Raw genomic sequence first — 1,153,433 nt, 5'->3', positions numbered from 1 at the left:
TTTTCTCCATAGATCTATCATATCTAACTTTTCCAGAATTTTATTCACCTCCTTAACTTTTTTCTTGTTTATTTTGTGGTTAGATTTCTCTAGTTCTGAGAGGGAAAGTTGAGGTTCCCCCACTAATACAGCTTTGTTATATATTTCTTCCTGTAACTTATTCAATGTCTTCAAAAATTTAGATGCTATGCCATTTGGTGCATTTATGTTTAATATTTATATGACTTCATTGTCTATGGTACCTTTCAGCAAGATATAATTTCCTTCTTTATCTCTTTTAATTGGATCTAATTTTACTTTGTCTGAGATCATGATTGCTACCCTTTCTTTCTTTGCCTCAGCTGAAGAATAATAGACTCTGCTCCAGCCCCTTACCTTTACTCTGTGTGGGTATCTCTCTGCTTCAAATGTGTGTTTTGTAAGCAACATACTGTAGGATTCTGCTATTAATCCTTTCTGCTATTTGCTTTAATTTTATGGGTGAGTTCATCCCATTCACATTTATTGTTTTCATAACTGTGTATTTCCCTCTGTGCTAGTTTTTGCTAGTTTATCACCCTGTCTTATGCCCTACCCTTTCTCTCCTCCCACTGCCTTTCCCAATATATCCTCCCTTTTATCAGTCCCCACCCTTCTATTATCCCTGTCCCTTTTTACATCCTTATACAGTAAGATAGATTTCTCTATCAAAACTGAGTGTGTATGGTTATTCCCTTCTTCAGCCAATTTTGATGAAAGTAAGGTTTAAGTTTTAGCAGTCACCATGACCCCCATCTTCCCCTCCATTATAATAGCTCTTTCTTGCCTCTTTCATGTGGGATAATTTTTCCCGTTCAATCTTCTCTCTCCTTCCTCCAGTGCAGTTTTCTTTCTCATTCTTTTATTTTGTTTCTGGGGTATCAAAGGATTATTTGTTGGACTATTAATTTAAGTAGTAGTGAAACTGGATTATAGTTACATAAACTACTATAAATATATGATACAATGTGAAGAAAAGATTTGAAAATTAACCAGTTATTCAGTGATTACCACATCTAATGATTTGAAAACCATTTTTCCTTAAATTTGCATTCTTTCTATCCACACTAGGCAAATCATACAGGTGATCTCCAGATCTTCAACTTATTGTAGATATTGTGTAGACATAAAAAAGCCACATGTGCCAAACAGGGAAATGTCATATGGAGAAGAGATGAAAAGAAAGGTCTATTCAGAATCAGATCTGGAAAGTTACCTAGATTAGGAATGAGTACAGTCCATGTGACTTGTCAACAAAGGAATAGCCATAATCCTACTATAGACATCTCTAATAGCCTTTCCTTTAAGAAATTATTGTGGCACTTTAAACAGGATGATAACATAAATTTCATTCCGTGGTTGTATAAGTCATTTCTGAATGGCACTTTACAGTGAGAAAGTGCTTCACATACATCATCCAACAACCTTGTAGCCTATAACTACTTTTATTTCCACTTTGCCTATGACAAAACAGGATCACAGAAATTAAGTGACAATGAAAACTACACATCTGAGAATGGCAGAGTCAGCCCTGGAAGCTGAGTCTTCTCATTCTTTTCCCAGTTCTGTTTCTTACTTTCCAGAATTAGCCACCATACTACTATTGCCTTCTCACTCTGGAAGTTCCCTTAGCTTCTTTTTCACCCTAGACCATCTCTCCACTCCTACAATCTCCATTTGTCATTTATAAGGCATTTCTTGCGTTCTCCTCCCAGCTCTGCTATTGACTCTGAACAAATCCCTTTCTTCCACTCTCCTCAACTCCTCCCTTTGCTTTTCAGTTCCCTTCTATGTGCTGTCTTCCACCATTAGAATGTAAATTCACTGAGGGTACGTACTATCTTTCTTTTTGCTTCTGTTTGGACTCCCAACACTTACCTAGTGCCTGGCATAAAGTAAACGCTTATTAAATTCTTGATGATTTGCCTTCTCACTCCTGATCCAGTATTCTTTCAGTGCTGCCATACCATTCACCAAACAGAAAAGGGGGCAGAGGGTGAAAGGGGGCCAAATCCTATAAAAAGAGTGGTAGCAAGGGGACAATTAAACAAACTAAGCATCACCACTTCATAGGAATGGAAGTGTGGGGCTTTAAGTATTTTTATGCAAGCACTGACTTTCAGTAGAAGGAGTACACATGTTCAGCCTATCAACAACCTGAATCAAAAACAAATATAAAAAAGCAGGGTCACCTTGAGGTCCCTTTTTTTAGAGTGAAAAGTAATCTTGGGGCCATGCCTGCTAAACCTGCCAAGACCTTAATGCCAAAACCCAATATTGATATTAAATAAATCACTAATCCTTTCGCTACAGTCTGTAATATGTTACTGGAAATAATTCTCTAAAGATGTGTAGATGAATGTGAATACCCATAATAGTGTGCTGTTATTCCACTATAAGAACTTTTTTTTGATATTTCAGTATCCAGCAGTGTGTAATTATATAATGTCAACCTGTGATGTTTGAAAATAATACCCCCACAGGGGTTGGCTCATGTCACAGGATCTTTGAATATGAGTGCAGTTATAAGAATTTTCCTTTTGATTATACCTACCTTCAGGTAGTTTGTTACTATAGATTGTAGAAATAACTCTTCACATTTTCATAGTACTATTCATGCAAGGATTTGGGAAGATGATACTAAAAATAATGTTGCTAAAATTTAATACTTCAAAAACCTAAGATTACGTTTCTTTCTGCACTCACCAAGGGGGCACTTTAAGGATAAGTAATGTTGGTCATTTTTATCAAATCTATTCTATAATAAAAAACAAAGGAAGAATATTAAAAATAGCTGATATTTCTATCATGCTTTATGGCTCAAAAAGTGCTTATTTGGTTTTTACAGTACCCCTCTGAGGTGTGCACCATTTTACATATAAAAAAACGGTGGCACATATGGTTCAAGTGACTTGTGCAGGATCCCACAACTAGAAACGGTCTGAGGTAGGATTTCAAGTCAAAGGTGGCATAGCGGATAGAGTGTTGCATTTGGAGAAAGGGAGATCTGAGGTCAGATCCTGACTCAATTGCTTACCAGCTGTGTGACCCAGTGCTTAGCATAGTGTCTGGCATATCATAGGTGCTTAATGAATGTTGATTGCCTAATTGATCCTTGGTAAAGCTCATAATTTCAGCTGCCTCATCTGTGAAATGAGGATAATATTAGCACCTATCTCCCAGGGTTGTGGTGAGGATGAAATGAGATTATGTCTGTAAATCACTTTACAAATCTTAAAGCACTCAATAATTTGTAGCTACAACGATGATGATGATAACGATGATGATGATGATAACGATGATGATGATGATGATGTCGTCTTCCTGACTTAAAATTCAGTGGTCTATCCACTACCCCTTTGCTACCTCCTGTAAGGAAATATAAATGAACCAGTTATGAGAAATAGGCAGAGAAGTGAGAACTGAAGAGACAACAACATGTAGATAGACTGCATAAAGCCAAAAAGCAAGGACAGATGGCTAAAAAAAATGCTGTGGAACATAATGATAGTAACATGCTCTACTTTATAGCATAAGATTACACCACTATCCATGTGCTTCCCTTTGATCTATTTTTTGAAGAGCAATGATGGATTGGTGCCGATCCAACAATGTTCATTCAGTCAACCCTTACAGCTAGATGTACATTCACAAGACAGCAGGCGAGGGCACAGTCTGTGGCTAGCGTACAGCATGGAGATTAAAAAAAGATCTTGGTTTTAATAACACGACCCCGTTACCAAATGATCTAACCACACACTGACAGAGGGAAGCTCTTCTTTGCCATTATAGGTAAAATTTTTAAAAATTAAGCTAATATAGGTAGAAAGATGTCATGAGGTAATGAAGAAATGGTACCTATATACAGTTTTTCAATAAAACAAATGCACATTTAGTCACAATATAACAAATATTATTGGAATCTTACAGCACCTTTCTCAAAGAACCAGCATTCAGCCTCTTTTTCCATGCATTTTTGAGAGCAAAACATTAATTAGGCTCCATGGCACCTATCACCCACATTCCTACATTTCTCTTTGTGCTAGTTGTATTACTAGCAAATGACTGTCTAGAACGTCTTGGCTTCATATTTACAATGTAACCCTGAAATGGGTATATCCTGGTGGTTCTCTTCTAGCTTCATATCCATAATACCTGTACATCTCAGTATGATTTTCCTTTATTTTCTTTTTTTTTTTTTCATTGGAGACTGGCTCTCCATATCTCACCCAAGGAGAAAATATAGAGACCACTCACTGATAGTCATGGGAGCTTTGACCTGCTCCGTCTCCAGTGTGCTCCTCCTTAAGCAGTCTGGTGACCCCACTCCTACCCCACCCCTCTCCTGAAGACTCACCCTTTCAGTGTCAGATTTAGGTGTTGTTGTTCACTCATTCAGTCATGTCCAACTCTTCATGACCCTGTGGACCCTACTGTTCATAGGGTTTTATTGGCAAAGATGTTGGAGTGATTTGCCATTTCTATCTCCAGTGGATTAAGGCAAACAGGTTAAGCGACTTACCAGGACCACACAGCTAGTAAATGTCTGAGGCTGGATTTAAACTCCTGTCTTCCTGACTCTAGCTCCAGAACTCTATCCACTGAGCCACCTAGCTGCCAGATTTAGTACAGAAACACAGTTGACTTAGCCCACTGTAGCTGAGGGGATCGACCAGCCTCAGACTGCCCAGCGCAGGGTTTATGGGTCCACAAGATCACGACCCTCTATACTTTCCATTTCTGATAATATTCTAAATTCCATCTACATAGCTTGACTGCCAGAAACAATTCCACTATTATTAATTTCAGCTTTTTTTGCTCACCCCCTGACATTCTGTTGCACTCTTTTTTGAAATGAAAGTAGAAAGGGGCCACACAGCAATGGGGATTGTTTGGTATTTTTCTCTTTCATGGGAGTAAATGGGCAAAAGGTTGCTGTAGTGGTGGTTTGCCTTTCGTTCTCAAAGAGGACCATGACATCCAGATGACGTCATGACTTGCAGTTGACTTTGATTTGAATGAGGGAGGGCTGTGCAAGGTCACCAGCCTCACTTTCTCCTCCAGAGCCATCTGGGTCCAGTGACCAGATATTCATCAGGGTCATCAACAATTAACCAAGCTCCTGGAGACACGTCTCTGATACTAATATCTTATTTGAAGCCCATTTGGTAAAAGCTACCATGACTTGTTTTCAGAACTCAGAGTCATTTCCAACACTATGCTGAGTCATTCAAATGAATGAAATACTCAGGTCATATAGCAATTGGTTTATCTTTGTTCATATTCAACGTGTAATCTTTGTCCAATGCCCAACAAATTGACACACTCTTGAAGGAAGTGAACCACATCCGTTGTGACATTCTGCCTTTATACATATATGTGTGTGCACATCTGCACATGTGTATATGCATGTGTGTATCTGTATATGTACATATACTTACATACACATATATACATATATATGTGTGTGTCTGTGTGTCAGAGTGTGTGTGTGTGTGTGTATGTGTGTATTACTCCTTCCCATTCCCAGAGAACATAAATTCCTTGAGAGTAGAAACTTTTTTTGTCTTTGTGTCTTACTCACGGTAAATATTTGATAAAGATTTATTGGGCTGAATTTGTGGAACTGGATTGAAATAAAGGCTTTAGCAGAGTTGGTTTCATAGTATACACAAAAGCAACATGAAATTATTGGCATAGAGATCATAGAGGGCTAATGGGTTAACAATGAAAGGACATTATTAAGCTTCTGTGAAAATTAGGTTGGCATTAATTATGGTGAAATTAGTGTTCAAAGTTCACATAATTGACATAGGTTAATAAGTTATATGGTGCTAAAAATGCTTAATTAGTGTAATAAGCTTCACAGTGTTAAGGCATCAGAAAACTAGAGGTCAAAAGGAGCACAGAAGAAATAATTATTTGTTGATAAGATGAAGACCACAATGGATCACATGATTGACAATGGAAAGAAAATCTAGTGTAATGACTCCTATTTGATTATTATGGGTGAGCAACCAGACGCTTCACTATTACAGATTTGTTATAAAAAATTATTGTTCAATACCTTTTTATTGGTGAATGAGGGAGACAGAGTTTTTAAAAGAATCTTTGGGGGATTTAAGTAAAGTTGATGTAGTGAATAATCTAATCATGAAGTATCACTGAGTCATGCTTCATTGGAAGTTCAAGTCTATTCATTACTCTAGTAACCAAGAATGCCCAAGACCACTGGCAAGGGAGTCTCAGAGCTAATTGAGACGTCGCTTATAGGACCATATAGGTCATTTCACCTAATATGAACATAAACAAATAGAACCCCATTAAAAATGCTTCTTATATACTAACATTAATCACAGAAAATGAAAAAGTAGAAAAATTCTATTAAGAACCTGACATGATCCCTTAAATGAAGTCTATCAGTGAAGATGTAGACTCAGACTCAGAATGATGTTGGAAAATACAATGTGGGGTCAAAAAAATGAAGTGACTAAAGGTCTGTAGAGTATTCAGAGCTATACTTCATTAGATGGCATACTTATTTTAAAAGTTGGAAGACAATGGCCATAGCAAGCATCATACCACATTTTTTAAGGAAATCGAATATCATTCCCTAACAGAGAGAAAATGACAAGTTACTATGTAGTCATGTCAACTACAGTCTGTCAACCACCAACTGCTTAAAACATAGGTAAAAAATAAATAAGAAATAAGAAGAAAAGTTAAAGATAAGAGGATGTTGGATGCAATTGCAGCAATTATAACCCAACCTATTTCAACAAGCTGTCAAGCAAAAAAAAAATCTGGGAAACAGGGAAAAGTAAATTGATGTATCTCAGGGAAATTTTGTTGATGTAAAGTAGCATCCATAACGCAGACACTGATGGCCCAGAAACCATCTTGTTAATACATAATTAATTTGCCAAAACAAAGATAGGAGAGGAAAAGGCAAAAGAGTTTAAACTACACTCTCATTTATGGAATATTAAGGAGGATGAAAGATCATGAGACATCCAGCCTCACAAAACAGCAAAAAAGCAAATTGGAGCAAAGGACAGAAAGGAGAACCCAAATAATTCAGACAAAACCAGAGAGAACTGCTCGAACCGACTTCTTAGCTGTCATTTCTTGTTTCTCACACAGAAAACCAGTTACTGAGGTGGTAGAATCCAAACAGCATAATTCTAGAATTAGTGCTGATAAGAATAGATTATTATAAAAATATCTGCCACATTAATCAATTAATCAACAAGCTTTTATTAAGTAGCTGTGATTCACCAGGTACTGGGAATATAAAGCAACACATGTAAGTAGTACCTGCCCTTGAGGAGTTTATAATCTACTAAGAGGTTACATTTTCGCAAATGAGTAAATACAGGATATGTACAAAATATATACACAGTGATTTGCTGGGAAGGGTTGGGAAAGCACTAACAATTTCCAGAATTAAGTAGGGCCTCTTAAAGGAGATGGCAATTGAGTTCAACCTTAAAGGGAACCCTTGAAGGGTTCCAAGAAACTGAGCTAAGGAGAAAGAGAGGCATATGGTCATGGTGGACAGCCTAAACAAAGGCATGGAAGTGAGAGATGAAACCGTATGTACAGGGGGCAAGTAAACAAGTTTGACTGTAATAAAAAGTGCATGACTGGAAATAATATACAATCACCCTAAGAAGAGGTTCTAGAATCAGACTATGAAAAGTTTTAAATGTCAAACAGAGGGGTCTGTATTTTATTATAATGGGTACTACAAATTTTTAAGCAGAGAGGTGACTCATCAGACCCACACTTTAGGAATGTCCATTTGTCAGGTATGCGGAAGATTGACTGGAGAAGGGAATGACCTGAGTCAGGAAGAACAATTAAAAGCTATTGCGCGATACTCTGGCAAGAAATGATATGGGGGTGATGGAGGGTGTTTACTATGTGAGTGAAAGATAAGAGATGTAGCAGATGTTGTGGAGATAGAGTTAGTAGGACCTGGCAGCCTATTGGATGGAGGGGAGAAGGGGAGTAAAAATTCAGAGTCAAGGATGACTCCTAAGGTGCTATTGTGTGCTAGGTTTGACTCATTTAGGTTGAGAAATTCAGGCTTGGGAATGGAACACAATGAAACACTCTCTCAGAGATTAACTAAACTAAGTCCATTTAACAATAACAAAAAAAGATAACTAAGAAAGAATACATTTGTTCAAGTAAATGCAGGGTACCCGTTCTCCACAAAGAAAAATGGACCTGCATCTGGTCAAAAGCCCCCAGGCTCCCCTCAGGGATCAGACTTTTCATGGACTGACTCTTTTATGGCCTAAATGACTGGGGAAGTTGCATTAATGGCCTAAGTCCCACCACCTGGACAATGAAGTCTTAGGGACAATTTGCCTGCTTTTTAGGGAAAAATTAGCCCAACCTATGTGGTGAGTTCCATAGAACACAGTTCACCTACCACACTTGCAAACTTGAGAGGCTAGAAAAATGGTAATGTGTTCAATGAAAAATAGGGAAGTTCAGAAGAAGGGTAGACTTAGGAAAAAGATAATAGGTTCTGTTTTGGACATGTTGAGTTTACAATGCCTGTGAGACACCCAGGAGACAGCAAACAGGCAATTGGGGAGGTGGAACTAGAATTCAGAAGATGTTTTCAGTTAATATTGATTCGTCAGCCAGACTTAAGTAGCTTATATTAATGGTCATTTACTAAGGTGTTATAAGGACAGTTAATACCCAATATCCCCATCCAATGGAAGCACACATTCTCCCACAAGTATTTACAGAATTCAGTTTAATAATCATGGGGGCAGCACACCAGTGGAGACTATGAACCATCATGTTAGAGAAAAACTCTAATCCCTTAGTTATCTCTAGGGCCCTGAGGGGACAAGAGACCAGCTACTCTTTGGTGATCCATCTTGCCAATGCAAATGGTGATTTTGGATAGTAGCTCCAGAGCCTGCACTGCACAGATATCAGATAAGTCAGTCAGTCAAGAAGCATTTAAGTGCCTGTTTCATGTCATGTACTATGCCAAATGCTGAGGATAGAAGTACAAGAGTGAGACAATCTCTAGGCTCAGAGTTTACAAATTCTGTGGGGGCAGGGACGTAATGTTGACTGACACAGAGAGAGAGACAGAGACAGACAGACAGACAAACAAATGCAGGTTTAGGGATGTGATGCACATTCCACTCAAGTAAAACCACTCTTTCTTCTGGCTCATGTCCCTATTAACTCTCTTTCTCTCCTTGCATTCAAAGGTAGACTGGTGTAAATGCTTTGTGATAGTCTTAGAAATTACCAGAATTATAGAAGTTCCCTTTGATCAGATCAGCTCTACATAAGAGTAAACCATCCCCCAAAAAAAACTTTTCTTCCATGGACTATTGTCACCTCTCAATTTCTTTGCATTTATAAGCTTAGACAAATCACTATTAACGTCCACATGATTTAATAAAAGTATCGAATAACATGAAATATATAAACATTCAAACAAGATATAAAAAGCTGGGATGGGATGTAGAGCTAAAGCCACCTCTTCTGCCTATCCTCATCCTATTCCCAACCAGTTTGAGAAAAGCTTCAGAAGAAAGAGGTGGAAATTTAAACTCAAGGTAGAAATTTCTCCAAAATCATGCTGGGGGGAAGCAAGGAGGAGAAAAAAGCTATTAATTGGACATTACTTTCACCAGCTGCCAGTTTGGTCCTGTCTCAGGTCCTAGTCTATTCCTGCTACACTTCAGTCTTCTCTCCACTACCAGTCTAGCCTTCACATTTATCCCCTCATATATTATTCATGCCTTTCCATCTCCCCTGTTACCCTCAAATTTGGGTAGCCTTTTCTCAGGAGCACTGGAACCTCAAAATAAACAGATCTGAAAAATCTGAAAACAGTTTGGAACTAGGATTTTCTATTCTCCCCAGAAAGTCCTCTAAGATCATAATGATCTTTGGTCCCAGCTACTCAAGGCTACAAGTAAGAAATAAATCCAGCCATTTTCAGGGGCTAGGGGCAGGATGAAGGGCATTACCAGTTAGGAGGAACCAGGAAGACTTCTTAAAGGAGACTGAATTGGAGGTGAGACTTGAAGAAAGCTGGGGTTTTCAAGAGGTAAGGAGAGAGAGCATCCTAATTATGGGAGACAACATATGCAAAAGCAGAAAGCAAGGAGATGAAATAGTGTGTTTGGGGAAGAGCGAGCTCATCTTTGTGGCTGGAACATAGAACATGTGCATGAAGGAAAGTAAGGTATAGTGAGCCTGGAAAAAAAATAGTCTGGAACCAGAATCTGAAGATATGCAGATGGACAGTGAGAAACATTTAGAATTAAATAGATGGAATAAATTGGACTGGACCACATTTGAGAAATTGTACAGGACTTTCAAGAACCCAAGTCGCTCTTTGAAAACTAAAAGACCATCTATTTAACACCAATACTCTTTCCATGTTGGGTTGCATTGTGCTACCACCAATGACTGGCTTGCAAAAAGTGGCATAAGGCAGTCCCTCGAGGACCTGCACAACTGAGAAAAGTAGGTGAATTGAGTATATAGAAAGAATAAGAGATTAATAGATCAATAGCCTGAATACTGCACTGATTCCCTCATAATATTAAAAGAACCAGTGGAAAGCATTGGGTGGATTCTCCATGACAGATTTTTGGAAAGACATGTATAAAAATTGCACACAATGAGAAGAGTTCAAGGGGTTGTAATCTGTACCAGTGGAAGGAGTGCCCACACCAGTGAGATGTAGCTATCTAAGTATTGTAAATGATAAGCTCATATGACATAAGTAACATCAACTATTTTCCTTATAATTATGCCATTTCTATCTATTTTTGTAAATGTCTTGTCAACATTCAAATTGTCTGTACATTTTATTGCGGTGGGATATAGGAGAGGTACATTTGTAGTATTCCCTATGCCTTGTCTTTCTTTCTTTAATCTCACCCACCGCTTTTTCTGGATGGAATATGCTTTTTAAAAAAAAAATCTACAAATACTACCTTCCACATTTCAGAATTTAGCCTGCCAAACAAATGTTCTGTGTTCAGAAAATGGATAATGACATAGAATAAGAGATTTGGAGATGGAAAGAACTCAGAGGTCATTGAGTCCATCCCTTTTTTTAGAGGTGAGAAAACAGGCAGGATAAGTGACTTGCCCAGGGTCACTCAGCTAGTCTGAAGCAGGATTTCAAGTTGGGACTTTCTGACTCCTAAGTTCATATTTCTATCCACTTCTCCACCAGCCTACCTGTTCATTCATTTTACAAGAGGGAAAAGTCCTACTTTTGACCACTATGGTAGGAATCAAGGCAAAGATGTATTTCAAATTCATTTCAGTGGCTTCAGTAACCAGGAACTATTCATTCATCCATAAATCAAACATTTACTGAGCACCGACTGTGTGCATCATTCTCAATCAGCCCCTTGCTCCTCATTTCCTAGGTTCCAGTCTCTCACTTTTGACCTCCATTTCTCAACTGTAGGCTCTTATTTTGTCTGACTCCTCCTTCTTCAAACTAACACTAACAAATATTTCTATTTGCCTTTCAGCAGCCTGAGCATCCTGGCTCTGCTTCTAACAAAACAAAGCCATTTCCATTGATCTTACAGGAAACTTAGGATAAAAGCGTTTTTAGAAAAGATTTGACAACATGCAGGGCAGAGTCTGTAAAAGTGATTTTATATCTAGTAGAAAAGAAGAAAAGGGCTTTTTAGCCAGGAAGAGGCCTACCCAGCCCTTCAAAATAACCAACACCCCCTTCACCCTTCTACTGGGAAGAAACTGCATCATTAAATTGCGATTCTCTGTAAAACATTTTCAGTGTTAATTCCAACCCCACCTTCTTTCCCCAAGAGATTTGTTCATTTTTGCTACATATTTGATTTCCATGAAAAAAATCTTGAAATTAGACAGCTTTCAGCATATCCTTCCTTACTCTTTATTTCTTTCCATGTAGGTTTCTAAGTAATTTTCTAGTTCCTCCCAAAGGTTTCCTTTCAGAAATTGTCCTCTCTTCCAGGAAAGGTAACCCTGACTTATCATATACTTACCTGTGCATGCATCCATAATGTCTGAATTCTCTCTCTAGGTTACATAAATACATAATCATAAAACTTTTCCAGGCTTCTTTTTCTCCTTAAATTTTCATGCCTCTTTCTGTCAAATGGTTTCTTATTTACCTGAGATCTCACTAGGGTACTTTCAAAACATCCCCTCTTAATTCTTCAATTTGTGTCCTTTTCTGTAGCAGTCACACTGGAACTTCAAAGAGAAGAGTACCTACCCTAACCAGCACTGGCTTTCCTTCAAACATCTGAGAAATGTAGCTTCTTTTTGCTAGGTTGCTTCATGAATGTGAGAAAGTTACAAGCTGGTTGAGATAGACAGGACTCACACACCGGAAACAGCTCAAGAACACCCACAAAGTCTTCTATAAACAAATAGCAATGAATCTGGTATAAAGTCAGGTCGGAGGGCATGTGGAGTAATGAGTGGTTCTGGGGTGAAGCTGGAAATATTCCCCACGAGGTCTGAGTTTATAAAGGGATGAGAGACAAGGATTAGCTGAGAAGAGGGAAGAGGGCAATCCAGGTGTAGGAAATGGAAGATGTAAAGCATTGGTGTATAAATGAACAAATTGTCTGCAAAGGGCAGCAAGTAGATTAGCTCAGCTGGAGCAAAGCCTCTGTGAGGGCAATAATGGGGGGAAGGCCGGCACAGTTGGAATCATGGAACCGACTTATTTTGCATTCTGAATTAAAGGATATTTCCAAGGAAAGTTTCATTACTTTCTAGCACTGTTTATGTTATAAACTAAATTTAGATATAGGGCAATAAGAAATAAGCTATGGTAATGAAAATGACAATTGACACCTAGCCTACATCACATAGCAAATAATTAATTTTTGGACTAAGAAGTTGAAGGCGCGCTGAGGAATTTCTTAATTTTGTAAGTACCCTGCTGTGAAAAATCAAATGAGTCTTTTACCTGTGAGTAAAACCTAAAACTTGGCAGAGAAAAATAGAAAATAATTTTAGCTTGTTAAGAAAGGATCGTATCTGCCACGTTCCAAAATTTTCAAATTAGTGGAGATTTTTACTGTATTCAAATTTTCCTTTTAAGTTGAAAGTGTATGAACTTCGTAAGAGCACCTCATCTGTCACTTTCCTCCATTATAAAATAGGTATAAAACCTGCCATTGCTACCTCACAGAATTCCTCTTAGGATAAAATAAGATAGTTCATGTGAAAGGGCTTTGTAAATAGTAATATACATACATATATATGTATATTAGATATTTTTAATGGGTCAACGAAGTGTCACAGTGGTTAGAGCACTAGGTTGAGGATCAGAAAGACTCAACTTCATGAGTTCAAATTTGGCCTTAGACACTTACTAGCTGTGTGACCCTGTTAGTCACTTTACCTTGCTTGCCTCAGTTTCCTCATCTGTAAAATGAGCTCGAGAAGGAAACGGCAAACCACTCCAGTATCTTCATCAAGAAAATCCCATATTGGATCACAAAGAGTCAGACATACCTGAAATGGCTGAATGTTTATTAAAAAAAAAAAAAAAAAGATCATTGTTGCATTATCTGAGATACATAAAGGAAAGGAAGCAGGCTTTGGCCTCTCAGGTGTCCGTATCTGTGTACAAGGAGTGATATGGCTTTTATCTATGAAACAATGAGTACAGAACTCCAACCCTGAAAGTTTCCCACTAAATGACTGTACAGCTCCACGCAGAGTTTCCCCTGGGTGGGTCATCAGAATTTGAATCATGTCTAGGTCTCCTCCCACTACCACCAAAATGATCAGGGTCTCTCAAACATTCAAGGTAAGGAGATATCAAATGTAGGACAGGTTTTACTTAGCCCTACAGGAAATGGAAAGGAATCATGCTCAAGCCCATAAGCGATCGAGTACAACTCTTGTTCTTTAGTGGTTCCAGCCTTCTCAGAGACAGATACAGTCCACCTAATTCCCAGTAACTGAAAGGACAGGTCCTGCTTGCAGCTTGGCTGGGTCAGCTCCTCTTCTGAGTGTGCCAGGTAGATGGACAGTTCTCTGTCTTCAAAGAATACAGTAGGTCTTATCTCTGTCCCTCCATTCTTGATCAGTGAACCATCATCTTTTCTCTGCTGATGGACCTGGGTGGCTGCTCTACTGTCTCTGGTGCTCTTTCTTAAGGGGAAGAGAACTGTCAGATCTGATGAGGGATCCCTGCCACCTTTTTAAAAAAAATAGTGGGGGAGGCCAGCTCAAGTGTGTGGACTTTCTCCTTGATGAGCGTCAACTCATTGATCCTCATGACTACTGCTACTCCTAGGCTTGCTGGGTGGGAAGCTATGAATCAAAAGAGCAAGAACTACACCATTGCCTTTTATGTCCCTGAGAAAGCCACAAGGGCTACAAATATTTTACTTTTTCTTCTGTGTCAGTTCCCAAATCCAGTGCATTTCCAAGTCCTGTTTATTTTCATTCCCATCCCTTCCTTTCTGCTAGCTCTATTACCACCTTTATTTCATTCCCTTATCACTTCTTGCTGATACCATCATGACAGTCTTCTAACTGGTCTCACTGCTTCCAGCATCTCTGCTGTTCAGTTTAATCTTCACGTAGGTGTCAAATAAATGTCCCATATACATAGGTCTGACCATGTTACTTCTCTGGTCAAATGCCTTCAGTGGCTTCCCATTGTCTCTAGAATAAAATATCATACAAACTCCTTGGCCCAGGTCATAAGCCTTTCCAAAAATCTAACTCTAACCAAGCCTTATTTTCCAGCCCGAGTTCATACCATTCTCTTCCACATGCCCTACATTCTAGCCAAATTATAATACTATTTTCTAATTATATCCTGAACTCCATGCATGGAGACAGGACCCATGCCTGGAATGAGGCATCATCTCATCTCTGACTGCCAAATCTTCTTTTTCTTCCAGGTCCAGCTCAGGGTCACTTTTTTCCATGAAGCCTTTACCCAATTCTCTCCCCAGTCCCTACTGCCAGTGATCCCTTCCTTAGATGTTACTAGAACACTCTGCCTCCTCTCCTTTGCTCCCATCACATCTTTTGTTGTTCAGTCATTTCAGTTATATCTGACTCTTTGTGACCCTATTTTGGGGGTTTTCTGGGCAAAGACATTGGAATAGTCTACCATTTCCTTCTCCAGCTCATTTTACAGATGAGGAAACTGAGACAAACAGGGTGAAGTGATTTGTCCAGGGTCACAAAGTTAGTGTCTGAGGGTGGATTTGAACTCAGGGAGATGGGCCATCCTGACTTCAGGCCTGCCACTCTGTGTACTATAGAGGCACCTAGCAGCCTTCCATCACACCCTACCTTATATTATACTTATTACACACATGTCATATCTACTCTAATAGATTATAAGCCCCATTGCACTAGGGATTGTGTCATTTTTTCATCTTTTTAAATCCTCAACACCTAAAACAATGCCTTCCATATAGCAGGCACTTAATGTTTATTTAATTAAACTAAATTAGAATGAGATTCCCCTCAAAAAATCATGGAATATGAGAAATGGAAGAGACTGTTGTGTTTCTCTAATCTACTTTCCCTGCCATTTTACTCATGAGGACACTAAGAGCCAGAGAAGCGAAGCACCTTGCATCAGTCCACAAAGATAGTAGGCAACAACAGGCAGGCCTAGAAGCAAGGTGTCTTAAGTCCCAGATCAGGGGTGGGGAACCTGCGGCCTCAAGGCCACATATGGCCCTCTAGGTCCTCAAGTGCGTTCTTTTGACTGAATCCAAGATTTGTACTGCACTTGAGGACCCAGAGGGCCTCATGAGGCCTTGAAGACATAGGTGTTCCTCCTCTGTTTCAAACCAATGCTCTTTCCACAAGGTCACATTCAAAACCTGTGCTACAAAGCTTTCCTTTGGGACCATATTAATTCTATCTCACACTAAGCTCTATTTCAGCTCTAAATTCCACTGACAAGTTTCTGTTTAAGAACAATTGAGTGAGTATGGAGGAAAGAAAGGAAATAGTCTCTTTCTGTGCTGCCCTCCTACCTGAACTGTTTAAGACAAATTCCTGACTCTTGTATTTCCAAACATATATATCTGTGCCATTCCAATTCACCTTGTCCCATCCTATGTCACTAAGGGATCACCTAAAACTTACTTGCACTCAGAATAGGCCAGATGATCATTTCACCAGATAAGAATAAGGTAATTTTGGGGGCCAGCTAGCTGATATAGTGGGTGGAGCACCAGGCTTGGAGTCAGGAAGATCTGAATTCAAATCCAGCTTCAGATGCTGTGTGACGCTGGGCAAGTCACTTCAGCCTGTTTGTCTCAGTTTCCTCATCTGTAAAATAAGATGGAGAAGAAAATGGCAAACCACTTCAGTATCTTCACCAAGAAAACCTCAAAAGGGATGACAAAGAATCTGACATGATTGAAATGACAGAACAAGAAGAGGTCATTTATTTCAGATTGTACCTTTAGAAATTCACTCAACTTTCTTTCCCGTGGTGTCCCTACTCTTTGGTCTGCAAAATACATATAACAAACCTACATTACATGTAAATGTGTTCATGTCCTAGATAAACATTATTCCTTAATTGGAGAATGGATAAACAAATTTTGTATGGTATACAAAGGACATAAAATGTGTGTAGTACACAAAGGTAATAGCACATTACTGGACCTTAAGAAACAATAGATGTTAAGAATTCAGAAAAATATAGGAAGACATACGAGTTGATACAGAATGAAGAAACAGAAAGACAATACATACAATGAAAACATGAAGAACAAAAAAATGAAACTGAATGCTGTGGTTTGCCCCAGAGGATGATTGAGAAAATTTGCCACTGTCATTTTTTTTTTGTTTTTGCAGAACAAGATTGTCAGGCACAGACAATGTCTTGTTCAGTTTTTCAAAATTGCTTTATTCTTTCTCTCCTTTTAAACTTTTGTTCTAAGGGACAGCTTGTTACAAGGGGAGTAAGGATAGATATATTCAGAAATAAAGGTGATAACAGAAATTTAAAAGTGTGACTAGAATGGAAAATGACAAAATAGCATTACATATGTATGAAATCAGATAGCTAGGAGGCTCAGTGGATACAGGGTGCTGGACCTAGAGTCAGGAAGACTCATGAGTTCAAATCTGGCCTCAGACACTTACTGGCTATGTGACCCTGGGCAAGTCACTTAACCCTGTTTGCCTCAGTTTCCCCATGTGTAAGTTGAGCTGGAGAAAGAAATGGCAAACCATTCCAGTACCTTTGCGAAGAAAATGCCAAAAGGGGCCATGAAGAATCAGACATGGTCGAAATGACTGAACATCAACAACTCTTTACTTATCTCCAAACATGAATTTCTCCAAATGAATTTTCAATAAAAGTTATTATCCATGTTTTAATTGACTTTGGCCTTCTTTCTGCTGATATTATTTTTCCAGACATATTTTGATTTAAACATGGAATCACTACAGAACTCAGTGTATTCCAAGTTACCTATGTGGAAGACCAGGAGAAAGAATATGATCAATCACTCATTTACTCAGTGAGCAGCATAAGTTATTAGAATATTGATTGCCTATCAAGAAGGAGCTTTTCTAAACTGCTAAGAATATTTATTTAGGTTAGGACAGACCCCTAAAGGAAGAAAACAATCTTTCTTTATCTTAAGGCTGGGTTTGGGTTTTACTGTCTTAAATTGTATATACTTTTGGCTGACCCTGAAAATACACTATTAAAAGACACTGCAAAGTCACCGTATTTTAGCAATGAAAAAAAATTTTTTTCCATGAAATATGAAATTGTCTTTGTTTAAAATACTAAAGTTTCTGTTCGGTGCTTAAGTGTACATGTAGTGCTAAGAATGTATAATCTCTCATCTTAAGGCTATCTGAACTACTCTGTTTTACCCGCAAAATGCATGAGGAAATGTTCCAGTATATGTTGATATGGTGCCCTGAGGATGTCTCTATTTATAATATGGGGGTATCTCATGAACAATTCTGGTTGCAGGCTATAGGGCTCCAAGGCAAAGCTGAAAGGTCTGTCCCAGATGAGTTTCTTTGGAGGCACCCCATAATGCAAATGGAGTTGCCCTCGAGGTACCCTATAAATTTATTATTAAAAAATCTAAAATAAAAAACTAAGAAATAACCAAAAAGTTTGTTTTCTTAAAATTAAGAATGTTGCTGTCTCTCAAAGTAACTTTAAAATGGAACAGAGCAACAGTTCCAGGGAAACAATCGACAAGAATACTGGTCAGAGCTGTTGGTACACACAGAAAAAGCATCTGTCTCTGGCAGTGCAGAGGACTTCGAACACCGATTCTGAAGGACTGATTTGCTGGCTACCTCTAAGTGCTTTGTAATCATTCTGCTGCTTTGGAGTGCATAATATAAACATATAAGTCCAAATGTTCCAATAAGCCTTGTTGCAATAAGCATCAACAATTGTTACAGTCAATTGTGTCCAGCATCTGTGTTTTAATAATCCCTTGATTACACTCTTGCCCTCTCCCGAAAATGTGTGCTGGTAAGAACTGCTGAGTAAATAGTTAATTAAGGAATTTTAATGTACATTCTAAATACTTGTTTAAAAAAAAAGTAGACTCATAAAACCTCTGAGAAAATTCCACGACCAAATGTTGCACAAGGCTATGACTTGACTGAAGCAGACAAAAAAAGCCAGGCAATTTAAAGCTAAAGCTTAAAAATCTAGACTGACATTTTAACTATTTTACCCAAAAAAAGAAAAGAAAAGGAATTGAGGATTGAGAGGAGGCAGGAATAAAAGACCTCAGATTGAGAATTAAGGTTGAAATGTCAACGTAGATTTGTAGCCTAAAATCTCAATTTTCTTGCTTTCATCAATCTAAATCAGACCCTAATGATATTTACATGTACCTGTTTGGAATTCCCCATAATAAGCAAACATAAGAAATGTTAAAATAATTCTATGATTCCACAATGATGGAGCATCCTGAATATTTCAATTATTCCACTTATTATAGCACACATAGAGCAATACCGTATAATCTGCCTTGATATGTGTATGCACATATGTATATATATGTATGTATGTATATATGTATGCATGTATATATACATAGAAATACACTCTTCAACCACACCACAGTGAGACTAATACAGTCACTTTGGGGGAGCCTCACTCCCTGATTCCATGGTGGAATAAAGTACTTCACAGATTAGCTTAGTCTGCAGCACTTAAAGGTCAGGATTTATTGTAATGTAAATCACAAAGCAATTTTATCTTGACAGAGATTACATACTGTTACAATATTTCTCGCTGAATCTAGTGATGCGTTTGCTTTTTCTTTGCAACTGCTGTGCAAATTGGACCACAGCCCAGAAAGAAAAAGAGATGGCAGCCTGCTTTGGCTTTTTAGAAACAACTTAATTCCCTTCATTTTTCAGAGCTTCATAAAAAGCTCTGAGAATATATATATATATATATATACACATACATATATAGTTTCAACTTACATAAATGTGAGTAAACCTGTGTGGACCCTGAGCCCAAATGCCTAAATACAAAAAGATTTCCAGAGACGTTCAGGAAAAGACATTCCATTCCTCACTTTGCAGCATCTGAAGAGATGTTATAATCACCAATAACTAACTTCTAATCACTGGAGGCCAAAGTTTCCTCATAGAAAGTTGCCCTCATTTTAAAAGTCCATGTTTGTTTACATCGACAGAAATGCAGAGAAACCTGAGTTGCAAGAAACATTGAGGAGGAACAGGAAATTAGCAGCAGCAGCTATCCTTTGGAATCAGAGGCAAGGCTTAGAGGGACCACTTTTTTCCCAGCTCTCTCAGCTTCTATGGAGCCTACTCTTGACATGAAGAGGTTTTACCTGGACTCCATGACTGACGACAGGGTAATAAAACACCAGAATGGGACCCCAGAGAAAAGGTGTTATAAATAGTGGTTAACCTCCTAGGATAATTCACTAATACTCTTATTAGGACTGCTCCAGCTACATAATGAGTTAAATAGAAGGTGTCCAATAAAATAGATAACTGGCCTGGGAGTCAGGAAGGAACTAGATTCAAGTTCTGCCTTTGATCCACACAAGCTGTGTGACCCTGGGCAAGTCACTTAGGTGCTAACTTGCACTAGTAAAGGGAGATTCCTCATCAGTCCTCCATATGGATAAAATTACAGGTCTGCTCAGAAAAAATTTTTTAATGTGTAGGTTTTTGTGGCCTCCCTTGGGTCTAACCACATTTATAATCATTTTAAACTTTTGTCCCTGTGAGAAAATGGGTTCTGAGTTCCAAACAAGCATCTCCCAAATTGACTTTGAGATTATAAGCCATTTGTGCTTTGGACGCTGCCTGTGAGTCCAAGGTAGGCCTGCCAACAAGTCCTTCCTGGTGATGAGGAAGAAGAAGATGAGAAGTTCTCGTGCTCAGCATGCTTCCTCAGGAGAGACGCATGCCAAATCGACCAGCTTGCTATCTCTTCACTTTGTTCCGTTCCCACCACTCCACTCCAAGCATGGTGCCAAAAATGCCTCGCCTCCCCACGCAGATGGGGGAGGGCTTTGCAGTACACCACTGGTTTACACCCTGAGAACCATCTTGTGAATTGTAAAACACACTTGGAAGTAACTTTCGAAAAGGCACATCTATATTTACCAATGTGTTCCACATGATTAAACTGTGAGATTTGTCACCAGTTTGGCAATACCTTAGAGAGATGTTGTGAGGGTTAGAAAGATAATGTCTGCAAAGTGCTCTGAGCACCACAGAAGGAAGGTGTGAGAAATCCAAGGTACTGTTATGGTCTCATGTATCATATTGGTGCAATAGCAAGCAGAACCGTGGGAAGGAATGACGTCACGGTGTTGTCATGCAACATCGTCCATGGTGAGAGCAATAGAGATCTGTTTTGAACATGGCTCTTTTTTTCCCTCTTTAGCACGTTAAAGCAGATGGTCTCCAAAACTAGTTCACAGTGAACTTCAGTTCTGCCACGGCCTTAAATGAAGCTTCTTCTCAGGCAGATGTCAGTGCTAAAAGTTTTGTGCTCATAAATACCAAATTTACATAAAACCTATATACCATTTTCAAATGTATTTCTTAGTTGATACATGGTGGTTGGCTGGAATACATTGTTCACTTTAGAAGTCCTGAAATGCAGAACACATTCCCAGTTGCTCTAATTGGATGGAGGAATACTAATCATTTTGACTGAATGACTCATGACATTCCGCAGAAAGCTCTCTGGCTGTAAAATGTCTTTCTTCCAAACTGGGAGAAAGACAGTAACTTTGGGGAAGCAAGACTGTGGGCTGTTTCCTGGGATGTCACCACAGACTCTTTGGAAGGCGATAACTCTCTTGGTTTTTTTGGTGAGAGAACCGAGTAGTTTCTCTGCCAATAGAAGATCTGAGGAATGATTTTCTTATTGTGACCAGAGGCTGGGGAAGTTTATTTCTTAAATGTCATTTGCAAAGTTGCTGATAAATGAGATTCTGCCTTCCTTGCTTGCTATTGCCCCCAGTGTCTATGCCCATGCCCTGCACATAGTAGGCTCTCTGATGAGTCAATGTTCTTTCAATAATATTGGGAAGGATTTTTTTTCTGCAGGATTGATGCATGAAATTCAACTGTGCTCCAAATACATAAGGATTTTTTTTTTTTTGCAGTTTCCAAATAAAAATCTCACGCAATGTACGTAAGACTAGTATTGAACATTGCCAAGGAGGGGTAGGTAATAGTACCACCAGAAATACAGTCCCAGAGAGGCCTAGAAAAGCAAGATAAGATAGAAATAGGATTTTTCTAGCTTTTAGATTACTGCTTTATTACCAATTCCATGTCCAGCCACACTCCTTGGTAAACCCACAACTTCAGGAGGGTTCCTGGAAAGTATGGGACCAAAAGTCTAACCTAGATGGGTACAAAGCACCTTTTTATGCTGGGAAGATTATATGAAGTAGTTGATTAGTAGGAACTAAGCATGGCAACTCCCTAAGCCTATGTTCCAGAGGCAGTTTCCCTACTAAGAGTTCCCTACTCCTATATGACAGTATTGGGCCAGAAAGAAAATATCAGAACTGAACAATGCCTCCCACTGGGCAATATTGCACAAGATGTACATCGAATCATTGAAGGCAAATCAAAAACAGTTAATTTAGCACCCTCTGCATGCAGGCCACTATTCTACGGGATGTAAATACAAAGAATGGAATAAAAAACACTAATCCTTCATCTCAGGAAACAAACAGTCTCATAGGGGAGACCACATGCAAACAACTATGTATTAACAAGATATACGCAGCGTGTGTGTGTTCCTTTTAAAGGGCTCAGGCAGGGTGACTCAGTCTTCTCGAAGCTGATTCCTCACTGATGAGGTTTTGGTGGTATTATTTGCCTAAATGCAGGTTTCACCATGTCACTTTCCTGCTCCAAAAAACTTTAATGGTTCCTTATTGTATGACCTCTGAAATTAAATACAAACCCCTCTATTTAATAGTTAGGGCCCCCCATAATCTGACCCCAACTTACCCTTACAATTTTATCAAATGGCATTCCCTTTTATACACACTATGGATCAAGCAAACAGTGTTTCCCATATAGAATATTCTATCTTCTACCTAGGTGACTAGACAGCTAGGTGGCACCATGGATAGAGTACCACGCCTGAAGAAAGGATAGGCCTAAGTTCAAATCCAGCCTCAGACACTTAGGAGGTGTGTGACCCTAAGCAAGTCACTTTCCTCATCTGTAAAATGAGCTGGAGAAGGAAATGTCAAACTACTCCAGTACTTTGCCAAGTAAAGCAGAAATGGAGTCATGAAGAGTTAGACATGACTGAAATAAGTGAACGACAAAAGCTTCACAAGAAAATCCCAAATGGGGTCTTGAAGGATCAGACATGACTGAACAACAAATTTCTTACCTGTGTACGTTTTCCTTAGTAGTTTCCTTTGCCTGGCAATAAACTGCTTAACTCTGTATCTAAGATTTCTGAATTTCCTTCCAGGCCCAGTTCAGACACAGTTTATTCTCTGTGGGCTTTCCTGGTTAATTGACAGAATGATAGACGTGGAAGAGATATCAAGGAAGACAGCACAGTAGAGGGAAACTACCTTTAAACCTAGGCTCAGGCGAATTAAATTTGAGTCCCAGCTCTGACGCTTAGTAGCCATATGGGCATGATCAAGTCACCACTCTGGGCCTTATTTCCTTATCTATAAAATGGGAATAATTGTGTGTATACTACTCACTTCACAAGTTTGTTGTGAGGAAAGTATTATACGCATATGGACCCTTTTTATTATCATTTGATATAGCCTATCACATTAAAATTATGCCTTCTCTAAGGAAATATTTTACAGTAAATTGTAAAGCTTAGAAATAGTTTAATTTAATTCTGAACAAATCTTTTTCCAACTTGATTTTCTAATTTTTTAAAACTTGATTCAAGGATCTACTAAATTGCTTGAATTTACCCTAAAGCATTATTGTTACATACAGGCAATCATTTTTCAGACTAGAAGGTACAGATTCATACATGCTTATCCTGTGCAATTCTTATAATTCTTTCCACATTTTGTCTTTACACTCTTAGCACCTAGTATAATGGTTGGCACATAGTAGGCTCTTGCTAAATAACTGCTAAATTTCATCAAGATAAATTGAATTATTGAATAGATTTAAACTGAATCCTCCATGCAAGGTGATCTACCAGTATGCTGGAATCCTTCCACTGGTTCATCTGATATTTCACAGATACTAACATAACACTCATGCTATATAATCTGTTCTTCCATCCTTTAGCTGTTTGATGTGCCTTCTTTTCTACCCATACATATCCTCAACAGTGTCTTATATGATGCTTCTTATGTACAAGGACTCCTTCCTTTCCCTTCCCTTCCCTTTCCAGTGCTAGACTTGGTTCAACTGCCACCTCCAATTTTACTTGCTGTGTGACCCTGGGCAAGTCACTTAGCCTCTGTTCCTCAATTCTAAAAATGGAGAGAGGGAGGAGGTTGGACTACAGAGCCTCTGTGGTCCTTTTAATTCTAAATCTATGATCCTTCACCTCTCAAAATACCCCGGTCCCTTTCATATACATGTCCAGCATCAGAAAGTTTTGGGAAATACATATAAAGCTATATTAGCTAATTCAATTCAACAAAAAAATCAATTCAATTAAATGACCACAAAATAGTAGTAGCTCAAAGCTCCTAATGTACTAACTACTGAATATAAAGATAAAAAAAAACCAGAGCTGTGAACTAGCCAACCATTCTGGAGAGCAATTTGGAAATATGGCCAAAGGGCAAACAAACTATACATACCTTTTGATCCAGCAATAACACTACTAGGTCTGTATTCCAAAGAGATCAAAAAAGGGGGAGGAGAGGGAAGAACCTGTTTATACAAGGATATTTATAGAAGCTCTTTTTATGATAAAGAATTGGAAATTAAGGGAATGTCCATAAATCATGGAATGGCTGAACAAGTTGTGGTATATGATGATAATGGAATAACTTGTGATATAACAAATCATGAGCAGGATGATTTCAGAAACACCTGGAAATATTATATGAACTGATGCAGAGTGAAGTGAGCCCAACCAGAACACTGTATATAGTAACAGCAATGTTGTATGATGAACTGTGAATGACTTAGCTATTCTTGGCAATATAATGATGTAAAACAATCCCAAAAGACTCAATGAAAATGTTATCTACTTCTAGAGAAAGAAATGGTGGAGTCTGAGTATAGACGAAAGTATGCTATTTTTCACTTCCTTCCTTCCATCCTTCCTTTCCTACTTTCTTTCTTGGTTGGAATTTTCTTCCACAAATTGACCAATATGGGAATATAGTTTACATGGTTACACGTATATAACCTATACCAGCTTGCTTACTGGTTCCAGGAGGGTTGATGGGAAGGATGGAGAGAGTGAATTTGGAACTCAATTTTTTTAAACGAATGTTAAAAATTGTTTTTACGTGTCATTGGGGGAAAGTAATATCTTGGAAAAAATGTACACAAAAAATAGTATTCTCACACTGAGAAAAAAAAGAAAAGCAACACAGTCTCTATCTTAATAAGAGATAACAAGGGAAACACACATGTGCATAAGCTAAGCATGGTTCCACAAAGCACTTAAGGATATAGGCATGAGGAGAAATCAGGGAAGGCTTCACAGAACAGGTGTGAACTTACAGTGTAGACTGCTCATCTTTGAAATCCTTTCTTTCACTCGCTGAATTAACAACGAAAGCTACACCAAAATGATTTTATGCCAATGGTTACACAGTCAAAGAATAAAAAGACTAAGGCAATTATCTAGATAATACAGGGCCAAAAGGAATTGTTGGGGAAGTATTTCAATGAATTCAGAGTAGGTGTCAACTTTGCTTGTCTTCATCAGATAATTCTTCAACTTTTCACTTCAATTTTCCTATGTCAATGCAGCCTCTTCTCTCACCCCACTGTTCTTACAGAGAAAATCAAGACATCACAGATCATTTTAAAGAGTGTGCTCTCATACTGTAAATGGGATAAGCAAAACATTCCATCTGTTTGTCAGTCAGTGCAGAATAATAGAAGTATTTTAATCCATCTTTAGTTTGCCCATTATCAGCATTACAAATAATTTTAATAGGATTTGCTACAACCCTAACCTAAAAATGACCTTGAGGCTGGAAAAGATGCTTCTTCCTATCCCCTTTAATTTGAGGTCTTTCTGCAGAAAAAGACTTTTTAAAAATTGTGGGCAGTAATCCTTTGCCCTTTCCTGGGTTGCCTGGAAACAGGAAAAACTAACAAACAAAACTAATATTTCAATCCTGGTTCCCACCGTCATATACAAATTAAATCTACCCCTTAGGTTTTGAATACCTTCATAGTCCAGAGCTTTTTCCTTATTTGTTGGCCACTCTGTGGAGACCTGAAATAGTATATTATTGATACCAGCTTTCATGTATGTGTATAATTCATTTGATAATCATGAGCTGCCTCCTGATAGCGCTTCCACTGCTGTCTTAAACTGCTGGTTTATCCTGATTTCACTTTTTGCTTGTTTCTAGTTATCTCTTCAGGCAGATTAACAACTGTTGGAGGACAAGAACTAAGCCCTGCATCTCACTCCTTCGGATCTCCACAGCACCTAATCTAACGCAGCACCTTCAGTAAATGATATTTGTCTGATCATTTGCTCTGACTGAGAAAGCTTTTCTTGGCTTGAAATGTTAAGGCATAGTCTCTTCTCAAAGACAACTACATTTTATGAACTAAAAAATTACCAAGTTACATAATGTGGATAGCTCAAATGCGGCAATATGAAGAGATTAACCTTGATGATAGAGCAACCCAGAAAATTCCAATCAATAAACATTTATTAAGTGCCTACTACATGCAAAATACTGGGGATATGAAAAAAAGGCAAAAGACAGTCCCTGACCACAAGGAGCTTGCAATCTGATGCAAAAGTTAGATGATAGATGTATAGATAGATAGATAGATAGATAGATAGATAGATAGATAGATAGATAGATAGATAGATAGATACAGACATATACATATAACTCTGTGGATATAGATGTCCACACACACACAAACATGCACATACAAAGAAAGGTATATACAGGGTATATAGGAAATAATAAACAGAGGGGAGGTACTGGAATAAAGAGGGGTTGGGGAAGACTTCCTATAGAAGGTGGAACTTTAATTGGGACTTAAAAGAAGCCAGAGAGGTCTCTGGTCATAGCAGAGAAGGGAAAGCACTCCAGGCATGGGGGACAGCCAGAGAGAATGCCTGGAGTGGAGAGATGGAGGTCTTATTTGTGGAATAGTCAGGAGGCCACTGTCACTGGATCAAAGAGTGTATGGTAGAGAACAAAGTGTAAGAAGACTGGAAAGGTTGGGGGGCTAAGTTATGAAGGGCTTTGAATGCTGAACAGACTATTTTGTATTTGCTCCTGGAGGTGATAGGGAACCACTGAAGTTTACTGAGTTGAGGGGGAAGGTAGTTTGACATGATTACTTTGATTGCCATCAATCAATCAACCAATAAGCATTTAATGAGTACTTATTATATATTAGGCATCAGGGATACAAAAAAAATTAAATAGCTTCTGTCTTCAGGATAGTATAGATATATAGATACAGATATAAATGTATGTATGTATATGTGTGTATAAAGCTACATACTTATGATAAAAATGAAGAAAGACATAGAAATTTGAAAATGGTAAATTCTCTCTGGGCAAAAAAAACTATGTTGAACCATTCTGTCCAAGACTGGCAATATTTCCTATATGAAAATAAAAAAATCAAAAGGAGAAAAGTGTCCCAAAAAATCAACAAAATATTAATGACCCAAAAAGTGAAAGGTGCTTTTAATTTCACTCATCCCCAGAACAGAGAGAACTTTCTTCTTCCATGAGCTCATCAATAAGCATTTATTAAGTGCCTACTGTGTGCCAGGCACTACTAGAGATATGAAGAAAGGCAAAAGACAATCCTTGCTCTTAAGGCCCTCAGAGTTTAATGAGGGAAGTAACATGCAAAAAAAAAAAAACTATGTGCAAACAAAATATGTTCCAGATAAATTGGGAATAATCAACACGCTCTAAAAAAAACAGAATCAACAAGAATGATAGACTAAGAACCAGAAAGTGGGGTTAATGTTGTTAAAGTAGACAACCCAGAGGCACTTCAGAGACAGAAGGGAGCAAGTAGAGTCACAGTGCATGATGGAATGGTCACTCATAACGAACTGCAGCAGCATTCAGCCACCATGGGAGAGGAAGGAGTAATTACATTTGCAGGTGCATTTAGATTGGCCCCAGAAGCCGGAGCAAGAAGCAGATCCAGGCAAGACTAGACCGTATACTGAAAAATGTCTCTTTATAATTGTCTGAGGGATTTGGGATCCTTTTCTTTATGCGGTGTTGAATACGCTCTATATTGCTTTGTAACCTACTGCAAAGAAACCCACTGAAAATAATTGTGTCAGCGTCCTCAAAGTTGGGTATTTCATGTATTGTGACTATACTTGAAAGTACATGGACTGAGTCAACTACATGACTCCATGGCTATTGTGATGACATTCACATTCAGTGAAAGACTTCATCTCTAAGCAAGAACTGTGTCCATATTCCACCACCCAGCAATCCACTCAATTGGGTTGAGACATCCATCCCCTGTTGTGCCTATCAGGCTGAAGGGGTGACTTCTATCTGCTCCTGCTGCCAGCCTGTCATCCCACCCACAGTGTGAACAGCAGCAGGCTTCCCTCTGACCTTGGTTGTGCCTGTCCCTTGAGGAAAGTGGAAAAGTCAGCAGGGAGTGGGACTTCCTTCACTGGCTACTCAGCTCCCTATCTAATCTCCAGCCTTTACAGGGAAGAGGAATAAAGAAACAGGACCATACATCTGACTATCTGACCTTGTTCCATCTCATTCTGCACTTTTCTCCTGCCTGACCTCCCCTGGGAAAAAGAGGGGCACCTTCCATTCCATGATGAACGCCCTTGCAGCTGGTCATACTCTACACACCAAATTATTCTGAACCCCCATAGGACATCATCCAAACCCCATTTCCCAACCCCCATCATCTGATTCCTTATTCTCATCTCCCTGAACCCTTCCACTCTGAAGCCCCAACTAAATATCTCCTACCCCTTCCATAGTGCCCTCTGGAATAAGCAACAAACTTCCCTTCATCCTAAATGTTTTCCTCCCCCATTCTACCCATCATCTAGAAATCACTGAAATCTGACTTCCCCCTGATGACACAGCCTCCTTAGCCATCCTTTCCAGTACTGGCTGTACCTTCATTCATTCCTCTCAGCTCACTTGTTGGGGTAGGGGAGTTAGAACACTCCTTGCTCCCCATTGTCACTTCCAGGTTCTTTCCCTACCTCCATCATTCTGTAATGATTATCTTCCTTTGAAATTCATGCAATGCATATCTACTCATCCAAACAAACTTCTGGTAGCTGTTGCACAAGGGACCTTACCCTTTCTATCTCTTTGTCACTCACCCCTTCTATAGTCAGTTAATTCAGTACCTGGGTCATAATTTTTCTTTTCTCTCCATCTCCTGCCCTCATAGTAGATGACTTCAACATATGTATGGACTCTTCTTCAAACACCCTAACCCTAATCCTAAATTCAACCAATCTACTCATTTCCCATGACCCAGCCATATACAAGATGCTTACAACCTTGATCTTGCTGTCAGCCACAAATGCACCATCTCCATGTTCAAGAATTCTGAAATCCCCTTATCTGACCATTATCTATTGACTTCTGCCTCTCCATCTCTCCCTACTCTTTGTCTAATCATAATTTCCAAACCCTTGAGCACTCAGTTCTCTCCCAAGTCATCTCCCTTAAATGGCACTAGCCATTTTCTCCTCTTTTCCCCACCTTGACTTCTGTGTTAATCAATTTAACTCTACAATGTCCTCTTCTCTTGAGTCCTGGCCCCCTTGTCATGTCACTAATTGCACCCTGTCAAGTCTCAGATTTGGATAACTCTCACTATCTGTTGCCTTCATTCCTACACATATGCTGCTGAACAAAGGTGTAGAAAATACACAAGCATTCTGACAGAATCTAGTACAAATTTATGTTATACAACCTCAACTGGGTTCTCACTGATGCTAAGCACCTCTACCTTTATTTTATTAATTCACTATCCCACTCTTAATAGTGGATTTTCCAAACTTTTTCATCCCTCCTTTAACATCTCAAGGCTTCCTCTCCTCATACTATTTCACCTGAGAACCTTGCCTCATATTTTATAGAAAAAAATTAAGTCCAGTAATCACTCTCTCTACTCCTCTCTTCATCTCATATCACTCAGAAGCCTTCCACCTTGATCTTCTCCTTTACCCTTGTCTTATAAGAAGAAGCATTACCAAGGATAACTCCTCTGCTTAATAAATGACCCCATTCCACCTTGTCTCACCCAACAGATTGCCCCCCCTTTCATCCCCACTCTATAACTTATCTTTAATCTCTTTCAGTCTTCTGACTCCACTATCATGTACAAACATGCCCATGTCTTCCCAATCCTGGATAAAAACCTTCATTTGATCTTTCCATGGCCCCATCCTCCTATATCTCTTCTGTCCTTTATGACTAAACTCCTTAAAAAGGTCATCTACAATAGGTGCTTCCACTTTCTCTCCTCTCAGTCTCTCTCCAAATTTACCAATGATCGAGAGGGCAGAGCCAAGGTGGCAGAGTAGAAAGATGCACATACACATAGCTCTGAACCCACAACCCATAGAACATCTACAAAGAAGTAACTCACGGTGAATTCTGCACCCAGAGGCCACAGAACATTGGAGCGAGGGAGATTTCTGCTCCAGAGAGACCTGCAAACCTCTCACAAAAGGTCCTTTGTGCCACGGACTGGGCGCCGGGACTGGGAGCTGAGTACAGCCCTGCCGTAGCCGCGGCACCGAGAGGAAAAGATCCAAGCGGGCTTCAGGGACGGGATCTCCAGCAGCCACACGGGTCCCTCCACCCACAGGTGACAGGGGTCGGTGAGAGGGTCTCTTTGGCGGGTCAAGAGGGGAGTGGGGTGCCCCCATAACTCAGGCCCCCTCAGGAGGCAACTGCGGAGGGGGGAGCAGACCGCGGCTCCCCAAGCAGGCAGGAGCCCGGATCCATTGTTGAAGGTCTCTGCATAAACCCCCTGAGGGAACTGAGCCCGTGAGGCGGCCCTGCCCCGACCTGAGCACCTGAACTTAATCTCACATTGAATAGCAGCCCTGCCCCCGCCCAAAGCACTGAGGCTGGGAAGCAGCATTTGATTCTCAGACCCCAAGCGCGGGCTGGGAGGATCAGGAGGCGAGGTGGGTGTGAGGAGAATATTCAGAGCTCAAGTCACTGGCTGGGAAAATGCCCAGAAAAGGGAAAAAAACCAAGACTATTGAGGGTTACTTTCTTGGTGAGCAGGTTTCTCCTCCCCTCCCTTCTGATGAGGAAGAGCGGTGGTCACCATCATGGGAAGACATGGAAGTCAGTGCTTCTACATCCCAGCCCACTCAATGGGATCAGTTCTGGGAAAAGATCTTAAAGAGCCCAAACAATTTTCAAAATCATGACAGAGAGGTGGAGGAAAAACTGGAAAGAGTAACCAAAGACATGCAAGCAAAGTATGAACAGCAGATCAGCACCCTGCTAAAGGAGACCCAAAAAAATGCGGAAGAAAATAACACCCTGAAAAATAGGCTAACTCAATTGGCAAAGGAGGTTCAAAAAGCCAAGGAGGAGAAGAATGCTTTCAAAAGCAGAATTAGCCAAATGGAGAAGGAGATTCAAAAGCTCACTGAAGAAAATAATTCTTTCAAAATTAGAATGGAACAGATGGAGGCTAATGACTTTATGAGAAACCAAGAAATCACAAAACAAAACCAAAAGAATGAAAAAATGGAAGATAATGTGAAATATCTCATTGGAAGAACAACTGACCTGGAGAATACATCCAGGAGAGACAATTTAAAAATTATGGGCCTACCTGAAAGCCAGGATCAAAAAAAGAGCCTAGACATCATCTTTCATGAAATTATCAAGGAAAACTGCCCTGAGATTCTAGAACCAGAAGGCAAAATAAGTATTCAAGGAATCCACAGATCACCGCCTGAAAGAGATCCAAAAAGAGAAACTCCTAGGAACATTGTGGCCAAATTCCAGAATTCCCAGGTGAAAGAGAAAATATTGCAAGCAGCTAGAAAGAAACAATTCAAGTATTGTGGAAATACAATCAGGATAACACAAGATCTAGCACCCTCTACATTAAGGGATCGAAGGGAATGGAATAGGATATTCCAGAAGTCAAAGGAACTAGGACTAAAACCAAGAATCACCTACCCAGCAAAACTGAGTATAATACTTCAGGAGAAAAAATGGTCTTTCAATGAAATAGAGGATTTTCAAATTTTCTTGATGAAAAGACCAGAGCTGGAAAGAAAATTTGACTTTCTAACACAAGAATGAAGAGAACCATGAAAAGGTGAACAGCAAAGAGAAGTCATAAGGGACTTACTAAAGTTGAACTGTTTACATTCCTACATGGAAAGACAATATTTGTAACTCTTGAAACATTTCAGTATCTGGGTACTGGGTGGGAGTACACACACACACACATGCACACATGCACACATACATAGAGACAGAGTGCACAGAGTGATTTGAAGAGGATGGGATCATATCTTAAAAAAAAAAATGAAATCAAGCAGTGAGAGAGAAATATTGGGAGGAGAAAGGGAGAAGTTGAATGGGGCAAATTATCTCTCATAAAAGAGGCAAGCAAAAGACTTATTAGTGGAGGGATAAAGAGGGGAGGCAAGAGAAAAACATGAGGTCTACTCTCATCACATTCCACGAAAGGAAAGAATAAAATGCACACTCATTTTGATAGGAAAACCTATCTCATAATACAGGAGAGTGGGGGACAGGGGCACAAGCAGGGTGGGGGGGAGGATGGAGGGGAGGGCATGGGGAGGAGAATGCAATCCGAGGCCGACACTCATGGGGAGGGAAAGGATCTTAAGAGAATAGAAGTAATGGGGGACAGGATAGGATGGAGGGAAATATAGTTAGTCCCATACAACACAACTAGTATGGAAATCATTTGCAAAACTACACAGATTTGGCCTATATTGAATTGCTTGTCTTCCAAGGGGAAGGGGTGGAGAGGGAGGGAGCTAAAGATGTTGGAACTCAAAGTGTTAGGATCAAATGTAATGTTCTTACCACTGGGAAATAAGAAATACAGGTTAAGGGGTTAAGAAAGCTATCTGGCCTTACAGGACAAAAGAGAAGACGGAGACAAGGGCAGGAAGGGAGGATAGAGGAGAGAGCAGATTGGTCACAGGGGCAACTAGAATGCTTGGGTATGGGGGGGGGGGGATAAAAGGGGAGAAAATTTGTCACCCAAAATTTTGTGAAAATAAATATTAAAAGTTAAATAAAAAAATTAAAAAAAAAAGAAATACAAAAAAAAAAAAAAAAGAAATTATCAAGGAAAACTGCCCTGAGATTCTAGAACCAGAAGGCAAAATAAGTATTCAAGGAATCCACAGATCACCGCCTGAAAAAGATCCAAAAAGAGAAACTCCTAGGAACATTGTGGCCAAATTCCAGAGTTCCCAGATCAAGGAGAAAATATTGCAAGCAGCTAGAAAGAAACAATTCAAGTATTGTGGAAATATAATCAGGATAACACAAGATCTAGCAGCTTCCACATTAAGGGATCGAAGGGTGTGGAATAGGATATTCTAAAAGTCAAAGGAACTAGGACTAAAACCAAGAATCACCTACCCAGCAAAACTGAATATAATACTTCAGGGGAAAAATTGGTCTTTCAATGAAATAGAGGACTTTCAAGCATTCTTGATGAAAAGACCAGAGCTGAAAAGAAAATTTGACTTTCAAACACAAGAATGAAGAGAAGCATGAAAAAGTAAATAGCAAAGAGAAGTCATAAGGGACTTACTAAAGTTGAACTGTTTACATTCCTACATGGAAAGACAATATTTGTAACTCTTGAAACTATTCAGCATCTGGGTACAGGGTGGGATAACACACACACACATGCACACGCATACGCACACACACATAGAGACAGAGTGCACAGAGTGAACTGAAGAGGAGGGGATCATATCTTAAAAAAAAATGAAATCAAGCAGTGAGAGAGAAAGATATTGGGAGGAGAAAGGGAGAAATGGAATGGGGCAAATTATCTCTCATAAAAGAGGCAAGCAAAAGACTTTTTAGTGAAGGGAAAAAGAGTGGAGGTGAGAGAAAAACATGAAGTTTACTCTCATCACATTCCACTAAAGGAAGGAATAAAATGCACACTCATTTTGGTATGAAAACCTATCTTACAATACAGGAAAGTGGGGGATAAGGGGATAAGCAGGGTGGGGGGGATGATGGAAGGGAGGGCACGGGGAGGAGGGAGCAATTTGAGGTCAACACTCATGGGGAGGGACAGGATCAAAAGAGAGAACAGAAGTAATGGGGGACAGGAAAGGATGGAGGGAAATATAATTAGTTCTTACACAACACTACTATTATGGAAGTCATTTGCAAAACTACACAGATCTGGCCTATATTGAATTGTTTGCCTTCCAAAGGGAAGGGGTGGGGAGGGAGGGAGGGCAGATTGGCAGACAGGGGCAATCAGAACGCTCAGTGTTTTGGGGTGGGGGGAGGGGACAAAAGGGGAGAAAATGTGGAACCCAAAATTTTGTGAAAATGAATGTTAAAAGTTAAATAAATTAATAAAAAAAACAAACAAACAAACAAATTTACCAATGATCTCATCAAATCCAGTGGTCTTTTCTCAGGGCTTCTTCTTCTTGGCCCCTTCAGCCTTTGACATTGTCAACTATCCACTTCTTTGACACTTCATTCTCCCTAGGTTTTCATGGCATTTCTCTCTCCTGATTCTCCTTCTACCAATCAGACTGCTCTTTCTTAGTCTCTTTTCCTGGATCCTTCTCCAGATCACACTCTCTAACTGGGATGTCCCACAGGGTTCTATCCAGGGCCTTCTTCTCTTCTCCCTTCCATCTATAATAGTTCCATTGATGATCTCATCAGCTCCCATTGATTTAATTGTCATCTTTACACTGACAATTCTCAAATTTACTTATCAAGTCCTAAACTCTCTCCTTACTTCCAGTCTCACATCTCCTTCTGCCTATTGGACATCTCAAACTGGCTGTCCCATTGACATCTTAAATTCAACATGTCCAAAACAGAACTCATCTTTCCCTTTAAACCTTCACCCTTCTAAACTATTACCATCATCCTTTCCCTCCCTTGATTTGCAACCTAGTTGTCAGCCTTGACTCCTCACCATCTCTCATTGCCCATGTCTGATCTGTTGCTAACACCTGTCAATTTCACCTTTGCAGCACCTCTCTAGTATACCCACCTATGACACCCTACTGCAAGTCCTCCGCACCTCATGTTTGGACTATTACAGCAGCTAATTAGTGAGTCTGCCTACCTCAGGGCTCTCTCAACTCCAATCCATTCTATATTTAGTTGCCGGAATGATTTCCTTAAAATATAGGTCCAATCCCATCACCATCCTATACAATAAACTCCAGTGACTATCACTTCCAAGATCAATATAAAATCTTTTAGTGTTCAAATCCTTTTATCACACACACACACACACACACACGCACACACACACACACACACACACACACCTTTCCAGGCTTCTTATACCTTACTTCAATCTAATAATAGCAGCCTCCTTACTGTTCTTCAAACAAGATCCTCCATCTATCAGCTCCAGGTATTTTCTCTGACCATCCCCCATATCTGGAATGATCTCCCTCCTCATCTCTACCTCCTGGCTCCCCTGGATTCCTTTAAGTCCCTACTAAAATCCCACCTTCTATAGGAAGCCTTTCCCAAACTCTCTTAGTTCTAGTGCTTTCCCTAATTTAATTACTTCCTATTTATCCTGCTTTTCTGTGCAGATTTCCTGTCTTTTGTCCCATTAGACTATGAGAGCATGAAGTATCTTTTGCCATTTTTGGTATCCTCAGAACTTAGCATAGTGCCTGACATTTAGTATGGGCTTAATAAAGGTTTATTAACTGACTGACAGAATGTCACCCAAAAGGAATGTCTAATGAAACCTCAGGTATGTCCACCTGTATTGGAATCTTGGCTCTGCTATTAACTAGCTATGTCACCCTGGGCAAAGTATTTAACCTCTCTGGGCTTCAGTTTCCTCATTTTTTTAATTTGAAAGTTGAATTATCAGAATTTCTCAAACCAATTTGGACATAGAACAATTTTGGGTGGGGGGAGGAACGCTGAAATTTCATGAATTCCCATTCATGAATACCCTCAAGATAAAAGAACTCAGTAAATTTTAAAACAAAATAGAGGAAATTAAGCTTCTCTTTGTATTTTTTTTAAAATGCCCCATCTCATAAGTAATTTTCATGCAAATGATTGAATATCATGTCCAAGAACCAGGTGTGGATTCAGACCCAAGTTCAATCTTGAAGGCTTTGCAATGTAATGCCCTCACTGCATCTTTCCTCTTGCCCTTTCCATAAGGGCATATGTCAAGGATAGATGGCTAAATTCCAGGAAGATCAAGAGAAAGGGAAGTGGTGGAGTTCTTGGCCACTGCACAAATTTGTCTTCAGAATAAGAAGAGAAAGAAGACAAAATGGTGAAAGATTGATCTGGTCCAAACATGAGTGCTGTTCTCATTATAAGACCATAGTGTCTTTGGGAGCAGTTGACTCATGAGGCAAGTGGTGAGACAGAAGAGGCAATAGCCATGGCCTCATTAGAGCAGCAAGCAGAAAGTATTGAAGGTGGGGGATGGGAACAGAAGGTGGATCCTGACTCCACTTTAAGATACCACACAAAAAAAAGGGGGGTAAGATGCCTTGAGTTCCTGAGTTATAAACCTCCTGGACGTTATGAGTACAATAGTATTTGGAAACTGGGTTCAATTGCTTGAATTCTACCCTATGGGGTGAAGTAGACAAAAAGATGTAAAAGCAGCAGAAGAATTAAATAATGGAACTCTGTGTTTTATAAAACTCCTAAGCAGAAGACAGAGTATGTAAGAATGAAAAAGAATGTAAATGCTTACTATGTGCCCAGCACTGTGCTAAGTTAATAAACAGAATATCAATATAATCCCTTCCCTCAAGCACCTCACATTCTAATTAGGGAAGATAACACATAAGGAAGGATTTGTTTTTATGTTCAGGTGACAGATGAAAAAACCTAAAGGATCTGAGGGGCAGCAAAGTGGTACACTGGATAGAATGCCCTGACTGGAATCAGGAAGATTCATCTCCCTGAGTTCAAATCTGGCATCAGATATTAACTAGCTGTGGATCTTCAGCAAGTCACTTACATCTGTTTGCCTCAGCTTCCTCATCTGTAAAATGAGTTGGAGAATGAAATGGCAAACCATTCCAATATCTTTGCCAAGACAACTCCTAAAGGGGTCCTAAAGAGTAGAACATAATTGAAATGATGAAACAACAACGACAAAGGATCTTAGGATGTAATAGCAGAGAAAATGGTTGCCTACAAAGAGAAAAACTGATTCAGGGTCTAGAGTGGACTGGTGTTCTAGGATATGACCTGAAGAGATAGGGATCTGTGGTGTCAGCATCCAGTTGAAAGTAGATATCCTGCACCTGATCAAAAGTGAGCAATGGGGCATTGAGAATTAGGGATGGGAGAAATGTGTGGCTCTTCTTGGTGGCAGTAGGCTTTGCTGGTCTGTTTTCCTGCCATCCACTTATAAGCTGAGGCAAGGAAGAAAACGTTTCTTTCCATGTGACTAAAGGAAATGGTTAGTCCTGTGGATGGCGGGTTGGATCAAGAAAAGGGAAAGTCTCTAGGAACCATGACATGCTTAGCACTTTCCTGAAGCTTTCTTTGAATGAAATTCACAATTGCCCAAATAAATAGGACTGCCCAATGCCAGATTTCTGTGGTGAGCAAGATAAGGCTAGTAACTACTAAGGTCCCCAAGTTGTTAAATCAATAGTTAAAACTCTCTACATTTCATATTTACCCATACCCAGAAATGTCTTTGTGAATATCTGAATTTAGCTCATTTCTAGTTCTTCCACACAGTAAATCTCCCTTCTGCTCCCCATCCCTTACAAGCAATAAGATCCTAATAAACTCTTGAATGTAAAGAAAATTTACTCAAAAGCATTAAATCAGCAGAAATGGGACACAATTTTGTTCACCCTGTTGGATCAGTCCCATATACCATGATCCATGGTATGTCATGATCAATCCAAAACCCCTACCCACCTGTAGCTGGCCTTCTTCCCAAAAACCCTGTACGTAGAAAACAAGTCCTTTTGCTACTACTTCTGCTACTTGAGCCAAAAAAGCTTTGGGCCGCCATAGTTTAGGGAGGTCTGGCCCCTTTGTCTTCATAAAGTCTGTAGGTCTGCTGCAAGCAGCAACTCAGCTCAAACTATACTGTATGCTTCTTTGTTGTTTGGTCACGTCTAAGTCTTCATGACTTCTTGGTGTTTTTTTGGCAGAGATGTGGTTGCCATTTCCTTCTTCAGTGGATTAAAGCAAACAGAAGTTAAGTGACTTGCCCAGGTTCACATAGCTAGTAAGTGTCTGAGGTCACATTTGAACTCAGGTCTTCCTGACTCCAGGCACAATGCTCTATCCACTGAGTTGCCCAGTTATCTCCTAGACAAAGAGAGATTAAGTGACTTGCCCAAGGTCACACAGCAAGTAAGAATTTGAGGCTAGATTTGAACTCAGGTATTCTGACCTCAGACCCAGTGTAGCTGCTTTTACTGTATACTTTAATGATATACATTTTCCTCTTTTCCCTGTCTATGCAGGTCTCCTGTCATTGTCAGAGCCTGTGGTCTCCCCTGTCAACTCAGTTCTCTAATTATCAGAGATTCTCAGTTACCTCAGATTCAGTGGATCTGAGTTTTAAAACCCACGTCTGATGTTTCTTCAATATGGGCTGCATTAGCCACTCCAACAGACTTTACATTTACTGTATCTTTAAGAGACAAAATAGAATCAGAGTGAGAGCAAGAGCTGTCATGGTGAGAGAGACTCTGTGAGGCGCAGAGAAAAAAATGAGTAAGAGAACTTCTTTCCTAAGCAACTAAGTGAGGTAACTGTCAAGGGAAAAGAGACATTTTGAGAGAATTGCATTTAACTCTTCATTTGCAAAGAGACATCATGAAGAAAATTCCTGAGAGACTTGAATCACCATCCTGAGACAAATGAGTTTCTAAAGTTGAAGAGGTGTGTGTGGCAGCAGTGAGCAGTGCTTTTACTCCATATTTCCTTTCCTTAAGTTTAAAGTACACAGTGGTGACTCTGGCTGTGAACTGTATTCATTATGATACAATGTAATTATGTCTTTGTTTTCTCATTTGACATTGTAATAAATTGTATGAACAGCAATGCTGGTCTTATTTAAATTTATAAGACTAAGAAAAGGCAAAGAGCAAAAGCTTATTGGAAAAGAGATTTCTCCATTTTATTTATAAACTGGTAAGGACTCAAAGGTAAGTGATTAATTAATAAGAGATTGTGCAATTCTATTCATTTGTGAGGGATATCAGAACATACTCTTTGATTGCCTTAGAACCTGGGATGAGAATTAATTAGGAAATGAGTCAGTAGCAGTGGTGGGGAGGAGGAGGAGGGTTAGAAAGGATGGTTGCTACAGCTGTTGGCTAGTGAGCTCACACACAACCCTCCCACCCAGGCTGCATGTGGGAATGTTATGCCTAATCCCTGCTTCACTTAGTACCTGTGTGATCTTGGACATAGCACTCAAGCTATCTGAGTCACAGTTGCTTCATCTGTAAAATGAGGAGGTTGGGCTAACTGGTCCATTCAAGCTCTATAGTCCTATTTTCTTAAAGTTCAAAAACAGCCTCATGCTTGAGCCAACATTTGCCTCATTTTGGTTGTGGTTTGGGGGTTTGTTTTTTGTTGTTGTTATTTTTTAGTCATTATATTACTCTATCACCTTGGTGCTGAAGTCCTGCAGTCCTCACTTAAATGCAGTTATCCTTTGAAAAGTGACAACTCCCTTCCTTTTGCTATATATCTGTCATAGTCTTCAACCCAAGTAATCTGGAGTAGCAAATCAAGAGTGACATGGACCCCGGATCAGCCAAGTATGAATCTCGCCCCTGATACTTACTAATTGTGTGACCTTGGGCAAGTCACTTAACTCCTTTGGGCTTAGTTTCCTTATTTGTAAGAAGAAAGGGTTGAACTAGATGACCTTTAGGATCTCTTCTACCTGTAATCCTCACCCTTTAATAACTGCCCTGCTCCCCCTCTTCCCTCATTTCTTGAGATAGGGGTCGGGGAGGGGAAGGGGGAACTCTGCTTCCTGTGACAAGACATTCCTATGACAAGACACTAGCATTGAAATTTTTTTATCAAACCTTTGATTCATGTTGAGGCAGTTTACCCAATATCCACAAAAGAGTTTAGGAAATGTTGGGCTGATCTTTAAGGTTCTGCTTAGACCTACCATTGCGGATGCTCCTAGTGCTGCCTCTAACTTGGGCAAGTCAGTTAACAACTTTTTGCAAGTTTCCTTGTCTATAGAATCAGGAGTTTAGACTGGATGGTCTTTAAGGTGTTGCCCACTCTTTCAGGATTCTGTGTTTATGCTTAAAGACTGAAAATTTTTCCAGTCATCCAGGATGAGAACACACATGACATCTGCTGGTCAATGAAGAAATAGCATCCATTAAACAAGGCAAAAGACATGGGTATTTTGCTGCATTTGTATAATTGACTGACTAGATCTTTTGGCTTCCAAGAAGTACAATCAGACCTGTTGATGAGTGGGGTTGAGAGAGGGCAGGAGTAAAGGGAAAGGAAAGTGATATTATTCTGCTATTTACCCTCCCAATTAAACATCACTTAAAACATAGAGAAACAAATAACATTATCAATTAATCAGCAGTAATACAATAAAATGTTAACTAACAAAAGTGCTTAGGAAGCAATGTGTTTTCACTAATATAACATGAGTTAACTAACAAGAGTGCTTAGGAAGCAATGTGTTTTCACTAATATAACATGAGTTAACTGAGCATTAACAGAAAACTCCTTTTTTGTAGATCTTGTGGAAAAATTTTCCAAAAGGTATTAATTAGTAAGCCCTCCTTAAATAAAGAGTATTAAGCAGGCCTGAAACTTTGAAAAAGGAGAATATGACATTATCTCAGAGTCATCATTCCGACCACCAGTTTTCATGATCCAGTACTGTAAAGTTAGCTACTGAACGTACTGTACAAGAAAATTGGTAAACCCTAAAATTTGACTTTTATCAACTGTCACTATCAATTTTTGTTGTTGTTGTCGTTGTTGTTTCTTTTTTGGTTTTGCCATTTTGCCCCAATCTCAGATCAGAGGAAAATCCTAGGAATCAAAAAATGTTGGTTAGCTTTTAATAAACTGAACTTTTTCAGATTTTTTTTCCAAAAGACTAGGAATTTTCCCCAGGATCACAGGATTCTGCCTACAGCTGAATTAAATGTTATATTAAACAGAACATGGAATAATAGTTTAGATTAATAATAGTTCAGAGTAAATAGCATCATAGATTTAGAACTGGAAGAGATTAAGGTCCTTTTTAAGGAAGGAACTGTGACACACAGAAATCCAGTGGCTTGCCCAAGATTACACAAATAACTGATCAGGATCTGAACACAAGTCCTTTAGATTTCAAATCCATGCTCTTTCCACTATACCATAGAGGGATCTATGGATGTTAAAAAATTATTTACATCTCACTGATCATCTTATTCTCCTATACACCATTACAGTTCTTATTACATGTATGGTATGGTTCATTATGCCCATGATTAAGTAATCAAAGCATGTGAATTATAACCCCAAAGAATTGGCTAAAATAGTTTTCTGATAGTTTAACAATCTAGCTTTGAATGTAATGAATCTAGATAGATGGAATGGACTGGTTATTATAAATTACACTGATTCTACCACTCCATAGTAGAATGCACTTAGGTCAGGTACTTCAGCTATGGTCTTAGTTGATACCAAATTTAAATCTTTTATCCTCAAAGCAAAAAAAAAAATACTGCTTTCTTCATGGACCAACCTGAATGTATAAGATATTCTTGGGAATTATTTTATAGGTATACACACACATATATAGGACTACACATGTATATAGCAGTCTTCTACATAGTCTCTAGAGTATGCTCAGATCACCTGAGACAGATTACCCACATGAAAGATTGCTTTCAGGAAACTGGAAGATTGGATCATGTGTGGATATTCTGCCTTAGTTGCCATATGTTAAGACCAGTTTTATTTCCATCTGCTGCCTAGTTGTAATTGATAACATCTTTAAAACCACCTGACTCAGCAGTCACCATGGCTTTTGTTGCATTGGTGTCTGAGGGAGAAAGAGTCTCCTTCATTCACAGTCAGTAAGACCATAGAGTAAGGAGGGAGGGCATGAAGGCATACTTCCCTTGCACCCCCAAGGTCATGTGACACCTGGTGGGCCTATTTTGCCTTTTTGTTTGCTCTTTTCCATCCTAGGTAAAGAGAGTGGAGTCTCCACTCTGGCCTGGAGTACAAACCATAAGAATCTAGGAGTCCAGGAACCCAGGCTAGATTTTGCAGCCAGTCCAGCAACAATGTGCTGAGGAACAAGGGTCTCCGGTGTTCTAGCCCAGCAGAAGTTAGCACCCACCACTGACTTTGGACAAGAAATTGGTGGGGGCAATGCTATATAGGAACTCAACTGTGAGCCAACTCTTCAGACTAAGAGCGTATGAGGTGGAAATCTGAGGGGAAATGTCCGTGTTTGTTCTTGACATATCTTTGAAGTAAATATCTCTTTGTAAGATATAATTCGATGTTAATTGGTTAATTAAAACTGAAGTGCTAGTCACTAAGCCCCTAAGGTCAGATAAACACCGTTGGTGGGAGCTTAGCCAGTGGCAGAGAAAAGTGACTCTCCAACCCATTTAACTCAACAAAGAACCCTATAGTAGTAAAATGAAGCTCTGAGAGAGTAAGGCCAGAGTAAACAATGTTTTATACGTGTATGTATGTGTGCATATGTGTGCATACCCATACAAAACCATATATGCCACATGTGTGTACATGCGTGTGCACATGTCAGATATGTGTGTTATGTGCACACATACATGTGTGTCTGGAGATGACCTCACTTAGGGTAAGGTAACACCCATTCATTGAATAGGCCTGCTTAAGAAGCAGTCAGTCAGCCCCTTTAATGAAGCAAGAAATGAAGCAGAGAAAGACATCAGGCGAGGAGGGAAACAGCAATAATTACTATTGATAATCACTCTGAAGCCAGGAGGGTCCAGAAGAGAGCCTTTGGGTAGGAGGCAGGGGCCCCATGATAGTGCACCCTGGGTAATCTGCAGTCATCCTGAGGAATATCTGGTCACTGGATTCAGATGGCTCTGGAGGAGAAGTGAGGCTGGTGACCTGCACAGCTCTCCCTCACTCAAAACAAAGTCAAGTGCAAGTCATGTCATCATTTCTTTCATGGCATGGTCTTCTTCGGCAATGAAGGACGAACACAACAACAATAACGTGTGTACATATATGAGATCAGGGATTTGATTTCATCAGTGTCAGGAATTCCTAGCGAAGAAACTCTTTCTGCTAATGCAAATAAGAAATTTTTCTGTAATTCAGCCCTAGAGAACTGACTGGAGCCCTGAAAGCTAAGAGACTTGCCCAGGGTTACACAGTCAGTATGAATCAGCAGTTGGACATGAACCTAGGCCTTCCTGATTCTGAGACCCGCTCTTCATCCACTGTCATGCTATATATAATACATATTGGAAAAAATTCTTGTTGATTCTCAAATAGCAGTTGAATATTCAAATCAATTGCAAAAGCAATAGTAAAAGACCTACTATGTGTAATGTCTGTCTCATAAGAAATGTTTAATTTTTAATTTAATTGTAATGCTAAACTAAGACAGTATTTGGAGAAGCAATTTAAATTTTTGGATCTTCGCTTAGCAATAAAGACTCAATCCAATGACTGCTAATTCACTGGGCTGTCTGATGATGAACTGGAGATCCAAGTGTGTTCGCTAAATTAGCATATTGTATTAGATTCCAGTATTTTGCATTATAATTACTTGTACCCTCCATTTTCACTCCAGTGCTTCATGGTGATGACTGGGCTCTTAAAGGCGCTGCCAGTAGGACACAAGTTCTGGCAGGATTTATTAACTGGGAAAGGCTTCAAATAAACCCAGAATCATGCCTGTCATTTGAGAACCAACCTAGTGAAATTTTGAGAGGCTGATCACCAAGAGGATTGGCCACCAGTTGATACATTTTTATGCAGCCATAAGTAAGTCCTGAAGATACTCTAAAATGTAAAGGGATTGAGATGTGAGTTCCCATACTGATGAAATTTGTGTATGTGCCATATTCCTCTACTAGGCTATTGGGTACATGCAGGTAGGAGTCATGTCTTATCTAATCATTATATCTTCCCTAACACTTAATACAGTGTTCTAATTTTTTTCAATCAAACTTGTGATTTCATTGTTGTACGGAACTCCTGGTGAGAAAACTTTTTCTACCAACAAATATTGTACAATTTAAATTTTTAGAGAGATGTCTAGGGTACTAAAAGGCTAAGTGACTTGCCCAGGATTATAGAACAATTATGTCTGAGCCCAAACTTGAAGTCAGGTTTTCCTGACCCTGCAGCTCGCTCTTAGTCTATTACATACATACCAGGCTACTCATTGGCTGAGTATAGAGTAGTTATTTTAAAATGTTTTTTGAATTCATTAAACATTAGATTCAACAAACATTTACTATGATTGAATGAATGAATAACTTTTAACTTCTGTGTTCTCTGTTTATGTATTTTCATCTCCTTATTAGAAGTGTTAAAATATCAAAACATTTTTTTGTTGAGCCTGGAAAAGTGCTGTTATTTTCCTGACATTAGTTGCTAAATGTTAGCTGTAATATTCACATTAGGAAGACTTTCTGACTTAAGCAGCAGGGACAAGGCAGGAAAATGGTAACAAGAGAACAGTCCCAAAGTCTGTAAATTGGGCATGTGCTGCTGTTTTATAATGGATGATATCTGACTCTTGAATTTCTTGAATTTAAAAGTCTGTTAAATGAATAGCCATTCTCCCATTTGCATCCTCAGTGTTTATTAATTTTTCACAGCTAGAACATTATGCTGTTGTCAAATTGGTAGTTCCTGACTGAATAACATTTCCATTCAACTTTGCGGAAAAAAAAGTCTGAAATTAATGGACACTGTTATTCATTTTGTATACCAGAATAACATAGCATAGTATGGGAACATGCTGAAAGTGAATTAAGAAGTGGAATCATGGTACAAGAATAACATAAGGTAAAAAGGCATAGAATTGGGCTCTCTACCAATAGGAAGAATACCCATCCATGTAGATAGGATTCAAGTTCTATGGAGGAACACAAGTAAATAATAAGAGAATAGAACAGTATGATAGATAGATAGATAAATAGAAAGAGACTCAGAGAGACAGACAGAGAGACAGATAGATAGATGGATAGATATATACATAGATAGACTAGATAGATAGATAGATAGATAGATAGATAGATAGATAGATAGATAGATAGATAGATAGATAGATAGACAGATGATAGATAGGTAATAGATAGATGTGGATATAGGATATTAATAGTACAGCGCTCAAGTGGATAATAAGGATAATAATAACAGAATGTATACTACATACAGTATATGTGTGTCTATAGTATATGTCTATACCACATCTATAGTATACATGTGTTATATGTATATCTACAGTGCAAACTATAGTAATATAAACATACTATATAGAATACACTAAATGTGGATATATACTATGTATATATCCATATAATTAATAGTATATATCCATCTTATTAGTAATATAGCACAATGCTATCAATATTATTAATTACCAGTATACTATCATGAATACTATATTATTAATGTATACTATTTACTCAAGTAAAAAGTAATTATGAAATGGAATAGTATAATGTACTTAACCTCTCAGTTTTATTTTATACATATATACATACGTATGCCTATGTATGTGTATGTGTGCATGTAGACACACTCCTATATAGTTATCTAGCTTTGGTTTCCCCATCAATAAAAATAGGATTAGTAATATCTGTACTACCAAACTGTACCAAGATATCTGCACTGTTTACATAAGAGGGTTTGTTATAGACATAATATATCTGTATATAAACTGTAATATATGCTTAAATATTATACTATATATTCTATAATATAACATATACGTGTATATTGTATATAAAACCAAGCTAAGAGAGGGTAACTTGCCCACTGTCAGCATAAGACTGTGTGAGCTCTTCATTAGACTATGAGCTATTTAAAAACAGGGATTGATGAGTTGGGACTGGGAAAGTCAATCTCTTGTAATCCCCACAGTTTAGTACTCGATAAATGCTTGTAGATGTGGCTTTAGCCAGTTACTAAACATCAGATAGGATTGGAACCCAAGCCACTTCCTGCTTATAAACCCAGCGTTCTTTCTACTGAATGATGTGAGAAGCCCAGTTTGTTCCATAGATCCTCCACAGATGATTCCCCCATCACCACCCAATGTGCTGGATCCTTTCCTTAAAGTCTTTTTATATTTCACACATATCAATAATATATTTGGATTGTCTATCTGATATAATTCATTCTCACTACATAATTGATCTACCTCCAACACTAATCATAATATTCCTCATCATTTCCTTCCTTTCAATTTCACATTGAAAATATATTATAGCCATATTAAATTCAAGGAATTCAAGAGTCAAATAGCATCCATTATAAAACAGACTACAGGCCAGGATGTCTCTCTATTGCTTAACTCAGTAGACCAGACAACTAACTGCATGTCACAGTCTAGATAATGGATATTTTGCATCCATTTAGTTTTTCCTCTATGGATTATTGGACTATCCCCTTTCTATTATTTACCATTAGATCCTTCTTATCTACAACATGAGTGGGTTTATACTAACTAGATGATCTCAAAGATCTCTTTAATCACTGACACACTACGATTCCACAAACTGAAGTTACTTAGATCCTCTTATTTCTTTTCAATCTGTATCCAGTTTGTCCTTTGGTTATGGTCAACAAAATTAATATTATATCATGAAGAATAGAGACTGTACCAGTAATTTTCCTAGTAGAGAGAATGCTCCTACCAATGCATATTCCCTGCAACTTATAATCTTGGAAAGTTTCCCAGTGCACTGAGAGTTGCCTACCCAGGGTCACAATGCCAAGGAGTGTCAGAGACAGAGCACACATTGCCAGAGTTAGCTCAGTGTTTAGGAGGCTCCAAAGAAAAGTATGGGAGAGAAGAGGTATTAGACTGACTCCCAAACTGAAGGTCTACAGAGCCATTGTGTTGACCTCATTGTTGTATGCCTGTGAAACCTGGACAGTCTACCAGTGCCATCCCAGGAAACTGCATCAATTCCACTTGAATTGTCTTAGGATGATTCAGCATGATTGCTTCTGGATGGTCACTGAGATACAGCTGCAGGTACAAGAACAAGAACATTGCCTCCAGTGGCATGGAGATCACCCATGAATATGACAACTCTCAAATGCTGTTGTTATAAAGGGCATTGTTTTACATATTTTTATAAATCTTTTTAATGCCTGGCTTAATAGAAGACAGTTGAATTCTCCTATCTGCTTCTGCATTCAATGTGTTGAGATGGGTTCTTTTTGTTGAAGTATCTAAAGAAAATCCAGCCACATACAGATAGGTAGCTGGAAAAAGGAGTATTTTAATAGGTAAAAAAAGGCCTTAAGTTTTATTATGAAAAAAGTTTTCACTATGTGAACCCCCAGGAGTACAGGGACCCATTTTGAGAAGTGCTAGATTAGATCATCTCCAAGGTCTCCTAACACCACTATATTTCTATGATTCTCTGATAAGTGACAGATCTGAGGACCAATGAGCATGTAGAACATTTCCCTGAGCAAGTTGCCTACTCCACTCATTTCCCAGTATTCTCATGTTAATGAATCATTTCTTGTTCCTCCTTCCCAAGAGAGTGCTTTAATAGAATTCCCCTCCAATACAGTTTTATAATAGAAAATCCCTTCCATATACAGTAATTAATAAAAGACAATCTATCCTCTCTCTCCCTAGCTCCCATCCCAAAAGGACAGGGTCCTGGTACCACAGGCTGTTAAACCAGTTTAAAATATTTCTGCACTTCAGGTACAACAATTCTGTTACTTAGGCTCACAAGCTTAGAGCTGAAAAGAAATTGAGTGGTCTTCTAGAAACAGAGGACCATAAAGGTCAAATGACTTGCCAAAGGTCAAACAGTGAGGGAGTGGTAGAACCTGCAGCTGTATCTCAGTGACCATCCAGAAGCAATCATGCTGAAGCCTCTGCAAAGTCAAACATAAAACACTTGTCCGTGCTATATATGAAACTTAGTCTCCAGTTTTGCAGATAGGTTGTTTGCAGAACCCTACCTCTTACTAAGATAGCACCAGGGAGCTTATGTCCGGATCCATTCTGACAAAGAACTCTTCCCCGCAGCATCGCCCATTCCTCTGTATTGTCAAAATTATGTGTTACTTTCTAAGCCAGTATTTTCTACAGTGGTTCAGAGCAAAAAAGTCTCATCTTTTGTGTTCTTAAGAACCTCTTCCTTTCTGAAGACTTAATTAGCCACAAACTGATACAACATTTAGCTATCTTTTCAGCCTAAAAGCAATAAAATGGCCCTCGGGTCTATGTGATCTCTGTCTATATTTTACAGTTTATAGCAGTCAAAAAGTTATTAGGACAATAACACGATCAATAACTCAGAAACCTCAGTTAGGAAAATTTCTAACATTCAGTCAGGTTTAGCGGGCTGCACAAATTTCAGTTTTTATTTGACTCTAGCTAATCCCTAATCTCTTTATCTTTAAGGCAAAAAAAGAAGATAAAGGAAATATTTAGATAAGAAAAGATGAATAGAACACATTCCAGTATCTATTACTGGACAGGCGTGGGAGGGGAAGTTAGGGAAAGAGCAGGTCGTTTTTGGGAGGAAACCTTCCCTCAGTCCTGGAAGCAATGAGTGTAACTCATAGTTTCATTCTCAGTCATCTGTTGAGAGATGTTTTCAGGGCCCAATAGTCTCCTTGGATGTCTTCCTTCTCTGCCACAGCTGCACCTTGCTCGCTGCTTCTGATTCTTTCCATAGCAGCTTGTCAAGTCCAGGGCAGGGCAGGGGAGTATCTCCATGCCTCTTGCCATTCCTAAACTCTTATAGTCCTTGATATTTTCTCTGTCTGTTGTCACAGATTGTGTATGTCCTTTAAAAGTGCTCAGATGAGCACCTACTAACAGAAAGTGGATGAACTCAAGATGCAAAATGAGGCATTCATACATTTTTGGACATGGCCAGTGTGGGAATTTGTTTTGCTTGACTACGAATATTTGTTATGAGGTTTTTTTTTTTGTTTTTTTTTTCCAAATGGGGGCAGGAAAGTAGGAGAGGGAGAAAAAAAGAATTCCCAGCTAAAACTCATCTGACTTCCTCCTCAAAACTCTCAAAAATCCCAAATCACTTTTACAGCTTACAGGGAATGTTTGTCTTTCTGAGCTACAAATCCCAGGATGCCAGTTCATTCTTCAACCCCTATTAGACTTGTATTTACTTTCTTGTGTATTTAGAAATCTGTTCAGATGCACTATCTAGTCTACTACTACTTAATTTTTTTCCCTTTAAATGTCCCTTGTACAAATAGAAGTAATTGCATGATCGCATAGCCATGCAGAAGGACATTTACTTAAAATTGGACACATTAAGAAATAAGTTCTAAATCAAGTGGCAGTCTCACTACCCATTTCCCAAACTGCAACTTCCCAACCTTCCACAAAGTATTGGTTGTGAGTCCTCTCAGCTCTGCTTCATGAAAAAACATATCAACCTGTTACTGTGAGTTGAACAAGAAAAACAGATTTGCGAATCTATCCTCTTGCTATCGTTCTCTGTCATGCAGCAACATATGGGATAGTAAAAAGGTCTTTTCAGTTTGCCCCATTATTGAACCCAGTAGCCTCATCATCTGAAAGATGCTATATTGAATATGCAATGTATTAAACTTTTGCAACCATGGTTTCCAAGAATAAGAGTACATCTGTAACAATACCTCTCCTGTGTGGAAGAGGGAAAGCCTCTTGTTAGTAATGGCAGGCATTCCGATAGCCTGGAACTACCACTCAATGAACAAGAAGGTATAGAAAAATGAGTATTAACTTTTGGAATCAAAAGATGTGAAGGCAAATCCCAGCTCTTCTGCCCCTTACCTCCTGTGTAGTTTGAATTCTCTTAGTTTCAGTTTCCTTAATAGTAGTAGAGGACTATGTTCTCTAAGGTCCCTTTCAGGCCTAAATCCCATGATTTATAATACCCCAAACTGAACAACTCAGCTTCAGAAAATGGCCATTTTCAGAAGTTTAAAGGGATTAGCTGAAGTGGATATTGCACATAATAACTTTCTGAAACTGTGCCTAGGGCACAGTTCAGCTGAGGTGGTAGGGAAATAATGAATAAATGCAGCAACACAGAGGACAGTCTTTATGTGAGGGGCAGTGAAACCATGAAATCCTTCACCCAGGCAATCTCAGAGGGAAAGTTGTGCCCCGTGCTCATGTGGAGCTATGAAGCAAGGTGTGAGGCCACTGACCACCATGGGTAGGAAGAACTCACCCTCAGATGTCAGAACCCTGAGACAAAGCCCTACTGGCGTTGTTCTCGTTATGGCTGTGGTATTGTATATAAATGCAGCATTTTCTCAGTCCTTAGATGTCTCTGATATCTTTCTGCTAATCTCTCTTGTTAAAATGCCAGAAGCTTCTATTAGGTAGGGAGTTACACTCCTGCCCTGAAAATGTGACTTCCAAGTTTGTCTCTTGGGGTCCTTTTAGCCTCTGAACCCCCAAGCTGTAGAATATAACAGCACCACACATATGGCTGTATGACATAAAAAAATCAAAGTGAACTAAAATTAATTTTGTTTTCTGAATCTTTAGAGAATTTCACAACATTCCATAAGATAATTGGAGATACCCTGAAGGCTCCCAAAATCAAGGCTGGGAATCTCTGCACAAAAGTCATATAAAATTTGTATCTAGAGGTATCTAAGTAGAGACCTTTGGGTAGCGATGCTGGGACTGAAGAGTGTCTGTTTTTCTTGTTCAGAGAAATGCACATAATTTGAAAAGAGGGCTCCAGAAATCCCTTTTATTTTGGTAAAGTATTGTTTTTCTTTATGATCTCTGCTCCTTTTGGTTAATGAAGATACATGCCTTCATCTCAGCTGCCTAATGTTCCCCTCCCACATTAAAGGGGTTACCATGTGGCAAATAATCTGTATTTCTTCTAGATTAAAAAGAAAGAATAAACAATAACTCCCGAGTCAGAGTTTCAAAGTTCCTATTTGCATGCACATCTAAAGAACTGTCACTATTGGCAGATGGCTTGCAACGCCTAATCAGAGAATATTCAAGACTACTCCCTCTTTCTTCTTCTGGGGCTCCTGGATTAGAGCTCATGATCTCCTGTGGAAGCAGCTTCCCAGGTCTCTTTATTTCTCTTTGATTACATGGGACCTGTGCTACCCCCAGGAAAAGTTAAAGTTAAAACTTGCAGCTAGAGCTTGCCTTTGAAGTGGGATGTGGTGCCGTATAACCTGAGGTCTATTTGAGAATCTAGTGGTGGGTCCAGTGTAACAATGAAGGTACCCAATCTCTTCCTGTCTGCACTGCTCCTTTGGATTCTCAGTGACCATCAAGTCAAGTTAATTCAAAGACTATCAGTGTATAATTTGCGAATTAAATTCTGAGGTGTTCAAGCATCCAAAAGACAATAGTCATTAATTTTAAAAAATATATTCAGATTTTTTTTCCCATGAGTCCCAGGCATTTGTCATTCTTCAGTTCAACTCAATTCAAATAACTATCATAGAATCAAAATGTCTGAAGAGCAATCAGCAGAAATGCTAAGAGTTAGCAGAGACACAAGTGGGCAAAGTCCATGAGAGCTACCTGTGACCACTGATCCCTTGGCATCCCACAAACATTTATGACTCCTGCTTTGACCTTCCTCCCATTTCTTGTCTTATTTCCTGGAACTCTGTCATAGGAAAGCCCTGCACATTACCTGTTTCCCCTCCAGATAGCTATCCTTGGTATGTATGATAGCTGGCATGACATCTCCCTTATTGAACTGTATTATCGCCACTGGTCCTCAACAACAGCTTTCATGCCTCCCTTTCAGCCCTGCCAAAGACTACAGTTCCTAAGACCATACTCTCTAGACAGTTCCTAAGGGAGAGTCTCTCCCTGAGGCATTGTAGTAACAAAATGCTGGCCTCTAAATCAGGATGAAATGTCTCCTAATGGATGCCCCCAACCTCTGCCTGCAACTGGCAGATCCCCAAGGGAAAAAAAGACTAGTTCCAACCAGTTGGAACATGCTTTCCAACCTCAGGAAAGTGGTTCTGACCACCCGGAAGATTTTCTGACCAATAGGATGAATGACCTGGGCTCCTAGCCAAAGTCAAACTGCTTCCAGCCCTGTCCCTGTGAATTCTCCCATAACTAATCTGAAGTAATCCTGATAAATTTACCAATCAAGATCTGACCCACAATGAATACCAATGATAACAGGAGAGAGGCCCCTGCTGAATGCATTTGAGAATTTTGTTTTTGTAACTAAGGGAAATCTGTGGTAGCACAGTTCAGGTCAAGACGGCCAAAGGACAAATGTGGAATCTTAAGACAATGGTAGGGTTCATTCCTTCAACATTCCCCAGACAGTGAGTCAGTGCTTAGCTTGGATCATGTATTTCTAATAGACTCATTTGTCAAGAGGCTTATGGACATGGTTACAGACATATTCATGAAGGATAAACCAGCCACAGCCCAACTTAGTCTTATAAGTGGAATCTGTACATTAACTGTTGATTTTGTGATCACTCTGCCAAGCTCTGGTTTGTCATTCTCACAGCCCTGACCCCAGAAAGATTATCATGACTAACTGGAATGGGGCATGATAGAGGATTCTGGATTGTGATCTAGTGAGAAATGAAGAGAGGGCTGACTTCTTTAAAGTGAGGTTCCTTGAGGGGCCAAAGGTTATGGCGGTACTTACAACGTGCGAATTCCAGGGCTGAAGTGGCCTTCCTGGATGAAGAGTTTTCTAGGGATGTAACAGAGGAATCTGAATTACAGTAAAGTAACTACTTACTTCATCATCCTTTCAACACCACATGCCAAGGGTCATAGAGCAGTAGAAAGATGGGAAAGAGTAATGGTTCTAGAATCAGGAAGAAGAGGATTCTAATTCTACCTCCAGCACGGACTAGCTATGTGATTACGGCCTTTCTGAACTTCAGTTACCTCTACTGTAAAACTGAAATAGTATCGACATTACAAGGTGAGTTTTAAGAATCAAATACGATAACATATGTAATAATAATGACAGTTAATATTTATATAATGTTTACTATGTACCAGACACTGTAAGTACTTTACAATTATTTCTCATTTCACCCTTGCAACAATCTTAGGTAACAGCAATATGTTATCCCCATGAGGCAAACAGCAGTGACTTGCCCAGGATCACACGACCAATAAATTTCTGAGGTGGAATTTGAATTCAGGACTTCCTGATTCTAAGCCCAGCACTCTATCCACTGTACCACTGTGCTATGTTCCCAAAGGAAAAAATTCAAGCTATCAATAGTCACATTTTTTTAATGCTCCAAATCATTAATAAATAAATGAAAATTAAAGCACCTCTAAGGTTCTACCTCACTCTCATCCAACTGGCAATGTTTATAAGAAAGAGAAATGACAAACTTTGGAGTGGTTGTGGGAAAACAGGCATATTAATGTACTTTTGGTGACTTCTGAATTGATGTGGGCATTCTACAAAGCAATATTTAACTATGCTCAAAAAGTTATTAAAATATGCATAACCTTTGACCCAGGGATACAGCTACTAGATCTATACCCCCAAAGAGATCAAAGTAAGAGGAAAAAGACCTACGTGCACACAAAAATATTTACAGCAGCTCTTTTTGTAGCAGCAAAGAACTGGAAACTAAGGACGCATCCATCAATTGGCAGAATGGCTAAATAAAATTTGATATACAAATGTATTGGAATACTGTTGTGCCATAAGAAATGATAAAGGGGAAGATTTCAAAGAAACTGGGAACATTTGTATGACCTGATGTAAAGTGAGAAAAACCAGGAGAACAATTTATGCAGTGACAACAACAATTTCGTTAAAAAAACAAACAACTTTGCATGGTATATGAATGTAATAGAACACTACTGTGCTATAAGAAATGACGAATAGTCAGACTTCAGAAAAACCTGGAAAGACATATGTGAACTGATGCTGAGTGAAATGAGCAGAACCAGGAAAATATTATGCCCAGTAACAGCCACAATGTGAGGGGACTGTTTCTGCTAGACTTAGCCCCTCATAGCAATGCAAGGACCTAAAATATTCCCAAAGGACTCTTGAGGCAAAATGCCATCCACATTCAGAGAAAGAACTATGGAATCGGAACGCAGAATGAAACAGACTATTTTCTCTTGTGTTATTATGTTTTGATTTTTTTCATGGTTTCTCCCATTCGTTTTAATTCTTCTATGCAACATGACTAATGTGAAAATGAGTTTGATAAGAATGTATTAAATGTAAGTTAAAAAGTGAAAACAAATTATTTTTTAAAAATTTTTTGTAACAAACAACTCTGAAAAACTCTAAGAACTCTGTTCAATGTTCAAGATCACAGAGAACTGATGGCAAAGCTTATTCTGGGAACTTACTTTTGCTTGGAAATGCATATTTGTTACAATGGCAATGTTGTTTTCCTTTTTCTTTTCTTTCTAAAGGTAGGGATCAGGGGTAGGAAGGTAAAAAATGCATGTTACTTTTTAAAATTCAACTTAAAAATAAAAATACAGATTCCATCATCTTTTTTGTATCCTTTATATTTCATAACACCATCCTAGCAGTAATCCCAAGAAAAGTTGGAAGCCTCCCCAGGAAAGCCTATACATGATTTCAGAAATCACCAAGGTAATGTATAAAATACTTTTGACTATTATCAGACCCTTGATAAAGTTTCCCATACCAGCAACTAGATTTGGCCATCATCCAGGAAGGCTACAACCAGTCCATCTTCACAGGAGTTGGATGACTGGCACATCAGCCTCTTCCAATGGGACAAGACATAATTTCAGTGGCCTTCTGGATAAAGTTCCCTGACAACATGCAAATCCACCTGGTTTTCTAACAGTCAGTGCTACATAAGGCTGAGACTCTCATCTGGAATATTGTATTCAGCGATGGGAGCCACAATTTATAAAGAACAACGATAAGCTAGGAAGTCTCCAGAATTCACAATAGAAATACTGCTCTAGTGTGTTCAGCTCTTTCCAGGACTTGGCCATCAGCCCAAGGGAATGATCTGATAGAGAGAAAATAATAAGAGCCAACATTTAGCTAAGTACTCCTAGGCCCATTTTTTCCCCTCTATCACAGAAGTTTACCTCAGGAGTGGTTGATTTTTCAGAAATAGTCTACTAAGTTGTCAGTTCCTCTTTTCTGCTATGTGGAAAGATGATTGCATCACTGTAGGCAAAGGATCCTGCGAAGTTTCTCTAGCTCAGAGAGATGCCCTCTTCCATCAACTGGAGATTCATTTGGCACATAAACTTCTCTTTTAAAACTCAAGTACTTCTGAGAGGGTTAAGCCTATGAGGCATTCATATATTAGTATGAATTACTTTGACCAGCATACTTTTTTTTTACATTTTAAAATTTTATTTTACTTATTTTTGTTACATTTTAAGTTCCAAACTGTCTCCCTCCCTCTCTCCCCACCCCACACTACAGAAGGCCATCATTTGAGGCAAATTTATAAATATATGTCAAATCATACTAAGAACACTTCTATTTATCAGTTCTTTCTCTGGAGGTAGATAGCATCTCCTTTCATATAACTGATTGGACTGTTTATAATACTCAGAATAACTTGGTTGTTCACAATTATTCTTCAAACAATACCGCTGTTGTATACAACATTCTTGGTTCTGCTCATTTCACTTTTCATTATTTCTTACAAGTCTTTCCATGTTTCTCTAAAATCAACCACAGTAGTATCCCATTACAATCACATCCCACTACTTGTTCAACCATTCCCCAATAAATGAGCATCCCCTCAATTTCCAGTTCTTTGCCACCACAAAGAGAGTTGCTATAAATATGTTAGAACATCTAAGTTCTTTTTCTTTTTCCTGATTATCTTAGGAAAGAGACCTAACAGTGGCATTGCTGGATCAAAGGGAATTCACAGTTTAATAACTCTTTGGGCATAATTCCAGACTGCTCTCCAAAATGGGTGAATCAGTTCACAATTCCACCAACATGTTAATATCCAAATTTTGCCATATCTACTCCAACAACTGTCATTTCCCCCTTCTATCATTTCAGTCATTCTGATAGGTGTGAGATGGTATCTCAAAGCTGTTTTAATTTGCATTTCTCTAATCAATAATAATTTAGAGCATTTTCCCAGATGACTATAGTTTTGATTTCTTCTTCAAAAAACTGTTTGTTCATATCCTTTGATCTTCTTAACATTTCAATGAAGAAATGAGTGGTTTTGATTTGATTTGGAAAAGGATAATTTCAGATATTGAAATGCCTGAAGGAAAGGAAATCCTGGATGAATTATCAAAGCTGAAAGAGAGGAGAGTATGATGGCAATGGGTGCCTGATGACAGGAGATAGGAAAAGGGTGCAGGTGCCAATTTATTCTACCTTCCCCCAACTCCCATCCCCTCAGTCAAGGGCAGCTAGGTGGTGCAGTGGATAGAGCACCAGTGCAGAAGTCAGGAGGACCTGAGTTCAAATCTCCCCTCAGACACTTGACACTCACTAGCTGTGTGACCTTGGCCAAGTCACTTAACCCCAATTGCCTCATCCTGGGTCATCTCCAGTCATCCTGATGAATATCTGGTCACTGGATTCAGATGGCTCTGGAGGAGAAGTGAGGCTGATGACCTGCACAGCCCTCCCTCACTCAAAACAAAGTCAAGTGCAGGTCATGTCATCATGTCTCTGACAGTGTGGTCTTCTTCAGCAATGAAGGATGAACACACATCCCCTCAGCCAATTCTATAACTGCTTATTTTGGGATCACATGAATGTGGTTTCCTAGTCTATAAGTCTAGCAACTAGATTCAATTATCTTGTATTTTTAAATGGCTCCAAAATGGCACTAATATTGTGAAATCTGTATAAGGGAGCATATATTTAATGTTCTGTCTCCCCAAGTATATGCAGCTGTTTCTTTTGGACTAATAGCATAAACAATGACTTTAAAATATTAACACTTTAGGAGCAGCACCAATGAGGTTACAGAATACACAACATATGTATTTTGCCCTCAGAATCATCATGAGCTCAAAGCTCAGTCTTTAAAAAATAAAGCTTTGAGTTTGCTTGACTATGCTTTCTCTAATAATATAAACGAAGTATACATGTAGCAGTTTGATACAGAGTTTCTATATCTCAGTCCCTAAATTAAGGCCTTTCACAAAGCTTTTAATAATACAGTCCCACGCTCAGAGAATTAGAGGCAAAGTTTAAAATCATTCCTCTTTTCCTCTCAACAAATTTCTGCTCCTTTCTCTGACTGTGCACATGCAAATTTTATTAATGCTAATGGAAGAGATGCACGTGCATACAGAGTAGAATATATCTCTAAATCACACTTTAATCTTTAGCTCTATAACTCTGGCTCCTGTTCAAATGATACATGTGCCTCAAATACACACTGTATGTCTGCTGTTTCCTGCCTCAATATTAAAATTTATTCATGTATTTTTAGTTGCTATTACAACATTTTGGCCAACAAATTTTCTTATTATTATTGTTATACATGTGGTGGGTTTGAACTGTATGCTGGGTGCCATCACTAACATTCTTGACTTATTATAATGTAATTAGATTGTAAATTCAATTCCTGACCAGGTTATATTTGTTTAAAATATGGAGATTTTTTGTTGTTTTCCACCAGATTAAACATATGAAGTAAAACAAAAACATATCCAAGCAAAACAAATATAAGTAACCTGAAAACTTGCTTCTCTGAATTGGGGATATATATACGTATGCATACATATGCACATACATAACGTTTTTTTGCTTCAAATTGCAATTATTCCATTTGTGGGTTTGTCCTCCATCAACAGAAATCATAACCTCTCTTCCCCTTAAAGACATTCTTTGTGGGCAGAGGAAGAAAAAGAGTTATCACCTTATGACCACCAGACTAACTGATGAACCTGATTGCACTTAGCTGAGCTGATGGTAGTCTTTGAGAATCCAGGATTGCCACCAAGCCATGATGAGGCATCATGAATGCCAATATTTAATAAGGGATAAATCTTTAGATGCAAATAGCTGGACCAGAAGTCTCATGATGGTCAAGTTACAAAACTGGAGAAGAGGCAAGGAAATTAAATAATGTAAGACAGGAAAAACAAAAGGGGGGGGGGGGAGACAATGGCAGCTATATCCTTAACTTTAACATCCTATCCAGTTTCCATACGCAGAAGTGAAGCGTATCCCAAAGCTATAGTGAGCTTCCCTAGCAACTTTCTGAGTGATCATTTCATTAAGTAAGAGCTCAACAAACTGTAAGAGCAGGCTTCTATAATGACCAAAGCATTATGGGAGAAATATTTGCTTGCATAAAATCTTCCTGACAAGAGTTATTTATGCTGAAGAGCAGGATTGACATTTTGAGAGAAAGTAACTCAAGTTTGAGGTCAATCTAGAAGGAATTAAAATCTAGAACTATGCCACACTTCCTATAAGGAGACCCACAGCCAGAAAAATCTAATCACATCCTACTAAAAACGAAAAAAAAAATGGTAGGGATGCTGAAGCCTAAACAGAAAGCTCAGTGAAATCAGCATGTAGCATTTTCAATTCATATATACTTACAATGCCACAAGAAATTTTGCTAGAGGCTCTATTCTAAAAACATTGATATTTGGGCAAGAGACAAGCTTTGGAGTTTTAGAGGATAGAAGATATCAAGAGCCCAATATACCACTCAACTGAGAAACCTACCTCCCAATTACACCTTCAATACAAAAAAACATAGACAGGAACAAGCATTAATATAATGCTCTAATTCACCGTTGGCCATCCAGCCAAAATATAGAGTCCTGCTATGAAATCCTTGTGTTCCTAGAAAACACAAGTTTGCATACAAATAGATAACCATCCCATGTCAAGAAGTTGGGGGGACAGGAAGCTTATCAGTCAACAAAACAGCTCCAGAAAATGGCTGATGACTTTCAAAGAAAATATGTTACAAATATTTGTTGCCCATAAAGCAATTTTGTTGTTGTTCAGTTGTGTCAAACTCTTTGGACCCCATTTGAGGTTTTCTTGGCAAAGATACTGTAGTGGTTTACCATTTCTTTCTCCAGTTCATTTTACAGATGAGGAAACTGAAGCAAACAGGGTGAAGTGAGTTGCCCAGGGTCACACAGCTAGTGTCTGAGTCATATTTGAACTCAGGGCTTTTGGTCTTCCTTACTCCAGGTCTAGTACTCTATCGCTCTGCCACCTAGCTGCCCTAGTCAAATTCCCTGGTGAATAAATAGATGGTCAGGAAAACAGGATTTTTGCAGAACAGAGTGTCACAAAGTTTTTCTAGGATTTCAGCTGGACAGTTGTATCCACAGGATGAGCCATAGAGTAACAATCTAGAGCAACGAATAGATGCCAAAGTGGGATCTCCCAACCTTCAGGAGACACTGAATTTAGATCTACCAGTGGAGAATGCAGAAGGTTTCCAGGGTTGATCCAATCTATTAGCTCATTCTTTCTGGGTGAGGAAGAGGGGCTGAATTAGGAGAGAGTATCCTTCTGTCTGCTACTCCATCTCTAGGGTCTCAAAAGCTTCCTATGGATCCTAAACCCTAGGACCATGTTGTAGTCTCATTCACCCAAGGTCATCCAGGAGACCCAAACTGAGGCCAGTGAAATCATGGTAAGATGCTCTACAGAAAAAAAAAAAAAAAAAAGACTGGGTTGTATGGAGAATAGATCAGGAATTTACAAGTGGCAATAATTTACAGCAGAGATGTTTGGACTATCCAGATAATGACAAGACTAGTTAACACCACTGGGTGAACTGATCAACCATTTAGTCCACAGTTGTTCAGCTTAGAGCAGCTTACTGAATTCTGGGAAGATGGCATACATGTAATAAAACACATGTAAGATCTACTATATTTGAATTTTTTTGTACATGGATATGGTACATGAATGAAGGAATAATGCTTTTATTGTGCCTCCTGAAGCCAAAGGATGAGCACTGAGATACTAACAGGAAAGTAAGATAGTCTTTGCTCTAAGGGAGCTCATATTCTAATGGGGAAGACATGCATGTGAAATTTTTAGCTGTTAAGTCAGATAGAAAGGCCCATAGTCCTCAGGGCACAGCAGCAAAGCAGATCATAACACCTCTTCTTGAATATCATTTCCACTGATAAAATCATATCAATTTCTGACATTGAACCATTTTATGATTCCAAGGACTTTGGTGACAAGAACTTTCTTTCCAGGGTCTTTAATAGATGTAGCTGTACCTATTGACCCTGGTTTGGCAACATTAGTATAACCAAGACTCTTAGGTTCTAGGTCTGTTGGATTCTCAGGGGAGAGCACAGTCAGAGTATTGGTAGTGACTTGAGTTGTGTGGCACATGTGTTTCCTGTCTTCCCGTCAGGGTGCCCTGCTGCTTCAGCTAGGTTGGCTTGCTTGCTTTGTGAGTGGCAGTTGGTTGGCAGTTGATGGGGATGGCTAGATCCTTTGCCATAAGAACCTCCTCCCATGGTGATGGTTACAAGGGCTGGGCTGGAAGCTGGACCAGTATTCTAGAGGTGTGCTCCCACTCCTCAGGTTCTTGTGCCTATCTGACTGTTGGTGACACTTGGCCAGCAGTTATTGCCAGTGGTGATAGGAGATCATCATTTCCACAATTATTTCTCCTCTTGATGCTGGCCAGAGGGACAGAACGGGTGGTTCGAGGGATACTGCTATTCCCAAGGCTCTTGGGTTCATGATCCTAGGCTATCTTCATCAGGGTTCAAGGGGAGATGGTGGCCAAGATGGTGGTAGTGGTGATGGCAGATTGACTTGCCTGGCACATGCTGCCTCCTATCTCTCTCTCTCTCAGGTTCCCTGCTGCTTCAGTCAGGCTGGCTTGCTGTACATGGATATGATTGCATATGACTCATAAACTGTACATATGTGCCCATATGCAGAGATTGAAAAATGTTTAAGGAAAGAATATAAGGAGGGACTGGCATTCTCTCTCTCGTGAGAAAGCTATTCCTTGGGATAGTGCCAGATTCTGAACTTCCCAGGTTCCTCCTGAGTAGGAACAACATGCCACATAAATGAGAAATTCTAAGTTTTACTTGAATCTTCTAGGTCAGAAGTCAGCCACTGATATAAAGGTTATATTTAGTTCCTGCCCAAGAACAGGTAGGATCCCTTTGACCTTCTTAGATAGTATTGCATCTTCAGCAATTCAAAGATTGAACAGTGACAAGCAGCAATAATGGATGACAAAAGGACTGATCCCTCCTACCCTTCTCATCTCCAACATCCACCTTTCTCAAGTGCACGTCAAGGAGCCTGGGAATCACGTAGCCCTGCCCAGAGTATATGGTCATTTAAAGTGTGTGGCCAAGAGATCATTTGCTTTCATCAGTCTAAATTTCAGGTATCATCCAAATGTCATTCTTTTTTTTCTTACTGAAATACAGTTTGTATGTTTAACTTAAGGATGTTTAGCTGAAAATTTGATAAAAACTAAAGTTTTTTTTTCAAAAAAATTTCTGGAACAGTTTCAAAACATGCATTTTTATTTGTTTAGAATATTGGAATTTTTTCAAAAGTTGAATTTACATGTACAGAGAGGCAGTGTGGTATATTGGATAAAGAGCTAGCCTCAAAGCCAGAAGAATTTGGGTTCAAGTCACGCCTTTGACACACACTGGCTATGTGACACTAGGCAAGCCATGTAACACTTCAGTAATTGAGGCAATTCTCTAACAAGGTAAGTAGTAAATGAAATGTCAACCTGCAATGGTAGAAGTTTATCCACCTAGGAGCTCCTTATACCAATGAAAGCCCAGGACTAATCCCTATCCTCATACTGGCTTATCTACAGCAAAACAAAACTTGATGCCTATCAAACACTACAAAACTACTTACAAACAGATAAGGGCCACCTTCCTAACAATGCCAACCTAGTTTAGTCTGAGAAGCTTCATTCAGAAAGATAATTGGTTGACTACTGGTAGCTTACAATCAATAAAGGCAGTCATAAATATCCAAGGCCTAAAAATCACCATAAGCTTTGGGAAAGGTTTTCACGAAAGGCTGAGAGCTCTGAGAGAGGGTGGAGTAATCAGGAAAAGACAGAAAGCTATGAGACAGAACAATATGAGACAAAGAGCTGTGGTGTCAATAAATCTTATGGTAATGTGGAATGTCTGAAATATATTTTGTAAATATTTAGAGAATCCATGATGTCTTCAGTGTGAATACTTCCTCCACTGCAGGTCTTCTAAACATGTTTGGTGTCACCAGATGGTGAAGCCAAGGGTCCTTTCTCAGAATAATATGCCTAGATTCAGAATTGAAGGAACTACCTTCATTTTGGTTAAGGGTTGATGAAAATAAAAATGCAATCTTTTTTCCATCCAAGTTCACAGACCCCATGGAATCTATACATGGACCCCTTTAGCATCATGGACTCACCCTGCACTACTGTCTTTGGCCTTTCTCTGCCTCTTTAGTGACTAGCTTCTGGTGATGAGTCCCCTCAAATTTAACTAAGCTGGTGCTTGAAAAACAAAACTACATCTGACTTCTTGAGCTGAAGTCACAGCTAAGCAGTAGGTTTCTCTCAGTATTGCTGGCCAATACTCAAAGACTTCCCAGACCTTACTGGAGATCAATACTATAAACCTTTGAACCTTACATTGGGAAGGGAGGTGGAGACAAAAATGACATTGCACTACTAGGTATTAAACTGGTACAACTTAAAATCCTCTACCCAACAAAAAATAAAGAAAAAGCAGTACTACATTAATTAATACAAATGCTATTTGATATTTTTAAAAATACATTATCCACCAAAAAATATACTTATATTTTCTTTATTTCTATTGCATAGTCCTTTTAAAAAGTCCTTTTAACTTAGCAGAATTCAAATAGAACTCATACTTCATTACCCTATTTCAAATATTTGATTAATATTTATAATATGCAAATGTAAAATCATAGTTTTAAAATTACTATTATATAGACTGTAAAGGCAGCACTTTTAAGAGGTGTGCGTGCTGTTGAAAACTAAGACACAAGAAAAATCCATCTAATCTAGTAATATAATATTTCTTCATTTCTCCATCACTCAGACTTTTAAAAATCACAGCAAGGGGGCCCCCTTGTGGAGATTCAAGGTACATTTTGTCCTATTTTTCTATTTCTTCTTCCTAACCTATAACGCTATTTTGAACTGTCAGATTAAACACATTCTCCTGGACACAATGAAGAGAGTCAGAAGTTGAAAAGGCGTTGGTTGATTAAGCAACAAGGTCACAACATTCTTTATGAGAGAACTTGCTTTTACCAAACTCATCATTTCTGCGGTTGGACAGGGTCCTCCAGCCTGTCTGAAGGCTTCCATTCCACAGGATGGGATTTCTGAGTTGTCAGAAATGATATTAAAAAAAAAATCCAGAGAAGGAAAAACAAAGAAAATGGTTATTATTCCTGTAAGTTAAGTGCTTGCAAATTCAGGATTAAACAAATACAACACAACAAAATATGGGACGATGGTTCATGTCACCAAGAAAGACATCTCTCAAATTATTTATGACCATAGAGAAAGAGAAATGTCTATGAAGTTTATGTTCATAAATTCACCAACTATAATGCAAAGGCGGATCTGATAAATTATGCTGCTGATATGGCCTGCTAGTGCTATTTTAGAATTTAAATATTGTTATTGCTGTTTTAAATTGCTATTGCTTAACATATCTGATAGGGCCAGGTTATACAAAGGACAGGGACGAATGTTTGGCAACGACATCAATGACCTACCCGTTTCTTTTATGTGCTACGTGAATACAAGTCTTATTAAAACAATAACTGGAAACAAAGCATTTGGAGCCCATATGGTAGCTGTGAATGGTCACCTGCCTATTCTACGCAGCATTAATATTCTTCTCTAGTTGTAATTCAGAAGGCAGAAAATTCAGTGCTGAGTACATCATAAACATCAAAAGCTATGAAATTATACCTAATTTTTACTTAATAGAGGAAGATGATGGTCAATCAATCTATCGGCAAGTATTTTTAAGTACCTATTATGCGCCAGGCACTATGCTGGGTACAAGTATGAAAACAAAAACAAAACTTCTCCCCAACAAAGAACTTACATTCTATTGGGCAAAAGGGGGAAGAGACACATACAACACGTCCACATGTACACATCTAGGTAACACAGTGGATCAGAGTTCAAATCCAGAACTCATACACTAACTGCATCACCTCTGTCTTCATTTTCTTAGCTTTAAAATGAGAATAACAATAGCACCTCCCTTCTAGGATTGCTGCGAGAATCAAATGAGATGATATTTGTAAGGCACTTAGTACACAGCTCCTGGCATACAGTGGGTGCTTAATAAATGCGTGTTTTCTTCCCTCCTTTTTTGCATTTAAGGAAATATTTTAAAATGCAAAGTAACTGCAAAGAGACACTAACATTTGAGAGGATCAGGAGGTGGCTAAGAGGTGGCACCTGAGATGAGTTTTGAAGGAATCTAGGGATTCTATGAGGGCACAGCCTATGCAAAGGCACAGAGAAAGGAGATCAAATATCATGGACGAGGAATAAACAGGGAGGTCAGTATGGTTGGAATGTAGAGCTTGTGGAGCGAAGCACTGAATAATACACAGTAGGCCATAGAGTACAATTGTGTAATATATAAGGATAGGCTGCATCTCTATTGTGGAGGGCTTTCAGTGTCAGACAAGTTGGTATTTTTTTTTTTTTCGACAGAGGAAGTAAAGTGTGTCTAGAGCTTTCGGGAAAAGGAGTAAGATGCTCAGAAATGTGCTTTAGGAATAACTATTTGAACATTATGTAGAGGCTGGACTGGAAAAGAGAAAGACTGGAGTCAGGAATACCACCTAGGAGGCTACTGCAATGGTCCCGAAGAGAGATGATGAAGGACTGAACCAACATGGCAGCTGAGTGGAGGGAAGGGGACGGATGAAAGAGATGTTCTGGGAAGATGCCAATAAGAAAACAACTTTCACAGTAAATAAAAAAACAATACTACACCTAACGGGAAGGAGTGGGAAAGAAGGTTTATGCGGCTACAAGAGAAACTAGTCAATAAAAAAAGAGAGAAGTACTTTTTGTGAGAAAAATGCTCCCCTTAAACAAAAAACAACATGTGCTGTGAAATCAGGAAAGCTTTTATTAATTTTAATTTTTATTAATTTTATTAATTTTTACATTCATTCCCCCTGAATGAATGAGTAGCTCCTAGGGGAGTGCTACAGTTATTTGGACCAATGCCTCCCAACCTCCTGCCTCACCATCTATTGGTTAGAAGAAGCCTCCTGAATATCTCATTTCATGTTTTCCTCCCTGATAGGCTTCCTCCTCAAACAGCTCATCAAGCTTGTGCACAAGTTTCTGACCTTTTACCTGACCATGCTAGGTTACAACTCTGATTAGCTGCTATCACTTATAGCTGGAAGGAGTTTCAGCCCTGTGGAAATAGAATTCCTTTTTTTGTTTCCCACACTTTGGAACAGTGGAAATGCCCCCAAAATGACCCTTTCCCATAAGACCGTATTATTAAGAAGGCAAATTTTCTCAGAGCACAGGAGCATGTACTCAATTGATAAGCCATCACAATCTGTACTTTCCTATGATGATTTTCACACCAGATAATAAACTCAGTGAACCAGAAAAAAAAAAGAAACTCTTAATTGTGGCAATCAAAAACATCCTCCAGAAATATAAAATAAAGAATAAATTGTGAGCCATTATGGCGTAAAAATATTTTAAAGACTCTTACAATAACATATTTTTCTAATTTTTCACTGAAAAGTCATCCTTCTATTTGAAGAAACACATATATAGTGTATATATGAATATGTATACACATATGTATATGTATTATATATTTCATATATATTGCATGTGTTGTATAGAATTACATCATTATAAGTCAAGGCTCATTGAAATATAGCAAGTTCAGAGAAGAGGCAGGATCTCCATAGCTGGGAGCTCAGAGCTAATTCTGTTTGAGTAAATCTCTACCAATTATACCACCTAAACTGATGAAATGATGTAGCCAACAACAAAAAAAGAGTGTTAGAGCTAAGATGTAGGGAGCTGTCCACTCTCTGAGGACCAAGGGACAGTTTTGCATTTCCCCACGATTTCCACTGAGCAAGGTGAAGTGCGTAACTTCTGGGGTAAATAAAGGACTTGTCCGGAACCTGATCATTCTGTTTGAATAAGATCAGAAGAGTGATTTAGGTTTTGTTTTGTTTTTGCTGAATCAGGCACTGGCAAGAATGCTCAAAATTGTCCGGAAATATCAAGGGGTCCCATTCCAGACACAGCTGTGCTTAAGCACACTCAAGTACAAAATACCTCAAGAGTCTGTATAAGTAACTGGTAGGGTTTGAGCTCAGAACCCCCATTTCAATGAAATGAGGATGAGCTATCTGATAGGAAGCACATGATATATCAATTGTGTTCTTAAATTTTTACTTATTTATTCCTATTTTTAGGAGTAAATAAATTATTAAACCAGGAAAGCCTACCTGCAAATTCTCTAGAAATCACGTATTATTCATTTTGAAGGATTCTTTTTCCATAATTAACCAAATGCTGACATCATTTGCCTTTGATTTTGCTCCCTCAGCAAATGAACCACTAGCATTTATATTTCTGAATCTTTGGACGTTTCTACTACCTTCTTATTTATCTTTGACTTTGTAGCAAAACTATCCAACTGAGCGATTGCAGATTTTCCTTTCACATGAGCTGGAAACATTCTAAGAATTTTAAATTTTGATCTTTTGATCTTCCTTTTGATCTTTAAGGGACTTCCTTTGCTTTCCTGACCCAATGATGAAAAGCATTCCATCATCCTTAGCAACTAGCTCCCAGAAAGTCTAGAACAGAAAAGAACTGCAAATTTCAGCTTGGGTTAGCCTCTATAAAATCTGACAAAAATTAATCTCAACTGTATTACCACCATCCTCTTATTCCAAGAGTCTCTGCCTCTAGCACCCAATCAACCAATCAGTAAACATTTACTAAGGCTACGTGCCAGGCACTGAGCTAAGCCTAAGAATACGAAAAGAGGCCAAAGCCCCTGCCCTGAAGGAGCTTAGTCTAAGCAGGGAGACAACATGCAAACAAACATAAAGGAAGCAAGTTACATACAGGATAAATTTGTTGTTCAGTCACGTTGGACTCTTCATGACCCCGTTTGGGATTTTCCTGACAAGAAATACTGGAGTGGTTTGCCATTTCCTTCTCTAGCTCATTTTACTGATGAGGAAACTGAGGCAAACAGGGTTAAGCCTAGGACCACACAGCTAGCGTCTTCAGTCATTTTTGAACTCAGAAAGACGAGTCTTCCTGACTTCAGACTTGACACTCTCCACTGCTCAACCTAGCTGCCTCCATGTACAGGATAAACGGGAAATAATTAACAGAGGGGAAGGCCCTAGAATTCAGGGGGGATAGAGAAGGTTTCCTGTAGAAGGTAAGATTTTAGTCGGGACATACAGAAAGCCAGGGAAGTCAGTAATTGGAGCTGAAAAGGGACAGCATTCCAGGCATGTGGGACAACCAGAATGTCAGGAGTCTAGAGATAGAGTGTCTTCTTCGTGGACCAGACAAGAGGGTAGTGTCATTGTACTGAAAAAAACATGGCAGGGAGTACAGGATGAAAGGTTAGAAGAGGGGCTAATTATGAAGGTTGTGAATGCCAGAGAATTTTGTCTTTGCTCTTCAAGGCAACAGGAATCCACTGGAGTTCACTGAGTAGAGGATGGCATTTTAGGAAAAATATTCAAAAAAATCTTTTTCCTCAGTCAAAGTTGTCCTTCCTGATCACCACTTTGATCAGGCCTCTCCACTCAGTCTTATAGTGGATTCCTAACACATTGGCAGTTAAAAGTTTCTAAACCCCAGTTTCTAAAGCACTTTACCAAGACCCCATTGGTAATTTTCCCTTCTTTGTCTTGTACCTTCCAGGCTATTCCTGCAACAACTCTTAGGCAAACCTCAATTTTCCCTTTCTTACCTCAAGCTCCCACCACGTGCCCTCCTACCTCCAGATTACCACACCCTTTCTTCATTCACCAGTATACTGCTTTACAATGTTATATGATCTTCACAAATGTATATCTCATCTCTCCAGACTCCTTGAGGGTAGAGTCTCAGTCATACAATTCTTTGTATCCCCACACAGAATATGGTCCAGTTTGTCACACTAAGTTGGAGCTCAAATATTTTCTTTTTTTTTTAATTTCCATTTGTCCAATTTCTTAGAAACCTCAAAAACTGTAACATATACATACACATTAGAAGCAATTTATATAAATTAGTGTATACAAGGATCTGATAATAGCTCATTATCTCCCTCCATCCTAAGGATTATAGAACACAAATACTAGAATGAATGCTACTTTTGGAAAAGAATGAGAGTTAATCCTGAATTTGGTTATTCAACAGGAATTAGGAAACACCTAATTCAAAGATTCTGGATTTTTAAAAATGAAAAAGCAGAACAGCAACAATAACAATAAATCAAAAGAAAAAAAGACACCTTTTGCAGGGGAAAAGAAACAGTTGCTTTTAGACCTTATTCATTGCTTTGTGGTCCTTATCAACCCCTTAATATAATTCCTTTAAAAAAGTGAACATGTGAAAATGAAACATGCACAAAAGTGAAATTTATAGGTGAGAGGAAGTGTGATACAGGGCAAATAGCAAGAAATTTGAAAATCACAACTGGGTTCTATCCCTTGTTCTCTTGCTACACTTTTATAGGGTTAATGGTTTGCAAAGCTCTTTACAAATATCTTTATTTTATCCTCACATTCTGAGTCAATCAGGGCCCAATGACCAAGTAAGGTTTGGCCTGGGACCTATTCTTGGCCAATCAATAAGAGCCAGAGCAATTTGGGGCTAAGTGTGTATGTAAAATATGAAAGACTAGTTAAGACTACACCATTCCCAAAAAGCTTCCAACCCTAAATATACAACATAGAAAACTAAAGAAAGATCTAGTCTCACATTTGAATCCTTTTTTTCTCTTGAGTTTCTTTAAAATGACAACTTATAAAAATATGTAGCATTTTCATTTCTAGAAAATCTGCTCAGTCTTATTTCTTAAAATTCAGATTCTTGTGCATATGCCTAATAGATCCCTGTTCTCTGCTGACAATTTTAACAGAATACTATGATCATTTCAAAAAGAAAAGGAAAAAAATGGCCAAGGCAAGGAGGGGAAGGAATTCAGGCATTTTTCTTAGGGCAGAGCTGAGATATTTAAATGTTTTCCCCCATCCCTTAGGTCACAGGTCCCACCTACTGTGCACTGAATAGTAGGTTTAAAGGAGAAAGCTGTCAGGCTCTTAGGATCAGGCAACATGCAAGAAAACAGGCAAAAGTCCCAGCAACTGAATATGGAGGTGATTTCATACCCAATAGATGATGTGTCAAACTTACTGTGCATCTGAACGGGGTAGTAGATTTTTTATTAGGGACATGAGAGAGGTGGTAATTCACCAAACTAAGGAGCCTAAGGAAGTGGAGGAGGAGGCAAAGATAATGCATCAGGCTCAAGGGCACATTCAGAAAAAGAGAAAAGCAAGTCTAGCAGGGGCACTGACACGGAGAAATCCCCAAATCCCCATGCAAAACCCACTATTCAAATGTACAAAAAGATTGTAGTCTATCACTTACCTCTCCAAGAAAAGAGGGGCGACGCAAGATACTTCAAAACGAAAAGGAACTTTAATTACAATAGACTACAACACTTGGCAGCTCTGGGTTTGAGGGTTTTTAGACAAAGTATTGATCTGAAAGGATTGTATCTTCTTTTACGTTTAAGCAAAATAGTTTTCACTGGACAACGTATCATATAAACATCAATTCACCCCATTACTAGTCAGTCACCCTACACTAACATTGCTTGTAATTGGCAGGCAAGTGAGGAAAGGGTACAAAAAGTAGATCTACAGAGTCAGGGAAAAGCACTTATTTCAAAGGGGAACAGCAGCTGAAGATCCTAAAGAAGCAGCATTTCTTGGTCAACATCCTGATGCTGAATTCCCAAGTGATTTTTCTTTTGACCAGCCTATAGGAATGGGATATGGTATAGTAGTTAAAGAGAGACATAGACCACTAAACACTTGCCTGGTTTTTCTAATTTGTCAAAAATTAATTTCCAAACATGAAAAGTACTTAAAGTACTTTTTAAGTACTTACAGTGCTTGAAGTTACAGAAAACTAAAAGAACGGGGGAAAGCCACTAGTCATTTCAGTAATACAGAATAAGTGTGGTCTCACAGAGGTAGGAGAGGTATGTTATTAGCACAGATGACTTTGCACAGCCCCTTCTCCACCCCACTTACATCCAATTCACTGGCATGTCAGGCATCCCTCCCTGACGTCATGGTCCTCTTCCAGAACAAAGGACCATCGACAGCAACACTCACAACCACCTTGGGAGAAAGGTGCTATTTTCCCCATCTAACAGTTCAGGAAACTGATGCAGGCAGATGTGTAGTGACTTGCCCAGGATCGAACAGCTAATGAGCACCTGAGTTGACAAGTCTTTCTTTCTGACTCCAGATCCAGCGTTCTATGTACTGCACCACCTAGCTGCCAACTAGCTGTGCAACTTCAGACAAGGCACCTCACTCTCTAGACCTCAGAGCACTTATCCGTAAGAGAAATGGACTAGATGATCTCTAAGGGCCCGTCTAGCTTGAAAATTCTGTGACTTAGGTTCTAGGACTAGTTCTGATACCAGCCATGTGATATCATGCAAGTCATACAACATGTCTCTGCCTTAGTTTCTTCATCTGTAAAAAAAAAAAAAAAAAAAAAAGGAGGGGGGCATCAGATTAGATCTCCTCTAAGGTCTCATCTAGCTCTAACATCTTGGGGTCATCTAAGATACTTGGAAACCCAAAGAATATTTTATTTCCTTATAAAATCATATAACCATCTAATATTCCCACCACTGTGTACAGAAAGACAACTAAGAGGACTTAGCTTGTGGTGAATTCTATAGGCCTGTCATTATCCACGAATTTCATGTTGAGATTCAAGACACACCCAAACTTTTCTAGTTTACGAGACTAGCAGAAACCCTTGGGGTGCCAGGGTCACCCCCATATCAAGATGTGACATTAAAGCAGGATTTTAGTAGAGGTGTAAGTAGATAAGATAAATGGATGCTTAATTAAATAAGATTAACTTGGGTGGGGGGGAAGGGACCTTAGTAAAACAACTCCTTCATTTTAGAATTACAACACTTGGCATATGTGCCCAGAAAAAAATGGGAATTGTTCAAGGTCACAGTAGCAGGGTCATTTCTTAAATAATTGTCTCATTTTAGATTTCACTTTACATACCTTTTTAAACAATATGCTCTGCTAAAGGTGTTTAAAAGTTTCAGTCTAGTAAATATGAAAGGTGAGACTAGGTTTTAACAATAAGCAAATATATATCTAATCTTGGGAATAAATGGCTGCCAAGTAAATTTTATCATTGTTTTAAAGTTAGTTTTAAAGCCAGCAGTTAGTTCAAGAAAGTCAGTTCTCTTCCAGTAAGAATAAAAGGGGGAACTAGGGTTAAATTACACTGTGTAGTGAAATGGCCTTACCTGATTATTGGGGGGGAGGAAAGAGGATAAGAGTATTTATTACTATCTATCCGTGCAACTTTTGTCACTGGGATTACTATAATATACTCTGTAGGCTTTACTCCTAAGAGGAAGGACCACTTATTCAGAGGTGGGGAAATAAGCAAAAAAAATAAGGGAAAAAACCCTAAGAGACAAAAAAAAGTATATTCTCATTGGTCCTTCAATGTGTTTGCCATAATAACTTTGTTAATGGGAATAAGAAACAGAGCCAGCTGAGCACACCAATTTTTAACTAGAATCAATGTCTGGAGACATATCCTGTGAAGGGTGTTGGACTCCAGCCCCTTATGGCATTTGTAGATGTGAAACCATAAAGAGCAGAACCAAGTGAACAGAATTTACTTGAGACTACTAGCTCAGAGATCACTGAAGGCAAGAATTTCACAAAGGATTCAGGGAGTAAAGGTCTCTGGGTAAGACAGAGGGTAGTTTCAGTAGTCATGGAAGTTTGGAGAACTAAAAAAGGAAGCCCTTACTTGCTGGTACTGCGGGAAAACAGATAGTCTTTCCCAAGCCATATCAAGTGGGTTAGGGGTGAGGGATCCTAAGCTGGGTGATTACAGGAGGAAAGCTCTTGCCTAAGCTTTGCCACACCCCATAATTGAAAGGCAGAGAAGCAGATTATAGAGGGCTGAGAACAGCAGCCTTGGCCAGCCAAGAAGGCTGCAAGGGGGAAAGAACCAAGTGACTAACAAAGCTAAGACCAGGAAAAAGAAAGTGAGTAGGAGTGAACTAAGTAGAATCCAGAAGTTCACTAAGATAAACAGCTTGGAGTTGATACTGAGGAAAAGCACTGACTATTAAGAATCTTGGTAATCTGTGAAGCAGAATTTGTTTTCATACCACTGGCCACCACTGCTGCTGCTGCCACCAAACCTGCAGTACCTGCCTCACATCCTTGTGGTAAGAATCAAACGAGGTAACGTAGGTAAGGTGGCTTTTCTAAATGTAAAGCTCTATAGAAATGTCAGATATAGTTCTTCCTTGTAGTACTTTTGGAAAGTCTTCTTTTTAATCATGTTCTGTTATTGGAAAGAGAGAGAAATAGAGGTCAAGACAGAGAAGTCCTTATGACCTTTTCTGTGGAGGCTGTCTTAGATTCAGAAAATCCCAGAAAGCTAGCAGAAATGGTTACAACTGATAATCATCAGTTGAAAGACATCAATAAACTAAAACCTAGAAGACAAGAGGGTTATGGGATTAAGAATATTGCCACTGCCCCTGCGGCAATACAACTGGTCATTTTAAACAGCTGAAAATTAGTAAGAAAGGTGACTCATTCTATCCGAGGATCTGTATTTCTTTTAATAACTCTCCAACTGTATCTTATTTAAATATAATATTTATGTTAATATTAGTATTTATGCTTAGCTATTTTAAAATTTTAAATACACATATATATATATATAATTAGGTGGAAAATCTTGCTAAATTCTCTCCCTCTGCTTATGCCATACGGAAGGCACCACCATTTATCTCCTCATAGTCTACTTGCTGGCAAAATATGAAGAAGTAAATAAATAACCTCATGTGGAGCCAAATAAACATCAAACAAAGTGCCCCCGGTTATTTTTTTTTCTGTAATTTACTTGCAAGTTTGAAAAGAAAATCACCTGGTTCAGGGGTTCTTAAACCTGGAATCTACAAACTTGGTTTTTAATATTTTGATAACTGTATTTCAATATAATTGGTTTATTTTCTTATGTATTTTATGCATTTAAAAACATTTTTCTGAGAAAGGGTCCATGACACATAAAAGGCTAGGATTCCTGACCTTGTTCAATCCCCTCATTTTACAGATGAAAAAGTTGTGGCTCAGTGAAACTTTAACTGAGATCTGGAACCTGAAATGAATCGAAGAGACTGAATTTGAAAACATCAGTTAAACTGCATCAGTTAAATTGGACCAGGCCAAAACAAAAAAAGAGGTCCTCTTTACAACACCACTTTTTTCCCAGGACCTCAGAAAAATCAAAATTACAGGTCACCCAAATGGTTCATAATGAGTGTACACTGGCTGCATAAAAATGACCAACAATAACCAATGTGATAGGCCAGAGTTCCCCTTTATCATGGAGGTTAGGCTAGTTGTTTTCCTAAAATCCAAGGAAGCTACCCGCCAAGGGCCCCAGAAGGCTCTGACTCAAACTGTCTAACTACTGGCAGTTTTCTGGTGTGCTCAGGCCATACTGATTTTATTTACAATTAATCTAAGGGCATAAAAACTCATACAATTTGGTTAGCTACCTCATACTTTTCTCTTATTCTATTCTCAGAGGCTATTTCTGTCCCTGCAGAAAAACAGATATCTGGGTATACATCCCAATTCCTGCTTCTAGGAATAAATCTTAAAATATTATTATTTAAATATTAAAATTTAAACGTATTTAAATATAATGTTTATGTTAACACTAGTAAATGACCAAATATTGGATGAGGAAAATGACAGAATCACAGTTTGAGCTGGAAGGGATCCGAGAAGTCCTCTAGTCCAAAATCCCATCATTTTACAGATGAGAAACTAAGACCTTGGGATACTATGACTAGCCCACAGTAGCCAAGCTATTAAGTGTCCGAGGCACGACTCAAATCCAGGATTTCCTAACTTCAAGTCTAGAGATCTATCCATAATGCCATACTGCCTCTTCAATTCAAAAAAATTCAAAAAAGCAAACTGGGAACTCTTTTTTTCAAAAACAAAAGTAACATACCTGGAAAGGAGGGTGCAACGGCTAAACTGGAGAGACTGCAGAAGGTGCACCTGTCCCAGGCCATAAGCTCCCATTTTCTGCAGCATTTGCAGGGAAAATTAGGGCTATGACAACAGAGAGACATTGAAGTAATGATGCTAGAAAGTACGTGGAATAAAGAAGGGGACTAAAGGAAGCTCACAAATACTGATGACCTCAATCACCTTAGTAAAAATAGAGGCTAAATTATTTTGAGTTTGGGGATAGAGAATAGTGAGCTGAGGAAAAGTCACTACTGTGAGGGGTGATGTGATCTAGGGGAACTAACATGAATAGAAGGAAAAGACTTGAGAATCAAGAAATGATAATTCCTTAATGCTGAGTGGCATAAATTTGTAATAAATAATTGATACATATCAATGCTTCACTGTCCTGTTGTGGAAACAAGAAAATAATAATGGTTACCTAAGGAAGATGCTTTGCATGTCTGGAGGCAGAGAATTTTAGGTTAGTAACTGGTCAAACATTAAAGTGGCAGGGCACATGGTCATGGCTAGATAAGGAGACAAGGAAAATCAGTGCTGGATAAAGTTATAATGGGAACCTTTTTTAGTCCTCTGTGCCTGAGTGATGATCCCTCTCAAGAGTACAAGATATATGAATAAGCAAAAGCCAAATAAATGTTAATCTGCATATTCACAAATATAGCATGTTTTCAAGTTTAAGACTAGTTCAGGAGAAGTAAGAAAAGTCATGTAGGATGCAGCAAAGATGGCGGAGTAACAGAACGAAATTTCTAGAGCATTCCCTCCAAGCCCAGCCAAATACCTGTAAAAAATGGCTCTAAAATTCTGGAACTGCAGAACACATGAAGCAAATCTCCAGCCCAAGACAGCCTGGAAGGTCACTTGGAAGTGTCTGTTGCACCATGTTGGCAGCACAGCACAATCCAGCGTGGGTTGTGAGTGCACACTAGGGGCCTGAGCAGGCCTTGGGGAGACTCAATCTCTCACACTTATAGTGGTTTCCAGACTTCATGACTCCAAAACACTGAGGATAAATTGGAAGGTCAGTGAGAAAAGCCTGTGGGACCAGTGCAGGAGAGTGGAGTGGTCAGGCCCCAGACCTGGGGGGAGGGAACTACCTTGACAAAGAGCTCAAAAGTCAAGTAAATGGCTGGGGAATGAGGAAAAACCAGAAAAAGAATAGGACTATAGAATCTTACTTTGGTGACAAGGAAAACCAAAGCATGCAAACAGAAGACAACAAAGTCAAAGCTCCTCCATCCAAAGCCTCCAAGAAAAATACGAATTGGTCTCAGACCATGAAAGCACCCAAAAAGGATTTTGAAAATCAAGTAAGAGAAGTAGAGCAAAAATTGGGAAGAGAAATGAAAGTGATAAAAGAAAATCATGCAAAACGAATCAACAGCTTGTAAAAGGAGACCCAAAAAAATGCTGAAACACTTTAAAAAAGTAGACTAACCCAAATGGCAAAAGAGATCCAAAAACCCAATGAAGAGAAGAATGCCCAAAATAGCAGAATTGGCCAGATGGAAAAGGAGACTCAAGAACTCACTGAAGAAAATAATTCCTTAAAGATTAGAATGGAGCAGATGAAAGCTAATGACTTTATGAAAAATCAAGAAATTACAAAACAAAACCAAAGGAATGAAAAAACAGCAGACAATGTGAAACAGCTCATTGGAAAAACAACTGACCTGGAAAATAGATCCAGGAGAGACAATTTAAAAATTATAGGACTACCTGAAAGCCAGGATAAAAAAATGAGCCTAGACATCATCTTTCATTAAATTATCAAGAAAAGCTGCCCTGATATTCTAGAACCAGAGGGTAAAATAAATATTGAAAGAATCCACCAATCACCTCCTGAAAGAGATCTGAAAAGCTCCTAGGAATATTGTAGTCAAATTCCAGGGTTCCCAGGTCAAGGAGAAAATATTGCAAGCATCCAGAAACAATTTGAGTATTGTGGAAATACAATCAGGATAACACAAGATCTAGCAGCTTCCACATTAAGGGATCACAGGGCTTGGAATAGGATATTCCAGAAGTAAAAGGAGCTAGGATTAAAACCAAGAATCACCTACCCAGCAAAACAGAGTATAATACTTCAGGGGAAAAAATGGTCATTCAATGAAATAGAGGACTTTGAAGCATTCTTGATGAAAAGACCAGAGCTGAATAGAAAATTTGGCTTTCAAACACAAGAATCAAGAGAAGCATGAAAAGGTAAACAGGAAAGAGAAGTCATAAGGGACTTACTAAAGTTGAACTATTTACATTCCCACATGGAAAGATAATATTTGTAACTCTTGAAACTTTTCTCAGTATTTGGGTAGTTGGAGGGATTATACACACACACACATATACAGACAGAGAGCACAGGGTAAGTTGAATAGGAAGGGATCATATCTAAAAAAATAAAATTAAGGGGTGAGAGAGGAGGAGAAAGGGAGAAATGGAATGGGGTAAATTATCTCTCATAGAAGAGGCAAGAAAAAGCCTTTTCAATGGAGGGGAAAAAGTGAAGCTTACTCTCACCACTTTTGGCTCAAGGAAAGAATAACATGCACACTCAATTTGGTCTGAAAACCTATCTTACACTACAGGAAAGTAGGGGAGAAGGGGAGAAGCAGGATGGGGGGATGATGGAAGGGAGGGCAAACGGGAGGAAGGAGCAATCAGAAGTAAACACTCTTGGAGAGGGACAAGGTCAAAAGAGAGAACAGAAGAAGTGGGGGCAGGATAGGTGGAGGGAAATATAGTTAGTCTTACACAACATGACTACTATGGAAGTCATTTGCAAAACTATACACATATAGCCTATATTGAATTGCTTGCTCTCAGTGGGTATGGGTGGGGAGGGAGGAAAGAAGAGAAGTTGGAACTCAAAGTTTTAGGAACAAATATTGAAAATTGTTTTTGCATACAACTGGGAAATAAGAAATACAGGTAATGGGGTATAGAAATTTATCTTGTCCTACAAGACAAGAGAGAAGATGGGGATAAGAGAAGGGAGGGGTACAACAGAAGAGAAGATTGGGAGAAAGAGAAATCAGAATGCACGGTGAATTGGGGTGGAGGGAGGGGAGAGATGGGGAGAAAATTTGGAACCCAAAATCTTGTGGAAATGAATATTGGAAACTAAAAATAAATAATTTTTTTTAATGTTATATATTTAGACCATGAATGGAATGAATGGCACCTTAATTTTTACTTGCTATCTGCTTATACCTTACATTCCTGACCTGTAAGTGACCTCATTATTGAAGTCTTTCATTCCAAAAGTTGCAGGTATAGAGAAGTCACATATAAAGCCAAGGGAGCAGGCCCTCATCCCTATCTTACAAGGTCAGCCAGGAATTTAACCAATCTTTCTCTCCTTCCCCCCTTTTCACATTCCAATTTCAATTGATCCTTACCCCATAATTTTGTTGACTTTTAGGAACTACTAGAGTTTTAAGCAAAAATCCTAACAGTACCAGGAGAGTAAAATATCCCAGAAAATTTTACTAATTTCTCCTGAAATAACTTTCACATATAGGAGATAACTTCCAAATTACAGTCATTCCTGTTTCCATGCCTCCATGTTGTCTTTCAATTCACTATAAAACATTTGGGTAAATAAAGAGGTATACCAGAGCCTTTTCTTTGGCTTATTAAACTCTCAGTTGTCATCACTTTCCTTCTCTTCTCTCCCTTCTGAGACAGTTACTTGGGAAAAAAACCTGCCCAGCAACAAAAACTATGATTCATTATGTTGACTTGTTCTACGTACGTGTGTACATTGCCTTAAATTTAGTTGTTTTTCTTCTTCTCTCCCTTTGGGAAAGGCCACTGTGAGCCTCCACTCGGGGAAGATCCTCCTTCCCCGAGATGAACATATGTATATGTAAGAATTTCTGTACTTTTTCTTTTGGGACATCCTTAAGGGAAATCCTGCTATGCTTTTCTGACAAACTAGGTTGGTCCAAAGTGTAGTAGAAAACCTATAAACATCTTCTGCCTAAAACAAGAATGCTTTGGTACAGATCACTCAAATAGGCAAACCAACTCCTTGAAAAGATTTTTGCTGATTAACTTTCGAATTTTCTAGTCTTTTAATGAAATGTATTTAGTTAGAAAGTCTTTTGTATTAGATGATATTTGTGTTTACGTGTATATATAACAAGACAAGGTACAGGGATAGAGACTGGATATGTAGACAACTTTATCCTTTGTTTCACAAAGTTCCTACACCAGGTCCTTCCTGATCCCTCCAGGTGCTAGGGCCTTCTCCTCATCTATTTAAAAAAAATTATCTTGTAATACACACACACACACACATACTTATACATATATACATGTACATATATACATACATATACATATATATGCAAAGGTAAAATACACATGCATATACATGCATATATAGATGTATGTATGTATGTGTGTATAGCTACAATAGGTACCTCCACTACCATTCCTCTCCTTCTCTTCTTAACTCTTTGCTGTACGGTTTTCTAACTGCACTCTCCAAAGTCACCAAGGCTCTGTCTAGGGCCCTCTTCTCTTCTCCCTCTCTATATTTTTAGACCATCTCTAAACCATGACTTAACTACTGGTACTCTAAATGGGAGAGTCTCATCCAATGAACTCAGTGAACATGGACACTGATGCAGTACTAGAAGAACTGGATCATGTCAGTCGATATTCTCACTCTAAATGAAGCCATAAGATAGAAGGGAACTGTAGCCGTCAAGTTTTTCTTGGAATGGCAAAGGAATCTGTGAGTCTAAGGGCTAAAAGAAATGTCCCTTCACAGGGTATTGTCATCTCATATTGCAGGGGTCAGAGTATTTGAAGAAAGATAATAACTGCAGCTTTGGGAAAATCTCTTCAGTTCTTGGGCCTAAGAGTCTGTATCTTTAAGATACGGGAAAAGTAAGAGGAAACTGATCAAGATGAAAGATTCCGTCCAATTCTGACATTTTCTGATTTAAAGCTAATTTTTATGTTTGTATGTGAATATCTGTCTGATTTTGTAACGTACAGTACTTCAAATGAGATGATTTTGCCATAAGAAATGATGAAAAACGCTAGTTTCCGAAGAAACTGGGAAAACTTCTAAGAACTGATGCAGAGCAAATGAAAAGAAATAGAATAATTTATACAACGACATTAGAAGAAAAACAGAGTTGAAAGACTGACTAATGCAATGATAAACCATGAGAAGACTAAAGAAGAAACAGGCCATTCATCTCCTAACAAAGGTGATAAATTTAAAAATACACAGAGAAACATAAATTTGGGAGTGTGACCAATGTGAGAATTTGTTTTGCTGGACTTTCTATGTTTATTTCTTTTGTTGTTGTTGTTCAATGGAGGGAGGAATGAGCTGTGAGAGAGGCAGATTACAAATGTATTTAAAAATATAAAATTCTATGTGTCAGGCACTGTGTTGGGTGATGGGAATGCAAAGACAAAAATCAAACAGTCTGGCCCCTTAAGGAGCCATGCTGGAATAAGATAATGCATGTGAGGTTTTTTAATGTTAACTCCAACTTATGATTTGATAAAGAGATTCTTTCTAGAATTCAGTAAGAAATTCTAAATTAAATATATATGTATGCATATACATACATACATTCTATCTGTATCTAAAGATACAAATATTTGTACTTTGATACTCTGTGCCTTAAATGCAATGTTAGGAATAGGTGAGGATGAAATATATTTTGGAAATAAGGCTCAGGAACAGGGAATAAGACGGTCCAAAGGCTTGTACGCTATACAGGTTAATATCTCTTGTTGTGAACATCATCTTTTGTTGAAGAATCAAAAGGCCTTCAAGATGAGGAACATAAAAGAACGTAACAAAAAAATGTAATTAATAATATTTTAACAGGGAAACAAATCATTACTGATAAAAAAGTAACCACTGACTTGTTAAAGTGCACTTCAAAAATCATCACAAATGCTAGAATAAAAGTAAAATTTATTATATGGCATGTAAATAAAAATAATTCCAAGATAATCTACTTAAGTTACTGACACTAAAAATGGAAAGTTAATGAGAAAAAGGATGTTAACACTAATTAAAATAATTCCATTCAGAACCTTAACCAATGGAAATCAGCAGCCACAGCAAAGGTGACCAAGAGAAGCTGAGGTCTGCCTTAGTCAGCAAACACTTAACTCATTTTCCAAGCAGAGAAATATGACATCCAAGAACAACATGAGTTTAGAATAAAAGCTTGTTTGTAAAATCTAATGGAGAAAGATAGTGAAAAAATTTTAAGTATTATCATCTCATGAAGCAACAAAAGCAAAGGAGGGAAAAACCAGAAAGTTTGGTTTAAGAACCAACTGAACAAAGTCAACCCAAGGGCACTTAAGGATGAAACTGTAAAGACAACAAAAAGATGAAATACAGATGTCTACAAAAGGTTGTTTGTTTGGTTTTTTTACTAACTTTTCAGCAGTAACAACAGTCCTTGATGTGCTTATAGAAGCTGAGTAATGGCACTAAAGAGAACAAGCTGGACCAGATCAAGAGTACACAGGACGAAGTCCTTATCCTTGCTAGAGGCAACACCACCTTGAAGTGTTAAGGGATTGATTCCCAAGCTAAAAGGTGAGGAGGAGAAAACAATTACATCAACAAGATATAAAAATAAAACTCTATCACATTTTAAATTGTAGACTCATATGGATATAAGATGTTTTAGTTTAAAGATAATTTGTTAGCAACAAAAATTTAATGATGTACCTACAAGGTACTAGAAGCTAACAGTCAATCATCAACAAAGGATTTAAACTTTAATCATTCTGATGAAGGATACATGAAAAAAACATAAGTTCAAACAAAATTTTTAAAAATTATACTTAGGTCTTAAACACAAATCAAAACAAGTTATAAATACTAATAAAATAAATCTTTTATTAAAATGAAAGTCTAGAAATTTTTTACATTAAAACTAAGGTCACAACTAAAATAAACAACTTCAAAAGAATTCCTGTAACATGATTTAATTTTAAAACTGTATATAAAGTTATACAAATGGACTGATACTCAAACATTTTAATAACTTAACATTTCTGTCATCTAAGAAACTTAAGGATATATAAAATAATGAAATTTCATTACAATAAAGTATCTGTTTTGGTCCTTTTGGAAAAACTAACTTGGCGTTGGTTTTTTCGCATGGCTCCAGGCACGAAACAGACTACAAGGTGATAACTCCAACACAATCAGCCACTGGATCCTGTTTTTTAAGTTCACTTTTTTCTTGCAATTCTTTAAATGTCTCCAGTCATAATAGCAATGAACTCCTCCTGATTTACTGTGAAAGACAATACAACAGTCAGAAAAATGATTCACTCATGATTTCTTAACAGGCTAAGAATAATATCATACAGGTAAATAAGAAAGCTATGTAATATGTAAATTAAAAATAAAGAGATATAGCCTTTTAATAATTACTCTGTTAGGGAGTCAAACATGCCTATTACAAAAAAAAAAATCCTGAGTCTAAAATACAAACAAAAATTTGGAGCAGCATGGATAAAACTTCACTAGATATATGTCCTGTATAACAGCAAGTATTGTTTATTCAATTTAACTGGGGACAATTTGTAAAAAAAAGACTGGATAAGCTATCATGAAAATAAATAAAATAAATGAAGTTAAAGCAATAAAATCCATATAGGAGTGAAAAAATGTTCAAGAACTTACCTTTATACAATGCTTTGCAATTTACACGGCAATTATCTCAAAGAATCACTGATCACAGTAGAAACTAATCTTAGCATCATCTATCTAAAACAGGAATTCCCTTCAGAAAGGTAGTTGGGGCTGGCCTACAATCAGGAAGACCTGAGTTCAAATCTGAGTGACCACTTAACCTCTTTCAGTCTCAGTTTCCTCATCTGTAAATCGGGGATAACAATAGCACCTACTTCTCAGGGTTGTTGAGCACACAGCTGGTACTTAACAGATGCTTGTTCCCTTCCCTTTCTCTTTACAATATCCCTGAATCCCTGAGAGGTAACCATCCAACTTCTGCTTCAATACCTCCAATGATGACAGAGAATTTTCTTAACTCATTCCATTTTTTGGCAGCTAGAATTCTTAGGAATTTCCTCCTTATACCAAGAGGAATTAGATTATTAAACTATTCTATTGTAAAACTCCTTGAAGTAAGGGATAGGGTAATTTTTCACCTTTGTATTTCTAATTCCTGGTATACAGTACTTTTGCACACACTAAGTGCTTAATAAGTTGCCTGAAATGCAATTTACCTACCTGTAACTTTTGAAAATAAAATTGTATTGATATCTTTTGTTTTTATATCACCTACGTTTACCAATACCCTAGGCATCCTCTATAACAAAAGGGGGAAAAAAAATCCAAAACCAACCAACACATAGCAAAAATCTGACCATTTGGTGAATGCAGTGTTCTCCTATCTCTTCTTCAGGGCTCTTTGGTTATTATAATTTCACAGCATTCAGTTTTGATAGTTTGTTGGTGGCTGTTGTTTCCATTTAGATGGTTGTAATCACTGTGTGTGTAGTTTCCTGGTTCTACTTACTTCACTCTTGTATCAGTACATAAGTCTTTTGGTGATTTTTTTTTTTTTTGTATTCGTGACAGTCATCATTTTTTTACAGCACAATAATATTTCATTACATTCATGTACTATAACTTGTTTAGTCACTGCCCAATTTTTAGGCATATACTGTTTCCAATTATTTGCTACTATAAAAAGTATCTATAAATATCTATCAGTATCTATCAATAGCTAACAATATACTGGTACATATGTTACCTTTCTTTTTATCATTGGCCACCTTAAGGTGAATCTCTAGCAATAGTATCTCTGGGATCAAAGGAAAGGATTACTTTAGCTGTCCTTTTCACATAATCCCAGATTTCTTTCTAAAACAACTGATCCAATTCACAATTCAATGAACAGGATATTAGTGTGACCTTCTTTTCACAACACCTCCAACACGATTTCCCCAGTCTTTTATCTTTTCCAATTTGTTGAATTGTAAGGTAAAACCACAGATGTGTTTTTCATTTCTCTTACTGAGAAATAATTCAGAAAATATTGAAAGAGAAAATTAGAGCATTCATATAGTTACTGGTTTCTAATTCTTCTTTTGAGAACTGTTGTTCATTCATATCCTTCAACCATTTACCTATTAGGAAACTGTCTTTGTTCTTAGATATTTCTGTTGGTCACCTCTATATCTGGGCTTTCAAACTCTCGTCAGAGATATCTAATACCAAGGTTTTCCCCAAGTCCATTGTTTTCCTTCTTCTCTTTATTAATCTTGTTCATCTTCTTTATCTTATAAACTGAAAAAAGATTTTCCATTCCATGTGACCAAAGCTGTCTGTTCTGTATTTTATGATCATCTATCCCTGTTTGGTTAAAAAGTCAGATCCCACTGTTTACATTCCTCCATGGGAAGATGACACCTGTAACCCATTATTAGGGCAGTCAGGAGATAGACAGCACAGGAGCTAAGTGTGAGGGGATATCTAAAAGTGTAAAATTAAATGGGAGAAAGGGAAAGGGAGAGGTAGAATGGGGTAAATTATCTCACATAAAAGAGGCAAGAAAGGAGATTTTACACTGGAGGGGAGGATAGGGGAGATGATGGGGAATGTTTGAACCTTATTCGTATCAGAATTGGCTCAGAGAGGGAATAACATACACAGTTGGGTATAGAAATCTATCTTACCTACAGGAAAAGTAGGAGGGGAAGGGGATGGGGAGATATTTGGAGCTGATAGAAGAGAGAACAGATTGGGGGAGAGAGTAGTCAGAAGCAAAACAGTTTTGATGAGGGAAAGGGGAAAAGGAGAGAGAATACAATAAAGAGGGTGGAGAAGGATGAAGGGAAATACAGTTAGTAATCACATCTGTGAAAAAATCTTTGAAGAAAGTTTCTCTGATAAAGGCCTCATTTCTCAAAAATACAGAGAACTGAGTCAAACTTACAAAAATAAGAGCCATTCCCAAGTTAATAAATGATCAAAATATATGATCAATTTTCAGATGAAATAATTCAAGTTATGTACAGCCATATGAAAATATGCTTTAAATCACTAATGATTAGAGAAATGAAAATTTCAAAAATTGTGAGTTACCACCTCACACCTAATAGATTACCTAATAGGTCAGAAAAACAAAATGACAAATGTTGGAGGAGATGTGGAAAAATTTCAAACACTAATACACTGCTGGCGAAGTTGTGAATTCATTCAACCATTATGTAGAGCAATTTAGAATTATGCCCACAGGGCTATACAAACACCACGTAAACCCCCTCTGATCTACCAATACCCTACTAGGTCTACATCCCAAAAGAGATTTTTTAAAAAAAGAAAAGCACTTAAATGTACCAAAATATTTATAGAAGCTCTTTTCTAGTGGCAAAAAAAAAAAATGAAATTGAGGAAATGCCCATCAGTTGGGAATGGCTGAACAAGCTGCGGTACATGACTGTAATGGGACACTACTGTGCTATGAGAAATGATGACCAGGCTGCTCTCAGAAAAACCTGGAAAGACTCACATGAACTAAGGCAAAGCGAAATGAACCAAGGGAACACTATACACAGTAACAGCAACACTCTAAGACGACCAACTGCAAATGACGTGGCTGTTCTCAGCAATACAACGATCCAAGAATAGATGGGAGTCTGAACGCACATCAAAGCATTTTTTTTTACTTTCTTTACTTTTCTCGGGGTTTGGGAAGGACCTTTTTCTTTCACAACATGACTAATATTTGCATGACTACACATGTATAACTTACATTAAATTCCTTGCCTTCTCAATGACGGGGGTGAGGAGAAGGTGGGAGAATTTGGATCTTAAAAATTGTTTTTACATGTAATTGTGGGGGAATCAAATACTAAATGAGTAATTAAAAAGCAAAACAAAAAGATAAGTCGCACCCTAGCCACCATTCAAACTGGTTCTCTTCTGGCCTCGCCACTGTCCTTCTCACTGCTTTTAACAACACAGCTCACTGTTCAGAGGTCACACAGTATAATACACTAGTCTAAAACGAATTTCATTTGGACTATTTTCCAGCTTTCCCAGCAATTCTTGTTAAAGATTAAGTCCTTTCCCGAGTGATTTGTGTCTTGGGGTTTACTGAACATTGTGTAATTAAGTTCCATTATTTTTTATTCTTTTGTACCTACTTATTTTCCACCTTTGCACTCAGACACACAGCAGATGCTTCACAAACGAAGTCTGTTAAAATGAAAGCTGCCTCTCCCTGTAACTTTCAGCTATTTCCTTAATCTCTCATTCTCGCTGCCATCCTATGAAGCAGGATACACAGGTATTTTAAAATGAGGACCCAGTTTCATAGGTGAGGAAACAAATATTAAGAGAAGTGATTTATCCCAAAGTTACTAAGTGGAAGCACTAGGACATGTACTAGTCCTCTTTCTACTAAAGCATGCTTCACCACTAGTAAAAAAATATACTGGACTTAATAACTAGACAAGAATTCATTTGTAATCAGCACATTATGTATATTATGTGCTGATAAAAGTGCTAGAAAAGTCTAGTTTCTTAAGGAAGCTTAATCATCCAACTTACAAAATTTATGAACTATTAAATGTGTTCAGCAAACTCTTCATGTTACATTTGAACCCACCATGTATCTGGACTAGTGAGGCCCTAATTATTGAGATTTTCACCTCCTGGATCACTGCCTCCTCATGGCAGGAGCTTGTTTAACACAATGAAACTCTCAGCTGTGCCATAAAGGGTTACCCAAGATGGATGGGTCATAGTAAAGAGTTCTGACAAAAAAGTGATCCACTGGAAAAGGAAATGGCAAACCACTCCATTACCTTTGCCAAGAAAAATTCATTGGCAGTACTAAAATGATGAAAGCTATGCTACCAGAAGGTGAGTCAGCTCCTCAGGTCCCATTAATGAGGAAGATCAGAGGACAACTACGTCCACGACTAATGAAAACAGCTGGGTCAAAGCCTAAAGGAAGGTCCGCTGCTGATGAGTCTGGTGATGAAAGGAAACTCCAATGATATAAAGATCAATATTGCACAACAACCTGGAATGGAAGATCTGTGAAAGGTGGGCTGGATATGGTCAAACAGGACCATCTTGGATATGTCAGTGAACTCAGGATGGAAATGGATAAATTGAATTGAGGTGATTATTACATATATGGACCTTGTAGTCAATGAAAGGGTATGAAAAAGCAGTACTTGGGTATAATTTCAAAACTGACAAAATGGTATCTGTTCAGATCCAAGGCAAATCATCAACATCACAGTAATACAGGTCTATCTATGCTCTAACCACTGACACCAAAGAGGCCAAAGATAAGTTCCAAGAAAGCCTACAATATCTTCTAGAAATAGCACCCCAAAATAGATCTCACATTTATCATAGGAGACTGGAATGCTAAAGTAGGAAATCAAGAGATAATTGGAATAACAGGCAAGTTTGGCCTTGAAGCACAAAATGAAGCAGGGCAGAGACTATGAGAGTTTTGATAAGATAACTCACTGGTCATAAGAAACACTCTTTTTCCACAACCCAAAAAAGGCAACTCTACACATGGACATCACCAGATGGTCAATAAAGAAATCAGACTGATTACATACTTCACAGACAAAGGTGGAAAAATTCTATACAGTCAGTTAAAGTAAGACCTGGGGCATGGCTTAGATCATGAGCTTCTTATTGCAAAATTCAGACTTAAAATGAAAAAAGGAGGGAAAATCACTGGACCACATAGGTATGATCCAAATAGTATCCCTTACGAATACGAAGTTAAAGTGATGAATAATCTTCAGGGATTAGATCTGGTAGAGACTGTGTCTGAAGAACTACAGAAAGAGGTTTGCAGCATTTTACAGGAGGTAGCAACAAGAAAGAGCAAGGAAGCAAGGCTGATGAGGTTTTCCAAAGAGCCAAGGAAAGAAGAAAAGGTGAAGGAGAAAGGCAAAGAGAGACCCAACTGAATGCAGAATTCCGGAGAACAGCAAGCAGAGATAAGGGTTTCTTAAATGAGCAATGCAAAGAAACAGAAGAAAACAACAAAATGGGAAAGAAAATTCAAGATATCAAGGCAAAGTTCCATGCGAAAATGGGCCTGACAGAAAACAGAACTGGTAGGGACTTAACAAAAGAGATTAAAAAGAACCACACAAGAGTGATCTTAGCATCTCTGATAACCACACTGATGTGTATTGATCTAGAGCCAAACACCCTGGAGAAGGAAGTCAAGTGGGTCTCCGTAGGCGTAATGCTAACAGTAAGGCCAGTGGAAGTGACAGAATCCCAGCTGAGCCATTTAAAACCCTAAAAGATGATGCTGTCAAAGTGCTGGACTCAATAGGCCAGAAAATTTGGAAAACATAATAGTGGTCACTAACTTGGAAAAGACCAGTTTATCTTACAATCTTACAAAAGGACAATGCCAAAGAATGTTCAAATCACCCAACAACTGTGCTCATTTTACATGCCAGCAATGTTACGTGACTCTGCCAGCTAGGCTTCAGCAATATGTGAACAGAGAGTTATCAGAAAAGCAGGCTGGTTTTCGAAGAGGCAGAGAAACTAGAAACCAAACTGCAAACATTCTCTGGATTACACAGAAAGCAAAGAAGTTTCAGAAAAACATCTACTTCTACTTCTTTGACTACAATAAAGCCTCTGACCATATGGTTCAGAACAAAATGTGACAAGTCCTCAAAGAGCCATGGGAGTACCAGGTCATTTTACTTGTCTCCTGAGGAACTCCACACACAGACCAAGAAGCAACAATTAGAACCAAACATGTAACAACTGACTGATTTAAGACTGGAAAAGGAGTATCACAAGGCTTTATGTTATCACATTATTTATTTAACTTACACGCAGAGTAAATCATGCAAAAAAGTCAAGCAGAATGAATTAAAAGTCAGAATTAAGGTTGTGGAGAAATCAAGACAATACTGCTCTGGTGGCAGAAGTGAAAAAGAATTAAGCAACCTCTTAATGAGGGTGAAAGCAGAGAATGTAAAAAATGCTTGAAACAAAAAAAAAAACTAAGAAGGCAGCAACTGGTCCTATCACTTCCTGGCAAACCAAGGGAAAAGAAATGGAAGCAGTGTCAGATTTTATATTCTTGGGCTCAAAGATGATGCAGACAGCAACTGCAGCCATGAAATTGAAGAACGCTTGCCCCTTGTAAGAAAAGCTACAGCAAACCTGGACAGCACACTAAAAAGCAGAGACATCATCACCCTGCCAACAACGGTCCCTATAGTCAAAAGCTACAGGTTTTCCAGGAGCAATGTATGACTGTGAAAGCTGAACTGTAAAGAAAGCTGAATGCCACAGAATCAATGACTTTAGAATTGTGGGGCCGGATGAGACTTGAGAGTCCTTTGGACAACAAAGAGATCAAATCAATTGCTAAAGAAATTAATTCAGACTATTCACTGGGAGGTCAAATTCTGAAGCTTAAATACTTTGGCCACATAATGAGAAGACAGGACTCATTGGAAAAGACTCTGATGTTCGAAAAGATTGCAGGCAAAAGGAAAGGAGATGGCAGAGGATGAGATGGACAGGTAGTGTCATGGAAGCAATGAACATGAGCTGGGACAGACTTTGTGAGACAGTGGAGGATAGAAGAATGGCCTGGGAGTCTGGTATGCTGTGGTCCACAGGGTCACAAAGAATTGAACATGACTGAACGACGATAACAAAAATTAATGAGATTTTATTATACTTTGTAAAACTAGATTAGGGTACAATTATTTGACAGTGATAGAAACCAGTGTTTTATTTTTAGATAAAACAACTCAAATCTTAAATAAAAACTAAGTTATTATAACCTAAAACTGAATAAAGAAAATAATTATATAGTTTCCTGAATAACTAATCACAATTAACATTTTACTTGATGATCACAATGATGTTAAAGAAAACAACCTGGAAAGACTTCAGAAGTCTGATCAATGCAGTAAGCAGCCATAACATCAGAGAAGACGGCATTCCAACTATTGCAAAGAGGAGGCAGAACAGAAGGAAGGAATGAAGTACATATTTTCAGACATGGCCAATGCAGCACTGGCTTTGTTTGACCAAATTCATTTGTAACACAGGAGGGTTCTACTGGGAGGGTTCTACTGGGAGGGCCCTAATGATCAGTGAGACTGATCTATAAAAAGGCACATCCACAAACTTAAAAAACTAATGATCATGGCAAAGGTAATATGAAAATTACTAATCAAAGGTACACATAAGGGAACCTATTTGTAAATAAGAACAAGACAGCACTCTAGGAATAAGGTGAAAACAGCCTTTGTAAGTTTAACCAAAATATCTGCTGTTAGCAGAAAAATTCAGTAACAACCAACTTCATAGGATATTAGAGTTGGAAGCTGAATCTGACTAGCAAAGTGACTTGCTCAAGATGACATCAGAATACTGGCAAAGCCAGGAATAGAACCCAAATCTTCTTTAAGACCAGTATTATTTCCAATACATCACTATCTCTCTATTAAAATTTTTTTTTCATAAAAAGAAAGCCCATGAGAGTAAAATGGCAAATAAATTAAGTAGTATATTCCCTATTGTTATAATACCTGGTATTTAATGGACCCTAAAAAACATAAGATTGAGTCTTAGGCATAGCTTGCCACATCACAAATCATTCCCAGTAACTACGGTATAGTAGAAAGAACACAAGGTCAGAGCTGAGGGACCCATCCTAATCCCAGGATTAGGGAGAGAAGTAAAAAACATCTATAAGACATCATCCCTGACTTTTAATGTGGCGAAGAGTGTGATGAAAGTCTTGTTTTACACATCGAACAAGTTTATGAATGATTTGTTCCACAAACAAAAAGCAAAGCACAAATCCCTTCTCACACAAAAAATCATCTTCATTCAATCTTCTATAATTGAAAAATCTCCAATATTTGGATCTTACATCGGATTTGACATGGGAAGTTCTAAAATGACATTTCATAATGTGTTTAAAATATATTTCTTTTTTTAAAGTGTATTTAAAACATTTTAATGTACTAAATGAACAGAGATAGCAAGGTGGTGTCATGGTTAGAGCCTTTGATCCAACACATGAATCCTGTGTCAGATACTTACCACCTGCATGACCCTAGGCAAATGACTAAACCTGTCTGCCTCACTTTCCTCGTCTATTAAAATGGGATAACAACTGCAATAAGGCAAAAAGAAAGGAGACGGCAGAGGATGAGACAGACAGATAGTGTCATGGAAGCAATGAACATGAGCTAATCAAAGGTACGTATACGTGAACCTATTTGTAAATAAGAACAAGATAGCACCCTAGGAATAAGGTGATACAGCCTTAGTAAGTTTAACCAAAATATCTGCTGTTAGAAGAAAAATTCAGTAACAACCAACAACCATGAGCACCTACTTCAAAGAGTTATTCTGAGGATCATATAAAGAGAGTAAATGTAAAACGCTTTAAAAACCTTAAAGAGCTATATATTTAACTATATTTCTATATCAATGGCTAGCTATATTTAGTGATTTTCATACCTCAATAAGAACATATACTTATTTCAAAAAAGGAGATATAAAGGCAAAGAAACCCAAAAAGTATATGAATACTTTTTTACAATTTTAATGTATAATTTGATTACTGCCAGAATCACTCATGGTTTCTTTGCACATTTGATTTTATACCACTTTTATGTGAAAACTGCTTGTGTTTTCCAATCTTCTTCCTACTGCTAATATGCCAATGTTTTCCTTTTCTTCTTCCTTCACAAAGTTTCATAAATGAGTCATTTCACTAGCTGTTAACTTAATAATGACTTATTTATATACCATTTTTCAGTGACCCAAAACTTTACATATATTCTCGTTCAATCTTCACAACCACAAATAGGAAAACTACTTTCTCTATTTTATAAATGAGGAAGAAATCCATTCAGTGGACTGTAACTGAGTCACAGAATCTTAGAATTTTAGTGCTGGACAGGCCCTTAAGGTTCATCAAGCCCAACCCTTTCCTTTTACAGATAAAGATAGTTTATAAAGCCACACTGTAAAACTCAAATAGCGCCCAACAAAGAGTTAATCATTTTATACAAGAGAGCCACTTGATTCCAGCCTTTGTTTCCTATTGCTTTAGTTTTCAAAGACTCAAGTCTCTTCAGGAGGAATGATGCAGAAGCGTGCTACTCACTCTCCTAACCAAAGGGTGGATGACGGACTCAAGATGCACAATTAAACCTATTTTTGGATGTGGCAAATGTGTGGATTTGTTTTGCTTGACTATGCTTATTTATTACAAACAGGTGTGTTTTTCTATTTGGCAGAAGAGGGAAGCTACCAATAGAGTTGCCTCCCCAAAAAAGAAGAAAAAATCATCACTGAAGCATTTTTTTAATGCCCAGAAGAGAAATGAAGGAAGTTCAGAAGGAAGGAGAGACAAGGACAGCTTTGAAAATAACATACTGCATTCATTATGTTCTTTTTAACAGCACGCTTGAACATAATAAGAGATTTGTGTTTTCACAAATAATCTTTCTTCTATACTATTTTGCATATGGAAATTATTTTGATGTGCGTTATTAAATTCAAAATATTTAGAAATAAAATTTTAAAAGGAATGACCTTTTTTATTTTATATAACTTTGGGGATCTGAAAAAGATTCTGTGTCAATATCATATATTTTACAATTATAACTTGTTACTATGTGCTAAAAACAGATTTTTTTGCTTTACTTCACTTAACTCCTCATTCACTATGTTTTTAACACCCTACAAGACAAAATAAGGGAAAAAAACACTATTTTTAATTTCCCAATATGTTCTATATTTTGAGAAATTTTTTAAAGATAGAGGAAATTGGTAGAATATGTGGAAAAACCAACAACTGGTTCAAGGATTAGAAAATAGAATGTATGAGGAAAAGTTTAAAATAAAACTAGGATTTCATTTGCTAAGAATTTACTTTATCAACTTTATGAATATGAAGGGCTGTTATAAAAAAGATAATGTCTAGATGTCTCCATCTACAGAAAAAATGCACCAAACATACAGTAAGAAAAATTTATATTAAATATTAAAACTTGAAAATGAATCAGATTCTTAAATCATTATGGAATTTCACTCCCTGAAGATCATCCATATAAATAGTCATCCATTTAAATTTGGGTTCAAGCCCACATACAAGAAGAAAGGTCTAGACCATTCCAGTTTATGATGACAATAAAGATATAAGAATCAATGTACTAGGCAATAAGAATAGATATACCTGCACTTTATGCTGTAACCAATGGCTTAGAAAAAAGAAGAGTTGATGCTACTTGCTTCTAAAGTCATACTACATTCAAAGAAATTATAAGGGGCCTACAGAAAACAACCTGTTGGTAAAATCAATATTAAATATTTTAACATGTTCATAATACTATAAAATCATATAAGAGCTCAAACTTACATTTAAAATATTTTTATATTAACACTGTCTCCTACTTTTTATTTTCTAATTTTGTTGCAATCAAAGAATGAGTTGAGTCTTTGAGGCCATCTTGTTCAACCTGTAACCTAACAAGAACACTTACTACAATGTTCCTGTAAGTGGCCATCCAGATTTCACCTCACTTCTAAGGAAGGAGATAGGGATGGGTGGGCAGGAAGACACCTTCTCAAGGTTACCCTACTCCAGAAGTGGACAGCTCCAATTGTTAGAAAGTTTTTCTTCACATCAAGAAAAAATTTGCCTCATTACAAATTCCATCTACTCTTCTATTCTACCCTCTAGATCCATGAAGAACAAGTCTCATTCACTTTATATAATTAAATACAGATAGCTCTCAACTCCTCATACCCCAACTAAGTCTTCTCCTGGCTAAAGAGACTCAGAATTCCTTCCACTAATCTTTGTATGAATATATAGTTATGTAGAAGACAGTTCTAAATTAAGTTTATGAAATTATATCAAATAACATTGCTAGTTTTTAGAATTTAATTAAAGTGAGTCAATACCATTACATTTACGCCCTAAGTCACTACTTTTTGATTTAAAATTTAAGTTTTTTAATTCCATTAAGGAGTACAAGAATTGCATTTTATTTCCGAGGGGGAAAAACAAAGCCCTAAGGCCTATGTGCTCTGGACAGATATACCTTCAGAAGACAGTGGCATGTCTAACTTCCCAAGCCTTTTGACAGCCTTTAAGCATGAATATGAAAAAATGAAAAATACAGGGAATTTCAGAATAAGGCAATGATGTGGTAGATTAATTTTCTGATTTTTTTCATAATGGGCCTTACAGACGGGTTACAAAATAACCCACTTAAACATTAAGCAGCAAAGGCAAGATCACTAACAAAGCATGCTGACTTCAAGCAATAAAGCAATGCTCCTCATAACAGCTCAGTTGGGTTAGACCCTGAGCAAAGAATGGATGACAGCAGGCTATCCAAGCAACTGTTCTACAATGAGCTGAAATGGACTAATCACAAGCAGTGAGGGCAAAACAAATGCTTCAAGGATGTAGTGAGACTGAGCTTTAAGCAAAGGAGAATAGCTGTGACCTGCTGTGAACCAAGAGTGGGAGCCAGTGACAGAGAAGCCTAGCATGCAGTCAAGATACAGAATGAAAGAAGACTTCAGACCAACTTAGAGGCTATGAGGCAGGCTCCCAACCACCAGACAGCAGAAGGAGCTACCCAGCAGAAATCCTGCTTCACGTGTTCCTGGTGAGTAAAGGACTGTCGTTACACATGAAGTACTGCCTCTGGAGGTGTCTGAGGGGGTCACCATCATCGTACTTCTTGGCCCAGTGATAAGGAGAATAAAACAGTTCTTTATTTAAGAAAAAAGAAAGACTGGGGATCCTGAATTGCTGTAACACAAAATACGTTAAAAACGAACACATGTGTGTACATGTATATGCATATAACCCATAGGTGTTCAATGGTTAGCTCAGTCTAGACTAAAAATTTTATCTAACCAAAACCATTTGTGCTGAAAAATAATAAAATTATACCAAATGAAGGGAGTCAAAAACGTTCTTCTCCAAGGTTACCTAGAACCCAGACCATCTGCCTCCAAGTCCAGAGCTCCTTCTACTACGCCACACAACCTCTTTCCATGACCCCTCCACCTATTGATCACATAATAATGATTCACACTTACAAGCATTTTCCATTTCCATTTCATGCTTACTCTCCCAATCGTGTGAGAGTGACACTGTTATTTCCACTTTACAAGTGAAGAAAATGAGGCCCTAACGTATGTGTAGAAGCTATATAAGATGGCACACCTTCTCACCGAGGGAATGAAGGGAAGGGGAAGGAGAGGAAAAAAATCTAAGATTCATGGAAGTGATGGCAGAAAACTGAAAACAAATAAAATAATAACAACAATAATACTAAATGAGGCACTGAGAAGATAACTGATTGGCCCAGAGCATAAGGGTCTGAAGCAGAATTCAAACTCAGGTTTGACTGTCGAAATGGAAAAGATCAATAAGCAATGCCTTGAGTGCTTTCTTTTATAATCATTTATTAGTAGTAATTATCTTGATAGAATAAGAAGTAACTGTATGATTTATAGGAAGAATACAGACCTAGATAATAAGCTGTGGGTAACCAAACTATGATGTAGTTCTAGGTGGTTCCTGTGTTAGTTAACCTCAGAAGTATAACTAAATCATGATAAAGTGTGTATCTTAAGTATGTGACCATAATAATCACCTCTATATATTAATCTTTACATCGAAATGTAGTTCTATGCCCTGAGTTTCTGATATAAAAGGGCCCTTTTTTTCTTTTTTATTACAAGAGCCCGTCTTAGTAAAAGGGCACTGACCTGCACAACAGCAAGCCCTTTTTCACCATAATGAATCAAGAGACCTATAAATGACTGAATTTTGTATCTCGGGGTCTCAGATCATCACACTGGAAGGACTGTAGACCCCACCCTTGTTTCCCTTAATAAAGGTTGGTTTCTTTGCCCAGAAAGGCTTCCCAGTTTTCTTTCTTACACTGTTAAGACTAGCACTCTCTCCCTTACTATGCCACATTGCCTCACTTACTGTCCAATGCCTAAAATTCAAATTCACAGGCTTCATGGTCTCCTATTTCATGAGGTAAAATCTGAAATATTCCTTAGAGAGTGAAAATAATAACTAAAATTCACTGAGGTATGACAGATCCTTTGGAGATAAAAGTGCCTTAATAAAAAGGCGCTAGACTTCTACAGAAAAGAGAATGAGGAAAAGATACAGAAAGGGAAGGCTTTGGGAGGACAAAGACAAATTTAGTTAAATTCATCATTTTCCCAAGAGCCAGCTTTTAGTATCAAAAAAAGTAAGGACAGCTGGACAAAAAGCCACATAGAAAATTATCAGCAATGCTACTCAGATAAAATCTGACAACAGGTTTTGCTCCAAACTTACTTTCTCCATCACCATCTTTATCAAATTCTTCTATCATGGCTCGAAGCTCTTCATCACTCATGTTTTCACCCAACTCTCGAGCAACCCGTCGCAAGTTTCTCAAGCTTATTTTGCCTGAATCATCATCATCAAATAATTTAAATGCTTTCAGTATTTCTTCCTGTGGATCTCTGTCCAAAATCCAGTCTGTCACTAAAGTTTAAAAAGAAAATTTTAAAACTTTTAGAATAATGAAGATATTCTACTGCAATTATGCATCAAATTTTACATTACAGATCTTTTCTTTGTTCTCTATACAAATCAGTAGTATCAACTATGGTCATTGCTTATCTATAGTTGGAGAATTAAATTTAGATAGCTAATTTTAGAATTCCATAATATATTTATTTATATTTTTCAGAACAGATACTATTATAATATTAAACTGTCTGGTTGCTCTATGGGATGGGAGGGAGGAAGCAATATTTTTTGAGACTCTCTTATTCATCAAGCACCCTGATAATCAACACAAAGGACACAAAAACATAAGACAGGCTTCCTGCTCTGAAGGAATTTACACTCTAATTTTAAAAGTAGAACAACGACAAAACAATTTTTAAAATTTATATAAAAAGCTATTTTGTTAGCTAAAACTATTACGTCTCAATATTTTCATAATTAGAAGTCTTATTTATCTAATTAAATTAATTGATTTGACCAAATATTTTTTTACTTTATCAGGTTCTTTGCATTGAAAGAATCAACCAGTGTCAGTAGATTAGAACACAGACATACAGCCTGAGTTAGGTAACAACAGATGACTTCTTCCTGTTCATCTCATTGTGTTCACAAGAGCCACATACTTTAAGAAACAGGAAATGATCCTCCCCTCCTCCCTCACTTCATAGCAAATGTGGCTCTGAATCCAAAATGAGGAATACAGTTATGGCAAAGGTTTGCAGGAAGCTGAGAAAATAGAAAATATGTCTGTAGCATACCCAAATTGCTCAGGAAGGAGGATCTACTAATTTATGTATATGTAAAACATCTAAGTTCATAAATTCCAAAACTATTTGCAAAACTGGATAAGTAGCTAATTCTAATTAACAAGACAGTAACTCAGGAATCTGACTAAAAATAAGTGTATGAATTTTATGAAGTTTTAATCATTTTTATAACTGCCAAATAATTATTACTTTTTTAACTGGACCTAAGATTTCATTGGTATAGAAATTCCCAACCAAGACATCCCTAGCAAGGCAGAGTGGCACACAGTCTGAAACTTGCTATCTTAAGATAGTTATCTGGCACACTGCCGCCTTAAAGTGGCTTACTCACTATGTGCCATAACACCCACATTTTCCTGACCTGGGCTCTTTCTCTTTTTGCTACACCCCAATGTTTCTCATGCCAAATTATATTACTGCAAAACTTAAATGTGAATTTCAGCTGTAGCTTTCAAAAAGTATTCTGTTGTTGCTAAGTCGTTTCAGTTACGTCCAGTATGAAAACGCAAAACAAGGTTTACATTTTATTCCTTGCTTTATTTTTCACATCTGCCATTAAACACACTAATTGGAACTGAGATACATTTGTAATGTGAAAATATTTTACTTCATACATAAAATTCTGAAATTATCAAAACAAACGTGTCTAGTTTCTACCTATTATTGTACACACTATACATATATATATATATATGGCTATATATTTTGGACTTTCATTGTGCACATTAAAAATAATTCACTCCTGAGGGAATTTATAGAACCAATAAGAATGTATTATTATATAAGGAAAATACTCTGATGCTTACTGAACAAGGAAAAATTAAAATTTGAGTGCCCCACATGTTCAGTGTTGTTTTACTGATAATTTCTATCCTTTAGTTGGATAAGCTTTAAAAAAAAAAAGTACCTATTCATGTTAACATCTTATCACTAAAGCATTTATTAAACAGTTTTCTTTTTCCACCAATTTTAAATCTTTTGTCCAACATGCCTTCCAAAAAACTAATTGAAATATATTACTATAAATATGCAGAACACCAAAGCTCATAAATATTCAATCAAAAAGAAGTTGGCATGTATACAACTAGAACACTAAAATAAAATTACATATTTAACTATGTGGCACATACTCAATTTTTTTTAAAAAAAATTATTTCCAACAAAAAGCAGAACAGGAAGAAAAGGAATGCTCTTGCCCAATTAAATAATTTACATGACAGGTGAATCAAAAAAGCAGCTTGCCAAAAGTAGTAATGTACTTAAAGAAGCAACAGGGTGATTTTGGGAACAGATGGGAATCCAAGATGTATAAATTCTTATCCCAATGGAGCTTTAATGGTGTGACTCTGTAAATTATTTAAGACTTCTCTATGCATTTAATCCTTTTACAAATGTTGTTTTGAGATGTGGCCATACTTGATTAACTAGGAATTGATGCCTAAGCATATATGCTTATTTTATACAGTTAAGATTTTTAGGTGCATGATCCTAGGTGTTCAAACTGATCTGTAGCTTAGCCTCTTCTACCACGAAGCAAGATATTAATTAAAATGATATTATGCTTATCAATGAAAACAAGAAAATTACCACAAAGAACTGACCAAATATTTGGTAAAGTACAAGAGACAATATTCCCTTGTGGGCTGATATGATTTCAGCTTCATTACAAAGGAATTTTTTCAACATCAAGAACAGAAAATGACATGACACACTGCAATAATCTGGAAAATAATTTGATGGAAAAACAGTCCAGACTTTTTAAAGGTATTATTCAATTCAGCAACTAATTCCTAACTGCTGGTGGGCACAGGACTTGGATACTGGGTGACATGAAAAGTTTAGATCAGACTCTATCCCTCTTCCCTAACAAGGCTTTAGATTATCATTATTATTATCATTATTTGTTTCATGCTTGACACTGTCATGGATGGTAATGCCCCCTGAACCTAAATAGAAAAGGAATTCCCTATCAAAGCAATGGATTGAATTTGGGAAGAGACAGGAGTCTCTAAATGCAACTCTTTTCAGCTGATACTGTGCTGATTACATGCCCCAGAACATCCTAAATGAGAACCATAAATCACTCAAAAGAATTTGACCTAACTATCCACATAGGGAAAAAAATAAGCAGAAAACCTACCTGTTGATCAGATTATAACATATAGCTGAATTGACAACAGATAGAACTCACCCATCAATATGTACATCTAGGAGAGACAGTTCAAATGTACGATGAACAACCCAGAATTAGATAGGAGAAAGAGAACAGGCTAGATTTCCACTGGGGAACTGAACAGTTTTAATTGCCCCTACACTTCTCTCTGAAACAAAGGTCAATTTTTTTGAGCACCAACATTCTGGTGATGATATATATGGCTGTGAGTCATGATACATTAGTGTCCAAAGAAACAAAGGTAAGGGTCACTCAAAGAGCACAGATATGTGCACAGGGGTGTCAGCAGACTGCAGCACAGGACATTACGCAGAAGCCACGTAAGAGAGCTCAGAGAATAACAACAGGTGATATTTACATAACATTTATATAAACTTCAAAGTTTACAAAATTCTTTACACATTTTACTTCATTTGATTCTCCTAACAACCCTATGAGGCAGGTACTATTATACCATTTCACAGAAGGGGAAACTGAGGCTGAAAGACATTAAGTGATTTATCCAGGGTCACACAGCCAGTATCTCAGGTTAGATTCAAACTCAAGTCTTCCATACTCCTAAGTTATTCACCTAATGTACCACCAGCATAGCCAGGAAAAAAATGGGTAGATTATGTAACTAGAGTGAGGAATGGCCACTAGACAGCCACTGGACTGTATCTGTGTGATGTCAAGAAAACATAAAGAAGGCTCCTGACATGTTGGATGAACCATTTGTGCTAAGTGAATAAGATGAGACAAAAACGTAACCACCTCTATACCCTGAAGGTCATGCTTTTCTTTACTCTAAAATGTTCACTTGTTAAATTGCCGTCCTTTAAAGTCTAGGTGTTACAGTGGATGGAGTAAAGGGGCCTGGAGTCAGGAAGATTTTTTTCCTAGAGTTCAAATCCATCCCTAAAACACTCACTAGCAGCGGAATCCTCAACAAGTCACTTAAACTTATTTATCTCATTTTCCTCATCTATAAAATGATCTAGAGAAGGAAATGACAAACTACTCCAGTATCTTTGCCAGGAAAACCACAGTCATGAAGAATTGGACAGGACAGAAAAATGACTGAACTGAAAAGTCCAATTAAAGTACCACTTCAGAATTCCAAGAAGCTTTTTCGTGAATCTTCTCCCCAGTTAGGAATGACTTTTCAACCTCAAATAGTGCTCTGTTTATATTTTAAGGTATAGAGGTGGCAAAATGTATGCTGAGGACAATGAGCAGTACAATTTTTTCTAGTGCTAAAGTATATAAGAAAAGAGAAGTATAAAATAATGATGGAATTGTAGAAGAATATAAGAAACATAGGTAATGTGGTATAAATGGAAAGAGCACCAGGATTAGAAAAAATAGATCCAAACTCTGGATCTGAAACTTGCTTGGTGTATGACTTAACTAGCAAGTCAACTAACTCTTCCGAACCTCAATCTCATCTGTGAAATGAGGGGTTCAGATCAGCCTTTCTCTAAGGACTCTTCCAGGACGAAAGGTATTTGAAGAGAGGAATAATATATGATCTATGCATGAGAAAGATGTCTGGCAGCAAAGTGAAGAACAAGAACTGAATCAGTGAACTGAAAGTGCAGACCAGAAAACCTATTAGGAGGTCAGTGCAATAACACTGGCAGAATTAAATAATGAAGGCCTATGCGGTAGTGGTGGTAGTACCAATGATAACAATAATACGTAAGGGGGATTAAGTTTTTCAACTTTTCTCACAACTTTATGCATTAAGTAATGTAAATATTATTATTTCCATTTTAGAAATCAATGCTAAGCAAGGTTACATTATTTCTGGGGTGTCACAAAGCTAGCAAGCAACTAAGGTGAGATTGGCTCATGATAAAAGTTCAGCACTTTATCCACTGGGCCACGTGGCAATAGTCAATGAATGGACACGAGAGATTAGAAAAAAGATTCAAAGATTATAAACATTAAGGACTAAATGAATGACAAATAGTGAAGGTGGGTTACACAGGTGGGAAAAAAATAATGAAGCAGGGTTTGAGAAAAATAAGATAAACTCTGGGGGGACAAACTAAGTTTGAGGCACTGGTAAGTCATAGAGATAATAAAAATAAATAAAGATAGTCAATGATGATGATGATATACATGGTATTTTAAAATCTGGAAAGAGCTTTACATATACTATCTCATTTGAGCCTCCTAAATATGAGGGGTTTTTTTCAAAAAAATAGTTATTTTCTCCATTTTACAGAGAAGTAAGGAGATCAGAAAGGTTAAGTAAGACTACTGTAGTTGGGGATATATAGTTTGCGAGAGAAATCAGGACTAGAGATAAAGATATGGGAACCATCAGTCTAGAAATGATAGCCAAAGCAATAGAAACAGACGAAATTGTTAAGAGGAAGAGTTCAGAGAAAAAAGAAGAGAGAAGCCAAGAAAATCATGTGAAACATCCACCTCATAGAACCAATGGAGGAGACAGAAAAAGAGGGAAAGAAATTTCAAGGCAGTATTCTTCTACACATAAAGGAAGAGAGATTATACAGGAGAAGTAGCCTACCAGGTCAAATGCTACTGAGTTCAAGGACAATTAGAACTAAAAGAACATTTTCTCTAGAATAATAGGGAGATTTGCAACTAGTGTCTATGATAAAAGGCCTCATTTCTAAAATATAAAGAGAATTGAATCAAATGTACAAGAATACAAGTCATTCCTCAATTGATAAATGGTCAAAGGATATGAACAGTCAGTTTTCAGAGGAAAAAATTAAAGATATCTACAGTCATATGAAAAAATGCTCTAAATCACTATTCATTAGAAAGATGCAAATCAAAACAACTCTGAGGTACCACATCACACATATCAGATTGGCTAAAATGACAAAACAGGAAGACGATAAATGTTGGAGAAGACATGGGAGAGTTGGAACACTAATTCATTGTTGGTGGAGCTGTGAGCTGATCCAACCATTCTAGAGAGCAATTTGGAACTATGCCCAAAGGGCTACAAAAATGTGCATACCCTTTGACCTAGCAATACCGCTTCTAGGACTGTATCCCCAAGAGATCATAAAAATGGGAAAAAGTCCCACATGTACAAAAATAATTATAGCAGCTCTCTTTTGTGGTGCCCAAAAACTGGAAATCAAGGGGATGCCCATCAATTGGGGAATGGCTGAATAAATTGTGGTATATGAATGTAATGCCATACGACTGTGCTGTAAGAAATGATGAACAGGAAGACTTCAGAGAAGCCTGGAAAGACTTATATGGACTGATGCTGAGTGAAAGGAGCAGAACCAGGAGAACTTTGCACACAGCAACGACCACAGCGTGTGAGGAATTTTTCTGGTAGACTTACTACTTCATTGCAATACAAAGACTTAAATAATTCCCAATGGTCTCTTAAGGCAAAATGTCTTCCACATCCAGGGAAAGAACTATGGAATTTGATTGCAAAATGAAGTAGATCATTTTCTTTTGTATTATGTTTTGGTTTGCTTTATGGTTTTTCCCATTCATTTTAATTCTTCTATGCAACATGACTAAGGTGAAAAAGTATTTAATAGGAATGTATGTGTAGAACCTACATAAAACTGTATTCTGTATCAGAAAAGGAGCGAAGAGGTAGGGAGCAAGGAGGGGAGGGAGGGAAAAAATCTAAGATATATGAAGTGACTGTAGAACACTGAAAACAAATAATAATAATAGCAATAATAATAATTTTAAAAGAAAATAAAAACAATTCTGTAAAAGAAAAAATAACAGAGAGAAATCAAACATTAAGAGACTGAACAAACAGTATGGTGGTAAGAAAATGAAGGTAGGACAATTTTGTGCCTATGATTATTTGCTCCAATAACTGTATTAATTCTCTAAATCTACATGAGAGAAGCCACAAAATGACAGAGTGAAACAGATTTTCAGCCCAACATAGTCTGGAAAGCCGACAGAAAAGGTCTATCACACCAGTCTCAGAGTAGAATACAGACAGGATTGGAGCTGGCTTCAGAGTGCAGAATCACTGGCAGCAGTTTCTAGATTTCTCAACCCACAAATGCCAAAGACAGTTTCAAAGGTTAGTAAGAAAGCTCTTTCACCTGGATAAGAGGGGAGCAAGGTCTGGCTCGAGGTCCAGCACCATGGCAGCAATAGCTGCTGCAACAGTAGCATCCACTTTTGGAGCCCTTGGCCTAAAGACCCTGGGGGAATCAAGCAGCTGATCTGGGCCTCAGTCCTGAGTCATTATCCTGGGGTGAGGAGGAGCACTGGTGTGGCAGAACTGGTAGTAGCTGTGAAGGTGGAATCCTACTCACAGTTACAGGACAGAAAAGAGTGCTGTGGTTGCTCACTGACCAGAGCACAGGCCACCGTGAAGGAACTGAGAACTTACAGGTCCCTAGAAATATTTCAGAGAACAGCAGCACAAAACCTCTGAAGCCTAGGGTAGTATACCCTCCACTTGACAAAGGACTCAAAAGTCAAGTAACTGGCTGGGAAAATGCCCAAAAGGGAAAAAAAAGAGACTATATAGAAGGTTGTTTTCTTGGTTAAAAGGTATTTTCTTCCATCCTTTCAGATGAGGAAGAGCAAAGCATACAATCAGAAGAAGACAGCAAGGTCAAGGCTTCCAAAAAGAATACGCAATGGTCTCAGGCCATGGAAGATCTAAAGAAGGACTTTAAAAATCAAGTAAGAGAGGTGGAGAAAAAAATCAAAAAGAGAAATGAGAGCAATGCAAGAAAATCATGAAAAGCAAGTCAACAGTTTGCTAAAGTAGACCAAAATATTGAGCAAGAAAATAACACTTTCAAAATTAGACAAATCCAAATGGCAAAAGACGTCCAAAAATGAGGAGAAGAATGCTTTAAAAAGCAAAATTGGCCAAATGGAAAAGGAGGTTCAAAAGCTCACTGAAGAAAATGGTTCTTTAAAAATTAGAATGAAGCAGATGGAAGCCAATGACTTTATGAGAAATCAAGAAATTATAAAATAAAACCAAAAGAATGAAAAAATAGAAAACAATGTGAAATATCTCACTGGAAAAACAACTGACCTAGAAAACAGATCCAGAAGAGATAATTTAAAAATTATTGGTCTACCTGAAAAACATGATCAAAAAAAGAGCCTAGATATCCTTTTCCAAGAAATTATGATGGAAAACTACCCTGATATTCTAGAACCAGAGGATAAAATAGAAATGGAAAGCATTCACTGATCATCTGCTGAGCTTCTAAAAGGAAAACTCCTAAGAACATTGTAGCCAAACCAGAGCTCCCAAGTCAAGGAGAAAACATTGCAAGTAACCAGAAAGAAACAATTCAAGTATTGTGGAAATACAATCAGGATAACACAGGATTTAGCAGTTTCTACACTAAGGGATCGAAGGACTTGGAATATGATATTCCAGAAGTCAAGGGAGATAGGATTAAAACCAAGAATCACCTACCCAGCAAAACTAAGTGTAATACTTCAGGGGAAAAAATGGAATTTCAATGAATTAGAGGGCTTCCAAGCATTCTTGTCAAAAAGACCAGAGCTGAATAGAAAATCTGACTTTCAAAATACAAGAACCAAGAGAATCATGAAAAGGTAAACAGGAAAGAGAAAAGCCTTAAGGAACTCATTAAAGTTGAAATGTTTACATTTCTACATGGAAAAGATGTTATTTGTAACTCATGAGACCTTTTTCAGTATTAGGGTAGTTAGAAGGAATATGTATAGATAGATAGATAGATAGATAGATAGATAGATAGATAGATAGATAGATAGATAGATAGATAGATAGCTATATATAGATATGTAAGTGTGTATGGGTACGTATGTGTATCTTATATATGTGTAAGTTTGTATATATATGTACATGGATGTATGTATGTGTATATATACATAGAGGGCACAGGGTGAGCTGAATATGAAGACAATATCTAAAAAATAAAATTTACTCTTGAGTGGAATGTACTAGGAGTAAGAGAAAGGGAGAGGCAGAATGTAGCAAATCAACTCACATAAAAGAGGCAAGAAAGACCTTTTACAACAGAGGGGAAAAGGGGGGAGATGAAAGGAAATATGTGAGCATTACTCTCATGGGATTTAGTTTAAGGAGGGAAAAACACACACTCAATTGGATATGGAAATCTATTTTACCCTGCAGGAAGGCAGGCGGGAAGAGGATAGGAGAGGGAAGATAACAGAAAGGACAGCAAATTAGGGAAAGAGATAATCAGAAGCAAACATTATTGTGGGAGGATAGGATAAGGGAGAGAATGGAATAAATGGAGTGCAGGATAGGACAGAGGAAAATGTGATTATTCTTGCACAACAAAACTATTATGGAAGTGTTTTGCATGACTACACATGTATGACCTATACTAAATTGCTTGTTTTCTCAATCAGGATGGGTGGGGAGGAAGGAAGGGAGAGAATATAGAACTCAAAGCTTTAATGATGAATATTAAAAACTGTTTCAGTATGCAACTGGAAAATAAGATGTACAGGCAATGGGGTATAGAAGTCTATTTTGCCCTACAGGAAAATAGAGATGAAGGGGTATGGAAGAACGGAGGCTAACAGAAAGGAGGAAAAACTGCAGGAAAGGATAGATGGGGTCCATGCTGTCCTGGGGCGGGAGGGGAGATGGGCAGAAAATTTTCAATTCAAATTCTTGTAGAAGTGAATGTTAAGAACTGGAAATTAAATAAAGTATATATTAAGAGTCAACTCCCTCCAAAAAATTTTTAAAAATAAAATGACTTCATCCTTAATGTGACTCAAACATCTGCTCTTTGTCCACAAAGATTTAATTTCTATTTCTCACATAACATTTTCTCTTTTTTCCCTCTCTCACTGTTCTGCCTCTTACTTACAGATATGCTTAAAACAAGGGATGGCTGCATATACAACAAATTTGTTCCCTACTTTAGAAAACATGTAAATCCAAAAATGACTAAATGAAATATGCTTAAAACATGAGACATCTGTAGTGGTATGCAGTCAGTTTAGAAAATGATCGATTTAATCTGAATAAAAGTGTTGATATGAAGTATCCACAATGAAAAGAGCACATGGTCTCTATACTCCCAAAAATCAATGCTGACATTGACATATATGCTAAACAGCCTACTTCTGTTGCCGTTCAGTTGTCAGAGTGACGTCCAACTCTTCCCAGCCCCATTTGGCAAAGATACAGGAGCCCTTTGCCATTTCTTTATCAAAATCATTTTACAGATGAGGATACTGAGGCAAACAGGGTTAAGTGACTTGCCCAGGGCCACAGAGCTAGAAGTGTCCAAGATCAAATTTGAACTTAGGTAGATGAGTAATCCTGTCTCCAGGCCTAGCACTCTATCCACTGTGCCACCTAATTGTCCCAAAATAAATAAACAATAAAAAACCAGCCTACTATGTGAATTACAAATACTTTATCTCAAAAGTTCATTACTTGAACGCAGCAGTTTAATATGTGGGAGGACTCTCTAATGTTACAGTCCCTCCTTTTCATACTTGCCCTATTCTTATCCATGCCTTTCTGAAAAAAGTTCACAGAAAACCTACCCACAGCACTAGGATTCAACTGCACCTATTTATATGGAAGGCACTGCTAAGTGCTAGAGATAAAAGACCAAATGAAGTTCATTTAACGTTTTGTGAAAACCACAGTAGCAAAAAGGCTGTCTCTTATTCCTCACTCTTGACGCTCTAAAGGAATGTCTCCTTCTGTACAGGAGCATTCTTAATCTCTTTTGCACTATTTTAGTTATTTCATTGTTGTTAATGAAGTGGATGTTATTCCCCCGCCGCTGGAGCCCCTGGGTTGAGAAATGTCTATTGAGTTTCTAGGCAGGCTTGGGCCCAGACACTTTCTGTTGTGCCCCTCTTGCCTAGCAGCCACCCACCTTTGCCTAGTAGCCACTTTCTGTTGGGCCCCCTTGCCTAGGCAGCCACTTTCTGTTGTGCCCCCTTGCCTAACAGCTCCTAGGAGCCACCCTCTCTGCTGTGCCCCCTTGCCTAGCAGCCACTCTCTGTTGTGCCCCCTTGTCTAGCAGCAACTTGGGCCCCTGTCAAAAATGTTCTGTGAGATATGTTTGCTGTCCAGGCTGTACCGGGAAGTGCCGAAATGCTTAAAAGGCACACACACACCTTGTTTGGGGCTGCCTCCTCTGGATTTTTTCCATGAGACAGCCGCCGGCTCAGCTAATAAAGACGCTCACAAAATTCCCAATTGACTCTTGCCTGTGCTTTTTCTCGGTCCGTCCATTTCAGTTAAGACACTGAAGCCTACTTCTATCTATCTCATCGTGCAACTTTCCATTGACCTTTGGTTCACATGCAATTTTGATTCTTATGAAATCATTGTTCAACCATGATTCACAGACAAACAGCATCACTGGGAGCATGTTAGTGCTAAAACTATGGGCTCTGTGACAGTGAGTGAGCCAGGGTCACTGAAAGCTCTATGAATTTTCCCAAATTTCATGCCATTCAATCTTCCATTCACAGCTAGGCTGGGCTCACTGTCCATTTGTAGCACATGACCAACCTTTAAATACATAAACATACATAATAAAATTATATATATACATTATATACACACACACACATAAAACAACACTGCCTAGTCCACATAAAACTTCTTTTTTCCTCAGACACTATCCACTATTCTCAACAGAAACATTTCTCATCTCAAAGAGCTGATAGCCATTTACCACACACTCCACTAAAACTAAAGGGCCTGGTGCCCTTTGGTGCCAATGGCACCAAAATCAATATCCTTCTCCATTAAAACTACATTGGCAGGAAGTTATTTCTGGCAATCTGTCTGCTCTTCCAGAATACATTCTCAAGGTGAAGTGTGAAGCTGTCCTGGTATAAGGTAAGGACCCTTGTCTTACTGATGGAATTCTCTTTTAGTATACACATAATTGGATTTGCTGGTTTTAATTAAGCATGGGTGGTGAGACACAATTTTGAAAAATGCAGAGTTAAATGAAACTAATAAAAAACTAAAGGTTTCCTCCACCTTGATATCAAAATGAAGATAATTATAAGTGAAAAGTTTCTAGGGGGGCGGAGTAGAAAGACGCACATACACATAGCTCCGAACCCACAACCCACAGAACGGCTAGAGGGGACCAACTCACGGTGAATTCTGCACCCAGAGGCCACGGAATATTGGAGCGAGGGAGATTTCTGTTCCGGAGAGACCTGCAAACCTCTCACAGGGGGTCCTTCGCGCTGCGGACTGGGTGCCAGGACTGGGAGCTGAGGGCAGCCCTGCAGCGGCCACGGCTCCGAGAGGTACAGATCTGAGCAGGCTTCAGAGACGGGATCTCCAGCGGCGGCACAAGCCCCTCCACCCACAGGTGACGAGAGTCGGTGAGAGAGTCTCTTTGGCGGGTCGAGAAGGGAGTGGGGTGCCCCCATGGCTCGGGTCCCCCCCTGGGAGATAGAAGCTGAGAGGCGGCTGCAGACAGGGGCTCCCCAAGCGGGAGGGAGCCTGGATCCATTGTGGAAGGTCTGTGCATAAACCCCCTGAGGGAACTGTGCCTGAGAGGCAGCCCTGCCCCGACCTGACCATCGGACCAGGAGGCGAGGTGGGTGCGAGGAGAATACTCAGAGGTCAAGCCACTGGCTGGGGAGAATGACCAGAAAAGGGAAAAGAAATAAAACTATTGAAGGGTACTTTCTCGGAGAAAAGACACTTCCTCCCTTCCTTTCTGATGAGGAAGAACAATGCTTACCATCAGGCAAAGACACAGAAATCAAGGATTCTGTGTCCCAGCCCACCCAATGGGCTCAGGCCATGGAAGAGCTCAAAAAGAATTTTGAAAATCAAGTTAGAGAGGTAGAGGAAAAGCTGGGAAGAGAAATGAGAGACTTGAAGTCAAAGCATGAACAGCAGATCAGCTCCCTGCTAAAGGAGACCCAAAAAAATGTTGAAGAAAATAACACCTTGAAAACTAGCCTAACTCAATTGGCAAAAGAGGTTCAAAAAGCCAATGAGGAGAAGAATGCTTTCAAAGCAGAATTAGCCAAATGGAAAAGGAGATTCAAAAGCTCACTGAAGAAAATAGATCTTTCAAAACTGGAATGGCACAGATGGACGCTAAGGACTTTATGAGAAATACAGATATCACAGAACATAGCGAGAAGATTCGAAAAATGGAAGATAATGTGAAATATCTTACTGGAAAAACAACTGACCTGGAAAATAGAATCAGGAGAGACAATGTAAAAATTCTGGGACTACCTGAAAACCATGATCAAGAGAAAAGCCTAGACATCATCTTCCATGAAATTATCAAGGAAAACTGCCCTGAGATTCTAGAACCAGAGGGCAAAATAAATATTCAAGGAATCCACAGAACACCGCATGAAAGAGATCCAAAAAGAGAAACTCCTAGGAACATTGTGGCCAAATTCCAGAACTCCCAGGTGAAAGAGAAAATATTGCAAGCAGCTAGAAAGAAACAATTCAAGTATTGTGGAAATACAATCAGGATAACACAAGATCTAGCACCCTCTACATTAAGGGATCGAAGGGAAGGGAATAGGATATTCCAGAAGTCAAAGGAACTAGGACTAAAACCAAGAATCACCTACCCAGCAAAACTGAGTATAATACTTCAGGAGAAAAAATGGTCTTTCAATGAAATAGAGGATTTTCAAATTTTCTTGATGAAAAGACCAGAGCTGGAAAGAAAATTTGACTTTCTAACACAAGAATGAAGAGAACCATGAAAAGGTGAACAGCAAAGACAAGTCATAAGGGACTTACTAAAGTTGAACTGTTTACATTCCTACATGGAAAGACAATATTTGTAACTCTTGAAACATTTCAGTATCTGGGTACTGGGTGGGAGTACACACACACACACATGCACACATGCACACATACATAGAGACAGAGTGCACAGAGTGAATTGAAGAGGATGGGATCATATCTTAAAAAAAAAAAATGAAATCAAGCAGTGAGAGAGAAATATTGGGAGGAGAAATATTGGGAGGAGAAAGGGAGAAGTTGAATGGGGCAAATTATCTCTCATAAAAGAGGCAAGCAAAAGACTTATTAGTGGAGAGATAAAGAGGGGAGGCAAGAGAAAAACATGAGGTCTATCTCATCACATTCCACTAAAGAAAAGAATAAAATGCACACTCATTTTGATAGGAAAACCTATCTCATAATACAGGAGAGTGGGGGACAGGGGCACAAGCAGGGTGGGGGGGAGGATGGAGGGGAGGGCATGGGGAGGAGAATGCAATCCGAGGCCGACACTCATGGGGAGGGAAAGGATCATAAGAGAATAGAAGTAATGGGGGACAGGATAGGATGGAGGGAAATATAGTTAGTCCTATACAACACAACTAGTATGGAAATCATTTGCAAAACTACACAGATTTGGCCTATATTGAATTGCTTGTCTTCCAAGGGGAAGGGGTGGAGAGGGAGGGAGCTAAAGAAGTTGGAACTCAAAGTGTTAGGATCAAATGTAATGTTCTTACCACTGGGAAATAAGAAATACAGGTTAAGGGGTCAAGAAAGCTATCAGGCCCTACAGGACAAAAGAGAAGACGGACACAAGGGCAGGGAGGGAGGATAGAGGAGAGAGCAGATTGGTCACAGGGGTAATAAGAATGCTTGGGTTTGGGGGGGGGGAGGGGATAAAAGGGGAGAAAATTTGTAACCCAAAATTTTGTGAAAATAAATGTTAAAAGTTAAATTAAAAAAAAAAAAAGAAAAGTTTCTAGATTAAGATTTCCCAAACTAATTAGCACAAAACTTTAGTATTCCACATGATATAAATGAAGGTTCTGTGAAAATTTCAATATTGACAATATTTTTCCCCTCTACAATTTGTGGGAAAACTTGTATGAACTGCTCCAGGATGAAGTAAGTAGAACCAAGAGAAGAATTTACACAATAATATAAAAGAAAACACTCAAAAGATTTCAGAACTCTAACCAGTACAGTGACTAAATATAACTTCAAAAAGCATATCCCAGCCCTCAGTCCTAGAAGTAAGGTATAAGGTATATGTTCTCAGATATGATCAATATGTTTTGCTAAACTTTATTTGTTACAAAGGAGAGTTCCATTACAGAGTCTGTGGAAAGTGACATAAAGTGTGGGAAGTAATGTAAAAAAAAATCACTAAAAATCACTAAAACATTAAAAATACAATAAAATGTTAAGAAAATACATAGATATTATTTACATGCCTAAATTTTTCTGTATGAAAGTAAGGTTAACTTTTTCTGTCTCATGACAAAATTTCCTCAACCTCCCTTTATTCTCAGGAGAGAGAGGATAATCCATAGCACCACAACTCCCTCGAACAGCAGTTATGAGTTCTGTCAAAACATTTCAAGTTTAGAAATATTTCATGGTCAAATCAGTTTAGCAAGTACAGCTCTAAGCCATCAAGGCAGGAAGGAAATGTAAGTATTATTTCTAAGTCACTTACTCATCTTGTTTTTTAGTCAATGGTCCGTACACAATGTAAATATAACTCTATATGTGCACAAATGCGAATTTCAAGTTATAGTGCAAACATAATATCCTCCCCCTACTATAATCTACAACACTGTATAGTATCTTCCACAACAGGGGTTCATAGCTTATGGACTCTGAACTGTTTTTTTAATACTGTGATAACATGTTTCAGTAATTGGCTTGCTTTGTAAACCTATATAGCCTATGCTTAATATACTATCTCCAGTGCTGAGCATATAGTCCCTGACACAAAGTGCTTCAAAAAGGCTTGGTACCGAGAAGGGGTCCACAAGCTTCACCAGACTTCCAACAAGTCCATGACAGAAAGGGGTCTACAACACAAAAAAAGTTTAAGAACTTCTCTCTCCTTTGCTGACTTCTCTTCCTCTTCCCAACCCTTAAGAATGGGTTTTCTTAGACTGAGTTTAAGTCTAAAGTTCTTCCATCTCTATTCTGTCCTCTTCAGGGTTCACATGTTTTGACTACTCCCATTCCCCAGTATTCTTCTATGTAGGTAATTTTGAGTATCCTTCTCTAGTTTTCTATCTCCACTTTCATAATGGACAGTTCTCTGCATCACAGACCATTGACCTCTCAAATTCAACAAGTCCACAAAGAAACTCAGGTAGGAATAAGCAAGACTTGTTTCATATAGGTGACTCTGGTCATTTTGTCATTTTAGAGAGCTGAGGAGCTGTTTGCCTTCCTTTTCACCTGAGGCAAAAAAAAGCCCAGGCTCTAGAGTTAAGTGTCCAACTTAGTATTCGTGCTAAGTTTTAGCAAAATTCCTACTTTTTCAAGGGACTCCTTTCTGACCTAGCTCACCATTTAAATGCATAGCCAACAAAAAATAAGCCATTTTATTTGAATTATTTTCTTTTTAACTTTAGGAACCATATCACTTCCAACACTTTTATTTTAAGTTAAATCATTATTAATGCATTTTATGGTTCATTAACCATCAATGCATTTGAACCTAGATCATGAGTCACTATATTGGCCTGAATCAGGCTTAGCCTGATTATCCCCCAAACTTACTCCTATTATTCAGGTGCCTTCTACCACTTTTTTTTTCCCTAATATACCTGTTTCACATGATAAAGTGGTCTGATTCTCTTTACCAATGGATTTAATTACTTTCTCTAAGCTGCTGATTTTCATATTTACTTTTCCTGCCCCAATCTCTCTGCTGGCCTCCAATTCTGCATTTCCAATTGCCTTTCAGATACCTTGAACTGTATGTCCAGTAGGTATCTTAAACTCAATATATCCAAGACAGAACTCATTTTTCTTCCCCCTAAACCCTCCCCCACCACCTTCTCTATTACTGTAAAGGGAAATACCATCCTCCTAGTCCTTCAGCCTCTCAGCTCAGGAGTCAACCTGGATAACTCATTATCTCTCACCCAGCCATATCCAATCTGTTGCCAAGGCCTGTCTATTTTACCTTTGAAACATCTCCCCAGTACATCCACTTCTGTCCTCCAGCACTGTCACCACTCTAGCACAGGCCCTCCTCACCTCACACCTTAATTACAATGGTGGGGCTGCCTACCTCAAGTTTCTCCTCAACTCCAATCCATTCTCCACTCAGCCACTAGAGTGATTTTCCCAAAACACAGGTGTGATCATGTCACCCCCCACACACAATCAAGAGGCTTTAAATTGCTCCCAGCAACATAAAATATTGCAAATATAAAATGCTCTGTTTGGCATTCAAAGCCCTTCACAACCAAGCCTCCTCATACCTTTCCTGTGATTTTACACCTTACTCCCCAACATGAACTCTTCAATCCAGTGACACTGGTCTCCTGGCTATTCTGTGAATAAAATATTCCATCTCTCAGCTCAAAGCATTCTGGAATGCTCTACCTAATAACCTCCCCTACTTCCTTTAAGCTCTAACTAAAATCCCACCTTGTACAGAAAGCCTTCTCTAACCCCTCTTAAATCCAGTGCCTTCCTTCTTTTAATTGTTTCCTATTTATTCTGTATATAGCTTGCTTTGTTTACATGTTGTCTCTCCCATTGGACTGTAAGCTCCTTGGGGACAGGGATTGCTTTTTTCCTCTTTTTATATCCCCAATGCCACAATGTCTGGCACATGGTAGACTATTAATAAATGTTTACTAATTGATTTGATTTTAATTTCTGCTTCTCCTTCATTTACTAAATCAATCAGCCACATGGAAATGATGAATCTTCTTTCAAATTGTCTCTTCTTCAGCCTTTCTTCTCTAGGATCACTAGGATCACTCTAGTTTGGACCTTCATTTCTCCATATTTGGATTTTTAGAATAATCACTTAACTGGTCTCCTTGCCCCAAGAATTTTCCTCACCAATCAAAACTACACCATCTTTAGGATTCACTCTACTACTCAAAAATTTTCAGTAAGTCACATATACCTACCATACAGCACAATCATCAAAGCAGGACAATTTTCTGTGGGGCAGAAACTTTTTTTTTTGACTTGCTGTCAAAAAGATTGAAAAAAGTGCCAGTCTCTCTCCCTTTCTGAGGTGCCTGTAGCCAGCTGATAAAAAAAAAAAAAAAAGGTAACAGCTCAGGCTTCTGAACTCATGTCTCCTAAAATGGCTCTTGTGCAGCAAAGCCAACTGCTGAAAGGAGAGACAACAAGGGAGCCAGATGGGACCTTTACAGCTAAACAGTTCAACTCTGGAGTTTCTGATTACCTACGTGGCTTTCCACGGTGTCTATATTTGTATTTGCTTGTGTTGTATGTTTCCCTGGAGACAGTCTTGTGCAGTGAACTATACTTTAAGTTGCTAACAGTACTAAGGCACATCATATAACATGGAATTGGACGGTGACAATGCGGGTCATGAACATCAGTTACATCTTTAATAATGTCCAAGCCCTTCCTTATTCACATAGACAAACCTGTGTACAGACACCTATGAGACAAAGTTCAAACTCCTCAGTTTGGTTTTCAAGGTTGACTACCTTTCTAACTTTGACACCTGTTCATTACTCTCTATTGGGAACCTTCTACTCCAGCTACTTTTCTTCTCATTTGGAATTTTCCAACCACATCATTTTTAATCTATACTCTTCTCCATTGTTCATGTTCTACTCGTTCCTTGGAAATACTCTAGCCTCTCAGTTCATCAACAACTCACAAGAGCTGCTCTATTTTTAGCCACCCACAGGCATGGTAGCATCTACAGCATCACATTAGTATCTAGACCTGTGCTACCTTCATGATCTTGAACTCTGAAATTCTTTTGATCGTATCTTTCAACCCCATTATCATCCCTCATATTCTCATCTCTGAAGAATAGATGGTTCTTCTCTTTGCAGAAGTTAAACATTCTGCTTCTGCCCTGGATCCTATTCCACTGCATAACTCCCCATCTAATCCTCAATCTCTCCTTATTCCTTAACTCCCTTCCATGCTACTTAATAATATGCCTAGCTCTCTCCTACCTTAAAAAAGTCTTTTCTTAGTCCTGCCAATCTTAAGTTATCATCCTATATTTATTTATTTCATCTCACTTTAACAGCTAAACTTCTATAAAGAACTATCTACACCCTTTGCTTCTATGACCTCACTGCCAACCAGCTTCTTAGCTCCTAATTAACATGTCAGATTGCAAATTTGGCATCCAACCCCACTACTCCACTACCATTTACTCATTTTTAAAGTAAACTTTCTTTGTTGTTATGAATTAATCACCAAAAACAAAAATTCTCAAATTATTTTTTCTAAGGCTTCCAATCTCTCTTCATTCAGTTGCTCTGTGGCCTTTTCTCATTTCCTCATCTTGAATGACCACTCTGAATCTTCTGACAGTAAACCACACTCCCCCCTCCTCTGGTTTTCATGATACTGCTATCCCCTGTTCTGTTACTGTCTGACTGTTTGTTTTTTCTACACCCACTTTGCTACTCATCCCCTCCCTGGTAAATCTGGGGGTCCTCAACACTATGCACCAGGCCATCTCTTCCATCCATGTACCCTTTTGGTTTGTATTCTCTCCCATCAGCTTTATCATCTCTGCGCAGATGGCTAATTTCTAATTTCTAGTTTCTCTCCTGAATTCCAGTCCCACATATCCAACATCCTGCTAGACATTATTTCCTAGAGGTTCCATGGGCATCTAAAATCCAAAGAAGAACTTCTCTCTCCCTCTATACCCATTCTTTCTTAACATCCTTATTTCTGTTGAAGGAAGCATTCTCTTTCTAGTTACAGAGGTTCATAAACCTGGAGGCATCCCTATAATCCTTCATACTTTCCTCTATGTTCGATCCATTATTGTGTCATGTTTGTTGATTTTTACCTCTACAATACCTCTTAAAACTATCCTCTTTTTTCTGTTCATTTGCTACCTCAGGTCAGTCCTTTATCACCTCTCACCTGGACTACAACAGCCTCTCCTAAACAGGTATTACTGTTTCCAGCATCTCTCCCCTCTAATTCATCCTTCATAAAGTTGCCTAATTAGGTGGCAGAGCAGAAGGGATTCTGGCCCCAGACAAACAAAGACCTGAATTCAAATCCTACCTCAGACACTTACTGTGTAATCCTGGGCAAGTGACTTAACCTGTCAGTCTCAAGTTTCCTAATTTGCAAATTAATTTGTAAAAATTTGTAAATTTTGTACAATTTGTTAAAAAAAAAAATAAAAAGCACCTACCTCTCAAAGTGTAATGAGGGTCAAATAAGACACTATATGTAAGGCACTATGCAAATCTCAAGGGTTATATAAATGCTAGCTACTATTAGTACTTGAATATTATTGTTCATCATCAAAAATACAGATCTGCCTATGACACTCCCTTGTTTACTTCTGTGGGTAAAGTATTTGGAGTGGTAGAAAAACCAACAATGCTTAAAAGTAATTTAGGGTACGGTAATTCAGTGAGAGGTAAAGAAATTTTTTTTCAAAAATGAAGAGTTCTGTGACTCCTTACTTCTTACTAAGAGAAAAGACTTTGGCATTTAAAGCACTCTGTCATCTAGCTCCAGGCAGTGAGGTGGCACAGTAGACAGAGTGCTGGGTCGGGAGTCAGGGTCCGAAGTTTAAATTGAGCTTCAGACACTTATTAGCTGTGTGACCTCGGCAAGTCACTTAACCTCCAGTTACCTCAACTGTAAAATGGGGACCATGCAGAAGGAAATGACAAACCATTCCAGTATCTTTGCCAAGAAAACCACAAAGTGGTCAAAAGCTGCATACGACTGAAAAACAACTCAACAACAATCATCCAGCTCCACCTACCTTCCAAAGAGCGATTTCAATCTACTCCACATTTCAGCTAAAACAGCCTAACGTTCTGCTCAACATGACATTTCCCATGGCTGGACCAGAATATGCTCCCTCCTCCCTTCTGCCTCTTCACCTCTCAGTGTCCTTCCAGGCCCAGCTTGCATGCCACCTCTGGGGAGAAACCTTTCTTAATCCCCTTAATCCCCTTGAGCTATCAGTTTGATCAATCCTCAATTTATCATATATTTACTTAACTGTGTAAAATCTGTGTTCCCGCCCCAGGAGAATATAAACTAATCAAGGGAAAGACAACTTTATTTTTGTCTTTGTATCCCCAGCATCTGGAATAGTGCCTTACACATAGTAGGTACATGCCTGTTGCACTGAACTTTCCGAACTTCCCTCTACCTAGCCAAATCTTCACTAACCACCTCGCATTTTACATCTCAGTTCATATATAATCTCTCACTAGTTAAACCAAGACAGCCTTTCCCCTTAGAATACCGATAGCTTACTGATATATCTATGCCACTTATTTTAGCAAGTAATTATACTCCATCTCGTACTGTTACTGAACTATTTAGTGAATATAAATAAGCCTTGTCTAAGTGATTATAAATTCTTTAACAAGTACAGTTTGTAGCTTATACTATTTCTTTAATCTCCTGCAATGCTTTATGCCAGTAGAGGATACAAATACTGGTTGACTAATACACTGATTACATTTAAATTCAATACCATAATGCATATATTGAGCAACTACTATAAGAGTACTATAATATAATACTTTAACCCACCATTTTTGTTTTTTAGCTTGCAGGGAAGAGATGAGGAGAGCAATTGCCAACAAAACCTCAAGGCATTTAAGAGTTCAAAGTAAACTAGCATTTCATTTTTGGAAAACAAAACAAAAATATTCCCAACAATTTTGAGATTCCATAACCAGAATCAAAGTAAAGAAATTAAATATTTTACTCTAAGAGTTTTTAAAGAGGTTACTGTCACAGTACAATTATTGTTTGTAGGTGTCAAAAAAGTAGTGAGTGTCAACAACTAGCCACCAAATTATCTGGAACAATTTTAAAAATCAAGTAACTATCTTGACTTAATCTAGTATATGAAATTATCTATTATGTAACTTTTGAAAAAGTTTTTGAAAAAAATTTCTTTCTTCTACTTCTCACTAAGTTACACTACATCTACTTTTAAGCATTATTGTTTTTTCTATCAGACCTAATAGTTTATCCAAAAATCAACAGTGGGCTTTTCCTCAAGCTGAGTTTCAACACTTCTTCTTTAAAAGAAGAGGCTAGAAAAGAATCCTAGATTTTTAATAGCAATAAAAATATAACAAAGCATCAAGTAAAGAGGGAAAAGTCAGACAATATTTCCATTTTTAAATATTCTACAAGTTCAACACTTAACTCCAAAAGCAAAGGATAATTTTAAGATGTTTCTGTTTATATAATTATACATAAAAATACATTATAAAAAAGGATTTGTTCCTATGCATGAGGTTTCCCTATATATTAATTTTATTACAATTCAGAGTCTTCAGAATTTGACCCACACAAAACTGCACTATCTTCTCACAGAAAAAAATGCTAAGGTTATTTAATTCCTTCATGAAACTACTGAAATTAAAAAATATTGCAGTATTTTGTAACAACAACAAAAAATTATCAAGAACCAGAAAAATAACAAAAGTTTCCTTTTCCAGTAAAGTTCCCAGTCTAATTTCCCAGTCATTTCTGAATATAAAAAATAAAACACGTACCAACTTCATTAAAATCATCAAAGGTGATTTTGCCTGTGGATTCTCGGTCGTAATCTTTAAGAATCTTTAGTACATCTGCTTTTTTCACATCAAACCCCAAGGCTCTCATTGCCACCTTTTGGAATAAAACAGAAATACAAACAATAAGCTACTAAAACGAAAGAGTCACAGACATTTTCTCCTCTCCCCTTCTTAAAAAAATAAAGATTTCTAATTTTAAAAGACAAATGCAGCACATAGATGACCATCATACCCATAAAACAGAAGAAAAATAAACAAAATATGGATGAACATATCTTCAATTTCAAAAAATTAACTCATAAAATTGCTTTAAGTTATTTCCACTAGTGAAGCCAAATGACATCTCATGATATATGTTTCTCTATAACTCAATCAATTAACAAATACTTATTTCCTAGCTACTATGTTCATAACACTGTGCTATGCCTTAAGGAACTGAAAAATTAGAGGCAAACATGACAAACTGAAAATTAAATTTAAAAAGTAAATAACAATAACACACGTATGGGCCACTTAATCATTTAAAAAGAATTTTCCTCACAGTCCCCATTTTGAAGATAATACTGAGGTTTACAAAGGCTCAGTAATTTATCTACCGAGCAGAAGAGCCAGGATACATTTCATAAAGTTTACATGGAGGACAGAAGGATCTTAGTTGAGCAAAACTGGGATAGAGAGGGATTTTTTAGGGCATCTGAGGTAAGGAGAAGAGAACAAGCAAAGGTAAAAAGAAAAGCACAAGGCTTATTTAAGAAATGAAAAGATAAATATGCATAAATAGGAGAGTTTGCCTTGGGGAGACGAGTAGGGGGGAAAGCTGGACAAGTAGGCTGGAACTAAAATATGAAATATTTTGAACACAAGACTAAAGAGTCAGTCTACAATCCATTGGGACTCACTGAAGATTTTTGAGCCCGGAATTTCAGAAAGACCAACCTGATGGCAGTAAACAGAACAAGTTATAAAGGAGATGTCATTATTAAAGCATCCTCCTCTTTATTAAGGCAGCCTCTTCAAACTGAAGCCCAGAAAGGTTAAAGGTGGGCTTGCCAAAGGTCACAAAGTGTCATAGCCAGGACTACAACTCGGGTGTACTAGCAACCTACTCAATGCTCACCCACATTTCATTCCAAATGTTATCACTTTTCCCACTGAGACTATGGAAAGCCCCTTAATCTAACCAAAAAATGACTGTCCTAAAAATGCTTTTGCAATTATTTACAATTTAAAGTGATTATAGTAATCATACCTAAATATTTGCAGACACTTTTATTTTCCTTTCCCATAAGGTTATGACAATGTAAGTACCCCCAAAATGTCATTTTTTTCCATCTTTTCAAGCACAAGATTCCCCCCCAACACACACACACACACACACACACACACACACACACACACACACACACTTCCATATTCCCTTCATATTTTTAAATTAAACTAAGACTTAAACTGAGAACTACTAGGTGGCATAGTGGATGATGCTGAATTTGGATTCAGGAAATACGAATTTAAATGGTGCCTCAGAATCTTAGTAACTGTCTGATCCTGGACAAAACTCTTAGCCTGTCAAATGGGTATAATAAAAGCACCTACTCCATAACACTGTTGTGAAGTTCAAATCAAATAATGTATATAAAATGCTTTACAACCTTACAGTGCCATTAAAATAATATTATCAATTTATTTAGACATTTCTTTCCATAAGCATCGATAGCATTAATCAGATATCACATGTTCTTTACTACAGAGTGTGATGCTGAAACCATATACCTGCATGTGTACACTCTTACATACACAATACATGTATACATGTACAAAAGTCAGACTTTTAGAATCCCATATATATGAGATATCATGTTCATGCTTGTGTACACCTGCAATTGTGTGTGTGTGTGTGTGTGTGTGTGTGTGTGTGTGTGATCACTTTCACACTTCAAAAGCAGAATATACAAGAGTTTGGGCCTAATGAAGAGGAGAGACTTTGAAAGCAAAAACCCTTTAACCTCCAAATAGAATACTTAAATGCTAAATAAATACCTGCAGATTAACAGTTTAAGATCCTCTAATATTATTACTGAAAAGTATGTACCTTTCACAGTAATGATCTTTTATAATTTAAAAGGCTGTTAATTTGTATTTCCCCAAGGCCTAGCATATTGCCTGGTATACAGAAGGTGTAACACTAACTGCCTTCTGAATGACTAACCTAACTATATAAAAATTATTTTCTAAAAAAAAAGAAAAAAGTGTTAGGATACCATTAAATAACAACCTGGCACATTACTGCAAAAGCTATACCGTAACAGTTGAGTTCCAAAAACAGATTAAGTATAAAATTAACTAGAAAGCAGTTTTCAGGTCACTGCCAACAGATACAAACCAACTTTAAAAGAATTACTTTTACCTTCAGTTCATGGTAGTCTATTGCTTCATCTTTGTCTGTATCAAATAACTCAAAAGCATCTTTTATTTCTTGTTTCTGTTCTTCAGACAGCTCTCGTCTTTTTTTCCTTTTTGTTTTGTCTACAAGCTCATTTCTATGACATGAAAAAAGAGAAAATAGAAAATCATGTAGTCCACTTTTATTTTCTATTTGCATTCATCAATAATCAAAATAAGACTGGAGGGAAAACTAATCAAATAAATATCAGGATGATTTTCCAAATTTCTACAACTTTGAGAGAACAAAGATAGAACAAATTACCTTAAGGACTTAAGGACATAACATCCCTGCCATCAACTAATTCAGTCTCCCAAAACAAAAGAGCCAAGAAAACTGTAGCTCACAGATACCATACTAAGAGAAAGTCATTTTCCTTCTTTCCTTTAACACTTTTGCAAATGAAGCAATGCCTGAGAGCTCATATGATACAGTAACTTTTCTGAAGCCATGTAAAAAACTGTCCAAACTTAAACTTTCATTACTGTCTTCTGTAGCATTTATATCAGCATAAAACTAACTCTAAGGATAATCAAAAGTAACCTAATTAGAAACTGACTTACTTTTGCTTGTGGCTAAAATAACTCCTACTTTACCTAAGCAACATAATTTAAAGGGATCCATGAAATCAACTAACACCAAATATTTTGGCATACTAGCCTGCAAAGTTACACATCTTAAACATTTGTTTTTCCTTGAATAACAAAAATCAACTAAAATGATATTCGTCTTAAACACAGGTCCATGTTACATGTACAAAACGCAAATAAAACCTATGATATCCAATTGAAGAACAGTGTCTTCTTCTGGAAAGGCTGACATGACAAAAAGGAAACTGAATTTATCTTTTTACAGAAATGAAGTATCAAAAAGCCTAAACTTTTTAAATTGTCATTTAAAATGTCTAAAATCCAAGTAAATTGGAATGCAGCATTATAACACACAAGTTTTCAAAAGGTAAAGAATTTTCAATAAAAACTCTAAGACAGCTCACTTAACACAGCTTCTAATCCTATACTACAAATAATTTTGTTATGACTTCTACAGTGTAGGTGTGACTACAATGAAATCTCCCAGGAAGATCAGAAGATAGCATTACCTTCAGAATTAGGGCCTGTAAAATTTCTCCTTGACTTAAGAGGTATATAATTCTGTTTTACTGACACCCCACATCAAAGGGTGTCTGAGCACAGCTCTGAAGAATAACTGACAAAATCAATGGAAACCTTGGATGGGGGAGGATGATGTGTGCAGGGGGGAAAGAGACAGAGAAAGGCAAAGCCAGAGCGGAGATCCGAGTGAGGACATCGGAGGAAACGTTCGTTTTAATAAAGAAATCAAATTTCTGGAGTAAATGACGCTAAGGAGCTCTGCCACTTAAAAAAACCAGCCTTTGTAACTCTAGTGCCTCGCATAGAGAAGGAGAAAGGCAGACATGGTCAAGAAGCTTGAATTTTTCAGAAAAGAACCCAAGTTTAAAACTCCCGTGGAAATCACTTCGCCTCTCTAGATCTTCCATCTTCATAAGTAAAGGATAAACTGGGTGATTTCCAGCGTCCCTTTTCAACAAAAGGCCTGGGGAGAGGGCATGAACTGACCGACGTTCGGATAACTCTCCGTATTCCTGGTTTATTTTCTTCTGAAAGGGCCCACTGGCTTCCCCACATTACCCCCTGGGTACATCCCCCTCCGATCAGACATGGACGCCACACGTTAAGAATCTGCGTTCTCTCTCTGTAATGGCATCAACGGAATGGGGAAGGGGGGAGTGAGAGGAGGCCAAGAATAACAACCAAGCGGGAAGGAGACGCGCAGACGGCGCCAGGTCGGCCCGAGGCACGGGAGGGAGGACGTATGTGCCGGGGGCGTCTCCCAGGCGAGCAGCGGAGGAGGCCCAGGCCCGAGTTCTCGCGATACTTGCGCCCCGCCGCAGCTCGACCTGGGTCCCGGGCTCCGGCCCCGCCTGCAGCTTCTCCTCAGCCTGCGGGGCAAGGTGGCCCGGCTTCTCCCCGCCCCTCCTCCCTCCCCGCCCCTCCCCCCCAGGCCCGCCGGTGGGGCCCCGCTCCGGGGCGGGAGGGGGAGGGGGCTGGGCCGCCCCCTCTTTACCGACCTCAGAGCTAAACTCATTTTCTCCTCGGACAGAGGCCTTAGCCACGGACGAGATCCCCCCCCGCCCCGGGCAGCGCCGCTTCCTCCGGCCCTTGCACACCACTCCAGGCGCCGCAGCCGCCTCCCCCGGCCTCGATTCGGGTCCGTCTGGGCGAGAGTCGAACTAAACTCTGGTTCTCATTGGACGCGGCCGTGCGTCAATCCTCAGTATTTCCCGGCTTTCCCGTCCGCACCCGCCTCCCTCCCCCGAGAGATTGGTCAGATTGCGGGCTGGACGCGTCTTCCCGAAACTCTTTGCGGGGACGGTCAGAACGGGGAGGGGGAGGGGCGGGAAGCGGTTACCGTTGGAGCAGGAGGGGGCGGAGCGCTCGCGACGGCAACAGGGAGCATGCGCGAGGCGCCTCTAGCGCGAGGCGTGGAACGTGCCTGAAAAACAGCCAGAGGGGGAGGGAAAGAGGGAGATCGTGGGCTCCCCTGGGCTGTGCTTGGCGTTCAGCCTCCAGTGAGAGGGCCGTGCCACCCCTTAGCGCCGAGGCCGCCGTGTGTCAGAGGCCACCACGCGGGAGAGGCCGCCACGCACGGGAAGCCGCCGTGTGTCAGAGGCCACCACGCGGGAGAGGCCGCCGCGCGGGAGAGGCCACTGTGTGGGAGAGGCCGCCACGCACGGGAGGCCGCCGCGCGGGAGAGGCCGCCACGCACGGGAGGCCGCCACGCACGGGAGGCCGCCACGCGGGAGAGGCCACTGTGTGGGAGAGACCGCCACGCACCGGAGAGGCCCCCGTGTCTCCCGTGCCTCACGAGTCGTTTGAGCCGTGCCCGGCCCCACTGGGGCTCCTCTCGGCAGAGACACTGCAGCGCCCCCCACGCTTCCGCTTTGGGCGATAATCGGGATTAGGAGACTCACTGAGGGTCGCACAGGTGGGAAGGGTCCGAGGCTGCATTTGAACTCCAGGCCCGTGGCTGTGTCCACCGAGCCACCGCCTTGTCTATGCAAACGGACCCCAAAGCGGGTTTCAGTTCAGCTCGATGCGACAAGCTTGAAGTCTATACCCACTATGGCCAGACTGCAGGGAGAAGTATATGGGGCGTGGACTGGATCGAAAAGACCACGGACCCTGCTTACCTTTTCTATATAGTGCACCTTAGCTGATAAAAAAATGAGGAGATCTACTTGCTTATGAATTACATACAAGCGCTGCTGTACTAATAATTATGTGCAGTATAAAACTTAGGCGGAAATAAGTGTTTTAGAGGATGAGATAAAGATGGTCCTAGAGCAGAGGTGGGGACCTTGAAGACACCTGAGCTTCTTGGTCCAGGGGTGCAGCTTTTTGACTGAGTCCAAGTTTGACAGAACAAATCCTTTTATTAAGGGGGTTTGTTCTGTGAAGTTTGGATTCAGTCAGAGGGCTAGGCTTGAGGACCTAGAGGGCCACCTGTGGCCTTGAAGCTTCAGGTTCCCCATCCCTGTCCTGGAGTCATTAGAAAGCCACTGTAGCTTATTGAGTAGAAAAGTGATGAGCTTTGGGGAAAGCATTGTCAGCTGTAAGGAGGATGGAATGAGCGGAGACCTAAAATGGGAGAAAAACTAGCAGGCTATTGCAATAGTCTAGGCAGAAGGTGATGAGGGTTTGAACCAGAATGGTAATATCAGAGAGAAGGTGTGGAAATGAGAGATTTGGAGACAGGACAACACTAAAAGATTGATTGAAGGAACTGATCCTGGTTAGCCTGGGGTAAACCCTTGAGGGATAAAATAGCTGGCTTAAAATGTTTGAAGAGCTGTCATGTGTAAGAGAGATTAGTTCATATTTATTTCACTTAAGAGTTTCTAGCACTGTCGGTTGGTTGGTTGTTCTTTGTTCTCAGAAGAGGACCAAAATAACATCACTGTGTTAGAGTCAAGTTACAGTGTGTCCAACGGTGGCCGATCAGACCAGTACAAGCTCAGAATGGCCCTGCGGCAGATCAGGAACAAATAGTCCATGTGAACATTTGGAGTGGATACTCTTAAGTTTGCACATCTCACATTTCTTTTGAGCTATGTCAATTCTACTTTGCTCTTAGAGCATAGCACCTTCTGTGTCAGTGTCTCCCATGTCTCAATCAATTCCAAAGATCTTCAGAGAGAACTTGAGTGTCCTGGAATCGCTTCTGCTGGTCATTGTGTGAACACTCACTCTATATGACTTCTCCATAAAATAGTCTTTTTGGCAAAAATGCTTTTGGCATTCGAACAACATGGCCAGCCCGTTGGAGTTGCACTGTCTGCAGTAGAGTTTGAATGCTTTGCAGTTTAGTTTGAGAAAGGACCTCAGTGTTCAGTACCTTCTCCTGCCATGTATCTTCAGAATCTTCCTAAGACAATTCAAATGGAAGCAATTCAGTTTCCTGGCATGGTACTGGTTTACTGTCCAGGTTTTACAGGCATACAGCAAGGAAGTCAGCACAAAGGATTCTATGGAACTTCAGTTTGGTAGGCAGTCTAATACCTTTTCTCTCCCACACTTTCCTTTGGAGCTTCCCAAACACTGAGCTAGCCCTGGCAATGAACGAGGCAATCTCATCATCTATACGTACATCTGCAATGTTAATTAGAGTGAGCGAGCTTATCCACAGCATTCAGAATTTCTCCATTTGCTGTAGCTGATGGTTCCGTGTATGAATGATGTGCTGACTGGTGCAGCACCTGTGCTTTCTTGGTATTAATTGTGAGGCCAAAATTAGCACAAGCAGCAGAAAATCAATGTATTTCAGAGGTTGCATTGAGTGCACGATCATCTGCAAACAAAAAAGTCGTGCACCAACACTCCCTCTACTTTGGTCTTGGCTTGTATCTTTTTCAAGTTGAAAAATTTTCCATCAGTGCTGGTGATTGACCATGACCCTGCGTTTGTCTTTATTGAAAGCGTTTGACAACACTGATGAAAACATCATGCCAAAAAACATGGGAGCAACCACACAGCTTTGTTTCATTCCATTGGTGACTAGGAAAGCACAAGAACATTGTCCGTTATCCAGAACCCAGATAAGTGCGCCATCATGAAACTGATGTACAATACTGATGAAATTCTCTGGGCAGCCAAATTTTGACATAATTTTCTATAAACCCTCATAACTGACAGTATCAAAGACCTTGGTCAGATCAAATTGATGAATGTTGTATACAGACCTCTGTTGTATTCCTGGTATTTCTCCTGGAGTTGTAGGGCAGCAAACAACATATAAACCATACCCCAGCCCTTTCTGAAGCCAGCTGGCTTCATATGGTAGATAACCATCTTCCAGGTGAAGGATTAGCCTATTAAATAGGACTCTGGCAAGAATCTTGCCAACAATTACTAAGAGATCTGAGAGCCGCACTGTGATTGTCACAGGACAGTCTTTCCTTTACCTTTATAGAAATGGATGATGGAGGCATCCTTGAACTGAGGAATAACCTTCTCTTGCTGTATAATGTGGAAAATTTCAGCCAGGTTTTGTTTGCTCAGTGGTCCAACCACCACCAGCACCCCTCAACGCACCTCGTAAACCCCAGCTAGAATAGAATCAGCACCAGGTGCTTCGTCACAGGAAAGCAGCCTAAAGGTATTCAAAATGTCCTCCTCAGTTGGAGATTTGTCTAGAGAGAAGTTGACTTCACCATTGATTGCTAGTCTGTTGAGAACACTTTGGAGCTTCCCAAACACTGAGCTAGCCCTGGCAATGAATGAGGCAATCTCATCATCTATATGTACATCTGCGATGTTTATTAGAGTAAGTGAGCTTATCCACAACATTCAGAATTTCTCCATTTGCTGTAGCTGATGGTTCCATGTATGAATGATGTGGTTCTGACTGGTGAAGCACCTGTGCTTTCTTGGTATTAATTAATTAGAACAAGCAGCAGAAAATCAATCTATACTTTTTTTCCATCTCAGCTTCAGAGGCTGCACTGAGTGAACAATCATCTGCAAACAAAAAAAATCATGCACCAACACTTGACAGTATCAAAGACCTTGGTCAGATCAAATTGATGAATGTTGTATACAGACCTCTGTTCTATTCCTGGTATGATTTAAGGATTATATCCTTGTCAGTAATCAATATGGCTCCATCAGCACTGAGTAGTTGTGATGCACCATATGTCTGGCCCATAAATAGCCTTCAGGATATCTTTAAAGTGCTTTGGGTTGAAACTAAACTATTTCATCTACCTTGTTACTGAACTGAGAATCCTTCCTGCATCTCGCTAAAGCTTCACTTGTGCTCTACTTTTGATGCAGTTAAATGATGCCTTCTTAGAGATGGATGAACTATCCTGCTGGTAAAATTTGTAGAGTTCTCGTTTTTCATTTAGCAGCTTCTGAATTTCCCCATTGTTTTCTGTCAAACCAACCTTGATGTTTGTGAGTGTTCTGACCCAAGTGAGTAAATGCAGTGCTGTATACCAAATCTCTAAGCTTTCCACTCCTTTTCTGCTCTACCATTGCCAACCATGTGTTGGTTCAACTTTCCCTCCATGTTAGCAACAAACTGTTCACATTCAGAGAAGTGCTCTAATCTGGCACATAAAAGGCACTTATTAAATGACTATAGGACATAGACTTAGACCTTCACTATCCTCTGGACCCTCTCCAACTTATCAATGTCCTTCTTAAACTGTGGAGGTCAGAATTTAACCTGATATTCCAGATAATGTGTGTCAGGGAAGAGTACAGTGATACTGTCACCTCCCTATTCTTGGAAACTATGTCTTAATGTAGCTCAAATCTACTTAAGTTTTTTGGGCTGCCACATCACAATGCTGAATTGTATTGAGCTTTCAGTACACTAAAACACAGATCTTTTTCAAAACTACTGTCTGATTGTATCTTTCCCTTCTTATACTGCATTTCATCTTAATAGATTCAGCTATGTGCTGTTGGCTGTAGGGAGGGAGGAAGCTATGAGAAGGCCCCCATAATTTAGCATAAGTTGACATTAATAAAAATAAATCAGTTCCTGAAAAGGAACCTTTAATGGGAGTTCTACAAAAGAAAAATTATTTGGTTCTCGGCAGTATGCACTCTGATGGCCAAGAGATTTCAGTACAGTATTTTCTCCAATATTAAAAAAAAAGAACTTCATGAAACTTTAATCCAATAGTACATTTAATGTCAAATTATAGAGCTTGCAGAAAATTTTGGTGAGAATATTTATTAGCCAGTGGTAATCTGATAACTGTCAATGTTGATACTTAATTGATGCTAATCTTAAAGAATACGGGTTTTATCTTTCTTGGTTTTGTAATCTAACTTGGTTTTATAATCTATTAAGGTCAAACAGATTTTATGACTATTATGCCAGGTCCCAAAACAGCTTCACAGCATCTCCTTGAAATTATAAAGTGTTTCTCCTACCAACAATCAGGAATGGAAATTTTTTTATTATTTTTTGATGAATTCTTATTAGTAATGAGGCACTAAACATGCTAGTGAATACAATATAGAAAATGAATTTTAATGAGGGTATTTTTAGTAACCACCCACATACTATAGGCAGTCAAAATCAAGAGCAGAAGAGAAATAATGATTCTTTTAGTTTAATAAATCATAATGTACTTAAAAATCTTCTCACTCCTGCCAAAATTGGGGTCTCTAATTATCTAAAGTGATTAGTATTACAACAGCTTAGACATGAAAAGGAAAGTTAAAAAAGGGAGACCATGAAATAGAAAAGATTAAAAGGAAACTATAATCTTAAATACCAAAGACAGAAAATATAAAATAAGGAGCAACATGAATTTATAGCTCAGCTCCTCTTTTCAACATATGTGGACCCACTGCTACCCAAAGTTCAAGGCATACTTTGGATTAGCATCCTCTTGGAACTGAGTTCCCATGGAACTTCTTTTACCAGATGAGCCAGAAAACAATTTTATATTCACTTTGTACACTGGGACCACAGTGTCTAAATGTGGCGGCTCCACTGCTGTAGATGGAGAAAACAGCTTATTTTAGAAAATTTGGTAGAATTTGTCTGTTTGTTTTCCATGGGTTTTTTGTTCATTTGCTTTTCATGCGCTAACATCCAAAATAAAGCTATGACATAGGTCTGATCATAGCATTCCAAAATCCATCAATAGTTCCCTAATGCATCTAGAATAAAATACAAACTGTTCTGCGTGATGTATAAGGTTCTTCACAGTCTGGTTCAAGCCTTCTTTTTCACCATTGTTTCATATGAATCTCTTTACACAATCTATATTCGGGCCAGACTGAAGGAGCTTTTCCCTTCATTCAACATGTCATCTACTTCTGTGTAGTTACACAAACTAATCCCATACCTGGAATGCACTCTCTGTTCATCCCTGCCTTCCAGAATCCTTATCTTTCAAGGATCCTCTGCCTCCTCAGTGAAGCCTTCCCCAGTTGTGAGTGCTCTCATATCTCCTCACATTGACTGTACATCTGTATCCAAGTTTTAACCAGGAAGGAAGGAAAGGAAGCAGGGAGGAAGGAGAGGAAGAAAGAGATTAAGTGCCTGCTGTGTCATATACTGTACTAAGAATTTTACAAGTATCTCACTTGAACCTCACAACAACCCTGGGATGCAGATGCTATTGTTATTGTCCCCATTTTACAAATGAGAAAACTGAGGCAAGCTGAAGTTAAGTGATGCCCAGGATTAGACAGCTAGTATTTGAAGATAGATTTGAACACATCTTCCTAATTCCAAATCCTACCCACCACACCAGCCTAGTAGCTTTAGTACACAAGTTGTTAAATTGGGGTCTGTGAGCTTAGGTTTGTACACACACACACACACACACACACACACACACACAATATTGTTTCCTTTAGAGTGCTATTTTGTTTTATATTTTAAAAATCATTTTTTTGAGAAAGGGTCCATAAATGTCACCAGACTACTAAAGGGATCCATGACACAAAAAAGGTCAAGAACCCCTGCCCTAATAGAATGTAAGGTCCCAGCGGGCAGCAATTTTTTGTCTTTATAACCTTAGTGCTTCTGAAGTGCCTGGCATATAATAAGGGTTTAATAAATGTTTAAAAAATTGCTTGTTGAAGTTATAATCAAACACTAAGCTTAGAAAGCTCATTGGAAAAGTATTGTTATAGGAAACATATACACAATAACATCTACATAAATTTTTGTCCATTTTGAATATATTATAAAATTGCAACACTAAAATTAAATGTTTATCTGAGGAACCACCTCATACTCATCAGATTGACTAAGAAAACAAAAAAATGAAAATGAGAACATAGATACATTAATGTACTGTTCGTTAAGGTGTGAACTATTCCAACTATGCTGGAGAGCAATTTGGAACTATGCCCATAAAGCTATAAAACTTTGCATATCCTTTGACCCAGTACCACTACTAGATCTATATCCCCAAAGAGAAAGAGGAAAAATGTTTATAGCAGATCTTTATGTAGTGGTAAAAAATTGGAAACTGAGGGGATATCAATCAACTGGGCAATTACTGAATAAATTATAGTATATGAATGCAGTGGAATACTATCATGCTGTAAAAATGATGAAAGGGATGGTTTAAGTAGACTTGTATGAACTTATGCCAAGTGACTCAAGTAGAACCAGAACAACTAATACGGTAACCAGCATTATTTATTTCAAAGATAATCAACTTTAAAAACGTAGTAACTGTGATCAACCCAATAACCAACCACAGTTCTAAAGGACTCATTTCAAAGTGTTCTATCCACCTTCAGATAGAGAGCTGATGGACTCAGAGCACAGACTAGAACAGAACCATGTACTTACATTGACCAATGGAGTAAGGAAATATCCATTGAATATTGGAGTTAATCAGTCAATAAATGTTAAGCTCCTAAATGCTAAATGCTGGAGGGCTCAAGATGCTGAATCAGAGGGTCTGGTAAAGGAAATCCAGAGAAAGAGAGACCTGAGAGCTGTCATTCTCATGGGGGTAAACAGGAACAAAGTCTTTCATAAAAGTTAAAAAGGGAGAAAAAAAACCTGTGAGGTTATAAGCAACTATGCTTCAAAGAAAACCTTTAATATTCAAGAAAAAAAGAATTACAGTAAATCGTATTTAATATATATGCTTTATCTGCTTGGGCACAGAGTCTCCCAAAATGGAAGTTGTACTTGCAGTTTGAGTTTGCAATAAGTAATAATTAAGAACAATAATAGATGGCATAGTGGATAACATGCTAGACCTGGAGTCAGGAAGACCTGAGTTCAAATCTGGTCTCAGATACTTGCTAGTTGTGTCATCCTGGACCAAGTATTTAAGCCCCTTCTGCTTCAGGTTCCTTATCAGTGAAATAGTAATGCCTTCCTCACAGGATTGTTGTGAGGATAAATTGAGATAATATTTATGAAGTGTTTTGCAAACCTTAAAGTGCTACATGAATGATGCCATCATGATGATGATGATGATGATGATGATGATGATGATGATGATGATGATAGCTTAATTCATACTTAGTCTTAGATCTTAAATAAGTAGCACCTCAAGCTTTAAGGTAGGTCCTAGCAGTCAAAATAAGGCACTGGCTAATGAAAAACTCACACTTCCCTCCACATACCACAACCATCCTAATTCACATTTTTATTGTCTCTAGCCCAGACTATTGCAAAAGAATCTTAATTTGTCCCTCTGTTTCTAGCCTCTTCCATCCCCAGCCAATCTTCCAAACAGCAGCCAACTTATTGTACCTAAAGAAAATTTAGACCATGTCACTTCCTCCTTCAAAATGCTTCAGTGACTTCATACTGCCTGTAAGATAAAAACACAAATTCTTCTGTTTGGCATTAAAGCCCTTCCTAGTTTGGAACCAACCCATAATCCCAAGGTCATTACAAATCACCATCTCTCATGCTTTCCTGTGTGCCAGCTGAACTGGTCTACTTGCTGTTCTCCATACATGACTCCATCTCCTATCTCTTTGCATTTGCACAGACTTTCCCTTACTCTGAAATATCCTCCCTCCTTTTTTCCACTTCTTGGAACATCTAATTCTTGAAAGCTTAACTCAGACACCATTCAGATGTAGAAGGCACCAAGATCCTTCCACTGTTTCAGGTTTGTAATTTCATCATTATCCTGGACTCCTCACTTTCTGTCTTCTCACTTATTCAATCAGTTGCCAAATTTAGCTGTTTCTACCTTCACTCACACATCCACCACTTTAATTCAAACCTTCATCTCCTCTCACCTAGGTTATTCTTACAACTTCCTAATTGGTCTCCCTGCCTCATATTTTTCACCTCTCCAGTCCAACCTACAGGCTGCTTGCTATCAAGATAATTTTTTAAAGTACAGATCTGACCCCTGACTCCCATACTCAACCAACTCTAGTAGCTGCCTGTGCCCCTAAGATAAAATATAAATTCCTCTGTTTAGCTTTTAAAGACTTTCACAACATGGTTACAACCTACCTTTTTAGCCTTCATGGACATTCCTTCCACACAGTGTGGATGCACATTCTATGATTCAGCAAAATTGGGTGTGAATTTTTCACAAATGGCATTCCATCTACCATTTTCATGCCTTTGTGTGGTCTGTCCCACATACCTAGTATGCACTTCCTCCTTTCTTCCTCACAGTCCCTCTTTTCATTTAGAAGCAGCTCAGGTACCACCTTCTACATAAAGCCTTCCATGACCTCCTCAACTACTAGTGCTGTCTCTCCCAAACTTACGTTGTATTCAAATATATATATTTTTATTGACTTTATATTTATGCTTCATTTATTTTTATATGTACTTATCTCCTCCATTCAAATGTAGTCTCCTTAAGAGGAAAGATTATTTCATTCTTTATATCCTTTGTATCCTTAGCACCTGCTATATACAGTGCCTGGTGCTATTGTAGGCATTTAATAAATTTAATAAATTGTTTATTGATTGCTTTTCTTCATGAAATATTTCTTGATTCCTCTGGTTGTTAGCCATGCCACCTGCCCACAATTACTTTATTCTTATATTTTTATCAACTTCTCTGGTACTGCCTTTCCCTCAAATAGAATAAAAGTTCCTTGAGGTCAGGGATTATTTTCTTTTTGTCTTTGGATAGCCAATACTGACCATAGTGCTTGGCACATAGCTAGCACTTGTTGAATAGAATCCAGTTGAAGATTGTTAGTTGGAGGGGGCTGGTGCTATGAAAAAGCTCATCTTAGGAGCTGGCAAAGGAACACAGCTGTTCTTAGTTGCCAGTTATTGAAGAAGTGACAGGAGCTATTCTTGTCTCTGGTATTCAAAGGAGGAATGGGGATAGAGACTCAAACCAGATGTATAGAAGAAGGTTCAAGAAATAGAATGTGTTCATGAAAGGAAAGAAAGTAAAAAATGAGAGAGAGAGGGAGAAAGAGAGGTATTTTATATAACACTTAGTATGTGTCAGGCACTGTGCTAAGTACTTCCAAATTATTATCTCATTTGATCCTCACAACAACCCTTCAAGGTAGATGCTGTTAACCCCATTTTACAAATAAGATTATTTGGGACTTAGGAGTCCCAGGAATTTATAGAAGAGACAGTGTGAGTATAACACAGAGCATGGGTATGAGTGAGAAAAGCATTGTTGACTGTATTAGAGACTCCCTAATAATAACTATCACTGCTATCCAGGCAACACCACCACTCCCCTTTACACTTGTTTCCTTGAATGGGATGGCAAGGGTAGTAGAGAGTATGAGAAGCAGAGCTCCAAATATGACCAGACTCTGGGAGCAATAAAATTGCATGGTCATATTGCCTACTTCTCCCAATTCCTATGGCTCCAAGGCATATGTTCACCTATTTTCCTGGGGAAGCAGGATGCAATTCTGGCATTTTACAGATGCTACAGTCCTACATTTAGAACTATGCTCCACATCTTTTTCTAGTACTGAATCTCATTACATTATTCCATTAATGGAGAAAGAGAACAATTTGTTAGGGAATTGCTGATGTCTTTTAAAAGAGAATTCACTGAAATATATGGCTATCCTCAAAAAACAAAGGACTCTGCAGCCTCTAGGCTGAACACCCAGCAAAGGAAGAGGTCCCTTCTGGAGTCCCTGAATGATTTCAAGCATTTAAATTCAATTATGAGCCACTCTTCTCACCTATTCCTACCTCAAAATTAATGATATCCATAAGTTCCTCCTTGTTCACATGTTTCTCTACCCCCCTCAAAGAATTCAAAGTAATTGGACATAGTTTCCCCTAGAAATTCTTCTCCCAAGATGTTATGTTACCTTAATTATTCAGTGATGTTTCCTTTTAATACGTAAAGATGGTGGATGAGTACAACTCATCAAATTAGAGAGTTTTTCTAAATAACTCAGACTATAAAGCAGGTGCCTAGATGACTAAATAATATGTGACAACTTTGGATATTAATGGAAAATAAATTATGGGGAACAGGGAACTTCTAGTAGCTGACTGATGGATGATCAACTTTGCCTTTTGTGGCCTTTAAAAAAAATAGACCTATTGTGGTCAGCTTGAGGAATCAGCTGTGGAAAACGGACTAAATTCTTGAGAAAGCTACAGTTACTGAAGGACTCATTTGTACCTCTTGCAGAGGACAGCAAGTGGGGAAGGGAATTTCTCTTTCTTTCCTTCCTCACTAGTAGTGTTATCTTAGAGCAGAAACATATGACAACAGGAAACGCATGTAGGCTTTAAAGCTAGTTCTCCAAAGCAGGAGATCTGATCAGGCCTATAGCTGGCTCTAGAGTAAATGTTTTGGTTCTTATTGGAAAAACATGGCAATGCCATAGCCAGTGACTTCAGCTGAGTGAGACAGAAGCTGGAGGCAATGGAGAGATTCTAGCCAACTAGGGGAAACTTTGTGCCCTACAGAGACCAGGATATTGTATTCATTGTAGTGGCACACCCAACAAAGAGCAGGCCCAATGAGCCCACTGAAGCAACAGGTCCAGCAGAAAGCAGGCTTAGTGAGCCCGAGAGAACACCATGCCCAGGGCAGGCAGTTCAGTGAAATCACAAGAGGATATCGGGGCTCAGTAACTCCACTCTCTCTGATATGGAATTTGCCCCTTCTGATACATTCCTTGGCCACACATATTCTCTACTTGTATGTGTCCCTATTTATGACTTCTATGCTTGCGCATTTTCTCGGATGATCCTGAATGTACTTCTAGAGGAGTATGCCCAGGTTTGTGGAGGTGTTTGTTGCTACTTTCATTACCACGTCATTTCTGAGTTGATTATGTCCTTTGACTAACTGTTAAAGTAAACATTTCAGTATGGAAGGGGAGAGAAATGTTAAACGTAACCATGGCAGAAGCATCATGGAGATGAGAGATACTTCCTCAGAATCCATTGACACTGATATTTCAAGATTGTAGGACTTTGCTTAGAGAATGATGCCAAAAGGAGGAGAGTTAGGAGACAGGTTCAGAGTTTGTATGCCCATCTTCCACCTTGATGCTATGTAGAGAGAAGCACCTTCACCAAGGTATTTTTCACTCTCCATCTTCTATCCAGATCTTCTTGTCAGAGAGACTATAAGAAGACACTGAAATGCAACCATTGAGACTATTGAGGATGTTTCTGTGTGGAACAATGAACCCCCAGACATTATTCTCCTCTGGCTCTGAGTTAGGGAAAAATGCTTTCACTCTAACAGAGAAGCTCCTCAGAAGTCTCTGTCTCTCGCTCCTATCCACAAAAGGGAAGCAACATAAACAGAAAAGACATTTTTTGCTTCTGTGGTCAAAAGTGCCTGGTGCTGACCATTGTCTCCCCAATGAGTTGTATCTCTTTGCCCTTTTCCTTTCTCCCCCATTCCTGATTTTCTGCTCCATTTTAGTGTTCACTAATCTTTGTGTCTTCAATGCTAGTTTGGCAGATAGAGGCTGGGGATGAGTCTTCTTGACTCTAGGCTCAGCACTCTGTCCACTGCACCACCTGGCTGTCCAGAATCAGAGGACCTTCATTCAAATCCTGACTTTGACCCTTACTACTTTGAGTGACCTTTGGCAAGTTACTGAACCTCTCTGGGCCTCAGTTTCTTCAACTAGACAATCCCAAAGGCCTGTCCAGCTATAGATCTATCATCTTATGATTCTAATACTTATACTACCTACCTCAAATGGCAATTGTAAGGAAAGGTCTTCATAAGCCCCAAAGCTCTCTAGAAACAGGAGCAATCATTATTGTTATCATCCTGTGTTCCTGACCTTACCTTGGCAACCTATCTCAAGCCTCCTGTTTTATTGGCTGTGTTTCTGGTCTACTGCCTCTGCTTCACCCCAGATACAGATAATCCTGAAGGCTCTTCTCTTAATCATCTGGTGTGAGCATCCCTGACCCAGACTGTACCCAACTATGATTAACTCAGATCTTGTGGCTTAGCAAGAGGGGCCTGAGCTGCTGCTTTTGAAAGCCTACTTCAAAAGACAGGCTGGGAATAAGAATTTCTGCAACGTCTTCCTCAGTGAAGCCCAGGAGAAGTTATTTACTAAGCCTTTCTGCACCGGGATCATAGAGTGGCCCCCACTGAGTCTTTATCCCCTGCTTTCCTTCCTTTAAAAGACTTAAAGAAACTCTGTGCTGTTGCATTGGAGCCTCTTACAAATCTCTTTACAGGGTTCAGATGAGAGAGCTGAATGTAGAATCGAAACTTGACACATAGCCAACAGGAAAAGATATTGGAATGGGACACAGAGCAAATAAAATGTTATTATTTTGTGTGTGCATACAAATACAAATTGTGCATGTACAAAAAGAATGGAAATTTCTTTTGTCATAATTACCTCTATCGTGTAAAACTTCTTTGGTGAACATTCATAGTAAATGCTTCCCACTGTGAAAAAAACACTCTTAGGGGAGCAATCTGACACAGAGAAAAACATATTGTCTCTAGAGTCAGAAAGCCTGATTCATATCCTGACTCTGACTACCTATGACTTTACGCAAGTCACTTTACCTCCCTAGGCCTCAGTTTCAGTATCCGTAAAATGGGCTAGGTGTCCTCTGAGGACCTTCTAGTTCAAGAGGTTCCAGCACTATGATTTTATATACAATATACAAAGAGATACATACAAAATGATTCTATATACAATTTACAAAATATGAAGTACATCAAAATAAAAGTACAAACATCTCATAACCTACATCTCATAGACTGGATAGCTGCAAGACATAGAACTGACGTGACCATACCTGCTGTGCACTCAGTATCATGAGTATGTCTTTCCTTTTGTCTTTAAACAATCTCTTCCTTACAAAAGTCGCATAGAAGGGCACATAGAGAGCTGGCATTGAAGTCAGGAAGACCTGAGTTCAAGAGCTGCCTCTGAGACAAACTGCAAGGTCAGGTGACCTGGTCAAGTCATCTTAGGTACTGATCTTTGAAAAAGAGATTTAAAAAGCAACTCACTCCCCTCTTTAAGAAGTAGAAAACTATGGGTATGGATTATTTCATGATAAGAGTAAGGTAGATAAGATTGCCAACAGGCATCATCTTCTGTGTGACATCTTTTCTGATGCCCCCAGCTGCTAGTTGCCCTCTTTCTCAAGCTACCTGATATCCTTGTATGGGGTGTGTGTGTGTGTGTGTGTGTGTGTGTATATTGTTGTTATCATGCATATGGTTTCCTGTTCATGGTTAATAGACTTTTTCATGAAGCAAGGGACACTGGTGGTCTACAGCCCCAATAGTCTTTAGAAAGCCCTGATATACTATTCATAAAGTAGGCACACCTATTTGTTATTTAAATTTCCCTTTGTTATGACCTATACATAACGTTGTAGAAATCTATTATTATTTGACTTTCAGTTTTGATTATAACATTTTATTTAGGCTATTAAATATTTGGTATTTTTCTTAGAGAATCTTCATCTTTTATTAATCTTTTCTTCAATTATGAAGAGACTGCTGCCTGTCCTAATTTACATCCTACTGAGAATACTAGGAAGAAAAAACCTGGAAAGGAGAGGGATGGTGACACAGTGAGAAACACCTAATTAGAAATTATTAATTGTGGAGCATTTCTCTTTTTTTAAAAAGGTGGAAGCAGGATTTATATTCAAGTTCAAATAAACTTAAAAGGATTTGGGGGGGAGAAATAACCGTCATTGACAATGAATGTTCTCAATTAAACCGCCAGATGGCACTGTCATAGTTAACTGTTAATTAACTAGTCGAAGGAAAGTTTAAAGGGTGCTTTTGGTTGAATTGACTATATCCTTGGCCACAGTTAATAAGTCATTATTCCATGACTGAGAAAGAACAAATCCCATAAAATGACACAGCATTTTTGAGGTTTTTATTTCTATTTATGTTCCATTTTATCAGGTTAGCAAATGTACTCTCAGTATGTAAAGAGACTTGGACCACACCAATAGGCATGAGTTGTTTTTTTTCACTAATGGATCTAGACACAATAATAAGCAGAGAAGACAGACGTATATGAAATGAAAAACGGATTAACTCTCCCCTCATACAAAATATCTCCTTCAAGCCTATCGTAGAGGCCTAAAATCCCACTATTCGAGATTCAGAAGGAAGCATGGTTTAATGTACCAAAGTCAAAGTAACTGAGTTTGAGTTCTGACACTGCTACCAAAGTATTTGTACAGGTTTGGACAAGTCACAATCTCTCTTCGACTGTAAAGTCAGGGACTTGGACTAGATGAAGCCTAAGATCCCTTCTAGCTCTCGGGCTATGATCACAATGCTTATATCCTTGAGATGAATTTTCAGACTTTCTGGGAGGAGGGAAACTTTTTATCAGCCAAACCCTTTGTTATTCATTTGTGTCTGACTCTTCACGACCCTCTTTTGGGTTCTCTTGGCAAAGATACTGAAGTGATTTTCCATTTCCTTTTTCAGCTCATTTTACAGATGAAGAAACTGAAGCAAACAGGGTTAAGTGACTTTCCCACAAACAACTAGTAAGTGTCTGAGACAAGATTTACTCAGGAAGATGTCTTCTTGACTTCAGGCCCAGCACTGTATCCACTGTTTCACATAGCTGCCCCCTCTAAAATCTCAGCACAGCTTAGATTAAGTTATTGAGAGAATCCTGGGGGGTAAATGGGACACTATATAGTTACCCAGGTGGCAAGTGGGCCTATCTTGACATTGGGATTTAGAGCTAGAAGGGCCCTGAGAAGTTTTTAGTTCTAGCCTCTCAGTTTAAGATGAGGAAACTGAGGCTAAGAGAAGTTAAATTACTTGCTGAGAGTCACATAGTTAGTAATGTCCAAAACAAAATTTGAACTGAACACTTCCTTTCTCCAGGGTCCCCTCTTTGTCTAATTCACAAGTGTGCTTTAAACTGGATCTAAAAGTCATGCTAAAATTTCCTGCCTTCTGCTTTAATGGAATGTTAGGAAGAACACATGAGCTAAGGGATGTTAAAAGCCCTTCATAAAATGTAAAGCCTCTAACGGTTAGCTATTATGTTATTATGGAGAAGGGTCATTGAGATTAACTCAGATATTTCCCAATGTGAGGTCTAAAACTCCTGCAAGGCAACAGCCAGACTAAATTTCATAGGAAATTGTCAGAAATTAGGCCAAAGTGTAGGTCACGTGAGCCGATGCTGGGTTTCACTAATAAAAGTAGAAAACTCAGGGGGGAAATTGTGTCTTCAAGTCTTAGAGAGTGTATACATGTAGCGTATACATGAGGCTGAGATTAAGACACCCTACATAACTATGGAAAAAAGCCTAGTTATCTGGACTGGCACATCAACATTAATGCTTCTTTTTCTGAGATTGATTATTTAAATTCTCAGTTTCTTGTTCTCCTAATCTAAGCATTTGGTGTTTTGTAAATATTCATCCATTCCATATCAGTTTGGGGAGGCACATAACTGGGCAAAATAATTTTCAGTTATCTCTTTTATTAGTCATTTCTTGTGAGCTTTTTTCATTTGTGACATGTAAAAAGTTCAAGAGATACAGTTAATCATTTCATTAATTATGCTAGCAGATAATAAGATAATATAAATAAAATAAAATTTATATACATAAATAAATCTATGAATGGACAAAAATATAAATAAAATTTTTTTTAAAAATAAAAGAAAGAAAATGAAATCATAATAAAGGTCAGTGACCCTCTGGAATGCCAAAGACTCCTCATGGAATTCAAGCACTTATATGCCCTTGGAAGAGTGGGTGTTTCGGAGGGTGGAAAACAACTCTAATTGGTTAACAAGTAATGACAGAATAAATTTATAATGAGAGGTGGCTTTATTCTGATGAGGTTCTAGGGGACTTGACTGATCACTCAGTCTTAGTCAAAGAAACCTATACCTATACTACCCTGTTTAAGGTAATCTAGACAAAAGGGGGAATCTCTTTCTACCCAGATCTGTCAGACTTGACAACACAATGGGCTAGAATCCAGAAATTCACCTAAAATAAAATTTCTTTACCTTTTGATCAGATCTAAGTTTTCCCAGTTTTGCACAATATTTCATTACTTAATATTTATAATTTAATATTTCATTATCAGTCCTGTACTTCAAAGGCTGTCAGAATAGCTTACAGGGGTTGATTTCTGAATGAGGAAATAAAAAGGGAAAAAATCCTGGATCTCCCCAATAGTAAATGATTATTAATATAAGAGAGAAATAATAATTTCACTCACATTTTTGATGCTAGCAATATAGTTTTCCTTGTTTAAAAAAAGTTCTCCTAATTAATGGTTTTTCTATTTTATTAGGGTTTCTTTTTAAAGTTTTATAAATTTAAGGGAGTTTTTTTTTTTGCTTTTGCTGTTGCTAATCTCTTTAATTTTCAGAACTTCTGTTTCAGTATTTAGTTGGATTTTTTAAACTTTGTTACTTTTCTAGTTTTTTGTTGCCTTGTTGCAAGTGTAATTCATTGTTCTGCTTTTTCTTTTGTTGACAGAAGTGTTTAGAAATACGTAGTTTTAGCTAGCAACTATTTTGGCTGTATCCCAAAAGCATGGGTATATCATCTGATGTCATTTTCTTTGATGGAATTATTTACTGTTTATATGATTTGTTCTTTGACCAATGTTTTTGTGGGAGAACTTTATTCAAATGCCCTTTATTGACATAATTTTAATTACGTCATATTCAATAGATGGTAAATTTAATATTCTGCTTTACTGCAACTGCTTATGACATTTTTATATCCTCACTCAAAGTCAATTTTTGTAAAGGTGCCATGCACAGCTGAGAAAATTGTATATTCCTTATGTCTCATTCAGTAATTACCAGAGATATGTCATATCTAAATTTTATACACTTTTATTCAGGTTAGATAGCTCTTAATGAGAATATGATGATGGAGATAATAAGCAAGAACTTTGCCAGAATTATATGAAAAAACCAAGTCAGATTAACTACTCACCTGAAGACAGAAGCAATAAACAAAATTGTTCTCACTGGGGCTGCTAGGACCAATAGGTTCTTTTAGCCACTCAGGGCTTCCTGAGATGTCCAGTCCCTTGATAGTCCAATGTAGACAGTCTTAAAAGGCTAAGACCCCCTCATTTTACAGATTAGAAAACTGAGGCCCAGTGTCACACTAGCACTTATTGAAAGATGCAAGACTTGAAACCAGGTCCTCTGATTTCAAAGCCAGCGCTCTTTGAAAATTCTTCGTATTCTTTTCTTTCCTCTTTTTGTTTTTTACACGTCAAAAATTCCTGATTCTGTTTGTAGGAAGTTGGAGAAAAGCCAGTAGGAAATGAAAGGGATTGTATAAAAAGGGAAAAAAATTTGTTGGAATATGGGCCCAGGCTACACAGGAAAGAGCAGCTAGGTGGCGCAGTGAATGTGCGCACCAGGCCTGGAATCAGGAAAACGATCATCTTCCTGAATTCAAATCTAGTCTCAAACTCTTACTAGCTGTGTGACCCTGAGCAAGTCACTTAAACCTGTTTGCCTCAGTTTCCTCTTCTATAAAACGAGCTGGAGAAGAAAATGGAAAACCACTCCACTATCTGCACCAAGAAAACCCAAAATGGGGTCTTGAAAAGTGAGACAGGACTGAAAAATGACAAAACAACAGCAAAAATTACACAGAACATAAATTACGAAGACAGAAAGAATTACAATTAGCTTTAGCAAGAAGTGGGAAGGAAATTATTTTCCTCTTTCTAACGAAACTTTATTTTTTAATATTGTGGGAGACGATAATGAAGCAACCATTCTCCTACGTTGCTTGATATTACTCATTAAAATAATCCTTCATTTAACCCAGAGTCTTTGATGTTCATCAACATTCTAAACATCCTATGATTTCTGGATTTCCTTACTCATTTGTCAGCTACCTGAGGGGAGGAATCACATCCCTATTTCCCTTAGGATTTCTCTACCATAGTATATTGTGCAAAATAGGCCCTTGTTTTGTCCTTTGTTTTCCAAGAGGACCAGTGACATCACAAGGTAATGGCATGACTCTGCAGGAATCGGATTGAAGTCATCAGCCTCACTATCACTCTCTTCCAGACTTATTGAAGTCTAGTGGCAAGGCAAAAATCAAGACAACTGGTGATGGCCTGGGATACAGTGGATGACCTTGACATCTTCAGTGTCTGACTAAATAAGCTGTCCACAGCATCTGCTTCAGATGCCTTCATGGCCTTTGGAACAAATTGTACTCATCCACTTATTCTACCAGAGGAAGTCTTCACATGTTTGGGGTAACTCATTAATGGATTTATGGCCTGTCAGTTACTCTCAACCTCATTTAGCCCATCTGCAGAGACAGTGTACCAGGGTGTGGCTGCTGCATATGATACAGCTTCTTGGAGACACGGGTGAAAGACGGGTGACAGATGCATACCAAAGGTAGATGAACAGCCCTGAAAAGGTCTTGGCAAGCCCTCACACCACAGGTGCTAGTCCTCCTTGAACACCCATTCACCCATACACCCATACACTTAATAAAAGTTTGCTGAATATATAAACAAATACAGAGATAATTAGTTTAACCTACTAGTTACTATCAATCCATCCTCTATCTCACATCAAAGGCAGAACACTGACACCTTGTGGATTCCTAGGCTGTTATCATTTAAGAAAATTGAAGAAATTTTTACAAAACAGGCAAATAAGAGATATTGCAAATTTAGTTCATATATTACTGGATACTTTTGTGTCCTAGATTCCTCAATGACAGGTAATCAAAATTTTATTGTATTCTAGTAATAAGTCATATTTTCATAAGAGCTTGTATGAAGAAAAAAACACTTATTCATCAATCACTGTGTGTCAAGCACTGTACTAAGTTTTGGAAATACAAATAGGAAAAATGAAATAGTTCCTATTCTCAAAGAACACACAGTGCAACTGGAAGTGAAAACACATATAAGACAGTTGAGCTGAAGGGTAGATAGCAATGTCTGAAAATCCAAAGGGTTCACTGGTGGTGATGAGGCAGCTGACAAGGTACAAAGGTTTTTTATGTGCATTGGCAGGCCAAATGACTTTGCCTGGGGATCTAAGGGCATAGTGGTTAAAGTGTCAGATGTTAAGACCTAGAGAACCTTAAGATGGATATTAAGGCTTCATATTCTTTCATACCATCAGAAGAGTATAGCTAGAGACTCCCAGCTCCCAAGTATAATAGGGGCTGCTTTGCACATGGCTAGATTGCCTAACATGAAAACACTCTGCTTCTGAGGAGACATCTTGTGTTCTATCCTGTAAGTGGGAGAAGCCTCCTTAGATTGGCCACATAGCCAGAACAGGTTGCATCTTTAAAACTGTCAGACTGCATAAGTCTCATGCTTTTCCCAGAGCCCTCTTCCTTGTTTCATCCAGAGGGAAAAGATGATGCAGTTTGCTTATTGCATGGTTGCCTTGAACTGGACCAGAAGGTGGGGAGGGGAAGATACTTTCCCTCCTTTTGTTTTAGGTCCTGTAGCTTGGGGTGTTTCTGTTTCTGTTCTCTTTCTTTTGTCCTAATCAGTGTCTGGGTGAAGGTGGTAATCCCCTCTGAATAGAGAAGATTGAGCCATAGAGACCTTTGGGTCAAAATTCCGGGAAGGATGGTACAGACAGACAGCCCACCATGGAAAGCTGGAGAATACCTGGGACTCAAGTTCACAGGAGGTTTTGGACTTGAAACTGGGACTGTACCATGTAGGAAGTAAGCTAAGCTAAGAATATAAAACCCTTCTCCCTCCCAGAGACTGAGGGATGGATGGGGTACAGCAGAAGGGCATGGGGAAGGAGACCATGGGAGTGGGGAGGGGCATTATGCTTCCAATGTGTTAGAGCAAGTTTGTATGTTTGTAATTATATCTTTAGAAGTAAATATTCTTGGATAAAAAATCATTTGACTGTTAGTGACTAAATGGAACTGAGATACAGGGGACCCCACTAAATTCGGAAGAATACCATCAGTGGCAACTGCATCTAGATACCCGACACCCTCATATCAGAGATCGCTGAGGGAGGTGTGTAATATAGCTACCCTTCAAGCAGGGGGGTCCAGGCAGTCAGTGATACACAAGCAATGTGAGGAACCATACTGTTCTTCCCACCTGCCCACTGCACATGGAGTGGGCAACTCAGGGCTCGGAAGATGGCTGAAAAAAAAGAAAGTTTGTGACTCGTGCAGCCCAGCCACACCAGAGGGGGTGAAAGTGCTCTCCTTATGACAAGCCTTTAAGATATGTATTATAAATACTAAATAGTAACTGTTTCTCTTTTACCCAGGAACCCTGAGGGTCTTCCTCTCTCAGTTTGATTTTTTTTTTATTAAAGGGGCATTTAAAGAAGTCCATTCATAGAATGGGTGCATCTCACTTGAAGTGAGAATCTGATAAGACCTTAGCCAAAAATGGCCAGGGTCCCACATTGCATCCTGGGCCATCTCTAGCTGTCCTGATAAATATTAGACCACTGGACCCAGGTGGCTCTGGAGGAGAAAGTGAGGCTGGTGACCTCACACAGCCCTCCCTCACTCAAATGCAAGTCAACTGCAAGTCACGTCATCATCTGAATGTTCTGGTCCTCTTTGAGAACGAAGGGCAAACACAACAAATATTCTGCTAATTTTATAGATGAATTTTCTAAGGCCCTTAATGGAGGGTGACACAGAGGGGTGTGCTGGAACCATTCTGAATCTCCACAATCAGCCAACACTACACATGGGGCTTGATTTATTGTTTTGTTGATTTTCTAGACTTAAGAAAGTGATGAAGAAAAAATTAATCTTGCAGATTAAACTTAAAACCGTATCTCAGATATGTGTCTATACATATATATAATTATAACTAATTCTCCTCCCAGAAAGCTGGTTATCAAACATTTCCCCCCACCCCCTGCCCGTACGTCCAGCTCGCACAGCTAGTGGCAGAGCTGAGATCCAGACTAAGGTCTTCTGAATCTAAATGCAATATCCTTTCCACTATAACATTCTAGAATCTTTATTAATCATCAAGACAAGTACTGACTGAACAGGGCAGTACACATATCAACACTACAGTCCCACACACAAAGTCATTTTTCTACTAGAAAATTAATAGCAGCAAGAGTTCTCTTCCATCAACATTTTTAAAAAATCAGTGAGCTGAGGCAACAGCTGACAGATCACAGAAGGCACAGCATTTTTAGAGTGCCCTAATAGCCTTGTGCTCCAAGCGGCTTCTCATCTTTCCTCCCTAGAAGAATGATTCCACTACATAAGGAAACTAAATATTCAGAAGCACATGCCATTGTGACTCAGAGATGTATGCTCCTTTTCAAAGGAGACCCAAAAAGATTTCTCAGTTTTTTCTGGGGACCTTTTAGTTGACATAACTGATTTCTGAAAATAAGACATTTTTTCTAGAGTGTAACAAAAGTTTATTTTTGAATGCTCTTTTAAGGACTGATTAGGGAACATTTATAAATTGATTACTCTTGTAAACTAATATGTGCTGCCAAGAAAACCTCAAGTGCTCCACAGAGTTGGACACAACCAAAAAACAGCCTTGCTATTAAATGGAATGTGCTCAGTAAAAGAAAGAGCTAATATGTGGATTCATGCCATGTGCGTATAATAACTATCAAGGTCTCATCTAAGGGTCAGGCTCCATGTCTCACATTGAACCTTAGCTTATTAATTTCCTGAGGGTAGATGAAGCTGATATGTGATTCCATGAAAAAAAAAAACAGCCATTATGGGGTAAAAATGAAGTAGGTGGGGTAGCCAAGAGGGGTAAGTGGGGTTTCAGATTAAAGATGATGATGGGATGGAGAGTTTCTTGATCCACATCCTGTCTGCACTTACCTATACCCCACCAGTCTATTTATGATGAACAAACATGAAAAAATGGTCAGTCTTATACAGCTCAACCACCAAACAGAAATGGGAGCGGAAAAGGAGTGCTATTGATAACTAACCTTGGCTCCCGAATTGACTCCCTCCTCCTGAAAGCCTTCAGACATTGGCCAGGAGTTAAATAGCATTTGAAAACTATATTTTATGGCATGAACCCCTTTGTTCACTGACTGAAGCAACCAGTGGATATAAAACAACTGAACTGTGGTTTTTCTAAATCTCCTCTGTTTGGAGTGAACCTACACTTGACACTAGCTGTGTGACCTTGGGCAAGTCACTTAACCCCAATTGCCTCATCCTGGGTCATCTCCAGCCATCCTGATGAATATCTGGTCACTGGATTCAGATGGCTCTGGAGGAGAAGTGAGGCTGGTGACCTGCACAGCCCTCCCTCACTTAAAACAAAATCAAGTGCTGTTCAGCCTAGAGGCCGATGAGCTACCCGAGTCTTCTTACCTTTCACAGGTCTTTGGTGGCCATCTGGATAAACGTATTGAGAGAAGAGACTTTCCAGAGTCAAACAAGGGTTAGGCTTTATTCAGGGTCTTAGTTACGTATCCATATGCAGGGTGAATTCTTCCTCAGGAGAGAGGAATCCTCCTCCTCCCAAGGGGCAAGGATCATACAGCAAGAGGATGGGAGTGGAAGGGGGGGGACCTTCTTGCCTCCAAGGGCCCCACAGCAAGAAGAGCCCCCGGAGGGGACCCCGCATCCAGAAGAGGGCCTTCAGGCTTTCCTGTCCCTACTTAAGCTCTCCCACCGCATAGTTTGCACGTGAATCTCTCAGCCCCTAGCTAATCAACAACAGGTGTGCTCAGACCACGGGCCAATCTCAAGGGTGGGATGCTCTCCCCAGCAAGTTTCCCACTGAGAAGAGGTGGAAATGCATGAGATAGCCTGTGTTTCACGCCTCAATCCCCAGCTGTTCCCTGGGGGGCCTTGTGAGAACTCTGAGGTTTAGAGGTCCTCACTTTTACCTGCCCGAGACTGTCCACATGAAAACTGAGCTTACATCCCCAACAAAGTGCGAGTCATGTCATCACTTCTCTGATGGCATGATCTTCTTCAACAACAAAGGATGAGCACAAACGTACACTGGTTGGGAGTGGTATAGGTCTAAGACAGGGGTGGGGAACCTGCAGCCTCAAGGTTACATGTGGCCCTCTAGGTCCTCAAGTACAGCCCTTTGACTGAATCCAAACTGCACAGAAGAATGAAGTATGAGTTCAGTCAAAAGGTTGCACTTGAGGACCTAGAGGGTCATATGTTCCCTACCCCTGGTCTAACAGAATCTGCTAATGTGTAGCCATCCATGGGTATTCTATTTTGTGTTATCTCCCTCCATTTATTAATTATACATACCAAATATACATTTAAGTATTGTTTTTTTTTTACATCAAGAGCTGACTCCATCAAGGCCAAGGACTTGGTAAACTTTTGTAGCCTTTGTGCAGTCTTAGACATAAAAGCGTAAATAATCTAACTTCTGAATTTAGAGACAGAGTGCAATAATGAAAAAAAAAAACAATTAACTTGGAACCAGATGATCTAGGTTTTAAATCTGTCACTGAAACTTACTGTTTTTATGACTATGAACAACTCTTGTCACCTCTCTGCTTTTCAGTTTTCTTCAAAGTAAAATGAATGAATGAAAAGCATTGATCAAACGTATACTATGTGCCATGTACTGTGTTAAGCTCTGGGGATACAAACCCAAATGCAAGACAGTCCCTGCTCTCAAAGAATCCACATTCTAATATGAGAGACAACCTATTTAGAGGAATAGCATCCAGGGAAGGGAATTTTTGTATGGAAAGTCAAAAGATGATGAATAGAAAAATAGGTTAATTCATTGGCATTCTCTTTCCAAAGAAAATGGAAGTGTAGATGTTTATATTTCTTAGAGTAAAATATAGAAATTGAGGGTGGTAGGAAGGGGAAAAGGAAAACCTACTGTGAGGATGTGGATATGTGATCCCTGGGAATGCAAAGGTAGTTAACACACCTAGCAAGGTGGTTGTGAGAGAAACACTTTGTATACCTTTGTATACCTTAAAGCACTACTCAGAAGTTTTCTAGGATGTATGGGGGTATTCATGGAGGTCTAACACCTCTCGTTCAAAGGCTTGTCAAACCCTTTTAGGACTGTTCATTTACCTTTGATATCCATTTGTCAGTCATTCCCACCTGTGACTCCAAGAAGCTGCAGCATGTGCAGTAACCACACACCAGTAAAATCATCCCAGCAGATGGGCTAACCCAGTTTGAGGGTAACCAACAGGGGTTGGGGACTTGGGGAGGGGGGTGTCCACTCCAAGCACGTGAAGACTTCTCCCAGCAGAATGGGTGGATGAGAGCATTTGTTTCAAAGGACTATAGAGGTGACTGAAGCAGGTGCTGTGGAGCACTTAGAGTTTCTTCAAGACACTGAAGATACCAAGGTCATCCCCTGAATCCCAGGTCACTGAGAATCATCCAGACTTGTGTCTTGACACTGGACTTTGATGACACTAGAAGAAAGAGGTTGACAACTTTGCACAACTCTGCCTTACTTACATCCAATTTATACATGAGACAAGACATCACTCATACTATTTTATTATTTTACTATGTTATAATTCTCCTATTTTACCTGCTTTGAAGTCCTCTGGTGCCAGGCAAATGACAAAGCAGCAGGTGTGGATACACTGGGAGCTGTAGTCACAACCCTGCACGCAGGCAGCTCAGGTCATATGTTAATTTTCTCACTGGACTGAAGCAGAATAGAATTCATCAGCCCCTTAGGTATTTGAACCACTTTTTTTTTTTGAAAGACTACCCTGCTCACCTCCTGGCATGAGGAAAGAGCTAGAAAAGATACTCCCAAAATTGTCTGTTTCACCCAGTCCTGGCATGTTTACCATGTCAGATGGAAATCCCACCCTGAAGTTGAAACACACACGCAAAAAGTACAAAAAGTTTTGTGAATATGATTCCACTCATCTTTGGTACATGGCATATGCCCACACTCATCGATATCATGAAATCCAGTAGACCTGAAATATAAACAGCTCTTGTTGCAAGGGAACTCAGTAGGTATCACATCCAAATAGCAGCCCTGAGTGAAACAAGGCTGGCAAAAGAAGGGCAGCTTACCAAAGTCAGATACATATTTTTCTGGAGTGGCCATTGTGAAGAGGAGCACTGTGAAGCTGGCATAGGTTTTGCAATCAGATCTACTCTAGTCAGCAAGTTTGTATGCCTCCCAAAAGGTATGGAAGACAAGCTTATGACAATGGGATTTCCACTTGCAGGAAAGCACCATACCACCATCATCAGAGCCTGTGCTCCCACCATGATGAGCCCTGATGAAGTCAAAGAAAAATTCTATAAAGACCTGGAGACCCTCATCATTGATGTTAAAAGAGGACAAGCTTGTGATTCTGAGTGACTTTAATATCAGAGTAGGCACAGACTATCAGACATGGCAGAGAGTTCTTGGGAAAAATGGAGTCATAAACAGCAACAAGAAATGTCACTTGCTACTGAAGACTTGTATGCCTCACTACTTTCTCAGCACCAACACTATCACTATCTTCCATTTACCTAAACACACACACAAAAATGTTGTGGATATATCCTTTCAGGAAGCAAAGGCATTTAATGGACTACATCACTATGAGAAGAGACAGACAGTGTGAGAGTCACAAGGGGATGTGTGGTGCAAAGTGCTAGACCAATGAACACTCACATTCAACAAAAGCAGCAGCCCCAAGGCAACCCTGTGCATGAACAGATTATAACTGATGTGGAGGGAATGCTGAGACAACACACAGTTAGCAACAGGGGAGCAGAGAAGGAGTGGGCAGCTTTCAGAGATCTGGTGTACTCCACCTCAGTTGCTCATCTGGGCCAGAATACTCACAGATATCAGGACTGGTTTGATGAAAATGATGGGGACAGCCTTCCACATCCAGAGAAAGAATTATGGAATTCGATCGCAGAAGGAAGCAGATCATTTTCTTTTGTATTATGTTTTGTTTTGTTTTATGATTTCTCCCATTCATTTTAATTCTTCTATGCAACATGGCTAAGGTGAAAATATATTTAATAGAAATGTATGTGTAGAACCTATATAAAATTGTATACCATCTCAGGGAGGGAGTGGAGAGGGAGGGGGGAAGTAGGAGGAAGAAGAGGAAAAAAAACTAAGATATATGGAAGTGATTGTGGAACACTGAAAACAAATTATGGGGACATTCAGAAGCTACTACGCAAAAAAAAAATGAGACCTCCATAATGTTTATCAGCAGGACAGTTTATCTCTAAGAAGGTAGCATTTCATGTCATCAAAAGTAAAATGCATGTGAAGCTTAGAGGGATGCAGGATTCTTGGCTCTATAGGAAGGCAGATGAAACTCAGTTTTATACCAATACCAACAATCCAAAGCACTTCTACAATGCCCTGATGAGTATTTATGAGCCAAAGACCTCTGCATCTAAACTACAATGGAATGGCACTGATGGAGCCACACAGATCAATGATGAGGACATAATCCTGGAGGGATGGGTTCTCAATAAACTGTCATCAAATAATGCTAAAGCCATTGACCATTTTATTCAACACCCCTGTTGTACCTGAGGCTACTACCTCCCCCTGGGATCATTCCAGCACTCTGTCCTCAGGTGGCAGTACTGCCGTCTTTGCGAACCTATGGCTAAGGTCTATGTGACTGATTGAGATGTAGTCTCACCCAGTTAAAGGTATCAATGTTAAAACGGTATGTTCTGAAGTTACCATTTCACTTGGATGAAGATGAAAGGTTAAGATGAACTTTGGAAGAAGTCCTAAGGAAAAATCAGAAAAGCAAAATCAATACAGGAGCAGAAATATCCCTTGAATACATATTTAGGCATCTTTTTATTGGGGTTCAGGAGGGGAGAAGCAGACTGCACTTCTATTCTTGTTAAGCTCATCATCTTCTTTTCTGTTTCTTAAAGGGGCAAAGCTATCAGCTTTTGATTCATAGGAGCAATATGATGAAAGCAGAAAGTGTAATCTAAAGTTATACTGCATGAATTGGAGTGGAGGGAGATGAAAAGATGACTTAGTTGGTGCTTATAACAGTCAAGGCACGGTGAGAGCCTAAACTAGAGTGCAAGCAGTGATAACATAAAAGGAACAAATGAATGTGGCAGACACTATAAAGAAAGAAAGATTGAGCAGAATTTGTGTCTGCTTGGATGTGAAAGGCTAGAAAGAAAAATCAATGATGATTATGTGTTCAAGGCTGGATAATTGGGTGGTACCATTAACAGAAGGGCAGCTATGTGGTGCCGTGGATAGAGTTCTGGCCCTTGAGTTGGAAAGACCTGAATTCAAATCCAGCCTCAGATATTTACTAGCTGTGTAACCCTGGGCAAGTCATTTAACCATTTGCCTCAGTTTTCTCATCTATAAAATTAGCTGGAGAAGGAAATGACAAACCACTCCAGTATCTTTACTAAGAAAACCCCAAATGGGGTCATGGAGAGTCAGGCATGACTGAAATAACTCAACTACAACAAAAACCATTAACAGAAACAGAAAAGTAAGGAACAAGATCCACTTTTGGAGGGATGATTATGTGCTTGCTTTGAGGCAGCAGAAGTGTATCCAAGTGAAGAAGCAATTAAAAATACATGATTAGCGCTTTGGAGAAAAGTCACTCCTGGAGATCTGAGTTATTTGCCTAGAATATGTGAAGCTGTAAGAGTGGATGAATTTACTTTCCTGCCTGTCTAGAGGTAGGAATTCCTATAAGCCTCAGGGTAAGGAAAGACAACTATGGCCAGTAGCCTGTTCTCCCTACCCAGGTTCTCTCTCTCTCTCTACTCAAGTTGACCTGAAGCCACAAGTACATGCACCTGCTATTATTTTTTCTGTCCTTGTACTGTCTCTTATTTACTTCCTTAGGTGGAGTATTGGAGATAGGACAAACTAGGCTGCAACCTTGTTGTCTTCAAAAAATTGAGAAAAAGAGGTTGGGAGGCAAAGTTCAAGCCAGAGTTTGCAGTCCTCCAGGGCAACCCCAAGGAGCTACTTCTGGGACCCTAAAGCTGGGCCAAAACTCAGAAGTGAACTTGGTGGCACAAATGTTCTGTAAAAACTGCTTTTAAGTTGAGTTCACTGCCCTCCAGCACCAAGGCGGTATAGGGGAAAATGTGGCACAAGGTATTGGGGTAAAGGATAGTATTCTTACTATATCTTCTCAGTAATTATCCCTTTGGAAAAGAAAAAGAAAAAGTGGTGAATTCTCTGAAGGGGTATAGACAGAGAGGCTAGAATTGACCTTGTAGAACTTAGCAGAAAGTCAAAGAAAGATGAACCAAAGAAGGGAACAGATAAAAGAAGTCTGAGAGGGTAGAATAAAAACCAGAATGGTATGAAGTCATGAAAGTCAAGGGAAAAAATACTTTAAAGGAGAGACTGGTCAATGTTGTCAAGTGATATTCTAAAAAAAAAAGTGACAACTGAGACCAGATCATCGGTTTTGGCAACAGGGCATCATGGATGACCTAAGAGGAGTATAGTTTATTTTCCTGGACTGTAATAGAAACTGTGAGAGGAAAAAAAAAGCATGAGGAAAATGGGCAAAGGATGCCACTGCTACAGCAGTGATCAATTCATTAAATTAAACAAGACTGCAAGTTTCAGTTTCAAACTCTAAATGAAACAATGGGGAGGCTGAAAACACACATAGAGTAATTTATCATAAAACAAAAGGTGAGAGATGGATGTCTGAGTCATCACACAATCCAAATTGGTGAGTCTAAATGAGATCCACTGTACCTACAATTTTCAGTATAGAACTAAAAGAACACCAGACTCATTAGTCTAAGGGAGGAAGTAGAAAAGTTAAGAATCAATTCAGTTATTTACAGTAATGGATAGCAATACTAGAACTGAAGATACAAAGTGAGATATGCTCCCCTAGGATATTCACATCCTGGCTCTGTTCCTGCCATCCATAAAAAAAGAAGCTGGCCATTAGAACCTACTTTCAGCTCTGGAAGACTTGATTATTGCTGTAGAAGATACCCCTAAAAGACAAGGATGTCAAGAAAGTTTAACTTAAGAAAAGGTCATAGGCAACGAATAAGGGAGAAAAAGTCTTTGGGAACTTTACCAGAAGGCATCAAGCTGACTATCCTAACCATCCTTTGCAGCAACAATTCCATATATCAATATCTATATGTCTATAATCTATAGAGTGATATAGATATGTGTATGTATAAGCATATATGAAACACCAATCTCTATTATGAATTGAGTTTTTAAGTCCATAATAAATTCAGCATACTCTCTTCAAAGCTGTCCCACTGTCTGTTCCATTAGAACTTACTCCTTTTTTCTTCTATGAATTTAAAAGAAATGTTTCAGAAAACCCCCTCCTCTCTTCCCTCCCCTTTCTTTCACCTTCTCTTCCTCCTCCTTCTCCTTCTTCCTTTCCTCTCCTGCTTCAGCAACTCCATTTCTAACCCTTTCCCTTCCTCAAATCTGCCCCCTCAATAAAAAAGAAAAACAAAAAGTACAGTCAAACAAAATAAATCCACAACCTTGCCTTCCATATGCAAAAATGTATGATTGATTCTGCACCTTGGATTCACCACAGTTCTGTTAGGTGGTGGATCTCATGCTTCCTCATGAGTTCTCTGGAGTCATGGTTTGTCACTATATTGATCACAGTTTTTAGTTGTTCTCAGAGTTGTTTCTTTACCATGATGTTGTTACTCTATTAATTGTTCCATTGGCCCTACTTACATCACTCTACGTAAGCTTCTAAGTTTTTTCATGTGTCTTTGACTCTAATGTTTTATCAATTCTTATGTATCACAATTTGTTCAACAATTCCACAACTGAGGAGCATCTACTTTGCTTCCAGTTCATTTCTACCACAAAATTTTAAAAAGTCGCTAGATTTTTGCAAATATGTATTATCTTCTTTCTTTACTCTCTTTTGGGGTAGAGGTCCAGTACTAGTAGTAGGTCACCATTCAATGATTCTGGGAACGTAGTTCCAAATCACTTTTCATAATAACCAGACCAATTCACAGATAGACCAACATCAACGTACCTGTCTTTGTGCAGCTTCTCTAACAATTGTAATTATCTGATTTTTGTCATCATTATTTATCAGGTATGAGGTAGAAACCTAATTGCTTTAATTTGTAATTATTTAATATGTTCTTTGGCATATTCATATATATAGCCATCAATTATTTGGATTTCTTTCCTTGAAAACTGCTTCATTTTAAAAATCATTAATGATTTTTTCTTACATTATTTACATTTACAGATTACTCTCACTCTTTGAGAAGTCTCTTGTAACAAAGTAAAATAAATAAGCAAAGGGGAGGGAGAAAGGAAGTGAGTGATAAGGAAAATAATGAGAAATATAAAAGACTGAAAGTACTAAAGATTCTAGGAAGAAGAAAGCTCAATGATCTTGAACATGAACAGATAAATAAACAGTAAGATAGTACCAACAGAAGGAAATATGGCCTTCAGATCTTGTAAATAAGTTCAGGCATCTATGAATAAATACTGCAAAATGAAGGAAAATAATCTAAGACTTGAGGACCCTGTGGAATTTGAGGAGAATATAGAACTATAACATGCTCTTCCAGATGGTTTTAAGCTTTGTGAATCAGATAATGAGGTGTACAAGAAATCAAAGTGGAATTTTTGTTGTTTTCTTTTTGGAGTTCAGTTTCCCAGGCTTAGTTTCCTTAAAAACATCTGAAGGATTGATCTCCTTTGAGTTCTGATAGTTCACAGCTGTGCTGAGTCATGTAGGTTTTGTGCCTACTGACTGAGCCAGTCAGGAGTCCAGCCTTTGTTATATATACTGGGAAGTTGGTATTTTACTTTGGGGGCTCACTTATGAAAACGACCTTGTGATTCCCTGATGGAGACTCTGAGTGACTGTTTGTCTAGAGATTCCGGCCTGCTCAGATGTAAAGGCTCTCTCGATCCAGGGATGTGTGCAAAGTGCATAGCAACATTGCTTTGATTCAGGCAGTAGAACCTTGTCTGTTGGTCTTTATTTCTCTGCTATATTTTCTCTGTATTTTCTCTGACTTAATCCCTGAACCAGTGAATGTAATTAAAAAGATGGTTGACCCCCTTAACCAGCTATCTTTACTAGTAAAACAGACCTAAACCTGTACTAGAAGGTCATCCTGGGGATGCCAGGGTGCTTGCTGTTAGATGAGAGTCCAGAGTAAACAAAAAGAGAAGATAGGTAAAGAAGAGAATGAGGGAAATCCTTTTTAGAGAGACACAAAAAATGAAATTATAAAATTAATAAACAAGACTAGCTGAAAGGGAGGAGAGGAAGGGGGAATCTACTTAACTGAGAGGAAAAAGAAAAGGAAGAAGTATTTCTTGTTCAGTCATTCAGTTGTATCCCCCTCTTTGTGACTCCATGGATCACAGCAAGCCAGGCCATTCTATCCACCACTATCTCTCAAAGTCTGTCCAAGTTCATGTTCATTGTTTTCATGTCATGATCTATCCATTTCATCCTCCGCTGTCCCCTTTTCCTTTTGTCTCTAATCTCTCTCAAAAATCAGGGTCTTTTCAAAAGAATCCTGTCTTCTCATGGCCAAAGTATTTAAGCTTCAGTAAGTAGATTGAATTAATTTCTTTAAGTATTGACTGATTTGAGCTCCTTGCTGTGGAAAGGACTCTCAGAAATCTTCTCCAGCACCATAATTCAAAATCATCGATTCAGTGGCATTCAGCTTTCCTTATAGTCCACCTCTCACAGACATATATTGCTATTGGAAGAACCTTATCTTTGACTATAGGGACCTTGGTGGCAAGGTGATATCTCTGCTTTTTATTATGTCATCCAGATTTTCCATGTCTTCCCTTCCAAGGAGCAAGAATCTTTTAGTGTCATGGCTGCAGTCAAAATCTGAAGTGATCTTTGAACCCAAGGATATAAAATTGGAGCCTGCTTCTATTTCTTCTTCCTCTATTTGCCAGGAACTGATAGGACTAGTTGCCAAAATCTTAGGATTTTTTGGTTTTGTTTTGTCTTGATATTAAGCTTCAAGTCAACTTTTACACTCTCCTCTTTCACCCTCATCAAGAGGCTTCTTAATTCTTCACTTTCTGGCATCAGAGCAGTATCATCTGCATATCTGAGATTCTTGATATTTCTCCCAGAAACCTTAATTCTGGCTTTTGAGTCATCCAACCTGTCATATAGCATGAATTACTCTGCATATGAATTAAATAAGGTGACAGTATGCAGCCTTGCTGTCCTCCTTTTCCAGTCTTAAACCAATCAGTTATTCCCTCTTTGGTTCTAACTACTGCTTTTTCAACTGCATACAGGTTCCTCAGGAGGCAAGTAAGATGGTCTAGTACTCCCATCTCTTTGCAGACTTGCCACATTTTGTGATGACCTGCACAGTCAAAGACTTTAGTGTAGTCAATGAAATAAAAGCTGATGTTTTTTTGGAATTCTCTTACTTTTTCCATAATCCAGCAGATGTTGGCAACTTGGTCTCTATTTCCTCTGCCTTTTCAAAAACCAGTGTGCTCTTCTGGTCATTCTCAGTTCATATATTGCTGAAGCCTGGCTTGTAGGATCTTAAGTATAACCTCTCTGGCATGTGAAATGAGTGCAATTGTTTGATAATTTGAACATTCTTTGGCATCACTCTTCTTTAGCATTGGGATGTAAGCTGATCTTTTCCAATCCGGTGGCCACTGTTGTGTTTTACAGATTTGCTGCAAATTGGGTGCTGTGCTTTATCAGCATTATCTTTTAGGGTTTTAAATAACTAATCTGGAATTCTGTCACCTGCATTAGCCTTATTATTAGCACTGTGCTTCCTAAGGTCCACCTGGCATCATTCTCCAGGATGTCTGGCTCTAGATCAGTAACCACACACCCGTGGTTGTCTGTGATGTTTTTTTTCCTGTATAATTCTTTTGTGTATTCTTACCACCTCTTCTTAATCTCTTCTGCTTCTATTAAGTCCCTACCACTTTTGTTTTTTTATTGTGCCCATTTTAGCATGAAACGTTCCCTTGATATCTCTCTCTTGAAGAATTATCTTGTTTTTCCCATTCTTTTGTTTTCTTTGACTTCCGTGCATTAACCATTTAAGAAAACCTTCTCTCCTTGCTATTCTTTGGAATTCTGCATTCAGTTGGGTATATTTTTCCTTTTCTCCTTTATCTTTCACTTTTCTTCTTTCTTCAGCAACTTGCAAAGCTTCATCAGACTGTTTTGCTTTCTTGTCCTTTTTCTAATGTTTTCATTAATTAATTAATTAATTTCCATTCTAATGTTTTTTGTTACTATCTCCTGTGTAATACTGCAAACTTCTGTCTATAGTTCTTCAGGCACAGTCCTACCTGCTCTCAGCCCTTATGTCTATGTCACTTTCACTTCATGTTCATAAGGGACACTATTTAGATCATACCTATATGGTCTGATGGCTTTCGCTTGTTTTTTTTCAGTTTAAGTCTAAATTCTGCAATAAGAAGCTCATGATCTCAGCCATAGTCAGGTCTTATTTCAATTGACTGTAAAGAGCTTTTCCACCTTTGGCTGTGAAATATATAATCAATCTGATTTCTTTATTAATCATCTGGTGATGTCCATGTGTAGAGTCGCCTTTTGGGCAAAGAGTGTTTGTTATGACCAGTGAGTTATCTTTGCAAAACTCTTTTAATCTCTACCCTGCTTCATTTTGTACTCTAAGAACTTTGCCTGTTATTCCAATTATCTTTTGATTTTCTACTTTAGCATTCCAATCGCCTATGATGAATGTGAAATCTTTAGGGAATTAATTTTTTTTTTTTGAATTTGCGGAGCTATATAAAGGCAGCGCTGCAGGTGGTGAGGAAATACACCAAGCCTAGAGATAAGTTGGTTTTAAAACTTTTCTTTTCTCAAGCTCTCTTCAGAAATTCTCTTTCCTCCAGTCCACTAATGCTTTTTTTTTATTTTTTTTATTTTTTTTAATTAAATTTATTTATTTAACTTTTAACATTCATTTTCACAAAATTTTGGGTTACAAATTTTCTCCCCTTTTATCCCCTCCCCCCCCAAACACCAAGCATTCTAATTGCCCCTATGACCAATCTGCTCTCTCTTCTATCATCCCTCTCTGCCCTTGTCTCCATCTTCTCTTTTGTCCTGTAGGGCCAGATAGCTTTCTATACCCCTTTACCTGTATTTCTTATTTCCTAGTGGCAAGAACATTACTCGACAGTTGATCCTAACACTTTGAGTTCCAACTTCTTTACCTCCCTCCCTCTCCACCCCTTCCCTTTGGAAGGCAAGCAATTCAATATAGGGCAAATCTATGTAGTTTTGCAAATGATTTCCATAATAGTTGTGTTGTATAGTACTAACTATTTTTCCCTCCATCCTATCCTGTCCCCCATTACTTCTATTCTCTTTTGATCCTATCCCTCCCCATGAGTGTCGACCTCAAATTGCACTCTCCTCCCCATGCCCTCCCTTCTATCATCCCCCCTACCCTGCTTATCCCCTTATCCCCCACTTTCCTGTATTGCAAGATAGGTTTTCATACCAAAATGAGTGTGCATTTTATTCTTTCCTTTAGTGGAATGTGATGAGAGTAGACATCATGTTTTTCTCTCACCTCCCCTCTTTATCCCTCCACTAATGAGTCTTTTGCTTGCCTCTTTTATGTGAGATAATTTGCCCCATTCAATTTCTCCCTTTCTCCTCCCAATATCTTTCTCTCTCACTGCTTGATATCATTTTTTTTTAAGATATGATCCCATTCTCTTCAATTCACTCTGTGCACTCTGTCTCTATGTATGTGTGCATGTGTGCATGTGTGTGTGTGTGTACTCCCACCCAGTACCCAGATACTGAAATGTTTCAAGAGTTACAAATATTGTCTTTCCATGTAGGAATGTAAACAGTTCAACTTTAGTAAGTCCCTTATGACTTCTCTTTGCTGTTCACCTTTTCATGGTTCTCTTCATTCTTGTGTTTGAAAGTCAAATTTTCTTTTCAGCTCTGGTCTTTTCATCAAGAATGCTTGAAAATCCTCTATTTCATTGAAAGACCAATTTTTCCCCTGAAGTATTATACTCAGTTTTGCTGGGTAGGTGATTCTTGGTTTTAGTCCTAGTTCCTTTGACTTCTGGAATATCCTATTCCATGCCCTTTGATCCCTTAATGTAGAGGCTGCTAGATCTTGTGTTATCCTGATTGTATTTCCACAATACTTGAATTGTTTCTTTCTAGCTGCTTGCAATATTTTCTCCTTGATCTGGGAACTCTGGAATTTGGCCACAATGTTCCTAGGAGTTTCTCTTTTTGGATCTCTTTCAGGCGGTGTTCTGTGGATTCCTTGAATATTTATTTTGCCCTCTGGTTCTAGAATCTCAGGGCAGTTTTCCTTGATAATTTCATGGAAGATGATGTCTAGGCTCTTCTTTTGATCATGGCTTTCAGGTAGTCCTATAATTTTTAAATTGTCTCTCCTGGATCTATTTTCCAGGTCAGTTGTTTTTCCAATGAGATATTTCACATTATCTTCCATTTTTCCATTCTTCTGGCTTTGTTCTGTGATTTCTTGCTTTCTCATAAAGTCCTTAGCCTCCATCTGTTCCATTCTAATTTTGAAAGAACTATTTTCTTCAGTGAGCTTTTGAATCTCCTTTTCCATTTGGCTAATTCTGCTTTTGAAAGCATTCTTCTCCTCATTGGCTTTTTGAACCTCTTTTGCCAATTGAGTTAGGCTAGTTTTCAAAGTGTTATTTTCTTCAACATTTTTTTGGGTCTCCTTTAGCAGGGAGCTGATCTGCTGTTCATGCTTTGACTTCATGTCTCTCATTTCTCTTCCCAGCTTTTCCTCCACCTCTCTAACTTGATTTTCAAAATTCTTTTTGAGCTCTTCCATGGCCTGAGCCCATTGGGTGGGCTGGGACACAGAAGCCTTGATTTCTGTGTCTTTGCCTGATGGTAAGCATTGTTCTTCCTCATCAGAAAGGAAGGGAGGAAATGCCTGTTCACCAAGAAAGTAACCTTCTATAGTCTTATTTCTTTTCCCTTTTCTGGACATTTTCCCAGCCAGTGACTTGACCTCTGAATATTTTCCTCACACCCACCTCGCCTCCTGATCCTCCCAGCCAGTGTTTGGGGTCTGAGATTCAATTGCTGCTTCCAGCCTCAGGGCTTTTGGCGGGGGCAGGGCTGCTATTCAGTGTGAGAATTAAGTTCAGATGGTCAGGTTGGGGCAGGGCCGCTTCTCAGGCTCAGTTCCCTCAGGGAGTTTATGCACAGACCTTCAACAATGGATCCAGGCTCCTGCCTGCTTGGGGAGCCCCGGTCTGCCACTGCCCCTCAGCTTCTACCTCCCAGGGGGGCCTGAGTTATGGGGGCACCCCACTCCCCTCTCGACCCGCCAAAGAGACTCTCTCACCGACCCCCGTCACCTGTGGGTGGAGGGACTTGTGCGGCGGCTGGAGATCCCGTCCCTGAAGCCCGCTCGGATCTTTTCCTCTTGGTGCCACAGCTGCGGCAGGGCTGTACTCAGCTCCCAGTCCCAGCTCCCAGTCCCGGCGCCCAGTCCGCAGTGCGAAGGACCTTTTGCGAGAGGTTTGCAGGTCTCTCCAGAACAGAAATCTCCCTTGCTCCAATGTTCTGTAGCCTCTGGGTGCAGAATTCGCCGTGAATTACTTCTTTGTAGTTGTTCTATGGGTTGTGGGTTCGGAGCTATGTGTATGTGCGTCTTTCTACTCCGCCATCTTGGCTCTGCACCCTGGAAATTATTATTTCTAGAAGATATTGTGGGTCTTCGTAGAACTGATCAACTTTTGGCTTCTTTGGCATCAGTGGCTAGAGTATAGGCTTATATTACTGTGATGCTGAATGATTTTCCTTGAATTCAAACAGATATCATGCTGTCATTTTTGAGATTATACCACAGTAATGCCTCATTACTCTCACCCTCATGAATTTAATTCAAGTGATCACACATGTACTACTGTGAGCAACAATCCTGTAGAAGAAATGGAGTAGCCTTCATAGTCAACAAAAAGGTGAGAAAAGCAGTACTAGGGAGAAGTATATAAATAGATAAAAGCAGGAGAGAGGCACTAATAAGCAACATTGAAAAGGGAAAAGGGTAACAAAGAAGAAGAGGGGATCAAGAATGAGAGGAAAAGAGTCAGTGAGAACAGAGCTACCTTGAAAAATGATTAAAGTAACTCAAAGAAAATATGCTGTGTTTATAGTAGAAGAGGGGGAAAAATTATAACTTGAAAAAGCAACCAATTAAAGAGATAGATATATAATAAAATTTTATAACTTTAAATGTGAATGAATTAAATAATCCAATTTAAAAAAAGAGTGACATATTGGAGAAGAAAACAAAACCCTACAATCTGTTACTTAAAAGAAACACATTTAAAAAAACATGGGAAAAAAGTATACAAAATTAACCTGAGGGGATAAGGAACAAATTTACTATACATCAAGTGAATCTAAAAAAGCAGGATTTGCCATCATGTTATCAGACAAAGCAAAAACATTCAAAAAATAAGAAGGGAAAGGGAATAAACAAGCAAAGTTATAGTATGCTGAAAGGAACCAAAGCTAAAAAATTAATATCAATGACAAACTTATATGCTCCAAATGCTTTGACATCTAAATTCATAAAGAAAACATTATCTGAACTTCAAAAAGAAACAGTAACACAATACTGACAGGAGTTTTCAATATCCCTCTATCCATTTTGGAGAAGTCTAACAGGAAAATAAACAAAAGGGAAAATATAGAACTGAACAATTTTCTGGAGAAACTAGAGTCAAAAGACTTTGGGTATCTTTCTTACGGGACAGCAAAAGAATACACATTTTTCTCTGTACCACATGGAGTCTTTTTTAAATGTGAGTAATATTTTATTTTTCCCAATTACCCATAAAAACAATTTTTGACATTTCTTTTTAGAAATTTTAAGTTCCAAAAGAAAGAAGAAAATCAAATTACTAATATTAAAAATGAAAGGGGTGAACTCACCTCCAATGAGGAGGAAATTAAAACAATAATTAGAAACTACTTTGCCCAACTTTATGCCCACAAATTTGATAATCTAAACGAGATGGATGAATATTTTAGAAATTTTAAGTTCCAAATTTTCTCTTTCCCTCCCATCCCCATGTAATCATGCAAGACATGTTTCTATATTGGTCACATTATAAAAGAAAACACAGACCCCAAAAAAAACTACCACAAAAAAAGAAAGTGAAAAAGAGTTTGCTTCAATCTGTATTCAGATTCCATCAGTCCTTTCTCTAGATATGAATAGCATTTTTCTTCATGAGTCCTTTGGAATTCTCTTAGATCGCTGTATTGCTAAGAAGAGCTAAGTCATTTACAGTTGTTTATCATACAGTATTGCTATCACTATGTACAATTTTCTCCTGGTTTTGCTCATTTTAGTCTTTCCTAGCTTTTCTGGAATTGTCCTGCTCAGCATTTCTTAAAGCACAATAGTATTCCATTACAACCATATGCCACAACTTTTTCAGTCATTCCCCAATTGATAGACCCCCTCTGTTCCCAATTCTTTGCCACCACAAAAAGAGTTACTATAAATATTTTTTTGTACAAATAAGTCCTTTTTCCATTTTTATGATCTTTTTGGGATACAGACTTAGTAGCAGTGTTGCTGGATCAAAGGGTATGGAGAGTTTTATAGTCCTTTGGATATAGTTCCAAATTATTCTCCAGAATAGTTAGATCAGTTCACAACTCTACCAACAGCTCATTAGAGTGTCAATTTTCCCACATCCCCTCCAGTATTTGTCATTTTCCTTTTCTATCATGTTAGCCAATCTGAGGGGTATGTGGTCTCAGAGTTGCTTTAATTTGCATTTCTCTAATCAAGAGTGATTTGGAGATTTTTTTTCATGTGACTGTAGATAGTTTTGATGTCTTCATCTGAAAACTGGTTATTCATATCTTTTGACAATTTATCAATTGAGGAATGACTTGTATTCTTATAACTTTGACTCAGTTCTTTATATATTTGATAAATGAGCCCTTTATCAGAGAAATTTGCTGTCAATTTTTTTCCAGCTTTCTGCTTTCCTCCTAATCAGGGTTGCATTTTTTTTTTCACTTGTGCAAAACCTTTTTAATTTTATATAATTAAAATTATCCATTTTACATTTTGTAATGCTCTCTGTCTCTTAGAGTATTTCATCTTAAATTCTTCCCTTATCCATGTAAACTATTCCATGCTTTCCTAATTTGCTTATGGTATCACCATTCATGTCCAAATCATGAACCTGTTTTGATCTTATCTTGCTCTGAGGTGTAAGATGTTCATCTATACCTAGTTTCTACCATGCTGTTTTCCAATCTTCTCAGAAGTTTTTGTCAAATAGTGAATTCATGTGGGTCTTTGGATTTATCCTCATGGAATTTTTATAAAAATTGACCATGTAATAGGGCACAGAAGTAGTGCCGACAAATATAAAAAGGCAGAAATAGTCAATTCATTTTTTACAGACTATAATGCAATAAGAACAGAAATTACAACAAAAAAAAGAATTCATTCATTCATTCAAGAAATTATTCATGAAAATCAATTGGCATTTATACCAGAGGAGCAAGCTAGACAAGGAGAAATATTTTAATCACCTATCAGGTAAGGCAGCATTAGCTGAATAAAAGCTTAATCATATGTCATATTGTAATATGTAATTCAACTTTACAAAAAGTTAAAATCCCAACAATTTTAGAAAGCAGCATGGTCAAGTGGAAACAGCACTGAATCTTATCAGAGGGCCTGGGCTCAGTTCCTAGCTATGCCACTTACCACTGATTTGACCTTGGTCAAATTACTTGATCTCTTGGACCTCAATTTCTTCACCTATGGAATGAGATACACAAAAAAGTCTACTGTGGAATAGAATGAGAACACATTTAGTAAGCATTTACCATGTACTAGGCACTGGGGAGAGAAAATGGAGACAACCCTTGGTCTTAAGGAGTTCACATTCTAGTTTAGGGAAACAACACACATTTAGTGGCAGGGCCTAGGGTAAAGTCTACTGGACCTCAGGGGGCAGGGCCTAGGGTAAAGTCTACTGGACCTCAGGGGGCAGTGGTAGGGTAGATGGTAATGCTTAATGGTCCACTACTTACTGTAAACATTATTATTGATGACTCTGTTAATCCAAGTGTCTTATCTGTTTATCAGTGACTATTAGGAAGAGGGAAATGGGCCTGAGGCTCAGAGACTGGCAAAGAAAACCTTGGCAATGGGATCTAGAGCAAGAGATAGGAAGTTCTCCCCACATCCTATTCATGTTGACCATTAGCCTGCCTGGAAGGATGTAGGTGGGAACTGGGAATGGGGAAGGGGAATATCTACAGATCAGAGCACAGGTCAGGAAAGTAATAAACACATCACTCATTAAATCATATCCCCTTGAAAGAAATGAAAATTTACAGGCCCCCTAGAAGTATCTCTGAAAACAATCACACAGAACCCCCAAAGCTTGCAACAGTGCACCCTCTGGGACACAGAGCCCCACTTTAACAAAGAATTAAAAGTTAAGAAATAGACTAGAAAAATGAGCAAACAAAAAAAAATTCTGACATTAGGAAGTTATTATGATGACAAGGAAGACCAAAACACACACCCAAAAGAAGATAACAAAGTTAAAGCTCCAATATCCAAAGCCTCCAAGAAAAAATACGAATTGATCTCAGGCCATGGAAGAGCTCAAAAAGATTTTGGAAGTCAAGTAAGAGAGGCAGAAGGAGAATTAGGAAGAGAAATGAGAATGATGAAAGAAAATCATGAAAAAAGGTGTCAACAGTTTGGCAAAGGAGATTAAAAAAATAACGAGAAAAATGGCACCTTAAAAAACAAAGTACAAAAATCCATATCTTGAAAAACAGAACTGGCCAAATGGAAAAAGAGGCACAAAAATTCAATGAAGAAAAAACTCCTTAAAAAGTAGAACTGGTCAAATGGAAAAGGAGGTACAAAAGCTCACTGAAGAAAATAATTACTTAAAACTTAGAATTAAGCAAATGGAAGTTAATAACTTCATGAGAAATCAAGAAACAATAAAACAAAACCAAAAGAATGAAAAAATAAAAGATAACATGAAATATCTCATTGGAAACTCAACCAACTGGGAAAATAGATCCAGGAGAGATAATTTAAAAATTATCAGACTACTTGAAAGTCATAAACAAGAAAAACAAAAAAAAGCCTACACAGTATCTTTCAAGAAATTATCAAAGCAAACTGCCCTTATATTTTAAAATGGAATAATGGAAATGGAAAATGGAAATGGAAAGAATCCACCAATTACCTCCTGAAAGAGATTCCAAAATGAAGACTCCCAAGAATATTGTAATCAAATTCTAGAGCTCCCAGGTCAAGGAGAGAATATTGCAAACAGCCAGAAAGAAATAATTTAAATATCATGGAACCACAGTCAGGATAACACAGGATTTAGCAACTTCTACATTACAGGATCAGAGGACTTGGAATATAATATACTGAAGGGAAAAGGATTAGGATTACAATGAAAAATCACCTACCTACCCAGTATAACTGAGTATAATCCTTCAGGGGTAAAATTGACATTCAGTGAAATAGAGGACTTTCAAGTATGCTTGATGAAAAGACCAAAGCTGAATAGAAAACTTGATTTGAGTCTTCACAAGACTCAAGAGAAGCATAAAAAAGTAGTTGGAAATTGGAAGAATGCCCATCAAATGGAGAATAGCTAAACAAATTGTGCTACATGTGATGAAATACTATTGTACTATAAGCAATGTTGAGCAGGATGCTCTCAGAAAAACCTGGAAAGACTCACATGAGCTGATGCAAAGTGAAATGCACTGTGTACAAAGTAAGAACAATATTGTGAGATGATGAGCTGTGAATGATTTAGCTATTCCCAGCAATACAATGATCTAAGGTAAATCTGAAGGACTTAGGGTGAAAAATGTTATCCATGCCCAGGCAAAGAACTGGTAGTGTCTGAATACAGATTGGAGCATAGTTTTTTTTTACTTTCTTTGTTTTTCTTGGGCTGTTTGGGGTTTTTTTTGGGGGGGGGGTTATGTTTTCTTTCACAACATGTCTAATATGAAAATATGCTTTGCTTGCCTACACATGTATAACCTATATAGAATTGCTTGCCTTCTCATTGAGGGGTATGGGAAGGGAGGAAGGGAGAGAATTTGGAACTCAGAATTTTAAAAATGAGTGCTAAAATTATTTATACATGTAATTGGGGAAAAATAAAATACTAAATAAATGTTTAAAAAGGAAATATAAAAAAATAAAGATGAAGAAACTTGGGGGGAGGAGGAAGTATTGGTTTGCAAGAGAACATTTTACACAATAACAGCAACATTGTGCAGTGATCAACTGTAACTGACTTAGCTTCTCTCAGCAATACAATGATCCCAGACAATTCCAAAAGAGTCATGATGAAAAATTCTGTCCACATCCAGGAAAAGAACTAATGGAGTCTGAATGCAGATCAAAGTATACTATGGTCACTTTGGTTTTAAAATTTTTTTTCATTTTATTGTTTCTTCTTTTACAGCATAACTAATGTAGAAATATGTTTTACATGATTGCCCGTGTGTGACCTATATCAGGTTGCGAGGGAGAAAAGGAGAAAAATTTGGAACTCAAAACCTTAAAAAAAAATGAATGTTGTCTTTACATCTAATTGGAGAAAAAATACTATTTACATAAAATGTAATGGGTAGGCTGGGGGGCGGGGCAGAAGGAAGTCCTACCCTGAAGGACTTTAAAGCACTTGATTAATCTGCTAGTGCTATGTTTTAAAGGGAATTGATGTCTTTCTTCATTTATGAGACCCTCTTGATTAGCCCTAAAGACAGACTGAATCATTTCTTCCATAAACAATACTTCACTAGTATTCCATCAATATAGGAAGACCTCAGAAGATAGGAAGTATTGTCCTCAATTAAACCATGAGCACTAGTGGGACAATGTAAGGTTTTCAACAGGACAATGAGCATATGTTATTCTGTCCCTCCTAAATGAAGGGAAAGTGGTCTTGGTGATCACAGTGGACAGGCACAGAAAAGAAAGCATTTCCACTGCCTCAGACACTGACCTTCTCCCCAGGTGCCCTGGCTATCTTAGCTAACAATAGAATCATGTCTTGGAGATGACAAGGAGAACAGGTGTGAGTACTTTATTGCATTCCCCATAAACCAATCATCATTCTGGAGAGCAGCCATCTAGCTTTGATCCACATAAGAAAACTGAAAGGACTTTGGTAGTAGGAGACCAGGGTTTCTACTGGCAAGTGGTGTTAGCAGACCCATATAACTTTAGAGGGGGCAGGAAACTCAACATGGGATAATTGGTCCTGATCCACTAGAATGGAATTTGAACTCCAGCAGCACATCTCCAGCTGCCTATTGGCTATTTAAAGCTGGATATCCATCCTATAGGAAGCTCAAATTCAATATATGCAAAACAGACATTTTTCTTTACTCACAAACCTAATTCTCTTCCAGACTTCTCTATTTCTATCAAGGGTGCCACCATCTCTCCAGACACCCAGATTTACAAAATCTCTGTTGTCCTTGACTCCTCACTCTCTCACCTCATATAGCTTATCATTTACCAAACCTTGGCATTTCTACCTCCACAAAATCTCTCACATCTGTCCCCTCCTACCCAAACAACCACCACCCAAGTTTAGACCCTCATCACCTACCACATGGACTATTGTAGTTATAGCCTCCTACTTGATCTTTTTTGCCTTCTTACCTCTCTCCAATCCTTTCACATCACTGCACAAAGTGATTATTCTAAAGTACAACTATCTCCTCACTCCAATCCAACCTCCACTCATCTCATCTGATTTTCCTAGAGCAAAGATCCAATCACATCATAATATGCCCCATTGTATCACCAACATGATATTCACAGAGCCTACAGAGGCCATGAATATACCAGCACAATTCTGAATCACAAAATGTAACAGACTCTTCACATGGGAGACAGAACCAAGACATTTGTTCAGATACCAGAAAGCCAAATCCCAACACCAGAAAGCCGAATCCATCATAGCAACAAAGAAATACATCATAGTAACCAAGAAGGTCTATACACATTATCAAGCCTTCCCATAATCTTAGCTTGCCTGCTTCCTCTGTCCTTTCCACCTCTGACTAGTCTGACCCACTTCCTCTCAGCTCTGTTCTAGCTCTGCCTCTTTCTGTTCCACCCATTCAGCAAACTTCTCCTACCACAGGCTCCCTAGGACTCAGACTCATGTGACTCAGGCTTCCATGTGACTTAAGCAGGTCACATAGGCCTATTAATGGATGGAAATGGTCTTCTCATTCCATTAAAGATACATTAATTCCATTAAAAATACATTAATAATACACCCACCCAACTTCCAATCAATAAATTCCAGTGGTTCCCTATTACCTCCATGTTCAGGTATAAAAATTTTCTGTTTGACTTTTAAAACCCTTCAAAACTTAGCCCCTTCCTGCCTTCCCAGCCTTCATCCTCTTCAATTCCCTCCATGTAATCTATGATCCATCAATACTGATCGTGTTCTTCACAAATGATACCCTCTCTTCCAAGTTCCTGTCTTCACAATGGCTGTCCCCTCACCTTTGCTTTAGTTTCCCTGGGATTCTTCAAGACTCAGCTCAAATTACAGGCTTTTGCCTCCTTATTGCTAGTGCCTTCCTGCTTTCGCTTATTCACATAAGAATGAATGTGAACTTCTTGAGAGAAAGCACCACATTTTTGCCTTTTTTATAAATTTCTAAAATAAATGAATGAATATATAAGTAAATAAATTCCCAGCACTTATTAGAGCACCTGACTCATAAGTGCTTAATAAATATTTCTTCACAGACTGACCATGTTGCTCCCTTGCTCAAAAAACTAAGTATAAAAGCCTTTGTTTAGCTTTTCTTTTTTATTTTTAATACATCTTTATTTTATTTTCAATTCTAAATTCTCTCTCCTCATCCCTCCCCCACCCACTGAGGAGGCAAGAAAAATAAAAACCACTACAAATAGGTATAGACATGAGGTCTTGGTAGCCTCCTGGGCAAAATCTTTGCTGATTCCCACTAGTTCTAATCAAGTGAATATCTGACTTTCACTGGTGACTTTTCAGCTACCATTATATTTATAGGAGGGTCATCACAATGATTTTAATCACAGAAACATAATTATAACTGATGGAATCCTAATAAAGCTATCCCCAGCCCCAATATTCTAACTTCCTTATAGGCCCCACTCACTGCACCTGCGTGGTCACTTACATGCCCTCCCCCATACACACACACACACACACACACACACTCAATATCCTAACTATTTCATATATTCCTCCCTGCTCACTAAAACAACAGGTGTGTCCATGAACTCATAGTTCTCACAGAGGGAGCAGCTAGGTGGTACAGTGGATAGAACACCAGTGCAGGAGTCAGGAGAACCTGAGTTCAAATCTCACCTCAGACACTTGACACTCATTAGCTGTGTGAACTTGGGCAAGTCACTTAACTCCAACTGCCTCATCCTGGGTCATCTCCAGTCATCCTGATGAATATCTGGTCACTGGATTCAGATGTCTCTGGAGGAGAAGTGAGGTTGGTGACCTGCACAGCCCTCCCGCACTCAAAACAAAGTCAAGTGCAAGTCATGTCATTATTTCTCTGGTGGCGTGGTCTTGTTCAGCAACGAAAGATGAACATATACAGTTCTCACAGAACAGCAGGCATGGGAACCCAGCCACTGCTTCTAGCTAACCACTCCCCTAGACCCATTCCCACAGAAACAGGTGTGTCCATAACTCAACCTCAACCACTTGACCATCTTGACCAGACAAAACCACAATAGCAAGCCAATCAGAAGACAGCACCACCAGGATATAGAACAGGATGCTTGACTACCAAACTGTAGAAGGGGCCAATCCTATGATAGTACCTGCACAGTAATAGTAAAGAACTGACCTAGAGTGAACTCATGGTGCAGAGGCTATTACCTAATCCCTTAACAAACCCCTTCTTCCTTTTTTAATACTCATAATTTCTGCTATGTAATTGCATTTTTACCCTATAAAAAATCCACCTTGCTTTCTCCGAAGCTACTGATTCCTCTGGAACTTAGCCAGCTTCATGAGAGGGTTCAATCTCAATAAATGACTATACTTGATTAGAGGTGGTCTGACTATGAATTCTTTGAGATGGTTCTACCACAACACATCATGAAACCAAAACAGTTTTTGGCCCTGAGTGGGCCTAAGACTAAACCTCAACAATAACGTTCTGTCAAAATCTTAGGAACATAGATTTAGGGCTAAAAGGGATCTTGGAGATAACATAGTGGCCCCTCCTCTTACAGATGAGAAAAATCAAGTTCAAAGAGATTAAGATGCCCAAGATTATTTTGAGGTTAAAAGAAGTAGAGGTAGAATTGACACTCAGGTCATCTTACCACAAATCTGACATTCTTTTCTACTCTACTACCAAGGGGTCTGAATTATAGAATTTGTAGTTAATACCAACGGGATCTATAGCTGTCTTCCTAAGATGTTCCTGTCCACTCATCTAAGCTTTTTGGGTTCTGGGAGATGACTTGGACTTTAGCCAAGATGATCCTCTGGAGCTCATTTTGGAGCTGGATTGCCAGCTTGGTTTTGGCTTCCTCAGCTCACTATGAACCAGGCTGTTCTCAACCAACATTTTACTTTCTTAAAACCTCTTAACAGTGTCATAGAAGCCACCTGAGACCATTATCTTTAACCTTGAAATTTTTTACCAAACTTGCAAACTGCCCACTAAAGAGATCAATCTAACAACTAATCAATAGACATTTTTAAGTGCCTAATATGTACCAGACACTGTGCTAAATGCTAGGGTTACAAAAAGAGGCAAAAGATAGTCTCTGCCCTCAAGGAGTTTACAGTCTCATGAGGGAGACAATATATGAACAAATATACACAAAGCAAACTCTATATTGAATCAATAGAGAGTGCTGTTCATCCTTCCTTTTTTATGTGGACTAATATCACAGACTGATATCTTGACAGTAAATGAATTGGATTTAAATGAGTCAGAGTTGCACAAAGCCATTAGCCTCACTCCCTCATGTGAGATAAGTGAAAGAAGAAATATATAGATATATAGACATATAGGCTTTGAATGTCAAATAGAGCATTTTGTATTTTATCCTGGAGGCAATAGGGAGTCAATAAAGTTTATTAAGTAGGGGAGTGAAATGGTTGGATCTGTAGAGGCAGAATTGGCACTCAGGTCATCTTACCTTTAGGAAAGTCACTTTAGTGTCTGAAGAGAGGATGGGTTGGAGAAGAGACACTTGAGGTAGGTAGATTCATCATCATTATTGCAATAATACAGGCTTGCGGTGATGAGGGCCTGCACAAAAATGATGAAAGTGTCAGAGGAGAAACAGATATTGCAAAGGTGAAAGTGACAGACCTTATGAGCAGATTGGATGCAGGTGGTGAGAAATAGTAAGGATTTCAGATTGACTCCTGGGTTGAGAGCCTCCAGGACTGGGAAGATGGTGTGGGCTTCTACAGTGATAGAGAAATTTGGAAGGGGGAAGAATTTAAAAGGGAAAATAATGAGTTCAATTTTAAACATGTTGAGTTTAAGGTATTTATGGGACATTCCATTTGAGATGTCTGAAAGGCAGTTGCAGATGTGAGATTGGAAGTCAGCAGGGAATTTGGGATAGGATAAGTAGGTAGATTTGAGTATAACCAACATAGACATGGTAATGAAATCCATGGGAGCTGATGAGATGATCATGTGAAATAGTATACAGAGAGAAGAGTATGCAGGACAGAATCCCAAAAGACATTTGTGATCAGAGGGTATGATTTGGAAGAGAATCCGGCAAAAGAGACAGAGAAAGAGTCAGATAGATGGTAGGGTGTTCCAAAAATCTAGAGAGAAGAGAGAGTATCGAGGAAGAAAGAGAGATCAACAATATCAAAGGCTGCAATGAGGTCAAGAAGAATGAGGGCTTAAGAAATGGCCATTGGATTTCACAACTAAATCATTAGTAACTTTGGACAGAGCAGTTTTGGTGGAATGATAAGGTCAGAAACAGAACTGTAAGGAAGTAAGAGTAGAGTATGAGTAGCATTTTGTCTGCTTCAGCTTTTTCTCTCCTAAAATATGATAACGAGTCATCAACAAATGGTGTAGGGAAATAGGAGAGTTGCTGATTATAATCTGCATTTATAGGGTCACCTGGAAGAGCTGAGAGGGGTGGGAATCAGACCACCAATGCCTGAAAAGGTGACATAGTCCCAGGTCAAGTTTCTCTCTCTCTCTCTTTCTGTCTCTCTCTCTTTCTCTCTCTCTCTCTCTCTCTCTCTCTCTCTCTCTCTCTCTCTCTCTCTCTCTCTAAGACAGATCTTTCTTCTCTAACAGAGAGAAGAAAGAATGGGAGGATTTTCCAACATACTTTGTTTTCCAAACACTTTCAGTCAAAACTTGTGAGGGTTCATAGGCACTTTGGTGGGGGGACTGAGATTGGTTTAAGTTCCAGACTCTGTCCAGGGCTTCTGGAGTTACAAGGACAATTCAGATAATCAGAAGGTAAAGGCAGCCACAGAAATGTACAGAGACATGAAGGCAAACACAAAAGTGAACATTGACCTGTAGACAGGCTCAGTTTCAGTCACAAAGTTAATCCAGAGTCTGCCCATACTAATCTCACAAAAATATTCCAAGGTTTAGATATGTAGTTCAATTGATAGTCATTCATTCTGAGTGGAACAGTTGCCTACTTAGGTTGCCAAAACAGATAATTCAGACAATAAAGCTCCAGGACACCTATTTGCATTCGAAGAAAGGCTGATATGATCATTAATGAGAGTAACCAGGTACTGAGAGTTACTTCTAAAACAAGCACTGTCTACCTAACCTGGCAACCTTCAGATGCTACCAAGGCATCTGACCTTTCAACTGTGTGAACTATCAACCCAGCCCTTAATAGCTAAGGGACTTATAAAAGATGGCAACATTGCCAGGAAATCCGGAAGGATGTGGTCAAAAACATTTCAATGTGATAGGTAGACAGGAATAATTTGGGTACTGAGGTGATCCGGACATCATGAGGCTTTTAATATCAAATTGTCAGGTGATTTTCTTCTTCTTTAACATGACAGTAAACAAGCTACCAATAAATGATTCAGAGAAATGAAAGGGTTGCCTTTATAAGATTAGGACACTTGTGTGCTAAAGGTAGGACAATTGCAGTTGGTTGATTCAAGCTGTGAGTTTGAGGTTCCAAATCTTACAAGACAACACTCAGACACTTTTAGAGCAAAGGAATCGCTCAGCATTGGCATTACCAGATGGGTTCTATCACAGAGCCTCACTAAATATGGCTCATGCTCCATCTTAACCATGGCAATTCATCAATATGGTAAAATACAAAATGGCCCTCAACATTATTGGCCCCACTTCTTTTTCTGCAGTGATAATGGCAAAAGAGGAGGTAGGATCACTGTATTTAGACTTTCTATAAACATTAATTTAGCTATTGTTGCTCTGAATGTGTGATTGTTGTCCACTGACTAGCAAATGGACCTGCTACTGCAGGCACTGAATCTTATTAACAAGCTTACCTAAGTAAAAGTAGAATTCAAAGGAAGTTGCAGTTAAATGAAAGGACATTCCAGAAAGTGGCAAATAAAGAAGTTGGAAGAATTGTTTTCTTCATGTATCCAAAGGCAATAATGATAACAATAATATGTAACATTTATATAAGGTTTATATTATTTGCCAGGCATTGTGCTAAGTGATTTTAAATATTACATTTGATCTTTACAATATTTGTATATATTTATATTATCACATTCAATCTTCACAATATTTTTATTGCTGTTTTACAGATAAAGGAACCCCTGCAAGGTACATCTAGGTGGCACAATGGAGAGAGCTTTGACTGGAATCAGGATGGCCTGAGGTTAAATTCATTCTCAGACACTTATTAATTGTGTGACCCTGAGCAAGTCTCTTAAATTCAATTGCAAAGAAAGAAAAGAAAGGAAGGAAGGAAGGGAGGGAGGAAGAAAGGAAGGAAGGAAGGAAGGAAGGAAGGAAGGAAGGAAGGAAGGAAGGAAGGAAGGAAGGAAGGAAGGGAGGGAGGGAGGAAGGAAGAAAGGAAAGAAGAAAGGAAGGAAGAAAGGAAGGAAGGAAGGAAGAAACTGATGTAAACAGAGGTAAAATTATTTGCCCAGGATTACACAGCTAGTTAGTGTTTGAAGTCAAATTTGAATTCAGGTTTTCCTAACTCCAGGCTTGTCACTTTACCCACTGAGCCACCTAGCTGCCCCTCAAAAGAAAAATAATTACATGAACCCTCACAGATCATGACTGAAAGTGTTTGGAAAACAAGGGATGTTGGCCAAACTCTTGACTGAAAAATCCTCCTATTCTTTCTTCTTCAATATTTCTTCAATATTTATTTTGTCCTCTGGTTCTAGAATACCAGGGCAGTTTTCCTTGATAATTTCATGACTGATTATGTATAGACTCTTTTTTGATTATGACTTTCAGATAGTCCCATAATTTTTAAATTGTCTCTCCTGGATCTCTTTTTCAGATCAGTTGTTTTTCCAATGAGGTATTTCACATTATCTTCTATTTTTGCATTCTTTTGGTTTTGTTTTGTAATTTATTGGATTCCCATACAGTCATTAGCTTCCATCTGCTCCATTCTAATTTTTAAAGAACGATTTTCTTCAGTGAGCTTTTGAACCTCCTTTTCCATTTGGCTCATTCTGGTTTTCTAAAACATTCTTCTCCTCACTAGTTTTTGGACCTCTTTTGCCAGTTGAGTTACCCTATTTTTAAAGGTGTTATTTTCTTCAGCATTTTTTTGGGTCTCTTTTAGGAAGCTGTTTACTTACTTTTCATGATTTTCTTGCATCTCTCCTATTTCTCTTCCCAATTTTTCCTCCACCACTCTTACTTCATTTTCCAAATCCCTTTTGAGCTCCTCTATGGCCTGAGACCATTGCATATTTATTTTGGAGGTTTTGGATGCAGAAGCCTTGACTTTTAGGTCTTCCTCTGATGTAAGCGTTGTTCTTCCTCATCTGAAAGGATGGAAGAAAATACCTGTTCACCAAGACAGCAGCCTTCTTTCGTCTTTTTTCCCCTTTTGGGGTATTTTTCCAGCCAATTACTTGACTTTTGAGTCCTTTGTCAAGAGGGGGGTATACTCCAAGGACCTATAGGGTCTCAATTCCTCCAAGGTGGCACAATCAAGGGAAAGCAGTTTACTCCTCTCCTGGCCTGCACTCTAGTCTGGAAGCTACCAAAGCTTTTCTACCCAGGATTTACAAGAAAAATTCCCTTTCTAGAGCCTCCACTAGCTCTACCACCATGCCAGGCAGCACTCTTCCTCACCTCAGGGCCACCACTCAGGACTGAGATCCAGATCAGTGGCTGAATTATCCCATGACCTTTAGGTGGAGGGCTCCAATAATTAAGACTGCAGCTGCAGTGGCTGCTGCTGACAGGGCCAGACCACATTCCCTTCTCACCCAGGTGGAAGAGTTTCTCACTGACCTTTGAAGCTCTCCTTGGCATTTGTGGGTTGAGCAATCTGGGAACTTCAGCTGCTGACCAGGGTTCTGACCCCTGAAGCCTGTTCCAGTCCTAACCCTCCTAGTGCTGCATGGTCAATGTTGGGCTGGGCTCCTTGGGCTGCACTCTGCTCTGTGTGCCCCAAGCATTCTATTTCACATTTCTCGAATGGACCTGAAACTCTATTTTGACCTTCCTAACTCAATACCATGCATTTGTAATGCACTTTGCTTGGATTTATTATTCTACAGTAGTAATAAGGGGAACATGGAGTTTCCATTGCTAGTTTAAAAATAATAAAAGCTGTATGTAAAGCAGACTGGGCCTTCAAGGGGACTCTCCCTTCTTCACAGACTTAGTTTTTCTTCTTTTGTCCTCTGGACAGAGACTTGATCTGGGACTGTGTCACCTTTTCAGACACTGGGGGTCTGATTCCCATCATCCTCAGTTCTTTCAGGAGAAGGTAGAAGTTTACAAAGCTGATAATCTTCAAATTCAGTAAATATATGCTTTAATTCTCAGTAAAACAAAAAAGGAATTGTTAGCAACCAACATATTGGGTAAGGAGTAAGAAATGAGAAAGTTAAAGCCTTGTAGAATATGCACAACCCCTCTATATATTATATGTTATAGATACTTTCTTCAGAAAGAGAATAGGGAAGGGTTGTACCAAATAAGCAAAGAAGCGTCATGCTGTGAAAAAAGTATTGGGTTTACAGTCAAAGGATCGAGTTCAAATGTTCTTTCTGACAATGATAAAGCCAATTGGATACTCACAGCAGCGGCTATGAATATGCATATATTTCCAGGGTACTAGAAATATTCCATGAATATTTCCAGGATGAATTCACAAAATACAATAAACTCTCTTCCTCAAAGGTAGAACCAAAGTGTTTATTTGAGACACCATTAGAGTAACAGGATGTGAGATTTAATAGGATATTTATCACTAATCCATGGAGCACCAATATCTTAAACCTTCTTTCTGTCAGGTCTCCCCACAAAAATAAGTTCCCCTAGAGAAATTCCTCCCTCCACCCATTCACAGTTTGCTTCTCTTTCTCTTCTCTGCCTGCTCTCACTCTCTGCTCATATTCTCTCTCTCTCTCTCTCTCTCTCTCTCTCTCTCTCTCTCTCTCTCTCTCTCTCTTTCTCATAGGTATTAGAGATGAAATGGACAATCTTTTTTTTAATTGATTATATTTTAACAAGAAACAACTGGTCAATAACGTAGGAACCTTAAAAATCATCTACTTGTCAGATCAAGGTCAATACCTACAATATCCCTCTTTTGAGGGATAGAAATGAAAAAATATGAGATCTAATCAAAATAAGCATTTAAATTTACACAATTCATTTAAAATATATCTATTTAGGTCAGCTATGGAAACAGAAAAATGGGCAATGAATAAAGACACAGGCAACATTTTCTATAGAAGTTTAACTGATAAAAAGCAATGACTTCAACAAGGATGCCAAAAGAGCTTTTAAAGTGCCTCAGCCCCTTCTCACTGCTTCTTTGCACAGGTGGGGGACCATGGATGTGGAACACTGAATGTTAGAATGTCAAAATTTTTAACATATGGCTTAGACGATGAATATGATTTTTCTACTTTTCCTTCTTTATTATAAGTGATATCTCTGTGAGAAGAGTAATGGGAAGAATACATTGGGTAATGTAGGTGATATAAAAAAATGCAAACTAATTTTTAAAAAAACAAACGTAAGGGTCCTCCATGGCCAGCAAGCATTTGATCTTCCTTGTCAAGTTACACCATGATTTGGAAGCCAAGGCTAATTATAGTTTAAAATATTAACTTATTTGAAAAATCTTGCAGAGGAGGACAGTGGGAGATTATAAAGTGAAGATAATTATGAGATTATTATTTTTGTAATGTATCAAGGCCACAGTGAAGAAAAAAAGTTATAGATAGCTTTTGCAGACAATACTAAATTCCGCTGTGCTTATTGTCTTTTAATTGTAAGAAGGGCATAGAGATTGTACAAATGATTTCATTTGTGTGTGGAAATGCTGGTGAGGAAGTTCCTCCTATTAATGAAAGTTAGCAACTTCTTTTCAACCTATAGTCTTTGCCCAGGGTCATAGGGCCAGGTTGTATCAGAGATGGTACTCGAATTCAGATCATACCGACTCTGAAGCCAGCTCTTTATCCTCATTATACTACACTGTCATGACAGGTCGTAAAAAAATTATTGAAAGTAAGATTGTGTTGGGGGGGAGGTAGGGGAGGATATCTAAATATAAAGAGAGGGCTTGGAGGTGACATGGTGAGTGGGGACGAAGATAGGATAGCTAAAAAAAAAGAATCAAGGGAGAAAAAAAGGATGATCATTCAGGCATCTCTTTTTAATGCAGAGAATAGAAAGAATTCCTGAAAGAAGCACAGATAAGCAGGACAACTTTGAACACTAGAAGTCAAATATACCATATACTTAAAAAGAAAAGTAAGCTATAAATAATAGAGATTAGCAGCTTCATGTACATTGTTCTTTTTCTTTTCTACTAAATATATGGAAATAGTTATTTAATTTTATGTTTGTTAACTTCAGAATAATATATGCATATTCATATACATATATCTAAGTTAAAGGGGCAGCTAGGTGGTGCAGTGGATAAAGCACCAGTGCAGGAGTCAGGAGGACCTGAGTTCAAATCTCACCTCAGACCCTTGACACTCACTAGCTGTGTGACCTTGGGCAAGTCACTTAACCCCAATTGCCTCATCCTGGGTCATCTTCAGTCATCCTGATGAATACCTGGTCACTGGATTCAGATGACTCTGGAGGAGGTGAGGCTGGTGACCTGCACAGCCCTCCCTCACTCAAAACAAAGTCAAGTGCAAGTCATGTCATTACTTCTCTGATGGCATGGTTTTCTTCGGCAACGAAGGATGAACACACACATTTAAGTTGAGGTTTACCCAAGAGTGATACAGATATAATGGGCATAAATGCTATACAATATCTTACTAATTAAAAATTACAGAGAAGTGCAGTGAAGGATATTATCAGAGACAATTATGATTGGAAAGGACTGGTCAGTCATATAATAAGACTGAGGGGAATCTCTTCCTGCTTCACTGCACACAATGTCAAGGAATCTAGAGGGAAGTGCACAGCACACTAGCCAGCATGCTGGGGGATTTATGGGAGAAGTTGGATGAGAACTGCTTAAGTTGGGAAAGGGCAATTGGATTGTGATCTCTGCCAGTGGAGGAAGTGCCCTCACTGAAGAATTTCACATATTCATCAAAGCATATGTCTTATCTGCTTGGTCTTATTCAGGTTAGAATTTTATTGTATAATATTTTATTTTTATTTTTTTGAATTCTAATTGTTTCCTTGTATGAATTTTATTTTCCCTAAAATACAGCCTGCTGAGGACTCTGGCAAACCTATGGTATCCTAGAAAGAACACACAATGTTTTGGAGTCAGAAGACCTGGGATTGAATCCCATCTATGCTACTTATTGCATATTGTGTGACTCCAGATAATTCACTTAATTAGTCATTTATTTCTACAATTTGATCTTGATAGGACACAACCTTATGTCTCTGATACTGAAGCGTCTTTAGATATTCTGATAAAAATTATTGTACTTTCCCCTCATTCATTTCATCTCCAAACTAAGTATACTAAGTATATATGAAAGAGCAGTTTTAATTGGGGGGAAAAAAATCAACCTTTATGTAGTCACTGCTTACAGGACAGAAACATGTCTCAGTAAGAAAAGAATGCATTACAATGATATGCTTGCTCTGAAACTTCATTATCAGAAGTAGAAATGATATTGGAGTCAAAGAGGTGAATTTCAATAAAGGCAAGTTAAACATTAAAATCAAATATTCTGAAAAAATAAAATATTCTCTTAGGAATCTAGAGAAATGGGAAGTAGAAGGATTACACCCTGATCTGATGTTCAGATAAAGAACAAGGATAGCCAGTACGAAGAGAAAGTCCCCTAAGAAAGACCCATAGTGGTTAATATCCACACCTGGGGCCCCAGAATGCATCAGTTAGTTTGACCAGCCTACCAAAAGGCATAGCCAAGGGAAGAGTGTGACACTAGCACAAAACCTTACTTAAACTAAAGTTGAGCATATGAATAAACCAAATCATCAGTACCAAAAATTATTGCAAACACAGGTTTCCCCAAAAAGAGTAATTCTATGACAGAGACACAGAGAGGGAAGATGAATTTTTCCATTCGGACTACATGAATACCTAGAAAAAATTTTAAAAGAAAATAAAAAAGATTTGAAGAAGAGTATTAGGGGAGTAAGTAAGTAGCTGAGAAGAGAAAGTGATAAAACAAAATGCAAGAAATGGACCCCCGAATACTAGGGTGGATCAAATAGAAATCAATGGCTCCTTAAAACAGCAATAAATATTAGAACAAAATCAAAGTATTAGAAAAATAAAAGACAATATGAGATATTTGATATAAAAACAATTGACTTAGAAAACAGAATTCAAGCATTATTGTACTCTGTGGAAACTATGATTTGTTTAAAAGCTCAGACATTATATTTTAAGAAATCATAACTGAAAACTGCCCATGTCTCTTAGAACCAAAGAGCAAAGTGAAGAAAGAAAGAATTCACCAATTACCTGCTGAAAGAACTTCCAAAAGGAAAAGTCTAAGGAATCTCATGGCAGAAATCCAGAGCTCCTGCTTTTAAAAAAATGAAATCAACCAGAAAGAAGCAGTTCAACACCAAGAAACCACAAGACCATAAGGATCGCACCAAACCTAGCAAGTTCTATTAAAAATGAGAAATTTTAGAATACAATATTCTAAATGGGAAAAGATATAGGTTTACCAAGAATAACTTACCCTGCAAAGCTAGGGACAATTCTATAGAGAAAAAGAGAATCTTTAATGCAATAGCAGACTTTCAAGTATATCTGATGAAAAGAGCAGACCCAAGTAGGAACTCTGAATACAAAAAAGAAAAGTCAGTAGTAACCTAGAAAGGTAAATTTATTTGAGCGTAGTGCTAACTATAAGGGAGAAAGAAATGAGTATCTTCAGAAATTTAATGTCTTCAAAGTGTATCAAAGGCATTAAATAAGAAAAACAGAGGACTTGGAGGTAGATTGAATGTGTTCTGAGGGCTTGAAAAGGGGAAGTAAAAGTGAGGGTAAAAAGGAATACATTGGTGTAGAAGCGAGGAGGAAGGTATTTCTCATAATCTGTTAGAGTGAGAAGAATATAATAAAGTGGAGGAAAGGGTGAGTAAGCATCAGATAATCTTATTCTTCTCTGAAATGGACAAAGGAAAGTTGAGTTCATATAAACAATATGGTATAAAAAATAGTACAGATTCAACAGGGTTGTTGTTGTGTTTGTCTTTTGTTCCCAAAGAGGGCCATGACATCGAGATGATGACATGACTTGCAGTTGACTTTGATTTGAGTGAGGGAGGGCTGTGCAAGGTCACCAGCCTCACTTTCTCCTCCTGAGCCATTTGGGTCCAGTGGCCTGATATTCATCAGGATGACTGGAGATGACTCAGGATGCAATGTAACACCTTAGCCCTTTCAAGCTAAGGTCTTATCACATTCTCACTTTGATTGAGATACACCCATTCAATGAAGAGGTTTCTTTAAGTTACTCAAGGGATGGTCCCTTTAATAAAAAAAAAAAAATTAAACTTGAAGGGATAGACCCTCAGGGTTCCTGGGTAAAAGAGAAACAATACTATTTAGTTATTACATTCACTTTTGTGCTAGGTGGGTGAGTCTATGAGCTCCAGAGTGAATTGGATTTAAGGCTTGATCTTTGAGCAAGAAATGCAGCCAGTAAACTCACAGGGAAAAAGGCAACTTTTGGCCATGGAGTGGTCCTTCCCCTGGGTGGAACACCAGAGGGGAGGGGAAGGAAACGGAAGGGAAGGGAGGAGAGGGGAGGAATTCAACAGGGAGACAAAGCATCAATAGGGTACTGGGTGTAAAGGGGGAGGATAATCCTCAGGAGGGGATAGACAAAAACAAGATAAACTTGCTGATCCTGAAGGGAGGATTAAAAAGGAAAAAAGAAAAAAAAGGACTAGAATCCAAGGGATGTCTTAGATTGCCTCTTAGAAATGGCTATACAAAGTATAGTACATGAATACAACAGAATATCAATGTACTGTAAGAAATTACAAAGAAGAAGATTAAGACAAACACCTGAATTGATCCAGAATGAAGTGAGTAAAATCAGAACAATGAATACAGGGACAGCAACACAGTAAAGAAAAACAATTTTGCAAGATTTAAGAACTCTGATCAGTTCTTTAAGAACTCTGATCAGTCTGAAGACTAACCATGTCTCCATAGAACCTATGAGGAAGCATGTTAACTCACTTTCCTGAGAGAAAGATGATAGACTCAAGGTACAGAAAAGATCATACATATATTTAGCATGGCCATTGTGCGGATTCATTTTGCTTGACAATACTTACTTGGTACAAAGGTGGCTTTTTTTCTTTCCTTTTTCTCTGTTTTTTCATTGATGAGAACGGTTGAGAGGCACAGGGAAAACTAGGGGGTGAAACCGTGATATAATAAAAGGAGAGACATGGTGACATTATTTTCAAAATGCACAGAACTGAAGGAAGCACAGAAGAAAGCACGGACAGGCAGGACAATTTGGAAAATAAGGTGAGCAATTTACTAAATTTTTCTTTACAAAGTGAAGTGAAATGGAGTCTTTATTTCATAAACAATCCTCCTTTTATAGTCTTCTGTGTATTTAGCAATATGCATTCTTTTCTTTTTTTAGTGTTTGGGTACAACTAAAAAAAAGTACATGCAATTCCTGCCTAAAGCAGCAATAGTAGGAGGAATATTCTCTCTCACTTTCTCATTCCCTCAAATATCTTCCTCCCTCGTGGATGTCTGAGTTCTTTAACAGAAGGCAAATTCTTTCATTTAATATTTAAATATTATAGGTTGAGATAAAATAGTAATAGAAATTCTTTTATACTTTGTAACCAGACAGCTAACATCAATAACTTGGTATCACTACCTTCAGAGGTGAGCATGGTGTAATGACTTGGGATTAGACTTGGAATAAAAAAAGATCTGAATTTGAAATCTTGCCTCTGACATATCTAGATATGTGAGACTGGGTAAATCATTTAACTTCACCAAATCTTAAATTTCTTCTGTAAAATGAAAAGAGTGATAGTATCCTATATCATGGAGTTCTTAGGAAGCTCCAATGAGAATCCACATATAATCTATGCCAAATTGCTTAAGGAGGGAGGGAGGGAGAAAGTTTGGAACCCAAAATTTTATTTTAAAAAAATGAATGTTAAAAATTGTATTCACATGTAATTGGGAAAAATAAAATACTATTTAAAAGAAAAAACAAGTTAGAGAATATATGTGTTGCCAGGGAAGGATTTGCATTGCCCTTTTATTTTTTTGAGTTATTATTTTCCTTTGGATCAGGAAATATGATTCACAGCCAGCCTGGCAGACCAATTTCTTAGGTCCTGGCACAGGAAAGAGAATACTCTTTCTCCATGTGAATAGCTTTTCTTCTTTTTTCTTCTTCTTTCTAATAGGTACAGAAGCCAGTGACATCTATTTCCATCTTCCTTGACAAATAGTACAAGTAGTCCTGACAAATAGCAGCATGCTCAACTAGGATACAGTACTACTCAGGATCAACCAATGTCACTGACTAGAATTAATTGAGGTCTTTGTCAGTTGCATGTGTGCTGGGGGAAAACACTGTCTTCTCAGCTTTCTCTTAAATTCATAAAGCTGAGAAGGGAAAGTGAATCTCTTCCTGCCATTACCTTTTGATGAGCTGTGAGTGTATGGGCTAATGATTTTTCCATATGTACTAAAGATCTATGAGTGAAGACCATGAAGGTACAAGAATAGTGGCAAGAATTTATTTCATTTGCATTTAATTCTATGTTATTAAGACTACCATGATCCCAATAGCTAATGAATCTGACTCCTATGGGAAGTGACCTGAGAGAATAGAATCCCTTAAGCAGGTGAGGACTATGAGGAATTCACAAATAAATTTCATATTTTAATATTTGATCAATATTTCATCTCCTAGACTAAACTGGAACCCAATCAACAAGGGTTTCTAGAAATGTTGCTATGTGAGCCAATCCTTCTGTACATGCTGAAGGAGGGTAGGAGAATAATGCAGAGATTTGCAGACTTAAGCACTTTATGGTGGCTAGCAGGGACACTACAGTCTGTTAAAAAGAGGCCATTCCCACAGCCATACAGCAGATACTAATGGTTAACTCTGACGTGACTCTCTGAACTGATTTAAACTCCCTTGACTGTGGGATTTTTTTGTCCTGTCCATGAGATTTAGTCCAATACAGTCTGGTAGCTTTCCGGAAGCTATGTTTTATCTTATTTGTTAAGGTTTTTGTTTTGAACTTTGGCAACAATATCAATGAACTTCATTCCCCAAAGATCTGGTAATCAGAGTATTATCATGTTTTTATTTTGTAGCTGTCCATTATTATAGAAAATTATCTTGTTCATAGGAAATATTACTCAGTGTAGCTGAAAGTAAAGAGACTGGCATTCACTATGAGGGCTCAGAAAAAAAAAGTTAAAGGATAAAGGCCATGATTATTTTTTTGTAGAAGGAAAAGAAGAGGGAGACTGAATGTTATAATACATAATGCCCCCCCATTCAGACTTGAGCAAACTTGGAAGAGACACTGAGATGAAAGGATAAGTCTTCTGTATGTAAGGGGTTCATTCTTCACCTCATTCTTATATATGCCCTAGATTTCATTTTCACCTAGTAGAGGATGAAACCTTTCTGAATGTGATTGGATCATTCTGCAACTTGTCAAGGATGTGAGGCAGGGATGGGGAACCTGTGACCTCGAGGCTACATGTGGCCCTTCAGGGCCTTAAATGTAGCTCTTTGACTGAATCCAAACTTCACAGAACAAGTTCCCTTAATAAAAGGGAAAGTATTTGTTCTGTGAAATTTGGTTTCAGTCAAAGGGCTGCACTTGAGGACCTAGAGGGTCACATGTGGCCTCCTGGCCTGCAGGTCCCCCACCCCAATATGGGGCATTGAATCACCTTTATGCATCAGACAAAATAAGGAAAACAGCAGAGTAACCATAATGAATTTGCCCCTAGGGTACAGACTTCCATAAATTTTCTAGAGCCATTCACTTTCACAGACCAACAGGTCAAAACCGTAAAACTAAAATGTCTATATCTTTTGACCCAGATATTATACTACCAGACGTATACCTCAAGGAAAGTTCTAATTTAGGAAGAAGAGGAGGAGGAGAAAAAGGAGGAGGAAGAGAAAGAGGAGAAGAAGGTAGTGGTCCCTATGTATACCAAAAATATTTTCATCAGCACTTTGTAGTAGCAAAGAACTAGAAGCAAAATAGATACCCATTGATTGGGGTGTTGCTAAGCAAACTGTAGAGAAGGAATGTACTGGAATCTTAGTCAGAAAACATTTATTAAGCACCTACTACGTACCAGGAGCCTTCAAAAAGCTTTCAATCTAATGGAAGAGACAACATGCTAACAAATACATACAAAGCAAGCTACATGCTGGATAAACAAACAGTAATTAACAGAGGTAAGACACTGGAATTGAGAGGGGTTGATAAAGGCCTCCTGGAGAAGGAGGGGTTGTAGTTGGGATTTAAAGGAGGCCAAGGAGATCAGTGATTGGAGCAGAGGAATAAAACTGTTCCAGACCTGGGAGACAGTCAGAGAAAAGACCCAGAGCTGAGAGAAGTCTTGTTTGTGGGAAAGGAAGGCAGTACTACTAGATGGAAAAGTAAGGTGTAAGAAGACCCAAAAGACAGGAGGGGGCTAGAATTTTGTTTGGAATGCCAAAGGGAGCATTTTTGTGTTTGATCTTGAGGCCATAGGAAGCCAGTGGAGTTTATTGAGTAGGGGTGGAGTGGTGCATGACATGAATAGGCTTGTACTTTAGGAAAGTTACTTCACTTTCTGAATACAGGATGAATTGGAATGAGGAAAGACTAGAGGCAGGTAGACACACCAGCAGGCTATTGTAGTAATCCAGGCTTAAGGTAAGAAGGGCCTGCACTAGAGTGATAGCAGTGCCAGAGGAGGGAAGCTGTATTCAAGATGTTGAAAAGATGAAATCAACAGGTCTTAGCAACAGGTTAAATATGGCAATGGGGGTGGGTAATAAGTGAGAATTTCAGAATGACTCTTAGGTTGAGAGCCTGAAGGAGTGGGAGGATGATGTTGCTCTCTGCCATGACAGAGAAGGCAATAGTAGGAAAAGCTTAGGGGTTGAGAAATAATGAGTTCGGTTTTGGACATATTGATGTCCATTGAATATCCAAGTTGAGATGTCTGAAGGGCAGTTGGAGATGTGAGACTGGAGGTCAGCAGAGAGTTTGGGATAGATTTTGAGTAGACTTGGGAATCATCAGCACAGAGATGGTAATTAAATTCATGGGAGCTGATGAGATCACCAAGTGAAATGGTATAGAAGAAGAAAAAGAGAAGAGGGTCAAGGACAGAACCCAAAGGGATCCCTATAGTTAAACAGAGTGATATGGAAGAAGATTTAGCAAAGGAGTCCAAGGAAGAGTCACATTGGTACTGGGAGAACCAGAGTGGTTCTAGAGGAACCAAAGTATCAAGGAGCAGAGAAGGATCAACAGTGTCAAAGGTGGCAGAGAGGTCAAGGAGGAAAAGTGCATTGGATTGGGCAACTAAGAGATTATTAGTAACTTTGGGCATAAAAGTTTTGGTGGAATGATAAAGTCAGAAGCAGAATTGTAATGGATTAAGGCGAGTGAGGGGAAAGAAAGTGAAGGTACCCAATACAGATGAGCCTTTCTGAGGACTTAAGCTACAAAGAGCAGAAAAAATATAAGGTGAAAGCAGGTACGGAAAGATCAAGTGAAGGTTGTTTTCAGGATGGAGCAGATATGGACATATTTTTAAGCAGCATTTTTAAGAGAATAAGTGAAAGTGTGGGGACAACTGAGGAGGCCATCTATTGAAAGAGAAGGGTTGTTCCACAACTGATAACTGGTCAAAGGATATGAACAGGCAGTTTTCAGAGGAAGAAATTAAAGTTATCTATAGTCATATGAAAAAATGCTCTACATCACTGCTAATTAGAGAGATGCAAATCAAAACAACTCTGAGATACCACATCACACCTATCAGATTGGCTAAAATGACAAAACAGGAAGATGATAAATGTTGGAGAAGATGGGGGAGAGTTGGAACACTAATTCATTGTTGGTGTTGCTGTGAGCAGATCCAACAATTCTAAAGAGCAATTTGGAACTATGCCCAAAAGGTTAACAAAATGCATACCCTTTGACCCAGCAATATTGCTTCTAGGACTGTATCCCAAAGAGATCATAAAAATGGGAAAGGATCCTACATGTACAAAAATATTTATAGCAGCTCTCTTTGTGGTGGCCAAAAACTGGAAATCAAGGAGATGTCCATCAATTGGAGAATGACTGAACAAATTGTGGTATACGAATATAATGGAATACGTGCTATGAGAAATGAAGAACAGGAAGACTTCAGAGAGGCCTGAAAAGACTTATATGAACTGATGCTGAGTGAAAGGAGCAAAACCAGGAGAACTTTGTGCACAACATAACCACAGTGTGTAAGGAATTTTTTTGGTGGATTTAGTCCTTCATAGCAAAGCAAGGAACTAAAAATTTCCCAATGAACTTTTGAGGCAAAACACTTTCCACATCCAGAGAAAGAACTATGGAATTGGATCGCAGAATGAAGCAGACCATTTACTTTTGTATTATGTTTTGTTTTATTTTGTTTTATGGTTTCTCCCATTCATTTTAATTCTTCTATGCAACATGACTAAGGTGAAAATGTATTTAATAGAAACGTATGTGTAGAACCTATGCAAGATGGCACACCATCTCAGGGAGGGAAGGGAAGGGAAAAAAATCTAAGATATGTGGAAGTGATTATAGAACAATGAAAACAAATAAAATAATTTTTTAAAAAAGAAAGAGAAGGCTTGCAATGAGATCAGTTGAATAAGTAAAGGGGTTAACTTTGGTAAGGAGAAGACCACCCCACAATGTGAAACATAGATGAAGGGAGGAGAAAGTGGCAATAGATATCTGAGTTATAGAAAATCAGCAAGAAGGGAGAAGAGGGAGTTCACAGTGACTAGCCTCATGTCTTTTCCTGTAAAATGTGAGGCAAGGTTCTCAGCTAAGATGAGGGAAGGGGAGCCATGGGACGTTTGAGGAGAAATGTAAAGGTTTGGAAGAGACACTGTGGAGAATGGGATAGTGAGCTGATAAGGGAGCAGCAGTGAGGACCCAGCTGAGGTTACACAAAACAAATTTGTAGTGGACCCAGGCAAGACAGTTGTATGATTTTCTGCTGTGTGGGAAGAAACAATGGATATGATGAATGTAGAGAAGGAAAAGACTTACAAGAAATGTTGTAAAATAAACCATAAATATATACAAAATAATCAAAGATGAAATGTTGCAAAATTACAAAACACAAACATGGTCCTAAAGAAGAGCTATGAAGACACTTCTTTCATACCCTTTTTAAGAGATGGGAAATCTATGAGTGTGCAATGTTGTTAATATTTTCAGGTTTTTTAAAAAATGTATTCATTAGGCTCATTTTTCTTTCTCTTTTTTCTCTAAAAATAATTCTTTGGCATATGGGATAGTTATCTGGGAGGGGAAAAGGAGAGGAATATGGGGAAAACTTTAGCTGATGTAAAAACAAAAGATATTAACAAAACCTATTTTTAAAAAGAATATGGAACACATCTGTTCTCCCCCCATTCACTGGGATATTGCAAGTCTCTAAGCGAAGGCCTGAGGGAGTAGAACTCAAGAGACTTCTTCTGCCTATTCTAGGCTGAATCTCAGTACTTTTTGAGGTGCCCCCGCCAAGGAATGCAGCTGAGCCCAAAGCTACAGGTGTCTTGGGAGGCAAGCCAAAAACAGCCTAGCCTAGCAGTGGAAAAAATCCACTCAGCACTGAAATCATTCCAAACTGTAAGTTGCATGAAGATTTTATGAAGAATGGACTTCCAGACCCTGAAGAGCCAGGATTTCTAAGTTACTTTATACCACGTATATTAACACATGTTAAAGTATTACCATTGTACTGTTTGAGCCTTGTTGTGTTGGTCTTTCATTCTTAAAGAGGACCATGACATCAAAATGATGACATGACTTGCAGTTGACTTTGATTTGAGTGAGGGAGGGCTGTGCAAGGTCACCAACTTCACTTTCTTTTCCTGAGCCATCTAGGTCTAGTGACCAGATATTCATCAGGATGAATGATTTCAGCCTATTCTTCTCATGAATGTGGAATTTGTGGGTGTGCATACAGGGCTTATGAGAATATTTGCACTGACTGTTCATACTATACCATTTTAGTAAATGCCTTTGCTAAAAGCTAATTCAGCCACCTGATTGATTGGTTTTTTTTGTTTTTTTTTTTTAACTTTTAACATTTATTTTCACAAAATTTTGGGTTACAAATTTTCTCCTCTTTTATCCCCTCCCCCCCCAAACCCAAGCATTCTAATTGCCCCTGTGACCAATCTGCTCTCTCCTCTATCCTCCCTCCCTGCCCTTGTCTCCATCTTCTCTTTTGTCCTGTAGGGCCAGATAGCTTTCTTGACCCCTTAACCTGTATTTCTTATTGCCCAGTGGTAAGAACATTACATTTGATCCTAACACTTTGAGTTCCAACTTCTTTAGCTCCCTCCCTCTCCACCCTTTCCCCTTGGAAGACAAGCAATTCAATATAGGCCAAATCTGTGTAGTTTTGCAAATGATTTCCATACTAGTTGTGTTGTATGGGACTAACTATATTTCCCTCCATCCTATCCTGTCCCCCATTACTTCTATTCTCTTATGATCCTTTCCCTCTCCATGAGTGTTGACCTCGGATTGCATTCTCCTCCCCCTGCCCTCCCCTCCACCCTCCCCCCCACCCTGCTTGTGCCCCTGTCCCCCACTCTCCTGTATTATGAGATAGGTTTTCCTATCAAAATGAGTGTGCATTTTATTCTTTCCTTTAGTGGAATGTGATGAGATAGACCTCATGTTTTTCTCTTGCCTCCCCTCTTTATCCCTCCACTAATAAGTCTTTTGCTTGCCTCTTTTATGAGAGATAATTTGCCCCATTCAACTTCTCCCTTTCTCCTCCCAATATTTCTCTCTCACTGCTTGATTTCATTTTTTTTTTTTAAGATATGATCCCATCCTCTTCAATTCACTCTGTGCACTCTGTCTCTATGTATGTGTGCATGTGTGCATGTGTGTGTGTGTGTACTCCCACCCAGTACCCAGATACTGAAATGTTTCAAGAGTTACAAATATTGTCTTTCCATGTAGGAATGTAAACAGTTCAACTTTAGTAAGTCCCTTATGACTTCTCTTTGCTGTTCACCTTTTCATGGTTCTCTTCATTCTTGTGTTTGAAAGTCAAATTTTCTTTTCAGCTCTGGTCTTTTCATCAAGAATGCTTGAAAATCCTCTATTTCATTGAAAGACCAATTTTTCCCCTGAAGTATTATACTCAGTTTTGCTGGGTAGGTGATTCTTGGTTTTAGTCCTAGTTCCTTTGACTTCTGGAATATCCTATTCCATGCCCTTTGATCCCTTAATGTAGAGGCTGCTAGATCTTGTGTTATCCTGATTGTATTTCCACAATACTTGAATTGTTTCTTTCTAGCTGCTTGCAATATTTTCTCTTTCACCTGGGAGTTCTGGAATTTGGCCACAATGTTCCTAAGAGTTTCTCTTTTTGGATCTCTTTCAGGCGGTGTTCTGTGGATTCTTTGAATATTTATTTTGCCCTCTGGTTCTAGAATCTCAGGGCAGTTTTCCTTGATAATTTCATGGAAGATGATGTCTAGGCTCTTCTTTTGATCATGGTTTTCAGGTAGTCCCAGAATTTTTACATTGTCTCTCCTGATTCTATTTTCCAGGTCAGTTGTTTTTCCAATAAGATATTTCACATTGTCTTCCATTTTTCGAATCTTCTCGCTATGTTCTGTGATATCTGTCTTTCTCATAAAGTCCTTAGCGTCCATCTGTGCCATTCCAGTTTTGAAAGATCTATTTTCTTCAGTGAGCTTTTGAATCTCCTTTTCCATTTGGCTAATTCTGCTTTGAAAGCATTCTTCTCCTCATTGGCTTTTTGAACCTCTTTTGCCAATTGAGTTAGGCTAGTTTTCAAGGTGTTATTTTCTTCAACATTTTTTTGGGTCTCCTTTAGCAGGGAGCTGATCTGCTGTTCATGCTTTGACTTCAAGTCTCTCATTTCTCTTCCCAGCTTTTCCTCTACCTCTCTAACTTGATTTTCAAAATTCTTTTTGAGCTCTTCCATGGCCTGAGCCCATTGGGTGGGCTGGGACACAGAATCCTTGATTTCTGTGTCTTTGCCTGATGGTAAGCATTGTTCTTCCTCGTCAGAAAGGAAGGGAGGAAGTGTCTTTTCTCTGAGAAAGTACCCTTCAATAGTTTTATTTCTTTTCCCTTTTCTGGTCATTCTCCCCAGCCGGTGGCTTGACCTCTGAATATTCTCCTCGCACCCACCTCGCCTCCTGGTCCTCCCAGCCAGCATTTGGGGACTGAGATTCAAATGCTGCTTCCCGCCTTAGGGCTTTTGGCGGGGGCAGGGCTGCTATTCAGTGTGAGAATTAAGTTCAGATGGTCAGGTCAGTGCAGGGCTGCCTCTCAGGCTCAGTTCCCTCAGGGGGTTTATGCACAGACCTTCCACAATGGATCCAGGCTCCTGCCTGCTTGGGGAGCCCCTGTCTGCAGCCGCCTCTCAGCTTCTATCTCCTGGGGGGGCCCAAGCCATGGGGGTACCCCACTCCCCTCTCGACCCGCCAAAGAGACTCTCTCACCGACCCTCGTCACCTGTGGGTGGAGGGGCTTGTGCCGCCGCTGGAGATCCCGTCTCTGAAGCCTGCTCGGATCTGTACCTCTCGGAGCTGCGGCTGCCGCAGGTCTGGGCTGGGCTCTGCGTCTGCAGTATGACGGACCTTTTGTGAGAGGTTTGCAGGTCCCTCTGTGGGTGGAGGGACCCGTGTGGCCGCAGGATATCCCGTCCCTGTAGCCTGCTCAGATCTTTTCCTCACGGTGTCGCAGCCACTGCCGGGCTGCACTCAGATCCCAGTCCCGGCGCCCAGTCCACAGCGCGAAGGACCCCCCGCGAGAGGTTTGCAGGTCTCTCCGGAACAGAAATCTCCCTCGCTCCAATGTTCTGTAGCCTCTGGGTGCAGAATTCACCGTGAGTTGGTCCTCTCTAGCCGTTCTGTGGGTTGGGGGTTCAGAGCTATGTGTATGTGCGTCTTTCTACTCCGCCATCTTGGCTCCCCCCCCCCCAATTGATTGTTAATAAGAAAGGTACTAGTGGGGTCTCAGAAGCCACTGTGTTAGGAATAACCAGCCACTGGCTTACCCGTAGAAAACAGGTAGTTAACAGCCTTGGGGTATGAAACCTGAAAATAAAAAGTTTAGGAAATAGATGCAAAGAGGATATTGTTACACTATGGAGACAGTCTGAAATATATTTGGGTGTCCTTTACATTTGTAGGGAACCACTACAGAGATTCTTCATCTAGGACTCTCCTTCTTGGATGGTTTGGCAGGATTCCACTAATTTTTTTTTCTTTTGTTTTAGAATGTGGCAGGATAATCAATTTCTCCATGCTTCCACTTAAGTCAGACTAATTCCTTTTAACTCTTCCTTGTTTTAATGCTTAAGTACTATTATCTGTTAGATTACTGCATCCATTACATGTCCGAAGTCTATCATGAGCAATTTGGAGTAGTATTCTTAGACCACTGATTAGCAATGCACTTAGAGACAGAGGATTTCTAGTTAAAGGTGTATTGCATTACTTAAAAGACTAGGACATTGGAAAACATCTTTTGAAATGCTTTTGATATTTTGATTTATTTTGCTATATGAATATGTACTTACATTTGTAGGTTGTACTATATGAATACGGCATAACACCTCAAAGTATCAAAAGCGTCTCACAAAATCACATGTGGAGAAAGTGACATGAGACAGAAAAAAACCTTTTCTGTTTTCTGCAAGTTGCTTGAGAATACAGACCCTTTTAAATTCCTGATAAGAGTTCCAGAAAAGTGCTTGGAAATTGGCTTCTTATTGAGGATGAAAGGATACGATATACTAAAATACTTCTAATAAAGGAATATTTGGAAACGTGTTGGGACTGGAAGCTCAATTCCGTGTGGACAGTCTCGGGCAGGTAAAAGTGGGACTTCTAAATCTTAGAGTCTTACGAGGCCCTCCATGAACAGCGGGGGTTCGAGAAGGTCAGACCGAGCTAGCTCGGCTAGCTCGGGTATTTCCGCCTCTCCCCTGGAGATACCTGATGGGTGGAGTCTCCCTGCCCTCGAGGTCATCCCGGATTGGAGCACACCTAGTTACCTAACAGCACGGTATTGAGATGCAAACTGTGTGGCTGAAGATTAAGTAGGATTGAGGAAGCCTAAAAGCTCTCTTAGCACGTGTGGAGCCAAAGAGAAAAGTAGGGCTCCGCTTCTTTTCTTTTCTCTCTCCCCTCCCCCTCTCTCCCTGCTTGTACTTCTACTTCCAATCCCTTAAGCTTAGCCTCCTTAGGAAATCTCCCCCTCTTCGTCCTAAGAAAGAAGACCCCCTGCACTTGTAACCGAAACCCTGTAATAAAGCTCAACCCCTGTTTGACTCTGGAACGTCCTTTCTCTCATACGTGCATCCGGCGTGGCCAGCCGAAGACCTCGGGAGGTGAGGTAAGGAAGACTCGGGTAGCCCAATACAGGCCTCTAGGCTTGGCAGTTGGCGCCCCATCAGGGATTGGGAGCGTAGATAATCCTGGGTGCTTTTGGGGTACACCCGGAAGGGGCTGTGAAAGAAGCGAGTCCCGAATCCTAGATTCGGAAGGAGAGAAAGGGGAGAGAAGCTTCCCAAACCCCTGGGAAAAGGGCGGAGATGGGAAATCTATTGCCAGTAATAAAGCCAGAGGAACAGGAGGTCTGGGCTGAGACACTTCACAGGGAATGCAGGAAGGCGGGGGTCACAATAGAGTTAGATGACCTCCGAGAATTTTGTGAAAGGATTTGGAAAGTTTCTCCTTGGCTCAAGCAGGCAGGAATATCAAGAGAAAAATGGGGAGCGGTCGGAGAGCAAATGACTGCTTACGAGCAACAATACCCTGGGGAGCTGGAGGATTTAGATTTCCTGATATTCGGTGTAATTAAAAGCCTGCTGGAAGGGCCGGAGAGGCCAGGGCGGGATTGGAATGAGAGTGGAAGTGGAGAGAGGGGAGGGGAGAACACGGGAGGGAGGGAGAGTCCAGGCAAGCAGAAAGTTAAGCGGAAAGTTAAGGAGCGTAAAGAAAAAATAGACCCGGAGCTCCATCTAGCGGATGGAAAAGGCGAGGCAGGGGAGAATACGCCGTGCCTTCCCTCCGCGCCTCCTTATAACCTGCTCCATTGGTCAGACAGTTCAGGGCCACAGTCCAGTTTGGAAAAAGGAATAAGAAAGGCTATAGAGAATGGAGAAGATGTAGGGACATTTCCTGTGTTAGAAATAGCGGACCCCAGTGTCCCCGGTGGGGTTCGGAGGAGCCACATACCTATAGAGTGGAAGAGAGTGGCGACTCTTAAAGAGGCTTGTACCAAGCATGGCCCTAATTCACCCTTTGTTATAGCCATGCTTGAAACTCTCAGCGGTCAGTTCGTTCTGACTCCTAATGACTGGAAGAGCTTAGCTAGAGCCTGCCTTACGCCTGGGCAGAATGTGATTTGGGTATCAGAATTTTCTCAGAGGGTAAAGAGCACTACCGGTGGGCTAGGGGCTCAGGCCCCCCAGGCTTATCAGCAATTTACAGGAACAGGGCAGTTTGAGGCTACAGGAAATCAATTACAGTACTCAGCCTCCGATTATGTTTTGATTGCCGGAATGGCTATTGCCGCCTGGAAGGTTATAGCCTCTAAGAAAGAGAGAGAGTTTCCCATGACTAGGATTACGCAAGGAAACAATGAGCCATTTACTAATTTTGTGGCCAGGCTGCAGGAGGCAGTAGGTCGAGATATGGGAGAGGAAAACCAAGGGACAGAGATAGTGTTGAGGACATTGCTGCGGCAGAATTGTAATCATGACTGCAAAAAGGCAATGCTGGGACTGCCAAAGAATGCATCTGTTGAAGAGATGATACAGAGATGTGAAAGGGTAGGAAGTCAGGTCTACTTGGCACAGGTGCAAGGGAAGTACCTGGCCGCCGCCTTAAGTAATATCTCTTTGGAGAAAAAATGTTTTAACTGCGGAAAACCGGGACACCTTAAGAAAGAGTGTAGGAAAGAAATAAGTACAGGGAGGGGCCAGGACCCTTGTTTTTCATGTGGAAAGCCAGGTCACTTAGCTAAACAATGTAGGAAGTCGGGAAACGGGGTGAGGGGCCCCTCGAGGGCCCTGAAAGTGTACCCTTTGGCAGAGAATCGGGACGGCCCCTTGGAGGGAGAATACAGGAGATTATGGGGCCAGAGGAAGGAATGCAACACCTTTACAGCTTAGAGAAGTGCCAGCTTGCAGCTCATCAGTTTGCCATGATTCCCCTGAGAGACCCCATACAGGAGGAATCCCTAATATTACAGAACCCCTCTCATGCACCCGTAGTTATATATACAGGAGTTTATCCCACCGGCACCACAGCACTTCCATGCTCCAATGTGGTAGCCGAGCCAGCTCATATAGACAATCAGCTTCCCATAACTATTGCCCTTCCTTTAAAGCACTCAGTTCAAATCCAGTTACTAAAGGAAATAGGACAGAATAGACCTGAGTGTACAATCTGGCTTAATGGAATTCCCATGACTGGCCTCCTTGATACTGGAGCGGATAGGACCTGCCTTAGCGGTCGCTCAGTACCCCGGCACTGGAAGCTTAAAGAAAGCCAGAGACCAGTGTGGGGAATAGGAGGGTGCCAAAATACCTTAGAGACAATGCACCCAGTAAAGTGGGAGGCAGAGGATCGCCAAGGGACCGTATGGCCGTTGGTGATTCCAGGACTTAGTTTTAACATCTGGGGCAGGGACATTATGAGCCGCCTCGGGATGAAGCTATCAAATTTTTAGTAAGGGCCATTGCAGTTGCACTGGAGTCCCCACCCTTGAACTGGAAGTCAGACACCCCGATTTGGGTGGAGCAATGGTCCCTGACTCCAGAAAAACTCCAGGCACTACAACTATTGGTTAAGGAGCAATTAGAAAAAGGAAATATAGAACCATCAAAGTCACCCTGGAATGCTCCTGTGTTTGTTATAAAGAAAAAATCCAGGAAATTCAGGTTCCTTACAGATCTAAGGAAGGTAAATCAGTCTCTCATGCCTATGGGAGCCCTGCAACCAGGTCTCCCTTCTCCTAATGCCATCCCGGAGGGTTGGTCACTTATAATCATTGATATTCAGGATTGTTTTTTTTCCATTCCTTTAAACAAAGTAGATTGTCCTCGGTTTGCTTTTACAATACCTCACCCCAATAACGAAGGACCTGCAAAGAGGTATCAGTGGAAGGTATTGCCCCAAGGTATGAGTTGCAGCCCCACCATCTGCCAGTGGTATGTTAATCAAGCCTTAGAAAGCCCCAGACAGCAATACCAATGCAAAATCATCCATTATATGGATGACATCCTTATAGCTCCACCTCAGCTCAAGGAACTGGAGAAGTGTTTCCAAGCAGTAGAAAGGAACCTTTTAGGACTAGGATTAGTTATTGCTCCTGAAAAGATACAGAGAGGACCCAATTACAAATATTTGGGATATCAGATACAGGGCACCATCATTCGGCCGGAACCCCCAAAATGGGATATAAAGATCCAAACACTCAATGATGCTCAGAAACTAGTAGGAGCTATCCAATGGATAAGATCAAAGGTGCCTATACCTTTACCTCTCATGCAACCTTTATATTCACTATTGACAGGAGACTCTGCTTTAAATTCCCCACGAACATTGACTCCTGAAGCAGCCAAGGCCATAGAGGCAATAAAAAAACAATTTTTAGAGTCCACCACATTTCGGTGGGATCCAGGAGGAGATCTGGAGGTATCTATTATCTCCACCACACCTCCCTATGCCGTCATACACCAAAAAGAGAAGCCCCTAGAGTGGGTATATTTAAGTAAAACAGGAAGCAGTTTACTAAACAAGTGGGAATTTCTAGGACGGTTAGCACTAGAGGCAGTAAGAAGAGCCACCCACATATACCAAAAACAGCCAATTCTTTATGCTACACTCACCACTAAGGATGTAGAAGAGTTAGCTCAGAATCATGTTTCTTGGGCCACTATACTCCACTGGGCCCAGATGAAACCAAATTCGACTTTCCTATTCAAAGAATTATTACAGTGGGCCCCAGCACCAGTGAAAAGGTACTCACCAAACCCAGTAGAAGGGCCTAACATTTTTACAGATGCCACGAAACATCACAAGGCATCTATTTATAATTCGGCCTCCCAAGAGATATATATAGTTAACATACCCTACACCTCTACTCAACAGAACGAATTGGAAGCTATAATCCAAGCTCTCCAAATATATAGTGACATACCCATTAATATTATCACTGATAGTCAGTATGCATCTTTATTAATTTCACGGATTGAGGACTCTATTGTAGATTATCGGTCCAATATTTTTTCACAGTGTGAGCGGCTATTGACCACCATTAATAACAGAACACACCCTTTTTATGTTTTACATGTGCGCTCACATACAAATGGCACAGGACCAGTTTTTGAAGGAAATCAAATAGCAGACAATTCACTATACCTGCTAGGGCACACTGTGGAACCACAAGAAAGGGCCCAAAAGGCTCATGATAGGTTCCACCTAGCCACAGAAGCCCTCTGCAAATTATATGGGATAACTCAGGAACAGGCCAGAAAAATTGTTAAGAGCTGTCTCCAATGTATCCCATTCCACCCATCTCTAGACCAGGGTGTCAATCCTCGTGGCTTGGCACCCAATGAAATTTGGCAAATGGATGTCACCCATCTTAAGGGCCAGTGCATACATGTGACAGTTGACACATGGTCCGGATTCCTTATGGTGACTTTACAGCCAGGTGAATCAAGTGCTAAAGTAATTCAACATCTTTGGCACTGTTTTTCTGTTTCAGGCTTACCCTTAGAAATAAAGACAGATAACGGCCCTGCCTATACTTCTCAAACCCTTACACACTTCCTCCACGATCTAGGGATTCGACATGTTACAGGAATCCCCTACAATCCACAAGGCCAGGCCATAGTGGAAAGGGCCAATCTCACCTTGAAGGCGATCCTCGCTAAACAAAGAAGGGGAAAAGGTCGCCTAACACAATCAGAGCTTGATACAGCTGTGTATACACACAATTTTTTGCATATCTCAAGAAACTCACATACTACTCCAGCTATGAGACATTTTGTGACTTTTCCAAGACAACCCCGCAAGGAAAGTAATACCCAGGCTGGATATAAAGACACATGGGCCATGGTAAAGGATATGGCCTCAGGGAAATGGAAAGGTCCGTATAAGATACTAATATGGGGTCCAGGGTATGTTTGTGTCTCCACAGGAAAAGGTGATGCGTGGATTCCCATTAGAAGGATCCGTAGGTGGGAACCGAGGTCGGAGACGACGGAGACGCAGGAGGCGGAGACCCCGGAGAGCCCAGAGACCCCGGAGAAGGATCATACACCACCTGCGCCTGCTGCTGACAGCTTTAACCTTGCTGCCCAGAGAGGAAGCAGCCCTCATCACAACCGCAGACACTGCTGCTGACAGTTTCCCATCTAGGCATCCTTTTTTCGCCAGCTGAATGAGGACTTTGATATCACAAACCCAGGACACTTGGGTGGGGAGGAGGTGACCAATTTTCCACCTGTATAGATCCATTTGCAAGATTAAGGGAGTGGTGATGTAAGGCGCCTACACCACCTGCTTCTCTTAAAATATGCTTTGGGATTTTAGTTGATTGCACTTCCCCTGTTGTAATTCAGCCATTTAGTTTCATCTTTGTTTTATTTGATGCCTCCCTTTGTCAGCTGTGCTAGCTGCAGATTTCTGTGTGAATGAAGTCTTGTTGTAAGGTACTCATATGCTAAAGGCCTTCCTTAATCCACTCAGCCTCCAGCCACTGTTTGCTCTAGAGCCAGGTGCGCTCCGCGCATAACAAAGAAGGGGATATGTTGGGACTGGAAGCTCAATTCCGTGTGGACAGTCTCGGGCAGGTAAAAGTGGGACTTCTAAATCTTAGAGTCTTACGAGGCCCTCCATGAACAGCGGGGGTTCGAGAAGGTCAGACCGAGCTAGCTCGGCTAGCTCGGGTATTTCCGCCTCTCCCCTGGAGATACCTGATGGGTGGAGTCTCCCTGCCCTCGAGGTCATCCCGGATTGGAGCACACCTAGTTACCTAACAGCACGGTATTGAGATGCAAACTGTGTGGCTGAAGATTAAGTAGGATTGAGGAAGCCTAAAAGCTCTCTTAGCACGTGTGGAGCCAAAGAGAAAAGTAGGGCTCCGCTTCTTTTCTTTTCTCTCTCCCCTCCCCCTCTCTCCCTGCTTGTACTTCTACTTCCAATCCCTTAAGCTTAGCCTCCTTAGGAAATCTCCCCCTCTTCGTCCTAAGAAAGAAGACCCCCTGCACTTGTAACCGAAACCCTGTAATAAAGCTCAACCCCTGTTTGACTCTGGAACGTCCTTTCTCTCATACGTGCATCCGGCGTGGCCAGCCGAAGACCTCGGGAGGTGAGGTAAGGAAGACTCGGGTAGCCCAATACAGGCCTCTAGGCTTGGCAGAAACGAATTATCAGGACTGACTTGGAAGTGGGGGAAAACACATTTATTTGAAGGACCAGGGGCAGTTATTGATGGTATTGCATCACAGTGGAACCATAGGTCCAAATTAGGACTTTTTGCAGGAAAGGACCTGTGTTCTTTTCCTGGGGAAAAAAACATGGGATATCTGGTTCAGAAACAGAACCAAAGCACTGCAACACTAGCACATACCTGAAATAGGAAGGGAAAAAAAGTTAGACACCTAGAAAATCAAAGGCACAACTTGTAAAATTGTGAACAGTATAAAAACGTAAATTCTGAAGCCACATGGCAAGGATGCTTGCAGACTAAAAAGGCAATTTGGTGGTGGTGGTATACTATAGCAAGCACATGCTAAGTTCATTCAATTTGCCATGCCGTGGAAAAGGGAAAATCCTTTGAGTCTGTTAATTCATGTAGACAGTAAACTACAGAGATTAATAGAGGAGTAGTGAAATCTGAAGTAGCAGAGGCTAGATTGAAGAAAGTACATGGAAGTAGGGTATATCCCTAAGAGATAATTAGTCTTTAATACAAACAAAAGGCACTAAATTTTGATCAGTTACTGAAAACATTAATCCAGTTTGTGTATGGTTTCTAAGTGACAAAGAATGATCCAAACTGGGAAAACTCAATATAGATCCAGAACATTTTCCTATGTGTGGGCCAAAGAAACCAGGCAAGAGACCAACACTGGTGACTCACATTCAGGGTCAGTATCCTATAGAAAGCCTACCAAAAGGTGAAACTACAAAGAGGATTTTTCCACTGGGAGAACTTATAGGTCAAAGAACCAAAGACCATAACTACATCTGACACAAGGACACACATCTTCTGTGACAATTTTTAATTGGCTAGACATGAGTGCTGTGTGCTCCCATGAATGCAGAATTGATGTCCACAAGTCTGAATTATGGAACCAGCATTGAGATGGGGTTGGAGATTGAGGTCATCTAATAAACTTGACTTTAGCAACAGTAATGTGTTAGTTCATCCACTTGAACTCATGCAACCCTTCATAGAAGTGACAGTAAAGATCATGTGAAATATACTGCTGTACTGGACAGTGGATCCAGGAGACCATTGCACTTCAATCTTTTTACAAGAGATACATGAGGAAAATTCCATTGCAGCCTATGAAAGAGTTAGAATTTAAGGGATTCCAGGGATTTAGTGACAAAGGACTATTCAGACTTGGTCTACATCAGAGGTTCCCAAACTTATTTGGCCTACTGCCCCCTTTTTAAAAAAATTATTCAGCAGTCCCCTGGAAATCTACTTTCTTTAACCCTTTAAGGATTTTTTTGAAATCTGTGTCATTTTAAAAAAATACAATTGTTTTAAATGACGCATCTTATATTTAATAATTTATGGTAAATGTGTGGGTTTCTTTTCCTCTACTGAAATTTTGATGACAAATATTGCATCATGTAACCATACAGAATCATATTGTAAACAAACCATTGCACATGCATATTCTTGCTGATGCATGTTGGACTTCCTAACTAAACATGACCTGCCAACACTTGCGTGTTAAGCTGGCAGACTTGAACACTGATTAATTACAATTTGCATTTTGTTTATTTGGAAAATAATGTAATCACTGATTTTAACTCTGATACACAACAGATGAAACATGTAAGAATTGTTTTTCAAAACTTTATCTTCTTTCTTTATACTTCTACCCCCTGCAACTGTCCCCAAGACTACTACCCACACTCCTCTCCCCATACATCCAGTCTATTGTCCACTTTGGGAACCTCTGTCTCTATATTATAGTTAAAGTTTGCTAATTAAGTTGAGGAGAGTGGGCTTTGATATATCCAGACTCAGAGAACATCTCTGGATTGTTAGCTTTGAGTCAGATGAACTCTAGTTTATTCAAGATCCTAGCAGCATGTTGTGATCAACAAGCTAGAACTCAGTAACTGACTATTTTGGGCATTCATTCAGCTTATGCAGAATCATGTTCAGCCTTCATTTTCAAAGAGGACCAATGACATCACAAGTGATGTCTTGACTTGTGTGTGCATTGGATTGAAGTGAGGCAGAGTTGCACAGTCATTCAAGTCTAATAGTAAGACAAAAATCAAGATGACTGGCAATAGCCCAGGATGCAGGAATGACCTTGGAATCTTCAGCATCTGAACAATGTCTAAACATTGCAAGGCCTGATTCAGCCACCTTCACGGCCATTGGAACAAATTGTTCTCATCTTCCCATTCCCACTGGGAAAGTCTTCATAACCTTGGGGTAGACACCTCCCTAACTCACCAATGAGTTTGAGGCCTATTAGTTACCCTCAACCTGGTTTAAGGTCAGCTGAATCGGTTTTACAGGGGTGTGGGTGTTGTGCATGCTACAGCTTCTTGGAGCCACAGGTGAGACTTGGGTGACAAGTGGACACCAAAGGTAGATGAGTTGCCCCCAAAAGGGTTTGACAATCCTTTATACCAGAGGGGCTATTTCTCCCTGAACACCTCATACAACCCATGCAGAATCATACAGGAAGGGGGCAGAGCCAAGATGTCAGAGTACAAAGAGGCATATACTCTAGCACTTCCCCCACAGCCCATAAAATACCTGTAAAAAGTACTCTCAACAAAGTCTAGAGCAGCAGAGGCCACAGAACAACAGAGTGAAAGAGGTTTCCAGACAAAAGTAATCCAGAAGGTTGAAAAGAAAGATCTATCTCATTGGATGCTGAGCAGAGCATAGCACAGCCCTGGCCATGCAGCATTGGGAGGAAAAGGACCTGAACAGACCTCCAGGCAGAGTTTCTAGCAAGGAAGGTCTCAGATACTTCAACTCACAAGCTACAAAGAAAGCTCCAAAAGTCAGTGAGGGTGGGCTTTCCCAGCTGGGTGAGACGTAATGGGTTTTTCCAGCAATAGCCCCAGGTGATGGCAGAGGCTGTGGCAGCAGACTGTAGGCAGCTATGGTGGTGGCAGTGGGGAAGCAACCTGAGTCCATTGTTCAGGCAGCTCAGCTTAAAGCCTCTGGTGGTAGGAAGCAGCTGATCTAAACCCCAGCCCTGAGTGACAGCCCTGCCCCCACCCAAAGCCCAGGGAAACCAAGCAGCTGAGTCTAATCTCTTAACAAAGGATTCATAAGTCAAGTAACTGGCTGGGAAAATGCCCAAGAAAGGGGAAAAAAATAAGACCATAGAAGGTTACTTTCTTGGTGAACAGGTGTCTCTTCCCATCCTTTCAGACGAGGAAGAACAAGGCTTACTGTCAGAGGAAGTTAAGACCCCTGCCTCCAAGGCCTCCAAAGTGAACTTAAATTGGGCTCAGGCAATAGAAGAGCTTGAAAAGTGAGTTAGCAGCTTGCTAAGGGAAAACCAAAAAAAAATGCTGAGGAAAATAACACCTTTAAAAAGAGACTAACTCAATTGGAAAAAGAGGTCCAAAAAGCCAATGAGGAGAAAGAGGCATTAAAAAGCAGAATTAGCCAAATGGAGGAGAAGTTTCAAAAGCTCACTGAACAAAACAGTTCTCTGAAAGAGAGAATTGAGTTCAGGGAAATGAACGACTATGAGATAAACCAAGCAGTTAGAAAACAAAACCAAAAATTTGAAAAAATAGAAGATAATGTGAAACATCTCATTGGAAAAACAACTGACCTGGAAAATAGACCCAGGAGAGACAATTTAAAAATTATGGGACTACCTGAAGGCCATGATCAAAAAAAGAGCCTAGACATTATCTTCCATGAAATTATTGAGGAAAATTGTCCTGATATTCTAGAACCAGAGGGCAAAATAAATATTGAAAGAATCTATCAATCACCTCCTGAAAGACACCCGAAAAGAGAAACTTATAGGAATATTGCAGCCAAATTTCAGAGTTCCCAGGTCAAGGAGAAAATATTGCAAGCAGCTAGAAAGAAACAATTTGAGTATTGTGGAAATACAATCAGGATAACACAGGATCTGGCAGCTTCAACATTAAGGGATCAAAGGGCTTGGAATAGGATATTCCAGAAGTCAAAGGAACTGGGTTTAAAACCAAGAATCACCTACCCAGTAAAACTGAATATAATACTTCAAGGGAATAAATGGTCATTCAATGATACAAAGGACTTTCAAGCATTCATGTTGAAAAGACCAGAACTGTATAGAAAATTTGACTTTCAAACATAAGAATCAAGAGAAGCTTGAAAAGGTAAACAGGAAAGAGAAATCATGAAGGACTTTCTAAAGCTGAACTGTTTACATTCCTACATGGAAAGAAAACATTTATAACTCTTGAGACTTTTCTCAGTTTTTGGGTAAATGGAGGAGTTGTACACACACACACACACACACACACACACACACATACACACACACACACACATAGACAGAGAGTATAGGCTGTGTTGAGTCAGAAGAGATGATATCCACAAAAAAAAAAAAGATATAAAATAAAAATTAAGGGGTGAGGGAGGAAAATACTGGGAGGAGAAAGGGAGAAATGGAATGGGGCAGGCTATAACTCATAAAAGAGATAAAGACAAATCTTGTTCAATGGAGGAGAAAAGGGAGAAGGGGAGAGGGGGAAAGTGAAGCTATTCTTTCCTCATATGGCTTAAGGAGGGAATAACATGCTCACTAAATTTGGTATGAAAATCTGTCTTATACTATAGGAAAGTAGGGGAGGAGGGGACAAGTGGGGTGAGGGGAATGATAGAAGAGAGGGCAAATGGGAGAAGGGAGTAACTAGAAATAAACACTTTTGAGAAGGGACAAGGTCAAATGAGGCAATAAAAAAAAAGGGGGGATAGAGTAGGATAGAGGGCAATATAGTTAGTATTACACAACATGATTATTATGGAAGTCTTTTGCAAAACGACACATATATAGCCTGTATTGAATTTCTTGCCTTCTCAGTGGGGATGGATAGGGAGGGAGGGAGGGAAAGAAGGTGGAATTCAAAGTATTAGAAACAAATGTTGAGAATTATTATTGCTTATAACTGGGAAATAAGAAACGCTGGTAATGGGGTATAGAAATTTATCTTACCCTACAAGAAAAGTGAGAAGATGGGGACAAGGGAAAGGTGGGGTGTAATAGAAGGGAGGGCTCATTGAGGGAAGGAGTAATCAGAATGCAAGGTATTAGGGGGTGGGGAGAGGGGAGAGATGGGGAGAAAAATTGGACATGTTACAAAGTGATGTAAAAGCAATTAGTATTAAAACAATTGACTGAATTAATTACTGAGACTAAATCAGAGACATCGCTAGTTTGGGGAAATGAATTTTAGTCTAAGTCTCCTAGAGGCAGGTAACTTTGGGTAAAATTTGGCATTGATGGAAAAGTTAAGGTTTTAATGGCAAATTCAATTTTATGATTGTTATTTAAGCAGGAACTAGAACAGGTATAGACAGGCATGTAAGTCACTTAAGACTTGCCCCAAAAGATGTTCCTTAGCCAATGTGAAATTATAGTCACATCTGAAACCTAGTTATTGGAACTTGCTATTTTAAGATGCTATAGGACTATTGAGTGATTGTTCTTCTGAGTCTAACTCCAGGTATGGACAGCAAGCAATTGGTCTGAGCCTCCAATTCATGATGCCAGTAAGCCTGTGAGAGCGGCTGTTCAGCCTGGGCTGAGGTAGGATTCTTCTGACTCAGTTTCTCCACTGATACCTGGTAGACTCTAAGCCTCCCTGAATGCAAGTTGACAATCTACTCCTGACTGAGGAGAATGAAGTTGGAGAGATATTGTTTCTCTGCAATGTCCCTACTGTTAGCAGCAATTTTCTAAAGTCAAAAGGTTTGTAAGCTTAATACCAGATCTATTAAATTATAGTTTGTTGGTAGGGGAACACCCGAGGTCATCTAAAATTAAGCTATTAGGCTTAGGACTGTAGACCAACAACAATAAGTTAGGATCCTTTAATTCTTAGTAATAGTGTGGAGACAATTAGGTCAAGGGCTTATGAAGTTAGCATACACAGTTATTATTTGTGTCTCAGTTGGTCAATATTTTAAAAAATCCATTTGTGGTCTATATTGTAAATGCTTTAAAAGAAATATCACCTGACCAAAAGTGTTATGTGATATGAACTGTGTTAAAAATGAAAAAAAAAAGAATCATGCAGGAAAACAGGTGGCAGCAAACACCATCAAGGCACTGTTTCATCAACCTCAGGTCTAGAGAAATTTTATTTTGGTGACTCAGCAGTACCTAAAGAATAGAAGGTCCAGTTGAAGGAAAAGTTAATTGGATGACAAAGGTATTCTTGCAGCAAGAGTGGGATGTAAGAAAATCCACCTTATTAACTCCAAAAGACTCCCTATATATGTGATAGATCTCAAATCATCTATAGGAACTACATAATAGTATTGTCACAAAATACAGCAAATTGTACGTATCATTTGTATCAATGGTACAAAATAAGACTGGGAAGACTGAATGTACGTGGTGAATCAGATTTTAAACATGAGGATTTAAGTGGACCAGTACACCATGCCAAGAGTTCAAGATGACCTGGACTGCTTACAGGGCAGTCAGCAATCCTCAGTTTTGGATTTACACAGAAGTTATTACTGGATCCAACAACAAAATAAGACAAAGATAGCTTTCATCCATCTCAACTGGTTTTGCCAGTTTGATTTTATCCCTCAAAGACGTCTCAGAAGCATGAATATCTGCCTCCTGTCAAAGGCATATGGAAAAAGTGGTTGGGGACTACTTAGAAATGTTGGTGCACTTATATTGCTAATGGGAAGTATACCAGTGAAGTTGTAGGAGTTAGGGTTAGGAGCAGATACCCACAGTTAGCCCTGTGACTTATTAGTAGTGGCCTCCTTGCAGATCTTGCAAACAGTTGTAAATTGAGGGGGGGATACCCAAGAGGGGTTATTACAAATATAAGTATTAAAAATGTTATGGTCGTCTATCTTGTAGGCTTATTTTTATAATGATTATTCATAAAAAAATTCTATTTTCCCCTATAATTTTAGAACAAACTTTTCATTTAAGTAGAGAAGTTGGCTTAAGAATACCCTTTAAGGAGCAGAACCAAGAGAACTTTGTACACAGTAACAATCACAGTGTGGGAGGAATTTTTCCAGTAGACTTAGCCCTTCATAGCAATGCAAGGACCTAAAAAATTCCCAATGGACTCGAGGCAAAATGCCTTTCACATTCAGAGAAAGAACTATGGAATTGAATTGCAGAATGAAGCAGACTATTTTCTCTTGTGTTACGTAGTTTTGTTGTTTTTTTTTCTCATGTTTTTTCCCATGTGTTTTAATTCTTCTATACAACATGACTAAGGTGAAAAGTATTTGGTAAGAATGTATGTATAGAACCCATTTGGGATTGTGCTGTCTCGGGGAGGGAGGGGGGATGGAGGGGAGAGGGAGAGGGAGAAAATCTAGGATTTATGGAAATGATTGTAGAAAAGTGAAAACAAATAAATTAATTTAAATTAAAAGAAATACCCTTTAAGGTTTTATCATCTTGGTTATCATTAATTTTTTTAAAAAGGGTATTTTATTGCTTAAATATTAAAAACATTTTAAAAATTGATGCAAAGAAATGTTAAAACTAGATGGATTTAAAAAAAATATCAAGCATAGAATCACTCATTGAATTTCAAGTAAATACTATATCCCTTTAAATATTTATTATATGTTTTAAATTACACTCATCTGAAAACTACAAGCAGACAATCTGAGAATATTACATTCGGATTACATCCAAGTTACATACAAAGATGCTTAACATTTTTACTTTAACATCAATTATGTATAGTTTACAGCTGATGGGGAAAAAGAGATCAAAGTTTCTTTAGCTTTTTTTTAACATGGAAAAAAAAAGTCAATAAGGAAACTGGATTACCAAAGACACAGTGCTACCAATTTAAAGAGTAAAAATGATTTCTAAATATTTTCAATTTTTACAACTTGCAATTCAACATTTTTTAAAGTAATAAATTATATCAATATTAAAGGGTCACTGTCAGGGTGAAAATATACATATTAAAAAGTAACATATATTAGGAAAATGCTTTGGGTTTTTTAATGTTTTATTATTGGCACACCCCGTATCACGGAGAGTAAAAATACACTTTGTCAAATTTGTTCCACTGAGCTTGTCATTAGCCAGACTTTTCACAAGTTTCAACAGTAGTACAGTAATACAGTCTTGAGTAATGTTGCTAAAAATACATCAGTTTAAATGTTTTGAAACTTTATTCGTCTACCAATAAGCACCCTTATTCCCTAAAGAATTTTGGACATTTCCATTATAAGTAAATGTAAACCTAAAACCTCTACTCTTTCAAGGGAAAAGTAATATAAAATCATTTTAGCTAATAGGTTCTTCAGTGATTTAAAGGTTTGGAGTTTACTATTTTTATAGCCAACGTAAAAATAATGGCTCTCTCTAAAGCCATCCAATAATTTTGTTCATGACATCCCTGATACTACCACAATAATTCTCAACACTGAAATTTTAAATATTCACATATAAGCTTCAAAGTCCAATCTAATAGAAAAGCTGTCTTAAAAAGTGAACACTCTAAGAAAGGTCTGATGACATCTTCTCTTTTTTATATTAAAACTTTTTTTGACGACACCAAATTGTTTCTAAAGACTACAAAATTACTTAGTTTTAATTTATAGAGTCAATTACAAGAAAGGTCAATTTAGATTAGGACTTGATCCTTATTCCATAAAGAGCTGAGCTTGCAAGAGATCACACCAGCAGAGACAATCTTTATTTGTATGTACTCAAACAACTGTCTGGTTTCTTTGATTCCAGATTTTGAGCATTATGGCTCTGTGTGGGTGCTTCAGAACATGAAAACCACAATAAGAGCTGTATATAGGTTTGAACCCCTAATTTCCTTGTCTTTAATTACTCATATGGCTACAGGAAAATAGGGTAGGAAAAAGTCATTTTTATAGGCTCTTCCATAAAGCAGCATTTGCTGCCTCTGGTTACTCCCCCAACAACCAGGAATACTGAACGTACTGAAAATCTTCTATTAAACCTGTTTAATCAGCAGAGGAAATGTTTGATGTAAAGAAGTAATCTGCCAATCTACAACCACACCTTCTTTCAAAATCTGCCTCATTATTCCTCTCTCCTCATAAGCTTTTTCTGGTCAACCTCACCCTATAAATGTTACTTGTTTGTTCTGTTTGTCAGCTTGTATACTAATTGCTATCCTTGCTTTGCTCTGCTATCCTACTCTCTGTAGTATATTTGCTCTAGCTCAGTTATGAATTCCGTGAGAACAGGAACCCTGTCTTTAACTCCTGTTACATTTCCCCATGGTGCCAGGCCTATGCCACTATTGCTGTACTTATGGTAGATGCTTAAATTCTGTTTAAATAAATGAATATGGAGAATTTCTGGGAGAGAGAGACTTTCACACTGTTTCAGAAACTCATTTCCAGCACTCCAAAAACTGAGTTTCATGTAACTGTCCCAATTTCAATTCAGGAATACTATGACTAGAAAGGCAGTAATAAGAGTTTACAAAAAGTCTTTTAAGGTTCTCCAAAGAGTCCCTCTCTCTGTCTCTGTCTCTCATACTCACACACACACACACACACACACACACACACACACACACACACACGTATGCCAAACCAAAATGCATCACTAAATACTAGTCTAGGTTTTGTTTACAGTAGATTGCAAATGAAATCCTCCCATTTCAGTCAAAGGTCGTAGGTAGTTCGAAATCCATCAGACAAGAATCAGTTCTGTGAGTCAGGAAAAAGATGACTATCTAATTTACACTGTAAAATTAATTTGGTAAACCCTTTAATGCAACATAGGACAAAGGACCAAGTAAAATACCTATTTGTTTCAAAATTATACAATTTAAACAAAATAAGAATTTCATGTGAAGTGTTGCCCAAAGACAAAATGCTCTGAGACCTGTTTTTACTTTTCTTTCCAAACCAGAAGAAAAATATTTCAAATCATATATATTTTTAAGTATACCTGATGGTGTCATTTCAAGAAATCTAAACATTTGCAGTTACATACGCACACTTAAAACTTCACTATTTGCAAAATACAACACCTCAACTGTAACATCTTTTCAGTCTTTTTAATGAAGTATTTGTTTTATAAAGTTCTGCATCAAACCCAAAAGCACTTTACTATTTTTTTAAAATAAAATAAACAGACCACAGACAGTGACTATTTCATTAATAAGTTACACAAAAAATAAAGAAATCACAACACACATGAATCCAGTTCCTACAATAGTGAAATGTTTCTGGTTTCATATAAATAGCTCTATTATAAGTTTCACATTGAGTTCAAATGAATTTTAAACTGAAGAAGCTTCATCTTTCAATTTAAATTTAATACTGAAAACATCAGGGTTGGGGCACACACACACAAAAACCTTACTTTAATGCACGTAAGAAATAAAATGAGAGTTTCCAAAAGCAGGTATGGATAACTCTTCTTTCCTTTTCTCCAAAATGCCTTCCCCATGCAAGCATCCCACAGTTTCGACCAAAAACAAAACAAAACAAAACCCCACAAACATTTAAAAGGCAACAGCTTTGGCAAGCTATTAGCTTCTTTCAGAGGCTTATTATAATTATTTGGTGAAAAGTAAATAAGTTAAAATAAGAAATCTCCCTCTTTTGGCTTATTCCTTCTCAAATCTCCCCACCCCTCCCTTTAATATTGAGAAAGCACTTCTTGAAATGATCGTAATCAATTATTTTAACCACAAAACTGCTTGGTTTTAAAAGTATGAATTACATGACAAACCAATACATACAAACTAGGATGGGGTCCTCGAGGTGGTTACACGCAGAGCTAAACTGGCAAGAGATCTCATGGCGCAGGTTGAAACTTTGTGACACAAGCCAGCTTTCGAAATATAGTTGGAAGCCAAGCGATAGAGCCTTTCTGCTCCAAAGGTGTTGAAGTGCCCAGGAAGTACCTTCTCTACCACACCGCTGTCCACCAGTTCTATCAGACGCTCGCAGGTAACAATATAATCATTGATTCGGCTGTACGGAAGCCAGTCAATCATGGCCCCATCGTAGACAACATCTCCACTGAACAAAATCTTCCGATCTTTGTCCAGTAAGCAAATGCTTCCCCTGGAGTGGCCAGGCATGTGCATGACAGTGAGCTGGCGGTCACCAAGGCTGATCACATCCCCTGGAAAGGAGAAGAGATTTTAAAAATAAAAACCCTATTATAAATTTTGTTACAAAGATGGATGCACAAGGATACAAAGTTAAATGGTTTAAGATAACAAAAGGTAGAGATAAGTTAATTTACGTTCCAAACTGTTTCAAGATGCAAGATACTTTTCTTGGACACAGAAATTCTTAAAGACCTTCTATTAAATCAGTGCTTCTTAAATTGTGGGTTGTGACTGCATATGGGGTCATAAAAAATTTGGCAATAGTAAAAGGTTTCTCAACTCAGAACAACCAAAAATCAATTAAAAATCAAATGTACAGTGCATCTGGGGTGTTTCTGGCAGCACTTGCTGGTGTTACATCGAGCAACTTCACTGCAGCCTTGGTTCTGAACACAAAGCATGTGCACTTTGCATGAGTGCTGCTGAAACATAAAAAGGGGTCATGAGTGGAAAAAGTTTAAGAAGTCCTGTTTAAATCATCTTTGTTGCGATAAGTTAGTTTATAAATGGGCTAGTCATATATTCCCCTCCATTTCTCTTCTTCCAATATACTACATTCCATCATACATATCCTTGGATAATTTTCTATGTTCTATCTCCATTTAAAATAGTAATTAACCAAAATGGACAGTTACAGATTTTTCAGAAGTCTTATCTTCAGGTTAAGGTAATATATTTAAGTCAAAACATTTAGTAAAATTACTTGTGCAAGCATTAGCATAAAAAAGGGGGTCTGTAATGAAGACCTGGAGCAAAAAATAATGCAACATACATTCAGAAAGACTGAAAAAAAAGGCAGCAGGATTATCGAGGTGAGAAACAATGGATAAGATTGTCTCCATTTCAAATCATCAGCAAAAGCTTTTACAGTGGAGTGGGGTTTTAAGAGAGACTCAAAGGAGAGAGCTTAGTAAGGTAGCAAAGGAACACTTTCTTGGAGATGTTGCTGTGTTCGTCTTTCATTGCCTAAGAAGACCACGCTATCAGAGAAATGATGACATGACTTGCACTTGACTTTGTGTCAAGTGAGGGAGGGCAGCTAGATAGTACAGTAGATAGAGCACCAGCCTTGGAATCAGGAAGACCTGAGTTCAAGTCCAACCTCAGAAACTTACTAGTTTTTCCTGGAGATAAAACACTAAGTAATAGCTAGGGCCCATTTGTCTGACAGACTCTTTTTTAGCTGTGAGGATTGTGGCATGAAATACAAAATACCCTGAGCTCCCTGCTGTTCAAAGTGGGACCTGTGGGAGAATGCTGTTGTTCAATTGTTCCAGTCATGTCTGACTTTTCAGGACCCCATTTGGAGTTTTCTTGGCACTTATACTGGAGTGACTTGTCATTTCCTTCTCTAGCTCATTTTACAGATGAAGAAACTGAGGCCAATAGGGTTAAGTGGTTTCCTCAGGGTCACACATCTAGTAAGTATCTGAGGCCAAATTTGAACTCAGAAAGATAAGACTTCCTGACACTGATAGGGTTGGCACTCTATTCACTGCATCACTTAGCTGCCCCATGGGAAATTTAGTTTTGAATTAATACTCCTGATCCTCCAGCACAGAGCCAAATGGAAAACACTATTTCTCTGAGCCAAGTGGATGAAATTTGCTTTGGAAGAGGATCACATAAAATAACTGGGTAAAGGCTTATGACTAAGCTCTCTTTTCACACTGTCATTATCTTGTTCCTAGGGCTAAGTCTCAAGCTGATATCAATGCAAATGGAATGAGATATTCCAAGATCCTCTTTGAAATAATGGATTGGAAAAAAATATTTGCAAGGCAACAATACAGTGCCTTTGAAAAAAACCTACAAATCATTGTCTTATTCTATTTGACCCTCAATATAGGGGACAGAAAAGGAAGGAAGAAACTCCTATTAACTTTGGCAAACTGCTGCTTAGTTGTGATCAAATGGTTTTTATAGAGGACCTTTTAAGAAATCCTGAAAGAACTATCCCCTAAGCAAATGTTAACAGGCTAGAATACATGGTAATTTTCAGCTAGGTGCTAAGGAAAGAGCCTAGCACAGTCTTGTAGGTGAGATATTTAGTTGACCAGTAATTGAATTTAGTGTGGGAGAAGCACTGTATCTAGCCTAGGTTAAATTCCAGCTCTATTATTATCTATGTAACCATAGGAAACTCACAAGCTCTTTGGGATTTGGTTTACACATCTATAAGACAAGAGACTGGACCAACATCCTTTCAGCTCTAGATCCTGTGAGTTTGTGACTTCATGGTATGTTTTTAAGGAAGAAAATGTTAAGTTTAATTATATTAGTACTTACCTTGTATTTAGGGGTTATATTGCTTGGCATAATGAGTTGCATTTTTGTAGCAAATACGTTTATGTGGGTAATGTGCTTCTTTCAGTTATCTGTGGCTGGGGAAAGTCTAACAATGGTCAGGCTATGGGTCTACTGAAAAATACCTACTGATAATCATCCACTGATTAAGCAAAGTGCTTAGAATGGATCAGTTTACTTTTACAGCTTTTTACTTATGGGGCCAAACCTTTTAAGTAAGGTCACATTAAGCAATAAATAATAGTTCTTTACTCTCACATAACCTTTGCTTCAAAGCATGCATACATAATGTCATTTGATCTTCGCAATAACCCACTAATGTTCATACCATGAGTAAGTATGCATGCGAGTATTATTAGAACATCAAAAATACCATACTATATCAGAGCAATGGTTTCCCCAGTCTTTTATTCTAACAAACAATGTAGAGAAACTATTTTATAGCTCTGGCTAAAAATCTTGACTAGCTCTACTTAAATGGGCTTAAAAAATTGTATTCTAGGATAAAATAGAATTTGTTCCAAAAAGATGAGCCCCTCTATTCTGGGAACATTTCTAAACATAAGCTATCAAAGATGCTCAAGAAGTTTCAAAGGAAATGTCGTTCATAAAAGGGATATGGATTAGGCTGGGAAGAAAAGAACTAGAGCAAATGATCAAGGTTAAAAAGGCAAAGATGGAAAAGTCATCAAGCTTCTCTGACTGAGGAGAAAGTCTAATGGATTATCTTATGAAAAATTACCCTTAAGACTTTAGAATTCTGATCAATGCAATGATAAACCACAAAATCAAAAGAATAAAGGTGAAACACACCACCACCCATCTGACAGAAAGGTGATAAACTTAAGATGCAGAAAAAGACATGCACTTTTAGACATGGCTAATATGGGGATTTGTTTTACTACATTATGAGATATACAGTGATTTTTTTTTTTAATTCAATGGAAGAGGCAAGGGGAGGGACAGATTACTTTAAAATACAAAAACAATTTTAAAAAGAAATTACTTTCCCTCATTCAGTACAAGGTAAGGACCATTATAATTAAACTTTAAATATTTTTCTCCCCATTACATATTGCCAGAATCTCAAATTATCTGGAGCTAAAAGGAACCTAATCCAACCCTGCCACTTTCCATCGTGCAAACTAGTTTCCTGTAAGAAACTACACAAAATTGTGAAATACTGCAACTGAAGAAGCGAAAAAGTCAGGAAGAGGAGTGGTAATGGCAAAGCCATTTGTCTATTAAGTTTTTATCTGGTTAGCAGGGTACAAGCTTTTGATTATGAGAGGCACATACTCTGAGGAGGTTTTGACTCAAGTAAAAGCAATCTAAATTTACTTAAATATTGGTTGAAAAGCAATACAATAAATGGTGGGAAGGTTAGAAAGGTACCAAGTTTTAACTAGTTGTTTGTATTCTTTAATAATTTATTGTTATTATTTATACTTACTTTTTATTTTAATAGTTTTTTCCTGAGGTACTGGTGGAAAAGAATGGGTTAAAAAGACAGACAAAAAAACCCCATGACAATCTTGTTCTCCACCAATGGGAAGCAATCAAGATACCTCCTGATCAAAGAGTAGAGACTTAAAAAGAAATATGCCTGCGTGTTGGATTTTCAAACCCAATTGTTCAAAGTAGCATTGTATGTCAAAGGTACCAAAATACTTTCACAGTTAAGAAAGGAAGTTGCCCTCCATGAAAACAAATTCAAAGGATTAAGAATGCATCCCAAACTGCTCCATTTTCCCATCAGCAGAATCAAAGGAAAATATCCTAGAGATCTAGCATTATAGGATTTTAAAGACTTGAATTAATCAACCAATTTATATTTATCAAGAGAATTTCAGTCTCTTGTCTTTTGTCTTTGCAGGCAAAACAGTTCTAATATTTTCAGCTGATCCTAGAAGAGCCACCATTCTGTTTTCATTTTAGTTGTTGTTCTTTGGACGAGAATTCCATGAGTTAATTGGGTTTTGTTTTTTTTTTTTGAGCTTTAGGACTCCAGATGAGTTAAATACCAACTAAGTAAGCAAGAGCTGCTGTCTAGTCCAGCCTCTCTCCCAATGCATTAGAGTCCTCTAATGTCACTCAGAAGCCCCAGACTTTGACTGACCAGTGTTTATCATTCAAAACTTGCTACCTCATGAGGTCATTTTATTTCTGAATTTATTTGAATTTTTAGAAATTTCATCTTGATAATGCACAAAAATGAGCCTCCCAATCATCGGCCCTAGCGAGCTCTGCCCTCTGAAGTCCTACAGAGTAAAACCAACCTTTCTGCCACATGAGAACCTTCTGAATACACTGATCCAACAACCCATAAGTCTCTTCTTCCCTAGGTTAAGTAAGTCCCTAGATAACCTTTACAGGACAGTTTTGAGCTCCTTCGTCATGGACTTTTGGACTCATTCCAGTTTGATAGTAATCTTTCTAAAATGTCACCCCCAAGACAAAACATATGGTTTGATGAAAGCAAAGTACAGTGAGTACAGATTATCTCTCTGAATCTGGACAACGATGCTTCTTTCTGTACGCCCTCTTTGGGCATGTCTTCTTTAAAACAGTGTAGATTTTCCATTAGGACTCAGCATTCCCAGTATGGTCTACTTCTGGCCTTGTGATAGAAGCACTGTGTAACCTAGAGGATGCTGGAGGTAACTGGAATTCTACCCCAAATTGAAACATGCTAAGCCTCAAGCTCTGTAATCAGGTAGCACAATTAGTCTGGGAATTATCTGAGTTCAATGACTTCAAGTAATTACTATATGTACTCTGTAAAATAATAAAACTCACTTATCGTCACATCATAAAGACAATGAGCATAAATGAAACTGCACATGAAATCCATGAAAATGGTATTGCAGTGCCATTAATGGAAGGGAATTATTTTCTATTACTGATATGTGTGATGATTTAGCCACTCTCTTCTTGAGCATAATTTACTAGCTGTGTGGCGAGGGATACAATCCGACAATTGTTGGATATATAGAAAGTAACTAACCTAACTGGTTACTAAATGAAGTGGATTGATGGTTTTGCCTCTCTAGCACTAAGTTTTGGGTGGGGTTTGGGGGGTGGGGTAGAGAAAGTATATGATTCCACAACAATGCTTTAAAAATCTGGTAATTTCCAGATCTTCTTCTAGCTACTTAAGTTAACAGGACACACTTTTCAGAGATAGGAAATCTGTATTTCTAGGTAAAGGGAAATTAGATATTAACTTAAAAACTTAAAAAGTTGAAACTTACAGTTCCTGTTGTTAGTAGAAGCTGTTTGTCAGTATTACCAATTTTCCAAGTGTTTGTAAATACTAAGCTTTTGTTTCACACCTTAAAACTTAGAAAATCACGGTAAAGTCATGAAAAATGGTCTTGAGAATGCCAAATTTCCCCCAAATTCTGTAAATCTCTTGCCTTTTCTAAAAGCTACCCTTTACAGCATTAACATACAAATAGGTGCTCCAACTTTCATTATCAAATTTGTGGCTAGTTGTAGCTAGCAACTACTTAAAATATTACTTTTAAAAATGCTTGGTTTTGTTTTTATAAAACATTTGCAATAAATTCAATAATTACAATAACTGTTAACAGTATACATAAATTTGTTTCCTTGGTTTCATTGTCATATAAAGACCACATCCAGCCAATTCTACTACAAAGTCAAAAGACTTGGCTCAAGTCAAGAGAACCACCTGCTCTCAAGCAACTCACAGTCCAATGGGGGAGACAACATACAAACAGTTGTGTATAAATAAACTACAGACAAGGATAAATTCTAAATAATAAAAAGATGGAAGGCACTGGTATTAAAGGAGGATGGAAAAGGTTTCCCATAGAAGATGGGACTTAGGACTTGAAGGCAAAAGTCTGCAGTTTGGAGATGGAACATCAAGGAGGCAAGTGTTATTAGACTGCAGAATTACATGAGGGGTGGAGAGGTAGAAGAAGACAGATGTACTGTGAAAGAAGACTAGAAAGGTAAGGGGTAGGTTGGCTACAAAGAGCTCCGAACACCAAATAGGATTTTATATTTGATCCAGAAGGAGATGGGAAGCCATTGGAGGCAGTTAGGTGGTATAGTGGATAGAAGACAAGGCCTAGCTCTGGGAAGACCCAACTTGAAACCTGGCTTCTGACAACAACAGTGTGACCCTGGGCAAGTCACTTAACCTGTTTGCCTCCATTTCCTTAATTGTAAAATGGGAGTAACAGTAGCACCTAACATGCTTGTTGTGAGTCTCAGAGGAGACACTGGTAAAGCACTTGGCACAGTGCCTAGCACATAGGAGGCACTACAAAAATGTTTATTCCCTTCTCATTCCTCTACTGAGCAGGGGGATGACATTGCCAGACCTGAGTTTTAAGAAAATCACTGGCAACTGAGCAAAGGATAGCCTAGAGTGGAAGATATTATTAGGGTCAAAGGGCCTAGTTTCTCTTAATTAGGTTTCAATTTCCTTACCTATAAAGTGAGAATAACATCTATCTATACCTCAGATGTGGCACTGCTATTTTAAACAGATAGATCATTTAGTTTCAGAATTAAGTCAAGACAATAGGTTCTCTTCTGGTATAGTTTAACTTTATGGATACAGCTTCTATCAGGCCCCTAAGAGCAACTTGCCTTTTTAAAACATACATGTTGACAACAACAAAGTACAGATTGGGAAAAACAATAAATCTAGGTAAATTAGTTCAAAAACATTAACAGGGGCAGAAACAACTACTTAATTACTCAAAATGCACTTCCTACTCAGTACTTACATCTTCATATAAAAGAAGATATCCATCAAAGGGCCTTTTTGCAGTGGAATCTCATCTGACAAGAGGGACAGGTGGGTGGGGCAGGAGGGAGCTGGGGACATGGCTGTGTGTAAGGTGATGACATGGTACTCTGGAAAATTCTTTAAGTCACACACAAAATATAGTACAGTAGCTTTTAAAAGTTACAGCTAAAAAGGAGACAGGTTTATTAAAAGAAGGCAGTGGGTATTAAGACAGTGCACATGAGACTTGAGATGGTTGCTATGGAAACAACTGGATTCAAATTTTATTTTTCACAATTCCATTAGTTAAATTATTAATCAAGAGAAGTAGGTAGTCAGAACTTCCATTCAAAGGAAGACAACGAAACAGGTAGAGTCTTAGTTTGAAAACTGATAATTAAGGAAAAACTATCCTTGAAAAGACTTTACCAAAAAAAAAAAAAATCATTTGAATGACAATGGTTTTCTACTCTTGCTTCCCCACCAGTCAAGAGTGGACACAATAAAGTAAAAAGGTACACAGCCAACTAAGGCTGTCATTTCCTGCTATTAGCTCTACCATTTTGTAGGCATGATCGAGAGAAGGTTCTAGAATCATACCCAGTGCTTCCACATATTGAGACCAGTTTAAGGATTAGCTCCCCATCTCACATACATTCATGGGTACAGGCTACTTGCATTTAGTAGTGACCAGAACTGGCACCATTTAAATTGTTATTTCCACCCCACCCCCCACTCCCCGCACCTCCCACCCCCACCCCCATTGTTGGTTTTTTTTTTGGCTAGTAGGTCTAGTGGAATTGTGGAGTTGAATTTGGGTAGGTTAAATGATCATTCCATCCCACTTCTATTAGTTTCCTATTCTCACAATCCAAGGTCTTCTTTGAGTCAACAAGAAAGGCAAAAATCTCTTCAGAAAATATCGTTTTTTATATTCTGAAAATAGTTTTCAATCATTGCTCTCTAGAATGATGAATTAGAATAATTAGAATTAGAATGATCTAAAGATCCATGTGGTAATTAATAATGACATGGACTGAGTTGATGATAGGAGAGATCGTCAAAAAAAATAGTTAACTTGGCATTAAGGATGCTCCATTTGATGTAAGTCATGGAGTATCTCTTTTATTTAAAAGTGCTTGCTGGACAAAGGGCCATAGGTCACTAAAACTACTGTCAAAGGGTCACCAAACTAGGGGTGCAAAGACGAAATCATTAGTTAATTCTGTGGATAAGGAACGAGTTCATGACCAAATTAGGGGGTCACAGGACAAAATTGATAATTTTAATTATATAAAATTAAAAAGGTTTTGCACAAATTAAACCAATGCAGCCAAACTTAGAAGAGAAGCAGATAAATGAGCAACTAAGTTTCTCTGATAGACTTCATTTCTAAGATATATAGGGAACTGACTTAAATTTATAAGAATAAGAGCTATTCCTCAATTGATAAATGGTCAAAGGATATTACTAGGCAGTTTTCAAAAGAAGAAAACCAAGCTATCAACAGTCATATGAAAAAAAATTCTCTATATTACTAATAATTAGAAAAATTCAAATTAAAGTAACTCTGGGATTCCATCTCATTCCCACGGTATTGATACAGTAGACAAATAAGTTAAATGACATGCTAGAGGGTTTTGGGGAAAATAGGTTATGAAATCCAGTCATATTCTAAAACAATTTGGAAATATGCCCTCCAAATTATTAAATTATCTATGACTTTCAGCTCAGCAAAACCACTAAAGGCTCTATACCCCTAAAGAGATTAGAGGGAGAAAAAATACTCATATGCACAAAAATATTTATATCAGCTCTTTCTGTGGCAACAAAGAATTGGAAACTGAAGGAGTTCCCATCAAGTGGGTGATGACTAACAAAATTATGGTAAATGTATATGATGAAATAATATAATGCTATAAGAAAAGGTAAAGGGCATGGTTTCAGAGAAACATGGAAAGACCTGCCTGAATTGATTCTGAGTGAATTGGGCAGAACCAGGAGAACAATTTATACAGTAACAGTGATATAGTGATAATTTTAAAAGACTGAGGAACTATGATTAATAGAAGGCCCAACTACAATTCCAGAGGACTCAGGATGAAACATGTGATAGACGTTTTGGGGGGGGGAGGGAACATGGCCAACTTGGGAATTTGTTTTACCTGACTGTACATGTTTGTAACAGGGTTTTATTTTTCTGGCTTCCTGAATCTGGGGGTGGGGGAAGGAGGCGGGGAGAGAATATGGATTTAAGAACAGTGCCAGAGGAGCAGCTAGGCACAGTGGACCAAACACCCACCCTGGAGTTTGAAGGACCTGAGTTCAAATGAGACCTCAAGCCACTTACTAGCTGCGTGACCCTGGGCTTTATCCTGATTCCCTCAAATCTGCCAAAAGCGTCTGGCCAAAGATTGGGGAATGGCCAAACAAATTGTGGCATATGAATGTAATGGAATATTACTCTGGTGTAGTGGTCTGAGATCTGGCTTTGGGGAGAGACTTCTGTTCAAATTTTGCCTTGACAAATGTGACTATGGGTCGGTGAGGAAGTCACTCAACCCTTCAATGTACCTAGCAAAACAAGTTACAAAAAAGAAGCAGAGCCAAATATGAGATGGAGGAAGTCACATACAAATGTAATCACAGGCCCAGATAGGAAAAATGAAAATCATAAGATTCTCATTAGTATAGACCTGCAAGCAAGGGTTTTGTAGATGTATTCCTCCTTGGCAGTCTGACAAAGCCTATGGCCCTTTTCTCAGAATGTTTTTAAAGGTATAAAATACATAAGATTACAAATTATATTGAATTATATTGAAATAAGGCTGTAATTTTTCTCCCATCTTAAGAATTTCTGACTGGAAGTCCCCTTAAATGGTATCTAGTGCTCCTAAAAAAACATTCAGGCTCAAGAGCTTTAATTTGTTCAAGGTCACACACTCAATGAAAGGTGGAATTTGAACCTAGGCTCTCTCATTTCGGTGCTGGTGATTTTTAGACAGTTATTCTTTCAACAGACATAAGGTAAATGGGGTCAGAACTGGATGTCATTTGGAGATAAGGAATAACCTGGGAAGACTTGGATTAACTGAGGCAGAATGAAGAACCAAGGAAACCTAGCCAACGACTACAAGAACGTGAATAAATAACACTAAAAAGCATCAGAATTCCGATTAAAAAAGCAATAACTTGTGTTGATCCTAGAAAGCAAATAAAAATATTTCCCTTTCGAGTAGCAATGGAAACTAAGGGTGGGGAATGCTGCAAACGGTGGCTATGTCTTTTGGTTCCAAGGTAGGGTCTGAAAGAGGAGGGAGGGAGATCTATGTCGTGAAGAGGCTGAGGAGAAAAGAATTTTTTTTTCCTTAAGTGACTGGAAATGTCAAACAGGTGCTCAGAATGGGAATGAGTGGGTGGAAATCTTTCAGGAAATTCAGTCTCACAGCCTGTGGCATTCCCACTGCACCAGGCTAGGGAAACTAATTAGGGGGCGGAGCGTCTTCCACTCCACTAGTAGTACATTGTATCTCTACTGTAGCAGAGCGCTTTCCCCTCCCCTCTGCAGGGCCCCGGGAACCCAAAGGGCCTCTCCAAGGAGCTTTTCTCCTTCCAAGGGAAGAAATGGAGACAGGTGTCATTTGGGTGACTTGGCAAAGGATCTCCCTCTCTTTCACACACACCCCCCCCCCCCCCGCCCTCCGTTTGGTTAAGCTCACCAGGGCTCTTCCAGGCCGCATGCACCCTCCCCCTCCCTTGGCGCCCCTCTCCCCACGGAGGGGCCAGCGCTCCATTACCCTCCTGCAGGATGTGGGTGGGCTGCACCGCTTGCACCCGAAACTGCCTGGCGTTCCAGCCGGGGCTCGGAGCCCGCACCACTTCGCTCTCCGACAGCCAGGTCGCAGTCTCAAAGTTGTCCCCGCGGGCCAGGGCGTCCGCCTCGGCCCGGTGCACCGCTACCTGGTCAAACTGGTAGAGCCCACCGGCGTGATCGAAGTGGACGTGGGTGGCCACGGCCAGCAGCGGCCGCCGCACCAAGTCCTCCCCTTTGTCCGGGTCCTGCAGGAGGCCGGCCGAGTACAGGTACTCGGGCAGGCTTCGAAGCCCCAGGCCGGTGTCGATCACCACGTCCTGCTCCGTGCCGCGCACCAGCCAGATGTTGGCGCGGTTGCCCGACTCGAAGAAGCGCTCCTGGATCCAGAAGATGCCGTCGCCTAGGGACTTGTGCGCGTACCATTCCAGGGCCGACATGCCGGGGCCGGGATGTGAGGCGGGAGAGTGCGGGAGTCGGGGGGCAGGGGCGCGAGCAGACACCAGTGCGGCGGGGCCTCTCCCTCTCTCCGGGCTGCGGACACAGCTGCAGCTCCCACAGGCGGTCGGCGCCGTCTGGAGAGGAGGAGGGCTCGGCGGGGGCTCAGGCCAGGGGGGCTGGGCGCGGGAGAGGCTGCGCTGCCCAGGGCCAAGAGGAGGGGCGGGCGAGGGGCGGGGGTGGGGAGGTGGGAAGGACGCGCCAGCAACCGCAGCCTGGACCGAGCCCCCCGCGAATGGGCGTCGCGGGGCAGCGCCTTCCAATGGCAGCGCGGAGCCCACTGCAGCAGGGAGGGCGAGCGCCCACAGCGGCACCTTCTCGCTCCACCCTCCTCACCCTGGGGTGGGTCCAACTGCAGCAACGGCAGGGAGGGGGGAGGCAGAGAGAGAGACGTCTGCAGAGCCACAGGTCCCGCGCGAACGCGTGTGAGCGCGCGTGCCCGAAGCTCGCGGGGGCCGAGCGCGCCTGCCAGGGCTCGCCAAGCCGGCCAGGAAAGGGTGGGGGCGAGGCTGCTCGGGCAGCAGGCAGGGCGCCTGCCCAGGGCTGAAAAAGCTTGCTGTGCAGGGGGCGGGCCTGGGGGCGGGGCCAAGAGGCCTCAGCCGGCTGGAATTTGAATGCTGCTCTGGAGGGGAAACAGAGAAGGGAGGGGTTCAGTTTGCTTGGAGGTGGAACCCTGCGACCGGGAGAGGCTGCACAGGTAACCCAGCACCCTTTGCCTGCCAGCCTTCGTGGGCACACTTGTGAGTTTGAGAACATAAGCAGCCCCAGCCAAGCCCGGCCAGGGAGGAGAGGTAGGCGATGGGGACCTTGAGGGGCAAGGGGAGTTGATGTGGAGCCTAAGGAAAGGGCTCTCGGTTAGGAGAAGTTAATTGAAACCTAGCCCCCGGCCAGAAAGAAGTTTGGACCCCTCTGCCTCTTTCTGTTCCCATTAAACCCCAAATGTTCTGTAATGATTCTTATCTGATTGTAACCTGGGTCCCCCTTGCTGGGCTGACTGCTATGAGATTAGAAAGTAATTTACTCATTACTGAGGACTTTGTGGGCCATTAACCGCGTTATATGGACATAACCTTCTGTAGGGAAGGGATTTCCCCTCCTAGGTATTACTGGTCACTGCAGCAGGCTTGCAGCAAAGGGTAGAACATTTAGTATCTCTTTACTTACCTGTCAGCACATTAAACCGTGGCATGAGGTGAGGAGGGCTGCCAAGCTCTAAAACAAAATAAGATCTATTTTTTACACTTTTTCATGGTTGGAATAAAAGCAAGGCAAGGGGGATGGGAACTGGAAGAGGCTGAGCAAAGTAAGAGAAGATAGCTGGCAAAAGATGAATTGGGGAAGACTGGAAAGGGTGGGTGTGGCCCAGTTAGCCTCCTAAAAGAACTTTCCCTTTAACCTGCTCTCCCTACCCTCCTCCCCACCTATTGGTTGACTACACCCACGGAGATTTAGAAAATTTCCCAGGATTGTGGCCTGAGGCTGACTTTGGCCAGAAAAGCTCTTCTATCCACACAGCATTCTTGGGCCCTCCCAGGATTGAGAGTTTCTTGAAGTCTGCAATATGCAGTCATAAAAGATAATTATACGAACTCTATTTTATGGAGACAAATACTAACATGCCTCTCTGTTTGAGGAAGAGTATACTATTATCAGGCTATAAACTGCTTAGGATGACTTTAGTCATGATGGAGGTGTGGACTGGAAATTTTGTATTTACCTTTCTGTTCATATTTTATACCCCTTTAGAAAGTCAAGACAGCAAGCATTTATTAAGCCCCTACTATATGCCTGCCATGTGCTAAGTGGCAAAAGAAAGGCAAAAAACCCAGTGCCTGCTCTCCAGTAGCTCACAGTTTGATGGAGAATACAAGAGAGGTCATCTGAAAGTTGTGAGATGGTGGCCTCGATTTTTTTCAGTGAATATTATAAGTTCTCAGCTGAGGTAGAGGGGATAGGAGATCATTAGAGACTTGAGGAGGGAAGAAAAGGTTTAGAATGGATTAGGGAGCAGGACATCCTCCCTTTCTTTTTTTGGCCTGCTTTATACATAATAGGTAACTAATACCAATCTATCAACAAACCTTTATTAAGCCCCAACTATGTACCAGACTTGTGCTAAGCACTGTGGATAGGAATTGAGGCAAAGAGTCTTTGCCCCCTAGGAGCTTACAGGCTAATTAGGGAGAGATAGCATGCAGATATATGAAAAGTAAGCATACAGTAGGAAATTGTTAAGAGGAAAGGCACTAGAAATAAGAGGGGTCAGGAAGGCTTCCAGTAGAAGAAAGAATTTTAGTTGGAACTTCAAATAAGCTAGAAAGGTCAGTAGTAGGAATTTTGGAAAGAGAGAGTCCCAGGTATTAGGGACAGCCAGAGAAAATGCTCCAAACCAAGAAATGGACTGTTTTGTTTACAGAACAGCCAGGATGCCAGTGCTATTGGATCAAAGAGTGTGTGTTGGGGAGTAAGATATACAAAGACTCGAAAGGTAGGAGGGTTTAGATTATGAAGGTCTTTGAATGCCAAAAAGGTATTTTTTATTTGATCCCAAAGGCAATAAGGAGTCACTGGGGTTTTTTTTTTTGAGTGGGGAGGTGATATGATTGGACTTGCACTTAAGGAAAATCACTAGCGTCTGAATGGAGTATGGATTGGAGAGAAGAGACATGAGGCAGGCAAACCCAGCAGGCTATTAAAATGGTCCAGATCTGAGGTGATGAGGGCCTGTACTTTGGTCGTGGCAGTGTCATTGATGAGAAGGGCTGCGTTCAGGAGATAGTGAAAAGGTGAAATTGATAGGCCTTGCTAACAGGATATATGAGTGAAAATAACACCTAGGATATGAGGGATGATGTTGACCTTAACAGTGATCCAGAAGGTGAGGGACCGGGAAGGGTTTAGGGAGAAAGTTAATGAGTTCAGTTTTGAACATGTTTAATTCAAGATATCAACTGGACATCCAATTCTAGATGTATGAAAGGCCTAGGGAGATTCAAGATTGGAGGTCAGCCAAGAGCTTGGGGCAGGATAGGTAGATTTGAGAGTTATTAGCATAGAGATAGTCATTAAAATCCTTGGAAGCTGATGAGATCACCAAGTGAGGCAGAATTGGAGAAGAGAAGAGGGCCCAGGACCAAACACTGAGGGGACACAAGTTGAAGGGCTGATCTGTAAGAAGATCCAGAGAAGGAAACAGAAGGAGTGGCCAGATGGGTAGGAGGAGAACTCCGAGGGAAGGATGTCCTACAAACCCAGGAAGAATTATCAAGGAGGGGAGAGTGATCTAATGTCAAAGGCTGAAGAGAAGTCAAAGAGAATGAGGAATGAAAAAAGGCCACTCGATTTGGCAACTAAGAAATCACTAGTAATCCTCGAAAGAACAATTTCAGTTCAATAAGTTTGAAAGCCAGATTGTATGAAACCACAACATTGTTGCGTTTCTGAAGATTTTGCTACAGTCATTTTAAAGATACGTAACCATTATAACCTCATCCAGCTTAGGGTGGCAGCTTCTTTCTTTGGTTTATTGAAGACTATTGAGGATCATGGCTTAGTTCTTAAAACATATGAGAAGCTTTTGCCTTGAATTTTTAAAAAGTGCATAAAATTCATTTTTACAATCAGGTAATAATGGATTAATTTCTGCCTCAGATTGCATGGGCTACAGATACGTTGCTAATTAAAAAGGCCCTATAGTATTGTACAAAATCTGTAGTTTTTTCCCATTGTCACTGTTTACATGCTCATATTTTTAAGCAGCTGTGAAGATCCAGGAAAAGGTATCCAATAAGCATTTATTAAGGTCCTGTAAGTGCCAGTAACAGGCATTGTTAAGGCTGTAGATTATATATGATATCCCGTCACTCGGTGAGTTTATACTTGGCAGAGCCTTAGGAAAAAAAACACCTAACATTATGAGGCCAAATTGGAGATTGTAACAGGAAAGTGATGAGAGAAGGTATCAGATAAGGTAGAGTACGTTAGGAGGAGGTGACATTTGAGTTGGGCTTTTAAGAAGCAGTGGGGTATAGTGGAAATCTGGTCAAAGCCAGGTAGATCGGGGTTCAAGTTTTGCTCAGATACATACTGTGACCAGGGACAAGTCACTTTACCTCTCAAATGTTCTTGGCAACTGTCTTAAGACTTTAAGTTGCAGAAAAGGTGTCAACTAGCATTAGTGAAGGGAATTTCTTGGCAGTTCTCTATGGCTGATGGGGGGAGCAGAGTAGAGGAAAAGGGATCAGCCCAAACAAAAGCTTGAACTAGGAAGTGCATCTCTTATTCAGGGAACGATGAGTAGTCCCTTAGCTAAAATACAGGGAATTTGGGGAATTAATGGATTGAAAAAGAGGGGTACAGAACCCAAGAGATTCATCAATGATCTGAACACTAAGAGGATGACTTGGTGAGTTGAGGGCTATTATAATCCAAATGTGAAGTGATAATTGGAGGAATTAGGTGGTGTGGTGAAGAGATGGAAAAGATGTCAAACAATACTCATCTCCCTGGCCTCTTTCCCTCTACTGTAATATAATTTTGCTCCTCTTCCTGTGATGTAATTTATCATTTTCTACCTCCTCCTTTTCACATCTCCTGTTACCATCCCTTTGCACCCTTAAATCACATTTTTATCATCATATCATTACTTTATACCCACTCCATCTATCTATGTATATCCCTTTTATATTTCAAAATAAATATACAATTATCAAGATTAACAAGTATCTTCTCATATAGGGATGTAAACAGTTTGCCCATATTGAGTAATAAGTTGTTTTTTTTTTTTCCCAGTTTACCTTTTCATGCCTGTCTTGAGACCTGTGTTTGAAGGTTGAATTTTCTATTGAGTTCTGGCCTATTTATCAGGAAGGTCTGGAAATCCCTTATTTCATTGAATGTCCATCTTCTTGCCTGAAATATTATGCTCAACCTTGCTGGATAATTGATCCTTGGTTGTAGTCCCAGCTCCTTTGCCTTATGGATTATCATGTTCCAATTCCTTTGATCTTTTAATGTAGAAGCTGCAAGGTCCTGTGTGATCCTGACTGTAGCTCCTCGATATTTGAATTGTTTTTTTCTGGCTGCTTGTAGTATTTTCTCCTTCACTTGATAGTTCTGTAATTTGGCAACAATATTCCTTGGTGTTTTTAGTTTGGGATCCCTTTGGAAAGGTGAATGGTGGATTCTTTTGATGACTATTTCACCCTCTGGATCTAAGACTTCTGGAAGTTTTCCTTGATGATTTCTTGGAAGATATTGTCCAGGGAGTTTTTTTCATCATGGCTTTCTGGTAGGCCAATAATTCTTAGATTTTCTGAGATCTGTTTTCCAGGTCAGTTGTTTTTCCAATTAGATATTTTACATTTTCTTCTGTCTTTTCATTGTTTAGATTTTGTTTGACTGATTCTTGATGTCTCATAGAGTCATTAGCTTCTACTTGCCCAATTCTAATTTTTATCACATTGTTTTCTTCAGTTAACTTTTGCATTTCCTTTTCCATCTGTCCAATTATTCCTTTTAAGGAGTTATTTTCTCCAGTTAGTTTTTGTACTACCTTTTCCATTTGTCCAATTTTCCTTTCTTAAGGAGCTGTTCTCTTCAGTGAATTCTTTTTTCATACTTTTAAAATCATTGGCCAATTTTTCTTCTATTTCTCTAATTTGGCTTTTAAAATCTTTCCTCAGCTCTTCCAAGAGGGTTCTTTGTGTTTGCAATCAGTTCATAGTCCCTTCTGAAGTTTCAGATGGAAGTACAGTCTCAATGCTGACTTCTTTGGTATTTGTGTTTTGGTTCTTGTCCCCATGGAAAGATTCTATGGTTTTTTTCTTTCCTGCTTTGTTTCTTACTCATAATTATGATAATCACCCTTTTCCTGACTTTTAAGGTAGATCTCTGCTTCTAGGGCGCTAGGGGCTCTGTCCCACAGTTCTTGTGCCGTGAACTTGAGAATTTGTGTGTTGTGGCCTCTGGTTCTTTCAGCTAGAAGCTAAAGTGCTGCAGCTTACCTGGTGCTGAGCTGATTGATGTGAGAAAGCAGAGGACAGGTGAAGATTTTTTGTGTTTCCCCTGCATTTACCCTGGAGCTAGCTTGTTAAGTGTAGGGGAGAGGTGGTCTGGCCACAGGAAGTCTCCTCTGCTGAGCTCGAGCATAGTCAAGCTCAGTGGTTGGTGATCCCAGCTGCCCCAGTGTCTTCCCAATTCCCCTGGGGTGCTGAGGCATGCCTGGGGTCCTGGTGTTGGTGATTGTGGGGCTCCACCCACCTGGGGCTCAGGATCTCCTCCCAGTTTGCTAAGGTGGGGCTGTCTGGCACAGCTCCAGTCCTGCACTGGTCCCTTTCAGCCATACTAAGAGGGACCCTCCTTAGCAATTTTCCTAGCCTCGTGTGCTAAAAGACTGTTTGCTCCTTCTGCTGATCCCACTGTTCCAGGATTTTTCTGGGGAAATATTTTATGGATCTTTCAAGGTCAGCAAGGGGAGGGGGAGAGAGCATTTACTGATCGCTTTGCCATTTTGACTCCCGGAGATTCAAATACGTGACTTACAGACATTTAATCTACAGGCTGATAGTCTCAGGAGCCGCTGTTGCAGATACCTGGGGCTTCATGGCTCTCATTCACTCAGTTCCTCTGGACTCCCCTCCTGGGCTGATGTGCCTGAGATTCTGCAGTGCAGCCACTGCCTTAGGGGCTTCCTACTCAGTCCTGCTGCAGAGAGGATGCGTGTGCGCGCTCCTCCAGCTCCATGGAACAGATCCTTCCCATCGACCTTCCAGTCTGTCCCGGGCTGTGAATCTGCCACAGTCTGTCTCCTATTGTATTCTGCCCCTCCAAAATCTGATCATATTCTCTTTTTAGAGGTATCTGAAGGAGTTTGTCTAAGGGCTTAGGTGAGTGTTGCTCTCACTCTGCCATCTTGGCTCTGCCCCCAGAAATAGAAAAGAGATTTAAAAGGCAGCTGGAAGAATCATTAGGAGGACAACCTATTGGATGTGGGGAACAAAAAAGAAAGTTTATTCACAAGTTTTGATTCTGAGTGACTGGGAGGCAGTGTTGGAACTGGATTTTGTAAGGATTAAGCCTGTGATTAGGAAAAACTATGGCAAGGAGAAGGGTAAGAAGAACCGATATAACAAGGAAGTAAAAAGCAATGGTTAGACCATTCTTTTTTCCTCCCACTCTAAATAGGAAAGTGGCTTTGCTGAGGCCTCTTAGCTCCATTTTTTCTATTGTAGTATTTTATTTAAAGCATAGAAGAGGATGGTGTCCTTAACTTGGAATCCACTAGAAAAATTATTACCTTCTTTTCCTGCCACTTAAAGCTAGCTGTACTTTCTTCTGGGTCTGAAGATTTAGTCTTTAGGAAGTGGGAAACCATTGAGTATTATTGAAGAAGCAAGTATTTTAGGAGGATGAATCTGGCAACAATTTGCAGAGGGATTTGAAGGTGGCTGGGGGGGCTAGTTATACAGTCCTCGGCTTGAGGTAATAAGGCCCTTAATTACAAAGGAAAAGAAAGAGAAAAAATATGAGAAAGATTTCAAAAGAAGAATTCAGTAGGTATAGTGTTTAGCCAATAAACAGTTATTACGCACCTACTGTGTTCCAGGCACTCTGCTAAAATTTGGGGATACAAAAAGAGGTGAAAGACTATCCCTGCCCTCAAGGGGGCTCTCAATCTAATTGGGGTGACAAGCAAAGAAATATATACAAACTAGTTATATACAGGATAAATAGGAATTAATGAAAAGAGGGAAGATGGTAGAATTGGGGAAAGAATTGGGAGTGGTTGGAAAAGACTTCCTGTAGAATTTGGAATTTTATCTGGGACATGAAGGAAGCCAGTAGGTGGAGGTGAGGAGGAAGAGCATTCCAGGCTTGGGGGACAACCAGAGAAAATGCCTACAGCCAAGAGATGGAGTATCTTATTTATGGAACAGTAGGGAGACCAGTGTCACTGGATCCAGAAGTAAGTACATTGTGGGGAGTAAGCTATGAGAACACTGGAAGGATGGGAACAGCGTAGGTTTTGAAGAACTTTAAACTCCAAACAGGATTTTGTATTTGATCCTGGAGGTCATAAGGATCCACTAGAGTTTATTGAGTAGGAGGGAACTTGGGTTGAACTTGTGATTTAAGAAAATTATTTAGGTGGCTGAATAGAGGGTGGATTAGAGAAGAGAGAGAGTTGAAGCAGGCAGATACACTGCAGGGGCTATTGAAATAGATGAGGTATTAAGTGATGGGGGCCTGCACCAGAGTGGTAATAATATTGGAGAAGGGAAAGGAACATTGAAGAGACATTGCCAAGGTTTAATTAAGCAGGCCTTGGCAACAGATTGAATAGAGGGGGTGGTAGATACTTAAGAGTCCAGGATGACTCCTAGGTTGTGAATGAAGAACTGGGACCATGGTGTTACTCTCTGTAGTAATAAGGAAGGTAGGAAGAAAAGATTTAAGGCACAGGGGTGGGGAACCTGCGGCCTGGAGGCCACATGTGGCCCTCTAGATCCTCAAGTGCAGCCCTTTGATTGAATCAAAATTTCACAGAATAAATCCCTTTAATAAAAGAATTTGTTCTGTAAAACTTGGACTCAGTCAAAAGACCGCACCTAAGGACTTAGAAGACCACAAGGTTCTCCAGCGGGTTTTGGAGGAAAGATACTGACATGTTTTGGACATGTTTAGTTTTAGATGTTCACTGAACATCTATCCAGTTTGAGATATGTAAAAGGAAATTGGAGATGAGAAACTGAAAGTCAGCAAAGAGGGTAGAGCAAAATTTGAGAGTCATCAGCATAGACATGGTAATGATGTATGTGAGAGGTGATGTGTTCACCAAGTGAAGTAGTATGGAGGGAGAAGAGAAGAGGGCCCAGGATAGGATCCAATGAGACAGCTATAGTTAAGAGTATATGATCTGGAAGAGCATCCAGCAAAGATGGGCAGAAGGAGAAGCAGAAGGGAGTAGTGTCCTGAAAAAACTAGAAAGAAGAGAGTGTCAAGGAGAGAGTGATTAGCTGTATCAAAGGCTGCCAAGAGGTTGAGGAGAAAAAGAATTGAGATTGAGGTAGATGAGGTGAAAGAAAAGAAAGAAGTTAGAGATGAGTTTGAACCCCAGCCATACTTCTGACACACAAGGAAATCAAGATCTTAGATTAAAAATGAGTGAAATCGTCTTATCCAAGCTCCTCATTTTACTGATGAAAATGGGCCTCTTAAAAGTTGAAACGACTTGTCCAAGATAGGATTTGAACTGAAGTTCTTTCACTGTGCTTTGTCCAGTGCTCAATGGTCAGTGTCTGAGGAAAAGATACTTATTTTAGTTGGACAATTTGAGTTACTCAGTTCAAATTCTCCCTTCTACAAGGCCTTTCCCAGTCCTCCTTGGCTGTTAATGCTTCCCACCTTGGGAATTACCTTTCAACTACTCTGCATATTTTGTGCGTACCGATGTTGTAGATACATGTGTTGTTTCCAACATTAGATTGTGAGCTCCTTGAGGGTAGGGAATACCTTCACCTTTCTTGGTGTTGCCAATATTTAGCTTTTTTCCTGGTATGCAGTAAGTCCTTAGTAAATGCTTGTTGACTGAGATGTAAAACAGAAAATTGTTTAGATGTAGATTTGCCAGTCCTTTGTTTAAAACTAGAAGGTGGCTTTAGAGGCTGTGGAGAGAAAGTCACCTTCTCTAGGTAACATAGGTGAGAGGCAGGATTTGAATTAGCTCCAAAGCCAATAAGCTTTTTGGATTATAACAAAATGCCACCTATAGAGAGATGAGCTTTGAATCAACTAAAGTGGTTGAGATTAATAAGGGAGACAATATAAAGAACCACAGAGGTTTGGGGACTGAACCTTGGGGGAATGGGGAAGGAGCAAGAGAAGAAGAGGAGCCAGTGCAGTAAGTAGAAAGAGTACAGCTAGGCTAGTGGAGTGATGCTGTAGTCCAGAGAGGAGAAAATCTTCAAATGGAGAAAGTTTCTTAATTAGTGAGTGCCTTATGTCTGGAATAGACTTGATCTTCCCATTCTAGCTTCTTTACTTTTAAGGCCTCAGCCCAGGAGCTGAAAACATTCTCTTCCTCACCAAATAGTCCTTGAACGCTTTAGATCTCTGGTAGTCACTCCCTCTTTTACACATATTTCCCTTTCCCACCCCATTCCCCCAAGACAATATATATTCTTTGGAGATAGTGACAATTTTGTGCTTTGTGAACTGTGGGCTCTTTTTAGAAAGGTTTGTTGGAATTGAAACAGGAAGAGTATAGATGGTATGTGCTTCTGAGATATCAAGAAGAATGAGGATTTGAGATAAGGTTCTAGGATTAGCCCTGCAGGAGGTTATCTCTGACCTTTGAGAACGAGTTTTAGTAGAAAGGTTGGTACTAGTGTCAGATTGCTGGGGCTAATTCTACTGGAGGGGATGACTGGTTAAAGAAATTTGTCAGTAAAAGAAAGGGCATTAGTTTTTAGGGTAGAAATTCAATCAAAAGTGTTTTTTGTTTTGTTTTTTTACGAGAGGGAGAAAACCTCAGAGAATGAGATGAGTGATATTTGGTAGGGGAGAATGATTGAGCAGAGGTCTTAACTGGAGGGGATGGGAGATTTGGCACTTGTGGGAGGGCTTCATGGTGGAGGGGCAAAGAATATTTTTTCCTCCGAGCTAGGGGGGAATGAAGAGAACATGACTATATACTTTTTGAGTTTTTTGAGGCTAGAATAGGGAACACAAGGGTAGAGTACAAGGTCAAAATAGGGCATTGACGTCTTCTGTTGAAGAATCTATGAAATTGTGTCCAGCTTATTCTGTATGTATTTTGTTTTGTCCAAAGATTTTTGGGGATTGTCTTCCTCCTTAGACTGTGAACACTCTGTGTGCAGGGACCATCTTTTTCCTAGTACTTGTCACACACAAAGTAGGTCCTTCATAAATGCTTGTTGATTTGTTTTTTGATTTACAAACAATATGCTAGTTACAAATGATTCTTGTCTACATTAAAGCTGGTCAGATAAACCTTTTTTGTAAATCTTAAATTCACTATACTGTGTCACATATACAGTGTTGAAAATAATAAAATAATTTCTTTGAGAAGATTGTATAATTCTGAATTTTTACAAATTTAGACAAACTTCCTACCAGTTGTTGGCATTGTTGTAGTCTAAATTGTTGATTGTCCACATGTTTTGTATTGCTGCTTCTCTTGCATTGTCTTATTCCCTATTTTTAAAACAAATTTTTATTGATATCTTTTGTTTTTACCTCCATTTCCCAGTGTATTCCTCGGTCAACTCCCTCCAAGATACATCCCTCATAATAACAAATTTTTTAAAAAGACAAAAAAAATCAGCAAACCATTGAAAAAGTCTTCCATTATATGCCAAGGTCAGTGTCCTCGGCATATTACCTCTGCAAAGGAGGAATGGAAGGGTAATTTCTCATCTCTTTTCTTTTAGGACAAGCTTGATTGTTATAACTCTACAGCATTCAGTTTTCAATTGCTTTGTTGTTTTTTTCTATTTAGATTGTTAGAGTGTTTGTGTATGTGATTTTCCTGGTCCTGCCTTCCTGTCTCTACATCTGTTCTTAATGCTTATCGATGTTTGTCATATGCATAGTTTCTTACATTCTCGTAATGTTCCATAACTGTCTTATACCATAATTTGTTTAGCCATTCCCCAGTTATAACCCCATAACTTATCTTTGGTTTTTTGTTGTCTTGTCAGTTGTGTCTGATCCTCATGACCCCAACTGGGGTTGTCTTGGTAAAGATACTGGAATGGTTTGCCATTTCCTTCTCCAGTTCATTTTAAGGATGAGGAAACCGAGGCAAATAGGGGGTTAAGTAACTTACGTAGGATTTGAACTCATGAAGATGAATCTTCCTGATTCCTAGCCCAGTGATCTGTTCGGTGTGCCATGGAGCTACCCCATAAAAAGTAACGTTGAAAATGTTTTAGTGTATGTGGGGCCTTTTGTCCTTAACCTCTTGAGGGAAGCTCTAGGTCAAAGAGTACAAATATTTTATTCATTTTCTTTCCATAATTACAAACTGCTTTTCAGAATAATTAGACTTATTCACAGCATGAAGTGTGTCCAGTCTTTCACACAATCCCTTGAATGTTGATCATTCCCAACTTTTGCCATCTTTGCCATTTTGCTGCTTGTGGTGTGAGACTTCTGGGTTATCTTTTATTTCTCTTATTAGTAATTTGGAGTAATGTGGTTATTCTTTTTGAAAACTGTCTATCCTTTGAGAAATAAACGAATGAAAAGCCATTTATTAAGCCTTTACCATCTACCAACCTCTATGCTAAGTTCCAGGGTTTAAAAGGAAAAACATTTGAAGCAAAGGTCTTTTCCATGAGCAAATGGCCTTTTGGCTATTCACTTTTCCCTTTGCTCGTTTTCTTGGCTGTCAGCAGCTATCAGATAATTGGCACAATTTTTTCCCCTAGTGGACAACCTTTCCTTCTTGTCCTAGTTGTGTTCGTTTTGCTTAAACAAAACCTTTTTAATTTCTTCCACTAGAGCTCTGGAAAACCAGGCTTTGATGGAGCCCTTAGGAATTCACATGGAGCTACTTGACCTTGCCTAAAACCCAAATCATTCTGGATCTTGCTGACTGGCCAATAATACGTCCCTTCCCAAGCCTCCCCTGGTCATTGTTTGGGTTTTGATGATTCAGAGAGGGAGTATAAATGAGTTGTTTCTGTCCTGGCCTGAAATTCTGAGGGTCCTCCTGGTTTGATTTTTTTTTTTTTGAGCAGGCAAACTAGGGCATCTTTTGCCTTATTTCTTACCTAGCCTTAAATCACTGAATGGGTATTGCTTCAGACAAACTAAGACTTAGGAAAGACCTTAGTTTAAAAAGGTTGAGGTCTCCCACTGCATCTGGGGTCATCTTCCATCTCACTGACATGTGTCTTCCCCACAGACTTAGATGATTCTGGAGGAGAAAGTGAGGCTCATGACTTTGTGAGCCCCCCTTCACTTATATTCTATTAACGTGTAAGTGGAGACACTACCCTCCTGATGTCACTGGTCTTTTCAGAGCATGAAGGACAAACCACCCGCACTTGTTTTTTTGCTTACACACAAATTGCCTGTATTCCTTGTTGGGTTAAGAACTCAGCCTTTTCACAGAGCTGGGAAAGACGGAAGATCTGCTCCTCTTGTCATTTTTAAACTGTCTTTTCATATTTTTATGATCTTTAATATTCTTTAATATCTAATGTTCGTATGATTTTTTATATTCACAGTACATATACATTTTTAATTTAAGATAATTGATCTAAACCAGGAGGTACACACACACACACACACACACACACACACACACACACACACACACACACTTTTTTTTTTGAGAACTATTTCAGTACAGTTGGTTCCTTTGGTAATCCCATGTATTTTACTATGTGCATCTAAAAATTATTCTGACAAGGGGTCCATAGATTTCACCAGATTGCCAGAGGGATCCGTGAAACTGTAGTTTAATTGTAATTTCTGCAAGGCTGCTTTCTGCTTTTCCTATAGTTCTTTCAAATATGAGGATTGATGGATCACTGAGGTATTCAGTTATTTCTGATTATTCCTTGTGTAATCTGTTCCACTGATCTACTTTTATATTCTTAATCCATATTAAATAATTTTAATTCTTTGTATTATAATTTGAATTCTGAAAGAGATCTTCCTGCTTCATCTTTACCTTCTTTCATTATTATTTTTTATATTTTAGATCTTTTGTTCTTCTAAATGAATTTCATTTTGTCCAGCTCTGTCAAGTATCCCTTACATAGTCTGGTTGGCATAGCACTATATCTATGAATTAAATTGACAGTATTGTCATTTTTATTGTATTGTCATGACCTAGCCATGAACACTAATTTTTCTTCCAGTTATTTAAGTTGCTTATTATTTCTTTATTGTAATTGTATTGATGTAGATATTGAGTGTGTTTTGGTAGGTTGATTCCCAACTAGTTTGTGCATTTTCTAGTTATTTTGAGTGGGGCTCCCCTTTCTTTTATTAACCTCCTGGATTTTGTAATTGTTATGTAAAAATGTTGATTTTTGAGGGTTTATTTTGTAGCCTGCAGTTTTAGGAAGCTGTGAATTTCTCAATTAGTTTTTTTTCTGACTCTTAGGGTTTTCTAAATGAAATACTATATAATCAGCCAAATAGGGATAATTGTGGCTCCTCTTTTCTCATCTTTATACTTTTAATTTTCGTATCTTATTACTATTGTTTCCATTTCTAGAACATTTGAGAAAAGGTGGCATTCTTGCTTTGTTCTGCTGTTTATTTGGGAAAGTTTCTAATGTTTTCCTTTTGCAAATAATTTTAGCTCTTGGTTTTAGATTAGGTAATTTATATCTTATTAAAAAAAGATCATTCTATGACATTCTTTGTAGGGTTTCTTTCTTTAAAAGCATAAAGGAGGGTTGGACTCTAACAAGGACTTGTTATTCATTTATTGATATAATAATGGGTTGCTTATGGAGGACTTGAACAGACTGTAATACACAAGGAATGAAGAACTCCAAAGAACAGGAGTAAAGGATTACCAAGGAACTGTATGACGGGAATAGAAGAAGGGCTGGACATGTTTCAAGAATGAAGGGTGACAGGTGGATAGCCAGAGAACTTGGTTGTTTCCCTTGTGAAATCAGAAGAGAGCAAGAAAGGATTCCAGCATGCCTGCTTCAAACCTGGCCCAGCCACTCACCAGACCACTTCTCAGCTTGTCCCTGCGACCTTCTTATGCTAGTGAATAATTCCTTCACCTCTATGGTTCCTTCCCCCAGACTTCCATTTCAGGAGTTCCCTATGCTAGCTATGAGCATTCCAACCAGGCTAACTCCTCTCACACTCCTCCTCATGCTTTTCACCTCTTTTATTTGTTATCTTTCTTAATTAGAATGTAAGTTCTTTGAGGGTAAGGGCTGTCTTTCTTTTTGCATGTGTTTATTTGTAACCCCGGCTCTTTGTCCTATGCTTGGCTTGTAGTAATTAATAAATGTTTTTTTCTTTCTCTATCTCTCTCTATATGTATCCATCCATCCTGAATGTTGCGATGGTCTCCATGTGATGAAATTTGGGGTAAATAGAGTTGAGTCCCACCGGCAGAACGGGCAGGCAAGACTGCATTGTCATATGCATTGGAGGGAACTCCAGTCACAGATCCACTTGAGTTGATATAATGATGAGGTTTTAGATTTTTCCCCCTGATGTGATTAATTATGTTAATTGTTTTGCTAATGTTGCACTATTCTTGAATCTTTGTTTTAAATCCAGCTTAATCAGAGTGAATGACTTTTTGGAAAAATTGCTTTCATCTTCTGGCCAGCTTTTTGCCTTGTCTTTCTGCCAGGATTTTATTTAACATTTTTGAATTGATATTTGCTAATGATACTAGTCTGCAGTTCTCTCCTTTCAAAACTTTTTATAAGTGGGTATACTTTTTTAAAACTTCTTTTTTAAAAATAATAAACATTTGCTTTTCTGGCCCTGCCACGTGTGTTTTCACCATTAGGGGGGAAGAAAGAAAGAAAAACAAACCCCTTGTAAAATAATGCATAGTCTGGCAGAAGAAATTCCACCTTGGTTATAGCAAAAGTAATTACCTGTCATTATGCACGTCTCATCTGCCCTCTTTCTGTCAGGCGGTGGGGGTTGTGATTTATCATCTGTGCTCTGGAATCATGGTCTGATATTACATTGATAAGAATTTTGAAGTCTTTTCAGGTTGTTCTTGTTATAATGAGTATAAAATTGTTTGATCGGCATTAATTCATACATCTCTTCACAGGTTTTTCTGAAGCTATCCCATTCATCATTTCTTATGGCTCTATAGTATTCTATTACATTTGTATATCAGTAAACATTGATTAAGTATCTATTACGTGCCAGACGTTGCTTAAATGGTGGGGATTCCTAAAGAGGCAAAAGACAGGAGTTTACCATCTAATCCAGGAGACAATATGTAAAAAAAAAAATACAAAATGAACTATATGCAGGATAAGTAGAAAGTAATTTAAATTGTGAAGGCTCTAGAATTAAGAGGGGTTGGGGAAGGCTTCTGTAGAAAGTAGTTTTTTAGTTGGGACTTAAAGGAAACCAGGGAGGTCAGCTATTTTGCAATTTATGGGCATCCTTTTAGTTTCTAGATCCTTGCCTCTACAAGAAGAGCTGCTATAAACATTTCTGTACATATAGGTTCTTCTCTTTCTTTGATCCCTTTGGAGAATAGACCGAGAAGTGGTATTACTGAGTCATAAGGTATGCACAGTTTAGTAAGTTTGGGGGCGTATTTCCAAATTGCTTTCCAGAATAAGTACCCATTCACAGTTCCATCTGCAGTGCATCAATGTGCTTGTTTTCTCACAGCCTCCTCAACTTTTGTCGTTTCCCTTTTTTGTCAACCTTACTAATCCTATGAGTGTGTCATAGTACATCTGAGTTGGTTTACTTTGCATTTCTTTAATGATTAGTGATTTGGAGCATTATTTCATATGGCTATTGATTTCTTCCTTAGAAAACTGCCCATTTACATGCTTAAATGACCATTTATCCCTGGGGAAATGTCTCTTATTCTTACGTATTTTAATCAGTTCCTTACATTGGTAGTAATTATTCTTTAAAAGTTTAGTAGAACTCTCCTGTAAATACATTTAAACCAGAGTCCTGTCCTCCACCTCCACACATTAGTAGTTCTTTTAAAGATGTTTCAATTTCCTTTTCTCAAATTGAATTATTTAAGATCTGTTTGGTGTACTATTAATTTAGGTTTTTTTCTATTTTTGTAGCTAATTCTCTGTATCTTTGAATTCTCAGTTTTATTTTGGCATAGATCCACATATAGTAGGTTCTAATGATTTTTATTTCTACTGGGTTTGTTGTGATTTCACACTGTTCATTTTTTCATTTTGTTGATTTAACTCTTTCATCAGGTTGACCAGAGACTTATCAATTATATAATCTTTTCAAAGAAATAGCTTTTTCTTTTGATTATGAGTTATATAGTCTTTGGTTTCCAATTTGTCCCTTTCTCCTCTAATTTTATACAGATGTCCACAGTCACTTATTTGGAGTTTTTGTTGGCTTCTTAATTTTTAAAATTTCATGTTCACTAATTTATGTTTTTTTTTATATTTTGTTGATGTATGTTTTAGCTATATAATTTTTCCCCTGAGAATTGCTGTAGCTGCAAATGAGAAACTCTGGCATATTGTCTTATCATCATCTTCCTCATGTTATTGTTTCTATTATTTGCTCTTTGACCCACTCATTATTCAGGATTTCATTGTTAAATTTTAATTTAGGCACGTGCTCATATTCTCTAAATTGATTGCTGTTTTTTATTGTATTATGGCGTATAAAAGATGTTTTTAGTACTTCTCTTTTACCTTTGTCTGTTTTGTGAAAATGTCACGTGTTACTGCAGAATATATACAATTTTTAGTGGTCCCATTCAAAAGGTGCAATAAATCTTTTCACTCCAAATTCTTCAACAGTTTTGTCAGTTCTATATTTTCCCTTTTATCTTTCTGCTAGTTTTGTTCAGATCTGAGAAAGGAACATTAGATACTTCTACTCTGATTGTGTTACTCTATAAAACTTTTTGCCATTAAGCTAATTTTTTCTTTATGAATTTTATGAATCAGTGGATACTCAGTATTATTATTGGCTCATGGTCTATAGTTCCTTTAAACATAGTGTAATTTCCTTGTTTATGTCTACTGATTTTTGTTTTTGCTTTGTCTGATAGCATAACTTAACACCTGCTTTTTGGGGATATATCTGATCCAGAGCAAATTTTGTTCCAGCTTCTCTTTTTTAGGCTATGTTTGTCTTTGATTTTTATCTTTCTTGACTTATTGGTTTCTTATCTATTCTGGCACTTTTTTATCTTACTGGATTACTTATCCATTGACATTTACCCTTGTGATGGTTCTGCTTGTTTTCCTTCACTTAGAGATCTAATAATGTGTTTTTAAAAAGTTGATTTTTTAAAGAAATCTCCACATGTAACCCTATTTCCAAAGGCTTCTCCAAATTTGTCAACTTCTTTGGTTAGTTTTATGGGGGAGAATTATATTTTATTTTTTAAATAATTTATTTGATTATTTATTTCTTCCTTTCATTCTTCTCACCTCAGTTATTTGTTGTTTTTCAGGCATGTCCAACTAATTCTTTTCAACCTTGTTTGGGATTTCCATAGCAAAGATTTTAGCCTGGTTTGCTATTTCCTTTTCCATCTCATTTTATAGATGAGGAAACTGAGGCAAACAGGGTTAAGTGACTTGCCCCAGAGTCACAGAGCCAGTAAGTATCTGAGGTCATATTGGAACTCAGGTCTTTCTGACTCCAGGGCTGTTTTCTATCCATAGCACTAACTAAAGGCCCTTACCCCCAATGAAGTGGTTAGTTTAAAAATCTCTTTTCTGCCCTCTCCTACAGCAACATATTTTGGGGTTTTTTGCATGTTTTTTTCTGAAAAGAATTTCTTCACTTTATTCATCTTACTAATTCTCTTCCTTTGTCTTTTCTGAAATTTTATTCAGATTTTTGTTCTATATCTTTATTTTTTCTTCTTTAATTTCTTTGTTCTCATGATGTTAAAGCTTTTAAAGTATTGGAGCTCCCTCTTCAAACAAATTTTACCTTTATAGATTCTGCCAAAACATCCCTTTTTTTCCTTTTGTACCTTATTCTTGGAAATTCATTAGGGAAGTAGTATGCACAGAAGCCATCCAATTGTAGGAATTAGTGTCCCAAATTATCCAGTTCTATATTCTTTTCTCCCCGTTACCATTTAAATATTTGTTAAACCATCTCATTTTTTAATCTATGCCCTACTCCTTTAAGAAGCCAGCTACATGTAGCAAGTCAAATTTCCTTCTTCCTGGCGCAGGATGTTGTCCAGTGTAATCTTAAAGAAGGTGGTCTTCATGTGCTAACTCCCCCTAGGATAAGTCCATCAAAAAGTCACCTGTTCCCAATATCGGCATATATTTTCCCCCATTGTTAGTGTTCTTTTGTTGGACCTTTTTCTCTTTCTCTATTGGGTTCAGACCCTTCCCTTTTATTCCCCAATTTCAGTTCCTCATTTCTGTCACCTCCGTCCATTCTCCTGTAGCCTAACTTTTTTCTGAGAGACTATAGAAGTCCTAATGGACTTAACAGCATATTCCCCATTACCCTCTGTCCTTTCTTCTTCCCAATATGCACCTCTTCTATTCTGTAGTTTTGTCTCACAAAATACATTGATTCACCAGTAGTGGGGTTATGGGATTTGGAGCTTCAATTCTGCTCCTATACTTTCATGTCTCCTATTTCTTTAAATTCTACTTTATTCCCTTATGTGCTTTGTATCTCTTCATGATTGCCTCTTATATTTTTTTTCTTTCAAGGTTGATCTCTCTTTAAAAAAAACAAACCCAAATCTCTAAATGCAGTGAAATTTATTTTATTATTTTTTTCTTTCCTTGGTAATTGTATTTATTTGTTGCTTGCAAATCTGTTACACTTACCTTTTTTTTTTCTTTCTTTCCAGGAATGCCTTAAATCCCTTTCTTCATCTTTTGATCCATTCTGAATTTTTTTGTTTCATCCTTTGTCTCATCTGGCTTTAATTCACTTTTCTTTGTTTTGTGATATTTAATAAAAGAACTTTGTCATCTACTTAGTACTTTTCCTTTTGGTTTTATCTTCTCTGTTGTTTTCTTTGCCTGTGCTTTCCCTTCCTCCCCACCCCCCCATATTCCTGTCACTTAATTTATGAGTCCTCCCTCTTTGCCCATGGGTACCCTGGGGAGGGCTGCAAAGCTAGCTCAGCCTCCTCCCACCCTGAGGACTGAGTGTATACTGACTGAGGGACTGAGCGCCTGCCCCAGATAAGCCTGTGGGGTAGGGGGAGGGGGGGGGAAACTGGAGTAGCCCTAGCTAAATTTTCATTTTCTTTCCTTTCTGACTCATTGCTACTTACTCTGCTGCTTCCTTGCCCCAGAGCCTCCCTTCATTTTTGGTTGTTCTTTCTGTGGTTGAGCCTGATCAGAATCTGCCCAGCTTCTACAGCCTTCATTGGGGGTGTGGGTAGAAAAGATGATTAAAGTGTGAGGTGAAATGATGTAAGAGGTGATAGAATATACTCAGGGCTAGGTTTCCAGTTGATTTGTATCTCAGCACCAGGAGCTTGTGGCTTGTGGAGGGTAGGAGGAAGGGGTTTAAAGATTAGCCTTTTTGTATGTTAATTCGTTAACACTTTTCTCCTTTTCTCCCCTGTAGATTCAACTTTAATTACTATAATGTTGGCATACAATTTATTTTTTGGATTTTTTTTTTTACAGTGAATGAGGATTGGGAAAAGTGTTTAGTCTGCCATGTCCCTTAACATATTCCCAGTACTTTCAAAACTTGCCTTGAGAGACCCAGTGTATATTCCATTGATTTAGCATTTGAAAAACCATTGGGGGATGCCATTTGAGAATTAATCTCTTTTGCCTTTTGGTTTTGTAGTAAAGAGGTAGAGGATCACAGAATGTCTGAACTGGCAGAAGGAGAAATTTTTTAAAATAGAAGATAATTATCATAATTAGCTAATTTTGAATTATGTTTTAAAATAAACAAGCAAAGGAAAACTATAAGAATATTGGGATGTAGGCACATGAGGCGGGGTTTGCCTGGTAGAATGTAAGGTCATTGATTGTGGGTTGTTGTTGGGTTTTTTTGGTATGTGTTTCTCTAGAGTCTAAAAATAGTGCTCACTTTTTAAAAAAAGTTTGGTGGAATTATTATTACTATTTTAAAAGTAATATTAAATGATTTTCTAACTATAACAAACATCATGCGAAATACCCAATTTAACATTTGTTTCTTCGTACAGTTCATATGAACAGAAAAGAAAACTCAAACTAATTCTGTGTTGAACAACATAAAGCAATGATTTCAGGATAGAAGGATGTTGAATTTGGTGCTATGGGAGTTATGAGATCCCTGAAGAAGTGTGACCACTAAATTTAAAGTGGTCACCCAATGAAGCTTTAAAACTGGAGGGCCTTGATGCTACTACTGTTCAGTAAGAGGTTAAAGCAAAAGTAGTAATCAGAGGAAAATTCATATCTGTAAATGCTTACGTTAATAAAATAGAGAGCAGACCAATGAATTGGGTATGTAGTTAAAAAAACTAAAAAAACCCAAAATTCCCAATTAAACACTAAATTGAAAATCCTAAAAATTAAAGGTGAGACTAAAATTGAGTGTAAGAAAACCATTGAATTAATAAAACTAGGAGTTGTTTTTATGAAAAAAAAACAAAATAGATAAACCATTGGTTAATAGAATTTTTAAAAAGAAAACTAAATCATTAGTATTAAAAATGGAAAAGGTGAATCTACTACTAACCAATATGAAATCAAAGCAAATATAAGGAGTTATGTTACCCAGTTATATGCCAATAAACTCAACAATCTAAGTGAGATGGAAGAATATATACAAAAATATAAACTGCCTAGATTAACAAAGAGGAAATAGAGTAATCTAAATTGACCTATTTCAGATAAAGAAATTAAACAGACCATAAGTGAACCTCTTAGAAAAAAAGCACCACATGAATTTACAAATGACTTCTATCAAACATTTAAAGACCAACTAATTCCAGCATTAAATTAATTCTCTGGAATAATCGGCAAAGAGAAATATATATGATATTAACCAGGAAGACTAAAATAACAGAGAAAGAAAATTGTAGACCAATTTCATTAATGAATATGGATGCAATAAAATTCTAGCTAGGAGATTACAACAGATATACATTGTGACCAGGAAGGCAGGAATGGTTTAACATAAGGAAAACTATTGTTTGTATCAATAATAAAAGTAATAATGGTCATATGATTGTAATAGCCGTAGAAAAAGATTTTGTTAAAGTACAACACTCGTCTATTAAAAATATTGAAAGTCTAGATATAAATGGATTTTTTCTTAAATTGATAAGAAGCATTTACCTAAAACCATCAGTAAGTATTATTTATAATGGAGATAAGCTAGAAGCCTTCCCAGGAAGAACAGGTATGAAACAACGATGTCCACTGTCACTAGTATTATTCATTATTCTACTGGAAATCCTGGTAATGGTAATAAGAGAAGAAAATGAAATGGAAGGCATCAGAATGAGCAGTGAGGTAATGTGACTTTTTTGCAGACAATATGATGAGATACTTGGAAAATCCTAAGACTTGACTAAAACGTTAGTTGAAACAATTTTAGCAAAGTAGCAGTATATAAAGTAAACCCACATAAATCATCAGCATTCCTATATATCACGGTCAAAACCCTGCAAGGAGAAATAGTAAGAGATACTCCATTTAAAATAATTGTAGACAGTTTAAAATACCTGGAAGTACATCTTCTAAAACAAACACAGGAACAGTATAAACCAAATTATAAACACTTTTTATATAAATAAAATCAGGTTTAAAGAATTGGAGAAATATTAATTGTTCACGTATAGTCAGGACCAATATAACAAAAATGATAATTTTACCTAAATTGTTCTATGTATTCGATGCTATCCCAATTAAAGTACCAAAAATATTAACAAAATTTAACCGGAAGAACAGAAGTCAAGAATATCAAAGGAACTAATGAAAAAATTGTAAAGGAAAGAGGTTTAGCAGTACTAGATTTAAAACTATTATTATAAGGCAGTAATTATCCAAACTGTCTCGTACAGGCTAAGAATAATAGATAGATCAGTGGAACAGAGTAGACGTACAACTTACAGCAGGAAATGACCATTGGAATCTTGTGTTTGGCAAGTGTAAAGACTCAAGGTTTTGGAATAATAATTATTTGGTAAAAATTGTTGGGAAAACTGGAAAGCAGTTTGGTAGAAATTGTGCGTAGACCAATATCTTACACTGTTTACCAAGATTAGGTCAAAGTGTATATACAATACCTAGATATCAAAAGGAGATATTACAAGAAAATTTGAAGAACATGGAACATAATACCTCTCAGACTTGTGGATAGGTGAACATTTTATGAGTAAATGAGATAGAGAATATTGGGAAGTATTAAGTGCATCATTTTGATTACATTAAATTTAAAAGGTTTTGTATAAATAAAACCAGTGTAGCCAAGATCAGAAGGAAAGTAGAAAGCTGGAAAAAATTTTTGTAGAGAGTTTTTCAGATAAAGGTCTCATATCTCAAATATATAAAGAAAATTCTTAAAATCTGTAAGAAGATAAGTTGTTTTCCAGTTGGTAAATGGTCAAAGGATACAAACAAGCAGTTTTTTGATAAAGGAATCAAATAATTTATGATCATGTGAAAAAATGCTCTAAATCATTATTGATTAGAGAAATACAAATTTATAACAACTTGAGATATAATTTTATATGTACCAGATTGGCTAAAATGATAGCAGGGAAAAACAACAAATATGGGAGGAGATATGGAAAAATTGGGACACATTCACTTTTGGTGGAACTGTGAAGTGATTCAACCATTTGGGAGAGCAATCTGGAATTATGCCCAAAGAGTTATTTAACAACCTATACCCTTCGACCCAGCAATACTACTCTTAGGTCTGTTTGCCAATATGATTAGGGAGAAAGAAAAAGAACCTACATGTTCTAAAATATTTATAGCAGTTGTCTTTGTGGCAGCAAAGAACCAGAAATTGTGGAGATGCCCATCAATTGGGAAATGGCGGAACAAGTTGTGGTATATGATTGTGATGGAATGGTACTCTGATATAAGAAATTATGAGCTCGACGATCTTAGAAAAACATGGATAGACTTGCATGAAGTAATGAAGAGCAAAATGAGCAGAACAAAAAACCATTGTATATGGTAATAGCAGTATTGTTTTAAGAACAACTTGAAGCAACTGGTCATTTTGACGATTACAAATACCCAAACTAACGCTAAAGGACCTATGAAGGAAGATACTGTCTGCATCCTGAGAAAGAACTGATAAGTAGAACTATATATAGTAAGATTTCTACATATATACACATATTTGTGTTTAATGGTTGTCATCTGTAGGGTCAGGAGGGAGGAGAAATGTACATGATAACTTTATTATATATTTAAAAAGAAAAGCAAGTTGTAAATAAGAGATTTGCAGTTTCATGTGCAGTCCTCTTTCTTTTCTACTAAAAAAAAAAATCCTGTACTCATAGTCCCCCACCTCGTCCAGAGAGGGAGGTAAATTTTCTTAACTCTTCTCCAGGGTCGAGTTTAGTCATTATAATTATCAGGTGTTTAGCTTCTTTTTTTTGTTTTTCATTTACAGGGTTGTAGTCATTATATATGTTGTTTTCCTGGTTAGGAGACCTGATTTTCATATCTGTTCACCTATCTGTCTTCCCCCTACATCCCCCGGTCAGAAGCATGCAAATTACTTTGGGGCTGTAGTGCCTTTTTTTTTTTTGGTAACCTTTAATGTCTAACTCAATGCCTTGAACGTGGTAGGTGCTTCAATAAATCTTTTTTGAAGAGATGGTCCCTGACTGGAGTGACAGGTTTATAATTGAATAAGGGGAATATGAATCTTTTTCAAATTATAAGGTGCCATTTTATGTTTATTCCTAACATACTGTCCCTTGGGATTTGGCTGTCTGTTTTTATAGTGTAAGAGTTCTAATGGCTGGAAACAAAGGAAGAGGACGTGCTTCTTTTACCTTTAACATTGAGGCTATTGGTTTTTCTAGAGGTGAAAAGTTACCTGATGTGGTATTGAAACCTCCACCACTCTATCCTGTAAGTATCCCAGCATGCTGTTCTACTCTTCTGGATCAGGTTTCAGACCATCTTAAGGTTCAATATTCATAGATAAATTATTAATATTGATTATTCTCTTTATGCAGGGGTTCTTTGCCCTAAACCCTTCTGGCATTGTGGTGAAGCTTATAGACCCCTTCTTAGAATCATGTTTTGTGTTTTGGGGGTTTTTTTGGGAGGGGAGAAAGTAAGCTGATTGGGGTTAAGTGACTTGCCTAAGGTCACGCAGCTAGTCAGTGTCAAGCATCTGAGGCTGGACGCAGCTAGTCAGTGTCAAGCGTCTGAGGCTGGATTTGATAGAATAATGTTTTTAAATGCATAAAATAAAATACACAGGATTACAAAAGTAATCATTCATATTGAAATGTACTTATCAATGTTTTTTAAGTTCATGAACCACCCCCCCCCAAGTTAAGAACCCATGTAATAATGGAAGAGATTCCAGTTTAACCTTCTTACTTTTTTTTGAATTGGTTCATTTCCTCTCTCTCAACCAATTTCAGTTTCTAGACAGATGTCTTTTGGTCTAGAAATGTGATTTCTTTAGTTGGAGAATTATGAGTATAGAAATTACATCCACTAATGCAGATAAGCAACTTGTCAATAATTAATAGTCCTGAGAGTTACCAGGGACTGTAGGAATTTAGTTGACTTGTCTGTGGTAACCAAGACAGAAGGTGATAGAGGACAAAGCTGGGTCATCTTGACTAAAAGGCCTACTCCTATATCCTCTATGCCACATTGCCTTTCTTAAAATGCATTATTTTTAAATATGTGAGGGAAATTAGGTAGAGAATTCAATTAAGGGTCCAAATAGTGCTGAAATATGTCATAAGGATTGTGTCCTTCCCCACTTCTACATGTGTTACTCTTTGCTAATACAATATATCTCCAAATCATATCAGTTTTGTAGACCTACTTGTTAAATTGTATTCAGATTGTTATATATATGACAACCATGGTTTTGCCTGGAGTGTTTTGGGTGGGTGGGGGAGAACTGTCTTTTTACATGCTCCATCTTGTATGTATACAATTTTATTTTTGTTCCTAGGTACACTAGTTGAACTAGCTATCTTATTTATTCAAAATAGTTTTGAGACATTTTTCTTTTACAAGTTGTCATGATATCACAATGTGTGGATTATAATTGTCCAGCATACATGAGAGACTGAGGCAGAGCTCTGAGGCAATTGGACTTTATTAAAGGTTCCCTGATCCCCTCTAATGAAGGGAACCTCAGATCTTCTTCATGAGCTGAGATGCCCCCTTCTTCCAGGGCCTTATTTTTATAAGGCTTGATACCAGATTTGATACCTGAACATTCTAAAGAGACTATACAAAGTACGGAATTCTTTTGGTTGATACATCTTGCTTTGCAGGACAAAAAATGATGCATCAGCTTGAAATGTTCTGTTAGCAGGGGAGGAATCTCAGGGATTCATGGGGAGGGTAGCTTGGGGCATCGCCACTGACTAAGTGGTCATAAGATGGCCCGCCTACTCAAAATGGACAAGAGAGAATGGTCTGGAGATATAAAAATAAATTTTGGGACTTTCCATGTAATTGAGTCACCTCCATCATACTGGGCTTGGTCACCATAATAGGGAAAAATAAGGGTGGAGGGTGATTTAGGAAGTGAACTTATAATCTGCAGCTCACAGCTCCTAATACATACAACTTATAATCGTTACCCCTGTGGGATCCTAGCAAACTGATCAGGAATGCTTAGAATAGAGTAGGGGTCCGAATGAATTATTTCTCACACCAATTTATAAATATGACCAAAGCTAACATTTATATTATGCTTTATGTTTTACACACTTACTTGATCCTCACAGCAACTCTGGAAGATAGATGCTATTATTATCCCTATTTTCAGATGAGAAAACTGAGGCAGACAGAGGTTAAATGACTTGCCCAGGGCCACACAAGTAGTTGGAGGCTGAATTTGAAATCAGATCTTCCTGGCTCTAGGCCCAGAGCTCTGTCCAGTGTGCCACCTAATTGTCTCTGTTGAAATAAAAAGGAAACTAAATGGAGTAAAGAATGACAATATATGTATGTTCTTTTAAAAAATACTTTTACTCCCTCCCTCTTTCATTACATAGGACACAGATTATAAGCCAGTGCCTCTCAAAGCAGGAGAAGCAGAAGAATACATGTTGGCCTTAAAACAGGAGTTTAGAGCAACCATGAAAAGAACACCTTATTTTATGGACCCAGAGGAAGAAAAACAAGGTATGTGTGTGAGTTTGTGATGATGTTTTGTGTTTACTAATATAACAGTGCTAACGTACACAGACAATGCTCGATTAATGCACATTAGATAGAATTTATGAGTCAAATATACAGAAATAGCACATTTTCTTCTGTATCACCAGAGAAGATACTATTGGTTGGTTTTTTAAGCTTCCTTTTCCCTTGCTCTGATTCACCTGTTTAGGTGGTGCTTAAACTTTTAATGGTGTAGGTTGTTTTCCACACTGCCTGTCATCGCTCTGTTGTTTCAGTAAGATGAAATATTGGATAAAGTAGCTCACAGTCATAACATGTCAGAGCTCTAAAGGATTTTGGAAATCATCTTGTACAGATGAGGAGGCTGAGACCCAGAGAGATTGGGACTGAGCCAGGGTAAATGATAACGATGAGTAAATACTTGTTAACTTGGAAACATTCAAGGTACATAACTTACTTATAACAAACCAGGATTACCTTTATCTATGAAAAGCATCGTCAGCATCAATTAACACTCTCTACATGCATATTCATACGACTATTAGCTGGATGGTCATTTTTTTGGGTACGAGAATTCTGTTTTTGTAGTTTTCACGAGGAGCATTTATCACGTGGTCATATGTAATTGCTACCTTAATGCATTTGAATTGATTTCATAATCCTCATATGTCAAAAAATCCTCACAATGTTAAAAAGTACCAGTTACGTAGGAGCCCTAAGCCACTGCAGAAGAATTATCTGAGATGTCTTATACAATTGCCTGGTATTGGTCTTTTGGCCTAGAATGAAGGCTATGTGCAAGGCCACCGATACATGCTAGATAGTTTTAAGAAGCCGTAACACTAGTGATAATAATGCATACCTCTATGTTCCAATTATAAAATTCTGGTTTGTTTTTAAATGAATGTTTATTTTATGGAAAAAAATTGATCTTCTTAGTGATTAACTTTGTAGCTCAAGAGGTCTATGTCTACAGTATAATAGATCCTAACTCCAGGAAAGGCAAAACTTACAGAATCGTAGAATTTGATGGTTGGAAGGGTCATCAGCAGCCATCTAGTTAGTTCAACCCACAAACAAAAGCAATCCTCACCCCCTGAGAAGTGGTCATGCGTCCTTTTCTTAAAGACCCCCCCACCTCTTGAGACTGCTCATGCCACTCTTGAACAGTTCTAAGATGCTTTTCCTGATATCAAGCCTGAATGTGCCTTGGTTTTTTTGGCTCCTATCCCTTGTTCCTGGTTTTTTTATCTGGATTTAGAACAAATCACATTCTTCCTCTACATATGTGGTGGTCCTTCAGATATTTGAAGGTAGTTGTTGGATTCCCCCAGTCCTTTCTTCTCCAAGTTATACATGCCCAGTGTCTTCAGCTGGTTTTCATATGACATGGATCCAAGGCTCTTCACCATCCTAGTTGCTCTCTTCTGGAAACTTTCCTGTTTATCAGTATCCTTCTTCAGCCATGGTACCCAGAACTAGGTTCACTGTAGGTGATGTTTGTTGTGGGAGAAGTACAATGGGACTATTTTATCCCTATTCATAGAGTTCTATCATTGGCATCTAGGATCACGTGCATTTTTTGGTTGTACATTGTGTTGCTAACTTGTATTAAAATTGTAGTCCACCTAAAATTCCAGACAATCTATGGTCTAAACATACCTTCCTTTCTTATACTTATGAGGTTGATGTTTATTTTTGTATGTACACGTAGGGCTTTTCATTTTATTCCTGTTGAATTTCATCTCGCTAGATTTAGCCAGTGTTTTGGCCTGGCTATATTCTTTTGGATCCCTACTCTGTCATCCATTGTGTTAGTTATCTTTACCAACTTTGTTTTTTCTGCCAGTTTGATGAGCATGCTATCTATTCCTTTACCCAAGTCATTTATAAAAATGTTAACCAGCATAGGAGAAAGAAGAGATCTCTAAAGGGTCTTCACTAGAGATTTCTTGCCACATTGACAGTTGATTAAAATTTTTTAAGTCTGGCCATTTAACCCATGAATATATTGTACCTTCTCCACAAAAATATTAAGGGATGATTTATTAAAGTCCAGTCACTGGACTTGTGATTCCACTGATGTTGGAAATTCCCAGGTGATAAGACTTCCTTTACTACATAGGTCAGTGGCACTTTTTCTGCCTTACAGTTTAAGAGAAAGGCCTTACAGTCCAAGGGCATGGAGAGATGAAGTGACTTGTCAAGGGTCACAGGATCAATATGTTGGAGGCAGGACTTAAACAGACGTCTGTTTGGCTCCAAAGTCACCTCTTTACCTCCTGGGCCACACTGCCTTTACTTTATTAAAAGTTTGGGGAAAATCAAGATAAAATATATCCTCAACCTTCCCTTCATTGACTAGTTTAGTGATTTGAGCTCAGTGAAGCCATGTTGGTTCTTTGTCAGCACTACTTTCTCTTTTTAGGTTTTAGAGACTGTCTTTTTAATGACTGTTCTCAGGATTCAAAGTCAAACTCAGAGCTTGTCTGTTCCCTTCCTGTTTTTGAAGTTCAGGTGATTTTTCCTTTTCCCAATATTGTGTTACCTCTCCTGTTCTCCTTAGTCTTGGAAATCTCATCAGTCACATCAGCTCATTCTTTCATTACTTGGATTCTTCTGGGCCAGGTGACTTGGTTTCACCAAAGGCATTGTAGGTGGTCTCTTACTCCTTGTTAATTTTGTGTTTTGATTCCTTGCTATTGTATTCTGATTTCCACGGTCAAGGTCATTCCTCCTTGCAGAGAAAAAGGCAGAGTAACAGTTGAGCAACTCTGCTTTTGTAGTCCCATTCTTCCCAAAGTCTGTATCTTTTCTTTTATCCTTTTCCCCCCTTCACTATAGCTATTTTAAATACCATTTTTTAAATTGCTAGCTTCAGCTCATTTTGAACTGTATAATTTCAGGCACTCTTCCACCATACTTTTACATTCATCCTCTGATATGTGCCCTTTCTTCCATCTTATGTGTAGTTCTTTGAAAATCGAAGTTGGTTGGTGATGCCCTATGTATCTGCAGTGATCTTAAGAAAACACTCATTTTCTTCTCATTTTTAGAGTTGTTTCCCTTTTTGTCTTGAGCATCTCTTATCCTCCTGGGATGCATTCTTCTCTTGTGACATGTTAATCCATGGGATCCTACCTCTTATTTCTGAAGCTTTTGAAATTATGTTTCCACCATCTAGAGTACAGGCCAGATTGTTCCCAGATTTCTTTTGTGTCATTCCCACTCCAGCACCAAGTTCCTTCTGATTAGTGAGAATCAGATCCAACATTGAGTTTCCTTTTTTTGTTTCTTCCATATTATGAAGGCTGAACCTATCACTAAGTGAAAAAGTTGTTAGATACTATGCTTTTGACAGAGAGAGAGAGACAGAGAGAGAGAGACAGAGAGAGAGTGAGCAAGCGAGTGCTTTAGGAAAGATCTGGATAATTAAAGTCCCCTATTACTACTGTATCATTCCTTTGTGCCAGACTTGAGATCTAGTTGCCAAACTCCTCATCCATTTCAGTTTTCTTTCCTTTATTCTCTATAGCATGTTGTTGTTGAGTCATTTCAGTCATGACCAACTCCCCATGATCCTATTTGGAGTTTTCTTGGCAAAGATACTAGAGTGGTATGCCATTTCCTTCTCCAGTTCATTTTTACAGATGAAGAAACTGAGGTAAACAGATTTAAATGACTTGCCCAAGGTGACACAGCTAGTAAGTGCCAAAGGCTGGATTTTTACTCAGGTCTTCCTGACCCTATGCATGCCACTCTTATCCACTGGGCCACTTGGTTGCATACTTCAATGATTTTTTTTTCCCTTGACCTTCACTGAGATAATTTTCATCATGCTTCCTCCATCTGGTTCCTAGATTTCCTCATGTAAGCATATTTTCTTAATATGCAATGCCATTTTTCCATCTTTATCTTATCTTTTTCTTTTGACTAGTTTTGACTATATCCTTTCAGAGCCCATGGTCCCTGTCTTAGGCTTTAATCTATAAAGTCTCATGGATATCTCTGAGGCCAAATTGACCTCTTTGCCTCTAGACCTCTAGTTCTTTTTGCTCGTGTGCACACAGGCCCTTTGCTTCTTTTCTGAATTTTGTTACCATTGCTTCTAGATATTTCTTTTCTTTTTTTAAAAAAAATTACTCATTTTTAGTTTTCTACATTTACTTCCATAAGATTTTGAGTTGTAAGTTTTCTCCCCATCCTTCCATTCCCCCTGCCCCAAGACAGTGTGCAATCTGATACATATACATTTTTATTTGATATATTTTCCCATTAGTCATATTGTAAAGAAGAATTAGAACCAATGGAAGGAACAACAAGAAAGAAACAAAAGAGAGAGAGAGCACATAGTATGCTTCTGTTTGCATTCGGATTCCATAGTTCTTTCTCTAGATGTGGACAGCATTTTCCATCATGAGTCTTTTGGAGTGGTCTTGGATCCTTGTATTGCTGAGATGAGCTAAGTTTATCAAAATAAGTCATTGTACAGTATGGCTGTTACTGTATACAGTGTTCTCCTGGTTCTGCTCACTTTACTCAGCATGAGTTCACATAAGTTTTTCCAGGTTTTCCTGAAGTCCATCTGCCCATCATTTTTTATAGCACAGTAGTATTCCATTACATTCGTATGCCAAAACTTGTTCAGTCATTTCCCAGTTGATGGGCATCCCCTCAATTTCCAGTCTTGGTCACTACAAAAAGAGCTGCTATATATATTTTTGTATATGTGGATCCTTTTCCCATTTTTATGATCTCTTTGGGATACAAGTCTAGAAGTGGTTTTATAGCCCTTTAGGCATAGTTCCAGATTGTTCTCCAGAATGGTTGGATCAGTTTACAACTCTACCAACAATGCATTAGTGTTCCAATTTTCCCCGTCTTCTCCAACGTTTATCGTTTTCCTGTTTTGTCATGGTAGCCAATCTGATAGGTGTGATGTGGTACCTCAGAGCTGTTTTGATTTACATTTCTCTAATCATAGTGATTTAGAGTATTTGTTCATGATTATAGATAGCTTTAATTTCTTCATCTGAAAACTGCCAATTCAAAATATTTCAATAGGTACTCTGCTTCTTTTTTGTAGATATTTTTTGGGGGATGGAGCATTAATTTGGGATAATTTGGGGGAGCCTTCTCCTTCTGTCCCTTTGTTCTTTTTTGGTTTAAAGCCCTTTTGATTAAATTCTTCTTTTTCCATCTGTGATTCCATTTGGTTTTGACTCCATGAGACATCATTCCTCCTTCAGGATAAACTGATCACTGAAATCTCATCATTGTGCAGGTTGACTCAGTTTTTGATATTCAACACTTTCTCAACTGTCTCAGTTGCCTCTTCCCTCTAATTGAAAGGCTGGAGGGTGGGACAATAAACCAGTTCAAAAGCATTTTCCATCAGCAGCTCTGCTTGGTTTTGACTCCAGGAAACATGCCTCTGTGCTGGGTACCACCTGGCAGGGCTTTCTTTTTTGATTTGTCTTCCTCCATTAGAGTGTAATCTCTTTGTGGGCAGAGACTCTCTTTTTCTTATTTGTATTTCCAGTAGTTAGCAGAGTGCCTGACACGTAGTAGGTACTTAATAAATTTTTATTGAATTGGATTGAATTTGCAAGGACATATCCTTTGTTAGGTATACTGAGTCTAAGAACAGGAATCTATTATTTCTGAATTTTAAGCTGCAGTCTAGAACTCCAAATTCCAGTCTCATCTGCCCTGTTCTTAGCCAGTTGTTTACTTTCCAAATTAGTTTTCCTCTTTTATGTCTATCCCCTCATTTCAGTGGGCAACAGTGAGGAAAACATATCTTGCATTGCTGTGGTCTTCAGTTTTGTATTGCTTTTTCTCCCTCCCAGGACTTTATAATTGTTGGCAGGACTTTTTAGATTCCTTCTGGCAATGTCATTTGTACCAGTGTGAATCACCAGTAGTGGGTCGTTGTCATCCATTTTGATAAATCTGATCATTCTCTGTAATTGCTTGGATACATGCCCCGGGAAGGCGACCGACCCAGTCTTGTTTTTAGCTTGACAAATCATTGCTTCAGTGTCCTTGAGCAGGAATCACCGAAGATGTCCTCTTCTTTCTCTGGCCCTTATTAGATATTTTACCTAATATCTCCTTTGGTTCTACTGTGTCATTATTTGAAGGACAAGCAGCTTCTTTCTTCTCAAACCATCCAGCTCCTTCCTCTTCAGAAGAGTCTCAAATATTTTGTTAAGCTCTAATTTTTGTATAGCTCTCTTCTTCCCATTTCCTTCTCTTTAAAGAGTACTTCAACTCTGCATTATTCTGACAACGATCAAATCTCCTCTTTTCCTAGGTCGCCTCTTCCCCTCCTCCCCCGTTGAATTCATTTAGAAACTCTTCATTCTCCCTAACAATTTGAATTGTGGTCAGACATTCTTCAAATACATTTAATTTTCTCCAGGAAGGAAGAAGATTGGCATACATTTGGAACACAGTGGACAGTCAGTCAGCTGTGGCAGAAATTTATACAGTTACCTTGTTATAAGTCATTATAAAGTTTTTTCTACTTTCCATAATGGTTGAGATTTTCATCTTTTAAAAAAGCACACAACTATTTGTGGATGTTAATTCCTTAACTCTAAGTGCCTAGTTAAAGCTTTTACAGCCCATGATCCCCTTTTAATGATTTGACAGTACCTTTCAACTTCTTTTCCTTATTTTCAACAACTCCACAACCATATTTCTTTCCCCTTTAGCCTCATATTTACCCCCAACCTAATAGACCAATTTGTTCTACCCAACAGTACACTATATCAGTTTTGCTTTACTTTCAGTAAACTTTTCTTACCTGTTTTTATCAACTGCCTCCTTTTTCTTGCTTTTTCTTCTTCATGTTCAAATGCCTAATCCTTCTTGATTCTCCTTCATTTTTTTATATCTTCCTTAGTTATGATAGAGTTTGAAGATCATAGATGTAGCATTGGAAAGAATATCAGAGAACATCTAGTACTATGCCTTACAGATATGGAAATGGAGGTCCAGTTCTTTTTTCATCCCAGAAGTGGGATCTGGAGCAGTATCTGAACTTAAAGGGCATAGTTTTTTCAATTTTTATGAATTTCTCCCAAATTTCACCAAATTTCTTCCTAAATTCAACCTATGACCTACTTTACTAATAATATCTTCTCCAGATTACCTCTATGATTTCCTTCCCTATTTTATCTTAAAAAAAAAACCTTTTTTTTAAATAAAAAAGAGACCATTTCCATATACACAGCAGGACGAAAAAGGACTATGTATAAACCATGAATCTCAATTTCCTACTGCTTTATAAAAATCATATGGTAAATTCTACATGTTATTGTCAAAATGGTACTGCTTGTTGTGTCTTCCTCTGAACCTTCAGTTATTCTCTTCTGTGCCTTTTAAAAATACTACAATAATCCTCTTGTTTTTTTGGTACCACTATTGCTAATTACCCACCTTCCCCCAATTAAAAAAAAAAAAAAAGGAAAGAAACAACTCTTCTAATAAATACTCACAGCCATGCAAAACTAATCCCAGATGGGACCATGTCCAAGAATATATTATCTCTTCTTCACTTTGAATCTATCCCTTCTCCGTTAAGAGATGTGTGTAACCTGCTTTATCATAGCTCTCTGGAGACGTACCTGGTCATCGAATTGCTCTGAGTTCCTGTAGCTTTCAAATTTATGTTTCTTGACAGTGTTGTTGTCCTTATATGAACTGTTTTCCCAGTTGTGTGCACTGTATCATAGTAAATACTGTTTGGGCAGTCATTCCACAACTAATGAGCACGTCCTTCTTAGATAAAGAGCTCTTTTCTTTTTTTCTTTTTCCCTTTTTAATCTAGTGCCCTCTTCATGATTAGGAACTTTTTTTTTCCTACTATTCCCTCTTCAGAGGGGCAGCTGGGTGGTATGGTTGATGGAATGCCAGGCCAAGAGTCATGAAGACTGTAGTTCAAATCCAGCCTCAGACACTTACTAGCTGTGTGACCCTGGGCAAGTCACTTAACCATGTTTGCCTCACTTTCCTTGTCTGTAAAGTGATCTGGAGAAGGAAATGGCAAACCACTCCAGTATCTTTGCTAAGAAAACCCCAAATGAGGTCACAGAAAGTTAGTCATGACTGAACAACAACAAATTCCCTCCCTAGTACTATCCTCCCTCTTAACCTTTTTCCCAACCATTCTTGTTTCCCTTTGGAGTTTAGTATATTTCTAGAGCAAACTCTCTATGAATGTGAGTGTGTTTGTATTCAACCCTCCTTTGCCTGTTTCAGACAAAGAGTAATGTTCATTTGAAACCCACTCTTTCCTTTCCTCCATGTTTTGGTATACATTTCTCATTCATTCCAGTTATGAAAAACAGTAAGTCCCATCCCTTTCATCCTTCTTTCCATACCAGTGTATTCCTTTTGCTCCTCCCTTCTCTTTCCCCTCTTCAAACCCTAAGAAAAGAGGGAATATACTCCCAGAACCTCTGTTTTTCTTATTTGTCTCAATAGCCTTTTAAAATATTGTTTCTGAATGCAGTTGTTTCTTGTCTCCCATTAGACTGTTAACACAAATTATCATGTAGCACCTTCCAAATGCTCAAATAAATTATTTTTCTAGATTTCTCTAGAGTCAAGACACTTGTGTTTGTCTTTTAGAGTTCCTATTCAGCTCTGCTCTTTTCATCAGAAAGGTTTGAATGACCTCTGTTCCGTAAAAAAAATTCATTTTCCCCCCATAGGATTATACTACACTTTGCAGAATAACTTACTGTTGATTGCAAGCTATGACATTCCTGGGATTTTTGCTCTTTGGGGTTTCTCTCAGGATATGACTAACGGATTCTTTCTTACCATCTCATGAACTCATTGATTTCTTTTTGATAGTTTTCGGGGAGTCCATTACTTGGTAAAGTTTATCACTTTCTCTTCTAAGCTATTTATTCTCCTTCCAGTTCTTTGCTCCAGAGCTTTTATTCCATTTTATTGCTTCATTCCTTCTATCTATTTCTTATGGCAAATCCATTTTTTCCTTTGATTCTCTCATTGGACTTTTAATGTAATTAATGTCCCCTTATTTAGAGAGAAGGTGGAAGAATCTCTAGATCTGCAGTGTTTTGTTGTTGTGTTTTTAATACTGTGTTTCAACACAGTAACTGTGTGTTGTGTTTTTTAATACTGATCACTGTCTTCTTCAGTTTACTCATTTCCCTAGTCTGAAGTGGAGCTTTATGCTAGGGCCAGGTCTGCTCTCTACTGCTTTTTCAGTAGGTGCTCCTTGATCTTGCCATGAATAACTTGTGCTCCTGCACTGACATTATTTCCCAGGGTTAAGTTCCCCTGCGAACTCAGATTCTGAATGCTTGATCTTCGTGGCCTTCTACAGTATCTCAGAACAGAATTCTAGAGACCTCAGAGACCTGGGATGTTCGATTCTCTGCCACACTTGCACTAGTTGCTTAGACCAGCATAGGTTGCTGCTTTTCCTTAGATCTTTCAGGTTCTTCTCTTTGAGTTTACAACCACTTGGAGTCTTCCACTCATTATTTCTGGTCATAGAATCATGTAGTCTACACATGTCATCTTTCTTCTACTATCCCCACAGAAGTGAAAAATCATCTCTTAAGTAGAGACATCTATGAGATTTGGTGGACTACAGCCCACTTGGCACAGAGAAGAGTAAATGAGGGACATATTTGTCCCCCTCTCAATCTCCTAAATGTCTTGTTATTGAGATGGGTAGAAACACATCTCGTGTAGTCCTTGAACTTGCTTCATCTAAATGGAAGGGAGGCCATCCTTCTCCCTTCTCATTTAACTTCTGCCCTCTTGTCTATTCGTTCCCACATTCTCCTTGCTGTCTACCCTGTCTTCCGGTTCCAAGTCTTTCCTGCTACATTTCTTTTCATTTCTCTTTTCTTTAGTAACTGCTTGAGACTTGTTGTTACCACTGACTGTGGACATTGAGTGCCAGACTTAGGATTAATTATAAGTTTCATTTGTCTTTATTATTTTAAAATGGAGTCTTTATGGGCACGGGCATAATTCTTCAGATACATCAATGATCATTCCTTACTAGGAAAAATTGAAATATCACTATCTTAAGTCATTATTACTTGAACATGGATGAAATTTTATTCTGGGCCTTTATACAAAAAATTCAGAAAAAGGTCGTTCTTCTTAGTTTATAACTTTTTTCTTTTTCTTTTTTTCTTTTCCTTTTTTAAGTTAGCGCATCTTGTGAGAACCACAGATTGCCTTTGCAGTAAAACATCTCTCAAGTTTTTGTTACTTTTTACAACTTGTGGGTTGAGACTTGAATGGTTACAGTATCCTTGTTCCTGTCTGTTACTGCAGGAATTTTGTTTCTACTTGTTGGGTAAATGTATTTCTTTGGGGTGTATCCATGAAGCTTATTTGAGAGCTGTGTCTTCTTCCAGGCTTTTAGCTTCTGCATGGTTACAAATTCTGTGTCATTCTTCTCTCTCTCCCAGTGCTTAGCACTCTCAAAGCCTTGCTTTGAACTGGGCATTCAGTAAGTATGTGGATGTAAGGACTATAACTTGCTTTGAAGGCCACAGAAACAAACTCTTTGGTTTCTGCAGACCTTCGGCTGACCATCGTTTGCGGTTAGTGACTGTGATGAGCACTTTATCCTTCCAGCAGTAATTAAAGGGGAGCTGTGAATGTCTTCGTAAGGACCTAAAGCTTCTGCTGAACAGCTAATTTAGTCCTAGTGTATTGATCGAAGTTTTTCTTTCATTGTAATAGTTAAGACAAATCAATATCATCCTTGTATTTTCAAACATACCATCATTAAAACATGATGATGAAGGTACATAGAAATATCCTATTCCATTAGTATTAAAAATGCATTTGCTTTTCTTTTTATTCCATCAGAAAGGCTTAGAAAAGCCAAGGAATGAAAGACAAAGTAATATATCTTAGTGTTACGTGCACTTCATAATCCTGGGAAACATTATAGCCAGCATGTTTAATTTTTTAAAGCATAGCTGCTTGAAGTTCATGGTCATGGCCTGATTCCTAATAAATGTCTGCGTAACAAAACAAAACACAGCTCCGCTTTTGTGTTGCTCTCATGTATTCACCTAATTGTGAGGATGACATTAAAACACAAGTAGAAAAGGATTCTATGAGGAGGGTTACAGAGATCCATGAAGTATGATCTTGACTTCAGGAACCACATTCTTTTGGTATGATAGGTTACACACATTAAATGTTTGAGAGAGGTGCCAGTTGCTATGGGAGTCCAGAGGAGAGAGAAAATATTTCTGGCCGAAGGTAAGAACATTCTTCAGACGGCCGGTCACATTTGAGCTGAATCTTAAAGGATGCACATCAGTTTTTTTGTTTGTTTTTTAAGAATGAGGCTATTAGGAAGGAAATGTATCCTGTGGGGAGAGATCAGCATGAGCAAAACAAAGGAGATATGTTTGACATTCAAGGCTTACCACAGGCTTCTACCTTATCTTTTCTGTCTAATTTCATTTTATTTCTTCCATGCGCTGTTTGATTCAGCCAAAGTGAACTGCTTGCTGCATCCCTCGCCCTTGACCATCCCTAGTGTTTGCCACCTTCCATGCCTCTGCTCTTTTTGTTTCTTATGCCTGGAATATTCGCTCCTCTATCTTCATCTGCTTAACTCCTCCCCAAATCAGGTGCCACCAAGGTGCCACTCGTCTAATATTGCATTTCCTGTTACACCTCAGTTAGCCTTGTTCTGTACCTCTGTAATATTCATAAGCTGAAATGCTGTGTAAAATAGTAATCTCTTCTATCTTCCCACTATACTGTAAATACCATGAGAGATTTCATTTTCTCTCAACTTTATATATTCCACCACATTTAGCATAGTTCTCTGTACACTATTCAATTCAGATGTATTAACCATGGTCCTAAATAATTGAATTACTCTGGCACCTACATGGGATAATTGGTGAAAGAACAGGATCAGGGGAAGATGAAGGCTTTCAAGACACTTGGGTGTACTTTTAGAGTTACAGGCCCTAAGAGTGCATAGTCAGAATCATATGCCCCTGACGGGGTTTGGTCATGTAAATAGGAGATCAAGCTGAGAAATATAAGGACTCATCATCTGTGTCAGAGACTTAGAATGACCTGATAGACTGAAATAAATATGTGGTCTAGAATGTAGATGATAAAGCTAAATAATAGACAGGCACCAAGGAAGTTGGTAATGACTTAGTCTGGTAAGTAGGTACAGGAATTCAAGCAAGATTAAGTCAGCTGGATTTAGCAGCTGGACCAGTGAGTTTACATTTGAGATGAAAATTGCAGGGAGTGTGGGAAGCCTGTGGTCAGGATGAGAATATCAGAAAGGATGGATGAGTCAGGCTATACGGGGTAATAGCTGGGATTGCTTCCAAAGAACTGAGGTATGCCTACTTAAATTTGCATCCAGTTGCCCTTTCTGATAGAGAGTCTGGGGTCTTCTGGAGCAGCTCTTTCACAGGACAAGATATACTCATATTTAAAGGGAGTGAGAGAGAATAAAGATTTTTTTAGAAGTTTTGTTTTCTTTAGCCTCCAAGCTCTTTAAATTTGACTAAGGAGAAAGCACTTTGTGATTGAGGTAGAGTATGACTCCTGAGATCCAGAAAAACAATCCCCTAAAATGACAGGGTCGTTGCTCTTTAATGAATCTCAAAGAGCCAGGGCATTTGGTCTGCGACCTTAATACCCATGATGTGTACAATGGATGGGAAGAAGGAAGAAACTGGAGACAAAGGGGCTAGTTTTTACCATGGTGTGTGAGAGAGATTGTAATAGGGGCCTGAATTAGGGTGGTATGCATACCAAAAAGTTGGTGACAAAGAATTGGCTGTATTAATTAGACTTTTAAACAATTCAAGAAAGGCTGTATGGGATAGTGACAGAATACATGGAATCTTCAGGGGGAAATCTTTATGCTAAGTTTTGACAAGGATCTCAGAGCAGTAAGAATTAAAGCCATTCCTCAGTTACCAAATCATCAAGGGATAGGAACAGGCAGTTTGGAAAGACAGAAATCCAAACTATCAACAGCCATATGAGAAAAAATTCCAAATCACTAGGCATTTCAAAAATGTCAACTAAATGAGTTCTGATGTTCTACCTCATACTCATCAGATTGGCAAAGTTGATGAAGAAGGAAAATGACAAACACTGGAGGGGCTACAGGAAAGCAGGCACACTGATGCATTCTTAGAGGAGCTATGAATTAGACAGCCATTTGAGAAAGCAATTTGGAACTGTGCCCCCAAAATTACTCTATTGGATATATACTGGATTAACCCAAGGGTAACACTACTGAGCCCATATCTAAAAAAAAAAATGAAAGAAAGCAAGAATCCAAGTTTGCTTCTAGATGTTAAGCTCCTTGAAAGTAGGGGCCCAGTTTTATTCATCATTGTATTTGTAGCATCTAGCCTAGGGCTTTTACCTATTAAATACCTAGTTAGTGTGGATTGAATGGAAATAGAAAGAAATAGTAGCCTATACTGGACAAAAAAAAGAAGAAAGCAGGAAAGGACCCATAATGTAACTAAGGGAGGTGCCCATCCAGTGGAGAATAACTGGACAAACTGTGGCATATAAACGTAATGGAATATTATTGCGCTGTTAAAAAAAAATTGTGAGAAGGAAAATATCAAAGAAACCTTAGGAAGACTTATATGAATCAATGCAGTGAACTGAGCACGACCAGGAAGACAATTTATACAATAACAAGAACAAATTGGAAAATTGGAAAAACAAGTGACATTGAAAAACTTAAGAATTCTGATATAATGGAACTGCCATGATTCCAGAGAACTGATGGATCATGCTTCGCTTTTCTTGACAGAGAAAGGGTGTAGAATTTCTGAGGGTACAGAGTGAGACATATTTTTTGGCCATGTTTGATGTGGAATATTATTTTGCTTGACTGTGTATTTCTTAAAAGGGTTTTGCATTTTTTTCATTTTTCAACATTGAGGGTAAGTAGAAGAAAGAGAAAATTCATTTTTGTTAATTGAAATAAGTTAATTTTGAAATATGAAAGCATAAAGTGGGGAAAAGACTCCTGAATTTGGAAATCTAGATCTGTGGGTTCTATTCCTGGCCCCAGCATTGATCGTTTCTTTGACCCCAAGCAGGTAATGTATATTCTCTGGGCTTCAGTTTTACTGGATGTAAAATTAGGGGTTCTTTGGAGTTTCTTTGAACTCTAAATATTTTTTATTTTAATATCATTGTGGCAGAGCCAAGAATGAAACTCATTGCTTCCATATATATGCTTAGAAATATGTACTTAATACACCAGAAAAAAAAATCTGTGAAATGAAAGGGAGTATTCAGTGTTTAATGATTAATTAGAATAAATGTGAACTGAAGTCAAGCTTGTGAAATGCATTATTCTTAATTGTTTTATGCTAATGGATAATTTCTATCTTGTTTCTAGAAATTGAAAGATATAGTAAAAGATACCTGAAAAATTACAAAGAAAATGCTTTGGAATGGGTACCAGGTAAATATAAGATGTGCAGTTAAACCTCATTTTAAGCATTTCTAATCTCCTTTTACATAGAACAGGTTTTCTATTTATTGAGAACTACAGAAAAGTATTAGCATCTCTCTGTTATCTTTGGACCTCCGACTCAAAACTCGAAGTATTCTCTTTTATAATCTGATTCCGTAACATGCTGTTGGGGCTTCAGTAGTTCAATTCAAAAAATATTTATTATGTGCCTAATATGGGCAGAACCCTTTGCTAAAGATGGGTTATGGTCCCTGCCTTGTCACCACCTGATACGTGAATGTTCTAGGTCTAGGAACGGCATGAAAAAAGGATTTTTCACATTTTAAAATAGGGAAAAACTGCAAAACAGGGATAAACTGTAACAACGTTACAGTTGTCAGCAAAAGACATTTCTTTTTGTGGGGGCTACTACAGTCTCCAAAGCGTTGTGTTTCCGTTTTAATAGCGCTTTCCTATTTCACATGCCCTTTTCACCCTATTGTAAAATCAATAATGGTTTGCTCCTCCTTCTGACTGAAAACTCTGGTTTTAAGATGGTTTTTTTTTTCACATTAGCTCAACAGTTTATCTTTCTTTCCTTTAGTATATGTAATTTATTTTTAGTTGTTTGGGTCCCTTTTCCACTAGAATCTTCAGTTGCTTCAGAATCACAAGAACCACAAGTTTTACCTTTGATATAGAATTAGAGCTGAATGAAACTTTTAAAGGTCCTCTAATCCAGGGGTTCTTAAGCTTTTTTTGTGTGTATATGTCATGGAAGCCCTTAGCAGTCTGGTGAAGTGGATGGACCCTTTCTCAGAATAATGTTTTTAAGTATCTAAAAATAAAATACTTAAGATTACAAAGAAAATATTGTTTTTCAAATCTTAAAAAACAAAAGGTTTGGTTTTTTTTTCCCCACAGACCCCAGGTTGGGAACCCTTAATCCAATTCCTCTCTCACATTTTACAAACAGATGAGGAAATTGAGGCCAGAGCCATTAAATGAATTAGTGAAAATGCCAGGGCCAGGACCCAGTTCTCTTTTCTCTCAAGCTAGGGCTGTTTTCTCTGTACTTCCATCTCATGTTTTAATCAATATTTTCAGTGTTTTCATGCACCTGACCTTTCAAAAGGGGCTTAAGAGAGCTTTACCTCTTTTATGTATTATAATGTGCACATCCTCGGTCAGTCAGCACTCATTGTGGATGAGGACGTAAGTTCCCATGGAAACAGTCCCAAATGTCTCTTCTTTTTCTGCTTCATCTCTCACTGGTCCGAAACCATTATCTCTTCATACTTTAGCTTGATTTTCTGTAGAACATTTTTTCTGTTAAATGTAAATATATTCAATGTAGAAACCATTAGTTAAAGAATACCGTATGAACTTGAGATTGAAATATTTTTCTGTTACAAATTTAATGAGCTTTTTTTTGTGGGTTAGCAATGTTTGTGGATGTGTTGTTTTAACGATGCTTCATTTTCATGCTTGGTACCATGTCTACACAGTTAAAAGAACATGGAAAATAGCAGTAGTTATAAAGGTGACTGAAGGCAGAAGCTGCCTTTTTGACTGAAATAGTTTACTTTTCTCTCACTTGTCTGGATTTTTTGCTAGATAATGCAGAGAACTGTCAGTTCTTTACTGTTCTTCAGCAGCATTATGGTTATCCTGAGATTTAACATTTTGAAATAATTTATAGTATAGTCTATAGTTATCTGAGCAGAGCCCTTGACCCTCTTGCTTCTCTGCCAGAGAAAATTTTGGTCTGGATTATATATTGAACCTAGAGGCTAGGTCTCCCAGTTGAAGTCACTGGTAACGTTCCTTCTCTCTCTCTCTCTCTTTCCCCCTCTCTCTCTCTCTTTCTCTCTCTCTCTCTCTCTCTCTCTCTCTCTCTCTCTCTCTCTCTCTCTCTTCTGTCTCCCTCTCCCCTTCTCCCCCCAGATTGGAGAAGACTCCCAAGAGAGATGATGCCAAGAAAAAAGCCGACAAAAGGTAGGATATGATAAAAAGTTCAGTATACAGTAGCCTTTCAGGTATGGACAGATTGTTAAATTACTACTTTATATGGGCTTTATCAAATTTATATTTTTGCTTCAAAGCTTCAGTGTTCAATTTTTTTTTCAGGTGAGGGGTACGCAGTCTAGAGCTGTTATTTCATTGGTGTTTAGGGAACAACACTTGGTAGGAGCAACTCCTTTCAGTGCATTTCTTCAACCTGTAATCAGGGCAGCTAGGGGGTACAGTGGATAAAGCCCCAGTGCAGGAGTCAGGAGAACCTGTGTTCAAATCTCTCCTCAGGCACTTGAAACTCACTAACTGTGTGACCTTGGGCAGGTCACTTAATCCCAATCGCCTCATCCTGGGTCATCTCCAGTCATCCTGATGAATATCTGGTCACTAGATTCAGATGGCTCTGGAGGAGAAGTGAGGCTGGTGACCTGCACAGCCCTCCCTCATTCAAAAAAAAACAAAAATCAAGTGCAAGTTATGTCATTATTTCTCTCATGGTGTGGTCTTCTTCGACAGTGAAGAACGAACACACCTCAACCTGTAATCAGCAAGAGTTGCTTGAGGCATTGAGAGATTAAGTGGCCTATCCAACGTCACGGAGCCCACTTGTGTAAGCAGTAGATCTTCCCCATTCATAGGAATTACCCCTTTCTATCCATTACTGCACACTTCCCTCACTTGTGCAGATGGTAATTTATGAAACTTAGTGGATGAAGGGTTCTTTTACTTTTTGGGTTTTCTTGATGTGCTGTCAGTGACTTTTTGATCTTGTATATGAGTCAGAAATCTTTCACTATGATATTTATTTAAGTTTAGGAAACAATTAGCTAGAACTTAAATATTGTATATAACAATATCTGATTTTTATGTAGTGCCTCTGGATTTATAAAGCATTTTACGTAAATGATCTTATGATCATTTGAAATGATCCTTGAAGAAATTTGGTGAAGTAGTCAGGTTTGGTTAACCCTGCTATGTAGGTAAGCAACAGGGTTTAGAAAGTGAAGAGACTTGCCTAGGATCACACAGCCAGGAAGGTCTGGAGGAAGTGCATTTGTACTGAGACTTTTCTGATTCCAAGGCCAGCGTTCTTGCTGTTTCATCATATTGCCACATTTTAAGAAACCAGGACATTTTGTTAGGTCTTGTGTTTACAATGAATCTCCTTTTAGTGGGCAGCTAGGTGGTGCATCCCTGGGCCTGGAGTTAGGAAGATCTAATTTCACATCTGTCCTTGGACACTTACTGGCTGTGTGACCCTGGTCAAGTCACTGAACTCTCTTTGCCTCAGTTTCCTTATCTGTAAATAAAATGAGCTGGAGAAGGAAATGGCAAACTACTCTATTATCTTTACCAAGAAAATCTCAAATGGGGTCTTGAAGAGCTGGGTATGAACTGAAAACTAACTCTCTTTAGTAATAATATGCTTCCAGAGATTGAAAATGACTTTTTATCAGGAGTATGGGGAGAGCCTCCAACATTTTTGTGTACGTCATCAAGATCGCAGAATCACGTAATAATACAGCTGCTGAAATAGCTTTATCTGGCTTTCTCAAGGCCTCTTCTGTCCTTGACTTAGGATTTGAAAGTATGTATTATTGTAAGGCATTCCTTTAGTTTGGGTAATTTATAAGGAAGAATAATTAGGAAATTATTTAAATAGAATATGGTTTTCCCTTCTGTTTTTTAGTCTCAAGTGGAGCACTCGGTTATTGTCCTTTTCCATAAAGTAATAAATAGTTGTGGGATTTACGTAGTATTTATTTTCTCAGCATAAGATATTGTTCGATACACTGTATAAACATAGTATCCATTACTGTATGAGTATACAACATTTGAAGTAGGCAGTGCATATTGCTGTCATCTGTGGAAAATTTCTTGAACAAAGAAGCTCTTAAAAGCATAGTACTCTTTTGTTTCATAGGATTCACCTATCAGGCTATTTAAATGGTCAGGATTTTTTTAATTATGAAAATTTCAAAGAATCATTAATTCTCAGACTTGGAGGAGTCATCTAATTATCCCCTCTTTAAAAAAGAGTTTTATTGGTATCTTTTTATTTCACATCAAAGTTATTTTCAGCCATTATCCTCTCCCCGTCCAACCCTTCTCACGATGAGCTCTCACAAAGAAAGACACCGAACTTTAGGACACGTTCCATCCTCATGGTTCCTGGCTTCTCTAAGTGTTCTTTTTCCGGTATGTGCCTTCCTGGCACTTAGTACATTATCTGACACATAATAAGCAAATCCAAAATGGTATTGACTGATTGACTGTTTTCCAAGACCAAGATTAGTCATCACAATTACTTAAAGCTTGGCTTCCTCTTCAGACTCTTTTCATTTCTGTTATATTCTCATTATATATGCTTATGCATTCGTTTAGGCGACTATTCCCATGCTTTTTTCTGAATTACTTCTAGGTGTTGTTTCTTGTGGCTCACTAATATTCTGTTTTATTCTTATACTACAGTTTTTTCATCTATTTACTAATTAAGAGCTGATTAAGTAAGAAGCCAGTGCTGAGAAACACAACACAAAAGAGGTTCATGGAAGACAATTTTTTTCTCTTTTGAAAAACTTATTATTTATTTATAGCATATTGAAAATAATTTTGAGCTGCTAATTCTCTTCCGCCCTCCCACTCCTCCTGCACTCACTGAGAAGGCAGGCAGTCAGCTCAATTTTACATGTGAAATCATGCAAAACATATTTCCACATTAGTTATATTACCAAAAAAAGAAAAATAAAGAGAGAATTACACTTCAGTTTGCACACAAGAGTTCATCATTTCCCAGTAAAGACAGAATGAGATGAATGGATAGCAAAACCTAACAATTTATTGCATATGAGAAATACACTTAAGATATAGAATGAAATTCTGGGGCTGGAATTTGGAATTATGCCCCCTGTGACTAAAATGTTTAAATCCTTCACAGAGGTCCCATGGCCAGGCATTTAAAACCAAAATGAGGTCAAAGACAAAGAAAGAGCTCATATGCACCAGAATACCTACAGCAGCATTTTTTTGTAGTAGCAAAGAATATGAAACAGAAAAGATGCCCATTAGCTGGGAAATAATCTAAACAAATTAATGAAGAGTAATGCAATATTACTGTACTATAAAAAATGAATGTGAAGAATTCAGAGAAGCATATGAAGGCTTATTTGAACAGATACAAAGTGAACTAAGCATAATCAGGAAAACACAATGTGCAGTGACTATGACAATGTGAGTGGAAAAATCAACCAGTCAGTAATCCCCTTTTTAAGGCACCTACCATGTGCCAAACACGGTGCAAGGTGTAGGGGAAGTGGAAGCTATAAAGACAAAAATGAAGTCCCTGCCTTCAAAGAGCTACATTCTTTTGGGGGAGATACCATGAACATAGGTAAGAATGTAGAAAATAAATACAATATTTTTGTGTGTATGTGGGGATGTGCACATGCAGCTGATGGAAATTCTGGAGAGGCTTCACAGAGGGATTGCTTCAGCAGAGTTGCAAAGGAAATGAAGGATTTCAAATGGTAACGTGAGGTGGGAGTGCACAGGCAGATGGAGATGAACAGTAACCTTAAACTGAATGCTATGCAGTTATAATGGCCACGCTTGACATTGAAGGAAAGTTAGAAAACATACCTCATCCCCTTCTTGTGGAGATGGGAAATTTTGGGTGAGGAATGCTGCATGTACTGCCAGATGTATGATGCATTTGGTTTAACGGAACTTTTATTTTTCACTTTCTTTTTTATACTTTGTTACATTTCAGTGGATAGGGGAGAGAGGAGAGCATTCAGAAATGAAGGCAATATTAAACACAAATTATACCAATTTAAGATTTTTAATAGTTCACAAAAAAGAGAAAGTCAAATTAAGCTGTTGGTTAATTAACCTGTCTCCATCTTGTACCACAGTAGATAGGCTAAGACACTTCTGGGATTCTCCCTCTTCTATAGATTTCTTTTTTCTGATCCCTGGGTTTGGTAGGACTTTCAGGTGCCAAACCACTAAGAGACTGGAGGCTACTATTGTGGGAAAGTGTTAGGGGGTTAGTTTTTAGAGCTGACCTCTAAGTCTGCAGCAGCCACGTGGGGTTCGTGATGGGCTGTGAAGGGGGAGGCTGGGGAATGTGGGGCTAGTTCTCTTGTTATATTTTCTGTGCAAAAGAATAAACTTGGGATGACATATTGAGTTTCTCTTCCTGCTGTTGCTGCTGCTTTTATGGCATCATTGAGTGCCCTTTTTGTTCATTTGAAATGGTAAGGGGAAACTGAGCCCAAGCTGCATCTTGCACTGTCATCTTGCATCTGTGAACAAACCGAATCTCTTCAACATCTCTCACAAATGCTCATCACTCTGCTGATGGAGTTTGTCTTCTGAGGCAGATCATTTTATTTTCAGATAACTTTTAATTATTGGAAGTTTATTCTTTATGTTGATCCTAAATATGCCTCCAAGAAATTTCCATCCATTCCTCCTGATTATGGCGCCTGAAGGCAAGCAAAATAGGTGTTATTGCACACTTGTATAATCCTCCTCCTCTTCATCCTAACTGGCACCAGCAAAAAAAGCCCTTTTCTTGTCCTTGGGGGCCGTTGACAACCTGGGCTCATTCTGCTCTACTCCTCCCCACCCCACTCCCCTTTTTACTGTTTTATACTTGTTACTTTTAAATCTGATTTTCATTCCTTGAAACTGACGATGTCTTCTCATTCTGTGCTTAAAATCTACTGTCTCACCTAGTCCTATATGTGTTTAAAAAAATTGAAATGTGTGCCGGACACTGTGCTCAGTGCTTTACAAATATTACCTCTTTTGATCTTCATAACATAACTATTCTAGGAGGTAGGCGCTATTATTATCTCCATTTTACAGATGAGGAAACTGAGGAAAACTGAAGTGACTCGTCCAAGTTCTCACAACCAGTAAGTGTCTGAGGCTACATTTGAGCTCAGGTTTCCTGATAATTGTCGTATTATGCCTGATAGCTGCCTGCTAATGAAGTAATGATGTATATGATACATTAAATACTTGAAGACAGCCATCATTTAGGCTCAAATGTCCCATTTCTTTAACCAAGCCTGTTGTGAAGGGTTTTTGGTCTTCTCAGTGTTCTGTTTTTGTTGCATCATTTTGCAGTCATGTCTGACTCTTCATGACCCCATTTGAGGTTTTTGTTGGCAGAGACATTTGAGTGATTTGCCATTTCTTACTCCAGCTCCTTTTACAGATAAGGAACTGAGGCAAACAGGGCCAAGTGACTTGCCCAGGGTCACACAGCTAGTAAGTGTCTGAGGCAGTATTTGAACTTAGAAAAATGTCTTCCTAACTCCAGGCCTGGTACTCTACCTTCTGTGCCATCTAGCTGCCCTCACCATCCTGACCTTACTCCAGTGATAAAACTTTTTAGCGTCCTTCCTAAAGTGTAGTACGCAGAACAGAAAACAGTATTTTAGGTGTGCTTTAACCAGGACAAGACTATAAGCTCTCTTATTCTAGACACCATGCTCTCTCTATACAGTGTAAATCAGCTTGGCTTGTAATCTCTGCTACTGGGAAAACAGAGGTGTCTGGATTGCTTGAGCTCTGGAGTTCTGGCTGCAGTAGACTAAGCTAAGGGTCCTCAGGGTGCCTGAAAGATCAAGGAGCTACTAGATTACAAAAGAGGGACCCAGGTCAGAAATGAAACAGATCAAAACTTCCATGTTGATCAGCATTGGAATCAAGCCCATGAGTGGGCAACTGTACTCTAGCCTGGATGAGCTAGGGAGACCCAATCTTTTCTTTTTTTTTTTTTTTTTTTAGCGAATCTTTTTTTTTTGGTTTATCAGTCATGATCATGAGTTCTGTCAGGATCCTTAGATGTTCATCCTAGACTTAGGATTTGAACTCATGAAGGATGTTCTTTCATCATCTTATCACTTAAGCTTATCACATAAGCTACTTCTATTCTAGACTCTGTTTGGTAGAGGAAACTGAAGTAAAATAGAAATTGAGTTCCTTTGCCTTCCCTCCATTATGTATTATCAGAGTTTCCTTTGCTTCATGTGTGGTCCTTTTGGATCTTTTTGCTTCCAACGGAGCTTTAACACAAGACAAAAAAAGGTCTTTTGTTGTCCTTGGTGGCCATTGAAAGTCTTGACTCATTCTGCTCCACTCTTCCCCATCCCACCTCTCTTTTTACTGTTTTATACTTGTTACTTTTAAATTTAATTTTCCTTCCTTGAAATTGATAGCATATGTTCTCCTTCCATGCTTAAAATCTACTGTCTCATCTAGTCCTATATGTGTTTTAAAAAAATTGAAATATTTAATGCTATATAAGTATATTAGAGAAAGCTGGAGCCTGTTCTCAGTCATTAGCAGTATTTCCAAGCCACTTTGTACTTTCTTTTTTCTTTTAGAGGTTGCAACAGGACTTTAATTTTCTATAAAACCTTTCCTGTTCACCTTTCATATCCTGCTTCCCTATGGTGTTTCTGAAAGGAAGAGATAAAGCTGAACCAATCTCCATGACTACTGCCTTTTATGGTCAATTTTCCTCATTCACCTTTATCTTTGAACTGAAGAAGTGACAGGCATAAAACCTAGGTAGAGAGGAGACAGGAGAGAGCATTCTGGGCATTCGTAGCAGCTGTTTCTTCATGCCATCTTACAGAGATGATTTTGTGCCTTGTTTTTCCTTTAAATGAGTCATTCTTCTCCCTAGCTAGCCTGTTTACTTTGATTGGTAATAGAAAGATAAGTTAAGGAATTAGATACATTTTAAACTGAAATGAATTTTTTTTTTGCTTTTCAGATTTTATCTAGCTTTAATGATATAAACCCACTTGCCCCCTGCTGTGTGGCAGGGGGTGCAAAAAGGAGTAAAAAATGAGTTATTTTTAAACTGGGATGAATGTGCAAGTGAAGAAACTGAGAAAGAAACAGGAGAAAAAAGGAGTAGGGCATTATAGGAAACATGCAAAGAAGTGGAAAGACTAGCGGGTACGGTTTTTTTCAATTACTTGTATAAAAAGAATCCCTGCATGTTTGAAGTCAGATTATCAAGAAAAGAAGATGAGCTTAGCAGACAGATAGAAAGATCTGTGTAATAATAAGTGGATAAATCGATGGACAAATAGATATATGAATGAATAAGTAAATAATAATACATTTTCCACTTCTGTTATTTATTTGATTCTCACGATAACTCTGGGAGGTAGGCAGGGCAGATATACCCTGTACTTTAACATCAAGCTCAAATAGAACAGGGACCTCTAAACCATACATAAGGATCCATTTGGGCCATATATCACCTTGGGAGTGCGGGGTCGGGGGGAGGCAGTAAGACTGCAAATAGAAACCCAGCTCATCCTGATTCCTGACTCAGTGCTCCTTTTCTTGTACCACCATTACCACCATGCTCCATCTGCCCTACTCTGTCTCTTGCCATGAATTATTCTATTTGGGGGGAAGGGGCTGGAAGAGAATCACTTTTTAATTCAAAGGCTTAAGAATAGTGGAATATTAGTGCTATAAGGGAATTTATGTGTTTATTGCTTGTTAACTGACTAATATGAAAGGGAGATTTTTAGTGTTTGTCTTCCTGTACCCACTTCTACTCTTAATTTTAAATCTTTAGTGTTGACCACATTGCCTAGATCCGGACTCAAGAAGCTTTGATTATTAATCCTTTAATTTGTATTTTCTCATTTCCAAACATATTCTTTGTAATTTGAAATAGTTTATATGGTGAGTAGAAAAGAAGATTCAAGAATGATGGTGAAATTGCCAGCCTGGGTGCCTGGAAGGATATGGTGCCCTCAAAAGTGCTAAGAAAGGGGAGCCGAGAGGGAACAAGGAATGATTAAGCACCTGCTGTATGCTAGATACTATGTGAAATCCTTTGCAAATATTATCTCCTTTGATCCTCACTAGACTCCTGGGAGGTAGGTGCTGTTGTTATCAAACTATTATTATAGTTTGGAGGACAAAAATGTTTTGGTGGAGAGAGAATTTCTATTTTGGACATGTTGAGTTTGAGATACCTATGGAACATCCAGTGTAAGATGTTCAAAAGTTATTTAGTAATGTAGGACTGACGCTGAGAGGACAGACTAAGGCTGAATATATAGATAAGTGATTAAAAGAATGAAGATGCATTTATTAAGTGCTTACTGTGTGCAAAGCACTGTGTAATGGGGATTTCAGTCTCACAACAACCCTAGGAGGGAGGTGCTGTTATTACCCCCATTTTATAGTTGAGGAAACTGAGACAAACAGGTGAAATAACTTGCTCTGCCTCACACTGCTAGTAAGTATCTGAGACTGGATTTGAACTCAGGTCTTCCAGACTCTAGGCTTAGCACCCTGTCAGGTATGCCATGTAGCAGCTCTTTAAGGTACAGCAACTAATCAGATGGTAATACTTCCTTTTCATGACATTTACCCTGTACAATCATAGTTGTTTCTGAAGTTGAACGCTGTGACAATGCCAAAGACTTTGATGGCAAGAACTTGCCTTTCTGGGTTTTCAGTAGCCGTGGCTGTAGCACCTGCAGGAGCAGTTGCCAGGCTGCATCTCCACAAGGGTTGCTTCCCAGGATGGTGGGGCTATGGAAGCTAAGCTTAATGCATTGCTATGACCAAGGCTCTTGGGTTCCATCTCCATTAGGGTCTGATAATTATCTACATAGAGATAGTGATTAAACTCATTAGACCTAATGAGATCACCAAGTGCAGAAGTATGGAGAGAAAAGAAAAAAGGGCCTGGCACAGAGCTTTGGGAGGCACTCAGGGTTAGGGGCATGATCTAAGTGAAAATAAAGGAGAATGGGGAGCTATCAGCTAAGCAAAGCAGAAGAAAGAAGTGTCCAAAAAAAAATGAAGAGTGTGTCTAGGAGGGGAGAATGATTGACAGTGTTAGTAGGACCGCAACAGTTTTCATTTAGCTTCATAACTGTGAAATTTCCTTTTCCAAGTAGTGTAGATATTCCATTATGTGTTTACCATTTTGTTTTGTGGGCATGGTGATGTTTTAAATAAAATATTCTAAGAACAGTCACTTTGACTGCAGACTCTGATGTGTGAATTGATTGACTTTGTTTATTGACACATCAGGCTTTGTTTTTGTGTGGCCTCATTGGTGCAGGAAAATGCTAATGAGCAGACTCTTCCTCCCCATGCAGATCAGCAGATGTTTGGCCACACAGAGGTTTACAGAACTAGAGGAGTAGATGACTTGGCCAGAGTCTTACAGCCAGTACATATCATGAGCATGATTTAGGTCTTCCAGATTCTGAGAATAACTCTTTATGTATGAGATCATGTTCCCTCTTACCTTAAATTTTTAGGCATACAATTTTCACAAAAAACACTAGTAAAATAGTCCTTACCACATCCTACCAATTGTTTTTGTTTTAGTTCCTAATACCTTGTCTGTCCTTATAGAAAACCACACATATTCTTTCCAATTCAAGGCTTTGGGACACTGGGATTTTGATATATTACAGCATCATGGCTTTCCTCATTTACCCATAGGGGCATTTTTAGCTGGAATGGCAGAAGCCATACTAATGGTGGAATAGAGAGAGAGACTTGCTGTATGTGTCTCTGTGTTGGCATATCACTGAGGGGGATATGGATGGGCAAATAGCTAGATATCTCCAACAACCCAGCAAATTTATAGATGCAAAATAGACTAAAAATTTGGAAGTGCTTTAAGATCATCTTGGGGATCAGGAAGCTGAAACAGTAATGAGCTTCAAAATCCTTTGAAATCAAATCCTTCATCTCCAGATTCTAACTTGAAGAAGTAATTTATTTTTAAAAAGTGAGGTAAAAAAGATTGCTTGTTGCTAGATTCATAACTATCAAAAGCTGTTATTTTCCACATTGCTTAAATTTCCTCATGTCCTTGATTTATGTTTTGTATTTTGGTAAGTCACGTAACCTCTCTGAGCTGAGGTTTCCTCATTTGGAAATGGGGATGATAATACTCGCAGCAGTTATTTCCCAGGGTTCATGTGAGGATCAGATGAGATAGTGTGTGTAGAGTTCTTTGGAAACCTTGAAGTGCTTGATTAATATTTGTTTTTCATCTCTTGATTACTTGTCAGTGAGATTCGCTCAAACTCTGCCTTATCTTCAGTACTTTCTCCTAGGTTATAAAGACAGATAATATAAAAAGATGGGGTCAAGGGAGGGAAAGGCTAGCAAATATCAGAATTGTTGGTCTCCGGTAGACTAAGTCCCTGACAGATATTTCTACCCCTCTCTGCCACTGAAACATACAAATATGGATACATATGGAAACATACAAATATAGATGTGAGTAATTTTCTTAATCAAACACTGTTTGCAAGGATATTGGCTACCTGAAACTGACAGTCCATAGTTTCATGAAGATAGTTTTAAATCAAAAACTTGAAAACAGATTTTAACAATTTGATACCCTATGGATGGGAAAAGATCCATTTTAGGCACTAATTGTGCCAAATATCAGCAGGAAAGTATTAAGAACATACAGCATCTCTAGTTCTGTCAGTGACATTCTGGGGACATATTGGATATAGCTAGCCTCTTTATGAAGTTAATTTCCTCTTTTGAAATCTTTAGTACATGGTTTAGAGGGATTTGTGTCTTATGAAATGAGTATTGATAAAGCCTCCTTAGAGAAAAACACGACAGTACATAATGTTTTACTACCCCTGGCTTTTTTGTACTCTGGCAGCATTGACTTTGGGTTGCAGAATTTATTAGGGATTCTCCCAACCTTGACTATGTTTACTGCTCTACAGAGCAGCTTAAGCAGTATTCTTGCTCTCTTGCTGCTTAGTGCATTCTAAGATACTAGAAAGTTAGGGATACTGAGCAAGCACCATTAAGTCCAACAAAGTTACTTTTATTTGAGTAAAATCTCATAAAAAATTTATGGCCATGGGCCTACTTGGCAAATGAATTATAATTTAGTGCAAATGGTAAAAAATTGCATTCCCATCAGTTATGGTTGACCAAGCACAATCCACTGCAGTCCTTTTCTCTCCATAGTTTTTACATTTTGCATTTTCTTTATATCCCCACTGATTATTAGTACAGTCCTTTAGTATAGTGCTTGGCATATAGTAAGTGCATAATCAACAATTATGTACCATGTACCTATGAGCCGGGCACTATGCTAGGTGACAGGGCTACAAGGAATGAAGTACAAGGAATGAAATGGCCCTGCTGATAATGAGTTACATTTGAATGAATAATTATTGACTTCTTAAAAAAAATTTTTTTGTTGATGTCCTTTTTTTTTTTAAAAAAAATAATCACCAGAATTGCTACCAGTATCCTTCTTTTCCTCCTGCCAGAGAAACATCCCTTATAACAAATATTTTTAAAGAAAAAAGGGAAGATGAAGGGGGGTAAAATCAGCAAAACTGATCAATAAATCAAAAAATTATTGAAAAAAAAGTCTTTCTTAATTTAACCAGGTATTCTTTTCTGCTCATTTCATCCCATTATTAAGTTGAAGTTTGAGGAAAGAGAGGATCATTAAACATTTTCAGAGCACAAGGCTAATGTACCATTTTGCAGCTAACTATGGTGTCTAAAGAGAAGTTGTTCTGTCAGTTTGAAATAGCATTGAATTTAATGCTAATCATTGAGTAGTTTATTGAGTAAGGCTACACCATCAATTTAGTATAGAAGATACTAAATGGGCTGAAAAAAAGGAACTTTTATTTTTCAATGTATTAGAGATGTAAATTCATATATTTAGGTGTAAGTTGTTATGGTATTTTTAATTATGAGTGTTCAGTTGAACTATTTTATCTTTAGTCCAGTAATGACATTCACATATTGAATTCCTACCCCCTTTCTCCATTGAATAGATCTGATTGTATTCATGAAGAGATAAATCCTACATTTTTATTTCTCAAACATAGTGAAATGATATCTCTTAAATTTCAGGTATACAGATGGTGATTGACCAGGAGGATTCATGCTTAGAGATCTGATCAAAATTTTCAACTGTTTCAACTCAAATATCTGTTTTAACTTCCTCCCCACATCAATCCCTTCCTCCCCTCCAAACTCCGTTGTAATAAAATATTTTAAAGTATTTTGCTAAACTAACTTTACCCTTTTATGAAATTTGGCAGAGTTTTATTTAATATACTTGGTTTTATTAACTAATGTGAGCAGTGGTCTTTTGTTTGCGTTATAGTCATTTAGTAAATATGACTGTATTGCCTTGCTTATAGTAGTTACTTCATCAGTGTTTGTCGGATTGAATATAGATGGGGCCTGGGTACAACCAGGAGATGGAACAGTTTACTAGATTAGAGACTCTGAAAATCTGGGTTTGGTCCTGTCTGGGCTAGGTGTGCGCACTAGAACTTTGGTGAAGCAAGTCTCTTCCTTATCAGTTTCCTTGCCTTTAAAATAGGGACAACAGCACTTGCCTTAAGTACTTCACTTGTTAAGGAATCAGTGAACATCCTTAAAAGTGCTTAGTAAACTGTGAAATGCTTTAGAGGAGTGAAGTGTTGGGTGTCGTCATTATTTATTCCATGAAACACAAAGCAGTATACCAGGCACATTCAGCTTTCTTTACTGTTCTAGAACAATTGTACTTACTAGTTGTTTTACCTTAACAGGACCCAAACGACAAAGGACGAAAGGTACTGCCAAAGCTGCTACGGTCATGAGTACTGTGGATGTACTGAAAAAAATTGAGGTAAGCTCCATCTGTTTGTTAAACAGTCTCCATGTGTGCTCTACTGAAAGGGGGTGGGTACTATATTTCTGAAAGAGCTTACTCAACTCCTATTTTTCTGCACTATCCTTTGATAACACCTATTTCACAGAAAATACAGTTTGCAGAAAATAGCAGAAAATCTCTCGATAAGCCAGTGCCTTAGCTGCAAAGTGGCATAATTTGTCTCATCCATTTCATGCAGCATCAGACAATATTAGAGCTGACAGAGACCTTAGATATTGCCAGATGTCTTCCCCACAGTTTTCTGTTTTCACCATCTTTTCTTTTCTCATTTACAAACATCTCTTTTAATACTTTCTTCTTTGCCTTTGTCCTCTAGAAGTTCAGTGACTTCCTACCCAGGAATGATAGAAACAAAATGAAGGAAGTTGGGGAAAGCAAAGAGGGCTAAATGTATGAAGTGTATACATTGAAATTTGTATCTTTAAATAGCTCTTACTTCCTTTATTGTAGATATTCTTCCTTGGTAATACTTAGTTTCTACTTGCACTCTTTTTTTTTCTTTGTCTCTATACCATGTCCATGTAGCCTTTTATTTCCACATGTCTTTGTTTATGTACTCAGTGTATCACTATGAACTTCTAGAAGTTGTAAGGATTGATGAATGAACAGTGATCAAACATGGTTCTACTTACCTCACTTTGTGTTAGTTCATATAAGTCTTTCCAGGTTTTTCTGAGAGTCTTTTCTTATAGCGCATTAGTATACAATTTATTCAGCCATTTTCCCAATTGATGGGCATCCCCTCAATTTCCAGTTCTTTGCCGCCAGAGAAGAGCTGCTATAAACATTTTTGTACATATGGGTCCTTTTCCTTTTAATCTTTTTTGGGATACAGACCTAGTAGTGGTAGGCAATGCTGCCTCTTAAAGGAAAATGAAAAAATACTGTATGACTAGACTTGGAGTCGTAAAGAGCTAAAAATTCAAATCCTGCCTTAAACTTGTAAAACTTGTGACTCTGGACAAATCATTCAACCTCAGTCTCAGTTTCCTATTCTGTAAAATGGGATAATAACAGCACCTAATAAATAGAGTTGTTTTGAAGATCAAACGAGATACCATGTAAAGTGCTATGCAAACCTTAAAGGGCTTTTCATGCTGGTTGTTATTGTTAATAATAATACTAATAAAATCTTTTGTTCTGTGGTCTTATCCAAAAGAGTCTTCCCTCAAGGGATGTAGTTTGAAATCCATCCAACTGTTGTCCACGCCCTGCAGAAATCCTCCGGGGAGATTCATTCCTTTTGTTGGAGGGCTTTCTCCAGTGATCTTGACATTGAGTAGATATCAATAGATTGTACCATTTGCCTATCAATTATCTCTGCTCTTGCTACAGGACTAGCCTATCTTTTTTTCCCTAGTTATACATCTTTGATAATCTCTTTTGTAGGATTTCTGCAGAATTCTTCATTTGCAATGTGTTGAAGCATCCCAGTGCACTTCTTGACATGTCCTTTATCATTTAAAGTATGTAGATGTTGGCCTGTACTGTCTTACAGACTGAAAAACCTAGAGGCAGAGAGAATGAGAAGTTTATCTAAGGTCACTTAGGAATTCACAGTCAGATTCACTTGAGGGCCCCTAAAAAATCTTTTCCTTTGCCTTTTAGCTTAGCATCGTTAAATCTTTCCTTATAGGATGAACATTTCAGAAAGATACATCTTGACTTGTTCTCTGGTATTCAAGGCCATCCAAATATGTTCCCTGTCTCTGTTTCCTGAAAGTTCCGATAAAACCAGAGAGATACAAAAGAGCAACTGCATAATCCACAAAGAGAGATGGGATTGAACAGAGATGATATTATATGGTATAGGAGATCGTCTAGTAAAATTTTAATTAGAATTCTCTTTATTGTGAAGAATGGTCCTTTTTGTAGTAGAGCCTTGTCTTATGCCTTAATTATATTGCCAGTTGCAAAAGTATTATTAAACCATCTTTCTGGAAATCTGTAAAATTCTAGAAACAATGATGATGATGATGTAACAATAATTACAAAGTGCATTGTATATATGACTTAATTTAACACATTTGTAGAAATTCAAAAGCGTTATTTATGCATTGACTTCAGGTTTAGTGGCTGTGATGAGCAACAGTAATTATAATCGTTTATATTTGTATGCCTCTGCACGCATTGTCTCATTTGCTTCTCACCACCATGAATTATCCTTGGGATTGAGATAATGCAGCTATTTAAAAGTCTCATAGCTGTGATTTGAACTCAGGTCTTTCAGCTCCAAACCTAGCATTTCTTTCATTGCTGATGACCTTGGTTTGAACAAATGATTGACACCAACCATAGAAATAAAAGTGAGACTCCTCCTTCCCCAATTACTAAATTGGAGATGTGTCTATATGTAATCAAAGTAAACTTCTGCCAATACAAACTAGCATAATGATTTAAGTGAGATGTAGAGGTAGGATCAGAGTGAAAGTTTAGGTGTTGACTTCCCCTTTTTCCATTTTTCACAAATGTAACTGAAAATGACTGAGATTGCCTTGAGTTCCATCTTTCCTTTCCCTTATTAACCTTGTTAATGAAATTAACCTTAGTAATGAAAACCAAGGAATAGTCACCAGGGAAAAAAAGAATATCAGCCTGCTGGATCTTCAGACTGAGTAACCTTAGTTGAAAGTGACTATTGATGCACTAAAACTTGTGCTTTAAGAAATATCACCCTTAGAGTATCAACAGTTCTTTTTATAAATGTGTGAAAATTCATTCCAGGGTTTAGAAAGAATAAAATTTAATATTTTTAATGAGCATATAATTTTTCTCTCTTTACCCTTTTTATATATTCCCATGAGTTCCCATCTGACTTCACCTACTTACTAGTTGTACAGTCCCGGGCAGGTCATCCGTCCTTTGTCTACCTCAGTTTCTTCATTTGTAAAAAGGGGATAGGGTTGTTTTGAGGATCATATGAATTATTTGTAAATCACCGTATATGCCTGCCTGTTATTATCTTGAAAGATCTGTCGTGTAAACCCTCACCTAAATAAAGCTTTGCTTGAAGTCTCAATATTGTAATGAACACATTTAAAGAAATTGATGTGATGGTCTTTGACCCACGAGTTACAATACCAATTTTTTTTAAGAATACTGGGGAGCTGGTAGTACAATTATGTTGTCTTACAAATGAGATTAGAGTGGTTGGGCCAATCTATTACTATAAATTGGTTAATGAATGTAACTTATATCAGGACTTGGAAAAGAAAGGTGATGAAGAAAAATCCGATGAGGAAACTGATGAGAAAGAAGGAAGCAAAGGGAAAAGGAAAGATGATGATGACGATGATGAAGATGATGAAGCAGCTGATGAACAGGAAGAGTATGATGAAGAAGAACAAGAAGAGGTACCATTTTAACATAATGACGTAATATATATAATAATATACCCCTTTATGAATATAACAGCAAGGTTGAAGATAACAATAATAATGAATAGGCATATTTTTAAAAAACAATTGATTAACAGAAACCAGGAACCGGATTATTACCAGTGACATTAGAGAACACTGAAATCAATTGGACCATTACCGCAACTGAAAGTATAGACTTTAGTGCATATAGGGTTCAGGCAGATGTGCTGGATTGGTAGACACCCTTATAATAGTGGGTTGGCAGCTCTCACTCTTCTTGTTTAAGGGAATATTTTTTTTTTTCAGATACAGTCATGTAAGTTTCTTAAATCAGGAATTTAGGAATAAATTAAGAGCAGGTAGCGTATCGATTTGATTAGCTGACATAGGCCTGATAGACTGGCACTCTACATAGGAGGCCTTTTGTTCCTGGTAATGTGAAAATCTTATGACTGCTCAGTTTGGGGGATAGACTTATGGAGAGCATTCCTGCCTTTGTCCCAATTTCTATGAGTGCTTTAGAGTCTGTAAGAGACACACTAGGGTCCCTTGCCCCTTTGTTTCATTATAGACACAGATTCTCACCCGAAGTACAGCACCTTAGAAATGGAGCTTTGTGACCACTAAGAGGTCCTTTATATTTACAATAAAACAAAGACTTTCATATATTAATATGATAACTAAATGAAATACATTTTTCATGAGGGGCATGGTACAGTTTCATTCATTACCATATATTCGTGCATACCAAAAGGGGTGTGCTGGGGAAGGAAAGAGGGCAGGAATTATACACAACATGCTTTTAATTTTAATCTACGTTGTTAACATTTTCTTTATCCCTTTCTTAAATTTAGACAGTCAGCGAAACAATACATCAAGCTTTGATTTGCAGCATTTACCAGTATCTGAAATATAAATGCTTACTCTCAAAATTTAGCCCTTGTCTCTCTTGAGCTCATATAAGCTGGCTCCAGCACACCCCATTAGATATGTGTATTCTTTAGTATTCTAATTTTGGGTGCACATTGGTTTGTACTTAGCATATTAATAATGCCTTAACAATCTATCTAGGCTGAGTGATGATTTGGATTGACCCAACACAGGTTCTAGCCAGCCATCAGAGTTATCGGCCCTCTGGATGTTTTTTAAATTTTCCAACTTGTAGAAATTTTATGAATTTCAAATGTGGCAAATAGTTCCAAGTCCATAATCTCAGAATGGCTATAGATGCTACCTAGATTCAAGGAAGATATTTTATACTTTTGCTTACTCCTTTTTTTGACTATGGACAACCAAGATTAGAGCTTCCTAGCTCAGGGAGGGGTTACCCCAGGGTTTGGGTCTTAATGTCCCCCCTATTTTCTGCTGCTTATGACTCCTAAGTCTTTCTTCAGAACACCTTTTAACTTGGTAAATTGGTAGGTTCCTAAAAAGCTAGCTTTTTACTGGACAGATATTCTTTCAGTCCTGCCCCAAACCAGTGACATTTACTTCAGAAATGGACATGGCTAGTTTTTCGAATTCTTCATTTTTAGAGTTGTTCTCGCATTGAGTCATGGCTCAGCCAATGCTAAAAGGCGAATTAGGAGCTCCCCTGCTGAGCACAGTGACAGCAGGGTTCCAGGCTTCACCACTGGGCTGAACTGTGTATCGGTCCTTAGTGGGTACTGAACTGTGTCAGTCAGTGGGCATACATAGCTGTATTTCACGGTATAATAGGGGACCAAAGTGCATGTTAGGGGAGGAGGATAAAAATGCTTACAAAGACTTGATAAATTTGAAGCAGTTAAAGTTTCTTTTAACATTCCCTATTCTGTGGCATGAGAACAAAAGAGGTGTTTTATTTTGAAGGATAAATGAAGCTAATTAATCAAATGAATGATTTTTAGAAACAGTGGCATTCCTCAGAAAAACCCTTATCCTTGGGGAGAAAGAGAAGTAGGAAGGTGTTGTTTTTTTTTCTTTTGACTAAAACCAGCCGAGGATTGTGGCGGAAGCAAAAGCCAGGGCTTTTGTCTACTCAAAATTAGATATTTTGATGTAGGAGTACTTGAAAGGTAAGGAAAATAAAAGAGAAGGAGAAGAAAAAGATGAGTGAAAGAATAATTCTCATTTTCTTAATCTTTTTAAGTGTATAACTTAGGTTGGTAGGTAAGGTTAGCATAGATAAATGACACCTGTAGAACATTCTAAATTCCCAGGTTTGTCATTCGTTTCAGCTTATTCTTCCACTATTATATAAGAAGAAGAATTCTCTTTCTTCTTCTTCCACGCATCAATTGTCAGGAGCCCTGACTCATGAACAAAATGTCCTATATTCGTCCCCCTCCTCTTGTCACTCCTGCACCTAAGTGAGAGACCCAGAATTAGTTTCCTCAATCCTAAATGCCAACAGATTTAATGAATTCTCTAACTTGCAAGTACCTGGGCCTAACTGAACCCAAAAGAAATGGAGCAGTGGGCTTTATGGTAGTGTATCTGAGTCCTGCTTTTCTTTACCTGGTTAGGTAATCTAGTGAGTTGTTCTGGTTATCAAATGCACCCGCAAGCTTCAGATGCCAAAAAGAACCTTTTATGTTAGACTAACTGGGTGGCTGGTTTTCAAATGCACATGTACCACATGTAACCACTTAACCACTGGGAGTTACTCAGAGGCTGTTTAGTTGTTTGAATGGAAGAGTACTTCACAAGAATTGCCAGGCTGGATGAATCAAAAACTGAAATTAAAATTGTCCAGAGAAATATCAACAATCTCACATATGCAAATGATACCGCTCCTATGGCAGAAAGTAAAGAGGAATTAGGACGCCTATCGATTAGGCTGAAAGTGGACAGGGTAAAAGCTGGCTTGAAACTTCATATCAAAAAAACTAAGATCTTGGCAACTGGTCCCATCACTTCCTGACAAATAGAGGAGGAAAAAGTGGAAGCAGTGTAAACTTTTATGTTCTTGGGCTTCAAGATCACTGCAGACAGTGACTGCAGCCATGAAATTAAAAGACACTTGCTCCTTAGAAAGAAAGCTATGGTAAATCTGAATAGCATACTAAAACGCAGAGATGTAACCTTGACGAGAAGGGTCTGTACAGTCAAAGCTATGGTTTTTCCAGTAGCATTGTTAAGGTTTGGGGTAGTGTGGGAACCCCAAAATACCGACACAGGGGGTCCTGCTCGAATGAATTCGACACAAGCATTTTAAAGCCAAAGAAAGACAAAGTTTATTTAAGATTTGCCATACTGGGTTAACTCTTAAGGAGCCTAAGCATTTGTAACGTCTGTATTAACAAGTGGGCCAGATAGAATCTCAGCTAGACAGAGTCTGAGCTGGATTGAATCTGAGCGCCTCCATGGAGGTGAGATGGAATTTAAATACAGAAAAAGACTCTAGGAGGGATCTGGGAGTGGTCTGATAGTTTAGGGTGATGAGAGGAGGGGTTTAGGGAGGGTCTTGAGGAGAAATCCTAGGAAGACCTCTGTGGGACTGGGGTGACTGGTCACTCGTTGGAAACTTTAGGAGGTTATCAGGAGATATCAGACAGTGGAAAGTTTGGGTAGGAAGCAGGTGGGGCCATCCAGAGGTAACAGACAATGGAAGGCCCAGCTAGGCCAAGGGCCATAGATTTGAATATGAAAGGCCAGATTAAGTGGGAAGATTCAAGGGGAGTTCCGGGAGGTTCCCAGAATCTGAACCCCGCCCCATCTACAGCACATAGTCCTGAGAACTGAGCTCTAAGGAAAGCTGAGGCCAAAGAATCAACACTTTGAAATTGTGGTTCCTGAAAAGACTTTTGAGAGTCTTTTGCTTGGACAGCAAAGATATCCGATCAGTCAATACTTTAAGAAATTAATTCAGACCACTCACTGGAAGGTCAGATACTGAAACTGAATCTTAAATATTTTGGCCATATAATGAGAAGAAAGGACCCTTTTGTTGGGAAAGATTGAAGGCTAAAGGAAAAGGGGACAGCAGAGGATGACAGGGAGTCAACATACTTTTAAACTTGGACAAACTTTAAGAGAAAGTTGAAGATAGAAGGGCCAGGCTTTCCATATATGGTCCATGAGGTTGTGAAGAGCTAGCCTATCCTAATATGCAATGATTAGCCTTAGAACCGAGCTTTGAAATGTCCTCTAACATTATTTGTGTTGAGAAAATCATTGTGTCTTAGGACTGGAAAGGACTTTAAAAGATATTTAGGCAAAAATCAGTTTCCTTCCCCCTACTTCCTTCTATAGATGAGGCCCAGAGAAGTTGACTCTTGTCTAGGGAGATAGAAATTGGTGGTCTTTATTTGGAAGAAAAGGAAAATATGTGAGCGGAGTCAATGGAGCCTTTTGTTAAGCAAACAAAAAAGTTGTGAGATCTTTCCATCTCTGCCTTTTCTTTGGTTTTAGGACTAATACTATTTTGTCTTTGGGTTATTTTTTCCATTTGGAGGAACAGAGTAAAAGAGTAACTTAACCTTCTAATTATATTCTCTCTCCTCCCTCAGTAATTAATAATTTATTAGTCAGGCTAGCTGATAATCAATAAATTGATGGTCATTGGTCTCTCTTGGTAACCCAAGATGTCTGATTGTGTTTTAATATTGCTGTTTTCCCATTATTTAGGAAAATGATTACATCAATTCTTACTTTGACAACGGAGATGATTTTGGTGCAGAAAGTGATGACAACATGGACGAAGCAACATACTAGTGATGATGGTTCAGATTGTTTTTGTTTATGGCCTCTGAATACTTAAGCAAACTTATTACCTCTTTTGTTTCTGATGAGAAATGAGTAAGTATTGTATTCTTGTTCACTCTCCTGTGAGCTTTTATTACTTAAAAATTCCAAAGTCACTTTGAGTTTACAGATCTGTTACAGTTTACGTGTTTGTTTGCAGGGTTTTCCTGTAAATGCCTTTGCCTCAACCATATTCAGATGAATTTTGCAATTACTATTTTGATTTGAATGTGCCTAAAGCCTACAAATTAATACTTGAATCAAGCTGCTCTTGTTTTTAACTGCTGACCTTTTGAAGAATTTATTGGTTTTCATAATAGATTTCTTTATCCTGGAAAGTGATGTTACACTGCACGTGGAGCACTTTACAAACAAAGAAACTTGAAAGTTGTTGGTATTTTTGGCCCTTCTGCATTTAGACAGATGACTTTGTACCCTTCTGGACATCTTCCAAGTTAGTTTTAAAGTGAGAGTGAATTTTGTACAAAAGCTAGTGAAAGTCTGAATTTTTAAAGTTGTCAACCTCAGTCAGTAGAAGGTGTCTTTCAGAGGTAATGAAAGAACCTGGAATGGCGTAAAGATACCAGGGAACTGCTTTCTACATGATACCGCAGGAGGTATCTGAGGCAAATAGTCTTTTTATAATTCTTATCCATGAACGCTTGGATTTGGGGGTGGGGGGAATCAGGTTATTTTACGAAAGAATACTTAGTATTATAATATGTAGGAATATGTGAGGGTAATTCTATAAGCTTTATCCATGTATAATAATGCACCCTAGCGTGGATGGGTAAAGCCCCATGCAGGTGTTTATTCTTCTAGGTAGAATAAGGTCTCTTGAATACTGTATAGAACATAGAAGCTGTACAATTAATTCTATTTGTTTACATAATGATATTGAATAAAGCTCAGGATATCTTGAAAATAAAACTTACCTTTTTTTTAGTAGAACAGCAAAAGCTACCCCTTCTGCCTTTTTTTAAGCCAAGTTTTATGGAAATTTCTTTGAAACCTCCAGAATTTGAAGCCATTGTTGTCCTCTGAGGACGGTAATATCCTGTTTGGTGGTGGTTTTCACACCTTCAGAATAATCTGTGAAAAGTGTTATTGGACAGATAAAATAAGGGATTTTAAAGAGCCTGTCTTTCTGACCACATTCAGTAACACTTCAAGTCTATTTTTAAAAGCCTATTGTAGAAATCTTTTCCACTCACAAATATAAGCATTCTTGGGAAAACTCATGTCTGAATCCAACAACAGCTTTTGAAAATTGAGACCTTCATTCCCAAAGATTGTGATCTTTCTCTTTAAAAATAAAAACCAAAACCCTAGATCTTCTCTCTCCTTCCACCCCTATCCACCACTCCCCATTCCTGTCATTATTACTCAGCAACACTGATTAGTCTAGGAACTGAAGACTCAGGTTTCATTTCTACCTGAACTATATTTGATCTACTCAGACATACTGGGTTGTTCAGCTAAATAAATTTTCTGCCTTAGTATGTGCATTAATAAAATAAGAAAAAGTCAATCAATCAACAAACATTGATTACGTATGTTAATGTGAAATTGTAGGATCATAGAACTAGAGCTGAAAGGGAATTGAAGGCCACACATCTAGTTCACTTCCCTCATTTTACAGATGAGGAAACTCAGTTCCAGGAGATTGAGTGACTCGAGGTTCCCATGAGCTGTAAGTAAAGCAGATAGGATTTGAATTGAAGTCCTTTGACCCTAGAACTTACATTCTGCTGCACCAAGTATCTTTTAGAGATCTTTTTTTTAATTGCAGGTTTATAATCTCTACTCATAAAAGTAGAATTCTATAGGAAATAAATTGTTTAATTTTCTATCTTTTAAAGGTAAAATGATATCTTTGAAAAAAGGTATATTTTCTTCCTTGCAAATAAAATGTGTTTTGATTCTAATATTTTCCCTTTTTTCTGATTGAGAAAGTTTAGAGACAAGTCTACCACTTCCTCAGGAAATAGAATGCTAGTTTCCAATGGGTAGTATCTTTTGATGTGGAAATGATGGTCTTTGTTAATAAGAAAACGTGGTGATTACCAGCTAATCCTTTCAAGTTTAAAGTATTTTATGGAAATGGAAAATAATTATTTAAAATTCAAATCACCCTTTTTTTCTTTGTAGAAAGTCTTTCTGCAAACTGTGACTCAGTGCTTTTGAAATTGGACCATTCCTGTAAAGCCATTAAACCTTGTTTTTGAGATCTCAGTTAAAACTGTTTAATGATTAAAGAAACTTGGACTGTTTAACCTAGAAGTCTTAAGTGAGAGCTGTGACTCTAAGAGATTAGACTTTTCTTGGCCCCAGATGGCAATATGAAGAGCAGTCAGTAGGTTGAAAATCTTCCTAATGATGTACACTATTCAAAAATGAAATAGGCTGTCTCCAACGAACAGACTGTTCCAACTGGAGGTCTTCTAAAAGAGACTGAATGACCACTTGCTGGGTCTGTTGTAAAGGGGAGATTTGTTCAGGTCTGGCATGAGCTAAAAGATGGATTCTGAAGTCCCTTCCAACTCTGAGATTTCTAATAGAAAGGGATAGAGGCTTAATTTGTGATTATATTAGTATAAAGAACTCCTAGGTGAAGAAGTTCCTAGTTTTAGTTGCCTTGAGCAGGTTTGAGAGGTTTAAGCAGTTTGTCCAGGGTCACATTAACATTATATGTCCTACTCTACACACTTAGTAGTGAGTTGAAGGTTGTTGTTCAGGTTGTTTTTCAGTCGTTTCCAATTCTTCATGACTCCATTTGGGGTGTTCATGGCAAAGATAGTGGAGTGGTTTGCCATTTCCTTCTTCAGGTCATTTTACAGATGGGTAAACTTGAGGCCAACAAGATTAAGTGATTTGCTCAGGGTCACACAGTAGGAAGCCTCTGAAGCTGGATTTGAACTCAGGAAGATGAGTCTTCCTGACTCCAGGCCTGGCACTCTATCTACTTTGCCACCTAGCTGCCCTGTAGTGAGTAGAATACAATTAGATCTTGTTCCTGGATGGAGAAGATATGTAGTTGAACAAATATTTCTTCTTTGTTGTTGTTGTTCCAAGATTCTCTATAGTAAAATATTGTTTAATGCCTAGAAAACTATCGTGTATGCAATTTTTAAAAAATTAGTTGTTGAACTGAGGCCCTGCAGATACCTACCGGCCCGGCACTGGCCTTTGAGTTGGATATCACTTTCTTAGCTCTCTCTCTTCCTGCCTTAACCCTGCAGGTGATTAAGTTAACTATATATGTGGTCAAGGAATCACTTAGGAATGACCTCAGTATGTTACTCTTCTGCCTTTCCCCATTGAGAAAACTTTTTTTTTTTAAATTCGGATCAGTAAATTTATTTGTATAAGGAACTCCCTACGAGGAAACCCTGCATAATGTGCAGATCAATAGCCATTCTGCAATTGATAGAATGTGTTAGGAGGTGGGAAGTGAAGCCTGGTCTTCTTGAGATTGGGTCTACCAACCGTTTTGTGCTGCCACTTTTCTTATTAACTCCTCATGTGGGCTACTGACATAAGAAAAGGAGGCAGCAAAGCATTTTCAGCTCTGTGGGTGCTTTATTTTTCTTCTTCTTGGCTTTCTAGTTCGAGTCAAATATTTAAGAGAATGTGAAGTCAGTTCTGATGAAAAGATTATAAAGTTGGTTTAAAGATAGTCCACATTTGGAAAAAAAAGAAACTTTAAAAGGCTATATATCTTTAAATTTTGCTATGCAGGAAGCTGACAGCAAAACTTTACTCTTGCTGTAAATGTTCATTTTTACAAATTAAGGAAATTCTTGAAATTTTTTGTCAAAAAATTAAATTTTCATAAAAGCAAAATGATTGAATACTTTATCCACACTGAAATGGCTAATGTATTTTTGGAAGGAAAAAAATAATAGACTCAGTGTAATGGAGTGGTTCTTATGGATTTAGTTTTTATAGAGCTGAGCCAGTATTTATGAATAGCAGCTCCCATTTCTATGGTGACTTAAGGTTTAGAAGCCACTTTAATTATATCTCATTTGATGGTCTTCACAATAACCTTGTGAGGTAGGTGCTATTATCTCCCTCTTTCATATGAGGAAACTGAGACAGAAAGGTTAAGTGATAGTGTCTGAGGCAGAAGTTGAAGCCCAGCTTTCTAGTTCTCTAGCTCCTTCTCTCTGATACCTTATTGATATGGTATTTTAAGGCTTTGGACAGGACCTTTATGTACAATGATTCATTTGATCCTCAGGATATCTGTGTGCGTTCAGCAGAGCAAGGATTATTCTCATTTTGCAGAATTGAAACCTAAAACTCAAGAGAAATTAAGTCATTTCCCCAAGGCCATATGGCTTGTAACTTGTAGAACAGCTAGTCTCCTGACTTTCATCCTGTGCGCTTTCTTGTGTTTTGCTGTGTGTTTTTTAAAATTTTCTAGTCCTCTCATCAGAACCTGTTTTGAGCAGGACTTTTGTCACTGTAATTAATAATTACACTAATATACATTGTAAAGAGATGCAAAAATTGAACTTTCAAAAGGATGAGTTAAAGATGAAATAAACTATTTAAAAATAATTTCTAAAAATGTTATTTAAAGTCAAATCAAGTCAACAAGCATTTATTCAGTACCTAAGATATGCTGGAAATACAAAGAAATGCAAAAAATAGTCCCTGTTCTCTTTTAGCTCTAATGGGGGAGACCTCGTGCAAACAGCTACGTATGTATAAACAAACTATACAGATAAATTGGAGACAAGCCTAGAGGGAAGGCGCTAGGAATAAGGGTAATAGCAAAGACTTACCGAGGGTGGAATTTTATCTGAGACTTGAAGGAAATGGGGAGGCAGAGGTAAGAAGGGAGAGAATTTCAGGCATGGCTGACAGACAGTGAAAATGCATAGAGTCAGGAGATGGAGTATTGTCAAGAAGACCTGTCTGTGTCACTGACTGTAGAGTCCAGTGGGCTGAGTTAGGTGTAGAAAGACTGGAGAGGTAGGAAGGTGGCAGATTATGAAGGACTTTTAAAAGCCAGAGAATAAATAGCAAACATACAAAAACGATTCATGTCATTCTTAGTGAGAACAAAAGGATTCATTATTTTTGGAAATCTTAAGTTATTTTTTTCAGGACCTAATTTTTAATGGCTTCATAGCTAGAGAAGATAACTCACACGCAAGTGTAAGATCCAAATGAAAGGAGTCCACTTACTAAATCATGATATTCGTTTTTCAATACCATCCATCAATTATTCAAAAATTTTTATTGACATCTAGCTAGTCAATTTCCATCTTCCCTTTGGAGGGGTCATGGAAGGGAAAGGCTGGTTTTGGGAATCAGGTCTCATAGCCAAAGGTGGTAGAAAAGGAAGCAGTTGAAAATAAATAGTGACAAGATGCCAGCATAGGTCTTAGCTTCTTAGTGGCCAGTGGCCTTTATTCGCTTGCCTTCTGACCAAAGGTTTGGGACAGGGTGGATATTAGGAGCAGGATTTTAGATCTGAGAGAGTTATGTGATTGATTGGCTAAGCATACTCTCAGTCACGGTGGCCACCTTTTGCATCCAGCTAGCTGCTGTAACTTGTCTCAAGTCAGAAGACAAGAGCCCTACTGTGTTTTCTTAGGGGTGAGGAGCAGGGGTGGTGGTGGAGTAAGACAGTTTGTACTGCTGTTGCTGTAGGGATGGGGACCAGGGAAAACCAAGGATGTGCAGGATGGGGAGAAGTGTGCAATGACCACCTGTCTTGAGAACACAGTCTGCAGACACAGCTGCAGTGCTGAACACCTGTGTTACCTCCTTGAACTATTATTTTCTTTCTGCACACCAATAGATTGTCATATATACCCCACTTTGAAGACCACTGATATAGGGGATACTTTGGTGAAGGGCATTCTGGGTAGCAGTGTATATATATCAAATTTTGAAAGGAAGATTTAATAATTCCTTTTAAGTACATTAATGAATGTGTATTGTGTATATGATAGTCTGAAAATATGAGAAATACCCTTCAAGATATAAAATATATAATAAGACTACAAAGATGACATATTTATATTACTATAATTTTTATAATTGTATATTTTATAATTTTACATATTTATTATATATTTATAATCTTATAATTTTTTTATTGTAAATATCTAATAAGAAACTTACCAAAGCTAATTCTGGTCTTCAGAATCAATTATCAATCACACCATTTCTCATTGGGAAGGCAGAAGAAAAAAAAATGTAAGAGAGAAATAGATGTTCTTTCCAGGGAGAAGTGAAGAAATCTGATGTGCTTTGAATGATTAAATAAAATTTAAAATTTTTTTATAGGTGTGTTATTGGGTTGTTGATTTTTTAAGCTTTTTCCTTCCTTTTCTCTGCGCCAAGCCCCTGCTGTGTGTTTTCACTGGAATCAGTATCTATCAGTGTTGAAGCCCATAGTGGAAGGAATTCTAGAACAAATAAGACTGAAAAGAAAATAAAGATATTAAAGACAAGGAAAAGAACTGTCTACACAAAGAACAGGATCAGGATTTATTTCTAGAACAGGGCTTCTTAACTTTTTTTTTGATCATGAACACCTCTGGCAGTCTGATGGCCTATGGACCCCCTTTTCAAAATGTTTTAAGTGTATAAAATAAAATTCAGAGGATTACAAAGGAAATCAATTATGATGAAATATAGTTATCAAAATGTTAAAAGAAAAAAAAAATCAAGTTCACTGGTCTAATCTGGACTTCAGGTTAAGAATCGTTGTTCTATAGACTGACTTAGATTCCTGGCAAAATTCTCAAATTTTGATGAAAAGGATGATCAATTCTAGAAACGGAATTCGTGAACACAGAGAACCTGGGCTTCAAGAACAAATTATTCCAGATTAACTCTATATCCTTTTTGGACAATTGTCAGGCTGATAAATAAGGGGAATGTTGTGGATGACATAGTTTGCTTAGATTTTAGCAAAGTATTTGACAATCTTCCATGCTCAGTGGGTCTAGTCATGTCAAGTTGGGTATTTGCATCTGGTTAAATAACTGAACTCAGGTAGTTAATAATATTGTAGGATTCTAGGTCAGAAAATCATGGAACTAGGAATAGAAGGTACTTCAGTAGCCATGTAGTCCTACCTCTTATTTTGTAGATCATTAAATTGAAGACCAGAAGGGTGGTGATTTAGCCAACAAGAAGTAAGCAGTAAATGGCAGAGGTGATATTTGAACCCAGGACCTCCTAACTATAGAATTAGTGCCCTCAGATTCTTTATAACCCATGTAATTTTTTTTTCCTGGCCATTTGTTTCCTTATTGTTAAATAAGGCTATTGGTGTATCACCAGCATACAGTACTTGTTTACTTATTTATACCAGAGGATAAAGACTATGTTAGTCAGAAAACGTTTATTAGGCAGCTACTTTTTACCAGGCACTGAACTAAGTGTTGGGGATACAAAGAAAGCCAAAAAGATAGTCCCTGCCCTGAAAAGCTCACATTCTAATGGGGGAAGATCATACATAAAAAGAAGCTGAAAAGGGGATGGGGAGGAGAGGTGGGGCATGATGAAGTCCTACAGCTTGATGGGAAATGAAGAGATGACTGTCCTGTGCACCCTGTGTAAATGCAGCATCTGAGATGAGCTGTCCCATGTCCATCCTTCACCCTTTCCAGGAGCAGTAAGTATTATACAGTTCACTGAATTTGGAGTAGTGAAACTGATTCTAAATCTGTGAACCTATTAATTCAGCAAGCATTTTAGTGCCTACTGTGTAGCAGGTATTCTGCTGGTCACTGGGCATACAAAGACAAGCCTGGGATGTTCTCTGCCTTTAAGAGCTTACATAATGCACTGGTAAGTATGAGTCTAATTTTTGGTACTAGAATTATTACTCAAACTTGAAAACACTGACACCTTTAAAAGTTATGTAAAAATAAGTCATGACTCAGCATTAATCAAAATTCGTGGTTTTATTCTAAAGTAATTTAAAATCAGATATTGTCATTTATATATGACTAATGTAAATCTTAAATGTAATGATATCTAAAAATCAAGACTTCTTGTAATTTTTCAGATGGGGAAATCAAGGCAGTTCATGTCAATGGTAAAGCCTCATGCTATGCAGCTTCTGAGTTTTAAATAAATATTTGATTATCAAATAAAAATGATCACGTTGGTTTTTGTTAGTAATTTTTAAATTTGCATTATTGGAAATATATTTTTAAAAGGTTTCATAAAAATATGAATTTATTGAGAACAGGACCCACATTCTAAACTACACTATAACGCATACCACTCACCAAAATAATGTTGATTTAAGAGAAAGGCTTACACTGATCTTCTTTTATCAAATTTTTTTTAATAAAAAAATTTAATAAGATACTCCTAGTAGCCCATAAACTTCTCTTTTTTAAAATTATTATTATTATATTTGTTTTTAGGGTGCTATAATCACTTCCATATATCTTAGATTTTTTCCCCTTCCTTCCCCCGCTTCCCCTCTACCTCTCCACTCTTTCCCTGAGACAGCATACAATGTTACATAGGTTCTACATGTACATTCTTATTAAATACATGTTGCATAGAAGAATTAAAATGAATGGGAGAAATCATAAAAGAAACCAAAACATAATACAAAACAAAATGATCTGCTTCATTCTGTAATCGGATTCCATAGTTCTTTGGATGTGGAAGGCATTTTGCCTTAAGAGACCATTGGGAATTATTTAAGTCTTTGTATTGCAATGAAGTACTAAGTCTACCAGAAAAATTCCTCACACACTGTGGTCATTGCTGTGTACAAAGTTCTCCTGATTCTGCTCCTTTAACTCAGCATCAGTTCATATAAGTCTTTCCAGGCCTCTCTGAAGTCTTCGTGTTCATCACTTCTTATAGCACAATAGTATTCCATTACATTCGTATACCACAACTTGTTCAGCCATTCCCCAATTGATGGGCATCCCCTTGATTTCCAGTTTTTGGTCACCACAAAGAGAGCTGCTATAAATATTTTTGTACACGTGGGACCCTTTCCCATTTTTATGATCTCTTGGGGATACAGTCCTAGAAGCGGTATTGCTGGGTCAAAGGGTATGCACATTTTTGTAGCCCTTTGGGCATAGTTCCAAATTGCTCTCTAGAAGGGTTGGATCAGCTCACAGTTCCAATAGTAAATTAGTGTTCCAACTCTCCCACATCTTCTCCAACATTTATCATCTTCCTGTTTTGTCATGTTAGCCAATCTGATAGGTGTGATGTGGTACCTCAGAGTTGTTTTGATTTGTGACTATCTAATTTAGAGCATTTTTTCATATGACTATAGATAGCTTTAATTTCTTCCTCTGAAAACTGCCTGTTTGTATCCTTTGACCATTTATCAATTGGGGAATGACTTGTATTCTTGTACATTTGACTCAGCTCTCTATTTTAGAAATATCAAATTATTTTTGAAATAACATTTTTAAAGCTATTCTTAATTAAGATACTTACGCTTTTCTGATTGGCCAAAGAAAAAATTTTCTAAGATTGAATTGGGTCCTCAAACAATAACAGAATTGTCTTTGTGACATCTTTGTTTTTTGTTTGTTTTTCTGGGTATAGGAAGCAATTGTCAAGTTTGGGGTACCACCCTGAGAAGAATATATCATTTCGATTCAACAAGATAAAACAGTGATTTTCAGGCACTCAAGTTATAATCAAAGGCTATCACTAAAATTCTCAAAAATATCTTAATCCACCTACTCCCAACAACTATCGAAGCACTGTTTAGAAATAAATTTGCCCCAAACAGCAATTTTAGCAGGAAGGAAGCTGTCATAAAATCAAATTTGAAAAGGGTTAGAGCAATTTTCAAAAAGTTGGAAACTCATTGAGAGTGTCTCATTATTATTCTGTACAGTGTTACATGCAAGTGGAAGTTTAATTCTTTTAGATCCAAAGTATTCAAAGAAAAATACACAAAAAATTTCTGATATTAATCCTCCACCACAACCCCACTACAAAAATGGAGATGGAGGCAGCAATGGAGGGAAATCAGCTACCAATTCATACATCTATTTCCCATGTTTATAAAAATTTTTATAAGAAGTGTCTAGACAAGGCCTTCCTTGTAAGGACATCAGAATGGAACAGGAAAGATTTTGCCACTTATGTTATATACAGTAGACCACATCTTTGCTATTACACAATTGAATGAAAGTTGTAGTTAATACAAAATAGAAGTGTCTCTCAAGGCATTTTGTAAGATTCCTTGAAAGGTATGAAACCACCGTATGACCATAAAATTCTGAGGCATAAAATAGGGATTTTAGGGAATAGATATGTTCACCCCTAAGCTCTTCACCATTGTTATAGAGGATTCAGCTCCTTGTCCAAGCTGAACAGGCAGGCGTTGCCTAGTAGTGGTATGGTCCTCCAGACAAGCGTGCAGAAGAAACTGTTGATTGCATCAAACCCAGGAACACTACAGAGGCTCCTAAATGATTCAAAATCACTGTTTGGCATGAACTCCCACTGAAGAAAAATTGTAAATGAAGAATATCCATATCCACCAGAAACAAAGGCACATTTTTTAAAAAAACCAACTTTCTCCAGGTGTTGTCACATGTTGCTACAAGTCAGGGGACACTACAGTCTGCAGAATTGAATGGTGCGAGTAGACTATAACCTATTGTAAAACAGGATTACAAAAATTTATGTTCCTACTATATGCCAAACACGTAGGGAGACTTTCCTTGCACTCAAGGCGCTTATTCTGTTGGAAGGAGCAGTGAAAAAGAAGTTGTCAAAGAAACATATAAGCAAAAAATGATGGGTTAATCAGGCAGTGAGAGGTAGGTGTGCTCCACTGCTGTCCTTGTAAGGTCAAGAGAAATTGATGAAAGCCCCCCCCACTCCCAGGATGTTGGATGATCCCTACAGAGGGTATGAGCAAGTCATACAGGATGCGTAGGCACAGATAGATGTGTTCTATGTCATTGGAGGGAATACATAAGTTCAGAACCACTGTGTATTTGAGTTGGAAAAAAAAAAGGCTCTAAGGGCATTTTCTTTTACCAAAATTATTTTGGTGTTGGCATTAACAATGACAGGCTTGAAAACAAAGTTTTAATGCCATTTGAAACTGCTGGTCAAATCTCAGTTTTAAAGTGATGAAAAGTGAAGACATTGAGCAACTTTATCTTGCCAGAAGTATCATGATGCTAAAGTCAGTATCTCAATAGAACTTAAAAGACTGTATGATACTGAGTATTTAATCAGAGGGTGAGTTCACATTCTGGCCTTTGTTACTTAATGCTTGCACAGTGTAGCAGGCCACTTTTTCTTTAGTCTTCTATAAAATAAGTCAAAATGACCTTTACACATCCTGAGTGAAAATTTGTGCTTTTAGGACCTTTTGGTGTACATGCTGTACATGTAGGTAAGGGTCAGTTGTCTCCTGGCAGCAGTACACCCACAGAAATTACAGCTACCCAGGTTCTATGTGTCCATTTCTGGTTCAATGTATTTCCTACAAATGATACAATGTTTTGATTCATTTACTCACTTTAAACAAAGTATATAAGAATTGATTTACTTCTCAAACTCTTAGCTTGAATCTAACAAAAATGGTTTATTAATTCAAGTATGTAAATTCAAACTACGTTTGAATATGGAGAGTAGAGAGTTTGATTTTCTTCAATTAAATTCACCATCTTCCTTTTTGGATTGGATAGCAAAATAGAAACTTTATTATGTTTTACACTCAGACATCTGAAGATATGAAAAGTTTAAATGGCAAAAATTTTAAAGCCACCATTTTAAAGACTTACATGCTAACACATGGTTCTACAATTATTACATCCTGCATTTGTATCAAATATATTTTATAAGAGATTTACAGCATTAGTGTGCATAAAAATACTTAAATAAAGCATTCAGGTATTTCTACTTATGATCTAACAGTGCAATATGCACATACTTGGAAGAAAAATACTGATTTCCTGAGCAAGTGTTCTAAGTCAAAATATAAAGCATGACTCTCAGCATAGTGCACCATTTAAATACATTTTCCTTAACTCTGGCTTTACCATTTAACATTTATTTGTACTGTATCCTTTTTTCATTATATTTGCAAAATTCTCACTGTATTTGTTTCATCTTATTTCCCAATTAAATTTCTTTCCAATTTCCTAATTACAAAGGTCCCAACTTTCAAAAGTAAGTATCAATAAAAGGCCTAAATCGTTGTTTAGGGAGTCATTTAAATAACTCCACAGCCTGCCTTATCAAAGCAGATTCTAAAAACAAGTTTCCTAGAGAAATTAGTTTAATATTAAGAACAAATGTATCTTATTCATATGAAAGGCAGATTTTATAATTTTCTAATACATTATCTATGAAAATACATGTTTGTTTTTTAAAAATGAAGCCCATGTTTTACCTTGTTAAAACTGCAATTACATCTTTGAACACACACAAAATATTTTTATTTAAAACCAAATATATCCAAGGGAACCAAGATTATTTTTCCAATTGTATCTGTCAGTTTGACACATGCTAATATAAAGTATGCCAGTTAAATCTGAACACTTACCAGGATAAGAGTCCAATATACATTTAACCTTAAAGCCCATTTCCAAAGCCTACAATTAGAAAACAAAACTATGTCGAGAAAATTACATAAAGCAATTTTCACATAAAACCATCATGGTGCTCATCAGCACATTAACAAACTGAAAATTTATTTTTATAATGATTACTAAGTACTAAAACTACTTCTTTGCTAAGTTTTAACCATATTCTCTCGGGGATGTTGCATTTAAAGATTAGAATTTGTAATTCCAGAACCAAATAATAGATAAAAGAGGGGAACTGCTTAGCAATCAAGAGGATATATTTTATGTTCACATTTATCACCAAAAGTGATATTCTGTAGGGCAGAAGTGGTTCCTATACCTAGGCAGGTTTCATGTTTAAAATAAAAGCAATGTACTTTTATTTACCTGTTTACTTATTATTCCACTATTATGAATTCAAAGTAGCACCAGTAGAAGGCCATCCTTGATATCCTTTAGCTTACCAATCTGAATTACACTACCAATTCTTCACATAATTTAGTTTTACTATTTGTAACTTTTAATCCCCTCAAAACTTGCAATTTTTCAGTAGGCTTACTATAAAGCATTGCATATAAAAACTTAACACTAAGGATTAGAAAACGGCTGCATTCCTCTGCAATATAGCAAAGTGAAGATTTTTTTTTTTTGAGAAGGGACATTCACATGTAATTTAGGTGTCTCTGTGAATGTTGCTCACTTCTCAGGCTGTTTTTCTATGAATGAGGAGAATGATGTGTTTGCTAATAATACTTTCTGGTAAGTAACATATGAATGTGGTGTTTTCCTTCTAAAACAATAATATTCTCTTACCATGGGTCTAGGTTACTCATCTGCCACTCTAATAACTAGAAAGGGTTTAGATACAAAATGATTGTTCCTCAAATTCAAACATCAGACACTAGGAAATCATGTCCAGAAAATGAGGCAGTATTAATACCTAAAACACACAAAAGTTTTAATCACACATTTAAGAAAGACAAGTCAGACTCTATTAAACCCATCTTCTATGGCAGCACCACTTTTTTTTTTTTATAAATATAATGAATCAATAGGCAAATGCTTGTTTAGCCAGATTACTATGAACTTAAGGCATGACAGGTATCCTGATCTGATCTCCCTCAGAAAACAGATGTATTTTTATGCAGCCCTAGCAAAAGATCCCTTGACAATTCATCTCCTTTAGTCTTCATAATATGCTGTAGCTTAGAACAAAAACAACTCTGTTACTCACTTTCTACTTTAGATAATCATCCCCATGGAAGATAGCAAAGATAAGGGATCAAGAAATGACCTGTACCTAATTTGCCTACCAATGCAAATGACCTGGTCTATAATTTTTCTTAATGAATCATTTTTAGCAAGTTACATTAGATGGAAAAGACAGTAGACACATCTGTGTTGCCTATTAGATTGTGCTTGATTAACTGAAAGCTAACATCAGTTTACACAACACATACAGCACAGGCATTAATTCCATTGAAAGGGAAGTCTAGGACACGCAAGTATAAGTTTGATTCTAAAAAGTATATCAACTCTCATGGTAACGTTAACATTTAATTAAGGCGTTCAATTTAATTAAGGCATGTTGTTGCACATACAGAGCTGCAACAGTTCATCATAGGGTATGAAGAATTTTTCCCAAATAGTGCATGTGTACATGTGTAGCATGTTTCTTCAAAGAACTACAAAAGTATAGAAGTCCAAGAACACTTATTTTACTGAAGACAAAACAAAACAAAATATAGGCATAACTGTTAAAAGACGTCCAAGAAATTGATTAACAGATTAAACATCTCATCCTGTGATTCCTTCCAATATTCTAATTATTCAATGATGCCACTTCTCTATATAATTCCCAAATATAAATTTGAAAAGTCCAAGCTCCTTTTGCTGAAATTATGCCTTCTTTTCTGATTTTGCTACTTTTGATTTGATTTGGCTTTTGGTTTTAATGCCATATTATATATGATGTAAAAATCAACCAATTCAAATGGGTAGCATCATGTACACAATGTGCTGTCACAAATACTTTTAGAATCAAACAACTGTTTCTCAAACATTTGGAGCTAAGAGATAATATGCTTATCTGGTGAAATAAATGGGTGTTCTTCAATTGCATACATCTAGTGCTACCATTCATATTACATAACTTTAATATCAATGCCTTAAACAAAAAAATTACTTAAAAAGTAAACTTCAAGGCTATGTTTAAATAACCAGGTGCAAAATTTTCTACAGAAAAATCTTCTTTATGTGTACTTATATTCACTTCTGCAGTGCCACAACAGAAACTTTGACTTAAACCACATAGAACAGGTAGTAAGTCTAAGGTTCATACAGAATTGACTTGCAAATGGCTCAAAACAAGTCTCTAGAAGAACTAAAAGCACTTTCAATAAACCAAAATACTGCTCGTGAGTGGTAAATAAAGAATATAACTGATTTTCTGCATTCCAGATACATTTATAGTTATAAATATTCTAATCTAGAACTGAACGTTATGTTACATGCCGTGTAGAAGGTGACTGAGAATTCTGTTTATGAAGTTTATAATCATCTTGCTGTCCCACATTTGTTCCTTTTGTTGGAATTCTGCCATTCTCTATTTCTCTCTGTTGGGATGGAGCTGTGACCCCTGAATGCAGATGTGAGGAGTCCACTGTGGAATGATGACTAACATCGACTTTAACTAAAACTTCATAATACAGTAAATAAAATACTGGTGTTATTATGCCTACTATCAACATGATCACCACAGCTGTCCACCAGCCTATTCCCCAGTCTGCTCCGTAATAGGGATCCTTACGTCTAATGCTTTTACTCTCAGGTTCAAAACACAGTTCTTGTTTTGCTAAGGCAGAAACCACTTCATTGAGGTTCTCTCTCTTCGTGTCTGTACATTTTACTATTTGTTCTATATCTTTGTCCACTTCTTTTAAGAAATTCCCAGCAGTCTCGTTTGAAACCAGAAGATCTGAGTTGGGAAATATCTCTTGAAGTTCTGGAGTACACTGGGCAGCTGAAGGACGTGAAGTCTGTCGTCCTTTGGGAGAGTAATGTGTTTCAGTCAGTACACTAAACCTTTTTACTGGAATTTTAACAGACCTAAGTGCAAAAAAGTCTTGATCGCTGATGAGATTATTAACTCTCTTGATATCTGCTACCTGTTTAAAAAGAATTGTTAAAGCAAGAGTCAATTGAATTCAAAATGAGAGGAAAAACTTTCCAACAATGATCATTATTTATTTCTTTTACTGAAAATAAAGAGAAGTCAAAATTGTTCCTCCAATTTCTCACAACGTTTTGTCTCAACTTTTGTATTTCTCCCAGTGCCTTTGTACACATCCTTTCCCTGATCCATTTGTATTGTAAGCTCCTTGAGAGCAGTATTTGTCCTATTTTATGCTTATATTCCCATCACCAACACACAGTGCTTTAAAAATTAGAGCCCTTAGTAAACATTTACTAAATGAACTAAAAGTCAGTCTTCCATGAAAACCTCCTCATCTTGGAGCCAGGCTTTGTGGTCCGTATATATCGAGGGACACTCTGGTATCATGGAAAGAGCACTGGCTTTGGTGTACATAGAGACCTGGACCAAACTAATGCTGCTAGCTTTGAGACCATATGGAAGTCACTGAACTTGTCTGAAACAGTTTCCTCATCTGTAAAATCGAAATAATGTTTCTTATTATCTATCCTAAGTGACTAGAGTAGGGCAAACATTTTATAAGCCCCAAAGCACTAGTTGGGCCATAAGGGCCCTTCCCTTCCCTAACTGAACAAACTGGGACCTCCTCCTCCTTCTCAGTGACAAGCTTTAACAAGCCCTCCTTTCATCAGATCAATTCCTCTTGCATGCTTTAATTACCTATCAGATGCAGTGACTCACTAGCTCCTTCTTGGTATCTCTGAGGTGTTCCAGCTTGAACCTGAACATCACTACAGGCACTCTCAGTGGACTCTTTGCCTTCTTTTCCAGCCTTGAATCACCTACAGAACCCACTGTTTCTACTGTTGTACCCTAAACTAATGGAGTAGTTTATCACTTACATGACTTAAAACATTACCAAAACATTTTAACCTTTTCAACCAACCATTTAATCCAACAGGAATTTGGGTTTAATACAAAAAAGTAGTTACTGGCTACTTTTTTTCACTGTGTACCGCATCAATAAAGTTTTTTTAACCTTCACCCCCCAATATGTATCTATTTACTCATACTACTAAACTATTATATACCTTATAAGAATTATAAAGCTTATACAAAAATTAAAATTTAAGAAGGATGAGATAATATTGGAGTCAACAGCAGCCACTTGAGTTTAATGAGCAGGGAACTATGATATTGTTTTAAGAAAATCATTTGGCAGCTGTGAAGAGGATGGATTAGAGGGAAGAGACGAGGTAGCAAGGCTAATTAGCAGGTCACTGTGATCATCAAGGGAAAAGGTGATAAAGTTGAAGGAAGAAAAGGGACAGATGGCAAAATATGTTGTAGAGGAAATGACTAGATTTCACCATGGGGTTAGGGAGAGTGAGAAGCTGAAGGTGACAACAAGGTTGCAATCCAGGGTGACTAGAAGGATGATGAGGCCCTCAACAGCAATAGAAAGTTGGATAAGGGGTATATTTTCAGAGAAAAATTATGTAAAGCGGTCTGCAGATTTAAACTCCAAAGAATGAACATGCTTACTGATTTTGTGCAGTATACTCTCCCACCCAAAAACGAAGGCCTCCAACCCCACAGGAGTGCTTTGCTAGGTCAGGGGTAAGTAAGCTGGGGAAGAGTGAGTTCACAAAGACCTGTACTATTAACTGGTGTAGTTGGGGTATAACTACCCTGAAGTGCCAACACCCATTTCAGCAGCACTGAGACTGGGAGCTTGCAAAATAGGAAGAGTAGAGTGGGTGAGTGGGTATTAATGGGATGGGGTGGGATGAGGGGAGTTGGGCTAGAGACAGGCCCCATAAAAGATTAGCTATTGTGGGGAAGGTGATGTGCTAGCCATCTTCCCATTCTCCTAATAGATGTTCACAATTCCTATGGGTCAGGTTAGAGACCACTGACCTTTTCAATAATAGACAAAAATCAACTTTTCTACCCTAAGATTATCCTCTGCTGAGTCAATCAATCCACCAACGAGCATTTAGCAAGCATATCCTTTGTCCAAAAGAACAATGCTGAGGGTATGTGGAGAGTATAGTACAAAGGATGAACTAATAATCCCTACTTACAAGGAACTTACAGTCAAATGGGAGATAATATACATATAAAATACACACAGCATAAAGTTAATAAAAACAAATAAACGAAAAGTAGTTAAAATATGTTAGTTTGGGATGGATGACATTAGCAGTTGTAGGAATCAGGAAAGCCTTCATGAAGAGTATGTCAACAAGCTCATGTTAAAGAAAGAGAGGGATTCTATCAGGTGGCTGTAGGGAGGGAGTGTGTTCCAGGTTCATGGGATAACCAGTACAAAGACACAGTGATGAGTCATAAGAGTGTTGTGCATGACAAACAGAAGTTCAAAGTAATATTCAGTGTGGCTGGAAAAAAAGGCTGGTGCAAGGTTATGACAGTTTTATCCTAGAAGCAACAGAAATCCTCTAGAGTGGATTAATAGGGGAGTCACATGGTCAGATCTGTTTCCAGAAGCATCATTTGTAAAGTGTGTAGGATAGGATGGGGAAGGGAAAAACTTGAGACAAGGAGCCTAATTCAGAAGCCACTGAAATAGTCTAGGAAATAGGTGATAAGAACCTACACCAAGGTAGTAGATATGTGAATCATGAGAAGGGTTCAGATGCGAGAGACTGGAGGCAAGAACGGCAAGATCTGGCAAATGATGGGCTATGTGGTGTGCAAGAGGGTGAGCAGTCAAAAATAATGAACCTGGAAGACTAGAAGGATGGTGGTACCTTTGAAAGAAACAGGGAAATCTGAAAGATGGAAAGCTGTTGGGGGAAAGACAATCAGTTCTGTCTGACATGCCAAGTTTGAGATAACTTTGAGATACAGTTTGAAATTTCCAATAGCCAATTTGGTGATCCAGGAATGAAGCTCAGGAGAGAAAATGGATAGGAGTCATCTGCATAAGGAGGATAATTAAGGCAACTGGAGCTAAGGAAGCTGAGAAAAAGTATAGAGGGAGAAGAAGCCTTGGACAACTGGAGACACCCACAGGTAAAGGTCATGATTGGACAAAGAGTCAGCAAAGTAGACTGAGAACAGAGTCAATCAAGCACTTCCAAGACCAGGATAAAATAACATCACAATAGCTCTAGGAAGAGAAACTATCTAGGACGAAGAGAGTGGATCAACAATGCCAAATGCAGCTGATGAATCAAAAGATCAGGACTATGAGGAGGCCAACAGGTTTGACAATTATTAGAGAGCAAATCTGATTCAATGATGAGGTTAGCACTCAGACAGAAAAAGGTGAAGGAGTGACTGAGTGGGGGAATGGGAGAAAGATGCCCAAGGATTTTGGCTGAGAAAGAGAGGAGATAGGGAGATGGTTTAAGAGAAGGTAAGGTCTAGGGAAGTTTTTTAAAGGATAGGTAAAGCTTGAGCACATCTGAAGGTAGTCGTGACAGAAGTAGATGGGAAGGGGTTAAAGATTATAGAGAGAGGGGATGATTGAGGATGCCACCTGCTGGAGAAGATGGTAGGAGATGGGATCAAGAGCATATTCAGAGGGATTGGACTAGGGAAGGAAAAATGAGAGATGAGATCAAGAGGATTTAAGAAGGTAACAAGGAAAGAACAAGGGAAAAGAGGGAACTCATATAAAATGAACACTGAGTACTGACACCCAAAACTCTCTCAGGCCAGACAAATCATTTAGGCTACATGTGACAAAGGGAAAGAGGCTCAACTTCTGGAGTGATGGTTTTGTGGTATATTATGCCATCCCAATGGATGACAGCATCATTCCTCTGATATCTACAGATGAGAACCAGGTGATGCTGTAGTCACTTATCCATTTGAATGCTGAATCAGTTCATACATTCCCATCTTTACTTAGATCTCCCACATTTGTCCTTGATTCTATGCTACTAATACTTTTGGTTCTAGTTACTCCTCATTTGAAATATTTCAAAAGTCAACGCTGGACTCCCTAACCTCAACACAACACAACTCATCTATACTTACCCACTATCAAGTTTTTTTTATTCTATACCTCTGTTTAAAACTCGAAGTTTCTGATGAACTGAATTTTTCACCTTTTCCAAAAAGCCCTTCCTCAGGACAAATCTTCCCACATCTCCTCCTATAGTTGAAAATTTTTGTTTTACTCGTCTCGTGAACACTAACTTGTCTGCTTATCCTATTCCCACTTTTAAATTTTCTCTAAAGCAATGAAACATAGCTGAAATGCTCATACTTTCCCAGTCTACAATATTATCTCTTAGAATAATTCAAAACTTTCCTGAAGTGTCCTCTCCTCCATGAAACTGTCCTGAGGTAACTCAAGAAGAGCTGACAGTCTTCACTAACAAAGCTATTTAATCTGACTCCTTCCACTATTCACTTTTACTCCTCATTCCCTAGAAAGATTTTTGTCCTTGGCTTGTACAAGAAGCAAACGTTAAAAAAAAATCAACCCAGCTAATTTTGTAGGAAAGCAGAATGAACTTATAAAAAAATTATGCTATTGTTTATACTGTTTTAAAAGTTAAATTAAATTTAAACCAGATTTTGATGCCTCCTGGTATTAAATGAGGAAAGAGTAAACCTCAAATTTACTTAGACAAATACAAAAGTTTCAGTTATTAATGGCCATTAATGACCAGCAATCAGATTACAACCAATTAGCTTTTAAAAACAAAAACAACATAAAATGTTCAAAGTATGAACAGATTACTTCAATAACTACAAATTTCACATTACTGTAGATTTTTATGTTGTTTAAATGTTTCTGTCATGCTATTTCCACATGTTTGGTTATGATTATAAACTTGGGATAAGAAATTGATTCATTTAATTCTTCCTACAGTTATTGAAATAACTGGTTTTGATAATGATAGAGGTTGTATTTCGCCTTCCTTATATGATTATTATCTTGAAAAGTCTAATTCTTAGGCTCGCAGGCTTATAAAATTATAGATTTAGAGCTAAAAGGGATCTCAAAGGTTATTTAGTCCAATTCCTAAAAATATTAGTTTTGAAGGAATGTTACTCATTCAAAAAAAGATTTTTTAAGTTCCTAGTCTATGTAGAGCACCTTGTTAATTGCTAGAGGAAACTCCTAACTTTTAAAGCATGGATCTGGATCCATCTAATTGGGAGCTTATTTTCTCTGTGATAATGTATGTTAGGACCACATATTTTCATATCTTAGATGTACTTGCTTTTGTGTTTATAGCTCTACTTTGTAATATCTTTGTAGTGATACTCTAGGCTTTGTATGATGTATTATTTGCATCACTACCATCAAAAAGATAATATAATTACACACACTGTTCTAAGCACTTGGGAGAGAAAATCAGAGACAGTTTGTATTTGTTATCTAAGACAGAAACATTTACAGATATAAGAAAGAGTTTTAATATTCTAACAGGTAACACATTTTGCCATCGATACTGAAACCTAAAATAAAGTCTATAATCTTTCTAAGTCTATATATGGAAGCTTTCTGAGAAATATATACATATATGCATATCTGCATACACACACACATACAAGCGTGTGTATGTATTCCTATGAAGATAAGATGAGAAATACAGAAGAAAGAAGGAACAAGGTAAATGGAATTTCACTTTGGATTGTGTATAATTTGTTTTTGGACAACCAAGAAAAAAGGACTTACTGAACAACAATACTGAAGAGCTATTGCATTTAAAGTATCGCCTTCCTGTATATCTTTCGTTAGTAATACGATATCATCCAGTCTATCTCTTGATGTACTTCTTCTGACTTTCTCTCTTCCTCTTGGTCGAAGTTCATACACTTCAGCATCCTCTTCAAAGACATCAGTGTCTGTATTATTTCCAAATGAATATATTTGGTTGCTCACCACAGACTGAGTTATTGGAAATTGAAAATTGCGCGTCTGATTCCTCCCTGCCATAACCTCAAAATCTATAGAAGAAAAGAGAAAACTTGTGAAAAAATAGTTTGAGTCAAAACTTAAAGGAAAAAACCTGTCAGTTTTTCTACTTGCAGCTTATTTTCAAAGCATAATATTTTTATTATGTATATGTATGTATGTATACATAATCTACATAATCCAAGTCTTAAAGTATATTTTAGTAATTTGGAGGATAAGAACTTTCTCCAGTCTAATAATCCACCAATTGTTGTGTGCTTAGGGGGAAAATGTTTAAACAAGGACAAATCCCTAAGGAATAATTTTAAAGTTAAAGAACTAACCTTCCCCTTAGAGGTTATGAGGAACTTGCCCTAGGTACCAGATAATTAGGTGGCTGTGTTGGCACTATATCTAAAGAAATGAAGTGTAGATGGTGAGAAAACAGTTTCAGCAGTGTGAAGAATTTTAAATATACACTTTGTGTCTGTGACCTAGACTTCTGATACTACAATATCCAAGTTCCTTGGTGCATGAAAAGCATCCTTCATACATTTAAATACTCAATAAGAATACAATAAGTTGGTTTTTTTTTTCTGAATCACAAGATTATACTGTTTGTCACGACGTTTTTAAGGGCTCTTACCTTCACCTCTCCAGCTTGTAGGATGAAGTCTAATCAAATATGTTGTTACCTAGGCCAACTAGTGTACTTCTCCTACAACAGTACTCTAGTGGCTTAAAATCGACAACATTCTGTGGTATATGTATATGTATGAGTGCATGTCAATTATTACTGACCAATAACTGACCTCAGACAAAAACAAAATAATATTAAATTGACTTTTACTTTCAGAATGTTAGCAATAATAAAACAACTCTCTAAATTTGGGTCATACGCAATGGAAAAGAACGAGGTCCTACCAGGTATTAACATTCTGTATTGCAATTTAAGTTCTTTGTTTATTAAATGTTTCACAGGAGGAACATTGTTCTTTAAATACTCAATTACTCCCTTCAAAAGAAAATTAATACAATTTTATAACTGAATTGAAAAGCATTAAGGTAAAGTTTTGTTTTGGTTAGTGTTATTATTAACTAAAAAATAACCATGAGTAATATAGTATGAGTCATATAGTAGGTAAGACACTACTCAAAATTAAAGGGGTAGATCAAATGCTCAAAGTTCAGCTAAACCAACAGAACAGACGTATCTCTATGCGGGGTTTTTTTATTAGGTTCTTCTAAGATTTCAGCTGGGGAGGACAATGCATATAGTTAGCTCCCAAATGTATTTGAGAATGGATATTTACTTTTGAACGTCTAAACTTACCTGAGTTTACATTTATTTGACTAAAAGATATAGTTTTTCCTTAAAAAAGAAATGTATTTAATTAAATATTATTAAAATTGGCCCAGTATTTCCCTGGCTCTGTATAAAGCTCCACTTCTATAATATATTTCTCAAGTACTAAAGTTTATAAAGAAAAATTGCCCAAGCAATCTGAAAATCACTCCTTGATCAAACTTTTACGAGTATTTAGTTGGATAAAATGAAGCCATGATAATAATACCCTGCTTTGTTACACTCAAGGCCCGTTTGCCGTTCATGTGGTTAAATTCTTATCACAACAGCTAAGCCCGGCTGTTCTGACAGTCAGCGCTGCCAACAGAGACAAAGCCCTGTCCGGTGACCCGGAGCTGACCACGCCGATCTGGTCTAGGTAGATTATTTATTCACCGGCCGAGTCTACAGACAAACGTCTGGCGCTGGCAATAACTCATCTGGTCAAAGGGCAGTTTAAAAGAAAACACCCCATCTCTTTTGTGAACAAACTCACATGGCGCAAGCAGCATTTTGTTAATTTTTATTTTTTAGGAAAACCCCGCACTCCTGAGAGACCTGGCAGACGGGCCACAGTGAGGGCACCTGGGGGAGGGCACCTGTGGGGAGGGTGCCTGGGGGAGGGCACCTGGGGTAGGGTGTCTGTGGGGAGAGCACCTGTGGAGAGGGCACCTGGGGGGGGGCACCTGTGGGGAGGGCACCCGGGGTAGGGTGTCTGCGGGGAGGGCACCTGGGGGGGGGCGCCTGTGGGGAGGGCACCTGTGGGGAGGGCACCTGGGGGAGGGCACCTGTGGGGAGGGCACCTGGGGGAGGACACCTGCAGGGAGAGCGCCTGGGGGAGGCGCCTGTGGGGAGGGTGTCTGTGGGGAGGGCAGCTGGGGGAGGGAGCCTGCGGGGAGGGGACCTGGGGGAGGGTGTCTGTGGGGAGGGCACCTGGGGGAGGGCACCTGTGGGGAGGGCACCTGGGGGAGGACACCTGCAGGGAGAGCGCCTGGGGGAGGCGCCTGTGGGGAGGGCAGCTGGGGGAGGGAGCCTGTGGGGAGGCACCTGTGGGAGGACGTCTGTGGGGAGGGCACCTGTGGGGAGGGCACCTGTGGGAGGACGTCTGCGGGGAGGGCACCTGGGGGAGAACACCTGCAAGGAGAGCGCCTGGGGGAGGGAGCCTGTGGGGAGGGCGCCTGCGGGGAGGGGACCTGGGGGAGGGCGCCTGTGGGGAGGGCACCTGTGGGGAGGCACCTGTGGGAGGACGTCTGTGGGGAGGGCGCCTGTGGGGAGGGCACCCGGGGGAGGACGCCCGTGGGGAGGGCACCTGTGGGGAGGGCACCCGGGGGAGGACGCCCGTGGGGAGGGCACCTGGGGGAGGGCACCTGTGGGGAGGGCACCCGGGGGAGGACGCCCGTGGGGAGGGCAGCTGGGGGAGGGAGCCCGTGGGGAAGGTGCCCGTCGGGAGGGCACCTCTCAGGAGGCCAGTCCCCAGGTCTCACCCGGCCGCGGGGTGCAGCCCCGGACCCCGCTTCCCGAGGGGAGCTGACCCCCTCCCCACCCACTCCCCCTCTCCGTCCTCACCTCCGGGGCACCTGCCGGGCTCCGCCTGCGCTACGAGCTCGTCCTCTCCCAAGGGCTGGCGGTCTCCTCGGTGTGGAGGGTCCTTCCAGCGGGGCAGATCGCCATCCGTGCACCCCTGGCCGTCAGGTCTACAACCGCTCACCACCGGCTAGCTACACCTGGGGGCGGGACGAGAACACGGGACAGAATTCACTTCGTGGTCCCCAAAGGCAGCCTGCCCCCGCCCCCGCCCGAGGACACGCCCGCACACCTGTGGCCAGGACGCGGAGGGGCCCCCTGGGGACCGCGGCTCCTCTTCCTCTCCCGAAGCAGCAGAGGGAGCTCGTCCCGGGGAGGGAGGGGCCGCCTCTCTCTTCCCCACCGCCCCCACCGCCATCTTTACCTTCCCCTCCCGCACCGGGGGGCGGCAGCTGCCGAGCCCGCGGCGGACGCCGTCAGGTTCATGGCCGAGGCCCCGCCGCACAGCCGCGTACTCCTCCTTCCTCCTCCTCCGTCTCCGACGCCGCCACCGGCGGCGACCTTCCCCCTTCCGCACGGACCTGCTCCGGGGCCTCCGCCGCCGCCACGTCCGCAAACCTGCCGTACGTCATCACGTCGGAGCCGCGGAGGTGGGAGGGGGCGGGGGAGGGGAGGGAGGGGGCGGGGGGAGAGAGCCGGGGGAGAAGAGAGGCCGCGTGGGAGGGGAAGCGCAGGGGCCTCTAGTGCGCAAGCGCCTCGCCGCCCCCGGAGCCTCCCTTGGGACCGCGAGCCCCGTCGGGGGCGGGCCCTTGGGCCTCCGAGGGCCGGCCTCGTCCGTGCGGGGGGAGGGGGCGCCTCTGCCCGCCCCGGGGGGTGCGGGGGTGCGTGCATGCGTGCTGCTCGTCTTTACCTCCCTAATGACAGGTCCGACGGGTAGCTGACATTTATGTGGCGCTCCCTGTGTGGCGGGCACCGAGCTGAGCGTCTGGTTCTCCCCACAGCCCCCTACGGAGGAGGAGACTGGCAGCGGAGGTGAAGTGACTCGCCCAAGGGCCGCCGCTGGCAGCCTTCGGGGGGTCCCCTTCCAAGCCGGGTCTCCTCGTCTCCCGGAATGTCTTCCCTCCCTTGGCCCTGTTACCGCCGCTCCCCCCCCCGCGTGCCCCCCGCGTGCCCCCTCCCGCGCGCCCCCCCCGCGCGCCCCCCCCCGCGCGCCCTCCCGCTCCCCCCCCCCGCATGCCCCCCGCGTGCCCCCCCCGCGTGCCCCCCCCCGCGCGCCCCCCCGCGTGCCCCCCCCCGCGTGCCCCCCCCCCGCGCGCCCCCCCGCGTGCCCCCCCCCGCGTGCCCCCCCCCCGCGCGCCCTCCCGCTCCCCCCCCCGCATGCCCCCCGCGTGCCCCCCCCGCGTGCCCCCCCCCGCGCGCCCCCCCGCGTGCCCCCCCCGCGTGCCCCCCCCCGCGCGCCCTCCCGCTCCCCCCCCCCGTGCCCCCCCCCGCGTGCCCCCCGCGTGCCCCCCCCCCGCGCGCCCTCCCGCTCCCCCCCCGCGCGCCCTCCCGCTCCCCCCCCCGCATGCCCCCCGCGTGCCCCCTCCCGCGCGCCCCCCCGCGCATCGGATGAGAAGTCCCGCAGAGCGAATCCAACCAGCGCCTTCGTGCAGGTTCGAAGATGCTCCGAGCGCTGCGGAGTGTTCTCCCCTTTAATCCCACAGTAACCCTGGGAAAGCGGGCAGGCCGTCATCATCTCCACTTGCCAGCTGCTTAAAGGACTGGCCCAGCGAGGAATGTCTGGCTGGACTTGAACTCAGCTCCTCCCGCTTCCTTCCCATCCTTCCAGGCATTGTCACTTTCCATTTTTTTGTTCTTTGCCGATCTGAGGAAGGCGAGGTAAAACCTCAAGGATTGGTTATAATATACGTATAAAGTTATATATTATTACATATATTAATATTAATTATATTATATAATTAATATTAATATATATACATTTCTCTCATTACTACTGATCTGGACCATTTATTTTTCATGTAGTTCCTGAAAACTGCGTGTTAGCGGGCTGTCTCTGGTTATCTACTTGGAAATAATCCACAGATCTTTATTAAGTACCTACCATTTGCTAGGCACTGGAATGAGAAGAATGAATGAAATCATTTAAATTGTTTCAGCTTAATGCTATCTATTGGAATCCGTTCCTTATGTAACCTGGGTATTCCCACTTTTATCAGAATATAAAAAATGTATTCCAGTTAACTTTTTCTAATTTCAGCTGCATTGATTTTGTTTATGCAAAAACTTGTCAATTATATATATATTTTTTAAAAGCTAAGCCAAATTGACCATCTCTACTCACATCTGGAATGAAGGAAACAAGCATTTATTAAGCATCTACTGCATGCAAGATGCTGTGTTAAACTCTTTATAAAGATCTCATTTAGTTCCCTCACCACAACCTTGGGGGATAGGTGTGGACTCTAATTATCCCTAGTTTACCATGGAGGAAACCGAGTCCTAAGGAAGTTCAGTGGTTTATCCAGCTAGTCAGTATCCAAGGCTAGATTGGAACTCCTGAATCCAGCACTCCATTCACTGTACAACCCAGTTACTAAAGAATTCTTTCCTTAATTAGAGATGGAAGAGGTGTCTCACCTTCCTTTCTTCTCTGATCTTCTAATTTGTTTCTGATATCACCTTTTATATTTAGGTCACATGGACATTTGGAGCTTATTGTGGAAATGTTAGGCTATCCTTAATTTCCAGTCTTCCCAGTAGTTTTTGTGAAATTGTTGGGATTTTGAATACTATGCTTATATGTTAGTTTTCAGGGTCACATGTACCTAATTTGTTCCACGGATCAGCATTTCTATTTTTTAACCAGTACTAAATAGTTCTTGATGATTATAGGTTTATAATATAGTTTCAGATCAAGTACTTAGCAGACCCCTTTCCTTTCCATTTTTCTAATTATTTGCTTTGAGATTCTTGACCTTTTGTTCTTTAGAAGAGTTTTGCTATTATCTTTCTAGTTGTATAAAGTAACCTTTTGGTAGTTTGATGTAGAGCTGGTTGAGTGAATACATTTAGGTAATATGGTTATTTTTATTAAATTGGCGTGCCCCAATCATGAACAATTGCTGTATCTCCAAATACCTGTCCTTATTTCTATAAAAAGTGTTTTGTAGTTCCATTCACATAATTCCTATGTATTTCTGGGTAGGCAGATTTTGGAATGTTTTGTACATTTTGTTATTATTTTGAATGTAATTTCTCTCCCTTTTGGGTTTGTTGATAATATATGAAAAGGCTAGTGGTTTGTGTGTAGTTTGCTAATGATATTCATTCCTTTACATTTTTAAGTTGAATCTCTAGGGTTCTCTAAATAGACTGTCATATCCAATGCAAAAAGTTATAATTTTGTTTTCTCTTTGCCCATGCTTATTCCTTCTAGTTCTTTTTCTTATTTAATCCTATAACTAACATTTCTAGAACTATATAAAATATAGTGATAATGGACATCCTTGCTTTATACCTGATCTTACTGAAAGAATCTCTAGTGTTTCTCAATTTTAGATAATACTGGCTCTTAGTTTTATATAAATATTAGATAACATTGAGGAAAGTTCTGTTATTCCTATGTTTTTTAATGTTTTAAATATATATAGCTGTGGTATTTTTCTGAAGTATTTTCTTCCATTGACATTCAGATGGCTTTTGTTATTTTTATTATTAAGATAGTCTATTCCATTTATATTTTTGCTAATATTGAACCAACCTTTCATTCCTGATATAAATTCAAGCTGGTCACACTGAATAATCTTTTTACTATGTTTCTGTAGTCTTTTCATGAATAATTTCTTTAATATTTTTTATTGATACTCAATAGGAATATTAGTCTATATTTTTCTTTCCTTGCTTTATCCCCATCTTCAGTAATGAACTCACTTTGTAATCAGGACACTTTTTGAGCACTTCACCAAATTCACCATCTACTTATGGCAAAATATTTGATCCCTAAAAAGTCCAGTGGAGTGAGGGGTGGTTTTTGGTCAAATCTGTTGTCTTCCCAAGATAAATATGAACATGATACTTTGAGAATTATGTACTTTAAGTCAAAATATCCAGATGATTTTTTAAAAAATTGCAGTTGACTAAAGACTTTCAAGACTATTTTGGCATCATTTTAGATTATTTTAGAGGACTTTTTTTTTCCAAAAGTAATGATTCAGAAAAAGTTGGGACAGTTAGATCTACATTATAATATTTTTCTTTATCTAAGTGGACGTGAGCTATGTCCCATTAGGTTAAAAAAGAAATGCTGGAGCAGCAGTTTAAAAAAATAGTCCTTCTTGAGCTGTGCTCTTGCCCTTATGACATCTCTGTCTGTAACCATTTATCACAGAGACATTTTCTCATCAGTAGACAAAGGGTATATTCCCAACTTGATGTGTAGGGCTTTAGCTGCAGAACTCTCATGAATGCTAATGGGGGATACAACCTTTATTCTGCCTATAGGTTACTTCCCTTATTTTAATGTCTTTGAGCAGCAGAGCCTCTGTTAGAGTCTAAGTGATAGAATTTGAAGCATTGCCACAGGAATGCTACTGTTTTCTTTATTATGAAACTTTCTTGATAACGTGTATATTATTAAATCATTATAATTTATATTTAAAGAAGCTACTGTTATTGAAGTTTCATAAGGTCTCCAGTATACTGTTACATTTGGTTATTGGAATATACAAAGAACTCAGTTATCCATGAATTTTGGCCCAGTTCCAGAAATCAGACCAGTAGGAACAAGTGTTTTCCCTTACCAAAAAAAGGGTATCCTCAGATCTCAGAAAAACAGGATTTTAGTTTTTTAGATCCAATCTGAAACATTATAATTACACACTGAAACTTCTACAGAAATTAAAATGTGAATTCTATGAAAACATTATATTATTCCTGATATTTTTAAGGGTACTATATATATGGAGGGATTTGTAATTTCTGGCAATGTTCTTAAGTGTTCTTTATTTTTTAAAGGTTTAAGAGTTGAAAAAGAATAAGAATTCTGTTCTTCATAATAGCACAAAACCCACAATTCACAATCTAACTTAAAAAAATAGTTTTTAAAAAATATTATCACTGAAAATTGTTCAATTTGTGTATGGACAATGCATTGTCCTCACAATTGTCAGTGCTGTCTCTTAATCATTCCTGAATCTGCCAACTCTACTCTTTTCCTCCCTCTCTTCCTTCAGTCCTTCTTCTTTCCTTTGTTTCATCACTCTGAAACACTTATTAGCATAAATGCTTAAAGAGTTAAAGGAACTAGTCCCTGCCCTCAAGAAGTTTTTATTTGTCTGGGGAGAGAAGGGGTAGATGGTTATAACACATACACAAGTAAGTATAGTACAAGAAAAACTGAGAATGATGAAAGCACTTATCATAGGTCAATAATTATAATTATAAATGATAATAATAGCGTACATTTATATAATAGGATTTTACAATTTATAAAGTACCTTTTCCATCCCAACAACTCATGAGGTATGCAGTGCTGTAGTGGAGTGTAGACTTGGAGTCTAGAGAGAACTAGAGGAGGATCCTGCTTCTTTTGTATGACTGTGTAATAGAATAGGAAGATCTTTCCTGCCTATTACTAGGCCTAATACATGGAGCCTGTGGTCACATGGAGCCTGAGTCATATGGAGCAGACTGGAAGGAGCTTGCACAAGGAGGTAAGAGAGAGAGAATGGGAGAGCAGGAGCAGAGAGTGAGGGCAGGTAGGGCAGAGAGAAACAAGCAGTGAGTGGGAGCAGTTGGCCCAAGGAGCAGAGAAAGAGAAGTGGACTGTGAGTGAGTGGAGGGAGGAATTTGTCTAGGGGAGCTTGTTTTTGTGGGGAGATCTGACAGAAAGAAGGTTTCAGATGGTGCTCCCTGGATTTGTGATAAGTACCCTGTTAAAGCTCACCTCCTGGTATTCTAATGATGTCCCCAATGAATATTTTGGTTTTGCCTTTGAGGAAGGGTTTATTATATTTCGCGAATTTACCCTGGAAATACACATGCATATTCATAGCAGCTGCTATGGGTATTGAACTGGCTTTACAAGTAGCAGAATTATAATAGATAATATTTAGTATTCACTTAGATTTGTGAGAACTTCGTATAATTTTTCCAAGAATCCTGTGAGGTATGGAGTCCTTTTTCAGATGAGGAAACTGAGGATTAGGTGTTAAGTGAACTTGACCAAGGTCATATAAATAGAAGAACTCAAGATTCCTGAGACAGACCAGACTAGAGAGGTTCTCTGTTGGGAGGGAGTGGCAGGGAAGAGGGACCCCCGGAAGAGAAGAATTCTGCTTACCAGGGACACAAAGTTCTCTGTGTGTAGTTCTTCTCCTGTCTCCTTCTCTTTGTGTCAGCTCCTTTTTGAAGGATAAATCCAAGAGGGCAGGCATTCAGGCAGGCAGGCAGCAGCCATTATTATGTGCCAGGCACTTTGCTAAGCATGGAGGATACAAATACAAACAGAAAGAAAGATAGTACCCATCCTCATGAAGCTTACATTTTTATTTTATTTTATTTTTTTCATTTAATTTTATTTATTTATTTATTTGACATTCATTTTAACAAAATTTTGGGTTCCAAATTTTCTCCCCTTTTATCCCCTCCCCCCTCCCCCAAACACCAAGCATTCTAATTGCCCCTGTGACCAATCTGCTCTCTCTTCGAAGCTTACATTTTTGTCAGGGAAGACAAAATTTAAAGGGAGCTGGAAAAGGGGAGGTTGGAGAAGGTACTGACAGGGAGGGAGGGAGGCAAATGGTGGTAAAATCCAGAAAATCTGAAGGGCAACTGTGAGGGGGATGAAGCTCACTCGGCCTCAGTCCTTCCCCAAAATGCTACCCTGACAGAGTCAAGAGAAGTTGTTGGATGAAAAGGCAGCTGAGTTACGGTGACTCAGCAGAATACAAGGCAACCCCCTACGGAGATGCAACCAACCGTTTTGACCTCCGAAAGACTCTGGGAAGGGGTTCCCAGATTCTTAGTGTTTTTTGCTTCTGGCTCCATGCTCATGTCTTAGGCCTGAATCATCTTGAAGCAAGGAGCCTGCAAGAAAGTGTCTTTATCAGTCATGATTCAATCAGTCATCTCAAATGAGTTTATTCAATCAGCCTCATGAAACCAGGATAAGGGTGCTTACACAGCAAGGAAGGAAATACGCATTTATTAAGCACTTATTATGTACTAGATGAAGGGCTAAACAAATATCTCATCTGAGCCTTACAACAATCCTGGTGTATTTCAGGTAGTCTTCAGACTTCTAACGCACACAGAATTACTCAGGATCATATAGTTGAAAAGGAACAGTATGTCAGATAAATGGATAATAAACCTTTCCCGAAGACCTCATACAAAGAGAAATCTCCCCAGGCATCATGTTTCATTTTTGGATAGCTATAGTTAGGAAGTATTTCCTTTCCTTCCATGAAACCTAAATTCACCTTTTTGCAGCTTCTACCTACTCCTAGTTTTGTCTTCTGGGTCCAAAGGGTGTTCATAAATAATTTGGGTTAAACTTGCTCATTTTGGCTCCAGAGAGTAGAAATAGGAGCAATGGGGGAAAAGCTCCAAAAAGACAGATGTAGACTTCCTGTCAGAAGAATCTCCCAAACAATTATTGCTGTCCAAAAGTGGAATGACCTGCTTCAGGAGGCAGTGGCCCTCCCTACAGTGGCTTGATGGCCATTGTATCATAGAACCAGAGCTGGAAGGAACTTCAGAGGTCATCCAGTTTAACTTTCTCATTTTACATCTGGGGCCCAGGGAAACTTTGTGGCTTGCCCACAGTCTTCCAGGAACTAAGAGATGGGACTTGAGCCCAAATCCTCTGACTCCAGAGCAAGTATGCCAGAGCAAGCTACTGTACCATATACCTGTTAGGTATATAATGGTGGGAATTTCTTTGGGTATGAGTTGGATTGCTGAGGTCCCTCTGTACTCAGAGATTATGAGAAATGTGACATAAAATCCCAGGTCTAGACATTTAGGTGTATGTCCAGATCATTTATTATTGAATGGCTTTTTCAGATAAAGAAATTTTAATCTTATATTTTGATAGTTGAAGTATCTCAGGCAAAATATTTATTAAGCATTGTGCTGAACACTGGGAATGAGGTTACAAGGGAAAGGAAAGACAATTTTTGTCCTTAAAGAGAGCCCACATTCTAATTTGGGAAGCTGAAACTTGGTGCTGGGGGGGGTGGGAGGAGGGAGCAAGGTGGAGAAGTATTGATAGGAGGGGAGTGAAGGCGTGAGTGTGGGTGGGTTGGGCATTCCTGGGAGGAGGTTCTGAGGAGGAATTCAGCAATCAGAGAAGGGAGCCACAGAGGCTGAGGGATCTTCCAGAGGGTCTTGGTGCTGCTGTGACTTGGGGGAGAAATCTAGAGTCAGGAATGGAGCCAAAAGAGGAATGAAGGAGAAGCTAATCACCCAAAAAGGAGTATGGCTATCGACCTAGAGCACGAAGGGCCTCAGAGGAGGCCCAGGGAGCTTAAATGACTTGTCCAGGGTCACCAGAGGAAGGACTTGCACCCAATTCCTCTAATTCCAGAGTCAGTACTCTTTCCCTTGTATCAAGCCACTTCCAATTTAGCTTGATTTATTTAGATTCTGTAATTACTCAGTTTTTTATTGAGTATAATTTGGTTGCAATTAATACACCTTATATACTTCATTTGATTACATGGATCAGTTCTTAGGATCCCTTTTTCTAAGTATTCTAAACTAAGCTAGAATCGTTCTGGTAATTATTGCCTCTAAGATAGGTCCTTCTACGTCCTGGCCATGCGTTATTTTCACCCAAAGCCCCCAAACTTTAATCCTGCCTGGCTTTGCCTCCTTCCAGAATTATTTGAAACTCAGAATTCCTGCTGACTTCAAAGGGGGTTTCACACTCAGATCAACTCTGTGGGATATATAGCAAGAGGAGTGGAGCCTCCTTTTCCAAGAGCCAGTTTCCTTTCATACAAGTGTCTTTGCTTCTCACATATGCTGATCATGGAACAGTTTGTTAAGAAAATCATACTGCAAGTTATTGTTTTCCTTTTCCTTGATGTATTGGAATGCTGAGAAAGAATTTCTGCTGTTATCAAGTAGCTTTCAGTTTTAAGTCTAAAAAAAGGATATTTTGGAAAATTACTCTTAAATAAAATTTAATTAATCTGTCATATCATTGAAATACCTACAAGAGCTCATTAGAACTTTCACCAAATGTATTTCCATATTCATTCATATCTGATTTATAAATTTCAGAATTTTGCTGCTGTGATCATACATCATTTTATAAAAAGACCAAAATATGCAGCCTCCCAGATTCTCCTAAGATTCATTTGTATGAGTGATAGTACTATTGACTTTATGAAAGAGAAATCCTTTAGTTTCTTTTTTAATAACTATAACTAATTAATATAGATACACATTTCTGCCTTTACTGTTATTTTATTTTTTTTAGTCGTGATTTCATTTGTGGAGGGAATACCTATGAGAGAATTCACTGAGGCAGTGAATATACTGAGGCAGATCATCAATTGCTCTTCAACCTATAGTCTAGAGAGTAGCGTGGGACACTGACCAGTTAGTTAAGTGATCTACCCAGGGTCATAAAACCAATATGTGTCAGATACAGGGTTTGAACTCAGTGCTTCCTGACTCCAAATATGGCTATTTATCCATCCTTTTAAGCTGCCTCTCATCACCACCACCACCACGACTACTACTACTTCTGCTTATTATTATTATTAATAATAGTTCATTTTTGTGGTTTATAAAGAGCAAGGGATAATTGACAGATTATCTACTCCATTGGCATCCTCATGATGTCAAGAGATTGTATGGAAAACTAGTACATTGGGAGGAATCTAAGGAGAACTTATGAAAAGACTTTCTAAACTTAAATACCCTTCTGGGCATGACCACCTTTATATGTTATCTCCCCCCTTAGCACAGTACTTAGACCTTAGCACAGTACCTGGCACATGGTTGTTGTCCTTCATTCTCAAAGAGCACCAAAATGACATCACTATGTTAGAGTCAAGTTACAGTATATCCTACTGTGGTTGATCAAAACAATATGAGCTTGGAATGCTCTACCACAGGTCAAGCACAAATATTCCATATGAACATTTGGAGTGGAGATACCTCTAAATTTGTGTACCTCACATTTCTTTTGAGCTACTGTAATTCTGCTTTGCTCTTAGAGCACAGCATCTTCGATGCAGCATGCCATGCCAGGCAGTTCTTTACCAGTGTCTCCGATGTCACAAAATCAATTCCAAAGTTCTTCAGAGAGACCGTAACAGTGCCCTTGTATTGCTTCTTCTGACCACCATGAGACCACCTTCCTTGCATGAGTTCTCCATAAAATACTCTTTTAGGCAAGACTATGTTTGGCATTCAAACAAAATGGCCAGCCCATCAGAGTTGTGCTTTCTTTAGCAGAGTTTGAATGCTTGGCAGCCGTTATGCTGACCTCTTTGTTGTATACCCATGAAACCTGGAGAGTATACCAGCATCATGCCAGGAAACTGAATTGCTTCCATTTGAATCATGTTAGGAAGATTCTAAAGATCATCTGGCAAGATAAAGATAAGGTGCCTAGCACATAACAAGCACTTAATTGCTTAGTCAAGTCCTTACATTATACCGCTTCTCTCTCAGGAGACAGCACAGAATCGGCTGCCATTTAAAATGAGAAAAGTTTAGTGTTTTGTGTTAAATAAATTATTTGCATGATATGCTAAAAACAAATTTTGTAAGATTCATTAGTATTTTTAACTGTTTCATGCTCTATTTTCTTTTCATAGTCATGGTTTTCTCATCTGTAAATTGAGAAGGTTAGACTAGATGATCCCCATGGTTCCTTTTAGCTCAAGATCTGTAGTTCTCAGGTCACACAACTCCATCATGAGAGGTGGGATACAAGTCTCTTGATTTCCAGTCCATCTTGCTTCCCATTAGTACATGCTGCCTTTGTATGACAACAAATGTCACTTAAGATATTCTTTTAAAAAATATCCGCTTAGATTTTTGCTGATATATTTTGTTTTTATATTACCCAGCTTCTCCTCCCTTTCCCTTCTCCTCCATTCTTTCCTTCTCCCTCCCAGAAAGCCATCCCTTGTGACAAAGATTCTTTTAAAAATAAAGAAAAAGAGGAAGAAGAGAAAAAAATCAGTACCATTGGTCAACACATTGACAAAATCTGACATCCTATGAAGTGTTCTGGTTTCTTGGACCCCAGCCTGGACAAACTAGCTAGAGAAACCATCTTCTAGCTCTTCCTTGAGACCAAACTCATTCTTTATCATTTTGTAACATTGCTTTGGTTATTGTGTAGTGGTTGTTCTTTCCATTTATATAGTTGTAGTCATTACATGTATCATGTTCGTGTAAGTTCATGTAAGTCTTTCCAGGCTTCTTTGTAGTCTTCTGGTTCATTGTTTCTCACAGTACAATAATATTCCATTGCATTCATGTGCCACAATTTGTCCAGCAATTCCCCAATTCTTTGTAACCACAGAAAGCACTGCTATAAATATTTTGACATCTAGGATGCCTTTATTTTTGTCACTAATCTCCTCAAAGCATATGCTTAGCCACAGAATCTCTGGGTCCAAAGGCTATGGACATTTTAGTCACTTTACATGACTAATTACAAATTGCTTTCCAGAAAGGTTGTAACAATTCAACCAACAATGAATAATGTGCGTCTTTCTGCCTCCCCTTGAACTTTGACTGTTCTCATCTTTTTTCATTTTTGCCCGTTTGATGAAAGGTAAAACCTCAAAGTTGTTTTGATTTGAATTTTTCTAATTATTAGTTATTTGAATCCTTCTTTCATGTGATTGTTAGTAGTTTGCAATTTCTCTTTTGAGGACTGTTTGTTCATAGCCTATGCCTCTCTTAGGTATTCATTTAGCTTCCATTACTACCAGTAACACCTATTCCTATACCTGTCACTAATAGAGGGCCTGGTATTATCCCTTAAAATATTCTAAATAACATCTAATTATTATTTACTTTGTCATATTCTGAAGTTGTATGTTTCCAATAGAGCAGGTGAGTGGTCTAGTGGATAGAGTGCCTGCAATCAAGAAGACGAGTTCAAATTAAGCCTCCTTCTCTTCCCAGCTATGTGACCCTGCTCAAATCGCTTAACCCTGTGTGCCTCAGTTTCTTCATCTGTAAAATAAGCTGAAGAAGGAAATGAGAAATCACTCTAGTATCTTTGCTAATAAAACCCCAAATGGGGTCATGAAGAGTCAGACACAACTGAACAACATATTTCCAGTACTTTGGAATACTCTTTCTTTATGGTAGGAGAACAGCTACAAAAATTGGAATATTTTCAGTATCGTAAAGTTGCAGTATTTACATTCTCTTGTACACTTTGCCAGTGTATATTACATGCCCTCATGTCAGGTATGGCACTTTCCACCTTGCTTTTCTATGTTATCTTCCCCCATTGGATTCTAAGCTCCTTGAAGGCCAGGATGAATCTTCTGTTTTATTTGTATTTGTATATCCAGCATTTAGTACAATGTCTGGCACATAGTAGGTGCTTAATAAATATTTGTTGACTGACAGTGGGAAAAGGGACACAGTTAAAGCTTAGGATAATAACGTTTCATTTGTGGATGATTTTCTATGAAACCTATGATTTCACAAGTATCAGAAATTGACCAGCACAGATTGTCTTCTATCCTGCATTTTTTTTTAAACTAAGGGATGGTAAGGAGGTTTGTATTTTGCTTTAAACATTAAAATAATGCACTGTCAAAGACCTTTTTGTCTACAATTTGCTCATTCAGACACAAGCTCAAAACCCTTTAAACAAACAGCAAAAAAAAAACCCCCAAAAAAACAACTCAAAGAAATGTGAACAAAGCTGCTTGAAAGTCAGAAAAATCTGTTTAAATTTCCTAAACTGACCCTCCAAACATCATGTATGTGAAGCACTAAATAATTATCAAGGGAAAGAATGTTACATAAAATAAAGAAGGAACTTTGTTTAAAATTTTAGGAATCATACCTTTAAATTTTCCAGTGTGATTTATTGGTTTCAAACCTATTTCAAACTCATTTGATGAAATATCAAATCCACATTATCAACTAGGAACACAGAGCACCCTGCAAAAGGCCCCAAATTCCCTGCTCACTGAATCTCAAGCTTCCTTTCAGCTTTAGCTGTGGCTATATACATAGGTAAGGTAGGAGGCCATCTAGGTGTGACTTGGGGGACACTCTGAAAAGTCCTGCTATTTCTAAGCTTTGTTTGACACAGCCCTCTTTTATTATTTTGACTTGATATTTGGGTCACTCATTATTAGATTTTTTGTGGGTTAGATAATGAAAGTGAAGGTTTTGTTTTTTTTCCCAGGTGACTCATGTTTACGTTTTAAAAAAAGTAAAGTTCTTTAGAGAATATTTGGGGACATTTTCAATTGTGTCTTAGTATTCCCATTGCCTAGCACAGTGGTTGGCACATAGTAGAGCCTTAATAAATGCTTGTTGATTGATTAATGGGGAAATGGATAAGAGTAGGAGGAGGATGAACCAGTTCTTTCTAATAAACACAGGCTTACTGAGTACATTAGCTAGTTCTAGTAAATAAACCCTGGATGCGTCTTGTGAAAATGTGGAGTGGTAAATATGGACTGATAAGGAGTACCTAAGATAGATATGGGGAACAGCAAAGATACACTTGCCTCTTCTCAATTTTTACTGGCCCTGTTATGTTAAAGGGGCAGCTCCAAAATTAATGTGGCTAAGTTATGCCAAATAGAGTTATAGTTATCCACAATGTTACTTAAGTATAGCAAATTATTTCTGCTGAAAATGGTACATGTTGAATTTAGAAATTCAGAAAGTGGACTTATTCTGTTATCTAACCCATTAGAAACACTTGTAATTGTAAAATGTTTAAAAATCCAATATTTTAATTTGAAAACTTTGATTTTTTTAGACATTTATTCTTTTAATTAATAAGAAATTATAAATAACTGAACCTTAAAAATTTGTTGACAACACTTTCTCCCCCCTCTAAGGCAGAATGTTATCAAAGAGAAATTTTAAATACTTCACACCAAAAGATTGCTTCTCTGCCCCATTATAGTATGATATGATGCTCATTTAAATAGTCATTAGCTTATGAGTTATTTAAACGAAGCATAATTTAAGTAGATCATAATATGTACTTCATCTTTGGTCACCATTCATGTATTTCTGCTGGAGGTGTTATACATAGAATGCCTTTGAAAAAATGTAAAGTTCTTTTTTACTACATGTTAATGTAATTCTTCTATACATAGGGACACACAATGCTAGAAACCATTCCCATCAATAAAATGTGACAAAAAAATTCTAGCAATCTACTCCCAACAAGAACTGTATGCTAAGAAAGGAAGACATTGTGTTATTAGTTTTCTCCCAAACCTAAAGCCATAAATCTTAAAAGCTTCAATATTGATTCAATGAAATGAATGGCTGAATCATTCTCCAGCGACTCTGACAAGTGGACAAATGCTTCCATGGTTACGTTGTGCTATGCAGTGTGGCTGCAGAGCTTTCTTGGTTTCCTCCCCCTGCCATTGAAGTAAAATAACAAACCATAGGGAAGTACCACACATGGTGGGTATGAACTAGGAGTGACTTAAAAAAAAGATTGAAGGAGCTAGTCTCACATGATTTCTTTTTAAAAATTCCCTCTAAAATGGAAGGAAAATGATCATAAGATATGCTATTTGTTGAGGACTTGAAACTTTTTATTGCTTATCTGAATAGAATCTTAGGTATCATGTGAAGTAATTTTTTTATTTAAATTAAAGAAACTAAATGTTTAACATCTTTTTCAATGGAAGATAAAATTCTCTTTTTTTGGTTACCCTTTACCAGTATATAGTGAAACTTCACTATCTAACACACAAGAAAGTCTATTTCCTGACCACAAAGTAGAATCATAAACTTATGATGGAGATTATTTAGTAATCTTTTTAGATATATAAGGAGACTGATTTGCTAGAGGGCAAAGAATCCATTTATCTGTAATTTGATTTTAAGCAAATGTTTGATAAAGCTGCTTAACAATTCATTGTAGTACCTTTTTCTTAATTATCATATCCATATCCTATTACAAACAAAAAATTCAAAATTGTTATTGTAAATAAGTTGTTTTATAACAACTCTACTTTTTTAGATACTTTAATTACAAAAACTTGCTAAATTCATCTAATGTAGAACTGATAATGTCAAGTTTTCACAGGTGAAAGGATTAATTTAGAATTTAGAAGTTGTTTGGAAGCATTTAAATGAAATCTAATGTTTAATGTCTTTCTCTGGATGTGCAGGGGTTTTGCTTCAACAATCCATTGGAAATTTTTTAAGTCCATGCATTGAAATGAAGTACTAAGTCTACCAGAAAAATTCCTCACACACTGTGGTTGTTGCGTGTACAAAGTTCTCCTGGTTCTGCTCCTTTCACTCAGGATCAGTTCATATCCCCAATTGATAAATGGTCAAAGGATATGAACAGGGAGTTTTCAGAGGAAGAAATTAAAGCTATCTATAATCATATGAAAAAAAATGCTCTAAATCACTATTTATTAGAGAGATGCAAATCGAAACAGCTCTGAGGTACCATATCATATCCATCAGATTGGCTAACATGACAAAACAGGAAGATGATAAATGTTGGAGAAGATGTGGGAGAGTTGGAACACTAATTCATTGTTGGTGGAACTGTGAGCTGATCCAACTATTCTGGAGAGCAATTTGGAACTATGCCCAAAGGACTACAAAAATGTGCATACCCTTTGACCCAGCAATATCGATTTTCGGGCTCTATTCCAAAGACATCATAGAAATGGGAAAGGGTCCCACATGTACAAAAATATTTATAGCAGCTCTCTGTGGTGGCCAAAAACTGGAAATCAAGTGGATGCCCATCAATTGGGGAATGTCTGAACAAGTTGTAGTATATGAATGTAATGGAATACTATTGTGCTATAAGAAATGATAAACAGGAAGACTCCACAGAAGCCTGAAAAGACTTGCAGGATTATGATTAAGTATCAATAAGTGTCAGTAAGTATTCCAGACATTATGCCCTATAGGAATTCAAGCTTGGGTAATCCAAGGAGGTATAAAAAAGAGAGATTTTATCTATGTTTTAAGATTTCCATATGTGGGAAGAGGAAAGGAAGGCATTTCAATGGGGAGAATATCCTAAAGCACAGAGAAAATCAACTGGCAGGACAGGTTTATTTAGTCAATTATCAATAAACACTTAAGTGCCTACTTCTTGATAGGCCCTATGCTAAGTATGAGGGATACAAAGAAAGGCAAAAGACAGTCTGCCTTCAAAGAGCTCACAATCTGAAGGGGAAAGACAAAATATAAAAAGAATCTGAGAAGTGTGGGGAGCGGGTACTGATTACAGAAGGCCAGATAAAGCCCTGCAGCTGAGGTAGAGAAATGATGACATCACTGCTCTGGGCTCCCTCCTTTAATGGTGGACGATCTGGGAGGAGCTCTCTGATAGCCATCCTTCCACCTCTTCCAGTTATAGAGAGAGGGGGTGGGTGGTTCGTGTAGAGGGGTACTGAAGAAGTGTGAATTTCAGAGTTGATGTCAGCTTGCTGGATTGAGTTTCTGGAGATCATGACATCCAGAAGAGCAGCCAGTAGCCACAAAGAGGAGAAGGAGAAAATAATGCAGAAAAGGTAGTGTAGGACTCAACTGTGAAGGGAAATAATATGCTAAACTAAGTTCTGTGCACTCAGTGAGACAGCTAGAATAAGAATATATATACATATGATATACACACATATAACAATGGTCATGGAAAGAGGTATCCAGAAATGATCTACACAGAAAGTTGAGTAAGAACCAGGAAGGCACAAACCAATGGAGAGAGCAATGTAGCTGAACCAAATCACAGGCAAGTAATGAAGCAGACTAGAATAATGGATTAAAACCAACCATGAAAGAGTCAGGACTTTGGTGAAAGAAAAACCTCCTTCCTCCTGCCTAGTACTTTTATCTGGTTCCTGATAAAGCAGGACTCAATCACACGGTCCCTAGCTACACTAATGCATGCGGGAGGAACTAATTGGGAACACCTAGGTGAGCAAAACTGTACTTTATGCCAGATGAAATGATAAGGTGTTCTGTTTGTGAAGACAGGCCGGACATAAAGTTAAGCAGTGAAAAGGTCAGAGTCTGAAGTCAGAAGGATTTATAGCAGTAGCAAGGGATGAGGCCAAGCCAAGTCTGCCAGTCCTAAGTCAGTAGAATTTCAAGTGGTAGCAAAGAGTCAAGCAAAGGAGAGAATCAAGCAGTCTGTGGTCCTTAGAAGCAAAACCAGAGGTGTTTATAAACCCAAGGATAAATCCTTGTGAGCTATTACTTTGAGACAAGTCTCAGGACTTCTGGAGGCCCCTTGTCTGGAGGCATCTGCTTGTCAGAACAAAACTCAGCACAGAGACCCTCCTGGTGGATGTGACATCTGACCCCATTGGGGGTAGGGGCACATTGCAATAGTTGAGATTTCGGTCTCTACCAACGATGGAAGGCTTGCGTTCCTGAGGATGATTTAAAGACTTTATGGGTTGGTCTGTATCCTCAGAGGATCCAGCTAGGTCAATCCAACTCTAACAATGCCCAGTTTTAAGTCTTCATCTTTCCAGGAAGAAGAGCTCTAATTTTTCTTCTTTGTCCTTAAAGGATGACAGTCCTGCATGGCAGACCAGAATAGACAAGCCGTGTTCTAGGTCCAAAAGGCAGGCCTGACTTTTTTTAATCTCCTGGCAGACTTGTGACACTCTTGTCTTCTTAAGATCCAATGAAAACGGGGCACCGGCAGCACACTATGAATGGCCTGGCCCAAACATTGCCTTCTTTTCCACGTTCTTCTTTGATCTTTGGGAAGGTGGGGATTTTCTCCAAGGAACGCCTGACACGTAATAGAGAAGTCTGTGTCCTCTCAGTTCTGCCAGACACTGGTACTGGAGCCTGGAGACAGCGCCATTTTGGAAATGGCGGCGACCACGGTATGGCTGGCGGAAGTAGGAGCTGTGCCCAGGCTGGGGGCGGGGCCTAGGCGATCCCAGCAGCCCCTGCGGAAAATAACGCGGCTAGGTTTTGTTGCTCTTCTCCGCCTGGCTCTGAGTCTGGTGCTTTTTCAGGCCATGCCACGTTGCACTTACAGCTTCAGAAACAAGTTAAAAACTCCTGTCCTGGTAGTACCCCACACTCCAGAGATTATGGAGGGCGGAAGCATTGAGTTGAGGAGACCTGTTTTCTTCTTCAGCCCTGTCCCACCCCCGGACTGGATCATCCCCAAGGACCCTTCCAGCTGGGACATTCTATGAGTTCAAGAAGTGCCATAAAAATGCAATTTTGGACCATGTGCAACTTGAAGAGCACAGAGCAGGCTCTGGGGCCTGCGGCCGCGCACTTGAGGACCTAGAGGGTCACGGGTGGCCTCGAGGCCACCCGTGGCCCATCCCCTGGCCCAGAATCTTATAAAGGGCCGGAGATGTGTCCACGTTGTTGGGGGAACGCACCTATAAAGCTGACCCGTTAAAATCACAAGGCAGGCGACAGCTTTGCCGCGGGCTTTCTGCACCAACGTTCTCACGCGTCATGGACACTCGTCCTGACCGTCAGTCCAACAGCGTCAGTCCTCAAGTCCTTGGCGCGGTTGAGGCCAGACAAAGTGTAAGAGCTCTTGGACACGTCCTGGCCACGTTCTGCCATTTCTCCAGGAGGTGCGGTGGGTCACGGAGGGCCTGGGCTGGGCTGGGGGGAGGAGCTGCAGGCCCCCCAGGTGGGGGGTGGGGGCTCGGGGGCGCGCGGGCGGGGGCGGCGCGGCGGGGGGCGCCGGCCCAGCACCGTCCAGACGCCCGCAGAGCCCTCGCCACGCGCCCACGCGGCCCGGCGCCGCTCTGCTGGAAGAGACCATTAGGCCGCCCGAGGCAGGGTGTTTCGCGCCTGCCGGGCCCCGCTGCGCGGCGGAGCGCGCGTCGTGGCGGCCGTCCACCCCTGCTCTTGTGGTCAGGTACGCGGGCCCCGCAGCCGCCGGTTCTATTGGAGCCGGAGGAAGAGAGGGAGGGGAAAGAGGAGCTAGCGCTCCCGAGCGTCCAGATAGCGGGAGACCGCGGGAGACCTCGGGAGACCTCGGGAGCCGGGGAGCGGGCGGCCTGGGCGGCGGGCTGGGTTTCCGAGCGGCTTTGTCCAGAGGACGCCCATGTCCTTGTCCTCGGGTCCAGGTAGGCGTCCGTGGCGGCCGGGGGAGCGTCCCCGCCCGGGGAGATTGTCCGGCTTCGCCGCACCTGTTGTGAGAGGGCGCGGGCGGCGGGGGCGGCGGTGTCCGGGCCGGGCTGCGGGGGCCGGGCTGCGGGGGCCGGGCTGCGGGGGCCGGCGGGGCGCTGACCGCTCGCAGAGTCCACCTCGGCCGCCCACCCGCCTACGTCCCCTTGAAAAGTTGGCTGAGAGAAAAGAAGGTGGACACAAAATAACCAGATTCTTTGCTTCTCCCTCCTGCCCCCCCCACGTAACCTTAACCGTAACTTAAATTTTAAAAATCGAAGTTGACAATTGTGAGCATCACTCCGTAGATAATTCATAATATTGTAATAATAACGAAATAATGAATAATGGATGATATTCAAAGAAATATTCATTTCCAGCGTGTGCTACAGAAGTTCTACGTCCGAATGCACATCCCATAAGAGGGAACGTGTAGCTGGTGCCCTGGAGAGGTTGTCTAAATAGTTCAGATTGAAGATTGTTTGAAAGTAGTTCTTGGAACTGCCAGACGCTCTTTTAAAATGATTGCATTTTAAGTTAATGTTGAGAAGTAAAAGTCTGTTTGAAAATATGAAATCTATTCCACTTTCACCTGCGAAACCATGCTTTAAAAATCAAGCTTAGCAATTTTTGATTTGCAAGGATATTTTAAAGTTTTACTAAATGTAGCACTTACAATTTACAAAGTAGCAGACCTTAAACGTGTGCTTAATTGGGATAGCTAAAACACAACGAGTTTATTGCTTGACACTAGATCTTAAAGGAGCAGCTAATTTGCTAGTGTTAGCATACATAAGGGTTGATAAAAATAAAACTTGTAACTAACAGAACATTAAATCTGTATGCCTTTTAGTTTTTGTGATTTGCTACCTTGGAATACAGAAGAAATGTGTTTACTCTGTGAAACCTTTATCAGAATGGAAAAGGAAAGGAAACTTTGATTTAAAAAAATAGACACTATAAAATAAACACTAATAAATAACACTAGATCACATTTTGGGGCATTAACTTGCTGGATTGCAGAGCAAGTATTAACTGTGTAAAATACATCTGTAGGGGCTACTAAATAAAGTCTGAACCACTAAGATGTAAACTTCGTGAAATATAACTAAAAATACCTAATTTTAAAATATGGTGATTTTTAAAGATAATCAAAATGTACAGTGTGTTTCCAAAGCTTGAAACTCTACTAAACACTTTTTCTACCCACTGAATTTGAAAAATTGGTGGTCAAGGCAGGTTTTTATGATTCATAGAGCATTGATGAATGATTCAGAAACTGACTGAATCAAAAGTTATCTTCAACTCTAAGGGGTAAATGTAAATTGGATAAAAGAATTAGCTCCTGATGTGGTGAGATAGAACTGAGATATATTCATTATACATTGTGTTCTAAAAGTCTCTACACAGTTTTAAGCCTTAAAACTGCACCGATACTTTGGGGACACCATGATTTGTTTTTTAAACAAGTAATACCTTGTTCAGCTTCAACACTTCAATATTGATTTAATAACGTTAATTTCATGGGTTTGGCAAGTAAGATACAATTTGACTCTCATATGACGTTTTAATGGCTAATAGTTTAGTCAACATGGAGAGAAAGGGTACTAGGAAAAAATGTGGCCAAGGGGCTTTCCATGTTGAGTTGCCCTTGAACCTTTATTGTTTAAAAGAATGCGTCTACAGTTGGAAAGAAGGAATCTTCCCATGAGATTACAGGAAGATCTATATACAGAGTACCCACAGGAATATATATACACACAAATGATATACATAGTATCTGTCTGTCTGTCTGTCTATCTATCTATCCATCCATCTATCCATCTATCTATCTTGTATATTAGCTATTAAAGCTGAAGACTGTATGAAGACTTTTGAGACATCCTGTGTAATCTTTCATTGATTCAGAAAGACAAGGGGGGGGGGGGCAGTATTCTCCGAATGTGGAATTTTGGATCTGGAAGGGAACCTAGAGAACATTTAATTTAACACTACTCATGTTATACTTCAAGAAACATATCTAGAGAGGTGAGATACCTTGCTCAATCTTAATATTTTCCTGAGCCCACTATTTAACTGGATGAAAGAAAATACTCTATTACCTTATAAGATTAAATAAAAAAGATTTTTAAAAATAGCTGTTTTGTTTTTTAAAAATTTATTTTCTATACTTACTGCACATTTAGATATATACATGTGTCATTTTATCAGGTGAGATAATATTTGTAAAGTACTTTGCAAACCTTAAAATACTACATCAATGCTAATATTATCAATTGTGTTTTCACGTGGAGGTAGAGTTCCTATGCCATATCTTACATGCATGTGACTTTTGGTAATATGCTGTGGCCTCTTCATGCCCACCAAGCATCATTCCACTCTTTGTTTGAAAAATTACTTGTCATTTTAATTCTCTGAAGACCATAGTATACTTTGTTATTGTGGAGTTTGAAAGAGGTGGGTTTTTGTGACAGCAAGCAGTTGAGGATCATTGAACAACTTGCAGCTTCTCAAATAGAATCACAATCCAGCTTTATGTCTTTATACTGTTTAGGTCTCCATCTAACTCATCCATGTGCAACACCAAGAAACATATAGTTCATATACTTCAAGAAACATATGCTTCATGTCATAGTCTGGGCAACACACATTTTTCGTTTACTTTATTTTTCCAGTAGTGATAATTAGATAGATTTCTTTGAGGTTACGTTGAACTTCACTGAAGAGAAGTATGTGTAGTTTTCAAGAGCATAATGTAACTTATAAGATTCTTAGCTATTGACAGAAAATTCATCTTGTACCATCTTTGTTAGTACCATCTTTGTTAGGAGACAGAGTTCCTAGAGAGCCGTCACTGAAGCCAGGAAGACCTAGGTTTAAATCTGCTTCTGATATATATTGCCTATGTGACTGGGCATGACACTTAACATCAGAACTCTTGGCATCTCTTTGAGACTACATGTTGCAGAGAAGGTGCTGTCCTGCATTGATAGAGGGAGTTTCTTCACCTGTGAGTTCCCAATACCAATGAAAATCATAGGTCCAACCCCTGTCCCTTTGCTAAGACCTTATGCATAGTATCTGTCATCTACTGGTGAATGTCTTTGGTGAGCTCCCTGTTTAACACCTTGATTGATATCAAGATTCAGTCAGTTTTACGAAATTAATTCTGTAGTGTCTCTTTCCTTGGATTTTGCATGATTTTGATGTATGTGTGGGATGCCTTTTTTGTAGGATATCCTTTAATGCCATATTTTGATTTGTCAAGTAAAATGCTGTCTTACAATCACAAATGATGAACACAGCAGGATCTTATATTCTTTCTGTCACTTGGGACTTAATATTTTTCTACTATGTGAAAGGAATATATAATATATTACATATGTTTATAATATGTTAATATTATGTATTAATATAATAATGTAGGACAATATGTTACACCTAAAGGAAATTTACCTGTTCCTTTCTTATGTGTTGATCAAAGATAGCCTCTATGTATACATAACCATTTTCATATATGTAAATTTTTTGAATGGGGATATGGGAAGCATCTGGAATTATTTTGTTTGTGGGAGGTCCTCCCCTGTTAGTAGATAAATCCTAGGGAATTTGCCAGAGGTACTTGGAAGTTAGGCACCCAGAATAACAAAACTAGTCAGTTAGTAATTCAGCATACATTTATTAAGCATCCCCTATGTGCCAGACACTGTGCTGTAAGTGCTGAGGATACAGTGAAAAAACAAAACATTGCCTGCCCTCAAAGAGCTCGTGGTCTAGGAAGTGTCAGGGGCAGGATTTGAACCTAGAGATTCCTGAGTCTTAGTTCATCACAAAACCTTTCTCTGCAGAGTTTTCAAAAATGCCCAAGGATCAGGGTGAGTAGTTATGAAACGGTGATTTCATCTGTGTAAGTTCATCTGTGTAAGTAGGTAACTCTACCAGTGTTGTGCACCAACTATTTTGCATTTTACCATCTCAGAGGGTATTTTGGGGAGCACTGAGAGGTAAAGTATCCTTCATGGAGTCACACAGTTAATCTGCGTCAAAGCCTAAACTTGAGCACTCATCTTTCAGACTTTGTTGCCAGCCCTCTTTGCATTTATATGTTGCTGCCTCTCTAATCTTACAAAGATGAGAAAACAGAATTGTGACCAGTCGTTGCTGTTTTCATGCTTATCTCTTTATCTCTCTCTCTCTCTCTTTTTCTCTCTATATCTTTTATATGAGTGTTCACAGTAGGCAGTAAAATATTGATTGAATGAATGAATGACTTTGTTATCAATTTGTCTGGGACAACTCACCTATCCCGGGCCTTATCTCTAAATCTAAATTGAAACACTCACTTTTTTCTGTTGTTCTTTCTTTGTGTAGATTTTTCAGTGATGTTCTCTGCTCTTATATAATTTCAAACATATTGAGTTCTTCAGATAAAAATTGACCTTATATTTTAAATATATATATTTTATATATAAATGATGTTTTTTCCTATTGTATCACCTCGATAAAACTGTGCCATATGAAAACATTTTTATTCTGATGATGAAAATGGTGAAAAATATGTGAAAAATCATATTCTTCAACGCTTGCAAAACTAACCCTATATCACCTATCAATTGTTGGAAAGCAAGAATGAAAGCTATTTTTAAAAGTTTGTCAGCACTTGAAATTATGTTTTGAATTGAATTGATTCCTTTTTTGCCCTAACATTTAAATATTTATGTGTTACTAAAATAAAATATTTGATGCTGAAGAAAAGCGAAAATGTTAATTAGCTCGACTTTTTTTTTTCAAACAATTTGTTCAGAACAAAGTAAGGCAAATGACTTTTTCTCACATGGTACGTATGCCTTTTTTTTTTTCGTGTTCAGGCTAGGAAGGCATCTTCTCACATAATCCTGTTTTCTCTCGTGTCTGGGTATTGGGCCACACATGGAGCCATAGCACCTGAGTATACCTGTGTCCGTGTCAGTCTGAGAAGGAGCATGGAGGAGGAGAAGGAGGAGGGTGGAGTAAGGGAGCTATCTAATTTTCCCAGAGCCTCTGTAGTGAACTGTATTCTTAAAAGTGTATATAAGCAATATATTTCTTTGCTTACTAAACAGGTGACTCTCAGAGCCGTTTTGCTTTTCTTTTATAGATATAAAATTGGCTATACTTGAAAATCTGGGAGCGGAGCTGGAGGGAGGTTTTTTTATTCATTCATTCAACTGACATTTATCAAATGCTTGGTTTGTATAAAGTACAAACAAATGCCTCTCTTTTGTATAAAGGAGAAAACTGAATTGAGCTCAGGACTCTTGGCATATTTTCAACAAATTTGTTTTAAATTTATGCTAATAGTCCTTTTTAAGGTTTGTATATTTTTAGTATATTTGGGTAGGGCAATTTCTACTTCAATAATGTCTTTTATTTCTCCTGAACATTACAAGACATTCCACATCAGTGGAATAGATGGTACACATGTTTTAAAAATTAACGTAGCTGATTATGCTGTTTTTCAGTAGCTCATCTGGTATATGAAAAACTTTTTCCCAAACACATGTCCTGAATTGATCCTATATATTTGAGCTTTGAACTCTTTCATGCTTTATTAGTGGCTACTTTATTAGGGGTTTAACGTGGCCTTAATCCAGCCATCTGTTCAGGTTTTTTTGGCACATCAGCAGATCTGTGGTGCTAGAGCCAAAGAAATTTCCCACATTTTTAGAGGTTAGGGAAAGAGCTACCTTTCTGAATAGATTTCAAATGATTCTCAGCAAGACAATGGTGCAGAACTGGAGTAAAAATGCATGTCATTCTATGAAGCACAAGGTCCCCTGTCTATCTTTAGCCTTGCTGAATGGCAATTAGCATTTCAACTAGCCAATTTGGTTACTTGCTCCGAAGTACTTGGGTTTGTAATTTGCTGCTCTCAGTTTGGTGCTGTTAAGAACTGGCTCTTATGTAATCCTCTCAAAGTACCTTTCTTTCCAGCATGGTTATTGTTGCTGGTCTTAAATAACTAATCAGCAAAGAGATTTCCTTGTCTTGAACTATAGGGTGCCATAGACCAAGGAAAATGAAATGCCAAGCTAATAAGGGAATGATTGTAATTATTAAATAGTTGTTATTGAAATGTGGCACAGGTTGAAAGATTCAGAATAGCTTCAAATAAAATGCAGTTCTTAAGGGGAAAAAGGAGAGTATTGTGAGAAACTGTTGAATAGTTTATTTCTGTTTGTACTTTGTAAGTCAATAAATAGGGAGCACAAATATGGGAATAAATTAGTGGAACATAGAGACCTCAACAGTTTTAAAAAGATAGTCTTACATTATTGGACTTGGTTTTTTTTTCCTTTCCGAGAAAAAGAATCCTAAAGGGAATATACGTAAAATATAAATGCAAAAATCAATTCTGTGCTTGAATGTGATAATGAATTAACTATGTCTAATCCAAGTGCAGAGGCATAGGTTACTTTAGTGTCTGCGTGATCATTTTAAAATGTGAATTTTGTTAGCAGCTTCTTTAGTAATGTACTCTGGTAATTAGATGACGTCAATTTTTCGTAATGCATTCCTGTATTCGTCTGTAAGGAATATGCCATGGTAATCCTTTCGTCAAAATAATTGAAGTGATAATATCCTTTAATCCATATTATAAGACAGTGTTTCAGTTCAGTTCACTTTGTAAATCAGTATTCTCTGTGAGAACATTCAATTACACAGTGATTTGAAAAAATAATAAACTCATTTTTCAAATAATCTTTAATATGAACTAGAGAAATGAAAACAGAAGGAAGAATTATTTTAGAACTGTGTATCCTTTAAGTGACAAATGTAATTTTGAGGATATATCTGAAGGTAATCTTATTAGGGGTGTACTGGAGCCAGGTGGAACCAACTCATGAGAGCTCTGTGAGCATTCACACTTTGGAAATCAGCAAACTATAAATCAGGGTTCAGTTTATTGTCTTGTTAATTGTTTAGACTTAAGAATGGCACAGAGAAAATGTCAATAAGAAAGATTAAACTTAAATGTGTGTGATAATGCATTTTTCTCCCTGGAGAGCTAGTGTTAAATATTTACCAGTGCATCCATGAGTCTAATCATCTGATACATCTCCCCATATGTATGTATGTATATATTATTTGTTACTGTGCAAGAAAAGCCTAATACATAGTTAAAGTAAGTTGTGGATTAATCAGTGTTATTGAAATTATTCCTTGAGTAATCTACTAGGCAGCCAAGTAGCCAATGATAACAAGGATTACTCAGAAAGTTGGAAAATTGAAGCAAGAAGATTAGATTGTCCTTTGGTGATCTGGCTGATTTCAAAGTATAACAGGTGCCATAAAAGAGATAGGACTTGATTTGAACCTTGAAAGATGGATAGGATTTGGAAAGATTGAAAGTAGGGTATCTTGTGTTATAAGTTTGGGAAATAATATAAACAAAGCCATGAAGGCAGGAATAGACAAGTTAATAGTGAATAAACTAGGTTGTTTAGAGCAGGAATTTAAGTTGACGAATAGTGTAAGATAAGTTTGGAATGTTAAATTGGAACCAGTTTGTGGATGGCCTTGATTGCCAGGTAAAAGCATTTGGACTTTAATCTTGTGACTAGGGAAGTTTTGAGAATGATTTAGAAATGGTGTTTTAGTAAGACTAATCTGGTGGATATGTGCAACATAGGCTGAAATGGGGAATATAATTAAAAAGAATGTTATAATAACAGTACAAACTTGAACTGATAGGCCGAAGTAGGGTGGTGGCGATGAGAATGGAAGTATATAAATTAATGAGAGACATTTTAGAAGAATCATAAGGATTTGATGGGTAAATGAGAGGAATGAGTAAAAAATAATTCTGAAGTTTAGATTTGGGTGACTTGCAGAGTGATAGTGCTTTAGTTACAGATATTCTGTGCATACACCTACGTGCTGTTAACTTAGCAATAGATGACTGGAAGATAATCATCACAGAGACTAATTTAGCATCTGACACTCAAATAAGGCAGATTCTAGAGGCAAATTGGCAAATCAATCAACAAGCATTTATTAAGCATCCAAGTGTCAGGAAATACAAAAAAAAAAAGCATAAACAATCCCTCCCCTCAAGGAGCTTTTATATTCTACTAGAGGGATACAACATGATCTCAGATAAATAGAAAGTAATTTTTTTTTGAGAAGGAACCTACCTGGGAAATCAGGAAAAAGCCGCTTAGGGAAACTGCATTTGAGCTGAGCCTAGAAGGAACTGAGTATTCCAAGGTGAGAAGTAGAACATTCTAGGCATGGGATTATGTATTCAGGGAACAGACTGCAAAGTCATAGAAGCAGAGTAGAGTATGTAGGCTGTTTGGCTGGACTGATGGTTTGAAGGGAAGTAATGTGGCTGAAGCTAGATTGTGCAGGACTTTAAATGCCAAACAGAGGACTTCGTATGTTCTCTGAATAATGACCACAGATGCAAAACAAAGAACACTTTTTGTGTGTGCGATAAAGAACTGCTGTGCATTTAAGTGTTTATATTTTAAACCTATAAATTGGTAGTGATCACTTGCAGTATAATTTATGAATATGAAGGACTGTTATATGAATATGTACAAAACGTATATTTAGTTGCATGTATATGTTCTAGAATAAACACACTCTGATCCCAAGTCTTGCCCTATTAGATATGTGTTTTTCAATATGCTTGAAATCATGAGTGACTGCCTTATGCACATTTATTCTGTTTGTCCATCCCATGTAGTAGCTATTCTCTGAGGCAGATATCTTCCTGTCACCTATGGAGGTGTGTATGACGCAGTCCGAGTTGTTTCACAGTCCTTGTTATTCACCATTCCATCTTCCTTATCCACCTGAATTTCAGTATTGGGTTCCTGTCTCCATTTCTATAAATAATAGTTACAACTGATACATTTTTGGACACAGTGCAGTATGGAAACTTGTTTTGTATAGTTATGCTTATTTCTTACAAGGGTTTTCTTTTTTCTTTTTTTCCTCCTCCCCTAATTGGAGAGGTCAGAAGGAAAGAAAAATAAATGCTTGTTTCTTAAAAAAAGTAAAATAACAGTTGAAAGATAATAGCAATATTCACAATTGGAAAATATCTTGATCCATGTCAGTCTCTGACTATTTACCAAAATTATTATTTGGAGACTTAAACATATGAAGCTCATATATACCTCTGCTGCCCTCCTTTTTAGTTCATGTTCCCTCTTTCTTGTAAGGGAGATTTAATTGTCTGCGGGAAGATTGTAAATAAAGTCTCTTCTGTACTGGATCTCTCCAACTCCCTTAGTTGATGTCTTGAATTTCTTTTTTTTCTCCTAGGCTTTATCTAACACCCCAGCCATGTTGCTGCTCAGATTTAAACTCATGTTCAGAAATATTAAATAATGAATAAGTATATAGTTAAATGTACCTGAAACATTGAAAACATAAAAAAGAATCTTATTTCAGGAGGTCAGCATGCTGGACAGGGAATAAGTAGCAAATAGGATCCTCATATCCAAAATATGTTGTGGACATCAAGTTATTGATACATTGTTGCAGTGCTTAGTTTTTGGTGGAAATTAGATCTTACCTGAACTCCCTCTTGCCTACTGTCTTCATTAGAGACTCGTATCACATCAAGGCAGTATTTGTTCTCAGGCAGAAATCTTTGTTTTTTGTCTCCAAGATTGCATATTGGATTAAAAAAATAAACATCATTTTTGCTATTCTAAGAAACCTTACTGAGGATAATGTAATAAACCAGTGTCAATAATCCATTAATCAGGAAACTGCTGGTAAAAACAGACTAGTTAATGGATATTAATACTGTTTTGTCTTTAGTCATGTACCTGAATCCTAAAAAAAACCCCAAAAAACTAAATTCAAGACATTTTATTGATGCATTTTATTTGTATATCAAAATTATTTCTGTGAAAGAATAAAGAAAACAACCACTTTTCTCCACCCTCTAGGTTAGACCCTCCTTGTGACAAAGAATAACAGCTAAGGAAAATTACCCGATACAGTGATGTTATCTAGGGGTGTCTATATTTTTCTGTCCTGGAATGTGAATCCTTAAATAATCTAAAAAGAATAATTTACATATTTGCACTTAATAATTGACAAAAAAGATAGAAAAATTTCACCACTGCAAATAATTTTAACCCATCTAAGCAGTTTCATATTTCAATTTTTTTCTTTGAAGAGTATTTTATTTTTTACCCCAGTTACATGTTATAAAAATTTTTAGTATTCATTTTTACAAGATTTTGAGTTCCAGATTTTTAGATTTCAGTTTTTGAAAGGACTTCAATTTGATCAGCATTCATAATGAGGAAAAAATGATTATAAAATTGTTGTACACTTGACCCAATTTAAATCACTTGGAAACATCGCTATCATTTACTTTATGCCCTTTTTTATTTTATATGTTTTTAATTAAATTTTATTTTTCCAAACATATATAATCAAGCACAACAAAATTCCTGCCATGGCAAAAAACAAGAACCCAGCAACTCAATAATCCAAAAATGTCTCCATCTATACTCCTGAGTCCATTAACTATCAGGTATTAGGTAGAATGGTTTCATCTTTAGTCCTCTGGAATTGTGGTTGGTTACTGTATTTATGACAGTTCTAAAGTATTTCAAAATTGGTTGTCTTTACAGTATTGTTATTATTATATAAATTATTTGATTTTTAATGAAAATATTTTCCCAAACTTAAAAAAGTATGCATCTATACTTTTAAATCTTATCTGAAATATTTCTAGCAGTTAGATTTTTTTAAAAGTCCATAACAAGTAGCACATTGGGCATAGTTCCAAATTGTTTTCTAAAATGGTTGGATCTGTTTACTCCATCACCAGTGTCCTGATTTACCCATATCCCCTCCAACATTTATAATTTTCCTTTTCTGTCATTTTTTCCAATCTAGTAGGTGTGAGGTGAATTCTTTTAATTTGCGTTTCTCTAGTCAATGGTGACTTAGACTTAGAGCATTTTTTCATATGACTATATGTAGTCCTGATTACTGTATCTGAAAACTACCTGTTTGTATCTTTTGAACGGTCCAGTTATTTTAAGAAGTATTTTACATAAGAAAATTCCAGTATAGTAATTATTTAGAATTCTCTGTGGAGTATTTTCTCATTCCCCCTTTCAGAATTTAAATTTTTTGTCATTCTGAACTCGACAAACATCAGCAAATTTTCATATAAAAAGAACAGAATAAGAGAATTTTATATCACAGTGAGTATTAAGTATACCTTGGTGGTGTGTGTGTGTGTAAACACATGTTAGTTTCAAAGTTGTCTTGATTGTGATCCCTCTGCATTGACTTTTGTTCTTTTCTGTGCATTAAAAAAGTGCTTCATTGATTGTCTTTTCGTTTTTTTAAATCACCATCATGACCTCGTTTGTGTGTGCCAAATTTTATCCTCCTCCCTAAAAAAAGCAGTTCTTCATAGTAAGCATAGTTAAGCAAAACAAATCTACAAATTGGCTATGTCTAAAAATGTGTATCTGTTATTTTAGTTGGGGGATAACTGAATAAGTTATAGTATATGATTGTGACAGAATATTATTGTGCTATAAGAAATGATGAGGGGAATGGTTTCAGAAAAACCTGGAAAGACATGTATGAACTGATGCAAAGGGAAGAGAGAGGAACTAGGAGAACTTTGTGTGCTGTTACAGCACTATTGTAGCAACGATCAAGAGGGAAAGATGAAACTCCTCTGATCAAGACAATGATCTAGCTCCAGAGGAGTCATGATGAGAAATCTACTCCCAGAGAGAAGTGATTGAAGAATATTGTTTTTCATTGTCTTTATTTTTCTTGGTTTTAAGAAATATGTTTTGCATGACTTACATATGTAATAAGTATCATATTACTTGCCTTTTTCAGTGTGTAGGGAGGGGCTGGAGAGAAGGAGAGAATTTGGAACTCAAAATTTAAAAAACAAATGTTTAAAAAAAAAAAAACCCTAAAATAATGTATGTTTGATTCTGGACCTGTAGTCCATCACTTCTCTGTCAAGAGGTGGGACGCACTACTTTTATCTTGGGTCTTGTGGAGTCATGGCTTAACAAATTGACCAAAGTTCTTAAGTCTTTTAAATTTGCTTTTCTTTACAATGTTCTAGTCATTATGAAGATTGTTAGTGGTCAGTAACAAACACTTATCAAGTACTTCCTTACTATATGCCAGGTATTATACTAAGTGCCTGGGGTACAAAGAAAGGCAAAAACCATAGTCCCTGCCTTCAAGGAGTTCACTTTGTAATATGGGAAACAACATGCGATCAGCTCTGTACATATAAGATGCTTACAGTGTGACTGGGAGGTGGTCTTAAAGAAAAGGCACAGTTGAGAGCAGGGGCAAGGCTAGGGGGAAGTGAGACCAGTAAAGACTTCTTGCAGAATGTTAGATTTGAGTCCAGTAGAAGGAAGTCAGGGTGCTCACTTGGGCAGCACATATATTAAAATTGGAATGATCCAGAGAAGATTAGCATGGCCCCTGAGCTAGGATGACATGAAAATTTGTGAAGCATTTCATATTTTTCTGGGTTATTTTTTGTCTTTTTTGGGGAGGGGATGACATATTACTAATGTGAAAATTTGTTTTGCATGCTTATACCTATTTGTAATGGGTTTCATTTTTCTTGCCTTCTCAGTGAGTGGGGAAAGGAGAGGAGGGAATTTGGAATTTAAGATAAAACTGATAGAAGGAGGAGGAGGAGAAAGCCAAAGAAGCCAGCAGGTGAAAATTAGCAGGGAGAACATTCCAGGCATGGTGAAAGACACTTAAAAGGCAGAGAATGGGAAGAAGGTTGTTGTCTGTGAGAAACAGCCAGTAGCCCAGTGGATGCTTGAGTACATGTAGGAGAGATAAAGCATGAGAAGACTGGAAAGTTAGCTCTGAAGGGCTTTAGAAGCCCAAGAGAATTTTATATTTGATCCTGGCAAGTAATGGGGGGGCTTCTGGAGTTAATTGAGTATTAGGGAGACACAGTAGATCTGGACTTTAGGAAATTCACTTTGGCAAACTTACGGAAGGATAGATTAGAGGGGAGAGAGACTTGAGGTAATGAAGTCAAGCCAATGAGCATTTATTTCTCAAGTACCAACTATGTTCCAGGTGCTGTACTAAGTACAAGGAACACAAGAAGAGGCAAAAACAGTGTCAACTGTCAAGATCGCACAGTCTAGTGGAGAAGACTATTAGACTACTGTATACAAGATATATACAGGATAAGTTGAGGATAATCACAGAAGGAAGGCATAAAGGGGGAGAAGGAAAGTCTTTGAAGAAGGCTGAGATTTGAAGGCAGCCAGGGAATCCAGGAAGTAGAGATAAGGAGGAAGAGAGTAGCTCAGATGTGAAACAGTGGGAGCAGGTCTGAGAGATGTTCTGAAGGTTTGACAACAAACTCTATGGATAGAATGGATGTGAATGAGCAATGGAAGATGACAGCTAGGTTGTGAGCCTGGGTACTGATGGTTATTTCCTCTACAGTAATAACACATAGTTTGGAAGAGGAGAAGATTTTGGGGGGGAGGGCAATTAATGTGTTCAATTTTGGACATAGTGAGTTTTGAGGTACCTACTCGACATCCAATTTGAGATATTCAGTAGGCAGTTGATGGAAGTCAGATGGATAAAAAGATTTTAGAATAATCTGCATGGAAATGTTAATTGAACCCTTGAACCTGGTGAGATCACTGACTCGGAGAGTATAGATGGAAATGAGTAGAGAGCACTGGACAGAATCTTGGGACACACCCATAGCTGTTGTTGAGTCTTATTTTTTTCCAGTCATGCTGTCCAGCTGCCTTTGACCCCTTTTGGGTTTTTCTTGGCAAAGATAATGGAACGGTTTGCCATTTCCTTCTCCAGTTCATTTTATAGATGAGGAAACTAAGGAAAAGAGAATTAAGTGACTTGTCCAGGGTCACACAGCTAGTAATTATCAGAGGTCAGATTTGGACTCAGAAAGATGAGTCTTCCTGACTCCAGACTGCACCTCTATCCACTACACTGCTGCACCCATGGTTAGTAGGAACCTACAGTTGTTAGAGCGCTGGGCTTGGAGTCAGGATGACTTGAGTTCAAAAGTAGTCTCAGACATTTCTAGCTGTGTAACCCTGGTCAAATCACTTAACCTCTGTTGTTCCTTAGTTTCCTCATCGATAAAATAGGCATAATAATAGCACCTACCCCACAGGGTTGTTGTGAAGATGGAATGAGATAATTGTGAAGTGCTTAGTAAAGTTCCTGATACACAGTCAGTGCTATAGAAATGTTAGCTTTTATTATTGTGATTGTTACAGTGGTCTTGACTTGGATTGAAACTCAGGAGGAAGAGAATAAGGAGTAAGTAGAGAGGTAGGAAGAGAACTAGGAGGGAGCCCTGTCACAGAAACCTAGAGAGAATGGGGTGTTCAGAAGAAAGTGGCCAGCAGTGTCAGGGCTTGCAGAGAAGTTGAGAAGAGTAAGGCTTGACATAAAGCCTTAGAATTAGAATTGGAAGATCCTCGAATGAAGAGGCCAGAATCCAGACTGCTGAGGGTTTAGAAGTGAGAGACGAGAGAAAGTAGAAGCACTGATTGGCTTTCAAAGAGTTCTTCTCCATTCATTCTATATCATTAACTTTTCCATGTTTTTGTGAATGTGTCCCTTTCTTCATTTTTATTGAACAAAATAATATTCCATTACCCTGTACCGTAAATGGAAAATGGCTGAACAAATTGGTGGGCATTTCATCACTAGTGTGGAAATATGTTTTTCATGACTTTATAACATGATGGATGTGGTATTTCTTGCCTTCTTGCCGAGTGGGAGAAGAGTGGAGGGGGAGAATTGGGTACTGAAAACAAAATGGAATAAAATAAAATAAATTGATTGCCGTTGGCTTAGCTTCTGATTCTTTGGAACAACAAAAAGGACTGAACTGAATAACGTTGGATACATGGGTCCTATCCTTTTTTCTTTGGCCTCATTGCCTTATAGTGCTGTCATTGGATCAAAGGTTCGATAGAGTTCAGTGAGCTTTTGGATATAAATTCCAAATTGCTTTCCTGAATGGGTGGACAAATAATTTCCAGTGCCACCTAATAGTGTATCGTTATGCCTATTCCCTCTAACAATGACAGCACTTGTTGTTTTCCCTTTTTGGTCATCTTTACCAATCTGAGGTCTTTTGATGTGTATTTATCTTATTTTTCCTAATTTGGAATGTATGGTTATTAATAGCTTCCATTTCCTTTTTTGAAAACTCTCTGCTCAAATCCTTTGATTATTTACCTTTTGGGTAGTGGCTCTTGTTTTTACATATTTGTTTCTGTTCTCTGTCCTAGATATCAGTCCTTAATTGGAGCAACTTGATTGCAAAGGTTTTTTTTCCCTAGAATTAACAGTTTCCTTTCTCATTTTAATTACATTGTTTTCTTTGTGCGAATTTTTTCAATTTTATATTATCAAAATTGTTTACTTTATCTCCTGGGGTCTTCTTTATCCTTTGTTTAGACAAGAACTCTTCCTTTCTATAATTGTGAAAGGCCCCTCCTTCTCTGTGCTTCACTTTGTTTATAATACGACCTTTTATTTCTAGGTCAGATATCCATTTAAAGCTAATTAGTCCATGTGGGGGAAATGATGCGCTAAATGTAATTTCTGTCAATCTGTTTTTGAATTTTCACAGCAGTTTTTGTCAAACAGTGAGTCTTTACCTCAGTAGTTATGCTCTGCTGCTATCTTCATTTGCTTCTGGATCTTATGTACCTAATTTGTTCCACTGATTAACTTTTTCTATTTCTTTAACCAGTGCCAAATAGTTTTGATGCTTATAATTTTATAGTATATTTTGAGAACTGGTACTGGTAGACCTTTTTTATTCCTACTTTTTTTCATTATTTCCTTGAGGGATATTTTGTTCATTTACATGAATTTTTAAAATTTTTTTCTAGCTTTATAAAATTAACCCTTTTGGTAGTTTATTATTATATTGACCATGTAAATTAATTTATATAACATTGCCATTTTTATCATATTTGGACAGCCCAATGATAGGCAATTGATGTTTGTCTGATTATTTAGGTCTGTTTATTTCTGTAAAAAAGTGTTTTGTAATTATTTTCATATAGTTTCTGTCCTTGTAGGTAGAACCCAAAATAATTTCTGTAGTCTTTGGTTATTTTGAATTGAATTGCTCTTTCTGTGTCTTCCTGTTGGGTTTTGCTGTTAGTATACAGAGACTGATCATTTTTGTTGGTCTTTTAATTATTTCTAAAAATTCTTTCAATTTTTTTCAGTAAACAATTTTTTTCTCTTCTTCATGGTTTCCCTTCTTTCCCATTGAAAAAAAAATAAGATCAAACAAGCAAAATTAATTCCAACATTGGCCATATTCAAAAAACATGTATTTCTGTCTTCCATCTGAGTACATTACTTCTCTGTCAGGAGATGGGTGGGTTTATTTTGGGAATTGGATTTTATTTGATGTTTTTTATGTTGCATGTTTGCCTCTGAGGCAGCTGAATGGCATAGTGGATAGAGGGCTGGGTTTGGAGTCAGGAAGACCTGCTTTCTAATCTAACCCCAGACACTTAGTAGCTTTGTGACCCTGGACAAGTCATTTAACATCTGTTTGCCTTAATCCACTGGAGAAGGAAATGGTAAACCAGTTATCTTTGCCAAGAAAATTCCATGGACAGGATTGGTGAGCTGTGGTCCATGGGGTCATGAAGAGTTGGGCACAGCCGAGTGACAAGTTTTTTCTCTTAGGGCAAGTTAGGCCCTTTAGAAACTGCATGAATGTTCAGACTCTATGGATGCCTTCATTTTGAGGGGAATGCGTTTGGTGCCTAACAAATATGGTCCCTGAAAAATCTGGTTTCATTTTCACAGCTACCTTATTATAGAAGATTTGACCTTGTTCTTTTCCTTTTGTTCCTCTACTACATAATAGTTACCTTTATTTGTGTCTCATCCCTTTATTAAATAGCAAACTCCATAAGGATAGAGACAATACAATGGAAGTCAGGGTGGTATAGCATGGAGCTCTTGACTTAATGGCAGAGGACTTTGGTTTGAATTTGAACTCTCTCACTTCCTCCCTAGTTACCTTGATTGAACTTCACTTTGCTCCCCTCTGAAAGGAGATTGGAGGACTTTTGAGGTCCCTTCTAGTTGTAGATTTTTGTCTTATCTAAACTGTCTGTCTCTTCCAGTGCCTGATGCAATGCATTGAATAAATATTTAATAAATGTTTGTTGAATGTTGAATTATGTGATTCATGCCCACTGTGTCAAATCCATAGCTTGACTACAAGTCATTCTCTATTAGTTCTAGTCTTAAAAAACTATTAGGTTAGTTGGTCACCAAAATTTGTAAGAACTCTTAGAGAGATGGTTGGGACTTGAAGGACATTTCTGAGGGCTGTCAACAAGCTTAATATAGCAGCATCACTTGAGCTGCCAAGTGACATGGCATCTCTCTGGGAACTTGGGTCTGGGTCTGCAGTTCTGCGGATACATATGACACAGTACACTGATCCATGTACTGCTCTATTAATGTAAATACCAGGCCAAATGGCAAAGAATCAAAAATGTGTTTTCGTCTTGACTGAGCACAGAGTTTACTTAATTGGTTATGGGGCCAGGAGGGTAACGAATATGCAAATATATGTGTGTAGCAAATGGACTTTTAGAGTCCTGAATTTATATAGGGAGTTGGAATTACGTAGTAGAAGTTTAAAACTAGGAATATTTTCCTGGTCTAGAATCCAGTAAGAAAAAGATAAATTAAGTCTGTCTACCTTCTTCCTCCTGCTTAATTGTCCAGAAAAAGGACATTAAGTAATTGATACTCCTAACTCTCCTAGGACAAATATTTTGGTATCAAAATGTGTTGTAATATAATAACATAAATGGGCAAGGAAAACAAATTAGCAGAATTGTTCAGAATCCAGCAAAAATTGGTCATGTGCAAGTGTTACACATGTATGTACATGGTCTGTGTATACATATACATATGTACACATGCATACTTATCTATACAGGCACATGTGTACATATACATGTGTTCACATGTACATATAAATGTATTTGTTTTGGCTAAAGACCTATTGTAGACTAGTGTTTTCATTAAAGAAGCTCCAATTAGTATGCTCAGAATTATATTTTTACTTAACTGTTATCAAAGCAGCAACTTATTTTAAGTAAAGCTTTATATCTTGATTCATTGTTAGGATGTGAACACATGTTGACTGACTTAAGTATGATACTTGTGTAAGCAGTTGCAAAATGTAAATATATTTTCATTTTTTAAATGTTATACTCAAATCAATAAGCATTATTTAAAACACCACTATGGACATCATTGTGCTAGGTGCCAGGAAGACAGAGTGGCACATTGAGGCCATGCAGATTGTAGTACAAAAAGGCCTGGAGAAGCCTAGCTCTCCTAAACGAGATTCCAGGAGATATTTGGTGGAACACCATGTAAAACAATGAACAAGAAGATATAAGAGAAATACCAGTAAGCTTTTTCATCCAGTTTAGGAATGCACAAAGAGAGGGCCAGATGTATGTGAGCAGACGTGGGGATATGGGGCAAGAGAGATCTAGCAGAATCTTTATTGGCCCTGGCAAATTGAAGCCCTCTTGGACCCAGACTGAATCCCTAGTAAGTCACCGAATGGGGAGATAGGCCTGGAAAGTATGTTCACACCTGGAGGCATTTCAAGGTCCATTAAAGCTAGTGCTCTTGCTAGAGCCATAGCAGGAGCCAGGGCCCCTCCACCATACCTGAGAACAGCACAGTCTCCTATATCTGGCTACATCTCTGGGGTATGTCATAGCTTAGGAAGGGAAACAGAGTCTGCTGTGTAAGACTGGTCCCATTTCTGCCATTGCTGAGTTTGTCCTGAGGTCTCCGCTTTGTGGAAGAAGGAGAGGAACTTACTCTTTCTCGTAATTGTAGTGTCCCAGAAGAGTATGTAAACATAGAAGAAGATTTGGGAGAGTGAATATCTTGTGAACACCATTCTTATCAGTACCAAGCAAGGAAAGAATGAATACACAGAAAAAGTTTGGTGTAGATTTTAAATTCAGTTGAGAAACAGATGAGACTGTACCTCTTAATACCAGGAGGATGGACCAACCCATCATAGTGTTCTTTTAAAATAATGCTATTCATTCTTCAGTATTGGACACTTGCTGTTGTTTTCACTGCCTACTTTTTATTGTGTCTCTCCTCTCCTTTCCTCTCCTCCTCCTTTCTCTTTCTCTCCCTTTCTATTTCTCTGTGTGTGTCTCTTTCTTTCTCTCATACACATACACACACATTTTTCTCTGACAATGGTAGATAATTAATCTAACCTGCTATAGATAGTGCAGACAGAAAAAAAATTCTTTTACATAGTAAAATATCAAAGCATGAGAGGAGTTCCTTGAATATATATGTACCAAGCATGGAACAGCTCTCAACAGATTAAATTATAAACCTTCTCTGTTGTCCAGATAACAAAACTTTTGGGCTCTTGCCCATAACCTCCATCCTACTGCATGTATTCTCAGTGTTTCACTAGTCTAGGCCAAGAAGGGGCAGGCTGAGTTCATTATCAAGAAGATCTTCAGCGCTTAGTGGTTAATTATCCAACTTAGAGGAAAAAACCTTCCAGTCAGTCTTCTACCTTCATACCCCTGAATTAATGAAAGCCCTAGTAGAACTCTTGAGGAAGGAATCCTACTCTAGACCACTTCATAATTGCTATTTCTTTTGAGAAGATGGTGATAGTGAGGAGTTGTCTAATTTAAGCTTATCCTGGGGAAGATAGGAGGTCAGATGGCACTCTTAAACCCAGGCACAAAAATTTGCACCCACAAAGAACTGATTATGATAAATTGCATCAGACGATTATGTCTGAAACCTCCTTGTTTTCCTTCCACTTAAATGGAACCAAATTTCTTTTGCATTTTGGTCTAGACCCTATCTCGTCCCTCTGGTACCTTTGCTTAACATTGATGTCTGGGGTAACTGACTCCTTGTGCTGTGTAACCTACACAATACTTCTGTCCCTTTTCCTTTACAACCATGGTCTCTGGCTCACAAGACTTCAGTCTTTGCCATAGGCAGCTACAGCTAATGGAAAGTCTTGCACTAGAGGGTGCAAGGAAGGACATTGCATAATGGTATTAGAAGCCATTAATAAGAACTCCCTCAGGAAGTGACTTATCTTTGCAGATCTTTATATCTTTATATCCGAGTTATATCTCCCAGCCAGCTCAATTTCAGTATTCAGGATGTTCCCAAGCATCAGAATCTTATTATTCTTTTAAGTTTTATTTCAGTAGTTTCAGTTGGCACTGAATAAATAAATTTAAGCAAAATTATCTTTTATTGCATTATCATAGTCTAATCATGAGCAATTAATATTTTGACAATCTTTTATCTTTTATTTCTGTAAAGAATGTATTCTAAACTTTGTAGTTGTTTTCATGTAACTTCTTTGTGTCTTTGTAAGTATACCTCTGAATAGTTTATATATTCTGTAGTTATTTTGAATAGAATATCTTTTTCTCCTTCCTGATGGACTGTTGGTAATATAGAGAAGGGCTGATCATATCCTATAGATATCTCAAAATTCAGTATGTCCAAAACAGAACTCATTATCTTTTCCACAAAACTTTCCCCCCTTTCCAAATTTTTCTGTTACCATTGAGGATACCACCTTCCTGCCAGTCACCCAAACCCACAAACTAGGTGTCATCCTCAGTTCTGTTTACATATTCACCCCACATAGCATGCTGCCAACTCTTGGCAGTTCTACCTTTACAACATCCTTTGCATATGTTTCTTTCTGTCTACTTACACAGCCATCACCCTGGTGCAGGCTCTCATCATCTCATATCTAAACAAGGGTAGGCCTTCTGGTTGGTCCCTCTGCCTTGTCTTTCCCTACTCTAGTCCATCTTCTACTCAATTGCCAAAGTAATCTTAAAGTCCAGATCTTATTATGTCATCCCCCTCCTTAATAAACTTCAAGCTGGTGAGATCACCGAGTAAGATAGTGTAGAGGGAAATGAGAACTGTGGCCATGAGAGAGCTGTGTGGTATACCCATGACCTAGTTAGTCTAGGTGAAGCCCAAACAGAGGAGATTGAAGGAACAGTGTCAGGAAAACTGAGGAGAGTGATCAACATTGTCAAAGGCTAAAGAGAGGTCTGGAAGAATAAGGATTGAGAAGTGGGCGTTAGATTTGGCAATTAAGAAAAATCATTGGTGATGTTAGTTTTATTTGAATGAAGCGGTCAGAATCCAGACTGTAGAAGGCTGAGAAGAGAGGAGGTGGTGGCACATGGTCCAGATAGGTTTGTCAAGAAGTTTATCCACAAAGTGGAGAACAGATAGAAAATGATCACAGGAATGGTTGTATCAAATGAAGCTTTCTTAAGGGTGATGGAAATAGGAGAATGCTTTTAGGCATGAGTGAAGCAGTTCGTAGACAGGGAGAGATCGAAGATTAGTGATGTAGTGGGTGTGAGGAAGAGGACAGTCTGCTGGAGAGTATGGGATAAAATGGGGTCACACGTGTATGGAACAGTTTGTCTGGGAAACATCAAGAGCCACCTCTTTGTGTGAGGCAGGTGTGAAATAGGGGAGAATAGAACACATTTGAGATAAGGAAGAGTGAAGAAGAGGGGGCTCTCAGGGAACAGCCTCACTTGTTTTGTGGCAGTATAAAGCAAGGTCCACTGAGGGCCATCTTTGTGAGAGCGCAAGGCATCTGAAAAGCTCTCTATATGCTTACGTGCCATTGTTTAGCTTTACTTTGGATCCTACATCCTCAGCTGCATCTCTTTCCTTCACTGACTAGGGTGCTCTCTTGCTTGCCCTCTCCCGAGTCCTCTTGTATTATCTTTTGGCATTTTCTAGTGATGATGGGAAGCCACAGCTCTGGTTATCAGAAGAGCCAGGGTTAGCCTAAGGGGTTCTCCTCATCTGACTGAATGATAGATAGAGTTCTTCTGCAGAGTATGTAGTCTTAGCTGCAGGGATTCCCAGTTACTGCATCTCAGCAAAGAGGGAAGGTGTCAGTGTCACCTTTGAGAAGGGATTTGCCTTCCATGCTGGTTTTTCCCCTCAGATCCAGCTCCAGTAGCACAGATTATGCTGCTGAGGCAATCCAGTCCCCCTCACCCATTCTTATATTTTGGATGGGTATTCCTTGCCCAAGTGAATCCAGAGTGTCACAGAGGCTGAAAGGACACCCTGGTTGTTCACCCTCCCAAAAGAATTGTGTGAGATTAGTCAGATTTCCCAAGGCTGCTAACTACCTGTGCTGGATTCTTGTCCCAGGGGGAAATCTGTCTTCAGTAATTCTTAAATTACAGGAGGTTCGCTCATTGCTGTCAGTCTTGAAGGTTGTCTTGGGGTCGGCTGAGAGTGGGAAGGGGGAGGACTGAGAATGGATCATAGAATAGATTTGTTATCATTTGAAGTGAGCTTACTGGTCATCAAGGCAGCCCCCTTATTTTGTAGAAGAGAGTATTGTTGTGTGCTTCTCCCCCACGTCTAATGTTCACATACATGTGGTATTTACTCGTAGCTCTCTGATGTTCGTCTTCATTTGCTGCCCCCCACCTCCCAATGTAAGCTCCTTGGGGCAGGGACTGTTTCCCGTGGGAGCATCCCGCCAAGAGTCAGGAAGACCTGAGTAGCTCTGTGACCCTGGATGTGCCACTTAGCCCTTGTTTGCCTTTGGGGCTGATGGGTTGTTATCATTTGGGATATTTGTTAAGCACTCAGCCTGCTGCCTGCCATGCAGTGATTGCTTAAGGAGTTCTCCCTCTTCTCCTCCTTCCATCTCCCAGAGCCTGTTTCAGCGTTCGGTGCCAGTGTTACTCTGAACGGAGATGAGAGTGAAGGGCTGCCTCCAGATCCATCAGGCGTCAGAGTAGTCTGCCTGCCCTTGTTTCCTTCAGTGAGTTTTGTGTTATCCGAGTGGGACAGTTTTGGACCTAGCATTGCTGTTAATTAACACATCATCTGGTTTTACTGAATTCTTACTTAACATCTATTTATTACCTACCTGGATTAATGAATTCTGAGCACCCTCATTTTGTTTTCATGAAAGATTGCCATTGAGCTTATATGTCATTGTTTAGCTTTACTTTGGACCCTACATCCTTGTCTTGGTAGGCTGAGGCCATATCACGTTTTATATGTGAATGGGCAATTAATTAATTCTTCCAGGGCCTCAGGGTTCTATTTGTGTACTTGAAAAAGTACTGTTAAGCTGACACATAGGTGCATGGGGAAGTTACTTACCTTCCTCTTGTGAGTTAACAGTTTCTTCGAAGAAACGGTAGTACACTCAGTATTAAAGGTGCCTTCGTAGAATCAGGACGTGATTTATAACCGAGAAAAGGGTGTTGAATATTTGTTGATGGGAAAAGTAACTAGGAGTAAATGTGAGGGACGTTGAACATAAGAGTAGGAAATAAACCTCCTAGCTCACAGAGTTTTGCTGGATTTTTCTGATGAATTTTCATTGTTACTGTAAGATGGATTGGGAGGAGGAAATATAGATTTTTGCCTCTTGTAATGTAGAATATTGAATTAAAGTCTGTAACATTTATTTCCCAGGAAAATGGATTGTATATAGGAGACCAACTATAATAGAATAGCTACATTTTTAACCATTTTGTTACTGTTTGACATTCCTGCTACTTAGGCTTGGTTTTTACTGCATGACCACTCTGTTTTCCTTTGAAAGAGTTGCTGTTTTCCAGATTAATGTTGATAATGAAAAAGGGAAAAGCAGTTTTTGGTGGTTCACACTGGTAAGTCATAGTGTAGACAATACAAAGAACAAGAATTCTCACAGACTGAATAATTGATAACTTGATTATGAAACCCTCTCTGGTTCCACAGGAGTAATTCTATAGTCTTAGCGTGCCCTGCAGAAGATGTAATAGAATTAAGGTAATTCTAAACTCTAAAACCTTGGTCCATAAGGATCATATTTTTAGTCTTATTTTCCTGGTGTTTACACCGTGGGAAGATCCTGCCTAAGTCATTGACAAGGGAATAGCAGAAGGTAAAAGGTCACCGACCCTTTCTGTTTTACACACAAACCAGGCTTGCTTTTGTATACTCTTGTCTCGGAGCTCGGAGAGGTTACACAACTATTTATCTTGAAGCTTAGAAAAACACAGTGACTTTTAGAAAAAAGGAAGCAGACTGCTCTCAGAGAATTAGTGACGTGCTCAGTTGGATTCTTAGTATTTTTCTGTATTGAATCCTGATTCTCACTTATCTGACTTTTGGGTACTAGAATTTTTACAATGAAACTGAAAAAAAGTAAGGAGTGTCAAAAAGCAATCTTAGTCTGCTGCTGTTCTGAATTCTTAAATGACATGTTGCCACAGGCTATTCTGAATTTACTTGTTAAATTTATGAGCCAACTAATAAGAACAGGAGATCAGAAGAAGGGGGAAGGAAGAGAACTCCCCAGGAATCCAGACCTGCCTTGGCAATTCAGATGAATGTGTATTTAGGAAAAAGTTGAAAACATTACACACGATGGAGCTGAGTATGGACAAATACAGGGAACTGAAATAATAAAGAAAATACTTTAGGCAGCATCGCCCAGTGAAGAGTGAGTCTAGCTCACAGTTAGGAAGATCTGAGTTCAAGGCCTGCTTCTGGCCCATACTACTTTTGGGACCCTGGACATGTAAGTCACTTTACTTTTCAGTGTCTCAGATAACTGCGTAGGGAGTTTCTTTACCAGAACTTCCCTGCATCAGTAAAATCATAGGTCCAGATTTTCAACAGAGAGCAAAGGTTAGGATTATCTATTCACTTTTCTAATTAAAAAAAAAAGAGCTAGGAATTATGGTAGGCTGCAAGGGAAATGTGCATCAATAGCACATTTAGTAGGTAATCATGATGTTGAGACTCTTGTTAGTTGGAATATGTGCCAGCTTTTTCAGGGCATTGAGTTTAGTGCCCGTTTCATAATTATTGTTCAACACTCTGGTGGACATTCTTGGGGTGTTCTGTGTTTCCTCATACCCTTTTGCTGATTTTTGAAGGGAGTAGGAAGCAGTAGGAAGAGAAAGTAGATGAGAAATGAAGGTGGTGGTCATCATGGTAGTGAGAGCAGGGAGGATGAGAGTGTGTGTGTGTGTGTGTGTGTGTGTGTGTGTGTGTGTGTGTGTGTGTGAATGTGTGTGTGTGTGTGTGTGAATGTGTGTGTGTGTGTGTGTGTGTGTGTGTGAAATGCTTTATGTGAGAAAGGAGGGCTAGAAGGATAGATGACCGACCCAGTGGAGAGCTGAATATGGGTATAAGTTCCCAGACTGAAAATTGTTGGCAAGTATTTTTCTAGGAGATCAGTAACATATACCATTGGTTCTAAGAAGGGATTGATTTCTTCTGCAAGTGTTTTATTACACTAATAGTTTCTGTCCCAAAATTTTTGAAGTCTTATGTAGCTTGATAAATAATAGATTCTTTGGATCCAAAGAACTGATTCTTTGGGTCCATTTGGGAGGAGGAATCTGTCAAAATGTATTATCTATTTCTTTAAGGAAAAGAACAGAAAGTTCTCTAAATTTCAAATTTGCCTTAAAAGAAAAGGGATTCTCTTCACAAGCAGTTTAAGTTTTCATTGAAGCTTACCTTGCTTGAGCAGGAAAGGTGGAGAGAAAAGCATTTGTGATAGTGGAACATCATGTTATTGGAACATCCAAGCAAAGATATTATTCAAAGATGTATTAGAGAAGAAGGTATTAGAAATAAATCATGACAATATTTCCACAATTTAACAGACCATGACTTAGGAAAAAATCAGGATTTTGTCTTATAGTAAAATATTATTCAAAACAACTTTAACTCATGTTACAAAGTGACTATAAGTTAAAGACATATAAGGAACATAAAATATAAAACTTAAATTTGTAAAAAGAAAGGCAGCCTATCAAACACTTTAAAGACATAGTTCTGCTTTAACTTTCCTTATATCATCTTCAAAGTTTAATAAAGAATCTTTAAGTGACTAGCTTTTGGCATGTTGTCTTTAAGACTAAACTCATCCTCTTACATTACAAAGGAGGCAGTTCCTCTGTTGTCTAAGCATGAGTAACCATTCCTTGCTTTGCAGTCTAATTGGAGCTAACTTTTTATGTGAGCTTCCCATGCACCGTTCCTCTCTTGTCTCACTTTCTGTTGATCATCTACTATGCCTTAACAACTTTTCTTGTAATAGTGAAAAGATGAAAGTGAGAAAGGCTCAATTATCAAATGATGTCATAGAATTTGAGTCATTTCCAATTCTTGTTTGTTCATTTACTTGCTGGGGTAATAGAAGTCTTTGATGGGTCCAATTTAAAATGAATTTACTAAGATTTAAACACAAAACTTGGGAACCCTAATTGCCTGGGAAGCTGAATTAATTCATTGACAGCTTTCAGCTTTGAAGTTTCCAACCTTAGAAGGTGCTTCTGCAGTATTTAAATTCTACACCAGCACTGAATTTTTCTAGAACATATAGTACTTGCCAAAATAATAACATACATGCTTTGGGAGGTGCAAAAGTGCTTAATTTTTTGGTGCTACTGAATATCTTCTCTTTATATTTAGACATTTCTTTCTTCTCTTTCCCTTCCTTCCTTCCTTCCTTCCTTCCTTCCTTCCTTCCTTCCCTTCCTTTCCTTCTTTCCTCCCTGTCTCTCTGTGTTTCTCTCTCTGTCTCTGTCTCTCTCTGTGTTTTTCTGTCCTTCACCAAACCTGAAATTCATTTCACTCTGGAGCTCATAGATTGGACAGCAATAGGTTCCTGCCCAAGCAACACTTAATGGCTATTTTTTAGGCCTTCCTGACTTAGTGTGAACATAAACAGTAACTGTTTCTCTTTTGGCCAGCAGTCTTGGTGGCCTTGCACAACTGTGCCTCACTCAAACCAAAGACAACTGTAAGTCATGTCATCATCTCCCTGATGTTATGGTCCTCTTTGAGAACAAAGGACAAACACACAACGTCTCCTAAAAGTTTTGAAATTGTTCGATAAAAAAATCTTTTTTATGTATGCATTATAGATTGTATTTTGAAAGAGTTGGAAGTATGAGTTGTAGGATTAAATAGTGTCTGAAATTGATAGCTTTTTTCTTAAGGAAACTAAAATCTGAAATTTTGTTTCTTAGAAAGTGCATTTGGCCTTATAAAACCATCAGAAAATATTAATAAAAAAGAAAATAAGCATTCAAGAGTTTTTTCAGACTTCCTTTGTATGCATTTGAAAGACTCAGTGACACAGAATACTCATGTTCCACAGTTGTTCATCATCTTTCTAAAATGAAGTGTTGGATTCAGATGATTTTGGGTACCTTCAAGGTGATGCAGTGAATATGTAATGCTGAACTGGGAGTCAGGATGACTTGAGTCCACATTTGGCCTCAGACATTAGCTTTGTGACCTGGATAAGTTGCTTAACCTCTGTGTACCTCAGTTTCCTCATCTGTAAAATGAGGATAATAAGAAAACCTCTCTCACAGGGTTGTTGTGAGCATCAGATGAGATGTAAAGCAGTTAGCTTAGTGCTTCACTTATGTTATTTTTTTCTAAAATGTACTTACGTTGCTGTTATTATTTACTTATTATTATTAAAGTCAGTTCTGAATAAATGCTTGTTCCCATCTTTTTCCCTTCCGATTCCAGATGTATGATCCTATTACCCATAGGTATTTTTTCCTGATCTTATTTTAGGATGAAATACTAGTTCATTCCCTCCATCCAAGCTTCAATCCTCTTATTTGTTTAGTTCCAACCCTCCTATTCATAGATTTAAAAAAAAATATTTTATGTCTGTGTTATTTTCTTTGCTAAGAAAGCTACTGGGAGCTACAGTTTACCTATCATTTTAAAATCTTCCACTTTTGACCTTAAGATCCCTGGTCTTTACCTTCTCATGTTTGCAAGTGGTGTATTAAATCACTTTCTGACTGATCCCCTCTACTCTAGCTAGGAGAATTAGCATTTCTGTGTCTCTTTCTAGGCTCTCCTCACTTCTTGCCTGGACTGTTGCAATGGCCTCTCCATCCAGTGTCTGTCCCCACTCCAACCCATTTCTTACACTGTTGCCGAAAGGATTTTCTTTGAAAAATGCTCTAAATCACTATTGATTAGAGAGATGCAAATCAAAACAACTCTGAGGTACCATATCACCTATCAGATTGGCTAACGTGACAGAACAGAAAGGTGATGAATATTGGAGAAGATATGGGAGAGGTGGAACACTAATTCATTGTTGGTGGAGCTGTGAGCTGATCCAACCCTTCTGGAGAGCAATTTGGAACTATATCCAAAGGGCTACAAAATGTGCATACCCTTTGACCCAGTAATGCTTCTAGGGCTGTATCCCGAAGAGATCATAAAAGTGGGAAAAGATCCCACATATGCAAAAATATTTATAGCAGCTCTTTTTGTGGTAGCCAAGAACTGGAAATTGAGGGAATGCCCATCAGTGGGGGAATGGCTGAACAAGGTGTGGAATACTAATGTGCTATAAGAAATGATGAACAATCGGACATCAGAAAAACCTGGACTTATATGAACTGATGCTGAGTGAAATGAGCAGAAGCAGGAGAACACTATACGCAGTAACAGCCACAGTGTGCGAGGACTGTTTCTGATAGGCTTAGCCCTTCATAGCAATGCAAGGAACTAAAACATTCCCAAATGACTCTTCAGACAAAATGCCATCCACATCCAGAAAAAGAACTGTAGAATCAGAACGCAGAATGAAGCAGACTGTTCTCTTGTATTATGTTTTGGTTTGATTTTTCTTGTAGTTCTCCCATTCTTTTTAATTCTTCTATGCAACATGACTAATGTGAAAATATGTTTAGTAAGAAAGTAAGTGTAGAACCCATACAAGATTTCAGGCCATCTTGAGGAGGGAGGGGGGAGGAAAGGGAAGAAAATTTAAAACTTAAAAAAGTGATTGTTAAAAACTGAAAACAAATTAATTAAATTTTAAAAAAAGAAACAAGTTTTGGAGCTTAAAAAAAAAGATTTTCTTTGGATGCACATTTGCCTATGTCATTCACCTTCTCAGTAAACCTTAATGGCTCCTCATTGCCTCTGGGACAAAATATCAACACTTCCATTTGTCTTTTAAAGCTCGTCACAACTCAGCCCCAACCTGCCTTTCCAGCTTCATTATTATATTACTCCACTTTCTGTACTTTCCAGTCTCTTCAGGCTGTTCTCTCTGTTTCTTACACATGACATTCCATCTCCCATCTCTTTGCTTTTACATTGGCCATCCTCAGTGACTGGCATGCCCTCTCTCTCCTGACCTCTGGCACAAGGAGTCCTTCCCTTTCTTTAAGACACAGCTCGAAGTCCTGCCTTCTGCGTGAAGCTCTCCATGACCCTCCCAGCGGCTAGCATCCTCACCCCCAACTGTATTATATTTGTTTTGTGGTCATTCTCCTTAAATTTTTTCTGGTTTACTTATGTAAGTATGTCCATGCTGTGTCCTCCAGTAGAATGTAGTTTCCTTGAGAGCAGAGGTGGGTTCTTTTTTTGTCGTTGTTTTCCCATTCCTTTGCACCATGCCTGGCATGTTGTAGTCACTTAATAAATGCTTTTCATTGATTTGATTGATTCTTTTCCTGACTGGTTTAGATCCCTCACTTCAATATGTATGCAAGCTTTACTCCTGAGTTTTCATTGTTTCCATCCTTTTTTTTTTTCTTTTGGTCTTCTTTTATCTTTCATTCCATAATACCAGAGTTACATAGACAGGCTTCTCCATTTGGATAGGACTGAGTATTCTAAGTTGGGGGATGGTTGAGAATTGGTGATGAACTGTTCTCACTTTTGGTTGAGCAGGGGGAGGCTTTAAGGAGGAGCTAAGTACTGAGTTGGATATTGAAGGAAGAGAGAAGGTGTAACAAGGAGTGGTTAGGGAAATAGGCACCAAGGTACTGTGCTTGGCATTTTTTTTATAAATATCATTTTTTGATCCTCATAAAACCTATGAGGAAGATGCTATTATTATGCCATTTTACATTTGAAAAGTGAAGCAAACAGGAATAAAGTGACTTGCGTAGGGTCACACAGCTGGTCAGTGTCTGGGTGTTTCAACCTGGGTTCAACTTCTGGGTTCATCCTTCACCGTTTTCTTTCATCTTAGCTCCCCCATCCATATCCAATCAGTTTCCGAGTCTTGGAGATTTGTGTTTCCTCAGCAGTTTCCACCACATGGCCACCTGTGAGTGTAGACCCTCTTTATACTACTTTCAATGGCCTCAAATTGATTTCCCTTCCTCAAGTCTTTTCTTTTTTCAGATAGTCTCTAAGCAGCTGTCAAATGGATATTCATAAAGGGTAGGTTTGACCACATCACTTGTCTTGAGTGTCTTCCTCATGTCTTTAAGATAAAATGAAAACTGTTTAATGTTTTAAAACCCTTCTTTTCTCCCCTATACACATTCTGTGCCAGCCAAGCTGGCTTATTTGATATTCTGGATGTTCTATCTCTCTTCTCAAAGCCTTTGCATAGGCTGTCTGCCAAGCCCAGAATATATTCCTTCCTTACCTCCACCTGTTGGAATCCAGGGCTCCATTCAAGGCTCAGCTCTGCAGCCAAGGAGACGCATCCTGATCCCTGTAGTTCGTACTCCCAATCACATAGCTTGTTGTTTTCTCCTAGTAAATGATTCTTTAAGAGCAGAGACTGTTTCAGTTTTTCTTTCACCAGCACCTTAGCACAGTGCTCTGCGCATAGTAGGTGCTTAGGGAAGTGATTTTTTTTTTCAGGAGATAAGAACGACTGGAGGTTAAGGATTAATGTTACAAGAAGCATGAATTAAGATGATTTACCCAACAGCAGTGAGAAAGATGATGAAAAGAAGCTGTACTGTAGTAGGAAGACCACTGAGGAGGCTATTCTAATAGTCCAGGGCAAGAAACAATGAACGTTTTTGCAGGAGAGGATTTCTGGATTATGGAAAGGAGAAGTTAGTCTGTATTGGAGGTTGAATTGTTAACAAATTGAACTTGATCACAAATTGAATGTAAGGTATGATGGAGGGAGAAGAATTAAGAATGACAGTTGGGTTAAGAGACTGAGTGACTGAAAGTTAGCTTCATCAACAGAAACAGAGAAATTGGGGGAGGGCCAAGGTGAGTTTTTGTTTGTTTTTTGGTGGGGGAGAAAGAGAGGGATGATTCCTTTATCTTTGGCTGTGTTGAATTTGATTTTCTAGTGACAAATTCAGAAAGAGATATTCAAAACATAGTTGGACTTATTGAAGCTATGGGAGTAAACATAATCACTAAAGGAGAGAATGTGGAGAGAAGTGGGTCAAAAAAAGAACCTGGAAGAATAGCGAGGATTAGAGAATGGAAAGAAACTGAGGCACCGGCCAAGGAAAAAGTAAAAACAGAGACGTAGAGCTAGGAGAGTCCAGTGTCACTAAAGCAAGGGAGGCTGGAGGGTCAGAAAGGTGAGGACTGAATATGGCCATTGGATTAGACTGTGGGCACATGTGGAGCTCATTAACTGACTAAATATTTATCAAACTACTGTGCATAAGAAAATTTGTTAGATACTGAGCATAAAGACAAAAATTAAAAAAAATCCCTGCCCTTACAACCCAGGATAGCTCCCTTTGGGGTTTTCTTGGCAAAGATGCTAGAGTGGTTTGCCATTTCTTTCTCCAGCTCATTTTACAGATGATAAAACCAAGGCCAGTGAGGTTAAGTGACTTGCCCAGAGTCAGATGGCTGGGAAGCGTCTGAGGCCAGATTTGAACTCAGGAAGAGGAGTCATCTTCCTGACTGCAGGTCCGGCACTCTGTCTCCTGTGCTGACTAGCTGCCATCGTTTGTTTACCTTACCATGCATGCATACATATGTATGTGTGTGTGTGTGTGTGTGTGTGTATCCTGCCATCTCTGTATATATCATTTAAAACATGAATTTTTGATGAGCATCCCATAGAGTTAATTCATCTTTTCTTTTTCATCAGAAGCAATTATTATTGCATCATTAGATTTAATTCCTGAAAGTCTCTTACTCCTTTGGATTTGGCTTTTCTTTTAGAACCTCAAACCATAGGATCTCAAGAATTTTTTGAGATCTACCCTCTGAAAGGTATACATCAGACTCTGCCTAGTGGTCCTTGTTTTTTTCATTATGAACTCCGTGATAACACAATCTCTGCCTCCAAAGGTTTCTATCAGTCCCTTACTAGCCAATTTTCCTTTATTGGTCAATATTATGTCCAGAATCATAGTGCTCCTTGTCTTTAACAGTCTTTTCCACCATTTTTATTCCTTTCATCTCTTTTTCCTTTATTCCAACTGGGGTCCAGAGCTTATTATTAGTGGATTAGATTATTACAAATTAGTGTACTATGCTCATAGATTCTTTAGGTTGTATTGAGCTATCTCATGAAAAATTAATCAAACATATTTGCCCAAGAAAGTTATGTTTACATCTTTGAATGTTATCAGTAATCTATGTATTTAGTGCCTTCTCTACATAGAAACATAGCATAGGCAGTAAGTGGGAGCAAATAATGTATGTAGAAGCTTCATTATTATCCTGACAAGATAAAAATTAAGGGAACAGTGTAGTTAATACAATATATAATGCAACTTTCTCTTAAAAAAAGAAAACAAAAGCATGAATTAGCTTATTATGCTGACATGGTTGATCACATAGATCTAAAAGTATCTTAATGATCCATGAGATAAATTGCTCTCATTATTAAAGGTACATCTACATTACAAAAAAAGCAGTGCTTTAAAAGCACAGTGCACTGATGCACTTTGGAAAGCTCAGAAATCATGAAAAAGAACAATATTGATGATTCACAAATGTGAATTTTGTTGGGTTTTTTGCAACTAGTGAACACATACGTTATCAGATTGTGCTTTTTAAAAAAGTAATGCAGATTCTCTCCAGTGTGATTCAGCTACTCCGTAAAATGGAAGAAAATTTAAAACCTAGAGGTTTTCTTTGTATTAAATATTTTACCCCAAATAGTCACAAAAAATGAAAAAAAAAAAAAGACTAAATCTAAACAAACCTACACAAAACATTTAAATATTATATATGTGTATATATGTACACTATATATATATATATATATATATATATATATATATATATATATATATATATATATATATATATATATATATATATATACACACACAGAAAATGCAGAATTACTGCTCAGATTCTCTCTTGAGTCATTTCTCAGCTATGTGGGGTTTCTGTGTTCACATTCTGCACCAGCAGTGAGTCAGTACTTGCTTATTGGATAAATGAAGAATGAATTCACTCAACATTAGCTGTGTTCCATTAGAGTTTTTCCTTTTCAGCCCTGTCTGAGGTTCCACTGCTTAACTTGGATGAAGGCTGAGTTGATTTTCCATGCTATTCTTTATATATTTTTTCTGAGAATAAAGGCATACTTAATAAATCCTTGGTGAACTGAATTTCATGAATAAGTTTAAGACTCAGTAGCGCTATTTGAAGACTATAGCAGCTGGAGAATGAATAGTGGTTGTTAACTAGTAAGAAATTATTATAATAAAAATGGTGATTTTTGGCTTGACTTGAAGATTATAGTTATCTGAAATAGTTTTTAGTATTTTATAAACACACACACACACGCACACACACACACACACACGTATTCATGCCTGTGTGTTTATTTTGTGACTCCTAGCTTGGTGGTCCTATCCCTAGTCAGTTATGGACCAATAGAAAAATGTTATTTTTGTTTTAAAGAACAAAATATTTTTTTACATTTCATCCCTTTTTGCTTTTTTCCCCCATCCATAGGGATGCCCTCTGCTTCTTTATTAGTTAATCTTCTTTCAGCATTACTCATCAGTTTTGTGTTTGGAGAAACAGAAGTAAGATTTGCTGGACAAACAGAATTCCTCGTTAATGAAACAGCTACGACAGTCATACGACTTGTGATTGAAAGAATAGGAGAGCCGGCCAACATCACTGCAATTGTATCGGTAAGAAAATATTTCAATAAATGGTCTTATTCAATCAGATATTTAAGTTCTTTTTAAAGTATATTTTATTCCACCCTGGTTACATGTTAAAATAATTTTAAAACTGTTTTTTAAAGTTTTGAATTCTAAATTCTATGCCTCCCTCCTTTTTTTTCTCTTCCCCTTCCCTGAGACAGTAAGCATTCAGATATAGTTTCACATGTCCGATCATGTAAAACATTGTTAGTCATTTTGTACAAGAATACTTGAATAAAAGAAAGTGAAAAAATTAGCATACTTCAGTTTGTAGTCAAATAATATCAGTTCTTTCTCTGGAAGCAGATAGTATGCTTTATCATTAGTCTTTTGGGATTGTCTTGGTGGAATGTTTAATAGCAAGGTTTTGAGGAGTTAATTTCTTTTTCAATTTGATATTTTTGAGCATCCACATTGTGCTGTTATACAGATATGCATATGTCTGTATGAAAATTTACATTCTGAAGTGATATGACATGTGTTTCACAGACTAGCACATTTAATAAATGATCTAATCAGGGATTCATTTATTATGCTTAGGCTGGTTTTATTTTCTTTTATTTCTGACTGCTTATAATTAAACTTTTTTTTTGCATTTTAGCTTTATATCACCCACACTTCCCAGTATATCCTCCTCCTTTCAGAGATTTGGTCTTCATAATGAGGAATCAGAGGGGGAAAGATTCTAATAATTCTAATAATAATTAGAAAATATTCAGTGTTTGACACTGTCTACAAAGCATCAGAAGGAGGCATCTCCTTCCAATTTGTTTTTGGGAATAAATTTGGTCATCAGAATTTCAGTGTTCAGTTTCAGTTGTTTTATTGTTATTGTCCTATCCATCTACATTGTAGTCACTATGTATGCTGTTTTCTTGGTTCTGTTTCCCCTTACTTCAGTTCATATGTCTTCCCATGCTTCGTTTTATTCATTTCTTACAGCAGAGTAATATTTTATTAAATTTATGTACCACAGCTTATTTAAAATAAAATGCCTAATTAATAGACAAAGACTTTGTTTTTAGTCCCTTGCTACCACAAAAAAGTGCTACTATAAATGTTTTAATGTAAATGGGCTTTTCTTTTTATCATTGACCTCCTTGGGGAATATATGACTAGTAATGGAATTTCTGGGTCAAGAGGTAATGGACTTTCTGGGTATACTCCTTGGATAATTCCTAAATACTTTCAATAATGGCCAGATAAATTCACAGCTCCACCAGTAATGTATTAGTGAGCTTTACTTTCCACACCCTGCCCCCCAAAATTAACTCTTCTCATTTTTATTATCTTTGAGAATTTGCTGAGTGTGAGGTGAAACTTCAGAATTTCTATTGCATTTTTTTATTGTTAAGGATTTGGAGCATTGTTTTATATGGTTAATTTCAGTTTGCAGTTTCTTTGGGAACTGTTCATATCCTTTGGTCACTTACCTATTGGGGAGTAGCTTTTATTCTTATATAATTGAACTGATCATTATTTTGTGAAATTATGAAATTGGGTGGGCATGCCTGGTTCTAAAGAGCTCAGCAGGAGACATTTCTGCTGCCAAACAGTCATTGTAACTATACAGGTCAAAATGATGACCTAAACCAGTTGGCTTAGGCTATTTGATAATGGCTGTTTAATGTCCTTGCACACTTAATTCTTGAGGTGATGGGACATCTTTGTTTAGTTGATAAGATAATTTGGGTCAAAGCAAGAAGATGCATGATGACTTAGGTCATTGCCTGCTTAGTCCTTAAACTTATTTCTTCCCTCCATTCTCCCCATCTTTGCTGCTGGGACAAGATACAGTTGTGAATTGAGTTAGGAATGTAAAATGTTTGTGAATAGTGACAACTCAATAAATTCAACAGTAGTAAAACAAACAAACAAAAAAAGAGCTTAGCAGGAAAGACCACAATGCCAGTGGGAATCGAGGCTGCAATCACACTTTCACATTGAAAGTCTAAGGTGTTTGGATTTTCTGTGTATTTAAAATTTTGCCCTTGTTTTACAAATTAAACCAGTGTTTAACTTAATTTGCCTTTTATGTACATACTCATGATGCTTCATGGTTTATGGGCCTAATTCTTTGGATGTATGATTAATTTCTACTTCTTTGATGGAGATGAAAGGTTCTTCACTGAATAGTATCACAGTCCTAGTGGGGACACCAGAGGGAATGAATTCCAGTCTTACACATGACCAAGAATCTTTTCTCTAACTTCTCCTGGTCACCTAGTCTTTGCCCAGTGTCCTCCAGAGGCAGCTCAGTTCATTTTTAAGGTAGCTCTCATTGTTATGAGGCTTTTCCTTCCGTGAAGCATAAATCTATTTCTCTGCAACTCCCATTCCTTGTTCTGTTTCTCAACCCTCTGGGGTCAAGGAGAGCAACTCTTCCTCTTCCACATGATGGATCTTCAAGTACTTGAAGGTGGCCATCTTTTGAGTAAGATGAGAGAGGCAAGAGAAGGGCACTAATTTTAGACATAAATAATTTCTGTACCGAGTTTCCTAACAGTTACAATAATACTAACAATTGTCATGTGTTTAGTGCTTTAAGGTTAAAATTTAAGGTTGAATTGTTTTATTCTATTCTCATAATCCTCTGTAGTAATAATAATAATAAATGACATTTTTGTTGAATTTTGTTTACAAAGTAGTTTCCTTGCAACATCTGTGTAAAATAGTTAGTAGAAGACTCCTCAGGCAGCCAAGTGGTGCAGTGGATAGAGTGCTGGGCTTGGGGTTGGGAAGACTTCTTTCACCGAATTCAAACCTGGCCTCGGATGATTACTAGCTGTGTGACCCTGGGCAAGTCAGTTAACCCTGTTTGCTTCAGTTTTTCCTTGTCTTTAAAATGAGCTGGAGCCCTGTATTGCCCAGGCAATATTCACAGCATCAAGGGTGACTATGAATATGCTGGCATAGTTTGGAATTGCAAAGTATTACAGACTCTCCATATAGAAGGCAGAAGAAAAACATTTATTCAGACACCAGAAAACCAGATCCCCAAACCAGAAAGCCAAATCCATCATAGTAGCCAAGAAGTCAATACACGTTTTCACTCCAGGGGAAAAAGTCATTCCCAAACCTTGCCCCCTGCTGTTGGCTTCTGACAAACAAACAAACACTCAGGAGCCAAGCTGTGCCTGCTTGCTTGTGTCCTCTCTCTCCCTCCTCCATTCCTGACCCACTCCTTCCTGTTCCACCCATTCAGCAAACTCCTCCCACCGCAAACTCCATGTGACTCAAGCTTCTGTGTGACCCAGGCAAGTCACATGAATGGGAAAGAGCTTCCCATTTAAATTACTATTACAACCCCAAAAGGGGTCAAGAAGAGTCAGATACTGCTGGGAGACAACTAAATAACAACCTAAGAATTACCATCCGGATTTGGGAGATGAGGAAGCTGAGATGGGTTAAGTGCTATGCCTGTGTTTTGATAGCTCATGCCTGGTATAGGTGCGATATGAATTCTTCCCTCCTTTTATTTAATGGGCTGTTGAAGAAATGAAAAAGTTTGTTTTTGTGTTAAATTGTTAAGGAGTTAGGGATCTTGACAGATTGGAGCTTTTCTTGGGGGAGTGAATAAGAATTATTCCTGTATTCAGAGTGCATTATCCTTTGCAGTTTATAGGAATATGATGGATTGTCATGAAATCCTTGAGCAGATTAATTCCCCTCAAATTGGTTAAACTGTAGTTAATTTTCAGGTAAGGTCAGCCCTCTTTAGATCAGATTTTGTCATACTAGAGAAGGAAGAATAATCGGTTTCTTTACTTTGGTTCCATGTGGCTTGCTTTCTACAGCTTAGACAAGCAGATGCATAAAGATATTTCTATTAGTTTGATCTTTGAAATGCTGTGAGCACTTGTTGTTTTAGTCTCTTTAGTTTCTGATTCTTTGTGAGGTGACCCCTTTTGGGGTTTTCCTGGCGAAGGCACTGGAGTAGTTTTCTGTTTTCTTCTCCAGTTCATTTTACAGATGAGGAAACTGATGAACAGGGCTAAGTGATTTGCCTAGGGTCACACAGCTAGTAAGTGTCTGAGGCTGTGTCTGAACTCAGGAAGAGGAATCTTCCTTCTTCCAGGCCTGGCACTCTATCCACTGCACACTTAGTTGCGCTTTCTGTGAGCACAGGCTGTTGTTATTGTTTCTTTGTTTGGATAGTAATATCTCGGGTATTTGGAGTTCCGTTATTTTCCTTTTGAAGACTCCTTTAAGTTTGAGTGTTAGAAGTTTGTCTGGACCCTTGGTTAAATGGCCCTTACCTTTGTGTCTTATAGCTTTATGGAGAAGATACGGGTGACTTTGTTGACACATATGCTGCAACTTTTATACCTGCTTCAGAAACCAATAGGACTGTGTACATAGCAGTCTGTGATGATGACATCCCAGAGCCTGACGAAACATTCGTCTTTTACTTGACATTACAGGTAGGTAGCAGAGTTATGGTTTTACTGACATTGTTGTAATTTCGTTCTCCTGTTGTTTGATAACATTCAACTAGGAATGGTCCTGTTCTGCTCTTATTCTCTTATTATTAAGCATTTTCAGGACTCTCGATATGTAAGATTCCTGCTTTTTTAAATGAATAAAAGTGTTGGGATTTAATTTCATCTTCTGCGGATTTCCTCAGGACAACTTCCCTAGCAGACAGAATGATGGGGATGACTTGGACTTCATCATGTTCCCACTTGGGTCTGATTTCTTCTTTTAGGTGTCTGTATTTTGGAAGTTTTTCTTTCCATGTAGTTTGGAGATCAGGACATCTCTTAAATTGTTCAGGAATCCACATCATGCTTAAGTGATTACCATCACATTTTGTTTGTGATAGTGTTCTAGTTTCAGTACAGTTTATTGATTTATAGGAGCTATTTTGGAGTCTGTATTTGTAGCACGGATATTTATCATCTGTTAACTTATGAAGAATAACAAATTTCTCATGTATAACTCTGTCCACAAGTTCTTTTTTTTCTTAGGTGTATGATAGATGCTAAATTTTTATAATCTGTAGTGATATGTTGCACAGCATTTCTACTTTCTGTAACTTCTGGTGGCAATATCTTGGTATTATATCATCATTATACATCCCTCTGTTTCAGTTAATAAATCTGCATGACAGTCATTTGTTTGAAATAGATATTGTTGGTTGAGTTCATGTTGATGTTGCCCTTGAGGGGCCTTTTGTTTCCAGTCTGGGATCTTACCTTTTTCATAGACTCCATCTAGAAGTAAGGCATTTTTTGGTTACATTAGATAATCTTAGTGACTTATAGCAGCTGTGGAGTTTGTTCCAGAAATTTTTTTTCTGTAAATTTTAAACTTATTTATCATGTCCTCTGAAAATGTCTTTGAATCCTCTTTTTCCTGTTGGATATGGAAGTGTTAATCTTTCTATAGCTGTCTTGGGGACCTTTCATTTTATTAAAATTACATAAATTTTTGTTTGTGTATTTAAAGCAATTAATTAATTTTAGTTTTCAACATTCACTTCTATGAGATTTTGGGATCTAAATTTCTTCCCCTTCTCCAAGATGGTGTGCATTCTGATATTGGATACTTTCTAAATGCACTGTCCATCTTACTGTTCCAAGTATGCATTGAGATGGGTCTTGTATTATGTAATTGTTAGTGGATATTATTATTCTTACTATCATAATAATTATTATTATACAGAAAACCTTAGTCTACCTTAAGAACTTAGATATTTGGGTTGTAGCTAGCCCTGTTGAGTGATGTTAGTGCTCTGGACTTTAGTGAAAGCAACTTGAGCTCCTCTTTTGCAGACGCAGACGAGCTGTTCCTCCTGCTCCTGCGATATGTTTTACAGTGTAGTTCATTTGTTCACCCAGCTTGCTTAAGAATTGCTTTCATGAATACTGAAACAAGTATTTTCTTTTTCTGGTCTCCCATTCTTTTCCTTCTCTTGTCCTCTCTCCCAGTCGTATATATATATACACACCCTCTCATACACATATAAACACAAAGAATGGTTATGCCTCCTGACTTCAGAGGGGAAGGGCACAGAAAGGAGGAACCACTTGGTGAGGAAATGGATGTTTGCAGCATCCCTGGGAGGAGAGTTAATTACTCTCTGCTGTTTGCTCTATGAGAATGATGCACAGAATCTCAAGTTTTTCTAGTTAATTTTAAAAAATGGCCTTGAAATTATTACTAGTATGGTGTCTCTATTTTCATAGTCTTCTGTACTTTAGTGTTTCACTTCACTTAGAGAATTGACTGTTGTTTCAAATAATCAATGTCTTTTGCCTTTCAATTTACTTTTTCCTTTAGGTCATTTTAAGCTGCTAATGAATATTAGTAGACATTTCATAGAGAAATTTTCCTACTATTATAAAATAATGTTTACTTTGACCTATAGGCTTTTGATTCATAGGAAAAAAATTATTTCCTTAGCTTCTGCAGTTTTTTCTCTTACTTGGTTCCTTATTCCTTTGCTGTTATTAATAGATTGTCAAATTGTGATTTATGGTTTTCAAAACTTGTTTTGAGGACTTTTATTGTTTAACTAGTTGGGAAGCTTTTTATCAGTATTTGAATTTATTTGACTTTTTCCTTAAAGTATGCATTAAAATTTTACTTGCATTTCAGTTCACAATCTGAAGAAAGAAATCCTCCTGAAAACGAACTTTATTTTTTTATGTGCTATTCATTTTAGAAATCATCGTCAAAAATAAAGCTTGGCTGGCCAAGGTCTGTGACTGTGACCATACTCTCAAATGACAATGCCTTTGGAGTTATTTCATTCGAGATGGTATGACTGATCCTACGTAACTTAGTCTTTGTAATTTAAATCTAATAGTTGACTTACTTTAATTTATATCAGTATGGTTGTATATAGATACCGTTCTGTTTTGGCATATGGCTGAATCCATCTCCTTTGTGAAGCACATAACCAGTTACTTCCAGTCTTTCAGTCTGGCATGGTTTTCTAGAGCTTAGCTCTGTTAGCACAGTCACTGATGACTCCGAGTTGCTTCCATGCCATGGTTTGTCTTGGGCACAGGACTTTAGTGGAAGAAGGTGCATATAATCCAAGTTGAAGTTTCTTGTTTGGATTGCCCAAAGTGATTGTTTGATCATGGAAGAGTCTGTGGGAATTACGTAGTAATTACTTAGCCCACTGGATTTTTTTGTCTTTTAATGTAGTTGGTCTGTTAACATTTTGAACATAGAGATAGTTATTCAGACGTCGTTATGTATAGTCTTTTAAAAGCATTATTGCCACATGTATTACTTGGTGTGGAGGAAAATAATAATAATGACAACTAGTATCTCTACAACGCCTGCTGTATGCCGGGAACTTTACAGATATGATCTCATTTGATCCTCACAACAACCCTGAGAAGGCCTTATTAGCCCTGTTTTATAGATGAGGAAACTGAGGGAGACAGAGGTTTAAGCGACGTGCCCACAGTCCCAATTAGTCAACGTCTGAGGCCCAATTTAAGTTCAGATCTTCCTGACTCCAGGCCCGTTAGTGCGCTGTCCACTGCACCACCTCACTGCTAAGATAGGAGGAAAGCAACTCACGTGTCTGTTCATTCCTCTTTCCAATCTGCCTGTGCCCCTCATCTCCTGTGGACATTCTGGGTAGAAAGAATGAAACTGAGGACCATGACCCAGCTCTAGCTTCTGGGAGCTCTCCCCTTAAATCATATCATTACAAACTCAAATCAACGCCTACTACATGTATAGTACTGAATCTTGATCTCACCCCTCACACTGCTTAGGTTCTGTTGTTTACCCATTCATTCTTCACAACTTATTGCAGTGATCGCTGCCCATATGCATGTGTCACCCCTTGGTTCTTCGCTTTACTACCTCTTGTTTCCTTCCCTCTCCTGAACTGACCCTACCAGAAAAAGCTGTCAACAATTGATTTTTCTCTCTATCTGGGGCAGTGGATAGGTAGGAGGGAAAAATGTGAAAGATGAGCTGGATGATAGGCACACTGACAAGCTCCCCTTGACGTAAGGATATGTTAGTACATATGAATGATACTGCAACCAAGATTCAGTCCATCGGTAGTGCTGGATGACTCCAGGAAAAAAGTGCACAAAAAGATGCTAAAGCAGTCTAGTTTGTTGATGGGAATGAAGTATAAACATACTTTCTTTATACTTGCGTGGATCTTGGGAGGCTTCATACTGTAATGGAAAATACATAAGACTGGGAATAGGAAAACCTTGATTGTAACTGTTAGCTGAGGCATCTAGGGCAAGCCACTGAGCCTTAATTTTCTTATCCGTACAGTGAGACCTGTCCTCCCTATTTCACAGGGTTGTTGTGGAGATCAAATAAGATAAAGTGTGTGGAAGTATTTATAAACTGTAAGTGCAAGTGTAAGTTATAGCAAATATTTGTTGTGGGTTTTTTTTTTTTAAACTGAACCTGCAGTTTCATTGCTGTAGGGGACTCCTAGGAAGGAAAATATTTACCTGTGCAGATCAGCACCTGCTCTATAACTTATAGTATTATTAGAGGGTTCCCTGAGGCAATGAGAGGTTGAGTGACTTGCCCAGGATCACCCAGTTTACTTCAGAGGTGAGGCTTTGAATCCTGGTCTTCCTCTTGTGTATTGAGATGAACTCTTTAATCCACTACACTCATCATGCTGTTTCTTAATGAAGTAATAGCAGCATGATTTTCTAAGTACTGATTCATCCTAAGATAGTTGTATAAGGCAAGTGGCATTAGCCCTTATTTTTAATATTCATAACTTAAGAATATTTAGGGGTTCTTACCCTTTTTTGAGTCATTGACCCCTTTGGCAGTTTGGTAAAGCTTAAGAACCTCTTCTCAAAATAGTGCTTGTTTTTTTCAAAAATACATGACTGAAGGAAATTATAAATTACAGTAAGAGGTTAGTGAAAGCATTTTTTCCCACCTAAGTTTACAGACCCCTTGAAATCTATACATAGACCTCTTGGTGATCCATGGGCCCTCGGTTAAGAACCTGTGATCTAGAGGTCAGAGGTTATTGACAGCACGTTTCTTGAATCACTAGTTGGTAGGGATCTTTTGAGAGGGTAGTTTCTTGCACTTAGAAAGGAAAAGTACTTGTAATGATTTCTTGGATGGTAAAGACATGTCAGTTATTAAAAGTTATGATTTTATTGGCCATTATTATTGGAAATATAAGTAGATAATACAAAGTGTAGAAGTATTTGGGACATTTTGAGTCCAGATGAAGAAATTGGGCCACAAAGAAGTTCATTTATATTGGTGAGGAGCAGAGGCAGGACTCGAACCCGGGCCTTTTAACTCCTCTTCTAAAACTGTGTTGCCTTGGAGTTGGCAACTGTGGATGATTTTTACTTGAAGTCTTTTAAGTGCAATTATCCTCAGAGCCAGTTTGTTGTTTGGCGATACGCTATTCTTAGTTGTCATTTTACAGGCTCTACTACCTTGCTGTGAGCATTGAGTATTTCTGTGGTAATGGTTTTTTAAAACTCCTTTCTGCTATGACATTTGTTTAGCACCTGATTATCTGTCTCCCCTTTTCCCCATTAGCCTTCCTTAATCACAGTCACTGAACCCAGGGGCAGGAATGAATCTGTACCTCTCATTCTAATTAGAGAAAAAGGAACCTATGGGCGTGTAACGGTGAGTTTTGAGGTAAGTTTGTTATAAAAAAAACTTTAAATTTCTTCCTCTTAGATTTAGGAGATAGCTTACATTTAAAAAAAATCCGTTTTGATCCTAAACATGAAACAAGATTTAATATAGGAATATTTTTCAACCTTGCTATAAATACTGCAGTATAATGTTTTTAGAACAGATGCTCATTAATAGTCTGACTCTGAATTTGAGGTAATAAATAAAGTTGAGTAACAAATCATTGAAATTCAACATAGGAAATGTCAGTTGGAAAACTTTAATTGGCCTAGACAAGAATTTTCATAACGGATATGAATGAGCTTCTTCCTCAGGCATACACATGGGCAGAATTATCATGTTAGATTATTTAATTTTCTACATAAGTAAAAGTGAGCAAATACATAATATTTTTATAACCTTTAAAATTCACATGTAAATGTTTAATTGGTCACTTTTTGAAGTTATCTACCATATGATTACATGCTACTTGTAGAGATTTAAATGTGAAGTCATTTTTGTTTCATTAAAAGAACATTTTATTTCTGGAAAAGATAGTAATATTCCATTAATGCAACTGATGTCTACAGAATTACCTTTTAGCTTTGATTAAATAGTTAAGAAAAAAGATACTGATATCCTAGAACCTTTGAGCTTACTTATATACTTATGGTAACCTGAGTGCTAGCATCTTGAAGGATAAGCTTTATAGCATCTTGAGAGGGCTTTATAATTGATTGTGCAAAGAATCTTTCGTAGTCTCTGGAATTCTGTGAATTGCTACCACGACAGTGCTACTGAGGCTATGTACTTTTTAGATGCTGTAAACCAATTTGCATTTTTAATACCTTATAATTTTTTGCAGGTAGAAGGTGGTCCAAACCCACCTGAAGAAGATTTAAGTCCCGTTAAGGGAAATATCACCTTCCCTCCTGGTAGAGCAATCGTGGTTTATAACTTGACAGTACTAGATGATGAGGTGAGAAAAAATGAAGTACTTTGGTATACAGAATATTATATCTGCATCAGAAATTAAAAGGATGTGTTAAATTGTGTTGTGTTTGCACAGTTGACCTTGAAGCAAAACCTTTCAATATCCTAAATAAATGAGCGAACTGTGAACAGTAGTGCTAGGAGGATAAGAGGGCACAACTGTTTGCTAGGAGGATACGAGGGCACAACTGTTTTCCCACTTTGTGCATGTTCTATATATGTTGTTTTTCAGCTCTTTTGGTGACCTCTTTTGGGGTTTTCTTGGCAAAGACACTGGAGCAGTTTGCCATTTCCTTCAGATTATTTTACAAATGGTGAAACTGAGGCAAACAGGGTTAAGTGACTTGCTCAGGGTCACCCAGCTAGTAAATGTCTGAGACAAGATTTGCACTCAGGTCCTCCTGACTGCAGGACTGGCACTCCAGCCACTGTGCTGTCTAACGACCTCACAACATAAATACTAGATTGATTTAATTTATTGGAAGGGGGGAGGAAAGAAACAAATATTTATTGTCAGGCTACACTGTGCTAAGACGTTTACAGATGTTATCTCATTTGATTTTTAGAGTTGTTGCTATGCCAAATCGAAAAAATAGAAAGCTGTGCGAATATAAGAGAGTGGTTTTAATAAGTGTGGTCTCTAATATGCATATAATGAACACTTTGAAAATCACATTGATTATTTTTCATGAAAACTCTTGTTGCACATGGATACACAACTATTCCAAATCTGTAGTCACATGTCATATATGTATATATGTTTATATATGCACATATACATATATTTATATACATTCATGTGGGTTAGGACCTATGATGTTTTTAGTGAAGGTCATAGAGCAACACGAACATGTAAGTATAATTAGTACCAGCCAAATAAGAAAAAAATGGTTTGTGTACTATAGAAAACTTCATATATATATTTCCTTGACTCAAGGAAATTATCCATTAATGACTGATTAGCAGATGAGTATAAGAGAAAAAAATAGTCATTTTGTCTTTTTGTAAATGAAAGAAATAAAAGGAAATCGGACATACCGTAGAATACATATTGTAAAAATTATTCAAAAAATTTTAAATTTATTCAAAAAACTTCCTCAAAAGTCTTAATTCATTGTTTCATTATGCAGTAAATAGAGTGGCCTTTAAGTCTTCAGTTGAAGGGATAGATGGGTTGTGCTATCTGAAGCGAGAGTTTACTTGCTAGAAGGTTGGCTTTTAGGCAGTTAATTTTTTGGGTTATGTTCACTTATCAATTTTATTTAATAAGGTGTAGGGCAGAAGGAGCAGTATCTGTATTGATAAAATCATGGATCTTTTGAAAAATTGTAATTAATTGAATTTTTGTGTTCCTGTTGCAAATAAATACTGTTTTATTTTAAGTGATTTATTTTAAGTTAATTTATTTTTGACACTATATGTAAATTGTATTCTAAAATTTTGGAGCTTATTTGGTGGGTTAATAAATTTAGCTTTTCATGTAAATGGGAAAAAGCAGAATCTTTTAATTTCTAATATTAGCATGTTTGGAACTGAAGATACTGTTTCACAATGAATAATGCCTTTAGGATTCGTATAGAACCACAATTTAGGGAATAACTATCAACAGGCAATCACAACTTCAGGAAATTTGTGAAAACTCTGTTTATTACAAAAGAAATGAACAAGCATGTGGAACCCAAAGAGTTCACAATTTATACAGAAGTTTGCCTTTTTATAACAGCAGGAGGAGTTAACAGCAATCTCCATCCAAAGGGGCATGGTATGGGAGGGGGAAAGGTTCAGTAAAAAGACAAAAGGATGAAACCCCTCCAGAAACGGAGGAGCAGGCCATTGGCAAAAACTGCCTTGTTTTACCTTAGGAACTGCTAGACTACAAAGACAGGATGGTCTGCTTATCTACACGGGTCCCAGCTGCACAAAGTTTCTTAACTTAGTGCAGACTGACTGTCACCTGTCTTGACTTCCAAGAACACACAGGAAGTTTGGTTTGGGATGCAAACAACAAATCATATCAGCTGGGGGTCTGTGCCTCCTGCATGCTCTAGGTCCAGTCTTTCTGGAAAATATGGTACCTCAGACAAGCTGAGGGGACCTCTTAATAGTCCTTAGCGTAACTAAATCAGAAAATACAATAGTAAGTACACTTTGTTATTTTGATGGCTGTCCAGCGACCATGTGTCTTTTTGTTGCTTCTTGGTGTATCTGCATTCAGTACTTCTGAGATTAGTGTTCCTTCTCATTAAGGTCAGCCTTTCTGCATATACCTTGATCCTCTTCCCATCTGTCTTTACTATGAGATTGCCCTAACAGTTATCTGCACCCCTCTAATCATCAGTCTCTGCTAACTTCGGATTCTTTTCCTCTTGCCTGCCAGTGTGCTTACAGTGAACAGTCTCTCCTTATCCTGAAAAAGTCCTCTACGGACTCTGTTAATTCCTCTAGCCATCATCCTTTTTCTTCCCTCTTTCATAGCCAAACTCTTGATAAAAGCCATCTGTGCTAATTGCCTTTGTTGTTTCTTCTTCTTTTACTCACTTTCTCAACCTATTGTAATGTGTCTTCCTATGTCTTGTCTGAAGTTGCTTCCTCATAGTTATCCATGGTCTTTTAATTGCCATATCTGGTGGCTTTTTCTGAGGCCTCACCCTCTGTGACTTCTCTGCTGCATTTGACACTGTTGACCATTTTCTCCTACTTCCAGCTTAAATTGAAACTAAGTTGAGCCTAGAACTAAAATGGTCTGGATTGCCTTTGGGAAATTGCAGAGCTTCTTCAGTAATCCTAAATTTCTTCTGGAAACAAATCCCCAATATTAATATTCTACTGGTGGTGGCTCATGAGCAGGAGTGTTCAGGAAATAGCTTGTACCATCTTGAGAGAACTTGACAGTGATTTATTGTGCTAAGTAATTTATATTAAGTTTATTTGTGATACTATGTGTAAATTGTATTCTAAAATATAAAATAAAATTGTGGAACTTATTTGGTGAGCTAGTAAATTTAGCTTTTCATGTGGTTAGAAAAAACACCTTTTAATTTCTGATATTAATGTGTTTGAAAGTAATTGAAAGTCAACTGTATCACAGTGAATAATTCCTTCAGGATTTATATAAAATCAGGTAATTTATATAGAAGATAGCTTAGTACTTAGATGTCTTGAGAGAGTCTATAGCGAAATTTTCATTGTGAGCATTTACACCTTGGAAATCTATAAATACTACAAATGAGAGCTTGTTTTATTGTTTTGTTGATTGTCTGGACTTACCAAAGTAATGGAAAAATGTTAAAAATGCAAATTAAATTTAAAAGTGTGTTGCATATAAATTTTTTTTTTCCTGAGATGGAGAGCCAATTGTTAAGCAGTTACTAGCACATCCCAGCAGAAGTCAAGGAACACTACAGTACTCAGGAATTAAAAATGAGTATCCCTGAGAAGGCTTTGTAGAATCACAGGATAGCTGAGAACTAAGCTACAGTACAAAATAAATAAGAATCAGAATAAAGGATTCATGCCTAGAATGCTTTGTTCCCTCACCTCTGCTTCTTGGTTTTCCTGGCTTCTGTCAAGACTACAGGCAAATACCATCTTCTGTAGGAGACCTTTCTTAGTCTTCTGAGATGGTAACCTGTTAGGTTATCTACACTTACTCTGTATGTCCCTTGTGTGTATGTTTTGTCTCCTCCTTTACGTTGTGTGCTCCTTGAGGATAGGGACTATTTTTTCCTTCTTTGTGTGTCTCCAGTGCTTAGCACAGTGCCTGGTACATAGTAAATGCTTACAAAATACTTTTTGAATACATGCTTGTGTAGGGGGACCCCGTGTGTAGCAAGGTACCATTTGTGGCAAGGCCTGTATCCCAGTATGTCCCAAAGGGGTGTTGTATGGCTGGGAGAGAGACATCCTTAGTCTCTTCCCCCCCCCGCTTCTAGAAGAGATAATTTTAATTCCCTCCAGAAAGGGAAACAGGAGGCTGGGGCTGGAGGCCACTCTGCTCTTCTCAGAGAGAAGGGGTACTCTGCAGACTAGGATGATAGCCGTCTCCTTCCTTAATTTTATTATTTTTACCAAGTTCAAGCTAACTTCTGACTGCCGTGCCATCATTGCCAGGCATGAAGGACAGCTGTATCCAAGACTTCATCCTCTTTCCATCAAACACCAGTTCCACCATGAATAGATATAGTAAAAAGTAAATTTATGGAAAACGGAAGCATAACAGAAATCAGAGAAGATATACATAGGAAAATATATAACATAAAACAGAATGAACTCTCCCAGTGGAAGTAGGTGAGTCCCAGATCACACCCAGGGGGGATCCCCCAAGTCTCTGGTGTAGCAAGCTGGGAATGGGGACATGATAGTGTCTGCTGTCTCCTCCCATGTCTTTCCATAGTCTTTTTGTTTAGCAACTTGAAGTGGGACTTCTTTCTTGCATCTTGACTCTTGAAGTTGGAACCCATAAGTGCCTGAGGCAACAAATAGGACATAAAGTTTGAGGAATCCTGAATAGGACTGGAGAAGGCTGGAGCATTCTTGCTCTCATTCGCTCCACTCAGCCTCTCGTGCAGGGCAGGGTGTTCATCTCTACACGTAAGAAAAGAGTCCATACCAGTAAGCTTAGGGAGAGGGATTATTTTGGGAGGGAAGATGGGCTGATTACTTGGCCAGAGTGAAGGACAACCAATGTACAGCCTGTGTATTCTTTTTGTTTTCTTGTCAGGGGAAAGTGGGGAAGGCCTCCCATGTATCGAATGTAAAGTTTCCTTTTATATAATCCTCTTGTGATGAGTTTTTGTAGGATTTTTTCCCTTTTTTTTTCTTTAATGGGGTAGGCAGAAAGGAAAATAAATTTTTGCTAATTGGCAAAATAAAACACTTAAAGTTGAAGTTTCATTGCAGAGAAGATTGGGCCTAAGCAATCTGCCCATCAGAGGTGCTGTACCCAGTGGGGTCAGTAAAGGACAACACCATGAGGATGGAAAAGACATAGGGACCCTATAGCTCCCACCAGGGTGTGAGTTGCTTTGGCCACAATATGTTCCTTAAATATGTGCCTCCCTTGGAATGCAACTGTTCTTTCCCTGATACTGTCTATAGTTGTGAGAGACTTATATCCCAGGTTTATGAAGAGCATTTTTTTTTTTTACTAGTCTTAGGATGCCAACTCAGCAAATGCATTTACTTTGAGGAAAAAGAAAGAATTTATAGGAGGACATGGATCAAATAGCGCAGGATTGATAGGCATGGATGTGTTGTAATCTGCCATGTTGGAGTGAGCGTCCATGTTGGGATGACTGCAGATTCATTTGACTGTTCAGAATGTGAAATCTTTGTTCAGTAAATGCTGATACATTATCGAAGAAACTAAATCACATTGAGTTTGATTTTGGTGTTCTCACTAGATACGAAGCCAGAAACTCTACAGGAGTTTGGGTCTAAATTAAAGGATAGCACACAGAGTTTTTCTCAGAGATGGTTGGTTTTACTGGTTGCATTTCCCAAAGCAATGAGAAGTAAAATTCACGAGATATTTAGTTATCTCACAGTTTAGCACTTCTGTAAGATGAGCCCGAGTGAAAAGACCATGGGGAAGATAACCATCACTCGTATGAAGAGGGTGAGGTGCTAGACTAACTCGGTGAAGAATCAGACAACACCCTATGGGTCTACTCCATCTGTACTTTGATCCTTGATGACTTCAGTGCAAAAACGGGCACAAAGGGCAGTGGCAGAGATAGTTGCTGGAAAATGTGGCTAAGGAAATGAAAGAGGAGAAAACTTGTTAGGCTACTTAGATTACTCAGAATTGTCATGCTTATATGGAGTTAACAAATTTTTTTTCAGGAAGGGAGATAGAGAACTATGATCAATACACTTGCATTTGTGATTCCAGAGAATCAATAATGAATCATGCTATCCATTTAGGTTGTGGGTGGGGGTGGAAGTGAGGGGACAAAAAATAGCTTTATTTTAATTAAAAAAATAGAGACAAGGGAGTGTTATAAATTTTGCATGAACTTTTAGATAAGGTCACTATTATTAACTTTGCTTAACTCTTCCTTTGCCACATGAAACTTCAAGTGGGAGTGATCTGTGAATGTTTTTAATATGGAAACAAAACATTTTTTAAAACTCAGTGAAAATAAGGGAAAGAGGTAGAAAACCCTGGACCTGGCAAGCACCAGATGATGCCATAAAAATGAAATTGATTGTATCCGAAAGGACAGAAAATGACTAGTTACCAACCTGAGGCATTTTAGAATTAGCTGTTTGTATGAAGTCAGATCATCAACTTACGAAAGCAACCACAAAATCAGTATGAATTAGCAAAAGAGAGGGGGGAAAACCTCAAACAACTTTACTGTGTAACTACCACAGCTCTGGCATGACTTATTCAGACAACAAGTGGTAGCCAAAGGGAAAAGACTCTGTGGAATCATGTGGAAATGTCACAAATACTCAAAAAATGTCTCACAGATTATGGTGGTTTTCCATTGTTATCTAAAGCATAGCATGGCCATCTTTCCTGATCCAAGAGTATGGCTGGAGACAGAGATTTTTGTGACTGTCAAGTGCCAAAGCACATCACTGGAATGCTAAATGAAGCTGATAGGGCACACTCCTTGTTTCCAAGATGGTCATAGACACTGATTGCAGCTTGTTACCAGCAACCTGCTGAAATTCATGTAAAATGACATAGAAAAATATCTGTTTAATAAATATTTCTTAGAGTCACTAGTGGGCTAGCAACTTATAATATATATTCTTTACATGATTCATATTTACTGTTGTTTTACTAATTTCCCCCCAAAACCAGTCAAGAGATTCTGATTGCTTTCATTTGGTATTTCTAGGTAGATAATTTTGGTTTATTTACAATCAAATTGGAAAAAATAATGACTTTATTACATGCAGGTTGATTCGCTAGTGTTGTCAGACCTATTCTTTTCATCAGTGTTTATTTTTGCTTTGGCAGATACCAGAAAATGATGAACTATTTTTGGTTCAGCTAAAAAGCGTAGAGGGAGGGGCTGAGATCAACACTACAAGAAACTCGATTGAGGTTGTTATTCGGAAAAATGACAGTCCAATACGCTTTACCCAGAGTACTTACTTAGTGCCTGAGGAAGCAGACATACTAACAATTCCAGTGGTTCGTGGTAAGAATGAGAGTGGAAATTTGATTGGATCCGACGAATACCAAGTTTCAATCAATTATGCTGTTGTGACTGGGAATTCAACAGCCCATGCAGAACAGAATGTAGACTTTATTGATCTTCAGCCAAACACAACTATTTCTTTCCCACCTTTTGTTCATGAATCCTATTTGAAATTTCAAATCATTGATGATGCCATACCAGAGATTGCCGAATCCTTCCTGATCGTCTTACTTAAGGACACTTTACAGGGAGATGCTGTGTTATTAAGCCCTTTCATGGTTCAAGTCACCATTAAGGCAAATGACAAACCTTATGGAGTACTGTCTTTTAATAGTGTCTTGTTTGAACAGACAGTTATCATCGATGAAGACCAAGTCTCAAGGTAGGGTTCAGTTTTGTTCTGTTGCTGTAATAAATGCCTATTGTTAACTAGATTATCATTTTAATATATTGGTATTAAAGTTCATTTAGTGGTTTGTCTAACAAACTGACATGTACATACATATGTGTGTGTATGCATATCTATGTATAAAAGTCTTCCTTTTTACACAATTGAGAAATTACTTTTATTTTCAACTTAAAAATTAAGATGGAATTATGGTATATGACTTAGGAAAGTTGCTAATTTGAAAGTCTGAGGTATATTTCTATTACTGAGAGTTAACTAGGATAGCAATTTTTGTTGATATTAAATTTTTTTTTCTTTCAGAAGTTCATATTCACATAAGGCATGTATATCCAAGAGAAAAAATGGATTATATCTAATGTTATTTTATAACACAACTAAATACATACAACTAGGTAGCAAGCATTTATTAAGCTCTTACTGTATGCCAAACAATTCAAATACAAGCCAAAAAGAAAGGAAGCTCCCTTGAGGATCTTACATTCTAATGGGGGAAGACAGCACTCAATAATATTTATGGTACAAGAACAATCAATATTAACATAAAATATACCATAAATATAATAATAATAAACAGTGTTATAATAAATAATAAATCTATTACACATATACATCTGCATGCATTTTTCTTTTTAAAAATTGTAGATTTGAAGAAATCACAGTGGTGAGGAATGGTGGAACTCATGGGGACATTTCAGTGAGTTGGGTCATGACACGGAACAGCAGCGATCCTTCTCCAGTGACAGCAGACATCATGCCAAGTTCAGGCGTTGTGCATTTTGCTCAAGGGCAGATGATGGCCTCCATTCCTCTAACTGTTGTAAATGATGATCTCCCTGAAGAGGCAGAAGCTTTTCTACTTCAAATTCTCCCTCACACAGTACAAGGAGGTGCAGAAGTGAGTGAGCCAGCAAAGGTGAGGCCCTTGGCTTTTGTGTGCAATGCAAGGAAGCTGACGTTTTGGCATGGGAAAGGAAAACTTAAGTTTTAGGTTTCATACCAAGAGAAAACAAATGGGGCAAATGTTTTTTGTTCTTTCCCTCCCTCCCTTCCTCCATCTCTCTTTTTCTCTCCCTCCCTCCTTCTCTACCTTGTTTTCATTTGAGGATTTTTCTTTATGGATTTAAAGGTTTTGATGTTCTTTTTCTGTTGTTTATTTTTAGCTGCACTGGTGATTTCATGAGTAGAGGGAATTCTTGCTAAGGAAATTCCCTCTACCAATGAAAGTCATACTCTGTAATTAATAATCCTAAAAAGTTGCCTGCAGCACGTAGGCATTGAAGTGGTTAGCCCAGTTTCATAAGACCTGTATTTGTCAGGACATGACTTGAAACTCATGCTTTCCTAATGCCAAAGTGGGCTCTTTATATTCTACATCATACTGCCTCTCTATTTCTGTTGTTGAACAAAAATATAAAGTTCATTTTTGAATCTTTTTTTGCATAATTAAGAAATGTATATCCTTAGATCTTTATGTGTGAATTTTGTGGTGAAAATTTGAGTAATTTTGAGTAAAAAGTGAATCATTTGTTAATTTCTATGCATTGTCTAAATTCTGTTTTTTATGGCAGCTTTTGTTCTACATCCAGGACAGTGATAATGTTTATGGTTTAATAAAGTTTTATCCTTTGGAAGACCAGAAGATTGAAAGCAGTCCAGGTGAAAGATTCCTATCCTTGAATTTTGCAAGACAAGGAGGAACTAAAGGCGATGTGAGGATGTTTTTTTCCACATTTTATATTCCTGCTGGAGCTGTGGACCCTTTGCGAGCAAAAGATGGCATCTTAAATGTGTCTAGGAGAAATAGTCTCATCTTTTCAGAATGGAAAACTCACATCTCTATGAAATTACCCATAAGAAATGATGCATTTCTTCAAAATGGGGCCCATTTCCTAGTGCAGGTATTTTTTTCTATAATCTGGTTAAAAATTACATTACACACTGTATAAAAACTACATGCTACATATGAAAGGAGTATCATTGGGCCTTGGTTTGCACTATTCTTAATAATAAAATCACATTTATGTAGTACAGTCCCACTTACAGAATACTTTTCTTGCAACAGTCCACATAGGTAGTAAAAAAATGCAATGTTAAGTGCCCCTTTTACTTTGGGGTCATTTGTTATGCCATATTGCTACAATGGGTTATAAAAGGGTACCCAGTGAATATGTACTGGGCCCAAGAGTATATGTACTGAACCCTGAAAGACCTTAAAGTGTAAGTGTACCTTTACCTTACTACATTTCTTACTACATCTAGGCACAAGAATATATGTACTAATCTTAGAGACCTTGAAGAGTGAAATGTACTTGTCTGACTACATTAAAACCTCAGTTCCAAAAGCTTCAATTAAATGGACTTTTCCCCTTGCACTCTACGTTTAGTAAGTGTCAGAAAAACCAGCTTATTGAGAAAGAAGGCTGATGAATATATAAAGACAACCACAGAGTGGAAAAAAGGAGGAAGATAGCAGTATGTAGTGGAAAGAGTATGGAATTGGGAATATGTAATTGGGAGAATGTAATCCTACATCTGCTAAGAAATAGCGAGTAAATAAGTTCCACTCTCTTGTCCTCAGTCTTCTAATGTGAACTATTGGGACTAAGTGGTAGGTGGTCTCTTCCAGCTCTAAGAGTCTATGGTGCTTTGAAAAACTGTTTTCTGACTACGGAGAAAGTTTGATTAATCAGAACCTTCCTTTTCCCTGACTATTCTGGAAATTCAAGGTATAATTTACCAGGAGGGGATAATTTTTATTTTTGTAATTATAGCTTAAAGGGTTATGGAATGAGTATAACTGTGCTTTTAAAATATGTAGGACAGAGCAGGCATTTTGGAAAAAAGTGAATTTAAATTTGCTTTATGAATTTTATCTGGATTAGTGACAATTTTTTGCTTTTCATCATTTTATGTTGTTTGCTGCTCTAACAAACTTCAAGCTTTATCCAGTGTCTTCTTTTCTTTTTGCATTCTGTTTCTCAGAAGAGATGATGGTAACAAAAAAAACCCCCCAAAATCCCCTCCCATATCCTGAGTTTGACTGAGGTATTAGGGTTGCTTCTTTTAAATTTTCCGCTCTGTGGAAGGGTGAACCTGTCTTAAGTTGGACACAGATCAGGTCAAGGCTTTCTGCTGATCAGTACCAGGATTGGCCCATGAGTGGCTGCTGCATTTCTAGCCTGGGAGAATTAGAGCCTATCTCAAAACAAAACAAAACAAAACAAACTGAACAAGACAAAATAGTCCAGACTTCAGGTTAAAAGCCCTGCTCCAAATCTTTTTGATACCTCAGTAAGGCATTAAAGATAACCTCAGTAAGATGTTTTGGCATGACTGCAGTAAGCTCCAACTGAATATTTTTTAGTACCATATGAACTTACATTATGAGATTACATTATGCTGTTACCATAGTTTCTCAGAATCAGATATACATCATCCTTAATTGTCATGATACCTTTTATCTGGGTTCTGTTAATGATGACATGCTGACATGGAACATTAAGTAACGAAGTATTTATTCCATGCCATTATTAAGGGTGTTTATGAGTTCTTGGCCGTTTCTGTACCTCCTGAAAAAAAGTCTTTAAAAACAGCCAGTAAGTTTTTTTTTTAACTTTGTACATATTCCTGGACTGGAATATATTGTCTTTCTTTTAGGCATCAGAAGTCTAGTCTAGTGGGTAGAGTTGTACTGTTTGTCCTAGTTTACTTATGCTTTCAGCTTCAATATTGCACTGCCCTGCCGTTGGTTAAGGTTTACCAGTTGAAGGCTTGCTTATTCTAAAGAGGTTATGACTGAAGACTGTTAAATGAAAATCTCCTATGCCTAAGCTATTTTATATTTTGTAAGGTAGACATCTTTTGGCAGCTGCATTAATTCAATTGGATCTCTTGGCTGAAGTAATAATAAGAAATACTACTTGTAGTATTAGTACCAACTGACCTTACCTGTAAGAGTTTATGCATTTTATTCATAGATGCCTAACTAAAACCCAAGGAATAGAAAGTAAGAGAATTTTTCTTAGGAAAGGCAAGTATTTACTGAGTACTTTTTGTTTGCAAGCACTTGAGTAGGCAGAAAGGGAGATACGTGGAAGTAAAAGGGCAACATGGTCCTTATCATCAAGGATTAGGTAATCTAGGCAAGACAAAATAGTAGATAATAATAGTGATACAGATGTTATTACAAGGTCTTTCATGATTTGTTGTCATGTAAGCATCAGAGACAGTGAGTTCAGAGAAGGAGAGAGGGATTTGACAGAGAGAGAGAGACAGAGTGAGACACAGAGAGAGAGAGAGACAGAGAGACAGAGAAGACATAGAGAGTCATAGAGACAGAAACAGAGATGGAGAGGGAGAGAGTTCTTTGAAATTCAAAACACAACCTGAGAAGCAAGGAAGGAAGGAGCAAGAAGGATTGTAGAGTTCCTTCCTGTGGAGGATGAGAAAGTTTGATATGACATGTCTATTTGGTATATCAATTATTTTTTTAAATGAATTTTTTACCCACTTTCCCTCTCCCAGAGAGCCATCCCTTATAACAAGGAGTATTTTTTTTAGAGAGAAAAGAAACCAGTACAACTGATCAAAAAGTCTGAAAAAATGTACAATGTGTTTGGACCTTTGGACTTCCCGTTTCTATGAAGGCTCGTCTCTGAGTTTTCTCTTCTGTCTTCATTTGAATCCTTCTTAATTTTGTTATACTTGATTTCAATTTTTTTGATATGTAATTCTTTCCATTTACATTGTTATAGTTACTTTGTGTTTTGTTTTCTTGACTCTGCTTACTTCAGTCTGCATCAGTTCTTATAGATCTTTCCATGCTTCTCTATGTTCATCACATTAATCAGTCAATATTTTTAAGTGCCTAGTGTGTGCCTTTCTGTCCGTTATTTGAAATGGAATTTCTGTTTTTATTGCTTCTTTTGTTTTGTTACTATATAGAAATTTTGTAGATTTTTGATGGTTTATTTTGTAGGCTACAACTTTGCTGAAACTATTAATTGACTCAGGTAGTATGTTTGCTGATTCTCTGGGATTTTTCAAGTATGTTATCATCTCATGAACAGATAGAAATAGTTTTATCTCTTCTTTAAGCCTTTATTTTCTTTCTCTTGCCTTGTTGCTGTTTTCAAGCATTTCCAGAACTATATCAAATGATAGTGGGGGAGAGTGGGCATCCTTGCTTGTCTCTTATATTATAAAAAGTTCTGGTATATCTTCATTGCACATGATACTTGTTTTTGGGTTTAGATAGATTCTTTTTATGATATATTTTTTAAAAGAGTCCCTCTATGCCTACACGTACTTTGTAGAGTTTTTAATATAAGTGAATGTTGTACTTAGAGGCCTTTTCACTGTCTACTGAGGTGATCATATGCTTTTGAAAGTTCTAGTTTTTAATATGATTATCTTGAGTCATCCTTGTATTTCTGGTATAAATCCCGCTTGGTCATAATGAAGGATTTCTTGGATAAGTTGTTAGAGTCTGTCTGACAGAGTTTTGTTTAAGATTTTTGAGTCAGTGTTCAATGATGATATTGATCTATTGTTTTCTTTCTTTGTTTCATCTTTCCCAGATTTAGCTATTGGGAGTGTATTTTTTCCTCAGTACTCTGGTAGGGTGCTTGCTTTCTCAGATTTTGAGAATAATTTTTGAAAGAAGGGTACTTACTGTTCTGTAATCTGCTTGCTCCTAGGATTCCCCTTTTTTATTGTGCTTCTTTCCCAGACCAATGCCAATTATTGCAGGTATCAGAGGGGGCACTGCCCCATCATAGAGTCCCTTCATTTCCATGTTCCTGATTATACAGCCCACCACTGTACCCTCTTCTGGTTATCTTTTTTTCCACGTTTGCCTCAAAATCTCCTCATTGGGTTCATGCTTTTCCATTCCCCTAGGTACCAGTTATGCCAGGAGTTCCAAATCCCTCTCTCCTTAGGTAGGCTCAGGAGGCTGTGCAAGCACCAAATCCCTCCGATCACACCCAGCATAATATTCTAATCTCCCTCCATAGACCCCCTCTTCAACCATAAAAGCATTCATCAGTGAAACTCCCTCCCACTTTACAGTAAGACCTTCCTTCCTTTTTCCTCTTTCCCTGTTCCCCTAGTTTCTCTTCCTGAAACTATGGGGTTCACCTTCCCCTTAATTTGACCCTGTGGCATCACCTTTCTGTCATTTTGGGCTCCCCTACCTCCACCATATAACCTCCTATGTTAAAATGTAATCCCATAAAAAGCAGTGATTCAGCAGTAGGTAGTGTGTCACCAGGTTTTATCCAGAATGCCCCAGGTCCACACCCTCACTGTTACCTCCACTGGACTTCTGCCTTTACCCCTGTCACATTGTGTACATTTAGAAAGAAGTCTCTCACTGGTCTCTATGCTGTTACTTTTTTGCTTTTACTGTCCTGGAAGGTGCATTTATTCATTCCTCCTGCATTTCAGTTTTTTGGGGTGTTTGAGAAGCAAATAATTTACTCCTTTTTCTAAAAATATTTCAAATCCCTCTTTGTTATTGAATATCCATCTTTTTTATTTATGGTTAAGCTCAGATTTTCGGGTTTGGACACTCTGGACTTCATCCTGAGCTCCATTGCTTGTCAGAAAACATTGTTCCATTCCCTCTTATGTTTTGTGGTGATTACAGAATAGTCTTGTATTATTCCAGTTTCATTTCCTTTGTATTTGGAGGTTTTATGATCTCTTGCAGAACTTGTTTCTGAACTGAATTGTTAAATTAAACTACCAGGTATCAAGGGATTTGCAGCCTTGGGCACTTTCTGGAGCTGATCTCTGAATTCTGTTAACTGGTATGTTATTTTCTATATCCAAAAGCTCTGGGTAGTTCTCTTTTATGATTTCCTGCATTGTGGTCTAAGATCCTCAGGTTGTCTTTGTGTATCCTATGTATGTTTTGCTTGTTCATTTAATGAACATATCTTCTTTTAATGTTACTGCTTTTTGTTTCTCTTCTGAATTATTCTTCACTTCTGTATTTCTATTTCCTATTTATTGTTTTCTCTCTCCCTTTTTTTTTTTTGTGAGGCTTGTCATTGTAGATTCCAGTTTTTCTGTTCTGATCATTATTTTTGCTGTGCAGGCCATAAATTCTACCCTCATAATTCTCATTTCTCTTTCGAAATGCTGAGGAACAAGTGTGTTCTGGTTCAATATTCTTCTCACTTTTCACAAGATATCCTCTGTCTCATCAAGTATTGGATCATTTTCCTTTGTTTTGCAGTATGTAATGATAGATGTCCTGATCATTTACTAGGTCTGGAGGCCCTCTTTACTTCTTTCACTAAAGCCTTCCCTGTTAATTTATCTGCTTATGCTAAAGTTCTTAAAGGTTTCTTATTTGTGAGATCTCTGGTAATTGTAGTCTTTTTTTCCTCCTTGATTTTCCCCTATTGTACATTTTCTGACTCTGTCCCCTCTGTTGGTGTTTTCTTGGGGGTCTGAATCTCAAAGCATCTCAGCCTTCTGCCATGCTGAGCAATTTATGGTTCACTAGCCTAGGTATCTGCCCCAGATGACATTTGGACAGAACTGGACCCAGCTAGATTCCTTCCCTCCCTCCTTCTCCCCCCCACCATGGTGTCCTGCCCCATTGCTTCATTTATTCAGTTCTCTGGCATTTCAGAGAGCTGCCATGTTGGTATTATCCATCTGGGCATAGGCAGTTCAGATCTTTGCATTGCTAGTGCAGTGGGGTTTTCTGCTGATGCCAAGGGGTTGTCTGCTAGAGCATTACTGGCTGTTGTGGCCCTCCCCAAGCTTCCTTTTCCTCCTGAAGGGTTGTGTTAACTTGGGCTATCCCAGAATATACTTTTGCCACCTATCTCTGTATCTCTGTGGAAGGAGGGAGGGGGTGTGTTGTGTCCCAAGCCCTTTAGTCCTTGAGTCTACTCGTACAGCTTTGCTTCCTGTAGCATGGGATGTTGGGGAGAGGTACTGAGTGAACTCAGGGTTGGTGAAAGTCAGTGCACTTTTTTTTAATACCTTCTTTTGGATTCTGAGTGTTCTAGAGTGATGAACACTTCTCAAACTGTGGGTTATGACCCAGGTTAAGAAGTGCTGAAATGGAGACAGCTGAGGTTGCTTTATCTTTGGTGCATAATTTCTGTTTGGGGAAGGTTTAAGAGGTTGTAGAGATCAGAGAAAATACTTAGTCGTCCATCTTGCTGCTCACATGACTCAGAAGTCCTGGTACACAAGTTACTAAGTGCCTGTAAATACAGAAAGATGTCTCACTCTCAGAGCATTTGTGTTGGGTTGTTTTTCTAGTAGCAGTAGTAGAAGGATATTCCCTGATATTTTCAGGCTCTTCTAAGATGGTGACCAACCTTTGGCTTTCCAGTAGAGTGAAGAAGCTAATTATGAGTGCCATCAGTATGTCTTTGGCTTCATTTAGTGGCTTAAATAAATAAAATGTCTGAATATTTTTGCGTTTATTAGGTTCAAAATCTATTGTCCAATTTAAAGGATTTCCTGGACTTGTGTAGACACCGTCCTTGGAAATGTACAAAGTTAGTTCAAAATATATTGTTCCTTACATGAACTGAAGCTGAGTGAAGTGAGCAGAGCCAGGAAAACACTGTACACAGTAACAGCAACATGGTGTGATAACCAGCTATGATAAACTTAGTTCTTCCCAGCAATGCAATAATAGAAGACAGCTCCAAAAGACTCATGATAGAAAATGCTGCCCACATCCAGACAGAGAAGTGTGGAGTCTGAATGCGGATCAGAGCATGTTATGTGCACTTTCGTTGTTTTGTGTATGTGTGCCTTTGCTTTTGTTCTGTTTCTTCTTTCACAATATGACTAATGTGGAAATATGTTTAAGTTACTATACACATATAACCTGTATTATATTGCCTGCCCTCCTGGGGAGGGGCAAAAAGAGAAAGGGAGAAAAATTTAGAACTCAAAATCTTATAAAAATGAATGTTGAAAACTATCTACACATGTAATTGGAAAAAATAAAATACTATTTACATTAAAACTAAACCAAACAAAACCAAAATATATAGTTTCTAGCCAGGACTGTGTGTTGTACGTACGTATGTATGTATGTATGTATGTATGTAGATAGGTGGGTAGTCAGTTTGGACCTGAGATTTTATCATGGAGACTCCCTATACCACTGTAAATGAGCAACTTTTTTTTTTTTTTAATCAATCAGTATCTAAGAGAGTTGTTTGGGAACAGTGAGGTTCAGCGGTTATCCATGGCCACAGATTTGAGTCAAAGGCCCCAAATCTTCTGGCTCCAGGGCCAGTTCTCTGCCCACTAAACTACACTGCCTCTTAGATTATTGGAGATTATAAATGGGTAGAGTGCACTGAAAACATTTAGTTCCCACTAGGCTGGTTTTCCTTAGACTGAGCCATGAAGATTTCTAAAAGGGCCTAGAGACCGGCGATTTAAAAACTAGTTTTGGTTTTATGTTCTCCCTAGGAATAATGGCACTGCCATTTTTTTTTCTAGATACTGTCTGTTACTTGGTTTGCCTCATGAGGTCCCTCACCATCGAGTTCCAAACTCAGGTAGAAAACTCTGGTGAGAACTTAATTATTTATGACAGAAAGCAAAGCTAATAATGTACTGGTTTGTTTTTTGCTCCTAAATAACATAGAAATCCTTTTTTTTTCTTTTGGAGTGTTTACAATGTGGTTTTGGGAAATATTATTAGAGTAAATGTAGCTTTTAGCAGTATAGAACATCTTTCTATTTCATTAGCTCAAAGGAGCTCACACATAGAGGATATTTAGTTCCTCTCACTCACTTTATCGTGAAGAAACATGTGCAAGGAGTCTATATGATTCACCCAAGATCATATATATAATAAGTTTCAGACCTGGGATTCAGAGAAAGTTCTGACCACAAAGTCAGCGCATGATTATCGCCTGAGCATACTGCCTTCTCAGTTCTGCCTTTTTGTGGTTTCTTCCTTGACTAATATTATTTGAACTAGTGTTATAATTCTTTGAACTAAATATTTCAAATATTGGGATATTTCTTTGCACAAGGCCTCCAAAAATACCATGCCTCTCCTATAGCAAAGTACATCTTCATAAAATAAAAACCAAGATGAAGCTGTCCAGGCAGAGGATTTGGTCACCCTGGTCAGTGACATTGTTTTTAAAGACACTGATGCCACACTTTAAGCCCTTTTTCTCACCGTGAGTCTTAGAGATCTGCATGTTCAGTTAAAAAAAAGGAGGTGGTGCGAGGAGGCTTTATTGCAGATAATTAAAGCACTCATTTGGAAAGCAGTACAGTTTTGACATTGACACAATTCCTTGAAGTTCAAAATAGACTAAGCTCAAGAGATATGGTTAGAATTAGAAGCTTGTACAGTACATAATGGATGAGCAACCTAAGAACAGGAGGAGACAGATTCAGCATGGAAACTTGAATGAAACTAAAGAGTGGAGAATTGGAGACATGAGCTACTCATTCTTCAGTAACCTTCTCAGTTAAAGACATTAGCCTGAGATACGACTTTTGGCATGCATGGGATTACTGATGTGCTGCCCCAGTTGCAAATGATCTAAAAGCAAGAAACAGTTCTTAATGAATGGATCAGTGTGATTTAATGAATGCTTAAGGAATACAAGAAAAAAAGGGTTTATAGAGGAGGAAACCAGACATGGGAAATTAGCATTTTCCTTTCGATCCGTGCATCCTGTATCCTCCTAAACCTTCTTTTCTTATAGTATTCAAGAATGATTCTTAGAATTAGTGATGTCCTTAAAACCCCAAGATTGCTGTCCTTATCTGAAAGTAAAATAGAACCTAGGTCTTCCTTTTTTTCCTTGCCCTGGTTAAGGTAACAACTCAGACTTGAATTTCATATTTCAAAAAGCATAAATAACCACAATGTGTTTTTATCATCTTTTCCTTCCTGCTGCTATGTATCTAAGTTTATATGTTCTTTAAATTTGGAAAATTGAGTATTCACTACTTTTATTCTAATATTCTTTATTTCTAATTCTTATATAATCTATTCTTATATTCAGCTCTCCCTGCTGAAAGACAGAGGAGATAAAAAATGAAATTCCTGTAGTTTCATTTCCTTTCTCCAGCAGAAGGGACAGTTGTAGCTTTTATTCTTTTAACTTTGTAATTGAAGGCACTTTCCTTTTTTTTCTTTCTTTTTATATGGGAGTAGGATGTCTGAATTAGGCATTGTGTCATGTTTGTTCTTTGAATGGTCTTTAACATTGGGCAACACCATTCTCCCCTAATACTTTCCCGTCTTTTACTTAGAGGGCTTTTTCTCCAAACATGTTTTTGTTTTTCTTTTTTTAAATCTTACTCTTTAGCTTTTATTTGGGGTTTCTAAGATTTACATAGGAAACTATGAGATTTAAAAAATCTTTACTAAGCATTAACTCTTAGATAGCCCCCTAGAAATATATGTTGTTGGATACAAAAGGAAGAGGGAATAAACAAGGGATAGGAAGATGAACCAGTGCCAATCTATCGTTGTTACTAGGAAAGCAAGTCCCAGTCCTGTTGTCTCGTATACAGAGAGTAGCCTAGTGCTCTAAAGACTGGGATATCTATGAAAGTCACCAAAGAGCGCCAAAGTGCTGTGATAGCAAGGGCCATGGCCAATAGATCGGAAGACCTGGGTTCACTGCTGTTCCAGACTCGTAGCCAAATGGTATCATTGGGAAAATATTGGCCCTTCTCCCTCTAGCATTGGTCTTCTCTTTTTGAAAACCCTTGCTGGCTCCACTGCCTGTAGTCTAAACACAATTCAGCTCTTTACAGTCTGCTTTCCATACATACCACTCCACTAAAATTACTGTCCTCTAGAGTTGCTATGGACCTCTTAATCGCACAGTCCTCTTCTCGTCGCTAATGAATCCTCATCGTCCTTGATATTTCTGTGGCATTGAATGCTGTTGATGTCCCTATCCTTCACGATACTTTCTTCTCTTTTAATTCATGACTTTGGTTCATTTTAGTTTTCTTCTGATCTTAGTTTTCTTTTGTTTATTATTTCCTTTTAGATACCTAACTCTGAGGGTCTTCCTCTTCTCTGACCTTAATGTTCCATTCTTCTCTCACTATCTCCTTCCCTTGGCAATAATATCTCTTTCCATGACTTGAAACATGTATTCCAAATAGTTGGCTCCCAAATCACTATGTCCAGCCTTTAAGAGAGTTTAGACTAAGTGGTAAAAGGTCAGATTTGGTGAGGAGATATTTGGCAGAATTTGAGATTGAGAAAAATTTGAAGGACAATTTCCAGACCTAGATATTGGTCTGAATTCTTCTTCCAGGTTGTAAGGGAAGCCACATCAAGGACAATTAATAAGGCTATAAAAGGATTAAGGAGGAATAAGGAGGATTTAGGAGAATTAGGAAGCAAACTTGAAGGTGGACTCAAGAAAAGATGAGGAGAAGGTAGCTGGCAGTACAAAACAAAGTAAGGAAAGGAAAGTGGGAAAATTAGAGGTTTAAACAAATTGCTTGGATGGATTAGTAGGTGGGGCAAGTTAGTGAAACAGATTGGCAGACTGAAGGGGAGGTAGTTCTGGCTGTGGCTGTGGAAAGACAAAGGAAAGGAATTCGAGTGGAGTTGTCAATTTATTAAGAAATGATAATTGGATGAAAAAAGTTTCAGCTAGGAAATTTGGAACTTGAAACCACCTGCAAATGCTTTCAAGAAATAGTACCAAAAATCTCAACCATGATGGAGAGTAGGAGAAATTGTGCAGCAGCTTGCACTGAGTATGAGATTTTTGTCTTTCTGCCACATATTAATGGCTGTTATCTATGTTCCAAATGTCTGCTGATTGCTGTTCTGGAGGGCATGGGGAAGGTATTCAAAGAATGCCTCACTGCACTCCAAATTGATAGGGAGAATGAGGGGTTCCTAAATGAAACAGAGGAGAGTCTTAAATGTTAAAAAGGAGGATCTGAGTTGGAGGAGGGAAAGCTTGACTTTTGGACCATGGGAAAGTGTCAGAGGAGAAAAAAGAACAAAAAAGCCTGGTACAATTAATGCTCAAAACCAAATTTGAGGCCACTGAGGAGGAGAGAGCTGGATATTTTGAGGAGGAAGAGGTTTCTTGCTCTCCCTACAGTGATAGTAGAGCCATAGAAAATATCAGATGAAAGTTCATTAAAGGGCAGAGAAGGACAAAAGTATTAACAATCCCTGCTAAAGGGTATCTAGGCAGCAGCTTGTCAACCTGATAACAAGAGAGAAACCTGTTCTTCCTGTGGCATATATAATAGACATTACAGAGAACCTCCCAAGACTTATCAAAATGGATGACAGCCACTCACTTTTGGAAATTCACAAGCATCACCAAGATTGTGACTATAGACACAAGAGACAGTGCCAGAAGGAACCTGAAAAGTATCAGTATTTTAAAGTTTTGGGAATGGAAGACTGTAGACCATAGGGGCAAAAGTTAACGTTTTCCTTATTGTTGCTCACTGAAAGAGAGGGCTACAGGACAGGCAAATTATTTTGAGAAGGGAACAGCTGACTTAGCAAGGTAGTATCAGAGAATGGGATTTAATTTCTTTATTGTGGCTTACAAAAAAGTGATAACAGCTTCATAGCTAGAGAAGGAATATACCTAACAAAGAGTAGTAAAAATGCATTTGTCAAGTCTTGCAAGCCTAATTAAAAGAGTTTAAAACTAAAAAATGATGAATGAAGAACACTGTTGATGTCTACTCCCCAAGTTGGATATTACAGACAGTAGCCACAAAGAAGGAAGAATAACCCCTGAGACATCCAGAAATTCATAGGAGATAAATATCTGAGGAAAGAAAAGTCAGTGGTAAGACCCATGGTCACAGATGGCTCTTTAAAAATCTCCAAAGTTTAGGCAGTAAATGAGGAGATGCTGATTCTCTATAAATAAAAAATGCTCTAACACAGAACAACCATTTGACACAAAAGGGTAAAGCCTAGATGACAGTCTGACTGACAGGAAGCAGTCAGAGCATAGTCTTGAGCCTTCTATGAGTGGGGAGTAGGCGGAAGTACCCTCCTGTGTAATAGCTCCAAGGGAGTGCTACACTGGCATCCATGTTCCTCCACAAACTGGTTCTGATTCATCTTCCAGCCTTATTTCATACTAATTCCTTTTACATTCTTTACTCCTGTCGTACCAGATTAGCCATTTCCTAATAGTGTTTTGTTTGACTTTTGTATATTTACTCATACCCTAGCTTTTCCTGTGGATACTTGCTTTTATGTTTTAACCCTTTTTAGCAAGATGTAAATTTCTTGTGGGCAAGGACTATATATGACATTCTCTATTTTTATAGCTCTGGCACCTGGCATAGTCCCTTGAACAATTGCAGGTGCTTAGTAAATATTTGTCAAATAAATTGAATTTAAATCAGAGGTTATCACTCAACACCCATTTATAACTTCTGTTTAGTGCTGTGCTGTGAGTATGAGGGTGGAACAGGAGGGAAGGACATATAACATGTAAAAGGCATGGTCCTTCTCAAGGAGCTTACAATCTAAATGGGGAGATGAGGTTTGAAGACATTAAACAACATTAAATAATGCAAACCACCATATAATTACTGAACTATGGGATTCACAAGGGATGAAGACCAGTGTAAGCAGTAGTTAGGAAGGCTTCATGAAGTGTATGGGATTTGACATGGCCGTTGAAGGATATGCAGGATTTGCAAACAGAAAGGAAGAAGGAAGGCTATTCTAGGTGAGGGAATCACCATGAGATATGGGGTATATACTCATAGCTTTGCTGATGAAATTTAGGAATATTTGATACTGTCATTTTGTAAAAGTTCCTGGGCTGTCAGCATCTCTTATAGTTAAGTTTTAGAGTTTTGGGTGTCAATTCAATAATTAAACTCAATCTAGTGAAAACTAGAGTAAAACAACTTGTCTTTTAGGTTGGATCTTGACTGTGGGCAAACTTTGCAATTCTGGCCACCTAGATTCTAAGTTTATTGAAAGCAGGGATTGTGTCTTATTCATATTTTCTTAATTTAACTCATTAAGTCTGTCGGAGTTGCCCCTTCTAGCACATCACCTTATCTAGACTTTTCCCAGTATGAAGTAGCATTATTACAATAATGTCTTCCTTTGTTTCCCTGCTTCCAGGATCTCTTTGTTAAATTCATCCTGATCTTCCTCAAATATCCCATTTCATAATGTTATTCCTTTGCTTAGCAATCTTTAATAGTATCATTACTACTATCAGTATGTTAAATAATGGGGTTGGTTCGTTGGAGTGTAGTGTTAAAGCCTGAGGGAGTTTTAGAAACTATTTAGTGTCATCTCTTTATTTTACAAATGAGGCAACTGAGACCCACAGGGCAAGTGGACTTGCCCAAAGTCCCATGGGTAGAAGAGCCAGAACTCAAATTCAGGTCCATTGACTCAAAATTCAATCTTCTTTTTTACAATATTTGCTTTCTAGCAACTGGTTGTTGTCCCATGTTGCTTGTGCAGCTGAAGTATATCTTGGTTTTAATTGCTTTTTTATGGCTATTTGATTTACATATTATAGTTGGAAACTGTGGAGCTAGTGAATATAATTCCTCCAATCCCGCCTCTGAGTCCTAAATTTGGTGATGTCAGAAACATTTCTCTAAGAGTAACTCCTGATATTGCAAATGGAGAAATTGGCTTTATCAGCAACCTTCCAGTTATTCTTCATGAGCCAGAAGATTCCCGTGCTGAAGTGGTACGTAGAATGTTTCTCACCAGTGTTGATTTTCATAGTTTGAAGCATTTTTACCAATTGTGACTTTCAAGGAGGGGGGAGTCTAGTTTTCCTGAGGTTAGTACATGCGTTTACTAAGTTTGTATTGGTAAGTTTTGGTAAGAGAATTTTTACAGTTTTTAAGTTACTTAATTTTTATATTTGAGGAATTGCTATAGATTATAATCTTATTATAACCTTAGAATTGTACATTTTTTTCCAATTAAGATAGACCATTTACAAACATTAACATGAAACCATATAAAAAACTCAATATTATTTCTATGATTTATCTTCATTTTTGGAAGAGAAAGGAAGATCTACAAGCTTTTGGTTGCACAGTTGAGATTTTTATTTTATTTAACATCATTTCACTATGTTTCTATTTTTAAACGTACTTAGCCAAAGTACTTATGCAGTAGGCAATGTCTACACAATTAATCTCTGTCATTTCATAGGGATTTGTTCTGTTGTATTTGTCAGGTTTCTATTCCCTTACATCGAGATGGAACTGACGGACAGGCCACTGTCTTTTGGAGTTTGAAGCCCGTGGGGTTGAATTCAAAATCAGTGACACCCGATGACATAGGCCCTTTTAATGGTTCGGTTGTATTTTTATCTGGGCAGAGTGATACGGTGATTAACATTACTGTCAAAGCAGATGATGTACCTGAAATAAATGAAACAGTAACACTCTCTCTGGACAGGTAAAGATTCTATATATCTTATATAATATTTGTATGCATCTGGTTGAATGTTTCTACTTTTTGTCCTTATTCTGTCCTTTGGATTGGACAGTAAGAAATTAATTCAGGTAATAATACGGTGTGATGATGGAAGCATTATAAATTTGCACATTGGATTCTGGTTTGAATATTCTTTTATTTCTGATCTAACTGTAAAAGTAAAATCTCTCACACTGTAGAATCATCTAACAAGTTACAGATTGATGAATTTCATACAAAATCTTGAGAGAAGTTTTGCTTATTAGATTCATCTTTTGAATAATAACGTGTGTGAATGTAACAAAGTAAGCAGGTGCAGATACAAAATTGTATAATACTTACAGATGAATACGAGGTTTAGCATACAATTCCCTATAACTTGCATTGAAACAGTATTACAATCCCCAAGAGATACTTTACAGTTAAAATAAGATCTGCTTTCCCTTTATTTCCCTAGAAGTAAAAGGAAAAAGACTTCAAGGTTTTTAGTATTTGATAACCAAGTTGATCCTAATTGCTGTCTTTTTCCCCCTCCTAAGTTGGGTAGTTACGGCAGGCCAGTTTACTTTGGGTTAGAGATGTACAGCCAGTGTGGATCAAGGTGAAACTGATTGAAGAAAGCTGAATTAACTGTGGTAATGTGGATATTTTGACAAGAAAATAAAGCAGAAATGACTTCAGAAGATGCTGTTTTACTACTTTATTTAGGGAGGAAGTAGCAACGATTTTCCTTAGTTTTGTGTAATAAATGGTCTCACTTAGCATTTATTTTTCATGGGTGTAATAGTTTAAAAAAAACTTTTAGGTTTTAGTTGCATCTTTCTTCTATTATTTAAATTGGAGAAAATGTGCCTTTGGAAATTGGGTGAGAATTTCTTTATTAAGTGAAAGAAAAAAGAAACTGTTGGTTTATCCCCTTTCATACTGGGGAAGAAATCCAGTAAAAAGTAAAATGCCTTGTGGGATCAAATACATTTTGGATTAAACCCTAGGGAGAAGAATTTCTTATGAAACTGTGAAATCTATCCTAGAAAATCCTTCTTCATTTAATTCTTTTCTCCCCCTTCAACTTAGTTCCTGGCACTAATTAAATCAGTGTATAATCCTGCAAAAATTAAAGAGATGAACAGTGAACACAGACCTCAGCAGTAGAGCAGTCAGACTGCATTTCACAGTAACTTGGAGCACTAAGCTAAGTGTGTTTAAAGAGGCAAGGTTTTCATAACCGTGATGCAGATTTACATTGTTCTCTTAGTGAGTCTTCCAGAGCACTCATTTTTGAACTTCAGCCATGCTAATTTCCTAATCTCATTTCAAAAGAAATTTAAAAATACATTATGTACAATAATGTGTCAGTATCTGTTTTGTTAAAGCCTTTTCATTTCTTTTTATTCTTTCCTTCCTGTAAGTACAAGTGATACCCCAGAAACCATGTACTACAGAACTGTAAAAGTTAATTGACTTTTTTCATTTCAAAGGAAATTAGCTCATAGTTTAACATGTTCACCTTTTATTAGTATGTATCAGTTCTTAATCGCAGCATACTTCTGTCATCTAAGTTGTTTGTGACCAAAAAGGAATGCTGTTTTTTTAATGTGGGTTTTATGTGTATTCTTCATAAAAATTCATTCCAAAAAGACAGTGTAATTTAAAAGGATCAGAATGCTCACTGATATTTTTGTTTCTGCTGCCTGGGTAACTTAGAATAAAACTACAAACCATTAACTAATCAAAGTAGATTGTAATTATTTTCAGTAATATTCCTGAAAAAAAGAAGTTAATATATCAATTTGCCATGATTTTAAGGGAAACTTAGAAAAGTCCAATTCAGGCCATTGATCTCCAAATTTCATATTCATATAGTTAAACTTTGCCTCAGTTGAAGACCTGTATTTTAAAAATTCATACTTTTATTTGCTAATTTTAAACACAATATATATATCTTCTATTTGTTTTATTATTTCATTTTCTGAGAATCAGAAACATTTTTATCATGCTAATCTGAGGATAGAAAATTTTTCATTGTTTAGAAATCTCAACTTTAGAAGTCTAATAACTAGGCATCAGCCTGTAAGCATGCTGTAACAAAGCATAAAGGGTGAGGTTTCTTTAGTTCAATGGACTTCCTAAAAATATTTGAATCAGTTAATTGAGGGTGAGAGACTGATGTTTATGGTTCATTTTATGTCTACAATTGCAATTTTCATGATTCAAAACTATAATAATAAAATTTTGTGGATTCTTGGGTTTTTCCCCAAGTAAATGATTAAAATAAACCTGTATTCTCAGCTTACAGTTTTTACACCCTTCCCTCCCAATCATAGGACAATAGACTTTAGATACTGAGAATTGTTTCTTAAAAAAACCTAATTAAAGGCACTAAGTAATTATAAATGGCTTGAATAAAATTTGCTCAGCTGCTGCAGTCTGTGAGCATGTACAGTGCTTGGCAAGCATCTAGTTTCTTGAAGGAGGGCTGTTGAGGAATGTCTTGAATGGGTCTTGACATGCTGGTTGGTCATGGGGTCATCTCACACAAGTGGGAACTGCCCAACCTCTTGCTAGCGATTGTCAATACTGAAAGCACCCAGTAAGCAGGGTTCTCATAACGTGAACATTATTAGCTATTGGGAAGAGGGAGGAAAAAGGCATTCTTTATCTTCATCCCTGTATTCTAAGTTTGGTACAGTGTTCTTGAGATTCTGGCAAATGGCAATTTTTTTATTGGCTTCCCCTTCCCTACTTCTTTCTGTTGACAGGGTAGAAACCGAAAGGTTTGTCGTGTATTTTGGGTAAGTGCATAAAAGTAATGTCTTTGTTTTTGGTGAATCAACATTTTGTTTTGCAAGTAACTGTTTTGGAATAGATGGTCTTTTGCTACAATTCCTGGTTTATTGAATATTTTTGCCTTTCCCATCAACCTGTGCATGCTTTGTATACAGTTTTGATTATGAATGACATGGGGTGCTGACATTAGATTTTTTGTTTGTTTGTTTAGGAGATCTGACTTGTAGTATGTAGTATTTAATGTTTGAGATGTTGGTGCTCCTGAACTTAATTTACAGTTTTCAACTGTAGTTTACACATAAAGAGAAAATTTGTAGACAGATTTGTTTGTTGTGGATAAAGCTTTTATATGTACAAAATTATTTTTAAATTGGCAGAGGATTGGGAATTATTTTTTATCCTTTCTCTTCCTCCTATTTTCTGTGTGACTGAACATGTTTACTGTTATTAATGGGATTCTGCAGCTCCATTTTACCATCTTGCATTCTTTGCAAAGTAGACAGGAAATCATTAGACTTCTCAGTTCCTGTGCATACTAGTTATGCAGTACAGATAAACTCTTGTTAACCAGCACATGAGCTCTCCAGTCTCTTGATTCTTTGGACTGGTGTTTACATTTAAATTTCTGGCCCAGCTTCTCCTCTTTACCACTTACACTTTGTTTTCCTGGGCAGCATATGCTCGGTGAATTTGAACTAATTTTAATGCTCAAATGAAACATAATTAGGAAGGCAAATTTGTTCTGAAAAATGACACAGATATATTAAGCTTGTCAAATGACCCCATTTTCTTTTGCCTTGATTCTTTGTACTATGATGAAAGGTAGTTTGGGTACCTTTAACACCTATGGATTACTAGTCCACTTGATGTGGAGATGTTAAGTTCATTCTTTGACCATATCACTTTGAAATATGTTGAACTGTCATAATGGACATGTTGTAGCTTTGAAATATGTGTTTAAATACCTCCTGTTGTTTTCCAGGAAGTCTCGTTTGGGCAAGTTCAGGGACAGGGGGTCAGACCCTGACCTCTTGTGCCGCGTACGTAGGTTACTCCACGTTACTAAAGTTATTTCATTCACCTTAGAGTCATTTGGTCAGTAAGCATTTATTAAGTGCCTACTATGTGCCAGGTACTGTGCTAAGCACTGTGGAAAAGAAAAAAGAGGTAAACAATGGTCCTTACTGTCAAGGAGTTCACAATCTAAACCCTGGCCACCATTTTCCTAATGGCAACGATGATCAAGAATTAAAACAGTTCACATATTTGGAAGAAGTATGCTTATTGTTGTTTTTTTAATACTGAGAGCCATGTATCATTTTTCATTGTGTCTTTTGATCACAGTGAAATTAAGAATAAGAAACTTGGTAGTAAAATGCTTTGGAGGGACAGTTAGATAATACAGTGGATAAGGCTTTGGAAGTCAGGAGGAACTGAGTTCCAGTTTGGCCTTAGATACTTACTAGCTTTGTGATCCTGGGCAAGTCACTTAATCGCTTCAGTTTCTTCATATGTCAAATAGAGATAATAATAGCACTTATCAATATCTCAGGGTTGTTGTGAGGATCAAAATAGCTACGTTCTTAGCACACTCACTGGCACATAGTAGGTGCTTAATAAGTGCTTATTTTTAAAAATCCTCAGAATTTTATTTGAAATATCTTGCTCTCTACTTCATCTGATTTTCTTTGTTTTCTCATAGAAAAATAACATTATTTTATGCAAATCTTGGTGAATGAAAAGCTATTAAAGAACTTTTAGGTGGTAATGAAAATCATAATAGTAATTATATGTTATAATATTTATGTATGTGTGCACATATTTAAATTTATTTATTTATATTTATTTGTCTAAATTTGACCTATTTATTAACTTGGTTTATCCCACATATCTTTAGGGTAACAGCCAATGTTTTTTATTCATAATGTCTATATAATTGTATTAAAAATGCTTGAAAAAATTCTTTTAAAAGCACTTAATGTAACAAGAAAAGCAACAAGTTCTTACAATTTAAAAACACTTTCTTCTAGCTAAATCTAACCACTTATAATTCTCTAAAATTGTAGAAATAACAATGGATCATTTTTGCACTTGGACAAAATACAGTATAGCATATCAGAGGATTAGCACTTATATGGCAGGCTTATTGTGTGTTAAGTTTGCATATGCATGTGTGTGACACTGTGAAACAAATTATAGTCATCATGTAACTGGTGCCAAAAGTTATCTCATTTTCATTGTAACATTTAAATTCCATTTAAGGTTTTAAGTGAATGTCTGGGCCATTTTTATAATAAACTGCATTTTAGGTTCAGTTATAAAATAGTGTTCCATGGCTAATTTCCTGTAAACATTATTACAGATTAATTTTACTTTCAAAAGTAGAACTCTTTGCAGCCAGTAAATTGCTCACCTGTGACTTTCCCAGGGTCAGTGTGGAAAATCAGGTCCTGAAATCTGGGTATACTAGCCGTGATCTAATCATTTTGGAAAATGATGACCCTGGAGGAGTGTTTGAGTTTTCTTTTGCTTCCAGAGGACCCCATATTATAAATGTGAGTAGAAAAGAAGCTTGTTTTTTTTACGCATTTGAGAACACAGCTTTAAAGGAATAATATCGGATAAGATTCCTATATTAGGCTTATAGGTTTCTTTTTTTTTTTTTTAAGGAAGGAGAATCTGTTGAGCTCCATATTATCCGCTCTCGGGGAGCCCTTGTCAAGCAGTTTCTTCACTATAGAGTGGAGCCAAGAGACAGCAATGAGTTCTATGGAAATATGGGGGTCCTAGAATTTAAGCCTGGTGAAAGGGAGATCGTAATCACCCTGCTGTCAAGATTAGATGGAATTCCAGAGGTATGGCATTTCATTATACTTAATTCCTCTCCTGAAGTTAGTGTAAAAAATATTGTATGTGGGAATGTTATGTACAGTTGGAATGCGAAAGAGGAAATCAAGTTGCTAAGAGATTATCAATAGATACTCAGTTTTTCTCATCTATAGAATGAGAGAGTTCAACATGTGTTTTGTAAGGTTCCTTCTCAGCTCTAACATGCCGTGCTTTTTTCCCAGGTCAGCACCTACACACACACACACACACATGTGCATACACAGGTGCATACACACACATACACAGGTGCACGCACGCACACGCACACATACACAGGTGCATGCACACACATACACACATGCATACATAGGTGCATGCACACACATACACACATGCATACACAAGTGCATGCACACACATACACATGCACACATACACAGGTGCATGCACACATGTACAATACCAAATCAACAATGGGATGTTTTCATGAATAGTGGTAGACTTCTATTTTATGTGAAGAGCTCAACAGATGGAATCTGACAGGAAACTTTCAGTTTCAGCTCAGATTACTTTTTTCATTTTCTTTCAATTCTGCTTGGTTGTTAAATAATCTTTATTGACTGAAAATAGGTGATGTGTTAATGATCTAATATTGAACTGAGGACATTTGAGTATTTTTTTTTATTTAAAGGAAATAAACCTAAGGTGCTAAATTGGTGTCCATTCAGTGCAGCCATCTGGCCATAATACTTTACATTTACAGAGCATGTTATAGCTTTAAAGCACAATATCGTTGTCAGTCCTCACACTGCTATGCAGGGTAGATAATATTATTGCAGTGCTATAGAGGAGGAAGCTGAACATCCATTCTGACCTGCTAAGGAAAGACAGTGGCAGAGGAGGAATTAGAACCTGACTCCTGAATTCCTTCTTTTGCTTTTTACTCTTTCTACTCTGCTACATGGGGTCTTTGCTCCTATAAAGCCAGAATCCATGTGGGTTTGTTAATTTTATGTAGCTTTTTCTGGTATAGTTTTAATGACAAGGGTATCAAGAACAAAAATTCTCTTGTAATTTTAAAGTATAAATATAGGCCTAACCTGCTGAATTGGGCAGTGTATATATTTTTTGCTTCCTTTCTCCAAGTCATAAAGAAATATTTTAAAAGGTAATTAGAAAAGTCTTTACTTATCTCTTTCTTTGATGATATAGAAGCACATTTCTGGAAATTTTTTTTTTTTTTTACTATACATGGCATACATGTATACATGGCATAGAGCAAAGGTTTAAAATCTTTTTGTGTGTTATGGACCCCTTTAACAATCTGGTGCAATCTTTTGACTTCTTCTCAGAATGATGATACAGATATATCGATATAAATATATATAGATATCTCCCATCTGAATATACAGTTTCCCTTGAAACTGTTCTGTAGGTTAAGAACCCATGGTATAGGGAAACTGCCAGATAGGAAACTGCTACCATTACAACTTGACACCTGCTCTGTCTCCTACGGTTTCAGAGGGTTGTCTGGGGTGCTATGTCACAGAAAATGTGAGAGGCAGAACTTTAATCCAAGTTTTATTTCACTAACTCCATAGCCAGCTCGCAATCCAATTTGCCATATTTGAAAAATATTGTAAATTGTTTTCTAAGTATTATTTAGTCTAGTGAGTTTATGGCCACTCACAATTTCAGCCTATTTTAATTATTTTTTTTTACAGCAGTAAAGCAATAAATTTTCATTTCAAGAAAGCCTGTATAATACATACTGAAATAAATAAATATAGCCTACCCCACACAGGGAAAAAAACAAAAACAAACAAAAAAGCCCACCCTCTTCCAAACTTCCCAGTTCAGTCAGAGGCCCAAAAGTTCTAACTTGAGAATCATCTTCGACTCATCACTGCCCTTCCCCAAATGTGGCCTCCAAGAAGCCGAAATCTTGTGCTTCCTAGGGCTCATCTCTCTTCACACAGCTCCTCCATTGGCTCAGGTCCTCATCTCACATCTGAAGTCTTCCTCCTCCCTCTCCTTTCCCCTCCCCTCCCTCCTCTCTCCCCTTTTCCCTCATGGTACTGCTGCTATGTTCCTAAAGCCCAGGTGTGACTCTTATACTCAGTTATGAGAGGTGGCTTCCTATTGCCTAATGCCCCAGGCTAAACTAGAAAACCCTGGGGTTAGCGTTCTAAGCCTTTGCAATCTGGATCCATCTGTCTTTCCTGCCTCACATCTTTTCCCCCTCCCTGTACTGGCCTTCCCTCTTTACTCTGTATTGAGTATCCCCAGCACCTGGAATTCTGTCTTCCCTCCCTCCTGCCCACTCAGTTTCTCCCTTCAGGCTTACCCCACTATTACCTGTGAAACCTTTCCTCACTGCCTGGTTCTCTTCATCATTACTCTGTACCTACTTCTTGTGCTAGCTGTCTCCACCACTGAGGAATGCTTCCATGCTTTCTATCTGTATCTCCAGCACCCATCTTAGGACATGGCACCTACCAGCTACTTAAATGCTGACTGATGGACAGCTTGCTCAGCACCGTCCAAGTGTCAAACTCAGACCACATTAAAAATCCATGATGACTACCTTTTCCCCAAGTGAGAAGTTAGCTTTTCGTCTTTGAGCTTTGGGTATCCCATGCTGAAATCATACATGTGGGTGTGCTGTCACCCAGCATGGCATGATATGGGGGACATGCTCAAGAGTCTAAATCTTCCTCCGACCCTTGTACCTTCTGCCACCCTCATCTCTGAATTTATTAAGTTATTAATGCCTGCAGAGAGGGCCATGACTCATTTGAAACCATAGATGTAAAGAACTTCATGGAGGTCTTGCTGATGAGGAAGAGGAGGAGGAAGATGGCTACACACCTTGATGATCACTCTTTGCATGCTCCTCTATAGCATGTAACAACAATCATCATAAAAATTCACATCTCCACAAAATTGTAAGGCTTTCAGTGTCTTCCTGACAATAATCCTTCAAGGTAATGCAAGCCCAACCTCTCCATTTCATATATAAGGAACCATTGATGAAATTATTTGCTTGGGGTCATGATACCAAGAAACACCAAGACCGGGCCTCAAACTCAGGTTTTCTAGTGCTGAGATTACTAAGCAAAGAATCCCCAAGAGGCTTTTGGTTAACCTAGAAGCGCGAAGAGGCCAGCGCACTGACGGACTCCAGCAAAGAGCTAAAAAGGCCTTCAGATCCAATAAGGACTACTAAACCTAAAGAGGAACAGTAGTAGGACCCTTCAGCCAGTCCAGCATTGTTCCACAATGCAGTCCCAAGTGAAGGATTAGATATTTTGTCACCTTGGGGAGCTCTGAGGGAGGGAGCCCCTGCACCATGGCAGAGACCACAGCTGTCTGGTTAGTGATTTAGGTGCTAAATCCTAGGGTCCCATGGGGGAAAGTAATGTGCCCAGGGTCTCATGGCACATTAAGAAAGTGTCCACACTAGGAACTCTTAGCCTAGCACTGTAGGTACACACCATATCAAGATACGCAGCTAGAGCCAATCAATCAGTATTCAGTTGGTCTGAGCTTGAAATTACGTTCCCTACTCCCTCCTCTCAACCTACAGGTCACCTGCTCCTTGCAATAGACTCTGAGATCCTCAGTTCCAAAGGATCTCCTCCCTTTTACTGGGCTTCCAGAGGGCAGCAACTATATATTTACTCATCTTTCCATCCTCCCCAACACTGAACTCGGAACAAGTATTTTTCAGGGTTGTTTAATGAGTAAATTCCTAGATTTTAGATTTACTCACTAAATCTAAATGCCATAAAGAAGGAATGTCCAAAATCACATAACCAATCACATGAGAATCTGAAATATATTGAGGGAACCTAGAAATGCAGGCCCAGTAGGGTCTGAATCCATTACTTAGATTAAGTAGGGTTGGTGGTGTGTAGGAGCAAAAAAGAGGAGATTAGGACCATTTTCAGAAAGAAAAATCGTGGGAAAGAAATGCTGAATACAGATACAATTTCATGTTTGAGCACTCACCTACTCTCAAAACAAAAAATGTGCATGGCAGTGGAGTCCAGCTTTGGGGCAGTCATACCTATATGGGTAAAACCCTCAGTACTTCACCAGCTGTCTTTGTGATGCCAATGCCTGAGCACACGAGAGCCCCTAGACAAGCAGAGCAGCCTCTGTTCAGAGGGGATGGCTATGAGGCAGCAGCAAAAGCCTTGGGGGATGAGGGCCTCCTTCACATCAACCGTTTGTCCCTGCAAGACTGGCAAATATTTGTCACTCATCTCTTTTAAGAAATGCAAAAAGAATATATTTTTCTTTCAGAAGCATCAGGCTTTGTATTTTAATAACTTAACATCTTCGTTTTAGTTGGATGAGCACTACTCTGTGATTCTCAGCAGTCATGGTGAACGGGAGAGCAAACTGGGAAGTGTCACAGTGGTCAACATCACTATTCTAAAAAATGATGATCCTCATGGAATTTTAGAATTTGTTTCTGATGGACTAATTCTCACAATAAATGAAAGTAAAGGGGAAGATATATTTTCTGGTAATTACTTTTATTATATTTCAACTCATAAAGGTACTCTTAGCTGGAAATATAATTTTTTAAGTTATGTTTTCTTTCTTTCAATCAGCAAAAATATACTTTCTTTCCCTCCCAACTGTCCCATTGGGGAAAAAAAAAACCCAAATTCTTGTAACAAATAAGCAGTCAAGTAAAACAGATCTCCACATTGTCAGTGTTCAAAAGTACTTCTTGAATCCTCCTGTCAGAAACCTCTTTGTCAGAAGGTGGATAATGTAAATGATCACTAGTTGTCTAAAAGCATGATGGGTCATCTCATTGGTCAGAAATCTTGAGTCTTTACAATGTTGTTACTGTATAAATTTCTCGTCTGTTTTCTCATGTTACTTCACTCTGTATCAGTTTATGTCTTCCCAGGTTTCTTTGAACTCCTTCCTCTCCTGTTGTTTTTTGGTTTCTCTTTGTTTTATGACACAATGGCTGAAAATGCAGTTAAGTTCCAGTTACTTCCATTGTCAGTTATACAGCAAGATTCATTCTTATGCGTTGCAAAAAGTATCATAAAAGGAAAGCAGTGTTATCTTACTTCCAGTTGCTTTTTTACCAGCCAGCTGCCTATTGAATTCAGTTAGGGATATTCTTCATCAGTTCAGTTCAGCAAATATTTACTAAGTACCTGTTGCATTGTTCTGCTCAGAGTAGTCATACAGGAGACATTTAGAAAGTACTAGCTTCTATGAATAAGGAGGTACGAGTTCCACTGTACTCTGCTCTCTAAACTAAGAACATCTGCAGTATTGTATTGTTACTATTCTGGTGCCACAGATTAAATGAAATATTGATAAGTTGGAGAGAGTCCAGAGAAAGCCAACCAGGATGGTGAATGGTTTGGGGTTCATGATGTAGATTGGTTGAGGGAACTTGGCATATTCAGCCTAGAGAAGATTTAAAAGGCACATGCTAGTTGTCCTCAAGTATTTGAAGGTCTCTTTTGTGGAAAGATTAGACATTCAGTTTAGCCCTGAAAATAGGCAAATTTAAGCATGGTACAAAGAAAAATCCGCTAACAATTAGAAATATCCTGAGGTAGGATGGGTTATCTTGAGAGGTTGTGGACTTCCTATTGGAGGACTTTGAGGAAAAGTTACAGTCACATATACTTGTCACATATTTTGTATAGATAATAATTCATATGTTAGACTACACAGTCGCTTCAGATCCATTTCAATCCTGAAATTCTGTACTTCTGTGATTGTATATGGAGTAATGTACTGAAGTAATATAAAATTTGTATACAACATAGTCCTGGACTTGATGGAGCTCATGTTCTTGTAGGGGGATAAGATGTGTGTTTGTCCTTCTTTGCTGAAGAAGACCATGCTATCAGAGAACTAATGACATGACTTGCACTTGACTTTGTTTTGAGTGAAGGAGGACTGTGCAGGTCACCAGCCTCACTTCTCCTCCAGAGCCATCTGAATCCAGTGACCAGATATTCATCAGGATGACTGGAGATGACCCAGGATGAGGCCATTGGGGTTAAGTGACTTGCCCAAGGTCACACAGCTAGTGAGTGTTAAGGGTCTGAGGTGAGATTTGAACTCAGGTCCTCCTGACTCCTGCACTCGTGCTGTATCTAGTGCACCACCTAGCTGCCCCAGGGGGATAAGACATAAACCCAGATAATAACAGTGACCTGCAGCGGTAGAAGATAGGTGGAAAACAAATTTTGGGGAACTTGTTACTTGAAAGGGTAATTAGGAAAGGCATAATGTAGGAAGTGTTTTGAGTGAGGGAGATTTGTGCAAGGTCACCAGCCTCACTGTCTCTTCCAGGGCCATCTGGTTTCAGTAGCTAGTATTCATCAGGAAAACTGGAGATGGCTCAGGATGCAGTGGAAGACCCTGGCCCTTTTAGTCTCAAGTCTTTTCAGTTCTCATGTTAAGTGAGGTAGCACCCATTCAGTGAATAGGTCTCTTTAAGAAGTGAGTCAAGGGATGGCACCTTTAATTAAAAAAAAAAAATCAAACTGGGAGGGAAAGACCTTCTGGATTGTTGGTCAGAAGAGAAACAATTATTATTGACGTTCACTCTGAGCCTGGAAAGCCCAAAATATAGCCCTTAAGTGGTGTTTGGGCAGGGACCTATTGAGATCCTTAAACTATTGATAGAATGTAGGATTCAGTGACTTATATAGCCAACAGCATAAACAAAGAAAGGCATGGAGATAGAGAAGGATAGGATATGTTCTGGGAATAGTGAATCTTTTGTGGGATCCTAGAATTATGGAGTTGTAAAATATGAGATAAGGCTGAAAATGCTGGGAAGGTGACACCACTTTGTGGAGGGTTTTGAATTCCGGGTAAAATTGGTGTAAATTCTGTTTTTGTTGGTTAGTAGAGAGCCGTGGAAAAATTCTAAGCAGAGATATAACATGGACAGATAATATGTCTAGTCTGGCAGTGACATAAAGGATGGATCAGAGGAGGAGAGGTTTTTCAGAAGCTTTTCTTGTCAAGATTGTGCATGACTTAAAAGGGAGAAAAGCCAAATGCCATGGAGCTGCTTCATTGAAGTAGGAGTCTGGGGAGAAGATGTATTACCCCAGTTAGATGTATTTTCTTCCTAGAATTGTGTTGGGCTGGGTGGAAGAAATCACAGATCTTGAGAATTGTGCAATTCTGTCTTACTCTAGCAAGCATTCTTCTTGTCTGTCTTTTTGGAGTTCACTTGATTGGCATCCTTGTAAGGAATTACTTATTCACTGCTCTATCACAAATAATTTTTTATTCATGATAATAAAACAAATTGTGCTCTTTAAAGGAAGACTGGGTTGATATAATTTTGGCATATATATATATATATATCTTCAAGACTTTGTGAAGCATAATCTCCTTAAGAGTAAGAATAATTTCACTTTTTGCTTTTTTTTATATCCTACAAATATCCCCACTTGTTTCATTTTTTTTATTTGCACCCACAATAGCTGTAATTTTATTGCAGATGTCTAATGCTTATTGATTGATACCTATCAAATATATTAACAGTCAGGTATTATGTTTAATTTTTAATTTTGTTTAGTTGGGCTCTTATTATTCATAGTTTGTGCATTTGTTTTTATGTATGAGATATACATAAGTATAAATGAAGTTTGTATTGTACTTGTTTACGTTTCATAGCTGTTTATGAAATAATAAGAAAAGGAGGCAACTTTGGCAATGTTAGTGTATCTTGGATGATCACACCAAACTCTACAGAAGATGTGTTCCCTGTGCAAGAGACCGTTTTCTTTGGAGATCAAGAATTTTCCAAAAATATTACCGTTTATTCACTACCAGATGAGGTAAATATTGTATACCAGGTCTTGCATATAGTAAACAGTAAAATTCTTGAATGAATGAATGTATATCTGATAATTATAAAGATAAGGAATATGAAAAAGTAATTTTGTAAATTCAAGTGTATCTAATATTTGATTATTATCTGAAAAAGAAACAGTGAATACTCTTTCTCTGGTGTTATTTACTATTTTGAAGTATAAGATGGGATCATAAGCTTCAAAATTACAAAGTATAACCCAACCTGAGGACAGAATGCAGATATGGTTAGTGAGAGAAGGGACTGTTTTTTGCCTTTCTTTTTATTTCAGCATCAGCACAGTGCCTGGCACATAGTAGATGTTTAATAATGCTTATTGAATAACTGACTGATTGACTGAATATCCCACTATACTCCAGGTAATGCTACTGCTACTTTGTTTCTTGTAATCACTGTCTCCAAAGTGTCTTTCAGAGATATTTAAGAAATTGTCTTCTGTTGCTAATTGATTGTAGAATCTTTTGGTGTACTTTCTCTGTTACGGAAAGGATCAGAAATAAGCAGATACCAGAGAAGAGTGAGAAGTATAAACATACCCTTTGAGGCTGAGATCAGAGAATGACTGCTGAGATCATTGGCCAGTGCCCTTTGATGCCATCTTCAGAGACAGAACTGAACTGAATAAAACAATAGCATGAGCTAGGGTGGCGTTTCTTATGTTTAATAATGAGAACAAAGTAGGGAACATGCATGATAAGGAAACCCAGAAGTCATGGCATTTAGGCTATTATGAAGGAAATGAAGAAGTGCTTATTAGGAACTGCTCACCTTGATCCGTTAAACTCCAAATGGATTCTAATTCTTAAGAGTGAGAGGAAGACCTGGAACAGAAAAAATACATGAATTCATAGGATGGGTCATGCCAAGAGAACCAGAGTTGCAGTGAAACCTGGGACATGATATTGATATTTTTATGAACTGGTTGTGAAACACTGGTATAGGATTTTTATAGTCCTTTAAAAGCTGCCAGATCTCAGTCACTGTTTTAGTTCTTTCATTATGCTAGTCTCCAGAGAAATTTTTCTCTATTTAGCAATTCACTTTTTAATTTGGGCCCCATTTTTTTCAATTCATTTTAGAGCTTTTGGTTTCTTTTCAGAAATGATATCAAAAAGTACATGTGATTTTCATTTTTAAATGACACGAACCAGAAAGTATTTTTTATGAAGCATATTTTAAGCAAAAGTAAACGAGTGGTTAGGTTGGTAGGTAATTGTCATTGCTGCTGCTACTGTTTTCTTTTCCTCCCTCCCTCCTTAAATTCTAATTGGACACTGATGCATTTCAGGTGGTTTAAGCATATTTTCCCCCCTGAATAATGGAAGAAGAATGTGTAATGGACAGAGAATCCAATTTTCAGTCAGGGAACCTTGGGTGCCCTCGGGCAAATCATTCTCTGTATCACTGTTCTTTCTTCTGTAAAATGAGGGAATTGTATTCAGTGATTGCTAAAATCCCTTCACTATACTAGATCCTATGATCTTATCAGAATTTGGTGATTCCTATAGATTGCTTCTAAGATCATTATTCTGTCTCTAGAACGATAATAGAATATTCACAGTGAACAGACACTTTATTCACCATGGATCATTTTTTATTTCTTAGAATTACCAATGTGAAATGTATCTGTTTGCCCTAATCATATAGTTTTTGAAGGCTTTTCTTGTTGTCTGTTTTTTACCAGATACCTGAGGAGTTGGAAGTATTCACACTCACACTTTTAAATGCCACTGGTGGAGCCAGAGTGGGAAATATAACGACTGCAACCCTGCAGATCAGAAGAAATGATGATCCAATTTATTTTGCAGGTGGCATGCCTGTCTTTTTGAATAATTTATGTAAATTTCTAGCAAAGAGGCTTTTTTTTTTAATGAAAAATTTTTAAACCTAATGCAATGCTTGTTTAAATGTGGTTTGGTAGGATGTGACTTGTCTAATCAGCTGCAAATCTTAACAAATATTTAAAAAATCTTCTGAGAGATGAAAGAAATAAATTCTAGTATTATTGGGCTAATTCTCCCTTGTAAGCCCCAAAAGAGCACTTGTTATTTGCTTTTCCTTTTGGTAGAGGAGAAAAGAATCTCCCTTTTGTCTTCTTTTAGAATTTACAGTCCAGCTGGTTCAGTCTCTGGTTGGCCTGACTGCCTTCTGCATGATTACCGTAAAGTTAATGCTTTTCTTCCCAAAGGCTTCAGTAAAAAGATGCATTAAATGGCATTACATGCAGTTAAACATTTGAATATTTTAAACATATTATTAGTTGCTGGTGAATATTTTTGTTTTAATTCTATTTATATGGAACCTTTGTTCTCATCCCTTTATATGGTTTTGTTGCATTGGGTATTATCAATCCTCCCATGGCAGGAGCTTTTTGAATCTGTGTGGGTTGATGCATGTTAATAGCAGTCAATTAGAAAGTATTTTTTGGTGTGCATCCTGGATGTTAGCAGTATGCTTTGAGGGCTATAGAATTAAGACAAAGTGAGGTATTCCTTCATAGACTTTGCAGTCTGATTGGGGAGACAAAAATAATTCATCCAAACCATTACCAGATAATATAAGACTGCATAAATAAGGCTAAATTGTTTGATCCTGACTCAACAAGTTGCCTGAGTGCAGAGAAAAGAGAAGTCCCCACGGGAGGGTCAGAAAAGGCTTTATGGTGGAGATGGGTCTTTAACTATAAAGAATCAAGAAATTTGCTATGTCTTTTCTCCTCTCTATATTTCAGAACCTCGTGTGGTGTGGATTAAGGAAGGTGGGGTTGCCAACTTTACAGTTCTTAGAAATGGCTCCCTTGATGTTTCGTGCACTGTCCAGTGTGCTACCAGGGATGGAAAAGCAACTGCAGAAGAAGGAGACTTTATTCCTATTGAAAAAGGAGAAACACTCTTTTTTGAAGTTGGGAGGAGAGAGCAGACTATCTCCATATTTGTTAATGAAGATGACATTCCTGAAACAGACGAGCCCTTTTATGTCATCCTCTTTAATTCAACAGGTTAGAAAATTAGTTGTGTAGCTGTTCACTTGCCTTTAATTGGATTTTGAGGAGAGGCAGTATGGTGAATAGAGAGCTGGCCCTTAAACCAGGGAGACCTGGATTCAGGTTCTGCCACTGATTCATATTGGCTTTGTGAGCCTGGGTGAGTGATAATCTCTCTTTGCTCTAGAAGACAGTTCTCTCAGCCTTTAAATTGCAAAGAAGATGTCAAGAGGTGGTAGGAGTTCCCTGTGAAGTCATAGGGCCTGACCCTATCCCTATGAAAATGAGCCAGTTAACCTTTCCAGCCTTTACATTCTTGTTGAGTTGTTGCTGGCACACTAGGCCCCTTTATTCTCCACCATCTCTTGAAGTTGATCCGAGCTCCAGTTTGTTGCTTCCATGACACTGTCTATTCATCTCATCCTCTGCTGTTCCCTTTTCCTTTTAAGCCTTCAGTCTTTCCCAGCATCAAGGTATTTACATTTTAATCACCTGAATTCTTCTCTGTTACTTGGTCTTGTTATGCCCCCTGCCACTTCTGTGACTTTGAACATTCCATTTTTTACTCATGAAATAGACTCCCATCCTATTTCCAATTGTCAAAATCCTCTAAATTTATGACCCAAATTAGGTGCCAGTTCCTCCATGAAGCCTGATTTATCTCCCCTCTGACCAATTATTTCCCTTCCCTCCTGTTTGAATATGGTGTCTTTGTCCTTAACTCTCATGCCATTCTGTGAGAGACAGCATGGTGCAATGGAAAGAGCAATGGATGGATTCAGTCATATTGCTCTGGCATTTCTATGCCAACTGTCCCGTTTGTTAACTCTGCTACCCTGGGCAAATCGCTTGTCTCAGTTTCCTCCCTCCCAGCTCTGAATTCTGTTGCTCTGTATTATTCATACATATTTTAAGTTGCACTGTAGTTACTTGAGCATATCCTTTCTTACTGCAGATGAAACTCCTTGCAGGGACCGACTCTTTAAGCTTTGTTTCTTTGTTTCTCCCCAAGTACCTGGCATTGTGAATTTGCTTAACAAATGCTTGCTCTTTAGTGCTGTGTGGACAAGAGTACAGTCTTTGGATTGAGACATTTCTTCTATGAAAGCATTTGGCTGGACAGACATCTTTAAGTTATGTTGGGGACTGGAGGACATGAAAAAGGAATAATTATTCCCAATTTGTGCACTGGCGAGTGTACATGGCCACTTTGCTCTTGGAGACCTCCGTGATAGGGTGTGGGGCTAAGCAGGACCAGAGTCAGACAGTCAACAATCATTTAAGCACTAGTCGTGTGCTAAGCACCAGGCTAGTGCTGGAGATTCCTAGAGCAAGAATAAGCAAAACACAATCCTTGCTCTCCCGGAGTTCATATCCTAATGGGAAGGGGGTTCACATATCTATAAAAAAGCTGTTTAAATGTCCTCAGGCTTCATGGTAGGGGAAGCATGTTAAATATATGTGTCATGCCCTTGCTGTGTGACTGTAGAAGAGTCAGTTACCTTAGCTCTAAAAATGAAGATAATATATAAAACTGCAAGGGTTGTTATGTAGAAAATGCTCTGTAAACTAAGTAGCTTATGAATGTGAGTTATGTTAATTACTCTATTATTATTATACACTTCCTTCGTGGTCCAACTCCATTGGAATCTGGTAGCCTTGGGTCATTTTCTAGTGGGGTTAATCATATATTACAGATCTATGAATGCTAATTTTATTTTTTTTATTTCTCTCTTTAGTTTCATTTATTTTGTTTTGAACTTAAATAAAACAAGCATTTTCATAATATAGTAGAAAAAAGATGATTACACATGAAACTGTAATTGATGGGCATCCCTGCAATTTCTAGTGCTTTGCTGCCACAAAGAGAGCCACTTTAAATATTTTAGAACATACAGATTCTTTTCCTTTTTCCCCTCATCATCTTTGGAAGTAGACCTAGTTGTGGCATTGCTGGGTCAAAGGGTATAGGCAACTTAATAACTCTTTGGGCATAATTCCAGATTGTGCTCCAAAATGGCTGGATCAGTTCACAATTCCAACAGTGAATTCCAACAGTTTTTCCACATCCCCTCTAACATTTGCTTTTTTCGTCTTCAATCATTTTAGCCAAAAAAATGATAATCTCAAGGTGTTTTAGTTTGCATTGCTCTAATAAATAACTAATTTTAGAAGGAACAGAAGAGAATTTTTCTTTTCTCCTCTGTCCCTGATATACTTCCTGCTGCCCACAGCCAAGCTTTGGAGGTAGCGTCTTCTACATGAAGACCGGTCCATGTTTGTTGCAAGGCATATCCTCAGGGAAATACATGCATGGTTTCAGAAATCAGATTTATATAGGGGAATAATTGATTTTTGCCACAGTGTATTCTTAGAAACTCCATTACAAAGCAGATTGTCACAAAGCACACTGTATTTTCCTATAGGAAGGTTATTACTCTTGGGAGTTAGATGTTGCAAGAAGGGATCTGGTAGTAATCAAATCACCTCTGTGACTATATGTGTGCCATAGAAACAAATAAAGGACAACTATATGCCTCTTTAATCATTTAAACTAGTTAAATTATGCTCCAAGTCATAATAACAGAATTTTAGAGCTGGAAGAAGACATATATGATCTGATTCAGTCTTATGATTTCAAAGATAATAACTGGCAATTATACAGTGCTTTAAAGTTTAGAAAATGCTTTACAAATAGTCTCTTAGTTGATCTTCACAACAACCTTGAGAGGTAGGTGTTATTATTATCATCCTCATTTTACAGATGAGGAAATGGAGGCATGCAGGGTTGTGGTGACTTGCCCAAGGTCATACAAAACTAGTAAATATCACCTGAGACTGGATTTGAATTCATCTTCTTGACTTAGGGGCCAGTGCTCTATCTATCCTCCGTTCCTTACGAGATGATAGAAAACCAAGATGTAGAAACTATATCTGAGAGAAATGAAATTGATGTCAAGTCAACAAATGCTAATTAAGGATCTATTGCGAAAGGCATTGTGCTAACTATGCACAGGAAATAATAGACAAAAGTGAAAGCCCATGCAATCAAGGGGAACTGGGGGAATATAATACATATGCATATAACTAGATTTGGGGAAGGAAAAAGCATTAACAAAGAAAGGGATCAGAGAAGGCTTCATGGAGTATGTGATTCCTGAACTAGATCTCGAAGGAAGGTAAAGATTCTGAGGAAAAATTTGGAAGAAGGCATAACGGGTAGGGGAACAACGTGGGCTCATGCAAGGAGATGTAGTTGATCTCAAAGAACAGCTAGCAGTCCAGTTTAACCAAAATGGAGGATATATGAACGGGCTGTGATGGGGAGTAAGGGAGTAAATTGTTGCTAGATTGTGGAGAGCCTTAAATGCACATAGAAGAGTTATTGCTGCTGCTGAAGCAGCAGGCAGTAGCTGAAGGTTTTCTGACATTAGAGAAACATTGGTTAGATCTTTACCCGAGCAAAGATAATTTTGGCAGTAGGTTGGATTAGAAAAGGGAGAAGCTAGAACATGGGGGTCAGAGTAAGTCATTAGAGTAGCAAAAGGCAAAGAGGCCTTGAACTAAGAAGAACCTTGCTGTTCATGTGTTTTATCCTCCTAGTCATGTGCTAGCTCCCTTTGGGCAAGGATAGTTTTTCATTTTGGCTTTACTGGCCTGGCTTCTATCATCATGCCTTTCACAAAGTAGTCATATAATGAATGTTGGATCGTCTTTGATGTTTGATATTATATGGTTATTTAAGCAAATCAGATTATGTCAAGAAGCACTTAATAGGCACTTACTACGTACCAGCCATTGTGCTAAGTGCTGGGGATATGAAGAAAAGCAGTGAATAATCCCTACCCTCAAGGAGCTTACAATCTAATAGGAGAGATACAGCATGCAGACAACTACGTACAAACAAAATGTATACAGGATAAATTGGACTTAATCCCAGAGAGAAAGCACTAGCCTTAAAGGGGACTGGGAGAAGCTTGTTAGAGGTTTTAGTTGAGACTTGAAGGAAGCTAGGAGGCAGATATGAGGAGGGAGAGTATTCCAGGCATGAGAGATAGCCAGAAAAAATGCATGAAGTCAGGAGTGTAGCAAGGGGAAGTAAGCTTTAGGAAGACTGAAAAGGTGGGAAGGTGGCCTTCGTAAAGAACTTTAAAAGCCAGACAGAGGATTTTGTAGTTTATCCCAGCTGTGATAGGCAGCCAGTTGTGGGAGGGCTGTGTAATGTGTTAGATTTGGCTTTGTGAAGATCACTTTGATTGTTGAATAGAGAGGATAAACTGGAGAGGGAGAGAGATGAGTCAGGGACATCAAACCAGAAGACTGTTACAGTCATGTGAGCATGAGTTGATGAAGGCTTGTACCAGAGTGGTGGCAGTTTCAGAGGAGAAAAGAGGATGTATGACAGAGATATTACAGGATTTGGTAACTGATTAGATTTGGGGGTATGAGAGTGATGTCAAAATAGTCACCAATGACATCCAAATTGGGGGAATGGGAGGATGGTACTATCCTTGACAATAACAGGGAAGTTAAGAAGAGGGGAGGGTTTGGGTGGGTGAGTGGGAGATAATGAATTCAATTAAAAAATGAATGTCTCAAGGGAAAAGATACAGCATCACTCATTTATCATATGACACTTGTTGAAAATGGTTTCATTCTTGCAAACAGATTTAAATTTATACAAATGATGTGTTGAAATAAAAATAAACATTACAAGATTTGAATGTAACAAAATGAACTTCTGGGATAGTCACTTGAAACTTTTCCTTTTTACATTTTAAACTAGGTGACACAGTAGTATATAAATATGGGATAGCCACTGTTATTATTGAAGCTAATGATGATCCCAATGGTATTTTTTCTTTGGAACCTGTGGACAAAGCAGTAGAAGAAGGAAAAACCAATGTATTTTGGTAAGTAAGCATTAGTCCTATTTCTATCCTTCTTTTGATATTTTTTCATCTAAAATATGTATGTTTTGCTCAGTCTCAGACTTTTGCCATTCAAGATTTTGAGTATGATGACTAGTAAAAATGTTCTACTTTAGATCATCAAGCTAAGGTGTCTTACCTTAGCCATATTGCTGTTTTCACATGATATGACATGACATGACATGACATGACCAATACCCCTATCAAATTAGGTGAACCTTTTTCACGTTTGGCTGGAAAACTCTGAAAAATGGATGGTGAGTAGGAAAATAGAAAAATGTCTATTTGAAGATTACAGAAGAAATCTATATCTGGCTTTCTTACTCAGTTTATGATCCATTACTTATGAACCTATTAAAAATGAATCTTATTTGCCATGATTAATTCCCAGGATTTTGAGGCACAGAGGACACTTTGGCAATGTTTCATTGATCTGGCACTTGTTTGAGAATGATTCTGCTCTACAGCCTGGACAAGAGTTCTATGAAACTTCAGGAACAGTTATGTTCATGGAAGGAGAAGGATCCAAACCAATAACTCTCCATGCAATTCCAGATAAAATTCCTGAATTCAATGAATTTTATATTCTAAAGCTTGTGAACATTTCAGGTGTGACTTCTCTCTCTATTTTCTTACTATTAACACCAGGATGCTATAGCTTGTATTTAAACTGATAACCATAGAAAATTAGATTTTGTTGATTTTGTAATTGATGTTAATAATGTTTCATTGTATGTGTGTGTATGCTTGCATAAGTGTGTGTGTGTGTGTGTGTGTGTGTGTGCGTGCGTGTATGTATGTGTATCACTGTTCTAGGTTCTGAGAGAAATACAGACTTTATATGAGACAGAGACTCTTCCAGGAGTTTTCATTGAGCAGGTATGGGATGCAGATAACTAAAACATGGAATGATTCACATCATTAGGAATGTGCAAAGCAAAAACTGTAGGAGTTCCAAGGAGGAACATCTTGTTACCATCACCACCACCATCATCAGAAAGCATACATCAGTCACTTGTTGTATGCAAAGCATGTATTAAGCACTGGTTGTGCAAAGTCATTGCCCTCAAGGAATTCACATTGTAGTGGTTACAAGAACATGTAAAAACTGAGGCACGTACAAGATAAAGACCGTGTGAATGGGGCATCAGCTCAGAGGGAGGGAGTCTTCATATGAAAGGTATTTATATGAGGGAGAATACTTTATCATTATTCTAATCTGTCCTTAGAAATGGTATTTTCATATTTCATTTTGGGATCACAGCTTGTTCCAGAGTGTATACAGAACACATCGTTCAAGTCTTCCCATATAGCAAAAGTGGTAAGGATTGGAACAAACATTAAGTGCCTACTGTGTGTAGAGCGCTGTTTAGTGCCAAGGGAGATATGGAGCTTATTTGGTATGTTGTCTTTCTTCTCAGTGAATGGGCATTCTACTAGGGTGCTAAAACAAAAACACATGTAACTTTATTACATGGTAATACCAGTAATAACTATAATCATTGAAATTTTGTGGTACTTTAAGGTCTGTAAAGTGCTTTACATGGATGATCTCATTTGAGATATTTATACTTGGTGTATACTTCCATTTTTCAAAGAAGAAACTGAGACTCAGAGAGGGCAGGGTAACTTCCCCAAGGTCATTCAGCTAGTAAGTGAAAGGGGCAAGGTTTGAATTCAGGTTTAAAGTAAAATCGTATATGAAGTCTAAAGTGGGGGGCGGAGATATATTACTGAACAGAGGGATTGTGGACAGCTTAATGGAGAAGGCAACAATTAAAAGGTGGATAGGAATTTAACAAAGATGGGGAATGAGGACATGGTGGACACAGGGAATATCCAGCGTAAATCTATTATGGCTGAGCAGCTCAGGGTATGCTGACGAGCAGAATTGTCCAATTTATTTGGGTCTAGCGTATATTTCCACATTATATGAGATAAGGCTGGAAAAAAATGGGTAGCACCTAATTGTGGAGGATTTTGAATGCTAGACAAAAAGGAGTTTGTACTTTACTCAGTGTAGAACATAGATGTCATAGATATGAGAAAAGGAGTGCCATGCATAAGGAAAATTGTGATCGATTAAATGGTGGAAAGAAAGGATGATGACAGGACATCGTTTGTAGTTAAGGTAGTGGCTCGGATATTAGATTACAAGAGCCTGTGCCAGTATTGTGGTAGTGGGAAGGGAGAGGAACAGATAGATGTGTGTGAGAGGTGTTGAAGAGATATGAGGGAGTAGGGATCAGGTTAGGGTTAAACATAACAAAGTTGTGAAGATTGGGGACTGGATAACTGGTGGTTATCCAGTTCTGTTCTGTAGTTCTTACCAAATTGCAAAGTTTCTTAAAGGTAAAGCAATGAATTTAAAAATAATTTCCAACATTACTTAAATATGTAGGTGAATCTGTAATTGTTCCAAGACGTTATTCCTTCCATTAGTGCAGATCACCATGTCTTTGTGCTTTCTATTCTAAGAATTACAGCTGGATGTCCCCTAAAGCTCCTACATCTTTATCAGACAAACTGTTGTTTCACTATGGATCCCTCATCTTATATTTGTGATGTCCAAGTGTAAGGTCTTATTTTTATCTCTTTATTTTGAACTTAAGCGTATGATCTTATTCCCCTATTAAATTTCCTCTTGATTCAGACCAGAGTTCTGATTTGTTAAGATGTTTTCGAATCCTGACTCATTCATCTTGCGTATTAGCCAACCCTCTTAGCTCTCCTTTATAGTCCCAACTGTTCTCCTTGATTTAATTTCCTTATGGTTCATTACCTGTTTCCTCACAGAGAACTTGGGATCCTGAGGTAGCAGAGCCTAATTGCAGTGGTTTTGTTGTCTCTGATGATGAGAAGATATAACTGCTTTGGTCCATTGGTTAAATTTCATGTCTGCTCATTGTCCTTCCAGCTTCATCTCCTGGGATGCGTGCCAAGTTCTCTGCAGGCTCATTTCTCTGACACTAGTTTTTGATGTCTTGCAAGACAAAATTGTTCACAGACTTTTATTCTAATCCAAATCAATCAAACAATTATTAAGCACCCACTGTGTGCAAAGTACTGTCCTAGTATTGGGATGCAAAACGTTTGGCAAATAGTTGCTGCTCTCTCAAACCTTACGTGTTATTGGAGGGATATAGCATCTAAACACATACGTACAGTTTGAGGAAGGAGGCAACGCTAACCACTAGGGGTATCAGGAGAGACTTCTAATGAAAGGTAGCAAATGAATGAAGCCTGCAAAGAAGGTGGAAGTGAGACATGAAAAATAACATGTACAAAGGCATGGAGTCAGGAAATTAAATACTTTCTTCAGGTAATAGCAAGTTGGCCACAGAAGCTGTCATTAGAATAAGTTAGGGTAATACCATACAGTTATCCCAGAAAAGGAGATGGATGGAAGCTTGGATGAAAAACTGAGCCTTCGGTTAGAGGCCATTGGTAGCCACGGAACTGGTTTGAAAGATTATTTTGATATCTGTGTGGAAGACAGGAGGCAGGAGAGACTGGAAGCTGGAAGTCTAATCAGGAGCTCTAAGAGTCTAGCTGAGAGTCAGTAGGGACTTGGGCTGTGGTGGTGACTGTTTGAGTGAAGAGTAGAGGAAGGAGGTAGAGTTTCAGCTCATGGTTGACCAGTTCTATTTTCCTGTTCCCTCTCAATTTGCCCTTTTCGCTGTCTTTTAGAAATTCACAGACATTCCCACTCCCTTTCCATTTGACTTTTTTTTTTTGTTTCCCTCTTCCTATGGCATTTCTTTTATAGGTGACATTAGCCTTGTTAAATATGCATTTGTTTTTAATATTAAAACTATTCTTTTGAATAAACTCAAAGTCTTCTATGTATACAATATACTGATTTTAGATTTTGGGTTCTTACTCATTTTGTATTCTTCAAACACAGGTGGATCCCCAGGTCCTGGTGGGCAACTAGCAGAAACCAACCTCCATGTCACAGTAATGATTCCATTCAATGATGACCCCTTTGGAGTTTTTGTCTTGGACCCAGATTGCCAGGAACAGGAAGTAGCAGAAGATGTCCTTTCAGATGATGATATGTCCTATATTGCCAACTTCACCATTTTGAGACAACAAGGCACCTTTGGAGATGTACGAGTAGGATGGGAAATATTGTCCAGTGAGTTCACTGCGGGATTACCTCCAATGATAGATATTTTATTGATCGGAATGTTTCCCAACTCAGTGCAATCCGAGCCACATAGGAGACGCCGTCACAGTGGAACGGATGCTTTGTATTTCAGTGGAATGGAGGATGCATTTGGCACCATTAGTTCAGAGTACCATCCCACCAGGAATAGCACAATTGCCAACTTCACATTTTCAGCTTGGGTGATCCCTGATGCCAACACAAATGGATTTATAGTAGAAAAGGATGATGGCAATGGAACCATATACTATGGTGTGAGGATTCAAACAAATGCTTCCTATGTAACACTTATGCTGCATTACACTGCCCTGGGTTCCAATGTTACGTATGTTGCCAAAACAACAGCCATGAAGTACTTGGAAGAAAACGTTTGGCTTCATCTTCTGATTATCTTGGATGATAGCATAATCGAGTTCTACCTTGATGGAAATCCAATGCCCCGAGGATTAAAGAGCTTGAAAGGTGAAGCAATAGCTGATGGTAAGTGAAGTCTTCACAGCCAGTTCATGAGATTTGGAGTATTCTAAGCTGGAAGGTATTAGAAAAAGCAAGTGTCTAGTTAAAAATGAAACGCTTTTTTACTTTGAGTTGCAGGTTTAGAAAAAGAATACTGAACATGGATAAGAGTTCATATAGCTGAACACTATGGGCTGGTTTGGAGAGGCACTCTTGTGTTTAAACTGAATAAAGTGTTTCTGTTTGGAGGAATTTTTTTGTTTTTTTGTTTTTTTTTATTTAATTAAATTATTTTTATTTGTTTTCAGTGTTGTACAATCACTTTCATATATCTTAGATTTTTTTTTTTAACCTCCTGCCCCATACTTCCCTCCTCCCTCCTCACTACCTCCCTGAGACGGCATACAATTTTATATAGGTTCTGCACATACATTCCTATTAAATACATTTCCACCTTAGTCATGTGGAATAGAAGAATTAAAATGAATGGGAGAAATCATAAACAAAATAAAACATAATACAAAAGAAAATGATCTGCTGCATTCTGTGATTGAATTCCATAGTTCTTTCTTTGAATGTGGAAGGCATTTTGCCTCGAGTCCATTGGGAATTTTTTAAGTTCTTGCATTGCTGTGAAGGACTAAGCCTACCAGAAAAATTTCTCACACACTGTGGTTGTTGCTGTGTACAAAGTTCTCCTGGTTTTGCTCCTTCACTCAGCATAAATTCATGTAAGCCTTTCCAGGCCTCTCTGAAGTCTTCTTGTTCATCATTTCTTACAGCACAAAAGTATTCCATTACATTCATACACCACAATTTATTCAGCTATTCCCCAGTTGATGGACATCCCTTTGATTTCCAGTTTTTGACCACCACAAAGAGCTGCTATAAATATTTTTGTACATGTGGGATCCTTTCCCATTCTTGGGGGATACAGTCCTAGAAGCAGTATTGCTGGGTTGAAAGGTGTGCACATTTTTGTAGCCCTTTGCGTATAGTTCTAAATTGTTGAGGAATATTTGTGTCTGTATATTTTCACTTGGTGACCTCATCAGATACCATGGTTTTAATTACTAATTTTTATTTAGATGATTCCCAATTCTGAGTCAACAACCCTAGTCTTTTCCTGAGCTCTGGTCAATCATCACTCAGTGCTGACTGATTATTTCTGAGTGTCCTATGGGTCTCCCAAACTCAATGTGTCCAAAGCACTATCTTCCTTCCAGGCACCCAGGTTCACAAACTTATTGTATGCCCAACCCTTCTTTCTCTCTCTCTCTCTCTCTCTCTCTCTCTCTCTCTCTCTCTCTCTCTCTCTCTCTCTCACACACACACACACACACACACACACACACACACACACACACACACCCACCCACCCACACACACACACACACACACACATACACACGTACTTGTTGTTCAGTCATTTCAGAAAACCCCATTTAGGGTTTTTTTGGCAAAGATACTGCAGTGGTTTTATATTTCCTTCATTGACTCTTGCAACAGATGAGGAAACTGAAGCTTAGTTAAGTGACTTGCTCAGGGTTGCACAGTCAGCATGTGTCGGAGGGGATTTGAGCTCAGGTCTTCTTTACTGTAGTGCTTTGTTCTCCACTGATTATGGCCTCTCTGAGAAATGAACAACAGATAAGTATTTGCCCATATATATGTATTATTTTGTACAATAAACAAAGAAAAATGTACTGAGATGATATTCTTTCTTAGCATATCCTTCATATGGTCTTAATTGATTTTCATTTTCATTTTGAAGCACTGAATGTGTGCCTCTTTAGAATATGTGCAGCAGATTTTCTAATGCTCTTGGTGTGTGTTGGCAGAGATGTGTAGCCTGCACTGGAGGAGGGCGTGCTCCCACTGATGCTTAGTTATGATCTCCAGTACTAAGTGTTGCTGCCTGAACAGAACTTTTCCTCCTGAAATTCTTTAGGTTCAATTCAGTCCATCTCAACAAGTGTTTATTGAACGCTGCTGCCTGTAGGATGAAGTCAGGGTGGTACAGTGATTAGAGGGTCAGGCTTGGAGTAGGCTTGGATTTGAATACTGCCTTTAACATACTGTAGCCATAGGCAAGTTGCTTAATTTCTGAGTGTGCTAGGAAACTCTAAGACATAAATTGCTGACAAAGGCACAATTTGCATCAGTCCAAAGAGTTGCCACACTTGGATGTTGGCTATGCAAATAAAATCACAGATGCAAACCAGAGTACGAGGAAGTATCTTTATTACTTATTGGGTCAGTAACATTTTTCTCTGTTTATTGTTATTTAGTCAGTCAGTAAACATTTATCAGAAGACAGTTCTGCAGGAGAGAGACTACACAGTCAAGAAGTGTTCAAGTCCTGCCCTTGACGTGTGCTAGTTGTACCTAGGACAAATCATTTAACCTCTTAGTGCCCCCACCTAAATTCTAAGGCTGAAGTTGCACAGGAGATACCACCTCCATGAAAACATTCTTCTAGTGCCTAGTCATGGGGATAAGGGGTGAGGAAAACAGAGTCTTCTGATATAAATGGTAGCCATTAATACTTTTATCAAATTGGAAAATATTAAGGTCTGATAATGGTTTACTTTTAACCAAGGAGAGCCTTGATGAAGTTGGTTGGAGAGGCTCATTATTAGATTGGCTTGCTGGTGATAAATTTTTTTTGTGGGGCACCACCACAGATTCACAAGACCATTTACTGCAACAATGGGAAATTATAGATCCTTAAATTATTGTTAGGATGTGTGTGTGTGTATGTATGTATGTGTACATATATATGTATATTCATATGCTATATATGTATTAATGTATGTATGTTCTGTCTACTCAAATAGATTTTAAACTTAGTGATAGAAGGAGCCATAGCTTATGCATTAATATCCCCAAAAAGGTTAATGTAGGATAGCATCTCGGCCAGGGAGTTATCCACAGAACTAGGAAAGAAGGAGGGAAAAGGGACACACCTAAATTTTATGGCAAGATTGTTCACTTAGACTGGCTATCTGATGAACTGGTAATGGCTTTTCCTTTTCAAATGCCTTAGGAAAATGAATGGGACTTACATTATAGGAAAACTGTCATTTTGGAGCCAGATCAATTAACTGAGTGGGAATTATGCTCATGTTCCACTGACAAAATGGTATTAATTTGCTTTAACCCACAGCCATAACTGTGGGCATGTTGCCAACTATGTTTATAAATTTCCAGATTATTGTGACTACTTAAAAGGAGGAAATTTAGTAGTTGTTTTTACAAATGTTACTACTGGGCAGTTTTACTTATTTTCTTGGAAATTCACCTCAGAGGTTCTCTAGGATAAATGTGGTTTGGTTGAACCGTTATCTCCATTTTACAGAGGAGGAGGCGAGGCTGAGAAGTTTAGATGACTTGCTATTGACTGTCTGAGTCAGGATAAAAATTCAGGTCTTTCTGATGCCAAGTTCAGCACTTTGTCCTCAGTACCACCTAGCAGATTCTATTTATTGACTGTCTGTGTGACCTTGGGCAGGTCATATGACCTGTATTCACTTCAGTTTCCTCATCTGTACAATGGAGACAAGTCTACTTCTCAGGGTTGTTGGGAGGATTCAATGAGATAATAAGTGTCAGTTGCTTAGCACAGTTCCTGGCACATGGTAGCACTGCGTAATTGTTAGCTTTAGTATTACTGTCGTTGTTCCCCCGTTGTCCTCCAAAAGGACCAAGGCCATCATGCCTGTGTTGTCTTCACTTGCGCATGAATTGGATTTGAGTGAGGCAGAGCTGAGCAAAGTGAGCCCCACTCTCTCCCCTGGAGACTGACTGCTTTTGTTGCCTCATTTGATGGATGTGAGCTGGTACCTCAGAGCTGTTTCAGTTTGATCTCTTTGATGATCAGTGAGGATGAATATTTTTTAAAGTAATTACTAATATGTGTTTTTTCTTTTGAAAATTTTTCGTATTAGTTACAGATTGGGAATTATCATTCTGACTTTTTAGCAGTTCTTTGTATTGTTTAGTTATGAAATTTTTTATCAGTAGTATTTGAAAATAAATATTTTCTAAGTCTTATTTTTATTTTTCTGTGAATTATGTTGCTTTTTGTAGCTCAAAATGGGGAAGCACAAGTTAGGAAGATCAGGGTTTTCTTACATTTACTGGAGCTGGTCATTTAATCTTTCAGTGCTCTAGACAACTCTCTTGAGAAAGTTCATAATTGAGAGAATATTTCAGAAATATTATTGAGAAAAATACATAATTGAGAAAAATATTTGTTTCTATTTTCCCCACATTTTTTGTAATTTCATTGAAAGTTATTTTCCATCCATAAATGTGGCTATTTATTGAATGCATAATTACTACGTATGAGGCATTGAATTAGGGACTGAAGGAAATACAAAGATTAATAAAGAGTGGTCCTGGAAACATACCCAGAATTGGAACATCAGGCAGAGTAGGAATGTGTGGTGATACATACTAAGGGATAATACTTCTGTCTGAGAGGAAACAGACAAGTTTTCATAGAAACAAATGACTTTTACATTGGACCTTATTGGGTTGAAATGGGATAGATAGAGTTGAGTTTATTGAGTTGGGGAAAGGGGAGGGATAGGGATGTCTTCAGCAATTTTAATCTTAAATAGAATCATAGAATTTAAAGCTAGAAGGGTCATGAGAGGTTATCTCATGTCAATACATGGGATTTAAACTTAGATTCTGATCCTGTCAAGACATGGGATTTAAACTTAGATTCTGATCTTGAATCCAGCACACTTTCTACTTTTCTTAGGTGGTTCTTTCATAGAAAGATATAACATATTTTGAAAGGTCTTAATGTAGTTTTAAAAAAGCTTGATTCCTATTTAGTCAACATATTATATCCTTTATAGAATCTTAAAGTATTGAAGAAATTGAGTTGATACACCAGTTTTGGCTATGTAAAAAATATGGCTTATGCCATGTTATCTTTCAGTGCAATGGATGTGCTTCTTCATAGATCCTCCTCAAGAGCCACGGGCAGCTAGGTGGTGCAGTGGATGGAGCACCAGTGCAGGAGTCAGAAGGAGCTAAGTTCCAATCTCACCTCAGACACTTGACACTCACTAGCTGTGTGACCTTGGGCAGGTCACAACCCCAGTTGCTTCATCCTGGGTCATCTCCAGTCATCCTGATGAATATCTGGTCACTGGATCCAGATGGCTCTGGAGGAAAAGTGAGGCTAGTGACCTGCACAGCCCTCCCTCACTCAGAACAAAGTCAAGTGCAAGTCATGTCATCATTTCTCTGACGACATGGTCTTGTTTGGCAATGTAGGATGAACGCAAACACTTCTGTTTCATAAATCTGCCTAATGGTTTGTATTGTTACATTTCAATTTTGAAATCAACTATTAACGCTAATTTCTAATTTCAGGTCCTGGGATAATGAGAGTTGGTGCAGGGTTGAATGGCAATGACAGGTTTACAGGACTGATGCAAGATGTGAGGCTGTATGAGCGAAAACTGACCCCAGAAGAAATCTATGAACTTCATGCCACTCCAGCAAAGAATGATTTGCACCCTATTTCTGGGTACCTAGAATACAGGCAAGGGGAAGCCAATAAATCATTCATTGTTTCCACAAAAGATGACAGTGAAGAAGAAGGAGAAGAATTATTTATACTTAAGCTAGTTTCTGTACATGGCGGAGCTCGTATTTCCCAAGAAAATGTCACAGCAAGATTAATAATACAAAAAAGCGACAATGCCAATGGATTATTTGGCTTCACAGGAGCTTGTATACCAGAGGTGAGGACAGTGACTGTGGTTGGTAGTGAATGCTGTTAAGATTTCTTTCAGCTTCTAAGAAACAGAATTTCCCCGGCCCCCCCCCCCCCCGCACCCTCCCTTCCGCCTCATGAAGGTATCTTTGTGTTTAAAAAAGAAAAGTAAAGAACCAATTAGATTGGTGACTCAGTATTTTTTTTTTTTGATACTAGACTTGTGATTTTCAGGGATGTAGAGATCTTCCAAAGAGAAACTTCCTCTATGAGTGCATATTGCCACCTTATCAGCAACTGAATTTTAGCTTCTGTTTGGCTCTTCATTTCCTGACCCCTTCCTATTTCTCTTGTCTTCTTACACCTTACACCTTCGCTCCTCCATCTATCCTATGATCCAGTGACAGTGGCCTTCCTGCCTGAAACTCCCATGTCCCTGCTCCAAGCATTTTTACTGGCTCTCCACCATGCTTGGCCCTCGTTCCCTCCTCATTTGTGCCCCCTTGGCTTCTCTGACTCCCTTTCTGTAGGAACTCTTTCCTGCTCTCCCTGGATGCTAGTGCCTTCCGGTTATCCCCCTGTATCTTGTTTGTATGTAGTGGTTGGCACGATGTGTCCCCCATTAGATTGTGAGCTTCTTGAGACAAGGAGCTGTTTATTGCCCTTCCTTGTATCCTCAGTAAACAGTAAATGCTTGAGAAGTGCCAGGTGACTGGCAGTTGCCCAGAGCATGCCATGACTCATGCAATCTCATGTCAGACACTTCAGATGTGGGACTTGGACCCCAGCCTCTCTGTCTCAAAGCCAGCTCTGTCCTTTATGCCACATTTCCTGAATGTGAATTAAATGGGTGCACATCATTGAACACGATTCTTTAGAGTCAGGCTTGATGACCAGTGCATCTCACAGAATGAAATTACCTTCAAGACACACTTAATTTCTACTGACTTCATGGGATCTTACAAGAATAATGATTTATATATTGAGAATTGATGTGAAAATGTCATGATACTTTTTTTATTGCATTTACTACTAATAGATGCCAAAGGAATATGAAACATTGATATTTACCTGAGAGTTTTCAGATGGATCTACTTACTCAAGGTTTAGCCTGTAAGCTTCTGTAGCAGGAGTAAAGGCCGTTCTTATCACCTTTCTTGGCTAGTGTGAATTTACTGGGCCTTTGCTGGGCTTCTTATCTGCCCTTTCTAAGTCTTCAGGGTCTCCCTGTAATCTTGTTGGCTTCCTGTTGAGTAACCTGAGACCCTTTGAAACTGCCTCACAGGTGTTATATGTGACAATAAAGGCCTGTGGAAGGACCTGAGGAGAGTTCTGACTCTGGCTTAGCAATTTGATTCCAGCATGTTTCCTTTAATTATATATTCAAAAGATAAAATAATAAAGATTAAAAAACAAAGTCATATTTAAAATTTTATACTGCAAATGGAGGAACAGGTATCAGTATAAAGTATACACTGACCTTTCTAATCTTTTTATAGGGGAAGGTAGTGAGAAATCTCCATGATCCCTGAAGTGTGGAACTACAATTCCAGTCAGTCAGTAAACATTTATTAAGTGCCTATTACATGTCAGATACTATGCTAGGCACTAGGGATTCAAAAAAAACAACAGTCTTTGCTCTCAGGGAGCTGATGGGGAGACAACATGCAGACAACTATGTACAAACAAGCTATTTACAAGGTGGAGACATCCATAGAGGGAAGGCACTGGAATGAAGGGGGACTAGAAATGCTTCCTGTATTTGAAGGAGGCCAGGGAAGCCAGGAGACAGAGGTGAGGAGTGAGAGAGAATTTGAGGTATTGGGGACTGCCCAGGAAAATGCGCAGAATTAGAACATAGATTGTCTTGTTTGGACTGAATGTTATATGGTGTTTGGGCTGAGGGTATAAGGTGTAAGAAGACTGGAAAGGGACATGCGGGTGGGTTAATGATGGTAATGAAGGATTTTAAATGCCAAACAAGAATTTTAGATTTGATCCTGGTAGTGATAGCTTTGGAGTTTATTGAGTAGGGGTATGACATTGATAGCCCTGAACTTTAGGAAGATCACTTTTACAGCCAAGTGCAGGGTAGGGATTTGGAGTGAGGAGAGATTTGATGCAGAGTTGGCTATTGCAATAGTCCAGTCATGAGGTGATGCCCCAGGGTAGTGGCAGTGTGAGGAGAAAAGGGAGCATATCAAGATCTTAGGAAGGTAAGATTGATAGGCCTTGGCAACAGATTTGTTATGCAGAGTGAGAGAAAATAAGGAGTCACGGATAACACCTAATTTCAACCCTGGGTAACTGGGGCTCCTGCAGAATAGTGAGAGCTCTGGAAACTTCTCATTCTCTGGATAGTGTGGTATGGACTTTTGGTCTGGGTTTGAATCATCATTACTTATGACTATTACTAGTCACTAGTCACTGTTATTAGTGACTGATGTATATTTTAAAAAGAAAGCTCTAATAATGGTACCTTTTATTTGGCTGGCTTTTAAAGGTGTTGGAAAACTTTCACATGCATTTTTAATTAATCCTTATTAGTCCTGTGAGGTAGAAAGGACAGACTTAATTATCCCCATTCTACAAATTGATTCTTAGTGAAGTTGTGTTGTGTTCAAAGCTATGCAGTAAATAGTAGAGCCTCCTGGGACTAGGTATTCTGAATGCAACACCAAGCTGTAATGGCAACCACACTGGCATAACCCAGGAGGGCTACTAGCACAGGTTCTTAGATCTGTTTTACTAGGAAAGACAGCTGTTTAAGGGGACAACAAACTTTTTAAATTATATTCACTAATTCAGGGGAAAAGTCAGCATCCTGAACTTCAGAGAAAATGCAGATAAAATATGAGCAGAGACATAAAGAACGATAGGCAGGGCTCTCCTGCCTGAATCAAAGCAATAGTGCTATACACTTTACATACATAACTAGATCAAGAGAGCCTTTACATCTGGGCAGTCAGGGGAGTCTGAACATACGGCTACTCAGAGTCTAGACCAGGGAATCGCAAGGTCCTTCTCATAAGCAAGCCCTGCAAAGCAAAATACCAACTCAGAGTATGTATCAGAAGGCATCACAACCCTCTTGATTCAGTGCCTAATTAGAAATCAGCAAAAGATGTGAAAGCCTTCCTACAAGCAAGCCTCTCCTAAGCAAGCTACCCTTAATGGGCTCCACATGAGGTCTATTAATGGGTGGGGAACATCTTAAATCCCATCAACATTACATAAGCCTATGCTGTCTTGCCTAGGGGTAGGGAACCTGCAGCCTCAAAGCCTCTTGTGGCTAGCTCCTCAAGTACAACCCTCTGAATTCAGACTTTAATCCCTTGTTCTTTGAAGTTTGGATTTAGTCAAAAGATTTCACTTGAGAACCTAGAGGGCCTCATGTGGTCTGGAGTCTGCAGGTTCCCCACCCCTGGTCTTGCCCGTTAATATATGGAAAGATTAACCCAAATAAAGTTCCAAGAGCCATATAGGTTAAGCGAAATAAACAGTTAAACAACAGAAAAACAAAAAACCCCAGCAGTGTCTAAGTGAGGACAAGTTCCTTTACTTTTCTTTGCTTTAAAAATCATTTCAGCAGTTTTCAAAGTAGGCATAATTTTAAAATGGCTTTATTTAGCTAAAGGCAGAAATAGCTCAGCATCTGCATTTGGCCTAAATGATTCTTTGAACTTGGCCAGGGTCTATTCAGCCATTTGAAAAAAGCCATTATTATCTACAGCTAGCCAGGCCTCCCTCATAGGTCACCGTACCCGTATTAATAAAGTTGTTATGAGAAGCTGGCATTTTTTTTACATATGAAAAAAGTGGAACAAGTTTACATCATGCGTTGCAAGAATTATACACATGTACATGTCATCCACAGCAAGAGGAAAACTAGTACAGTAGAGAGAATGCTTGGTTTGGAGGATAGCGATTGGTGTTGAAATCGCGACCCTGACGCTGAACTATCCCTTTGAGACAGGCCAGGATTTACTATCCAGAGATCCTGCCTCTGCCCTCCAGCATCTCATGCACACAATGAGCTGATCGCTGGATCACAGACGTAGGGTTAGAAGAGACCTTCAAGGTCTTCCAGTTGGGAACCAAATTCTGACCTGGCTATTGTACCAGCTAACTCCACAAAGCTGGACATCTTTAATCTCTTTGGCCTCAGATGCCTTCTCTGTCAAATGTGAGAGTTGAGCCAGATGCTCTTTGTGGCCCCTAATAGTGCTCTCCTTCTGATTCGGAGCTGTGGAAGATCTTAGAGAAAGAAATTGAATACGAGAACTGGATTACCGTGGGGAGGAATTTGTGGAATTCTCATTCTTGGGAATGTTAAGAAAAAGATTAGCAACTCCTTTTTATCTTCTCTAAAGGCATGTAACCTTACGTCATGCTATGATATTTTTATTTCATATTCAGAGAAAAAACAATACCAGTCCTGTGGGCTACAATTTTGTCAGTGTGAGAAATGTTTTCTGAAAACGTGTCCTTCCCCCCTTAGCTCTCAGGGTCTCTCACAGATGGTCTCACAGTGATGACCTGTGTTTATAAACTTGCTTTTATAGTCATTTAGCATGATCTAAGTTGTCAGTTACAGTAAGTTAAAAATAAAACATTTTTGTAAATAATGGCGTTATTTTGAATATTTAGTTCGTCCTGTTTTGTGTATGTGCATGTGTGTGGAAATTCTTTTGTGATTTTCAACTCCCATAGCAGGCCTGAAGTCAGAAAGATCTGAGTTCAAACGTGGCCTCAAGCACTTACTAGTTATGTGACTCCTGGGCAAGTCGTTTAACCTTGTTTGCCTCAATTTCCTCATCTGTAAAATGAGCTGGAGAAGAAAATGTCAATCCACTCCACTATCTTTGCCAAGAAAACACCAAATGAGGTCATGAGTATTTGGAAACAACTGAACCACAAAAAGCCTCCCTGCGTTGTGAGGTCTTTTCCAGCGCTGGTGGCCATTTCCAGTTAATTGGCTATTTGACTGAAAAGCCTTTGCTCCTATATTGCCATTTTCTACTCTGCTCTATTTTTTCTGTCATATTTCAGAACCTAAATCTTCTACTTTAATATCTTCATTTTACTGAAGTACAGCTATCTATTTGAGTGCCTGTAAAAGACTGCTTATTGTATCACTTTGAGTCTTTTTTTAGTGACACTGGTCTAAAGAATTAAAATGTGGAAATTTATGATTTAAAAAAAAATAAATTACTGCAACAAAATTTTGGAGATACAGTTTGAGAATATCCTTATGAGAATGAGAACTTTATTTCAGGTTGAACTGTAATTGCTTTTAAGTGCCTACCATATGTTATGTTAATAGATTCTTTTCTATATAAGTGCTATTGATACTATCTGATATCACAGACCATCACCCAAGCATGAAACTGAATTAAAAATGCATGGGATGTGCTAATTCATCAGCATTCGTCTTTTATTTCAGCAAAGAAAGATTATTCACAGATAAGAAGAGTTAATTTTTTTTCTAGAAAAAAAGGTTCTAATAATTTTCACCTATGTTAATCCTTCCTTTTGTGTCCCTGTTGCCTTAGACAAGGCCGTGCAGAAGCTGAAATTCCAAGAGACACCAGGACTGTGTATCATTCAATCCTTTGAGAATTTGGATGATTATGATTGTGCAACTTGTTCTATAGGATTATAGTTGGAAAAAATATTAGAAATAGTTTTATCTGGTGGCTTCGTTTTACAGATGCAGAGACTGAGGCCTGGAGTAGGTTGTTCATAGAGATAATAATACACTCAGGCCCTTTGACTTGAGGTGCAGTTCTTTTTCTCTTGTACTACACTCTGGATACTAATATTCCTTTATATCAAATGGCCTAAATGTTCATTTGTACCACATTTTAAAACTAAATTACAACCTAACAGTATGGGAAAAAGTTTAATATTCCATCTTCTATTTCAAATTTTCATTTGATAAAGATGTATTCCCTACAGCTTTTTCTCCAGGAGCTGCACTCTCCTGAACTCTTCTAAAGCTTGCTTTTCTAGAATCCCTGTTTCAGATTTAGTTTCCTTTGGAATCTTGATATACAGTACATATGTGAATGAGCCTGTTCATTGTTTCCTAGTGATGGTTTTAGCTTGTAATAAAATCTTTCAGTAGTAGACTTTGGGTTAGAAAAATTTTGCCCATATGGAAACGACAAAATAGCCCCAATTCTGGGACCTGTCATTTAATCAACAAGCATTTATTTGGTGCTTACTCTGTGTAAGGGAAGGCACTGGGGATACTAATATGAAAGTGAGGTGGTCTCTGGCCCTTAAGAAGCTTACCTTCTATACTATACCCAAAGAAACATTTCTCAGCTGTTGAATGTACTCCTACAATTTTATTTCAGTTACCTGTTAGCCCTTTGGTATAGCATGGTGAAAAAGATAAAGCCCTGACTTTGTTCAGAAAATAGGTTGAAATCCCTCCTCTGACACTTAACAGCTGTGTGATCATGGACACGCGTCATTCAGTTACTCTAAGCCTTAGGTTTCTGATCTGTAAAATAAGGCTAATATTCACACTACATACTTTAGAGGGAAAAAAAGATGCTTAGGAACCCTTCCAGTGCTACGGAAATGTGGGTTGATATTATTTGTGTTCTTATAGTATGTCTTTGGTATTGAAAAGTGTCAGAGCTGGTAAATCAAATGTGGATTCCTGCCTCATTTATTTATCAGAAATGTTACTACTTCTTGAAAATCTAGACCATAAAAGTTTGTTTAGTAACAAGATTTAAATACACAGACCTACTGGGCTTTTGTAATATATTTAATGGATTCACATAAGACAACATGTTCCTTTATTCTAATGAAAACGTATAGAATATCTCAGGCTCCCCTATGGCATTATCTTTTGGCCAACGTCATTCTTTGTCTCCAGTAATTACTATTGATACCATCTGAGCATGTGAATACTGCCTAGCCTGACCTTGTGATGGGAGTCTTGGGAGTACTCCAGAAAAACTCCATTTCAGATTGTTTTTTCACTTAGTGTAGGTTAGGATAGTTGTAGAAGCAGAATATGGGCACCAGGGGAATGAGTCCATGAAGAAGGGATGATAATTGGGTTTTATTCTTCTTCCCTCTGTTCTGGAAATAGAGGGAAGAAAAAATGGTAGGAAATGGATGGATACTGTAGCAGTTGGTGTTTTATTTTGTCAAGGTCTGTGTGGTGAGGGAAGACCAGACTGTTTACCAATGTAAATCAGCAACTCTTCTGTGCATTTTAGAGAGATGCATCCAGCATCAGGTCAGTGACCTTCTCAGGGTCACACTACAGGTCTGCCTGTAACAGAGGCAAGACCTGAACATAAGTCTTCCTGAGTCAAGTCTGGGACATCTCTCTCTTCATTCAAGAATATGAAAATTAGGGAAAGTTGGGAATATAAAATAAAGGACACAGTGTTTGTGTTCTGGGTGTAGTGAATAAATTTCACCTGTTTCCCCCCTCTCACCTGGTTGTAGTTACCTCCTCTTTCTGTTGCTGAATATTTTCATGTGAAGTTTGGCATTGAGGGTGAGGTTTCAGAATCACTTGACTCACCTTTTACTACAATTTTTTCAGATTAAAATTGGTGGAACTAGTTAACCTACTGTTTATGGGAGAGAGATTCAGATTTCTAGTTTCATCATTTTGTAGAATCGAATAGAATCCATACCGGAGTAACCAAATTCATTATAATTCAGTGATTTATAATAGGGCATGTCTAAGATTTAAATTAATCTCTAAAATTGTTCAAAATGGGGCTTATACATTTCAACTATACGAACCAGAGTAATAGATGTAAAATGTAAGAAATCTTAAATAATAGTTTAAATAGAGGGCAGTTAAATAGTTATTACGTGGGTACTATATAGAAGGTTTTGTTCTAGGCAGTGTAAAGGACACAGAGGAGAATCAGATATTGTCCTTATGTTTTTTAAATAATAGCCTAACAAGTGGCTATATAAGACAGTAAAATTAATTTTTTAAAAATGTTAACCAATTATAATGAAATCTAGATATTACAGCAATATTCTTCAGAGGTCATAACTTCTGTTAGCATCCAGATATTTATATTTTTCTCCTGTTACCTTCTTCCCTACATATTGTAAACAGGCAGCTTAGTCATTACAGTGGATAGAGTGCTGGACCTGGTGTTGGGACAATCCAAGTTCAAATCCGGCCTCAGACACTTACTAGATGTGTGGTCATGGGCAAGTCATTTAACCTCATCTATAAAACAGAGATAATGGTAACTTCTACCTTCCAGGGTTGTTGTGAGGATCAGATGAGATAATAATTGTGAAGCACTTAACACAGTGCCTGTAAGCACCCTATAAACGTTAGTTAATATTGCATAATACTAGTGTTTAGTGAGGCACTGTAGCTTATCCTTGGAATCATTAAGATCTGGGTTAAAGCCCCATCTTTGACACGTACTTTCCATGTGACCTTAGGCACATAGGATCCCCAGATAACCCTCTTTTCTCAAGACAAAACTGCATAAGAAAATGCTGGTTATGTATTGGTAGAGAATAGTCCTTATTAAAAGCTTCCTTCAATGATGAAGTCACAGGTTCCATTAAAAAAATTGCTGTAGATAGGTATAGATGAATGGATATATTTTTAAAAATAGGATTCTATCCAAAGTACATCATTTCTGTCACAGTATATATGTGTCTGTACCATTTTTTAAATAGGTAGCAGAAAATTGCTGAATGTTGATAAGAAAGTGGAAGTTTTATGACAATTTTCTGATTTTCTTATATACAGTCGCTTTTACTGAGTGATTGGGATCAGTGTTTATCTACAAACAATTTTCATTTACTTTCAGATAGTGGAGGAGGGGTCCACCGTTTCCTGTGTCATCGAGAGAACCCGGGGAGCCCTGGATTACGTGCATGTGTTTTACACCATCTCACAGATAGATTCCACCGGCACTAATTACATCGTTGATGATTTCGCTAATGCCAGTGGAACTATCACATTCCTCCCTTGGCAGAGATCAGAGGTAAACCTTACCTTCTCTTATGAATGTTAATTATTTGTTTCTTTGAAAGTCTCCTGGAATGTCATTTTCTGGAGTACATATTCTTTAAAATAATTCCATTACTTATTATTTCAGAATTTAAGGACTTTAACAATTTGAATTTAAAACAATGTGGGTTTTTGTTTATGATCATGTGTATATTCGGTGGGGGGGAGGGGAACAGAAGGGATAAGGAAACCCATACACAGTCCCCTTAGGACTTTCATTTGAAAGAAAAGGGTAAGGCTATGAAATGTATTTGGGCCTGTTATTTCCCATTTCTTCTTGTTCAAACCAAATGAGCTAGCATATGTAAAGTGCTTTGCAAACTGTAAAACATATCGAGTACCAGTACAACTGCATGTCATATGGCTTTGAAAGATATTTTTTTGTTGGGCACACAGCTAATTGTCTTTTCTTAAGATTTGACTTCTGACATTCTTGAGTCGAGAACAGAAAGTATCCTTATCATCTGGTGCTGTTATTTATACTTCCACACCAAACTTTTCAATATTATCATCCTTCCTTTTTGTTTAAAAGTCAGTTTCGTTGTTTAGGGTAGCCTATTGAATGGACTAATCTTTCTAAAAATTATTTCTAAATTTCGTATTGATTAAGATGATATTTCCATCTTTTTTTTAGATTTTTTTTCTTCCTGAATGGGAAGTACTGGGGACATAGAGAGGGTAGGAGTTGATACAGTGATGTTGCTTTGGTGACAGTGAACAGCAGCAGCTCCTAAATTGGGGGAACAGTCTTCCCAGCTAAGCTAATGCAGAAAAGCAAAAGCTCCTTTAGAGCAAAGTCTCTAAAGAGTGACTTCTCCTACAGAACGACTCAAAAAACCTAGCCAGAAACCCATGGGCAGTAAAGAGAGGCTAGGAAAGAGCTGTCTCCAAAGCCCTTGCTGGCGTAGGCACATACGCCCACAGCCTCCCAGCAGAGGCACGTACGGCCTGTGAACTTATGTGTCTAGAGACACTGAGAGCAGAAGGCTCCCTGACCCCCACTCAGAAAGCCCAAAGATGGGGACCTCACAGATTTCAGAAAGTGACTGTAACTAGGGCAGTGAAGAAACATTTCAGTGCCTGGGACTCCTAAATCCTTAGCCTTTAGTGCTAAGATGTTATAGAAGTCTCTGAAGATCTAATACTCTGAACATTAAAGATCCAGGATGGGGAGGCCCAAACCCCAGGAGGGGAGGGGTCAGTACAGGAACCAACCTAGGGAGAGCCAAAGTAGAACTAACCACTGCTCCTGAAAGTACAGCAGGGTTAGAGTCTGGTTCTAGCCCTAAGCACTAATTTGGGAAATAAAGCTAGAGAAAAGAATAAACCAAAGAAAATACCAACCACTGTTAAAAATTATTGTAGCTTTAGAGATCCTTCCCTCTCCTCCCAAAAAGAAAAGAATGAATCCATATTGCAAAGAGACTTAAAGAAAAAAAATGGACTTCCCACAGTTACTACATAAATACCCAGGAGATATGAAAGCAAGAGATTTTTTAAAAATGACATACAAACTTTGGAGGAAATGGAAAGGAGAGTGAAGTTTAGAAGAGAAACTAGTAAATCTTATCCAAGAAATGGGCTCCTTGAAAACTAGGACAGACCAAACAAAAATCAGTGATTCCGTGAGAGAATAAGGTTTATTAGAATTAAATCAAAAATTTGAAAAAAATAGAAGAAAATGTAAGGTGTCATATAAAAAACAACTGCCTTGGAAAAGAGATCAAGGAGAGATAATTTAATGAACTGCATACCCAGAAAACCATGATTAAAAATAAACAGCTAAACGCTACATTTCAGGAGTCATCAAAGGCAATATATATGTATGTATGAGCCTATAAATGATTCTGTGTATGTAAGCTACTCACACTTGTTAAAACCAGAGGGCAAAGTATAGAATTCAGCTCCTGAGAGAAACCCCGAAAGGAAGGGTCCCAGGAATGTCATAACCCAAATTCACAACCCTCAAGCCCAAGGGAAAGTACTGCAGACATCTAGAAGGAAGCAGTGCAAGTTCAAAGGAGTCACGAGCGGGATCGTGCGATGTCCCCTCACTTCCATAAGCTAGAGAAGACTCGGGCTTGTGCTTCTGAGAAGACGTCTGCTGCTTCCCCAGGTTCCCCTCCTGCTCCCTTGCTGTTAGCAGATGGTATAGTGTACTCTGGCACTTTTTTACCCAGGTGTTTCTGGGACCCTTTGTTTTAATTTAGCCACAAAGAGACCAAGGACTAGTAAGAAATAAATATGAATGTAAATTTAGAAAAGCACCCAATCTTTCCCTAAATAAGAGGGATTTTCCCAAGTGGGGCTTGGAGCAGCAGCGATGACCCTCCTAGCTTTTCATTTGATGTAAACTCCTTAAAGCAGCAGATGCAGGCACGCCATGGAGTGGTGGGTAATATATTGTCCCTAGGCTAAAAGCTAGCTAATTATTGTGATAGAATGTTATAGTAGAAGTTACCGGAGCTTGCTCTGCTGACGTCCCATGATGAGGTATCAGAAGATGATGTTTGGGGAGGAATTTTTTTTTTTATTTCCAGAATGGGTCAAAATATAGAAATAAAAATATAGAAATAAACAGCTTAAAGTCATGTCCCTCATGTGTTTAAATAGTTATTTATTTTTCTATATATTATTTGTTGTATCATTATACCTGCAGTTATTGGCCTCACCCCTGCTGGAAGCAGTTACTGTTTTTGGCCACATAGTGGCCGCTAACCACCGCCCCCACCAGCAGCATTACCCGACTCTAACGTGAAGATCACTTTTATGTTATAATAATCTTAAATAAATAATAATAGCAGCCTGTCATGAGCAACATATTTTCATTGAGTACCTATTCTTTGTAAGAAACTGTGCCAAGCACTGTGGACACAGCTAACACCTAGAATTGCTCTAGAGCTCCAAGTCTTTCCTAATCACCTTTCTCAGAAGATTAGGAGACAAAAAAATATATTTAAAATAAAGAGAACAAGTTTACAGTTGAAGTAGTTCACAGAATTTTCACACTGATGAAGGTACAGATTTGGTCCTATGGACCAGGAGACAAAGTGATATATATTGAGCATTGAATAATTTACAAGGAATATGAGCAAATTGTTCCAGGGAAAATTAGCCAGTGTAATAATAAAAATAACTGATCTTTACCACATTGTTGCAAATTGAGGTTTTCAGAGCTTGTTATGTTATTTCATCTTCACAATAATTCCATGAGGTAAGCCTAACATGCATTAGGATACCCACTTTATAGATAAGGAAATCAAGCCTGAGAGTTATATTTCAGAATTAACAGATGGAACATTGGAAGAAGTAAACCCCAAACTCAAATTCAGTGATAACACAGGCTTCATTATTATTTTTCAGTAACAAATATACTAGTTATCTTCCTTTAAAATTAATCTGTCCCTCCCACTGTCCTCATTTATCCCCCAGTTAAGCGCATTAAAAAATGTCTCAAAACATACCTACATAGCCCGGCATAATAAATTCTGTGGTTCTTTCTAACTCTAAAATTGTATGAAGCACCCACCAGGTTCATAAATATGAATACATGGAGATTTACATGAAGCAATAGATTAAAACTTGAAGAAAACTGCCCAGAGTAGCTGATGGAGCTTACCAGTACTTTAAACAATACAATTTCATATTATCATATACAACTTTGTTATTAATTCTCACAAAATGCAGTTGCAGAGGACTTAAACATTTATGAAATATATATTCAGAATTAACATCGGATTTTCAAAGTAGTTTGTAGCTTGAAGAGGAATTTTCTCTATCTGGCTTTAGTGCGGTTCTGCTAACATGTTCCATGCCTGCTCTGTGCGATCCACGCAAGCTGTCTGATATTCTCTCAGAAACATAAAACTTTAGTCTTGCCTTAGGGTCTTCACGCTCACGTCTCATTCCCCTTTGGATCTACTTTCATTCTGTACAGGTGTGCCTAGAAAAGACCTGTTTCCGAGTTCCTAGATTTGTACCCTGTACTAATGATACTAGAGATGACGACACCAACACCAATGATTAGCATTCACATACTGCTTTACAAATGCCGTTATCTCAGTTGATACAACAGTCCTGTGAGGGAGGTGCTATCCCTGTTTTATAATTGAGGAAACTAAGGCAGGCATGAGTTAAGGGACTTGCTTCGGGGTCACATGGCTATTAAGTGTCTAAGGGAACATTTACATTCAGGTCTTCCTGAATGCAAGCGCCAGGTTCTCCCCACTCTGGTACCCAATGGCACCCAGTTTGGTAGCACATTCTCAACAACCTAACATTTTTGGACAGATGATACTTTGCCCTATGTAACTATTTGAAGTATTTAGTTAGATCAAAGTTTCACATATATTTAAACCCTGAATACAAACATTTTGGAGTAGAAATGAGTTGTGGTTATAAGTAATTAAAAAAAATTAATGTGGTTTACAAGCCACTGCTTTTTCTTTGGGGAGTAATGTCCATGTTTCCTAACCTAACATCTCTGACTTTTTATAATTCTAGGTCTTGAATCTCTATGTTATTGATGATGATATCCCAGAGCTTAATGAGTATTTCAGGGTGACCCTGGTCTCTGCAATTCCTGGAGATGGGAAAATAGGTTCAACTCCAACTAGCGGAGCAAGCATAGATGTTGAAAAGGAAACGACCGATATCACCATCAAAGCCAGTGACCATCCATATGGTAGTACCTTTGTTGGAAATCAGTCACCCTTTGTCCTGTGTTTGGGCTTCAGATTTGCCAGATAAGAAAAATGAAGCTTGGATAAGTGACAAGAAGGAAAAATTCTGATTTGGACACTCATCTCTTAAGCTTCTAATTTGAATACTATCTTTTACGTGAGCAACTATAAAGCTACAATCCTGAATTATATAAATATATGATATGCACATCAACACATATGAATAAATAGTACTTTTATAAAGTAAAATTATAATTAATTGTATTTAAGCTTTTAAAAACCAGATTTTAAAAAATTTAGATTATCTATACTTTAATTTAGATATTATACTATATACTATACTTTCCTTTCTACTCCTGTTTAGTATCCCTTCCTTTGTGTGTAGCCTAAAATCCAGCAGGAACTAGAAGTGAAGGTTTTTTAGAGACCCAAGGACTCTCTTATTATAGCCTTTCAGTAACTAGAAAAATTTCCTGTGTCATCCCTCTGGGAGTGTGTTAGTCTGCTCATGGACAACAAAGCAAGAAAAAGAAAATTGTGGTCAGGGGGTGGGTGGCGATAGGGTAGAGGAATGTTCTACTTTAGTGAATTGGGCACTGGATTGGGAGTTAAGAACTTTCTTTAAGTTCAGTTCTTTGATCAACTTAAACTCTCTAAGCCTCAGTTTATTCATATGTCAAATAAAGTCCTTATGTTAGGTGATGTCTAAGGTTCCAACTCTAACAATGAGGTGATTCTGTATTTGGGAGCCAAGTAACAAAGTTGAATGACCTTCTGTTTCCCAAATCTTTATAAGTGAGTCCTTCAAAACAAAGTGTGTTGCCACTTCTCATAAAATGAGAGCTAAAAACAAATTCCAAATACTTTTTGATTATCTGAATTTTTTGGATTTGAGTAATTTGACCTTAGATGGTCAGAAGGTGATTGTGGTTGTGAAATTAAGCAAATATCAATTTGGCTTACTTTTGTTTTTAAACACGTTCAGATTTGAATTAATTAAATTTTGCTATTTGGGGAAAAGATCGCAAAATGAAAGAATGAATGGATGAATGACACACTTTGTGCAAAGTGCTATACTAAGTACTGGAGATGCAGATAGAGAAGTCAGTCCTTGCTCTCCAGGAGCTCATATTTTAAGGAGGAAACAACACTTATGGAAGGTCTCTAATCCTATCATTCATATTGCATATTAATTGCATATGTTATTTAAAATGAAACTCCGCTGACACCCTCCACCAGTATGTCATCGTGATGGAGAAGTGGCCCTTGGTCATTGAAGGCTATACCAGGAGTGGAACGGTTTTCACTGTATATCTGTTGTTTGAGGAGCAGCCTGGCCAAGGCTCTCCAAAAAAACCATAGATATGACACGTTTCAGAGCTTGGTCTGCATTATTAATATCTGCATTGCATTGTCTGGACAGTTAACAAAGCAATAAATCAAGCCCCAATTTTTGGCACTTGTCGATTTCCAAGGTATAAATGTTTGCGTTGAAAATTTCACGGTTGTTTCGCTAAGCCACTTTGAGGTGGCTCCAGCACGCCCCTGCCCACAACATAACTGACCGCGTGTATTCAGCCTTTGCTTGAAGACATCAAGGACAAGGGATCCCATTACTTCCTGAGGCAGCCCGCTCCACTGGTCGATATCTCTCCTTACTAGGAATTTTATTTCATATTAAGGCTAAGTTTTCTTCTTTGATACTCATTACTCCTGGTTCTGTCTTCTAGGGCTGAGTGAAACAAGTCTAATCCTTCCTGTGTGAGATAGCCCTTTGGTGGTGGTGGAATAGCAGCTAACATGTATATAGTGCTTTTACGTTTTTAAAGAACCCTACAAATATCTCACTTTATCCCCATAGTAATACTATAAGATAGTGCTGTTATTATGCTCATTTTATAGAGTAGGGAAACTGAGGCTGGAAGCATTTAAGGGACTTGCTCTGAGTCAAACAACTAGAAGTGTCTGAAGATTTGAATTCCTGATCCGGTGCTTTACCCACTGCACTGCCTAGCTGCTCCAAATACTTTCATTTAGCCAATGGATGAAAACACAGATGTTCCTTTAAAATGAGTCATGAAATCTATCTAATGGGACATTTGTGAGGATGTGAGTCATGGTGTTTTTGTATTTGTCAGGCTTACTTCAGTTCTCTGTGGAAATGCCTCCTAAGCCTGATGATAAGATGACTCTGCCTACAACTATTATCCCACATGTGACTGTGAAGGAGGAAGCTGGAGAAGTTAAATTGTTGGTAGTTCGTGCGCAGGGTCTCCTGGGAAGGGTGATGGTGGAATACAGAACAGTTTCATTGACAGCGTTTAGTCCTGATGATTATCAGGTAAGTTGATGGGGTTGTAAAATGGAACATAAAGCACCCTCAGCCTTGTGCTGGTTTTTGTTTTTATTTTTTTGAGGGGATAGATTAAAGGAATTTTGTGCCCTGTTGTACAAAATATCACTTAAGATAATGTTAATTAATATTAAAATAATTTTAAATAATAATTATCACTTAAGATAATGTTAATTAATATTAAAATAATTTTAAATAATAATTAATGCAATTTAACTAAATATTTGGTCGTTAGGAATACTCATGTGAACTGGTGCAGAGTGAAGTGAGCAGAACCAGGAGAACAATTATAGTAAACAACATCATGAGGACAGCTTTGAAAGACGTCAGAACCTTGGGTGACACAGAGATCAACCACCTTGTGCTTTGGAACTTTTTTCTTCAACAAAGCACTTTTTTAACTCACTTTATTGAACTTGGGGACGAGAAATTTGAAGTTGCCTCTCAGTTGTCCTCATCTTAGCCCTTACTAAAAAGAAATAGAAAAACATTACCATAAAACTATACTATACTGATCATGCCTTGGCCTCTTTGCTCCACTGACAGAGCTGCTTCTTTATTCTCTGTATCTTGTTTCAAAAGGTCTTGACCAAGGCTCCCATCTGCTAACTGCACACACCTCACTGATGGCGTCTGTGCAGAACTAGTTAATGTAGTAGAAAACTGGCAATAGATACTGCTTGATCAATCTTAACGCGTTTCTTAGTAATCCCCAATTCTTTTATGTATTTACTTTCTTCATATAACTTTATTTTAATTTTGAAATATTTAAAAATTTTCTTACTACTAAAGTAAATGCCCAGATTTCTCATTGTCATGAAATGTGAAATCTTTAATGTTCTTATGTTTCCTTTTCTCCCTCCTCATTCTTTGCTTCTTTGAATCCTTGACTTCATCCAAGGCTCAGTTCAAATACCACCTTCTTTGAAAGCCTGTATGAATCCCTCATCCATTAAGTCATCTCCTATCTTCTCTATTCAGTATGTTTCTTTTCCATCTGGATTTATTTACACATTGATTTCCCTCCGTTAAGCTTCTTAAGGGCAGGGACTGTTTTGTGTTTCTTCCTTTTTTAGAATAGTGTCTTGTTTAGGGTAGGACCTGGTGTATAAAATGCACTGAATAAATGCTTGTTCAGGGATTGATTGGGTATCATTTCCTGTGCTATTTTTCTAGCATTTATAGGAAGACTTCTGCAAAAACCTCATAATTAGTGTTAAATAATATTAATGACCTATAACTTCTGGTAGTTTTCTTTTTTCAGAACTCATCGATAGCTTTGCTTGTTTTGTTGATCATTTATTTTAACCTTTTCATTTAATATTCTAAACTTTGTTAATTTGTGGTTTTCTAAGTCAAGCAGCCTTCCATTTCTAAGTTATACCACTGCTTCTTCAAAAACAGTGGCACAAAATGAAAAAATAAATGTTGTCCAACCTTTCGTGTTGATCCTCAGGATATATCTGTTAGCTATTGCCCTGACCATGAACTGTTTCAGTGATTTCAAGTCACTTATTCATATGTAGCTTTGTGTAATAGTATATCATAGCACCAATAATGTGTTCCTTTACTGAGCTTTTATACCATTAGTTCCAGAATCCAGTTTTGTTAATCTTGAATTTTTAGTAAGTGATCTTTGAACTTGATAGTAGGAAAAAAAGAAATTTTGCTCCTCAAATAATCTGTTAGTTTGTCATTTACAATCCAGTCCTGTGCTAAGCACTGGGGATACAGTTAATAAAAAGACAGTCCCTGCCCTCAGAGCTTCCAGTGCAATGCAGGAGACCACACACAAAAGGAGGCAGGAGGGGGAAGTGGGACTTCAGGGGGTATCTTGTTCCATAGAGCTGAAACTAGGCAGAGTAGCAAATGCAGAATGGTTTGAGTTGAGAGTCCAGTTTCTGCCCTCTATAAAGGAAGGCATTGGGAGGAGGTTGGCATTCCCTCACTCTGGTCGCAGGGCTGGGGAACTTTTACTGAATCTGTCAAAAGGCCACACTTGAGGATGTAGAGAACCGCATGTGGCCTTGAGACCACAGGTTCCCCACCCCTGTGTCTGGCGTCATGAAACCAGGTAGAGCAGCAGGTGCAGGTTGGAGTGAGCTGAGTAAAGTAGCCCGTTAAGAAAAGGTGAAGTTCCAGCTGCATCATTAAGACTGCAGAACAGAGACTTAGCATGCTTTCCTATTTTGTTCATAGTGAGTATAATACTCTGACTAAAAATGAACATCCATTGTAGGTGGGTGATCGCAAACAAAATAGGTTGCTGTTTTTTCGTGAAAAGAGTCACATAATAAACATGTCATTACTGTTATAACCAAGTGCTGAGTGGATATCTTTCAAAATGCCTTTTTTGCAAATGTCTTTGGTGAAAAGAATGTCTTGTAGCCCATAACTTTAATTATTTAATGACTTATGGAAGTCTGTTGAGTATTCCTTTTGACTTTGAATATTTTCTTGTAAACAATATTGTATTGTAAACAAGAGAATATAGAAAATGAAAATCCTTTCCACTTTGACTTGGCCAGAGGACATTCATTTAAAATTTGAGCTCTAGTCATCTTTATTTTATATGCCTTCCATTTTACTTCTTGCACTTTAAGTACATATGTTGCAGCATCAATAGTAATTTAAGAAATAGCAAAAATTCTGATTTGTTCAAAATCATGGAAGGAATGAATATGAGCCAACGGGTAAACGTGTGGTTTTTGTTTTCACATTTTTATTTTAGGATACCTCAGGCACCTTAGAATTTCAGCCAGGGGAGAGATACAAGTATGTTACTGTTAACATCACGGATAATTCTGTTCCTGAATTGGAGAAATCTTTTAAAGTTGAGTTGTTAAACTCAGAGGGAGGAGGTAAGGATTATACATCAAAAGTTTTTTTTTTTTTTTAAGATTTATCCTCAGGCCATCAAGACAATATATAGATCTTATTAAAGTGATTAATTATTAAATATTAAATAGTTATGTATTTCTTCAAAAGTCTTTGGTAGTTCATTTGTCTGTGAAAGGAGTCTCGATCCTGAATTGACTGAAGAATGGTTTAAGAAATTTGTCTGTTATATAGTTTATCTTGCTACCTAAAACCATCTCTCTTACTCTCTAGGTTCTAAGTTTAGAAGTAAAAACTACTTTTAAACATGTCATGATTGTATATTAACAAATGAACCAATTCTAGTTTATGATGCCGGACTTTTTATATTTGTGTTGAGAAAACAGAATGTTTTCTCTTGAGAAAATCTTTATCGAGTACATTATACTGGGAGCCCATTAGCTGTTGTACTAGATCTTTTTTATATCATTGATGTCCTGAGGGAAATGCCTTTTGATAATGTGAAAGTGTAATTGCACTAAGAGACAGCAGAGCCTGGATGTAATTCTTAGCTTCAAGCCTGCGCCTACAAACAACATTTTGTTGCCCTGGTCATCACTCATCCTGGTAGGGAACAGGACTAGAAATATGCTCAAGTAGATGCCCAAATTCACAAGTAGTTTCTTGATGACGTTAGAACTTCTGAATGTTATTGTGACTTTCAAAATAACTCCTTGCATGATTTGTGGAATACAACAGCCCGTGGCCATAGAGACCCTTGAGAGATGCTCTTGGGTAGCCACTTTTGTTTGCCTCTCTCTCCAGAAGTATGTGTAATATGCAAGTGGGGAAATTATGATTTTGTTGAAGTTAGGTAGAAAAATCACCTAAATAAAAAATAAGATTAATGTTATAAGTGACCTGATTTCAAGTAAAAGCAGCATGTTGGGAAGATAAAAACACGTTCATGTATTTGTGCTTATACAAGGCAGGAAAGTGGGGGAAATATGCTATTCTTCCCTCAAGGAGAATTTCCTCCCAGCACCCCTGATGTCCTACTGCAGGGAAAGGAGGACAAAGCATTAATTAAGAGCAAGGAAAATGGCAGCAGCAGTTCTGAGGGGTTTGCACCCAGTAAATAAGTGACAGGAGAGCAGTCTGCAAGGCAGTAGAGCCATTACTAGGGAAGGACAAGTGAGACTACCTCAAGAAGCGAATATTTGGAGGATACTGCAAGAAATGGCTCCAGCAGCCTAAAAACGACCAAGTGTAGCACCTAGTTAGCAAGAAGAATTACTTAAAATGGGAAGCTACCAGAAAGTGTTTGCTCCCCACACCTCAAATTCCACTTTAGAGAACTTTCAGTGTCTTGCTGACCACAAAAATCGCTAGTTATGGCTCTAACAAGCAGTATGTAAAAGGTCTGCTTTGCCTTTGTTCAAGTGGTTCTTTTTCACTGATTTCATTTGGTTATTTTTTCTGGTAAAATTTTCATTAAAAAAAGACATTTAAAGGTAGGGCCTGTACTACTTTTAATTCAGGAATCCATAATTTTGTCATTGTGGATAGACTCTCTACTGAATTAAACTGTAGTCTCTCTCTGCCTTTGTGGATAGTCTGCATGAGTTTAAAAAAAGCATCACTCACAGGTCACCTTTCTGGTGATGAATGTTTCTGTACTTAAACTGGTCCTAAGAGGGTGAGACAAACAGATGATTGCCAGGCCAGCACTTGCTGTGGTATTTGTTAAATTATCTCCTGTGAATAACTCAAAGCACTTAAACACTTACATGATAAAACCAGAGAAAAGAACATTGTCTAATTATAATCGTGATACTGACAGCAGGGAATTCAAAGCATGATGACATGGAGTAAAATTTTTTTATTTTTTCACGTTTATTATCTCTGAGCATTTAGGCAAACGTATTTATTACTTTTCCGTAGGAAAACTTGAATGAAAGAAGAATCTTGGGGCATTGTGTAAGAGTCAGTGGGCAACAATAACAAAACTTTTTTATCTTGGATAATTCAGTTATGATCGAACTTGAAAAAAATTGTGTAATTGACATTGTATATATGCATATGTATACATACATAGAAGTATATACACACATGTATGTGTGTGCACCTAGGTATATATACATACACATATATGTGTAGATGCATATACATTATACATGCATACATACATACGGTGCATAGGACATTAAGTGGGGCCACTTTATAGGTAAAGTTAACTTACAGAGAAGTCTGTTTGGTTCTTAGGGAACTTAGGGCTCCTTATGGATCAGTCTATAAAGCTGTATTCTGCCACCTTGCAGGCCATTTCACAATCAGAGTTCAGTATATTTGTTGACTGAAGTGTCTTAGGGTTCACTACTTGCTGTCTTAGTTTCAAATAAAGTTGAAAATAAAGAGCTACATGGATTAGCCATTTCCCCTTTTTGGATCCTGAGAGAGAACAAACTCCAGGATCTGAAGGCTACTTTACTTCTGGTGTCTAATGCACTATAAGGAAGATGGAGAAGGATACCATAGATTTTACCTCTTTGTGGTAGAGAGGAATAAACTCTTACTTTGAAATCAGAAGACTGAAAGTTCAAACCCTGCTTCTGACATTTACCTGTGTGATTTTGAGAAAGTTGCTTAACCTTCTAAGCTTTCACTTCCTCAGTTATAAAGTGAGAGAATTGGATTTTGTAGCTTCTGAGGTCTCTTCCATCTTTAAATCTATGTATCACTGTAAACTATTTAGCATGTACCAGAGGTTTTTGTGCACCGAATATTCCTGCTCATACCTAACCTCCTTCCCTACCACCTCATGCCTTGCCTGTCTTTGGTTGGATTGGGTTAAATAAAGCATTTATCAAGTGCTTTCTATGTGTCAGGCACTGTGTGCTAAATGCTAAGAATACAAATAGAAGAAAAAAAAAGAAAGTCACAGAATTAGGGTTAGTTTACATTCTGATGGGGAGGGGAAGATAACACATAAAAGGGAGATAAAAAGCAGGAGGTCCACACAAGTGCAAAGTGGAAGAGGCCAGAGAGTCAGGAACTGAGACAAGTTAGAAGAAACAGGGCTAGAATAGATAATTCCTCAACTGGAGGTTCTTGGGAGGAGCTCATCAATCAGAGGAAGAGGCCTCAAGGGGGGCCACATCACTAGCAGGAGTGGTATTGAGACAGGTGGAAGAGTTGGGAGATTTTGGAGATCCTGGTACTTTGCCTGCATTTTGCAGATAATGTCAGGAGCGTAAACTGAATTGGTGTTAGAAAATACAGTTTTCCCTTCCACGTCATTGGAGCTAGGGGTGTGGTGCCTCTGAAGTCTGAAAAATCTGTGTAAAAGTTTTTGACCCTCTTTATATACCAGAGAAGTCTGAATGCTTTCTTTTTTATGGGATGTTTACAGTATCTTATTGTAAAATTTGGGTTGATGCACAATACTATATATATACACATATATATGTATATGTATATACATATATATACACACATATATATACATATATATGTATATTTTTATGCATTTCTGAGTTTCTAAATGTCTCATCTGCAGCTTCCACAAAACTCTCCCAAGATTCCCATTTAATTTTTTATACTGAACCATGATATATTGAAATTTTGATGGGGAAAGTTCCAGTGTGGAAGGGATAACTATATAACCCCAGTCCTTCTGCTGTGGATCTTCTAGCTCTAGCTAGCATTTCACTTTGTGCTGGTCTACATGGGATCAGATCTGTGATGTATAAAGTACAGAATCTTTGCCTGTAAGGAACTGTATCAGTATTTTTCCTTACCTGTGACTGGGGGAATTCTAATATAGAATTCTCTGAAAAGAATTAAATTTGCATCAAGATAAGACTTCTTTATTCTGCTGTAAATAAGAAAATTATTTATTTTTTTAAGTTAGGAAGGCTTACAGAATTGGCCGCAGCACTCATACCTGATGCCAGATTTGTGCTGCAGCTCCCCCACTTGCCGCCTGTGTTATTGGATTGTAAATGACATGTTCGGTTCTTTTGTATTAAAGACGTTCTTTCGGTAAAGAGTTTGGGGTCTTTTCATGAGTAACGCTGTCTTCTCCTCTTGACTGAACATGTGGTAAATGCTTTCCGTCTCTTCTCTGTTCTGTAAATGTGTGTGTGTGAATTGCACCATTCTGTGCCTCTCTTCTTGAAGTTGCTGAACTCTTTAGGATTGATGGGAGTGGTAGTGGTGATGGGGACGAGGAGTTCTTCCTTCCAACTGCCCACAAACGTGGTAAGCATCTTAGTCTGTCCTCTCCCCTTTGTTACTATAATTTTATACATAAAATTCTGCTTCCAAGTACTGTGATTCAGAAGTCTCTTGAGTCTTACTTTAATTGGCTTGTGACAAATGATTACCATTATCATCATTTCTTTCCTTCATATTTTCAGAATTCAGTTTAATATTTGTTTATAAATAACTATGAGAAATATGGCCTTTAGAATGAAGTTTCATTCATAAAATAATTTTGAAATCTGTATAATTTTGTATGGTCTTAATGCCCTGAGAAGGTAAATAAAAATGAGAACATTTTATAATTTAAGGGCCCTGTTACAATTTTTCAACACAGAAAAGCATTGTATTTCATTGACAATATGTGTGTAAGAAATCAATTAAAAGGAACCCAATCAAAAGAATGTATTCCTAAATTGATCATTGTTCTTAAGAAATAAATTTTAAAAATTGAAGCTATTTCAAAATAGCACTTCTGTTTTCTTTCTAGAGCCTGGAATAGTGCCTGATGTGCAGTAGGAACTTGATAAATGCTCATTGATTGGCTGATTTCTATTTAAAATATTTCCATCATATGAGAGAAAATCCTTATTCTGCCTCTTCTTTTAAAGGGAAAGCTTTCTATTTCTTAGAATCCCATTTTTCCAAATGTAGGGTTTTCATACAGCATCTTTGCTGACTCCATACAACTCAGCACCCTTTTCATACAATGGAGTGTATTCTAAGAACATATTATGTTCTTCCTTAATATTCTCAGCTTCCTGCAGTTCTTTACAGTGTCTTTATGATATCACCTTATGCTACTTATCTGGCTAACAATTTGAACATCACTCAAAAATTGAGCGCAATGTTTTGGGAAGTGGTAGGTATTTTGCCATGAACTATTTAGAAATGAGAAAGAAGACATAAAGTATTCTAATAATATTAGTGTGATAGGATATAATTATTGTGAAGATGATGATGAAATTACTTCATCCAGATTGGAAGAAACATTAGAGCTGTTGTAGAATTTGTTTAGAATATGTTCTCAGCATAGTCACTGTTTCTGACCTTTCCGCCATTCTCTCTGTTGGGGAATTTTCTCTTTCATGGAAGAACCCCCAACCCCATTTTATGTATTTCTTTTTATGTTTTCATGTATTTTGTATCTTCCTTTTTGCAAAAGATGCTGTGAAGGTTATAAATGACAAGTTTGCGTTTCTTTATAAGCAAATGAGAAGTAGATGCATGGTGAAAGGGAAGTTTGTTCACCTCTTGGTAGCTGTGAGACGTTAGGCAAGTCACTTCATCTTTCTGTTTCCTTGTGTATAAAGTGGGGATACTTGGCCTACCCATACTGAAAGGGTTGTTGTGAAAGTCAGGTAAGGTGATATAATGAATGTGCTTAAAGTATTTTATAAAAATAAAATACTAGTATTATGACTTAAATGCTCATTAGCATTATACTTTTCTTCTTTTTAACCGGTGCGTGTAGCCAGTTTAGGAATAGCCTCCCAAATTATTGTAACCATTGAAGCTTCAGATGATGCTCATGGGGTGTTTGAGTTCAGCCCTGAGTCATTTCATGTCAGTGGAACTGAACCTGAAGATGGACAGAGCTCAGTTATATTCAAGGCAAGTAAATTTCATTTCATTTTGTAATATTTCAGACAGTATTTGGTTCTTAAAATTGTTTCCATTAGTGGTGGTACTGGAAAATAGTAACACTGTAGATCCAAATTAATGATTTAAAAATCATCTCTGTTGGACTTTGGTGTTTATTTTTGTGCTTAGCAATGAATACAAAGGAGCCTTGCTATTCTGCAAATACACATGGCTTTAGACAGGCTAACGAAGACATACTGATATGATAAGATATGATATAGGAGGAGCTGAAATCATTGCTATGTGTTCTTAGCTGTTTTATCTATGTACCTGATTAGGAGATTTAAATAACCCAGTGTAGTACATAGCTATAGAAAGGACAAATACTATTAGAGACTAAATTTTAAGGACCAGGTACCAGGTACCCAAAGAGACCTAGAAGGAAGCATAGTATTGTAGAATCAGCAACCCTGAATTTGGCTTTGACATGTACTAGCTCTGTTATTCTATGCAGGTAACAGGTTCCTCACTTGTAAAATGGGCGATATGGTACCCTCTTACTGGGAAAGTGTTCTATAAACCTTACCGTGCTGTACGAGTGTGTTATTACTTTGTCCATCTCCTTATACCTTATCAAAGAGAATGTGGTTTCTAGTATTATAGTTAAAACTTCAGTAAAGTTCTTGTATTTGGGTATTCTGTTGAGTAGTGGCATTGATTTGTTTGATGAAAAGAATTTGGTTCCTTTTAGTGGGTGACTTACAAAATATTTCATTTTTAAGAATGAGGTTTGTTATTCCTCATAGTTTCTTTGGAAATTTATTTATAATTATATAGTTGAAGGCAGATGATGTATGATTTAATTTACAGAATTTTTTTAAAGCTAACTTTTCAGGACTAAGTTTATTGTTCAAAATGAAGTACAGCTACATACTGTGATAAATATTACAAATATGATTGCCTCAGAGTGTGATTGAAGCAGTTTTATTTAAAAATGCACAAAACAGAACTGAAAGCTGTTTAGAAGGAAAAACAGAACAACTTTGAAAGTACCGTGTTGACTCAGTTATATACTTTTCTGAAAGCAAGCTTCATGTAGTAGAGATTCACAGTTTCACATGTTTTATGAATTTGTGAGTATTTCACAAATATATTTATTTCTCTTTATTTTGTACATGGAAATGTCCTTTTATATATTTGTTAAGTTCAAAACAAAATAAAGCAAGAAAGATGCCATGGATAATCATAAATATAATTTGTTAACCATATTTAGTTGATTTCTAATGTATATTAGAATTGAAGAAAATACCAAACTTTAACTTAAACACTAAGACATCTGGTTCGAAAGCTCAAGTTTACTATTCTGTTGCCATTACATTGATATTAGAAAAACCTTTCATCATTCTAAGACTTGTATTTTACAACTCATATTATGATATATATTTTGATATGAGATTTTTTTTTTCTTATTCTTTAGGTTGTGAGAAGCCATGGAGCTTTGTCTCAAGTAACTTTGCATTGGAACATTCCCTCTGATGTATCTGGAGACCTTGCCTTCACTTCTGGCAATGTCACTTTTGAGATAGGGCAGACAAGCGCCAATATAACTGTGGAAATACTGCCTGATGAAATTCCTGAGCTGGATAAAACATTTTCCATTTTAATCATAAGTGTTACCAATGGCTGCCTGGGAGTCTATACAAATGCTACATTAACAGTTTTGGCCAGTGATGATCCATATGGAATATTCATCTTTTCAGAGGAAAACAGACCAATCAGAGTTGAAGAAGCAAGCCAGAATGTTACTCTGACAATAATACGCTTAAAAGGTCTTATAGGCACAGTCATGGTTACATATGCAACCATGGATGACATGGTAAAACCACCTTTTTTTCCATCTAATGTAGCCAGAGCAACTCAAGGAAGAGATTATATACCTGTTTCTGGGTTTGCTACTTTTAGAGCTAACGTGAGTGAGGCAACAGTTATGATTCCAGTTTTGGATGATGATGAACCAGAAAGGTCAGAGTCTGTGTTTATTGAGCTGATCAACGTTACGTTAATAGAAAGAGTACAGGCTCGACCAAGTAAGTATAGACTTTTGCTTTACTTCTTCATTGTGGTGCAGTCATAGCAATTTCAAAATAACTTAAATATGTTAATATTGATATTTTTGGTTTTTATATTACAGTCATCTTTTGGGGGAAAAATAACTTTCTCTTCCCAGCCTCTTTGTATTGAGCCTACCCTTTAATACACACACAAAATATCTCAGTTAAATAAAAACAGCAAAGATAAGGACTGCTTCTGACAGTATTCCCTTAGTCTCACACTTCTCTGGCAGACGGAAGGCATTTTTCGTTATCTGTTCTCTGGACCATCACTGGTTTTCTCAGTTACTCAGAGAGTATGTTTCCTTTTATTGATTTTTTCATTTTTTATCTTTGTATCTACTGTCCTGTTTCCATTCATTTTGCTAGGCATCAGTTCATACAGATCTTCGTGTTTTTTCCCCAATTCCTCCTTGAACTGTGTTCAGATGGAGATCTAAAAATGCTGAATAAATAGGAGAGTAGGAAATTTTCATAAAACTGGCAATACATACAGCCCTCATTTCTGTAATGGATAATATCCAAAAGTTCAGTTTTCAGTCATTTTGCAGCTCAAAATGCATTTTCCCATAGAAACTATGTTGTATATGATGGTTAAGTTCCAGGCCACCAAATGTTCATCTTACCCAGAATGTAGCTAAATCTTTACTATGTGTTTTCAGTCATTTATTCCACAAATATTGATTAAATGACTTTTATGTACACAAATGCGTCTGTGAAGCAGGAAGTAATAGCAGTCTGCAGCTACTGTAAAGTCTGGATGCTTTAGAGTAATGCAGGTCAAGCTGACATGTGCAGAAAGCCCACAGAAAGTGAATAGAAGAATCCTTGAGGTAGTCTGTAGTTCAGGGATCTTTGAGTCAGTTTGTAATTACAGAGAAACTGAAATGAAAGAGTATAGTCATTCTTATAGCAGTGGGTTTTGTTCTTCCTGAAATACGTTTCACAATACTCTAATTGATCAATCACCGTGCATTTATCACTTTTCAGGCATGGTGCTAGGTGCCCGGGGTACAAAGGCAAAACTTACAGAGTTCCTGTCTTTAAGGAACCTACTATATTCATGGGGGGGAAGGGCAACAGCATATACACATATACTAAAACAGGAACGCATCTACCTAGACAAGGATACAAGATATACTGGGTGTGAATACAGCCTAATATTTCAAAAAAAAAAAAAAAAAAAGAAAAGAAAAAAATTAGTATTTTGTGTTTCAGTATTCAAATTTATACTTTTCAAGTTAGTTTTCAGTTAGTAGAAGTTTATCTAAACCTTATTTGTTAATTTTTTAAAAATTTAGGGTTTTAAAGGCTTTTTTAATTTTACTTTTGATTTGATGACTAAAAATAATGATCTTTATGATTGAGTATTGATAAAATATTCATAATAAAGATAAAATAAAATCCCTAGAAAATTTTCTTAGTGAAAAGTTAAGGATTCCGGTTGTAGTTGTTAGTTGAGAAATCACGTAGTATGAAGTTAACCAGAGTGGAATATGCAAGTCTTTATTTAAGCATTTGATATTCAGTTTACTTAAACATTCCTTGAGTACCTGTCTGTAAAACTGTGTGCTGGGCAGGAGCTGAAGGAATACAGCAGTAAAGAAGATACAATTTCTGCACTCAAGGAGCCTAATGTGTAACTTCGGTGCATTGTGTATTTGGGGTACAAGGTATTAGAGATACAAACATGCGTGTGGGTCCCTTGCCAAAAGATGTGGGCATCCCAGCAACTCCTGATTGATCTACTTTGATCTGCTTGAAAGGGGAGATTACCTCAAAGATGATTTGCCACAGAGTAAAGAGGAATATTCTTCCTCTGAACCCCCAGGAGGTTATGAGACTAACAGAAACACTCCATCCTTCTCTCTTTGGAATTCTGCTGGCTTGAGGCTGCCTAAAAGAGAGCAAGGGGAGAAATCTTCTTCAGCTTTTAGAGCCTACTGAAGGGGAAGTTCCTCTAGACTGTGGCCAAGGGTCTTTGATGTAGTTCCCCAATTACAGAGACAAATGGATCAGTCAGGGATTGCTGAGGGTGGCTGTCTCTTAGCAATGGGCCAAGGCATGTATTCTACTGAAAGAGAACAGAACACATGCATTGTTCTGTGGGAAATGTGTCAGTGTACCCATGCTGCAAGTGTAAGACATAATCCCTGCTTCCTAGGGGGGATTGTTTAGCTGGAGAGAAAACAAAAACTCCAAAACTATCATCTCTGAAACAACCAGGGAGTAATTAAGAGCTAAATTGTGTAATGCTGGTCCATAAGAACAGAAAGAGTACAGGGGAGGGAGAGATGCAGGACATTTCAGGCTCCTTTTCTTTTTTTCATGAAAGCACTGGCCAATCACCAGAGCTCGTAAATGAAATCAGGCTGTAGGAATAATTGATTTATATCTGGTCCAAGGAGCAGGGCAGGATGAGCAGTGTCAGAAGACAGGGCTAACATCTGGCGTAATGAAGAAACATGGAGAAGAAAAGACCCTAACACACTTCTAGGTTACTGCTGTTCTATTTAGAACATACGAATTTTCTCATTTGTTAATTATAACTGAATGCTAATGCTTTTTTATTTTTAAATTTGATTTTGTCTTTAGAATGTCTTTTGTTTTGGCATCACATTTGAGTCTTCCCTCCCCCCTACCCATGAAGCCATCCCATATAGCAAAAGATTTTAAAAAGCAGAAAAAGAGCTGTTTAGCAGAATTAGCCAAAAGATTACTCCTAGAAAAGGGGATCAAGAAAGGATTCCTGGAAGAAACGGACCAGAGTTTGGCCTTAGCAATCTGTCTCAAAGAATTCTATTTGTAGATGTCTAATGAAAGCATCATGTCATTTTGTAGTGAAAGACATGATGATATAGGGCGTAGCCAATCTTGCATTTGATACATTTAGCTGTGTAGCCTTTAAGACAATAATCACAGATATTGATGTGTATTAGTAGAGAGAATTTTCCCCTGGAAATTCCCTGTAACAATAAAATCCCAGACCCAAACCAAAAACAAACAAAAAAACCCTGTAGCTGCGTAGAGGGCAGAAGACTCTGTTTTAGCTAAATTTTACATGTGTTCCAGTGTGCTTAGTGCTGTACTGTGCACAAGGCAGTGCTTCATAAATTTCTGGCTGTGTTGTGTTTTGAGATTCGTGCTGCAGGTACTGTTTTTAGCTATCCTCAGATGCCAATCCAGGAACAAGCTGAGAAAGGGTATTACATGCTTTTCATCCTGTCACGGATGTTGCAATGATTATTTCTAGTCATTACTAGTATGTAAGAAATGGAGTACTTGGGTCAAGAGGCTTTATGGGACTCTCATTGTTGTCTCTTTACTTTTCAGTTCCAAATTCTCCTCGTCTAGGATCTCAGGTAGACACCGTTGCTCATTTAATTATCCTTGCCAATGATGATGCATTTGGGACTCTGCAACTCTCGGCGCCAATTGTTCGAGTTACGGAAAATCATGTTGGACCAATTATCAATGTGACGAGAACAGGAGGAGTTTTCGCAGATGTTTCTGTGAAGTTTAAAGCTGTGCCAATAACTGCAGTAGCTGGTGAGAAAAGATAAATTCTAAAACCCCTACACAGCAATAGACTGCCATAGCAGTCTGTACTTGCTTCTGATAAGTGCAGCCACACAAATGCACGTGTGGTAGTCAGAAAAGTCAGCGGCAATAATGAAAAATGTATTCTTGCACATTCAGTCGCTGAAAAAAAGTATCTTGCTGATTTGTGACAGTAAATTCCCATAAAAGTAATGGGAATTACTAGAGAAGTAATTTTTGAACACAAGCATTTTAAATGATGGTCAAGTGTGTGTCTAACTCTGAAGTAGATAGGACGTTATTAGGATAGTTTTGTGTCCTCTTTGTGGTCGTCCTTGAGGTAAGATCCATATGTGAATGAGTGCTGATGAACAGCAAACGCGAGCGCAGTGGTGGGACCTTAGTGTTTACCTTCTGTGCTTTTTAATTCTCCATGTCTGTAAGCAGAGACCACAAAAACAGACAATGGTCTGCATTAGCTCTTTAATTCACACAGACCAGGCTTAGGGAACTAGCTACCCCCTCTCCCCCAGCAACACTCTTGCAACCTTTGAAAGGAGTTTTTGCCTAAGGTTGTTTTCTGCACTGATGAGACTCTTGCTAATGTGCTGTCAAAGGACTGAAAAATCTTGGTTTGGCACTTCCAAAGATGTCTCTCTCTCTTTCTGTCATTCATCTATCTGAAAGTAAATGATCAGCTTGGTGCTATGACACTTATTGGCAAATAATTAGCTGAACTAACCAAGTGTTAAGTAAGGCTGAGGGGTAGGAGAAGCCAGGGTGAGGGCCTTCAGCCCTCATCCTCATGGCATCTTGCTAATGCTATATGTTGATTTGTACATACTAAATGTCCAGACAGTTAGCCCCCAGATTCCTGGAAGCAATCCATCTTTACTTCTCTGCTGATGTTTTTACTCTTTTAATAAAACTAAGGCTATTGCCACTACCACCATATAATAATAGTAAAAAAAAAAATTTACTTTTCTAAACACACACACACACATACACACACACCTTTTACAGTTTAGAAAGTGTTTTCCTTACATCGTTTTGAGGTTCAAGTTTTACTGATCCCATTTTATAAATAAAGACATTGAAGTTCCTAAAGGGTTAAACAATTTGCTTATGTTTATAGATATGGCTACTTAGAGACCAAGTTCAGGTTCATATACAGGCCTTTTGATTTTACGCTCTGTGCCCAATCGATAGAAATATGTGAATGTCCCAGGCAGGGAATCTTTCTTGATCCAGCTTTGAAAAGGGCTTCCATTAATTTCTACCTGTATTAGTTGTTTTGAGTTCACACATTAATTTGATGCAATAGTCTCAGAGATTGGTTGAAATCAATCACATTGTTGAAAAATTGGCTGTTTATTGATCTGGAATCAATTGTTGATTATGCCCATTAGTGCAAGTGAAGAGTGTGTGTAAAATCATTGGTGCTCATTTATATAAGACATAGTTCCTGAGAAGAAGGAAGTATTGGATTATTGTATTCTGCCCTGGTCAGACCTTACCTATGGTACTGTGTTCAGTTCAGGATGTCAGCTTTTAGTAAAAATATTGATAAATTGAAATTGTCCAGAGCAGAGTAGTCAAAATGGCGAAGAGTCTTTGTACTGTATAAAGATTTGTTGAAGAAATAGGAGATCTTTAGATGCAGAGTTCAAGTATTTGAAAGACTGTCAAATGAAAGTAGCGTTCATGTTGTTCTGCTTGGTCTCAGTGGGCTGAATTGAGAGCCCTGAGTAGTAATTAAAGCCGTACCAAAGCAGGAATGGAATTCTTTGAGAAGAAGAGGGCACCTCCCCCTTCACTGCCACCCGTACTCTCCATTGGAGATGTTCAAGCAAAGGCACATAATTAGACTAGATGACCACTGAAGTCCTTTCCAGCTCTATCATACTCCTAATCTTTACTTATAATTTTTATATCAGTACATATAATTGTAAGTTTCATTTACATGAAATTGTCAAATATTTTTGTATCAATAGTTACGTAAAATTAGGAAGTTTGTAGAAAGGGGGCCACAGCCTTCATTATCAAAATAAAACAAATGTCCACCTAAATAGAGAAGAAATTCTGTTTTGTTAAGATGGGGTAATTTCAGGGAGTGGAGCCAAGATGGAGGAGTAAAAGCAAGGCCTTGCTTGAACTCTCCTCCAAATCCCTCCAGATACCTGTGAACAAAGTCTAGAATAGCAGAACCCACAAAATGACAGAGTGACACAAACTTCCATCCCACGACCACCTGGAAGGTCAACAGGAAGGGTCTGTGGCACCAGTCTAAGAGAGGAGTGCAGTCCAGTGTGAAGCATACCGTCATAGACTGGGCTGTGGCACATTTGGAGCAGGCCCCAGGGGACTGAATCTCTGGCAGTTTCCAGAATTCTTTTTTTTTTTTTTTTAAATTTTCTTTCAGTGTTCTACAATCACTTCTATATAACTTAGATGTTTTTTTCCCTCTCCCTCCCCCTCCTTTTGCTCTCCACTCCCACTCCCTACCTGAGATGGCATACAATTTTATATAGGTTCTAAACATACATTCCTATTAAATACATTTTCACCTTAGTCATGTTGCATAGAAGAGTTAAAATGAATGGGAGACATCATAAAACAAATGAAAATGTAGTACAAAAGAAAATGATCTGCTACGTTCTGTGATTGAATTCCATAGTTCTTTCTCTGGATGTGGAAGGCATTTTGCCTTAAGAGACCAGTGGATATTTTTTAAGTCCTTGCATTGAAATGAAGTTCTAAGATTACCAGAAAAAATCCTCCCACACTGTGGTTGTTGATGTGTACAAAGTTCTCCTGGTTCTGCTCATTTCATTCAGCTTCAGTTCATATAAGTCTTTCCAGGTCTCTCTGAAGTCTTCCTGTTCATTATTTCTTATAGCACAGTGGTGCAGTGAGCATCAGTACAGGAGTCAGGAGAACCTGAGTTCAAATCTCACCTCAGACACTTGACACTCACTAGCTGTGTGACCTTGGGCAAGTCACTTAGCCTCAGTTACCTCATCCTGGGTCATCTCCAGTCATCCTGATGAATATCTGGTCACTGGATTCAGATGGCTCTGGAGGAGAAATGAGGCTGGTGACCTGCACAGCCCTCCCTCACTCAAAACAAAGTCAAGTGCAAGTTATGTCATTATTTCTCTGATGGCGTGGTCTTCTTTGGCAGCAAAGGATGAACACACACATAGCACAGTAGTATTCCTTTACATTCATGTACCACAATTTATTCAGCCATTCCCCAATTGATGGGCATCCCCTTGATTTCCAGTTTTGGGCCACTACAAAGAGTGCTGCTATAAATATTTTTCTACATGTGGGACCCTTTCCCATTTTTATGATCTCTTGGGGATACAGTCCTAGAAGCAATATTGCTGGGTCAAAGGGTATGCACATTTTTGTAGCCCTTTGGGCATAGTTCCAAATAGCTCTTCAGAATGGTTGGATTAGCTCACAGCTCTTCCAACAATGAATTAGTGTTCCAACTCTCCCACATCTTCTCCAGCATTTATCATCTTCCTGTTTTGTCATGTTAGCCAATCTGATAGGTGTGATGTGGTATCTCAGAGTTGTTTTGATTTGCATCTCTCTAATCAATAGTGATTTAGAACATTTTTTCATATGACTATAGATAGCTTTGATTTCTCCCTCTGAAAACTACCTGTTCATATCCTTTGACCATTTATCAATTGAGGAATGACTTGTATTCTTGTACATGTGACTCAGTTCTCTACATATTTTAGAAATGAGACCTTTATTACAGACACTAGTCGCAAAAATTCTTTCCCAGTTTTCTGCTTCCCTCCTAATCTTTGTTGCGTTGGGTTTGTTTGTGCAGAAACTTTTCAATTTAACGTAATCAAAATTATCCATTTTGCACTTCATATTTTTTATATCTCTTGCTTAGTTAAAAATTCTTCCCTTCTCCATAAATGTGATAAATACAGTATTCTTTGCTCCAGTAATTTGTTTATAGTATCAATCTTCATGCCTAGAACATGTATCCATTTGGATTTTATTCTTGTGTACTGTGTCAGGCATTGGTCTATGCCTAGTTTCTGCCAGACTGTTATCCAGTTTTTTCAGCAATTTTTGTCGAACAGTGAGTTCTTATCCAAAAAGCTGGGGTCCTTGGGTTTATCAAACAGTAGATTGATACATTCATTAACTGCTGTGTCTTGACTACCTAACCTATTCCACTGATCCTTCTGTTTCTTAGCCAGTTCCAAGTGGTTTTGATAACTGCTGATTTATTTGAGATCTGGTAGAGGTAGGCCACCTTCCCTACCATATCTTTTCATTATTTCCCTTGATATTCTGGACCTTTTCTTCATTCCAGATGAATTTTGATATTATTTTTTCTAGCTCTACAAAATAATTATCTGATAGTTTGATTGGTATGGAACTGAATAAGTAAATTAATTTAGGTAGAATTGTCATTTTTATTATACTGGCTCTGCCCACCAATGAGCAACTGATGTTTTTCCACTTACTTAGATCTAGATCCGACTTTATTTGTCCGAAAAGTGTTTTGTATTTATGTTCGTATAGTCCCTGGGTTTGTTTTGTCAGGTAGACTCCCAAATGTTTTATAGTGTCTACCATAGCATTAAATGGAATTTCCCTTCCTATCTCTTGCTGTTGGGCTTTGTTAGTAATATATAGGATTGCAGAAGATTTGTATGGGTTTATTTTGAAACCTGCTACTTTGCCACAGTTATTTGTTATTTCAGGTAGTTTTTTTACTTGTTTCTCTGGGATTCTCCAAGTATATCATCATATCATTTGCAAAGAGTGATAACTTCGTTTCTTCTTTGCCTGTTCTAATTCCTTCAATTTCTTTTTCTTCTCTTACTGTTACAGCTAACATTTCTAGTACTATATTGAATAATAGTGATGATAATGGACATCCTTGTTTCACCCCTGGTCTTATTGGAAATGTTTCTAGCTTGTCCCCATTGCATATAATGCTTGCTGAGTGTTTTAGGTAGAACATGAGTGTTGTGGAAGTGTTTTGCATTACTCCATATGTATAACTTATATTGAATTGCTTGCCTTGTCAGTGGGGATGGGTGGGGAGGGAGGAAGGGAGAGAATGTGGAGTTTTAAAAACAAATGTTAAACTTTTGTTTTTACATGCAATTAGAAAATAAGATATACAGGCAAGGTAGTATAGAAATCTATCTTGCCCTCTAGGAAAATAGAAGTAGAAGAGCATAAGAGAAGGGAGAGGTGATAGAAGGGAGGGCAGATTGAGGGAAGGGGTAATCAGTATGTATGCTATCTTGGGTTGGGGAGAGGGGAAAGATGGGGAGAAAGTTTGGAACTCAATCTTGTGAAAGTGAATGTTGAAAACTAAACATTAATTAATTAAAAAACATAGGTTAATTTCTGTTGATCCTGGTGCACCGTGTATTTTCTTTTTTCCATTTTAAAGGTTCTGACAAAATTAAGTATGCTTTGGGGCCAAAACTCAACATATTTTAAAATAAAATGAAAAGAATTTTTAAATGAAAAAAATGTGATAAATTGAAACCTTTCTCCAGAATGTAAGTTTAATTTGGTAATAAGGGATTGCAGCTTTTTGTGGAATTTTCTTCACAGTAAATTCGGGAAGTTTGGGGAATATTGTTCACAGTTACAAAATGCTGAGTCAGTGTTCTTCAGAGTAGGGGTAGTGAGATGTGGTCAGCCAGTCAGAGAATGGAAAGATAGGTCACATCTTGCCCTTTCTGCATTAGTCAATTATGGGATTGTCTTTGAGTACATGAACCCTTGTTCCATTATCCTTCAACATTCTCTCACTCTGTGTCTGTCTCCTGGGGAACTTCTCAACCCTACCCCCTTGCTAACTTGATTGGCAGCCCCTCAGTGAAACTATAACCTAACAGATATTAAGCAGCACTAGTACAGGTGTCAGTGGGAAAATTTTGCCCTCCCCCCTCAGCATCCCCATTCCCTATCTCCCTCAGTCACCTTGTGGTTGTGGTAGGGATCCATTTATAAGTCAGACTTTGCAGCAAGGTCAAGGATTGCTGAGTACAGCACTCCTCGAGAGCAGTGTTTGTTTTGGGTTTCATAGATCAAGTCACATAGTAGTACACAGCATAATTCATGAATAGATACATGTACGTTTATTAGTGGTACAAGCTCAAAAATCTCTTACTGATAGGATATGCAGTGGAAATTGGAAATCATTGCACTAAACAGTCGTAGCGATATCCTTCTCTTTAGTAAGTTGTTAAGATATTTTTGAATTTGGAATAGAATTGTTCTGAAAATAAAGAATTTTCTTTTAAATCACACTTATATGGAATTATTATTGTTACTATTAGGCATTTCAAAACCAGTTTAAAAGATTTTACTGTAAGAATTAGAGTTCAATTTAAAATGTAGGGTTCCACCGCGTCAAAAAATATTGAGAGAGATTTAACCTTCTTAGAATGATCAGAATCCTGTTTCTGTATTTTTTATCTCATACCCAGTTTGATACGGAAATGGAAATCTGAAGAGTAAATAACTAACGCTACGTAAAGAGTTAGAAATGGTTCTCTCTTTTCGAAGGTAGAAAACTGAGCTAGACTTCGACAGGGTCCGATCGTCAGGACTTTCTGGAGTCTGTTAGGAAAAAGCCTGTTTGTAGATGCTTAGCACAAGAGAGCGAGCCCCGGATTAGGAGTCAGGATAACTTGGGTTCAAATACTTTCTCATACATTTACTAGTGATGGGAGCCTGGGCACATGCCTTAACCCAGGAGTTCTTAACCGGGGGCCTGTAAACTTTAAAAAATATAGATTTTGACAACTATATTTCAATAAAGTTGGCTTCCTTTGTAAGCTTATACATTTTATTTTATGTATTTAAAAACATGATGCTGAGAAGGGCTCCACAGGCTTCATCAGATATCCAGAGGACTATGACACAAAAAAAGGTTAAGAACACCTAATTAAAACTTTCTGGACTTCAGTTTCCTTGTCTGTAAAATGAGGAGGTTGTATGTGGTGACCTCAAAGGTCTCTTCCAACTTTAGATCTATGACCCCATGACTAAGCTTTTTGTAAATTAATAGATAAATTTTCTGAAGATATTTAACTTCTTTTTGTTTGGATTCAAAGAGTGTAAAATTGTATTACTGATTTTTGACTTGGTAGGTGAAGACTACAGTATAGCCTCATCAGATGTGGTCTTGCTAGAAGGTGAAACCAGTAAAGCTGTGCCAATATATATCATTAATGATATTTATCCTGAGCTGGAAGAATCTTTTCTAGTGCAGCTGCTGAATGAAACAACCGGAGGAGCCAAACTTGGGGCATTAACGGAGGCAGTCATCATTATTGAGGCCTCTGACGATCCATATGGATTATTTGGTAAACTTGATCACTTTGTTTCTCTCTTTAGACACTGTATTTGATGAAAACTGAGATGAAATGTGCTGTATGACAGATTTCTATTCATTCTCATAGAATCAAAGAACTAAGCCTTTCATTTTTCTATTGATGTTTAAGTACAGTTTAAATGTCCTTTGTAAGTAGCTGGGAGCCCATTCTGGGGGCTTTTTGCCTACCTGCTGTATGGTGCAGTTCTGTCCTGATTACCACTAGTAGTAAACAAGGTTAGCATCTTCTCTGCTTACAAAATGTTCCACTGACAAGAAGAAAAGAAGCTGCAGAATGGTTCATTTTGTAACTGGCAGCATTCCCTTTTGTTCAGTGTTTAGCTATCAAGACTGCTCTAAGTATCCTAAGTAGTAGAGAAGTCCCAGATATGAAAAGATCAGAAAGATGGTCAATTCTTTACCTATAGAATAACTCATTTTAGACTGGCTTCCCTCTGTATTTCAAACTAACTGTGCTTCATGCTTCAGTTTTTCAGACTACTAAACTTATAGTAGAGGAGCCTGAGGTCAATTCTGTGAAGGTAAACCTGCCAATAATTCGCAATTCTGGGACACTCGGCAATGTCACTGTTCAATGGGTTGCCACCATTAATGGAGAACTTGCCACTGGCGACCTTCGAGTTGTCTCAGGTAATGTGACCTTTGCCCCTGGGGAAACCATTCAAACCTTGTTGTTAGAGGTCCTGGCTGACGACGTTCCGGAAATTGAAGAGGTGAGAGGAAGAGCTAGTCTAGAATGACATTGTAAATCAAATTCTGTTACCTTGTTTTATGATTTTTAGAGCACAAGTGTAGGAAAGCTGGTGCTGTTATATTTGAATAAAGGTGTTTGATATATCAATTTCAAAAGGATATTTTAAATACAGTAATAGAATATGAAGTGCTAAGTCTCATTGAAAAAAATAAAAGCATAACTCCCTAAGGGATTGTATAGTGTTATCAACAATTTACGAATTTGTATGTTGATAGAGCTTCTGTAAGGTATATGTGAACTGTGGTTATCATAGTTAAGTATTTAGAATACCAGAGCCATGCTCTTTTTCTTCTGTTCTGTTTGTGACATATTAAATTTTGATTTGAATGAATCTGTGCTTCCTTTTGGCTTTAGTGGGAGCCAATCAGTTTAAATTAAAGGAAGATTGTAACTGTATATTAAGCACCTTTCCATTCTTGGTTTCTTTATGAAGAAGAGGCATGTTGAGAAACAAAAAGTTAGACTTACTGTGACTATAAATTAATCCTAATTATATTACTGGATGAAAATAAAACTTACGCATTAAGCGCAAGTAGCATTAAAATCTGAGCCTATACTGATTTCCTTAGAAATATGTTTCTAAATGCTATTTTTTCTTTATGAATTAAGAATGATAGAATGTTGATGCTGTCAGTAGAAGGTGTCAGGGTGAAGTCCACAGAATTTCTTCCAAGTATGAATTGCTTTTCTGTGGGTGTCCCAGTAAAAAAATGCTTGTAGTTTGGAAACTGGACAATAGGTATTAAATCTTTTTTAAAAATTCATGTGCACTGACTTGGAAAGTATTAAACATATATTGTATTTTGTCAGAAAGCTTCCATCTTGTATTATTGTAAAAATAAGCTACAATAGAATTTATGTGACAGTAAATAGAAGTATGCTTTAGCTGATGCAGAAAATGAATAGACTATATACTTCTATCTAAATAATATATTTGAATAGTTATTTTTCCCTTGAGAAAGTCCATGACATGATCATAGGCAAGTCACTTAACCTTTGAGCCAATAATCAATCAGTCAGTCAGCAAGAATTTGTTAAGAATCTCCTGTGTGCCAAGCATTGTGCTTGTCTCGGGATAGACTCAAAGGAGGAGGGAAAGGGAGAGAACAAGCATTTATTAAACACTTTCTGTATGCTAAGTGCTAAGAAGTTTACAGATATTATGTCATTTGATCCTCACATCCTTTTGAGATAGGTGAAATATGATCCTCATTTTACAGTTGAGGAAACAGATACAGACAGAGGTTAAATAACTTGACCAGGGTTGCAGAGCTAATGAGCATCTGAGGCCAGATTTGAACTCAGGTCATCTGATTCCAGGCCCATCCTTGCCACCTAGCTCCCCATTAATGATTATGTTTGTTATCAAGAAATTGGGGCGAAGCAAATGATTTACTTTTAGGTTTCATGCTGGGTTTTTCCATGTGTCTTATAAAAGATGATTTTTTTGAACCAAGTGTTTCAGAACTGTTGAGTTTTTTTGAAGTATTTCTATCATTTTTACTCTGATCTTAGAACTGGGATAATATTAAAAAGTTTTCCACTCTTTCTTGTTAGGTTATCCAAGTGCAGCTAACTCAAGCCTCTGGTGGAGGTACAATTGGATTAGATCGAGTGGCAAATATTGTTGTACCTGCCAATGATAATCCCTATGGTACAGTAGCCTTTTCTCAATCTGTTTACCGTGTTCAGGAGCCTCTAGAGAGAAGTTCTTGTGTCAACATTACTGTCAGGAGAAGGTTTGTAGAACAAATGTTCTTGGTTTGGTGGGAATTTCTTGAATAATTGGAATGATTTAGCTTTAGTGATTGTGATTTCTAAGATATTTACAGGGTACACAACAGTTCATTAAATTTAGTACTGTTAACATGGAAGTCCTATCATATCTTTTCTTTGTGAAATATAATACACTAATTGCTTAGTTATGGTGTAATTTTAAGGTCTTTAGTCAGTAATTTCACAGAGTCACAGAATTTGAGAATTGAGAGGGACCTCAATGGCCATCTAGTCCAAGATACCTCCATGACCACGTTGGTGTATACTTATTGCTTGGAGACCTCCAGGGAGAGGGAACATAGTATTTCTTTGGCTAGCCCATTCAACTTTTGGATAACTTTAATGGTTAGGAACTTTTTTCATGGCATTGAACCTACATTTCCTTCTAGAGGACGTAACTGGGAATGCAATAGGTGCTTGTTTCTAAGTTAAAGAAAACCCAAAGTGACTTATGATTTATAAATTTTATTTTTTCTCTCAGTTCTTTGGTGAAACTCTAAGTTACCCCTGAGATACTTTAGAACTTGAGAATGTGATCTATCCAAATACCTGTGATTAGAAGACAAATTTTTAAAAAAGTCATTCCTCCTCAAAATTTACTCAAATTACTTTTCTTGTGGTTTCATTGTAATGTGGTAATAAAAGGGGCACTAATATAAAAGTAAATTTGAGAAGCAATTCCAGTGACTTGCTTGTTTTCACTTAGGACAGCTAAATAATAAATTTTTTTGAAAAGTCAGTTAACTTCTATTTCTAATGAAAACCACATAGTATAGTTTAGATTTTAAAATTATAGATTTAGAACTGGAATGCATCTTAGAGGCCAGTCTCTTCATTTTCCTCAGATGAGAAAACTGAGGCCTAAGAAAGTTAAGTGACTTGCCCAAGATCACACAAGTAGTGAGCATCTGAGGGATGTTGGGTCCTTAGAGTAAATCTAGTCTGACTCCTTCAATTTTCATTTAAGAAAAGAGAGATGAACTGATTTATAGTTAATATCTTGAACTTAAGTCTCTTGATTTCTCATCAGGGTAACTTTCAGAGATTAGGTAAGTTTTTTTTGGTTCTTTAACATGCTTGAGAAATATGAAAAGCAACCACTCAGTCTTTTTCAGTATTTCTTTTTTCTTCATGTAGAATCCAAGACAGTTTAAGTCAAAGTATTCTGATGAACTTACCTGGCTCTCAATTATCACTGTGCTTTTTAGCGGAGGGCGATTTGGCCAGCTGCTGCTCTACTATAGTACTTCAGATGTTGATGTTGTGGCTCTTGCGATGGAGGAAGGTCAGGATGTCCTGTCCTTTTATGAATCGCCAGCTCAAGGAGTGCCAGACCAGCTTGGAAGAACTTGGGTGGATGTCTCTACAACTGTGGATCCTCAGCATACGTGTGCCACTCTGTGCCTTAAAGAACAAGCATGTGTAGCCTTTTCTGTTTCTGCTTCTTCTGAGATTCCCCAGTGTTTGTGGATGACCACATGGACAAGCCTGGTTGTCAACAGCTCCAAATTCTGGACCTATCGGAAAAACATGACAAGAGTAGCTGCACTTTTTAGCCAGCAGGCTGTGGCTGGGAGTGATTATGAGCCTGTGATAAGGCAGTGGGCTATAATGTTGGAGGGTGATGAATTTGCAAACCTCACAGTTTCCATCCTTCCTGATGATTTCCCAGAGATGGATGAGAGTTTCACTATTTCCCTTCTGGAGGTTGAGCTGATGAACATCTCAGCCAGCCCTCAAAACCAGCCAACCATTGGACAGCCAAATACTTCTGTGGTAGTCATAATGTTGAATGGTGATGCTTTTGGGGTTTTCAAAATTTACAGTATCAGTCCCAATACATCCGAGGATGGCCGATATGTGGAAGTTCAAGAGCAGCCTCAAACTATGGTACACCTGTCGATTGAGAGGATAGGAGGCAGCTTAGGCCAGGTCACAGTGGAGTGGCGTGTTGTTGGTGGAACAGCTATTGAAGGTGCAGACTTTATAGGTGAAGGAGATATTCTGACTTTTGCTGAAGGTGAGCTGTAGTATTATGTGAATGTTGATATGTATTACATTCATAATTTTAGAAAGAATTGCAATGTCTTCGTGATTATAAAAAACATTTCCTATATACACACATATGTATACAATTTCTATGTCTATACAGTATATAATACATATGTATGCAATACATATGTAGTATATACAGTATCTTGTATGTAGAGAAAGGAATTTGAAGAGTTACTGTTGGTAGTACCTGTGCTGTATTTTATAGTATAGTATATGTAAAACACATAGGATGTTATATACCACATATTGTATGGATGATGTGTGTTGTACATATATCTATACATGCTATATTATAAAATGTATGTACTGTACATATATATATATATATATATATATATATATATATATATATATATAAAACATAGTGTAACATATACATACAGGTTTCATATACTCCATAATGTGTATACACTATGTTGTATATACCATACTAAAAATATATTGTCATATAGTATAGGATGTACTATAAAATATTATATTTAATTATATTGCAATTGTGTGATATGTATTATATTAAATATATCACAATACATATTTTATATTACATAGTACATTTTATAGTATAAGTGATCTATTCCATAGACAATATGCAGTATATGTAACATGTATGTACACATGCGATTATATTATATGATGTATGTATACCGTAAATTATATAACATACAATATATATTCCATGTATATTATAATATATAGCATATGTTATAAATATTATGTAGCATCATATATTGTTCATTATACCATATATATGTTTTATAAATATAATACTATATGACAGCATACAATATACTATATATTGTATATACAATATTGTGTGTTGTTGTGTTCATCCTTTGTTTTCGAAGAAGACCATGACATCAGAGAAATGATGACATGACTTGCACTTGACATTGTTTTGAGTATAGTGGTAAGTGTCCCCACCTGTCATGTAGGAGACCTCAAGCTCTATACAATATATGTATACACTGTACTATAAACATATACTATATTATATTTTGTGTATGTGACATATGCATGTATCTGTATTCATATATACAGATAGAGGAACTTTGAAGGAGGATAATACAAACTGAAGGGAAGAACCGTGAAAGTTTTTAAGAGCCATGTAGTCAAGCTGACAACTTAACAAACTTATTAAATGCTTACTGTGTGCCAGGCACTGTGCTAAGTACTGGGAATATAAAGGCAAAAGCAATCCCTGCCTTCTTATTTTATCCTACTGGCAACAGAAAGACACTGGGGTTTCTTGATTATGATAATGACATAGATCTGTGCCTAAGGAAAATTACGTCAAGAATGAGTACTGGTCCAGCTGAGCTGACCCTCCCTTAGTAATTATGAAAATAATGAGTTGGAGTTGGTCTAAAAAATCAGTGATTATATTGTTCTTGTTCATTTCGTTGCTTTAGGTGAAACCAAAAAGACTGTGATTTTGACCATTTTAGATGATTCTGAGCCTGAGGACGATGAAAACATTATAGTCAGTTTGGTTAATGTTGAAGGTGGGGGTCGTATTTTGCCCAGTTCTGACACTGTTACAGTGAACATTTTGGCCAATGACCATGTTGCAGGAACTGTTAGCTTTCATACAGGCTCCAGGTCTGTTATTGGTCATGAAGGTAAGTTCTTTTTTCTGTTTACTATATTTATTTTCTTTCTCCATGGACATTACTCATTCATACAGTCTATGAAAGCTTGTGGTGTTTGTTCATTTTGTGGTTCTGGCAAGCTTAACATCAGCTGTGAACACAGCTTATTTGGATCATTGGAATACTTGGCTTCTGATACGTGGATTTCCATTTGGAGGCATATGACAATTTCAGTTTGCAGAGTAAATGGTGCCTATCTAGTGTATTTCTTGGGGGCATTAGTTACCTCACATTCCCGTGTTCATAATTCAGACAAGCAACTTCAAAGCTCATTACCTCATTTTGTAACAGCAACCATACTAGCATACTCAGGATGGCTGTTAGCACAGGTTATTAGATCTGCTTTACTAGGAAAGATAGCCGTTTAAGGGTTTAGTAATCTTTTTAAATTATGTTCAACAAACAGAGAAAATATAAGCAGAGAAATACAGACCAGCATCCAGGGCTCTACTGCCTGAATCACGGTAATATTGCTGTACGCTTTACATACAACTGAATTGAGAGAGCAGGCGGGGGTCTGAACATGTGACCACTCTGAGTTTCAACCAGGTGATCACAAGATCCTTCTCACAAGGGACCCCCAACATAAAATACCAACCTCCCAGTATCTGTAACAAAGGCTCGGCTCCTGATTGCCTCAGAGTGAGCAGGCACAAAACCTACATGACTCAGCACAGCTGTGAACTGTCAGGATTCAAAGGAGATTGCGCCTTCAGCTGCTCACAGGTTAGCCTGAACCTGGGAAACTGAACTGCAAAAAGAAAACAAAAAAAGTCCCATTTGCTTGCTGTTCCACGCATGCATCAAACATACACGGCAGAAGCTGAAATAGAAAAAGCATACTCCAAATTAAATCAGCTTGCATCAGAAACTACACTTTATTTTTTTTTTATAGGATCAGGCAATGATTTAAGAATCAGCTCTTTGTGCGTAGGCAAAATGTGCCAAGTTCATCTTGCATATTCATGTAGACAGTGTATATTTTTGGTGTTTTTCCTAAGCAGAATACGGCTTTATTCAGTCCATAAATAGTACTGCCTCTTATATGTAGTTCTTTCCTATTAATTCACCAGTCACTTTAAAATTTTAAGAATCTATTTCCTCTGGCATGGATCCTTCTTCCATCAATGTGGTATGATTATGATTATGGGTTTGGGAGAGATCTCTTAGGAGATGGGAAGAAACAGAAGCTGGGGGGGTCTCCTCACTTTGGTGACGCTGACTTGTTGGCACTGAGTTATGGTGGCACCTCTTTTGCTCTGCTCTTTACCACTTTGACATCCATAAGCCACAGGATACCTACATTATATATTGTTACACATGGCTAAGGCTGCATTAGAACTCACGTTTACCTAACTCTGGGTCCAGCACCCTAGCTGCCTCTCATACCATGGCATCAAACAGTCAATGCAAAGAGCTTAACATGTTTAAATGAATAGGAATCAAAGATGTTGACTCTAGGTTTACTTTTCAGTATTCTGACCTGTCCTAAAAGTGTATGAAGAATGACATAGTAATATAAACATATCTAATGTAATTCAACTTAGTTCTCCCAAAATTTTGTATAATTTCTAAATATAAAGTCTTGATATGGCTATGCTTTATTACTTTATTTTCATACATTCTTGTCTACGCTTTAAATACTGCTGTACTCTTCTGCTTTCTAAATATATAATGTCATATTCAACATTATACACATATAATTCAATTTACCATGTATAGTAGTGCATAGAGAAATGTACCTAATGTGAGTTCACGAGCACAAAAGTGTAAAACTCTTTAGAGGCAGGAATGTATTCATGGTGATTCTACTGAGATCATTGCAGATCAGACTGGGTGGAGACTGGAGTCATGTTCCACTCACATTGATAGCGTTGCGTCTGTTCTTCACATTGGTCTTCATTTGTATGATTAGATACAGTGCACATTCAGCCTCAGCTTGAATTTTTGATTCATGGGAAGGAATTGTTTTATTGTATAACATGGTATTGAATCATGTTGAATCTTATTTCTGCATTTTGTACAAAAGCAATCGACATGATGCGCAGTGGTGAATATTACTGTCTTTCAAACTTAGCATATAAAATTTAGAAATATGATAGAATGAATTTTAGTATAATTTTAAACAATATATAACGAATGGGCTTCATTATAAATCAGAATTAGGAATTCAACCTAGTCACTGGCCTCTGCAGGATCATAATCATCATGTCATGTTCAATGGATTTTAAATTTTCACTTCTCTTAGAGACAGCATGAATCAACTTCAGGCAAAGATTTGCACACTAGCACAATTCCCCTGACATTTGAAAAGTGATTCCTTAAACTCACTTTCATTACTTCAAGACTGGGAACAACCTTAACTTTTTTACTGTTCACATGAACACTTTCTTTTCAAATGATTTATATACCTATAATTGTTCCTAAAATATTAATGTATCATTTTCATTTTATTATAAAGGAGAAACAACTGGGATGGGGTGGGAGATGAAGAACATATATATTTAAATTGAAAGTCTCCCTCTGGTCCATTTAGATCTATCATTTTTTTTTCTGAGAAGTATCGTAATGCTAGTTCTTTTCTTTTCCTTTTGACACTTTTATTTTGATATTTGGAACAAACAGATAATACTGATTATCTGTATGTCTGATAGTTTATTTCATAAACCTGCAGATTTTTCTTAGGGGAGATTTTATGGTCTCAGAAAATAGAATATCTTGTAGGAAAACTGTCCCTTTCATTAGAAAAGAGAAGTCATCTCTCTGCCTTTTTCTTTAGATTTTTTTCCAGCTTTTTCAAGTGTTGTTTGATATCTGTGGATGTCATTTTTTCCTCCACAACCTCCATTCAGCCATAACTGGATAGATTGCTTAGTGTCCACAAGGAAGACCTGGGTTCACATCTTACCTCTCATATTTACCATCCATGTGACCCTGGGCAAATCTTCTTCAGCCTTTGTTTCTTTATATGTAAAATAAGCACAATACAATGTGTAATATCTTACAGGGTTGTTGAAAGGGTCAAGTGAGATAATGGATGTAAAGTGTATTCTTTTAACTGCTACAGAGTTTACATGGTGCAGTGATAAATTTCCAGACTTGGAAGACCTGGATTCAGATGCAGCTGTGTGACCTTGGGCAAATCATTAACCTGTTGCCCCAGTTTAGATAATAGGGTTGTTATGGGGATTAAAGTGCTTAGCCTAGTACCTAGCATATAGAAGACAGTTAATAAATGTGTACTGATTTATTACATGGATATTTACATTCTTTTTAAACTCTCCCTGAGAAATTATAAGCTCTTCAAGAGCAGGAACATGGCTTATATATCTTAGTTCTAAGCGCCGTGCATTACCCATATGTACTCAATATTGGTTGAATTGAATAAATAAATTCCAGTTGCTATATGTAGTCATTATGAAACTTCTTCATGTTTTTGCCTTGTTCTGCTCTCCATTGCTCATAATTACTTTTGATGATGCATTTTTATTTCATTTATTTCTCCGTAATTGAAATTAAAAAAAAGATAACTCTCAGCTTTTTCTTTGGGCATTTTCTGTCATTCTCTTTCTGCTCATCTCTGCCTCCTGGATTCCCAAACTTCCTTCAGGTTCCAGTTAGAATCCCACCTTCTACAGGAAGCCTTTCTAAACACCTGTTAATTCTGCTGTCTTTTCCTCTTTTAATTATTTCCCTTTTATCCCATACATAATTATGTTGTACAGTTGGTTTGCGTGTTCTCTATTCCATTAGATAGTGAGCTCCTTGAAGGCAGGAAGTCTTCGACTCTTTTTGTATTTGCAGTGCTTAGCACAGTGCCCAGCATAAAGTAGACAGTAAGTGTTTATTTTATTTCCTGATAATAGAAATACGATTCCAATTTGACCACCTTGAAAAACCATTGGATTGTTAATACTGTTCATCATAAGGCAGTTGAACAGTAGCATTCGTTGTGAATAAAATTCATGTGAATAAAAAACTGATAATGTCCTTATGTTAACAGGTACATATATACACATATATCTAATATTTATAGTTTTGTATTCTCTTAAAGTTAAATGAGACTCTATATAGCTCCTTCATTAGACAGTAATCACTTAGAAGTTTTTCATACCTTAAAATTGAAATTTCATTTTAAACACAATTATTCATTAGCATATGATTAATGTCATCCTCATTTAACGTTTATGAAACAGATATTTTCATGGTGCCATAGAACTGTTCCCAAGAAGTGCTGTTCCTTAGAAGAACTCTCTTTGATCTCTGGAAGCTTGCTTTTGCTCAGTTTGAATATGTTATTTATAGTACTGCAAAACCCAAAAACATATAAATAAATTGGTCATTTGTATCATAGTTTTCCTGAGGGTGTTAAACATTTCTTTTACGTTTAAAATGCAAATAATGCGATTATATGATTTAAATTCCAAAGAGATGCATCTTTCAGGAATTTGTAAGCCTTTTCATATATGCGTTGTGTAAAATATTATTGCATTTCAATGTGAGGAATTTGTGATGAGTAAAAAGAGTTGGCTTAGTGTTATAAATAGCATTTTAGCATTTGGAATCTTAATGTACAGGTTAAATGCATTGATGTGTATATGGACATGTTCTTTATAGCTTTAAAGTATTATTATTCCTGAAGTCAAAATAACTAGAAATATCACGAATTCAGGGAGACAATTTTTGTTACTGAGTAAAATTAGCATTTTTTAAGCTTAGCAAATTATGACAAAATGTTTGTATGATGTTCAGGAGAATGATAGAATCTCAGTAATGCATGCCTAGATGTTTTGAATATGTGGACTATAAATATGAAGGTGATTTTCCATTGAGGAAACATAATTCTGCTCTTGTCATTTTTAGGAGAAAATTTGGAATTCCATGTCATAAGGACACCCCCTGGTCGAGGAAATGTTACTGTTAACTGGAAAATTATTGGTCAGCTTCTTGAGCATAACTTTTCTAACTTTAGTGGAGAAATCTTTTTTCCTGAGGTAACTTCATATAAAATTGACATGAATATTTAGGAAAATCATGGGTTTCTTTCCTCCCTCCAAATATGTATGGTAAGAATAAAGGGAAGGGAATCTGAAGATTGCATTTCTGATACTCTTTTGAGACTGGACTTCTAGAGCTCCTTTAAGTGGGTCATGTGACATAGCAGATCTTAAGATGCATAGTCTGGCCTTGAAATCACATAAGCTGGACAGCTCCCCTGTATTATGGGAATAGCTCCCCATAATAGCATAATATGTTATCGTGACCATAACATAATAAATTATTTTGGAGCTGCAAGATGAGTTTTTGCTTTTATTCTTAAAGTCTCTGAACTTGAAAGGGTTATGGTAATTATTTCCACGGAAATATGTAATTGGTAAAATGGCAGTGTGACATCTAGTGTCATTTTTGACCAGTTCATAACTATGTACAAGTCCTCTTGGTCTTTTAAGATCTTTTAAAATAAAGGCATCCAAACACAAGAAAGCATTAAATTTGGAATAAAAGTATTATGTATTGTAACTGAGACTCAGTTCTTATGTCTCTTCCACTCTCACCCTCAATAATTATCGTGTTTATTCTTCTTTACCAGTAATTCTTAGATGCGTCCCTTTCTTTCCATTTGGACCCAGGCCCTTATTCCATATCCCTGAACACTGGTGTCCCTCTCCCCTACTCTAGTCCATGCTGTATGCTGATGCCACACTTACTTTCATTCTGGAGGGTTTTGCTCTTGTTCTTCTTTTTCTTCACCACTTATCTAAATGCTGCCTTTCTTTCTAGACCTCCCTCAAGACTTATATTTTCTCTGGTTCTTCCTGTTATCGTCTCAGCCCTCAATCATTATCACTCTCTGAACTCTTCTAACGCTTATATCTTTGTCTTTCATATGACACTTAGAATATATTTTTGTACTGTTATTCATCTTTGAAAATTAATGAATGGAAAAGCATTTGCTTGCTATTTGCTTTGCTAAGGCCTGAGAATACAAATAGGAAAGCAAAGCTAGGGCCTGCTTTTAAGGAGATTCTGTTCTTATCGTGAAAGATAATACATAAAGGAGGATGGTGGACATGGAGGATAAATTAAAACAACCCTCCAGTTTTTGTGAAAATGACAAAAAATGGCAGTAGTCGGTGTTGGAGGATTGTGTAATGATAGACATGCCAATACATTGTTGGTAGAACTGTGCAGTGGTACAACCATTCTGGAGAGCAGTTTGTAATTATTCAAATAAAGCTGCTAAAAATTTCCATACTCTTTGACCCAGAGATTCTATTACTTGGCTTGTATTGACGAGAAAGCCATAGACAAGAGGAAAGTCCCCTTATAATACACCAAAATATTTACATCGCATTTTTTTGTGATCTCAGAATTGGAAGCCAACTAGATGCCCATTGATTGGGGGATGATGCATGAGTGTAATGGAATGCTACTGCATTGTGAGAAAAGATGTGTGTAGTAAATTCAGAGAAGCATGGAGAGAGCTGCATGTACTGATGCAGAGTGCAGTAAGCAATGCCAAGTGAATAATGTACACTGTTGTCACAATGCAAAGGGAAAGAACAACTATGCACCGAAAAATAAAAAGTAGATGTAACAAAATTCTAAAGATCAAGCAGAACTATAATGAAGAGATATGAGAGAACACCTCCAACCTACCTGTTCATGGTAGTGAGAAGTCCACAGGTGTTACACGTTGCACATGTTTTCAGACTTTTCAATGTGTCAATTAAATTGTGTTGATATTTTTTTCCTCTCTAAAAATAATATTTGTTACATTGGATGGCTCTCAGTGAGGGGGATTAGGAGGAATACTTGGGATAACTATGATCATTTAAGAAAAAGAAGACCTCAACAAAAACTTATTTTTTCAGATAAAGGAAATCACAGGGATGATTTGTGGAGTAGATTAACACACTTCTTCCAGAAACTGTGACAGAGTTGATTTGATCAGGGATCTAGAGCTGGATCCTTAAGGGAGATCCTTTGGAGGCAGACATAAGGCAGGGGTACCATAGAGAGTACTTGAACGTAGTGGCAAGGCCACTAGTGAGAAGATGGCCACTGGGTAAAATGAAGCATGATTAGGGTTTGTCCTAGATATAAGGGGTGGCTGAGGTAATCACTGATTAGAACAATAGTAGCCCCAGGGCAGAAGTTCTCAGGCCAGAACAGCATTGCAGCTTCACATCTTGCATGTTCCCAATCAGATTTTTACCTCCAAGAAGGGGCAGGTATTATGTCCTTGTATTTCCAGAATTTAGCACTGAGGAGGTTTTCTGCATACTGGGTATGGGGTCAATTTTCAATGATGATAATGAGAATGTATCAATCATCTCTTTGTATGGAATAGGGATCCCTAAATCAAACGTTTTTGGTGCATTTATTGGATGATGATATTCCTGAGGAAAAGGAAGAGTACCAGGTGATTTTGTACGACGTCAGAACACAAGGTAACCTCGACTCCAATAAAGTGATGATTTCTGTAATTTAGTACTATCTTATGAAAGAGAGAAATGACAATGGCTGTTATCCTTATCTATAAAAAAACAAATGTCATCATCGTCATGTTGAGGTTATTCTTTTATTTTTTTATTATTTGTTTATGAAGTAGTGGAAGTTAAGTTACTTGCCCAGGGTCACACAGCTGGTAAGTATCTGAGGCTGGATATGAACTCAGGTCTTCCTGACTCCAGGGCCAGAGTTCCATCCACTGTATCATATAGCTCCTCCTAGGTTACTCTTTTAAACTTTCTATTTTTACAGATTAGAAGGAGGCGTGGAACTTTTTGGTACAAAAAATCCAGAATATTTGCCAATCCCAAATCCACAAAAGCTTAGTATTAATGGTTTCTCTGAAAGTGAAGCAGTCCCATTCCTACTAATTAGTTCATAAAATTCTTTATGAAGTTGTTTCTGTTATAAATAGGGGCACTTCCCGAGCTCTGTCTCCATCTAGAGTAAGGCTCACACCTGTTCCTGATAACAAAACTAAAGTCTGGAGTGAAAGAAGAATCTTTTATTATGGTTCCTGCAAGAAGTGGGCACATTCCCTACTATGAGAGAAGTGCACTGATACAGAAGTGGAACAAGCTTTATACTATTAGTCCATTACAGACTCTGCAGAGCTCAGATAGGTCCGGACCCCTTCTGGTAACAGTCTCCTTGAACCATAAATCCTGTGTTGCCCCTTGATATGTTCCCATGTATTCCCTGTCCCTCATCATGCATCCCTTGCTCAAAAGGGGAAGCTGTAACCACCCCCGTGTGTGTCAGATAATATGCGATGGACTCATTAAGTAGGCACAATGAAGGAAAGCTTTGTCTGGGTCACTGACCCTAGTCAGTTTGGGCTGGTTTTGAGCCTGGCCTCCTTTATCAAAAACTTTGTGGTTGGGAGTGCTCATTATCTCACACCACCTTGAAACGACAACGTCTTGTGGAAACCTTGCTTTTTAGTATTCATCAGACTTCCATATGTAACTTAACTTGATTGCCTCTGTTTTGTGCTTGAGTTCTGTTGTATAGCCTATACTAGCATTGCAACTAATGAATCAATTAATGTTTAACTAATAGGGAATTAAAATAAGAGAGCTTCCATGGACTAGTCCATAAAATTCTCAGTGTGCAGATGTAGAATGTTGCATGTAGAAGAGTAGAAAATACAAAATATTATTCTTTTCTTTTTTCTTTTTTGATAATTTTTAGTAACTTAAGGAGCACAGACTGGAAGAGATGTCAGGAATTTAGGAACTGAGGTAGAGTGTTAGCAAAACTTCTTATGTGATTTGTTGGCTTTTCCAGGGGTTTCTTCAACTGGAGTGGCCATAATTGACAGCCAGGGATATGAAGCTGTACTGACAGTGGAGGCGAGTGATGAACCACATGGGGTTTTGAATTTTGCTCCTTCCTCAAGATTTGTTCTGGTTCAGGAAGCAAATGTAACCATACAGCTTTTCATCAACAGAGAATTTGGATCCCTAGGTTTGTGTTACCTCAAAAAGAATGAGATTTCTTGACCTGCTTATAATATTTAATTCAGCATTCATTTGAATGTTTATTAAGTGAAATGTGAATGTATTAAGTGAAAATCTCAGGCCTAGGAAAGGTAAATAAGACATGGTATCTACCCTTAAGGAATTTACAATATCATGGAGATGATAAGATATGTACATAGGTAAGTGTAACAATAAAAACTAAAATGAACCAACTGCAGGAGAAGAATAGAAAGTTTGGAAAGATTAGGTGTGATCATAGCTGATTGTAGTGTAGAGAAAGGCAATTTTAGAGTCAGGAGGTCCTGAGTTCAAGTTCTGTTTCTATCACATACTGGCTGTAGTCACTTTTAAAATAAGTAGAATTACTTTTTAAAGACATTCAATTACTTTCTTCTCCCACTCAAGATTTTATCCATTTGAAAAGATGCTGTGGATCTAGCCCAATATCACACAGCCCCAAGCTGAGCAATTGTCTTTTTTTTTTTTAACTGGCAGAAGGAGTTTCCTCACCAAGAGAATATAGAAGTATTTATAGTAGCATATTTGTGATAGCAGAGAATTAGCAATAAAATAGGTGTCCATCAGTTGGGCAATGGCTAAACAAACTGGTACATGGAATTCCCTAACAGCAATGAAATCACAAACCAGGACTGAAGATCCAGTGAGTGAGAAATCATTTTCATCTGTTGAGGATCAAGAAAGAAATATTTGGAAGTGGCACTTGAAGTTATAAGAATACTTTCTTGTAGAGGAGTTATACGCAGGGAATGGCAAAATAATCAATTCTATGTATTTGAAGATACAAGGAAAGAAAGATAGATTAGGAAGGGAGGGAAGTCTGGAGCATGGAGGGGAGATGAGTCATTTCATAGAGCATCCTGCTGGAGATTTCATTTAGGCATTTGGAGAGGATGATTAGGAATTCAAGAAAGAGATCGGGGAGGAAGATTTTAGTAATATGCCCTGGAGGAGTGCATGAGATTTTAGTAATATGCACTGGAGGAATGCATGAGATCACCAAGAAAGGGGATGTAAAAACCGATGAATGAAGGGAGCTAAGGAGACAGCCTTGAGGGGAGAGGGTGAGAGGAAAGAAGAGCCAGTGAAAAGGAAGAAAGAGATGTTAGGAAGGCAGAAAGAACCAAGAGAGTGTGGGATCAACGTCTTCTGAAATCCTTTCCAACTCTAAAGTGATGATCCTATGAATAAGTTCAGTTAAATGCCTTCTGCCTACGTACAAGTACTTGTGTTAGGTTTTTTGTTTGTTTATCTGTTTGGTCTAACCCTGTGATTTCATTGGTATCAGAACTTCTGGAGAAGAAATTCCTTCTTTCATCTGTTTTGTAACTTATAGTCTTAGAGGGTTGCTTAGTGGACTGAAGTTAAGTAATTTGTGCCCAGGGTCATCCAGCCAGTGTGTGTCAGAGGCAGGACTAAGTTGCAGCCTTATTCTTGATGTTACACTAACACTGGTATTTATATATACTTAAAACATATAGAATTTGACCAAATTAGAGCTCAAGTGGAAAGCATATAGGTGTCTGCCTACTATTTCAAAATATGATCATATGATAATAATTTAAAATCTTAAATAATAAAAATTTGTTTTCTCCACCAATACAACTAGGCATTATTAATGTCACCTATGCTACAGTTCCGGGCATGCTTAGTCTAAAGAATCAGACAGATGGAAATTTAGCAAAACCTGGAGTTGATTTTATATCAGTAGTTGGTTCCCTGATATTAAAAGAAGGAGAGACATCAGCTGCTATCAATATTACTATCTTAGAGGTAAAATTCTTTACTAAAATGTTATATTTCAATAAGCAACACAGAATGCAGAAGTTGATGGAATATTCTACCTGTATTATTGCCAAGAGATATCTGGCCAGGTGTTTTTTTTTTTTTAGAAGATTATAATTGTATATACATCTAACTTTCCTATTCTCCCATGCTTTCTTTTTCCATATTTTTTTAGGTTGTTCTTTGCTCTCATGCAAGTTTTCAAACCTGTAGTAAAGCAGTGCTGACCTTGTTAAATTTGTTACTGATTAAGTTTCTTTGTTTAGTTCATTTTTAGTTTGATTGCTAAACTCTTCCACAGGAAGTGGGCAGTGACTTTTAAAAAGATGTAGCCAATTTGGAACCTGAGGAACTCTATTTTATGTACCACAAATTCATTAGAAAACTTTAGAGATTAGAGGAAAGTGTGTATGATCAGGGTAGAGAGAATATTGTTAGAAGCTTGTTAAAGAAGTATAGTGCTTGATCCACGTTGCATGGTGGAGCCTGTTAAGCTAGGTTCTTATTCTCTGCATGTGCAAAGGGAACTCTAACCCTGGGAAGTCATAATCTGTCATTTGTGGGGAGAAAAAGTAGCCTGAAAATTTTCTTTTTGTTATCATAGACTGTTTTAGCATTATATTTAACAAATCATGATTATGTTATCAAATCAAATATTACAGTAGTCAAATGACTTATCTATAGAATGCTTTATAAAATTTAAATGACATGTCACTGATATTATATTTGAGAATATTCAGGTTACAAAATTATAGACAAATGAAAAGTATCAAATACCTGGAGCTGCTGATAATTCTTTTGTTATCATTTTAACTTAATATGGTGCTGTTATCATATATTTGATAACCATAAGATCTAACATTTTGATGTTCATTTTCTGCATATGAAATGGTATTTTAGAAGGTTTATAGATTGTCTGACAAGTCTCTCTGTCCTAATCATTTCTTCAGTTTTGTCTGGGCTTCTTCCTTTGCTTCCAAAGGCTCATTTTTTGGAACATTACATTTACTTTCGTTATGCTGTTCCTCTGAATTGTCTCTACCTCTTTTTTGCTTTCCACATTACTGATTAGAACCTCAAAGTCTTGTGATTAAAAAACAATTAGTAGGTGAGATGAAGGAACTACTTTTGTTATTCTCCACTATGCAACTTATCTTTGTCCATAGAATTGGCAAGAGGTAGAGATTATTCAAATTCTTAGCCTTTTCCGTATCAATTTCCGTATCATTTTCATATTTGTTTGCCCAGCCTAGCACTGTGTTGTACCAATAGTAGAATAAATGATTGAATTAAATTGAGTAAAAACTAACCAAAAGGAGAAGTATATTTTTACTTTTTAGTTCACTTGCCTGATTTTAATTGGACCTGTTTCCTTTGTATGTGGAACTAAGCTTGTTTCCATCAGAATTACACAGTGGATATTTAGTATGGTAGTGGTTCATAGTAGGTATTTAGAGTGATTTAATTTTCCAGTCTTTCATCCCCATTAAAACTTTTTATGAACATTCTCTCTTAGAGAAAGTTTTGATAATACCTATTTGTCCTGATTGGCATCTATCAACTATCATGACTATGAACACTTTTGGACATAAGAATAAAGCAAATGTCTTTTCCATCTCATGCTTGTAACTTTAGATTTCCCTTAAGACCACTTTAATATTAACATCAACCAGGCAATTTATAAAACATCCTATGACAGGTGAAGCTACTTTGAGAGGATAATGAGAGGACTAATGTGCATGCTTTTTCAGGATGACATACCCGAACTGGAAGAATACTTTCTGGTCAATTTAACAGCAGTTGAACTTGTCATGGCTCCTCAGACTTCGTTCCCTCCTAGACTAGGTATAATTTTCTTACTCTTCAATTAGCATTATGTAAATTAATTAATTTTGTGTTGGTCAATAATTTTACTCTAATGTTTCTTGTAATATCAAGAATAAACAAAAATAATTAGTTTAGGCTTCAGTATTTTAGATTTTTCTTTAATTTCATGATTTTTCAATAATGGGTAATATAGTAAACATTTAAATTTTTTGATGTTTTTGATCTATCATAATTATTTTATGTGTAATTTTCATATTTACATGTCTAATAGTGTAAATTGTTTTCTCAAACAATAATCAGTGCTTTAATTTGTATATAGCAGTTGATGTCCTATTACTAGTTTAAATTTAGTTCATTTTCTTTTTAGCTCTTAAATAGCAAATGATCATAATTTCCTGTTTTTTTTTGTTAAATAATAATCTTATTGTAATCTCTGCTTCTTTTTCTTTTTTAACTTTTCTCCCTTATCTTTCCTTTGCATGCCTTTAGAAATCATTCAGTTAATTCATTACAGACTGAAAGGTAAATCTTTATACACATTTATAAAAACTAAGCTCTGTTTAGAATATATAACACATACAACAAAATATAGGACCAATTCCTGCTAAATTTTTGGAAACTTCAAGGACATGCAACTGTAGTCAGCCTGCTTAACAAGAACTCTTTGAAGTTCAACTCTTCTGAAGGGATAGTAGGGTTAGGAAGAGAGTGACTACTAAAAACATTAAGTGTAAAAGTAGACAGCACCCAGCAGGAGCCCCCAGTTATATCTACTCTTGGATCCTTGGCTGGAAGACTTGATGGGCAAAGAGAGGATAGGGCTGATATAGCAGAGAGAGAGAAAGAAACAGGGTACAGAGGTTGGCAAAATAAGCACCTAGAAAAGAGAATGATTCATTCTAGATCTGAGGGACAATTTCTGGAAAGCTTTAATATGTATTTGTAAATAAATTTCCAGTTGATTGTAGGTTAATGGTCATAAAAATTTAATATTTCTTTTACCGAAGGAAAGGTATTACCTCTCGTTCAAAGGATCCCATTCCATTCAATTATTTGTATCAAATTTAATTCTGAATTATTATTGCTAATTTTATCTAGTAGCTATTTTTCTTGGATTTCATACTTACACCAAGGATCGGGGATCTCCAACTTAGGGGCTTAATCTGTCCCTGGATTTGATCCTGTTTTTCCAAAAAGATAATAATGTAATGGTCACTGAAGTTGCAACCCAGAGAATATTATTTCTTATGTCGGTCTGCTATGGAGTCTCTGGGAAGTTTAAGGAAATTCTTAAAGTTTAAACTCTTTAAGTACTTGAGGACTTAAGAATAGGGAGTAATCAGATAATTAGTATCTCAAAGTTAATCACATTTATAAAACATTTTAATGTTCACAAAGTACTTTCTCCCTAGCAATCTTAGAAGGTAGTGCAGACAAGTATTGCTCTCTCCATTTAGCAGATAAGAAAACTGAGACCTAGAGAAGTTAAGTGATATGGCCCTGGTCACATGTATATTGCTGCCACCAGTATTTGCAACTAGATTTTGTGAGTTCAAGTCCACAGTCCTTTTTACCATACCATATGTCCTGAATCACTCTCATTCTCTCTCCTTGTCCCTCTCCCCCTTAACTGTCATTGATATAAATTACAATAAAGTCTTAGCAATTACAAACCTTTGGGGAATGAATTGTTCTGGATAGCCAAATTTTCCCAACACTTTCATTTCTATGCATTTATGAATGCATGTATGGGAGTGGATGTGTTTCTTAAATGTGTTATAATCTCACTTCCTTCTTTAACAAAGTAAACTAAAGATGAAAAATTTTTATTATCAGGATCATATAGTGTATCTGTTGTTTAATAGGCAGGGCCTGTCAGGACAACGTTGTTCATCCCCATATTGGATGGATTCAGATTGTTCTGCTTTTTAAGTTCTTATAGATACTTCCTGGAATTTTCTTATTTCCTCCTTTCACCTTCTTTTCCAGCATTCCGCCTTTTTAATTTCCTGTTTGTAATCTGCCCATGGGATTGGAAGCTAGATAACTAAGCATATTAGAAGTGTGTATAAAGTTAGAATTCAGAGGCTCTAAAAGAGAGATTGTCCTGTGAATAAAATGCATGAATGTTAACACACTGACATTATGACCTCAATCTTAGCTTCTAAGTGGATTTTTATATGCCTTGGTTGTTAGCAACATTTTGGGTAGTTGAGATTACTGCATATTTTAAAATATTTATTGTATTTCATAAAACAGAGTTGTATTCCCTGTTTTTAGTTGAAAAGTCAGATGAGTTTCTTTTTTTAATCTTTTTCACTAAACAAAACACCAAACTGTGTTGCTTTTTTTCCCATGTAGTTCTCAAATTGTTATAGAAAAAATAAAGACTCCCCTAATCTTCATTATTATACACATTCTGCTCCTAATTTTACATGAAATCATAGCATGTGGAGCTGAAAGTGACCTTAAAGATGGTTTAACCCATATTCCTCATTTCATAGAAGAGGAAATGGAAAGCCCAGAAAGATTGTGGGGAAGCTAGAAAGGATTTCAGAGGCAATCTAATACAACTTCATTATTTTACAAAAGAGGAAATGGAGGCCCAGTCAAATTCAGTGACTTGTCTAAGGTCACATAGGTGGTCACCATCAGAGACAGGGTGTTGTCCCAGGACTTGTGACTCTTGAGTCAGTGCTCTTTTCCCTGTGGCTTGGTGGCTTCTCTAAGGTCATACAGTCATTCCAAATCGAGGGCACTTCACATGCCACTGTACTGACAGATGTCATTCTTTGTATTTTAAATTCTATGTAGTCCGCTTGAAGCTCCTATCTAATTTTGTATATCATCTAGAGATTGTAGAAATCAGAATCTTGTGTTGTTCAAGCACGATGAATAAATATGGGTTTGTTGTGGAGTGGATGGAACGTTAGACTTAGAGTCAGGGAGATCAGAGTTTGAACCCCACCTTTCAGTTTATTTGTATGATCCTGGAAAGTCACTGAGCTTCAATTTTTTAGTCTGTAAGAGGGGGCTAATAATAGCATTAAATGGATTAAATGATTTATGCTTTGTAAACCTTTATGAAGAACATTGTCAACCAACGTTAGTTATTGTTATTATTGTTATTACTGTTATCTGTAGGGCAGCCAGGTGGTACAGAGTGTAGACGGCTGGGCCTGGAGTTATAAAGACTCCTTTCTCTGAGTTCAGATCCAACCTCAGACATCCTACGTATGTGATCCTGAATAAGTTATTGAAGTCCTCTTTGCCTCAGTTTCCTCATCTGTAAAATAAGCTGGAAAAGAAATTGCAAACCACTGCAGTATCTTTGCCAAGAAAACCCCAAAAGGGGTCACAGATAGTTGGACATGACTGAAACCACTGAACAGCGATAATAAAAGTGATCCTCACTGCCACTGGTGTTTGTTTTGCTTTTTAGATTCAGAAGGTTTAACAGCACAGATTATTATTGATGCGAATGATGGAGCCAGAGGAAAGGTTGAATGGCACAGTACCAGGTAGTTTTTATAACTGAGTTAAAGCAGTTACATGAATTTGTTTTGTAAATGTATGTGATTTTATAAAACAGATTAGCTTAGAAACTTTACCACCGACAGCACACCTGAAAGAAAGTGGATGTTTTCTTATTTTTGTTTTAGGTTTGAAGTACATGAATCACAAGGAAGTTTAACATTGGTGGCACACAGGGATGGAGGGTTACTTGGTCATGTGTCCTTGTTTGTGTATGCACAAAATTTGGAAGCACAACTAGGGATGGATTATAACTTTATTGCAACGGTAGGAATCAGTAACATCCATGGTTTACTTTTGAAGGCTATACTAAGGTTGTGACATTGTACGCCTTGTAGAGACTGAAAATCAAGGATTCATCTGATTTCGTAGCACTTTGCACTTGTGTACTTAACAAACTCGACTAGGTATTGTATTGATCTCTGTATATATTCTGTGAATCCTATTAGGTTGTAAATTCCATGAGGACAGGCATAGCATCCCGTTTGTCATTTTAATACCTTGAACTGCACTGAGTAGTTGCAGAATCAGAAAAAAAGAAAAATTATAAAGGTTCTGTTTTTTTCAACAGATAATTTTAGTGCATTATTTTCACGTGAACTTGTAAGAAATATGTCACACAAATGCTTTCAACCAAGATGTGATATTAAAGTTAATATTAAAATTTATAACAAACGATGGTAATCTCAGTAAAGCATTCCCATTATCAAAAGTTGGCTATATCTTTCTCAATTACACTTCTCTTTGAAATCCAGTTTAAAAATGTTGACAACAGTAATAATAATAGCTAGCATTTTATATAGCACTTTAAGGTAGGTACTAGTATTATTCCCATTTTACAGACAAGGAAATTGAGGCAGAGAGGACTTAAGTGACTCATTCAGGATCACATAGCTAGTATGTATCTGAGATTGCATTTGAAAATGGGATTTGACCAAAGAAATCATTTGATGATTACAGGAGGTAAGGAAATGGTAGGATGCTATGTCTTAGAAAGAAGGCTTAGTCTGAGCCAGATACTAGGTATAGTATAAGATCTTGCCATGAAGTGCCAGAATCATGAAGTGAATCTTGGTGCCCCACTGCCAGCTGTCATCCTAGGTTGTTTCTAAACCAGCATCGTATATCAAGACTTGGTTCTGTTTATTTTAATACTGCCTGTACTTTTGTGACCAGATTCTTCATTTTGCCGATGGAGAAAGGCATAAAAATGTTGAGATCACAATTCTTGATGATGAAATTCCTGAAGGAAATGAGAATTTTCTGGTGATTTTAACTAATCCCTCTTCTGGACTTGAGCTGGGGGAAAATACAACAGGTGACAAAATCATATTTTCTTACAAAATTTATTTTCAATTTTTTCTAACTTTATAAATTATTCTAAATTAAAGTAAGCTGGAGTGACGAGAAAGATTAGGCTATACCAGAGGATTTGGTCTGCTTTTGTACCCTTGTCTGAAGTGAAAAATGCGTAAGTATTGTATCACAATGGAAAACGTACACTCTTGTGCTTGTATCATTGTTTGTATGCCAAATACACTTAATAGGAATAGGGAGAAAAAAGTAGAAAAAATTGAAAAAGTGATTAAAAAGTAATGATTTTCATTTAAAAATTTCCCTTACTTTGAAATTTCATCTATGATGTTAGTTGCTTGAATGAATGAACATTTATTAAGAGCTTACTTTATACAAAGTATAGAGGATCTAAATAGAAAAGCAAGACAGTTCCTGTTCTCCAGGAGCTCCCATGCTAGTGGGGGTAGGAAGGCTTCTATGAAGTTGGGGCTGTAAGTCAGATGGAAAAGCCTAGGTGTCCTTGAGGTTCAGTAGCAAAGCAAATGGTAATGAATGCTCTTTAATGTCATTTCCATTGTTAAGTGCTTAGCCTGGGGGGATAACAATTAGCAGTTTGTTTCAATTTCATCTTCTTAGCTGTATTACAGGGTTGAAAGTAGAATGGAATCTTGAGCAGATACCTAAGTCATTATATTTCACTTCATCTGAACTCTGTTTGAATTTATCAAAAGGCAAAAGATATTTAACTTTTATTTCAGTTAACGTTTGCTGCAGGAAAGATATTTTTAATAGCACATACAACCCAACACCTTTGGCAATCTGTATGAAGATTTTCTTTCTTTTTTTTTTTTTTAGCTTTTTTTTGTATTTATTTAATTTTTAATTTTTCAATGTTACATATAAAAACAAATTTAACATTTGTTTTTAAAACTTTGAATTCCAAATTCTCTCCCTTCCTTCTTCCCCCTTTCTTATTGAAAAGACAGGCAATTCCATATAGGTTATATATGTGTACATCCATAATAGTCATGTTGTGAATGTATGAACATTGTTTCAAAGACTGAATAATGCTTCCCACTGAAATAAGTCAACTTCTGTTCAAAGGTGCGGTAAAACTCAGCACATGATAAATACAAGACAATTAAATACAATGAATAAAACCAGCAAATAGAACCATTAATTTACTGTTGGGCAGACACTATGCTAATGTTTGGCGCTGAGAGATTACAATAAAATTTTGGCTGTTGTGTTTTTGCAAATGAAATTTATAAGTACACAATCCTGTTTGCTATTACTTATCTAGCATACCTAGAATGATAAGTATGTTATCTGCAAAGTAAACAAAACTTGACTGTGACACGTGTGCTAACTTTAAAACAAATTAGGAGCAGCTTAGGTGGCATTGTAGATAGAGCACTGGTTCTGAAGTCAGGAGGATCAGAGTTCAAATTCAGCCTTTGACACTTAACTAGCTGTGTAGCTGGGGGCAAGTCACTTACCTTGAATTGCCTAGCCCTCACCAAACCCTCCTCCTCCCAAAAAAACAAAAAAACACATCAAACCTCAAAGTCCTATGGAACTACCCACCTACGAAACTCTCAACTTTCCTTGTAGTGTTGCCACCCTGAGACATTCAGGGTGTCTTGATTCCTCATGGCATAACTGTGAGCTAAAAAAAAAAAATGGAGAATCATTATTGGTTGCTTACTTCTGGGAGGGTAAGGAGTTGATAAAGAAAAGTGCAAATGAAGAGGATAAATGGGAGTATTCTAGCTAGTGCCTTTGTGTTCCTTGTTGGTCCTTTAATTTAATCCTCTATCTTCTCTTTTCTCCTAATATACATACAAAATACATAAAACTTTATGTGAAAAAAAGTATTCAGTTAGAGTGAAAAATGTAAAGAATTTTAAGTAATATGATTTCTTGCTTTTCATGTATTATTTTCTCCCTTGCATCTTTATTTTTATTTATTTAATGTTTATTTAATTTATTATTTCATTATTAATTTATTTAATTAAATAAAATATTAATTAATTTAATTTATTTATTTTTAGTTTTCACCATTCACTTCCACAAGATTTTGAGTTCCAAATTTTCTTCCCATCTCTCCCTCCCTGCCCTAAGACAACATGCATTCTGATTACCTCTTCCCCCAATATGCCCTCTCTTCTATCAACCTTTTTTCCTCCCCTATTTGTTTTTAAAACTTTGATTTCCGGCTTCTCTCCCTTCTTCTCTCCACATCTGTCCCCATTGAGAAGGCAAGTAATTCGATATAGGTTATACTTGTGTAGTCATGCAGAACATTCTGTAATACTCAAGTTGTGAAAGACTAACTACATTTTCCTCCATCCTGTCCTGCACCCCATTTATTCCCTTCTCTCTTTTGACCCTGTCCCTCCTCAAAAGTGTTTACTTTTAACTACCTCCGCCTCCCATTTGCCCTCCCTTCCATCCTCCTCCCCAATCCCAGCTTATCCCCTACTTTTCTGTAGGGTAAGGTAGATTTTCATACCAAATTGAATGTGCATGTTATTCCCTCCTTAAGCCAAATCCAGTGAGAGTAAGGTTCACTCTTTCCCTTTCACCTCCCCATTTTTCCCCTCCATTGAAAAAACTTTTTCTTACGTCTTCTATGTGAGAGATAATGTATCCCATTTTTTTCTCCCTTTGTCCTTCTCCTAATATGTTTCTCTCTCATCCCTTAATTTTATTTTTTTACATGTCATCCTTTCCTATTCAACTCACCTTGTGCCCTGTTTATATATATGTGTGTGTATATGTATATATACACACATCTATATCTATATATCTATATCTATCTATCTGTCTATCTATCTAATCCCTCTAACTATCCTAATACTGAGAAAACTCTCAAGAGTTACAAGTATTATCTTTCCATGTAGGAATGTAAACATTTCAGCTTTCATGCTTCTCTTAATTCTTGTATTTGAAAGTCAGATTTTCTATTTAGCTCTGGTCTTTTCATCAAGAATGCTTGGAAGTCATCTCTTTCATTGAATGACCATTTTCCCCCCTGAAGTATTATACTCTGTTGTTCTGTGGCTTCTGCTGCTCTAAAATTTGTTGAGAGTCTTTCTTTACAGGTATTTTATGGACTGGAGGGGAAGAGCTAGTGTGTGTGCGTCTTTCTACTGCCGTCTTGGCTCTGCCCCCCAGTTGTTTTTCTAATGAGATATTTCACATTGTCTTCTATTTTTTTCCTTCTTTTGGTTTTGTTTTATAATACCTTGATTTTTTCATAAAGTCATTCTAATTTTGAAGGAATTATTTTCTTCAGTGAGCTTTTGGACCTCCTTTTCCATTTGGCCAGTTCTACTTTTTAAGTCATTCTTCCCCTCATTGCCTTTTTGGACCTCTTTTGCCATTTGGGTTAGTCTATTTTTTAAGGTGTTATTTTCTTCAGCATTTTTTGAGTCCCCTTTAGCAAGCAGATGACTCATTTTTCATGGTTTTCTTGAATCACTCTCATTTCTCTTCCCAATTTTTCCTCTATTTCTCTTGCTTGATTTTCAAAATCCTTTTTGAGCTCTTCCATGGCCTGAGACCAATTCATATTTTTCTTGGAGGCTTTGGATATAGGAGCTTTGACTTTATTGTCTCCTTCTGGTTGTATGTTTTGATCTTCCTTGTCACCAAAGTAATATTCTGTAGTGTGATTTTTTTTCCTATGTTTGCTCATTGAGCAAAATTGGTTGTCAGGGTGGTTCTCTGCTTCCAGTGGGGGTGGGGTTGGGGTGTACTGTCAGACATTTGATCCCTCCACAGTCTACGGGCCTAGAGCTCCAGAAACAACCACTGTTGTTGCCCCTGCTGCTGCTGCGGGCTCCTCCACCTCCTCCAATGCCTTGGGGCTGGGACTGGACCACTGTACTCTGTGACACAGGTCTGACAGGCTTTTTCCACTGACCTTTCAATTTGTCCTCAGCATTTTGGGGTTGAGAAGTCTGGAAACCAATACAGTTGCCAGTGATTTAGTCCTCCAAGGCCTGCTTAGGTCCCAGCTGTGGTGGTGTGGTCCATGCTGGACTGCGCTTTGCTCCCAGGCTGGCATGATAGGTGCTTCTTGTCAACCTTCCAGGCTCTCTTGGGCTGGAGATTTACTTCATTCAGTCAGTCTGAGGGGTTCTGCAACTCCAGTATTTGTTTAGAGTCATTTTTTTTACAGGTATTTGACTGGGTTTGGGGGGAGAGCTTTAGCAAGTCCCTACCTTTACTCTGCCATCTTGGCTCCACCCCCTTTCATGTATTATTGCTTCTAGTTTTAAAATAGAGATTCTTAAGGCCCTTGAGTGTGTATGGCTGTTTCAAAGCTGGAAGAAAATTTCTCAGGAGAATTATGCAGAGAAAAATGTCCCTTTAAAAATTGTTGAGAAGAATAAGAAAGGGTAATGGGAAAGCCAGGCAAAATATAAGAGGAAGAAAAATACACACATGCATGCATACATACATACACACATACGCACATATATGTGTGCATATATACATATATACAGTTCCTCTTCCTGACACTCTTTGTTTTTGTAAATTTCTTAAGATTCTATACATCACTTATACCATGGATGGACCTTTAGTTAGTTTTCAATGTGGCTAATGTCTAAGTAAAAATATTTTGGGCCAACTACCTAGTTGCACAGTGGATAGAGTACTTGTCCTGGAATCAAAAAGACCTGACTTTAAATCTGGCTTCAGACATTTAGTAGTTATTTAACCCTGGGCAAGTCATTTAACCTTTCTTAGGCTCAAATTCCCTATCTATAAAATGGGGAGGATAATAATACCCCTGTTTTCCAGGGGTTGTGAGGATCAAACGAGATAACATTTGTAAAGAGTTTCACAGATCTTAAAATGCTACGTAAATGCTCAGTATTATTATTCTTTAAAAAGTAGTGGATTGCTGTTATTTTTCAGTCTTGTCCAGCCTTTTTGGGGTCTTTTTGGCAAAGATACTGAAGTGGTTTGCCATTTCCTTCTCCAGCTTCTTTTACAGATGAGGAAACTGAAGCAAAGACGGTTAAGTGACTTGCCTTGGATCACGCAGCTAATAAATGCTTGAGGCTAAATTTGAACTCAGGAAGAGAAGACTGTAGGCCAGGTGCTTTATATCACCTGGCTGCCCAAGTAGTGGATTATGGCATTCTTATTCTCTATAGAGACTTTCTCTGTTGTTTTCTGACATACTCTATCTATGGAAGGTAGAAACATAGGCCTTAAGTGACATTACTGGACTTGGGATCTGGCAGTGTTCAAGTTCTGGGCTCAGGTACTCACTAGCTCTGTAGTTTAAGGCAACCACTTAATGATCAGTGCCCTCCTGCAAGACAGGAGATTTAGGCTAGGTTATATCTACAGTGTCTTCTGCCTCTGACCTTCTGTGATTCTAGGCTCGGCAGTACAGTACTCTGGGCCTCTATGTGGGAACACATAGATGACAGTCTAAACAAGAGTTTAGTCTATAATCTTTCCTGTTAACTCATCTCAATTCTTTTTAGTATTCTCACTTTAAGTATTCTTTATTGTGTTTATCCTAGATTATTTATTGTATACTTTTCTCCTTTATCCCCCCCCCCATTACCTCTTGTCTTCCCTCAGTGTCTTTCTCCCTTCACCCTCATCCCCTTCTCTTTCTTTTTGTCTTATATTCTAACCACTGAAGTCCTTGGCACTGTCAAATATCTCAAAATCAGAAATAGGTAAGTTTTTTTTTAAAAAAAATTAATTAATTTTTAGTTTTCAACATTCACTTCTACAAGATTTTTGAGTTCCAAATTTACTCCCCATCTCTTCCCTCCCCCCTCCCCAAGACATCAGGGATTCTGATTACCCCTTCCTCCGATCTGCCTTCCCTTTTATCACTACCCCCCTCCCCCCCCCCCCCGTCACCTTCCCTTCTGTTTTCCAATAGGGCAAGATAGATTTCTATACCTCTTTGCCTGTACATCTTATTTCCCAGTTGCATCTAAAAACAGTTTTAACATTTTTTTTCAAACTCTGAGTTCCACATTCTCTCCCTCCCTTCCTTCCTCCCCACTCCCCCCATTGAGTAGGCAGACAATTTGATATGGGTTATACATGTGCAGCCTTCCATAAACAAACTTCCATTAAGGTCATGTTGTGAAAGATTAACTATATTTCCCTCCATCCTATCCTGACCCCCTCCCCCATAGATTCTGTTCTGTCCTTCTAAACTGTCTCTCCTCAAAAGTGCTGGCTTCTGATTACCCCTTTCCCTACATTTGCCCTCCTTTCTATCATCCCACCCTTTCTTGTCCCATTCCCGTCTACTTTCCTATAGGGCAAGATAGGTTTCCATACCCAATTGAGTGTCTATGTTATTCCCTCTCTAAGCCAAATTCAAGGAGAGTAAGTATTCTCACCCATTCATTCCTTCTCATGTCCCCCCTCTTCCCCTATTGTAAAAACTTTCTTTTGCTACTTTTATGAGTTAATTGACCCCATTTTACATCTCCCTTTCTCCTTCTCCCAGCACATTCCTCTTAATTTTATTGTTTAGTTAACATTCCCTTCATATTCAGCTTACCCTGTTCCCTCTGTCTGTATATATGTATATGTATATTTTTTCCCCTCCAACTACCCTAATGCTGAGAAAGATCTCATGAGTTACAAAAACCATCTTTCCATGTAGAAATGTAAACAGTTCTATTTCAATAAGTCCATTATGATTTCTCTTTTCTGTTTACCTTTTCATGCTTCTCTTGATTCTTGTATTTGAAAGTCAGGTTTTCTATTCAGCACTGATCTTTTCATCAAAAATTCTTGAAATCCTCAATTTCATTGAATGTCCATTTTTTCCTCAAAGGAATATACCCAATTTTGCTGGGTAAGTGATTCTTGGTTTTAATCATAGCTTCTTTGATCTCTGGAATGTCCTATTCTAAGCCCTCTGATCTGTTAATGTAGAAGCTGCTAAATCTTATGTTATCTTGATTGTATTTCCACAATGCTTGAATTGTTTCTTTCTGGCTGCTTGCAATATTTTCTCCTCAACCTGGGAATTCTGAAATTCGGCTACAATATTCCTAGGAGTTTTCCTTTTGGTATCTCTTTCAGGAGGTGATCAGTGGATTCTTTAAATTTCTGTTTTACCCTCTGGTTCTAGAATATCAGGGCAGTTTTCCTTGATAATTTCGTGAAACGTGACATCTAGGCTGTTGGGGTTTTTTTTGATCATGACTTTGAAGTAGTCCAATAATTTTTAAAATTATCTCTCCTTGATCTGTTTTCCAGGTCAGTTGTTTTTCTAATGAGGTATTTCACATTGTCTTCTATTTTTCATATTTTTGGTTTTGAAATTTTTTGATTTCTCTTAAAGTGATTAGTATCCATCTACTCCATTCTAATTTTGAAGGAATTATTTTTTTCTGTGAGCTTTTGGATCTCCTTTTCCATTTGGCCAATTCTGCTTTTTAAGGCATTCTTCTTTTTGCAGGCTTTTTGAGGCCTTTTGTACCTCTTTTGCCATTTGGGTTAATCTGTTTTTTAAGATGTTATTTTCTTCGGTATTTTTTGGTCTGTTTTAACAAGCTGTTGACTCGTGTCTTATGGTTTTCTTGCATCACTCTCATTTCTCTTCCCTATTTTTTCATTACTTTTCTTACTTGACTTTCAGAATCCTTTTTGAGCTCTTCCATGGCCTGCAACCAAATTCATATTTTTCTTGGAGGCTTTGGATGGAGGAGCTTTGACTTTGTTGTCGTCTTCTGCTTGTTTTTTTTTGATCTTCTTTGTCATGAAAGTAAGATTCCACAGTCTGAGGTTTTTTGGGCAGTTTGTTCATTTTCCCAGCCAGTTATTTAATTTTTAACTGTCTGTTAAGGTAGGACTCTGCTCCCAGTGTGGAAGGTACACTGTCCTAAGCTTCAGGGGTTTCGTATAGCTGTTTTTAGAGATATTTCTAGGAACCTGTACATTTTTAGTACTTCTATGGTGTTATGATCAAAGGAGTGAGAGGTGTTTACTTCTCTCCTGGCCTGTCCTCTGGTCTGTGAGTGACCACAAGAAGGCTTTTCTGCCTTGGAAGTGTAAGGAGGATTCCCTGTCCACCATCCTCTACACATTGCTTCTCCTCACCCCAGAATCATCACCCAGGATTGTGACCCAGGTTCCAAGCACATGCAAAGTCAGAGAATCCTGCCTTTGCTCCAGCAAAGAGATCACTGCAACCCGCCTCTGATCAGCCACTTGATCCCCGCACCGTCTATGGGCCAAGAGCTCTGGAAGCAGCTGCTGTTGTAGCTGCCACCGCTGCAGCCACAATAGGACTAGGGCTAGACTGCGTTCCTCTCTCACCCAGATCTGACAGACTGTTTTCCTGCTGACCCTATGCTGTCTTTGTCACTTGCAGGTTGAGGAGTCTGGAACCTGCCACAGCTGCCAGTGATTTAGTCACCTGAGTCCTGCTCCAAATTTTCTAGGGCCCAGTCTGTTGTCTGGGCCATGCTGGAATGTGTGCTTTTCTCATAGACAGGAGCAGCAGACCTTTCCTGTCAACATTCCAGGCTGTCTTGGGCTGAAAATCTGTTTCACTCTGCTGGAATTTGTTTAGTCTCGTTGTTTGGCATCTGAAGGGGTTTTTTGGGGAGAGCTTAAGGAAGTCTCTGCTTTTATTCCTCCATCTTGGCTCTGCCCCCTCAAGTAACAGTTTCCATAAGATGAAATGACTCTAAAGAAGATTCATTATAATTCGCTTTACTGAAGTACCCAAGGAGCACCGGGCCTTTCAGTCTTATTTATTTTTGTTCCCAGTGCTTAGCCCACATCTTTGTTCACAGTAAACACTTTTTTTCACTCATTCATTGTCTTCTATTACTTCTTCCCTCTGCTCTCTTTTTTTCCTCCTTTCTCTTCCCTTTCTTCCCTCTCTACTTCTCCCCTCTGCTCTCTGCATGTGAAAAAGAAGTGTTCATTTCAATTTAACAAGTGTTTATTGAGTGGTTTTTAAGTGCTCAGTGTTTAGAGCCTACCGTATTTTGATGTCGTACATTTTATTGTTTTTATTTTACAGCTTTAATTACCATACTTGCCAATGATGATGGCGCTGGGGTTCTGTCATTTAACAATAGTGAACACTTTTTCCTAAGAGAACCGACAGCCCTCTATATCCAGGAAAGCGTTGCAGTGTTATACATCGTTCGAGAACCTGCCCAAGGGTTATTTGGAACAGTGACTGTTCAATTTATTGTAACTGAAGTAAATTCTTCCAAACTCTCTGGAGATCTGACACCTTCAAAGGGATATGTTGTTTTGGAAGAAGGAGTTCGATTTAAGGTAGGATACTTGCAGATACTAAAGAATAAGATACCACTTTTAGTAACTGTCTAAAGTCCTGTTGGAAATAAGATGGGTTACAACCTGGCAACATTTAAATAAAAAGCCATATTTGTTCAAGTATTTTCTTGTTTCTACCCACTTGTAAATAGAACTTATCCAATGATTATTTAAATAATACAAAAGATTATATTTTTGTTTTAGATACTTATGCTGTTGTACCTAGACATCCTACATTTTCAAGCACCCTTTTATATATTCATGTCATTATAAAACCAGACTGCCCACCCCTACCGTGATGATTTAATTATCCGTGCATCTTTCGCAAGACTCTAGTTTGGTAGAATATGACTTGTCTCAGAATATTTATCAGAGTTAGTATCTTGTGTGTACACAACAGTAGCTGCTTGGAGAATGATGGGAAGAATTTGAATGAAATGTTTTATGTTGTTTTCTCACTTACATTACACTATAACCTATTCACAAACGCACATATGTGGTGCTAGCTATGTCTCGTACCGTGCAACTTCTTCCTTTACAGAGTGTTCATAATATATAGGCATGTGGCTACTGAATAGTAATGATCATAATAAAAATAATAGCTAGTATGTATATTATATTAAGCTTTTACAAAGCACTTCACAAACATAGCGCTGACTATGTACTAGGAACTATACTAAACACTTTATAATTGTCTCATTTATTCCTCACAACAAACCTGGGACATACGTACCATTATTAGCTATTATTATTCCCACCTTACACATGAAGAAATTGAGGCAAATCTGCCTCAGTTAAGTCACTTGTCTGGGGTCACACTTTCTGAAGTGGCATTTGAACTCGAGTTTTCCTGTACCTTAAAGCTGCTTCTCTGGTAGAATAGTCTGTAAGAATCTGGTTTCTTTTGTTTCTTTATCCTGAACATTTTCTCAATATTTTCCACCATTCTTTCCAATTTCCTCTGTGACCGTGAAGTTACCAGGTGGCTACATATGTTAACTGGGTTTGGAGGACCTTGTTGAGGTAAATCCCTCTACATCACCTTTGGTAACAAGCGTTGCCGTATAAGCTGCCATTCTGTTCATGGGGGTCTTTCTTGTGCTCATCCTTGTGCAAGGGGAGACGAGCAAGTCTCACGAGTGACTGCTTCTCGTTGCTTTCTGGTACATGATGAAAAATAGTGCCATCATCATCTTGGTTTTCACCAAAGTGAAAACACCTTTGTGTTTTCAGTAATCTTCTTTATTTCCTCACTTCTCTGCCACTATGATTTCAGAAATGAAAAGGAAGCCACATAGGGCTGCTTTGTATATGGCTTTGTTTCGTGAGTTGCCATAGTCAGATAATTCATCATCGGGTGGCCTTGATATGTTGGCAGAATGTTCCAGAGCTTCTGGTCTGCTGACCTCACTTCTGAGAATCCAGGGTCACCTTGACACTACGATGAGGCACACTGAAGAATAAAGTTGGGATAGAGTTGACTTCGTGAAGTGCACTAAATTGCAAGTCAAATTGTGATGACTGTAATGAAGAGATAATTACAGTTTTAGGACTTTGATGTGATCTTTTAAGAACCAGAGACAGCTGGCTGTGTTAGTTGTCACTTATATACATCGAAGAACTGAGAAATTCTGACAATAAAAACTTTTAGCTACATAAATATGCTACCACATTATGAGAATCTGAAAAAATAATAAGACCCTCCATGGACTGGATTATTTTGTTGTCAAAAATTTACTTCTTCCCTCTGTATGTGTGCTGGGTTGGCATTATATGTTAATGACTTCATCTTTCTGATTTATTTGCAGATGCTCCACATATCTGCCGTATTAGATGCAGAACCAGAGATGGATGAACATTTTGTTTGTACCTTGTTCAACCCAACTGGAGGAGCAAGACTAGGGACACCTATTCAGACTCTCATAACTGTTTTGCAGAACCAAGCTCCACTGGGTCTGTTCAGTATTTGGGCAGTTGAAAATAGGTATAGTTTATTAATATGAAGACTACAGCTTCTGATATTTAGTTGGAGGTATTCCCCTGAAGTGAAGAAAATGCAGAATAAAAATATCTCTGGGGGCATAAGATATTAGTAATCTGAAGATATTCAGTGCTAATGGTATCAGTGCAATTCTGATGTTTTCGCTAAAAAATATGACCTTCTTAGTGTTTCACAATATTGAGAAAATATAATAAAAGACTGAGGCAACAATTTAGCCAAATCTGAATAGGTGTATATTTAACTTGAATTTGTTTTAAACATTTCTTTTGGCTGTTGAGTTTTTCTGCATTTGATTGCTTGAAAACAAGCTGTTTCATTAGTAATATCTTATAATAGTATTTTATGTAGCAATTTGCGTTTTACAAAGTGCTTTCTCCTTTAATTCTCATTGAAAGGATGGATAGAGACTGGATCTATGCCTTCACTGTCATAGGATATTCCAGAATAAGGAAACTATCTCTGTCAATGCAAGCTGTCACCTTCTCCATGGCTTTTAGTCTTAGAGAGTTGTTGACAGCCCTGAGATGTCAAATGCCACCATGTTCATGCAGCCACAATACAGAAGAGGTGAACTCATTTCACTGTTTCCAAGATCACCTCTCTCCCATTATGTACCCTCTTACAACGTAGCTGTAAAAATGAGTCCTTGTTATTCCCAAAGACCTGTAGCTAGAAGGTGACAAACTTAGTCTAGTCTCCTGACTTTAGGTTCAGGATTCTTTATATTATGTATCCGCTGACTCAGTATAGAACTAGTCTTTAATAGTTTTCAACTTGCTTATTATTATTTTATATTTTTCATTTCTACAAATTCAGTAAACAATATCATGCATCTTTGAGACATACTACTTAACTAAGACATATTTCCTTTCAGTCTTGTCCTTATGTTACAAAAACATCGTTTTCTATACTATAATTCATTCATATTTTGAGTTCTTTTGTAGGTGATTGGAAGAGGGTCCGTTCTGTTATCTCACTGGTATAGGGACTCACAATAAGGAAGTTATTTTTCCTTATCAAGGCAGTTGCCTACCTAGGGGTCATTGCCAGTACGTGTCAGAGGCAGAGCTTGAAGATAGGTCTTCCTTAGTTTAAGACAAGGTCTCTACTACCTTAATGAGCCTGCATTGAACTATTGGAGCGTGCAGTTCATTGTACTTATTTAATAGATATTCAAGTGATAGTATGCTTCCCTAAAAGAGCCTTTGCTTACCATCAGTTACTCTTCATTGTTTATTCCATGCATGTGGAATAATTACCAAGCATGAATTGGATACGAAAACGAGATTGTTTTTTCACTTTCTATAATTTTGCTTATTACTTTTAGAGCCACAACTATCACCACTGAAGAAACCAACAGGACTGTCTATTTAAATGTGTCCCGGAGTAATGGGCTTAATTTAACTGTGAGCGTGGAGTGGGAGACAGTGTCTGAAACTGCCTTTGGCATGAGTAAGTTCCATTCCTTATGAAAATAAAACCTCAAAACTTCCAAATGCCTGTCAAATTTTTTTGCTTCAATTATTTATCATTTTTTGAAAGTTGAGGAAAAAGCAATGAATAAAGTAGCTTAAAATATTTAATTCATTATACAAAACATGTTTTACTTTGGAGTTCTTCCCATTGCTTTTCACAGTCTATTGGGTTTCTTGGACTCATCTTATTTTAGAAATCATTACAATAGCTTCACAACACTTAATTTTTAAGAATTCAACTATACACATGTGGACCCAAGAGGAGGGGAAGGAGGTAGGGTAAGAGAGGGAGGGACAGAGACTGAGAGAGACAGAAGCAGAGAGATAAAGAAAGGAGAGAGGGAAGAGTGGGGGAAGGTAGGTAGGTAGAGAGAGAGAGAGAGAGAGAAGTGTTGGTCTATTTTATGAGTAGTTGCCCCAGTTGAGTAGGAAAAGGAGACCTGTGTCTACTCTTGCCTCAGTGTAGTTCCTTATGCAGGATGATTCTAGAAATCTGCTTTTCATCAAGCTATAATTCTTCTTATTCTGCTTGGTCTGGGAAAACTAATGAAAGGAAAAATCTTCCTAGTTAGCTAGAAGGTTCCTACTATGTTCCCTTTGAATTTCTTGTGCCCTCTGTTACCTCTGCACGAAGCAGGAAAAATAGTATGTGTAAAATAATGTCACTTCTGCGTGAATCCCTTTCAGAAGTATTTTTCCTTCTAATCATCAGAGTTCCAGATGGCCAAATTTTTTAACCTGTTTTTATTTTCTTTTTTTTGAAGTCCTGGCACCCTGTTTCTCTCCTTTTTTATGTGCTATAAAAAAATAAAATTTACCTTCAATTGTTTCTAAAACAAGCATTTAATGTCGTTGATCTTTCAGAGACTCCTGGTTTTTAAAGGAACTCTAATACCTGTCTAGCTACAGTTGTTTAAAGATAATATTCTGTACTCTAGGTGGTTTTCAAGGGATTTCTAAGGATGATATTGGTTGCACGTGGTGTTCACCTTGCTTGCCAATTTTATACACTAAATATTAATATAAGATATAATAACTACTTTATCTGAAGACTTAAATGTAAGAATCAGCTTTATTTGTTAATCACAGATATATTCTCTTATCTGGCTAGGCAAGACTATTCAGCCTTTTTATGAAAAAGCAGTGGCAGACTTTCAAAATGTGTAATTTTTGTATGAAAATGAAGACTTTGCAAGTTAATTTTTAAGGAAGAGAAAATGTTAAAGGTTTTTAAGAATATAGTTGTTTGATTAAATAGGCATAGTGTCAGCATAGCTGATGATCTGCAAATAAAGTTTAGCCTCAACGTTTATATCATTTATTGCTCACTCTCTCCTGATTGATGTGATTAAGATCTTTTCCATGGGCATTTCCAAAGGTAGAGAGTCCATAATGTGAAAATTTCCAACTTTTTTTCTCCACTCTATTTCAGTAGAGAAATCAGAATCTGATGGATATTTACTCATAATTGTAAGATAAACACAATAATTAAGAAATATGGAAAATTTTAACTGTTATTCAATACATAGTTCTCATACACTGTAGAATTTTTCTAGTTTTTAGAATTTTTCAAGTTTTTAGCTGAAAGCTCTGATGGGGGGCAGTTGAAGAAGATAAGACTCTTATGATGTCTGTTAGATACCATTTTAGATATGTTTTCATATGTTATAATATTGAACTGAACACGCTGTTATGGCATGAATAGCACAGTCCTTATTTCCTGATATAATACCTGAAGCATGCTGCATAGTGGTGTGTGCCTTTTACAAGGCCTTTTACTTGTTAATTTTCTTTCATTTTCTCCTTTTTTTGATTCAATAAGCATTTTTAATTACTATGTTCAGAGCACTTCATCTGACAAAAACGAAATAACCATAGTTTTGTTAAATATACACACATGCAGCATCCACACGTGTATATGAAGTTACATCATAGAGACATTTATTACAAAATTCATTTGTATTCTCATGGCAGAGAATGCATAGATACATAAAGATTGTTTGGCGCTTTTGTTTTTATTAATACTCTGTATGTCATATTGATACATATATATCATTTTAAAGATTTTTTTCTTAGTTATTTATGTGTGCAGTTGGATGATGGCCATTTTAGCGTATTTAGCGTATCTTAGGTGGTACAGTGGATAGAGCACCAGTGCAGGAGTCAGGAGGACTTGAGTTCAAATCTCATCTTAGACACTTGACACTCACTAGTTGTGTGACCGTGGGCAAGTCTCTTAACCCGAATTGCCTCATCCTGGGTCATATCCAGTCATTCTGATGAATATCTGGTCACTGAATCCAGATGGCTCAGGAGGATAAAGTGAGGCTGGTGACCTGACCTGCCCAGCCCTCCCTCACTCAAAACAAAGTCAAGTGCAAGTCATGTCATTATTTCCCTGATGACAACAAAGGATGAACACACACCATTTTTTCATGTGTAATTCATATGCAGTTATTCATATGGAAAAGTTTGTGATTCAAACTTGGTGTTTCATGGGGTTTTTTGGTTTATTATTTGGAGGTATGGAGGTAGAAAGCCCTGTCAAAAAACTTCCTTAAAAGGGCAACTTTTCAAAATGTTAGAATTTAAAATTAATTGCTAGGAATACTTTTAATTTAGCTTTATTTTTGTCCTGGATAAAATCTTCACTTAAGCGAATAGTAATCTCAGAAATATTGTTACTCATTGGTGTCCAAATCCAATAGTATCTTTTTTTGAAGTTAGAAAATATTTAACAGTACTAAAAGATTTTTCTGGTTATAAATACTTTTTTTCCTTTGTTTCAGGGGGAATTAACAGTGTGCTATCTGTCTTTCAAAGTTTTGATTCAGCCTCTAGCTGGTGTTTCTTTAAATTAGGAGAATCAGTATATGGTATAATGTTAAGAATATCCTCCCAACAATTTTCTTCTCTCTACCGATGGCAAGGAATTTTTATTCCAGTTGAGGTAAATCTTGATTCTTTTAGTTTTAGATTAATTAGCTAACATGTATTTGTATATTTCTCACTATTTTTGTTATTATTTACCTCTTAGGATATTTATATACAAAATCCTAAAAGCTGTGAGACATTTTATATCAATGGTTCTCCCTATGTTGTGATCACTCATGGAGAAAAAGATGGAGAGAAGCCTTCTAAGAACAGCATATATACTATCACATCTGAGTTCAAATTATTCCTGGTAAAAATGAATATTTTTGCATATACTTTTTTAAAATTTAATTATTTGTTTTCAGTTTTCAACAATCGCTTTCATAAGTCTTAAATTTTCTCTTCCTCCTCCCCTCCCTTCCCAAGAAATCGTTTTGCATATATTTCTTAAGAGATCAGATTTCTGTGGTTTTGTTGAGGTATCAGATCACATTATATATATATAATATATATAATATAATATATATAGAATATGTATGTATACACACACACATATATACACACATACATACATGTATGTATTCTCTAACTTTAGTTGGAAAGAAACTTTCTTCTACAAGATGTATAACTTATGGCCCAGGACCCCCTAAGATTCTGGGTGTCACAGGTGCTAGGCTTCCCTAGTTCCTGTGCAAGTGTTCAAGGTACATGTGGATAGAGAGGTCAGCCTTAATTTCACCCCTTAGAAGATTCAAAGGCTGCATAGGTGTCCATTAGTGATTATAGAAACACAAAAATTATTCAGACGACTCATAGTAGCCTATAAATAAGTATAAAACAGAACATTCAGAATTGTTCCCTTTGGAAAAAACTTGAATTTTGGCATGCCATAGGGGCAACACATTGACTTTCTGATGGATCCTTAGATTTCCTGATACGTCCCACACAGTCCCACCAAAATTCATCGTTTCAACTATGGTTTGTCTCCCAGGAGGCAAACAGATTTTGGGGCTGCTCAACAAGCAATACCCTGATGTTCTAGTGAGCCATTCTTTTTCTTTTCTCCAGAGGCCCATTATGGCTTGTGGTACTGCTCTGAGGTCTCAGACTCCTGCAGAAGAGAAACATCTTTTGGAGCTCCTAGAAAACAGTTTTCCATCAAAATGGTCCTAGTTACTCACTGTAATAGTTAAAATTGGCAGACTTCCAACTTTTTGCTCCCGAATGATGTAGCTTTAATTTTTGTGACTCTTGTAGATGCAGGGGCTACATTGGTAATCATTTTCCCAGAGAGATGCTGGTTATGGACTCTGTCATTCTCTTTTAAAAATAAGTCTTCAAACTCTTAAAGTTGAGTTTATTCTTGGGTCAGAGTTGCCCTGGAAATTACATTTTTTCTTCTGGTTAAAAGACTTCATTTGGTGATCATATTTCCTAAGAAATTGAAATCCTCCTTTAATACATAGACCTACTCTATTCTAATGTAGTCAAGGGAGAAGTTAAAAAAAAAAAAAAGGAAAAGAGCTAAGCAGTGTGATCATCTAACTTCTCTAGGCTGTGTCAGAGGATGGGTCCTCTGACAAGAGTCCAACCTCCTCAGTCATCTTAGTGGAGACTGATAATCTTTCAGGAGCTATCCCCTTCTCTCTCTCTCTCTGTCTTTAATTATTCAATTATTTATTTAATTATTTTGTTCTAAATTTAAGATATAAAACAAGCATGTTCATAGCAGTAGAATAGAAAAAGAGATGATTGCACATGAAACCGCACATCTGTTAGTACTGCTTATTATTCCTTTTAGATACGTAACAAAGTTATCACGTAACTTCTATTTGCCCTCGTTTTTCTCCACCACCCCTCCGACCATTAGACACTACCATTAGATGCAAATGGGAGTGTGTGTATCTGTATATAATATGTATACGTAAAATTGTTCTATACATACTTCTGTTTATCAGAACCCACATTCTCCACATTCTTCAGCAAGTGGAGCTTACCTGACCCCAGACAAACACTCACATCCCGTGAACTCATCGAGGTGATTTGGAGAGTTCATCGACTTGATCATGGGAGTGCTCTCATCTTTCCTTCCTGCCTTACACTCCTTCTGCCCTCTTAGAGATGTGTCTTTCCAGGCAATTTGTCATATATTTCCTTAGTTAGGATTGCAGAACCATAGATCTGTAATTCAGGACAATACTTTTCATGTTTTCTTTCAAATATCTATTAGAAACCAGTATAAACTTAGAACTCACAGCTCCCTAAGTTGTATTACTTGAAAAATGAGCTAATAATGTTGATCATGTGTTTTATAATTCATTTCTCTTTTTCTTAGTTTTAATTGTATCGTTATGCCTTCCTTATAGGAACAGACAATTGTTGTTCCAGAAAGTAGTCAAGTAAAACATTTTACTTCAGCCAATCAGCATTATTTGATTGTTGCAAGTCAGAGGCGTGATTCTGAGTTGACTCAGGTATGTTTTTCTGTGTTTGGAAAAAAAAAATCTAGTTTTTTTTTTTAAAGTACCACAGCAGAGAGCTCAGGATTAAAGCACAGTCATACAGTAGAACCTCGGTTTATGAATTTAATTTGTTCCAAGATTCGGTTTGTCATGTTATTTGTTCTTATTGCAAAGTGAATTTTCCCACAGGACATAGTGTAAAATCAGATCATTGGTACCACATCCCCAAAAATATTCATATAAAAATAATTATTTATAATTTTTAAGTTTTTTGTCCCTAATGTGCTTGAAGTGTAATAGTAATTATTAGTACACAGCATATACTGAAAATAAAATAAATTAACCTGCACTTTAGAAGAATTGTGGCTGGTGTGAAGGAGACAAAGAGGGAGGAGGAAGGGTTATTGCTTGGAAGGAGAATATCCTTCTATGAGAACACTGGGGATTTCAACATCGGAAGTGTTCTCTCTTATGCTGCTTTCATTAAAAGTAAGACTGCTAGTAGTAGTAGTAGTAGTACTGCTGCTGCTGCTGCTGCTGCTTTTCACTTACTTTTTGTTTCTTAGAGTCACTTTAATGTTTTGACTCACTAGGTTTTTTTTTCTTTATGTTTGCTTCTGACTACAAATCTATCTTAATGACACTTGTTTTTGACGTTTTTTTAAAAATATTCACAGCTTTCATTGCTACTGGATTATTTGGGTGATATTTTTCAACGAAATTTTGCATTTTTGCAAAAAAAGAGCATTGCCCTAGTTGAGAGTCATCCTTTTGTGAGCCATTCGAGTCCAGACATGTTCATATGACAAATTTTTGTTCATCCTGCAAGACAGATTTTGCAAAAAATTTTTCCTCGTCCAGAGAAGCATGCATAAACCAGGTTACTTGTAAACCAAAGTTCTACTGTACTTAAATGTCAAATAAGAAAATGGAACTTAGTCACTGATTTATTACAGACTGATGAAATGTTCTGTTTTCTTTTTATAAAATTAATTTATTCAATTTCCCTGGACAGTGACTTGGTTGAATGCCTGGGAAATTAAATAGATGAGGTCACTGTTCATGCTTTAAGACAAGCACTGGTAGCCTTCCTTCCCCCAAAGACTACATGTACTGTCATTATTTCAATCATATTTGAGCCTGGATGACTCCTTCTCAGAGAAGACTGAGTATTTTCCTGCTTATTATTTTGTTTCCTATAATGGGTTATATAATATTATGTTACCAGTTACTGTTTTTCATAGTGAGATTTTTTTCAGTGCCTTAATTCATTTTTATAAAATTCACATAAAAATAAGGTTTCTGTGAACACTAAGATTCTATAGATTTCTAACGATTTTAGGAATTGATTCAGTTCCAAGTAGCCCACTAAACAAACAGAAGGAAGCAATTTTGCATCAGTGCCCATCTGAGGCTTGTTTTTCTCCCTGCCTAAGAGGCTTAGTGCCTCTCATTTTTGAAAAAAGGTGTGTTTGGCTTATGAAACTGTTCTTGAGCTTCAGGTGAAATGAAAGGGACCATTAGAGAAGCACTGTTTGATATAGTAGGTTGTCTAAAACTCCAGAGCCCCAGTGTAAGATGACTTTGCTTTTTAACATCTCCTGCAGGTCTTCAGATGGGTTAGTGGAAGCTTCGTGCCGCATCAAAAACTTCTTGTTCATGGAGTGCTGAGCATGACCTTGTTTCCCAGAGTGGGGTCTGTGTTCCTAGTTGTCTCCCCATCTGATCCTGGACTAAATTCCATTTTGTTCAGATGGTCAGGCAATGAGTTTAGTCACTTTCAAGAAGTGTCCATCATTGGGACAAATCATGTGGAGGCTTTGACTTCAGGAGATGACATCTACTTAATTTTTGCCAAAGGAATATTTCTAGGTAATAAAATACAACCTTAGCAGATGCACATGTAGATATTATTGAAGTTATCTAGTATTCATATGGTACTTTATATGAAAAAATTGCTCGACAATAATTTTTTAGTTAACCCATAAAAATATTTCATTGAGATAGATGGATGACATGTGGTATTATGGATGGAGATGGAAATAGATGCAGAACCACATGACTTGAACTCTGTCATAATGTGAAGTAACAAAAGAATTGGAAATATGTTTTAAAAGGTTTTTGTGCATGCTTAGGTTTTTGAGTCACTAGTGTCCTCAGGGTAGAATTGAAAATAAACTTGACCTTGGTAGTTTTATACTGATGATACAAAACTTATCATGATAAATTCTTAGACATGTAACACTCAGCAAATTCTAGTGCATCTTAACATTTTATGTTGGTCTATCTATGGCTGAGTGTCATTGATGTGAAATGTTTAGGGACTTCAGGTAGTAAAGTTGTTTTTTGAAATTTTCTCTGAATTGGAAAGGTGATTCTTCCAATTAATAGTATACTTTTTAAGGGAAAAATCAGCAGTTCCTCTAACATAGTCAAATATTGTTTTATCCCTGTGTTTCTGTTTGCCATCTGTTAGTTTTAAGTGCTTAACCATTTGGTCTTCTTAGAAAATGAAGGACGAACACAACAAGAAGCTTAACCATATATACATTTTGTTGTAGTGTAAAAAAAATAATTAATGTTATCCAATTAGCATTCCTTTACTTTGTGTTTTCCTGGATAATCTTATTATTTGTTCTCTAATTTTTACCTTCAGACTTTACTTTTATACTTTTCTTGTAGGAGACAAGAGTTCAACGGACATTTTCATCTGGGAGACAGGGCAGTCTTCTTTAAGATACTTTCAGTCCTTAGATTTGGATTTTGGTGCTGTGAACAGGATCCACTCCTTCATACCCACCTCAGGAATCGGTATGGATTAATGTTTGTGGACGTAGTCTAATTGTAGCCAGGACGTTCAGGTAATAATAATAATAATAATAATAAACAACTTAATTTGAGCTACAGTAAGTTTTAGTTAATTTCTGTTAGTACAAGATTGTGGGAATAAAAATGTCCAAATTAGATTTAATAGGCTACAAAGTAATTGACATGAACTTTAAGTGGGATTTTTGATTAAGAACTCTTCCTGCCCTTCCTAGAATTGGAGACTTCTTATACTTAATGGAAGACCAACTTTGGGTTTTGGTCTTCTCAGGATTTTCTCTAGTTTCACATGGACCATCATGAAGTGCAATAAAAAGAATTAAACAAATGGAAAAAGTTGTTAAGGGAAAAGTCAGCGATGTAACATGGGTGCAGAGCTGGAAGGCATCTTCAGGGTGACCTGATTCAATCTTTTCACGGTGCAGTGGAGGACACTGAGGCCCAGAGGGCCTCAGGGTCACATTTGAGCCCTAACTCTCTAACTTCAAAGTTAAAACTGTCTCTCATGTCTCTTGCTTTGAGAAACTCAGACCTGATATTGTTTGGCTTTTTTATGTATTGTGAAAGTATAAGGGGGGTAGAAAATTGCTGTTTCTGTTCTCTGCTGAGGGTAGAATTAGAAAAAAATGTGTTTATTTACAGCCTGGTGCCTTTAGATCCACCCTCTGTTCTCTTCTCTATACCTCTACATTTAGGAACTGGGCAATTTCATCTTTTACTATGGCTTAAGATACCTCCTGTGTCAGGACAACAGACAGTTGGTAAATGTCTTCTGTGTATAAGATATCATTCTAGCAGCTCTAGTGTCTGTTCTGAGAAACAGAACATGTACATTAAAAAACACACACAATTTAGAAAAATGGACTATAATGATAATTAGAGTAGCAAGGAGGAAATTATTTTTTAAATCAATGGATAAAAGAAGAATTCATGACCGTAAAAGGGATAGAGGGGATCACAGAAGATAAAATGAACTGTTATAATTATATAAGATTAAAAGGTATTTACATAAATAAAGTTAATATAACACAATTAATATAATGTAATACAATATAATATAACATAATATAATAAAGTTAATTTTAACAATTAGGATGGAAACAGGTAACTGGGAAAATAGCTTTGCAGTAAGTTTCTCTGATAGAGGTTTCAGTCAAAAGATTTATAAGGAACTGACTGAAAATTTTAAGATTAAGAATCATTCCTCGGTTAATAAATGGTCAAAGAATATGAACAGTCAGTTTTAAAGGAATCCAAGTTATCAATAATTATATGAAAAAATGCTTCTAATCTTTGATAATTAGAGAAATACAAATGAAAGCAATTTTGAAATTTCACCTCACACCCATTACATTGGTAAAATGCCAAAGGAAGAATATGACAAGATATTGGGGGAGGGGAGGAATAGACATGTTGATGTATGATGAAAAGTGGCCCATCATTCTGGAAAGCAATTTGGAACTATACCCCAAAGCCACATCAAACTTTATATATCCTTTGATCCAGTGATACTTATAGCTTGATACCCAAAAGAAATCAAAGGAACAAGAAAGGAGCTATATGTGAAAAATTATTTATAGCTGCTCTTTTCATGGTAATACCAAACTGGAAACTAGGGGAGGACCCATCTATTGGAGAGTGGTTAAATAAATAACGGTCTATGAATGTAATGAATATTATTGTGCCATTTGAATAATAAATTGAATAGTTTCAGAGAAAACTGGAGAGACTTATTTAAAATTAATGAGAATAATTTATATGATGACAGGAACTATATAATGAAAAACAATTTTGAAAGACTTTGGAAATCTGATCCATGAAATGATGAGCCATGATTCCAGTTGTCCTAAAATAAAACTTTCTACTCACTTCCTTCCAGAAGATGTGACTTAAAATGTAGAATGAGACATACATTTTGGGGTATGACCAGTATGGTCATTTGTTTGCAAGAGTTTGCTATTTTCTTTTATTTCTGTTTTATTTTACCTTATTTTTCAATTGTTTAACAGGAGGAGGTAAGGGAAAGGGCTGGTATAGATAATAAATGCACATACAGTGAATAAAGTATAGAAGTTTTATAGTAATTTGCCAAATGAATAGCAGAGACAAATTGCTGAGAAGACTTAAATAGACTAGTTAAGTAGGAACTGAGGGTTTGTGAAAGGTTACTACAGGAAAGAAGAGGCAGGATGATGTAGTGGATAGAAAACTAGTGGTCTTGGAGTCAGGATTGTCTGGGTGCAAGTCCTCCATCTGATAGATCCTGTTTTCGTAACTGGACAAGTCATTGTCCAGAGTTACATGTGGTCCAGCCTTTTAGTGCTCCTGCCAATACCCTAAGGCTCAAAGTTCTGCGTGGGTAGACTACATTTCCTCATTGGGAGTTTGCCATTTATCATATCACAGTAGTTTTAGTTCTGGTATATAAAAAAGGGAAAAGAAAGTTGAAAAGGTATATTATATTGGATCCATATTGTAGAGAAGGCCTTGAATCCTAGGTATAACAGGGCTTGCCCTGGGTATGCCCAGTTCACCAGGGTCATTTAGTGTCATAAAAGCATTTCCTCCCAGGTTTCAAGACTGAGTAACCTGGAAAATGATACTATTGATAAAAAAAAAAAGAGCACGTCAGGAGGAAGAAGTTTTTTGTTTATTTTTTTAAGGAATATGTTTTATTTTCAACATTTGAATTTGAGGTGATAGAAATTTCCGCAGGCATCAAGAGATGTGGATTGTAACCTTAGTGTTCATGAAAGGAGATATAAATTTGGAGGCCATTTACACAGAGGTGAAAGTAGTAGCTTAGGAGTAACAAGATCTTCCAAAAGAAGAGTATAGGGCAGAGGGTTCAGAGATGGTGACTAGTTTTCCACTGCACTTTCCCTCTCTCTCTAGTTCTGAGTGGTGTGTTCTCTGTAAGTTTTCTTATCACCAACTAAATTTAATGTAATAAAGATCTACTTGTAATTCTGTTTATTACTTTTCATTTCAAATTTATTTTTTCCATTAATAAAGATTTATTTCCTCTCCCACCCCATGAATAAAAGAAGAAAAACAAAGCCCTTGTAAAAGTATGCATGCTCATGCGAAACAGATTCCCATATTGGCCATATCCAAAAAATATGTCTCATCCTTCACCCTGAGTCCATCAGCTCTCTGGCAAGAGGTGGGTGGCATGCTTCATCATTAGTTTTCTGGAACTTCATCATCAGTTCTCAATTTGGTCATTGAATGTTTTTAAGTGTTTTGTAAGTGTCCTTACAATGCTTTCATTTGTATAAATTGTTTTCTTAGGTCTTCATCATTTTATACGAGTTTTCTCAGGTTTCTGTTAAATCCTCCCTTTTATTATTTCTTATAGCACAATAGTATCAATTACAGTACATATTCCATTCCTTTTATATTCCTGCTTTATAACCACCTTCTTAAGTATAGTCAACACTATTAGCATATCAGTGATGACCCAGCTAGGAAACTTTGGGGTTCTTTTAACCTTGTGATTGTCTTGGCTGTTGCCCCATCTTGCCACTGGTAGTTTCATAATATCCCCCAAATCTCCTCTCTTTTTTTGTACCCTGCTTCTCGATAATTAATTATGCAGCATTGTTCACATTCTTCCAGTATGCAGCTCTCTGAAGTGTTACAGAGGAGTTTATAGTCTACATCCTTGGCTCTTTTGTCTTTCTGCTTAGTAAGGAGATCATGTTTTTGTTTTGTTTTGTTTTGTTTTTTGTTTTTTTGGCAGAGACCATTTTTAACTTCTTTTTTAATTTTCTTATTGTGGCTTTTGATTTACATGGGGTGGGGTGGGGTAGAAAGTGTAAGAAGACTGGAAAGGGAGAGGTTATGAAGGGCTTTGAATGCCAGAAAGAGGATTTTATATTTGATACTGGAGGTAATAGGGAGGCAATGGAGTTTATTGAGTAGGGGGTGGCATGGACAACCCTGTGGTTTAGGAAACATCAGCCATACTGTTGTCATTGTTGCATAGCACTTTTAAAGATCGCTCATCCCTTTGGTCATTGTTGTTTTTTCTTTTTTTCCCTTACATCTTACAGTCCACATACTCCTTGTTGGCAAAGTTGCATCTGCTCTCTACTGCTGGAGTTCAGAGTTGAATCAGTTTGCTTTCGTTTTGGGAGCCTCTTCTGCTAATGATGCAGCTTTTGTTACTGTGAGGTCACTGAATTCAAGCAAAAATCTCATTGTGTTAGCTGGAATCCATCACTCACGCATCTATGAGTTGTCTTATGTCTCAGACCAATCTGATTTTATTCCCAGGTACGTTTCACATTTTGTACTGAGCATCTTGATGCACTTTATATTTTGTATTCTGTGTTTTTGATAAGTACCCCTTTGGTGAATGGCATAGGATAGACAACTGGCCTTGAAGTCAGAAGGAACTAGGTCTAAGTCCTGACTTTGACACATCCTGGCCACATGACTTTGGGCAAGGCATGTAACCTCTTGGTGCTCTCAGATAGCTCTCCAGAACTCTGGCTTATGGAGCATGTGCTGCTCTGTGTGAGTTTAGACTCTTTCCTCTCTTGGAGCTCACAGATCTGGGACCAAAATTTCTTTGGTGTCTTAAAATTTAAATGCATAGGAATCAAGAGATACCATATTGATATACCCCAAGTATATCCATAAGGGCTTTATACTATATTTAGCCAAAAATATTTTATCAATTGGAACATTTTTATTTTTAAGGAAGTACTGTTGTTTTTTCAATTATTGACATTTATTAGTGTTTTGATATGTTTATAACCAATCCTTATTTTTTGTACTCATATATATGAATATGTGTGCATGTGTGTGTGTGCATGTGTGCGCGCGTGTGTGTGTGTGTGCGTGTGTGTGCGCATGTGTGTTTCTCACGCCAGTTCAGGTGAGTTGATATTCACTCCCGGAACCAAGGAAGCTGTAATTACCGTCAGCATTCTTGATGACATAATACCAGAGGAAGAAGAATCTTTCAGAGTTCAGCTTAAAAACCCTAAAGGAGGAGCAGAGATTGGCATTAATAATTATGTAAAAATAGTTATTCCATCTAATGATGATGCCCATGGAGTCATCGCATTTGCTCAGGTACTCGTATAAAGATCCTGGTCTTCGAGGTTGGGATAACTTACTGCATTTCTGCAGCATCTTTGTACATACAGGAGTATGTTATGTGTCTCCTTTGAGTTGTGTGAATTCTATGGGTGAAATGCAAGTAGAAAAGTAACATTCCACAGTGAGGTTCCTTTGTGTTTGAATTCACGCTATTTCAAGTTATTATTATGTAAAATATGGCAATTGCTTCCAGCCCAATGGATATATGCAGTGCAGATTTAAATAATGTGACCACTTCATGGAGGTTCTTTCTTTGTCATTATCGAGGAGCTTTGTGTACTCACCTCACACTTCTGAAATCTATTCAGGGGTCATTGAGCTAGGAGTAGTAGTGGTTGGTCATAGCCCAGAAAGCCTTTGAGAAACAAGGTCATTTCACGGATTTGCACCTGAGAGTCCGTATTCCTGTCCAGCCAGTGCACTCGGATAGGTCTTTCCTTGAACTTCTTAAGTTTTGATATCCCCCTAACTCTTGGTGCTACAGGCAGAAGACGACTACATTGTGTTGTAGCAGCAATTTTGGTTTGCTACGAAACAGAAAAACAAAGTTCCTCTGTTGGTATTTATCTCTTTAAAGAGGTCTATGTAGATATAGTACATATATATATCTTTAGAGAGGTCTATATAGATAAAGTATATATATGTATATATAAAGTATATGGATAGACCTAAGAAGAGGCTATCCAGATCTCATTCACCTTGGAGTGCTTTGGGCGTGCCTAAAGAGAGTGATGAAATCATTGATATTGTTTATGTCAAAGGTCTCATTATTGTCTATTTTTTACTTAATTTTGTTCATAAATTACTAGTATTTTTAAAAATATGATGTGATTCTAGCTCACTGAACACTCAAGTGCTGTCATTTATTCTCTCATATCCCTTCTATGAATTTTTTTCATGGAAATACAGTTTTCTCACTATACTTTCCCTAGACCAAGGAGTCTTAACAATTTTGTTTTAAACCCTTTTCTGAATATTTTTAATTGCATAATAGAAAATCCATAGGGATGCCAAGGGAGTCAGTTGTACTGAAATCATGAAAATAGTAAAAAATAAAAAAAAAAAAAAGTTTAGGGAGCCCACATTAGTACCCTGTGGGGCACATAAAGTAGTAGATTCTGTCTCTGTATGTTAGTCAAATTTCTAATAAGCTAGTTAAGTTAGAAAAATTATGTTCCATGGCTGCATATGGCACCCCAAAACCTCATCAGTTTTCTTACAAATGTGTCGTATCCATTGGTAATGAGGAAGCTGCATAATAGAGAGGAAAAGATAAATTTTAATAGCACAAACACCTATTAGTGGTCTTGCTCTGTGCAAAGCACCGTTAGTTACTGAGGATACAGAGGCTGTCCTGGGGAAAAACAAAACAAAGCAACAAAACTAAACTTCAGAGTACTTTTGTTGATTATGAATCTGTATCATCTTTGTTTATGAAGGAAAGTATGTTACTTGTTGGTCACTTAGGTATGCTAGTTTTTTTTTGTTTTTTGTTTTTTTAGTAAACTCTTGTTAGTTTCTTGTTTTCATGTATCCAGGAGACTTAAGTTAATTCTAGATAATGGTATCTGATTTTATTTTAAATCTGTTAATTGGAATTAGTTAACGAAGGCCTCATGGAGTCTGGACAATCTGGCAACAGTACATTTGATTAAGGAAAGTAACTAATGAGAGTTTCACATGTGTTTTCTGGTTGCATCAAATCCTCATTGACTAACCTCGTTAATTGAATGCACAGAGCTGGGGAAGCAGGGCTTCCTAAAAGCTATGTGGTCCCTTGTGAATGAATGATGTGCACATTTTAGAAATGGTGACAGTTTCTCAGGGAATGTTTGATTGCTTTGAGAATGATTTTATTACTGTCTAACATCTGTAACATGATGTTACCATGTTGTGTAAAATATAGCTTGACACAATCCTGTCTCAAGGACTTAGCATTTTAAATAGAGTTGGAACTTAATGTTACCGGAAGATGCTTACGAGAGCCTGCCCTGAAAAGCTTGGTGTTCTGTATTGTATCTTAGGAGAATTCAGTGATTTTGAAGGGAAGAAGTGCGAGTTTTTGAGAAGAGACGTTATAGGTATCAAGCAAGGCACCTTAAGAACGTATAGAGTTGAAAATGGGAATGGAATTAGAGAAAGCACCTAGAGAATATGATTGTGAACATGAGGAAAAAATGAGAAAGCTAGCAAAAGAGAAAGACTGCTGGTAGGGAAAATGAAGCTACAGTCTTATAAATGAACTATCAGACATCTGAAATTGACAGAGAAGGGAAGGGAAATCAGCAGAGTTCCTTTTATTTGGGTTCTAAATGTAACAGAAACAAAAGAGAATGTGAACTTCCATCAGTGGGATTCACAGAACTAGAATGTGAGTCATTTTGGTTATTATTCATTATTTAGTTGAAGCCTTCATAGGTAGGAAGGACACAGATAAATATTAAGTGCCTACTATGTGCAAGGAACTATTTTAACTGCTTTACAAATATTATGTCATTTGATCCTTACAGAAAACCCATCTTCTACAGGAAGCCTTTCTCAACAACTCTTGATTTTGTTACCTTCCCTCATTTAACTTCTATTTTCTGTTTTTCTTACATAGAGCTTATGTGTACATACGTGTTTGCTTGAGGTCTCCTCCATTAGATTGTGAGCTCTTTGAGAACTTGTATCCTCAGCCCTTATAACACAGTTCCTGGCCCATAGTAGGTACATTATAAATGTAGGTGCTATTAGCAGCCCTGTAACATAGTTGAGGAAAATAAGGCAGACAGAGTCACATGGCTAGTAAGGGGCTGAGGCTTGATTTGAACTTGTATCTTCATGACTCTAAGCCCAACATTTTACTCATTGTACCACCTAGCTGACTTTTATAGAAGAGGAAACTAAACCCCGAGAATTTTGGTGATCTCCTCAAGGGTCATGGCAGGACAGGGACTAGGATTCTTATCTTATCCCCTAACTCTCCTGAATTTGGTGCTTTGTCCCACTATAGATAATATCATTTTATATATTATACCTAATACTTGTAATTTTGTGAAAATCTAATAATAATCTAAATAATACTTCTGGCTAAACAGTTTCAGATGACTCACATGTTCGTTATTCCTCTGCATTTTCAGAATTCATTATATAAACAAGTAGAAGAAATGGAGCAGGATAACCTGATAACCTTGAATGTTGAGCGTTTTAAAGGAACCTATGGTCGGATAACAGTAGAGTGGGTAGCTACTGGAAGCATTGGTGACATATTTCCCACATCAGGGGTGGTATGTAATTTATGAAATTATAGCGAAATTTCCATATGATGATAGTTGGTCTTGAGAGATACTCAGCACCTTCTATTAGGCTTTTGCTGTATGCCTTTTGGAGTGTGACTCTAATGCCAAATCACTGAAGCATGAGGTCAGGCTTCCTTAGGTGAAGGGGGACTACTCATTGAAGGATCCAGGGAAGCAGCTCAGATTTCAATATAATGCGGTTCCTATAATCTTTTCTGAACCATACTTTAAACTAAGAATAAAGGTCATTGGCAAGTTGAGACAACTTAATCAATCAATGAAAAAGTGTTTTTTAATTGGGAGATAGTGATGTAAATAAGTTGGCAAAGGTAGGTTGGAACCATATTAAGTAACACTCAGAAGTATTTGTATTTTATTGAGACAACAAGGAGCCACAGAAGATTTTTGAGGAGGTGACATCGTTCTAATGTTGAAAATAAATGCTCAGAGGAATTATTTCATTTTTTATATGTATCCCAAGTGCCTAGCATGTGGAATACATATGCAAATAAGTGACTTAAATATGTCATTTATTGGGAGTGTAAAAGATAAACAAAAATGAAAAAAATTCTGCCGCCACAGAGCTTACATTAAACTCTAGAACCCTGTCACCTCCTCAAAAATATTTTGTGGCTCCTTGTTGTCTCATGAATAAAATACAGACTATTTTGAGTGTTACTTAATATCTTCCACAATTTAGTTCCAACCTCCCTTGGGCTCTTTATTTTATATTACTCCCTTTCTTTCATGTACTCAGAATTCCAGCCAAACTAAACAACTCTCAGTCTTTGTTCTTGATGATCCACCTCTGGTTTCTGTGACTTCAGAAGAGTTATTTTCCATGCTTAGAATACATACATCCCTTGCCTCCACTGCATAAAATTCTTGGTTTCCTCTAAGACTCTGTTCAGGTTCCACCTTTTCCATGAAGTCTTCTCCGATGCCCTCCATATGTTAGTGCTCTCTGCCTCCCCAAATTATTTTTATTGATTTGTCTTGTGTTTAATTATTTTATAAATACATATATATTTCCTCGTTCACACATCATCTAGTAGAATAATGAAGTCCTTGACAGGAACCTAGCATGGTGTATTATGAGTAGATGACATTTAATAAATGTATGTGGATGAAATGACATCCTTTTTGTCAGCAGCCTGCTGAGAAATAGGTGAGTTGACTACTTGGATTAACCTGAATTTCATCATAAAATGTTAGACCGGGAAGTAATGTCAGAGGTCTTCTATCCCAACCCCCTATATTTAGTAGGTGAAGAAACAGAGAAGGCAAGTACTTGGCCCAAGGCTACGTAGCAAGGTCATGGGAGAACTGGGTTGAATCCGTATTTCCTCAATCTTTCTGCTTTGTCATGCTGATACCATCACAAGGATCCCATGAAAAGCCTCAGGTCATCATTCATCCTAAGCACTACAGCTTAGTTGGGGAGCAGTTTAACGTAAGGACTGCCAGCACCCAAATGGTGGTCCTAGATTCAGAATTAGAAAGGACCTACCTAGTTTCACCCCATCATTTTACATATGAGGAAATTGAAACTCAGAGGGACTCAGGGACTTGCCTACATCAAGTTAGGAAATCATCAGAAGATAGAACAATCAGGTTGCCAGTCTGGCGATGGAAACAGAAAAGTAAGAGATCTGGAGTAAAGAATGAAAACAGTAATTTTTATTCTTATTATTAATGGCTAGCATTTATGTAGCTCTTATTCTGTGCCAACCACTTTACAAATATTGTCTCATTTGATCCTCACAACAAGCCTGAGAGATAGGTGCCTTTATGGTTCTCATTTTATGGGTGAGGAAACTGAGGCAAAGAGAAGTTTGAGTGAAGGGAGAACAAAGAGGAAGCCCAGGCAAGCAGTGGATAGGAGGAGGAGGAGTGCCACTATTTAGACTCAGAGTCTGAACAAGGTAGGGGTGGAAATTTGAGGATTTTGCAAAGAACGGAGAGAGGGAGAGAGAGAGACAGAGACAGAGAGACAGACAGACAGACAGACACAGAGAGAGAGACAGAGAGAGAGACAAGAGAAAGATAGACAGAATTTAAACATCAGCTTATGTGACCTGCCTTCCCACTCACCTTCTGGATCCTGACAAGGAGGGATGCTTTCAAAAGCTTTCTGACATCTAAGGCAGTCCCATTTCAAAGATCTTATGACAAGGGCTCCAGTGTAATTACCTAGGGCTATAATATATTCACATCTATGTTGATCAACCATGTTAATGTTCTTCTCTGATATATTGCACAAAACACTGGGAACAGTATACTACATTAATGGATTTTTTAAACTGTGAACTTTAAACTATGTGAATATATTATTTTTTTTAAACTATGTGAACTTGATTTCATTTATTTTTGTTTTAGTTCCACAATATTGTTAGTTCCTGAAAAGTATTCTAGATCTAGACTATAAATTGTTTTCCATCGGTATTAAAACTCTCTCTCGGCTCAGTCACTAAATGCGTATGGAGTTTGTGGGTTACCCAGCAGGGTGATTCTCCTCCTTCCCCTTTTGGCGTCTTTCCTTGATAAATAACTTCCAGCGGGAGCGTGCACGTGGGAAATGAAGGGAAATGAGTAACAATTCTGGCTAAAGGTTTTGTGGGGAAAGGTTGCAGCTATTAGGCTGCAGCGACATTTTTAGATTATTTGTGGGTGTTCTTTACTTAGGATTTCCCTGTCCTGCATTACCATGAGCAGATAAGTCTGTAATTTGGGACCTGTATTCCCAGGAAGAGTGTTTACTTTCATAGAAGACATAAAGCAGCACATGGCATTTTGACTTGGTGTAGTTTACTAGCTTAAGTGTTAGAGACAGATTCCTGTTCCTAACCAGGTTTTCCTCTAACTTTTGTAACAAAGAGAATCCGAATTGTTTCTGAAATTACATTTAGCCACATTGTATGCATAATCACTATGATATTTGACCAGTGAGAGATTTCAATAAAGCATACTGAATCAATTGATAACAATATCAATGACATACTTTTCTCTAAATTTTTAGATTTCATTTTCTGAAGGCCAGGCTCTGCTGACCATCACCCTGTCAGTTCTTGCTGATGACATCCCAGAATTATCTGAGATTGTTGTTATAACATTGATCCATGTCACCACAGAAGGGGTTCAAGACCCTATAAGAGCAGCTACCATTGATCCCAGAAGGAACAAGGCTGTGGTAACTATCCTCCCGAATGATTGTCCATATGGTGTGGTTGGCTGGCATGCTGATTCTCTTTTTGTTACAGCATTCGAGCCTGAAGGTGAGTCTTGTAAACCTGGAAGTATTTTAAATAAGCATTTTGGTGGTAATTTAATTCAGCACACTTTATGTCATGTAATTCCCATTCACATTTTAAGTGTCTTTTTTCTGTTTGATATTCTGTATTAGTTTCATATTATTTTCATTAGTCAAAATATTTCAGTGTCCACTCAGTTCATTAGTCATGTTAGTAGTACTGCTCAATTAAATAAGTTGGCTGCAAAAAGAAATGTTAAATGTTCTAGTTGACATAGTTGCTTTTTTTTTATATTAGTCTTTGAGAGAGAGAATTTGAATTCTTAATCTGTCTTCTTTCTCTCCTTTCCTTACCTGCCCCACACAGGGGCAGCTAGGTGGTGCAGTGGATAGAGCACCAGTGCAGGAGTCAGGAGGACCTGAGTTCAAATCTCACCTCAGACACTCGACACTCACTAGCTGTGTGACCTTGGGCAAGTCACTTAACCCCAGTTACCTCATCCTGGGTCATCTCCAGTCACCCTGATGAATATCTGGTCACTGGATTCAGATGACTTTGGAGGAGAAGTGAGGCTGGTGACCTGCACAACCCTCCCTCACTCAAAACAAAGTCAAATGCAAGTCATGTCATTATTTCTCTGATGGCATGGTCTTCTTCAGCAATGAAGGATGATCACACACACCTGTCCCATTTCTTCCCTAACATTCCACTTTGAGAGCTTTTTTTCCCATGATAATCTTCAGGCCACAGTCATTACAGTCTTCCAAATGATTATGATATCCATCTCTAGTATGATTCTGATCAGATCCAAAGCATCAATGTTCCAAAAATTATTTACCCATCTCTTTTAGTCAGAGTTGGGTCAGCCCATCTTTTCTTTGTATTTGGAACTGACTCGTTCATGGTGGTTTTGCTGACATACTGTGAGGATGAATAGGTTAGTGTGGATAAAAAGACTTTGAATCATTTGGAAAACTGCTACATAAAATTTATCTAGCACAATAACATGCTGTGCATTGTTTCCTAAGATTTTCTGATAAGATAGAAACCTCACTTCTTTTCCTTTCTTTATTAAATTATTTTATTTGTTTTCAGTGTTCTACAATCACTTCCATATATCTTAGATTTTTTTCCCCTTCCCTCCCCCTCCTTCCCTACTCCCTCCCTGACATGGCATACAATCTTATATAGGCTGTACACATATATTCCTATTAGATACATTTTCACCGTAGTCATGTTGCATAGAAGAATTAGAATGAATAGGAGAAACCATAAAACAAAACAACACGAAAGAAAACGATCTGCTTAATTCTGCAATCCAATTCCATTCCATCTTTCTCTGGATGTGGAAGGCATTTTTCCCCAAGAGTCCATTGGGAATTTTTTTTAAGTCTTTGCATTGCAGTGAAGTACTAAGTCTATTAGAAAAATTCCTCTCACATTGTAGTTGTTGCTGTGTGCAAAGTTCTCCTGGTTCGGCTCCTTTCACTCAACATCAGTTCTTATAAATCTTTCCAGGCCTCTCTGAAGTCTTCCTGTTTATCATTGCTTATAGCACAATAGTGAAACCTCACTTCTAAGGAGAACTTATAGTTTAAAGTGTAATGGAAAATTACATGTGTGCCATGCCCCATCTGTATTTATTTGTATATTATCTAAGTGGACAGGATCAATCAACAGTAGTTTTTAGTAGGATATGGAATAATATATTCATTGACAAGTTTCAGTCATGTTCATAGGTTGTACTCAACTGGAAGCTTAACGTATCAGACAAGATTGTGACTTATCTGAATTCCAAGTATTCCTCAAGGCTTACAGTATTCTGCAAATAGTTAAACTTTTAATAATTTAAAAAATCTTATTGAAATATTATATTTAATTTAACCACTTAATTTACCTAGAATTTTTTTTTAATTTTAAAAGAAGCTTTTAAGCACTTGTAATTGGTACTTGTATTATTGTTGGGGTGAGGAACGCTGACTTACTTATTTTTCTGTATCCTTCATGGTGTGTTACACATATAACATAGCAAATGTTTGCTAAATTGACTTAACTAAACTTTCCCAAGATATTCTGCAATTTAATTTGGTAATTATATTAGCATTTGTAAAGTGAAAAATATATTCAGAGGATTAACTGGTTAGATATAACCATAGGAAAATGCCCTATAGAGGAACACAACTTTGGAGGGTAGGGGTTGGGTTGGGGAAAAGAGGCACAGAAATGGGGTAGAGGCATAGATGGCTAATGCCATCTTTAAAAGCTCCTGAGTGACACTTTTAGGGGAACCAGGAAATAACTATTAGGAATTGTTAACATTAGGTAATCAGTCAGGTAGTCTTTCTAGAGCAATGGTTCCCAAAGGATGTTTATTAAGTTCCCATTGGGTGTGACAAATTGTAAGGAGTTTAAACTCATAAGCTCACGTTTGTGCAAGTCTTGCAACTCACCATTAGCATGCCTCAGTTCCAGATAAAGAATAATAGTGTATCAAGGACGAGTTTGAGAGCCACTGTCTTAGACTTTGATGGCATCTCCAACTTCTTATTATCTTGTTCTTACTTATTGACATCAAATTTGTATTATTATAGCAGATGTTAAGATCCTTGACAGCAATGTTTGTTTTTTGTTTTGTCTTCGTATCTCATTATAGCAACATGGGGATCAAAATAGCACCAGCCTCACAGAGTTGTTGTGAGGCTCAAATGAGATATGTTTGTAAAGTTGCCTGGCAAACAGTAAGCACTATAGAAGTGTTTGTCCCCTTCTTCTTCCTTCCCTCCATTGCCTCATCACACTTTGCATATCGCATGTCCTTAATAAATCTTCACTGAATATTGAGGGAGTGCATCTTGATAGGAAAGTTATTATTCTTCCTCCCATTTCCTGCTGGCTGTTACCAACAAATTGTTTTGGAAAGCTTGGGTCTAAGAGTTTTTGTAAATACCAAAATCACGTGGCATACTGTTGATGAGAAAAAGAAAAACGGACTTACTTTGGGTGTTATGTCTTGTTATTTGACAGAGAATGCCACAGTTGTTCATTTAAAAATTATTCGAGACCAAGGATTACTTGGTAACATTGCTGTTCACTTGGGAGCTGAACCCAATTTGTCACTTCATCCTGATAATCAGGCTACTGAGAATGAGGATTATATGCTACAAGAAAAAATTGTGATCATGGGGGAAGATGAAGAGATTGTTTACGCCAAAGTCACAATTCTGCCGGTGAGTTATTGGGTTATGATGCTCATAATATAGCATGATATAGTGAAAGGAGCTCTGGATCTGGTAGCCAGAGGCCTCACAGTGAGTCCTGGTTCTCACACTTAGGAATCTCTGAGCCTCAGTTTTCTCATTTCCAAAGTGGGGGAAATAATACTTGCTCTACTGACCTTACATAATTGTTGCCATGAAAATGATTTACATGTTTTAAACTGCTATTTGAAAATATTTTTATTATTACTATTGGGGCAGTGTTGCATAGTAGATAAGAGCACCAGATTTGGATTCAGGAGAACTTGAATTTAAATCCCATCTTGAACACTCAATAGTTAGATAAGGATGGAAGGATAAAGCATTTATTAAATACCTACTAGGTACTGGACACTTTTCCAAGTGCCTTACAAATATGATAATCATTTTGAGTTTTATCTGTGATTTCATCAGTATACTGTAAATGAAGAAAGCCTCTCTACCAGTGTAGGACCCCAACAACAGCTGTCCTTTCCGTTGCACTTTCAGGTTTGTAAAGGTTTTTGTACACATTACATTTCAACCTCACAACAATCCTGAGAGGTGGGTGCTATTAATATCACCATTTTGTAGATTGTAATGATAATTATGAGAGTTAAAGATCTTCCCCACCCATTAATGGGCCTGCCCATTATGGGAGGTTTGATTAGGGGGAGATTTGCTTTGTAGGAAGACCCACACCTTTTGTTAATTTGTAATGAGACACTGGTTTTCAAGGGTTGTGATGCCCTATGACCTCTGAGGTGCGGTTTTACCTTGGGGCTTGCTCACTGGAAGTGTTTGTTTGGCTAGATGAGACGCTGGGTAGCCACTAAGGAGCCCCCGGCTTTGAAAACCCAAGTGTTGGCGCTTCTCTTTCTGGTAACTGTGTATGTATGTGATGGTCAGGCAGTGACAGCTGTCTGTTGATCTGTGATGTAGGTATTGTTCATGGTCAGACAGTTGGAAGCCCTGCCTGTTGGTCTTTATTTCTCTGTTTGTATTTTCTCTGAAGTTCAAGGTGCTGACTTTTTCCCCTGAACTAAGTGAATGATATATGTGCTTGATGGCTGACCCTTCAAAAGTTGCTTTCCTTTCAGAAAAGCAGATCTAAGAACCTGAGGAGAAGGCCCTCCTGTGTATGCTGGAGTCCTTGCTGTGATACAGATGAGAAAAATGAGCGTCAGTGAGGTTAAATGACTTATTAAACAGAGCAGCCAGGTGGTGCATTGGATAGAAACAGTGGACCTTCTATTATTATCCCCATTTTACAGTTGATGATACTGAGGCAAACAGAGGTCAAGGAACTCGCTCAACACCACACAGTTAGGAAGTGTCTGAGGCTGTATCTGAATTACAGGCTCACTGTTTCTATCTGCTGCGCCTTCCAGCTCCTCTTGCTTAGTAAGTCATTCAACCTTACTGAGTCTCATTTTTCTCATCTGCAAAATGGTGATATTGATAACACCCACCTCTCAGAATTGTTGTGAGGCTGATTCTGTTTCTTCAGAACTTCCTCATGTTCTCTTTTGTACATTTGAAAAATGTTACAATGACCTTTTTTCATTTTTTTTTGCATGATTATCATTAGTTCTCCCTCTCTTCTGCACTTTCCTCTTTAAAAAAGAAAAAAAAATCATAACTATTCAGAGTCAAGTAAAAAAAAGAAAATTCTAGACATTGAACAAATTTGAAAATATATGTCTCATTCTTCACCGTGAGTCTGTCATCTGTCTGTGAGGTAGTAGCTGACATTCTTGGTCATCAGTCATCTGGAGCCATGACTGACCATTACATTCATCAGAGTTCTTACATCGTTTGAAGTTATTTTTTTCTTTGCAGTTTGTTGTTGTTGTTATAAAAATTATTCCTTTGGTTCGGTTGACTTCATGCAGGTCTTCTCAGGTTCTGCTTAGTTACCCCTTTTGTTATTTCTTATTGCATAATAATATTTCATTACATTCATACACCAGAATGTGCTCAGTCACTTAATAATTAATGGACACCTTTCTCTTTCTTTCATGTTCTTTGGTCCAAAAAACGTTCCATCTCTGGGTTAATGGTATAAACATTATGTTATATTATGTTATGTTAGTTTATGTTTGTTATGAGATTTCCAAACTACTTTCTGGCATACTCTGTCATGGCTACTTTGAAATGGCAGAAACTGAGTTAATGATTCAGTGAGATTTGGAGATTTGGATGAATCTAGTAGAGTGTAGGGAGTACATTTAAATAAAAATTACTCTTTTTAGATAGTGGGATTTTGGCATATGAAAATGGATTAGAAATCTTGACATCCATGATTCTATCGTCTTACCAGACCATAAAAGAGCCACATTTGTGTACAAAGTTGTCCAATCATCCTTTCATGATTTTTTTCAGGTTCTCAAATTGAATATATTTTAAGAACAAATAAATGAAAACCAGAACTTTTTCTTTTATTCAGGATGATGTTCCAGAGTTAGAGGAAGGTTTTATCATTAATATTACTGATGTCCACCTAGTGAATTCAGACTTCGCCGGAGAGCAACCAATTATAAAGAGACCTGGGGTAGAAATAGCTGAGGTAATAATTGCAGAAAATGATGATCCAAGAGGAGTGTTTCAGTTCAGCATTGACAGGGTAAGGAAGACTTTAAAATATTTACAAATGGTAGAGCAATTCCTCTGGTGAATATTGCTTGTTGAATTTTACCTATTTGCAAAATATTTGTAATATTTGGTACAGTGGAAAACATATTGAAATAAGGAGACCTGGGTTCAATTCCCAATTCTTCACTTAGTTAGATGTATGACATTGGACATATCACATCATCTCTCTCTGCCTTAATGTTCATACCTATAAGTTGAGGGAATTGGATTAGTCAATATTTAAAATGTGTTATGGCTCAAAATTCTGAGTCCATGGAAAATGATCAAACTTGACTTCTCAGTTGGTTAAATTCTTAGTGCGGATTCCAGACAAGTAAACTTGGTGATTTCTTTCAATCTATTATAGTAGGTACTAGTTTAAATGTCTGGAGCTATAAAGATACGTTGTGTTGATTAGTAACTAAACTTTATTTTTAACTTTATTAAATTGTAATTGAATAATTTAAAACATTTCAAAAGCTAAATTAGGACAGACAAGATACAAAAAAATAGTTTACTTTGGGAGGGCTGAATATTTTATTCTTTAAAAATTAGCAGTCACCCTGCTCTTCAACTTATTCTTCATTTCTAGGATATGAATGGAGTTATTGTTGTCCATGAAGTACCACCACCATTGAATGTGCTCAAGCTAACAGTTGTTCGATTGTCTGGAAGCTTTGGACTCATAAGTGTTTATTGGAAAGCAATACCTGACAGTGCTAGCCTAGAAGACTTTACACCATCGTATGGGATCCTCACATTTGAAGATGGACAAGTATGCAAACAAACATTTCATGGGAATCTGAGACCACTGTTGTTCAGTTCTGTCCAAGAAACTAAACGTGTCACTTCAGTAACCTTTAACAAGTCTCCCTATGTCATATTGCACAGGGACATAATCAACCAGTCAGCCAAGAAGCATTTATTAATACCTCTGTGTGCCAGGCACTAGACTAGGCATTGAAGATGCAGAGATGAAATTGCAGCGGTTCCTGCCTTCATGTTCCTTGGCCATCTTAATTTGAACAAATAATTTTTAAAAATTAAAGATATTTTCTAAGAATTATGGCCTTTTAAAACTGGATATCTTAGAAGTAGGTAAAACCTGAAGATATTTCAAAAGTTTTTACACTTAATGAATAAAAAGGGCATACATTGGCAACTATAAAAGCATGTAGGCAGTTGAGAGTATTTTCAGTTATTTGCAATACCAAGATTTCCCCAATCCAGTCTACTGCCCTAGGATTTGCACAGATACGTTTACATAATATGCTACGATTTGTTGCATTATTTAGGAAAACATTTGTTTCTTCCAAAGCTGAGAAGACTGATAGGCATTTGCCCAAGTAATCAAAATGCTTCCTTATTTATGTATATGTATTTTTCAGTTCCTACTATTTGAAAAATAAAACTTTAGAGAAAAGGATATAGATTCTGTTTTTTAGACTAATGCTATGTTGTTCTCTTAAAATGACAATTTCAAGTTATGTTTCAGTATTAATCATGCCTATCAGTATCTTTAATATGTAATATTTAGGTTCTGTTAGAAATATGGTAATGTATTAAAAATCAGTGATTTATTCCATTCTATGTTCATTCTTAAATCTAATGTTAAATGCAGAAGTGTTCTTTGTCTACCATGGAAAGCTCTTAGATAATTTGAGTTAAAATGATTTAGTGAGTTTCTTTTCCACAGTTTAAGCTTTCTTGGGTTTATAACCCTGTGACAAAGTCTGAGCTTTGGAATATCAAACATTTAAATTTCTGAAGTTTGCCTATTATGGAATAAAATAATATAAGTAACTTTAAGAAAGAAAACGTAGCTCTTTTTTAAACGTGTATGCTCAATTAAGTGTCAAAATTTCCCTCAAGGACATAAGAAATGTTTCTAATTGAGGACACATTTTATTTTTTTTTTCCTAATAGATTTTTTTTTTTTTTTGAGGACACATTTTTATGACATTCAGGACATTTTTATGAGAAGTATTGAAATCCCAAATTGGACCAAGTGTTATTTGTTTATACATTGCACACACAGCATTTAACCGATAGGAGAGATTTTCAGCAGTGTGTTTTTAAAATTCATGGTTTTAGAACATAAATTTAGTTTTATATTTCAGGAAGGATGATAATTATTATACTGGTCACATATTCCACTGCTTTACATCATTGAATCTTGAATGGTAATGCCCAGCCCACTAAAATTTAAGCATTTAGTATTTTGAGAAATGACATTTAGCACTGAGAAGCATTTGATATAACTCTTAAAACTGATAATCTGAATACCACAGCTTCATCCTTGTTATTACTGCCTTTGACACACAATTTGAATTTAGCTAAGTCCCTGTCCAGCTTTTATAACATTTCCAGATCATTTTGGATAAATTTGGATTCCAGATAATTTGGGGACTATTTGATTAAAAATGAGTCAAGGATTTTTCTCTCAGTTTTTTAGCCAAAAAGTTCAGTTAGTAAACATATGAAGCCAAAGGCATTTGTTTGGATTTTTATTTAAAAGTTGGCTCTTACTTTTATACTGACAAATGGCCATTTTGTCACTTCAGTAACCGTCTACCTTGGTTGTGGTTCACGGTCTGGTCATAGTGTTGTAATAACATTTAGGTAAACTGTTTCCCACTGTGGGTAGCAAGGTATTCAGAGGTTGAGTTAGATCAGAATTTATAGAATGCTAGAGTTGGAGAAGGAATTGCAAAGATTATATTATTTTATTTCCTTTATTATAGAGGTCACCAGGTAAATCAGTAGCGTTCAGAATGCCAAAAATCTTCTGATTTGGGAAGGTTCCATTTTGTTTTTTATATTGATACAAATATTCTGCCAAAAAGACTTTTTGTTTCTCTCCCAAGAAAATCTGCTACTTCCTTTAAAAAGCTGTAAGTACATTGCAGCTAAAAGAATGAAAGCCAGTGTGATTCAGTCTCAGAGTTCAGCTGAAATACATAGAAGGTTATTCTTGCTTGTTGTGTATGTTCTTTTGCCAGGTGACTGCAGTCCTGGAAATTGCCGTAATTGATGATAATGAAGTTGAGTCTTTGGAAACTTTCAATATTTCCTTGATCAGTGTGACTGTAGGTGCTAGGCTTGGTGAGGATACTGACGTGACCATCCTTATTCTGCCAAATGACTCACCATTGGGAGTATTTGGATTTGAAGAAAGGACTGTAAGTCTGATGTAAATAGGATATTCTTTTCCCATGGCCTTTTTCTGAATTTAATTCTTATTAAATGTGTTAACCCTTTCTTAACTTGTTCCTACAAACTTTATTTATTTTTCCTTTTAATTACTCAGCTTGGCTTCCTTTTAGTGATCTTTTCATTTATACTCATCAATATTTAAAGGACCAGAGAAGCCTTAATAAAAATTACAATTGTGACTAGGAAAATGGAGCTATTAAATGAAACTAACATTTTCTGGTCAAATCCCATTATTCAGCTATCAGAATCTTCCAAGCAGGTTGAAAGTATTATAGGAAGGCAAGCATAGTAGATGAGTGTAGTTATGACTGAGCTTTAGCCCAAAGGCAGCCCAGTGCTTCTCAGGGTGAAAATTACCTAACCCTGAGGAATAGGATGGGAGATCTTAGTAATCTATTGATCAAAATATCCGCAAGACATAACTGAAATTGCCCTACTTTCATAACTCCCACAAACTAACTTACTTGAATCTCCTGTCAGCATCAACAGAGGAATAGGGCATTTTTACCTTTCTCAGGTATGCTCTACCATGGTTGGAAAAACATCTCTATTTTTGGAATTTGTCATTGACTTTTGAGGTTGGACCAAAAGTCATTGTTCAAGCCTTGAATCGCAGGGAGCCCTATGCAATTTGTAATACTTCTGTCTTCATCACATCTCCAGTCTTAGCTTTTATATTTTAAATTTCCCGTGGCACAGTGCATAGAATTCAGAACTTGGAATTAGGATGACCTGAGTTTGAATCCTGCCCGAGACACTTACTGGCTGTGTGACTAACCTGTCTGGGTCTCAGTTTCCTTATTTGTAAAGTGAGGATAATAATAGGTGCCTCCTAGGGCTGTTGTGAGCATCCAGTGGGTTAATATGTAAAGTGCTTTGCAAACCTCAAAAGCGCTATGGAAATGCGAGTTCCTTATTTTAAAATAAGCTACACACATTTACGTGCTTATTCTTGAAAAGTAATTGTTACGTACTTGTTTGACTTAACTACCGTCATCCTCTCTGATACTTATTTCTGGATGGGATGACAGCCTCAAAGTCCCCAGAGTTTGATTATTTTACTAAAAAATCAACTTAGAGATATTGTCCCTTGAATTTGTCTTCTTGTTCTTTGTGTCCAGCATACGGCTAAATTCTTTCTTGTTGTTCTGAGTTGTCTGTGAAATGTCAGTAGCAGGGTGTGCCTTTTTAACCTGCCTTGTCATTACACCAAACAGGGGGCAGGAATACTTGTTACTGTCAGTAGGATGAGAGAGAATTTGTACATTTCAGGCTGGAATTGAGAAAGTACTTCTTGAAAGACATTTAAGTGGTGATGCTACCTAATTTAGGATTTAATTAATTTAAAGAATAGCAGTTAAAACTGGGAGATTAATTTCAGAAATCTGAATGAAAACTTGGGAAATTAGCATCCTCTGAAATTCCTAGGCATTGGGGTGAGAAGCAATTATGATCAAGAATACTTCTATTTTCTTTAATAACTATCTTCAAAATTTGAAGATGGATATTCTTGTGTTCCTTTTCCGTTCTCTTCTTTTTTTTCTCCATCATCCAATTTTATGTAATACCTGCTTTCAAGGTAACAGTTCCTGAAGCCCTATCAGCTGAAGATCCTTCCTCATATATAACATTGACAGTTACCCGGACCCAAGGAGGAAAAGGAGCAGTACAACTTTTATGGGTTTTGGAGGAAGCAGCTAGAGATGATTTAAGTCCTTTGAATGGAACACTTCATTTTGAAGAGGTATAGTAAAGAATAGTTCTCTCTCTGTCTCTCTGTCTGTCTGTCTGTCTGTCTCTGTCTCTCCCCCACCGTGTGTGTGTGTGTGTGTGTGTGTGTGTGTGTATGTGTGTGTGTGTGTGTGTGTGTGTGTGTGTGTGTGTGTGTGTAGGAGTGTATTCTTTCCAGATTTGGATTGGTTTCACTTTCCAAAGTAGTAATATAATTTTGTGTGATAATCACATCAAGTAGCCACAGTATAACTGGAATTCTGTGTAGCACTGACTTTTTATTAGATGAAAAGGTATCCTTAAGAGGAAAGATGAGAGAAACAGAGATAAACAATTTTCAGATACATATTGTTTAGTAAATTAGTCAACTTCAAAAGTATACTGAAAAGCATATAGGAAGAGTAAGTGTTTTTATTGGAATAGTTTGCTTTTTACTTAGTACATGTATTCATCTACTTCCATGGCTTGTATGATTAGTTGCTTGGGGTTGCAAAGGTATCTCCTAGAACAGCACTTCTTAAACTGTGGATTGTTACCCTTTGTGGGGTCGCAAAAAAACTGGCAGCAGTAAAAGGTTTCTGAATGTGGAATGACCAAAAACTAATTAAAAATCAGATGTGTAATGAATCCAAGTTGTTTCTGGCAATATTTACCTGTGCTGCATCCCATAACTTCACTGCAGCTTTGGTTCTGAACACAGAATATGTGTACTTTGCAGTGTGCATGCCCTCTGGCCACACATCACCAGTACTGCCAAAATGGAAAAGGAGTTGTAAGTGGAAAAAGTTTAAGAAACCCTATCCTAGAAGATGTACAATTGGAACAACTGTACTTAGTAGAAGCAGTTTTGTTTTTTAACTTAAAAAGAAATTTAGGAAGATTCAGAAGTTTGGACATGATAAATATAGAAAGGGAAAGGCAGTGATAGGACCAAATGGATCAAGTGGAGTATTTGGAACATGAGTAATATGGTGGACCTTGAATCAAAATATAAATAGTTTGATTTTAATGTTGGAAACATAAAAAGCCAAGAGGTTTGACCTAAGAGGTGATTTTTGCAGCCTAATAACCAGGTAAGATAGAAACACCTTGAACATTTTAGAACATTCAATTTTGCCTTGTAACTTTCAGGGCCGAGATCTATTGAAAGCATTGCACACTTTCATTAAATGTAGCGTAGAGGTTGTGTACTGAATATATCATAGTGTCCTAACATAGTAGAGCTGCAGTGTTGGAAGGTCATCTAGTCCAATCTCCACCCAGAGTATACACTCTGTCTTATGTAGCTTATGTAGTATGAATCCTATGGGTTTTATTATTTTTGAGATTCTAGAGGAGCAGGTGACTGACATGTTATACAGAAACTTTCTTAGAAGGACTCTTTAGTAGTTTGCTAGAGAGGAGAGCAAAATAATTTAACAGCTAGTTTTCTGAGTTATATTTTTGGGAATGGTGATCATGTATTATCTTTGGAATATCTCTGTATTCTCTTAGTATACTTTTTGGAGAACAAAACTCTTTAAAGGATTCAGAATATCCCTCTCTCCTTAACTGACTGACCATTTTGACAGCCAACATTCTTCCATTCAGAAAGTCAGCTCCATGACCAAAAACATTAATAACAGTAGTCCTTGCATTGAATGGCATACACATTGAAATTTCTGACACAATATTTTTTATCAATGATAAAATAGCTTAGAATAGATTTTTGATTAATTTTTACAATTATGAGATATCTATCATCAGAGAATTATCAGTCTCTGGATTCTTGTCTCAAACGGATATGCCCTTTTGTGGTTTCTCCTGTTCTTTCCTAGAATAATTTAAATATGATTGGGAAGAACAGTCTTCATTCCTGATCCATGCTTATAAGAAATTTCTCTCCTTCATGGTATATTTTAACATTATATATGTGTGTGTGTGTGTGTGTGTATTCAAGAATGTTAAACATGGAAATCTAGTCAGTGTCCATTTAATAGGAATGAAGCATCTAAGTAGGAATGGCTGAGTTAGTAATAATTTATTTTCTTAAGTTAAATGACTTGTCACTTTTTATTTTAAAAATAAGGCAAATGCTAAGAACACTTTTTATTGCAAATAACATCTCTTAATTATATCTTTTAAGTGAAAATTTTGAAAGTGTTTCTCATATATGAAGGTGATTCTGTTAACCTAATATCAGTATGCTTTGAGTTGTTTTCCTAGTGTTAGTAGTGGTATTATAGTGAGCAGCTTGTGTTATGAGCATGCCTTTTCAAGAACTGGATATTTGAACTGTATCCTGGAACTTTCCCTCCCCTTTGCCCACGTGAAACCAGATCCTCTGTGCAAGGGTTAAACCCACGAAGTTTATTAGTGCCTTGTACTGACTAAGTAGGTTATTTTTTAAAGAAGAGTCAGTCAACTAGCATTTTTAAGATTCTGATTGTGCCAGGCCCTGTTCCAAGTGCTGGCAATACAAGGGAAAAGGCAAACAACAAACGGTTCCTGCTCTCAAGGAGCTCCCAACCTAATGAAGAACCAATGGTGGTGGTTCCTTGATAAATCTAAGAGCCTATTATCTTCTTTTTAATTTTAATTTTTGTATTTTTCTCCCAACAGATAATTGACATAGCTGGGTTTCTTTTAGTTCAATACCTCTCTTTAAAAGCAATTCAGGATTCAGAGAAAAATATCAAAGTTGAATTTTTTTTTTCGTTAAGGCAGGCATGAATATAATTGTTTTACTGATGAGGAATGTTTTGATTGTCTTTGGATCAATCTTGAAAATATTTCCTAATTCTGTGGTTTGATGTAGAATGAGTCTCAGAAGACTGTTGTTTTACATGCACTCCAAGACACTTTTCTGGAAGGTGATAAGAGCTTCATCATTCAGTTGCTCTCCCTTGATGATGCAGAAATATCTCCAGTAAATGGTAAGCAAAACTCTCCTCTTTTTCCCACTTACAACTTACATCAGTTCCCTAAAATTTGTTGCATACTCAATGTTTGACAAATGTAGAAAACTCTTGGTTGTGCCCATTTCATTCCTTGAAAAAATTGTTCTTTGACCAATTTGTTGTTTAATGTCATATGAATATAGTTGCCTTGGTATTTTTACATTTCAGAAATGTGCACTTCTAGTTTTCCCTTTTCCCCTTTCTGGTTATGGACATATAATCTATGAATCTGTATAAGTTAAACAAAATAAAACTTCAACCACTTCTCTCCTACTCAGTCCTGATTCTTGCTAAACTGCACATGAATTCTAGGCAGAAGCATTTAACAGGTTGTCCAGAAAATGGTTCTGAAACTCCTCAATCACACTTTAAAAGAAGTCATAGGAATTTTGGTATGCAGGCATTCATGATCCTTGGTAGACATTGGAAGGATGATGCCAGGCAAGATATGTACCTGGCTGTGCTCTTTCTATCCTGTGATTTACTACCCATCTTTTCTCTCCCACATAAAGTCTTAATGACCTCTAGAGTATTCAGTGAAGAGAGTGTTCCACTGAAAACTATAGAGAACATCATTGCTTTGTTCATCGCCTTGGGAATGGTTGTCTCTTTCACTCTGTAGGCTTATCTGAGAACTGTAGTCTTGTGTGGTGTTTCCTCATTTGTCCCAGTTCTCTTAAAGATTATATTCATGAGGTTAAAGTCATAGGTTGAAATCTGTGCATTGTAGGTGCTTTCACTTTGTTCCTTGGCTCTAAACTGTACTTCTACTTCCAGCTCACCATCTTTTAAATATATGGCCTAATCATGAGAGGGAGAGATGAATCAAATTCACCATCACTTTTAGAAGAACCACTCAGACCACAACCCTCCATGAATTATGAGTTAGTAGCTTCTTTTTACATATAAACAATAGCACACAATTTGAGTGCTTAATTTTCAGCTGAAGAGTCCAGTAATCTAATACTGTATTTCATGGAATATAATATGTAATACTTAGGAGAGATTGTGTAGACATCCTTCTTAGAAAGAGTTGTACTGAAAACTTGTTTGCCCCTAGGTAGAGCAGCAATTATCATACAAGGAGAAAAAGCTGCAGCTGGAGAGGTTGGGATAGCTCCATCATCTAGGAATGTTTTCATTGGGGAGCCCTCAGCAGAATACAGTGGCACTGCTCTTATTAGGTAAGTGGTCTCATGATATTTCTCTGCCCAAATCATGTCTACCTAATTATTTATTGGTTAGGTAAATGCCTGAAGAGACTATTACCACATTGTCATCACTGTATTTTAAGTGACTTGATCTAATGACTTGTCTCTGTTATCTTAATGTTGTAAAGAATTGTCAGTAATATAACATTGCTGAATTGGCAATGAACACTTAGCTCGATTTGGACAGTGAGATGTAGTGGCAAGTGTCTGGAAATCAGTGTGTTCAAATCCAGGCTCTGAAATTAACCATGTGTAGTATGACTTTCTGAAAAGCAGCATAGTGGATAAAAAGTTGGCTTCTATTAGAACAGCCTGGGTTCAAGTGCAGCCTCTGACATATGGACTGCGTAATCCTAGGCAAGTCACTTTACTTCTTAGTGCTACAGGCTACTCTCTAAAATTCTAAACTGTGAAACAATTTTGTACATACATGAGTAGATGGAATTTCTTCATTGGGAGTTTCCCATTTCAATAAAATCACCCTCTATCCAACCAACCAGTCAACAGCAACTAAAAAAGGTGACCGTCATTCACTGACTTCACCTCTTAATTTCTTCATCTGTAAAATAAGTGATTCGGGGCTTTTAGATCCCTTTCAGTTTTGTTTCTCTTTTTCCTTTGAAGATATTTTAAATATAATGACTTCACATTATGCAGTTAACTCCAAAAATCTGTATCTCCATCTCTGATCTGTGTCATCACTGTGTTTTCAATGCCCTTTTGTATGGATCTGGTTACATCACTTTTGTTTTTGCTCAGAATCCATCAGTTGTTCCCTGTTGTCTGTTGCTGCAGTGTCAAGCGCATATAGAGATAAGAGCCATTAAAACATATAAGGATCCTTGTGGGTGAAATATTGACTTAGAAAACCATGTTAACATTATTTTGTTCTGTTCTGTTTTTATTTATTTTGTTAGCTATTTCCCAGTTATAGTTTAATCGGATTTGGGTCTGTGGTTGATAAGTCTGGACTACTAAGTAAACTTCCATCTCCCAATACTCCACATCTCTTGGCATTCCACATCTCTTATGATCGGGCATCATAATGTCTTTCCAGCCTTATCTCATAACTCTTCCCTCTATGAAACTTCTCATCCACTGAAATTATCATTGCCTTCCTTATTCCTTTGGATTTGCTCACCATATTCCTAAAACATAGCTCCAAGCAATTGTTTTTGAAAACCATGAAGTACTAAAAATGTTAAAAAACTCCCTATACCTTAAAGTTTTAAAATTTTTAATGAGTGTATATTTTTGTGTTCTTATCTGTAGCCTGGTTCGTGGTCCTAGAACTTTTGGAGAAGTCACAGTATACTGGAGTATATTTCCCCCTCTGGCAGAGGAATTTGCAGAAACATCAGGAAAATTAACCATGCAAGATGGACAGTCTGTGGCCATGGTAGTCATACAGGTATTAATACTTGGCATCCTGACTCATTCTGCCATGTCATATTTGTGTGATACAGTCTTCTAGAATTTGTCCTGGCAGATCCCTTTCTGAAGATTCAAAGGATTAATTTATGTTTTTGTTTTTTTCTATAGGCTTTAGATGATAGCATTCCTGAGGAAAAGTGTTTGTATGAGTTTCAGCTTACTGGAATCAGTGAGGGAGGAAGTTTAGACAAGTCTAGTAGAACTGCCAATGTTACAATGGTTTCTAGTGACTTTCCGTATGGCTGGTTCATGTTGTCACCTAAACTCCTCCAAGTGTCAGAAGAAGGACAGAAGGTACAGTATTTAATGCTTGTATCCAGTTGGTCATTCACATTGTGAAAGGAATGTTGAGAATAATTGTGAATGTGCACTGGTCGGTTTATTCCTAGTGATAAATGCCCTGCCACATTCGTGAACCTTTCGGTTTTCTTTCTAATATTTTAACATCATCTCAATGACCAATGAAATTTTTAACTCAAAGCAGGAAAAGTGAAAATCGATTAGGTTAAGAATTAAAACAAAGTAAATGCTTCTTCCTTAGGTTAACATCACAGTTATTCGTTCGGGTGGACATTTGGGCCACGTGAAACTCTGGTATGAGACTGTAAGTGGAACAGCAGAAGCAGGCTTAGATTTTATTCCTGCAGTAGGGGAACTTCTCTTTGAACCAAAGGAGAAGGCTAAAAGTATCCATATTGAAATTGTTGATGATGACCTTCCTGAAGGTCCTGAGGAATTTTCTCTTGCAATTACAAAAGTGGAACTACAAGGAAGGTAAAGTAAAAAAAAAAAATCACAAAACTATAGACAGTTCTGCCTAATTGGGGTATAGCTTCTTTCTAGCCCCTCTTCTTATTTCTTATGGAATGTCCAAGAAAAGGTAGAATAAAAGTTGTGGTCACAACTAAATATTATTTTTGTAAAGTTCACAAATTTATTTTAGGGATGTTTGAACTCTTCAGTTCATTTTATTTATTGTCAAGTTAGCAAGCATTTATGAAGTGCTTTTTATGTGCCAAGCAACTGCAAAAAAGTACTAGAGTTAAAAAGAAAGGCAAAAATACAATGTCTGCTCTCAAGGAACACGTATTCTAGTGGAGGAGACAACATGCAGATAACTATATGCATACAAGATTTATACTGTGTAAATTGAATGTAATTTCACAGGAAAGGCACTAGCAGTGCCCAGGAAATTCTTCTTGAGAAGGTAATACTTAAGCTGAGGTTTGAAGAAAGCCAGGAAAGCCAGTAGGTGGAGGCGGGCAGGAAAGCGTAACCAAACAGATCTGATGTTTTTATATTCTGGTGTCCTATCTGCTGTCTAATGTGAATGTGACTGGAATTAACAGATAGGTATGGCAAATTTCATCCAAGAGATTGGGAAACCCATCCTAGATACTTTTTATCATCTGTCCTCTCTCCTTTTTTATATTATCATTTTATTTTTTATTCCTCCTTATCCTATTTTGTATTATATTAATTCACTCTCATGATCAGTCCTCCTTAGGGCCTTTTGGAATAAAATAGGCTATTACCAAATAAATATCTAGCACTGTGGAAGTAAGGAAAGGACCATTACATTTTTAACATTTTTGTCTTCAGTGGTGAGAGAAGTAGACATGATTTCTAGCTATCTTAAAGATTGAGTTTGATTGGAGTATTAGCATATGAAATAACTTTGCAGAATTACTGTTATTAAAACAAAAAAAGAAGAGTCATTCTTCCTTAATTTTCTCAAAGAATAAAGTATTTTTCATCTAATTTTCTGACTTTCCTTTTATAGTTTTATATTTGCCACCTGTTTTAAATTTCAAATGTAAACCAATGTATGGTGCTTAACATTACTTTTTAACATCTTCACATCTTTATTAACTTTGAATTTAGAACATACTGTAATAGTCCTTTTGGCACTTCATCAGTTTCTTTCAATTTCTAGATTTATTAACATGGTAAATGTTCATTAGTATATCTTATCAATATGGTATTATTCCTAGACTCAATAACATGATGTATTTTTGCTGGTGATCATCCCAGATGGATAATTGTATGTATATATGTATGCATATACACACACACACATACATACATACATACATATATTTCACCGAATCTCAGAGTGAGAAGGTTCCTTAGAGGCTACTTAATTACAGCACATACCTACACAGAACTATTAAATATCTTAGAATCATCTGGTATTCACTTGAAGATTTTCAGTGAATGGGAACCCATCAGTTATTGGGGCAATTCATTCTACTTTTGAATAGCTATAATTGTCAAAAAGCTTTTCCTTACGTTGAGTCTTTATCTACTCTTTGCTACTTTTGTCCATTTCTGCTAGTTTGACTTATTACTTCTACTTTCTGGCTACACAGAACAGGTATAAATCCTCTTTCACGTGACCTTTTAGATACTTGAAGACAGTTAGTTTGTTTCCCCTAAGTTTTCTTTTCCCTAGGCTGAAGTTCTCCAGATCCTTCAAGTGGTTCTTATATGACATAGCTTCTAGTCCACAGTCACCCCTTTCTTGTGATGCTCCAGCTTGTCATTGACTTGCCTAAAATGTGATACCAGGAATGGAATACAGCATTTCAGATATGGTATAATCAGAGCAGAGTATATCAGGACTATAATTTTGTTAGTTATAGCTTACTGTACTCTAATATCACTTTCATTTAGTTTTGACTGACTGCACTGTTGACTCATTCAGTATGCAGTGCATTAAAACTTCAGCATCTTTTTTCAAAAAACTGGAACTGTCATCTTCTATCCATGCCTCCTCCACGTTATACTGCAGGATTTGTGTTTCTAAGCCCAATTGTAGACGTTCATTTATTCCTGTTAAATGTTATCTTATTAAATCCGTGATTGTATTTGTAGGCTCTTGAAGTCTCGTTTGGTTTCTAACTATTGAGCACAAGGTTTTCCTCTCAGCTTTGTGTCATCTTCAAATATATTAAGCATATCTGATGCTTTTACTCAAGTTTTAGTCTAAAAACCAATAAACTTAGACATTTCAGGACCTAGGACAGATCTTTGGGATACTGTAAAGATTTCTCTGAAAATTGATACCAACACATTAGCGCTTTGGATTTAGTTATTCAAACTATTCTGAATCTCCTTGACTGTACTATCATTTAGGCCACCTGTCTCTATATTAGTTACCCCAAAAATAGCATGAAAAATTTTGTTAAATGTTTGCCTTGAATTTTAGGATATTATATCCATAACATTCCTCTCATTTACCAATATAGTAACTGTCAATAAAAGGAACTAAAATTAGGGGGAGGAGCCAAGAAGGCAGAGTAGAAAGATACACAGACGCGTAGCTCTTCCCCCACAGCCCATAAAACACCTGTAAAGAACTCTCAACAAATTCGAGAGTAGCAGAAGCCACAGAATAATGGAGTGGAGGAGATTTCTGTTACAGAGAGACCTGAAAAACCAATGGGAAAGGTCTGTGGTACACTGGACGCAGAGCAGAGCCCAGCCCTGTCTTGGACAGGCAGCACCAAGAGGAGCAGATCTGAGCAGGCTTCAGGGACAGAATCTCCAGTTGCAGCGCAGGTCCCTCAATCCACAGGCGCCAAAGGTCAGTGAGAGGGTCTTTTTGGCTGGCTGAGAGGGGACCGGGGTATCCCCATGACTCAGACCCCCTCGGGAGGCAGCAGCGGAGGCAGTAGCGGAGGCAGTAGCGGACAGGGGCTTCTAAAGCAGGCAAGAGCTCGGATCCATTGTTGAAGGTCTCTGCATAAACCCTGCTGAAGGGAATGAAGTCCCTGTGGCGGCCCTGCCCCCACCTGAGCAGCTGAACTTAATCTCACACTGAATAGCAGCCCTACCCCCAACAAAAGCCCCTGAGGCTTGGGAGCAGCATTTGAATCTCAGCCCCCAAGTGCTGGCTGGGCAGAACTGGAGGCGAGGTGGGTATGGAGAGGAAACTCAGAAGTCAAGTAACTGGCTGGGAAAATGCCCAGAAAAGGGAAAAAAAATAAGACCATAGAAGGTTACTTTCTTGGGGAACAGGTGTTTCCCCCCATCCTTTGGAATGAGGAACAACAAGGCATACTGTCAGAGGAAGTCAAGGCCTCTGCTGTCAAAGGGAACTTCTATTGCTCAGGCAATAGAAGACCTTAAAAAACAAGTTAGCAGCTTACTAAAGGAAAACCAAAAAAATACTGAGGAAAATAACAGCTTTAAAAAGAGGCTAACTCAATTGGAAAAAGAGCTCCAAAAAGCCAGTGAGGAGAAGGAGGTTTTAAAAAGCAGAATTAGCCAAATGGAGGAGAAGGTTCAAAAGCTCACTGAACAAAATAATTCGTTGAAAGAGAGAATTGAGTCCAGGGTAAAGAACGACTATGAGTTAAACCAAGAAGTTAGTAAACAAAACCAAAAATTTGAAAAAGTAGAAGATAATGTGAAACATCTTATTGGAAAAACAACTGACCTGGAAAATAGATCCAGGAGAAATAATTTTAAAATTATTGGACTACCTGAAAGCCATGATCAAAAAAAGAGCCTAGACATTATCTTCCATGAAATTGTCAAGGAAAACTGCCCTGATGTTATAGAATCAAAGGGCAAAATGGATATTGAAAGAATTCATTGATCACCTCCTGAAAGAAACCTGAACCGAGAAACTCCTAGGAATATTGTGGCGCTATTTCAGAGTTCCCAGATCAAGGAGAAAATACTGCAAGCAGCTACAAAGAAACAATTTGAGTACTGTGGAAATACAATCAGGATAGCACAGGATCCAGCAGCTTCAACATTAAGCGATCGAAGGGCTTGGAGTGGGATATTTCAGAAGTCAAAGGCACTGGGATTGAAGCCAAGAATCACCTACGCAGCACATCTGAATATAATACCTCAAGGGAAAAAATGGTCATTCAGTGATATAGATGACTTTCAAGATTTCATGTTGAGGAAAAGACCAGATCTGTATTTAAAAATTTGACTTCCCAAGACAAGAATCAAGAGAAGCATGAAAAGGTAAACAGAAAAGAGAAGTCATAAAAGACTCTCTAAAGCTGAACTGTTTACATTACTACACGGAAAGAAAAGATTTTTAACTCTTGAATCTTTTCTCAGTATTTGGGTAGTTGGAGAGATTGTACATACATACACACACATATACACAACATAGATAATACAGGGTCTGTTATGTCAGAAGAGATGATATCCACATACACACACATACACAAATAAAATAAAATAAAAATTAAGGGGCGAAGGAGGAAAATTTTGGGAAGAGAAAGGGAGTAATGGAATGGGGCAGGCTATAACTCATAAAAGAGATAAGAAAAATCTTATTCAATGGAGGAGATAAGGGAGAAGGGGAGAGGGGGAAGAAATAAAGCTACTCTCCCCATGTGTGGCTGAAGGAGGGAATAACCTGCTCACTAAATTTGATATGAAAATTAATATACACCACAGGAAAGTAGGAGAGGAGGCGACAAGTGGGGTGAGGGGAATGTTAGAAGGGAGGGCAAATGGGAGAAGGGAGTCACTGGAAATAAAATTGGAGCATTGCTTACTTGTGAAGATATGCTAGCTCTAAGTGATGACCACTTCCAACACTAAATGCTCACAAACTGTTTCTTAATAAGTCCTAGTATTTGCTGGAGATAATAACAATATTGTAATACAATATTGCACCGTAACAGAATGACAACTTAAACATGGCACTACTTGTCAAGTTTTAAAATGTAGTACTATAAGCCAAAGAATGGCAGTGTATTCCAAAAACTAGGATGCAAAGTAAAATGGGAAGAGGACAAAGCTTAGTATTTTAAAATTTAGAAAGAGCTTTCCATACATTCTCAGATCTGAGCCTCCTGAGATTCCTCTGAATCAGGTACTACAGATATTATATGGCTCCCACCTTCTGCAGGAAGCTTTCTCTGCTTCCTCTTAATTCTAGTGCTCTCCTTTGTTGATTGATTGTTTCAGATTTATCCTGTATATAGTTCCCCATGGAACTGTGAGCTCCTTCTTGAGAGTTTACAGAGATTGTCTTTTACCTTTCTTTGACTCTCTAGTGCTTTAGCACAGTGTCTGACATGTTGTGGGCACTTAAAAATGTTTATTGACTGATCAACTAGCTAATGATAAACTACATGTCCTAAGGGCCAACTGTCCTTTGGATGTAATACAAAATTTCTGTTTGTCTTTTAAATCCCATTACAGTTTGGTTCCTGCTCATGTGTTTAAGCTGATTGCACATTGTGTCCCCTCATACAATTTATACTGTTGTAAAATCTCTGTACATAACATTCCATTTCTTCTCTCCATGTCTTTGCACAGATTGCCATTCATACTGAAATGATCTCCCTTTTCACTTGTGTCTCTTAGATTCCCTCGCTCCTGTCAAGGCTCAGTTCAAGTGTCATCTCCTTTGGAGACACTTCCTGAGTCTTCCAGTGCTTGTCTCCCATAGTAGAGATACTTCTTTGTGTTTATGCTGTCCTATCAAAAGTCTGAAAGAGTTGAACCCTTTATAAGGTGGAAATGGGTCACTCTCTTAATAATCTGAGAGTAGGTAATTCAGGTTGTGAACCAGTCAAGGTCTGATGCTCTCAGCAGTGAGTAAGATGCAGGGTCTCAGAGGGGCAGAACCCTGACGTCTCATCCTCTCATGTTCTACTCCTTACATCCTGTAATTTCATCAAATGTGTCTTATTTGGGGAAAGACTCAACTGATCAGGGATATACTTGATCAGATAGAGTAGGATCCTGGGATATAGAGGCTAACAAGTGTCGTCAGCTTCTTTCAACTGATTCTTATTATTCCATCCTATGATGTTTTTGTTTATTTATTTTTCTTTCTGTTACCTTCCAAGAGGGTATGATTTTGCTGTTAGAGAAAATGGACTTCGGGTAGATCAGCCTCCAGGAATTGGAAATATCTCTACAGTTCGAATAATAATAATGAAAAACGACAATGCAGAAGGAATCGTTGAATTTGATCCAAGGTATTCTACTTTTACAGGTAGGCTGATTTACTGTTGGCTTTTTGTTTGTGTCACAATTTTCTGAGTTATAGTAGTTTATTAATATGAAATGGTCAGTTTGAACTTCTACACAGAAAATATCCAGTAGCTTTGGTATATACATAAATGTATGCTGGATTGCACTGTTCTTTTAAATCACTCCCAAGAGTCTTCTTGAAGCAAAGATCTGTCTGTTTGTCTGCCTGTCTCTCACACAATATCTCTCTGTCTGAATATCTTACATATTTATATATGTGTGTACATATATACAGGGGGAAGCTAGGCAGTGCAGTGGATACAGCCCTGAGCTAGGAGCCAGGAATATATGAACTCAAATCAAGCCTTAGACACTTACTGGCAGTGTGAGTCTGGGCAATTCACTTAACCTCTCTTTGACTCAGTTCAGCTGCAAGATGGGGACACATGGGGTCATGTAGGGTCAGGCATGACTGAACAATAATATATACGTACATATATGTATTGTGTAGATGTGTATATACACATGCATATATATGCACATACATACCAATATCCTTCAGGTAGTATTGTGAGGCTGCTACTCATGGAATACCAAAACCTCTGAAGAAAATTGAAAATCAGCCAAAACACAGTGTTAGAGCACATGGTAGATATGACTGGGTTATAACACAGTCTGGAAAGAAATTGGAACCAGACTATGAGATACTTTACAAAGAATTATAAATAGAAGTGGTAAAAGGGAATATCATCAAAGAAATGGGTGAATGAAAAAATAACATGGTCTGAGATCCTTGGTTTGACAAGTTTGAAAGTGAGGAAGACCTGTACCATGTTGATGAATGTATAGGAGGATATGGACTGGTGGTGCATAGGTGGGCCGCACAGATGTGTTATTTGGATGTGTTGTTTCTGCATGTTTTGAGGTAATATCTTTATCGATTTCAGCTGTATCATTTACATCCTGGATCCCGTTGAACACTGAATATGTGAGATACACACATGTTCATTTCACTCTTTCCCATCACATCCCACTCTTCCCACCTTTCTTCCAGCCTCAAAGAATTGATCCTTCTGTTTGCCAAGGTGCCGTACCCTCTCTTTTTCCATTTCCCTACCCCATCCTTAAGAAAACGTTCATTAAACCATCTCATTCCCTCATGCTATCATCTTGTATCTTTCTTTTCTCCACCAGACGCTTTAAAGAAGCTGGCTGCACCCATTGCCTCCACTTCCTCTGCTCTCCATCCTGCATGCTTGGAGTGCTCTCTCTCCTTCCTGTCTCCCTCTAGGTTCCTCTCTCCCTAGATGGAGGTCAGGCACCATTTTCTGTATCATCTACATTCCCAAGTGTTGCCAAATCACATTAAAATGTAATTGGGAAATACTAAACAAAAAGAATAAAAAATCAGTAAAATATAGATTTGAATATTTAGTATTACATTTCAAAACTAAGTCAGTATATGACCTGCAGGGTTCCTTATATATGGATTAATGGTCTCCATTTCTATTTGTGTTTGATATTATTGTTTTACATGAAGTCTTTCATGATTGCCCAGCTTCTAGGGCCCTCCCTCCCAGACAGTCTTGCAGTGAACTACTTTGTATGTATCTGTATTTATTCACTTCATTTTTATGCCATATGTACATATACATATATACTTGTCTCTCCCATTGGAATATAAGCTCTTTGTAAGTAGAATTTGTTTCATTATTTGTATTTATTTCTCTAGTACCCAGTCCAATGCCTGGCACTTAATAAATGCTTGTTGGTTGATTTATTGTTTGTTAGGCACATAATAGCATGTTGGAGATGCAAAATGACATAAGGGAAAGACCTTGCCTTTATGGAGGTAAAAATTTAAGAGGCCCGATAATAACTAGGATTTATGTAGTTCTTTCAGGGTTTGCAAAGTCCGTCCCAAATATTAGCTCATTTGTTCCGTGCAACAACCCTGCTAGGTAGGTGCTTTTATTAACCCCATTTTTACACCTTTCTGGTGAGTCTAATCTGAGGCAGAATTTCACCATAGGTCTTCATGACTCCAAGCTCAGTGCTACATACCAGTGGTTGATTCAGAGTAAAATAGAATTAGAACAGAGGAAAGATTCAAGGTACTCTGAGACATCACTTTCTACCAGGGAGCTCAGTGAAAGCCTCATGTGGGGAGGTGGCCCTTGAATGGGGCCTTCAATAAATGGAAGAATTTCAGTATAGAAGAAGGGGGAGTCAATTCCATGGATGGAAGTTAGCATGAACAAAAAGACAAGAAGCCTGGAGAGGGAGGAGGAAGAACAGGGAAGAATATTTCGTTTTGACAGCCTGAATACATAGTGCCTTAGATATAGCAGTTACTAAATCAGCGTTTGTTGAGTTGAGTGGAGTTGAATTTCATAAAGGGAGACTGTGAGAGAACGCTGCAGTGATAGGTTCAGATCAGACTGCGGAGGCCAACAATTGCATGAAGATTTTATGCTTGTAGTCAGCAATTATAGGGAACAGGTGACTTGATCACAGTAATTAGAAAGAGTACGTAAGTTTAAAGAATGTGTTGGAGATAAGAGAGTCTGTAGAGAGGAAAACCAGTTAGGAGGGTTTTGTAGTTTTCCAGTGAGAAGTGATGAAAGGCTTGAACTAGGAAGGTAGCTATGGGAATGGAAATGGGCAAGGTGAAGGGGCTGTGGAAGATAGTGCTTCAAGTCTGGGTCCTTGGGCAGTATGAAATGGTGGCACTGTTAAAAGAAAGAGCAAAGTCAGGGTAGCAGTATGCCTTTCCTTGATGATGTTGCATTCAGCTTTGCAAGAACTATAATTTTGCCTACAAACATGAATTTAACTGCTTACTTTAAATGAATACATTCCAAATGAATTATTCTTGTCCAGTGACTAATGAGTTTTTATACTAGTGGAGGTCCCCAAAACCACACCCATACTGACATCAGTCAGCACCTTATTGAAACCATAGGATAAGACAGAGAAATTATTGCTAAATCAAAGTAGGACTCACATGTAGCCTTCAGGGAGATGAGTAAGTGAGTCGATGGGATTGGTTTCATTGTGGGCCCGAGCAGTGACGACAGAAAGCGTGAGCCACACTATCATGATGCAGTATCTATGATGACCACAAGCAAATAAGCCATCATAAAACCAAGCTTCAGTTTATGTACCAGCATTAGTTGCAGAGGGTGAACAGAGCAAACAGAGAGAAAAATTCCCTGGAAAACTCCACAAGACCATCCAGACAAAATGAACGTATGATTTGATGCTTGTTGATCTCAGAGTAAAGGAGAGGACAGGAAAGGTGGCAAAAGAGACTTGTTTGGTTTGCTCTTTCCAGCTGTGTCCAACTCTTTGTGACACCTTTTGGGTTTGTTTTTGTTTTGTTTTTTTGGTGAAGATTCTGGAGTGATTTAACCATTTCCTTCTCCAGCTCACTTTACAAGTAAGGAAATGGAGACCAACTGTTAAATGACTTGCTCAGGGTCACATAGCTAATAAGAGACTGAGGATGGATTTGAACTTAGGTCTTCCTGACTGATAAAAGATATACTGCTGTGTGTAATTTGTGATTTTGTGTGTAATTTGTGATTAACCACAAATGAAAGAGCCCAAACATATGTTATGAATCTACAAGAGGAGTACTTTTTCCAAGAAAAGTTGGGAAATGCATAACATCACTGAATAACATCACTGAAAAAACCAAAAAGCCCCTGACTCAGTCAATACATGAGAAACAAGTGATTAATAAATAGTATGTGAGTTATTTCAGAATCACCTCTGAGTGTGCAGGCAGACTATTGACTAGTTATTGCAAATTTAAAAATCAAGGATAAATATTTGAACTCTTCATGGAACCAAAATAATTAAAGTAATTAAAACATCTCAAGCCCAACTTATTTAGAATGTTGACTCTACAAAATACAGAATGGATTAAGATATCCCCTCTTCCTTATCAACATTTCTTAGAGAAATTTAATCGACCCCAAATAGCCACCACAAAATGAAAGACGATAGTTCAGAAACCATTAACTGGCAAATGCTTTAACTGTTTGTCAAGTAGAAAGACATAGTAGGCAAAGGGAAACACCAATTTAGCATAAAAGTTCATTTGTATAGGTTTACCAAGAAAAATAGTAAATATTAGCAGATAGTAAATAGTAGCACCTCAGATAACAATGCGTGCTATGGAAGGGAAAAGAAGCATGAAGAAGACTTGGCATAAAACCCAAATCCCTCAAACATTTATGGGAGCTGAAAGGGAGACAAAAAACAGAGATGGTTTGCTAGCATTTTTGTGTTCTATAAATTCTCATGCTTGATGACAACAGAGTCACTCCCTTGGATTCTAGTATCCCAGTATGTAGTATGAAGAAATAGAAATGACACGTAAGAAGATGAAATTGGGTAGTGTGGCCAGACTTGCTCAAACACACACAGAAGAAATATACTCTGAAAACAAACTATTTTAAAGGCACTTCAGGAATTGATTTTTTTAAAGTTTATTTCGTAGAGAAAGATTCTAAAATGATGGAAAAGATTAACATTATTACCCCCTTCCAGCCACCATGTCAAAAGGAGTAGTTAAGAAGGCATCTGCAGCTGCCAGCCTACAACCCATCCACCTCCCTGCTCATCTCTATAAGATCTCAGAGTCAGGAAGGAAGAGGTGTGATTGTGTACAAGTTACATAAGCTCTCTTAGCTTCAGTGTCTTCATCTGTGCAATGGAGACACTGACCTCACAGGGTTATTGTGAGGTATCAGAGTTTATCTTTAAAACAAATATAACAATTATAATAATTATCATTAATTATATTGTCATGGTTGATTATTGTATATATTAAATTGTTATTAATATATTGATTTTAATTACTGTTATTAATGATAATGATGATAGAAGCCAGTACTTACATAGCATTTACAGTGTGCCAGGCACTGTGCTATGTGCTTCACGGTTATTCTCATTTGACCCTTATAACAGTCCTGGGAGGTGGGTTCTCTTATTATCCCCATTTTACAAATGACAAAACTGAGGCACAAGTAAGTGTCTGAGGCCAGATTTGAACTCAGATCTTCCTGACTTCAGGTGTAGCACTCTGTGCACTATGGAGCTACCTAGATACTTCAAACATGTATATGTATATATTATTCATTATCACTGTATGAGTATATTCTGAATACTCTGATTGGAAATTAAGACAGCAGGCTTTCAGAGATGATATTCTGCAATTGAACACATCTTCATAATCACTTTACATTTCACTGAAATAGGGAGAATATAAGATTTCGTTATTTTATTTTTTAAAATCACAAAACTATTTTTATCGTGGTAGAAAAAATAGGCTTCAAGGTTGTTCTCTAGACATATTTATAAATATCTGACAGATATAGCCATAGTGGTAACTTTGCTTAGTGGTCCTCCAAATAAGTAAATACCAAGTGAAATGAAAAGCTGAACAGTGGGCTCATCAGAGGTGTTTTGCTTGTCAGGGCCATATGAGGATCTTTTGCACAGAGTTTAGATGGAAGAAAGATTCCTTATAGATGAGGTTTTCCAAGTGTTCTTGATGAGATGGTGATTATCATGTAGGGTCCTCGAATGTCATAGGACCTTGCCAGTGAAACCTAAGACCACTCACAGGAGATTAGTTTGACCATCTACACAGGAAAGACAAATAGGATGAAGAGTGCTTATTGTCCAGGCTTACATGCCATGAAATTAGGTGGGAAACTCCTTGAATTCATCTGTTATTCTATATATATACATATATGCCCATCTCTATATCTCTATATATAGATGTATCTATATCTATATCTATCTATCTATCTATCTATCTATCTATCTATCTATCTATCTATATCTCTCTCTATATATATATGTATATATATCTCTGGGACAGACACTATGCATGAGCAATAAACTGGGCCTAACATTTGATATAGAGCAAAGAGTGAATGATCAGAGAAATGATAATACTAATAGCTAATATTTATGTGGCATTTTAAGATTTGTGAAACACTTTGCATGTCATCTCTTTTGAGGCTCACAACAATGCTCTGGGCTCGGTGCTATTATTATATCCCTTTTACAGATGAGGAAATTGAGGTGAGAGTGATTTTCCCCAGGCTCACAAAGCCAGGCAGGATTTGAACTTGGGTCTTTCTCATTCCATGTCCAGTACCCTTTCCACTCCACCACCATCTCAATGTAAATTCACATTTAGCAGTAGCATAGCTCTTTCAGTGATAGCCAGGTGCTCTCCACCACAAACATCCTTTGTAAAACATGAGTATTCTTCTACTGATGCTCTAGGAACAGGTTGTGGACCTGGGTTTTCTTTGGTATAGGGAATTCTCAAATGAGGGAACTACTTGTACCAGTGCAGTTTATCACTGTCTCTGAAATCTTAGAGAGCTGCTGAGAGCCCTGGGAGGCTGTGCGGCTACCCAGCATCACAAGGGCAGCATGTGGCCAGAGAAAGGACTTGGACCCACATCTTCTTGAGAAGCTTTGCAGCTGGCTGTCTGTCCACTAAGCCACATGTGACCTCTATGATGATGCTGTATGGTTGCAAATATGGAACACTGTGATCTCAGGAGAATCAAACTTGCAGGTGACTGAGAAGGTAAAAGAAAGAGGATAGGGTATAAGTAGGTGCAGCATCTTTCCAGTGTTGAGTTGTTAGTCAGAAGAAGCATAAAGTGTATCAGTGGCACATGGGGCCTCTTAGATAGTAAGACTAAGGGGTAACAGATGAAAGGCCTCCAACACATGAATTGGGTCCTTTCTCTATGAGGTATTTCTAGAAGGACATGGATAAGAACCATACAGTTTGAGAAGGAAGATATGGATAGGTTGTGATCTGTGCCAGATGAAGGTGTGTCTAAATTAAGATCATATATCCATTAATTATTGAAGAAAATTCAAAGACAGCAGAAGCCTTTTTCCATATTGGATTCCCACCCCCGGCCCCCACAGGCCTAACTTCCTTAATCATCTTTACAACTTCTAGTCTTGGAGAGTTGCTTGGGACATTGAGCAATTAAATGACTTGTCCAGGGTTTGTTACAGATGAGACATAAACCCTGACTCTAAGCCCAGAGAGCTGTCTATGCACAGTGCCAGACTATCTCTCATTTATTTTCTTATTGTCAATAAAATAACAGTTTTGATTGGCCTCAATTCCTATTGATTTTGTGGGAACATTCAAAGCAGTATTTAACTTTTGTTTGGTAACATTTTAGTGAGAGCATTGAATCAGCACTGAAGTCAAGATGCTCTGGGTTCAGTTCTGCTTATGACGCATACTGGCTGTGTGAGCCTGGGCAAGTCATTTGCTTTCTTATTGCTCCAAGCAACTCTCTAAGACTATGAATTTCATGGCAAGTGCTGATCTGCTTTGTAAAGGGAATTCCACACTGCTTAGCTGTCTAGATACCTGAAACCACAGGGTAGAATAAGCCAGACCAAAACAACAGAAATCCCAAACCCAAAGAAATCACCTTGGGTCATTTGGATCAGCTCATGGAAGGTAGTGGTGGTATTGTGGATGGAGCCTTCTCACTGGAGTTAGAGGACCAGGGTTCAGATATTGCCTTCTCAGATCTGTCATTTAACCTCTCTAGACCTGAGTTTCCTCATCTGTAAAATGCAGAGGTAATTAGACTCTGAGGACTTTTCTAACTCTAAATCTATGTCCTTTTGATCCCTGTATGGGAAAACATCACTATCTTGCAGACTCTTAGGCAATTACTGCCAAACACTATTTCAACCAGGTTATATTTTTCAACTAAAAATATAAATCGTATATGATCATTCATTGACATCTCTCCGCATGTTAATAATGACTTAAAGTACTGTATAATTGAAGTTTAATATAGATTCTATGGCATATAATTATTAGAATAATTAAAAACTTCAGTTAAATCTTCATCTTCAAGAAATTCATGATTTCCCTTTGGGTGGCTTCTGATAAAGTATGTTTGCTACTAACTCTGAATTCTTGTTTTAGTGGAAGAAGACATTGGAGTCATCATGATTCCAGTCGTGAGGCTGCATGGAACCTATGGCAATGTGACAGCTGGTTTCGTCTCTCAGAGCATTTCTGCCCTTCCTGGTGTGGATTACAGTGTTCATGGTAACTTGGTCATCTTTCACCATGGAGAGAACCTCAGCTTTATAAATGTCTCTATCATAGATGATCATGAAAGGTAATGGAGCTAATAACTAGTCATTAGATTAGTTATTTAGATAGATATTAATTAGATAATAGTTAAATATTCAGATGTTTAATCCTGTGTTGTGTCTAGCCCAGAAACTCACTGAATTTTAGAGTTGGAAAAGTCTTAGCGTCCGTCTTGTCCACCCAATATCTGACAAGAATCTTCTTCACAAAGTAGCAAGTTGCCAGCAGTCATTTATTAAGTGACTACTATGTGCTAGCCCCTGTGCTAAGCACTGGTGATAGAAAGAGCCCTACTCTTGAGGAGCTCCCAGACTAATGGAGAAAATAAGTGAATGACTCTGTACAGCATGAAGGAGGATCCAGATAGGCCTCTTGCAGAAGCCTTCCTCTTAAGACTTAAAATGAGGGAGAACCCACTACCTCTTGAAGCAGTCCATTTCACTTTTGGAGAGCTCTCATTATTTCGATAGTTTGTCCTTATCTCAAGCCCAAATTTTGTCTTTTTAACATCTCCCCATGGTTCCTCATTCTACCTAATGCTAACTATCACATTCCCTCCAAACTACTTCTTCATCAGAGAGGAGTGGGTGTCACACAGGTCCCTTTTGTCAAAACTGAATTGTGGAAAGCATATTCACTGACTGAGAAACAGTGTGTTACATGGCTGGTGAATGAAAAACATGAGAAACTGAGTTGAAAATTGTGCAGTCGAAGTTGCCTGTATAACTCTCCTAGAATTAGAGCGGATCGCTCTGGGTGTGCCTTTTCTCCTTCAGACTTTTAGAAGTCTGGTCAGAATATGGAACAGCCCCTTCCTGTTCACTGCCTCAGTGCACAAGCAATTAAAGACAGAGGAGGGAAACGCTAGTAGTGATTCCTAGGCGTTCATGTGGGTGTGGATAACTCAGGCTGTTAGATGAGCGCCCCCTTTACTGCTTGGTGTGTGTGCTGTGCACTGAATATGTATGATCAGTTTGGAAAACGATGAGTTATTTGGGTTTTAGCAGCATTCTAATGTGTTTAGACTCAGAGAACTGCTCCTTCTCGCCATACAGTGAGTTTGAGGAGCAGTTTGAAGTCCTGCTGACGGGAGCCGCTGGAGGAGCGGTGCTTGGGCACCACCTAGTGAGCCGAATCACCATTGCTCAGAGCGACGCCCCCTACGGACGTGTGCGATTTCTCAACCAAAGCACAATCACTGTTGCTAACCCCAGCTCAGCCCTGCTTTTGTCCTTGGTGCTGCAGAGGGCTGGAGGACTCCTGGGCGAGATTAAGGTAGAGTTTTCCCTTCCAAAACTGGAGGTGAGACACCAAAGAGAAAAAGGGCTCGTCCGGGGATTCTTGCTTGGTATGAGTTAGAAGATGAAATGGTAGGAAGTTTTGTCAGCTCTATACAGATTATGATGACATCAAGGATTATTTCCCATAAACAGCTCTTGGGAAGCTGAGTTCATTTTATATTATATTTCCTTAAGGATCTTCAGAAGAAGGACAGTTTGGTTGTCTTATAAAATAACATGGTTCAAAGGTGAGAAATGTATATATATATATACACAATATTACTTTCTTGCTTGGTAGATCTTTAAAGATTGTGCCATATGAAGTATTTTTATTGTGTGTTTTGATGTTGTTGCTGTCTTCTGAATTTTTCCATTTCTTGCCCTTTAATGACCTAATGAACAATGTATTTATGTTGTTTTAGATCAGATATAATTTCATTGGAATGCAGAATTCCTGGTGAGGGGTTCCAATACATATTGGCAGAACTGCCCTTAAAACTTATTCTTAGAAAGTTGGCTAGGAAATCAAAAGTTTACGTCAAGTCAATGAAAAGAATTTAATAGGACCTCCTATGCACCAGGCACTGTGGTGAGAATTGGGGATGCAAGGGAAGGAAAAAAAAAACACCAGTCCTTGAATTCAAGGAGCTCTATCTAATGGGGGAGGCAGTATACCAACAACTATTTACGGAGTAGCTATATATAAGATATATTGGAGATAATGAAGAAAAGAAAAGTAGTGGTGTGGGGGATTCAGAAAGGCTTTTTGTGGAAGGTGGAAGGGAAATCAAGAAGTGGAGTTGAGAAGGAGAGCATGCATAGGGGACATCCAGTGAAAATGTTCAAAGTCTGGAGATAGCATGCCTTGTTTGAGGAACCACAGGAGGCCAGTGTCATTGGAGCATAGGAATGCAGAGGGGAGTAGGTTGGTAAGAACAAAAACAGGATTTTATATTTGATCCTGGAGTAGTAGGGAACACTGGAATTCAGTGAATGGGGATGACATGGTCAGATCTGCAGCTTTAGGAAGATAAATTGGAGCTGAGTGGAGGATAGGCTAGAGTGGGAAAAAACTTGAGGCAGGGAGACAAGTTGTTGCAGTCATGTAAGCATGGTGTAATGAGGGTCTCCACCAGGTGGTTCCAGTGTCAGAGGAGAGAAGTGTATGGGTAAGATATTACGAAGATAAAAAGCAAAGGACTTAACTACTGATTGCATACGAGGGAGTGAGAGAGAGGAAGGAGCCAAAGATGACACATTAAACTTTGGTGACTGAGAGGATGGTGGTGCTCCCGACAGCAGGGAAGTTAGGAAGAGAGGAGGGTTTGGAAGTGGGGAGAGAGAATTAGTTCTGTTTTGGACGTGGTGAATTTAAGAAGCTAGCGAGACATTTAGTTTTAGATGTCCTGTTGGTAGCTGGAAATTCAAGACTTGAATTCAGGAGTGAGGTTAGCCCTGACAAATAGATCTGAGAATCATCTTCATAGAGTTAATAATTGAATCCAGGGCGACTGATGAGATCACCAAGCAAAATAGTATAGCAGGAGAAGAGGGGCCAGGATAGAGCCTTGAGACATTCATATTATTGGACGTGACCTAGATGAAGATCCAGCAAAGGAGACAGAGAAAGAGAGATCATACAGGTAGGAGGAGAAGCAGGAGACAGCAGTGTCACAAAAACCTAGAAAAAAGCAGTAGAAAGGTAGTAGAGTAGTTAGCACTTTGGACTTAGAATCTGAATGACCAGGGCTCAAATCTGACCTCATACACTTATTACTTGTGTGACCCTGGGCAAGTCATTTAACCAAACTCAGCCTTCGTTCCCCTATCTGTAAAATGAATATAATAATAGCACCTACTTCCAGGGTGGATGTTAGAATAAAATGAGATATCATATGTAAAGCACTTGAAGTACTATATATTATTAAGTACTGTATATTATTATTATTAAGATTATCAATGAGGAAAGGGTAATTAACAGTGTCAAAGGCTACAAAGAGATAAAAAAGGATGAAAACTGAGAACAGGCCATTAGATTTGCAGTTAAGAGATCATTAGTTATTTCAGAAAGCTGTTTCAGTTGAATGAAGCCAGTCTCCAGAGTTCAGAAAAAAGGGAGAGGCAAGGAAGTAGAGGCACTTATTGTAGACACCCTTCTCAAAGAGTATAGCCATGGAAGGATGAATAGATGTAGGATAACAGCTGGTTAGCATGGACAGATCAAGTGAGGGTTTTGTGAAGATGGAGCAGACAAGGGTATGTTATAGCTACTAGGGAAGCAGCCAGTAGAAAGGGATGGATTGAAAATTGATGAATTATTAGGAATGATAAAGGGGTCAACCTACTAGAGAAAACAGGATGGAATAGGATCTCTTGTGCATGTCAGGTGTTTGCTGTGGCCAGGAGTAGGGTCACCTTTTTTCATAAGACGTAAAGGAGGAGATATTGGTAAAAGGCATCTGAATGATATAAACTGAGGAAAGGAGATGAAGGAGCTCTTGGTGAATAAACTCAGTTTTTTCAGTGAAATGTGAGGTCATCAGCTAAGAGGGTTGGGGTAGGGGGAGCCATGATGGGTTTGAGGAAGGACGAAAATGTTTGGAAAAGCTGCTTTGGTGAATGAGAGAGTGAATCAGATAGAAGAAATGTAAAAGAACTGCCTATCTGCATTGAAGACCCACTTGAAATTATAGTTTGTATTTGACCCAGTCAGTCTAATTTCATTACTTTGTCCAGCTCGATTTAGCAGTATGTGAGTAGGCTTTGGACGGTGGGAATAATCAAAGACTGAGGCTTGACAGGGGGGCAAAAGACACAGGAGAAGAGGACAGCATAGAACTGAACTGGTTCACCAAGGGGTCAGGAATGGCAAAGGAGGAGAATGTAGCCAATGAATAGTCAGTGACCTGGAAAAATATTAAAGAGCAGAGAGATTAGAGATCATGGGGATGATGAACAGGATCAGGAGTTTCAAGAAACAAGCAGTAGAATGATAGATAACAGTTTATGATCACATAAGGAAATTTCAGAATTCATGACCATGCAAGTGTAACCCTTGTAGGTCATAGCAAGATAAATGGTAATTTGCCCATCTCACACCGCCTACATTTCTTAGAGGCAGGTTTTCGATAAAGATCTTCCTACCTCCTCGGTCAGTATCTGTCCATTATGCTACAATACTTGGTATAAACATTAACCCACAAATTTGATATATCAATAGAAGAGGAATATTTAATTTTATGTTTTATGCAATTTTGTGTTTAATTGTGAAAGCCTTTATTTACATTTTTCTTTATACTCTGAAAAATGTTTTAATAGTAGAAAATGAGCATTCTTGAATTACATGATTTATGTGAGCAATTTTCATTGTTATTTTTGACAAAAAATATAAATATGGATATTTTAAATCATTTTAAAATTAAATAAGTAGAAATTTCTTAGACTATTCCTAAAATAATATCTGTTCTTTTAAAAAAGCCTTTTTGGGGAAAAATCAGTATTCTGTATTTTGTGCATGAACCTTTCAGATAGATTTATTATTTAAATTATTCTAATTCTAAGGATTTCTGCTTAGAGAGAAATTCCGAAGGGACAGAAATACATACTGCCTTTGAGAAATCTCTCTCACGTGCAGGGCATCTCTAAACACAATTTATAGTTGTCCCAAACAAAATGCAAAATTTCACAGTAAGATAAAGCAGTATCAAAATTCAAGTAACAGTTTGATTCACACAGAACAATGGTCTCAATTTTTTATACATCTAGGAGAGATACTTTCCTAAACCGTTTTGAACCAGTCTCTCTAAGGATTTTTTTTTCCTTGATCAAAGATGAGTTCGGGAGATACTTCAATTACTTTGAATTAAACAAAGATATCTTCTTTCCTTTGATCAAACCATTGCCTTAATCAGGGGATAGGCAAACAGATTATTGATGTTAAATGGAAAAATCAAGAGGGTCTTCCCCACACCATCTTGGGTCACCACCTTTAATTCCATCTTCAGGGAAAACAGAGTTTCTCTCTTACCTCAATTATTGAAATGAGTTAGGATTTGAAAAGGATGTTAAAGGACACTGACAGAGTTTCCTATTCAGGGATACCTAGAACTTCAGACTAAAGTACTCTCCTAATATTAACTTATAATATTTAACCTGAAGAGAGAAAAGGGGTAGGTGAGTGGGTTAATATACTTCTACAGCCTGCATTTAAAACTGACAGCTCAGCAAACAAATCTGACAGATTACTTCGATATTCAGAAAGACCTGAGATTTCATCAGTGTGACTCTCTCTCCTTCACTGGGTATAGATGACAGCCTCTTCATACTTTCTCTTGTGTGATTCTCACCCGTATTTTTCCTTAAACCCATTTTAGAGCAACTATACAATTCGCTACAAGTTTTAATCCTGTTCTTTTGGTAACTCTTTGTGAGGTATCAATATGGTGCTCATTTGTCCATTCATTGCTTCTTCGTCTCCCTATATGATTCTGTTTCTATTTGTATGTTATCCTTTCTTTGGTTTGCTATGCTATTTCTTGTGTGTAAGTTATTAATATTAACGTACTTTGAGCCATTGCTACTACAGAAGTTTCTATTACCTTTTTTATTAATTTGTAATTTTGCAATCCTGCAGATTGATTGGAACATATTAGGACCTAATTCACAAGAAATTTTACCACCACTGAACGATGACATTGATGAACCTGTGAGTGGATCCTTCTCTTTTGGCGATGGAGAAGGTGGATTAAGAACTATAACTGTGACCATCTTACCCCATGGAGACATTGAAGTCCAAGAAACCTTCATTGTGGAGCTTCATATTGTTAGAGGAGAAGCTGAATTAGACCGAAGGGCTAGAAATGTCTCCCTAATAGTAAGTTGGTCTTTTGTGGTTTCTTCTGTAAAATTCTAGTTTCATGGGGCCTTGGTTCTCTTGGTTCAACTTCCTGCTTTTAGAGATGATGAAAATGAGAGGTGATGTGAAATGGCCCATATTCATCAAGGTAGTAAATAAGTAACAGAGCTAGGTCCTCTCCAATTCAGGTGTACTTTCTACTGTATCATATTGTAGTGGGTTTATCAGAAAAGTTAGTGCAATATTGTACAACTGAAAAAATAAGTTAGTGATAAATCTTTAAAAATTGATACATTGTTAATATTTCTGTTGGGTAGAATCTGGTGAGTAATTCATGTTAGATATTATCTGTCAGGATATATTTGCCACTGAATACAGTGCCATTGAATACTGCTTTTAAAAGCTTCCAGAAAATTTGGTATCTGAGGTACTATATCTTATTTGTCTTTGTGTGTTCCTTCTGTGCCTAATACGTACCTTTCATGTTGGAGATACTCAATAAATTCAATTAAATTGAATACATTTCATATTAAATTTAATACTTATTGACTTAAATTGTACACATGAGTATTTGAGGGGAATTATCATTAAATAATCCTGAAAGTTTGGTTAATATGTTTCCATAATTAGTGCCCATGAGCACCTGCTTTGTCTACTCCCTCAAGTTGCACTTGTATTCGTGGGCAAGTTCCCTAAAGAATAGATGGCTGCTATACTCACAGGTTTTGAGGGTACTCTGAGGGTAAAGCCACTCAAACCGCTAGTGCTAAAGGGCTTGAGGTATTTTCTCTCCTCATGGAGCCCTCATGCTGCTCCTTCCCCGAGTGTGGGGTCCCTATTGGAATAATTGCTCAGCACAGCTCTCCCAGTCTTAATAATCATTGGCTAGGGCAAGTTGTCCTTTGCATCTTCTCCCTGCCAGCTCTTCTCCCTGTTGCCAGGAGTCATGCTCCTTGAAATTCTCAATTAACAGTCTCTCTCCGACAATGATATCCTAGAGAGCTTGTGTCTACTCCTTCCTTGAGATGGTGTCTTCTCCTTGGTCTATGGCTCTGCCATACGATTAGGGGATAAATAAAGGGGAGGGGGAAGAAAAAAAGTCCTCTCCCCTACTGCTATTTTCTGGTATAGACTCCGGGGTGCCATACACAAGGCTGCTTCTAGCCTGGACTGATTCAAATGTATAACCAATACCAAATTATTCTAGGTCTGGTAGACCTTACTATTTAAAGGTCTCCAGGGTCATGGCCCATTCTTCCCTAGCCAGTAGATAGACTTCCTTTCTAATTCAGTTAAGAAATTTGTGGCATTCATAAAAGGATCACTGGACCAGGCAGGTCCCTTTCTTCATACTTAGTTTAACACCTTGTTAACACCTATTACATTCTTAGCTTTCTGGGCTGAAGGGATGGTCTAAGACCAACCCATATAAACTAATCATAAGTTTCTTTTTTGGAAGGACAATTGATAGTTATTTCTAGTTTGAACCATTAACATCATGAAGGAGGTGATACATGTAGACGCACATTAACTTTATCTGGTGTGATACTCACTGTGGAGTATGGAAACCACTCTTTGGCATTGGAGGGCATTGCCTCTCATGTCATGAGAGGCAGTAGAGTTATGGTTGGCTTTTGAAGCAGATGGTCTATCTGGGATAAATATGGCATATAGAAAAATCATATTAGGCAACTTGATTATAAATCATGAAATCTTGAATTTTTTCCCTCATTATGGGGCTGTAGGCCCCACCCCCTGTGGGCTACAGAGCTTGCCTGTTGTAGAGGACAGACAGTATAACAGAGATGTCTGGAGATCTTTTGAGCAGAATATTAATTAGCCACTCACTATGTCTAATTCATGTTTCTCACCCTCTTTCTCTACCATCTCTTTCCTGAGGTTATTTTGAAAGAATGGTGAATTCCTTTACCTATTGATAGTGTTTTACTACTATAATTATTATGTAGGCTGTACAAATGTACTCTGTTTTGTTTGATGTTTTCTAGATACAAAAGTTTGGTGATCCAAATGGAATTGTTCAATTTGCTCCTGAATCTTTATCCAAGAAGAATTATGTAGAACCATCAATTTTGGAAGGACCACTTAGTATTACGTTTTTTGTCAAGCGAGTCCAAGGAGTTACAGGGAATATTACGGTATCATTAGTCTCATGTTGAGTTTTGCTAAATACAGTCATACTTCCATTAAGCCTCCTAGAAAAAGAATGGGGTATATTTATTAACTGTACAACATCCCATTTTTAAGTGAAACTGAAGTGGCAGAAATAACCTTGGGACGAAGGTAATAATCTGAAGATTAGTGTATCCTCCAATTCTGTTCCCCCACATTTCTGACCCTTTTAAAAAAACCATATTTGAAGTGTTTTCAAGTTACTTGGTTAGTATGACTTCTTAAAATTCTTTTTCATCACTTGGAGACCATTTGAATACACAATTTTAGGTCTTTTGTGTAGAGACACTCTGGGGGTTTGTTATGGTGCTGGTTGCTTAATGGTGGTCTTTCTGTAAATTAAAAAAAACAAAATGTATTTTTTTAAAAAAATAGAATTCTCTCTTAAACACACACCATTCTTTCTTTTCCCCAGTTATGTGTCGAACTCCATGCAAAGGAAGTATCTTTCCTAGCTGGAGCCAAAATTGCTTAGCACTAACAAAGAAATATTCAAGTGAGAGGGTTGGTCTATGATAGAATTAGACCTTGAAGGGGAACCTCAGAAGCTCTCTCTAGTCCAACTCCGCCTTTTTACAGAGCAAATTGTGGCACAGGGAGAGTAAGTGATTTATCAGCCAAAGGTTACATAGTAAGCATCAGAGTCAGGATATGAACCCGCACCCTCTGACTCAGTTCTTTCCAGTGGCCAACTGTGTGGCCTTTGTGGTCCCTTCCAACTCTAGTTCCATGAGCCTCTGAACTCTGGTTCTAAGTCCGATGTTTCCCTAATGAGAAGTCAAGGAAAGGGATATTTGAAGTCTAAATATTCCACTCTGTACTCAGTTGGAAAGTTATAACAGCTGCCCATCAGAGGAAGATTTAGTATTGTCAGCATATATGTCCATCAAATCATTCTGTTATTCACCTCCCAGTCTCAGACTTTAGTCTTTTGTTTATGGTTAGGTCCACTCTGATCTGCATTTTTAAGGGGGAAAAATTGGGCAGAAGGGTCAGGACCTGTGATTCCTTTCTTGTAGAAACTATTCCAGGGAGGAAACTTCCTATACCAATGCACGTCTCTTCAGTTCTGAAATTGATAGTCTTAGTGAGTTGCCTGAGACACTGGGAGATTCCTGTAAGATCCTATTGACTTAATTAATCATTCTAGACAGATTTTTGGGTCCCAGGGATGACTGTAACTACTTTTTCCTTCTGAGATGATTGGGGTATTTTATACTAGTTAAGAAAGGCAGTGACTATTCAGTGACCGTGATTTTGGGAAGCTAACTTGGCAGTGGCTTGTTGCATGCCTGATTCTCTCCATTTTCCACCATGCATTTTCCACTAAATATCTGCTTTTGAAGTGGTTAGAATAGTGTGTGACATGGTAAAATATTTGTACATGCCTGTTCAGTGCCTATGAATATTCTATCTAGAACAGTTCTCCAACAATTTTGGTCTCAGGATCCCTTTAAAAATGCTTGAGGAATCCATGAAGAGCAGTCATTTATGTGGATTACAATTATTGATGTTTACTGTATTAGAATGCAAAACATCTTAGTTTTATAACGAAAATAGTCTTGTCTTCATGGACCCCCTTAAAGGATTTCCAGGATCCCTGGACCACATTTTAAGGAGCTCCAATCTAGCAGAAAAGTCAACTCTTTTGTTTAGCAAAAAAAGATCCTAGCAAGTTTTATGCTTCGTTGTATTTTCTAGGGAGTTTCAATTCAATTTAGGATCTTGGGTTTCAGTCTCAAAAAACTTATATAGCTTATGTTGTAGTCATGTACCATACCATGAAACAAGCAGCTTTCCTATTTTTTGAAGAGTTGAGATTACATACTTAAGTTGAATTTTAAATATTCAAAGACAAAATTCTGGTCATAGTATTCTCAATTATATAAATTTTTCAGTGATTGTTTCAGTGATAACAGTTCAGAGAATACCAGCCAAAATTTTGCAAAATATCTTGATTCCTTACTTTGTAAGCACCTCCTAGTTACATACATCATTGTGGTCTATTAATGAAGTTTCTAAGTTGACATTTTAACATTGTTATGTTTCCACTTTCTTACATCATCAAATCTGAGTTTTTATTCAACAAACAGGTGAAAAAGTATACAATTCTAGATATAATATAAATTAGACAGCTAGTTGGTCATAAAGACAGTAGCCCTTCTGCTGCCCAATGTGTCCCTGGCTCAGATCCTACCTTGGCAGGAGGCCCCTCTTGCTCCCCCATCCTCACTGTCAGTGCCTTCGCTCTAAGATGACCTTCCTTTTACACGGAGCATATCCTTTATGCGCAGTTGTTTTCAGGTTGTCTCCCCCTTTAGGATGTGAATTCCTTGGGTTTTTTCTTGCCTATTTTTCTTATCCCAGCAATAGCACAGTAGCTGATTCATAGTAAGAACTTAATAAGTAGTTGTTATTATGTTGATATATTAATGATAATAGTTTATGCTTATCAAATGCAGCCACCTTGTGAGAAAGTGAATTTTCTATAACAGCCTTGTGAGGGAAGTAAAATACTATGCTATCCCATTTCACAGGTTAGAAAACAGAGGCTCAGAGTGGCGAAATTGTGTCATTGGTCACATAGTCAGCAAGTCCAGCAGCAAAGAACTGTACGGGCAGAATCTAACTTTCATTTAAAATGTCCCACAGTGTGTCCAGATAAATCAGTAAAGTGAACTCACAGAATTATTAAGGGGGAAAAAGGAATTAAAATTAAGTCTTCCTCTTTTGTGATCACATGTTCTGATTTTTCTTTTTTAAGTACAGTCTACCATCTGTAACATTTTCTGTAAACTGTAGGGGACAAGCTCATGGTAAAGTGTTAGGCAGCACGTTGTTTTGATTAAACTTTTTTATCGTCCTTGTTTTAGGTTTATTGGGAGCTAAGCAGTGAATTTGATGTCACCAGTGATTTCCTTGCCACAAGGGGATTTGTCATGATTGTTGATGGGGAGGCTGAAGCCAGCTTTGATATTCAGTTGCTGCCAGATGATGTTCCTGAAATAGATGAGGATTATGTAATACAACTGATTTCTGTGGATGGAGGAGCGGAACTGGATAAGGAAAAAAGCTTTACAAGCTTCACTGTCTCTGCAAATGATGACCCTCATGGAGTGTTTGCTTTGTATGCCCGTTGGCAATCTGTGGTGGTCGAGCAAAGCCTCAGGAGATATATCCAAGTTAATGTAACTCGGCTAGCTGGAACATTTGGAGACGTAGCTGTGGGGTACCGAATATCATCCAACTCTCCAGACCAGGCAATTGTGACCGAAAGAACAGAGGGGCATCTGATTATCAGAGACGGTACCAATTATAAAGTGGACACAGTGCCAATAATTAGTCAGGTCTGTAGTGTACTGCTCAGATTCCTTTGATTCCTAGAGTTCTGTCATGTCACCCAGCTAATGATCAGCTTAGTGTAATTTCCAAAGGGATAGATTTAATTACATAGAACACCACATAAAATTAATTAATTGTTTTGGTAAATTCCTACACTGTATTTTTTCAGCTGTAAAATGAAATGATCCTCTTTTGTATAGTCAGAGTCTATAGATTTCTTTTAATTGTTGTTGAATTTGACATTCTTTTCATGAGATAATTCAGAACAAATTCTTTTAAAGGTAGAGGTCACTAAGTTATTTGTAATTCAGTTTGCATATGAATTTTCACAATATATTTGTAACCATATTTTGGACACCTCTTTAAAAAAAAACTGACTTTTTCTTTATCAGTTCTACATAATCTGTGGCTGAAAAGCTTATGCAAAAATTATGTAGAAGGTCAAAATGGCAACCAGCAACAGTGAATGTTAGGGGTAAAGTACTCCCTGCCCAGAGTTTCATTTTGATTGGTACCCCACATATCCTTGAGTATTTTTATGTCTTTCTTCCTTTATTTGTCCTTCTTCTATCTTGAGCCCCTGGGAACAACCTTAGAAATTTTCTTTTCATTTAATACCCATCATATTTTTTGATGATTATATTTTTTTAAAAAAAGAATGGCATTAACAAAAACAATACTAATAATTACTACAAAATATTTAAAATTGTTTCTTACTTAGTTGTCTAGTTAGATATAGTACTGATCTTTTATAGCACAAAAAGGTGAGCAAATAGAATTTGGATAGTCTCTATCAGAGAAACCACTCTCCCTTTCATTGTGTGTGTGATTTGGGATGGAATAAGCCACATTACCTGCTTCTCTCTCTGGTAATTGTCTCCTTCACTTTTGCTTATTTTGTGTCTGTATGTGCGCTGAAAGGAGACCTTTTTGTGTTGTTTTTCTTCTGTAGAGGTATTACTTGAGTAGATAGACCAGATAATAATAGATAATAATAGATGCATTGTTTAGTTATATTCATTGGGCTTGAGTACTGGAGCTTTGGGTTCTCAAACACTGTTTTGAGAAGGAAACTCTGTGCATGGCATTTTGGCCCCAGAATTACAGGGAAATAAATCCCATGATGTTTGCACATCATCAAACCCTACAGTAAAACCCTAGCTTCTTTTGTTTTCAGCCCTTCTAGACCTTTCTGAAGCTACGTGGGTAGAAATTGGTCCAGAGTTATGAAGTCACAGAGGTAGAGAAGAGACTTTAGGGACCTGGTACAATATGGTATAGTGGAAAGCATGCTGGATTGGAAGTCAGAAGACCTAGGTTGAAGCCCAGCTCTCTCAGGTGCTGCCTGTATGACTTTGGGAAGGTCACTATACCTTTCTGGGTTTCTGTCTTCTCATCAGTAAAAAGAAGGGCTTGGTCTTCTGGGAGAAAGTTGTGGGACATGGAGCTGGAGAAGTGATAGAGTGTGATAAGCTGAATACAAGGGGAAAGGAAATTGTGAAGGTTCTTTGGAGAACTTTGGATTAGTTAAAAAGGTCAGAGATTGAATTTTGTGAAAAGAAATTTAGAAAATGAAAAAATAAACTGAAGGAGAAAAAAGTAAAAAATGAGAAAAGATAATTGACAAGAAGGGCCAAAGGAGAAAGTAGTTGCTAAGGCGGTAAGAAAAGGTAAAATTTTGAGAAGGGAAAGGATAGTCTAATTACTTTTGAGGGGTAGGAAAGGAAGTTGGATGTGGCTGTCAAATCATTAAAAGGTGATACAAGGGTATAAAATAGGGATTCTTAACTTTTTTTGTATGTTTTAGACTCTTTCGGCAGTCTGGGGAAGCCTATGGACCCTTTTTTCAGAATAATGTTTTTAATTTTATTCTTTGAATATTCTTAATGTCTAGAGACAAAATATGACACTCTCAGCTAAAGGGCTGCTTATTCGTAATTGGGAAATACTTAATAAAATAAAATACTGTATCACATAAATAATGTTAATTTGTGGTTTTTAGTGTTTCTTTTTGAGTTTGAAACCACTGATCCAAAGGATACGAAGGGAGGTGGAGAGGTTGATCATTGATTGTCCCCTATTCTCCTACATGGCCAGTCCATCTTTCTGGTCATATCTCTGATGACAACATTTAACAGCTTCTGTTCCTCATTTGTGATGTATTGCAGTATAATCATGTACAACAGGCACCTTTCTTTGACCTTTAGGTGATCTTCAACTTCAAGTCATCAGATAGTCGAATATTCCATAAACTCAGACAGACCAAGAACAGAAAACAGAAAAAACAGACTGAAAAATAGAAAGGAAATATATGTTTAATACAAGTGCTTTTTGAGAATAAAACCTGGTAGTAAATCTAATATTATGTCAGTTACTGTAGAATTTTTTTAAAAACTATTTCAAATAAAAATTGTTCTTTTAAAGATGTTTCTTCTCCTGGGCATGAATTTCACTCTGGAACTATTAAATGTAATCCACGTTGGTGGACAGTTCTATGGAATGCCAAAAGTGCTAGAAGAAGCAAAGTCAACTCTTATTGCTCTACCTGAAGAAGCTGCCAATTCTGAGGTAACAGGACTTGCTTATAGAGCTGAAGAAAACACAAGCGGGCAGTGTTCCTCCTTCCTGTGTTCCCAGGAAGAGCTGTCTCTGTGCTTGTTTAATTTTTATAGAAGTGTGTGTATGTGCACATACACATGTGCATACGTCTGCATTTGTGCATTTATGTTTGTGCATCAATTCACAGCTCTCCCTAGGAATCCATGTTCAGAGATGTGTGTGTGTGTATGCGCGTGTGTGAGTGCGTGTGAGTGCGTGTGTGAGTGTGTGTGTGAGTGTGTGTGTGAGTGTGTGTGTGAGTGCGTGTGTGAGTGCGTGTGAGTGCGTGAAGTGCCCTCGCTTTGCATAAGAAAAGGCTTGTAGAACTTCCATTGATATTTTAGTACTAATTCCATTGATGATGATGGTGATGCCGTTGCTGATAACTGACACTTATATAGTGCCTGCTGTGTGCCAGGCACTGCATTAAAAACTCTACAGTTGTTATCTTATCTGCTCTTCACGACAACTCTGGGAGGTAGGTGCTATTATTATTTCCATTTTATATGTGAAGAAACCGAGGCAAACAGAGGTCGAATGAGTTGCCCAGGGTCACACAGCTAGTGTCTGAGGCCAGATTTGAACTCAAGTTTTCCTTACTCTAGGCCCAGAACTCTATCTGCTGTACCAACTAAATTTCTTCTTCTACATATTAATTTTTATCAATATACATTTAAAGTGTAATGTAGACATCTATGAATAAATTGTATTAAAATAGATTTTTACTGTTAACATTAAATAGCAGATTTTTCGAGGTAAGTTAAAGGCTGTATGTTGGCTATTTGAGTAGAAAGTTAGTTTATGTAACAACAACTTACAGAATAGAATATTGATATTTTAATAAACAACTGCTCAAATAATAATTTTGCTTCATTGTTCCAAATACTCTTTTCTTCAATCTCTCATTACATTACCCTCCCCCACTCTCTCAACTAAGGATCTTGTCTCTTAGTTTATTGAAAAAATTGAGGGCACTTATCGTATGTCCCTTCTTTTACTCTTTTATTTATTTGAAGCTAGGAAAGTAGATTTATTTAAGTAATTGGAAGGGGATATATGATACTGTGGTGCAAATATTCTGTTATTTTTAGTTTTTAACATTCACTTCCACAGCATTTTGAGTTCCAAATTTTCTCCCTATCTCTCCCCTCTCCCCATCCCAAGGTGCCTTGCATTCTGATTATCACTTCCTTCAATCTGTCTTCCCTTCTATTACCCCACCCTCCTTCTCTTATCCCCTTTCCTTCTGTTTTCCTATAGGGCAAGATAGATTTTTATACCCCATTGACTATATTTTATTTCCCAGTTGCATGTAAAAACAACCTCCAACATTGGTTCTTAAAACCAAGAGTTTCACACTCTCTCCCCTCCTCCTTTCCCACTCACCTGCACCGAGAAGGCAGGCAGTTTGACACAGGCCACACATGCACTCCACAACAGTCATGTTGTAAAAAACAATAACTATATTTCCCTGCATCCTATCCTACCCCCCATTTATTCTGTTCTCTCCTTTGACCCTGTCCCTCTGCAAAAGTGTTTACTTCTAATTATCCCCTCTTCCCTTTTGCCCTCCTTTCTATCATCCCCCATCGCCATCCTATTCCTGCTTACTTTCCTGTAGGGTAAGATAGATTTCCATGCCCAACTGAGTGTGCATGTTATTCCCTCCTTAAGCCTGATCTGATGAGAGTAAGCTTCACTCATTTTCTTTCACCTCCTCCCTTCCCCTCCACTGTAAAAGCTTTTTCATGCCTCTTTTATATGAAATAATTTACCCCATGCTAATGTTCCCTTTCTTCTTCTCCCCATATATTCCTCTCTCATAATTTTATTTTTTAGATATCCCTTCATATTCAGCTCACCCTGTGCACACTCTCTCTCTCTCTCTCTCTCTCTCTGTATGTATATATGTGTGTGTGTGTATGTGTGTCTGTCTATCTATTTATCTACCTATGTGTGTGTGTATAGATATGTATGTATATATGTATATATACATATATGTATATATATATACCCTCCAACTACCATGCTAAGAAAGGTTTCGAGTTATAAATGTCATTTTCCATGTGGAAATATAAACAGGTCAACTTTAGTAAGTCCCTTATGTTTTGTTTTTCTCATTTTACCTTTTCATGCTTCTCTTGAGTCTTGTATTTGAAAATCAGTTTTTTTTTTATTCATCTCTGGTCTTTTCATCAAGAATGTTTGAAAGTCCTCTATCTCAGAGTGAAATTTCTTTTTACCCTGAAGGATTATATTCATTTTTGCTGGGTAGGTGATTCTTGGTTTTAATCTTAGCTCCTTTGACCTCTGGAATATGATGTTCCATAAGGTATTCAAATGATCCCTTAATGCAGAAGCTGCTAAATCTTGCGTTATCCTGATTGTGTTTCCTCAATACTTGAATTGTTTCTTTATGGCTGCTTGTAGTATTTTCTTCTTGACTTCGGAACTCTGGAATTTATAATATTCCTAGAAGTTTTCCTTTTGAGATCTCTTTCAGGAGGTGATTGGTGAATTCTTTCAATTTCTATTTTACCTTCTGTTTCTAGAATATCAGGGCACTTTTCCTTGATAATTTCATGAAAGATGATGGTTAGGCTCTTTTTTTTTTTTGGATCATGGCTTTTAGTTAGTCCAGTAATTTTAAAATTATCTCTTCTGACTCTGTTTTCCAGGTCAGTTGTTTTTCCAAAGATATTTCACATTGTCTATTTTTTCATTCCTTTGGTTTTGTTTTATAATTTCTTTATTGCTCATAGAGTCATTAGTTTCCATTTGTTCCATTCTAATTTCTAAGGAGTTATTTTTTTCACTGAGCTTTTGGACCCCCTTTTCCATTTGCTCAGTTCTGCTTTTGAAGGCATTATTCTCCTGATTCCTTCTTTGCTGCCACAAGCTCCTCGTCACCCTAGGATTGTGACCCGGATCAAAGCATGGGCAAAGCAAGAGAATCCTGCTTCAGTGCCAGCAAAGAGATCTCTGCAATCCCACTTTGATCAGCCCCTTGATTCCCTACTGGCCGTGGGCCAGTAGTTTCAGAAGTAGCCACCCCTGCTACCTCTTTCCCAGCCACTGCCCCAGGGCTAAAGCCAGACCACCTTGCTCCTTTCTCACCTAGGTGTGACACACCTTTCTTTCTAAGTTGTCTTTGTCATTTATGAGTTAAGTCTAGACACTGCCACAGCTGCCAATGATTCAGTTGCCTGCGACCTGCTCTGAATTTGCCTGGGCCCAGTAATGTGCTGGTGTGGCCCATGTTGTACTATGATCTTCTCTCACACTTGTGCAACAGACCTTTCCTGTTGATCTTCCAGGTTGTCTTGGGCTGGAAATTTGTTTCATTGTGTCATTTTGTGCGATCTGTTGCTCTTGATTTGTTTAGAGTCATTTTTTACAAGTATTTGGAGGGGTTTGGGGCAGAGTTCAAGCAAGCCCCTGCTTTTATTCTGCCATCTTGACTCTGTCCCCACTTCCTTACTCTTTATCTCAAAACCAAAATCACTTCATATCATCCTCTCTGAGATCATCTTCTTTTTGCCAAGTCCAACCATTTTATCACGGACAGGGACTACTGTGCTTCTCAGTGTTGGATCAATCAACTTGAAGAAGACGTTAAAGCATCTTGGCCCAAGAGAGAAACTAACAAGATCAAAGAGGAAAATTATTTTCTTCATATTGAAATAACATTGTTGTACTTTGAATGCTCACAGTGCCTTTATTTTAGTTGACCCAGTGTAGGAATATTTCACCAAGCCCAATCTGTCTCTCTGGGATGCCCCAAGTTTCATTACCCTATGGCACTGTCAAGTGTCCGTGTGTAGTGGAACACCTCCTGCCAGGTGTAGTTCAGGGAATGAGTCACCAGACATTTATATGTTACTACTCAGGGACTATGTGTGTGTGTCTGTGCACAAGCACACCAGGTTCCTGTCATTAAACCTGTTATCTCTGAAGATATAGAGCAGGGAGCACAGTGTGAAGTGATGACTGGCTGAAGTGGCTCAAAGCTTTTGGCTGTTGTGGAGTGCCAGTCTGCTTGAGGTGGAGATCCCACCATGGACCTTGCCCCATATGTGACCTCATGATGTGTATTTGACTGGGAGCAGGAGCTGTGTTGTACCTTTCTTTGTATCCCTAGTGCTTAGCACAGTGCCTGGCACATAGTAGGTACTTAATGAATACTTATTGACCAACTGACTCCATCATAAGAACCTCTCCTTTTCTTTTACCACCTGTTATCCTGAGTTGGGAGAGGGGGATAACATTGATATAGACAGTACGTATCTGTCTAGTGTTCATCATAGTGGAGTGGATTGAAAGCTGGCCTCAAACTAGGAAGTTCTCAGTTCAAGTCTTGCCTCTGATGCCTCCTCCTTGTGTAACCCTGGAAAAGGCATTTAACTTTTCAGTAACAACAACTAATAATGATAATATCTTTGTAGCATTTTGTGAAGTATTTTATGAATTTTATCTCATTTTGTCTTTGTAACCACCCTGAGAGATAGATGCTATTATTATCACCATTTTACAGAAAAGTCCATTTCTAGGGTACTAGTCTGGTCATAGGATTTCCTGTCCAGGAAGCTTGAGGATAAAATGCAAATGCGTTGTTTAGCTTTTGGAGCCTCTCGCCTGTCTAGTCTTAATGGGCATTTCTCTCCTTCAAGCACGCTTTGTTCCAACCAACTTTTTTTTTTTTTTTTGCAGTTACCAGTACATGACATACCATTTTGTGTGTCCTTGACTTCTCACAGGCTTGTCCTCTGTGCCTGGAATTCACTCCCTTTTCACCTCTACTTTGTAGCATCCCTAGTTTCCTTCAAAGTTCCACTCAAGTGCCACCTCCTAGATGGGACCAATCCTGAATCCTGCAGCTGCTAGTGCCCTCCCTACAGGACGCTGCAGTGTATCTACTTTGTATTTTCCTTTGAACATTTTGTTCCTGCTCCCCCCACCCCCCAAGTAATAAGTTTCTTGAGGACAAGATTTTTTTCATTGCATTCTCATTGTCTGCCATAGTGCTTGACATGTAATAGATGCTTAATAAATGTTGACTAAATGAAGGTCAGTTTTAAAGTAGAATCATGTTGTCCAATCTTCTTACTTTGCATATAAGGAAACTTGGGTAAATTGATTTATTTATAGAATTACTTTACAATGTACACATTGCTTTACAGTTGTGCGCAAAATTTACTCTTAAATTTAAGTGAAGTTTTCTGTGTATTTGTGTGTGTGTGTGTGTGTGTGTGTGTGTGTGTTTCCCTTCCCTTGCTTAATAAAGGAGGTTGCTTGTGCCTTCTATGTTGAAATGGAAGAATTGTTGTCTTTATATTATACCGGTGTTCTTTGGTCTTGTATATTATTGTTGTCCTGTTTAACTCTTGAATCTGCCTCATTAGATTAGTGTCATTACTTGTTCAGCCCTCCATTTTGTAGTATATTTGCACATATATTAGTTGGAGGAAATAGCAAATGTATGAATGATTAAATTTTTTACTTTCAAAAATCTGAAATCCTTAATTCAAATCATGAAACTTTCCATATATGTATGCAAATATATATGTGTATATTTACATATGGTGGATGGGAGAGAGAGAATTTCAAGATGTAAGATGTCATTTGGTAGACTTTTTCACCAGGATAGATGTTCTTAAAATAAACCACCTGCATACAATCTTTTCTTCCTTTAGGAAATATATAACTATTCCAGTTTACAAAGCTATGATATATTCTTCATCTTGTTTTTTTTTCCACCCTAGGTTGGGTTTGATTCTACTGCCTTTCAACTTACCAGCATCAATAGTGGCACAAGCTTAGTTATCATATCCAGGAGAGGTACCTATGGTTCTCTTACTGTCACCTGGAGCTCTGGCTATCCCTCCAATTTAGAAATTCCTGAGTTTGTTGACATAGGTGATATTATACCAAAATTTGGTAAGTGTAATTTTTAAATATTCAAACCGATAGAATTGTAGGTGTTTGACTGAATTTTGAGGGGCTGCTACCAGGTTATATTCTGTTGAGGCTCGGAAGTCCAACAGACTGCTTAATGCTAATGATGAGCTCCCTTTTACCATAGTTGGGAAAGGTTGCCTAGACTTCTCTAGGAAGGCTATCCAGAAATATATCTGTTTTGACATCTATGCTAGAGGTGTTGCAACAGAAAACCTATTTCTCAAAGTACTTCATTCTGAAATGGTGGATTTTTAGTGTCTTAGCTATTTGCATAATGAAAAGAAGCAAGAAGGCCTCAGAAAACAGCAGTTCACAAGTCAGCCGGTAGTAGAGAGGGGAGTTACTTCAGGAGTAGGGTGAGATGACATAAGATGGAAATAGACCTGCTAGCAACTCTGGGAATGTGCTGGGAAATTGGAGGGGGACCTTGGGCCAAATGATTTGGAGACTAGTGAAGAAAACTAGGAGCAGTGAGTTAGAGTGGTTTGGAACTGGAATACAGGTTGACAGGAAGTGACCAATTCAAGAGGTAGTCATTTAAAAACTAATTAAATAATTTCTTCCATATAAAGAAAATACATTTTTTTCTTTAAGTCAAGAATTAGGGCTTCGCCACTATTACAAGACATAGTCTAATTCCTAATGATCCCTTAAAGTTATTTTTAAATAGAATTCTAATTGAGTATGGAATTCTATGCAGTCTGTAGGAATGGTTTATATGCCCATTTAAAAATATGTACGTGAATAGTGGCATACTTTTAAATGATTATAATACAGCAGGTGTTTTAACAGACATTATTTGGGAAGACAGTTGTCACTTTCCTATTTTCCCCAATCATTATTTTCAGGGATTCCAAGCCAATCATGGAGATTCCCCCTTCAATAAAACACTTTATTTTCTTCACCTGTTTATTAAGATATTCCCTAGTCATAGCAAAACTGTAGAGGAATGAAGAGGAAGATGTTCATACTATTCCTCTGGAGGGCAAGATAAGTCATAGCATTGAAATTCTACTATCTTGGGTGGTCATTTTTCTTTAAATTATTGTGGCCCTTCCAAACTATTTTTCATCTTCACTTGTGATGTCCAGTTATCCTGTCCCTCTGTACTCCTGCTGCTCTGGCTTTCCTCCCTTCCCTTCTTAGTTCATCTTTCAGTTAACTGTCCTTCACCCTAGAATCACTAGCCCCTTTGTGATTTCACCATTCATATCCTTTCAGTCATCAAGTCTGAATTATCTTCACAGTATGCTTTCCCAAACTGGTGAACACTGCTGTAGGAAGTCACATGGTCCTGATGATTGTGTCCACTGCAAATTCATGTTCTCTGATCTCAACTGGGCTGTACTCCCCTCCTTCCATTTATTTATCATATAGCTGTCCATTAATTTATTTAATATGCATTTATAATCTCTCCCTCTCACTTCCCACTCATTGAACAATTTAAAAAAAAAAATGAAGCCTTCACAATGAATGTAGATTGTCCAAACAAAACAAGTTCCCACACTGGCCAAAATGTAGGTCTTATTCTATATTGTACATCCATATCTCTTTAGTCAGAGGTGGGTAGTGTATTTCCTGTTCGGTGCCATGGACTCATGGTTTATTATTATATTGATTAATACAATCTTTGAAGTTGTTTTTCTTTATAATATTGTTGTCATTTTATGAATTGTTTCCTAGTTTTGCTTACTGTATTCTGTATTAGCTCATGCAAGATTTCCTAGGTTTCTCTGAACTCATCCCTTCCGTAATAGTATTCCATTACATTCATTTATCATACTTTGTTTAGCCATTCCCTAATGAATGAGCATTCTCTTAGTTTTCAGGGCTTTTAAAATTTTCGTTTATTTAATTTTAATTTATGGAATAAAATGAGCATTTCTATAACATAATGCAATAAAAAAAGATGGTGTCACATGAAACTGTAAATCTGTTATGGACAACTTACTACTCCTTTTAAATATATAATAAAATTATCATGTAAATTTATTTTTTTCCTCTTTCCCCTCCCTACCTTAGAGATGGCTACCATTAGACAAAAATATATAATGTGTGTGTGTGTATATATATATGTAAAATCATTCTACATATACTTCTATTTAACAATTCTTTCTCTGGATACATTTTATCTGCAAAAAGTTGACAACTTTATTTCCTCTTTGCCTGTAATTGTTTCCTCTTTTTATCTTTCTTGTTTTATTACTCTAGGTAGCATTTCTAGGTCTGTGCTAAATAGTGGTGATAATGAGCATCCCTGCTTTATCCCTGATCTTACTGGAAAGGCCTCTAACTTTCCTCCATTACTTACAATCTTTGTTCTTGGTATTACTTACTCTCTTAAGGAATGGTCCATTTATTCCTATGCTTGCTAGCATTTTTAAACAAAAGCAGATGTTAGATTGTTGTCAAAAGACTTTTCAGCATCTGTTCATATGGTGTGTGGTTTTTAAAATTATTTATACTATTTGTTATATGTTTAGTTTTCTGTATCTTGTTCCACCCTGTCATTCCTGGCAAAGTTCAGCCTTATCATTACATGTAATCTTTCTTATATGCTGTCACAGCCTTTTTGTTAATACCAGCCCCTTCTTCTGTAGAAATTCTTTGGCCGCGTATCCTTCTATGGTTTGGGCCCTCTCTGCCTAGATGCTACCAAGGGCCTTTTGCTTTCCCCCAGTTGATTCTCTATCATGATCCTTATAAAGGATGCTCCAAACCTCCTTTTTTCTGGATCCCCAGTAACCCCAGTCCCATTCTCTCTTTCAGTAGTTGTGCTTTTTTACTACTTTACTGAGAACATAAAGGCTGTCCATACACAATTCACTGTTTTACCACACACCCTACTTCAGAACCATTTGAAATAGTTTTCTGTTTTCTCTGCCTTTGATACCATCTTTGAGGAAGGATCTCTCTCCTCCTTCCCATAGTTAATCTCTCTATTTGCATTCTTGAGTCTGTCTTCTAGAATCTTTCTCCAGTTATTCCAGCCATGTATCATTTTCTCTTTACCCATATTTCCTGACTTCTTCTGTGCTGTGCTGCGGTCTCACTTGTCCTTAACAGGACAGAACAAAGCTTTCACTCAGTCTTGCTGTGTCCTCTAGATCCACATCTTCCTTTGTCTGCCTGGCTGCTCACCAGTGACACTTCTTCAAAATGCATGCATTTATATAGCACCTACTATGTGGTAAGAGCTTTACAATTATTATCTCATTTGATCCTCCCAACAACCTTGAGAGTTGGTGTAATTATTAAATTGACATGAAATGCTGATGAACTTCTCTGGGCAACCAAATTTTGACATAATTCTCCATAAGCCCTCACAACTAACAGTGTCATAGGCCGTGGTCAGATCTTCAAACGTTGTGTAGAGACCTCTGTTCTGCTCCTGGCATTTTTCCTGGAGTTGTCGGGCAGCAAACCCCATATAGACTATTCCTCAACCCTTTCTGAAGACACACTGGCTCTCAGGTAGATGACCATCTTCCAGGTGAAGGATCAGCCTATTAAGAAGGACTCTAGGAAGAATCTTGCCAGCAGTGAGTAAGAGAAAGGACCACCTCCCCTCGTGATTATCGCAGGACAATCACTAATGGAGTGAAACAGAGCTGTGTGCTTACTCCTGTGCTTTTTAGCATGATGTTTTCAGCCCTGTTGTCATATACTTTCAGTGAGGATGAACACCGATGGTAAATTCTTCAATTTGAAAAGGCTACAAGCCAAGACCAAAGTTGGTGCAAGATTTTCTATTTGCAGATGATTGTGCACTCAATGCAGTCTCTGAAGCTGAGATGCAACAAGGTATGGATCAATTCTCTGCTGCCTGTGCAAATTTTGGCCTAACAATTAACACCAAGAAAACATAGGTGCTCCATCAGCCACCACCACACCATCCATATTTGGAACCATCAATTACAACAAATGGATAAGTTTTGAATGCTGTGGATAAGTTCACTTACCTTGGTACTTTCCAGGTACACATTGTACATAATGTACACATTGACAATAAGGTTGAGGCATACATTGCCAGAGCTAGCTCAGTGTTTGGGAAACCCCAAGGAAAAGTATAGCAGAAAAGAGGTATTAGACCAAACTGAAAGTCTACAGAGCCATTGTGTTGACATCATTGTTGTATGCCTGTGAAACATGGACAGTCTACCAGTGCCATGCGAGGAAACTGAATCACTTCCATTTGAACTGTCTTAGGAAGATTCTGAAGATCACCTGGCAGGATAAGGTGCCAGACAGTGAAGTCCTTACTCAAATTAAACTGCCAAGCATTCAAACTATGCTTCAGAGAGCTCAACTCTGATGGACTGGCCTCATTGTTCGAATGCAAAACGTTCACTTGCCAAAAAGACTATTTTATAGAAAACTCACATGGGGCAGGTGATCACATTTTGGTCAGAAGAAGTGATACAAGGACACTCAAGGTCTCTCTCAAGAACTTTGGATTTGACTGTGCATCATGGGAGACAATGGCACAGGACTGCTCAGCATGGCGTGCCCACATCAGAAAGGGTGCTGTGCTCTATGAGCAAAGCAGAATTGAGACAGCACAAAGGAAACGTAGGATGCACAAGTTTGGAGTATCCACCTCAAATGTTCACATGGACTGTCTGTGCCCAGTCTGTGGTAGAGCATTCAGAGCTCATATTGGTCTGATCAGCCACAGTTGGATACATTGAAACTTGAGTTTATCATGGTGACATCATTTTGGTCCTCTTTGAGAATGAAGGACCACCAATTACTATTTTATATATGAAGAAACTGAGGCAAATAGAAGTTAAGTGACTTGCTCAGGATGACACAGCTAATCGGTCCCTGAAGTGGAATTTGAACTCGGGTCTTCCTGAGTCCAGGCCTAGGACTGTATGCACTGTGCTGTCTTTTTCCCACTTCTTCCTCTTTTTCCTCTTCAGGTTCTCTTTTCAGCATGCTTTTACCATCCCTAATCCCTCTCCTTAATTTAAATCCTGTGATTTTTAACTGCCTGTTGGCTCTCTCTATCTGAATGTCCTCATGGCATCTCAAACTCCACATGTTCAAAGTGAAGCCTTTTATTTCCCCTTTCCCTTCTCACCCCAGTCCCATTGCTTATATAGGTGCTTGGTTCAAATCAAGTGATATTTAATGAGCATTTTTATAAAATGGTGATAAGCTCACATTAAAGCAGTGGAGATTGCCTATGAAAGAGCAGCCAGTAGAGAAGTCTGACATCACTGGATGCATGCAGAGAGAGGTTTCAAAAAGCCTCATCAGGATGTTGGTGTTAAGTGACAATCAACCCTTAGTGACCCCATTGGGGTTTTCTTGGCAAAGACACATGGTTTGCCATTTCCTTCTGCAGTGGCTCCATTTTGTCACTCAGAGGTTAAGTGTCACGTAGTGTCACATAACTAGGAAGTGTCTGAGACTGGATCTGATCTCAGTTGTTCCTGATTCTAGGGCTAGTGCTCTATATGCAACTTGTTAAGCCTCTGGGCAATTTTAAATAAAGATCTTCATCTGGACAGCCCTGTTCAAGTCATGGTAACTACCTGGCTTGAGCACGTGTTGATAATTCTTCTGTCTGTGTTAGACAGCTGCCATTGTTGTAGCTGGAAACTAGGAGAGAACCTTTTGTTCACCTTGTCTTTCTGTATAAAATCTTCAAATTCCCTGTTTCTTTTTATACCTAAATCTACCCTTTCCAAGCTTTCCTGTGTCTTTTTAGGGCATCATTATCTAGCTGGTCACTCAGGCTCATCATCTTATAATTATATTTAATTCTTTCCTGTCTTTTCCTCCATCTTCTACCCCCAATATTTAGTTGGTTCCCAAGTTCTGCTGATTTTGCCTCCAAGTATTTATATTTCAACTATATACTATTTTTCTCTATTCATACCACTGCTAACCCAGTTCACGGTCCTGTCACCTCTTACCTTGATTATTCTGAGTGTCCTAACTGATATCCCAGACTCCCAACATCTCCCCCTCTCCAATCAATACCAGTTAAGAGCTCCTGTACTAGCCCATTTAGATTTTCTTAATATACGTATTCTTGTGTTTAAACATGAGGATGTAATTGTCAAAATCACTACCAATTTATTTATAAGTGTACCTGCTAGGAAAAAATGCAACCTTCCAGAAAGATTTTTTTTTAAAAATCCAGTCTTTTTCTTCAGGCATTCTTTACCAGTAGTCTTGGAAGTTTTACCCCTTAGATCTCGTATACCTTCTCCCTGACTACAACATTCAGCTCTCCTCAGTTTCCTGGGGTGCTCAGGGAGCAGAGAAACATAGCTAGTAAATGTTTTCCCACTGAAAACACTACTCTCCCTTTACCTGAACAGAGAGGGACTTCTCTTTTTGAATGATTCACCTCCGTCTCCCTCTCCTATTGATAACAAGACTTTAGAGAAATATAAGGAAATTAATAATAAACCATACTCTCCTTTCACTTAAAAAAAAGTGAGGCACAAGTATATTTGGATTTGAATTCACTTTAAATTGCTATAGTTCCTCATTGTGCATGTAATAGGCATATATATGTGTGTATATATATATATGTATATACATATGATTTTTTAAAAGATGTCATTTTAAATTTCCTTAGTTGGTAAACTGTGACCATCTATTTACATGTGTCTGTATCACTCCCCATCCCTACTCACACACACTTGTTTCTCCATGTGACTTGAAGCTCTACAGTAGGGGTTCTTAAACCAAGGTCTATGAACTTCCTTTTTTAAATATTTGGATAACTGCATTTCAATATAATTGGCTTTCTTGGCAACCCTGTGTATTTTATTTTATGTGCTTAAAAACATTCTAGGAAGAATACCAGATTGCCAAAGGGGCCCATAATAAACAAGAAGTTACAATTCCCTGCTTACAGGCAGTGGTAGGCTAGAGCAGTCTCCAGCTAAGAGCCCTAGATGATTGCTAAATTTTCAGTGTGGGCATTTCTACCTCGGGAATTGGCAAATGCTACAAACCAGAGCTTGACTTATTGTTTTGTTGATTGTCTAAACTTAAAGTTATAGAGGAAACTGTTAATAATGAAGAATTAAATTTCAAAGTTTGTCCTGTATACATTTTTGTCCATGTCTTTTGTTTGATTCTGTCATCTGTAAATCCTCCATAATGTCTCTGCCAAATGGATTGGAGGAAATTCTTACTGGTTTGTTTTTGTTTTTTGGTGTCTTGGGCATATCAGAGTATCACTTTGGCTGTCCATCTATTGCCTTTAATTCTTGTTGCATGGCTGGCCTTATCTTCCTTCTCAGTTTTACATTTTTTGACATGTCTCTTCACGGTGTTAATAAGAATTAAATCCTTAATTAAGAACTGACTATCCACCTCTCTTCTTTCTCATATTCCTTTCCAGGTATTCTTACATTTTCTCATAGTGAGAAAAGTAAAGAAGTTTCATTAGCTGCTCTTCCTAGACCTGGTCGACCAGAGGCATTTATTATTCATTTGTCAATAGTGCAGAGCAGTGCACCTGGAGGAGCTCGACTGAGGTAAATAAAGTTAAGACACATATAAGCAACTTTAATAGATAGATATCAGGAACAAAAAAATCTGATGGCAGATTTAATCTGAATCTATTTTTTCAAGATGGAAAAGGTTAGGGACTAGCTTTCCTCAATTCAGAGACACATCTTTTTCAGTTTTAACATAGGGCAGAAGTAGTGTGTCCTTAATATGGCATGTTACTCGAGTTTCTATAGCATGTAAGCCTATTTGTCTCTTCCACACCATACTCTCTGTTACTTGTGGAGTTCACAGTCCTCTGTTCCTAAGAGTCTATACTCGACACTGAGACGGTTGACAAGTGATCAGAGACAGTGCTGTCCTGCTCGTTCTTAAGTAAGGTAATTGGCCTAAGGTCACATCTTCCTTCCCCATCCCTATCATACCAGAGTCTAGAAGTTGCCAACTTAGCATGCCATTTTTGAGTGATGGCCAACTCCTGATAGAAAAAAAAGTTGGAGACTAAAATATTTCTCTCAGCCTAAAACAATTTATTGAAATCAGAAGTGAGCCACGGTGGTGAGTTGATTTAAAAATATTGACACCTTTGGGTCCTTGGCAGCTCTGTCAGTGCCAAACTGGATTTTAAAGCCTGTTAATCCAGCTGGTTTATAATTTTATTTTTTAAAAATAAAATCATTAAATATGAAAGCCACCTCCATGAAAATCCTTCTGTGATACTTCATTTTAGCATGTATGTGACCCTAGCTTCTCTGCTTACAATAAACAAGTAGACTAAAGTGACTGTCAGTTAGTTGTCTGCATTTCTACCAAATTGAAAAGTGTCTACTATTTGTTATCTGATGACCAACCTAACTTAAGTTTGGGGAGGCTAGGAAAGGTGTTTTTTGTTTTTCGGCTATACTCACTCACGAAGATGGTTTATTAGAGCCTAATAAAGGGTTGAACTTACAGTGGCATGAATTCACATTCCTTTGGAAGTATAGCCTGGCTGAAATGAGGAAACATGTCGATTCACAAATAAGCCATAACCTAGAGAAATGGAGGGAAGCTAGGTGGTGCAGTGGATAGAGTGCTGAGTCCAGAATCAGAAAGACCTAAATTCAGATTTGGCCTCAAACTCTTAACTAGCTCATAATCCTGAGCACATTACTTAACCCTATTTGTCTCAGTTTCCTCATCTATATAAAGAGCTGGAGAAGAAAATGGCAAACCACCCCATTCCCTTTGCCTAGAAAAGAGTCTGAAATGACTGAACTACAACAGAGGAATTGTGAACACACTGTGAAAGGGGCCTTAGAAAGACCAAGACATTAAGTTATCTCTGCTTGATAATAAGCACAATCAAAGGAACATTGAAACTCATTTAAAGGAAATTGTGACATATTCAGACTTTGGTAGCATGGCTTTCACAAATTAGAAAGGAAGGGAAACATAGTCAAATTGGTATTCGTTGCCAACAGTCCTAATAATTTTTAATTAAATTAAACATGTTATGAATTTGGGCAGGGACAATCTAAGGTCCTTTTTGGCTCTAAAGTCTCTCTATTATCCTGTGACTGTATGAACCTCTTCACAGTATTTACCTATAGGTCATCATTTATGCTTAGATTATACACATTACAAACTAAAAATACACAGTAAGGGGTTCATTCTTTCTGGGATCTTATTATGAAACTGCAGTTGCCAAGATTGTTTCACTACTATCTATTGTGAGTTGCACTACCTATATTTTAGCACATTTGTATTATTTAATATTTCATTTTCAAGGTGCTTTGTGTTTTGATCAAAAATTACGGGAAGTGCATATAAATTTAAAAAAATAAAATTGAGCCTGATTGCCTTCCTTTTTCTTGTCCCAGGAGGATGACAATGAGTTGAAGTAAAGGTACTTGGACATTTTTGTTATGTAGTCTGACTCTTTATGACCCCTTTTGAAGTTTTCTTCGCAAAGATACTGGAATGGTTTGCCATTTCCTGCCATTTTACAGATGAAGAACTGTGGCAAACAGGGTTTAAGTGACTTGCCCTGGGTCTCAGCATGCTAGTGAGTATCCAGGCTTGTCACTTACCCACTGTGCATAGTTGGTATGCTTGGCATACCAGGCACATTTATAGATGAGGGAAGTGGTAAGAACATGGTCTCATATGCATGCTGTTGTTTTTCATTTGCCTGAAACATACATGCCTCTTTTGGACGTGGAATCCAAAGGGACAGGGAAGAGATAATGCTAACTTTTTGTTTTATAGGACATTTTGCCTGTTTATTTCTAGATTCTCTAAAAGCATGTGTGAATGCAGCCTTCCTTATGTCTGTCATGTTAATTATTCTTTCATCTAAGGCCTTATTGTCCTCCATCCCAACCAAAATCACAGTCACTTGTGTTCTGGCAAATTCATGCACACCCTTCTTTCTAGATAGAATGTTAAGGGCATTGGCTCCATCAACTAATATGTAGGGTTTTTATTACTCTGAGGAGATTATGTCAATTTTAAGAAACGTATGCATGAAAGATGAATCTTTTCAGAAGAGCTATTACTTCTTAGTAACTAATGTGGTCTTTGATGGGGGGTGTTATTTCTTTTCAGACCAGGATTTACAGTGGCTGAAATCGAGCCAATGGGAATCTTTCAGTTCTCCCCCATCTCAAGAGATATCATAATAGCAGAAGATGCACAGATGGTTAGGTTGAATGTACAGAGATTGTTTGGTTTCCATGGTGAATTTACTAAAGTGACCTATCAGACTACAGCAGGAAGTGCAAAACCCCTGGAAAATTTTCAGCCTGTTCAGAATGGAGAACTAATATTTAAAAAATTACAGACTGATGCTGATTTTGAAATCATGATCATTGACAATCAGCTTCCTGAGATGGCAAAAGTTTTTTATGTCAATTTGACTTCTGTTGAAATTAAAGGTTTGCAGCCACTTGATCCTAACTGGAAACCATGCTTAAATCCAGATTTCAGTGTTGCAGCTGTTACTATATTGGACAGTGATAGCCTAAGTGTGATTACTGCTGCTTTTCCTCCAACAACTACTGCCTTCCCCAAGGCTACTGATGCTGTTGTTGCATCTCAGACAGTTATCTCTCCTCCTGAAACCATCCTGACTACCGCCGTTCCTCAGACAACTGAAACTGGTACCTTTGTTCCTGAAGCAACTAGCATCGTCCTTCTCACGAACGGAACCGTTATGCCTGAGGAGCCTGATGTGACCGTTGTAGCTGATACCTCCACGAAAGGCATATTTAGTCTTGGGCCACCCATCATTTATGTTGAAGAAGACGTGAAGAATGACACACTTGTTACTGTAGAAGTTCTTGTCCGAAGGACGCGTGGGTTTACTGGTAATGTCAGCATAGCCGTTAAAACCTATGGGGGAATAAGTGCTCAGACAGAAACTGGTGAATTTCCTTTTCAGGATGCCTATGGAATTTCTAACCTTACATGGGCCAATGAAGGAGAAGATTTTATAGAGCATTCTTTCACTCTTACCTTTCTGGATGGAGAAAGAGAAAATAAAGTATATGTTCAAATCCTGGATGATGATGAACCAGAAGGACAAGAATATTTTTATGTTTTTCTCACCAACCCTCAGGGTGGAGCCCAAATTATAAAAGGAAAGGATGACATTGGATTTTCAGCTTTTGCAACTATCATTATTAAAGGTATTTTTGTCAATTGTTGTTTGATAGGTGATGTGGAAAAAAATGACCTGCCCCAGTATAGAATTTGGTGCAAGAAAGTCTACTTTAAGCTCTCTGAGGGAAGAATATTTGAGGTGCCTAGATATCTTCCTTAAAGCAATTTTTTACCCATAATATGAAAGCTGGCATTCTTGAGTAAAGCTCCAGGGGAATATTTAATGTGCACACTAATCCCAGAGTCATTCACATACTCTATGGCATATAAATAAAAGCTCTGGATAAAATCTTGTATTATCTGTTTACCTCCCTTCCTTCTAGATGGACTGCAACAATCTCAGATAAACTATCTGGTTTTAATGGTTCCTCCTTCCTTCTGCTTGACACCCTCCAAAGATTTAATTCTGACACATTTTCTCAACAACCCATTCTAAAGCTAACAGTTGTTAGTTACTGTCACAAAGTGTTGTTTTTTATTTTATAAATTCTTATGGAATTCATAATGAATGTAAAATCATGTCAAAATTGTTTCATCATATTCACATTATTTATGATAACATTATTTTGGATTAACTAAGCATCTTTTATGTTCATTGCACTCTAGTAGTTGCTAGGGATGCAAAAATCTATTAAGATTTCTTGCCTTCAAGGAGCTTACAGTGGAGGGTAGAGGGTAAGAAAAATATTCTGACAACCATAATATGCTTTGAGATGATAGTCTCCAAGTTCTCTTGTTTCTCTAAGACTATTAGTTACAAAGAAGTAACTAGTCTATATTTATAGTGGTGATGTTTTTTCACAGGGAGATTCCTATGCCATGAAAATCATAGGTACAGACCAAAAATTATATGGTATGATACGGACTCTATTTGAAAAGTCTCTTCCTCTGTTGTGTGTGTGTGTGTGTCTACAAACACACATACACACACACGTATCAATCACATCCTGCAATGTAAAGCATAGTAGTATAGTGCATAGAGAGCTGGCCTTGGTGTCAGAAAGACTGAAGTTTAAGTTTGTTGTCTAACATATACTAGCTGTGTGATCCTAACCAAGTCATTTAACCTCTTGGTGTCCCAGGCAGCTCTCTACAACTATATAATGAAGTTTCAAGTTGCATTGATCAGGAAGTTTATTTGTCTGGGACTTTCCTATGCTAATGAAATCCAAAGTCCCCAATTTGCTGTCACCCTAAAATGTTTAATATAGCATATAGAGATGCAGTGGTAATTATTTAGCAAAAAGTATGCATGCACCCTTCTAAGTTTAGTCTGTATTATTAACACTTTCTTAAGTCTAGACAATCACCAAAACAACAAATCAAGCCCCAGTTTAGAGCCATTACTTATTTCTTAAGTGGAAGTACTTATACTGAAAATTTAACAATCAACTCTCAAGACAGTTAAGCTCCTGAACACCCTTGAACACATTTTGGTATAATAAGCCCAACCAATCTGTTGATCAATAAGCATTTATTAAGTGCCTCTTATGGGCTAAGCACCAGTAATACAAGTAGAGTCAAAAGAGAGTCTCTGACCTCCAGGAATTTATAATCTAAAAGGGGAGGGAACATACAAACAAATATATACGAAGTGAACTATATACAGGAAAAACAGAAAATGATTAAAAGAAGGGAGGCACTGAAATTAAGAGGGATAGGGAAGGCTTCCTATGGAAAGTGGGATCTAGTTGGGACTTAAAGGAAGCCAGGGAGGGCAGTAGTCTGAGTAGAAGAAGGAAAGCATTCCAGGCATGGGGGAAGGTCAGAGAATGCCTGGAGCTGAGGGACAGAGTTTGTGAAGAAGCCAGGAGGCCAGTGTCACTGGATCAAAGAGTATGTGTTGTGGAGTAAGGTGTACAAAGACTGGAAAGGTAAGAGAGAGGTTAGGATATGAAGGTCTTTGAATGTCAAAAAGATCATTTTATATTTGCTTCTGGAGGCAGTAGAATTGGAAGCTACTAGAGTTTATTGAGCAGGGGAATGACATGGTTGGACCTGAGCTTAATGACAATCACTTTAGTGACTGAAAGCAGATGGATTGGAGTGCAGAGAGGCTTGAGGCAGGCAGACCCCCCCCCCCCCCCCCCAGCAGGCTATGGCAGTAGTCCAGGTATGAGTTGATAAGGGCCTTTACCAGAGAGGCTGCAGAGTCAAAGAAAAGAAGGAGACATAGTCAGGAGATGTTGCATAAATCCCTTGGCAACAGCTTGTAAATGGGAAATGAGAGATGAGGAATCCAGGAGAAGTCTTAACAGTGGAAGAGAGAGGGAGATCATTTATACCAGGGAAAGGTAGGGATATAATTATTCATGGAAAAGCTGAACTAGTTCTTAAAAAGAGAAGGCTGCAGCAGGGGGGAAATGTAGGGGACAGCAGTTCAGGCATGGGAAGTGTAATGTATACAGTAATGGCTGTATATAGATTCCAGGAAAAGAAAAATAGGATCAAGTAATTGTGAGCAGCCTAGTCTGTCTGGCACGAAGAGGGTAGGAAGGGAAGTAGTATAAAATTAGAATAGAAAGACAGAATGGGCATATCTGTGGAGGTCTTTGAATACTAGGCTAAACAGTTTGTATTTTATGCTGTAGATAGTGAAGAACCATTGACAGTTTTTGAACATGTGTGGTACTTAGTCAGACGTGCTTTTGAGAAGACCAGTTTGGCAGTGGTGCAAAGGCTGGATTGCAGAGGAATAAGAATGAAATTAGGGAGATCTATTGGAAGAAGGGTACTTATTACAGCAGTCGAGGAGAGATGTGATAAGGCCTAGAAGAGAAGTAGAGGAGATGGAAAAGAGAAGGGTGGAAAGGAAGAGATGCTGGGTAGGTAGAAACAGCAGGACTGCTTGTTGACTGCTTTGGGCAGGATGGGGAGGTTAGCGAAAGTCAAAGAAGAACTTACAAATCTCAGTGTCTGGGGCAATGTACAAACTCTTAGGAGAAATAGGGAAGCAGGGAAGAGGAATAGGACTTAGGTAGGAAATGACGAGTTCAGTTTTGCACCTGTTGAGTGTGAGGCGATTGGCAGGACACAGAATATGAAACTGGTGTTCAGTGCAGAGCTCAGGGCTAGAGACAAAATCTGAAATTGTGTGCAGAGAGATGATAATAGAAGTGGTGCAGGTGGAAGCTATTGTCTACCCTATATCTTCTTGTTTCTTGGCATCAATAATCTAATTTTGTGGAAGATTTCCTAGCTTGATACGATTTGTTGGTGTGATTGTATTCTACTGACAAAGCCAGAATGTAAGGTCATGTGTCATGATTTATATCTCTACAGGTTACTTTTTTGCTACATACATTTATTATGTTGCACTTATCCTTACAGAAATTAATTACATTTTAAATTGATCATTTATCCACTTTATTTGGTTCAAATCTTATTGTGTAATAGTTTCACTGTACTTTTTGAGCACTAGCTTAATGACATTTGGAGACCTAAATGGAGTATATTATCTGTGAATAAAGTGAGTTAGAATTGGCCCACAAATTAATATTTGTACTATTTGTTATGTCCCATAACATATCAACCCAATTAGAAATTGCAAGATGAAAGCAAAATCAACTCCATCCCCATGTGATCCTTCTTTTCATGATCTCCTAAATTTAAATTCCAATTGAAGCCATCTGAATAGGCCACTTTGAGCAATGAATTGTGAAAGTTTTAGATCCCATCCAAACTGTGACTTGTGTCACTGATTTCATTACTGGTGTTGAGCAGATGAGTGGTAGATTGAAAGTTTTTCCTAAATACACGTGTCATTACAATGTATAATTTACTTTTCAGGAAATGATCTTCAGAATGGCATTGTAGGATTCACTGAGGATTCACAAAGTGGACTGGACCTGGATGAAGACTCTGATAAAAGAAATGTTTACCTTGCTGTCACAAGGCAACCAAACAGGTACAGATGTATATTGGAAGGATATTACATGTCGTTTCCCCATTCAGGGTCTAATACATTTTGATTAAAATAGAAGAGACAGTGTGAAATGTTAGAGGAGAGAGTGTCATGTAATTTTATAATGTTCCCAACTTTCAGGTGCTCTGTTTCTTTTATGTAATTTAACATCTTTACATTTTAAGTAGGATTAAGTTAGTCAATACCTTGATAGAGCCTAGCAAACTAAAGATCCAATTTGTTTCTTCTCTGTAAGAAATAAAGTTTTCTTCATTATTTTGGGGTGTGTAGCATTCTGTGTTTCTTGTCAATAGCATCTTTGAAACTTCAGATCACCTTTATTACTACTGTCTCTACCCTGTAACTGTCTTAGTATTTTTCATATGAAACTAGCTGCATAAGTTATTGCTGTGTTCCAAGGGAGAATGAGATATAGAAAATGGACCTTCAGTTTTGAAATGGATGCTTGTTTTCTGAGTAGTATTATGGTTTCGATTTTAACTGCTGTCATTAGATCCTTTTTTACCTGATTCTCTGAACGGAGTAGAATTCTAGAGTCTTAGAATTGGAAGGAATCTCACATGTCAAGTGATCCAATTCATACCTAATCAGAAGCTTCCAATACAGGAGAGGTGTTGAACATGCAGCCTGCTCGTCACATGTAGCCCCCAACGTTCCCGCCGTCAGCCAAAGTCAGATTAAAGTGTAATTTGGAAATATTTAACACAATAAATAAAAATACAGTAACATATAGATAATACATATTTTAAGACTTTGTCAGTGGAGTTTGACATCACTGTTCTTCAGTATCACCAACACTTAACTGTGCTTACTGTTTTCTAGTGGTGCCAAATTCATTCCCTTCTAAGAGAGCCCATTCCTCTTTTGGACAGCTCTAATAATTAGATAGGTCAGCTAGGTGGTTCATTGGATAGCGTCTGGAGTCAGGAAGCCCTGAGTTCATATCCGGCCTCAGATCACTTGTGTGACCCTGGGCACGTCGCTTAAGCCTGTTTGTTTTCATTTTCTTGTGTGTAAAATGAGCTGGAGAAAGAAATGGCAAACTCTTGGACCTTTATCGAGAAAACTCCCAAAGGGGTCATAAAAGGTTAGACAGGATTGTAAATAACTAAACAACAGAATAATTAGATTTGTCCTTATATCAGGTTGAATGCCCCCATGCGTCTTCATGTCAAGGTGAAATCTGTTCCTCAGCAACTTCTCCCCATGACTCCTGCCGCTCTTTGGGGCCAAGGAAACCATCTGTTCTCTACATTGTTATGCCAGTATGTGGTGAACATTTCAGTTTATTCATGTGCTCATCTCTAACCTAAACATTAGACTGTGAGCTCCTTTAGAACAGGAACTGGCTCTTTTTTAACCTTCTTTTTTCTTTGTATCCCCAGTGCTTAGCACAGTGTCTCGAACATCACAGGTGCTTGATAAATTCCAGTTGACTAACTTCATATCTCCATTTTGTTCAGTCTGCCCTGGTACGGGGTGTTTTACAGTCATTGTGTCATTGTGGTCGTTCTCTTCGAAGCAAATTGTCCCTTGTCATGTGCTTTCTCAAATAGAATGCCCAGAATAGTCATATCTATCTATCTGTCTATCTGTCTGTCCATCTGTCCATCTATTCCGTCTATCCATCTATCCACATACATATAGAATATATTTATTTAGAAGTTATAGAATCTATAGAACATATGTAATATAGTACATACTTTATATCTATAATTTAATAACATATAATTTAGTTAGCTGTTTTTATTTTCTTTTGAAAGCATTTCTCTATGTCTGAATATTTATTCCAGCTCTGTATTTCACTAGCATTGTGACTTTGGGAAGATCATTTTTTTTCTGAGTTTTAGGATTCTCATGTATAAAATGATAAAGCTGAGTTGAATAATGTTGAAGTTAACTAAAAAAATCATAGTGTGGCAGAAAAAACACTGGAATGAGTTAAAACAGGCAAACAAAATTTGTACTTTAATCCTAGTTCTCTAACTGTAAGCTAAGTATAAGACCTTGTGAACATCACATGTGTCCTCAAGTCTTAGTTTTTTTAATCTATAAAATGGGTATAACTGTCTTACTTTTTCACAGGGTAAGGAGGATCATGAGAAAAAGTATGCTAAACAGTTTTGTAAATTATAAAACAGATGTATTCTATATAAATTGTAAGTATGAATATATTCTGGCATGGTCTGTAATTATAATTTGCTTCCAGGTATTAATATTAGTCTCATGAGCAATTCTGGGACTAAAAATGGGATATAACTCGGCACCACAATTTCTGTATTTTAATTTAATGTCATTTAAATGGTTTGACTCTTTGTCCATAGGGTTTTTGAAGATGTCAGGATCTTTTGGCGAGTCACATTTAACAAAACAGCTGTTGTACTTGAGAGAGCAGGAGTAGACTTACATGACATACTGTTGTCTGTGTCAGGGACCACAACTTGTATGGCAGGCCACGTGAGGTGCCTAATCTCTGTTGAACTCCAGCCTGATAAGGTAAGAACAAAGTCACATATACTCTACAATCTGTGATGTGCTTTTACAAAGAGTGAGATAAAGTCTTTTTGTTTGAAGCAAATGTGCTCAATCAACAAGCATTTATAAAGTATCTTCTGTGTTATAGGGACTGGGCATACAAAGACAAAATTCAAAGAAGCCTTTCCCTCAAGTATCTCACCTTATGTAGAGTGAGACAAGATGGAGACATAAATATGTACAAAATATGTGCAAAGTATAGTTTGAGAGGCAAGGCACTAGCAGCTGAGAAAATCCCCAAAGTCCTTGAGTAGAAGTAGTGTTTGAATGGCGTTGTGAAGGAAATTAGGAAGCTTAAATGTTGGCGGGTTGGGACGTGAGGAGGGACTAGTTCCAGGCTAGAGGGCGGCATGAGCAACGATAGAGAGATGGAAGATGAAATCTGTGTGGGAAGCATCAAGACATCCGATTTTACTGGCCCTTTAAAGAGCATATATAAAGTGCAGTAATCATGATCAGCCTTGAAATGTTGGTTGGAGCCAGATTGTGAAAGGCTTTAAAAGTCAAACAAATGAATTCATATTTAGGAAAGGAAAGAAATAAGCATTTATATAATGTGCCAATGTGCCAGTGACTTGCTAAGCACTGTTAAAATATAATCTCACTTATTTGATCCTTACAACAGCCCTGGAAGGTAGGTGCTATTATTAATCCCACTTTGCATTGAGGAAACTGAGACAAATAGAACTGAAGTAATTTGCCTAGAGTCACATAGTTTTTAAGTGGCTCGAGGCAGATTTGAACTCATATTTTCCTAACTGCAGTTCTAGCTCTTGATCCACTACGTTCTCCCAGCTACCTCCTGAAGATAATAGCCACTGAATCTTATTGAGGGAGGGAGAAGAGGGCCTTGTTTCAAGCCCAGCAGTAGAGCCGCAATCATTTGGCTTTTCTGAAGATTTCAAATTTAGAATTTGTCATAGATTCTCTCAGAAGTGTATTTAAGTTAGACTTTTCCTTTATCTGCTTCTAGATATTTTTTGACATACCTTCCAGCTTTAGGCTAGTTGGCAGAGGTAAGATGATCCCTTCAGAGTTACCTCAGGCAGAGTTTCTCTTGATTACTTTACCACTGACTGACTACAGGAGGTTTTTGAATTTTCCTTTCTTTCATTTGTTTATCATAAGTCTGAAATTTCTCTTTATCCCTATACCTCAAAAACTATTAAGGGAAAAATTTAGATTTTAATCTTTAAAAAAATGAAAGAAAAGTCATTCAGTGTCTTTTATAATGCATTCCCTTACTTTTACCCAGACACAAGTTAAAACTGCATGGAGGGAAATAGCCTGTAGTGTCTGTGGCCTAACTAGGAAAGGGAAATCCTGGAAATGACATCATACGCCTGCCTTTCGTTAAGTGTTTCAGTCATGTTTAAGATTTGAGAGAGGTTCCCTGCCACATTTCATGTCTATTTTACACCCATAACAGTTTGTAAGACTGGAAGATTTTCTCCTGTTTCTGTTCCTAATTAAATGTTGCCACTCAGTGTTACATTGTTTTCTACTGAGAGTTCTTCATCTAGATTATAACATCTTCCTTTGAAATGAGGGTTTGTGAAGGATGTAAAGTAACTGTTGAATCACTGTTGCAATGAGCAACATTTTCCTGGAGAACAAAAACACAAGACTGTAATGGAGACAAATCCTTATTTAAACAAAGAGGGGCTGTGCCCATGTGCCTCGAAGACCCGTGGATTTCAGTTAACAATACTCTCCTTTCCCAGTGCTTCTGTTTTATCTCTAAGGGGTATTGAGATCTTTAACAGCTGGGGAGGCCACAAGCAAAACAGCAAGCGCAAAATAAAACAGGGGAGGTACAATGTAATATTTATTTAGGTAGTTCTTCCCCAAATGCAGTTTAACATTTACCTGCCCAGTGGCTGTGAGGAAAGATGCTTTTTGGTGAGATGAGAGGATTTTTTGTTGTGTTTCAAAAGAGAGTAGATTCACTGGAGCCCATGAACAGGAACAGAAGCACACAGAGCATTCAGAGAGCACACGAAATTTCCCTTTCCCTACCCTCTTTGCCAAGAGAATTGAACAATGCCTGGCACATGGTAAGTACTTAATATGTGCTTGTTGACTTGACTTGGGGTTGTTATCAAGAAACACACCTTGACACTCCAGTATGATGTTTCTCCCACAAGGCTCTATATGTAGCCTCTTCCAGACTCATAAAAACCCTGTGGTTTAGATCTCACTGCCACCTTCCCCAAAGTAAATATAATTTGGGGATCTCTGATGTCCCCTAATGTTTGTGTTATATAATGCTGAACTGTGCTGTATGATGAATAATTAACACAGTATAAAAGTTGCTTTTGAAACCCAACAAACCTGGACTAACTTGGTTATTATTAAGGGTTAGATCCATGGGCAGTGAGATGCTGAGATTTGGATTAAATGATAATTTCCAATCATGAAATAAGAAAGAAGTCAGCATTATATTGTGAGTTTGAATCCAATCATCCTTTGGAAAATGACCCTTCACAAGATGATTTGGAGGGAAATATAATAACAGATGGACTCTCTCCTCAGGACTGTAGATAGTCTGTGTTTAGAAAATGGTTGGTAGGATGATGATACTTATTTATATGACTTTACTTCAGAGAAAAATAAATATGTTTTTGATCGACGGGTGGGAAGCATGTAGAAATGTAAACACATCAGAGGAAACCAGTTATCTTTATGGTTGGTTCTGTCTTTATTCCAGGACCTAGAGAGCTGTTATATTCTTATATATTGGTATAAATTTTGAAATGACCCTTCTGGATAATGATTGCATAGCTAGGAATATCATGGTGTCTTGAAAATTGGTGATAATATGTAAGGCTAACAACCATATTACTATAATTTGTTAAGATCAGATTTATGGGATAAAGAAAAATGAAATAATAACAAAAGATACTTTTTTTCTTATTCCTTGGCAGAAATCTAAGTTTGAAATGTATTTTTTTGTGGAGCTCTACGAAACAAGCATGGGAGCAGCAATAAACAGCAGTGCCAGATTTGCCCAGCTCAAAATACTGAAAAGTGATGGCTCTCAGAGCCTCATCTATTTTCCAGTGGGGTCTCGACTGTCAGTAGCTAATAAGAAGGCCACTTTAATCAGTTTGCAAGTGGCTCGAGATTTTAATACAGCACTAATGGTGTGTGTTAACTTTAGTACACAGGTAAGAATGGTGATACACATACATATGTGATATTTTCTAATCTATCTATGATAGTTTTAATGCAGTTAGGTAACAGTAGATGTATTTTTTTCTTAAAAGAAGATAATAGTATTCAGGTTGCTTTTAATTTTTTATGCCCTTCCTTATAATCTCTTCATTTTTCATATCTTCAATAACATGTCAACTCTTAAAATGCAGATTTTTTCCTTTTCCCTTTTCCAAGTAGATTATTCTTTGCAGTATTTATGTTGGTATTTTTTCCCAAATTTATTAATTTCCAACTTTTCCAAAAAGTTCCAACTTTTCTCCCCCTCCCTCCTCAAGAGAGCATGCAGTCTTATATAGGTTCTACACATGCATTCCTATGAAACACATTTTCATATTAGTCATGTTGCATAGAAGAGTAAAAACAAATGGGAGAAACAATGAGAAAAGCAAAACATAAAGGAGAAAACAGTCTGCTTCCTTCTGTGTCCTTGCTTTGTCCTGTGTTCCAATTCTCTTTCCAGATATGGAGGGCATTTTGCATCGTCAGTCATTCAGAAATATTTTAGGTTCTTGCATTGCTGTCATTACAGCATTTTTTATAAGTCTGTTTTTGAAAATAATTAGAAAGTTTTGGTGAGTGTGGAATGGGACACTGCATGCGAGGTGGCAGGGACACTGGGTGTGTTGCTCTTTAAATTTGAACTAGTTACTCATTTACCAGTGCAGTCGTTTGTCTATGAAATTTCTGAGCACTAACTAGAGTGTCACATTGGTTATCAGTTCCTTTTCCCTTCATTCCATTCCATTCTGTGAACTGATCTAGGAGACCCTTGGACTGCAGTGGTAGTGGTAAAGGTTGATACCACTTCAGCATATGATGTAGAAAAAGCATTGAACTTGATTTCAGAAGATCTGTTTGGACCTTCCTTTTTTCTGACACTGCCCATATCATTCTGTGGGCCTTAGTCTGTAAAGTGTACTTCCTTCTTGCTTTAAGTCTTTAATGATCCTATTTTTGAGGAATCTCGCACAGGAAGTAATGACATAGAGCATCAGCTAGCCAAAATGTAAGTTCACTTCATAGCCTAGCATGACAGACTTCCTTGGTATGATAGCCATTGGGCACCTCAGCCTTTGCTCCTGGATTCTATGTTACCCTGGGTACAGTCATTTAGGATCTCATATCTTATTGATCTTACTATATTGTTAATGGTAAGAAGGCAGCATTACGTAATGGATAGAGTGTGGAACTTGGTCTAAGGAAAATGCCAATTCAGAAGCTTACTAGCTATGTGATTGACTCTGGACAAATCACTTGACCTCTTTGTGGCTAAGTTTCCTTGCCTGTTAAATGAGGGAAGTTGAACTTGAAGGGCTCTAAAGTCCCTGCCAGCTCTAAATCTTCAATGTGCTGATCTGTACCTGGTGGATAGTTCTGGCTTTAAATCTGGATGGTACAGGGAAATGTTAAGTTGTGTATTCTACGTATAAATTAAGGAAAGCAAGGCCAGAGGTGGCCACAAGAGTGTAGGCATGGTCAAGCCAGGTCAGAGTTATAGAAGAGCTCCATATCGTTATGGAAGAATGAGTAGGAACTTGGGCTAGGAGCCAGGAAGAAAGGCAGAGCTGATGGGACAGTGAATAAGTGGTTAAGCTTCCAAGGTGTTAAAGTACTTTGTTCCCAAGGGTCCCTTGAGAAGTTTCCTATTCAGATATCTTCCAGACCTTAGTCTGGATGCCTAAAGAATGATAGAGAGATGGTAGTCCCAGAGGTCAGGCAAAATGAAGTATCTTCTTGTGGGAGAAAGTACTGTATGCAAATGTCTTCAGTCAAGTCAGTGAGCATTCAGATGCCTGTTTGTGTGCCAGGCACTGTGCTAAGCACTCAGAATACAAAGTTAAAAAAAAAGTAAAAACAAAAAAACTAGTCGCAAGGTAGCCCAGTGGATAGCACTGGGCCTGAAGTCAGGAAGACTCATCTTCCTGAGGTCAAATCTGACCTCAGACAGTTAGTAGCTGTGTGACCCCGAGCAAGTCACTTCACCCTGTTTGCCTCAGTTTTCTCATCTATAAAATGAGATGTAGAAGGAAATGATAAACTTCTCTACTATTTTTCCCAAGAAAACCCCAAATGGGGTCAAACACAACTGGAGAAAGACTGAACAGCTCTCAAGGAGCTCACAATCTAATGGGGCAGACAGCATGTATGAACAAGATGTAGACAAGGCTTGAGGTTGGGGGTTAGGGGAAAAGAATCCTAATATCCCTCCCTCCTTCAGCCATACAATCCTATAGATTTTGTTTAGAGGGAAAGGATTGGAAACATTGAAGGAGGGTAGGAAGAGGTGATATTAGGGACTCTCCAGAGAATGCTGTGTTTTTTCAGTAGTAAAAGAAGCATTTGAATTTGAGTCATCAATAGGATTAAAATGCTACTTCCTTTAGTTTCTCTCTACATCATGTCTGTCATATCTTGTTTTATTCTGTCTTGGCTGAACCTTCCTGGGATCTTCAAGGGCAGTTTCTCATACATAGCGCATACAACCATGACCCAGCCTGGAAAGCCTCAAGGTGTTTAGTTTATGGGAGTGACAATGCATTTCCCTGAATTTCTAGGTTACTTTCCTTTACTGTAATTAAAGTTTTTGATGGCCGAGTGCCCAGGTCTGAAGAAAGACCATATTTGAACCTTGAAGGGCAAGAAGAGAATGAAAATATTGACTTCATGTCATTTTTACAGTGTCTCATTTTGTGGCCTTGGCTTCATTTTCATCACCCTGATATTTCCCCTTCTTTCCTCCTCCTCCTGGGTATACGGATGGAAGGTACTAATGGTTCTCTTTTTGTAACTAAAAAAGGTGAGAACTTAATTATTTTATAACAATATTGACTTTTCTTGATAAAAATACTGGAGCAATTTACCATTTCCTTCCACATCTAATTTTGTTAGTAAATAAGCAGTAGATATATAGGTAAATACCCTTTAGTAAGCCAAATTTCATAGTCTGTGAGGACGGCCCCCCTCTGACATAAATTTATTTTTATTTTAAAACAATTGATAGATGGCACAGATGGATGGAGCACTGGGCCTGAAGTCAGGAAACCTTAACTAAGTTCAAATCTACCCTCAGAGGCCAGTCATGTGACCAGGGAAAATCCTTTGTTTGCCTCAGTTTCTTTATCTGTGAAGTGGAGATAATAATAGCCCCTCCCTCTTAGAGAGGCTGTGAGGATCAAATGAGATAATGATGTAAAGTGCCTAGCACGGTGCCTGGCACATAGTAAATGCGATATAAATCTTCTTCTTCTTATTCCAGAAGGCAGTTTTCATTTTTACCATTTAAACTATGATCACCAATATCACCACTTCCTAGAAAACCTGGAAAAATGTAAAACAAGTGGCACATCATGGAGGCCAGGCCCAGAAATGCCCGTAGTCAGCAAAAGCTCGAGTGTTTGGGGTTTCTTTACAGCTTGTTGTAATGCAATCACATATCATCATAGGATAGTTGTGAGCATACAGTGAGATCATATATGGAAAATTTTTTGTGAACCTCGAAGCACTGGATCAACATTAGCTGTTACTGTTATCACTGTTATTATCACCAATCCAAACAGGCACTTTCTCTGCAATGTATGATCTTAAAAAGTCCTTCTAGAGCCCTGAGAAGTGCTTTGTTTGGGAGGGAGAGAGGCAGGGAACGGTGGGTGAGGACTGGAAATCAGGTCTTTGGTGCTACCCCTCTATCATTATCTTGAGAAAATATTGTTGGGAAAGGAGGTGAACTGGACATGAGGTGAGAGAAAGAAAGAAACCTGCCAGGCTACCACTGTAGTCATGGAAAAAGGCCTGAAGCAAGAAGATCAGAGGTACCTTGGGACAAGAAAACAAGGAGGAGAAGATGTGGATGACTTGATGTGCAGTGTTGTAGGAAATTCCCATGTGTAGGGGAAAGGGAAGGGAATCTACATTGTATAACGCTTGCTATGTGCCAGGCACTGTGCCAAGCCCTTATTATCTCATTTGATCCTCATAGTAAGCGCTCTTATTATTCCCACTTTACGCATGAGGAAACTGAAGCAAGCAGCCGCATAGCTAGATAAATGCCCGAGGCTGTATCTGAGCAGAGGTTCCCCTCACTCTGTCCACCACTGCATCCATTGTATGCAGCAGCTGGCAGCCTCTGATGAGATCCCAGGTCCATTGACACTGAAGCTTTACCTTTTAGGATTAAGAAGTGGTCATCTCGTTCATTTCCTCATATTTAATTAGGGCTCCAGATTTGTCTCACGTTGATTCAAAGTTCTAGCCTCATAGAGATGTTTGCTAGTCCACAAAATTTTCACCAGTCCTCATCTCATAAAAAAGGCATTTCTTCTGTCTTATTGTTTTGATCTTTAGTATATTCAAAAGCTCTTTCTTAGTATTTATTTTAAGCTTCCTACAATTTCCTGTTTATTTTAGAATTGAAACTTATACATACGTCTGACTATTCCTTTAATTCTGGTTTGATGATTTATCATACTTTCTACTTTTTATGATTTTTGGATAATAGATTTCTCACAAATTTTAGCATGGTATATTAGCCTAGAATATGATTACTCTTAAGAATACTTATATGTCAAAATGAGGCTAAACCAAGATTTTCATTCTTAATACCCCCAATTCTTTCTCCTTCTGCATTCCTCTCAAAATAACAAAAAATTAGTTGAAGAATTTTTTAAAGTAAAAATTTGTGCCCTTTTAAAAATATTACTGCCTCAGTTTTGTAATGTAAACACCTTTGAAGGTGACAGTCAGGGAATCATTATTAGGATTATGTTTTATGCATAATATATATGGGATAATCCTAACCACAAATGCATCACCATGGGTGTGAGGACTTGGCTTCTGGAGCCCTCTGGCTGCTTCTTCCATTAGCCTATCTACCCTGATTGTTCATTTGTTGGCCTTCTGGAAAGAGCTATGGCAGCTCCATTTTCCCCAGCTAATCAGTTTAATTTTCTAGAATGAATTGAAGTTCCTCGTTTTGCATGATCTGAAAAACTGGTCAGTAGACTTTTAAAATATGTATTATCAAGTAAGATAAAATATGACTTTAAAATGAGTTGTCAGTTTTAAGTGCTTAATAACTGTTTCCTTCGTTTATATGACAATTGAGGGAAACATTGTCACTACCATACAATACCTATTCATCTTTTTGTAACGGGAAAACGGGCCAGTGGGGGTCTAGGCCTTAGGCTATGCTTGGGTTTGCCTTTCTTGGTAAGTTATAGAGAGCATGTGCAGATATTTCGTGGCTGGCACTGAGCCTCTCCGTGTGGGAATGAAAATGGCCAATGAAGTACAAGTTCTCTCCTAATGCTTCCAGCCATGAAGTGGCCATGATGTAATTTGGAAAGAACATTGCCTCTCAAGAATTTTGTACCTCAGTTGCACATGTGTATCCTGTAAGTTATATCATGGGAATCTTTGATTCAATAAAATCACACTTCAGTGTAGATTTAGAATTTGTATCCCCTGAGAGTATTCATCCATGTTTGGAGTTGGAACAATTCATGGTTTGTCCTGTAAGCTACCAGGGATCTCCCCTTGTGTGTTTACCTAACAAATTAAGGTTGTCATTGTCTATTCAAGATCTTTTGTTTGAGGTAAATCTGTTTTTCTAGAAATAAAAGAACAATTACATCACTAAAATTATTCTGTTGCAATTCTAGGAGCTGAGGATTGCTGAAACACTGGCCCGCACTCTCATATCTCCAGCCATTTCAGGGAAAGATTTTGTCAAGTCTGAAGGCACATTGATTTTTGAACCTGGCCAGAGAAATGCTGTGTTAGATGTCATCCTAACCCCAGAGACAGAATCTTTAAATCCATATCCTAAACGTTTCCAGGTTGTGCTTTCTGACCCCATTGGTGGGGCCAGAATAGATAAAGTGTATGGCACTGCCAATGTCACGATTGTGTCTGATGCTGATTCTCAGGCCTTCTGGGGGCTAGCTGATCAGCTCCACCAGCCACTGGATGAGGATATTTTGATCAGAGTGCTCCACAACCTGAATCTCAAAGTAGCCACTGAAAACACAGATGAACAACTTAGTGCTGTCATGTATCTGATAGATAAGGTAAGCATTTCTAAAAAATAGTTAGTGTACTACATGAAATTGCTTACAAAAATAACGGTCCACATGCAACATGACTCTGTGTGTTAGGGTTGTATCTATCTTCCCACTTCAGGATAACCTTGGCTGCAGTTGGAGCAATGCTCTTATTACATCATGGCGTGGTGGAAAGGACATTTGGGCTGGGACTTGGGAGACCAGAACTTGCACAAGCAGCAAAGCCGGGGGAAGTTATTTTAGCTCTTTGGGCCTCAGTTTCCTGGTCAGTAAAGTGAGGGGTCTCATGAAAAGTGTCTGAATTTGATACTCTTCAAGGCACTCTCCTGCTCTGAATCCTGTGATTCTTTCCTATTTTTAAAATGCAGCAGTAGCTAGGAGTGGTGGCGTGTTCCCATAATCCTCTGCTGTCTTTGCTAAAATAGGGCTGAATGCAATTAAAGATCTGCACATGTGGGAGCAGAGGGCCACCAGGCTGCCCAAGGAGGGTCGAGCTTGCCCAGGATAAATAAAGCTTTTGTATCAGTCAGCATTGGGGATTAGACCCATGAGAGGTTAATGCACTTTCAGCCGGGACAAGATAGGGAGACTTAGTCTCAAAAAATAAAATGATATAAGATAATAAGATAAAGACTAGCGATAACAGCTCTTTATCTCTTGTCTCTCACTGTGTTTTGGATAATGGGAGCATTAGCAAAATTGGGAGACCCTAGAGTCTTTAACGTTCTTGGACCCTAAGCCTTTTTATGGTCTTAAAGCAGTTCTGCTTTTTTAGTGCAAGATACTTCTAAGGAGCTAAAGGTAAAGGACCTCAAAAATGTAACATCTCCGTCGAACTTTTGCTGTCATTAGCTTGATTGAGATCTAAAATATGGTACAAGGAGTAGTTTATCTATAGTGGAAGTGTGAGCTATGGATGCAGACCACAGAGCAGAGTCTATTATCAGATAATCAGTACCTAGGCTGGTTTAGGGTTGGGGAGAGGAGCAAAGAGAGGAAAGTGGTGGTTGTGAGTTTAGTTAACTGAGACAAGCCCGAGGTGAAGGTGCTTCCAAGTCTTGGTGAAATATGAGTCTGTAAGAATAAGGCCCAATAAAGAAAGTCCTAATGGGCTCCTGCCAAAGCCAATGTAATAAATTCTCTATTACTTTGTTCAGTTTTATTTCTTTAGTTGCTATAAGATGAAAATGTGGGCAGTAGAGTATGCAAAGTAATCTTTGACAAAATAATCTAGAACTAAGCAAAGTCTTGAGCAAAAATGATAATTTTATTAATTTACATACAAAAGGGACAGATGCTTTGTTACAACTGCGTGTAAATTCATTAACTCCTCTAGGCCCCATTTTCCTGAAACATCTGTAAAGTGAAGGGGTTAGAGTAGACATACTCTGAGACTTCTTTTAGCTCCAGCTCCCTGACATTGGCCCGTAAGGCACCAATATTATTACTGTGTAATCTGAGTAATATAATTACTATATGATCTCTATTATCACATGTTTCTGAGAGCAAATCCTTTGACTTAGTAGAACTTTTGTTCTTTACTTAATATTCTTTTAGTTATATGTTTCATTTTACTTTCTTGACACCTTATATTTTCAATCTGTTAGAAGAGGTATTTTGTGCCAAATGGGTATGAGTATTAGTTATATGTTCAGGGCCCAAGAATACGTAATTACTCTGGAGTCTTCCATTTCTTGCAACATTCACTTCTCCAAAGAAAAACAACAGGATGAAAAGCAACAGCCTCTACAACTATCTTTTTAGATGTTGAAAGGGAAATTATAGGTCACTTAGGGACACTGGCTGTCGTCAAGAAGCCTGACAAATTCCTCAGTCCCTTTTTAACAAGTCTCATTTCCTGGGTAGGCCTTCTCTGAGTCCTTTTCTCCTAGGAAAGTACACAGAACTATCGGTGATTAGCCAGCAAATCTAAAGGAAATCATGTGAACAACTTCTGGTTTTACAGAAATACATGGGCAGATTGCTTTGTTTGCTTTGTTTGATTACGTGATATTATAACATTGCTTTATAACCATACTTTTCATGTCTGAACTCTGTCGACAGTTTTCCCAGCAAAGAAACTACTGTAAGCAAAAGCTAAACATTTTAAACTCTGTGTGGAAGAGCTAGGTGGAACAAAGCATAAAGTGCCCCCCAAAGGTCAGTCCTGGATCTAAAAGCCAACAGGCAATGGCTTGTCAGAGATAATTTGGAAGGTGTACGGTAAAGAAGGGAGAAGCTTAATTAGGTTGTATGAAGATGAAAGAGTTTTAAACTGGTTTTAAGCATTGATTTTAAAAGATGTAATGAAGTTTGTTCTATTTTCCATTTTAGAAATTTGTATGAGAACCATGTATTACTGACTGACATTTGAAACTTGTTTACATGAAGTTTTGTAGACATTTCCTGATTGCTGTTTATGGATTCACTGGGTAAAAGGAAACAGAAAGTAAACAGTTACAAATAGATTAAGACATCCAGATTTCAAAAACATGAATCACAAAACAAAATTACAAGAGATGCCCAAGATGGGAAAATCTAATTAGCTTTGTTTCTTTCCGACACTTATCAGCCAATGTCATTTTCTCCATTGTACGCTGACAATTTACATGAAATGAAGACCCAAAAATGTTAGAGGAAAGGCATTCTAAAAAGCTAGAATAAAAAAAAAAATGTGACTGAGTTTTAAAAGAAAAACTATTCTTACTATGTGCCAGCTAAAGTATGTTGAGCTTCAGTGGAAAATATATAACTATTTCAAACAGGGTCAGTTCTGATACCAAGTATTTTTATAGGATTAACATATATATGAAACATTCCAGGGACTAATGTTTCTTAAACACCTTTTCTCTATTTCAGCTACACTGGATTTTGGGGTCTCAGTTGTACATTAAAAACAATTAGCTACGTATACTTCTCCTTCGCTTGCTATGTCTGTGTACACATAAATAGCAAACGATCTATGTGTATGTGTATATATGTACACATAGACACGTGTCTATGTGTAGTTATATGTAGTGTTTGTGTGTGTGTATGTGGATAAATATAGGACAGATTTTTTTTAACCAAATCTGCAATTTCATCCACGTGAGCAACTCTGGGAAGGAAACTCCATCCATTTATGCAGACCATGATAAAATACAATTTTCTTTAAATTATAGTCTTGAGAATTGCTTGGGGCATTTGGAAGTTAAGTAGATCACATAGCCAGTATGAGTTTGAGGTAGGACTTGAACACAGGCCTTGTGACCTCTGAAGTCATTTTTGTGTCTGCTGTGCCACAGTTGCCTCTCGGTAAAACTCCCTGTGACAAAATGGGCCCTTAAATATGTGGATATTTTTAAAATATACCCAAGATATATAATCCATATCAACCCCCATGTCATCATTCAGATGACTATCCTATAAACAGAGATGATACATGCATTTATACACATGCATGTACACGTACACGTACCTGAGCTTTAGTCCCACACCATTATTTGCCTGTTGGACATTTCAAACTGGATGTCCCAGAGACCTCTCAGATTCAGCATGTCTTAAACTGAGCTCATTATCTTCCTCAAACCCTTCCTTCTTCCAAATATCCTATTTCTGTCAAGTTACTACCATCATTCCAGTCTCCCAGGTTGCCTTGAGCCCCTTCTGTCTACTCACATTCCTTCTGGACTTCTCACTTCCCACCCAGCCTCCCAATTAGTCTCACGACCTTGTGTCTGTCTGTGTCTCCTCCAGTCTATCCCATACACTGCCACAAAGTGGCTGCTGTGATGCTCAGTCACCTTCAGTGACTTCCTGTAAGCTTCTGTAATAAAACATGCACTCTTGTGGAACTCAGAAAGCCCTTCGCCATCTAACTCCAGCCTGTCTTTCCAGCTATTAGATATTCTTCTCCTTCCTGTGCTCTCCTCTCCAACCAGACTGTCCTTCATCCTTCTCGGTGGCTTCTCCCTTGTTGTTCCCCCAGGTTGGAATACGCTCCTTCCTCACTACTCTGTAACAGAATCCCAGTCTTCCTTTTCCGGATGCAGCTCAAGCACCATCTGCTGCTTGAAACTTCTCCTGATTCCTCTAGCTGTTAGTGCTTTAGTTTAGTTAGTAGGAGTGTTTACTTACTTGGTATTTATTTATGTTTATTCTCGATGCTTTTATAGACTCCCCCATTTTAACGTGAGGTCCTTATATGCAGGGGTCGTTTCATTTTTTGTATTTGTACCCTCAGTGCTTAGCACAACATCAAGCACACAGTAGATGCTGCTTTCTTCATTGCACTTTTTGGAGTATATGCCTGCCAATAGGATTTCTAGGTGGAAAGTTGCAGACATTTTAGTCACTTTCCAGCATAATTTATGAATAATTTTGAAAACAAAAATGATTCATTTTATTGTGGTTTAATATCCAGTATGACTGCTAAAAGACATTGTTTTTAGCCTGAACCTTTGATTTTGTTGGCATAGAGAAGTGCAGTGAGGAAATTCCTTATACCAATACATATCAGAGCCTGTTTTACAATTGATATTTTTATTGAGTTCAGTTGGGTCACTGAAGGATTAAATAGATTGGATGTGTCAGAGACAGAACTTGAACCCAGGGCTTCCTGGCTCTGTGGTCAGCTCCTTTTCTACCACAATAGTATATCTCTCCAAAAATATGCTATATGTATTGATGAATAGAAAAAATCTGTTTTATGAATCTAATGTCCTATTTCTGTCTTTCCCAGATAACAGTTGAAGGCAGAAAACAAGCATTCAGTGTGAGAAGCAGAAATCTTTTGTATGACGTCCTCTGTGCTCTGATTAACCCGCGACGTCAGGATACGAGGGGCTTCAGCCACTTTGCAGAAGTCACTGAGAAATTTGCCTTTTCTCTTCTGACTGGTGTTACCTGTGGATCTCCTGGTGAAAAGTGACTATCTTTTGCCCTTGAATATAATTATGTGATAAAATTACTTATTTCTTATATCTCTTTTATAGTATCTATAATAGTAGTATATAAAATGTAAGTGTGTGTGTGTGCATGGGTATATTATATATTCATATGTATATATAATATAAATTACTTCTCTTGCATTTCTCAGTGCTTTAAAGTTTCCTTAAAAATAAAATCTTTATATTGTTAACTCCCACTTGACCATCTGATAGAGATTCTGAATAGAAAACAAATGAAAATAACTCATCTGGAAAGTTTAGCAGTGATTAGTAGTGTTGCCTTGTACTACTGATAAGGCTTTCCCAGTGAAACTATTGTGGAGTGTCAAAAGTGAATTAAATGTGTTCTAGCCATGCCTAAACTACCTCCTGTAGATGATGCTCAACCCTGAAAATAAAATTCAAGTTCATAGTAGGGATCTGGCAAGGGGCAGCTAGGTTGTATAGTGGATAAAGCACCAGTGCAGGAGTCAGGAGGACATGAGTTCAAATCTCACCTCAGACACTTGACACTCACTTGAGCAAGTCACTTAACTCCAATTGCCTCATCCTGGGTCGTCTCCAGTCATCCTGATGAATATCTGGTCACTGTATTCAGATGGCTTTGGAGGAGAACTGAGGCTGGTGACCTGCACAGCCCTCCCTCACTCAAAGCAAAGTCAAGTGCATGTCACGTCATTATTTCTGTAATGGCATGGTCTTCTTTGGCAGGGAAGGACAAACACACCACACGCACACAGGGATCTGGCAAAAGAAAAAAGTCAAGAGAAATAAAAATAGCTAAACTGAAATTTCTGGCAGACAATCTTTCTTACAGAGTTATGGACTGCTTGAATGTGAAACTTCAGGTTCATCTAGGTGTCTAGATGGCATAGTGTATAAAGTATTAATTCAAATTAGTTTATTAATTCAAACCCTCCCTGGAATACTTATAGCTGAGTGACCCTGGGCAAGTCATTTAACAAACTCAGCCTCAGTTTCTTCATCTGTAAAATGGATATAAAAGAACCTTCTTCAAAGGGTTGTTGTGAATATTAAATGAAATAATATATTTATAATGTCACATGGGATAGCTACCATGCCATAGCCCCTGACATCCCTCATGGAGAGCATGAGGGCATGAGGGCATGCGCCTTCTCTCCTTGGGCTGGCTTATTCCAACCTGCCTTTGAACTGGCAGATTTAGACCCGAGAAAAGGATTGCTGTCATAGGATCACACTCAGATTATCCCAGGGTCCTGAGCATACCCTTGCTGTGAGGGAATATACTTCTCCTACTCACAACTTTAGCTCTTGAGCCCCCACTTTTGCATTTCTGTTTACACAGCTACCTATTCATAGTAATGAAATTTTTTAGATCTTAAACATAACCACCTACTTAACAATAAGAAATATTGAATATTCTTATTCAGTAACATTGAATAAGAAATGACAAAAAGAAATAATATCCCTTTAATCGAGGTAAGTGCACCAATAATATGTTTACTATAAACCATGTATAAATCTGGCTTGTACTTCCACTAATGTATCTTCAGTCTGTTGGGCATATGCTTATAGAAACCTACCAGTGAATGCATGAGTGAAGAAAACCCATGTGTTCAGGATGATTCATAACTCTAGAACTACACAATCCTGATTTTCCTTTTTGTCTCAGGAACTGTCAGAAGTTCCTAAGTGAACTTCCCTTTTGTGTTAAATACATACTTCTTTTGTGAGGCTGAGTTGATCTATCTTGTGTTTGCCTTATGCCTCCCTGGGCATAACTTCTTAACCATTGGATCCACTCAGTGACTTTTCTGACTTTCTGCTTTCAGGCCGTTCTCCTGTTCAGCTAGGCTTACTCTTTAATAGCAGCCAGAGCATCTGTCACTTCCAGGTTCAAATTTTGCTGAAGCAGTTGTCAGGATTAGTCCTTTTGCATCTCTCTTGTTCTTATCTTTCTGGGGCCCTTCTGAGATTGTCCCTCCACCTTATCTTGTGGTCACTAACCAGATTCTCCAGTCGTACAACAGTACAAACATCTGTATGTATCTTCCCAGTTACTGTAACTTATATTTAACATTCATCATTGGCTATGTCAGAATCCTGAATCAGACTAAATCCCCATCAGCTCTCAAGATTTCCCTTAGACTTCTGAGCAGTTTTAATTCAGCAACAAACCTTAAAGCATCAATATATTGCACACGTAAAATACTTTGCAAACCACAAGGGTTATAGAAACATTATTATTATTGTCAAGAACAAAACACATTAACTTCTGTATTCATGTAGTAGGAAAAAGGAAGTAGTCTTCATTTTTTTTTTATTCTGAACCTAACAAACACCAAATAAAATGATCATTTGCGTATATAGAGCAGAACAGAAAAAGAGACGTGTGTGAGACACTCCAGATCTCTATCATGTACTACTTAGTTTTCTGTGAAAGTGTGTAAAATCCATCTGTAGCTTTCAAAGCTGCCATTTCTTTCTGATCTTCTTTGCATTAAAAAAACGATGCCTCAATTGGTCTTCTCTTTTTTTTTTAATAAGCTTCACTTTAATGTTTTTGAGAAGCCCTCTTTCGTTTCTGCAGATTCCAACAGTGTCCTATGGAATTTCATAGAGGAGAAAACTCAATTAGCTATTTAATTTAAAGGAAAATTAGAGAGTACAGAATGCATTCCTATGTGTTTTTGTACCAAACTAGCCTCTGATTTATCAGATGAAATATTAGTCTGAATAAAAATTCAAGTTTTTTAACATGATTGTAAAATGTTCTCCAGAGTTTTCTTTTATTTGTAAGCTTATTTTGCGCCCAACAAGGCCATCCTCCTGGCCTTCCCTCCCACTCCCACCCCACTGCAGCAATGTCAGCCTTTGAACTTTTTACCATATTCCTTCCTATTAGACTTGTTCCTCCTACTTCCGTTGACTGGATGATTTCCCTTTCTTCACTTTTAATCCATAGCCATAATTTGCTTCAAGACCTTGCTTAAAACTCATCTTCTACAAAAAAAAAAAAAACTTTCTCCAAAGATGCTTTTGCACTTCATTTGCATACAATAGCTTCTAAATTTGAAGGTTGAGAGTTCAAGGGACATGGAAAGTTAGACCTGGGGAGGGGTGGGGAAGAGATAAATGCCTTGTCCAAGACCATGCAGAGAGTTAAGTAGCAGAGATAGAATTTGAACTGAGGTCTTCAGATTCCAAATCCAGTGCTCCCATGTGTTTCAAGTTGATTTCCCATCCCCCCCTTACTCAAAAAGTGTAATGAATTTCTGTTGATTGAATATCCTTTTTGTCTAATGACATTTGTTTGCATGATGGGTATAGGAAGAGGATTATGACTATAGAATGGAAAAAATGAGAACATTTTATATATATATATATATATATATATATGGATAGAACTTTTGGCAGTATTCATGTTAACATTATATTTCAAACCAGTTGAACTAAAAGGTACTCTGTAACCTACACTGTTAGCCTACTGTAATTACTCTTATTCTACTTCATCATTGTCATCATCAGAGAGAGAGGCATGATTTAAGATGTATTTTTTCGCTTATCTCATGAAGAAAGTTACCAGATTCATTAATTTCCCTTTTATATACCTATTTATTCTCAAAATGAATGAATGAGTCAGTCTTTTGCTATAGTCAAAGTTATAGTTCATATAAACCATGGTTTCTTTGTTTTATACATAATGCTTATAAAATTTTGACCTACTTGCGAAATGAAAAAGTTTCCTTTTTAAAAATTGTTTTCATCAACTAATAATTTTTAATTAAATAGCGTTTTGCATTGGGAATTAAATAGTAAGCATAAACAATGTTAATAAATCTATCCATGGCTCTCCCTGCTCTATTCGTTAGCTGCCATTCTTTCTTTCCTGTGACAAATACTATTTTTATTCCACTTATTCGTATAGTGCTTCTTAGTTATCCTCTCTGTTTTTGTGAGTATACAGGCTCCTTGAGGGTAGAAACCATTTCTTCTTCTTTTCTGCTCCCTCGTTGATGTTGATATGATGTTGAGCACTCAGTAGGTATTCAGTGCCTGTTCAATAAATACTGGCCATGTTCTCTAGAATGTTTCCTTCAGAAGAAGCAAAAATGGGCATCACAGATGGCCCCATAGCAGGTCACATAGTGATGGTGACAGGACAACAAAAAGGCTTGCATTATTGGCTCCGCTTCTCTTCTTGGGGCCTGATGTTCATCCTATATTTATGTCAGGAGGATGGGATGAGATTGTGAATCTTGAGAGTGTGGTCTAGTGGCATGACCCTAGATGAGCCACTTTACTTTCTGGGTTTCATCTGTAAAATGGCAGATGGCCACTAAGGTCCTTTCCAGCTCTAAAGCCATAATCTTAAAAATCTTGTGGTCTAAGTAGCATTTACTTTGACTTTATAAAGCTGACTAATGACCCTCAATCTTAACTAATGTAGTATGTTTCAGAAATCTTATTGCAGTTTGAAAATATGATAGTTTAAGCTATTGGCTAGTCGCTTAAAACTTCATTAAGAATTTTGGGGTACCTTGTTTAAGAAAGAGCATTTATTATGAGTGGTGAATCCTTGAGCGTAACTATGGAAATATTTCAAAGGGCATAAAGCCATTTATATTGTAAGAATTATACCTATACTCAATTTAATATCTTTATGGTATTGGTGAGGAATTGATAACTATGATCCACCTTTGAATAAACAACATTTTATTTTCTTTCCATTTTTACACTGTATCAGTGTGCCAAATAATACAATTTTGAGTTTAGTATTGCTTCAAAGACTAAGAAAAATAACTTTTAAAATTTCAATTTCATTTCCCAGTAAAATGATTGTTTGACAGCATTGTACAAAGATTATATTGGTATTTTCACCTTCCCTCCCCATTCTCATGCATTATTGATTATTTGAAAGCAAGAGCATTGAGAAGTACCATGTTAAGAATATTTACGTTCACTCTATGAAGTTTGGTATATATCTGCTTTGCCTTCACGTGGAGGTATAGTTGTGCTATTTCATTGAAATTCAGAAATACATTGAATGCTATAAAACTAAGTATAATTAAAGTCACTTTAAGGGAATATTTTATGATATCTTACAGCTAAAACAAAAATTTGAAAGTGTGTGTAAAAATGATCAGCACTTTGCTTATCATTATTTAGTATTAGTTACCCATTTTAAAGTCTTAAAAAAGTAAGATTTTTCATGTACATTTAGATATAAATATGTAGTTTTATAATATTAACTGACCCAAATAAAATAGAAAGAAAGATGAAGGCATCACAGATTTCAAGGTAAAATAAGATTGGATACATTGGTTGAAACTGTATTGTAAAGGTCTTGATGTCTGACTGAGGAAGATTTATTTTATTCTATAGGTAATAGGGTTTTTTTTAGGCTCCTGAAAGTTTTGATCAGAGACATATCATTATGAGAATTCTATTTTCACAGTCACATAACCTGCCTTAAGTCACAGGTGACTCAAAAATTCCATGTCACAGATTACAAAGAGAACCAAAAAAAAAAATAGAGAGAAGACTCCATGCAAACCTACCAAAAAATAGTTCAAAATATATGCCCTGTTGGTGCTACGTCATTAATGTCACATATTTAATGTACAGAGGGCAGCATATATACTTAAATAAACATGATTGTATACATTTCTATTTGTATGCTATTTCAAAAGAAGTTTTTTTTCCTATTTCAACAGAAGCAAAACCATCCTTGACAAATGTCCATATTTGTCAATATTGGCCCTTCACTGGTATCCACAGCAAATCAATGGACACAAGTTTGAAGGAAAGGAGGGGGATTATGTACAAGTGCCTGAAAGATTATTGGATGTCCCAGATGCAAGTCTTATGGCTGGTGAAAAGAAGTGCAAATTAGTACAGTTTACAGAATATAACAGCCAACAGTGGTTTATAACTGGTAACAATGTTCTGGCCCTGAATAACAAGGTAGTTTTTCATTTCAAAGTAATTTCTTGTTCTCATGTAGTCCAAGTTTATTCTTCTGTTAACCTCAGTAACCTCAGCTGACTCATTTATTTTCACCATTATGATATACATCCTGAAGTCTCAGGTGTTCACATATAATAAACGTCATAATCTGCTTATTAAGAATGTCTTCTTTCTGTAGATAATATGTGAGATTTTATAGTTGCCACAGTTGACACATATAAAATATTTGCTTGAGTTTTTGAAAATTGAAATTCTAGTAAGTGATGATAAAAGAAAGTAACTCATTTTCAAGCAAATTCCAAGTACTTAATGCCAAAAGACAGTGAAGCCAGTAAGTAAAAACCAAAGAATGAGTGCCTAGATGAATGGAATGATGAGTAGTCCTTGATTTCAATGTTAATATAAAATAAAATCGAGCTATATAGCAGTAAGGGGCATTTTATTAATACGTGGCCTAAGAATAGTTGAATAGGGAAAAATAATAAGAATGAAGCAATGATCTGAACTGAGAGGGTGGTGGGAGACAATTTTGGTGATAATATTAACTGGAAAACTTCAGTGAAGTTTTGCCATGATTACTTTTGAAAAATTTTTTATTAAAAATGTATTTTTTAATGTTACAGGTTTTATCATTGAGTGTAAAAGGTCAGAGTTCACACCCACTGACAGATAACAATGCGGTCCTTTATCGAATTTATGCTGTAGAACACCGCATTGTTCCCCAGAAGTCCTTGTGTCTCCTTTGGAATCATGCTGCCACGAGGTACTTCTGCGTGATTTTGACTTTTCTTTGAATGCAATTTTATGTTACTTCTGGTTAATTGAATGGATAGGTGAGCTCAAACAGGGAGAGAATGCTGTGGTGTTGGATGGGATGGAACATGCAGTCACAAAGTCATTAAATAATATTGCTAAGATTCCTTCCTTCCCATGTCCCTCCTCTCCTTCCTCTCTTCCTTCTTCCCTCCCTTTCTCCTCTTTTCCTACATGCCTTCCATCTTTCCTCCCTCCTCTCCTTCCTTTCTTCTCTCCCTCTCTTCCTCCCTCCCTTTCTCCTTTCCTTCCTCCCTTTCTTCATTCCTCCCTCCCTCCTTTCTCTATCTTTCTTCCTCTCCCTCGCCTCCTTCTTTTCCCCCTTCCTTTCTTTGTTCCTTCCTTATTGCCTTCCTTCCTCTTTTTCTCCCTCTCTTTCTTTTTCTCTTCCTCCCTCTCTCTTTCTCTCCCTCCCTCATGAAATGCTAGTATGCCAACAACCTAGGTTGCTAGAATCTACCTTAGTCACATTATGAACTGATCTGCAAAGATGGAAAAGGATTCTTTCTTTCTCTACCTTCAGATCTGGCCATAGGACCGTAGCAGTAAGTAACCCACAGTACACAGGAGAGCCTGGGGCACAGGTTCTTAGATCTACTTTTCTAAAAGGAAAGCAACTTTTGAGGGGTCAACAATCACTTTAATAAAACACATGCAGCACCAATAGACAGGGATTCCAAATGTCTGACCACAGATAATACATACATCGTTATCAGAGAGAGAAGAACCACCATCTCGGTTTTCAAAGCCCTCCAGAGTCTCATCTGGCACACAAACCTTCTTCCCAAAATAAGCCCCAAAGCAAAACCTCATCTCAGAATATATAGACTCTTTTCAGGGCTGGAGGGCCCGACCCTTGTGACCCAGTGCCTCATTAGCAATCAGCAAAAAGTGTGGGCCCCCATACCAAAAATGCCTCTCCCAATAAGGCCTCCCTCAGTATCCCCACCTGAGGCCCATCAATGGGCGGGGAAGATTTTTAACTCCCTATGTGGCCAACTATGGAAAGCCCTCTAATGGAATCATTTGTGACAAGAAGAAAGAGTATCCAGGGTTCGAGTCTTGATTGTGCTATTTGTTCATTATGTCAGCTTTGACAAGTCCCTTAATTCCTCTTAGCTTAAGTCCTTGTCTGTAAAATGAGGCTGCTTCCATTATCTATTTCACAGAGTTATTGTGAAGACTAAAAGGTTTGAAGGATTCCTATTTTCCAGCTCGTGACTAACCTGGTATAACGTCTCAAGACTGAATCCTCATTTAGTCTAAGGAAAGGCCTCAAGTTTCTGTTCCAGTATTGGTACAGAAATTAGTGCATTGATATATCACTTCATATTTATTACATTGAATTGAAAAGTTCATTAGAAATGCTGAAATCCTCACTTTCACAGGATCATAGACTAGGGAATTTAGAGGTCATTTAGTTCAATCTCCTCATTTTACAAGGGAGGAAACTGAGACCTAAAAAGTGAAATGACACGACCAATTAAATGTGAGTGTTCAGGACAAAGTATGCAGGTTTCTCCTTAACTCTGAATGATATAATATTAAACGGAGTAAGCAATTGATAAAGAAATTCAGGAGCAGGTAGCTCAAAAGTTCTCATATTGTTGGTTTCTCCTGGTTGGGTGGCCAAATTAAAATTCATGATTTCTGATTTCTGGTCTCAGTATTGTTGTTTGGTGCCCGGACTTTAATCGATATCTCAAGTTTATCTTTGAAATTAGAAGTTAAGAATCTTCTGCCCTTGCAGAATTTTTCTTAGAAATCAGGGGAAATATGAATTTCATTCCAAGCTTCTTTATTCCCACAACATCTTTCAGTTCTGAAATCTTGTTTAGGTAAAATGTTTATCTCAGTGCCTATACATAGTAGGCATTTAATAAATTCTTGTTCCTTTTCTTAAACTCTTTCTCTTCCCCATCCATATGTATTTGTCATATTTCTCTCTCTTACCTCTTTCTCTGTCCATCCATCTCTCTCTACCAATGTGACAGTTATGTCATGTAATTCGTTGATGACAACATTCAAAACTATTGAATTTTGAATAAACCAGGGCCAAGAATGGAATTCTGCCTCATGTCGGTAGAGCCCTGCCACAATTATATTAGTGATTTCCTCTGTGATTATTACAGTATTCTAAACAAACAAAAAAAGAAAAGAAAGAATGGAAAACATAAAACACTGAAAAGAGATCCGCCAATGGCATTGCATAAGACTGTTCAAAAACTGTGGCTATATATTTGATGGGCTGTACTGGCTATAATTTAGCTCATAGGTCAGACCACGTGAAAGACATCAGTCCTGGCAAGAACTTGAAGAGATTCATGGTTCAAAAATAAACATATGAGACGTAGTTTTTTTCTGTTTCCCCCCAGCTCATGGGGTGATTAATACAACCTTCTGCAACTATAATTTCTGTCTAGGGTTTGTTTTACAAAGGTAAAGCTGGTGTATTTTATTACTCATGTTAAATTTGATGGTACTTTAATTCTGATCGTATTTTAAAAGTCTGATTATTGAAATTCTCCTCTGAAATCCCCCGTACTCCTTTGGGTCTGGTCAGCCTCCCAGGCCACTTTTCCAGGTTGATTGTATAGCTCATGAGCAGACAGCTGTTTGCTTTTTGTCCTGCACAAGGTACTGTCCTCAGCAATTCTGCTTAACCTGAGGGTTTTACTTAAGGATTAACAAAAGAACACTTCAATTCAATAAATACTTTCCTTCTGCAATCCTTCTCAGCACCTTAAATGCTCTAACGAAACAAGAATGATAATTTTCACTGTTGTTTCTGTTCCAGCTGGTTGTCCGATAGTCAGTTTTGCAAAGTGGTTGATGCCACTAAAGACTATGTAGAATGTGCCTGTTCACACATGTCGACGTATGCTGTCTATGCCCAGACAGATAGCTTGTCTTCATACAATGAGGCTTTCTTCTCTTCTGGATTTATTTGCATCTCAGGTCAGTTGATTGCTTCTTAAGGTTAATCATGATAAAAAAACCAAAAGTATCACCTGTTTTAAGATTGTATATATATGATGAAGAACATCAGCGATTAACTATTAATGAAAACTCATGCTATAAGTGTTTATTAGAATATGATCAGTGCTGGAAAAGTACAAAACAAAATACTACATAAGGTTTTGAAAACTAATTATTTTTTGCTTTTAAAGGAAATGATCTTTATGTCATGTATAAACATTTTACCTGACGTCCTAGACATGGGGCCCTAAAGGGATATTCTTTCAAAGAAAAGGCCTGATGATTATTATAATTAATCACCTGATTAATGAAGAAAACTTGGATTTAACATATATGTTGTTGGTCCTCAGAATGGAAGATGCTAGCAATATATTGGAGACATAAAGCTAATTTCACAACAAATTGAGTGAATATCTTAAAAGATAATAGTTTGTTTTGAAACAGAAAGGAAATCAAAAACTTTTTTTGTTTTCTTCAAAAGAGAAAGAAATAGAAAAAATAAGTCCCAAAGAGAAAATTAAGTCAGAAATTAGAAATCTTTTTTCCTATTGAAAGTCCTTTTCTTCAAAAAATATACTTTACCTATAAGTATAAATTAATTTTATTAAGGTCTTTTTTTGTAGAAAAATATGAATATTCTATTAATCTACATTTTAAATTAGGAACAAGAAACAAATTGTGCTTAATAAATATATTTTTAAATATGAATCTTTAGTATATTATAATTAGCCCTTATTCTTAAAAATGAGAAAAAGAGAAGGAATGGAAACAGGGATTAAGGAGAAGGAGAATAGCTATGATGGTCCAGGAGTATAAGGAGAGGGATGGAGAGACAGAGACATAGAAAAAGAGAGACACAGGAACAGAAAGTACAAAGAAGAGAGACAGAGAGATGAAAAGACAGACACAAAGATAGCATAACAAGACAAGAAGAAATGCATGGAATAATACACACAAAGAGAAAGATGCAGAAAGCCACAGAGAAAACCACCTAGCCCCAGAAAGACAGACAGACACACACACACAGACATAGATAAGGACGCATGGAAGGTCACAAGCAGTCAAACACACAGGACACTATTGACTAGAGTTGTATAGAAATAGACTTTTATAGAATTATTTTTTATCCCCTTTTAGGAAAACTCATGTAAGACTTTTGTAACTTTGAATATTCCTATATGTGAGTTGGAGCTCAGTGTATATGCTTACACATAAATTTATGTCCACATACATGCATATATATGTACACAGTCTGTATGCACATACTGTGTACATATATGTATATACACATACATATGTGTGTATGTATATATGTAATATATAGTGTATATGTGTGTGTATATGCACGCATATATATACGTATATACATACACACATATATATGACAGCTGATACTTGTCTTGCAGGTCAGATGAAAGTAATTAAACCAAGGACTTAGTTAAGGGACCTGGCCCACTTCTGTCATGGAAGAGAAAGAAATTCATGAACCTTGCACTCTAGACAATCCATCCCTAATATTCCATTTGCATTCTGCTTTTGTCCACTTAATTAACTCCGCCTAGAATACTTCCTCACATCCTCACCATTTGTCTATATTCTACAGGCTTTCAAGGCTCAGGTCAAAGCCTCACCTTGTCTCTGAAACATTTCACTATTCTAGCTGATGACTTTTGTGACTCTTACTGGCTTTTTCACTGACTTCTGATCTGTCATGAGCATATTATAATTTGTATTTTTTGTATTTTTGATCTCCCTAACTAGATTATAGTCACCTTAAAAGCAAAAACTTACAGTCTTAATTCTCCCAAACCTAGTGCCACATACCTTAGTAAGTGCCCAGTACCAGCCTGGAGTTGTTGATGATGGCCAACCTCACTGTTTCAGGCTCTGTATGTTACCTAAATAACCTAAATACCTAATAATCCTCAAAAGTTATAAGGTTCAATGTTAGGGGAAAAACTGTGAATAAAAAGAAAAAGAAATAAAAATATTCACAGCACGGGCACTGTTCGGTTATTGATATTATTTATTTAGCAAAATGACAGTTGTCTCTGGCATCTTACTTTTTTACTTGTCATATTAGTGATATATAGACATACGCTTAGAATTAGAGATACTCCTTTTCACTTCTGAATTTTGTCAGAAACCAGTAGTCACACATCATGTTTTATTAGATCTGTTATCTGTTATTCTGATCTAACTTTATTGAGAGACTGTTCACCTGGGCCTGAGATACTGTGGTGACTCACTGTTCTGTACACAGGCACATGATTGGACTTGGTTCAGACCAAGGGAATCCTGCTTCTAATGAGAAGAGGCTTTCTTTTGTTTCACATTCTTCATCTGATTAAGTCCCCCACACCAATACCAAAGAGATGATTTTACTTCTGGTTCACATCTGAGACTTCACCTTCCCCTTCCCCTTCAAAAAAAGGGAGGCATGAAAAGGTACTCAGTATGAAATATGAGTAAGGCCAAGTACCGCAAAACACAGATTATGCCTAAACATGCATCTGATGACAAAACACCCTTAAAAAAGAATTCAGTTCCTTATCTGCTGTTACAGTCTTTTGGGAGTCAGCTGTGCACACTTCATCAGAACACAGATTGTGGGATTGCTGATTGGGTACAATTTGGCCTTATCTCTACACCATCTCCTCCTATCATCTTTGATCTCAAACCGTTTGGTCCTGTATTTGCAAACAGCTGCTCGTCTCATTGGACCTAGTATCTAAGTACCTTTGGAAATCAAAAGGTTGTCTGAAAGCCTGGACATATCCAACTTGAGAACTGTTATTCATTTACTGAGGCAAAGAAACACAGCCAGAGTCCCAGGTGCAAGTTTTCATGGTTGAGTAGGCCCAGTTCTCCCATTTGCTCTTCTCTGTCTGTTATAGAGAGGACCATACAGAAGTCACAAATAAGGGCACCAGCCAGAGGCTTTCTCTTCGTTTAAAAGACACAGTACCCTAACCCCATCTGCATCCCTATTTCCTGCTACTGTCCTGAGACAGAGGGAAGACCTAGGGATAACTCTGGGTTTGTGATCATACTAAAATGCCAAATCCACTCAGTTCTGGGCCATCACATGGCAGGAAACATCCAGGAAATTCATCACCTCTTCAGGGCACAAGCAATGTTATTATGTGCTTAGAATTTCCTTCCACAAGTTTTCAGTAGAACCCACGGTCCCTGGAATGGCTCCTGTAAGCCAGTTTAGCCTTGAATACATTCTCAGTAGTGATTCCATTTTTTCCAAACACTGAACCATCCTCCTACTTGGTGCCTCAGAAGTTCTGAGATTCTGTACTGAGTATCTCTACATTTCACCTTTTAATTAATATTCACTTTCTGTTTGGTGCACTTGATCATATATACGTAAACATGAGCAAACATATACCACCTACTTGCTATGTATTTTTCTGGGCACAAAAATACATGATTAATTTACTACCTTTTACCACAATATCATCATACTTTATAAGTAGTTATATTTTCCTTAATAAAATGGTACAGCATCTTATTTCTAAATCTGTTTTTAAATCCAGTAACAGATACTGTTGTCCTTTCTCTCAAATCCATAGACATTTCACTTTCATGACAATACATTTTGATAGCACAGGGAGAAATATGTAGGATGGGGGATTAAAGGTAGAAGGCATAAGTAAGAAAGAGAGAGAAGGGAAAGAGATAGGGAGGAGAGCATTGAGAGAGAGGAAAAAGGAAGGAGAAATGAAAAAGATAAGAGGAAGAGATGAGAAAGAGAGATCTTTGAAAAGGGTATTAAAAACAAAACAAACATCTAGACGGAAGTACCTCTGTATTGAGAATACTGTGCAGAGTTGTGGTCACCTTTTATGGAAGAAGTATGGAAAGTCAAAAAAGGAGGAACTAGCCCAATGAAAGGGAGAGAAAGACTGCTGGATGAAATATTTTCTGTTTAGGAAGATGAGACCTGGAAAAAATATAAATAGACTCTGAAATCTTGAACTTATATAACAGAGGTAGAGGATACCTTCCACAACTTTGGAGAGCAAAGTGAAGGGAAGAAAGGAAAAGGAGAATTGCTCTGTATTACTATTGCTCAGTAGTTTCAGTTGTGTCCAACTCTTCATGACCCCATGGGGGGTTTTCTTGGAAAAAATACTGGAGTTTTTTGCCATTTCTTTCTCCAACTCATTTTACAGATAAGAACTGAGGCAAAAAAGTTAAGTGACCTGCCCAAGGTCACATAACTAGTAGGTTTCTGATGTCAGATTTGAACTCATGAAGATGAGTCTTCCTTCAGCCCCAGCACTTTGTCCACTAAGTCTCCTAGTTGCCCCAGTTTTTCAAGAAGTAGTAAGAGTAGGGGCATCATCACTTCCAGAATGATAAAAACTAAAAATATAAGTACAACTTTAAAAAAATGTAGATAAATTTATGAATTATAGATTAATGGTAGTTAATCATATAAGTTAATAGGGGAAATTGGTATTCAATTCAACAAGCGTTTATTAATTGCCTACTAAATGCCTTGACATTGGGGATACAAATACAAAGTGAAAATTATTTTCTTCCCTTATGGAACTTTTATAGTACTGGGGAGCCTACAAGACTTGAATAAGAAAGTGCAAGCTTATTTGAGGAAGGAGAAGCTGTTATCAGCCAGAGGGATCATGTAAGGCTTTGAATAGGCAGTGGTACCATCACTGAGTCTGAAGGAGGCTGAGGAGTCTGAGAGGCAGAGAAGAGGAAGGAGTGGAATGTATGTGTGTATGTAGTATTTGAGGTTAGCAAAATACTTCACAGAGTTATCTCATTTCATCCTCACGGCCACTCTGATGTAAATGCTATTGCTGACCCCATTTTACAGATGTGTCTTAACTGTTAAGACACAGAGCTTGTTAGTATCTATCTTGGATTCAGAACCCATGTATTCTTGACTAGTACTTTAGACAAAAGGAAAAAAAAAAAGAAATATCCCTTCCTTCACATTTTCGTGGGAAGACAACATGCAGTTATGTAGGTATATACAAAATCACATACAAATCAAATACAAGGAAACCTTGGTGGGGAAGGCACTGACAGCTAGAGTGTGTATGTGTGTCGCAGGGTGGGAGGGAGGAAGCCTAGGAAAGGCCTACTATAGTAAGTGATACTTGGGGCTGAGTCTTGAAAGTAGCAGGATTTCCTATGCGGGGAGAGCATTTCACTGTATGCTCTGATATGCCTTGTAGTGAAGTATACTGAGACCTGGGCAGACACAGATCCATTTGTACTGAATTCCTGAACATTATTTTCCTAGACCTCAGCATAGCCTTAATGGTTCTTATTTAGTAGATGAGGCCTCACCAGCTTAGTTTTCTGGTTTCCCAGCCCATAGTAGATTGGAAGTAGCAACTAAAAAGGCAGTATGCTTTGTAATGGTGATAGTTGTACAGGAGGTTGTTAGGGGCAGACATGACGACAACAGGAGTAGGGATGGCTAAGGTGATGTATGGAAACAGAAAAGCTAAAGTAAAAGAAAAAACCCAAACTCTGAACCGTATTGCCCAGTGTGTTATTGCACAAGTCTATAAGGACTTCTCATCCTGTTGGCCCTGAGTCATCAAGAAAAAGCTAGATTATGTCCAGCACATTACTTTTAAGACAGTACATTTTATGTATGGCACATTTTAGAAAGAATAGTGAAAATATTAAAAAAAATTTTTAGAAAAAAGGATAAGCTTCAGTTACAGAGGTGTGAAAACCTGTTATGTAGAACAGCTCATGTCTTTCAGGATGTGAGATAAATGAGGAATGACTGTGTGTATACATACATATATACATACAAGCATTTTTTCATTTCTGATTTCATAATTAGGGCTGACAATAGCAAAATTTTTTCTCCTGAATTTGATGTCATCTATGCAACTATTTTTGTAAAGACAAGTTAAATTGATGTATTCCTTTCCTTTCAGTCTGATAGTACTAAGAAGTGCCATGCTTCTATCAGTAGTATATTATGTTCTGCACTAAACTGGACCATATCTACCCAGCTCTAAAATGAATGAATACAGGAAAAGTCTGTGCCTTCATACCTAGAACTCTTCATGGTATAACTTCCTACACCAAAGCAGAATGAAGTCTGTCTGTGACTTAATAGATCAGTCCCAGAGAGGTATATGAAGCATACAGAGAGTAAACAATCTAGGGTCACACAGCTTCTAAGTGTCAGAGGCAGGATTTGGATCCAGGTTTTCCTGACCCCGGTAAGCCATTTTGTCACTGATACCAGAACAGCTCATTTAATTTTTTTTTAGAAATTACTCAGTCAACTGATGTTTTGATATATAAGAAGTTGTGTTGTTTTTTTGGGGGGTATTAGTGGGAAGGTTGTTGTCTTAACCAGTATAGTCATTTGTTTGGTGTACTACAGTTGCAACCTTAAGAACTTTCTAAAATTGTAAAACTTTGCCTAAAGAATTTTTATGACACTATGCTATAATAGCCTTGGAATTAAAGAGACCTGGGTTCTAGTCCTAGTTCTGCAGTCAAATAGCTGTGCAGTTTTGGGCAAGTAACTTTTTTGGGGGGCTTTGGTTTCCTCATTTGGAAAATGCAGTTTGAGCTAGTTAAGTTATGGTGTCCCTTCTAGCCGCAGCATTGTGTGGTTCTTTTCATAAATAAATAAACCAGGGATGATGATTGCAAGAACTGGCATAAAAAGATATCCATTAGAAAATGTACAAATGGAAAATAAAGCTGATTTTGAAGTAAACATATATGAGATGGAGAGCCTAGGTCTTGTACTAATACCAAGGAAGAGTTAAAAATGCTAACCAAAAGCTTTCATCAGCTTGGAGATCATATATGAAGGATGTATGAGACTCAGAAGGCAGAAGTGAGTTATTTTGTGACTGTGGAGGGAGCAGCTGTATGAGTAAAATCATAGATCCACTGAGGCAGCTGGGCTGAAAGTATGGTGCAGAAGCTTCCAGAATTCTGCAAGACCTTTTCAGGGGGACCAGGAGGTCAAAGCCATTTTCTTAATAACACTAAGACATTTTAATTTCTAATATGGTAACTATCAATAAATATAATCTGCATAAACAAAAGCTGTTTGAGGTCCTCAATAATTTTTAAGAATGTAAAGAGGTTCTGAGACCAAGAAGTTTGAGATCTCCTGCACTGAAGTCTTGATTAAATTCATCTATGCATTCAGCAAGAATTTCTTAAGAATTTCTGTGTCAGGAACTGTGCGTAGCTAGGCACTGGGTTCAGAAAGGCAAAATTGAAAAATAGTTCCTGCCCTGAAGAAGCTGATATATTCTATGGTGAATGGGAAAAAAGACAGTGGACACACATAAAAAAGGTACAAAGTAAAAGACGAGACTGATGTGCTGTGGTGCAAGTAAAGATGGGATTCAAGTGAGTTATGTGCGAAGGCGTGAAGATAGGACATTGAATGCCAAGTATAAGGTACTGCAAAAAGGCCCATTTGATCATAACAGAGAGTTCATGAAGGAGATTAATGCCCGGGAAGATGGGCTGGAGTCAGTTTGTGAAGCATTTTAAGTATTTTAAATGCCAAACACAGGTGTTTGTATTTTATCCTAGAGGTAATAGGGACTTCTTGAGCAGAGGAGTAGCATGCTAAGAAATATAAATTTGACTATTGTGTTTGAGCGAGCATAGACTGGAGGCAAACAGACCAAGTAGTTGACAAATATAATAGGCTAGGGGAAGAGGAAATAAATGCTTAATCTCTGGTGGCCATGTGAGTCGAGAGAAGGGTTTGACTATGAGAGATGTTGTAGATGTAGAATCAACAAAACTTGGTGGCTGATTTGATAGAGGGTAGGAGGAAGAATGAAGAGTAAGCATGACTCCAAGGTCACAAATGTGATTGACTGAAAGGCCTTACAGAAGTAGACGGTGAGACTGAGGTTGGGTGGTTTGGGAGAAAGATTGTGATTTCTTTTTTAGTCATATTGAGTTTGAGGGTCCAATGGGATATCCGGTTGGAAATAGGAATAACAATAAAAAGAATAGCTCACATTTATAAAAGAGTCTGAGGTTTATCAGACACTTCAGAATGTTATCTCCTTTGGCCCACACAACAGCCCTGTGATGCAGGCTCTATCGTTGTCTCCATTTGGTAGGTAAAGAAAGTCCAAGAGAGGTTAAGCGACTTAGAGTCACAGAGTCAGTTTCTCAGAAAGCATTTGAATTCAGCTCTTTGTGGCTGAGGGTCCAGCGCTCCATGTACTGTGTCACTGAGCATCATCAAGATGCCACAAGGCATCTGATGATATGAGGGTGATGCTCAAGAAAGAGCCTGGGGAGGGTGGGATGTGTGCATCTGAATGGAGGTGGGAACTGAAATGATCACCAATAGAGACAGTGTAGATTACATAGAATGTAATATTCGGTTTCAGTTTCAGGAACAAAAGCAAAGAAAAACGTGCAGATGCTTCAGTAGAGACCTTACTTGTGACTTTTAATTTTGTAACTTACAGGTCATGAATATAAATCCATCATAAGCAGATTTTGGTAGGCTTTGAGATAGTATAATATGATTGAAAGAACAGTAGTCAGGTGATCTGGATTGAAGTCACTACATTCTTCATTTAAATTTCTTCATCTTTAAAAATGAATATAGTAATAACCATATTACATGGCTCACAGGGTTTTCAGGAGGGATACGTGAGATAATATATGTGAAGTGCTTTGTAAAACCCAAAGTATGGTTTAAATGCAAACTATTATTATATTTTAGACCATTTAAAATTTTCATAAGGAAAATTTCAAAAAAAAAGGATTAATATCTAAATCATTAAGAGAACCCATTATTCTGGTACCTTAATATTATTTATTTATATTAGCCAATACCCTTTTTATATGTATCTTCAACTTCAGTGTCACCATTATTAATAATTATGTCTTGACTAAATGCAAAATGGATGGTACTGTATTCAAAGCATTAATGCTAGAACATCTAGTCTGTGTCAGTAAAGGTGCAAATCTTAAGAGGGTCACCTTCGTTTTTATGCATCGTTTAGGTACATTGTGTCCCTAGGTGGATGTCTTTTGGATAAAGCCCTAGGACTGGCACACCTGTCTACTCTGTGGGAACATAGAAAATCCCATGGCAGCTGTCCCCAAAATGAATTGCTCCAGATTTCTTGGCCAACCTCCTAGCCTTAGGTTATGCCTTACCAAGGTCTGCCTTACCAAGTAGTGTCCTTTCCACTGTATTAAAACAAGGGGCTGCTATTTAAATCTACTCCCAGAGGTTTACTGCAGGCACATCTATACCAGGAAAATGAGTCACAAGGACCTTTTAGACATCCATTTGAATTGTGCCAACACTTAGCTTCTTTTAAAAAAAGAAAAAACAACAACAAATCCTATTTACTACTTAAGAATATTGATGGTGGCAGAAAACCAATATTATTTTCATTTGCCTATCGTGAAAGCCTTTTTACACTTTTAAAAGTTTAACATAAAAGTACAGAGGTAGTGTGGTAAAGAGGTTAGAGAACTGACCTTTGAGTCAAGAAAACCTTATTTCAGATCCTATTCTGATGCACTCTAGTTACGTAACCATGAGTAAGTCACTTAATCTCTAAGACTGTCAAGTAATGACTGGCTCCCCATCTGAATTAGGGAGGGAGGTGTCACAATAGGAGCTCCTTATACTGATGAAATCACAGATCTGGACAAAAAGGACAGAGAACAACCACCAAGAGAGAAAATACTAGAATTCTGTTTTATAAAACTGTACTCATCCTGCTTTTCTGTATGGGTGGGATGAACATTTATAAACATCTTAATATTAGCATTAAAAACATTCTTAGATTAATCAAATCATGGCCTTAAAATAGGAGCTTCAAAATAAAGACATAATGGAATAGATCTTCATCATCCTCTGGTTTTTGAAGTGTAAATAAATGAATACAAAGCAGATTTAAAGATAGTGATTAATTTAATTTCTTTTAAAACATTTAGGAATTTAGAATTTTATGCTGAGAGGTGATGAATTGTGAGCAATTGGGATTTTATCCTTAGTTTTGGCACCTACTTGAATGAAGTTGTCTTTAAAACTCGTAATTATCACTGTCGTAATTATATAACTACTACCTGTAGATGAAAAGGATAATTAACATAGGTAAGTTTTTGTAGAACAACTTACCATTTTATACTTGTAAAATATCATCTCTATCCCTAAACGTCTCTATTTAACCAAGCCACCTGGTTTTCTGACAACAAAAGATGTCAGTATGATTCCTCTCTTACAAAGCAGGTACCAGCTGGTCCAAATAATAAAAAATAACATCAGGTGAAAAATAATCCATTCACCTAGTACATAATTTAAAGATGAACTTAAACTTTTGATTGGGAAAGCTATCTTTTTTACTTAATTAATATAATGGTATCGCAATGTATACCAAGTGGCTCAATGTAAGGTTATTGAAGTTAAGTGTTTCTCAATACTGAGCCCTGGAAGCGAATCATTCTTCCTTCTTTTTTGGCCCAGTGCTTTTTTCAGTAACACTAACAGTTTGTTCTGGGCTTTACGACAGCACTATCTTCCTTTTGTTCCTATAGGTCTCGGTCTGGCCATCCTTTCCCATATCTCCTGTGCCAGGTATCCCATGTTTGCTGCTAAGCTTCTGACTCACATGATGGCGGCCTCACTAGGCACTCAGGTAAGGCCTTTGGGATCTGTCAGAGCTTTGTTTTCCGTAGTCATCTATAAAGTTCCTCTGCCAGTTAGGTGAATTGGATGTGCAGTGGGAATGTAACCTAATCCTAATCAAGGCAGCTTTATTTCTTTTTGCAGGGAAAGAGAAATCAAGGAGTAAAAATGTGCAAATGGTTAATTTTATGATCTTTGTCACATTGAGAAAGCCATGAACTCACAAAAGAAACAGTGGGGGCAAAGTCCTGGGGAGCTTTTCTTCCCCCGTCAGCTTTTACTGATATTAGCGCAGTTTGTCTTGTTGGATAAACTAAAGACTTAGGTGCCCTACTGTAAATGCCTTGTTATAGAGGTATTTAAAAATCCTGTAAGTCATAAAACATGGGAATTATCTAGTATCCATCCAGTCTCATCTCATCTCATCTCATTACAAGGTTTAATGTATCCATATGTATTTAAAATAGGCTTCTTTGTTTTTGTGCCTATTGTAGTACACAGGACATGACCATTTTACTTCAAATTACATATTTAGAAGCTAGAGATAATGTCCCTCTTTTCTAAGTTCTTTTTATAGATGACTCTTACAATTGAGATTCAACGAGATCATTTTCTTCCCCCATGTTGACATACACTGTATATTTAACATGACAAAAATGTACCTTATTGAACATCATTAATTTCTTAAATATTATTAGTTACTGAATAACTCTTGAATGAATGAGTAAACATCAAATGGAGGAATAGGGATATTAAAATAGAAGATATTTAGGAGGTTTGATTCAGGTTTCTTTTCTTCTTCTAGCAGTGGGAATGGCATAGTGCAGGTTTCATAACTGCATCTTATTTTTTAGGGAACAAGCTGAGTGCCGAATTCCAGGCCAAGCGCTCCAGATTATGTTTTAAGAGTACCTGTGAAAGAACTAAAGTGGCAGCTGTTGCCCAAAAAGTGACTTGACCTGAATTTAACAAGGTTATTTATATTGGCTTGGTAACCTGTCTAAGCTGTCTGATCTTGCCTGTGTTCCTTGCATGTAGCATCTCAAAAACTTGCCTTCCATAATTAGAGTTCCCTTGGCTGCATTCAGCACCCACTCTGGTGATTTTTGGCAGTGGTATTGGTACCAGGCTTAATAATAGCACCATAGGGTTACAGGCAACTATCCAAAAGTCCTAGCAGACAGATTTGCTCATGTCTAGGGATGTGCATGGAATATCTAGGATTTACATCACATGTTCTCATAGCAAAATACAAGAAGGAAATATTTTGTATTTTGGAATCCATAAGTGCTCTTGCAAAAAATTGTTTAAGATCCATTCAGAAATTATAAATAGCTCTCCTGCTGATAAAGATCACAAAACAACTGTTGTACTTTTATTGTAATGCAGGTTTTATTTCACATTAATTTGGGGGGAGGGGAGAGGATTTTATCTATGTTTTTTCATTGTTCAATTATTGGTATCCAAAATGCATTCTGATACTTAAAAATAATTCTTTGGATACTTTCACATGAATACAGTCTCAGACACTTAATAGTTATGTGATCCTAAGCAAATCACTTTTAACCTTTGACTGCCTCAGTTTTCTTACCTATAAATTAGCAATAAAAATAGCACCTACTTCTCAGGATTGTTGTTCGGTAGTATTTGTAAAATGCTTTGCAAACCTCAAAGCACTGTGTAAGAATGGTTCCTTATTACTGTCTCCCATAATCAGACCTCTTAGAACAAAATCAGCAAATTAGTCTGAAGTGACTGCCTAACCTCTTCTATTCTTCAGTCCATTACACATAGTGCCACTTACAGTAATATCCGATATAAAAACAAGCTTTCTAGATGTCATGATACCTGATTGAAATACTTTCGAATTTTATCTGATTCATATTTTAGGATGGTTCTAAGGTCTCTATCAGAACATTGGTTTGTTCTAGAGAGGGTACAGGAACCTAGATTTTTTGGAATTCCTGGTCCCCATCCTAGAAGAACACTGACCTATGAGAAAACCCCATGAAAGATTTATCATCATACTAGTCGTGGAGAGACTCTAGTAATGAATGAATCTCACAAAACTTCCCTATTTGGGATCTATACTAATCATCTGGACCAGGAATTGTTAACCTTTTTTCTTGTGCCCTGGATCTCTTTGGCCATCTAGTGAAGTCTATATCCAAATATTTTTAAATAATTGAAGGAAAGGCTAAATTTCAGTTAGAGGTTAGAGAATCATATACATATTTCTATCTGTCTGTCTGTCTGTCTGTCTATCTATCTATCTATCTATCTATCTATCTATCTATCTATCTATCTATCCATCTATCTATCTATCCTTGCTTCCTTTCCAGATTCATAATCCCTCTGAAATATAGGCCTATGCATTCTGCTTTAAGAACCAGTGATCTAAAAAGAAAATCAAATTACCAATATAAAAAGTGAAAAAGAAGAATTTACAAGCAATGAAGAGGAACCAAAAGCAGTTTTTAGGAGCTGTTTTGCTTAACTATATGTGAATAAAACTGACAATCTAAATGAAATGAATGAATATTTACAATAATATAACTTTTCCAGAACAGAAAAAGAAGTACAATACTTAAATAGCTCTATTTTAGAATAAAAGAAGCAAGTCATAAATGAGCTTCCTAAGAAAATATCCCCAATGCCAGAAGAATTTACAAGCAAATTCAGTCACACATTTAAAGAACAATTAATTATAATAGTACATAAACTGTTTGAAAAAACAGGTAAAAAAGTCCTACAGAATTCCTTTTATGAAGCAGATATGGTTTTGATGCCTAAACCAGAGAGAATTCAGAGAAAGAAAATTGTAAACCAATTTTCCCAGTGAATAATGATGAAATAATATTCAGCAAGGAGATTTACAGTGACCATCACAAAGATCATACATGATGACTATGTTGTTGTTCTACCAGGAATGCATGGCTAGTTCAACTAGTTAAGTATTAGGAAAACTATAATTGATCATATCATTAGCAAAAGCAATAAAAATCACAATTATTTCTACAGATGCAGAAAAAGCATTTGACAAAATGTGATAGGCATTCATGTTTTTAAAAAAGAACACTAGAATGCATAGGAATAAATGGAGCTTTCCTTAAAATGATAAGTATTAATCTATCTGAAATCAAGAGCAAGTGTTATTTTTAATGGGGATAATAAGCCAGAAGCCTTTCCAGTAACACCAGCGGTAAAGCAAGGGCATTACTTACTCAGTATTGTACTGAAAATTCTAACTATAGCCACATGACAAGAAAAAGAAATTGATGGAATGAGCCTAAACAAATGAGGAAACAAAACTATTAGTCATACAGATGATAAAAGGGTTTCCTAGAGAACCCTAGATTGTTAACTAAAAAACTAATTGCAAAAATTAACAACTTCAGCAAAGTTTCAGGATGTAAAATAAGTTCACACAAATCATCAGTCTTTCTGTATATTACCAACAAAACCAAGCAGGAGAAGATAGTGTCAAGATACACAGGAACTCCATAAACACAATTACAAAATACTCTTTACACACAAAAAGATATCTAAATAATTGGAGAAATGTTAATTGCTTGTTGGGACAATCCAGTGTAATAAAAATAGTAATGCTTCCTAAATTAATTATTCCATGCCATATCAATAAAACTACCAAAGAATTACTTTATAGAGTTAGAACAAAAGTTCAGTTATATCAGGGGAATCAGGAAAAAAATGGGAAGGAAGGTGGCTTAGCAGTACTAGATTAAAAAGTTCTAGATTCTAAAAAGTCCTAATCATTAAAACTATTTGGGACTGAGTAAGAAATAGAGGGTTGATAAGTGGAACATATTAGGTACACAGTATATGGAATCAAATCAGTACTATAACTTAGTGTTTGATAAATCCAAAGATCTCCAATATTGGGGCAAGAACTCACTATTTGACAAACACTGCTGGGAAAACTGGAAAGTTATCTGGCAGAAACTAGGCATAGACTAAAATTTCATACCATATACCAAGATAAGTTCAAAATGGATGCATGATTTAGACATACAAAGTGATATCACAAACAAATTAGTGGAACAGGGAAGAATTTGCCTATCAGATGTATCGATCAGGGAAGAGTTCATGATAAATAAGAAAGAGGTTCACAGAAAGTAAAATGGATAATTTTATTTATATAAAATTAAACGTATTTGCACAAACAAAACCAATGCAGCTAAAATTAGAATAGGAAATGGGAGGGGGGAAGAATCTGAGAAACCTCACTTTTAAAATCTGTAGGGAACTGAGTCAAATTTGCAAGAATAAGAGCCATTCTCCCAGTTGACAAATAGTCAAAGGATATGAATAGATTTTTCTGTGGAAGAAATCCAATCTGTCAGTAACCAAATGAAAAAAATACTCTCAGTCACTAATAATTAGAGAAATATAGATGAACACAACTTAACCTCATCAGATTGATAAGATGACAAAGAAGGAAAATATCAAATACTGGAGGGGCTATAGGAAGACAGATATGCTAACGTACTGTTGGTAGAACAGAACTACTTCATCCATTCTGTAAAGCAAGTTGGAACTGTGCCCTTTGAAAATTAGCAGTACCACCATCAGGACTGTACCCCAAAGGGTCCTGTGTAAAAAGTATGTGTAGTGACTTTTTGTGGTGGTAAAAAATTGGATACTGAGGGAGTGCCCATCATTGGGGAATGGCTGAATGAATTATGGCAATTGAAAGTGATAGAATATTGTTGTGCTATAAGAAATGATAAAGGGTATGGTTTCAGAAAAACATGGGAAGACTTGTGTGCAATGAGCAGGAGAATAAGGAACTAGGAGAATAAGCTGTAGAGTACAGTGGTATTGATTGCAATCAACTTTGAATGACTTAGTAGCACTGCTCGACACTATGACCCACTATCAATTCCAAACGACTCATGATGAATGAAATTATGTCGTCTACCACCAAATAGAGAATTGTTGGACAGAGATTGCAAATTGAAATGTATTTTTCTTTCTTTTTCTTGCCCTTTTTTTGGGAACATGACTAATGTGGGAATTTGTTTTCCATAACTGTACACATTTGTTATAGGTTTTATTTTTCTTATCTTCTCATTGAATAAGGGAGAAAGTAAGGGGAGGGAAAGAATTTGAAACTGAAAATGAAAGAATAAAAAAGTCTGTTTTAAAATAAAGAATCTATTGTCTAGGACTAAGATGGCATTTGGGAAGAAATAGATGAGGTAAACTTTGCCTAGATATTTATTTAGTGAGGGAAAAAACCATTGAGTAGGGGTCACGTGGACTCCTTGGTTAACCAGCAAATAGTCATATCACTTAATCTCTAGGTTCAATTAGCTCATGTACAAAATGAAGAAGTGGGACGAAATTATTTTATAGGGCTGTTTCTAACTCGAAAGACCATTTTGGTTTTTTGTTTGCATTTTTCCTGATGTAATAGTTTCCTTTTTTTTTAAATTTTGAAAATCAGTTTCTGTACGAAACCTGCAGATGGCAGTAGAGCCATTTGGCCAAAATTGACAGTTCATTTATATTTGAGACATCTTCATGTATTACTTGTTGCATATGTGTGTATATATGTATGTACATATACACACGTATATGTATGTATATGTATAGATGTATGTATATATGCACAGATATATATGTATGTATGTATGTACATAGACATATATACACATACCTGTATGCATAAATAGATAGTATGGGTGTGTGTGTGTATGTGTGTATCCATGCCAAAGAATAAAATACTTAGAAAGAAGATGTAACATTTTTTGTTTTCTTATGACTCATCATTTCCTTTATTTATACAAAATAGTAAATAATTATACCCTGGCTGAGAAAAAAATGAATAGTGGTTTAAGGTTTTAACATGTCCTTCTGTCCTGAAGCATCTACTTTGAAGATATGGAACTTTGAAGATATGTAGCATTATCCCCAGTATCTTTGAGTTTACCTGCCTTAGGTTCAGTGGGCTCAGTAGACTTAGCAGCCTTGGAGTCAATGAGCTTAGAAGCCTTAGAACCATTGTGCTTTATGACCTTAGAATCAGACTTGGTATCCTTGGCTTCAGTCTTAGAGTTCTTGAAGTTGGACTTGCTAGCCTTGGGGCCAGATTTAGCGACCTTGGAGTCAAACTTAGTGATTTTGACTTCATACTTGGTGACTTTGGCTTCAGATATGGTTACTTTGGGATCAGACTTGGTGATCTCATTATCAGACTTTGTGGCTTTGGAGACTCTAGTGTTAGCCTTGCTGGCCTTGAAACCATTTTTGGTGGCCTTGGAGTCAGACTTGGAGATTTTGACTTCAGACTTGGTGACTCTGGCTTTGGACTTCATTGCCTTGGAATCAGACTTGGTAACCTTGGGGTCAGACTTCGTGGCCTGGAGGTCAAATTTGGTGGTCTTTGGATCATACTTGGTCATTTGAGCTTCAGATTTGGTAAACTTGGCTTCAGACTTGGTTGCCTTGGGATTAGACTTGGTGGCCTTGATGTCAGACTTGATGGTCCTGGAGTCAGATTTGATGGTCTTGGGGTCAGACTTGGTCATGTAAGCTTCAGATTTGGTGACCTTGGCTTCAGACTTGGTGGTCTTGGTGACCTTGGGGTCGGATTTGGTGATCTTGGGTTTAGACTTGATAATTTGGGCTTCAGATTTGGTGACCTTGGTTTCAGAGTTGTTTGCCTTGGGATTAGACTTGGTGACCTTGATGTCAGACTTGGTGGTCCTGGAGTCAGATTTGATGGTCTTGGGGTCAGACTTGGTTATGTAAGCATCAGATTTGGTGACCTTGGCTTCAGACTTGGTGACCTTGGTGTCAGACTTGGTGGCCTTGGAGTCAGAGTTGGTAGTCTTAGGGTCTGACTTGGTGATTTGAGGTTCAGATTTAGTGACCTTGATTTCGGACTTGTTTGCTTTGGGATTAGACTTGGTGACGGTGTCAGACTTGGTAGTTTTGGAGACTTTGGGATCAGATTTTGTGGCCTTGGAGATCTTGGTATTAGCTTTGGTTGCCTTGAGACCACTTTTGGTGGCCTTGGGGTCAGAGTTCATGATTTTTGCTTTGAACTTGGTTCCTTTGGGATCAGACTTGGTGATCTTGGTGTCAGACTTGTTGGTCTTAGAGTCAGATTTGGTAATCTTGGGGTTAGACTTGGTAATTTGGGCATCAGATTTGGTGACCTTGGTCTCAGATTTGCTTGTCTTGTGATTATACTTGGTGACCTTGGTGTCATACTTGGTGGCCTTGGGGTCAGACTTGGTGAATTGGGCTTCGGATTTGCTGACCTTGGTTTCAGACTTGTTTGTTTTGGGATTACACTTGGTGACTTTGGTGGCCTTGGAACCAGATTTGGTGACCTTGGCTTCAGATTTGGTTGTTTTAGGATTAGACTTCGTGATTTTGGCATCAGACTTTTTAGTCCTCAGGCTATATTTGATGTGCTTGGGGTCAGACTTGGTGGCATTGGGATCAGTAAATTTAGTAGCCTTGGGATCAGTGGGCTTGGTAGCTATTGATCGAATGGTTCTGGCAACCTTAGAGTCAGGTTTAGTGATCTTGGCGCCTGGGTGTTCAGTGCTGACCCTGGTTCCTGAACGTTTGGAGGCAATTTTGAGGCAAGTGCTCCTGGTATTGGCATTTGCATCTATGCATTTGATGCTCATGCACTTGAGGAGCTCGGACTTGGAGGCCTTGATGCTCAGACTCCGAATGGCCTCTGATAGGGCCTTGATGGTTTTGATGTTGTTGACTCGTATCTTATTCAATTCCATCTTCTTTTGCTTCTTTGCAAAGCCTGTGTTTCTCAGAAACTTGGGGTCAATCCCTTTCAGAGACTTGTATCTCTGTGATTGAGGTCTCTTGATGCCCTTTCTTTGCCATCTGCACGATTGCTTGTGGGTGGTATGGTTCTTAGACTTAGCCATCTTTACACCTCTGCCCGTGCTAACAGGCACTCCACGGATCAGAAGAGGCTGAGAGAGAAAGAGAGAGAAAGACACCCACATGCACACGTGCACACACACACACACATGCACACACACAGGCAGGGAGAGAGGAAGTGTGGGGCAGTCAAGTATGTAACATTTTTTTTTTTAATCCTGAGCAATGCTTTTGTAACATTATTTATACTTTGAAATAATTGGCTTAAAATCCTTTAAAAATCAGATAATGCTCATTAGCCAGTAGGGTCTTACTATGGAATTCTAACAGATCAGACTTTGTTTCATCTTTGGAAGGGAATGAGGAGCAGCCATGGCAAAGCCAGGAGATATAGGTTCAAGTCATGTGTCTAACATATGTTGACTCTGTGAACACGGACAGTGCATATAACCTCTCAGTGCCCTAGGTTACTCTCCAAGCCTCTGTAAGTTGCAGAGAAGGTGCTAACCTGCACTGGTAGGGAGAATTTTCATATTTAAGAGTTCTCTATACCAATGAAATCCCAGGTCTTTTAAAAAAAGAAGAGAATGGATGAGGCATAAATATTGAATGATCTCTTAGTTGCCTTTTTCTCATTCCTCATCCTCCTTGACCTTTCTGCAGCCTTAGACTCTGTTGATCACTCTCTCCTCCTTGATACTCTCTTTTCTCTAGATTTTTGGGACACCACTCTCTCTTGGTTCTCCTACCTATCTGACTGCTCCTTCTGTGTTTCCTTTGCTGGATCTTCACTCAGATTATGCCCCAAACCAGTTGTGTCCCACAGGGCTCTGTCCTGGGCCTCTTCTCTTCTTCCTCTCTACTGTTTCACTTGGTGATCTCATCAGCTCCCATGGATTCAATTATCATCTCTATGACGATCATTCTCAAATCTACTTATCTAGCATTAACCTCTCTGCTGACCTGCAGTCTCACAGTCAACTGCCTGTTGGACGTCTAGAATTGGATGTCCCATAGACATCTTAATTTCAACATATTCGACTGATTTCATTATCTTTCTCCTACAATCCTCACCTCTTTCAGATTTTCCTGTTACTGTTCAGGGTACTGCCATACTCTCAGTCACACAGTTTTGTAACCTCAATGTCATTCTTAACTCTTCATTCTCTCTTACCAAGGCCTGCCAGTTTTACCTTTGTAAAATCTCTCACTTACACCCTCTTCCTTCTTTCCTTTGATACTGTCACCATCGAGAGCAGGCCCTTATCGCTTCACATCTGGACTGTTGAAATGGCCTGCTGGTTGGCCTTTCTGCCCACTTCTCCCCTTTCCAGTCCATCTTTCATTCAGCTGTCAAAGTAATCTTCCTAAAGTACAGGTCTGACCATTGCTGTCCTGCTCCCCCATTCAGTAAACTGTGACATCAGTCTAGTTCTGTTGGATTACTTTACATTCTAGAAGGTAGATTCAGAATCTTCACACATTATTTTCTTTCTCAGTATTCTCATGAGAGAAGTTTATAACAAATGAGATAAGTAATGGGAAAAGTAGAATTTTAGAATCTTAGATTGTTTAGAAATTCAGTGTTCTTCCTAAGACCTGTCTCTGTCCTTGTTCTTAAATGAGCTGATAGGAAGCAGTTGGCTAAGGAAACCTGATGCTTGTTTTGAGAACAGATGGATTCCAACACAAAATTGAATTAATTTTTAGTAGATACTTTACCTAGGCAAGGACAGGTTTATCATTCTGTTTGCAAAATGTAAATTTTAATTCTTCCATTAAAAAAAATTTAACCTTTTCTTTTAAGCTAAATTAATCTGAAAGGCAAAATCAGCAGATTTGCATATATAGGCAAATTGTAACTATAGTAGGATCAATTTTTTTGTTTTAAAAATTCAAGAATAATTTATTAAAACATGTAGAAGTAGTTTACACGAATAAGTGAGTTTTTTAGTCTGTGGGAATTATTTTTGCTAATCATAGAGATGGATTTGCCAAGTACAACTAAATGACTTGCATATATTTAATAAACTGAAATGTATAAAGTTTTTTCGTTGAAAACAAGTTTTGTAAGCATTCTCACTTAGAGTCTTTTCACATGCTCTGTTTTGGAGCACTTGGTAGGAATGTGTTTGTTAACTTTGTTTTTTGTGAGGTTGATACTTGTTCATTTATGGGTTAAATTCAACTATTAGTTACTTTCACTGTTTGAAGTTTTGCCCTTAAGTACCTTACCCTCAGTACACTTACCTCAGTAGTCTTTTATCTTTATGTGAATGTGTTTTTGGTTAAAACAGACTCAACAGGAACACACAATTGTAAGATCAATCACCTTAACTGTAACTGAAAAAAATCTTGATGTGAGTGAAAAACCCTAATTATATCATTGGAATTTTTATTTAGAAATCACACTGCTAACCCATGTGTGTACCTTGATAAGGCTGGTAAATAGTTGGGACAAAGAACAAGTTTGTATTATATCAATACCAGTTCTGGTGATTCTGTAAGAACAAAAAAGAACCCTTGTAAATCCTAAACAAAATAAAAAATTTCTTAAAGCACACAGAATAGTAAAGTAATCCAGTTCATCTGTTTAATAATATTTAAAAATGAGGAAGCATTGACTATTTGGGATTTTAAAAAATTTTTTTTAGCTCAAGCATGATTTAAAAGATTTGACTAAAGCTTTCCAAAGCAAGTCTTTCAGTGTGTATGTATATGTGTGTGTGTATGTGTCTGTGTGTGTGTGTGTATGTAAGGTATAAAGAGCATGTGCTAGTGTGTGCAAATGTGTCTACATGTTGGCTGAACTCAGATAATTTTGCGATTACGTTTGGCTATTAAAAATGTTTTTGTTACTGTGAATAAACTACATTTGGTCACAGCTGTGTACCAGCCTCTCCCCCTTGAGATAGGGCAAATGAACTATTCTAAAACTGCAGGAAGAAAACCTTATGATTTAGCAATAATTGTGTAAGAGAATATATTTGCTTCTCTTCTCTTTTCCCCTCAGTATTTCTTTGCTAGCCATTTGTAGGAGCATATTCCTAGAGAAAAATTCAGGAAAGCCCCTCCTACTTCTAGAAGTTTGAATGGAGGAGGTCCTGTGTTGATCTTCTAAGAGGATATGGCCAAGAGTCCCACAGGATGGGCAGGGCTGGATGGGTGATGATGTGCATCATTGAATGGACTGTCCACATAGATGAGATCACAGATTTTTTTGAGTTTCTGAGCCACTCTGACCACATGCCACTGAAAGGGTACGGCATGTGGCCAGAATTGGGGCTGACAGCCACGTAACAGAAATGCTGCTGGGCAGAATGAAGCTGTCATTCAGTTCCCCAACAGTAAGCATTTTTATTCAAGAGATTTGTTAAGAAACTATTTATGGTTCTCCACTGGAAATATTTTTTTTCTAATAAGCATAATTGAAAATCTAACTTTTTTAAAACAGATTTAAACAGAGTAAAGGGGATATGTAGAAAACCTCTATTAAAAATACAAAAAATTAATTTTCATTGACCAGAAAACTCTCTGTTTCAACTTTTGTTTCTCCTCTTATAGAATGTTTTCCCAAAAAATTATTGGTCTTTTTTAGGGGGATGTGGAGGGACGCAGTAATCAAGGCGACATAATCAAATCTTTCTTTGATGATTTGGAAACCTTACATACAGTACTTAAGATAGAAGTTTTAGGAGGCTGACTTGAGAGTATAAAAGCTCTAAGGTGCGTTCCATTTTAAATCCCTATCATGGATGCTTTTGCTTCTTTTTAATGAAAATGGACTGTAGCAAAAATTTTAGTTGAACAAAGGCTCTAGTTCACTGTTCTTTGTAATTACCCACAGTCCTTTACCCTTACCATTTGCTAAAGATAAAGCTATTTTTTCCCCTCTTTCTGGCTTTCATAAGAAGAAAGAAAAATTTATTGGACATACAAACTTAGCAGTCAAGTTGAAGGCCATGGTTTTTTTTTTCTTTCATGCTCACAACACCTGTTTCAGAGGGAATCAAAAATATCTATTGGCGAATGTCAAACAAGATAACTAGAAATAATTTATAGACTTTTAAAATGTAATTATTTTCTGCCTCCAAAACAGAGTTAGAAAAGTTTGTCTGTCTTCCTCAGGTCTCTCCCCATTCTATTCTCTGCTACATACAGGTGCTAGAGTGATTTTCCCCAAGGCTATGCCTGCCTCTGTCTCTTCCCCTCCTTCCCTCCTCCCCTTAACTCCACTTGGTCCCTACTGCCTCTGAGGAAAAAAAAAAGGGAGTCCTCTGTTTAGATTTGAAAGCCATCCCATTTCCTTTCAGCTCATACTTTCTCTTGAACTTTGCAGTAAGATAAATTAGCCTTAGAGCTAGCTGTTCCCTTTCAGGCACCTACCGCGTTCCAGGCATTTCATCATCTGACTTCATGCTTTTGTACTGTCTTTCTCTTATGCCTTCCTCATAGTCACCTCATACTCCCATTTTTCCTTTAAGTGCAGCTAAAGAACCAGTTCCTGCAGAAAGCTCTTCCAGCTTCCCCAGCTACAAGTGTCTTTATATTTAACAATTTGTGTTCATTGTATTCTATCCTCTTTGTACTTATTCAGTGTGTACTTAAATGTGAACTTCTCTTCCTCCATGTCAGCAACTCACAAATAGATACTTAGAGGCTTGTTGATTGGTGAATTGCTGCGATAAAAAGAATTTTTTTCCCAAACAGGCAAGAATTAGCAAGAATTCACAACAAATTTGGGGATTTTTAAAAACTGCCTCTTATTTTTAAGTGTACTAATCAAAATTACCAAAAAATTCTGTAAAAAAAATTTTTAGATGAAGACAAGAAGAGAGAGAGAGAGAGAGAGAGAGAAAGAGAGAAAGAGAGAAAGAGAGAGGAGAGAGAGAATATGAGAATGAATAGTGGCAGATGCTGCAGAGAGGTCAAGAAGAATGAGGCCTGGATTATAGCAAGAAGGAAGGTCTTTGGTTATCTCCAAGAAAACAATTTCATTAGCATGTTTGGGGTGAGAGCCAGGTGTGTAACAGGCTAGGGAGGGAACCAGATGGTAAGGAAGTGTAACTCACATGTTGGGAAAGTTGAGTAACAGGAAGAAGGAGGACAAGGGTAGTAGTTACAGTGGTTAACAGGACAGGGTTCAACCCATTTTTTATGTACATTTTCAACAGTTCTTCTGTATTTACCAGTTCTGCATCAGTTATTATAGCTTCTCTGTCAGTTAACCAAGAGACTATCTACTTCATCCTGATTAAACATTTAAGCAAACCTCAAATTCCTATGAAAATGTAATGTATAACAAAAAAATTAATAGACCTTAGTGTTTTTCTTTTTGACCCATAACTTGATTTCTTTTAAGACTCAGAATCAGAGTCCAAACTAGTACATGAGAATTCACATTCTACCTAAGGAAATAAGGTGTCTGTGCATAAAATTTTTCTTAATTCAAGACAGTGTACAATTAAGTGAATTCTGTCACTATAGAATACAATTCTGGTCTGAACTTTCCCCTTTTAATTCAGATCTGTTTTCTAACCTTATAGATTTAGTAATACTGAATTGTTTCCAAATTTGGAAAGAATTTGATACAGGCTTTATAGCTATTACTTATGAAAATTTTTAACAATTTACTTCTACAACCAAAAATCCAGCATTGTCCTAGACCAGCTATGAACTTTCAGAAGCTGAAGGACTTTGGATATTTAAAGTGGATTGGAATCTGAAGCCTTGACTCAACAGTGTAGTTCCAGAAGTTGAATATCCCTTTATGTCAGAACATAAGCAATGTCATCTTGGTTCCCCAACTTTTCTTTGGAGTTTAGCTTGTATTTCTTTTGCAATATCAAATTGATAATTACTGCCATTTTCCCCCTACCTAATACAATTTGGTGAACCTTTTCAACCAAGTCCTTAAGTTCTAGCTCCCAGACTGTACTGTAGACTTTCTCACAGAGTTGGAAATAAGGGGTAGCTTAAGAGTCAAAAATAGTATCATGGTCACTCCTGGGAAATTAAAACTTTCCCCCAAGTGCTGAAGCAGCAGAACTACAGAAAGACTGAGCAGTGTTCTGAGTGAGGCTACAGTGACATTCTGATGTCTGGAACGTGGCATGAGTTACTAGGACAGTGTGGGAGGTGAATTCCCACTGTCCTGGAAAATACCCATTTTGATCACACCACCCAAGACTGAAACAGAAACCATCATTTGTTAGGGACACTCTCTGGCTTTGCTGATGAGTAATATAAGTGAACTGGTCTGTAGACCATTTTGGGAAGAAAAAAGGCCATTGTGAACATCTGAAACTGGATTTAATCCTGATCAATGCACTCACAACTCTTAAATTCTACTCTTAGACTGGCAGTACTTCAGGAAAAAGCACTGGCCTTGGAGTGAGGAAGACATCTTGATCAGATTCCAGGCATCAGTTAGTGCTAGCTATGTGACTGTGGGCAAGTGACTTAACTTTTCTGAACCTCATTTTCTTCACTTTTAAACAAGGATGATTATATCTTGTATGACTTACCTTAAGAGTGTTACAAGTAAAGTGCCCCATAAAGCTGAGGGCTTTGTGAACAGAAGGCATTGGCTTTCTAGTTAAAGTCTCAGGTACTACTCTTGCCACTTATACATGTATGACTGGACAAAACACTCAAACCCCCTGAGTCTCAGTTTCCTTGTTTGTAACATGAGACATATGGATTATGGTCTCTATAGTCCCTGTCAGCAGTAAACCCACAAGCCTGTGAATACATATGTAGAATTCCGAATCCTGATTAGCAAGTCCTAACTTTTCAGTTTTAAGATGCTCCAGAACAGAGGCCATATTTTTTTGGACTGTCCCAGAAAGAAGACATGATTTGTCCAAGGCCTCATTGGTGTTAATCAGTAAAGCTAAGATAGGAATCCCAGGTTTCTGATTCTAACTCTTCATTCAACCTCCTGCAGTTTGCTTCTCCCTGTGAAGCTTTCCGTGATTGGCCCTTAGAAAATGAGATTTTAAACAAAAGGTATATGTTTCAGTCCCAAGAAATTTCATCTCCTGAGTATTTAACTGCTTTCTCAATTAATGGTATATTTTATATCATAATTTTCTCCTGACCTTCCCTAGATTGTTAGACCCCAAAGAAAAAGTGGATTCCTTTTTTCCTGCCTGGTATGACGCTTAACAGGTAAGGGACAGGACAAAAATAACGTAGCGAAGAAAATGAAGCAAGTCATTGCCTCATCTATGTAGACTTGTCAGTTCGGTGAAGTTTTTCACTTTCCTATTGGCAGCACTATATTTGGATGCCATCTAATAAGAACATATACTTCATGTTCTGCCAGAGTTGAGAGGGGGTGTGGGGAGGGACTTTGTTTCAAAGCACCAAGCCTGTTTTGGGTGGAAGAAAGACTGTTATTGCCAAAATGAAACATTTACATGTCAGATATAAACAACTGTATGCATGTCATGGCCAATCTGTCTGTAGAATATGCCACATACCAGTTTTCTTTCCTTGAGTTTGGCCCAGAATCTGTAAGAAAAATTTTAATACCCCCTTCTCCCTCAAGGACTCGATTTTTTAGTGTTCTAGTATTTTCCACCTTCATTCCATCTCAAACTTCAGAGATAACCCTTTATAGTTAGAAAGTTTATCAAATTCTCTTAAAACAAATAAACAAACAAAAAACAATTTCCAAACAAAAACAAAATCACATTAGGCACTATTGTGTTTTGATTTCCCTGAGTTAGGCTTGTGATTGTCAAGAAATAGAAGGTTTGTACCCAGAGAACACTGCTCAGTAAATCTAAAAGTGCTCCAGCATCATTTCCTCCATTAAGAGCATCATGAAAATCATAAATAGTTAATGTAGTAATTTTCTAGAAGAAATCAAGACAAAACCAAAGATAACTTGAGTGAGCTGACATATAAAAGTCATCTAAACGAGAAGTTTTAGATACACAGCCTGCAAGTAGTGCGGGTCAGCAGCACTCTGAGTGTGGCCTGAACTAGATTAAAATATAGTTGGAAAAGCTAAAATAAATAACAATACAATTAAACAGAGGTAACGTTACATTTTAAAATGGAATCAGTATGCAGCCCACAAGGATCCTTTGATGTGGATTAGTGGGGTCTGTTACTGTTTGAGTAGGATACCACTGCTCTAAATTGGGATGATGATGATGGTGAATAAAAGCTGGCTTTTAAGAACATTTTTAGGTTTATGGCACCATTTTATTTGATCCTCACAACAACTCTGTAAGCTCGATAACCATTATTCCCAATTTATAGTTAAGGAAATTGAGTCTCAGAAAAATGAACTCACTTGCCCAAGATTCCACAGCTAGTAAGTGTCCAAATCAGGACTTAGCACTGTATCCTTTGTCTCTCAGTGTAGGACTTTTTACATTCCTTCTTTTTTTAGTGCTAGAGTTATTCAATCTATCAACAAGCATGTTGTCAGGCATTGTGTTAAGCACTGGGGACAAAACCTTACATTTGACCTTACATTCTGGCACAGGAGACAACATGCGTGTATATTTCCATGTATGTATACATATATACATGCACAAAATATATGCATTCTTATATGTAAATTTTGAATGAGTGTGTATAGCTTAAAGATCAGAAAAGGCATCAGGAAGAAAATGAGACTTGGGCTGAGTCTTAAAGGAAGTTAAAGATTCTGAAAGCCTCAGATAAAGAGGAAAGACATTTCAGGTACAGGGGACAGCTAGTCTAAAGGCTTGGAGATGATGTGTGGAGCCATAAGTCCAGAAGAGTTGTACTGCAGTGTTTCTAGAGAGAGTGGCATATAGGAAGACTGGAAAGGTAGAAGGGGCCAGGTTGTAAACAGAATTAAATGTCAGTTAGAAATCATATTCAATCCTAGAAGAAATGTAGAGGCACTGGAGTTTATTGGAGAAGGTGAGGATGACACAACAATCAGTTGTGCTGCCTTGAGTCTGTGGAGGATACATTGTCATGGGGAGAGAGTTGGAGTGGGGAGATCAAATAGAAGGCTATTGCAGTGGATACAGTGGGGAGTGAGGGAGGCCTGAAGAGAGAGAAGGGGCTCTATGTAAAAGAGAGAAACGCAAAATATGTCACCTTATTGGATATGTGGGGTTAGTGTGAGGGAGGGTAAGGAGTTGACGATAACACCAAACTTGAAAACTTGTGTGACTAGAGGCATGGTGATGGTAATAGGAAAATTCAGAAGAATGAATTTTGGGGGAAAAATAATTAGTTCTATTTTGAACATGTTGGGTTGGAGAAATCTTTGGGCATGTCCAGTATATAGTTTTTGATACAGAACTAGAGCTTACAGAAGAAAGTAGTGCTACATCTGTAGATGTGGAAGTCATCTGCACAGAGATGGTAGCTGAGCCCATGAGAGCTAACAAGGAGGTCACCAGGTGTAAGAGTGTAGAAAGGAAAGAAAAACAGAACTAGAAGCAGGCCTTGGGATACATCCACAAGCAATGAGTGTTCCATGAGTGATGAATCAGCAAGGAAACCTACAAAGGAATGATGAGATGGGTGGTAGAGCTGAGAGAGAACAATGTCATGAAGATTCAATGAGAAGACATCTGGGAAGAAAGGGTGGTCAGCAGTGCCAAATGCTCCTGAGAGAGCAGGAAGGCTGAAGGCTGAGAATAGATCTGGCAATTAAGAAATCATTTGTAAATTTGAAGAGAACAGTTTGAGGGGCAAGGTTGGAAATCATATTGCAGAGTATGAAAGAGAGTGAAAGAAGTGGAAAGAATTCATGACAGTTTTTCAGAGTGGGCTGGGAATACAGGACAGTAGTTAGCAAGGATTTGGAATCTAATGAGTTTGTTTTAAGATGAAGACAACATGTTTGTTGATGGCAGGGACAGAACCATTAAGTAGAAAAACATTTAAATGCATGTAAGCATATGTGTGTGTGTGTGTATACATATCAAAAATAGGTTGTGCTCCAAGAGTAGATCTATAACTTAATAATTGGAAACGAGGCATGCACTTTCCCAGAGAAATGTCAAATGTGGTCATGTTCCAGGTCAGCCCAAAACACCAATTTAAACTACAATATGATGAAAGACTAATAATAACAACTTGCTCTTATAGTGCGCTTCGCAGTTTACAAAGTACAGTTCCTCCCAACAATCCTTGGAGCAGCATTGTCCCATTTTACAGGCTACAGAACTGAGGTTCAGAAAGCTGATTTATTCATAACCACAAAGAGCTTGAACTAGAATTCAGTTCTCCTAGGCCTTTCCACTTCATCATGAGTATTACAGAATATAATGGTCATGTAATATAATGGAAACTGCATGCCAGGTTCTCACTGGAGATGCCAGGAGTACATCTTGTACAACTTCAATTCCAATGACACATCTCCTTGATTCAGTTCCTTCTGTGGGGATTTTTCCCTATTGTTTTACCATCTGCTTCCTGCATGGGTTTCCAACTGGGTAGGAGGGTGATTCTGGTTCTGGGAGTTCCCTGGCAGAAGAGAGTGGATGAGACTTGGAGGAGATGTCTCATATGTTTTAAGGAATGAGGGTTTTGACAGTTAAATATGATGCAGAGAGCTTGGTCAAGGCTCTGGAAGGTGATTGAGGGGCTAACGTGAGAACTGTGCATGCATCTGTGTTGAGGGTCCTCTGACTGCACATAGTGAGTTCCACTGCAATAGGAGTATTGCAGGGGTCAGGTCAAAGACTCTGGGTTTCAGTTCACTTAGATAGCAATAGTGATGTGTCTTTTAGCAGTGAGAAGAAGACAAGAGTGGTAATGATATGTATATGTGCATATACATATGCACATACATGCATATATACAAGGCATTCTTGTTGCTAATAGAATGTCTCATTTTTCTGTTCACTTTTGGCTTGATTGTCTGGGAAACCCTAGTCTTTGGAGAAGTTTTTAGGGAATTTGCTAAGTCAAAATGCTGAGTATTGGTTAGATATAAGGTAAGCCACTGTTCATTTTTATAAACAGCAGTGGAGGTAACAGCGCCACTCTACCTGTGATGATCTGAAGCTGAGACAGAGATTGAGTACCACATTCCCTTTCAGTACATCTCAACATTGTGAGTGATCGAGTTCATACAATGTTATGGTGAAGTCACTTCAAGTATGTCATTGTCCATGATCCCTAACTCTACTTTTAATAAGCACTAATTACATGAACCTTCAGAATTGATCCCCAAAGCACAATCATATCCTAGTCACTGCTTCAAAATCATGTTGAAACTTATTCCTGAGACACAAAGATTAAAACATATTCCTGGACCTAGGTATGCTGGTTAGAGTCACTGTACCTTGAGATAGCAGAATAGAAATATTCTTGATAAGGCCTGCTCTTTGGACCCAGACTCTAGGGTTCTCAGAAATTGGGTTGAACTGACCCCAAGAGATGTTAGAGAAAAATATAATCCCTTCTTAAGTTGATTCAAATAGAGTTTTCACCAGCAAAAGATTAAGCAATTTGATTGACTTGGATTTTGAAGCTCAGCCAACTTTTGGAGCTTAGGTCTACATTATCACAAGTCAAGAAATTCAAAGTACCAGCAGTCAGAGATAGGTTATGCCTGAATAAAGGCCAGAATTTCTGTTTTACTGTGGGAAAAAAGGCATCCATTTACAATATTCTGTACTGACACCATTCCACAAAATTTTAGACTGGTTGATATATGACTTTACTCCTGAAAATAAGAACCACTGTTTAGTAAATCAGATACTAGCAATTTAGAATGCAAATTTACAGGTCTATAATTAGGAAATAGATTTTGGAAACTAAATGTATTCATGCTTGGGATTTCAGCTTGTTTTTGTTGCTTTTGTCTCAAGTCTAACAACCCAGAATGTAGTATTCTATCATTCTACATATTGTTTTATTTTTCTTCTAGCTATAACTCCAGCTACAGTGGCTCATTTTAATTTCTAAGGTCTGGAGCATTGTCATTTTGCCCGGTTGGGATTTAATTTATAGTTTGTAGTTTGTAGAATTTACTGGGTGGTATTAATTTTTCTATTATGAATACTCTCACAGGTTGGGTAATTCCTGATCTCAGGATTCTTTATATAACATGAGGAAAATATAATGTTCTGTTTATACAGTTTAACCAGATCATAGGAGTAAATTACACACTTTGCTTGGGGACCTGAAAATATTTTATATTCCTCCCTAAAATGCTTAATTTATTCCCAGAAAACTACTCTTTTATCTTATATGAACAGACTTGATAAGAAGAACGCAGCACTGGACACAGGGTGCCTGGTCACAGAATACTTGGTTTCCATTGTCTTCTTTTATTCATAGACATATTTATTCATAGACCTCTTCCTATTTCTGAGAACCAAGTATTAGTTTAGGGGATAAGAGTCCAGTTCTCTCACCTGTTCTCAGCTCATGTTCCCTTTGGGTAACTCTTCAACTTTTTATTTTTTATTTTTAATACAGTTTATAACAGATGAAGCAATTCTAACTTTTGGTCAGGTGATACATCTTTTTTAAAGCATTTACAATATGGACCACAAAAGAAATTTTTTTTTAAAACATTAACCAACTGAGACACCAATAGTATTTATGTTGCTAACTTCACAAGCTCTTGACCTAATTGTTTCAACAGTATTACTAAGAATTGAAGGACCCTAACTTATTGTTGTTGGTCAGCATGGTTGGTCCTATGTCTAATAGCTTAATTTTAGACAACCTTAGATGTTCCCCTACCCATAATCTATAATTGAATAGATCTGGTATTAAGCTTACAAACCTTTTGACTATGGGAAATTGCCACCAATAGTAAAGACATTGCAGGGATACAATATCACCCCAACCTCATGTCAATTCCAGGCAGGATTAGATTGTCCCCTTGCATTCAGTCAGGCTTAAGGTCTGCCAGGTGTCAGTGGGAAATTGAGTCAGGAGAATCCCACCTGAGCCCATGCTGAACAGCCACTCTCCCACCCTTCCCTTGAGATCACCTTATGCAGTTCATACCAGCATCTCATCAGCTTACTGGCATCATGTATTGGAGGCTCAGATCGCCTTTCTTGCTACCCATACCTGGAGTTAGACTTAGAAGAACAGTCACTTAATAATCCCATAGCATCTAGAAATGGCATGTTCCAATAACCAAATTCAAATATAGTTTGAATAATAAAAAATATTAATTAATTAATTAATTAATTGAAATATTGAAAAAATAGTTTCACTTTGGCTAAGGAACATCTTTTGAGGCAAGTCTTAAGTGGCTTACGTGCCTTTCTATACATGTTCTAGTTCCTGATTAAATGACAGTCATAAAATCAAATTTACCATTAAAACCTTGACTTTTCCATTCATGCCAAATTTTATCTGAGGTTACCTTCCTCTAGGAAATTTAGACTGAAATTCTTTTCTCCAAACTAAAGATGTCTTTGATTTATTCTCAGTAATTAATTCAGTCTATTGTTTTAATACTAATTGCTTTTACCTCACTTTGTAACATGTCCAACTTTTCTCCCCATCACTCCCCTCCTCCCATTTCCTAATACCTTGCATTCTGATTTCTCCTTCCCTCAATGTACCCTCCCCTCCATCACACCCCACCCCTCTCCTATCCCCATCTTCTCTCTTTTCTTGCAGGGCAAGATAAATTTCCATACCCCTATCCCTGTAGTTCTTATTTCCCGATTATATGCAATAAAAGTTCTCAACATTTGTTTCTATTACTTTGAATTCCAACTTCTCTCCTTCCCCCCCTCCCTCCCCAGCCCCACTAGGAAGGGAAGCAATTCAATACAGACTAAACGTGTTGTTTTGCAAAAGACTTCCATAGTAATGATGTTGTGTAATACTAATTATATTGCCCTCTGACCTACCCTATCCCCCTTATTTCCCCCCCCTACAATTGACCTTGTCCCTTCTCAAAAGTGTTTGTTTCTAGTGACTCCGTTCTCCCATTTGCCCTCCCTTCTAACATCCCCCTCACCCCACTTGTCGCCTCCTCTCCTACTTTCTTGTGGTGTATATAAATTTTCATATCAGATTTAGTGAGCAGTTTATTCCCTCCTTCAGCCACACATGAGGAGAGTTGCTTTATTTTCCCCCCTCTCCCCTTCTCCCTTATCTCCTCCATTGAATAAGATTTTTCTTATCTCTTTTATGAATTATAGACTGCCCCATTCCATTACTCCCTTTCTCTTCCCAGAATTTTCTTCCTTCGCCCCTTAATTTTTATTTTATTTGTGTGTGTGTGTATATCATCTCTTCTGATATAACACACCCTGTACTCTCTATCTATCTATGTGTATATGTGTGTGTGTGTGTGTGTGTGTGTGTGTGTGTGTGTACAATCTCTCCAACTACCCAAATACTGAGAAAAGATTCAAGAGTTAGAAATATTTTCTTTCCATGTGGTAATGTAAACAGTTCAGCTTTAAAGAGTCTTTTATGATTTTTCTTTTCTGTTTACCTTTTCATGCTTCTCTTGATTCTTGTCTTGAGAAGTCAAATTTTTAAATACAGAACTGATCTTTTCCTCAACATGAAATCTTCACATTCGACTATATCACTGAATGACCATTTTTTCCCTTGAAGTATTATATTTTTTGTTTTTTGCTGGGTAGGTGACTCTTGGTTTTAATCCCAGTTCCTTTGACTTCTGAAATATCTCCAAGCCGTTTGATTCCTTAATGTTGAAGCTGCCAGATTATGTGTTATCCTGATTGTATTTCCACAGTACTCAAATTGTTTCTTTCTAGCTGCTTGCAGTATTTTCTCCTTGATCTGGGAACTCTGAAATTGGGCCACAATATTCCTAGGAGTTTCTCTGTTTAGGTCTTTTTCAGGAGGTGATTGATGAATTCTTTCCATATTTATTTTGCCCTCTGATTATATAACATCAGGGCAGTTTTCCTTGATAATTTCATGGAAGATAATATCTAGGCTATTTTTTTTGATCATGGCTTTCAGGTAGTCCAATAATTTTTAAATTATTTCTCCTGCATCTATTTTCCAGGTCAGTTGTTTTTCCCATGAGTTGTTTCACATTATCTTCTGTTTTTTCAAATTTTTGGTTTTGTTTACTAACTGCTTGGTTTAACTCAAAGTCATTCTTTTCCCTGAACTCAGTTCTCTCTTTCAACGAATTATTTTGCTCAGTGAGCTTTTAAACCATCTTCTCCATTTGGCTAATTCTGCTTTTTAAAACCTCCTTCTCCTCATTGGCTTTTTGGACCTCTTTTTCCAATTGAGTTAGCCTCTTTTTAAAGCTGTTATTTTCCTCAGCATTTTTTTGGTTCTCCTTTAGTAAGCTGCTAACTTGTTTTTTAAGGTCTTCTATTGCCTGAGCCCATTTTAAGTTCCCTTTGGAGGCAGAGGCCTTGACTTCCTCTAACAGATGCCTTGTTCTTCCTCATCCCAAAGGGTGGGGGGAAACACCTGTTCCCCAAGAAAGTAACCTTCTGTGGTCTTATTTTTTTCCCCTTTTTTGGGCATTTTCCCAGCCAGTTACTTGACTTCTGTGTTTCCTCCCCACAACCACCTCGCCTCCAGTTCTGCCCAGCCAGTGCTTGGGGGCTGATTCAAATGCTGCTCCCAAGTCTTAGGGGCTTTCTGCAGGGGTAGGGCTGCTATTCAGTGTGAGATTAAGTTCAGCTGCTCAGGTAGGGGCAGGGCTGCCACACAGGGCTTAGTTCCCTCAGGGGGTTTACGAGGAGACCTTCAATGCCTGCTTTGGGAGCCCCCCCCCACCATCCACTGCCACCTCCGCTGCTGTCTCCTGAGGGGGCCTGAGTTATGGGACACCCCACTCCCCTCTAGGCCAGCTGAAAAGACCCTCTCACTGACCTTTGGTGCCTGTGAGTTGAGGGACCTGTGCTGCTGCTGGATATTCTGTCCCTGAAGCCTGCTCAGATCTGCTCCTCTCGGTGCCACGGGGCCAAGGCAGGGCTGGGCTCTGCTCTGCATCTGGTGCGCAGTGGACCTTTCCCGTCGGTTTTTCAGGTCTCTCTGTAACAGAAATCTCCTCCATTCCATTATTCTGTGGCTTCTGCTGCTCTAGAATTTATTGAGAGTTTTTCTTTACAGGTATTTTATGGGCTGTGGGGTAAGAGCTACGCATCTGTGTATCTTTCTACTCTGCCATCTTGGCTCCTCCCCAACTCTTCAACTTCTTATTTCTATCTAGTCCACATTTTTGGCCTGCACTGTTTCCCCCTTCACCTTCAAACCCGCCTCCCCACCACCAAAACCAAGCCAACTAACAGCTGTACTTACCAAGGCTTGTTTCCTCATAAAGAATTGCTGCACCGAGAGATCTAAAACTAGAGCTCTTTCACTGGTGTCTGGCAGAGACCTCATCATGTATGCGTGGGTCTTTTTGGAAGCAGATGATAAGAGATGGTTGGATGCGGAGCAGTTCTTCCCATAGTGTATTTATTTGTATCTTATATATAAATTCATATACGTAAGCTGCTGACTAAACATGTTTTACAAGTAATATTGGTTCCAAAAAGATGAAAAGACTCTAAGAACTGAAGTGCTAAGTCACAGATGCCAGAAGCTGTCTGCTTGACGTTTCTGCCATTTCAGTGAGTTCTATTTACAATAAAAAACTAGATATTGATAGCAGGCCATAGCATATTCAAATATATTTGTTGGGAAAATGCCTTGACATACTAAACCCTTCCCAATTGTAGGAGTTGCGGCTTCCTTAGGGTGAATTGTTGAGAAATCTTACTGCTGTTGTATAGTTATTTTAGTCATGTCCGTCTCCTCCTGACCCCATTTGAGGTTTTCTTGGCAAAGATACTGCCATGATTTCCCCTTTTCTTCTCTATGATAGGTCTTATAGGAATAGAGAAAATGAAAAATAATTGGAAGCCAACGGATTCGATCTTTGTTTTTGCCTGCTAATACCTGCTGTGTGCCAGGCACCATGTTAAGAGCTTTGCAGTTACCTCATTTGATTCCCACAACAACCCTGCAAGATAGGTGCTGTCATTACTCTCCTTTTACAGCTGAGGAAACAGAGGCAGACAGGATTTTAATTGAAATCTTTCTGCCTCCCAAGTCTGTTCACTTCCAGGCTCTCTTTACATGAAATAAACATGGAGAAATACATAGATGAGTTAGATTATGTCATGCTATGACTATGAGAAGTTGTATCATGTGCAACTCAGTCATTCTAGAAACATTTATTAAGTGCCTACTATGTGCCTGGCACTATGCTAAATGCCAGGGAGGCAAAGACGGGCAAAAACAAAGTCCCTATCCTTAAGGAGCTCACACTCTTAGTAGGGAAACTTTGTGCAAATACCTATGCGCATGGGACTGGTGAGTGCCATGGTGTATAGAGTGCCAGGCCTGAAGTTAGGAGGACTCATTGTGAGTTCAAATCCAGCCTCAGACACTTACTGTCTATGGGACTCTGGGCAAATTGCTTAACCCTGTTTGCCTCAGTGCCTTCATCAGTAAAATGATCCGGCAAACCACTCCAGTAGCTTTTAGTAGGATTTTCCCACAGAGGGTTAGACACGACTGGAATGACTCAGCAATGACAACCACAGTGCCCATAGGAAATACATAGAACTTATCATGGGAGAAGGGAAGGCACCAGCAGAGGGCAGGGGAGGAGGCTCAGTCAAGTCTTAAAGAAAGCTAGTAAAGCCAGGAGGTAGAGGTAAGGGGAGCATACATTCCAGGCCTGTAGAATAGCCAGGAACAGTCAAGAGATGGTGTCCTGTGTGGGAAGAGCAGGAATCCAGCTGTTGCTGGATTGTTGGGAAAGGGAGTAAAATATAAAAAGACTAGAAAGGTACCAGATTGTGAAGGACTTCAAAAGCCAAACAGAGTATACTTGAACCTGGATGTAATAGGAAGCCACTGGAATGTATTGGGGAGGAGGGGTAGGGAACACATTGACCCTGCACCTCAGGAAGCTCAGTTTTTCAGCTCTGTGTTGGGGATGGATTGAATCAAGGGACAATGAGGTAGGAAACCTTGAGGTACATTGGAGCAGGAAAATTGTAATGAATTATTTATGATGGGTTGAGTGTAATTAAGTGTTTCAGGGCAGCTATAGCAATTCAGTACTAAATTTCTTAGTTTTCTTACTGATAAGAGGATTTTTGGTTCTACAATATTCATTACTATACTTCTAAGAGGTTGGAGTAGTAGCCTCTGACTTCCCTTCTAGCTCTTCCATTTTACAGCTCTGTCGTACGTAATCCTTTCCTTCAGACCTCTGGAAACAGGAGTTCAGGCTGAGAAGCAAAATCATCCAGCTCAGAAGCCTCATATCTCTCATTTCACAGGGGTTTTGTTTGGAAAGCACTTTGCAAGTCCTAAAGTGATATATACATTTAGGTGGCTCTTATTATTTTTTGCGAAGTATAGTTTGTTTTGAGTTTTTCCTTCTTTTTGGTGGGACTGCTTCCCCTGCTGCATAGTAAACGGTGGGAGGGAAGTGTTTCAAAGGCAGATAAAATATACTCCTAGCCATATACACACATATTTATTCACTTATGCATATATGAATGCATATGTGTGTGTACAATTTGATTCATATATGTGGATCTTAATGTGTATCAGAAATAGTTTTTTGGTTGCTGTGCTTCATACCCAGATTTCTGTATGCTCTGTAGATAAGTTAGGGGCATAATTCAGAAAATAACTTTTGAGTACATACTCAAGTACATCAACTATAGGATAAATCTTATCTTGTTTCACTGTTCATGTGTAATTTTATTTAAGTTTTGTTTTGTTTTTTTTTTTGTGAGGGGGGAGATCAAAGGGTGGCAGCCATGCTTGTGATTTCATCTCTGTAGGAAACTGCCAGTGTGGAAACTCCCTTCTTTAAAGCAGGTCAGTCACTTCTCTGTAACTTATGAGGTAGATAGAGTGATCAGGGCCCCTGAGAGAGTAAGTGACTTACCCTGGGCCATGAAGCCCCTGTGTGTACATCAGAGGCAACGCTCCCAACACCAAATGTCCTGCCTGCAAGATTCTCCTCACTAGACTGCAGTACCTTGATGTTTACCTAAGACTGTAAAATTATAATCTTGAGGAAAACACAGAATTATAGGACTTAGAAAACAAATTTTTCAAAAGATGTACAAATAGCTTTTAATAAAAAATTGAAATTCATGATTGGTAATGTCATTTTTTTTGTCAGCTACAGATAGAACCCGAAGAGAGAGAGAGAGAGAGAGAGAGAGAGAGAGAGAGAGAGAGAGAGAGAGAGAGAGAGAGAGGAAGCCAATCAGAAATGAACGTTAGAGAGAGGAGGGAAGTTGAATGCAGACAGACTTGTGGGAAACTCTAAAAGAGGAAGCAATTCAGTCTCATCAGTCATTGGTGTTTGATTTACACTTTGGAAGTTTACAAGTGGCTGCCAAGCTACATCTGAGGCCTAAATCCTTAAGAGATTTCTTTTCTAGTTTCATTCTATATCACTAGTGGCTATACCAAAGGAAGCAAGTCAAGAAAAACTGTTTAGAAGTGAAATTAAAAGACAAATAAGACTAAAGTAAGCATTAGAATGATATGGGAATGCAGTTTTACATAGTAAAATGCTCTTCTCTAATGAAAAAAAGCACTGAACCAGGAGTCAGGAATCCTATATTCTTTTTCTGGCATCACTGTGTGATGTTGTGCAAAGCACTCGTTGCTTGTTTTCTTATCTGCACAGTGATGGGGTTGGACTAGATCTCTTCCATCACTCAAGCTTTAGGATTCTGTAATTCTACTGGATTTTCAGACTGTTTCTCTGTGTTTGCCTTTGAGGTAGGAGAACATCACGCTACTCCTTTCATAGTCATAATATGGCCCAGTCCTCCTTCCATTACTCCTCTGAACTGCTATGAATTTTACTGAAGCTTAACTCAAGCGCTACCTGTTACATGAAGCACTCCCTTGTTCTCCTTCAATCAGTAATCACTTGTTTTTTTGTGTGTGTTTGTGATACCTCTTAAAGCCCACTTTTTTTGTTCTCTAATGTCTTTGTCATGTTTTATTTTGTGTTGACAGTTACGGATGTATTGTGTTGTAGTTGTCTCCATATTGTTTACCATATTTCATAGTGACCATAGTTCTCTGAATACAGTGTTTTGCACACAATGATCTACATATGATAGGAGCTTAATAAAGGTTTATTGAGTTGAACTTCATCATTCTGTATACAGTGCTTTAAGTTACATCTGTGGGAAGGATAACTGGATTTTTTTCTATAATTCAGTATCATAGAGGGAATTAGTGGACTATTGAAAATTTGTGGAGTAAGACTGGCAATGTCAAATATGAGTGAAGGTCATATGGGATTGGGAAAAGCATTATATTTGGAGTCAAGAGACTTGGGTTTGAATCCTGATGCTGTGACCTATGTGACTTTGAAAAAGTAACCTCTCTTGACCATAGTTTGCGTATCTGCAAATGAGTGGTTTTACTAGTTTCTACAAATACTATAAATTTTATAAATACTGCATCACCTATATTTTATAGAGTTCATTGTGAGATGTTAAAGCAGAAGATAGTGGACATGACACTTTGAGAAACTTGAGGGAAATTCCTCTGGCATGTTCTTATGGCTCCAGGGCAAAAAGAAATAGCTAAAAATTCGTGCTATACTAGGGCCCCTTCTGTAGGATAGTGAGAAAGGGTCTAGCATACCCAGGGTCAAGCTAGTCTGTACATTGTAGTGAGTGGATGGCATAGTGAGAGTTAGTCCATGGAGCATTATTAGTCTAAAAGTAGTAATAGTCTGTAGCACCCACAATGGGTGCCCCCTTGTATTGTCATTGTGGCAAATGAGGATGTTCATTGGTGTCTGTGTCCATCTAAGTTCCTAGCTTGTCCTGCTGTGGAACCCATAAACACATTAGAATTGGAGTCAGCAGTGACAAAAGTTGTGATAAAATTCAGCCTTGAATCACCTATCAGAATTTTATCAACCAGACTCGCTCTGTATTTTCCAGTGCCTAGAGAATGGATACTTGGGACCTTTTAGTGCCCATTCATCCACCCTATCCCCACCTTTGTCACGGCAGAACCCTTATCCTGTGCCTTTGATTCAGTCTCCCTTGTCTTCCTCTTGGCCGTGTTCCACTGATCATTCATATCTTCTCAATGGTTTCTTTTCTTTAAACATGCTCCTGTCTCCTCATCATAGGGGTAAAAATAACTTTGCTTGCTCCTAATACTTCCTCAAGCCTTCATCCTATCTTTCCTGTCTATTATTGCTAAGACTTCTAAAAGTCATTTCATTCACTATGCACAATATTCTGCCTAGCTACTGGCACTGCAAAAACCAAAACAAAATGATCCCTGCCATTTATGGAGCATTTAGTTTTCTCTCAATATGATACTTAAACTAGATAAGTAAACAGAATATAACTTGATGGAGGAGAGAGCCCTAACAAGTATAGGTTCCTGAAAAGACTTCTTCTCAGAGATATTACCTGAGTTAACCCTTGGAGAAAGTTAAGGAATCTAAGAGGGGGTGATGAGGAGATGATGCATTCCATGAATGTGGGACAGCCTGTGAAAGGTGAAGTAATAGTAGAAGGGATGCCAAGTTTGGAGAGAATAAGTAAGAAGGATAGTTTAGTTGGAATGTAGATACTCTGAAGGGGAACATTATAAAATGTCTGGAAACGTAGACTTGGATCAGAATGTGAGATGACAATTGAAGGGGTTGACATTTATCCCAGAGGCAGTAGGGAGCCACCAGGTCTTTTGTTTTTCAATCTTTTCTTCAGGCCTTTTTTTTTTTTTTTTTTAGCATATTCCTCACTTTCCTAAATCTTTTCCTTCTTCCTATCTATAGAACCTCCCTATCCACAAAACAAATCACTGCATTGTCATGGAACAATGGATGCCTCATTCTGCACCACTGTTCTGTCCCTGCTCTTCCCAGAAGCTGGAGGCATGCTTCACAGTTATTCTTCTGAAGTCACAATTATTTACTGCATTAATCAGTCTTTAAATGTTTTTTTCTTAATTTGTGATCATATAAACTGTTTTACTGGTTTTGCCAATAAGCAAACATTTCTTTGAATTCATTTTTTCATTTATTATAGTGAAAATAATATCCAGTTACATTCATAGGCTGTATTTGTTCAGCCATTCTACAGTCATTGGGTACTCCCTTTCCATACAGTTCTTCTAAAAATCACTCCTAACAATATTTATGTATATATGGTATCCTCCCTCTGTCTTTCACTTCCTTGAAGTATATGTCTAATATAAGAAAGGATTCTTGAACAGGGTCACACCTGTGCTTTAAGAATTTGATTTTGGAAGCTATATCACAGAGCTGTATTGGAGAAAAGAGAGATGGGAAGGCAAGACACCAATTAGGAGGCTGTCAAAATAGTCTAGGCAAGGGGGGCAGAGCCAAGATGGCGGAGTAGAAGGACACACATACGCTAGCTCCGAACCCACAGCCCATAAAATATCTGTAAAAAAGAACTCCCAACAAATTCTGGAGCAGCAGAAGCCACATAACAACAGAGCGGAGGAGATTTCTGTTCCAGAGGGAACTGAAAACCTGACATGAAAAGTCCATCATGCCCCAGACCTGGAGCTGAGCCCAGCCCTGCCTTGGCCACGCACCACCGAGAGGAGCAGATCCAAGCAAGCTTCAGGGACACTGGGCGGGTCCCTCCACCCACGCGCCCCAAAGGTTGGTGAGCGGGTCTTCTCTGCTTGCTGAGAAGGGAGTGGGATGCCCCCATAACTCAGGCCCCCTCGGGAGGCAGCAGAGGAGGCAGCAGCAGACAGGGGCTCCCAAAGCAGGCAGGAGCTGGGATCCATTGTTGAAGGTCTCTGCATAAACCCCCTGAGGGAACTGAGCCCCTGAGGCAGCCCTGCCCCCACCTGAGCACCTGAACTTAATCTCACACTGAATAGCAGCTCTGCCCCCACCCAAAGCCCTAAGGCTGGGAAGCAGCATTTGAATCTCAGACCCCAGGCACTGGCTGGGCAGATCTGGAGGCCAAGTGGGTGTGAAGAGGATGCTCAGAAGTCAAGTCACTGGCTGGGAAAATGCCCAGAAAACGGAAAAAAAATAAGACTATAGAAAGTTACTTTCTTGGTGAACAGGTATTTCCTCCCTTCCTTTCTGATGAGGAAAAACAATGCTTACCTTCAGGGAAAGACACAGAAGTCAAGGCTTGTGTATCCCAGCCCACTCAATGGGCTCAGGCCATGGAAGAGCTCAAAAAGGATTTTGAAAATCAAGTTAGAGAGGTGGAGGAAAAACTGGGAAGAGAAATGAGAGAGATGCAGGTAAAGCATGAAAAACAAGTAAACACTCTGCTAAAGGAGACCCAAAAAAATGCTGAAGAAAATAACACCTTGAAAAATAGGCTAACTCAACTGGCAAAAGAGGTTCAAAAAGCCAACGAGGAGAAGAATGCTTTAAAAAGCAGAATTAGCCAAATGGAAAAGGAGGTTCAAAAGCTCACTGAAGAAAATAGTTCTTTCAGAATTAGAATGGAACAGATGGAGGCAATGACTTTATGAGAAACCAAGAAATCACAAAACCAAACCAAAAGAATGAAAAAATGGAAGATAATGTGAAATATCTCATTGGAAAAACAACTGACCTGGAAAATAGATCCAGGAGAGACAATTTAAAAATTATGGAACTACCTGAAAGCCATGATAAAAAGAAGAGCCCAGACATCATCTTTCATGAAATTATCAAGGAAAACTGCCCTGAGTTTCTAGAACCAGAGGGCAAAATAAGTATTCAAGGAATCCACAGATCACCACCTGAAAGAGATCCAAAAAGAGAAACTCCTGGGAACATTGTGGCCAAATTCCAGAGTTCCCAGGTCAAGGAGAAAATATTGCAAGCAGCTAGAAAGAAACAATTCAAGTATTGTGGAAATACAATCAGGATAACACAAGATCTAGCAGCTTCTACATTAAGGGATCGAAGGGCATGGAATAGGATATTCCAGAAGTCAAAGGAACTAGGACTAAAACCAAGAATCACCTACCCAGCAAAACTGAGTATAATACTTCAGGGGAAAAAGTGGTCTTTCAATGAAATAGAGGACTTTCAAGCATTCTTTATGAAAAGACCAGAGCTGAAAAGAAAATTTGACTTTCAAGCACAAGAATGAAGAGAAGCATGAAAAGGTAAACAGCAAAGAGAAGTCATAAGGGACTTACTAAAGTTGAACTGTTTACATTCCTACATGGAAAGACAATATTTGTAACTCTTGAAACTTTTCAGTATCTGGGTACTGGGTAGGATTACACACACACACATGCACATGCACACGCACACACACATAGAGACAGAGTGAATTGAAGAGGATGGGATCATATCTTAAAAAAATGAAATCAAGCAATGAGAGAGAAATATATTGGGAGGAGAAAGGGAGAAGTTGAATGTGGCAAATTATCTCTCATAAAAGAGGCAAGCAAAAGACTTTTTAGTGGAGGGAAAAAGAGGGGAGGTGAGAGAAAAACATGAAGTTTACTCTCATCACATTCCACTAAAAGGAATAAAATGCACACTCATTTTGGTATGAAAACCTATCTTACAATACAGGAAAGTGGGGGATAAGGGGATAAGCAGGGTGGGGGGGATGATGGAAGGGAGGGCATGGGGAGGAGGGAGCAATTTGACGTCAAAACTCATGTGGAGGGACAGGATCAAAAGAGAGAATAGAAGTAAAAGGGGACAGGATAGTATGGAGGGAAATATAGTTAGTCTTATACAACACGACTATTATGGAAGTCATTTGCAAAACTACACAGATTTGGCCTATATTGAATTGCTTGCCTTCCAAAGGGAAGGGGTGGGGAGGGAGGGAGGAAGAGAAGTTGGAACTCAAAGTTTTAGGAACAACTGTCTAGCACTGTTCTTGCTAGGAAACAAGAAATACAGGTAAAGGGGTATAGAAAGTTATTTGGCCCTACAGTTCAAAAGAGAAGATGGAGACAAGGGCGGAAAGGGGTGATAGAAGAGAGGGCATATTGGTGATAGGGGCAATTAGAATGCTTGGTGTTTTGGGGTGGGGGGATGGGACGAAAGGGGAGAAAATTTGGAACCCAAAATTTTGTGAAAATGAGTGTTAAAAGTTAAATAAAAAATAAACAAATAAAAAAATACAAAAAAAAATAGTCTAGGCAAGAAGTGAGGCCAACTCAGATGTAGTCTCTTCCATGACACATTCTGATTCCCCCAGGTCAGCTCTATCTCTTCCTATTCTAAATTTTCATAGCATTTTGTTCATGAAAGATATATGCCTGTCTACCTATTTATCTATACATCTAACTTAGACTGTGTAGTGAAAAATAGGTGTTTGACTTTCCTCCTCCTTCCTTCGTATAGATAGTTATAAATGTAGATATTTATAAATACAGATATCTATCCATATATACTGTATATATAAAATGCACACACATATCTATATATCTACATCTGTCTATCTATCTATCTATCTATCTGTCTATCTATCTGTCTGTCTATCTATCTATCTATCCCCCTCTTTCCCATTAGATAGAAAAGGTCTTGAGAGAAGAGACTATATCATATTTCATCTTTGTATCCCCAGCACAAAGTAGGCTAAATAAAGATAATCATCCTTAGTTTCAAGAACATTCTAATCCAAATGAAGGAAACACAACCATGGAAAGACATTATGTGGTCAAATCCTCAGTTGTGTGGTGCAGGCTTTAAGTAGGTAGAGACTAAGCCCATTAAAGCTCATATGGAATCTGCTTAAATCACACAAAAAACCATTTGAAAAGTCTGGCTTGTAAAAATGGATTTTTTCCTAGAGTTGTTTTTTTTTTTAAATATCTCTTCACTAATTGCATTATTTTATACTTATTTGTATAGCTGTCATAGTATCCCCAATAGACTAAGCAAGGGCCTCTGAGGGACAGTGACATTTATTTTTCTATACCCAGACCTAGCATATTGCCTTGGACTTGACCATAGCTGGTACTTTTGCCTGCCCGGAACCTGGGTTTGAATGGTGGAAGCACCAGGATAGTGAGAACCCTAACATGGGAGCAAAAAGAACTTTTATTGAATGGGACTAAGCTCAGGTCTCCAGCAGCTTGGCATGGTCAGGATGGGTGGGGAAAACATGATAGAGAATATTGAAAACATGGTGACCTGTTGAATAATCTTCTGAACAATCATCTAATCAGGATGATCCTTCTGTGCAGACCACCCCAGGGGAGCTAACACTTTATTTAGTGGCTACTTCACGAAGGTATCTCATTTTTAATAGGTGGACAGTATTTTACATTAACTTCTAACAATAAAAAATGAAATAGCCTCTTTATAGAAGCCATCCAGAGTTGATGATGATTGATAGAGCTTTGTATATCACTTAGATCCTACTTCAGCTAACTGCCCCCTCCAAAATAAGATCCAGTTTGTAAAAAGTTGTCAGATACTGCTAGGCCAGTAGTAATCTGATACTTCCACCTGGCTTAATTAAACATGGCCACTCATATTTTATTAGGAAAAAAAATTAAATGCCTGAGTTGAGGTTCCAGGAAGATTTGTACTTGCTCATTATTTCAGGCTTATTCAATTGGGGAAAAATACCAAGTAAGAATGAAACACCAATGACCTGCATGGCCGGAAACGATAGCCGTGCTAAATTGCCTTTCTTGTGGTAAATAGGCCCAATTATTTCATTATTAATGATATTGGTTAAGCACTCATGAAGTGTACCCATCATTTAATGGGTTCGTGTCACTTGTAAACCTCCATTAGGAATCATACTGTGGGGTTTTAATTTTTGTAATCTTGTACTTTTCCATACGTGCCCATCCAGCCACATTGCCCATTGTCTTAACGATTGGGAAACTTTTCAGGAGGAGGGAACTTTGGATAGCAGTTCACTGCAGGGGATGAAGACGGAGTACATTTTACAGGGAGAGCATGCTTAGAATTTGGAAATAGGGACCAGATGGCATTATACAACCCCTGCAAGAGAGCAGTGTGAATAAGAATTGTAGACAGAAGAGAGAAGGGAAAAAGGAACTATGGAGGAACAATGGGAAAATTTTCTGATTCTCTTTTTGAAATTAGTAGCAAAACATTAAGCCACTAGAGCTCCTGAAATCCAAGTATTAAACAACATGTGGAAAACACATTAAATATCCAAGGAGGTTGAGGCTTTAATGTGCTTTTTAACTCATCAACTGTTTTCTGTAGTCCTATTTTTATTAGGTTCATCTTTGTCTAATTATTGTTATAATTATATTATGGTTATGATTATCATATAAGAAGAAAGATTTTTCTCTTTATCAAGAACAATTTTTCCAAAACTTTACATCTGACTCTTTTTGCTGCATTCTTTAAATATAGACTTCTGGGAATTGGACTTCATTGTAGTTTTTTTTAAGTAAGCTTTTAAAGATGGAAACTTTGTTCTGTACAGTTGGTTAGAGGGAAGTCTGAATTCATTATTTACCTGCTTAGATATGCCAGAGATTCTTGCCATATTAGAACCTTGACATCTGGAGAGAAACGTGCGTCTTATTTTTCATATTTTTATTTTTCTAAAAGAACTAAAGGGTGCATGTTGAGGTCTTGGCAGATGAAAAACAATGAACCCTGAAGAGATGCAAAGATCTTTTGTGATGATTAACAAGAATCCAATAAATAGTATATAATATATTAAAATATTTTAATCTGAAGCCATAGAATGTTTGTGATTTTATAAATTATTATAATGATATTAAAGTAATTATAATTAAAATTCTCACTTTATTAAATGGCCTATAGGTTTTTAAAATAATAAACTAGCTTTATACAATTAGAACTACCATGTTTTGAAATTATGATAGTAGTATGTTAGTTGTTCTATTTCCATTAAAACAGCAGTTCATGAAGAAATAAAGTCTGATCACTGTTTTTAAACATGAGCGGCTTTAGAACCACTGTCTTCATGATATTTCCATAAGATAGAGCAACCTTGACCATTTCTGAAGGTCATTGAGCCTCCTTTTTTCTTTGGTACAAATGAATATAAAAAATTTTATGTTCTTTGTGAGAAATATCCAAGTAAAAATTAATAGATCTTTGGTTGTAGACGTAGCATTTTTAAAAAACTTTTTTCTTTCAAAGCCAGGATTTATTGACTTAGCTTAACAGTTTTTATGCTATATAGCTTTAAGTTCTATGAAGGCAAAACTGTTATCATCTCCCCTACTGCTTCGCACAAAGCTACGCACAGAGTAGGTTCTTCGTAACTATTGTTCTCTCTTTCCTGTCTCCTGTCAACTTAAAAGTTATGCTGTTAATATAATTTCTTCATCTTATAGACCATATACAGCCTATATCAAAACTAAATAAATTGTATAATGAAATTTTGTAAGAGAAAGTGGAATTTTCCCCCAAAGGTCTAATTCCTGGTAACATTTTCTCTGATCTCTTTTTAAGAAAATGCATTTCTTTATAAACTTTATTGTAGAAAAAATCTTTTCTTGAAATCATGCTTTAAAAGATTGTCCAGTTTGTCTTTTGCTACTTTAAAACATGAGCGGTTAACAAAATTACTTCCTTAACCCTGATATATTAAGAAACATGTGCCCTTCTTTGGATTTTGCTGATGGAGCAGCATTGCTGTTAATATAATTTACGTGGATGTGTTTGAAAAGACATGATCAATTATGCTCCAGTACTTGACACAGTGCCTGGCACACACCAGGTGCTAAATAAATCCTTAGTGACTTACTCTGTCTGTAAGAATCTCCTCTGGTTTATCATTACAGCCTCTTTAAAGATACTGTCAATAGTGTTGAATTGACTTTGACCCCTCTGCTTAGTGCTTGCTTGGTCTTAAATCTACTCCATTTCCAAATATCTAGAAATCGATGCCATGTTGTCACCAAACGCTTTCTCTGGAAGTTACAAAGGGCACAATGACAGCTGTGTCACTACAGTTTTTTTTTTAAAAATTGGGCATTCCCACTTGGTTCACTGTGCTGCTCCTGGAGCAGGATTTTTCATCAGCTGCCAGCTCTTTTGTTCAGTTTAATATGTGGTTATATGAAGTTTTTTTTCACACTTATTCTGTATTCTTAAAATGATATCATGGATTTTATCCAAAAGGGATGTTTGAGATCATCTGGAGCCAGTACCTCCTTTTGTAGAAAAGGAAACAGGAGACCAGCGAGGTTGTGGCGTGTTCCAGTTCAGATTCTAATTAGAAGAACTGAGATTTAAATCTAGTACTTATTCCCACTTCCTCACATCTTCCCATTATCAATGAATGCGTTATTGGTTCTGCTAAACAACCCATAGGTCATTTTGTCAGTACTATTGCATATATACTTTGAAAATATAGTGATTTATATGTAGCAATTTTCAGGTAACTGATTCAAAGACTTCAGGTGTGAGCTGTCAACTCTACATGCTTATAAAGTTGATTGCCTTCAATAGGGCATGTTTTGAAGGGTACTGAAAGACTCTTGATTCCAGTGATCTCCGCTACTGACTTTTTATGATGCCCTTAGAATCACTCCTTTGTATTAAGGTGTCATCTCCCAGAAAGAAACCCCTCTTCTGCAAGAAAGTTTTGGAAGGGCACTGAAACTTCAAATGACATTTCCAGGGTCACAGGTGGGATTTGAACCCAGGGATTCTAGTCCTCTAGCTATTATATTAAGCATTATCTTGGATATTAAATACCTACATGTGAACAGTATCTACAAGCCAGAGGGAAGAACAGGGTGGGAGTGGCTCACCTTTATCCACTGCATCCATTTCCATGTTACTTTGAATTTGTTTCTTAACTTATCTAGCTCAGGCCTTGTTACACTAAAATATAGAACTGACACAGGGATAGGAAACTTGCATGTGGCATGTGATGCTCTAAGGGATTTGTTCTGTAAAACTTGCATTCAGTCAAGGGGCCACTCTTGAGGACTTAGAGGGTCCCGTGCAGGTTCCTCCCTCCTGATAATATGATTTGATAGGGCTTTGAAGAGATGTTCAAGAGGTTGTTTCGGTAGTAGAGATTAGGAGGAAATTAATTTATCTGATGGGAGCCTAGCATGGAAATATTGGTTTTATCTTGCTACAGGTACCTTGTAGATGATATCGGGTACCACAGACTTGTTAGTGCTGTTATTTTTGAAGATGGCAATAATGGTGGTAGCTTTCTGATTCTGATTGTGGCGCTGAAAGTTTCTGTGATTCAGTTCTTAAGGGCAGGGTTGAATGAGAAATAGAGTTGTTTTGTGGTAATTTCTAAAAATTTACTTGAATTTGCAAGGACAGCTTCAATATGAACCACAAAGTTTCACATGTTCCTAAATGTATTCATTTTAACATTGTGCCTCCTCTTCCTCTTCCCTTTCATTTCCCATACTTGTAGATACAGTTCAGATCTGGGCATTGAATGGTGTTAAATGTCTAAGAGAAGCAATCTATATAGTGGCTAGAGAGCCAGACTTGGAATTAGGAAGACCCAAGTTCTAATCTCACTCTAACACATACTGCCTATATAACCTTTGACAAGTCACTTGGCCTGCTTCATTCTCAGTTTCCTCATCTGTAAAAATAAAGGATGTGGGCTACATTGCTTTTGAACTATCTTCCTGCTTAAATCTTTCATTCTGTGGCAACCTATGGGGATAGTACTAGAAGAGAGGAGGAGGGCAAGTGACAACCATCACTGGTTTAGAATTACCTCACCTAGGGCATGGCCTGTCAGAAGGATTTCAAAGAGCTAAGTCTAGGTTAATTAAAATCATCTTTCCTGATACATAATCTCTTCTGAGTACTTCACTTGAACAAATAAAGTGGGCATCTATTTTTTCTTGATAAAAGGTTGTGAATAAAGCTTATAGAAACTTATCTAGGATAATTTAAAAAAAAACCAAACCTGAATTCACTAAATTAGAAATGGACCAAAAAAAACCTGTCCCAGGAGGAATTTGCTAGCAATAGAAAAGTGTTAGTTCAGTGTTTCAGAATGAGAGGAGCACAAAAGTAACTATAAAACCTAACAAGTGTGGACAAAGGTGTTAGCTGTTGAGTTGGAGGGCTTTTCTCTGTGAATAAAGATTGTGTGACAGTGAATTCCAAGAGTTTCTGACCAGCTGGGTATGTCTGCTTTGGTGTCAATTGGGTCTGAGAGGGATGTTGGCTACAAATTCTAACTCAGGAAATTGCATTGATCCTACTTAGGTTTCTTTTTGCAGAGTTGGTTTTGTCCTAGTCTTAACAGCCTCAATTTGAAGCCTCCTTTAAAGGTACAGTGATTGCATTTTTTCTACTCTTTAGCTACAGTTTCTATCTGAGGGAACTTAGGGTACTATATGCACGCAGTGGCAATTCAATCTTGAGGAATTTTGTTGAAGTAGAAGGCAGACTTTTGCCACTGATGACTAAATTTTGTCATGCCTCTATTGAAGATATCTGTTACTTTAAAACCTGTGTATTTTGAGGTCAGGTTAGCTACAGCAGATTAATTTATATAACCAGAGTAACACCATTTATAATTTCATTTAGCACTTGGGAAAGTGCTAAGGAACCTCAGGAAACTGTACTTGCCTTTTAAAAACATTAGCAAAAGGGAAAATCAGAGAATGTCTTAGAATACTTTATTAGGGTTAAAACTGTACATAATTTCTTCACAATTGAAAGTCAACAAGAATGGCATGAAAATATTTAATATATATTAAAACTTGTACAAGTTTGCATATGAGTCTTTTGAAAGCAATTATTTAAACAAATCAATTTCTAATAAACAGTGAGAAGCTATGTGAGGAGAGACAATGTCACACAGTAGATAGTTGGCCTCAGAATTAGGAAGACATTGAATTCAGTTCATACCTCTGACATATATTGGCTGTATGACTCTAAGCAAGTCACTTAACTTCTCAATACCCCAGGCAGCTCTGTAGCACTAAAAATTTCAGTTAAATCTGCATTAGCATAGGGAGTTTCTTCTTTGGGAGTTCCTTATACCAACCAATGAAATTACAGTTTGGGTTTAAAAAAGTGAGATTTATTTGTGCAGGATATTATATGCATTTTCATAACCACTATGGATATTCTTTGTCAATTTTTACCTTCATTGTTAACTTTTTATACTTTCTCCATTTTCACTTTTTAAAACAGCTTTTTTTTTTACTAGTCAGTGCACATATTGAGTAACATTGATATTGGCACAATTTTTACAACCTCTCTGTAACATTTTGCTCCATTACCTTATGTGAACCCCTGTAACTCACCTTGCTGAAATTGGAAAGTCATGGCTCTTACTATGTTAGTACGATATTTTGCCCCTAATTAAAGACATGAGTCAGCTAAACTGCTACTAGCCACATGCTGAACACCGCATCTCTGACTAGACCATCCTATGAATCATTTGTCTTTTGTACAAGGTGTGTCTATTGTAGAAAAGGGATCATAACAAGGCCCACTGTACTTGTGTCAATGAGTCTTTTCCAAAGAAGTTGCCACACCCAGACCTAAAGCATTTTCAAACCACCAAGATTAATAGTAATGAACCTATAGTGTGCCCACATTTATTTATCCAGTCTGTTGCCATGTTATTTAGCAGTTCAACCATGCTGGCAACAGATCCAATGCCAAGAACTTAATTTACTTGATATAATTTGAATCATATGACACAGTAGATGGAGAACTGGCCTTGAAGTCTGAAAAACCTGGGTTCAAGTCCCACCTCTGACCCATTATAGCTGTGTCATCCTGGGGAAACTATATAACCTCTCAGTGCCCCTAGACAGCTCTCCAAGATTATAAATTTCAGAGCCAGTATGAATCGACTTTGGTAGAAGAAGATGAAATCCCAATTCAGTAAAACTAGCAACACCAGTGACAACAACAAAAACCACATTTTTGAGACAAAGTCTTCTCAGTCCAAAGTAAGTAATGACACATGACTGTGAGCAGCTCTCCTCCCAGAGATCTGTAGAGTTTCAGCTGGTAAGACCCAGAAGGAACTAGAGTCCAGGTTTGTTCCTCCTCCCCACAATCTTCCCAGTGAGAAATTGCAGTTCCTCATTCTCGCTTCCACTTCTTGTAGTTCTACTGAGATCCCAGTAGGTGAAATCCATCCCAAGCTACATTTGCTTGCACTCTCTGGTGCCACTTCCTTTTGTAGCTTTGTCATTCTTATCAGCTACCAGATGGTGCTCATTCCCTTTCTCAGGGGACCAATTTGTAAATAGCTGACCCGTGGAATTGCACTGAGTGTGTTAAAAGGGCCTCCATTCCTCTCGGGCTTTTTTGGTGTACCTGTCCCCATAGATTCAGACTTTATATCTGAGGACTTTTTAGGTCTATAAATTCATTCTCCTGCATCTTACAAGCACATATCTTATTTATCCACAGTAGCTTATTGCCACTTATATTCTCTATGCCAACACTTATATTGGATTTAGTTAACAATCCTGTTTCCATAAACTGCCACCACATCTGTTGCTTGTTGATTTTTTAAAAATGGTTCAGTAGCTCCAGTGTAGCCTCAAACTAGCTGTAGTAACAACAAAGTTTCAACTCAACAAGATCACTTATAATTCCATGACAGATTTAGTTATAGAGATAACTGTTCAATGATCCATTACGTACCAATATCAAATGAGTTATAAAACAAAGAAGCATTTGTTTACCAAAGATGCCACCAGTGAAATGAAGGCTTCTTGCATCTTCCAAATAAAATTCAAATAAATAAGCGGTCGTACACCTGTACTACTGAACTCTTTCATTTAAAGAGAGCTTCATAGGGCCACAGGGGGTATTGTATGAGAGGGAAGTTCATTAAGAAGATATCTCAAGATGGGTTTGGGTTTCTGGACCACAGCATCTACACACACACACACACACACACACACACACACACACACACACACTCACATACACACACGTACATATACATATCTACATATATTAGATATATGCATAGATAATGTATACACACATATATATGTATACATATCAAAATATAAATTCTGTTCATGATCAGAGGCTTCTGGAAACATAGAGTCCTTTAAACTAAAAAGGAGGATTGAGAAAATGGAAAGATATTTTCCATAAAAATATATGTTTATATACATATATAGTAATGGAGATTTCCAAACAATCACAGAAGACAAAATTTAAGAAAATAACCAATGATAAATCCTGTAATTTGTTATGTCTGTACATAAATGCAGAGGTATAACTAGCAATTTTTCCTCCCTAGACAAGTATCAAAAGACATTCCTGAAGCAAGCAGCATAAAAAGACACTCTGTGGAGGCCATGGGGTGGGAGTCAGGGTGAGGCTGAGGTATGCCGTCAGTCCAGGTTGGAGAAAGTGATTACCAAAAAAAGGTAGCATATGCTGCCTTGTACCTTCCAGTTTTAACTAATAATTTTTGCTAACTATGTGCAAGCTCTATTTCTAAGCTCTTGAAATATTGGAAGTTTTATCAGTGCTCTTTAAATTCATCGCCCTGAAAGAAGAGATGGTTGCCCTGCCTAATAACAGCTGTAAAAATGTACCAAGTATGGGTGATAGGCAAGATGAACTGGAAAACCTAACAGTGGGGCAAATTTGTCTTCATGAGGTGTCACCAATAAATGGAGGTATGGGATCTATAACTAAAATGTGACTTTGAACAAATATACCTTGTTCAAAAAGAACAAGATAGACAAAAAAGCAGAGAAGGAGGGGGTATTAAGTAGCTTTGTATTAGACATTATGGTAATGTGAGAAAATGCAAGAAAAGCGAGGGAGTGCATCATATGTAACATTTGGATGAAGATCAGTGGAAGGAGAAACAGAAAACATTTTATGAATTAAGGAGTGAAGAAGCAGTTAGTGAAGAAATGCTTAAGTTCTACAGAGGTTCCCATCTTTTGGTTGACTTTGAAACTTTAACTGGGAGAATGCTAAGCTGATCACTGCCACTATACCCCATGCTCAGAGGTCTGCTGGGAATATCAGCCTGGACAGAAATTTGGTCATAGGCAGCAAGTACTTTCTTCTCAGAATTCCATTCAAGAAAGTCAGCACTTCCCTCTCTTTCTTTCCTCTACCTTGCTTTCCTTTTAAAATGATCTTAAAGTTTCAAGTCTGGGGAATCTGGTCTACTGTATTGTAGTGCATTGTAGGGCATTGTAGTGGCTGTGCTGCTGTTCAGAATCTCTCGGTCTAGCTGTGAAGCCAAGGCATGCCAAGAAAATCACCAATGTCGTGCTCATTATAATAGAGCTACAACCCTACTGTAAAACTCTCCAAAATAATTTCCTTTTAGTAGTTTCACAGTGCTTTGAACAGTATGGTAATATGCAGTAGCACATCAGACAATGAAGAGATGAATGTGTGGAAGAGTAAAAACATGCAAGAAATGAATCTTGAGCTCACTCTTGAAGGATGGTAGGTAGGATTTGAATAGAGAGGGGGTTAAGGAGGAGGAGTATATGGAAACAGCAGCAACAGCAGACAGAATCATGAAAGTAGGAGTGAGCACATCATTTAGAGACAACAGTAAGAACTCATCAAGGAGAGCAAAGGGTTCATGTTGTAGAAAAAGGGGAACGGGTTGGATCCTTATATAAGATAGGCCTGATAGTGGAGGGAGGACCTTGAAAGCAGTTGAGACTTGATTCACAAAGCAATAGAGAGCTCTCTTTAGCTAGGGAGAGTGTTAAAGAAATGGACACTTTAGGAAGACTAGTCTGGCAGGCACCATACAGGATGGATTAGTCAGATGTCTCTTGAAGTGATTGAAGTGTGATGTGATGAAGGCTGGAGAAGGGCTGAATCTAAGAGAAAATTCAGTAAAGGCTTGGTGACAGATTGGATAGAGGTAGTGGGGAAGTGGGAAGAATCTGAGAGATTTGAGAAGTGATATTGCCAGTGACATTTTAACCAGTAAATAAAGGAATTTTGCCTGTAGTATACTGTGTTCCCTACCTTCTTCCTTCCCAAGCCTCACAACTGTGCTGTCATTTGTATTACATTGTATTTGTACTACTATGCTCCCACCACGACAAATCCTGATGAAGTCAAAGAAAAAATTTGTGAAGACCTAGAGACCCTTATCATCAATGTACAAAAAAGAGGACAAGCTTATAATTCTGGGTGACTTTAATGCTAGAATAGGCTCAGACTACTAGACTTGGCAGGGAGTCCTAGGGAGGAATGGAGTTTGAAAAAGCAACAGTAATGGTCATTTACTGTTGAAGACTTGTGCATCATGTGACCTTCTCATCACCAACACTGTCTTCCATTTACCTAAACGCAATATATGCACCCTTGCAGCAAACACTGGCATCTAACAGATTATGTGATTGTAAGAAGAGACAGACAAGATATGAGAGTGACAAAGGCAATGTGTGGTGCAGAGTGCTAGACTGATCATAGACTTATCCTTTCCAAGCTAAATATTCACATTCATCAAAGGCACCGACCCCAAGGCAAAATGACTACCAGAAGAATTAATGTCAACAAATTAGAGTTCTTCTCTGAGCATGAAGAGTTTGCCGCTGACTTGGAGGGAAAGTTGAGCCAACACACAGTTGGCAACAGTGGAGCGGAAAAGGAGTGGGCAGTGTTCAGAGATTTGGTGCACAGCACTGCATTTACTCATCTGGGTCAGAACACTCGCAAGCATCAAGACTGGTTTGATGAAAATGATGGGGAAATTCAGAAGCTGCTAAATGAAAAACGAGAACTCTATAGGATTTACCAGCAAGATAGTTCATCCACCTCTAAGAAGGCAGCATTTAATTCCATCAAAAGCAAAGTACAAGCAAAGCTTAGAGAGATGCAGGATTCTTGGCTCAGTAAGAAGGCAGATGAAATTCAGTTTTCTGCTGATAGTAATAATCCAAAACGCTTTTATGATTCCCTGAAAGCTATTTATGGTGCATCACAACTACTCAGTGCTAATGGAGCCACATTGATTAGTGATAAGGACATGATCCTAGAGAGATGGGCTGAACACTTCCATAGTGTTCTCAACAGACCATCATCAATCAGTACTGAGGCCATTGACCATTTACTTCAGGTTGAAATCAGTCCCTCCCTAACTGAACTTCCAACTGAAGAAGAAGTTTTGAGGGCCATTAGGCTCCTCTCATGTGGCAAAGCACCTGCTGCTGATTCTATTCCAGCTGAGATTTACAAGGTAGGGGGACCATTGTTCATACAAAAGCCAACTGGAATTTTCCAGGTTATATGGCAAGAGGAGGTTATTCCCTAGGAGTTCAAGGATGCCTCTGTTGTCCATCTCTATAAGGGTAAAGGGAATAGGTTGTTCTGCGACAATCACAGAGGGACCTCTCTCTCTTGGTCATTGCTGGAAAAATTCTTGCTAGAGTCCTCCTTAATAGACTGATCCTTCACCTGGAAGATGGTCATATACCTGAGAGCCAGTGTGGCTTCAGAAAGAGCTGAGGAACAGTCAGTATGGTGTTTGCTGCCCAACAACTCCAAGAGCAGAACCAGAGGTCTGTACACAATGTTTGTAGATCTGACCAAGGCCTTTGACACTGTTAGTCGTGAGGGCTTATGGAAAATTATGTCAAAATTTGGTTGCCCGGAGAAATTCATCAGTATAATATGTCAATTTCATGATGGCATGTTTGCCTGGGTTCAAAGCTCTCATGCCTTCCCAGTCACCAATGGAGTCAAAAAGGGCTGTGTGCTTACTCCCATGCTTTTTAGCATGATGTTTTCAACCATGTTGACAAATTCTTTCATTGAGGATGAACATGGCATCAAGGTTAACTACCATACTGATGGTAAGTTCTTTAGTTTGAAAAGGCTACAAGCCAAGACCAAAGTGGAGGGAGTGTTGGGGAATGATTTTCTGTTTGCAGATGATTGTGCACTCAATGTAGCCTCTGAAGCTGAGATGCAACAAAGTATGGATCAATTCTCTGCTGCCTGTGCTAATTTTGGCCTAATAATTAACACCAAAAAAACCCACAGGTGCTCCATCAGCCACCACCACACTATCCATACATGGAACCATCAATTACAACAAATGGAGAAGTTTTGAATGCTGTGGATAAGTTCACTTACCTTGGTAGTGTACTTTCCAGGCATGTACACATTGACAATGAGGTTGATGCACACATTGCCAGAGCTAGCTCAGCATTTGGGAGGCTCTGAAGAAAAGTTTGGGAGAGAAGTATTAGACTGACTACCAGACTGAAAGTCTACAGAGCCGTTGTGCAGACCTCATTGTTGTATGCCTGTGAAACATGGACAGTCTACCAGCGCCATGTGAAGAAACTAAATCGTTTCCATTTGAACTGTCTTAGGAAGATTCTGAGGATCACCTGGCAGGATAAGGTACCAGACACTGAAGTCCTTACTCGAACTCATCTGCCTAGTATTCAAACTGTGCTTCAGAGAGTGCAACTCTGATGGGCTGGCCTAGTTCGAATGCCAAATGTATGCTTGCCAAAAAGACTATTTTATGGAGGACTTGGATGGGGCAGGCGATCACATGGTGGCCAGAAGAAATGATACAAGGACACTCTCAAGAACTTTGGATTTGACTGTGCGACATGGGGGGCACTGGACTGCTCAGCATGGTGTGCCCACATCAGAAAAGATGCTGTGCTCTTTGAGCAAAGCAGAATTGAGACAGCACAGAGTAAATGCAGGATTGCAAATTTGGGATATCCACCCCAAATATTCAGTGGACTATCTGTGCCCACCCAGTGGTAGAGCATTCCAAGCTTGTATTGGTCTGATCAGCCACTGAAATTTCACTTTACAGTGGTGATGTCATTTTGGTCCTCTTTGAAGACGAAGGACAACAACCAACCAACCAACCATTTGTACTACAGTTTTAAGTATAGATTGATTATAGAATAGCCAAAGTTATAGACAAGAGCACAGTCTTTGTAATTCATTGGCATTCTGGGTAAAAGGCAGAGTTGAGGGTATGATTGTCTTTGTAGAATTAGAGTTGGCTGTAAGCCAGAAGGGAAATGTCAAGAGTGAAAGTTACTGTAATTTGTGTTTGGGCCTGTCAATTGATTCTGTCCAGCCTCAGTGTTTTCTCACTTAAAATATGTGTGAATATGTGTGTATGTACATATGTGTAAGATCTAGGGGCAGTTAGCTAGCTTGATCTTTTCTCTGGCCTACATTTGCCTAGAGGGGACCAAAGTGTGAGCAGTCAGAAAACTGTCTGCTTTGGACCATTACACATTGATACCATGGGCAGTCATTCATTGCTGAGGAGTACCCAAAGTAGTTAGTTTTGGCCAAGATACTTGAATAGACAAGAGGAGCCAAGTTTCAGTAGCTGAAGCCAACATTTTTTCTAGACTTTTTAGTAATTAGAATCTTTGGGGAAGATCATGCTATTTCTATAAAACTTAATTTAAGGATTTTAAATTCAGTAATATATTGTAATGTTTGCATTCTAAAATTTAAAGGAGAGTTCTCAATTGTTTTTTAACTCATTGTGACTTTTGTATATGTATTGACACTGAATTGGCTCTTGTGGGATTTTGTTGGCTTTCTTTACTCCCTCAGTTACATCTCCAGCTCCATTTTATTCTAACCAGTTTAATATGAAAAAATAAAGACCCTTGTGGACCTGGACAGAAGACAAGTACATGTGAGAAAAGCAAAAAACCAAAACTGTGAGTGGTAAAAATCTCCATGTTTCCACTCTTAACATAGTTACCTGGTTTTTCTTCTCTTTTTAGAAGGTGGAATGTAAGTTTTTCTTAGAGTGCTGTTAAAAAGCAGTAAAATAGGAGCAATAAAGAAAACATATTGTTTTCATGTGGATAATTCCCCTGCCCCCTCAAAAAAGAGGGAAAGTCATTAATTTCCACATTAAAAAAATATGCTGTAATTATGCTAGGTCATCACAAAGATAAGCCTTGAAATGAAAATTGCATTTTAACAAATCATCATATCAGTCCAAAAAATATACAGATTTCATAGGAGCAGAACAACACGTATTTTAGTACCCTGGGTTTCAAAAGAAGTACTATTAAAATTTAGACCAGCGTATTGAGATGCAGATATGAAAAACTCCTATTTCAGGCTTAAAAAGCAGGAGATCCCACAGTATGTGATATTTAGGTGAAAGTTAAAGGTGATTTCACAGTTAGGATCTTGACATTATTATATGTATTTTGAACTATTTAAGGAAATTTAGGTCCCACTTTACATCAAGTTTTTTACAACCAAGTAGCAGCATGAATGGAAAGCCTGCTGAATTAGAAGTGTATGAGGCCATATCAGGTGTGGCTATCAGAGAATCTGAAGTTGGAAGAAAATGTGGAGATCATTTAGTCCCACTTCTTAATTGATGCATAAATTCTCTGTCCCTCATCGGTTAGCCTCTGATGACTTCAGGAATGTCTGTTGGGTGGGGGTGGGGCTGGAAGAGGAGGAAATGTCACTTTCCCTCCTCCAAATGTCCCTCCTCCAAGCAACCATATGGCTTTGAAGGGGAGTTACTGGACTAGTTGGTGGCACTGTGTCCAGTGGGCAGTAGACATTCACACTCTAGGTGGAGAAGCCTTTCAAAGAGCTTGATTCTTGGCAATGGAGAATTTGGCCAGGGAGAAGGGCAGATTCTGGAAATTCAGTCTGAGTACTCTACCAGAGAAAAAGGATTTTCACACCCCTTGCACTTCCAGAAGTTGTAGATATCTCAGTCACCTGTGTGTGTGCCTCATGGCCACTGCTCTAAGTTCAAGTCCTTGCTTCCCATAGATGCTGTGTGCATTTGCTGGAGGCTGCACTCCAGTTTTATGATGCAATATTTTGTGGCAGCTACTCTTGCTCCGTTGTCTGAGAGAGGCAGCTGGTGGTGCAGTGTATGTAACACCTGACCTGGAGTCAGAAAGACCTGAGTTCAAATTTAGCTTCAGATGTGTGACCCTGGGCAAGATATTTAACCTCCTGTCTCAGTTTTCTCAGCTGTAAAATGGGAATAATAAAAACAACTTATTCCCAGGGTTGTTGTGAGGGTCAGATGAAGTAATATTTGTAAAATGTTCAGCACAGTAGCACATAGTAGGTGCTATATAAATGTGAGTTATTTTACTATTATCTTAGAAGGTGCTTTGGCTTTGACCTCATTAAGTCTCTTAAGGCAGCTCGGTGGAGCAGCATCTGCTCTCATCCTTCAGGGTTCTGAGGGCTTTGTACTTTTATCAGTGGGGTACTAGCTCCAGGGCAACTAGGGGGCACAGTGGCTAGAATGCCATGCCTGGAGTCAAGAAGATGAGTCTTCCTGAATTAAAATCTGACCTCAGATACTTATTAGTTGTGTGACCCTGGGCTAGTCATTTAACCCTGTTTGCCTCAATTCCCTCATCTATAAAATGAGCTGGATAAAGAAATGGCAAGTTGCTCCATTGTCTTTGCCAAAAAAAAATCCAGATGGTGTCACAAAGAGTCAGACACTATTGAAAAATAACTGAACAAAAATTAAATCTATTGGCATTTCTATTAATGATAAGCACAGTGCTAGAGACTCATAAGCTATTGTGTTAGAAGGGTAGCCCTACAGGATTGCCCTACAATAGGACTTCTTTACCTTTTGGTGTTATGAAAGTCTTTGGCAGTCTGGTGAAACCTATGGACTCCTCAGAATAATGTTTTTAACTGTATACTTTTAAATGTGGAATGTATTTAAATGCATAAATTTTAAAACATGATTGTAGAGGAGACCAATTATAATGAAGTGTAGTTATATATTTTTTTAAAATCATGTTCTCCATGATTTTAAAATCTGCTCTATCAGGGGTCCAACTTGCAAGTACAAATTAGGGAAATATCTTAGAGGAGGTAGGAGACTACATATGTACATACATGCATACATAAATTCATATGTATATATAGCCTCTCCTAAAAATCTAGTATATTTATGTATGTGTTGTATTATGTATGTGTATATAGACACATGAATATTGTTTATTATATATGTATATATACATATATGGGTGTATATGTGTATATACACACATACACACACACAGATGTTCACATTCCAGTCCGTTACATGATCTCGCCTTTTTAACTCTTATTAATATCCACACTTGGGCACCCCATTTAAATTCAGTATGCCTGAAGCAATTTAGTATCATCCTTTGAAACTTATTCCTCTTCTTTGTTTCCTTAATTCCACCATTCTACCAGTCACCAAGAGTTGCAACCTCGGAATCAGTTTTAGTTTTCCCTGTCCCTCACCACCTGCCCTCAGGCAGTATATTACCCCTATTCTCCATATCATGCTAATTCAAGCCTTCATCATTTTAATTCCCTTTAATTCCTTTCTGTTAAATATTCTTACTTCCATACTTTCCCCTCTCCCATCCATCCTTCACACAGCTTCCAAAATAATCTTCCCAAAGTATGGGAGTAACCATGCCATTCTCTACTCCAAAAACCTACAGTGGCTACCTATTACCTATAGGATAAAATATAAAGGTCCTCCACTTTCTAGACTTATTTCAATCTATTCCCATTCCCAGACATCTTTCCTAGCTTTATGTCAAATCTGAAAATTGAATAAATATACCTTTAAAGACATATGTATTATTCCCCTTCACATTCTGTATAGTCCAGCCAAACTGACACGCTGTTCTTCCCAGGTGACACTCCAGTTCCCAACTCCATTCCTTTGCATAGGTTACAATCTGTGCCAAGAATATACTCCTTACATTCTTTTTTTAAAATTTTAATTAATTTATTTAAGTTTTCAACATTCATTTCCACAAAATTTTGAGTTCCAAATTTTCTCCCCATTTCTCCCTTCCCCCCACCCCAAAACGCCAAGCATTCTAATTACCCCTATCAACAATCTGCCCTCCCTTCTAGTATCCCTCCCTTCCCTTATCCCCATCTTCTCTTTTCTCCTGTAGGACAAGATAAATTTCTATACCCCATTACCTGTATTTCTTATTTCCTAGTTGTATGCAAGAACAGTACTCAACAGTTGTTCCTAAAACTTTGAGGTCCAACTTCTCCTCCTCCCTCCCTCCCCACCCATCCCCACTGGGAAGGCAAACAATTCAATACAGGCCATATATGTATAGTTTTGCAAATGACTTCCATAATAGTCATGTTGTGTAAGACTAACTATATTTCCCTCCATTCAATCCTGCCCCCCCATTTCTTCTATTCTCTCTTTTGACCTTGTCCTGCCCCAAGAGTGTTGACTTCTAATTGCTCCCTCCTCCCATCATCCCCCCCACCCTGCTTATCCCCTTCTCCCCCACTTTCCTGTATTATAAGATAGGTTTTCATACCAAAATGAGCATGCCTTTTATTCCTTCCTTTAGTCGAATGTGAGGAGAGTAAGCTTCATGGTTTTTCTCTCACCTCCCCCCTTTTTCCCTCCAGTGAAAGTCTTTTACTTGTCTCTTTAATGAGAGATTATTTGTCCCATTCCATTTCTCCCTTTCTCCTCCCAATATATTTCTCTCTCACCGTTTAATTTCATTTTTTAAGATATGATCCCATCCTATTCAATTCACTCTGTGCTCTGTGTGTGTGTGTGTGTGTGTATGTGTGTAATCTCACCCACTACCCAGTACTGAAAAGTTTCAAGAATTACAAAAAGTCCCTTATGACTTCTCTTTGCTGTTTACCTTTTCGTGCTTCTCTTCAATCTTGTGTTTGAAAGTCAAATTTTCTTTTCAGCTCTGGTCTTTTCATCAAGAATACTTGAAAGTCCTCTATTTCATTGAAAGGACATTTTTTCCCCTGAAGTATTATCCTCAGTTTTGCTGGGTAGATGATTCTTGGTTTTAGTCCTAGTTCCTTTGACTTCTGGAATATCCTATTCCATGCCCTTCGATCCCTTAATGTAGAAGCTGCTAGATCTTGTGTTATCCTGATTGTATTTCCACAATACTTGAATTGCTTCTTTCTAGCTGCTTGCAATATTTTCTCCTTGACCAGGGAACTCTGGAATTTGACCACAATGTTCCTAGGAGTTTCTCTTTTTGGATCTCTTTCAGGAGGTGATCAGTGGATTCTTTCAATATTTATTTTGCCCTCTGGTTCTAGAAACTCAGAGCAGTTTTCCTTGATAATTTCATGAAAGATGATATCTAGGCTGTGTTTTTGATCAAGGCTTTCAGGTAGTCCCATAATTTTTAAATTGTCTCTCCTGGATCTATTTTCCAGGTCAGTTTGTTTTTTCAATGAGATATTTCACATTATCTTCCATTTTTTCAGTCTTTTGGTTTTGTTTTGTGATTTCTTGGTTTCTCATAAAGTCATTAGCCTCCATCTGTTCCATTCTAATTTTCAAAGAACTATTTTCTTCAGTGAGCTTTTAAACCTCCTTTTCCATTTGGCTAATTCTGCTTTTGAAAGCATTCTCCTCATTGACTTTTTGAACCTCTTTTGCCAACTGAGCTAGCATATTTTTAAAGCTGTTATTTTATTTTCTTCAGCATTTTTTTGGGTCTCCTTAGCAAACTGTTGACTTGCTTTTCATGCTTTTCTTGCATCTCTCTCATTTCTCTTCTCAATTTTTCCTCCAACTCTCTTACTTGATCATTCCTTTTGAGCTCTTCCATGGCCTGAGACCATTGAATATTTATTTTGGATGTTTGGGATACAGAAGCCTTGATTTTTATGTCTTTTCCTGATGGTAATCATTGTTCTTCCTCATCAGAAAGGATGGGAGAAGATATCTGTTCACCAGGAAAGTAACCTTCTATAGTCTTATTTTTTTTCCCCCTTTTTTGAGCATTTTCCCAACCAGTTTCTTGATTTTTGGGTCGTTTGTCCAGAATAGGGTATACTCTGGGGGTCTGTAAGACCTCAGTTCCTCCAGGGTGATACAATCAAGTGTGTACACTGGTCTGGGAGCAAGCAGAAATTTTTGTGCCCAGAATCTGAGTAATAGAGTTTCCTCTTCACAACCACCTGGCCTCCAGTTCTGCCAAGCCAGCACTAAGGGCTGAGATTCAGATAAGCTGCAGGGGCAGGGCCGCCATTCAGTGTGAGATAAAGATCAGCTGCTCAAATCCCCCAGGAGTATTAGGTGGGGGCAGGGCCTCTACACAGGGCTGAGGTAAGAGTCAGCTGCTCAGTTCCCTCAGGGGTTTTACGATCCAACAATAGATGCGGGCTTCTGTAGGGGCTGCTGTGGAAGCTGCTGCAGCCCACCAGATGGGGCCTCTGCAGGCCACAGCCTGAGGCCAGAGCTATGGGAAGGCCCTTCTCCCTTCTCTGCCCGCTGAAAAAATCCTCTCACTGACCCTTGAGGCCTGTGGGTTGAGGGATCTGTGAACCACTGCTACTGCGACTGGGGATTCCTCCCCCGAGGCCTGCTGTCGTCCTCCTCCCAGAGCCATGCTTTGTGGCCAAGACTGGGCTGGGCTCTGCTCAGTGTCTGGTGTGACAGACGTTTCCGTTGGCCTTTCAAGTCACCCTGGGCTGAAAATCTCCACTCTGCTGTTCTGTGGCTTCTGCTACTCTAGAATTTGTTGAGTCTTTCTTTACAGGTATTTTATGGGCTGTAGGGGGAGAGCTAGCATATGTGTGTCTTTCTACTCCGCCATCTTGGCTCCACCCCCTACTCCTTACATTCTTAAAATCCCTAGTTCCCTTCAAAGAAAGGAATCCCTAGTTTCCTCAAACTTTATCTTCTAGGAGGCCTTTTCTTATCTCCCTGGCTGCTTGAGCCTTCCCTTGAATTCACCTTGTATTTATTTGGTATAGATAAATAGATGGGTGGGTGATGAATAGATGAATAGATAAATTATTTAATTCAGTAAGTATTTATTAAGCACCCACTATATACCAGACACTGTGCTAAGCACTGGACAGACACATAAGAAAAAAAGACATTAGGCTCTGCCCTCAAAGAGCTTCCAATCTAATGGAGGAAGACAGTAAAAAAGGAGATTGAAAGGGGGCTGACAGTATGGCACCCCACAGAGGAGCCTGGTGAAAAATGGCTGATCTATAAGCTGTTTTAAAATGGAAGGTTTGGGAATTTTTTGCTCCATCTTCCAACCCACCAATCAGAGGGGCAGAAGCTGCTGAGTATGCTGATGAGATATGAGTAGCACAGCTGGGGCAGGCGCTTAAGTGATGAATTTCCTGGAGCATGATCATGGTGGAGTTGAATCCAAGGAATGTAGCTGCAGGGTAGATAGCTGATGGATAGTAGATAAACAGATAGATAGATAGATAGATAGATAGATAGATAGATAGATAGATAGATAGATAGATACAAGCAAAGGTTACATGGATAGAGAGATTGTCACCCCAGTAGAAGTAAGATCCTTAAGAAAGGGGCTTTCAGTTTTTTCTTTGTATCTCCAGTGCCGACCACCATGGCTGGTCCCTAGTAGGTAGTTAGTAAGTGCTTGTGGTTGACTGATTGACTGATTCATTCATATAGTTTAACTTCTAGTCAAATAGGAAGACAGGCTGCTTCTGGTGCTGCTCTGCATCATATCACTGCTGCACCTTTATGGAGGCCTTTCCCCCAGCACTGAAATGTACTCCCGATACACCTCCCCCTTTTGAAATCAGTTCTTTCTCTGAGATCTAACTCAGATATCTCTCTCCCCACTGAACTCTTTCCATCGAATGTGTATGTCTCTTCTTCATTTTCATAGAGTCAATTTTTTTCTGAATCTCTTCTTTGCCCTTAGTGCCTTCTACCGTATATTATGTTTCATTTCGTACTTGCAAATCAAGGCATCGCCCTCCTGATTTCATTGGTCCTCTTTGAGAATTAAGGACAAGCAGCCACAACTGCGCAGTTCTGTCTTGTATCTCTCTTTCTTCATGGTCTGCTGCCTTCATTATATTATAAATGTGTTGAGGTATGAAACTAAGGAATTTGTCTTTATATTGTCAGTGCATCTTGTGTAGAAAGTTCTTAAAAGATCTTTGTTGAGTTAAATCTTGGATATTGATTTGATTATACAATCTAGCAGATTAGATATCTCTTCTAGCTTTAATATGCATCATTTTGATAATTGTATCTTTGTCCAATTCATTGGCAAAAATGTTAAATAGAGGAAGACATTTCAAATAGAAAGCAATGACCTAATCACTAAAGAACTGACTCTTCATTGATCACTTTGGGATTACAAAGTTCAACTGGATCAAAATCCACCTAACTATACTATGTAGTATTCACAAAGATATCATGAGAGACTTTATTAAAAGCTTCTCTGAGATAAAGGTGTATGACTTCCACAATATACCCTGGAATTATTGGTCTTATAACTTTGTCAAAAAGGAAAGCTAGATTAATTTATCATGGCTTTTGAGGGGGAGTTATGCTGCCTCCCAGTGCTTTTCACTTCCCTGTGTACTTATTAAACACCCATTTGATAAACTTTTCAGTTATTTACCTGGGGATCATTGTCAAATTGAGCACTCTGTGTTCACCCTCTGTGATTCCCCTTAAAAAAACTGAGACATTTCTTTTTTAAGAATCCTGTGAAAACTCTCTGTTTTTCCCTATATATTGCATTGACAGTGGATTAAGGTTTATATTAATTTCAATTCAACAAAAATATATAAAGCCTGGTAATATATATTTGATGAACATACTTGACTTGAAGCCCACTTGTGTATCATGGCATTGTGCTTGAGGCTGTCGATGCAAAGATGAAAAATAGGGGCCACCCTCTTAAATAGATTCCAGCCTACTGGGGGAATCAAACATACATAAATATGTATAATGTAAGTATTACTGCGATTTCTCACCCCCACTCTTCCAAGTAAATTATAAGCTCCTTGAAGGTGGGAATAATTTTTTTGTTTTTCTGGTCATGTTGCTTGATACCATTGCCTTGCACAGAGAAAACACAAAAATTGCTTTTCTCTTTTCCTTTCTTTTCTTTTCCTGTACTTCTTTCCTTTTCCCTTTTTTTTTGGCTAAAATTCTATCGACTCGTTTTGTTTTTACATTGAAGACGTTTACGGATTAATACCACTCCATGAAAAGACAATTAAGTAAAAATAATGGACTGACTCAGTTTGGAAGTATATGCCACATTCTACATCTGTAGAATTCTTGACCTCTCTTTGTAAAAAATTCGCAGAAATCTGTATTATTACCCCCTCAACCCCACTACAGAAAAGAAAAAAGAAAATTAATACCTTTGTAGCAAATCTGCAGAGTCACACAAGACAGATTTCCTCAGTGATTGTATACAAGAATTTATACAGTTAATCCTCGTTATTTGTGGATTCTATATTTGCAAATTCACTTACTTGCTAAAATTTATTTGTAATTCCAAAAATCAGCACTAATAGTGCTTTCTCAGTCATTCCTGGATATGCACAGTGATGAAAAGTTTGAATTGCTTGACACATGTACGTACCCTCAGCTGCCTTCTTCTTTCAGCTCTCATACTGTAAACAAATGTCCTTTTCACAGTCCGTTTAGCATCTTTTCATTTTTTGTGCTTTTAGTTGATGATTTCCCTATTTAAAATCTCCCCCAGATGTAGCGTTGAAGTCCTATCTAGTGTTTCTAAGAACAAGAAGACTGTGATGTCCTTTGTGGAGAAAATAAATGTATTAGATAAGCTCTGTTCAGATATAAGTTAACTAAGATATCTTTAAACAGAAGTATACATGAAGCAAGGTTATGTATTGACCTGCTGGTAAAAAAATGTTGTGACCAGACGCTTACAGGAGCAAGTGTTCATAGAGACTTTGTAGAACATAACTCCTGCGTATGATGAGGATCGACTGTCTCATTCTGGGCCTAAATCCATCATGGATTGGTATGTTTCATCATTGGTCCTCTGGGATAATGAGCTGCCATTGTTTTGATCATGGTACTTAGAGCATTCAAAGTTGTTTAATTTTTTTAGTTTTGTTTTTATTGCATAAATTGTTCTAGTTCTGCTCATTTTGCAAAATAATGATTTTTTTTTAATAGGGGACAAAGAAAGAAAAAACCCAATATACTCTCTGTTCTTTTAGTGCACTGAGATCTCATGTATTTAGTTCCAGTAAATTGAACTCATTGAGAGTAGGGGGATGTTCTTTGATCTCCTCAGCACTTGGGGTTTCAGTTCATTTGTAACCCTTGCCCCCATACTTTTATGTAAGAAAACCATTCTCCTTGATTCAGATAATGAAGATAAAATAGGAGTCAAGTCATTATGCTTTCTGTCATTTTTTATGATTTTGGCAGCCATGAGCTTATCACTTCCTTGTATGTTTTTCTTGATCCTGAGGGGTGAAAAAAGCTGTGTTGCTCTGAGCATTTTTCAAGCCTCCATTCTTTCTGGATATTAACCTGCATGCTAATATTCTTATAGGTCCATGCCACTCTCTTTTGTCCATCCTTGCTTCTATAATCCTACTTACATCTTTTGTATTTAATTTGATACTTTTTGCTTCTTTGAGAGAGCAGTGCTCTCACTGATGTTAGTACTTCTTCCAATGAGTATAGATTCTTATCTATGTACTTCCATGAATACATCATAGAATATCTACTACATTGGAGGCCTTTCTCTAAGTCTCTTAATGTTTCATCAATACTAGTAGAAAAATTGGTCTTTTTCATTCACTCTTGCCTCATAAGCAGTCAAGGTCATTTTCCTGTCATTCATGTCTATGACAAAATGCTACACCCTACTGTCACTTGCCATATATTTCCTGTTGCATTCTCGGTAACCTGTAATATTTTTTTTTTGAGATTGTAGTGTTCCTCCATTTGAAATAATATAATATTACTGGAAGAGTATTGGTATAAGAATGATAAACTTTTGAATCAAGGAGTAACTTTGAATCAGTGAAAATACTATACTATTTCCCAAATATAATACATCTTTTTTTCATATTTTCTAGAAGGATACCAATTTATGTATAGAGCATTTATATAGAAAAGTGGGCATACATGTTCATAGTTTTTGTTACTATGTGTATGATGTTTTCATGGCTATCATTTTATGGTAATGATACAATCCATGATGATTTTTATTCCTTTAGGATCTTTCTGTCTTTGAGATGACTTAAAAACTAATCTTGAATGCTTTTTATTCATGTCCTTTTAAAGTTCATGTCAGTTGGCAAAGCTCTTATCAATTTATTTAGTTCTTTTTAAATATATTCTCTTTTCTTCCTCTTCAGCATTATTTAATACTGCATGTCCACAGTAGGATTTTTTAGAGTCCCTAATACTTATGATCTGCATGACTTTGACCAAGTCCAGAACTTTCATGGGTCTCAGTTTTCTCACCTGTAAAATATGAGAATTGGGCTAAATGCAGTTTTCCAGTTCTAAATTTCTTAAACTCTCATTCATTTTCTTTGAATCATATTTCCCTCTTTTATTACAAGATTACATGTGTGTGTATGTATGTATGTATGTATCTATCTATCTATCTTTTCAGCGAACATTTTGAAAGAATTTCCTGCTTACCTTTGACCAACATTTGACTCCTTGGATGTGATAAAGGTCACTTTTTTTTTTTAATGTTCACCAACTACTTCCTCCTAACATTAGGTCCAAAGTAGACGTTTTTTTCTATTTTCTGTGCTTTCTTAAAGAGGGAATTTTCAGCATAACTAGTCAAGAATTCACCAGATTCTCTGCTTTCAATGGACTGAGGAAATGTTCTCCCAGGAAATGTCTCAGGATCTGAGCTCCCCATCACTACTACAGCTTGCCTCTACCAGTTTTGGTGTCTATATCAGGAATGTGGCCAACATTTTCTGTATGTTTTTGAACTCCATCTAGTAAGGGGTCCTCATGTATAAAATGAAGTGGTTGGACTTGATGGCTCTTCCAGTTAGTTCATCATAGAATAAATACTTGCATAGTAGCTACCTATGCTTTCTGCTCACCTGAGTGTGCTCTACCATAGTGCCCCCCATCAGCGGTGTGGATTTCCACTTCAGGCATACAGCTCTTTAAAATTTTTAACGCCACAAAAACAACAAAACAAAACAGAATGTCACTAGAGTATACTTTTGTATTGGGGCTGGGGTGGGGTGGGAGGAGGAGGGCTGGTTTTTTGGTTTTTGCAAGACATGCAAAGGCATTTTCCAGAGTGAATCATCCTAACAAGTACTAATTGTACTTAAGAGGTCATATTTTCTTCTGTGTGATAAAATCCCAAGTTCACTCTGCTTACCATCTGCTCTGTACAGTTAATATGTGCATATTAAAAGACAAATATATTGTTCTTATCCTTCTCACTTTTTCACTTCTATGAACCACTAGGCAATCCCTTCATCATTGGCCTTTTTTTTTCTGTGCCATACCTACTGCCTTCCATATTTTTCCTTAACAATTTCTTTTCTTCCCTGTCAAATTAATGTTAAATTTTCTGTTGACTAGATTAGTAGGTTTGTTTCTATGTAGGTGTATGCATCACAGGCAGGATATGAACTTTTTAAAAGAATTTGAAGTATATCAGGAGAAAGAGCTAGTAAATTCATCCACTGTTCAGATTTTCTACCTCCTTAAACATTCAGGAATCTCAATGGCTTTTATCCCAAACCATACCTGGAAAGAATTCCTTCTGCAACATAATCACTCAGTGACCATCTAGCCTTTGTAGGAAGAGCCTCTACCTTTGGGGATAGCTTATTTCACTTTTGGAAAGCTCCGACTGATTGGAAATCGTTTTCATATGAAGCCTAAATTTTCTTTTTTACGGCTACAATCCATTTCCTATTTTCTCTTCTCTGGAAGCAATGACATAAGTGTTACTCCTTTCATATGTCAGCATATCACATACTTGAAGATAGTTACAAAGAACCTCCCCCCCTCACACACACACATACATATCCCAAATCTTCTCTTCTCCATACTAAATATTTGCAGTTTCTTCAACCTTTCCTCATGTGACATGAACTCAAGGCCCTTCACACTCATTTCTCTCAATATTCTAGTGTATCACTGTGTATCTGGATTGGTGATTCCCAGAACCAAACAAATTATTTTAAATGTGATTTGACCAGAATGGTTCTATTACGTATTTATTCTTGGACATTGTGCCTCTATGCATTCCAAGTTGGAATTGACTTTCTTGGCTATCATATTATATTGTTGACTCGAGTTGAGTGGCTCTAATTTGCATTTCTCTTATTATTAATGTTTTGGAGCATTTTTTGCATAGCTTGGAATTCTGTGCTTGAGAATGACCTGTTCCCTTTGGCCATTTATCAGTTGAGGAATAGTTCTGATTCTTATGAATTTGAATCAGTTCTGTATATAGATGCATATATATGTGTCCGTATATAGATAGATAGATATGGATACATCTTAAAAATGAGACCTTTAAAAGAAAAGCATGCTACAAAGATTTTTCTCCATTTACCTTTTGATCTTAGCTGCATTGTTTTTGAAAAAAAAAATCTTAAAATTTTTTTTATGAACCCAATTATCTATTTTTTCTCTTGGATCATTTCTCTCCTTTGTTTGGTCATAACTTCTTCTCACCATAGCTTTGAAAGGCAGTTTTCCCCTTGTTCTTCTAATGTGTTTTCAATGTAACTTTTTATGTCTAGGTCATTTGGAACTTCTCTTGGTAGACGATGTGAAGTATTTGTCTCATTCTGATTTCTGTGTCATTTTCCCAGCAGTTGTTGGGGTTATTCCTAACTGATTGAATGTTGCTAGAACATGTCAGGGAATCAACTTAGTGTCTCTCCTACAAGTTCATGCTATAGAGTCCCAACTGGACCCAACTAGATTAGTTGAAGACATTTTTTTTTAAATTTTCTCCTTATAGTAGCTTTTCTAAGCCTTCTCTTCAGTTCTTTAACTTTCGACAGATGAACTTGCCTCCTGCTATTTCTGAGAATAATAAGAGTTTGCATTTATATAGCACTGGAAGAAGTTTGCAAAGCTTTCCATACCATAACCTTGTGGAGTAGGTAGTATAAGTATCATTCCTATTTTATAAACAAGGAAACTCTTTTTGTCTCCTTGTCCTGGGCATTTTATGTCTCAGGGCTATGCTTCTAGTATGATGGCTCCTTCATTGGTTTACATGACTTCTGTCTTCTGTCTTAAATATCACTAGCTGAAGTCTTTCTCCTCCCTCAGCAATTCCAGAATCCAAAAGGAGATTAAAAATCAATGACAGCTGTGCAAAATGAGTCTCTAGTATTTAAATGGCTTTTATTAAGCAGAAAAAGGGGCTTGGTGGGGATTAGGGAGAAGACATTCAAAGAGGTTGTTTTGGTTTAAGCCTTTCATCCCTTGGAAACCAAACCACTTGTATTATTATAATTCAAAATAATAAAAAAAAATTTTATAATAAACTTCAATTTCTTATTATAAGAATTTGACTTTTTCCTCTACCAAACCTATTCACTTGAATTTCTAGATGATTTACATTAATGTTTTCTCATGCATTAAGTATGTATTTAATTAAAATGAACCTAGCAAAAAATTAACGTTTAAACATTTAAACAATAACGACTGTGATTTCTCAAGGGAAAAAAAAGTATAACCTGCCAGTGAACTCATGTTTGTTCAGCTAACACAGAACAGTGCAAAACCTTGGTGTGAGAGCAGGCCAGGACTAGCCAACGCTTCTTACAGCACGTGGTTTCAATGTGGCCTGTTTACCAATGAGTCCTACAAATTACTTAATAATACATTTTTAGGTTATGAAATTTTAGCATTTGTACATTGAGGAGAATTGACTGCAAGTTTTATTTGTTTATAGAATAGCTATTTAGAAGAAAAAAACTGACTTAAAAAAATACAAAGAAAGGAAATTGTCTCAGTGTTGGAAAATGAAAAATTGAACCCACGTTGAGTTGGTCACTTTTCCAAACTGAGTTGATTATATCCTCAGAAATTTTTACTAGATTTAAAGAGTTTGGGTTTTGAACATGACCAATTAGAACTAATATGTCCTGATATGACTTGTTTTTTTTAATGTGTGAATGATATGCTTCATGTAAAGTCTTATTAAATTATTTAATCATTATCATTATATTACCTTCTTATGCACAGGAGGAGATTGGTTTCATAGAGGAGTGAGTTGGGATATCCTCTGTATACTACACTTAAAGTCAGGACTAGATCATATTTGGAAGAAAGAAGCTTCCATATACAATTAGTTACCGGAGATAGTAATGGAAAAAGGCAGATAATGTACATAGGTCCATATATTTTCCCCTTTTTTATGTCATAACTGAGCACAGGAGCTACACAGAAGTGTTCCTGATATACTCCCCCAAAACTTAGCAAGCTTATGACCACAGTATACATTCTTGGCCGCCCCCTTGATGTGGAATCTTTGAACCACTGTCCACTCATCCATCATATCTGTCTAGATATGAATCATTTGTATCCATTTTTAAGAGAGGATAAAGCAGTGTACTTCCTTTCTTCCATAAAAGTGTAATGGATAACCAACTCATTCTTATATGTCATTATGCCATATTATATTGTACTCATATTTATAACAAATTCAGTGAAATTGGCATTCATGTTAGGTGAAAGGATGTTAGTCTGTTTCCTCCAACTATGCTAATGCTATCCTTAGCTTTTCCAGAGTTCCACTGGCCTTATTTCTGGTCAGGTGTCTTTGGCTTTGGCTTTTTTCAGGTCCCAAGATGGCCTTTTAAACCTAATGGAAGTTCCCTGGTAAGTCAGGCATGTTTGGTGCACCCCTTCAGAAACATTTCAAAAGTTTAAGCTAAGGACTCTTGGAATTTTTGAACTGTCTTTTCTGCTTTGCTGGGATTTAAAAAAAAAAAAAAGAAAGAAAGCCCTGAATCAAGGACAGTAGTACCAACCCAAGCATTTACTTTTTCAAATCCACACATCATTTATTTTCATTGTTAATTAGGTTCTTAAGTAGCTGATTTATTTTAGTTCATCTTTCACTTTTGAACTTTATCATTAAAGAAAAAGTTTTAAGAACTTTATTAAAAATTTGATTTCTAGATACATGGAAATATTTTTTTCTTACAATTAGACTTATTTCTTTGTTCTGTTTTTTTCCCCACTCACAGAAAGTCAATCTTTCACGATTTGACAGGTACCCCTTCCTCATGAATAAAAGAATTCCCAAGTGAATGCGTTTTCAAGCTTTCTTCTCTCTAGGTTAAAGTCTGTTAAACATATCTGGATCTCAGGCATGCTTGAAAATTTGAAAGCATTGATTGTTGGTTGACCCAGAGATGCTCAGGATGCATCTTACTGTTTCTTGGAATGAAGATAGAGTTAAAGTTTAAAACAAAATCTGCTGCTGCCTGTCTTTTTTTCTTTCCATAAACAATAAAGTCCAAATGGCCACACATTTCAAAGAAAAAAAATCACCTCGCTTCAGCAATACTTTTTTTTCCACTCTTTCTTTAAACACCATGATCACATAATGTTTACAAAGCAAACAAAAACACATGTGAAAGGTGGGCTGTCTTTTCAGTAGAGGGCCTGCTCCTTAGAAATTGTTGACAGGCCCTGAATATCTCCCTCTATTTTCCATGAAGGTGGGCTTCCATATTTAGAAGTTCTTTTTAACTCCTTGATAAGGAAAAGAGGTAGATGCCAAACAGAGTGCTTGTACAACCCAGTCCATGTGCAAATGAAGAGGCCTTTGAGACACTAAGGATGGCAGTATTTAATTTAGTGGAGACAGATGTGGCAATGGGATGGCTCAGAGTAAAAAGAAAGAATTGCTGTTTCTCTGGACCTCCTGCCTGGAATCCTGTTCTTAGTTGTTGACACAATTAAGGGTGCAGAGTAAAGGTAACGTCCTGGGCCCTTTAACTTCAGAATTTATGGATGTTAAGGACAACTGCGACTCAGATCTCACAAAATTTCCCCATGGACCTTGATTTAAATTCTTCAGTCTATAAACAGTTCTCTTTTTAGCCCTGGCTGACTCTAACTGGATCCTAATGCTCTGTCCTATGGTGCACAAGTTCTTACTATTTACTGCATGACATCCCCTTCATTTCTCTTTGTCTTCTTTTCATACTCACCTAGCGGCCATGACTTTTCCTGCTGGGCAAGAAATGGGATTTCCTGCATCTCAGTTTCTTCTGTGAAAACGGGGATGATAAGACTACCTTACCCAGCTGTTGTGAGGAAAGTTTCCTGCAGAATAGGATCAACTAAGAGACTTGGTGAACAGAGCACTGGGCGTAGAGTTAGGAATACTTGAGTTCAAGTGTGACTTGAGACACTTAATAGCTCTGTGACCTTGAACAAAGTCACTTAACTCGTATTTGCCTCAGTTTCCTCAACTGTGTAAAATGAGGATACTAATAGTACCTCCCTCCCAGCATTGTAATGGGAATCAAATAAGATAAACTTTGTCACTCACTGGCACATGGTAGGTACTATGTAAATGTTAGCTATTACTCTGAACGTTGAAGTGCTATATAAAATTTAATTATTTTTCTTGTTATTCCTGCCTTCCTCAGAGTTGTTGGTGCCACTGTCTTTTGAGCATTATCTGACTCTTACTTCTTTCTCATCAGATGCCAAGTCCTTTCAAGTCTACATCCCCAGTGCTTCTCCTCTCCAGCATGTGACGTTGTTGTAGGTCGAAACTTCATCAGCTACGACCTAAACTCTGTCACACTGGCTTCCTCATTTCCTAACTTCACTCCCTGCCAGGCTCTCCACTCTTTTTTCCCTTGTTCCAACAGTTGCACAAGTGATCTTTCTTCATAATGCATGGGTCAGGGCATGTCACTTTCTTCACTAAAAACCTTCATTGGCCCCTTCCTCTCATAGGAACAAATACAAAGTAGTTGGGCAGGCATTTAAAGTCCCCTGCAGTCTGGCTCCAATCTATTTTTCCAGTCAATTCAAACTACTCCATTACACAACTTCCAGCCAAATTGCAAACTAGCTTTGCTCTGCTATGACCCTGTCTCTGAATAGTAGAGGCCATTCCCCATTGCTTACTATAACATAGTATATGCTGCACCCTCACTGTCTGAGGATTCAGTCTGCTCCCTTTTATTCCTTCACGGGGTTCTCCAGTGCCCAAAGAAAGCTGGTGTATATCTTTTCTGTCATTGACTGAAACCCATGCCAGTGGTGTTCCTCCTTCATTTTTAGGCCCCAGTTCCACTTATCCACTTAACATCTGATTATCATTTTTTAAAGGCATATATATACATATATAGTATATATGTGTATTCTTCAAAGATATAGTTAAAACAAACATACAGATGGTTTTCCCCAACACCTTAAGGGGTCAGAATCCCCTCCCCATACTCCACACCTCAATCTCCGAGGAGGGGAGAGGAATTAGACTCCGAGCTTAGCTCAATTTCTACATAACATTAGTTCTTCCAGGTTCACATACAAAGCCCTACTGGGCTAGTTCCCAAGCCCTTGCTCACCAAATCTTTACTGGTAGACTGGCTGCAACATTGGGCCTAGATTCCTGGACTCCTCAATTCCCGAGGCTCTGGCTCCTCTGTCAGAGACCCTATGTAGAAGGAGAAGGAAAAGGTCAGAACCCCAGGTATCCCTTGGCCTATTTGGAGGAGGGAGGAAAGAATCCCTAGGGCCTTCTCCCCTTACCACATGGTGTCACTGGTTATCAGTGAAGGAGTCCTTCCCCTTCGATGTGAATGCAGAAAAAAGTTTCATAGTATTCAGACAGTTTGAAAGATGATAACCAGTGGGAAAATGCTGTTCCCAGTCATGTCATAGGCCAGCACAGAGTGTCCACACATACTTGGTCCTCTAGTCTCCCAGAAGCAAGTCTTTCCAGCATCTTCCACTTGCCATCTTAGTTGTTCTGGTCATGTGTCAAACCCTCCATTACACTGTAAGTCTGCTGTCTTCACATCTTTGCTTAATGAAATATCCTTCCTTCACCTCCTCAATGAAGACTTCCCTGATATCTCCATCTGGATGTGAATTCTCCTCACGTTTTCTTCCAAGGTGTTGCCTGATCTTTTTTTTTTTGTCCTTATCTCTATCTTTTGTATCACATTTATGTATGTGTATTCTACTCCCCTCCCCCATAATTATATTGTAAGACCTTTTGGAGGCTGAGATTGAATCATCTTTCAGCCTTTTATCCCAATAGCCTCGCACAGTGCTTTCTTTGCATATGGTATATGTCTTAGAAATATTTAATTGAATTATTATGATTCTAATTCAGTTATAATGAGGAGTCCTATGTCTTTTATCCTTTGAAACAGGTCCAGAGATAATTTAAGAGTGTAAAGGAAAGAGTATTAGGGAAGGGTATAAACAGGAAATCATCTAAACCACAAGTTTTGTCATCAGCAGTTTCCCTAGCTTCATTGAATGGCATTGCTACCTCATTGTGTCTACCACATGTCACCTTTAGAGTGAATCTCTTTCACTTCTGCTTCTGTTATTTGTAATATAGTGGTTTGCAACTTACAAATGATTTTCATTTCAAAATCTCATGTGTAAATCTGTTGTTTGAAATACAAAAAAAAAAAAAAAATCCAAGCTGCTGCCATGGCAGTTAGAATTCCAAGCTAGTCCACAGGAAGCTGTTTTCTTTGTGATGTAACTGAAATATTGTTCAATTGTACTGAATAATCGTGGAAAACAATATTGTCATACTTGTGGCTTATTTACTGCTTAAGTTTCTATAGACTGGAAACCTAACTACTGTTGTCTTAAACTATAAACTTAAGCAGTTTATGAAACAAAAAAGTAACCATTATGAAGCTCCATTCTTGCAGATTCTCTTTTATCTTCTCATTAACAACACACATTCACATCTATGTGTTACTTTAAATTCTGAAAGACCTTTTCTTCACAACTCCAAGAGCTAAGTAGTGGACATATTGTCATCCCGTTTTGCAGATGAGAAAATTGAGCCTCAGGGAGATTAGGTCTATCACTCCATGGAAAGAGGAAGAACTGAGTTTGTTCTGTGTAATCCTGGACAAGTCATTTTACCTCTTTGAGCCTCCGTTTCTTTGTAAAATGAAGCTGTTGGACTTGAGGTCCTGGTTAGCTCTAATTCTATGACCCTTTGATCCATGATCTCACGACTAGCAAGTGTTTGAGGTCGGATGTGTGCCCACGTCTCTCGAATTTAAATCTAGCAGTCTTTCTGGTGTGCGTCATATTATCTCATGTGCATATGTTGTTTCACAGTTGTAATTCATGTGTACATTCTCTTTTATGGAGTTTTTAAACTTGGAATTACTTTACATAAGATTTTCACATATCAGAATCCTTGCCTTTTAAAATAGCTTTCATCTTAATGTACTTGAGTTTGCTTGGCTGTTCTGTCATTGGATATTTGGATTATTTCTTCTTTATTGTTCTTTTTTTGGTCATCAATAGCACTACAAACATCTTGGAATAAATTACTTTAAATTTGTGGTTATTTCCATGAGGTATATACTCGAGTAAAACCACTGGTCTGAAGGGCATGATCTGTTTATTGAGTAATTACTCTTACATTGGGCATCCCAGAGATTAAGCCAGTTTATTGAGCCTTCAGTTCAGTTAGACAAACCTTTATTAAGTACAAACAATGTGAAAAACACCGTGTTGGGCCACAGGTAATAATAGCCCCTATTGTGGGGAAGTTTTCAAAGTATTTTATATAAATCATTTCATTTTGATTATAAAACTCCAGGATGTGAGTAGGATAGGTATTATTACCATAATTCTACAGATGAGGAAGGCTGAGGGTAAAGGCGATGGTGGCTTAGCCCAAGTGTTCTAGCCAGTAACTGGCAAAATTGGGAAATCGGGGCCTCCAGTATTAAATCCAGTACTTTCCCCCCATTTTATTGCAGAGATGAGCAGTCCCTGTTTGAATGACATTTGATGGCATCTTAAAGTTCTTTAGTGTGTAGTTTTGAATCACTAGTGAGGTCATGGTGCATTTTTAAATTCCATACTTTATTGGCTGCACTCATCCATCTTTATTGATTATTGATAATATTAAATATGGATATTAAGCTTATATATTAATATAAATTCATTCTGCATTTTAGAATTATATGAGTTGCTTGTCATATGTGCATATATATGCACATTTATTCTTTTGCTTTTCTTTGAATATAGTTCTATTTATTCATGCAAAAGTATATACATACATATATACACATTGTGTATATATGTGTGTATATATATGTATATAATGAATCTATCTTGATCGATTTTTCTCTTCAGAAATCAGAAATTGTTCTTCCATCTAGAGATTGGATAGACATGCTATTCCATTTTTTCCAAGTCTTTTTTTGACTAACACAAGTATTACTAAAATGATACAGCTCTAGACTTAATAACTGTCTCAAAATTTTTTCCATCAATATATTATTTCTCATTTGTCATATATTAATTTTTATTCTGTGTAGCAACTATTTAAAGCCTTGGAGCTGAGCATGGTGATGCGTATATCTTTGTGAGGCTAAGGCTGGTGAATCCCATGAATTCATATAGTAGGATCAACACCCATTGGGTGTCCATTGCAAGTCTGGCACTAATATGGTGTATCCCTGCGAATGAAGGGCCACCAGTAAAAGGCAAAGCCACCTAGGATGAATAAATAAAACATTTCAAAGCTTTGGGATGCATTGGGATCAGGTTCATGAATGTCTGCTATACTTCCATCCTGGGCAAGATTAGGAAACCCAGACAAAGTTTTGTAAAAAAAAATTTTTAATATTATTTTTATGTGAAAATACGCTCTTCAAATTGAAGTTAGAAGGGCATTTAGAAACACCGGGAATATTTTTGTTTCTCTCTGCCTCTGGGGCTCTAGGATTGAGACATCTGAGGAACATGGGAAGGACAGTGACTGCCTAGAGGAAGACTCTGGGCTGCAGTGGAGAGGATAGATCTCCAGTGATTCCTTCTCCACAGTTTCTGACCCTCGGTACTTCACCAGGCCCTACCGACTTCAGCCCTGCTACTTCATTCTCCCTCTTTGGTCTTGCATTTAGTGTTTTCCTCTCCAATTCGTCTTCCAAAGCAACATTTCTCAAGAGTTTCTCCTTTAGAGAAAGGAGAAAGAGTTTCTCCTTTGCTGGCTTTCCATTACTTCTGAGATAAAATACACTCCCCACTGTTTGGCATCTATACTCATCCATTGTCTGGCTACAGGTTCTCTATCCTGACTGATAACGTAATGCTCCCTTTCATGCACGGTATTCTAGTTGTCGTTTCCCTTACCTAGCATTCTGTCTCCCGTGTACAAGCCTTTGCACAGGCTGTCCCCAGTTCCTGGAATGCTTTTCCTAGTTACTATTGCCTCTAAGGCCCAGCTAAAGTGCCACCTCCCTCACGAGACTTTTCCTGCTCTTCCTAGTTGTGCTACCTCATCAAAAACCACTCTGTTTTTTTGTGTCCTGTGTTTGCTTATCTCTGAACATATTCTATCACCCCAGTGGAAGGCAAGTTCCTGGTGTTGGGGATTGTCTCTCTTTTGGATTTTTCTGTGCAGTGCCTAGCACACAGTAGGTGTTTAATAAATTGTTGGTTGATTGATCCTGGCAGCTGGATATAAGAGCTTGCTAGTCATAGGACAGAGGAAGTACCAATTGATTCAGCAGGAGACTGGAAAGTCAGTGGCAGTGGAATGTTCAGAAACTTATATGGGACAAACCCAATCCATAATAGCATCATAATATGTCTTATCACCCAGGCCCTGCAACTGGAAGATAATGACTTTAGTACCAACTCTTCTAGCACCCTGCACTTCATTCTCAAATACTTTATCTTATTAGTGTGTATTCTCTAGTGCTACTCTCTTCTCCACACAAAAATATCTACCAGGTTATGTATCTTTGAAAAACAGTTCTGGACCCTTCTGTATGGATCAAATACTTTCAGTTTCTCTCTCTCTTTTTTTTAACCTTCCAGCTTCTTATGTTTGCTATTTTGAGTGCTAGATTTAGTGCTGGGGCATCAGATTGTGAGCTCTTTGAGGGCAGGTTCTACCTTTTGCCTTTTTGTGCATCCTCAATGCTTGGCACAGGACCTGGCAATAAATGTTGATTGACTGAAAGGACAGGAGAACAGAAAGAGAAGCTCTTTGGGGGGAAATGGGTTTTGGTTGTATTTTACTCCATTATATCGATAAACGAGAAACCTTAGTTTTGTTTTTCTTAAAATAATTGATTTTCTTGATCAGTATTTGTCAAGGGAGAATAAGATCTTTTGAGAACCTAAATAGGATTCTAGAAACCAAAGAACATGGTCGTTTGTTTGCTCTGTATCTGAGATCAACCAAGTTAAGAATGGAAAAATCCTATTAGATCACAGAGCTTGTTCCCTCACCACAGCAGGATTATTTTGTACAGTATATTTCCTAATGCTTTGTTTTTTGTAATGATGTCCTTCCTGCATTCATCTAAAACTCATCACTCCAAAATATTTCCATGATATTGCAATTATTGCAGTGCATTTTGTGATCTTTGCTAGAGAAAAACTATGTGGCATTTTCTTTTGTTTGCTTTGTAATAAACACTAATGTTCATTTTAAAATTTTCTATAAATGTGCTTAACAAAACCTAAATCATTCCCTCTTTTCAGTGGGCAATTAGACTATCCCTGGAGTAATCCCAGACTTTATTGTTAAGTTACAAAGGTAACATCAGTAAGGAGATATCTAGATTTGTCTTCTCATAGTTAGTATTTTCTTTTGCTTGAAGACTTTGAAGTGATTTCTCTAAAACACGAGATTAATTTAGTCAATCATAACTGTTTATGCAGAACCCATTCTGTGTGAAACCCTCTTCAAGATAAAACTTCACTCTAAGAACCCAAATTTTAAAAGACAGGTCAGAGGTCAGCAAATCTTATCCATTCCTGAGTAGGAATCCCAAATGCATCCTGCCTGACTGGTGTTTATTTCACCTCAGCTTGAAGGCATCAAGTCCCCTTATGAGACTCTTCCTTTCTCCAGAAGCAAAATGGAATGCCACTTTTAGAGAGGAGTAGTTTTTAAGTCGTGTTTCCTCATCTTGAGCCAAAATCACTCTTTACAGCTTTCACCCATTGCTGTTAATTCTTCCATTTGGGGCAAAAGAAAGCAAGTATAATCTCCTTTCCATTTGACATATTTCATGTGTTTGAAGACCACTATCATCTTCTCCCAACCATGTTGTCTCTCTTCTAGATTGAGCATCTATTAATTTCTTTATCTAGCTTTTAAGTACCATGATCTCAGTTCCCTGTGATCTCTTCTGTAGTTGTGCTCCAGTTTATCAATGTCCCTCCTAAAATACGGTGCCCCAGGCTGAGCACAGTATTCAAGATGTGGCCTGCCTAACACCTGTGGCACTATCCCCTTCCTCTTTCTAGTTACCATATTTCTGACCTTTACTAACTGTAAGACCTTGCTCAGGTCAGTTAATCTCCCCGAACCTCAGTTTCCTCATCTGTAAAATGGGAATAATGATAAGGACCTTCATCATAGGTTGTGAGGATAAAGCAAGATAATGTGCATGAAATGGTGATTTTTAAAGTCCAAATCATCATATCTTAGGATCATACATCTAGAGCTGGAAAGGACCTTAGAGGTCATCTAGTCCAGACCTTTCATTTTACAACTTAGAAAAACAAAGCCCAAGGGTGAGTTAAGTGACTTGCTTAGGATGACACTGATAGCAAGCATCAGGGATAGGATTTGAGCCCAAGTCTTGTTATTCTTAATAATAGCCTGAAAGCAGATTGGCTATTTTGACTTACATCACACCATTGATTCCCATTGATTTGGCCGTGTACTTAAAAACGCCCAGTCATATTTAACATCTCTCATCCTGTACTCATATTCTTGCTTTTTTGAACTCCAGGGTAGTAGTTCCTGTAATCTGATCATATTCACAAACTTCACTGCACTAGAATTTGTCCATAATTCTAGCCCCATTGAGATCATTTTGGATCTCCATTCTGCCATCTAGGCTATTAAGTCATCTAGCTGAGAAGTTTACTACACATCTTCTAGATACCTTCATTTAATTTATGAATAAACATGTTGGACAAGACAGGGCCTAGATGAATTGGGAGCCTGATTAGAGGGAAGATTAGGAAACCAGAAAATCCCTATCAGAGGCAGTTGGATGGCCATGGATTCAATAGGAGTTTTAGCATTAGGGACACGTGAGTAAAGTGACTACTGCTATCTAAATTGAATGTTGTCTTTGAAATAGTGGACCTTGGAGTCAGGGAGACCTGATTTTAATTTTTGCCTTAAACAGTTAGTAGCTATGTGACTCTCAGAATTCACCCAAACTCTTTCATCCTTAGTTTCTTTACCTGTACAATTAGGATAATAACACTGACTAACTTACAGAGTTTTGTGAGGATGTTGTGAGGTTGTATATTTAAAGAACTTTGCAAACCTTAATGTTAGCTGTTATAGTGACATTAGAGACAAAAAGATAATCCTATCACTACTCAAAGTCAGAAAAATTGGGAGAGTTAGCATAGATTACACAGCAGCCATGTTGACTGCTCAGAATGAAACATCAGCCAATAATATGCTGAGAATAACATAATACTTAAGCTATCTATAAACACCAGTTTAGCTGTTCACCTTTGAAATGTGAGATTTTTGTCTAGAGACCAAAAAGTGACAAAGCTACTAGAAGAAATGAATTATTTTAATCTACAATCTCAATACAAAGGAACCAGACTATAAGAGGAAATTACAACTTGCCAGGCCTAGAGGCCTGAGGGCTACCCGAGTCTTCTTACCTCTATCCCGAGGTCTTCGGTTGGCCAAACCGGATGCTCGTATGAGAGAAAGGACGTTCCAGAGTCGAACAAGGGTTGAGCTTTATTTCAGGGTCTAGTTACAAGTGCAGGGGAATTCTTCCTTAGGAGGGAGCGAAGAATCTCCCAAGGAGGCAAAGATCTTACAATAAGAGATTGGAAGTAGAAGTATAAGTGGGGAGAGAGGGGGAGGGGAGAGAAGAGAGAGGAAAAGCGGAGCCTTCTGTCCTGTCCGCTCTGCGCCCCTCCCGCCAAGAGAGCTTTCAGGCTTTCCTGATCCTACTTAAACCCTCCAGCAGCATAGTTTGCATCTGAATACCGTGCTGTTAGATAACAATAGTGTGCCCAGATCCGGGACAATCTCGAGGGCGGGGAGAGCTCTCTCCCATCGCGTTTCTCACGGGAAGAGGCGGAAATACACGAGATAGCTCGGTTCACCTCGATTCCCAGTCGTTTCCTGGGGGGTCTCGTGAGAACTCTAAGATTTAGAAGTTCCCACCTTTACCCGCCCGAGACTGTTCACCTGGAATTGAGCTTCCATCCCCAACAACAACTAAAGATAATTCTTGAAAGGGCAAATAGAGGAGTTAATTTTGTCCTGAGTTCAAAAATAGTAAGAAACATTGCTTCTCGGGATATTTGAGCACCTCTCATGATAAGCATTTGGGGAAAGACCCCATGAAGATAACTGCAGGTTAGGTACTGACAATCTGTATTGTCACAGGATGAGGAAGTACAGAAATTCTGTGAAGGATTTGATAAGACCCTTGAGTTATTAGAAATAAACCAGATGAAAAAGGTGAACCAAACCGGAGCCTCTGTGTGTCCGCACACACATATGTGTGTACGAAAATGCAGTTCAGGAATAAGAAACAAGAGGGATGAAAGAGTCAAGGCTTATAGACTGTACAGAAACCTCACACCTGGACATATCATGAACACGTTCTTCAAGAAGAGGGTGGGGAGTTGCTCGACATGGTAAGCACCAAACATGTCAAATAATGAAATTCATTATATTTTAATAGAGTAAATGACCAGTTATTCATATGGAATTAATTGTAAATAAAAATATTTACTTGTATTCATTCCATCAGTTTGTTAGAGCAAAGACTGAAGTAAATTCCAAATTAGATGTTATAATAAAAAATAAGGAAAAACCCAGTACCCAAGAGTGAAAATTTCAAACTGACTTATTTACATAAGCTGTAGATGAAAAAAAATAGATTATTGCTATTTCCTAAATTGTTGTTGTCCACTCATTTCAGTCATGTTGTACTCTTTGTGATCCCGTTTGGATTTTTCTTGGCAACGATACTAGAGTGGCTCATTTTCTTCTCCAGATCATTTTACAGATGTGAAAACTGAGGCACACAGGGTTAAGTGACTTGCCCAGGAGTATGTAGCTACAAAGTGTCTGAGGCCACATTTGAACTCAGGTCTTGGTGACTCCAGGCTCAGCACTTTGTCCAATAGCCTATGTAAATCCTCAATGAGGGGGACACAGAAACCTGTAAATGGCCTCTATCAGTAAATCCTTGATTCTCTTTCCAGGTGGAAAGAAGTGACAGCCAAGGACAGCAACAGTTTAGATATAACCTCATTTGTCAGATCTCACAGGGGGTGGTTGAAGTTCTCAGCAGCATTATTTCATCATATAGCAGGTCTTTAGAAAGATTGTTGAGAAAATCTTTCTGAGAGGATTTAAGGATCTCGAAGGCAGGCACTGAAAAGATGAAAATATTTGTGAGAGTTTTATAATGGACTCTTTTCTTCATAAGTGGCAGTGAAATCACCCCATTCGGAATGTAATACCACATTCTAGATATGCTACATGAGGAAACAGAAATATCTACTAAAGGAAAAAATATGGGAAGAATGGCTTTCTTAGACCAGGCATATACAGAGGAAGTTCATGCTAGAGGCAACATAAGTGTGACGATTTCAAAGGATAGATTCTTAATATATCAGAAAGAGAGAAAATAGCAAAGCCTTAGGGGAAAAAAACTCAGGTCTATTGCTACCAAAAAAGGTTGCATAATATATTAATAACTACCAATCTATATACCTACTGTCCTATCTCTACAAATAATTTTAGGATAATAATTTTCATAAACACCAAGGTCATTCTTGCATGCTTTTGCAAATAGAATTTTACAGAAGACTGTATGTTAATAGGTATAGAAAGGCAAAGATAATATAAGATAGCATCATATCTACTGTTTCTTGACCCTAAGCACTCTATGATTCATAAGAGTAAAATATCATTTTAAAGGTTCTTTTCGAAAAGGTACCTACTGTGTGTATGTCAGAATCATGCAAGACTTCTTGAAAGACAATGACAAATGAAGATAACTTATTTGGGGCCTGGTTATTAAATTTAGGGAGACTGAAAGATAGGGAAAAACTTGACAGAGGAATTCCAGTCCTAGAGAATTCAAATGGAAGAGGGATTCCCAATAGATGGTGAGTTGTTCTTTAGACAACATTGAACTATTTGTTTTGATTTTTATATTACAGTCACCTAAAAGTGATTGATAGATATTCCAAGGAATTTGACCTAACTGTCCACACAATAAAAAACAAGGAAACAAGGAGTGACTGCTGTTCAAACTATGATTTGCAGTTCTGTGGACAGCTCATAGAAATGGTCCATTGGTACATATATCTTGATTGGTCAGTGTGCATCGATGGTGAGGTAAAACCCAGATTTAAATAAGAATAGGAGAGGGGGCTAGATTGTATTTGAGAAATCATGCAATGTTTTTATTGTCTCAAAGCTTGTCCAAGAAACAGAGACCCATCTTTTTTCACAGCAGTATTCTCCAATTGGTGATATATGGCGGCAAATGATGTAATGCTAGTCTTTAAAAAACTAAAATTGAAAGTCACCCAAACAACAAAAAAGAGTGCTGAATAAGAGAATAGAAGTAATGGGGGACAGGATAGGATGGAGGGAAATATAGTTAGTCCTATACATCACAACTAGTATGGAAATCATTTGCAAAACTACACAGATTTGGCCTATATTGAATTGCTTATCTTCCAAGGGGAAGGGGTGGGGAGGGAGGGAGCTAAAGAAGTTGGAACTCAAAGTGTTAGGATCAAATGTAATGTTCTTACCACTGGGAAATAAGAAATACAGGTTAAGGGGTCAAGAAAGCTATCTGGCCCTACAGGACAAAAGAGAAGACGGAGACAAGGGCAGAGAGGGAGGATAGAAGAGAGAGTAGATTGGTCACAGGGGCAATTAGAATGCTTGGGTTTGGGGGGGAGGGGATAAAAGGGGAGAAAATTTGTAACCCAAAATTTTGTGAAAATAAATGTTAAAAGCTAAATAAAAAAAAAAAAAAGAAAAAAAAAAAGAGTGCTGATCCACCATGTCACACTGCCAGTGAGGAACTGCACAGAAATAAAGAATATCAGCAGAGAGATGTCTGACTAGAAAGGAATAAGCATATAGAAGGAAGAGTGCTGGGTTTGGAGTTAGAGGGCTTGAGTTCAAATCCCTACTCTGCCCTTACCACCTTGGCCAAGTCACTTCATTTCCCTTGTTTACAGTTTGCATATTTGTAAGATGAGGGGGTTGGGGTAAGTGAGTTCTAAGATACATTTCAGCTCTGAATGTGTGATCCTGGCATAACAATGGACAGTTCACATGCTCTAATGTTAAAATGCCTTGACAAGGGGTTCTTTACCTTTTTTGTGTCCTGGATCTTGGTTTGGTGTAGCAGATGGACCCTAAGTTAATGAAATAAAATACCTAAGTTGAGAAATGAAATTAAAAATTATTCAGGAAGGAGGTATACTTTTTTTCTATCTAAGTTCATGAACCCCTCTAAAATCCATCTATCTGCACATAAGCAGATAAGAGCATCTAGAGGAGACTTCTAGCTAGCTTGTCTTGATGGACTCTCTGTGAAAGACTTAGAGTCAATCTTATGTCATGGTTGCATAGGATGAGAAAGTGTAGCTAGGTTGTTATCTCTAACACTGGAGAGTTTACACCTTGACAGGACATGTCTGTTGAGTTGTGTTAAAATGTTATGGGGTACAACACAGTTGTCTAGGAATGGATGGGAAGTAGGAACCTGGCTACCCCCTCACCTGTCATGGTAGAACTTTTTGGAACTCCATAATGGAGTGACAAAAGTAGACCAGATGACTATCCCACGAGATTGGCCATACTTGGAAGCAGTATTTAGTTTGCTTGCGTTGCTGAACAATTGTAATGGGCTGTTTGGTAGACATATCTAATTAAAATAACTCAACCTGAATGAAGACAACCAAGAACTCTGAAAATTGACCAATCAGAACAAGGTTATGCCTTCCCAAGTTCTGCCTTAAGACTCTGGAGGAATTGTAATGTTCTAGGGCAGTGCCTTTCCTCTCTTGTAAAAGACAGATCTGTTAGTAGCAATCTCCACTTTAAGAAAGGTTTTGAACATAGATAGTATGGGACAGAAAGCCAATTATTTTTCTTCCCTTCCGTGCTTGCTGGAAGTAAGATCCTCAGACCTTAGCATTCTTTTCTTTTTTTATTTATAAAGTGTGTGCGAATACATGTGTATGGATAGCATGTATGTGTTGCCTACATAGATTATATGTAAGTATATGTCCAAATTCAGCTAACAGGGAGGCATGAATAGATATCTTGGGATACCCACCTATATCCAAGGGAAACTTTGACAACAGAAGAATAGAAGGCAGAGTGGGAGTGCCCATGTAGAATTTTATCTATTTGCCCCTCTAAATATTACTACTATATGAGAACGATTTTCCCCTCAGGTTCAAAAACCACTTCTTTAGTCACTGTCCCTTAGAGGACAGGAATGTACCTCAAGCTTATATAAAAGGTTGACTTCTTCATACTAAATGCTAATTATACAAAAGACTATCACAGATTAGTGAATAGGAAGTAAACCCATTTATCCAATTTATAGCAAACAGAAATTAAAGGTTTACAGATATACCAGAAAATAGAGTGAATGAACTTTCTGATTGGGAGTGAGCTATATCACAGAACAATCAAGATAGGGTCTGCAATTTTACCCAGAGGGAAATTCCCTGGCATCTCTAGGGAAGCATACTGGAAATCAACGACATTTGAAGGGCTGTCAGCCATTTTAGCAAGATCTTTTCTTTCCCTCTCTCTGGTGTCTCTCCTCAAAGAGATTCTGGAACCATATGTGTCCTTTCTCAAAACAAGAAGGAACATGAAGGTTCCTCCTTGTCCAGGCAGGCTCGTGCACCTACTCTGCCCTTATTGTCAGCACCATTCCCTACACAATCAGATTCTTATGCAAATACTCCAGGTTTACCTCTTATGGATAACTGCTGTGGAATATCCAATCTCCATCCTTGATCTGTAAAACATAATGAAATTGATCCATCTTTTAGGGATATTTTGTGAATTAGCTAAATAATTGTCTTCTGAAAGTAAATATAGCATTCTTAAATATTGTTTGCCTTCTAGTTTATGCCTGTAATTTATATGAGAGGTTATAAAAGTTATGACAAACTTAGTATGAATGTGAAAGATTAATCTAACTCAGTACATGCTGGCAGATTAAAAAGACAAATTCAAATTTATGCACTAAACTTGGGTTTGCTTTGCATGTGAAGAGAATATTCCAATAGGGCATTAATGTAATTATCTACTTTATTTTTTATGTGTATCTAATAACAATGATAAGATTAATAGATTATATTTATATGGAGTTTACTGTGTGCCGTTTTTCTTTTGTATGGATAATATATGGATAAATTTAAAGGCCAGTCTGTCTTTCCTGTCTACCCTACAAATGAATTTAGTAAAAGAATGAGCTTGGTGAATTTTTTACAGAGAATTGTAACACCTTCAATTAATATGATTGGGTTACTAGGAAGTTTAATTATAAATTAAAAGATTGCTATGGCCCTGATTTTGAGACCTGTTTCTCAGGAAAAGGGTGGTGGTATAATTAGAATTCTATTTTTGACTTAGGTCATTCTTTGTTTTGAGTTACCAACTTTGATAAAGTCCTTTAAAGCAGACAGATAGTTATATATACATTTTCTTTTGAACTCTTTCCATGCTCTGTAAACACTGGGAAGTATCAATGTGTTGCCTAACCCAAGTTGTCTCATAAATTCCTCGCGTGCTGAATTCATGAACTCTTTTACCTTTGGTTTTTCTGGAGTTCATGTAAAGGTCTGATTTGTTTTCTTTTTCTTAATCTTTCCAGGGAAATATAGCTGTTCCATGATTTTGCCTCATATAACAGATAAGAATATCTTACTAGCATGGGATATACAGCTTGTATTTTCCTGATATTAACTTTTTAGCAATAAAAAGGAAGAAAAACTAGAGTAATTTAATATTTATTAAAATTAAAAGTTGACTTTGCAAATAATTTAATGTGCATTTGTATTTCAATAAATCAACATACGACAACAAGAACACCTAGCACTTACGTTGTGCTTTAAGGTTTGCAAAGTGCTTTACGCAGTATCATCTCATTTTATCCTTACAACAACCCTGGGAGATGTGTTGTCATTATCCCTAATTTATAGGTGAGAAAACTGAGGAAGACAAAGGTTAAATGACTTGTCCAAGGTTATACAGCTAGTAAGTGTTGGAGGCTGGTTTTGAACTCAAATCTTTGAGTCCAGGTTCTGCCCTTTATGTTGTCTGCCGCCTAGATTCCAATATTCACATCGATTCAGCTAATCTTCAGTTAGAAGAAACATTAACTGATCTCTTTCTGTTTCAAGTTTCCCCTGATACCAACTCATTCTCTGTACAGTTGCCAAAGTGAATCACTTAAAATGCGGGTCTGACCATGTCATTCTCCTTGTCATTATACCCCAGTGGATACCTGTTACTTCTGGGATCACTTCTGTCTGGCATTTAAAGCTCTTTGCCACTTGGTTTCATCCTTTCTTTTCAAGCTTTATGACATCACTCCCTTCACTCACATTATTGTTCACCTAAATTATCTTTCTTTGCTGTTATTGGTGAGTCATTTCAATCAATTCTCTGTCACTTCATTTGGGGTTTTCTTGGCAGAGATACTGTAGCAGTTTACCATTTCCTTCTCCAGTTCATTTTACAGATGAGGAGACTGAGGCAAACAAGGTGATGTGACTTACCCAGGGTCACACAGGTAGTATCTGAGGCCAGTTTTGAATTCATAAAGATGAGTCTTTCTGATTCCAAGCTCAGTGCTCTACCCACTGCACCATCAGGCTGCCCTTGTATTTATTTGCTATTCCTCATAGAAGAGACTCTTTCTTTTCTCTTTATTTTTGCACAAGTTGTTCCTGATGCCTCAAATGTACTCCTTGCTCATTGTTTCCTCTTAGAATTTCTTTCAGGGCTTGGCTGAAAAACCACCTTCTCTGTAAAACATTTCCTGACCACTATAGCTTTGGTGCCTTCCCACCAAAATTAACTTTTTCTCTTTTCAGTACACCTATGCGTATAAAGTATGTGACTCCCCGAGCTGGACTGTAAGTTCCTTGAAACCACCAACTGCTTTCATTCCTAGTGCCTAACAGAATACCTAGCACACTTTAGTCTCTAATTAATACTTGTGAACTCACTGAGCTCTCAGAGTCCGACGATGGACCGTATGTCTGTAGTCTGAGTTCAGATATGCTCCTTACTAGGTTGGCCGTAGGGTGAAAGATATTTTGGCTCCAACAACTCACAAAGAATATTTTCAAAGATGTAGAGAAGATACAGTAAATATCTGTGCTAGAAGTTCCTATACTAAGAAAATCATGAACCTTTGAAGTTTTTAAATAAGAAATACCAAGCTTTCTAGCCAACGAAGAATGTAAATTAATGACCTGAAGAAGAAAAGAGTGATCAAATAAGTTATTTTTTCAGCTTTGATTTTTTAGATACATTTAGCGTCATGACATGTCTTTAGCAAAAATAAGTTTAGGATTTAATGTTAAAAAATGCCTTCCAGACGTTTCATTTTTTTCCAGAGACTCTGAAACAAATGTGGGAAAGAAGAATTCATAGTTCAGAGCTCTCATAAGTAAATTAAATAATGAGTCTCAGAAATCTTTATTGATGCTTTATTTCTTTTTTTCCCCAGTGTACATATTTCCCACAAGCTGCAATCTAAAAATAAATGGTGGTGAACTTTATTTCTGAAATCTTTGTCTTCGACTAACCATTTTTGTCAGCTTTAAGTTCTCCAAGTATAAGTTCTATCTCCAATTATAAATTCCATTTGTATTGAATTCTGCTATTGAAAACATAATATATTGGGTAGAACCCTGGATTGGGAATCAGAAGACCATAGTTTAAATCCCACTTGTGATGGGCTTGGATTGTATGTGGGCTTAGGAGGCTGGTTACCTCTCCGAGCCTGGATTAGATTATCGCTAAGATTCCCTTCTAGCTCTAAGTCTTAAAACCTCCTTCTAGGAAGCATAATTGCCATACTTATATTAAAGAATAAGGGACAGCTACAAAAAAATTGCCTTTATTTTTCCCTTAAAGATCAGAGAGACACAGCAAAGTGTAGTGAAAGAGTGCTATATTGGAAGTGAAAGGACTTGGGTTCTAGTGCCGACTTTGTTGTTTCCTAGTCATGTGACCTCGGAAAAGTTGCAACTTTGAAGGAATCTCAGCAGCAATCTTGTCCAACCCTTACCTGAAGACAGCTAAGGCAGAGAAATCTGCCAACTCTCAAAACCGACCATCCCTCGATGAGATTATTGGGAAGATTTTTGATATTAAAAAAGATGAGCTTTTCAGGAAGAAGTTGAGTTAAAAGAACTTTATAATTTCTTTTAAAAATGTTTTTATTTTTTATTAAATATTTCTTAATTACATGAAAAAAATTTTTAACATTCATTTTAAAAAGCATTTTGAGTTACATATTCTCTCCCTTCTTTACCCCTCCCCTACCCCTTCAGAAGGCAAGCAATATATATCAGTTATATATATGAAATCATGTAAACTATTTCCACATTGGGCATTTGCAAAAGCAGACACACACACACACACACAAAATAAATAAAATTTTAAAAGTATGCTTCAATCTCCTTTCAGATTTCATCATTCTTTCCAGAGGTGAACACCACTTTTTATCACAGGTCCTTTGAAACTGTCTCGAGAGGAGCTAAGTTTTTCCTAGTTGATTTGTGTACCCTAATGTTCTTCTGGTTCTGCTCACTTCGCTTTGCATCAGTTTATTAAAGTCTTCCCAGGTTTTTATAACTCATTTCTTAAGAGCACAGGAATAGTCCATCACAATCACATACCACCACTTGTTCAGCCATTCCCCAGTTGATGGGCATTCCCTTAACTTCTATTTCTTTGACACCACAGAAAGGACTACTGTAAATATTTTTGTACAGATAGGTCCTTTTCCCTTTTCTTTGATCTCTTTGGGATACAAACTAAGTAGTGATATTGCTGGGCCAGAGGGTATGCACAGTTTTACAGCCCTTTGGGCATAAGAACTGTATAGTTTCCTTCTAGTTATCCCCCATATTGTCTTGAACCTGTTCAGTTCTGGGGCCCACCTTGTTTTCTATTTGAGGCATCTATTCAAAGTACACACACATACATGTACATGTGTGTGTATACATATATATATATGTATGAGTGTGTGTATATATTTGTGTATATGTATATATACGTACAAATGCACATTCATAGAAATGGATCCATTCACTTGGTAGTGATCTTTAAAATGTTAGTAATTTCCTCAGCAAATGGTTAGAAATGTATTAAAAGCATTTAAGTATACTAGGGAAACCATGACATTTTGTGAAGAAATATTTCTAAATTTGATAATTGCCAGATCTGTTTTGTAAGTTTATGGTCTTATATATTGTCTTCCTCAAAAGTACCAGTTACCTGTATATATTTTAAATTCAGGTAAGGTCTCTCAGCTAACATAATTATTGGAATCCCCATAAATGGATATGTGTGATTTATGGGGTGACAGAAGTAGACTATGGTTTTTCCATAGAATTGAATAAATTATGATGTTTGTTAATACATAATGGTAGCTAAATAAGGTCTATGGGATATTAACACTTCAAGCAACACTTCAAGGCAACATTCTAAAAATATTCTGGAAGAAATTGGTAGAAGAATTGGTTTAGGGAAGATGAATGTGTATTACAGACATGCGAGTCTATTTTGGCCAGAGAATTAGATGTTGTTTAATCTCTGTGATTTTAGAATTACTTATTAATCTGGGTGGCCTTTGGTCAGAGGTCTGAGGAGCGGGCACATGAATTGAGCATGACTAGTACCATGACCTTGTTTATTTGTTTTCTCCATGTCTGAAGATCTCACTCTCTGTGAACCAAAAATATACATGACAAAAATTAAGTTTATGATTGACTGTGAGAAAGGTAGGGAAAATAGTGGGTGGTAAGAGAGGGAAAGAAAAAAATGCCCTTCAAGTTCTAAAATCAAACATTGCTATGAATGTGTTGCGAGGCAGTAGGTCAGGTCTTTGGCTGAAGGTGACAGTTCTTGGCTCCCTTCCCCCCCAGGAGCAGTGGCAGGAGAAGTGGTGCTACCAGGCATTTAAAGCAGAGCACTCTGCTCAAGGACATGGTACTGTACAGCAATTTAAGGATGTTTACTTTTGCTAGATTTTAAAATAGCAAATGGGCTGATGTGTTGATTAGGCCCATTCATTTAAGTGATTTAACTCATTATAAACCTTCAGCATAGACTATGCACTACCAGATTGCTCATGGTCCCAAGCTCTCAATGACATCTTCAGACCCTTTCTAGCATTATAGGTTTGGCTTGTCAGATGGATACAGAACCTCGTCTAGTCTCCAGCTGTGCTAAGAAGGCCTGTCTAGATTTAGGGTCATTCTCAAGTTCTGGAAGTTCAGGAAACAGTTTGGTTCTAGGATTCCCCCAGTCCTTCTAGTTGCATAAAGCTTTCAAAACTGAGCAAAAATATAGATGTCATAAATGTTTGCATTTACAGATAGTACCAATACAAATTCAGAATTAAACATGAGCCCAGCCTATAGTATATAGTGGCAGCTGCTGAGTCTGTGGTGGCATCAGTGACAGCTAGTTTATTCTAGCACATACTTGGCTGGATAAGTCATTCTCTGCAAAATCAGAAGGAAAATGCAAATTGTATATAACTATCCAGATTAGGGGAAAAGGGGGTGGGGATAAGCTACCATTGCTGATGCCAACAATGAGAATATTAGCACTAAACAAAGGAGAGTGCAACAGCTCCAAACCAGACAGTCAAATATGGCTTGTTTCATGTGTGAAACTTCTCCCCACTCAGGATCTGGAAAGCTGCTGCAGCAGGAAATAGTTCCAAAGTGGGAAGCCCTGCTGCTAAGAAACTTAACGTCCTTAAGTCTTTACATTTGAAACTAACAAGTCCTATGTTTGTCATGATTGTTTGAAAGTGGAGAATATAATATTAATTGATCAGTTAGCCAGATCCTTAAGATGTTTAAAGAAAACCACTAAGTTCCTGAATCGTATTTGAAAATAAGTTGGAACACCTGTTTCCACTTATCACATCTATAAACTGAAAATGTCCCCAAAATGGGGTTTCTAAGGCTGATCTCATTTTCATCTATCTCAGAGGGTTTGCATCTGAATATGGAACAATTCTATGTATGCTGTATCTTTTTGTGATTTTTATGGGCTTTGTATGACTACAAATCTTTTCCTTTTACATATTGAAGAATTCTTACTTTGTTAGCCAGACCTCAAATATCATCTTCTTAGGTCCCTCAGTTATTTTATTTGAGCACTTTAAGTTGTAGTTATGCTGAGGTTTTGTACAAACACAAGAACTTTTTTCTCTTTTGGTACCCAAATTTGGTGATACCCAAAATTTGGTTAGTTGTTTTGGTGATAATAGCTTGTTGAGCCTATACTTTCAGGAAGAAAGAAGTCTGTGTTCATCAGAAATTAATTTTTCTAGTCTAATTTTTTAAAAAATTCAGTTAGCAAAAGGAAGCTTATATTTTGGAAGAAAGAAAATAAGGTTGGTTTTAGACACAAGTTTGATGTACTATCTAGACACCCCATAGGTAGTTGGAAATTCTAGTCTTGTACTTAGAGGGAAGGTGCACACTCACAATTTATGTGACAATAAATTAAGGAGTGGTACTTATTATTCATCTCAGAATTCAGTTTTAAAGTAAAATGAATCTCCAAATATGGTTAATATGGGTCAACTCAAAGGAACTGTTCACCTTTTTTTTTGGTATTGAATAGTTTCTAAGAAGAGAATAGCTGGGGCTTGGAAAAGCATTGTATTTTATAGAGACATAAGTGTAGAAAGATGCTTGCTAAACCAGGATTTGAACCAACTGTGCTTTAAAAAGGAACTCTCAAATCACAAAAATTATTCCCCCCAACCCCCAGCCGTGGGAAAACTTGAATGAATCATAAAAGTTCTTCCACAAGTAATCTCTTTGGTGCTAAAAATGAACTGGAGCTCATATTTTGCTTTGTTTTAGGTCACCGTGTAGATAAAGCCTTAAGAGTGTAGAGCAACTAATTAAGGAAGTGTAAACCATTAAAAATATATTCAGCAGCTCCAATCCACTTTCCACAGGAAATAGGACTTTTCCTTTGGTTTTAAGGGGAAGAGAAACAGCAAAGCCTAGAATCAGTTGGGGGGGGGGGCTGCTGGTATGATTCCTGTTGATTTAAATATCAAGATAATTTGGGTGAAAAAGAAAGCCTACAATATTTAAATTTTGCTAATACAATGTATGTTGTTGTTTTCACAAAGGGACTACCTTTTTTTAAAAAGCAAGAATAATATGTTAACCTCAGGTATGTATAGTTATACAAATTTAACGTTACCAAATTTTAGATATGTTATATATTATGGGTTAGTGATGAATCATTTAATATCTTAGAGTTTATTCTTACAAATTATTCAAACAATTTACATATGAAAATCTAATCAGTTTTAGTCCACAACATCAAAAATGTCTGGGTGAATTTCCTTTTGAATGTACAAATGAATTATATAATTCTTTGTAATGAGAAGTAACAAATATATAGGCTCTTAGGACTGAGTGATTAACATGTGAACATTGGAAGATTGGGATAACATGGCGTTATACCTTTTAAAAATCTGAATGTCTCCCAACTTATTAAGGAATCACGTCTTCTCCACGTGCACAGTAGAATCTCTAAAATTTCGAAACAAGCCACTTATCGGTCTCCTTCTGAAGCTGTGTGATTTTGTCATTGCGTTCTCCACACTGCTTTCCCTTCTCTGGTGTTCCTAACGTGTTAGCATTATATGCGAGTGATGCCAGTTGTACTGGTGATGGGTCTCTTTTATGTAGCAGTTATATAATGGGAACCATTGCCAAAGGGATATTTTATTCTTCCAGACAGATTTGCTTAGAAGAAGTGGAAAACTTTTAAAATATTGTAGGTTTCTAGACATAGGGGTGTTTGTTTTTTCTTGTTAATAAACACATTAAAGTTCTGTTTAAAGTTTCACATTTTTTCATTGCATCCCCAGGAGGCATTAAATCATCCCAAAAGAATATGAAAATAAGCATAATCTAGAGGGAAAGAGGCATAAAGCATAACAGCGATTAAAACGTAGGCAAAACAGTCAGCAACTGTGATTCCATTCTCTGGTAATGTCTCATTTGACACATTATGTATCTAGAGTTTATATCTGTAGTTAGTCAGTCATGGAGATGAAGCAAATTTTTAATTTTAACAGATTTTTCCCACCTCCTAGGGTTAAGAAAGACTGATAGATAGCTCTGGACAAAGAGCAAAGCCAACATCGTTTTTAAAAGAGGACAAACATTTTGCCATTGATCTTTGTTCAGAATTATGTTTATCTCAGCTGTCGGCATTGAGTATCCTAAGCTAGTGATGAGTGACCCCACTCGTTAAAAGATTTCTCTCTCTCTGTCTCTGTGTGTGTGTGTGTGTGTCTCCATTTCTCTCTTTTAAGTGTCTAGTTAGCCTGAAAAAAAAGTTGGCAAAGTAGTAGCTTCCCTAAACAGAGCTATTTTAAGTTCTTTCATGGTGTGACTGATGCAGCACCTTCCTGGGCTACGGGTCAGAAGCACGGCTTTCCCATTGGAACGTTCTCAGCGCTGTTATTTGTTCTAGTGTTGGTCCAGCAAAGCTGATGTGTTGCCAGAGACATGATAGGTTTATTTTGCAGATACCAAACCAAAAATGATAAACATGGTCAATATAAATGTTAATTATTTTAAACTATGTCTATCCTACAATTAAACAGACTAGGAATATTATTGCAGATTCCTTCTCTCAAATTCAAAATGACCAAGCATCAATGTTTCTTTTTGTCAGGGTGGCCTTTTACATAACTTTTCAGAAGACTAGCAATTTATGTATGGCTTATTGGCAGTGGAACCATGCCAACTTTTTTTTTCTAACCACTGTCAAAGTAGTAAAAATGTTAGTAGTAGGTTAAGGTTTAACTTTGAACATAAACAACAAATTAAACAAAAATTAAATACTTTGTAAATAATTTCCAGACTTAAGATCCCAAAGTTTTGTTATATAGTCAAGACTTTGCTCACAAAACTACTATGTTTGATTTAGGTGTTTGGATGCCATATAGTGGGTGCTTAAATATTTGTTGAATGTTTTTTAATTATTTTGCTATAGTTCTGTATACATTTTTGAAACCCTTTTGCTACCTAAAACAATGAGTACAACTCTCATTATGTAACATCATAAACACATCAAAGGGATATGTATGATAATGTCCAGTAGGCAGGGAGCAAACCAGTCAGGGCCGAGGAGAGATCCAGACTTAGTGTTCTAGAAATACTTAAACAGAGGGATAGCAAGTCTTATTTCCCAGAGTGGGTGGCACCTGAGGAGGCTTGAAAGACTGAAAGGCAGAAATAAGGAGGAAGTGTGTTCTGGGCATAGGGGATAGAAGCACCAGGAGGCAGTGGAGGCCTGAGCTAGGTTGGTGAAATTGTAAGTAGAGGTAAGAGAAAGGGATGGTAAAGATGTTCTGATCTGGTAACACCAGAAACAAAGAATTATAATGTCTGACTCTCTGTGACAATGACTTGCTCAGAGTTGCATGACCAGTAAGTGTCTGAGGTCAGATCTGAATTCAGGAAGAGAAGTCTTCCTGACTCCAGGTCCAGCACTCTATGCACTGCGCCACCTAGCTGAATTATAAACAAGAACCTAGGTAATTAATTTGATAATTATTCTGTGCCTAAGGGGCTTTCCAGTTTCCAAAAGGTAGACATGACAAATTCTTTAACTATGCCCCACAATTATGATAGTCTCCTAAAACTAAAGAAAAGAGAAATTATTGAAACACATTCCTAAAGTGAAAAAGAAACCTTTATCTATATACATGTCTAGTGAAAAGCCACTGGAAATTTGGTATTGTGGCAATGGCGAAACTGGGCCTGAATTAGACTGCTGAAAGCAAGAGTGGAAGGAAGGGGACCAATAGAATAGGGGAGATTTGAACACATTTAGAGATAGAAGGCAAGAAGCCCCAAAATACTAGAGTTGGAAATGCAAAAGAGAATGGGAATAATTATGGGAATGAGTGATGGAAGAAGGCCCCCCCCCCCCAAAAGAGCAAGAGAGCAAATGATTAGGAGAGGCTCATCCTCTGAGACCAAAAGGAAGAGGTAGGAAGGGATTTGAGGAAGATGGTTTATCAGTAAAGGAAGAGGTTCAGAGAGAGAATGCTTGTATGAGATCATCATACAAGTTAATTCAGCCAACAAGTATATATGATAATTGCTCTGTTCCAGTCACAGACCTAAAGCTGTAAGAGCCTGTCTCGTCTGATACCCCTTACCTTGAGGAACTAAACATTAGGTTGGAAAAAAACAAAACTGAAGTCACATGAAGCAATCAATGGGCAATCAAAGACTGTACATCATTGTTCCATGCTGCTGTATAAATCATTTGTCCTAGAAAGTTATAAAGAATGGGTAAAAGTTGCCAGAGAAGCCTTCTTTGAGACCCTGAACTTGAGCAGACCCTTGAAGGATGGCAAGATTTAGCAGTAAAACTGAACCAAAGCCTGGAGTTGGGACAGAGTATGTTGTGTTCATGCACCGCTGAACTTGTAGACCAGAGCAGAGGTGTGCTCTGCCCGTGTTTTATCCTGAGCGCTTAAAATTGGTTTTATTGCCACTAATTTTATATATATATATGTACTTATATATGCATGATTCCACTCACATTGTTTTTAGAAACTGTCATGGAATTTAACTTACATTGCTTTGGGACAGGTTTCTAAGATAAATGGAGTCTGTTTTGTGGGGAAGATGATGGTCATGTACAGGGGTGTCCTGAGAAAGTCATCTTGAATCCATAGAATGTTGGTTCTCCTTAGGATTCAGATTTTTGCATTGAGTACACGTGTCCACTAAGGGGAGCTGTTTCCACACTATGTTCCTTCAAAAGTTTGAGAAATTCCCAGAATCAGCCCTATGTTCTTGCGTGGCTTTTTGTATGTTTCGTTTTAGTAGCATGGTGCTTCCCCCCCCTCCCCCTGGCTTCCCAATGGCTGTAGTCATTGATAGAAATAACAGAATTTGCTTATTAGACTGGTAGGATTCTTGCTTGTGTGTGTATATTTATTCAGTTCCATCATTTTCAGTGGTTTTCAGCTCTTTCTACCCCATTTGTTTTTGCGAAGGTACAGGAGCCGGTTGTCATCTCCTTCTCCGCTTCATTTTGCAGACAAGGAACTGAGGCAGGCAGGGGTCACACGGCTCATGAGCATCTCAGGCTTCCTGACTCTTGTGTGTTATGTATGTGTGTACTTACAGACACATAAATTTAACATTTTAGAAGCGTCCAATCCATGCAGCTGCCAAGGGTAATGAAAGAATTCTAGTTACACTTGAGAAGTCATTGTCATAGATCGGTAGGTAGATAGATAGATAGATGGTAGCTATTGTTCATCCTTCGTTTTTTAAAGAGGACCAGTAGCATCATCTGGCTATGTCTTGAGATGTGTGCGACTTGGATTTAAGTGAGGTTGAGTTTGTCTCTCTTGGTCCCTACTTCTTAAAGTCCTCCCTTCCCCTGCCTCAAAAAAGGAGTTATGAATTACGAGTACAACACAAAAGAAGGAAAGCCAGTTAAAAAGGAAACACAGGAGTAATTATATGAGCAAAACTTGGAATTTTAAAGTTATCAGAAAAATAGGAGTGTGGTTGGGTGTGTTAGGGTTGTACAGGCATAGTGTATTTATGAAGAATGAGACTGGTTTTCTCTGTGAAGCTTCAAAAGCTGTCACATTACTTCATAGAAAGATTATTTATATATATATATGCAGCTTTCACATATCTGATTATATGTACTCAATATAATTACTATTAATGATGTTTCCATGAAGAATTTCTTACATTTACATAGTTTTTATATTTAGTAATGTAGTAGAAGAAATTCCTTACTCAACTTTCGTAGATGGTTTTAAATGTCTGATCTCTAGGATATTCCATGAACCATTAAGATACTTCAGATTGAAACCGGCCACTCTTTTGTAATGTTAGTCCTATGGCTAGTCCTTTCAGAGGGAAAGTTTCTAGGTTAAAAGTCATGTTCACCTGGATAAAAACATGCTTTTGATTTCATTCAGCAATACTCGCAAAAAGAAAGATTCTGTCAACAACAGACACGATCCCAAACCAAAAGAAGAGTAGTTTTTTCCCCCCAATTGTGGTATTTGCCTAAGCAGAAATTAATGAAGGAGAATCATGTTCTGCATTCTCAGCAAGAAGGATCTGAAAAAATGTGCTTGTGGTTTTCCAACTTGTCTTTCTTTGAAGATGTTAAGTATCAAGGAACCAGGCTTCTAACCATACAGACCTAACAGTAGCCCCAGAATTAGCAGTGCCTTTGCCCAAGTTATAAGGAGTGGATGCTTCCCTGTATTTGATGCTCTCTACTAATGTTGTATTTGTTCAGTCCCAGGTTTGAACTGGGAGTTTAAGAAGGTGTGTGGTTTCCATGTGAGTGTCCAATTATTATAAGAATCTTATTTCTCTAGAGGGTGATTGAAAGAAAGTGGCCCCGCTACTGATGCCCTCCTCTTGAAACAGACTCTTTAAACAGACTCTAGTGAAGAGTCACTTTTTCCTGGATGAGAAAAAGGAGCACTTGGTGAAGCCTTCATTCCAAAGGCTTGTCTGATGTTGATTGGGACATGAATGACCTCAGACTTCCTTTTAGTCCTTCTGTTAGCACTACTGGAGGTGCTGCAAAGCCACCTCAAGTCATTCGGTGCTATTTAGAGGATTTACACTATTTGATTGTGGTTTCTAATTGGCAAATTGATTTCCTAGAGTAGCATTACATAGTCTTTTTACCCTAAAACGAATCCAGCTCTAGAGAAAATGGGCAGAAATAAAACCTAAAAAGTGTCAGAAAGTTCGTGGTTCATTAATGGACCCGTAAGTATTTAAGCTCACATAAGCATATGCTAGGCACGTAGCATTTCTTTAGGACTTTGATGACTTGAATGTGATCTCGTGCGTGGCACTGGCCCCTAGAGCTAACATTCTGTGACTTGATGGAGGGCTTCTCCAGCCTTGAGCTTTTTGAGGTAGCTTTTGTGCTTTCCCCTGGCAACTTACCTATGTCCACTTTCTCCATAATGTTGTTTGTACCTCATTATTTATTGGCTCTCTCCCCCATTATTATGAATGTTTCTTGATGTCTCAGAGGGCTGGGTTTGTGTTTTTTGCCTTTCTCTCCTCAGCACTTAGTACTTGTGCTTTCCCACTGTTGATAATTTCCTATTTATCCTGCACATAGCTAGTACATGTCCTTCCTACATGTTATCTCCCTCATTAGTCTGTGAGCTCATCAAAAGCAAGAGCTATCTTTTGATGATTTCTTTGTGTCCCCAGCACATATATTAGGCTTCTTCACAGACTGACGTCAACATGGTAAGTGCTTATTGACTGACACCCCCCTTAGTACCCTGGAGAACCTCCTTTGTTATTTTATCGTTTTGGTGTAGCTGCCTGTGTGCCCCTTGAGCTGGCTGTTACCTCTCATTTTGCTGCATGACCAACCTACTTTCTTTTCTAACCCTAAATCTTTACTTAGGATTAGACAGTGTTTTTTATACTGTTTCTCACATTCAGTTTATCATCAGTAATGTGCTACGGTCTGTTGATGTTTACAATTGTCCTTCGGATTATTTGTAATTTTAATTCTTCTAACACTGTAGTATTTCATGATTGGCAGCCATAAGGTGAATAGTCCTGTTAAAGAGGTGGACTTTTGTAGGAGCAGCCAGTGGGGAATTTTTAGAAAGCATTGCTCCATTTCCCAAATGTAATCCATGCCAGTGCCTCTATATACCAGTTTCTAGGCCTAGCTCGTTGTCTGTCTGTAGTGCTGTCAAAGTTACACAAGATGACCTAACTCATTGGGCTGCGTCTCTGTACAATAGTTGTAAGCCATAGTCCTGATAACAGGTATTAATCACATACTTGATTTTTTTACCCATGTAGACAATGAAAACTATCTCTTTTTTTCTACTTCTTTAGATCTCTTTGAGAAGTCTTTGTAGTATTTCTGGACTCAGTGCAAATAGTACAGTCACATAATGTTGGAATCTGAATCTATCTGGTCTTAGATTAGAAACATTTGGAGAATCTTCTCATCAGTAAGAAATCCTTTGGCTCAGACTTTACATGTGAAATTTTCTGTGACACGAAAGAGAATCTCAGTGAATGGGAGATAATGTAAGATCATGGCATTTAAAGTTAAAAGAGACCTTAGAAATCACCTAGTCCAACCACCTCATTTTGCAGATGAAGAAACTGAGTTAGTAGATTACAAAACACGAAAGACACCATCTGTCACTTGAAGTTGAGGATGGAGCCCTGGAATTGAAATGAGAAGATTGGGTATGTAGTCCCAAAGCTTAGAACCATTGGAATTTGGGGCAAGTGACTTGTTTCATGTCAATGGTAATTATTTTTACTGTGTAGGTATAGAATTTAAAATAAAAGAAAATAAAAAGAACTGGTTAAGTGTTTTATTCAACTAGAAAGCATATGGGTAAATTTTTAGAAAATCATAATTCACCTCTTTCAGGCTTGGAAAATAGAATAAGGAACTAGATGTAAAAGCATATTATCACTTGAAGCCTCAAAATATATTTTAAAAACAGTAACCAACAGATTAATTTTTAATTAGGTGCAAAGTATATATTTTAGTATCTCTCAATTAAGTGGATTTATGAAACGCATCACTTTTAAGACATTCATTTTCTTTCCTCTGTTTGGATGTGTTATTGTGATGAGTGGGCTATGACAACTATGTTAATTTCAGTTCATTATTTGTATAATGTAACCTTCAGAACAGAGCCCTAGAAAAAGGGAGGAAATTTGAATGCCATTATGGACCCATTGCAGTGATTGTAATTTGAATTTGCCTTCTGATACAAGGAGAGACTGGGAACTCATGCTTTTATCTGTAAAGCACTTAACTGAGCAGGTATATAATGTACAATAGACATCAAGGATAAATGTGATGATTTATAACTTTTTTAAAAAGGAGTATGTTTTAAAATCCATAACCAGTTTTTCACTGAAGTTTAACTTATGGGAATATTGAGCCAAAAGAGGGGCATTACTTTTCCTTTAATTGAATCAAAAAGTAATAGTACCTTTCCTCTTTGCTCTCCTGTTTGCACTGTGTTTTCACATGCATTATTATCTCAGTTGATCCTCACAACAGCCCTGTGAGGTAGGTAATATATGGAAAAGCTCAAGAAAAGAAGTTAATATCCGTTTTCTGGAGAGCTTAAAAAAGATAGGGAAAAAGGCCCTTATCTCCCGTCTTCAGAGCTGATACCTATTAATGGTTGACCGTGCAGGTATGTGATCCTGTCTTTCTGAGTCTAACCTCCTTACACAGCACAAGAATGACAAGTTCCCAGATTAACTGCTTCATGTTCCTATTTTCATTCGGTCTTCTAAATTTCACCTTAGAAGCTCCACAAAATTCTCTCCTCCTTTAGGGCCTGTTCAATGTAAATAGCTCCTAGTATTGCAGAACTGCAGAGAACTGCAATCACTTCAGGGAAAGAATGTAAACAGGCTGAGAATTCATCAGCCCACACTGTCTCTTTTTTAAGAACTTGGATCTCATGCCAGGCTGTGTTTGACTGTGCCCGTATCTGGAAATTGAGCCCGACTATATACTGTGACAGACAGGAGCATGTTCAGGCTAAAAGCAATTTCACCAAGAAATAAATATGTCCGTAAAATTGTCTAGATTTTTCTATAGAGAAAATAAGAAGTCTAAGAGAAGGACATTCACTCAGTGGTTCCTCTGTGGTTTTTATGATGCTCCAATGCTCATTCTGAGCTGGACTACTATCTGCACATGGACCCGATACAAACACAATGGCTCAGTTCCAAACTGTTCTGTACTTGAATATAAAAAGACCAGAGTATGGAGACAAGTGTTTCATACATCTCTGGGTTGTCTGCCACCTCTCTGGCCATGGGAAATCTCTTTCTGACATCTGTTAGTGAAAGAAAATATCTCCAGGTGCTCAGTTAGGAGAAGGTACAACAAGGCTAGTGTTAGAGTTCTTGGGATAGGTTTGAGATTTGGCACCACCACTCTCTCTCTCAACTAATTAGTTTTAGCTGTGTGTGTCTGTGTCTACACATATACATATGCACATATATGTATATATACATTCACTAGATTAGTTAGTTATGTCTGAGTTAGTAGATAGGGATGCCTCAAAGCATCCTTAGCCTGACATACTCATAACAACTTCTTGGCTTCCCCTTTCCCATGCCATATCCTTATCTCCTGTCTCCTCTAAGGGAAAAAAGAGGTAGAGATAGCCTTAGGAATCCCATCTAGGCAGGAAAGCCTAGAAATTGCTGCATAGGCCTGTAGTGTGGGAAAAAAATTAACAAATTTGGGGCTGAGAGAATCCTGATGGAATCCTACAACAAATTAGATTATCAGTCCTCAGAAAGTAGGTAGGGAAGGTAGCTAAAATGCGACTGATAAGCTGCTTTCACATTGTCCTTCCTACTCTTGAATTTCTGCAAACATATTTGTTATTTTGAAAATAATTGTTAGTTAAGAAATGTCTTTCCTTCTTCATGTTGTTTCTGCAGTCAAAGAAGCTGGGCTTGAAATCTGGCCTTATTACTTTCTGTCAGTGTGACCTTGAGGTATGAACCTTTCTAGACCTCAATTTTATCCTAGGTAAAAATAAGAGGTTTGGACTTGATAATGTCTAAGGTGTTTTTCTACTCCTGGATCTCTGATCCTTTGAGACAATTAAAAATGCATTTAGGACTTAAAACAGTTCATGAAAGAAATAGGGGTTTCAGTGATATTTTGCAACTTCCTATGGGCCATATTTGAATGATTTTGGAGCAGTAAGTACCCCTTACTCTCCCTACCTTGCCTATAGAAGAAAAGAAAACAATAATTTCTGAGTGTTCCAGATGTCCTTGGTTTACCTCTTTTGTTGATATAAATATCCCTATAACCACTCCTGAGAGGTAGTAAACAGTTAGGGAGAATTATATAAAAATAAACGGGGGAATAGTTGTTTTAGCCATCAGTGCCAGAGGAGTAAATAAAATGTCCTTGTACCTGAAGTGAAATTGTTAAAATACAATTGCATTTGCTTTGTGAATAAAAAATCCTTTTTAGTTATCCATGTCATTAATAGGTTATCAAAGGATGTGCTGCAATATTTGGCAGCTTGCGGGCTAATTACACAAGCTGCCTTAGAAGCCAGAAGTAGTGCTCTGTTCTCACTGAGAACAAAAGCTGAGAAGCACAGAGAGGATGCTGCGAAGGCTGGAGCTAGCCAGTCTGAACCGGCACCAGTTAGTAATGACAGAGAAGGAAGAGGTGGGATAAGGGGAGAGGAGGAGCCCTCTGAGGAACAAGAAAGCATCCCCTTCCAGCAGAATCTCTCTCCTCTGTGATTCCCTGTTTCAGCCACATTAGACAATCTCATGTAAATGTGTGGTTATGAGCAAAACCCTCCCACAGTCTCCCTGCTTAGAGAGATTCAGAAATAGCAGCAGGCATCATATCACAGCATGGTTCTCTGTAACTCGTTTGCCGATTTTTGTAACTTTATTTTTTGACTGAGTCCTGGCCTATTAGGGCTGATAATAGAAGTTCATTTGTTTTGAGATGTTTTTTAAAATCCCAACCATAAAGATCTCAAGGTAAGTTGTTGTTTTCAATGGTTCTTGTCTTTTAAGGTTACAAACCATGTTGCACATTTTCTCTTAAGTTATCGTTCAGTGAGAGCTATATATATTTTCTATAAAGGATAGTTGGAGGACTTGGAACCATTTAGCTCTTTAAGGAAGTGATAGGGCAGGGAAGGGCCTACATGGATCTTGGCGTAGGTAGGGATTGACCACAAAATTTGACTCTATCTCTTCAGGTCCAAAGAAAGATGAAATCATTACATAATGGATTTAACACTAAGATGGAACTGTAAAGACTAAGAATATAGGAAAGACATTCATTTTCTGAGAAGATCCTTTGGAATTTAGTTGCAATTTTGAGAAAAATAGGGATTCTAGTGAATTCCATACCTTTCAGTCAGACTGTAATAAGTTCAGCTTTTGGGAGCTACTGTACAGTAATATTAATCAGCTTGCTAAATGTTGCACTACCCCTCCATTCACCATTCCTGTGACCTCTCTGGGATCTCCCCTACATCTGTTTTCTTTGCTTGTTAGAATGTAAGCTCCTTGAAGGCAGGAAATAACTTGATTTTTTTTGTATTCATTTCCCTGGCACTTAACACAGTGTACACATAGTTAATGCTTAATAGGTATTTTTCACTCATTCATTCATTCATTTCCTTCATTCATTGAAGGGAAAGGATGAATTGTGGCCTTAGGAAAAATGAACACTTAGGTCTAAGTTAATATTGTCTTATAGCATTTGGTCTTGGAGAAGCCAAGTCAATGCTATGTCTGTTTTCATTGTTTGGGAACTCAAAGTATTACATAATCAGCACATGATTATTCATGGTAGTTGGGACCAAAGAAAGGATGGATAATCAATAACATTGTTGGAGTCAATTATTTCAACTCTCTCACATGGCCTAGCAGTCCCTCTCATATCCCCACCCCCCAAACAGAGCGGCTCACAAGGAAGTTGGACTAGCCAGTCTTGCACACATTCATCCTGCCCCTGCTCACTCTCTGGTCAGTTTTCTAGTAAGTGGTAAAATGCCTGAAAGATGAATAACAGAAAGAAGTCGGTCCCAAAGTTCACAGTGCAAGTTTTTAAAAGTTGACCTTTGGACAGGGCTCCCTGACATGTTTATTCAAGCGTATATTAAATTAGCATTTATTGAATACCAGACTTAAACATAGCAGTGAGGTAAGTACTGAGGAGGATATTAAAAACTAATTGCAGTCTGTATGATACTTTACAGAATAATAATAAATCAGATTTATATAGTGCTTTAAGATCTACAGAGTGCTTTATATGCATCACCTCATTTGATCCTGGAAATAAATTTGTAAGGTATATAGTTCATATATTAGTATTTCCTTGGAATCTATCTAGCTCAGCCTTTTACCTAAAAATAAACAAAAAGTAGCTGTCTAGCCTCCATATGAAAATCTGTAATGATGGGGAACTCACTGTCTCCTGAGTAAGGCTATTCAATAATTTTTTCCCCTATATTGAACCAAAATTTCCCTCTCTGAAGGTTCTAACCATTCGCTCCCAGTTTTCTGTCTCCTGAAGTCAAGTAGAACAGATCCACTCCTTTTCCTACATGCAGCATATGCTCTGGATTTACCCTCCCAACTTCCAGTTGCATGGGCAAGTTAGGTCCCCAGATGGTAGATACTTGGTGTTCTCTCAGCATTCTAGGAGTAGCTTTGAGAGGTTTGGAATGTATTTATCAAATGTAATAGTTCACAAGCTCCCAACGCTTGTACTCTCTCTCTTTTGATTATCTGTTGATATCAGAGTTAGATAGTCAGAGTTAATTAACTTTTAGAAAGTGACATTTGCCAAGATAGTTTAATAAGAAGAGTTGGTATGAAACGTCCTCCCCCTTCAAAGTCTATGACACAATTTTTCACTAGTACATACAAGGCACAGAGGAATATGAGCTCAAGATAAGAGAACATGTGGCTGAGGAGTAATTCAGAGCTCCTGGTTTCTTCACATCTTCTACTCCCCTTTGTGGGGTCCTTAGGAATTCCCCCTAAATGTGATACAGCTTTTCTCCTGGACTTCTTGTTGAGTTTTGAAGCTGCGTTTCCTCCCTCTGCTTGGTTTGCCTTTGGCTCCTGATGTAGACACTGCATTAGCTGTTCCAGGACCAGGAGGATGATAGCAGAACTTTTCTACTCTCTGAAGTTCACCAAGTCCTGTTGTGGTAAAGGGCTCATGTTGGAGATAGAGGACACAGAGACTAAGGCTAATTGCCTCTCTCACCGTAGTTTTGCCCCTTTGAGAGCGATTTCAATCACCAGACATATTAGCTGCTTCTTTTTGCTTCATGTTGTACTCAGATTGAATAAGCATTCCACTGATGCCTTTATATTACTCATTGATAGAATTGTGGAACTGGTCAAGGCCAAGTAAGATGACTAGAACACTGCGCTAGACCTGGCCCTTCAAGCTGATAACAGCCCCAAATTCTTTTGCTCTCATCATTTTGAGATAGAGACTGGAGCTGTGATTCAGTTAGTGTAGGGAACTCTTGGATTAGAGATTCTCTACCAGTGCAGATTATTTCTCTGAAATTTATACTCTTAGAGAGCTGGTAGAGCCCTGAGAATCTAAGTGACCTTCTCAGGGTCACACAGTTGTTATGTATCCGTGGCAGAACTTGAACTCAGGTCTTCAGAGCTTCAAGGCCAGCTCCCTATCCACTGCACTACATTGTCTCTTTATTAAACCAGTTCTAAACCTTCCTTAGCATGTTATCATTCAGGCTATATCTCGCCATCATATCCACAGGATATAATGAAATACTTTTTTTCATATGTTTTATGGAAATGTCACTCCTTTGTAAGTGTTCATATACTTTACTTTGAATAATGTATGTAACCGGTAGATATCCCTCATGTGATACTTGGAGCAGTACAATGGTGGGGCCTCTGCTGCATCAGCAGCCCACATCAGGCTGTGCGCTGCTTTCCTTAAGCCTAGTGAGACAGCATGCCATATTATTTATTATCCAGTGACGGAATGAGATATTCCAGTTGCCCACTGTAGGGGATAGCATGACTGCCCCCTTACTCAAATCGACTGCTCAGAGGTGTCTCAAGGTAAAAACAGAAAATCTCCTTTATTCGGTTCTCCTGAGAAGCGGGCAGTCCCTTCACCAGTACAGCTGGAGTTGGGAGGCACCTTACAGAAGCTGAATGGCAACTTATATAGACGTTGACAAGGAAGTCCCACTGCTGACCATTATTCTCCTTGGCTGAGAAGCATGATCTTACATTCTAGGTGTGAAATCTAACCAATCCCTTTTTAACTGGGTTCAAATTTCCCGCTCCTGACAGTTACAAAGCCTGTGAAAATACACGTCATCATATGCAAATTAGGCATTGAAAACATATGCAAATGAAGCATTGAAGACATACAAATTGGGTATTGAGAACTTATGCAAATCAGGTGGACCAAAGTGAGAACTACAGACTGTGTGCGTATATGCAAATTAGGTATCGAGGAGTTAGTGAGCCATAGCCAATCATTGATCCTAATGCACTGTATAGCCTTATATGGAAATCACCTGACTCTGGAGGAATCTAAACCTGGGCCTAAGGTCTCTTCTACTCTAGGGAGGAGTCTGTACCCCCGAGAAGTTTTCACTAAATCTGTTCCCATTCACCCACCAAGTGGTACTCTCTTTGAGCATTTAGGCCAGTGGCTACTTCTGTTCCATTGTGGTGTATACGTGGTACAACTTCCTAAATGGTACAGTATCCCCTCTAGCCACAGTAGGGTAGCCAACATGGCAGTTCCTAGGCTACTTCCCATTGCTAAATGGCTGAAATCTATGCTTTCCAGGTTCAGCATTAGCTAGGGGATGAAATAGAGTAATACTCTGTATTTCAGAAATATAAAATCCGTAGCTCTAAATCCCTGACCCTTTGTCCAGGCTTCCTTCTCTCTGGTCAGAATCTTCCACCTTTTCATAGCTTAGATATTTAACATACTTTATGGAACATAAAAATGAAAGAAAGGAATGAAAAGGCATTTGTTAAGCTCTCATTAAGTGCCAAACATTGTTAGGTACTGAGAATACAGATACAATAGTGTTACATTTCTTTTCCTTGAGGAGCTTATATTCTAGTTGGGACTGGAGATAGGGATGGGAAACACATCCAGGGGCTGATGGTCGGAGCAGAATGACTGAAGAGTCAGGGAGGGGGAGTTGGTCAGCTGGACAGATATTTGGCATTCTCTTTCCAGATACCAGGGTGATATTGCTCTGAGCAGTAAGTAGAAAGTATAAGTGGAGGGGGTGGGGCGCTTGGATCAGATGAGAGGAGTGGACTGAGCCAGCTGTATGGAGTAAGCTAGGTGGGTTTGCATTCATTCACTTACCAATCAAGACAACTCAGCCCCAGGGCTAGAGTTTCAAAGCTGAATGGATTAACTGTTCCTGGGACTGAGGGCATTATTTCTGGAGAAGGAAAAAATGTCAGGGTCCCACAAAGGACTGTTTGTTTCTGGCCATCTCCCCAACCCTCCTCCTTCTTGATCTCCTAGTTCTTCAGGTATGGCCAGGGGAACTCCCAGACTACAGTCTGTACATCATGCAGAAGGGATGGGGGAGGGGGAAAGACCATGTATCTGGGTCCCAGCTATGGATCATGGATTGTGCCAGCTATAACAGAGATCCTATGGTAGGGTAATTCACGTGTGGCAGCGAGCAGAGAGGAAGGAGACCCCACACTGCTAGCCCTTCCCATCTTCTGTTACATGCCAGGATTCTAGCTTGCTAATAATACTAGTCTAGGGGAATGACGGTTTCAGTTTATAAAGCTCTCTTTGCTTTTCTTTCTCTGGCTTCTCACCTTAGGCTGGCCTAGAAAGCTGTCCCAGAAAGCTGTCCCAGGCAGCACCATTGGCTTTGTGTATTCCCAAAGAAAACCCTTTGTGAGCTGCTTTCCCCCACAGGGGACACTGAATGAGTCTCTGGCTTTATATAGAATCACTTTTTTGTTCCCCAGCAGCTATTACTGAATTGAAAGCACACAAAGATTTGGTGCACTGTTGTTTTTATTTATTGTTTTGTACATCTAGCAGTGGAATATCTGCTAATAAAAGGGGATGGCAGAAAGCTGGGGGGGAGGGGAGGTACTGGCCTGCACAGTTCATTGGAAATACAGCTGCCAGTTTTAACTCTTCTGACTGAGAGGGAAGGAAATGGCTTTTTTCCTGCTTAGATACTGGAGAGGTGCAGTTACCAAAGCAGCTTTCTTCTGAGAGAAGATCATAGTCTGGCTGGGGGAGGGGGGGAGTGGGGAGAGAGGGGTGTTTGGAAGATTCTAAGGGGGAGAGAGCAAAGGATTTCACCAAACCAGATCCATTCAGCATCACAGCATCTCCTCCCCACATCTACAACCAATCAGCTCTTCATCAGAGTTTCTTTGAATGAAAGAACCAGGGTACTTTGGGCATCAGCGGCTCCCTTTGTGTTCCCAACATGGAAGACGCCTCCACATACCAAATTCTGCCTCCTCCTCACTCTCCTCTGACAATCACAGACACCTCCACCCATTTCATAATGTTAGTGGTCAGTGGAATCCTGGGAGAGTGTCTGCATCTCTATGGTTACCTTAAAGCAAAGCTAGAATCCATTGCAGGGTTATGTAGGGGATATCAGAGGATGAGTCATGAAAGAAGAAGTAGTTTTCCTCTTCATCTTAGCAGCCTGGCAGGAATCACAGTAGCTGTTAGTCTTGAGATTCAGGATTGATCTGGATTGCCTCTGCAATTCATATCTCCAGAAATTTCAGTAGACTTTGAGGTTCTGGCTATTGAAGCAGAGGCAGCAGGTGTGACATTAGCCCTTGCTAGTTCTGACTTGGATCCCCATGTAGAGGAAGCAGCTCTGCAGAAGTGCCACTGAGTCCGTTAGTGAATTCTAGAATTTTGCCTGGAAGTGAAACCAAACTCCCTGGCCTCTTCCTTAAAAAACCCACCTTGTTGTCTCTTTTGAAAACTCAGTCCCTCGTAGCTCATCCTTTCCTTGGCACCATTCTCATTCTCCCTGATTTTTCCTATATAGCAGCCATAAGTTTTTTAAGTACTCTCAGATATAGTTAATTTTGGCCTGGACTCATGTCCTTACCATTTCTTTGCTTACGTCTTTACTTGTTAGACGCTGAACTTGAATAAATGCCTTTTTTGTTTATATTTCATAGTCTGAAGACCATTTATTTCTCTGTGGACCTAGTGACAGTGGTCTTCCTGGTGTTCCTCACACGAGACACTCCACTTCCGGATGCCGCCATTTTGTCTCCTTTCCTCCATGTTCTCTCTGTGCCCCTCTGCCTCCTGACTAACCTGGCTTCCTTTAAGACTCAGGTCAAAAAAGTTACTAAGCTGTGCTTACTCTTTGACTCAGCGACACCAATACTAGTTCTGTGTCAAAGAATTTTTTTTTCAATTTTAACAAGCATTAAGCACTTACTATCTGCCAGGCACTGTGCTGTATTTTACAAATTCTATCTCATTTTATCGCAACAGCCCTGGGAGATACGTGCTATAAAGAGATCAGAGAAAGAGGAGAAAAACTTGTGCAAAAATACATGTAGCATTTCTTTTTGTGGTGGCAAAAAAATAAATAAATAGAACCCAAACTGGAGCTCAGGGGGCTATCAATCAGTTGGGGAATGGATGAACAAGTTGTGCTAAATGAATGTAATGAAGTATTATTTTGCCGTAAAACAATGATAAAGAGAATGGTTTCAGAGAGACCTGGGAAGATTTGCATGAACTGATTGGGGCAAATGAAAAGAAGCACAAGGATAATACAATAGCAAATCCCTTTCTTAGGTGATCTTTATTCCCCCTTCCCTCCTTTACCCAGAGGGCCAGTCCTCATTAAAAGGAATGGGGGGATGGGGGAGAAGTAGTGCAGCAAAATGAACCAATGCATCCGCTGAGTAGAGTATATGAAGTGTAGGAAGCCCATTGCCCCTCACCCCTCTTGCATTTAAAATTTATACCCAGAGAAGCATATCCTGGTGGGCTGAAACCCAGCAGGTTGGCCAGCCAAATCTTCAGCAAAGGAAATAGATCTGAGTTAATATTGAAGCCAGGCTTTGCAGGACATTAATTAATAGTATGAACCAGTCATTCGTCTGTCACGCAATAAGTCTAGTTTTTGGTACTTCAGACTATAAAAACCTCTAAAAAGTTTTTTTAGTTTTGAATTCTGTTCATCTATAACAGTTTCATTTTCTCTTTAGCCCCAGAAATAATTCTTCTTATACTTGGTTGTGAATCCTCTTTTGAATGGCTAAAAAGTTAATATATTGGGAAGGAAAGAAGGAAAAAAGTTAGGAGAAGAAATTCTGCAGTACTTTCCCCAGAACACACACACACACACACACACACACGTGCACATACCACACGCATACACACACACATGCACCCACACATATGCATACACACACCCACACATACAGAAGCAAATCTAGGAAAGTCAGGGTAAGTAGGAATGGTGCTATTTGGCCAGGTCTTGAACTGGCTGCTGAAAATGTGTAGTCGTATCATGAATTAGAGGCACTTTGGAGAAGTTGCTGGTCTCCCCTCATCTCTTGGCCTTCTGTTAGCACGCAGTATTTTAGATAGATTAATCTGGAAGAGTATATTGTCTACAAATAGGTTGAAAGAGAGAGCAGTCAGAGAGAGATCAATCAGAAGGTTATTACAGTATTGCCGATTTAAAGCAATTGCTGAACTAGTGTGGTAACAGTAGGAATGGAAAGGAAAACCCAAAGGTATTTGAAGGAATAATTGGAAGAACTGTGTGCCTCTGATGAGTTGTGGTCGTTGTGCTCCTCCTTCATTGCTGAAGAAGGCCACGCCATCAGAGAAATGATGACATGACTTGCACTTGACTTTGTTTTGAGTGAGGTCACCAGCCTCACTTCTCCTCCTGAGTCATCTGGATGACTGGAGGTGACCCAGGATGTAGTGGGAGGCCTTGGGCCCTTCAGGCCAAGGTCTATGCAGGTACTCACTTAGACGGCGGTAATGCCCATTCAGTGAATAGGCCTGCTTAAGAAGTCAGGGATTTTTTTCATATATTATATTGGAAATGATATATAAATATGTATATATGTGTGTGTGTATATATTTATACACACACACATATATATCACATAAATATAGTTTCTCTGTCACTGATGATGAAAACTGATTGTTAGACCTGGTAAGAAGTTTGTTCCATCTCCTTGTTCTCCTCCTGCCAGTTTTATCTACGAATGCTTCTATGATGATATGTGATTGTATTACAACAGGCTTTAAATAAACCAAAACACCCAAGTTTTTGCTGACTAAGGACATTTCTGAGCCTGGCCTCCATGATATGCCAACTGTTTTACATTTTTTAAGATTTTATAGGAAACGGTGATATCAGTGGTGATAGTTTAAATGGTAAAAATGAAAATTATCTTCTGGAATAATAAGAAAAAGATTTATATCGCATTTACTATGTGCCAGGCACTGTGCTAGGCGTTTTACAATCATTATCTCATTTGATCCTCACAGCCTCTCTAAGAGGGAGGGGCTATTTCACAGATAAAGAAACTGAGGCAAACAAAGGATTTTCCCTGGGCCATGACAATGAATATAAAACTGGTCATAGATTTAGGAGAACCTGAATTCCAGTTTGGCCTCTGACATTTGTTGGCTGAGCGACTCTGGCCAAGTCATTTAATCACTGCCTTTCTCAGTTTTCTCATCTATTTAATGGGTATGTTCCTCCCACAACTGTTGTGAGGATTAAATGAGATAATATTTATAAAACATTTTAGAAACACAAAGGCACTGTATAAATACTATTTATGCATTCATGCATTCACTCATTTATTTGTTTGGATGGATATACGAGCTAGCGGAAAGGGAAGGATTTTTTTTAAGTGTGAAAATTCTAACCTAAGTGACTAGGAGAATGCAGACTGCATTGATAGACTCAGGTGGGGATAGAGGGAAGATGTATTTGATTTTGAACAAACTGAGTTTGTTTAAATATTGTGTCTAAGTGGAGGTGTCCTGTAGACCAACAATTTCCAGCTGTTTTAGTTGCAAAATAATAATAATATTAGCTAACATTAATATAGTTGCCTACTCTGTGCCAGGAACTCTGCTGATCCCTTTACAATTACATTCTCACAACAATACTGGAAAGTAGGCACTGCTATTTTCCCTATTTTACAGAAGAGAAAACAGAGACATGGAGGGTAAGTGACTTGTCTAGGGTTACGCAGCTGCTAAGTGTCTGAAACTGGTTTTGAACTCGGGACTTGCTCATTCAAGGCCTGGCACTCTAATCACTGCACCACCTAGTTGCCCGAGCTTCAATTAGATGCTACTGAAAATTTACGATTTTATAGGTTTCCAGGACTCTCTCCTCTGTAAGGATTGAGGTAAGCCCTTAAGGAAGGTCTCCAAACTGAAAAGGCTTCAAAAGAAAATAAATGATGACAGGGGCATCGTAAGAGTATCTCTCACCTCAGGAGAGTTGTGGGGAGGAGGAGGTACTGATCTTGAAGTCAAGTGTACTGCCATCTTCCCTGCTCGGCTTTTAATGTTTGTTTAGGAGATTGGTGTGTGTGGTAGGAAGAGAAATTGGAAAGGCAAACGTTTTCCTTTTTTTTTCTGAGAATTTAAGGAATTTTTAATTAAGTAGTTTGGAAAATAAATAAATAGCTTGGAAATTATATAATTCAGAAATCCTGCTTCCATTTCTAGTGCTTTACATGTTCATTGTGGGTGATACTGTAAATATGCTAAAAATTATTAAAATTAAACTAGCAACCTCAACTACATGACAAGTGTTTTTTTACTTTTTATGTGTTTTTCTGCATAATTTCCTAAGTAAGCTGAATGGAACCCTTTCCCCTCTTTATATGGCAAGCAAAATTTTTATGGGATTTCAGTTAAGTTACTATGAAACAGTCTTTGTTTTGGGTTTTTTGTTTTGTTTTGTTTTTTTAGAAAACTTTCTTTTCGTACCAAAGTTAATATGTTCATTAATTTTAGTTATCTAAATGAGTAAAGGGACAGGAATTTCTCAACATCCAAGACTGGCACTACCATATTAATCTTAAAATTTTCATTCTATCCATGGCTTTTTATTTTTTGTTTACTTGCTATTCCAAATATTTTAATAAGAATCCTTTGCAAGGCATTTAAAACACCATTTTGTGAAGATAAGATCCATTGGAGTAGTGACTAGCCTCCGAGCTGAGAAGCTTTGTGGATTTGGGGCAGGATATGAGAGTTTCTTGTTTTCTTATCTATCTTATGCTTCTCTGTAATCTTCTATTTCTCTTTTTATATGTTAAAATCTCCTTTTTTAATGTTTAGATTTACCTAGCTTCTTCTCTAGGTAAGTAAGACGATCTGAAATTTTTACATTTACAAGTTTCTGTTAGGGCTGCCATGGAGGAAAACAATTAATGGTCAGAAGTTCTGATATCAGTAGCAAGCCATCAGGGAGTTGCCCCTGTGGTGGCAAGTAAGCATGGATTAGAGTTGTGCCAAGGGTGATGCTAGCTCTAAATCTCCTTACGTGCTGGCAGGAGGGCTTAACAGCTTTCTAGGAGCAGCTAGGTGGCTCGGTGGATAAAGTGCTTGGCCTAGAATCATGAAGACTCAGCTTCCTGAGTGCGAATCTAGCTCTGTGACTCTGGGTAATCCTGTTTGCCTCAGTTTCCTCATCCTATCAAATGAGCTGGAGAAGAGAATGCAAAGTACTCTAGTATCTCTGCTACGGTAACCCCAAATAGGGTCACGAAGAGTTGGATGTGACTGAAACATGACCGAACAATTAAAAACCACTTTCTAGGCACATTCTCAGGAGTGTAATATCCTGGCACTTTGTGAATCTTTACCCCTTGGGTGCCTTCCTTCCGCAGACATCTTCTCTTTGTTTTTCCTTTTGTTCTGGGTTCTAGATGTTGCATACATCCACTTGTACATGGCTCACCAGGAATCGTTTCTGGTCAGAAGTATCTACCAGTCGCTAGGGCTGCAACAGTCTTCTTGACCACATTTCAGCCACATCTTCCTTTTTGTTCTTTGGGGTTTTTTTTTTACCTTTTTTCCTCCCTTTTGATCATTTTTATCTTCCATCTGGGAAGAAGAAAAGTAACTGCCCATAAACTTTTTAAAAATAATGTAAATAAAAGATCTCCAGATTCCCATACTGTCAAAATAGTTAGTCTTTAATTAGAATTTTTTTCATATCCCAAAGATTTCATTTCCTATTTATAACTCAAAGGCCTATGTATAGAGCCAATAGTTCAGAGGGAAAGATATAAACAACATTCCCACTGAACCCTTTCCAGCTCACTCGTCACTTCCTTCTCTGTTTCAGAGAATTTCCAGAAATGTGCCTACTGTTTATGTTAATAATTCATGTTTTTAAAAATAGGAACTTTGATACTTTGACATATTCAGAATCTCACCATGGGTAATGAGTGGGCACAATACACACATATATAATACACGCATATGTAGGTTTTTTAAGCATATTGCCTACATACTTTTAACGATCACAACCCTGTGAGGTAGGTTCTAGAGATATTAGCTCCCCATTTTACTGGACGAGAAAACAGATTCAGAGTGGTTGGTTGACTTGTTAATAGTCACACAGCTCATAAGCACAGTAGGTGAGAATCAAATCCATGTCTTTGTGGATTCCACACTCACTGCCCTAATCACCGTAACGTTGCTCTACCAACACAGCACACAGTTCATTCATGTTTCTAAAAACTTCATCATTTTGTGGGGCAAGCTCATGAGCCTTTCTGCACATAGCAATGTTCCTCTTCGGACAACAGGCTCACCTTAAAGTCTTTCTAGCTTAGTAGGACCTGTCAGATTTCAAGAAACTGGGATCTTCTCTGTGAGCGTAATTTTATAAAAAGAAAAGAAAAGCTATTATTCTGTAAAGACTGTAAGAAAATGGATGATTTTTAAAAGTTGATTGCTTTTCTTTTTTTAATTAACATTCATGACTTTTTCCAAAAATGACTTACTGGGCCTAACTTACGCTATTTGTTTGTGACCATCAGGAACTAGACTATCTTTCTTTGTCAGTGACTCTTGAATTTACGCTTATTTTCATAAATACCTGTCTTCCTGCAAGTATCCACACTAATTTTCCAAATGGGGAAAGTAATTGTTTTTGGAGATTCAAAGTCAAGTTAAGGTAGATAACTTTCCTGGACCTTTTCCTACAACTAAAAATCACAAGGCCTATCCAATACAAGGCAAATAGTGGCACTGTTACTATTGCCTTCTTTTGTATTCTCAGTCAACCAGGGACTCTATAGATATATATCATGATATTCTTGTACTTAAAAACTTCTGTAAGGACCTATGGGTGGTGGTATCTCTGGCAGACCAAAGGAAAAAGGGCTTTAAAAGGCATTCTTTTTGATTACAGCTTTGTAATCAACTGGCCAGAGTTTTTGGAACAAAAGGGAAGGAAAAGGAGGGGAAGAGAAGGAGAATCATTTATATATCACCTACCATGTGCCAGAGACGGTGCGAAGCATTTTTTATAAATAACAACTCATTTCAAACTCACGGCAGTCCTGGGAGGTAATCCTATTATTATTCCCATTTTACAATTGAGGAAACTGAGGCAAACATTGGTTATTGATTATATGATTTTCCCTTAGTCACACAGCTAGTAAGAGTCCAAGATTGCGTTTGTATCCTGGTCTTCCTGATTTCCTGAGGTTGGGTCACCAGCTGCTTCAAAGGACATATTACTGCATTTACTGTTTATATATAAGGCCCAATCTTTACTTCTGCATTCTCACCATTAGTAACAACCTTGGCACCACTAACCAAAATGTTTATTAAACATCTGAGTATATACAGCTTAAGTTGCTCCTAAAATGACGCTACATGCAAACCCAAAGTGTCTTTCCACATTGTGCCTTTTGTTCTAGGTCCATCTTCATTTCCCTGCTACCAGAACCCTGGACTCTTTCTCTGGATCATATGGCTTGTACATAAGTGAACTTTGATCTTGCCAGGTCACAGGCCTTCACTTTCAGGTTTACTCTTCCGCATGTTACTGCTCTTTCCCCTATCCCCTTCTAACACTCCTTTATATTTTGTCTTCCTTCATTAGAATGTGAGCTCTTTCAGGGCAGGGACAGTCTTGTCTGCTTACTTTTGTATACTCAATGCTTGGCATAATACCTGGTTCATGGTAAGAGCTTAATAAATGTTCTACCTTTGTAGCTGTCTATATAATAAAGGGATAATTGTTTAATGTACAAAAATAGTCTATACTTTGTAAAATAATTTACTATGGAGACTCCTCTGAGTAGCTCTACTAATTCATTTAAGTATTGGTTAACATATTCATGTACTAATTACTTACAGAAAAGAGAGACCTAAAGATTAAGAGCTACAACCAATTTGAAATCAAAACTCAAAGATAAATCAATCTCATTCATTGTGTCTAGATAGTGTATCTAGATTGTGTCTATCAGTGAATATTATTAGTGAAAATACATGGTTCATTTCGCAACTAACTTTTAAAAAACAAATTATTTTAATAAATAAGTTGCTTTAAGTTTTATGAAATGGTTTCCTCGCAACATCCCTGTGAGGTAGATTTTACCAAGGGGTAAATTCAGACTATGAAGATAAATGATTTTCTGTAAACAAAGAGGCATCGCTAAAATCATAGATTTAGAGCCGGAAGCGTTCTTAAAGGTCATTTGAATGCAGATCTCCTGACTCAAAGTTGAGCATTCTTTTCATTATTCCACAATACATCTTGTCAATACAAGTAAATATTCCTGTCTAAATTAGAACTAAACAGAATTCCTAATAAATGATAAAAGTTTAAATTGTACAGGTAGATCATAACCATAACAACTCTTGTCAAAGTCAGGAAGATTTGTGTTTTCATGATTCCATCAGATGGATCCTCTTGCTCTTTCATTTTTAAGATGGGATTTGTCCCAGGCCTTTTGGACTTATAATTATGATGTTACTATTTATAATATCTCACACTTACATATCACATTATGATTTTAAAATAATAGTGCAGAAATTTGGTAAAGAGCGATAGAAATATTTGGAAAAAGAATGTGTGTTTGTGTTATTCTGGAGGATCCAAAGTTATAAGGATGAGGAGTCCATGGTTAAACTGTTGATTAGTAATCAGAAATCTTGAATTCAGTTTCTTTCTGTTTCAGACAGACTTGCTTCATTATACAGAACAAGTTCCTGCACATTTTCCATCTGTAAATTAGTAATGAGAACTTTTTCTTTGAATATCTCTCCCCACAGCTTATAGGAGACAGGCTGTTGGATGATGCTAGGGGTATAGACTTAGAAAGTGTTTCCCTTCCATCAACATTGTGTCCCCCCCAAAAGAAATGTTTCCCCAAATATTCCACTTTCTTATTGTTTCCTCTGGCAGTAGTGCTGGTATCTCATCTAACCATAGTCTCACTCACATTTTCATCAGTAACTTGAATGATGAAATAGGAATAGTCCTACCCCTTCCCAGTAAACCATCCCTTGTAATAAAGGATAAAGAGAAAAAACTAACCATTGCGTCCACAGAGTATTCCAAATTGCCTTCCAGAAATGGTTGTATTATGAATATTCAAGTTTTAATAATTATCCATCATCATCATTGATAATAATACTAATAATTATGATATTACTAATAATAACTCACATTTGTGTAGATCATGGCTTTAATATGCAAAGAATTTGACAAAGTATGGTAGAAATATTTGGAAAAGGTGAGGTTTTTTTTTTTCTAGAGGGTATAGTGTCATGAAGAAAAAAAGTGTCATGGTGAAGCTAGTGATTAGTAATCAGAAATCTTGAATTCAGTTTCTTTCTGTTTCAGAGCAGCCTGCTTCATTACCCTGAGCAAGTTGCCACACATTTCCTCTCTGTAAATGGGTAATAAGAGAACCTATGCTTTTCAGCATGTCTCTCAACGTGAGAAGTAGGAAAGGACTAGGGACCAGACCTGTGATTTCACTGATGTAATGAACTCCAAAATAAGGAAATTATGTGTACTAGTGTAGATCCGAAGCTTCTATAAGACTTAATTATCTTAATGAAGATGAATTAATTAATCTTAATTAAGACTTAATTATCCTAATTGCTTAATTAATCTAAAAAGGTTAAGTGATTTGTCCCTGGTCACATAGCCAGTATGTGTATGATGGGACTCAAACCTTTGTCTTCCTGGCTCTTGGGTCAGTTTTCCGTCCATAATACCATGGCTACCTCTTTTTGGTCCTAACATTGAGGACTGCTGAGCTGAGTCCACATGGGCTGGGCGACTGAATTCACTGTCTTCCCTAGGGAGGCCCTGTCTGCTGTGGAGCTCATCTTGAGTCTGAGGTGGTTCAGCCATCCAAGATTTTGGCCTCTAATGAGAGGGGCTAGACTTCCTTTTTCTTACATTCCACTGACTACACTGGTACTCCAGAGACACATTATTTTTAAGCTCAGATTTTAGGGTTTTACCAAAAGGGAAAGTAGAAAAATATTTAATATATAATATGAATTGGATAAACCTTATAATAAAATATAAGATAGGCATTTTTCATACTCACAAAAGAAATTTTCAAACACAAAAAATCACAAGCATCCACTAAGAGTAGGTTTATACAAAATTCAGTAACTTAGCTACAAAAAAGGTAGAGAAGCAGAGAAGGCAGGTAAGAAGATCTGGAGAAAGATCTCCTGGTGCAGATCTCCCCACCCCTTCACTGGGGGTGTAGAAGCAGAGCATACTGCTTGCTATATGGGGGAGTCAAAGCAAAACAGACTATTGTCATTCCTTTTTAAAGGTCTACAAATTAGGAAATCTTTTAGTCTCAAGTGCTATCTCCATTTAAATATTTACAAGCAGCAAAGGAAATAAATTGAGGCTGTAAAAGATAGGATTATTTAGTATTCAGTGATTTGTGGTAGAACTGGAGTAGAGGTAATTTGCCTTTTTTTTTTTTTAAATTAATACAAGCACGTGTAATGAATGGAAAGCATTGAATTCAGAGTCAGACACTCAAGGTCTACGTTAGGTCTATCCCTTATTGCTAGCTAACAGCCAATAAAGGCATCAAGCCTTCATTCCAGAGTTCATGTCCTTTACCACTGAGCCACTGTATGACCAGAAGGAACCAAGAAGCTGATTGTCTCTAATGTGTCCCATAACTAAGATATAGTGTCCTTGGAGTTCCCCAGAAGTTTTTGGCCCCTGTAGGTCAATTCAATCTGCATACACATTTATAAAGAACTTTAATATCATTTGAAATTCCAGTGGCAAACAGATATTAAAATCTGATATTGTCCAAATCAAAATTTTGATTTTAGATCACTTGAACCAATCTGATTTTAAATCTATATTTTTGCTTATTGTAAAGCTTACATTAGTTTTCCATATCATATTTGGAATCAAAATGATAATAATTATGTAATAACAAGTATTTGGTTTTGGCTCTTTCTACACAGTATATATCACTAGCTAGAATTATCAATTTCAAAGCTTTTAGAAAGGCAAAAACATGTGATTGAGTCTTCATTACATCTTCAAAACATAAGAAACCTGATTTATAACATGCATTATTATTTTATCCCATACAGAAGGGTGTGATTTGTGAAGAGTGGTTTTCTCATGGTTATTTCATAGAAGTTTGTTTTCTACAAGTATGTTATATGTGAAACCTATTGGGTGGAATGTTGGGGCAGTTCACTGGGAACATGGGTGGGTTTGGGTGGGTAGAGGAAGGTGGGGAAGGGAGATAGAAGTCTTGACCTCTGGGGAAAGAGAGAGGAAAAACATTCATTAAGAACACATTAGGAAATATATTAGTCTCAAGTATTATCTCCATTTAATATTTATAAGCCGCAAAGGAATTAGATTGAGGTTGCAAAAGGCAGTTGGATTGATTCAATAAAATTCATCTTTGTGGTAGAACTATATGATTGTTACTACCAGCAGCAATTTGTATATTAATATAATCAAGTATAATTTGGAGTCAGAGACTCAAGTTCTGCTTTAGATCTGTCCCTTACTATTTGCCTTATAATCTTGGCTAGTACCATAAGTAAAACAAGGGTGATAATAATTCTTGTATGACCTATCTCAGTGGTTAGCTATAGATGGTGTGATGGAACATGTATTGGATTTGGGGTCAGAGGACCTAAGTTCAAATCTTGACTCCAACTTAGTACTTGTATGACCATGAGCAAATTATTTATCCTTTATCAGCTTTAGTTTTGTCATCTGTAAATGAAGGGATTGGACTAGAAAAACTTTTATGTCCCTTTCCAGATTTAAATCTATGTTCTTATGAGATCAAATGAGATAATGTATGAAAAAATGTTTTATGGCTGTAGAACATTATATAAAGGTGAATTTATACATACTCAAGATTCATTCATATCCAATAGGTAGAGGTATATTATCCATTTTCTGTGAAGATCTATACTAGTATTGTCAACCTCTCTTAGATATCTTGTGAGGATGAAATCTATTCTCTGGTTGTTCTCGTTAGCTGTTTAAGGATGAACTACTTTTTCTGGGCATGTGACCAATTCAGACATGTTCCGTGACTTTCTCCTGCCATGAACAGATAGATGCAGAACAACAAACAGGTAATCACACCTACCCAGAGACATATAATATGAAAAATATCCCTCCTGGGCACTTGGGTCATGCTCTGATCAAGAGGGAACAAACATTAACAGGAAAGTGCTGAGCTTGATCAGCCACTGGATACTGCAAGGATGGAACTCATTAGAAGTCATTAATTAAATATTTAAAAATTTGCTCTAGGTGTAATTATTCTGGTTGTGATACTGCCTTCTGTTAAGCTCATTGCTATGTTCCCTGGGAGACTCAAGATAGGAAAGACAAGATCATAAAACCTGATTTCAGGCACACTTTACATAATTTCTGACTTTCAAAACACAACTGGCTTGTATTATGAAATTCCTGTTTTGCTTGAAAAACACTCAGAGGTAATTCCTCTTGAGTCCTCATTATTTCATAAAAGAGATCACCTATGTGTGTAAACAGTGGCAGAAATTTGAATTATGGGATTCTAGTGCACATCGTAGTCTAACCCTCCTGCTTCCCTATGTGCTTACAACACATTCTAAGGAAACACTTCCTTTCAGGGTCCCTACGCACTGCTTGGACAATAGTGTCTTCCAGCCAAGAGGATGAAGAGAGCTTGACAGAGGATATCAGGTGCAGAGAGGTAGTTGTGTGCTTGAAGGAAGGTTTAATGAATTGATGAGGTAGCTTTCAGCTGGGCTTTAAAGGAGGTTAGGGATTCATTAAAGGCAAGGAAGGGCATAAAGTTACCAAAGGCATTTAGGGTTGTGGATGGACAGACATAAGGTATCCATGTATCCATATCCATATGCTAAAAGTAGTCCAATTTGACTACTGGAGTACAGTTCATGCGGAGGGAATTTGCATGTAATAAGACAGAAGAAATAAAATGATGTCAAATTATGTAGGACTTCTAATCATAGGTGGTACCAGGCATGTAAGTGCTTGCTTCATTATAGTGGCTATGATTAGCATGCCTTTGGATAATCCTGAGTAGAAAATGAACTCATTTAGGACAGGGATTGATCATGTTTGTCCAGTAGCTAATCTACATAATAAACATATGGTATAGTGGAAATGGCAGACATACAGGGGTGTGCTGAAGCCAGATTGAACCTTCATGAGAGATCTGATTTTTAAATTTTCAGTGTGGGCATTTATACCTTAGAAATTGATGCACATTACAAAGTAGGTCTTAACTTATTGTTTTGTTAATTACTTAGAATTTTAAAAAATAGAAAAAATAATAATAATAATGCAAACTAAACTTTAAAAAGTATGTTGCACCTGCTTTTATTTTTTTGCTGGAGAGCCAATTATTAAGCATTTACTAGCATAACACTGTTTACATTGTCTTCTCTTGTTACTTCCTATGTGACTTTGGGCAAGTCACTTAACCCTTTGCGCCTCAGTTTGCTCCAGTGATGGGATTGCACTATACAGCCTTTGAAGTTCCTGCTAGACCTCAGTTCTTAATCTGTGATCCTATGACAGATGCTACAACATTTGTGGACGTGTTAAATGTAGTAACTTAGTTAAATTTGCCGAGATTGACAGTTTTAAGGCCAGTTGACATAACAAAGCTGTGCGAGTTCCATGATGATCACTAGTGAAGAAACATGCTGTGTGGGTTTTTCAAAGAAACTTTTCTATCCAAGTCTGTCATTAGAAGGAAATACTTTAATCTTCCTGGTAATATTTCCATCCAAACAATGGTGTAGATTTGGAAACAGTGGCTGCACATAGAAATGATGAGGCAGCTTTAAGAATAGCTTTGTTCACTGCGAGTGTGGCAGGCTGAATGTCTTAGTTTTAAAATACAAGGCAGTGTGGAAAAGTGGATAGAGAGCCAGCCTCAGAGTCTGGACAACTAACATTTAGATCCCTACTCTGACGCTGGCTTAACCCGCAGTATTCCATGCAAACTATTGAAGACTCGATGGCAGACACAGGTTTTGTAATATTGTTTTCCGCATTTTGCAGATGAACCACTGATCTTTCCATTACCTCAGATTTCAGGAACCAGTAAGGTTATTTGTTGTTACTTTGACAAACTACCTTTTCAAGAATGTCTCATTAGTTTTGGGGAAACCTGAAAGGAAAACCTGTTTCTTAATTGCTCCAAACTGGATTCTATTTCGTTTGCTTTCCTTAGAGTTGTAGTCATCAAAGTGGCAGCCCCTACCCCATTGGGACGTGGCATAACTCCAAGGTGACTGTGGCATGACTCTAAGATATATCCAGTCAGAGGGTAGGAATATGAGTCACATCCTACCATCTTCACCCATTATTGCCCAACAGTCCTCATTTCCTCCCCATTCAAGTCTGTGACTTCAGCATCCCCATAGCCAGACAATTGCAAGGTCTACTGGGTACTTGATCATTAATTGATTCGTCCTCAAGTCTTTACTCTCTTTCACTCCATATATTAGATCAGTTGTTTAGGCTTCTCAGTTCTGTTTCCATAACATCTCTCATATCTATCTATCTCTTTCTTTCCCCCCCACCCTCAACCCTTCTCACACATCTACCACCTTCCTCCAAGTCCTCATCAACTGTTACCTGAACTATTTTAGTGGCTTCCTAATTGATCTCCCTGCCTCAACTCTCCTTTCTCTTATCCTTCCTCCACTTAGCTGCTTAATCAGACCTATACAACTTGACAGTAGGTTGGGGACAAAATTAAAATAGGCTAAACTTCTTTGTGCAACAGATAGGCTTTGAGGTGGCTCACTTTCCCTGTAACAACCAAAAACACAGAGAAAAGATAGGACTCTTGCTCCTCTCAGACTAGAGACAGACTGATGATGATTGGTTGCCCTGGGTCATGTTATAAACGGGAGAGAGTAGGCAGTGGTAACCCACCTGCCAGATTACAGGACAGGCACGGTAGAGACTAGTGGAAAGTGGTTAAGTGGGGATTGGACAAAGCGCTCAATAATACATCTTTACTTTCTTTTACAACCTCTACATTTTTTGCAGGCTGCCCGAAATCCTCTGGCAGGCCAGAAGCATTCCTCAGGCTGTATGTTGTGCAGGCCCATGCTAAATGAACCTTGTCAGTCCGTTACTCAATAAACTCCAGTGACTCCGTGTTGATTCTAGGACCAAATATTATTTGATATTTATTGAATATTTTTAAAAGTTCTGTTTTTGTGTAAATTTTGTTGTATATTAGAATTATTAGCATAATAGTACATGTATATAATTTATAAAAATGGACATATAATGAGTCAGTGCTGAAAAATTTTTTGAGAGGGGTACAGAATCAAAGTGTTGCCTTAAGGTGTTACAGACTCTTGTTTGATGGTAGGAAATGTTTGCTAATTCCTTGGTGGTGCTCATGTTCCCAAAGAGGGATTGCAAAGTCATTGTTTACTTAATACACTTTCAAAGTGTGCACTGTATAATGTAAAAGGGATTTTATTAAATGATTAAAATCGTCCATAACCCAGAATATCTTAGATAAACCAAGGCAACTTGGTACAAATTGCTGAGTTTTAACCTTCTCAACATTTCTAATACAATGCCCCTTTCAGCTGCCTCCTTATCCATGTTCATGTCATTTACAGAGAAACCCCTGAAATGCTACTTCTGTTCCTTTCTTTTATCATACGTAGGGAGGTATTTCTCATGAGATACTAAAGTTGACTTATATTTTTTGAATGTTTTAACAATGCTCATGCTCCTAAAATTCAAGGATCTTTTTCTCAACCTGTAAAATCATAGCCATATGAGGAAAAAGGGTAGTACGGTTTATTGAGAAGAGCCACTCAACCAAGAAAATGCTTTTCACTATGACCCACTGATTTCAAGATAATACATATGAAACTAGTTTGAAACTTAAAAAGTACTACAGCTATACAAATGTCAGGTATTATTAGGGGTGGGAATTTTACTGGGATATACTAAGCTCAGTTTAGAAGATGTTAAAACAGGTATCATTATTTGAATTCAGTCCTAATTTAAGTTTCTGTGTATCAATCACAAGTTTATTACACAATGGGGAAAAAAGTAAAAGCTTAATTGTGAACCTTAAAGTAAATAAAACAAGATATGTCATTTATCACACTGGCCCTTGCTAATGTAAGTCCTCAGATTTTTCTTAGAAGAATTAAAAAGTAGTGAGCACAGTACAGTATGTGATCAGCAGCACAGCAGAAGATGAAATTTCTGAGAACTAAGGCCATGTGCTTGAGAGAGGTGGTAATTAAATCAATATGTGCCTCCTTTATTAAGTAAGAACTTCATGGTTTATGAGGAGCATGACATGCCAACACCAGCCATAATTTCTGTTATTCAGCTCCCCTCTCCCTCGACAATTGCTTTTTCAGTATCAATATACAAAAACTCCAAAAATACTCTACAATCCCAGAAAGACAAGTACAGTGGACATTGAATCATGCTGCACCTACCTCACCTGCAGACATTTGTTTAGAATAGAGGGTTTTAACTTTTTTGTGTTGTGGACTCCTGTGGCCATCTGGTAAAGCCTCTTTCCAGATAAAGTTATTACCAGCATAAAACAAATGCATAGCGTCTTGAAGGAAATAAATTATATTGAAATACGGTGATCAAAATATTTTTTAAAAACACAAATTTATGGATCCCCTGAAATCTATCTATGGATCCTTTGGGAGGTCCATGGATTCCTGGTTATGAACACATTTATTAGAGTATTCTATACAGTGAAGAGATGACTCAGACATTAAAGGATGCTCCTGATGTAAGTTCTTACTAAAAATAACAATGAGCATGCAAGCTTCATTGACACTAATCTTTTTAATCACAAGTGTACTAAAGCAGATTTTTTTCCCAATATATATAAACTTCCATAAAAGTGAAAATTCTTCGCTTCTGGAGAGTTTTACTAACTCTTTGGTAATGTTTTATGTATTCTCCTTTTTAAAAAAATAATGACGCTCACACTTATATTTTCTTTGATCTTCACAACAACCTTGTAAAGTGGTTAGTCATTTTATCATTAAGGAAACTGAGGTTCACGGAAGTTACTTGCCTATGGTGAAACAGTAAGTATTAGAGGTAGGATTTGAACCAGGGTTCTCCTGACTCAAAGAAAAGCCCTCTATTCATTATGCCCACACTGCCTCTTTTGTTTTTTTACTTTCCTTGGCACTTCTCATTACCTCTCCCCCACCAAATTCTTCCTTACTGAAAATAAGCAGAGGGGAAGCAAATAAAAACAGCACACTTATTAGGTTCTATGATCCAGGTCTCCTCCTTCAAGGATTGCTGATTCTCTTCTAAGAGGGAGGTCAGTAGGTTTCATCATCAGCCCTGTGAGGTTTAGATCGGTCTTTGCATTGATGTGAATTCTGATGGTAGTTAGTGCTGACTTCCTTTATATCGTTGTGGTCACTGTATATTCTTTTGCTTCTCTTTGCTTTGTTTTTTTTTTTTTATTTGAAATATACTTTTTTTTTAAATTTATTTAACTTTTAACATTCATTTTCACAAAATTTGGGGTTCCAAATTTTCCCCCCTTTTGTCCCCTCCCCCCACCCCAAAACACCGAGCGTTCTGATTGCCCCTGTCTGCCAATCTGCCCTCCCTCCCTCCCCACCCCTTCCCTTTGGAAGGCAAGCAATTCAATATAGGCCAAATCTGTGTAGTTTTGCAAATGACTTCCATAATAGTAGTGTTGTGTAAGAACTAATTATATTTCCCTCCATCCTATCCTGTCCCCCATTACTTCTGTTCTCTCTTTTGATCCTGTCCCTCCCCATGAATGTTGACCTCAAATTGCTCCCTCCTCCCCATGTTCTCCCTTCCATCATCCACCCCCACCCTGCTTATCCCCTTCTCCCCCACTTTCCTGTATTGTAAGATAGGTTTTCATACCAAAATGAGTGTGCATTTTATTCCTTCCTTTAGTGGAATGTGATGAGAGTAAACTTCATGTTTTTCTCTCACCTCCCCTCTTTATCCCTCCACTAATAAGTCTTTTGCTTGCCTCTTTTATGAGAGATAATTTGCCCCATTCCATTTCTCCCTTTCTCCTCCCAATATATTTCTCTCTCACTGCTTGATTTCATTTTTTTAAGATATGATCCCATCCTCTTCAATTCACTCTGTGCACTCTGTCTCTGTGTGTGTGTGCGTGTGCGTGTGCATGTGTGTGTGTGTAATCCCACCCAGTACCCAGATACTGAATAGTTTCAAGAGTTACAAATATTGTCTTTCCATGTAGGAATGTAAACAGTTCAACTTTAGTAAAGTCCCTTATGACTTCTCTTTGCTATTTACTTTTTCATGCTTCTCTTCATTCTTGTGTTTGAAAGTCAGATTTTCTTTTCAGCTCTGGTCTTTTCATCAAGAATGCTTGTAAGTCCTCTATTTCATTGAAAGACCAATTTTTCCCCTGAAGTGTTATCCTCAGTTTTGCTGGGTAGGTGATTCTTGGTTTTAGTCCTAGTTCCTTTGACTTCTGGAATATCCTATTCCACGCCCTTCGATCCCTTAATGTGGAAGCTGCTAGATCTTGTGTTATCCTGATTGTATTTCCACAATACTTGAATTGTTTCTTTCTAGCTGCTTGCAATATTTTCTCCTTGACCAGGGAACTCTGGAATTTGGCCACAATGTTCCTAGGAGTTTCTCTTTTTGGATCTCTTTCAGGAGGTGATCTGTGGATTCCTTGAATACTTATTTTGCCCTCTGGTTCTAGAATATCAGGGCAGTTTTCCTTGATAATTTCATGAAAGATGATGTCTAGGCTCTTTTTTTGATCATGGCTTTCAGGTAGTCCCATAATTTTTAAATTGTCTCTCCTGGATCTATTCTCCAGGTCAGTTGTTTTTCCAATGAGATATTTCACATTCTCTTCCATTTTTTTCATTCTTTTGGTTTTGTTTTGTGATTTCTTGGTTTCTCATAAAGTCATTAGCCTCCATCTGTTCCATTCTAATTTTGAAAGAACTATTTTCTTCAGTGAGCTTTTGAATCTCCTTTTCCATTTGGCTAATTCTGCTTTTGAAAGCATTCTTCTCCTCATTGGGTTTTTGAACCTCTTTTGCCAATTGAGTTAGCCTATTTTTCAAGGTGTTATTTTCTTCAGCATTTTTTTAGGTCTCCTTTAGCAGGGTGTTTACTTGTTTTTCATGCTTTGCTTGCATGTCACTCAATTCTCTTCCCAGTTTTTCCTTCACCTCTCTAACTTGATTTTCAAAATCCTTTTTGAGCTCTTCCATGGCCTGAGCCCATTGGGTGGGCTGGGATACAGAAGCCTTGACTTTTGCGTTTTTCCCTGATGGTAAGCATTGTTCTTCCTCATCAGAAAGGAAGGGAGGAAATGCCTGTTCACCAAGAAAGTAACCTTCTATAGTCTTATTTTTTTTCCCTTTTCTGGGCATTTTCCCAGCCAGTGACTTGACTTCTGAGTGTCCTCTCTACCCCCACCTTGCCTCCAGATCCACCCAGCCAGCACTTGGGGTCTGAGATTCAAATGCTGCTTCCCAGCCTCAGGGCTTTTGGTGGGGGCAGGGCTGCTGTTAGTGTGAGATTAAATTCAGGTGCTCAGGTCAGGGCAGGGCCGCCTCAGGGGCTCCGTTCCCTCAGGGGGTTTATGCAGAGACCTTCAACAATGGATCTGGGGTCCTGCCTGCTTGGGGAGCCCTGGTCTGCTCCCACCTCCGCTGCTGCCTCCCAAGGGGGCCTGAGTTATGGGGGCACCCCACTCCCCTTTTGACCCGCCAAAGAGACCCTCTTACCGACCCTTGTCACCTGTGGGTGGAGGGACCTGTGGGGCTGCTGGAGATTCCATCCCTGAAGCCTGCTTGGATCTGCTCCTTCCGCCAAGGCAGGGTTGGGCTCTGTTCCGGGTCCGGGGCACGAGGGACCTTTTGCGAGAGGTTTTCAGGCTCTCTGGAGCAGAAATCTCGCCCGCTCCGTTCTGTGACTTCTGCTGCTCCAGAATTCGCCGGTGGTTCTTTTTTTTTTTTACAGGTATTTTATGGGCAGTGGGTTCGGAGGTAGCATATGTGCGTCTTTCTACTCCGCCATCTTGGCTCCACCCCCCTTCTCTTTGCTTTGTTGAAGGTATGTTAATTACTTCAAGCTCAAATGCCATTTTCTACCTTTAGACCACAACTATCTTGTCACTAAAGAGTAGATAGATAGATAGACAGACAGACAGACAGATAATAGATGATAGGTTTCTATGTATAGATATGCACACATATGCATACATATATGTGTATATGTAGATATATACACACATATACTGACACATATATATCACTAAGGATTTAAAATACTATAAAATGTGAGGCTTACTAATTTCCCAAAAATTTACAAGAATGACCAAAATTAATATATAATATATGTTAATATATAAATACGCACATATAATAAATACACACCTATGATAAGACATGCTGAAAGACAACATAGTAGATAAAGAGCTGGCCTTGGAATAGAAAAGACCTTTGTTCATGCTCTGTGTCTGATGCATATTGACTGTTGGATCCTAGGCAAATCACTTAACCTCTCAGTGCCCCCAGATAATTTCTTAAGACTGAAAGTTGTAGAAGCAATGTCGCTCTCAGGAGGAGGACTTTCCTCACTGGGAGTTCCCTATACAAATTGAAATCACAGATCTGGTTAAAAAAATAGTAATCTACGAAGGAACTTTTGTTTTTATTATGGGGATGTATCACATGACTGCTGTCAGGGGCTAGAGTGACACAAGTGGCTCTCTGAAGAGATATTCTCTAAGTAGATCACAAAAGCTGACACTTGCTCCCTCTGATCGCTTCTATTACCTTTATCACTCTACTTTTGGGGGTTTTTTTTGCTTATGTGTTCTGTCACTTCTCCTGACCTTCATAGTTTGCTGAAGATCAGTCTGACTTTGTAGAGATAGGAATAGCCTGTCAAAATACTTATTTTCTTTCCATCAGTGAGACACTCAATCTTTAGTTTTTTTTCCTCTTCTTTGTTATTTTCGTAGATGCTCTAGCATCTGCAGTGGAAGACTTTTTTTCATTTCTTTGACCTACTTCAGGGCCATGGCCCTGAATACTTGAGGATTCTGGAAGGTTGCTCTCTAGATAAGAGGAGATTCCATGAAAGTCAGTGCATTTTCCAGAGGTAATAGCCATACTTAAGTCATTAGTTTATGAACATGTAACATCTGGTCCAAAACATAACAAAACTATTACAAGGCTTTGTTTGAGCTACATAAAGAGAAAAGTGAGATCAGCTAATTGGAAAAGCTAGGTTTTAACATCTTGGCTAACAATATCTACATTGGTGTTTGTATTAGTTGGAGACTGTCTCTCCCTCTCCCTCTCCCTCTTTATGTGTATGTGATATTTCACAAATGATTTTCAAATCTTTTTTTTTTAATAATATAAAAACAGTGAAGAAAGAGCTGGCAAATGTCATGTGTTCCTAGGATCCTTTGGTACTGAAATTATCGTCAGATCCATTAGATAATTTTGGCTTTCCCTTTCACTTTGAGTACCTTGGGCTATGTCTAAAGGTAGTTATTGAATTATCTACTATACAGTTCATTTTTTTTCAGTGACCTTTACAAAGGAACTAGGATCAATGAGGTGAATCAATCACAAACGTGATAAATCCTGGTAGCGTGGAGTGCTAAGTCATTTCCTTCTTCTAGTGAATATCTTTAGGAGGTTTGGAAGAAATTTACAATATAGAACAGTGCAATTTACCCAGGCATTCGTTACAAAAGAGCATTTTTACTGAAGACATCACGGCATAGAGGAAGAAGTACTCTGCTTGGAGTCACAGGATCATGGTGATAGTAGCTAGCATTTTATATAGGGCTTTAAGGTTTTCAAAACACTTTACAAGTATTATCTCATTTTGTCCTCACAACAATCCTAGGAGGTAAGTGGTATTATCATCACCATTTACAAATGAGGAAACTGAGGCAGACATAAGTTGTCACTTGGCAAAGCTCACACAAATGATGAATTTTACAGGTGAAATTAAAACTGAGGTCTTCTAATTCCAGAGTCAGAGGCTTGAGTTCTGGACCTGGCACTTAGAGCACTGGCCATGTAAAGGTGGGCTATCTTGTAGTTCTAGTTCCCTCAGCCATAAGGGCAGCTAGAGGGTGTCATAGTGCACAGAGTCAGGAAGACTCATCTTCCTGAGTTCAAATCTGGCCTCAGACACTTGCTAACTGTGTGACCCTGGGCAGGTCACTTAGCCTTGTTTGCCTCAGGTTCCTCATCTATAAAATGAGCTGGGGAAGGAAATGGCAAACCACTCCAGTATCTTTTCCAAGAAAGCCCCAAGTGGGGTCATAAGGAGTCAGAATTAACTGAAATGACTCACCAAGAACAAAAGCTGTAAAACTAGAATACATGATAGTTTTGCTCACATACCTCAGAGGGGAGTTGGGAGGAGGCACTTTGTAAGGATTAAAGCACCATAAGAAAGTGGACCATGTAGTATTGGGATCTCCGGGTCATAGATTTAGAGCTAGAAGAGGTTAGTCCAAACTCCATTTGTTACTGATGAGGAAACTCTTAAACTTACTAATTGTCATTAAAAATTGAGAATCTTATTGTAATATTATTAAATTTATTGCAAGGTTATGAGCAGCAAGCCTAAGGATAAGGTAAGAAACAATGTAGCACTATTTTGGGAAACAGTTTTCCATTAGTTTATTTATTAGTCCTTAAGAATACAGGTTAAACTATTAAAAATTTTAAAGGAAGAAAATGTTATGTAAGGGAGGCAGCATGCATTATGGATGACATCTGAAGACCTGGGGCCTGGTTCCAGTCGCACCACCTCCGACGTGACCTTAATCAGTCGACTCAACGTGTCCACTCCTCATGTTCTTTCTCTGTGAGATGGAGATAATAAACTTTGACGTACGTATCTTGCAGGGTTTTTATGGAGATCAAATGAGATCATGTACACAGATTGGTAAACATGAAGCGTGATATAAATGTCAAGGATTACTGTTATTTTTAAATCTTTATTTTTATTTTGATAAGACACGATCCATTCACTTTTATTTTGTTCTTGCAAAGCTTAAAAAAGCTTTCTATTCTTATTCCATTTTAATACCATATGTGGGCTTTTCAAACCATTAGTAATCATCATAATAATTAATAATTATAAAGCAGACTCTCTTTAAAACAGATCATTGACTAGTGAGGACTGCAGTTGAAATGCCCATAAAAATGTGGCCTTGCAGTTTTCACAAATGCTGGAGTTCAGTTTCCTTCATGCCCATTTATGAGTCGCCAAACCAGAGGTTCTCTGAGATGTCAACTCACTTATACCAAATGAGAGTGAATTATGAGAGGTTGCTCTTATCGGTAAAAGAATAGTGGGCTATATATAGGGTTCTTATGATAAAAATGACAAAATTCTGCCACTTTTAAGAATTTGTGAAACCCTGTACATATTATTTAATTTCATTTTTTTCTCTCAGTGATTCTACTTGTAAAATTCTACAATAAAAATGACATTCTTATCAATGTATGATTTCAATGATAAATACTATATAAATTTTTTAGAAATGTGATTTTACTTTATCTTGGTTTCCTAGTAATCATCTATTATGAAAATGCTCACAAAATCTCATTCAAATTAGTGAACATTTAGATCTTACTGCTTTCACTTAATATCATGGGGAGAAATTTTTATATTTAGGAATTTACATGTGTAAAAATATCTTTTCTTACCCATATCATATGTAGTTTCCTCAAAATTCTTTTTCAAAAATTTTACCTGGAAGATTCAGTTTTGAATATAAACTCTGTTGTGAATTCCCTTTCCTTTATGTAACGGATATCACATTCATTTCATTGTAGTGTTGCAAATCATATGGAGTTAGTATATTTGAGACTAAAGCACACCAAAATGACTAAGTTATTGTGAAGTGTATAATATAGAGTGGGAATGCTAACACTGCTATATTCTGAACATTTGTCAGTTGTCAGACTTTCACGGTTTGGTTAAAAAAACCAACCTGAACTTAATAGATTTGACATACAAGATCCAAGAGAAATATAAAGTACTTGATTATCAATGACTAATTGCAAGGGACTCAATAAGGACGGACTAGTTATCTTTTATATGAGGAAATATGAAAAAATATGTCTAAGGTGGTTATTAATAATTGGGTAGTTCATAAGAAAGATTGGGGTAGACTTGCGTATGATATGATTTTTAAAAAATAAAACTACATAGGAGCAGTAAAAATACAAATGAGGTGTAAGAGGAAAACTGACAGAGGAATTAGATGGGGAAGGAGGACTGGGAGTTCTAGAACCCTACTTTCATTGGGAATGGATAATAGATAGACAGATGGATAGAGATAAACATATATACATATATATGTATAAAAGTCTTATAAATTCAGAGAGAAATAAAAAGCTAAGGGTATAGGGAGAAGGGAGAGGATAAGAGAAGGATTTTTGGAAGGTAAGGGAAAAGGATAAGGGGCAAGGCAATGGATAGGTGTTTAGATTACTGGGAAAATCAGGGAAGGATCCTTGGAGGGGGCATAGGTTAAGTAATAGGAGGGAAAGTTGGTGGGTAGAAATAAAGTAGAGTCAGGAAGAATAGGAAATAAGAGATACACACAAACATAAAATAAAGGTCAGGAGTAGAATTTATTAGGGAAAAAATATGGGGTAGTAATCATGTTCTTAGGCAAAGTTAAAGCTAAAATAAATTTAATCATGAGAGAAAAATAGAGAAACTACACCATATGTCAGCCATATTAGTCAGTATTGTTTTAGACTGTTTAACATAACAAGACAGTATAAGGTTGAGCTATTGTTGTGGTGTAAAAAATGATGAATTGGTGGACTCAGAAAAGTATGGAAAGACTCAGACTTATGAAGGAAGTGGTTATCCATCCTCACGGAAACAGAGGACAAATAAGTACAGTTCAGTCTTACATAGATGCATGTGAATGTGTATATCTATATATGAGCATGATTATAGACGTTTGAGCATATGTATGTGTATGTAAGTATATGCATGTATGTCTCTGTCTTTGTATTCACGTATGTTTATATGGACATATACATATATGCAGGCGTATGTGTATTAGTACATGAATATTAATAAGGGGTGAGAAAGAAAGAGGGGAAAAAAGAACAAAGTGAAAAATACACAGCAGAGAATAGAAAGGCTTACAGGGAAGCAAAGAAAAGATGGGCAGCTCTGAATACAAAGTATAGTATTTATTATTCAGGCTTTCTTGAAATGGAAGCTTATTGCTGTACATTTTAAATCCTTTCCTGCATTCTCCTCTGCATATGGCAATGGTTTTTTTCTTATTTTGTATTTCATATTTATAATATTTCTTTTACTTTTATTATTGTATATTTATGTTTTTCCATTTAAATTTAAAATAAATTAATTTATATTTAAAAAAACTCTGCTTTATTCTTGAGAAGGAAAAGGAAAGTTTATAGAAATGGAAAACTTGTATTAGATCTTGCTGGTATTGAAGATAATAAAGCTAAGGTTACAGCAAAATGAGAGTCAGGAAAGACCTACCTTCTAAATTTATTTTACATTAATGTGACCAAATATATCAACCCGACATTAAATATTTATGTCAGTACTTCAAAAGATCCATGACTTAACTAGCCTGGGTCAACAGGCATTATGGGTTATCATCTGCTATCCACCTTTCTGGTGATCAACCTCTGAGAGGCGGAGGTATAACATACTAGTGCAGGAACTTTACATAAACATTTTTTATGTTGGCTGGTTCCATTAGGTAAGAGAGGAAACACAGCCCCTAGATAATAGGTGAGACTCAGAGTTAGCAATATTGGACCTTTGACACTTAGTAACTTTGTGTGTGACCTTGTACATGTTATCTTACTTAACCTTTCTAAAACTCAGACAACTTTTTTTTTTAATTTTATTTTTTTCCTGGATTTACACACCAAAAAAATACTTACACATACGTGGCAGAACACAAGAAAATGTTATACAGAATCATGGATCATCTGTAGTGCTTGATTTTTTAATAAAAGCATATCATAAATTCCAACATAATATAATAAACATATATATGTAACTTTACATAACACATGATAGAATATAGTCCATTATAATGTAATTTTAGAAGTTGTTATGCTTGTCTATGCTTCCTTCTGAACTTCCTTCATTATCTTCTATGAATTAAAAAAAGGTTTCCGTGGCCCTCTTTTTTTTTTTTTTTTTGACATCACTACTACTAATCCTCCCAACTAAAACCAAGAGATGAAAAAGAAAAACAAAACACTTGTAGCAAATCTACACGAAGGCCATGTGCACAAGCAGGTATCTTTTTCTGTACCTTTCTCTTAGGAAGTGCCTAATAGGTTTTATCATTGGTGCTCTTGGGACGTGGTTAGCTATTGCATTGATCCGTCTGCAGCGGTGTGGTTTTGAGTGAATGATTCTTTTCGTTTTGCTTACGTTAGTTTGCATCAGTTCATGCTCCACTGGGTTATCTCAGCTCGTCTCTCTTCATTTCTTACAGTGCAGCAGTGTTCCATTACATTCATGTCAGTCATTCTTCAGCAGGTGGGAACCTCCGGATTCCACTTCTTTGCTTTTCTTTCTCCATTTTCTTCCCTTTAATCCCCCCTATCAAGATCATGAAAATTGCTTTGCCTAGAGCTATTTTGTCCCCCATATCATAGGCCTTCTTAACCCTGCCTGTTTGATTTGGTTCTAAATTATATGTATATGTCCAAGCCTCCTTTCTCCATTTCAGGTTCATCCGATGCCCACTGCCACCTCCCCTTTCTTCATGTTGCCATATTCTTCTCTTCATACCCCAAATGTGAAAAGAACAAATCCTGCCCCCTTCCTCCTTTTTCCTTCCTTAACTCTTCCTTCTCTCTCCCCACTTCGTACCCTCACAACAGATCTAATCCCTCACCAGGTCCTTTGGTTTTCTTTTTTAGTCTCCTTAGTACCTTTTATACCCTCAGTGCCTATTAAGGTTCTGAAAGGATACTTGTTTCTTCTCCTGTGATTAATATTTTAGCATTAAATCATCATGCCACACTTTACAATTACTCAAACAAATTTCCCTTTTTAGGATTCTGTTGATCATTGTGGCTGCCTTTCCAAGTCCCTTCTCATAAAAAAGAGTATGAAAATCCTCTATTACATCAGAAATCCATTTTTCCCCTAAATCAAGATTCTCCTAGCTCTTGCCTCCTAACCTCCAGAATACTCTTCGTTCCTTGATAAAACAGTGCAGTGCCTGACTCGCACACTTGCTGTCCTTATCACCTCTTCTCTTCTCCTTCTGTACTGTTTCACTTGGTGAGCTCATTGGCCTTCAAAGATTTAATTATGTTCTCTATTTAGATAAATTTCAGATCTATTTATTGAGCCCTGATCTCTCTCCCAAACTCTAGTTTTGTATCCCTTATCATCCTGAGATTGCCCACCTCAGACTGGGTCATCTGGATTCTTGGACTCCAGTTAGGTTTCTCTTTGAGGTTCAGATGCAAAGCTGGGTAGTCAGGGCCCTGTATGGCGTATCTAGTTAGTGTGTGAGGGTCCTTGGAATTCGTGAGTCTCTTGGGCTACCCCAGAACCAGACTCCTACAGGTTACATATGACTAGGGCCTGACTGTGGTTTGTTTGTCCATACTGGCCCTAGTCCTGCTACCAGTTTCCCTTTTCCATTGGCTTCTGACTTTCCTTTTGTGTGGTTCTGCAGTGGATTAAGTTATTAACTGCAGTTGCTCATTGGATTTCTTAGTCATTTAGTCTGGTGCGAATTCCAGGTTTTTTTCTAGATTAGGGACTTGACTTGTCTACCCCCATTAAGAGAGCTATCTTAAACAGAAGCCTCAGACAACTTTCTGAAACCTAGATAGGGGTTGATCAGGAGAACTGTCTGTTCAGCCTGACAAACTACAGTGCAGTGAATATTGGTTTGAGAGTTTTGATTTCCTATGGAGGTTTGTTCATGTCTTTGGGTGTCTCCTTGATTCGAGATGAACAGCAATGGTGTGGAGCCAGCTCTTTGTGCTAGTTTGTAAAAAGGAGAACTATGCAAACAAAAGGCAAGAGTTCTTGAAACCTACTTTGCTAAATAAAGAAAGAAGAGTTTCATGGGGAATGTGATCCCACAATGCAGCCTTCGAAACATAGAAGGAGATGTTCTAACCTCTAACTGAAATTTAGACTTTTTCTCTGATTACTTAAAAATAATATTCTAAAAAAGGCATTCATAGCATTCACCAGATTGCCAAAAGGGCCTGTGACCAAAAGAAAGTTAAGAACTCTTGTTCTGGAGGGAGATGATGTAGTTCTTCCAGCAAAGAACTAAAGCCAGATCATAAAAGAAAAAGACCTACTCTTCTTTATTATTACCATGAGTTATTCAAACAGTAAGGTCCACTGGGAAGGAGGTTGCTTCTTATTAAACCTAGTTCATTTCAACTCTGGAGGGAGTCCAAACCCCCTTTTTAATGTCTCGAAGTTTGATCTCTGAGCTAAAGTGGGGCTCATTGGAATGTCAGTGGGCTTGTCTTATTAGCAACCCAAGTGTATTTACTTCTGAGGGAGTCCCAAGCTATGGTGCAATGCTGAGTCTAGCAATCATTAGGACTCTAGGAAAGGTGGAACTAGCCAGAGAGGGAGAATATGATCATTTATTTTTGACCATTCATTATTCCCTTATGTGTTTTCAGTATTTTCTGTGAGATGTAACAAAGACTGTCCTGTAACCAATATGTGCATATAGCTCTGGGGACCTAGACACAAGCTCTAGGTAAGCTGCCTCTGAGATTTCCCTGAGACACTCTTGGTTGAGGCAATGAGTAAAAAAAGGTGATTGGGCTGGTGAGGAACATCTTTAACATTAGCTGTTTTATGTAACTTTAGGGGTTTAGATGTTGACTTATAGATTATGCATATCTGCTAAATTATAGATGAGCTGCAATTTTTGTACGTTTCTTAGAAAACAGTAGCATTGTTTAATCTCATAAATTTATAAATTTAACCTCCCTTTCATAAATTTAACCTCCCTCAATTTTCATTTAATTTTTTTTTTGCATAACATGTTCAGTTTAAAAAAACCCCACTGATTTTATAGTTTTAATATAGTTATGCTGCCCAAATCAACTTCTTTTTGAGTGGTATCTGAGAAATTTAATAAACCCAGGATCATTTGTAGAATTTTGTTTTCAGGTCTCACAATCACCTTGGAAGAGGGACATTGACAAAGTGAACTCCCTCCATGCCTGGAATCCAAGTCATAAAACTTGGTGGGGTACTTGGTGAATATTTACAATATTTACAAATACTTGGATAGTAGCTGCAGAGGGCAAAAATAGGAGCAAAGAGCTAGAGTCTAGGGAAGCAGATTTCATGCTAATCTAAGGAAGAATGTTCCAGTAATTGAAGTTTTTTGGGAAAGGAGTCAAATGCTTTGTGAGACAGATACCAAACAGAGGCTATTAGGTTACCCCTGTCTGGGATATTGTAGGAGAGATTCCTGCAGTAGATAAGAAATAAATTAATTACTTAAGTGGATTTGTATTAAGTCATTGATGTGTCCATCTAAACACAGTGATTTACATACATATATATGTAAATGGATGAATGAATTTACACGTGATAGTAAGAAAAGATATGTTTCCGGTTCTGACAGCATGCAGGGAAGCAGTGTAAGTGTACCCCTCATTTTTATAGAAAAAGGAAGGAACAGTCTGCCAGGGGTGAGAAGAAGGTTGCTGGGAATTCTACCCAGGACATAAATGATTGCACTTAGTGTATTTAACAAAGATTCTAGATGGATGACAATTTGGGGTCTTGAAAAGTGGTGTCCCAGCATCCTGCTGAGGCTTTGTTTGAGAAACAGTAGGTGTTATCAAGAAGTACAGGATATCTACCCATGCATGAGCATCTGTAACTTTCTAGGAGTTAAACCCCTATGAAACAGTTTTGTGGGGTTGGTAGATCTCATGTTTCTCTTCCCATGAGACATTGAACTTCTGGAATTCCACTAATCAGGTACTTCTTGAGCTGTGGAAGTGGTCAGATGAAAACCAGGAGAAATGCCAGTGATCAGACAAAGTGCCCTTGGGCAATTGTCCTCATTCCCTGTGGACAGAATCCCTGAATTCCTATGTTCTCTGAAATTCAGAAGACACCTTAGAACCTTGGTGGCAGACAATTGCTTTTTGAAAAGGAAAGAGAGCAAAAATACAAAACTTATATTTCCAAACGTAATTCATTGAAGGTTATTCTTACAGCACAGGAGAACTGGGGACAAGGGAGGAGAGTTTAAGGGTTTGTGTTTCAAGGAGAGATTTCATTACTCATCTATAGTGTCAGTTCAGCTTGCATGGAGGAGGAACAGCTTAGCAGTAAAGACAGCTTCCCAGCGTTCCCTTTTTATGCAGTGAAGGACCTATCTCTGGTCAGTTTCATTGATGTTTTCCCATTTTCCCTTGCTTCCCAGGGGCTCTAGGGTAGTGATTGGTGGAGAAATGAAGTGCTTTGTGTTATCTCCCATGTCTTCTCTTTGTTATCATTGAGCCACATAATTGGTTGAGAGAGCAAAGGAAAGAGAGAAGGATATGGAAAAGATAGAGACTGATTTATCCCTATGGTTGGCTTTAGATAATATTCTCATGGCTTGGTCTAATGACCTTGAAGGGGCTTTGAAAAACTGTGCCAGAACTCCTAGCCCACTCCTCTAAAACACTAGTCATGTACTTGCACAGCGCTGCCTGGCAAAACAAAAAACAAAGGTACCAACATTTGTTCGTGGCCAAAATTTCTGATTTAATACAATTCTCCTGAGTTGGTCTTCAGACTACAACATGTTATAGGGAAATCAAACAGGCTAACAATGATTTCAGACCTTTCATTCAATATTTTGAACATATTGGCATATGTTCCATCTCTGAGGTGTGTGTGTGTGTGTTCATATCTGCATTTTCTAGCAAACCATGGCAATTCATTTCCATTCACAAAGGAAGGAAAGTACTTGCAGTGGCAAAAATTCTAAATTGCAGTATTATTTGCCGAGTCATAGCAGCCACAAACCAGATATTATAACATGAAATGTGGTAGGTTAGCTGACCTTGGCACATCTATAAAGTTGGGAAATAATAAAATCCTGTTGTTTTTGTCTCACATGTTTACTGTAAAGGTCAGATGAGATGTTGTACATAAAACACTTTGCAAACCTTAAGGCCCAACATAAATGTCTGCTGTTATCCTACTTAAAATACTTGAAGATGACTTTCATGTTTCTATGCCTCAATCTCCTCTAAACTAACCTCCAGTTTCTTTAATCAATCCCCATATGATGTTTTGAGTCTCATCATTGTAGCATCGTCTCCAGATGTTCCACAGCTGGTTGAAGTTCTTCCCCACCCAGAACTAGACTCATCTAGTCTGACTTTCATTATTTCTTTGACAAAGTAAAAAATCACCTTATCAGAAATATCTTTGAGTTTAGCTTTGCATGATGAAATTCACAGATATTTATTATGAAGATAACACCTCATTACTGAATTAGGTCATATTTTACCTATCTGCTTGGACTTGCTCTTTGCATCAGAGATGATAGGGTTTCCAACTCTGGATCCCTGAAAAGTCCTGAGGCTTTGCAGCTCTGACTGGTGGTGTTTTTAGCCACCTGTGCTTGCCTGCTCATCTGTCTTAAACACATTAAAACATTGCACCCTACGTGGTATCCCCAAAGTCCTAAGTCACTTAAGGCCTTCAGGATAACTTTTGAGACAACCTGTGTGTACAAATTGGACATCAATTTTACCAACTTGCTGTTATTTCAGTACTTACTCTAGCTGTATGCTGTTCTCATTGTCTTGTCATTCAGTTGTGCCTGATACTTCATGATCCCATGGACCATACTGTCCATGGAGTTTTCTTGGTAATACTCCTGGAATGGATTATATCGCCAAGAGATCATAAAAATGGGAAAGGGTCCCATATGAACAAAAATATTTATAACAGCTCTCTTTGTGGTGGCCAGAAACTGGAAATCCAAGGGGATGTCCATGAATTGGGGAATGGCTGAATAAATTATGGTATATGAATGTAATGCAATACTTCTGTGCTATAAGAAATGATGAACAGGAAGACTTCAGAGAGGCCTGGCGAGACTTATATGATCTGATGCTGAGTGAAAGGAGCAGAACCAGAACTTTGTGCATAGCAACGACCACAGTGGGAGAGAATTTTTTCTGGTAGACTTGGAACTTCATTGCAATGCAAGGACTTAAAAAAAATTCCCAGTGGTCTTCTAAGGCAAAATGCCTCCCATATCCAGAGAAAGAACTATGGAATTCATTCGCAAAATGTAGCAGATCATTTTTTTGTGTATGTGTGTGTATTGTGTTTTGGTTTGTTAGATGATTTCTCCCACTCATTTTAATTCTTCAACACAGCATGACTGTAGTGAAAATGTATTTAATAGGAATGTATGTGTAGAAACTATACAAAATTGTATGCCATCCTGGGGAGGGAGAGGGGAGGTAGGGGGTAGGGAGGAGAAATAATAATCCAAGTTATATGATAGTTATTGTAGAACACTGAAAAGAAATAAAATTAATAAAAAAAAACAAAACTCCTGGAATGGTTTACCATTTCCTCCGCCAGTGGGTCAGGGCAAATATAGGTTGAGTGCCTTGTTCAGGATCATGCAGCTATTAAGTGTCTGAGGCTGGGTTTGAACTTAGGTCTTCTTGACTTCAGACGCAGTGTTTTATCCACTGATCCATCTAATTACCTTTTGTACTTGTTAGAATTGAATTAAACCAAACATTCAGACCATGAAACAACTTAGGGAACTCTTTGTTACTATTTACTACTCTTCTGAAAATGTTGAGATAAAATGTTTCTCAGACTCAAGTCCAGGGCTTTGGAATGAGCCAGATTCCTTCGTTTCCATCCCTTGCACCCTTTCCCGCTCCTCCTCACCACCTTTTCTTTCTCCTCCATCCCTTCAACCAACTATAATGCTCAGATATCCCAAAGGATAAGTTGGAGAATGAAGAGAAGGAATAAGACCTTGCCTCCTGTTAGAATCCTTTAGAAGCAGGTAAGCTAAGGAAGTATTGCTAGCCTGCATCAGTGATAGTGTTTTCTGTATATAAAAGGAAAGCTGGGAAAACGTTTTTTTCCTTCCCTATCTCATGAAATGATCTGGGGACACTGGTATTCATATAGCACAGATGGTTAGAGTGAAATCTGTAGACTCAGAGACATCCTTCTCTGTGGAACAGGGGTTCTTATTCTTTTTGTAACATAGGCCCTTTGTGTGGTCTGGTGAAGCCTATGGATCTTTTCTCAGAATGATATTTTAAAATGCCTAGTATTGTAAAGGAAAGTAATTATATAGAAATACAGTTATCTATCTAGATGTATACATATGTGTACATATAAAATATCCATCAAAGCGTATATAAAATATCCTTTCTGGATCATTTAAAAAATGTACATTGTCATTCAACATCAACCCTAACAAAACACATTTTTTGGAACAGGCCTAAATGGACTCATAAAACCAACCACACACACACACACACACACATACACACAAAATGTATGAGTCATATAAACTGCTTTAGGATCATATATTGTGTTCCAAGAGGTATTTCTGTTAAAATAGTCAGGAGGTGATTCAGAGGAGAAAGAGCTTTTCCATCAAACAGGATATTTTTTTCATTTTTGATATTTTTATAGATCAGCTTCTGCATTTTTGTACTTTATAAAACATTGTAAAAGGAATTGTGCAATGTTTGGTGTTATTTTCTCCATTGACTCTGCATTGGGTTCAGTGACAATAATAGTGGATAGAGAGCTAGACTCAAAGTCAGGAATTCCTGAGCTAAATCCAACCCCAGATACTTTGTACCTAAGGGACCTTGGGCAAGTCACTTAACCTCTGTCTGCCCCAGTTTCCTCATCTGTGAAAAAAATGGGGATAATAATAATAGTACCTACCTCCTAAGGTTGTTGTGAGAACAAAATGAGATAATAATTATGAGGCATTTTGAAAATCTTAAGGTACAATATAAATGCTAGCTCCTATTACAATAGGTAGAAATATGACATTGTAGTAAGAAATATAGGAAAGAATACACAGGACAAAACTACCTCCATAACTTAGGGCCAAGAAATAAACATCTGAAGTAAAATATAAAAAAAAAATAGTTTTCTTGATGTATTATAAATTTTTAATAGCCCTTTATATCAAAAGAGCACATTGACGATCATATTGCCTCAGAGAGCAAAGGAAAAACCTGTGAAGTCGTGCACAGTGGGGCTGGATGATCACCTTTGAGTTAATTAACACTTCAGTTATGGGTACACACAGACCTTTATCAAGTCTTCTTTCTTTCTTGTTCTGTTCACTGAAAAAGTTTTCCTTTCAACTTCAATTCGTGCTTATTTTCAGTACACAAGGAATGCTGGAAGTGGAAACTTAGGTTTTTTTGAGCTGAGGATCACTTAGGAATCTAAAAAATACATTTTACCATTTTTAGAGTAAATTTGTGACTAGTCATCTAATTCAAATGGGCATCGAGGTCGTGCAGTGAGTAGAGCAGCAGGAAGACCTAAGTTCAAATGAGGTCTCAGACATTTGCTAGCCTCGTGACCCTAGGCAAGGCTTAACTCAGTTTCCTCATTTGTTAATGAGCTGGAGAAGGAAATGGCAAACCACTTCAGTATCTTTGCCAGGAAACCTCAAAATTAGGTCACAGAGAGTCAGGCATGACTGAAATGATTAAACAACAATAACATATAATTCAAAAGTGAGTAGGCTTGATAAATGGTCATTCCATTGTATAAGTGCAGTAGAACTCATAGTCAGCCTTATGTTGATCAAATGCAAACTTTTGGTCATGTCTCCATTACCAAAATAAAGTGGAAAATTGAAGGAAAAATTCAGGAGAACAAGCCAACTTTCCTTTGAGTTTTCTAAATAATGGCCTTATTTTTTTCCATAGTAGGAGTGCGAAGACAAGGTTCATTGCCCTTGGTCCCTACAAAGAAATTCCCCCTCCAGATGGGGAGGCATTTATTCTGCTTTCATAGAATTCCTCCTCTCTGTCATCAGGGAAACAAGAATTTTGGCTTTGAAATGCTAAGTCCATAAAAGAAAATATTCTTTCCTTTTGAATAAACTTTCAAAAAATAAACTGATCCTACTATTCCCACAGATAATATTTATCTATTATTGTTGTGTTTCCAAGAAGCCCCCTGACACATCCAGGATAGCCCACTAGCACAGGTTCTTAGATCTGTTTTTCTATAAGGAGAGCAACTTTTGAGGGGTCAATAATCTTCTTTAATCACATATACCTATAGGGAAAATACAAGCAGAGAAATAAAGACCAAGAGACAGGGCTTCTAACTGTCTCACCATAAATAATCCATGCGTCAAAGATCAACAGACAGATCCAACCATTACATATATGTACGTATACACACACACACACACACACACACACACACACAAGAGAGAGAAGCACCAACATCTGGGTTTCGGGGATGGGGCATAACTACCCAGACTCTCATCTGGCCCACCAACCTACTTCCAAAGAAGCCCCTCAAAGAAAACCCTCACCCCAGAGTATATATATATACACTTTTCAGAGCCAGAGGGCAAGACCCTCTGACCCAGTGCCTCATTAATTAACAGAAGGTATGGGCCTTCCTGCACAACAAGCCTCTTCCGATCAAGCTTCCCCCAGTGGGCTCCACCTGAGGCCTGTTAATTGGAGGGAAGATCTTCCATTAATATAAATCTCATTAACATTACAAGTTCTTATTGTTCTCTCATTCTTTTCATCTTATTAGATGGAGTTAAGATAGAAATGGTTCTGGGACAAGTTGCTTTTCTGCTATTATCTTTTATGTTTACTGTTCAGATAATTGTATGGGAGGGCAAAATGACTGCTTTTTGTAATTAAGTAAGAGTATTGAGATGTAAGCTTCTCTTATACAGGCTCACTGAGAGCATGTTGGGATAATCACAGTATCAGACAGGACCACAGTGATGTCAAGTGCTTTACTGTGTTCCCATATAGTTTTGATTTCCTGTTCTGTCTCTATATTTTGAAAACTTTTCATTCCACATGACATATTGATTAAGAGCTCAGTATGACAACATCTGTTGAAAAATATCATTCTTAGATTTTTACAAAGTCATAGCCAAGCTATTGTGGGAACGGTTGCATCTGTGATTATGGTCATTTCTAGTATAGCTGATACTTTGAGGTCTAGAATTGTAGAATAGGAATTATTGTATCTTAGTTTATGAAAGCTAATGAGCCTTCTGTCAGTTAGTTAATAAACAAGAGTTTATTAAAGATTCTATTATGTTTGGGCAGCAAGATGACATAGAGGACAGAGTGCCGGGCCTGAAGTTGGGAAGACTTATTTTCCTGAGTTCAAATCTGACCTCAGACAATTGCTAGCTTTCTGACTGTAGGCAACTTAATCCAGTTTGCCTCAGGTTCCTCATCTGTAAAATGAGCTGGGGAAGGAAATGGCAAACCACTCCAGTATCTTTGCCAAGAAAGCCCAGATGGGGTCGTGAAGAATCAGACATGACTGAAAACAATTGAACAACAGCGATTACGTCCCAGGTACTATGCAGAGGATACAGATACAAAGACTAAAATAATTCCTACTTGCAAGGAGGTTACATTCTATTGGATAAGTACATATATAAGTAGGTATGTAAGAAAATACATGTTGAAAACAGAGTGTAAATACGAAGAAGTTCATAAAAATAGTTTAGGAAAAAGAGCACTAACAGTTGGGGGTACCTGAAAAGGTTTCACGTAGAAGATGGTATTTGATCTGCACGTTGAGGCAGCAGCGAGGAGCGCATTCCACACATCCAAGACAAGTAGTAGAAAGACATAAAGATGGGGAGTGGAGTAAACGAAATAAGCACTGTTTGGTGGCTTCGTGCACTATGGGGAAGGGAAATAATCCCCAGAGAGAATGGGAAGATCAGTTACAGCCAGGAGAAGGGCTTTAGAAACTAAACTAAGGAATTCATATTTTATCTTAGAGGTAATAGGGAGCCACTGGAGTTTATTAAATATGGAAGTGGAAGGTCAGATCTGTGTTTAGATAGATCTGAATTACTATTAGCTATGTGGAGGAAATAATAAAATGAGGAGAGAGATCCAGTTTGGAGGTTGTTACAGTAATTTAGGAGAGAGGTGATCCAGGCCTGAATTAAAGTGGTAACTTTGTGAATAGAGAGAATACATCAGATCCAAGAGATGTGATGAAGGTAGCAATGACAAAATTGGGCCCATGGACTAGATATATAGGGTGCATGAGAGTGAGGAGTCAAGGGTAATGCTGAGGTTATGAACCTGGGAAACTAGAAGAATGGAGATGCCTTCCACACAAATAGGGATGTTTGGAAGAAGACAGGGCTTAAGGGAAAGATACCAAGACTTCGGACAAGTCAACTTTATGATGTCCTTGGAATATCCTCTTTGAAACAGCAAATAGGCAATTGGTGTTGTGAAACTGAGGCTCCGAGGATAGACTGGAGCTGAATATAGAGATCTCTGAGTCATTTGCAGAGGACAAGAGCCAATGATGTGCTTGAGAGACAGTATAGGGAGAAAAAAGAGAAGAGGACCTAAGATCAAGCCTTGATATCCAGTTAGGACCCATGATATGGATAGTGAGCCAGGAAAGGAAATGAAAAAAGCAAAACAAAACGAAACAATGTCAGACAGTGAAGAGAAGAACTAGGCTTGAATAGTTACAGAAACCCAAAGAGAAAAGAGTCTTTTAAGCGAGGTAGTCAGTAGTGTCAAATGTGGGAGAAAGGCAGAGAATATAGACTGAAAAGAAGACAGTCAGCTACAGTGAGTAAGTAACTTATGACTGGTAACTTTGTAGAGAGCAGTTTCAGTTAAGTAAACAGGTTGAAAGTCAAATTGCAAATTGAGGAGTAAGAGGAAAGAAAGTCAAAGAAATTGAATATAGACAGCTTTTCCTAGGAGTTCAGTTGAGAATGAAGAGATATAGGACAATAGCTTGAGAAAATGGAGTCTAACAGAAGCTTTTTTGTTTGTTTAAGGATGGGGAGCCTTTAGCATTTTTGAAGGCAACAAGGGAACAAGTCCATAGATAGATAGTGGTTGAAGATCCAGGAATGGAATCTGAAGGCCCATCATGGGCAATAACTCATGTTATAAATTCAACAAATAATATGTTAATCAAGACGTATCATCCCAATTGCTGAATCATTTTGATTTTTTTTTTTTTTATAGAATTAGAGAGGTAGTATGATGGTAATTCAGGACCAGATCATCAGCCACTAGAAATAGGAGATGGATTATCCTTAAGGAGCCTGGTCTTATTTATAATTCAGATTACCCAAGGAAAGAGTAGAAATTACACAGTACATAGCTGCAGACTATGACCCTTAACACCTACCAAATGTATAGCAGTGTGCCATCCATTGTCTTGAAGTCACATCCAAAACTCTAGCTTGTGCAAACTAAAAAGAAGGCAGATCCTATGTTACAAATACATACATATCCTTGAGCATTCAACAAATAAGCTGCACTGGACTTGGGACCATTATCACAGACAGAAACGTTGCCCACAATTATTTGAAAAAAATCAATGTATCTGTTCTAGGATACCTCACACAAGTATTAACAACTCTTCACTTTCAGTGTAGGAATCTGAGCACAAGCTGTCCATTTGGAGGGATCTTGTTTAATTTAGAGAGTAAAATAAATTGGTACTTGTTGGCTTCAGACTGCATAATGCAACTGTACATAAAGTGTTTATTTGCCCCATAAGAGGGATGTATAATAAAGAAAAGGCCCTTCTGACCTATAGAATTTGGTTGGGTAAATTTCCCTCTCCACAGGGGTAAGTTAAAAACATGCTGCTTTCCAAGGTCCTTATCTGGTAGGAGTAGAGCCAATTCAGCCCCTCCACCTTACTAACATCAACCTGGAGGAACATGAAATGGACCAACTGGCCTTGAGTTATTGTTCTTGTTACCTGTTAACTTTTGACTGAATGGCTTACTTCAGATGGCATACTAAACAAACAGAGTTTTCTGACAGACTGCCTAGATTATTTTCTTCTTTTCTCCCTACGAGCGTAGCTCTGAGCAAAAGGTAATGATTAATCTGGTCCAGGATGAGTGAATTTTAATTGTGAAAAGTAATGAGAAAACACGGATCAGGACTTTGGTTCTGACAGTTCTACTTAGTTCATGAAAGAACCTTAGGCTATGTGCTTTTTGGGGCAACAGGAACAAGGATGGCCTGAGGAAATCCTTGTTCTACATGCAACCATTTCAAACCTGTTAAAAACATCACTTGGTTTTCTGACTACACTTTTCCCCAGGCAGCTTCAAATAGTGATCATTGGAGCCTGTGCAGACCAGGAGCTGGCATTCACAAGGGGTCGCATATAATGTATAACTGGCTCTTTCACGACAGTCACTGGCAGATAGTTTGCTTCGTAGAAACTCCAATGTAGCACACAGGTTAGAAATGTGTATGAAATGAGAAGAGAAGAAAAAACTCAATAGTTTAAGAAATACCATAATGCGAAGAGTTTTGTATGTAGGAAGCAGAAATTCACGTCATGGCAAGGTGAACCCAGCATAACTATGAGGTAGTTTTGGAAGGCCAGTAGTCAAGGTTAGACAAGAAAAAAAGTTAGGTATGTCTTGGGGAAATTATTAAATTAATTTTTTTAAAAGTTAGGACAAAGTATGAGAAAAGTATTACAATTAGACAATTATTCATTTTTTCCTCTTTTTCTCTCATCATTCTTTTCATTCTTCCCCCCATCCAACATTTATTAATTGCCTACAGTTTTCAACATATTGATCTTAGAAAAAATTTTAGTATGATGTCCACTTCAGAGTACTAAGACTCTTGTTAATGACAGGTTCAGCTGATCAGTTAAAAAAAATCATCATTATTATCCTTTTATTCAGTCAACTCTCAAAAAAAGATTATATTGATATAATAATAAAAGCAAAGATTTCTATAGAGTTTTGAGGTTTACAAAGCATTTAACATATATTACCTCATGTAATAACAACAAATCTTTGAGATAGGTGCTATTATTAATTCCCATTTTATAGATGAGGAAACTGATTCTGAAAAGCTAAGTGATTTGCCAAGGTTCACATAACTACTAAGTGTTAAACCCAAGTCAAGTCAACAAACAATTATTAAGCACCTACTCCGTCCTAGGCAGGACAGCTTGGTGGCACAGTGGACAGAGTGCTGGGCCTGGAGTCAGGAAGACTTATCTTCCTGAGTTCAAATCTGGCCTCACACACCTAATATATGTGTAACCCTGTTTGCCTTAGTTTCCTCATCTGTAAAATGAGCTGGAGAAGGAAATGGCAAACCACTCAGATATATGTGCCAAGAAGACCCCAAATGAGGTCACATAGAGCCAGATATGACTCAAAGGACTATACAACAACGACAAAAACTGTGCTAGGCATGATTCTAATTGTTGTGGATACCAAAAAAAAAAAAAATGCAAAAACAGTATCAGCTCTCAAGGAAAATATAATCTAATGAGGAAGATAGAATCGGAGAATTAGGTACAAACAAGATATGCACACAATAAACTGGAGATAAACTCAGAGGGAAGGCATTGACATTAAACTGGACTGGCAATGGCTTCTTGCAGAAGGTGGAATTTTAGATGAGACTTGAAGGAAGCCAGGGAAGCCAGGAGGTGGAGATGAGAAGGGAGAGCATTCCATGTTTGGAAGATAGTCAGTGAAAATGTAAGGAAGCAGAAGATGAAATGTCTTGTATGTAGAACAGCAAAGAGCATCATCCATGGATCATGGTTTAGATGGAGGGAAGTAAGGTACAAAAAGACAAGATGTGGGGAGGGGAGATTATGAAGGGCTTTAAAAGCAAAACAGATTTTTGTATTTGGTCCTGGAAGTAATAAGGATCCACTTTGACTATAGGGAATGGCATGGTCAGACCTGTATTTAAGAAGATCCATTTGCCAGCTGAGTGCAGAGTGGATTGGAGTGGGGAAAGGCTTGAGGCAGGGATGTTAACTAGAAGGGTATTGCAGTAGTCCAAATGTGAGGCAATGGGTGATTGTTTACAACAGGCTGCTGGCAGTGTCAGAAGAGAGAAGGAGGTATATATGAGAAAGACTGAGAAGGTATAATCAACAGGAGTTAGCAGCAGATTGGATATGGGTTTGGGGATCATGTGAGAGAGAAGGAGAAATCAAGGATAACACCTCAACTGGGATCCTGGGAGAAGAGGGCAGGGTTTTGGGCAAAAGATGAGTTCAGTTTTGTACTTGTTGAAGTTAAGATATGTATGAGAATTCCAATTTGAGATGTACTATAAGCAGTAACAGATGTGAGACTGAATGTCAGGAGAGAGGTTACAAATGGAAAAGAGAATCATCATTATAGAGATGGTAATTGAGTGAAGAGAAGTTGATAACATTGCCAAGTGAATAGTACAGAGAAAGAAAAGGAGAGGAGCTGAAATAGAGAAGAGGCCCACCATTAATGGGCTTCCTCCAGATGTGGACTCCAAGCATGGACTCACTCACCAGTCAGTGAGGTGACCTCAGGGACAATAGAATGATCCCTCAGTTAGAATGATCAATGAAATAAGTTCCCCAATCAAATTGTAATTATAATGTACAAACCTTGCTGAGAAGTACAGGCTTCTTCCCATGGAGGCAGATTGTGCCCTTCCCCTTGGTCATAGAGAAGTCCTCTGATTGGTCCCTAATGAGGTGGTTTGCCTCCATGATGAATGCCAGCTAAGATTCGTGGCCACAGACTCTTATCAAAAATGTAGTCCTTTCCCCATGGTTTACAAAAGTAATCTATACTGAGCATTAACATTTTTTTTCCAGAAAGTATCTGTAGCTTTTTAGAAAGTCAGTATTTAAATCTGTGGATTTTTTTTTCAGTGAAACTATTTGATTGATATTTGACGGATCTGTTAGGACATAATCAGTCATAAAATTCTGGCTTATGTTTCAAGTGTTACTGTTTGTCTCTTTGTTTATAGGTAACCCCTACATAATGCACATGCACAGGAACATATTTAATGCTGAGAAAAAACAGGGCTAAAACTCAGTACTTGAATCAGTGCTTCATCTTGAGCTAGTACAGTGAGTGCTCTACACACACAGAAGATACTCTGAAACACTTGGTGAGAGATATCTTAGTCTAGCCTTTCTTATATTAATGATACAGTTAGATTTGAGCATTTTCAGAATGTTACATGAAAATTAATTTTTTAAGATCGAATCAGAAATTCTTTTATACACACATAAAAATACATACACACATATATACATGCATACATATTTGTGTGTGAAAAACATTTTTTCCTCACGTCGTTAAGGCTAAAATGTTCCGTGGTGATAATAAATAAATATAAAATAGAAAGCAGAAACATATACGCAAGAACTTACTGATGATGTTTTTTAACAGTTTCTTTACAAATGAAATACACTCACAAAGATTTTTTTTAGTCAAGCATAATCATCAGGATTTATGAAACTCTAATTGGTTGGAACTTCATTTTATAATATAAGCTGCTCCTAACAAAACAGAGTAAAGGGTGTGAAAATGTACATACAACAGGCCAAAGACTTGTCTTTGATTTAAACAGAACTTTGTTATTTCAGCCCCATTTTATAAGTAAAGAATTTTGATATTTCTGAATAAATAATATTTCTAAGTTGAGTGCATCTCATTTTTTTTGTCAATAATAATGACAAAAGGTTCCCTTAGAGGATTTTCCTCCTGGGAGCACAGGACACACTATATAATACGATTTTCTAACTTTTTTGTGGAAGCATGCAAGACAATTCATTAGCATTATTGGAATGGAATTATAAAATATATGAATTTTTAAAGAAAAATGAGATTTTCTTTGGAATCATAAAAACTTGGCAATAGTTGACTAAAAGACAACAGATAGGTCATTTTGTATAAACCATCCAGTTGACAGATGAGGAAAGATGGGCTCAAGCATTCCTCCAAGGTTGACTTTTTAACAGATATAATTCTTTCTAACAGCATTTAGAACAGTGCTTGACAAATAGTAGGTGCTAAATAAATGTTGGTTGATTAATTGATTGATTCTGTCTTATAGATTGCATTTCTGGCTTCTGCATATGCAAGTGGGCAACTGACTGAAGAGAGCTGCTCAGCCCTGGCTGCTATCATGCATTACCTCTATCTTTGCCAGTTTAACTGGATACTTGTTCAGGTAGGAAACTCATTCTTTTTTCTCCATCCCATGAATTTCATGGTTCATTACCCCTAGAATTTGACATGTAGTAGCAATATCTACTGATACATCTACAAACTTGGTTCTTTGGAAGCTAATAAAGCAAATCACAACTCACAAGCAACACCCTATGTTCCCAAAACATCCCTTTGTAATGGTTTTATCTGTGTTTTGGGGTTAAAAGAACTAATGCAGCAAAGTATTCCATTTAAAGAATCAGCACAGGGCCTAGCAAAGGAAAGAAGGGAGACATGAATTTGGTGGAATTGAGCAAAGCTGGTATCCCTGTTGTGTTGGAAGAAATATCTGTATTTTGGTATTTGCTATATATTCAAAGTAAATATCCCTTTGTAAAGACTAATTGATATTAAATGGCTAAATTAAACTGGGACAATAGTAACTAGTACCTTCCTTCTGATTTGTCATGTTGGGGTTCAGATGGAGCTATTTGACCATGCCTCAAACCCAATTCACTCTGGTTTCACCTGATTGGTCAACACTAGGTGCCAGCCCAAACTTTGCTTGGTTTTTGCTTGGGTTTTGATGGCTCAGAGTGAATTTAAATGGCAGTTGTTTAAGTTCTAGTCAGAAACCCTGAGGGTCTTCCTCTCCCAATTTGATTTTTTTTTAATTGAATAGGTAAAAGAGACCTTTATTTTTTTATTTTTTATTTTTTGCCTCATTTCTTACCTAGCCTTAATCATTGACTGGGTATTGTCTCAGACAAACTGAGACCTAGGAAAGTCCTTAACTGAAAAAGGCCAAGGTCTCCCATTGCATCCAAGGCAATCTCCAGTCATCCTGATCTATGTTTTGTCACTGGACTCAGATGACTCTGGAGGAGAGAGTGAAGCCTCACTTAAATCCAATTCACTTGCAAGTCAAGGCATCACCTTCCTGATATCATTGGTCCTTTTCCGGAACAAGGACAAACAACACCCAGGAAAAAGAAGAGATTATCTACATTTACCTTTTGAATACACATTCAAGCTAGAAGATTCTTTATCATTCCGCAATATAGTCATTCATGGCAGGAAGAAAGTTCATCAAGCCTCCCCATGTTAGCTTGAAATCAGGCAGGGAACATTGCACATGCTCTTAAGTGGGGGAGAGGGAGGAATAGCCCTCCATCTCACAAACCCCAAACCAATCCCACCCCAAGCTTTCATGTACTGGCCTGGATGATGCTAGCTGAGCATGCCTGATTGGGATTGGAGTGGAGGAGTTACACTCAAACTCTCAAATGTCATTGCCTGGTAAGTTGGTTTTACTTAACTTTTTGCTTATTATAAAGGAAAGTTCTGTCATAGGAGAGGTGTTAGGAAGTAACTAGTATAAAAAATTTTTTTTAACTTTTTTATAGGTTTGTTTATTTTTAATCTATATTGTAGGCAAGAGAGGATTCCATCTCTAGATTCAACCAAGAACCTAGATTAGAGAGTAGATCAAAATCTAGAGCAGGTAGGTGGTATAGTAGATAAAGTCCCAGGCCTGGAGCCTGGAAAACTCCTCTTCCTGGGTTCAAATCTAGCCTCAAATACTGGGCAAGTCACTTAAACCTTTTCACCTATGTCTCCTCTTCTGCAGAATGAGCTGGAGGAAATAACAAATCCCTCCAGTGTCTTTGACAAGACAACCCCAAGTGGGGTCATGAAGGAATGAGACACAACTGAAACAACTGAACAACAAAGATCAGAATCTAAGACTTTTCCTGTAATTCATCTTGCAAATTCACTGGAATTCTTAGGACTGTCATGAACCTTCTTACTGGTCCTTTCTCCAGTCTGGTGCCCTCTATTGCTGGGATTCAGATTATACCTGAGTTGTCTCCTTTGCTCCTTTAGAGATCTTGATAGCTCTGGATCCTCAAAGTCCCACTTATCTTGAGACGATTTTTATTTGGTCTCACCTGTTGGAATCAAATTTGCTTTCTGGTTCTACCTTCATGGTGAAGTTCTGAAACTTTACCTTCTATTCTAGAGTTCTCTGGTCCCCTTAGAAGCAGGTGCCTTGATAGCAAATGCTATTACTTCCTAGTGCCCCGAGATTACAGCAGCTCCTTCCTAAAGCCAGCAGTAGACTCTCTTCTGCACCTCTGTCAACGTCTGTGATCCCATTGGACACCCACTGAATTCTTATTTTGGACCTGAGGATTATATCCAACTCTCAGTTCTTTTACAGAACAGAAATGACTAATACATCCTGAATCCAACGAATGATCATACCTTTTATAGCCTTTTGTAGGTTATCTTTGATGATTCACCCTGTCAGATGTGTCCCAGAGTAGGGTGCCCTCTCCAAATCCTATCATTACAATTGTACCGTAGAAAATAATGTTTTTATAGCAACCACATGGATAGAATGATGTGGGCTAAAATCCTACCTCAGATACTGACTAGCTGTATGATGCTGGACTGATCACTTAACCACTCTCAGCCTCAGTTTCATCATCTGTAAAGTGAGATTAATAATAGGACCCATGCTGCCTAGTTGTTCTGATGATTAAATCAAATAATATGTGTAAAGCCTTTTGTGAACTTTGAAGTGCTATATAAATGTTACTTCTTATTGTCATTATTACCAATAACAGGAGAGTTTTTATTTTATGATATATGCATGACAGCAATTTATGGGTTTTTTTTAAAAGGAAAAACAAAAACCTTGACATTTTTAGTTTAGACCTCACCTGAAATGAGCCTGCAGTGTGATTAAGACACACAAAAGCCAATGACTTCTTCAGCCTTGTTGTTTGAAGTTTGCTGCAAAGGTAACAGCACTGTCCACACTCCTGGATGAACAGAACTTCTGAAATGCTGTGCTCAGTCCTCAGCGTCATTTTTGAGGGGTCCCCAGAAACTAGGTGACCTCTGGAGAAGTAGGCAGAGTGTGAAGAGATCTGGAGAACTTGTTATATGAGTAAAAGCTTCAAGAATTTAAGCATATTTTCCTTGAGAAAAGAGGAGTTGGACGGGGTCATTAAATATTTTAAAGGTTGTCACAGAAGAGGGAGAAAACCTTTTCTGAATAGCTCCAGAGGGCAGAGGAAGCTTCAGCGGGTGGCCAGAAGGGAAGAATTTGACTCAATAGGAGAGAAGGTTTTTCAAACACTTAGAGCCTATAAGCAGTAGAAGGGCTGTATCAAAAAGCCATGAGTTCGTTGCTGGAAAAAGTTAAAGATTGGGTAACTGCCTGGCAGGGATAATACAGAAGAGATTCCTATACCATTAATGGGGTCAAACTACAAGACCTCCAAGGTCCCTTCAAATCACATGATTCTGTGATGGATGTGTGAGAGAGGACTGGAGGACAGACACAAAAGAAGGAAATTAATATTAGGATTTGGAAGTGTAATAGAAATTTCTGTGGTTATGGCTAGTTCAGACTTGGTAGGCTAAATACAATTTGCATGGCCTAAGGATTTCTGATAACTTTAAAATACTGAATAAATTCAATGTATTTTAGATGGAATGCCACATATGTTTCACGGTTTGTGGTCTGACCACAGGAATAGGAGTCCAGGAGCTTGTGAATTCTAGGTCTTTTACTCCCAGTGAGTTAATGTGTGGTCAGGGTTAGGTTACTTACTCAATTTGTCTTTTGCCAAATGTAAAATAGGAATTTATATTTCCTTTTAATATTCTGTAGGGAAGAAATGCAAATGAACTTAATGAATTAGAGCATTTTAAAAGAGAAGTTAATTTTCTTATCTCCATATTTATTTAGTTCAGTCCTAAAAGCATTTAGTGTCTGCTTCATCCATAGTTCTCTGCTAGTCATGGAAAAGACAAGCAAACAAGTGAATCAGTGAATAGACGGATGGATGGATGGATGGATGGATGGATGGATGGATGGATGGATGGATGCATAGATGGATGGATGGATGGATGCATGAGTAAGACTATAAATATCCCTCCTGTTACGGAGTTTTCAGTCTAATAGAAAGATGCACTGCCTGCCCAAACAGCTGCGAAGTAACACAGCACAATTAAATGCATATAAGAGATAGAAACGGGGTTGAAGAGAAGAAAAAAATTTTTTATGGTGTCAGTAAAAGCTTTATAGAGAAATTAACATTTGAACTGAATCTTGAAGCATGGAAAGATGACAACTGGCAAAGAGGCAACCAAACATAGGATATAGAATGACCAAAGGCAGAGACAGGAAAAGCAGGGACATAAGAATAGGGGACAAGCTGTCCAGTTTGGTTGGAGAATAGTATGAGATGAGCCTGAGGAGCTAAATTGGAGTCAAAATATGGAGGGCTTTGAATGGCAAACTAAGGAATTTGGACTTCCTGTTGTTTGTCATCAGGAATGACTAAAAATTTTTAAGTCAAGGAGTGACATGATCAGATCTGTACATCAATCATTCTGTCAACAAACATTTATTAAAAACTTACTGTGTACCAGGCATTGTGCTAAATCTTGGAGATTTCTACCCTACTCCACCTTCCAAAAAAAGAACAGTTCCTGTTTGCAAGAAGCTTACATTCTCATGGGGCCAGAGCATGTATAATAATCAGTTTATGTTAGATACAGAATAGATGGAAAAGTCATCTGACAGTTGTATGAAGCATGGATTTTAGGCCAGTAAGGTACTTAATAAGTGTCTGTTGAGTTAAATTGAATTCTATTATCTTTCTGCTTGGTCTTTGCGGGAGAGAACCAGTGCTGGTCAGGAAATTCAGTGTGTCTGCTACACACAGAGTTGGGCCAAGAATAGGAGGCTGCATCCCTAAAACAGAGTATTTTTGAAAGGAAAGAAACATATAAATGAACAAAATGATCATATGAGAACACATTTACTGTAAAAGATTTGGAAGGTTTTTTTTTTATTATTTTCTATTCAAACAAAGATATATAATTAATTTCTAATCATTACTGTTCTTTTTCTAAAACACTTGTGTTGCCTTTCCTCTTTTTTTCTCTGCCTGCCAGCTCTCTCCCTCCCTCCCCCCCCACATATTCCCATAATATGTCTCAGAAGAATTACAGGCCCCATTCAGGTTTTATACACACCAGATTGGGGGATAAAAGGCTTCTCTTGAGATTAGGACAGAAATATGGAGGAGAAATAGAAAGTAGCTAAGAGATTGGCAAATGACGTCAAAGTAATTCATCATGACACAGATCAGATCATCTCCTAAAAGTCAGCTTTTTTACGCAAAGTGAAATTAGCTCAGTAACTGGCCTCACTCAGAGCTGTAGGAACCTTCTTGCCCTTTGCCACAGGCCCAGAGAAAATTAAAATAAAGCATGTTCATTTGTTAGGTTTTTATAATACCCTTGCTTGGTAGAGCTTGAGGGACTGGTTTGATTAAGTATTCCTTAAAGAATTCCCAGATGCTTTGAAGTCTGTTTCTCTATTCCTGGTTGATATTCTTGGGGGGAGGGGAGAAAGAATCTTATCATTGTAAAGAGGAGTGCTCCTAAGTATACCTGTAGTGCAAGTTAATTTCCCCCATAGAACTGTAAGCCCTTTGAAAGGACTGTTTCTTTCTTGTCTTTACATCTCTGGCACCTAATGGGGTGTTTGTTAGTCAGGCCAGTTAACATTTATAAAGCACTGACTATGCACCAGACAACATTTCAGGTGCTGCAGATACAAAGAAAAGTAAAATAGTTCTTGCCCCCCAGGAGCTAATAATCTAATGCAAATAACTGTGCACAAACAAACTATATTACAAGTTAAATTGGAAATAATCAATAGAGGGAAGGCACTAGAACTAAGAGGAAGCAGGAAAGGATACCCTGTAGAGGGTAGAATTTTAACTGAGATGTACAGATTAGGCAGTTAAATGCTTTGTAACTGATTAACTGGAGATGCTAAATCTGTCAAATTAACATAGTTTCCTTTGGCTATAGAACATGATGTCTACATAGTTAAGTAATCTTTAATTTTTGTATAAGAAAAGTTGAATTGTACTACATTTCTATTTTTTTATGTAATTATGATACTCATAAGTGGATGCATTGAAGTGGTAAACTTGAATTTACTAGTAGTAAAAAAAGTAGGTTCAGTAGGTTCTTTGTCCATGAACAACTTCTCTTCCCAAATCATGGTTGCTACTTTCTAAAATAATTTTAAACCAGTAAAAATTCAATTATAAGTAGTAGGAAATTGGCATTTTAATTTTGGTAGGTACATTTTAGGTTTGAAATATTTGCTTACCATCTATAAAATGTACTAGACTCAAAGAATGTGAGAACCGTAAGAGGTCTTGGAAATTATCAGAGTCCAATCCTTATTTTATAGATGGGTGAAATTAAGACAAGAGATGATTCTGACTTATTTGAAGTTACAGAGTCAGGTGCTTGGGATCTAAAAACAAAACAGAAACAGTCTCTGACTTCAAAGAGTGTACATTCTGTTGGGAGAAAACAACAGGTACCTAGATGTGTGTGTGTGTGTGTGTGTGTGTGTGTGTGTGTGTGTGTGAGTGACACATACATATACATATATTTAAATGTATGTGGAGAGAGAGAAAGAAAGAGAAATGGCTGAATGAATGACATGTGTGCTAGAGTATATTTGATGGCACCAAAATTTGTCTCATTCTCTCATTTTCTATACTCTATAGCAAAGCAACCTGTCAATAGCTAATTATCCAGCTTGGGAATATAGTATAAATCTTGGCTACCAGATGATACTGCCTTCAAACCACTAGAGTCAGGGCATATGCATACCTGGCATGTTTGGGCTTTCCTATCTGCTGCAGTTTTCTCTGACTGCTCACCGGAAAGTGCTGACTACACATAAGTAGATCATTTCTCCACTCTTCCACCAGCTAGAACTCTCACAAGCTAAGAGGCAGTGATGGCCCTTAGTTTTACACAGACCTCCCAAGCATGACTTGGGGTCGACTCAGAAATCACCAAAAATAGGAAAATATTGGATCTGTATTATAAGCCTTTATCCATACTTTTGGAATCTTTTCCTTCTCATTCATGACAAATAAAGCTCATTCATTGCACTTGGATATTTTTTTCCAGTGGTCATTATCCAATCAATAAACAAACATTTACTGAACATTTGTTGTGTGTGCCTGGGCACTGTTCTAGGTGCTGAGAATACAAAGACAACAAATAAAACAGTCCCTACCACAATAGTGAGAAATATACCAAAATTTGTGGTATGTTGTAGTCAAAGTAGTACTTAGGAGGAAATTTATATCTCTAAATGCTGATATGAATGATAGAGAGAAATGCCGGATTAGTAAATTAGGTATGCAGTTAAAAAAAAATGAAACTAACAAACTAAAAGCCCCCAGTTAAAAACCAAGAAAGAAATCCTGAAAATCAAAGAGATATGAAAGTAAAAAGCCATTGCACTAAGAAAACTAGGGGCTGTTTGAAAGAACAATAAAATAGACACACTATTAGCTAATTTTATTTTTATAAAAAAAGAAAATTTTCCAACATCAAAAATGAAAAAGTAAATTCAGCCAACAAAGATGAAATAAAAGCAATGATTAGGAATTGTTTTCCCCCCAACTATATGCCATAAAGAGAATCTAAATGAAATGAATAGATATTTACGAAAATACAAACTACTCAGATTAACAGAACAGAAAATAGAATATTTAAGTAATCCTATTCTAGTAGAAGAATTTGAACAAGAAATGGACTTCATACAGGAAAAAAAGCCCGGGATCAGATGGATTTACAATTGAATTCAATCAAACATTTAAACAATTCCAGTACTGCAGAAACTGAAAAAGTAAATGAAGAATTCCTTCCATGATGCAAAATTGACCTTGATACCTAATCCAGAGAGAGTCACGACAAAAAGAAAACTATTGACCACTTTCCCTAATGAATATTGGTGCAAAATTTTTTTTTTATTTTTATTTATTTAATTATTTATTTAACTTTTAACATTCATTTTCCCAAAATTTTGGGTTTCATATTTTCTCCCCTTTTCTCTCCTCCCCCCCACCCCCCAGAACACCAAGCATTCTAATTGCCCCTATCACCAATCTGCTCTCTCTTCTATCATCCCTCTCTGCCCTTGTCTCTATCTTCTCTTTTGTCCTGTAGGGCCAAATAACTTTCTATACCCCTTTACCTGTATTTCTTATTTCCTAGTGGCAAGAACAGTACTCGACAGTTGTTCCTAAAACTTTGAGATCCAACTTCTCTTCCTCCCTCCCTCCCCACCCCTTCCCTTTGGAAGGAAAGCAATTCAGTATAGGCCAAATCTGTGTAGTTTTGCAAATGACTTCCATAATAGTTGTGTTGTATAAGACTAATTATATTTCCCTCCATCCTATTCTGTCCCCCATTACTTCTGTTCTCTCTTTTGATCCTGTCCCTCCCCATGAGTGTCAAACCTCAAATTGCTCTGTCCTCCCCATGCCCTCCCTTCCATCATCCACCCCCACCCTGCTTATCCCCTTCTCCCCCACTTTCCTGTATTGTAAGATAGGTTTTCATACCAAAATGAGTGTGCATTTTATTCCTTCCTTTAGTGGAATGTGATGAGAGTAAACTTCATGTTTTTCTCTCACCTCCCCTCTTTTTCCCTCCACTAAAAAGTCTTTTGCTTGCCTCTTTTATGAGAGATAATTTGCCACATTCCATTTCTCCCTTTCTCCTCCCAGTATATTTCTCTCTCACTGCTTGATTTCATTTTTTTAAGATATGATCCCATCCTCTTCAATTCACTCTGTGCACTCTGTCTCTATGTGTGTGTGCGTGTGCATGTGCATGCGTGTGTGTGTAATCCCACCCAGTACCCAGATACTGAATAGTTTCAAGAGTTACAAATATTGTCTTTCCATGTAGGAATGTAAACAGTTCAACTTTAGTAAGTCCCTTATGACTTCTCCTTGCTGTTTACCTTTTCATGCTTCTCTTCATTCTTGTGTTTGAAAGTCAGATTTTCTTTTCAGCTCTGGTCTTTTCATCAAGAGTGCTTGAAAGTCCTCTATTTCATTGAAAGACCAATTTTTCCCCTGAAGTATTATCCTCAGTTTTGCTGGGTAGGTGATTCTTGGTTTTAGTCCTAGTTCCTTTGACTTCTGGAATATCCTATTCCACGCCCTTCGATCCCTTAATGTAGAAGCTGCTAGATCTTGTGTTATCCTGATTGTATTTCCACAATACTTGAATTATTTCTTTCTAGCTGCTTGCAATATTTTCTCCTTGACCTGGGAACTCTGGAATTTGGCCACAATGTTCCTAGGAGTTTCTCTTTTTGGATCTCTTTCAGGAAGTGATCTGTGGATTCCTTGAATGCTTATTTTGCCCTCTGGTTCTAGAATCTCAGGGCAGTTTTCCTTGATAATTCCATGAAAGATGATGTCTAGGCTCTTTTTTTGATCATGGCTTTCAGGTAGTCCCATAATTTTTAAATTGTCTCTCCTGGATCTATTTTCCAGGTCAGTTGTTTTTCCAATGAGATATTTCACATTATCTTCCATTTTTTCATTCTTTTGGTTTTGTTTTGTGATTTCTTGGTTTCTCATAAAGTCATTAGCCTCCATCTGTTCCATTCTAATTTTGAAAGAACTATTTTCTTCAGTGAGCTTTTGAAGCTCCTTTTCCATTTGGCTAATTCTGCTTTTGAAAGCATTCTTCTCCTCATTGGCTTTTTGAACCTCTTTTGCCAATTGAGTTAGCCTATTTTTCAAGGTGTTATTTTCTTCAGCATTTTTTTGGGTCTCCTTTAGCAGAGTGTTTACTTGTTTTTCATGCTTTACTTCCATGTCTCTCATTTCTCTTCCCAGTTTTTCCTCCACCTCTCTAACTTGATTTTCAAAATCCTTTTTGAGCTCTTCCATGGCCTGAGCCCATTGGGTGGGCTGGGATACAGAAGCCTTGACTTCTGTGTCTTTCCCTGATGGTAAGCATTGTTCTTCCTCATCAGAAAGGAAGGGAGGAAATGCCTGTTCACCAAGAAAGTAACCTTCTATAGTCTTATTTTTTTTCCCTTTTCTGGGCATTTTCCCAGCCAGTGACTTGACTTCTGAATATTCTCTTCACACCCACTTGGCCTCCATATCAGCCCAGTCAGCTCTTGGGGTCTGAGATTCAAATGCTGCATCCCAGCCTCAGGGCTTTGGTGGGGGCAGGGCTGCTATTCAGTGTGAGATTAAGTTCAGGTGCTTAGGTAGGGGCAGGGCTGCCTCAGGGGCTCAGTTCCCTCAGGGGGTTTATGCAGAGACCTTCAACAATGGATCTGGGCTCCAGCCTGCTTTGGGAGCCCTGGTCTGCTCCCGCCTCTGCTGCTGCCTCCCAAGGGGGCCTGAGTTATGGGGGCACCCCACTCCCCTCCCGGCAAGCTGAGAAGACCCTCTCACTGACCTGAGAAGACCCTCTCACCAACCTTTGGGGCCCATGGGTGGAGGGACCTTCGTGGCCGCTGGAGATTCCGTCCCTGAAGCCTGCTCGGATCTGCTCCTCTCGGTGCCACAAGGCCAAGCCAGGTCTGGGCTCTGCTCCGCGTCCGCAGCGTGACGGACCTTTTGCGAGAGGTTTTCAGGCTCTCTCAAACAGAAATCTCATCCGCTCCCTTGTTCTGTGGCTTCTGCTGCTCCAGAATTTGTTGGGAGTTCTTTTTTACAGATATTTTATGGGCTGTGGGTTTGGAGCTAGCGTTTGTGTGTCTTTCTACTCTGCCATCTTCAAAAATTTTTTTAAAATAAACATAAGCAAGGAGATTGCAGCAGACATTCCTAAGAATCATACACAGTGAGCAGGCCGATTTATATTGGTCCGTATTGGGGCTTGTTCAATATTAGGAAAACTATAAGCTAAACATAACTTACCATATTAAACAATAAAAACAGTATTAAAATATAAAAACAAAAATCATAAAAATAGATACAGAGAAAAGCTTTTGACAAATTGCAACTTTCATTAATATTAAAATACAAAAAAAAAATATTGGTAGCGACTCCCTTTGTGGTGGCTAAAAAGTGGAAATCAAGGGGATGCCCATCCATTGGGGAGTGGCTGAAGCAATTGTGGTACTTGAATGTAGTGGAATACTGTTTTGCTATGAGGAACAATGAACAGGAAGACTTCGAAGAAGCCTGGAAAGACTTACATGAACTGATGCTGAGTGAAAGGAGCAGAACCAGGAGAACTTTGTGCATGGCAGCAACCACAGTGCATGAGGAATTTTTCTGGTAGACTTGGAACTTCATTGTAATGCAAGGACTTAAAAAAAATTCCCAGTGGACTCTTGAGACAAAATGTCTTCCACATCCAGAGAAAGAACTATGGAATTCAGTTGCAGAATGAAGCAGATCATTTTCTTTTGTATTATGTTTTGTTTTGTTTTATGATTTCTCCCATTCACTTTAATTCTTCTGTGCAACATGACTAAGGTGAAAAATGTGTTTAATAGGAATGTATGTGTAGAATCTATATAAAATTGTATGCCATCTCAGGGAGGGAGTGAGGAGAGAGGGAGGAAAGAGGGAATGGGAGGGGAAAAAATCTAAGATATATGGAAGTGATTGTAGAACACTGAAAACAAATAAAATAATTAAAAGAAAAAAATTTTAAAAAATATAAGAAAGTCAAGGGATAAATGGTTCTTTTCTTAAGATGATAAAAAGTATCTATCTAAAACCAAGAGCCAACATTATTTATAATGGAGATAAGCTAGATACTTTTCTGGTAAGATCAGGGAAAAAGCAAGGATATCCATTATCATCAATACTATTCAATATTGAACTAGAAATGCTAGCTGTAGCAGTAAGGCAAGGAAAAGAAATTGAAGGAATAAACATAGACTTTGGGAAACAAAACTGTCACTTTTGGTAGAAGACGATGATTTGCTTGGAAAATCCTAGAAAATCAGCAAAAAAAACTAATCAGAACAATTAACAACTTTAGCAAAACTGCAGGATATAAAATAAACACATTCAAATCATCAATATCTCTGTATATTGCCAACAAAATTCAACAGGAAGAGATACAGAATATTAATTTAAAATCACTACAGTCTAAAATACTACAGAGTCTATATGCCAGAACACACATAAGAAACATATGAGCACAATTACCAAACACTTCACACATTGTATTTATTTAAATACAGATTTACATAACTGAAGAAATATTGATTGCTTGTAAGTAGGTTAAGCCAATATAATAAAATTACAATGTTACCTAAATTAATTTACTTCTTCAGTGCCATTTGAATAAAACTACAAAAGAATTACTGTGTAGAGCTAGAAAAAAATTGTAACAGAATTCATACAGAGGAACAAAAGTTTGTAATTTCAAGGGAATCAAAGGGAAAAACATTGGGAAAGAATGTGGTATAGCAGTACTAGATCTCAGATTATTCTATAAAACTTAACTTAAAGTAACAAGCCTAAGAGACTGGACATTGGGCAGTTTGGAAAAGGAATGAGTTGGAAAGGAAAGATAATAATTCCTCTTTGGGCATGTTGAGTTTGAGAGATCTTTGGGACATTCAATTTGGAATGTCCACTAGGCTGTTGGTGATATTGGATGGAATCTCAGAGGAAAGTGTATTTGGATATAAAGATTTTTGAGTCATCTGTGTAGAGATGCTATTTAAACTGAGAATTTTCACACTGAGTGAAATCTGGTCCTGCCTCCCAAATTCCTTTGTACCTTCATTGCAATCTCAAATTGGAATCTGTGGAGTGGGTTTGAGGATAGAGTGGAGGGTAGTGGTGTGGAACTTTGCTACCCTTCCATAGTAAATAAAAAATAATTTATGGTAGGAGTTGGAAGAGGACCCTAGAAATTGAAAGTTCGTGATAGGCTTTATTGGTAGTGGAGAAACTTGAAATTAGCCTTAAAGGAAAAATTCTAAGAAGTAGAAAGGAGAAGGGCTGCAACCCAGGCTAGGGGGCAGGGCTATCCTGGTAATTGATTTTTTTAAAAAAAACTACTGGCTCTCCAGAAAAAAAAGTAATCAAAACATATTTTTAAGCTTGATTTGCATTATTGACATTTTCTCCATCACTTTCGTGAGTTGACAACAAAAATCAAGTCCTGATTTGTGAAATTTGTTGATTTCAGAGGTATAAACCTTATCACTGAAAATTTAACAGTCTCTGTACAGCTGACTCAAGCCCAGTGTGGGAAAAGGGATAGAGAAGGGAGAGGGAAAGTTGTGAACCAGGAATGGCAAGTAGGTCAATTTGCCTAGAACATAAAATACATCAAAAGGAGTAATTTACGTTAAGTTTGAACATGTAGAATGGAACTTTTAATTGGAGCGGTAATGAATGTCTTTACATGTGGAGATTTGGAGATTAGAAGCTCATATTTTATCCTGGGAGAAATGAAGACCCACTGGGACTTCCTAAGTACAGAAGTGACATAGACTTTAGAAATATTAGTTTTGAGCTTGTGAGCAAAATGTTTTGGATAAAGGAAAAGCCAGGCAGCAATTAATAGACTCTTGCAAAGTCTAGTGTAGGTGATAAGAGCCAGAACTAGGGTGGTAGCTATGTGATTAGATAGAAGAGGATGGACAGGAGAGATATTGTGGAGATAGAAAAAGCTCAACTTGGCAGTTTGGATTTCCATGTGAATGTCCCACTGTCCCCTCCAGCTGAGCAGAAGAGCCGGAATGAGGGAGTCAGGGAACAGAAGAGACATGGAAGCATAAGATGAGCACGGATATATCCTTTGTTCTGTGCAGAAATGTTCACCCCAAAGTAGCATTTATTTAAAGGAAATTCTGTTTAAAAATTATAGATGACTATAAGTAAGATGATTAATAGTATGCTTCTGTTCCACTTGAAGAATAAATATAGCAAAATTCCTTTTGAAGATTCTTCCAAAAGGGCATAGATTTTAATCTACATTTGTAATTTTATTTAATTTCCTATAATAAACCCCCTACTAAAGGGGACAGCTTGCAAATTATTGATACAATTATATGAGGACTTGATTAAACACGAAAAACCCAAGAGATACAAATTAATTCAAGTATGTGCAAGTACGCCATTATACTCTGTATACATGTAAATATATTTACTTATCCTCTGGTACTCTATGCTCTTTTTAACAGTTGTTTTGATTACCAAAATCCCTACCCTCATATATTCATTTAAGTGACTTCATAAAACCCATAAACATTCCCACAACTATGTTTCATACTAAATCAGTTTTCACTGGTTTGCATACACACTCACACACACACATACACACAAATTCACTCTCAAGCACATTGGTATATTTGTTCATCTGTGGAGGGGGCAGATTTTTTGGAGAAGGTTTAAATGCTTATTTTGGCTCTGGAAATCTTTAGGTTACATTGGATGATGGTCATTTGCAGGTTGTGCTGTGACAGTTGTTTATAAATCAAGTCACTGGAACTCTAGAACTTACTGACATCACCGGAGTACAGATTTAGAGAAGTTTAGAGAGTACTGATGCTAGAAACTGTGTTTGTGACGAACTGATCTTAGTCATTCCGCACAGTTGAGGCGTGGCATTCCTGTGTGGCCTCCCCCTTGTTTTCTTTCCTTTTACTGAAGTACCTCTTACATCACAGTTGTGTTTTGTTTTGTTTTGTTTTTTGGCATGGGGTAATTGTTGATTTTTTTCAAAGTTTTTCGAGGCTTTAAAAATCCAGTATTTTTTGTGCGTGTGTCATTTTTATCAGGATAATTACCAGCCTGTTCTCTTAAAGACTTTCATGTTCCTGAATTAAATCAGAGAAGAAGGTTAGAGAGAGGGCTAATTCTAGCCATCCTCCTGTGGCTGGGCTTCAGCAGCAACTGACCATGTCAGGGAGACTTGATTTCTCACATGTTAAGCAGGTGAAGAGACCAAGGCACAAACTGTGCTGCCACGGGTGTAATCAGAGCAGCTTTGATGATTTTTCTTACAATGAAAACAAGTTAATGCCAATGATGTTTTGTGTCATAATGAAACTCAATCACGCTGAAGTGATACTTGTAGGCAAGATGTAGACAGACGGTGGAATAGAACACTGTTCTGAGAGAGCCTGGTAGTGAGACTTATCTGTGTGACCATGGGGAAATAATTTATTCTTTCTGAGATTCATTTTTATGTTAAATAAAGTGGGAATTATAATAGTGGCTAGACCTGGCCTTAGATTCAGAAAGAGCTGAGTTCAAGTCTTCCCTATGAGACATACTGGATGCATGGCCTTCATTAAGTCACTTCACATGTATGTCTCCAGGAAGCTCTTTCGAATTATAAACTATAGAGGTGATGCTCATCTTCACTGGTAGGAAATTCCCTACCAGGATCCTCCTAATCCAGTGAAATCATAGGTGTAGGTTAAAAAAAAAACCCTCAACATTAATCTACCTACTTCATGAGGTTGCTGTGTGGAAAGTGCTTTCTCAGTCTTAAAGTACTAAAGGAATACAGGTTTTATTAAAATAATCATCATAGCACATTTTATAATAAAATATGATAATAATTTATTTTCAAAGCTCTAACATATCTATAACACATTTTCCTTAGAGACATTATAGTATGTTGAAAGAACATTGTATTTGGAGTCATAGGATCTGGGTTTAAATCCAAACTTGCTACTGACTAGTTGTATTACTTTGAGCAAATCATTTTACTTTTCTGGGCCTTAATTACTTCATTTGTAAAAATGAGAGAATGGAGGCATTCAATGGGAAAAGCTCTGAGTTTAGACAGTTGTTATGATCCCTCCCAAAGCTACCTTGTTTTCAGTGCGCACATATATTACTTATATCCTTATACATGTGTCTCCTCCTTTGGAATGTAATCTCCTTAAGGACAGGAACTGTTTCATCTTTGTCCTTATTGATTGATACATTTCCACAATCTGCTGCTAGCCTAGATTGAGTTCATATCTGCCCTCAGTTTATGTTAAAAACCACACAGGCCTCTTTGCTTTACCCTGCCCCTGTATGTGGCATTCTCCTACTATCCTGTTCTTCCACAAGCTATCCCCTGCCTCATGTGCTTTCTCTCCTCACCTCTTTTTCTTCGATTTCCTGAGTCAGTTCAAGTACCGCTCTGCTGCCAGGGTCTTTTCTGCCCCCCAACACTGCCTCCCCCACACCCCATTGTTAGTATTCTAACTTCCTCTTTGAAATCACTTTGAGGTTCTTCCGTCACAGTATCATATAATTTTTAGACCTAGAGAGACCTCAGGGGTCATCTAAATTCTGCTCATTTTGCAGATGGAGAAGCTGAAGCTTACAGAGCTTAAGCCACTTGCCCAAGATCACCCAAGTGCTCTTAGTGATAGCATGCATCCGAAGTAGGATTTGAACCCAGGTTCTCTGACTCCAAAGTCAGTGCTCATTCCACTCTACTTTGGTACTTACTTCTCTGTTTTCCTCTTGTAGGGAAGCTCATTGAAGGCAAGAAGTTTTTAAATTTTTTTATTCCAAACACCTAACAAAAAGCTAATAATATAGTAGGCATATAATAAAACCTTAATTCAATTCAGTTAGCAGGTGGTCAGCTGTAACTATTTCAGTAGGCCTGTGACTTTTTCAGGGTGTCTTCCAGAAGGTGTGAAGAGCTAGCCGAGAGCAGGACCAGACCTTAGGATCACTTTGGCTCAGGACAGGGCATCACTAGCCAAGGTGAACCACTGTGGAGGACTGAACTTTATTCTCTCCACTCCCTTAGCTAATGGTACCTGTAGCAACAGGAGGATGGGGTTGGAATTTAAAGAATCCACCTACCCAAGAGGGTCTCCTGACTGCTGCTGTCTGATCATTTCAGTGAATAATGAAGAGACCCAAGGGATATTTGGGTGAAGGATAGGAAGAGACAGTCACTCCCATGTCAGCATAGAGTAGATTAGTTTAATCAGGTTTTTTTTCCCCTACCTAGCAGAAATTCTGACACTGACTTTATTGACTAAGTGATGAGCAACCCAAACTTCAGTTTTATCTCTGTTAAGTGGGTATAATGCTGGCATTATGAAGGTGATATGAAAAAGTACTTTGTAAAATTTAAAGTGTTATTTCAGTTTGGGGTGTTCTTAACTGAGAAGACCAGTCATTCTTAGGAGAGTATAGAGCAAGGGCCATCAAACTGCAGTCCTGAGGACCAAATCCGGCCTGCTGCCTGCTTTTGTACAGTCCTAAGTCTAAAAATGGTTTTTGCATTTTCATATATAATAAAACTTTCTTTTAAAATGTAAAAAAAACAAGCTTAGCAGGACCTGTGCAAGCAGGCAGCAGGCCAGATTTGACCCAGGCTACTACTCTGCTGACTGCTGGCAGAGCCTAAGGCAAATCATAATTGCTCTTTCCCCCAATTTCTCCCTTCTGCACCCCCCAAAAGTTAGTGGAAAAAAAAGAGAACTGTCTGATACCTCTACAATGCTTCCCTTTGACAAGTTGTGCCCTGTCCTCTATCAGATTGATCCTATGGCCCAAGTTTCTGCTCTATTCTATACATATACGCCTTGGGGAAGATACACTGAAAAGCCGAAGCCTACTGAAACACTTGTATAAAAATGTAAAAACTTTATATGGGTAAAGTCAGATTAAAATGAATATTAAGGGTGACCTTAAAGAGAAGAAGGTATCAGAAAGTAATATCAAGCCTTAGGGAATGAGGATGAGAATCTTTCTTGATTCAGTTCAGCTCAAGTTAATTCACTTCAGCCGGTGCTTCAGAGGGGCTCAGGCATAACGGCTGAGCAGTCAGGATGTTGTATCACATCTGGCTGTGCTCTTGCACAATTTAGCTCCTAGAATAACAATAAGGAATATTTCTTAGGCATTTATTGTGTACACAGAATTGTGGAAGGCAAAGATTCCTGATTTCATGGAACTTAGAGTGATATAACACTAACTGATTTAGCTATTTTGTGCACCAAGCAGCAATATATGAGCTCTTCAGCAAGCACAAAGTGAAGGGTGATATGAAATCTTCCTTATACCTTGGACCCCGGGCTTTCCTGGCATATGTAGAAAGTCCCTTAAAGTCCTTAGAATATAAGAAAGATATAAAAGTAAGACCATGAGGTATAGAGCATTTTTAGAACAAGTGTGGATATTGGATCTTTTATTTTATTTTTCTACCCAACTTTTTCTTTCTTATTATGAACTTAAGTGATCAACAAACAGGACTCAACAATTCAGTATTCAAAGGACAGAACATGTGACTCGAACAGTCATACGACAGTCAGCATGTTTGTATCCCTTTCTGAGCCTCTTTTTTTCTGACCGTATCTTTTGATATATTTGTTTCAATCACTCCACCAGCAAATACACAGTAGATGGATGAAGTTTTACCAAATGTACTGCAGTTAATCAAAGAACCATGAAGTGCATGTTAAAATAGAATTTAGTACACACACTGCCCCCTATTTCTCTAGCAGGTTGCTATTTGCAGCGGCAAGGGTGGGCTCCCTGGGAGTACAAAAACCAATGTGTTGTCTGTTTCCCTCTCTAGTCTGTGAACTTCTGGTATGTCCTCGTCATGAATGATGAGCACACAGAGCGACGCTATCTCCTGTTTTTCGTTCTGAGTTGGGGGCTTCCAGCTTTTGTGGTGATTCTACTCTTAATTATTCTGCGAGGAATCTATCACCAAAGCATATCCCAGATCTACGGCCTCGTCCACGATGACCTGTAAGTACTTCTAAAGGAAACATATTGGGTTATTGAATGGTTCATTATTGAAGGGGGCAGTGTTTCCTGCGTTCACGGCTTGATTGTTGCCACAATGGTGAAATTTCAGGATGCCCTGTCCTTCCTGCCTTAAGACAGCCCTTGCTTGCCTGCCACAGTGGGGCAAATTCTCCTACTTGGACATTCCTTCTTCTCTGTCCAAACATCACCTCCATAAGTTCCCATTCATATATATTGATGATTGGGGCAGGAGTAGCAAGTTCAGTTGTTGTAAGTTATAATTACTTTAGTGTAAATGTGTTTATCAGATGAAGAGGAGCAATGACAGTTAGCTGGGATTGAGATGCTTGAATGAAAAAGTTTTGCTCCCAGGAAACAAGAGAAGATTTTTGGAGTGTGGGACAAGCTCTACTAGAGTAGGATACTAGTGGGAGGACATTAGTGCACTGGGAGGAGGGGCTATGGAGGTTTGGGGAGAGAAAACAAGGAAAAAACATGTGAGGATATCCAAGATAAAAATGGCCTACTTCCAGTCTGGTGAAAGACAAGTCCTGTTTAATGTATACATGGATGCATATACATACATATGCACATGCACACATGTTCAATATGAATACGTATGTGGCACATGTATCTATGTGTATATGCATACTCGTGCTCAATACACACACACATACACACATAAAAACCTGTATTGGTTATGTAGATATACATGTGTAACAAGTTTTATATATAATATATACTGGAGTATATATAATACACACATATACCACATACTATGTACCATAAATAATACTGTATATAATATGAATCATATATAATGCACTACATATAATACATATTATATATGAAATACATACTGGAATACACACATACAATCAATCCTCAACATTCACGTGTTTAACTTTTGTGACTTTAAACATTCATTTGATTTTATTAGTAGCCTCATTTTCATTTTTGTGTTCATCACTGCACACATTTGCAGCTATGGGCAGTAGAGAAAATAATGCACACAAGTTTGTGGAGTTACTGGTACTCTACTAGGCACTTCACAGGTCTTATTCACCCCTCTGTTGTAAGGAGCTCCCCATGCGTGTTTCATGTTTTCATTGTTTACCTTTAAAACTCTAGTTTTGTGTTGTAGTTGTACCCCCAGAGTGTATGTAGTACAAGTCCTTTGGGCTTAGAGCCCAAAGGTACAAAATCAGTGATGTAGCATAGTGAGAAAGTAAAGGTGTGAAATAAACTTTTTATCATAATGTCTGTAGCTGCTGTCTGCCTGGAGACCCATATGGATCTCAAATGGCAGGAAGTGGATGTCTCTGACAGATTATTTCAGCTGGGTATGTCCTTCATGATCTCTAAAGCCATCCACCAGCCATCAAAGACAGTGTCGGAGGTGAGGTTGACACATTGCCAGTCTTGGCATCTCACAACAGCAGCTACTAAAGCTCCAGCAACCTTCTTGGTTTTTGCAGAGCAACAACAATAGAGAGGTTTATAGCAGTATAGTATGCAATGTAACATCCTCACACTGCCATCTGACACAGTGGAAAGTAAGATTCAAATGGATGCTGTACAGTATTTATGGTACTATGGATTTAATTTGTTATGAAAAGCAAGTATTGTCAGATTAATGTTTGTGAGTGTTTTATTGAGTTGTTAGCACAAATAGTCACAGAATTCTTGGGACACTAGAGAGAAAAAATGTTTTGTATGTTACCAGTTTTATTTTGTATACTACATTTTATGAATTATTTCGTGATTGCTGTGCATATTAGCAGAATTAAGTATCTTTATAAAGAATTATATGTAGAAAAGTGTATTTTCAACAATCTCTGGTGAAATATTACATTTTTGTGGTTGTTGGAACCTAACCTCCTATTTCCCATAGTTCAGTATAGCAACATTTGTATTTTTGATTGGATACCATTTTCTTGGAACATTACCTCGATGGAAGTTGAAGATTAACTATAGTACTTACTAATAATATAGAGAGATATAGATTCTCCCTCTGTGTGTGTGTGTGTGTGTGTGTGTGTGTGTGTACACACACACATTTATTTTCTGTCATTGTCAGATTATTTCAAGATATGACAGAGAGAGACAGATTTTACAGATACATACATAGGGCCTTATCACTGAATCACAAAATCTCTAAGCTACAAAGCCTCAGAGGCCATCTAGTTCAAACTGTACCAGTCTAAGAATCCTTTCTGTGCTTAGTTGCTAAGTTATCATTTGGTTTCTACTTGAAAACCTCTACTGAATGGGAACACACTACCTACTGAAACCTCTCAATTCTACTTTTGGAAAGGTCTGAAGGGATGTTCTTCCTAACTTCAGGCCTAAATCTACTTTTGCAGATTTTTCTCCTTGACGTTCAGCCACGACAAGTTTAATCCTTTCCCACTGAGATGCCCCTTCAGAGACTGAGAGACTATGTCACTTCACTCCTAAGGCAACAGTTCTCTAGGCTGTACTGCTCCTGGTTTCTTTAACTTTATTCACATGGCTTGCTTTGTTTCTCCAGCCTATTAAGCATCCTGGATGCCTTTCTTGGGGCACGCAGGACTTCTCTGTGCTGTTTCCTATCTGCAGAACTGAACAGAATACTCCAGATATAATCCAGACAGTAGGAACTTTGAAGCAGCCACTAAGTTAAATATGTCTGAATAGATTATCACACCTATGACTTATCCATGACAACTCTACTTTCAAGAATATTTTTTAAGGCCTTGGATCTTCTTAATTATAGCTTTGTTAAACTATACTCACAAAGAAGCCCTTCAAAATCAAAACTTCTAACCACTGGGTTATCATGAGAATAATATCAGCTAAAAGATGTGAAAAAACTCAAACTAAAAGCACTGCATAAATTCAGGGTATTATTATGTGCTATTTCTAAGCTTTATTGCTTCAAACTTCACTGTGACTTTTGGGAACACCCTGAATAACACATCTAGTCCAGGCTCCAGAAAATGTTAGGTGCTTGATTGCCCTAAGTAAGCAGCAGAGCCCATAACTGGGATAGGACCATCAGGACTTTTACCCATGTTGGAAAATTTAGAGGATTTCAATTCTGGTATGCTCGAGCAGCTCATACCAGCTGTGGGCATTTACTCCGTTGCATATTGGCAAATGTTACAAATCAGGACTTGATTTATTGTTTCCTGATTGTCTAGACTTAAGAAAGTGTTAATAATGAAGATTAAACTTAAAAGTATTCCCTAGATACATCTCTCCCCCCTCCATTTGTTATTAAACATTTAAAGGCACACCCTGGCTTCAAAACTGTTCTAGGGTGTGTTCCCTCTGCTCCCTTGATTCCAAGACATGTGCCCTCTCTCTTCTGTAACCTGTAGACTGCTAGGTTTAGATAATTTCCCCCCTCTTTCCTCTGTCCTCTGCTATTCAGCCTAGGTACAAAAATAAATATATATTGCCCTGGCAAAAGTATACACATACACATATATGTATGGGATGATACAAATGACACTGGCTTAAGAATCAGGAAATTCTGCCATTAATGAACTATGTGACTTTGGATTAGTCATCCAAGCTTTTGGACCCCTAGTTTCCTCATCTGTAAAATCAGGAGTTTGGACAAGATCATCTTTAGGGTCCAAATCTACTTTGGGAAAAATCACCAAACCCTTCTTGACCTCAGTTTCCTTATCTATGTAATGTGGAGGTTGGATCAGACTAGAGGGGTCAAACTCAAATGGAAACAGAGGCCATGAAACCATACACAATGATGCCTGGCCACAGATTGACTTAGAAAACCATACATTAACACTATTTTTATCCTATTTTATTTTTATTTTGTTAAATAGTTCCCCATTACATTTTGATCAGGTTTTGGGTTTCCCTCAGGGAGTGCTGAGGACCTCCATGTGGCTGCAGTCTATGCATTTGATTCCTCTCAACTGGATGATCCCAGGGATTCCTCTGTCTCTAAATCCTATGAATCATTTCAATGTAATAAACACTTACTAATCAACTTTTATTTTTAAAGCATTTTGTAAGACTTTTGTGTACAATGAGAAAGAAAAGCAATCTGTGCCTACAAGAAGCTCCCATTATAAGTTATAAAAACTTGTAAACTGATCCATATAAATGCATTGTAACTGAGGAGAGGAAAGAAACTCTAACCACGAGGAAGATCCACAGAAGCTTTGGGTAAGACTTGGTGGCACTCGAGCTGGACCTTTGAGGAAACTCAAGTTTGAAGAAGTAGGGATGAAATTCTAGGCATTGGGTTCAGCACTCACAAAGATGGCAGGACATGAAATGCCCAGGTCTGGAACAGCGGGTAGGCCTGTTGGCTTGAAGGGTAGTAATGTGAAACAAATTTGAAAAGGTACACTATGCTGAGGTTGTGAAAAACTTCTAATGCTACAAGGAATATATATGTGTGTGTGAATATATATATATATGTGTGTGTGTGTGTGTATGTATATATATGTGTGTGTGTATGCATGTGTGTATATACACATATGTGTGTATACAGGTATGTGTGTATGACACCAACACACATATACACATATATCCCAGAAGCAAAGGGAATCACTGAAAATTCTTGCTCAGGAGATTGATTCATTGACATCATATCCTAGAGGTCATACATTAATTTTACAGCGGAGGAAACTTAGTTCCACAGAGGTTAAGTGATTGGCCAAAGTTGCACAGGCAGTATGTAATAGAGCCAAGATTATAACCTAAGTACTGTCTTTCCAAATCCAGTCCATTCCACTAAAACATTGCTACCACATGGACAGACTGTGGGGTTAGAGTCATTATTTTGGTTCCCTAGTGGAGGATAAGTGAAGAGGAGGGAGACTGGAAGCAAGCAGACCATATAGGAAGGAATATATCTCCCAGATGGTGCTTTTGCCACTTTAGTAGCTACATTTATTTTGGTGGAGTCCAAGAAGTGACCTTATACAGAATTCTGCCTTATTGTGAATACTATTGAGAGATAGTGTGCATTGTGAATAGAGAGCTGGTCTCAGAGCCAGGAGAGTCTAAGCAAGTTCTGCTACTGACATATAACGTCTATGTGACCCTGGGCAAATCACAATTTCTCTATTCTCTAGGCACCTCTTTAAGACCATAATTATAGGAAAGGAATTAGCCCTTATTGGTAGAGTGAGTTTCCCCATCTGAGAGTTCCCTGTCTTGGTGCAATAACAGGAGCAGTCACTTGTCCTAATGAATACTATTTTAAGAAAGTTTTAGTGTGTATATATAATGATCATGTTCTTTTAACATTGCATTTTTAAGTTTCTCTTTCATTTTTATAAATACAAAAATAAGCAAACAACAGTACCTAAGAGAAAGGGATTTTTCTCCTTTTTTAGTGTGAGAGGAGTGGAGACAAAAAGATGGAGGAAAAGAAGGAAGCATTCCTCCAAATTCATAGACTACTTGACTGGTATTTAAACCCAGGAATGTTTACACTGGCCACTGAAAAAGTATGAGTAAATGATGATATTATTTGGATTATGCCTCTAAATGATGCTTTTTAAAAAAAAGGTTTTTTTAAAGTGAAGTAATTTAGAATTGGCATCTTCAGAGTATTTAAGTTTCATGTTTTAAAGCAAAAAAAAAAGATTTTAATAATTTACTCTTAAAATACATGTATTTCTTGTGTTTTTAGCAGGAGAATCTAAGCTTAGGGTAAAATTATAATGGCTAAATGGATAATGGCAGTTATAAGTGCAAGATTTTGATGTCATAGAATTAACAAATCAAGAGCCAAACTTCATTTGTCAGTTACCTCTTCCCCTGCTTCCAGAGAGGGATCACCTAGAACATTCGCTAACATGAAACTAAGTCTGTGAGATATAGGCATGCTGATGATTTATGTGGATTTACTTTATTTCCTGCTACTTTGATAAAATTATTAATTGTTTCAACTAATTTTATAGTTGAGTCTTTGGGATTTTTCAAGTATGTCATACCATTTGTAAAAAGAGATAGTTTTATTACCTCATTCCATATTCTGATTCCTTCTATTTCTTTTTCATCTTTTTATTACTATTGCAAGGATTTCCAGTATAATATTGAATAATAGTAGTAATAGTGGACATCCTTGTTTCACGCCTGATCTTATTGGGAAAGCTTCTAACTTATCCCTATTATAAATAATGTTTGCTGATGGTTTTAGGTAAATGCTTTTCATCAAATTAAGGAAAAATCCATTTATGCCTTTACTTTCAGTGTTTTTTTTTTAAATAGAAATGGTTGTTGTACTTTATCAGGAGTTTTTATTCCATCTATTGATATAACAATATGATTTTTAAAACTTTGATTATTGATATAATCAGTTATGTTATTGGTTTTCTTCATGTCAAACCATCCTTGCATTCCTGATGTAAATAACCACTGTATTTGACAACAGTAATGTTGTTTTGTGAACGACTTTGAGTTATTTTGTCATTTTGACTATTGTAAATATCCAAATTCACAAAAGACCTGTGAAAGAACAGGTTGATATAAGAGAAAGATCTGACATATAGAAGTATGTATAGAATGATTTTGCACATATATATGTATATATGCATGTATGTATGTGTATATATATACATACACACATATGCATATGCATATTTGTGTCTAATGGTCTCCATCTCTAGGGTAGAAGGGATTAAAAAAGAGTTATATGATAACTTTATTATATATTTTAAAGGAATAGCAAGCTATCATAATAGATTTGCAGTTTCATGTGCAATCATTTTATTCTATATTATGAAAGTGCTTATTTTATAAATTAAAATAAAGTAAATAAAATTTTTAAAAAAGAAAATAAGGCTGGCTTGTAAATAAACTAAAGGATCAGATCCTATCCTTCAGTCAAACCCTAGTTCTAATATTATTAGTTATCACATTCATGCAGATTTAAATCTAGCATATCTATATGAGAATTGCATTTGAAACATTTCCCTAATGAAAATTCAAACACTAGGGCTTGAAAAGCTTACCATTTCTACAAGCAGGGTCAATCCAGGACTTGCAGTCATTGTGAAATAATGACCCACCCACAGTGGCTTCCCAGTGGTAATAATTTCTCTTTTAGCACACAGTTTTGTCGTAATAGATTCTAAATGGATAAACACACCCTTTGCAGGGCTAGGAGAGGTATTAATAGTCAGTTATCCTTACTGAGTTTATGATAACATGTCCTATAAGTACTAGTGATGCCATTTCCTAATTAATAGGTGTTAGGCCTTGTTAAATTATTCAGAACAACAGATGATGATAAAGATAGATATAAGCCAAGATAAAAAAAATTGCATAGTGGTTTTGGGAAAATGTTTATGTTGATTACCCACTTAATTTCATTTCACCAAGAAAATTGCACAAGTTGGGAGGCGGGGTGGACAGGGTTAAAACACTGGTAATATTCTTATTTCACAGGATTAGTGAATGATAGATTCAAAAGTAGAAAGGATCTTAGTGGCCATCTTATCCAACCTCTTCATTTTAAATATGTTCATTAAGGCTTGGTAAAGTTAAGTGACTCATCCAAGATCAAAATATTAAAAGGCAGGAATATTATTAAATTTAACTTGGGTTCTCTGACTCAAAAATCAGTGTTCTTTCCAAACCATGGACTCAATTATTGCTTTATTTTTTTTTTTTACATTTTTACTTATTTTTGATCATAGCTTCCTCAGTAGAAATTTTTTCCCATTAAAATAGAAAGTGGTAAAGTTTGCATTTACTTCAGCAGTAACGTTGAAACCAGTATGCAGTCTTCCTCTTGTATAATTTCCCCCACCTTTTCATTCAACCTATAGGTCCAGATAATAAAATTATGTTTGTGTATATATGTGTATATGTGTGTGTGTATGTATGTATGTATGTATATTAAGGAAGTTACTTAAGAACCATAATACCTATGAGCATAGGCTAGTCTTCACAGTTGAAGGGGAGAAAATGGAAAATTGCCAGTGTCGTTGAAAACATTTCAACCTGAATTTTTGAGATATCTATTTTGGCTGCCTGTTTTCATACAAAAATAATGTTCATTGAAAAATAGGTTAAATAACCTTATCAAGAGAAGCAGCTCTCATCTCCTTGTTTCATTTTTTAAAACAAACAAGCTCATTAGGGCAAAGAAAGTCTGGCTTTTTGCTGTCTTCTCTCACTGGCTAGATTCTTAAATTCCTGCATATGTTCTCTGGTAACAGCATTTTCATATTTTTTTTTTTAGCATATTTAGATCATAAAATCATAGTTTTAGAGCTGGAAAAGAGGTCTTCTAGTCATTCCCCTTATTTTGCAGATGAGAACCTAATATATGCAGAGGTTAGATGAGTTTCTCTAAGTCAAATCTAGTGCTTTTCCCGTTGTATTACATTGACAGGCAGCATGGCATATAATGGAGAGAGAACATATCTTGGAATCTGATATGCCTGTTTAAGGGCTACCTCTGACCTATGCTGACTGCATGACCCTGGACAATCACCTAACATCTCAGTGCTGCAGGCAATCGATAAGACTAAAGTATAGAACTGGCACTGATCTGCATTTGTAGAACGTGTTTCCTCATTAGGAATTCCTCATATTAATAAAAATAAAAAAAGAAACCCAGTATCACTGACCTTTATTTTGATTCTCTGGTAACTTGAAAGTCAGTTCAGCACTTGTAAAATGACAGGTACGGTGTCTACATCAATGTAAGCAGAAAGAACAGTACAATGAAACACAGAATTATATAATTTTAATGACCAAGTTTGGATCCTGAGAAAATTTGAGAAAAAGACCTTCCTCTTTGCAACAGTAGGCAACTTTTCCATGGGCATGGAATTCTATTGACTTTCAGGCACAGTCATTGAGCCTGGTTGGTTTTAATGAACTAACTTTTTTCTTTTTCTTTTCTTTTTTTTTTTTGGTCTTTGTTTTGTTTTCTTTTGTTACAAGGAATGACTTGCAGGGTAGGGAATGAGGAAAGGATGTATTCAAGAAAGAATGTTACCAAAAAAAATACAGGAAGAAAAGGTCAATTTCCAAATCTTATGGTTGATTTAGGCAAACTTCATCAGCCTCTGGGAAGTTCAAATCCAATAACTAGTAGACAGGGAGAAGGGTGCACCTGCTGAGTGCTTATATCAATAATATCCTAACATGCCAACTGTTACCTTGTTGGTATGAAATTGTCCATCTATCTCCCAAATTACCACAGCATGGGAAAAGAATTTAGACCCTAGGAAATTAGTCATTTGAAATATTATTTTTAAATATTAAATCTGTAGAATTTTTTAAATATAAGCTCCGTGTTTTAGAAGTATTTTAAGAACATAGTCCAAACCATCTCTATTTTTGTAAGTAGTGTTAAAAATCAGTTTAATCTTCATGGCACCTGAGTTAATTTTTAAAAGGTACCATGCTTTACAGGTGAATAAAAGTAGCAGTGATGGGTGAAGAGGCAAATATATATTTTGGCCAGATTGATAGCTTTCTTTGCTAGGAGGCATAAGCTTCTAAAAATTGCCAATATTTGTATGTTAAGCAACTGATGAGTAATGAACATTGATTCATTCATTGTGGATAATACAAAAAAAGTAGAGACAAGGCTATTACTGTCTAATACAATTCAACAAACATTTATTAACTTCTGTCAGAGCTGTAATTAGAGTGGGGTGATCGAGACTTGTCCCAGGTAGCAGACATCCTGGGGATGTTTCCTCCCTGTGACAGCTGTATTATTTTCTGACCAAGTTCCCCTAGTCTTCTTGTGTCCCTGCACCAGGCCATCATATCGTTCCTCCTGCCTCGTTCTGTCCCACTTTACTATGGGCAGCTTTCCATTACTATTTTTCCTAGTACCTGCATTATCTTACTACTATATCCCCTAAATACCTCTGACCCCACTGTGTCTCTGTGGAAAACAGTCTCACCTTCCAGTGTGACTGTACCTGAACAAGGGAACTTATCTTCTGAGTCTCACTTTGTATTTTGGAGCTTGAACACTGTCTATTCTTTTCATGGTGATGCCTGAGATTAGCAGGTGCTATTGGTGCATACTGGCTAAGGTGAGATCCCAAAGCCTTCCCACACCCCAGGTGAACTTCCCTAGCTTCCTCCCTAGGGGCTGCCTTCACCTACACATTATATCCTGAAATTTTGTCTCACAAGACAGTATCCAAAAGCCTCTGCCATGATGGGACTTGTGTACCAAGGTCTAAAGTCTTTTGTTAGCCCTGCCTGCCCTACCCCATGACCCCTTGCTTCAAGCACCAAAATTTCTGGTAATCGTGATGCTACTTATTATTTACAGGGCACTGTACTAGGCGCTGGAACACAAAGGGGTTTCTCAAAGAGAACAGTATGACTACAACTTAAAATGTATGAGGGGGAGTAACATAAAATCAAATCTGATGTCAGTCATCCATCTGGTCTGTTATTTTCACTTTGTCTTTCAGTCAGTCAGTCAAGTGAGCACCTGTTATGTGCAAAGAGCAGTGTGCTAGATCCTATGAAGGTGTGCCATATACCTAGTATCTGAACTTTATAAGTAACTCACACTTACCTTACTACACAGGCTAATTAGTAATTAGGCCAATCCCTTCAAAATGCTAAGATACCTCATTCAAATGTCGTTTTGCATCGATTTTCATAGATAAAATTCTGTTATAGAAAACTGTCCGTTCATATTCTTGAGTTGACATTTCGTTCTAAGGAATATGCTGCTAGATATATTACATACCTAGTCTTCAAGATCTGACTCTGTTGTTAATCAGAAAATGAAAAGTTCTGTAAACTCAGGGTGAGAGCCAAGAAAGCATCCCATACTCCACACTTCCTCAGAGATCGTGGGTCTTCTGTGTTTTATGTTCAGGTGGTATGGTGGATTAAGTAGGTTTATATAGTGGGAGAAGGATGCTTGAAGGGTTTGATATGGGCATAAATAAAAGATAAAGTTATAAATAAAGTAGGGATTAATAAAAGTATGGTGAAGATCTTCTCCCTCTAAAGTGTAGCTCAGATGACAGGAAACATCATAAGAGTGAGTATATAATTACGTGATACGTGGTATAGTATAGCTTGTGCATACTGTATAGCTGGGAGAAGGGATTATAAGCAGATTTTCATAGAAGAGCTTAGCCCAGTGTCTTGCACATAGTAAATAACTAATAAATGCTCCTTGATTTACTTGTTAATTGGTAAGAGATACAATACCTATTTGAGCTTGGCTTTAATGGAATGTCAAATTTTAATTGGGAAGGGTAGAAGAAAACATTGACTTATGCCAACAGACTTCATTAAATGGATGGATCTGTTATTTTTTTTCATATTGGTACTCCCTTCAGTGGTATAAATCTCTATGAATCCTACCTTGAGAAAGGGTTGAGTAGTGGATGGGGCTCTGGATTTGGAGTCAAGAAGACCTGGCTTAAAGTCTGATACAGATACTTTCTAGCTGTGTGAACCTGGGCAAGTCTCTCAGTCTCCTTGGGACTCAGTTTCCTCATTTGTAAAGTGACAACAGCTCTGCATTTAACATTCTATTCTTATCCTGAGAAATTCTTATCAATGGATTTCTCTGTCTTCTCCATAGAGAATCTTTTCAGTGTTCAGGAGGCCTTCTGCTAGCTCTCCTCATTTTGACCTGTGATAGAAAATACTAACCAGAGAAAGAATGATGTAGTCTGAATGTAGATCAAAGCATACTATTTTCACTTTTTTTGTTGTTTTTTGCTTTTTCTTGCTTGTGGTTTTTCCCTTTTGTTCTGATTCTCCTTTCACAACATGTAGAAATGTGTCCACATAGAGGTATCATACCTGCTGGTGCTCTGCCCAAAGGAATGTACATTTTGATTACTGAAACTTATTTTTTCCTTAAAGACCACACCTTAAATCCAAACCACTCTTGCTCTCTTTGATTGTCCAACAGTCCCAGGCCATGCCCTACTTGATCACTGTTTGGTGCCCAGTTGCCTCAGAGTGAAAGTAAATAGCCATTGTTTCTATTTTGGCCAGAAACCCTGAGAGTCTTTCTCTCCTATGTTGATTTTGTTTTTGAGTAGGTAAAGAGGCCATTCTCTTCCTCAGTCTTACCTAGCCTTAATCACAGAATGAACACTGCCTCAGTCAAACTGAGAGCTATTCGAGACCTTCACTTAAAAAGGCCAAGGTCCCTCACTGCATCCAGGGCCATCTCCAGTTTATCTGTTCTATATCTGACCACTGGGCCCAGGTGATTCTGGAGGAGAGAGTGAGGCTGGTGACTTTGTGCAGCCCTCCCTCACTTAAATCCAATCAGCTTCCTGATGTCATGGTCCTCTTCTAGAACAAAGGACAGACGACAACAACAACAACTTTTTGCTGACCAACAAAACTTTACTGTATTTATTAAATGCTTAAATACCTGGTAAGAAGGGAACTTCATTTCCTTTCTAATTGAATTTTTTGAGGGGGGAAGGATGGGGCAGGGAAGACAGGACCTGTGATTTATTGGTATAGAGAATGGTGTTGGGTACAAAGTTGTTTATTAATGCACATTGACATCTGCTCCAAAACTTTTATATATAGTCTTGGAGAGTTGCCTGAGGTACTGAGAGGATTACACATCCATTATGTGTCCAAGACAGGATTTGAACTCAGGTCTTTCCGACACCAAAACTAGTTCTCTGCTACACAGTGGCAGCTTCTTAAATGAATATATGATCCAAATCAAAATTAACAGTACCCTAGTGGATTTTGAAATTGAGATTGAATTGAGATTGCAGCTTTATACCATGATAAGGAGAGAGAATGAACCCAAGAATACCTAAAATTGAATCTATTTTTCTTTTTTCCCCTCTAAAAAGGAAAGAAAAAGCATGATATAGATTTGTTATTGCTTTATTGTCACTCAGCCAAATGGACTCAAAGGATATCTGTGCCGGAACATTATACCTTAAGTTAGTATGGAAAGGGTTTTAATTCATCAAAAGATAAGAAAGATGTGGTTCTCATGGGCATTTCATGCTAACATAAGACAGTCTTTCAAAGATTGTGCCTTTTATCTTGTAAATGGACACCACTCTGCTTAAATAAAGACCAGAGTCTTGATAAAATAAATGGTTTAATTTATTGGCTATGCTATAAAGTCAAACTTCAAAGTATCAAAATCTGAAACCTGTCACTGTGAATGCCCCCAGTCGTCTGCTAGATACCAAAACTCAGCTATGAAAGTGGAGGAGTCCCAAAACCAGCTGAATTACTCTTTCTGAGGAATTAGACAGGGTTAGCTTTCCAGGCTGGCCTCTCTATCCTTGTCTGACTCTGCTTGGGCAGAAGTCAGCGTCATCTGAGTAGTTTGGAGAAAAAATAATACAAAAAGGGATCCTAATGCCTTTGCCTCATGTCTGGGCACCATTGTGACTAAATTGAATGGATGAGTGAAAAAGTTGAGATTTACTCAGAAATAGCCCCGCCCTCCTAGGGAAGGTGACAGTGTGAGGATAATGGCAGTAGACATCCCTGGAAAAAGAGGTCTTGGAAGAAGATGTCATTGTAAGAAATATTCTGTGTTCCAATCCCCTGGTATCTTCTCACTTGAGAGGATGAGATTTATATGATGGAATTAAATATTAACTGTGTGGGTAATTGAAACTACAGTCTATAGCTGCTCTCAAAACAACCTTCTGAGTAGAGATTGATTCTGGCTAAAGCCTGGGAAAGCTTTTCCACTGACTCCCAATGCATTCCCATGACACTTCCTGAAATATCAATGCTGAAGTCAACATAAGAGGGATAGATATTATCCTGGCTCTACTACTTACTATCTAGGTGACCTGAGATGTCACTGCATCTCTTTGGATTTCCATTTCTTCATCTGTATAAATAAGAGGTTGGATTGCATGGTCTTTAATTTATGTACGAACACTTCGATATCTCAGAAAGTAGCCAATACTATATAATAACGTTGATTCATGCTCAAAGGGCTGGAAGGTTCACCATTCTTCTCTCCTATCTTGATTCACTGATGAGGAATAAAGAGGTTCCAGAGGATACTCAGGAACCATTTGTCTTGGAATAAATGAAGGCTGATTTGAGGCAGTAGCCCTGAATGTACCTAGAGGACTCTGTAGGTATCCCAGAGCAGGATGCAGATAGAGCAAATCTCTAGGATAAGACCACAATCCAGTCTGAGGTGTGTGCTTTGTGAGATTGTATTTCAGGCATAAGGGTAACAACCATCAACTCTGTCACTCAGGTTCGTCCCTTCAGAGTTATCCTAGACCCTTCTTTCTTGCCAGTCTGCCACCCCCACATCCAGCAGACTGTCCAGTCCTGTTGATTTTACCTCCACAGTATCTCTGGTCCCTTTTTTGGCACTCTGTAATCAGGTTCCACTGTTACCTTTCCAACCTTAATTTGTACTTATCCATTTCCCATACTGTATCCACATTCCAGGGCAACTGGACCATAAGCTGTTTCCCAAACTCAACATTCCACCCCCTTTTCCCATGTTTTTGCATAAATCGTCTTCCTGAGATGAACCTTCCTTTGTTATTCTAACTCTTAACTTGGAATCCTCAGGTTTGACCTACCTCGTAATGATCCTCCCACTCCATCTCCACCAGTTTTTCAGGCTTATTTTCCTCTATCTCTTATGTAACAATCTGTTTATATATTGTATCTTCCTCTCTGTAGAATGTAAGCTTCTAAAAGGCAGATATTATATTATTTTTGTCTGTCTTGCCTCGGCGCTTAACAAAATTCCTTGCACAAAAAAGAAACAAACAAACTATTTTTGGATGGAATTAGTTGGTGATGACTTTTATCCTGCTATCAGTACTTCTCTCTCTGTCACAAAACTATGAGACCCTGCATTCTGTTCAGATAATGGTATAGGCTCAAATATGGAGGCTGGAAAAATCTAATTTTGCAAAGATATCCAAGATACCTAATTTGTCTCCTAATACTAAATTCACCCACTGATCAAATAATCAATTATTTATTGAACATATGCTAGGTGCCCTAACAGATACAAAGCAGTAAACCTTGGCTGTTATTCCTGTGGTAAAGAAGTTCACAGTTTCTTTGGAGATATTATAATAACCTTGGGAGAAATCAGTCGTAAGAATATTTTAAAAACAGTCCTAGGCAGAGACACTAGAGAATTTATAAGGCTGCACATGCCTAATGGCCAAGTGGATTATACAGGAGTTTAGATGAGGGAAGGAATGCTTTAGCCTGGGGTTGGTCCAAGAAGTCATAGAGGAGCTGGCCTTTGAACTAAATCTTGAAGGAATGCTATGATTTGGATAGTCAGAGGGAAACGGACAGACTATTCCAGGTTGATGGACCAATATAAACAAAACTGTGAGGTCAGGTACGTACAAACAATATTTTAGGAATGATGAGTAAAATAATTTTCCTGGACCATGGAGTTATTGTGGAAAGGGGTAGATTATATTAAAAAAGTAGGATGGGGCCTTAAATACCAGGTAGAGAAGTTTAGATGCAGATGCCAGATTTGGCAGAAAAGAGTGTTTAATGTGTAATTTAAATCAGAGAAAGCGTTTTCTAAAATGTTTATTCTGAGATATTTTAAGAGAAAATTTACTTCCTAGTTAAAAACCAATTTATTTTTATTTCGTATTTTATTTTTCCCCATTTACATGTAAAAATAATTTTTAATATCCATTTTTAAACTTTGAATTCCAAATTCTCTTCCTTCCTCTTTCCTCACCCCATCCCCGTCATTGAAAAGGCAAGCAATTTGATATAGGTTATACATGTGTAGTCATGTAAAATATTTCCATAATAGTTATACTGTGAAAGAAAACAGACCAAAAAAATCAAGAAAAATAAAGTAAAAAATTATAATTCAGTCTGTATTCAGATACCATCAGTTCTTTCTCTGGGGATGCGTGGCTGTAAAAAACAATTTGTGAACATTATTTTGAACACTTTATGTGTAGATGTTTGATAGTTGGTAATTGGTTATACTATCCTCAGATTATTGAAGGCAAGAATTAGTTTGTTAGTGATGAAATATTTAGATAATTGATGGAAAAATTGGGTTATCATTCTATTTCTAATTGTTTGTTACTTCAGCATCATGTTTCACTCTGAACACCTTTGGCAGATGTTAATTACAACCTACTCATAGAACTCTGATCCTGGACTGAATTAACCACTATCGAAACTGCTCATTCATCTGAAAATAATCTAATTTTGCTAACAGTATTAGGAACACTGTCATTGTGTAGAGGACAAATCTTACCTGCATTAGGATGCATATGGGGAAATAACCCTGTGAAGCTCATGCCTTAATTTTGCAAATGGTTTTATTTTTATCAAATCTAAAAGCAAAAACAACATGACTTTTTTTTAAATGAAAAGGAATAGGGAAAGAATGGTGATTATTCTCCCTGTTGGAAATGGGTGTGACAATATATTCTCTGAACCAGTGAGAAGATGGTGCTTTCAATATCTTTCATGTGTGCACAGCGAAAAATCCTTACATCATCGTCATTATCATAGTTAGCATAGTATAGAGCTTTATAGTTTGCAGAGCATTTTGCATGTTTTTTTCTTACTTGGTCCTCAGAACAATGCTATGAGTTGGTGCTATAGGTTATATAGGTTATTTTAAAAGTGCTACCTTTTTACAGATGATGAAACTGAGGCTGGGAGAATGTACTTGCCCAGGGTCTCACAGCTAATCTATCTGAGGCAGAATTTGAATAAAAAACCTTCTGACTCGAAGTCCAGCACTTTACTTACTGTTCCAGCATTAATGTAAAATAAGTATCCCAGGGATTCGACCTATCTATAAATATGATTGGTGAAATTCCCTAGCCCTCAAACAGAAAATTGCAGCGGATGACCAATAGTGCTGAAACTCCAGATAGATTTCCTAAATGAGTCTTGCTTGTGCTGTTGTTAAAAATAACGAATCTGGCAAAGCTTCCTTTCCTGCTCTTTTATAAGCTGTTGGCAATTGAGGAAAGTCCCTTGAAAGTCTATATAGGAAGAGTCCCTTGGTTGCTCTGAAGTAAGTCATCAAGTATTTATTAGATACCTATTATATGTCTGATGCTCTGCTAAGTGCTAAGAGTAAACTGAAAAACAAAAATAGTCCCAGCTCTCAATGTGCTCACAATCTAAGGGGAGAAACATCATGCAAACGACTGTGTACCAAAAATTATCCTGTTTATACAGGATAAATTGGCAATAATCTCAGAGGGAAGCACTATCATTGAACTCATCTTCCTGACTCCCAAGTTCAACATTTCATCCACTGAGTCATCTAGCTGCCAACAGTTGGGGAAATGGACCTGTCATTTCATTGAAAGAAGAAATGCCCAGATGAGAAAACCACTTCTATCAATGCACTTTTTTGCATCGATTAGATAGTTGCTTGGGGCTCCAAGAAGTTCAGCGACTTGTTCGTGGTCAGGCAGCCAATATGTCAGACGTGAGACCTGAACAGAGGCCAGCTCTCTCTCTACCCACTATGCCATGCTGCCCCCTCATTGAGTCCATAGGGAGCTGTGGTGTGAAATTCACACAGAAGATTATACGTTGTAGTCATGGCCCTATGCTAACTACCACGGTTGGGGCTGCTGTGATCAATCACACGGCCTCTTCTCATCTCCCTACTGCTCTCATGTATTCATTGCTGTTTATTCTGCAGATAGTTCTCTCTCCCCTCCCAGTAAGCTCTTCCAAATAAGGGTTCTTCTCCTGTATTTGTATCCTCGCTTATTAGCCCAGTAATTACCAAAGAGTAGAACCATTATTGTTTGATTGATGACATATCTAATCCCCTCCTCCCTCACTCCTTTTATTGATTAAAAAAAGCCTGATACTAATTAGTGGTAGAGCAACCATCAAAACTCAGGTTTCTTATCGCCCAGATTTATTTTTTCGTATTTCAGCTTTATTGCTTATAAAGATCCAGTCAACAACATTTATTTAGTCCTTATTAAACTGAACTCTGTGTGGAGCTAAACAAGAAAAAGAGAGTCAGTCCTTGCCACCACAGCATATATGAAGTAAGAACGACATTTGACATGAACAACCTGCCATGAAGTCTTTCTGGGGCACAGAAAGACCTAAGTGGTGCTATGTTTCCTATTTGATGAACTGTTTGTATTTATGGACGTGTCCCTTTTCATTAGAAATTCCTTCAACAGAACTTACTCTATAAATAACTGATTTCTTTCCTGTCCTAATGTATTTGGCAGTTTGTGGCTTTATAACCTGTCACAGCTTTCAAAATGAGAGGAGTTGTCAGATTACAAAATACCCTGTAATAGAAAACCTCTAAAAATAAATGTTGAGCAAGCATGTACCACTTTTCTTTTGAAAGAGACTAAGGAGATGAGCAGGATGAAGAGGGGTACCAGAGGCATCTCCCTTTACCTCCGAGCCTGTTTGCTTCCCACTTAATTCTTTGTGCTTTACGTTGCTCTGTTTCCTAGTTACAGATTAAAATCACTTACTTCCCTGATTCTACTCTTGGTCACTTTTTTACTGAGGAGAAAGACCGTTTTAGAGGTCCCTGGTGTAAAATACTGATATAATCCAAGATTTGGGGATCATAGAGATCACTGAGTCCAAATCTTTCGTTTTACAGATGAGAAGCCTAAGGTTCAGAGAGGTGAAGTGATTTTGCCAGGGTAACACAGATAATAAGTGCCTAAAGAGGGATTAAAACCCAAGTCTTCCTAATTCCAAGGAGAGTACTTTCTGTTTGGCTAATCAAAGTGATCTGTTGCCTACCCATGGCAGTCACTTGGGTATGACTCTGGTATTTGGAAAACAACCTAAATCAAGTAGGACTATATTTCATCATATTTATTAAAAAAAGGCTAACATAAGTGTCCCACAGTTTACAAAGTGCTTTCCTTATGATTACTCTCTGAAAGAGATAGGACATCGTATTTGGGGTCAAGGAAGATCAGTAGTCCCATGATGCAGAAGTAAGGCAAGAGTTCATTGCAGGCATGGTCAATGGCCAGTACAAAGGGAGAGAGTTGAGAAATTGGTGTATGGTATGTGAGATTGGGTGTCCACTGAGGTAGGAAATATAGTTTGGAGCCAGGTTGTAAAGGGCTTTTAAAATTAAATATAGGCACTTTTATATTATCTTAGAGGCAAAAGTTTTTCAAGAGATTTTTGAGTAGAGGATTGAAATGGTCAGACCTTCACTTAAGTAAAAAACACTTTGGTGGCATTAGGATAGATAAGGAGAGAGACTGAGACAAGGAGATCAATGAGGACTCCAGGTGAAATATGATGATAAGCTGAACCTCCAGTAGCTGTGTGAATAAAGAAATGGTATTGCAGCAGTGTCAGACTGAAATAAAAAGGGATCCCTGCTGGCTGCATGTTGGATTAGAAAACTACAAATTAGCATTATCTGTGTTAAATTATATTATATTTGTATTATAAATATAAAATAAATTTATATTATAAATTATAATGTTATATTATCTAACTTGAAGCCAGTAAGCAGAGCTTGACACCTCTGTAGAAGTAGAAGTTGCAGTATTTGGCCACCGATTGGATATGCACAGGGAAGGAAAGTGAGGATTCAGGGATAATGTAGGTGATTCAGACCTGGGAGACTAAAATAATATGGTACCCTTGAGAGAAATAAGGATGCTGATCTCTAAAGTCCCTTCCCGGTCTAAAACTCCATAATTCTCATCAGGTTGAGGTTTTAGGAGGTTCCATTTTATTTTGGTACAAAGGAGACTTCCCCACAGACAAACAACATCCCCACCACAATAAAATCTCTTCCCAACAGTCGAAGAAGATTGCCTAACAGGATAATCCCAGCAACATGTGGATTCTTTTAGTTGGCACTTTGTTTTCTGTATTCAGAAGTTCTGAGAAGTTTTCTTGTAATTTTTTTTTTTTTTTTACATTATGGTGTTCAGGTTTTTTGACTTGTCAAATTCTTTTGGGGGACCTCTAATCCTAAATTGTCTCCATGTGTCGTCTTTGAGATCAATATGTTTTACTTGCATGATACCACGTTTTCCTTTAATAAAATTGCTTTTGCTTATCTTTCAGAATGTCCTTCAAGTTTATGTATTTGCATTCCCAAACATTCTCTTTTTGTTTCCTTGGTGAGACTCACCACCAAGTTTTATTTTGTCTTTTTCTATTCTACTAATTATTTCTTCTGGGCACACCATAAGTTCTGATTGCACAGTTCTTGTATCTTCTTTAAACCATTTGGGAACATTGTGCTGTGATCTCAGGCTCTTTTGAGAAACTACAGGGCCCTTGGCTTTGTCAGGTATTGATACATTTTGCTTTGTCTTGCTTTATTTACTTTATAGATATCTGGACTTTTTAGTTGATATGGAGCCCGCATTCTGTTTTGTTATTTATATATTTCCCTATATATGTTATACATTTACCTATGGCTTTATTTGTTTACATCGGAAATCTTAAAGTTTTCTTCCTCAAAAGATTTTTGGTAATTTCAGTCTCTTTTCCTTATTTTCTGCTAGTGTTCACTTTCTCACTCACTTGAAATAAACCCCAAAGCTCTATCAACCACTTCTGACAATCTCTATAGTGCACCACCTTTAGTTTCTGCCCTAAGTGACTTCTAGAGTGTCAGAGCTGGCCCTTGCTAAATGCTGAGCTCTTTGCAAGGCTTAGTGAACTATTTTGCCTCAGTTCCTTGTGTTCCTCAGTTCTCTCTGGCTGAGCTCTGCTGCAGTACAGAACATTGCTGTACTGCTGTCCCAGCCAGGATAAGCTTCTGCCTTTTGCCTTTCTGTGGCACTGGGAGAAAGAATGGGTAGAATTTAGTTCTGTTGCAAGCCTGTGGTTTGGCTTGCGCAGTCCTGCCCATACAGTGTGAATTGGGAAGGGAGTGCTGAGTGAGTTAGCAGTTAGAGATTAGCCTTCTCACTGCTAGTTCTTTGGATTTAATCTCATTTGAGTTCTTGGTGTCTTAGACTGTACAGACAGTTCAATTTGTTTTCTTTTGTGCATAATTCCCACTTTGGAAAGATTTGAGAAATCATGAGGATTGGAAAAAATATATAGTCCTCTGCTTTGTGAGTCATATGACCCAAAAGTCGTGTGCTTTGATTTTAATCCTTCAGAATTAGCATTGTCCATTGTCTTGGATCTGAGTCAAAGCCTTTAAACGTCATTCTTATTTATGTTGTTATCATTATGAATTTTGTTCTTGTGGCACTACTTTATACTGTATCCCTTCAGACGAGTCTTCCCATGTTTTTGTGAATCCTTCATATTCTTAATTTCTTTTAATTTTGTTATATTCCAGTGCATTCTTTTTGGATCAGACTGATTTTTTTTCATTGATCGAGGGGATACCAAATTCGTTTACTAATGTAGTTCTTTCTACGTTGTCACCTATGGTCTTGCAGACCTGGGGCACTGAGAAAGGAAGTGATATCTGCCCAGGGCCCAACAGCCAGTATATAGGAGATACAGGACTTAAAGTCAAGCTTTCTTGCCCTCTCCTGTAATCCACTCTACCTTACTGCTCTCATTATGGGAATCAAATAAATGAGAATAGAAATAAATTATTACCACAGAAATATATAATATAACCTCTCAACTGATAGAGTATTCTTATCTCTTTATTTATGTCTTGTTCTGAATTAGTCCCTTCGGGGCTACTCCCTCAACTTCCACTCGCATTGATGGCCAGGGTGTTCAGAAAATAGCCACTAGTTCAGTCTTCCGAGTTCTGGGGGTCACTCTGAGGCACTGCTGTGTCTCTGTTATGTCACTGTTATACTTCCTGTTCATAATTGGGTAGCTCAACTCCATTAGCTTCTAGACGGGGTATCTGCTGAGATGATATAGTAAGATACAAAAGACTCCTAAATATCTGGGATAAACTTTCCAATAAATACATACCACAGATTCATGGGAAGATTGGGCTCAAACTTGACACAGGAAGGATGCATACATGTAGAAAACATGTGTGAACAGATAATAAGCTCTCAAATCTTGATTCCTGGAAATCCCATCTTAAATCCATAGCTGAGGTCACAGGGAGTAGAAAATCTTGTTTATGAATTTTAGAAATTCTTCTAACCGTTCTTCTCTGGTAGGCTTATTGAAGCTGTTACTTTCCTCAGAGTGCTGTATTTCTATATGAATCTATATCTATGCTGTTCTGTGTTTCTCCTTTGTATATCCTCCTAATGCATTGTCTGGCACTGGTCTAGGGTCTGATAAAATGGCCAGGGGGCAAAGGTGGTGTAATATTCCCTCTGACCTCACTCTTCCTATGGCCTGGGTGAAAAGGATCTGCCTCCACAAGTTGCTCCTGGGCTTTGCGGCTGGACTAGGATACTTCTGACATTTCTCTGGCCATTTAAGCACCTCAGCAGCGTAGTTAGCTTTCTTGGTTAGTCAATCACAATTTCTTCCACTTGATCAAAGAGGTTCCCACATTTTAGATTGATTAATGGAATTAAGAGGAGGAAAAAGAAAGGAACCTCTTCCCTTGTATAAAGAGTAAATTGGATTTCCTCTCTACACTACCTACAGGAAAAATGTAAGTACTAGAATTTTAGTGACCAAAATGTTACATGATACGATAATAATCTTATCAATTAAGTAATGATATCCTAAAGAGTGCTCCTGTGGAACCAAGGTTCTTCAAGGCCTGTTGGAAGAAATTGATTGCAAGACATTTTAGGTTAATGTTAATAGTAATACAATACACAGAGCTCTAATTTTTTTTCAGCCATAGCAACTCAGTGTTGAGAGAGGTGATTTCTATCAGTGGAGACAGTTAACTATATTTAAGGAAAGCACAGTTTGTCTTAGTACTAAAGTACCAGTTTAGGCATAATTTGATTCAATTAACTAAGTACTTTTTAAGCATCTGTTTTGTGAAAGACAATTGCTAGGCCCTGGTGATACAAAGAGGAGCAGAATAGTCCCTGGCCTCCAGAAGCTTACAGTCCTCTGGATTGAAGATATAGCATGTACACAAATAAATACATATAAAATAATAGAAAGTCACATTTTTGTTAGGGACAGGAGGAATGTTAATAGCAGTGAGGGATGAAGAAAGGTCTCATTCAGGGAGTAATATCTGAATTTTGCTTTGAAATGAGCAAAAGATTCTTTAAGATGGAGTACAGTCTAGACATAGGGAACCATTTGTATTAAGGTATAGAACAGTATGTACAGGGAACACTTACTAGACTAGTTTGACTTGGAATAGAGAGTACAAGATGAGAAATATGAAATAAGATGGTACAAATACAAGAGAGCTAGCTTATGGGGGGCTTCAACTTCCATTATGAACATTTTTCTCTCCTAGAAGTTAAAAGGGAGCAACAGAAAGTTTTTGAGTAGGAGACTGACAAGGTTAGATCTGTTTTGGTGACTCTGGAATCAGACAAATTATTACAGAGTTGAGGAAGAATAGATGAGTGTCCAAAGAAGGTAGATGCTGTGTGAGTACAGAGAAGTGACCAAACGGCAAAGATGTTGTAGAGGCAGAATCCACAAATCTTGGCTAATTACTAGATATGGGGGAGGGGAGTAAGGGAGGGGGAAGAATCAAGGATGACCCCAAGATTGTGACACGATTGAATTTGAAATGCGTGTAGAACATCCACATAGAAATGTGCAGCAGACAGTTGATGTTGGACTGGAGTTCAACAGAGAGATGAGGGAGTTGTTTTCATACGTTTGATAAATATTTAAATATTGTATGTCTTTCAGCTAATCCTTGAAGGAAGTTTTTAAAAACTGGCACCTTCATTTTATAAATGGCTTTGTTACAACCTCTAGACTTCAGTTTTCTCACTTGCAAAACTAAGTGGTTGGATGAAGTGATCCCTGGGGTTTCTTTGAGTTCTGACGTGTTAAGATTCTATAATATATGAAAATTGTTTTCAAGCGAGTGTAATCTGTTGAATGGAGGGGAAATTCCTTGTATAAACACGTTTCAGGTTAAATCATGGAGATAAACAAACTGATCGTAATGATAGTATCCTTCCTCTGAAATTACCATCCATCTGTCCTATAAAATATCCTACGTTACTGAGTTGTTTACAGGATGTCTTCCACATCAGATACGGAGCTTGAGGACGGGCTATTTTTGCCTTTCTTTGTGTCTCCTTCAGGTATACTATGCTTGATACATAATAGCGTTTACTAAATTTTTGCTGACTTGACTAGATCTGTCAGACAGAAAAACATTTAACGTCTGCCATTGGAGCCAGGGAGCTGGATGTACAGAATTCAGCAGAATACAGATACAGATACAGATACAGCAGAATTCAGTGGAGAATCTGCACAGATCCTGGGCATTTTAGGGTTCATTCCAGAAGATTCGTAGGGTTAGCAGCAGTATCCCAGTGCCTGGCACAGAGTAGGCAATTAACAAATACTTGCTGACTTGACTTGATTTTAGTCAGGTTGCCTCTCAGCAGGTAGTAGAATGAGTCTGTTAGTCTAATGGGAATACCTGTGCATATCCCCAAAACTGGTCTTCAGAATTCTGAAGATGGTTTGCAGTTTTTAGAGCACCTGCACTGTTGTGATGTGACTCTATGTTCCCTCTGACCTGGAGAGTCCCTAGGAACAGAGGGAGAGATGAAATACTTGTCTTGGCCCAGCAGCAGAGAGAATAACCTAGACAAACAAGGAAAGGAAGGAAGGCAGAAAGAAAGAAAATGGAAGAAAGACTCTTGAAGGGTGAGATGAGAAGAGATTAGCAGTTTATTTTTTAAGACATTTATCTAGTCTGCTTTGTGGATAGAACAGAACTGCTGTTCCTGTACAAGTTATGGCTCTATTTCGTATCTCTGTCCTGTAGTATAATCAAATCATAGTCACCCTGGGGACACTAGCGTGACCTAGGATCCTGAATCTAAGCAATCAAAACAAACTCCTTTATTTGACCAAAAACTAAAATGGAGTAGGTCAAAAAATACAGTTCTTTGTTGGCTCAGAACTGACTTTTGCTGACTGTGTCTTGACATCAAACAAACTGCTCCTGGGTGTTTGCAGAATAGACTCTATTATTTTGTTCCAAATGTTCCCAGCTCTGCTTTTGTGCTTGACATGTAAATAAGGACCATGTGTTGGGACAGCAATATTTTTTTTGCCAAACAATACATAATGACTAGAAAATGCTTTTCTTTTGCAGATACAGCTTTTTAGTATCCCTTCTAGTAAATAGATTATTACTTTAAGCTATGCATTTGCATTTTAAAAAATTATGAGCTTGAACAGGTGTCTTCATCAACACAAAGTATTTATTGAAGAGTTCTTCGAACATGTACCTGAGCTAGGTTCTATATTAAAACATACTATCATCATTTTCTAGTAATTAACGATCTTCAGAGTATCAAATGGATATTACCTTATCAATTTTTCTGTTTCTTCCAGGGAGGTAGACATCCTGTCCATATCCTCCCATAAGTTCATCACAGATGGTTCACATAATGTCCTGCAGACCTTCCTCAATTTCTCCTGACATTGGGAGACTATGGGGCTGACTACCCTAGTCATTGATAGGTGGCCAGACCATCTTCTTCATTCTATCATATATTTTACCATCATCATCATCACTGCTGTTATTATAAATAGCATTTACATAGCACTCAGGTTTGCCAAGTGTTTTGCAAATATCATCTTACTTTATCATCACAGCAACATAAAGAGGTGGGTGCTATTATTGTTCTCATGTTACAGATGAGGAAACTGGGAGAAATAAAGGTTAAATGGTTTGCCTAGAGTCAAACATCTGCTAAATAGCATAGGCCAGATTTGAATTGAGGCCTTCCCAACTCTGGGTCTAGCAGTCTATCCATTACCCCACATGGGTGCCTTTGAAGAATATCACCTTTTATACCTACGCTTTGACATTCTCATTTGTTACATCTTGTGGCCTGCTCACAGCCATCTTGGTCCTCTGGGGGATATTCATTTTTAATTCTTCGATCCATGAAACAAGTTGACGGAGAATTCAGGAACAACTTGAATTAATTAAGAAAATTAGTTAAAATATCTAAATGAAAGCGTTTACAGTAATTGAAAACATTTATTTCTTATGATCTTAGAGCATTAAATATCACCTTAACTTCCCCAAATTTGCTAAGACAGCATGGGTTTTTTTTTTAAAGTAATGAACTTTTCTCACTGCATTTGCACCTGGGTGACACTGTGGTAGCATAGCCTCTCGTATTCATAAAAATCAAATGACCGAAGTAGGCCACATACAAAATGTCCTCTTAATGGGATTTACTGACAGATGGGTGGATTAGGAAGTAGATGTTAGTAGGGAAACAAACTCAATGGAGATGCATGAAAACAAGCTACAACATGACACACACTTCCTAACTAATGAATAATGACTACATTCATCGTTTCTGAGAAACAGAGATTTCATGCGAAGTTCCTAGGGTGGATCAAAAAACCACCTAAAAATGAGAGCAATCTATCCATCTTGTAGAGAAGGAAGAAATGCACACAAAGACTGAGTTAGAACTTGAGCCTTGTTCTCAGTGATCAAATGATCTTTGTCTAGCTTTCGTTGACTTTCCTTTGGCATATAAAAACATATTTGTGAATTTTAAGTGAAAGCTCAATTTCACTGTGAGTTCCCAAGTATTTGGGATTGGAGAAATCAGAGTTCACATATTACCAGAATTGACTGTGATGAGCTAGAAATAAACATGAAAGATGCAGACAGGATGTTAATTTCTTTCTAAAGGTCACAGCCATTGGAAAGCGAAAATGAATGTCACCTTGGCCTAAACTTTTCTCAAAATTTGTAGATAACATTTGGAGTTAATTCAAATGCTATTGTCTTCTCAGAAACATTAATGAATCTAAATATTTTTAGTCTATGTAAACCACTTTTTACCCATTTGGTTTCAACCATTTATCTCATTAATCTTAATACATTTCCTTAGAGGCCGCTGTATTTTTGCAGCTGGGATAAGGAGGCCTGAAAAAGTTAAGCAGTTTGCCAAACTACATAGAAAACATCTAACTCCTTTCACCCTAATTTCATGTTTTCTCCTTTAAACTGCACACACTTATATTTAATTTTCTGACAAAAACAACAGAGCTGAATTCCTTTTTAAAATAAAAATTTTAAGGAAGTCATTTACAGTTATTCGTGCACAATTTTTTTTCTTTAGCTAGTCTCCCTAGGAACAAATTCCCTGGTTTCTGTCATTGTCAATTCAGGTGTAGGTTCCATCACCACCTTAACAGTATTAATAGGTGGTAGACAGTATATCTCAGCCAGGTTTTTGGGCTTCAAAATAGTTACTCAGTTTTTCCTTCCTTTGCTTTAAAAAATATATTACTATCTTTTATTTCATAGCACTTTCATTTCTGTATAAATTCCTTTCTCATCCTTTACCTGAATGATCATCCCTTGTTACAAAGAATGAAAAAGAATGAGAAAAAAAGCAGTCCAACAAAACTAACCAGCACAGTGTTTTACGTTATGGACAATGTGCTACATCCATGGTCCCCCACCACTGCAAAGAAGTGAGAAACATACATTTTCTTTTTTTTTTCTTTGGGGCTAAGCTTTATCATTAAAGGGGTTCAATTTCATTTTGTTGGGTTTTTTTCCATTTACGTTGTCATATTTATCTCATTTTTCTGGTTCTGCTAATGTTGTGTCAGTTCAGATAGTCTTTCCATGACTTTTGTATATTTTTAATATTCATTATTTTCTTTGGTACAGCAAAATTCCATCACATTCATATATCACAGTTTGTTTAATCATTCTCCAATTAATGGGTATCTGCTTTGTTTTCAATCTTTGCGTTTATAATGTTCTATTATAATTATTTTTTATGTACATGAGACCTTGTATCTTTGACCTTTTGCGGGGTATTTGCCTAGCATTTGAATCTCTGGGTCAAAGGATGTGCATATTTTTGTCCTTTTCTTGGCATAATTACAAATTGCTTTCCAGAGTGGTTGAACTAGTTCAAAGTTCCCTCTTTATTGTCTGTGTATGCATTTCTTTCTGCACCCCTACCTAAGCTGATTATTCCTTTCCTTTGTCATCTTTGACAATTTTATGTCGCCTTTCTACTCTTAATTTTTGAAAATGTATTTATTTATTTTAAGTTTTCAGCATTCATTTCCACAAAATTTTGAGTTCCAAATTTTCTCCCTATCTCTCCTCTCCCCCCACAAAATGCCATGCATTCTGATTGCCCCTTCCACCAAGGTGCCCTCCCTTCTAACACCCCTCCTTTCCCTTATCCCCATCTTCTCTCTTGTCCTGTAGGGCAAGATAAATTTCTATATCCCATTACCTGTATTTCTTATTTCCCGGTTGTACACAAAAACAATTCTCAACATTTGTTACTAAAACTTTGAGTTCCAGATTCCCTTCCTTCCTCTTTCCCCACCCATCCTCACTGAGAAGGCAAGCAATTCATCATAGACTATATATGTGTAGTTTTGCAAATGATTTCCATAATAGTCATGTTGTGTAAGACTAACTATATTTCCCTCCATCCTATCCTGCCCCCCATTTCCTCTATTATCTCTTTTGACCTTGTCTCTCCCCAAGAGTGTTTACTTCTCATTGTTCCCACTTCCTATTTGCCCTTCCTTCAGTCATCCCCCCCACTCTGCTTATCCCCTTCTCTCCTACTTTCTTGTAGTGTAAGATAGATTTTCATACTGAATTGAATGTGCATGTTATTCCTTCCTTGAGCCAGATGTGATGAGAGTAAGCTTCATTTTTCTCCTCTATTGCAAAAGCTTTTTCTTGTCTCTTTTATGGGACATAATTTGCCCCATTCCACTTCACCCTTTCTCCTCCCAATATATTCCTCTCTCACCCCTTAATTTTATTTTTTTAGATATGATCCTTTCCTATTCAACTCACCCTGTGATGTGTGTGTGTGTGTGTGTGTGTGTGTGTGTGTGTGTAATCCCTCCAACTACCCAAATACTGAGAAAAATCTCAAGAGTCACAAATATTATCTTTCCATGTAGGAATGTAAACAGTTCAACTTTACTAAGTCCCTTGTGATTACTCTTTCCTGTTTACCTTTTCATGATTCTCTTGATTCTTGTGTTTGAAAGTCAGATTTTCTTTTCAGCTCTGGTCTTTTCATCAAGAATGCTTGAAAGTCCTCCATTTCATTGAAAGACCATTTTTCCCCCTGAAGTATTGTACTTAGTTTTTCTGGGTAGATGATTCTGAGTTTTAATCTTAGTTCCTTTGACTTTTGGAATATCATATTCCACGCCCTTCGATCCCTTAATGTAGAAGCTGCTAGATCTTGTGTTATCCTGATTGCATTTCCATAATAGTCGAATTGTTTCTTTCTAGCTGCTTGCAATATTTTCTCCTTGACCTGGGAACTCTGGAATTTGACTATAATATTCCTAGAAGTTTCTCTTTTCATATCTCTTTCAGGAGAAGATCTGTGGATTCTTTCAATATTTATTTTGCCCCCTGGTTCTAGAATATCAGGGCAGTTTTTCTTGATAATTTCATGAAAGGTAATATCTGGGCTCTTTTTTTGATCATGGCTTTCAGGTAGTTCCATAATTTTTAAATTGTCTCTCTTGGATCTATTTTCCAGGTCAGTTTTTTCAATGAGATATTTTACATTATCTTTCATTTTTCATTCTTTTGGTATTGTTTTGTAATTTCTTGGTTTCTCATAAAGTCATTACCTTCCATCTGCTCCATGCTAATTTTTAAAGAACTGTTTCCTTCAGTGAGCTTTTCAATCTTCTTTTCCATTTGGCTAATTCTGTTTTTTAAAGCATTCTACTCCACATTGGCTTTTTGGAACTCTTTTGCCAATTGAGTTAGCCTATTTTTAAAGGTGTTATTTTCTTCAGCATTTTTTGGGTCTCCTTTAGCAAGTTGCTCACTCACTTTTCATGCTTTTCTTGCATCTCTCTCATTTCTCTTCCCAATTTTTCCTCCACCTCTCTTACTTGATTTTCAAAATCCTTTTTGAGCTCTTCCATGGCCTGGAACTATTGCATATTTATTTTGGAGGTTTTGGATGCAGACACCTTGACTTTTATGTCTTCCTCTGAGGGTAAATATTGTTCTTCCTCACCAGAGAGGATGGTAGAGAATACCTGTTCATCCAGAAAGTAACATTCTATAATCTTACTTTTTTTCCCTTTTGGGGGCACTTTTCCAACCAGTTACTTGACTTTTGGGTCCTTTGTCAAAAATAGGGTATACTCTGGGGACCTGTATGATCTCAATTTCTCCAAGGTGGCACAATCAAGCAAGAGGAGTTTACTCCTCAGGGGCCTCCAGCTCTGCCAAGCCCCAGGACTATGCTCAGGGCTGAGATTCAGATCAGCTGCTCAGTTCCCCAAGGGGCTTTAGGCTGGATCAGAGTAGCCACTCAGGGCTGAGGTTCAGATCAGCTTCTCATTTACCACAGGGGCTTTAAGTTGAGCCTTCCAACAATGGAGACTGGCTGCTACCTGCAGGCCAGTGTAACTGCAGCTGTGGCTGCCCACTGCTGCTGCTGCTGTCACCTGGGGCCCAGGCTAGGGGAGGACCCTGCTCCCTTGTCACAGAGGTGTAAAAGCTGTGAATGTCTTTGTCGCCTGTGGGTTGAGGGATTTGCGAACCTACTTTGCTGCTGGGAATTCTGCCCTTGAGGCCTACTCTGGCCCTGCTTCTTTCGGTGCTGCATGGTCAAGGCTGGGCTATGCTCAGCTCTGTGTGTGGTGCTATAGACCCTTTCCATTGGCACTCTAGGTAACCCTGGGCTGGAAATCTCCTCCACTTTGTCATTCTGTGACTTCTGCTGCTCTAGGATTTGTTGAGAGTCTTTCTTTACAGGCATGGAGAAGAGCTAGAGTATGTGTGTCTTTCTACTCTGCTATCTTGGCTCTGCCCTACTAGTTTTTTTTGGATAAATCTAGGTGGTCCTTTATGTTGGAAAGAGTACTAGACTTATTTGTATCCTGGTTTTACTATTAACTTTCTATGTGATTTTTAGGCCATTCACTTAACGTATTTTCCTCATTTTTCTCATCCGTACAATGGTGAGTTTGGCTTAATTGATCATAAAGGAATCATCGTAAAGACTGAATCACTGTCACATTGGCCTGACTTCTCTTAAAATTTGTGAATAGCATTTATAGTAATTCATATGCAATTGTCCTCTCAAAAACATTAAAGCTATTAATCTGACAAAAAGATTTTTTTTAATCTATCTAAACTATATTTTTTCCCAGTTGGCTTTGACCCTTTATCTCATTAATATTAACATATTTTCTTAGTCAGTTTGTATTTTTACAGTCTCAGTTTCCCTGTCTGTAAAATGATGAGATTGGAATTTGTTGATCATCAAGTAGTAGACCTAATTTTGAATCCTGTGATTAACATATCTGCTCATTAGATTGGGACTTAGAATTTTGCCAAGTCATCTTTCATAGGCCTTTCATAAAATTTAGAGTTGTGAAGGAGAGTATTTTGAAATAAAGCTAGAAAAGTAAATTGGAACCATAATACAAAGTGTTTAAATGCTAGGCTAAAGGCCTTTCAGTAAGTAAGCCATGGAGAGCCACCAAGGCTTCTAAACAAGAAGGGTGGAGTGTTGAAACAGTTCCCAAGAGCCAAGAGACTGTTTAAGTATTTTTGTCTTTGTCCTTGGTCCATAGAAGAGTATTTATGAACACACAAGGCTGAAATTTATGCACAAATACAAAAACAGCTAGCTGGATAGATGGACAAATAGACTGACAGATAGGCACAGATTGGACAGACAGACTGACCGAAAGATAGACAGATAGACAGATGGATAGAAAGAAGGAAAGAGAAAATGAAGGTAATTTCATGGCCATGGCTATATTGAACATCAAAAGTACTCATTATTATGTGTCTATTGATTTCTCTCACTGTGGTGTCAAGGATGACTACAGCTAAAAGAGACAAAATGTCCTGGCTATGTTAACTGTCAAAATATCTGCAGGAAGCTTATCAAAAAAAATTCTGACAGATAGAAGTGCTTTAATGACTCTTTATAGTAAGTAAAACTACATAAATTAGGTAAAGTCATTATAACCTAATAGAGTACTAGGCCTGGCATCAGGAAGACCTAAGTTTAAATCTGACCATTTACTAGCTGTGTGACTCAGAACAAGTCATTTAACTCCATTTGCCTCAGTTTCCTCATCTGTAAAATCAGCTAGGGGAAAAATGGCAATCCACTTTTATTATCTTTGCTGTAATGAAGAGTCAGATATAACTAAAAGCAACTAAAAAATTCTCAAATTAAAAAATTCCTTCATTCATTGTATAGGAAAAAAGATTTATGATTAGTATCAGAAAAAGGGTATAAGATGTTTTTTATTTTGGTTTTTGTTTTTTACTGTAGTTAATGGAAAAACATCCTACATAACTTGTGTATAAGGATCACTTTATCCTTTGTTGGTATGGATACAAAACTTAATTTCCTATGAAACAACTTATTTGAAGAACATTAAATATTCTTTATGGCTTTGTGAATGTAAATTTGAGGTATAAGACTTTAAGATAATATGATCATGGGGAATGGGTGTGCTTGTATGTGTGCTTATATATGCACTTGGTGGGAGAGATCACATTGTACATTGCAATAATGATGTCAGAAGCTAGTTATATAGAATATGAGCTCCTGTAATGGCAAGTAAAATAGGATATTTTGTAGTTTTTGTTTTAGTATAATCAAGAATGTAATGACTTTATTTGAATGTGACTGAGGAGGATCTTTCCCACCCATTGTTGGGCCTGGGAAGATTTGTAAGAAGGTCCATGCCTTTGGTTAATGAGGCACAGGTTCTGTAGGGATGTGATGCCCTCTGGCTCTAGAAAGTGTGGAAAGACTCTGAGGACGAGATTTACTTTGGGGCTTAATTTTTGGTAAGAAGATTTGAGTGCCAGATGAGGACTCTGGGAAAGCCGCTAAGGAGCCCCCCTGGCTTTGAGAACCCAGATGCCATGCTTCCCTCTCTAGTAATTATGGTCAGGCAGAGGAAGCCATATCTGTTGATTACTTTGGGGTTCAGGGTGTTGCCCTGAACTCGGTGAATGATATATGTGCTTGGTTAAAGGATTGATACATGTGTTTGATTAAAGCTATTGTTAACCCCTCAAAAGTTGCCTTTCCTCTTATGAATGCAGATCTAAACCCCATGATAGCAGTCCCCCCGCCATGCATGTTGGGCTGCTTTACTGATACAGCTTCTTAAGAAGCTGGGGAAGGAGAGGGGAGAAAAAAGGGCAGGGCAGGGCTGAAGCACTGTGCTGCAGGCTTTTTTTTTCCCAATATTTCATTGATTCTCACAACAATGATGCAAGGTAGGTGCCATTATTATTTTTATTTTACAGTTGAGGAAATTGGGGCAAACAGAGGTTAAGGTTTTCCCAGGATCACACAGCTAGTTAGGGTTTGAGGCTGAATTGGAACTCAGGTTTTCCAGAGTCTAGACCCAATGCTTTATCCACTGGATTATTTCATTCTTCATTCTTCCTGGTTGTTATTTGTCCTTAGTTCTCAAAGGGGATTATGACATCAAGAAAGTGATGCCATGACTTGCAAGTGAGTTGGATTTAAGTGAGGGAGGGGTGTGTATTCTTTGTATTTGTATTCTCAAAGCAACGCACGGTGCAGACATAGTAGGTGCTTAAGAAATATTTGTTGATTGAATATTATGTAGATCATGGGGAATGGATGTGCTTGTATGTGTGCTTATATATGCACTTGGTGGGAGAGACCACATATGCCTTAAAGCAAAAAGATTTTATTAAAATAATTCTCACCAAGATGAATAGAAGGGAAGGGAAAGAGAGTAAACTTGACATGTACAAAATATATTTTTTTATTATGTTCAAGAAAACAGACATATATAAATGATGGAAAACAGTTCCTATCATTACATGAACTGCCCTAACAAAATGGCATTTTCACAGCTCCATGGTCTTAAACAGTCTTCAAAAAAAAATTTTTTTAAGGCACCTGGTCCTGAAACTTAAGACCTTTTTCTGGAGGGCTCTGATAGCTGCTTTCCCTTCTCTGACCTTGTTTCTCTGCTATGAGAGGAGGATGTCCTGCACATATTCCTGCAGCCAGGTGGTCTTCCTGAAAGGGAGTTCCATCGAATAGTCTGCCAACTCTTACGGTTTTTAAATGCCTGAAGTTAACTGGATACAGATATCACTGGTAGCTGATGAGGTTCAGGAAACAGTCCCCTATTCTGTCCCAGGAACTGGCCAGAGCTTCCATTGGAGATGCCATTCCCAAATTGGATATGGGAGATTTGCATAGCGGGAAGCAGGCCGCAGTCTTAGCAGGATACCTCAGGGGAGGTGTTGAAAGAAAAGTCAAGATTGATGTTACTTGAAATCTGACCTTGACCTACGTTTAATGTAGTCACCCAGCTGGAAAGGAGACATTCATCTTATAATTGAAAGCAGAAAATGTCACAGTTCTGGGTTTTTTGTAGGCTTACTTTAAAGAAAATGAATAAGGGGAAAAAATAAATTCATAGGAATAACTTAATGAAGGAATGGTTATTTCTCCAAAGAAGGGTTCTTGTTCTTTTAAAGACCATTCACCAGACTGGCTCTTTAATTAGCAAGCGTTTGTGCTGCGTGTAAAATAACAATTTACAAAATAAAACCAAAAACAGTACGTAGCCATTTTAAAAACCAGGCTTCTGTATTTATACATGCTCCCAGAGCCTTCTTCTGACTTCTTCATTTGTTTAGAAGCCTAAAGTACTCCTAGGTGTTGGTGTAGATGTAGATCACATTTGCAAAGCACTTTACAGTCTACAGATAAATTTCTTTATAATGACTTTGTGAAGCAGGCCATGTAACTGTTATTATCTCCACTCTTTTTTAACAAATGAAGAAACAGGGGTACAAGGTCACATACCTAGTGTTAAACTAGTATTAAACAAAAGGTTAATTTTCTGTTATCAGACTCCAAATATAACAGTTATACAGAAGACTAACTGGCCAGGAAAGTTTTCATGACCTTTGCTTTCATAGAATATTCGGACAATGTAGTGCCCACTTGCTCAGGCCATTTCCAATCTATAGAAGAAAAACAGCTATGATATTATTTGTTCCAACTAATTAATGAATTAAAGAAAAATAGTTATGTATGAGCAATACAGATATGAAAATAAAGACCGTATCTGCTCTCAGAAGGCTTACACACTCATGGGGAAACAATTCAAATAGAGGATTGGCACCAGGGTGGAACACTGGTTGTGAAAATTACAGGTTTGTTAAGAGTGAAGTCATAGGTGTAAATTGACCAAACCCACCCAGAACAATAGCAGAGTGGATTTTCATCGTGGTTCGTGGTTCCAGGATATAAAGTGTGGCTGGAACTTTCCTGAAATAAAATTCCAAGAGAGACAATCACAAATCAGAGATGGCACCCAAGGGCAGAATCCCTGGTGTTGGCAGTATGGCAGGAGTCATGATCATTCGTTATCAGTAAATTACAACAATAACGACAACAATAATTTTTCAGTTATTTCTGTTAATGGATCCACTGTGATCCAGGCATGACACAGGTAACCCTTTCTAAAAAAAAAAAAGGACATTGGAAAAATTATTTGCAATTATCTAGTTTTTTTAAACTATTAAAAGCCAGGACATGTGCACATAGATTTTAAATATACATGAACAAAAAAATCTAATTTCACTTTTTTCCCTCCCACATTTCTTACTTTTGAAAACCTTTTGTTCATCTCCCCATTTGCTCCTCTCTGCTTTTTAAAAACATTTCGTTCTTTATTTGTTCCTCCCTTTTCAGGGCGATAGTTGGGCAGCTGCCAATCTGAAATGCCGGCCCAAGTTCGGGGGACTTTTTAGCCTTTAAGTGAAAGAAGAGAGCTCCCCTTAAAGAGAGTTTTTAAGGAACGTTGGTCACCTCTGTGATGTGTGATACCTATGTGATGTGACAAAGTGATGTTTTTTTCTGATTTTTTTTTTTTTTTTTACTGTCGCCTGATTTATGCTCTTTGGTTTGGGCCTCAGAAATCACCCTTATCACCAGCAAGTACCTTTTTTTAAATTGGCAGTGAACCAAAGGAAAGAAAGAAGATCTCAGAATGATTCTAATGCCTTTTCTTGAAGTCACATGGTTCTTCAGTGCTGACTTGGTTTTTTGGCATAATCACTGGCTTGTTCCCCCTCAGTCAGCTGACCAAGAAAAAAGGAACTTAACACTTCCCTAATGGTGGGCTGGAATCCACTTTGGCACTGTAGGGTCTTTAGATTACATGTGTGAAAATACCCAGTTCAGGTCCACATTACTCTTCATGGTGGCCCACAGGGTTCAGAATTATAGAAGAATTTAACTAGGAGGTAGGCAGGTATTGAATGGCAGGAAATGTGACATTGGGAAGAAGAAAGAGCCAGAGGGAGAAACCAAAATAAATGTGTGTGTTACAAATCATTTGGCATCGTTAACTGTATTTCCAGCATATTTGGTGACAGTGGCTTTGCACAAAGATTAGTGCAGAACTATTATCTCTTCACTGAGAGAAAATATTCTCTTAACTTATTGCCAAATTTGAAATAAAATATTTAACTTCTAAATTTGATCTGCATAATCAATGCCCATTTCACTAGTATATTTCCATAAACAAGATTTTTTTTCTTTTTATGTCCTTTTTGGAGCATATTTTTATATTTTAATGTTAATTTTAAGCAAATATACCCATATGAGAAAAAGATACCTTTTGATAGTTTATTTCACTCAATACTTTTTTAAGTCATTTGAATTACAAAAGAGAAAGAAATGAGTATGTTTTATTCATTTTAAGCACAGATCACTTTAATAATGTCAATAACTGCCAAAACTGATATGTTTGAAGGGTTGTAATGTGAGAAGAATAAAGATGGTGGCTCCATTCGTCGTTAATGGTAGAGCATACTCAAATTCTGACAGACATATACTGTATCTTTTCTCTTGATATTATTTCTCTTGATTTTCTTTTAAAACTGTATTTATAAAGCAAAGACAATCCACATTTGAGTACCTGGGAACCAATCAAATGACTTCTTGAAATTGTCTTTACTAAGGCACATCTCAGATCTGAGAGGTCTCTTCTTTGACCAAGGAAAGATGCTGGCCCTATGTGTGCCACACGGGAGAGAATCCTGGTCTGGAAGTCAGGGGATTTAAGTCCCAGCTCTGCCCTTATTTTGATTTATAAACAGGTACCTTCATTAGTTCAATTTTCTCATCTGCAAAATGATGTTGGATTGAATTATTTCTAACATCCACTCCAGCGGCAAACATTAGTTTTCACAAACACATTCTCATGGTGGTATAATTATCCAAACACGGCATCATGGCCTAGTAGATAGAGGAAGACCTGGCATCGAATCTTGCCTCAAAAAACCTGCTATTCATGTGACTGATTCATCAAAAGACCCTTAGGAGGCACTTAGTAAACATTTGAGTTGAACTGAACCTTAAGCAAGTCGCTTAATCTCTTTAGGCCTCAGTTTCCTTGCCTAGGAAGTGGGGATAGTAATATCTGTAGTATTTATAGTACTTAACCAGGTTGTGAGGTTCAAATGAGATGACATATCTAAGTGTTTTACATGTCTTAAAGGAGTATGTGAATATTAGTTGTTTTTATTATACAGCATATCCCCAAAACTTTAGTGCAGTTTTAAGCCCCATAGATTAAATAGCGTGTATCTTCACACTCAACATGAGACTAGAGATTCTCCATCCTCCCACGCTCCCCCTTTTAATCAGCCACGTTTGCCTAACTCTCACTGTTCGTCTGTAGCATCAGGGCAATTAACAGATGTGGGCATGGCAAGTAGATGGTGAGAAGTAATGTGTAATAGAGACCTAGCCTGAGAGTCATAAAGTCTGGGGTTCTAATCTTAGGTCTGTCACATACTGCTGAATCAGTGATGCTGAGCAAGATACTTCGCTTGTCAGTGATGGAGATAATTCTCTTAAGACTGTATGTTACAGAGCAACTGCAGCCCAACCTTGATAAAAGGCCTTTTCTTACCTGATGTTCCCAATATACCAGTAAAATCACAATTTTAATCCAGTAGTAAACAAGAGCCTTAAGTAATGGCAGCCAGCATTAATACTGTGCCTTGTGTGAGTTCAGTCTCAGAAGTATTGTGTCAGTGATGACTGCCACATCTCCATAAACATCCCTGTCATCTTGTGGGAAAGCACTGAACTAAATCTTTATTATGGAGAAGCAGTAAACATGTGGCTTCATGATAGAGTCCACAATCTCGAGTTTGATTATAACATCATAGACTTTAGAGCTGTAGAGGCCCTCGGATTACTTTCTTTAAGCAGCCTCCTTTTTCAGATGAGGAAAGTCTTCTTTGGTTTGTACCTGTTCTAGAAGGGGATGCAAAGTGCTCCTCACTACATCTCCAAAGAGATGAAACTAAAGCTAGAAAAGACTCAAAATAATAGCCATAGGAATGGAAGAGCAAATCTAAAAGAACAAGAATCATCCCTCTTTTAAAACCGAGGGTATGAATCAAGTATAAAATTCATATCCTGGTATATTAGAGCTATTAGAACGCCCTTGAAGATTAAAGGATCTAATTTTAAGATATCAAAAGGAAGTATGCAGTAAATCATAAACATAAGACTTTTCCTGGAAAACTTAAGTAAACTAACAGTAATAATAGATTTAAGAAGAATTTCAGGAAATGGTGGGTAGATCCAGATCAGATTATTAAGACAAAGTTTTTGCCTTCTGTGACTATTTGTATCTGTAGTGCTTAGCGCAGTGCCTGGCACATACTACTTCCTTAATAAATGCTTATGAATTGCTAAAATTTTTAAGTTAACGTAGAGGGAAGCAAGATCACACATTCTCCCAAAATTACCTTTGGTACTAGCATCAGTAGCAAGTATAGTTTAATACACTGTGCATTTTAGTATTTCTTAAAATTTCTTCTCTCAATAATAAACATGGAGAAGATTAGGAAGATATGCAAAGAACTTTGGGACCCTGTTATACCTTTGGGTCTTGGGTATTTTGTCGTATGCCTATTCTGTGTATTTATTGGTTGTTAGATGGTGCACAGCGCACTGGACCTAGAGTCAGGAAGACGAGTTCAAATATGGTCTCAAACACTTAATAGCTCTATAGTACTGGAAAAGTCACATAATTTTTGTCTTAGTTCACCATCTGTAAAATGGGGATAATGATTAGCACCTGCCTCCAAGGATTGTTGTGAGGATAAAATGATATGATACTAATAAAAGTGCTTTACAAACTTAGAGCATTATAGTAATACTAGTTAGTATTATTACTGATCAGTCAAATATTTATTAAAGCAGCAGTTATAGAACAAGAATACATACTTTGGTCCATTAATTATTACGTTATAGGTACACTTCTAGGTATGGTGAGACACCTAGATGGATGAGGTAATCCTTGTCCTCTTGTAATTTAGTGGTAGTGGTAAGAAAAGCATTGAAATAACTAAGAGCCCCAAAATAACTTGGAAATAGGGAAAAAATGGTGGGCTTGATGATTCACTTGACATTTAGATTCACACCCCTTTCCTTTTCCTCATTTATAGCCACACTAGCTTTCAGCCACTTTTCCCCCCCTCTCTTCAACCTTCGATGCGTAACCTACTCCTAAGCAGAACTTCCCTTGTAACAACACAAACTCTACCAATAAAGATTGTTGTAAATATGCTTGATAGCTGAGGACTATAGTTTGAATTTCTAATGACTGGATTTAAGTGTATAATTTAATTTCCTAAATTCCAGGTGGTTCTATTTATAGACCAGGTAAGTGGGACCACAGAACAACGATGCAGAGTATAATGGAAGGAGACAATCAGTTTATCAGCATTTTTTTTTAAGTGGCTACTACATGCTAAGCAAGGGCAGCTGGGTAGCATCGTGGATGGACTACCAGACTTGGAATCAGGAAAAGTTATCTTCTGGAGTTGAAATCTGGCCTCAGATACTTCTTAGCTGTGTGATTCTGGACAAATCACTTAATTCTGTTTGCCTCAGTTTCTTCATTTGTAAAATGATCTGGAGAAGGAAATGACAAATTGCTCCAGTATCTGTGCTAAGAAAACCCCAAATGAGGTCACAAAGAGTCAGACAAGACTGAAATGATTGAACCATAGATGTGGTAAGCACTGGAAATACAAAGAAAGGCAAAAGAGAGTCCCTGTTCTCACAGTCTGATAGGGGAGACAATATGCAAACAACTTGGCACAAACAAGATATGTACATGATGAATTGGAAATAATCAACAGAGGAAGGCATGAAAGATTAAGGAGGACAGGTGGAGGCTTCTCTTATAAAGTAGGACTTTACCTGAGACCTTCCAGGAGAAAGAGATTAGGAGATAGGGGGAACAGCCAATGAAAACTCATGGAGTCAGGTGATGGGGTGTCCTAGGGAAAGATTAGCAAGGAAGCCAGTAGCAATTGATCATGGAGTAGGTAGAGGAGAAGTGTATGAGGACTGGAAAAGTAGGAAAACTAGAAGATTAGAAACAAACCAGGTCATGAAGGGTCTTAAAATTCTAACGGAAGATTTTTATATTTGATTTTGGAAGTAGTAGGAAGCCACAGTAATTGACTGTATAGTTGACATGGCAGACCTATTCTTTGGAAAGAGCAATTTGATAGCTGAGTGGAGCATGGATGGAATGGGGAAAGAAGACCGAGAGACCAATCAAGAAGTTATTATAATCTGGGCATAAAGTAATGAGGCCCTGTACCAGAGTGGTAGCAGTGTCAAAGGAAAGAAGGGATTATATATGAGAGATGTTAGACAGTAGAGAGTTAAAGAAAGTAGAAATAAGACTGGGCAACTAAGTGGATAGGGGAGCAGAGAGTGACAATTTGAAGATGACAGTGAGGTTGTAAGTCTGGCAGTACCCTCAACAGTAAGAAGGAAGTTAAGAAGAAGGGAGGGTTTCGGGGGAAAGAGAATGAGTTCTCTTTGGGACATATTGAGTTTAAGATGTCTGTGGGACATCTCCTTCATGATGCCCCTGTAGTGCCAACACGATATTCATGGCGCCTACAGCAGCCATGAATAGCCCAGCACAGTTCTGAATCACGAAATACCACAGACTGTCTACATGGAAGACAGAACCAAAACATTTATGTAGATACCAGAAAGAATCTATTGTAATCTATGCGCAATAACAATGCAGAGAACAGCACCATCCCCAAGCCATCCCCCTCCTAGGCTTCCCACCAGCCAGCTGCCTGCCTCCACCCTAGCTCTGACTGCTCTCATGACCAGCTTCCTCTCAGCTCAGCTCTAGCTCCGCCTCTTCCTGTTCCACCCATTCAGCAAACTCCTCCCACCTCTGGCTCCATGTGACCCAGGCAGATCAGATGGGCATGTTAATGAATGGTAAAGATCTTCCCATTTAAATTACCCTTACAGCCCCATAAACCCTTGAAAATATGAGAGTGTACCCCAAGAGAAAAATTATAACTAGACAAATAGATTTCGAGAATAATCTGCGAAGAGATAATTAAATCCATAAGAGTTAATGAGATTACCAAGTGAAATTATATAAAAGGACAATAGAAGAGGATCCAGGAAAGAGCCTTGGAGAATACCCTTGGTTCACAAGTGTGACCTGCATAAAGATTCAGTGAAGGAGCTGTTAGGTAGAAAAGTGTGTCAGAGGACCTGGATTCAAATTATACCTCTGAAGATTATTTCCTATATAGTCAAGTCACTTAATCTCAGAGTCCTAGTTTCCTTATCTGTAAAATGAAGGAGCTGAGCTAGATAGTCATTGTAGTCACTGTTAACTGTCTAGGGTTCTAAATTAACTATACATGACCTGAAGAAGAGATAAACCTACAAACTATCCATCTGTTCCCCAAAACATTTTGTCTTCCACTGAATAGCAGGGTAGAGAGACAGGAGAAGGGATTTTGACCAAAACATTGGATTTAGTAGTCTTCTGGAGAATATCTTCTCTCTCTGTGTATTCAGATTTAGGGAAGGGAGCAGCATCTTAGCAATCTTGCAAGCGAATGATCACATTTGTGTCAATTTTGTCATCTAAAGGAAATACAAAGAGCCAGGAATTTTGGCTTAGATGTGGTCTTCCTGAAGTTAGCTGGCACGCATCTGCGGGTACATAGATCCTCCAAGTGTTCTTGCTGTGTAGATTTATCCAACCCTACCCCTACCACCCCCATCCCCACCTATAATGAGATAGAGTCAGTCACAGATGAGCTTGATTATTTAGGGGAAGGTGTTCATGGGAGGAGAAGATTCTTATGTTAAAATAGTATGATCCTTTAGTGTGTTTCTTAAAAGGGGCAACTGAATTTACTCAAGGAGATGTTAGCCAGAAATATTCAGTTGATATAGACCTATCACATTTAATGCAAGAAAGTAGATAAAGATAACTGAATTCAGGGGCAGTTTGGGGGCCTAGAAAAGGAAAGACAGGGGTGCGATATTTCCAGTGGTTTATGCTTTCTACTACTCGACTGCTTACCACTACTTTCCTCCTCTTTATATAGCTTAAAATGGAGAGGGTTTTTTTTTTCCTATTGCAGATCATGAAGATGACCTAAAGAAGTGTTTAATACTTAGTATGGAGAATTGATATTTAAATTAAAATTCCCCATCTGAGAAGCAGAGATATATTTTTTTTTATTTTTTTTTATTTTTTTTAATGTTTAACAATCACTGCCATACAATTGCGATTTTATCCCCCCCCACCTACCCCCCACTACCCCCCTCCCTCCGCACGACTGCAAACAATTCTGTATAGATTCTACATATACTTTCCTATTGAGTATATTTTCACTATAGTCATGCTATGTAGTCAGACTAAGATAAATGAAAGAAATCGTATAACAAATCAGAACATGATACACAAACACATACACATACACAAACATGATCTGCTACATTATGTGAGTGACTTCCATATTTCTCTCTCTGAGCGTGGAAGGCATTTTGCCTTGAGATCCACCATTGGGATTTTTTTTTTTTTTGTAAGAAGTTCTTGTGTTATTACACAAATCTAAGTCTACCAGAAAAAACTCTCACACACTGTGGTCGTTGCTGTGCATAAAGTTCTCCTGGTTCTGCTCCTTTCACTCAGCATCAGGTCATATAAGTCCTTCCAGGCCTCTCTGAAGTCTTCTTGTTCATCATTTCTTATGGCACAATAGTACTCCATTACATTCATATACCGTAATTTATTCAGCCATTCCCCAATTGATGGACATCCCCTTGACTTCCAGTTTTTGGCAACTACATAGAGTGCTGCTATAAATATTTTTGTACATGTGGGACCCTTTCCCATTTTTATGATCTCTTGGGGATATAGTCCTAGTAGCGATATTGCTGGGTCAAAGGGTATGCACATTTTTGTAGCCCTTTGGGCATAGTTCCAAATTGCTCTCCAGAATGGTTGGATGCGCTCGCAGCTCCACCAACAATGAATTAGTGTTCCAACTCTCCCACATCCTCTCCAGCATTTATCATTTTCTTGTTCTGTCATGTTTGCCAATCTTATAGGTGTGATGTGGTACCTCAGAGTTGTTTTGATTTGCATCTCTCTAACCAATAGTGATTTAGAGCATTTTTTCATATGATTATAGATAGCTTTAATTTCTTCCTCTGAAAATTGCCTGTTCATATCCTTTGACCATTTGTCAATTGGGGAATGACTTGTATGATTATACATTTGGGTCAATTCTCTATATATTCTAGAAATGAGGCCTTTATCCCCGAGCTTAGCTGTAAAAATTCTTTCCCAATTAACTACATCCCTCCGGATTTTGGTTGCATTGGGTTTGGTTGTGCAAAAACTTCTCAGTTTAATGTAATCAAAGTTATCCATTTTGCATTTCATAATGCTTTCTATCTCTCCTTTAGTAAAGAATTCTTCCCTTCTCCATAGATCTGATAAATACACTATTCCTTGCTTCTCCAGTTTATTCATGGTATCAATCTTTATACCTAAATCATGTACCCATTTGGACTTTATTCTTGTGTACGGTGTCAGGTATGGGTCTATGCCTAATTTCCGCCACACTGTTATCCAGTTTTCCCAGCAATTTTTGTCAAACAATGAGTTCTTATCCCAGAAGCTGGGGTCCTTGGGTTTATCAAACAGAAGGTTGCTATATTCCTTGCCTACTGCATCTTGAGTGCCAAGTCTATTCCACTTGTCTACCTCTCTGTTTCTTAGCCAATACCAAGTGGTTTTGATAATTGCTGCTTTATAGTACAGTTTGAGGTCTGGTAGCGCTAGGCCACCTTCCCAAGCATTTCTTTTCATTAGTCCCTTTGATATTCTGGACCTTTTGTTTTTCCAAATGAATTTTGATATTATTTTATCCAGCTCTAGAAAGTAATTGTCTGATAGTTTAATTGGTATGGCACTAAATAAGTATATTAATTTGGGTAGAATTGTCATTTTTATTATATTAGCACGGCCTACCCATGAGCAACTAATGTTTTTCCCCTTACTTAAATCTGACTTTATTTGTGCAAAAAGTGTCTTGTAATTGTGTTCATATAATCCCTGGGTTTGTTTTGGCAGGTAGACTCCTAAGTATTTTATACTGTCTACCCTAACTTTATATGGGATTTCTCTTTCTATCTCTTGCTGTTGGACTTTGTTGCTAATATATAGGAATGCAGAAGATTTGTGTGGGTTTATTTTGTACCCTGCAACTTTGCCAAAGTTGTTTATTAATTCAAGTAATTTTTTACTTGAATCTCTGGGATTCTCTAGGTAAATCATCATATCATCTGCAAAGAGTGATAACTTAGTTTCTTCTTTGGCTATTCTTATTCCTTAAATATCTTTATCTTGTCTAATTGCTACAGCTAACATTTCTAGTACCATACTGAATAGTAGTGGTGATAATGGACAACCTTGTTTCACCCCTGATCTTTTTGGGAATGCATCTAGCTTATCCCCATTGCATATAATGCTTGCTGAAGGTTTTAGATAGATACTGCTTATTATTTTATGGAAAGTTCCCTTTATTCCTACGTTCTCCAATGTTTTTAGTAGGAATGGATGTTGTATTTTGTCAAAAGCTTTTTCTGCATCTATTGAGATAATCATGTGGTTTTTGTTAGCTTTGTTGTTGATGTGATCGATAATGCTAATAGTTTTCCTAATATTGAACCAGCCCTGTAGTCCTGGTATGAATCCTACCTGATCATAATGTATTAATCTCGTGATAAGATGCTGTATTCGTTTTGCTAAAATCTTATTTAAAATTTTTGCACCTATATTCATTAGGGAAATTGGTCTATAATTTTCTTTCTCTGTTTTGTCTCTTCCTGGTTTGGGTATCAAAACCATATTTGTATCATAGAAAGAATTTGGGAGGACTCCTTCTTCCCCAATTTTCAAAAATAGTGTATGTAGTATTGGAATTAACTGTTCTTTAAATGTTTGACAGAATTCACTTGTGAATCCATCTGGCCCTGGAGATTTTTTCCTAGGGAGTTCATTGATGGCTTGTTCAATTTCTTTTTCTGAGATGGGGTTGTTTAAGTATTCAACTTCCTCTTCTGTTAATCTGGGCAATTTGTATTTTTTAAAATATTCATCCATCTCGTTTAGATTATCGAATTTGTGGGCATAAAGTTGGGCAAAGTAGTTTCTAATTATTGTTTTAATTTCCTCCTCATTGGAGGTGAGTTCACCCCTTTCATTTTTAATATTAGTAATTTGATTTTCTTCTTTCTTTTTTTTAATCAGATTGACTAAAGGTTTATCAATTTTATTAGTTTTTTCATAAAACCAACTATTGGTTTTATTTATTAATTCAATAGTTTTCTTAATTTCAGTTTTATTAATCTCTCCTTTGGTTTTCAGTATTTCTAATTTGGTATTTACTTGGGGATTTTCAATTTGTTCTTTTTCTAGCTTTTTCAACTGCAAGCCTAAGTCATTGATCTCCTCTTTCTCTATTTTATTTATCTAAGCATTCAAAGATATAAAACTTCCCCTAAGAACTGCTTTTGCAGTATCCCATAAGTTTTGGTATGTTGTCTCACTATTGTCATTCTCTTGAATGAAATTGTTGATTGTTTCTATGATTTCTTCTTTAACCCAACCCTTCTTTAGAATTAGATTATTTAGTTTCCAGTTGATTTTTGGTTTTTCTTTCCATGGCCTTTTATTACATGTAATTTTTAATGCATTATGATCTGAAAAGGATGCATTCATTATCTCTACCTTTCTGCACTGGATTGTGAGATTTTTATGTCCTAGTACATGGTCAATTTTTGTAAATGTTCCATGTACCGCTGAGAAAAAGGTATATTCCTTTCTATTCCCATTTAATTTTCTCCAAAGATCTATCATATCTACCTTATCCAGAGTTTTATTTACCTCCTTAACCTCTTTCTTGTTTATTTTGAGGTTGAATTTATCGAGTTCAGAGAGGGGGAGGTTGAGGTCCCCCACTAGTATAGTTTTGTTATCAATTTCTTCCTTCAACTCCCCCAACCTCTCCTCTAAGAATCTGGATGCTATACCACTTGGAGCATACATGTTTAGTAATGATATTGCTTCATTGTCTATGGTGCCTTTTAGCAGGATATAGTTTCCATCCTTATCCCTTTTGATTAGATCTATTTCTGCTTTCGCTTTGTCTGAGATTAGGATTTGTACTCCTGCCTTTCTTACATGAGCTGAAGCACAATATATTCTGCTCCATCCTTTGACCTTTATCCTATGTGTATCCCCCCTTTTCAAATGTGTTTCTTGTAAGCAGCATATTGTTGGATTATGGCTTTTAATCCATTCTGCTATCCGTCTCCGTTTTATGGGAGAGTTCATTCCATTCACATTCACAGTTATGATTACAATCTGTGTATTTCCCTCCACCCTCTTTCCCACCATTTGTGCTTTTAGCTCTCCCGACTCCCTTCCCCTCCTCAATAGTATTCACTTTTCTCCCCCTCCTCCTGCAGCCTTCCCCTCCTTCTTTTAGCCCCCCTCCCTTTTAGTCCCCTTTACTCTTATTGCTTCTTTCCTCCCTTTTAGCCACCCTCCCCTTTCTTCCCCCTTCCCCTCCTACTACCTATAGAGCTAGTTAGGCTTATCTACTTAAGATTATTGTTCCCTCCTTTGAACAAATCAGATGAGAGTACCTCTCAAACAATGCTCATCTCCCTCCCCTCCTTCCCTCTACTATAGTTTTGTACTTCTTCCTGTGATATAATTTGCCATTTTCTGCTTCCCCCTTTCCACACCTCCTATTACATTCCCTTCTCATACTTAAATCATATTTTTGACATGACATCATTTACTTTATGCCCGTTCCCTCTACACATATCCCTTTTATCATAATAGCTGCACAGTTCTCAAGATTAACAGGTATCATCTTCCCTTATAGGGAGGTAAACAGTTTGCCCTAATTGAGTAGCAAGTTTTTGTTTTTGTTTTTTCCCCTCTGTTTACCTTTTTTATAATTCTCTGGAGACCTGCATTTGAAGATCAAATTGTCTATTGAGTTCTGGTGTTTTGGTCAGGAAGCTCTGGAAATCCCTTATTTCGTTGAATGACTTTCTCCTTGCCTGAAATGTTATGCTGAACTTTGCTGGGTAGTTGATCCTTGGTTGAAGTCCCAACTCCTTTGCCTTACGGAATATTGGTTTCCAGTTCTTTCGATGTTTTAATGTAGAAGCTGCAAGGTCCTGTGTGATCCTGACTGTGTGTCCTTGATATTTGAAATGTTTCTTTTTGGCTGCTTGTAGTATTTTCTCCTTCATTTGATAGCTCTGGAATTTGGCAACTATATTTCTTGGGGTTTTGAGTTTGGGATCCCTTTTGGGAGGGTAACGGTGGATTCTTTCGATGACTATTTTGCCCTCTGAGTCTAGTACTTCTGGGCAGTTTTCCTTGATGATTTCCTGGAAGATGTTGTCCAGACTCTTTTCTTCATCATGGGTTTCTGGCAGGCCAATAATTCTTAAATTTTCTCTCCTGGATCTATTTTCCAGGTCAGTTGTTTTTCCAATTAAATATTTTACATTTTCTTCTATCTTTTCATTCTTTAGATTTTGTTTGACTGATTGTTGTTGCCTCATTGAGTCATTAGTTTCTACTTGCCCAATTCTAATCTTCATTGTATTGTTTTCTTCAGTTAGCTTTTGCATCTCCTTTTCCATCTGACCAATTTTTCCCTTTAAGGAGCTATTTTCTCCATTTAATTTTTGTACTTCTTTTTCCATTCGACCAATTTTCCCAGTTAGATTTTGGGTTTCCTTTTCCATCTGATCAATTTTCCCAATTAGGTTTTGGGTTTCCTTTTCCGTTTGATTAACTCTTCTTTTTAGGGAATTATTCTCTCCAGTTAATTTTTGAACTTCCTTTTCCATTTGTTCAATTTTCTTTTTCAGAGTGATGTTCTCATCAGTGAATTCTTTTTCAGAGATATATTTTTGTTACAAGGGGCCATTTGCAAAATAGTAAAGTAGTAAAAACGATTTCAAAGAAGCACACATATAATACTCATCTATCAGTCAGTATTTGTAGAGTTTACCTTCTTTATGTGTGGTCTTATGGGTGACATTGAGAGGACCATGAAAAAGAACCAGATTACCCTGGTAGTTTATTTTCAAGCTCAGAAAACAACATGTATGTGTACTAACAGTACAGAAGATGAGTGACAAATGAGTACTAAGACAGTAAGCCCTATAATCATTCAAAAGTGAATAAGATCACTTCGAGGAAGTCAAGAAAGACTTCAAGGAGCAGGAAATTCTGAGCTAATTTTTGAAGACTATAGAATTTGGATACAGGTTAGGGGAGGGGAGGCAAATATTCCAGGTAGAGTGGGAACCATTAGCAAATGTACAGAGAAGGAAAAGCATATGACATGATTGGGAGACAGTAAGCAGATACCAGTGTGACTGGATAATATTGGGAAATAATGGAAAGTAGGCTTGCAAATACAGTCAGGGACCAAAGAATGGACCCAGATAGTTTGGACCTTATCCTGCAGACAATAGAAAGCTATTGAGGGGTTTGGAGCAGGGAAATGCCATGATGCAAACTGTTTTAGAAAAGTTAATTTAGCTGCAGTGTAGTGAACAAGTTGGGAAAGAGAAAGATTGGGGAAGCAGGAAACAAGTTAGGATCTTGAGCAATTGTATAGCTGTGGAGTGTGAAGATCTGAAATAAAATGGAAAAAAAATGTGAAAATTGTGGCTTGTCACCACATGCCCCTCCAACCTAACAATTTTGAGGAAAAAATGTGCCAGATCTGGAGTAATTAAATTTGAAATTACAAAATAAGAAGACAGGAACACTACAGAAGGTAAAAAGCCTCATGAAGAAATATTGGACCCCTGACATACTGGAAAAATAACCCTGAAAACTACTTGTTCAAGACTGTGGGGACCCCTGCAGTTTTCCTATCCCAGTGATTCCAATAAAACTACCCCTCATCCCAGAAAAAAACAACCACCCTTAAAACTCAAAGACATGTAGTGGTTAAGTCTCATAATCTGAATACTAAACAACAAAATTTTGAATCTGATAGAAGAATGGCCTTCAAATGTGCAGTAACATCTGCATTTTAATAACAGGATTATTCCATAGCCCTAGGCAACCAAAGAAAATGATTGAATAGTATATATTCTTAAATAGGCAACCAAAGAAAAGAATAGAATGGTATATATTTTTTAAATGAAGCTGTAATACAAAAGTAGAGATCCTGCAAAGTTGAACCTAATCACCAACATTAATTCAACAAACCTGATCAATAAATCAAACATTTCATGAATACCTACCAGGTGTCAGGCACTATGCTAGGCCCTAGTGGTACAAAAACAAAAGTGAGACCATCCCTCCCCTCAAAAAGCTTACATTCTACTGGAAAGAAAAAATATTCTGAGATAAGTAAGTGTAGGATAAATAAATAAAATGATGATGATGGTGATGATGGCAGCAGCCCTAACAACTGAGAGAATCTAGAAGGGCTTCTTGAAGGTTTTACTTGAGCTAACCCTTTAGCTCCGTAGGACCTTCCAGGAGATGGAAATGAGAAGACAGAGCATTCCAGGCATGGAAAACAGACTGTGCCAAGGTAAAGAGACAGGACGTAGAATGAATGAGAAACACTAAGTGTACAAGAGCCTACAAAGCCTCATGAGGAGTGATATAGAATCAGTCTGGAAAGGCAAGTTGAAGTGAATTTCTACTTTAGGCTTTTAAAATGAAAAGAGAAGAGTTTGTATTTCATCCTATAGACAAGAGGGAGCCATTGAAGTTTCATGAGCAGAAGAGTGATATATAGTGAGCCCTGCACTATAGAAATACCCATTTGACAGATGTGTAGAAGTTGGATTAGAGAAAGGAGAGGCTGGGTGCAGAGAATCCACTTAGGAAACTTGCAAGCGTTTAGGAGAGAGAGGATGAAGGTCTATTTTATCCCTTCGGATGGATGGTATAATATAGGTAATAACCCAGTGATTCCTGTTTTTAATAAAGAATGTACAGAATGGCTCATGCTGTAAAAGTAATGCGTATTGATTAACAGCCATGCTGATGATGTTGCAGTGATCATGACCAGCCCTATTTGCATGCCTATGGAACAGTGATCTTTATGCTCTAAAAGGGTTCAGAGATGGATTTGCCCCACTGATGACAAATATACCATTGTCCAACTTTCCCTGTGGAGCTGTAGAATTGCATGCTGACATGCACATCCAACTGATCTTCATGACAAAAACACTAAGAAAAACCATCTTTTCCCTCTGACTATCAGGCACATCAGTAAATGAGGCTGAAGCGATTTCATACAAATTCCATACAAAAAACAGCTTTGTGACTGAAAATGTTGACACCAAGAAGTGGATCTGGTACATTTTGGAGTGACTCATTATTTTTTACATCACCTCTTGCCTGGGTTTGAAATTGGAAACTTGGAGACTTGGAAAAGGAGAGAATCAGAAAAGGAACTAACAGGCAATTGTGGAATGACAGTGAGAGGGAATAACGTGGTTAGCCCACACATGGAATGTTGCCTCCAGTTCCGGATACCACATTTTCAGAGGGGTGTTGATTGACAGGCTGGAACATATCGAAAAGGGTGACTGGAATGGTGAAGATAAGAAGGAAAACTATGGGGAAAATTATTTTTGTCAGATGTCTGATGGGGACCCAAAATTTAAGATATGTAGGGAATTAATACAAATGTAAAAGACCAAGAGCCTTAAGAACAAACAGTTCGCAAAAGATTTGCACATTTTTAGCAACCATATGGAAGATAGTTCCAAATGTCTAACAGGGAAATTAAAATTAAAATAACTCTGAATCTTCATCTTATACTCTGCAAAGTGACAGTGGTGAAAAAAGATGGAAATAATCTATGGCTAACTATTGGGTGGGTCTATGAGAATACAAATATACTGATACACTTTTTTCTTTTTAAGAAAATAATTTATTTATTTACTTATTTGCTTTTGTATTCTTTTTTTACATTTTGAGTTTTGAATTCTCTCGCTCCAGTTCCTCTCCTGCCCATTAAAAAGGCAAGCAGTCTGATATTGATTATACATGTGAAATCATGCAAAACATATTCCATATTAGCTATGTTACAAAAAAAAGCAAGTAAAATAAAGTGAAAAAATTATACTTCAATCTGCATTCAAACTTTAACTGATAAACTGTTAGTGGAACTATGAAGTAGTACGACTATTCTGGAAAAGAATTTGGAATTAGGCTTAAAAAGTGACTCTCTCATACAGAGATCCTCCTTTTAAGTAGATAATATCTCAATGAAAATCAGTGATAGAAAGAAAGGTCTCATCATATCCTCAAATACTCAGATGGATCTGTGATTTTTCTCATCAGCTTGGGTGTTTTGTCTGCTGACATGGATCACAACATATCCATACCTGTCTGTTGTCTATTTGCTGCAATCCTTGTCTATGTTTTCCCAAAAGTTTACCCCAGGCCATCCATACAACATGGTGGAGGGAGGCTTTCTCTTGACATTATGAAAGTACCATTCAAATACTCAGATTTTCCAAATGTCATCTCTCACTCATACAATAACATCTGCCTACGATCTCTTCCTGTTGTCCAATTTCTTGTTGATGTCATTTGCTCACATTCCTCAAAGTTTATCATTGATTATGTGTTGCAGCCTGCTCAAACACATCATAAACCACTCTATTGCTCTCTGTTTTATGATTTTAATTCTTTAGAGGCAATGCTGTTCGACATCTACTGTCATAAAGCAACACTGTAAAGTGGTAGTATTGAAAAGATCAGCCTTTAGGAAGCTTGGAGTCAGTTAAAGAGCTTTGAAATTTCCCCAGAGCAATCTATCACCCTCTTCTTTTTCCATTTACCTCTGGCCCCAGCTCATTGTCCATCTCTGTTATATGCACCAGATATTTGTCCTGTTGGATAATCCAGATATATGTTGAAGTTTGTGCAATATTTTCATCATCTTGAGCTTTTCCTGCATGTATGGACAGACCAAACTTCTTTGAGGAATTACAGATATCTGTAAGGAGGCTTTATAATGTCCTGGCACTTCCACACAATGGTATCCTGGAACAAGGGTATCTGGAGGACCTCATCATCCTCAAAGAATCTCTCCTATTCCTTGACTTTCCACTTGATCTCCTTCATTTCAGCAGCCGATTTGTTTGGCATTCATATATCTGCCTGTTTTTGCCTCTTCAGATGTTTATTGTCAGAGGGTCATTTCTATTGCTACATCATTTCAAAGAATCCTACATGATCTTGATCCATGGATGGGATACACTATATAAAAGAGCCTGTAAGGCAATGTTTTGTTCTACCAAATCAAGTGCTTTCTTGTCATCAACAAGCAAAATGAGATTTTATATTTATGACTACTTTCAGCTAATTACGAGGTTGTAAAATGTAGTACATTGTTGAAAATCACTTATGAAAACTTTATTATTCACTACTGTTACCCCTATCAAGGATAGCTTTGTTTCACATGTAGAGAATTTTCACAAAGATTTTACATAGCTGAGGATAAGAATAGGCATATAGGTCAGTAGTCACTGATATACTCTTTGTTACATTGGTTGGGTCTTAGATTGGATAAGGATAAGGTCTTAGATTGTTTCCCTCACCTTTTGGGTATCTTTTTCTTCTTTGTAAACCTCGTATATTATTCTCTCAAAGCCCTCAAAATTGTGTCACCTCCATCACTTATCTCTTTATACACTTGATCCAATCTAGCTGTTTTTTTCCCCATCTTTGTTCATTTTAGAGTCATTTCTGCCTCCCTTTAAATCACTTCCAGGAGTATGTTAGAGTCCAAGTGTGGTGACTTCGCTCCTTAAGGGGAGAAAAAACAATTTTCAGGGAAATGGAAAAGAGATGCAAAAATTATTTTAACAAACTACTTTTCCCATGAAGTTCTCATACATACTAAAATTTTAATAGCAGCAGTTTTGTGGGGGTTAGACCCTGAAGAACTCGATTCTGAATAGTTGACTCTCAATTGGGAACTGGTTAAACAAATTGTGGCATATGAATTTAATGAAATGTTGCCTCAAAAAATTTCTATTAAGAAATCAGAGAAATTTGTAGATATTCTTCTGATTGATGAGAGAAAAAGAAGAATCAAGAAAACAGATGTGACAATTAAATGGAAAGAACAATGAAAATTTGGACATCATGTAAAAACAGCTTCAGAGAATGTGATGGCAATCAAAATAGGATCTTTTGCTGTTTTTGTTTTGGTATAATCAAGTGCCTCTGATTGAATCTTGCCTTTATCAATCAAGAGTCTTTACAAGGAATAAAATACAGAAATGAGTTTCTTTAACTCAAAGCAGTGTATGTATTTGTATTGTTAATTATTTTAATATGATTAAACATCTTTTCCACTCATTGATGGGCCTGCCCATTGTGGGAAGCTTGATTAGGGGAGTTGTTTTGTAGGAGAGTGCCAAGTACCTTTTGTTTTTTCTATTGAGGCACTGGGTCAAAGGGTTGTGATGCCCTCTGGCTCTAAAAAAGGTATAAATACTCTGAGTTGAGGTTTTACTTTGGGGCTTAGTTTTTGCAAGAAGGTTTGGGTGCCAGATGAGGACTCTGGGAAGCTGCTAAGGAGCCCCTCCCTGCTGGCTTTGAGAACCTAGATGTCATGCTTCGCTCTCTGGTAATGATGGTCAGATAGTTGGGGTCCAATTGTCTGCTGAATTCAGGCAGAGGAAGCCATGCCTGTTGATCTTTTGATTTCTCTGTATTTTCTTTGAAATTCAGGGTGCTGACTCCCCTGAAGTAGGTGAATGATGTATGTGCTTGGTTAAAGGAATGATACATGTGCTTGATTAAAGTAATTGTTAATCCCTCAAAAGTTGCCTTTTCTTTTATGAATGCAGATCTAAGAACCTGTGATAGACCCCCTGTGGATGTTGGGTTGCTTATTGTTACAGAGAAGAATTTTTAAAATATATATACCTACCTCCTTTCACTGAAGATGTGAAGGTGTACAGGTATTGAAAGCTGCATATCTTTGTTACAAGAGAAAGCTGGCTACTTAGCTTAGGGGGGAAAGGAGTAAACTGTTTTCTTTGGAAATGAACGTAACATAAAAGCAACATTTATCATTATAGTTTTTAATTGTCACCAGAAATGAGTGAAAATCAGTGGAAAATGTCTTCTGCTGTCTTGCTTGTGGTTTCTGCTAATTATTCAACTTACAGCCACACATAATTGTATCTTAAGAGCAGGGACTGGATTTTGCCTTTCTTTTTGTTCCCAGTGCACATCATTGAGTTCTTAAAATTTGGGGAAATAATTATTTGGGGCTTAATCCAATGGCAGAGAACAAAGATTCTCCCAGCCTCCTCAGTGTGGGGGATAATTCTTGGGGCGAGATAAAAGGTAACAGACTTTATCTTCATTTGAGTCAAATCCATTTAACATACTTAGTAGGAACTTAATAAATATCTCTCAAGGGTTCTCTGATATACTGAGAATGGGAGAGTCTTTGTTATCTGCCATTGGCTCAAGCCCCTGCTAATCATTTTCCCTAAATTTTAAGAAGCCGGTGACTAGCACCCCAGTTTCATTTAACCACTTAACGTCTGATTAACTTTTTACAAAAGAATATTTATTTCAAACGCATAGCAAGAAGAAACATACAAATCTTTTCCCCAGTATTTCTAATCTTTCTTGTACCACCTTAGATTCTGGGGAGGGAAGAGGAATTAGGCTAACAACTTTACTTAGTTCCTGCTTAGCTTTAGTCCCTTCAAATTCAGTGTCCCACTGGGGTAGCACCCTAAATCCTTGCTCTTTGGGACTTCCCTCACTGTCTGGCTGTACCACTCAGTCTGGATTCCTGGACTTTCAAGTCACCATGATTTGAGCTCCCAGCTCAGAGACTTCACTTTCAACACTCAAAACTGAAGGAACAAATAAAAAAATCCTGGGGCCATTTCTTAAGGCCACCTGGCCTAAAAATGGCGCCACACTTACCACAGTATCACCTGCTGTGAATGGAGTTCTTTATTCTCAGACTGTCACAGACAATTCCAGTGATGCAACAAATGGGAAAAGGCTGTTACAACACATGTTAGGTCAGTGAAAAATATTCATTAGTGTACCAGTTCCCTGTCTCCCAGAAGCAGATCCCTAGATGTGAGCATTCATCTTAGCTGATCTGAGCATGCACCAGACCCCCATTACACATATGAAGAATTACCCAGGAGCATTTGTATGAAAAATATCGTCAGAAAAATGTGTGTTCAGCAAAAAATGTGCGTGACTGTATAGCAAGAATGAGATAAGCAATGGACATCCACATAATATCAAGAGAATGATTAAGAGGAAGACACTCTTCCACCCCTTTGAATGGAACCCCAATGGTAAATTTAAGGAAAGATATGGACAGCATGGGATGAATTGTATGAATGAGTATGGTCTGTACAATTGGAGGTAGTAGAGAGATTGAAGAGTTCACACATCCATTGGAGCATTTGAGTGCAAATGTAGTGATTAGGAATAATCCATGTAAATGTTCCAATGTGAAAATGTTTTTTCATATGATTTTAAAATACATACTCCAGTATTCTATTGATCCTCTGTGTTTCCCTATATTTGCCAATCAGGTCTTGGCTGATTTCAGTTGTTTTTTTTAATCAAGTGACCTTGTAAATCCTTATTTCCTTTGTTATCCAGTCTTCTCTAGTATATGGTTAGTTGTTGTTTACTCAGTCGTTGAAGAATGACAATGAAACTTTAGGTCTGGGAAATCTTAGTGGAAGGAAAGAAGATAGGAAAGGAGAGAAACAGAATAGCAGGGAGGGAGGAGAGAGGAGAAGGAGAAGGAGAAACAAGCTTGTATTAAGCACCTTCTATGAACCAGGCACTATCTTAATCACTTTACAAATATTATTTTATCTGATCATTACAACAGCCTCTGGAGATAGGTGCTATTATTATCATCTCATCTTCCAGTTGAGGAAACTAATGCAAACAAGTTAATTAACTTGCCCAGGGTTACATATCTCGTAAGTATCTGAAGGTATATTTGAACTGAGGTCTTCTTGACATTCTAAGAAGTGAACATGACATGTCAGTAAGTACCTTTTTATTGAAGGGTATTATGGAAAAGGTAATAAAAAACTGACTTTGGAGTCAGGATGATTGGATTTATGCTCTACCTCTGATGCACCTGGGCAAATCATTGTAACTTCTCCATGCTCTAAGCAACTCCCCAAGATTATAAATTCTAAAGGTGTACTTTTTCATCGAAAGAGGGAATTTTCTCATCCAAGAGAAATGCAATCATACATCTTCTCTCTATTCCTGCTTCTCTTACAGTGTGTGGATATCCCCCTGAATCATGGAAAAAAGATACATGATGAATCCTTTTCTTAATCTATTCCTGTGTTAGTCTTAATCTTGCCAGGCTTGGAGATTGTTTCTCCATTGTTTATATCCTTTGTAAATCTGTGCTTTATAAATATATACATCTATATCTATATCTATATCTATATATAAATTCCTCTTAAGCTGATATCTAATCATTAAGGGATCACACATACTTTGATGGCTCTCACACATATAACCTCTCAATTTTCATGTTATGTAGATAGCAAACCAGTCTCCTATAAATCTACATGAGGTCCACCTACAATTAAAAAAAAAATTGTTTTAGGACAACAAATGTCCTCCTTAAAGCCTCTCTTACAATGAAGTATCTCCCAGGCATATATCAAAATCATACAGGAGTCCTAGAAAGGTATAAAAATAGGGATAACTTTGTGCAATGATCTTCAGATAATCAGTATCAAATGCAGCACAAAATAGGTAAATATGAGTTTGACAAAGGTGTTTGTCCTGGTCAGAGAAAATGTCCAGCTTAGAGTCCAAATGGAAGGATTCCCGGGAGAATGCAAGGTCCTCCAGATGCTCCTGTTTGCTGACACACATCTTAGTAAACAGATCAGTACCAAATTCCTAAAAATAAGAGCTGTTCCCTAATTGACAAATGGTCAAACAGGCATTTATCAGAAGAAGAAATCAAAGCTATTTATTATTATACAAAAAAATGCTCTCAATCACTAATAGTTAGAGAAATGCAAATTAAAAGAACTCACATCTGTCAGATTGACTAAGATGATAGAAGAAGAAAATGACAAATGCTAGAGGGCATGTGGGAAAATAGATATATTATTGGTGGAACTGAGAACTGGTCCAGCCATTCTGGGGAACAATTTGGAACTATAACTAAAGGTCTACAAAACCGTACATATACTTTGACCCAGTAATACTGAAACTAGATCTGCATCTCAAAGAGATCAAAGACAGGAAAAAAGACTCATGTACAAAAATATTTACAACAGCTATTTTTATGGTGGCAAAGAATTAGAAACTGAGGGGATTTCCATTAATTGTGTAATAGCTGAACAAGTTATGGTATATAATGGTGATGGGATACTATTGTGCTATAAGAAATAATCAGAAGGATGGTTTCAGAAAAACTTGAGATCTATATGAACTGATGCAAAGTGAAGTGAGAAAAACCAGGAGAATATTGTACACAGTAACAGCAATATTATAATGATAATCATCTGTGAAAGACTTAGCCATTCTAATCAATACAATGACCTATGACAATTCCAAAGGACTCATAATGAAAAATGCTATGCACCTCGAAATGGAGAACTGATAGATTCAGAAAGGCAGATTGATGCGTTTTTTATTTTTTCTTGCTTTTTTACAACATGTCTAATATAGAAATATATTTTGCTTGACTTCATGTATGATAGTATGATAGGTCTCTTCTTGTGTTTTCAATGGATAGAGGTTGAAGGGGGGAGGAAGAGAGAGAATTTCTTACTGAAAACAATTTCAAAAAACAGATCAACTTTAAAAGGTGTGAAGGTAGAGCAAGACTATCCATTCATTCCAAATTCACAAGTTAAAAATATCTCAGAATTTATTTTTTTAATTTAAATTTATTTATTTATTTAAGTTTTCAACATTCATTTCCACAAAATCTTGGGCTGCAAATTTTCTCCCCATTTCTCCCCTCCCCCCACCCCACAATGCTGAGCATTGTAATTACTCCTATCACCAACCTGTTGTCCCTTCTAACATCCCTCCCTTCCCTTATCCCCATCTTCTCTTTTATCCTGAAGGGCAAGATACATTTCTATACCCCATTACCTGTATTTCTTATTTGCTAGTTGCAAGAACAACACTCAACAGTTGTTCCTAGAACTTTGAGTTCCAGCTTCTCTTCATCCCCCCCCTCCCCAGCCATTCCCTTTGGGAAGGCAAGCAATTCAATATAGGCCATATCTGTGTAGTTTTGCAAATGACTTCCATAACAGTTGTGCTATGTAAGACTAACTATATTTCCCTCCATCCTATCCTGCCCCCCATTTCTTCTGTTCTCTTTTTTGATCCTATCCCTCCCCAAGAGTGCTCCCTCCTCCCACTTCCCTCCCTTCCATTATCCCCCCTACTCTGCTTATTCCCTTCTCCCCCACTATCCTGTATTGTAAGATAGGTTTTCATGCCAAAATGAGTGTCCATTTTATTCCTTCCTTTAGTCAGATGTGATGAGAGTAAGCTTCATGTTTTTTCTCTTACCTCCCCCCTTTCTCCCTCCACTGAAAAGTCTTTTACTTGCCTCTTTTATGAGAGATAATTTGCCCCATTCCATTTCTCCCTTTCTCCTCCCAATATATTTCTCTCTCACCACTTAATTTCAGGGGAGTTTTCCTTGATAATTTCATGAAAGATGATGTCTAGGCTCTTTTTTTGATCATGGCTTTCAGGTAGTCCCATAATTTTTAAGTTGTCTCTCCTGGATCAATTTTCCAAGTCAGTTTTTCCAATGAGATATTTCACATTATCATCCATTTTTTCATTCCTTTGGTTTTGTTTTGTGATTTCTTGGTTTCTCATAAAGTCATTAGCCTCCATCTGTTCCATTCTAATTTTTAAAGAACTGTTTTCTTCAGTGAGCTTTTGAACCTCCTTTTCCATTTGGCTAATTCTGCTTTTTTAAAGCATTCTTCTCCTCATTGGCTTTTTGAACCTCTTTTGCCAATTGAGTTAACCTATTTTTCAAGGTGTTATTTTCTTCAGCATTTTTTTGGGTCTCCTTTAGCAAGGTGTTGACCTGCTTTTCATGCTTTTCTTGCATCTCTCTCATTTCTCTTCCCAATTTTTCCTCCACCTCTCTCACTTGATTTTCAAAATCCTTTTTGAGCTCTTCCATGGCCTGAGCCCATTGAATATTTATTTTGGTTGTTTGGGATACAGAACCCTTGACTTTTATGTCTTTCCCAGATGGTAAGCATTGTTTTTCCTCATCAGAAAGGATGGGAGAAAATATCTGTTCACCAAGAAAGTAACCTTCTATAGTCTTATTTTTTTTCCCTTTTTTGGGCATTTTTCCCAACCAGTTACTTGACTTTTGGGTCTTTTGTCAAGAGTAGGGTATACTCTGGGAATCTATAAAATCTCAGTTCCTCCAAGGTGGCACAATCAAACACGTACTGGTCTGGACACAGAGGGGGATTTTTGTGCCCAGAATCTTAACAGTTACCTCTCCACAGCCACCTAGCCTCCAGTTCCTCCAAGTCAGCACTGGTGGCTGATTTTCAGATAAGCTGGATGGACAGGGCCGTCATTCAGTGTGAGACAAAGATCAACTGCCCCAGGGCTTCCACACAGGGCTGAGGCAAGGCTCAGCTCTTTGATGCTCCCAGGGGTTTTTATACTCTAATAATGGTCCGGCTGGGCCTGCCATTATATGGCCTCCTGCCTATGTGCCCTCTGCGGCTGCTGCCTAAGGCTGGAGCTATGGAAGGCCCTTCTCCTTTCCTGGCCAGCTGAAAAAGCCCCGTCACTGACCTTTGGCGCCTGTGGGTTGAGGGATCTGGGATCCAGCTGCTGCTGGGACTGGGGATTCCACGACTGGAGATTCTGCCCCCAAGGGCTGTTCACAAGCTGTGCTGGGCGGCCAAGGCTGGGCTGAGCTCCATGCTCCTCTCCACGTCTAGTGCAACAGACCTTTCCCGTGGGCCTTTCAGGTAACCCTGGGCTGGAAATCTCCTCCACTCTGTTCTCCACTTCTGCTGTTCCAAAATTTGTTGAGAGTCCCTCTCTCCAGGTATTTTATAGGCTGTGGGAGGAGACCCTGCGTATGTGTGTCTTTCTACTCTGCCATCTTGGCTTCACCCCCTCAGAATTTATTTTTTAAGAATTCAAAAAGTGATGCTGAGTGAAGTGAGCAGAATCAGGAGAACATTGTACATAGTAACAGCAACACTGTGCAATGATCAGCTGTGATGGACTTGGCTCTTCTCAGCAATGCAGCAATCCAAGACAGTTCTAAAACACTCGTAATGGAAAATACTACCCACATCCAGAAAAAGCACAATGGATTCTGAATGCTAATTGAAACATACTGTTTTCACTTCTTTTTCTTTCTCATGGTTTTCCCTTTTGTTCTGATTGTTCTCTCACAACATGACTAATGTGGAAGTATGTTTAACATGATTGTACATGTACACATATATCAGATTGCTTGACATCTTGGGGATGGAAGTGGGGAGGCAGGGAAGGAGAAAAATTTGAAAACCAAAATCTTATAAAAGTGAATGTTGAAAACTATCTTTTCATGTAATTGGAAAAAAATAGAATATTATTAAGTGGGAAGAAAGAAAAGAATTTAAAAAGTGTTTTCAGGAAGAAAGACTTTTCATTGTTCACTTGGGAGTGAGGGTGGCCATTTGTTCTCATGTACACAAACTGTAGCATAAAATATTTGTTGTTAGATTTTGAATATGCAGTGGGATAAAATGTTAAAAATTCCCTCTTAGTGGCATATCCTTTAAATTCCTTGCCAGGTTGGGCAATAGATGGGACAACTTAATCTCTATTAAGGTTTCAGAGACTTCAGATAATGCCTTTGGTGATCAAATTCAACTAAATGAAAAGCTTCAAATTGCAAGGAATTGTTTTCCTGCCTAAAGAGTGCCCTCACTGACTTCATTGGGAATTTTGCCGAGGTAGAATACTTTCATAGGTTCCATGGCAGCTTCTGAATTGTAAGCTGCAGATTGTAGTATCATCATTAGGCCTCAGGTGCATACAGATCTCTCTGCCAACCCAAGCCAATACCACCTCAAAAACATTTGTGAAACTCTCCTTCCTCTGTTGCAGTGTTAGTCTTAACCTTGCCATCTCTCCAGGCTTGGAGATTGTTTCTCTATTGCTTATACGCTTTGTAAATCTAAATCTAAAATATAATAAAAGGCATTGTGCTGGATGTGGGGATACAAAGACAAAAGGAAAAACAGTTCCTGCCCTGAAGTAAATTTCATTCTACTGGGGGGCCAAGCATGTAAGCAAATGAATCATTACATGATTATTTGGGAGGAAGGGGAGGATTAGAGGGAGGTCAGGAAATTCTTCTTGTAGGAAGTGACAAATAAGGTGAGCCTAGAAAGAAGGCAACAATTCTAAGCAGTAAAGATCGGGAAGGGAGTCCATTCTGATTCAAGAAGTCTGTATAAAGACAGCAAAGTGGGAGATGGAATGTGGAGTTTTGGGAACAGCAGGAAGTCTGATTTGGTCGAAATACAGAACGTATGCAGGGTAGTAATGTGAAATCAGCCAGAAACATGTCCCGGATCAGGGTTAAGGGTTTTAAAATACAATGTTAGGAGTTCCTAAAGGTAGTAGGGAGCCATTGAAGATTCTTGAACAAGAGAGTGATGGGATGAGACTTGTGCTTTAGGGAGATTTTTTTGACAACTGTGTGGAGAATATATTGGAGAGAGAAAAGGTTGAATTCTGGGAACCACTGAACAGTCTATTACAGTAGTCCAAGCTAGAAAGGTCGTGGAACCTTGGATTGAAGGAGATAAATATTATGGAGGTAAAACTGATAAGTTCTGGGAGTTGATTGACTTAGGGAAAAGAATTTTTTTAAATGATTCAAAAATTGTGAAGCTAGGAAGCTGCTATAAGAACTGTGGGAGGGTTGAAGGGAAGATAAATTCATTTTGATTGCATTGAATTTGAGATGATTATGGGAAGTCAGGGTGGAGCTGTCCAACAAGCACGTATTGACACAGGATTAGACCTAGGAATAACGTAAGACTGAAGATATTCATACATGTTAACTGAAGAAAAAAAATTTAAAAAATTATTAAAGTTCTAGGAATACAAATAGAAAATACAGGAGTCACTGCTTTCAAGATGCTCCCATTTATTTGAGGAGACAACACAGATGAAAGGTTTCTGCTACAGGTTAGATGGAAAGGTCCTGTGGTCCTTAAGGTGTAGTGTCAAAGCAAATGGTAATGTCTCTTCTTTCATGGTATTTCCACTGATAAAATCATATCAGTTTCTGATGTTGAACCATTTGACAGGGCCAAGGACCTTTGACAGGACAAGAACTTTCCTTTCTGTGTCTTTAGTAGCTGTGGCTGTAGCCCTGAAGGAGTTGTTACCAGGCTGCATCTCTGCAGGGGTTGATTGATCAATGGCTCAGTGCTAGAAGCAATGCTGCTTCCAAGGTTTGGGGGTTCAGAGTCTTAGATTGTCTTCATTAGGATGTGAGGGGAGGTGGTGGTCAAAATGGTGTTGGTGGTGGTAGTTTGACTTGTCTGGAACATATTGCTTTCTGTCAGTCCTTTAGGGTGCCTTCAGGGTTGGCAATTGGCGAGCATGGCTGGCCCTTTCTCCACAGGAGCTGCTTCCCCAAACAATGGCTGTGTGGGCTAGACTGAATCATAAGATCATAGATGAAGTTCCAGAAGAGACCTCAGAAGTCATTTGGTCCAACCCCCTTATTTTGTAGATGAAGAAACTGAGATCCTGAGAGGTTGTGATCACACAAGTATTAAGTGTAAGAGATAACGTAAAAACCCAGAAAATCTAGCATGTTCTCTGCTATGTTATGTTTATTGTCTTTTACGTAGAGCAGCGGCAGGCTTAGAGAGCTTTTCCTTTGTCTCCTCTAGTATCCCAGAGTGAGTTTTCTCCCCACTCTTCTCTCCATCCTAAAACTGCTCCCTTTTTTTTTTGAGGTCAGCCAGTATTCCTCACTTCTTGCCAGGCAGATAAATGAGAAAAACAGAACCCCAGGCATTTTAGTATAAATAATAAAAAAATCCATTTCTAAACTCCCAGAAGAACAGAGCATGGGGTAAAAATGAACAAAACTTTGTGAATGAATGATGAGAGGAGGCATTTGGAGATGAGGAGCAATGGCTAGAATTCTTCTTGAATCTGTAAGACTTTCCTTTTCTTGGAGACACTGTAGGAAAATTGGAATCACCATCCTTAACTAACATTTAATAAAATATAAAGTAAATAATTGCAATTTCTCATTTCCATGACTCCTGCCATACCAAATCAACAACTTCAGGTTCACTCAATTGATGGCTCAACCACAACACTGAACCACAGTTGCTCTGGAATAGTGTCCAACTGTGCCTCAGAGATATACCATGGATTTATCCAGGAAGTAATGACTAGGATAACTTGGGAAAGGAGATCCCGTCTAAAGGCTGCATGTGAGATTTTTGTTTCTGAGCTGTCTTGAGAGCAAAAGGTTAAAGGTTTTTTTGCCACACATTGATAAATAAGGGAGGGAATTCCATCTGTTCTTTTTACCTTAAGAAGATAATATGTTAAGAACTGAATAATCAGACTCTGATCCTTCTGATACTTTAAAAGCAGATTTATAGCTAATAGTTCATTTCAAGAGGGACTGGATAATACAGTAATTAAGGTATAACATATCTCGCTTGGATAGCAATTATGTTGAAAGATCTCTGGTCACTAAATGATTTCGACTCCTGTCAAAAACAAACACTCAAAAGAAAAACATTTTATTACTATTGTTGCTTTGTAATATTAACAAAAGAATTAAAAATTATTGGATCTAATTTAAAATAATGAACTTTTCTGCCTTGATTCTATTCAGTTAATGTATATTCTACCTACAGGCATTGAACTGCCTCCCAGTTGCAGAGGCAGTTATTAAGTCAGTGCTTGCTTGTGGAGATATGGAAATAAAGGCACACAACTAATCAGGAATACAACAATAAATGTAGACCGGAATCTTCTAAATTAGAATGCAGGCATTGAGAATTCTAGGGCTAGGGGGCAGAGCCAAGATGGTGGAGTAACAGCATGGACTTGGCAGCATTCTCCCCTCAAACCCAGCCAAATAGCTGTAAAAAATGACGCTAAACAAATTCTGGAGGTACATAACCGACGGAATGATGGAGTGAAGCAAATCACCAATCCAAGATGTCCTGGAAGGTCTCTGGGAAGTGTCCATCTTGCCACACTGGTAACAGAGCACAGTTCAGTGTGGGCCATACTGGCATAGATGGAACCTGAGCAGACCTTGGGGGGACTGAATTTTGGGTACCTGTGGTAGTTTCCAGGTTTTCGGGAACACTAAGGACAAATTGGAAGGTCAGTGGAAACTACCTGTGGAACCTGTGAGGGAGTAGAGTGGTAGGGCCCCAGCTCCAGGGTGGCAGAGCAGGTAAAGCAGACCACAGAGGAGCCTGCAGCACCCACAGCAGGGCATCAGCATTGGCTGCTTCTGGAGCTCTAGGATCACAGATTGTAGGGGGAACAAGTGGCTGACTCCCAACCCCACTGGAAGCAAAGAACCACCTTGACGAAGAACTAAAAAGTCAAGTAAATAGCTGGGAAAATGAGCAAAAACTGGAAAAAGAATCAGACTATAGAATCTTACTTTGGTGAAACGGAATACCAAAAAACAGAAGACAAAGTCAATGCTCCTACATCCAAAGCCTCCAAGAAAAATATGAATTGGTCTCAGGACATGGAAGAGCTCAAAAAGGATTTTGAAAATCAAGTAAGAGAAGTAGAGCAAAAATTGGTAAGAGCAATGAGAGTGATACAAGAAAATTATGAAAAACGAGTTAACTGCTTGCTAAAGGAGACTCAAAAAAATGCTGAAGAAAATAAAACTTTAAAAAACTAGACTAACCCAAATGGCAAAAGAGATCTAAAAGCCAATGAGGAGAATGCCCTAAAAAGCAGAATTGGCTACATGAAAAAGAAGGTCCAAAAGCTCACTGAAGAAAATGATTCCTTAAAGATTAGAATTAAACACATATGGAAGCTAATGACTATGAAAAAATCAAGAAATTATATAACAAAACCAAAGTAGTGAAAAAATAGCAGATGTGAAATATCTCATTGGAAAAACAACTGACCTGGAAAATAGATCCAGGAGAGACAATTGGACTACCTGAAAGCCATGATCAAAAAAAGAACCTACATATCATCTTCCAAGAAATTATCAAGGAAAACTGCCCTGATATTCTTTTAGAACCAGAGGGTAAAATAGGTAATGAAAGAATCCACCAATTGCCTCCTAAAAGAGATCCCAAAAGAAAAACTCCTAGGAATATTGTAGCCAAATTCCAGAGTTCCCAGGTCAAGGAGAAAATATTGCAAGCAGCCAGAAAGAAACAATTTGAGTATGGTGGAAATACAGTCAGGATAACACAAGATTTAGCAGCTTCTACATTAAGGGACCAGAGGACTTGGAATATGATATTCCAGAGATCAGAAGAGCTAGGATTAAAACCAAGAATCTCCTACTCAGCAAAACTAAGTATAATACTTCAGGGGAAAAAATAGTCATCAATTAATCAAACATTCTTGATGAAAAGACCAGAGATGAATAGAAAATTTGACGTTCAAACACAAAAATCAAGAGAAGCATGAAAAGTTAAACAGGAAAAAGAACTCATGAGGAACTTACTAAAGTTGACCTGTTTATATTCCTACTTGGAAAGATCATATTTGTAACTCTTGAGACTTTTATTAGTATTAGGGTAGTTAGAAAGGTTATATACATATAGACAGAGGGCACAGGGTAAGCTGAATAGGAAGGGATGATATCTTAAAAAAAATTCAGAGGTGAGAGAGGAATATATTGGAAGAAGGAGAAAGGGAGAAATAGAATGGGGCAAATTATCTCACATAAAAGAGGCAAGAAAAACTTTTTTCCATGGAGAGGAAGAAGGGGCAGGTGAGAAGGGAAGAGTGAACCTTACTCTCATTGCATTTGGCTTAAGGAGGGAATAACATTCACACTCAATTTGGTATGAAAATCTATCTTACACTTCAGGAAAGTAGGGGGGAAGAGGAGAAGAAGGGAGAAGAGAGGATGATAGAAGGGAGGGCAAATGGGAGGAGGGGGTAGTTAGAAGTTAACACTTTTGAGGAGGGATAGGGTCAAAAGAGAATAGAATAAATGGAGAGCAGGATAGGATGGAGGGAAATATAGTTAGTCTTTCACAACATGAGTATTATGGAAGTGTTTTGCATGACTGTACATCTATAACCTATATCAAATTACTTGCCTTTTTAATGGCAAAGGAGGAAAGGAGAGAAGTTGGAAATCAAGATTTTAAAAATGAATGGTAAAAATTGTTTTTACATGCAACTGGGAAATAAGATATAACAGGCAATGGGGTATAGAAATCTACCTTGCCCTACAAGAAAATAGAGGGAATGGGGATAAGAGAAGGAAAGGGTGTGATCAGAGGGAGGGCAGATTCGGGAAGTGGTAATCAGAATTCATGCTGTCTTGGGATGGGTGGAGGAGAGAGATGGGAAGAAAATTTGGAATTCAAAATCTTGTGGAAATGAATGTTGAAAACTAAAAATAAATATTTTTAGAAGAAAATTCTAGGGTTTTGTGTTGTAAAGGTGGCCACAAAACTGAGAAGGGTGCTTGGGAGTCTCCTAGATTACAAGAAGGGAAGACAGGTCACGCCTAGAGGACCTGGGACTGGGCAGCTCTTTCTTGTTACCAAGAATTTCTTTATCAGATTTGCTCGATGAGAGGCAGCTGTTTTTGTAAGAAAAAAAGAACCTTGAACTAGGGAGTCGTGGTTCCTTTATTCCTGGTTTTGCCACCTGCGGATTCTATAATCCTGAGGACATAATTTAATTTCTCTGGGTCTTTGTTACTTGGTATGTAAAACATGTAAATAAATAAGAGATGACAATTCTGTATATATACACTCATCTCCATTAAATACAATTTTTTTCTATAATAATTTCCCCCAGTAGTAAAATCAGTGCAAATTAATTGCTACAGCGAAGAAGAGAACAAGAGAGCCCAGAAAACACTTTATTTGGCAAATATTTGACTTATGAGCTAAATGGAGAGATGTGGCTGCCAGAAGACCAAATTTGTAACATGTTATAAAAGAAGTATGATGAATCCAATTCTTCTTGATTCTGTCTACTTCTCCAGGCTGTCTGCACATGAGTATATTTTCTTCATATGCAGTATCATTCTATCTCAACCTGTTTTGTTTTATTGGATGAGATTTGACCTTAGAGTATGGGGTCTAAGCCTTTTTTGTGACATAGACCCCTTTTGAAGTCTGTCAAAATCTTCGAACCCTATCTCATAAAGACATTTTTAAATTCATATGGCAAAATGCATAGATTTACAAAAGAAACCAAGTGAAATACACTTATACATTTTTAAGTAAAACTAACTTCCTGGTCTCCAATTTAAGGACCCATGGTTTAGAGCCATATCCATTTCTCATTCCACCAAGTATTAGGGATATGCCTCTGAGGCCAAATTTACTCACTTTCTTTAGGATCCCTAGTGTAGTGGCTTGTTCCTGACACTTCATGTATTTGCATATAGAAATCTGGGTCCCTGAATTTTGTTGCTACTTATTTGGTTAATTTTGTTCTGTGAATTATATGCACTTGGTATCTCTAATGTATTCTCCTTCCCAACTTGTAGCTACTCTCAATGGTAGCAAACTGGATAAATATGCATTGGCAGTTTTTTCTTCTCCCTTTCCTTCCAGTTTAAAGTCCAGTTTGATGAAATTTGCAAGACTTTAGGTAAATACATTTTTACCAACCTGCCCTTGGTTTTAACTCCCCTATCCCTTAGTTTCCTCCTTGTAAAATGAGGAGAACTGACTTACTAGTTATGATCCTCTGAATTCCAGCTTCCCATCCAGCTCTAATGTTTTGTGATAATCTTTAGGTGGTGAGCACTTCAGGTGAGTCCCTGGGAAAACAGAGATGCTTGGACAAAAGTGTCTGGGAGCTTAGAATGGTGCAAAAGACTCACTTTATCAGTTGGTCAAGGTTGCCAGAGGGGACCTTGAGAAGTCTCTGCTCCTGTAAAATCTAATCTAGGAGCGTGTAATCAGGATCTCATTAAGGAAAAGCTTGGTATTGTTTGAGTCCTTTTTTCCCACAGCAAAGCTAAGAGGAAACAGCAGCCCAGGATAAACAAGGAACATTGCTTTTTCCTGTGTTGTACAATAGTAAGTCTAGTTTATTGACAATATTGTGGGTTGTGAATCTGATGATGAACTTTTTGAAGAGCCTGTTGGTTTCTTAGCTCTTCCAAACCAGCATCCTTGATTTTGTTTTTAACTGTTTGTTTTCTAAGATAGCAATGTTTAAATAGAAGACTTTGTCTGCTGAAGAGCAAGGAAAATCCACTTAGAGCTTAGACCCTACTTTGGTCTACTTTTCCTCATGCTAAGATTTAACTTTTATCCTTCTTTTGTTTCTTCCATAAATAATTAGGAAAAAATAATAGAATTGCATAGTATATTTTCAGGGTTCTGCCCATACCCTACCTCAGGGGAGAGCAGAGTCCCTAAAGGAGAAAAACTCCCTAAATCAAAGGAGTTGGGAGTATGCTCCCATCCACATAGAGAAACAAAACTGTTCCCTCCCAGAGACAAAGCTCAGGCACAAAGTCTCCTCTTTTCTAGAGTCCCAAGAGGCACACAACGAGAGGTTGACCTTTTTGCAAAGACAGAATAGCTTTTATAGACAGTGAGAACAGCTAATGCTAAAGAGAGGCATAGCATTGGGGATGAGGAAAGTGAAGATCCTGCTGCCCTATGCCCTCATCAGACCACATCCGGATCATTGTGTTCAGCTCTGGGCACCTCATCCTAGGGAGGCTATAAATAATCTGGAAAACATCAAAGGAAGGCAGCCAGGATGGTTAAGGACCCTAGAGACCATCTATACCCTTGGAAGGAATAGTTGAAGCAAAGGGGGATGTTTAGTCTGGAGAAGAGAAAACCTAGGGGAGACGTGATATCCATCTTCAAGCATTTAAAGGGCTGTCATCTATTAGAGACACTTCTTTTGTTCTGTTTGGGCCTTGAGAGCAAACTGAATGTGAGGTGCAGAAGGCATATTTCAGCTTAATCTAAGGGGAAGAACTTCTTACTAAATAGAGTTGTCTCAAAGAAGTGTGGGAAGGTGGTGGTGATGACTTTGGTAGGGATATTCTGGATAGGATCATTGGTCAGATGTGAGTCGGACCAGATGGCCTCAGAGGACTCTTCCATGTCTGAGATTCCATGATTCTACCATCTTACTTGAACCTTGAAGATGGGGAGCTAAAGGCCAGGCCCCTCCTTCCTCCTTCAAAGGACAGTTTCTCTGTATCCGTGTCTATGTGGAAAACGTGTCTCTATTTCCTTGATTGTTTTTTGAAATTTCTGAGACTGACAAACTTTGTTTATTATTTTGTTTTTTGGCAGAGGTTAGGGAGAGTACTGATTCTCCTGCTAGACACTATATGCTGTGGTCAATGAGGATGGAGTAGGAGAAGGAGAGATTGCTTCCCCAGGGGTCTCCTCCACAAGGTGTTCCCAAGCCTGGAATTTGTCCTATTCTTAAACTGTTGAAAGTCATCCAAGGCTTAGGTATTTAAAGCTCCCAGGGGCATGACTAATTTGTTTGCTAGCCAATCTCATTGTTCCCTTTTTAACTCCATCAGAGAGGTGTTCAGACCTAATAAAGGAATCATAAGGTGTTCTTTGCTAACACATTAAAACTTCATCATGTGTGACTACATTATGTGATGGAGTTTCCTCACTAGGAATTCCCTACACCCTTGTACAAAACTTCATGCATAAGTGATTCCATTAATTCCATCTCCTCCAGGAGACTGTCCCATCTTTCATATTTGCCCTTTCACTTATCTGCAATCTACAGGCTGCTTCCCTGATGCCTACAGACATGTCCGTGTCTTCCCTATCTTGAAAAAAAATATCTTTGGATCTATTCATCCCTTCTCACTATCCATCCCAAGTCTCTTCTCTTTTATGGATAAATTCCTTGAGTCAGTTGTCTACAGTATGTGCCTTCACTACTTTTCCTCTCAGTCTTCTTAACTCTCTACAGTCTGACTTCTGACCTCACTAGTAAGGCAAGATAACTTTCTCTAAAGTTGCCAATGAGCTATTTATTTCCAAATCTAATGGCCATTACTCAGTCCTCGTTCTTCTTGAAGTCTCTACAGCCTTTGACACTTTCAGTCATCATCTCCTTGATGCTATCTTCTCTGTAGACTTTTGTGCAGTGTTCTGTCCTGGTTCTCCTCCTGCCTGATAGACCACTCCTCAGGTTCTTTTGCTGGCTCTTCATTCAAGTCACAGCTATAAAAGGCAGCTATCCCCAAACGTTCCATCCTGGACCTTCTCCTCTCTGTATATACTATTTCATTGGAGATCACCTCAGCTCTCATCAATTTGAGATCTATGCTAATGATTCTCAGATTTGCTTATCCAGTCCTTACTTCTCACTTGACTTCTGGTCTCACATCTCCAGCTGCCCATTGAACATCTTGAAGGATGTTTTGTAGACATCTTACACTCAATATGTCCAAAACCAAACTCACTATCTTTCCCCCCAAGCCCTTTCGCTTCCTAATTTCTGTGCTACTATTAAGGGTACTACTGTCTTCCTAGGCATTTTTCTCACCCCCAATATCTAATATGTTGCTAAAGCATGTTGATTTTACCTTCAAAAAATCTCCTATGCTGACTTCTTTCCTCTAATACTGCTACCAGTCATCACCTCATGCCTTGACTATTTCAATAGCTCCCTGGCTGCTTTCCCTGCCACATGTTTCTCCCTACCCCAATTCTTCCCCCCACTCAGGTGTCAGTGATTTCTAAATTATAGGTCTGATTATGTCAGCTCCTACCTAGTAAACTCCAGTGGTTCTCTATCAACTCCAGGTTCAAATATAAAATTCTCTCTTTTGGGTGTTCAAAGCCCTTCATGAACTGCCCTGCTCCTCCTTTTCTGTTCTTCTTATAAATTATTCAGTGCACACTCCATGATCCAGTAACACTACCCTTGTTGCTTATACAAGACGCTTTATCTCCCAACTCCATGAATTTTTCTGACTGTTCACTGTGCCTAGAATCCTTTAAATCCCAGTTAAACCCTCCCTTTGACAAGATGCCTTTTCTTATTCTCCTCAGTGCCAGTACCTTTCACACCCTTTATCATCTGCAATTTAACCTGTGTATATCTTGCTTGTACTTAGTTGTTTCCATGTTGTTTCCCCCACTAGTCTGTGAGCCCTTTGAGAACTAGGACTATTTTTGGTTTTGGTATCCCCAGTACTTAGTACAATTCTTGACATATAGTAGGTGTGTATATTAGTTACATCAATGCTAGTCAACTGGCTAATTGATAAAACTTGTTTCAAAATGATAGATACACATATAATTGTGACACAAGATCAAACGTTACAGGGCAGATGTAAAAAATAGACAAAGGAATTTGGGAAAGTTTGAGATTCACTTTCAACTGGGAGGCTGATCATGAAATTATTAACACCTGAACTGGTCCTGAAGTCTTTCTTTAAGGATTTCAGTAATTTGAAGAGAGACCACAAAATCATCTGGGCATTGAGAAAATTACCAACAAATTCAGAGGAAGAATTCAGGACAAGGTAGGAGAAGAGTTAATAGTTCAATCTGAATGAAACATGGAGTGCATAAAATAGGGATAATATGGGCTACAGCAGAAAAGGCAAACTGGAACCAGGTTGGGAAGCTGTTTAAGTATAAGGCTATCATATGGGCATTGGTTAACCACTGATTGTGTTTTGCATAGGGGAGGGATAAGTTTGGACCTGTGTTTAAAAAATATTGTTTTGGCACCAATATAAAAGATAGACTAGAGGGAAACAATTTCAAACAGGAAGACTAATTAAGAAGTTATTACAGCAGTAAACATAAGAGGAAATGAGGGGCTGAATTAAAATGGTGGCAGTGTGAATGGAAGGAAGTCCCAGAATCAAAGAATTTCAGAATTTTAAGGGTCTATTTTTCTTATTCTTTTCTCCCTCTGCTTCGACGCATTCCCTCTGCCTTGTTGGTTTTAGCTTGAACCAAAATTCCTACTGTATTTTATTATCTGGTTCTACCTTTATTGAAACACTAAATTCCTGCCTGTTGAATGACTGATTAATGGAGTTGTGTTTTCTGCCCTGTTGCTATAGACTGCTATATGCACCATCTGCTCCATGGAGTACATGACCATGCAGTGTAGGCTGCCAAAATCACTTTCTCTGAGCCTTGTATTTCCATAGTACTCCATTCAGAGGGACTCCTTCCAGAATGACTTTGTGTTCCCTCTCAAGCCCATGCCTAAGGGGACTTCACATCAAATTCTCTAGTGCCCAACACTGTGAGCATGTGGCAATGACAGATAGACCTTAGGACGAATAGGCAGTGGCTACCTTTTCCTGGCTGCTGTATACATGTCATTCTTTTTCATTAATCTCAAACTACTGAGCCATAGCTTCTAACCCTCTCTTTGTCAATGCTTTCCCATATTTCACTTTTATGTTTTTTTTAAAGTCCTAATCCACTGCTCATACACAGGGAAAAATCAGGCCTATGTGTATATGAACATTTTCCTGTGTTGGATGATGGAAAATAAGTACTCATAATTCCATGCACCTCTATTATATGCTTTCAGTCTTTACTTGTAGATATTTCTGCACCCCTCTTATTTCCATCTTCACAAAATGCCCCTTCATACCACACACACACATACACAAACACACACAAACACACACACACACACACAGAGGTTGTAAATTCCTTCAGGCTAGAGCCTGGGTCACTATCTAGCACCTAGTTTTACCCAGGATAGTCCCTCATTAAAGACTGTTGAATAGAACTGAAGAAATGACTATCAAAGAATCCATCCATTCCACATTATTGCATAAGGGCTCACAGTAATGTAATCATTCATCTAAAAGATAGACTCATCCAAGTTGACCTTGGGAAATTGGATATGTGATAAGGAGCAAACAGAATCAATTCTATTAAGGACAAGTCATGACTGACTCGGAAAAAAAAATAAGTATAAAAATCCCACAACAGGGAAACAGCTCCAACGAGGGAGAACTCACTACACCCTGACTCCATTCCCCTTTTGGATAGCTCTGATTGCTAGGAAGTTTTTTTCAGAACATTAAGCCTAAATTTGCTACCAGTTCTGTCCTCTGGGGCTGAAGAACAATCTAATTCCTCTTCATGTGACAGGGCTTCAGACGCTTACAAGCAGCTCTCGTGCCCCTCAAGTCTTTTCTTCTTCTGGCTAAGCATCCCTAGTTCCTCTAAACTCTTCAAATATGGCATTGACTTAAGGCCTTCACCATTTTGGTTGCTATCCTTTGGATAGTTTCCAGCTTATCAGTTTCCTTCCTAAAATGTGATTCCAGGACTGAACACATTATTCCAGGTGTGTTCTGACCCTACAGGAGTACAGAAGGACTACATTATTCTTTTAAAGCTCCTTCTCTCAGTGTGTCCCAACATTGAATTCACTTTTTAGCTTACCATGTCACATTGTGATCTTATACTGAATTTTCACTCCACTCAAGTGTAGATCTTTGTTTTCAGATAAATTACTATCTAGCTATACTTGACATGGGGCAAGTAGGTGGTGCAGTGCTTGGGCACTGGTTCCAGAGTCAGAAAGATCTGAGTTCAAACCTGGCCTCAGACACTTACTAGCTCTGTGACTCTGAGCAGATCACTTAACCCTGTTTGCCTTAGTTTGCTCATCTGGAAAAGGAAATGACAAACCACTCTAGTATCTTTGCCAAGAAAATCTTAAATGGAGTCATGAAGAGTCAGACGCAGCTGAGACAACTGAACAACACTAACAACATATCTGCCATACTTTGTAACTATAAAGTATTGAGTTGTTTTTGTTAATGTTACTGTTTTTTAGACTTAATTGTAAGACTATTTCTACTTTCCCTATGACATTTTATCTTCATATGGTCATAGATTTTGGACTAGAAGAGACTTAGAAGATGTCTAATCCCATCATTTAACAGAAAAGGAGATTGAAATCCATCCAGGTTAAGTGAATTGCCCACAGTCATACAGACAGTAAGCATTAGAGGTAAGATTTGGACTCAGTGCCTCTGACTTCAGATAGACTTTGCCACTCAAGCACTCCTTCTCATCTCTTCGTTCAATTCATCCTGGAAAGACCTTTTTGGAACCTGCCCATTTAGTGGGTTAACTTGCTTACCTAATTTCTCAATCAGTCAGTAGATAAATATTTCAGTGCCTACTATGTGCTAGGCATTGTGCTAAGTTCTAGGGATACAAAGAAAAATAATGGACAAGTCCCTACTCTCAAGGAGCTTGCAATTTAATGAGGAAGACAACATGTAATCAGTATGCCCATGATAAATTGGAAATAACAGAGAGAAGGCACTAAAATGAAGAAGCATATTTAGTTTTGTTACCTAAAAATTATAAAGATGTCATCTGTGGGTCATTAATGACAGTGTCCAATAGCACAGGACCAATACAGAGCCCTGGCACACTTCTTCCTCCTTCCAAGTTGACATTAAGCCATTAATGCTAATTAATCTCTCTAACTATGCTATTGGCTAGTCCAAATTTTTCTTTTTTCCACAAGAATAGTATAAGAGACTAGACCAAAAGCTTTGTTAAAATCTAAATAAACTATATCATTCTTCGATCTCCCCACTCAGTTAGACTGTCAACAAAGGAAATAATGTCATGGTGTAGCTTCTTCCTGAAACCTCGATGACTCATTGTAATCATTATGTTATCGAGGTATTCATTAACCATCTCATAAATAATGCATTTTAGAATTTTGACAGGAGTAAAATCAAGCTCAGTTGCCTGTAGTTTCCAGACTACTTGTTTACCTTATTGAAAATGATTAATGAAGTGATTCACAAGTTAAGATTTAGAAACTAAAAACTTAGGTATATATAAAAGTATTTTGCAATATATGTAGAAAATGTGATTTAATTTCATCATTACATTGTGTTAAATCTTGGTCTGGGCCTTTTTAAAAACAACTGTTCGATTTGAGGCTTTATGTTGTAATAAAAAAACACAGAAGACTCAGAGGAAAACATTATTAAGCATCAAAGATATATCAAAACATCAAATTAGTTGACATTTATTGAACAATTAATACATGTTGAAGTAAGACCAGTCAGAAGAGGAACTAATATTATTCAGACAGAACAACTAGCTAAAAAGCTATTTAATGTTTCTAAGTAAAAATAAGAAAAGCAAATACATAGAGAACAGTGACATCTTCACGAGGAATAAAATAAGGCCGTATCCTGCTCTGCTCTCTCCTATTTTTGCTCTCTTTCTGTCTTCTTGCCTTCTTGGAAATTTGACTTCCCCCCCTAAAATACTGCACTCCTGGCTACCCTTCTCTATTGCTGGTTGCACCTCTTCTCAGGCCCTCTGACACACTGAACCAAAATGAAGAGTAGTGTAACCCATGTTCCTCCCTTCTGCTTCCAGATCCTCTCTTTACCACTACTACAAAGTTATCTCTCGTCCTTTGAGCTTCATTCCACTCATGTAGGTCACTATCTAAATCTGTGTTGTTGTTATCTACTCTTCCCCCCAAATGTAGTTATTTCTTCCTTCTTTCACAACTATTTTAATAACTGGTTCAGGAAAATATTGGATGTTGGAGGGGATGTGAGAAAGCTGGAACACTAATATGATGTTTGTGTAGTTGTGAACTGATCCACAGAGTAATTTGGAACTATGCCCAAAGAGCTATAAAACTGTCCATACCCTTTGATCCAGCCATGCCACTGGTAGATCTGTAACCCAGAGGTATTCCAAAAAAGGGAAAGGGTCAATTTGTACAAAAAATATTTATAGTAGCTCTTTTTGTGATGGCTAAGAATTGGACATTGAAAGGATGCCCATTAATTGGGGGATGCCTAGACAAGCTGTGGTTAATGATTGTAATGGAATATTATTGTCCCATAAGAAATGACAAGTAGGATGATTCCAGAAAAGCCTGGAAAGACTTATGGGAACTGATGCATAGTGAAGTGAGCATAACCAGGAGAACATCATACACAGTAACAACAATATTGTTCAGTGAAGAGTTAATTGTGAATGACTTAGTTATTCTGCGCAATACAGTGATCTAAAATAATCCCAAAGGACTAATGATGGAACTGATACTGTTTGAATACAGACTAAAACATGCTATTTTTCACTTTCTTTCATTTTTTTCTTTTGTTCGAGTCTTCTTGTGCAAGATGACTAATACAGAAATGTTTTTTACATAACTGTACACTTATAACCTTTGTCTGATTGCTTGTGTCTCAGGGAATGGAGGGAGGGATGGAATTTGGAACTCAAAACTTTAAACATATCTAAAAATTGAAAAAATAACTTCATAATATTCTTCCCCACTGAAATTCCCTATATGGGAATTTTATTATGCATTGATGTCCCCTTAAGCTCCGTGGAGCCCCAGTCAAAATCAACCTCCTCAATTCCCATTATCTCCATCTATCCATCTATCTTTTTTGTGGCTCAGCCGTACAGAGGGATAGTCACACTATTAACCTGTTCATGAAAACTCTTATATGATCTAAAACTCTGACATTCTTCTTTATGATTATAATTTTCTAACCTTCTTTCCTTTTAAATCTATGCTGCTTCTGAACTTCAATCACTATGCATTTCCCTTCTCTTCCCCTCCCTTCCCCTTTCTCTCCACTTCTCTCCCCCTCCTTCCTTCTCCCTTCCCTTCTTGTCCATCACTCCTGCTCTGATTTTATTTTGTTCCCTTTACATCTTGACTGTGTTAAACAACTATGCAACATCCTCTGCTCTCCCTCATTCAGCTACTTCCTCTGTCTTAGCAAAACCCGATCCTGGGTTATCTTTACCACCCACCTTCTCTGTTCCCACCATTGTGCTGCTTACTGTTTTGGAGGCAGGTCCACAGCCCTACTGACTAGATCCAGTACAAATGTGTATTATTTAATCTCATCTGGACCTGAGAGGTATCATTGAATATTTTTGTGCCTGAAAGGAGCTCTACAAACTATGCCAGGATAAGTGGCACTAAAGGGATCCTAAGTTGGGGTAAGTGGGGACACCATCCCATGAATGGAGCTAGAGAACCTGGGATAAGGTAAACTAGCTCTTCCACCAGACAGCTGTTTGATAGCTTCCTATTTTAAACTAAGAATTATTGTTAACTAGGTGCTAAATTTCTTTCTGCTCCATATTAAAGAAGGAGGATTCTTTTAGAAAGGGAGATCAAAGTCATTCTCATCCACAAATTACTCAGAGTATCATGATGGAGGTAGAAGGGGCCTTCTTGGGGATTCCTTGATGTGATATGAGAGGAAACAGAGTCCTGAGATAGCAATGACTTGCCCAAGATCACAGAGGAAGGTCATTCAAATGTTGCTGAAATTGAGGCTGAGTGTGGATGTGGAGTCAGATGAGTCACCCACCTTCTACTCGTGGACTCATTTGTGGTCAGATAGCTGATACATGGCAGATATAACAATAATAATAACAATAGCATTTATGTAGTATTTTCTGTTCTAGTATTGTGCTAAGTGCTTTATAGATATTATCTCATCTGGTCCTCAGAAGAACCTTGGGACACAAGTGCTGTTATTATCCCCATTTACACTTGAGGAAAATTAGGCAAACAGGTTAAGTGACTTGCCCAAGGTCCTACACCTAGTAAGTGTGTAAGGTCAGATTTGAACTCAGGTCTTCTGGATTCCAGGCCTAGCACTGTATGCTGGTATTCATATATTGGACTCTTCTGAGTCCAAATGGATGACTTTTTCCACCACCACACCAGCTTATCCCCCTGTAACCTCTATGAGGGTAGGATTATATTTTAATTAATCCTTGAAACCTTAGTATCTCATCTGTAGTGGCATTTCATAAATATTCATTGCTTCAAATTAAAGTCAAACCTCCAGTATTAATTTGCAGTTTTTAAGACTTGGCAAATTTTCAATTTTGAACTGGTTTCTACCTGCCCTTAACCATGCTCCTAGATTACCTACTGCCACCTCCCAATCAATATGTGTTGAGCAAATCAAATTTAATTGTATGGTTGAACCATTTTGGAAAGAAGTATATAACTATGCCCAAAATTTAACAGTACATTCCTTTCAACCCAGTATACCAACACCCCCAAAGCGTACATATAAAAGAAAGTGGAAAAGGGTCCATATGTACTAAAATACTTACGTTAACTCTTTTTTTGTTGGCAAAGAACTGAAAACTGAGGGAGTACCCATCATTTGGGGAATGGGTGAAATATGATATATAAGTCATAAATGATTAAGGGGTAGAAGAATTATATGAAGTGAAGAGAGCAGAATGAAGAAAATAATTTCTCCAATAACATTATTTTAAAGACAAATAACTTTAAAAGACTTTAGAGCTCTGATCAATGAAGCAATCAAGGGATTCCAAATAAAGAGGTAATGAACTCAGAGTGTAGACTGAGATTTTTTTTTAACATGACCAGTAGGGAAATTCATTTTGTTTCGACATATAGATTTGTAACGGGGGGTTATTTCTCCTCTTTTCTCAATAGAGTAGGGAAGAGGATGAAAAGACATTTTCATTGATTGAAAAATGTAATTTTAAAAAGAAATTAAGTGTGATATTAGCCTAAATAAATGGTCATTCTGGAAATCAAATATTCTTTGAGAACATTTTATTAATGATGAAATTTACATAAAACCAAAGGTTTTGTTTTTCATCCCCCCTTCCCCAAGGAATAGGATGACACAAAGAAAAAAATGCCTGTTAAGTGAAAAAAAATTTAATTTTAAAAAACAAATAACATCTCTTATATTATACATTCCCCAAACCTATGACCATTTATCATTGTTCAGTCACTTTTCAGTCTTGTCCTACCCTTTATGACCCTATTTGGGGTTTTCTTGGCAAAGACACTGGAGTAGTTGCCATTTCCTTCTCCAGGCCATTTTACAGATGAGAAACTGAGGCAAAGAGGGTCATGTGGTTATCCCTTAGTTAGACATTATCCGATCACATACCCCTTCTAGAGTCAGCATGGATAAGAGAGACCTTCTCTACTGAAATCCTGTTGGTACCCATCAAAGCGTGAGAAGGACCCAGAGTTCTTGAAGGTTTTATTCACAGAGCACAAACTTGAAAGGCTTCAAATATGGCCCCAGCAACAAATTCTGTATTGTGAAGACCAGCCTCAATGAGCTTGGGAAGTGATCAGTTTGGCCATAGGTTGAAAATAGATTTAGCAAGTTTCAGAAAAGATCACCCAAGTTGTAAGGGAGCAATGATCTGTGTTGCTGGAGTGTATTTACCAACAAAAACATTAATCCTTGAAACTATTTTGAAATGATTACATATCAATGAAGAGGAAAACTGGAGTTAATAAATATTGTAATTCTAAAGAGAATAAAAACAACCTGTATCAACATACTTAATCTCTGCATATAAATCAATATATAAATGGAATTGTGGAGTTTTAAACCTTAAAAAGGACTGGTGATCAACTAGCACCACCATCCCACCACCCCTTAATTTACAGATAAGATGCTGAAAGCCCATAGATGGTCAGTGATTTGGCCATCATCACCCAGGATGGATCCACAATTTTGCTCAAAAATATATGTCAGTGGCCTGAAGATCAGAGGGATGCGCCATCAGATTGACTCCGGGGGTGTGGAGGAGTGTGAGTTTTTCAGCCACAACAACTCTTGAAGATCATGTTAAGTCATAGAAGAGTTAGTGTCCAGGCAGCAGAGGGAGAAGTCACTCCACACCCTTAGGGATCCTTGAAGAAATAGAATAAAAATGCTTTCCAACTCAAAACCTGTAGGGATGGCCATTACTGTCTGATTTGGTTTTAGGCCACTTCTGATTAAATATCATTTGATCCTCCATAGTATCATAGATGAATGAATTTTTAGAGATCATCCAATCTATCCCCCCTCCTCTTTTCTTAATAAATGGGAAAATGAAGGTCCAAAGGAGATTAAGTGATATGCAGACAGTAAATAGCAGTCAGGTTTTGAACCCAAGACTTCTGCCTCCAGAGACACTGTCTCTTTTCCCGGATCATGTTTCCACAGTCTACCAGGCCTTTCCAGTTTGACACAGCTAGCAATAGAACTTCTGAGGTTACTTCTGAACCTTAGACTCTCAGCTGCCTGTTTCATGGTTCAGTTAAAAAAAAAATACAGCTAGCTAGTGAATTCAAACAAAAAGCCTGTAAGGTAAAAAGCCTTGGCTACTCTTTTTTCTTAATGAAAAGCTTCTTGATTTGAGGAGAACTAGGTAATGGAATTGAAATAAACTTTGTGCTTGGAAGCAAAAGTAAAGTTTCGGAAACTAAGAAGTATTAACAAATTCTTTCACCTCTGTTTTAAACTTGAGTATGATGGTCAGCTGTAATCATTCACCTAATGATGGATTACTTTGATTCATGTAGCTCTAGTAGTGAAAAGACAATCTCTGTGCCATGGCTGAATTCACCCTGGAGAAATGATAACCATAGTAACAATAAATAGCCAACATGGCTAGGATGCCTACTCTGTACTAGACAATGTATTAAGCACTTTCCAATTACTGTCTCATTGGATCTTCACAACAACCATGGGAGATAGATGCTATTATTATCCTTATTTTATAGAGGGGGAAACCAAAGCAAATAGGAATTACGTGTCTTCCCCAGGGTCTCACAGCTAGTGTCTGAAGCAAGATTTGTGCTCTTGACTCCAGGCCTGGCTCTTATCTACTATACCACCTACCTGCGCAGACAAGTAGTTGAGACAAATAGTTCATGGTGAAGAAAGTAAAGCGTAACATCCACACAAAAGCTTTTATTTTGGTTAATAGATTAAGTGATGGAATTCCAGAATATTTTAACACTGCAAAGATCTCTGATTTCATCAGTATGACTACTGCATCCACTGGTAAAGATTGCAACCACTCTTCACCTTTGTAGAAAGTTAATTCTTGAGTTGCCATGTCCTCCCCAAAGCCATCACTTGACTGCTAATCTTCTGATAGTAGACCTCTCTGAAATAAGCCAGGCTTTTTCTAAAACAAAAGAAACGCTCACTGGACTCCTACATGTTGATTTTTTTTACAATCTTTGAAAAGCCAGGGTAATCCCACAATATAATGAGACAACAGAGCACAACAGACGGAGGGGAAGTGACTTACCAGATGCTCTTAAGAAAAGTCAAATTACAATTAGTTAATCCAAAAATAAGACCTTTCTTACCTTTTCAAAGATAAACATTTTCTGTTTAGCAATAGTGCCAAATTTAGGCCAGAACTAATCACTTTAGTGCCAACTGCCTCATACATAGATACCAGTGCTACATACTTAAACATAATGCATTTGGGCTTTCGACCAATAAAATGTTAGACCTCTGTCTGTGTATGCAACAAATCAGGATGATTTATTCTACTGAGAATGCCAGCCTTACCTAAATAAGAAAACAGAACCTTTTCAAAAAACTACACTTCAGTGAACAATGTCTTTCTTGATTCTTTTATGCCATTTTAATATTTGGGATAAGTTGGCTTTAATGAAGTACAGTTTGTAGCCTTGACTAAAGCATTTTTGAAAAATGAAAGGGACCCTGGAAATCAGCTCTCATGAATGCTTTACCTCTGATTCACAGAATACTCAAAGGGATTTCTGTTTTGCTGTAATTCTTCATTTGGATTCTTAAAACTGCCTTAATTAAAAAAAACCCTCCTTACAGAACAAATAAAGTATAGTTTGTTCCAGTGGTACCCCCATCATTTTTATTAGTATTTGTTCAACAACAGCCCAAGCCCCCAGCAGCCAACAGAAATGCTTGGTATGGATGCTCTGCATGTAGTTCAGTTCAGTGTGTATCTCTGATTTCTTATTCACCATCTGGGAAAGCCAGATGCAGCTCTTATTAATAAGAGGCACTGAAGTTCTGTGTTGCTACTTCAGTGTTTCAAATGTAAATTTTCATGGTTTGCCATTGAACCAAGTGGTGTGTTTTTGGTGATAATAAGGCATGATTTTCAGTTGTTTATATTGTTGTTGAGTCCCTTCAGGCGTGTCAACTTTGTGACCCTTTTTGCAGTTTTCTTGGCAAAGATACTGGAGTGGCATGCCATTCCTTTCTCCAGGTCATTTTACAGATGAGAAAACTGGGGCAAACAAGGTTAAGTGACTTGCCCAGGGTCACATAGCTAGTAAGTGTCTGAGGCTGGATTTGAACTGAGAAAGATAAGTCTTCCTGATTCCAAGCCCAGTGCTCTATCCATTTTGCCACCTAGCTGTCTGCAGTTGCTTATACATGGAGCTATTTATGTTTTTGTTGTTCTAAAATACAGCTCACTGAATTTCAATTCTACATCGAAAGTTAGATAAAAAATCTGGATCTAGGAGGCATATCAGAGGCCATCTACTCCAACTCTCTCATTTTACAGATGAGGAAACTGAGATGCAGGGCAATTACATGGCTTGCCCAAGGTCGCACATGTATGTGTTTGATGCATTTAGCATCTCTCTTTGTCAGGTATTGTACTGTGACAAGTGGAAAATTCAGCATTCTTTTGACCTGGGCAGCAATCCCCAGGCCTAGGAAATAAGTGTATGAGTTTTTTCCTCCCTAAGAGGGCCTTGTTGAAGTACAGTACAATTTTTGTTAGAAATAAAGTCCTTTGTGACTTGTTGTTGTTCAATGATGTCTGACTCTTGATGACCCCATGGACAGCAACACACTAATACAGCCCATGGTGTTTTCTTGGCAAACACACTGGAGTGGTTTGCCGTTTCTTTCCCCAGTGGATTAAGGCAAATAGACCCTAAGTGATTTACCCAGGGTTAAACAGCTAGTCAGTATCTGAAGCTGAATGTGAACTTGGATCTTCCTGACTATCCGCTGAGCCACCTAACTGCCTGCTATTGTGACTTTTACACATTCTGATAAAGTTATTTTGGAGTTGAAAAAACATTCTCCAGTCTAGAGAGCTTTCTTTCAGGCTATAGAAGTTCGTGGCAAAACTTCCTAGGAGACAGAAGGAATGGGATTATATTCAGTGTTAACAAATGGTTGCTCTTATAAAAGTACATCACATCAATAGTCACAATTACTTCACTCTGAGATCACTAAAGTCATGTATTATATGTTCTTTTTTATATTTTTAAATTATTTTTTAAATTTTGAATTCCAAATTCCCTCTCTCACCCATTGAGAAAACAAGCACTATACATGTGAAGTCATGTAAAGCATATATCCCTATTAGCAATATCACAAAAAAGCAAGAAAGAGTGAAAAACAATCTGCTTCAATCTTGCATTATATTTTCATTAGTTATGTACTAAAGTCAATGACTTAAGTAATTATTTAACTGATAGTGAAGAAAAATTATGGTAAATCAGAATATAATTGAAACATACTAATTGATATATTTTGGATTGTTTTCTTGAAGCAGTTTCATTTTAAAAATGTATATTTGGAGGAGAAAGAATTCTCTTTTGATCCAGACCTACACCATCATCGGTATGGAGAACTCCCCTCCCCCACAGCTAAACTCATGTGTAACAGATTCTTAGAAGGATCCAGGGGGAGGGCAGGTATTAAGAAGTTAAATGATATACACATGATCACATTGTTAATATGAATAAGAGGCAAAACTAGAACTCAGGTCTTCCTAAATCAAAGACTGATCCTATAATCTCTTCACCACACTGCCTCATGTATGTTTTACTAGCCCTATTCAAATAGTATGTTGGTAAGGAAATCCAGAATCTTTCCGCATTTACCACTTGTATACAGAGATGACAGTGCTGTACATAATAACTGTGAGTTCTTTTTCTGTCTTTGGAAAATAATTGTACCATGTTGGTAAATTTGTGTTTGCTGTTACTACTGGAAACATTTCCTGGTTTTTACCACATGTTGGTTGTTGTCCTTCGTTCTCAAAGAGGACCAAAATGACATCACCACGATAAAGTGAAATTTCAGTGTGACTGACTGTGGCTGAGCAGATCAATATGAGCCCGGAATGCTCTACCACAGATTGGGCACAAATAGTCCGCATGAATATGTGGGGTGGATATTCCAAATTTGCACATCCTGCGTTTACTTTGTGCTGTCTTATTTCTGCTTTGCTCAAAGAGCACAGCACCCTTTCTGATGTTAGCATGCCATACTGAGTAGTCTTCTGCCAGTATCTCCCATGCTGCACAGTCAAATCCAAAGTTCTTGAGAGAGACCTTGAGTGTCCTTATATCACTTCTTCTAACCACCATGCGATCATGTGATTTCTCCATAAAATAGTCTTTTTGACAACCATACATTTTACATTCAAACAACATGGCCAGCCCATCGGAATTGCGCTCTCTGAAGCATAGTTTGAATACTTGGCAGTTCAGTTTGAGCAAGGACTTCAGTGTCTGGTACCTTATCCTGCCAAGTGATCCTCAGAATCTTCCTAAGACAGTTCAAATGGAAGCGATTTAGTTTCCTGCATGATGCTTGTAGATTGTCCACGTTTTGCAGGCATATAACAAGTTCTGCACAATGGCTCTGTAGACCTTCAGTTTGGGTAGTCAGTCTAGTACCTCTTCTCTCTGACACTTTCTTTTGGAGCCTCCCAAACACTGAGCTAGCTCTGTCAGTGTGTGTATCAGCCTCATTGTCAATGTGTACATCCCTGGAAAGTACACTCCCAAGGTAAGTGAACTTATCCACAGCATTCAAAACTCCATTTGTTGTAACTGATGGTTCCACATATGGATGGTGTGGTGGTGGCGGATGGACCACCTATGTTTTCTTGGTGTTAATTATTAGACCAAAATTAGCACAGGCAGCAGAAAATTGATCCATACTTTGTTGCATCTCAGCTTCAGAGGCTGCATTGAGTGCACAATCATCTGCAAAAAGAAAATCATGCACCGACACTCCCTCCACTTTGATCCTGACTTGTAGCCTTTTCGCAACAGGGTTGTGTGCTTCCTCCCATGCTTTTTAGCATGATGTTTTCAGCCATGTTGTCAAATGCTTTCAATGAGGATGAACAAGGCATCGAGGTCAGCTACTCTACCACATAAAAATAAACCAGGAACCATCATCATAAATGAGCTTTCTTTTCTTTGTCCATATTTCTGGACAAAATGATCCAAGCTAAAAACAGGTTATACTTAAGTGTGGCTGTCTGAGGGACAGAAGCTACATAAACCAAAATGAAGATGCATTAATTTTGATATCTTGGCTTCAAAATTTGCAAATGAAAATAAAAATTTATTTTTGCTTTCAAAAGGTCTTCTTAAATGCAAGTTTTTCTGGTAGCCATGGCATCAATCAACAAATATTTCTTAAGAATTTTACTTTGTGTTTGTGTTTGGTTCTGTGATGGCAAATATAAGCCAGTGCCTTCTTTTTAACAATGTTTTGTTGTTCAGTCATTTCATTTATTTCTTAATCTTCATGAGCCCATCTGGGTTTTTCTTGGCAGAGATACTGGAGTGCTTTGCCATTTCCTTCTCCAGCTTGTTTTACAGATGAGGAAAACTAAGGCAAATAGTGACTTGCCCAGCATGATAGCTAGTAAGCATCTGAGATCAGATTTGAACTCGTGAAGATTAGTCTTCCAGACTTATCACTGTGCCATGTAGCTGCTCACAGTGATTTGCTTAAGGGTAGATAATGAGAATTGTTTGGATCAGAATATAATTAGTGCTAAAGGAATTCAGAGCAGTAAAGGATCACTTTGAGGAGGAGGAGGAATCAGGGAAGGCTTCATAGAAGAAGAGGTACTGGCTCCTTGTGCTTCCTCTAGAATTTCTTCTGACTCCTGTCCACTGAAAATTAATTGCCTGGAATACAGACCTCTCTAGATGGCTTCCTTTTTGTCAATGGACAAATCCCTTGCTCTTTGCCTTTCTACAGTATGTTTACCTTCTCATGATTGACACCCTTCTATTGCTTAGTCAGCTTATTTGAGCAACCTGGTTTTTCAACAAGTAACCATCAGACCTGACATTTCATTTTGGACCTGCAGCATCTGGAGCAAAAGTTTTAATTCAGGTCATCTAATAACATGCATATTATCATAAATAATATTAACGAAGATGAAAACTAATACAGAGAAGCTGTAACACTGTAACTAAAAATAACTTCATGCACTACTTTAAAGTTTATGAAACACTTTACATGCATAATCTCATTGAAGTCTCACAGCAACCCTAAAAGGTAGGTACAAAAAGTCACATTATCTCCTGTAATGACACAAGTAACAAGTATCTGATTCGTAAGCAAGCTTTTCTGACTCCAGTGCCAACATCATATCCATATCCACTATGAGACTCTGCCTCCTTATACTTTAATGCCTCCTTGCCTCACAGGTGTGTGTGTGTGTGTGTGTGTGTGTGTGTGTGTGTGTGTGTGTGTGTATCAGAGAAAAAGAGAGAGAGAGAGAGAGAAAGAAAGAAAAAGTAACCCTTGTTAAGGGTTTCCTTCTCTTAGGAAGGACCTTGGCTTACTTTAGGACTCTTCCCTCTTCTCTGGCTCCTTGTCCCTATTTAGGTCTGAATTTCATCATCTGACACTTATACTCATAAGACTTCAAAAGACTATAATTTTATTTATCCAAGTAGTTTATAAACTGCTTGGCATGAGGCCACAGAAAGCTGATACCTCCTCTCCAATAAGCCACCCTATATGCAATGGATCTATGTAATACCCATGACTTACAGTATTACCCTGGGTGGAGCCCTAAGGGGGAAGGCCAAGATTCACTTTTCCAGGTAGATGATCTATTGCCTGTTGCTTTTTTGGGGGTGGTGAGGGGGGTCGAGAGTTCTCCTCCCTTCAGTATTCTACATCTCTGCCCTAGTTCTTGTCCAAATGTCAGTAGGGGGTCCTTCACACTTATGTCATTGATTTCTGCTTAAGGCAAAAATAGTGAATCATTTTCAGTATTACTTCTATATTCAACTCTGCTTTAATGCTTCATACATACTTCTTTAGTTCTTTAAAGTTCAGCTGACACTTCATAGCTCCAGAGTATTTTGTCTACAGTCTATTTAAATCTTCTGCTTTTTATGCCTACACCCCACAGCACTACTCTCCACACAAAGGGTCTTTTCGGGTGGTTATATGAAAGCTTCTTACTTTCTTCATTCTGCATCAGCTCATGATGGATCCATTGTCATTTGCCTCATTCCTTCTTTCAGGACTTGCTTCAGTCCCTTCCACTAAGTATTTAAAAAGACAGTCTCTCTCTTTCTCCATTTGTCAGTATATCTTCCATCTTTCTCTGGAGCAGGTGGGCTAAGTTATGCAGTTTACCCCTGGTCATTCCCTGGAAGGGGAGGAAGAAATAGAACCAGGTTACTCATGACTGCTCCTATTACAGACTCTTTGATTCTGAGTGAAAAAGGTGAATGCTCTCGACGAGAGCAAAAGAAAAAAGAAGAAATTCAAGATGGAGCTAATGCCAGAGTACTGAAACTCATTATTGTACATTACTCTGAACTTTGCCCTAATGCCATTTTCCCTCTGGAAAAATCTACCATGTGATGTAGTTCCTCACAGAGACTAGAGGAGTGGCAGCTCAGTTCAATTTCCTTTTTATTCAGTCTCCTTTTGACTCTTCCAATTAGGATTCATCACACTGGCATATCAAATTACCTCACTATCTCACGAAGGCTTCTCCTTTTCCAGGAGAAAGAAGAGTAGAGACCTTCAGCTCTGTTGAAGGATATTTGTTTTAAATTCACAGTATTCAGAGCTGAAAGAGGCCCTGAAGATAATCTCATTGATCTCCTCCATACTCATGTTACAGAAGAGAATATTGAGGCTCTGAAAGAGAAGCGACTTGGCTGAGACGCAGGCCCAAGTGGAGTCTTTGTATCATCCTTCCATTTTTGTAATTGTTGAGTAGCACAAGAAGCTCAAAAGACAGTCTTGCTTCTAAAAGTAGCCACAATACTGAAACCCTATTGCAACATTGTATTGAGGCTCCAGCCTATAAGGAATATTATGATAGGCTTTGCTGATTTTGACCAATAGTCACATCAACCGTGTCTTTTAACCATTTGACAGCAGCATAGTCAACCTTTTTTATTATGAGTTATACCAGTGGAAGAGAATATTAGTTCAAATGATTAAAAGTAAAAACCAATTTGTATCATTTGCTTTGATCAGCAACATTAATTGCAAAGTTATTGTTCTACATATGAGCTGTTTTTTTTCCCCTTATGGACACTATGCCTGCAATTCAGATATATACTTTTTTAAACCAAGTAGCTGGACTATGATCCAAATGGCTAGACTTCACATAGGTATTTTTATTCAACTCTCAGATTGTATATTTTTAACTGGATCTAGACTTCCATTAGTGTCATAAACGGCAGATAAGGAACTTCCCCTGGTAATACCTTCTTTGCAGTATGTGTTAGAGAGTAGTGTGGTGGCACTCAGCAGCTAAGTGACTTCCCTAGGGTTAGATAACTAATATGTATCATAGGTACGATTTCAACTCCTGTCTCCCTGATTCTGATACCATTTCTTTACATGCTGCTCCATGTTGCCTGTCAACTTTCAGATTATAGTATACAATTACAGTAAGTTTCACTTTTTCTGTGAAAATAAACCATTAAAATAACAGAGCATCAACTTAAACTAATCCTAGGTAATTACTGTTATTATGAAAAAAAAATTTTGAAGAATTATATAGTTTAGAAAAAGGCATACATACACAAGCAGTCTGGTAGTCTTCTCATTAATCCTTTGTGGTTAAAAATTAGTACTTAATCTATGGTTGACTTATTTGCATAGGCTCAAGTAGAGTTTCCTCCAGCCTTTCCTTTAAAGGAAAGTCCTTTACCACTTGCTTACAACTTTTAGAGAGAAGATAGCATGGTGATTTTTTAAAGATCTATAATTGTCATTCTCAGTCTATCTACTCATTCTCTCTCTTGTCTCTTTTTACCATGGCAAACTGCCTTTCTGCCTTAGGCAGCTTGGCAAAATATAGAAAAGAGTTTAAAACCACCTTCTATGTGCACACAGGGAGTATGAATCCTCCTTGAGAGTTTGCCTCTAATCATAAGGAAATAATTTCCTGGCAGTAAATGTCTAAGTTACTCAACTTAAGCACACCCTTCTCTTCCCATCAAAATATATTTTTTAAAAAGATGTGGTATTATCATACAGATGCATTTGTTTTACTAGAACCTGGTCTCTAATATAAATTCCTTTTAGAGAACGCCATATCTGTTTTTTATTGATGATTTTAACTCTGAAAAGTTACATTAAAACAATACACAAATCAGCATGTACAGTAGTTATTATATTGTGTTTTTGATGACAGTTCTTCACTCAGCAAACCTGAATTTTCATTTCACCTGTATTGCATCAGCTGGGTAAAATACACTGTCCTGTACAATTGATTATGAGAGATGACTAAACTGGATTGTAAGAGCAAGAGACATCATTGTGTTAACATAATACAATAGTAGTTATAAGAGGGAATTAGCTTCCTTTCTGCATTAGATAGATTCTGAAAAGCTGTGCTCCTTATCCCATAAACATCCTATGGTTCACTTCTTTCTGGATATTGAACCATATCTTCCCATATATTTTCCCAGTAATTTCCAGTCCTACTTTAGAGATATGCTTCTTGACTTTTAGTTTGCTTCAGGTGATATTTATCAGTGTATATTTTTTCCCAAGCAACTTATACATGTTATTCAAGTGTATATTAAAATACTTATAATAAATACTTATAATGAAAAAAATTCATATAATTTTGAAAGAATTTAGACATTAAAATATTTTCACATAGTATATCACCAAGGCAATATTCACAGCACTGGTGGTAACAATGAATATGCCAGCATAGTTCTCAGTTGCAAAATATAAAAGACTCTCCATATAGAAGGCAGAAGAAAAACATTTATTTAAGCACCAGAAAGCTAAATCCTAGAACCAGAAAGCAAAATCCGTCATGGTGACAAAGAAGTTAATAAACATGATCACAGAAAAGGGCAAAGCCATTCTCAAACCTCCCTTCCCTCAGCCAGGAAGTTCTCACTATCAACTGTCACAATGTTTCAGTCTCAAACCTCCCCTCCTGGAGCCAGGGCCTTCTCAACTGTCAACTGTTACAATGTGTCACTTGGGGCTGTGTCAGTTGCCTGTGTTTTTTCCCCTCTGACCTGACTCCACTCACTCACTTCCCCCTGGTTCTGCTCCACCCTTCCACTCTTCAGCAAGCTCCTCCTACCACATGTGACCCAGGCTTCCAGGCGATCCAAGCAGATCTTATGGGCCTATTAATTAGTGAGAAAGATCTTTCCATTTAAATTACTATTGTATTTGGCCCCCAGATCTTTCATATTCGTTACACAGGTCAGAGGGGCAACTGGTATTACAAACACCCCATCATTCCCCCTCAACAGATGGGGCCCCATATCTTGGGGTGAGGAGCAAAGGCCTCTTCTTCCACAACTACTTCCTGCTGAGAGTGGAGGTCAAGCTGCCCCTGCCCCAAGAGGTCCCATTTGAGAGATCAGTTCTTTAGCTGGCTTCTGGAGTTTGATCCACTTCAGGTCCAGAGATCATCAGAGATCATCACCATCATGGATAGGAGGTGACATCCGGCTTAAGTGATCAGGTATCTGCTGGTGGAGGGTACTAAACCTATAGGGAACAAATCTAGCAAACAAGTTTAACAGATGAAAAGACAAAAAACAAACAAACAAAACAAGGAAACAATAACTAGAAGCAGGGTAGATATAGGGTCAGTTGTGGTTCTTGAGTCCATAAACCCACTATCATAGCCTCATTCATGGTAGAATATATGAGTTAAGGGTAGAATTTGGTAATCATCCTCTCCTGAATAAACAACAGTTATGGGATTATCTTTCCCATGTGCTATAATTTCTGCAGCCTTTGGAACATCGTCTGACTTCTGTTTTACCCATACTTTAGATCCCGATTTTATTCTATCAGTAGAACCCAATCCTTCACTTCCTGTTAGTTATTTCAGAAGGAGGGTAAGTTTTCATAAGTGGTCTTGTTTCACAAGGAATAATAATCACTTGAACTATTCTGTCATTTTTACAAAACTATGTGAGTGCATCGCCTAAATTTTGGAATGTTAAAATAATTTCTCCTTCATAATTAGAATCTATCACTCTAGCCAATGCATGGATTCCTCGAGCTGCTAATCCTGATTTAGGTAATATCCGTCCAAAATGATTCTTTGGAATTCTCATGCATATTCCAGTAGAGATTGTTCTCATTTCTTTTCTATCCAACCAAAAGTCCTCTAACCAATGTAAATCATATCCTGACAAACCAGGTGTCTCTGGATATGGTGCTGGAACATCTGGCCTCATAGTCCAATACTCAGTATTTGGGATCTTATGTGTTTGTTGTTTTCTGATTTGCAGATTTGAGGTCATCATTCTGGCTAGAGGTGTACTTCTTTAATCTGAGCTGGGGCTCGGCCAGGCCAACTTCCTATTCTCCCTGAAGGTGCAACAATCTTGGATACAAGAGTTCAGCAGGATCCGTAGGGGCAGTTCTTACTTCTTTATTTTGTCTAGTGTCAAGTCCCTTTTCTCGGTACATTCTGTATAGTACATTAGTTGGAATATCATCTATGCTTCTAAAATCTACCCCTGATCTCAATAGAGCAGTAAACAATTCTCTCCTTGTCAATTTTTCTGATTTTGATTCTGCTGGGTATTTACTTTTCTCTCTCTAGCAATGTTGTCTTTTCCCCAGTCTCCTGAGTCACCTGTGAAATCTTGTCCAGCGCCTCTGAAGGAGGGTGCCCTATTTCCCCAATTATTAGAGTCAAAATCAAGCGTTTATAATTAGGAAGAGCCATTTTCACTATTATATTCCTATGATAAATTGTAAAGGGAGTATCATAGTATGCATCTGCATTTCCCATCATTATGGCAGTCTTCATTACCTCTTCCTTTAACTTTCTTACACAGTCTCTAAGTGAATACCAGGACCTGTCTTCACTAGGCCACATAGAGTCAGTAGGATACTGCCTACTGCAGCCTGCTGCAGCCAAAGCTAACAGATTAGTTGTATTTTTGCCTAAAAGTTCACTGTACAAAAGGATTCTGACTAATACCTATAAATTTCAGGCAGTCAGTGGGATCTATAGCTATTCCTCCAGCTCCATCATCACTGATTCTCACCATCTAAGATGTTAATGATTCTCTCATCCTTTGGGTGAATTTACTCAAAATTTCTGTGACCTCCTGCTGAGTAAAATCCTCAATTATTTCCCTAAACCCTGAGTTACCTCCTTGGTTCTCCTGTTTCCACCTCACTATGGGGCATGCTTCTGACTGAGAAACTTATTTCTCTAAAATTATTTCACCATAGCAACTAGGCTGGGTCTGTACAAAGGTCATATGCATGTTTCTTTTGTTAGCCTTCAGCTTCTTCTGAACAGCCTTTGCATCAGCCTGAGACCTCTGCACCCCTCCCCAGACTGCTCTTGTACTCTTTTTCTATCTGAAATTTTTCCTTTTCCTTTCTCTGTTTCTACACATAATACGGTAATAAGCCCCTAATAAAATCCAACCACTCCTACTTATTTCTTCCAACTCCTTCCCTGGTCTTATTGGTATTCCTTGCAAACACCTTTCCAAATCTCCAGGTTCCCCCTCCTGTAACCTCTCTTCCCAGTTTTTGCAAGGTCCAGTGCTTTTAGCCCACTCCCTTGCTAGTGAGGAAAATGGTAAAGTCTCCCATCCTGGGATATTAATGTTTTCCTCTAAATCATTTCTGCCTCCAAATAGATTTTTTACTTTGTGTTCCTGTTCGTGACACCAAATGTGTCGCCAAGGCAACATTCACAGCACTGATGGTGACTATGAATATGCCAGTGTAGTTCTCAATCGCAAAGTAAAAAAGGCTCTCCATATAGAAGGCAGAAGAAAAACATTTATTTAAGCACCAGAAAGCCAAATCCCAGAACCAGAAAGCCAAATCCATCATGGTGACTAAGAAGTTAATAAACATGATCACAGCAGGGGGCAAAGCCATTCTCAAACCTCCCCTCCCCCAGCCAGGTCCTTCTCAACTGTCAACTATTACAATGTGTCAGTTGCCTGTGTTCTTTCCCCTGGGACTGGACCCTACTCACTCACTTCCTCCCCAGTTCTGCTCCACCCTTCCTGTTCTGCCTCTTCAGCAAGCTCCACCTACCACATGTGATCCAGGCTTCCAGGGGATCCAAGCAGATCATATGGGCCTATTAATTAATGAGAAAGATTTTTCTGTTTTAAATGGCTATTATATATATATATTCAGGGTCCATTTCACCAAGAATCCTTGTAGACTTAATATTTAAATGGTCAGGCGTCCTCAGTACAAACTATTCCACTGTTCCAGATAAAAAATGGCTTGAAGAGATAGATGTAAATATGGTTATACCATTTTTACAGAGTGAAAAGAGTGCTGAATTCTGAAGTTAAAAATCTTGTGTTCAAATCTTAGCTCTGTGACCTTGAGGCAAGACCCTTCCCTCTGTGGTCCCAGTTTCCTCATCTATAAAATAAGGGGGTTAAATTCGATGATCTCTAAAGTTCCTTACAACTAAGTGAGAATAGTTGGAATTTATATAGCACTTTGCAGTTATTATCTCCCTTTATCCTAACAACCACCGAAAGACATAAGTGCTATCATTGTCCTCATTTTGCAGATGAAGAAACTGAGGCAGACAGAGGTGAAGCAGTTTTCCTAGGGTGACACAGCTGGGGTAAATGTCAAGTGCTGGGTATGAACTCTGGTCTTCCTTGCTTCAGATCCAGAATTCTATTCACTCTGCTATCTAGCTGCCTCATTTATTGAACACTTAGCTATGAATGTGAAGTCCCTTGTCTTCTTTCCAGAATATTACTAGACATAATAGAGGCTTGATTTTGTTGATTATTGACTTGCGTCAGTTTAGATTCACTTTTTGTTCTTTCCGTCTTTTTTTTTTTTTTTTTTGAGAAGCAATGTTGCATAGCCAAGAGGGTTGCCTCAGCAGGGTCAGGATGAAGACCTTTCTCTGATGCATATTGGCCATGTGACCCTAGATAGTGTCACTCAACTTCTCATTGCAGAACAGATACTGATATACATTGAAACAAGGAACTTCCTCACTGGGAGATCTGTACACCAATTACACGACAAATCCAGACCAAAAGAAATGCTCCTTTACCATGTTTGGTCATTGCAACACTGTTTTGAATTTTAATTGTATTATAACTTTACTGGATGAGGAAGTTCAGAAATTTTCAAACTTCTATGATTCATTGGAAGGGTTTGATGGAAGGAGGGAGGGATTAGAAGGGTAAATCCCTCACCCTTTCACTTTTCAGTGAACAATGTAACATTTATACAGTAAGTCATATTCACCTGGTATGATTCATTATATGAACAAATGAGAAACTAGTCATTTAAGACCTTAAAGAAACAAGCAAAGTATAAATCATAAATGTATCATTAAATGCCATATCAAATTAATATCTGCACATTAAGGTTGTTGGGGTGTGATTTTGAAAGAATGTATTTCTAGCATAAATCTATGACATATGGCTTAATTTAGGCAAAGGACTGTTCCCAGGCCCCCCAGATGTTAGTACCTTCCCCTCTGAAATTGTCCTCCATTTCATATAGATGGAAAGATACAAGCATACATATATGTATGTGTGTGCATATACACAAATACGCACCTGTTTATTTGCAGATAGTGAGTATCTTGAGGGCAGGGATGGAAGGATTTTTCCCCCTTATCTTTGTATCATAAATGCTTAACTCAGTTCCTGGTACAAAGGAAGAGCTTAATGATTTCTTGGAGGCTGACTATCTAAACAGGATGATCATAATGATTGGTTCCCATGACCCACAGTGCTTATTGTCATTACTATAAAGGCACAGTATATGTGTATATTGCAAAAGGAAACTGTAGATCTCCTTGCCAATCCAATACCAAAATGTGTTAGCTGGCTCTAGTCAAATAACATTAGAAATATCATCCTAGTGTAAAGAAATATACTGCATTATAAAAGTCATCATTTTCTGGGTTACAATTTGTGTGTGAACAGTGCCTCCTGAATGTTTCTTTCTCAAGACATCTCATAAAATTCTCTACCATCATCAGATGTCCCACTATTGTGGCCCTGTTATGATGAGTCACAGACAAGCCTCCTTGGTTTTTTGACAGAATTAGTCTAGTCTGTATCAAAAGACTGGGAAGGAAAGAAGAGAGGATCATTAAAGTATTTTTCAAAACACGAAGAAGAAAGTTCAGAAGGAAACAGACGTGTAGGAGAGCTTATGTGGAATTGTTCTTTTTGGAGCTATTTGTTAGCATTTCAGAATAAAAGAGCAAAGACTGTAAAAGTTAATCACCATGATATTTACCAGATAACAAGTTTAGTTCCCGTAGTGACAGGCATTTTATACAGGCTTCAAAAAATAAAATTAGCTTTTCCCAATGATTCTTGAAGAGTTGTTAAGCCATTTTGAAAGTCAGACTAACCTGTTTGAGAGAAAATAACAGAGAAGAACTCTCTAGCACTCAATTTCCCAGCAGGAGCCTGCTGATTTAAAAAAGCTCAGATAATTTATGGATTCCTAGTTACAAACTGAAGGAAGATAACACATCCTTGCTTGATTATTGTTCTTCATTCTTGAAGAGGACCAAGATGACATCGCTATGTTAGAGTCAAGTGACAGTATGTCTGGCTGTGGCTGATCAGAGCAATACAAGCTTGAAAGGCTCTACCACAGGTCAAGCACAGACAGTCCATGTGAACATTTGGGCTGAAGCCTCTGAATTTGCTCATCCCATGTTTCTTCTGAGCTACCTCAATTCCACTTTACTTATCTAGCATAGCACCTTCTTTGATACAGATATACCATGCTGGGCGGTCCTTTGCTAGTGTCTCCCATGTCTTGCAGTCCGTTGACTTTGAGTGACTTTGAGGTTGACCTATTTATTGCCAGAGCTAGCTCAGTGTTTGGGAGTCTCTGAAGGAAAAGTGTGAGAGGGAAGAGGTATTAGACTGATTACCAAATTGAAGGTCTTTAGAACCCCTGTGCTGACCTCGTTGTATTCCTGTAAAACTTGGACAGTATACCAGAACCATGTCAGGAAACTGAATCACTTCCATTTGAATTGTCTAAGGAAGATTCTGAAGATTCTCTAGCAGAACTTTAAGGTACCAGACACTGAGGTCCCTACTCAAACCAAACTTCAAAGCATTCAAACTGCTGCGGAGAGTGTAACCGTGATGGGCTGACCACATTGTTCAAATGCCAAACATACACTTTTCTAAAGGATTATTTTATGGAGAACTCACACAAGGCAAGCATTCACAAGGTGGGTCAGAAGAAGCTATTCAAGACATGTCCTATTCTAAATGGATTCTTTAAAGAATGTCATCCTTCAATTCTGTGGAAATTGAACCTTTTTTAATCTATAAGAATATTATTATGCTCCATGTTACTTATACTGCTATTCATATCACATTTCAATAATGTAAAAGCTCCTTTCAAGTTTTTTTTGGGTGGTGATAACAGAATTATTTTAAAATTTTAATTAATAACTTTTGTTCTTACGTTGCCTTTATTTTTAAATATATCCCTTCTTCCCTACCTAGACAATATGTTACAGAGTAAAGAAAGAAAAGAAACTCAGCAAAACTAACCAATACATCAACTGAATTTGATAGCATATATATTGATCCATTTATTATATATGTGGATCAATATACGTACATATATATTGATCCATACTTCTTTAAAAGAAGGGAGATGTTATCTTATTTCTTTTAGACCTAGTGTGGTCATTATAATATACAAGGTTCAATTTTGTTGTTTTGGGGCTTTCCATTTACATTGTTTTCGTTGTGTATACTGTTTTCCTAGTTTTGCTTACTTCTTTTTGCATCAGTTCACATAAGTCTGTTCCTACTTCTCTAAATTCTTTGTATACATCTTTTTTTACCATACTGTAGCATTCCATGATATTCATATATGACAATATATTTATTAGCTTCTCAACTAATGATCATCTACATTTTTTGCATCTCTTTGCAATTTAAAGAAAAAGTGCTGCTATGAATATTTTGATGTATATTGGACCTTTGGCCTCCTTTGAGTATATTCCAAGTAGTAGGAAGTCTGAAAGGGTATGATCATTTAAATTACATTCTTAACGTAATTTCAAGTTGCTTCCTAGGATATTTGGACCAATTCCTAGCTCAATTAACAATATATTAATATTCCTTTCTTTCCCTGTCCCTCTCTCCCCAAAATTGACTATTCCTGTCTTTTGGCACCTTGGGCAATTTATTGAGTATAAAGTAGATCCGGAAACTTAAATTAATCAGACAGTACTGACCTCATTTGGACAATTTATTAGCATTGCAAGGAAGGGGTTGAGATTTTCCCCATTTGGAAGTCTGTTCAAACATCCATCTTGACATTAATAGCTGTGTGAGTTTCTAAGTGGATGGAGTAGAAGGGAGGGGAATAAGATGCTTAAAGCAGAATTAGTGTTCAGGGTATCTATCTTGGTTGACCACCTGATGGGCCAATGCAGTCTCCTCAATCTGACTTCTAGAAAAGGATGCTAAAGAAAATTAATTTGACTTCTGAAACTGATAATGGATTGTGATTTCCTAAACATGCAGTGGTGTGATTTCATTGGTAACAATAAAAAATACTTTGCCTGCTTCTTCCTTGCGACAGTTGCATGTTAGCAGTCGCATTTTGGTAACAACATTATTTATATTGAGCAGGCAGTCAGAGAACACAGCCAGAATAGGAACACAGCAGAGAGTTCTTGCTCTGATTGCCAGCAACCCATATGCACACATACCAATAATCTACCAGTAGCTTTTACTGACTTGCTTTAAAAGCATTGTGTTTGTTTGAAATGATAAAAATATCAAGTATTTTTCTTCCTCTTTTTTTGTTCTGAAACCTTCCCCTTTCTGCAGCACAGTTTAAAATTGACCTTTTGACCTCCAGTCTGGTCTTTTCCAGTTTCCTTTGTCTGATTAGTGATAGGCAAATAAAGGAGTGGGGCACTTTTTCTTTGAAAGGACTCTTTGTCCCCTCCCACACACCCTTCATTTTGACTTAGAATTCATTTTGTCCTTTCCTTGGTTTGAAGGATTATGGGAAAGGAGTTTGGGATAGAACTCCATTTCTAATTCAAAATTCACTAACAGTGATAATAATAACTTACAGTTATATTGCAAGTGAGAAATTGAGGCTTGTAGGGGTTAAATGTCTTGCCTACTGTCACCCAGCTAGAAAGCATCTGAATTGGAATTAAGACCCAGATCTTTCTGAGTTCAAGTCCTTGGTTCTATTTGCTTTACCATGTTACCACTCTTAAGGAGGTAAAGTAATTTATTTAATGTCATAAAGTGAGTGAGAACAGCACCATGGTGTTGTGGAAAGATTGGATTTAGAGTCAGGAGACCAGGGTTCAAGTACAGGAGATCACCTCTCCTACCTTTAATATCTCAGTAAAAATGAGGGTGATTACAGTTTTTGTTGCTGTGAGAATCAAATATGATGTGGCACTTGAATGTGATAGAATATCATTGCACTGTAAGACTATGGAAAATACAGGGAGGTTTGGGAAGACATATGAACTGATGGAAAGTGAAATAACCAGAACCAGGATGGTGGAAAGAACACTATCAACAACACCCAAGCTGTAACTATCATTTGTAATTATAATGGCCAAGCTCCACTCCAAAGAAGAGACAGGAGAATATGCCTCTCTCCCTTCTTTGCACAAGCGGGGCCTGTCACTTTAATTATATGTTTGAAAGTAATTGCTTTTCTCAGTTTCATTCTTTGTTATAAGGGATGGTTCTTTTGGTCTGTGAGAAGAGGACTTTATTGGGAATTTTTCTAAGAAAAAATCAGAGGAAACATTTGTAAAGCCTTTTGTAAATTGGGAACACTATATACAAGATTGAAGACAAAAGGAAAAGGGGATGGCGAGGATAAGATGGATAGATAGTATCATGGAAACAACTAATGTGAACTTGAATGAAGTTCAAGAGGCATTGGAGTTTAGAAGGGCCTGGTGTGCTTTGGTCCATTGATTTACAAAGAGTCATACATGACTGAAGGACTAAACGACAACACATGCAACTTTATTTTTGTTGTTAGTTTTTAAGTGGAAGAACCCCAGTTTCAACCCAGGTCTTCTGACTAAATCATATTTCTTAGAGCCTGAGAAAGCCAGAAAAAAGGGTTAGAACTTGATGCCTGAGGCAGTAGGGATGCCACAGCTGCTTGCAATTGTCATTTATGTCTCAGATATTTAAGAACAGGTTGTACTTTTAAGACTGCTGTCAAAAGTATCTTTGATATTGTTGTTAAAAGCATGATGGAAGAAATAGATCCTTGCAACTGGCAAAGCCCTGGAAGTTGGACTCTAGTGCCAGTCATGCTACAAGATGGTAAGTGAGGACATCATCTAAGGAAGAGAGGCCACGCTGTACTCTGAATGCTAGTTTTCCTCTCTCCAACACAGTCATACCAGTATGAAGGAGCTGTGATGGGAAGTCTAGGTTTGTATAGTAATTAAATCATTCAATAAATCATCAAACAGATACTATACAAAGTGAAAAGTCAAACAGTCCTTGCCCTCAAGGAGATTCAATTCCAGTAGCAGAGCCAACATATACACATATAAATCTATGCAGAATATACATAAAATTTAATACAAAGTAATGTTGGGACTGAGGGCAGTAATAGCTGGAAAGACCAGGAAAGACTTCACATAGAAGAGAGAATTTGAGCTGATTCTTTAGGGAAGCCAGGTATTCTAGGAGAGATAAGTAAGGAGGAAGAATATTACAGGCATGGGACACAGGCAGTGTAAAGTCTCAGGAAAGAGACATGGTATGCCATGATAATGGTGATTTTTTTTTTAGCTTCCTGTAGTCCTCATATGAGAAAACAATATGTCCAGAGTGGAATATGAGGTGGTGAAGAGAACAGGGCAGCTAGAGCATGAAGTGTGATTGATGATAGCGTAATGAGAGGTCTTCGACAAAAGAAGCCTTAAGCCTTTCAGCTAATGCATTCTACATCTCCATTTCATAAACATATTTGCTGTGCGTCTGCCCAATTTCTTCTGCAGCAGTATGCAAACTGTTGCATGCACACAGAACTTTTGGCCTTGAATATGTTATGGTCCCAATGGTAAAGACATTAATCATGGCTCTGCTATCTTGCTGGAAATCTCAGATTCTGCATCCCTTGTGAAGGCACAGATGATTCCTTTTCATTTGACGAACAGGAAATGAAGCTGAGAACTTTTTGAGTGTTGTACTTTCTTTGGCATTGTACAGGAAAGGAATCTTGGCTCGCCTTAGTCTATCCAGTTCATTTTTAATTGGAGCTATTTACAGGACAAGTATCACCTGAGATTTAACTGAAATTTAATTTCAATTCTAATTTTAAGTAAATTTTACCTTATTTTCTTTTGTTGTTGTTCAATCATTTTTTCAGTCGTGTCCAACTCTTTGTTACTCCATTTGGTATTTTCTTGGCAAAAATATTGGAATGATTTGACCAGGGGTGGGGAACCTGTGGCTTCAAGGCTACATGTGGCCCTCTAGGTCCTCAAGTGTGACCCTTTGACTGAATCCAAACTTCACAGAACAAATCCCCTTCATAAAATGGTGTAGACTGTGGTTCTTAACCTTTTTTGTATCATGGAACTGTTTGGTAATCTAATGAACCCTATGGTCCCCCTTCTCAGCATGACACTGTAAAATGTATAAAACAAAATACATAGGTTTGCCAAGGAAACCAAAGGTTAGACAAAATAAAGAAGCAATAATTTTCCCATTCAAGTTCTTAAATCCCTTGAAATCTGTCTGCTGGAGCCCCAATTTCAGTGGAAAGCTTGCTGGACCAGAATCAGGAGATGGGGGTCCAAGTACTAGCCCTACCATTGCTATGTGACGTTGGACAAATCTCTTTCCTTTATTGGACTTCATGTTCCTTCTAAAATGAGCTTCACCTAGAGTTTGTCTGAAGTTCTTTCTGGATCTAAAATTCTATAATTCTGCTATCCTAGGGCCAAAAATATCCTGCTGAGATGATTAAATCCATTCCTTTGGCTTTAGATGGCTTCAGCTTTCTTAAACAATCCACATTACATATTTTAATGTCGTTTAAATTGGTACATGCCTCATCAGATTAAAAGCAAAGACAGTGGCATTTTTTACCTCTATACCCTACCACAGTACTTTCCATGTAGTAGACACTTAGTACAAATCTGTAGAATCAAATTGAGTTAAAACTCATTTAATTATACAAATTGTATGGGAGGTGGGAAGGGAAGCACTGGATTTGAAGCCAGAAGACCAAGTTCCAGCTCTGTTAATTAACTACCTTTACGACCTTGTGCAAATTATTTCATCCTCTGGATCTTGATTTTTCCAACTATGAAATATTAGAGTTGAACTAAGTGATCTCTCAGACTCCTTTCCACCCCAAATCGATGATCCTATAACCCTAAATAATACTTATAGTAAGTACAAAAAAAAAATAAAGATGGGTCATGCTTGTTGTTTTTTCTTAAACAAGACAGGAAAATCTGAGGACCTAGATTCAGACTCCAGTTTTGACACTGAGTGCAGGACAGGTCACTTGAAATCTCTGAATTTCTGTTTCCTTAGCTATGCAAGGAAATATTAAGGTGATATATAGAAATGTGAATTATTATCATGATAAGTTTGTGATCTGTCATCACAGTTTATTTCTGTGGTATTATAGTGTAGCCTGACTGCTTTTATTCCCATCCCCCCAATCCTAATTTCATAACGTCAAAATCAGACATAGAACAGTGATTTAGAAGTAATAGGGAATTACAGGATGTTAGAATTAGAAAGAAATTTAGACCTGTTTCAATAGGAAGCCTTCTTCAACCTCTCTTAGTTCTAGTGCCCTTCCTCTATTAATTATTTCCTATTTGTCACATATATAATGTATATCTTTGTATATGTTTGTTTGCATGTTTTCTTGCCCCCTGGATTGTAAATTCTTTGAGGACAGAGATTGTCTTTTGTCTCTTTTTGTAACCCTAGCACTTAGCACGGTACCTGAAATGTAGTAGCTGCTTAGTGAATGTTTATTGAATTGAACTGAATTAAACTTATTTGCTTCATCCCCCACATTTTATTGGTGAGGAAACAGAATTAGATGCCGTGACTTCCAGAAGGTCAAGTAGCCTCTCAGTTGTAGAGCTGGGATCAGGGGGTACTGAGATTTTGGAAAAAATACATTCATACTCTACCCTACAAGGAATAGCTGAAAACCATACAAGTGTACCTTTAAGTAATCCATGCACTAACAATATTTCATGAAGAGTTTATCATCTTATGATTTTAAATCTAGGAGCTCAAATAATGTCTTTCAGATAATCTGGACAGATCCTCTTTTTGAGTTTTAGCCACCTCATTTGTAAACCTGGTTTGTTTCTTTTTACTTCAGAATAACTGGAGGTTGAACTGAGGTTTCATATGTGAGCCCATAGAGTGTGTGTGTGTGTGTGTGTGTGTGTGTGTGTGTGTGTGTGTGTGTTTTTACAGGACTTACTTTTCCAAGAAATTACACTGGACACTTGAGATGGTATAAGGTATTTCTTGTTTGAGGCTACAGATCAGCCTGCTTAGGCCCAAGTATAGGAGCTAACTATCGAAATACAGTGTGAATTGAACTATCAAGGGGGCATATGTACAGGTGATCCAAGGGGTAGTCAACATTACTATTTTCCCAATCCTGAGCGTTCATTTAAAGAAACAAAATGGCCCATGTTGTGAAATCAACATTTTCTACTTTCCTTCAATTCAGGATGTCACAGCTAATGTGCTTTAGTGGGATTCTCAGACTGCCGCTAAGTATAGCCCATCAGTCTCCATCAGAGTTGAGAGTAGAGAACAAAATCCTCCAATGAGTACTGATTGACTTAATGTGTATATCCTATATTCTTATTTATGCTTTCTGTTACACTCATTCATTATCATTTTTATTACCTACATATCACATAAGGGAGTAATGTGACATTCTCTACAAATTCAGCTAGCATATCCATTGTCCCTTAAGTACAGTACCTGTGACCATGTCTTTTCCAGAAGATTTTCCAGGCTGCTTTATGGAATGAATAGGGAGCTGGCTTCAGACTCCGAACATTCTGGGTTCATGTCTTGCCTCTAAACTATGCAGTGTAATTTTGGGCAAGTCATTTAACCCCTTAGCACTCCAAGAAACTCTCAAAAACTTGAAGATCAGCTAGAAAGATGCCAATCTGTGATGGTAGAGGAAGTCCCTCACCAGTAGCTACCACCACCAACGAATGATGTCTCATCTTGGCATAAAGAAGTACCCTGGGTTCTTAGAAACTTCCATCCCAATGTAGGCTGGAAAGGTTTAGCATAAGGTCTTGGCAAAAGGCAAACTTAGCTAACTTTTCAAGGTTTTGCCAACAAAAGATGATGGGCATTTTGGCTGTAGTGACCCTTGAAATATATGATAATATAAAAGAGCACTCCACTGGGTATATCACTCCTCCTCCCCTTTTCTGCAGCGATGATAATAGAGTAGCAGAAAGGGGACCAGTAGGATCAAGACTTCATACTTTTTAGACCAGTGGTTATTAACCCTTTCCTGAGTCATGGATCTTTTGGTAGTCTATGAATCCCTTCTCACAGTAATGAAATACATAATACTACAAAGGAAACCAATTACATTGAAATACAATTAGAAATTTTATTTTTAGAAAAAAACAAATGTACAGACCTCTTGAAATATATCTTAAGGGCCCTTGGGAGTCAGATACAGAACTTTTGTCTTAGACCTTTTCTAAGCATTAATTTATCTGTTGGTTCTTTTTAATATGTAAGCTTTGTCTCATGACCAAGAAGTTGATTCGATGCTTAGAGAAATAAACCACATGCCTATCAACATTTATAGAAAAAAAAATGTATTCAGAAGACATAAGGTAGATCAAGCTGAACAAAATGAAGGCTCACAGCTTCTTCTAAGATAGGTCCATACAAGCATCAGAGTTCTTTTCAACATCCTCCCCAAAGCACAAGAGCGTCATTGCATGGGACACTGTCATCTCAGCAGATAGACAACTCTGAAGATAATTGCAGCTTGTCTGTTAGCATATATTTCTGAGAAAGAAATAGAGAAATATTGTGGAGGATATGATAAAATCCTTTAAATTTAATCAATATACAGCTTAGTACTCAGAGTATCAATTACAAAGAGGGGAACACAAGGAAATATGGTTCCCTAAAAATGGTGGAAAAGCAGATTCAGATCAAGAAATGAAAGGAGCAGAAGGGTTGAAGATTATTCAAAAGTTTCATACCTACATACTGTGAATTTTTTCTTTCACACAAGTCAACCAGCATTAAGTGCCTACTGTGTGCTGGCACCATGTTAAGCATTGAGGAAGGTCCAAAGAAAAGAAAAGAAAAAGAAAAACTACGTCTCAAGGAGTTCAAAATTTAACGGGAGAGACAACGTGCAGACAACCTATTTTCAATCAAGATAGAGGCAGGATAAATGGGATATAAATCAGAGGAGAAGCCTTGTCCATCTTTTCTCTTGAAAGTGGAAACCAGGATCTCCTAAAGTAACTTGATGCTTAAAGAAGATTTGAAGCTTGAGCAGCCCTAGAAGGGCCCTGAAGAGTCATGAATGGGGACTAGCCTGAAAAGGCTGCTAGAGGGACTGGCAAAGACCAGCTCTCTCTTGTCTCTTAGAACTACCCCCATCTCCTCAGCATAGGACAGGGCCTTCATTTCACTCATAAGGGGATAGGGAGTCCTATACCAATGAGCTTTAGGACATGGGTTACTGTAGAAAAAATCCTTGCATGTAACAAGTACTTAATAAATGCTTGTTGATTGATTGATCAGTTGAATGATGAATTGGCAGGTACTGTAAGTGGACAATGAACTAGGCCCAGAATTAAATATGAGGGAATTGGATTGTAACAACAGCCTAAATTTTAATACCATTATTTTCCTGGACATTATGACATTTATAATAATTGTATTTGGAAGTTTAAAGCCCCAGTGAGGATACCAAAATTACCTAGAAAGCATCTTAGCCAGGAAAACTCTCAATCTTTTTGCCAAACAGAGAGAGATGGTGATGAAGTTCAATACCTATTTAGAATACAAACTCATTTGTAAAAATCTTAAGGAAAAGGCTGGCAGAAAAGTAGGAATGTTATCATCTCATAAAATACTGAAAAACAGTAAAGGAAAAGAAACAAGTTTTTTTTTATAGGTTGGTGAAGGAGTCAACTAAGAAAAGTGATCCCAAGGGCATTTAAGGATGAGGCTGGAAGGAGGACCACAAAGAGATGAAAATATTTTTATGAATAATTGCTTTTTTCACAATCAAGAAAAGTGGAATGACCACATTTAGACTCCTCTTACCGATAGTCCTAGATTTACTGTTAAAGGAAATGAAAGTGGGACTGAATGGAGCAGCGCTGGGGACAGCAACTGGACTACTCTAAGTCCACATGGAAGGGGTCTGTGCTTGAAGGGACACAAAAGGACTGAGGGAGGGAGTCTCGAAATAACCTCTCACTGCTTTCCATCAGCAGCTCCGCTTAGTTTGGACTCAGTGAGCATCATGCCACCCCCAGAATAAACTCATTGTCCAAAAATCTCATCGGCCTGCAGACTGCTTTGAATACTCAACACTTTCTCAGCTTCCTCAGTTGCTTCTCCCTCTGATTGGAGAGATGAAGATAAACTCTTCTCACAGTCTTCCTTTATAAAGGGCTCAGGAGTTTCTCAAACCCTTGCTTGTTTGGACTCCCTGGTTCCCTCCTCCCTTTTTAGCTTTCTTTTGTGTCATGTTTCGTCCATTCAGTTATTAGTTCCTTGAGGGCAGCCATAGTCTTTCTTTTTTTTTTATTTGGTCCCTGAAATTTAGCGTAGTTCTTAGCGTCTAGTAGCCATTTAATTAATGTTTATTGAATTGAATTGAAACGTAAAAATAGGGAGACTGTCACAGGCGTTGGAAAAAAATCTTGGACTTTATTACCAAATAAAATGAAATAAAGAGAATATTAGCAACTGCTGACCCATATTTATATTTACCCATCTATACTAATTTTTATTGAGAATAATCTGTTTCATTAAAGACATCTCAATGAGGACATTAGAAGGGAAGAGTCAGGCTGTCTAGAGTACTGCACCTATAGTCAGGAAAACCTGAGTTTAAATCAGGGTTCAGACAATTACTTGCTATGTGACCTTGGGCAAGTCACTTAATCCCTGCCTCAGTTTCCTCATCTGTAAAATGAGGATTATAATAACATGTACCTCGCAAGGTTATTGTGAGAATCAAATGACATAATATTTGTAAAGCATTTAACACAGTGCCTGGCACATAGTAGGTGCTATATAAAAAAATCCTTACTTATTCCCTTCCTCCCTTTTTTCTCCTGCTGCAAGCAATATTCCAGAAAAGACCTTGTTTTTTTCACTGTACAATTGGCTGAAGTGAGTAAAGTATAAGATCTCACTGTACTTATTGTTACTGGCTATAATAAAACTTAGTTGATAAGGCAAAAGCTTCCCTCCAACAATGCCTCCCATAAGTACATTAAAATCATATAAAATATGTTCAGAGATGTTAACAAGACAAATAAGTTTGTATCCTTCTGACAGTTAATATCAAGTGTTATGGAAATACCCATGGATTTGTTGTTAGGTACTGCAGTTGCCCATCGAAACTATCAATACGTGGAAATCTAGGAGGCAAAACCAAGGTTTAATATAATATATGCTTTACCATAGGTCCATAGTTCTTAATTAACTATGAGTCAGGAACAAAGGTTTCTTAAAGCTTATATAGTTTCTAATTACATCAGAGAGACAAGGAAAAGAATACAATTTTTGGATTTATAGTTACCAGAAAGAGACAAGAATTCAGAACTGCCCAGGAGGAAAAATAAAGGTTTTACCTTTTGACAAATACACTTGTAAGATTTATATTTCAAGGATAGTCTTGTGAGATTTACATTTCAAAGATAGACTTGGAAAATTTATAGTGGGCCAATTGAGAGGAAGGATTTTTACACACTAAAAAATAACTAGAAAAGAGAAATCCAAGTCAGAGCTGGTTGCAGATTTTTCAATAAACAAGGAGAAGGTGGTCATATGGGATTTACAACCACTAGGTGTGGGTATCATAAATTCCTTTGCCCCCATCCAGTTTCTTACATAGCTTAAAGAATAATTGGGGGTCTTAACTGGCTTAATGTACCATAAGGAAAGCCTCAGTTTTGCTGTGACTTCCCTCATAATTAAAGGTAGCTATGCTGAACCCAAATAATAGGAGAGAACAAAGAATCAAAAATTCATGTGGCACAGGCGAGATGTGAAACTCAATGCAGCCTCTGAGACTGAGATGCAGCAGAGTATGGATCAGTTCTCCGCTGCTTGTCCTTATTTTGGCCTGATGATTATCACCAGGAAAAAAAAGAGTTTTTCCACCAGCCTGCACTGCTGCACCATCCATACATGGAACCATCGGTTACAGCAGACAGAGAAATTCAGAATGCTATGGATAAATTCACTTACTTTGGCAACATACTTTCTAGGGGTATACACATAGATGATGAGGCTGATGCACACACGTTGCCAGAGCTGGCTCAGTGTTTGGGAGTATCCAAAGGAAAGTATGTGAGAGAAGAGGTGTTAGGCTGCATACTAAACTGAAGGTCTGTGGAGCCATTGTGCAGACCTCATTGCTGTATGTAAAACCTGGATAGTATCAGTGCCAGCCCAGGAAGCTGAATTGCTTAGAATTGAATTGTCTTAGAAAGATTCTGAAGATTATCTGATAAGATAAAGTATCAGACACTGAGATCCTTTCTCAAGCTGAACTGCCAAGCATTAAAATTCTACTGCAGAGAGTGTAATTCCAATGGTCTGGCCATGTTGCTTGGATACCAAATAAATCCATGTTTGCCTAAAAGATTTTTTTATGGAGAACTCATATAAGGCAAGCACTCAAACAGAGGTCAGAAGAAACAATGCAAGGACATTCTCAAGATCTCTCTGAAGAACTTTGATATTGATTGTGAGACGTGGGAGATACTGCCACAGGACCTCCCAACATGCATAAAAGAAGGTCCTGAGCTCTGTGAGCAAAGCAGAATTGTAGTAGCTCAAAAGAAACATGAGATGCACAAATTTAGAGACATATCCACTACAAATGTTCCTGTGAAATATTTGTGCCTGACCTGTGGTAAAGCCTTCCAAGCTCATATTGGTCTGATGAGCCACAGTCGGATACACTGTACCTTGACCCCCACATAGTGAAGTCATTTTGGTCTTTGAGAATTAAAAACAACCACCAATGTGATTGTTCTTTCTGAGCCTCTTAAATAACCTCCACTACCCCATATAGAGGGATTAGCCTGACTGTCCACATAGGGAAAAGCACATGAATGAAGACGTAAACAAAAAGGGTTTTGTCTAGCAGATAATGTAGAGTTGGTTACATGGCTTTTGTTCATCCACAAGTGAGCTGAATTACCTCTGGGAAAGTACAAAGTTACTTTAACGGCCCAAGAGCTTCTTCATGGAACAAAAGCCCACCTTTTAATGTGATGACTGAGTCATGGAATATTATGACCTCTGAAGACTGGGAGTAGGTCATTCAGAAGGTGATAGAGAGGCCATTGGCTGATATGAGCAGGCCACAATGTATTAAAAAAGAAGAAAATATTCAGGAGTGATGTTAAAAATGTCATCAAACAAATGTAGGATTAGAAAAAAATGTTGGGTCAGCCACATAGTCAGAGGAATAACTGGATAAGCTGTATGCTCCACTGGTATTCAGGCAATGTGAAGAGAATGCCAGAAATACCTCTAGCATATTATGACACTCCCAGTGGTGACTTCATAGGAGGACATGGAGAAGATTTAATTGTTAATATGGATGGATTGCCATCTGAATTGTAGGAGAGAATACCAGTGTGATAAGACCACAGAAGCAGTGCAGTTTTAAAGTGCTTTTGTTAATGGTGCTATATAGCTTCTGTTCATGGCACATAAAATTGCAAGTGACCTATAGAAAGGCCACAGAAAGATTCAGGATGACATTTATGAAATCCCATTACACTTACCATCTCCTTTGGTCCTCTTAACAAGGTTATACAGTTTGGGAACAGCAGTTTTTCCATGTCAATTTGACTGTTGTCGTTTCTCCTTCATTCTGCAAGAGGACCAATGACATTATGAGGGTGATGTTTCAACAACTAAGGGCTAGGTGGCTTTTTCCTAACTGAAGGAATACAAAAATATTGAAGACATACTAGTTCTTTTTCTTTAGAGGTATTGAAGTTCACCTTGAGATTTGATTGTCTGAAGCATTGGTTTCAAACTCAAATAGAAGTGAATCTCTGCATATTAACTTAGAAAACCAAAAATAAACATTATGTTTTATTGTATTTTTTTTTAACATTTCCCAGTTACATTTCAATCTAATTTTGGCTGGTACTCGATGTTTTGTCCAAAAGTGTTCTGGGGTAGGCAGATTTGACACCTCTAAAGAGACCTGGCCCAGATTACTGCCAATGACTTTCTAATTTTTCCATTTAAATACAAAAGGTCACAAGAAACTCAGACTCCCTCTTAGGTTTCTGACCATGAGTAAACACTGGGAAACTGTGGTCAGATAAATCAGGGTGGTGCACTAACTTAATCTTGTGGCATATGCTTCTGCAGTAGCTAAGTAAACCTCCTTTTGATAATTGTCGAATAACTTACAAATATAGAATTTTGTTAAAGTGTCACACTTAAACTACTAGTGAGTTGGGCCCAAGCCATGATTCATGGCTAGGAAGTGTATGAGGCAGGAATTGAACTCAGATCTTGCTGACTCAAAATCCACTAAGCTGTCCCAATAATGACTTGCTCATGAGAAGTTGCACACAAATATCATGGAGGAGCTGCATGGCCAATAGAGGAGTTGGGCTGGTCAGACAGTGAGAATGAGGGCTAATAGATGAACAGCTCAATTATTGCCTGACACCCAAAGAAGATTAAAGTATGGGCTCCAACACATTGGGTAGGTCTGCTCTGAAGGCTTTCCAGAAGGGCAGGGGTAGGAATTATACAGGATGAAAAGATTTGGGTTGTTAAGTGAACCAATGGAGGGATGAGACCAGAAATCATATGAAGTATTGAAATAAGTGTAACATAACAATAAGAATAGCCTAAAATTCAATACTGGCATAGCAAATCACTTTAGTGAAAGCTGAGGGGAAAAAAATCCAAGTTTGTACTTTAAAAACAGGGACTGGATTGGCTTAAATGCAAATGAAGTTCATTGTCTAGTTTAGTAATGCATCAGTTCTTGCCTCTAGTAAATGTTTCCCTAGAAATGTGAGTAGACCCCAAACCCTGCCTTACCTGGGAGCATGCTGTTCTCAGCAGTTTCTGGACATCTTCTCTAGAAGAAATTTCTCACTTTGTGACACAGTTTTCCTAAAAATGATAAAATAATAAAAAATTAAAAATCATGAGAGAACCATATACAATAAAGGGAAAGCTTACAAAATCCTGTCAGTCACAATAATTCAATACAAACCTTGCTGAATGTAGGCAAATGAAGAAGTAAAACTGTTCAAACAATGAATGAAGGTGCCAACATCTTAATTCAAGTTTTTTTAAATAAAATTGTTGGATTATTTGGAATTTTTCACACATTCAGAGGTATCCCCAGGGAATGAATAATACTATGCTGTTCCCATTTCATTTGGTTGGCTTGAGATCCTGTTGTTGAGATTACAAGGTTTAGAAATAACAGGAACATCCTGTTGACAAAAATAAATTCCTTAAGGTAAAATATTGATGCAAGTGAAGCCAATATGTGTGTAGGGGTGGTGGAGGGAAGGAGGAGTCGTGCTTGATTTGTTGGGGAGTGGCAAATGATTGCGTGTGTTTAGGGTTCATTACTAGTATGATGGCAACAGCATATTTTTAGGCATATTTATCAAAAGATCATAATTCTAGAGCTGGAACCTTTGGGATCTTTTGGTCCAGCTCCCTTGTTTTACAAGGAAGGAAACTGAGGCCCAGGAACATTGGCTTCCAAAAAATGTAATTTATTCTTTTGTTTGCATTCTTATATATAGGGGTAATTTAAAATTTTATATATTTTTTTTAATTTGTTTGCTTCTTCTGCCTTTTTTGTATGTATTCTTAAAGGGTAGTAGGTTTCCATAGGGAATTGGTAAACATGAATAAAGGGGTTGTTACCCACAGTACTGGACCTGATAAAATTAGGTAGCATGAATTTAAAATATCATAGCTCAGATAAGGGAAAGAGAAAGTCAACCTTAGTTTGTCCATCTGTAAAATGTGGAGCTTAAACAGAATGATCTGTAAGTTCACATCTCATATTATTATCATTATTAGTATTATGGAGAATGATAGCAATCTGTCTGTCTGTCCCTGTCTGCTGTCTCTGCCTCTCCCTCTCTATCTCTCTCTCTCTGCCTTTCAACCCTTCTTTCCCTTCTTCCTTTCCTTTCTCCACTTCTGAAGAAAGGTTCTAGGAAACTTTCAATGAATTGACATTATTGATGTGACACCTTGATTCCCTTTCCTCGTAGCTGCAAGAGGAAAGGGAGGTATCCAAGGGCAGTGATTTTCTCTAGAGAGACTCTCAAGCTAGCTAGGGACTTTAGCTCAAAGGTGATGTCTTTGACTATACAAGATTTGTCTGGGGCAGTACAAATGTAAATAAATCCTTGGTAATCAGGACCTACATCCTTAGAAATAATCCAGAACTAAACTGGTGTCTCAGACTGTACCAATGGATGGTCTCCATGGATGTGTGGGTGATGTGGGAAAATAACAGGAGGGCTATTCTCCTGCCTCTGGTGTCAAGAAAGATTATAAACATCAGCTGATACCAGTATAGAGAAGCAGCCATGAAGTAGTAGATTGAGATATGATCTCTGAGTCAGAAAAACCCAGAGTCAAGTCCTGATTCTTGGCAGTGTGATCCTGGGTAAGTCACTTAACTTCCCACTGCCTCAGGCATCTCTAAGACTGTAAGTTATGGGGAAGATGCTGATCTTCACTAACACAGGATGTTCTTTCCCTGGAGATCTGTCCACAGATGGAATCATAGTTCTGATTTCTAAAATATCTGTATCAATTAAGTAAGACAGGTAGAAAGTCCTACCCAGCTCAAATCTCACTTCTATCAGATTTTCTGCTCCACCTCAAATTGTTGTCTGTTCTCTGAACTCATATGGCTCATAGTCTTTTCCTTGACCCTCTGCGTTGAGACATACATATGAATATAATTAATCTTTCGATAAGAAATATTTTTTGAACTGAAATAAGTGATAATTCTCATTTTTACAATATCAGTGCCTTTGAACTGATAAAATCTGAGTTGCTACTTTGTTTTGCTAACTGTTCTCATTGAGGACTAATAATGCTTAATGTTTTTGTGCAACAAGCGCATCATTAGATTGGGAGCATGACAGACTACATAATCTTGCAAATATCACATTATTAGAGTATACTTGTAATTCTTATTATGTGTGTATATGTATCTGTGTGCACGTACGCACACATCTCCCAAGATAACAGTGTCTTTATATATTTAGTACAACAATTTTGCTATTTGGAAAATTTGACTACCTAAAAGAAATGTTTTCCCTAAAGGTGGCAGTAGAATTCCAATTACCTACCACCCTTCAAGAATACATTTTTCTAGGTTCTTAAATTTTCCAGAAGTCTAGTTTTTTTATATGCCATGGCATTTTTTAAAAATTTAACTATTTTTATGGATATCTGCCTAAAGTGTACTAGTTAACTCCTTGCCTTCTTTAAAGTGTATATAGAACATAATTTAACCTTGTTTTAATGAAACAATTTTGATTATGAGTATGAGTCATTGTCATGTATGTGTAGTTATGGAGAGTATGGGACATAGAGTTACAGTGGTCCTAGAAGCTACTTTTATGAGAAATAGATGTCAGCTGGGTTTTCGCTTCTTTTTCATGAAGGTGCGCTGAAGTATGTACAGCTGTACAACCTCCTTGGTAGTAACATGACTGCCTCCTTGCAGAATTAACTAATTATGAAAATATCAAACAGCCACATCCAAAATGATTTTCTTGTCCCCACAGGGAGAAAATGACTTAGCAGTCTATACTGTGCCTCTCAGTGTCCTTTGTCTCTTTAATCATCATTCAAAATATTATGTGTCATTATCACAACATTTCTACAACATAAGCACAGTGGACCACAGAAACTTTTCTGTCAACCTGTAGCACTCTGATGACTTAATTACACAGAATGTGTTCCTGAGATGTGAAAAAGGATCTCTTATCATTTCAAGAATTTCTGCTGAGGAGTTTTGGAGAAGGCTTCCTCTAAGATCTATAAATTTATACATATATATATGTATAAATTTATTTTTAGTTTTCAACATTCACTTTCATAATTTTTAAAGTTTTCTTCACCTACCTCCCCTCACCCCTGCCCAAGATGGTGTACAGTCTGATATAGGCTCAACATATACATATATCTGTCTGCTGTAACCGATGGTTCCATGTATGAATGGTGCAGTGCAGGCTGGTGGAAAAACTCTTTTTTCCTGGTGATAATCGTCATAATGAAAACATATTTTCACATTAGTGATGTTGTATAGAAGATTTAGAATGAATGAGAAGGAACCATGAGAAAGAAAAAACAAAGAAAGAGATCAAATGATGTGCTTTGATATGCATTCAGACCCCATGGTTCTTTCTCTGGATTTGGATGGCATTTTCCATCATGAGTCTGTTGGAGTTGTTTTAGGTCCTTGCATTACTGAGAAGAGCCAAGTCTATAAAAGTCAGTCATCACGCGGTGTGACTGTTATTGTGTACAATGCTCTTCTGGTTCTGCTTACTTCAGTCAGCATCAGTTCGTATAAGTTTTTCTGAAGTCAACATCTTCATTTCTTATAGCACAGTAGTATTCCGTTACATTCATATACCACAGCTTGTTCAGCCATTCCCCAGTTGATGGTCATCTCTCAATTTCCAGTTCTTGTCTACCACAAAAAGAGCTGCTATAAAGATTTTTGTACATGTGGGTCTTTTTCCCATTTTTATGATCCCTTTCGGATATAACCCTAGAAGTTGTATGACTGGGTCAAAGGGTATGCATATTTTTATAGCCCTTTGGGCATAGTTCCAAATGGCTCTCCAGAATGGTTGGATCATTTGACAGTTCCACCAACAATAAATTAGTGTTCCAATTTTCCCACATCTTCTCTGACATTTATCATCTTCCTGTTTTTGTCATATTAGCCAATCTCATAGGTGTGATGTGGTACCTCAGAGTTGTTTTGATTTTCATTTCTCTAATCAACAGTCATTTAGAACATTTTTATATGACTATAGATAGCTTTAATGTCTTCTGAAAACTGCCTATTCATATTCTTTAACCATTTATCAATTGAAGAATGACTTGTATTCTTATAAATTTGACTCAGTTCTTTCTGTATTTTAGAAATAAGTTCTTTATCAGAGACACTGGTTATAAAAATTCTTTCCTAGACTCATTTGAATTTTATGTTGGTTTATAGTGCAAGATGTTGGTCCATGCTTCAGTTTCTGGCATATTGTTTTCTAGTTTTCCCAGCAGTTTTTGTCAAATAGTGAGTTCTTATCCCAGAAGCTGGAGTCTTTGGGTTTATCAAACAGTAGATTACTATAGTCATTGACTACTATGTCTTGTGTACCTAACCTATTCCACTGATCCACCCTCCTATTTCTTAGCCAGTACCAAGTAGTTTTGATGATTGTTCTTTATAATACAATTTAAGATCTGAAATGGCTAGGCCACCTTCCCTAGCATTTCTTTTCATTGATATTCTGGATCTTTTGTTCTTCCAGTTGATTTTGTTATTATTTTTTCTAGCTGTATAAAATAATTTTCAGTAGTTATGGCACTGAATAAGTAAATTAATTTAGATAGAATTGTCATTTTTGTTGTATTAGCTCAACCTACCCACTATCAACTGATGATTTTCCAATTATTTAGATCTAACTTTATGTGTTGCTTTTGTTATTGTGTTCATAGAGTTCCTGGGTTTATTTTGTCAGATAGACTCCCAAATATTTTATAATGTGTACAGTGACTTTAAATTCAATTTCTCTTTCTATCTCTTGGTGTTGGGCTTTTTTAGTAATGTATAGAAATGCCAATTATTATGTGGGTTTATTTTACATCCTGCAGCTTTGCTGAAGTTGTTTATTATTTCAAGTAATTTTTTACTTGGTTCTCTAGGATTTTCTAAGTATATCATCATGTCATCTTAGTTTCTTCTTTGCCTATTCTAATTCCTTTTTCTTTTTTTATTGATAAAACTAAAGTTTCTAGTAGCATTTGGAATAACAGTGGTGATAATAGACATCGTTGTTTCACCCCTATTCATATTGGAAATGTATCTAGCTTATCCCCATTACTTATAATGCCTACTGATGGTTTTAGGTAGATCCTACTTATCATTTTAAGGAAGGCTCCATTTATTCCTGTGTTCTCTAGTGTTTTTAATAGGAATGGGAATTGTATTTTGTGAAAAGCTTTGAAGACCTATAAATTCTTTATCAGAATAAGATGATGTGTCTTATGAAATGGTGAAAGAGAAAGAAAGGAAGCAAGAAAATTAAGGGAAGGAGGGAGGGAGAAAAGGAGAAAGGAAGAAGGAAAAGAAAGAAGAAAGGAAGGGAAGGAAGGAAAGTAAAGGAAGAAAGTCCAAGAATCAAATCATAAAAACCCTCCATGAGTAAATCCACACCAACTTAGCCAACAGTACATTGACCAAAAAAAAAAAAAAAGCAGCATGTGAACAACTGAGTCATGAGGATTTGTTTGTGGTTGATGTTGGTGATTCAGAACGAGGTCATGTTCACCAGAAATTATATAGGGATTATCCTTTAAGACTCAGAAGTTTGTGACAAATGTAGGTTATGCAAGGAAATGATAGGAATTGTGTAACACATCAACGTAGACTTTGAAATTTTAGCACCTGTAAAATACCTAGCAAGAGATGATCTTGTGGCAAGAATTACACACCAAAAGCTTACTGGGAATACAGGACTCAAAAGTATCCAGGAGAATTCCATGTACAAACTGTCCTGGAATCTGACCACTGCCACGTACCAAAATATTGCTGTGATCACCTGCATATGGTATCTATTCATAAAAAATTAAGAGTGTTTTAACAGATGATGCCATACCAAATATGCTTAATCTCCAAGCTATATGGGACAGAAAAGAATCCTTCAAACTATAAAGTTACATCAAAGGAAATCAAAATCCTGGGGGGCTGGGATGAGGTACATAGACTCTCTTACTAGAGTTGTACTAATTATGTTTCTAAGGAACCTACAAAGGATGCATTATATCATAATACTTATATTCAGTAATAAATAGCAGTTATTTTAGAGGCCTATTCAATAATAATCTGTAAGACATTACATGTAAAAGAATACTTAGGACTTACCCCAGGACAGATTCTATCTATGCCTGCATTGAAATAGATGAGAAAAAGTGGATATTACTAAAACCTGCGTTTATATAGTGCTTTAAGTTTCGTAAAACACTTTACATACATCATCTCCATCTGCTATTATTACTCCTGTTTTACATAAAAGCAAACTCAAGCCTGTGGAGATGAAGTAGTTTGCCTAGGATCACAGTGCTGGTAAATGTCTGAAGCGGGATTCAAGCGCAGGTTTTCCTAACTTGAGTCCACAACGTTTTCTATGACTAGTGCAGTAGAGTGCAGGGCCTAGAGGAAGGAAGAACTGAGTTCAAACGCTACTTCAGACAATTACTTTTGTGTGACTCTGTGCTAAGTCGCTTAATATTTATCTGCTTCAGTTCCTCGTTTGTAAAATGGGGAAAATAATAACACCTCCTTTCCAGGGTTGTTGGACTAAAAATAAACTTGTAAAAACTAAATATATTGGTAAAACAATTTGCAAACTTTTAACACTATATAAATGTTTGCTAATTTTTATTAAAATTATCATCTACTATGCCACTCTGCCTCTCTCACTAGTCCACATTAGACCCCAAACCTTTCTTAATGAATAGCTCACTTTCCTGTTTCTGATATTAATTTAATATACTGCCTTCCTTGCTTCTACCTCTTCTAAGAATTTTCTTTTACCCTCTTCTTGCCTCTCCCGTAAGGCGAGAGTCAAGAAATACCCAAAGATAGTTCTACTTGATAGAGAAAACAAATAAAATAAAAGGTTAGTAATTCACCCTGCTTTCTGTCAAACTAGTATCACCATCCTGTTAGCACCCAGCAGCCATTTGGCTCACTCATTGATCTTCCTCTCATCCCAGCAAAAGTAAGAAAGCCCTATGTATTGTTCCTAGAAAGGTCATCACCAACCTCAGCTAATCCTGAGCTTTAGCATTGCTACTGGACCAGGGGACACCTTTATTTTGATTTTCAATTACCTGCTCTAGCTCCCATCTTCTTTAGAGGTCTTTTTAGAATCTAAGTTGATCAGTTCATTCCCAATGCATGTATATTGATTTTGTAAGCAACTCCCTCTTCTTTTCCTCATCAGAATCCCTTATGTGGGTCATCGGAATTATTCTTAAATTAATAATTGTCCCTAGAAAAAATTTAGGCTCTGAAATTCCATTGCTGAATAGTTGCTCCCTATTTGCTGCCAAGAAGTGGTCCTAACCTGGCTGTTGTTATGAGTTACTTCTCGGTTCCTGAGCTAGTCCAGATGCTTCTGGACTCTAGGAGGGCTGTTTCCAGATGGGTGAAGTTTTACCTCAGAGTCTCAGCTTCTTATGGACAGGGACCTTATAAACTTTAGAGCTTCAGAAAAATGAGTTATTTTTTTTATTCCCCATGTAACTTAGCATAGTACCTTGAACTCTACATTAGATGATTGATTGATCTGAAATAAATATGAAACAGAGGATTCTTTTATTTTTGGAGGACATTTTTAAAATATCGGCTCTGACTATGTGAAAAAACCTTTGGATGGGTCTTTGCATAAATTATGGGAGTAATTTTAAAATTCTAGAAGCAATGGTGGGAAAGAAACTTAGTGTCTTTCCCTAGGTAGTCTATACTAATGTGAAACAGAAGACTGCTTGGATTTTTAAACCAATGCTGTCATACTTATCAATAGCATTCAAGTCAGAAAGAGATCTGTTCCCTCCCCCTTCCCCCCGTTTTTTTACTGAATACCACATGTTTTCTTACCTCTCCATTTCATTTTCTGACATGTACAGTTACCTCGATAGGTCATTGTTCTAAGGCAGACTAATGCTGTGACGAGAACACTAGGCTGATTCTCCTGTCCGATGTCCACCACTTGGCGTGATCTTACTTGCCCAGGTGACCTTACTTCTTCGAGCTTTAGTTTCCTCATCTGTAAAACAAGGATAATCTCTATAATCCCTTCTGTGTCTGATATCCCAAGATTCTTACAGAAATGGGATTTCATAGCCTAGTTCATTAGGCACAAGACTTGGAGTCCAGAAGACCCAAGCTCAAAACCTACGTCAGACAAGAACAGTGTGACCCTGGGCCTCACTTTCTTCATCTGTACAATGACTTGAAGGCCTCTAAGGTCACATCCAATTCTAAATCTATCACCCTATGATCTAAATAGTTCTATCTAAAAGGATACTTTTTTTTCTGTTTAAAGAATACATGTACAATTTTATGGCCATATTAATAGTAGCTAACATTTATGTGCCAGACCCTATGCTCGGCTCTTACAATTATCATCTCATTGAATCTGCAGAACACTAGGAGGTAGGTGCTGTTATTATCCTCATTTTACAGGTGAGGAATCTGAGGCAAACTAAGGTTAAGTGGTTTGCCCAGGTTCAAATAGCTAGCAAGTATCTGAGGCTGGATTTGAACCCAGGTCCGTCTGACTCCATTTCCAGGGCTCTATCCACTGCACTCACCCAGCTGAAAACAAATTACTTGGGGAATTAAAAAATTAAATTTAAATTAAATTTTAAAACTCATAATATATGAATTCAGTGGAATATTATTGTGCCATTAAAAATGACAAATTGAAGTCTTTTTTTTCACTTTCAGATATGAAAAATTCAAAAAATCATGAGAAGAGTTATATAAACCAGTGCAGTGAAGTAAATAGAACCAGGGAAACAACATGCACAATGACCACAATACAGAACTGAGCTCTGTGTAATTGTAGTGAACAAGGGGGAAGAGTTGAGAAAACATGCAGGTGTGGGAGATGACTGCAGTGGGACAGAGCATATGCCGCTGCATTTCACAGTCATTTTGTTGGTTGGTTTTCCTTAAGTGCTTTTTTTCTTTCTCTAATTTTTGTTATAAAAGAAGACTTACTGGGGAGGGAGCAGGGCTGGAGAATGAACTGAGATGTGAGTGTGGCTAAATTAAAGATATCAGTGAGAATAGAATTTTAAAAACAAAATACCTCTGCATGAACACAACTTGGAAAAAGCACCAGAGGACCCCATAGCAGTCGCTCCTACTTAGGTATTAGAATTCCTGCATTCTCAAGCAAGTTCAATAAGATCACTGTCTTTGGGAATAAAAATGAATTGGGCATAAAAGGAATATTAAAACCAGAAGCATTCTGTTAAGTTTTATTTATACCTGACAAGTATCTTCATAATGAATAACATCTTTATTCTTCAACCATCATGATCAATATTAAGATATACAGTCAGTTCCCCTTTGCACAAATTTCCATCAGTGATGACTAGTAATCTTCTAGTTACAGGCTAAACTTGATAATAAAAATAACCAACTTTTTTAAAAAAATCTTGAAGATCAAACAGTATTGCTGAAGTGTCCAAATAAAGAGGAAATTATGTTTAAGTACACTTGAAACAAAAAATAATTCTTCATAAAGCTTTCCTTGTTTGAAGTGGCATGAAACTTAACCCGGACTATATCCCATGTTAATTCAGAGGACCACTTCTAAAGGTGTGCCCTAGAAATTCCTTTTGAGTCTAGTTTGGAAATCATCTTCCACTCCTAGAGTCTGTGATTCTGTGACTCCCTTTAAAAAAGAAAGACTGTAGAGCAGAATCTTATTTTAATTAATTACTTTTCCCAAATCTATATCCCAGATACTTTTTTCTATGGATATAGAACTAGGAAGTTAGTAGTTATAATATGTTTTAGTCTTGGCTTTGTCCCCAACTAACTAGACAATCCTGGGCTATTAACTGGAATTCTCTAAGCTTCCTTTGTACTATTTATTAAGTTACAGAATTAAATGCCTGCTCTGCCCAGCCTTAAGGGAGTGTTAAGAGGGCAAATCAGACTAAAGAACTATTTATTAGGTGCCTATTATGTACCAAGTGCTATGCTTGGAAATTCAGGAAGCTCTCTTATAGACACAAGCTAATAAAAAAAAACTCATTGCAGGCTCTTGGAAAGAATACACAAATAAATATAATGCAGAATGGAAAGATGCAAAGTATTATGAGAATTCTGAAGAAAGATTCCTTCCTAGTCTGGAAATCGGAGCAGCTTGTTGGAGCTTTTCATCTGATGCAGGTCCTATAGGAATAGCAAGATTTCAGTATGAAGATGTAGAAAATTTCATAAGAAAGTCACTTAAGTGATAAAGCATGAGATGTGTCTTTGAAACAGTAAGGAGGTCAGTGGTACAGTGAAGGGAGTTTTGGACTTTGAGTCTAGAAGACGTGAGTTCAAATTTCAGACTTCTCCTAGTTGTAAGAACCTGAGTAAGTCACTTAAGCACCCTTAACCTCAGTTTCATCATCTGTAAATTGGGGGAAATGATACCACCTAGGTTGTGAGCCTGGATTATGAAGAGTTTGGTCATACCCTAAACCGGTTGTGTCAAACTCAAATAGAAAAGGGATCCCTACAGGCATCATTTTGTCTCAGTTTTTAATATGTGATATTGTCTGTTTTATTATATTTTTATTATTTGTCTTATATTTCCTAATTGCATTTTAATCTGAATTGGGCCACTCTCTGGAGTGGCATGGGGCACATGTGTCCTAGACAGTAATAGGGAAGTTAAAAGGAAGGGAGAGTTTGGGGAGGGGCAGGAGATAATGAGCTTTTTTTAGACAGGTTGAATTAAAAATATCTAAAAAAAACCATCTAATTAGAAATGTCTAGTAGGCAGTTGAAGATGTAAGACTGAAGGTCAGGAGAGAAGTTAGTATTAGACAAATTGATGTGAGAATCATCTGCCTAGGGATGGTCATCAAATCCATGGGTGCTGATGAGATCACCAAAAGAAATAGAAGAAAAGAAGAAAGAGGATAAAATGTGCAGGTAGGAGGTGTAACCTGGATGAGCTCAGCCTACAGCAAGGAGACTGAGAAGAAGTAGTCAGAAAGGAGAGCAGGGGAGGAAGGAGTATGAAGGGAAGACAGTAACAGACAGTGTCGAAGGCTGCAGGAGGACAAGGACTGAGAAAAGAGAATTAGATCATTGGTAACTGGCCAGATTAGTTTCAGTTAAAGTTCAGTTAAATAATTCAGTAAAATTAGTTTTAGTTAAAATGAGGTAGAAAGCCAAACTACATCCTCTTATCGGCTCCTCCATCAGACTGTGACCTCGAGAGGAGTGACTATGTATTTGGCTTTCTTTGTATTCCAGGTACTTTGTATATAACATTTGGCTCAAAGTGGATGCTTAACAAATGGCATTGACTAACTAATTTGTTTCCCATTAATTAATTTGGAACAAAACATGCTCAGGGTCCTAAGGTGTGAGGTTAGGGATCACTAGTGATTGGAAGGAAGGTAGGCGAAAAAGTAAAACCAAAAGAAAAACACAATGTCTGCCTGTGACTCCCTGTAGAAGTTCTGGAGATGTTCTAAAGAGAAACTCGCAAGGGTTAGAGACTATGAATGAAGGGGAAACTGATGCATGAAGATGAGGGAAAAAAGCAAAAGTTAGTCATGTTCAAGAAAAGAGCCAAGAAAAGTGTTTACTTAGCAGAGGAAAAAAACAAGAACTGGAAACTACTGTAGATACTTTGAAACTAGATGGACTGGTAATTACCAGGACCGCACTACATTTTTTTCTCTTTGAAAAATCAATTCCACATGGCCTTTCTCTATTCTTATGGTATCTGGTCTCTTCTTAAGAAATACTGCCAGTGGGTTAATTTTGACTACGCCCTTAGCACTCTTCTGTGCATAATACTTGGTCTACTCATTTCTTAACAGTATATTCAGTTTTTCCAAGAATTCTGTTCCCGGCCCCATCTCAAAACCTGTTCTGACATTTCCTAAATGTGTTCAACATTTCCCAACTTAGACCCCTGACATGTGCTCACTTCTGAAATGATTGCTATGCTGTCATTTTATAGCCAAGGTAGATCTGATTCTTTGCTGAGACTGTTCATTCTCTCCCTTGGAGCACAGTGCATGGCTCTTCTCATACTTACCCTCTGTGTAGACATGAGCACTTTTGATGAATCCTATTGGAAGACCTATTAAGTTGATGTGATATGATTAAAGTGAAAAACTTGGCCTATTTCAAAATTCCTCCCCTACCTTCCATTTTTCATTGCTTTGCCATGAAATGAAATCCTCACCAGTTAAGAGTCTGTGATGGATTTGACTATGAAGATATTAGGGTTATTTAGAAAGATACTAAATTGTCACCTACAAATGACACTTTTAACCATCTGTCATTTGAACATCAGGACAGATTACTTTATTTGGATGGGTCCCTATATGCACTTTTGGGAGAGTAAGGCATAAGAGATTCCTGTTTCTGTCCCTTTCAGTGACTTGAGTGGCGATACGTTGTTAAATTGCCTCATATCACCCAGATTCTCTCCCAAGAAAATAGAAACCCAGAGGTTCACTTTTACCCTTATTTAATATAGTCTGTGCTAAATAGAATCCGTTGTTGGAATTCTTATCATTGTTCATTCCATGTAGAATTTTGTTGTAGGAGAGGAACCAGCTGCAAACCTAAAAGCCTTCTGCTTTGTTTTTCCACTCCCTATATACTCATCGCAGTGACCATTCTCAGGATTTCCTTGGAAAAAACTGAGGTTCTAAGGGTTCCATTCTCTCTTCTGCCCCAATTCACCAGCTCTCACCGTTTGACACCATACCATTAAGAACTTCAGGCCTTCATGCTTTGCTGTCCTCATTCTCTGCTCTCACACCAAACAACATACCTAAAATACATCTAGTTACAGCCTTTGTTTCTTTATCTGTCCTTCTACTATCTGTACTTCTTTTTCTGTACTTACAACGCTCAGGTCAGTTTACAGCTGCCCCAGTACTGCATATACCAGAACTCTGCCCTCTTCTTAACACCTCTGACTAGCCATTGACGTCAACACAGCTAACATTTGTGTAGTTAGCATTTATATAGCACTTACCATGTGCCAAGTACGGCAAATATTATCACATCCTCACAGCAACCCTAGGAGAGAAGTGTTATTCTTATTCCCATTTTAAAGATGAGGTCGATGAAGCAAATGGGTTAAATGACTTTCTCAGGGTCAACAGCTAATAAGTATCTGAGGCCAGATTTGAACTGAGGTCTTTCTGACTCCAAGCCCAGCGCTCTAATCAATGTGCCACTTAGTTACCCTTTGCAAATGTTTCCATAATAGTAAGATGTAGGGAAGAAATGTTCCTGCCTAAATAACATCACCTTCATCTCTTTTCCTTTCCAAGCCCCCAGTAGTCCCAGTCCCTTGGTAGTAGTACTGAAGATATTTGTTTATTTAAACACCTGTTGTGTGCAGAGCATTGTGCTAGGCTCTGGAAGATGTACAATTTTAAGTGACACATTATCTATGCCTTCATGATACTTAAAAATCTAGGGGTTTTTAATCTAGGGCCCATGGATGTGGTTTTTTAAAAATATATTATAACTATATTTTAATATGATTGGTTTCCTTTATAATCCTATGTAGTTTATTTTGTCCATTTCAAAACGTTATTCTGAGAAGGGTTTCCAAAGCTTCTTTAGATTCCCAAAAGAGCCCATGACATAATTATAATAATAATAGTTATTATTTCTTTAAAACTCTCAGGTTTGCAAAACATTTTACATAGGTATCTCATTTAAAATAAAAAAAAAAACACCAAAAACCCCTGGTCTAGAGAGAGGAGGAGTAAGGAAAAAAGTACATAACTATAATGCAAAAACATGACATTTTAAGTGTGTTAAAGAGTTATGAAACAAAGAACTTTGTGAAGAAAGCCTTTACTGAGTATGATAGAAGTTGGAGGAGGAGCACAGGGAATGCTTCATGGTGGAACTAGAATGTAAGTAATACTTTAAAGAATGGACAGGATTTCATTAGGTGAAGAAGAGTGAAAGAGGGCATTCCAGACCCAGACAATAGTATGAACAAAGATGCAAAAGCAATAGAGTGTTCAGAGAATAGGGGAAGGTCGGCATGACTGAGGTAGAGACTAAACCAGTGTGGGTAGAACCTAGAGTTCTAGTTCTAACATGGAAGAAAGTAGTATGAAATGGGGCTGGAGGTTCGATTGTATCCTGTTGGGCTTTGGATGCTGGATAGAAGAGAATGACCTTAAATGACAGGAAATCGAGAAACACTGAAAATTTTCAAGCAAAGAAGTGACATGACTAGATCTATGGTTAGCAAAGATTCTTCTGACAGAAGTCTATGGGCTGGATAAAAGTGGGAAAGAGTGAAGGCAGGCAGACCTATTAGTAGATGTTTATAGCATTCCAGGTAATGAAAGCATTCTGGTAAGAATGTAGAGAAGAGACTGATGGGAAGGGGTAGAGTTGTAATTGAAAGGATATGAAAGATTAGGCAGACAATCGAAGCTAGGGCCAAGGTTCACATAATTGTAAAGTTGGAAGGAAGAACAACTTTGGGCAAAACTATCATAAGTTCAGTTTGAGATATATTGAGTTTAAGGTACCACCAGGCAGAGATCCAGGGAGAATGGCCAATGCACAGTCGGAGTTGAAGTGAGGTCAGGGTTTCAGATATAGGATCATCGCTAAAGCTTTAGTTAGTAAAATTGTAAGAAGAACAGTGATAGGCAATTGGGAAACATCTGCTTTATAGGGTTCAAATTGGGGGCCAAGTAGATAGAATGCTGAGCCTGGAGGCAGGAAGACCTGAGTTCAAATCCAGCCTCAGACACTTACTAGCTGTATGACCCTGGGCAAATCACTTAATCCCTCTCTGCTTTTTCTCATTTGTAGAATGGGGGTAACAATAGTATCTCCCTCCCAGAATTGAACCTGATTTGAGGATCAGATGAGATTAAAATTATAAAGTGCTTAGCATAGTTTCTGACACATAATGAACACTAGGTGAATGTTAACTATTATTAGGAAGAGGATGAATCACTGAAAAAGGTAAGGAAAGAGCAGTTACAAGGACAGCAGGAAGGAATGGGGTTTCTAATGTCAGTGGGAGAGTGAGTATCCAAGCAACCTAGGGTGGTCATGTCAAAAATTTTAGAGAGGCCAGGGAAGGCTAGGTACTGAGAAAAGATCAATAACTGTTGAGAAAGTTTCTGGGGACACAGTAGAATGTCAACATCTCAATAGCAGAAACTCTTTCATTTTTATCTTTGTATCTCAGATACATTAGCATGCTACCTTAAACATGGGGGATTGTTCAGCATGTTTGTTGAATTTTAAGAGACCAGTTCTGGTAGAATCCTGATCACAAGGGACCAAGGGATGGTTGTTGTTTGTCTTTCATTCTTGAAGAGGACCTTATTAAGTGCGAGCGGGCTGAACAGTCACCAACCTCGCTTTCTCCTCCCGAGCCATCAGGGTGCAGTGGCAAAATCAAGACCAGGGTGACTGGAGATGGCCCCGATGCAGTTTTGGCCTTTTTAAGCTCAGGTTTTTCTCAGGTTTCAGTTTGACTGAGGCAAGGCCCATTCAGTGATTAAGGCTAGGTAAGAAATGAGGCAAAGAATGGCCTCTTTTACCTAGTCAAAAAAAAAGTCATTCTGGGAGAGGAAGACCTCATTCTGAACCATCTGGGCTCCAACAATGACCAAGTGAGGCTTGGGCTGGGGTCCATTGTTGGCCAGTCAACGAGAGCCAGATTGATTTGGGTTTCAGGTGTGGTTCTTAAGAAAGAAATCTAGCCTGTAAATCCCAAGATATCTTGTAAAGTTTCAGTGATCAAAATTTAAATTCCTTTGGGCAGAGTACCCACAGGTAAGGGTATAATACTGAGGGAGAGGACAGAGAGAGAAGGAAAAAGGGGAGGGAAGGAAGGAAGGAAGAAAGGAAGGAAGGAAGGAAGGAAGGAAGGAAGGAAGGAAGGAAGGAAGGAAGGAAGGAAGGAAGGAGCGAGCTTCATTGCCTGACTGGAACAGGCCGGTTGGGGCCCCAGTGGGGCAGCTACTACTAGCAAGTTGTTATTTGTCCTTCATTCTCAAAGAGGATCATGGCATCAGGAAGGTGACTCAATGGAGGCTTTGGGTCAAAATATCTTTTCTAAGAATTTTAATGTTGAGAAGAAGAATATAAAGAGACAGGGAGCTAGATGGACAGGGTATAAAGGTTGTGAGAAGGATTTTAAAGGAATCATGTTTATAGGTAAATGAGGGAGAGCCAATAAAAAGGGATAAACTGAAGATCCCAGTGCCCTCAAACATCTCTACTCTAAAGACAGAGAAAGCATCAGAAGAGACTTTGGTCTTTTTTTTTTTTGGATAAAATGTTGACGAAAAGTAGGGATTCACTTCTGAGCATTCACTTTGAAATTTCAACTCAGTGTGTGCTACAAATATGGGCTAATTCTGTACCTTCTGAATTAGATTTAAATTTCTTCAGTTGTACATTTATTGTGATTGAAAATATTTACATTCTTCTTAGAAGAATGGCAGATTCAGAATGGGAATAATGGAGCCACAACTGGTTTTTTTTTCCTAATCTTATCTCTGAGAAATACAGGACTGTGCCTGGGAACTCACCACTGTCAAAGTTTTGGGGAGACTGCCTGAGTGCAACAGAGTGCAGCTCACCTACACTCCCTATTTCCTGCTTCCTGTTCCAGTATTGACTTTCCAGCATTGACTCTCCAGTCCTGGCTTCCTGTTCATTTCAGCTCCAAAACAGTCTGGTCTTCAGTTTACACGTATTGGAACCTTGATTTAGACCCTGTACCTGTGACCTTTCCGCCCTGGGGATTGCCCTTTCAAGTAGGGGCTGTGAGTTCTATGAGGGCGAGGACTTTCACTCCCCAAACACCTGACACATATTCAACACACCGTGAATGCTTAACAAATGTCTGTGAATTCAGATTGTTAATTGGATTGAAAAAAAGTCCCTCTACTATCTTTATAGTTTATATTTAAATTATACATTGTATATTACATTACATGACATATTTATTGTATCACTCTATTTAAATAGAGGTTACAACTTAAATTTCAAGGCTTGCTGTGGTTTAAGGATGAGTCTTAACTGTTTGGTAGCTATTGTTTGTGTAGCATTTGATCTTGCCAAGACAAGGTGCTTTGGTTGAACTTTATTTAAATTTAGCCAACACAATTCTTCCTCTGGTGATTGCTTGGTGTTTGTATACTTACGTCAACATCTGAATTGGAACGTCTTGTAAGATATTCAAGAGCAGGGACTATGTCACTTTTCCTTTTCCTCCCTCACAATTGTCTTAGATTGCAGATTCAAATAACAGCAGAGCCTGTTAAAGCCAATATACACATACACATGTGATCAGTTACCTCTATTTTTAGTACTGTGATGTCCAGGTTCAAGGACACTCTTGTTTGCCTGTTGTATTGAATTTGGGGCCCATTAACTGGAAATCCCTGGTCCTAAAAATATTGATGAATAAGAGGGAGCTTTAGGCACAGTGCTACCAAGTTCACTTCTCAAAGTTAAGATATTTATCTATGGACCATCTCTTTAAAAATGAAGATCATAGAGTTTAGATATCTCTTCGAATGAGATAAAGTCCACAGGTAAGAAGAGCCATGCAAACCGTTCAAATAGAAATAGTCAAGGATCCCCAACCTGCTTATCATTGCAAAACTCTATCTCTTTAACAACAAAAATTTCCCAGTGATGCAATATTCCTGTGAAAACCTTATAGTAACTATTTAAAAAGAACTTATAGAACTTCCTTGGGAAGAGGAATGTATTGTAATAAATGTATGCCAGTAGCAGTTTAGATGCAAATATAGGTAAATATTAAGACCATTTTCAGCCTTTGATGGAAGGATTTTGGTATATTCCAGGTGGATCTAACATTTGGAGGGTGGAATTCAGTTGCCTTTGAATATTTTCATAGTGGCCTTGGACTACATCATTCAGACAAAGAGGAAGTCAGCTTTATCTTTCAAGTATTTTAGTAGAATTTCGAAAAGTTTCCAGGTGATAGAAAGTTGCAAAACTACTATCAAACTGGTCTAACACCGATCAGATCTCATCTGTTCCTAAACTATTTTATTTTCATGTGTGTGTGCACACGCGTGTGCAGTCTGGCTTTTAAAAACTGATCTTAAAAAGCCTCTATACATCAGGAGATAAAAATGACCAACAGGGTTACGTGCCATCTTACAATGGCAAACCCAACATAAAGTTCTAAAAACCTTAAAACATGAAAGATGTTTCTGCATCTTTACTCAAGCCAAACTCCGATTCATGTAGGGAAATCTGCCTATGGAAGAGTCCCAGATTAAGTACAAGGTAGCTCATGAGTGCGTTATTTTGAAGAATACGCCATATTTGTGTTCCAAGTATTACTGAAGTGCTGAAATGCAGAAAATGTCTCCGATTCTTCCCTTTCAGATGTTTCATCCCGAATGTCTACGCAGCGCTCTTCACCGCTGCCCTCCTCCCCCTGATGTGCCTCGTGGTGGCGTTCGTGGTCTTCATCCACGCCTACCAAGTGAAACCTCAGTGGAGAGCATACGATGATCTCTTCAGAGGAAGAACAAATGCTGCAGGTAGGAGAGGAGCAAATTGGGGCAGTTCTTGACAGGCAGAAAGAACGCTAGAACCAATTGTAGGGGCCCTGCACTGAACGTGAAATTGAATGGCAGGCTGAAGCCATAGGCCAAGAAATAAGTTTCTGATTTTCCTTCCTCCTTGAGGTTGCAGAATTCCTTCTTAATTCCCTAAGCTTGCAAGTAGGTGGGATGCCAGAATAGATATGTATTTGTTCAGGACAAGTTTCAGATTTTCTTTTTTTTTTAATTTAAAGTATTTTATTTGTTTTCAATGTTGTACTATCACTTCCATATATCTTAGATTTTTCCCCTCCCTTCCCCTCCTTCTCCCTACCCCCCCCACTCCCTTCTTGAGTCAGCATACAATCTTATATAGGTTCTGCACATACATTCCTATTAAATACATTTTCACCTTAGTCATGTTGCATAGAAGAATTAAAATGAATGGGAGAGATCATAAAACAAAACGTAATACAAAAGAAAATGGTCTGCTTCATTCTGTAATTGAATTCCATAGTTCTTTCTGTGGATGTGGAAGGCATTTTGCCTCAAGAGACCATTGGGAACAAGTTTTAGATTTTCAAAGAAGTGATAGTCAATCCTGAGGAGACCTCACTAGTTATTTAGGGGCCTCTGCCATATTGGCAGGGCCTGGCCTTGGATCAGGGCCATAGAACCGCTAGCCAGAGCATGCTGTGTTTACCATATCTGTGTCTCAGAAGATAACATTTGAAACTTCCTAACTCCTTTATTTCTGGACTTTTTATGGAAGTACTTACCTGTCATTTCTATTGCAAGTAGGTTTCTTTTGGTTTCTTGTTTCTTTTCCATAGTGCCCTACATCGTTCAGACAATTTTTCAGGTGTCAATGGTTCACTAAATTGCCAAGGACTGGGCACTTAAAGAATAAGTTTCATAGATTGGAGTTCCTTATAATCAAATACAGCAACTCTTCTGTGATTTGTGAAACATCTTCATTTTTCTCAGGTTTCAAAATCTTCAGAGTCAAATAAACTCCCAAAATGTCCTTGAGTGATATCTTTTGCATTTGGACAGCTGATTTTTGCTGACAGATGTGCAAAAACATATGTAATCAGACAGTTTCATAAGTGACTACACATGTCTGGATGCTTAAGAACTCAAGTTTTTTCCAGCCTAAATTGGCATTCATTTTCGTTCATTTTTTCCTTGCTGAATCATACTTAGCACAGGTTTTTATGATCTGATTCATTTTGGTTAGATTAGACTCCCTTTGGCTTCTCTCAGCCAGGAACAGCAATAGCGCCCACCTCTACATTTCAGAATGGCTCAGGGAAGGGGAGGGGAGTGCTCAGCTGGATGGGCAGGGGGCATCTTTAACCTCTTGATGTGGATGCCCAAAGGATAGAAGGATGTCAGAAATTTCAAGCACTCCATCATTCCTGTCATTTTGTACTTGTAAAGATCATGGGATGTACTTGTTTTTCTATATTCTCTTATATATGTATGTGTATATGTATTGTTTTGTCCTATAGAATTCAAGTTCTTTGAGGACAAGGATTTTTTTTCTGTTTTTTTTATATCCATTGCCTAGAAAGGTGTTTGGTACATAGTGGGCTCTTTATAAATGCTTGTTTATTATGGCAGACAGAACATGAAAGGACAGGGGACATGTAAGGATCAGAAAAAGGAGCTGGGTATTTTTAGTCTGTAGGAAAAAAGGATTCGGAGGGACTTGATAGCTGTCTTAAAGTATTTGAAAAGCTGTCATATGGAAGAGGGATTAGACATTTTGTGTTTGATCCCAGAGGATGGAAGCTGCAAGGAGGCCAATTTAGATGTCAGAAAAAACATCCTCATAATTAGAGCTGTCCATCAGTGCAAAGTCCTACCTCCAAAGGTGCTGAGAGGTCTTCAGGCAGGGAATCAGTGACCCCTTGTCAGTGGGTTTTAGTATTGACTCTTTTCATGGGGAGGGAGGTTGAATGAAATGGCCACTGAGAATGCCTGCCAGCTCCCAAATTCTTTGATTCTTTGGAAGGTATACTTTGCTATCTTCCTTTACAATCTTTTGACTGAGAGCCAGTCTCAGAACACAGAAAGGATGGAGAAAACACTTAGAGGAATAAGTTCCCCATATTACATAGAGTAAAGATAGATTATTTTCGGAGGCTGACAGTTTTGTTCCTCATGGCCATCTGTTAAAGGAGGTTCCAGTGGCATTCTGCAGTCATAATGCTTGCGTGTCATTTATGGCCATGATTGATTTTTAAAACTCAGAAGACCAGAACTGTCTCATGCCTTTCTTTGTCTCCTCAGAGCTTAGCACTGTGCCTGGCACATGGTAGATATTTACGAAATGTTTATTGACAAATTAAATGACCTCATGTGGGCAGAAAACAGGATATATCTTAAGAAAAGACATTTTGGGTTATGAAATAATGTTTGCAAATAAGATAGAAGCAGGTCACCTGGTGAAAAGAGCACTGTCCTCAAAACCAGAATTCAAAATAAATTGAATGTTTTAAATAATTATTTTATTTGTTTTCAGTGTTCTGTAACCACTTCCATATGTCTTAGATTTTTCCCCTCCCTCCCCACTCCCTACCCAAGACAGCATGAAGTCTTACATAGGCTCTACACATACCTTCCTATTAAATACAATTTCACCATAGTCATGTTGAATAGAAGAATTAAAATGAATGGGAGAAGCCATAAAACAGAACAGAACAGAACACAGGAGAAAACGGTCTGCTTCATTCTGCGATCCAATTCCATAGTTCTTTCTCTGGATGTGGAAGGCGTTTTGCCTCAAACATCTATTGGAAAATTTTAGGTCCTTGCATTACAATAAATTAAAATTAAGCAAACATTTATTAAATGTCAATAGATTAGACAGCTAGGCTAATAGCAATAAAAACTAGACAGCTAGTCTCAGGGCAGCTAAGGTGGTGCAGTGGATAGAGAGCTGGGCCTGGGGTCAGGAAGACTCATTTTCCTGAGTTCAAATCTGGCCTCAGATACTCCCTAGCTGTATGACCCTGGGTAAGTCACTTTACCCTCTTTGCCTCAGTTTCCTTATGTATAAAATGACATGGAGAAGGAAGTGGCAAACCACTCCAGTGTCTTTGTCAAGAAAGAGGATCACAGTCAGACAAGACTGAAAAATGACTCAGCAGCAACAAATAGACTAGACCTTCATGACTTCTCATTTGAACTATTGCTGTAACTTTCTCCTACCTTTAGGCTTCTCTATCCCCAGTCTCAACTTCATTTCATTCCCATTGTATTTCTAATTTCCATATGTGCAGATTTTATCTGGCTCACTCCTACTCAGAATCCTTTAATGACTTATTTTTGCTTTCCAAATAAAGTCCAGACTCCTAAACCTGCCATTAAAGGCCTTTCAACTTCCCACCTTTGCACCTATATTTCAAACCATTAACTTTTACTTACAGTGTACACTAGTCAAAATGAAATCTCTTTTATATGCACATCCCACTCTTTTCTGCCTCCAGTTTTTTGATGACACTATTCCCTGTGCCTAGAATGCCCTTTTCTAGCCATCTCGTCCTTTTGGAAGTCTCCCTGCCCCATAATGTCCAATACAAATGCTGCTTCCTTCATGCCATACTCAGTCATCAGTAAGCTTTATCCTCCTTGGACGTCTCATAGCATTTTGTTTGACCTACTCTTTAGTATTCATAGTTTGTCTTGTAATGGTACATATTTTAATTACCTCTCCTAATTATAAGCTCCTTGAGGTCAGAGACAATTCCTTAGTCTTGTATTTTCCTGTATATCTACCAGTCAACAGCTATGCTCATAGAGTGTTTGACAAATAGTTGATATTTAATAAATATCTAATAATACAAAATTGATCTGAAAGACAGAACTCCCCAAACAATAACGTATACAAATATATGAGGAATCTGTGTTTTCATCAGTGTGGGGCGACACCTCATAACGCATCTCTGACTTAGTAGTCCCAGCCCCCAAAGTTCTGGTTCTAGAAGAGTGTGTCACTAGTTCTGAATAAGCATGACAGGAGATGTCTCTGTTCTCCATCTCCTGCTACCAGCTGCAGTTTTCTGCCTGCTCTACCTGGCTTGACATTGGGGAGGTCATAGTAGCAGCGTCTGCTGCTGTGAGTCCTGGGGAAAATTTTTAAGTGGGAATGGGGTGGGGCAGGCAGAAGAGACTGGGAATGAGAAGGAGAAATAGAAGAATTTCCAAATCACCATAACAGGTCTAGAAGCCCAGCCACTCAAGAACCTTTGTTGCCAAATTTAATTTTCAGTATTTTTTAAATTTTATTTTCTAATAATAATTAACACTGTGCCATATACCAGAATAAAAAGATTAACATAAAAGTTAGGCAATCTGCCCATGTTCACATAACTAATAAGTGCCAGAGGTGGGATTGGAACCCAGGGCTTGCTGACTGTAAGGCCAGCACTCTGTGTACTACACCATACAACCTCCAAGCACCTGACTTACTACCAGGATATAAAGTACAGCCAAGGGCAGTGATACCTCAGTTAATGACCTTCTGAGAATGAAGTTTCTTTAAAATAAGATTAGCTATGGGGGAGAAAAATTCCCATAAATCTTGCAGAGCAGGGTTGGCATAAAGCAGAGGCATTGTTCCTTCACATTAAGCTGTAGATATGTGTGTGCCTAACTGTGCAGAACAAAAATACCTCCTGCTCAGTGTCTGTTTGTCCACTTTAGATTGAAAGTAAACAGAACTAGCCCTAGGCAAAAAGAATGGCAAAGTTTATCTTTGGCATTCCCAGCCTTCCTTTTCTTCACCCTTTCCCAGCTTCCCTGCCTTTGGGTGACCAGTATCCACATGATCTCTAACCCTTTCCCCCTTTTAAGACAGGAAAGGATCTAATATCATTCATTTTTCCTTATCATACAAAGCAGAATAGACAGTCTCTTCCCATCCAAAGGAACCTATACTCCTCTAGGGAAGATGAGCAGGAGGCGTGCTGTGCCTAAGCTGGGTTGCTTAGGAAGTTTTAGGAAGTAGAAAAAGGATCGGAGAAGCCAGGTGGGAAGGAAAGAAGGAACATGCGAATGAATAAGCAGGGGAAACAAGCATTAATCCCCCCTATGTGCCAGGTGCCATGCTAAGCATTTTGCACACATCCTCCTTAGGAGGCAGTGCTATTGTTATCCTCATGTTACAGCTGAAGAGACTGAAGCCGAATGAGGTTGTGACTTGCCCAGGGTCATACAGTGGGTATGTGTCTGAAACCACTTCCCCACTTCAGGCCCAGCACTTTGTCTACTGGTGGCTGGGGGTTGGGGGGTAGAGGGCAGGAAATGGCCCTCCATCTTTTACGACCTGGAATCCTTTATACCTTAGAAGAGGTCTGCCTGGCAGCTTCCCTCTCTTCAGGCACTGCCTTCTTCTCCTTTTTTTCATTTTCTGCTTGAATTCAGATCAGCACCTTTTTTTACTACCTTTAACTTTGTCCTGCTTCTTCCTTAAGAATTTTTAATGCAAATTTAAAATTTTCTGTACCTGCATAAAATTATTTAATATTTCATTTTTTTAAAAAAATTACTCTTTTTCCCCAATTTCCTTGAAGGCATCCCTATATCTCTAATGTAACAGGTAAATTCTGTTGAAGAAGTATATTCTTATAATCCATTTTCTTTGATAATGGAGGCATCACTCTACAGTGCTATGCAATTCTAGGTTTAACTGAATTTTTTATGCATGTTTATCCATTATTACAGTAGTATGTGGCCAGCTGTCTGTATGAACAGGTTCTTGACTTCCGCATAACATTTAACATCCAAAGGGAAATCTGCCCCTTCCAGAAAACTTCAATTAGATGGTTGTGAGTCTTGACCTTAAGTTGTAGTTATCTATTTGGAAGCTTATTGTTCTGGAATTAAATCATGTAGCTTCTTTGTACACTCTGAATCTCTTTGTTGGAAGGGACCCTGCATTATGAGAAGCATAATGTCTTGAACTAAGCAAGTGATAGTTCTACCATAATCAGCTTTGTTTAGACAGCACATGGGATATTGAGTTCATCTAGAGTCACCATATCTTAAGAGGACACTGATGCACTAGAGAGTTGACCTGAGGAAGGTGGCTAGTATGTCCAAGGGCCTTGGATCAGTTGAAGGAAATGGGAATGTTTAGGTTACAGGAGAGAAGAAGTTATAACTTTTTAAAACTTGAATGGCTCTCATCAAGAGGAGTGATTAGACGTCTGCTTGTCTTCAAGGACCAGAATTTGGAACATTGCATGGGAGCTGAAAAGAGACATTTCAGTTGGATGTAAGAAAAAACTTCCAAACAATTAAGAGACATTCAAGAGTCAGATGAACTGCCCTGTCTTGGAAGGTAATAGGGCTCCATTTCTGGAGCAAAGGCTAAATGTCATAGAAGGAATTCTTGTTCAGGAATGGATTGAACTCTTAAGTTCTCTTCCAACTCTGATATGAGGGAATAATGTGAGTTTCTCAAATATTTTAAATTAGACTATGTTGAGAGTAGGGGTTTTTATTTCATTTTTTAAAAATCCTTTTGTCTACAGCAAAACACATTGGGAAGAAAAGGTTAGCTAATGTCAGGATAGTCAGATAGCTGAGATATAACATGGCCTCATAGGTAGATGACTGGCTTTAAAGTCAGGAATACCTGAATTCAAACCCTTACTCAGATATACATGTAGCAAATCATTTAACCTCTTACTGACTCTTCTAAGTCTATAATGCTCTAAATTACAGATGAATTGTTGACCTACATCTGTGGAGGGAGCATCCAAACAAGGAATTCCCCACACTGATGAAACTATATGTCTGTACCCATTGATGTAGCTAAACTGTTCATTTCCAATGATAATGACTCATTTACTAATAATGCTACATGCAGAGAGGTAATTATCTACAACCTGTACTCACACAGAGACCCTATTTGAGGGCTCCCAGCACTCACTGGTAAGAAACAGGGAGTGTTCATTATTCCTGAATAAGTTTTTCTCCAGGTAGAGCTTTCCTCCATATGATGGTCAGTCACAAAAAAGGTACAGTTTTAAGACTGAAGATTCTTTTAAGATCTCTATCGCTGACTCCTGCTACCGTGAGACAGTATTGTTGCTCAGTCATTTTTCAGTCCTTTGTGATTCTTTGTGACCCCATTTGGGGTTTTCTTGGCAAAGATACTGGAGTGTTTTGCCACTTCCTTTTCCAGCTCATTTTACAGATGAAGAAACTGAGGCAAACAGGGTGAAGTGACTTGCTCAGGGTCACACAGCTAGGAAGTGTCTGAGGCCAGATTTAAACTCAGGAAGATGACTCTTCCAGGCCTGGCAGTCTACCCACTGTGCCACCTAGCTTCCCTGATAGAAATTGGTAGTCTGGCTGTAGATAATTATTTGCTCTCACCTGTTCAGACCTTCGCTTCTGAAGTTCTCTTACTTCTACTAAGATAAGTTGATTTCTTCCTCAGTATGGTGCACTAGTTGTGCAATGTGAATGATTCATGATAAAGATATGTTCCCTAAGCCAGATTTCAGTGTCTCCAATGGAATTTTGAATGAAGCCTATGATTTTCGGGTTTAGTTTTGATCTCTGGCAGTGATAAGCCTGTCTCTACATTTAGGCTCATTAGAATTTACTGGCTCCTCTCTGATTCATAAGCCCTTTCTTTTGTGAAGAATGATTCATGAATCAGGGAAACAAGACTCATTGGAATAAAAAGCGGAAGGAGATGACTGAATCTTTTTCATATAAAAATCCTACACATAAGTTCTTATTTGCTTAATATGAATTTAAGGAACTTTGATCCACCTACAAATGTTCAGCATGAATTTTGGATATCTTTTGAAATGAGCCGTGGAATGGTTACAACAGAATCTACTAGCAGGGCTCAGCATCAGCCAACATCTCAGGCTTCTATTTCTAGCCGTTCCTAGAACAGAAATCATGCAATATATAAGGGCAAAGGAGCTCCATTTTTAGAGTCTCTATTTTGTCATCATTAAAGATGAATATTACCTGATTTATTTTGCTTTTGTCAAAATTAATGAAAATATTTTAAATGCTTATGAGAAATGCAACAAAATATTAATCTTTGTCTCCAATTTTGATTTGGCTGACCATATCTATACTGACATTTCTTTAGATCATTTAGAATCCAAAACAACTGAGAAATTCAAAAGGATAAAAGGAAGGACAGCTAAGAAATGGATCTCATTTGGATTCTGATATTTGTTTATTTTTATTTGTTTATAAATTAAATATTTATTTATTTTTATTCACTTGATAAAAACATGTTTATTTTGTAAAGAAAAATGTTCAGACAGTTAATGTGATTTTCTTTGCCCAAACAAGGCAGAAGATTGGGTGAAACCAGTGGAATGTCATCTTGCCTTGTGACAATAAATGCTTGGATAATATCCAGATTGACCAACATAACAGGTTTCACGTGTCCTTGGCAGGAGTTCCTTGTTTGCAGTCTACTCACATGTTTCCATTGCTGAAAATAAAACAAAAATAATGCTTATAGATTTAGCAGGGCAGCTAAGTGGTGCAGTGGATAGAGCAGTAGGCCTGGAGTTAGGAAGACCTGAATCAAACCTTGCTTTAGATACTTAATAGCTCTGTGATCCTGGGCAAATCACTTAACAGTCTTTGCCTCAGTTTCCTCATATGTAAAATGAACTGGAGAAGGAGTGGCAAACCACTCCAGTATCATCACCAAGAAAGCCCTACATGGGACCATGAAGAGTTGAACTTGATTGACAGTGACTGAACAGTAAAAACATATTTGTGTCCCATGACACAAAAAGCAATTTTTTTCTATTTGAGGCTAAAACAATATCATATACACAAGTACAGGTCAACTTCCCATGGTTTTCTGATTATGTCCCTACCCCCCACAAACCCTAAATTCTTTAAGTTGCAATATAATTACCAATATGGACATAATTTTGTTTGTGCATTCTTTCCCATTAAGGTACAAATTTCAAATCTTTGAATTTGAAAGCTTCATAGTACCAAGTAATCATAGGTTTTCTCAAATATTTAGTGTTTCTGAGAACAGTACTGATTTCAAATAAGGAATTTATAATAAGATTACCAATTTTTACTACTCCTGGCTAGTTAACTCCATAACATATGAAGCTTAAAGGATCTTCAGAAGTAATTCAAGCAGCCAGTCATGGTGATGTATCTCTGTAATCCCTGCTGTTGGATGAGGACTGAGACTGATGGGTCACCTGAGCTCTGGAATCCTTAGTTGCAGCAGGACTAAAATCAGTTAGGTATCTGAACTTAGTCCAGCACCACTATGATAAGCTCCCAGGGAGTCAAGAATAGGGAATCCAGGCTGCCCAAGGAAGACAAATTGGCCCACATCAGAAAAATAGCAAGCCAAATCTCCTGTGCCAATTAGTAGTGGGATTGGGCTTATAAGGGACTGTTGAACTTCTAGCTTAGGTGAGATAGAAAGAGCCATTCTCAAAAAAAAAGAAGGGGGAGAATAAGAAAGAAAAGAAAGAGAAGGAGGAAAGAAAGGAGGGGAAGAAGAATAAGAAAATTATTGATAGTAGCATTCAAAGGTTGGAGAGAGCTCTTTAATGGAATTAAATGTCATTATTTCCAAGATTAATTTGAAATGTCCACCTATAATTTATAGAATTACAAAAATGGGAAGACTCTACTGGAATCTTTCATATTCCATTTCTCAGGAAGAACTGCACCTATTGTGCCCTAGAAAGTGACCTCCTACTCTATATCTGAGATTAGCCATTCCCAATATTCTACGATGATTCAGTAGAAAACATTTCCCTATTTATTACGTAAAGCCTTCTGCTATGAGTTAGGGCAGGACTTCCTAACTAGGTATCTGTGAACACTAAAAAATTATTTTGAACTCTTCATTTCAATATTAGTTTTCTTTATACTCAAATTATTTTATTTTATAGAAACATTATTCTTAAAAGGGCTTCGTAGGCTTCACCAAGCTGCCAAAAGAGTCCATGACACAAAATGTTTAAGAATCTCTGAGTTAAAGCAGTTAAAGAATCCTAGATCTTGAAGAGGCCTAGAAATGTCATATAGTCTTTCCTTATGTTTTTAGGTAGGGCCCTCCAAACTGTCTTATGCAAAATGAGAATTATCCTAATTTTTAAAAAGTTTAAAACAACCTCTTTTAAGAACCCATTCTGATCATTCCAATGGCCCTTTAAATTCTTTTCATTTTTCAATAACTTCAGTTCCTACAAAGTGTGGTCTTCTTAGAGAAGATATATAATAGATCCCACTTTGTGTCTCCATCTGTTCCTAGGACTGTGCTTTCTGCATATTGTATATACTGGATCAGTATTTGTCAGATTGAACTGGACTGTCCTTAGTGGAGATACATTTCATATCTTTGTATCATGATCATTATAATCTTCTATATCCTCATCAAAATCACTGATAAAAATTCATACTCCCTCCATAACATCAAAACAGCTTTACTTCCTCATAGAAATTGATTTAATACTCTATGGACACAACTGTTCAACCAACTATATAATTCCACTAAGGAACTAACCTTCAGCAAATGTTTCAACAATTTACCCACAGTATGTCCCCAGAGATTTCTTTGAATACCTTGCTGAAATCCAGGTACATCTTGTCCATGACTTTTGCCTGATCTGCCAAGCTAGAAATCTTGTTCCCAAAAGAAAAAGGTTATTTGTATATGACTTGCTCTTAGAGATTCAGTGCTGGCTCCTAATCCTCTGGTAGGAGCAGTAGTTAGGGACTTCACTTCATTATAAATTTTTAGTTCCTAAGGAATCATTTTTATCTGTCATCTCTATCATGAGTGGCAGCATTTTCAAGTGGAGAGAGAGCTAGTTCTGGAATCAGAAAGACCTGATTTCAAGTCCTGCCTTGGACATGTACTGACTTTGTAACCCTGGACAAGCCCCTCTTAGTGACCCAGGTAATTGTACAAGTCACAGAGCAGTGTATCTATCACCTGCTTTGGTAGGGGAAGTATCCTCACTCGTTGTTCTCAAGAATGATATCATAGGTCCAACTGAAAAAAAAAATCTCCATCACAAGTGAAGTTAAATGAATCATTTGACTGTTGTTAGTATGAGTTGAGGATACCCTGAGACCATTAGCGTAACACATATCCCACCACAGAGAGCTACACGTCTCCTAGAACTGTTGTGGCATAATTTAGGGTGAATGAATTTAACTTTCTTTTAAAAATGCAGCACAATGAATGAATGAATGAGAATTTATTAAGCAATTACTATGTGCCAGATACTTACCCTTCTTGACTTCTCCAAGCCTTTAGCACTATTGACCACCTTCTTCTCCTTGATATTCTAAGTTTTCATGGCACTGGCCTGTCTTTCTGCCTGTCTGCCCACTTCTTCTCACTCTCTTTTGCTGGCTCTTCATCAAGGTCATGCCTGCTAAATGTGGGTGCTCCACAAGACTCGTTCCTAGGCCGTCTCCACTGTGTCACTTGTCAGTCTCATCAGCTGCCATGGATTTGATTATAATCTCTGTGCTGAGGGTTCTCAAATCTATTTATCCAGCACTAGCTTCTCTTCTGGCTTCAAGTCTCTCATCTCCAGCTGCCTATTAGACAACTCAAATCAGATGTTTGGTAGACATTTTAAACTCAATATGTCCAAAGCAGAAGTCATTGTCTTTCCCCTCAAGCCCTCCCATCTACCTAACTTCTTTATTGCTGTTGAACGTACCGTCATCCAAGTCTGCTAGGCTCACAGCCTAGATGCCAGCCTCAGTTCCTCACTCTCACATCCTCCATATCAAATCTGTTGCCAACCCCTGTCAGCTCTATCTTTGTAACATATCTGATATATGCTCCCTTCTTTCCTCTTACACTGCCACTACCCTAATGCAGGCCCCTGCCATCTCGTGCCTGGGCAGTTGCCATAGCCTGCTGGTTGTTCTTCCTGCCACAAGTCTTTCCCCACTCTAGTCCATCCTCCACTCAGCTGTCAAAGTGATCTTACTAAAGCACAGTTCTAATCCTGTTTCCCCACCATAATACACTATTATCCCCCATAAATGACTTTGATGACTCTGGAAGAGAGAGTGAGGCTCAAGACTTTGTACAATACTTCCTCACTTAAATCCAGTTCACGCAAGTGTCAGAACATCACCCATGATGTCACTAGTATTCTTAAAAAATGAAGGACAAATAACCAAAACTCAGGTAAGGCATGGGATCATGAGAGTGTAGATCCAGAGCAAGAAGGTACGTCAGAGATCATCTAGTTCAGTTGCCTCTGTTTACACATAAGGAAACCAAAGCTCTCAGAAATTCAGTGACTTGCCCAAGGTTATCTTGCCAGTGGGAAACAGGACTAACCCAGGTCATTTTGAGTCCACATAGCGCACTCTTTCCACTGCACCATGTAACTAGCATGGCAGAACTTTCATTCACTATTGGCATTAGTTAGACAAGTAACTTTACTATCTTGCAAGACTGAAGAAAGAAATGCTGTTCTTGCCCTGACAATGAGTTTTCTGAGCTATGAGCTGTCTTCCTTCAGCTCCTGTGAAAGGAGCTCCACTGAGAATCTAAGCTCGAAGTCTTGTGCTCTTACTCCTAAACTCCACGTTGATTTAACTCCTCTTCACATTCTTCATTCACCCTTGAATGCACCACAAGACAAGCCATTACTTTTACCTAAAGTGTTTATTTATGCCTATTTCTGCCACCCAGCTGAAACTTTCTACAGGTGACTGAAGTCATCTATTCCTACTAACATACATATATCTGAATCATGAGATATAAAATTGGGTACTTGAGGGTTTGGGTTTTTTGTTTTGTTTTGGTTAACATTTTGAAGAACCACACAAGTTAGGAGAGAGACTAGCTTGTGATGACTGTATTATCTCTAAAGTTCTTTATGGCATTATCATAAACAACCCTGTGTTGGCTTTTTTTCTTAAGAGATTGACTCTTATGGTCTGGTGACAGAATGGGGATCATGTTATAATAATGCAGGCTGTGAGACTGAAATTTAATCTCCCAAATTCTAAATTCTACTGTTTGAATAAGATTTTGATTTTGAAAGACTATTGCCTATTTTTCATTGCCTATCTTCCAAGTTTGGATTCTCTGCTGATTTCGGCTTTAGTGTCCATAGGTACACTTTATTACCTTGGAGACACACTTCAAAGTGTGCATAATCACAAATGGTAGTTTGTAGTATGATGTTTTAATGAAATGGAGCATCTGGCAAGTCAAGGATTTCTTTAGATGATATTGCTTAGACTTGTACTGTTAGAGCTGGGAAGAATCTTAGAGATCACTTGGTCCATCCCCTTTATCTCACAGATGAAAAACCTCAGGCTTAAAAAAGCAAAGAAATTTTACCCAGGGTGGCAAAGGTCAGGACTTGCATGACTCTGAGGACCATTCACCCCACAAACACACACTGTGGGAACCTACAGGTAAAAGAAGATCCAGAAACTGAGGCAGTAGACTTAACCACTACTCTGAAAATATGTAATGGGAAATAAAAATAGAAGATGTTACTTCATTCAGTATTTCCTTGGTTGTGTCTGAATTTTCATGACCTCATTTGGGGTTTTCTTGGCAGAGAGACTGAAGTGGTTCACCATTTCCTTCTTCAGCTCATTTTATAGATAAGGAAACTGAGGCAAACAGGGTCAAGTGACTTGCCCAGAATCACATAGCTGGTCAATGGCTGAGACTGAATTTGAACTCAGGAAGATGAATCTTCCTGATTCCAAGGTCAGTACTCATCCACTGTGCCACCTAACTGCCCAAAAGATATTATAGATTTAATCATAAATTCTTTTAAAGATCTAGAATTCTCTCACTCTCTAGGACCATATTGGGGAAGGGAAAGAGAACACACCTTTATGAAGCACTTACTCTGCACTAAGCACTGTGCTAAGTGGTTTACAAATATTAAATTGATTCTTACAACAACCCTATCAAGTAGGTGCTATCATTGTCTCTATTTTACAGTTAAAGAAAGTAAAGTAGACAGAGTTTAAATCATTTGTCTCGAGTCATAGAGCTAGTAAGCGTCTGAGACAGTATTTGAATTCAAGTCTTCCTGACTCCAGACCCAACGTTCTATCCACCACACCACCAGGCTGCCTAGTTTTTTTGGTAGTTTATAATGGTCTGTGTAGTATATACGTTTTCAAAGTTCAGAGGCAGAAATAGACTTTTTATAATATACCACTTCTTTTATGAATGAATTTAAGTCCTTGAAAGGGTGATTTTTTTTGTCAGACATTAATAACAAAGATTGACCTGATTCTAATTTTTTTTCTCCAAACCTGTTTGCCTGCCCTTAGTATAAATGTTTCTATTGACTGGGAGAGGTCATATTTAAGCAGATCTTTTTTTAATGAGCTTTGACAGAGCCAAATGAAAAGTACAGTGTAAATAAATAACCCTCAAGAGAGCAAATACTGTGATTTTATAATTAGGATATGTTGCCTTCAGGAGAAAGTAGATTTAGATCATAAGGAAGACTAGAGGTGATTAGTGGTCATTTAAAACACTATTGTTCATTCCTATAAAGATTTGGGATAAATCAGTGTGACTGAAGTTTGACAGGTAATTGAAAAGAAAATATATCTGATCCCCAAATTCACTGACTTCTAAACCCAGTTGGTAGTTTGGGTTATTTTCTCCCTCCTCCCTAATGCCAGATTATTCACAAATCCAGCCCTTACTGTTTTGAAGCTGCTTTGTTCTGGTAGTGTACTTTATAACCCTTTATAACTGCATGACCTCCATCATTCGAAAAACATGTAGTAACATCCAGTTTGGAAGCCTTGGGCGTAAATGAGCTATGGAAACTGTTTTAACATTTGCTAATCTTACAACACCTGGGAACCAACATAAACTGTAACAATTTACATTCCTCATATAAGTGAAAGGAGGAAAACCCCCAAATTAATGGGCTCAGGAAATTTTAAGCTGTAAATTTGTTCTTGCACCGAACACATACACCCAGAAAACTGTAGCAATTGACTTAATTAATTTTACCACAGAAATACAAATATTGTTAATGAAGTTAAATATAATTTGGGACTATATCTCTTCTTCTCACATCCCCTTCTTAGATGTAAATTTCTACACAATTAGTGTAGAATCCCCCTTCAGTCTGGGGATTCCACCACACTTAACTTTTTTTTAAGTCTGAGAGTTTCTTAAAAACCTTACCATATTTAAATTCCTCCTCTTTTCTTAAAGGGAAGAGAAGGTCGACAGTTGTCATATATATCTGAAATTCTACGCTATGTCCTTAAGGTACTATGCCATACATTCAATGCAGAGTAATATTCATTTATACAATACTGTTGATTTCCAGGTACTCTGTGGTCACTTTAGTTAGGTAATTGTGAACATAATACTGTGAGGTATTGTTCTTTTTTTTCTCCCAGTTTACAAGTATAGATGTTAAGCAACAGAAAGTTTGAGTCATTAGCCTGTTTCCTGTTAGGGGAGTGGTAATGGATTTTCAAGCCTTGCTTCAGTGATACCCTAGCATCGTGGCTATCGATAGGCATGGTGACAACAAACCAGTGCCCATCATTTATTTGGACTTTGCAAAGTTTTCAGTAATTCAAAGGCTGTTAACAATCACTGCAGAAATGAAAACAAAAATAAAAACAAAAAACTGAGCTGCCATCTCCCTGGGGAAAATGTTCTGCAATGTTCGTAAGGCTGATTGCTGGACAGGAGAAATTCCTAGAGAAGCATTGTTAAGATGGTGTTTCCCTAGAAATAAGTCCTCAGACCTCTCAACTTGCTAACTTAAAAGTAATTGCCTCTAGAATTCTTTTCTTTTTCTGTGTTAATTTTTCTAAGACTTTGAACAAATATAATTTGATACATTTAGCATTATTAACTTGGACTTTTATTGAGAAGCCCTTTCATTTCAATGACTGCAACGTGCAGTGTGGTGCTTTTATGAAAACTGCTTCTTAAGCATAACTCACTGATTAATCTCTGGTCAGATGCAGAGAAAGCCTCCTTTTCTGATTAGGACATCCAAGAGGGATTCTAAATATGGCTGTAGGCATGTTAAAAGATGCATTCTGAATTTTCCCTGTATTACAAAAGCTATGCAGTGTGCTGAAAATCGGCCCAGTTTGGTGTCTGAGCATGTCTGTATGCAGATGAGTGTTCATCCCTCTGACTTCTGAGTAGCCAGCAATCTGAGCAAAAGCTATTAAACCAGCATTCAGTTGCTGGTTGACTTCATCTGGGCCTTTAAAGACCCAGATTTTTCTGACAGCTCTCCTCATAATGACATTATATGAAACCTGGTATCCCAAAAACTGGCCATGAATATAAAAGAAGATCATTCCTTCCAACCTTTATGGGATGTTTTCTCTCATTTGAAGAAACAGAACATTTGACTTTTCTTGGAAGCTCCAGATTTCTTTGGCCCCCTCCAGAGGATATTAGCTGGCAGGCTTGAAGTATGTGGTTCAAATAGAATTGCTCTAATAACAGTTAATGGAAGACCCATGTGGGTATGTCTCAGCTAACTCAGTTATCCTCCTTAGACACAAAATTATAGCTTGTAAATTGAAAATTACATCTAGCCATTTCAAGATGAGACCATAATCCTAGGCTTGCACTATATTAATCTGACATTTCATTCTAATAAGTCACAGTCAGATATAACACCCACACAAGTTTTCCTTACACCATGCAGTGGAACCACTGGGAGTCCATACGGCTATTTATGTTTTCAGTGGATTGAGTGACTCCAACTGAGAATCTGCCCTACATTCCCTACCCTTCGCCCACAGAAACCATACCCAGACTGTGCCAGTGCTGGCTTGCTTCTTGGCCTCTGCAGATTCAGACTTGAAAGAGACCTACCTGGATCTTTTTATCATGTAACCTACACTAGGAAATCCAGCCTGTTCCTGAATCATCCTTAGGGCCAAGTTAGCTCTGGGTTTCCCCTAGGTTATTGACCTGTTCCTCAATCACCCCTAGGACAAGGTGAGCTCTGGATTTCCCCTGGGTCATTGTGGCTCTATAGCATTTGGTATCTTTGGGACCTGTTTTTGACTCAGTTTCCTGCCCCTGAATTTAGGCCCTTTGGGTTTAGTCTGAATCTATTTTAGAAGAGAATTGAATCCTCAAAATGGTACAAGTTTCAAACTAATGCCACTGGAAACCTTAGATAAACTGAGAGAATTCTGTTTAAGATTAGATAACCTATTATTGTTCTGCAGTCATTCAACTTTGCCTGACTCTTCATAACCCTATCAGCCATATTGTCCATGGGCTTTTCTTGGCAAGGATGCTGAAGTGGTTTGCCATTTCCTTCTCCAGTGGATTAAAGTAGAGATTAAGTGATATTGCCCAGGTTCATGTGTAGCTAGTCAGTGTCTGAGACCAGATATGAAGTCAGGTCTTCCCAACTCCAGGCCCAGAGCTTTATCCACTGTGCCACCTACCTGTCTCCTCCTGGATATGCCAGGTTCATTCTTTGCTTCAGTGGACCCTCTTAGGCAGTTTAAGGGCTTGTGCTCTTACGGTTTGGATTTGAATCAGAAATAGACCTTTGAGAATGAAAATTAAACAGTATAAGCCGAACTAACTTCTAACTAACTACCTTTCCTTTAATGCTGAACTACTAATGCCCAGAATTCCTCTAACTGGGTAATTCAAGCTTTCATCAGGGCCAGGATTACATTAGAAACAGGAGTTCTTCCCAAAACAGATTCAGAGTGGTGTAGGAATAGATGAGCCCCTGCAAAAGATTTGTGAGACATAATATTGTGAAGATAGAACTTGTGAAGACAAGTCAGTGAGATTTTTGATGGAGATGAGAGCAAGCAGAGTGACCAACTTCTGCTTATGCTTGCAGAGACTCTAGGACAATGAAAATAAAAATTCTGAAATTTGAACTAGCTAAAGAAACCTTGGCTGGATCTCATAACTTTGATATTGGGCCTTTGGGTTCTCCTTGGAAGACTTTGCAGAGACTGTCATTCTCCCATGTTGCCTTTGTGTGTTCCCATCCTGATGCTGCTTTGGTATTTCTCTGAAATCTGGGTCTTGTTTTTCTTTGTCTGGAGTACATAGGTAGGTGACTACACCTTGTTTATTCAGAACTTGATTAAATACTTAAATCTTGTTGAGAAAGCTTGCTGGCCCAGAAACACAATAAGTACTTTCTTATCAAGAAATCACAGCACCCTGAAACGACTATTGCTAAATGCTGTTAATTTCACAATGAAGGAACCACAGCCCACACCCCTCCACATTCGTTCCCCCTCTTTATCTTGAAGCCCTACATCTTGTGTCCTCAGGGACTCAGGTTGGGTTCTCCTATTTTACTTTGAAGAGAGTGCCTCTGCAACATCCTCCCAATTGTTTGAACTCTATAAGGCCAAAGGGGTAAAATTAAAACAAGTTTTAGAAAGGATAGTAAACACAAGCTGAACTTCATGCTCACTTCAACAGGGTGTCATCCCCATACTAGTGTCAGTGGCATAAAATAATACGGCTTACAATTGGAGGGAAGATACAATGCTGCCCTAGACTCTCTAAAAATGCAATGAATGCAGTTCTGTCCCTATTTGCCAACTCAAAAATACATCTATTCTCTCTCTTAAATACAGTAGAAATAAATGATACCAATTCAGTTTTTCCTTCTTACATGTAAGTTTAACATGTAAATCTTGTGAGAAATTAGAATTTCTTTGCAAGTTTTAAGAAATTAATTGTGTTTGTTACCACCTTTGAAAGCCAGTTTTTTCTCATGAATGACTCATTTAAGGTAGGCACCTATCCAAGATAACATTTTGCTTTGTTTAATTTCATTACTAGACATTTTAAAAATTACCTTCCTAAAAAGGATCCAGGTTGGGCTTTCTTGACATGGTTGTTATGTAGGCAGCTTTATTTCCTAGCCCACTACCATATCTCACGCAAATATGTTATTCTTTCCTGTTATTTTAAATGATCATTAGTAGATTGATTTGAGGTATTGCTAGTCAGTGATCTACTTTGCCGATACTACTCTAGATTGATGAATTTTTTAAAAAGTCATAGCATTTTACAATATCATTTCTACCTTTGCAAGACTATAAACACCCAAATTGCTGAATGCTAAAGTTTAAACCTAATAGGAAACTTATTCTTGGTAGTTCAGTTATTTTGAAATGCTTGCTTTAACGGAAGTAAAGAGCACTGGATACAAACCAGGATCCCAATAGTCCTTCTGCTACTTCGGAGAGTATGAGAAATTTACTTAAGTTCTCTGGGCCTCAGGTTCCTGTCAACAATTCAGTCAGGATTTATCAAGTATCTAAGGTATACCAGGGGCTCTGCTGGGCACTGGGCATACAAAGACAAAAAATGAAGCCACTCCTGTCCTCAGGGAACCTACATTCTATCAAGGGAGAGACTTCAAATCAAAGTATATATTCAGTTGAACTAGATGCTCTCCGAGGTCGCTTTTCTAGCTCTAAATTCTATAATCCTAATAATAATAAAGCTTGATCATTTTCATTAAATGAATACACTATTTATCTACTCTCCAAACCCACTTTACTCTCACTTACTGCATTTCCTACTTTCAAAGTCCTTTGAAATCAGTCAGGTTTGTTTTATTCTGCAGAGATTAAGAAGGTATGAACAGATCCCACTTGAAATCAATTCACTCTTAATCACTTATTTTGCACCCTTGGAGAACTAGTTTTGGCACTGTAATTTGGTATATTGAGCTGTTTATGACTGGAAAACTAGGTGTCTGTTTCACTTTTCTTCATTCCAGTGGTTCTATTCTGAAAAATGAAGTCATTACTATGGCAGAATACCAAAATAACATGGGTGTTGCTAATAAGTGCCACTCTATGATGTCGTCTGACCCAGTAGGACTTTCCCAGTACCTGATTTCCTTGTACTTTGTTCTAGGCATTCATAGAGGCAAAGGGACCAGATTTTCAAAGATAGTTGCCCTGTTTATTCATACAAAAATGTACATGTCCCTTTGTACTATGTACAGAGACATAAATAGAACTTCGTGTGTGCATAGTGGGTACAAAGTTTGCAATCTACAAATTCAATGCACAAATGTTGGACCAATTTTGGCAAATTATTTGTCCATGGTTTGGGCATTTTTCCAGACTTTGGTTATTTTTCCATAAGTAAAAGCAGATGTATGTAGTCCTTTTAGTGAAAGGTACTTATTTTTACTAAAAGCAAATCTCCATGACAATTAGCTATCTCTACATATTTTATTTCTAGCCCTTCCATAAGGGAGCCATGACCATGTGCTCCTTTAATTGTATTGTGTTTTGCTTATATGACTCTTAAATTATTTTTAAAATGAAAATCACAAACCAGAAAAGCAACATCAGTAATTCCCAGAAAGAGACACCATCCTCATTTAGTCTCATTTTCCTATAAATTCCTTTGCTTCTCAGATATTCTAAAGTTGCATCAATAACAGCACATATGGCTCTAAGTTGAACTCAAAGATATGGGTAGATGTGGACTTTGAGGTCTGTCCAGAGAATTGCCAGTTTCAGAGTCCATTCGACTGACATTTCAGTGCAGGAAAGAACTTTTGTTCATCAGTGCTAAGTTCATAGGGCCACAGATTTAAAACTAGAAGGTTCAGAGATATCAGTTAATTCAAGTCCCTCATTTTACAGAGATCTGCTACCTTTTCTAAGTCTTATGTGATCTACCAAATGAATATTAAACATGCCCCCCTTTTAAGCTTAAAACACCTGTAAAGAAGAGAAAGGAAAAGAAAAGAAAAAAAGGGAAATTTGCACTGAAAATATGCTGGAATGAAGGATACTTAAAAATATGTTGGTAAACATATAGGGCAGTGTATTTAAATAATTTCCACTTCAAGTGCTTAGCTTTATTCCCAGCTTCAGTTCTCCTTAAATAGAAAAGTAGACGAAAGGTTTGGTATTATTTTTTTCCTAATGGAAGCAAATCTTTTATCTCATTTTTATTTCTGTTCCCACATCACCCTGGCAAGCGGGAGAGGGCCTTGCATCTGGATGCCAGTTATCTGTCTGGTTTCTGAGCCTGTTGGAGAATCGCTCTTCCAGTTGGGTGGGAATGTATTTTCATTCTAGTTAAATGTCGATGGTGTTTTGTGAATAGTCCAGCAGGTGGTAGTCTAGGAGAGGAACAGCTCCCGTCTTTGCACGTCCTGCTCACCTATTCACACACCCATGTGCAAAGATGCCTCTTATCACCACTGGGCACAGGAATGGGACTTCCATATTTCTCTTCCATTATTATTCTTAATACATTTCCACAATGTCACAGGGAAGGGACCAACACAGAATCTCTGTAGATAGTCAATATTTTGAAACTTTTTCTTATTTCTAGAAATCCCACTGGTTTTATACCTGTTTGCTCTGATTTCCATTACGTGGCTTTGGGGAGGACTACACATGGCTTATAGACACCTCTGGATGCTGGTCCTCTTCGTCATTTTTAACAGCCTGCAGGTAAGACTCAATCTTTGTCCTGTTCGGGAAAATATATTCATCCATGACTAGATAATGAACTTGAGACTTGATAGTTTCATTGAAATATGTCAAGTGGCAGATGCAGGTGAGTTTGTGCTAGCATGATGTCATACAGGAGACCCACTAGGAGGAAAATCTTAAATATTTGAAATGTATATTGAAACCCAAACTGTTCTTTACATGGGGAAATATATTGCATTTTGGTACCCTCCCCTCAAAACTGCAATAGAAATTTTTACCATTTTTATAGGATCTTTTTCACTTCAGTCTAGCTCACAATATAGGACGTGATTTTATGTTTATAGAAGTTAGTGAGGACAAATAGCATAGATCCTGTGCATGTACTCATATATCAGGACTGAAAATTCTGCCTTTAATACCCAAGAACATAAATATGTTGAAGAATGAAAAATGCCCATGGTGTTAAAGGTGGTCTGTTTCAAAGCCTGACAGTGTGAATGCCATGAAATTCTGCTGGGCCAATGTGGAAAATGATTGACATCCTTCACTTTCTGAAACGCTGCAACTCAGGGACTTAAATTGGTCTCATGACTGTGCTTGGAAAATATAACTAGGAATTATATAACCATAGCAGGAACTAAAGCTATCCTTTTTTGTTACTCTTACTAAATGGGAAATAAATTGTGCACTGAAATGAACAAATGGAACAAATGAAGACATTTCTCTTAGATTAATAAAGTGGAAAAATCTGTTCTAGGTTGTAATTCCTTGAACGATCGCATCTTTGGAAGAGTCTGATGTTGCACAATATAGTTATCACACTGGTACATAAAACACCACAGTACCCATTTAGGGTCACAGTATGACTCGAGCCCAGGCTTGAGACTGATTGTCAAGGGAAGAACCGAGATCATAGATTTAGAACTGGAAGGATAATTAGAGATTAATTTGTCTAATATTCTTATATTATTAATGAATCTCTTGAGGCCCAGAAAGGTGGCTTATCCAGTGTCACACAAACAGTAAGTGTCAGATCCAAGATTGAAAACCCAGCCCTAAGATTCCAAACCCCCTGTTCTTCCCACTGGTCCAGACCAGTTCTCAATTGTGTTGTTCATTCTGTTGGCTTATATAAAGTAACCCAAAAATAGTATAACATGAAATTGGGAAAAGGAAAGATTTCAGACAGGTGAACAAGTTTAGAAAAAAGTAAAATTGGTTTCTGACCAAACATCCTTGAAGATCAAATATGTCAATATTAATTATATATGTAGATCAGACATACCAGTATTTATTGGTTATCTCTGTGTAGAGCTCTGTACTAGAGTGTGCAAAGAGAGAAAGGAGAACATATTTCTGGGTGGGAAGCCTTGAGTTCTAATTCTGACTGGTCTCTAATTACCTGTTTGACATTGAATAAATCACTGCACCTCTCAGGGTCTTCTGGAAAATGTGAGATTTAGACTAGATGACCTCTAATTTGTCTTTCAGCTCTAAATAATTTATGTGACATTAAAATAGAAAACAAACTCTCTCCTTTGGAGACCTTATAATTAAAATATCTAGAAATTTGACCACTTTAGCCAAAATCCAGGACACCAGTGAACATATAATAAGCACATGTATACAAGTTAAAATACGTTGCAAACCGTGTATGTAAATGTTGTATTCATAAAAATTAATAGCACAAACAAGGTTGAGTAAGATTCATTAAGCGTCTTCAGGCATAGTAAACCTTGCACTTAATATAATCAATAAATGTTCATATATTTTACCTCAATATAATCTCAACATTAAACCCTTTCAGAGTGCTCAGTGATTAAGAATGCAACCTAAAAAGCAACACTTTTTTAAAAAATTCTCATTTTGATAAAAAAGAAATAACTGAGAAATTATTTGATTTGCATATGGAACAAGAAAGTTATTTCCTAAACATGCTAGTAAGTGAAATACTTTTTTAACAAATTGATCAGTAGGAAGTAACTTAATGGTAGTAGTGCTTCTCAAAGAGTAGAAATTATTTTCCTGGATTCTTCACCAATTCTTATGGCATCATTGTGTATGCCATTTAATCTACCCTTGTCTCAGTCTCCCCTACAACCTGAGTATATTTTTCGCAACACAGAGCCCCTATGAGGAACTCTGCTATCAGAAGGGTCTTGAGATACTTGGGCATGTGTTTTTGTAAAGATGACACATGAGGAAGGGTCATTCCCTCGAAAAATACTCAGTACCGTTATTATTAATAATCATAATCTTAGTAACTAGCATTTATGTAGTTCTTTAAGGTTTGCAAAGCATTTTGTAAAAATTACCCCATTTCATCTCCACAAAAAGCTGGAGAGGTAGGTGCTATTATGATCCCAATTGTACAGATGAGGGTAGTGGGGCATAATGAGAGGAAGTGATTTGCACAGGGTCACATAGCTAGTGTCTGGGGCAGAATTCGAATTCAGGTCTTTCCAACTCCAAGTCCAACATTTCTATCCACTGTAGCACCTAACTGCCTTCACATTCTTATTGATTACTTTCCTGTAGTAAGTTTAAACAACCTAATGAATACAGTTATGCATTTGCCTAATGGACTAGCCCAGTTAAAATTCTTTGGATTGGTAGATATATATATTATTTTAAAGCACTTCTGACTTTTGACTCGTCTACCTCATATCTCTATACACCACAATGCCCATATTCTCCTTGTTATGAACAGCAGACATTTAATAAATCTGTGATGATGGAGAAGCCTCTTATTGAGAATATAGTCTCTGTGAAAGATCTTGAGAATGACTCTTTATCGTCCTACGGTACCTGGGGTAATAGCTCACATTGATATAGGTTTTTGATACTGTTCAGTTGTTCCAATCAGGTCAAGTCAACTATGTGATACAATTTAGGGGGATTTTTTTGGGCAAAAATAATGAAGTGGTTTGCTGTTTCCTTCTTCAGCTCATTTTACAAATGAGGAAATTGAACTGAGGCAATCAGGGTTAAGTGACTTGCTCAGGGTCACACAGCTGCTAAGTATCTGAGGCCAGTTTGAATTCAGGAAGATGAGTCTTCCTGACTTCAGGCCCAGAACTCTGTTCATTGTGTCCCAAGTGGTGTATACAGTCAGAAAAAGGACAGAATGCTGTGCACGAGAGAATCTGATGAAGGCTTTGTGTAGGAAAAGTGGCTTGGACTTTAGCTTCCTCTGACTACGAGAAGAAAAAACATTAAGTAAAAGAAAAGCCAAGGACAAAGACAGAGTTCGCGTGGTATCAAGGGGACACTGAAGAGTCCAGCTTGGATTAGGCAGAAGGTTTGTGAAGAGGAGCACTCACAAATGAACAGGCTTTTAGTAGGCATTCACTAGATATTTGGTTGGAGGAAGGGAAAGGTTGGAATCCAGCTTTAAACATCCGGAGTGTTTTTTCGAATGTAACAAAATTTTATACTGAGAAGGAACCTTAAAAATCTCTTCTTTTTCAGTGATCTGTTATTCCCACTGTGTTTCTCTTTTCTGTTTTTATTTACACTGGTTTTTATTCACCTGTTTTCTGTCTCTGTTCCTCATGTTACAGATGAAGAAGCTGAAGCAGTACTAGGTCTAGGGTCTCAATAGGCTTGATCCAATATGTAATTAGAAAACTTTGATTTTTGTTTTTTTTTTAAGAGGGGCATGCCATGAGAAATATGGTGCTTTATTATATTATATTTATATTATATATTATATTTATTATATTATATTATATTAGTGTAACAATGATGTACAAGTTGGCTTAAAGTGGGGAGAAACTTAAGCAAAGGAGACCAGTTAAAAGATCATTTCAGTATCCTGGGTCTCTTGGACTAGAATGTGTGGAGTTTGTGGAGAAGAAGAAATTGTAGGGATATTTTAAAGATAGGACTTACTTGATGATCATTTGGATATAAGTACAAGCAATTTTACCATGTGCAACCTGTCAAATATAAGCAATTTTACCATGTGCAAGCCCTCATCATTTCTACTTGGACTGGGGATTCCCCTTCCCCCTCTTTGACAGTCTAAGTGAGATGCTGTCAGAGGCCCAAGAAACTTGCACTAATGAGAAGGAAAAGAGGGGTGTGGTGGGAATCACCCACTCCCTTTAAAGTCTACTGAGTAGGCATTTAGTCATCAATCCTCTGGCACAATGCCCCTTTCCATCTTCACAGTGACTAAGGGACCAATAGGGAATTTCTACATCATCGCGAAGCATGAGTTTTTCAAAACTAAGGCAGAGAATGTCCTCTTCCCTTGGAGTGCATGGTCATGGATGCACCCATGTTATACATATCAATTGGGAACATATCATTTTCATTCTTGCCTCTGTGTCTTCCCTCAGCTTCTCTTCACATGGGGTATGCCTTTCTCTCCTATCCCCATCAAAATTCAGAATCCTGCCCATGATTCCACTCGCTCCAAGTAGTATCCCCCTATAACTCTGGTGTTTATCGATCCCCCTTTCTTCTGAACAGTTAGAGGTTTTATCATTTGATAACATGTTGTCTTACACTGCTGTTTGTTTGTTGTTCTCTCTGATGTACTGGATGCCCCTCGGGCAAGGATCATCTTATACACATCTATCATCACCACCACCTCCCCTCAGTATTGTGCTGCCATTCCCAGGTAGCTCCCTATACATCACCATCTGCCTTCTGTATTCTTTGTTTATAAAAATGTCCTCTACCTGAGTCCGACTCTGTTGCTTTATTGTGAGATTAAAGTGACCCTGTATTCTCAAAGGCTGTGCCAGTAGAGTTCAAACTCTGACAGGTCTTACAATATTAGCTGAGTTTTGAGTATGGCCCTTGAAAAGACTAAGTCTGTTTTCCCAAGACCAGTCTAATTAATCATGGAGAAGAATCTCATCAGTAGGCTGGCCATCTGGTGATGGAACTTTTCTGGCAATGACAACCCATGAAACAAATAAACCAAAATGGCCTTCAATTCTAAGTAGCCCCTTTCTGCTTCTGCAGTGATAGTAGAGAAAGAAGAAAGGGATCTGAGTGTACTAAGAATTGCACACTTTATAGACTGCCTACGAATGACTTTTATTCTAAATACGAGGTGCTTGTCCTTTAACTAATAAGGCCTATTGTTGGAAGAGTTAAATCATCTTGATATTCTGATTATAAATAAAATCAGAAGAAAGAAGTTTTAGCTAAATGGAAGGATGGTTCACAGGTGCTCCTTGGAGAGAAACAAGGCAGAAGTTGTCAGAGTGGCTTTTATCATACACCCCAAAGCTACAAGAAATACTGTCTCATGGAATAGTTGGTCATTACATATTTTAGTGCTAAGGATAAGCATTTGCAAAAAGACAACCAAAAACTTTCAATTTATGCACTGACTTCATTTACTGCATCTTAAATGGTAGAGAAGTTCTATGAAGAACGTGATAGACATGTCAAATCCACATATATTGGATATTTTATGGCTTCACTACAACAGTGGGAAAGTATAGGGAGGAATGTATGAAGAAGTATACAGATTGGACAAAAGCAATGTGAGAGGATAGACTCTAGATTATCTAGAAGCTTCACATCTCTATATCATAAACATTTTCTTCTAAAAAGAATTAGTATGTCTCAAGCATGGTAAGTATCAAATAACATCACAAAGAATGTAATAACTAATAGCAGAGAGGAAAAGAATCATTATGGACATGGGAGTTATCTCTGAATGGCTTTGTGTGCATAATCATACTGTCAACTCATCAGAGCTGTGATCATAATTTACAATAAAAAAAGTTATGAGAAAAAGATATGGTATATAATTTAAAAGATTTAACCTTGAATTACTTAAGCAACCTATTAAAAATAAAAAATGGGAGACAGACAATAGAAATTACCTTAACATCCATAAGTTAAACCAGTATAAATTAATTCCAATTGCAAGGAGCGTAAAAGACCTCAGAAAGCACCTTAGCAAACATTTCACATACTTGCCAAATGGACAGAGATGATTGCCATAGGCAGCACCAATTCAGAATGTAAACTACTCTGTAAAATCTTTTGAAGAGGATAATAGACAATTATGAACAGTATCATCTCATAAAGCTGAGAAAAACAATGGAGAATAAAACCAGTCTAAAGAAATCATGACATGATAGCCAGATAAGCAAAGTCATCACAAGGATATTCAAGGAGAAAAGCTGAAGAGGACTATGAAAGGGGAAAGGGAATGGAAAAGATTTGCAAAAACTGCGATGACAGACTTCTTTTCTCTAAAGGATGATTGAACTGCTATCCTTAGACTCTAACATCAGAAGACTTGAGGTCCTTTCAAAGGAAATAGAAATGGTACTAAAGAGAACAAAGATGGAAAAAGTAAATGTATTAGATGAAGTATAAACAAAGGAGCCCTATACTGAAGATGACAGTCACTGGACTGAGCTACAAAAATTCTAAAGGAAAAGGAAGATACCAATGGCATGGGAAAAATTTCATAACTTCCCAGAAGAAGTGACCATAAGAATATCAACAACTGTAAAACTATATGTCTGTTCTCCCAACTATACACAATTTTTAAGGTTTAACTATGTTTGAATTGAGGCCATCTTCACGAAGGGCTCTAGTAGGGAACAATGAGGCTTTTGCAAAAATCATGCAACAATGGGCCACATCTTTACTATCTCACAATTGACTGAAAAATGTAAAAAATACAAAATCTGCTTATGAGATGTGCTTATTTTTTGTTGAATACTAAAAAGCATCTGACTTAACTAGAACAAAATAGTGCTTTACAGGCTCTTTTATGACAAGTTATCTTCCATCCATACATCAGGATCCTTCAGGATTCCTTGGAAGATGTAGCAACAGAAATAACCCTATTCAATAACCTTCCTGTAATAAACATAGAAGATGCATGAAACAGAGATGTATTTCTGCCAAAATCATTAGCACTGAATGGAGGAGATTTACCTAAAAGTTAAAGAAAAGATATTCTGTGGATGATGAGGACCTCCCATTTGTGGAAGATATTGTGTTGATTTTATCAAGCCCAAGACACTGTAGAGGCTCCTATTATAGATGTCTAATCATTCAAATTGATTTGGCTGATCTAGGGGTATGCTGGAAAATGTTTTACAGTTGGCTCTCCAGGGAGAAAATATTCACGATACACTTTTAAATTTAATCTGAGTAATTAACATTTCCTCCATCACATTCTTAAGTCTAAACAATAAAAAACCCAATAAATCAAGCTATTATTTGTAACATTTGCCCATTCTAAGATACAAATGCTTATGCTGAAAATGCAACAGTTAATTTCCATGAACCAGTTCAAACTCGCTTCAGCACAACCCATGAGCCTATCTGTCCATACATGAAAGATGAAGCCAATGAAAAGTGTCTATTTTTCAAATTGCCACATTTCAGCCTGCATCTGAATTGATCCCTGTAGAACTTGTCCAACAGTATGCAGAACTGGAACATAGATGGACAATGAACTAGGCATAGAGTTGAATAGGAGAAGAGCAGTTTGGGTTGCTGTTGAAAATTTTCAGGGTTCTTTTACTGATTTGGAGTTTCTCTCAAAGTTACTACAAAGACCCATTTTCTCAATATGATTTTACTGGTGTTTCTGCCTAGTAGCAGGACCAGAAAAACACTGCTTCTAAAAAGTTTAAGATGAACAATACATAGAATACAGTGGAAAGGCAAATGGCAGGTGATAGCAGGACACAATACACAACTGAGGAAGCACAGAAATGAATAAAAGATAATATTAAGAAATTATATGGTAGGAAGAGAAGATGGTCTAGTGTTGACAAGCCCAAGTAGTCTACTCACCCTCAGAATACTGGGGAGAAAGTGAGAAAGGTCTCTAGTAGTTTGAGGGGATCCCTTGTGATTAATTTGTAGAAGGATACAGATGAGATTCACATAAGATGGGTAGGCATGGACAGTCTGTATCATTAGAATACAGGAAACTCTGAAATCATTGAGAACACAGATCCACTTGATTATTTAAAACAATCAGCAACAGTTGTCATTACCCGCCATTTATTAAGCATTCATGGTACATATGAAATCATTACAGTCACAATCTGGATTGATGATATAGCACTATATAGAAAAGATCTATTGCTCTCTTGGAGCACAGATTCACACAAGTAGAGATTATTTCAGTCATTGTGTTTATACCCACAATGCTTAGCCCAGTGCCTGACACAGAAGGCAATTAAAACATCATCTGCTGTTTGATGGATTGATTTTTCATGTTTTTATATTCAATAATTTACATAAATCTATATCCTGGCAAGTAAGAATAAATGAACTTTGACTTAAGAGAAATGACTTAATGCAAAGTAACATCAAATAACTGAAAACTAAAATTGAGATGTGCTGATCACGCACTAGATCCCAGTTTCCTAAACCTACAGTCAGCAGACTGTCTGTGCAACCTGTGGGAAGAAGGAAGTTTTCTGGGGATTTCTGAGGTAGAAGGGAGGAGGAAAGGTCTCATGGCAGCCTTGACCTTCCTTCCTCATGTCCTACCTCTCAGTAGGAGACTGGAGCAGCTGCTATTCTGATGTCCCTATCATTTTCTCACATAATGAACAGCAGCTCTCAGCTTGCTGCAGCGTAGCTTTGAAAGACACAGACCCTGATCCCATGGCTGGTAGCCACACGTATGCTGCCTGCTGGCTGTGTCTCAGCAATCTCTGCTGGTTGTTTAAATTGCATCTACGTAATGATTCAAGCAGGCAGTTGGGAAGAGAGAAGCAGAAACATCTGCATGGTGTTTATTGTGCTATGCATCATGCCTTCTAGGAGAGAATCAAGTGAATTAGAACTTGAGTTTCTGATGTTTTCAACAGTATGAAAATTGTGATACTTTGGGGCAAAGGTGATGTAAACTATAAACTGGTGGTGCTTTATTTTTGCTAACAGTACCTTTGCCAAATACAGTTACAAACAGCTTAATTTATGTGCCATTTGTGAACCTTAGAAGTAGAGCTGCAAACTCTACTTTTCAGAAAGATTGCAAGTAGCTTATATGAACTCATTAGCATCAAAAGGACTTTCTCCAGTCCTATCAGTCTTTTCAAACAAACTGTCATTCAAAGGGTACTATATTTATGTGCATGTGGATGTATATACATGTATATATAGTCTCAAAAAAAAAAAAAGGAAAGGAACCACCATAGAACTTTGCAAGCCCTACTAGGTCTGTGTGGAGATGCTTGTAGAGACATAATTGAGTTCTGACTTCTCCGCATCATTGCCTATGAATAAGGTGATAGATTTTGTAACTGTAAATAATTCTGGAAAAGTACATTTATGGATGGAACATCTGTCTTTTGCGTGATGGCCAGAATGTGTTTTGTGTCCGAATTACTATAGAGCTTGAATAACTGTTTTTTGGGGCTGCCATAGAAGAGATTCCTACATTGGATGGAGATTAGACTGCATGAATTCTAAGGTCCTTTTCAAATCTTAGATTCAGCTTTTCTAGTCCTTAGACTGCATAGTGTAAATTATGTTACCTAATTGTTGTCTAAAATTCTTGGAACTTCTCAAGGCATACAAATAATTTTGTAGAATAACCAAAAGTATATGGTTGACTGAAGAATAGCCATATTTTTTGACAGTGCCCAAAGCTCTTTGTTGGTGTCGCTTCTCTTTTCTTTCTGCTGTCTTTTGCTTTTTCGTGAGTTCATCAGTTTCCATAGGTTCAGTTTTCACCTCTTTGCAGATGATTCCCAGATTTACATATCCAGTCCTAGTTTCTCTCCTTATCTCCAGTCCCACATCATCAGCTGCATATTGTACATTTCAAACTGGATTTCCAGTGGGTATCTCAAACACGTGTCCAAAACAGAGCTTATTATCTTCCCCCACTCCAACCCCAAATTCCCTTATTACCATAGAAGACACTACCATCCTCTTAACTGTAATCCTACTAGAATCATAGATTTAAAGTTAGAAGGTACCTTAGGAATCATCCAATTCGACCACCTCATTTCACAAATGAGGAAATTGAGGTGAAGAAAGATGATTTAATCTCCCCAAGATTACCCAGGATTTGAATAGCAGAAATCAGATTCTAACAGAGGTATTTGGATTTTGAGTCTAGCACTCTTTACAGTATGCAAGCAGGCAACAAATATTTGGCACTTTTTCTTTTCCAGTCACTATGATAAGGATCAGAGACACAAATACAAGCAAAAAACCAAGACAGTCCCTCAAGGAACTTGTATTCTAATGGGGGAGAAACACATAAAAGGGAGCTTAAACATGGAGGACTGGAGGGATAGGGAGAAAGCACCCCAGTGGGGACATGGTGGTGAGGTTCAGAGATTTGGAAGCACAGCCAGATGGTGAATGATGTATAGATTGGGCCCTTCTTTATTAATAGAGACCCTAGAAGGAACTCACCAATGGGAGAAGGGAATGAATTTGACAGAAGAATGTTCCAACATGAGAAGACCTCAAGTACTGAGGAAAGTTAAGGGTAAGACAGCAGCTTAGTCATGTAGAAAGTAAGAAAAATAGGGCAGTGGAGCCAAGATGGTGGAGTAACAGCATGGACTTTCTAGAGCACACTCCCCAAGCCCAGCCAAATACCTGTAAAAAAAATGGCTCTAAACATATTCTGGAGCTGCAGAACCCACAAAATGACAAAGTGAAGCAAATCTGCAGCCCAAGACAATCAGGAAGGTCACCAGGAAGTGTCTATTGCATGTTGAGAGCAGAAAACAGTCCAGCATGGGCCTTGCTGGCACAGACAGGACCTGAGCAGGTCTTGAGGGGACTGAATCTCTTGCACCTGTGGCAGTTTCCAGACTTCATGACCCCAAAACACTGAGGACAAATTGGAAGGTCAGTGGAAAAAGCCTGTGGGATCATTGTGGGAGAGGGGAGTGGTCTGGCCCCAGCTCCAGGGCGGCAGACAGGGGAGGGGGCGTAGGAGGTCTCTGCAGTCACAGCAGCAGCACGGGAAGCAGCAGTGACTGGTTCTGGAGCTGCAGGCCCACAGATTGTAGGAGGATCAAGTGGCTGACAGTACACCCCACACCACCACTGGAAGCAGAGAACTACCTTGACAACGAGCTCAAAAGTCAAATAAATAACTGGGGAAATGAGCAAAAACAGGAAAAAAAAATCAGACTATAGAATCTTACTTTGGTGACAAGGAAGACCAAAGCATGCAAACAGAGGACAACCAAGTCAGAGCTCCTCCACCCAAAGCTTCCAAGAAAAACATGGATTGGTCTCAGGCCATGGAAGAGCTCAAAAAGATTCTGAAAATCAAGTAAGAGAAGTAGAGCAAAAACTGGGAAGAGAAATGAGAGCGATGCAAGAAAACCATGAAAAGCCAGTCAACAGCTTGCTAAAGGAGACTCAAAAAATGCTGAAGAAATTAACACTTTAAAAAAATAGACAAATGGCAAAAGAGATCCAAAAAAGCCAATGAAGAGAAGAATGCCCTAAAAAGCACAATTGGCCAGATGGAAAAGGAGATCCAAAAGCTCACAATTCCTTAAAGATCAGAGTGGAGCAGATGGAAGCTAATGACTTTATGAAAAATCAAGAAATTATAAAACAAAACCAAAGGAATGAAAAAATATGAGACAATGTGAAATATCTCATTGGAAAAACAGCTGACCTGGAAAATAGATCTTAAGGCTTAAGGAGGGAATAACATGCACACTCAGTTTGGTATGAAAATTATCTTACACTACAGGAATGTAGGGTAGAAAGGGACAAGTGTGGTGTGGGGTGGGGGGATGATGGAAGGGAGGGCAAATGGGAGGAGGGGGTAATTAGAAGTAAACACTCTTGGGGAGGGACAAGGTCAAAAGAGAGAATAGAATAAATGGGGGGCAACATAGGATGGAGGAAAATATAGTTAGTCTTTCACAACATGACTATTATGGAGGTCTTTTGCATAACTCCACATGTACAACCTATATTGAATTGCTTGCCTTCTCAGTGGGGATGGGTGGGGAATGAAGAAAGGAGAAAAGTTGGAACTCAGAGTTTTAAAAATGAATGTTAAAAATTGTTTTTACATGCAACTGGAAAAAAAGAAATACAGGTACTGGGGTATAGAAATATGTCTTGCCCTACAAGAAAGTAGAGGAGATGGTGATACAGGAAAGGAGGGGTGTGATAGAAGAGAGGGCAGATTGGGGGAAGGTGTAATCAGAATGCATGGTGTCTTGGGGTGGGGGAGGGGAAAGATGGGGAGAAAATTTGGAGCTCAAAATCTTGTGCAAATGAATGTTGAAAACTCAAAATAAATAGATTTTTAAATAGAAATTTTTTTTTAAAAAAGAAAGTAACAAGAATAACTAGGAGTGAAATGAAGCATGGTTAATCTGGGTGCATCCACAAAATGGAGGACTCCAGGACTCACCAACTGACAAAAGGAGCCATTGTGGCAAAGGGATGTTTTAGGGTGAAAAGACCACAGGCAGTGAGGGAAGTATACCATCCTTCTCCAGTGAATGAATTAAAATTCTGATTATCCTTCTGTGGTTGTGAGTAATAATGTGTTGAATACTTTTTTTTGTTTAGAGTTTTAGTCACTTTCTGGTATTTTAATAGCTTGTAGGCATAGCGTAAGGCTTTAGTCAATCAACCAGTTTGCTGAAATTTCTTTCCTTTTTTTTGGACTTTCTTTTTTTACTTTAAAAAATTTATTATTTACTTTAAGCATTATTTTCTTTTTACATTTTGAGTTCCAAATTCTCTCCCTCCCTCCCACACTCTCCTCCATCCACTGGGAAAGCGAGCAATATTGATAGCAATTATACATATGAAATCATGCAAAATAGATTTCTATATCAGTCACATTTTTAAAAAAGCAAGAAAAATAAAGTGAAAAATTATAATTCCTTTTTGTTTCAGAGTTCATCAGTTGTTTCTCTTGGGGTGAATAGCATTTTTTTTTTTTATCACAGTTGATCATCAAAGCAACTTTCCTATTACTGTGTACAGTGAACTCCCAGTTCTTCTCTCTTCACTTTGCATCAGTTCATATAGGTCTTATCATGTTTTTCTGAAAACATCCCTTCATAATTTCCCATAGCAAAAGATTACTTCATCACACTCATATGCCACAGCTTGTTTAATCATTCTCCAATTAACAAACATCCCCTCAATTTCCAATTCTTTGCCACCACAGAAAGAGCTGCTATAAATATTTGTGAACACGTAGGTCCTTTTCCTTTCTCTTTGATCTCTTTGAGGTACAAAGCTACTAGTATTATTGCTGGCCTTTATAGCCCTTTGGTCATGGTTCCAAACTGTTCCCCAGAACAATTGCAGTTTGCAGCTCTACTAGTATTGCATTAGTGTGCCTGTTTTCTCACATCCCTCTAACATGTCATTTCTGAGAGGTGTGAAGTGGTTGTTTTAATTTGTTTCTCTAATTAATAGGAATTTAGACCATTTTTATATAGATAGCTTTGATTTCATTTTCTGAAAACTAGGCGTTTATATCCTTTGACCACTCATCAATTGGGGAATGGCTCTCCTTTTTATAAATTTGACTCAGTTCTATATTTAGTATATATTTGAGAAGTGCAGCATTTATCAGAGAAACTTGCTATAGACATGGTATTAGTTGATTGGCTATATTAGACCTTTTAGCAAAATGTAGTTTCCCTTTTAGGCCTGTTTTTGCTTTTGCTTTGAGTGAGATCATGATGACTACCTCTGCCTTAGTTTAGCTTAGTTGTAGAATATTAGATTCTGCTCCTTCTTTATTTTAATTCTGTGTGTGTCTTTCTGTTTCAACTGAGTCTCATGTAAACAATCTATTGTTGGATTCTTGTTTCTAATCCTCTCTAATCCACTCTGTTATCTACTTCCATTTTATGTCTGAGATCATACCTTTCACATTCACAATTATTAGTACTGTGTATTTTCCTCCATCCCGTTTTCTTCTTTTATTTTTCTTCTCTCTCTTTTTGTCCTGTCCCTCTTCAAAAGTCTATTTTGCTTCTAACCATTCTAACCTCTCTTAATCTGTCCTCCTCTTTATCATCCCCCCATCTTTCTTTTATCCCCTTCTCCCCTTACTTTGCTTTGGGCAAATTACATTTCTGTACACAACTGAGTGTATTTGTATGTACACATACAAAGTATATGTGTGTATACACACACACATACATATAGTATTCTTTCTTTGAACCAATTCCAATGAGTGTGACGTTCAAACATTGCCCACCACCATCCCTCTCTTTTCCTTTCTGCTATAAAAACATTTTCTTACATGTGTCTTTTATGTGAGAAAATTTTCTCCATTCTATCTCTCCCTCCCCTCTTTACCCAGTGTATCCCTCTTTCTCACCACTTAATTTTTTTTTTTGGAGATCATTCCAAGATAATTAACTAACATTCATACTCAACTACCCTAATAATGATGAAAGTGTTAAGAGGTACATGTATCATGTTCCTATATTAGAATATAAGCAGTTTAACTTTATTGAGACCCTTAATGTTTATTCTTTCATGTTTGCTTTTTTATGCTTCTCTGAGTCTTTTGTTTGAATGTCAAGTTTTTTCTTCAGGTCTGTTCTTTTCATCAGAAATGCTTGAAAGTCTTCTATTTCATTAAATATCCATTTTCCCCCGAAGGATTATACTATTTTGCTGGATAAGTTACTCTTAGTTGTAATCCTAGTTACTTTGCCTTCTTGAATATCATATTCCAAGCCCTCTGCTCCTTTAATGTAGAAGTCACTAATTCTTGTGTGATCCTATGACTTCACGATATCCAAATTGTTTTCTTCTAGCTGCTTGAATTATTATTTTCTCTTTGACCTGGGAACTCTGAGATTTGGCTACAATATTCCTGGGAGTTTTCATTTTGGGATATCTTTAAGGAGGTGATTAGTAGATTATTTCTATTTCTATTTTATTCTTTATTAAGTTTATTTATTTAACTTTTAACATTCATTTTCACAAAATTTTGGGTTACAAATTTTCTCCCCTTTTATCCCCTCCCCCCCCTAACACCAAGCATTCTAATTGCCCCTATGACCAATCTGCTCTCTCTTCTATCATCCCTCTCTGCCCTTGTCTCCATCTTCTCTTTTGTCCTGTAGGGGCAGATAGCTTTCTATACCCCTTTACCTGTTTTTCTTATTTCCTAGTGGCAAGAACATTACTCGACAGTTGATCCTAACACTTTGAGTTCCACCTTCTTTACCTCCCTCCCTCTCCACCCCTTCCCTTTGGAAGGCAAGCAATTCAATATAGGCCAAATCTGTGTAGTTTTGCAAATGACTTCCATAATAGTTGTGCTGTATAGGACTAACTATATTTCCCTCCAACCTATCCTGTCCCCCATTACTTCTATTCTCTTTTGATCCTATCCCTCCCCATGAGTGTCGACCTCGAATTGCACTCTCCTCTTCATGCCCTCCCTTCTATCATCCCCCCCACCCTGCTTGTCCCCTTATCCCCCACTTTCCTGTATTGTGAGATAGGTTTTCCTACCAAAATGAGTGTGCACTTTATTCTTTTCTTTAGTGGAATATGATGAGAGTAGACTTCATGTTTTTCTCTCACCTCCCCTCTTTATCCCTCCACTAATGAGTCTTTTGATTGCCTCTTTTATGAGAGATAATTTGCCCCATTCAATTTCTCCCTTTCTCTTCCCAATATATTTCTCTCTCACTGCTTGATTTCATTTTGTTTTAAGGATATGATCCCATCCTATTCAATTCACTCTGTGCACTCTGTCTCTGTGTATGTGAGCGTGTGTGCATGTGTAATCCCACCCAGTACCCAGATACTGAAATGTTTCAAGAGTTACAAACATTGTCTTTCCATGTAGGAATGTAAACAGTTCAGCTTTAGTAAGTCCCTTATGACTTCACTTTGCTGTTCACCTTTTCATGGTTCTCTTCATTCTTGTGTTTGAAAGTCAAATTTTCTTTTCAGCTCTGGTCTTTTCATCAAGAATACTTGAAAATCCTCTATTTCATTGAAAGACCATTTTTTCCCCTGAAGTATTATAGTCAGTTTTGCTGGGTAGGTGATTCTTGGTTTTAGTCCTAGTTCCTTTGACTTCTGGAATATACTGTTCCATGCCCTTCGATCCCTTAATGTAGAGGCTGCTAGATCTTGTGTTATCCTGATTGTATTTCCACAATACTTGAATTGTTTCTTTCTAGCTGCCTGCAGTATTTTCTCCTTGACCTGGGAACTCTGGAATTTGGCCACAATGTTCCTAGGAGTTTCTCTTTTTGGATCTCTTTCAGGCGGTGTTCTGTGGATTCCTTGAATATTTATTTTGCCCTCTGGTTCTAGAATCTCAGGGCAGTTTTCCTTGATAATTTCATGAAAGATGATGTCTAGGCTCTTCTTTTGATCATGGCTTTCAGGTAGTCCCATAATTTTTAAATTGTCTCTCCTGGATCTATTTTCCAGGTCTGTTGTTTTTCCAATGAGATATTTCACATTATCTTCCATTTTTCCATTCTTCTCTCTTTGTTCTGTGATTTCTTGGTTTTGCATAAAGTCATTAGCCTCCATCTGTGCCATTCTAATTTTGAAAGAACTATTTTCTTCAGTGAGCTTTTGAATCTCCTTTTCCATTTGGCTAATTCTGCTTTTGGAAGCATTCTTCTCCTCATTGGCTTTTTGAACCTCTTTTGCCAATTGAGTTAGGCTAGTTTTCAAGGTGTTAATTTCTTCAACATTTTTTTGGGTCTCCCTTAGCAGGGAGCTGATCTGCTGTTCATGCTTTGACTTCATGTCTCTCATTTCTCTTCCCAGCTTTTCCTCCACCTCTCTAACTTGATTTTCAAAATTCTTTTTGAGCTCTTCCATGGCCTGAGCCCATTGGGTGGGCTGGGACACAGAAGCCTTGATTTCTGTGTCTTTGCCTGATGGTAAGCATTGTTCTTCCTCATCAGAAAGGAAGGGAGGAAATGCCTGTTCGCCAAGAAAGTAACCTTCTATAGTCTTATTTCTTTTCCCTTTTCTGGGCATTTTCCCAGCCAGTGACTTGACCTCTGAATATTTTCCTCACACCCGCCTCACCTCCTGATCCTCCCAGCCCGTGTTTGTGGTCTGAGATTCAAATGCTGCTTCCAGCCTCAGGGCTTTTGGCGGGGGCAGGGCTGCTATTCAGTATGAGATTATGATCTGGTGCTGAGATCGGGGCAGGGCCACCTCTCAGGCTCAGTTCCCTCAGGGGGTTTATGCACAGACCTTCCGCAATGGATTCAAGCTCCCCCCCGCTTGGGGAGCCCCTGTCTGCAGCCGCCTCTCAGCTTCTACCTCCCGGGGGGGGCCTGAATTATGGGGGCACCCCACTCCCCTCTCGACCCGCCAAAGAGACTCTCTCACCCACCCCTGTCACCTGTGGGTGGAGGGACCTGTGGGGCTGCTGGAGATCCCGACCCTGAAGCCTGCTCAGATCTCTTTCTCTCGGTGCTGCAGCCGTGGCCGCAGCAGGTCTGGGCTGGGCTTTGTGTCTGCAGCGCGACGGACCTTTTGCGAGAGGTTTGCAGATCCCTCTGTGGGTGGAGGGACCCGTGTGGCCGCTGGAGATCCTGTCTGTGAAGCCTGCTCGGATCTTTTCCTCTCGGTGCCGCGGCCGCGGCAGGGCTGCACTCAGCTCCCAGTCCCGGCGCCCAGTCCGCAGCGCAAAGGACCCCCCCGCGAGAGGTTTGCAGGTCTCTCTGGAACAGAAATCTCCCTCGCTCCTATGTTCCGTGGCCTCTGGGTGCGGAATTTGCCGTGAGTTACTTCCCTGTAGCCATTCTATGGGTTGTGGGTTCAGAGCTATGTGTATGTGCGTCTTTCTACTCCGCCATCTTGGCTCCGCCCCCCTATTTTATTCTTTGAATCTAAGGCATCAGGGCAGGTTCCCTTGATAATGTCTTGAAATAATGTCTAGGTTCTTTTTTTGATCATAGTCTTCAGGTAGTCCAATAATTCTTAAATTTTCTCTCCTTGATCTGTCTTTGAGGTCAGTTGTTTTTTCAATGAGATAATTCACATTTTCTTCTTTTTATTATTTTTTCAACTTCATTTTATTGTTTCTTGGTGTCTCATGAAGTCATTAGCTTCCACTTGCCAAATTCTAATTTTTAAGGAATTATTTTCTTCAGTGAGATTTTGTACATCTTTTTTCATTTGGCTGATTCTGTTTTTTATGGAGCTCTTTTCTTCAGTGAATTTTTGTACCTTTGTTTCCACTGGGCATGTTATGCTTTTTAAGGAGTTCTTTTTTTCAATAAATTTTTGTTCCTCTTTTACTATTTGACCAATTCTGGTTTTAAGGTGTTATTTTCTTTAGTATTTTTGTGTCTCTTTTATGAACCTGTTAATTCTGTCTTCACAGTTTTTTCACTTTACTCTCATTTCTTTTCCCAATTTTTCCTCTATCACTCTTACGTCTTTCTTTAACTCTTCCAGGATTGCTTGTTGGACTTGGGTCCAATTAGCCTTTTTGTCTGAGGCTTTGTTTGTTGCTGTTTTCACACCATTGTCTTCTTCTGAGTTTGTGTCTTGGTATTCCACACCATCAGAGTAGCTTTTTACAGTCAAATTATTTTTTGTTGTTGTTTGCTCATTTTTCCAGCCTATTTCTTGACTTTGAACTTTATGTGAAAGTTGGGTTCTGTTTACTTGGGAGTGGGAAGGCACAGTCCCAAACTAGACTTTTTCATGCTACTGTTTTCAGAGCTATTTCTAGGGGTCTGTAAGCATTATCATTACTCTTTGCCTTGAAACTGCAATCAGGACCCCTGACTCCTGTATGACTGACCTTCAGCACTCCTCTTTGCATCAGAACTGCAACACAGATCTGTGTATGAGCATTAGAGTTGTCAATTAGTGCCAGATATACCCAGTGTCAGCAAAGGGTCCCCTGTAATCTCTTTCTGACCAATGAGAGCTCCCAAAGCTGCTGCTCTCTCTGTAGCCACTATTGATGCCTCCAGGTGTGTGGGTTTCAGATGAGCCTCCACTCTAGTGTCACCAACTTCTCCTGCTGACCTCGGAGGTTTTCTTAGGCCAGAAAAAGGTCTCACACTGACGATTTTTTTGACTCCGCCACTCCAAAATTTTATTTGAGGTGTTATTTTAAAGTTGTTTCAAGGAAATGTTGAGAAAGTTGAACTGGGTCACTTCTACTGCCACCATCTTGGCCCTGAAATTGCTTTCTCCAGAGTTAGCAATAATCTCTTAATTGCCAAATCTACTGACCTTTTCTCAGTCCTCATCCTTCTTGGTCTTTCTGCAGTCTTTGTCATTGTTGGTCATCTTCTGGAAACTCTCTAGGTTTTCATGATAAGAGCTTACCTTGAATCACTTCTTAGCCTGGCCAACTATTCTTTTACAGTTTCTTGATCCTTGTCATACTCACTAACTGTAGGTGTCCCCCAAATCTCTCTTGGACTCTCTTCTCTTGTCTTTCTGCTCTCTATCATTTGCTAATCTCCTCAGCTCCCATGAGTTCAATTACCATCTCTGTGCTGAAGATTCCCAGAGTCCTATAGATGGTCCTAGTTTTTCTCCCAAACTCTAGTCTCATATCATCAACTACTATTAGAATTTCTAAGTGAATTTCCAATAGGTATCTCAAACTCAACATGTCCAAAACAACTCATTATCTTCCTTACCTCCAATCCATTCTTCCAAACTTCCATATTATCATCAAAGATATGTGTACAGCTTCCATTGTGGATCTCATGTACCCCACATATCCAGTCCATGACCAAATCTTGTAATTTCTGCCTTCACAATAAGTATTGTATGCATCCCCTTCTCTCCATTCACACGGTGATAAACCTAGTTTGGCCCTCATTATCTTTCAGGTAGCCTATTACAACAGCCTCCTAGTTGATCTCTTTGCCTCAAGTCTCTCCCCTCTTCAGTCCCTCCAAAAACAACTCTCAAAGTTATTTTGACAGCAAGTGGTTGGTTCAGTGGATAGGTTGCTGGGCCTGGAGTTAGGAAAACCCATCTTCCTGAGGTCAAATGGGGCCTCAGACATTTGCTAGCTGTGTGACCCTGGGCAAGTCATTTAATCCCGTTTTGCCTCAGTTCCTCATCTGTAAAATGAACTAGAGAAGGAATGGGAAACCACTCCAGTATCTTTGCCAAGAAAATCCCAAATGGGGTCACAGAGTCAGACATAATTGAACTGCAACATTTTGTTTCTTTTTTTTCCTAAATCATGGTTGTGATCCACTACTACTCAGTAAGCTCTAGTAACTTTCTGTTACCTCTAGGATCAAATATAAATTCCTTTGGCATTTAAAGTTCTTCATAACCTGGTCCATTTCCTTTCTGTCCTTCCCATATTTTATTCTCTTACAAATACTCTGTGATTCAACCATACTGAGTTCCTTGCTATTTCTCCATCTGCTGTCTGTCTTTGCCCCGGCCATCCTATGTGACTGAAATGCTTGCCCTCAGTTCTTTTTGTCCTTAGTTTCCTTCATCATTTAGCTCCAGTAACACAGACCTTTTCTGATCTCTCATATGTGAGTCTTCCCCTCTGAGGTACATTTTGTATGTACATCTTTATATATACATTCTCTCCCCAGTAACATGTATTCTGGCATCACCAGGTAGTACCTGGTGGGTGATTATCAGAGACAAGATTGAACCAGCATCCTTTGATGTCAAAACTAGTGTGCTTTCCCATTTCAGAACTATTTCCTTTTTTAGAATACCTATATCTGTATGTCTCTCTGGATATAGGTATAAATAGAGTTGATCATTCTCTCAGGCCTTTTCAAAGAAAAATGCTTTCAAAATATGTTTTGGGAGATGGATTTGTCAAAAGTGATGAAAATTCCCAGATTTTACAGGCTTACTTGGACTTCAAAGGAAATTTCAGAGAGACTTGAATTTAAAAAATCGTTTAATTTTATCAGTAAAAATGACATTTTTACCATCTGAAGTTCTCTAGTGTTTGTGTTATCTTGCCCGTAATAGACATTTCTTTCCTCACATGGAGAGTTGGCATCTGGCTTTTTGTTTTGTTTTGTTTTGTTTTTATTGGTCTTCTCGCTAATCTTCCAGCTTAGATACTCATTACTGAGGAATATAACAATTCGTCAGGCTGCAGGTCTGTCTGATAATCTTTACTTGTCTTTTGAACATTAATTAGGCTATTTTTTTTTTTTGCCATATTTTCCTTTGTACCTCAGAATTTCTGTTTAATTGTAGGCTTACATGATCCTTAAAATGCTTTACTTCTCTACACCAGCAGCCAATGCACTGTCTCTAAGGGTCAATGAAGGATTTCATTAAGAGCTAAAACTATTTTATATTTCCTTTGAGTAGTATCCCATTCTTACAAAACACAGAATTAAAACATGACAAAAAAGTGAAACTTATAAATGGCATAAAATTCACCTTTATCTAACTGAGAATTAACTAAAGTTAGAGAAAACAGCTCAATCCCACTTCATCTGGTCAAGATCAGACAATCTGAGTCAACCTACTCTCAGTAGAAGCACATACACGTTACAACTGCTCTGTCAGTCATAAAGTGAAGGCACTTAAAAAAGATTGTTTACCCCAGACAATTCACGTAACACTCAGGGCTTTGGAGGACGGAGTTGCTCTTGTCTTCCTTTGTGTCCCCGTCTCTTTCCAGTGTTTTAAAGCAGTACGTTCAATAAATTCTTACTGATCGATTTAGTAGTTTATAGTGATGGTAAACTCACAAGTGATTAAAACTTGGCATTTCAAATGTAAACAGATACTTCTTGAACACTAATTGTCTTTCCTGCTTGAGATGTAATGAAACATGTATCAAAAACATTTGCATTCCAAACTATTCAATTTAATTGGATGAAAATTTATACTCAGCGTCAAAGTATCATAAAAAGTCAGGGAGGAAAACTGAAGGGAGGCTTACTCTCTTCCGTCCACAGGACAATCAGTCTGTTGCTGCTTCACGTCACAAGCCAGAAAAGTAGTTCTTCCTCCATTTGACCACTTAGGAAAGTCGGTTCTACACCTTAGTAACATAAGAATGATATAACGTTATTGAGGTAGGAATGAAGAGCGAGTTGTGACACATCAAGCAGCGCGATGACTCCACAGAAGCTGAAAACAGGACAGACGCACCCTTGAAAGTGCCCAGATTTCATTTCTTAAGAAACTTTAAAAATAAGATACCATTAGAGACTACTTTCGAAAACTTGAACATGTTCACTTCTACAAAGAAGACATCCACTGGACTGAAGATACAGACTAAAGTTTGACAGTAGAATTGGTTGCGATATATTTCCTTTCCTGAGGCAGCTTGGTGGCTCATTGGGTAGAGCTCCAGGCCTAGAGTCAGGAAGACCTGAGTTCAAATCCATCTTCAGACACTAGTTGTTTGACCCTGGACAAGTCACTGAACCCTGTTTGCCTCAGTTTCCTCATCTGTAAAATTAACTGGAGAAGGAAATGGTGAACCACTCCAGTGTCTTTGCCAAGAAAACCCCAAATGGGGTCATGAAGAGTCAGACATGACTGAAACAATTCAACAAAAACAATTTCCTTTCAGATCATCGTTGAAGCCAACCATGCTTCAAATTAAAGGAAACATTCTAAGTGCCCCCATAAATAGCTGACCTTGGACAAGTTATTCTACCTTCTCGCTTCAAAGTGTCCAAATTTTTTAAAGGAAGGGCTTATAGTAGATCCCTTTAAGATCTCTATCAGCTCTAGAACGATGGGCCTATGATCCTACTTACCTTTGAATGATACTTTATTATTTCCAAAGTCCGGCTACTAATGTTCACCATATGCATTTTAAATATTATTCTCACCAGGATATCCTAGGTGCTCTTTTCTCCCCTGAGTGCTCTGCTTCCTGTGGTGTGGTTTCTATTTTCTTGAACTCTTTGTCCTAATTTGTTCACTAGGAAAGCTGTCCAAATGACAGACAACTTAGGATTCTAAGGCCTCATAAGCTAGTAGCTTTCAGGTTGGGTAAATAGTAGTCTGGCACAAGGTGAAAGAAATCTTGAAGAAATGGTTCCTCAAAGAACTTTATTTTCTGCTTTATTTCAGGCCTAATGAGCACCCCTGAAACCTCAGAAGGATTTTTTTTTAGTTTGATTCTAGATTAAATGTAATTCCTCACTTCGAATGTTAAGTAAACATCGTTTTCCCAGCTTTACATGTCTAATAAAAATGTGTAGGGCTGGAGTATTTCCAGCCATGAAATGTAAAATGCAAAGAGTGCTCCTCTCACTACAGAAGAGATTAACAATTTTTTTAATTTCAATTTAAGGCAATGCTCTTGGCTTTGTAGAACTTTCTGCAGTGTTAACCCTTTATTTTCTGGCATAGATGTCTTATTGGAAGAAAAAGTGTTTTGCTTCTGCCTCTCCAGGAGAATGCAACAGTTCCAATTTAGCAAACATTTATTTAACATTTACTATGTGCAAAAATCTGTGCTAAGTGTTGGGAATGCAAAGATAAATATAATACACACTATTTTCAAGAAGCTTAAAATGCCCTAAGCTGTAACATACACATGCTATTTCCTTAGGGAACTATAATTTCATTCCTCAGGATGCTCTCTCCTGTCATCAATTTATCGAAACATTAATTTGATGCTGTGCCAAGTATGCGTTGAGAGAAGTACAAAGTTTAGGTTTATGGGGATAAGTTTATTGAGTATATGGGAACTGCCATCATGGATCTTACAGTCCAGTAGAGGAATGTGACAATGCTGTATTTCACAAACTCAGTGATTCTCTGTCTCATCACTCCTTTCACACATCTCTACTACAGCTTCTCCATACTAAAGAAGTTAGACTTCTTTAATTGCTGTGCCCAAAATAATGCATTGGCTCCAGCTGAGGAGCCTTTCTGAATTTAGCCAGGATTGTCTTCAGATGACAGTCATACAGTCTGTCCTTGTGCCTAGACTCAAAGCCTTTCTACTTTGGTAGGATTTGAGAGAGATTGTGCTCTCCTAACACAGCTTTCTAGAACCCAGGGTCGGCTCTACCCCAAGAAGTAATGAAAATGTGGGGCAGGGGTAGAAGAGAAAAGATGCCTTACGACCATCTAAATTTACTGCCTAACTGGGGAAAAGCCCTGGTTACCTCTTAATTTTGAGTTATAGCTAAGCAGCTACACCAGTGATGTGGTGTCAGAATAGGACTTTAATGGAGGGTAGCTATAGACTTAAACAGAGAGACTTCAGACAGTGTCATCTCTTTGCTGTGGACACTTGTACACTTCCTCGACCAGTGCAGATTATAATCTATCCAATACCTTCATAATCCATAATTTTTTTTCATAATCCATTGGTTTTTTTTTTCAAAATATTCCACTTAGACCCCTTGTACTAGAGGACTTTCTCTGGTTCTTTTATTATTTCATTGTGACCCAGCGACACCAGTATTAGGCTTATCTCCCCAAAGAAATGAAAGGAGAAAAGGAGCCCAGCATTCAAAAACAGTTATAACAACTTTTTTATAATAATGAGCAACTGGAAGAAAGTGAATGTCCATTAGTTAGGAAATGTCAGAACAAATTATAGGATATAAATATAATGGCATATCACTGCTCTGTGAAAAATTAGGAAAGAGACATTTTCAGAGAAACCTGGGAAAGCGTGTCAATGGAATAAGAGTAGAATGAGCAGGAATAAGAGAACAATTTCCAGGGGTAGGGAACCTGTGGCCTTGAGGCCTTCTGGGTCCTTGGGTGCAGCCTTTTGATTGAGTCCAAGTTTAACAGAAGAAATTTTTTTATTAAGGGGATTTGTTCTGTGAAGTTTGGATTCAGTCAAAGGGCTGCACTTGAGGACCTAGCTGGCCATATGTGGCCTCAAGGCCACAGTTTCCCCACCCCTGATTTAGACAATGATTACAGCGTTGTAACTCTCAAAGACTTAAGAACTCTGATCAATGCAGTGACCAACCACGGTCCCAGAACAAGAACAAAGGTGAAGTATCTCCACCCTACCCACCTGCCTCATGGATTAGAGGTACAGAATAAGACATAAAATTTTTTAAACACAGTCAACATATATGGATCTGTTTTTCCTGATTATGTTTATTTGTTGGTGTGTGTTTGTGTGTGTGTGTGTGTGTGTGTGTGTGTGTGTGTGTGTGTGTGTGTGTGTGTGTAATTGAGGAAGAGTTTTATGGGAGGAGACAGAGAGGGGATAGTAACAGTGATTCTCAAGAAAAGGAATGAAAAAGTCAGTGAAACATTTTAAAAATACATAGAAAAGGACAAAAGTAGGTGAAGAGAGACAAAGTTAAGCAAGACAGAACTAGCATACAGAATTCATTATAAATTCTTCTTTTTTAAGTTGAGCTGTACATGATAGAAATTTGTGGTTTCATGCATAAAATGTTTTTTCTATTTTTCTTTGTATATGGAGATAATAGTGCTTGTAAGTGATTTTCAAGTTCATTATCATAAAAAGATCATTTTAAAAGAAAAGAACGGTAAATATCATGGATTCAGTGAAATATGGAAAAATACGTATGAAAGAATGCAAAATGAAATACATGGAACAAAGAGACCAACTTAAGAAATAATGTGAGAATGAAGAGGTTTGAAAGACCTTACAACTCTGATCAAAGCAAAGATCTATCATAGATTCAGCAGACTGATGGTGAACATGTCTCCCACCTCTTGACAGAGAGGTGGTGGACTAGAGATGAAGAACTGGACGTGCATTCTCAGACAGAGCCTCCTTTATTTTGTTTGATTTTACTTACACTTTAAAGAAGAGTTACCACTTAGAGGAAGGAGGAAAGGGAGCTAATGTATACTGATAAATGGGAGTGGGGTAGCAAACAAAGAAGAAAAAGAAAGAGAGGTGTAAAGAAGAATGAATAGAGCAGTTTGTTATTGCTTTGTTAAACTTAACATATTCTTAACTACATATAAAAGAAGTTCATGGTTTCTTGTACAAATCTCTTCCTTCAAAAGTTTGTATTGTTGATGAGTTAAGTTCATAGTAAAAAAGAGAACTTTAAAAATAGATGAATTTTTGTAGCGGTAAACAATTTGGGAATCACTGCTATGTATCAGTCTAGCTTGCTAGCTCTCACCAGCTCCTTATTTACATAGATTCAGCAGTTTGATTCAACACTTCTTAAGCATTTAGTATGTGCTAAGGCATCAAAGATTAAATAAAACAAAATTCCTGTCGCTGTGGCGCTTGCATTCTGATAGAAGGGTATAATGCAGAAACCGGTATAATAGAAATAGAAAAGAAGTAAATTTAAAAAGATGAGAACAAGAACAAAACTAAGTCCCAGGAAAGAAAGATCATTTCTGAGTGAAGGGTCAAGGAAGGCTCCATGGAAGAGGTGGCACTTCAGTTGGATGTGAGGTAAGAGTGGTAGGATTTTGAAAAGCAGAAAGGTAGCAGATGATATTCCAAAATATAGAAGGGACAAAACAAAAATGAGTGTCAGGGAAGTCCTGAGGCCTTTAGAATGAATGAAAAGCCATTTAGTGTGGCTGAAGTATCGAGTATGTGGAAGGGAGTCTCTGGTTTACGAAGGCTCCTTCCATGTAAACAACTGCTGTGGGTCAGCTATCCAATGGGTGATCCAGTCAATCTATTAGTCAATCAGTTGATCTTATTCATAATAAATTATTATGCATCATAAGAACTTGCTACAGCTCAGGCTCTATGCTAGACATTGGCACGCAAATACAAATAAGGAAATAACCCCTACACCCAAGGAGTTGATGTTCTAGTGGAGAAGACAGGGACAACATATATTATATGTTACATATATAAAAATAATATATGTAGAATAAATATGAAGAGAATAAATGCAAGGTACTTAATAAGGTGGTTTGGGAAGGAAGGCAGAAAGGGCTGCCAATAGAAAGTGGTGCTGGAACTGCATGTTACCAGAGCGGAGGGGAGAGTCCATTCCAAGGACTAGGAATGGCCATTGTAAAGATATAGAAATGGAAGGTGAGGTGGTTGTGTGAAAAACAATGGAGTCAGTTTGGCTGGACTGAAAAGTACAGAAAGGGAAGTCAGGAACAATAAGGCTAGAAAGATAAGTTGGGGCCGGAATGTGAAGGGCTCTGAAACCTAAAAAGAACAATCTATTTTTTATTTTCTTTTATTTTGGAGGCAATAGGGATCCACGGGTCAGATCTGCACATAAGAAAGATCAATTTGGCAGTAGTATGAAGGATGAACTAGAGCATAGGTGGGGAACCTGTGGACTCAAGGCCACATGTGGCCCTCGAGCTCCTTAAGTGTGGCCCTTTGACTAAATCTAGACTTCACAGAACAAATTCCCTTAATAAAAGGATTTGTTCTGTAACACTTGGACTCAGTCAAAAGCCGGCACCCAAGGACCTAGAGGGCCACATGTGACCTTGAGATTGCAGATTCCCTACCCCTAGATGAGAGCATAGAAAGCTTGGAGGCAGAGGAACCAATAAGAAGGCCATTGCAGTGATTGAGGTGATGAAGATTTCAACTAAAGTGGTGGCTATGTAAGCAGAAAAGAAGGGACAGATGCAAGAGGTAGAAAGGTCAGGATCTGACAAGCGATTGAACATCTGGGGTAAGGGAGAGCGATGAAGATAATACTGAGGTCATGAACTAGGGAAACTGGAAGAATAGTAGTACCTTCAACAGAAAGAAGGAAGTTTTGAGGAGGATGAATTGCAGGGGAGCTGTAATGAATTCCATTTTGGCCATGTGGAGTATAATATAACTCCCAGACATCCAGGTGGAAATGTCCAACAGGCTGGTAGTAATATGATACTGTAGTTCAAGGGACAGACTGATGCTAGATTATGGTTCTGGGAATCATAGGATTAGAAAGGATAATAAACCTATGGAAGCTAATGAGAGAGAAGGTATATGGAGAGAAGAGAGAAAGCATCCCAGAACAGAACCTTGGGAGAGAACCCAAATTAAAGGCCATGTATGGAGGATGAGCCAACACAGGAGACTCAGGAGCAGTTAGGCAGAAGAACCAGAAGACAGTAATGTCACCCCCCCCCCCAAAAAAAAAAACAATAACCAGCTCAAAAATAAAAACAAAAGAGAGTATCCAAAAGGAGAGCGTGGTCAGCAGTGTTAAGTACAGCAGATAAGTCAAGAAGGTTGAGGATGAAAAAAAATTCAGATTTGGAAACTAAGGGATTATTGGTATCTTTAGAGAAAATAATTGTACTTGAAGGACACAGAAGCAAGATCACAAAAGGGGGAGAGCAGAGGAAAGAGAGACAACAAGCAGAGATAACTTTGTCTAGAAGTGTGAGAAAGAGGGGAAGGAGAAAGTATGATAATTTGATCTAGTGAAGGTTTGTGAGGGTTGGTGAGAGCTGTGTGTGTGAGCATATTTGAAGGCAATAGTGAAGGAAGCAATAGACAGGGAGAGGTGGAAGATTAAGGGTACTTGGTGTCACAGCCTTCTCTTTAGAAGAAGACAGGGAATGGTAACAGGGATACATGTGGAGTGGTTGGCCTTGGAAAGAGGAGTCACTTCATTATCAAACTGATAAACAGGAGAGAAGAGAAGGGGATGATGGCAAGGGGTTTTGAAATAGAGAATGGAAGAAGAGGGAGCTCACATTCAGTGATCTTGGAGTTCTCCTTAAAGAAAGAGGCAGAGAATATGACAGAGTAACACCACGAACTTTCTAGAGCCCTCCCGCCAAACCCAGCCAAATACCTGTAAAAAAAATGCCTCCAAACAAATCCTGGAGCTGCAGAACTCACAAAATGACTGAGTGAAGCAAATCTCCAGCCCAAGACAGCCTGAAAGGTCGCAGGGAAGTGTCTATTGCACCACGCTGGGAGCAGAGCACAATCTAGTGTGGGCCTCGTGTGCACAGAGGGGACCTGAGCAGGCCTTGGGGAGACTGAATCTCTCGCACCTGTGGCAGTTGCCAGACTTCAGGACTGCAAAACGTGGAAGACAAATTGGAAGATCAGTGGGAAAAGCCTGTGGGACCAGTGCAGGAGAGTAGAGTGCTCCATCTCCAGCCCTAGGGCAGCAGAGGGGAGAGGGGATGAAGCATCCCACAGCAGCAGCAGGGGTAGCTGCAGCCACTGTTTCTGGAGCTCTAGGCTCAAAGATTTTGGGAGTTTGAGAGGCTGACAGTACTTCCCCCACCCCCACTGGAAGCAGAGAACTACCTTGACAAAGAGCTCAAAAGTCAAATAAATGGCTGGGGAAATGAGCAAAATCCAGAGAAAGAATCAGACTATAGAATCTTACAAGGAACCAAAGCATCAAACAGAAGAAAACAAAGTCAAAGCTCCTACATCCAAAGCCTCCAAGAAAAACATAAATTGGTCTCAGGCCATGGAAGAGCTCAAAAAAGATTTTGAAAATCAAGAGAAATAGAGCAAAAATTAAGAAGAGAAATGAGATTAATGCAAAAAAATCATGAAAAATGGGTCAACTGCTTGCTAAAGAAGACCCAAAAAATGCTGAAGAAAATAACACTTTAAAAAACAGACTAACTCAAATGACAAAAGAGATCCAAAAAACCAGTGAGGAGAAGGATGCCCTAAAAAGCAGAGTTGGCCAGATGGAAAAGAAGATCCAAAAACTCATTGAAAAAAATAATTCCTTAAAGATTAGAATGGAGCAGATGGAAGCTAATGACTTTATGAAAAATCAAGAAATTATAAAACAAAGCCAAAGGAATGAAAAAATAGCAAACACTGTAAAATATCTCATTGGGAAAACAACTGACCTGGAAAATAGATCCAGGAGAGAAAATTTAAAAATTATGGGACTACGTGAAAGCCATGGTCAAAAAAGAACCTAGACATCATCTTTCATGAAATTATCGAGGAAAACTGCCCTGATATTCTAGAACTGGAGGGTAAAATAAATATTGGAAGAATCCACTGATCATTTCCTGAAAGAAATCCAAAAAGAAAAAATCCTAGGAATATTGTAGCCAAATCCAGAGTTCCCAGGTCAAGGAGAAAATATTGCAAGCAACCAGAAAGAAACAATTCTAGTATTGTGGAAATACAATTAGGATAACACTAGATCTAGCAGCTTCTACATTAAGGGATCAAAGGGCTTGGAATAGGATATTCCAGAAGTCAAAGGAGCTAGTACTAGAACCAAGCATCACCTACCCAGCAAAACTGAAGTATTATACTTCAGAGGGAAAAATGGTCATTCAAGGAAACAGAGGACTTTCAAGCATTCTTGATGAAAAGACCAGAGCTGAATAGAAAGTTTGACTTTCAAACACAAGAATCAAGAGAAGCATGAAAATGTCAACAGGAAAGAGAAACCATAATGGACTTACTAAAGTTGAACTGTTTATATTCCTACATGGAAAGATAATATTTGTAACTCTTGAGATTTTTCTCAGTATTTGGGTAGTTGGAGGGATTATATGCTTATAGACAGAGGACACCTGGTGAGTTGAATAGGAAGGGATGGTATCTAAAAAAATAAAATTAAGAAAGGGAGAAATAGAATCAGGCAGATTATCTCTTGTAAAAGAGGCAAGAAAAAACTTTGTCAATAAAGGGGAAAAGGTGGGAGGTGAGAGGGGAAAAGTGAAGCTTACTCTCATCACATTTGTCTTAAGGAGGGAGTAACATGCACACACTCAATTCTGCATAAAAATCTATCTTACACTACAGGAAAGTAGGGGAGAAGGGGATAAGTGGGGTGTTGGGGAGATGATAGAAGGGAGAGCAAGTGGGAGGAGGGAGTGATTGAAGTAAACACTTTTGGGGAGGGACAAGGTCAAAAGAGAGAATAGAATAAATGGGGGGCAGGATAAGATGGAGGGAAATATAGTTAGTCTTTACAACATGACTATTATGGAAGTCTTTTGCATAACTCCACATGTACAACAATTGAATTGCTTGCCTTCTCAGTGGGGATGGTTGGAACTCAAAGTTTTAAAAATGAATGTTAAAAATTGTTTTTACATGCAACTGGGAAATAAGAAATACAGGTAATGGGATATAGAAATCTATCTTACCCTACAAGAAAACAGAGGAGATGGTGATACGGGAAAGGGAGGGGTGTGATAGAAGAGAGGGCAGATTGGGGGAAGGTGTAATCATAATGCACGGTGTCTTGGGGTGAGGGAGGGAAGAGGTGGGGAGAAAGTTTGGAATTCAAAATCTTGTGCAAATGAATGTTGAAAACTAAAAATAAATAAATTTTTTTTAAAAAAAAGAGGCAGAGAAGCTGGTTGGCACAGTGGATAGAGCACTGACCCTGGAGTTAGGAGGATCTGAATTCAAATCTGACCTCAGACACTTCCTAGAAAAGGCAAGAGGCAAGATTCTCAGGTGAGGGGGAGGAGGAGATGTGGAAAGCTTGAAAGTGAATAGCTTCCATGGGGAGAAAAGGAGGCAATCAATGAATAAGGACCAAATGAATTGCCTTGTTGTAGTAAGGGCCAAGCTGAAGTTGAGTAACATGAATTCATAATGTCCCCAGGCAGCACATCGGGTAACTTTTTCCAGTTCCATTCTGTATCATGTGACTAGGAGAAGGCACACTGGGGAAATCATCTTGGACCTAGTTTTGGAAGGGATACAACGAGGGAGCAAAAGATTTAAGAGTAGAAGGCAGTGTAGACTTGAATTGACTGATGATGAGGTAGATTCTGGAAAGGGAAGAAAATAAAGTCACTGCAGGAGTAATGGTCTGAGAAAGTTCTGAGGGGTAGAAGGTTTCAAGTTTCAGATTAGGACACAGACTAGGTTTAGGAGAAGTGAAGCATAGGGAGAGATGGAATGATAGGGGGTCATGCTCAGAGAGGGCATTTTTAGCATTTCAAGTAGGGAAGTGAAACACCTGTGGGTAATAGTGAGATGCAGAATGTGACACATCCCTGTGTGTGGCCAAGGAGTAGATAATGGGATTTAAGGAAACTGAGGAATTAGGTTAAGAAGTTTGAGGGAGCATCTATACATACATATATATATATATATGTATATGTATGTATGTATATAGGCTCAAGGCCTCCCTTGTTTCAGGTCAGGAGTTGGAGAGGAGAGAAAGATACCAAGTGCTTGAGAAAAGTGGAGAATGGCTTGGGAGCTACTACATGATGGCCACCATGACCTAATTACCATAGGAACTTACTCCCTTAGGCACTGCTCACTTTCAGGTTCTTTTCCATTTTTACCTTCCTGTGCTGTTGCCTGGGATAGCCTTCTCCCATCTTGGCTTCTCAGTCTCCCTCAAGAAAAGGGTCTGAGGTAAGAGAACTAGTAACCTCAAAATAGAAGGGAACAATGAATCTCCCTTCAAATTACTGTCCCTCCAAACATAATCATACTCTGATGGCCACATTGGCCTCAGCCACTTGATCCAGCTTCTCATCCTCATGCTAACCAAACATTCCACCCAGTTCCTGTCATAAAATGCCCTGAGCAGGTTTTTCTCTAAAACAACAGTCTTCAAAGTGTGGTCTAAGAACCAGTGGGGGTTTCTGAGACCCTTTCAAGGGAGGCCACAAAGTTTAAATTATTTTCATAATAACACTAAGATGTTACTTGTTTATTAAAATACTTCCTCTTCCCTCTACATATATATGAGATCAGATTTTCTTCAAATATTTCAACCAAAACAGCATTGCATTAAATTGAACACAGAAGTAAATATAATCCAACTGTTTTTTTCAAGACAGACGTTAAAAGATTTGCAAAAATATATAAAATAATGCCACTCTTTTCACCAAATTGTTTTTGTTTTGAAAAATATAGTTATGTTCATTAAAATATCATATTTGTGTTAGCATGTAATGGGTATGTTATTGCTATTTTAATAAACTAATAAATATTTTTAAATTTTATCAGTTTTAATTTCTAACATAGTAAATATTGGTAGATATAACCCACATAGCCAAAAACTCTTTGGTGTCCTCAATAATTTTTAAGGATATAAAGGGGTTCTAAAACCAAAAGTTTGAAAACTGCTATTCTGAAATATAGGTAGTAAACCAGATGTCATTCCTATGCACATGCAAAGACACCTAAGAACCCTGGGGCATTTTCTCCGAGTATTCTAAGTGAAAAAAGAGAAGGCTCGAGTCTTAGGGGAGAGATATATGAGTGTGTCATTGAACTTCCAACAGGGAAAAGAGAGACAGAAAGGCCAATTCTTGTAGTCTTTTGAGTAAAAGGAGGGCTAACCAAGGAGACTCTAACCTTCCTGGTAATCATGCCTCATTTTTCTGACGTACTTTAAGATTGAATCATTGCTTTTACCCAACAACCCTATAATGTAGTTAATATAGGTGTTATTTTCTCCATTTCATAGAAGAGGCTGCTGAAACTCAGAGAAGTTGCATGACTTTCCCATGATCACACAGGATTTGGACTCAGAGCTCTTCTCTTTTTTCTCTTCTTTTCTTTTCTTTCTCAGAAAGATCCAAGTTCAAATCCAAACTTAAGACACTTTACTCTCTGTGTACCCCAGGCAAATCATTTAACTCGATCTGTCTCAGTTTCCTCAACTATAAAATGAGTATAATAACAGCCCCTACTTCTCAGGGTTGCTGTAAGAATCAAATGAGACAATACTTGTAAAATGCTTAGCATAGTGCTTGGCATGCAGTAGGCAATATATCCGTGCTTAATCCTTTCCTTTTCCCCATTAGAAGTCCAATGTTTTTCCCACTGTACTTTCTTGCCAATATTGGACATGAGAGTGTCTGTCATTCAGCATAACTCTCTGCTCTGCTGGAAAAACAAATAAATAAAGATAGTAGATAACAGATAGTAATTTATTCAATGGCAATGACATTAGAGATATTTTTAGGGAGAATTCAAATACATCACAAGATTTTTTTCCCCAAAAATTAGAATCCATTTCTCTTGGAAAGAAAGGAAAAGCATCCGTCTGGACGAATTTATGAGAGATTAGATTGTAAGATTGTACATTGTCTTAGAACTTGATGCTTCTCCCGCAGTCAGTTAACAGGACTTCGGTTTGCAGGATACTAGTTGCACATTCTCCTCCAACAGGCTGACACACAATTGACAATTTAGACAAACATCTGGTCTCAGGATGTTCCATGACAGTTTTAAACTCATTCTCTATTTCAGGAAGGGAATCACAACATGGAAATTGGAGCTAAAAATATATTGCTTGTTTTCAAACTGGGAGGCCAGCATTAGCATGCACTGGTTAAAATCATGATTATTCCCAGCCTCACATCTTAAGCAACTATTTTCCTGGGAAATGAGCTTCTCAAAGGCACTGACTGATTTGTGTCCTCTCTTCCTTTTGTATCCTTCTACAGTGCCTAGTCCAGTGCTCTGTACACAGTGAAGCCTTTTCTTTTTAAACCAAAAGGCTTTTTCCCCCCATTTAGTTCTGTTGTGTAGTTGGTATATGTCTAGTTTCAGCTCTCAGACTGAAGTCACTATTTATTAAGTGTTTTTCCCCAGTGAAAAGTTCCTTGAGGCTCATGAGAAATGGGACACATTTTGCTGCTAATGAAGATATACAGTCAGATTCAAATGGAGCACAGAAGCAAATTAACAAATTCTGCATTCAAATAAATTATTCCATAAGAATTCACAGTAAGCATCCAGAAGGGGATCAGTGCAGGTGTTTGGTTAGATACTGTTTGCTTTAAGTCTTGGCTGCTTCCTTTTGAGGATAAACAGCTCTTGGGAAATACACATTGTACAAATAATCAGTTACAGAGGACAAATTGTTTCTATGTACTTCCTTTGCGATTACTTTCCAACAGCTAACAGTAATAAGAAATATCAGTGGTTTCCATTGGAGACTAGCATATGAACTCTTCATGAGGAGTGGAAAGGAAGGAGCTTTTCCCAGTAAGTCCTGGGATAAGCGTAGAAAAGCCAGGGGATGTTGGGGCTGAAGCATAGAATTACCCCAGAACTAAGCCAAGTTCAGGGGAAAAAATTATTCAAGTTTCTTGTAGAGTGAGATTCAAGGAAACCAGGGAAGTATGAGTGGTTTCAATTGCCTCACATCCCATTGCAGCGGATGCAGATTAGATTTATTTATTTATTTTTACAAAGTAAAACTATCTAAACTAAAGTAGGGAGAAAGGGAAGGATATCTTAGTTGGATTTTTTTTATTAGCTCCGACTTCTCTGTTCCATATCCTTAATTTTGTTTCTATGGAATAAAGCCCTTGAAACATCTCTATGTTCCCAAGTGAAAAGCCTTGGCTTCTGACTGTCTGACTGTGAAAAACAATGACTAACACTTGCCTCCTCACTCTCCTGCTGATTAGCTAACTTAGGCTATTCAGACTGTACTCATAGGCTTCAAGAAAGGGACATTTAGGCATTTGTGTGTCTGAGAGAGAATTGTGTTCTTAGAATCAAATGTCCAGGGAAGAAGATAGAGGCGAAAAACCATAGGCTGGTGAAAATTTGATGCAGTGGGCAATTTGGTTTGTAATTTGAAATTAATTTTGGCACTCATCTTCAAAAATGTTTCATGACATGTTGGACAGCTTGTGAAAGTCTATTTTATGATAAATTGGCATCACTTAATCATTTCAGATTTTTTTCAGAAGTCATTTTTGGGGAAGTGGAATTAGGCTGGTTGGGAAACATTATTATCACAGAAAATATTGAAGTTTTCCTCTCTTCCTCCCTTCTCCCGGAATTGTTGTACCAACTCTACAAAGTATATCGGGCTATGAAGGTTTGTTTCACTGTTGTGTTTATTTGTGCTGGAGACCTGTCTATATATTGAATATTTAGAGGCTAATTGATGTTCTGGTTCTCTGCTGAATTAAGGCAAACAGTGAATTTGTCAAAGAAAGATTTGCCATTTTTTAAAAAGTATTGTAGCAGATGATCATTATAATCTTGTTACAATTAAAAGAAATATTCCAACTAATTTTAGCTGTCCCCTCATGTAACAAGTATTTTTCTTCTCTTAAATTTTTTTAAGTTATGTATATTCCTAACACCTTAATCCAGGGGTGGGGAACCTGCTGCCTTGAGGCTCCATGTAACCTTCTAGGTCCTTGGGTGCTGCCTTTTGATAGAGCCCAAGTTTTATGAATAAATCATTTTATGAAGGGGATTTGTTATGTAAAGTTTGGATTCAGTCAAAAAAGCCTCACTTGAGGACCTAGAGGGCCTTGAGGCTGCAGGTTCCCCACCCCTGCTAAATCTATACAAAGAAGTAGAATGTGTGGTCCCAACCGTGATCAAACTAACATTTTAATTGGGAGGCAGAGCCAGCTTCAGACAAAACTGAAACAATAAATGTGTCTATCTACCACATGTCCTGTTCTTTGTTCTGTGGCCTCTTCTTCACTGTTAAAGATCTCGCTCCTAATTGCTCAGAGTCTTTCTACAGTTATTTAGTGACTCAGCTTGCTAGCCCTTTAAAGATCTCTGTGGTGCCTTCTTTTCTAATACTCTGTGGTGAACTTTTCCTTTCCCCAAAACTCTCAACAAAACATCTCTTCTGTGTACCATTTCTTAAGGAATATGCTTCCTTCTGTCGTTAATCAAGTAAGCTCAATTGAGACTAAGTGCTAAAATCAAATAATGGCCTCAAGTTGTCTTATTTGGTAATTGTGAATTCTCCAGTAAAAAATGTTGCTTCTCCAGTATCAGTTGTACAGCTTTTGAATATCTTTAAGGAATGCTTATGATTTGAATTCTTTTTTCCATGGTCCATTAGGAAGGTATTTGGACAACCTAAAATCATGTCACATCATCTATATGTTATGCTAGTGCAGAAGACTAGCCCTGTAAATGAGATAAAACCAGCATAACGTAAGAGGATAATACAAAGTAGTGAAAAATAACCAATAAGGGAGAATGTGCAGTGGTAGATGAAGAGTTAGGAAGATCTGCCTTTGACCCACAGTGACTGTGTGACCTCCGACAAGTCCCTTAGCCTCTCAGTACCCTGGACAGTGCCATTGCCAATCTGCTTTTGTCATTATCAGGAGTCTCCTGTATCAGGTGAATTTCTAAGAACAGTGGAATGATCGTGATGGTTAATAATAATAATAATAGTTCACATGATAATCATATCTATGTGAGATGGTAGTGGTGAGAGAGTTAGTGAGTATCTGGGATCCAGACTATTTGGAATTTTATAGACCAGGCAGAGCCAAGATGGAAGAGGAGGAGGAAGAAGTCTAGTGAGCTCCCGACCACCACCAAAAATAACTTTCCCAAACAGATCTAGAAAAGGTACCATATTGAATCCTGGTGGGAAAATCTAAGAAGAAGTCACAGTGAGTCATTGTCCTAGATCAGGTTGGCATAAGAAGACTGCGCAATGTCTGGAGATGGGGTCTATCCAGAAGCATGCATCCTGGAAGAGGCTGTGCACCAGCCATAAGGAGGTCCCAAATTCATACTGGGCCACTGTGATGTGAACCAGTGCGTAATGGCAGCTTTGTAATCAACTACCACAGATCCAAGGCCAATTGAGAAGGGTACCTGCTCCCAGGAGTACTGTTCTGGAGTAGTACGAAGAGAGGAACAAGCTCTGAAGCAAGCATCAGGAGAGTGCGTTGTCCCCCAGGAGCAATGAGCAACAATTCTGTCTTCTAGCCCAGCTTTCTGCAGAAGAATAACCAAGGCAGGCATCCCAGGTCAAAGGGAAGCGGACAGCCCAGAGCTTCCCAGCTGACTGATAGGGACTAAGTTGCTCACTTGCGACACTAAACACTTGCAGATCCCCAACTTGAGATGTCCCTAGCATGGACCCAGATCTTCCCTTCAGAAGTGTCCAGAGCCCAAGCCTCCCATTAAGTCTAAAATCAGGAAGCAGGGCGACAGAATAAGGAGACAAAAAGGATTTTATATACCATCATTCATTTGTGCTCTGGTATTTATTTGGTGGTACATTTAACATATGTGACTTTTTATGTGAGTTAATGGATGAGGAAATGAACCATATTTTTAAAGTGTTATCCAGATTCACATGGCAGATGAAATTTCTAAGAAACAAAATACTAGAATTCACTGGTTGATTTTTACCCCTATGATGGATATTTATTGATGAACATAAAGCCACATCATAAAGTCAGCACTAGCTGGAGTTAGACTTGCCAACTTTCACGATGAGATTACAAAGAAGAAAAAAGAGATCTTGGATTAGTTAGTGATATTTAACCCTGGGAACAGTTGTTTATAATATTCCCTGATTTCAGGAAATAAGAAACTATAATGAGAAAAAGGAATGGCTGAGAAGTTCATTTTCCCTTCTCCTCTTTCCTTCCTCCTTTGCACATTCTTTCCCTTGGTGTCTGTACCACCTCATATTTGATTGATGAGCCAGCCCACTGTAGTAGTTTTTCAGCCATACCCATCTTCAAACCTGCCTCCTTCTTCAAACTTATACTTATGTGTTACTGTTTAACCTTAAGTCACCAGGGTTATAGACTTCACCTCTTATGCAAGTCTTACAGCTCTCAGATTTAGGGGCAAATTAATTGGTAAAGGTGTAAATTGGTCCATGAATTTTGGAAATCAATCTGTAACTATGCCTAAAATATTATTAAACTGTGAGTGCCTTTTGACCACAAAATACCACTACCAGGCATGTACTCCCAAAGAGATAAAACAGAGAAAAAGGAATCACGTATACAAAACTATTGAGAGCATCGCTTTTTGTGACAATATAGGAAACTAAGAAGATACCTGTCAGTTGGGGAATGGCTGAATAAATTGTTCTATATGAACATAATGGAATATTATTGTGCTATAAGAAAGGACAGAGGGAAAGGTTTGAGAGAAACCTGGGAAGACTTGCATGAACTGATGCAGAGCTAAATGAGCAAAGCAATTTATATACAAACAACATTGGAAAAAAACAAACAACTTTGAAAGACTCAATGACTCATCAACAGAGTGATCAGCCATGATTTCAGAGTACTAACAATGAAAAATGCTACCCACCTACTTACAGAGAGGTGATGGACTGCATGTGGAACAAGACACTCATTTTTAGATACGACCAGTGTTAGAATTTGTTTTGACTCTACATTTTTTTACAAGAATTTTTCTTTTCTTTTTCTGCAGAAAGTTTTTCAGTCACAAATGATATGCTTTTGGATGAGTTCCCTTATTCCAGAGATCCAGGGTAAAAATGAAAAGTGGGTAATATTGGTATACATCACAGATGTAAAATACATGACCCACAAGTCACATGATACAAAACTCTCGAATATGTTTTGAACCAGATTAAAATGTAATTAAAATATAAAATATTAACAAAATAAATAAAAATACAACAAGATATAAATAATATTACATTTTAGAACTATCAATCCATGGTCCACAACGATACTTACATTGGTATTAAATAAATTAAATTAAATTAATAGCCCCCAGTTTATTTGAGTATGACGCTAAGGGTGAACTCCTCTCAGGTCCATGTTAAAATAGTGTCATGGACCCTCTCAGGGTCATATGTGTACACATAAAAGTTCATATACATACAGGATTGATCATGGGAGTTCTCTGATCAACTACATGAGCTTAAAGTGTGGTAAACCTTTGTTTTGTGTTTTTTTTTTTTTACTGCATCTTCCTATGGAGGGCATGCCCTTTGGTGCCTCATGGGTCTCAGTAATTGGAAATGAACTAGTTAGCCTGAACTATTGTTGAGTAGACTTATTGGAAGACCTACCCTTTTATGCTGGCCTATAAAAGGGAGTCTTCAGTCACAGCCCCAGTCTTGGTTTCCCTCTTCAAAAAACAGAATGGAGTACAGCCGCCTAAGAGTGGATTTGGGTTCAGGGCCAGGGCTGGGAAGATGACGGGAGAGATGCAGAATTCTCCATCCCCCTACCCTCTTCCTGTTAATTTCTGCCTTAGAGCAGCATCATATGGGCATTGCATATGTTCTTTCTTGCTCACATAGCTCCAAGGGAGGATTCCAGGCCTCAGCCTTGAAGAGATAATGGAGAACAGCTAAGGAGAGGGGAATCACAAATGACCAGAGTTTTTAAGTCTAGCTTTCTGAAGTAATGTCAAGAGTTCCTGAGCCCACAAATCTTCTAGTAGAAGAAGGGGCATTTCTTGGGCAGCACAAGCCTTGGAGGTATTTTGCTAGAAACTCCAGTAGTGAGAGTTCTGCGACTTAGCCTTCCAGATAGAAAGGGAGTTTCTGTGTAGCATTAGCCTCCAGGATAGAGAAGAACATCACACATAGCATTCCCTATGCTAGAGCATACACAGGAGAGTCTAAGCAGTAGTACTGGAGATCAAAGGACCTGGACTTTCGCTTCTGGTATTACTAATTGTTCACACCGTGTAGGTTTGACGGGAAGGGTTTTTTGTTTTGTTTTGTTTTTTTTTGTCTAGCATCTCCAAGTACATTTTCCTTCCAGGAAAGTAAAGTCCTCAGGGTATTTCCAAAAGGCAAGATAACTGCACATGTACTAAAAAATGAAAATGAGGCTCACCAGAACTTTGAGGGGATTGCCTCAAGTTTATTTCTCCTCCAAAGGGAGTCCAAAATGGTGGTCCTTTTTGGCTTAGCAGGCTCTAGGAACCTGAGAAAAGATGGGACTCACTGGAGAGAGTGAAAATTTGTATCAGTTGTTTAGTGGCAATTTATGTCCATTATGCATTTTCTTTTTTTTTTTTCCTGTGGGATAGATAAAGGCCTTTTCCCTGCAGAGTGTGTGCTTTTGTTTCTTTTAGGGCATGTATAAGATCCTGTATTTGTGGAGAGAAAACATGAGCTATGTTCAAGCCAAATTCTGAAATTTCCCAGAAACAACTCTGTCTGGGCATGAAACAAATCAGAGAGATATGACTGTGGGGGTTCCCCCCCCAATCATGCCTATCTGTGTAGGCACAGAATTTGGGGCCCTAATTTACAACTATAAGCATGCCTAATACCTCAGAAATTACTTCCCCTGGATCTTTAACTTAATAGTTGTTGTTTTTTCCCCATTCCAGATCTTTTTTCCTCTTCTTGCTTCTATTAGTAATTTTCTATGGTGTCTACTCTAGTATATTTTCTAATGTTATATTTTTCCCAGAGGTCTTTAGGAAACAAACACACTCTAAATAAATATTCTAAAATTAATAATACCTAGGAGAGTTTTGTGAGATACATTTGAGATAATTTCTATAATCTGTCCTTTCCTGCTGTTTTATTCAGCGAATCTCACACTTCAGGTAGTCAAGCTTTGCTTCCTTTTTCCTGTTTTATTTATTTATTTATTTATATTTAGAGCCATTAGCACAAATTACTCAAAAAGGCAAAACCCCTTTCAGAAAAATATCATAATTGCTTTCATTTTCTCCTCTTATCTTTTCTTCTTTTCCTCACCATTTTGAGGAAACAATCAAGAAAAATTTCTCCCAACTTTTTGAAAGTCCCAGCCATCTTTCTTTAAAAACTGTATCACAACTTGTCTTCAGTCTTCCCTTTCCCCTCCCCACCTCTTCTCTAGACTAAACATGTCCAGTTCCTTCAACTGATCCCCACGGGGTATGAACTCAGGTCTTTTAACCATCCTGCTGGTTGCCCTCCTGGATTCTTTCCAGATTAATATCTTTGCTATAACTCAGTTCTCAGAACTGAAGCCATTATTCTGTGTATGATTCAAGGGCAGAATACAATAGACCTATTTTTTCATTTTGGCCAGGGGGTGAGAGTGAGTAGGAAGTGGTGGGAAGAAAGCTGGACCTGGTATTTCATGGTCATAGGGAACTCCTGGCACTTTCTGCCTGTGCAGATTTTGGCGATTGCTCTAAAACTTAATCGTCTTAATTGTCTGGGGCCACTAAAAAGTTAAATGATTTGTCCGTAGCTATATAACTAGGATGTGGCAGAGGCAGAAACTGAAGTCAGATAGGTACCATTGCTGCCTTATTCTGGGACAGTATACATTTCTCTCTCTTTTTTAATGTATTTTTAATTTCTTTAATTAAAATTTTTTTAATGTAGCCTAAGATCTCATTAGGTTTTTTGGCTGCTCTGTCACATTATTAACTAATATTAAGCCCAAAGTCCACTTAAACCCTCATATATTTTTCAGACAAATTGCTGCCTAGCTATGCCTCCCCATTTATGTACTTGTGAATCATTTTGTTTAAAATTAAAGTGTAGAAATGTACATTGATTCCAATCAACCTTCATTTTATTTGATTTGTACTGATTTTCTAGCCTATCAAGATCATATGGCATAAAGTATGCCTTTAACCAAGTCATTGAATAAACTGTTAAAACAGGTGCCCAGCACAGGTCTTGGAGGATTCCACTGGAGACCTTCTTTGAAGTGTACCTTGAACTTTAGTGCCTGCTCTTTGGATTCAGCCACTTACCTAGTTTCTAAAGTATGTAATCATCCTATTATCTGGCATGCTTCTCTTCATCTATTCTATAAGAACAGAATGAGAGACTTCATCAAATAGTCTGCTGAAATTTAAGTAACCCTTAGCTATAGAATTTCCCCAAATCACCAGATTAGTAACCGTGACAGTAAAGGAAATAGGGTTATTCTGGCATGGCCTAATCTAGATGAAGTCGTGTCGGCTCTTGGTGATCAGTTTTCTTTTCTAAATATTTACTAACCATCCTTGTAATAATATTGTAATGTGGACCTGGCCCATTTTCAGACCATTTAAGAGAGTGTCATCTACAAAGAAGATACTAGATAACTCTTTCTAGGAGACTGGAGGACTGGAATATGAAATTCTGCACTGTCCTACTATATGATTGAGAAGAACCTTTCTCCATTGGCTATGCCGCTGGACTGTTGGCCTCTTCCAAGGCCAAGTTTACACCAGCCATGATGGGGTCATCTCATTCCCATGGACATAAATGTAACAAAAATTATACCTAATGCCAACTCAGGCTGTCTGTGGACATAGATGGTAGAAAAAAGCTCCTCCCACTATGTGGCAGGCCAATTCAGAATGTCTATGTGTGTCTTGGTCCTCCAGTCTCCCAGAAACAGCTCTCTAGTGTCTGGTCTTGACCTGGGCTAGACTTCCACTACAATATAATGTAGAATATGGCAAGTAATCAAAATCAGGCTAGCTGACTTAAAGTTTTCCTCCCTCCAGTTTCTTCTCTTTGTTGAAAATTGCCTTTTTTCTAAATCATTGGTACCTTTCCTAGTCTTCACAAGCTTTCAAAACTTACTGATGATGGCTTAGCAGGTCCATTTTTTGAGTGTTCATGGATGTGGTTCATCTCTGCCAGGTGACTTGAACGCATCAAAGGCAGTTAGATGCTCTCCTGCTGTTACTAATATTAATCTTGAATACAACTTTCTATCAGCCATAGTCACCTTGTCCTTAACATTCCAAAGGTCATTCTTCTTTTCAGAGGGAACTGAAATCAAAACAAGATATAAACAGCTCTTCCTTCTTTGTCATCAATTACTGGCATCCCTTCCCCCCAAGCAGAAGTCTCACTCCTCCTTTTCCCAAGCATCATCTCTTTCAGCGCACCCCGGGTGGAAAGTGGGAATGATAATATTAAAGATGCCAAGAATCTATTGGGAATAGTGGATCCATGATTGTTTATATAAACCTAACTCCCATCTCCTTTTCTTCTCTTGCTGAATGATGGTTAGGGTTCCAGGCAGGCAAGGCAACAAACACTGACTGAGTTAACATGTACTGTTAAATTATGATTGGTGCTGGGCATACAAATACAAGCCAAAAGAAAACAAGAGAAAAGAAAAACAGTTCCTACTTCCTAGATGCTTATATTCTAATGGGGAAAAATAACACATAAAAGGGAGCTGAAAAGCAAGGGGTGCAGGGAAAGGGGAGAAGGTTTCTGGTTGTGGGGATGGCATGTTGGCCAAGTCAACCACAACACAACCAGGAGGGAGATGAAACATGGTTACTCTGACAGCTCCCTAAAATGGAAGCCTTGGAGAGAACTCACCAGTGGGAGAAAGGGGCCAGAATGTCAGTGGGATGTTCCAGAGTGAGGAAAACCCAGGTGTTGCGGGAAGTTCCAGAATGATAAGACAATTGAATCGTGATGCAAAATCTAAAAAATCAGAAGTATAGCTGGAACTATAATAAATAATAAAATTATATATATTATATATATAAACAAATAAAATAATCATAAAAATAATAATGATGACTTGTGTGTTAAGGCTTATTACAGAGTGCCCTTCCTCACAATAACCTTGTCATATAATTGAAGCAAATAATAATGTGCCCATTTTATAAAAGGGGAAACTGGACTTAGAGATTAGAAAAGTTAAGTGACTTTTGCAAGATAACACAACTAGTAAGCTGGGACTTTAACCCAGATCATCTTATTCCAGAACCAGTCAGTGCTCTTCCCATTAGGTCAATTAATTTCAACAAGCATTTATTAAGCATCTACTTCTACATTATGCTAGGCATTGGATTGTTTATCAGGGAGAGGAAGAGGAGATATAAACAAATAGGATATACACAGTGTTGGAAATTTTTCATGTGTTTAACAAGTTCCTGAATTTGTTGTTTTAAGTCTTCTTTGCTCTCTTGCTTATCACCCAAGGCTTTATTTTTAATAAGATGAACTTGCAAAGCTGCTAACTTCAGTGTGTGGTTATTTAAATATAGATGATGGAAGCCATAGTGTTTAGCAACTTGTAGGTTTCTGTGAGTACAGTTAGATTGACTGCTTTATTCAGACTCTACATGCTGTTTGCTTTTATAAATGCCATTAAGTAGCATAAATCAAACATTTTATTAGAAGAAATAGTCATCAAAATGAAGAAGTCATCTCCACCAAAACAAAAGCACATTTTAAGAGCTTTTAATGTTTACAAAATGCTTCATGGTTATTTGAGCATTATAATACCCTCTCTTCTATGTAGCACCAAAAGACCATTGTAAGATGACAAATATTGATATAAAATGAAAAAAAGTTTTTCAAAGTCTGGAGTAACAAAACTAAATTTAGGAAGAGGTCTAAACTGGATCTACCAATTTAGTAATTCTTTAGTCACCACTTCAGTCTAGCCACATGCACTTGAGACTTGTAATTAGCGCCATGACAACATCTTGAGCTACTGCTACCTCATCCCTCCCTGTGTCACTCAGCCTCTCCATCTCAGAGAGTGGAGAGTAATGCAGATATGCAATATTAAGCACCTCCCAAAAAAAAGCCATTAATTCTTTTTTATAGCCATTGTCCTTCCTTAATATTCTCATCTGTTCACTGTACATAATTTCCCCAGTCTGCCATTGCCACTATAACCACTTTGTTTAGTCATGGGCTGTCAGAATGAGAGGTCCCTTAAACACTGTGCAATCAAAGCCCCTCATTTTATAGATATAGGAAACTTGAGACCTAAAGAATGGAAATAACTTACCCAAAGTTACACAACAAATTAGTAGCAGAGTCATGACTAATGTCCCTGTCCTTTTATTCATCCATATTTTCCATCTGCTTCTTGGTTCTCATTCTCTAACTCTCACCTTTCCTAAAAGACATTGAATCTTTAAGCTACAGACATCTCAACCTCTTCTCTCCATAGTTTTCTCTTCTATAAAATACCATAGATTGCCCTAGAGTTTCCCTCTGTTACAGCTTCAATTATTCTGTTTCCTATTTTGGAACTGCTAGAAAGTTTTTTATCATTCTTCCAGACATTTAAAGATTCATAAATTATTAGAGTTGGAAAGGACATTAGAGGTCATCAAGTACAGTCTCCTCTTTTTACAGATGCAGAGACTGAGGACTGGAGCAGTAGAGTGACTTGTCCAAAATCTCCTCTCTTCTTCTATATCTTTATTCTACTACCATTTATTTTTCAGTTCAATTCAGTTCAACACTTATTAAGTACCAACTATGTGCAAGAAATTCTACTGGATGAGTATGCTCCTGTAGAACATGTCCACCAAAGGTGACAAGCCCCAAAAGCATTTTAACCCTAGTATGACACCCAAAGAACCAAAATATTATTACTACATGACTCAGTTATACAAGTTGTATGGAAATAACATTAAAATTATTAGTTCTTATGAGTTCTTAAGGAGATGGTAAGGTATCCTACAGGAAATATTACACTAGAAGTTAAGCCATACAGTTGAGTCCTGGCTTTACTGCTAATTAGCTCTGTGACTTTAGGCTTAAATTTTCTGAGTCTCACTAAGTTCCCTCATATGTAAAATGAAACACTATAAAACAGGATGTCAAAGTTAGAAGAGATTCAATTCAGTACGCACTGTTTAAGTGGCTAGTATAAGTAAGGCAGAATGCTAGCCTTGCGGGGAGGGCTGTGAAAAATTACCCTTGCATTCCGGGAGCTTATATGGTAGTTGAGTGTCAGAGTGGATAGTGTGCTAGACATGGAGAAGTGAAGACCTGAGTTTGAATCGTACCTCAGGCTGTTACTAGCTTTGTGAGTTTAGGAAAGTCACTCAACCTCTATGTGCCTCTATTTTCTCATCTGTAAAATGGGAATAAAGATAGCATCAACTCCATGGTTATTTGAAGATCAAATGAGATAATATTTGTTATTTGCCTTATAAACCTTTAATTATTGTATAAATGCTAGTTAACATCATCATCATCATCATCATCACATTCTACTGAAGGATCATCTAGTCTTGTCCTGTTTTTATAGGTTATATGATATCTCATTCTCTCTAGTTTAAAAAAAGTCATTTATGCTTTTTGGTTTTTTAATATCACAGTCTATCCTAGATATATCACTCCCAATCCCAGTCAGTTTTTCCCTATAACAAAGAAAAAAAGTAAATAAAAACAATTGACAGATTGAAAACATCTAGCAACTTGTCCAATATTCTAGTCTAATCCTACATTTATATCTAGTCCTAGAATTCTCCTTTGGAGTTCCATTTCTTCATCTCTTCTCTGGGCCCAAAATTGGTCAGTCGGCAAACTTTTATTAAGTCTAGCTCTGTACTAGGCACTGAGGATATAAAGACAGAAATAAAGCAACCTTTGCCCCTAAGAAGCTTACATTCTATCAGAAGAAACACGTTTATGTATACATATAGGTCTATATGTATAAAAATATACAACATGGATACAATGTAATTGGGAGAAGGCACTAGCAGTTGGGTGCATCCGAAAAGGCTTCCTTTCAAGGGGGCGCTCATGCTCTACCTTCAGGAAATGGGCTTCTAAGAGACAGAGGTGAGAAGGGTGCATTCCAGGCAGAGATTACAGCCTGAGCACAGACATGGAGATGAGAGACAGCATGTCATGTGTGAAGAAGAATAAGAAGGCTTAGTGTGAAAGACTGGAAAAGTAGGCTGGACTCAGGTTGTGAAAGACTAAACAAAGGAGTTGGAATTTGATTCTGTACAAGGAACTCCTAGAATTTATTGAGGAGGGGAGTGACAAAGTCAGGTGCATATTTCAGGAAGATGACTGGCAACTATATGGAGGATGGATTAGAATATTGTTGCTCAGGTATTTTGGAGGTGTCTGGCTCTTCTGTGACCCCATCTGGGGTTTTCTTAGCAAAGATACTGTAGTGGTTTGCCATTTCCTTTTCCAGCTCTTTTTACAGATGAGAAAACTGAGGCAAACAGGGTGAACAGACTTGCTCAGGGTCCCACAGCTAATAAGATTTGAACTCAGGAAAATGAGTCTTCCTGGCTTCAGGCCTGGCAATCCGTCTACTCTGTTACCTAGCTGTCCTGCCTACGGATTAGAAAGATCATTATAATTAAGTACTGTTTATCCATGCATCTTTGAATTCCTTATATTTGTCTTTTCTTAAGTAATATTCCATTCCATTTATATTCCATAATCCGATTAGCTATTTCCCAACCATTGGGCATCCACTTTGCTTTCAGAACTTTGCCCCTCCGGGAAAAAATTTAAACCCCTGATTTTATAGGGATGGAAACCTAAGTGACTTGATAACCTAAATGACTTGACCAGAGTCATAGAGGTAGTAAATGAATGGTAGTCCTGATCTGAACCTCAGTCCCCTGATTCCATATTCAGCACTCTTTCCACTGTACCATGTTGACTGAGATAGCAAGTGAAGGGCAGCGTTACAATGAGATATACAGCAGTTCTTTCAGGGTCCTTAGTTCTTTATCTTTCTACTACACTACTACACTACTCATTCAGAGTCATAAATGTAGCATCTTCACTTCCCGCCGTCCCCCACAGCGCACATGCATGCGTGCACGCGCACACACACACACATACACACACACACCCATAAGGAGTTCCAAAATGCTACTTTAGGTTACAAGTTTGGATTGGAATGTGAATTATCTTCCTCTCAAAACATTTGCTCATGAGGTACCTCTAATGTGTTTCTTTTGCCAACCAGCAGACACATTAGTTCAAAGCAAAAGAAGTAGAGTTAATTAGGATAGAAAGATAAATGGAAAAAAAGATTCCCCCTTTATACACAGGTATAGAACTATCTCACAAATCATCACACTGTTAGGGGAGGGGACATACAAGGAACATACATGAGCACTAACTATATATGATTTTACACAAAAGTAAGGAACGCTTCTTGCTGGGGAACAGTTGCGCCCAGGGCAGCTTATACCTTCGAAGTTATAGAAATAGTGATATCCTCTGGAAGTGTCATCAGGTGTTTTCTCTTGAAAATTGTGTCCTCTGTGGCTGTTTTCTCTCAGTGGTGCTGCTGTCTCCCAGTAGCATCCGATAGTCCTTGGTTAACGTGTGGCTTCAGAGGGAAGAGTCATCAGTTCTTGACCCAATAGCCACTATTAGCTTTTTTGTGAAACAGCCTCCCCAGGCAGCCATACCCAGCCAGTCAGCTGGAGAAGTCCTTAGGCATTTTAAGTCTGTCTTAGGAACTTCTTATCTTCTGTTGCTTCTTGGACATACTTTCACCTAAATTCTTACGTGAATTATAGCACCAAATTCATTTTAACTTATATAATATTCCTAGGTCACTATTTTGGGTCCTGGTCAAAAGATCCTGGGAACTCATCATAATAAGACTAAAAAAGACCGTGACTAGAAATGTAGCAAAGGGACTGCTTTCAACATAATCATGTACCAGCTTACCCTACAGATAAATTGATTGATTGCAAGATTGAAAGGGGCCAGGCGAAGCTGGTAACCTTCCTTCTACATTATGACCTTTGTCATACATTTTTGCCAGCAACAAAATTACTCTCAGAATCAGGACTCACACCTGCTGCACAGCTACAGTTTTTAGATCCGTATTATAAAAGGTCAAAAATTACATATTCTACAGACACAAATGATGATCCTCAAAATAGGTATCACGAACTTTAGAGTGACATTAGCAAACGTGACCGCACACAGACACAGAATACATAATAAATGAAAGAACAGCACATCTACAGCAACAACTCATCCACTAGACCAAACACATAGGTTTTATGTAATGGTTAAAACCTAGTATCACTTAGCAAGGTGGTGTGTAGTAACCAGACATAGATCACATGCAATACATTGCTGGTCTGTATTTGTATTGGATAAATTCTCAGCACCTGGCTTGCACAAGGAGTCTCTGCATATTACGTTAGCCAACTGAGGCTTACTTGTATCAATCTTACATCAAAGGGAGCTTTAATTTCCTTTTTTTTACCTTGATTCCTATATCATCATGTAGAATTTCTTTTTTGTCTTTTTCTTCAACCATCTGTTTTCCATCTCAGCTCTTTTTCTTTTTCTTAATCCATCTACTTTATCCTTCCTCTCACTTCCTCCTCCACCCTTATTTATTAATAACCCTAGTGATTTTTATGGTAATTTGTTATTTCACTGTTGCGTTTTCTTTCGGCAAAATGTGATATGGTTCAAGCTGGTTTCTTCTCTTATTTTAGTTGTTCATAGAGTGCTGGCATGGCACTATTCTAAGCATCTAGGTGGCATGGGATTTGGAGTCAAGAAAACCTGAATTCAAATCCAGCCTCAGACACTGGCTGCATGACCCTCTGCAACTACTGTCTGCCTCAGTTTCCTCATCTGTAAAATGGGAGTGATAATAGCTACTACCTCACAGGGCTGTTGTGAGGTTCAAATGAGATAATATCTTCAAAGTACTAGCTATTATTGTTGTTATTATAGCAAGTTATAGCACACAGGGAATGAAGTCTCACTCCAACTGCTTTCTGAGAGCAAGGAGAACATCAGTTTTAGGAAGAACAAGTAAATTATCTGATGCTAAAAGACTGTGCAGAAATAATGAGGGCCTTCCAGTTTTACACGACTTCCCAATATCGTACAGAACTCCTACAAGTGACCAGCCTGAAGAACTGTATGCTCCAGGATATTCATGGATTCTTGCAGCCTGCCAAGACTCGGTTGTTTAGATTTTAAGAGCTACAGAAGCGGGGGAGGGAACATAGATCCCTGCAATGTAGGTCAACAGCCTTCTAGCTGCACCCCAGAGGAGTTCTTTGAAAATCTACCCTGATTGTCTTTTGCTGCTGTGTTGCCTCCATATCTTCTAGCCCTGATCTGAAGCACTGGAACGACTGTCCTGCTGTGTCCCCCCTTCCACAGGAGGGAGTTGGCAGCTCTCCTAGAGTTCGAGCTGAGAAGAGATCTCCAGTCTCTGATTAAAACAAAGAAAATGTTCATAGTTGTTATTATAGACTCTTCAAGCTGTTCTCCTCCTGGGTGCATTTCTTGAGCCTTCCCCCCCTTCATCGTACTTCTCCTTTGGCCACAGCCCTCTCACCCTCGGATGGCATAACTCTGTGTCTTTATGTTGGCAGAGACTTAGCTGAAAAATATATCTTCTTCCCTCATAAGTGGCCTTCCTAGCCAAAGCAGTGAATGGCTCCACAAACCCGTGGACAGCAGGGAGCAGTAGCAGTTATTTTTACCCCTCTCTGCCCCTTTTGGCATGGGCAGTGAGGGCTCTCACCATGGTCTCAGCAGCCTCAGGCATGATCCTAGAAAAAGATGGGATTCAAAGGCCTGTGGAAAGGTGGAAAGGTGAGAAAACAGGAGTGAGTAATGTCAGTCAAGGTTTAACCAGATGCTGCCAGGGACGGTGTGAGGAAAAGATCCCTGGATTTGAAATCAAAGAAACTGGACTCGCATTCTGGCTCTGAAGTTTTATTACATATGCTTATTTGGACCAATCAATTCACCTGTCTATGCCTCAGTTTTCTCATCTGTCTAATCTCTAAAGGACCTTCCACCTCTGAAACATGATTCTATGGATTAGCAGAAGCATTAGCTATCTCCCTCATCTTCAAGTTTTCAGTCCTTGATATGTGTTTATATAAAGATTAATCCTCAGTCTCAGACACTGGGTTTGTTGTGGTATAGGCAGGACTAGAAAGTCTACTTCAGTCAACTCACAGAAGTATGTCTGACAGACAGGTTTGCCCCAGTGTTTTAGATCTACATTAGAGCAATCCTTTATGGCCAAGAATTCTTGGACCTCTTTCCTGGGCCTATTCTGAAAATGATTGAAACTCTCAGGGTGACCTCAGAACTATCTCATATAAAGGCCTCCATTGATGACCCAAGACATGGCAGGATTAAATTTCTAAAACAGAATCCCCGCGGTTCATTCCAGGGTTGGCATGAATCTGAGTCGGTACCTAATAGATGGGATACAGGTGGCATGTGGGCAATCATTACCCCTATTATCTGTCTGCCTTGTGGTATCTGGCACTATTGTCAGACAATGCAAAAATAAGACTTGGAGGAAGAATGAAAGGACACAAGAAACAACCGCAAGGTGTAAGAGTGAGATCATGCTCTTAAGTAAACCATGGTTATCAAAGATGAAATGTATGTAATGCAAAATTGTAAGAGCTCTTCCAGTTTGAAACCTAAGAGGATAACCAGTCATATATGAGATTGATGCTTGGGCTGGAGCAAACAAACTCTTTACCAGAACAAAATTCAGGACCAATGAATGATATGGTTGCTGTGATGGGAACAACTGACTATTTTCAATCCGAATGAGGTATGAGATGAATAAACAGCCTGCGTAAAGTGAGAGGCACATGAAGAGAAATGTCAGACCAAGGGATTATGGATGCATTTATTTTTTAAGGCATAAGAATTAAGTACCAAAGTCCGACCTAGCTGAGCCAAGATATGACGATAGCTCAGAAATCGGCAAGTCCTTTGGGGTATAGGAGAACCCTGCATGCCCTGTGCCATCTGTATCTTGTATTCCTGCTGCAAAAAGGGTTGGTTTTGGTTTTGTTTTGTTTTTTTTTAGTTTATGGATTCTTTTTTTTCCCCAGGGAGAAGATGACATCAGCTCAATATGAGCTGCAGACCCGTTTAGTAAAAAAAGAAAAAAGCGTCCTTCCTTAGGAAACTTTTTTGCTTTTGTTTTCTGGTGTGTGTATGTATGCATGTTGTGTATGTGTTTTTAAAGAATGTGATGCCTGTAAGTCATTTCTGTCTGGAAAGAGTTGAGCAAGTTTGAAGCTGGAGCTAACCACAATGGGTTGAAAATTGCTAAATTGTGTTTCTTTATTCTCAGTGAAATGTCAAATGTTGCGCTTTTGCCTTGACAAAGGTCAGTCTGGCTTAAGGAGGAAGGAAAAACATCTAGATTTGTACCATTCGTTTATTATTGATTTAAAGCTTCAAAAGCATTTTGTCTCTTTGAAAAACAAAATACGGTAAAGTTTTAGTGACACCAAAACAGGAGAGACTAGATCCCAATCAGAGCCGCCCCTTCAGGTTTCTTGTCTTTCCTCTGTGCTGCCTGTGAAAACCAACTAGGAAAAAACTCGTTTTGACAAGACTGTTCTCTATGGTTACTGCTTATGTGCATGGAGTTGTATTTGTTCAGGGTAATGCAGAGTGCTGGTTGGGGACTCTCTTAATTTTTCCCGCATGTGTTTCTTCTGTCAGACATACTTGAGTATAGCAGAGTTGTGGAAAAAATTTCCTAATGAACACATTTCACAGTGGCGGTTAACAAATGGTGTACTAGAACTTGTTCCTCCAGGCAGAAAGTTCGTTATTTTTACAGCTAATGATAAATGCAGTGGTACAGATGTAATGTTTTAATCCTGGCTAGAAGAGAAGCAGTAAATCAATTCAAGGATGTATGACAGTCATCATCATAAGTATTCTTATTATTTCATATTCATCTGGCCTTATCATTAGTTACCCATATAATAGTATCAATTCCTATTGGAATGAGTCTCTTGGACATTAAACATTTGTTAAGTATTTACTATGGCCAATATGGAGCAACTAGATGGTACAGTGGACAGAGTGTTGTTCCTGGAGTCAGGAGGGCCTGGGTTCAGACCTGGCCCCAAACACTAGCTGAGTGATCCTGGACAAGTCACTCACAGTACACCTTTGCCAAGAAAACCCCAAATGGGGTCATGAAAAGCTAGATAAGATCGAAAAACAACTGAATGAAAATGAATGGCAGTGTGGGGCTGAGGATAGGCTACAGACCATATAAGTTCACCTCATATTGGCTTCACAATCTCAAATCACTTGGCCAGACTAACTTTCCAGTTATCCACCAAATTACAAAGAAGGTCTGATTTGTGTTGGTGTGGGAAGTACCCACACCAGTAAGATGACAGCTCCTTTAAGTATGGACTGTGATCATGTATAGGGCATTGTGCCAGGTGTTTTAGATAGAGACAGTATGTGGGCCAATGGGAAGAATGGTGACTCTGCAATCAAGGGGTCTGAGTTCAAATCCCTCCTCTGAGGCTCACTACCTGTGTGACCTTGGACAAGGCCCTTAATCACCCTGGGCTTCAGTTTCTTCATCTGTAAATGGAAAAAGTAAAATGGACTATATATCCTCTGAGATCCCTTTCAGTTCTAGACATGTGATCCTATAATCCTTAAAAACAAAGATGAAAAATGTCACAGTCTCCACCCTCCTTACAAACCAATGGAAGAGAAGAAATGTGTAGAAATAACTGTAGTGAAGAGCATAGGAGCAATTCAGCAAAGAGAGATAAGAGATTTGAAGAGGGAAGCAGAGCTTCTACCTGGAGTGATAGGGAAGCTTCATGGAGGAGGGAGAAGCATTAGGTCAGAAGACCCGAGTTCAGATCTGGGCTCCAGCACTTACTTCCTGTGTAACTTGGATAAGTCACCTTCTGGGCATCAGGTTCCTCCCCCACAAAATGAAAAGTGAGGCCAGATGGCCTGGTTGATAGGACTTGGCAGCTGCCTGGATGAAGGGCTTGAGGAGAAGGAAAAGTAAAGGACAGCTCTGAGGTTTCAAGCCTGGGAGACTGAGAAGATGGTGTATCACAAATAGAAATGAGGCATTCTGTTTAATTCCAGTTTAATATAGGAAGGTCCCAGACTTGCACCATTAACTTGGTGATTTAAAGCTTCAAAAGCAGTCACAGAGGAAGAGGCATTGCATTTTCTCCAGGGCTTTTATGGTTTCTCCTGGTTTTGTGATTAGTCAGTTTGACTCGAGATAGAGAGCTGATAAATATCTATACACAGGTGATAAGAAGGACGGTAAAGAGGGCCAAGGATTGAATCTTGGGAGACACACACTTAGTGGGTAGAAGGAGATAGAGGGACCGGCAAAGAAAGCTGACAACTGGTCAGGGAAGTAAGATGAGAATCAGAAGAGAGCAAAATCATAGAAGCAAAGAAAAGATAGTGTATCCCAAAGGTGGAGATCATCACCGGTTCTAGAAGTTAAGAGAGTTAAAGGATGGAGGGCTGAAATAAAGGCATCAGCATATTGTCAATAAGAAGGTCATCGTTGCCCTTCGGTTAGTTTCAGTAGAATGGTATGGATAGAAACCAGATTGCAGAGTGTCACAGAGTGAAGGAGTGTGGTGGAGAGAGAAGAGGCAGTACAGAATAGGTAACCTTACAGAACACTGGTGGTGAAGGGGAGAAAGTAGCAGGATCAAGGGAAGCTTTTTTTAGGATAGGCAAAATCTAAACATGTTTGTTGGGCAAGATTGAAAATGCTAGAGATAGTGAAAATAATGGTCATTGATAGCGTCAGGACAACCTCATCCTCTGACACAAGAGGGAAAGTGCACAGTGAGGCTGATAACAGAGAATAATTGAGGGATGAAGGGAGCTGACACTGGATGGTTTTAGTTTTCTTAGCAAAATAGAGTAGTTTATCTACTGAGAATCAGAGATGAATTTAAGAATTTGAAGTACAAAGGAGAACGGTGTCTAGAAGATGAGTTATCAGCCTATGACACACATAGCGGGGAAAGAGGCATCATGGTGTGGTTAAATTAGAATGAATTTGAGGTCAAAAGACCTGAGTTCCAATTCTGAATCTGCTACTTACATGTGTGACCCTAACCAAGTCACTTGCGTGCTTTTTTTCAGTCTTTTTCTCATCTGTAGACTAAAGGGATTGAACTAAATGATATTGAAGGTCCCTTTCAGATCTAAATTATATGATTCTATAAAGAGAAGATTCTGAATGCAAAGCACAGGGAGAGAAGAACAGTCTGACACCTGGCACAAAGGTGTCAATCACATGGCTCCACTACATGTGACCTACAACTGACCCTCATGTCTCCAAACCAGATGAAAATGTAATTGGGAAATGTGTAATAAAATAAATAAAAATACAGTAAGACATAGCTAGCATTACATTTTAAAACAAAGTCAATCTGTGGCCTGCAGGGATCCTTATGTACACATCAGTGTCCTCCTTTATTTTGGCAGCACTGACCTAACATGTGTCTCATCTCCCCAGCGAGATAACACATATCTGAAGGGATCCTCCTGTATACTTCTGCAAGTACAGAGTGATGGACACAGAGCTAGACTGTAGTTTGTGTGAAAAATCTTGGGGGGTTTAGAGAACTACAGGCTCAGTGCCAGCTCACACTGTGACATAATAGCCCCATACACTATTGGAATCTTAGATTGAATGAAAGGAGTAATACAACCCAGAAGAAGGAGGTGATCGTTCCACTCTCAGTTTGTCCTCATCATACCATATAGCTAGTACTCTGTGAAGTCTTGGTTTCAGTATTTCAGTAACAACATTAGCAAGCTGGAATGCATCCAGGATGCTGTGACCAGATGACTAAAGGTTCTTAATTTTTCCAATGTATCAGGATAGGACCTAGGCCTTTGATTTCACTGGTGCATAGTCTTCTTATATGAAGAAATTCCCTCTACCAGTGTGGGTAAGGACATTGAGCCTTGAGACTTGCCCAGGGTCACACTGACAGTGAGTGTCAGAGGTGGGATCTGACACAGAACCATTATCTCACCCCTCTAAACTATGCTGCTTCTCAGTTTTATAGTACAACTGAAGTAAATGTGTTTTTTAAAAAAACTAATTTTCCAGCATCTCTTAAGTATTCAGTGACAACTAAGTTCATTAGCTGTCCTTAGTAAGACTAAGGTACCCAAAGTGTTCCCAGAATAACCCAGAATTACCCCAGCCTTAGCAGTGGGGTTAAGAGTACACAGCACAGGTCAGCATCCCAGACTAGCCTAGTGTCCTCGAATAATAGGAAGGCTCAGATTGTGTCTCACGGAGCTCACGGAGTCTACTGGAAGTGCGTATTTTCCAAGTGCCAGATTCAGTAAGTCATGTAGCACATGTTTATTTTGTTCTTCTTTGACAAAGTTTCTTTGGTTCTTGTAAGTTTTCTTGATGGAAGTATTCCAGAAAATGACCTAAGATATATTCATAGAATTGAGCTGGAAACAGGATTTATTCCCTGGCTTGACTCTGACCTTTACGGAGTATTTCTCACTGGAAGGCCTGGGGGGCAGAGAGGAGAGAATCAATAGGGGACATACCAGTATTGGAACTAGGTGGGCCTCTGATTTTGGCAAGGCGCCACTCCTTTACTGCCATTCTTTAGACGTTCTGTTAACAGAAAACAAAATATCTTACTGAGTGACTCCGTAGATTATCGCACCTCACTGCCAGGGTTACAGAAACAAAGCAGTCTGGCTTTTTGAAAGTAATGCATTTTCCCAACCTGCTTGACAGAACGCTTTTCCCTTCTTCTGTAGGTAAAGTTGTTTATCTCGTTTTATAAACTGCCTGGGAGCAGGAATGAGCTTTTTTTCCCCTCAGTTATATAAGATATAGGACACACTCAAATTGCTACTTGTTTCATTCCCGTAGGGTTATACCGCACCTATCCTCCAAAGCATTGAGGTCTAGTGCTTATTAAATAATAAAAATCTTATTGGATATTTGGGCCGTTACAAAGGAAGGCACTTAAAGAGTTTGTGTCTTAGAAAAATATCCATTCAGCTGAATAAACATTCCATGGATTCAGAAAGCAGGCCAGAGGAAAAGCAAGACTTTATTGGCATTGTCAGTGTCAGAAATCAGGAGGCTTTCCTTCATATGAGACATCAGACTCTGGCTCAGGAATAATTTGTTTCTGTACTTCCAAAGAAAATTTGGAATCCTGTTAAAAACATCAGTCATTTATGTATAATGTCCTCAGCATACTCAACTACTCCAAAGATGCAGTCATTATTTTCTCTTCTCCTACTTGATAAGAATGCCACCTTTGCAGGACTCATATTCTATTTCCCCTCTAAGAAGCACTGGGCAAACCTGGCTCAAAGTGTTGCCTCAGACTAATATTACATGAATGCATCACTCATGAAATTATAAGAATTATGCATCATAGAACATGCCCTGGATTTGAAATCAGTACACATGGGTTTGAGTCTCATCTCTGCCACTTAATCATTAGGTGAACTTGGACAAATCACTTTACTCCTCTCTGTCCCTCTCCCTCTCCCTCTCCCTCTCCCTCCCTCTCTGTCCCTCTCCCTCTCCCTCCCTCTCTGTCCCTCTCCCTCCCTCTCTGTCCCTCTCCCTCTCCCTCTCCCTCTCCCTCCCTCTCTCTCCCTCTCCCCCCCCCTCCCTCCCTCCCTCTCCTCTCTCCTTACCTATTGAGGATGCTAGACAAAATGATTTCTAAGATTTCTTCTGGCTTTAACCATTTAAGATAATTTACAAAATCTCTGTAGGTCCCAAGAACTCCTGTGGTACAACTCATACCTAAGCAAGAATCCCTTCTACAGTATTCACAAGTATTCACCCAGTCTCAGCTTAAATACTTCTACTAACAACGGTCCACACTACACATCAAGCCAACCCATTCCACGTGAACATAGCCCTAATCATTATAAAATGTGTGCTTATATTGATCTAAAATCTGACTCTCCAGTTTCTACTCAGTGCTCCAGATTCTACCATGTGGGGCCAAGCACAACTCTATGAATTCAATACAACTCCCTTTTCCCAACACTCTTGTACCCAGCTTTTTCCCATCAATTATTTATTATAGAGTCAAAAAATTAAAAATACAAATAAGAATTTTGCATTTGCTTATCCCCCCTAGGGAAAGTTTCCTTAGTACATTAGTAATTAATGCAGAAATGTGTTAAGATGCTAATATTATTATACTATGTCCATATTAAGGAGATGAACACTGGCCTAGGTACTGAGAGGCTTCTGGTTTTGGTCCTATCATTTATTAACTGTGGGACCAGGCAAATTAGTTAACCTCTCCAGGACTCAGTTTCCTCCCTGGGACACAGGTCCACATGTTCAGTGAGATGGAGTTCTATTAGATGATCTCTGTGGTTATGTCTTTGAGTATTTGTGCATTTTTTTCAGTAGTTAATAAACATTTATTAAATATCTACTGTAAAGAACCTTTACAGCAGCATTTTTTTCAGTTGAATCAAATGCTTTTAAATAGATCAATAAATGATAAACACAATAGGATTTTAAATTCAATTAATTATGAAATGGTAAAAAATGGGAGGAATCTAGGTGGTACAGTATATAAAGCAAAGTTTCTTCTCTCCATCCAAAAAATCATTCCATAGTCCTTGAAAGATAGAAATAACGCTGCTCAATGACTTTGTCATAAGAAACATTAACCATAAAACAGGGCGATGCCTGCCTGGCAAATTTATTCACCACAATAATGGAGGAGATCCAGTTCAGCGTCCAGGTCAACAAGGGATTCCCTTTGGACAGTGATGTCCTTCATGCTCCTACTTGTAACTAACATTATACTGGTTTCATCAGGTCACAAGACAAGCCCCAAGACAACTCTTTAGGGAGAGTTCTATAATCATTCAGAGATGTTTGACTTATCCATCTCCATAGGAAAGACCAAGCGGATGAAGAATTTCTCTTACCCATTTTACAGATCTCCCCAAGCATTTAGATAAATACCCTATGGAGCTTTCAAAATTTGTGTATATATATATATATATATATATATATATGTATGTATGCACATTTATACATGCATATATTATAGATATATACACAATATACACATACAAATATACGTAGGTGTGTATATGTATATTATAAATATATTCAGAATTGTGTGTGTGTGTGTGCATTTGGAAACAGGTAGTACAGATATATCATGAGTTGGGCCCAGAGTTGAACAGGAGGAGTAGAGGGAGTTTGATTGTTTCAGGGAAATTACAAAACTTTTTTTACTAATCCCAAGTTTCTTAAGAAAGCAAAGGCGCATGCTTTCACTACTAACAGTTTTCCAGTGCTTTAATATGGCAGCAAGACGTAGTACCTCAGAAGAGACGAACCAAACATGTTAATGGAGAAGAGCTTGGGGTAGAGGAACTGTGAAGAGGAAGAGTAAAGAACGTAGTCAAAGAATTGAATGATTGGATGAGAAGATGAGTCAGTCATGTAGTCAGAGTGAGCGATGATAGGTGGACAACCACAGTGCCCTCCTGCCCTTAGGATGTTAGGAGATGAGGAAGACTTGTTGGGCACACTCCAGTGGTGAATCTTTGGGAGAACATGGACAAGAGTTGTATAGGTTTAGTTGGCATGAATTGGTTTCAGTATATATCATTGGAGGGAATTCCAGAATCAAGGAGATCATAGGATCCATTTAATTATTTTAAGTATTTGAGTTCCTCCCCCCACCCCCCAAGGAACAAGAAAATATCTAATGGAGCATATATGGGCAGCTAGGTGGTGCAGTGGATAGAATACAACACCTGGAGTCAGGAAGACTCATTTTCCTAAGTTCAAATCTGACCTCAGACACTTACTGGCTATGTGACCCTGGGCATGTCATTTCACTCTGTTTGTTTCACTTTGTCTGTAAGATGAGCTCAAGAAGGAAATGGCAAACCACTTCAGTATCTTTGCCAAGAAAACCCCAGCTGAGGTCATGAAGAGTCAGATGTAACTGAAACAACTGAACAACAAAAAATAGAGCGTATACCATATAATTGTGCATCTGCAGCTTTTCCTGCATCCCAGGCCACTCCCAACTCATACTCTGAATCCAGGAGTCCTAGAAAAGACAGTTTAGATGTAGCCCCACAATGGCTACTTGTCGGGGCAGGCAAAGGAACATAGGAAAAACACAATAAAATTTCTAAAAACCATTCAATTCAAGGCCTGAGGAGCAGAGGAGGGAGTGGTCAATATCTGGATTGGGAGTAGGCATGGGAAAGAAACTTGGGAACCTGAAGCAACTCTTGATCCTGCTCCTTGTCTGCTCCCTGTGCTGTGCTAGGTAACAGCCTCCTATCCTGTTCCCAGTTTACTTTTGCCTCACTGTTCTCTGCTTGGGATGGTTCCAACCGTTGCTTCCACCTAGTTTGTTGGTAGTGGAACAGTGGGGTGTAGGCAGGGCCAGATCAACTATGAGAAGAAGGTAGAGCCTACTTGCTGGCTTGCTTTGCCCATCCCCCTGTATTTTCACCTGACTAAGAAGTGGACTTTTCCCTGTTACTCCCTGTTGGGACTTAAGCTTGACCTCTCAGAAGCAGCTGAAGAAGAAGAGGGATACTGCCCAGTAACTTGGTTGGTTGTTGTCCTTGGTTCTTGAAGAGGACCAAAGTGACATCATCATGAGAAAGTGAAATTTCAGTGTGACTGACTGTGGCTGAGCAGATCAATACGAGCCTGGAACACTCTACCACAGATTGGGCACAGATAGTCCGCATGAATATGTGGGGTGGATACTCCAAATATTAAGCACCCTACGTTTCCTTTGTACTGTTACAATTCTGCTTTGCTCATAGAGCACAGCACCCTTTCTGATGTGGGCACGCCATGCTGAGCGGTCCTGTGCCAGTGTTTCCCATGTAGCACAGTCAAATCCAAAGTTCTTCAGAGAGACTTTGAGAGTGTCCTTGTATCCTTTCTTCTGACCACCGTGTGATTGCCTGCCCTATGCGAGTTCTCCATAAAATAGTCTTTTTGGCAAGCATACATTTTGCATTCAAACAATGTGGTCAACCCATTGGAATTGTGCTCTTTGAATGCTTGGCAGTTCAACTCGAGCAAGAACTTCAGTGTCTGGCACCTTATCCTGCCAGGTGATCCTCAGAATCTTCCTAAGACAGTTCAAATGGAAGCGATTCAGTTTCCTGGCGTGGCGCTGGTAGGCTGTCCAATTTCACGGTGTATAACAATGAGGTCAGCACCCAATAACTAAACATATGCAGAAAGGGATAGCAAATAAGGTAGATAGGAGTGGATCTTCAAAATACTTTAGACTATGATGATAAGGCTGCTAACTTTATAATGCAAAAAAGCTGCGTGTGCCACAGATGTGCGTATAGTGAGTAATAAAAGGATGCAGTCATCGCCGAAGAAAATGAAAATTTTGCCTTAGCAGTTGGCTTGTGGGTGCACGTGCTTACAGCACGTGGGTGGCCGAGGCTTGCTTTGTTTGTTAAGTCAGACGGCTCTCCCGCTTCCCTTTCCAGAGTTCCCACCTGTTGCTTCTGACCAGGAATGCCTCTTCTTCTCTAAACCACTGCAGAACAGATGACACCCATAGAGTTCTTTTGAGCTTTTCTCAGTTTTTTAGAAAATGATTATGAACAACAAAGGAACATTCAATTCAGCCAACATTTCCTAAGTGCACTGTGGAGTTCACAACTTCCCAGGAGTTTCTGGGAGAGATACAGAATTTAGCCATACAGGCCCCTTCCTTCATGGAACTTACAGAGAAACAGATGGGAGTAAGAGAACTCTATTCTCTGTCTACCCTCCACCCAACCCCCTACTTCCCCCTATTTCCTTTATTTTTTTTTTTAGTAAAACCCTGTGAGTTAAGACAAAGTCACACATAAGTGCTAACCCCAACCCTTCTCTGAACCATTTCCATGATCTCTCCATCTTTCAGTTGGTGGAGGCCAGACACATCCCTCTGGTAGGAATTTGAGATGTGCCTAGAGTAATGGCAGGATTACTGACTGTTCAGTCCTAACATGTTAAACCTTTATCTCGGTATCCCACGTTCAAATGATCCAAAAAGAAGTGGTGCCTGAGCTCTTTCTGCTGTGTCCCAGCAAGCCGATAATGAGCATACTATTTCCAGAATGATATATACTACATTCCTCCTGATTTAGCACCTGAAACTTTGCCATTTTTCAGTACTTGGCAAATCCAGAAGGATAAAATTCATTGGGAAACAAATGTTCCCTCTAAGTTCCTAGTAGGATATTACAAAAACAGTGAGGCAAGTAGACTTCAGTGATCCTTCCATGTTGGAAAAGCAAAACAAAACTTCTGTAATTAAAACCAGAGACCTCAGGATAGGCAAGCAGAGGAATAAGGGAGATAGGCTAAAAAGAAAAAACAACCCATGTTTGGAATTCTTCCCACAAGGTAGACTTAATTCTATTGGAATCATGTAAACAGAAATATAGAGGACATTATGCTTACATACACAAAGGGGCACCAGCCCTAGATATTATTCATAAAATAACAAGGAGGGTTCTTAGTTCCAGGGGAGAGAGAACCAACGAATATATGCATTTCTTACCACTCATGCCCCCCAAGCATGTCATTCTGATGAATTAAAACAGATTACAGTGCTGTACTTCATGCTTCTCTGACTGTATGCAGCCTACCAGCTTCAGTAAAGCAAGATGAAAATTGAAGAGGCAAAGGAGCATCTGAATTCTTTCCTCACATGTTCTGAAGTTGAAGTCACTATTAATGTAATGCCAGCTGTGTGCCCAGCATTAGCTATTTGTGGACTTGGGTTCATTTTGGGGGGAAATTCTCTAGTAACTCAGTTGGTTCATTGTAACTATGCTGAACCACAGACTAGAAAGTTTTAAAATCAGTTCTGAAGTCCAAGTCAGGGACAGGCTAACAGAAATGCAGGCAAATAGTCAATTAACAAGCATTTATTAAGCACTCATTGTATGCCAGGCATAGTACTAAGCACTGGAAATCCAAGCTAAAACTTAAATAGCCTCTGCCCTCAACGGGAATAGTGTAGAATCAGTAAAAGAAACATTTAACTTGAAATGTCTTGCCATTGTGATGCACAGCTTGAATTCTCTCGTTCCTGGAGAGACTGAGCTCAAGAGTTCTGAGTCTTAGTGGGCTACTGGTCGGTTGTCTACACTAAGGCTTGCATTAATAGGGTTAATTCCTGGAAGGAAGTGGAAGAGAGAGACCACCACATTGCCCAATGAGGAGCAAACTAGACTAGGTTAGAAATGAAACAGGTCAAATCTTCCATTCGAGTGGGATCTGCACTTCCAGCCTAGGGGAGATTTTTTATTGTTGTTCAGATGTGTCCAACTCTTCGTGATCCTATTTGGGGTAGGGAGACCCAGTTAAGGAAAGTAGACAGGAGAAAACAAGAAAGAAAGCATAAAATAGAAACATTTGCAACACCTATTCCTTACATGGATACCTTCCCCATTTTTCTCTTGCCTCAGCATAATTTTAAACATATGCTTATCCTTTCCAAGTTCCTAGAGAAAACAGCTTCTACACCCCCAGCATTTCTACATGAAGCCCTCAGCCCCCAAACTTAGAGTAGATAACCAATTCTATTGACCTCAGAAGATTAAAGTTATCTGATGTGAACTCTCAGTATCACCACCCTCCTCTCAGTCTGCTCTTAGAAGAAGTGCTATCCTTACTCTTCATTATGTATGATCCTAACCATGCCCTTGATCTAATTTTCTCCTGTGTGCTATGGACATGACTCCAGCAGTCATTGTTTCTTCAGTTGTTTCTATGGAACCTTAGAAGCATTAGGTTCTTCTACAGCATACCCACCAAGTGGCCCTTGAATCTGTGCTTGTTGTTCTCTCCTAAGAGGAAACCCTTTACCCCATCAAAAAAAGGAAATGAAGTTAGTCTGGTATGGCCTTTTCTTAAGGAGGCCTTGCTGACTTTTAGTGATAACTACTTCTCTTTCTAAATGCTCACAAATCATCCCTTTTAAAATGAGTTCTAGAAATTTGCCAGGAATAGAAGTCAAGTTCACTGGTCTGTAATTTTCAGGCTCTACTCCCTTTCCGAAAACTGGAACATTTGCAGCACCTTTCCTCTTCTCCAAAATCTTTCAAACATCAGCAGCAGTTACTCAACAATCACATCTATGAATTCTTTTCACATTCTAGGATAAAGTTTGGCAGTGCCTAATGACTTAAACTCATTCATGGTAGCTAGGTGCTACCTAGGGGGCAACTAGGTGGCAAGTGGACAAAGCTCTGGGCCTGGAGTCAGGAAGACTTATCTTCCTAAGTTCAAATCTGACCTCAGACACTTCCTAGCTATGTGACCCTGCACAAATCACTTGCTTGTCTGTCCAATGAGCTGGAGAAGGAAATGGCAAGCCACTCCAGCATCTTTTCCAAGAAAACCCCAAATGAGGTCATGAGGAGTCCAACACAACTGAAAAGCAACTAAGCAACCACAAAGGTGCTAGCTAACCATCTCTTCACTTACCTTGGGTTTCAATTTTTGATGACCATTTTTGTTTTATCCTTTTCTGTCCAAAAGTCATTCTCTTTGGAAGAGAAAATAGAAATAAAATGATAGCTTGGTGTCATCTAATCTTTTCATCATCATCTACTGTCATTAGCCCACCCACCCTGAGGAATAATTCTGGCCCTTCTTTCATGTGTCTCTTGCCCCCACATAGTTTTAAAGAATCCAAAGTATCCTTTTCTTTGCCTCTTAGCATGCATTACCAGCTTCTGAGCTTTAGTCCCTTTGATAATCTACTTACAGGACTCCTACTCTTTTGGAATCATTCTCTGTTATATGTCCTTGCTTTCATATGACTTTTAAAAATTTTAGTTTATTGATGCATTCCCTGTATATCCAGAGATCTCATTATATAGTTACCTCTTTTTTTTCCTCATCAGAATAATTTCTCTTTATGTCTTAAGAATTTAATTCTGTTTTATTTATTTATTTTTAACACAGTTTATAACAGGTAAAGCAATTCAAACTTTTGGTCAGGTGATACATCTTTTTAAAGCATTTACAACATGGACCACAAAAGAATTTTTTTTTAAACATAAGCCAACTGAGACACAGATAATATTTATGTTGCTAACTTCACAATCTAATTGTCTCCGCAGTATTACTAAGAATAAAAAGACCCTAACTCAATGTTGTTGGTCTTAAGTCCTATGCCTGATAGCTTAATTTTAGGCAGCCTCGGATGTTCCCCTACCCATAATCTGTCATTGAATAGATCTGGTATTAAGCTTACAAACCTTTTGACCATAGGGAATTGCCACCAAGAGTGGGAACATTGCAGGGAAACAGTATCTCCCCAACTTCATGTCAGTTCCAAGCAGGAGTAGATTGTCCACTTGTATTCAGTCAGGCTTAAAGTCTGCCAGGTGTCATTGGGGAAATTGAGTCTGGAGAATCCCACCTCAGCCCATGCTGAACAGCTTCTCTCCCACTCTTCCCTTGAGATCACCTATGCAGTTCATACCACACCTCGTGAGCATACTGGCATCATGTAATGGAGGCTCGGATCACCTTTCTTGCTTCCCATACCTGGAGTTAGACTCAGAAGAGCAGTCACTTAGTAGTCCCACAGCATCTAAAAATGGCAAGTTCCTATAACCAACCAGGTTTAAAGTATGATTTTGGTTTCACTTTGGCTAAGGAACACCTTTTAGGCAAGTCTTAAGTGGCTTACATGCCTTTCTATACATGTTCTAGTTCCTGATTAAATGGCAATCATAAAATCAAATTTACCATTAAAACCTTGACTTTTCCATCAATGCCAAATTTTATCAGAGGTTACCTTCCTCTTGGAAAGTTAGAGTGAAATTCTTTTCTCCAAACTAAAGATGTCATTGATTTATTCTCAGTAATTAATTCAGTCTATTGTTTTAATACTAATTGCTTTTACCTCACTTTGTAACATGACCAATATTTCTCCCCATCACCTCCCTCCCCCCACTTCCTAATACCTTGCATTCTGTTTGCTCCTTCCCTCAATGTACCCTCTCCTCCATCACACTCCACCCCTGTCCTATCCCCATCTTCCTTCTTTTCTTGCAGGGCAAGATAAATTTCCATACCCCTATCCCTGTAATTCTTATTTCTCGATTATATGCAGTAAAAATTCTCAACATTTGTTTCTATTACTTTGAATTCCAACTTCTCTCCTTCCCCCCCTCCCTCCCCAGCCCCACTAAGAAGGGAAGCAATTCAATACAGACTAAACATGTGTTGTTTTGCAAAAGACTTCCATAGTAATCATGTTGTGTAATACTAATTATATTGCCCTCTGACCTACCCTATCCGCCTTATTTTTCCCCCCTACAATTGACCTTGTCCCTTCTCGAAAGTGTTTATTTCTAGTGACTCCCTTCTCCCATTTGCCCTCCCTTCTAACATTCCCCTCACTCCATTTGTTGCCTCCTCTCCTACTTTCCTGTGGTGTATATAAATTTTCATATCAAATTTAGTGAGCATATTATTCCTTCCTTCAGCCACATGTGGGGAGAGTAACTTTATTCCCCCCCCTTCTCCCTCATCTTGTCTATTGAATAAGATTTTTCTTATCTCTTTTATGAGTTATAGCCTGCCCCATTCCATTACTCCCTTTCTCTTCCCGGAATTTTCCTCCTTCACCTTTTAATTTTTTATTTTAATTTATTGTGTGTGTGCGTGTATATATCATCTCTTCTGATATAACACACCCTGTACTCTCTATCTATCTATGTATATGTATGTGTGTGTGTGTGTGTGCCTGCCCCGTTTCGTTACTCCCTTCCTGTTCCCAGTATTTTCCTTCTTCAGTGCTTAATTTTTATTTTATTGTGTGTGTGTGTGTATGTATGTGGATATCATCTCTTCTGATATAACATACCCTGTACTCTCTATCTATCTATGTGTATGTGTGTGTGTGTGTGTACAATCTCTCCAACTACCCAAAAGATTCAAGTTAAAAATATTTTCTTTCCATGTAGTAATGTAAACAGTTCAGCTTTAGAGAGTCTTTTATGATTTTTCTTTTTTTTTTTTTCCCTCGTTTACCTTTTCATGCTTCTCTTGATTCTTGTCTTGGAAAGTCACATTTTTAAATACAGATCTGATCTTTTCCTCAAATATGAAATCTTCAAATTTATCTCTATCACTGAGTGTCCATTTTTTCCCTTGGAGTGTTATATTCAGATATCCTGGGTAGGTAATATTTGGCTTCAACCCCAGTTCCTTTGACTTCTGAAATATCCCACTCCAAGCCCTTCAGTCCCTTAATGTTGAAGCTGCCAGATCCTGTGTTATCCTGATTGTATTTCCACAGTACTCAAATTGTTTCTTTCTAGCTGCTTGTAGTATTTTCTCCTTGATCTGGGAACTCTGAAATTGGGCCACAGTATTCCTAGGAGTTTCTCTATTTGGGTTTCTTTAAGGGGGTGAGCGATGAATTTTTTCAATATCCATTTTGCCCTCTGATTCTACAACATCAGGGCAGTTTTCCTTGATAATTTCATGGAAGATAATGTCTAGGCTCTTTATTGATCATGGCTTTCAGGCAGTTCAATAATTTTTAAATTATTTCTCTGGGATCTATTTTCCAGATCAGCTGTTTTTCCAATGAGTTCTTTCACCTCATCTTTTATTTTTTTAAATTTTTGGTTTTGTTTACTAACTTCTTGGTTTAACTCATAGTCATTCTTTTCCCTGGACTCAATTCTCTCTTTCAATGAATTATTTTGTTCAGTGAGCTTTTGAACCTTCTCCTCCATTTGGCTAATTCTGCTTTTTAAAACTTCCTTCTCCTCGTTGGCTTTTTGGACCTCTTTTTCCAATTGAGTCCAATTTCCTCTTTTTAAAGCTGCTATTTTCCTCAGCATTTTTTTAATTCTCCTTTAGTAAGCTGCTAACTTGTTTTTTAAGGTCTTCTATTGCCTGAGCCAAGTTTAAGTCCCCTTTGGAGGGAGGGCCCTTGACTTCCTCTGACAGTATGCCTTGTTCTTCCTCATCTGAAGGGATGGGGGGAGACACCTGTTCCCCAAGAAAGTAACCTTCTATGGTCTTATTTTTTCCCCCCTTTTCTGGGCATTTTCCCAGCCAGTTACTTGATTTCTGAGTTTTCTCTCCACACCCACCTTGCCTCTAGTTCCACCCAGCTAGCGCTTAGGGGCTGAGATTCAAATGCTGCTTCCCAGCCTCAGGGCTTTTGGCAGGGGCAGGGCTGCTATTCAGTGTGACATTAAGTTCAATTGCACAGGTGGGGGCAGGGCCGCCACAGGGGGCTCAGTTCCCTCAGGGGGTTTATGCAGAGACCTTAGACAATGGATCCAGGCTCCTGCCTGCTTTGGGAGCTCCTGTCTGCTGCCACCTCTGCTGCTGCCTCCCAAGGGGGCCTGAGTTATGGGGACACCCCACTCCCCTTTCAGCCTGCCAAAAAGACCCTTTCACTGACCTTTGGTGCCTGTGGGTGGAGGGACCTGCGCTGCTGCTGGAGATTCGGCTCCTGAAGCCTGCTCGGATCTGCTCCCCTCAGTGCTGCGTGGATAAGGCAGGGCTGAGCTCTGCTCCGGTCCGTGTGCAATGGACCTTTGGTGTCAGTTTTTCAGGTCTCTCTGGAACAGAAATCTCCTCTGCTCCCCTTTGGTGTCAGTTTTTCAGGTCTCTCTGGAACAGAAATCCCCTCTGCTCCCCTTTGGTGCCAGTTTTTCAGGTCTCTCTGGAACAGAAATCCCCTCTGCTCCCCTTTGGTGTCAGTTTTTCAAGTCTCTCTGGAACAGAAATCCCCTCTACTCCGTTGTTCTGTGGCTTCTGCTGCTCTGGAATTTGTTGGGAGTTCTTCTTTACAGGTATTTTATGGGCTGTGGGTTAGGAGCTAGCATATGTGTGTCTTTCTACTCTGCCATTGTGGCTCCTCCCTAAGAATATAATTCTTTAAAATTCTGGAATTGATTTTCCCTGGAAAATGTTAGGCCTATCTATGCTTTCTGTGAATCTTTTGAGATCTGCTCTCTTAAAATCTAGGGTGCATACTGGAATATGTCCAATTCTTCTCAATTCTGAAAAAAATCATGAACTCTATGATGGAGTATACACTTGCCCTCAGATTCCTACCATTTCTCTATCAGCAACCACTAACTTTAAGTTGGTCAGGATCAGGTCCATATTAGCAGTTCCCTTTGTCACTTCCTTGACCTTTTGAAGGATGAAATTGTCATTACAAAAAGTGACACATTTAGCCTTTTCTTTGCTTTTGGCAGAGACAGAATGCCAGCAGATGGCTAAATAGGTGAATATTGTGCTTCTGAGCATTTTGGTGTTCTAGTTCCCAAACTCTTCAGCTAATTCCCCCTCATATTCAGGTAGTCTCCACAATGCCTGTCTTGCCAGCTTTTAGGTCTTTGGGACCTACAGGGATGACTAGGATACATGTTATTTATAACTGAAAGTGTACGTTTATCCTGAATCATGGAAACTCAGAATACGCCAGACACTAAGGGGCACTTTGGGGCACATCCTATAGAAACCAATGTCAGGAAAGGGGCACAGTTTTTAGATGTCTTAACTGTTCATTGGGAGTTCTGTTACAGATAGACCTGGGTGAGTCCCTGAAGGGCCAAACTGGAGCTAGAGATTGACACCTTTATATCTTTCCTGAGTGTGTGTTTATATTTAGTAAAAGAAAAATTTTAAATTGTTGCTTTTATAGGTCTCATGAATTCAACAGTCTCTTCAGATCTTGGCCCTGCATTTGGTACTAGTACAAACCTGACCTCAAACAGTACCCCTCCAACAATGCTGTTTATTTTTCTACATTGCCTCTTCCCAAATCATATACTCTCTCGAATTTCCCCACATGAGCATATAGTCCAAATGTCTAATGCTTCTGTACCATTTCTTATAATTATTCTGTTCCTTTTGAATAAATCATTTTTCTGAGTCCTATTGTAGTTATAAATTCCATCCTACCAAGTCTCCATGATACCTCTAAGTTGGGGTGTGCTGGAACCAGCTCTTACCAACTCAAGACAGCCAATTGTGAAATGTTCTGTTGGAGCATTCATACCTCAGAAATAAGCAAATGCTACAAACCAGGGTTTGATTTGTTTTGTTGATTGTCTGGACTTAAGGAAGTAAGGGAGAAGATGCTGATTAAAATAAAAAGTGTGTCTTGAATTGAAAAAAAAAACTTTTTTTTCCTCTCAGAGAGCTGGCTATTTAACTTTTACTGACACACTCCTGCCTGTAAGGTCAATTCAGTATAGCAATATTTAAGTACTTGGTATATGCAAAGTACTGTTCTAAGACTGAGGTGACGCAGATAAAGCCCCCCCAAAGCTGCAACTGTCACAGCTGTGTCTGAGCTGACTTTCTTCTGGGGAGAAGTAGCATTTGCACAGAGAAGGAAATACAAGATAACATGAGGGGAGAACTTTAACAAGTCTGGGGCATCAGGAAAACTTCTTTTGGGACCTTGGTTGAGGCTTGAGGAAAGCTAAGGATTTGGGGACATGAAGGCAAGAAAAGTTTGCATGACAGGCATGGGGGACATCCTGTGATAGCCCTGAAGCAAGAGATGTAATACTGGGTCCAGAGAGCAGGAAGTAAAGCAGTTTGGCTAGCATGAAGGGGAGTAATAGGCAATCATTTGGAAAGTTAGAGTTGGAGCTTATTTGTCACAATATAATTTCTCCTTTTCATGGTTGATTAGAGAGTCAGTGTGGGGAGGGGAAAAGGGAGGGAAGATTAGCAATAGTGATCCCCCCCTAAAAAGGTCATTGGAACATTTTTTTCTTTAATGCATAGAAGGAATCTTAGAAAGAATGATTGACAACCCAGGCAGTTTTGAAAGAAGTGGGTAGAATTTATTATCTACCTTTTTCTAAAAAGAAAGTGGTATGAACTCAAGATTCACAGATTCATATAAATCCCCTTATTTGGCGTAAAAGTTCAGAGTAAATAAAGTTTGAGGGTAGTTTTTTTTAAAGGTAAAGCTGGAGGAAGGTCATAAAGGACTTTAAAAGCCAAAATGAAGACTTCAATTTTTCCCCCAAAAGGCAATAGGAAGCAACATAGCCAGAACTCTGCTGTAGGAAAACTATTTGGGCAGCTAAGTGGAGGATGGATTGGATAAGGGAGAAATGGCAATCAGGGAGACCAGGTACGAGGCTATTGCAGATCATCCAGGGGAGAGGGCCTGAACTAGGGTGTTGGCCATGAAGGGAATGGCGATATAGGTAGGAGAGATGTTGTTGGGAAGGTAGAACTGATGAGACTTAACAACTGACTAGATATGGTGAAGGGAGGGTTAAGGGAGAATGAAAAGATAAGGATGACCTTGAGGTTGTGAATCTATGTGACTGGAAAAAGGATGGTTCCTTCTGACAGAAATAGGGATATTTGGAATATAGATGAGTTAAAGGTGAGAGCTGTCCAGTGTGCCTCCTTTGTATAACTTTTTTAGTCACCCTGTGCTGTCTGGGGATGAATTTGGAGGCAGATAACCTAGATTTGAATTTCTGCCCTGCTGTTTACTATCTGTGTGGCCCCAGGTAAGTCATTTCACCTCTTAAGGCCCTACTTTCCTCATTTATAAAGGAGGAGACTGGATCAGATGACTTCCAGGTTTCCCTAAAACTCCAGATCTATGATTCTGTGACCTTATGATTTGATTACCATTCATTGCATTTACACAGAGAAATCTGAGTTCATGGGATTTTATTACTGGCTCTCTCCTGGGATATCTTCTCTAGTGAATTACTAGCCTTCTCTTCTACTGTTCTTCCTCTTGTGATGCCCCTCTGTTACCAGACTTGACAAATCAATGCCATTCATTTTCTCCTTTTTCATCACTTTTCAAATTAAATCCTCCTCCATTAAATTCACACAACTCTAGAACAATGTGCTATTACTGACTCTTGTTAGATTTACTTCGTTCTTTGCCAAGAACCCTTCATTTTTTTACATTTTAAACCTTGGTCCCCAAACCCAAATCCCATAATTAGACACAGTCTTCTTAGCCAGCTGTTTACTTCCCTTATTATGCATTCCTCTTCTGAATCACCTACCTTAATTCAGCAGTGGTGATGAAAATATTACCTCTGCCCTTTAGGGTCTTCAATTTCTTATTCCAGAAATCTCCCTGGATGTCTAGTGATACTTCAAAAGCAACTTTTCTAAAACTGAGTTTTATTTCTCTCCTATATATTTCCTTCTGACTTGACTATTTCTGTATGTGATACCACCAATCCTGTTCCTCAAATGTGAACACATGGAGTTATCTTTGACCCCTCCCTTTCCCTCACACCTCTGGTTCCCATATAACCCTCTCTAGCACCACTCTAGGAGAGACCCTCATTATCCCTGCTTGACTGTTCTAATAGCCTTCTTAAAGGGCTTCTATCCTGCACTTGCTGCCCCCTCCAGTCCTTTTATATGTAAGGAAAGGGATTTGACCTGTAATTTTCTTGATATACTGAACTCTGGGATGCGAAAATTCCCTCCCCCAATGATGGTCACCACCTTCTTTGCAACTTAGGGAGCTGCTTAAAGCACTGAAAAGTCATGACCTGCCCAGAGACATATAGTCAGCATGTATCAGAGTTAGCACTTACACCCAGGTCTTCTTGGCTCTGAGGATGGCTCCTTATCCAGTATGTTTCTCTTCTTATAAATAGTTCTTGTCATGTCATTCCTCTGCTCAAAAAACTGTAATGTTCCCTCTTCCCTACCAACAACATTTTGCCTTGAATTCAACACCTTATGTAATATGACTCCAGTCTACTTTTAAGCCTTATCCAATATTACTCCCTTACACATATCCTATGCCTCAGTTAAACTGAATTGCTTTTTATTCACTTACCAGGCACTGAGCTATACTTTTGTGCCCTTGCCCATGCTTTTCCTCTGCCTTCTTCCTTCTCACCTTTGCCCAGTGAATTCTGTGTTTGTGATTTAACACCAGATTTAACATTGGATTTTGTCTTACAACTTTCTGATGTACTTATGAACTACTTAAATGTTACAATAGCTCTGAAATCTCAATTATGTGGATATTTCCTCCAGTGATGAAGACTTACGGATATACTCTCATTCTATGTTACTTTTGTCCATATCCTCCCATACATTCTCCACTGGATATCTGTCCAGCATGAAGTCCGTTCTCTGATTCTCTTGAAATTGTGCGGATAACAGTTGTCTACCATGTTGGTCAATGGACAATCCATAGAGCTGTTCATCAGTACATATATCATAGACAGTTATTGCACATGGACAATGAATAGGAAGAAGAGAATAGGTCAGACTTCCTTTAGAAAACAATGATCCTACATTTCTCCCAGAAATAAAAGCCCATTTTCTTTATAACAGTATTCTTTCATTGACTCTACATGGTTGTGAGTGATGGAATAACAGTCTGCAAAGAATTAAGTTCACAGTTCCCTTAAAGGACAGTGGAGAGGAATGTCCTAAGTATGAGTATTGGATACAATGCATTATCAATTCAGAATTGGGCAAGAGAAGCCATATAAAAGATGCCATCATAGAATCATATGCCTAGAAAGTAAGCCAGATACATAGCAAGATGTGGGAATGACCTAGCTCTACTTTTCATATAATGTTATGTATTATAGTTATATGTTTTAATATCTTATTCCCACCTTGAGGGCAGAAACTGTGTCTTATCTAAACCTTGTGATCTTCAGCACCCCTCCCAAAAGCCCCTGTGGTTTGTGTGCTGTAGAGGCTTCTGAATCAATGTCTGTGAAAGGTGTTGTTGAGCCAAGAACGGCCGTCATGGCATTCAGGTCACAGTACGGACCTTGAACACTTCCTGGTAGGAAGGCTGTGTAGGAGCATCCACTTGTTGTTCCCAGACTGAGACTGCCCCAGGCCAAAAAACCCAACAAAACAAAAGCCCAGTATGTCACCCGCCTGTGAGTACGGATACAGAAGACAACTAGAACACTGTGACCCTGGCTGTAGTGCTTCTAATCAGATGATTTCATTGGATTGGGCGGGGGAAGAGTAACGGGACAGTTACAAAAGAAGGGAAACATCCCCAAACCCAACAAAGGCCAATTGTCCTGAACTCAGGACTATGAGAAAATTAGCAAGTCTTGCTTTGGGAGGTTTCTTAGAGCAGGGCCTGGGATTTTTCTTCTTCCAGTCTGTTCTATGAATAGCACTTGAAGTTTTAAAGACTGTTATAGGGAACATATTTGTAAGCAGGGTCCACAAAATTGTTCTAAGCTGTTTGGCTTAGAGAATTGGGTAAACTAACCACATTCTTACAATCATAGTAAAATTTGGAATGAAGGCACAAGACTCCTTTACCTCAACCAATTTCCAAAACTCTGAGAAGCTGAGCAAGAGGCAGGATTTTTACTTAGTTCTTTATTTCTGACAAATTTAAAAGGTAGAAGTATACGTTGCTCCCTTGCCTACCATATCTAATTTTTTTAATAACAGGGTATATATGAGCAAGCAAATGAATGATTGTGACACAATCCAGCAAATTTTTAAGAGAGTGACACTTTGATAGGAAATGCCAAGGTGGGGAGAGGGCAGAGGTTGTCAAGGTCTCACTGCCTTTGAAGGCTTATGTATAAAATTCTTTTGTTAAGCCAATCTTGTCCTAAGGTCTGCTTATCAGTTTGTGATTAGATACATTTGACTCCTTGGGTTCTCAAAAGCCAGTGCCAATCAGGGACTCACTGATGAAGACATCGCTTTTTTAAGATTCCTGAGTGGCCTGTGTGGAGGAAGCTGACTCATTGATATAACCAGACCCAGATTTTAGTTAAGGGTTAGCCCTCAGGCATGGAAGCTCCAAGTTCCTCTATGCCAGTAAATGCTAGGTCAGGACAGACTGGAAAGTCTATGGAAAAAAAACTCCACTGGTTTCTGTTTTCTCCTTTTCATGCCTCAGGTAAGACTGCAGCAATATTGTCTTTGGCAAGTTTGAAAAGGACCAGTAAGGCAGAGCTTACACCATAAGAAAAGAGTTTAGGCCTGTTCTTTCTTCTATCTCCAAAGAAGAAAAGGGAGAAAAAACGAGCCCTGTGCTATAGTGTATGGCTCTAAACTCAGAGCAGAATGGCCCCTTGGTTTACATTTTCTGTCAGTTCTGGGAAAGAAGTCACTTTCATCCTTGTACAATATCCAGCCCCCAAAGATGTCACATAGCCCAGTGCATCATTTCTGAGAAGACAGTGGTGTGGTCAAGCTTTTCAGCTGTTAGGAATTTTATGTATGTAGACTTAAATAAACCAGGATAGAAAAGTAACTAAACGAATGCAATTTTCTTTTCTGCTCAGGTGGGAGCATGCCTGTAGGTGAGAAATGACCACAGAGTTTTAGGCAGGCAGTCTCGACCTCTTACGTCATTGTTTGTTTTTAATTATTGTTGGTTAAAAAAATGCATCTTCACATCTTCTATTCAGAAATTAGAATGTAATGAATAATTTTTGATCAGCCATGGTCTTCAATTACAGAACTCCTGTGTCAAGTGCACTGGGCATATATTTGTCTAATGACAAGGGAGGGTTTAAAATCAAGGAAGAGGGTTTGGTTTCACTTCCTATTGATTAAGAGGTCCTACTGGAAAATTTAGCCTCACCTTTAGACATGTAGTAGAAAAAGACAGATATGGAACAGATTAGTTCTGTCCAAGTTTACTATAAAAAGTGAATTTCACTAAAGAAGAATCCTATTTTCCTGCTATTTCCCATTACAAAATCAGAAATACAGAATGTCAGAGGAATAGACCCCAGAGACCATACCTAAACAATAATTACTTCCATAGGATCTCCAACAAGTGGTCTTCCAGCCTTTGCTTAAAGATCTCCAGTGAGGAAGAATCTGCTAGCTCCCAAGGTCTCTTTTACCTTCTGATAGGTCCATTGATGAAGGATTCCAAAGACAAAGATGTAGGAGAAAATGTTTTCACCATCAAGGATGGTAGAGTCATCACACTTGGACTCCAATATCATGGTCCCAGATAAGTTTATAGAGGAGGCTGAAGTATAATGAAAGAAAACAAAGTCAAGAAAGGTAATAGGCTTGGGCCATGTACGTAGAGAAGGTCTGTAAGAGAGGCAGTACCATTGTGAGGGCATTGATGGAGTCAATTCACGAGATAGCTAAAGGAGAGGGAGATATCAAAGGTATGGAACCCAAAAAGTGATGGAGAGAACACTAACAACTACTGACCCATGTACCTCATTTTCCAACTATACAGAAATTTGGTGATAAACTTCTAGAAATGTGCTTGAGGCATCATCTATGAGAGCATTAGTATGGAATGGTCAAGCTGTAGTAAGTGATATTCTACAGTGGTTCACTTTTTTGCTTTCACAGAACTGACCAAAAGATACGAAACATACAAGATCCCACTGTGCTTATTGTTTCCTCATTGTAAAAATGTTTGATTGGACAGAGCAAAATGTTACCTTAAAGGCTCTTCCAACAAAGTGTCATGCATTTGTGCATCAAAATCATTTAAAAATTCCTTGAAAATTATAGCAACAGGGGGGCGGAGCCAAGATGGCGGAGTGAAAGCAACGACTCACCTAAGCTCCTGGAAAAACTCCTCTGGAAATATCTGGGGGGAGAGTCTGACCAGACTTTGGAGGTGTAGAATCCAGTGGGAGACGGACTTTGACAGATTCGGAGCCCAGGCTGGACTGGAGGGTCCACGGGAGGGATCTGTTCCGCGGGGGTAAGACCCCGGCGCACAGCGCAGCGCGGTCGGCGCGGCAGGGCGGAGGCGACCCGAGGGGCCCAAGAGTGGCGGGCGAGACCAGCGGAGCAGGAGATAAGCCAGGCCGAGCCAACGATATCAGCACAACAGCCTCTGAAATCTTCAGCCTAAAGACGGGACTTCAGTGGGTCACTACTTGAACATCCAGGAGCTGGGATGCCGGAGTGATCAGTAAGTGCTCTCCCCTCCCCCCCGATGACCGTGAGGGAACCATAAAATTCTTCCCCAGATTGATCCTGGATCAGTGGGAGCAGCAGAAGGGGGCGGGTGGTCTCATAACACCAGAGGCTGGAGAGGTGGCAAAGGGGGATTCTTCCTACCGTGGTGGAGGCTATCTGGAGGGACAGACGACCCAGGGCAGAGAAAAATTCGCACTGAGACCCAAGCAAGCCTCAGCCCGGGAGACGAGCCCCAGGAGGGGCGGGAACACGCATTAGCCTCTAGGCGTGCCCCAGCCCTCCAGGGGAAAAGGGAAGACAATAGGGAAGCTGGGATCACCATCCCCGGACCTTGCCTTTGCCTCAGGCCAGCTGAGGAGATATCCTGAGACCAGACCACACCTCTCACACACCTATCAAGCTAACCCCAGGGTTGATCTGGGAAACAACAACAACAACAACAACAACAACAAAAAAAAAGCCTGCTTTTAGCCTAGACAAACATCAACTCAACTTAAAAGATCTGTATCTTCTGACTGAAAGAACCAAAAGCTACAACACTCAGCCAACATCATGAATCGGAAAAAGCAGACGAAAAGTGAAAAAACCATAGAATCTTTCTATGGGGATAAGGACCAAAACACAAACACCAAAGAGGTCAGAGCTGAGACTGTACTTCCATCTGAAACCTCAGATGGGACTATGAATTTCTCGCAAGCACAACTAGATTACCTGGAACGTCTGAAGAAGGATATAAAAGAAAAACTGGCCAATGATTTTAAAACCATAAAAAAAGAAAATTATAGCAACAGAGATTATGTTATTCAACAGTTCTCTGATCATATATATCAGGTGAGAGGCATAAATCAGGGATGTGTACGTTCAGCACTGTAATGGAGAGTCTAAGTTGAAAAAGGATTCCATATGGATGTTAAAGACCTTAGATAATTCTGATCATGGAGAACATCATGCTGGTTGCATGTAGCCCTGAAATATGCCAGTTTACTGGAAGAGATCTGTAATCACAAAGGACTTTGGCCTGACATCCACATAGAAACAAGTGGATGAAGAATGTCTGTTGCCCAAATTTCAGCATGCTTTTGGATGGCCAACCTCTGTAAAGCTTCTCATCAGTATCTATATTTGAGACAGATGGTACAGATGGACAAGGAGTTGGGACCAAAATTGAATAGGAAGAAAGTGGGGTCAATTTCTCTAAGAAAATTTTAAAGCTCTTTTATAGACCCCATAGTTCTCCCAGAAAAAAAGGAAAGGTTTTTTTTAAATTTTTTAAAATTCCAGTGTTTTACCAGTGTTGTTGTATGACTACAAGAAATGAAAAAAATCTGATCTCTGAAGAACTGAAAATGAATATCATGCAGAGAGGCTGGAGAGCAGGCTGCAATATATGATGCAATCTTTGCCATTTGATTTGTTTTTCAGTCGTGTCTGACTTTTTGTGACTTCATTTGGGGTTTTCTTGGTGAAGATACTGGAGTGGCTTGCCATTTCCTCCTCCAGCTCATCTTACAGATGAGAAAATGGAGGCAGATAAAATTAGGTGACTTGCCCAGGGTCGCACAGCTAGGAAGTGTCTGAGCTGGATTGGAACCTAGGTCTTCCTAACTCTAGGCCCAGCATCTTATCCACTACACCACAATTCTGCTAATGTTTCATTACAAGACACATCCAAATCAGTAAAACCAGTGAGTAGTTGAGAGACAAAATCTGCCTCTTGATGTAGCTTCTCGCCTTTACTCCTCTTTATACCCTCTGGGGTATCAAACAGAGTAAATCACATCTTTCTTCCACATAAGGGCTTCAAATAAAACACCTATCATATCCTCCTATACATATCCCCTAAAAATTTTCTTTAGGTTTGACATCTTCAGCTCTTTCAAATGGCATGACCTAAAAGTCTTTTACAGTCCTGGCTGCCCTACTCTTGGCAATCTTCAGCCGATCACTTTATCACTTACCATATTTGGCATTCTTTACTAAAACATAGTGGCTATAACTGAATATAATATAGCCCCTCTGGAGGTGTCTAACAGAGCATGGTATGGCAGAACTTTTGCCTTCTTATTCCTAGATAATACATTTCATTTAATGAAACCTAAGGTTGTGCTAGCTTTTCTGTGATGCCCATACCACATAGCTGACTTATACTCAGTTTGTAGACCACTACGCTCATCAGTGAAGTATACCCTGATCTTGTACATATGACCTTCTTATCTAAGTCTTACTATAAGGTCTGACATTGATCTATTAATTTTTAGGGCATCTAGGGGGTGCAGTGAATACAGCATCGGGCCAGTAGTCAGGAAAATCTGAATTCAGATCCAGCCTCAGAGACCTTTATGACCCTGGGCAGGTCACCTAATCCTGTTTGCCTCAGTTTTGTCATCTGTAAAAAGAGCTGGAGAAGGAAATGGCAAACCACTCCCATGTCTTTGCCAAGAAAACTCAAATGAGGTCACAGAGTTGGACACAACTGAAACCAACTGAAGAGCAGAAATTTAATCTTGCAGAAGTAACATGGTGTGGGGAATAGAGAACTAGTCTCAAGGCCAGAAAGACCTGATTTCAACTTCTGCTTTGAGCACAAAATGGACCTATGACCCCAGGCAAGTCACTCAGCCTCTTAGTGCTTGAGAAGACTCTTTAAGACTCTTAAGTTACAGAAAAGGTGCTAACCAGCTTTGCCATAGTTCCTTCCTGGGAGCTCCTTATACCAATAAAATCACAGGTGCAGTCCCTATCCTTCTATCTAAATGAAATCTTATTAGATACAACGCCCTAACCTATCTCAAGCTTTGGGAATCTTGACTCTGACACTGAGTGCCAAAGGTTTGTGTCATAAGCAGATATGATAAATATGCCTTCTGTGCCTTTATCCAAGCGTTATCAAACTTAGACCCCTGGGACACACCTCTGAAGATTTCCTTCCAAGTTTATTTATTAATGACACTTCTTTGGGTCTGGACTTCAAACAGTTTCCAAATCCATCTAACTAGACAGTTGTCTAGCTCACATCTTTCCACCTTATTCACAAGAACAGCCTAAGAGACTTTGCTGAATACTTAGATAAAATCTGGGTAAGCTATTTGCAATATCCTTTTAATTTATTAGCCAAGTAACCTTGTCACAAGCTGAAGTGAGGTTCATAGACTATGTTGTTGGTGGTAGTGGTATTGTGTTTGTCTTCTCAAAGAGGACCATGCCATCAAGAGAATGAGAGGGCTGTGCAAGGTCATCAGCCTCACTTTCTTCTCCTGAGCCATTTGGGTCCGGTGGCCAAATATTCATTGGGCAGACTGGAGATGGCCCAGGATGCAGTGGGACACCTTGGTCCTTTTAGGCTAAGGTCTTGTCACATCCTTGTCACATATCCATAAGATATACCCATTCATTGAATAGGCTTCTTTAAGTAGTTTCTCAAGAGATGAGCCCTTTAATCAAAGAGGAAAAAATCAAACTGGGAGGGGAAGACCCTCAGGGTTCCTGGGGAAAAGAGAAACAATTACTATTTAGCACTTACTATGACCTGTGTTTGATTTAACCATAAGACCTCTTCCTTTTCTTCATGTTCACTGATCATCCCTTTAAAAACATTTTTTCTAGTTTTTACCAGGAATTGAGATCAGGTTCATTGGCCTACAACTTGCAAACCCCACTCTTTTTCCTTTTTTGAAAATCAAGACATTTGCTCTTTTTTGGTCCTTCTGACTTTTCCAGGTTCTCCATTGTTTTCCAAGTTTACTGACAGTTACTTAATAATCACATCTACCAATCCTTTCAGGACCTTAGGGTGAGTCAACCGGATGCTATTCATCAAGGGCAACTCAATGCTTTCTTAAATAGGTGTTATGAGCTAATACATGATGTAAGACCACCTGAAAAATCCATAAGGTTGGAGTTCTGGGTACGTAAAATGCATTGATTCTCTATTTTTTGTAAATCTGAAATGAGTTCAAAATTGTAAATATAAAGCTTAATTTAAATTGATGGATACCCATGGTACTCTATTTCATGAAAAATTATTTCAGTAAAAGTGAAAGATTAAAATAGTTCAGTGTATTTCAGAAGAAAAGTTACTAAATTGTTCATACATTATCTCCTACATCTTACAGGGTGCCTGACTCATACTCTGTGCTTAATAAATGCTTGTTGAAAGAAGAGGGAAGCAAGCATTTATTAAGTGCTTACTATGTGCACTGTTCTGAGTGCTAGAGATACAATGTCCCCGACTTCAAGGAGCTTGCATGTTAATGAGGAAAGACAGAACAGAGGAGGAGGGAGACCGAGTTCATTGTTGGATGAACAAATGAGTGAATGTTTCTCTCTGGTACATGAGTAGCCCCAAGCTCCGAGTTTTTGGCATCACACAGGATATCATAATACTTGCTATTTTGCAAGGAGAGTAGGGAGTTGTCCAAGAACTCATGTTGTGTGAATACAGTCTGCCTTCTCAGGAGCAAATGCTAAACCTGTATAGCAAGAATTACCCGTAAAAACCTTCCCTGTCTCCCTGTTGCCCAGAATTTAAGACCCTCTGTGCTCCGGCCATGATCACACTTTTCTTTATGGAGCTCCATAGGCTGTCTGTCTGCCTCTGCACATAGCCATTCACTCTCCTGCATGCCAGAAATGTCTTCCCTTTTCACATCTACCTTTAGAATCCTTCTCTTTTGTAAACGCTCAGCTCAGTTGTGCTCTTGACAGAGAAGCTTGTCCTGATCCTTGCAGCTTGCCTAAAGACAGCTACAGTGACCACTAGGCCTGGAGTCAAGAAACCCTGGGTTCAAATCCTATCCCAGACACTTGCCAGCTGTGTGACCCTGGGCAAGTCACCTCTGCTTTGTTTGTCTAAGTTTTTTCAACTATAAAAGGGGGGATGATAATAGCACCTACCTTACAGGGTGGTTGAGAGGATCAAATGAGATGTTTGCACTTAACAAGGTGCCTGACACATAGTAGGTACTGTATGAATACTATTCCCATCCTGAAGCACTTTAGCTCGATTTCACCTTTGATTCTGTCATATCTCTCATTGTATCATATTTATTTGAGCACCTGTTAAATCCTGTCCCTTCCCCCAAGAGAATGGCAGACTTCAGGAACAATGGGACTGTGTAATTTTTTTTTAATTTTGTGATTTCTCTTACCTAGTACTGGGTCTTACGCATAGCTGCCCCGCATACATACATACACATATACATATAATAAGCTAGGCTATTTCGTGATTGAGTTGTTTTGTTCTTACACATGAGTATTCTAATGGCCGCCTGAAAATATACATGGTATTTACTAAGCCAGTTCTTGCTGCACTGGGTGGTATAATGGTTAGAGCATAGGGCCTTGAGGAAGACCTGAATTCAAATATGACCTCAGACACTTGTTAGCAGTGTGACTCTGAGCAAGTCACTTAACCTGTTTTCCTCAGCTGCCTCATGTGAAACGGAGAGAGCAATAGCACTTACTTCCCAGGGCGGTTGTAAGCATGGAATGATATAGTAATTGTAAAGCACCTGGCACACATAAGTACTGTATAAATGTTAACTAAGATGAGGATGAACCCTTCATATGGGGACTTGTCCTCTCTAGGGCTTTGTAAAGGGTTCAGCCTGTGACGAAGCCAGGCTGTGAATGAAATTCAGCATCTTCTAAGACGAGAAATATGAGGTCTAAGCTAAAGAGAATAGTTTTCTCCCTGTTGACAGTTTTTGATGATGTGTATAGTTTAGAATTGACAAAGTTTAGAGAAACATTTGGCCATCTGATAATGAAGAAGATGGAAGCATCCTAGAATGCATTTCTATGAACGTTTTCTTCAAATGCACATTTATTTCTAAACTGGAGATCAGTTACACTTCTTCTCAGTAATCCTACTCAGACCCTTTGGCATAACAAAAACCAAATCCACTCCCTTCCATACGATGACTCTCTGAATATGTAAAGAAACTTATTCTGAATTCCTTAAATCTTCTTCAGACTACAGCTGCTCCCTCCACTGTTCCTCACACAAACCCTTCTAGACCCTTCACCATCCTGTTTGTCTCTTCTAGATGCTCTCAGTTGTTTTTTGTTGCAGTAGTTCAATCATTTTCAGTCATCTCTGATTCTTCATGACCCCACTTGATGGCAAAGATACTGGAGTGGTTTGACATTTCCTTCATCTCATTTTACAGATGAGGAAACTGAGGCAAACAGAGTTAAGTGATTTGCCCAGGGTCACACAGCTAGTAAATGTCTGAGGTCAGATTTGAACTTGGGTCTTCCTGACCCCAGGCCTGGTGCTCTATCTACTGTACCACCTACCTTACCCTCTTAAAATATAGTGCCCATATTGGGCTCAGTCAGTACTCTAAGGTGTGATCTTACTAGTATGGGGTAAAGTGGGACTTTTATCTCCCTTATTTCATATTGTAGAGACTTTACTAACGTCATTGTAGTCTCTGATTACATTAACTTTTGAAGCAGTTTTGTCACACTGTTTGGTCATATTTAGTTCATGATCAACTAAAGCCCAGGCCTTTTTCATATAAACTGTTATCAAGTCAGATCTCTTCTATGCTGAACTAATACAATTCAGTTATTAAGAAAGGAAATTCAGCACATTACATTGAGTTACCCTTGTGCAATCCTATTTTGTTATTTTTATGTTGTCATTCCACTCCACTGAGATCTTTTTTGAATTTCTAATACTATGGTTTAAATTATTCCTCCCAGCTTAAAGTCTTGTGCAGATTCGATCAAAGTTTTCTATGTCTGTCTAAGACAGGCCTCCATGACATTGTGAGAAGAGCCATGAATTTAGAATCCAAGAAACTAGATAGGAGCCCTGGCTCTGCCATTGTGTATCTGGGGACAAGTGGCTGACCCTCACTGTAAGCCTGTGTTTCTCTATCAATGAAGTGGGAGAACAACAGCTGGTACTGACATAGCATTTCCCATACATTAGAACACTTGATCCTCAGAAGAGAACCATGGGAGGCAGTATGGCTCTCCCTGTTTTATAGATGCAGGAAACTATGGTTCAGGGAGGATTACGTGATTTTCTGAGGCTCAGTAGCAAGTAAGTGTCAGAGCCAGGATTCAGACTTATCTTTCTCTGGACTCCAAGCCCAGCACCTCTTTTCATGATCAGGTATTGTCTCAAATGACCAGCATTACTTTTACTACCTACCACATGGGAAGGAAGTACTTTGCAAAGCATATAGAACTATGTGGATAATAAAAGCATGAGCTAATATTAAGTGCCTGATCAAATGAGCACTCGAATGATGGAGTAAAGGTCCTGTAGCACACCACTAAAGACCTCTCCAGAATTATATGCAGGTGTGGTCTGTAACAATAACAACATCTATTATTATTATGTAACAGTTTCAAATTTACAAAGTGCTTCATAAACATTATCTTATTTTATCCTTACAACAACCCTGGAAGGGTAAGTGCTATTTTACGGATGAGGAAACAGAGGCAGGCAGCAGTAAGTGTCTGAGGCTGGATTTGAACTCAAGTCTTCCTGACTGAAGTCCTAGCTATGCTCTGTACTACCCAGTTATCTGTTGTGCATTTATCTAACTGAATTCAGGTCACATTCATCCATCTTATCCATAAAGTAGCATGGTATAATGGATAGAGAGGCAGCCTGAGTGTCTACCTTTAACTTGGGCACATAATGGTTATGTGAACTCTCAGTACACCAGGAAACTCTCTCAGAGTCCAAGCTGAAGAGAGAACGTGACTGCATTTGTCCAGGAAGTAAGCAAACTCCATCTACTAACGAAGTGATAGACTCTGTCCAAAAAGGGTAAAAAAAATTGGAAAGCATAAAATCAGAGGCTTTTGACAAATGCTTTCCTAAACTTAAAATATGCTGAATCTGTCGAGGGTCTCCACTTTACTTGGGCTTATCACCTTACAAAAAGTCAGTTTTGGTTTGCATGATTTGGCATTAGTGAACCTCTGGGTGCCTCTTGATTGCCACTTTCTTTTCTGAGTGTTCATTTCTTTAGTAATCCGTTCCCAGTTCTGTGAGAGATCCCCGTCTGTTTGCCACAGTGTAAGTTTCTGAACCCCACATTGGGAAAACTGAAATATTGGCCCTGTTGAAGCTTATAGCCACATCCACACATTCGTAGTTATTTGCCTAACCCTGCCCCAAGGTATGAGTATCCATTTTAGAAACTGCCAGAGCAAGTTGTGACATTGCAGGTGTCAGTGTTCTACCTAAGAGTGACTCTTCACGTCACAATATTGGTATCCAGGAGTACTAGGTAAGCCCCCTCTTCCCTAAGGCATTTCCTTCATCTGAACCATCACCTTCTGAACAATTATCAACTATCAGCTGAGCAGCTAGTTTGCCTGATAAATGGAGCTCTGGACTTAGAGTCAGGAAGATTTGAGTTCAGACCTGTCCTGTAATGCAACTATGTGACCTTGGGCGAGTAACTTGTGCCTCAGTTTCCTCTATTGTAAAATGGGATAATAAAAGCATCCATTTCCCTGACTTGCTGTGAGGATCAGATGAGGTGTTTATGTGTGTGTGTTTGCCCTTCGTTGCCAAAGAAGACCATGCCATTAGAGAAATAATGACAAGACTTGCACTTGACTTTGTTTTGAGCGAGGGAGGGCTGTGCAGATCACCAGCCTCACTTCTCCTCCAGAGCCATCTCAATCCAGTGGCCAGATATTCATCAGGATGACTAGAGATGACCCAGGATGAGGCAATTGGGGTTAAGTGACTTGCCCAAGGTCGCACAGCTAGTGAGTGTCAAGTGTCTGAGATGAGACTTGAACTCAGGGCCTCCTGACTCCTGCACTGGTGCACTATCCACTGCACCACCTAGCTGCCCCTTGAGATGTTTGTAAACACTTAGTATAATACCTGGCACATAATAGGTGCCTAATAAATGTTTGTTTCCTTCCTTCCTTATCAGGCTTATACATTCTCTATGCAACTATGGAGAGCAGATTCTTGCCAGCCTCCTTCCTGAAGTCCTGGTCACTGCTTTCCTCCTGTTCATTAGGGAATTGGTATACTTGTTCAATAGACTTAATACTCCCTCTCTAGGTGGTTACAATGCATCTGAAAGCCCTGACTGCTCCCTGGAGCCATTTTATAGGCTTATCAGTTGCCTAATTTCTCAAGTATTTAGTATGAAATGACTTTGTGTATTCCCAATACCTGAAAATCTCTAATCATAATTCTGTCACCTCACTATCATGCTCTCTGTTGTTCCTCACAAACCTTTTCTGACCCAGGGCCACAACTCTGCAGGGCCTCTCTCTCAGCCAAGAGGGACATTATTCCTGAGTTGTTTTTTTTTAATGTGTATCTGAAACTCCAGAGCACCATTAAATAGGTGAACGTGACTCTTGCCCAAACATTGGTAGGTATTCTTTTGGCATTATTCCTGTAACAATGCATGCATGCACTAGAAATGCTATGTGTTGACTCCACTGATCTTTCCGTTAAGGCCTTAGGGTCTCAAGCATATGTAGCATACAGTTGAAACACTCAGGTTTATGAATCTCCCTGAAGGTGCTAAGGTATGGTTCCTGATTCCTGCCAAAGTCAACAGCACCTTGAATTGTTTGTTTTCCAAGACTCCATCTTGGTCAGAGGTAATCCTGGCAGGGAAGCCATATAAAGAGAAATACTTTCTTACAGAGGTATTCTGGCTCCTGGTGGGTATGCCTGAGAAATGATTCGTCACCACTACATTGTTGCCTGGATTTTTCCTAACTTGTTTTGAGGATTAAAGTCTTTATGGATAAACTTCAAAAACTTCCCAGTATTTATCCTTTCTGAATATTAAGTAGGAGTAGCTCCTATGTGCCTTTGAACATAATCAAGCCCAAGTCTCACATTTCTTAAAAACATCTATCACTATGTTGGTCATTAAAATCTTTTTCTTAGCAGCTTGAGTATCCTGCCTTGACCCAATTGTCCAAAGACATTGTGTTGGGCAGTCATAGCAACAGGACAAAATACTGTAGGTGGCACCGCCTCTTTTCTGGTACACTGATAGCCAATGACTTATCTACCTTTACTCACAATATGGAGACCCTGTGGCAAGAACTTTCTCACCACTCCTTACTTCAGACCTCTCAGCTCCATGGCCTTCTTTCTGCATCTTCCATCTGGTCCCAGATGAAGAGACCCTTCCTAATCCCTCTTCCTCTCTATTTCCTAATCCTATTTGTTCCTACCACCTTCTTTCAAGACCTTTCAATGGTCAGTTTGTCTCTTTCATCCAGGTTTAATCTCTGCCGCTCCACTGGCTCCTTCTTATTTACATACAAATATGCTCAGATATCTGCAGTATTTGTTAATTTGAATTTTTAAATTTTAATGTATGAACTAAAACAAGCTTTTCCATAACATGATAGAATTTTTAAAAAGATGATTATACATGAAACAGCAAATTATTATGTACAATGTGCTATTCCTTTTAAATATATAATAAAGTTATCGTGTAAATTTCTTCTTCCCCTCCCCCCAGCCTAGAGATAGCTACCTCTAGACACAAGGGTGTGTGTGTGTGTGTGTGTGTGTGTGTGTGTGTGTGTGTGTGTGTGTGTGTATAAAATAATTCTATACATATTTCTATTTATCATTTCTTTCTCTGGATACAGATAGCATCTTCCTTCATATGCCCTTTATTATAGTTAATTTGGATATTTATAATAGTTAAAATAACTTATTGGAGCAAAGTTGTTCTTAAAAAAATATTACTGTTACAGTGTACAATCTAGTACTTTAAAAAAAAGCCCCTCCCTTGACACTTTCAACCTATTTTTCTTCCTTTCTACTACTAAGCTTCTTGAACTGTCTATACTAATGCCCTCACTCTGTCACTACCTCCTCCTTCCTGGACTGCTGGGAATCTGGCTCTTGCCCCCACCAATTTGTAGAAATTGTTCTCTCAGAGGGCACTAATTCTAGGTCCTTATCTTCTGTGACCTCTAAAGGTCTTGAGAGGAAATACTGGAAATAACGACTTTCCAACATTATATCCAATTTTTCCTTTACATATTTTGTTTGTACATTGCTGTTTTTAAATGGTGTCCCCCAAGAGATTTAAGAGCGGAGGTGGGGAGGACTAGTTTCTTTCATCTTTGCTTTTGGTTAGCACCGTGCTGGGCACAGAGTAGGTGCTTCACAAACGCTAATTGACTTTACTTGACCCCTGTTTTCAGAAAGATCTAACTCAGGCCAGTCTCCTGGTAGTTTAGGTTTTTGATACAAAATAATACACTTGTAGGTCATTAACAATAAACAAAAAAAGGGAGAGATTTATTTAGCCAAAAAAGAAAGATATTCTCGCTTACAAGGATGGGCACTGAGGACCCCTCCCACTGACTCGGCTGAACTGAATCTTGCTGGAGTTCCCCTTTGTACCCCAAGAGCCTCTAACTCCTAGCTACTTAGACGTTAAGGCTGTTACTAGTCAACCCTGACCTCTGTATTCAAGAAGCCTGATATAAGCAGTACTAAAGGAGGAAGAGGAAACAGAAACAGGAAAAAAAAAAAAACACCAAAATGATACAATGTAACAGCTCCCTAAAGAAATGTCCAAATCTAGAAAGAGTCCCTGGAAGTCCCAAGTCCCAGGTCTAAATGATCAGGAGCATGTGGGAGGTGAGGCCCAGTCTTCGCAGTTCAGAATGAGTCCTCGATGTGGAAGCGTGATCCAAAGCAGGAGGAACACCCAGAGCATCGAGGCTACAGCAAAGACCTGCAAAAAAATGCCATCGTCTGTCCCACTGACCAGGATCTCCCCATCTCTGGGAGCCCCACAGTGGGAAGGGGGAAGGAAACACAAAATCTTTGCCCCTTGAAAGGCCTCTGAGGGACTGTCCCCCTTCTGTGGGAACTGGATAGGCACGTTTACCTCCCCTTGTTGCCAGAAAGCAAGGTCCCTTCTAAAAGTGTTGCCCCTTCATCCTCTAGAGTAATGATACAATAGCCACCAGGTGTTGTATTGGCAGCAACATGGAGGGGACGATCAGTAGGCTACAGTGGGCCTGTCTTTTGTCATTGCTATTACTGGTACCCATTCTTCTGCCTCTTGGCTGCTACCACTGCTAGGAATTAATCCACTGTCCACCACCTCAGGACCCATGTCTCTACCTATTGCCCTCACCATCTGATACTACTAGCATCCATTGTCTGCTGCTGTCCACTGCCCCTGGGGCCTGTCTCTTCTCATTGCCCCCTGGCCAGCTTTACTTAATCTCACGTCTTTGCCCACTCCCCTGGTAGGACCTGGAGTTTCTTCCCACTGCTCCTGGTCATTGCCAGTGGTGCCTGTGTCTCTCCTTGCTTCCTGTTCCAGTCAACTGCTGTCACCTGTGCTGAGTCAGAAGTACCCTTAGGAGTGCCCGAGGCGTTCTGCCGCATGCTGGGATAGAGCATTGCCTGAGCCTGAGCACTGTTGCGCTATAAGCCCCAGACAGTGAAATATAATTCATAATAAATAGTCCAGGGATGAGAGTGGAGGCTTCTCCTCCCATACAGAAACTTGGCTAATTAAATGGGGGTGCTATTGGCACATTTGTCCATATCTCCAATTCCAAAAATGTCTCTGAATTCCTGGGGACACTTTATCATTGTCCTTTTGAGTGCCTCCCTTAATGACCAAAGAATCATAATAAAAATCCATGGGGCAGAATTCCAATTGGCCTCTGAAAGACCAAATCAAAAGCAAACAAACAAATCTCATAATTTCTTCAACATAGTTGTTAGATGATCCCAAAATTCCAGGATGTGCGTTGGTTTCCATTGTTTACTGCTGGGGTCCCTCACAGTCACTGGCTATGTGCATATACAATTATAGGGCTAAGGAGTACTGATTCATATGTGTTGTCATGTCCAAAAATCATGAAAAACCAGTTTACACAAATGTGGCTCCCTTAAACCTGGCAAGGGCCTTCTTTCAGTAGGCTTCCCCAAAGCAGTAAGTATTTGATGCCCAGTAATATCACAGAGGTGTTCATGGATGTCCCAGCAAGGACTGAGTGTAACTAATGTTTCTAAATTTGTCCTTTTCTAATAAGAGAAAGAAATCTTTCCCCATCCCCAAATTTTCAATTTCTCTAGAATATGTTGAAGGCAAACTGAGTTTTGAAAAGATTCCCATTGGAGGAAGCTTAAATTATCAGGCCTGAAGTGCCAACAAAGCTGAACACAATTATCCTCAAGGAATAATTCTTTTTTTCTCTTTTTAAAAAAAAAAATTTGTTTTCAGTTTTCAACAATCACTTCCATAAGTTTTCAGTTTTCTTTCTCTCCTTCCCCAGTGCCTCCCTAGGACAGCATGCAATCTTATATGGGTTCTACACATACATTCTCATTAAACTTATTTTCACATTAATCATGTTGCATAGAAAAATTAAAACAAATGGGAGAAACCATGAGAAAAAAACAAAACAAAACATAACACAAGAGAAAATAGTCTAAAATAGACTGCTTCATTCTACGTTCTGACTTTGTAGTTCTTTCTCTGGATGTGACAGCTGGCATTTTGCATCATTAATCTTTTGGACATGTTTTAGGTCCTTGCATTGCTGTGAAGGGCTAAGTCTGTCAGAAACAGTTCTCACACACTGTGGCTGTTACTTTGTATAATGTTCTCCTGGTTCTGTTCACTTCACTCAGCATCAGTTCATATAAATCTTTCCAGGTTTTTCTGAAGTTCTCCTGTTCATCATTTCTTATAGCACAATAATATTCCATTACATTCATGTACCACAACTTGTTCAGCCATTCTCCAGCAGATGGTCATCCCCTCAATTTCCAGCTCTTATCTACCATAAAAAAGAGCTGCTATAAATATTTTTGTACATGTGGGTAGGTCCTTTTCCCATTTTTATGATCTCTTTGGGATAGAGCGCCCTAGAGTCAGTATTGCTGCATCAAAGGGTATGCACATTTTTATAGCCCTTTGGGCATAATTCCAAATTGCTCTCCACAATGGTTGGATCAGCTTACAACTCCACCAATGATGAATTAGTGTTCTAACTGCCCTACATCTTCTCCAACACCATTTTCCTGTTTTGTCATGTTAGCCAATCTGATAGGTATGATGTTGTACCTCAGAGTTGTTTTGATTTGCATCTCTCTAATCAATTGTGATTTAGAGCATTTTTTCATATGACTATAAATAACTTTATTTTCTTTCAAGGAATAATTCTTAAGGACACAGGGCATACTCACATTGTTCTCTTCTTGATGAATGAAATATAAAGTTAAATATGAAATCCTCTGTCTGGCATTAAAAGTGCTTTGTAACCCGGCTCCCCACCACCTCCCCTTTCTACTCTTCATACCCCTTCTTTCTCACCACCATCCACATACTCTCCAGTCCAATGAAACTGGCCTCCTTTCTGTACCTCCAACAAGAAACTCCATCTCCCAGCTCTGAGCATTTTCTCCATGCCCAGGATATCCTCCTGTTTTACCTCTGACTCCAGCTTTCATTGATTTCCTTTCAATCCCAGCTAAAATTCCCCCCTTCTCCAGGAAGCTTTTTCCTATCCCTTTTCATTCTAGTTCCTTCATTCCCTCTGTTGATTATTTCCCATTTGTCCTGTATGTAGCTTGTTTCTACATAGTTATTTTTGTATTATCTCTCCTTTTTCCTCCCCAGCATTAAACTGTGAGCTCCTTGAGAGAATGGACTATCTTTTGTACATTCCAGTGATTAACACAATACCTGGAACGTAGTATGTGCTTAATAATTGTTTGATTGACTGAATGGCACAGACAGTTTCCTCTCTAATCTCTTAGAAGCATGGGGATGAGGGTGAGGGTGGGGGGAGTCCAAACTAACAGAGATATTGGGAAGAGGGAGAATTCAGGGGATAGAAAGATAATGAATTCTCTTCGGGACATATTGCATTTGATTTGTCTGTGGAGCATATATGAGATGTACAACATGCATTTGATGGTGGGGGAAACCAGGACTGTATATAAAGATCTGGGACTTCTCTGTATAGAGATGATCATTGAACCCATGGGAACTAATAAGATCATGAAGTTCCATCTCTCTGTATGTCACAGATCACATTCCTTCTCTGTATCACCATAACTTTGGACTCACCTGGCCTACAGGTTAGAGAATCTGCATTGATATCTTCTCTGGTCTATAGTTCACATTAAACTCATAGTTGGTTAATACTTTTATCAACTCTGATAGGCAGTATCCAACAAAGTATGTCAGTGAATTGTTGGTCAACAGGGATTGGGCTCCATATAATAGTCTCAGAACTTCTCAATGACTGTCCACTTTAAAGTCCAAAACTCCAAATTAGGTTTGGAATACTCTCATTATCAGCAAGGCTCTACTGACAAAAGTAATGAGTTTCTGGTCAGATCTCTTGGTACAAGACTGTTCCCAAGCCTTCCAGGTTTCCATCACTATGGAAAAGAAAAGGTTTTACTGGATCTGTGTAAGCCAGTACTTTTGTAATGGGCAACTGACCAAGTCCTTAAAAGTTCATTTACAATTCTCATCCCAACAGTCTCCAAATAGTGCCGAAGTCCAGAATGTCCTTTCCCAACTGTGTACCCATAAATCAGATCACTGCATAGCTCAGAGATGATAACATAATTCTTCACAAATTTTCCATAACAGCCACCAAATCCTACGAAAGTATTTAGTTAATAGATAGTCTTTGGATATGGCCAGCTGGCAAGCATTTCTTTCTCTTCTCCATTTGTACTCACTCCCTGATGAGGCATTATGTGATGCACATACTTGGAGACTCAGCAAACCTGGAACTTGTTAATTGACAAAGCTTCAAATAAACTTCCCCTAATCAATCTAACATTTTCATTAATCTTTTCTCATGTTGTTCCAACATCTTTCCAAAGAAAATGAGATCATCTACATATACCAACACTTTCAAGTAGTTCATATCTCATATCACTTTCTCTATCATTCTTTGAAAAATGGCAGATACCCTCAAGGTCACTTGGAATAGTCCATAGAATTACAATCCTGCTGGGCATATGAAGGTCGTCTTTCTCTGCCAAAACTGGATGATAGTAGCCACTGCAAATGAGACCTGCTGACTAACTCGTAAATGGTTCAAGGCTTCTTAAATTCATGGCATAGCGTCCTAATGGCCTTACTTCTCTTATTCAAAGTCTGTTCGACACACATCCAAATATCAGATTTTTTTTTCTCTACCACAGTTATGAGAAATGCACAGGAAATATATACTTTTGACAGTAGTACTGTTAAACTTCCTTCAAGAGCATTCTGAGACCCTCCATCTCAGAAAGGAGATCCTTCTGAAACCATTCTCAGATGGCACAATGAATAGAGCACTTGCTTTGCATTTAGGAAGACCTGAGTTTGAGTCTTATCTCAGACATTTACTAGCTGGGTGACCTTGGACAAGTCACTTAAACTCCATCTATAAAATAGGGATAAGAATGATAGCACCTACTCTGGAACTGGATCTGATTTCAGATCACACACAAGATCGAATGTTAGTTCAAGAGATTCCTCTGTTTCTCTGCTTCAGTCACCTCTTCCATCTGCAGTGTCTCTGTGGCTCTTCACCAGATGGATTCGATAACTCTTCTGAGAAAAATTGGAACTTGCCACAGTAAAACCTTTCCTCTGGCTTGTGTTGAGTTTGCTCTCTAACTCCAGATGTCAGCCGTCATACATATGTTTCCCAAAGTCTTTTGACATTCTCTCCTTTTGCAAGAGAATCTTGTTTCATTTCTGTGTCTTCTTTGCTAAGAGGCTCTGATGACTGGTTTCTAGGTTTTCGTATCATCTCTTATCTCTTTAGAGATGGTAGGAGGTGGTATCTCTTCTGTGCTTTGAGTGAGCAAAGGATTAGATGAAGTGGAAAGATAAGGAAAGAGCATAGTCCAGATATAGGGGGCCACTTGTGCTACGGCAGAGTCAGCTTGACTGTGAAGAGTAGGTGAAGGGAAGCAATGCCCCTTTATCCATACCGTCTTGATTATAGCTAGAAGTGAGCCAGATTTCCCAACTGATTTTCTATATAAAACTCAACTTGAGTCTGTTATGTACATGTCTTACATCTCACACTGTAACACATAAACTTCTTAAAAGTCAGTACTGTTATCCATGTGTGTGTGTGTGTGTGTATACATCTTCTTATCTACTTAAGTACCTAAGGGCACTTATCTAATAAGTACATAAGCGTACTTATTACGTGCCTTACCCATAAGAGGGATTTAGTAAAAATTTCTGGAATGAATTGATGAATTATTTTAATGAAAGAGAGAAAATATATAGACAAAAGTATCTTAGACAAAGTTAGATGGCATATTCAACATCTGTTTGTCTTCCTTCTTTCCTTAAAGAATAATGGGAAGGAAGAAACTTGTATCCATTGACTTCTTCTGTAGACAGCCAAGCATAATACTTTACATAAGAGTTCTTAATACTTTCCATAAAGTAATGAAGGCACGTAATAATTTTTGTGAGAGCTTTCTAAGAAATGATAGGATAAAAGTTTTATTAAATTAAAACTCAGGATTCTATATACACCAAATGAGATGGTTAATATTCTAAATATTGGAAGACATAGATACATAAAAAATATGACTAGAAAAACTCTGGAATAGCAAGTTATTACCCACTCAAAATTCTTGCTCATAGAAATCTGTTCATGTTATTAAGGTAAAACAAAACAAGTTCTGCCATAAAGTTCTACTATAATTTTGAAAATTCATCATTATATTTGCAAAACATCAATAAGGTTTTAACCATTTAATATTTCTATAGGTTCAAACATTTATGATAGAAAAATAAGCTATTTTTATACAAATGAGAAACCATTTATATTACAGAAGTCCTTATTTCACTAATGAAAGATCCAAGAAACAGATTAGACACTTGATCTCTGAAGCATCTGTGGCATAGTGAAAAGAACTTTAGCTTCGGATTTGTAGTCTGAGTCCTGACCTTGGACCCTGGGTTTAAGCCCTGATTTTGACATTCATGATCTATGTGACGTTGACTAAAGTTACTTGGCCTTCCCGAGTCTCATCTTTTTAAAATACTCATAATGGGTCTTCGGTTAGCTAGGTTACTAAATAGAAAGAGCTCAGGAAGGCTCATCTTCCTGTGTTCAAATCTGGCCTCAGACACTTACTAGCTGTGTGATCCTAGACAAGTCACTTACCCCTGTTTGCCTCAGTTTCTCATCTATAAAATGAGCTGGAGAAGGAAATAGCAAACTACTCCAGCATCTTTTCCCAGTGAAACCTCAAATGGGGTCCAAAAAGTCAAACACTGGAAAACAGCTGAACAGGAGCAACATGATATTTATAAAGTTCTTTGTCAGTGAAGGAGCTATGCAAATCTGAACTGCCACCGTTACTATGATCATTGAGTGTTGAACAACCTTACTTCACAGAGGATATTCTATCCAAAATTGCAAGCTGTCTGTGATTTACATCGCAGGTTCTTGGTATTTTGAGCTTCTATAGCTTTCTTTTTATCTGGATTCTACAAACACTGTTTCTCAGGGGAGTGTGAAATTTCTGAGCAGTGATCTCAGAACCTGCCTTTTTTCCACATTCAGTAAAGCATCCTATCTAATGTCCTTGGTGCATCAATGACACTGTTGTAGATGCTGCTGACAGAGAGTTCAACAAAGCGCAAAGTAATAAGTCTGATCAAAGTTCACATTCGTGCTTTTGTTGCTTAATTCATGCATCTTGAGAAAGTGGCTAAAATGAGATCATCCTGAATTGTTTCCTTTATTTAAGTTCTCATTAACCACAGTATAATGAACTTTTCCACAAAGGTTTCTCTGAGGTTTTTTTTTTTGGGGGGGGGGGGGTACTTGTTTGTTTTATTTTATTGCTTATAGTAATACTCCAGTAGATTTTGAAAGTTGGGAGAGGAAGACCCATGTTTTAACTGGCTGGCTTAGGCAAGTGACATAAATAACCCATCGTCACCAAAAATGAATTATCATCAGAATGACTCTTGGTGCTAGATGATATTTAGAGCCCTCAGCTGACCTTTCTGGCTCATAGGAGAACATGAAGCTTGCATGAATGAGTTTAGAATAGGACTGTTAGAGAGAAATCATGGCAACGACCATGCTTGGGTGGCTGTATCCATCACATAGACTGCTTCAGTCTCAGCCTGAAAGCAGGGGAGCTTTGCTGCAGATTAGAAAAGCTCTTTAGATGAATGGAGCGGATGGAGCGGATGGACGGATCTGTCTCCACCTTCTTCTCTAACATATAGTTACCAACATGACTGATCTTCTGTGAGTCAGAGAATTCTCTAGGCTTGAGACACACTCTTCCTTAAGTATATTTAATGTTTGTATGTGTGTGTATAAACTGAACACACACATCCACACTATATAAATATAAAAATGGTTTGGGAATCATTTGGAAACTGATTTTGAATCTCCGTCGCACGATTGAAACTTCTGTTCCCAAGGACAAAGTGACTTTTTAATTGAATTCCCTGACATTTACCCCAGTCCCCAAAACGCGCATTTTAATGCTTTAGGCACCTACCTCACAACAACCCTATGAAGCAGTTAAAAGATAGATATTAATCTCTATTTGAGGTATACAGATATACAATTATATATACGCACATATACGCAGTAATTAGAATATATAACTATATATTATATGTAATATATATATATACATACCTATATTTATCTCCAGTCTGAGGTCTTGAGGGGTTACACCTTGTCATTGGTCAGACAGTAAATGAAGTGATATTCAAACCAGGTCTTTTGACTCCAAATCCAATATTCTTTCTCTTTTCCATACTGTCTGGCTCACCTTACATTTCTGCAGCATAGCACTAGATGCCGTTGGTATCCCCTCCTTTCTGATAGTCTAGCCTTAGCCTTCTTGACACGGTATAATCTTTCTTTTCTTTCTGTCTGTCCCTTAATTGTGAAGTTTCATTACTTTCTCGGAAATGTTCCTTAACTCTGGATAACTTACAAGGCAATAAATTAGCAATGGATAAAGATTAGGTCAGAATTCAAGGCTTTTTATTGACATTAAAAAATAGATTTATTAAAGGAACAGATATACTGAAAATAGTACTTGGGGGTTAGAAAATGCACAATGACATACTTTGAGAAGCACACATAACAAACAAGAAGAAATACATATTTGTAGGTCCCATAAAATTAGTTATGAATGAATAGCTTACATGGTTCATTAACTCTGTCCCTGCTGTGGAAAGGGGGAAAGGGCAGCAAAGCGCATTTTAAAATTAATTGATTTTTATTATGACCAACTGAATTCTACTGTTCTAGAAATCTACTCAACCAACAGCTTCCTTCTTCTCTGTTAATGTTACGAATGTTTTTCTTTTAAAAACAAAATAAATCTCTTTATCCTTTCCTCTCACTCCCTCCTTAGCCAGCACCACAACGTCATACATTTCGAGCTGCAGGGGGCCTTGGAGACCTAGTCCATTCCCCTCATTTTTCAGATGAGGAAAATGAACCCCAAAGAGGTTAAATGAATTTCTGCAGGTGGAGGAGGTAATAATGGGCAAGGCTGGAATTTGACCTCAGAACCTCTCACTCCAAATCTTGTGCTCATTTTAGTAGGCGGGCTGAAACAGTGGTGTGAGGTTCGGATGCCAGCACCGTTCCTTGGTACCTCATGAGAAAAAGCTTATGGGGAAGGTTATAGACCAAACGAAATTGAGATGATGAAGCCCCGCTTTAAACTCTCTTGGTGCGGTTGGTAGAGCACCAGCAGTGCAGAAGACTCTTCCTTCTGAGTTCAGATCTGGCCTCAGACACTCCTGGCTATGTGTCCCTGGGCAAGTCATTTTACCTGCTTTGTTTCAGTTTTCTCATTTGTCAAATCAGCTGGAGAAGGAAATGGTAAATCACTCCAGCGTCTTTGCCCAAAAGGCCCCAAAAGGGACCACGAAGAGTCAGACACAGCTGAACAAGAGAAAAACCACATCCCTATTTAATGTCTTCAAGCCAGTACACATACACAACCAGTTATGTCCACAGTATCTAAAATCTCCGTATAATGAAAAACCAGGCACTTCCCAGGACCTCAGCTGTATTTGAACATTTTCTGTTCATGTGTTCAGGAAACACTGACAGGAAAAATGGGCCAGTGAGCAAGAGAAACAATTTCAGCAACTTCCAGCTACGGGAGTCGTGTACTTTAGCTGCATCATAAGAAGTTTGTTTGTCTTCTGTAGGCCACACCTTTCAATTAAATGTGTTAAAATATCTACACTCAGTCACTCCTAGCAAGTCTAACATAGTCAGGATCCAAAACGGTCAGGAACTGAGTGACACTTACATCTAAATGATTGGCTTCAAAAAAGTTCTGTGCTTCAGGCTTGCAGTGATTTTGTGACATCACTCTTGGTCTAAATATCTCAGGTTTAATTATACTTTTAATTATCTCCTGGGTATCATTTCCTTTGCTGCACAGAAAGCAGTTTTATCTCACTGTACCTGATTCTTCCCTGTTTTAAGAGGTCTCCTTGGCCAAGCGATTGTCTAAAATTATTGTTCTTGTTCAGTCATGTCTGACTCTTCATGACCCCATTTTGAGTTTTCTTGGCAAAGATACTGGAGTGGTTTGCTTTTTATTTCTCTAGCTCATTTTATAGATGAGGAAACCGAGGCAAACAGGGTGAAGTGACTTTGCTAGGGTCACACAACTAGTAAGTGTCTGAGGCAAGATTTGAACTCAGTTCTCCCTGACTCCAGGTCAGTACTCTATCCATTGTACCACCTACTTTCCCCCATTGTCTGAAATACAAGAGTAGAAAAGAACTATGGCAGATATATGTAGGTAGGAAAATACAAAGTTTGCCCATTTATTTACTCGTGGCATTTGAGAGATAAAATGAAAGGCCTGAAACCCATGTTTTCTATGTATGATAAATCAAAGGTTGAAGGGATTTGCCTTGTCAGTGGCTGATAAATTATTAAAATGAAAGACCTTGGGGCAAGACAAATAAATCCAATGTAATGGAGACGGACTGAAAGAATGGGGAGGGTCCAGAAACTGGTGGTGCTGATGACGGCTATAAGCTGGCTTGGTCTGAAAAGTGTAGAAGGAGAAAAGGTCGTGGCATTCCCAAGTCCAGAATCTTGCACGTGATGTGATGCTGTGAGACAGAGCATGGCCATGCCAACGTGGAGTTAACACTAAGTGCAGAAAACGGTCATTAAAGTTGAAGCTGTTGAGAAATTGTGTGGTCAGGGGGCATCAACATTAATGTTAAAAATCTCTGTGGATACTGTCAGGGGAATGGTGGTGAAGAGGAAAATGGAGATCTAGGCGCTAAAATCCTTAAAAAAAACCCAAATCCTTGAGTCAGCAGATGACCACAGCAAGGAAGGAAGGAAGGTCATAAAGCATTGGCATGGATTTAAAAGAAAGATTGTTGCTGCATAAAAGTATAGAAATGGCCTGGAAACCAGAGCAGGGAGCGAGGACAATACTTTCCCCAAGGCTTGTGAGCCTAGGGAAATGGCTTACAAAGTGTGTGAGGCCTGCAGGGGGAAGCCGGAGTGCGAGGCCTACTAGCTGAAAAATCCCAAATGTTAAGGGGTAGAAGGAACTGTTTTAAAGATGATAGTACCATAGGTTGGGCTAAATATAGGTGAAGTGGATTTGAGGAAGCCAAGAGAGGAAAAGGACTGATGAGGAGGTAACATGGGTATGAAAGTCAGCATGACAAAGCAGAGGCAGGAAGAACTAGACTGAAATCCAGGCTCTCACGCAGACTGGATTTATTATCCTAAACAGGTCATTTAACTTCTCAGTGCCCTAAGCGACTCTCTGAGATTATTAGCAGTGAACAACTGCCTGTCTTATTGTTAGAGGGAGTTTCTTTAAATGGAGGTCTCTTCATTTGTGAGAATAAAGATATAAATTTTTAAAAAATGAGCTGGAGGGGGGTCCAGGATATGTGTCATGAAGCTTCCAGTTAAGGCAGAGAACTTGGAAAGGTTCTGATCAAATCATCACCAAAATTCATTTTTCAAATACTTAAAATTAAGCAGAGAATTATCTAGTATACAGTAGGATTTTTAAGTTCTTTTATTCCTTTTTATGAATGAGTAAGGATTTATTAAGCTCTTAGTATGGGTCAGGCATTGTGACAGTATCACAGCCCTGTTAGTTGGAGGAAAATTCTCCCCTTGTAGACCTAGGTAGGAACCTAAGTTCACCGGGTCGGTCCCCAGCCCCATAGCTCTCCATCTAAGCTAGCTGGGATATTGCTACATCTTCATGGGATCCATATCCCATGGTTCTGGAGGTGTAAGGGACTTAAGAGGCCATCTAGTTCAGCCCTTATTTTATAGATGAGGAAACTGAGGCCTAGAGAAGGGACAGTGTCCAAGGTCATATCGCTAGAAAGTGGCCAAGGCAGGGTAGGTTTGGTTTTAAATAAATATGTATTATATTATTTATAATCTCTAAGGCCAGAAAATTTTTATTAAGAAAGGATCAACTGATAGCCTCTGTTAGTATTTAGTTACTAATATAGTAACAAAAATCTTTATTTGTATTCAGAGAAGATCTGAGACTCCATTTAAAATGTTTCTAGAGAACTGACAGAAAGGTGATGCACTCAATAGGCAGGATGGATATGGTCAGTGTGGGGAATTTGTTTTGTTTCGGTAACATGGATACTATGGCCTTCTCTCAGGGCCACACCTGTTGCCTCATCCTCCTTCCCCACTCAGGTTTTCAGATGCCATGAGAGTGCTAGGGTGTCTCTTTCCTCTGCTATCATCATTAAGCCCCCATTGACTATGTTTCTCGCTCCATTCTCCATCCATTTAACCACAAAACATCAGGTAGCTCTTACAAAAGTGTCAAAGATATAGCAAGAACAAAGTTCAAATATTTTCCCCAAAACCTGCGTTCCTCCATAGTATTAGTACTACCAAGTTTACTCCCAAAGGTGGCATTGGTACTAGAAGAGTCCTTCTGCCAGGCTAGAGTCCAGAAGATCATCCTGAAGAGTCACTCCTTGCCCCTTATTCCTTGGGCATCAGTGCTCCGTTGGCTACATAAATACAGCCTGCATTCCCACTCCCAGATTCACGTGGCTTCTTCTGGTCTTTGAAACTCCCAAGATCAAAGACTGAGCTCTCAGTACCAGAAGCTCTGAGTAAAGCAGTGCCCCTTTCCCCAGGATGTGAATGCAGCAAAAAGACTGAGGATGGAAGCCTTTTCAAAGACACTAACAGTTCAGCTACACAGCCAATGGAAAAGGTCTCCTCCCAACTACATGGTGGGCCAGTCTGAAACCAGTTAGAGTGTTTCCTTGCATGTCCCAGTCATCATGATTCTCCCAGAAGTAGCTCCCTGATGCCCTCCATGTGTAGATGTCATCATAGCAAGCTGACGGGATTGGCACATGCATTAGACCCCCATTATACCTCACTATGAAAATTTGTTACAAGAGTTTGGGTTTTTATTTTTCCTTTTAAATAAGGGGGAAGAAAAATAAGCATTTGTTAACTGAAAAGAATAAAATAAAATGGAAGGTAAAATTTAAAAATGAAAATTTCTTTAAAAACGTGTTGTTTCTTATTTTAAATATCATCTTTAAATAGAAAACTTCAAAAAGGTTTTAAAACAGTTAAAGTAGTTTCATCAAAGGAGGTACCTGTTTGCCACTGGGTAGCAACATTGTTTGTGGCAAATATCCTCAGCAGCATGCTTTCTGGTTATTCCTTATGGCACAATTTGGATTTATTGTAGCCTTCAGAGGAGAAGAGAGGGCATCCTTCTATTAGCATAATTTTCCCATAGATTGGGTCATATTTTTTATGAATTTTGTGCAGTTTACTCTGAATATTGAATAAATATTCAATCACAATAGTAACACTGATTTACAGGACGCTGTTGTTCATAGCTAATAATAATACGTTCTCTTCTGCCTCGTTCAGCACCGCCACAGCCATAAACAGCAGCTTGTGATTTGTGGGCCCTTCCATCTTCAGTGCACACATCACCTGCTCTTGGCTTTGTGGGTGTCACTACTGCTTCCAGGCTGGTGCTGAGAATTTTAACAGAAGCAGGGGGCACACACGGTATGTTTCCTCACATAACGTGGAAGGCGGGCACAGTCAGACCTGTGAATGCAGCAAGAAGAATTGAGTTTATGTATCTAGAAGCTGAGAAACCTGAGAAGTAACTGAAGTATAGGACCCACAAAAAAGGGAAACAGACTTCAACTGAGAGGGGTAGCCATGTATGAGGGAGAATTTCATGACTCTGAAGATAATTAAATGGTTTAAAGGAGCTACCAAGGGATCGCCTTTTCACTGTTTTTTTTTTTAAATCAACCCTCTATCATTTCTAGGGTATATGATATTTAAAAACACAAACACACGTTTGCCAAAACCCAGACCTATGAAAAGACTGCAAACATCCGTATGGTTTAGATGAAAAATGTCTTGAAGCTGGCCTGGGCTTTACAACAGCTTCCTAATTGGTCACCCAGTTTCTATTCCATGTTTTTCCAATCTGTCCTCTACACAGCTGCCAAAAACTTCTTTCAAAGTACAGGTCTGCATGTTCCACTTCTCCTGTGCAGGAATTAATGCCTCTGGGATCAAATGCAAACTCCCTAGTTTACCATTTAAAGCCCTTCATAATCTGTCTCCAGCCTCTCTTTCAAGACATGTTTCATTCACTCTCCTCATCAAACTCTCCACAATTCAATCAAACTGACTAGGACTTGCTATTTTCTCAACTTGACTTTCCATATCATATCCTACCGGTGTGACTGTGTTCATGCCTGAAATGTACTCCTTCCTCACCTCACCATCTTAGAATCCTTCATTTCCTTCATATCCCAATTTAGCTGCCACCTGCCTCCTGCGGGGAAACTTTTCCTGATCCCCCTAGCTCTTAATACTCTCTTAGTATTCTCTCCTTTCTCAAATTAATTTCTGTATGTATATATTGTAGAATATAATCCCCCTGAGGGCAACGACTCTTTCTGGTTTGGGAGGTGTGTATCCCTGGCACATGACATAATGCTTTGGATAAGCTAAATGCTCAATAAGTGTTTAATTGAATTGAATTAAACCATGTCAACCTGTTGTAGCCCCCTTGGTTCCAAGTATAGGCTTTCTTCAATCTAGTGAAGTTGTGACACTTTAAAGGAGGGGGAAAAGGAATTTGAGGAATAACATGGAAGGTTATTAGATATTTCCCTGCTCATCTCCAGGCAATTCATTTTTATTATTCTCTTTCTAGTAACTGAAGATATATGTAGAGGTTACTAGTGATCAGATTCATCCCTGTAAACTTTCTTCATCTTTAAATGTATGGACTTTAGATTTTGGTTTTTGTGTAACAATATTTCTGAATGTTAAAGTCAGAAAAGACTGTCTAGTGACCAACCTTTTCATTTTACAGATGAAGAAACTAAGGCATAAGAGAGTGAAATGGTTGGTCTAAGATCATCTAACAAGTTAATGGGAGAATAGAAAAAGAAATTGAGTCTTCTGACTGTGATTCACTGTTCTTTCTATTCTAACAGCATCTTTGAACATAAAGAATGAGAAAATCAAGTCACATTTAAAAAAAAAACACTGTAGATCATTAAAGTTAGTGAAATGCTAATTAAAGCTATTCTGAGGTTGTACCTCACACCCATCAGATTGACAAAGTTGACAAAAAAGGATAATGACAAATGTTGGAGGGGCTGTGGGAAAATAGGAATGTTAACACACAGTTGATGGAGCTGTGAATTTGCTCAGTCATTCTGGAAAGCCATCTGGAGCTATGGCCCCAAAGTCACTAAACTTCATATACCCTTCGATCCTACAATGTCACTATTAAGCCTATGTTCCAAAGAGATCAGGAGAACAGGTAAAGGACCATTATGTATTTAAATATTTATAGTGGCTCTCTTTGTGTTTGGCAAAGAACCAAAAATTAACAAAATAATCATCATTTGGGGAGTGACTGAATAAATCAAACAAATGATAAATAAATCTCTTGTTCAGTCCTGGTGGACTCTTTTTGATCCCATTTGGGGTTTTCCTTCTTTCAGTTACTAAATGCCTGAAGTTACAGGTATCAGGCCAGGTGCTCTGTCGACTTCAACACTCAGCTGCCCCCAGATAAATCTATGGTAGAGTATTATTGTACCATAGGAAATGATGAAGGGAATGGTTTCAGAGAAACCTGAGAAGACTTGTATAAAGTGATACAGGGAGAAGTGAGCAGGACCAGAACGATGCATATAATAACCATAACATCGTAAACACAAACAACTTGGAAAGACTTGGAAATTCTGATCAATGCAGTAACTAATCATTGTCTCAAAAGACCAATGAGCAAAAGCACTGTAGTTAGCCACCTCCAGAGAGAGGAGGGATGTAGGGTGTGGATGGATGCATATGTGTTAGGCATGCACAATGTGGAAATCTATGCTGCTTAACTATGCATATTTGTTATAAAGGTTTTAGTTTTTATTTTTCTCCTTCAAGGGGAGTCTGTAAGTAGGGTGGGAGAGGAATGGGGAAGAGAGAAGACAGATTTTATGTTCATTGAAAATGTTTTCATTTACTTTTTTAAATGAGAAAATATCAATTAATTTAAATTGGATACAGCTGTATCTATGCTTACTATAAACCCAAGGTCCCACACATATGAAATAGGAGAAACCACGGAAGGAGCCTTAGAATCTCTCATTGGCATGAAATCTGCTTGTCCTTGCTGTTCAAAGTCAGCGTCCATCCGAAATAGTGTTTCAGTAGCCCAGCAGCAATGGAGAGCCGTAGGGAACAAGGAGACAGAAAGCGAACTGGCAGCCAGCCACTAGAGATTCCTCAGGGGAGTCCATCAGGGAGAGAGCAAAAGCAGAAAACTGCAAAATCCATTAACTGAGAAGCAGCCTCAAGAAGGAGCGCCAGCAGCAGCACGTAAACCCACACCCTCTGCCAAAGAAACCAGAAGCCACCAAGAGAAGTCACCTGAGTGCTAAGCAGAAGGAATCTTAAAGCAGCCCAGGGTCAATGCTACTGACATATGAGGGGGTCAGAAGACCAGCCCTGTGCCAAACCATCCACCTTGACATGCACAATCATGTGGACTGTCCTCCAAACAGTGGACGTTTTTGCATCTGTAACTTATAAAAGAAAAAAAAATGAAATTAAAAGTAAAAAAAAAAAAATCATCTGTTACAAACATATTTAATTTCAGGATACTCCAAAATCCCCAGTTTAGATCCTGGTTACTTCAGGAATCATCACCACAATGAAAACCAGAAGTGTCTTTGGGAAAAGACCTAAATCCAAAATTCCAGAGCTGAAGAACACATCTTCTCTTTTATTCTAACTGATAACTTTAGTTTTTACATCATATTCATTTCTAAATTTCTCTCTCTCCTCTCCCTTTCCCTCCCTAATGAACCATCCCTTAAAATAAAGATTTAACAGTCAAGAGAAAAAATAATCAGTTCTGCAAAACCAGCCAGTATATCCACTGTATCTGACAGTATCTGCAGTATCCTATTCCCATCGTCCCCCACCTCTGTAAAGTAAATTTTCTCATCTCTTCTCTGTGGTCAGGGGTGGTCATTATGATGACCAAGGATTCCATTTAATTTATTTATTCTTTTCATTTATTTTGTTATTTTCATTGTGAATGTTGCTTTCTTGGTCCTATGTCACTCAGCATCAGTTCAGTCTTTCCATTCTTCTTTGAATTTTTCACATCCATCATTTCTTAGAGCACAGTAACATTTTATGACATGTATATACTTAAATGTATTTAAACATTTCCTAAGACTGCATCCTTTCTTTTTAAGATCCCCACTTCTGGAAATTTCCCTTTGTTCTTGCAGAACTGGGGCACAAGGTTGTTCATCCTTTAATCAGGTTGCAAAGCTATGCTGTTTGATTCACCCATCTGCTTTTATGATCCCTCTGCTTATTTCTTTTTTTTTTTTGTCTTGTTCCATACATGCACAGATGCTTTGCTAACGTGTATGTAGTCTGTTTGGATGTGTTTTCTCTAAAACCTTCGAGCAGATTTTTTTTTTGAATGATACAATCCCATTGGGATATACGGCAGGGATATTTTCTTAAAGTTAACTCATCTTGTCCATGACCTCTGCTTAGTTTTTTGTATCTGTACAATCCCATTTGGACTTTTTGTACAAAGTAAGCATAATCCCCTTTAAATCAAGAAGGCTGAATAGTGTCGTGACAAGGACAGAGACTTAAGAGCCAGGAAATCTGCAGTTTCCACCTGCGATGAGAGGATGTGACCTTTGGCAAATGGCTTAACTGCTATGTGGCTTCCTTTTTTGTATCTGTGGAATGAAAACATTAATGTTTGTCTCCTGCTTTGAGGGAATAGTGCAAAAATTAATGAGGTAACTTATGGTCTCTCAGTTATTCCCTGAAAGTATTAGACATTTAGGAAAGTGTACTGATTCCTTTAGACTATAGCCTGAAGTTAGGAAGACCAGAGTTCAAATCCAGTCTCAGACACTTACAAGCAGGGCAAGTAATTTGTCCTCTGTTTGCCTTATTCATCTGTAAAATGAGGATAAGAATAGTATCTACCTCCCAAAGTTGTTGTGAGGATCAAGTGAGATAATATTTATTAAAAAAATATATATGTTTTACTTGGTACCTGGAACATAGGCACTCTAAGTTAGTGTTATTCTGGCTTGGTGGTTGCTCAGCTTTCACATAATTATGTGGAGTTAAAAGGGGCCCCAGAGATCTCCTAGTCCAACTCTTTCATTGTATAGATAAGGAAACTGAGGCCACAGAGACTGACTTGCCTATATTCACACACATATTAAAAAACGTTAAAAAAACAAAAATAATCTATAGGCAGGAGTATACTGACACCTGCTTAACAACTGACTCCCTCACACCAAAAAATATGTGCACAATACTATGAGTTTAATCTGCGTTACTTACATTTTCTCTATTACTTTCTTAAATCTACACAGTTAGCAAAACAATAAAACAGCCTTAACTCATAGTATTTGCCAATTTCCAAAGTGTAAATGCTTACTCTGAAAATTTAACAATCAGCTTATAGGTAGGAGCTGTCTTCAGCACACCCCCATCTGTGGAGCATTTTATAGGCTTCACTGTTACATAGTACCTCATTTAATCCTCATAACAACTTCATGGTACAGTAAGTAGGAAATGTACTAGCTCTGGAGTTAAGGACATGAGTTCAAATTCCGACTCTATCCCTTGCTAACTCTGGGCACTGGCCAATGCAGATATCTAATGGCAAGATGACTTCTGGTAGGTCCTTCAAAGATGGTGCTGAGCACTGAAGCAGATCTGATCAAAATAGAAATCTAGAGGAGGAATTCACTTCCCCTTCTTTATGTATATTATATGCAGAGAAGTGGTCAATAGTTTGCACTACTGAGATTCTAGGATATCTCTTGTCGTATTGGAAAGGATCTGGCACAATAAAAGAGATCCAGTCTATTTGTAATGGAGACCTGAGCCACCTCCCAGGTCAAAGTTCCACAACCGCTGCTTTCTTCCCCTTCCTTCTTCCCAGCCCAGCCCCAGCAGCTGTTGTGTGTTTGGGGCAGAAGCATTCCTTCTCTTCTCTAGGCAGCGTGCACGTCCCCCAAGGCTTTTCATTGAGCTTTAGAACATTTGCTCTATGTTTCTGTGATTCTAAGAAGTACAGGCATGTAGCTCTGACATGCAAGTCATTTGCAGCAGGCAGCCATTCTCCTTTGTGAAACACAAAAGACTAGACTTTAAAACTCAAAGAGAGGAAAAAAGAACGTGTGTTATTTTAACAGATAGGTCCTTAGAGACTGATTTTAAAGAAAGAATCTTGGATTCTGGTCCAGCTTTTACCCCATCATCCACTGTCCTTCGAGAATTGCTCAGAGAAATCAATGTCATCCCCATCATTTTTAAGGCCGACAGTCTCGTTTCATTCCTGTCCTGTGTATTGTAGTTGCCAATAGAATTAGGTCATGTTCATGTGAAAATAATTAGTTGTGCAATGAAAATCGTAGATGCCTTTCTACATAAGGGTTTTTTTAGAAGCTGTGTGACCACACTATGCAATTTGCTTGTGAAAATAAAAATATTAATCCACATAGTTTAGAATGCTTAATTTCATTTCTTCCAACAAAGTGGCCAGTTTAGAGGAAAGAGAATCAATGTGATTAAGTATGCCTTGGGATGGTGATAGTTATGGATTATTTTGCTTTAAAACAGTATTACTTAAAAGTAAATTCTGTGCTTTGAAAATATCCTAATTAATTTTTTATAGACAAATAGCCCAGGGAATTTTTGTCTGTGTGGGGGATGGTGCCAAGTCTTGTCTATATTTATAGTAGTTTTCTATAGATGCCTTTGTTTACACAAATACACATGCATGGGTGTGTATGTGTGTCTATATATACATGCATTCATGCATGCGTATGGAAACATCTGGTTAGCCTTTAATTATTTCATTTTGCTTTTAGACTTGAATTTTAGGTTTTTTTTAATTAGCAAGCATTTATTTTCTTTCTTTCTCACCTTCCCCCACCCACATGGATAAAAGAAAAACAAAAACAAAATCTTGGTAACGCATATGTAGAATTAAGAAATTCTCACATTGATCAAATCCAGAAAGTATATGCCTTATTTCTGCCTCATGAGTCCTTTACCTCTTTGTCAGGAGGTAGCTAGAATTCTTCATTATCAGTCCTCTGGAGTTATGGTTGTTTACTTCAGTGATCTGTTAAGTCTTTCAAAATTACTTGTCTTTATAATATTACTGTTATTAAATAAATTATTTTCCTGGTTGTATTCACTTCACTCTGTATCAGATCACATAAGTCTTCCCAGGTGTCTCTGGAACTATCCCTTTCAACATTTCTTTGTAACAATAACAATATATCATAAATTGATCAGCTCTTCCCAAGTGGTGAGTATCCCCTTCGTTTCTAGGTTTTTGTTATAACAAAAAGAACTGTTGCAAACATTTTTGTGCACAGCAGTCCTGCTCCTCTCTTTGGGGTATAGGCCTAATTACACTGTGGCAGGGTTGAAGGTGGCTGGTGACTCGGGGGCAGAGTTCCAAACTGCTTTCCAGAATAGTAATGTTTTCATCTTAAGAGGTGCATGAATTAGTAGTTCTGAAGCTTTGAATCATTTCTTGTAGGCTATTTCGAGTTACAAATGTTAAACCTACGAATGTGCTGTATGTTATTGTCTCTAATGTCCTAGAAACAATGGGAATAATGGGAAAATGCAGATTCCATCGAACTAGTCTTAATTCTATTTGCTGAGCACCTTCTGAGTGAATGCCTTGCCTCATGAGTGTTCCATTCCCTTGTGAAGTGGAGCAGTTTGGGGTTTTTAGGAATGAAGTAACAGGATTAATGAGGAAACCAAAGGCACAATTGAAGATATTTTATTGGCTGAGACTTAAGGTCAAAATTAGCAAGCTCTAAAGAGGCACCATTAGAAATATACAGTAAGTCCTTTGTAAAAAATCATAAAGGACCATCAGTGTAGGCAAGGAACTGAAAACAAATAAAAAAAGCTGTGCTATCCGTGACGGAAGCAGGGCGATTTTCAAGAGCTTGACGTAGTTGCAAAAAAATGTAAAGGGCCATCAGGTCAGTAAAAAAATTGTAAAATAGCTTTGTTGTTCTTATGTAACAAGAAGCCCAGTACAAGCTGGGTGTTAAGCAATTCACTGTATTCCACAGGCCAATGATTTTATAATCTCAATAAATAATAATTCATATAGCACATTATAGCTTTCAAAGCACTTTCACATGGTATCTCCCTGGATCCTCATAACAAACTCTTATAAAGTTGAAAGACAGGTGTTATAATCCCCAGTTTTACAGATAAGGAAACCAGCTCAGATGAGTTAAATGATACATAAATATGCTGGAGGGATATTTTTTAACCCAACAAGAGATGTCTGTGGTCATAAAAAATTGAAAAAGAGTTCTGATTACATAAAATTTCAAAAGCTTTTTCAGTGGACAAAATCAGCGCATCTTGAATGAATTGAAAAGCAGTTGTTTGGGAGGGAGGGTAGCAGAAAAGAGCTCTGAAAAATATTCAGGATATATAAGGAATTGATGTAAACATATAAGAATAAAAAACATTCCCCAATAGGTAAGTGATCAAAGGATATGAATAGGCAAGTCAAAGGTGATGTTAGTAACCCCCAGCCATATGAAAGAATGCTGCAAATCACTAATAATAAGGTCATTGAAAATTAAAACAACTCTGAGGCTTCACTTCAAACCCATCAGATTGGCAAAGATAACAAAAAGTCAAGGTTGAAGGAGCTGTGGTAATACAAGAACACAAACATACTGCTGGAGGAGCTATAAATTGATATAACCATTCTGAAAAGCAACTTGGAATTATCCTAGAAAAGTCACTATACCGCACCATCTAGAAACATATCAAGTACGTATCGCAAGAAAGACAGAGGGGAAAAGTTTCGTACATATAATATAGCAGCATGGTCTTTGGTAGCAAAGAAATGGAAATAAAGTATACGTACATCAGGTGGAGAAGGCCTGAACAACGCATGGGATGTGAGTGTAGAGCAGGAACTGGGCCTGTGGTTTCATTGCAGAGAGGATTCCTGGGGAAGGAAATTTTACCAAGATGGGTTGGCATCTTCTTGGCAAATAAAAGGATTAGACTAGCCTACTAAAAGGAAGAGATTAAATGACTTACCCAGGTTCACATAGTTAATGTCAGAGAGGGCACTTGGACCTAGGGGTGATAGGACTCATATCTACTAGCATTTCCCTCCTCTTTTATAGTAAATGTTTAACAACCAGCTGTCCAGGGAGGGGAAAAGGTATGCATGGCACACTTTTAGGTTTAATCTGCATTATTAAAACACTTTCTCCTTCATTTTCTTAATTCTAGACAATCAACAAAACAAATCAAGCTCGATTTGTAGTCATTGCCAATTTCTGAAGTGCAAATGGTCACACTGAGCGTTTAACAATCTGAGAGCCTGTACAGCTGGCTCCAGTCCATCCCTGGGCCCAACCCTCCTGCCATAGATTGTTATTGTTGAATCATTCAGTTGCATCCAACTCTACCTGACTCCATGGGCATTGTTCATGGGGTTTTCTTGGCAAAGATATTAGCGTGGTTTTTCATTTCCTTTTCCAGCGTGTCCCCATTTTACACTGAGTAATGGAGGCAAACAGGCATTAAGTGACTTGCCCAGGGTCACACAGCTAGTATCTGAGACTGGATTTGAACTCAGATCTTTCCTGACTCCAAGCCTGGTGCTTCATCTACCACACCACCTACTTGCCATGGATTAGCTTTTCCTAAAAAGAGACAAAGCTGTTCCTGGAATCTGATTAATTCTAGCTTCTCTGATGCAGCTTCCTGGTCATCAAAGGGCATAAAAAGTCCTAGTCATGTGGAATCAGGGCCCCTCTGATTTGCTGGATTTCTGAAAACCCCTTGGATCACCTTCTTCTTCACCATATCCTGCCCTGATGACCAGACACATTTTTATAAGGAGTTGGGAAGGAGGGGGAACCACATCTAGTACCTTAGTGTATGTTGGGGCAAACTAAACTTCCTTCCAAGAACTTCATTTCATCCCAACATAAACCCTGAACTAAGAGATTACTGGCATCACAGCCGCCTTCAGTTCTACATCTTCCTATCTTGAAGGCCAGCTGCCTCGAGTCAAGAAAACTCAACTTCCTGAGTTCAAATCCAGCCTCAGACATTTACTAGCCGGTTGACCCTGGATAAGTCACTTAATCCCATTTGTCTCAGCTTCCTCATCAGCAGAAGGAATGGCAGACCGCAAGGGGTTGGACATGACTGAACAACAATAAAATATAATGTTATTATACCAAGGAAAAAGAATAGGAAGCGTTCAAGGAAACTTAGACTTATGTGAACTAATGGAGAACAAAGTAACCAGGACCAGAAGAAAAACTGGCTAAAGATTCCACCATAATGTAAAGAGAAGTAGCCTGTCAGAGTAGCCCTGACAGGCATCGGAACTCTCATCAATGTGGTGACCAGTTGTACTTTCAGAATAGAGAGTGAAATGTTCCTCCCTCACATTTCACAGAGGCAAGACCCACCAATATGTCTATTTTTCTTACACTTACCCTTCTCTGCTTCAAGGGAAAGTTCTACTGGGGCAGGGGGAAGTTAAGCCATTTACCCAACCCCCCACTCCCCCCTAGCTACTAAGAAGTGGAACCAAGACTAGGAACCAGACATCTTCACGTCTGTCCCACTGTTCTCTCTTTCACATCACATCAAGACAGGAAAAAATCAAAATGCGAGGTCATCTGATGTGATACAAGATGCAGGGGAAGGGAGGAACAATTAATCATCAGTCTTTCATCACAAATACTCTAATTTACACCAAAGTAAAATGAGTGGAGTATATAAGATTAACACATTGAAAAAGATAGTTGTTTTTTCCACAGCTGGGATGGAGATTTTTGCAGAGGAAAAATCCTGTTGCAAATGGGATAGGGTACCTTCCTCTGGCTGCTGAGAAGTGTTAGACTGATTAACTTGACTTTATTATACAGCTATATGGAGTTAATTGGGAAATAATTTTCAGTGATTCAGCAGCTCTGTACCAGATGACATTTGCTAAGTGTTGTTTTACATGCTTGAAATTTTACTATTAGAATGGTGCCTTGTTATTCTCCCAGTGTACCACAATCTTATAAGTGTCTTGGGGAAACCATGGAGTGACTGCTCTCCCAAAATATAAACTCTTAGAAAAGTGACGTTTTAATCCAATCCAGCAAATTCTTCTTTGACCCTTTGGCATTTTTTTTCCTTCACAGGGCCTTTATGTCTTTGTGGTGTATTTCATTCTACACAACCAGATGTGCTGCCCAATGAAAGCCAGCTACACTGTGGAAATGAATGGGCACCCCGGGCCAGGTTCAGCTTTTTTCACAGCAGGCAGTGGCATGCCTCCTGCAGGGGGTGAGATCAGCAAGTCCACTCAGAATCTCATCAGTGCTATGGAAGAGGTACCTGTCAGTTGTCCTCTTTTTTGTCTTTGTCTTTGTCTCCTTTTGTGAAGAGGGGAAGAGAAGTCCCACCTCACAGAACTCCACAATGTCAAAGCTAGAAGGGAGATTGGATGTCATGAAAACCAGCCCTCTCATTTTACAGTTTAATCAAATGAGGGCCAGAGAGATAAAGAGACCTGATGAAGACTGTACAGCTACATAGGGCCAGGACAGAATTAGAACCCAGGTCTTCTGACTCTTAGACGTTATTATCATCCCGACTGATGGCCTTATTCCTCTCCCAGCCCTGTGAATTGTGGTAGCCATTCACTTGAAGAAAAGTCAGTTAGACATAGCTTGCTTTGGTGCCTCACATCACTTAGCCTTTGAGGATGAATTTACCCATAGTCAGGTCTTTTAACACTCTTGAAAACTGTTTCCAGCATGTTTCTTAGTCCAAAATATTTTTACCAAGCTCTTCTTCTCCAGATAGTTGACCATCTCACCTTGAGCTCAGCATCCAATCATGAAAAGAAGTGCAGTGATCCAGATATTGCTTTCAATCGAAATATCAGAAAACGTTTCACAACAGAGACTCAGAGTTTTCACAAGGAGCGTGACTTGCATTCATGGGAATCCTAATCAGAATTTGCTATATGAAATGTACATCTTCTTCACTTTTTTTTCCATTCTTCCCACATTTTACACACTTAGTCCCCTTTCTACAAATCCCTGGTTTTGAAATCCCTTGCCTGGAGGACGCCAAATGGTGCACTGGGCCTCGAGTCAGAAAAACCCAGCATCAGACACGAACTAGCTTTGTAAGCCCTGGGCAAGTCACTTAACCTGTGACTGTCTGAGATTCCTGAGCTGTGCAGTGGACAGCTGTACAGCATCTACCTCCCAGGGTTATTGTGATGATCAAAAATGTATGTTTAGCTCAGTGCCTGGCATGTGGTAAAGGCTGCATGAATGCTTGTTTCCTTCCTTGCCACCACTTTTGTAGGGAAGGAAACAATGCTCAGGCTCTAAAACTCAACTGAAGGTGCTTTTTTGGGGAAAAAAAACTTAGTTCAGGTAGCCAGGACTGCCCCCTCCCCCGCCCAGGCCCCATTGTGATGAGTATATTCCTTAGACTGCTGATATAGTCTCCCATTTCTCTCCATAGGGAGCAAAGAAAATGCAGCATATCATCCTCTGATACTGCCAGTACATGAGAACATAAGGCATGTCATTGAAGATGTATATGTGTACATACACATATATACACACGGAAAATACATATATAAGTGCACACATGCAGAGTATGTCCCCACATCCAGAGAGTATTTCCTAGTTATCTCTATTGATCTAGAGATAAGTTATTTCTATTACAAATTCAAACTAAATAAAATTTCATGGGATTGGAAACCTTGTACAATTTTTTTTTTTAAGGGAAAAGAAAGGGAAGGAATGAGAAGGGAAGGCAAAGGAAGAGGAAAAAACTCTTTTTTTTAGAAATGGTCAAGTAGGTAGAGCAGTGGATAGGGTACCAGGCCTGGAGTCAGGAAGACCAGAGTTCAAACAGGGCCTCAAACCCAGCTGTGTGACCCTGAGCAAGTCACTTAACCTCTGTTTGAATTTGGTTTCCTCACCTGCAAAAAAATGGGGATAATAAAAGCAGCTCCCACAGTTGTTGTCAAGATCCAAGGAACTAACAATTGGAAAACACTTAGCACAGTGCTTGACACGTAGTAAACGCTATTTAAACTTTAGCTATTATTTTTAAAAAGCTCAGGTAAAGAGTCTGGGGAACACATCAGCAGTGAACACAGGGAAATTGGAGTACCTGCATCTTGTTCATAATATGATATTCAAGTGAATGCAGCAAAATTCAATAAGCATCCGATGCCAACAGAGACCTGAGCTAGGGTTTGTCTGGGGATGTAAAGGTAAAAAATTACCCAGAACTTAGCCTCAAGGAGCTTACAGTATAATAGGAAGGAGAACGAGAGGGAGACGGCCTAGACCTCAGATTTCATCAAAATAGGGAACCCCCAGGTGAGGAAGGTCACTCTGCCCATGCGAGTCAGCTCTTTTCCTTCAACTTAAATTATTACAGAGTTGTCTTGAGCAATATTTCTCAAACTATGCTATAAGGAACATTCCAAGCTATTTTTTAAAATAAATCTTATGTAGTTTGTTAACAATCATTAAAATAATAATGTTAGCATGCTCTACCAAATTTTTGTTTAAACGGAAGAGTTCTATCACTGTGAAAAAGTCTGAGAGCTGCTGGCCTGGAACTTTGAGAGCTTGCGACTTAGCCAGGGTCACCAAGACAGCAGATTTCAGAGTGAGGACTTGAACTCAGATCTTTCTTGCTCAGTCCATACTTTCTGCTCCAAAATGTCTCTCCCTGGAAGCATCTGACACCCAAATATGGTAGACTGCAATGGGTTAAAGCTTGAGGAAAACTGTTCTAGGTTTTTGACATCACAGGTGACATTATCAGGAATAGGAATATTATTTAAAGGGAAAAGGAACCACCAGAAGGGAAACTAAAAGTAAAAAATTTTTTTTCTGATTTTCTAAAAATACCTAGCATTTCTCTAGAGATCTTTGACTCCTCAGTTAAATTTCTTTATGTTCTCTTTTCTTTTTTTTTTTTCACTATCCTCAAAATCTTCAGTTGGCCTTTACCCAAAATGTACCCTCTCAATAGTACCTCCTGACCTGCAGCCACTTAGGCAATCTTATCTTGGGAGAGAGCAGCTAGGAGAGCCTGCTGGCTGGGCACCAGCCACTGCTTCAAACCATTGTGTTGGTGGGTTGTTGGAAACCATACCCCTAAAGGATATTCTCTGAGCAGCACCAGATTCGAATTGGCTTTGATCCAGGACATCTTACCAAAGGGTGCTATGAATTTCCTTGGGGGGGCTGACGGGTGAGAAGTGAAGAGAATGGTGGAAGGGAGCATTCCCTTTAGAGGGAGGTGAGGAAAGTGCTATCTTTTGGGCCACAAAGCATGGACAAATAGAGGACACTATTTAAGCCGATTAAGTCAAGTCACTAAGTGTGAATGCTTGCTGTCCTCCAAGCACTGTGTTGGGAAATGTGTAGGCTGCCAGGCAGAGTCTTGGCAGGTCTTTACTTTCTGATAGAATTTACTCCTCACAGAGGCTCCCAAAGTAAAATAAAGATGTGAAAATATATGGATATTTAACTTCGATTCACCCTCACCTAACACCAAAGAAACACAAAAAGCAATCCACATTGGGCTATGGTGTAGATTGCCTAAATAAGCAGTAGCATTTGTCAGGGAGCTAGAAAATAATGGATAACATTTGCATAGCGCTTACTAGGCGCCAATCACAGTGCTGCCTAAGCACTTCACAGTTATTATCTCATTTGATCCTCACAACCATCCTGGGAGGTAGGTGCTATTATTATCCCCATTTTACAGATGAGGAAACTGAGGCAAACGAAGGTCAGTAACTTGCCCAGGGTCACACAGCTGGTAAGTGTCTGAGGTCAGAGTCATGGCAGAATGGGAAGGTACCTCAGACACCATCCAGTTCAACCCCATCCCCTCAGTGCTGTCCCATTTGTCAGGTACATACCCCTCATTTCCCCGTTTTAGAACCCCTCAGTACCCTTTCAAGGCTCAGTTTCCTAATGCCCCTCATTTGCTAGTGCCCTGTCCTAGCAGATTAATTAAAAATTGTTATTCTTTTTCACTTTTGTGTGCACACATTTCCTCTGAAGACTTGGACTCTTGTTTTTTTTCTTCATATTCCCCAGCTCATAGCATAGTTGCCTGGCAAATAGTAGGTCCTTAATAAAAGCTTGCTGAATGATTGATTGAACTGCTAACCAAAGCAAGAATTCTACCTATAGCATCCTTGACAAGTGCCCATCCAGCCTCCACTCGAAGGCCCCCAGTCACAAGGAACTGGGGATCCCCACAGATAGCCCTGTTCATCTTTGTCCAGTTGTGACTACGACCAGCCTCTTTCTTATGTTGAGCCAAAAACCCACCTTCCTCTACTTTCCACCCCTCCGTCCTAATTCTGCCCTTCCAAGGCCAAGCTGAACAATCAAATGCCTCTTCCACAAGAGGGATGGAGGGAATGAGGGACCTCCGACAGAAGACTTCAGGAGGGGATGGGTGAGCGTGGAGGTTTTCTGTCAAGGCCTTTGAAAGTCATGCACAGATGGGTGCTCCTGCTTCATTGCTGGCTTTCTTCAACCTGAGCAATTCCTTGAGAAGCATTCCGATTGGCTCCCCTCTGGGATGCAGAGAAAGGAAGGGCTCGTGGAGAGTATTCATATAAAGTACTTTGCTACTTCATTCATATAGTTTCATTTTTCCAAGGTGCCAGCTGACTGGGAGAGGGCATCCCTCCGCCAAGCAAGCCAAGCAAGCCCAGACTTCAAACCGAGTCCTCAGAATGGGGCTTCATTGCCTACTGCTGGAGGCTGCGCTCAGGGGTCTCTGATAGCTGATGAAGAATCCCAGGAGTTTGATGATCTGATTTTTGCTCTAAAAACAGGTAAGGTTCATGGTATTTGGCCTCTCTTCTAGAATCTATATCCATTTCCGTGGTGAAGGATCTGTTTTGGTCACCTCTACCACTACTTTGTTTCTACTAAAAAATCTTGATTTTAGAAATAAGTATTAAGGACTTAAAACATAATTTATGGGTTTCTCTATTTACAAGAGCTTGATAGAATATCACTCTACCCTAAATCCCCTAATAAACCTATAGTATTATAGAACTGGGATGAATATAAGACCCATAGCAGCACCCCCCTCTCTCTCACTGTCTTTCTCCTGTCTGTCTGTCTGTCCATCTTTCTCTTGTTTCCTAAAGGGTTCCATCTAAGGGGGTTTTATAAAATCCCCAAACTACCGATAGGATTTCTCTGATCACAAAAGATGAACCTGCAGTGGTTACATCAAACTGTTAGGTCCCTTTATGCTTTTAAATTTTATTAATGATCCTCCCCACAAAAGAACTCCTGTTTACATGGATTATATCTATCATTGTTTACCATATTAGAAATTTAGCTTTTAGTATTATTAGAAAGATAGTTTTGACCTCAGAGACCCCCGAAAGGGTCTTGGAGTGTTCCAAAGGGACCCCAATCCATATTTTTGAGAACTGCTGGACCACATTATATAGTGGCTACTGTATACATGGCAAAAAATTGGAGAAAGTAAACTTCTGGCTCAGACCTTCAATCAATGGCTCTTTAATAATTAAAATAACATAGAGAGCTATGAAAGCCACCATTGGGTAAGGGTACCAGGACTTCCCTGGCAGTATAGTGCTGGTAGCTTCATGCTGGCCCCTGGATAGTACAGCCTTCTTTGTGTTACATTTCGTGAACAGTTGGGCTGTGCTTGGGCGTATCATACGACATGCAAAACTAGTCACTGCCATGACTGACGCCATCCTTTATTTCACCTCTGGGAGGAAATAGGAGGTAGACAGCATTCTTCTCAGTTTCTAAATTACTTCCCAGTAGTATGTTAGTTAATTTAACTTCTTCAGGGCGTTTAGTCAAGTGTATCATTGCCACCTTGAAGAAACATCCTTTCAAAACCCTAAGCTGGCTGGCTCTTCAGCCTCCATCTGCGACCTGTATCATCCGCCCCAGTCTTGTTATGTAAATGAAATGTGCTTGTATACTGAATAACAGGACCGCTTTGTGTGTAGGTATTTATGAGTGCATGTATGTTTACGGTAGTGACTGACAACTGCATCTTCACAGGGAGTACACTAGAGTGATCTCACTCCCCCTTGGAGTGGCTCTGCTCCTATTTGACCTTATCTGATCTGGTTGCTGCATGGGTTCCTCCCCCTTTTTGTACTCTGGGGCCTATGCTTTATAAGGCAATATCGCTTCATAATGGTTCTTCAGTAATTAAATCCTCCTAGATGAGCTCTAAGGTTTGAATTCTGTGTAACCAGAGTGGCTTTAATACGTTTCCCATGGATTTAGCCTCTCCCACAGGCATTTCATTGCAAGCCACACAAAGGTGCAAACCTTCCCTGAAATAATACGACTTTAGTTCCTCAAAATTGAAACCTGGTGATACTCAACTGTGACCTGGCTAATCTTATTTACTGTATGAGTAAATGAGGAAGGGGTGATTTCTCAAGTCATCAGGTTTCTACTGATGTCCCCATTTAGGATTGCATTCAACAGCAAGACGTAGTTAGGTAAAAATTCAAGTATAGATATTACACGCCCTTAATTGAATAGACTAACGTTCCTTGTATTTGGTAATGACTGACTCTGTTGAGTGATCTTCCAAGGTATGAATTAATAAAATAAGTTTTAAAAATCATGACAAAATGTGGTCAAATTTTATGAGATAAGTGAGTAAAAAGAGGACAACAAAAAGATAGATACATAGATAGATAATAGATAGACTAGAGAGATAACAGATAGATAGATGCTCCTCGTTACAAACATTGCCTCAGAATCTCATTGTTGTCCTAGATTATAATTGTACTTTCTGGATTATTTTATTTCTAAAAATGACTGGAGCCAACACGGAAGGTGACGCAGAGAAGTTAATGAACCCTAATAATTTATTTGAGAGTGAGGAATTTCCCATTTTAGACTAAGCTGGCATCTTACGTAATAGTATTATTCCAATCATCAGTATTTGTCTCCTTCTGCCACCAGATTAAGAAAGCAGACGCCACCTCTTGACTAAACTTTGAGTCTCCCCCACTGTCTAACATTGTATTTTGCAACAGCAGGTTTTTTTTTTTCAGCAAAGAGAGTATTTATGAAATACTTACTATGTACTGAGGCCTAGATATACAAAAACAAGCAAGCAAGATAGGCCTGTGTTCAAGGAGTTCTCATTCTAATCAGAGAAGACCACATATAAAGAGGAACTGCCCAGAGGAGTAGGGTGGAGGTAGGGACAGGTACCCATGCTGTCAAGGTGACAGAGAAGTCCAGAGGTTTGGTTGAGCAGAGAGTAAGGTGAGTATGACTAGGAAGCCTCTTGAAATGGTAGTTTGGACTCAGCAATCAGGAGAGCTGACCTCAGGGCAGTTACCTCCAGGGTGAGAAGGAGGTGGAGAAGTTCGAAGAGTGAGTTAAGTAAAGATCTGAGAGAAAAGGGAAAACTTTAAATGAAGGGGAAAGGAAGGAATCAGGATGTTATATCTTAGATATGTTTTTAAAACTTTGAAGTAAATTTTAGAAAACAATTGAAATCATGGAATTTCATTTTCATATTCTATAGATAAAAAAATAAGGTGCTGGGTAGTTACCTAATGCATTTCTGTAACAGACCTGTTGTACTTCAGTCAGAGAGCTGTTTTTCACTAGGACATCTGTTTTGAGAAGTAAACATTTTTCAGCATATTTTTTTTCTTTTAGTCTACTCAATAACAAATAACCAGTTTGATTTATTTTTTGCACTTGCAGCACCTGATTCACGCCTCATTTATGGGCTTCTAAAACTTAACCAGAGGTTTTTGGTAGGCCATACCTTATAAGCCCCCACCAATGGGTCTGCTTGAACTAGTTGGCCGGGGACACCCTGTTCAAAGGAATAGCGTGAAATGGAATAGTACACAGTAACAACTTCCCCTCCCCAGTTTTCACAAATATATACATCTTCGGTGGGAAAAGTTGGAAGGTGTGGCAGCTACCCCCTCGGTGCTCATCTCTGCTCTCCCTGATAAGCCTTTCTGCCCTTCGTTATTCTCCCTCAATTGGCACCCACACCAGGATGGTCTTCAGGCCTCGGAGGCTGCCTGACTTCTCTCCCTACAAGGCACTATCGGTTGTCTCCCTCTGTTCCACATGGGTTTCAGCCATCCAGCTATCTTCAGAGCCACCTGATACTCTATCCATTATCCCCTGTGGAATTCTCTGGTTAATGACCCCACAAGGCAGGTCTGCAATTCCATCAGCCAACTTTTTTAGCTAACACCACTGTCCCCTAGAGCAGGGGTTTAAAAACTATGGCCCCAGGGCCAGTCCAGCCTATCTCTTTTTGTATGGCCTGCTGAGCTGAGAATGGTTTTTGACTCATAGGCCATACTCTTTTGACCCCTGCCCTAGAGCATGATGTGCTTTGTAAGCCTTTCCCCAGCAGGTGAAGACTTAACCTTTACAACTTTAAGTAAACTCAAAATTTCAAGAGAGGCCCATCATAAAATGATGGCCTGGGTTAGAAACTCCCGAAGTAGGTGAGCAGTCATCATTGTGAAATTATCTCCAGGGTAGGAAGGCTGCTGGTAAAGAAACAGAGAAGTTCCAAGCTCCTAAGAATTCAGACTCTTCACAGAAGGTCAAATAGGTTACATTTACTCTTTCCCTTAGGATTCCCCAGTACCCATTAAGGGAAATGGGGTGGGGGGGACATCTAGGTTCTCTGCCAGTGGCTCCAGCCCCCACAAAGAGTATTCCTTCAGTTGGAGAGTTGGTCCCCTACAACTCAATTCCTTTTAACTGCTGATGGTTGGATTAACTTTTATTTTTTAAAACATTACTTCAAAAGGAATAATCACAAATATAGAAATGCCTTCTCAACATGTGGAAGTTAACTCTCCTCCTGCTTGCATCATCTCAGTCTCTAGGAAGGGGAAGAGGACTAGATTCCTCACTTGGCTTAGTTCCTCTGTCTCACAGTCCAAAGCTCCAAGTGCGACCTGCCCCCCATGCTCAAGTCCCTAACCTTGTTTGTTGGGGCTTCCCTGCCAGCCTGACTGACTACAATACCCCTCTTGGAATCCTGGCTCCAAAGTCACCATGGCCCAAATTCCCACTGGTGGGGATCACCGCTGGTACTTGAAATGGAGAAGGGCAAACAACATAGAACAGAGACAGATGCCTCCCAGGTCTGCTTCTTGAAGCCAGAATAAAATTAAAGAGGAGAAAAAAATCCCTTTTCCCAATTCATGGGTGCCACCATAGCACTCATGGTGTGGGTGAACTGTGATCTTCACCCTCCAGCCACAGCAAGGAATAGTGCACAGGAAAGAAAGGGACTGTCCCCAGTTTGGTCAGTTTTAAAGATTCAGCCTTTCTGACTATGCAGCCAATCAAAGGAGGCTACTCCTGCTTATGTTATAGAAGATGCAAAGGCCCTCCATGTTAAGGTGATCTGGGCATTCCAGCACTAGCCCCATTACAACAATAACCTCTTTTAGTCCCCTATGGCACCTCAGCTATAGTCTTTAGCTAAGATCCTATCTTCAGGGCCACCTACCATTCTGTCTGTCATCCATTAAAGGTGTGATGATTAGCAAGCCTCTCTCAGCAAATAAGGGCTAATGACTGACACATTCCTACTCAGTAAAGCTGCTCATAGAAGGCAGCAGATACCAAAGCTAAAATTGCATCTGCTCTTTTAAGTCCTGTTTGCACTCACTGGCAGTCTCAGTTCAACTCTTCGCTGATATATAATGACTCTAAGCTCCATTCATATTTTTTGTTTTTAATCCCATTCCCTGCATGGGACAAATACTCCCAGCATTTTACTTCCTTACATGAAAAAGATGGTGAATGAGCCTGTGATAGGAAAACTGCTGTAAATCTCCTCCTGTCGAGCTCCTGTCTTAAACAAATCAAAAGTGTTAGACCAGGTGGAAAATACAGAAAAAGTCCAGTGACCTTGTACTATTTCCCCCTAACAACAATCATGGATTGATCTCTCTCTGTCTCTCTCTCTGTCTGTCTGTCTCCTCTCTCGCTCTCTCTCTCTCTCTCTCCTTCTCTCTCTCTCTCTCTCTCTCTCTCTCTGTCTGTCTGTCTGTCTGTCTGTCTCTCTCTCTCTCTCTCTCTCTCTGTCTCTCTCTCTCTCTCTGTCTCTCTCTCTTTCTCCCTCCATGCTGAATTGTTTTGGCCCCACTAAACAAAGTCTCAGCCATCTTTGAAATGCCAGCCTTTTAAACAACCAAAAAATTTTCATTTCCACTTGAAACTGTGGTAATGTTCTGTCTAAAATATATTCATTGTATGTGTGGTGATGGTTACAATAAGATTTTGTCATTTGTATCATAGTTTGCTTAGCAATAAATTGCAGAGGTTTGTGGGGGAAGTGTTTTGTTTTTGCCAACTTGACTTTTGGTCATTAGAAGAAGAAATTCTGATTTACATGGTAAAGATTACTATAAAAGCCCCAGAAATCCTTTTAGCCTTATTCAGTGCAAGTAATTAAAGAATTATTCTAAGAGAAACTCCCAGGAAAAACTGCCCATTGGCTCGTGCTCAATCTTGTTTAGTTTTTTCTATCACAATCCTGTTGTTCACTGTAACTGCATCTTCTTTGATGAGCTTCATAATACATCAGAGGATGCGCCTTTTGTTGGAATGGGCTTATTAATCTCTTATTAGTGGCAGTTAACGGCATTAATTACCTAATAATACCCTCTTGTTTTGTTGAAATTTTGTTTTTATTTATAATTGCTTTTGAAATTCTCCTTATGGTAGACTAATCTCAGGCCTGACCTTCTGGACGGATATTCCAGATAGAGCCATTGTGTTCATTAATTTCATTCAGAGGCTGATTTAAATCAATATTCTAACATGTCTGCCTTGCATTTAGTTCAAGGGGTGAGGAGAAGTTCAGAATGGAAAGAAAAAGTCACATAGGAAGCAAATTATTCCTATTTCAGCTTTCTATGCATGCATATTGCATAATTGGTAATTAATCATGATTACAGCTGTCATTCCTCTAGCATTTTAAATACTGCACAGTGCTTTACAAATATCATCTTATCTTCATCCTCACAACAACCTAAGGAGGTAGGTGCTATTATTATCCCCATTTTACAGATGAGGAGACTGACCAGGTGTCTCCTTGCAGATGTTTAACACCTAGATCTCTCTCCCCACCCCAAAGTGCACGACACATTTTTCTGCATCAACACCTTCTTAAGTTTGAATAATCATCAAAACAATAAGTTGAACTTTGATTTGCAGTATTTACTGATTTCTGAGGTATAAATGCTCATCCTAAACATTTAATAGTCAGTTCCGTGTCTAAGGAAGGATATGAATTCAGATCTTCCTGACTTCATTCTGGAGTCCAGTGTCCATCCAGGACTCTATCCACTATACCACCCAGATGGTTCAGTGGGGTAATAATTTCCATTTACTATGTCTGTAAGAATATCCTTTCCACACAAATTCATCTCGCAAAATTATTGCTTATGCCAAGATATATTCAAATTAATGAACAGCAATTGAAAAAGCTAATCCTTGCCATTAAAAATAACACCAGGAAATTGGGGGAAGGGGAGGGATTGGAGGAAGGAAAATGGGTCTGGAACTGTGATTTCATTGGCGTGAACATCCTCAGCATGGAAACTTCTTCCACTCATGGAGCTCAGTGAACACAACATGGTGGATGGCTCGGTGGAAACAACACTGGAGCTAGAGTCAGCAAGTCCTGAAAGCAAATCCTGCCTCAGACATTTAATGGTTGTTTAACCCTGGGAAAGTCATGTCATCTCTGACTCAGTTTCCTTATCTATAAAATGAAGATAGTAATAGTGCCAACCTTCTGGAGTTGTTGTGGAAATAAAATGGAATAATGTTCATAAAGCACTTTGCAAACCTGAAAGTGTTATCTAAATGCTAGTTATTCTTGTTACCGTCATCACTGATTAGTAACTTATTTACAGTTTGGGGACACTGAGATTGTAATTGCTTTGCTCGGTATGTAGCAATGGCAGTACACAGACCTGGGTCTTCCTGACTACAGGTTCAGCCCTTTTTCCGCCATGCTACACTGCCTCTCTAGGAAGACAAGTGGAATATTTAATTGCTATACTCATTTTGTATGCGGTTCATGCACTGTATACACACACACACCCACACACATACACACACACATTTTAAAAAAGCCAGTGATCATGTTTTTCATATGTCATCACTATCTTGTCCATGATTTTGCCAGTACAGATAATCTCTCTAGCATTACAGTTTATAACCCTTCCACGTCCTCACAGGTGGTTTCATTCATTGCTATAGCCAAAATAATCCACCATTTGCCCAGTGATAAAATTAGAACTCTTAGTTAAACTGGCCTTCAGAAGATAGACACCTAGATCATCACTGGTCAGGGTCTTCACACCTTTTGAACTTTATAGAACCTATTGGGACGTGAGCTTCACTGGTCCTTGAGCCCCAAGTCCATTCAGGATTTCAGAGTATTAATAATGAAATGTGCTATCCACCCCCTGACAGAGAGGATGCAAGATGTGACATACATTTCTGTACATAATGAGACCACTCTGAGAATTATGTGTTACAAAGGTCTTGCTTTTCTTTTCTTTTTAATTTTGGGGTAAGAGTTGGCAGGAGAGGTGTTTCCGGACAATTAGACAAGAACAGAGGGAGGGACAGAATGAATCATGGATTATCAAGGGCTTGGCAAAAAGAACAGCTTTGACAAGTAGGATGTGGATAATTTAATATATTTTTAAAACAAAAATAAGCCTTGTATAAGATTTGCAGTGTCATGTACAAAATCTTCTTGCCCTAGAATGTATATAGAAATGTTCATTTTATTTTGTTTGTTAAATTCAGAATTTTTTAAAAGTTAAGAAAAATCAGGTCGCCTCCAGATTATGATCAGTCACTCAATCAAAAATATATTTTGTTAAATATATATAATATATAAATATATGATGTAATATATATATATGTATATATTAAATGCCTATTATGAGACTTCCTGCCACAATAGCAGATTGAACAAGGCCTAGCAGCCCAACTCCCATGCACTTGCTCTAGCAAAATAACTAAATATTATACCAGACCAAATAATGTTTGAAAAATCCAGTGGACTACCAGTGACAAGTCTGGGTATTGTATCACTCAAACTAGAACACCCAAGGCCCATGACCTCTAAGGTTCCAAGCATTCTATCCTGAGATGCCATGGAGGGTCCTGAAGATACAGCACTCTGAATGTCCAAGATCCAAGGAAGTATGACCCCTAGATTGGGAAGTCAGAGTGGGAACATAGATGACCCAAAACCAAGTAAGGCTGATCATTCCACCCAAAATCACATCAGGAGACAGAGCCTAGCCCTGGCACAAAGCCCACAAAGCTCTGAGGCTGGAGAGATGAATAATCACAAAAAATATATAGACCATTATAAAGAATTATAACAGATCCAGACATATTAGAAGTCCAAATCTAGGAGAAAGTAATTCCATGACAATTGCAGACAGAGACTTAAGGGGAGAAATGGATTTTCCACAAAGTCTATAGGAAAAAATGAAGCAAGAGATAATGAAATAAAAGGTCTTGAAGAAAGAATTAGAGAGTAAGTGGCTTAGAATTTCATCCAAGTAGTGGACTCTCAGGAAGTTAGAATAGATCAAACAGAAATAAATGATTCCATGAGATAGCAAAGGAAAAAAATTAGAAAAAAATCAAAATATTACTTATTATCAAAAAGACTGACCTGGAAAACAGCTTATATATTAACTTCAGAATCCTTGGACTCCCAAAAAACCATGATTTTTTATAAGTCTGGAAATTACATTCAGTAAATATATTTTTTTAAAAACTGTCCAGATCTATTAGAATTAGATAGAGGACAAAGGGAAAATAGAAACAACTCACAAATTACTTCCTGGAGAAAAAAGAAAACCTCAATAGGAAGGATGTCATACCCAAAACCCAGAGCTTCCATGTCAGATATAAATACTGTAATCAGTCAGTCAATAAGTATTTATTAAATACTAACCATATCCACTGTCCTAAGCACCAGGGAATACATACAAGCAAAAAGACAATTCTGCCCTCAAGAAGTTTACATTTTTAAAATAAGAGAAGAAAACACATAAAAGGAAAGCTGAAGAACTGGAGATAGGGTGAAGGGGAAGGGAGTATTACATACTTGGGTCGGGCCACAGTATCCAGAAAATGGGGTGGTGAAAGTGGTGGTAGCCATTCTAGCACTTCTCCCCAAAATTGAGGTTCTGGAATGAACACTTCTGTGGGAGAAAGGGTCTTCAGGAAGAGAATCAGAAAGGAGCTGAGGTATGGTAGTGTAATCCAGAGAACTGTATACAGAAAGAGTTCAAGTACCAAACAAGCACAAGAATCACACAAGAGCCAGTATCTTCTGCTATAAAGAAGAGTAAATCTTGAAATATAGTATTCCAAAAGACACAGATACAGGCTTACACCCAAGAATAACTTACACGGAAAAGCCGAGTACAATCTTACATGGGGGAAAGTAGATCTTTATTGGAAGACAGAACTTGCAAGCATTTTTAATTAAAAACCAGCCCTGATTAGAAACTTTGAAATGCAGACATTAGAGTTGAGAGAAACCTAGAAACTTACATTTATTTGAGCAGTTAGGAGGGGCTGTGTAGTGATAAAGTGCTAACATTCTGATAGAGGAAGAAGAAACAAGTGTCCCTTCACAAGGAAGTGCAGACCAGTATTTAAAATAAAAGGTTGAATTTATCATATATTTTACATATTACATACAAGATTTCATAGAAAATCTTTTTGTACTCTACTCTGCATATGGAAATGCTCGTTTTATTTTATTTTTTTGGTGTGTGTTAAGTTCAGAATAAATAAAAAAACTCTTACTATGGCCACGCACTGTCTTAGGCCCTAAGGACAAACAAACAGAAGGGAACAATGAGGAGTAGGCAGCAGAGCTGACTTTGGGCAGAGAATCAGTTCTGTGGTGTGATTCCAATGGCATCTCTTAAGTCAGATCTTTCTTTCCAAGTTTAAGTTCTCACTTGTTAGATTTTAAGATACTGGTAGAGACCATGTCCTGGGCATCTTTATGTTTCCCACAGCATCTGCCACTGTTCCTCATAGATGGTAGGAGCTTAAGAAATAACTGTTGAATGAATGAACCAAGTTAGCCATTTTGGAAGTTGTACTGATACTTTCTGATGGTCCCAGGTTACCAGGTTCTTTCTCATGACCATTCTGCAAATCCCCCAACAAGATGACCTCATTTGTCCTCATTTGCCTTCATGTCTTGGCATGTTTGGCAGTAAACATGGTGCCATTCTAATCATAACAGTCATTGTACACTGATTTTGAAAGCACGTTGTATTTACACCATAACAGTTGTTACCAGCACAAAGTTTAATGATAGATAAGAGATAGTGTGTGCTGATGCTTCTTGTATCCCTAACCTCACTATTTGGTAGTAATTGTTGCTGGCCAGGGTTGTGGGGTGGGATTTCCCACTAGCAAATGCAGGTCTGGTGTCACTGGTGTTCAGCTTTTAAGATACCAACACTTCTCTTTGTTGATCAAGATTTCTAAATCTCATATCTCCTCCAAGGAGTAAACTTCTGGGATGCTTTGCAGCACAGAAGCCTCTTAGGTATTTAAAGGTACTAGATGGGAATATACAATAGGAGGAGTGAGGCGCAATTTCAGATGGAAAGGTAAACAGATCACACTTTACTAAAGTCCTATGTCTTAATCATGTTCTTCTATTAGTTATAGGATAGTTATCTCTGAAATCAACTCCTCCAGTCCTGACGATGACCTATATGATATCCGGCCTAGACAGGAAGATTCGTAAGTCATCTGTGGTTCAGGGAAAGGCTATTTTTCATTTTCCTCAATTTATACTAAGAAATGATCCTTCTGCTGGTCTCCAGGCTTTAAAACATCCTCTACCTTAACTTGAAGGTCCCTATGATCTGGCCCCATTGAAAGCCACTCCCCCTCTCATCTTACATTTTGTTCTGGCCACTAGCTACTCTCAACTTACAGATATGCCTGGGTGTCAAGAGATTGGACATTCTTCAGTTCTCAGCTAGGAATCTAATCGTTTCTACATTCCAGGACTGAGTAATTGGTCCCACTTGAGACATTCCCACCTCCTGCACTGAGAGTGAACCCCAAAGAATTTGTTTATTTGTGTGTTTTCATTAATAATTCATGGGCTTATATGAGAGAGAAAGAGAGAGAGAGAGAGAGAGAGAGAGAGAGAGAGAGAGAGAGTCTTATTTTATTGCTAGTATTAAACACTGGGGATACAGACTGAAGCAACTGAGACAGTCCCTGTCTTCACGCAGCTTATATTCAAACAGGGTAAGATGACTTATAAACAGGGTCTGGAAAGAGGCAAAGGGGATAGGGATTACACACTTGTTGACATGACTAGAGATGTTTGGGAAGTTCCCTAGAGGCCTTAAACTGAGCAAGATGAGGCCAGGGCTGGTCTCAAATCCTAGAGTGTTTCCAGGGTGCACAGTCCCATCTCCCAATGGGGAGAGAAAATGGAGAGAATGGCCTTAGAGGAGATGCCTTTGCTGGTCACGGCCAAGAAGTGCCATATATCCCCCTTCCCTTCCTCACTACTGCCGAGGAATTGGGCATTCCAACACAAAAATGTGTCTAAATTTTTTCAGTGGGTACATGAATGCTCTAAGTTCTTAAAACATAAAGATTTTTGTTTGCTTCCTTTTTTCCCCAAGCAGAGAGAGAACAGAAAGCTTTTCTACCCCACCTACCGAAATACCACATCCCACAACTAGACCAACCACCATCCTGACTTGTTTCCCTTTGGACATCTTGGGAAGCTAAAAGCTTTTGAAAGAAGGAAACTGCTGTCCCTGGCCCTCATCCTCCTGGAACTTAAATCCCACGGGGTAGGGAGTAAAAGTGTGAGGAGTCTACATCTGTATATTTGATTATTGGAAAGGATACGTTGCCACTACAGTGCTTCCAGCAGCTTAGCAACAGAAATAAAACATGCATTATTGCTGCATAATAAAATCAAATCTGGGCCTTCAATGTGAAGCCAGTATGAAATATCCTCAGTGCAGCTAGTATTCTTAGGAATGATTTGCTTACCCACTAGATGTCACTGAAAGGATCTTAGTCTATTTACAATGGAAATAAGCAATTCACCCCTGTAGACTCTAAAATAAATGCTTTAAAAAGCAGGGTAGGGGATAGAAAATGTTTCTGCCATTGAGTTGCTATAGTTAGGACATAATAATAGGAGATAAAAATGAGCACTTCCCCTGTGGCATGTGATGACACTGGGCAAACCCAAGGCTACGGAGTATCATCTAGACCAGAGGACCCCCCCACCCCCCAAAAAAGGCACAGTTTACCTCTGGGCACATCCTGCCCACAGTAGAGAGGCTTTGGTATAGACCCTGCACTGAGTTAGGACTGGAGCAGACCCATACAACTTCATTTAGTATGTAGTCCCCATGAGGGTTCTATCCCCAGACACAAGGGATATCTACAAAGGGCAGGTCAGAGGCTTTGACCCTGAACCAGCCTAGCTTCTTTAGGACATAGTTAGAGAGGTTCCCAGGACCTGTGCTGATCCTTCCCAGAGATTTTCGATCCTGGATCAGAAGTCCCCAGTGCGATTCTGGGCCCTCTGATCCTCATAGGCTTTCATTTAGAGGTAGGCAGAAGGGAGAAGACATCCCAGAGGACTGCCAGCCTCTCCGTAGGTTTCCTAGTTATATGGTACTATGCTTTAGGTATTAGCCTACCAGGGTACCCATGAGAAAAATAAACCCTGCACTTCAGCTGGAGAGTGTCTGCTAATGAAGAAGCACGACTAGTAGATAGAGTACTAGACTTGGAGTCTTGAAAGCCTGCGTTCATATCTGGCCTGAGACTTACTAGAGGTATGACCACAGGTACTTTTCTGAGGCTCAGTTATCTCATCCATAAAATAGGGTTAAGAATTCCTGTAGTTCCTACTTCAAAGAGTCTTGAGATCCAAATGAGATAATGTACATAAGGCATTATATTGTGCAAGCTTTGAAGCATTTTGTAAATGTCAGTTATTATTATTATGGGAAAATAGACCCAAGGTAGTGTTATTAGGAGGTGAGTCACTTAGTCTGCAAACCTGCTGTATATATGAAGTATGGTTATTAAATAATGGACTAACTGTACAAGTCACAAGGAAGAAGGGGGCGGGGTTGTGGTTCAGGGGACTAGAGTGATTTCATCAGTGTGAAAAACCTCCTAGTGGGAAAAGCCCTTCTCTCGACACAGACTGGCAATTTCTGCAATTTCTTCTGAGTCATAGAGAATTGTCTAGGGGCACTGTGAGGTTAGGGGATTTGCCCTGCATCACACAGCCAGTATGTTTCAGAAATTAGACTTGAATTCAGATTCTTCTGACTCTGAGACCAGTCTCTATCCAATATATCATGCTGCCTCTCAGTCTCATTATTAGGTGAGGCTTGTTTGGGTTTTTTTTTAAAGAAGAGAGAAGGAAAAAAAAGGAAGGAAGGAGAGAAAGAAAGAAAAGGAAGGGAAAGAAGGAAGAGGAGAAAAAAGAAGGAAAGAAAGGAATAAAGAGGAGGGAAGGAAGAGACAGAAAGGGATTCTGGGTTATCGTTTACTGGCTGCTGGATTTTGTGCAACTCTCTTAGCATCTCTGAGTGATTTTTCTCAACTATAAAAGAAAAGCTAAGTGATGTCTATGGTTTTCCATTTCTGTAATACTGCTTTACATTTTCTTGTATCCAAATATTAGCTCCCAAGAAAAACCATCCCAGGGGAATCTGATATTTCCTGTGGCATGCTACTCAAGGGAGAGGGTCGATTCAATTCTGAAAATATATGAAGCATCTCCTCTCCTCAGAGCACTTAGCTAGGTAATGGTGAATACAAAGGGGGAAAAAATGTTAAGCTCCCTCTGCTTGAGGAGTTCACAGTCTAGTAAGGACTGCAGAATCATAGAATTTAGATATGGAAGAGGGCTGGAAGATAATTTAGTCTGATGCCTTCATTTTACAGAAAAGGAAACTGAAACCCAGTTAAGTGACTCACCCAAAGTCTATGGAGGGATAAAAAGCAGAGCTAAGGAGATAGTCACATGTGTAAGTCATTCCAATACAAAACAGAATAGGGCAGGTGTATGGGCTACATACAGATAAAGTTCTGTGAGGCCTCTAAGAAAGGAGAGATCATTTCAGATCAGGTAAAGCCCTTTAAAGATGGTGTTTGATCTGATTCTTAAAGGATGAGTAGGATTTCGATGGGCAGAGAGATGTAGGGAAGGAGTTGGGCAGAAAGAGAGAGCATTGCAGCCACTTGTGACAGACTGTCATAGCTCTCTACAGCAAGCCCACAGAACTCCCAGACTTATAAATAAGCACATGGGACTGGTTCATAGGTTTATTTGGAAAGGGATCTAAGGAGTCGTCTCTTCCATTGTACAGATAAAGAAAGTCAGAGGCTCAGAAACCTCAAGTAACTTGACGAAGTGACATAAATAGTAAATGTCAGAGCAAGATTCCAGTCTAGGTTTTCTGATTCTAAGGCAATCATTCTTTCCGTTGTCCCAGCAGCTTCTCCTCCTCCCTATATACAGTATGAACATTAATTGAATCAGTGCAGTGGGGTTACAGGAGTGGCCAAGGAGGTTGTTGGGGGAGTTACATAACACTGGCTTCCTTGCTGTTCCATCAAGACGCTCCATCTCCTGTCTCCTCACATTTTCATCGACTGTCACCCAGGCCAGGATTTCTCTTTATCCTTAGCTTTGCCTCCTGACTTTTTTCAAGTCTCACCTAAAATCCCAGCTTCTCTGAGAACCCTTTACCAATCGCACTCAGTTCTGAGGCCTTCTCTGGATTCATTATCCCGTATAGAGCTTGTTTTTACATAATTATTTGGGTGCTGTCTCCCCCAGCAAACCTTGGAAACACAGACTACATTTTACCTTATTTTGCTTCCCCAGTGCTTAGCACAGTGCCTGGCACATAGTACCTGCTTTAAAAAATGTTTATTGATTGACTAAAACAGATCCGTGATCTCAGTTCTGTATATCCTCCCTCCACTAATGTAGATTATAACCTCCGTATACCCTATTATCTCATCTAATTCTTCTCTGTGAATTTCCACAAATCTACCAAAGAGAACCTAACATTCCAAAGGCCTCCCCCTTTTTTACTTTTAATATTCCATGGGTCTCAGTGTGGCCACCAGGCTCTCTAGCTGTAATTCCTCACCTTTTGCAAACTTTTATTTTTCAGTTGAGGGGGTTCCTGGCAGAAAAGTACCACCATGCTTCTAATTAGCCCTGGAGAACAGACAAAAGACACAGTTTCCCTCCCTGTTAGCTCTTCCTAATTACAGGAACCTGAAAAGAGGAAAAAGTGCTGTAGGAACATGTGGAGAAAAGAGGTTGGACAGAGACAGCTGGCCCATTCTGTAATAGCAAAGCACTGGAAGCAAAAGCAGGTGCCCATCAATGGAGGAATGGCTTAGCCAGCTGTGCTCTAGGAACTGTACTGTGCAGTAAGAAATGATGAATGTGATGGATACAGAGAACCAAGGAAAGATCTGTATGAACTGATGCAGAATGAAGTTAACTATGCCAAGAAAACATGCATAGTGATCACAATGGTGTGCAGGAAAAGAACAAGCACGCACACACACACACACACACACACACACACACATACAGTGAATGTTGTAAAAGTACAAAGAATCAAAAATGGTTCAAAAAAAGAGAAATGAAAAGACACACCCAGCTCACCCCTCTGCCAGGGTGGAAGGTCTGTCCACAGGTGCTGCCCAATGCAGTACATTTCCACACATTCTGAAAGTATCAATCAGTTATGCTTATTTTTTCCCTTTTTTTGTCATTAAGAAATACTGTTCATTATATGAAATGGCTGTCTAGGAAAGGGAGGGGAGGGACACTGAGGAAACAAAAGGCATCAATAAAGACTTACTGGCAAAAAGAAAGGGCAGCAAGTTAGCCACAAGAGCATATGAAGCTGATGTCCAACATTTATAATAATAACGATAGTACTATTATTATAGCTAACATATAATACTGACTATGTGCCAGGCACTGTACTAGGCACTTTAATAGTAGAGAACGTAATAATAAGTAACATTTCTATGGTAATTATCATGTGCCAAGCCCTGTTCTGATCATTTTAATAAGTTTAACATAATAATAGCTAACATTTATGTATCGTTTACCATGTCAGACACTTTACAGTCATTCTCTTATTTGATCTTCGCGACAACCCTAGAAAGTATTATTACCACCATTTTACAGATGAAAAGACTGAGGCAAACAGCTGAAGTGACTTGCTCAGGGTCACCCAGATCGTGTTAGTGGCTGGATTTGAACTCCAGCCTTCCTGACTCCAGGCTCCAGTGTTCTCTCCACTGCCTCATACTATCTGTGTGCTTACTTAACTGCTCTGAGGTTCTACTTCTTCAGCTGTAGAACATTTCCATCCAGGGTCATTTTAAGTATGAAGTGACGCTATAGGCAGGACTTGTCTTTTATTCTGAAGAGTGGATTAAAGATACGCTTCTGAAATGGAGCAGCCTGAAGAGCTCTTCCCTTTGTGCTGACAATATATTGGCTTCTCTTAATTTGCAGTGGGCTCTTCTGGGAACTCTGCAGATCATCAGAATAGGGAATCATTTTGGAAGCTGTCAAAAAGGAAGACTTGATGCACATCCTTTCTTGATAATACAGAAATTCTACCACCAGGATTAAGGGAGTTAGAACCAGAAGGGCCCCTGGAGATTAGCTGGTTCAACTCTTTTATTTTACAGATGAGGAAAAGAGAGTACTAGATGTTTATTACCCTGCCACCTCCCACTGAAGGACACAAGGATAGAGAGTAGAGAGGGGCAGTCAGGATTTGAACACAAATCCTCTGATGTGAGATCTTGTGCTTTTTTTTTTTTTTTTTGCAACATACCATATGCAGTTTTTGGTGGAATTTTTTGTTTCTTTATTTTCTTTTTTCTCAGTTTGTAGATACTGTGGAAAAATGAAACCTGAGAACATGTATCATTTAAAAAAAAAAAGCTTGAAGACCACAACCTGGAAATCTACAACCAGGAATCCCACCCATATTCCCTGTCACACCCCCTCCAGTGTGTTAATTAATGGCAGAGCACTCAGCACCTTGCTGCTGTGGAGGGATAAGAAGATGGATGAGACAGTCTGTGTCATAACTTTAATGAAGTAGTTTGTATGTTTATAACATTTTACAAAACACTTTCATCGCAGTCCTTCAAGATAGGCTTTGCACCGTTATTTACAAGTGAGGAAACAAATTCCAAGAAATTAAGCCATTTACTCAAGGTCACATAACTATGAAAAGTTCTGGGGACTTAAATATAATTGCATTTCCTTCAAAGTGAAATTCTCCATTCTACCATCCTATCCCCTAACACACATAAAATAACTGTGGCTTGTCCTTCATTCTCAAAAAGGACCATGACATCAGGAAGGTGATGCCATGACTTGCAAGTGGATTGGACTTAAGTGAGGGAGGGCTGTGCAAGGTCACAAGCCTTACTTTCTCCTGAGGAGTCATCTGGGTCAAGCGGCCAGATATAGATCTGGACAGCTGGTTGCCCTCTAACACACATAACATAACTGGAGAATCATTAAATGACAAAAGAATGTGTCATCTCAGTGACCCTAAGGCAAGGATTTCTGGAAGGAAAGGGGAGGAAGCTAGGCCCTCAAGCTCTCCAGGGATAGTCAACACACTGACTGAGAGTCAGATTTCAAGAAGAGATTTCCAGCCTAGAATGTTGGCGCCAAATCTAGTGAGATAAAATTTAATGGGGATAAAAACAAAATTTTGTACTTAGGGTCAAAAAGTAAACTTCAGAACCACAAGATAGAAGAGGGGCAATGGCCATACAGCAATTCGTCTGAAAAAGTCTAGGTTTTTCTGGACTATAAATTTGTTAGAACTATATCCCAGCAAAGAAAACTAGTGTCATCTCAGGATACATTTAAGTCATTGGAGGTGACAGTCCTACTGCATTCTGGCCTGGTCAGACCCAGTCTGAAGTTTAGGGTACCACATTCATTCACGGTCTCCCTATCTTTCTCTGGCTGCAGCAGCCACTCACAGGCTGAGTCCCACTGTGAGTGATACAGAAGCATTGTCCTCCTCTCCTTCCAACGTGAGCTGCTTAGCACCCCCCTCCCCCATGGGCATACCATACTGGGACCAGACTTAGTGTGGGGCCCTGATTGGCTTAGCCCACTGCGGCTCAGAATCCCTAAACTCAAGTGATCCACTCCCTCTGCTTCCTCAGTAATAGGGATTACAGACATGTGCCACAGTGTCCCACCAGACACCACACATTAGGAGGGACATTAAATAAGGTCAGAGGAAAACAGCCAGCATAGTGAATATCACACTCAGTGGTGACTGAGATCTTGCTCTATAGGATCAATTGAAGGAACTGAGAATACTTAGCCAGAAAACAGAAGACTTCTGGAAGAAGGGATAACTGTTCTGCATTAAATTGTGAGCTCCTTGAGGGCAGGTTCTGTGTTTTGTGTTTCCTTGTATCCCTAGCACTTAGCATAATGCCTGGTGCATAGTAGGTGTTTAATATTTATTCACCGACTTTCAAGTATTCGGAAAGTGACCCCATGGCAGATTCAGGCTTAGAAAGAAACACTTCACAACAACTACAGATATCCAAGAATGGCATGGGCTGGCTTGGGAAGTGACAATCATTATTAAAGGCATGGAATGGCCGCTGCAGTCTGGCCTAACTGAAACTCTGAGTATCATGAATAGAAAGAAAGGGGTAGAGAGAGTAGGAACAGACCATCTTCAAGGTAGTGAAGACACAAAGGCAAGAATTCGTATGATGTGGTGTGTGTGTGTGTGGGTGTGTGTGTGTGTAAGAAGGGGGATGGTAAGTTAGAGACCCGTTTGACTGGAAGAGTGGAGAATAAGTTTGGATAGGTAGGAGAAGGCCAGATTATGGTGGATTTTAAAAGCCAAGAAGAGGATTTTGGACAAAATCCAATCTGTAATAGGAACTGGTGTGGGTTCTTAAGTGGAGGAGTGATGTGAACGATGTGCAGTTGTTGGAAGATTACAAGGGTGACCATTCAGCAGTGGTTGGAGGAGTCAGGGAGACTGGTTTGGAGACTGACTCCAGGATACAGGTGATGAGAGATGAGGCCAGGGCAGAGTCGTAGCACTTTGTGAATGACTGAACAAAAAGGATGATGGGACCTGTAGGGCAGCTGTAGAAGAAAGGTTCCAGACTTGGGTTACTGGGAGATTGGTAATTCCACTGACCAAAGAGAAATAAGTCAAGGGTAGGTTTGAGGTGAGGCTATGGGAGAAATAGACAGACGCACCATTGAGTGAGTGAGGTCTGTGTGCCAGGTGTCATGTTAAGTACTAGGGATATAAATACCAGTAAACAAGACAGTTTCCACCATCATGGAGCTTACATTCTAAAGAGAGGAGAACATATAAAGGGGAGATGGAAAAAGGAAGGAAGGAGAGCAGGGGGAAGGAGAGGACAGCAACTGTCCTGAGCAGGGAAGTCCAGAGGGAGAGTTGAGCCAGGGCAGAGTGAGGAAGGCTAAGGCCACCATGAAATGGTGGTCTCAGCTGGGGACTCACCAGTGTTTATGGGTATATTCTTTCAAGAGTAATTTTGTGGTACACACAAATGATACAAACATAAAAAGGAAATCGTCCTCTATCCTAAAGGACTTTAGGTTCAACTAGCAAAGCAGACTTCAAGGTAAATTGTAACAGGCTCTTTTTTTCCAAATGAAGACCAACCTCCCAAATGGATATGGTGTTTTAACACGTTCCAAAACTATAAATGTTTGTGTCATCTTTCTTGGATAGATCTCCTATTTTACAACTTCAATGAAAGTAAAAGTCATGTTAGAATATATTTTGATCATGACTCTTGTGCTTTGTAGGTGCGGGCCTCAGTGCCAGTGACAATGAATCTGGCCAAGGCAGTCAGGAAGGAGGAACGATGACAGACTCCCAGATTGTGGAACTGAGAAGAATACCCATAGCAGACACTCACCTCTAGCTCCTTTTGTCAGATGGGAATTTTAATATTTTTATATTGATCTTTTGGTCTGAATCTCTCCCTGTATGTGCAGCCAGGCAATGGAGACCTGGAAGTTGTCCCTAGTTGGTGAACCCAGAAAGGAATGTGTCTGATAAATAGTAGATTTTTGGCAGAATCCCCCAAATCACCTGTTCTGGTGAGAGATTTACAAGAGTTAATAGCATGTACTTATTCCATTAAGTATAGATGAAGTTTTTTAATTGACCTGCATGTCTAACAGTGTTTAATAAAAGTAATGATAATAATTATGAATAAAAGTATTAGAACTCATTAGAAGCTCATTTCTTGGTGGGCAAATGCAATGCTTGATGAAAATGCTATCTTCGTAAGTTACCTTTCTCCTATATTAACTCACTGTGTCAATTGAATGAACCTTTCTGAAGAAGTAAATGCCAAGGATTATATTTGTTTTATAAAAGGTAAAATGAGACATGGAGAGATTAACTCATTTTCCAGAGAGGAGTCCAAGGCTACCTACTAATTTCTGAGGTAGAGTTCTCTCCATTCAACATATGATTTCTTCATCTGGTATCTGAGGTAAATACCTAGACAATAAATACTAATACCCTGGGTTCTTAAAAACTTTGCCTTCAAGACCACAAGACCACAAGCTTTGGCATATCCTACCAAGCTGGAAAGGCTCCAGCTGCTGCCCAAGTGAACTAAATGTTAAATGGACTGTGTGTCATCTGAGTACTTGCCTACCTAAGTTGGCATGGCTCATCTCCAAAAAACTGGCCACTGTGGATTAGTTTTTTAAAATGGTAACAACTTATGAAGGCCATGCCTAAAGGCATCAAAGTCTGGGAGATGGAATCCCTGAACTGATAAAAATCACAGCTACTTGGATAAACTGAAATATAATTGTCTTAGTCTTTATTGCTTATAAAATCTTGCTGTGACTTAATATTTACTGACCTTCATTGTTGCTCAGTTGTTTCAGTCATGTCCAATTCTTTGTGATCCCATTTGGGGTTTTCTTGGCCAAGATATTGGAGTGGTTTGTCATTTTCTTCTCCAGTTCATTTTTACAGTTGAGGAAACTGAGGCAAACAGGGCTAAATGACTTGCCCAGGGTCACACAACTAGTAAGTGACTGAAACTAGATTTGAATTCAGGAAGATGAATCTTCCTAACTTCAGGCACAGCCCTCTATCCACTGAGCCACCTACCTGACCACTGATCTTAATATGGAACAGAAATACAATTTCTAAAACTACTACTCAACCCTTAAAGGACATAGGTGATGATCACAATTAATTTGCAAGAACTAAAGAGTCTGGAGGGCAGCTAGGTGTCACAATGAACAGAATGCTGGGCCTGGAGTCAGGGAGATTCATCTTCACACCTCAGATACCTACTCGCTGTTTGACCTTGGGCAAGTGACTTCACCCTGTTTACCTTAGTTTCCTCATATGTAAAATGAGCTAGAGGGAAAAAAAAGTCAAACTACCCCTTTATCTTTGCCAAAACCAACCAAACCAAACCCAAGAAGTGTTAGGAAGAGTTGGACATAGCTGGAGACAACACAACAGCAACAAAAATAAGCATATTCAGCAGTTGGGCGGGTTTCCCCCATGTCAGAAGGCAAAAAGCTCCATCCCTGGGAAATATCCAGAAAAGTCAAGCCCTGCTCTCCTGGGACCCTAACATAAGAGAGTGCCTATCTCAATTAGTACCATGAAAAGCAGATGACAAAGGGTTAAGATACAACCACACACCCAAAGATCCAAAGGGAGGTAACAGATATCACCCCTCAAACTTCTCTGAAGAGTAACAGTTGAGAGAGGCAAAATTAAGATGGAAGAGTGAGAGCCGGAAATCTGGCCTTGGTTCCCCTAGAAACTCTTACACATGACCTATAAAGTGCACAAAACCAAATTCTAGTCAGGAAAGCCAAGAAAAGTCACAGTGCGCCTTTTCCCCCAACCTAGGGAAGCTTAGGAAGAGAGAAAGAGGTTCTCAAACATTGGGTTGGGGAAAACAGAGCTGTAGCAGCAGTACCGCAGAAGGTGGTGGTAAGAGTGGTGGAGAGTAGCCCTGCACTCAGGGGTGGTAAAGAGACTGGAACCCCTGAGTGGAAAGAACTTCCAGGGGACCCCTGCACTGACTACTGCTAGTTGGCAGCTCTGTTGCCCATTACCTAGTTCTGAGTGGAGAGAAGCACTCAATGTGACAACCAAGAAGAAGTAAGGAACAAGTTCCAGAAACAAAGCTGTGTGGCTCTGAGTCCAAGAACAGAGGGGGAACTCAGTCCTAATCTTTAATCCCACACATAAGCCTGCAGTAGAGAAAAACAGGGCAGGAGACCAAAACCAAGGGGGAGCCAGCAGTTCAGTCACTGAATCTGCAGAACCTCCCAGTGGACCTATTGTGACTGAGTCCAGCAGCTATCTATAGAACTTCACTGAAGCAACACCCATTCAGTGATTAAGGCTAGGTGTTGTCTGTCCTTTGTTCTCAGAGAAGACCATGGCATCAGGGAGGTGATTCCATGACGTGCAAGTGAATTGGATTTAAGAGAGAGGGCTGTACAACACCTAGTCTTAATCATTGAATGGGTGTTGCCTCAGTCAAACTGAGACCTATTAAAGACCTTAGCTTAAAAAGGTCAAGGTCTCCCGCTGCATCCATCGTCCTGTTCAAGATCTTGCTACTGGACCTGGATGGCTCCAGAGGAGGAAGTGAACCGGGCAACTCTGCATGGCTCTCCCTCACTTAAATCCAATTAAGGAGAAACAACAGAACTCAACTATACGTAAACCAACAGACTCGAACTGGGTCAAGAATTTGCAAAACCCAGACCAGGAGGACATTAAAGAGATTTCTTCCTGGATCACACAACGTTAAAATCACTTAAAACTTATAGATGTCCAGAGTGAATTGTGAAAGCAGAAGAAAGAATAGAAGACAGAAGCTCAGACCAGTTCACCACCACAAAGGTAAGCAGAGCACAAGGCTACATAAAGTCCAAAGTTAAGAAGTAGGCTACAAAAATGAGCAAACAAAAAAATAGAACAACCTAACAATAAAAAGTTACTATGACAAGGAAGCTCAAAATACAAACACAGAAGACAATGACTTTTTAAAAACATCTATGAACAAAGCCCCCTGAAAAGAAAAAGAAAAATGCAGATTGTATACAAGCCCAATAAGAATTCCTAGAAGAGATAGAGTTTCAAAACAAAAAGATTGGAAAATCAAGTAAGAATGGTAAGGAAAAATTTGGGAAAAGAAATAAGAACTCTGAAAGAAAATTATGAAAAAAGAATTAACAGCTTGGTAAAAGAGGCACAACAATAATGCTGAAAAAATAACTTTAAAAATTAGAATTGGCCAAGTGCAAGCTAATGACTCCATAATACACCAAGAAACAAGAAAAGGATAAAAAAAAAAAACCAGAAGAAATGTGAAATATTTCATAGGAAAAACAATTGACCTGGAGAAGAAACAATGTAAAAATCATTGAAAATCACAAATAAAGAAGCCTAGATAGCATATTTCAAGAAATTATAAAAGAAAACTGCTTAGATATTTTAAAACCAGAGGGCAAAGTAGAAACTGAAAACCACCAGTCACCTCCTAAAAGAAATTACAAAATGAAAACTCCCTGGTATATTATAGCCAAATTCTAGAGCTCCAAAGTCAAGGAGAAAATATTGAAAGCAGCCAAAAAGAAATGGGTTCAAACACTGTGGAGCCACAGTCAGGATCATATAAAATATAGCAGCTATCACAATAAAGAAAAAGAGGGTTTAGAAAATGATATTCCAGAAAGAAAAGGAGTTAGGATGACAGCTGAGAATAATGAACATAATCCTATAGGGGGAAAAAGACATTTAAGGAAACAGAGGACTTTCAAGTGCTGATTAAAAAACCAGAAACTCAATTTTAAAATTTAATATTCAGACAGAAGACTCAAGAGAAGGATAAAATGGCAAATATGAGTGGAAAATCATAAGAGATTAGACAAGGTTAAACTGTTTACATTCCTATATGGGAAGATGATACACATTAGTCCCTCAGAACTTTATCATCACTAGATCTGTTAGAAGACATAGGTGTGAGTCTATAATGTTGGGAATATCTCCAGAGACAAATGGAGGGAGGAGAAAGTATACAGCAGGGGAGGGGGAAGAGGAAGAATGGGGGAAATTATCTCATGTAAATAAGCATGCAAGGAAGAGTTTATACAATGGAAGGGGTAATGGGGGAGGGGAAGTAGGCAACATTTGAATCTCACTGTCATCTGAACTGGTTCAAAGAGGGAAGAATATACACAGATAGCTGGATACAGAAATTTATCTTACCCTATAGGGAAGTAGGAGATAAAGGTGCTAAGAGAAAGGAGAGAGGAGGGAAAAGAGAGGGAGTAGATCAAAGGAAGGGAGGCAGTGGTCAGAAGCAAAACAGACTCTTGAGTAGGGACAGAATAAAAAAGAAAGAATAGGGGAAAATAAGAGAATAGGAAACAGGAAAATAAATACACAGTTAGCAATGTTAATTATAAATGTGAATGGGCTGAACTGCCCTAAACGATGTAGATGGTTTCAGAAAAAACTGGAAGACTTATATTAACTCATGCAAAGCTAAGTAAGCAGAAGCAATAGAACAATTTATTGTAACAACATTATTGTAAAAGTAATCAACTTTGAAAGATATAGTAACTCTAATAAATACAAGTTCCAAAGGACTGATAATGAAACTTTCTATCCACGTCTGGATAGCTGATGGACTCTGTAGAAGCAGATTGAAGCATATTTCTTATCTTTCATTTTCTTCCTGTTTTTGGACAGAATTAATGCATGAATTTGTTTTACATGACTATACAGATTTGTAATGAGCTTTTTTTTTCTTGCCTTCTCAATGAGTGGTAGAGAGGAGAGGAAAGAAGAGAAGCCAGAGCTGAAAATAAAAATAAAATGGAACTGTTGGGGGAAAAGATAATTTTCCAATAGTGTATATAATCTAATTACTTTGATGTTTTTTCAAGAACCTGGTTAAATGGATTTTCCACTTTGAAAAGGGTCTCATGGATGAACTATATTAATTTATTGAGACTATAACATCTATATTAAGCCCAAGAAAAACTGGAAGACATAGAATGGATTTTTAAAAATATTTTGATAACTTTTTCAATGTAATTGGTTTTTTTAAAAAAAAAGTAACAATTGAGAATTTACAGAATCTCAGAGTTAAATGGGACCTCACATCACTACTTTAAAGACTCTCCTTTTCTACATACCTAGTAAATGGTCATGTAGGCCTCCCCTGAAGACCTCTAGTGAGGGGGATCTCACTGTCTCCCAATGAAGATCCCGAAGATTCCATAGCAGTCCCACCTCATGACCTATCTCCTCTTTCTCAAGGTTCATCCATTGGAATTGTTCAAAATTATTGTCTTATATCATGGAGCTGGCCTATCATGAATGTGGATGAGATTATTTTAAGTTTATTTGCTTATAGGACCATGTTAGTAGGTAGACAGTGGTGTTATATCATGGTCACCTCAACAGCACAGAAAAGACAGGCTAGTGCAGGGGAAAGAACATTGGTATAGGGGGCGGAGCCAAGATGGGGGAGTAGAAACACACACATACGCTAGCTCCGAACCCACAGCCCATAAAATATCTGTAAAAAAGAACTGCCAGATCATGTTTGTGTATATGTATGTGTTTGTGTATCATGTTCTGATTTGTTATACGATTTCTTTCATTTATCTTAGTCTGACTACATAGCATGACTATAGTGAAAATATACTCAATAGGAAAGTATATGTAGAATCTATACAGAATTGTATGCAGTCGTAGGGAGGGAGGGGGGTAGTGGGGGGTAGGTGGGGAGGATAAAATCGCAATTGTATGGCAGTGATTGTTAAACATTACAAAATAAAAAATATTAAAAAAAAAAAAAAAAAAAAAAGAACTGCCAGTAAATTCTGTAGAAGCAGAAGCCACAGAACAGCGGAGCAGACAAGATTTCTGTTCCAGAGAGCCTGAAAACCTCTCGCAAAAGGTTCTTTGTGCTGCAGACGCAGAGCAGAGCCCAGCCCTGCATTGGCTGCCCGGCGCCGAGAGGAGCAGATCCAAGCGGGGAGCAGATCCGAGCAGGCTTCAGGGACAGAATCTCCAGCAGCTGCCCGGGTCCCTCCACCCACAGGTGACAAGGGTCGGTGAGAGGGTCTCTTTGGCAGGTCAAGAGGGGAGTGGGGTACCCCCATAACTCAGGCCCCCTTGGGAGGCAGCAGCAGAGGTGGGAGCAGACCAGGGCTCCCCAAGCAGGCAGGAGCCCCGATCCATTGTTGAAGGTCTCTGCATAAATCCCCTGAGGGAACTGAGCCTGAGAGGTGGCCCCGCCCCCACCTGAGCACCTGAACTTGATCTCACACTGAATAGCATCCCCGCCCCCACGGAAGCCCTGAGGCTGGGGAGCAGCATTTGAATCTCAGACCCCAAGCACTGGCTGGGAGGATCTGGAGGCCAAGTGGGTGTGAAGAGGATATTCAGAAGTCAAGTCACTGGCTGGGAAAATGCCCAGAAAAGGGAAAAAAACCAAGACTACAGAAGGTTACTTTCTTGGTGAACAGGTATTCCCTCCCTTCCCTTCTGATGAGGAAGAACAATGCTCACCATCAGGGAAAGACACAGAAGTCAAGGCTTCTGTATCCCAGCCCACTCAATGGGCTCAGACCATGGAAGAGCTCAAAAAGAGCTCAAAAAATTTTGAAAATCAAGTTAGAGAGGTGGAGGAAAAACTGGGAAGAGCAATGAAAGACATGCAAGCAAAGTATGAACAGCAGGTCAGCACCCTGCTAAAGGAGACCCAAAAAAATGCTGAAGAAAATAACACCCTGAAAAATAGGCTAACTCAATTGGCAAAGGAGGTTCAAAAAGCCAATGAGGAGAAGAATGCTTTCAAAAGCAGAATTAGCCAAATGGAAAAGGAGATTCAAAAGCTCATTGAAGAAAATAGTTCTTTCAAAATTAGAATGGAACAGATGGAGGCTAATGACTTTATGAGAAACCAAGAAATCACAAAACAAAACCAAAAGAATGAAAAAATGGAAGAGAATGTGAAATATCTCATTGGAAAAACAACTGACCTGGAAAATAGATCCAGGAGAGACAATTTAAAAATCATGGGACTACCTGAAAGCCTTGATCAAAAAAAGAGCCTAGACATCATCTTTCATGAAATTATCAAGGAAAACTGCCCTAATATTCTAGAACCAGAGGGCAAAATAAATATTGAAAGAATCCACCAATCACCACCTGAAAAAGATCCAAAAAGAGAAACTCCTAGGAACATTGTGGCCAAATTCCAGAGTTCCCAGGTCAAGGAGAAAATATTGCAAGCAGCTAGAAAGAAACAATTCAAGTATTGTGGAAATACAATCAGGATAACACAAGATCTAGCAGCTTCTACATTAAGGGATCGAAGGGCATGGAATAGGATATTCCAGAAGTCAAAGGAACTAGGACTAAAACCAAGAATCACCTACCCAGCAAAACTGAGTATAATACTTCAGGGGTAAAATTGGTCTTTCAATGAAATAGAGGACTTTCAAGCATTCTTGAGGAAAAGACCAGAGCTGAAAAGAAAATTTGACTTCCAAACACAAGAATGAAGAGAAGCATGAAAAGGTAAACAGCAAAGAGAAGTCATAAAGAACATTGGCATAGATTAAGAGGATTTGGGTTTGAATTCCAGCTGTGTCCTAGAGCACCTGTGTGGTCTCAGATAAGCCACACAACCTCTTTTATTCTCAGTTTCCTCAGCTATAAAATAAGAGAGTTGAACTAGAATCAGGCATTCTTAACTTGGGGTCTGTGGCCTTGGTTTTTATTTTAGTAACTGTATTAATATAACTTGTTTCCTTTTTAATCTTATGTGGGTTTGTTTTTTTTTTACACACTTAAAAACATCATTTTGGTAAAAGGTCCATTGGTTTCCCTAGATTGCCAGAGGAATCCATGACACACACACATAAAAAATTAAAAACCTGTAGCGAACCTCTAAGATTCTTCCTAGATCTAAATTTTATGCTCCATGCTCCCATGCTCCCATCGGCCCTACGCATAGCCTGTCATGATGATAGGTGATGTTAGCAAAGATTAAAGACTGAACTATTCCTGGAAAAGAGAAAGAATTCAGGACTCTCTACCCAGAAACCATGAAATTCATTGTTCATTCCTTACAGCACCTACGTTTAAGAAGTTTTAAGGTTGGTGTTTTCTTTGATCAAATGAAGATTTCAGTCCAATCCAAAATGAGAGATCAGAAACTTTTTCTCAATATTAGATTTTTTCCTCTAGTTCACATAATTCCATTGAACATTTCAACTTATTTATGAAAGAAATTACCAGGAAGAGAATAGTGTGAGTTGGAGGGAAATATTTTTTTGGCTTTTTTAAACTCCCTTTGGACCCATCTTTGACTGAGATAAGAAAATCTATCCTAGAACAAACACTGTTCATGAAAATTCCAAGTAAGTTATTTCCAAAAGAAATCATGATGTATTGAACTATTTTGTATTTCACTTGGGAGACTTACAATTTCATTGAGCATTCTAGTATAGTTCCAAAGGAAGCTTGCAAATTCCAAAAAGGAGAATGAGACAGTCTTTCCCAGAATAAACTTCATTCAATTAGCAACAATTTCCTATGGAGTTACGGTAGAAATATTCCATGTCCTCCTTCATGACTGTTAGGCAAAGAGCAGTTTTCCAGAGGAATGTCTGATATAGAAACCTTCCAAAAGGAAAGGGTTCTAAGAGTCATCTATAAGGCAGTTTTGCTTATAAATATATATTTAAAGTTAATTGTGTGTGACTTCACATATACAATTGATATATTGTTTGCCTTTTCAATGGGTGGAAGAGGGATAAAATTTTAAAAACTGACCATTAAAAATTAAAATAACAAAATAAAGTTAATTGCATGGAATTTGGATGTCAATTAGTGACGCTGCTCCCAAATTATTTTAAAATGCTCAAAATTCCAGACATCATTATCTTTCTGTCCTTAACCAAATTTATATTAGATCTCATATCAAATTAATATTACTCAAATTACAAATTACTCATGTCAAATTAATATTATTAGTATTTATGATACATCTGTTTACAAGACTTAAAATTTATGACCAACTGGTAAAAAATAGTAATGGTAAAACTCAATCAGAGACTGTAGGACCCCTGAGGAAGGGGCACCTAGAACAGGTTCCTGAGGGCTAGGAGGGTTGCCCACAGCCTTTCTTCTTCATCACTACCAACATTAACAATCACCAGCATTTATGGAGTGTCTACTGTTTCCAAAGCACTGTTCTAGACTCTCTGAGAAAAACTAAGAAGAAGAAAGCATAGGGGGTCTGTTGCCCACTTTATGGGGTCCTGGCCTTTTCTCTTCCCTCCAGTCCTCCCTCCTACAGACTTTCTTGTTTCTCTATGTCCTCCTTTAGAGCTTCAAATGATCATTATCTATTTCAATGAATGACTTTTTTCAGTTCTTTCAAAAGACCTCACAGCACATCTTTTCTTCAAAAATCTTCACTAGACATTGTGGCAGAAGGATAATTACTTCAACATATGACCAATCTTAGTAATGGAGATGCAACGTGCAGTATTTAGAGAACCAGCCTTGAAATAAGGAAGAGACAGGTGCTGGCCGTGTAACCCCAGCCAAGTTTCTTAACCTCTCAATGCTACAGACAACTCTAAGACTATAAATTGCAAAGAAAATTCCAACTGGAATTGGGAAAGGGAGTTGTTTGACCCAGAAGTTCTCTATATAAGTGAAATCACAAGTCCAGTCCATAACCCTATCCCTTATTACCAATGGCAGTCTTCTTTCCCTTTCTTCCTCTCTTTTTAGACTCAAAAATAGTAAAGTTAAACCTAATTACAAAGCCAAGTATTATCCTAGAAATAGAAAGGTAGTTCTCTTACTTCTTCAGAAAAAATTGTAGAATTCAACAATTTCATTGTTCCTTCATTTTCAATAATGTCCAACTCTTTGTGACCCCATTTGGGGTTTTCTTGGCAAAGATACTAGAGTGGTTTGCCATTTCCTTCTCCAGCTCATTTTAAAGATGAGGAAACAGAGTTAAGTGACCTGCTTAGGGTAAGTATCTGAGGTCAGATTTGAACGCAGATCTTCTGGACTCTAGGTCTGGCACTCTATTAACTAAGCCACCTAGTTGCCCCAGAATTCAATGTAGTTCAAGCCATTTAAACCAGACATCTCACTCAACATGGGTGTAGACTGAATTCGAAAAGTTTACTATTCACTCAACAAGAGAACCTATTTCATTGATCCATTTTACCACGAAGTTTTAAAATAAAAGTTTTCAAGTGGATGCACATTCTGCCATTTATTTTTCTACAACAAGTAAAAAAAGAGACAATGGAGTATAACTGAAAGAGTTCTGGGTTGTGAATCAAAGGATTTGGATTCATAGGATTATAAAATTAGAGATAGAAAGGACCTTAGAGATTATCTAATACAGCTTCTTAATTTATAGATGAACAAACAGACCTATACACAAGTGACAAGTCCAAGGTCACATGGGTGGATCTGAAGCCAGATAAAACCAAGGACTCTTTCCAGTGAACAACACTGCTCTCAAATTTTGATTCTTAGAAAATAATCATTAATAACATTATATTGTACTTTCAAGCTTAGAAGCTGATTTATACTACATGTACATATGTGTGTATACACACAGAGTTAATTCATTTAATCTTCATAACAATACCTTAGGTAGGTAGGGCTTGGAGGTATTCATTTCATCCCTTTTCTATGGATGAGGAAATTAAGAAGAGAGGCTGAGAAACTCGCCTACAATCACACAGCTATTAAGAGTCTAAAGCAGGATTCCAATCCAAGTTTTCATGACTCCAAGTTCAGCGCTGTTTATATTATACCATTACTTCTCTTGGCATATCCTGTCACTTCCCTTAGTCTCAGTTTCTTCATTTGTAAAATGAAGAGGTTATGCTAATTCACTCCTTAGAGAGATCCCAGCTCTAAATCCTAAAATAACCTTTTGTAAATGAAGCAGCGTCCAAGATAATTAATTACACTACAGCTGATGGTTTGATAGATAGAGCACTGGTCCTAGAGTCAGGATGAACAGATTTCAAATCCAGCGTCAGACACTTAGCTATGTGACCATGGGCAAGTCATTTAACCTCTTTTCCTCAGTTTCCTCAACTGTAAAATGGGAACAACACCATCTATTTCTCAGGGTCATTGTTGGGGATCCAAGGTGTAGCACAATGTCCAGCACAGAGTAGGCATTATATAAATGGCTTTTGCCTTTCCTTTCCTTCCCTTATGCTGAATGGGCCTCTAGGGTCACTAGTAACTAGTCTAGCAGGTAACTGGATTATCTGTTTCTGATAGATGTTCCTTTGAATTGACTAAATTGTCAGATAAGATGGAGTCTACAGAACAAGACGACAAACTGGCAGTCCAGTTTCTCTTTTTCACTTCTATTGGATTACTGTCTCTGCTGCAAGCGCAGCAGAGAAACCCAAGGAGAAACAAAGAGGGACACCTGCCATGAGGAGACATGCTGAAAAAAACCAAAAACCATTCTGAAAACAAAACGAAGAAGGTTTCCAACAGTAACTAAACTAACACAAATAAGCTTAATTCCCACGGTAACAATATTCTGCCATCCTGTTTCCTCTCAGCGCTGAGTGAGATGGGCTATCTGCCAGGCAGGCACAGCAAAATGTGGGAACAGACAAATCAAACATATTCAGGAACAACAGGATGGGGAAAAGCCAGAGCTATTACACTCAGGCCTGGGTGTTTTTTCCCTTTCCCAAGGGCCTTGTGTCTCTTTCCCTTCTTGATGAAACCCTTCTTTCTTTCCCCCTCTTAGGGACCACATGCCATCCCCCTTGTAATGATTTCATTCTTCTTTTCTGCCCTTAGAGCCTGCTGTAAGGGGGGGTAAGGGGGTGGGAGGGTCATGGTCCAGGGCATCCCTCATCAGTCTGCTGAGCTCCCCAGTCCATTTAATGACCCTTTGGCAACGTTGGAAGGATGCCTCCCCATAGAAAGTACTGACATGCACCTAGTTTAGAGGTCACAGGCAATTCCTGATAGGCATCAATGACCGGGCAGCCTCCAACACGATTGATTGGCTGGTGGGGATTCATCAGAATGAGTTGCCCTTCTCCATGCTTCATACATTCTGAATTCTCCTGCTCCACCCAACCTTCCAAATTGGCCCTGACTTCCTTAGGACAAGAGCATATGGGAGTTAAAGGGAGTTGTCCCTAGCTTTCTAAAGACAGGCCAGAGAGCAGAGTTGCTGAGAGCAGATTTTTCTCATCCCAAGAGGTAACAGCAGGCTGGGCATTGATGGAATTCCTGTACAAATACATGAAAAAAGCAGATATATTCTCTCCCATGTGGAGTTCAAGATGGTAGTTCATAGATAGCACTCATGAGCTCCAAACTCCTGTGTGGGAAAGGGAGTGATTTCAAATGCCCAGATTCCAACCTTCTAGCCCAAGGCAGCTCTGTGGTCAGGAGATGGAGTGCTAGGCCTGGAGTCAGGAACACCTGAGTTCAAACTGTACCTCAGACACTAACATGTTATGAGACCTGAGCAAGTCACTTAATCTCTGATTTGCCTCAGTTTCTTCAACTGTAAAATGGGGATATAGTACCTACCTCTCAGGATTGTGATAATATTTATAAATTTACAAGTGCCTGGTACATTTATTGTTGTCGTTCAGACATACAGTCATGTCGGACTCTCCATGACCCTGTGGACCATAGCTCACCAATGCTGTCCATCAGGTTTTCTTGGCAAAGATACTGGAGTGGTTTGCCATGTCCTTCTCCATGTCATTGATGCTCTTTGAGAATGAAGGATGAACAAGGCAAAATGACTTGTCCAAAATCACACAGCAAGTAAGTGTCTGAGGCTGGATTTATAGCCCAGGCACGTTGCAGGTGCTTAAAAATATTTTTTCCCCTTTCCTTCTTTTTCTCTCCAAACTTAAAATCTCTGGGCAGCACTAGTCTATGAGTTTGCTTCATGAGTAACCCCAAGATGGAGACCCCCCAAGCCTGAGAGTCTGGCCATTAGAACTTCTAGAGAAAGAGAAATGCATCTCGGAGAAGGAAAAGACATACAAAGTTCCTGAACAGTAACCGTTTTGGGGAGCAAAGCCATCCCAATAGGGAGCAAACTTTGCTACCCCACTCCCACTATTATAATGATATTTGGACAGTTAGGGTCTGCTGGGAAGGGAGTGCTTGGTTGGCAGGCCCCAAGTAAGATGACCTACTACAGGGCAGTCCTGTGACTCTAGAGGAGAAATGTAGGACCCTGGGGGAAAAAAGTCCCAACGGAGTATCAGAGGGCTGTCCTGTTGGCAACCCCAAGTTCATCTGCCTTCTGAGGGGAGTTTATGGACTATTGAATTACTTTCTGTTTGCTACATATTTCTAACAGCACAGGTTCTCAAAAAAGGACAAAACTTAAGGTAACTACTAGAATTCTCGGATCCTTAAGGGATATTTGAATACCATGGAAGATTTTTAATAGTATTATAATCTAAAGTATAAATAAATATATTTAGGCGTATTGAAAATTCTGATTATATTCTTATAATAAGAATTCAGAAGTATGAAAAAATCCATAAATATAATTTAAAAGTACAGATCTCCATCTACAGAATTATCAATAGTTCAAAATATATCACATATGACTACAAAATAAATCTCTATATGTCTATTTTAGTACAGATGTGTCATATTCAAGAGAATTAAAGCAAATAACAAAGCTACATGGTGAAAACCTGGCTTTAAAGAGTAGGAAAACTGGCCAGCTTCCCCATTCCTCCCAAATTTCCCAACCCCTTCATATACTATGGGTTACACTTGATTGTATCTGGGATCTGTCTCATCATGGTGGACACCCCCTTCACTAGAACAGTTGCAACCTAGCCATGCCTTCTCACCCTGTGCAGTTCTTTTCATGGATCTCTACAAATCCTCCCCAAAAGATGAATTCAGTGTGGTCAAGGCTTTTCTCCAGTTCCTTTAATATATTCTCCACACACACACAAATACACACATACTCACACACACTCACCACGCACACACACACACTGTAGACACACTCACATACACACACACACACACACACACACACACACACACACACACACACACACACACACATACCACCCAGAATGTAAGCTCCTTGAGGGCAGGAGCTATCTTGTTTTTATATCCCCAGACCCTAGCTCAGTACATAACTGATTCTTAATAAAGGCTTTTTCATTCGTTCAAAAACATTTTCTCTCCTCAAGCATAGGCTGCCCATCTCTTCTGTCCCACTCTTGCTCTATGACCAAACCAACCAGTTGCTTTTCCAGTAACACCTGTCCTCAAAGATGGCTTTTACTACATGCTTCACACACAATTCATCCTTAGCCACACACAGCATCCTCCTTCCACCCATTACTTTTATTGCCCTTTGAGTTGCCTGAGATTTTGAGTCTTCTAAGATGAGTATGTTTTATGACTTTCAGGTGTAAACGTTGGTCTCCACAGATGAACTTTGGAATCGTGTAACAGCTTAAAGTTCTGAGTGATTTTCCAAACAAGTTTCTGTTGACCGCCTCCTCTGATTCTACTCTGAAGCCTTCCTATCCCTGCCTCTGCCTCCGTTAACACTAATTCATACCATACAACATCCACTGTACAGTGGAAAGAGATGCAGCATCGCCTCTCAGCAAGGACCAGTCTAAGAAAGAACTGTCCTCTGTCTTACAACACTGAATATTCTTCTCAGATGAGGTGACTATAAATAAAGGGAAAGACATTAATCCATACAGTCATTTGAGAAATATCTGTTAGTACTCCAGTTCAGAAAGACATCTCCATATATATATGTGTGTGTATATATATATATGAAGATAAATCTTTCTTCACCTATTCTCTCATTCAACTCAACACACATGGATACCCCAGATGTTATTATCCAAAAAGAACACAGGTCCCTAAATCCAGATATGGGAAAGAGAGAAACTCAGAAGTCATCCAATCCAAGGCTTTCATTTTATTAATAACAATGATAATAATAATGCTTATATAACATCTTAAGGTTTGCAAAGTGCTTTAGAAATATTATTTACCTTTATCCTCACAACCATCCTAGGAGGTAGGTCCCATTACTATCCCCATCTTACCTAGGTTTCCTGACTCCTGGGCCAGTCTTCTTAACTAAGGACTGATATTTGAACATTATTCTTCTAGACATTTTTTAGATTTTAATACGGACTTTTTGCTTAAAATTCCCTTAAGTCATTAAAATGTATGACATTTTAAAAAATGAGATCTACTGTGGTTGACAAAACGCCTCCAGTTTTTAAAGCCTTAGTTGATTAGGTTTCATAATTCATTCACCTTCCTTGATACTACAGCATTTGTGAAAGCCCCCAAAGACGTATAAAAATATTGTTAATTTCACTTGAGCAAAAGTCTATATACCAAGTTTCAGCCTCAGGTAATTCTTTATGGGATGACTGAGAAAGGCAATGATGCCAAGTTAAGGGTTACAACAGCAACACGAAGAGATGTTTAATCTTCCCATGGCATTACCAGGCTGTACCCTAGAAGTCATACAAGCTGTGAGAAGAAAACTGCATGGTAACCAAAGGTTGTAATCTACAAATTTCACTTTCATATTTATTTGGTCCCACAGTAGGGAACTCAAAAGGTATATATCTGTCATTTCATGGTTCATTTACCTGGCTTATGCTAAATATATTAGAAATAATGGCCTGCATTGTAACATGTTGACTTTAATAATTTGTCATTTCAAATGTTAGTGAACCAAAGAAATGAGACTGAGTCTGTGATGAAGGAAAGAAAGCAACTGTCATATAGTAGATTATCAGTATCTAAGTATCACAAGCCTGCACATCATGGCATTCAGGTAAGTCCGGGTTATTAAGGCTATGCCAACATCCAGCAAGCTCTGGCGTATGGTCTCACCATGTTCCATTTGCCTTCTCAATAAGGACCTGACCCCCATGCCTAGGACATCCTGTCTCCTTATCTCTGTTTTTTAAACCTCCAGTTAACTTCAAAAGTTGAGCTCATAAGGCCTTTCCTGATCCCATCCATGCCTTCCTTCACAGTCATTTATTTTGTATATACTAATATGTGTATATATTGTCTCCCCGCTAGAATATAAGCTCCTTGAGGGCATGAACTATTTTTTTTTTGTCTTTATAGCTTCAATGCTTAGCACAGTGCCTGACATATAATGATGGAGCTACAGACCAGACTGGTGATTTCACTACTCTAGGGGACTCCTGGGTGAGGAAAATCTCTCACCCAATGCAGGTCAGCACCTTCTCTGTAAGTAACAGCCTTAGAAAATTGGCTAAAGCCCTGAATACTTAGATGACCCGTCCAGGGTCACATAGCCAGCACATGTTAGAGTCAGGACTCAAATCCAAGTCATCCTGGTTTCAAGACTAATTTCCCACTATCCCATGCTTCCTCTCTCTAGAACAGAGAAAGCACATCAAAAATGTGTGTTGATCGAGTGATTGACTCAGCAACCTGGAAAGACTTCAAGTTTGAGCCCAATGGTAAACTGTGTTTCTATGGTCCAAGGACCCACTATTGTTTGAAGGATTTCCTTAACATTTTTTTTTTTTGAGTCCTGGGGCCAGTGTACTGAGGTAACAACAGGCCAGAATCTGTGTGTTTGTGGAGGAATGGTAAAAGTCATGGGTGCCTAAAATGCTGGAGAAGAATCTCAGAATGCTAGCCTACACTCATCCCTGCCTCCTCTGTCATACTTTTCTGATCACATACATTTTTTAGACCTTGGCCCAGTCCTAAATTTCATAATTTCTAACTCATTCTCCTGGAACAAAGCCCACCAGTTTTTAACAACCACCCAAATGAAGACTGTGCTGTTGGGAGGTCTCCCTTGCTTTCAGTGAAGAGCCTTAACGAATTGGGTAAATGTGCTCAGAACCAAAAATTACCAAAACACTCGGGCCTAAAAATGCAGGGTCACCAGCTCAGGAAGGTGGCCTGAAGAGAGAGAGAGACAAAGACAGGGAAGATGGGAGGGAGAAAGAGAAAGAGAAATTTCATTTAAATTTGTCTCAAGTCCAAGTATCCAGAAACTAGAGAATTCCAGATTTTCAGAGAGGGAAAGAATTGAACATTTCTGCTTCAAAATGAAGGCGTTTCATAGCACACACAAATAGCAGCTATATGACAAATGACAAATAAATGGCAAACAGCAACTATATTCAGCAGAGGAAATAAGTCATAGAGCTCCCACGTACCGGCTCCTCATTTTTTTTTTTTTTTTGGAAACTGAAGACTGGAACAGTGAAGTGTTTCATCAGGATTTTAAATGTGTGTATATGTATATTTCCCATATATACTGTGTATATACATATACACACATATATGTATGTGTGTACACACACATGCACACATATGAATGAAGGATTTGAACCCAATACTCTTTCCACACTATACTATGCCACCTCCATACTTGGAAGGAAAAAACAATGCCCACTCAATTGAGCATTCATTGAGAAGCTGGATCATAGTATTTACAGCCAGAAGGACCCTGAGATCATTTCATCCAATCCCCTCATTTTATAGATCTGCTTACTGAGGTCCAGAGACCTGAAGAATTTACCTACTGTCACACAGATTAAAGAAACAAAGCTAAGGTTCTAACTCAGACCTTCAGACTAAATCTGCTTTATCATACTACCCCTAGTGAAACACACCAGCTCCAAAAAACCTTCATCTAGTCTCCCACTTGGGGATTAATGGCACTGAGAGATAGTAAATCTTGTGCATATGCTAGCAACATTATGATCTGGAATTCATGCAAATTATTTACAGCAGAGCAATATCAGAGCATACGGTAACGCTGAAGTATTTAATAAGAACATACTGCCAAAACCCACTCATCAGTACATACCGTATCTGTGACTTGTGAAATTTCTATTCATCTCACCAGACTGCCAGAGCAAGTAGACTGCAGCAGTAAGTACCGAGCCCATGGTTATTGTAGGGGTCAGGGAACTGGGAATCCTATTAATGACATGGCATTAAAATGGTATGTGTCAAGGGGTTCTAAACACAGCTCCCTAAAAACTGCATCCAAGTTCATGGCAGTGCTGCTCAGTTGTTTTTCAGTCGTGTCTGACTTTTCATGACCTCATTTGGGGTTTTCCTGGAAAAAATACTATGGTTTGCTATTTCCATCTCTAGCTCATTTTACAGATAAGGAAACTGAGGCAAACAGGGTTTAGTGACTTGCCCAGGGTCACACAGCTAGCAAGTGTCTGAGGCCACATTTGAACTCAGGTCTTTCTGACTACAGGTCCAGCAATTTTATTTATTGCACCTAGTAATTATTAAGGGTTATAATTAGTAAGTAATTATATGTCTATTAAAAAATCAGAGTTTCAATCCCAAGGAGATCAAAGATAGAACCTTCTCATATAGCAAGGCATGGTGACACATACCTGTAATCCCTTCTACTGGGAGTGTGAAGATGATGGATCACTTGATCTCAAGAGTTCTGAACTGCCATGGGCTAAGTCAATTGGGTGTCCAAATTAAGTTCAACACCAATATGATGAGTCTCCAGGAACAAGGGTTCAGCTTCAGGGTTTTCTTGCTTATCAGTAGTGAGACCAGGCCTCTGACCTGAGTGACCTCTGGACTTCCAGCCCCAGGTGAAACAGCAAGTCCCAGTCTCAAAAAAAAAAAAAAAATCCCATATATACTGAAATATTTTCAGTAGTACTTTTTTTGAAACAGCAAAGAACTAGAAACAAAGTAGGTGCCCAACAACTGGGGAATGAGCAAACAGATGTATTCCCTAAATGTAAAGGGATATTATTACTGTATTATAAGACATAGTGATAGATCAGCTAGGAGGCACAGTGAACGGAGGGCCAGAATACTTGTCTTCCTGAGTTCAAACCCAGCCTCAGACACTTACTAGCTATGTGACTCTAGGCAAGTCATTTAACTCTGTTTGCCTCAATTTCCTCATCTGAAAAATGAACTGGAGAAGAAAATGGCAGACCAGTCCAGTATCTTTGCCAAGAAAACTCCAAATGGTGCCACGGAGTCGGATGAGACTAAACAAGAAACAATGAATGTGAAAAATACAAAACGTGGTAAGACCCCCCTGAACAGGCAAAATGAAGCTGAACCAGAAGAGTAACCTATACAGTATAAATGGCAAAATCAATAATAAAAAATCAAAACTGCATGTTGTGTAATTACAATGACCAAGCTTAGCACCAAAAAAGGCACATAGAGGGCATCTCCCTGGCAGATTTGTCATAGGAGATCTAGGTGGTGGTGGTGGGGAACACTGGCAGACTTAGTTAATATATTGTTTGGTTTTAAGAACTGCTTTTTCCCCCTCTATCTTTTCTCCTCTTTATTAGAACTCTTTGAGTGGTAGAGGGAGGATAAAGATATATTGGGAAATAAAGGTGATATAAAAGTAAAAGATATCGATAAAATGTTTTGAAGAAATAGCATCATACCGTCAAGCTCCAGAGAATGGACATCTTTCTTTCAGCCCAAACCAGATGACACATGAATTCAAAGCAAAAGACATTTGGTGAAAGAGAATGGTAAGAGAAATAAGGGATCTCCCTCAGTTTTCTATGCTGTGAGTTAGAGGGGGACAACACTCTTCCTGGACTTCTCCTAGTCCTGGGTTGCATCCAGGCTGGAATGGCTCTTCTGGCCCCACGGGTTCCATTGCTTTGGAGCACCCTTGGCTCATGGCTTGCTGCCAGGCGGGTCTCACTGATGCCCCACCACACCTCGGAAGCTTCCATTCGCTGGAGTCACCATCATCTGCTAGTGGGTCACTTCTCCACTGAGCTGCTTTTTGTGCTAAGCTGTTGCCATCTGCTGAAAGACTTTTTCCTCCTTAAAGGATATCCTATTGGTCTTTCTAGAATTGCCCATCCCTAGGGGAAGTTTAGCTGTTTGGTTAGTCAGGCTAAGAGGATGAGATGCAATCTGAATTATCGGAGGGAGTAAACACACATATCTAAGAGATCACAGTCATTGGAGGATTGAAACTAGGCAGACCCATAGCTGCATCCACTACAGAAAAATATCCAGAGGTCAAAGGATTTCTTCATTACAACTTTACTCGCTCTCAGCAAAAACTCTCTCAGGGCCACCTGACATTTAGTTTAGGGTAAAAACTGATGTCTGAGCCATATATATTACCCTGGATCTTCCCTTAGCAACACTGGAAGGGTGAGTTGGAGCTGACATCCTTGTCTAGAATTCCTGCAGCTACATCCCAGTTCCTGCCCTCTTAACACTGGCTTTGTTCCATTAAAGACACAACTATAATTACTGGAATTTTCTTTCCACTTCCTCCAACTATCATTTCCAAGGAAGAAATACAGAATATCGTTCCTCCACAAAATTATTCCATCCACATTCCACTCACAAGCTAATGGTGTTAAAATTAATTTTATTTTTTCAATTTAGCAGGCATTTATTTTCTCTCTTTCCTCCACACTCCCATTGCTAATAAGAAAAGGAAAACTCTCGTAAAACAGATGCACTGTTGAAGCAAAAAAAAAAAAAAAAAAAATTCCAGCATTAACTACGTCCAAAACTATGTATCTCATTCTGTAGCTCTATAGAATAAAGCTGACATAATTCATCACTGGTCCTCTGGAAGTGTAGTTGGTGACTGCCTTGATAAGAGTTCTTCATTCAAACGTTGTCTGTCTTTACAATGTTCTCGTGATCATTCTTGGACATGCCAATAGAGAATTGGCTTTGCTTGATTATACATATTTATTAGGAGGGTTTTGTTTTTCTTTTCCTCTCCAGGGATGGGAGAGAAGAAAAATAAATGCTTGACAATTTTAAAAAATAAAATTTTATTTAAAAAAAATAACACCACAATATTGTTATTGTAAAAACCCTTCTCCTGGTTCTGCTCGTTTGATTTGCATCAGTACATACCAGTCTTTGCAGATTTCTCGGAAACTTTACCACCATTAACATGAGCAGTCTGGATTCTCTGAAAGGTAACAAGATCAAAAGAGGATTTTTAGCGATTCAGGTGAATTTTGTCAATGTTTAATCATCTATAACACTTGGAGGGTGATTTCTTTTTGGTTTGTGTGATAGACCCCTTTGTCCAGCTGGTGAAGCCTACCGATTCCTTGCCAAAAAAAAAGTCTTTAAATGCATAAACTACGTAAGATCACAAAGAAAGTCAATTATGTTGAAATGAATTTACCAACTTTTTTTTAATTTCAAGGAATCAAGATGAACAATCCGTGACTTAAAGGATTACGATTGACTTTTTCTCCTACTTAGAGAGTAAAAAAGTTATTAGATCTTTGCCTCACACGGCTTTTTTTTAAAAGAATTGTCAGAGTAGAGAGGGGCATATTTTTGCTGAATAGGATGATATTCAATAATCATGATATTGAAATCAAAAGTAGCAGCATAGCTGAATTAATTTTTCCATGTGTTTAGGGGATTTTCTTTTTTTTAGGGAAGGTGATTGGCAATGGATAGAGTGTCAAGTCTGAAGTCAAGTAGACTCATCTTCCTGAGTTCAAATACAGCCTCAGACACTCACTAGCTGTGTAACCCTGGGAAAGTCACTTACTTTTGTCTGCCTCAGTTTTCTCATCTGTAAAATGCACTTGAGAAAGGAAATGGCAAACCATTCCAATATCTTTGCCAAGAAAACCTCAAATGAGGTCATGAGGAATCAGATGGGACCGAAACACCTGAACAATAACAAAAATGCTTATTAGTAGGGCCTTGTTTTTCTTTTTTTCCAATGGGAATGGGGGTAAAAAGGAAAAGAAAAGCAAGCCATACATAATGGAGAGCCATAGCTTCATGTAACAGTCCTTTTTCTGTTCTTTAGGAACATGGAAATGCCCATGTTATTTGGTGTTTGTTAAGTTCAAAGTTTTTTTTTAAATTAAAGTTTCTTCTATTCCAAAAAAAAAAAAAGTAAAGTTTATAAAGTGATGCAGAGAGTATTATCATTGTTTCAAAAAATAAAAAGACACATGTGTAAAGGTAGAATGGCCCAAAGGAAATTGTAGTAGACTTTGATCCAAAAGACCAGTCAGAAGGTCTGGGTTCAAGTTTGGACTCTGACAACTGTGTGGCTTTAGGTAAGTCAATACTCTCTGGGGTCAGTTTCGTCATTTGTAAAGTGAATGGATTGGACTAGAGGATTGCTAAGGTCCTGTCTACATCTATGAAGTACAAATATATACAAATGTGTAATATAACAGCTAACATTTATGGAGCACTTAGCATGTGCTAGGCATGTGCTAAAAGTGCTTTGCAATTATCTCATTTGATCTTGACAACAACCTTGGAGAAGGTCCTATTATTATCCTCATTATACAGATGAGGAAACTGAGGCAGAGGTTAAGTGACTCCATTTGAACTTGGGTCTTACCTCCAGGTCTGAAGCTTTATCCACTGCAGCACCTAGTAGCCTTTTAGCTCAAAAACTCTTCATTTATAAAGCTACTCATTTGTTGGGTACAAGGCACCTGCATTTCCCAGCATTTAGTATCCACTGGACCAGTTGTCCTGTAGTAGGACAACAGTTCTTTCCACAATGAATAAAATGGTGGCCATAATTAAAAGAAGTATGGTGATAATGATAATCACTTTAAAATAACAGCACCATTGCCCCCAAAATGAAGCTATTTGGGTTTTTCATCATTTCATTAGTGGAAGTCAGTGATGTATATCCTGGGCCTTCAAACTGGATCGAGAGCCAGACAATAAAAAAGCCTGCTTTTCATACATCCGATGACCTGGAGACTTAGCTCCCACTGTGTAATCTTCAGAGCCTGGGGTTCTGCGTAGGGTTTGGACTCAACAACCCTTGTCATCTGTCTTATATCACGGCAGTGCCATGGGAAGCATGGGAAGGAATGGCTTGCATTCTGCCTACTTCATTCGAGGCTACTGAAAAACTAAAACCCAATATGTCATCACATAATCACAAGTGAATTATAGGAATGCACTTTTATAAATAGATTTGCAGGGTGCCAAGGTTTCCATTGGGCAGCTAGGTGGCACAGTGGAGAAAGTGCTGGCCCTAGAGGTAGGAAGATTCATTTTCTTGAATTCAAATCTAGCCTTAGACACTTACTAGCTATGTGGTCCTGGACAAGTCATTTAAGACTATTTGACTCAGTTTTCTCATCTGCAAAATGAGTTAGAGAAGGAAATGACCACTCCAGTAAACCTGCCAAGAAAAAACCAAAAGGGGTCACAAAGAATCAGACACAACTGAAAAACAACTGAACAGCAAGGATTGAACGAAGGTTTCCAATAAAACAGGAAGTCATTAAAAGAATTCGTCATTTGTCATTTGTCATTTGCATCATGAGAAGCACTAAGACCCCCAAGGGACCGTCAAATTACCCTAGGGCAGAAGTGGAAAACCTGTGAAGTTGAGGCCATATGTGGCCCTCTAGGTCCTCAAGTGTGGCCCTTTGACGGAGTCACTGAACAGATTTGTTCTCGGAGTCCGGATTCAGTCAAATGGCCACACTTGAGGACCTAGAGGACCGCATGTGGCTTCAAGGTGGCAGTTTTCCCACCCCTGCCCAAGGCCCTGATAGAGCCAATGGGTCTTTGTAAAAGAATTTTATACAGACATCGGTAATCTTAAATTCACTCACTAATGAACAAGAAACACCTGTTACTCCTCACTGTTGCTGACATGGTAACCACAGATAACCTCAGAGAACTGTATTGTTAGATCTGAAAGAGACTTTAGAGGGGCCACCTAGTTCAATTTTCTTATTTCACGGTTGAGAAACTGAAGCTCAGGGAGGTTTCAGGAAGGTTAAGTTACTTGCCTAAAGTCACACAGGTAGCAAACATCAAGAGTCAGAATTCAAACCCAGGTCCTTTGTCTCGAAATTCAGCACTCTTGCCATTATATCACACTCTCTTGAAAGAGCCAACATCCTAGTAATGCCCAGTCACATTCTCATTGTTCAGTAAATTATTACAATCAAGTACTTAATAAACACAGAATTCTTTTGTTAAGAGGCTCTAAGGACACATAGAACCCAAGGAAGCTTTGGGTCATTTCTTACTTATGTAGCCTGTAGGCCCCACACAGAAAATCCAGGAAAGTGACTGCCTAGCACTGCTTAGTATATTAAGGCCAGCTCCCTTTGAAGGCATGCAGTTCTTGGTATAAAAGAAGATGAGGTATGATTTATCAAAGGAATGATGAAAAAAGAACACAGAGCCCTGATTCAAAGCCATGTTCATGAGCAACCTCTCTGGGCCTCAGTTTCCCCATCTGTTAAGTGAATTGTTGGGAGCAGATGACCTTAAAAGGCTCTTCCAGCTCTAGGAGCCCATGAAACCATCCAGTGAGCATCCCTCTACTTGCTTAGTGCAATGGAAAGAGTGGTGATACCTGGACTCTTATTATGGCTCCCACACTGCTGTAACTGCAATATATCTGGACCTCAGTGTTCTCATGCACAAAATGGGCATAATCAGATTTGTGCTACTTACTTCTCAGAATTGTTTAGAGGAAAGTCTCTATAAACCTGAAAGCCTGACTACATGGTATTATTATGGAAATTTTCAATCTCTTGTGATGTAACAGCATAATGGAAAGTTGACTGAATTTAGGTTCAGTGGCTTTGTTCAAAGGTTCTCGCACTTCCCATATGACTTTGGGCAAGTCAACCTAGGCCTCAGTTTTATCATCTGCAAAATGGAGGGTTTAGAACTTTGAAAGACTTAAGAACCCTCTGATCTAGCACTGATGAAGAAGTATAGTACCCACCTCCCGACAGAGAGGTGATAGACTCTTTTTCAATTAAGGGGAGAGGGCAAAGCAAAGGGGGAGGGAGAAAAAATAAATACTTGCTATTTGGGGGGGGGGAGTTTGTTTGCTCTTCCAAATGAGGGGGTTGAATATGATGGGTATCTCCTAGTTCGAACTGTATGATAATCTCCTAACCTGGGACGACTCTGATTGCCTCATCTGTAAAATGAAGGTGTTGTACCCAATGACCTCTAAATTGTCTTCCCTCTTTACATCTATCATCTAGGAAATTCCAAATATGCATGATAGAAATGATAATTAAATAACCAAAAAATCCTGGGAGATCCAGGGTTATTTTCCCTTCTTCATTTGGAGATTAGATCAAAGTTTAGTTCTGAAGGGCAGAACAGAGGATGAGACTGAAACCTACAACTAAAGAACATTACGAAGAATTACTCTAAGGTGAATTAGGGCTCATTGTGTTCCACTCAAGAAGGCTAGACTGCCTGAGGCTGGGGTAGTCTGGTTTAAGATAGTCTCTCTTTGTCTCTCATTATAATTTTAATTCTCTCATTACTTGTTAACAAGTCAGAGTTGATTGCCAGTCTCTGGAACACTCACTCTTCCAAGGGCATAGAAGCCTTGAGTGGATTCCATGAGGATCTTTGGCATTTGAAAGTGCCACTGACCTTTTTATTACTTGTATGCTAGCATGATTAATAAAATGATTAATTACCCAGAAACTATGTCTCTCAAACACTTTATATATACATCACTGTATTCCTCTCCCACTATGATTCATCTGCAGGTAGATTTAGACACTGGTTTTGTTGACTTTAGCTGGTCTTTGTCCTCTCTGTCTCCTTCGGGTGAAGCAGACCCAACTTCCTGTCCTCCTATGATGTAGTTCCTTATTCTCTAGAGCAAAGGTGGAGAACCTATGGCCTTGAGGTCACTTATGTCCTTCCAGGTCCTCAAGTGCGGCCCTTTGAATCTAAACTTCACAGAACAAATCTTAAGATGATGTAATGGGGATTTGTTCATGATGTGAGAGAATTTGTTCTGTGAAATATGGATTCAGTCAAAGGGCCACACTTGAGGACCTAGAAGGCCACACGTGGCCTCAACGTCACAGGTTCCCCACCTCTACTCTAGAGCTTATCTAGCCTCTTAGTCACCTTTAGTCAATCCTTAGTCAAAAAGTCTTCATTAAGCACTCACTACTATTATTAGGCAGCAGTGATACAAAGAAAGGTGAGGTTGATGAACTCTGCTGAAGTACTGACTTTTCTGACTCTGATGCCAGTTTTTCCACCACTAGAAACCTCAAGACTTCATAAGGTTCCAGATGCGGGAGGGGCATCAGGGATCATATAGTCCATTCCACTCATTTTTCAATGGATGAACTTGAGAAATGAAATGAGGCTGGTGCCCAAGGATTTAAGTGGCATGAACTGGATTAACCCAGGTTTATTTGTTTTTTACACCAGATCCACACAGCTTTACTGATACAGACCCTGGACTTCCTCTTACTAGGATTAGACCTTTGGGATGCAGTTTATGAAGTCTCTGGCCCCACAAAAACTTGCCCAACAGCGGGGCCTCCCCTAATCGTCAGATGGAGGAGGATGTATCCATCAAAAATTGCAAGTAAAGAGATGGACAAATATTGATGTATTAATGTTCTTGACTCCCCTCACACCTGGAAGTCCAGTATTCTGACCAAGAAAACACTTCTCACTTGGTCAAGAACAAGTAAACTTAATCATCTCCCAATTAACTCTGTAATCTCTTGGATGGACATGTTCAAATCCTACAACCATAAATCAATGGAAAAAAAACATTAAATCTTGAGGCACATCAGGCACTATGCTAAGCCTGAGAATACAAATACAAGGGGGTAAAAAAAAAAGTTCTCCTCAAGGAGTTTACATTTTAATGCAGGAAGACAACACTTAAAAAGAAGCTGGGAGCAATGCCACTACTAGGTCTGTATCCCAAAGAAAACATAAAAAAGAGAAAAGGACCCACATGTCCTTTTATTTATAGGAGCTCTTTTTGTGGTGGCAAAGAATTGGAAATTGAGGGGATGCCCATCAGTTGAAGAATGGCTGAGCAAGTTGTGGTATATGAATGTGATGGAATACTATTATTCCATAAGAAATGATGAGCAGGTGAATTTCAGAAAAGCCTGGAAAGACTGACATGAACTGATGCTGAGTGAAATGAACAGAACCCGGAGAACATTGTACACAGTAAAAGCAGCATTGTGTGATGACCAGCTTGGATAGACTTAGCTCTTCTCAGCAATGCAGTGATCTAAGACTCATTAATTCTAAAAGACTCATGATGGAAAATGCTACCCACATCCAGAGAAAGAACTATGGAATCTGAATGCAGACTGAACATACCGTTTTCTCTTTTTCTGTTGTTTTTTGTTTCTTCTTTCTTCTGGTTTTCCCTTTTTTTCTGATTCTTCTTTCACAACATGACTAATGTGGAAATATGTTTAATATGACTGTACATATATAGCCTATATCAGATTACATGCCATCTAGAGGAGGAGAGGAAGGAAGGGAAAAGGAAAATTTAGAACTCAAAATCTTACAAAAATGAATGTTGAAAACTAAAAATAATTATTTTTTTTTTTTTAAAAAGCTGGGGGAATGGGAGAAAATGGAGAATTCCTCAGTACAACTTGGTAAGAAATAAAGAGATGGCTGGTCTGAATGCCCACCTTAAATGGAAGGTATGGAAGGTGCCATGCAATCAGAAGGGGTGGTGAGTGTGAATTCCAGCCTGAAGTGATCTTCCAGAATGCAGAGGACTTCAAATATCTCTATTAAAGTCATTGAAAATCATGGCATGATCGGTTCCTTTCCCATATGTCAGTTCACCAGTCAATAGTTTACTACTTAAGAGTTTATTGAGGTCTTTTATTTTTTCCCCAAATTTATTAATTTATTTGTTTTCAGTTTTCAACAATCACTTCCATAAGTTCCAAATTTTCTCCCTCTCCCTCCCTAAAACAGCATGGAATCTGATATGGGCTCTACACATACATTCCTATTAAACACATTTTCATGTTAGTCATGTTGCATAGAAGAATTAAAATGAATGAGAGAAACCATGAGAAAAACAAAACATAACAAAGAAGAACATAGTCTGCTTCATTCTGTGTTCTGACTCCACAATTCTTTCTCTGGATACAGATGGCATTTTCCCTCAAGAGTCTTTTGGGAACGTTTTAAGTCCTTGCATTGCTGTGGAAGGCTAAGTCTATCAGAAACAGTCCTCGAACCTGTGGTTGTTACTATGTATAATGTTTTCCTGGCTCTGTTCACTTCACTCAGCATCAGTCCATATAAACCTTTCCAGGTTTTTCTGAAGTCTGCCTGTTCATCATTCTTATAGCACAATAGTATTCCATTATATTCATATATCACAACTTGTTTGGCCATTCCTCAATTGATGCACATTCCCTCAATTTCCAGTTTTTGGCCACCACAAAAAGAGCTGCTATAAATATTTTTGTACATGTGGGTCCTTTTCCCATCTTTGTGATGTCTTTGGGATACAACTCTAGGAGGGGTATTTCTGGGTCAAAGGGGAGGTCTTTTATTTTTAGACCCCACTCAGTGAGCCTTCCATAGTGACAATGTGTAACCAAAGTCCATTAGCATGAGATTCTGTCCTCATGGGTAGAGATCAATGTCCTATGCCTGTATGAGGAGGTGGGATAGAGATAGTGAGAGCAGAAGAAAAGAAAGATTCCAGCTTCTATCTTCAAGAGAGATGTTCAATGTCAACATCTCTTCACAACACTGAAAAAGGAGAAAGATGCTTGGAAGAAATTTATTTTAGATGAGATGGTGGTCTATTATGTCTTTGTCCTCAGAATTAATCCCTGTCATAGAGAACTTTCCTCAGTGTGAGATCTGTGATTTTCTCTCCCTTTGTTAATCTTACATCTCACTCCCATTGAGAAAGCACCTTCACTCTGTATTATTCAGTATATATTCATATATATTCCTCTTAATATCTGTTTTGCTATCAACTTGAGTTTCTTTGCTATTTGCTATGTGTACTCACTGTATAATGAATTTGGTGGAAGGGCTGTCTACAGTTTTCCTGATCTATATCTTGCTATTGGACCCAGATGGCTCAGGAGGAGAAAGGGAAGCTGGTGACTTTTCACAGCCCTCCTTCACTTAAATCCAATTCACTTGCAAGTTATGGCATCATCTTCCTGATGAGGTCCTTTGTGAGAATGTAGGACAAACAGCAAAAAGAAGAAGCCACACACATGCTCTCCCCTCCCTTGCTACGAAAGAAAAATTGTTTAGCAAAAACATTAGTGTAGTGTGTGTGCCCTTCAGCACTCTCATCCTCTATCTCAGCTAGGTGGCACAGTGGTTAGAGTACTGATGTCAGAACACCTGAGTTCAAATCCAGCCTCAGACTCTTGTTAGCTGGGTGACCCTGGGTAACTCATTTAACTTCTTTCTGTCTCAGTTTCCTCATTTGTGAAATGGAAATGGAAATGACAATTATCTGGGGCCATCTTCAGTTGTCCTGATGAGTATCTGGCCACCGCACCCAAATGCCTCAGGGGGAGAAAGCCCTTCCTCATTCAAATCAAAGTCAACTGCAAGTCATGTCATCATCTTGATGCCATGGTCCTCTTCAAGAATGAAGGACAAATATAATGACAATTATCTTCCAGGCTTATTGGGAGGATGAAACAGGATACTATTTGTAAAGCATTTTGCAAACCTTACAGCATTGTAGAGATGTTAGCTAATGTTGCCACCACTCTTATTACTGTCATCTCTCTAAGGAAATGAGGAAGGTCCCACTTAAGGTTTTACACATAATGTCCTCTGTCTAGCTTCCTCCACTAGGTTGTTCCCTTTAAACCAAGTTCCTCATGGCTTAGGGCGGGGGCTGGACCTCTGCAAGCAAGCTTGCTCTTAGCTAGACTGCCTCCTCCTGAGCCATCCAAGGGGAGGAGAACCTCTGTATCTACCTTTTAACAAGGATCTTGATTGAGAATTCTCCTTTACACCAGAAATACTACCTTCACCGAGAGAAAATGCATTTGCCTAAAGGGATATTTTAATAACAAACTAAGGAGACCTGACAGAAAGGTCCTCCAAGGGATGCAGAAAAAACAAGAAGTTAGTTCTTATGATAACCACGGATCTTCAGCTCAAAGGAAGGGGCCTTAGAGACCACCTCGTGTAGCTCATTTTATAGATGAGGAAGCCAAGGCCAGAAAATGAAGGGCTTGCCCAGGGTCCCACAGAGCCAGGATTTGAACTCAAATCCTCTTAATCCAATAGTGTGTCCACTGAATCTTATCAAGTAATGAGTTAGAAGGAAGGCTCAGGATACAGATGAGGAATGAAGGCTCAGGGAGCTTTTAAAAGGTTGTTACTGCCCTTAAAAGGCACTGGAGTGAACCTGGGAGGACAACCAAGCATTCTGGACAGGGCATCTGTGGCCCTTCTGCCAAATGACGAGCTGAAGGAACTTACCTAGAGCTATTCCGGGAGCCTGGGCAGCCTCGGGCTTGCTTTGCCCTGTGGCAATGTGGTGGTTTTTTCTCCAGTTCCCAGTTGGTCATTATGTGACCCTTGTGACCGCATGGCAGGAACACTCCCAGCAGCCTGAGCCTGGCAGCCCCAGCCCTGCGTCTGTGGGAACTGGAACCTGTTACACAGCCTTCTCCCTACCCCACCCCCTCACAGTCTATAATGCTGCATGGGGAAAGCACAAGAGAGTCTGGCTCCCTGGCCCCGGACAAGTCTGCCCCACCAGCTTTGAAGGGACAGGATATGTCTTGGATCCTGTCCACTGGCTGCTGTGACTTAAGAATTATGAAAACATAATAGGGGTGTGTGTGTGTGTGTGTGTGTGTGTGTGTGTGTGTGTGTGTGAGAGAGAGAGAGAGAGAGAGAGAGAGAGAGAGAGAGAGAGAGAGAGAGAGAGAGAGAGAGAGAGAAGAGGAGAGGTTACATATTGAGGGAATTTCCAGTATTTCACATTTATCTAAGGTTTCAGTCTTTGTGAGGTGGAGGAAACCTTAGAAGCCCAGAATGATCCTTTTCCAAATGAAGGATTTAAAAATTCAATAACTTTCCCAAATTCTCCCAGCCACGGTTGGAACCCAGGTGTTCTAACTCTTAATCCAGCTTTCTTTTCACCACCCCAGTATGAGAAGAAACTCCAGTTACTTGTTTTTGAGTCTCTGACACTTACTAGTGATATGTGACCCTGGGCAAAACATTTAGCCTTTGCTTACCTCAGTTTTCTCATCTGTAAAATGGAAATAATAATAGCACCTACTTCCTCAATATTGCTGTGAGGAGCAGTATGCTTAATACCGTACCTGGTACATACTGAGTGCTACATGTTACCGTTCAGTCGTGTCTGACTCTCTGTGACCTGTCTGGGGTTTTCTTGGCAAAGATACTGGAGTGGTTTGCCATTTCCTCCTCTAACTCATTTTACAAATGAGGAAACTGAGGCAAACACGGTTAAGTGACTTGCCCAGGGTCCCACAGCTAGTAAGTGTCTGAGGCTAAATTTGAACTCAGGTCTTCATGACTCCAGGTCTGGTGGTCTATCCACTAGGCTGCCTAGATGCCGTACATGCTCTGTAAAGATCAGCTATTTCTATTATCTCTAAGATGTCACTCTTGAGAAATGTGGCAATCTAAGAATTCTCTGCTATCTTCTCTCCCCACGCTCCTCCTGACGGCAGTCCAGTCATTCTCAGCATTCAGTGGCCATCCTCTCGGGATTCCCTGCCCTCCAGGCTAGGACTCGGAGGGCCTCTCGTATTTCTCAGGAGGGCGTTCTGAAATGTCCACAACATGCTTCAGCCTACTTCCGAAAACTCAATTTCAACATATGTCATTGTCTTCTGATTTTTCTTATTTTAGCTTTTCTAGAAAAATTGGATATATATATGTGTATATATATATTATATATAGGTATAGATATACATATACATATATTAGCTATCTTCTGCTTCTTTTTTGTTTGGAAAACAAGAGCTTATTTTCTTCACATTGATTTTTTCGACCAGATATTTGATTTCCTTAGTATGTGGAACTCCCAGCAAGAAAATCCCTTCTATCAATGCAGATCAGCAACTTCTTTGTACCTTAGAGTCTGAGAAAATTGCCTTTAGCCCTGAGAGGTTCAGAGGACTCCTCCAGTGTGAAGTGACGCCAGCGAGAATCAGATACAGGATCTGAACCCACGCTTTCCTGATTTTAAGACGGCTTCCATTACTCCAAACCGTCTTTCTTCACAGTGACGTATTTATGTATAGTATTAAAATATTAAAGCAAGGACTAAAATTAGGAGATAAGGCAAAAATATTGGTACAAATAAAGTCTTAAGAATTCAACTCAAACAACAGTAGTTCCTGACTTTCCACTTTAATACCAAAATTGTGAATTTTCTTAATAAAACAACAAACTTAGATTTGTTGACACTTTTGCTGATGCCTTTTCTCTTTATATCACAGTTCTGTGGTCTTGAAGTCAGGAAGACTCCTCTTTGTGAGTTCAAATCCAGGCTCAGACATGTACCAGCTGTATGCCCCTGGGTAAATCACTTCACCCTGTTTACCTCAGTTTCCTCATCTGCAAATTGAGCCGGAGAAGGAAATGGCAAACCATTCCAGTACCTTCGCCAAAAAAAAAAAATCCCCAAATGGGGTTACAAAGAATGAGACATGACTAAAATGACTCAACAACGACTCTGGAAATACTATCCAAGTTAGCCCCCAAGCTCTGGAATTGAACCAGAAAAATCATTCCACAAAAACAGATGATACAGAGGTCACAGATGACAATGTACGCAGTAGTCAGCATTTGCAGATCCCTACTGCTCAGGCAAGAGGAGAGGGACATAAGTCATCATTTACCTTCCAGTATGAAAATTGGTTATTATAATCACTCAGAGCTTAGCTTCCTCTGAGAGTTCTTTTCATTTATGTCATTGTGGTCATTGTGTATATTACCATTTTGATTCTGAATCAGTAAATACAAATCGTCCCACGTTTCTCTGAAATACCAAAAACAAGAACATTTATGCCACAGTTATATGTGCCAGGTACTCCACTAAGTGCTTTATGGTTACAATGTCATAGGATCTTCACAACAACCCTGCAAGGTAGGTGCTTTTATTATCCCCATTTTACAGATGAAACTGAAGCAAACAGAGTTTAAGTGATTTGCCCAAGATCACACAGCTAGTAAGTGTCTGAGGCCAAACTTGAACTCAGATCTTAGGTTTAGGTAGTGTAACCATGAGCAAATTCACAGGCAAAATCTCCTGGACTTTGTTATCCTCAGGAACTCATCATTCTGCAAGAGAGAATCAACTCTACCAACTCTCACCTCCTCAGATTTCCCACCCCTGCTACAGGACTTCCTCATGCCCTTGAGTAAACCCTCCTGAAGTGGCCCTTTTCAGTTTCTTTTAATGCCATGTCTTCCCCTATTAATCTCATTAAGTTCCTTACTGTCAGATGCCTCTCTTTGTTTCCCCAGTTTTTAGCACAGAGCCTGGGACACAGTCAGCACTTAATAAATGTTTACTGGCTAATATTTATTGAAAGTTCTGAGAGTATAAAAATGTTTAAAAAGAAAACAAATGAAGGCTTACATTCTGGGAATAGAGAAAACAAAACATGTTGTTGCAGGTAAGTGCAAGGTAATTTTAGGAAAGACAGCACTGACTGAGGGAAGGAGGCAGGGGAGGTTGTATGGGATCAATGTCACCTGGACAGAGCATTGAAGGAAAACAAGAACTCTGAGAGGTGAAAGATTGGACATGACTGTTTGATTTGATAAATCCAAAGACCACCCCCCAACTCCCGCCCCAGCTACTAAGGGTAAGTGCACTATTTGACCAAAACTGCTGAGAAGACAGGAAAGACCATACATAGCAAAAGCTAAGATAGCAACATCTCACACCACAGACCAAGATGTGCTCCTATTGAAACATGGTACTACGGTGTGCCAGGCACTGTGCTAAGCTCTACAAATATCATCTCCTCTAATCTGCAAAAACAACCCTGAAAAGTAGGTGCTATCATCATCCCCATTCTATAGTTGAGGAAACCGAGGCAACCAGAAATTACATGATTTGCCCAAGATCACACAGCTTAGCAAACGTCTGAAGTCAGATTTGATCTTAGGTTTTCCTGACTCCAGACCCAGAACTCTATCCACTCCCCGATCTAGCTTCTTCAAAGCAAAACGAATTAAAAGAGTAAGGAAGAAATTATCTTTCACAATTATGAATGAGAGAACAGTTCTTAACTGATGAATAGAAGTAATTATAGTCATTGATAAATCATGTATGATAAATGATCACAGTCATGATAAAATGAATAATTTTGATAATAAAAAATGTTGTTTTAAAGTTTTATACAAACAAGTGCCACTAGAATTAGAAGGGAAGCAGGTAACTGGACAAAAAATACAAAACAAAACAATTAACTTTGCAGTAAATTTCTCTGATAGAAATCTCATTTCCAATATATACAAAGAACTAATTCAAATGTTTAAGAATTAGACACGTTCTCCAGCAGATAAATGGTCAGAAGTTATTACATTTGCCCACTCGCTGGTCTGTCTGACACAAGTCTCTCCCCACTCCAGTCCATTCTACCCTGATTTACTAAAGCACTTTTCCTGAAAGGTAGGTCTGATTGTCTCACACCCCCACCCCAAGACAGACAGACAGACAGGCAGGCAGGCAGGCAGGCAGGCAGACACACACACACACACACACACACACACACACACACACACCCCTCCAGGGACTCTCTAACACCTCTAGGATCAAATATAAAATCTTGTTTAGAGCTCAGAGCTCTTTATACCTTGACCCCCTTCCCTATCCTCATCCCATCCCTTTCCAGTTTTCTTACTTATTTACACCTCCCTCACCCCCATCACTCTGTGATCCAGTGAAATTGGCCTCTGCTTTTCCTCCAACAAAACACTCCAACTCCTCACTCTTGGGATTTTCATTGGGAGTGGGCTCTCGCCCCTGTGGATGCCTGGAATACTCTCCCTCCACATTTCTTTCTGGCTTTCCTGGCTTCCTTCAAATCCCACCTAAAATGCCATCTTCTCCAGGAAGCCCTTCTCAATCCCTCTTAATTCTCATGCCTTCTCTCTTAATTATTTTCGATTTATCCTTTATATAGCTTGTTTGTACACAGTTATTCGCATGTTGCTTTCCCCATTAGACTGGGAGCTCCATGAGGGCAAGGACTGTCTTTCGCTTTACTTCGTATCCCCGGGGCTCAGCACACTGCCTGGCATATAGTGGACACTTAGTAAATGTTTACTGACCACCTGACCCCAAGAGGATGAGCAGGCAGTTTCCAAAGGAAGAAATGTAAGCTATCAATAATCACAAGAAAAAATGCTCCCAATGACTAATAATTAGAGAAATTCAAATGAAAGAGACTCGGAAGTTCTGCTTCGTACCCACAGGATTGGCAAAGTTGCCCCCCAAAAGGGGGAAATGACAAATCCTGGACAACAGAAACGTTAATGCTCTGTTGATAGAGATGTGAATGGGTACAGCCATTCTGAAAAGCAGTTTGGAATGATGCTCTCCAGTGCGTGTAGGCTTTGACCCAGCAATACCATTACTAGACCTATAACCTGCAGAGATGAAAGAAAGGGAAACAAAGCCCTCCACAAGCATACAGTAATACTTACTGAAATGCTTTTTTATAAAGGCAAAGAACTAGGAAAGAAGGAGACCAGTGTAAAGTGCCTACCATGTGCCAGGTGCTTTACAAACACGATCTCATCTGATCCTCACAACAACCCTGAGGGGTACATACTATCATTATCCCCATTTTACATTTGAGGAAACTGAGGCAAACAGAAGCTAAGTGACTTGCTTAGGGGGACTGAGACTGGATCTGAACTCTGGTCTATCCTGATTCTAGACCCTATCCACTGCACCATCTGGCTGCCTTGATTAGAATCTAAACTAGAAACTAAAGAGTTACCATGAATTGGGGAATGGTAGGAAAATATATGGCAAATAAATAAAAAAAAAACACTTTCAGAGAACCCTGGGAAGACTTGAATGAACCGATTCGGAATGAACTAAGCAGGACCAGGAGAGAGATTTATACAATGACAATGATGTCATAAAGACAAATAAACTGAAAAATCTGAGAGCTCTGATGAATGCAATGACCAGCTGTGATTCTAGGCGAGTGGTGAGGAAGCACGCTACCCGCCTCCTAGCGGAGCAGTAATGGACTCCAGGTGCAGAAGGAGACCTACTTGGGGAGGACAGGGACAATTGCCTGACTATGCAAATCTGCTGTAGAAATTTTTTGTTTTTATTTTGTTTTTTCCCTCTCCCCCTGGGGTAAGGTGGGAGGGAGAAAAAAATATACATTTTTTTTTTTGCTAATTGAAAAAAAAGATATATTTTTAAAATAGGAAGTGTATGGCAGGTATGAGGGACAGTTTATACCATGGAGCAGAAGGTAAAATGCTAAATCAAGTGTTTCTGAAGTCAGTCCTTTGGGTGGTATTTCAAGGCTTTCATTCATTCAAGACAATTTTAAGCACATATTTTGTATAAGATCTCCGAGGGACTGCAAAGAAAAAAATATATGTTTCTCATTCTCAAAAAGCTTGACATCTTGTGGGAGAAAGAAAACATATGCACAAAGATTCTAAGACAAAACAGAACTAAATTTAGAGTTAAAAGAGACTTTAAAGTCCATCCAATCCAAATCCCCAGTTTTTCAGAAATAGGTGAAATGAATGGCCCTGGTCACACTGAGGTAAGTGACAAGAAGCAGAGCTGGGGTTTGAATAAGGGTCCTCTAACCTCAATGCTCCCAATACTCATTGCGGTGTGATACTAAGGGTTACTAAGAAAAACTAAGTGCCGGGAGAGTTCAGAAAAGGGAGAGCTTGTTCTCATGTGAGCTGATAGGGGAATTCTCCCTGGAGTATGTGGCCCCTGAGCTGAGGCTGGACAAATGGGCAAGCTGAGATCCTGGGGAAGATAGAAAGAGCGTAAGGGAAATGAGGAATGTATTTGGAAGACAGAAAGCATTCTAGTTTATTTGTGGACTAGGGAGGAAACTGGAGTCAGATTGTTCAGAATGCTTCACTGGCTCCCCATCAATGACTGAAGAGTTCAAACACTCGGGATCAGAATTACACTTTTGGAAGAGTGACCTGGCACTGATGTGTAGGATGAACTGGAAGAGAAAGAGAAGAAAGGAGAGAGGTTAGAAAGCTATTGTAATGTTCCAGGTAAGAGTCTGGGCAACTGGGTGGAGTCATAGTGCATCAAATGCAAGGCCTGGAGTACTGCAGACTCATCTCCCTGAGTTCAAGTCTGGCCTCTGACACTTACTAGGTGTATGACCCTGTTTGCCTCAGTTTCCTCATCTGTAAAAAGAGCTGGAGAAGGAAATGGCAGACCACTCTAGTACCTTTGCCAAGAAAGCCCCAAAGGGGGTCATGAAGACTCAGACACAAATGAACACCAGCAGATGACAGTCTACCAGAATTGACAGTCATGGGAATGAATAACAAGGAGGGGACAGAAGATGTAGATTTATCACTTTAAGTTTGGGAGAGGAGGAAAAGGAGGGAAATGAAACAAAAAGAATGAGTCCATGGAATGTTTTCCTGCGGATAAGAGAAAATGGAGATTAGATACTCAAAGGGGTAAAGAAAAGGGGGAAAAACTGAAAATATAGAGATTGTGCTAAAAGAAGAGCTACTCATTTTTATTGAAAATCTAACTACATAATTCCTGAAAATCAGTGTTTGGGATGCCCTCCCATATGCTAAAAAGGCCCTCCATAGTCTCCTAAGATAAACAAAATAACTCCTCTGAGCCCAAAAGCAGCTGTCATTATTCTCTCGTCCCCCAAGGACAAGAGTTATGAAACAAGCTTGCTCCAAAGTGCAGGCTGGAAGAGGAAACAACATCTTGTAATCTTCAGACTTGAAGCCAATGACCCAGAAGATGAGTCTGAATATCCTGAAAAACAATCTCTTACCTCAGACGTCACTAAAACCAGAGATTTGTTTCCAGCAACACAAAGCACAACATTCAATGAAAAGGCTTCCCTGCTCTTCTGGGAGTCTAAATCAGCCAAAGCCCTTGGAAAATATGAAGAGAAAAAAGGAGAAAGCATTGGGAAACTTGGACGAATAAGAACTACAGATGCATATATTTAGAAACTTTGCTAACTTTCTCAGTCTTTGCCCTTACTAATCTAATGAACTGCGTATGGTACAACTAAATACTGGTTGGGGCTTTCATAGCTTTCTTATGACTTATTGAAGTGGGAAAGACATTTCGATTGTAACGATGCTGCTGGGTCAAAGAGATTTTTTTCTTGCACCAGAATGGCTCCAGAGCTTTGCACCAGATGGCTGGTCAGCTCAGCCTTCCTGGTGGAGTTGGGGTCCTCACAAGTGAATGTGAACAGAATTAGTGCAACTTCTGGCATCTTGGATTCCATGAAAAGATCAAATCTTCCCCATCGAGAAGATGTATTTCCACCCTCTCTCAAAACAATAACATGAGCTAGAAAAACATTGCTTATGTGACCTTCTGATTGCCTGCTTATTAAATGACACCAATGGGAAAAGTGAGGATAAAAATGTACAGAAGAGGGAGGCGGGCTGTGGCATGGATTGGTGCATATGCTGTCAGACTCTGTTAATGTGTTGGTTGGTTTTGCTGAACTAATTTTTCTCCTTTTTTCTTCTTTGTTATAAGAAATGGTCCTTTGGGCAGAGTCCCAAAGGGAGGAATATGTGTATGTGTATGTGTATATGTATGTGTGCATATGTAAAGTTAAAGGTAATGAAAAAATTAATTATTATCAGTGATTTAAAAAAAACAACCTAAAATGATGGCAAACACAGTGGACAGTGTTTCAGGAGACATGGTCACTAGTCCCAGAGCCTCCATTAACCTGCTGAGAAGTCTTGGACAAGTAACTCCAGATCTGTTTCTCATGTGTTAAATAAAGAAATTTGACCAGACAATCCCTAAGTTCTTTCCTGAGCTAAGATTTTTAAACTGTTCTGTTCTTTTTTTTTGAGTTAGCACATACATGATCTGAAGTTCAAATCCCATTATACCATACTTCATCAGCCTGAATGCACATGCCTGATGACCAAAGATTTCAGAAACTAAGTGGAATTTGACTTCTGCCTTGGAGTCTGCCTGGGAATACTAAAGAGATCTAAGTTGCTCCTCCCTAAGCGAGGCATGGTGTCGAGGCATGGAGGGAAGAGAAAGGAGGAAGAGGACAATCCCGCAGTACTGTCATTGATAACCTATGTCTGGGCACCAAAGTTTAGAAAGGATATTGTTAAATCCAGTTCAACCAGGATGGTGAAAGGTCTTGAGACAGCACCATATGAGAGTCAATTGAAGAAACTGGGGATCTTTAGCCTGGAAGAGAAAACACTAAAGTGGATCTGTTCTCATAGAATGCGAGGCTTGGAGTCAGGAAGATTCATCTAAATCACTGGTTAGTGAATGTTTTAATGGTCACTCAGCCTGACCAATTTGCTCCCAGGAAGCTGAATGGGTTAGGAGACACTGGAAATTATTATATTGGGAAGAAAAGATAATAGCTAATTTGATGTCTCCCTAAAACTCAACATGTCATATTGAATAAAACATCTTTCCTCTAAACCAGCTCTTCCAACTACTTCTTTATTTTTGCTAATGTCACAACCAGTCTGCCAGTTACCTAGACTCAAGACCTCCTAGCTTTCTTCAACCATTCCCTTCCCCTACCTCAGTCACTATGTTCAGTCACCAAATCTTTTCAATTCTTTCAAAATACTTCTTAAACCCATCCCTTTCCTTCCATTCTCATTGCTACAGCTTTAGGTCAAACATTTATCTGCTTACACCTAAACTACTATAATACCTCAACTAGGAACCTTATTCTTTTCCATTAGCTTTATTTTCAAATATGGAGAACGATCCTTTATAAAAATTGTCTCTCCAACCACTGAAAGAAACCTTCATTCAAGAAAGTGAATGCTTCTCCATTGCCTTAGCCTAGCACCCCAGGTCCTCCACAACCTGGACTTAATTAACATCAGCCTTTCCCAACTCACTTCTCACTACTGCCTAAAATGCTCCTGGCGTGTCTTATGCTTCCCTAAATGTGTCTTATGCAATCTGGCCTTTGATCACACCATTCCTTCCACTTCAAAGGCCCTCCCTGCCTCCTCTGAATATGTTGAAATCCTGCCCCTTTTGTCAAATCTCATCTCCAATCTCATCGCCTCTTTGAAGGTCACCTTCCCTGGTCACCCTAGAGCCAAGGAATCATTCTCCTCTATAAACTCCTATAGGTCTTTTAATGCCTGATCTGTTTGATTATTTCTTTGGATTTTTGTTTTGTTTTATTTTCATTTGTTTTTGTGGCCTTGATCCTTAGAGGCACAAAGAATGGTCTAGACAATGAGAGTTTCAGGAGTTATCTGTTGATGCATTCTCTTATTTTCCCAACTATATTATATAATTTAGGCTTAGCATATAACCTAACCCATAATATCACAGAATCACTGGGCAATGTCAGAGAACCTTCTAGTCCAAACCATCCCTGAAGAATTCCTTGTATGACATAGATAGCCAACGTGGCATAGTAGATAGAGAGTTGGCCTTGGAGCCAGGAAGACCTGGCTTACAGACATACTGCCTGTAGGACCCTGGGCAAGTCACTTATGCTGCCAATGCTTAATAGAGAAGGTACCAACTTGGATCAATGGAGAGAATTTCCTCATCCAGGAATTCCTTATACAAATGAAACCACAGGTTTAGTCTCTATCTCTGTCTATAACATATCTGGCAAATGGTCATCGAGACTTGATTTAAAACCTCTCTCTGGGGAGGAAGGAGCCACTACCTTTAGAAGCACCTCTTCCTCCCAGGTCAGGAAGTCTTTTCTTTATATTAAATCTAAATTTGCCTTTATTTGTCCACCTCCCACCTCCCAACCTCACCAGTACCATTGGTCCTAGCTTTCTCTCCTGGGGACAAATAAAAAGGATTATTAAGCCACAGTCCTCCAAATACTCAAAGAAAACTACGATAATCCAAAACCCAAATCTTCTCTCCTGAATTCACCTCAAGTTCCTTCATTGGATCCTCCTTTAGCCCAGACTCAAGACCTTTCATCATTGCTTGCCACTGGATGTCTGTTAGCTTCTAGATATCAATTTTAGTATAGAATCCCATTCATATATATCCTGATCAGGGCAGAGGACCGGGGGTTATCATCTCTATTTCCTGGATTCTCTGCCTTTCAATACAACCAAAGATTACAGTAATTTTGGGAGAGAAGCAAGGTGATACAATGGATAGATTGCTGGACCTGGAGTCAGGATAGACCTGAGTTCAAATCTGGCCTCAGACATTTTACTAGCTATGTGATCCTGGGCAAGTCACTTCAGTTTTCTCAACTGAGAATATAAATAGGAATAATCTAGTAATGTTATATTAATAATATTGTTGAAATAGAAATAATAATAGCACCTACCTCCTCAGATTATTGTGAAGATCAAAAGAGATAATAATGATAAAATGTTTATTGTGCTTGCCACGTAATAGGCATTATAGAAATGCTAGCTATTATTAATAATAGCTAACATCTGTGCAGTACTTACTACGTACCAGGCGCTGTGCAAAGTGCAGGGAGTTTTAAATTTTTTTAAAAAATTTATAAAGCAAAAAGCCTTTCAAGGAGGGCACCACCCAATGGGAATAACGTTTCCAACAAGGTAGCATGAAAGAGCCAAACCTTCCTCAAAGTTACTGCCTTCACACTGACATCTAAAATCAGTGGGCCCATTACTGCAAGAAGTGAGGCACAGACAGCATGAGCTCCAATGCCTCCCCAGCCCTCATTCAGCAGCTCTCCAGCACCCACCACCAAGTGCCAACTTTTCTACTTAACATTCAATACTTTCCACAATCCTGAACCTCCTCACCTTTCTAGTCTAATCTTGTTTTACTCCTTTCCAGGTGCTCTGGTCGAGGACTCACGTGGTCAGAATCCTGGTGACTTAGGTTTGACACTGGAACAAAATGAAACACCCATAGGTCATTCAACAATTAACAAAAGGAGATTTACTTAGAAATAGCAGAAGTATATTCAACGATTGTAAGCACTGAGGGCACCTCAAATTGATTCAGTCAAGTGAAACTTCTTTGCCTAAGCTGACCATATTTCCTTACTGGTCACGCATTAGAAACGAGGCTTGGAGTTCTTGCTTTGTACCCAGTAGACCAAGAAGGACTATCCAGAGTCTGAACTTTTATCCCCCTGAGCCTACCAGGACTGAAAGAAGGTCCTCAATACCTTTTGAGGAAAAACTGACCTAACTTGCATGGGAGCAGAAGTTAGGATACTGCTCCAAAAGGAACATCTTTCTGACTCTGAATATTACTTACTCCCAGGTCTCCAGGTCTCTGCCTTTGCTCAAACTTTGAACTATCCCTGGAATGTCCTCCCTTTTTCTCTTTGCCTAATAAGTATCTACCCACCTTTGAAAGCCCACTTAAAATTCTATCTCCTGTAGGAAACCTTCTTTGATGCCTCCTAGATCTCCACAAAGAAAGAGACAATTTTGTTATCATGTAATGTATTTTTCATATAACATTATAGCAGTGTGCGTGTGTGGGGGGGTGTGTGTGCGTGCGTACGTGTGTGTGTCTTATTTCCCTTTCTGAACTGTCTCAGCCCTGTGAGAGAGAAAAGACAATATCTCATCTAAACTTTGTATCTCTGAATAGCAGGTGATTAATGAATGTTTGTAGTTGTGCATTAACAGGTGCTTCATATTTGTGGTGGCACACAACGTGTACTTCACAAAGTTTGTTGTTGTTTCCAGTGAGCTTGGGCCAGGCTTGACCAGAGCCTAGGATACTAAGAAATCCCCTCAGGGCTGTGCATTTTTGCTGGAAGAGCTAAGAGCAGAATGAGTCTGGCAGGGTCCCAAGTCTGGGACCTGGGTTCCAGGGCACATTCTGATGCTAATGGGCGACATGATCTCTGAGAAGTTATTTAACCTTTTTCTTGACAGTTTCTGCGCTGAAATTCTCTTCCCTTTTCAAAGGAACCTTCAGCATAGAGATTATAGAATCTTGAGCAGATCTTCTAGACCTGGCTGTAATAAGACCCCAGTAATAGCCCAAAGGCAGGACATACAAGCCAGAAGCCAGAAGATCAGAGGATTTTGAGCCAGAAAGGATATTAAATATAGTCCAACCCCTTTGTTTTGTAAATGGGAAAAACTGAGTCTGTGAGAGGAAAGATAATTTGTTCAACATCCCACAGCAAAGTAGTGGCAAACCCTGGATTCACTTCCATATCCTTTATATTAAATTCAGGGCTCTTTCTCCTATGCTATGACCGTTAGTCTGCAACAACTCAGTTTGTGGCATTTCTCTGACCCTTGTTTCATTAACAAAGTAATTAATCAATTAATGAATGAATGAAAGAGCATTTATTAAACACTTAACTCCATGCTGGTCACAGTGTTAAGTGTTGAGAATATATACAAACCAGACAGGGGATGTCTGGAGTTCTTAAGGAGTTCCCATTCTAATTGAGGGAGATGACATTTAGAACATTCAGCAGCAGGGCAGAAGGAAAGTCTCCAGACTTAGAGGTGTGCAGAGGGGTGGATGGCAAGGCCCAGAGGCCCTCAGGTCACACAAGTAAGTTAGATGAGAGACAAGACTGCAGAGTTCAAAGACAAGGCAGACTGGAAGACCCAGTAAGTCTTCTATCTCTCATTGGAAGGAACGGAGCTGTTGACACCAGCCTCCTCTAACCAGTTTGAGAAGTTAAGTATCCCTGGCCAAGGGGGAAAGGAAAGAGAAGTGAGTGTTACCCACAGTAAGGAGTGGAGGGAGTGGTTCTCTGGAACCACAGAAGGAGAAAAGCCAGGGAGCCAAGAAGGGAAGGGCACCCCAATGTCCTGAGAATTATAGGTTCAAGGGTAAGCTCTCTCAGTTTCAGACTGTCCTTGAATGAGCTTCAGCTTGTACTAGTTGCTAGACCAAGTGAGCCAATTCAGAAAATCTAGCATTCTTCTGTCCCTGGAGGAGGTTAGGGACCAAAGAAGACATCTCAGCCTGGAGGGCCATGGTTACACTCCCTTTCAAAGGGCAGGAGCTGTCATGTTTGCATCTTGCATCACTCTCTCACAACATCACCTATTTTAAAAATTGAGAGCTCTGAAGGACTGAGAAACCATCTAGTACAACACCCTCATGCTCCAGGTCAGGAAGCTGAGGCCCAGGGAGACTATGTGAATGACCCAAAGTCACACAGCTAGTGATAGAGTAGGAATTAGAATCCAAGTCTTGTGACTTGCAGGTCAATGCTTTGTTGGGAGAGTTGAGAGAGATAACTCCTCTCATTTTCTTCTTCTGTTCCCCTCCAACTTCAACCTGTCCCTACTGTCCTCATATCAATCTCAAGAGGCTCACCAAAGCCACAGAAGTGACTTTGCTGCAATACCCATTAATACTAGCATTGTATATAATATACTATACATTATATAGTATTAAATACTATGTAAGATTATAATATAATATTGATAGCTATGACAACAATAGCTATAATAGCTAACATTATTATTCCATGTAGGGAGACATGATTCTTGATTGGCTGAGAGACTTCAGAGATCACAAAGGAAAACAGAGATTTGACCCATTGATGGTGTCTTTGGCATATACCCTCGGTTCTGGATCAGCAGCAACTTCAAAGCCTTTCTTTCCATCCATCACTATGCAGTAAGATGAGTTATGGAATGCCTCTGAAGTTGAGGGCAGAGTTCTCCATTCTGCTTTTCCAGAAAAAGCATCCCCAGAGAAAGCTTGGCACCAGGTAAAACAGGCTGCAGGTGCTCAAAGGCCTGGGACCCTATTAGCCAGAAGAGATACACCCTCCTTTTGTCAGAAAATTTACCATCCTTGACCAGTCATTTGTTCTAAAATAGCTCAGTAATGGAGTTTCAGTCGATATTATTACTATCCCATTGAGTCCAGTTCCCAGATGTTGGCTGTTCAGGTTTGGCACCACCAATTCTTAGGATATAGATACAGTCAGTCATCACCCAAAGGTTGACTACTTTTTAATTACTTCCTCTTCCAAAGAGATCCAAAATTATATGGTGAATCATTTTCTTTTTATTTAAGTCAGTCAAGGCTGGACACAGCCACAAGGCACACACCCACAAACACCCAACCATACACACATGCCCACACAAGAATTACAGGTGAAGAACTGGAATCTAGAGAAGGAAATGGCAAAGGTCAAAGGTCCATAGGTAATGTGTGTTCCTACTTCAAGGGACAGGTGATATTCTTCCTATTTAAAGGAAAACATGGCCATTTGTCATATTTTGAAGTGATTTTTTAAAAAATGCTTTTCTATAAACAAATTTTAAATGCATTTTGCTTTGAGTTTCTTCCTGTTTTTCTTGTATCACAAGTCATGTGTATAGTTTTTCACAAATCTAATACTGGACTCTTAATGGTGAATATTCACATTAAACCTTTCATGCAGTTTAGACATTAATACGAAGACAAAACATTTCTAAGTTTCTCTTTGTCTCTTTCCAAAAATATTTGATGACTTTACCGATTAAAAATGAAATCCTAAAAATTAATTTTTTAAAAAGATCTCCTTTTTTTGATCTATGAAACAAAGGGGTTGAACTGGATGATCTCAAAGGTCACTTCCCTCTCTAAATCTATGGGTCCCCTGAATCCATGAAACTCTGGCAGCTAGCCTACGTGACCTTTGACAATACAAGAATTTTTTCTGGTGCCTTTACCATTTCACTGTAGCTCTCCTGATCTCAAGAGAAGGTATCTTGACTCATCCCACTATCACTATAATAGGGTGAGTCAAAGGGAGAAGTGAACTCCAAGGCTTTGTCATCACACCAGTTCCACCTACTTGGCACATAGAAAGCCATGCTGTTGACCTCAAAAAAAAAAAAAAACTGCTATTACAATTTTCTAATTTATCTTCCAAAAATTTAGTTCTTGGGTCCCTATCACAACAACTGACATTTAAATGACAATTGAGATTTTGTGACTGTTTTACACACATTATTTTATTTGGTCCTTATAACAATCTTGCGAATTAGGTACTATAGCCTCATTTTATAGATGAAGAAGCTGAGGGAGGCTCAGTGGGGTTAATTGACTTGAACTAGATCACACAACTATTAAGTATTTCAAGCAGGATACCAATCTGTGTCCAGAGAGAACACAGGGAGGTCACCAACCAGGTTAGATGTCTATAGGTATCATAAGATAAATACAAAAACATGACACACATCTGTCAGATAGCATCTGGATGATAAAACTCAAAAGAATCTCAAAACAAAAGCTAAAGACAGCAAAGGAGTCAATGGTTTTTGGCTGTACAGGGATGGAAGGGGTGCAGAAGGGATAGGTTCAGTATTCTGGGTGGAAGGGACAAGGACAGGAAAAAAGATAAAGTCACTCAATTCCTGTTCTGCTTTAGCTTTCTCTTTGAAGATGATCTTTGGATTAGAAAGTATGGAACAAAAATATCTAATAAAGGATGGAGATGTAAAATACCAAGATAGTCAGAGAGCACCTAGCTACTCCTAGAGAATTTAATTCGGCTAGCACAGAAAAGCTACAGCCTGAGGTACTAGAAAAAAAAGGCAAATGTGATTGTAGAATCAATGATGTTTGAATGATCAGGAAGAATTGGACATTCTCCCCATTTTTGGAAAAGGGAAGGGAAAGGAGTCTGCTAATGATAGGCTGGTGAACTTGACTTTGATTCCTGGGAAAATAAAAGGAATTGTTAGTGGACAAGGAAAAAAGCAATTGGTGATCATAGAGGGGCAACATGGCTACAACAAAAACAGGTCATTCCCCGCTAATCTCATTTGCTTCTTTGACAGGGTCACTGAACTGGCAGATCAGGGACGTGCTCTAGTATGATTTTTGGTGTGTTCTTATAGAAAATATGGAGAAGCATGCACTATACTAGATAATAACACAATTGGATAGATTTGAAACTGGTTGAATGGCTAAACCTCAAGAGACATTGATGGTCTGATCTCAACTTTGACTCCAGAACGATGCCCCAAGGATCAGTGCTTGGCTTTCTTCAACATTTTCATCAGTGACTTGGCTAAGGGAAGAGATGGTGTTCTTACTGGTGTTTCAAATGACATAAAACTGGTAGAACAGTTCATGCAGTGGATGACAGGCTCCAACAAGATTTGGACAGTCTGGAATATCAGGCCACAACTAGGAAGATAAAATTTAATAGGAATAAACAATATCTTACAGCCCAGTATTTCATGGTAGTCAGTAAGTTTTTGTTGAATCTGTTCTATTCATGAATAAAAAAAAGCCACGGGAAGGTTTAACGGAAGAATTAACCTGACATAAAGTTTGGATTCTTTGTTTGGGGAGGCCAGAAACACAGTTGACTAACCCAGACACCTGTGGAGCTAGAATAAGTATGACCAGGTTTCACTTTCTTTGTCAATCAATTGATAAACATTTATTAATCGCCTACTATGTGCCAGGAACTGTGGTCAGTGCTGGAGATACAAAAAGAGGCAAAAGACAGTTCCTGTCCTCAAGGAAGGTACAATCTAAGAAGTGAGATAACATGCAAACAAATATATACAAGAAGGGGCAGGAGGAAGTGAATCAGCTCAGTGAATAGAGCCTTAGGCCTGGAGTAAGAAAGGCCTGAGTTCAAATCCTTCCTCAGACACTTATCGGCTGTGTGACCCCAGGCAAGTCACTTTGTTTGCCTTAATCCACTGGAGAAGGAAATGGCAAACCACTCCAGTGTCTCTGCCAAGAAAACCCCATAGACAGTATGGTTCATGGGGTCACAGGGTCAGGCACGACTGGACAATAACCATGTGCAAGGCCACTGAGCAACAGTCCCAAGATACAATGGCAAAAATGAAAAAACTTCCTACAGCTAAGAGCAGCTAGGTGATACGGCGTACGTGGGGCCTGGAGTCAAGAAGACACGTTCCTGAGTTCTAATCTGGTCTTACTAGCTGCATGATCCTGGGCAAGTCACGTCACCCTGTTTGCCTCAGTTTCCTCATCTGTTAAAAGAGCTGGAGAAGGAAATGGCAAACCATTCCAGTATCTCTGCCAGGAAAACTCCAGATAGAACCACAGAACAGCTGTTATGTTCTAGGTACTACACAGGAGATGCAAGTAAAAAGGATAAAGCAATCCCTACTTGTAAAAAGGCTACATTCTAATGGACGAGAACTTCTATAAGTAGGTGTACAAGAATATACATGATAAGAACAGTATAAATACAAAGACGGGGCTGAACAACAACAACGAAACGTACAGGATAAACGCTCTTTAGGACCAGGACTCCTGCTCCCTTCCTGAAGCTCTTTAGGTTATTGATTGAAGGGACATTCGGTGTTTGCGACCTCTAAGAAGCATACTTAGGTATGTATACTTGGCACCCTTTGCCAAGGGAAGGCGGGGGTTTTTAACCGTACACATTGCTTCCCCTGGACATCTGGTACTGCCCCTTTCCATCAGGCAGGCTAGGGGATGGGAGAGGACAGAGAGAGGCTGAGAGCTGGAGCTCCAAAGATTAGCCATCCCCTAGTTGTGGGCCACAGGAAAGTGCACTTGGCCCCGGGCTCACAACATAAAAAGCCAGAGGAGTCTGTCACCTGTTCACCTCACTCTGCAGCCCACCCTCCGCTTTCCCTTGGTAGTAGAATCCTCAGCATGTAAAAACATTTCATCGGAGTTTGTTTCACTGCATTCTGTAATAGAACTTCTCCAGTTCCCAGCAAACTTGCATAGGTTATCATCTGGAAAAACTGTCGTTTTTTTGATAACAGGAGAAGATACCCCTCCCCCAAGCCCTTCTCCCTCCACCCTTGGTACCGGATGATCCTTTGTCTTCTTCAGAATTGAACACCGTGTCTTTTCTGTGAGGTTAGTGACCAGCCTCTAAATTCCCAGGTAGCATCGCTATGCCTGCTCACTCGTGACTAAAACAAGCAACAAGTTCTGTGCACGACACTAACACTTTTAGCCACAGTTGAAGACTCTTAGAAAGTATGCTAGATGGATTTTGATAATGGGGGGGAAGCAGCTTAGAGCTTCGCTCTCTACTTGTTCAACCCGTATTCAAGGGCACCTCCAGGGACCTTTTTCTCCTTCCTAGTCCTTTGTTTCCCCACTGCCACCATACTAAGAAGGCTCCCATTTTTCCTTCACATTTTTATTACTGCTTCTTGATTGGTCTCTTTTGTCTCCAGCCTCTGAAAACCACATTTGATTTTTCTTCCTAAAAGTCTGTTCTATTACAACATTACCTTCCTCAGAGACCTGGCAGAGTACTCAAGACCCTTTACAATCTGGCCTTATGCAGCTTTTCCAAATTGATCTCCCACAATTCCAGGTCACAAGCCTTCCTTTATGGGCAGCCCGACCTCCTTACTGGCCTCAGTACAATACTGCTTGGGCATTCCAGGCCCCTTTTGTTGTTGCTTCCTCCTGTGTGTATGGGGACTAGCACCTCTGGGGTGACAGCCAGCGCAGCCCTTTTCAGGGCTGTTCATTCACCTTTAGAAACCATCTGAGAAGAAGCTGTAGCATGTGCAGCTGCCACACCCCAGTAAACTGTCTGAACAGGTGGGCTAAACCAGGCGGAGGGTAACCTAAAACCCTTCAGTGAATTAGGGGGTGTCCATCCCAAGCACCAGAAGACCTCCTCAGGAGGAATGGGTGGATGAGAACAGTGTGTTCCAACAGCCATGAAGGCGACTAAAGCAGGCACTTAGAACTTGGTCAGACATTGAAGACACCAAGGTCATCCACCGCATCCCAGGCCATTGACTGTTCTCCCACTGGACTTAATCTGGACTTTAATGACTCTGGGAAAGATGACTTTGTGATTCTGCCTCACTTAAATCCAATTCACAAGCCAAGTCAAGGCATCACTCCATGATGTCCTTGGTCTCTGAAAACAAAGGACAAAAAACAACTCATCCTTCAAGGACCAACTTGAATTCCAACTCCTTCATGAAGCCCTTATGCTAGCTACTGTGCTGGGCTCTAGTGGTAAAAAAATAAAAAAATAAATAAAAATTTAAAAAGCCCCTGAAAGGTGGTACAATGAATAAAGTGTTTGACCTACAGTCAGGAAGACCTGAGTTCAAATGTCACTTCAAACATTAAACTAGCTGTGTGATTCTGGACCAGTTACTTAAATTTTCAGCCTCAGTTTCATAATCTGTAAAATGGGGGTACTAATAGTACCTACCTCCCCAGACAAACTTTAAAGAGCTGTATAAATGCTATCTATCCATCCATCTATCTATCTACCTATCTATATCCACACACATACGTATATATACATACATATACACATACACACATACACACATACATACACATACATACATACCTATATATATACATACATATACATATACATATATACTTTTCTTCTACTAGAAAGTGATTCCCATTCCTCCGAACCATCCTTCTTCCTCTTTCAGCCAAAACCCAGGTAAAGTAGGTATCCAATTAACCAATGAATAAGCATTAAGTCAACATACCTACTATGTTTTAAGCATTGTTCCAATTCTAACATCTGTTCATTCCTGGCAGGCTTTGGCAAACCTGACCAATTGCTTACATTTCTGGCCTGGTTTCAGGTTTGCTGGGGCTGTTTCCCCTTGGATCTTGACCTGTGTGTCCAATCCAGTCTACTCATTTTATTTTAATTCCTGGTTGATGTTTTGGCTTGATGGTATTGGTTTGGCCCTGGACTGGTTCCTTGATTTCACTTAATTACATCAAAACTTATGACTAGAAAAGGTCTGACCCCCTCTCATCTGTCAATTTCTGAGTTGTGGTTCTGGGATGTAGAAATAATCTAATTCAACTCCCTCCTTCTAAAGGTAAAGAAACTACCCAGGATCAAACAGCAGGAATTTAAAATTAGTTATCTAGAACAAAATCCTGAGTAACAAGGCTGAAAAAAATGAGAACAGATGTAATTAATGCAAGCCTTTAAGCTTGGGTCTGAGAAGCAACTAAGTGGTGCAGTGGATAGAGCACAGGGCCTGGTATCAGGCAAGACCTAAGTTCAGATGTGTTTTCAGATACTTACTAGGTGACTCTGGATGAGTCACTTAACCCTTTTTGCCTTAGTTCCTCATCTGTCAAACGAGCTGGAGAAGGAAATGGCAAATTACTCCAGTATCTTTATCAAGGCAACCCCAGTTGGCGTCAGGAAGTGGGACATGACTGAAATGACTGAACCACAGCTGGAATGTAGGGGTCTGGGTTTGCTGATGGCTAGGGAAGATCTAGGCATACTTTCTTCTCCACAGGGTCATCATTGTTGCTGATTCTTTTCAGGCCATACAGCCTAATAAATTTTGGGTAAATTTTGACAGATTTAGTTTAAACCAAAGTACAGTAGACCAGCAAAACAAAATGCCTCACCTAAATTTAATGGAAGATGATTCCGTCCAATCACTGCCAAGGCATAAATCATCCTTTTGACTACCTCTGGTGATGACATTAGAATGAATAGTCATTATTGATAAACACCCTACATGTGCTTTGTCATTAAGAGCTTAAAGTGTGGAGTGGTAGAGATGGTGAAGATTGAGGACAAACGTGATAGACACGAGGTCAAAGGGACAGTGAAGACTGAGGTCAAAGAAAATTCAGCTGCAAATCCCTTCCCCATATTCTCAACAAACTCTAAGCTTTCAAAAAACTCTAGGGTTATTAGAGTTGAAAGGTTTTCTGGTTCATCTCCCTTAGTTTATGAAAGAGAAAAGTGAAGAACCAAACAGATGATTCATCCAAGATCGCATATCTAGTAAGTAGAAGGGATCCTGAAACCCAGGTCTTTGGAATTACAAATCCAAGTGCTTTCCTTTCCAGAAAAGCTACAGAGTTCTGCCAGAATCAGATGAAAATGTAACTGGGAAATATTTAACAAAATAAATAACCACAGAATACAATGTAGAATAATGTTATTTTGTGGTTTTCTAAGTCAATATGTGGCCCACAGGGATCCATTTCTATTTTAGTTGGACACCACTGCTCCATGCCAAAACACATCTTCCTCTCCACTTCATTATATTTCTCAATTAAAAAGTCAGTTAGAATAATTTAATAAATGCTTCTTTGCAGATGGTGCTGGTTTGGACGTGTAGAGACTTTGTTGTTAGGGAATTTGCTGGACTCGTACACCTAAAGCACCAGGCTGCAGGGGTAGGGGATCTTCACCCTTAAGGCCACATGTGACCCTTGAGGTCCTCAAGTGTGGCCCTTTGACTGAATCCAAACTTCACAAAATAAGACTTCACTCCCTCTCTAGACTCAGGACTTTCTCACTGACTCTCCCCTATGGTGAGGCAGCAGAGGAGGGGCAGTGGGTAGTATCAGGCCTGAAGTCAGGAAGACACTAGCTGTGTGACCCTGGATAAGTCACTTCACCCTGTTTGCCACAGTTTCCTCATCTGTTAAATGAACTGGGGAAGGAAATGGCAAACCACTCCAGGATCATCATCAAGAAAACCCCAAACAGGGCCATGAAAAGTTGGATGCAACTGAAATCAGCTGAACAACAAAATCCCCTATGCCTGGAATGCTCTCCTTCCTTATCTCCTGTCTTCTCAGGCTTCATGTCCCAGTCAGGATTCCATCTTTCCTGACTCCCCTTAATTCAAGTGGCTTGCCTCTGACAATTATCTATCCTGTATGTAACTTGTTTGTACATAGCCATTTTGCAAGTTTGTCTCCTGCTTTAGATTGAGAGGTCCACTAGGGCAGTGATTGTCCAGAGCTTGGCACATAGTAGGTGCTTAATAAGTGTTTATTTACTGACTGATACCGCATTGCTTTCTCACTCAGCCTGGTTTACAGGGTAGCTGCATAGGTGCAGTAGGTAGAGAACTGGGCTTAGAATCAGAAGACTCCTCTTCCTGAGTTCAAATCTGCCTCTGGACACTTACTAGCTGTGTGACCCTGGGCATGTCACTTCATACTGTTTGCCTCAGTTTTCTCATCTGTAAAGTGAGCTGGAAGAGGAAATGGCAAACCACTGTAGTATCTTTGCCAAGAAAACCCCAAATGGGGTCATGAAGTGTGCAACAGGACTGAACAACCACAAAAAACACAGCCTTCGTTTTCCAAATGGGGGAGGGCCAACTTTAAGCTCTTTTTTCTTGATTCAGTTGTTACTAACACTGGCTTCTAAATGTACCAATTCCTCTCTAAAGAAAGCAAACACCTCTGAATATCAGAACTTCACTGGTTAAAAACAGAGGCAGAAATCCTCCTGTAGGGTCATGGGAGAACAAACCCAGCGTTTGGAAATACTGCGAAAGCATGAGCAGTATAAACCATAGAAGGAGGCCTGAGGAAACTGCAGAGGGGAACTTTCCATCCTCCGTTCCAGCTGCCTAGGAGTTTGTGTAGGTTGTTGGAGACCTCACCCCTCTGCGGGCTCCTCGGTGACTCAGTGTGATCCCTGTGGCGCTGGGGAATCTGAGACACAGCAACCAGGCGGTGAAAGCCAAGAGGCTCCCTTTGATCTCCCTGGGACGAAAGCCCTCGATGCCTCTAATTGTTCAAAGGTGGAGGAAGAACCGGGAAAAGTAACTAATCCATCCAGAATCCCTCATTCTTCAGGCCTCTGCTTAGAGCCAAGGACAGGGACCCTGCCTTAGAGGAAGGGGCAGATGGAAACAAGCATTCATTAAGTGCCTAATATGGGCCAGGCACCGTGCCAAACGTTTCACAAATATTGTCTCGTGTTCCTCATGACAGCTTTGGGAGGTCGGTGCTTCTATTGGAAACTGAGGCAGGCAGCAGTTAGGTGACTTGCCCAGGGTCACATAACTCGAAGAGTTGGAGGCTATATTTGAAGTCAGGTCTTTCTGAATCCAAGACCCACTTTCTAGTCGCTTTACCACCTAATGGATACATGTACATAAGAATGGTGGCGATAAGGATAATAACTAGGTTTGCAAAACATTTTCAGTACATGTCCTTATTGGAGCCTCACAACAGCTCTGTGAGAGAACGGTTATTTACTATTCCTACTTTATGAAGAAACAGGCTGAAAGAGGGTCACACAGAGCATATGAGGCAAAATCAGAACTCAGGGCTTCTTGACTCCAGGTCCAGAACTGCCAACTTAGGTTCGTATACAGGCATTTACTGAAATCTATGTGAGATAATTTGGGGGTGGGGTGGGGCGTGGAAGCCACTAGCAGCTGAGAGGCGGGGGAGAGGGCCTCCGGATGTTTCATTTAAAATTGGCATTTAAGCTGAGCCTTTAAGGAAGTTAGCCTCAGACACTTAGTACCTGTGTGACTCTGGGCAAGTCATTTGGCCTCCATCTCAGTTTCCTCATCTGTAAAATTCGGATAACACTGGCACCTACCTCCTGGGTTGTGAAGGTCAAAGGAGATAGTCACTGTAAAGCATTTACCCTGTGCCTAGCACTTAGTAATCACTGTAGAAATGTTAGCTATTATTATCATTCTTCTCATTTGGACAGGTGTTGGTGAGGAGGGAATGAATGGGAGGCAGCCAGTGCAAAAGCATGAGGACCAGAGGTGGATGGTCTGTGTGCATGCGTCCTTCAGTCCACACAACGTGGCCTGATTCTGCCTTTCCAGTCTTATTGATATTATCATTATTATTAATGTACAATAAATAAGGCTGGAAAGGCAGAATCAGACGACGTTGTATGGACCTAAGTACCCATCAGAAGACTTTATATTTGATCTTCAGGGTAACGGGAAGCGACTGGAGCTTGTAGAGTAAGATCTGTAGCTAAGTCCATGTGCCATGCTCTAGAAACTGCTTCTAAGCTAGTCCTGGAAGTCTGGACTGTGTCCAGACTGGACAGTTCAGTATGTGTATATATAAGTATAGATATAGATATATAGGTAAAGTGTATATATAGATATATATATACACATATAGTACATAAGTATATATATGAAAGTGTGAATATATGTATATACAGACATAGGTGTGTGTACATACTTTGAGTATGGAGCCCTGACTCTTCCTTCCTCTTGGCCTCCGCACCTAGTAGAATTCAGAACCTCCAGATCACCACTAGTGATTTTCCTAAACCACAGTCCAACAATGTCACCCCTTCCTCAAAAACTTCGCTACATATGACTTTACGTGTGTAATCGACAGCAAATTATGCCTTTTCAAAGGGGGGAGGAACAGGTGGGAGGAAGAGGATTTGGAACTCACACTTTTTAAAAAATAGTGTTAAAATTTGAAATATTTTTCAGTAAGATAAGTTTAACAAAATCAATAAAAATAATTTTTCAGAAACTTCAGAGGCTTACTTTCCTTCAAGGACCAAATACAAATTCCTTCATTTGGCATTTGAAATTTTTTATAACTTAGACACTTCCTATATTTTGAGCCTTCCTGTAGATCTTGTATGTGCTTAAACATGTATGTATACACATATTTACATATATGTATGTTGGTGTGTGTGTCATCTCTACCATTAAAATGTAAGCTTTATGAGGCTAAGAGAATTATTTTATTAAAAAAATTGTCCTTTGTATCCCCAGCTTTACATAGGTGCTGGACACATACTGAGTGCTTGATAAATGCTTGCCGTTTGATTAATTCAGAATTCAGTCTGGTCCATCAAGCACCCTTGGACCTGGATGAATCTATATGGATGAGGGGTAGAGTGTAGGGTGATACAACCTCTAAGCTTGGATAACGAATGGTCATTGTCATCCTAGGCTTCCAAAACACTGGGCTGTCATTGGTTAAGATTCTTTCCTTTTTCTCTATTGAGTCAACAGAAGACTGTGGCAGCCTACAGGTACGCTGACTGACTTTAACAAACTCTTTGCAGCATTTAGATGTCAAGGCCATTTGGAAGATACATGAGATAATTCCTGAGTGTCTACACGCCAAGGCCTACAGGAAGAGGTATGACACATCTATTTACGTTGACCTCAGAAAGATGATAAAATCATACCAGTCAACTGAGGCTTGTCCCCCAGGGAGGTCAGGTACCTAAAACAAAGGAAGACACACACACACACATATGTATACATGCATGCACATACATACATATGCACATATATACACATGCACATATATACACATACATGTATACGTATATACACAGAGACATACATAAATGTATATGTGTATGTATATGTGTATACATTCTCATTTGTACTATAATATGACAGAGTTTAAAAGTCTGCCAGAGTTTGACGCACATTACACCAACAAGTCTGTGAGGCAGGCACTGTAAGAACATACAACATACATAGAAGGGATAGCTGGTATCCTGGGAAGAACATAAGATTTTTGGCCTCAGAGGACTGACTCTGCCATGTGCTACCTGTGTGACTTTAGCCAAACTGATGAAGCTCCCTGTGTTTCATTCTTCTTACCTGGAGCCATAGAACCTGAATTCATATCCAAGTTGTACCATTCCCTCTCCTTGTGACCAGGGCAAGTCGCCTGGCCTGTCTAAGCTACAGCTTCCTCATCTCTGAAAGGAAGGGGCTAAACTCCAGGACTGCGAGGTGACACGGGGCCAGGAGTCAGGAAGACCTGAGCTCCCATCTAGACTCAGACATTTACTAGTTGGGTGACCTGGGACAAGTCATTTCACCCCTATCAGCCTCAGTTTCCTCCTCTGTAAAATGGGGACAACAACAGCACCTACCTTCCAGGGTTGTTGTGAGGATCTAATGAGATAATATTTGTGAAATGCTATGAAATAATATAAATAAAAATCAATTTATAACAGAAATGTTAGCCATTATTATTACTAGATGGCAGTTCATACAACAATCAGAGGTGGCCTTGAAGTCCAGCCTTCCATTCAATACTACCACCACACTACCACCTTTTTTTACGGGAAAAACACTTGACTTTGGGGTTGCAGTTTTACTGTTTTCTCTTTTTATTAAAATGATGGGTATTTCTTGTCAATGGTGATGTGGTGATTAGGCAGAATGAATTGGTTCCGGCATTTGATAATTGCAAACAGTGATAGAAGACACTTCACACCTCCTATTAAGCTGCACTGCTCTTCAATAATTAATTCTCAACACTTCAATCAATAATTTGACAAGCTGTCATCAAGGAATGAATTAGAAAGGTTAATTCTGGAAATAAACCATAGCCCTACATGTCGAGGGGTTCATTAGCATGTAATTATCGTGGAACCTGTAAGCACTTGACAGCTAGGTATTTCCTTCATACAACTAATATGAACTTCAATTTTGGGATATACCAGGGGGGTGCTGGAGCTGGTTCCCTAGAGCCAATTGTTAAATTTTCAGTTACACTTTAGAAATCAGCAAATGCTACAAATCGAGGCTTGATTTAATAGCTTTGTTGATTGTCTAGTCTAGACTTAAGAAGGTGGTGGAGAAGTGTTAATGATGCAGATGAAATTTAAAAGTGTGTCCTGCATTTTCAGAAAGCCTATTGTTAAATATTTATCAGCACATCAATGATACATATAACCCCTAAATCTAACTTGATAAAAATCCAAACAAATCCTTCTTTCACACCCCCAGAATAGATTCATAGGACTGGGGGTGAGGGTGATGAAATCAGGGCACTTTTCAGGTAATGGGCCACCATCTTGTTTCATGTCTCTAGGTGGACAAACCGTATCCACTAGGCAACACAAAGCACAGTGGACTGTTTGATTGTGTTCACTTCACCTGTTGTGTTAGATAGCAGGGCGGTAAGTCTGTGGCAGGGGTCCAGACCTTGGGATATTCCCCTCATGCCCTGGAAGCAGCAGGTTACACTGAGAAAGGACTCTTGGTATAGAGTCAGAGGACACATGGATTAAAACCCTGTCTCTGCCATTTCCAATCTGTCAATTAATCTTTCTGGGTCTCAGTTTCCTTGTCTGTAGAATGAGGGTTTTGGACATTCTAGTTCCTTCCACTCCTAAAACGGTTATCCTAAACATTTAGGAGGCTTCCATTTGCCATGTAAAAAAATAGAATTTGATTGGCACAAATGAATCATGATGTCATTGGATCAGATGCCCGTTTGCAGACACAGCTGATGGGGGCTGGCAACCTGCTTCTTTCTCGTGTCTCCCTGGTATATTCATTCATCCTCTCTGGGAAAAGGAGAAATGTACAGAGAGGTAAACTCTGGGTTGTAGGATGAGTCACCTCCCCAAATGAGTCCCTCTACTCCATCTGCCAGGCTTATTAGACGGCTGTGAGCCATAAAACCTCAGATAATGAATGGTAGCCAATGATGGGCCATTAGAACAACCAGGCCATTACAACAGTCTTGTCATAAAATTGTTAGAGTGATGTGTCAATTGCCCCTCAGCACTCAGAGATGACGGAAAGTTTTCTTTTTTCTCTGCCAAACCAAGAAAACAGATTTCTGGGGCTGGAGGAGCAGAAAGGTAAAAAAAATATCACCATGATTATTGCTGCTTGGAAAGGCAGCACATAGTGGGATGCTTTCTGTGTTTACACTTTATTCTTGAAAGGAATCACGCTAAAATGGGAGAATAAATCAGCTAATTTCAAACTCTGCAAATCTCCTCAACAAATACAGAAGGCAGCAGGCTGACGGGTGGATGGTATTTACATTGTACCGGATCTATCTCTCTCCCCTGGACTGAGAACAGAAAACAGTGGCTTTCCTGTGACCCTCCGAACATACATTCACCACAGCAGGGCATTTAGATGCTGTTTTCCCTTCTGGGCAACACAAAGGCATCAGAGACTGTCTCAGGTCTCCACGACACCCCACCTTTGATCTACTCCCCTTGCTGGACCCTGTCATCATCACAGTTGTCTATTAAGATAATGCCCCTATTGGAGGTGCCTCACATGTAGGCTTCTGACCCATCAATCGAGGCAACAAACTTTTATTAATTGCCTGCTCTGTGATGGGCACTGTGCTAAGTATACTGGGGATACAGACACAAGCAAAAAGAAGAAAACAAGCCCCAGGTCCTTAAGGGGCAAATAATCTGAGGGGGAAATACAGCACCTAAGAGAGAGATAAGGAACTGGGGGTGGGAGAGAGAAGGGGAATGGAGAAGGGACCTGTGAAGGGGCATGATGTTGAAATCCAAGAAAATCAGATGCACAGCCAGGATAATCAATGTTGAGTGGCTTGGTTTGCTCATTCAGTCATTTTTCAGTTGTGTCCAACTCTTCGTGACCTCATTTGGGATTTTCTTGACAAAGATACTAGAGTGATTTGCCATTTCCTTCTCCATCTCATCTCACAGATAAGGCAAATAGGGTGAAGTGACTTGCCCAGGGTCACACAGCTGGCAAGAGTCTGGGGCTGGATTTGAACTTAGGAAGATGAGTTTTCCTGACTCTAGGCCTGGCACTCTATCTACTGAGCCACCTAGCTGCCCAAGTGGTCAGGGCCTGTCCCCAAAATAAAGGACTTAGGAGGAAATACAGATACTGAGTTTCAGAGTAAGACTGAGGCTGAAGAATAATTTTGAAGTTCAACCAACAGGCCTTTAGGAAAAATCGGTTTTGTGATGGGCATGGTGCCATGTGTTAGAGATACAAATACAAAAGTGAAGTAGTGCCTGCCCTCAGAGACCTTACATTCTACTACCCATTTTTCTGGTGATGGCTTGGGGAGTCCTTTCTGAGCTCATGTATTGTAATATACCATGAACGAAATCTAGATACATTCCACAACTCACTGAAATGGGAGGACTCAGGATGGGCCATACATGGGGAGGTCTTCAGAAGATCCCTGGGTGCAAGTCTTTTAGGGCCGAGCACTGCTAAAAATTGGAAGCAAAGCGCAGGGAAGTAGTGACTAACTCAAATAGAGATGGTGCCAGTAACACGTAGATAAGGATCTGCAAGGGTAGCATGTTGACTTAGAAAACCACATATTAACAAAATCTATATTCTATTGTATATTTATGTGTTTTAGATAAATATCTACTAATTACATTTCAATCAGGTTCCTAGTGCACTTGGGAGTATTATGAGATGCATGTCAGCTCTCTGACATCTATGGTGAAGGGGAAAGAATACTTGACTTATGAAATCTTCATTCATGTTTAGATCTCTCAGCTGTAAAGTTGGGCCAGCTAGGTGGCACAGTAGATAAAGAACTGGGCTTGGAACCCAGCAAAACTGAGTATAATACTTCAGGGGAAAAATGGTCATTCAATGAAATAGAGGACTTTCAAGCATTCTTGATGAAAAGACCAGAACTGAATAGAAAATCTGACTTTCAAACACAAGAATCAAGAGAAATATGAAAAGGTAAACAGGAAAGAGAAATCATAAGTGACTTTCTAAAGTTGAACTGTTTACATTCCTACATGGAAAGATAATATTTGTAACTCTTGAGACTGTCAGTATTTGGGTAGGTGGAGGGCTTATACACACACACACACACACACACACACACACACACACACACACACATAGACAGAGAGCACAGGCTGAGTTGAATCAGAAGGGATGATATCTAAAAAAAATAAAATTAAGAGGTGAGAGGAATATATTGGAGAGGAGAAAGGGAGAAATGGAATGGGGCAAATTATCACTCATAAAAGAGGCAAGAAAAAGCCTTTTCAATGGAGGAGAAAAGGGAGGAGGTGAGAGGGGAAAAAGTGAAGCTTACTCTCATCACATGTGGTTTAAGGAAGGAATAACATGCTCCCTCAATTTGGTATGAAAATATATCTTACACTACAGGAAAGCAGGGAAGAAGGGGACAAGTGGGGAGGGGGGATGATAGAAGGGAGGGCAAATGGGAGGAGGGAGTAATCAGAAGTAAACATTTTGGGGAGGGAAAAGGTCAAAAAATGGAATAGAATATTAAATGGGGGGCAGGATAAGATGGAGGGAAATATAGGTAGTCTTAGACAACATGACTATTATGGAAGTCTTTTGCAAAACCACACGAATATAGCCTATGTTGAATTGCTTGCCTTCTCATTGGGGATGGGTGGAGAGGGAGGAAGGGAGATAAGTTGGAACTCAAAGCTTTAGGAACGAATGTTGAGAATTGTTTTTCATACAACTGGGAAACAAGAAATACAGGCAATGGGGTATAGAAATCAATCTTGTCCTACAAGAAAAGCAAGAAGATAAGGATAAGGGAAGGGAGGGGGTGTGGTAGAAGGGAGGGCATATTGAAGGAAAGGGTAATCAGAATGCAGGTGTTAAGAGGTGGGAGGGGAAGAGATGGGAAGAAAATTTGGAACTCAAAATTTTGTGAATAAATAATAAAATAAATAAATAAATGTTAAAACTAAGAATAAATAAATAAACATAAAAAAAGAACTGGGTTTGGAATCAGGAAGATTTATCTTCCTGAGTTCACATCTAGCCTTAGACACTTACTAGTCTGTATGACCCTGGACAACCCCCTTTGCCTCAGTTTCCTCATCTGCAAAATGAGCTAGAGAAGAAAATGGCAAAGCACTCCAGGATCTTTATCAAGACAACTTTTAATGGGGTCATGAAGAGTTAAAAATGACTGAACAGCAACTATAACACAAGGGTAATAATAACTGCTCCGCCTCTCTCATGGGGCTGTTGGTAGACTCTTATAAACAGTGAATAAACAATGTTTTGGCATCAAAGTGAATAACGCAAAGTGAGGAGGATAACTTATACAATAGTAACAACACTGTAAAGTTCAACAACTTGGAAAGACTAGGAACTCTGACGAGCCCAGTGACCAAGATCCCAGAGGACTCATGATGAATCAGGCAGCCCTCCTCCTGACAGATTGCTGATGGATTCAGAGGGCGCATCGAGACTCTTTTTTTTTTTTTTTTGACGCGGCTAATGCAGGAATTTGTTTGGGATTTTGTTTTCCTTGACTTTTCCTTGTAGGGGAGGGGAGGTGGGAGGGAACAAAGGTGGTGGATCTTCATTTTAAAAAAATAAATTTTTAAAAAGACTAACAGCTCTGTAACCTGGGAAGCCCTAGTTAATAATGACTAGAACAACCTGTTCTAAGTGTCACTTTTCCAAAAGGTTTTGACAAAGGAGAGCATGACTAGAGGAGTATAATTGGGATAGTGAGATCACATCATTTGATGGAGGTCCTGGGGGTGTATAGCTGAGAGAGCAGACTATTTGGTGTGAGCATGACTGGGTCATGAACACCATTGGGTTCTAATAGTTACCAGAGGTTTGACGAACAAGCTGAGAGGTCTTTTCTTTGCAAATCCACTAAGCTCTTCTCCTCTGCCCAACCTTCCTGTCAACATGGCCTTCTTTATCCCCCTCCTCAGTGCAGGACAGGCATGGTTGATCGCCACATTTAGATGAGCAGAATACTGGCCACCTCCAATAAAATGGAAGGCTGCTAGTAGAGTATGAAACCCTTACCACCAAGTTCATGAGGCCTAGGCAACCCTACACATGCCTATTCCAGTAGTGCAAGGGCTTCTGGACCCCTTTGGTCATCTTGTGTAGCCTATGAACCCCCTCTCAGAATAATGCTTTTTAAAGTCATAAAATAAAATACCAATTATACTTATCAAAAAGTTTTTTTAATAAGTTAATGAATCTCCAGTTAATGGGAAACTAGGTAGTGGAGTGGATGGAATACACAGCCTCAAACACTTACCAGCTATGTGACCCTGGGCAAATCATTTAACCCTGTTTGCCTCAGTCTCTTCACCTGTAAAATGAGCTAGAGAAGGAAATGGCAAACCACTCCAATATCTTTGCAAAGAAAACCCCAGATGAGGTCAGAAAGAGTCAGATACAACTGAAATGACTGAACAGCAACAAAATGAACCCTGAGTTAATAAGTTCTGTATGGGGCAGAAGTAGTCTATGTGAAAAGAAAGCCTAAAGGACTAGGAATGGGGTTTGGGAGGGTGGGTTTAGATGGAATGACCTATGGATTCTCTGCCCTGGCTTAATGGTCAGGGGTGAGGTAAAGAGAGGCTGCTATGAAAGGATCCTTCCCTTACTGTTGGTATAAATTATATGTTATTATTACTGTACGTGTAACATACATATGACACTATAACATTTTAAGGGACTTTAGAGGGACATTTCCTTAAAGGCAAATGACTCATCAACTTGAAAGCAAGGATATGGGTGGAGGCGACAGTTGGGATAGATGTAAAAATATTTAATTGGACTCAGTTGAGGACAAATTTTCCTTGTCATACAAATGGGCTTATACTGGGAAGCATCCTGAAGCTAGAAATTGGTATGAGGTGTGAGAACTTTGAAGCTGTAAGAAATGGGAACTGAGGAGAAACATTGGTCAAGGACAGTCATGTGCTGAACCCTCCATGGTTCACAATGACTAGCCACGTAGAGAAACGAAGTCCTATATGAGAACTGGCCAGTTTAACTTCATTAATTAAATTAGCTATAGCCAGATTAGAGACATTTTAACGTAAAATTCCTGTGCTCTACAAATTTTTGGTTCTTTTAGAGGTTTTAGCTGTCCTTTTCCCCTAGTTATGAGGTGTAATGAGACACTAACCTCCTGCCCTTCTCATTGTCCCCCATACCACACTTTAGTTTCCATTTTCTGCAGCACAGCAAGATATTACTTGCCTGTTCTGCAAACTGAGGGCCAGGGGGAAAGAGGCAAGAAGAATTGCTTCTGGCCATGGGTAATTTGTCCCTGAGAATTCTCTGATTGGCTGAAGACCTGAAAATGTGGAGGACCTTTGAAAAGAAGAAACAATTTCCTGCTAACCTTTTTCTAGGCTGTGGCTTTCCAGGCAGCAGGATGGTACACCTGGGAGGAGTGGGCAAAAAACAGTTTTTTATCTATTCTTGTGTCATGGTGATCCTGCATGTATGGTGGCTAGTGGTCTGAGGAACTGGGTTCAGATCCCATATCCGACACTTAACTAACTGTATAGCTTCTGAAGGTCACATCATCTTCCAGGGCTTCAGTTTATAGAAACTGAGAAATGAGAGTTGAAGTTTATAGACACTAAAAAACAATCTGTAAAATGAGGGAATTGAACTGGAAGGCTTCAAAGTTTCCCCACAACTCTATAGCTATAGTCCTATGATCTTATAGCATCAAAATGGGGTTCAGACACTATACTCCCAACTGGTTCTTAAAGTTTCCCAGAGGGAGCCTTGATCTTGTAGATAAGGGTAGTAGTATTCAACAAAGCTCAGGCCTTAGGAGATTTCCAAATTGGATGTAAATCTATGACACTTAGGACAGCAACATGACCCAGTGGATAGAGTGCTAGACCTGGAGTCAGGAAGACTTCTCTTCCTGAGTTCAAATTTGGCCTCAGATACTTCCTAGCTACATGGCCCTGGGTAAGTCATTTAAACCTTGTTTACTGGAGAAAGAAATGGCAAACCAGTCCAGGGTCTTCGATAAGGAAATCCCAAATGGGGTCACAAAGAATTATCATGACTAAAAAGCAATGGGTCAGTAATAGCAACAAAATGACAGGACCATCTGAACGGAAGGTGGGACTTTTCATATATTGGCTAAATACCTGAATCACTCTGTCACCACCATCACCATAAAAATGCCTTCTTCCACTGGAATGGAATTTTCCAGTTCACAGAGTGTTTTTGCCTACATTTCACATTCATTGATCTCTTCAAAAGGCTTGTGATAGAAGCCAAGTTAGGCCCTCGAAGCTCCATTCTATAGGTGAGGAAACTAAACTTTCCAAAATCAATGATTTTCCCAAGGTCACATACCTAGTAATAGCTAGGGAAATAGCTAGGGAAAATCATCAACCATCAGGACAAGAATCCAGGTACTTCGATTCCTCGTATCTTCTTTCTTCTTTAAGATGCTGCTATTAGCAAAGCACGGTGCTGGGTACATGCAAGAGACAAGGTCAACATAAAATATGGTTCTGATCCGCGAGGCACTGACAGCCTTACAGAAGAGGCAAGCACTCTATCGGTCCTTATATAGCAGTACAAGGCTGGAGGTGATGAAGGGCCCATTTGAGTGGTACAGACCATAAACGCTACAGAAGCTAGGACTCAAACCCAGATCTTTTCAAAGTAAATGCAATAATTTTTCCCACTATATTATGGTGCTGGTTTAAGAAGAAAAGTATCCCTCAAACATAGAACTTTGAATAAAGCCAGGTATGGTGACTTATGTCTTTAATTTCTGCTACCAGAGAGGCTGAGGCTGGCAGGTCTCCTGTGGTGAGAAGTTCTGAGCTGAAGTATGCTATGCCTGTCAGGAGCCTGAGCTAAGTGTCACATTAATATGGTGAACCCCAGAATGCTGAAGTAGCTCAGGTCAGAAACAGAGCAGGTCAAAGTTTTTGTACTCAGCAGTGAGATCAGGCCATGGGTGGCCCCCAACAATAGTCTATGATTAGCGAATGAATGAATGACTTGGTGATTGTTATCAAGCTGAATAATTACTACCATCCAATTATGAAGCAATTCAGAGCTTAATTTCTTCAATAAAAAATACTTAGACTTCATTTAGAACAATGGTAAACATATAAAGGATTACTTAGACATGTTCCTTGACCTCTGAGAAAAATGAGCATATAGAAAATAGGGAATAAAGAGATAGCAAATTTACAATAAGCAGGTAAGATTAAGTATTTACATTATGTCAAGGTTAAAGATTAAAGGTTAAGTGACTGATGGGGAGACAGATGTAGTCAAGTCCTTGGTAGTTTTCTATACTTACACAATAGGTGATAAAAAACTGCTTAAAGGTAATGTACATACAGGGAAAGTCAAACTGAAAAGAGACTTCAGCTGTCCAGGCTTTCCACTTTTCTCCCTTTTGTCTGATACCCGAAACCCCCAAAAGCTCATTGGAGAATGGGAAATATCGGTCCAGGACATGGGTGCTTTTTTGCAGGAAGTCACACATAGAAGAAGATAAAGAATTTTCCAGGTATCCGGATGTGACCCCCATTGACTGATTCATCCACATGTCTTCTCCTTTCAAGTGGTCCCCAGAACAAGCGACTGTCCAGGAAGATATAAAGCAGGTTGTCAAGCAGTCTTCCTCCTTGAGCCCTATTGACTCTGCATGTTATGATCATGTTTTTGTAGATCTCAGTCCATAAAAACCAGACTGAGTAGAGCCTGCAGCATGTACCAAGGAGAAACTAGAATGAATAACCAGTTGTTGATCTTTCTTTCCTGTCTTCCTCACTTGGGGACCATTCCTTAAGAGGGCCATTAAACTTTTTGGTTATGTGTCTGTTTTGTTTTTGCTATCCTTTTAGTTTTGCTTTTTATTCTTTACTTTAGACTCCTTGAATCTGCGAGCTGAGCCTAGCCCAGTAATAGCCCTAACAGAAGTGGTAGAAGGTTCTCTAGACTTTTAAGACCTTATCTCCAAGGGTGGAGTATTGTGGGAGCAATATCCCAGGGATGAGGAATCTGTGTCTTCAAGGCCACATGTGGTCCTCTAGGTCCTCGAGTATGCCCCTTTGACTTAATCCAAACTTCATAAAGATTTGTTCTGTGAAGTTTAGATTCAGTCAAAAGGTCATACTTGAGGACCTAGAGGGCCACATGTGGCCTCGAGGACACAGGTTCCACACTCCTGTACCTAATTCTACTGCCTACGTAAATTAGGCTAGGATTTCCCTGACAGGTGACAGAGTTGTCCCTAAGACTTTATAGATCCAGATGCCTCCCTTGATAGAGCTTCCTGGTGGCCTCTGACAATACTGATATGATTTCCTGGTCACCTGGTCATAAGAAGGTCCACTGATGTGAAGAGCGCTTCAGACAGTGCACATCACAAGCCCATTTGAGTTACCACACTGCCCTGCTGACCAGAGAAGTTTCCGCAGGGAGATGAGGCTAGACAAGTATCTTACTTTATTCCAGCATTAAACCTTACCTAACATAGTGCCCGACTGAGTCAGGTGTGACCCTAATGAATACAATATTCATTAAGTTTGCCAGTGATATTAGAATTTTGACTGGAGGACTATGGTTGAAATCCTACCTTTGACCCTAACTCTATGAGTGACCTTGGGAAAATCATTTAACTTCCCTGGAGCTCACTTTTCTTATTTGTAAAAAGAAGGGGGTATACTAGATGCCCTCTGAGGAGCCTCACAAGTCTCCATTTATGATCTTCTGGGCTGGTGATGGAAGAAGTGAAAATGGAAATAAACTTTGGAAAACTAGAAAAGTTCATGTGATATCATAGACTCAGAGGACGCAGGAATCTCTAACATCCTTTCATCTAACATCCCACATGAATTAGTTGGGGAGGGAAGGAGGGGTACAAACATTAGATCTGAGACAAGCCCCGCTTTTAATCTATTGTCTAAAAAGGGAGGGAAAAGCTTATGTGGGGTGGGGGGTAGGGAGGACTGGAGGTGGGGTGAGGAGGATGGAGGGTCAGGGCATATCTTGAGCTGTCCTAGCCCTTTAAACTACAGCAGTCTCCTGCCAGTGTCTCCTAACGGTGGTGTTTTCTTCTCCCAGAGTGCTCCAAGCACTTCCCAGTGAGCCATTAGTGGACACCTAACCAGGAACTCCCAACCTCCCAAACTCACAAAGTAGTAACTAGTCAGGCTAGAAATACCATCTCTTAGGTACACAAAGCTGAGGAGGAAGCCAGGGACGTGGTCAGTGTCAGGCTCACACTGACCCAGGAATCCCATGTGGCCATGCCGCCATGCCTGTGGAGGAAGGGTGGGGATCCTCCCTCTCCTGATGCGAGTCCAGGCTTGAGACTGCCTGAGTCACAAGGAACAAGCCTACAGAAGAGGGTGAGGTGTGGAGCTTTGCTCTTAAATCCTACTAGTGGGTAGGAAGCTGCTCTGGGCTGAGTTGGGAATCCTCTTTTGAGGCAGTGTAGTCATGGAAACCAAGGGACCAACTGGTAACTATGATGCAAGGGAGAGTAATTCTTACTGACACTCCATCTCCCAAGTCTGTCTCTGTACTGCTCATTCCCCTCCTGCCTGGAATACCCTCCCCTCCTCACCTCAGTCTCCTGGCTTCCTTCAAGACTCAGTTTAAATGCTGCCTACTTCTGGAGGCTTTTACTGGTCCACCCTCCCCTTCCCACTCTCCTCACCTTCCCTCTAAGACTACCTTCCGTTTATCTTGTATATATTGCATGTACAAAGCCATTTGTACGTTGTCTCCCTTGCTCAGGGGCAGCAAGATGGCACAGTGGCTAGAGAACTGAGCCTGGATTCAGGAACAGCTGAGTTCAAATCCAGCCTCAGACACTAGCTGGGTGTCCTGGGCAAGTCACTTTTCCTTTGTTTGCCTCAGTTTCCTCAACTGTAAATTGATAAATACTGTCTCGCTACAGATCGTTGTGACGATCAAGTGAGATAATATTCAAGAGAAAATATATTTCCTCCATCCCCCCCCTCCATTAGAGTGCACTCTCCTTGAGGAGAGGGGGAGTGTTTTTGCCTTTTTTTGTATCCCAATAGCTTAGCACAATGTAAATATCAAATAAATGCTTGTTTACTGACTGACATAGGAGCATAAATTTAGGACTGAAAGGGCCCCCAGAAATCATCTAATCCAAGTCTCTCATTTTACAGAAGAAGCTGAGGCCCAGAGAGGGTAAGTGATTTGCCCCAGGGCCACAGCTTTAGTGTCCAGGAAGAGATTCTTCCTTCAGTCAATTAATAAACATTTATTAAGCTCCTACTATGTGCTAGGCACTGTGCTAAAAAGAAGCAAAAGTTGGTCCCTGCCCTGGAGGAGCTTACAGTTTGATGGGGAAGATGGTGTGCAAACAAATAAATACAAAGCACGCTACATACCTGATAAATAGGGAATAATGAACAGAGGGAAGGCAGTATTCTAGTCCTCTACACAAGACTGACTCTCAGAGTGAAGTATAAAGTTAAATACAAAGGGGAAACCAGACAAAATGCTAGGAGAAATTCGAAAAGGGACAAGACACCTTTCCCTAGGAATTCTCAACCTGGAGTCTGTGTACTTGAGTCTGTCTAATATTTTGTAGCTGTTTCAATAGCATTGGTTTTCCTTTGTAGTTTTGAACATTTTAAATGTCTTTAAAAACACTGCGTATAGTGGAATCCATAGGCTTCAACAGACTTCCAAAAGGGTATATCACACACACACACACACACACACACACACACACACACGGTTAAGAATCCCTGACCTAGCTCCTTCAGTAAAGACAAGGCCAGGGAGACAGTTGGGTCACAATAGATGACATATATTTTGAGTCACTATGATCTTGGGCAAGTCCCGAGGGCTCCTAGCACCTCAGATTCAATGTATGTACATTTAAATTCCATAATAGGAATGTCTCACTGAAAAGGAAAGCCAAAGAAAGTGCTTTGTAAGCCTCCTGGGCCAGAGAAATGTTAGCTGTTATTATTCGTGGAAGGGATTGGCTCCTCTCAAAGCAACAATTCCACTTGCAGTGCTCGAATTGTTTTCCAAAAGGTCTTCCTTATGCTAAATTGGAACTGAGGTGGATGCTGGGATTTTAGTTGCCTAGTTAGCCTGGGCTTCTCTCTCTCCTCTCTTACTTTTCTCTTTGCCTAGAGGTAAGATGATATTAAAGAATTTTGATTAAATACTGATATCATGGATTTTTGCTGCATACCCCCATTCATACTGACCTAGGTGAGTTCCTCTCCCTGCCCCCCAAGTGAGGAGGCTGCCCTAGCTCGTCTACCAACCCACCTCCACCCAGACTCTGCCACAGATTGGGTTTGGAAGTCTCGTCAAATGTCTATCCCTGGTCATCACTGCGACCAATAGAGCCCATGCTAACCAGTGATCCCCCCTCATCTTACTGCCTGGGGGCTTTTCCTTAGAAAAAGGTTCTGGGGACCTCTAGAAAAATGACCAAGGGGTTGACAATATATATCCCTGTGGAACAGATCAAAGATCTGGGATCATTTCACCTAGGCTAGAACAACCCAAGGGATAACTTCATTCCAACTTTCAATTCTACGAAACCATTTAAACTTTCGGTAAGAAACCCACCTCCCCCAAATCTTTCTAAAGTTTGTTTAAAAGTGCCTGCTTTGGCGCAAGCTTGAGTTTTTAACAGAAGGTGGTTTGCAGTAGTGGCAAGCCCCCTACAGAACTGCTGGTGGGGAAGATAAACTTAAACTAACATGATAATAAGTTAGTACAAATAGTATAAGGAGCAGGGAGAGAATTTTTCCTTCCTTCCTTTTTTTAAAATAAATTTTTATGAATACATTTTTTATGTCGCCCCAAATTCTCCAGTATCCTTCCTCTTCCCCCAACCCCTCCCAGAGAGCCATTCCATAGGACAATCTTTTTAAAGAAAGAAGAAAAAGAAGAGAAAAAAACCCAAGAAAACTGATCAATCAATCAGTATTTATTAAGTGCTAAGTACCTGGGAATACAAAGTCTCAAAATAGTCTCTACCCGTGAATCAACAAAGGTTTGAAAATAGGTGCAAGGTACCACATATCTGTAAAAGGGTATGGGGGGGGGGGCAGAAAGAGAGACTGCCTCCTCCTATCTCTTCTTCGGAGTCAAGCTTGTGCTTTGTAATTTTGCATTTACTTTTGACTATTTTGTGGTTCTTCTTTTCATTTACAGTACGGTAATCGTTGCATTGAATGTTTTCTTGGTTCTGAAGACTTCATTCTACAACAGCTCCATGTTTCTCTGTACTCATCACACATGTATTTGTCATTTTTTACAGCAAAGTAATATTCTATCACATTCGTGTACCACCATGTGTATATCCATTGTCCCAGGCATGGCGCATCTACTTTATTTCCAACTATTTGCTGCCATAAATATTTTGTTCTGCATAGGGACATTTTCCTAATCAGTGGCCCTCTAATGGTAGAATGTCTGGGTCAAACGATATGGATCTTTTAGTCACTTAATTTACATAATTGTACATTGCTTATCAGAATGGTTGTATTGATTTCCAACTCCAAGAATACACCAGTGTGGCTATATTCTGACAATCCTATCAATATTAACTATTCCTGTCTTTTGTCATATTTGCTAGTTTGCAGGGTACGAGGTAAAAGTTCAGAGTTGTTTTGATTTGCATTTTCTTTTACTATGAGTGATTTGGAAGATTCTTAAGAATATGTGATTCTTTTGAGAGCTGCTTGCTTATAATCTTTGACCACTTATCTGTCAGAGAATGGTTTTTGCACATAGGTTCATATATATATATATATATATATGTGGACAGCAAGGTAGCACAGTGAATGAAGTGCCAGGCCTGGAGTCAGGAAGACCTGAGTTCAAATTCAGCCTCAGATGCTTACTAGCTGTGTGACGCTAGGCAAGTCACTGAACCCTGTTTGCCTCAGTTTCCTCCTCTGTAAGATGAAAGAAATAGCAAACCACTCCAGTATTTTTGCCAAGAAAATCCTAAAAGAGTCAGACATGACTGAAAATGACTACACAGCAAGAAAAATGTAAGTTATTACTATTATTTGCTATACCTTCTCTCTGCATGGCCAACCTGCTCCCTTCCTGATCATACATTACTTACATGATTTCCTTTTCAAGTAGATAGACAGTATGGTGTAATGGATAGAGAGGTGGCCTTGAAGCCAAGAACTAGTTATAAGTCCTGCTCTGACACATGCTGCTGTGTGACCAAAGGCAATTCATTTAACCTCTCCGTATTACAAGAATAGTAATTCTTTGTGAATAGTGACTCCTTTGTCTCATTTTGCTCCCCAAACTCTTGGAACTTCTGACATTATTTCATGTCCAGAACATTCATGGCTAATAAATCAGCAAGACAAGTTTAAATCTGGCTTCACATAACT

The 1,153,433-nt window shown here is 38.4% G+C and overlaps 6 protein-coding genes, 4 long non-coding RNA genes and 1 other non-coding gene across 18 annotated transcripts; 4 read left to right on the top strand and 7 right to left on the bottom strand.

Moving 5' to 3' along the window:
* The first annotated feature begins 53,035 nt into the window (after positions 1-53,035).
* LOC140501969 (uncharacterized) lies at positions 53,036-91,764 on the top strand. The gene is made up of 3 exons (XR_011966462.1): positions 53,036-53,113; positions 54,712-54,775; positions 91,678-91,764. It is a non-coding gene; the product is annotated as an uncharacterized lncRNA (long non-coding RNA).
* Positions 81,409-123,491, bottom strand: CETN3 (centrin 3). 2 transcript variants are annotated; one of them, XR_011966461.1, is made up of 6 exons: positions 123,153-123,491; positions 121,007-121,139; positions 118,582-118,696; positions 113,980-114,103; positions 95,956-96,147; positions 81,409-81,831 (listed from the first exon to the last, which is right to left on the bottom strand). XR_011966461.1 is itself a non-coding variant. In XM_072606185.1 (5 exons), exons 1-5 carry the CDS (start codon positions 123,167-123,169, stop codon positions 81,788-81,790), a joined length of 501 nt encoding a protein of 166 aa, XP_072462286.1. In that variant the 5' UTR covers positions 123,170-123,491; the 3' UTR covers positions 81,409-81,787. The 2 variants fall into 2 exon arrangements, 1 of the variants encoding a protein (XP_072462286.1); XM_072606185.1 differs by lacking the exon at positions 113,980-114,103.
* An 86,529-nt stretch (positions 123,492-210,020) lies between these two features.
* On the bottom strand, positions 210,021-222,799 carry MBLAC2 (metallo-beta-lactamase domain containing 2). The gene is made up of 2 exons (XM_072606184.1): positions 221,985-222,799; positions 210,021-211,120 (listed from the first exon to the last, which is right to left on the bottom strand). The coding sequence occupies exons 1-2, from the start codon at positions 222,436-222,438 to the stop codon at positions 210,735-210,737; spliced, it is 840 nt and encodes a 279-aa protein (XP_072462285.1). The 5' UTR covers positions 222,439-222,799; the 3' UTR covers positions 210,021-210,734.
* Positions 222,800-222,830: 31 nt separating this feature from the next.
* On the top strand, positions 222,831-287,844 carry POLR3G (RNA polymerase III subunit G). Of its 2 annotated transcripts, none has more exons than XM_072606183.1 (8): positions 222,831-223,287; positions 247,140-247,269; positions 249,399-249,528; positions 263,972-264,037; positions 265,976-266,026; positions 278,674-278,753; positions 281,999-282,151; positions 286,769-287,844. In XM_072606183.1, exons 2-8 carry the CDS (start codon positions 247,153-247,155, stop codon positions 286,853-286,855), a joined length of 684 nt encoding a protein of 227 aa, XP_072462284.1. In that variant the 5' UTR covers positions 222,831-223,287; positions 247,140-247,152; the 3' UTR covers positions 286,856-287,844. The 2 variants fall into 2 exon arrangements, with proteins under 2 accessions (XP_072462284.1, XP_072462282.1); XM_072606181.1 differs by having other exon boundaries at positions 222,878-223,193; positions 286,769-287,145.
* A 13,148-nt stretch (positions 287,845-300,992) lies between these two features.
* LYSMD3 (LysM domain containing 3) lies at positions 300,993-311,531 on the bottom strand. The gene is made up of 3 exons (XM_072606180.1): positions 311,407-311,531; positions 308,277-308,548; positions 300,993-302,621 (listed from the first exon to the last, which is right to left on the bottom strand). The coding sequence occupies exons 2-3, from the start codon at positions 308,535-308,537 to the stop codon at positions 301,956-301,958; spliced, it is 927 nt and encodes a 308-aa protein (XP_072462281.1). The 5' UTR covers positions 308,538-308,548; positions 311,407-311,531; the 3' UTR covers positions 300,993-301,955.
* Positions 311,532-330,311: 18,780 nt separating this feature from the next.
* ADGRV1 (adhesion G protein-coupled receptor V1) lies at positions 330,312-1,081,903 on the top strand. Of its 3 annotated transcripts, XM_072606174.1 has the most exons (90): positions 330,316-330,671; positions 364,576-364,760; positions 369,050-369,199; positions 371,446-371,541; positions 374,304-374,408; positions 375,253-375,366; positions 382,357-382,922; positions 383,592-383,862; positions 384,518-384,847; positions 398,492-398,668; positions 399,170-399,393; positions 404,627-404,753; positions 404,868-405,053; positions 409,384-409,564; positions 412,723-412,886; positions 414,606-414,729; positions 415,653-415,919; positions 420,691-420,817; positions 421,227-421,444; positions 424,743-425,486; positions 430,860-431,233; positions 440,040-440,216; positions 444,746-444,926; positions 447,063-447,265; positions 450,009-450,138; positions 454,277-454,357; positions 455,832-455,971; positions 457,419-458,028; positions 461,386-461,601; positions 468,759-468,974; positions 469,472-469,716; positions 471,315-471,496; positions 472,742-473,553; positions 474,998-475,207; positions 480,101-480,231; positions 482,592-482,691; positions 484,043-484,222; positions 485,864-486,027; positions 487,791-487,884; positions 491,309-491,387; positions 491,529-491,667; positions 492,577-492,718; positions 501,743-502,005; positions 503,814-503,989; positions 505,335-505,459; positions 508,272-508,432; positions 508,520-508,666; positions 510,723-510,830; positions 512,426-512,690; positions 513,501-513,629; positions 517,703-517,925; positions 518,528-518,732; positions 521,882-522,028; positions 525,060-525,315; positions 528,316-528,518; positions 530,974-531,150; positions 531,751-531,933; positions 534,161-534,340; positions 535,954-536,118; positions 538,903-539,020; positions 540,105-540,228; positions 541,528-541,666; positions 541,798-541,983; positions 542,231-542,463; positions 548,529-548,677; positions 556,667-556,865; positions 557,896-558,115; positions 562,754-562,993; positions 564,982-565,131; positions 568,039-568,512; positions 570,932-571,075; positions 576,868-577,042; positions 584,439-584,574; positions 587,138-588,219; positions 591,983-592,100; positions 594,443-594,614; positions 597,581-597,823; positions 603,530-603,937; positions 608,652-608,836; positions 614,559-614,808; positions 615,435-615,574; positions 618,422-618,582; positions 629,179-629,279; positions 773,786-773,902; positions 792,304-792,482; positions 922,093-922,250; positions 943,636-943,757; positions 1,056,578-1,056,769; positions 1,061,109-1,061,286; positions 1,081,473-1,081,903. In XM_072606174.1, exons 1-90 carry the CDS (start codon positions 330,650-330,652, stop codon positions 1,081,589-1,081,591), a joined length of 18,909 nt encoding a protein of 6,302 aa, XP_072462275.1. In that variant the 5' UTR covers positions 330,316-330,649; the 3' UTR covers positions 1,081,592-1,081,903. The 3 variants fall into 3 exon arrangements, with proteins under 3 accessions (XP_072462277.1, XP_072462276.1, XP_072462275.1); XM_072606175.1 differs by lacking the exon at positions 564,982-565,131 and having other exon boundaries at positions 330,315-330,671; XM_072606176.1 differs by lacking the exons at positions 614,559-614,808; positions 615,435-615,574; positions 618,422-618,582; ... (6 more) ...; positions 1,061,109-1,061,286; positions 1,081,473-1,081,903 and adding an exon at positions 605,996-606,091 and having other exon boundaries at positions 330,312-330,671; positions 608,652-608,739.
* Positions 343,151-343,257, top strand: LOC140502947 (U6 spliceosomal RNA). Its single transcript, XR_011966664.1, has one exon. It is a non-coding gene; the product is annotated as a U6 spliceosomal RNA (small nuclear RNA).
* On the bottom strand, positions 611,373-617,683 carry LOC140501964 (uncharacterized). Its single transcript, XR_011966460.1, has 2 exons — positions 617,578-617,683; positions 611,373-611,445 (listed from the first exon to the last, which is right to left on the bottom strand). It is a non-coding gene; the product is annotated as an uncharacterized lncRNA (long non-coding RNA).
* LOC140501961 (uncharacterized) lies at positions 634,933-638,560 on the bottom strand. 2 transcript variants are annotated; one of them, XM_072606178.1, is made up of 2 exons: positions 638,350-638,560; positions 634,933-637,248 (listed from the first exon to the last, which is right to left on the bottom strand). In XM_072606178.1, exon 2 carries the CDS (start codon positions 637,198-637,200, stop codon positions 635,164-635,166), a length of 2,037 nt encoding a protein of 678 aa, XP_072462279.1. In that variant the 5' UTR covers positions 637,201-637,248; positions 638,350-638,560; the 3' UTR covers positions 634,933-635,163. The 2 variants fall into 2 exon arrangements, with proteins under 2 accessions (XP_072462279.1, XP_072462280.1); XM_072606179.1 differs by lacking the exon at positions 638,350-638,560 and adding an exon at positions 637,906-638,305.
* LOC140501962 (uncharacterized) lies at positions 883,091-904,103 on the bottom strand. 2 transcript variants are annotated; one of them, XR_011966457.1, is made up of 5 exons: positions 903,874-904,103; positions 903,696-903,770; positions 902,408-902,496; positions 888,604-888,721; positions 883,091-886,444 (listed from the first exon to the last, which is right to left on the bottom strand). It is a non-coding gene; the product is annotated as an uncharacterized lncRNA (long non-coding RNA). The 2 variants fall into 2 exon arrangements; XR_011966456.1 differs by lacking the exons at positions 883,091-886,444; positions 888,604-888,721 and adding an exon at positions 896,976-897,410 and having other exon boundaries at positions 903,874-904,090.
* Positions 1,040,760-1,112,334, bottom strand: LOC140501963 (uncharacterized). Of its 2 annotated transcripts, XR_011966459.1 has the most exons (6): positions 1,112,065-1,112,334; positions 1,104,875-1,104,970; positions 1,102,693-1,102,750; positions 1,100,193-1,100,425; positions 1,054,279-1,054,362; positions 1,040,760-1,045,862 (listed from the first exon to the last, which is right to left on the bottom strand). It is a non-coding gene; the product is annotated as an uncharacterized lncRNA (long non-coding RNA). The 2 variants fall into 2 exon arrangements; XR_011966458.1 differs by lacking the exon at positions 1,104,875-1,104,970.
* Between the last annotated feature and the right edge of the window lie 41,099 nt (positions 1,112,335-1,153,433).

Source organism: Notamacropus eugenii, chromosome 4 (assembly GCF_028372415.1).
Source record: "Notamacropus eugenii isolate mMacEug1 chromosome 4, mMacEug1.pri_v2, whole genome shotgun sequence".
NCBI classification, from domain to species: Eukaryota; Metazoa; Chordata; class Mammalia; order Diprotodontia; family Macropodidae; genus Notamacropus; species Notamacropus eugenii.
This window is presented reverse-complemented; position numbering and strand designations above follow the sequence as displayed.

Bases quoted from the DNA above. Each gene is read 5' to 3' on its own strand.
- LOC140501961 (XM_072606178.1), bottom strand. From the start codon at position 637,200: ATGGCTAAGTCTAAGAACCATACCACCCACAAGCAATCGTGCAGATGG.
- CETN3 (XM_072606185.1), bottom strand. The intron at 118,697-121,006 runs GTAAAAGTAATT...TTATTCCAAAAG, and splicing joins TAGACTACCATGAACTGAAG to GTGGCAATGAGAGCCTTGGG. The intron at 96,148-118,581 runs GTACGTGTTTTA...TTTAAACTTTAG, and splicing joins TGATGATTTTAATGAAGTTG to TGACAGACTGGATTTTGGAC.
- MBLAC2 (XM_072606184.1), bottom strand. From the start codon at position 222,438: ATGTCGGCCCTGGAATGGTACGCGCACAAGTCCCTAGGCGACGGCATC. The intron at 211,121-221,984 runs GTAATGGAGCGC...TCTCCTTTCCAG, and splicing joins CACCCACATCCTGCAGGAGG to GGGATGTGATCAGCCTTGGT.
- LYSMD3 (XM_072606180.1), bottom strand. From the start codon at position 308,537: ATGGCAGGGAGGAATCAGACGCGCAATTTTCAATTTCCAATAACTCAG. The intron at 302,622-308,276 runs GTAAGTCCTTTT...CTTTTTAAACAG, and splicing joins CTCTTCAGTATTGTTGTTCA to GTAGCAGATATCAAGAGAGT.
- ADGRV1 (XM_072606174.1), top strand. From the start codon at position 330,650: ATGTCCTTGTCCTCGGGTCCAG. The intron at 455,972-457,418 runs GCAAGTAAATTT...CTTATTCTTTAG, and splicing joins AGAGCTCAGTTATATTCAAG to GTTGTGAGAAGCCATGGAGC. The intron at 512,691-513,500 runs GTAATAAAATAC...CTTTTCTTGTAG, and splicing joins TGCCAAAGGAATATTTCTAG to GAGACAAGAGTTCAACGGAC.
- POLR3G (XM_072606181.1), top strand. From the start codon at position 223,111: ATGCTGCTCTGGAGGGGAAACAGAGAAGGGAGGGGTTCAGTTTGCTTG. The intron at 223,194-247,139 runs GTAACCCAGCAC...CTGTTTTTATAG, and splicing joins GACCGGGAGAGGCTGCACAG to TGTAAGAGTTCTAATGGCTG. The intron at 266,027-278,673 runs GTAGGATATGAT...TTACCTTAACAG, and splicing joins AAGAAAAAAGCCGACAAAAG to GACCCAAACGACAAAGGACG.